The sequence below is a fragment of the Geotrypetes seraphini genome, chromosome 6, assembly GCF_902459505.1.
Source record: "Geotrypetes seraphini chromosome 6, aGeoSer1.1, whole genome shotgun sequence".
Classification (NCBI taxonomy): Eukaryota; Metazoa; Chordata; class Amphibia; order Gymnophiona; family Dermophiidae; genus Geotrypetes; species Geotrypetes seraphini.
This window is the reverse complement of record NC_047089.1, coordinates 169,404,114-170,557,546: the sequence shown is the minus strand read 5'-3', so window position 1 is coordinate 170,557,546 and position 1,153,433 is coordinate 169,404,114. Positions and strand designations below refer to the sequence as shown.

At 43.0% G+C, this 1,153,433-nt stretch overlaps 4 protein-coding genes across 9 annotated transcripts; 3 read left to right on the top strand and 1 right to left on the bottom strand.

Annotated features, from left to right (window-relative positions):
• Nucleotides 1-209,114: 209,114 nt before the first annotated feature.
• Nucleotides 209,115-211,408, bottom strand: LOC117362923 (cyclin-dependent kinase 20-like). The gene is made up of 3 exons (XM_033950014.1): nucleotides 211,299-211,408; nucleotides 209,639-209,803; nucleotides 209,115-209,568 (listed from the first exon to the last, which is right to left on the bottom strand). The coding sequence occupies exons 1-3, from the start codon at nucleotides 211,406-211,408 to the stop codon at nucleotides 209,115-209,117; spliced, it is 729 nt and encodes a 242-aa protein (XP_033805905.1).
• On the top strand, nucleotides 211,197-937,980 carry FRMPD4 (FERM and PDZ domain containing 4). Of its 6 annotated transcripts, none has more exons than XM_033948887.1 (17): nucleotides 211,197-211,750; nucleotides 623,216-623,332; nucleotides 734,249-734,406; nucleotides 748,721-748,823; nucleotides 806,643-806,688; nucleotides 811,293-811,397; nucleotides 815,320-815,427; nucleotides 848,667-848,798; nucleotides 859,228-859,347; nucleotides 870,561-870,697; nucleotides 876,569-876,695; nucleotides 888,756-888,845; nucleotides 890,541-890,723; nucleotides 897,538-897,676; nucleotides 910,985-912,031; nucleotides 912,326-913,603; nucleotides 936,141-937,980. In XM_033948887.1, the coding sequence occupies exons 1-17, from the start codon at nucleotides 211,710-211,712 to the stop codon at nucleotides 937,490-937,492; spliced, it is 5,283 nt and encodes a 1,760-aa protein (XP_033804778.1). In that variant the 5' UTR covers nucleotides 211,197-211,709; the 3' UTR covers nucleotides 937,493-937,980. The 6 variants fall into 6 exon arrangements, with proteins under 6 accessions (XP_033804778.1, XP_033804781.1, XP_033804777.1 ...); XM_033948890.1 differs by lacking the exon at nucleotides 211,197-211,750 and adding an exon at nucleotides 382,509-382,591; XM_033948886.1 differs by lacking the exon at nucleotides 211,197-211,750 and adding an exon at nucleotides 400,507-400,595.
• A 33,319-nt stretch (nucleotides 937,981-971,299) lies between these two features.
• On the top strand, nucleotides 971,300-1,072,755 carry PRPS2 (phosphoribosyl pyrophosphate synthetase 2). The gene is made up of 7 exons (XM_033949809.1): nucleotides 971,300-971,643; nucleotides 1,000,849-1,001,032; nucleotides 1,026,261-1,026,359; nucleotides 1,032,393-1,032,517; nucleotides 1,042,469-1,042,642; nucleotides 1,070,471-1,070,630; nucleotides 1,070,970-1,072,755. The coding sequence occupies exons 1-7, from the start codon at nucleotides 971,522-971,524 to the stop codon at nucleotides 1,071,060-1,071,062; spliced, it is 957 nt and encodes a 318-aa protein (XP_033805700.1). The 5' UTR covers nucleotides 971,300-971,521; the 3' UTR covers nucleotides 1,071,063-1,072,755.
• A 54,980-nt stretch (nucleotides 1,072,756-1,127,735) lies between these two features.
• On the top strand, nucleotides 1,127,736-1,131,527 carry TLR7 (toll like receptor 7). The gene has a single exon (XM_033950013.1). The coding sequence runs from the start codon at nucleotides 1,127,736-1,127,738 to the stop codon at nucleotides 1,130,874-1,130,876; it is 3,141 nt and encodes a 1,046-aa protein (XP_033805904.1). The 3' UTR covers nucleotides 1,130,877-1,131,527.
• The last annotated feature ends 21,906 nt before the right edge of the window (nucleotides 1,131,528-1,153,433 follow it).

Below are 1,153,433 nucleotides of genomic sequence, written 5' to 3'. Positions count from 1 at the left end.
GGAGTAATTGAAGAACCGTGGTCTGCAGTGTTTCCTGACACCAGTAATACATTGATTGTGGAGAGTATGAGAGAATTGCATGGAAATTGTGGCTGGATTGCCTATGAAGCAGGAAGTATTACACCCCTGACGCAGCAAGAGCGAAACGGAGATTTCCCCGTCGGGTGGGCTGACTGGTTATGAAGTCCGGGCAGTAGTGCTTGATTTGTGAGCACCATTGGAGACAGCTGGGACTTCACTGGCAGTTAAGTTTTTTTGCTTTCTTTGCTCAAGTTGCAATGTTGATGACTGTTTCACTGAAATGCAGACTTTTTTCCACACAATGAATTTGTTAAATTTTTGGCATGCTTTATGTGAGGTGGTTTTTTGGGGGCTGCTACTGTGCCTAATTTTTTCCACCACTTATTATTTAACACACTTGAGACACAAAAGTGGAGGTTTTTTGCCATATGAAGCTTAACTGAGGGTTTTTCTCCATATTTTTTTTCTGTGTCTTTTTTCAAACTGTGGGTGTGTGATTGGTGTGTGTGTAGTGGGGTGGCCTTGCAGTGTCCAAAAGACCCCCAGTTGTTCCATTTGGGGCATATTTTGAGGTGGTTGTTGATTGTTTATGTCTCTATTGGTTTTGAGTGATTCTCCAAACTCCCATGAAGGCCCCGACAGCACTGATCTGAATTTGATTGGCTGAGCAGCATCTGTCTGTTGCTTGCTCAACCAATAAAATTCAGAGCAGTGCCCTCAGGGACTATAAGGGTGGGGCAAATCCCCTGAAGGTCCTGACTGCACACCACTGCTAACATAACATGCTTAACACTCTTTCATGAATTCCCCCCCCTAAGCACTTATAGATATTTTGCAAGAGGATCCTTCTGTGTGTAGGGGATACAAATGCAAGTATGTTCCTATTACAACCCTTGCTGGAGTTTTTCATGCTGTCCTTCACAGTAAAGGCCTAGTGGGTTTCTTATTGATTTTGAGAAATGATAGTTTTCAAAAAGAACATTAGGAAGAGCTTTTACAGCGATTGTTCAAACAAAACATTACCTAAGCTCTGGATAACTGCATTTCTTGAATCAATTGGCACACATTCTAATGATGTCAGAGTTGTTAATATATACCAGACAATTATGCAGTCTATAGTGGAGATAGAACCGTTTCCTGGCATAGCCTCTTTTAAGCAAAGGCAAAACAAATGCCTTCTGAATTCTGAACTCCATTCCTCCCTCTCATACCTAAGACATTCCAGATTAAAAAAAAGATTACTGGGCCTCTGAATAATTTCCTAATTATAAGTATTGCAACCAGATATAGCAAACAAAACACAAACAAACCTTAGGGTTAAGTCAATGTAGATATAGAATCTGATTTATTCAAAGTCAGAATATTTTCTTAATCTAAACCAGAAACTTATTTGCTGGTTTAGATCATTGTCTTGCAAACTATTTCCAGCTGCGGCACACTAAACAGGAGGCCCCAGCTCAAGGGCACCCGGAAGTGTACAGGTGTCGACGTGATGATGTCACATGCACGTGTGATGTCATCACATTGACGACTGCACATGCACGAAGAACCTGAAGATGTGGCCTTCAGCCGGCAGTAGGGAGGGCAGTCAACAGGAGCAGGAGAGGTGCCGGCTATCTATAGGACATGCCTCTCTCTGCGAGACGCACATACTATGGGCAGTCAGCTGGCGCATTTCCTCCTTCCCAGTGGGTTGCGGCACACCTGAAATCTCAGGAGCCACACTAGTTTGTGATACACTGGCTTAGATAGTCAAAAAGGTATATTCTTTCAGATCAATCATAAAAAAAACCTTTATCCAAATAAAACACATATTGGGCTGCGAATGTCTAGTAGCACTATAGAAATGATAAGTAGTAGTAGTGGTAGATTCTGGATATGGTACTGAAAAATTGACACTGAAATAATTTCATGCTAAGTGCCAGTCTATAAATTGCACTCAAAGTGTTTGGCTTTGGGATCCATGCCCAATTTAGGTGCAAGGATTTACACCAAGTAAATTGAAAAATATTTGATTCCATACGAGCCATCCCGTCTCCTCAGATCATCAGATGGCAAATGACTAACCGTCCCCTCTTTACATATAATAGGTACGTAGCGTCAAGATATCTTTTCAGTAGTTGCCCCCCCCAGCTTTGGAATATTCCTCCAGCCCCAGTAAGAGAAGAAAATAACTTAGGGCTCCTTTTACTAAGCTGCGTTAGGGCTTTAACACACAGCTCCTGATTGGTGAGGCCCGACTTTAGTGCAGGAAGAGGCGGTCAGAGCATACCGCAAGTGATTTCCTTCACTTGCCAGCACTCCGGCTGCCCTCTCCTGTCTCTCCAGCTATCCTCTCCTGCCTGGTCATTCACGGTTGGAAAATACCGCAAATGACTGGGACCGCGAATTGCTGACCGCGAATGACCAGGGGAGCACTGTACTTACCATATATCCAATTTTTTAACTCTGTTGATGTTTTCTTATTCTCATTTTTGTGCTGCTCTCACACAAATGTGACTTATTTCTACTGCAGAGATGTGATTTTCAATCGCAAGATTTTACCTTAATGTTCCTATGTTCTATGGTTTACTGCACATGTTAGAAGGCATAATTTATAATACTGGCTCATGCCTCTACATGTCAGGTTTTTTGGGTCACAAATATAAAATATATTTATCTAAGTGTATGTTCTATGACCTGTTATTTTCTTTACTGTATATATGGTTTTATGAAAAATTCAATAAAAAAGTTTTAAAAATGAAAGATATTTTGAAAACAATAATGTTTTCAAATTTTTACAAAATAATTGAAAAGTACCTGGAATGATAACCCTTGATCACAATACATAACATTAGTGATTTCTATTCCACTATTACCTTGCGGTTCAAGGCGGATTACATATGATATGTCAGGCCATTAGAAGTACATACGGTCATTAGAAGTACATCAGGACATTAGATGTACATAAGGAGTAGTTTGTACATTTTTTAAGTTGCTAAGGATTAGAGAGTGTAGCAGGTGATGCCTGGGACAGTTCTGACTATGTTAGATTGGTTTTATGTGTTTTTTGAATTGAAAGGTTTTTATTTCTTTTTTTGAAGGTTTTGTAGTCTGTGGTCGTGGTCAATAGATTGTAGATTTGGTGGTGCAGTGTTGCAGCTCGAGTGGCTAAGAGGTTGTCATATAGTTTTTTTCGTTTGACGTTTTTGCTTGGAGGGTGTGTGAATGGTGTGTGGGTTCTCCTGTGTCTGGTTGAGGTGGATTGAATTAGTCGATTGTTCCAATAGGCTGGACTGTCTCCATTTATGGCTTTAAATAGTAGGCAGTAGAATTTGAAGAGTACTCTCGCTTGTATTGGGAGCCAGGGCAACTCCTGGTATGCCTCTGTGATGTGGTCAAATTTCTTCAGCAAATAGATAAGTCTTAGGGCTATGTTTTGTATTGTTTGTAGTTGTTTTATCATGGTTGCTGGGCAGGGGAGATATAGTATGTTGCAGTAGTCTATTAGACCTAGGATTAGGGATTGTACTACCAGTTGGAATTGTTTTCTGTCGAAGAATTTTCGAACTTGCCTTAGGTTTCTCATGACTGCGAATGAGTTTTTTTTTATTGTTTTGTTGATTTGTGGCTGTAATATGTGTTCCTGCATTGTAAGGCGAGCATCTCCAAGGGGGTACTGAAAAGTTCTCAGTCCAGCCAAGAAGAGAATGATGTGGATATGGTTCAATCGGGGATCTGAAACAATGTCAAAACATAGAATTATGTTTCTGCAAATTGCCATGTAATAAGAAAACACTTTTTTCAGCTATAGTGGCAAAATAATGCTCAGAATTTAGGAAGTTGGTTGGTTGGGCTGAGAACTATTCACCACCTCCTCATTGATGAATCCCCAATAATCTCATATATGGAACAATCAACAATTTCACTTCCTTCAGCTGCATCTCCTGTATTTGCAATAACTGTTGATCATTTCCAATAAACATAACTTCTGTTTTAAGAACATAAGAATTACCGCTGCTGGTTCAGACCAGTGGTGCATCGTGCCCAGCAGTCAGCTCACGCGGCAGCCCCTAGGTCAAAGCCCAGTGCCCTAACTGAAACCAGCCCTTCCTGCGTACGTTCTGGTTCAGCAGGAACTTGTCTAACTTTGTCTTGAATCCCTGGAGGGTGTTTTCCCCTATAACAGTCTCCGGAAGAGCGTTCCGGTTTTCCACCACTCTCTGGGTGAAGAAAAACTTCCTTACACTTGTACGGAATCTATCCCCTTTTAAAATTGGGGGAGGGGGTACCCAGTGCTAAATATTGGCATTACCTGGATAACTTCCGCCTGTACTTCATCTTTGTTCTCAGACCACTTAGGCACTATAGTACCAAGGTAGTCAGACATGATTTTCAACAGCAATGCAACGATCTGCAACCCCATCCTATCTGTCTCACCAATTCGAATTCCCAGGCACAGCTAATACACGCAGTACCTACTTGTTCGCTTTTCCATCCCTAAAGGGCTGCACCTACAAGAGATACCTCGATAGAACACTATCATTCCAAGCAGGCAAATGGAACAAATGTTTAACCAACTTCATCTCAAATGCACTTTCGTACCAAACGTTTAGGAAGTCAATAAAAACTTATCTCTTTGAGAAATTTCTCTGACCCCACTTCAACTTGATGTACCTCAACCTGATGTACTTCCAAAACACTTCCAGATAAACCTGACTAAACTTAACATGCCAATGTAATTTCGAAAGTTCTCTGTAATGTCGCTGTCTGTATACAGTCTCTTCCCTTGTAAACCACTTAGAACTGTTTGTGGTATGGCGGTATATAAAAATAAAGTTATTATTATTAATAATAAAAATCATTAACAGCTCCAGTGAATGCTAGTTATTTGGGAAGCTAGTGCTTCTACTCAAAAAACTAGCTTTGAACATTGGGGACTTACAATTTTTAATGACTGATTATTTCAATTCTGCTCTAATTTGTGGTTTTGTTTTAAATCAGCCTTTGCAAAATTAGAGCCAAGGCTATTTAGCACAGTTTTAACATAATTTTTTAATCAAAACAATGTAATGCTAATACAAAACTCATTTTGAATCAAGCCAACATCAAATTTGGCAAAATTATAATACAGAGTGCCAACTGGTGAAAAATGGCTGCTTTTAAGTCTTGCTGAGAATCTCCTTGATGAGCCTTCTCTCTGCCCATGAGTCAATTCTTTTCAGTGTTTTGTTCTTTATAAATGTATTCCACGTGTTTTATTTATTGGCTTAAAGTACTGTTTGTACACTTGAGGCCAATGCTCTAACCCGCAGGATGTCTTAGTGGTCTATATGCCCAAAAGTTTTGCCACCTATGGAAATGAGCTCTGTAGCATACTATTGTGTGGAATTTTGCCACAAGTAAGCCAGCTTATGAAGCCTTGATCACATGTTTTCTTCAAAAATTTCAAACTGTGCATTTTGAACTGCTTTCTAGAATCTTGCATGGGTAGTTCATGATGGATGTGAAGGCATGTAGTGCCACGTGCAGAGGCTCAGTGTGTGGCCTCATTTACCTACATCAGTAGGGGGCTGAAAAACGATGCAAAAAGTGAAGCATTGTGCAAAGAAAAAAAACAAAACAAGAAAACCCAACCCAAAGAGTGGAGTAGCCCAGTGGTTAGTACAGCAGCTTGAAACCACTACAACTCCCTGTGACTGGGCAAGTTACTTAATCCTCTTTTGTCCCAGGTACAAAGTAAGTACCTGTGTATAATATATTTGGTTTTGGGATTTGGAAAAGACAACAGCAGAGGAGACAAAGAGAATACACCTTGATGGTGTTCCAACATGACTCAACACGAATCGTGTTTCAGTCACATAGGCCTGCCTCATGAAAGCGGATACATAAATATCTAAATAAGCACACAAAAACTACCCCCCCCCCCCCTTTTTACAAAGCTGAGCTAGCAGCTGTTACTGCGGTAACTGCCCCAAAGCCCATAGAGATTTAAAGGACTTCGAGGCTTTTGCCGCGTGGCAGCTGTTGATGGAGCTTTTGCCTCACAGCTTTGTAAAAGGGGGGATAATGTATTAAAGTGGTCACTGAGGACAGATTTAAATATCTCAATGTGTATACTTTTGAAGAAAAGAGGGAGAGAGGAGCTATGACAAACATATTTAAATTTCTCCATGATATATGTGAGCATGAGATGGGCCACTTTCTACTGAAAGGACTCTCTGGAATGATGAGTCATAGGATGGCATTTAATGAGTACTGACTCATGAATAAACGGAGGAAATATTTTTTTATGCAAAGGGTTGTGGATACATAGAATGGTCTCTCAGTGGAGGTGGTGGAGATATGAACTGTATTTGAATTCAAGAAAACAGGGCACAAGTCCAGAGGAAATCTGAGGGAGAGAAAAGGTTTGTAGAACTTAAGTTGAATAGATGGGCAGACAGAATAGGGCATGTGGTCTTCATCTGTCATTGTTTTCCATGTTTCTATGTATTCAGTTCTGGAGGATTTATCTCAGGCGAGATAGGCTAGAAAGGCAACCAAAATTGTGAAAAGCTGGCACTGAAACCATATGAGATGGGATTTAAGGATCTACATATGTGCACCTTAAAGCAGTGGTTCTTCAAATTGTCTTGGGGATCAACAGTCAGTTGGATTTTCAGGCTATCCATAATTGGGCCAGATTCTCTAAAGCAGTGTTTTTCAACCTTTTTACACCTATGGACCGGCAGAAATAAAAAAATTATTCTGTGGACCAGCATCAGTCCGTGGACCGGCGGTTGAAGAACACTGGACTAAGTCATGGGCCAGACCCCGCCCATCTCTACCCAATGTCCACCCCAGACCCCGCCCCCGTAATAGTACTAATTGCACCTTGCATGTCCCTTGCCTCATCTGACGTTGCAACGTCGGAGAGAAAGCTTCCGGTTCAGGTGCAGGATGCTCGTAGGAGCCACTGCCCATGGATTTGTGCACTGAATCAGTTAGGAAGAGGGAGCTGGCTCGAAGATAACGCCGCATCGATCGCACCTTGGACCGGCGGTTGAAGAACACTGTTTTGGGCCTGATGCACATGCTGGCCCTGTGGACCGGCAGGAAATTTCTGTGGACCTGCATTGGTCCATGGACCGGTGGTTGAAAAATACTGCTCTAAAGGACGCCTAACTTCCCCCCCTTTACAAAACCTTAGCATGATTTTTAGTACCGGCCATGGCAGTAACAGCTCCGATGCTCATAAAATTCCTATGAGCGTTGGAGCTGTTACCGCCGCAGCCAGCACTACAAACCATGCCATAATTTTGTAAAAACCAAGGGGGTGGGGTGTTACTGGCAAAATCCCCTTAATAGCTTCAATAATTGAAAAAAAAAAAAAAAATTAATTGAGTGATAGATACCTACTCAATTCTATAAAAAGTAGGCACCTATCACATGGTGCTTAGTGACACCTAACTCCTAAATGGGCATTTTTATGGGCAGAGCGTGACTTAGGCACTGCTAAGCACGATTCTCCAACAACTTAGGCACCTGAAATTTAGGTCTTTAAAAGCCTGGCCTGCATTTCTGGTGCCTAAGTTTTTATATAGGTGCCACTAGGTGCGATGCTGTAAATGGCACCTAAGCATGATTGACACATGGTTGATGCCATTTTTCTAGGCATCTGTGAATTTAGGCGCTGTTTACAGAATCCGGGCCATAGTGAATATTTGACAGACTGGTGGTTTGAGAATCACTGGCATAACAGAAAAGAGAGATGGGAGAGAGGAAATACAATAGAACATTTCAATATAACCACAGAACTGGGTTTGATGCAATGAAAACCTTTCTACAAGTATCTTCCAAGTGCCTGAATTTATGTGATTTGCAAGATTTAAAGTTAATAGTAATTTTTTATTTTGTTTAATTGTGGTCACTGACCGGTGTTACATTTCAAACCCGGTTGCAAACTTTTAAGAGGGAGAAAAGAGCCTCTTACTCATATAGCAGCATATAACAAACTGTTAGTTCAAACTGCTTTTAGTATTATCATTGGCATTACAAAAAACTCCCCCAACAACTAACCCAAGCTTATTGGGAGTTATGAGATGATGACCAAGTTACAGACACAATGGAGTAGAAGAGATCCCACTTTGAGATAAGTCCTGGTTTGTGCACCTGATCGGCAGTATCGATTTCTAAGCTTGGGCTTGTTGTTGAGGGAGGTTTTTTAAATGCCAATGATCAGTGGCTTAGTAAGGGTAGGAGGCACCCAGGATGGTGGTGTCCCCCTGCATCCTCCACACTCTCCTCTCTGTGCCCCCACTCTTTCCATGCCCCCCTGCTCCTTTCCGTCCTCCTTTCCACACTTGTGCTCTCCTTCCCCCTCCGATACCTCTTAATTGTCACCAGCATGAGTGGCTTCTGCAAGCATGCTCCTCGCACTAGTGTTGGATTCCCTCTGATGTCACTTCCTGGCCCTGTGACCCGGAAGTGATTCAGAGGGGAACCACGCTGGTGCGAACAAAAGGCAGATGTTGCTCGTGCTAGAGAAGATAATACAGAGGTACGGGGTGGGGGGAGAGGGATGGTGCGAGAGTGACAGGGTGGGGCAGGGTGGGGCAGAGCGTCCCCACCAACTTGACACCCAGGGCGGACTGCACCTCCCACACCTCCCGCACTCCCCCTTACTATGCCACTGCTAATGATAATACTGAAAGCAGTTTGAACTAACAGTTTGTTATATGCTGCTACATGAGTAAGAGGGTCTTTTCTCCCTCATAATAGTTTGCAACCAGGTTTGAAATATAATGCCGGTCAGTGACCACAATTGACCAACTTATTAATGTGTTTGAATTTTGAATTTATTGAGTTGCTATCCTGCAATCATATTTATTATGTGAAATTGTATCATGTGCATGTTGAATAGTTGCATTTCTGTTGTGGAAAAGATTTAGATACGTAGAAAGAGAAAAAAAAGAGAAGACCCAAGAGGAAAGCTGGTAATAAAGAATCACTCATTTGCATAAGGCACATTGATATAGTCGATAGATGAGATTTTGGGGCTTTATTGCTAATAAGCTTTTAAATTTGCTCTTTTAAATAGACAGGGAGATGAAGTATAAAATTATATTTAGTTTCAAACCATTTTGCATTAATATAGGCTTGCAGTTGGATGACTGCATCGGGGTTCAACTGAACCAAATTTTCTGGGAAAGATATTGCTTTCTTTCCCTTGAGGTTCCTGAGCTCTTAATTGTAATATCAATGTTTGGTTTACCCATTAGCTTTTATTTCTGTATTAATCCGGCATAGGAAAGCTTATTCCAGGAAGACTTTCAGAAGCTATTTAATCAAGATTCTGTAGAGGACTATAATTGCATCTCTAACTACAAATTGTTTTCTGGATAAAAAAATTCCTCATGGTCTAAGAGCATTTGAAACAATAATGCTTTGTGATGTAAAACAATAAGTATGAAGTCTAGCATGAATTACGTCTAAGAGCTCCTTTTACAAAGCCACGCTAGGGCCTTAACACGCGGAATAGTGCACGCTAAATTGCCACGTGCGTTAGCTGCTACCGCCTCCTTTTGAGCAGGCGGTAGATTTTCGGCTAGCACACGCTATAGCGCGCGCTAATCCGGTGCGTGCATTAAAAACGCTAGCGCACCTTTGTAAAAGGGGCCCTAAGTTTATCCTACTGTCCTGAAGACCAGTAAGAGGCATTTGCATCATATTCATATTTGCAAAATAGAAAATATACATACTGAATGTATCTTCAAATGTACTATCTTGCAAATAGGTTGGAATTTTCCCAACAGGAACTTCATGCATTTTGCAGCTTTAATTCAGATTTATATGCAACTGATATACTTAGGGGCTCATTTGAAAAAAAATAAAGACATCCAAAAAATGATATAAACTGGCACTTGGACATCTTAATAGCCAAAACCTCCAAATATTGATTTTTAAAATCCATCTTGCAAGGAATTCACCCTCCAGGACATTTAAATGTTAATGGGGTGTGTAAGAGGCATGTTTTGGTTGGGCTTAACACTTGGATGTTTTGCAGGGATAAGCAAACCTTTTCCAAGATGTCCAGGATATCATTTAGATGTCTAGAGGTAGACCTGTATTAAAAGAGTCGGCCAAAAAGGTGTCCAAACTAACCAGATGACCACTGGATGGATGAAAGCATCCCCTCTCCCACACACATTTCCCCAGTGGTCACTGACTCTCTTCCATCCCTCAAAGATGTACATACCTGCTATCGTATGGCCAGTCCTAACAGATCAGCAAACAGGTGTCTGGAGTAGTCTGGTGGGTGGGGTAGTGAACCATAGAGAGGGAGATCCAGGTCCATATTCCACCCTACCCAATACATTTATGGTGGAAAGTGTGAGGCCACCAAAACCCACTCAAAACCTACTGAAGATAGTATTACTTTAAATGGTATGTTATCCACTTGAACACACTATAAATTTTGGGTGTCCACCTAGACAGGAATTTAACGATGGTAGTCCAGGTGGATGCAATAGTCCATAAAGGTTTTTGTGCAATCTGGAAATTACTTTGTAGTCCAAAGTTCATCTCAGTAAACAAGGAAAAAAAATCTGCCATCTATACTGTCCATATTGTCACAAGTCCAACTCCCATACCAGTCTTGTGCCAGTTAGGAGCCCCAGAAATCATCCTGTCAAGCAGGTTAGAGCTGATCAGTATGTCCCTGCAGGCCAAGACCAGGAATATGAAGATCAGGCTGAGCACCGACAGAACTCTAGTCACAGCCTAGGAAAACCAGGTTTGGCCCCTTTAAGGATGACCATGTTCAAATTGCTGGCCAAACAGGCTGAGAGGCAGCCAGAGTTGAACAGAGCCCATCCCCCGTGCAGCGCTGGGCATAGCTCCACAGCTCTGCAGCATTTAGAGAGCTGGCTGTCACAGAGAAGGAGGCAGCCCAGGGAAGCTCCTATGTTGGAGGAGCCTTCACATTCTCAACCATTGGAGGATGTAGAAATGCAGACCCCAGAGGCAGAAGATTTCCAGGACAACAGTGAACCTGAAGCCATGGAGTAGAGTGCCCTGCCTGAGCTTCCATTGACAGAAGCAAAGGAAGTATGTTAAATTGGCTGTTTGTTTTGCCAGAGTTTTTCTTTTTCTGCCTGAGTTTTGTTGCTTTGGGGTAACTCCTTGCCTCCAGGGAAGTTTTGAGGCTGGAAGTGCCACTGTTTGGTGGTGAATTGACTGAGACTGCTAAAAGGAAAACTACCAGTGAATTGTTGGTTTTTATTATTATAAGATGGCTGCCGCTGCAAACAGGGGCTCTGCTGCAGATGGGCAGAGTTGAGCCAGAGGTTACCTGGACAGTTGGTTTTGTCCTTAGTGGAGCTAAACAAGACCTTAAGGTTGGGGGCATTATTTGCCCATCATCTTTGTAAAGGGTTTTGTGGGTTTCTTTTGCGCTTTGTATTGGCAAAGTGCTGATTTCGTGAATCTACCAACCTTGTGCTTCTTAGTACATTGGAAGGAGCGAAGATCCTCAATGTTGGAGATGACATATTTTTTTTGTTGTGCTAAAGGACTGAGTAATGCTGAGCTTGTGATCTATGCTGTTGTTGCGGCTGACAAAGTAACAGGACTTACCTGGGACATAAACTGAACACTCGGGAGTTTACCAGACCAGGCTGGTGAGTGAAGATTTGAGTTGTTTTTTGTTACATTGCTGTTGATATTTCTGGACCCTTTTTATTTTGCATTAACTGCCAAACTTGAATGATAGATAAATTCTGTTTGATTCTTTTGAAAGCTTACCTGTGCAGTACCATTCTGACAATTACACACTCGGTAAGCTCACCACCACAGGGACTTCCTCCCTTTTGGGGAAGCACGCCGGGGCTATATTGTGGTCATGTGCTGGTCCCTGCTATGCCCTAAGGGACGGCCACGCTACAATATGTAGCCCTATTTTAGAAAGACATTGAAATTGAGATGGCCAGGTCAGGACATGTCAAATTCCAGCAGAGCTTTTTCTACAATACATGCTCCAGTTGATGTTCGTCCTTTTTTGGAATAAACAAGATTGTTTTAACTTTTTTTTCTCTTGGGAGTGTTCATTGTCCAATCCTACTTTGTTTTGTTTGTTCTTGAACCCGTGGGTTCTGGTCCTGTTGGACTCATGTTGTTTGTTTACTCCAAAGTATACATATTGAGATCTTGAAGTCTGTCCCCAAACTCTTTATGATGAATACTGCTGATCATTTCAGTAGCTGTCTTCATAGAATAAGCTCAAATTAAGGACCCTTTAGGCACTTAAATGTAGGCATCCCTTTATACTGTAGAATTACCCTGATAATGTAGAATCATGTTAATATTTAGTGATGTTGTGTAGCCTGCTAAATAGACAATGCCAAAAATGAACATATACTCAGATATGGTCAAGTTATGCATGACGTTAGTGACATAATGTTGATGGAGCAGGACTGAAGTCATCCCAGGAGTAATTCTAGCATTCCAGCAGATGGTTGTATCACTTGTGTTGATCAATAAATACTCGAATAATAAAATGTTTAAAACTGCATGATCAATCCAGATTATCATTTGAAACCTTGTGAAACCAGTAGCACAGCTGTTAATAATTAGAACATTTTAGGGGGAAATGGGCCTTAGGGGCATTACCTGGCATCATAGTGTATGCTTCTGTTTTAAAGGTGCTGTTCAAATTGCAAAGACAGTGTTAATACATGAATCAGTCTCATAATTTCCTTGGCATTTTAAGTTTAGTAGTCATGCCAGGAACTATTTTGTTAATTTGTCTGATAATATTACAAAAGAAACTTGATTTGTCTGGCATACTAAAAGGCAGTTATTAGATAATACTTGGAGGGAGGGAGGGAGGAATTCAAATGTCCAGATCAAAACATGGAGAAAAACCATAGTATTTTACAAGAGGATCTGTCAAATGTAGAGTTTCTTGAAAAATAGATGCAAGTTTGTACAACAAAGTCTCACCAATAAACAAACCTGGTGTGATATAAAAAGGGTGAATGTATAACAAATATTTAATACTGATTTTAAAAATGAGGAAAAGATCTCAAACGCCCAAGTGGTGTCATTTTATATTTTTTGATAAACACTGATGTGTCTCCACCTGGGTGCATGAACTATTTTGAGTTACATCAAAATCTCTCCATATACAGAGGGAGCAATGATTTCACACGGGGAAAACACAAGTTGAGATCCCCCATGTATATGAGGGAGCAGCTTTCTAACATTCCTGCTCCCACTGTAGAGGGTTCCAATCGCAGAATCAGCAATTCTTTTCCTCACAGCAAAATCCCCCCCCCCCCCCCCAAGACAACCCCTCATGACAAATCCCCAGCATCAAAGTTCCTTAAAGGCAACCATCTGAGTAAAATCTCCTTGCAGAATTATAATCCCTAACCAACCTCCCATGGCCACAAACCCCCTTGTCAGCAAGACCGTTACTGGAGGTCACTCTTCCTCTCCACACATGGGACCAAATCTCAACATGACTGCTCCCCTGAGGCACACCCATCACATGGCTAAGAGTTCCTTGAAGGCTCTAGAAGGCCTCAACTCCCTCAAGGTGGCCCCCCAGCACTCCCTACCTCCAAACATCCTGATCCCCAAGCCAACCTTACCAAGGGATGCCAAATGTCTAGTGTGGTAAGAATAATCCCCACTCAATCCTACCTTGAGAATCCTGGGGCTCAGGATGGCTAGCAAGATCGTTAGCAGTAATACTGCGGTATTACCACTAGTGGGCATGCACTCATAAAAGTCGTTTTGCCCTGATGTGGAAACCTGACTCCATATGGTAATACTACCACTCCTATATTATTGATAGAAGTCTTAGTGGCTATTTTGAGCCCTGGGATGATAACAGAGAAAATGAGTGGTGTCACTACTGCCTCATTAGTCACCAGGGACCCCCCAGTAAGACCAAGGTGGAGATTCGGGGGATTACAGATGGGGATCGGCTGTTGGTCCAATAAAATGAGCTGTAGGGGAGAAGCTTCAGGGATTAGAGACTGTAACAGCATGAGCAGGGTTTGAGGTTTTTAGGCCTGTAAACACACAGCCAAGCATAATCAGCAATAGTCAAGAAAAGTTCTGTATCGACTCAAAACACAAAACTCCCTCACAGGATCAGGCGCACAGAAAAAAACCCAGTCTTGATTTGAACCCAACAGTCCTGAGCTGAGCCTGGAGCTGGTACTGCCATGCCACAAATATAGACTGCAAAGGTTTTCGTCAAAACAGGTAGTGAGGTCTGGTCCTAGAACAAAGCTTATATGTATTTAGTACACCAGAATTTGCTTACCTCAGCCCAGCAGAATGTCTGGATGTTGAAGTCAAGGAGTATTCTGCAGTCACTTCGTCACTTTTCCCTAAGGTGGTTCTGACAATGTGAGGGAGTATCCAGCAGGGGGAGTGGTAGTGTTATATAGACTCCCTCACTGTGCCAAACTGGCTGGAAGTGGAACATACCTCAGAATGCAATCTTTATTTATTCCAGCTCTTCACATGTAGGATAACATTTTTCTTGCTCTACCAGTAGTTAGATTGCTTGTATTTTATGACATCTTTTAACCTAGGTTGCTTGATACCTTTTAACCTAGATTGCCTCTATGCTGTTTATGTTTGCTAGTAATTTTGTCAGCACCAAAGAGTCAAATCGATCTTCATATGCAGTGGCGTAGTAAGGGTGAGCGGCGCCCCTGCCTCACCCTCTTCCTTACCCCTCTGCCGTGTGTGCACCCAAGTCCCTTTCCCCATGCCCATGTTGGTGTTGGCATGCCCTTTGATGTCACTTCCTAGGCGCGGGTCCCAGAAGTGACATCAGAGAGAGCGCTGATGCTGACGTGGGCTGCAACCTCGCAGGGGAAGTAAAAAAAGTATGGGGGAAGACAAAGGGCGCATACGCGTGCAGCAAGGAGAGGTGCGGGGGGAGGGGCAGAGAGAAGAAGGAGTGTCACGTCCTTAGGAAGTCAGAGGCCCCCGCAACCCTCTTAATATACCACTGTTCATATGTACTATTTGATTCTGGAGATAGTGCATGTTCACGATGATAAAGATACGAACCAGCAAAGTCTCAATATCACTTCAGGAAAGCTGTAGACAAATATTTGTACAGTGAGCAAACTGTCCATCTGTTTACAAAACAGATGCAGCAGAAGACAGTGACCCTGAAAAGAAAATGCCAAGAAGAAAGGCAGGTGATTGCAGCATGTGTAATGTATGCACAGTGTAATACTGCAGTGTTAAAATTGTTTGCTGGTGGCTAAGCAGGACTAAAGGCAATTTGATGGCATCCAAACCTGAACACGTCATGAACACTCGAACAGCAGTTTACAACAATCTAAACCTCATGAGATTTTCAGAAGGGAAAAGCATTAGGAAAATTAGAAGTGAAAGTATTTATAAGAGAATAAATAAGATGATTTTATAAATTTTGGTCTAAGTCAAAATGTATAAGTTCTGTCTGGCAACTTGTCGAACCTTTTTGGTTATGGCTGCCAGATTATTAAGTCTAGGTCGGCCAATTTCCTGCTCACCTCGCCCTATCCACTCTTCCAAAATACCACTTTTCGCTCTTGGCATATAGAGGCAGGGTAAAGGCCTAAACTGGTTTACGTCTAAAACCAGTTTTTATTATCAGTACTTGGATGATCTGTCTTTTTGATCGTCCAAGTACTGACATAGGCCACTTTTTGTACATTAAAAAAAAAAATTGCAATAATCAATCTATGATAGCACATATAATAATAATAATAATAACTTTATTTTTGTATACCGCCATACCCGAGGAGTTCTAGGCGGTTCACATTTGTTTATCAAAAAAAAAATTACAAGTGGTTCACACCAATTGAACATAGTTGGAAGCAACGAAGTAGTTGAGGTTAGAGATAGAAGGGACGTGTAGGTCAGGGGGGAGAGGGTTGGGGTGGGTGGGCTGGGTAGTATGGTGGAAGGGGCAGGAGGGGGTTATGGTTCATTGAAGAGGGGCGTTAGGGGTCTTGTCCATGGAATAGGTGAGTTTTGAGAGATTTTCTAAACCCGAGGTAGGTGGGGGCCTCAAGGACAATTTGGGCTAGCCGTGGGTTCATTTTGGCAGCCTGGAAGGCAAAAGTTTTGTCAAGAAATCTTTTGGAGTGACATAGTTTTAGGGAGGGGAAGGCGAACAGCTGAATTCTGCGGGAGTGCTTGTTTATGCGATTCAGGTAGAAGTGAGGGTTTATGTAGTTTGGGGATAGGCCAAATACTGTTTTATAACAGAAGCAGGCGAATTTGAATAGGACTCTGGATTCAAAAGGTAGCCAATGAAGTTTGTGGTAAAAAGGGGTGACGTGTTCCCATTTTTTCAGGCCGAATATGAAGGTTAGGACTGTAAACAAGGCGTGGATGTTATTTAAAAATACCATCATGGAAGGCCAGACCAGATGTATTCCATGTATTAATAATGGTGGAAAGAAAATGAGAGCCAGCATGGCTAAAAGGTGAAGTGAAAGAAGCTATTAGAGCCAATAAAAACATCCTTTTAAAGAATGGAAAAAGGGTCCAAATGAAGAAAATAAGAAGAGAGATAAGCACTTGTAGGTTAGATGCAAAGCATTGATAAAGAAAGCTAAGATAAGAATATGAAGAGAAATTTGTCAAAGAGGCAAAAACTCATAGTAATAATTTTTTAAGGTACATCAGAAGCAGAAAACCTGTGAGGGAATCTGTGGGACTGTTGGATGATCAAGAAGCAAAAGGGGTGCTCAGGAAGGATAAGGCTATAGCAGAAAGATTGAATGAATTCTTTACTTCAGTTTTATGGAAAAAGATGTAAGAGATCTACCTGAACCAGAAATGGTTTTCAAGGATGATGATGGGGAGGAACTGAAAGATCTCAGTGAATCTGGATGATGTACTAAGCCAAATTGACAAGTTAAAATGTGATAAATCATTGGACTGGATGGTATATATGCCAAGCTACTAAAAGAACTCAAAATTGCTGACCTGCTGCAAGTGATCTGTAACCTGTTGCTAAAATTGTCTGTAGTACCTGAAGATTGGAGAACTGGGAAATTACAGACTTCAGTGCCGGGCAAAATAGTGGAAACAATTATAAAAATTAAAATTGTGGAACATGTAGACAAACATGATTTTATGGGACAGAATCGGCATGGGTTCAGCCGAGGGAGATCTTGCCTCACCAATTTGCTTGACTTCTTTGAAGGAGTGAATAAATATGTGGAAGTGAGCCGGTTGATGTAGTGTATCTAGATTTTCAGAAAGCTTTTGACAGTTATAGGTGGTTGCAGTTGAAGCAGGCCATTCAGAGTGGGTTCCCTGAATGGTGTCATTTAAAAAAATTATTATACCTTGCAGGTCCTATGCTTCCAGGCAGATTTTTTTTAGGGCATCGGGCCACCAGGTGGTATAAATTGTTATCTGAATTCCTGAATAAAAAAACAAAATCCAGTCTTAGAGAAATTTGGAGCATCGAGATAAAGCAGTATATTTCTGTGTCTCGATAGCCACGTATTTGGACTTGGAGGATGAGATGTATAGCGTCAGCATCTATGAGACAAACCTGGTTTTTCTTGTTACACAGATCTTTTTGGACCCCTGTTAGGTAACAAAAGTTGGACAATTCTAAATCTAATAGATGCTGGCACTGTTATCTAGACATCAGGACATTGGATCATCTGTTGTTTTATTGTCCTTTGATACTCAACTTTTGGAAGTCAATATGGGGACAGATTAACCTCATATTGGAATCTGTATGGCTGCCCCATTCATAATCAGAAAAAGCCAGCATTTATAACGATCCATGGGGGGCTTAACATACAGTAGTGTTCCACATATAATTACATCATAAGTCAATGGGGCTTAACATACAGTAGTGTTCCACATATAAGTAATTATATGTGGAACACTACTGTATGTTAAGCCCCCCATGGATCGTTATAAATGCTGGCTTTTTCTGATTATGACTGGGGCAGCCATACAGATGATAACTCGAAATTGGAAAAACTGTGATTGTCTTAATTTTTCCTTTTGGTGGGCGAGCTTGTGTTTAAGTTACAGGTTTGAAAAGATGAATGCCGACATTTTAGGGCATTCTAAGATATTTAATTTAGTTTGGGGTCCATTAACATCTTTTGTACAATTGTTAGTTCATTTAGCCTTCTTTTATTAGTGTAATTAGGGTGATCTTTAAGGTAATTGTGGGGGGAGGGCATATATTGTTGTACTAATACTGATTGTATTTAAGTGCTTATTTATTATTACTGATGTGAACATTGTGTTGCACATTTTGTTAGTAATAAAAATTAAAAAAGAATTAAGAAAATAAGAAAGAAAGCTTTAGACAACGTTCCTCAAAAGAGGCTCCTGAGAAAATGAAAGAATCATGGGATAGGAGGCAATGTTCAGTTGTGGATTAGGAATTATTTACTGGACAGAAAACATAGGGTAGGGTTAAATAGGGTAGGTGTGGTGGCGGCCAAAAAAGCAAACAAGATGCTAGGGCTTATTAAAAAAGGGATGGTTAACAAGACTAGGGATATTATTATGACTCTGTATCGCTCCATGGTGTGATCTCACCTTGAGTATTGTGTTCAATTATGGTCACCTTAGTTCAAGAAAGATATAGCTGCACTAAAAGGTTCAAAGAAGAATGACGAAGATGATAAAGGGGATGGAACTCCTCTCATATGAGGAAAGACTAAAAAGGTTAGAGCTCTTCAGCTTGGAAAAGAGACAACTGAGATGAAATATGACTGAAGTCTACAAGATCCAGAGTGGTGTAGAATGGGTACAAGTGGACCGATTTTTTTATTCTGTCAAAAATTATAAAGACTAGAGAACACTCAATAAAATTACAGGGAAATACTTTTACAACTAATAGGAGGAAATATTTTTTTCATTCAGAGAATAGTTAAGCTCTGAAAAGCATTGTCAGAGGTTGTGATAAGAGTGGTTAATTTAGCTGATTTCCTAGAGGACAAGTCCATAGTCTGTTATTGAGACAGACATGGGGGGACCCACTGCTTGCCCTGACTTGGTATTACAGGAAAAAGCCTTAGAATATCCTCCCCATGTAAAACAGTAAAGAAATGGGTACCTAGATGGTGAAATAAGATTCTTAATAATCAATTTCTAATCAAATTTTAATCATTAAGATAACGAAATAACATCCGTCGTCAGTACCTAATGTCAATTTTTACCATACATCTTATTTAATGTGTTTCTTATTTCCTCTTTGAGCAATGAAACCTGTGGTGGGCATATCAAACTCTACAGATGTCAATCTTTAGAACCTCTTATGATATATAATTTCAAGTTCCCGTCATGTATTTTTTATAATCATTTATCCCAGGACAAGCAGGCATGATATTCTCACATGTGGGTGACGTCATCTACGGAGCCCCGATGCGGAAGCATTTTCAAGCAAACTTGATTGAAGATTTAAGTTTGCTCTGCTGCTCCATGCATGCGTGCCTTCCTGCTCCACTAGGGGGCGCATCCCCTCGTGGTCTCCAGTTCAAAATTTTCCGCTGAGCCTAGAAGTCGTGTTTTTTCAGGCTCTGCCCCAACTGCCTTCTAGCACCACGATTTTTTCTTGTTTTTCTCGATTTAGTCATTGTGTGCGAGTTTTTTTCTTGTTTCAACTGTTCCTGCTTCGTTTTTCACCGACCCGGAGGCTTCCGGGTCCCCGTGGCCGCGTGGCTATTTGAGCCGCGGCCAATTTTGATTCTATGTCCCGGCCTTTGACCGGCTTTAAAAAGTGCTCCCGGTGCAAGCGGCTTCTTTCCATCACAGACCAGCATCGCTGGTGCATTCTCTGCCTGGGGGCCGCTCATCCAACCGACTCCTGCCCCCAGTGCGCTACTTTCCAGAACCGGGCCCTCCGTCGAAGGAAAGCCCACATGGCGGATCTTTTCGCCCCGGACCAACCCTCTACATCGGCCTCGAGGTCGGCCCCGGCCTTAACCTCGGCCCCGAATACCTCGGCATTGCCTCGAGACTCAAACCCGAAGTCCTCGGGACAACAGAAAACCTCGGCTCCGGGTAAGTCCCCTCTTCCCTCTTCAGGTTCTGTACCAGCAAAGAAACCGGCCTCGGGGATACCGGCGACGCATGGCGGAAGTCCCATGCTTAAAGCCCCGGCGAAGCCCTCCAAGCCTTCGGGCCGTGCCTCCACCACACGGGAATACTCTGATACGAGGTCGTCCCCGGTGGAGTGCACCGAGGCAGTGGACATGCCCTCGATGCTGTCCGTGCCCGTTTTCCAGGACCTACTCTGAGCGATGATCTCGTCGGAGCTGTCCACTGCAATGGCCCATTTGCAACCGGCCTAGACCTCGACCCCGCATGTGCCAGACCAGCCTGAGCCTCGTGTCGAGCCACCTCGAAGAAAAGCGCGCAAGCTTCGCCGCATTCCATCCTCCTCGGACTCCTCACCGAGGCACCCGAGGCGCTCTCCCTCCACAGACCGCCGCAGTGCAAAACGTCGCGCTAAAACAACAGAAACCTCGAACCGCCGTACCTCCAAGAAGGCCCGGGGTTCCCCCACTCTACGAGGCCATTCACCTACACCTCGTACGGGACCGCTAAGGGTGGCTGAGTTATCACTCTCCAACTCGCGCATCCTCCGAACTCCCCCTCGGACCGGGACTCCGACCCGAGGTTGTAGGTCTTCACCGAGGGAGTCCGGGTCGAGGTCACCGATTCGACACCTATCGGTACCTCGAACCCTGACATCGTCTCCGAGGGGCTACTCGAGACGTCGGAGATCTACGACCCCGGAACACTTTCACAGTACTTCCCCGGTCTCGGAGCGTGGATTGGAGCAGGAACTTCGATACTCGAGGGAAGCCTCCCCATCCTTCTCCACCCGACGGAGGTCTCGTTCACCGACCCCGCACGGGGCCTCGGAAACATCTCGCCCTTCCTTCACTCACTTTGTCCAGGACATGGGCCACGCTTTGGACTTAGACCTCCAGTCCGACTCCAGATACTCTAAGGAATACCTAGCGGAGCTGGATATGCCATCACTGCCCAGAGAGTCCCTCCGCTTACCGCCTAACCCGGTACTCCTACAGGCCTTCTTCAGGAACCTGGAGACCCCCTTACATGGTCACAGCCGTACCCTCCAAAATGGAGGCCAAGTACCGCACAGTACCCTACCCGGGATTCGAACAACCACACCAGTCGCTGCTAGTAGAATCCTCCTTGAAAAAGGCCCACCCATCCCGGGTCTCAGCCGTGGTCCCCCCAGGCCGAGAAGGCCGAACCCTAGACAAGTTCGGCAGGAGACTATATCAAAATGCCATGATGGCCTCTAGGGTGCAAAGCTACACTTTCACCTTCACATCCTACCTCAAACACCTCATTGGACTATTGAGAACCTTTGAGACTGACCTACCGGCCTCCCACCAAGGAGCGTTTGGCCTGCTTTTAGAGTCCCTCTCCAACCTGCGCCTCCATCTATTCCACGCGGCCTACGATGGCTTCGAACTCTCCTCCAGAGAGGCAGCCTTTGCTATCGCCATGCGCCGACTAGCTTGGCTGCGCCTGGTCGACATGGACCCCAACTTACAGGACCGGTTGTCTAACCTACCTTGCGTGGGAAAAGAACTGTTTGACGACACGATCGAGGCGGCTACAAAACGCCTCTCCGAACACGAACGCTCATTTGCCTTCCTTGTCCGGCAAAAACCTAAACCGCCCGCTCCCAGGCCGTTCAGGGCCCCTCCACGCCGCTACCCACAAAAATCCACCCCTCCCTTCTCGCGGCCTCCACCTAGGCGTCCGCAAGCCCACCACCGGGCCATGCCCAAGTCCAAACCGTCTGCGACTTCCAAACCATCCCCGTCCTTTTGACGGGATTCGCGGAAGGGGCGGGCCCCCTCCGCCATAGTCCCAGGCCTCCTTCCCATCGGGGGCCGCCTCAAAGCCTTTTACCCTCGCTGGGAACAAGTCACGTCGGACGCATGGGTCCTTGGCGTGATCTCATCAGGATACTCTCTCAACTTTCGGGCCATTCCTCCAGACAACCCCCCAAGGAATTGCCCTCCCAACCGGACGCAGCTACCCCTACTCCTCTCCGAGGCTCGAGACCTGCTTCGCCTCAGGGCAGTGGAGGAGGTTCCCCCCGACCAACGGGGGAAGGGCTTCTACTCCCGTTACTTCCTGGTACCGAAAAAAACGGGAGACCTACGCCCAATACTAGACTTGAGACGCCTCAACAAATTTCTAGTACGGGAAAAATTTCGGATGCTTTCCCTACTGACCCTCTACCCCCTGATCGACGAGGGCGACTGGCTCTGCTCCCTCGATCTGAAGGAGGCGTACACACATGTCCCAGTACACCCCGCTCACCGCAAGTTCTTACGTTTTTAGGTAGGGGACTGGCACCTACAATACCGAGTCCTCCCCTTCGGCCTAGCATCATCACCTCGGGTCTTCACCAAGTGCCTCGTGGTGGTTGCAGCAACCTTACGTTCCCAGGGCCTCCAGGTATTCCCCTACCTGGACGACTGGCTGATCAAAGCCCCGTCCAGGGAAGGGGTTATCTCAGCGACCCAACGGACTATTACCTACCTACAAAGTCTGGGGTTCGAAATAAACTTCCCAAAATCCCAACTACGCCCCTTGCAGTCCCTACAGTTCATCGGGGCCACGCTGTATACGGTTCGCCTCCGTTCCTTCCTCCCCCCTCCACGCCTAGAGGCGTTAGTAAGTCTGAGTCGAAGGATCTCTCTGCTGACCTCGGTATCAGCTCGACAGATGATGACTCTCCTAGGCCACATGGCCTCCACCGTCCATGTCACACCCTTCGCCCGCCTCCATCTGAGAATCCCTCAATGGACCCTGGCCTCTCAATGGCGTCAAGACCGGGACCCGACCGACCGTCCCGTGACAGTGACTCCTTCCTTGCAAAGATCGCTCCGCTGGTGGGCCGACTCTTCAAATCTTTCCAAAGGTTTACTCTTCCTTGCCCCTCATCACAGCAAGGTTCTCACCACGGACTCGTCAGAGTACACTTGGGGAGCCCATCTGGACGGCCTACGCACGCAGGGGATGTGGTCAGCGGAAGACCGCCGCTGTCACATCAACGTGCTAGAGCTCCGGGCCATCTATCTCGCAGCTGTAGCTTTTCAACATCTGCTCCATGACCGGGTGGTCCTCATCCGAACCGACAACCAGGTAGCAATGTACTATGTAAACAAACAAGGAGGAACAGGGTCTTGGTCCCTCTGTCGGGAAGCCCTGCGCCTCTGGAAATGGGCAATCTCCAACAACACCTTCCTTCGAGCGGTGTACATACAAGGAGAACAAAACTGTCTGGCGGACAGACTCAGCCGCTTCCTCCAGCCACACGAGTGGTCACTGCACTCTCAAACCCTACGACAGGTGTTCAAACAGTGGGGGACACCTCAAATAGATCTGTTCGCATCCCCCCACAATCACAAACTGCCTCTCTTCTGCTCCCGGATGTACTCCCCGGACCGGCTCGAGGCCGACGCCTTCCTCCTCAACTGGGAGGGAAGGTTCCTGTACGCGTTCCCGCCGTTTCCTCTGATCCTGCGGACGCTTGTCCACCTGAAAACAGTACAAGCCACCCTGATCCTGATTGCTCCTCGCTGGCCATGCCAGCCTTGGTTTTCCCTTCTACTTCAACTCAGTGTCAGAGATCCACTGCCTCTGCCTCGGTTTCCCTCTCTACTATCACAGGGTCAGGGTTCGCTGTTACATCCCAATCTTCAATCTCTTCATCTGAATGCTTGGTTTCTTTTCCCCTGACTTCTCTCCCTGTGTCTCAATCAGTCAAGGAGATATTGGAGGCCTCTAGAAAGACCTCAACGAGAACCTGCTACTCCCAAAAGTGGACCAGATTCTCAGCCTGGTGCTCCTCTCACAGCCAGGACCCGGTGTCGGTCCCCGTCCCCCTGGTCCTTGACTATTTACTTCAATTATCTCACTCCGGCCTAAAGACCAACTCTATTCGAGTACACCTCAGTGCGATTGCAGCCTTCCATCAGCCCCTGGAAGGGAAAGCCCTCTCGCTCCACCCCCTAGTCTCTCGCTTCATGAAGGGTCTTCTGAATGTCCACCCTCCTCTCAAACCTCCTCCGGTGGTTTGGGACCTTAACGTGGTTCTGGCTCAACTAATGAAACCTCCATTTGAGCCCCTAGACAAATGCCATCCAAAATTCCTCACTTGGAAGGTGATTTTCCTGCTTGCGCTCACTTCCGCTCGGCGGGTCAGTGAGCTACAAGCTCTAGTGGCGGACCCACCCTTCACGGTATTCCATCACGACAAGGTGGTACTCCGCACTCATCCAAAGTTCTTACCTAAAGTAGTGTCTGATTTTCATCTCAATCAGTCCATTGTCTTACCTGTGTTTTTTCCCAAGCCCCACTCTCATCCCGGAGACGTGGCGCTCCACACTCTTGACTGTAAGAGAGCGTTGGCCTTCTACCTCCAACGCACTCAACCACACCGGAAAGTCCCACAATTATTTTTGTCCTTCGACCCAAACCGGTTAGGTCACCCAGTCTCCAAGCGCACCTTGTCCAACTGGTTGGCCTATTGCATCTCCTTCTGCTACGCTCAGGCTGGTCTCGCACTGCATGGTAGAGTAACGGGACACAAGGTCCGAGCGATGGCAGCCTCCGTAGCGTTCCTCAGGTCCACACCTATTGAGGAAATCTGCAAGGCTGCCACGTGGTCTTCGGTTCATACTTTCACCTCCCATTACTGTCTGGACTCTCTGTCCAGGAGCGATGGCCGGTTCGGCCAATCGGTTTTGCGAAATCTATTTGCCTAAATTGCCAACTTCCCTCCATCCCTTTTCAGTTAGCTTGGAGGTCACCCACATGTGAGAATATCATGCCTGCTTGTCCTGGGATAAAGCACAGTTACTTACCGTAACAGGTGTTATCCAGGGACAGCAGGCATATATTCTCACAACCCGCCCACCTCCCCGATGTTGGCTTCTTTGCTAGTTAAATGAACTGGAGACCATGAGGGGATGCGCCCCCTAGTGGAGCAGGAAGGCACGCATGCGTGGAGCAGCAGAGCAAACTTAAATCTTCAATCAAGTTTGCTTGAAAATGCTTCCACATCGGGGCTCCGTAGATGACGTCACCCACATGTGAGAATATATGCCTGCTGTCCCTGGATAACACCTGTTACGGTAAGTAACTGTGCTTTATGTCCCCACCAACTACCATTCCCTATTATATTTATATTTTATTTTTAATTATTTGACTCATTTAATAATAATACCCATGAATATATTTCCCAAAAAAAATCTTATAAATTATGTAGCAACAAACTTTCTTTTTAAATATCTTTATTCATTTTGAAGCCATAAATAAGTGCAACATATAATACAATCATATTACACTATAAAAGCACTTAAATTCAATTAAAATTGTAATCTATGACACATAGTTATATCACCCCCCCACCCCCCATCCCCCCCCACACACTTATATTCAAAAAAATACACTCAAATTAAGGAATTAAAAATATGTTCCCACACTGGACATGCATGATCAAACTTTCTAATTGTGAATGAAAGTCAACACTTATCTTTAAACTTGGTGGGTCCTGCCACCATCAACCAAGTAGGCACTGGGTTAAAAATATCACCAGTGACCCCTATTGCTAGTCTCACATTACTGCAACTAAAGGATATGTTTCCAATTAAGATCTTTTTATGAGGGAGGCAGGGAGGTATTTAGATGCAGTAGTATTTACTGGGTAGTGCTACTAAATACTGCTGCTAACCAGCTATTCCTTAGGAGGCTAACTTAGGGGTGGTCTGGAGTGGAGTTTGGGTGGAGCTACAAGTTAGCCAGTTTGCAGCAATATTCTGTCTGTTAACCAGCTAAGTAAAACAGCAAAACAAGTGTCCTAACTTTATCCACAGAAATAACTGGGCACCGATCTGAATATCAGCCAGTGACTCAGTTATCTTCCAGTTGACTGGAGATACCAGAATCAATATTTCACCCCCCACCCTGAAAATGCCTCTACTGCATAAACAGTGTGGAGGATTTTCAGGGGGTCACTGAATTAACAGAGTAGTCCATATTGATTGAAACGGATGTCTGTTTAATGAATTACATTGGTTATTTGTTCCTACTATTATTATTCATCTTTACCATTTCTGTAATCATATCATTATATGCTAAAGTGTCAATATTTTAACATGTTTTCCATATGTATTAATTCATATATATTTTCTATATATTTATTAGCAGTCGCCGAAACGTGTATTCTAATTGGGACTTCGTTTGTTTTTACATATTTCAGTCGTTTCACTTTAAATAAGACTGATCTCCAGTGCCTCTTCTTGTTGTTTTCTGGAAAGTGTGGGACAATAGAAGGGCTTAGTTACCAATCTCCTGCTAAGTCTCAATCCTAAAAGAAGATCCCTTTAATTGGTGCCTCCAAGGGTAGATAGGCAGATGAAGGAAAGAAAAGAGGAACTGAACTGTATATACTGAAAACAAGGAAATATGCATCCTAAGTGATTTACCTGAACCAAACCAAATAATTTTTGTACATAGTTGCTTGAACCACTACAGTCAAGTTGAATAAAGCAATTAAATTCATTCCAGTTACCTCTCAGCTCCTGTCTGTTCTCTTCAACCAGGAGGAAGGAGGGGCTGAGGCCTACCAGAGTTGTCCAGCCCTAGCCTACACCCAGCTCGAGTGAGTTTGAGAGTGAACTGAGTTACTGTGAGAGAACCGAAAATCATCTTTTTTGTGAGCCTTGGTGTGAGCGAGCGATCCTCCCTAACCCGACAAGCTGGCCGGAGCACCGCTGCATGTCATGGGGCGGGAGACCAGAGCTATACATACATACTGGTATCCCATTATTAAATATATGGGGTTAATTCAGCCTGCAATTCTGAGTGACTTTCACGCCACTTAATGTCATAAGCTTAATATTGGCCCTATTCATATCAGTGGGGACAATTAATAAAGCCATAAAAGGTTTGTTCTTTATTTTTTTTTTAATTTACTTTAGTGAAAAGAGAAATTCACAAATTTTTGGCACATCCAAAGCCAATTTATATTTCCTGGCCATCTAAGAACAGCTATCTAAACTTGCTATTTAAATGGGTGGCTAATCTACATCTGGAAATACCAATATTTCCACACAGTATATCTACTGCAGATTTGCCAAGAGCAGTAATAAAAAAATGAGAAATCTGAATGCAGTAAACAATAAAATGGTGAATGTGGTTACATTTCACTTGCAGTGATAATGAGTTAAATGTTTAATGAACCTCAGTTAATAATCTATTGTTTAAGAGGCTACTTTAGCAAGAAATACAGTTAAGATTTCACAAGCACATATGGACATTAAATGGGTTTGTATCACTTTAAGGAATAAACCTACAATGGTATTATAAAGACTCCTCAGTGACTGGGATTACAATTTGACCTTTTAAATTTTTCTTTTACAATAACGATTTTTAGCCTGCATTACAGATAATTGCTTACTGAGGCTAATACAATCCTCCCTTGACACTGAACTTGAAAGGTTTGCTATGCTTCTGTGTTCATATATCAGGTATCCAGCCTAGATAGGAAGCAGTAATGGAATTTTTTTGCATTTGGTATGGAATGTGTCAGGCTGACTTAAACTTTCGTGCAACACACCCTGGTATGATGCAAAGGATGTACAATGCAGGAGCTAAATGATGAAATTGAGGGTCTGAACATTTTTCTAATGCCTGGAAAATAGTTCCTTACATATCATGCAGTAGGATTACCAGATGTCGGGGAAACCCAGACATGTCCTCTTTTTAGAGGACTGTCTGGGTGCCCAGAGGGATTTCTAAAACCCAGCAGTTTGTCCGGGTTTTGGAAAGCACCGAGCTCGGGGTCGCGTCTGGAGGGCCTCTGTATGTGGGTGGAAATCAGTGTGATGACATCCGCCCATGTGCAGAGGCCCTTCGGACGTGGTCTCAAGCTCAGGGAAGGAGACACAAGGGAAGGGGGAGTTTAACAGGAAGTTCAGTAATACAATAGCATTTGGTTTTCATTTTTGTGTTTCTACTATTCTCCTGAAGAGGGTGCTGTGTAAAATGTTTACACTTCTCCCTCCGTATCTGCGGTTTCCGTATCTGCGGATGCGCTTATTTGTGATTTTTTGGCTACTGACTCCGCCCCCTAATTTTCATCACTGAACCCGGCGTTTCACATTGGAAATCGCTGCTCCCGGTGGTTCATGGAGGAAATCGCTGCTCCAGGTGCTTTGACATGCAGCTCCTGATTGGTGAGGCCCGACTTTAGTACAGGAAGAGGCGGTCGGAGCATACCGCGAGTGATTTCCTTCACTCGCCGGCGCTCTGACTGTCCTTTTCTGCCTCTCCGGCTGCCCTCTCTTGCCCGGTCATTCACAGTCAGAAAATACCGCGAATGACCGGGACCGTGAATTCGCGGGAGAGCACTGTATATTGATTGTCTTAATGGTTCATGTTTGTTTATTAAAAACTTTATATACCGCATAACAGCCTAAAAGGATCAGAGCGGTTTACAATGTATAGTTCACATTCATCAAGAAAAGAACTCCATTTAAAAATAGAAAAGGAAAGATTAAGAAGAAAAGTTAATTTTTTTTCCATAAAATATTCTAACAAGCAACATCTCAATAATAACAATTCTAATGGTAAAACATTAAAACAATCCAATCTCAATGAACCATAATTAATACATGGTGTGAATGGATGTTTGCTTTCAATACTGTAATTCCTTTCACTTTATTTATAGTTTTAATATGTACACCACTGGTCTGTATGTGATCTGTGTATCAAGATTTTAACTAAACTTAAACCAAACTTAAACATGGAAGTGGAAATTTTACATCTTCCTCATGTAAGTGCCAATACTTTCACATGTAGCCGTCCCATTTTATTAAACATACACATATAAGTGATAATTAATAATGAGGCTCTAATTTTAAAGTGGTTTCATTTCAGAAGTGAATATACTGTACATTACTTGGGATTAACATTATGATGTCTACTGGTGCCTACGTTGAGTTAGGTGTGATTCTACAGACGCCACCTAGCAGTTGATTGACAACTGCACCTAGAATCTGGGCCATAGTGCTCTAATTTAAATTTCTCCAAGACAAGGGAGGAAATACCTAGAGTTAGCAGACGTCCGGATTTCCCTGGACATCTCCTCATTTTGAGGACATGTCCGGGGGTCCGGACGGCTTTTCAATACACGGTACTTTGTCTAGGTTTTGGAAAGCTTCCCCACATAATCGCATCGGGAAGGGGCATCCACACATGCACGGCCGCAACGTGGTGATGTCACGCGCATGTAAGTGTTTGCGTGCCATCAATGCATCGTGTCTGTGCATGTGCGGATGCCGTCTGGGGTGGGGCTGGGGAGGCAGAACTGGGTGGTCCTGGGGGCGTGGCCATGAGGGTCCTGATTTTCCTGAAGGAAAATCTGGTAACCCTAGAAATATCACCTTTTTTTTCCTTCTGGTTGTTCTCTTTAAGCATCCTTCTGGATTTTGCTGCTGCCTTATCAACCTGTTGGGATACGATCACCCACCCCAAGATCCTTCTTCAGAACTTCATCCCCTATGTTGTACTACTCTCTCTAGTACTTCTTTGGATTTTATGCCCCTCCCCCCAATACATGATGTTGCTTAAATCTTTGCTGCCAAACTAGACTATTCCTCAAGCTTTGGTAGATCACTTCTCAGGTTTTCACAGCTTTCAGTGTTTATCTTTTACAAGTAGAAAAATGTTGGCATCCACTGCAAAAAGAAAAACCTTTTATGATTGTCCTTTTACAGCAGTGGTCTCAAACCTGCGGCCCAGGGGCCACATGTGGCCCGCCAGGTACTATTTTGAGGCCCTTGGTATGTTTATCATAATCACAAAAGTAAAATAAAACAGTTTCTTGATCATATGTTTCTTTAGCTATAAATTACAATATTATTATTAAAACTTAGCCAAAATGAAAGATTTATAAACTATAAAGAGTTTTGCCTCATGCAAAATTGTCATTTCTTTAAGACATTAACTATTTTTTCTGAGGCCCTCCAAATACCTACAAATCCAAAATGTGGCCCTGCAAAGGGTTTGAGTTTGAGACCACTGTTCTACAGTATAATATCACTGACGCCGATTTTAAGCAGTACTGGACTGAGAACTATCTCCTGTGTCACACCACCTTCCCTCAAAGAGAGTTCTCTTTACCACTCTATTTTGCTTCTTCCTACTTAATCAGTTTAAGGATTGCTTTTTTTTTTTTTTTTTTTGGGGGGGGGGGAGTTGTATATCTAACAACTGAAAGAAAACCTCCAGCAGTGAGAGCATGAAAACCTCCAGCAGTGAAATGATATTTTTCTGCGAACATTTGGTTGTTGTCTTTTGCTCATCTGGATATGTAAATAGTTTTAACATCTTCAGGCAGGATGCCACATATTCCACAAGGAATTAAGTCTGAGGCTGAAAAAAGCTCCACAAGTATGAAGAAATATGTTTTAATGGTTTTTTCCTCTACAATACAATAATTTACTCTCCAGGAAGCGTTGTTTTGTTGGTTTTTGGTTTTTTAAAAAAAATCTTCTCATGTATTCTTTTTACAAAGCCAGTAAAGAATAATGCAAGATGCTATTGACAAACAGGGGAATGGGGGCGGAGGGGGGGGGGGTATTGTTCTTAAAAGGCATTCCTGCCTCTGCTTAATTTTGTACTGTATAATAATGAAAAACACCGAACAGAGAGTTTATTCTGATGTACGAATGTCTAAATAAAGGTCTGTGCATTAGCAATGAAGCTGGCTTCGTTTTATGCTGTGCATTTCAGTGCAGTTGTTTCTCAGCTATAGAATCAGAGTATTCCTAGCTCCTGCCAGACAGCTGAGATGGATGTTCTCTGGTGGCTGCTGTTTATTAATGTACTAAACATAGTACAAGCATTTTCTGGCATAATGTGATTCCATGATTGTGTAGCAGGTTTGTTTTGTTTTTTTAAAGGGTGCATGAAGTCAGAACTTAGAAAGTGTGAAAGAGCAAAAATCCACCCAAAGTATAGTAGATACCTTAAGGGGATGTGCATTGCAAAATGTTCCATTTTGTTTTATTTTTAGTATTATTTCAGGTTTTATTTTTTAATTTTGTTTAAAGCGTCATTTTTGGGACTTCTTAACTATTAATACCCAACATTTTAAAATCTGTACCAGGTAGGGATAGCACACAAAGGGGGAGGGGAGAGGGGAAGGGGGGGGGGAGAATTCTATAAATGGCACCCAAAGTTGTACACTGAAATTTGGGCATGAGATCAAGTTGCATGTACAACTTAATTGATCAGTAAGCCCTTAACTAGCAAAAATTGGGTGCTAACAGCCAATTATTGGCATCAGAATTTGCATACACAACTGGCTGCTTGTTATACTATAAGGCTTGGCGCCTAAGTCTCAAACCCCCATATTCTTTAAAGTCTACCTAAAGTTAGGCGCCTATGTCAGCACGCATAGCCGGTGTAGGCGCCTAACTTAACTGATTAATAGGTTAAATAGGTTCTGATAATTGGCATTTAACTCATAATTGACGTTAATTGAAATTTTAATTGATTTTTAGGTGCACAACTTGGTAGGCGCAATTCTTTTTTTAGTCTTTATTGATTTTTAATCTAAAACAGTGTCATACAAATGAACAAACAGTAGGTATTACATACATTACACTAAGATCTGGACATGTAGCATATATATCATTCAAGATTTTCATTTATCCTACATATAATAATAACATAAAATAACATAATATATAGTATCAATGAAGAATAAAGTTACCCAAATGTCCCCATTAATATTTATTCCCCTCCCTTCCAATCCCCCACCCCCCATGGATGTGTAAAGGTAAATGAACAAAAGGAAAGAGAAAATAAATAAAAATTATTATAATTTTACAAATTTAGGTAGGCGCAATTCTATAAAAGGTAGGCACCTTGTCCAAAGCACCAGTCTAAAAGTGGGCATGGTTAGGAGTGGATCTTGGGCGTTTTTTTGAGTTGTACGTATGATTATAGAATATGGAACGATGTGCGCATAACTTAGGTGCAGGCATTTAGGCATAAATAGAGGGGTGCCTACATGTTAGGATGCATGGTAGGTACTAAGCATGATTCTATACAGTACGCCTAACTTTTATAGAATCGTGCTTAGCACCGCACTAGTTGGCATCAATTTTTTAGGCAACATATATAGAATTGGGCCCAGTGTGTATATGAAAGGGGGTGTGGCTGGGGGCGTGTCAGGGGCATTCCAAAAAAGTTGTATATGAAATTACTGAATTTGACTTGATGTGCCTAACTTGGGTGCTGGCATTTATACCTGGTTTCAGTAGGTGTAAAGTCTAGTGCCTAAACGTTAGGTGTGGGATCCATGCCCAAGTGTTATTTTATATAAGGCACACACTCTTTATATAGAACAGCGCTTAGAGCCAAATATTTTTGGCACCCAAAATTCGGTACTATTTAGAATTTCTCTCATATTGACAACACAGTGAAAAAAAAAAGAGCTTTCTGGTTTGTTTCTACAGTATATTAGTCTTTTGAAAACAACATAATACATTGTTGACATTTGCTATATTATTTGAAACGACTGCCTATCCCATCAGTGGCATAGTAAAAGAGGCGGGACAGGGGCCGGATCGCCCCAGGCACTGTCTTGGCTGCAGAGATGAACAACAAAGTGTACTGAATAACAGACAGTTATGCTGAAAATATTAAGACAGTAAAGTGTTTAAATGAATATGAGGGGTTTTTTTGTTGTTAAAGCTTAGCACACAGTAATGGATAGGGCGGTACATTGATTAAAATATTTAATCTCATGAATAATCATGATTAAAATTTTTAATCGTGTGATTGCTTGCATAAAGTGCCCCCTCACATTTCCTCCTATATAGTGCAAAGTATACGTTAATTCTCAAAACTGACACATTTCAATTCAATTGTCCCATAGAAAGGTGGTATATCAAATCCCCATTACCCCCCCCCCCTTACTAAACTAATCTTACCTTTGTTGTCTGTTGATTTAATCTTTCTACATTCCACATCTCATGCCACATCTCTGGTTCTGTTTCCCTGTGCGCTGTCTATTCACTCTTTCTTTTTTTCCCTCTTTCTGCCCTATATCCATCTTTCACGATCAAATTTTCTTCCATTTTTCTTCCTCCTTATCAAATCTGTTTTATTTCCAGCTCTTCTCTTGCCTGCCATTCATGGGCACCATCACCTCCTTCCCCCCTCCCTTTCATTCTTTTCCAGTCCCTTCCATGGGTACCTTCTCTTCTCTTCCCTCCCCTCCCTCTCCCCATCACTCTGTGCTCCCCATTTCTCTCCTTCCCCCCTCTGTTACCATATCCCTTGTTTTTTCCATCTCTATTTCCAGAATCTGTTCCTCTCAAACATGCTATACCATTTCATACATTTTTCTTCTATACCGCAAATTCCAACTAAGATTCAATGTGGTTCACCCATCTGTACCTCTTTCTCCCAACACATAGAGGTAAGTAAGGAGGATGTCCTCAAACAGATAGACAGGTTAAAATGCGGCAAATCGCTGGGCACAGACGGGATCCACCCAAGGGTTCTAAAGGAACTAAGACAAGAAATAGCGGGCACAATCCAGCATGTTTGCAACCTATCCTTGAAAACTGGAGAGGTACCAGAGGACTGGAAATTGGCGAATGTCACACCTATCTTCAAGAAGGGATCGAGGGGTGACCCCGGGAACTACAGGCCGGTGAGCCTGACTTCAATTATAGGGAAGATGGTGGAAGCTATGATCAAGGACAGTATTTGCGAGCACATCGAGGGAAATGGCCTACTGAGAACAAGCCAGCATGGATTCTGTAAGGGAAGGTCATGCTTAACGAACCTTCTGTACTTCTTTGAGGAAATAAGCAGTCGGGTGGACAATGGGGAACCTATAGACATCATTTACCTCGATTTTCAAAAGGCTTTCGACAAGGTGCCACATGAAAGGCTGCTTAGGAAGCTGTGGTACCACGGGGTGGGAGGGGGTGTGCACAGATGGATCGAGCACTGGTTGTCGGGTAGACTGCAGAGGGTCGGAGTAAAGGGACAATATTCTGACTGGCGGGGAGTCACGAGCGGTGTGCCACAGGGATCAGTGCTGGGGCCGTTACTCTTCAACATATTTATCAATGACCTGGAAAAGGAGGCAAAGTGCGAGGTTATAAAATTTGCAGACGATACCAAACTGTGCGGCAGAGTTAGGTCCAGGGAGGAGTGTGAGGACCTACAAAGGGACCTGGACAACCTGGAAGACTGGGCAAACAAATGGCAAATGCGCTTTAACGTGGAAAAATGCAAGGTCATGCATATAGGGAAAAAGAACCCGTTGTTCAACTACAAATTGGGGGGGGCATTGTTGGGAGACAGCAGTCTTGAGAGAGACTTGGGTGTGCTGGTGGATGCATCACTGAAGCCATCTGCACAGTGCGCAGCAGCCTCGAAAAAAGCCAACAGGATGCTGGGCATCATAAAGAGGGGCATAACAACCAGGACGCGGGAAGTCATCATGTCATTGTATCGAGCGATGGTGCGTCCACATCTGGAATACTGCGTTCAATATTGGTCGCCGTACCTCAAGAAGGACATGGCAGTACTTGAGAGAGTCCAAAGGAGAGCAACGAAACTGGTAAGAGGGCTGGAACACTGCCCATACGCTGAGAGGTTGGAAAGGCTGGGGCTCTTCTCTCTGGAAAAAAAGGAGGCTCAGGGGAGATATGATAGAGACCTTCAAGATCATGAGGGGCATAGAGAGGGTGGATAGGGACAGATTCTTCAGGCTGAAGGGGACAACAGGTACGAGGGGGCACTCGGAGAAACTGAAGGGAGATAGGTTCAAAACAAATGCAAGGAAGTTTTTTTCCTCACAAAGGGTCGTGGACACTTGGAATGCGCTACCGGAGGAAGTGATCAGGCAGAGTACGGTACAGGGATTCAAACAGGGATTGGACGGATTTCTGAGGGATAAAGGGATCGTGGGATACTGAGAGAGGTGCTGGGATGTAACACAAGTATAGAAAGCTAATCAGGCAATAAGTATAGAAACCCAATCAGGTCGTGCATGTGCAAGACCGGAGGGTTAGGACTTCGATGGGAAGATAGGACTTCAATGAGAAACCAAGGTGGCAAGGGAGCCCCTTCTGGTGATTCAGACAGGTCGTGACCTGTTTGGGGCCGCCGCGGGAGCGGACTGCTGGGCAGGATGGACCTATGGTCTGACCCGGCGGAGGCACTGCTTATGTTCTTATGTTCTAAATCTTCCTGTGCTCCTATCCTTTTCCTCCCTTCTTCCCCTCCCCCTTGGTTGGATCTCTCTCTTTCCCTCTTCCTGCCCCCATGATTGCATCTCTCTCTCTCTCTCTCTCTCCCCCCTCTCTCCCCCTCTCACCCCTATGGTCAAGTATCTATCTCCCCCTTTCGCTCTCCCTTACCCCGTGGATAGGCATCTCTCTCTCTCTCCTTCCTCCATCCCACTCCCTCTTGGTCCAGTCTGGTGTGGTTTGTTTGGAACTCTCTCCTTCCCTCTTCCCATGGTCAGCTCTCTGTTGTCTTTACCTCCCTCTCTCTAACCTTTCATAGCCACCAGCAGTGCTAGTGATTAAAGCAGAGCACTGCCTGCAGACTAGGTGGCTCCAGTCTCTCACGGTCTCTACACCGAGTAGAGAGCAATGCTGGATGGGTGCATAGGACGGAGAGACAATTTTTTTAATGCAGTTAACAATTTAACATGTTAATCACATTATTAACATGTTAAATGTACAGCCCTAGTAATGAAGGAACTGATAGAAGGATAAAGTAGACAAATCCCAATGAAGTCAGCAAAAAAATTTACTCTCTTCCAGGAAATGGCAGGCAACAATAACGCCAAATTACAAATACTAGGGAAGTATCAGATGGATTCTAAGGTACACAGTTACTTCCTGAATTATTTCTTTGTAAACTTAGCCGTGCCTCAGAGACTGAATCATCTAGCAAAATTTTATATATTGCATCTCATCAGTCAAGCTCTCATTCATTGGCAGCTGGCATGTAATTTACAATTTTTCAGTCTCTGAGGCACGGCTAAGTTTACAAAGAAATAATTCAGGAAGTAACTGTGTACCTTAGAATCCATCTGATACTTCCCTAGTATTTGTAATTTGGTTTTACCAATTTGTGATATACTATGTCTATAAGCAACTGGAACACTACTTTTGGATTCAATTTGCAACAAGCAGAATCCATCCTCAGTGTACCCTCACAATATGACATTAATTCCTCTGGTATGGACAATCCTAGTATGGATTGGAACCTCTTTTTCAATCAAAACAAGAAAATTCTTAAGATTGAATTGAACAGTGGCATCCTTGTGGAATATTGTAAAAATGAAAGAATTCCTAGAGGTTTAAGAATAAACAAAGAACCTCAAAACTTCAAAGAAGATAAAGATTTCTTGAATAAATGGAATATGATTCTGAACAAATGTTCCTTCGACCTGATGTTATTAATCATAGAGAAAAGCAGACAACAAGTGGAGGAACTAAAACAAGATTTAGAAAAAACTTTAACTAATTTAAAATCCACTCAATCTTCTGAATCTTTTCAGAATCAATATACCATTACCAATGAAAGTTTAACTAAATTCAAAGAAAATACAAAGAAGTTCAAACTTAAAAAATTCTACAGGGATGAAAAAGACTATTTAAACAACAGGGTTTATCATTGGATGCAAATTAATGAAAATAGTGCTGTTTCATCAAATAATGCTGATGCCAGCACATCTTCAAGTAGTCTCAGTTCATCCGGGAGCTCTACTTCAGTAAAACCTTTTTTAGGAGCAAGAGGTGGCTTCCAGGGGAGAAAAAACAGACGGGGTCGAAGTACCAACAGAAGCAGACCATGGACGAGATCCCAAATGAAAAATCAATAACAACAATTAATCTATCTAAATATGAACTAAATTCTGGGGACCTTGAGTTATTAAACCATGGACTTTCGTTTGTCCCCACGGTTCCCAACAATGAATTTCAGTTCAATATAGATTTTGAAAGATTTACTAGACTTCTTGAAATTAAACTTTTTTTCTCCGATAAACATGAATTGGTGGATCGAACTACAATTGCACCCAAATCAACATGGAAACCATCAGGCCCTTTGGATGTGAACATAAAACTGTTCAAAGATCTAGTATATAAAGAATGTAAAAAAGTTTTCAATCATCCAAAAAAAACAAAATTCAAATCTAACTTAACATCTCAAGAACACACAGCTTTAATTAATCTTCAACGTAATCACAATATTACTATTAAACCTGCTGATAAAGGCGGAGCCATTGTGATTCAAGATACATCCACCTATAGAATGAAAGCCTTAGAACATTTACAGGATCTAACATCATACACGGAGATAAAACTAGATCCGACCAAAAGATTACAGAATAAAATACGTAATATAACTGATACAGCCCTAAAAACAGGCTATATCACAAAGAAAGATTACCGATTTCTGAATACCAATTATCCAGTATTGTCCAATATTTATTTTTTACCAAAAATTCACAAGGATCCAAAGAATCCCCCAGTCAGACCCATCACTTCAACTAAAGGGTCGGTTCTTGAACCTTTATCTAGATACGTAGATCATTTCATAAAAGATGAAGTAAAAAAATGCAAATCATATGTGAGAGATTCAAAAGATTTTCTGAATAAATTAAATTCAGTGGATGTCAATGAAGGACCTTTTTTAATGGTCACTTTAGATGTAACGTCATTATATACATCAATTCCACAAAATGATGCGTTAGAGGTTATACATAATACTCTTGAAAATCAACCTAAACCACAACCAGTTCCCACTGAATTTATTATCTCGCTTGCCAAATTAGCCATGTGTGAAAATTTTTTTAATTTTGATGACAAACTATACAAGCAAACCCAAGGGGTAGCTATGGGGGCTACTTTTGCCCCTTTGATGGCTAATTTATTTATGATTGCATTTGAAACAACTTGGGTTCAATTTTCCCCATATGAACATCTCATTTTTTCTTGGTGGCGATACATTGACGATGTTTTCATGCTTTGGAAAGGCTCTGCAAAAGAACTAACAGCCTTTGTTGCATGGCTCAATACCTGTAATACTCATATTCAATTCACTGTTGCATTCTCCACGGTACGGATTCATTATCTGGATATAGAAATTACCATTCAACAAGATACCTTTACCACGCGTACCTTTGAGAAACCTTTAGCTAAGAACACTTTCTTACAATATGGAAGTTGTTATCCAAGACACTTAAAAAACAGTCTTCCATTCTCTCAAATGCTAAGATTAAAAAGGAATTGTTCTTTATCTATGGAATTTAAGATCCAAGCGAAAAAACTCAGCAATAAACTAAAAGCAAGAGGCTATCCAGCTCACATCATCAAAAATGCATATAAACGAGCCAAGTATAATGACAGAGATCTGCTATTAGAAGAAATAAAATCTTCGGGTGATATATCTGAAGATCCTTGCTTGACCTGTGTGTTAAAACATTCTATATCAAGTGCTCAACTTAAAAAAATCATTAAGAAACACTGGATTATTATTCAATCCCTTCCGGAATTTGAGAGTCACAGAATACGTTTCGCCTTTTCTAGAGGAAAAAATGTAAAAGAATTTCTCAGTCAAAATCAGTTTCAAGAAAAAGATGTCACCCCGACCTGTCTCGGGCATTTCAAATGTGGACATTGTATATACTGTGAATTCTCTCTACAAATAAAACAGTTTGAGAATCCAAACAACTTATATACATATCAGTTAAATCATTTCAGTACATGTCAAACGGACTTTGTGGTGTATGTTATTTTGTGTCCTTGCCAAAAGTTATATGTTGGCATGACCACCAGATCTTTTAAAACCCGTTTGGCCGAACATAAGTCCAATATAAAAAGACAACAAATTAAAGAACCGCTAGTACAGCATTGTATTGAAAACACCCATACTTTTGAACATCTCAAAGGTTTTGTTATAGAGGTCATCAAGAAAAGTAAAAGAGGAGGTGACAGAATTTCACATTTAAAACGTCGTGAAACATTTTGGATTTTCACACTACAAACCTTACATCCCAAAGGACTGAACGACAAGATTGACTGGTCATGTTATTACTAATATTGATTTTTCACGTTTTTTGCAATCTAGTTTCCTGAATCATTTTCATCTCTTATGGCCATTCGTAGGCTGAAGATAAAAATTTTTTTTGGGATTTTCCTGGATCACATGCTTCTGACCAAGTATGACGTTTTTTACGTCTTGGCACGTACCAACGTAAGCACCGGGAGCGGTGCGCTACTGATTAAAAACCTGAGCGTCTTGTCAGCTCGTCGCCATTTTCAAACTCACATTCACACTGAAGACATATGAGATTTTGGTTCCGTAAGTTGTTATACTAAATTTCGCTTAAAATGTATCTACAATAATGCAATTAAGAAACATAGCAGTTAAAATGCAACTTTGTATTTCAGGCACTGCCAACTTTCCCCTGAGGAAGCCACATCGGGTGAAACGGTGGCCCCATTGGGAACCAGTGCTGATCACTCAAAGATAAGTGCTTTTTGAAATTTTGCACTATCTTATTAAAAAGTTATATATTTATTTCTTAAAATAAGAAAATACAAAAAAAACTTGAATAAACAAAAAAAGTATTTAAAACAAATGATTTAAATTGTAAATTACATGCCAGCTGCCAATGAATGAGAGCTTGACTGATGAGATGCACTATATAAAATTTTGCTAGATGATTCAGTCTCTGAGGCACGGCTAAGTTTACAAAGAAATAATTCAGGAAGTAACTGTGTACCTTAGGCAACAATAACGCACAATATAAATAAATCTCTCAAAACTAGGGCTACTCTTTTGATGACTAGTTTAAGTGAACTAAATAAAAAAATTTACTTATGAAATAATATTGTAAAAACAAAACGACCAAATTCTGTGGCGATAATGTTTTGATATTTCCTGATATTGCTAAAGCAACCCAAATGCGAAGGAAGGAATTTCTTCAATTAAAAGCAAGGGTTTTAGCTGTAGCAGCAACTTTTTTTCTAAAATTCTCTTGCAAGTGTATAATTAAAATACAAGAGAAGGAATTTATTTTTTGGGATCCCACACAGCTCCAACAATTTTTAAGTTTCCGTGAACAAGGGAAAGATAATGTAAAATAGTTTGAGAGCTGATCTTTGAAAGGCATCTAAGAACAAAAGAAAAAGCATTAGAATGATTTAACTTGGGGAAAGGTTTTTATATTCTTAAGTTGGATATTTTATATTTTTCAATTGTAGTTGAATCTTTTCTCAAGTTTAATATCTCATTTTATTTAATTGTATTTGAACCTATGGTGGCTCCCCCCCCCCCCAAATTAATGTGGGCTAGAAAGATTTGTATTAGATATGGTATCCTCCCTCCCTTTAACCCTCTTTCTTGGAATTCCTCAAACCCTAATACCACCAGATCCTCCCACAAATTAAAACTATCCTTCCCCTCGCTAAAAGGCATTTCCCACACAGGAAAGCTAGGGACCTCCCTTCACTTCAAAATCACTGAGCTCTGGAACAACCTTACCTCCCCTCTTCGGAACTTGAGCTCTCTCCAAGTTTTCCGCAAACATCTGAAAACCTGGCTTTTCTCAAAAAATGTAAGTCTCCCTCCAACTTAGGAATCAAAGAAACTCTTATATCTTGGCATCCCAAGTCCTCTAAATTTTCTTCACACTTCTACCTCTAACCCTCTGTTGTAGTTCCTTCCTATTTCTCCTACTGTAAACAGCGTCGAGCTCTACGAACGTGGAGATGATGGGGTATACAAACCTAAGGATTAGATTAAATTAGATTAGATATTCTTTATATCTTTTTATTTTCCTGATGTATATCTTTATCCTTTACTGTTCTTTAGGAATTGTATGATAAAAATTTGATAAATAAATAAAAATAAAATAAAAATAAATTTCTCAAACAGGTGGAGAAAAAGGCCTTAGTTAAAGTCAAAACAATGACTGGGGAGTGCTACTATTGTCATTAAGCAGACAATCCCATAATGGCCCTAGTAACGGACATTAGCATATGATAAGTATCACATGGCCCATAGGGGTAAAATGGGCTGCTCAGCATTTAGGGCTCCTTTTACGAAGGTGCGCTAGCGGTTTTAGCGCACGTACCCGATTAGCCAAAAACTACCACCTGCTCAAGAGGAGGTGGTAGCGGCTAGTGCGCGGGGCATTTTAGTGTGCGCTATTCCACGTGTTAAGGCCTTAATGCGCCTTCGTAAAAGGAGCTCTTAGTGCACTCAAGCTAAGCTGTGATGGCTATTTATAGGAAACTTAGTAATCTCATCAATAAGATCTGACTGCAGAATGCCAAATATACAGTATTTCTATACATTTTACTGTCTATGTAAGAATGCCATGAAGGCTTTATGAAAAACAAAAAAGACAATGGAAGAAAGATGACATTTCTAAATGAAGATTCTGTACACCCCCTCCCAGTCAAGGAACATTTCAGGGTGTCATTATAGGAATAATAGACTGTAATCTCAAAGTTACTCCACATTCTATCTTTTAACCCTCAAAGATCCCAGGATAATATTATGAGAAAAGCTACTGTCTGACTTGCAGTGTCCCTGGATAATATTATGAATAAATCTATAGACCTGGTATATCACAGCTACACTGGTAATATATTGTCAATAATATATTGATCTTGTTGCCTATTCTTGGGACAGAGCTATATCTGATTTGCAAATAAATTTTTTAAATGGTGGTTAAGATGTGGATACAAATTAAATTCTAGCAGAACACCTGCATAAGACACCTAATCACAGGTTGGGACCCACATAAGGGTATCTGGTCAGTTCCCTCCTCCCTGATTCTGATCCCTCCTTCGCCTCCTTCCCCTAAGAGTATTGCCTCCACACCAAGAGTCAACCCTGACTGTCATTTTCCCTAAGCCCTTAACCCTTTAAAAAAGCTCTCTCCCTATCCCTTGTGGCCCCCTCCAGGCATACCTTTACAGGCCCTGGTGGTCTATAGTAGAAAGGGTAGAAATAATCCTCACTCATAAGAACATAAGAGTTGCCATACTGGGACAGACCAAAGGTCCATCAAGCCCAGTATCCTGATTCCAACAGTGGCCAACCCAGACCACAAGTACCTAGTCAGATCCCAAGTAGTAAAACAAATTTTATGCTCACTCCAGCCCATATCAGTTCTGGCTTCAAAACATAAGAACATATGAGTTGCTGCTTCTGGGTCAGACCAGTGGTCCATCGTGCCCAGCAGTCCACTCGCACGGCAGACCTTTGGTCAAAGACCGGTGCCCTATTTGAGTCCAGCCTCACCTGTGTACGTTCCAGTTTAGCAGGAATTTGTCCAACTTTGTCTTGAATCCCTGGAGGGTGTTTTCCCCTATAACAGCCTCCGGAAGAGCATTCCAGATTTCTGCCACTCTCTGGGTGAAGAAGAACTTCCTTACGTTTGTACGGAATCTATCCCCTTTTAACTTTAGAGAGTGCCCTCTCGTTCTCTCCACCTCGGTGAGGGTGAACAATCTCTTTTTCTCTACTAAGTCAATTCCCTTCAATATCTTGAATGTTTCGATCATGTCCCCTCTCAGTCTCCTCTTTTCAAGGGAGAAAAAGGCCCAGTTACTCTAGCCTCTCATTGTACAGCTACTCCTCCAGTCCCTTAACCATTTTTGTCGCTCTTCTCTGGACCCTTTCGAGTAGTACTATGTCCTTTTTCATGTACGGCAACCAGTGTTGGGCACAGTATTCCAGGTGGGGGCACACTATGGCCCGGTACAGCGGCATGATAACCTTCCCAGATCTGTTTGTGATCTCCTTCTTAATAGCTGCAACAACCTCTAGCTTTGCATATCATTTTGAATGTTGACCCCTATATATTGAATCATTAAAAAAAATATCTTTCCAGGTTATAATCGGTTTTGATCATGACAGCTAAGCCAATAATGTCTCACAAATATAGGGACTGAATTGCTCTATGCCACGAGTTTAACAATGACGCTGCATTTTGTTTAAATTCCATATATTGATCCTGACAGTGTTTAGAGGAATAATCCAAGCTGCCCTGAGCAGTGCATTCAGGATTATTTTCCTTCTCTGAGGGACATTTGATTGTTGTCAACTCATAATAGTTCTTTTAGGGACAGAGCTCCTATGTTTTGGAACGTGTTACCCACAGATGTGAAGCCTGAATCCTCTTATCTGGGTTTCTTGAAAAATTAAGGGCTTATTTAAACACTGGAATTTGTATTTGCTTTAGAAAGTGGCAACGAATTTCAAATTAGTTGATAGCTTTGCCGCTATCCAAATAGATAGCAATGCTGAATATACGTGCAGAGCAGACTGCATTATTGTTATATGGATGGCAGTAGGCAAAGCTTACAAACTACAATTATTTAGTATGTTGATATTGTTTCCATCCATATTAGCGCCTCCTAATTCTGTGCCCTTTAAGCAGCGGTCAGACTGATCTTTGGGCTGAGGAAGTTTGACCACGTGACACCCTACTACCGGCGGCCGCATTGGCTGCCAATGGAGGCGCGCGTAAAGTTTAAATTTGCCTGCTTCTGCTTCAAAGCACTACACGGACTTGCCCCCAAATATATAACTGACCTTTTCGTCTTCTCCGCCAACAGACACAAGAGAAGCTCACATTCCAACTTCGTTTCCCCCCCAGTGAGAGGTTGTAAACTGAAAAAACACCATGAGCATCTTCTCTCGCACCAAGCAGCATCATGGGGTAAAGACCTAGAACAATTGCTTTTGTCCACTACTTATGAGGAATTTAGGAAACGTCTGAAAACACACCTGTTCCTAAAGTATCTAGACAACTGATCCTCTCTTCTCTCTCCCCTCTATAGCGATTAACTTGTTCTATTGATCACTCTCTCCTCAAAAATGGATTTTCTTTCTTCCTCCCCTCTTAAAGTCAATCAATTTGTACCTTTGCTTTATCTTTGTAAACCGCATAGAACTTCACGGTATTGCGGTATATAAGCTATTATTATTATTATTAAGCATAGGACCCTTGAGGTAGGGCTGTGGCTTACTGGTTGAGCTGCTGTCTCTGCACCCAGAGGTTGTGAGATCAAGTCCCAGTGTTGCTTCTTATGACCCTGGGCAAGTCACTTAATCTACCAGTACCCACCGCTTTAAATGTCAGCTTTGAAATCCCAAAGCAACAAAAAGGCAATATGCAAGTCTCCCATTCCCTTCCCTTCTCCTTTTAACTAAAACATGGACCTTTTTGGGTCCGCACTATTTATTTTTCAATTTTTTTTATGCGGATTATCGTATTTTCTTTATATATTGGATTCAATAAATGCCTGCGTCAAGGACATCTGTTCCACAATATTATTTTTGTCCTTACAGACTTGAATGTTCATATTCTGAGTTGGAAATCCTTTCTAAACTGCCGTTCCATGTTTTGTACACCAAAATAAAAATAAATAATGATCAAAGTTATTCAGGTCACTGGTAACAAAAGTGGAAAATATGTGAAGGAATAAATCAAGAGCAAGACAAGAAACTAGAAGAAAAAGCCTTTGCATGGGAATTTTTCAAAGAACATAGATGGAAGTGTCGACAACAAAGAAACATGACAATGGCCACAAAATGACTAATTTGAAAAAGAAACTGAGGCTGTAATTCTTACAGCATGAAAAAGAGCCATACAAACAAATGTTATGAAAGCAAAAATAGAAAAGATTAGTGAAGATGCTAAATGCTGGCTATGTAGGAAAAAGATGAAACAGCGGCTCGTGTAATTAGTGGTTGTAGTGAAATTGCTCAGACTGAGTATATAAAACATCACAATAATGTCTGTTGATTAATATACTGGCACTTAAGCAAAAAAAAAAAGGCTTTCAAGTAACTAAAAATTATTGGGAACACACAATCAAGGAGAAAGATCTAGAAAATGAGAAAGTGAAGATTTTGTGGTACTTTGAAATTTAGGTGGACTACAATTTGGAATACACCAAATGTAACAATACTAGAAGAAAAAGTTGCATGGTTTATAGAGGTTTCTCCATGAGTAGGTTTACAGATTTTACTTTAGTAAAATACAGACTCCTAGACCCACCCCTAGGCCCACAAAGTTCCACCCATCCCCACCCCATTACAACCCAGTCCCGCCCTAGCCTCGCCCCAGCCCTGCCCCCGCTGCTTGCTCTCATCAGGGAGGGCATCCACATATGCACACGCGGGTCATGTCATTGCGTGGCGTCTGCGTATGCACGTTATGATTTTGAGGAAGCTTTTCAAAACGCAGACAAAGTGCCGGATTTTGAAAGCCATCCAGACTCGAAAAGGAGGACATTTCCATGGAAATCCGGACGTTTGGTAACCCTATCCATGAGGAGACAGCTGAATGCAAGAGAAAGAACTTGGAAAAAGTCACAAAACATAGGAATCTACACACTGAAACTGAAAGACTATGGAAAAAAAATCAAAAGTAGTAGCAGAGAGAGGGAGGGGGGTAGGGGAAGTTAAAGGTCATACTCATGAGGGTGGCTTGAAAATCTTGGTAAAAAAGCAACGTAGTCTCCATCGAGGATTTATATTCTTAACCCCCCCCCTTTTTTTTTTTCAAAAATGTGGTAGAGGTTTCTACTATGGCCCAGAGCGCTAAATTCTCCGATGCTGTTCTGTCACTCATAGAATTTTTATGAGCATTGGAGCAGCATCGGAGCATTTAGTGCTTCAGGCCTTTACCATAGCTTAGTAAAAGATGACCTTATTCTAGTGAGTTTCTAGTTTTTTTAATATAGGAAAAATAACTTATGAAAAATCTGGAAACTTGCCGGACTAAGGGCTCCTTTTACTAAGCTGCAATAGTGTTTTTAGTGCGCGCAGGATTTTAGCGCACGCTAAACCTGTGCTACATGGCTAGAACTAACGCCAGCTCAACCGCTATCGCAGCTTAGTAAAAGGAGCCCTGAACGTATAGCCCTCAATGAAGACTACGTTGTGTAACTTGCTTTTTTTTTTCCAAACCTTTCAAACCACCTTTGTATAACCAGTGGTGTAATAAGAGAAGTTTGTACCCAGGCCGAAAACACGGTACCGCCGTGCCACATGCCCCCTCGCACTTCAAATCTTTGCTGGTCCCAAGCAGCAAGTGACATCAGAGGGAAGGCTGAGTAAAGCAGCTAGTAAGGGCAGTTTTACTCCACTGGCTGGTTTTAGCCCATGCATCTGCCTGCTTTCCAGTTATAGCAATACCCAACTGTGCACCACTACAATAGCCCTTATGTCTGCAGGTGTCACCTATATGTGGATTCAGCAGATATTCTATGGTTTGGGGGGCATTCACACTTTCTACCACAAGTGTACCAGTTAGAGTGGGATCTGGGCCTTGGTACCCCTCTCTACAGACCACTGCATCGACTACTAGGCTACTCTATGTACCTGCTTACTGCTCTAAGAGGAATGGCCATTATATCTGCAGCTGTTTTAAAGTTTATGATGTACTGTCACTTTCACTTAGTGGGTTGAGGGGGTGGGGGGAGGGGGGGTCAATGATCACTGAGGGATTAAAAGGAGGTCATGGATATTGCTCCAGCATCTGGTTCATTCATTCTCTCTGCCTGCTCCTTTGATTGATAGTCTAAGTATAGACATAACAGTATTCCCATCGAGCTTATGAACTTTTTCTAGATCTGGGACGCAACCTATGACCATAGGTGCAAGGTGATTCAGACTGGTAGCCCTTGAAACTATATGATCTTGTGAAAGACTACATAGACTATAATTACTGCTGAGGGGAATCATGCGATTGGAACCTACCACTAGCAATGTATTTTTATATCTGTAGTGCAGTGGTCTCAAACTCAAACCCTTTGCAGGGCCACATTTTTGATTTGTAGGTACTTGGAGGGCCTCAGAAAAGAATAGTTACCGTAATGTCTTATTAAAGAAATGACAATTTTGAATGAGGTAAATCTCTTTATAGTTTATAAATCTTTCCTTTTGGCTAAGTCTTAATAATAATATTGTCATTCATAGCTAGAGCCATACGATCAAGAAACTATTTTATTTTACTTTTGTGATTATGATAAACATACCAAGGAGGTCAAAATAGTACCTGGCGGGTCACATGTGGGCCCCGGGCCACGAGTTTGAGACCACTGCTGTAGTGGTATCTGTGTGGTACCAGTGACAATTGTGGTGGTAGTGCCAGAGTACTTGCTAACTTGGCTCTGGTATATCTCTATCTTTATAATTATTAATGTCTTCTATACAAAGTTTGATCTAAATGATTCATGTAAAATCACATTCAAAAAAACAATACATTATTTATTAAATTTTCTTTACTGTTCTCCCAGAGGAGCTCAGAATGGTTTACATGAATTTATTCAGGTACTCAAGCATTTTTCCGTGTCTATTCTGGTGAGCTCAAAATCTATCTAATGTACCTGGGGCAATGGGGGGATTAAGTGACTTGTCCAGGGTTACAAGGAGCAGTGTGGGCTTGAACCCACAACTTCAGGGTGCTGAAGCTATAGCTTTAAACACTGCGCCACACACAAGAGGCATATCCTATAAGCAGTCAGCCAGTGCTGGTGCCTCTCCTCCTTACTGGCGTCTCGTCGGGGCACACCTGGAATCTGCTGCGGATCACAGTTTGCGATACACTGGTATAGTCAGTCCCACTATGAATGAAAGACTTGGATTAACTGGGATTTACAAAGTATGTATACCAGCACAAAAAAAGGGAACTACAAATACACAAAAAGCCAATTACACCCAAAAGAAGTGTACAAGCCTGCAGAACTGGGACTTAATGTTCTTTATTCATCAGTGACCTGACACTGTCGGTGTCAGGTCAAAAGCGCGCCGGGACAAAGGCGCGCGCAGACAATTGAGCACAGCGCGGAGGCGCGCGCCGCAGAAAATTACGGTTTTTAGGGCTCTGACGTGGGAGTGTGGGGGGAACACCCCCACTTTACTTAATAGAGATCGCGCTGCGTTGTGGGAGGTTTGGGGGGTTGTAACCCCCCCACATTTTACTGAAAACTTAACTTTTTCCCTGTTTTTAGGGAAAAAGTTAAGTTTACAGTAAAATGGGGGGGTTAACAACCTCCCAAACCCCCCACAACGCCGGCGCGATCTCTATTAAGTAAACTGGGGGGGGCTCCCCAACAAAAACCCCCGTCGGAGCCCCTAAAAACTGTAATTTTCTTCGGCGCACGCCTCCGTCTTGCGCTCAGTTGTCGGCGCGCGCCTTTGTCTTTCGCGGTGTTGTCTATGAACCGACACTGTCAGTGTATCAGCTTATGGCCTGCGTCAGGGGTCTTTCAAATTATCTGTCATATGATTCGTCTATAGACTAAGGCCTCCTTTTATTAAACTGTGCTAGCAGCTTTTAGTGCCGGGAGTTGCTCCCGATGCCCATAGGAACTCTAAGAGCATCGGGAGCAGTGCTGGGCATTCAGCGCGGCTCCCTGCGCTAAAAACTGCTATTGCAGTTTAATAAAAGGGGGTATAAGTTGTCCCAATATAAAATGCCACCGCTATCAAAATCCGATTCTCTGATGCAGGCCGTAGGCCGAAACACTGACAGTGTTGGGTCACTGATGAATAAAGAACATTGTCCCAGTTCTGCAGCCATTTACAATGTATGCACACAAAATATATTGCATACAACTGGAAGATGGTGTATCCCTGAGAGAGTCATGGGTAGGTCAATGTTTTGCCTAGCACAGGTTATTGAATATTAACAATTATGGAGTATTTATTTAGTTTTAAACTACCGTATTTTCGCGGATATAACGCGCACCATTGTAAAACGCGCACAGGGGTATAGCGCGCAGAAATCACGATGATATGTACAAAAACTTTTCTATACCACGCTCAGGCATATAACGCGCATGCTGTCCGACTCTCCTTTCGCCCGCCCTGACTTTCCGTGCGCTGTCCCGACTCTCCGTTCACCCCCCCTGACTTCCGTGCACTGCCCTGACTTTCCGTGCGCTGTCCCGACTCTCCGTTCACCCCCCCTGACTTTCCGTGCACTGTCCTCCCTTGAAGTCCTGTCCCCCCTTGAAGGTCTGTCCCCATCCTGACAGCCTGATGCCCCCCCCGACGTCCGATACATCCCCCCCCCGGCAGGACCACTCGCACCCTCACCCCGAAGGACCGCCGACTCCCCAACAATATCGGGCCAGGAGGGAGCCCAAACCCTCCTGGCCACGGCGACCCCCTAACCCCACCCCGCACTACATTACGGGCAGGAGGGATCCCAGGCCCTCCTGCCCTCGACGCAAACCCCCTCCCCCCAACGACCGCCCCCCCCAAGAACCTCCGCCCGTCCCCCAGCCGACCCGCGACCCCCCTGGCCGACCCCCACGACACCCCCACCCGCCTTCCCCGTACCTTTGTGTAGTTGGGCCAGAAGGGAGCCCAAACCCTCCTGGCCACGGCGACCCCCTAACCCCACCCCGCACTACATTACGGGCAGGAGGGATCCCAGGCCCTCCTGCCCTCGACGCAAACCCCCCTCCCCCCCAGCCGACCCGCGACCCCCCTGGCCGACCCCCACGACCCCCCCACCCCCCTTCCCCGTACCTTTGGAAGTTGGCCGGACAGACGGGAGCCAAACCCGCCTGTCCGGCAGGCAGCCAACGAAGGAATGAGGCCGGATTGGCCCATCCGTCCTAAAGCTCCGCCTACTGGTGGGGCCTAAGGCGCGTGGGCCAATCAGAATAGGCCCTGGAGCCTTAGGTCCCACCTGGGGGCGCGGCCTGAGACACATGGTCGGGTTTGGCCCATGTGCCTCAGGCCGCGCCCCCAGGTGGGACCTAAGGCTCCAGGGCCTATTCTGATTGGCCCACGCGCCTTAGGCCCCACCAGTAGGCGGAGCTTTAGGACGGATGGGCCAATCCGGCCTCATTCCTTTGTTGGCTGCCTGCCGGACAGGCGGGTTTGGCTCCCGTCTGTCCGGCCAACTACCAAAGGTACGGGGAAGGGGGGTGGGGGGGTCGTGGGGGTCGGCCAGGGGGGTCGCGGGTCGGCTGGGGGGGCGGTCGGAGGTTCTTGGGGGGGCGGTCGTTGGAGGGAGGGGGGTTTGCGTCGAGGGCAGGAGGGCCTGGGATCCCTCCTGCCCGTAATGTAGTGCGGGGTGGGGTTAGGGGGTCGCCGTGGCCAGGAGGGTTTGGGCTCCCTCCTGGCCCGATATTGTTGGGGAGTCTGCAGTCCTTCGGGGTGAGGGTGCGAGTGGTCCTGCCGGGGGGGGGATGTATCGGACGTCGGGGAGTCGGCCGGGCAAGAGGGCTTGGGCTCCCTCTTGCTCCGATCGTGGATGCGGGTGCGGGTGGGAGCGCGTGCGAGCGGTCGTTCGGGGTGGGGGTGCGAGCGGTCCTGCTGGGGGGGTGAATCGGGCGTCGGGCGGGGTGGGAACTATGTTTAAAAACTTTTCTATACCGCGCTCAGGCATATAACGCGCGAGGGGTATGCGCGGTACGTAAAATCACGTATAACGCGCGCGTTATATCCGCGAAAATACGGTACTTATATCCTAAGTGGTTTACATTCAGGTACTTTATCATATTTCCCTATCTGTCCTGGTGGACTCAAACTCTAGTGTACCTGGGGCAATGAAGGAATTAAGGGCTCCTTTTACTAAGCTGCGATAGCAGTTTTAGCGCACGCTTAGTGCACATAGAATTGCAGTGCGCGCTAGACACTAATGCCAGCATTGAGCTAGCGTCAGTTCTATCTGCATAGCATGGGTTTAGCACACACTAAAATTCTGCACGCGCTAAAAACGCTATTGCAGCTTAGTAAAAGGAGCCCTAAGTGACTTGCCCGGGGTCACAAGGAGCAGTGAGGGATTTGAACCCACAACCTCAGGGTGCTAAGACTGTAGCTCTAACCACTGCGCCACACACTCCCACAGCAGTAAGAGTAGGTGTTTGTGCCTAAATATAGGCGCTTAACTGTGGACTTCTATTAGCATTCTGTAATAATAATTGCGTGCACATTTGCTGTTACCCTCCATACGCTAGATTTTCATTATGATCTAATCCAAGTTGTAAGTAAGTTCACTGTCCAACCATGTTACACTCCTCCCTCCGTATTCGTGGTTTCAGTATCTGCGAATTTGGTTATTTGTGGTTTGTGGGCCCAGGACCCCCCCTAGTAAATTGCTCCGTCCCCTACCTCCCCAGATCTTACCGGGAGCGATCTTCCTACATGGACAAGCAGCCGGAGAGCTGGGGCAGCGATCAAAGTTACAGGAGGATCCGGAGAAGGTGCCTTGTTATTCACCCCAGCCCTGCGCCCTTCTGCCATGGATCTGCACCTTAAACCTGAAATGAGCCAGCCCGTGATGGTGGAGGAGAGCCTGCAGACCGGCGGATGCAGCTCCGGTTGCCCCCGCACTTCAAGCCCCTGAACGTGCAGGTCGAGGTCCGCAACACCACTTGTCACATCGTGCTGCACGCCGACCACCTGGCCGTGCACGGACCTTACTCGGTGGTCTAGCGGTGACGCAGGGCAGAAGCAATCTTCCTATGCTCCTGCCCCGTGCAAAGCTGTCATCAAACTGGCTGCCGTGAGTTCCCGTTGTAGTCTCGAGACTAAAACGGGAACTCATGGCAGCCATTTTGATGACGGCTCTGCACAGGGCAGGAGTGTAGGAAGTTCGCTCCTACCCTGCATCACCGTTAGACCACCAGGTAAGGTCCAGAACGCAGGTAGGAGGCGGGGTGGGTCATTCGCCAAAAGCTATTCGCAAATTTTACCACAACAGTTATTCGCAACTTTTCCAAATTTGCAGGCCGGCGCTGCCACTAACCCCCGTGAATACTATTCGTTTAGATGTATAGTTTGCTCTCTTTGTTTCTTTTGGAAACTAGGAGGCACTTAGTATAGCAGTCATCTAATAACTAGGTTTGTGGCCAAGGAAATACGTTCAGCGGCAGCATGCCTACACTTCAATGTCACAAGGATTGCAGGTCTTGCACTATCAAAGCTTATTAATGCCACAAAGAAAACAGGTTTGTGAAAGGTGAAAACCGTCCATTGCAAATGTGAAGTACATAACCTATCTTGCTTTTTAGGCTTAGCAGCATCATGCAGGTGGGGAAGAGGTCCAAATATCATTAAAGTGTGCCATTTCATCTAGTTTAATATTTAGATATATTGTTTCTGTGCAGTAGTTTTCAGGTTACTCAGCATGAGAGCAAATGTCATGTAGGTGGCTTCCTTTCATTAGTATACTTTTTGCATAATATCAATTTACTTAAATGTTGGCTACATTTGGGTTTTCATTTCATTCTGTTAAACAAAGTATATAATTAAATATAATTATATATCATAGGCTTGATGCTTAGAACAGCAGTATGTAAAGTAATAGGGAATATAAAATTTATATTTAGAATATCCCCAGTGATCACTTATATGAAAGATTTTTTGTACAGTATTTCCTTTCCTAAGGAATATGCTGGTGGAGGCAGGGCAGGATTAATTTGTTGAGGGCCCCTAGGCACACAAGTACACTGGGCCCCCTGCCTCACCCTACCTCACCATGCCCCGCCCCTGCCACGGACCCCTTTATTTACCCATTTTCTTATTTACTTCTTTATTTCCACTTTCTTTCTTTTCTTTTTTTAATTCAAAACAAAGAACAAAGATTACCATGCCAGTGCCAGTGTAGTTTTTCTTCTATGCAACCTCCAAACTTCTCTGAACAAATCTCCCCTTCCTTCCTAGAGGAAGAGATCTTCAACTGGCAGGGCTTTGGGAAGTCCACCAATTTATATTTTGCATATGGGTAGGAGGCATGGGGCAAGAAAATTTAGTGGCCATCATTTTATTGGACTACTAATACATTTCTCACTTAGCTTTCAAAGGTTAAAACCTCTTTCTTCAGGTCAGTAAACTATACTGCTGTTACAGTATCCTTGTCCTGACCTGAGGAAAGGAGTTATGGTCTCTGAATTAGTAAAAACTGTATTAAAATAAGTTCAATAAACAGGATTACCCTTATTTTCCATTTTCTACTAATAAACAATTATCAACAGAGCTACAATAATACTTTATCCTAAAGCAAAAAGAAATAAACCCCCCAGCAGAAGCTTTTAAGTCTTTTCTTTGTATTTTACTGCAAAGCTCCCTATAGTTTCTTTTTCTTTCTTCCTCCTAATTGAGGTCTAAGGAAGAGTTAGGTTTCATAATAATTTTTATTTAAATGTTATAATGCTTTATGATAATTTTGTTGGAACATGACTCTGTATTCCTATAGCAAGTAGTTTATACTTGTAAAAGTATGTTAAATTCAATAAAAAAATTTTTTTTTAAAAATTAACCCCCCCCAGCAGAAGGAGTGCCAAATTCCTTCTGCTAGAACCCCTGAACCACCCAACCATGATAGGCAGGAAGGATGCCCACTCAATCCTGCCAAAAATAACCCAAAACATCCTTACCCAACTGCAATAGGCAGGGGAGCCACATGGGAGGAGCTTTAGGTATCTCGCCAATCAGAGTCTTAGGCCCCTCCCAGTGCATCCCAGAATACACTGGGAAGGAGGCATAAGACTCCAGTTGGCCCAGGTGCCTAAGGTCCCTCCTATGGGAGGGGCCTTAGGCATTTAAGCCAATCAGTGCCTTAGGCTTCTCCCCGGTGCATCCCAGAATGTATCAGGAAGGGGAAGGCCTGCCATTTTCCAGTGGTGGGCCTGCTGGCTAGAAGATGTATGCCTCCCTCCAGCTGAACCTTCTGTTTACAGAGTATGGGGGGAGTTGGGGATGGGTGGTGGTCTCCCCTTTAGGGGGATCACTGGGTGGGTGGAGGATCGGCAGGTGGAAGGGTGGATGGTTGGTTGCTGGGTGTGTGTGTGGGGGTGTGTGTTGGGGTGTTCTGGCAGGAGGCAGTGGGCATCCCTCCTGTTTATTGCAGTTGAGGGTGGGGGTGTTGTGGCAGGACAGAGTGGGCATCCCTCCAGTCTATCGCGGTTGGGTGGAGGAGTGTTTCGGGGGGGGGAGGGGTGTTCTGGCAGGAGTAATTCAGCAGTCCTCCTTGCGGGGATTGCTTGGGGGTTCTGTCAGGAAGAATTGGGCATTCCTGCTGGCGGATGCTTTAGGGGGGATGCTTTGGGGAGGGTGGCAGGAGGGAGTGGGCATATTCTTTCCGACTAAATTCATGGGGGGGGGGTCATGGGTTCCCTGCTACTGTGGTTGCTGCTGAGATGATAATGGCAGGGAGATTCCCTTGCCACGATCAGCTCAGCGGCAACGTGATTCTCTATCAGACACCTGTGACATAGACACCGGTTAGAGAATTAGGGTGGTTAGTCGGGATTAGATAAGATTACTGTAAACGGGGTTAGGCAGACAGACATGATTCTATAATGGACAGATGCAATTCTATATAGGACGTCCATGTGCGATTCTCAAAAGCCATGACAGCCAGTAACATGGATGTCGGTTAGAGAATCGGGTTCTTTTTAGGCGGGCTTAGGTGCGATTCTGTAGTGTATAGGATGCCCCTCGGCTTCTGAGACCGGGCATCCTATACAGAATCCGGGCCTTAGTGATTAGTCTGAATTCAAGGCCAGAATCCTTTTGCATTAACTTTGGGGAATCAATCCAAATATTTTCTATCCACCTATAGCCCTCTTGAATCTTTTAGAAATAGACTCCTTTAAAATTTTTGATCACTTGAATATCAGCGTGCTTGTGAAATGCATGTTGTTTTGGACAATCATCCATGTGCACCCAAATGGAAAATTCAACTGTTTTATGTGACCACATATCAAATATTTACTTACTGCAAAGCAACAAATCAGGCAATTTTTGATCTCTCTTTCAATAAATACAATTTCTGATCCAATGTTGCATATGTGCTATTTAAATGGTTTGAATTCTTCACACATAGCATATCTGATGATATATTAAACTTATTTTCTTTCATTTAAGAATCAATAAAAATACTACATTATAAACCAATAATGTAGCATAGCACAATTGACAAAACCTGTCTACGCTCCCCTGAAGGGGAACCCAGGACTTGAATGTCAAGCTGTGAATATAGTATAGATACCACAGAAATTTGCATTCTTTCCTGATATCAAGCATTCTCTTTGCATTATAAGGATCATAAAGAAAATTTGATCTGTAAATTCTGGTTAAGGAGAGAAGTGGTTAGTGAGGTTAATGCTTTTTTTTTATTTTATAATCCTTGGGAAACTAATCCATGCACTGATCCAAAGTAAAATGGTTCCAGCTAAATTCAGCAGATTCATGCTCCTGTGCACAGTTCAGAAAAATAGCATGGCTGACAGAAAGACCAAGCAAAGACGTTAGCATAGCATTAGCATGAATTGTAAAACTGAAAGCGTGTCGGAATAAAAAGCTTTTTTTAAAATTGGCTTCTTAATGTTTGAATTGAAGGCAAATAAAATCAAGAGTACATATGAAAGCTTGTGTGAACTGACTTGTCAGTTTGATTTGAGGTGAGTAATCGAAGAGCAAGAGATAATAGCACGGCATAGGTTTTTTTTTATCATAAAAATATTAATGTTGCATTTGCTAAAGGCTCTATAGGATGGCAACTATAAAGTTAGTGAAACAGTATCCTAATGTAAAGCATCACAGAATTACTTACAGTATATACAGTATATCTTATAGAAATATAGAAACATATAAAAATGAAGGCACATGAAGACCATATGGCCTATCTGGTCAGCCTATCTATGCCAGTGGTCTCCAGTGCATGGCCCCAGAGCTGCATTGGCCCCCCAAGTCTTCCATTGTGGCCCTCAAACAGTTGGCTGAAATACACTAATTAGAAGTTAATTAGGGCTTGTCTGGAGCCCATCGGTAACGGGGGTTGAGCTGCACACCCAATGTGGGAAAATGGCAGGCTTTGTTCCTTGTGTGTTGGGGGGGAGGAGGGGGGGCAGGGCTGGAGTGGTTTAGAGTGGATCAGAATTTGAGTTCTGGCAGTTTCTGATAGAGTGAGGCCAGCCTGACTCGAGACTGTATGTATAAAAAAATTATTTGAATGTGGTGGGAGGTCACCTCCAATGGAAGCCTTCCTTTTAAGTGTTCAGGGTGAGGGTTTTATACAGCACCCCTCTGAGGTCAGGAAATTTCCTTCCTGCTCCTTGGAGGTGACCAGATTGATTTTCCCACAGTTCTAGTTTGGAAATAATATGGTTAATTTATTTTGGTTGTTGCAGCTGGGGAGGGGGGGGGGGGGGGAGGAGAGGAGATACCTGAGCAAGGGTGCATTTAAAGGAGGTCCTTTGAACAGGCCTCAATTTTCATCTGGTCGTGAAGGTTTGTGCATTATAGCACCTAAATTCAGTCCAGGTGTCCTGCATTAGTCCAATCATAGATATCGCTCATAAACATGACATCAAAATCCACTTATGCTGATGACCTCCAGCTGCTGCTCCCTCTAGGTGAAAACCGATCTTCCCAGCTCTCCAATCTCCAACACTGCCTCTCCATCTTAAAGAACTGGATGACCGCCAACAAACTCCAGCTGAATACCTCAAAAACCGAACTCCTCTGGATAAGGAAAAGAAGCACCAACTTCATCTGCCCGACAATAACCTGGGAATCAACCTCCCTAACAGCAAAGGACCAGGTACGTAACCTCGGGGTGATACTGGATGGCCACCTATCCCTCTCGGCCCACATCTCACAGGTAGTCTTCACCTCCTTCTATTACCTACAACAACTCCGAAGGATTAAACCTTACCTCTCCAAACCCAACTTAACCCAACTCATCTACTCCTGTGTACTCTCAAGATTAGACTATTACAGCTCTCTATTCAACGGCATCACCACAAAGGAACTCAAATGGCTCCAACGGGTCCAAAATGCAGCAATCCGACTGCTATATAATCTCAACTATTGCGACCCCCACCTTTCCAGCTCTCCAAGCAGAACACTGGCTACCTATTAGGAAACTCTGCATTTTCAAAGCTCTAATAATTACTCACAAAAGATTCCACAACATAACCCTGTGACAAACGGACGTCTTTCCCAAGGTTTCGCCACAGGGAAATTAAGGAAAGTATATAAACCCCAGTGCAGAAGGGCTGACCAGGTCAGTGCCCAGGACAATAAACCAGCTGACTACCTGGTGAGTGACAATGTAATGGAAATAGAGCAGGAAGGCTTAGACTTACCTGAAGCAGTTCCAGAGCCAGGCAGGAAGAAGCTGCCTTGCTATTGTCCATTGCCTGTAAGGCAGAAAGCTCACAAGCAATTTCCCCTCAGAGAAACGGCATGGGCTGAGGAAGGAATTCCCTTCCCCCATCCAAAGGCAAGGGGGAGTGGTTCTTCCCCTCAGTTTAAAGCCAGGCTCGTTAGAGAGCAGAGGGAGGAAGGAGGAGGAACAGAACGAGGCTTGGCAGCAGAGCAGAGGCAGGACGGGGCTGAGCAGTTCCTCAGCACTGACTGGGAAATGACTGAGGAACAGGCTGGTAATTTGGCCACTGAATTCTTTCCCCCAGAACCCATGGTGTTGGAGGAAAGTGGGGCTATACAGGAAAGCTGGCCAGAGGAAATGGAGAGCTGAATATCCTGGGAAAGGTCTGTGAACAGAGGTTTTGTCTTGGCTGTATTTCTCTGCTTGCTCTGTGAACTAATGACTGTGGGAGTTACTAGGGAAATAATCCTGTACTGCAATTTTACATGCTGTTTTGCTGGAGTTTGGAAAGGCTACAGTAATCTCCTCTTCAGGTTATGTTCACAGCTGAACCAAACGCCAGGGTATAATGATGGCTAGTTTAAAGCCCAGAATTTCCTGACTTCCACACTCCGTGAAAGGGCCCAGCTGTAAAGATAGTGCCTTAGCAACTAACTAATTCAATTAGTCTGCCTGCCTGTAGGATAAGGAAATTAACCCTCTCAGGGAAAAGCCTGCTCGGGACTAGGGAGAAAGTTCAACCCAGCTAGAGAGAGTGAATGCACTGCAGGACAGCACAACATATTCCTCAGTCACAAACAGGAATGCCTCTTCTGTCAAAGCTACAGGAGAAAGTTATTTGGGTTAACTGTTTCGCTGCCTAGCCTCATGGCATATTAAGGACTGTATGTGTTTTACCAATCAAGCCCAGAGCTGCTGGCTTGGTGATCAGGAATGAAATGAACTTTTTCTGTTATTTTTGTATGATGTTCATGCTACCAGGAAAACCTGGAGTGGCACAGTAATTCCACGGCCGGTGGCCGAATAAAAGCTTATGTTTTCACCAAGGCCATTCTGACAAAGTGTGATTTTTCAAAACCCTTGGAGAATAAGCTTAGTTGGGCATTTGCCAGGGACTACCAACTTGAAAGGTGACCCTAATTCTAAAGGGACCACGCCAGTAACAAGCTTCAGGTCGCTACCCGACAACTCAAGGTGTTCTCGGAGAGCGTGGGTGTGACAACCCCCACATACATAGCTTCCAAACTATAACAGTACACCCACAATCTCCCCCTTCACTCAGCCACGGAAAGACGACTGTGTATCCCACAAGGGAAATCTCTCCAGATGGAAACGGCCCAGAAATGCTCATACAGTCATTTCATCCCTCAGCGCTGGAACCAGTTGCCTGATCAGATAAGATCTCAGAGCTCACTAATGACATTCCGAAGCACAGTGAAAACCCTCCTTTTCAGCTAAACAGACTCCGACAGACTGCCTCCCTTTCTCTTCCCTCCTCTGAGCCTCTTAATCTCTATGAATTTTCAACATTTTTCCCCCTATGTACCCACTACCCTTTGACTAGTCATGAACCTCATTTCTGTAAAATGTCTGCATTGTGAATGTTCTTATGTAACCCGTTCTGAGCTTTGGGGAGGACAGCCTAGAAATCAAAATCAATCAATCAATAAATACTTGCTCTTGCTGTTAATGGCAGTGCATATTACCTGTTTGGTTCGCATTATAGGACTAATTGCTGATAAGACGGTGGTCAGGTTGGTGGTTTGTTCATTTAGAAACACAGAAAGATGATGGCAGATAAAGGCCAAATGGCCCATCTAGTCTTCCCATCCGCAGTAACCATTATCTCTTTCTCTCTCTGAGAGATCCCACGTGCCTATCCCAGGCCCTATTGAATTCAGACAGTCTCTGTCTCCACCACCTCTTCTGGGAGACTGTTCCATGCATCTACCACCCTTTCTGTAAAAAAAGTATTTCATTAGATTACTCCGGAGCCTATCACCTCTTAACTTCATCCTATGCCCTCTTTAATTTGCTTGGGTGTATTGATTTATGTATCTAAGTAATAAATGAAGCTATGACCCATTTTTATACCAAATAACAGAATGATAAGTATAAGGTAAATGACCAGAGGGGTGCTGGTCTCACATACCCCATTGTTTATACACACAATTTGTTAAACACATTTTATAAAGTTGTGTGCATAAATATTATAGAATGGATCTCAAAGGGGGCATGGGCGAATCATGGGTGTATCTATAAGTTACATGAACTGTTATAGAATATGCCTGTGCCTGTGTGCATTTACACCAGGTTTGAATCATGGGAATGGATGCTGTGCATATTCTATCATAAGAACATTACTGGGACAGATCGAAGGTCTATCAAGGCCAGGATCCTGTTTCCAACAGTGGCCAACCCAGGTCCCAAGTACCTAGCTAGATCCCAAGTAATAAAACAGATTTTATGCTGCTTATCCTAGGAATAAGCAGTGGATTTCCCGAAGCCATCTCAATAATGGCCTATGGACTTCCCTTTTAAGAATTTATGCAAACACTTTTTAAGCCCCGCTAAGCTAACTGATTTCACCACATTCTCCAGCAATAAATTCCAGAGTTTAATTATTGTGCATGTTGTATGAAGAAATATTTTCTCTGGTTTGTTTTAAACCTACTACTTAGTAGCTTAATCACATGTCCTCTAGTCCTAATATTTTTTCAAAGAGTAAACAAGCGATTCACAATCATTTACCCTTTGCATTCCTCTCAGTATTATATAGACCTTTATCTTATCACCCCTGAGTTGTCTCTTCTCCAAGTTGAAGAGCCCTAGCCACTTTAGCCTTTCTTCATAGGGAAGTCATCCTAAACCTTTTATTATTTTTGTTGCCCTTCTCGGTACCTTTTCTAATTCCGCTATATCTTTTTTGATATATGGCAACCAGAACTGCACACAGTATTTGAGGTGTGACCATACCATAGAGTGATACAAGGGCAGTATAACATTTTCAATATTTTCCATTCCTTTCCTGATAATTCCTAACATTCTATTTGTTTCCGTAGCTGCTGCCGCACATTGAGCTGAGGCTTTCACAGTATCTTCAACAATGACACCTAGATCCTTTTCTCTCCCATCATCGACCATGTCAAACTCAAAATGCGGTTAATAGAAAGTATTAAGCATGTTTTGTTGGGGGGTGTTTTCAGCGCAGATTTCTTTGGCACCATTTGTATAATTAGGTCCATTATGGAGATTTCCTCCTGTGTCTCAACACTGAATATTGGGATGAAGAGAGGCTAAAATGGCTAGAGCTCTTCAGCTTGGAGAAGACGGCTCAGGGGTAATATGATAGAGGTCTATAAAATAATGAGTGGAGTAGAAAGGGTGAATCGCTTGTTCACTCTTTCCAAAAATATTAGGACTAGGGGACATGCGATGAAGCTACTAAGTACATAATGATTGAGTACCAGAGTAATTTGTAATCCACACAGAACTGTAGGATATGCAGAATATAGATTTAAAACAAACCAGAGAAAATATTTCTTCACACAATGTGTAATTAAACTCTAGAATTTGTTGCCGGAGAATGTGATGAAATCAGTTAGCTTAGCAGGTTTTAAAAAAAGGTTTGGATAATTTCCTAAAAGAAGTCCATAGACCATTATTGAGATAGCTTGGAGAAATCCACTGCTATGATAAGCAGCATAAAATCTGTTTGCTACTTGGGATCTAGCTAGGTACTTGGGACCTGGGTTGGCCACAGGATACTGGGTCTGATGGACCTTCAGTCTGTCCCAGTATGGCAATTCTTATGTTCTCATGTCAACAGACTTTGAATTTGCTCTGTTTAAATTGCTGAATGCCATGGTATTGAAAGCATTAGTGTAATGCCAAGTCCATAGCATTTCTCAACAGCCAGGGAATCCCCACTATAATATGCAATAAAAATAAAGCCAGGGGTTAATATCTAATTAAAATCTGGCACTGCTTATTAGCCTGATATTCTCTATGGATTTAGATTGAAAACCTATTTTAAATATAGTAACTTCATGTGCATCCGATAGGAACACAAACAATTTTTCTTTCTTCTTTCAATTTCTTTTTATTTTGCCAAAAACAAAAGTTCTATGAGACTAAAAAGCCTTTCATTAATCAGTGATACAAGCTAGGATTTGCACCAGGCAAGAATTCATCTGCAGGGACGAGAAGTTGATTCTTTAAAGCTATTGCAACGCAGCTGCCATGCAGAAATGAGCTGGGAATAAAACAAGTCTGAAGACATTTTTTTTTAGCTATTCATTTTAAGTGTGAATGATACTGTTTGTGCCAGCTTCGGAAATAGACCCACGAAGCGGTTCTCTTAGTGCCTTTTTCAGATATTACACTACCCATTCCAAAGTACCATCTTCTGTTCTACATAATTCCTGAGCCAAGCGAACGGCTGAATTTGAAAATAGTTATCTATGGCATTTTAATTCTCGAGCAGCAAAAGAGATTTTCAGGCTACAGGTGGGGAAGGATATTTTGTCCTGGACTGTAGAGATTTCCTGCTGTGCAAAATTATTTCTGTGCACCTAATTTCCCCCAGTACATTACGCCACTGGCACACACAAGCAATGAATGTGGTCTTGTAAAATTTCTGCTTAATTTAATTCTGAGGCAGCTCATTTTCAGTGGCATGATGACTCCGGTCTAATGTCTAGCCGATTTTTGTTTTAGAGAAGGGTCTATTTTGCAAGCGATCTCTGATTTCCTTACTAATGGCTAATATTGTTCAGCCACACAGTCACTGGCCAAGAAACATAATACCGTTCTGTTAGTATTCTATTTTTAATCTAGTGATAACAGCCAGTTGTGATGCCTGTTGAAATGGAATGGGGAAGAATACGGGCAAGTATCTACTTGGATATTTTTTAAAAATGACACTTAAACCCCCCCTCTTTTACGAACACATAGCGCGGTTTATCCTCTCCAAACTTGACTATTGTAATGCCATTTACCTATGCTTAACAAAAAAAAGCCTCCAAAGACTCCAGCTTATTCAGAACACGTCAGCCAAGCTGATTTTTGCAAAACGTAAATCTGACCACATCTCCCCACTCCTGGCCAATCTTCATTGGCTCCCAGTGATTTCCAGAGTCCAATTCAAATGCTCTTGCCTGGATTTTAAGATTATTCACGGCATCCTTCCTTCCCTAATCCCACTTTCTTTCAACTCCTCGTGCCCTGACTCCACCAGGACCGCCCATAAATTAAAACTATCCTTCCCCTCCCTACATGGTATTGTCCATGTAGGTAAACTGGGAAAATCACTTCTTTTCAAAATCACAGGTCTCTGGAATGACCTTACTATCCCGCTGCGGAACCTGAGCTCCCTCCATTTATTCCGCAAGCAACTAAAAACCTGGCTCTTCTCTAACATGTAATTCTTTTCCCTTACTTTTCCACTCGATTTATAAACTTATGTAAATCTTTTCCTACCCTTTCTCATTTTTAAGTTCTTGTAAACCGTGCCGAGCTCTACATCCGTGGAGATGATGCGGTATATAAACTTAAGGTTTAGTTTAGTTTAGGGTTTTAGTGCTGGCAGCAGCAGTAACTGCTCCGCTCATAGAATTCCTATGAACGTCAGAGCAGTTACGCTAAAACCCGCGCTATGCGTTCGTGAAAGAGAGTGTTACATGCCAAATGCCTTAATATTGATCAATGGTTTTCACAAGTAGCCATGCCAAATAGACAGTGAAGTGTCCCTTAGATGAAATAAAAGCTGGAGGCTAGGAGGGTAGAAGCCACAATTTTACTGAAAGACCAAACACGGGCTGTGTTTCGGAATATTAGGCTTCCAGCGATGTTCAAACAATAGCGATTCGACAAGTAGGGCAGTGTGGTCAAGCTTGGCATCCTGGAGATTGGCATAATTCAAAGTAAAAGGTGTACCGGTCCAAAGCTACTTTTAAAACACCAAATGGCACCAAACTTTGATAAAATGTCAATTTCACTATGCACATGTTTATAAGAGTTTTGGACTAGCTTTTTAATTTGAATTATGCCAGTCTCAAGGACGCTGTGCTTGACAGCACGTTCCTACTTGTTGAATTTCTATTGTTTGGACATTGCTGGAAGCCTAATCTGTGATATTTATTTATTCATTCATTTTTATAGCCCGTGCTCCCCAGGAGCCCAGAACGGGCTACAAGGATACATACACAAAGTTTTCAGGAACACAGATGCGTACATTACAGAGTCAATAACATGCTACAGGATCAAAACACAAAGCTATAGAATCAATAACTTATAACTTATAGAGAATGTGACTAAACACATGCTTTGCAGAATCTAAGAAAATAAATCATAGAGTCACGAATGGGTATTAACATATCTGCAGTGAACGGTAGAAGAACTGGTTGGCAGGCTCAGGTGTTCTGAGGTAAGGTACGTCGTAGCAAGGTCTGTTAAAGTTTGAGACCAGAATTGATCCGGTCCATGAAAAGAAGCGTCTTTACCTCTTTCCAGAAGGTCAGTAGGTTATCAATTGCCCTAATGTCAGGAGAGAGTTGATTCCATAATTTAGGTATGCTATATGAATATGATCGCTTTCGGGCTGTCTCCCGGTGGAGGCTGTTTGCTGAAAGATTGGAAAGTCTGAGTTCCCATTGTGAATGGAAGGACCGCTGAGAGTGGTATATTGGGAGATCATTATTGACCCCTGACTCAGGCAATATGATGAAATCTAGATCTTAATTGATGCAACAGCATTTAAGATTTGGCGAGAATGGCTCTAAGTACATTTTGCAGTGAATCTTTGGCTGATTTTGTAGTGCTGGACTATCATTGTTTTGGATTACAAACTCTACATAAACCGGCTGCAAGATAAGCGTAACTGATCGCGTGCAGTGAATTGTTTTGCAAAGACTGCTTAGTGAAGTTTATACAGCTTTAAGAATACTCTAACACAGTTTAAGAACATAAGAATAGCCTTACTGGGCTAGACCAATGGTCCATCAAGCCCAGTAGCCCATTCTCATGGTGGCCAATCCAGGTCACTAGTACCTGGCCAAAACCCAAGGTGTAGCAATATTCCATGCTACCAATACAGGGCAAGCAGTGGCTTCCCCCCATGTCTTTCTCAATAATAGACAATGGACTTTTCCTCCAGGAACTTGTCCAAAACTTTCTTAAAACCAGCTACGCTATCTGCTCTTACCACATCCTCTGGCAGGAGAGAGCAGGAGAAAAGCAGCTACAGAGAGAGGCAGAGGGAGAGAGAAGCCAAAGGGGGAAAAAAGCAGATAAAAGAACAGGAGAGAGAAGCAGAGGCAGGAGACCAAGAGGGGAATTGGTGAGAGTTAGCTCCACACCCCCCCGACATCCACCACCAAAGCTCCGCCTTAAAAGGGGAGGGACCAATGGAGCAGAGTTGATCTGACTCTGAGCAGGAGAAAAGCAGCTACAGAGAGAGGCAGAGGCAGAGAGAACAAAAGGGGGAAAAAAGCAGATAAAAGAGCAGGCGCAACCACAGCAGACCCAGAAGGCATCTGCAGCAGACCGGCAAGCAGACAGCAATGGAAGCAGCAGACGGAAGCAAGATGTTGAGCTACCCTGTTTTCTGCACCGTCTGCCATATGTATGACTACCTCCCCTCTGGGAGGTGGTCTTACGTATGCGCCCGATGCGGAGAACTGGAGAGCCTGAAGAGACAAGTCAGACTCCTGGAGGGCAAAATATTGGAACTGGAGGCACTTCAAGCAGGGGAGGAGGGAGACAGAGATGCAGAGAACGTCCAGACAGAGGAAGCAGAGAACAAGACAGAAGATACCATCAAGGAAGAAGTCCGAGAGCTGGAGAAGTTCATAGAGGAGGCATACAGAGAGGCCATGGAAAATCACCAGCAATAGTGGAACTGCCGAAAGACACCAACAGAGAGTGTGGACCACCTGACAGACAACCACCAGGAAGAAATGGGTGATACAGTAGCGAGAACGAAAGATACGGACCTGCAGCAGGAGAGATGGACATACACCAGGGACACTAACCTGAGGCTGGAGAATCAGGAGAAGATAGAGAGGACAGCAATCGTCGTGGGCGACTCCATCATCAGACAAGTTCACAGCCACAAAGCGGGAGGAAGGCTTGATCGGCTGGTGACCTGCCTACCGGGAGCCAAGGTAGAAGACATAGTGAGCCGCATCGACAGGATCCTCAACAGTGTGGAAGAAGAAGATACGGCGGTGGTGATCCATGTGGGGATGAATAGCATGAGCAATAGGAACTACAACAGGGAAGTACTGAAGGACCAGTTCCAGATGCTAGGAAGGAAGCTGAAGGCCAGAACGCAGAGGATAGCATTCTCGGAGATCCTGCAGGGCAGATGAGAAGAGGCAGATGGAGCTGCAAGCAGTCAACACGTGGATGTGGTGCTGGTGTGAGGAAGAAGGATTCCACTTCATGTGCAACTGGACAACGTTCTGGGGGAAGAGCAAGCTCTACAGGAAGGATAGACTCTACCTCAGCAGAGATGGAACGAGGCTACTTGCAAGCAACATCAAGAGAGAAGTGGGAAAGTTTTTAAACTAGGAAGAAGGGGAAAGCCGACAATCGACAGAGAGAGAGAGTCGATGGTTCAGGAACCGGTATACCCAGAGGATACCGTGCAAGAAGATAGAGGGAAAGATTCACCGGATTACAGGCAAGAGAGATCGAAAATGACACAAGAGAGAAGGAATGCAAGAAAGGAAAAAGCTGCAAATTCAAGTGTATGTAAACAAACGCAAGGAGCCTTACAAATAAGATGGGTGAATTAGAAGCCATAGCACAAAAAGATAACGTTGACATCATAGGCATCACGGAAACATGGTGGACTGAGGAAAATATCTGGGACACTGTGCTACCGGGATACAAACTATACCGCAGAGACAGAGTGGCTCAAAAAGGTGGGGGCATTGCCATATATGTCAAAGAGGAAATTGAATCTGCTTGAGAGAACACGTCATAACTGACGGATAAGTTAGAGTCTCTATGAGTCAAAATTCCAGGAACAAATGGCCTGGAAACGAAGATCGGCATCTACTACCGACCCCCAGGGCAGTCCAAAGAAATTGATGGAGAAATGACAAGACGAGATTAAACGCAACTGCAAGGGAGGCAACACAGTTATCATGGGTGACTTCAACTATCTGGCAATAGACTGGAACCTAGGCACCTCCGGCAGCATTAGAGAGACCAAGTTCTTGGATGCTGTAGGCGATTGCTTCCTGGAACAACTTGTCAAGGAATATACTAGAGGAAATGCAATTCTGGACTTAATTCTAAATGGCCTGCGAGGACCAGCACAAGATGTAGAAGTAGAAGGGACGCTGGGAAGCAGCGATCACAATATGATCCGCTTTGATCTGGACGCAGGGGAGAAACATCGGTCCAAAACGACAGCCACGGCACTGAACTTCCGAAAAGGGAATTACAAAGGGATGAGACTCATGGTAGGGAAGAAGATTAAGAAGAGGATAAGCACTGTAAAAACGCTAGAGCAAGCTTGGTCCCTTTTTAAGGACACAGTCACCGAGGCGCAAAATCTATATATACCGCATATCAACAAGGGATCCAAGAGGAAAAAGAACAAAGAACCGACGTGGCTCACTGTAGAGGTGAAGGAAGCGATCAGAGACAAGAAAACTTCATTTAAGGAATGGAAAAGGTCAAAAACGGATGAAAACTGGAACAAGCACAAACAACATCAACGCAGGTGCCATAAGGCGGTAAAAGGGGCCAAAAGAGACGAGGAAAAAATAGCCAAGGAGGCGAAGAACTTCAAGCCGTTCTTTCGATATATTTAGGGGAAACGACCCGCAAAGGAAGTGGTGGGACCGTTGAATGACCATGGAATAAAGGGAGCGCTAAAGGAGGACAAAGCAATCTCTGACAAACTGAACATATTTTTTTGCATCTGTATTTACTGAAGAAGATGTACACAGCATACCGGAACCCACCAGGCTATATGCTGGAAACGAAGATGGAAAGCTGACAGGATTGACGGTCAGTCTAGAGGAGGTATGTAGGCAGATTGATAGGCTTAAGAGCAATTAATCCCCGGGACCGGATGGCATCCATCCGAGGGTCATCAAGGAACTGAGGGTGAAATACTCACATGGATTAAAAACTGGCTGGAGCATAGGAAACAGAGAGTGGGGGTAAATGGACAATACTCGGACTGGAAGAGCGTCACCAGTGGGGTGCCGCAGGGCTCGGTGCTTGGACCCGTGCTCTTTAACATCTTTATAAATGATCTGGACATTGGTACGACGAGCGAGGTGATTAAATGTGCGGATGATATGAAGTTATTCAGAGTAGTAAAGACGCAGGGGGATTGCGAAGATCTGCAACGTGACATAATCAAGCTCGAGGAATGGGCTTCGACATGGCAGGTTCAACGTGGATAAGTGTAAAGTGATGCATGTCGTTAGTGAAAATCTCATGCACGAATACAGGATGTCCGGGGCGGTACTTGGAGAGACCTCCCAGGAAAGGGACTTGGGAGTTCTGATCGACAAGTCGATGAAGCTGTCCACACAATGTGCGGCGGCAGCAAAAAGGGCAAACAGAATGCTAGGAATGATAAAGAAGGGGATCACGAACAGATCAGAGAAGGTTATCATGCCGCTGTACCGGGCCATGGTACGCCCTCACCTGGAGTACTGCGTCCAGCCCTGGTCGCCATACATGAAGAAGGACATGGTACTACTCGAAAGGGATTCAAAAAGAGAAAAGATTAACTAATAATAATAAGATCCACAAAAAAGTTAATCAAGAGAGCAATTATGAAATTGATGTTAGTCAAATCATTAAATGCAGATTATCTAAGTGAAGGGTCCAGAGAAGAGCGACTAAGATGTTTAAGGGGCTAGAGGAGCTGCCGTACAGCGAAAGATTAGAGAAACTGGGCCTCTTCTCCCTCGAACAGAGGAGATTGAGAGGGGACATGATCGAAACATTCAAGGTACTGAAGGGGATAGACTTAGTAGATAAGGACAGGTTGTTCACCCTCTCCAAAGTAGGGAGAACAAGAGGGCACTCTCTAAAGTTGAAAGGGGATAGATTCCGTACAAACGTAAGGAAGTTCTTCTTCACCCAGAGAGTGGTAGAAAGCTGGAACGCTCTTCCAGAGGCTGTTATAGGGGAAAACACCCTCCAAGGATTCAAGACAAAGTTAGACAAGTTTCTGCTGAACAAGAAAATGCGCTGGTAGGGCTAGTCTCAGTTAGGGTGCTGGTCTTAGACCAGAGGGCCGCCGCGTGAGGGCTGCTGGGCATGATGGACCACTGGTCTGACTCAGCAGAGGCAATTCTTATGTTCTTAACTATTCTCTGAGTGAAAAAAAATTTCCTCCTATTGGTTTTAAAAGTATTTCCGTATAACTTCATCGAGTGTCCCCTAGTCTTTGTAACTTTTGACAGAGCGAAAAATCGATCCACTTGTACCTGTTCTACTCCACTCAGGATTTTGTAGACTTCAATCCTATCTCCCCTCAGCTGTCTCTTTTTCAAGCTGAAGAGCCCTAACCTTTTCATCTTTCCTCATACTTCAGTTTATCTGAACATTGCATCATGTGTTTGATGGAGCTTTATTTAGGTCCCATAATGGTTTGCTTGAATGAGATTTCTAGAATTTTTTTGTGAAATAGTGTAGTGACCGTGTTAGTGCACTTTTCGAGGTAACATAAAGAAATAAACAAAGGAAATAAGATAATACCTTTTTAGAATTTTTAGGAACTCATTTAAGTTTCAGCTGAGGTCCTTTTTTCTCCATCTGTTAAATTTTTTTGTTGCTTAGAAGTCCCAGCATTATGGCTATGATTTAGAAGTGTGTATGGGTTATATCTTTAAAGCTATCGCAACACAGCTGCCATGCAGAAATGAGCTTGTGAATAAAGCAGGTCTGACTAGAATTTAGCTTTATATGTCGAAAGTGTTTTTTTCACGGTTTTTCAATTTTTCTACCTTTTCAATTTTTGTCTTTGCCTGTGCTTGCCAAGAAGATGAAAGTTTTTGTGCCGATGATGTAGAGATTGGTAGAGCTTAATATGTATGTATGAGACTTTTTCTTTTGACGTTTGGTGATAGTTTAGATAGGTTGGAATGTCTTGGTTTATTTAAGTGGAAGGTGGTTGCAAAAGTTGTTGAGCTATATCTTTGTCAAGCCCCTGTTCTCGTCCTCAGGACCGCGTCAGAAGGGTATCTGCGCATGCGCAGATGTAATATGATGATGTCACAATCGTGCATGCATGCGTATGATACCGTATTGCATCTGCACATGCGCAGGTGACCTCTGGACGTGGTCTCGAGGTGGTAGCTTTTTCAAAACCTAGACAAAATGCCGGGTTTGGAAAAGCTGTCCGGACGCCCGGACATATCCTCTAAAAAGAGGACATGTCTGGGAACATCCGGACGTCTGGTAGCCCTAGGTGAGCACCCTTCTGGATATTAGACCCACTTTATTTCACATGATTTATACGTGAAAAGTATTTTATTAAAATACCCCCAGAATGGAAAAACCCCCCCACCTTTTAAAGCCTGAAGCATTTTGTAGGGAAGCAGCTGAGATAAGAATAACCATGTTCTGGCTTTAGCTCAGTAGTTCTGCCAGTCAGGCACAAGGAGCTTTATTCCCTCTAAGCCAGTGGTCTCAAATTCGCGGCCCGCCAGGTACTATTTTGAGGCCCTCGGTATGTTTATCATAATTACAAAAGTAAAATAAAACAGTTTCTTGATCATATGTCTCATTAGCTATAAATTACAATATTGTTATTAAGACTTAGCCAAAAGGAAAAATTTATAAACTATAAAGAGTTTTACCTCATGCAAAATTGTCATTTCTTTAATAAGACATAAACTATTTTTTATGAGGCCTTCCAAGTACCGCCAAATCCAAAATGTGGCCCTGCAAAGGGTTTGAGTTTGAGACCACTGGACTAAGCTGAGCGAAGAGTCTTCCATCTATAATTCTGCCAGTGAGGGGAGAGGGTTTTCAATATTGAGGGGCAGGGTTCCAGGGAACCTACCTAGTGATTGAAAACATAATACCCCCCCCCCCCCCTATACTGTAGCAAAGCTGTTGGAGGACTCTTGCTCAGCCTCGAAGGGAAAGTGACAAGGAGACCATTCTGTTTAAAGAGTTAGCAGTTATCTTTCCCCAGTAGCAAGGATTCATTATGAAGTTAGGATAAAGCCTCATAGACATGAATTACTGATGCTAGCATTATTTCTGCTGACAGAAGTTGTAACTGCAGTGCACATAATCAGGGGAATAGTTTGCACTTGATTTCTTTTTTTTTTTCAGTTCAACTTTTCTTTTGATTCCCCTTTTATACAGGAAACATTTCTGCAGACCCAACAGTTTTAGAAGGTATTCATTTAAAGCCTGTTTTCTGAGTGATAAAAGAAAAACCCACAAGGTTCACAAATGACAAGAAAATATTAAGCCATTTCCTTGCTTCGAATGTTATTTTCCCTTGCTTCATTTTTATTTTTGAACCAGTGTAATGCAAATTTTGTTCATGTTTTCTCTGCTGTCTCAGAATTAAATAAGATTTGCAATAAAGGATTGTGCTCTCATGGTAGTTTTCATAAACTATTTTCTTGGGGGGGGGGGTTCAACTGCTCTTTATTAATCTATATTTTTTTCACAGAAAGTACAGAAAAAAAAGAGATGGAAGTTGAGCATAAAGCTAGGGTTAGCTCTTAAAGAGGTGAAATTTCATATGTTTAGGACATTTAGGTCAGACAGTGGCGCATTAAAGGGGGTGAAGGGGTGGACTACCCCGAATGTCGGTGCCTCTCCTCCCCTCTTATACTAACGCTTAGCACGGGTTTTAGCACCAGCGATAACTGCTCCAATGCATCATAGAATTCCTATGAGTGTCGGAGCACTTACCGCTCTAGCCGGCGTTAAAACCCACGCTAGCATTAGTAAAGGAAGGGATAAACATTCACTAGCATGAGCAGCACCTTCCACTTACTGCTTGTGCCAGTATTGGATCCCTTCTGACATCACTTCCTGGCTGTGGGACAAGGATGTGATATCAGAAGGGAGTCGATGCGGGCACAAGCAGCTGGTGGAAGGTGATGCTCACATGGTAAACATTTCAAGAGATATGTGGGGGCAGGGAAGATATGCAGGGGCAGGGGAAGTGGCAGGGAAGAGTGGGGGGCACAAATGGTGATGCCGGGTACCATCCCCCTGGGCGCCAACCTCCCTCGCTATGCCACTGAGGTTAGAAAAGAGATGTACAAGCTGGGATGTTCAGAAATTGCTGGGTATTTCACATAAGGCTTGCTGAACATGGAACCATTTGAAAGCTATTCCTATAGAACCAAATCTTTTTCAGAGAAGGGAAATTGGTAAAACTAGAGCAGTGTTTTTCAACCTTTTTTGGGCAAAGGCACACTTGTTTCATGAAAAAAATCACGAGGCACACCACCATTAGAAAATGTTAAAAAATTTAACTCTGTGCCTATATTGACTATATATAAAGTAATTCTCTTGAATAGGAATCAAATAAACACAAAGAAAGTATTTTATAATGCTGCCACCGCCAACAACACCGTTGGCGGCGGTGGCACTCAAGTGGCTAAAGAGCCGCAGTTTGCCGGCCTAGGGACAACACTGGAGGGTGGCCAGCTGTGCACCCCCTTGGGATGTAAACCCGGGGTGGGGCAGACCGCCCTCCCCCCACCCTGGTATGCCACTATCTGTACCTCACTCCCTCCCTATGACCAAAAATTCTCCTTTCTTCTATTCCCCGTGTACACAACCATCTCTTTCCCTCCCTTCCTCTCTCCAAAGTCCATGCCTTCTGTGTCCAAACACTCATTCCCTCCCCCACCTCAGCATCTCTTTCCCTCCCTTCCTCTCTCCCAAGTCCATTTCTTCTGTGTCCAAAAACGCATTCCCTCCCCCACCTCAGCATCTCTTTCCCTCCCTTCCTCTCTCCCAAGTCCATTTCTTCTGTGTCCAAAAACGCATTCCCTCCCCCACCTCAGCATCTCTTTCCCTCCCTTCCTCTCTCCCAAGTCCATTTCTTCTGTGTCCAAAAACGCATTCCCTCCCCCACCTCAGCATCTCTTTCCCTCCCTTCCTCTCTCCCAAGTCCATGCCTTCTGTGTCCAAAAACCCATTCCCTCCCCCACCTCAGCATCTCTTTCCCTCCCTTTCTCTCTAACAAGTTCATGCCTTGTGTCCAAAACGCACTCCCTCCCCCCTTTTGTGTTCCGTGTTTGCCTCCCAGCCCATCTTTGCAACTTTCTCAGCAAAACGAAGCTCAAGCCGCGAGGCTTGTCTTCTGCTTCCTGCCTGCGCTGCCGCACACAAATAGCCGAACGGAAGTATTCTCCGACGTCAGCGCTGACGTCGGAGGGCAGGCTTTGCTTAAGCCCTCCCTCCGACGTCAGCGCTGGCATCGGGGAACGCTTGCGATCGGCTATATGTTAGCTGCAGGGCAGGCAGGAACAGAAGACGAGCCTCGCGGCTCGAGATGTATTGAACTCCGCGGGTCCCCCGTCCAGCTCTCTCCTGTCCACGTGGGGCGGACCGCCCCTCTCCCTAGACTGGTGGTACTGCCCTGATGGCGGCCCTGACCGTACGGCACACCAGGCAACATCTCGCGGCACACTAGTGTGCCGCGGAACAGCGGTTGAAAAACACTGAACTAGAGGATATAAATTGAAGTTGGGGGGTGGTGGACTTAAGAGTAATGTTAGGAAATTCTTTTTCATTGAGAGGGATGTGGATACCTGGAATGCCCTCCAAGGAAGGTGGCGGGGAGGATAATGGTGACGGAATTTAAAAAAGGGTGGGATGAATACAGAGGATCTCTAAATAGAATCGGCACGGACAGATTTTCACGGTCTGAATCACGCAAAGGAGATGGTTTGGATAGGCTGGAATAAGCTTCGATGGCAACTCCAGTAGTTGGAACCTAAGGACAATACCGGGTGGACTTCTAAGGTCTATGGCCCAGAAATAACAAAGAAAATAAGACATTTTAATTTAATCATGAAATTGTAATGCATGTAATTACACGGTAAACTGGATGGACAATTCAGGTCTTTATCAGCTGTCATTTACTGTGTTACTAACCCCTCCCCCCCTTTTTACAAAACCGTGGAAGCAGTTTTTAGTGCAGGCCAGCACACCGAATGCTCTGCGCTGCTCTCGACGCTCATAGCAACTTTATGAGTGTCGAGAGCAGAGCAAAGCATTGAGCGAGCCAGTCTGCACTAAAAACCACTTATGCGGTTTTGTAAAAGGGGGGGGGGAGGTATATAAGAGACATGCAGGAGTACATATGTATTTGCTGGTACATACAACAGGAACATCTTTTTTAAGAAGCAACACGCACAAAAGAACGGCTTCACTTGGAGTGTCACAAATGGAAGTCGTATTATTTACAAAGAAATGTGCTACTTTTGTAAGTACACAGAAAAGCAATGGAAGTTTGGATTCAACTCACATCTTTTTCAGTAGTAGCTCATTTGGATTAAAAGCGTGGCTTCCAGGATTCTTAGGTTTCTACTTTAACCCTCAGGCTATCATTAGCTGAGATGCAGGCAAGGCTGGGAGTGGAGAAAGAGACTGTGTTTGTGGGGAGGCTTGCAGCAGTGGTGCTACTGCCCACCTGGGGTGGTGGCGCCCCTGCCCTGCCCTCTTCCCCACCCTCCCTACCATGCGCACGCCCCCTTCCCTTTCCCCATTCCTTTTAAACTTCTCCAGCGTGCTGTCCACGTCGGTGTCGGCTCCCCTTTGACATCACTTCCTAGGCGCGGGTCCTGGAACTGACATCAGAGAGAGCGCCAAAAAGGTACTGGGGAAGTCAAGGGGTGCATGTGGCAAGGAGGGGAGCGGGCGAGTGGGGGAGGGGAGGAGTTGCCGTGCCCTTAGGAAGACCACGCCCAGGGCAGACTGCAACCCCTGCACCTCCCCCTTACTACATCACTGGCTTGGGGACCTTGACCCCCTCTCCTTTGGGCTCAGTCCCCTGCGCCCCCTCCTTTGGGGTCTGGCATTTTCTATAGTGCAGCTGCATAGCCAGAGAGAGAGAATGCTTGATGGGAAAGAGAGACTAATTTGAATTTTAAAAGAAAATCCAAAAATCTGGACTGACCTGATCCCTGAACAATTTGGATTTTGGACTTGCACTGTACATGCATATTTTTTCTGGCCTGCCCAAAACATACCTACAACTGGTGCCCATGAAACCATACAGTTCTAATTGTATCAGAAGCAGCTTTCTAAAAGCTTTTCATATTTTTAAGGCATTTATAGGCAATGGACTGGGGTGGGTCACAGGCCTTCATGTCGCATCAAACAACTAGAGAACTTGTGGGCAGGGCTGAAGATTGGTTTGTTTGAGCCCTCAAAAAAAAAGATGTTCTGCTACATGCTTACTTGTATGGATGCCCCATTTACACCTGCACAAGCTGTACCTCTTAAATATTAAAGAGGACTGGTTTTGGGATGGGGTGAGAGAAGGCTGAGAAACTATCTGAATAGCTGTGATTTAGTTGCCATCCAGAGAATTTATATGCTTCATTTAGTTCTGCTGACTAGTAGGCCTAAATTAAACAGAGATGTGTTCTTTTCCTAAGCTGAATTAAGTACTAGTGTGTGCTTACTGCAGCTTGAAAGGGCTTACTTTGGTAAGCGCTGAGGCAAGCTACAATACCTTTGTAATGTGCGAGCAAGCTATGTGCTAAAAAGGAAATTTTATTTTTCACAGAGGAGGCATGTGAGGGATGTTTCTGTGCTTATCTGCATGTCTACAATACTGCACACTAAGGCCCAGATTAGAACTTAAGAATAGCCTTACTGGGTCAGACCAATGGTCCATCAAGCCCAGTAGCGCGTTCTCATGGTGGCCAATCCAGGTCCCTAGTACCTGGCCAAAACCCAAGGAGTAGCAACATTCCATATTACTGATCCATGTCTTTCTCAATAACAGACTATGGACTTTTCCTCCAGGAAATTGTCTAAACCTTTCTTGAAACCAACTACACTATCTGCTCTTATCACAACCTCTGGCTCCAGAGCTTAACTATTCTCTGAGTGAAAAAATATTTCCTCCTATTGGTTTTAAAAGTATTTCCCTGTAACTTCATTGAGTGTCCCCTAGTCTTTGTAATTTTTGATGGAGTGAAAAATCGATCCACTTGTACCTGTTCTACTCCACTCAGGATTTTGTAGACTTCAATCATATCTCCCCTCAGCCATCTCTTTTCAAAGCTGAAGAGCCCTAACCGTTTTAGTCTTTCCTCATACAAGAGGAGTTCCATCCCCTTTATCATCTTGGTCGTTTTTTTTTTTTTTAACCTTTTCTAGTGCCGCTATATGTTTCATGGGATAAGGAGACCAAAATTGAACACAATACTCTAGGTGAGGTCGCACTATGGAGCGATACAGGGGCATTATAACATTCTTAGTCTTGTTAACCATCCCGTTTTTAATAATTCCTAGCATCCTGTTTGCTTTTTTGGCCGCCACTGCACATTGGATGGAAGGTTTCATCGTATTGTCTACGATGACACCCAGATCCTTTTCTTGGGTGCTAACCCCCAAGGTGGACCCTAGCATCTGGTAACTGTGATTTGGGTTATTCTTCCCAATATGCATCACTTTCTATTTGTCCACATTAAATTTCATCTGCCACTTGGATGGCCAGTCTTCCAATTTCCTGAGGTCTGCCTGCAATTTTTTTCTATTAATAGTGCCTAGCAATGCCTACACTTGGCACGGTTATCCATTAACCACTAGGCGCCATTTAGAGTATCAAGCCTAGCTAGAGTTACCATATTTTGAGCCTCACAAACCCGAACACATGGCCCCACCCTATTCTGCCCCCATTCCGGCCCTGTTCTGCCTCCAGCCCCACTCTCTTCTGCCCCCAGTCCTGCTCCCAGAAAACCACATCTTCTTCCCCGACGAGTGATGACCGCATCTGGAAGGCCTCGAGCATGCGTGGATTGTGTGACATCATCCGCATATGCTCAGAGGCCCTCCAGATGTGGCCGGAGCTTATTGGGGCTTTCTAAAACCCGGACAAACTGCCACAGTTTGAAGAGTCCTTCCGGGCACCTGGACTGTCCTCTAAAAAGAGGACATGTCTAGGTTTTCCCAGACGTCTGGTAACCCTAAGCCTAACAGCACATTTCAACTTTCATTTCAGTGGAGACACAGCATTGTTGTCTCACACACAGCTGATTAGATTACAGCACAAACGGATGGTGATTAAGAGATTTTGATTGTTTCACTGTAATTGGAAACATAGTGCTCTGTATCGAGGATAAGACCCCTGAGGCAGGCCTTACGTGTACGTGTCAGGTCTTGAGTGAATAAAAGGATTGAGCACCATAGGTTGCGTCTTGTTTTTCTTTGTTCTACCTTGAGGGGGTAGAATCTCCTTTTGGGTGCCGAGTGTTTTGCACAGACACTGATGCCTCTGCTTAACTTAATCTGATCACTTCCTTGGCTGAAAATTGATCCACTGGATTTTTTTCCCTTGAGATCTTGAATAAATTTGTAATTTTTTATTCTGGCTTTTAATTGTTTTTCCATATTCCTCCTGTCAAACCCAGGCCTGGGGCAAGCCACATTTCTTCTGCTCACCATAATACATTTCCAAGGATTACTGGTGAAAGCTTCAGAACCATGCACGCTTAGGCTTATCCATTAATTTCTGCAATCATTTTCTCTTCCAACTCAGCTGTATTAAAAGGCTCTGTAAATCCCCAGTTTATTTCACACATGGTATTATCTTAATGATGATAATTCTTTCAACAGTGCTACTACAGGTCATAAACTACACATTTATGATGAAATGCAAAATTATTTTCTCTTTTTTTTTTTGTCTAGGCACTTGAAAACTGCTGAACTTTAAAACTGCCAGAAAGCAGAGATATAAGAATGAATTAAGAGTGTGAGATTTTTTTTTTTCTTTCTAAATTACTTTGGACCTCAATTAAAAAGTTGAATGAACACATTTAAGAAGGAGCAAACTTGTTATCCATACCATGGTAAATATTTCAAAAAACCCAATGTTTGTTTATAGCTGTCTAATACGCTTTAGTTCTTCAGTACTGACATATTTCATTTTGTGTGAATGAGTTCTACAGGCATATTAGTTAGCATGCATTTAGAGCCCCATTTCCCAAACAGTGGTAAAAATGGCCTTAGCACACAGGAAAGATCCACATAAGGCCACTTTTTAATTGCTGGGGTAAAATGGCCATATGTTAATTTTATCCCAAAGGAATTCATGTTTCACCCAAAGGGGTGAATTGACTTTAAACAGCCCTTTGGGGTTAAAAACATGAATTTGTGTTGGCTCAACATTACCCCTGATATGACTAAGATAAGTTCTTGGCTCTTTTTAAGTTTATTGCGTTAAGTTCTGATAAAGTTCAGCAGTTTTCAAGTGCCTAGACAAAAAAGTGATATTTAAATATTGAGCACAAGTTAAAAAAGAATAATATTGAGGGTTTACGTTTGGGTAAACTATTATAAGAACGAGAAGATGAATGTGAACACAAATGTGACAAGAGTCTGTTAAAAGGACTGATGAAAAAGCCTCGGTGAAATGGCTAAACAAATCACTGTTCATCTGAGTTTTTCAAAACTGATGGTCCTTTGGGATAAAATTAACATATAGCAATTAATGCAAAAATATAGGAAATTTGGCCATATTACCCTCCTAGAAATGTGTAATCTGGCAGCTCTGAATTAGAAATGTTCCTTAAAAGTGTTTTCAGTGGTTCCTGGCACACCTACAGGAGGTTTTTACAGAAGAAACTCAAGTGGGTTTCATTTGTATGCTTCTCAAAAGGAAAAATCTGAGTTGTATCCCTGTTGGATGAGAACATTTTATTTCTGCACAATCTGAAAATCTTTGAAACTGCCATGACCCTCAGGTTTGGGATATATATGTATATGTGTGTCTTCATGTGTGTGTGTTGGGAGGGGGGCAGGGTGGAGTTGGGGATTGTCAGGGATGGGTTTGGTGATACTCTTAAGGAGGTGTATGTTGCCATTGGGGGTTTCAGTTGTGATCAGGGTCATTTGTGTGGTTTGCCGTAAGCTGTTATTTTTTTTTTGGGGGGGGAAGAGGGGAAGAAGGGGCATTAGCCACACCTCTAAATTGTCCTGAAGCAAAAATGTATAAAAACAGTGCTTTTTCTGTTAAAACAATATTGTAATGTGTACATAAGTTCCAATGGGTAAGATGTGCTTCTCTGTATGGAAATTTTCTGTCATCAGAACTTTGCAGCCAGCTAATACAGCTTCCAGCTCTTAAAGAATCTGCATATTATTTGTTTTCCTTGTTTTTTATTCTAGACTTGCTGTGAACCACTCATCCTGTCCTACAAACTATCAATCTCTCATTATGTGGTTTCAGTTCACCCCTTTATAAACATTCATGTATTGGGTTTGATCGACATATAGTCCCTGGAGTAACACTTCTTATTTCCCACTGTGTTTGTACAGTTGCCACTCATTTCAACTTGTTTATTATTCCAGTTATTTAAAAAGGATTTCTCTTGTTTTACAAATGAGCTCTTTCCTTCCTTATTTGTACTATTGGATTATTTCTTTCTACTTCTCAGAATGCTTGTGCAAGTTTAATGATAGAGATGGATTCTAGATATTTGCTTTCTTAACATAGGTGGATGATGACAGAGAAAGACCCATATGGTCCATCCAGTCTGCCCAAGATAAACTCATAGCATATGATGTGCTACTGAAGACACATAGCATAGAAGTCTACCCAGCACTGGTCTTGTTTTATTAACTATTGAAGGAAGCTGCTATCAAAGCCCTACTCCAGCCCAACCAAATCTGTTCAGCCACAATGAAGTCACAGACCATAGAAGTTTGCCCAGCACTGGCTTTGCTTCCCAATTGCTGGAGTCAATGGTGTAGGGGGAGCAGTCTGCCCTGGGCGCGATCTTCCTAAGGGTGCAATGGCACCCCTCCTTCTCTCTGTTCACCCCCTCCCCCCCACTCGACGGCCAGCTAGTTTACGCCAATTCTACCTTTAATTGTTCCAAAAGTTGTCGATTCACACACGCTGCCCATCTGAGGTCAGTCCAACGTCTTCTCTCTACTGCGGCCCACCACAGCGAAAACAGGAAGTTATGTCAAAGAGGGTGGGCCGCAGTAGAGTAAAGATGTTGGGCTGGCCTTAAGACAGGCAGCATGTGTGAGTTGCCAACCTTTGAAACAATTAAAAGTAGAATTGGGGGGTGAGGGAGGAGTTGAAGAAGGAAGAGGGGAGATCCCTAATGAGGGGGGAGAATGTAAGGAGACATGCTGGGGAAGGATTGCCATAGAAGTAAGAGATGAGCAGGAAGGCTGGTGGGCAACAGGATGCCGCTCTCAGAAGAGTGCCTCCTAAGGACTCCACTCATTATAGGGCTGCCCCTGCCCTAAGGTCCTTCTCCTGAGCTGTGCTCATCAATTTCTTATTGGCAGTGGATTTAATTAAAGAATTTAGGTGTGCAGAGGTATTCAAGAAGGGCTATAATTCTATTTTGAGATGTTTAATATGTGAAACACTGGAGAACATCAAAACATCTGTTCAGAGTTTACAGGGTTTTAAAAATGCAGATGTTTACATTGTGAGGGGCCGCTGAAAAGTTCTGTACCCAACCAAGAAGAAAATGCTGTGGCGTCATAAAACTTACAAGTTATTCCACACTTTTCTTGATACTTTTCATTTCAATGATATGAAAAAAGACAAAAAGTGTCAAGGAAAGTGTGGGAAAACTTGTAAGTTTCTTGGCTCCACATTATTCTCTTCTTGGTTGGGCTCAGAACTTTTCAGCTGCCCCTCACATTCAGGTTAAAGGAAGGCTGTGACCTGTTGTAGGTGGGGTTGAAGCAAAAGTGAGGGGTTTTAATATTATTATTTTATGTGTTTTGGAAATATTTGAGCTCTATACTGAATATTTGCATGTATGAAGTTGCCATAGAATTCTAGTGCAAGAATCTGATTGGCTGCACAAGTCTCTTCAGGGACCTGTTTTAGAATAGTGCTGGTGATGACAGCTTGGAGAGTGATTATTGGGCTGTGAAGTAGGTGTTGTGTGTGTGAGCACTATGAGCGAACGTCTGAGAGCTTTGGGAGATAGGATAAAAGGAAATTGAAAAAATAGTTGATGACTGAATTTCTTTAGAGAAATCAGCTTATTTCCTGAGAATTTTTGATGGTATATCCTCAGAGTATGAGAGTAAATAAAGCTTGAGGAGCCTTAAAAAAAGGTTTTGTGAAGTTAAATTTGACACCTTTGATATTAAAATAGAAGTTTACTCAAAGGATAATATTTTTGTTGAAATATTCCAGGTTTCCCTGTAAGCAGGAAAGCTATTTTATGTAAGAACTAGTCTTTAAACCCGTTACATTAACGGGTGCTAGAGTAGATGTCTGTCTGTCTGGGTATTTTTTTTCTTTGTCTCTCTCTCCTTGCATGCTGCCTGTCTGTCATTTTTTTCTGTCTGTGAATCTCCCAGTGCCTCCTTCCTATGTCCTTAATGCCCCCAGTGCCCCTTTCTATGTCCTTAGTGCCCCCTGAGCCTCCTTCCTCCCCCCTCCGATGCCAGCCTGCCTTCCATTGAAACCCCCCACCCCCTCCATTGCCTCCCATCCCCCTTCCATTGAAACCCCCATGCCAGCCTGCCTGCCTCCCATCCCCCTGAGCAGCATATTTCCATGGAAACCACCCCCCCCGATGCCATCCTGCGTGCCTGCCTTCCATTGAACCCCCCACCCCCTCTCCAATGCCAGCCTGCCTGCCTCCCATCCCCCTTCCACCGAAATCCCCCCGATGGCAGTCTGCCTGCCTACCTCCCATCCACCTGAGCATCATGTTTCCATGGACCCCCCCGATGCCATCCTGCCTTTCTGCCTTCCATTGAACCCCCACCCCCCCATCAGGGATGCGGCAGAGGAAATTAGGCCAGTAGAAGACCCGAAGCAGCGTTTAGTGTGCCTGGGATGCTGCTCCTCCTGCCGGGTTTGTCAGCGTGTAGCGGTGGGAGGGTCAACGGGGGTTTCAGTTGTGCCGGATAGGGTCATCAGGGGGGGGGGGTGAGTCACGGCGTGTTAGTGGTGTAACCTAGGGTCGACGGCAGGAGGGGGAAGTCACAGCTGTTACCTGGCCAAAAACCCGTCCGCACAGCCAGCGAACGCTGTCCTTCTGCCTCTGCCGGCGGGGACCGCCAGGGCCTGGGTGCGGCAGGGAAGGGGGGTCTTACTCTTGCCTGGCCGGGACCGAATCCCGGGCCTGCTCTCCTTCCCCTAAGTCCGGCCCCTCACTCCACGCCATCTAGCGCATGCGCACTCGTGCTGCCGCGACTGATCAGGGAACATGCGGCGCGAGTGTGCATGCGTGCTTAACATTTTATTATTATAGATGGGTGTTTATGATTCCGGAACTTGGAGGCAGAGTGAATGGCTGGCTGAAAACTGAGCTCCCTCCACTGAACAATAAATAATAAATAATAATTTTTACCTTGTTTGGGAGAAAATCTTCAAAGATGACATCCACAAAACAGAAGTTACAAGAAATCTCAATAAAATCTTTGGGGAATAACAAAAGGCTTAAGGAAGATCCATAGACATCAAATGGAGGTTCAACATCTGTAGATGCACTGGATGTAATTGATGTTTATACAAACTGGAAAACATAAGTTTAACTCTGGTGGAGATAAGAAAGGAAATTAATCACATGAACAACAAACTGGATACAATTACTAACAGGATTGATAATATAGAAAACAGAATAGAAAAGTTAGAATAAACACAACAAGAAAATAAAGAGGATCATAAAATGTTAAAGGAGATGCAGAAGAAGATGACTGATCTTGAAAATCATTCTAGGAAACAGAATTTGAGAATTTTAGGAATAAAAGAAGGGAGTGAAGGAAAAAACATGATTTGTTTCCTAGAAGAAATTCTACCAAAGATCCTTCCACTAAAGATAAAAAACACCATTAGAAATAGAAAAAGCACACAGAATTGGAACAAAAAAAGTTCAAAACCAAGGTAAGCCAAGAATAGTTATATTTAAAGTAATGAGGTTCCAACATGTTTTGGACATTTTAAAAGCGGCTAGAGATGTACAAAATAAAGATTCTAAATTGATCTTCATTCCGGACTTGGCTAAGGAATCTGTTCAAATAAGGCAGAGGTTTTTACAACTAAGACAACGTTTAAAAGAAATAGGTGCAAAATATGGCTTATTTTATCCGGCACAAATAAAAATAATAATAATAACAACAGCTTATATACCGCAATACCGTGAAGTTCTATGTAGTTTACAAAGATTAAGCAAAGGTACAAATTGATTGACTTTAAGAGGGGAGGAAGAAAGAGGGTTAATAGGACAGGAAATCACTTATAAAGATAAAACTCTTTTATTCAAAGACCCAGAAAAACTTAGAGTTCATATCTGCTCAAGAAATACCCATAAACTGAGACTTAAAATGCTGGTAAGGGGGAAGATTTAGGTGGAAAAATAGAAAAAATTCAGAATTATAGAAATAAATGAATATATATTAAGATTTATTTTTAACTCTAAAATGGCTGATATAACTGACTTTTAACTGAAACAGATCTGATGGAACTGGAAACTTTTTAAAACAAGAAAAGATTCTAAGGTTACACATAAATACCTGGTGATGTAATTAATTATTCAAGAATATGATGACATCTGATGAATCTAGGATGGAATGGTAAAATCTTCTCATCCTGATGCCTTCACTGAATCTGTGTTGATGAATGATAGCAGGGGGGACATGCTGTATAGATGGTGGAATTTCTTTGTGAAGTCATCCTTATGAACAGATCGGAGAAAAGACCGCTGCAGCTTCCTGACTGGCCTGGAAGAGAGGCGATGCATCTGATAGAGCCTTGATCCCAGGAGAATGGCTGTGTGGCTTGGAATAAATCCATCACCGCAGCGCACTCAAAGGCCGGCGAACAGATGAGAGATGGGGCCGGGGCAGCTGAGAAAATGGAATGTGCGAGATCGGGATGGAGAAAGGCTGATTTGCGGCGTTTGGATATCAAATTTCTGCTCCTTCTGGTGAAGTCTGGAGTGACAAAAAAAGAAACTCGTTGGTTTGTTTACAGCTCATAGTTCCTGGTCACTTCTGGTTCCGGGTTTGAATGGAGAAAACGTCGAGGTAATTCCCTTTGGTTACACTTCTTCTTCCCTGCTGGCATGGAGAGGTGAGAGTGGGGTTTGAAGATATCGAATGGATCTTTGTCTGAAAAGTTCAAGGTCACCAAGTGTTGTCACACAGCTGCTATTATGTGAACAATTACTGCCTTAGAAGAAATTTCTCTGTTGGTACTGACAGGGAGTTTTGAAATGGAGACATGCAGCTCTGTTTTGCACAAAACTGAAATGATATTTGATTCATTAACATACTCTTGTTTTTAGTAATAAGGAAGTATATTAACAGAATTAAAACTTACAGTTTGGATGGATTCTAAATTATACCTTTTACATATTTTAAATTAAAAGATAACATGAGATGAATGAATGGTTGAATATGGAGGTTATATTGATTACATAATAAATTGTGGGAAAGAAGAATGAAATAATGTAATGCATTCTACTGTATTTTATGATTTATATTACTATATAACTGTTTTACTAAAATAAATAAAATGAAAAGAAGGATTGGATAAAACTAATAGTATATGAAATATTTAATAGATTGAATGATTGCATGAATTTTTATAAATTAATGAAATAGAGTTCCTAGTTCAATGGGATTTAAAACACTATAATATTGTAATACATTTATGGTTTAAAACTAATTCAAGAATTATTAAAGAGATATGTAATTGGAAATTTTAATATGTTATTGATTTTTAGATTGATATTAATAACATAGGATATTTTTAATGTATACTTCTATCTATGGAATTGAATTAATGTGGTTTATATGTAATGGGATAGGGAAATAATTAAATGAATAAGCAAAGGGGGTTTTAAAATATATGAATGGATCAATTTTTTTTTTATATATATAGTGAAGATAAATAGTAAAGAGGATGTTTGGGGGAGGAGTGGGATAGCTGGCCTGATCTTATGTCTTTAAGTTATCGTATTATAAAGAAGGGAGAGATATGGGAGGGGGAAGGGAAGGGATTTTGTAATCTTATATATATAAATTTTAATGAATCAAGGGTAAGAGGGGATGTTTATTATTGTAATTTAAGGGAAAATAATTTTATACAGGAAATTTATAAAATGATCAAGCTTCTGTTGAAGTTCAAATGTCATAGGAATAAATATTTAAGTGGAGCTTAAATTATTCTCATTAAACGTTAATGGTCTCAATCACCCAATAAAAAGGAAGAAAACATTATTGTTTTTAAAACAGCAAAACATAGATATATGTTTTATCCAAGAGACCCATTTATCAGATTTAGAGTCTAAAAAGCTAGAACGGGATTGGATAATACATTGTTTCTTTGCCCCTGCTGTGAAAAAAAAGCAGGTGTAGCAATATTAGTTCATAAAAAATGTAATGCTATATTTAAATTGCTGTTGATCCTGCAGGGAGATGGATACATGTAGAAATGACTATGGGAAATACTACAATGGCACTATTCAATGTATATGCACCTAATTCGAATCAGATTGAATTTTTAAAATCTCTACATCCATTGTTGTTACCACTAGATGCTTCTAATTTAGTTGTGGCAGGGGATTTTAATGCTGTTATGGATCCTTTAATGGACAAAAAAACCTAGCAGAATTATGAAATCATTAGGATTTGATAATTTGGTACAAAATTATGATTTGAAAGATATATGGCGAATATTTCATTTTAATGAACGAGAATTTTTGTTTTGTTCCCATGTACACAAATCGTTTTCAAGAATAGACTATATATTTGTTTCAAATACATTAATTCAGCAAGTAACACAAGCCTCCATTGATCCAATTATTTTATCTGATCATGGTGGGGTGTGGATTAAAATGAAAATATCTGACCAAGAAGATAATAGACAGGTATGGAGATTTGATCATACATTGCTGACGGAACCAAATTTTATAGAGGAAATACAGTTGAAAATAAATGATTATTTTCAAATTAATAATATAGAAGATATCTCTATAGAAACGCTGTGGGATGCTTTTAAGGCAACCATGAGAGGTCAAATTATTTCTTTTTCGGCATACATTAAAAAGCAAATTAAAAAACAATTTTATAATTTGGAACAAGATATAAAGATATTAGAATCAAAATTGGTTGATAAATGGGAATATTCCACATTACAAGAACTCTTGAAAGCTAAAGGGAAATATAATGAGATTTCTTCTAAAATGATAAGAAAAGATTTATTTTCCCAACAGGCATTGTATTATGCAAATTCAAATAAGGCAGGAAGACTACTGGCAAATTATTTAAAAGCAAAAAAACGAAAAACAAAAGTAGTGGCGATAAAAGATGAAAAAGGGAATTCTTTTACACAAATTGGTCCTATTTTAAAACAATTTTTACATTTTTATAAAGATTTGTATTCTTCTGAGCCTTATTTAGATAAAGAAAAGGATGGATTGGAATTTTTAAAATTAATTAAGGGACCGAAAATTCCTGAGCATATAAAAGAAAGCTTAGAAAAGCCAATATCAATAAAATAATTACAAGCAGCATTGAAGTCCCTTAGAGTTGGATCCGCTCCAGATGGGGATGGTTTTACAGTAGAGTTTTATAAATCATTTCAAATTACCCTATTACCATATGTTAAATTTATATCAGAATCAACTAACTAAAGGTTGTATTACAGGTACCATGGCAGAATCGTTAACTATAGTTTTGCCAACGCCAAATAAAGATCCCACACTGGTTTCAAATTACAGGCCTATTTCTTTAATTAATGTGGCTGGAAACTTTTAGTTAAAACATTGGCTATACGTTTGGCTAAAGCTCTCCTTTTTATTATTGGAATGCACCAAATAATAACTTAATAATAACTTTATTTTTGTATACCGCAATACCACAAACAGTTCAGAGCGGTTTACAATGCAAGAGAATGTACATATACAGCGAAGATACAATGCCAGGGAATGTATTATGCAGTTGAGAGCAGTTTACAATGCAGGGGACTGTACATATTCAGCATAGGTGTTTATACAGCGAAGATACAATGCAGATTTACAATGCAAGAGACTGTACATATACAGCGGAGATATTTATACAGTGAAAATACAGGATTCGTTGCTCAAAGACATTCTTCTAATAATACTAGGCTGGCTTTACATATGTTAAATCTGTCAAAAGCCTTAAATGATCCGGCTTTTTCTGTATCCCTAGATGCAGAGAAGGCCTTTGATCGAGTTGAATGGACCTTCATGTATCAAAAGTTGGAGTGGTTTGGCATAGGTTCAGGTTTTATACAAATGGTTCAAACATTGTATAGCTCCCCTGTTGCTAAACTGTATATTAATAATAATTTTTCAGAAAGTTTTAGGTTGCAAAGGGGGGTTAGACAAGGTTGTCCCTTATCTCCTCTGCTTTTTGATATTGTATTGGAACCCTTGTTATTAGCTATTCAGCAAACAGAGGAGGATATTCCTCATAGAGATCGGGAATATAAGGTCTCTGCTTATCCGGACGATATATTGCTCTATTTGAGAAATCCTGTGACAACCATTCCTTATTTACTTGAACTGATTGAGAAATATGGAAAATTTTCAGGTTACAAAATAAATTGGAGTAAATCAGAAATTCTTCCACTTAATGTCCACTGTACAAAAGGTTTATTTGATTAATTTCCCTTTCTTTGGAGGGAAATTTCATGGTGATGCTAGGAAGTACTTCTTCACCGAAAGGTGATTGAGGCCAACAACGTGTCAGATTTTAAGAGAAAATGGGATATTCAGGTGGGATCTCTAGGGGAGTAAAAGTCAAGGAGTGGGTCATTGATATGGGCAGACTTGATGGGCTGAGGCCCTTTTCTGCTGTCAATTTCTATGTTTCTAAATGAAAAATCTTTATTACAGAAGGTAACAGAAATGTGTGAGCAATGGAATCCTTTACATCTTTCATGGTGGGGGAGAATCCAAACTATTAAGATGATGATCTTGCCTGTGGTTTGTTATCAGATGGGTATGTTGCCGGTTTATTTTCAAGGGTCCTTTTATAAAAAATAAAATAGCATTCTTATAGAGTTGCTTTGGTATCTTTACAAAGGCCAATTTCAGAGGGAGGGGTAAATTTTCCCAATTTTTATAGGTATCATCAAGCCTATATATTGTGCCAGGGTATGTATTGGGTCCTCCAAGAGCTCATGGAAAAACTCCCAGATTGGTTGTGGTTAGAATGGCAACTCATGTCTCCATTGCGCCTTTGCCATGTGCTCAGTATCAAAATGCCTAGTTACAGTAAAGATAATAGAATATTAGCTGATACATGGAAAACATTGCGTTATGTAAGTAATTTAACAACTATTCCAATTTACAAATCTACAAATAAATCTATATGGCTGAACTCCAAGATTCAAATAGGCGGAGAAAGGATCATCTGGAAGCATTGTATGATTGCAGGTATACGTTTATTAAATGATGTTATCTCTAATGGTAAACTGCTTGAGTTTTCACAATTGCAATACAAATATTGCCTTAATAAATCAGAAAGTTATAGATGGTTGCAATTGAAGCAGGCCATTCAGGCTGGGTTCCCTGAATGGAAAAATTTTAGCGAGCAATATAGTATGGAGTTCTTATGCTTTCAGGCAGACTTCCTGGGTCATCAGGCTGCCCAATGGTATAAATTATTAACTGGACTTATTAAAAAGAAACCAAACACTGGTCTGAGAGACATTTGGGGCAAAGAGATTAAACATCAAATTTCTGTGTTTAAATGGACACAAATTTGGACTTGGAGGTTGAGATGTACAATGTCAGCATCTATGAGACAAATATGGTTTTTTCTGTTACATAGCGCGTTTGGACCCCTGTTCGGTTACAAAAATTGGATAGCTATAAGTCTAATAGATGTTGGCATTGTCATCTCGAAGCAGGGACTTTAGAGCATTTATTGTTCTATTGTCCATTTATTATGACCTTTTGGAAATCAATTTGGGACCAAATTAATTGTTTATTATACAATCCAGTGGCATTGTCATATTATACTGTGTTATTGGTATCTTATTGGTATGGCAATAAGAGCAAAAAGTCAAATTTCTTCAAATAACAAATTATTACTTATAATGACTGGGGTTGCCATTCAACAAATTATGTACAATTGGAAAAACTGGAGTAGACTAAACTATAATTTTTGGTGGAATTCCCTATGTCATACATATAAAATGGAAAGGATCCAAGATGGCCGAATGCTAGCAGGTCTGAGCACACTCTCCCCAAGCTCATCTCATTTCACTTTATTTTCCTTGGTAAAACTTTACCTGTTCAGCCATGCCGAAGAGGAGAGGACGGAGCGCTGGTGGAGCCTCACAGCGCTCTAGAATGGCTGTCTTCGGCAACATCGAGGAGCTTGTTAGGAGAATGCAGCAAATGCCAACAACACTATCGGGGAGTTTTCTGCAGGAGGCGCGCAGCGGTGGCGAGTCTGCGTCTTTCTCCATGGGGCTGGAGACATCGCTAAGCCCCGACGTGAGAGCACCTGTCCCACGCCCTCAGTCCACCAGTTCGCCGCGAGCGGAGGTACTCCCGGAAGTTGGAGTTCACCTCCTCCCGGAGGCTCAGGAGATCAAAGGGGGAACTGTGTTGCAGGGGCCCTTGCTGCTGCAGGGAAGCCCGAATGCAGAGACTGAGGAGGAAGCGGAGGGGGAAGCAGGAACCGAACAGGACGTTGGAAGAGACAGTTTGCCAGAGGGTGAGCTAAATAAATCTAAGTTACACTTTCTTCAAATTGAGAAGCCCCAGGAGGTAACATTGGACTCTTTGTGGGATTTAGTGGCTAACTTGGCAAAGTCTATAAGTCCACAGTTACAACAATTTGAAAATAAATTTAACAAACATGAGACTGATATTAAAGACTTGAAAAGCGAAATTGAGGACTCTAAGACCTCAATACAGAATGTACTCCAAGAAATAAAGGTTTCTAAACAAATTACTGAGACACTAATTAAAGACAATACTGATTTAAGAAGGAAAATGGAGGTAATGGAAAATTTTTCCCGGAATAACAATCTTAGACTGATTAATTTTCCTAGGGTGCCTATGATAGCCCCTAGAGAAATGCTTAAGCGTTACATGATTGAAATATTGGAGCTTTCTGAAGAAACATTACCACCATTTACAAAAGTCTATTATCTTCCAAATAAGAACTTGCAACAGCAACAACAGAATATGGGACAGGACTCTATGAATTTATCTAATATTCTGGAAACATCTGATAAAGAATTGGCGGAACCAACAACTTTACTTATAACAGTAGCGCTCGCGCCAGATAAAAACTGGTTGTTGAGACTTTTCTTTAAGAATGAACAAAAAGAATTTTTAGGTTGTAAAATACAGATGTTCCCAGATTTGGCCAAGGAGACCCAGTGAAGGAGACGTGAATTTTTGTTAAGGAAACCTGGTGTTATGGCTCTAGGGGCTACATTTTATTTGTGACACCCATGTAAATGTGTAATCATTTATCGTTCACATAAATTTGTCTTCTTTGAGCCATCTCAACTGACAACCTTTCTATCAACTTCATGTTTGGAGAAAGACGGAACATGAGTGCTTAGTTTAAGAAAAGGTGTATTTTCAGTCTACTAGTAATATTTACTCAATTTAATTTTTCTTATTATTATTTGCCCATCATCCACTTTGGATCCTAATTGTGGACTTGAGTAGAGATTAAGTTTATATTTGATGTTTGATTGATGTATTATGTTTAATTACTAATTCTTTTGCTGGATTTCCTTTCTGTACAAGTTATGCTTGATTATATTGAAAAATTCAATAAATATATATATATAAAAAAATAAAATGGAAAGATATATTGCAATACAGCGAGGGTGTTTTAGAAAATTTCAAGATGTGTGGGAGCCATTAACAAAATATTGCAATGATTAAATGATTCTTTTCCCTTGATTTACAGGTTCAATTACGAGGGGGGAGGGGGGATAATTTTATTATTTTATTAATGTATATTGTACATTGTATTTGATTATATAATAGGAAGGGTTGGGGAGGGTGGGGGTTAATAGCATTTTATGTATAATTTTGATGACTATTAAGTGATATATTTATGATCTATTTGTTATATTATATTGATGCACTTATTGTACGTTTAAAAATGAATAAAGAATTAAAAAAAAAAAAAAGAATGAGTGTTTATGTGAATTGACTTGCTTTTCAATCTGTGACTGAGGTATAATGAAACCATTTTCTTAAAAACATCAAGAATTTTTCAATGCCACAAAAAAGAGCATATAATAAAAAGGGGAAGTGTTTAATCTATTTTCCAGTATTTCTAATTTTTAAGGAAATTTAAAAGAGATTCAGTTTAAAGAAGGTGAGAGATCACAGAACCATTTAAAGGCCCCCTTTTATCAAGCTGCTTTAAGATTTTTTTTATAGCCGGTTGCTGCGGTAAAAGCTCTTACACTCATAGAATTCATATGAGTGTCAGACATTGGCATACCAAGGGGGCGGTCTGGGTGCAGCCCATAAGAAGGTGCTCTGATGACACTACTATTATTATGGGGGTGGGCTTTGGGGTGGAGCTTGAGGGCGGTACTCGGTTGTTATTTGTTAGACTTAGGGGGCACTTGTCTTGAAGAAGTTGAGAAACACTGCACTACCTCATTTTGAGATGGTGGTAAGCTCAGATGTGCTATCGGCAATCCTGACAGCTAGCACATGGTAATGACCCATGTGATAGTTGTCACAGCTAACCACATTGCCACCTGCCCACTAACCTAGTAGTTAGTGCAGTGGCCGGAGAACTGGGTTTAATTCCCGCTCCAGCCTTGTGTTACTATGGGCAAATCACTTAACCCTTCCTTGCCTAGTATGAAGAAAGTGTGCGTGCATGCCTTTGAGTTGACCACCAACCCATGGCTCCCTGTGATGGTTCAAGACAGACGACAGCAGTGGTTTGCCATTGCCTTCTCCTTGCAGTGTGTGGCTCTAGCCTGCTGCCCAACATAGGGCCCCTCAGCCTATAGCACTTGGTATTCCGGTGGTCTCCTATCCAGGTAATAACCAGCCTTGACCCTGTTTAGCTTCAGATGGTCAGAGCAGGCCTACCCAAGACAGGCAGGCCATATGCTACAAAATAAGTACCTGTATATAATATGTAAACTACTTTGATTGTAACAACAAAGGCAGTATATCAAGCCCCATCCCACTAGCTCTAATGTAAGGCATCTAACAGAGGGTTTTTTACACATAACTCATAGTCTTCCTTTTTTGCATAATGGACAGTAGCACAGGCCTGTATGACTGCTACTGCACTGTAAACCCCACGTTAGTAAAAGGGTCCCTTAGTCTGTCAGCCTCTTGGGTTGGGAAATACCTGCCATAGCTAAATGTAACTTACCTTTCCAAATCCGTGCTCAAGATAAGAAAACAAATTGAAATTAAATGCTTTAATTTTATAAGTACACTTCACCCTCCCAATTTGCACATTTAAGACTCACAACTTCGGTGATTCATGAGTTTGTTAAAACCCGGAAGCACCCCGCTTCCCGGACCTCTATACAGCTTAAGTGGTGGTCTAGCAGTGAAGCGGGGCAGCAGAGCTCTTCCTACATTCCTGCCCTGTGCAGAGCCATCCACAAAAATGACTGCTGTGAGTTCCCGTGGTTTCACAAGACTACAGCAGGAACTCGCAGCAGCCATTTTTGTGGATGGCTCTGCATGGGGCAGGAACGTAGGAAGAGCGCTGCTGCCCCACTTCACCACTAGACCACCAGGCAAGCTGTATAGAGGTCCAGGAGGCAGGAGGGAGGCGGGGGAGAGGTCTGGGATGCAGGAGGAGGCGGGGTGGGTCAGACTCGGCCCTAAATGTTGTGCACGGGCTTTTTTAATATTCGTGAGCCGGCTCTGCCCCTAACCCCCACGAATATTGAGGAGGAAGTGTAATGCCTATACAATCATCCTCTTGTTTCTCAATATGATCCAAAGGCAGAGCAACATTTACATTAAACAGTGCAGGCAGAGGAGATGTCAAAGCCAACTTTCAGTTACAAATGCTTTATTGGTGGTTTATCCTTCTTTCCTGAATAGAGATGCAGAAGCGCTACCTCGCAACATTACAGAGTATTACAAGTTTCTCGTTATCCCCTGAGGAAGGGGACGCAGTTGCCAAAACTTGGATCCTAGTCGGAACCACATCTATATTGTATGTCAAGGACCTGTTTTTGAACTTTTGATAAACCACCAATAACGCATATGTAACTGAAGGTTGGCTTTAACATCTCCTGTGCATCTTCTTTTTGCTGCTCTGTTTTACCCCGAGGCTTGGTACCTTCTTTTTTTTCCTCAATATTGCTGGTTATTTTGTAATGTTAAATTTATTATAATGAACTGAATAAACTCCAAACCTGAGCAATACAAACAGATATCATTTTCAGGATTTCTAAAATGAACATTCATGTGATATGTGCATATATTTGATCCAAGACTCAGGATAGTTCTCATAGTTCAGCTATCCAGGGAAACAGTCCATATAAGCAGTCTATTCTGCAGTTAACTATACATTTTGTAATAATATATGCTTAGTTAAAGAATTTACTTGAAGATTAAATATTCTGGTGAAGAATACCGTTGTCTTAAGGATACCGCTGGAGCAGAAAATGATTTTGATCGGCTTATTATTTATTTTTGCAAGATTCTGCATCCAGCACTTTCAATATGCTGAACTAAGTGTTAACAGGTACCAGAAAAGTTATTCAAATGAAATGCAAACTAATTTCCCAGGGGAAGGCAGAGCTCCCTGAGGGATGTTCATATATCATCTCTTAATGTTTGCACACCAATGAGGTTATTTTGTTATCTTTGATCATTAATCTTCATAAAAGTACTCTCTCAAACTAGCACAATTTTGTAGCGTAACTTGTAATTTATGAAATACAAAGAAAAATCAAAGCACACAAAATAAATTTGTCAGCAGCTACAGTTACTGTCTATACTCATGTCTGTAATGAATAAGGACGACCATGTCAACCAGGTTCTAAATGAATGCACAGTCACAAAGCTCCAGCCTTTCCACATGGCGTGATTTTGATTTAACAACAACAAAAAAAGAACCCTAAGGGTCCTATTTTCACCTGGTGGCAATTGGTGTTTTTCTGAATATTGCCAGCATTAAACCTGGAAATTCAATGCCAGGCCATGTCCCAACACTGACGTTGAATTTCTGCATTTCTAGAGTTGATTAATGCATAGCCAGTAAACTTCCCTCTTTTATCAAGCTGCGCTAGAGGTTTTTAGCGCAGGCCAGTGAAGTAAGTGCTCTGACGTTCATAGGAATTCTATGAGCGTCAGAGCATTTACCATGCCAGCCTGTGCTTGAAACCTCTAGCGCAGCTTGATAAAAGGGGCCGTAAGTGTGAGATTCAGTCCAGGAAAGGTGGTGCAATGAGAGAAGCTCTGGTGGCAGTGGCTGGAAGAGTTAGAATCCTGAAGTCAAAGGGGTATAAGCCTGTTTTTGGTCCACTGTTGCATCAAAATGCATTCCAGTTCAGTTTGGTGAACTGAAGGGAAGGGTTTACTAAAGTTTCAGAAGTGAAGAGTGGAAAATCTCAGAGGGAATGGTGGGCTTCTCAAGTGTGTTAGAATGGGACCTCACACGAGCAGGGCAGGATTAATTCATCGAGGGCCCCTAGGCACACAAGTACACTGGGCCCCCTGCCCCGCCCCACCCCACCATGTGCCCAGGCAGAAACAGGAAGCTGCGTCAGAGGGAAGCTTTGGGCAAGCAGCACTGCATGCAAAATTACAGTTCCTGTTGCCTTTCTTACCCGCGTTGCTTGCTTGTCTTACTTTCCATCGATTGGGGGGGGGGTTGCCAATCGGGGTAGGGCCCGCGTTGTTGATCGATGCTGGAGGGGCCCATCGCCGTTTGGAAAAAACAGTTGTTGATGCCTTCCTTCATCGGGCCCCCCTGACCATTTCAGGCCCTAGGCACGTGCCTACTTGGCCTATTGGTTAATCCTGCCCTACACAAGAGACTGAATGTTTCTAGGTAAAGATTATAGGTTTTTGTAGTGTCTTGTATTTTCCTGCTTTGACTTGTTTGAAATTTTTTGACAGTAAACTTCTTTGATATGGAACAAAACCTGTACTGTGGACTACTGGTGGAATGGAGAAAAACTATGAGCAATCAACTTGGCTTAAGGCCTCTCAGTAATTCTGGTTTCATTTCAGAATCTATTTCCTTACACTACAGACCGTGCTGTTGTAGTCTCGGAAAATGGGTCCCATACCCACCATCTGGGCTAGTTACATAAGTACTAGAACCTAGTCAGAGTGTGCATATGTGTTTCCAGTGGCTCTGTTTTCTTTCAAGATTTCTGCACTAGAGAATGTCACGGTAACAAAATTCATCACTGTTCCCGTCCCCACGGATAACCGTGGGAAACCTTCTCCATGTCATTCTTCATGGAGAGAGGGAAAAATCAGAGTATTAATGGCAACAGCCACTGACCCCAAGCCTTGCATTGATGAATGCTGGTGTAGGACTGGGGTTGAAATAGACACTAAAGAATGACACAGGATTGTTTCCCGCGGTTATCCGTGGGGACGGGAATGGTGATTAATTTTCTTACCATGTCATTCTCTATCCTGCAATAAGAATCCATTTTAACAATTGACCTGAGTGAACTTAGACTTCCTTGGAATGATTTCGACAAAGGACTTCAATCTAGCAATAGCCCTGGGAGTATGTCCTCATATACCCTACCACAGACTCAGTGCCAAGAATAAGTCATTTTCCGAACATACTTGCATGCACTGTTTAATGTAAATGTTGCTCTGCCTTAGTATCATACTTTACAGGCAAGGAAAATCTCAACCGCGTATTTTTAAAGCACAATCTACATACATTTCATACTGGGGCCATGACAACCTTAAAATAATGTAGCTATTTATTCCATACTCTCATTTTAACGAGAGGTGAGTATACTGTGACTCTTATGCCAAAGACAATTTAGTCTTACCCAGTACAATGTGCGTAGGGAAGACAGATGAGAAGGCTTTATTCATATGCTGGAAAAAGAAAAAAGCACCGAGTGAGTGAAATTAGGAGGTGTGCAAATACTATGCCTAAGAATAAATCTTGAAGGGAAGAACTCCTGAACCAATCTTTACCTTTTTAAAAAAAATTTATTTCCTGCAGCATTTTAGCAAAAGCCGCTGCTAGCAAAATTTCACCAGACACTTGGTATTAAAGTGCTGCAGAAGTTTAACAGGGACAAGGTAGATGTGATAAGATGGGGAAGACATTTGATGATTGCATCCGGCTTCATTCCCAACCTGATTGCACTTTATCCATGTTGCTGCTTGTGCATCTGTACTCTAAAGTGCTTTTTGCAACCAGAACGTATCCAATTTATTCCTACTACTCTCGACTGAAGGTGCTTCAATTGCATCTGAAGGCATACTATTCTGCAACTTTAGTATCCTTACTATGAATATCTCCTTCTGGATTTTAAATTGAATCGCATCCTTTGTAAGTTTCTGTTGAAGCTACTTAGTCTGTCCTAAGCATATCGTGAACCAGTATAAAGCATATCATGAATCATTTTAAAGTATTATCTTTGGTGCACCAAACTTTGCATCGAAAGGTATCATATTGGTTTCAGTGTCTCTGGGAGATGTACAGACCCACTAAAGCCTTTTCTCTTTTTTGTAAATCTTTATTAGTTTTCAATTATTAACAGTGCAATACAGTGAATTTAAACATAAACGAATCAAACAAAAGCACTTTAAATATACAAATATTTCAACAATAAACATTTTCACCCCCCCCTCCCCTTAACTAATAAAAATAAAACCACATGTATAATTTCAATAAAATAGATATAATGAATAATAATTATAATGTTTTCTCATCTCCCTCCCTCCCATCCTGGATGTGTAAGAAGGACAGATAAAAAGAAAAGGTACATGATAACTATTGTGACTCAATAAATGATGTCAATGGGCTCCACACCCTTTCAAATGCACTAATTTATCCTAAAATTTCAGCATTCATTCTTTCATATTTGTAGCTAGAACATAAGTTTTCCCACCAGAAAGTATAATTAAGTCTATCATAACTCTTCCAGTTGCATTTTATCATCTGGATGGCTATTCCCGTCATTATTAAGAAAAACTGGCTTTTATAGCAATCCAAAGAAGGTTTAACATGTAATAGAGTACCACAAATTATGGCTTCATAAGTCAGTGGTATTGATGACCCAAGCCTTGCGATCAGTTGGTAGTATGAAGTTAGTATGTCAATCAGCTATGAATATAAGATATGTGTCTACAAAAACAAAAATGTTTACGATTGCTGGGATGTCCTTATGGAATAACTTATCCGGTCAAATAAGATCATGTGTGGAGCATTCTATTTTTATGAAACTGCTTACAACTAAGATATTCGTTGATGCTTATTTATGATATGATATGACAATCATTTCTTTGAAATTGTTTTGCTTTCACTTTACTGTAGTTGATGAGTACTTGTTGAAAGTATTGTTAAGGGTATTTTTCTTATGTCATTAGCTATATATATGATGACTTTGGATTACTGTGTTTCAGTGTATGTGTATTTTATACTTTTATGTATGTTACTTTGGAAACCGCTGAGACTTTTGGCGGTATAAAATTTTTAAAAATAAATAAATCAGTCGTGTAGCCAGACCATGGATTTGGGGGAAGCCTAAGCCGTAAAATTTAGCTGTACCTCACACTGTCCACCCCTTGCTCTCTGCCCCTGCCTGTCCTGCTTTCTGTGACTCCCAAATTTCTGAGCTGGCTGAGTTCCCCAAGCCCTGCCAGTGGAAGAGATCCTCTAGCAGCAATGTGGCATTTGGCAGCTCTTTCTAACCACATTGATACTGGGTTATTCTAATATTCTGTAATGGAATTTGGGTGTTCAGATGCTATTATAGAATAGAATATATTTTTTTAAAAAATATTTTCTTTATTGTAATTTTAGACAAATATTCCAAATGAAATAACTTATACAGAATATCAGACAATACCACCCAAAATACCTCTTAAAGAAGAAAAAGAAATATACCAACACTAATAAAGGCCCCCTTTTATCAAGTGGCATTAGGTTTTTTTCTATTGTAGGCTGAGTTAGTAAAAGTTTTGATGCTCTTATAATTCCTATGAGCATCGGAGCTTATACCACAGTGACCCACAATAAAAACCCCAAATGCAGCTTGATAAAAGGGGGCCACAAGTAGTAGCTGATTCCAGTCCTCAAAACTAAAGGGAAACAAGTGATTATCGATTAACAGGAAAAACAAATGTTTAGATATTTACACCGCTTTTAAAGGAGTGAACCATAAATGGGACTGAAAAGCAAATTGGCTAATTCACTCATGTTTGAGGATCCTCTAGGTAGAATAGCCCTGACCAATTTGAAACTTAGAAACACAGGAGTCCTTTTACTAAGCTGCAGTAAACACTGACACATGCTTAGGCAGCAAAAAAGGCCTTACTGCAGAGCACACTCAGGCATCCTATATTAATTTTGTGATCGGCATGAGATTAGCGCTAAAAATGGATTCTATTTTTTAAGCGTTGGAGCTGGGTGGAGGTGGGGGGTGGCGAGTAGGTGCGTTCTGTGTTAATCAGTTAGCATAGTTACATTGCTACATGCTAACTGATACACGTGATTAGCATATGAACCCTTTCCGTCTAAAAATAAGTGGCAGTATGAGGGGGGTGCTGAAAAGTTCTCAGCCCAACCAACCAACTTCTTAAATTCTAAGCATTATTTTGCCACGGTAGCTGAAAAGGGTGTTATCTTATTTTGTTAAGTGCCAATTTGCAGAAACAAATTCTATGTTTTGATATTGGTTCAGCTCATTGATTAAACCATATCCTCGTCATTCTCTTCTTGGTTGGGCTGAGACCTTTTCAGTAATGGGAAAATTAGCACAGGGCCATTAATTAAAAAAATAGAAAAAGAGGACATTTTACCCATGCGGGAAAAATTGTCTTAGTGCATAGGAATGATCTGCATAAGGACACGCTAAGGCCACTTTTTATTGCAGTTTGGTAATAGGGCCCTGTAGTCAACTGTGAAGGTTCCAAAAAATAAGTTTGAAACTTATATTTGACTATATATTTACATAGAGATTTCAAGACAAACATGCACCTAATGCCAAAACCCTGGGATACTGTGATAGAGTGAAGTTCCTGTCATTGGTCAGCAGAAGGAGTTTGAGATCAGAAAGAAGGAGCTCATTTGCATAGAGACCTTACAAAGGCTGCTGGGAGCTGTCCACTCACCCTGAGTAAAAAAGGGTGCTGAGAAGAACAAAAGCTCCTTCAGGAGCCAAGCAACTCTCAAAGGGAGGAATGCTAGTCTTTTGCCTAACCCTCAGTATGCCTGATAGACCAGCCTGTCCAGGCTTGATGACTTGCAGGGGATCAGGTGGATTTGTAAGTGACTAGGTGTGTGAGTGATTGGGGAAAGTCCTCACGAATAGTGTGGCTGAGGGACTGGAAGGAGCTCTCAGGAAGAGCCCTCGGAGTGAGAGAATGGATGTGGAGGGCCTGGAAGAAGGAGGGACCAGTAGAACCTGTATTCCAGGAGGTCTCAGGCTTGGCAACTGGCGGTGGGACTGGTGAGGTATCCAGGACCTATGGGGACCCAAGATGCTGGGGAGCAGAGGGACCAGCAGTGAATCTACAAAATGCAGCTAAAGAGCTGGAGGAGTCCAAGGTCTAAGGCTGAGAGGGGTTTGGTGAGTGACAGGCGGAGGGACTGATGGCAAATGGCACATAGAGCTTGCAGAAGACTCCCTAGGAAGCAGCCTGACAGTCCTGGGAGATCATTGGCTAAAGGTTTGGCAAATGACCGGCTGAGAGGCTGGTGGCGACCTGCAGAGAGACTGGCAAATGGCACTAGAAGCTGCCTGAAGACCTGGAGGGCCAATGAAGGGGCGGAGAGAACCTGAAGAGGAACAGAGTCCAGAGATGACCCAGTGATGACCAGGAGGAGCCTGGAGGGGACTGATCATAGATTTTAGAAGAGTACGGATGATGTCAGTGTTTAACCATGTTGTTTGTTTTAACAGAGTCTGGTGGTAACAGGATGGAAGACCAGGAAGTGCCTGGGGACAGATGTTTGATGAGGAATGATCGATTGGCTCACATGATTACAAGCTACTGGCATTTATGTTTTTGTGTAGGCTTTGCAATGTCAGGAAATATTACAAAATGTAGAACTGGAATACTTAAAGTATAGTTTTAAAAACCAATCCCTATCACAATCCAAAGTCAATGTTACTAGAATATTCAAAGGTATAGAAACACTTTCCTCGGAAGATTCCATAAAAGCTATCAGATCCAAAGATATAGGGGACAGAGCATCTACCCCTTCACCTCTTTCTTTCCTCTTAGCAGAAAGCAAGTACAAACTTTAGAGACTGGAAGTAAAGTCTGTGAGGGAACTTTAATAAAATAAAATTAAAAATATGAACAGACTTTCACCACACATTGGGTCACCTAAGAGAAAGTGCACACTTAATAAATTACCTCTTCTCTGGCTTCTATGAAGTTGTTCAATATAATCCACAGGGAGTGGACCATGATCTTGATAAACCATAAGAGACCCTTAATACCAGTATATTCCAATTAAGGATGGCACCAAATCCTTTGTAGTCTATGTAATACACAGATATAATGAGTTATATCAGTAGCTATTGATGTTGCATTTTAGATGGTCACAGAGACTTTTTTTTTTAAGTAAGTGTGGAATTCTAGTTATCTATAATTTTTCTCTTTTTTCTCAAAAGAGGATTTGATGTGAAGATTTTTTTACATGCCCATTAGCTAACAAGTCATTTTTTGCTGTATCTGAATTTGACTGACAGCAAGGATACTGCGGAGAGCATACACAGGGGAGAATAAAAGGAGCCATGTTACCTATTTTAATGTGCACTGTACATGCATTTTTCCTTGGTAAAAGACAGAGCAAATTTATTTTTAATGAGCAAGTCGAATGTTGCCACAAAATAGAGGGATACTGAAAATAATATAAATAAGGTCCTTAATGCATTGTGAGAAGAAATTTTCTCATAAAAATCCCCTTAACATCAATAAATACATGTTGGGATTTGCTAAGCTCCCTTTATAGAAAAAGGTGCTTCATATACTGCTGTGCTGCTCTTTGATAAAACAGCAAATTATGTGGAATACAAAACCAGAGCCTCAAATATATATACAGTATGGGGCTCATAATCGAAAGAGAAAAATCTCCAAAAACTGGCCTAAGTCGGCACTTGGACGAACATTGTCAAAATACGTCCAAGTGGCGATAATAAAAACAGGAGAGACCAGAGCTAAATGGGTTGTGTCAGGAGGAGTGTTGAGGGTGGGAGTTCGGTGTGACATGGGACAGCTTAGACTTAGTCATATTGCATATATTACCGAAAGTTGTACAGCACAGGATCGATAAAACTTGGACATTGTGACTTAGACCATTTAAAACATGGTCTAAGTCACAAAAAAACATTTAAAGTGACCAGATAAGCACTGCAAACACATAATACAGACCCCCGCACACTATCCCAGTGATCACCGACACCCCCATCCCCATAAAAATATTAATCACAACTTGAAAATTGTGCCTCTAGAACATCATCACCTGGCAGCCTGGCATAGGAAAGCCTAGTCATGCTGCACAGAAGCGTCTTAAGCCGTCTTGGGGGTGGGATAGGGACCCATGGAGAGGAGGACCCTTGCCCATAAGCCCCTGTAATCATTGCATTGATATTGAAACATGTGCATTCCCCTATACACCCCCAAAACCCTTTTTTACTGGCATATAAGTGGCTCCTGCAGCCATAAGAGCTATTAGGATGGTAGATAAGTGGGTCTAGGGGATTCTGGAGGTGGTTTGGGGGTTCACCATGACCTATAAGGGAGCTGTAGTGAGATGATGACATGGCACCCTTTTTGTGAAGTTCACAGCAGTGCCCTGTAAGGTACCCCACTATTTAGGTGCCATGTCTGGGTGTTCAGTCCATCACTTTGCAGACCCCTCCCAGGTCTAACAAGGCTTGTTCTAGGCATTTTTGACTTGGATGAAAAGTTGGATGAAAATACGGTATAAAGATGGACAATTTAGCAGCTTGGACGATCAGATCGGCAGGACGTATACTTAGACGATTTTCGAAACGGAAAAAAATTTGGATGTATTTTTTTGAAAATGTGTCCTAAGCTGTTTGTACTTTGGACGACTTGCGACTTAGATGAAAATAGAGTTAGATGTTCCTTTCGATTATGCCCCTCTCTATATATATATTTTGATTGTCATCTCCAGAACAGTGTTTTCTCATCTTCAAACTATGAACTCAATGACAAGTTAATTTAAAAAAGTTTCACCTTTGGGGATAAATATGAAGTATATGATATAGAGAGTTTGATTTTCTATTCTCTATTCTATTTATTTGTACAAATAAAGGAAGCATGTGTACTGCAGTAATGGCCATTGGTTAACCTCTAATTTTCAATTGGAAAAAAAAAATCAAAACATGTAACACCATAATATCAAAAGTTGCATTGGCTTCTGATAGAGGCAAAAATAATTTTTCAATTGGCCTGTATTTGTTATAAAACATGGGGCTCCTTTTATGAAGCTGCGTTAGGGCATTAAAGCATGGAATAGTGCACGCTACATTGCCCCCGCATGCTAGACGCTAAAGCCAGCATGTAGCTGGTGTTAGTTCTAGCTGCTTAGTGCGCGGTATAGCGCGCGGTAATATCTTACGTGCGCTAAAAATGCTAGCACACCTTAGTAGAAGGAGCCCATGGTCTTATACCAAGTTACCATTTAGATCATTTTGATTAGTAGAAAACAGACGTTCTTCATGAAACACAACCTTATTTTTTTCCCCCTCAATAAAAGTTTGTGTATAGAAAAGATTTCTTAAGAGAACCCTATCCTTTCAGGGAGGACTTTGGAACAAAACTTTTAGTGGTTTGATCTTAAATTCTTCTTACCAGACCTTTAGATCATTAAAAATATATCTGTTTGATAAATATGCATAATCTAGATAAGTTAATAATTTCTTAATGTTATTTATATATATATATATATATTTTTATATATATATATATAGTGTAAATTTACTGTGTTTTTACACTTAATAATAATAACTTTATTTTTGTATACCGCAATACCACAAGCAGTTCAGAGCGGTTTACAGAGGAAGAGACTGTATACAGTTCTTACCTCTTACTGTAAACCGCACTGAACCGTGAAGTATTGTGGTATATAAATAAATTTATTATTATTATTATTACCACCTTCTGAGACAGTTTAGATACAGCATAATATTTATGATTTTTAGATGCCACATCTAATGGCCTGTTTTTTTTATTTTGTTGCATTTTGCTAAAAGCCAGAACATTTGTTATGGAGGGCTTTTCTGTTATTATAGAGGGTTGTTGGGATGTACATTAGAGGTTTGTGTGCAAGGATGGGGGTCAACTGGAAACCCACAAAAATCCACAGGAGTCAATGGGGATGGGGACAAAAAAGTTATTACTACTGCGGGGATGGGTGGGCTTGGATTGGAAGTGAATCAGGATCAGAGGGGATGTGGACCAGATTGTGTCCCTGTGCACATCTCGACTCAGAAATTTGACACTAATGCCTCAGACGAGGAGTTCAACTTATTGAAATCTGGTACAAGTGTTCAGCATTTTTGGGAGATGACTGAAAACCAAACTGGTGAGATTAATATCCATAGATTTATTTTAAGGTCAGAATATAATCTCCACTGAGCCTTTCTTATCTATGTTACTGATAATGCAGCTAATATGAAATCAGCATCTCAAAAGGAGGTCTGGATAGCTTACGCAGGTCATAATTTCAATCTCAAAACTATTTTATGGACTCAGCCATCTAAAGCTGAAGTTGATTCGAATAACCTCCCCAGTGAGGTAAGTAAACCGTGCCAAGAGATAGTTACACTCACTAAGCAAACAAAAGTCGACTGTTTAATGAAGTAAATTCTCAAGCAGCTTGGTGGAACAGCATTCTACTAACATTGAAATCTGTGACAGAGAATAAGGAGGCGAAGTGTGCAATTGCCACTGAACCAGGTGCAAACAAACAGTTCTTGACCAAACTGTGTGTAATTGATGACTACTTGCTGGCAGAAGTTGTTAAGGTGCAGAACCCATTTGACAAGGCTACAGAAGAACTGTTGACAGTTACTAAGCCTTCACTATGGAGTCCTTCTATTAAGATGCGCTAACCAATTTAGCGCACGCTAAATGCTAAGACATCCGTTATATTCCTATGGATATCTTAGCATTTAATGCGTTCCAATCTTTAGCACGCACTAAATCAGTTAGTGCATCTTAATAAAAAGACCCCTATATCTTGTGGGCCCAACAAAATATCAGTTGAAATGGCATCTGATTATTGCAAGCTCAGATAGCTATGTGATAGCATCCTTAAAGAATTATCTTGTAGATCACCTGAATCCCTGATTTAGAGTTACAGAGATACGCTTGGCAGCAATGATGTTGGATCCAAGACATTTAGATCTGATTACAGCCGAAGAGCAGAATAGTATCATAAACAGACTGCAAACACTGACAGCAAGTCAAGCTGTAGTCAAGATGCAACTGCTTGATGAACCAATAACAAAATGTCCAAAACGAGAAGAATCGGAGACAGATTATTATTATTTTTTTAAGACTTATTCAAGAGCCAGGAAACAACTTCAGTGACTGATGATGAAGTGGATACATACTTATCGAGCTTGGACAAGTAATTCTGCTGGGCAACAGAGATTCCATGTGTGGCCAAAACTGACGACTGTTGCAGGTGTCCTGCTTGGAACTCCTGCCACCAGCATATCATCAGAACCTTCTTTTTCAAATTCAGGATGAACAATCAAGAATAGTAGATTGGAAATGAGTTCTGGCTCTGTAGATGGTTTATTATTTTTACATAGCTTGAAATGGCAGTTTTCTTGTTGTTCATCTTGATGAATAATATTTTGCTTGCATATTTAGCAAAGTCATGCCTATTGTTTTAAATTTTAGCAAATTATAGGATACATTTTATATTTTGTTTGAATTTACAAGCAGTGGCGTACCAAGGGCGGGGCGGGAGGGGCGGTTCGCCCCAGGTGCAGGCTATGAGGCGGTATTCCCGGTCTTGGTCCAGAAACTTCCCCTTCTCATGGCCTGGCCCCAAGGCTCTGGGTAGTCCCTGTGGCCCAGCATGTCTTCCCCCTTCTTTCTGTGCCGGTCTAATGTCATGCTGAATCACTGCTGGCCTCGGCAGTGATTCAGCAACATTGCCTATGGCTCCTCTTCCTACTTTCCGTCTGCTGCGGTCCACCCGGACGGAAACAGAAAGTTGTGTCACTGGAGACAAACCAGGAGGGGGAGCTGCCGAGACCGGCAGATTTTTCAGCGTGACAGAAGGTGAGGGCAACGTTGGACCGGTGCAGAGAGAAGGGTGAGAACATGCTGGGCCGAGAAGGAAGCCTCCTGGACTAACTGGGTTTTTTTTTGTTTATTCTTTTTAAGTACAAAGGGGAGAAGGGGTATTAATTAAGATGTGCCAAACTGGGCATGGGGGAGAGCTTATGGGGCCAGAAACAGAGGACAGAGAGAGAGCTGATTTGGGGGAGGGACTGGAGCCCAAAATTAGTGGATGGGCACCAAAGTTTCTCCCCACCTGAGGCAATATATAAATACTTGAGCTACCAGCTACAGAACTTGGAAAGTTGGTGGGGAAGAGGTGGTCGTCAGTTGGTGAGGCTTGGGGATCTCTACCAGCTACAGCAAAGGAGATGTTCATTTTGAGGGAGCCTAAACTCAAAGTGGGAGTCCCAGCTTCCTCTCATGGTTATGCCACTGATTGTGTTCAAAATGAAGTACTTGCCGAGTTTAACTTTTTTTTTTCTGACCATTCTTTTTTTTTTTTTAAATTTATATTCTTTTACAAGTTGAATAAACAAAACTTGAAAGGAAATGTAACAATTTAAAAGGGAAAACTAATGATAAAATTATAAAATAATTCCACATTAATAAAATATAATTAAAGTCCACATTGAAAGGGGATTCCAAGGGGTGTTGGATTCCAAGAAATAATACTAAATTAATCAAATTACAGAGTGCAGCTGGAATCAATTAATGGCCTGGTTGGGAGATTCCATGGAAGTCTCTGGAATTCTTGTATTTGCTTTACCTTCAAGAAAAAATTGCAACTGATCGGGTTCATAAAAAAATATATCTATTACTTTGATATGCAATGCAACATTTATAAGGAAAACGTAACTGAAAGGTTGCTCCTAGACTCAAAACAGATTGACGGTAGGCCAGGAATTTCTTACATCTGGATTTGCGTCCATTTCGATACATCAGGAAAAATTGAGATTTTGAATCCATTAAATTCCACATTATCAGTCCTATAAAATAGACGAAGAATTGCATCCTTATCTTGAAGAAAAACAAAAGTTACCAATAAAGTGGCTCTAACCAAAATTTCCTCTTGAGATGTCTCCAGCATACCAGTGAGATCCAATTCTCCTAGTGATGCATCTCTTTTTTCTTTATCCACTTCTGGAAGATTCAGGTAGTATAACTTTTGTAACGGTGGCATATTATTTTTAGGAAATTTCAAAACTGATTTCAAAAAGGAATGGAATAAATCCCTAGGTGATTGATCTTTAGAGACAGGAAAATTTAAAAGTCTCAAGTTCAAATTCCCCTTTGCATTCTCCAAATTTTCTATTTTCCTAGTGAGCAGAACCTTTTTTTTCAATTGTAAATTAGTGGAGACCTTCACTTCTGCCACAGTTTTCTCCAATTTGTCCATTCTACCAGACTGGTGTTGGAATTTCTCATCAAAGGTTTTAAATTGGATATTAAAATTTTGAATTGAGGTAACAAACTGGGAGCATACCTTATGCAAAGTTTCCAAGGCACTCCAGATCACCTCCATGTCAATCACCGCTGGTCTAATCAGAAGAGCAGGGAGAGATATTCTAGGAGGATCCACTGATGATTCCGCCTCCCCAGTCCCTGCTTCACTCAAATTCAAGATCCTCCAGGCACCAATGCCGGCTGTAAAGAAGTTGGCGAGCTATAGTTCCCATCCGGGGTCAGAGGTGAAACCTGCAGCGCCGGAGACATCAACTCCAGCGCTTCCTGAGCTGCTGAAGGCATCCCCGACATCATCCCGGGACACCGAGGAACTCTAGGCCCCAAAGGGCTGAGTGACACCTCGCCCTCCAAGACTGAGGTCTGTCCATCTTGGTCAGTGGAAATGCCCAGTCCAGACCATTCATTTCATTTCATGGTTATTACTAAAAAAATTATTTTTTTTTGCATGGGGGTGTGTGTTAAAAAATGATTGGCCCTGGGTGTCACATACCCTAGGTATGCCCAATACAATGGGGATAGGGTGAGGATGGAATAGAATTGACTCAAGATGGGTGAGGATGGGGACCAGATTATGTCCCTGTGTACACCTCTAATATAGAGGTGGCTGCATAAAAAGACAAATGAAGTCCTCAATCTGAATTGGCAAAAAAATTGTGACTTGATGCGGGACCGGGCAATAAAAAGTAGAGCTGAGAAAAGTGAGGGAGAAGAGGAAAGGTGAGACAAAAAGAGAGGGAAGGGGAATGAAGGGAATATGAGTAAAGAGAGGAAGAATAGGAAATGAGGGGCGACAATGTGTGAGAGAAGAGGGGTCGGGTGAGGGAGGGATTGAAGGGACTGTGACTGACAGGAAATATCTTTGTGCAAAACTTGCAACATGCCCTTTTCAACTTGCTTTTAAATTCTGTTTTCCCAACCAAGATGGTACTGACATTCTTTGCTGGTCTGAGGACTGAAAGGCTCATCAGCTGAGGCACAACCTCAGATCATTAGTGATAGCCCTCCTCCCTAGTTAGTTTTTTGGATCGTTGCCTCAATTTGATTTGATTTATGACTTGATATACTGCTAAAGTCAAAGAGTGTTATAGCGGTTTCACCAATTAATAGAAATAAAACCCTTCAATTTTACAGTTCTCTTAATAAAACCATTAAAAACAAGTCAGATCCTGATTATTGAATCATCCCAATTACAAAAGAAAAAGGTTTTTGTTAATTAAGTTTTCAAGATTTTCCGAAAACATAAATAGTTGTCCATAGTCTGTAACTCATTAGGCAGAATATTCCAAAGGCAAAATCCAGCATAAGAAAATGCTCTATTCCTTTTCCCTGCCCTGTTGAAAGATAACGCTTCTCTCCAGTTTGAAGTCTATGGCAGACTGGAACAGGTTTTCCTCCAGGATCTGCCTTTGTTTTCTACTGCACATCTTTTCCCCCATTTTATAAGCCTCCCTATCCTTGCTAAGTCAAAGCATCCATATGACATATTGCTGCCACCACTGTGCTTTATTCAAGTTTAGTTTCAAGTTTAATAGTTTTTTTGATTAATCGCTTAATCATACTTCTAAGCGATGAACAGTTTAAAAATTACATATGAAGGGAAACAGTACAATAAAAGACAAAATTTAAACAATGACAAGGGAATAAAATTTAACTTAACATACTCATAACATTGGGTAAAGGAGGAGTGAAATACAAATCAATAAAGTAAAGTAGAAACAATAAGGGAAAGATACAGAAGGTAAACAAAATAACAATAAAAAATTATAAGATGAAATTTATTAGGGTTATGGGATATTAAAATTAGTTTTCAAAAGCATCCTTAAAAAGAAATGTTTTAAAATTGCTTTTAAATTTTCCAAGTTCCTGTTCTTCCCTTAATAACATTGGAAGGGCATTCCAAGTCTGTGGTGCAGTAACCGAAAAAATAAATTGCCGTCTTGTATTAATAACCTTTAGCGAAGGAATAGTCAATAAATTTTGTTCATTGGATCTCAAAACTCTATTTGGAGAGTATGGAATGAATAATTTGTATATAAATGCTGGAGTTTTATTACAAAGAGATTTGAAAGTCAGTATGCAAAGCTTATATGTAATTCGATGGATAACTGGAAGCCAGTGTGCATTTTTAAGAAGCGGTGTTACGTGGTCAAACTTTCTGGATTTAGTTATAAGCTTAATGGAAGCATTTTGAATAATTTGAAGATGCTTTATTTCGTTCAATGCAATTCCCTTGAAGAGAGAGTTGCAATAATCGATTTTCGAAATCACCAAAGAGTGAACAAGAATATTAAGTGATTTTGAACATAGAAATTTGGAAATAGATCGAATTTTACGTAATCTATAAAAGGTAGTTTTAATAATGTTACTGATATGATCATGAAAATTCAGTTTATTATCAAAAATCACCCCTAAAATTTTTAAGTTATTAACTAATTGCAGGGGGATGTTTTTTATAGAAATTGGAGTAATAAGAGAAAAACTATCTTTCCATGGGAAAAGCATCACATTAGTTTTTTTAATGTTAAGCGCCAATCTGTTTGTATCCAGCCAGTGATAAACTTGGTCAAGTTTCTCATTAATCGCTAAGATTTCAGAGGTATCATTAGTGTTTAGAGGATGTAGGAGCTGGATATCATCAGCATAGGCAAAAACTTGGAAACCCACAGATTGGCATAAAGTCATTAGAGGAGCAAGAAAGATATTGAATAGTAAGGGGGAAAGAATAGACCCTTGGGGAACCCCATGTGTATTCAGTGAGGATTTAGAAGTTGACTCATTGAAAAGAACAGTAGAGGTACGAACAGTGAGATAAGAAACAATCCAAGAGAAAACTTGATCTGTAATACCGATAGATTGAAGTCTGTCAAGAAGAAGTTGATGATCAATCGTATCGAATGCTGCTGAAAGATCAATAGAAATTAACAGTATCGATTGATGATGATCTAAAAAATATTGGATAGAGGTGGTCATGCCAATCAATGAGTGTTCAGTGCTATGGTGCTGTCTAAAACCAGTTTGGTTAGGGTGTAAAACGTTGTTTTTTTCCACGAACTCTGAAATTTGATTAAAAACTACTTTTTTGTCAGGGTCAGCTCAAGGGACTATGGCACCCTGAGCCAACCTTTGCATTGGTGCTCCCCCCCCTACAATCTGGTATCTCTCTCCTCCCCCACCTATGATCCAGTATCTCCCCCTCTCAAGTGATTAGAGGTACAGCCTCAAAACCCTGAGGTTGTGGGCTCAAACCCCATGCTGCTTCTTGTGACCCTGGGCAAATCACTTAATCATCCACTGCCCCATGTCCATTAGATAGAATGTGAGCCCACTGGGACAGATAAGGAAAATGCTTGAGTACCTGATTGTAAACCACTTAATACACCTTGTCCAAGCAGTATATCAAATCCCAATCTCTTTCTCTTTCCCTCTTGCTGGACTAGGTGAGGCTCTGGCTGAGGGCATTGATGATAAAGTCCCAGTGTTGCATCTATCCCTCCAGAACAGTGGTCTCAAACTCGCGGCCCGGGGGCCAAATGCGGCCCGCCAGGTACTATTTTGAGACCCTCGGTATGTTTATCATAATCACAAAAGTAAAATAAAACAGTTTCTTGATCATATATCTCTTTAGCTATAAATTACAATAGTATTATTAAGACTTAGCCAAAAGGAAAGATTTATAAAGTTTACCTCATACAAAATTGTCATTTCTTTAATAAGACATTAACTATTTTTTTCTGAGGCCCTCCAAGTACTTACCAATCCAAAATGTGGCCCTGCAAAGGGTTTGAGTTTGAGACCACTGCTCTAGAACTATGAAGGTACTGGGATTTAGTGCCCTTTATCACCAGTACCTTGGGCCAGGACCTCACCTAGGGTTACCAGATATCTTGATTTCCCCTCACATGTCCTCCTTTTGAGGACATGTCCAGGGGTTTGGATGGCTTTTCAAAACCCGACAAACCAAGGTTTATAGACAAGGCTTTCTTATGACTACTAAAATGATTCTACCTCTAGACTGGCATCCCTTTGCTGCCTTGGAAACGAAAGGTCATTTGGAAGGAGATCATCTGCTTGATATGACAGGAAGTAATTCTCATGTAGCTAGGACCTGCCCTCCAGTTGATACAATCTCCTCTTGCCCCAAGGATGAGTCTGCAGGAGCCTTGTCTAAGAGGGAGGGCATTGTAGTTGGCAAGTCAAGAATTAGGAAGGTAAACACCTGGATGGTTGACTGTGAAGATTGCTTGGCAACTTGTCTATCTGGTGTGAAGATAATGAATCTTACTTGTCACCTAGATATGATTTTGGACATTGGAGAGGAACAGCCACCTATCTTGACGTATGAGTGCCAACAACATAAGATAATATGAAAGGGTGGTTTTAGAAGCCAAATTTAGTTTTTTGGATAGAAAATTGAAACTTTGGACATCCTGTTTTAAATGCAAGACCCTAGATGCAGGCAGTGCTCTGGATTGTAAATTCATGGATGATATGATTGTACAGCAAAGAGACCTGTAGATCTGTCAGAAACTATATAACATTTAGGAAAGGAGGAGCCCGTTCCAAGTAGACGGACTCTACCTTAAGCAGCTATCACTAATATTTAGAAAGGATAGAACAGCTTTTAAATTAGTTATGGGGGAAAAGTTAATTCATTTAGGAATACATGGCTCAGAGAAGCTTGAAAAGATGTTGGGAATACATGAAAGTTAGAATCTCCCAATAGAGTGATCATGGTAAAGGCTGAAATATCCCAGGTGCATTTAAATAAAGAACAAACAGATACATGATTCCTAATTATGCTCATCAACTGCTAGACAGGTTATGAATATAAATAGAAAGTATAGTTTAATTTTCCGTTATGCAAATAGCAGGTCTTTAAATAAAGGTTTCAATATAGTAGGCATCTCAGAGACCTGATGTAAAGATGATAAACAAAGCAATACTGTGATACTAAGGTACAATTTAGAGATGTTGCTAAGTTCTTAAAAGACCCAGACACAGTTTCATAGATGTTTCTGTCTTCTTCCTTCTCACCCTCAATTTGGAAAATCTTTAAAAGGTTATGATGGCCTCCTCCCTTCAAACCATGATTCCTACAGGAAATATGGAAAAAGACAAAATGCTAAGGACATCCCACCTAAGACTAATTTGTTTCAGCACAGCAAGCTTATTTAGTACAAACAGTCTAGGAAGCTGACATTTCCTGTGAACTGATTACACATGTTGAAAGATTAGCATACATGAATTGCATTTGATAGGTGTAAAGATCCGTTCAGGAATCTCATTAGTCCTGTATGTCTCTGCCCTTAGGGCCATTCCAAGTCAGAGAAGAGATGCATACTTAACGTGACCATTTATTTTTTTCCTCAAAACAGGACAGGATTGCCCCCCCCCCCCTCCGACCCCGGCACTTGTTTCTTCAGCGGGCCCCCAAATCGGGACATTTCAGCATTCTGAAGCTGTGCTAGGGGACAGCGGGACAGGCTACCTAAAAACGGGATGGTCCCCTCAAAATGGGACGTATGCATACTAGAATGGCTTCAGTGGTGCCTCGGTGTGCTTGTTATGGAAAACAACGTGTGCAGGGCCCACACCTCAGACCTTCCCATATTATGTTTGTTCTTGTAAGATCTTCCTTGACATCTTAGTTTATATTGAGAGAAATAAATGGCAATCTAGAAGTTTTACACATCCCTCTGCCAGCTGTTCGTTAGCGAAGCAGCAGCTTGGCCCCTTAATCCAATGGGACCAATAGAAAAGAAGCCCTACTTAGGAGCTAGACTGAAAGTACAGTATACAAAATTATTTCTCGTCGAGAGTGTGTGTTGAAGTAGATTCCAGGAAGGAGAGACTGTGTGTTGAACTAGAAGAGGATAGGTGTCAGGGACTTTTAACCCTTAAGGACTCATTACTGGAAGACATTAGTTTACTCCTGAAACCAGATACTCCAACAGACTTATTGCTAATGGAATCACAGACACAGATAGAGGAAAAGGTGTGGAGCCTTACCCTGCTCACTGAATGCTATACAAGCTCAGGACTGAAAGACTATATCAAAACTATACTATTGTGCACCTAAGTTCAGTAAAGGAGTTAGAGCACCTCACTTTTGCCTTTGAATTGTATTTGTGAAAATTGCAATTTGAAGGCCTTGAAAGGACTCCAACCCCACCGAGGTGAGCCTGCTCTGTAGGAGAGAAGAATGCATGCTGAGAGTGAAATGGGGAGATGACCAGGAAGAAAAGTGTTCTGAAGAGAACATAGATTGTAAATCCATCTATAGACCACTCTGAGACCAGAAGCCAACCCTTCCACATATTTTGAAGAAGAAAGCAGGGCTTGCACAGAGAGAGCAGAAAAGGAGCCACTGGAATAGTGACCTGCTGCTGCTGTCTCTTGAACCAACGATGACTGCATTGGGCACCAATTGGGAAATTTGGGGCATAGGACTTATGTGCCCTGGGCTAATAGTTCCCTGGTACAAATTAGAACATATTGTGTAGAGTAGAACATATTGTGGAGGTGTGGCACTATATTTTAAGGAGGCATGGAACTACATAGAGTCAAACAGGAATCAGAATGCAATATGAAATTTTTATAGATAGAAATTCCTTGTGTGAAAGAGCAAGCTATATCAGTAGGATATACTGTACTACCTACTACTCAGATGAAGAAAGACATAGTGAAGTGCTGACAGAAATTAGGAAGGTTAACAAATTTGGTAGCACAATAATGGGAGATTTCAATCATTCTAAAATTGATTGTGTAAATGTCTCTTCAGGAAGTGCTAATGAGGTAAAAATTTCTGGAAGCTCTAAATGACCACTTTGTGGAGCAGCAGGCCCCAGAACCAACAAGATTAGGAACCACTTCAGATCAATAACCGAGTTGTTCAATCGTGGTTACTGAAAGGCACACCATTTCAAACCCAGTCATGTAAACTTAAGAGGGAGAAAAAAAAAGCCTCAAAATAACGTAGCAGCGTAGCACTAATAGAAGTACCGTATTTTCGCGGATATAACGCGCGCGTTATACGCGTTTTTACCTACCGCGCATACCCCCCGCGCGTTATATGCCTGAGCGCGGTATACAAAAGTTTTTAAACATAGTTCCCACCCCGCCCGACGCCCGATTCACCCCCCCAGCAGGACTGCTCGCACCCCCACCCCGAACGACCGCTCGCACGCGCTCCCACCCGCACCCGCATCCACGATCGGAGCAAGAGGGAGCCCAAGCCCTCTTGCCCGGCCGACTCCCCGACGTCCGATACATCCCCCCCCGGCAGGACCACTCGCACCCCCACCCCGAAGGACCGCCGACTTCCCGACAATATCGGGCCAGAAGGGAGCCCAAACCCTCCTGGCCACGGCGACCCCCTAACCCCACCCCGCACTACATTACGGGCAGGAGGGATCCCAGGCCCTCCTGCCCTCGACGCAAACCCCCCTCCCCCCCCAACGACCGCCCCCCCCAAGAACCTCCGACCGTCCCCCCAGCCGACTCGCGACCCCCCTGGCCGACCCCCACGACCCCCCCACCCCCCTTCCCCGTACCTTTGGTAGTTGGCCGGACAGACGGGAGCCAAACCCGCCTGTCCAGCAGGCAGCCAACGAAGGAATGAGGCCGGATTGGCCCATCCGTCCTAAAGCTCCGCCTACTGGTGGGGCCTAAGGCGCGTGGGCCAATCAGAATAGGCCCTGGAGCCTTAGGTCCCACCTGGGGGCGCGGCCTGAGGCACATGGGCCCAACCCGACCATGTGCCTCAGGCCGCGCCCCCAGGTGGGACCTAAGGCTCCAGGGCCTATTCTGATTGGCCCACGCGCCTTAGGCCCCACCAGTAGGCGGAGCTTTAGGACGGATGGGCCAATCCGGCCTCATTCCTTCGTTGGCTGCCTGCCGGACAGGCGGGTTTGGCTCCCGTCTGTCCGGCCAACTACCAAAGGTACGGGGAAGGGGGGTGGGGGGTCGTGGGGGTCGGCCAGGGGGGTCGCGGGTCGGCTGGGGGGGCGGTCGGAGGTTCTTGGGGGGGGGGGGCGGTCGTTGGGGGGGAGGGGGGTTTGCGTCGAGGGCAGGAGGGCCTGGGATCCCTCCTGCCCGTAATGTAGGGCGGGGTGGGGTTAGGGGGTCGCCGTGGCCAGGAGGGTTTGGGCTCCCTCCTGGCCCGATATTGTTGGGGAGTCGGCGGTCCTTCGGGGTGGGGGTGCGAGTGGTCCTGCCGGGGGGGGGGGGAATGTATCGGACGTCGGGGGGGGGCATCAGGCTTTCAGGATGGGGACAGACCTTCAAGGGGGGACAGGACTTCAAGGGGGGACAGTGCACGGAAAGTCAGGGGGGTGAACGGAGAGTCGGGACAGCGCACGGAAAGTCAGGGCGGGCGAAAGGAGCGTCGGGCATCATGCGCGGTATACCCGTGAGCGCGGTATACAAAAGTTTTTGTACATATCATCGTGATTTCTGCGCGCTATACCCGTGTGCGCGTTTTACACGGGTGCGCGTTATATCCGCGAAAATACGGTACATTTCAACTGCTTTCAATATTATCACAGGCATTAAAAACAAACTCCTTCATACATAACCTGGGTTTACAAATTGAAACTGCTAAACAGGCACACGCTCTAGGACTTAGCTTGTGACGGGACTTCTTCACCTCCAACACTTTTCAAAATTCAGTCACTGTTCCATAACTGTGGCGCAGTGATTAAAGCTACAACCTCAGCACCCTGAGGTTGTGGGTTCAAACCCCATGCTGCTCCTTATGACCCTGGGCAAGTCACTTAATCCCTCCATTGCCCCAGATTGTGAGCCCACTGGGACAGACAGGGAAAAATGCTTAAGTACCTGAATAAATTCATGTAAACCATTCTGAGCTCTCGTGGGAGAATGGTAAAGAAAAATGAATGAACAAGAGACCTTGTTTTGCCAGTTCCCTGGCTGCATCAGGGGAGAAACTAAAAAATCCTCTTTCTTGGGCAGCAGGGTGCCAAACATTCATGGTTTAAAATCTATCCAGTGTTCTGACATCATTTTCCTTCTGTCCCACGAAACTTTAAACTCTTGTAGCTGCTCAGTACAAAGCATACCACTCTGTTCTTAGATTTAGTGTGAGGCCACACAGTATTGAACACAAAAATCCATCGCTGAGCAAGTTGGAGCAGCTTGGCAATAGTGATCAAATAAGCACATTCCTTCTTTGAAGGCTGATAGTGTGACAACGCCTTGAAAATGTTTTTTTCTCCGGAGCAATTTCTCCCAAGTGGGTTAGTTTTGGAGAAATTGTAACAGGAATGAAACTCACTCTTATGCCGGGATATGTGGAGTGTGATCTCAGTCTCTCAGATTTACTGATAATGCTTGGCATAGAACTTGCATTGTGCCAAAGAGAGCTTCTTTCTGAAGTGCATAAGTTGTAATATGTACAATACATGCAACTTATCCAGTTCTGCTTGGAAACTCTTTTTAATCAAGCCTGTAGCACTCAAAGTGATGGGAAACATTTCTGCATCTTTCTGCCACTTTTTCTTAGTTTGAGACTGCCTTTTCTTGGTACTCGAGGAGTCTCCCTCTCTCACTGAGTCTCCCTCTCACTCCCCTCCCTCTCCCTTTCTCACTGAGTCTCCCTCTCCCTCTCCTTCCCTCTCTCACTAAGTCTCCCTCTCTCTCACTGAGTAATTGCTTGGAACTGACCTCTATAATTAATACCATTCTGGTGTTTTTCACTTTTACCACAATATCTGGTTTTCTGGCATCCAGCATTTTTATTGGGTGCTGATCTTGACCTAAAAACAATATAGTGGTTCTAGAAACGGTTCAGAGAAGGGCAACACAAATGATAAAGGGGACAGAACACCTTTCCTAAACAGTTTGAAAAAGAGATGACTAAGAAAGGACATGACCCAAGCTCATAAAATCATGAATGATGCAAAATCATTGAATCTGAACTTTCAGACAACAATAGAACAAAAGAATGCTTCATGAAACCAACTAGTAGATTGAAAATCAAAAAAACATATAGGGGGTCAATTTTCAAAAGTGATTTAAATGGCCAGGAGAGGTTCCAGAACATTTAAATTGCTTGAGGCTAACTAGCTACTTCCAAAGACACTTAATTGGATAGTACTGGCATGCTTAATGTACAGTGCTGAATGCATCTGGTAGTGCTATAGAAATAATAAGTAGCAGTAGCAGTCGTCGTAGTAATATACCTGGTTAGATCCTAAGCAGAAACCAGCTGTTTTGTGGACAGTCTGGAGGCAGGGTCAGCACTTAACCGAATAAGTCATATCTAGCTATGTATAACTGGATATTCAGTGCCAGAGCCAAACCTCCCCTCCCCCCAAAAAAAACAAAACATTGATCATTACTGGTTGAGTATTGACCCCATAATTTTTTCATGTAGTGTCCAGTCCTCATCCCTTTGAGATCTCAATTTCCCGTCCTATTCCTCTGTCCCTGTCCCTGCCCCATTCCTGTAAGCTCTGTCCTGATCTGCACAAGCCTTAAACACTTTAAAATTACAAGTGTTCAAGGCTTGTCCGGTTAAAGCACAGCTTGCTGGAATGGGACAGGGACAGAACTCACGGGGACAGGACGGGAATATTGAGATCCTCTGGGGATGGGGACAAATTTGTCCACGTGTCAATCTCTATGAATCTATTGGTAGAAGATGTGGTCAAGATGACTAGCATTGCGGGGTTTAAAAGAGGCCTGGACAAATTCATGCAAGCAAAGTTGAGTTGGAGAAGCCATTTTTATCCCTGGAAATGAACTATAAGAAACTGATTTGCTTTCTTGGATCTGCTGAGCGCTTGTGACCTGGACTGGCCACTTTTGGAAACATGTTGGGCTTGATGGACCTTGGTCTGACTCAGGGACTGGTATAATAAAGGGTGCTAGGCTTTGCATACTGGTTAACTTGGCTTTAATGTACAATTCTGTGGATATGCTATAGGTTTCGCACACAAGCTAACCATATGCAAAGTCTTACACAGACTTCAGAGCACAGCACATTTAAATACTGTGGGAATGAAGGTATTAGCTATTCAATGCACATGTAGAAAAGTGCAAAGAAGTCCAAAAGGCTGAGCAATATGCTGGAGGTCTAATGCAAAGTCTAAGGAGGCATAAAAGGTTAGCTTGTTCTGTGATCAGGATTAGTGAGGATTTTATGCTGTTTCTTCTCTTTGTTGTGAGAATATAAGTCCCACAACTTTTTTCTGGCTTCCATAAAGAACCGGCTGGATTTTTTTTTTAAAAAAAAGCACAATGTAATGCAGGGGTGTCAAAGTCCCTCCTCGAGGGCTGCAATCCAGTTGGGTTTTCAGGATTTCCCTAATGAATATGCATAAGATCTATTTGCATACACTGCTTTCATTGTATGCTAATAGATCTCATGCATATTCATTGGGGAAATCCTGAAAACCCGACTGGATTGCGGCCCTCGAGGAGGGACTTTGATTCCCCTGATGTAATGGGTTACATTCAGGAAAAGACATTAGACAAACCTATCATCCAAAATGAATAGAGTTGGAGGAGAGTACAAAAAGATTTAAATTGAATAAGGTTTTTTTTTAATATACCTCTCACTTTTGCCAAAAGAGCAATTTACAATAACAAAAGTACAAGACAATAAAAATTTAGGGCTCCTTTTACAAAGCTGCGTTAGCGGCTTTGTCGCACGCACATTTTTAGCGCATGCTAACCCCCACGCTAGCCGAAAAACTATCGCCTGCTCAAGAGGAGGTGGTAGCGGCTAGCACGGCCGGCAAATTAGCCTATGCTATTACGCGCGTTAAACCGCTATCGCGGTTTCGTAAAAGGAGCCCTTAGTATCTTAAGATAAACAAAGGAATAGAAAAAAAAATTTAGAAATTGCCCAATACATCAAGGTGGAAATGAAGGAGCAGGGGAAGACTCCAAAGCTGAAGCATTTACGTAATAGAAATATAGGGTTAAATACTGCTTCTGCATCTTGTAAGGAATGATTACAATACTATATAATTTCTCTTAAGAGAGAGACAGTTGGTGGTTTTCCAAACTGTGCTCATCACGGTAGGATGCTGTATAATCCATCCCAGATGCAGAGCACAGGCATGCTAATGACCTGTCACATCCCAGAGGTTTGCTAATATCATAGAAGAGCAAATTGGAACACTCCATGGATGAATTACAGCTTGAAAACTGTGCACCATGTTATGGTTTAATTGACCAATTTAACCACATAAAACCATTATTCTTCCTTTTATTTCTGCAAGAATTTACGGCGTACACAAAAAGTATCCTTTGCACTTAAGGGAATAGGCCATAGTGATGCAATAATGTACAGTTAAATTCTGTTCAGCATAATTACAGCACTTGTCAATCTCTTTGACATCAAAGTGTTATTTATAGTGGAGCAGTATTTGGAGACAAAATAAACCACGAAGTTACAGTGCATGTATGGTGCCTGCTTCATGAGTGCAGTATTGTTAGCAAACACATTTCATTCAACTTCTTTTATTGGGTTTTTTTTTTTAAACTATTGTAAACCACATAGAACTTTACGGCCTTGCGATATATAAATTGATTATTATTACAAGTGGCCTGAAAAACAGCTAACAATAGAAATTCTGAGGTCAATATTCAACATAAAGATAAATGATTCTAACCCACTGAATCTGCTGTTCTATGGTTAATCAATTAAGTTAAAAAAATAATTTATTTATTTATAATATTCATATGATATATAGATCCATTTCTGGTTTTATCAATTGCTTTTCATACATTCCATTTATTTAATACACATGATTTTTCTAACATACATTCATTAAAAATTTATATATTTACATTAACTTATACTTGTATTCCCTCCATTTCACTGTAGATCAAACCTCTGCATTCAGTATATTTATGATTCCACATTTTCATTTTGTTTATACAGTATATGTTTGTAGACAGTATATATGTTTATGGATACTTTATTTTGCTATTCTGTACTATAGGCCTCTTTCGTACATCCCTGAAGAAGGCTACCTTAGCTGAAACACGGACTGTATTGGGGTCCAGTATGAAAAAGGATTGAAAGAGCTATTTTTATGCCTGCCTCAATTTATGTATATACTATATGTGTATTATTGATTTACCATGTTTCAATAAATTGATTGTCCCCACAGTTGCTTGATTGTGTCCCTTCCCCACTTCTTTTTTGGTTTCAAATTTCACACGTGGGGTTGTGATTTTTTCCTTTGTATTGTGAGATACATTAATCAGTTATTTAGTCAACCAAGCCATTCATGCAGTCCTACTGCATACAAGTTTGTTACCATGTAGGCATATTCCTACAATGTCTACTGGTCTTCACTTATATGGAGAATTTTTGGCCAGACATTGAGATGTCCAGCCAAAAGTTGTCCATTCAGTACTTCCAAATTTTGAAGAGAAATGATGTATCTGATTTATAACCAAAGTAAATCAGATGACTCATTTTGACTATTGACCTCTCCCAACACACACCTAAAAGTTCTACTACTAACTGTAGTCGATAGGACTTATTGGATTGTGATACTGGGTCATAATTTAAATCATTTATGGGAACATACAGTATATTTTATCTACTAGAGCCACAGACAGGGAGAAGTAGTCTACAGACTTGCCTCATGCTGACAAGCATTCCCCTGAGGAACAAAAAGAGTGTATGGAGGCAGATCCTGTTGAGGCGGGGTCTCCTCTCCCAATTGATGAGGAAGAGATAAGTTAGTGAAAGAAGGGAACAGAACCAGCCCAACTAGTGAAGCTTGAGGAATGGTCTGAAATTTGGCAGTTAAGATTTAATGCTAATAAATGCAAGGTCAAGCATTTGGGCTGCAAAAACCCAAGGGGATGGTACAGTTTAGGGGATGAAGAACTTTTGTGCATGAAAGAAAAGCAGGACTTGGGTGTGATAGTATGCAATGATCTTAAGGTGGCCAAACAGGTTGAAAAGGTGATGTGAAAACTAGAAGGATGCTTAGGTACATAGGGAGAGGAATGGCCCTTAGAAAAAAAGGAGGTATTGAAGCTCCTGTATAAGACTCTGGTGAGACCTCATTTAGAATATTGTATGCAATTCTGGAGACCGCACCTTCAAAAAGATATAAACAGGATCAATTGGTCCAGAGGAAGGCTACTAAAAAGGTTGTTGGTCTATGTCATAAGGCTTATGGGGACAGGCTCAAAGATCTCAATATGTATACTTTGGAGGAAAGGTGGGAGAGGGGAGATATGACAGAGACATTTAAATACTTATGTGGCATAAATAAACAAGGGACGAGTGTCCTTCAATTGAAAAGAAACTCCAGAGTGAGAGGGCATGGGATGAAGTTAAGAGGTGATAAGCTTAGGAGTAATCTAAGCAAATACAGTTTTACAGAAAGAGTGGTAGATGCATATAAAGTCTCACAACATGTCCAGAAAGTCAGTTTAATTATCGACACTTGGATGACCTGTCTTTTAGGTCATCCAAGTGCAGACTTGGGTGGGTTTTTAGACATAGTGGACTGGGAGCAAAATATATTAAGGCCTGTTTTTCTCCACTTTTGACTGTATGATTTAGTTGTCATTTTGATTGCATGCTGTGTGAATTGAGAAGTCCCAACAGTATCTTAACAAGCAGAGAGCTTCAAGATTTTGAACTTCTGAATTCAAGAAAGCATGGGACAGGCACACAGGATCTCTTAGGGATAGGAGAAGATAGTGGCTGATGTAGATGGGCAGACTGAATGGTCCCTTTGGCCTTTATCTACCATCATACTTCTATGTTGTCATACAAAAAATATGTGCTTAAGGATACACAGTAGGAGGTTTTTAGCAAAACAATACAGTGATGGTGTGGTAGGTAAAAGCCTTACTGACTTGTTTCTCTATTTGCCTTCAGAATAAAAGCTGCACTTAAAAGCAAGACTAAAAGGTGCAGGCCTCAGACTAGTATTGAGTAGTTTAAAAGTATATTCTCTGTTTAAAGAGGCATTTATTCATTAATCTTATTTGAGCTGCAAGATTTAAAAAATAAAGAAAACTTTACTGGAATAAAAGGCACTGTCTATTACAGAGAGATTGCTATATTGGAACATCAGAACTAAAACAGTTTGCTGGAGAAAAGACTCTGGCTACCATGTGGGGCTGTGTTGTTTAAAACAGCTTGACTTAAGAAAATGTTGGGGGTTTTTTTTTCCTGTTTTGTTAAATGGAATACAAATTATCTTATAAATCAGTGAAGCCTGGTCTTTCCTACTGGGCATATGTGAGATAGTAAGCACTGTTTCTATATTATAATACAACATTTTACTGGCAAATTAGATAGAGGGAAACCCCCGTAGACTCATATGCAACTGTGGGGAAGAGAGGCTGATGTGCAGAGACCAGGAGAAAAGCCTCGAGGTATCTGATGATCTCAAAGTACTGAAACAATGTGTTGAGATGGTACTCAGTACCAACGGATGCCAGGCTCCATACAGAAGGCATTACCAGCTGAAAACAGGAAGGCAATTCATGAGATCATGTATTCAGTTTTGGAGGCTGTATCTCAGGATGGAAATAAAGAGGCTAGTGGTAATCCAGAAGAAAGTGATCAAGTGGTGTGAGTTCTGTTCCAGAAGGCATAAGAGAAAAGAGGTCTTAAATACACATAGCAGAGAGGAGAGGAAGAATGGGGAAATATTCATGCACAAGAAATGGCCTTTTCAAAGGAACTGAGGCTGTAGAATTCAGGAACTTGTTTTGAAGCTGCAAGAAGGTAGACTGAGGAGCAATGCTAGAAAACATTTAGCAGTGGTGGAGGAGGCAAAAACAGTGAAGAAATATACGCAGGGGATCCCTAAATAGCAAGAGGATGGAAGCATAAATGTAAGCTCTGGCTTCCTCTGGTATCCTATGGCTGGTTATGTGCACAGGAGGCTGACAAGAAGAACACTATCATGTAAAAAGAGGATAAATAGGAGAAACAGAAATCCCCCTTTACCAGTACAGTCTGTGAAAATCTCAGCAACGATTTTTGAGCAAAATGGAAATTTAACTGGCAATCACATAAGCCTTTCATTACCCCTGAAGAAGCCCATCAGAGCGAAACGGACCGGGCCTCCGTTGGGTTATTAAAGATAAGTGCTTACTATTTCCAAATACAAATAGAATGATTATTGTGATATTGAACCAACAGTTGCTGGTCACTTGATTGCTCAATTACTTAGAAGGAAACATTCATGTTCTAAATTGATACATATTGGTATTTAGAATAAAAGAAGAGTGAATTAAAAATCAATGAAAATTAAAAAACATTAATGAAAATTTAAAAATATTAAGAATTCAAGGGTTTTTGACCGGTGATGATGCCTAGCCCCAGGATATTTGTGACTTCATTGATCACACTTTAGGGGTATTTTGAGGTCTTTTTCTCCCTTGATTTCGATCACATTATATACACTATAAGTGTTCCATCAAGCTTGTCATAATAAATTGGCATCCCCATATTTTAATTATGCTCATTGAAGCCTGCAAATTCATTTTGTGCAATAGTGCTTATCTGACATTGTTTTACTTTTCCAAAAGATGCTTCTGTTTCTGAGCAATCATTTTGAATAGATTTTTCCACATATAACAATTAAGGTTATGCTCCATGTCAACCAAATTCATTGAGGCTTATTCTGCCTCAAGCATATTTCAAGGTTAGCCTCTACAGCAACACAACATCAAAACTGACTGCACGATGCAGCTGACTTTGCATTGATCTCCGCATCTGTTGCCCTGGCAAAGGACAGGAGACATCATTGAGTCAGTGGAAAAGAATCCGTTTTCCCCCTTTCTCTTGGACAGTAGCTGAATTTCATTTTCAAGCCAAAAGCTGCTCTGTTAACTTGGCTCAAATTGCTACAGGAAAAAATATTAACACCCCCCCCCCCCAAAAAAAAAAAAAAAAAAGCAGAAGAAGGCACAGATATTTTGAGGATAAAAACTGTAGATTTTAACCCTTGTGCGTGGGAGTTTGAAGAGCAGTTCCTGCTGCGGACTCTTTTGCTTACCATGGACATTCAGGAAAACCCACTGGGAATCTTTACGGTGATTCAGTAAGTAGACTGTAATATGCTCAGTTAATATTTTATGCTACTGTGAACATAGGACTATGCAGTACTTTACAAATGTGTGTTTAAGCTGTCTATTTACTATCTACTTAATTATAAAAACTTTTAAATGCTTTAGGACATCAATGAAAAGCTTTCACCATTCACTTACTGTGGTATACTATAAGAAAGTTACCGTGTTATCATATCTGTAGCACTGCATCCTGGAAACCTTGTCTGATTTCTTCAAAATGTCAACTATGCTTTGCTATATTAGAGTTGCTCTGATTTGCATTTTGAAAGGGGCTGGGACAGTTTGCTATACATTTGAAAGAATCATAGGAGACTGTTAGCACCTCGATTCTCTCACAATATCTCTGGGTGTTCCTTCAGCGGTGAAAGAAATGCTGCTAAGATGGCAGTTCTATAGATTGGCACCATGATTTTGGGTGCTGCAATGCCATGCACAGCACAAATTCTATAATGGCATCGGGGCACGGCCATTACAAATATTACAACGTGAGCCCTTACTCTCATCCATTTTATTGGCACTAAGGGCTTCCACTCTAATCCTGTACTTATCTGTTAATGTGTGGCAATGCTCCACATACTAACTGATTAGAATTCTCGTGCCCACTAACTATACTTTTCTCCCAAGGGAGCTCAGAACGGTTTACTTGAATTTATTCAGGTACTCATACATTTTTCCCTGTCTGCCCCGGTGGGCTCACAATCTATCTAATGCACCTGGGGCAAGGGGGGGTGGGGATTAATTGACTTGCCCAAGGTCACAAGGCACAGCGTGGGTTTCAACCCACAACCTCGGGATGCTGAGGCTGTAGCTTTAATCACTGTGCCACACTCTTCCCACACAGGATGCCTCAGCACGTCCAGCAGTAACCCTTTCTTAAGTTGTGGTAAGCATGAGGAGAGTGTGGTATAATGGTTAGAGCTGCAGCTTTAGCACCCTGAAGTTGTGGGTTCAAACCACATGCTGCTCCCTGTGACCCTGGGCAAGTCACTTAGTCTTCCACTAACCCAGGTACATTAGATGGATTGTGAGCCCACTGGGACAGAGAGGGAAAATACCTGATTTATAACTCATTCTGAGCTCCTTTGGGAGGATGGACTAAATGCATTAGTGCTTAGAAAAAGACCCCAACAGTTATTAACTGAGGCCCCCCTTTTACAAAGGCTATTATCACAGTGAGCCACAGTCGGAGTGTTTGCTGTATGGCAACCAATACCGCACCTTTGGGGGGAGGGGTGGTAAATTACAATTACTTCAAAATACTACCGTGAGGATAATTTTCAGATGTACTAAATATGAAAGACTATCTCCTTTGTTGAACAATCTTCATTGGTTTCCAGTTCAGACTAGAATTATATTGTATGTGGTCTGTAAGGCTTTCTATGGTTGAAATCTAATTACATGGTTACCCTATTGAAACATTCTTCTTCTAGCTATATATGCCACTCAAAACATCATCTATTATTCTATTTTCCTTTGCCTGCTGGTCTCCATTATAGCACACATTGGAAGGCCTCCTTTTCATATTTTTCATTTTCAGTTTGGGAATGGTTTCCCTTTAGAACAGTGGTCTCAAACTCAAACCCTTTGCAGGGCCACATTTTGGATCTGTAGGTACTTGGAGGGTCTCAGAAAAAATAGTTAGTGTCTTATTAAAGAAATGACAATTTTGCATGAGGTAAAACTCTTTATAGTTTATAAATCTTTCCTTTTGGCTAAGGGCTCCTTTTATCAAGGTGCGCTACGGGGGTTAGCGCGTCGGACATTTCATCACGCGCTAAACCCCGTGGCACACCAAAAAACTAATGCCTCGTCAATGGAGGGTTAGCGACTAGCGTGGCAGGCGGTTGAACTCGCGGTATTCCGCGCATTAACCGCCTACCGCAGCTTGATAAAAGGAGCCCTAAGTCTTAATAATAATATTGTCATTTATAGTTAGAGACATATGATCAAGAAACTGTTTTATTTTACTTTTGTGATTATGATAAACATACTGAGGGCCTCAAAATAGTACCTGGCGGGCCGCATGTGGCCCCCGACCCTGTGTTTGAGACCAGTGCTTTAGAACTGTGGATGGATTCTTAGCTTTCATTTAAGAAGAAATTGAAACAAAATATCCTCTAAAATGATTTTTGGCTGCACAGATGTAAGTTTGTATTAGTATGAAATGAATTTTGTTGTTTCAGTCTAAAATATTGTATTTTAGCCCATATTTTGTTCTGAGGGCTTTGCTTTTTTGGACCAGTAGGTGCCATAAGTCTATAGAATTATTTTCCTAGGTAACCTTTTACTAAGCCGGGCTAGTAAATGGGCTTAGTACGTCCTAAAGGTAGAATTTCCCTCAGGCTAAGCCCATGCATATTAATTGGGGAAAACCCGACTGGATTGCGGCCCTCGAGGAGAGATTTTGACACCCCTGCACTAGAGCAAAAAAATGAGTTTTCAACCCCCATATTTTAATTTACAGAATAAATATCATTTTAACAATCTTTTAAAAGCCTTTGCAGCTCCTTGCTGCCTTATATAGGCCAGGAACTTGTTCCATTCTGTGGGGCCTATGCACAAGAACGCCCTCGCTCATGTTGTATATGCTATCGTATTTCCTTCCTTGTTAGTTTATATAAATCACAATGTCCCGCAGAATGTAGTTTTTGGAGGGGAGCATAAGGTGAAATACTATTAATCAAGTATTTTGGTGCTTACTGATGAATACTCAGATAATTAACAGTAACAATTAACAATAAAACCTTGGATTGCAAGTACTGTAATTTGGTTTGCAAGTGTTTTGCAAGACAAGCAAAACATTTGATTAAATTTTAACTTAATATACAAGCAATGTCTTGCAATACAAGTACACACAGTATACACAAATCACAACTGAGCCGATGGTTCTCTCTCTGACGTTGCGAGAGTTTTACGACTGTTGTAAATGAGCGAGGTCTTGCACTACGAGCACTTACATTATACCCGCGCCACATCATCACAACTGAGCCAATGGTTCTTCTCTCTCTGGCGCTGCGGGAGTGCAGTGACTGTTCTAAATGAACGAGGTCTTGCAATACGAGTACGTTTTGTATTTTGTATTAAAGTTGTGGGGCTGTGGAATGAATCGTTTGAGTTTCCATTATTTCCTATGGGGAAATTCGCTTTGATATATGAGTGCTTTGGATTACAAGCATGCTTCTGGAACGAATTATGCTCGCAAACCAAGGTTTTACTGTATACTGAAACCTGTGTTCTATTTTAAGACAATAAAGTTTGATTTATAGAATATGAGCCTTAGAGCTCCAACACTATAGATGTGCTAACCAGTTTGCACACTGGTAATGTCAGCATGCTTACTGAATTGAACTTCCATGCTCATTCTCCACCCCGACACTCCCCACTTCCTCCCCCCAAAAGACTCGTACTGTGCACTTAGCAGATGCAAATAGCAAAACTAACACAGAATGCATTAGTGTTTTAGGCCATTTTCCCAGCATTAAGCACCCATTATCAGTTAATGCAGCTTAGTAGAAGGGCCTCATAGTGATTCATCTACCACAACTATGTATATAAAGTTAGAACAAAATCTGTTATATAAATACGAGGGGTTATTGAAAATTTCTCAGCCCATCCAACCAACTTCCTAAATGCTCAGCCTTATTTTGCCACCGTAGCTGAAAAGAGTGTTATCTAATTTCATTACGCGCCAATCTGCAGAAACAAAATTCTATGTTTTGACATTGTTGCAGATCATTGATTGAACCATATGCGCGTCACTCTCTTCTTGGTTGGGCTGAGAACGTTTCAGCACCCCTCGTAGCACTCACGGCTGAGCACATATTTGCTTTTATATATTGGTTCCACTATGTCAAATGTTCTAGAAAAATAACTGGGGCTTTCAATTCTAGACAGTCAACATTTTAACCTCAAGGGAGGTTTATATATCAAATCAATATTCTTTACCTATCCTGCTGAGCTTTGACATAATCTTAACAGACAATTTTAAGCATATCTTCTTGTTTAGTGTTACAAAGATATTCATCTCTGTCTATTCTTCTTGTACTACATTATTATTTTCAGCATTGTTCAGATTGTCAAGTTAGAAAAATTAAAGCATCGTGACAAGTAATTAGTTTCCAATGTACATCTAACTAATTTAGAATCAAAATTACATTAGAGAACAGGTTCTACATGAATTTACTTTATGCATAAAATACGACTTCATGTCAACTGTGTTTGAATACAATATCTTTGCAAAAATATTGGGGTTTAAAAGACATGCTAAAACCCTTTTGTCCTGATTCTGTAAAAGATGACTAAAGATGCCTATGAGCGTCAGAGCTGTTACCACTTTAGCCGGCGCTAAAAAACAAACTACGGTTTTATAAAAGGGGAGTTTAATTATTTAAAAAGCTTTAATCGGTACCGTTAATTGAACATTGCAATTAAATTACAATTGCATCGCAATTAATTAGATGGCAGGCGCTTAAGTTGGTAGGCACCAAGAGACTACCAGAAAGTAGGCATGGTAAGGGGTGGACCTTGGGTGTGTTTCGATGCAGACGCCAGTCGGTGCCTAGTTTAGGCCAAGAAAACCGTGGCATAAATAGAATACGCATAAGAGGACAGGTGTTGCCTGAGTATCTGAATCCTGTCAGAATTGTGTGTATGAAAAACTTTGCTTGTAAAGGGGGAGTCTGTATTTATCCCCTTCTAGCATCCACCCTGACGCAGATTGAAAGATGTAATAATGGCCACATTGGGTTTTGATTGTTTAATAAATGGCAACTTTTCCTACAAACTACTGGTCTAGCTCCGTGTTTTCTACTTGTACAAGTGCTTGCAGATCATCGCCTCTCTGCATGTATCCTTTTAATACAATCATACAATCCAAACCCCAGTCGATTAGTGCTGAGTATAATGCCTTAATATTTCCCATCTACAATGAACACTTAGGGGCTCATAATCGAAAGAGAAAAACGTCCATAAAACTGGCCTAAGTCGGCACTTGGACGAACATTCTCAAAAACGTCCAAGCGCCAAAAATAAAATGGGTTTATGGACGTATTTCTAAACGATCTAGGCCTTCATAGTACTGCTCAACGTCCAAAGCTAAATGAGGCAGTTCGGGAGGCGTGTCGAGGGCAGGAGTTGGGCAGGACGTGGGCTGGCTTAGACTTAGTCGTACAGCATTTATAACAGAACGTTTTACAACAGAGTCTAGACGGAACTTGGACGTTGTGACTTAGACCATGTAAAAACATGGTCTAAGTCACAAAAAACCACCTAAACTCACCAGATAAGCACTTCAAACACATAACACAGACCCTCACACACTATCCCAGTGATCACCAACCCCCCCATAAAAATTTTATTCAGAACTTTAAATTTCAGCCTCCAGACCATCATCACCTGGCCGCCTGGCATAGGAAAGCCTAGTCGTCCAGCCCAGAGGTAGCTTAAGTCGTCTTGGAGGTGGGTTAGGGACCCATAGAGAAGAGGACCCATGCCCATAAGCCCCTGTAATCACTGCATTGATACTTAAACATGTGCGGTCCCCTATAAACCCCCAAAACCCTTTTTTACTGGCATATAAGTGGCTCCTGCAGCCATAAGAGCTATTGGGGTGGTAGATAAGTGGGTCTAGGGGATTCTGGAGGTGGTTTGGGGGGCTAACCATGAACTATAAGGGAGCTGTAGTGAGGAGATACCATGGCACCCTTTTTGTGAAGTTCACAGCAGTGCCCTGTAAGGTACCCCACTATTTAGGTGGCATGTCTGGGTTTTCAATCCATCACTTTGCAGACCCTTCCCACATCCAACAGGATTTGTTCTAGGCGTTTTGGACTTGGACGGAAAGTTGGACGGAAATGTGGTATAAAGGTGGACAATTTAGCGGCTTGGATGATCAGATCGGCAGGATGTATAATTAGACGATTTTCGAAAGTAAAAAAAAGTTGGACGTTTCTTTCAAAAATGTGTCAGGCTCTTTTTAACTTTGAACGACTTGTGAGATGGACGTAAACAGACTTAGACGTCCATTTCGATTTTGCCCCTCCACATGTTTAAGGAGCGCTCTCCTTCACAGCTACGGGGCAGCATTGCTCCCCGAAGCTTCTGAGGCCTTTTCCTTCATTTTAGGTGGGAGCCATCATTTAAAATCTTCACTTCCATATCATTCAAACCATTCACAGACTGTCTAGACCAGTGGTCTCAAACCCGCTGCCCGAGGGCCATATGCGGCCCGCCAGGTACTATTTTGAGGCCCTCGGTATGTTTATCATAATCACAAAAGTAAAATAAAAACAGTTTCTGGATCATATTTCTCTTTAGCTATAAATGGCAATATTATTATTAAGACTTAGCCAAAAGAACAGTGGCGTACCAAGAGGGGGGCGGTCCGCCCCGGGTGCAGCCTTAGGGGGGTGCACAGCTGAACAGGTCCGGAAAATTCCTGGGCTGCGACGGCACTCAGCGGCATCGGCACCCCCCCTTCCGCGACGGCACTTAGTGGCATCGGCGCCCCCCCTGCTCCGCGACAGCACTCAAGTTCGGCCTCCTTCTCCCGGCATCAGCAGAACTTCAGATCGGCAACAGGTGCTCAGTCAAAAGCTTCCCCTGACTCAGCTTCCTGTTTCCACCCAGGCAGTTCAGTCAGGGGAAGCTTTTGATTGAGCACCTGTGGCCCATTGGTAACCAGCTGAAGCCTGGTGGCCCTTTGGCAACTAACCTTTTCTCCTTCTGCGAAGTCCAACTCTTCTCTCCATACTCAGCACTTCCATCTTTCCCTAATGTGGATCTTAGAAATATACAGGCTCTAGATCAGTGGTCTCAACCCTTTGCAGGGCCACATTTTGGATTTGTAGGTACTTTGGAGGGCCTCAGAAAAAAATAGTTAATGTCTTATTAAGAAATGAGGTTAAACTCCTTTATAGTTTATAATATCTTTCCTTTTTGGCTAAGTCTTAATAATAATATTGTATTTATAACTAAAGAGTACATATGATCAAGAAACTGTTTTATTTTACTTTTTGTGATTATGATAAACATACCGAGGGCCTCAAATATAGTACCTGGCGGGGGCCGCATGTGGCCCCTGGGCCGCATGTTTGAGACCACTGCTCTAGATGTACTGGGGAGGTCAAATGAATGAGTGATAACAAGTAGTATCATACCTTCCAGAGTAATGTCTTCATATGGGTTATTTCTATGCATTCCATTCCATGGCCTCATACAAAATTGGGAACCACAAAAAACATGCAGAAAAACACTGAAATGAAGACCCTCCCTTCCCCTCCACTAACGAAATACAGATTCTCTAAGTAGCACTATTCTGGTTAAAAAAACAGAAATGCATCTTCTCCTGTACTCAGCTAAAAGTACAAAAATTGATAGCACTTATATTTCTCAAAATGGACACATTCTAATCATTAAAAAGAATTAAATTTAAAAAAAAAAGAATTTCTACCTTTGTTGTCTGAGCACTTTTCTAATTGGGTTGATCCCAATCTGTTCCACTTTCATTACCCGCCCTTCTGCCCACTGCTCACCACCTTAGACAGCAGATTAACCATCCCCCCTTACTGTATCCCCCACCCTAATATCCTATTTGTCTGTCTTGTCTTTTAGATTGTAAGCTTTCGGGCAGGGACTGACTCCTTTGCGACTCGGTACAGCACTGCGTAGGTCTGGTAGCGCTCTAGAAATAAGTAGTAGTACCAAAAACATTACTAGGTAAATTATTTTATGTTTGTTAGTAACCTCAGTTTCTGTTAGAGTACTTACCGTTCACGTGGCCAACAGGATGACGCTGGACTGGGGAGCTAGGGCTGACTGAGAGACAAATATGAAAGTACCTGCATATATTTCTAGAATACTGCCAATACTATTCTGTTTAATATGTTGGTTTTTCCTGTACATTATCAGTATCAGAAGCATTAATCCCTTTTTTATTTTAAGAGTGGCACTCATACAGGGGAAACAGTGTACTTTTTGAGCTGCACTAAAACATTCAGTATCTGAATTATTACTCAGATTAGCATATAAACTACAGGCGAATAATAGTAGGGAAAGCACGTGTGGTGTGTGTGTGTGTGTTCTCTGGTGTTGGTGTGTGAAATCCATCTTAGGCTTAATACAAGCAGATTCTGTATAGGATACGGGACTCAGCTGCCGCCTATGGAGGGGCCTTAGGCCCCTGGGCCAATCAGGCTTTAGGTCTCTCCTCCCGGTGAATCTCAGGATGCACCATGAATGGGAAGGCCCGCCATTGTGAAGATGGTGGGCCCTGCTGGCCGGTTGGAATAGGCATCCCTCGGTCAGCTGTACAAGAAAAGGTATGGAGGGGGAGGGAGGTTGGGTTTTGGGGGGGTTGTCAGGGTGAGGGGTTGGGGTCTGTAATGGTACTGGGGTTGGGTGTATCGATGATTGAGGAGTCATGAGTTTGGAGGGGGCTGCTGGCAGGAGGGAGTGGGCATCCCTCTGGCCAGCTGTACTAGAAAAAGGTATAGGGGGTATTGGGGTCTGGGGGATGCTGGGGTGCAGGGTGGAGGGTATCGACGATTGGGGTGGGTCATGGGTTTGGGGTGGGTCTGCTGGCAGGAGGAGCGGGAATCCTCCTGCCTATTGCGGTTGGGGGTGGGGGTTGTTTCGGTATTTTGCTGGCCTACCTTTCTAGCATCTATCGCAGCCCTATGGAGATGCTTAGGGCCACTTAAGCTCGCCCAAGGCCATTTACGGGTGAAACCACATCTACGTCCAGCCTTAGGAGAGCATAAGTGTCTCACACACATCTCCCTGCACCTGTGACATGACACCTACATGTAGGCAGCCTACCTCAGGTTTAAAAAAAAACAAACAAACGTGTGTCCCGATTAGCTGGTTAGACAGCGGTGGGACACCTACTGCTGCCTACGCAATTTATAGGATCTCCCCTCAAATATTTATCTATATATATAAAATCGGAGGTATGTATGTGTGTGTGGTGTGTATGTGCCGCGATCACGCAAAAACGGCTTGACCGATTTGAACGAAACTTGGTATGCAGATCCCTCACTACCTGGAGTGATATGTTCTGGGGGTCTCGCGGCCCACAGACTCTATGTTGCTTGCTCAAGGGTGGGTTCACCCAAGAATTTATTATGTTCTTGCTCCAGGAGGTGAAACTAAAAATGTTTATAATCACGTTTGCGTAGTATGTAATTGTATTCATTTTGTCAAAATTTCACTTTATAATTTGAATATTGTACTTTTTATTAAGCTGTAAAAAAATAATTTCATTCACCACTATAAAGTATCTTTATTGAATCCATTTACAGTGTTATTGCTAATAATTAAATACCCGTGCACGCCGGGGCATCAGCTGTTTGGCCTATAAATTGGCTATAACATTGCATAAAATCATCTTTCTGCTTTAAGCGGGGAGATGTGGGGAAGGAAAATTAAGACTGTAGGGACAGGGATGAAAAATGCGGGGAGGTGATGGCAATGTGGGGACGGTGAGGGGACAGAGATAAATCTTTGTCTCTGCATCACTTTCTACTTCACTATTATAGTCACACTGTGCAAGCAGCAGCTGCAGTACCATGATTGGGGGCGGGACTGGGGCTAAACGGGGCAGGGATGGGTGGAACTGGTTGGGGCTGGGGGCAGGTCTAGGTTTGGAAAATCTGGTAACCCTGCCCAGTCTTTTCCAACCCATTCCCCAACCCCAGTCCACTCACAGTGCCCTGCCCCACCCGTCTCCCCCTAGTTTCACCTCTAAACCGTGCCTCCCTCCCCCAGTGCAGCCTCTTTCTCTTCAGTCCCTTATCTCGGCCACCCTGGATTCAGGGATAGCTCTTTGAGTCTTCCCTGTCCCCATGTACCTCCTCCGGCGCTGCTATGTCAAAACTTCGGGCATCCGACAGTGTTAGCGAGTGATCCTGCCGCCATCAGCCTGCCCCAGAAGCCTTCATTCTGCAGCACTTCCTGCTCCTGTGTAGGTGGACGCTGCACAGTGAAGGTTTCCATGGCAGGCCAACGGCAGCAGGATCACTCGCTAATTCTGCCGGCTGCCCGAAGTTTTGAAATTGCAGTGCTGGAGGAGGTACATGGGGACAGGAGAGACTCATTAGAGCCATCCCGGACACCAAGGTGGGGGGTGGACTGGAGAGAGTGAGTGCAAAACCTGAACAAACTCTCTCCAGTCTTAGAAAACATCCGGACACCCAGACAGTCCTCTACAAAGAGGACATGACCGGGTAAATCCGGATATCTGGTAACCCTTGGTAGTAACTAGGCCATGTAAGTTGGGAGGGGATATGACATAGGGGGAAAATCCCTACGTAGTTGTAAATGAAGGTTTATGTCAGCTTCGCCTAACAAAAGCTAGCTTCCTTTGATCTGGAAGCCCAGAGGAGATGGAAGAAACTGCTGGGCCAAGAAAAAAATTTTAGTGTGCCATTTAATGACTCAAACCCATATGTTACTTTGCTATTTATAATTTTAGTAGCATAAGTCATTGCCTGCTATTTAATACCTCCTGCAAACGTAGACACACAGATGTTAATATGATTTAGATCTTTTGTGCTTTCTATACTCTACCTGACTGAGAAAATGTTAGTAAGGTTCATTTTATCAGGTTGGATATATAATCTGGATGTTGTCATTTTTTTCTCCCTTGGTAGGGGGTTACCAGATGTCTGGATTTACCCGGACATATCTTCATTTTTAGACGACTGTCCAGGCATCCGGAAGGGTTTTCAAAACCATTGAACTTGGGGCCACATTTGGAAGGCACCTTCGCATGCATGGATGCCCTTCAAATGTGGCCCCAAAGAGACGGGGTTTGTGTGGGGGCAGGATTATGGGTAGAACGGGGCGGAACAGGATGGGGCCATGAGTAGAATGGGGCGGGGCCACGCACCCTCTTTCTTGAGGACAAAATCTGGCAACCTTATCCCTTGGGAGCAGCTGGCTGCTACTGTGTGGCCCAGTGTTTCTGGGAAGCAACTGAAAGTGACTGGTGCTTTCAAAGAATACTCCCACAACCACCCATTCCCCTTTACAAAATAATCCTTTTTCCTACTGGCCATACCTGTCCCTATGTACCCTAGCATCCTTCTAGCTTTTGCCGTCACCTTTTCAACCTGTCTGGCCACCTTAAGATTATCACATACTATCACTCCTAAGTCCTGCTCCTCTTTTGTGCATTATTTTTAGTATTTCAGGGGTGTAGCCAGGTGCCTCCAAATTCTGTATATGGCACCTTACGTTGTATGCGCGAATCGGTGCACACAGCCAATTTGTGCAAACAACTTTAATTGATTAAGACTTAGATTCACTAAACACTGATCCGTGGCCGAATCTTCCTGGGCGACCGATTCACTATGAGTCTTCATGCAAATTAATGTGATCGGAGGCACGCCCCATAGCGACACCACGAATCGCTGCAGAGCGATCCAGATGATTGCACAGACCATCTTCTTTGCCTGTAGATGCAGTCCGCACATGCATCTGCTCTCCGCGCAAGTGAGGTCAAAACAGGGGGGAGGGGAGCTTTAATGGAACAGAACACGCTTTTAACCCGTGGGTTAACACCACGGGCTCGCACTGCAGGGAAGGGCGGCAGAGAGCAGGAGAGACGGCAGAGCTTGCCTTCTTGTGCTTTTTGCATAAGTGAGATATGTTTAAAATGTTTTATTTTGTTGGTTTTATTTTTGTTTTGATACTGGGATTTCAGGGCTGGGATTTCAACGGCAGCAGAGAGCAGAAGAGTCGGCAGTCGCTTCTTTTTAGTGAATCGCTGCCTTTCTACTTATGCATGCTTTTTCCCTCATTTGCATGTGCGGATCGGATCGGGTGCGGATCGGATTGGGCAGAAGATTAGTGAATCGGGTCGGGGTCGCAAACTGGTCGGGACACGATCGGTGAGCTTAGTGAATCTAGCCCTAAATGACTAAGGGCTAGATTCACTAAGCCCACTGATCGTGTCCCGACCACTTAGCGACCCCGACCCGATTCACTAACCTTCGTCCCGAGTGTATCTGCACCCGATCTGATCCGTGCATGCAAATGAGGGGAAACGGCAATCAAAGTGGGAAGGATGCGATTCACTAACAAAATTCAGGCACACCAACTGAGCTGGCCAACCAAGAAAGAAGTGACTGATGAGGACCAGTCGGCTCATGTCCTTTCCACTCTCCTGCATATTCAAGGGGTAGGGCCGGAAAGAAAGCAGGAGAGTCGGGGCGGCACGGGCTAGTGAAAAGTAGAAGAAGCAAAATCAGCCACCGGGGATTTGAATGCCAAGCTGTAGGGGCAGATGCGTTTTACTCTCCCGTGTCCCCGGCTAGCCTGAGCCCCACAAGTTGCTCCCCTGCTCCACTCCCTGTTTAAGTCACAGCTCTTCGCATTCCTATCCAGAGTACATCGGAACAACTGCCCATCCCTGCAGTGCAGCCCAGCTCTAAACCCGTGGGTTAATACCACAGGCTCGTACTGCGGGGAAGGGCAGGCTAGCCTGGGACACAGGAGAGTGAACGGGCTCGCGATAAAAGTAAACAGCCCTTCCTTGCATGGAGAGCATGCACAGACCATCTACAGGCAAACAAGATGGTCTGCGCATGCATCAGGATCGCTCTACAGTGATCCATGCAGTCGCGGTGGGGTGCGCCACTGATCGAGCTGATTTGCACGATGACGCTTCGTGGATCGCTCAGCCATGGACCGGACATGCAAAGGAGGTTACATAGAAACATAGAAAGATGACGGCAGATAAGGGCTATAGCCCATCAAGTCTGCCCACACTATTTAACCACCCTCTTAAGTCTACTGACCCCCTAAAGTATAATTGTAATTATACTGTCACTCTACTGACCCGCTCATTCAAGTCCTAGTGACCCTATCTCTTAGCATGACCTCGTAGGGATCCCACATAGGTATCCCATTTGTTCTTGAAGTCTAGGATGCTGCGTGCCTCGACCACCTGCACTGGAAGCTTGTTCCAATGCTCAATCACTCTCTCCGTGAAGAAGTACTTCCTGGCGTCTCCACGAAACTTCCCTCCCTTGAGTTTGAGCGGATGTCCTCTTGTGGTCGAGGGTCCCTTGAGAAGAAAGATATCATCTTTCACCTCGATCCGTCCCGTGATGTACTTAAATGTCTCAATCAGGTTAGTGAATCTGGCAATTAGCGCCTTGTAATTGATGCTAATTGGCACTAATAAATAGTTTGAAAGCTCAATTCTAGAAAAGTATGTGCTAATTGCAGTGTGTGAATTTGAAAAGGGGGCTTGGCCCTGGGCAGATCATGGACAAATTGTGAGCATTTCTAAAAGATATGCACCTTGTTACAGAATATGCCTGAGCCCAATCCATTCACAACTCAGGCATAGGCATTTAGGCCTAAATGGTTGCACCTAAAAGTTATGCAATACACTGGTGCTTAGTGTGATTCTATAAAAGGTATATGCACCTTGTAGAATTGCGCTAAGCACCATGCTAGTCGATGCTGATTTTTTTAGGCACCATATACACAATGAGGCCCTTGCAGTGTAAGTCTCGGTGACAGGACAAAAGCGCACGAGACAAACGCGCGCTGACATTTGAGAGCGTACAATTGAGCGCAAAACATAGATTTTCTTCATTCAATATACTGCCATCTTACTAAAAGATTCTTGATAGTCAGTTGTCAATACAGAGTGCTAATCTCCCAGACCCAGGCTTCTGCTCCCTGTCACCTGTTCAGTATGGGGCAGAGTGGCCTTTGCAATGCAGTATATATAATTCTGCTGTAGGAGACTTACGGTTCACAGTCAAAAGCGTGCGAGACAAACGTGCGCTGACATTTGAGAGCGGACAATTGAGCGCAAGACTTCAGCCCGCCACTCTAAAAGCTTATTTTAAAGGGCTCCGACAGGGGTGTGTGTGGGGGGGGGGAACCCCTCCCCCGCACTTTACTTAATACTGTTCGTGCTGCCATGTTGGGGGGGTGTGAGGGGGTGTAACCCCCCCATTATACAGAAAACTTAACTTTTTACTATTTTTCAGGGAAAAGTTAAGTTTTCTGTATAATGGGGAGGGGGGGGTTACAACTCCCCAAAACCACCCGCAACGGCAGTGCCAACACTATTAAGTAAAGTGGAGGGGGGTTCCCCCCACACACACACCCCTGTCGGAGCCCTTTAAAATAAGCTTTTAGAGTGGCGGGCTGAAGTCTTGCGCTCAATTGTCCGCTCTCAAATGTCAGCGCACGTTTGTCTCGCACGCTTCTGACTGTGAACCGTAAGTCTCCTACAGCAGAATTATATATACTGCATTGCAAAGGCCACTCTGCCCCATACTGAACAGGTGACAGGGAGCAGAAGCCTGGGTCTGGGAGATTAGCACTCTGTATTGACAACTGACTATCAAGAATCTTTTAGTAAGATGGCAGTATATTGAATGGAGAAAATCTATGCCATTTCATTTCACAACTACTACAAGAATGACAAACTGCATTTACAGCCTTAAATAATTGACGAGGAAAATGACCTTGATTATGAATCATATAGCACTGACGTATTTCCTTTTTGCCTGTCTCACAGATGTTTTATAGTATTTAAGAAGCTGTTTATAACTACTGTATATACTCAAATATAAACTGACCTGAATATAAACTTAAGTAACCTTTTTTTCCCTCAAAAAGGAGGAAAAAAAAGGTTGACTCGAATATAAACTAGGGTGTTTATATTCAAGTGTCCTGCCTTACAGCCAGCCCTCCTTCCTTCCTGCTCTTCCTACCCAGCCCTCAATGCCTACTACAGGCCTGCCTGAAGCCCTGATGGTCCAGCAGTGAGCCGGAACAGGAGTGATATGGGAGGCAAATTAGGCTTTGACCTGGCCTTCCGCCAGTATCGCTCAACTTATTATATTTGTTGTATAAGGGAAGCTAGGTTAGGGAAATAACAGGGATGATGATTAGCTGGCCTGTGTCCAACAGCCTTTAAAAGGGCTACCTTATCAAGCGTCCGATAAAGAGTTCAGGTCCAAATATGAACCTTCTTATTGAGAGAAAATAAAAACCAAAGTCTGAGGGAAGGTCCTGGCAATTTTCTTCTGGCACTCTTTATGTGAAGTTCACAACAATGCTCTTTAAGGTGCCCACTGTCTGTATGACCAATCCATGACAATGCAGGCCCCTCCTACATCTAAATGGTCTAGATTTGGCCATTGTGAACTTGGACATTTCTGTGCTTGAAAATTACAAAGTTAGGCGTTCTAAGGTTGGACTTCCTGGCAGCTAAGACAATCTAAGCAGACGATTTTCAAAAAACAGATTTGGACATATAAAGTTTCAAACATAGACATTTCCCTGCTCTTACTTTTGGATGTCTTGCAGTAAATGTCCAAAGTTGGAGATGCACTATCGAAAATGGCCCTCCATGCCTGCTGAAACCAGGTGTAATTCCCGGTGCTCAATTTGAACACACATTCCCAGTATTCTATAACATTGTACACAAATTTTATGAACGTCCCCGATCTGCCCATATACCTCTCATGACCACACCCCCTTTGGCCTTTGGGTCATATGTAATAGGATTTTGACAAACATAGTTACAGAATAGCATGTAGCAAACTATGGCCTAGATTCACTAAGCAAACCGATCGTGTACCGATCGATTTACGACCCCTTTAAGACCCCGAACTGATTCACTAACCTTCTTGACGATCCTGTCCGCACCCGATCTAATCTGTGCATGCAAATTAGGGAAATGGCATGCAAATCTAGCAAGGCAGCGATTCACCAACATTTTTCAGGCAAACTGACTGGGCTGGCCGATCCGAAGCCAAGCGACTAGTGAGGACCAGTCGCTCACTCCTTTCCTGCTCTCTCCCGTGCTGAAATACCATCCCTGCAGCCCTGAAACTCCCTGCTTGCAGCTTGACCATAGGAAACGAGAAACTGCACTTGCATTTTTTAAGCAAGAGCAGCAGCAGAAACAACAGTCCTTGGGGGAGTTAATAAGACACGCTTAAAAAAACTCTACTCTCTGCCTTGCCGTTGTTACAAGCTCAGTGTCGTACTTGTGAGTGGGACTTTCATTCTCAGCGCCTTTTGGGATAAGCAGCCTGAGACCGGTATTCTGGGAAAGAGAGAGGATAGTTAAGAACATAAGAACATAAGCAATGCCTCCGCTGGGTCAGACCTGAGGTCCATCGTGCCCAGCAGTCCGCTCATGCGGCGGCCCAACAGGTCCAGGACCTGTGCAGTAATCCTCTATCTATACCCCTCTATCCCCTTTTCCAGCAGGAAATTGTCCAATCCTTTCTTAAACCCCTGTACTGTACTCTGCCCTATTACGTCCTCTGGAAGCGCATTCCAGGTGTCCACCACTCGTTGGGTAAAGAAGAACTTCCTAGCATTCGTTTTGAATTTGTCCCCTTTCAACTTTTCTGAATGCCCTCTTGTTCTTTTATTATTTGAAAGTTTGAAGAATCTTTCCTTTTCTACTCTCTCTATGCCCTTCATGATCTTGTAAGTCTCTATCAAGTCCCCTCTAAGTCTCCTCTTCTCCAGGGAAAAGAGACCCAGTTTCTCCAATCTCTCAGCATATGAAAGGCTTTCCATCCCCTTAATCAGTCGTGTCGCTCTCCTCTGAACTCTCTCGAGTAACGTCATATCCTTCTTAAGGTACGGTGACCAATACTGGACGCAGTACTCAAGATGTGGACGCACCATTGCCCGATACAGCAACAGGATAACTTCTTTTGTTCTGGTTAACAGCATTATCTTTGGGACAGTGCTGTGATCAAGTCTGCCCTGTGAACTTCTAAAAGCTAAGTTACTTGTTCTTCCTGGAAACAAAAATGTTCTTCACAAATTCAAATGCATGGATTCAACTGCCTTTGCCTTGCTTGCCTGCCGCCCTGCCTGCCTCCTGTATTCAAGCAGCAAGCCTGCTGAGTCTGTGGGGAAAAATGCGGCCCTGACTCTCTTGCTCTCTGCCGCCCTTCCCCGCAGCGCAGCCCTACTTTAAAACCACAGGCTCACACTGCGGGGAAGGGCAGTAGAGAGCAGGAGAGTCGGGGTGGGTTTCGTGTTCAGTTCCTTAGTCTGGCAGTTCCCCCCCCCTCTGCTTCTAGAGGCTGCAGCCAGTCCGCCTTTTCCTTGCTTGCCTGCCATTACTTCCCCAACCCTTCCCCCTTCTCCCGCTGGTGCAGGAGACCGGCGCCTGCGGGATCGCACGTACAGCCATCAATGATAGTCTGCGCCTGCGTTGCGATCGTTCTCCAGCAATCCGTGGGATTGCTTGTGGGCGTGTTTACGATTAGGTGATTTGCATGGGGAGCCTTTAGTGAATGGGTCGCCCAGCAAGACTCAGAAATGGAGCGGAACAGGATCGGACAGGTAAGAGGGCTTTAGTAAATCTAGCCCAAGGGCAGGGAATTCTGGTCCTCGAGAGCCGTATTCCAGTTGGGTTTTCAGGATTTCCCCAATGAATATGCATGAGATCTATTTACATGCACTGCTTTCAATGCATATTCATTGGGGAAATCCTGAAAACCCAACTGGAATACGGCTCTGGAGGACCGGAGTTCCCTACCCCTGATCTAGCAGTATGTGCCCAGTTTCTAAATTGGTGCTGATCAGTGTCACATAGCACCCGATATCGGCATTAATTGGCTCCTTAGCCAATTTAATTGAGCACACATCTTGGATCGGCACTCAATTTGGGTGTCATATATAGACTCTGGGGGATAATCCACACTAGAAATATCAAATGTGATAATGAGTTGTGTACCGCAGTCAGGTGAAATTTAAACCCTCTTGCTTGGGACACCACAACATCCCAGGTTGAAAGTCAGAAGCATCAGTGTTTTCTCAGTGTATGGTGTTTTATCCCAGGACAAGCAGGCAGGTATTTTCACTAGTGGGTGACGTCATCCAACGGAGCCCCGATGCGGACATCTCACAAGCATAGTTGCTTGTAGAAACTTTTAGAAGTTTCGAGTTGCCCACACCGCGCATGCGCGAGTGCCTTCCCGCCCGATGCACCGGGCGTGTCTCCTCAGTTCTTTCTCTTCCGCAGAGCTGAGAAGTTTGCCTTTGAACTCGCTGTGCGAAGTTCTCTTTTTGTGCCTTCTGTGCCCGCGGGTTTGGGTTCTTTTGCTCATTCCTGTTGGCTCACGTTGCGTTTTGTTGATTTTGCAAAAAAAAAAAAAAATTTTCGTTCGAACGTTCGACTGGGCAGGTTGCACGGCCGCAGCCCCGCGGCTTCGACCTTGCAGCGGAGCTTTTTCGGCCTATGTCCTGGCCTGTTACCAGTTTTAAAAAGTGTGTCAAGTGCCAGCACGCAATTTCGTTGACGGACCCGCATCGACGCTGTCTTCAGTGTCTCGGTCCTCAACATCTTCCGAAATCGTGCAGGCCTTGCTCCACGCTCACAGCACGTGCGTTTAAGCGTCGCTGTATTTTGTGGGAGTCGCTTTTTGGCATGGAGGCGTCCCCGGTGCGGCCCTCTTCCCAGGGCGCCACGCCTTCGACTTCCGATTCTACACCTTCGGCCTCGAGTCTGCTCAAGCCTGCCTCGTTCGTGCCGGCTTCAACCTCGACGCAGGCTGCGGTGCCTTCTGATGTCTCTTCAGGTCAGATAGCGCAGCCCCCTATCCCTCCAGTGGTGCTTAAGGTGCCCAAGGCCTCCAAATCCAAGCCCCCTGGAGGCCGACTGACTTACGTCCGTGCAGGAGGCCCCATTTCTGATGTGGATCCCTCTTTGCCGGCGTCGTTTCATGCCTTGATGGTGCAGAGGTTTGTCGAGCTCTTGACCAAACTTGGGCCGACGATTCTCTCCGATCCAGCCTGGGCACACGGAAGCCTCCCGTGAGGTCGAGCCGCCTCCGGTGCCTCCTTGGCGCACACTCTCATTGCTGGGAGCAGAGTCTCGGCGAGTGTCTGGTCTGCCTTCTGGGCATGTCTCGCAGGGAGCAGAGTCTTTGTCCATGCCACCTTTGGAGCCGATACCTTCATTCCATGGCTTGCCTGGTCCGGACCCTTCCTCGGCGATGCCGGACCTCGAACCTTGGGGAGCGCCTCGGGGGACCTCGTCTCAGCCGTTGATGCTTTGATCCACGGCCTCCAGACGATGCATCTTCCTCAACCTCCTGCCGAGTCTCTGCGCCTGCCTCTGCACAAGCTTCTGGACCAGACTTTCATGCGGTGCTTCAAGACCCCTTACTCCATCCCAGCGATTCCGGGGAAGTTGGATGCTCGCTACCGCACGGTGCACCATAAGGGCTTTGATGGGGCACAGCTTTCGCACCAGTCTCTCTTGGTTGAATCCTCTCTGAAGCGGTCTCACCCCTCCCAGGTCTATGCTTCCACCCCTCCTGGCCGGGAGGGCAAAACCATGGACCGTTTTGGCAGGCGCATTTACCAGAACTCGATGATGACTTCTCGAGTCCTCAATTACAGCTTTCATTTTGCCACCTACTTCGAGTTTTTCCTCCTGCAAAAGTTTTTGCCCTATCTGGACTCTCAGGCTCACTTCGAGTACTCTGAGGTACTGGCATCGTTGTCCTAGCTACGCCTGCAGATGATGTAGTCATCTTACGATGCTTTCGAGCTCTCGGCCAGGGCGGCAGCCTGTTCGGTGGCCATGAGGCGCTTGGCGTAGCTTCACACCATCGATATGGACCCAAACCTCCAGGACAGACTGGCGAACGTTCCCTGTGAGGGGGCGGACTTGTTCGACGAGTCCATTGAGGCAGCTATGTAGAAGTTATCCAAGCATGAAAAATCTTTTCAGTCCATCCTCCGCCAGAAGCCCAAGCCTGCCATCTCTCGTCCAGCTCGTCCTCCTATGATTTATCAGCGACGCTACCCGCCGAAGCAGGCCCCCGCCATTCGGCCGCCGGTGAAGAGGCAGCATCAGCAGATGCCCCAACAGAAGCCTCAACCTTCTGCTGTCCCCAAGGCTCCCCAGCCTTTTTGACTGTCTCGTAGGGAGCATAACTTCCACCTTTCTGCCCTCCCCGGTTTTTCCCATCGGAGGTCGTCTCCATCATTTTTACCATCGATGGACGACTATTACCACCGACCTCTGGGTCCTTTCCATCGTAAGAGAGGGATACTCTCTTCAGTTCCATCATGTTCCTCCGGAACATCCTCCAAGAGAGTATCCTTCCAACTTAACCCAGACCGCCCTTCTTCTTCAGGAAGCTCAGGCTTTGCTCCGGCTTCGTGCCGTCGAGCCGGTCCCTGTGGATCAAAGGAACAGGGGATTTTACTCCTGGTACTTCCTTGTTCCGAAGAAGACGGGCGACCTGTGTCCTATTTTGGACCTCCGGGTGCTCAACAAATTCCTGGTCAGGGAGAAGTTTTGCATGTTGACCCTGGCTTCTCTCTTTCCCCTCCTCGAGCAGAACAACTGGTTATGCTCCCTGGATCTCAAGGAGGCCTACACTCATATTCCCATCCATCCGGCCTCCCGTCAATACCTCAGATTTCGGGTGGGACATCTTCATCTTCAGTACAGAGTGCTTCCTTTCGGCCTGGCTTCGTCTCCCAGGGTCTTCACCAAGTGCCTAGTTGTGATGGCTGCAGCACTCCGGAACCATGGTCTGCAGGTGTTTCCCTACCTCGATGACTGGCTCATCAAGGATTCCACGTCTCAGGGGGCTGTCCGGGCCACTCAGAGGACAATCTGGTTTCTACAGAGTCTGGGATTCGAGATCAACTTTCCCAAATCCCATCTTCAACCTTCACGGACTCTCTCTTTCATCGGAGCTATTCTGGATACTATTCAACTCAGAGCGTTCCTCCCTCCTCAGCGCCTGGCGGCTCTTCTTCATCTTTGTCACTCGGTCTCTTCTCGCCCGTCCATCTCGGCGAGACACATGATGGTGCTCCTGGGCAACATGGCCTCTATGGTTCACGTGACTCCTTTTGCCAGACTTCACCTGCGGATTCCTCAGTGGACCCTGGCTTCCCAATGGTTGCAGATCTCCGACCCTCTGACTCGTCACATTCAGGTCATTCCTGCTCTGCTGCAGTCGCTTCGCTGGTGGATGCTCTCTTCCAATCTTTCCAGAGGTTTGCTGTTTCACGTGCCTACCCATCAGAAGGTCCTCACGACTGACTCCTCGACCTATGCTTGGGGGGCTCATCTGGACGGGCTCCGCACCCAGGGCTTTTGGACGAGTGCGGATCGGCTGTGCCCTATCAATCTCCTGGAACTCAGGGCGATTTTCAACGCCCTCACTGCTTTTCAGCATCTACTTCACGACATGGTGGTCCTCATTCGTACGGACAATCAGGTCGCCATGTATTATGTCAACAAGCAGGGAGGCACGGGATCGGCCTCCCTCTGTCAGAAAGTTCTGAAAGTTTGGGAATGGGCGATTCGCCACAACGCCTTCCTCAAAGCTGTCTACATTCAGGGGGGCGGACAATGCCTTGGCGGACAACTTGAGTCATCTTCTACAGCCTCACGAGTGGACTCTCCACTCCTCGCCCCTTCATCAAATCTTCTCCCTGTGGAGAACGCCTCATATAGACCTCTTTGCAGCCCCCCCACAACTTCAAACTGCCTCAGTTCTGCTCCAGGATCTACACTCCTCATCGTCTCGAGGCAGATGCTTTTCTTCTGGACTGGAGGAATCTCTTTCTGTATGCTTTTCCTTCGTTTCCTCTCATTCAAAAGACTCTGGTCAAGCTCAAGTTCGACCGGGCCACCTTGATTCTGATTGCTCCTCGGTGGCCCAGGCAGCCTTGGTACTCCCTTCTTCTGCAACTCAGCAGCAAGGAGCCCTTCCTACTACCAGTGTTTCCATCTCTGCTTACGCAGCATCAGGGATCTCTGCTTCATCCCAACCTGCAGTCATTACACCTGACAGCTTGGTTCCTCTCAGCGTAACTTCCCTTCAGTTTTCACCAGCTGTGCGGGATGATTTGGAAGCTTCCCGGAAGCCTGCTACTAGTTTATGCTATTCCCAGAAATGGGCTAGATTCTCTACTTGGTGTTTTTCTCATCACAAGGAACCTCAACATGCCTCCTTGTCCTCGGTTTTGGACTACCTTTTGCACCTGTCTCATTCTGGTCTCAAGTCTACTTCGATCAGAGTCCATCTTAGTGCAATTGCTGCTTTTCACCAGCCTCTTCAAGGGAAACCTCTTTCTGCACATCCTGTGGTTTCCAGATTTATGAAAGGACTTTTTCATGTCAATCATCCCCTCAAACCGCCTCCAGTGGGACCTCAATGTTGTTCTTTCTCAGCTTATGAAGCCTCCATTTGAACCTCTTAACAATGCTCCTCTAAAATATCTCACTTGGAAGGTGGTGTTTCTCATTGTCCTCACTTCTGCTCATCGAGTGAGTGAGCTTCAAGCATTGGTTGTAGATCTGCCCTTTACAGTGTTTCATCATGACAAGGTGGTCCTTCGCACTCATCCCAAATTCCTCCCCGAGGTGGTCTCGGAATTTCATCTGAATCAATCCATTGTTCTTCCTGTGTTTTTTCCAAAGCCTCATTCTCATCCTGGAGAATCAGCTCTTCACACTCTGGACTGTAAGCGTGTTTTGGCTTTCTACCTGGAACGCACCAAGCCTCACAGAACTGCTCCTCAACTTTTCATCTCCTTCGATCCGAACAAGTTGGGACGCCCTATCTCTAAGCGCACCATCTCCAACTGGATGGCGGCTTGTATCTCTTTCTGCTATGCCCAGGCTGGTTTGCCCCTTCACAGTAAAATCACAGCCCATAAGGTCAGAGCAATGGCAGCCTCTGTAGCTTTCCTCAGATCGACACCGATTGAGGAGATTTGTAAAGCTGCCACTTGGTCCTCGGTTCATACCTTCACCTCACACTATTGTCTAGATATTTTCTCCAGACGGGATGGACAGTTTGGTCAAACAGTGTTACAGAATTTATTCTCCTAAATTGCCAACTCTCCCACCATCCCATTGTGGTTAGCTTGGAGGTCACCCACTAGTGAGAATACCTGCCTACTTGTCCTGGGATAAAGCAATGTTACTTACCGTAACAGCAGGCAGCTATTCTCACGTCCCACCCACCTCCCCTGGGTTGGCTTCTCTGCTAGCTATCTGAACTGAGGAGACACGCCCGGTGCATCGGGCGGGAAGGCACTCGCGCATGCGCGGTGTGGGCAACTCGAAACTTCTAAAAGTTTCTACAAGCAACTATGCTTGTGAGATGTCCGCATCGGGGCTCCGTTGGATGACGTCACCCACTAGTGAGAATAGCTGCCTGCTGTCTCTGGATAACAATTGTTACGGTAAGTAACATTGCTTTTTCTATCTTGTTTTAATCCCTCATTTGCAGATCTGGAATGCCTTGATGATTGAGAACATAGAGGGTGGTAGTCACTTGTAAATAATTGATTTTTGAGTGGAAATAACAATAGAAAGTGTACTTTGGTTTCATGCCAAACCTCTGGGAAGGTAGAGATGTGAAATCGCCAGTCCTAAGGGTTTATGGAGGGGAGTGCTGCCATTTAATTTAATTTAATGCAGAGTTTATATACAGCTAAATCATCACACTGGCTTCGAAGTGGTTTACAGAAAAGAAATAAAAACTAGACATACAATAGCCCAAAATCTAATCAGGTACTTTAAGTAATTTACCTCTCTATCCCAACTGGCTCACAGTCTAACTGTAGTACCTATGAAAAGGAATGAACAATTATCATACATAACAGACACAGATGAAGGAAGGGAGAATAATAATACAATAAGTACATAAAAACATAACAGGAGAGAAAAACTCCAAGAAGCAAATTTACTGAACAGAGGTATTTAACAAATAGATAAGTTTTAAGTAGCTTCATTTACAGGTAGCCAATGAAGCCAGCAATGTGGTCATATTTCCTTAAACTGAAGATCAATCTGATTGCAGTGTTCTGAATCATTTGAAGCTTATTCAATTGAATAGAAGTTATGCCTGCATAGAGGGAGTTACAGCTGTGGCGTACCTAGCATATGTGACACCCGGGGCCCATCATTTTTTGACCCCCCCCCCCCATCTATATAAAAAATATGATTCTTAGTAACAATCCACATATCGCACAACAAGAGTGTATCTAGGAAAAGGCAGCATCTTAAACACTGCAGTGAGCACTAGAACACCAACACATACATTGTAAAACTAAACAAGCTAGATCCCGCACAGTCAATTGATCCTGCACGGTCAATGCCAACTGAAAACTATGTCCTTTTCTTACACACAGAACAGAGATACACCCTCGCCCAATATGGAATAATCACAAACTAAAAATAGAAATATGAAGACAAAAGTTAAACTGAACCACCAAGAAATCAGACTCTGCATACAATCCAACACCACAACATCACAAAAACAGTGACACATGTCCCCTAATACTGTGCAAAATATAAAGACAGTAGATGTAAATTTGAAAAAACTGATACATAACAATCACCACTTTACAAATTAACAAATAAAAATAAAACAAATAATTAGAAATAAGAAAATACCATTTTATTGGACTAATCCATTTTTCAATTAGCTTTCAGAGGCCAAATCTTTCTTCAGAACAGTACAGTATACTGCTGTTATGGTATCCTGTCCTGAGGAAAGGAGTTTAGTCCAAAAAATTGCCTTATTTCCATTTCCTATTTATAAACTTTTATCAATACAGTTACAATACTACTTGATTTTAAGCAACAAAAAAAATCTTTCTACCTTTTGTCGTTTCTGCTTTAATCATCTTCTCTTTGCTCTCTTCTTTCTATACAGCGTTTGTCCTCTCTTCCATGCAAGATCTGCCCTCTCTTTACCCTTCCACCCAGCTTCTGCCCTCTCTCTCTACTCCTTCCATCTATTGCCCATACTCTCTCTGCCCCTTCCATCTACTGTCCACCCTCTCTCTCTTCCATATGGCATCTTCCCTCTTTCTATGTCCCTTCAATAAACTGTATATCCGGAGTCCCTTCTCTCCTTTGCACATGATTCATTTCAGCTGCACCCCCTTTCCATTTTTCTGTCTCCACCACCTCCCCTATGCTTTGGCATCTCTCTCCTTCTCTTCTCCTTTCCTTCCTTCCTTCCTACTCCACACCATGGTGTGATATCTCTATCTCCTTCCCTTCCCTTCCCCATGACATGGCATCTCTTCCTCTCCCCTCCATGGTCTAGTATCTCCTTTCCTTTTTTCCTTTCCCTCCCTCCTTCCTATGGACTTGGCATCTCTGGTTCCTCTACCTTCTCCCTCCTTCCCTCTCTTGCTCCCCAAATGGGTGCTGTAGCAGCAGTATTTCTCCCCCTTTCCTGTGCAGCAGCAGCATTTCTCCCCCCTTCCCTGTGCAGCAGCAGCATTTCTCCCCCTTCCCTGTGCAGCAGCAGCATTTCTCCCCCCTTGCCTGTGTAGCATTTCTTCCCCCTTCCCTGTGCAGCAGCAGCATGTCTCCCCCCTTCCCTGTGCAGCAGCAACATCTCTTCCCTGCCCAGCATGTCTGGCCAATTCCCCTGCTCAAAGCCGTGGGCGTCTACACCTCACGCAATCCGCGGCTGCATCGGAAGCCTTTTCTCTGACGCCCATGGCTTTGAGCAGGGGAGCTGGCCAGACGTGAAACAACCACCAGAGGGAGCATAAGCTGGGATGCGGACACCACTGTTTACAGCAGGGGTGCCCACACTTTTTGGGCTTGCAAGCTACTTTTAAAATGACCAAGTCAAAATGATCTACCAACAATAAAATTTTTAAAAAACACGAACACTGTACGCAGAGAAAATGTTAATTATCCTTTATATTCGGGGTTTTTTTTCAAAGAAGTCAAGGCAGATGACTCTATGCAGTGTCACCTCAGTAACAACTATACAAAAATAGACAAATACTCCCACCCTTTTTACTAAACCACAATAGTGGTTTTTAGTGCAGGGAGCTAAGCTGAATGCCCCTTGCTGCTCTTGATGTTCATAGGCTCCCTGCACTAAAAACCGCTCTTGCGGTTTAATAAAAGGGGGCCATAGTGCAAAATATAGACAGCAGAAATAAATTCTCAAAACGGACACATTTTGATCACTAAATTGAAAATAAAATCATTTCTCCTACCTTTTTGTCTGGTGATTTCATGAGTCTCTGGTCCTTCTTCTGTAAAGCCAATATTTCTTTCTTTCTGCCTTTCTTTCTCTCTGCCCCCTGGCTCCCCCTCTTTCTTTCTGCCTTTATCTCTCTCTCCCCCCCTGGCCCCCCTCTTTATTTCTGCCTTTTTTTCTCTCTCCCCTTGGTCCCCCTCTTTATTTCTGCCTTTCTTTCTCTCTCCCCCTGTCCCCACCAAGCCATCGTGCCGATTTCTCCACTTCCCCGATTCTTTCCCTACCCCCACCCCCAAGCCAGCAGCCGATTTCTCCCTGCTCCTTCCCCGAGCCAGGCCTGGTGCGTACAAGTGCCGGGCCCACAAGACTTCACCTCCGGTGTCAGTTCTAACGGGGAGGAAGTTCCCTGCCAGCGAGACAGCGATTGGCTGGCCCAGAACCTCCTCTCTGATGTTAGAATTGACGCCGGAGGTGAAGTCTTGTGGGCCCTGCACTTTTTCCCCGACCACCAGCCCTCCTCACCTTTTGCCTCCACCTACCATGCAGCGGGCTGGCAAAGCCCAAGCAATGAGAGGAGACTTAGCTCTCTCGCCAATCAGTGAGCCCGCATGATGGATTGAAATGTTGCCGGCCGGGTTAAGTTCGCCCTGGGGTTTGGAGATCGCCTCGCTGGAGTGACTCTACGGGGGAGCCGGTGCCAGGATGCAGTGGTTAGACGGAGCGCTGTTTCAGTGAAGTCATGTGAGTCGGGGAAGCAGCAGAGAGAAAAAGATCGCAAAGGCAACACAATCAACTCACATTGCCTTTGCGATCTACTGGTCGATCACAATCAACCATTTGGGCATCCCTGGTTTACAGTTTACTGCCGCTGCTGCTGGTTAAGGAAAGCAGCAGCGGCAGAATAGGGAGGATGGCCTGCTGTGCACCCCTTTGGGGTGTGCACCCGGGGCGGATGCCCCCCCCCCCCCCCCGCAACGCCCTTGGTACGCCACTGAGTTACAGTAATCTAGTTGATTTAGGACCAGCATTTGGACCAGAATTGCAAAATGATTATTGCAAAAGTAAGGGTTGATAAGTATCAATTGTTTTAAACAGTTGAAAGCTTTTTTTTCCCAGAGGTTGGAGATTTGAAGTCCATAGGGTAGTGCAGTGTCTAATAGGATTCTAAGTACAATGAAAGTCTTCTCAACTTTCAGAGAAGCACTAGAGGGCAAAGTCAATGGCAATACAATGCCATTGTCTAATAGGTCCAGTTCTAAAAGAACTGTAGTAAGACCTGAAGTGATTTTAAATGGAAATAGCGCTAGACAGCGCCATACCAAGGACTATGTGAGTGGTGCGGCCTCACAGGATGCAACTTTGGAGGGGTGCAAAAATTGCTCCCAGCCTAGTATTTCCTCTCAATAAAGGTGGCTGAGCAGTAGGGTTGAGGGTGGTGTTCCAGAGGGCAATTCACATAGGGCACCATTGTAGCTCAGTTCAGTCCTGGTACTAAAAATTGGAGGGAACATATAAGGGCTCTTCAAAAAGTTTCTGCACGTTCATATTTTCAGGGGAAATGGTTGGAGCGGCAGAAGTGATATAAGGGTGTGTTGTAGAATGTCATGTGACTAGACAGTTAGGCAAAACAGGGTGAGTATGTAGAAAAATGTTGTAATTTGCTTTTCAGATATTTAATAAATAGTGTTTGAAAAAATAAGTGTGGGAAATCCCTTGTATTATCATCTTTATGGTTATCATTTCCTGGAAACTGTGTCTAGGTTTTTTTAAAACCAATGTTTAAAATTTACCAAATTCAACTACAATCACAAGAACTTCATATGAGAAGCATTAAGGTGCTTTGTTTAAAAAGTGACTCCATCTCTGGAGGACCACTTTAATTTGTAGACCAGCAGTTCTCAACCCTGACCTGGAGGATCCCCAGCCAGTTCAGTTTTCAGCATATTCCTAATGAATATGCATGAGACATATTTGCATGTCTGTCTCCTCCATTATATGTAAATCTCACTCAGGCATATTCATTATTAACTAGTCTTTAAGCCCGTTACATTAACGGGTGCTAGAACATATGTGTGTGTCTGTCTTTATTTCTTTCTCTCTCTCTCCTTAGCCGCTTTTTTTCTTTCTGCCTTTCTTTTTCCTTGGCTGTCCATCACCACCCCTTGCCTGCTCCCCCTGTCCATTTTCCCTTCTTTTACCTCCCCTGTGTCCACCACCACCCCTTCACTGCTCTCCTTATGCAGCAGCAGCCCTTCTCCCTTTGTTTTACCTCCCCCCTGTCCAGCAGCACCTCTTTCCTTCTCCCCTGTCCAACATTAGTCCTCCGTTCCTTTTCTTCAACCCCCTGTCCATCAGCATCTCTTTCGTTCTCCCCCTGTGCAACAGGTGCTAGAGTAGACGACTGTTTTTTTTTTCCTTTCTCTCTCTGTGCTTGGATGCTGTCTGTCTGTCTGTCATTCTTTCTGTCTGTGTCTCTGTCTTGCGCCATGCCTGCCTATCTCTCTGTGGCCCCCTTCTCTTCCCCGGCATGATTGGTGTGTGCCCCCAGAACACCCTTCCCCCCAAAGCAGCCCCGTTTCCCAATGCCCCTGCCCCCTTTTGTGCCATGCCTGCCTGCTCCGTGGCCCCTTTCTGTTTCCCCCCTATGATTGCTGTCTGGCCCAGGAAACCCCTCACCCCAAAGTAGCCCCCTTTCCCTCTCCCCTTGTTGAGCCATGCCTGCCTGTTCTGTGATCCCCTGCCCATGACTGCTATGTGCCCCCAGCACACCCCTACCCCCAAAGCAGCCCCTTTCCCTCTTCCCCTGCTTGCCTGCCATGCCTGCCTGCTCCCTGTGCATCAGCATCAGCATTTCCCTCCCCCTCACCTGTTCCTTCGTAGCAGCATGGAGATAAAACGGCTCCCTTAGTTCTTTGATGGATTTTTTTTTAAGTTTAAAGATGCCTACGCGGCTCCTCTCACGATCCGGCCTGCGTCGGAAGCCTTCTCTGACACAGGCCGGGATCGTGAGAGGAGCCACGGCGGCAGTTTTAAACTTAAAAAAAAAATGCAGCGAACTAAGGGAGCCGTTTTCAAAGCCGCCGCCGCGGATCCTCTCATGAGCTGCACTTATATTATGTCGGAAGATGAGAGAGGAGCCGCGGCGACGGCGGCAGATTTCAAATTAAAATAATTTATGCGGCCAGCCGGCTCCCTCGAAACCCTCCTCCCCCCCTCCCCTTTCCCTTCCCGCGGTCCGTCTGGCTGCGTTGTTCTCTCCCTCATTCTCAAACCGTCCGTGCCAGCTGAAGTGGGAGTGGGGGGGACTCAGCACCGGCTGGGCGAGTCGAGCCGCCGGCCCCCAGGAGCTCGAGGCCGACGGCGGACATGGCTTGCGTTGCCGAGTTTGGTGACGTACAACCCGCGCATGCGCACTAAAAAAAACGGGACAGCTCAGGGAACACGTTTTTTTTTAGTGCGCATGCGCGGCCTAGCATTTTATTATATTAGATTAACCCACTAGGACTTATACGATTTTTTAATAGCTCTACTTAATACATAAACAAAATGTTTCACCACTTCCCTCTTTAGAAAGCCTACTGACTGGAACACTTTCCTTCATTATAAGAGCTATCATCCTAGACCTTTGAAGAACAGTGTTCCGGTGGGTCAGTTTTTGAGAGTTAAGCGTGCGTGTAGTGAGATATCAGAATTTCAGGTTCAGTCTTCTATGATGACTGATTGTTTTAATCAAAGGGGTTACCCCCAGAAAGTAATCCGTTGCGCATTTAAAAGAGCCAAATATTCCGAAAGAAGGTGGTTAATGATAAAAAAGGAGAGGGGTGGAGAAGAGGGACGTCTGACATGTACTCTTCTCTATTCTGCGCAATCCTGCCAGTTGAGACAAGTGATAAGGCAACATTGGCATATCCTGGGGCTCCATGAGGGTCTCCAGGAGATATCAAGGTTTGCCTATACCTGTGGACATAATCTCTGTGAGTTGTTGGTTAATAATTGTAGTGACAGGAGTGAGAATGGGGGAGGGCAATATAAATGCAATGGGGGTGTGTATTGTTGTTATGCATTAGAGTTGGCAGAGTGAATATTCTGAATAGTGATCGACCGGTAGATTGCGAAGGCAACGCGAGTCGATCGCGTTGCCTTCGCATTTTACTTGCTTCCTGACTCAGAAGCACTGAGCTGACCAACTTCCCCCACTCGCCGTCAATTCTGACGCCAGAGAGGAAGATCCGGGCCAGCCAATCGCTGCCTGGCTGGCCCGGAACTTCCTCTCTGACTTCAGGAATGACGGGGAGAGGAAATCAGGTCGGCCTGACACTTCTGTGTGGGGAAGCAGGGAGAACTTGGGATGGCGGTGGTTTGGAGGCCTGTTCCCTGATGGCAGCAGCAGTGGCTTGGGAGCAGGCAGGGAGACAGAAAGAAGAGGGAGCAGGGAGACAGAAAGAAAGAAGGGAAAAAGAAAGGGGGGGACAGAAAGAAAGGGGGCATGGAGAAAAAAAGACAGAAAGAAAGAGGGTCAGGGAGACATAAAAAAGAAAGAAAGAAAGAAAGGGGAAGGGGGCAGGGAGAGAGGAAGAAAAAGTTGGCAGAGGGAATGAGGTCTGGAAGCATACAGCAGGCTGAAAGAAGGGAAGAAATATTGGATGCACAGTCAGAAGAATAAAGTGCAACCAGAGACTCATGAAATCACCAGACAACAAAGGTAGGAAAAATTATTTTATTTTTAATTTAGTGATCAAAATGTGTCCGTTTTGAGAATTTATATCTGCTGTCTATATTTTGTACTATGGCCCCCTTTTACTAAACCACAATAGGGGTTTTTAGCGCAGGGAGCCTATGAGCATCGAGAGCAGTGCTGGGCATTCAGCGCAGCTCCCTGCACTAAAAACCGCTATCGTGATTTAGTAAAAAGGTGGGGGGTATATTTGTCTATTTTTGTATAGTTGTTCCTAAGGTGACATTGCATAAAGTCATCTGTCTTGACATCTTTGAAAACCCGCGGAATATAAATGATAATTATTAACATTTTCTCTGCGTACAGTGTGCTTTGTGGGTTTTTTTTAAAATTTTATTGTTGTTAGATCATTTTGACTTGGTCATTTTAAAAGTAGCTCGCAAGCCCAAAAAGTGTGGACACCCCTGGTATATGGTATACAATGTCCATGTGGACTTTGGTATCTAGTTCAAACTAAGAAAAGTTAAACAGCGAATGGCGCAACACGTAAGCAACCTGAGACTATAGAAAATTGATCTACTGCTGGTGGCTCACTAGGTTCAGTAAGAGCATGCGATGAAAGATTTGAGATTTGTTGTTTTAATCACTGTTCAATTGACCCGAGGTGGTAATGTATCTGAAATTCTGTTAAAGAAAGAGCAAAAATTAATCCACTCCTGGGGTACGGTAGAACCCTTTGGGTTGAATAAAGATGTTGAATAACATTTGCTTTAATCAAGAACAGGTGTGTAGGCAGTGGCGTACCTAGCATATGTATAAATAACACTTCCAATAGGAGACTGGTGTGGTCATGAGATGTTAAAGTAAATTTGCTGCAGAAGCAATGAGAAAACAATATCAGTTCTTTATTGCTCAAAAAGAAGGAAAACGCCTCAGAAAGGGCCCTTCCACCTCCACAATGGTGGATCTAAAGGTGGTTAAGCGGTAACCTCATAGGCAAAACCTTCTTACAAAAGTGAGCAATTTAATCAAAAACTATGCTTCTCATAAATGCTGATTTAAAGATAGAGGCAAAAAAACCACTTATCTTTTTTGCCTCTATCTTTAAATCAGCATTTATGAGAAGCATAGTTTTTGATTAAATTGCTCACTTTTGTAAGAAGGTTTTGCCTATGAGGTTACCGCTTAACCACCTTTAGATCCACCATTGTGGAGGTGGAAGGGCCCTTTCTGAGGCGTTTTCCTTCTTTTTGAGAAATAAGAACTGATATTGTTTTCTCATTGCTTCTGCAGCAAATTTACTTTAACATCTCATGACCACACCAGTCTCCTATTGGAAGTGTTGTTTATACATACATTGGTTTTCAATATATCTGAGTTGTTTATAGCTGTACCTAGCATATGTGACACCCGGGGCCCATCATTTTTTGGCAACACCCCTCCCCATCTGCACAAAAAACATGATTTTTAGTAACAAGCCACATGTCACACATGAGTACCTAGGAAAAGGCAGCATCTTACATAGTGCAGTGAGCAGTACAACATGAATACATCCATTGTAAAACTAAACAAGCCAGACTAGTACAGATCAAGCCTACACCGTCAATCCTAACAGAAAACCGTCTTTCGAACACAAAAAACACCTTCGCCTAGTATGGAATATGTCATCACAAACTAACCCCTCCCCCTTTTACAAAACTGTAGTGTGGATTTTAGCCACGGTGGTAACAGCTCTGACGCTCGTAGAATTCTGAGCATCAGAGCTGCTACAAACGCGGTTGGCGCTTAAAAATGCTCCACAGTTTTGTAAAAGGGGGGATAAAATAGAAATACATAGACAAAGGTTAAATTGAACTAGCAAGAAGCTGGACTCTGCATACAATGCAACACCACAGAAACAGTGACACATGTCTCCTAAAGCAATAAATAAATAGAAAATTTTTGTTCTACCTTTGTCTTCTCTGGTTTCTGCTTTCCTCATCTTCTTGTTACTCTCTTCCTTCTATCCACTGTCTCTCTTCTCTCTGCATCTTCCATTTGCACTATTACTGTGCCTCTCCCTTTCTCCCTCCTTCCAAATTGGTCTGGCACCCATCTTCTTCCCTCCGCTCCTCCCATAGTCCGGCATCTCTGTCTTTTTCCCTGCCAGCGTCTTCTCCCAACTCACTCTTCCCCATTTCCCTTCAGCGTCTTCTCCCCGCTCTCTCTTCCCCATTTTCCTGCAGCATCTTCTCCCCACTCTCTGTTCCTCATTTCCCTTCAGCATCTTCTCCCCACTCTCTGTTCCCCATTTCCATTCAGTATCTTCTTCCCACTCTGTCTTCACCATGTGCTTTCAGCGTCCTTCTCCCCCCTCTGTTTTATCCTGTTTTCCTCTCCACCCCACCTTTTCTCCCTTTCTCCCTCCCTGCCCCTTACCTTTGTGGCGCTTTCTCCTCCCCCCTGGCCCAGACAACAGGCCTGGTCTGACAAACCTCCCTGCCCTGTGGCCAGCGATGTCTAAACTGCCTTCTTACAGCAGCCGGAGCATTGTAGTTGCATATGGCTGCCGTAAAGGTCGTCTCTGATGCAACTTCCGGTTGCATCAGAGATGACCTTTACGGCAGAAACACGCAGCTTCAACGCTCTAGCTCAGGGGTGCCCACACTTTTTGAGCTTGCGAGCTACTTTTAAAATGATCAAGTCAAAATGATCTATCAACAATAAAATAAAATAAAAAAACACAAAGCACACTGTACGCTGAGAAAATGTTAATTATCATTCCTATTCTGGGTTTTTTTCAAAGAGGTCAAGGCAGATGACTCTATGCACTTTCACCTCAGTAACAACCATACAAAAAAAGACAAATACCCCCTCCCTTTTTACTAAAGCACAATAGCAGTTTTTAGTGCAGGGAGCTGCGCTGAATGCCCAGGGCTGCTCTCGACGCTCATAGGCTCCCTGCGCTAAAAACCGCTATTGTGGTTTAGTAAAAGGGGGGCCATAGTGCAAAATATAGACAGCAGATATAAATTCAGACACATTTTGATTACTAAATTTAAAATAAAATCATTTTTTCTACCTTGTTGTCTGGTGATTTCATGATTCTCTGGTTACACTTTCTTCTTCTGACTGTGCATCAAATCTTTCTTCCCTTCTTTCAGCCTGTATGCTTCCTCTCTTCCAGACCTCATTCCCTCCCCCAACTTTTTCTTCCTTTCTCACTGCCTCCCTTTCTTTTTTTCTCTCTTCATGCCCCCTTTCTTTTTCTCTGTTTCCCTTCTTTCCTTCTGTCTCCCTGCCTGCCCCCTTTTTTTCTTTTTCCCTGTCCTCCCCCAAGCCATTGCCGCCACCATCGGGGAACAGCCCCCCAAGTCACCACCATCGGGTAACATGCCCCAAAGCCGCTGCCGCCCCAAGCTCTCCTTCCTTGTATCTTCCCTGCATCATGCCAACCAGCATTCCTCTCCCCGATGTCAATTCTGCCATCAGAGAGGAAGTTCTACCAAGCTAGGCAGCGATTGGCTGGCCCGAACTTCCTCTCCGACGGCAGAATTGACGTCGGGGAGAGGCAGGCTGATCGGCCCGATAGAATTTTCCAGACCTGGACGGCTGTGCACCTCCCTAAGGCTGCACCCGGGGCGGACCGTCCCTATTCCTCTCCTCCCTCCCCCCGCGGTATGCCACTGTGTGTAGGGGATATAACAGGAAGGAGGAAGCAAGCAGGTAATGGCAAGCAGTTGAATTTCTCCAGCATTTGTGCTGGAGCAAGATCCTGATTTAGAGTTCTCAGTCCTGGTTGAGGGCAGCAAACAATATATGATGAAATGTCAGGTATGATGTTATATGATTGGGGTTAAAGGTTTATTATAGATTTAATTTTATTTAGTGCATATTATAAAGTTTATGGGTGAAGGTAATTTTGGAATTGTATATTGTAGAAACTGTGATGAAGTGGAGCCGGTTTCAGTCTTAAGCTCCTGATGACGCCTAGGGTGAAACGCAGAACTGTGTCGAGCTAAAATGTTCTCAAAGATCAAGTTTGATTGAATGAAAGTGGAGGCAAATCCAGTAGACATCGGCATGCAGAAGATAATTGAGAACTGATACAGATAAGAAGATTAGGCACTGAATACAGTGTTTTATTGAAAGGATGAGTTTTTCATGAATTTTAACTTTTTCTATGTGTTGGATAGATTGGGGGGCTTCACTCTTTGAGAGAATAATTGTGTGTATGTTTAGTAGGAAATAATGTTATAATATGTTTTAAAGGTTTTTGATTGTGCTATATTATTATAATAAATGATGAATTATTTAAAAGCATAAGAAGCAGTGTGAAACATAGCTCTTATTTGGGTATTTTGTTTAGTCATACTCATTAGGGATATCCTGAAAACCCAACTGTCTGAGGGTCCCCCAGGACAGGGTTAAGAATCACTATTGTAGACTATTCCTCCTTTCCTTTGTTTGGAAACCTAGAGATTTTCATTTATATGGGCTATAGAATCTCCGCTCAGATCTGACCAGGTGCAATAATTGCTTGATTGAGTTAAATACTGTGTAATTATTTTGTCATTTCCTGTCCTTAATAGTAGGTTATGTTAATTATACTGCATAAGTTTGTAGATAATGCTGTTTTATGAACTGTATCATTAATTAGTGGTCTATTATGTTTTTTTTATCACTTCCAATAGCACAGCTCTGGACAGAGTCTGTAAATTAAACTGAGGCAAGCATGAGGAACTTGTTAGCTTGTTCTTCACAGTATGAATATGCTAACTGGACTGAGTAGGCAGTTTTACAGTTCTGTTTCACACTTAGTCATTTGCAATGTATCACTTCTCAATGCTAGAAATGAACTGTTTAAACTAAAAAAAAAAAAAAAAAAGTTTAGGTCCTAATCTACTCCATTTATCATATTTTCTCTGCCTCCCTATCTCCTGGTCTTTCTGGTTTTCCATCTGGCTTCAGGACTTTATTTTTAGAGATGCATAACAATGTAAAAATTGTATAATTCACTCCATATCAACTAAATACTGACAAAAGAATCGATGGAAACATTTCATATTGTAAAAAAGTTATTGTCTAGGGCTTAGGACCAGAGTTAGGAGCCCATACAATAATGGCCAGTAACATAGAAACAGAGAAAACAAGATCATTCTATACACTAACCCCTTGATTCTGCTATATACTATACCAGAGGTCTCAACTTGCGGCCCACCAGGTACTATTTTGAGGCCCTCGGTATGTTTATCATAATCACAAAAGTAAAACAAAACAGTTTCTTGATCATATGTCTCTTTAGCTATAAATTACAATATTATTATTAAGACTTGGCCAAAAGGAAAGATTTATAAACTATAAAGAGTTTTACCTCATGCAAAATTGCCATTTCTTTATGACATTAATTGTTTTTTTCTGAGGCCCTCCAAGTACCTACAAATCCAAAATGTGGCCCTGCAAAGGGTTTGAGTTTGAGACCACTGTACTATACTATATATTATAAATATGAGGTTACCCAAAGTTGGATGCCTAGATGCACATAAAAACGAATTAGTCAATTGGGTAACAACTAATTATATATGCTAATTGAGCCTAATTTGGATTAATGTGCATGGGAGGGGCATGGGTAGCTTGGAGGTGTTCAACATATTTAGGTGCAGTATTATAGAATGCTGGGGTTACAACCTAACTTGTGTGTCATGATTTTTACACAAGTTTCAGCTGGCGTAAGTCCTCCTGCCCAAAGTTGAGAATGGGAATTTGCTCTAAGTGCTATTGACTGGAGTATTAGGCAATATAACTAAAAATATGGGCTCTTTGCTCACAGTAGTCACTGTTAGTTCTTACATGTTAGGGTCATTTGGGCTCAGGTAAAATGACGATAGCCCTCACGTTCAATACATGTTGAGTGTGTTACCACTTATTTCCCAAACTGTTTCTACATAGAACTTGATCAAATGCTTTCTTCCTATTTGAGAGCTTCTAATTCCTCCCTCCCCCCCAAAAAAAAATACCCCCAACAACTCCATATTGCATGAAAGAAACAAACTTGCTAAGGAGCAGAGAGGGGTGAGCTATCTTATTCTAAGACTCATTTTCCAGCACAGTCAATGTGGATGAATTGGACAGCTCTACCCTTCTCTGGCTGCAATTGGAAAAGGAATTGGTTGCTTCTTTGTGACTACAATGGCTCCTCATGAATAAATTTCCAAACTTGAAGTATGAATCCCTGTTGTTTAGCGCATCCATTAATTGCTTAGAAGAAGTAAACTCATGCATGGATGCATCCTGGTGTTTCCTTGGTGTACTTCTTTATTATGTGTCTATATTCTGGCATAATAGAGGGATAACACTGGTTAAGGTTCTTGTGGTTAAGCTCTTTATCATCCTGTTTGCTACGATGGAGAAGACGTTTTATTATGTATTCATGTTCTGGCAGGGAAAGTGTGGTCTGCTAGAAGAAATTCCAAGCCAGTTTACTTTCTGCCAAGACTCATGAAGCAGGTCATGTAGTTTCTTGTTTGAATAAGTTCTTGAGAGTGCAGCTTAAGAATTTTGATGAAGCACTGCAAGACATTTGACAACATGAACTTATGGAGCAATTCAGTACATAGGCTGCTGGTCAGTGGCACTCCGTCCTCCACTCCGCACCCCCCACCTCTTCCCATTCCTCCCATCCACATGTGTGCCCCCCTTCCCTTCCCCCCCTACCTTTAATTGAAGTTGTTGTTCGCGGTGGTCAACAATGTGCTCTTTGCAACTCCGTTGGCTCTCCCGCTGACATCACTTCTGGGTGCCGCACATAGGAAGAGGGAGAGCCGAAGGGGGTCACGTGGAGCACATTGTTGACCGCCACGAGCAACAACTTCAACTAGAAGGACAGGAGAAGGGAAGGGAGGGGGCATGCATGGCAGGTGGGATCGGGGAAGGAGCGGGGGGTGGAGACGAGGGTGGGGGATGGGCGCCAACATCTCACCCTCGCTACGACACTGTTTGCACTCTCTATTTTTTAATTCAGGGAACATTATGGACACTAAATACACTTCTCCCTCGGTATTCGCAGGGGATAGGGGCAGAGCTGGACCGCAAATGGAAAAACCCGCAAATATCTTCTCATCCGCTCTGACCCACCCTCGCCTCCCTCCTGCCTTCGCCCCGGCATCCCGGCCTTACCTGGTGGTCTAGCTGGTTTTCGGGGCAGGAGCAATCTTCCTACGCCTCCCGCCCTGTGCAGATCACCAATAGGAAATGACTGCTGTGAGTTCCTGTAGTTTCTCGAGACTACGACGAGAACTCATGACAGCCATTTCCTATTGGTGATCTGCACAGGGCAGGAGCGTAGGAAGATTGCTCCTGCCACGAAATCCTGCTAGACCACCAGGTAAGGTTGGGATGCCGGGGAGGAAGGCTGGAGAGAGGCGGGAACATGCTAAACTATGGAGGGGGTTTCCCCCTCTCCCCAAAAATCACGAATATGTGAAATTGTGAGTGTCGAATGGGGTGGGAGAAGTTTAGGTCTGACAGAATAAAGAATGCTCCAATAGGTGCTTGTTTTGTGGTGTGGACCAAAGAAACCTTCCTACATATGATTCATCTTTGTCTGGAGTTATGGAAACAAAAAAAAATTCTGCATGCAAATTTGGACACGCACCCAATATGAGTATGCAATTTAATCGAGTAATAAGTCAATTAATACCTATAATTGAGCACTAATAATCCATTAGTAATATTAAGTGGTAAAAATTTGGATTTGTGCGTGCATCTTGCTATGCACTATTCCATAAAGATGCCTGTGCAAGTTTTATAGCATATAACTGAAGAGGAGTGTGGCCATGGGAGAGGCATGGGTGGGTCAGAGGCATTCAATAGCTCAGAATTTGGAGGGATCCACGCCTAATTTATATACGAGGATTTATATTAGGTTTAGGAAGGAGTGGCCTAATAGTTACAGCTACAGCCTCAGCACCCTGAGGTTGTCAGTTCAAACCCTGCACTGTTCCTCGTGACCCTGGGCAAGTCTCCCAATCCTCCATTGCTCCAGGTACATTAGATAGATTGTGAGCCCACTGGAACAGATAGGGAAAATTCTTGAAGTACCTAATTGTAAACCACTTAGATAACCTTGATAGGTGGTATATAAATACCAAATAAAATAAATTAAGTATTGTGGCTGGGAAGAGTGACTAGCTAGTGGGACTGATACTGTAGTACCGGCCAAAGCACCAAACCAAACAGATATGGAGCTTGTAAAGGATGTGGAAAAACATAGCAAAAAAAAAAAAATTCTTCAAGAACATAAGAATACCCTTACTGGGTCAGACCAATGGTCCATCAAGCCCAGTAGCCCATCCTCACGGTGGCCAATCCAGGTCACAAGTACCTGCCAAAAACCCAAAGAGTAGCAACATTCCATGTTACCGATCCAGGGCAAGCAATGGCTTCCCCCATGTCTTTCTCAATAACAGACTATGGGCTTCACCTCCAGGAAATTGTCCAAACCTTTCTTAAAACCAGCTACATTATCCACTCTTACCACAACCTCTGGCAATGCATTCCAGAGCTGAACTATTCTCTGAGTGAAAAAAAATATTTCCTCCTATTGGTTTTAAAAGTATTTCCCTGTTAATAACAAATAGGAGACAGAGAATTGTCCTGAAAGTGGTTGCATTTATAGAGCTGATACCGTGAAGATATCTTTAGCACAAAGTACGGACAGAGTAAACTGGGCGGGATGGTGATTAATAAATGCTTACAGCTACAGTGTTGCTATGTCTTAATAAGAAATTCTTGACACTTTTGCATAAAACCACAAACTGTACATGGAAGAAAAACTTCTGTATTAATTTAATTGTAACACAGTATGCATAGAACATTGTGTAAATCTACACGACTGGCAGTTCCGAAAGTTCATATCCATCTATTTTGCTTTATCATAAGAAATTTTATTAAGAAAACTGCCTTAGCATTAATAACTTGTGCCATTCCCATAGCAATCGCTGTTTGGGTTTCTTATTATACAGACAACTGCAGATGGATCTTCCCATAATGCAGTTCATTAACTGGTCACATTTGTTATCATTAAATTTTCTATCAAGACCTGAAGACAGGGAAAAGATGCATTTTCATTTGCTAACTTCAATTTCAGTTGTTTATGTATACCTTCTTTTAATATTATGGGTATGGTGAAAGATAGAAATACAAAAAAAGTGGGGATGGATTGATGTTTTTGTGTTTACTTGTTTTTTTGTTTGTTTTTGTTCCTTGCTATCTTTGTACTGAAAGATAGATATAAACATCGGTTTCTTTAAGAAACTTTTTGGACATTGCAAATTGAAAATAAAACAATTTAAAGAAATATTTAACTGAAGAACAATTTTTGTGTCTCATGATACAGTAATGGAAATCTATAGAAACATAATTTACAAATATGTACATTTCTAGGCATGTTGCTCAAAAAAGTGAAACTTCTTGATATTCAGACCGTGGAAGACAGGCTGGCTAACTCCCATGGTCGACGGTGACTGCAGATAATCAATGCTGGACCATTTCTGGCGACTGACGTAAACTTAACTGGCTTAGTCAATATTCAGCACTTGCTGATTACATTTATATTGGTCAAAGATAGGACTGCAACTTGTTTGGCCCAATTTGGCAGCTAAACTTGGCCATTCGGTGTTGAAAATTGCTAGTTATAGTAACATAGGAGATGATGGCAGATAAAGATCTAAATGGTCCAACCAGTCTGCCCAACCTGATTCAATTTAAATTTTTTAAATTTAAATTTTTTCTTCTTAGCTATTTCTGGGCAAGAATCCAAAGCTCTACCCGGTACTGTGCTTGGGTTCCAACTGCCAAAGTCTCCGCCAAATCTCACTCCAGCCCATCTACACCCTCCCAGCCATTGAAGCCCTCCCCAGCCCATCCTCAACCAAAAGGCCATATACAGACATGTGGAGGGGCATAATAGAAATGGACGTCTAAGTCCGTTTACATCCATCTTGCAAGTCGTCCAAAGTTAAAAAGAGCCTAAGACAAATTTTCGAAAGAGACGACCAACTTTTTTTTACTTTCGAAAATCGTCTAATTATACATCCTGCCGATCTGATCGTCCAAGCCGCTAAATTGTCCATCTTCATACCACATTTCCGTCCAACTTTCCGTCCAAGTCCAAAATGCCTAGAACAAGCCCTGTTAGACGTTGGAGGGGTCTGCAAAGTGATGGACTGAACACCCAGACATGCCACCTAAATAGTGGGGTACCTTACAGGGCACTGCTGTGAACTTCACAAAAAGGGTGCTATGGCTTCTCCTCACTACAGCTCCCTTATAGGTGATGGTGAGCCCCCAAACCACCTCCAAAATCCCCTAGACCGGGGGTCGGCAACCTGCGGCTCCAGAGCCGCATGCGGCTCTTTTCCACCTTTGCTGCGGCTCCGGTAGTGTGTCACGCAGGCATGCAGCTTAAGTCCAGCGTCGCGGCGGGAAATAGCCATGCTGAGCAGTGAGCTCAGCACATACACAGATGAAAGCCTTGCTTGCTGATTGGTCCGGCTCACTGCTCAGCATGGCTATTTCCCCCGCGACGCTGGACTTGTAAGGTGCCTGAAAAAGAAATCATCCTGGCCGGGGTCGGTGTCATGCTCCGGAGATCTACAGCCTTCCTATCTCCCTCTCCCTTCTACCTGCTTCCGGCCACATCCCCTGCTCCGCGGCTCTCTTCGGCAACTCAGCAGCAGCGATCGACACAAGCTTCTGACGTCGGGGCCTACCCTCTGCGAGTCCCGCTTGTTTCAACTTCCTTTTTCCACAAAGGCGGGACTCGTAGAGGGAAGGCCTCGATGTCGGCAGCTTGTCTTGATCACTGCTGCTGACGAGTTGCTGAAGAGAGCCGCGGAGCAGGGGGGTGTTGCCAGGTGCAGGTAGAAGGGAGAGGGCCAGATGCAGGACTCGTGGGTGAGGGAGGAGAAGAGAGAGAGAAAGAGAGAGGGGAGGGAAACAAAAGGAAATATTTCATACTGGGCTGGGCCGGAGTGGAGGGAGGGTGGAAAGATTCTAGCTACAGGGTGCAGTAACAAAGGAAAAGGGGGGAAAGCTGAAAATGGAGATAGTGACACAAAGAAGAGAAAGGGTAAGCAGGACCTACTGAATAAGGATAGAGATACAGAGGGGACATGAAGAGGAGGTGAAATAGAGACATAGAAGTAATGCTGAAAAAGTGTGTGGGGGGAGATAAAGACATTGAAAGGGCAAATGGTGAACATGGCGTAAAGATAAGGACAGAGACAAATGAAGATTCTGAAAAAGTGGTGAGATAGGGATATAGGTGAGATGGACACAAAGAAGGGTGATGCTGGAAAATAGGTGGAAATGGTAATTCTGACAGACACAGAAGGGAAATGCTGGATCAAGGAGAGATGGGGCTCAGGCTGGATGGAATGAGGAGAAATGCCTTGTTGGCCCGGAACTTCCTCTCCTACGTCAGAATTGACGTCAGGGAGCGGAATGCTGTTCAGCGCAACACTTCTGCAGGGAAAGCTTGGGACGGCGGTGGCTTGGGGGCTGTTCCCCGATTGCGGTGGCAGCAAACCGAGTGGCTTGGGGGACGGCACGGAGACAGAAAGAAGGGGGAACAGGGAGACAGAAAGAAAAAGTTGGGGGAGAGAATGAGGTCTGGAGGAGAGGAAACATACAGGAGGCTGAAAGAAAGGAAGAAAGATTGGATGCACAGTCAGAAGAAGAAAGTGCAACCAGAGACTCATGAAATCACCAAATAGCAAAGGTAGGAAAAATGATTTTATTTTCAATTTAGTGATCCTGTATATAGCATTAAGATAAGAAACAATATATGCAGTGTTAGATTTGTTTTATAATGGTTTTGCGGCTCCAAGTTTTTTTTTCTTTTCGAAAACGGGTCCAAGTGGCTCTTTATGTCTTAAAGGTTGCAGACCCCTGCCCTAGACCCACCCCAATAGCCCTTATGGCCGCAGGAGCCACTTATATGCCAGTCAAAAAGGGTTTTGGGGGTGTATAGGGGAGTGCACATGTTTAAGTATCAATGCAGTGATTACAGGGGCTTATGGGCATGGGTCCTCTTCTCTATGGGTCCCTAACCCACCCCCAAGATGACTTAAGCTGCCTCTGGGCTGGACAACTAGGCTTTCCTATGCCAGGCAGCCAGGTGATGATGGTCTGGAGGCTGAAATTTAAAGTTGTGAATTTAATTTTTATTGAGGGGGAGGTTGGTGATCACTGGGGTAGTGTGTGGGGGTCTGTGTTATGTGTTTGAAGTGCTTATCTGGTGAGTTTAGGTGGGTTTTTGTGACTTAGACCATGTTTTACATGGTCTAAGTCACAACGTCCAAGTTCCGTCTAGGCTCTGTTGTTATACATGCTGTACGACTAAGTCTAAGCCGGCCCACGTCCCGCCTAACTCCCGCCCTTGACACGCCTCCCGAAACGCCCTGTTTAGCTTTGGACGTTGAGCGGCACTATGAAGGCCTAGGTCATTTAGAAATATGTCCAAAACCCGGTTTTATTATCGGCACTTGGACATTTTTGAGAAATGTTCGTCCAAGTGCCGACTTAGGCCGGTTTTTGGATATTTTTCTCTTTCGATTATGAACTCCATACCATGCAAGTCTGCCCAGCACTGGCCTTAGTTCAATATTTACTATTATTTTCTGATTCCAGTTAACTTTTAGTGGCTAACTATGAATATTCAGCAAATATGGTGCCATAGATAGAATCTGGGAATTAGTGACTGGTGTCATGTACAATTGTCTAATATTACGGTACTCCTGAAGCTCTATCCGTGAACATGAGAAGCCTTACACCCTTCAAAACTGTTTCTTTATTTTTCTTTCTTTCATTTTTTATTTTCTACATTTCTATACTGTACTATCCAAAGTTCTAGGCGGATTTCAACATTAAATGATACAATAGACAATGAACAATTAGTGATAATTAACAAAAACACCAAACCAAGATAGTTAGACAGTGGGGACACTCATGTTTCTTCTGTGCTTTTACATAAAAAAACACCTTATGCTAAGCAGCCAATGCCTTCTCCTCTGCTTTCTCCAGGTGGACTTACTCTACATCAGGAGTGTTAAAGTCCCTCCTCAAGGGCCGCAATCCAGTCAGGTTTTCAGGATTTCCCCAATGAATATGCATGAGATCTATTAGCATACAATGAAAGCAGTGGAGGAGGGACTTTGACACCCCTGCTCTACATGAACTAACACTTTCTTCAGACTCATGTTTTCATTTAAAGGGGCCATTCCCATTTTCTGATTGTCTCATTACACTTTGACATCCCTGAAACTACCCTGGTTTTAATCAATAAAACAGCTTTTTATGTTATGTTTAGTCTTATATCCCACTAAATCCTCACAAATCAAAGTTCTAGGCAGGTTACAAGTAGCATATTACTACATAGAAGTACTGTAGGGTAAAACTCATTACATAGAGTTATGCATATTATCCTGGAGTTATCAACCTGTTACAGTGATAAAAGGTAGTATAATATAGGAGAATAAAACAAATAGGAGACAATTCTTAACATAAAGTTGTGTAAATCAGTGTTTCTCAACTCAATCCTGGGGTACCCCTTTGCCAGTCAGGTTTTCAGGTTAATCACATTGAATTTGCCTAAACTTGATTTGCATACACTGCCTCATTATATGCACATTTCTTTCATGCATATTCATTGTGGATATCTTGAAAACCTGACTGGCAAGGGGGTACTCCAGGACCAAGTTGAGAAACACTGGTGTAGATTACATAAAGTTATCAACATATTACACAGATATAGGGTAATACAGTATAATAAATAGGGGTAGAAAGTAATTTTAGATGGATATAGTGCCAAAGTTGCAAGGGGGGTATTATTGCCCTTCATTTTATGGTCACTATTTCATAGAGACTGTGCCTATGAGCATATTCTTCACTCACAAGAAGGGCTCTTGGGGGTCCTTTTATCAAGCCGCGCTAGCGGGGTTAGCGCGTCGGACATTTCATCACGCGCCAACCCCCGCGGCCGGCTAAACAACTAACGCCTGCTCAATGCAGGCGTTAGCGGCTAGCGCAGCAGGCGGTTTAACCCGCGTTAAACCCCTACTGCAGCTTGATAAAAGGACCCCTTAGTTTTTTAGTGGGGACATTTCAATGGTTTTAATTGGAAAGTAAGCTTAGTGACACTTTGCCCTGTAAATTTACTCATTAGGGCTACATATCTCTCATCTCTGGTCCCCTTGAGAGTTAATACCAGAGCAGAGTGCTGAGGTGAACAGCAAAAATATTTAATTCCCCTACCAGCACACAATTAGGTAGGTGGTTCTTTTATTTAGATTCATGCTGCAGGCCAGATGGTGGAGGAGGAAGACAGCTGTTTGGTCTAATCAACTATTTTTTTGTCAGCTTCAAAGTCACTGTAATGAGAGTATGTATGCTCAGTTTCTTCCAGGAGATCTTCGTAGGGGGTTAGTACAGGTGCCATTCACTGATAGTATTTCTGCAGAATGCATTAATCTTCCTTTCCCTTCTGCGATGTAATTCAACTATGTTCTCATGCAGTCTCTTCCATTATAGCAGTGGCGTACCTAGGGTATGTGGCACCCGGGGCCCATCATTTTTTGACACTCCCCCCCCCCCACCATGTAAAAAAATATTTTTTCTAATGACCATGAAACGGAATAAATGGTCAGAATAGAAACAGGCAGTGAAAATTTTCTTATATTCCAAACATAACATAACATAAATTATGTCTGAATTGTCATGACATCAGAAGTACATATGGAGTAGTTGCAGGTGATGCTTGGGACAGTTCTGATTGTGTTAGTTCGGTTTTATGTGTTTTTTGAATAGAAGGGTTTTTATTTCTTTTTGAAGGTTTTGCAGTCTGTGGTTGATATCAATTGGTTGTAGAGTTGGGGGTCGAGTGTTGCAGCTCGAATGGCTAGGAGGTTGTCGAACAGTTTTTTTCTTTTGACGTTTTTGGTTGGAGGGTGTGTGAATGGTGCGTGAGTTCTCCTATGTCTGTTTGAAGTGGATTGAATTATTTAGCTGAAGAAATTAGTTACCCCCTCATCCCACACACATTAATTCTCTTCCATTTTTGTTCCCATTATAAAAAACACTGATAACATATTTATCAATGATCTGGAAACGGAGGCAAAGTGTGAGGTTTTAAAATTTGCAGACGATACCAAGCTCTGCGCCAGAGTTAGGACCAGGGAGGAGTGTGAGGAACTGCAAAGGGACCTCGATAAGCTGGAGGACTGGGCAAACAAATGGCAAATGCGCTTTAACGTAGATAAATGAAAGGTCATGCACATAGGGAAAAAGAACCCGTTGTTCGAGTATAAAATGGGGGGGAGATTGCTGGAAGACACCGGACTTGAGAGAGACTTGGGTATGCTAGTGGATCCATCCATGAAACCATCCGCACAGTGTGCAGCAGCCTCGAAGAAAGCCAACAGGATGCTGGGCATCATCAAGAGGGGCATATCAACCAGGATGCGGGAAGTCATCATGCTGCTGTATCGAGCGATGGTGCGCCCACATCTGGAATACTGCGTTCAATATTGGTCGCCGCACCTCAAGAAAGACATGGCAGTTCTTGAGAGAGTCCAAAGGAGGGCAACGAAACTGGTAAGAGGGCTGGAAAACTGCCCATATGCTGAGAGGCTGGATAAACTGGGGCTCTTCTCTCTGGAAAAGAGGAGGCTCAGGGGGGATATGATAGAGACCTTCAAAATACTTAGGGGCATAGAGAGGGTGGACAGGGACAGGTTCTTCAGACTAAAAGGGACGACAGGTACGAGGGGGCACTCAGAGAAACTGAAGGGAGATAGGTTCAAATCAAATGCAAGGAAGTTTTTCTTCACCCAAAGGGTCGTGGACAAATGGAATGCGCTCCCGGAGGAAGTGATCCGGCAGAGTACAGTACAGGGATTCAAACAGGGATTGGACAGATTCCTGAGGGAAAAGGGGATCGTGGGGTACTGAGGGAGGTGCTGGGGTGTTGCATAAGTATAGACAGCTCACCAGGTCGTGCAGGTGCAAGTCCGGAGGGTTAGGACATTGATGGGAAGATAGGACTTCGATGAGAAACCTAGGGGGCAAGGGGGCCCCTTCTGGTGATTAAGGCAGGTCATGACCTGTTGGGCCGCCGCGGGGGCGGACTGCTGGGCGGGATGGACCTCTGGTCTGACCTGGCAGAGGCACTGCTTATGTTCTTATGTTATGTTAGTTCCCAGAAAAAAAATACATTAAAATAAGAAGTGAAAACAAAGGCCCCTACAGATGAGAACATAACATAAGAATAGCCTAACTGGGTCAGACCAATGGTCCATCATGCCCAGTAGCCCATTCTCATGGTAGCCAATCCAGGACACTAATACCTGGTCAAAACCCAAAGAGTAGCAACATTCCATGCTACCGATCCAGGGCAAGCAGACACTTCCCCCATGTCTTAATAACTACTTTGGCTCAGCCCAATCTTAGACCATTTACCCACCTCCATCCCTCTATCTTCCGGCCCCACTCTTCAGCTTGAGTTTTCAAGCAAAGTCCTAGGCATCATCTTAGATTCCTCTCTCTCCTTCAACGATCACCTCAACTCCCTAGTAAAAAAATGCTTCTTTAGCCTCCATATGTTGAGGAAAGTAAGATCCTGCTTTCATCATTCTCATTTCGCCATCCTCGTTCAATCCACCATCCTCTCTAGACTGGACTACTGCAACTCCATCTATATAAGCCTAACTAAGAAAAACCTCCATAGACTTCAGCTAATTCAGAACGCCGCGGCCAAGCTTATTTTCGCAAAAGGCAAGTTCGACCACGTTTCCCCACTCCTCTCCAAGATTCACTGGCTCCCAGTATACTCCAGAGTCCTCTATAAATGTGCCTGCATAGCCTTCAAGATTCTACATGGCGTCCTTCCTCCTGTTATCCCACTCTTCTGGAATTCCTCAAACCCGCTCTCGACTAGATCCTCCCAAAAACTGAAACTATCTTTCCCTTCTATAAAAGGTATATCCCGCGCAGGAAAACTTGGAACATCCCTCCCCTTTAGAACCACAGAACTCTGGAACAACCTTTCATCCCCGCTCAGAAATTCTAGCTCCTTCCAATCCTTCCGCAAACACTTGAAAACTTGGCTCTTTTCAAAAATCTAATCACCCTCCGTGCTCTAGTATCCTGTCCCCCTCTATCTCCTCAGTCCCTCTCCTATATCCTTTCCTTTGTAGTTCCTTTCCTCTCAACCTCTGTAAACCGTGCCGAGCTCTGCGCACGCGGAGATGGTGTGTGGTATACAACCTAAGGTTTAGTTTAGTTTAGTTTAGATATGGACTTTTTCTCCAGGAATTTGTCCAAATCTTTCTTAAAACCAGCTACACTATCTGCTTTTACCATATTTCTGGCCACTTCATTTTTAAGTTTAGATCTTTCCTTACAAACAGAGACCTTGCTAGATGTCAAATACAGCACAAGGTACTTCACATGGACTTAGCTGTGCAGGAAATGTGAATCTCCTCATACACCCACCATATAGTGCAAAAAATGTGCAAAGGTCTGTTTTTTTCTTTCAATCACTACATAGCCTAATGCCACACAAGCAGCGCTGTTACAAACATATTCTGTAGGTCAATGCTAAGGATAACAATAGTTTCCTTCCTTGGACCAGAAGGAGATACTGATAAACCACTGGAAGAGATCCCAAAACAACACCCAAAGACCCACTCAGTGTGTGAACCAGTTGAGTTTAGTGGACTAACTGGGGGGTGGAAAATGGCCTGGAGTTTGACTCAGCAGAATTTCCCAGACCACCTCTTCCTCTCAACACATTGACACGCTGCCACCACCACCACTAGGAACACCTCACTGGGTAAGCCAGCTATGCTATAAACTTTATAAAACACATTATTATATTTTCTTATAAAGCACATATTTAACTGAACTCTCTGACATCCTCAGCCTTTCCATTCACTAAAATAGAAGGAAGAAAAGTTCCATTTCCTGCTGTCTCATGTCCCCGGCCTATACAATATTTTTTTTTCTGCAGACCCTTCAAAAGTCTGACCAAATCCTCGTTTCACCTTGCATTATAAAGTACTGAGGATGCCATCTCTCCCCAATCCCAGGTCCTAAAGTCTAAGACAGTAGCGCAAACTAATGCTGCCAGATTCAGGAAAAAAAATTGGTTTTTCAATTCGATTTTCCTGCCCAGTTGGGTGATTTTTTTCAAAACTCCTGGTGGGTTTTATAGCTTTTTCACCCCCTTTGGCTTCTCCTAACCACACTGGCGCTGTGGTGTAAATAAAATAAAGAAACAAAAAGGACTTTTCCTTTCTCTGTTAAATCCTAGCTCACGTTTGCAGTCCAAACACCAGCTCTGGCAGGATACACATTTCAAATCTGACATATTATAATCACAAAACAGAAAATAAAATTAATTTTTCTACCTTTTGTTGTCTGGTTATATTTCAAATCTTGTTGGTCCAAGGCTCTGGTTTTCTTCTGATAACTTGCTTGCCAGGGTCTCCTTCTTTCTTCATGCTAACCATCCATCTGCCAACTCTGTCCTCCCTTTCCATTTCCCTTCCCTCCCCAGGAAGTCTGGTATCTTTCCTTTTTTTCATCTCCCTCCACAGATCCACCTTTTCTTAACTACCCTTTCATCAGGCATCTCTCCCTCCTTCCCCACCACCCCAGAGTCCACCATCTCTCCCTTTCTTTTCCCAATTACCCTCCTATCCAGTATCTCTATCCCTCCTCCACACCATCCCTTGTGTCCAATTTCTCTCCCTTTCTGTTCCTTCCCTCCCTAAATCCCATGGTCCATCATCTCTCTCCCTCTCCTCTATTTTCAGACCCATTATTTCTTCCTCCCCCCCCCAAAGTTTGGCATATGCACGTCTCTTTGAACACCCCCTTCCCTCCATGTACTTCTAAACCAGGGTCCCCCCCCAAAGGCCTGTCCCCCCTTAAAGGCCTGCCCCCCCCTTGAAGGTCTGCACCCCCCCCTCCGAAGGCCTGCACCCCCCGAAGGCCTGTCCCCCCCCTTGAAGGCCTGCACCCCCCTTGAAGGCCTGTCCCCCCATTGTAGGCCTGCCTGCCTGTCCCCCACTTGAAGGCCCGTCCCCCCCTTGAAGGCCTGCACCCCCTTGAAGGTCTGTACCCCCCCCAGAAGTCCTGCTCCCCCCCGAAGCCCTGCACCCCCCCTGAAGGCCTGCACCCCCCCAAAGGCCTGTCCCCCCCTTGAAGGCCTGTCCCACCCCCTTGTAGGCCTGTCCCACCCCCTTGTAGACCTGTCCCCCCCTTGAAGGCCTGCCTGCCCCCCTTGAAGGCCTGCCTGCCCCCCCTTGAAGGCCTGTCCCTCCCCCTTGAAGGTCTGCACACCCCCGAAGGCCTGTCTCCCCCCTTGAAGGCCTGCCTGTCCCCCCCCCTGAAGGCCTGCCTGCCTGCCTGTCACCCCCCTCCCCCTTAAAAGCCTGCCTGCCTGCCCGCCCGCCCCACCACCTATGAAGCAGCACTACCTATGCTCCCGGCCTTGCCGTTCAGTCTCCCCTCCCCCCCGAAGGACCACTCGCCCCACTGACCTTCCTGCACTACCTATGAAGCATCCGCAGCAGGATCGTGACGTCAGTGATCCCTGCGCTGCTTAGGCGCTGCTTTCTGCGCTGCGGTCCCGCCCCTCCTCTGACGTCAGAGGAGGGGCGGGAACACGGCGCAGGAAGCAGCGCCCAAGCAGCTCAGGTATCGCTGACGTCGCGATCCTGCTGCGGGCTGCTTCACAGGTGGTGCAGGAAGGTAGTGGGGCGAGCGGTCCTTCGGGGGTGGGGGGGGACTGAACGGCAAGGCTGGGAGCACCCCCTCAGGGCTTGCACCCGGGGCGGATCGCCCCTCCCGCCCCCCCCTTGGTACGCCACTGCATTATACCTACTGTTTTTTTCCCTTCTGCCTCTGAATTTCTTTTCTCTCCCTCTGTCTCTGAAATTCTCTTTGCCCGATAGCACACGGACGTGCAGTGTTATCATATGCGCAAAGAGGCACTATTTGGTAAAGGGTGTGCGTTCTGTCAGAAGGAGTGTGCCCTTTTGTCAAAGAGTGTGTTCTCTTTCAAAAGAGCGTGCATTATTGGCAAATGAAAAACGTGAATTTTTTTTTTTTAATTTCTGCTCATTTTTGGGTTTTACCAACATCCCTCGTGTTAAAACTATTTTATAACAACAACATAGGCAACTACTTGTCCAGTTTCAACAGTGTCTTACAACTTCTGCAAAGCAGCTGTGTGTGTGTATGTGTGTATGTGTATGTTATGCAACTGTGCCCTGCTGTGCCCAGGCAACAGCTCTCATTTGTGTACAGGCAAGATGTTTCATGTCAGTGTGTTCGCTTATATCTGCTTATACCAATGGGAAATTTTATAAAATACCTTTTAAGCACACCAGAGGAAGCCATTTTCTATAAGAACTATTTCAAAAAATGGTTTGGGGAGGGGCATGATTGTGTTAGTACTTCTTACACTTAGAATTGGAGAGTTTGCTACCCATATGTGCAAGTGGCAGATTTTAGAAACTTGCTTCTTTGTAAAGAACTGAAGGAACTGTCCTCTAGTACTTAACTTTTATGCAATTGAGGTGATTTAGCGGATGTAGCGGTATATAAGAAATAAATTACATTACATTACATTACATTTTGAGTTCCCTAGAGCAGAGGGGTCATGAAACCCATGGTTGGGTTTTTCTTAGGTGCATCATTATTCTGAACGTAAGAACATATGAATTGCCACTGCTGGGTCAGATCAGTGGTCCATAGTGCCCAGCAGTCCGCTCCTGTGGCGGCCCTTAGGTCAAAGACCAATGCCCTAACTAAGTCTAGCCTTACCTGCTTATGTTCTGGTTTAGCAGGAACTTGTCTAACTTTGTCTTGAATCCCTGGAGGGTGATTTCCCATATAACAACCTCCGGAAGAGCGTTCCAGTTTTCTACCACTCTCTGGGTGAAGAAGAACTTCCTTACGTTTGTACGGAATCTATCCCATTTTAACTTTAGAGAGCGCCCTCTCGGTCTCTCCTTCCTTGGAGAGGGTGAACAACCTGTCTTTAGCTACTGTCTATTCCCTTCAGTATCTTGAATGTTTCGATCATGTCCCCTCTCAATCTCCTCTTTTCAAGGGAGAAGAGGCCCAGTTTCTCTAATCTCTCGCTGTACGGCAACTCCTCCAGCCCCGTAACCATTTTAGTTGCTCTTCTCTGGACCCTTTTGAGTAGTACTGTGTCCTTCTTCATGTACGGCGACCAGTGCTGGACGCAGTATTCCAGGTGTATCATGGCCTGGTACAGCAGCATGATAACCTTTTCCGATATGTTCATTATTCCCTTCTTAATCATTCCTAGCATTTTGTTCGGGTGGGTGTAGCACACAATATTGCACAGAGATAAGTTATAAGTAGGTACTGCCTTCATCAAATTAAATCTATTTATATTTCACATTATACCTATATCCAGGACATGCTTCTTACCGTATATACTAAAATATAAACCAAGGTAACATATTCTCTCCCCAAAAGGAGGAAAACAGATTGGCTTGAATATAAACTGGGGGAGGGTATATTCAAGTACCTTGCACCCAGCCCTCCTTTCCTCCCTCCTTCCTTCCTTCTCTTCCTACCCAGCCCCCAATGCCCACTACAGGCCTGCCTAAAGCCCTAGTGGTCCAGCGGTGAGCCGGACAGAATTGATCCTTCTTGCATCCTGTCCAAGCCAACTCTAAACCACCCCACTTCCCTCCCACCTCCTGCTGCTTCAGGAGGGTATAACTAAGGACACAGGCAATGACCAATTAGTAAATAAGACCCCAGGCAGATGGCCTTTGAAGACCAGAAGCAGAATCTTGACTTGAATCCATCCTGAAACTGGGAGCCAATGTTCGAGCTGTATGAGTGGAGTAACATGGTCAAACCAAAGTGGGTTGAAATAGGGAGCAGGGAGGGCTGTTACCTGTTCTGCTTCAGGCTCCCTCCCTCCCCTCTTCTCCCCTGTAGGCTACTTGGAGTACAACAGCCCTGCTGCTCTAGCTCCAGAGTCTGAGCAGATGTGATGGAACTGTGTCCCAGGCCATTTCCGAAGAAAAGAAGCCCCACGTTTAAAATCGCTACTTCTATATTCAACCCAACGTACATATATAAATCAGATATTTACATGTGTAAACAACATTTAAGCCAATAAAATTGTCTCCTAATGTTAAATCAGAAAATCTGAGGATAAAGCTGTTCCTAAGATCCAACCCCCATTGCACTGCACACGATGGCATTCTACAGTGATTACCAGGCTTGTTGAAGGTGTGAATTGATCAATTTCTTTGATTGGTTGGACATCCACCAGTGTTTTATAATTCTAGTGCTAATGCGCTGTATATATTTTTACTCCTGATGGATGGAGTCTAGCTTTGCAGCAGCTGTGCGGATCCCATTATTCCAGAGAAAGCAGTTTCAAAACTGAATCTATTTTTAAATCTATCAAAAACTAAAAAAAAAAAAAAAAGTAAGTTGGGACAGACCTTCCTTTACTGAATCAGATAATATCTTTGAAGAAAAATGAACTGCCTTTTCCTATTTTCAGCACTAACTTGAAGAAACAGCTTTTTTTTTTTGCTAAATGAAGTATGAATTCTGAATTATGTCTTTTATATTATATGAAAGAGCACTGGTCGCTAAACTAGTTTTACAGTTTGCATTTGTTTGCCATCGATTGTGTATGTATTCGTTGTGACCTGCTTTGGGATAGGCGGGATACAAATAAATAAACTATAAAAGGGGTGAGATTTTTTTGTATATAGAGGTTGCTTTTAAAAGTTCAGTGCCACTTTCCAATGCATAGACTGTAATTCTCACCTTCTAAAATTAGATTAGACCTACTTAAATGTGTATATTATTTTAAATAATGTTCATACTGTTTCTTGTCCTCTTCTGAGCTGGTTGTCCTTTCAGTCACGACCTTATATGCCCTTATTCTGCCATACCTGCATACTTACGTTTGCATTACAGCACTGCACATGTCTACTAGTGCTATAGAAAAGATTAGTAATATGCTCTCAGATTCTATATATGGTGTCCAGGTTTGGGCACGATCCTGGGATATGTGTGCAACTTAAGTGGCTAATGAGTCATTAACTAACAACCAATTACTGATATGAATAGGCACCACATCTGGCTGCATGCTATTCTTAATGTCGGGTGCCCAAATCCAATAGCGTGCAACTAAAAAAAGGGGGGTGGCCATGTTGGGGCATGGACAAATCAGGGGCGTTAAAAAGCTGTGTGCATTGTTACAGAATAATGGGAGTCCCGTGGACCAGGGAGGGCGTCCCCGTAGGAGTCCCGTGGGCTGGGGGCCAACCCCGTGGGAGTCCCGTGGACCAGGGGCCAACCCCGTGGGAGTCCCGTGGACCAGGGGGGCATCCCTGTGGGAGTCCCGAGGGCTGGGGGCGTCCCCGCGGGATCCCCATGGGATCCGCGGAATTCCCGCGATCCCTGTTTCCGTGCAGACCTCTAACCGACACTTCTTTTATCCCCTCCCCCCCCCCCCCCACACACACACACCTTCATAGGAGAGGGAGAGATACTGGCTCACAAAGTGTGAATATGGAAGCTAGGGATTAAAGTATGTGCAATGCAACTTCTCAGTAATACCTCACAGTCTCACAGCTTCCTCACATAGAGCCTGTTAGTATAGGAATACTGTCTGGACAAAGCTCTCAAAAGAACATTTAGCTTTCAAAAAAATTCAGATTCTCCAAGCTTCACACAACTGTTTATACTGGTTAAGGTCTCAGAAGATTAGTAGTCAGAAAAGACTGCATGAACGCATTCCAAAAGAAAAAAAACCCAGCTGAATCCTAAATTACAGTATATACAAATAATTTGCTGGAAACACCAATAATTTTAGGTAAACTGAGTTGAATCAATGGTCTTACATGGTGAAGGGATTAAAATTCTCTATTTCCCAGTATTTAATACTTCTTTTTAGCAACAGGAATCACAAAATTCTGAAACACATTTTAAAAGTTCTTAGCAATTTTCCTTTTAAATATACAGTACAGTAACTCCAAACTTGGTTTAGAAATTTCAATAAATTTTGAGAACCAGCAGGTATCTTGACCCACAACTCACACAAACTCAGTTGTATCCTCCTTCGCAGCCTTTTCATTACGCACCTCAACTCAACAATCCATAAGCAGGTTTAAGTTGCTGCATTTCTCATAAAATTAAACCTAAACTGAATATATCCTTCCACACACACACAAACTCCAGAACTGACATACACATTTTCACTCAGCCATACACCATTTCCTCACCAATTCCTTGTACTGCTTTAAACTCTCTGCTGTCCAGCTTATAACAGACCTGGGACTCTTAATAAAAGAGCTTCTATTAAGTCCAGCTTCCTGCAGCTTCCAGGCTCTGTGCATGGGCCCAGCCCCTGAGCAACTCTAGAGCATATCCCTCGTGCATCTCCCCTGTAAGTGCTTTAATTTTTTTTTTCTTCCTTTTACATTAGGGTGGATCCTTTATGCTCCCAGCAAAAAAGAAGAAAAAGGCATTAATGCCCTGATTTTATACAATTAAAGCTTACTTAAACAATGGCAATATGGTTGAAGTAAATATTTTGTCCAGTCCACAAAGCACTATCAATAAATGTTCAAAAGTACGTCTGGATCAATGTACGATTTTAGTCGCTTATACTAAACTCAAAAAGGACACCTCAGCCCCACCACTCCACCGCATGTAATATTTTCTATAGCGGGAAGCATATTGTGGTGCTTCATCATTGGCTGTCACTTTTTGTTATTTCACTGCTGTTTTTAGTTGTTTTTTATATATATATATTTTTTTTTCTTTAATTTTTTTATCAATGATTTAAGAAATAAATATTTCCTTCACACTAAACATTCTCAGTGTCCGTATCTAAGTTAGATACGGAGTCGGATGACAGCGGCAGCCTTGGGAGACCCTTGATAAAACACTTGGTTGTATGAAACATGTCGGGTCAGACTCCCTAGGTGTTGGCTGAGATAAGTATTATCTACTTTTTAAACCATACACTATGACACTGAGAATGTTTAGTGTGAAGGAAATATTTATTTCTTAAATCATTGATAAAAAAATTAAAGAAAAAAAAAAAATATATATATATATATAAAAAACAACTAAAAACAGCAGTGAAATAACAAAAAGTGACAGCCAATGATGAAGCACCACAATATGCTTCCCGCTATAGAAAATATTACATGCGGTGGAGTGGTGGGGCTGAGGTGTCCTTTTTGAGTTTAGTATAAGCGACTAAAATCGTACATTGATCCAGACGTACTTTTGAACATTTACTGATTTTATACAAGACACCTATAATTAGGCGCCTAGATTAGAATGCCTAGCCGATTAATTTTTTTAATTGGCTTAATCACTGCTGATAATTGAAAGCACAGATAAAAATCAATCACAGTAGACTCTCAGTTAATCAGCACCCATGGGGATTAGCTGATGCTGGATAAATGTAGTTTCTGGTTGCTTGAGAGTTACTATTAAAAATAGGCCTAAATAATACTATACCTCATGCTATACCATACCATAAACTGTTCCAGACCAACTACTGGACATGTGGTAGGTCAAGCGTGGGTGTACCCAGGTGTGGAATGTCAAGTTTACACTTAAATTTCTGCCAGAAATCGATTTTATTTTCATTTTTATTTAAAGTATTTCACTAGTTCTTTGATTTTCTTTTTTCTGGTTGCTTGAGTTCTGGTTGAGAGTCTATGTGTAAAAACAATTAAAACTTAATTTGGCAATTGGCACCTATCTAGGTAGGAGTCTACCATTTCAGGGTAGGCGTGTACATCGAGGCGCCTCTGGCACCTACACAGCAAGTAGGTATGGTTAGAGGCAAATTTGGGGTGGGTTCAGGGCAGAGATTGGGTGTGAATTGACAAGCTCCAGTAGGCACCTACCTTAGGCACCCTCATTTAGGCCAAGAAAACCCCGGCCTTAATGGCAGTGCACTTAAGCATTCAACCTACGCTGCTAAGCATGATTCCATAAATAGCGCCAAATGTTGATTGACAAATGTGCTGAAAAGCACCTAGGCATTAGACTCTGTTTATAGAATCAGAGCCTAAATCTTTATTGAAGAAGAACAAGGCAAAACCTTCTATGCCTCTTCTTACTTGGCATTAGATTCCTGGTGTTATGCTCAGCCTTTTCATTTCTCCACACAGAATAGCTCATTAGACTAATTACCTTAGTTTTAAATATGTTGTGTATTGGTGTCTAATTTAAAGCTTTTTGCAGGATTAAATTTTGTACAAAACCCCTTTTTACATCTGTGCACCTACAAACTTGTGTGCTAAAGCCACACAAATTCTGTGCAAAGCTTTGCACTCTTTATTGTCTTGGCCTCAGTGTTTCCTTATGGAGCCCACATAGACTAAGCCCGCTTTATGGGTGGCATGTGCTCCTGGTCACCCCATTACAGAAGCAGATTCAGCAAATCCTAACAAAGGTAGTGTAAGAAGGAAAGAAAGAAAAGCAAATATCAAATCACTTTTCAGGCACAAGGGGGGCTTCATTTTACCTCCAAGCTGATTTAAAATCTACCACAGTAATGGTTTTGTCAAATCCCATTTCTAATCAAAATATATACTGCAGAGTCAGTTATTTGTTAAAATATGCACTTGTCAAATCCTTCAGCTTTATTTTGGTACTTTATATTTGTTATGAATTTTGTAATTAATGTGTGTGCTTGTCATTTTAAATTTATAATCCGCTTAGTATACTTGATTGAAAGAAAAGGTGAAATAAAAGTACCATATTGTTTCTAATAACAGCCCATTGCTTATAATCACCTACCCCCCTACCTCCCCTTCCTCACCTATTTCTGGACTAAAAATCCCTGCAAATTAGCCTAAAATACAAAACCTATTTTTTCCTAACAATTGCTCACCCTAAAATTCAGCCATTGTTGGAAAATTTATCTCCTTCGCCCCTCCTCCCTGCAATAATTGTCATGGATTTTTCTTTCTACCTTTTCTCCTGTCTAACGCTGACACCAAAGTTATGATGCTGGGCCAGTGTAGGGAGATAGGGTAGAGAAATCCTGGTTACCATGAAATGGGGGGGGGGGGCAGGATTAGAGGAGATAAATGCTTGTTATCACAAAGGAATAGTTGTGGGTAGAGGTGGAAGATAGAAATGCTGTCATCGCTGAGGGGGGGGGGGGGGGTTGGGGATATCAGAAAAATGCATCTTGTATTACCAACTTCAGGCTTCCTAAAAGCTGAAGTGCCCTCATTAATAGACCACCCTAGACTTCAGAAAACAACATGTTTCTAGTAATTTTCAGGCTGTTTATTAGAAATAATATGGTATTTAGATTCTTCCAGCTTAAAGTGTCCAAATGTGTTTATTCTGCACATACCAGAACAGGAATGAACCTCACTCTCCTGCCAGAGTATGCTGAGTACCTCTCAGACTCACTAACGCTCTTCTGTATACTTGCATTGTGCCAAAGAATGCTTTCTTTTAAAGCTTGTAGGGGGTAATATGTTCAGCAATATTTTGAGGTGCACATGAAAGCTTTGCCTGAGACATTTGTGATTATTTCTGTCTCTCTCTTATACATTTTCTTAGGGTTACCATATGGCTCCAGAAAAAGGAGAAAAGAAAAGAAGAGATGTGGAGGGGCATAATCGAAAGGGACGTCTAAGTCCGTTTACGTCCATCTCGCAAGTCGTCCAAAGTAAAAACCAGCTTAAGACACATTTTCAAAAGATACATCCAACTTTTTTTTCGTTTCAAAAATCGTCTAAGAACATAAGCATTGCCTCCACTGGGTCAGACCTGGGGTCCATCGTGCCCAGCAGCCTGCTCATGCGGCGGCCCAAGAGGTCCAGGACCTGTGCAGTAATCCTCTATCCTCTATCTATACCCCTCTATCCCCTTTTCCAGCAGGAAATTATCCAATCCTTTCTTAAACCCTAGTACCGTACTCTGCCCTGTCTAATCTGATCATCCAAGCCACTAAATTGTCTATCTTTATACCACATTTTCGTCTAACTTTCCGTCTAAGTCCAAAACGCCTAAAACAAGCCCTGTTGGACGTGGGAGGGGTCTGCAAAGTGATGGACTGCACACCCAGACATGCCACCTAAATAGTGGGGTACCTTACAGGGCATTGCTGTGAACTTCACAAAAAGGATGCCATGTCTGCTCCTCCCTACAGCTCCCTTATAGGTTACGGTGAGCCCCCCAAACCACCTCCAGAGTCCCCTAGACCCACTTATCTACCATCCTAATAGCACTTATGGCTGCAGGAGCCACTTATATGCCAGTACAAAAGGTTTTGGGGGTGTATAGGGGAGTGCACATGTTTAAGTATCAATGCAGTGATTACAGGGGCTTATGGGCATGGGTCCTCCTCACCATGGGGGCATGGATTCTCCTCTCCATAGGTCCCTAACCCACCCCCAAGATGGCTTACGCCACCTCTGTGCTGGACGACTAGGCTTTCCTATGGCAGGCTGCCAGGTGATGACGGTCTGGAGGCTGAATTTTAAAGTTATGATTAAAATTTTTATGGGGGTGGGGGGGTTGGTGATCACTGGGGTAGTGTGTGGGGGTCTGTTTTATGTGTTTGCAGTGCTTATCTGGTGACTTTAGGTGGGTTTTTGTGACTTAGACCATGTTTTACATGGTCTAAGTCACAATATCAAAGTTCCGTCTAGGCTCTGTTGTAAAACTTTTGGTTATACATGCTGTACGACTAAGTCTAAGCCGGCCCACATCCCGCCCAACTCCCGCCCTTGACATAGCTTTGGTCGTTCAGAGGCACTATGAAGGCCTAGGTTGTTTAGAAATACGTCCAAAACCCGTTTTTATGATTGGCACTTGGACATTTTTGAGAAATATTCGTCCAAGTGCCGACTTAGGCCGTTTTTGGGACGTTTTTCTCTTTCGATTATGAGCCCCCAAGCCTACATATTTTAGTACTGTCTTTGTTTTTACACATTTTAGCCATTTCACTTTGAATAAAAGACTCGTATCCATCAGTTGGCTGTGACATCTCCAGTGACGTAGTAACATAGTAGATGACAGCAGATAAAGACCCAAATGGTCCATCCAGTCTGCCCAACCTGATTCAATTTAAATTTTTAAATTTTTTTCTTAGCTATTTCTGGGCAAGAATCCAAAGCTCTACCCAGTACTGTGCTTGGGTTCCAACTGCCGAAATCTCCGTTAAAACCTATTCCAGCCCATCTACACCCTCCCAGCCACTGAAGCCCTCCCCAGCCCATCCCCCACCAAACAGCCATACACAGACACAGACCGTGCAAGTCTGCCCAGTACTGGGCTTAGTTCAATATTTAATATTATTTTCTGATTCTAGATCCTCTGTGTTCATCCCACGCTTCTTTGAACTCAGTTACCTCTCCACCACCTCTCTCGGGAGCGCATTCCAGGCATCCACCACCTTCTCCGTAAAGTAGAACTTCCTAACATTGCCTTTGAATCTACCACCCCTCAACCTCAAATTATGTCCTCTGGTTTTACCATTTTCCTTTCTCTGGAAAATATTTTGTTCTACGTTAATACCCTTCAAGTATTTGAACGCCTGAATCATATCTCCCCTGTCTCTCCTTTCTTCTAGGGTATACATATTCAGGGCTTCCAGTCTCTCCTCATACGTCTTCTGACATAAGCCTCCTATCATTTTCGTCGCCCTCCTTTGGACCATATCAAGTTTTCTTATGTTCTTCGCCAGATACGGTCTCCAAAACTGAACACAATACTCCAAGTGGGGCCTCACCAATGACCTGTACAGGGGCATCAACACCTTCTTCCTTCTACTGGCTATGCCTCTCTTTATACAGCCCAGCATCCTTCTGGCAGCAGCCACTGCCTTGTCACACTGTTTTATCATCTTTAGATCTTTGGACACTATCACCCCAAGGTCCCTCTATCACCCCAAGGTCCAAGTGCCTCTTATTGTTGTTCTTTCCAGAAAAAGGAGGACAGATTGAGACAATCCGGGTTTTACTTCCATTGCTTTCAATGGAAGTAAAACCCAGATGTCTCACCGTTCTCCTTATTTCCATTGTGTTCAATGGAAGTAAAACTCGGATGTCTCAATTTGTCCTCCTTTTTCTGGATATCCAAAATTTGCTTGGAGTATATATTTACTTAACAAACCTTTTTCCAGAAGCCTCAGTTATATCCCTCCTCCGCTAAATCAACTTCGTGGGGAGATCTGGGTGAAAAATCATCACCAGCCTCAATTCTCAAATTAACATTTACTACGTTATTTAATAAATCCTATTAAATAGTTTTTAGGATCAAGTATTAAATATAAAATTTTTTAAACTTAGCTTGGTAAATGGCTTCATAAATTAAGACCTGGGAGACATGGAGTCCAACATGTTTCGCAACTGTTTTTTCAAGGAACTCCCAGTGCCGCTAGTGTCATCTGACTCTCCCTAATGTCTAGAGCAAGATGGCTGCGGCGTTCTTGAAATTGTTTAAATAACTTTATTGCTCCTTTTTCTGGAGCCATACAGTAGCCCTACATTTTCCTGTTCTCTCATTGCATCTCTTCAGACTTTATGATCCTTTGTTTCTTCCATATTGCAGAGAACTACTTGACTTCTTTTATTTATTTAGGGGCCCTTTTACTAATGTGCATTAAGTTTTATTGTTTATTTAAAACTTCTATACTGCTACTAATGACTATGAAGTCAATTCAGAGCAATTTACATGAGTAGCTATCATGGAAATATGAACATTAACTCCAGTAATGATGGTACAGTACTCGAGCTCCAATATAAGAACTATAGTCCAGGAATAACAATGCACTGCAGGAATTTGGGAAAGGGAGGGGAATGGGGACTTCTATACCACCTTTATGTGGCTTTGGAATTTCAAAGCTGTGGGCACTGGAGGATTAAGGCCCCGAATTATTAAAGTCAGCGATCGGACGATCGCTGCTAACTGATCCGATTCACAAAACAGCCCACCGCATGTTTTTTGCCTCGATCACCCATTTTCCGATACGGTCATGCAAATTTGTAAAACCCCATGCAAAATCGTCAAGCGATTTATTCACTAACATTTGCTTGACGAATTTGCATCAGGTTTTAAGTTCCTAAAACCTGACTGCTTGTAGACCTGTCAGTAACTGTGTTACCAACAGGTCTGCCGGGTTAAATTTTTTTTTTTTTTTTTAAATAGCACAGATATTTTGTGTGTATTACACACGCAAAATATCTGTCCCATTAAAAAAAAATCCCCCACTGCCGCCGATGGCCCTCCTCAATGACCTGCCGACAATCGCATGACCCCCCCAACAATTGCCATGACACTACACACTCCCCCCAATCCTCACCTCATGCCAGTATGGCAGGAGGGATGCCCATTCCCTCCTGTCATCGGCCACCCCCAGCCCCCCCACCATCGCCCCCCATACCTTTAAGTGGGGAGCAAGAAGGGTGCTCCTCTGTCGGCTGCCGTCAGCAATGCGGACCTTAGGCCCTGCCCCAGTGCATGCATTTTTTAATCTCTATTACCATCTCTATACCTGTCCATTAAAAAAGTATTTTCTGAGGTAACTTCCAAGTCTATCCCTTTTTGCTTTCATCCTATGCCCCCTCATTCCAGAGATTCTTTTCAATTGAAAGAGACTTGCCTCATGCACATTTATGCAACATAAATATTTAAATGTCTCTAATATATCTCCCCTCTCTTGCCTTTCCTCCAAAGTATACATATTGAGATCATTAAGTCTGTCTTCATACACTTAGGGCTCCTTTTACAAAGGTGCACTAGCGTTTTTAGCGCACGCACCGGATTAGCGTGCTCAAGAGGAGGTGGTAGCGGCTAGCGCATTTGCGGCATTTTAGCGCACACTATTCCGCGTGTTAAGGCCCTAACGTGCCTTCATAAAAGTAGCCTTTAATGATGAAGACCTCTGAATAATAGCCTTCCTCTGGACTGACTCCATCTTGTTCATATCTTTTTGAACAAGGAGAAAACTGGATTCATTCACATTTGCTACTAACATACACACTAGACGCTCACATGTCAATTTTATCTTTCCATCTGTGAGAGGATGCAAATTCAATAAGTATCACCATCGCCTTCTGCCCTACCAGGTAGCTTCCTGGGACAAAAATTTAAACATCTTAATTATGACTTTTAACCACTTACTTGGATTTTAGGAGACATCTGAAAACTTATATGTTTACCAAATATTTAGGTAATTTAAATTAATTAATCTCATTGTCCAATTTCAAGTTCAAGTTTCAAATTTTATTAAAATTGATAAAACGCTAATCATACTTTCATGGATTAACAGTTAAAAAAATGAATTAAAAAGCGGGACAATAAACAAACTTATTGGTGACATGACAGTACTTACATGGAAACAATAGGGTAGTAGGGAGAATACAATTTTAAAAGAAAAGAGAACAATTACGGTTAAAAACAAGAGGGAAAAGTGAGGGATCATATCAGTGATACATATGAAAAACAGAATTTGGCATGGAAGGACCCTGAAATTATTTAGCAATCATAGGTGCCTTTGAATAAAAAGCTTTTAAGACCGCCCTTAAATTTATCAAGATTTTTCTCAGACCTTTTATAAACCTTATAGAACTTCACAGTCCTGCGGTATATAAGTAAATTGTAATGTAATATACTGAAACATGAATTAATCAATTATAATGTTGAACATCAGTTTCTCCTTCCATATTTGCAGGGGTTAGGTTCAGAGCCGGCCCGCAAATATGGAAAAATTATGAATAACTTTTAGGGCCAACTCTGACCCACCCCCACTTCCCTCCTGCCTCCTAGACCTCTACACACCTTACCTGGTGGTCTAGCAGTTAAGTGGGGCAGGAGCACCTGTCCTGTGCAGAGCCGTGAGCATAAATGGCTGTTGTGAATCCCCGCTATAGTCTTGTGAGACCATGGGAGCTCATGGCAGCCATTTTTGTTCATGGCTCTGCACGGGGCAGGAGCATAGGAAGATTGTTCTTGCCCTGCTTCACCGTTAGACCATGGAGAGGTGCGGGAGGAGGGAGGGAGGTGGGGGTTGGTCAGGGTTTAGAAATTTGCAAATAACCAAAGTCGCGAGTCCTAAACCTATGAATTTGGAGGGAGAAGTGTACACTAATCCTGCCTACAATGGTATGACACTTTTGAAAGCTCGTATTTGGATAACTCTTGAACTTTAGTGAAAGTAAAACAGAAATCTCTAGTAGACTACAAGATCCTTAATGCATTTTGCAAAAGGCCTTCTGAATTTCCAATAAAAAAGTAGACAGTGGGTCACGAGTGACACCGCTGATAGCTGCAATCCTTATTTGTGTTACTGTACTATAATTTGTGCTTTTGTTTAAGAAAGCATTTTTTTTGGTAATACATAGCACCATATAATTATGCAGGAAAAGAAGGCTTAAATATCTATACTGAGCAAGCCTTGTGTTAAATATATGAAAGATTAAACAAGAGAGAAAACACATGGACAGAGGACCTGCTGAAGGTCATGCAGCAAAAGTACCGATGGAATTCAAATGCAATAACCTATGCTTTCTCAGATTTCACACTCGGTGCTCTATGCATTAAACTAAATTGCCAGTCCTAATCTATTACTGCATCAATCACCCATTTCTTGCTATTGAAGCACAACTGAATTATCTGATGCTCTTTGAAATCAGATCCAAGCCATTACTTCAATGACCACTGCAAACAGAACATAGAACCCACATCTAAGGATGAACAAAACCTAGGCTTTGATGCATGTCAGGAGGTCACTATTGTTCCATTCCGTATCCGCTATAATAAAACCCTTAGCGTGCATGCGCACTTCAATCTCCGTGTTCCGTGCCACTGTGCTACCGTGCCGTCGCATGCGCAGTAGAGTAGAACTCTGCCTGCGGCGGTTTCACCATTGCCCTTCCTCGGCAATGCTACGAGGCTGGATTCAGTGACGACCGGGCCTACCAAGGGGGGAGAGGGCGGACCGCCCCGGGTGGAAGCATGAGGGGGGTGTTGCAATCCTAGAGCAGGCAGGAAGTTTAATTGCAGCTCTGCAGCGATCCCTCGGGGGCTCCTGGCAGCACTGAAGATGAGGCAGCATTCCGGGAAGAGCAGAAGAGGCTGGGAAGAGCAGGGCCTGGAAGAGCAGAAGAGGCCAGGAAGAGCAGGACTGGGAAGACCAGGTCCGGAAAGAGCAGAAGAGGCCGGGAAGAGCAGAAGAGGCTGAGAATAGCAGGGCTTGGAAGAGCAGAAGAGGCCAGGAAGAGCAGGGCCAGGAAGAGCAGAAGAGGGTCCAGGGAACGAGTTAGAAGACAGCAGGAATGTGAGCGGACCCCAGCTAGATAGGCAGGTAGGAGAGAGAGAGTACACAGATGGTGTGGGTCACCACCACCTCGGTGAATGAGGGCTAAAGGAGCCCTCCCGCCCCGCCCCGGAGAAAGTGAAAGAAGGAGGAGTTTGGAAGTGCGTGCAGGGGCTCGGTTCTGCTCATCATGGCCCAGCAGTTCATGAGCTTCCTGCGGAGCAGCATCAGGCAGGATATAGCACCAAGGGTGAATGAATGAGATCTAGAGGAGGAGACAGGGCGCATTTGCCAGTTGTGTAGCTGGGCAGGTGTGTGCGGGCAGCTGGCAACAGCTGGATTGAGGAAAGGGCAAGGGCTCCCTTAGCTGGCACAGGTGGATGGCGGCTTCAGTGAGGGTCTGGGCAGGAGAGAGACAGAAAGAAAGGAAGAAAGAGACAGGGTGCAGGGAGAGAAAAAGAAAAAAAATAGATGGAGCAGGGAGAGACAGAAAGAAAGACAAAAAGAATAGTTGGGTAGGGAGAGAAAAAGAAAAAAAGATAGACAGGGGCATGGAGAGAGAAAGAAAGAAAGATAGATGGGGCAGGGAGACAGAAAGAAAGATAGGAAGAAATACAGCGGGAGGGAGAGAGACAGAAAGAAAGGAAGAAAGAGACAGGGGGCAAGGAGAGAGAGAAAAAGAAAGAAAGAAAAAAAGATGGGGCAGGGAGACAAACAGAAAGAAAGAAAAAAGATAGACAGGGCTGGGAGAGAGACAGAAAGAAAGGAAAAAAGATAGACGGGGCATGGAGAGAGAAAGAAAGAAAGATAGACAGCGGGATGGAGAGAGACAGAAAGAAAGAAAGGAAGAGACAGGGGCAGGGAAAGAGAGAAAGAAATACAGACAGACAGACATCTATTCATAAGAACATAAGAACATAAGAAATGCCTCTGCTGGGTCAGACCCGAGGTCCATCGTGCCCAGCAGTCCGCTCACGCGGCGGCCCAACAGGTCCAGGACCTGTGCAGTAATCTTCTATCTATACCCCTCTATCCCCATTTCCAGTAGAAATTTGTCCAATCCTTTCTTGAACCCCAGTACCGTACTCTGCCTTATAACGTCCTCTGGAAGCGCATTCCAGGTGTCCACCACACGTTGGGTAAAGAAGAACTTCCTAGCATTTGTTTTGAATCTGTCCCCTTTCAACTTTTCCGAATGCCCTCTTGTTCTCTTATTTTTCGAAAGTTCGAAGAATCTGTCCCTCTCTACTCTCTCTATGCCCTTCTAACACCTGTTAATGTAACGGGCTTAAACACTACTTGTTATATGTTAGAACTACTACTCAAATTGGAAACAATACATGTGGGAATGCTGAAAAGAGAATTAACACACCACTGCTCATGCCTGCTGAAAAATTCTTTGAAAATTGTTCTTATATTAGAACCCATTATTTTAGTGCAGTGTTTGGAAACTAGTGGGGCTGTCCCTTGTGGGCCAAGAGCTCTTGCTTTTGTGCATCTGTATGCCAAGTTATTGAGTTTGGGGGGTTCTGGAATGTGCTTAGTTAACTCGCTGCACTATTTACCATATCCTCTCTCTCCTTGAAAAAATAGTTTTTAACTTTAGCTCCCCACTTCTTTTCTCTTGTCTCTCTTTATTTTCCTCATTCTTACATTTAGATTTGTAGACATTGTAAAGCACATAGGGGTCTTTTTTATTAAGGCACGCTAACTGATTTAGCGCGCGCTAAATGCTAAGATGCTCATAGAATATAATGGATGCCTTAGCGTGCGCAAAATCGGTTAGCACGCCTTAATAAAAGGACCCCATAGATTCTATGACAATGCAAAGTATAGCAAGACAAAAAAGCATATCGGTAAACATTTTCTCCTCTAACTGCTTATGAATTTCTCTTCTCTTCTTCCCTTCTAAAACCCAGAAGGTATCTGGTTGACCTCTAGAATTGTAGCACAACAAAGAAAAAGGGGAGACCCAACCACAGTGAAAACCATCCACCGATGAAAACAAAAACAAAAAACTGTGGATACAGATGTTCTGGAGATAATTTATTAAACACTAACATATACAAACATGAAAATTCAATTTAAAAAGCACAATGATAAAAAAATGCAGTGATAAAAATCCAACCGGACCCTTTACGGTCCATGTTTCGGCGTCTTCCTCAGGGGTCCAATGGTTTGCAAACTCACATATAAAGAATTGGACTGAAAACAGTCTATTGTTTTTAAACATGTGAGCAAAGAACACCACGGACAAGCTGAAGTAGCAAAAAAATTCTTAGTATTTTTTTTGCTACTTCAGCTTGTCTGCGGTGTTCTTTGCTCACATGTTTAAAGACTGTACGCAGAGAAAATGGTTAATTATAATTTATATTCCAGGTTTTTTTCAAAGAGGTAAAGGCAGTTGACTTTATGCACTGTCACCTCAGTAGCAACCATACAAAAATAGACAAATATACCCCCCTCTCTTTTTACTAAACCGCGATAGCAGTTTGTAGCTTAGGGAGCTGCGCTGAATGCCCCGCGCTGCTCTCAACACTCATAGGCTCCCTGCACTAAAAACCGCTATTGCAGTTTAGTAAAAGGGGGCCATAGTGTAAAATATAGACAGCAGATATAAATTCTCAAAACGGATACATTTTGATCACTAAATTGAAAATAAAATCATTTTTCCTATCTTTGTTGTCTGGTGATTTCATGAGTCTCTGGTTGCACTTTCTTCTTCTGACTGTGCATCCAATCTTTCTTCCCTTCTTTCAGCCTGTATGCTTCCTCTCCTCCAGACCTCATTCCCTCCCCCAACTTTTTCTTCCTCTTTCCCTGCCTTTTCTTTCTCCCTGCCTCCCTTCCTTTTTTTTCTCTTCATACCCCCTTTCTTTCTTTCTTTCTGTTTCCCTTCTTTCTTTCTTTATCCCTGCCCTCCCCCAAGCCACTGCCGCCACAATCGGGGAACAGGCCCCAAAGCCACCGCCGCCCCAAGCTTTCCCTGCTTCCCTGCATTGGGCCGACCAGCCTTCCTCTCCCCGATGTCAATTCTGCCGTCGGAGAGGAAGTTCCGGGCCAGCCAGGCAGCGATTGGCTGGCCCGGAACTTCCTCTCCAACGGCAGAATTGACATCAGGGAGAGGAAGGCTGAACGGCCCGGTAGATTGTGGAGGCAACGCGAGTCTATCAGGGAGCCCGGGATGGGCTCCGCAATCGACTCACTTTGCCTTTGCGATCTACCGGTCTATCGTAATCGACGTATTGGGCACCCCTGCAGTAGGTGCTAGACTACAGAACCAAAGCATTCTGGGATATGCATACAGAAAGTGACATCAACAACTAGTTTACACTAGGGCTTCATAGAGAGAAAAGGTTTGAACAAGCAGTTGAAGTAGAATTCAGAGTTGTAAGTATCTCAGTTGTAGGTATGTGATAGAAAAAAATACTTAGAAAACTGATAAAAAATGGAATATTTTGTGACTGAAAAGATATTCACAAGGAAAAGAGAAGAGTACATGTATGCCTCTAAAGTTATGAGTGAAACCTAGCTACAGGCAGTCCCCAAGTTAAAGACGCCTAACTTAAGTACGACTCGTACTTAAAAACGTGGTTGCGGGTTCATTTGATTTCACTGAGCGGTATTTCCAGTGACAAACTCCTACATTTCTCTGGCAAAAGATTCAGGAATGATGCATGGTTACATTAAGAACAGTGTGTGGTTGTGCATGCTGTACCTAGGAGGGTAAATATTAGTAAAAAACTTCCTATACAATCTTATTGCCACTGGGAAGTTGACAGTGCAAAATTGCACAAATCATAAAGTTATATAAAAATATATTTATATAGGTCCTCAGTATTCACTCCTCGCAAGTCAGGACAAGCCTGTAATAGGAGCCGTGAACCATTGTCACCCAACAAGGTAATCAAACATGAAACATCCACGGACCTGGTGCACAAGTGTCAAGTGTTATTCTCTTGACATTTGACACTTGTTTAAAGTATCTTAGAGGGAACACTGATAGGGACAGTTGGCCCTTTTGTCAGCTGGGAGCAGAGGTAGGCAGCAAGAATCTTAAAATCTTTAAGTTCTGAGTTACATACAAATCCAACTTAGGAACAGCTTTCCCCCCTCCCAATGCATCTTGAGCCAGTCAGGGCCTTAGGCCCCCTCCCGCAGCATCCCAAGATGCACTGGGAGGGGGAAGGCCCATCATTCGCAGCATGTGGCCATATAGGCAGGCGGGAGTGGGCTTCCCTCCTCCTGATTTTGCATTGGAAGGTACGGGGTGTTGGGTTATGTGAGGGGTGGTGTTGCCTCATGTTGGGTGATGTCGGGTGATATGGGGGGTGTTGCAAGATGTCAGGGGTATCAGGTGATGTGTGTGTTAGGAGGTGCAGGAATGTTGGGAGGAAGATCAGGGGAAGGATGTAAGGCTCCAGCTGATCCTGGCAGGGGGAATCCCCTTCAGCTGAGCTGGCAGGAATCCCCGAAACTGGCTCAGCTGATGGGCATTTCTCTGCTGTGATCAGACAAGGTAGTTGGGTATGTCTACAAACTTCACGTGGACCTTTTTATTTTTCAAAATGGCCAAAAAAGGTAGTCCTAAGAATCACAATGTATACCTAGGTCATTTTCATATAGACGTCTGGCAGCTTTGAAAATAGACATTTTTTCTCCTGGTTTTGTGGTGGGTTTTTGGACGTCCTGCCCTAAGGCCTGGATTCTGTATAGGACGCCTGTCCTGGGTGTCCTATACAGAATCAGAACAAAACCCGCCCAAACTAAACGCGATTCTGTAACCGACATCCATGTTGCAGACGCCAGTTACAGAATTGGGTTTGTTTAGATGCGGCCGTTATACTTAATCGCGGCAAGGAATCTCCCTGCCGCAATTAGTATAGCAGCCGTGGCTACGGTTGCCAGTCTCCCCTCTCCTCCCTGACAATCGCGGCATAAGGGTGCCCAACCCCTCTTGCCCACAGAACCCACGATTGCCGGTAGGAAGGTGCTTAACCCTTCCTGCCGGCAGGCCCTGCCCTCCGAAGATCGTCAGCAGGAGGGTACCCAATCCCTCCTGCCGGACCCCCCCAATGACCCCCCATCAAAACACCCCAACACCCCTCCCCAGACCCCCCCAATGAAACCCCCCACCCCGGAACCTCCCCCCTCGGGCTTACCCGCTTGTTGGCCAGATAGGTTCTTGCACCGTCTGGCCAGCAGGCCTGCCTCCATTCAGATGATGTGGGCCCGCCCCGTCCAAATGAGGTGGGCCCGCCCCTCCCCTGCCCAACCTACAGGATCCTAGGGCCGTATTGGCCCAGGCGCCTAAGGCCCCTCCTATGGTTTTTTGATATTTTTTTAAAATCATGTTCTCTTTGTGATACATGCCCTCTTTTTTAAAAAATTTCTTTATTTATTTTAAAAGCCATAAGTAAGTGCAAAATAAAATACAATCATATAATTCTATAAAAGCACTTAAATATAATTACAATTATTATCTATGACAAAAAAGAATATCATCCCCCCATAATTATATCTAAGAACTACACTCAAATTGAGAATTGAAAAATACATTCCTACCCTCCCTCCCACCCACCCTGGACGTTTATGACCAAAGGGCATAATCAGCAATCACTCTTTGAAAAATTTTGTCAATGGCTCCCAAATCTTCAGAAACTTCTTATAATATACATACATGACCTCTTTTATTTGGATTGAAACTTCAGAAGTTATCCTGACAGGAACTTTGCCTAGAATTATTACAATTTCTCATAACACTACTTGGGAGTGCTATCTAGGTGGCATGTGAGTATACAAAGCTGGCAAGTTATACCAGCTTTTCATGCCACCATAAATTCATGGCCCTGTTAAAGTTTTGTTAAATATGGAAGGGTAAATTCTCCTAGTGAGCCTTTCTGTTTGATGATAGCAAACAACAGCGAAATAAAAAGATCCAAGAAAAAGTATGGCCTGAGAGCAGATCTAAATGTGTTGGCATGACTATCATTTTGCCATCTCAGACTTCTACGTATCTCCAACAGCACTTCTGAAACAATGATGGCTTGCAAAACTGTTCTGAAGGGTTCTCAACACTGATATTGTCAATCTATTATTTTTTTTTTGTGAGAGAGATCAAGTGAAATCTACAGTGGGTGGGATGAGAAAATCACCTCAGGAACGCAGTGATAATTGGCATAGAATTAAAATAATTTAATTCCTCCTTATTCACACAGTAAGGGATGATTCAGAATGATATTGTTTCTGTTCTAGTGATACATATGTATGGAGAGGTGGGGAAATGGGGGATGTGGCTTGATAAAGAAATTCTCTCTTTCTGGAAGGTTCACACATGGGGTTTGAAATTAGTTCATGACATGCATGGCAGTGCAGATATTAGACACCTTATAAGCTTTCAGGAACTGAAAAGTGCTGGTCGATATGATGGCTTTGATTTTTAGCGAATCACAGTACATAAAGTCTGCAATAAGCATAAATTTATTCTCAACCAGAATAAAAATTATCCTCAGCCATGAAGAAGCCTTGAACAGGATGGAGGTGGAATTCTGAAGATTATCTAGCAATAAATAGTACATGTCTGACCAAGTGGTCAATTTAATAATGTCTCTCAATATAATATAATCCCCACTCTTAAGTTGTACGGTCCATAAGCTGATCTTTCCATGATTAGGTGAAATGTTCTGATCTGACCTAATTGATAATATAAGCTTTAAGGAACTTTTGAACTGCTATTTTAATAGAAGATTGAAGAAAAACAATTAAATAAAATATAAAGAATAAAAAATAAAGAATTACAAGTATAAATATAAATGGGATTATTTTTTGCCAATGACTGCAAAAAAGGAGCACATTGAGCAAACTATGCTGAATATCCTGACAGTGCAGAGTGCTCCAGAATCTGAGGCTCTTTCCCCCCCCCCCCCCAATCACGGAGAGATTAGCTTAAAATATTTATTAGCCTACGGACCTTACAACTTAAGAGTCGGTCTTATATTATATATGAAGATTATCTAGCAACATGTTAGCTAAATATGACTACACTATTCCTCCGTATTCCGAGTCTATGACAAAAATCCCTAAAAAATAGATATATATGAGGGTACCAATTTTTAGGCTCGAAGACCTCAAGGGTTCACAGCTATCTGGGTTTGGAGATATACCTGTCCAGATAGCCCAACATAAACTATCTCTGGTCTTAATTGCCTTTGTTTTAAACACTTTTTTGTATTTTGGTAAAACAAAAGTTTAAAATAAAAATACAAAAAGAGTGTTTAAAACAAAATAAAGGGGAGGTAAAAGGAAGGGAGAAGAGGTACTGCTGGACCTGGCAGAAAGGGAGGGAAAGGTTAGGTGCTACACACTGGAGAGGAGGGTGAGATGGTACATGGGGAGAGAAAGCATGCAGAAGGCAGAAAGTGTTGGACATGGGGAGGGCAAGATGGATGGAGAGGTCAGAAAGGAGGGAAGGAGAAATGTTACACTGGGGAAGGGGGAGAGGGAAGAGAGTGAAAAGTTGGACTCATGGAGGGAGAGAGAGAGAGATGTTGTTTGGTTGAGGAAAAGAGGATCAGAGGAGAAGCATGCAGGAGGAAGAGAGAAAAAAATGTTGGACTGGTGGAAGGGAGGGAGAAATGTTGGACTGGGAGGGGGGCCAGAAAGGAGGAAGGGAAGGAAGATAGACTGCAGGGGGCAGAAAGGAGGAAGGAAAAGAGAAATGTTACACTGGAGGGGAAGAAGAGAGATGTCAGACCATGGAAATAGGGAGGGAAGGAGAAAGAGATAGGAAGGGAATGGAAGACATAGAAATGTAGATTTTGAGAAGAAAGCAAAAAAAAAAAAAGTAAAAAATTGAATGTTAAGTTAATGCCAAAGATGGATGCAAGGCAGAATGTGAAGATGGAGAGAAAAACAGTCAAAGGACGAGAAGGCCCTGGAAACATAGTTAAAAGCACAGAAAAATGATGTCAGCAGCCAACAAAGATAGGGAAAATATTTTTTTTCAATATAGTGATTGAAATGTGTCAGTTCTGAGAAAGGAAAGATATTAAACTTTAATTGTGAGGGCCACAGAAAAAAAATAGGGTATTTGGAGGGCTGCGGAAAAAATAGGTTAATGTCTTATTAAAGAAATGATAATTTTGCATGAGGTAAAACTCTTTATATTTATAAATCTTTCCTTTAACAGTTAAAGGAAAGATTTATAAACTATAAAGAGTTTTACCTCATGCAAAATTGTCATTTCTTTAATAAGACATTAACTATTTTTTCTGCAGTCCTTCAAGTACCTACAAATCCAAAATGTGGCCCTGCAAATGGTTTGAGTTTGAGACCACTGCTGTGGACCATATTTACCTCTTCTTCTTCAGATAAACCTGCAGATTGAGTTAATCCTAGGCAGGGAAGGGATAGCAGATCTCATAAAAATTTCATTTTTATTGGAGAATATATCTTCTCATCAAAAGCACTGCCTTATGATGACCCTGGAATATTTATTTATTTAATTCATTTTCTATCCCCTTGTCCATTTAGGCTTTAAGGATCTAGCCAGAGATATAGCTACAGGTGGGCCCAGGCCAACCCACTGTGACCTCAGGCCCACCCAGTGGCGGCACATCTATGATGTAGCTGGTGGGGATCCTGAAGTCCCATCAGCTAAAAACTCCTGAAATGTCACCTGACATGCACCTTCAAAGAGCTGATCTTCATCTCAAGAAATTGCATCAGAAGAAAGGCTGTGGGGCTGGAGCTAGCTGGGTGTATCAGTCATGCTGCTACCTCTACTGCAGCTTAGAGGGGGGGGGGGGGGGTAATTATGGATACTCATTCAAAAGATCTCTCAAAAATATTATACTGTTTACTTGCTTAATTATTGTAGGAGGCTGCATTCAGCATCACACTCACATAAAAAGTTTGATTTTCATTAAAGTGAGGGTCACTGTGGGTTCCTTTTACTAAACGGCACTAGAAGTTTTTAACACGGACCAGCGAGGTAAATGCTCCACGCTCATAGAATTCCTATGAGCGTCAGAGCATTTACCTCATTGGCCCATGCTAAAATCCTCTAGCGCCATTTGGTATATATTGCTAATATACCAGAGTGTATATATTGCTAATATATGTCACTACTATTAATGTATGTAGTGTCATACATTTCCAAAAACTTCATGTGGAGGGTAAATCTCGAGCCATCATACCATTTTCTCAATAAGAACATGCTCCCAACCATGGCCAGAACTCAGGTTTCACCCCATTCTTAAGTTTTTTTCAACGGAGAATCCTATCCTCAAGTAACCCTTATAAACATCACTGACAGTGCTGTATTGCTATCCCCAAGGGTTATTGAAAATAGGATTCTCCCTTGAAAAAGTCTAAAAGCAGTATGAATTCTGAAGTCTGGTCATGGCTGAGGCTGGATTAGGCGATGAGCAGAATTTTCAATATGACATCTAAACCTGGAAAAATGTCCAAAAATCCGACTGAGAAAATTTCCATTTTCAAACCAGAAAAACATCGAACTTTATGTTTCAAAAATAGCCATTTCCTAGATATGTTTGCTTTAGTGCATTTATCTTTTTGAACCATTTTTGGATAGAAAAAAGTTTTCAAATGAAAAACGCAAAGAAAACTCCAGCCATTGGAACATAGGGGGGGGGGGGGGGGTCAACATTTTTAGTAGATTGGGCACACAGACATCCCAGCAGAGTGGTGGTGCACCCTAGGGGCACTGCAGTGAACTTCACTTAAAATATCCCAGGTACACATCTCACCATAGCCCCCTTACATTCTACTCAACAATAGTCCTTATGCCTGCAGGTGTCACCTATACAAATCAGTACCACAGGTTGTGGTGGATTTTGGAGGGCTCATACCTTTCACCACAAGTGTACTACTTAAAGTGGGATAAGGCCCTTCTCTGCAGCTCACTGCACTGACCACCAGACTACTCCTTAGACCTGCTTGCTTCTCTGATAGGACGGGACATAACACCTGAAGCTGTCATACAGGCTGGTATGAACTGTTTCATTTCAGCTTTGGGGTTGGGGGGGGGGGTCACTAAACACTGAGAGTGTGCTTATTCATTATTGAAACAGATCCAGCTTCAAGTGTCCAAGTTTTGTGCTGGATGTTTTCTGCAATGTTCCTGCAATATTGCAGAAAAGCATCCAAATCATATATATACCCTAATCCCAACCAAAACCACCCCCATGAGATTTAGGGCTCTTTTTACTAAGCTGCGATAGCGTTTTTAGTGTGCGTAGAATTTTAGTGTGCGCTAAACCCTCACTACGTGGCTAGAACTAACACCAGCTCAATGCTGGCGTTAGCATCTAGCGTGCGCAGTAAAACCGCTATCACAGCTTAGTAAAAGGAGCCCTTAGAAGCGATCCAGACATATAGCATAGAAAACCGTGTTTTGAAATGGCAATTTGACCATTTCAGCAAATAAAACATCCAAATTCCACTTTATGCCATATTTGGACATTTTCTCTTTTGAAACTGAGCCCCATAGTCTCCCTAAAACTCTTATGATTAAAACGTGCTGAATCTGCCACAAAGCTTCTATTTCAACTAAAAAATCAAACCTTATTGTGAGTTTTCCTTATTGTACGGAAACTCACTAGGTTTGTACAGTACAATTAGTATATACAAAGCGAGGCGATTACCTTCTATTAAATTTGTTATAAGGCACTTGCTTCTATTGCAATTCTCTCATGGAGTGGAATGACAAAGAGGATTAAACTGTATTCAGAACTAATCTTAAGGGGGCTGTTTATTAATTCATGTTAAGCAGTTAGTGTGGGTGTGTAGATCTATGCTAATGACTACTCCACACTAAAATTAGCCAGTAAAATAAAAAATCTCACAGTAGCTGCATCGTGCAAGCAGGGGTGGAATTCAGGCAGGTCAAGGCTGGAGATGGGGCATGGCCAGTCCTGAGAGCTAACACGTGAGATGTTAACACATGATAGCATAAAGACTGCCAATAGTGTGATTGCAGCCTTTATCCATGCTACATTATTCCCTGCTGGTCACTATGGGGTTCATAATAAAAAAAAAAACACGTCTAAAAAGTGTCCTAAATGGCTACTTGGACGATCAAAAAGCCTGATCGTCCATGTACCCATAACCAAAGCTGGTTTTTAGACGTATCTAAAACCAGTTTAGGTCTTTCCCCTGCCTCTAGAAGCACAGAGAGAAAAGAGGCGTGTTTAGAGGAAGGGAAAGGGTGGGAGGTGGGCCGACCTACACCTAGGCGTACAACTCATATAACCAAACAGTTGACAGGTTGCCTAGTCGGCACTTAGACCTTTTTGACTTAGACAAAGTCAAGCCACATTAGATGAGTGCTCACATTAGATGTACTGCCAGGTAATGTAGGTGCACCATTGCTATTTGCTGATGCCTTTAACATGGGAGGCAAAATGAGATGCTGAGCTGTACCTCATTGGGATCTGTGGTTCTTCTTCTGGTCCTAGTGTTTGGACACTGTATGTAACATGGGCCTGTATAGCAAGTTTCTGCCTTTGTGATAAATGCAGGACAGATGCTTGCCATGCTTCTTGCATTAAACACATGGAGGGGCATAATCAAAAGATACGTCTAAGTCCAATTTGGACGTATGGTACTAGATGCCCAAAGTCAGCAACGGGAAAATGTCCATTCTTGAAATATACATCTAAAATTTTTTTGGGGGGGAGAATCGTCTATCTGGACGTCCAGGCTATTGTTCGTTCAGACCACCAGGTCATCTATCTTTATACCATATTCTCGACCAAAATTTTGTCCAAGATCCAAATGTCCAGAACAAGACCTTTTGGACATGGGAGGGGCCAGCATTGTGATGGACTGGCCACCCAGACATGGCAACAGAGCAGTGGGGTACCTTACAGGGCACTGCAGTCTTTCAGGCTGTCCAAGTGGCGACTTGGGCAGGTTTTTAGACATGTTTAAGTTTTGATTATGAGCCCCATAGGCATTGCACTTACAATGCCTTAAGTCTATCATATAAAATGTTTAAATATCTGAAATTTAAAAGATTATGAAAGTTGAACCCATTAGTTCTTTTTTTATTCTCGGGCATCTTTAAAGTAAAGCACACATATGTAAAGTATATGAACATTTTTTACTAAATTTATTCATAGCAAAACGGATATGCTTAGAGAAATATTCTGTCTTAATTCGACATAAAGATGAATGATAACAACTGAGGTGGGACTTGTAGTGAGCAAGAGAGGATGGCATATACCATTTCCGATAGCATAGCTCCAGGCTTCTTCAGTAAATGCATCTCTTCTGTATACCATCCCCCCTCTGTGACCATATCCCTCCTCCTCTGTCCAGCATCACCTCTCTCTGCCCCAGCCCCTCATGTGTCCAGCATCACCCCTCTATACTATGATCCTATGCCCCTCCCCATATCCAGCTTCATCCTTTACTTTTCCCTTCCTTCCTTATTTTAGTTTATATTGTGTTTTTTTTATTCATTAGTTTTAATGCTTGTATTAGTTACTTAGAATTTTATTATGTATGATGTTATTATTATATTGTATGCTGAGTACCTATTGTGTAAATTGCTATGAACTGCTGGTTAGGCAGTATATAAAAATAAATTATTATTATTATTCCCACACAGCCTACCTCCCTGGGGCCAACATCTCTCCATTTCCTTCATTCCTGCCTCCACCGGGACAACATATTTTCTTCTTTCTTTTCTATCCCTCCTACCCTTTTCCTGGGGTTGAATAAGTATCCCTCTTTCTTCCCTCCCTCCTTCATTTCCACTAGTCCAATATTGCTTTTTCTGTCTCATTTCCCCACAAATCCTAGCATGTTTTTCTCACAATTCTCCCCAATGTGCGTGTGTGTGGGGGGGAGGGGGGCAGCATTGAAGATACACTGCCTCTGGTCATCTCAGAGCTTTCCCTCTGATACATCGTACCCACTGGAAACAGGAACTTACATCAGAGAAGGGAAAGTTCTGTGCTGGCTACAGCAAAGTTTGTGGATTACAGGGGGAGTGAAAGAAGCAAAGCAGTGGGAGTGGGAGGTGGAAGGAAGAGAAGGAGTGAGAGAGATGCAAGATTATGGGGGGGGGGACAGTGGCAAAGTAAGGGGGAGCGCAGGGGGCCATTTTCCAAAGGGCGTGGTCTTCCTCCTCTCTGACTCCTGCTCCTCTCCTTGCTACATGCGTGCATGCCTCTTGCCTTCCCCCTGTACCTTTTTACTTCCCTGGTGCGAGGTGGCTGCCCGCTCAGCATCGGCATTCTCTCTGACATCACTTCCAGGACCCGCACCTAGGAAGTGACATCAAAGGGCAAGCCGACATTGATGTGGGCATGCTGCTCTTGCTGGAGAAGTTAAAAAGATACAGGGAACGGGAAGGAGGCAGGGGGATGGGGGGCAGACGCCACCGCCCGGGGTGCTGCTCACCCTTACTGCGCCACTGAGCGGTGAGCATGGATCCGGGAACCAATGGCTATGAGGAGGGCATTTAGATAAGTGAGTTAAAAAAGAGCCCAAATGTGTGTGACACACACCTAATTGTGATTTAGCATGTCTGCTAGAAATCTGTATGTAGCTTTTGGAACCCATGTACTTGTAAGTATAGAGAAAGAAATTATATAGCTGGGGCCACTTGGGTTTTCTTCTCTTAGGCTTGCCTCTTGTGAAAACAGTGATCATGAACGGTGCACTAGTACTGAGTCTCTGAGTGAGACAAGGGTCTCAAAATGTGTGTGTGTGAGAGAGAGCCTTTAAATGAGCGTGCCACATTCCTAATGAGTGAGATGGCATCTCTTCACTAGGCTTGGACAGAACTGGAGAAGAGTTCTAGAAGTCACTGCACTTTTCAGTCAGGGACTTCAAGACAAGGAGATCTTATTTATTTACAATATTTACACTCTTCCCTCCTTATTCATGGTTTCGGTACCTGCGGTTTTGACTATTTGTGGTTTTTAGCATGCTGGCTCCACCCCCTAAATTACATCATCCATGCCACCAACACCTATTCCAAATCAAGTAAAGGGGTGCATACCTGCCATTGCAAAGAGGTGGGCTAAAGCTTCATTTCCATCTGGCAAAGTGCAACCGGGGCTCATCTCCGCCTGGATCCTCACATGCCAGGCGGCCGCTGCCCTCCTCGAACTCCTGTTGCCATGGCCTGCACTGGAGCACCGCCCAGCCATTGGCCAAGACTGTAACGTGAGCGCTGCTGGAAGTTGGGTCTGCGGCTCTGAGGTGAGGAGACGGGCTGGACGCAAGACGGACCCGGAGGTATGAGCGGCGACTTGGTGGAATGGGAGGGGTTGGAACGACGTGACGGGAGTTGGCAGTGGGCTTCTCTCTCTCCCCTGCTCTGTAGACAGGGCCAGGGTTAAGGAGAGACCCGGGCAGGTGGGGGGAGGAGGCGAATAACTTTCTCATATGTTATTTGCGGTTTTATCATATTCTTGAGGGTTTTTAACAGAAAACCGCAAATAACATACGAGAAGGTTATTTGTGGTTTTTCCGTATTCGCGGCTATGTTCCGCCTGTAACCACCACGAATACGTTGGGAGGAGTGTATATCCTGCATATCCAGAAATCTATGTGGGTTACAAAAAACACATATGCTAAAATACACAAACATAAAACACCAGAATGTTACATCCAAATTAAAACATCCTACCAAAAATATCATAAAGTCAAATAAACAATATCTAATAGTTTTCATAATTAAACAGACAATCCAAAACTAATGATACCAACACATCACAAATTGTGAAAAGCTTCTTGAAAATAGAAGGCCTTCACCCACCGCCTAAAGCTAAGAATGATGTAATATGCTGAAGAGTATCTGGAAGAGCATTCCACAAATGAGGGCCTACTGCACAAAAAAACACGAGAGCGAATAGTTTCCCTCGCTACAGAACACAGCGAAGGGATTTCCAACAATTGATTGGACTGAGGACGCACAAGAAGGCTCATATGGTACAACTATAGAAGCCACTACATTCGGCAAAATTTGATGCAATGCCTTGTACACCACCACCGCCATTTTAAACTAAATTCTACAAGCCACTGGAAGCCAGTGCAAATCGTCCAACAAAGCAGACATATGTGCCCTACGAGAAATACCACTAATTACCCTTGCTGCCGCATTCTGAGCTACCTGCAGAGTAAACTAAGGGCTCCTTTTCCAAAGGTGTGTTAGCGGTTTTAGCGCATGCTAGTCGCTGCCGCATCCTCTTGAGCAGGCGGTAATCGGGTAGCGCGTGCTAATCCGGTGTGTGCGCTAAAAACGCTAGTGTGCCTTTATAAAAGGAGCCCTAAGTCTGTGTCTGCAGAGCAGAGTTGAATTACCGGCACCTGTGCTTTGAGCTCAGCCTTTGCCATAGAGACAATATTCTCATTATCCAAATACCTATAGAACATCAAAGTATATGAATGCTTGTTTAGGACATCAGTCCACACAGACAGCTATTCCCTCTTGGCAGGTATACCTCTCTGTACCAAAGGGAGGGGAGAGCCCATTTATGGCTAACTCCTCCACGAGGAGATGCTGGCTAAGACTTTGCTGCAAACTTACTGCAATGATGTGTGAAACTAGTGTCTAACAAGGATATTTTTGGTTATCTCATTTTACCTCCTGCCTGAGATGCTCTACCACCCACCCACATAATTATAAAGGCGCTGTACAGAACAACAGCAGCAGAATGCCCTCAAACACACTCTCCCATCTGTTTCACATAGCTCTACATACATGCAAGTGCATTGCTTTGTGAATGTTTTCAAACCCTCGTACATTGTTCACATTCTGCTGTCCAAAAGATGCAATTCAGAACATGTTAAAGTGCAGGTTTATTTCACTGATGCATCCAACATACTCCACTCTTTGGATGTGAAAGAACATTTATAGAAATATCAGAAAAGAATAAGAAACCAATATGTCTTCACTATGAGGTTCTTATACTATTCAGCGGTGAACACTAACACATGCTTACTGTGGGTTAAAATGCACTACCATGGGGTGCATTCATGCAGCTTACTACTACTATTAATTATTTCTAAAGCGCTACCAGACGTACGCAGCGCTGTACAAAGTCACAAAGAAGACAGTCCCTGCTCAAAAGAGCTGACAATCAAAACAGACAAGACAGATGAACAGGATGTCATGGATACAGTAAAGGGGAACGGTTAATCTGCTGGCTGGGTTGGTGGGCAGTGGGGAGTAGGGTTATGGATTGAAGGCTATGGGGCTTGGCGGGCAAACTCGGGTTATTTATTCCAGGCTTAGGGGGCAGCTAGATGACATAACATAACAAATCAATTTTTATGCCACATAACTGTTAGGTTCTATGCAGTTAACAAAATTAAGAATTAACAGTTAAATAAAAATAACTATCCTAAAATTTAGAAAACAAATGTTTTCAGTCGCTTGCTAAAATGTTGGTAGGACATAGAGCTGAATATCATAAGTTTTAAATCTTTTTTAAATCTTTATCCCAGGAAGCTGCTTGAAAGGAACGAAGTCTGGAGTTGGCAGTAGAGAAGGGTACCGCTACGAGCAGCTGATTCGAGGAACGGTGTTCTCTGGGAGGTGTATGAGAGAAGAGAGGTAGCTTTCACTTGTGCGTGCACTACCCATGTTATAAAAAATAGATTTTAGTTAACACTGAGGAGGATCTTGGGCAGAGAATAGGTGTGTTCTGAGCTAATTGGTTAATGCAGCTACATTGCTGCGTGCTAACCAGTTAGCGTGTGGTTTGTGCAAAATAGGTGTTGTAAGAGCTTACGCAGTAATGGCCATACAGTAATGGAAAAATTAGTGCATGGCAATCATTGCATAAATAGAGAAATCAGTCATTTCCTGGCAGCACTAAAGAGGACTTAGCACATGGGAAGGACCCTTGCTGGGTAAAAGAGTCCTTATATGTCTTCATAACAAACTCAAATTAGCACTGGTTCTGAAAACATCATTACCTTGGCCCCTAAAATAAGTTAAATAGAATGCACTTGTGTCCAATCACTGTAGTTGGGCTGATCTGATATTCTTGATTGAAGAATCACATAATTATGTTGAATGAAGCAAATACAAAGCAGAAGACTAAACATGTGAAACATGGAGATGCTGAAAGAACATAGGACATGTCCAATTAGGCTTTGTCCTTCATTGGCCTGCAACTGTGGTGTGGTTTAATATTAAGAGAAGTGTAGAGAGTGCTCTTTCAAAAGTAAAGATTCCAGACTTTAAAAAAAAAACACTAACTTTGTTCAGATGGGGGATTGCGTCAACGAATTGTCTGGATGCGAACATCTGGAAAATGTAGGCAAGCAGTGGCCAAAATTGAAAGGAGATATTGTAAGGGCAACAAACCATTTTGTAAGGAAAGTTAATATAAGTAAGAGGAAAAGAAGGCCACTTTGGTTCTCAAAAGTAGTAGCTGAGGAGGTAAGGAGAAAGAGGTTAGCTTTCATAAACCAGCCTCCGTGTGTGCGGATTGCTGGACTTGATGGACCGAAGGTCTGATCCGGAGATGGCAGTTCTTATGTAAGACAGGCAAAAATATCTGGAAAAGTTAAGAGAAGCTGGTTGAGTAGTCAGGGAAGAAAAGTAAAAATACAAGAAAAAATAGCTGACATGGTAAAACGGGGTGGGGGGAGGGGAGACTTTTTTTAGATATGGTATATTAGTAATAGGAAGAAGTACAAAAGTGGCATTGTAAGACTCAAAGGTGAAGGGGAGAAATATGAAGAAGCTGATAAAGATAAGGCTGAATTGCTTAAGAAATATTTCTGCTCTGTGTTCACAGCTGAAGCTCCAGTTGCGGGACTGCAGAAGACAAATGCAAATAGGGATGGGGGTGTGGTAGACCCTGATTGATTTTCAGAGGACTGTGTTTGTGAGGAGCTAGCTAAACTAAAGGTGGCCAAAGCAATGGGGCTGGATGGTGTACATCTGAGGGTACTGAAGGAACGTGGGGAAGTTCTGGCAGCTCCGCTGGTTGACCTTTTCAATGCTTCTCTAGAGTCAGGAGTGGTACCAGAGGATTGGAGAAGTGAGGATGTGGTCCTTCTCCATAAAAGTGGAAGTAAGGAAGAAGTCAGGAACTACAGGCTGGTAAGTCTGACTTCTGTGGTAAGTAAATGAATGGAAACACTTTTAAAACAGAGAATAGTGACATTTCTGGAATGCAGTTGATTACAGGACCTGAAGCAACATGGATTCACTAGAGGCCGGTCTTTTCAGACAAATCTGATCAATTTCTTTGACTGGGTGACCAGAAAATTGGATAGAGGGAGTGCACTAGATGTGGTGTATTTAGATTTTAGCAAGGCCTTTGACAGTGTTCTACATAGGCATATAATTGTCTTTGGTATGGTTCCCAAAGTGACGGGCTGCTCAGGAACTGGTTAAGTGGAATGTGACAGAGGGTAGTGGTCAATGGAGACTGCTCTGAGGAAAGGGATGTTGCCAGTGATGTGCCTCAAGGTTTTGTTCTTGGGCCTGTTCTTTTTAACATTATTGTAAGCGATATTGCTGAAGGGCTGCCAGGTATGATTTCCCTCTTTGCGGATGATACGAAAATCTGCAATAGAGTAGACACCCTTGATGGTGTGAAGAACATGAGGAAGGACCTAGTAAAGCTTGAAGAAAGGTCTGAAATTTGGCAGATAAGATTTAATGCTAAGAAATCCCAATGGAACGGTACAGTTTAGAGGGTGAAGAACTTTCATGCACAAAAAAAGGAGTGGGAATTGGGTGTGATAGTAGGTGATGATCTTAAGATGGCCAAACAGGTTGAAAAGGTGAAAGCTAGAAGGATGCTAGGGTGCAAATGGCGAGTACGAAAAAGGAGGTATTGATGTCCCTATATAAGACTCTGGTTAGACCTCATTTAGAATATTGTGTACAATTCTGGAGACCACAACTTCAAAAAGATAAACAGGATGGAGTCTAGAGGAAAGCTATTAAATGGTCTATGGTCTTCATCATAAGACATATGGATACAGACTTAAAGATCTCAATATATATACTTTGGAGGAAAGGTTGGAAAGGGAAGATATGATAGAGAGGTTTAAATACCTAGGTGGCATAAATGCACATGAGGTGAGTCTCTTTCATTTGAAAGGAAGCTCCAGAATGAGAGTGAATAGAATGAGGTTAAGAGGTGATAGGCTCAGGAGTAATCTAAAAAAATACGTTTTTACAGAAAAGATGCTAGTCTCCCGGTAGAGGTAGTGGAGACCAAGACTGTAGGCTCCTTTTACAAAGCCACGCTAGGGCCTTAAATCGTGGAATAGCGTGCGCTAAATTGCCACGCACGCTAGCCACTACTGCCTCCTTTTGAGCAGGTGGTAGATTTTCAGCTAGCGTGGTGCATGCGTTAAAAACTCTAGTGCACCTTTGTAAAAGGAATCCTGTATCTGAATTCAACAAAGCATGGGTCAAGCACTTGCGATCTTTTAGGGAGAGGAGGAAATAGCGGAACCTGCGGATGGGCAGACTGGATAAGCCATTTGACCTTTATCTGTCATTATGTTTCTAAGTTTAATGCTGGATCTCAGAAAATTATAGGATATTTGATTTTAGGGAAACGATAAAGGTTTGAGGGTTTTTTATTTTTTATTTTTTTAGAAAAAGCTTCTTCTTCATGTTTTGTGTTTATAACAGCTTAGTTATCAAAGGGTATAATTTTGCTTTATTTTTCTTGTGTCTGATTTTATTACAAATATTATTAAATCGTAAAACTAGGAGTAAATGATAAAGTAACAAAAATGTGCACAATTAAATAGCATATAATAAAAATGACAAATGGCAGCAGAGTATAAATGATGCATTATAATAGGCAGCATGGAAAGCACATTCATATAACATAGATATGATATCCACAATGTCAGCAGAATACAAATGAAATACCTCAACAGGTATACATTAGAATATTTATATAACATATGAAGGATAAACACCATCCAGTCTATATTCAGTCTGCAACAATCAGAGTTTTTTTAAACACTTATCTCCTTGGGCAGAATTAACCCTGGATATTCAAAGTCAGGCCATGGCTAAGCTCCAGCATTGAATATCCAGGGCTCTAAAGCTTATATGGGACCTGGCTAAATATGAATTGAGACATACATAAGGTTCTGCAGAGCATGCATATAAGGGGGATGCCTGTTTACTCTTGCCCATTGTGGCTCTTTTCATAAAATAGACATCATGACCTCTAGCGGCAGCCTTGTGGTAATAGCAAGTACTGCAAGACTGCTGCTGGAGGTTGTGGCAGCTATTTTTGTGAAACGATCCATGACAGGCAGGAGGAGTGGGCACTGTTCAAGTTTATTATTTATTTGATATACCACTTATCATTACGTCTAGGCGGTTTACAATAAATTTAATACAAGCATAACTGATAAAACAGGGGATTAAAAGGTAACATTATTACTGGGACACACAGACAATTTTCTAACTCTCGCTCTCATTCTGATAAATTTCACCCAACACCTCCTACATTGGAAGCTGCTGCAGCTACATTTGGAGGATGCAGGATTTTTCCCCTCATCGCATGACATATGGGGTGATCAATTCAGAATCAACCACAGATTCTTCCAGGGGCTGATCAATGCGGTATTTGTTCTGATGCTGCAGACATTGCTGGGTTTTCTTCCCACTGCACTGGGGGATGGGGAGCTCCAAGTGATGGGCAGGCAGTGGTTCTGTGAAGAAGTATGGGTGCAACAAGGCCTCTGTGGCCTGGATCCTCTGTTTGGATGGGTACACTAGGAAGCGCTTGAGCAGGTCCAGGGCTGGAGGAGATGCATCTGGTATAATATGTTCCAGTGGTATGGGTGGGTTCTCCTTGAAGGAGATCTTGTTGTAATCAGGGAGTTCTGTGATTTCCGACCAGATCTTCTCATTGGGGGTGACCAGGATCCGCAGTACACAGCACAGTTGTTCAATATCATTCTCTCCAGGGAAGAGGGGTGAATTATTGAGTAGCTCCCCAAAGATGCTACCACCGCCCAAAGGTCCACACCTTCATCATACTTCCGAGTACCATAAAGAAGCTCAGGGGCTCGTACCATTTAGTGGTCACCTGATGGCTATACAGACGGTCGCCTTCATTGGAGAACACTCCCGCCCAGAGGGCCCCACTAGGCCACCAGGAATCTACAAGGTAGTTATGGCAGGACCTATGGTAGGTGGGAGGGGGTGGGTGGTAAGTAGGTAGTAAGTCGTGGTTGGTCCTTCAAGATGTCAAGGGTAGGTAAGCCTTATATCACTAATGGGAAATTAACAGAACATCAGCCAATATTCAGACTGGTGACAGTTAGCTTGGCAGCTAAATTTAGGACAAAACCTTTTACTTCTAACTGGTTAAGTACTGATTCCATCCAGACTGTGCCCAAGCACCACCCTTGGATTATCCCAGCACTAACTAAACAGTGCAGGGGTGATTACAGCTGATAGCGGCACTATTTGACTAAGTGCCACTGAATACCCGCAGTTAAGCAGGAACAAGTGTTTTAACCTGATGCTCCAGCCCTTAGTTCTCTGCTCTGCTATAAATCATACCAATGTCTAAAATATGAAGCATATCAACTGGGCATATAGCAATAGAGAGGTCAATATTCAGAAGCTCCTGCCCACTTAAACCATACTGAGTGGGCTGTTCACTGCTGAATCTCGGCTCTGGCTACCCTGGCAAAATCTGGGGCACCAGCAATATATAGTGCTGGTCTGTCCTGATTGGGTAGAGCTTTGGTGGAGTTATGTGCCTAGCTAATCTTAGGGCTCCTTTTACTAAGCTGCGATAGCATTTTTAGCGCACGCTAAACCTGCGCTACGCGGCTAGAACTAACGCCAGCTCAATGCTGGCGATAGCATCTAATGCGCGCGACAATTAAAGCGCACACTAAGTTGCCACGCCCACTAGACGCTAATGCCAGCATTGAGCTGGCGTTAGTTCTAGCCTGCGTAGCGCAGGTTTAGCGTGCGCCAAAAACGCTATCGCAGCTTAAATGTTGAAAATTGCTCTAGTGCCCCTTTTACACTCTCCTACTTTTTAAACACAGTTTACTATATAGGTCTTTGATGTATTTAAATAGATTAATTATTATGCTATGATATCAATCTCATGAGGAAATTGACTTAGAAATCACATTTGACCGTGTAATTTCTAGCATTGAAAATTAAATTACTCTGTGTTGGTACAGTCTAATTCGGCATCCTCTGCACAGGCTTGTTGTTTCTGGAAACAGATAATTGTATTTAGTCCTCAGATTCGTTTTCTACCCCCTCCCCCCCCACCCCATTTCTGTACTTTGCAGCTAAGTAAACTGATATGTGCTGTATCACTTACGGTGTAATAAACCATAAAAACATTTCTTTTAAATAAATATTCACTGATGTGATGTGGTGTGAAAACCCCGACTGAAGGAACAGGACTTGCAAGCATTCTCCTTTGTTCCATAGACTGTGCTCTCTCTCTCTCTCATTCTTCATCCCTCTTCTTCACCTCCCCCTGTCCTGTGACAGCACAATATCTTTCCCCCCTTCCAGTCCGTAAAGTGCAGCGATTCCTGGTCAGAGCACAGAGCAAAAGAGTAGTGGGGAAGACGACAAAAACTAAAGACTTGTCCGCAGACGAGAGGGCAATTTCGGGAGCTGCGTGTAAGCCTCGAGCAGCAGCGGGGGTGATTTATTGCGAGTGCCTCCAATCTCTGCTCTCTCTCCTCCCACCCCTCCTTCCCCACCGTCTGCTGAGCTCTACTGTGTAATGTGCTCCCACTGCTGCCGCTCGTTACCTGCACAGGGCCTGTGTTCTCTCTGCCACAGTCAGTTTTCAGCATCCCCCGGTGGGAAAATCTCAGCGGAAGGTGACCGAGGCAAGCCAGAAAGAAGCACTCTCTAGGCAACATGGAAAGAAGGTGGCCAAATCAGATCCAGAAGAGAGCCCGATCCACAGCTGTGTGAGGACTTAGTATAGTACAAACCTATCTGGAGTGGGGAGTCCCCCCACCCTTGTTGGTCTTCTGGATGCTACACACAGATCTATGCTTCTCCTCATCAATGATTCCACCAGAGTTACAGAAGGGGGGTCTTTGTGTCCATTGCTTCCTGGAGTGATTGAAGAACAGAAAAGCGGCACGCATGGATGTGTTTAGCTTTGGGAAAATCGCAAAGCTCTCCGGGTAGGTCCAGTGTCTTTTGATTTTGTGAATGGGGGAGATATAGGACCAGTGGTGGTATGTCCCTGATAAGAGGCATGGGATCATACCATGCAGAAGGAAGACAGGCAAGCTACTATGAAGGGTTGCAAAAGAAAATTAAAAACAAAACAGATCAATGAAAACTGTGAAGCAGAACAATTCAGAGCAAAGACTTCTCTGTAACTGCAGGGCTCTGGGTTTCTTAGACTAATTTATATCTAAGTGCAGCTGGTAAAGGCTTGCCTTCAAATGTATCGTAAAGGCGGGGAGGAGGCTGGAGAGGAGAGAGGAGAACGGAATGATATGGGTAATCACAATTTCAAATTGCTTAATTGAAAATGTCAAACCCCCTAGTGAGCAAAGGTCAGCTTAGGTAGGTTAAAAGAGATGCCGCCTGAGTTTCAAACGTGGCTTAAATATCACAGCAGTCGGAGGCAACTGTTAAGCAAATGTATGCTACATGGCTCATGTCTTGGTAAAGAAACTTATATGGAAATTGTAAAATTGACACCGGGTAAGAACATAAGAGCTACTTAACTAGATACTTCCAAAGATCCATCTAGCACAAAGCATCCTGTAGAATGCAGACAGCACATAAAGGAAGCTGATACAATAGAGGTTGTGTATTTCATTTACTGGCTTCTCTTTCCAGTTCTCAACAGCCAAGTTTTAGGAACCTATGAAACCCAGATGACTTTCTTGGCTTTAATTTTAGAATAGGTTTGGAGGGTAAGTGGATGCCTATTTTTAGCCTTCTTTCATAATGTCACTTTTGTGTTTATATATAAAATACAAGGGGTAAATCAGCAGAAATTGCAGCTAGATTGAAGCCATGTTTAGGGGCAGGTGCAAAGCTTAGTGTTTGTTAATGTGCATCTTATAATGCATGTACTTTGCAATTCCACCCATGTTCTTCCCAGATTAAGCCCTTACAACATGCCTACATGTGCATCACATAAAACTGTATGCTGATTTGTTAGTCTGTGTGTGCTTTCTTTTTTTTTTAATAAATCTTTATTGATTTTTAAACTTTGACAGTGCAATACAATTACTTGAACATAAATATTTCATAAAACGCACTATTAAATATACAATTTATACATAAAACAATCATTTTCTCCCCCCCCCCCCCCCGTCTGTGTGTGCTTTTAAGCATGATCCCCTGGAATAAGTTCATAAAAGCCTTTTTTTACACACATAAAAGAGGATTTTTACAAGTGAAAAAAAAAGTTTATAAAATTATAAACCATATTGGCTTCCTTTTTGTAAATGTTTCAACAAGCTAACTGCACTATGGGGTCCTTTTACTAAGGCGCGTTAGCCGATTTAGCATGCGCTAAACGCTAATGCGTCCATAGACTATGAAGGACGTGTTAGCATTTAACGTGCTAAATCGGCTAGCATGCCTTGGTAAAAGGACACCTATATGAACAATTCTGCCCTTAAAAAAAAAAAAAAGTAGAATTATTTTTAAATTTTGTTTTAGTGGAGACATTTATAATAATTTTTTATTAAGGTCATGTATTAACGTTCCCATTACCACAAAGCACCTGCTGACGGATTATGTGGGAGAACGTAATGCCTTCTATTTAGGAGGCTCTAAGGCAGGGATGTCAAAGTCCCTCCTCGAGGGCCGCAATCTAGTCGGATTTTCAGGATTTCCCCAATGAATATACATGAGATCTATTAGCATGCAATGAAAGCAGTGCATGCAAATAGATCTCATGCATATTCATTGGGGAAATCCTGAAAACCCGACTGGATTGCGGCCGTCGAGGAGGGACTTTGCACCCTTGCTCTAAGGGCTGGATTCTATATAGGATGCCTACATTAAGAATCTGTGCGCAACTTTTTTTAATTGGCATGGTTACTGATCGCTCCAATTTTCAACCAATCCCCCCCCCCCAAAAAAAAAATTACCAATTTGTTCCATGCAGAACTTTTAGGATACCTAAGTGAAGGTGTTCTTCAATGTGTAATGATGCCTACCAGAAAAGCAGGCATGGTTAGAGGCAGAGAATAGGCGTGGTTGACTTAGGCGTCACGAGTTTTCCTAGTTAGACGTCAGTAAATTTGGTCAAGTAAAACTTGGCCCAATGTACCAGCCCCTACCTAAGTATGCCTAGGTGCCGCTAGGCGGGATTCTATAAAGAAGGCGTAGCCAGTGTTCCCGCTAAGCTGCGCTGGCGTGCGCTGGCGCACAAAATATTACATCGCAGCGCACAAGTTTCACGTCACAGCGCACACTCGAGCGGAGGTGAGAGGAAGCGGCGGCGGTCTGCCCTGATGCAGCAGCGGCGGCTCCTTTCATGATCCCCGTAAATTACGGGGATGCCGCCGCTGCTGCATCTTAGGCGATCAGGGCAGACCGCCGCCGCTTCCTCTCACCTCCGCTCGAGTGTGCGCTGTGACGTGAAACTTGTGCGCTGCGATGTAATATTTTGTGCGCCAGCGCACGCCAGAGCAGCTTAGCGGGAACACTGGGCGTAGCGGTGCCTACAATGTAGCATTTATGGTACCTGATCCTAAGGATTCCCTCATTAAGGGCCTCGTTCACAAAGCCACAAGAGTGATTCCTAGTGCAGCAAATGCGATGCAGCCCATAAAACTGAATGGGCGTTGTTGCATTTGCCACGTCGGGAATCACTACCATAGTTTTGTAAAAGGGGCCCTGCATGCTCATTAGCCAGCTAGCATGTGGTAAGTTTAACGCTAACCGGATAACATTTCCACATTCATTCTGCCCCCCCTGCCATGCCCCTGAAAGAGAAATTCTGAGAAATTCATTCATGCATCATTTATTTTGCATAAGCATTCTGCGGTAGTTTGACTGTTAATGTGGTTGTACGTTTACCCCCTTAGATTCTATATATGGCGCCCAAAATTGGGTGCTGATATGTGTGCGCCGATCCAAGATGTGTGCATTGGCTAATGAGCCATTTAGTGCCACTAATTGGGTGCTAATTGGTACCAATTTGGATTTGCATCTTGCTATGTGCTATTCTACAACAATCTGCGACCAAATCCCATAGCAAGAAACCAGTTGTTTTCAGCACCAATTTTTGAGCACCATATACTGATCTAGTCCTAAGTGCCAATATACCTGCCTTTGTATCGGGCGATGGTGTGCCTGCCTCTGGAGTACTGCGTCCGATATTGGTCACCGTACCTTAAGAAGGATATGGCGATACTAGGGAGGATTCAGAAGAGAGCAACGCAATTGATAAAAGGGATGGAAAACCTTTCATACGCTGAAAGATTGGAGAAACTGGGGCTCTTTTCCCTAGAGGGGACATGATAGATACTGTCACCCAGTCGGGCCCGCGAGGACACTGCGGCGTCCACCGATGGGTGGCAGCACAACCCTGGCGTGGCTCCCAATGAGGGAAGACCCTACATAATAGTTCAGTTCACTGGCGTGTTCACTAAATCAACAATAGATACACTGCATATGATCAACAGTTTTAATTCAAAAAAACAAAACAACAAAGCAGACTTTCTGTCTTAGCACAAAAAAAAAAAAAATATCCAAAAGACAATACTTCTGCCCAGGTTCTTGGAAGCTCTTTCTGTCTTAGCACAAAAAAAAAATATCCAAAAGACAATACTTCTGCCCAGGTTCTTGGAAGCTCACCCAGGTAAGTATTATAAAGTTCTTAGTTCATTATATTACAAGGATTTCTGGACTTTAACTTCACTCAGTCCCAGTTTTCACCAGGTCCTTAGGTATGAAGCAATCCAAACAAAAACTCCAGTACTATGCAGCACTCCGGTCCTGGTGTTGCAGGAACAGGATTGCCAGGTTCACTCTTACAAAAAGCTTTTCACAAGCACCCACAAAATAACCCAGCCCGAGGTCTTCAGTGAACTCAACCCCAATCCTGTTAGTCCTCAGACTTGCTCCAGTACTCACACCAGCCACACACCAGCTTCTCCCAAAGCTCTCAGCCAGCTGGTGTGGAGCAGCTCAATTAGTGTAAAGCACCAGTTCAGTACTTCCAGCCCACTGCTTCCAGCCCAATTCTGTGCAACAAAAAAAACAGTTTTCAAACACATTCTTTGCCAGGTCCTGGTCATTCAAAATAGTCCCAACAAAAATTCCAAAAGCAAAAGAATAATTCATGAGCAGGAAACTGCCACACTCACATCCATGGGTTCCAGGGAATCCACTTCAGGTATTGCAAACTCTGTTATTTCCATTTGCTCCTCTGGAACCTCTTGCTCTGCTGGGCTCTGTGTTACAGGACTTTCCCAGTCCATAGGTTCTGGCTTGGGCGCCTGCCTTTGCCTGGACAGGAGGAACCTTTCTGCCAGCCCTTCCTGAGCTGCCCCTCTCAGACTCTTGGAGAGCTGTTTTAAGGGAGAAGAGCCACTCCCAGTCCTACCTGGCTGAAGTACTGCTTTGGAGGCTCTTTGGCTCCCTCTCAGTTCAGGGGTAAAATTACACTCTGGGAGCTGGTTATATTTCCTCAGGGAGCTTGTTTTCCTGACCGGCTTTGGCTCGGGAAAGGGAACTAGGTTTGCATCACCTTCATTCTCCTCAGAATAGGCAGCCCTGTCTTGATTCCTGGTTACAGGAGTCGGCTTAACCCCTATCCTATGCTTGACAGGGTCATCCTTGGGAATGAGAATGTCACAATACTTACAAGATCATGAAGGGCATAGAGAAAGTGGAGAGGGGCAGATTCTTCAAACTTTCGAAAACTACAAGAACGAGAGGCCATACAGAAAAATTAAGAGGGGACAGATTCAGAACCAATGCTAGGAAGTTCTTCTTCACCCAAAGGGTGGTGGACACCTGGAATGCGCTTCCAGAGGGTGTGATAGGACGGTATTGGGGTTCAAGAAGGGATTGGATGATTTTCTGAAGGAAAAGGGGATTGAAGGGTATAGATAGAGAACTACTATACAGATCCTGGACCTGATGGGCCACCGTGTGAGCGGACTGCTGGGCACGATGGACCTCTGGTCTGACCCAGCAGAGGCACTGCTTATGTTTTTATGTTACATTAGTAAAGGGCCCATGCGTGTGAAGAATACTTCCAGGAGTATATTCAGTCTGAATGGTCAATGTTTTAAAAAAAATGCAGGCACCATGGGCTTTCCACCATAATTGCGGCTATGTAAAAACTTAGGTGCCTGATATGTAGGCAAGGCTTTTAAAGGCCTACATGTCAGGTACCTAAGTTTTTGGAGAATTGCGCTTAGCAGCACCTAACTCATGCTCCACCCATAGAGACGCGCACTAAGGCATTAGGCACCGCTAAATGCATTGCAATCGATGCCTATCTTGTATAGAATCAGGTGCCTATCGCCCAATTAAATTTTTTTTAACCAATTATTGAGGCTGTTAAGCACATTTTGCCAATTAACCCCCTCCCCTCCCCTTTTATGAAGCCACTTATGAAGTTTAAAAAAAAAAATCTCAGGGCGTGACGGTAAAAGCTCCAACGCTTATAGGAATTCTGTGAGCATTGGAGCTTTTACCACCATGGCCAACCGCAAAAAACCCTAATGCGGCTTCATAAAATGGGGGGGAGGCGTATGGTAAGTGCCATTTATAGAATCAGCGTCTTAGTATTTAACACGGTGTAGTATAAAGGCTCCTAATTGTCAGGTAACATAACCCAAACAATTCAGGACCATATTTATTTACTCTTCTTCATTTGGGGGGAGATATTTAGGTTGAAAATATGAAATTACTTGTTCCATAGTCACTCACACCAGTAGGTTAAACCAGGGTACTGCTGTGTGTATGGATTCACTTTAAATGAAGCGAGGCATGACAACATTTCCGATGTTGCCTCAGATCATTTTTATCCTGAAATGACAGGAAACATTCTGAAATTGTCTTTTCCCTGTGCCATTAATAGTGCATATTATTGTTTAATAGATGCCTATTGAAGTGCTAAGTAGGAACCTATTAAAGAACAGTGGTCCTATAAGGGGCTATTTTAGAAGTCCTCTTCATGATTTTCACATGACAGTACCAGCATTTGTAAATGTATAGCACATATATTTATAAAAACTGCTCTCAGAAAGCTATTTCAAGGGGTGTGGTTTGGGCGGGGCTATAGCAGGCCAACAACCTACACCTGTGTTCTCCATATTACAAAGGGTATACACATATACATGTTTAGGGAACAGGTTCCACGTCAGCTTTTACTTCTGCTCAACTGCATGCAAAGGTTTTAAGAGTACTCATTTGGCTGAACCTTTACATGATGGACTGAAAGATTCATTCTCCTTAATCCCATATAATTTGTGTCTTAGGGTTACCAGATTTTCCTTTAGGAAAATCCAGACCCATGGCCACGCCCACTGGACCACCCAGTTCTGCCTCTTTCCCGCCCTGCTCCGCCCCCAACCCCACCCCCAGACAGCATTCATGCATGCATGGACATGACACAATGATGTCACGCACACGCATGCGTGCGTGCATGACATCACCACGTTGCGTCCACATATGCGTGGATGCCCCTTCCAGATGCAATTGTGTTGGGAAACTTTTCAAAACCAGGACAAAGGGCTGGGTTTTGAAAAGCCGCCCGGACCCCCAGACGTGTCTGCTTCTGAATGAAATCACATTAAAATTGTGTCCTCAGCACTTACTTCTCAGCACTTTCACATGTAGGTTTGCAATATGGAACAACTACGTATACTGTAAAGTGTTGGCATTTAGATGCTTATTTTAGAAACTTAATTGGAGATCTGAATGTCTGAAAACTGGTATTTAGACATCCGGATCCCGATTTTACAAAGTTAGGAAATGGGTGTTTGCTGTTTAAAACGTATGTCCATATGGCAAAAGGCATGTTTTAGGTGAGACTAAGGAAATTGCAAAAGATGAATACTCCAGTTGTAGAGGAGGAAGGAATGTCCATGTCCAGATAGAAGGGCATCTGTATTTAGACCTGATACTTGGCAAGTTCAGGTTAGAGAAAGGTGCTCTGATTGAGCAGTTCTCCACGGAATGGAATACAGGAAGTCACAGTAAAATATTTTCCTGTCCCTGGAATGCTCACAATAAAAGAAAAAGAAGAAGAAATTAAAACTGAACCTGCAACTTCTGATTCTCTTCCCTTTTCTCAGCAGGCTGCTCTAACCACTAGGCTGCTCCTCCACATGGGCATCATTGTAGCTATTATGTAATACGGATGTTCTTCTGCTGCCTCTCAGATGTCTATTCCCCTTGTTTGCCCCATTTGTAGTTTGGACATTTTGGTTTGTAAAATAGATGTTTATGCTGGACATAGCAAGCACTTGAGCTTCCATTTCTAATCTAATCTAATCTAATCTAATCTTTGGTTTATATACCAGGTCATCTCCGAATGGAGCTCGATTCGGTTTACAAAAATCAAAAGACCAGATTTTACAAAGAGATAAGAAAAAGGAGAATACCATATTTTTCGCTCCATAAGATGCACTTTTTTCCCCCAAAATGTGGGTAGAAATAAGGGTGCGTCTTATGGAGCGAATACAACAACCCTCCCGATATAAAATGCCTGCCCCGCTTGACAGGATTGGGTTACCGCCGTTGTCCACTGCAGTGCTCCAAGTGCTGCTCGGCTCCACTTTCGCTTTTGCTACTCTGCTCCGCCTCCCCCCCCCCCCCCGGCTGCTCTGGCACTGGTGAACTGCAGCAGCCACCCGAGACTGAGCTGTGTCCCCGCCGATCTCCCTTTGCAAGGGGGGAAGAAAAACTTTTGTTTCCTGTGTCCGAGTGCTGCTCGGCTTGTTTTCGCTGGTTGGCTCCGCTTTTGCTGCTCAGCTCCGCCTCCCCCTGGCTGCTCTGGCACCGAGCTGTTGGTGAACTTCAGCCACCTGGGACAAAGCCGCATCTCCACCAATCTCCCTGGCTAGGCAGCGTCCATGTATGTGCTGCAAAAACCTTATTTTGTTTCCCTGTCACTACAGTAAGTTGCAAGGGGGGAAAAAAACTTTTGGTGCCTCTCCCCCCCCCCCCCCCAGTTACTTGAATGATGCTCCATGCTGTATTTTGCTTTACTTTGACAGCATGCATATTGTTTATTAACTTTTGCTTTTGACCACATTAGTTTTGATTTGTAGAGTGAGTGAGTTTGTGTTGCTGGGAGTGGTAAATGTGCTCTTGTTCTTTTTCTGGTCTGTGATCGGTGCTCCCACAGAAATATGTAACTTAAGATTATCGGTCACTTCCCTTTTGCATTAAGACAAAGTGAAAGGATTTGGTGAATGGGGACAGAAGAGATGTTGCTTTAAAGAGCACAAGTGATCTGTCTGAGATACAGTAGGTTTTTACATTTTTCAGTACATCTTAATACTTAAGTACCCTGTACTCTAAATTATGCAAAGTTTTTTAGAAGAAAGTTAGAACAGGTTTTAAACACCTGCTCTGCTAAATATTTTGGATTAAAAAATAAATAAATAAATAAATATATATATATAATGAATGTGGGACATTATCCAACAGTTTTACAATACTGAGTTCTATTTAGGGGGGGGCTGCCTGCCTGCCCTGTCCCAGCCTACCACTAGACCACCAGAGGCAAGGACAGGGTGCAGAGCCTTGCAAGGAGTGTGGGGTTGGGTGCAGAGCCTGGCAGGGAGAATTTGGTTCAGAATGTTTTTTTTCTTGTTTTCCTCCTCTAAATCTAGGGTGCGTCTTATGGTCAGGTGCGTCTTATGGCGCAAAAAATACAGTAAGTAATTGAAATTTAATCTAGCTTAGCACAAAATGGGCTCATCAATGCTTAACAGTTACTAAAACCTCTGGGCAGGCCATTTACATATTGTGTAAATAACAAAGTTTTCAGAGTCTTCTGATACAATTGAAAATAACCTATTCTAATAGAACAAGGAATTCCATTCCAGATCTCCGTTAACCTAAAAATAAAAGATTGGCAAAGTTTCCCAGCCAATTTGATTCCCTTAAAAGAAGGGAATGAGAGTTTATACTTCTGAGTAGTCCTCGAATAATATAACCTTTGAACATTCCAGTGTAACGGAATCAGGGATTTGAATATTTCATAGATAAGTTTAAACGCAATGGACACACATTTAAATTGGATCCTAAAATAGATGGGGAGTCATTGAAGTTTTCTCAACAAGGAAGAGACATGATAAAACTTTTTGCTGCAGCATTTTGTATCAACTGACGGTGCTGTAGACTGCCCTGCTTAAGGCCCAGATAAACGGAATAGCAGTAGTCCAACTGTGCACGTACAATGGACTGCTCCAGCACTGAAAAATGTTCCTGGTGAAATAGTGTCCTGACATTTTCAACATGCACAAACTAAAAAAGCACTTTTTTACTGGAGAGTTTATCCGTTCATGAAATGTAAGTGAAGAGTCCAAAATAATACCTAGAACTCTAGTTCTACAATCCATCAGAAATTGGTGTTCACATGTGACATACAGACCTGGGCATCCATATTCAGAGCTGAATCTCCTTTCTAAAATGCAAAAGTTGCAAAAGTACCACTTCCATGTGTAATTCCATCTGGAAGCTGCCTGGTCTGTCTTAGAAAAAGTAGGTCCTTTTCTAATATACCATTGGAACTGAACAAGTTATGATCTGGACAACTCAATTCTGATCTCCATGTTCTATGTGCTGAAACTGAATTTAAACTCCCCCTGTGACCCCCCCCAAACCAATCTACAACACATTAATCTAAACAAAATGATTTATTTTGCCCCAGACAGGATGCACACCAAATAGAAACAAAGTGTGGGTAGCACTGCTCCCTCATAAAGGTAAGTAGTCCTTCAATACAGCTGCCAAAATTGTCAGAATGCTCCCAAACAGCAGCAAAACAAAAATACCAAAAGAAGCAAGCAAATAAAACAGCACAAAATAAAGTTCTTGGCTTGCTCTCAGCATTAACTTAGTCCCAGTTGCACGCTCTGGAATTTGAGCACGCAGGTTACAGAATACCGACTAGGGGTGGTTAGATGCATAATTGCCAAATTACTGACAAGTATTGCCAGTAATTGTTTGGTAAGGCCAATTAGAAGCTCATTAGCTAATTAAGGAAGTCTTTTACTAAAGATTAGCGCAAGTTATCTGCAGTAGGGCCCATAGGAATAAAATGGGTCCTGTGGCTAATAACATTCACTAATCTTTAACAAAAGATCCCACAAGTTACATATGTAAAGGATCCTATTCAGTGTTCCCTCTAAGCGGGCGGGTGTTGTGAGCAAACTTTTTTCACCGTGAGCCAAAAATATCGGGCGCCAGCAAGTTATGAGCCAACTCGCCTGATTCTCCTCTCGCCGCCCTGCCATCTGCCGTACGCCTCTTCCGATCGTGTGCTGTGACGAGAAACGTGTGCGCTGCGATGTAATATTTTGTGCGCCAGCGCACGCCAGCGCAGCTTAGCGGGAACACTGGTTCAAATGGTTTTATTTATTTCCCCAAATTTATTTTTGTTATACGCATTGAAAATATTTGATATTGCGTTTAAATCAAAATCTCAATAAACTTGAAACGAGTGCCCGTGAGATTGTGGGAGGGTTAAATACTCAAAACTTAGAAGTTTTTGCTACGCCAGCTTTCTGGTATCTTTACATACAGTGGCGTACCTAGCATATGTAACATCCGGGGCCCATCATTTTTTGGCACCCCCCCCCATCTGTAAGAAAAACATGATTTTTAGTAACAAACCACACGTCACACATGAGTACCTAGGAAAAGGCAGCATCTTACATATTGCAGTGAGCAGTACATCAATACACCCATTGTAAAACTAAACAAGCCAGACCAGCACAGATCAATCCTACACCGTCAATCCTAACAGAAAACCATGTCTTTCGAACACACAGAACACAGAAAACACCTTCGCCTAGTAAGGAATATGTAATCACAAACTAACCCCTCCCTCTTTTACAAAACTGTAGTGTGGATTTTAGCTACGGAGGTAACAGCTCTGATGCTCATAAAATTCTGAGCATCAGAGCTGCTACCACCAAGGCTGGTGCTAAAAACGCTTCACAGTTTTGTAAAAGGGGGGATAAAATAAAAATACATAGACAAAGGTTAAATTGAACCAGCAAGAAGCTGGACTCTGCATACAATGCTTCACAGAAACAGTAACACATGTCTCCTAAAGCAATAAATAAATAGAAATTTTTTTCTACCTTTGTCTTCTGTGGTTTCTCCTTTCCTCATCTTCTTGTAACTCTCTTCCTTCCATCCACTGTCTGCCGTCTCTCTTCCCCTATATGGCATCTTCTCTCCTTCTATGCCCCTTCCAGAAACTGTATGCCTCCCCCTTCCATCTCTCCTTTCACCCCATTGGTCTGGCATCTCTCTCCTCGCCTTCCCTCTCCCACACCTCTCCTCATAGTCTGGTATCTCCCCTTCCCTGATTCTCTGGCATCTCTCTCCTTTCCTTTTCTTCCATCTTTCGCTCCCCCTCCATGCTCTCACATCTCCCCCTTCCTTTTCCCTTAGACTGGCATACCTTCCTCCTACGCTCCAAGCCCTGGCATCTCCTTTAATTCCCTCCCTCATCTTCCTTCTCCCTCCAGCTGGGTACCGCAACACTCTTCCCTGCAGCTCTGCACTTCCCCACAATTGCCATGCTTCGGTTCCTCTTCTTCCTTCCTTCCTCCCCCCCCCCCCCCCGCGGGACCCTGCGGCACCATCAACTCTTACTCCCTCTAATGTCGGCCCTGCAGCTCCAGACTTCCTCGCACCTTCTCCCCTCCCCCTTTGGATCGCTATTATTTTAAATGTTATAGCCGCGGAGCTGTATCCATCAGTGGAGATGTCTAACCTCGGCCTGCCCCGGAACTCTTACTGCAGCAGACGCCCGTCTAGGCAGGAACAGGAAGTCACTGTTGCAGTAAGAGTTCCGGGGCAGGCCGAGGTTAGACATCTCCACTGATGGATACAGCTCCGCGGCTATAACATTTAAAATAATAGCGATCCAAAGGGGGAGGGGAGAAGGTGCGAGGAAGTCTGGAGCTGCAGGGCCGACATTAGAGGGAGTAAGAGTTGATGGTGCCGCAGGGTCCCGCGGGGGGGGGGGGGGGAGGAAGGAAGGAAGAAGAGGAACCGAAGCATGGCAATTGTGGGGAAGTGCAATCCCCCCAATGCGTCCCCTTACCTTACCGACGCGTGTGTGCGCTGTGAAGAGAAACTTTGCGCTGCGATGTAATATTTTGTGCGCGAGCGCAGGCCAACGCAGCTTAGCGGGAACACTGATCCTATTCTATAAATTGTGTGCACGACTTTGCATGCCAGTTGCAACATTGAACACGCAGCTTAATAGAATTAGGTGGTTTGTGTGGACTAATGTGCATATCTATTTGATAGAGAATTAAATGGTGACAAAATTTATCACCGTTCCCGTGGGAAACTATCTCCATGTCATTCTATAAGGAGAGAGGGAAGAATCAGAGTATGAATGGGCACAGCCACTGACCTTCAAGCGTTGCATTGAAGAATGCTGGTGCAGAAGGACTGAGGTTGAGAAAGACAGTCTCTAGTATCTAGAGCAGATATTGTGATGTCATAATGCCTCATTCCACCAATGCCTAAGAGCAACCTCATCAGTGATATCACAAAGGGTTCATTATCCAATACTTGTCTCACATAAGAATCAGAGTATGAATGGGCACAGCCACTGACCCTCAAGCCTTGCATTGAAGAATGCCGGTGTAGAAGGACTGAGGTTGAGATAGACACTAAAGAATAACAGGTGATTGTTTCCCGCGGTTATCCGCGGGGGACAGGAATGGTGTTGAATTTTGTCACCGTGTCAATAGTGTGTGAGTCCTCTGATATTTCTGTAAATCATTCAATACATTTTTAAGGATTAATATTCTGTGTTTCATTTAATGACACTTTTATATGACACAAAATGATGTAGATTGATGTCCAACAAAGTATGGCAGAATGAGAGTTAAATGCGGTGCAAGAAAATAAATGTAGTTTATGGTTAGAGAGGTGTGGTCATTTATAATTGAAATTCAATGTGTTGGATAGAACTTTTTGAAAGATGAATGCTGCCCCCTCTGGTGGGAAAAGACACTGGACCTTTTTACTGTTCAAATAGTTTTATTGATTTTAGAGATAAAAATACAATGTAATTACCAACAATATTTTTTATGTAACTTTTGCATTGAAAAATTTTATAGATCTTATTCAAATCATCTTTTCAGCTTTTTTTGTTACTGTTGTAAAACTTTAAAGTTTGTTAAAGTTAATCCTAGAGAAACTGATGGGATCTGTGCAACCATAGGAGCATTCCAGCTCAAATTATATCAGTTTTCTGCAGGAAAAATATATTAACATCTATGGACTGTTAAATATAAAACAGTGCGTAGATGCTTGTGAGCTTCCCCGGGCAGCTTGGAATGCATAAATGGAGTTCATAGGTGCTCTGAATAGTCTTATTTCTTTAGCATGAACATATATATACATATACACACATATGTAGATAAATAGAGATATAGATATAGCTAGATATACTGTAGAGTTTTTGCTAATTCTACCTTTTATAATCGTTGCTATGCAGATTTTTCCCACTATGCCTTCAAGAGATCAAAGAATTTAAATGATTCAAGGTCTGTGTAAATTATTGAGCTTAATGCATTCAAAATAAATTTGTGAAAAGTGCAAGATTTCTAATTTACAGTGTAGCCTGAGGTTAGAACACAGAGCTTAAATCCTGGATGGAAATCTACTATTTCCGGGTTAATCGTGAATAAGGATTCGTAGCCTCCAGCCCCATAGTCACCAATCTCTAATGAATATACATGAAAGTGATTTTCATGTACACTGTTTCCATTGTATGCAGATTTTTCTGATCCACATTCATTGTGATATCTTGAAAACCTAAGCAAATTGCGTGCACAGGGAAAGAAGACTAATTTTCTACCCCAGTCATGAACATTTTACCCAGGGTCCTCCTCAGTAATTTATCCAGCACTCTGTTTTTCATAAGTTCCTGAGGAAGTCGGCATTTGTTGTATTATACAGAATAATACAACTATATCACTTTGGCTTAGGAGAGCTCTTCAGTTCATCAGTTCAGTGTCTATGAAGTCCCACAGTGTGATTGTCAGATTTATTTTGTTTTCAGCATTTATATATATATATATATATATATATATATATATATTTTATTTTAAAAATGTATGTACCATTTAAACCTAAACGGTTTACATATCGTTACATACATAATTCAATAAAACAAATAAAATCAAGCATTAACATATACTCATCAGAAAATAATACGAAGTGCCCAGCAAAAGAACAACCGCAAAGATCAGTTCCTAGAAAAATGCATTAACAAATAACTGCGTTTTTAATAGTTTTCTGAAATTACCCTTGTCATGACATTTTCGTAATTGACCGACAAGTGAATTCCACAATTTGACCCCCGGAACAGCAAAAGGCCATTTTACTGGTCTCAGCATATTTTAGATTAACATTTGTTTTTAATAACGCTGAGTTCTCAACGCAGAGACCTAGATGGTAAATAATTTGACATCTTACTTTTAAACAATTCAGGTATGGTTCCATACAAGAATTGATGGCAAATCATTATTGCTTTATATTGAGATCTAAAAACAACAGGCAGCCAGTGCATTTTAAACCATGGACTCTACAACTTAAGATAGAAAAAACAAACCCCCACCTTAGGAAAACATACCATCTATATCTGCTTTGTTGTGGCACACAAAATATTTGCTTTTTATGATCATTTTTGAAGTACTGTTCAAGTAGAGAACCTCAAGCTTTCTTTTCCAGCATTAAAGCAATATTTATTCACTTAGTTTCAAGTTTATTATATTTTGATATACCGCCTATTAAATTCTAAGCAGTTTACATAAACATTTTTTTTACAAAAGTATAAATATAAGGGAAATTTACACGGGCTATTAAAAGCAATTGAAAGACAACACTGGACACAAAAGGGAAGACGGTAAATGGATATATCATATTAAAATAAAAGGATGTGGGAAAGGAACAAACCAAGAGGGTGGGATAAAATGAGAGAAGAAAAAGAAGCATGTGGAAATTAATTCTAGGGTGGATGTCTTGTTTAGATTTCAAAAGCATCTTTGAATAGGAAGGCTTTAAGACCTGATTTAAACTTTGAGACACAATATTCTTGTCTGAGGTTGATGGGGCGGGAATTCTACAATGCAGGTGGTATCATATTATTTAGCGCATGGAGGGTATTGCAGGGTGGATTGAAGCAAACTCGAGGTAGTATATGGTGTCAAAAATCTATTAATGAATGTTGGAGAATGGTCGGATTGTACCTTGAGAATAAGAAATAATATTTTAAATGTAATCCGGTGTGCTACTGGTAGCCAGTGGATATCTTTTAAGAGAGGTGTAACATGATCATATTTTTTGGCTCTGTAGATTATTTTAATTGCCGTACTCTGTATGATTTGGGTTTTTTTTTAAATCTTTATTGACATTTCAAACTTTATAATGTATACAACTGAAAAATCAGAAAAAAACTGTATGAAAATACATTGTAATCATCACAATTATTACATTAAACAATTTTTATCCCCTTCTTATCCTAATTGTAAACAATAAAATTATATATTATATTATCAATATAATAAAAAAAGAATTAATTTTACTCTTCCAAATAAATATTCCACCCCACACCCTCCCTGGATGTGTAAAGGATTGTGTCAAATTTAATTGGGATTGATCTGATACAGATTGGAGCTTTCAAAGATTCGTTATTTCTTGTTGGAAATAAGAGGGCTTTGGTCTTATCAATGTTTAGGGAGAGCATGTTTTCTGTTAGCCAATCACTGATTATATCAAGTTTTTGGTTGATTTCATGAATCTCGCTGGTGTTCTGAGTTTAGATCAGGCGAAGAAGTTGGATATCGTCTGCATACGTGAAGACAGTAAAACCAATTGACTGAGCTATTGTCAAAAGTGGAGCCAGGAAAAGATTGAACAGCATCGACGATAGTACAGAACCCTGAGGCACACCAAAATTCTAAGCATATGGACCGGATGCTGAGTCAGGAAGATTAATCTGATAAATAGGTTCTGAGAAATACAATTTGAACCAATCCAGGGCTGTGCCTGAGATTCACAATAATTGAAGTCACTATCCTTTAGAGATCTCTTCCCCTGTATCTTGTGCCTTTCTATTTGGGTAGGATGTACTATATATTTAATTGTTCTCTTTTCATCTTCCTACATAAAGTCTTTTTGGTGTTTTTTTTTTTAAATACCTGCAGGAGAGCATGTAGACTTTCTAACATACCAAGGGCAGGGCGGTGGGAGCATTCCATCCCAGGTACAGGCAGTTGGAGGGTGCGTGGAGTGATTGTGGGGCTGCAGTTTGCATGTGAGCAGCTGTTGCCTCTGCTGGACCCCACCTCTGCTAATGTCAATTTCCTGTTCTGGGGACTGTGGCCCTGTGACTGCTTCATGCACCCTCCAACTACCTTGAAGAGGGAGGTGCTGTGACCAGAGGAGGGGGTGCTTCATCTCAGGTGGCCACCGAGCAAGGTATGCCATGTGGGCCTGCTGGCTATGTGCAGTGGGAGCATCCGTTTTACGGGTATAAATGTGAAAACATCTATGGCTGAAATTTGGCAACCTGCATGTGTAAGTTGCCAAATTTGTTATACCACCTTTATGCCAAAGCAACCAAAACAGTGAAATACAGGCATACATGTGCATAGGAGCCAGCTCTCTGGGTGTTAGTGGGCACACACAATGTTGAATATGCTCCTTCATTGTGTTCAGGAAGGGGTAATTTGTATTGTGTTTGACTCCCAATTATTCTGAAATGTTGACGCCTATGTATACATGTATATCAGCCATTTTGTCAGAACAAAAAACTTGTGGAGAAGGCGATGTGCAAGATGCAGGGTTTATTAAAATCACAATAAAATAATCCACATAAAAATATCTAGGACCCAAACCATAGGGAGCTATGGGCCCAACATGGTCCGTGTTTCGACGATGCTGTCTTCATCAGGGGTCCCTAAAGGTCCTGATATGGAAAAACGTGGATTAAGAGCTAGAAACAAACTGATATGTAACTCCGCGCTAGTGAGGAGTTCTCAAAGGCGGGAGAAAAAGCCATTTTATCAACCTACATGCGTGACTGCTGCTAATTGGACACAGAGGCTACAATTATTTATTTTTAATTTGGAGGGGAAATATAAACAATGAGGGATTAAGGAGGATACCTCCCTTAAGGCTCCTTTTACGCAGCTGTAGCAATTCCCAGTGCAACAAGTGGAAGAAAGCCCATAGGAATTGAATGGACTTAGTCACATTTGCTGTACAGGAATCACTACTGCAGCTTTGTAAAAGGAGCCTTTAATTTCTCCTTTAAAGGCTGGCAAAAATTAGCACATTTTGAAAACCTTACACATGTGAAGGAGCAGCTGTAAATCCTGACATACAAGTTTTCCCATATGCACATGCATTCCTTTTGTGAAATAGGGAATACAATGTCGGTTTTAGTCTTACCGAAGATCCATCCACATCATACCCAAACCACATTCCCATACTGTGGATTTGTACATATAAATATTGGTTTTCTAAAATCAGATTGTACACATGTATTCAGTACACACATATACTGTAAATGTCAGTATTGTCTAAGGCAGGGGTGTCCAACCTTTTGGCTTCCCTGGGCCGCACTGGCCGAAAAAAATTTTTCTGGGGGCCGCACAAATGCGCAAACGCTGCAGCAAGACAGAGGAGGGAGCTGGCAAGATGGTAAACACCCGAGGACAGCAGAGGAAAACACTGCATCGCCCTCGACCTGGTCTAAGGGCTCCTTTTACTAAGCCGTGCTAGCAGTTTTAACGCACGCACCGGATTAGTGTGCGCTATAGCACACGCTAGCGGAAAATCTACCGCCTGCTCAAAAGGAGGCGGTAGCGGCTAGCATGCACGGCAAATTAGCACACGCTATTCCGTGCGTTAAGGCCCTAACGCAGCTTTGTAAAAGGAGCCCTAAGTTTTAGTTGTTACTGGCAGTAGAATAATATATAGATAGGATGCTTTTGATTTTGATTTTAATTGTGTCTGATTTATTTTTCTGTGCCTTTTGAAGACATATCTTTGTCACCACTTAGAAAGAAAGTGCAGTCTACACACTGTGTAATAAAATAAATAAATGTTGCTATTTACATGTACAAAGCGTTATTAAGCTTCTCAAATAACTATCCTAGGGGACCTTTTAATAACCTCTATCATGCATTTAAAACAGCAAAAATGGCCTACCAGGGCATGTGATAAAGCGTTCTGCAATAGTTTTGACATGTGTGCGCACTAACTTCATGCTAAATATTATTTTGTATTTTATTTTTGAGGGAGCATGTTAGGGATGTAGCATGGATGTGCACTAAGGCCCTGATTCTATAAACAGAACCATTAGGCACGAATGTCAGTCATCTGCTAAGCGTCATTTAAAGAATCGCACCTAGCAACACCTAAACAGACTTAGGTGCCGGTTAGAGTTACCAGATTTTTGTCCGGAGAAACACGGACAAAAGGCCCTGCTCCGTTCCACCCCAGGGAGCCTAGGGAGACCCACAAGATGCCTAAGCTCGCCTAAGGGCCTTAGGCAAACCTAGGTGGCCCTACGCATCTCCCTAGTAGAGGAAGAAACCTTAAAAATGTAGGCCAGCAAAATGCTGGTCTACATTGTAAGTAGACGCAGCTGCTATACTTATCGCGGCAAGGGATCTCTCCGCCGCTATAAGTATAGTGGGCCGCGGCCTGTCCGATCGGATGCCCCCCCCGACACTACCGACCGCCCCCCCCGACACTACCAAGCCTGGGCCAATCAGGCCTTAGGTTTCGGCGGGATGGGCCGGGAAGGGGCGAGCCCACCTCATTTCGACGAGGCGGGCTTACCGGCTAGACGGGAAAGAACCGTCTGGCCTGAAGAACAGGTTAGTTTGGGGGTTGTTAGCGCCGGGGGGTGGTGTGCAGTCTTCGGGCAGGGGGGGATGTGCCGTCTTCGGGCAGGAGGGGGGGTGCCGTCTTCGGACAGAAGGGATTGGACACTCTCCTGCCAGCATCAGTAGTGTCGGGGTGGGAGGGAGATCGGTAATGTCGGGGGGGGGGCGGTTGGTAGTGTCGGGGGGGGCGGTCGGTAGTGTCGGGGGGGCATCCGATCGGACAGGCCGCGGCCCGCTATACTTATAGCGGCAGAGAGATCCCTTGCCGCGATACGTATAGCGGGCCGTGTCTAATCTAACCTAACCCGATTCTCTAACCAGCGTCTGTAACATGGACGCCGGTTACAGAATCGGGGCTTTAGTGTAGGCCGATTCTGAATAGGACGCCTCTCCTGGGCGTCCTGTACAGAATCAAGGGCTAGATGTCTTGCGGGCCTCGCCTTCAATATAGGCGGCCTGCCTGGGGAGCATTTTTTTTTTTTAAACGTGCATCCCGATTGGCTGATTAGACAGCTGTAGGACGCCTAAAGCTGCCTAAAATCGGGACGCACTTTTAGAGAATCTGGGCCTTAGTGCTGGTAGGCATTGAATCCTTAGACGCATTGCCATTTAGGCCAGGGTTTTCTTGGCCTAAATGAGTGCAACTAAGTCGAACCATGCCCCAAATCCACCCCTAACCACACCTACTTGCTGGTAGGAACCTTGGTGTAGATGCATACCTTGAAGTGGTAGGCACCTACTGAGTTGGGTGCCTACTGGCTAATTCATTTTTTAATGGATAATGGCACTTCCAATTATCAGCGCTGATTAACCTAATTAAGAAAATTAAGTTAGACACCTAGGTGTGCCAATCTAGAGGTCTAACTTCAGACGTCTTTTGTAGAATCTGGGTCTAACTGTTTAGTGCATGGATAATATGGGAGCCCTAACTAGAGAATGACACAGGGACAAACTTTTCCCCATCCCCACAGGAACTCAAATTTCCCCATCCCATCCCCATAAGTTTTGTCACTGTCCCTGTCCCTTTCCTGTAAGCTCTGCCTTAACTGCACAAGCCACTTATGAGTTTAAAGTGTTTGAGGCTTGTGCAGATGAAGGCGGAGCTTGTAGGAATGATCTTGTGGGGGATGGGATGGGCAAATGATTTCCCGTGGGGACTGGGGAAAAATTTGTCCCCGTGTCATTCTCTAGCCCTAACCACCTACAATATAGGTGGCAGTAAGTGCTGCTGTGGTCATTTAAAAAAAAAAAAAAAATAGCCACACGTTAATAGCAACATCCAGAAAAGCAGAATGAAACTTGCTCAACAAAAAATGTGACCACACTCCAAACTGAGTCAAGTGAAGTGAAATCAATCATATCAATATCACAGGGGTAATGAATATCTTCATATCATATACGGGTATATTTGAACTGATGATATTCATTACCCCAGTGAAGACACCAGTGCATAGCGGGTGTTTGAGTTTCATTTCCCACATATATGTGATTGGTTTCACTTTACTTGACTCAGTTTGGAGTGTGGTCACACGCTAATAGCAACAACAGTGCATGGCCATTAATGAAAAGAATTGGAAAAAAAAAAAAAGATGTTTTTACAGCTGCAGTAAAAATGGTCTTAGCCCAAGGGAAGAACATAAGAATTGCCGCTGCTGGGTCAGACCCACATAAGCGCACACTAGGGACATTTCTTACGTCAGCTTAGTAAAAGGACCCTTAACGTGCTTGGTGGTCTCTAATAAAACTGTCATTACAATGCCGTGACACTTTATTCAAATGCATTGCAATTTTTCTTTCAGTGTGTCATTTTTTTCTCTCTCTCGTGGCTGTTAAATCTTGTCACCAAATCACCGATTTCCAGGGATTATTTTTCACTCAGTTTGATTATTATGATTAGGTTGGGTTAAGAATATGCCACAGTATGTCTTTTCTAACCTCAAATGGTCTATGTTTGCTTACTAAACAACTATGATGCCAATTGAAAATTGCAAAGATATGTCAGTTGCTTCTGTTTTATCTTGAGATGAGCTGGCAGGCATATACGGTAAAAGCAATTTAAGGTTGATTTGAAATTCCAGGTATCAAGACTTCTCAGGAGTAGCCCTGCTGAAAGGATGAATATATTGGACTTGCTTATTTTCCCTGCCTTTCTACATTGGTTCCTCCTAGAAAATTGAATTCAGTGGAACATAGTTCCCTCCTAGCAGGATTACAAATATTGCTAGTCTAACATGAGGATGGTGGGAAATGCTTGTACTAGGGTTTATTTAGGATCACTTATGGATGTGCATAAAGTACACACAGAAGCCAGCTATTAATTTATTCATTCATCATTTACTATACTGATAAAAACTGGCATGCAGAACTATGTGGTTTACAATCTAAAAATAGAAATTAGGAAAGAAACTCCATTATACAAACAGGAAAGAAATCTCATCCATACTGAAAGAGAGAGACAGATCCACAAGGAGATGCATAGCTATCAAGCGGCAATCCAGTATAAGGTCACCAGACACCCAGGAATACCTGGACATGTCCTCTTTTTTGAGGACTGTCCGGGTGCTCACACAGTTTTCAAAAATGGGGGAGTCTGTCCTGGTTTAGCCGGCTCGCCAAACTCCCCCACCTACCTCCACTCCAGGCCCTGCCACTGTAATTAATCTTTGGGCAGCTGGCAACAATAACAACGAAATAAGCCCGCTGCCACCGGCCTGCTCTGGAAGTCACCTCTCTGCAGCGATTTCCTGTTCCCGCCTAGGCAGGACTTGCAGAGAGATGGCTTCTGGGACAGGACAGTGGCAACAGGTTTACTTCGTTGCTACTGCTGCTGGCTGCCCAAAGATTAATTACAGCGACTGGGCCTGGGGAGGAGCTATAGAGCAGCGTTGAAGGAGGGAGGGAAAGGGATAAAGAGCATGGATAAACAGAATGAAGGAAGATAGGGAGGAGGCTGGAGAAACAGCATGAAGGGGGTTGGAGAAATGGCATGAAGGGAGGGGCTGAAGAAACAGCATTAAGGAAAGGAGGGAGGACTGGAGAAACAGCATGGAAGGGGCTGGAGAAACAGCATAGATTGAGGGAGACAGGGAGGGAGAAACAGCATAGAGGGGGCTGGAGAAGCAGCATGAAGGGAGGAAGGGCTGGGGAAGCATTATGGAAATGAGAGAGTGCTGGAAAAAAGAGCATGGAGTAGGGTAGTGCTAGATGGGAGGGGACAGACAGAAAAAGCAGGAGGTTGTAAAGAAAGAGAAGGCTGGAAGGAAAGGAGGGGGGTAGAAATAAAGAAAGAAACACCCACAGGAGAGGGTGTTGGTGGAAGGGAGAAAGAGAGAGAAGCACTAAAAGGGTACAGAGGATGAGAAGGGGGGACAAAGGAAATGGGTGGTGTGCAGATAGGCATGTGAGCAGGGCTGTGAGTAGAGTATGGGTGGGGTCATATATCCTCTTTTTGTCTTCACAAATATGGTAACCCTAATCTAGCACCTACTCAAGAAGGCACACTTTGAAAACCATGTTTTCAAGAGAGCCTTGAATTTTTTGAGCAATCTCTCAGCATGCAAGTTATGAGCAAGTTATTCCATAGGAATGGGGTACAAAAAAGAAGGTGCATTCACGGGTTGACTCTAATTGGACTTGGTATGGCCTTGGTAAGATCATTCTGAAGTTGGTTAGAGACCTAAGGACATGAGCAGGTGAGTAAAGTATGGTCAATGAGAAGAGGTAGTCAGGGAAAATCTGTTTAAAGGCTTTAAAAGGAAATAGAAGTGCTTTATATTGAATGCGGTAAGCTACCGGGAGCCAATGATATTTTTTCAACAAAGAGGTGAAATGATCGTTGGAACATGAGTGGGTTAAGAGGCGAATGGCAGCATTATGCAATGTCTGTAGTCTCTTGATGGTCGATTTACTCACAAGGAGTATTATATTAAAATAGTCAATCCGTGTTATCAATAAAACTAAGATTAGTGAATGAAAAGATATCTTATCAGAGAATGGGCTGACAGTACGAAGCTTTCTTAATATTTTTTTTTTAAACCTGGTTTTACAGAGGACAGAGACGTGTGGAACAAAAGTCAGTTTTGTGTTGAGTACAACTCCTAGATAGCAGAAATGGGTAACTGGAGTAATGGTAGTCCCCAAAAGAGAGATAGGATTGCTGGAAAAGGGAAGTTCTCTGGTGAGCCAACAGGCAATTGTTTGGTGACAATTCAGTACCAACTGATGAGAAGATAGCCAGTGAGCTACAAAGTCTAAGCAGTTCTTTAGCAGCCAAATATCAGGAAAATATGTCTCTATATGGTGAAGTAAGAGGATACCATCAGCATATGAGGGGCTGCTGAAAAGTTAGCTTTTTTTAGTTCATTCATTCCCCTTGCTTGCGGGCAATGAATGAACTAAAAAAAAAAAAAGCTAAGTAATCACTAATAAACTATTTAAAACTAAAGAAAAATAATGAAAATTAATCTAAATAATTTAGAACATGTTTTGGGGACTGAGTCTTAGGACCACTGTGAATTAAGATACTCGAGCGGAGTTCTGAAGATCCCTATAAACATCGATTGTTTTATTTGCAAACATAGAATGTTTTTGGGAGTGTTGGATGTTTGAAAGAGTAAAGGAGACAGTAGAACACTGGGGTACTCCACAATGGAGCGGTTTTGCTGCAGAGGTAGCCTGATTAAAGGTGACCACATAGAGAATGACATGGGGAAAAAATCTGTCCCCGTCACTGCCCCGTCCCCGGCCCACCATCCTCTGCACCGCCCCATCACCGCTGTTCCCTTCACCACCCGTCACCATCCCTGCAGCATCCATATAAGCCTTAGTACTGTAATATTTAGCTTATTCCTTTCTTATAAATCAAAGATCCTGCTGCTGAACTAGAGAAAGAGATGTTCAGCTGGCAGGGCTTTGTTTATAAATTTTTATCAACACAACTAATATACTACTTTATCCTAAAGCAAAAAATAAATAAATAAATAGAATTTTTTTTTTCTATCTTTGTTGTCTGGTTTCTGCTTTCCACATCTTCTCATTCAATTCCTTCCATTCACTGTGTGTCTTATCTCTGCGTCTTCCATTTGCTGTTACTGTGCCTTTCCCTTCCCCCCCCCCCCCAATTGGTCTAGCACCCATCTTCTTCCCTCTGCTCCCCCATAGTCTGGCATCTGTCTTCTTCCCTTCCAGCATCTTCTCCCCACTCTGTCTTCCACATTTTCCTTCAGGGTCTGTTCCTCTCTACCCTCTTTCAATGTCTGTTCTATTCCTTTCCACTACTAACCTTCCCTCCCTCCTTTACCATCTGTTCCTTTCTACCACCCTTCAGCTCCTCTCGTGTGGCTTATCTATCTACCTCCCTCCCTCCCTCTTATTTTCATGGCACGTTACAATGTAATTTGTGCAAGCCGCTGGAGCCTGCGAGATCGGTCCCTGTCCCATCCCCACAAACCATCTCGCCTCTGTGTTCCTATTTTCCCCATTTCTAATATCTCCCCTATGTATCTGGCATTGCCCCCCCCCCTGTGTCCATATACCATCCCCATGGCATGTCCCCTTTATGTCTCTGTCCCTATGCCCCATGCACATAATTTCCCCTCTTTCTGTTACCTTCCTGTGTCCAGATTTCCCCTATTTTCCTCTTCCATACCAGTGTGTCTCTTCTTTTCAACCCCATCTAGCTTCTTTTCCTTTTTCTTCCTTCCCCCCCTGCTTCCAGCATCTGGCTCACCTGCCTGTCTTCCCCTTTCTTTCCTGCTGTGGGTTTCTTTGTTTCCCTCTTCATCCCCTTGGTCCAGAATTTTTTTTTCTTTTCACTCCCTCCTTCCTAGTTTGAGCCTGGAACAAACGCGATCGCGCGGTCCAGCAGCCCCCACCCGCCCGATTGCAGCATCTAGCCAGCTCCCTCCCTCCACCTCACCTTATATTCCGAGTTTGCCGGCTTTCTTTTTCCCGAGCCCCATGCGTTCAAAAAGACGCGCATGTACGGCTGCGCGAGTCGATCAATCTTCTCCTCTCCTGCAACTTCCTGTTTCCAGTTGCATAAGAGGAGAAGATTGATCGACTCACGCAGCCACGCATGCACGACTTTTTGAACGCGTGTAGCTCGTTAAAAAGAAAGCCGGCAAACTCGGAATATAAGGTGAGGTGGAGAGAGGGAGCTGGCTAGATAGGGCGGGTAGGGGCTGCGGGGACCGTGCGATCCTTGATGCCTCACTGTGGAGACAAGACCATTCACCGCTCCACGGGGTGGTGAATGGCCTTGACCCGGCCCCGCAGTGACTGCTATTTTTCTTTCCCCGTTTCAGCGGGTTACCCGCGGCTACTCGCGGCTAGCCGTGGGTAACAATCACCGTGTCATTCTCTATGACCACACTCTGCATTTATCACACAGGCTTTGCTTTTACTACATATTAAATTTTGCTGTGAATGTAGGGTTGTGGTAAATGCAAAACTTTCTGCACTCTAGTAAAATGGCCCCAATATATCAATAAAACAAATGTTATGTTGCAATTTGCCACCTTTTGAATGCTTTTCCTACGATGGAAATGAAGGATTTTGTACGTATAGCATTTTCTATATTGAATTTTTGGGTTGCTTAGGATGTGGGTACATTTGAAAGAATAAGCACATAATATTCCCTCTGTGCCCATAACATGATGACAGTTCATGAAATTTGCCTCAAATAGAGCAGACAATGCACTAAAATGCATTATCACTGACTACCAAGCTGTGTTATTTTTAGCTTGTGTTAATGGTCCATCTAAATTGCATGCAAATGAGTTTTGTGTTAATTTTCTAGCACTATAGTTAGTATTTTAGAAAGAGCATACAAACCAGATTAGAAACACCCAGGTAAGGATGCATACAATGAGGCAAATATGTTAGAAAATTATCTTCCAACATAGATCTCGTTCTAAAATAAATACCTGCACAGATGTCTCTGCAGTGGTAATAACTATCAGGAGCTCCCATTTCATAAATCCAGATGGGGAGCAGATGCCGATCCACCCAGCATCTGGATGTTTCAAGTCTGGCATTGCCACATCTATGCGGGGATTTTTAAACATAGATGTGACAGTGAGAACACTGCACACATGTGGCATCACCTGCTTCCGAGATCCCATCCCCATCCTGGCAAAACATGGCTCTCCAAGCATTATTCAACCATCCAGATGTGACCCCGAAGAGACAGGGTCTGAATGGGGCCAGGGTTGGGGGGAGGGCAGAATGAAGTAGTGCTGTGAGCGGAATGGAGTAGAGTGGGACCACACATCCTCTTTTTTTTTCTTTTTTAGGACAAAATCTGGTAACCTTAACCCTACTAGGCACTACAGAGCCCCAGTAAGCCCAGCAACTGGATCTTGGGAGGTGGGGGCACTGCAGTCTGAGGACCACTTTTGATGACTTTGTGCACAACATGGTCTACTTGGGTTGACATGGATAGTTGCTTGTCTTCCTATCTGCAAATGTAAAAAGAAGTAGAAAGATGGTAGATGCTCTGCAGGGAGCTTTGCTTAGACAAATTGTGAGAGAACCAACCAGGAAAGGGTCATTACTGGATTTAACCAACTAGGAAAGGGTCATTACTGGATTTAATGCCCACGAATGAGACAGTGTGTTTAATGTCCAGACGAACACCCAAATGGTAGGCAGTGATCACTGTATGATATGGTTTAAAATAAGAACTGAAATGGAGTCAGGTCACTCCAAACTTAAAAGCCTGAACTTCAAAACTAGGGAATGACATGGGGACAAATTTGTCCTCTTCACCACAGGTTCTATCACCATCCCCATCCCATCCCTATGAGTTCTGTCCCTGTCCTTGCCCCATCCCTAACCTTAAAGTATTTGAGACTGGTGCAGATCAGAACAGAAAATACAGAACAAAAAAAAGTGGAAAATCGCTGGACTTTGATGGAGACTGCTCCAACTTTGTTGTTTGGGCTGAGATCTTTTCAGTAGCCCCTCATATCCTAGAGGAAAGGAGGATGGGGTACCATCTACATCACATGAAAAACTAATACAACAATTAAAAACAAGTAAGCAAAGAGGAATCACATCTACAATAGTGAGAAGAATATCTACATTTTTGACAAAATAACATCAAAAGATGTTATTAGGCTGATAAAATGGTGTCACTTTATATTTGACCTATACTCCTTTGCAAAATAATGAATTGATTGTGGATTGCTTGTACAGGAGAGCGTGGGAGAAGATATTTTTCCATGATGGCAGTATTTTCAATAGCTTTTCATCAGAAAGTGATCATATAATAGAAATTGTTCAAGAAATTAGGACTAAAAACATATTGTTGAAAGAGATGAGCAGGACAGTTCATATTAGATTCAGGTATCTTCTAAGCTCTTCCATAGGAGTGTCCTAATACAGCTGGACTTTAAAGAGACAGTGCTGCTGCTACAGAACTACAGATGTGCTCTGATTAAACCATAGCCTCCTTTCTCACAAAATCTGAGCCAATTCAAATTAGACTTTGATTTCCATTTCAGACCTACTACTAGCTACAACTACTACTACTAATTTTTATAGCACAACTAGATGTATGCAGAGCTATACAGAAAACACGTAAGTGATAGTCTCTGCACAATAGAGCTTATAATCTATTCAAGACAGACAAGGAAGACAAATAAGGGATTAAGGAGTTATATATTACGGGAATAATTAAAACAAAGGATAAAACTTGTATTGAAAAATCTTGCTCTGTAACAAAGGCAAATTATAACCTGTAAACTCTATACTATGTATATTGGTATTAGATCCCTAGTATGAGTTGAGTTAGGATAACAACTTGTATCAAAACCCTTGGACTGTAACTATGAAAATTGTAACCTGTTAACTGTTGTGACAGGGAAGACTGTGTGAGATGGGAAATCAACAGGGAACACAGAAAAACAAAGTTTTGCACACACACCTGTACAGCCACAGCCAAGACCTACAGCTGTGCCTAAAAGGGAAATAGTGCCTGAAACCAATGTACAGCCTAAGGTTAAACCGGCAGGTACCTGTTTGTTTCTTCCCAGGTTCACAAACAAGACAGTCACTGCTCAGGTAAAACTTCCCAGAGAGACAGCACAGAAAGGGTTAAGTCCTACAGCACAAGCAGTAAGACCGGTAGCTAAGCAGAGAACTATTTCAGTTCCGTGCAGAGCCCTCAGCCCATCAGAGGGAGGAACATAGATGGGGCTGATAACAATCAGGCAGCACCAAGAAGAGAAAAGAGAGGTTCTTTTCCCACTAGGGGAGAGCAGCAGACACAACCTGCAGCAAACCTGTGGAAACAAAGTAGAAAAGGCAGCTTTAGAGAAACTGCAGAATTCAACTTCAATTGAACCTCAGGTATGCTCAGAGAGTGAGGAAATGTTATGGGAGCAAGAATGGCTCTGAGCTTGCTGAATTGTAGGGGCTGGTTTACAAACAGTGGTAATGAAGAAAACGTTTTTGAAATGTCTCAAATGGATACTTTGAGGATGTTTAAAATACTGCTCTGCTCTATGAAAATGAAACAGAAGTTTGGGTGCAGAACTTTTGCTGACAAAAACTAAGCCTTTGAAGTCTGAAGGAAGGAACTGTTTAAAGTTGGCTTTAAGAATCTGGCTCTGGCAAAACTGTTAGTAATGAAACAAGCAGTTGTTGGAAGGTGTTTGGCAATTGGTGAATATGCTGTTTTGGAGTTACTCACTGTGGAGAAGATCTAGGGGAATAGTATTATATCTTTGGGCGGGATCCATAGTTGGTAAAGGGCAGATGATCTCATAAGCTGGTTCTAAACCAGTGTTTAGAACCAGCTCAGTGCTTCAATGTGAGAGAGCAAGCAGAGCTTGGGTGTTAAAGCAAGTGCCAGTGTCCTTAAAAGCAAGTAGGCAGAGCTAAAGTTAGAGGCCTAGCTCTGGCCAATACTTGTGGTAGTTTAGACCTTAAAACTGTTCCTGTGAGAAAATATTTTCCTGTTTTGGAGGGAAAATTTAAAGCCAGATTTATTTTTTGCTATGAACTGTTTTATTTGCGATTGAATGCACAAGTCTGCTTAAAGGAGTGAATCCTGTGTTTTTGTTTTGCGCTGAAACTCTTTGATAATACATTTTGAACATTGATGCAAAAGAGAGAGTGAATAATGTAGGGATGGAGGTCTGATAAGTTCTGATCCAGGGCAAGGTCCGAACACAGGCCAGGTCAGCACACTGATCTAGGCCCTGTGTGAGGATCTGAGGCCCTGTGGAAGTATGAATCCTTTCTCATTCCCTGCCACTTCGACATTCTATTAGCAAGGAAAATGCTAACACCTTGTGACAAATGCTGAGGCATTCCCCCCTCCCCTCTCTTAAACTCCTGTCACATATTAACCTGACACAGGTTTACCCTTATCTTATCCCTTATCTTGTTTAGTATTCCTTATATGGGCAGCAATCAGACCCTGCCTAGTGCAAAAGCAGGCCCTAAGTTTAAGGCTAATCCTGAGAGGCTTAAGGAGCATGCATTATAACCTTTGGACCGTCAAATGCTATAGTAAGATTTTAGACATATCAGAAGTGTACACAAAGGAAATCACTTTATTGTAACTGTTATGATGTATTCTTATGTCACGTAAGATAGTAGCTTTGAGAAGCACATGAAATATGTAAACAAATGAGTTACCTTGCTATAATCCTCACTGTAAATGCATGATGAAATTATAACCTTGTAGAGCATTAGCTAAGTAATTAATGGAGCTAAGATTCTCAATAAAAGGGTGAGAGACCATCCATTAGGAAGCGCCTCCATCCTGACTCTAAGACTGTGTGTATGTGTTTCCTGTGTGACATCCCTACAGAATAAACTGTTTTGGTTATTCATTTTTGTGTCCTGAATCTTTCAAGCAGCCTGCTTCACCAACTCCATTATTGGACAAAACTGCTTGGCACACGCCAAGGACCAGGTCAACCCTGCTAGGCACACGCCAAGGACCAAAACCCGGCCACACTGTATATTACTTATGTTAACCTGTAACCCGTTCTGAGCTCTTTGGGGAGAATGGAATACAGTGCTGTAATTAATAGTAGTATTAGAAAATGAAATAAATAAATAAAACATGGATGCTGTAAAATGAGTTGAGAGTTAAAAGCAGCTAGCCCTGATGTGATCTTAAGTCATAGATGTATTACACTGTATTAGCAATGGACTCAAAAACTGTTCTGGAAGAACACCCTCCCCCTCCCCCCCCCCCCCCCCCCACACACACACACTACTTTGTTAACAATATCTGATGCAAGCAGACATATGATACGATATGGTATGGTATTTTTATTCTGCCAACTCCCTAACAAGGTTCAAAGCGGATTATAAAATACCTCAGTACAATAAATAAGAAAAAGAACAGAGATTTATCCTAATAGATGCTTCTTAAATAAATATGTCTTTAACTCTTTTGAAAAGTTCAGAAAAGAATGTAGACTTTTCAAAGTAGACAGATGAGCACACCAAGGGCTCCTTTTACAAAGGTGCGTTAGGGCCTTAATACGCAGAATAGAGTGAGCTAAATTGCTGAGCGCGCTAGACCTTAATGCCAGCATTGGGCTGGTGTTATTCTAGACGCATACCACGCGGTTTAGCACGCGGTAATTTCGTGCATGCGCTAAAAATGCTAGCGCACCTTAGTAAAATGAGCCTCAAATCTGAACTGGCTGATAAAAGAAGCATTTTTCCCCAAATCTCTTATATTAAACTAAACTAAACTAAACCTTAGGTTTATATACCGCACCATCTCCGCAAACGTAGAGCTCGGCACGGTTTACAGAAGTTGTGATGGAAAGGAACTCCAATGGAGGTCTGTATTCCAGAAAGAGAAGGAAAGAAAAGTAACTTAGATTTCCTTGCTTGTGAAATGTTAGAGTGACAAGGAAATGAGAACAAACCTATTAAATATTCTGGACAAGAACCATCAAATATGTAGTATAAATACCAAGCAAGCTAACTTAAAAGTAATACGCGCCTGTAAAGGTTTATAAGAGAGGATGTTGCCCTATCGGATTTATTAAAGATGAAAAATCATTTTAGCAGCAACATTTTGAAGCGTTTGAAGTTTTGAAATCAACTGAACAGAAAAAGAACAGTAAAGTCCATTACAGTAGTCAAAAACAGAACAAGCTGAGTGCCTGGACCAAAATAGACAAACTTTTTTCAGCAAATATAGATCACATATTCCAGAGCTATTGAAACTTGAAAACATTTATATGAATTAGATTGACATGAGGCTCTCTTACTAGAGAAGAGCGTTGTGTAGTTGTTAGAGGTACAGCCTCAGCACTCTGAGGTTCTGGGTTCAAACTAGAGTTCTGCACGGTAACGGGGATCGAGGAAATCCCGCGGGTCCTGCGGGAATCCCCCCTAACCCACAGGACTCCCATGGGGACCCCCCTCTGGCCCACGGGACTCCCACGGGGACCCCGCTCTAGCCAACGGGACTCCCACGGGGATGGAAGGCTTTGGAAGCAGGGTTCATCCATATAATATAATGGACACGTCAGCCTTAGTAAAAGAGGGGGTTTATAAGTTAATTACCTGAACAGAAAACAAAAAAAAGGGGTTCCACCAAAGAGATTTCACAAGGAAAACAGCAGCGCAAACAAAAGAAACTATGGAATTGATGATTCTGTCAGAAGTAATTGCTGCTTTTTATGGGGACAGGCTGGGATGGAGGTAATTCCTTGCGGGGACGGGTGGGGACGGAGAGGATCCTGGCAGGGACGGGTGGGATTTCTGTCCCGGTGCAACTCTCTAGTTCAAACCCCATGCTGCTTCCTGTGACCATGGGCAAGTCACTTAGTCCTCCACTGCCCCAGCTACATTAGATAGATTGTGAACCCACTAGGACAGGTAGGGAAAATGCTTGAAGTACCTGCATGTAAACTGCTTTGAGTGTGTTTGCAAAAGCTACAAAAAGATGGTATACAAGTCCCAAACCCCTTTAGTTCTGCTCACCATGTTACATTTTTTTTTCCTTTTAAACTAAACCAAATAACACTTTTCAACACTGCCACATAATCACGACTTAACTTTTCTGGTTGGGTCAAAGGTGACTCTAGCAGGGTTGTATGCTAGCAACATCTTTACCAAAGACATAGAGGAAGATTCTCAAAACTTCACAATGAAATCCGATGGGCTGTTACCGAAGTCGCTGTTGTGACAATTTCAAAAAGGCGAGTCATTCTCAAAAAAACCCCTGCATGCAAATGAGGTTTGCGGATGTTTACCTAGGCTCGCAAGATTTACTTGAGATGAGTCACTGGTGGTAGCAATCAGCACATGAGCAGAATACACCCGCATATTAAAAAAAAACAAAAAAAAAAACCCTCACCAAACCAAATCGAAGATGGCAAGAGGGATGCCCACTCTCTCCTGCTGTGCTCGCAAAATCTCCAGACATCCAGCCCTGGCAGCAGAAGGGATGTCTACTCTCTCCCACTGTGTTGCACAATCCCCTGACGCTATTACCCGCACACACCCCCCCCCCCCCCCACCCAACAGCAGGAGAGATTCCTACTCCCTCCCATCGCACAATCCTCTGACACTACTACTCACCACCACCACTCCCTCCCACTGTCGCCCAATCCTTACAATGACCCCTTTGCCCTTCCCTACCTTATTTATGAAGTCAGGCCGGAAGGATGCCTACCGCTCTGGCTGGCAGGCCTGCTTCTTACAAAATGGCAGGCCTTCCCCAGTGCATCTTGGGATGCACTGGGGAGGGACCTAAGGCTCTAATTGGCCCACCTGCTTAAAGCCTTTCCTACCCTGATTTGTGCACTACTGAGCTTAGTTAAGGCTTTTTCTCAGTGATGAGGGAATGAACCACCCAAATGACTTGTAGCATTCCCTCCCCATTCACTTTCAGGGTTAGCATTTCACAGGATTTTCCAGGCTTTAAAGCATACAGCATTGATACTGCTCCACTTTATATTTCTGTATTCAGCTTGCTTGTGCCTTCTGATATCAAACAGTTCCAAAGTTTGGCTTCAACATCACAAACAAATCCTACAAAGCTTCACAAGCACTATAAACACTCTCATTAGTGCCTTGTTGCACATCATGTTTTCAAGTCCAAACATAGCTTTAACTTCTGCTGGTCATTGCCCATAACAGTATTCTTTCACATTTCCTTAAGCATAGGAGTCCCAAATCATTTCCTCAGTATTCACACTCTCTGGGCAAACTTCACTACAGTCCATGGCTTCTTCATCCTCACTCATAACAGAATTAGATTCTGAGCACATGGATACCTGGTCATAAAGATCAGTTTTTATCGGGACGGTTTACCTCTTGTCTCCTAGGAAGTTTGGCCTCCTTTCCTCTCTCTAGTGGAGCAAATCCTGATCCTGGAACCGGCTTGTCTCCTGGGCTCCTTTTGGCAAAAGAGCTTGCACTACTTTGTCTCTCCCTTTCCCTCTGAACCTTGGGATGTTTAACCCCCTCCTAGGTGTAGGAGATTCTCTAATTGGCTGTGGACCTTAAGCGCTGAATTTTTACTTAGCCCAGCTTGCTGCCTAGTAGAATGGGTTTCTTTACCTATACTTTCATTCTGTTTAATGCTTCTATATTCTTGGTGTATTTTCAATTTGTTAGAAACTTGTTTAGGGAAAGATAAATAGGCACTAGCTTCAAATCCTCTTCTTTCCAGTAGCAGTTCTGAGTTTGAAAGTGTAATCTTCCTAGGTCTGGGTTTAGGGATTGGTTTATTATCCCTGTACTGTGGTGCTGGTATAGGCATTGATTCTCTTGTGACTGGCTTTACCCCGTGTCCTTCTGTACCTCCCACATTTTCCTTGACATATTATGTATATGTGTGTGCGCATGTCTGTGTGTGTAAGAAGTGCTCACAAGGTAATGTCATGGAAAATTTCCCTCATTTCAACTCAGTTCTTAGAGGGAACAATGAAGGGGAGGTGTCCAAGGTGGTCTTTAGGAGGGTGTATGAGTGTAGGGGGCAGTAGAAGGGAGGGGTTGGGGGTACAGTGGAGGGAAAATGTGACTCTGCAGGAATAATAATAATAATTTATTTTTATATACTGCCATACCAAAAGTTCTAGGCGGTTCACAACAGTCAAGACTAATACATACAATGCAGATGAATACATCAAATTAAAATACATTGAAAAATTTGGCGAGATTAAATGCATACAATATAGATAAAATATAACCATTTGAGATAAGATAAAAGGTATTAAGTTGAAAATCAAGACACATTAAGATACCAGCCTGTTGAAGGATGTGTGGGATATAGAGACAAGGAAGGGTCCCAGGTACTAATGACCTGGATTGGCCATCGTGAGAATGGGCTACTGGGCTTGATGGACCATTGGTCTGACCCATTAAAGGCTATTCTTATGTTCTTAGGTCTGCAGGGAGGATGCTGTGGATGTTTCTGGTAAAGCTTCTCACTTCTTGCCCTTCACATTGCATATAAAATTTTTCAAGAAGATTAACATGATACATACTTTCTTACAAACCTCAAATCTTCAACCTCTGGAGGAAAAAAAACTTTCTATAGTTTAAAACAATTGAGACTGATCAAACCTTACTTCTACAATAAACACTTTGCATTTCTGGTCTAAATGCTAGTCCTAACACAACTAGACCACAGCAATTCACTCTACATGGGCATAACCTCCTCTCAAATGTACAAGCTCCAAATGATTCAGAACACTGCAATCAGGCTGATATTCAGCTTACTACTGCATGCCTCACTGGCTACCAATAAATGCTCAAATCTTGTTTAAACTTTCCTGCATCATGCACTAAATACCAACTCACAGGAACACATAATTAACCTGTTCTCTACCTCCCTCTTCACCTCAACCAGGATCAACAACACCCACCAGCTAGCTGATCAAGGGAGTGAAATATAAATGAATATTCAACACTCTTTTCACGTATGCTGCCACTAGAACCTGGAATGTCCTTCCAACATCCATAAGAACAGAACTGAACTACCTCACCTTCAGGAAAAGACTGAAAATGTGGTTGTTTGATACATTCATTTCAGCTCAGTAACTGCTCACTCTCCAAACCTGGAACTGGCAACTTTCCTTGCCTTTCTTTCTCATTTACACAATCCTCAATCCATAGGTTTTAATATCTTTCTTGAAGCTACAAAACCTTCAAGAAAGATATCAAAACCATACTCTTCAAAAAATACATAAAACCCATCTAGCACGACCAGTCCCTACTCAACCCCCCCAACCCTCTCTATACCCTTAATACTCTCTAATGTTCTTCTACCTACCCAACATAGTCTAAAATGCTTCTAATTTACCCAATACTTATCTCCTTAAGATCTCGACTTCTCTTTGGTAATTCTTTACTCAACATTTATCACCTTAAGATCTCGACAACTCTGTGGTACTTCTTAAGTAAATATTATGACATCACTTATGCTGTTCCTGCAAACTTTTAATGTAATTCTTGTTAACTTTGATGTAATCCGCCTTGAACCGCAAGGCATTGGCGGAATAGAAATCACTAATATATATTTTCTGTAAACTGCTTAGAACCTAACGGATGTAGCGGTATATAAGAAATAAATTACATTACATTACATTACAACGTTTGTGGCCTCCCAGACCTTGTTGCATCTTCGGTCTCAAAATCTCCCTGCTGAAAGTTTGCACACCATTTCTTCACTGTGGAGTAGAAGGGGCATTTGTCACTCAGGGCTCCTTTTACGAAGCCGCGTTAGTGGCTTTATCGCACGCACATTTTTAGAGCGTGCTAACCCCCGCGCTAGCTGAAAAACTACCGCCCACTCAAGAGGAGGTGGTAGCGGCTAGCGCGGCCGGCAAATTAGCGTGCGCTATTACGCGTGTTAAACCGCTAACGCAGCTTCGTAAAAGGAGCCCTCAATGTTTGCATCATACATTCATGGGTTTCCTTTAAAGTTTTCTTCTGCTGAAATAGGAACTTCGTGATGGCTCGGAGATCCACACTTGAAAATTCCACACTTTTCATTCAAGTTTCAAGTTTTCAAGTTTTATTTCGCATTTGATGAATCGCCTATTTCAGAGTTCTAGGCGATGTACATAATATAATAAAGAAACTTTAACCTAATTACAATAAAATCAAATTGTGACTCACATGAGAGATAGGAAAGGAGGGTAAAGTTACAATGGGGAAAAGGAAAAAAAACAAAAAACCAGGGAAGAACGAAAGGTAGGGTAAAAATTTATTCAAAGCACTTCTTGCATATTTGTTTGAGCCAAATCAACAATTTAGAGGATTAAAAATTAGTTAATGGCGTCCGTAAGTTAAATTATAGATCATTGACGTGGTTCAGTCAATGATCTAAAACAATGTCAAAACAGAGCATTATGATTCTGCAAATTTGCGCTTTGCAAAATAAAATAAAACTCTTTTCAGCTACAGTGGCAAAACAACACTCAGAATTTAGGAAGTTGGGCTGAGAACTTTTCAGCACCCCTCTATGATATTGTATCTCCTTAGCCGGTCCAGTACTCATAATAGTAAATCTGTCCTATATTCTCTGGACATCCTCTTGCAACAATGTAACCTTCCTCTTCTACAATGTGATGTAACTTTTTCCCCATGACACTGCAGGGGCCTTTTATTTTGTAAATCACCTTTTAACTTGTACTGGATAAGTGTGGTTCTGAAATTCTGATTAAATTAGATTAGATACTGTACTTACCTCTAGCTGTGCTGCCAAGCCACATCTCAATGAGTTTTCAGATTCTCCCTCACACTGCCAGGCAGCCATAAAGCACTTACAAACTTCATCTCCAGCTGCCACAGGAATGAAGTCTCACAGTATGGGCCCTGAGATCTCGCAGCTCTTATGAAACTTCAGCCTTGTAACAGAAGGAAATGAGGCACTTTAGTGCTCGACTTGCTGCTGGGCCACATGGGGAGATTTTAAGGACCAATTGAGAGGAGGCAGTACAGCTAAAAAGCAGATGCAGTGTGTGCCAAGCTCACCTCCTTTCATCAACACCTCATCTTTGTTTTTACAGGTAGACTTGGTTGAGTAGCAGATGGCTCTTGGCTTTCTGCTGGGCTTGCCCAGTGGTAGTTATGCCCTTGCTTAAGAAAGACAACAAGCCATTGTTACAAGGCAGGTTCCACTATTATTAGTGGTCAGACAAGTGAATTGGCCATTGTCACAAAGCAAAAATATTTCAAGATACAGATTAGGTGAAATAGCACAGTGTTCCCCTTGTCCTAGACATGTATGTATAGTACAGGCCTCTTTTCCCTTTGGAAACGGGTTTCAAATTAGCTTAAAATTGCAGCTGTTATGAAGCACATTTACAACTGGTTTAAAACCTACCTCCAGGGCATTACTAATAAGTTATTGTACTTTAAATGAGATTTGTGCTAGTCAAGGCGGTTGCTTAAAAGGCTACAGTGCTGTGCAGCATGGGTTTTATCTGTGTTAACCTATGAAGAAATGCATGTACAATCAACTCGTGTATGTTAAAAAGTTCTAATGCATGCGTTATAATACATCTGAAACAAAACAGAAAAAAACACTTGAAATATGGAAATCTGAAAATTTTGCATATAAAATAACCCCCCCCCCCCACACACACACACACACATTTTGGGCTAGATTCATAAAAATGGCACTAAGCTAATATTCTATAAAGGGCACTTTGCGCAGACGGTCTTTATAGAAATACTAGCTTAGTGCACATTTTGGGCCAAGTTCTATGTATGGCACCCAAAAAATCTGTGCTAATCAGTACCGCGTTTAGCACAATTCTATAGAAAGCTCCTGCTATATAGAATCGTGCTTCATAGCCATATACAGCATAACATTTAGGATCATCCATTTAGGCTAAGGACAACCAGGCCTAAATGCCTGTGTCTAAATTGTGTGTGGATTGGGCATATTCTATAACAGAGGCCTAGCTTTTAGAAATGTCCACGATCCGCCCATGCTTCTCCCCTGGCCACGCCCTTTTGTGATTCACACACTAGAAGTGACACACTTTATAGAATGCACCTACCCAGTTGTTTGTGTAAGTTTCCAAGTTTTATTAAAATTTGATGAAACGTTAATCATACATTCTAAGCGTTTTACAGTTAAAAAATTTTTAATGGGGAATAATTAACAAACTTATTAAAGACACGACAATACCTGCATGGAAACAACGGGATTGTAGGGAGAAATACAATTTTTAAAAGAAAAGAGAACAATTAAGGGTAAAAACAATAGGGAACAGAGGGATCATATCACTGATAAATAAAAATAAGCAGCATTTGGCAAGGAAGGACCCTGGAATCATTGAAAAATCATAAGCGTCTTTAAATAGGAAATTTTTAAAACCGCCTTTAAATTTATCAAGGTTTTTTTCAGATCTTACGTGTGGTGGTAACAAATTCCATATTGTAGGAGCTATTGTGGCAAATGAAGTTGCCCTGTGTGTACTGACAATTTTTAAGGATGGGACATAAAAAAGGCGCTGAGAGGCAGATCGTAGAGTTCTTGGAGGATCATGAGGAATGAGAACTTATGAATAAAAGAAGGTTCCTTGGAGTCCATAGTTTTAAAGGAGATTAAGGCAATTTTATAAATAATGCAATGATAGATTGGCAACCAGTGTGCACCTTTCAGCAAAGAGTGACATGGTCAAATTTTCTCTTGTTGGTTATAATTTTTATGGCCGTGTTTTGTATCAATTGTAAACGTCTGATGTTTTTTTACAATTAATACAAAACACGGCCATAAAAATTGGGTTGGGTGCAGAGCCTGTAACTAATAATTAGTCCAATTAGCATAAATTATTTAGCGTCAATTATTAAGTGTTAATTGCCAATTATTGGCACTGATTGGCTTGTTAAGCAAAGGGTAAAGGGGATGAGACTTGTATACTGCTTTTCTGTGTGGTTTCACAAAGTGGTTTACATATTTTAGACAGGTAAGTATTATGTAGCTGGGGCAATGAAATGTTAAGTGACTTAGGGCTAGATTCATCAACCTGCCCGATCCGGGCAGGACTGACAAATTCTGGAAGCTAAAATATGCAGATGGGGGCGATCGGAGGAACGCCCCCATCTGCTGGCACGGATTGCTTTTCTGCGATTCCCACGCATCTGTAGATGGTCTGCACATGCCCATCGGAGCAGCGATCTTTTTTTTTTAACTTTTAACTTTTTAATTAGTTTTTAGCCCTGCGAGCCTGTAGTTTTAACCCGCTTTAAACCTGCAGGTTAAAACCACAAGCTCACAGGGCGGGGAAGGGCAGGAGAGATTCGGGGAAGTCAGGGCAGGAGAGCCGGGGCGGCGATGTGGTGAGAAGGCAGGAGAGGGCAGCAAGCAGGGCTTCGAGAGTCAGAAAGACGTTTTTGACTGGTCCCCAGCAGTCGCTTCTTCAGTTGATCGGCCAGCCCAGTCGGATCAAGAAATTTTGTGTTGTGAATCGCGTCCCTGCTTACTTTGCATGCGTTTCTCCTCGTTTGCATGCACAAATTCGAAGCGGATCGCAGGAGAGGTTAGTGAATGGGGCCCGAGGGAAATCTGGTCGCAAAGGGGTCGCAAACCGATCGTTACACGATCAGTTTGCTTTGTGAATATAGCCCTTGGCCCAGAGTCACAAGGAGCTGCAGTGGGAATTGAATTCACAACCTCAGGGTGCTGAGGTAGCTGCTCTAACCAGTAGGCCACTCCGCCACTTAAATTAAGTTGCCTGCATAAATCAATTGTGTGCACTGATTTGCGCAGAATTTGAGCTTTTGCGCCTAACTTTGTATGCATCCAAATCTCTGGCTATTTAGAAAAACTCTCATGAAATTGATTGAACTATCAAAGTATCCAAAGTGGTCAATCATCAAAAAACAATTTTATTTTTTTCTTCTTCTTCGGGATGTCTCAGCAATGCCACCCATTGCGGTTCAGATTGTCCTAACTGCTAGAGATTTATTCACTCTGTCTTCACTGACCCCTTGTCTGAACTGATACAGCTATGAAGCAAAACATGATTCATATCAGTGTTTACATGGTCCCCGATCTGACACAAATGAAGTGATTTTTTTTACTAACTTTCGAGTGAAACACTATTGTTATTTGAACATACAAATAGCACTATTGCACTATTATTTCAAATATAGGGGTCAGTGAAGATAGGGTGCATAAATCCCTAGTGGTTATAATAATCTGAACCGCAATGGGTGACATCGTTGAGACCCCAAAGAAGAAGAAGAAAAAAAAAAAAGATTTTGATAATTGATAATTTGGGATAACTTTGTGTGCAAGCATTTATGCCTGCCAATGGCTGGTGTAAATACTAGCACCCAACTCATGGGAATGCCCCTAAACCACCCATGCCCCTCCCATGTTCACGCCCACTATGGAATTACACACTTTGAAATTTAAGCACGCATGCTATAGAATAGGGTTTAGGGAACATCCATAAGTAACTCCTAATTACTAACCATTAAATGCTTGTTAGCTCAGATAATTGATTGTTACTGCCTAATAGACTAATTAGTTTATGCATGAACCTGGGATTTGCACCCAAATCTGGATACCTATATTTGGGCAACCTATACAAAATCTTGGTTTTTATGCTTTTGCATATCCTTGGGTTGTACATTTTTCTGGAAAATCTATGGACAACCATTAGAATAGCCATACTGGGTCAGACCAATGGTTCATCTAGCCCAGTATCCTGTTTACACAGTGGCCAATGCAGGTCACAAGTCCCTGGCAGAAACCCAATAGTAGCAACCATGATAACTCATGAAAGAGATTGCATTGTAGTTGTTGCTCCCTGGCTACCCACATTCTCAATTTATATTTACAGGTTTTTGCATTTTTTTTAAATGGCCTGTACTGTTTATACAGATGGATAGTTTCTTTAGCTATATACAGCCTCTGCAATGCTTTCAGAAAGGAAACTTAAGAAGCAAGCAACAACCTAAGAGGAATTTTGTGAAATGAACGAAACAGATCCAGCTCCTGTTTACACTATACAGTATAATTAAACATGGCAAAATAATTTCTCTGGCTCCATGTCTAAAAGTATATGTTATACAAATTGAAAATACTGTCTTGTGTATGACTCTAAAAAAGTCTATTTCTTGCTCACTAACAATAAAAGCAAAAATATAGAGAGAATCTTTTCTCCACTAATGTTTATTCTTCCTTTTTTTTTTTTTTTTTTTTTTTTTTTTTTTACAGTGAATCATGCTTTAATAATTGAACAGAATGACTCAGAAACTGAAGATAAACCCTTCCCCTTTCCACTTAGGAAAAAAAATTCCTTGTGAGCAGGTTTATGCAAGAACACATCTTAAAGGAAAAGGGGCAAATATTGTTTTTTTGGGTACTGTTGTATCTTTTTTTTCATGCAGACTGAATGCCTCTGCAGGTTTGCTGTTCCATTATTCCTTGGATTTTATGCCTTTATGAATTGTCCTTTCTTGTCAGTGGGTTTGAAGAAAAATAGAATACGGAAGAAAAGTCTGCATAACAGGGCAAGGAATTTGTGTGGCTTTTTTTTCTCTTTCAAATAAGCAAAAATAATTTGTTTCTGTGGTTTCAAGTGGAAAAGCTGGGGGTATTCTTAGTTCTTTCAGTCACTAAATAGGAATAGCCATACTGGGTCAGACCAATGGTCCATCTAGCTTTCGGCAGTGGCCAATCTAGGGTACAACTACCTGACAGAAACCCAAACAGTAGCGATATTCCATATTACCTATCCCATGGTGAGCAGTGGCTTCCCCATGCCTATCTCAGTAGCAGAGTATAGACTTTTCCACTAGGAACTTGTCCATTCCTTTTGTAAACCCAGATACACTAACCACTTTTACCACATCCTCTGGCAACGAGTTTCAGAGCTGAAGCCCAACAGGAGTCCTCCAACAGCATCGTTGTCAGTAGGAGGTGGTGATTCAATATTGTGTTTTCAGTCTCTAGGGGCAGGCAAGGTTCCTTGCAGTCCTGCAGAGCTTGCCTGTCCCTCACTATTGAACAGGTATAGTGAAATAGCACCTCCACTGGCTGCACTGCTATTGGAGGACTCTCTCAGCTTAGAGAGAACAGTGCTTTCAATAACACCAGAAATATGATCACTGAAGATGCAAGCAGGTCTTTCACAACCTTAAAAATGCAACAATCTCTTTTATTATAAAGGTGTTGACAGTAAAGACTGGCAAGGAAATTTTACTTTACGGAGAGGGTGGTGGATGCCTGGAATGCACTCCCGAGAGAGGTGGTGGAGAGTAAAACTGTGACTGAGTTCAAAGAAGCGTGGGATGAACACAGAAGATTTAGAATCAGAAAATAATATTAAAGTTACTGGGCAGACTTGTACGGTCTGTGTCTGTGCATGGCTGTTTGGAGGAGGATGGGCAGGGGAGGGCTTCAATGGCTGGGAGGGTGTAGATGGGCTGGAGTAAGTCTTAACAGATTTCGGCAGTTGGATCCCAAGCACAGTACCAGGTAAAGCTTTGGATTCTCGCCCAGAAATAGCTAAGAAGAAAAAAAAAAAAATTTAAATTGAATCAGGTTGGGCAGACTGGATGGATCATTCGGGTCTTTATCTGCCGTCATCTACTATGTTACTATGTATATATTCCCAAGGACATGGGCTGTAAAGGTCAATGTGAGCTTCTAGTCTACTTCTTGCTCTGTATGAACAGTGAGGAAATAGGAGAAGTTCAGAAGGCCAGGTATATTTCAAGGTTATGACTGCTACAGTAAGGTTTAGAGCATAAGAACTTAAGTACATAAGAATTGCGGCTATTGGGTCAGACCAGTGATCCATAGTGCCCAGCAGTCTACAAAAGAACAGGAGCAAGGACCAGGATGAAAGCTTCAGAAAAGGGAACTTCCTGTCTTTGGCACTAATCTGGTCTTAGACAATGAAAACAGATAAAATACTAGGAGATAGAAGCAATGTCACACAATGGAAGATAGGGATGTAGAGACCATAATAGGATTTATAAGAAAGAAATATCTATTATCCAAGTCCACTGATGTTTTGAGACATCCAGACTGTACACTGTAAACTGAGGCAACTGTCAATCCACATTATCTCCTGATATTTTCTTTTCAGATGGAACTTAATAAGGGGTAAAGCTTTCCCTTTATGTTCCAAATTATAATCTAAGGAAATACTAGAAAAGATTCAAAGAAGCACGATCAAGATGATAAAGGGGATGGAACTTCTCTCGTATGATGAAAGACTAAAGAGGTTAGGGCTCTTCATCTTGGAAAAGAGACAGTTGAAGGGAGATATGATCGAAGTCTACAAAATCCTGAGTTGTATGGAACGGGTACAAGTAGACCAATTTTTTACTCCATCAAGATTTACAAAGACTAGGTGACACTTGATGAAGTTGCAGAGTAATACTTTTAAAACCAATAGGAGGAAATATTTTTTCACTCAGAATAGTTAAGCTCTGAAATGCATTACCAGAGGATATGGTAAGAGCAGTTTTAAAAGAGCAGTTTTAAAAAAAGGCTTGGACAAGTTCCTGGAGGAAAAGGCCATAATCTGCTGTTGAAACAGACATGGGACGGTAGCATGGAATGCAGCTACTATTTGGGATTTTTCCAGGTACTTGTGACTTGGATTGGCCTCCATGAAGATTGGATACTGGGCTAGATGGACCATTGGTCTGACCCAGTAAAGCTATTCTTATGTTCTTATACTTCTTTATGGAAAAGATGGTGGATGTGTGGAATGACCTCCTTGTGGATAAGCACATAGAGAGGAAGAGATAGTAGATGGCATGGATGGACAGATTGGATAGGCCAGATGGTCTTAGACACAGCTTTTTGATCCAGACAGTCAATTTTTCCTGAATGTTCAACCAGCATATTATCAAACAGAACACACTTTGCTTGCAAATCTTTACAACTTGCAGTAAGCTCATCAAAATGTTTAGAGATATTTTTATCCAGACCCAACTGCACAATATAGGGAATCAAAAGTTACCTAAAGTTTGGATGCAGGTCTGAAACGCCTCAACACTTCAAAGTAAAGTCATAGCTCCTTCTCTAACTCATAGTAACATAGTAAATGATGGCAGATAGGGACCCAAATGGTCCATCCACTCTACCCAACCATACACTCTCTATAAATTAATGATTTAATTTAAATAGGGTTTTTTTTCTCTTAGATATTTCTGGGCCAGAAACCCAGAGCTCTGCCCGGTACTGTGCTTAGGTTCCATCTACTGGAGTCTCTTTCAAAGCTCACTTCAGCCCATCTAAATCATCCCAGCCATCGAAGTCCTCCCCAGCTCATCCTCAAATGACTGTCCATATACGGGATACAGATCATGCATGTCTGCCCGGTACTGGCCTTAGTTCTTCAATATAGACCACTAGCATCTGAGGCTAAGCTGATAATATTCTAATATTTCTATTATATCTTGCATACTTTATTTAGAACCACCATAGGACTGGTTCTCAATCCTTCCAAAACAACTACTTGTTGGATCACAGGCTTTCTGCCTACTCCCACTATGCAGATTAAGCTTCTTGGATCCAAGCTATGCCCAGTGAAGTTTTTCATTGTCTTGGAGTTCTATTTAACTTAAATCTCTCCTTTGACTTTTAAGTGTCCCAGGTGATTAGGAAAGGCTCCATAGGAAAATATGTTCAATGAGTTCAAGACTTGATTCTGCAGCTATTCATACTCTCCTTCATGCTTTTGTAGATTACTGTAACTCGGTTTACTGTGGAATTAACTCTTCCCTAATTCATCATGTGCAAACTTTATAGAATTCTGCTGCCAGATTATTTTGCAACACACACAACACTACACTCAATATATATGCCAAAAATCCTAAAATAGTGAGTTTAGGACCCAGGCCAAGTTGCTATCCCAGCGCTTTAGGGCACGCGGCTATCCAGATTGGACCATCAAGAGAGCCTATCGCAGAGCGCGTTATGCCAATCCTGAGCTACTGCGGGCTCCTGCTATTAGGCCGCCCATGGAACAGCAGGTGTGTGTTATTTCATTTTCCGACCAAGCCCACCAGGTAGCCGGCATTGTGAGAAAGCATTGGCATGTTTTGGATCACCATGCCATTTTCAATCAGGCTCCTTGCATAGCTTTCTCCCGTCCTAAAAATTTGAAGGAATTGTTATCCACTAAAAGCCGAGCAGTCACCGGGGGGAGGCACGGTCCGTGCGGACATTGTGATATGTGTGCGTCTTCTCTATCTATCTCTCAATGGCAACACCCCCGGACTCAGCGCACTTACCATCTTAGATCCCAAACGTCCTGTGATTCTGCTTGGGTGGTATACATCATCATCTGTCCTTGCGCGTTACATTATGTGGGGCGCACAAGCAGAAGGATTAGAATAAGACTACAAGAACACAGGAGTCGCATCAGAACGGCATCTTTATCTGCCCCTCTGGTGCCTCATTGTTTGGAAGCTGGTCATCAGTTTACCGATTTGGTGTGGTTTGTGCTTGAGCAAATTCCCTGGGATTTCAGGGGGGACAAACAATTTCATTTAAACCTTAGGGAACAATATTGGATTTTCCAACTTCAAGCTGTTTCTCCCCACGGTCTTAATGAAAGTGTGGAATGGAACACCATCATATAGGGTTCCATTCTATTTTTTCTGGGTGCCGTGTCATCGTGTAGGGTTCCTGCGCTGGGTGGTTCCCAGCACTATCGGGTTTCTAGCACTGAACGGGTTTTTATCGTTCCCTTTCTGCAGTATTGGGGCTTCTTCTTTTTTCTGCCCCGGTGTGAGTGATTGCTGACGCGTTGTGCGTCCTGTATGATTGGTTGGTTTGTGTGTGACGTGTATCCTGGTCCTCTTTTTAGGCGTGAGTGTTCTCCCGCTCGGACACCCCTCCCTCCAGCCGTCCCGCTTCGCGTTTTTGCATTTTTTCTTTGCTTTTTGGTTTGTGGTCGGGGGCTAGGTTCCTGAAGAAGGGCTCCTCCCCGAAACCAGCGTGGTTGAACTTTGGCTCCTGGCGTTTTCATTCGTGGTAGTTTGGTTCAGATAAGTATGATTTGTGATTGAATTTGAGCATTTTTTGATATTGTTTTTTATTGCTTTATTTCTAGCTTGGCGGGTTTCGGCTGGCAGGGTTTGTGTGGGGGTCGCTCAGGTTATAATTCCACCGTTTGAGTTTGATTTGCTCACGGGGTTGCTTGGATTGTATTATTTATTTAGGGCCTTATTGCAGGTGTTTTTCATTATATACACATAGGGGGCTCAATGATGGTGTGGTGGTGGAGGCTTCCCGCCTCAACCCAGAAGTGAAGTATCGGAGCTTCTGCTCCCATTGCTGATGGTTCACACTGAGAGCGCCCTTTATTTCTCAAGTGGAGTTGTTGCAGGCTAGGATTGTAGCTTACCCTGGGCGTCCCCCATCCAAACCCTGTTGTGAGAGATTATTTTGCAAGGCAAGATCTTGTGAGGAGTGTGTGGCGCAGTGGTTGGATCTACAGCCTCAGCACCCTGGGGTTGTGGGTTCAAACCCCGCGCTGCTCCTTGTGACCCTGGGCAAGTCACTTCATCCTCCATAGCCCCAGGTGCGTTAGATAGATTGTGAGCCCACCGGGACAGAGAGGGAAAAATGCTTGAGTACCTGATTGTAAAAACTGCTTAGATAACCTTGATAGGCTGTATATAAAATCCTAATAAACTTGAAACTTGATCATGTTACACCTTTACTAACAAATGTGCACTGGTTACCCATTCACTATAGATACCAATTCAAAATATTGTGCCTTACCTTTAAAGCTTGATTAGAGATTTATTGCAAGGTTACCTTTAAAGCTTTACATCTTGGTATCCCAGTATATCTATTCTTTGTTATGGAATCTGTGCTCTCTAGAATTTCACAGATTAGTTCTCCCTTCGCTTAAGTTAGCCCATTACAAGTCTACTCGTGTTGCATCTTATTTCTTATGACTCCTCTTTTTTGTTTCCCAAAATACCTTCATCTAGCTTTTCCAAAATTTAAATCCATATTGAAGGCTCACTTTTTCTAGCTAGTCTAAAATACTTCTCATTAGTTACAGATACTATGTTCACAACTGAGAGACCGCAGAATGGACTAAAATGCTTGGACATACTCCTGAAATCTGCTAACACTCGGGGAGATTTGCATAACTTAAAGGAAGAGCCCATAGAAGTTTTCCTGATAGCTGAAAAAAGAGAGTGACTTCTCATCAGCTGATCCAGTGCCTTGAAGCAGCGATGTGTTTGAGCCATGAAACGATGGCCACCGTTGGGGAATCTTAATGCTGTCTTCATACCCAGATAAGCATTTCTATTTAGAAACATGATGGCAGATAAAGGCCAAATGGCTCATCGAGTCTGCCCATCCGCAGAAACCATTATCTCTTTCTCTCTCTTTCTCTCTCTCTGAGAGATCCCACATGCCTATCCTAGGCCCTTTTGAATTCAGACACAGTCTCTGTCTCCACCATCTCTTCTGGGAGACTTTTCCATGCATCTACCACCCTTTCTGTAAAAAAGTATTTCCTTAGATTACTCCAGAGCCTATCACCTCTTAACTTCATCCTATACCCTCAAATTGCAGAGTTTCCTTTCAAATGAAAGAGACTCGCCTCATGTGCATTTTCATTACATAGGTATTTTAAACGTCTCTATCATATCTCCCCTCTCCCACCTTTCCTCCAAAGTATACAGATTGAGACCTTTAAGTTTGTCCCCATACGCTTTATGAAGAACACAAACCATTTTAATAGCCTTCCTCTGGACTGACTCCATCCTTTTTATATCTTTTTGAAGGTGCGGCCTCCAGAATTGTACACAATATTCTAAATGAGGTCTCACCAAAGTCTTATACAGGGGCATCAATACCTCCTTTTCCCTACTGTCCAAACCTCTCCCTAAGATTGTTGGTTTATTTGTGCTGCATATATTTTTCAGACTGCTGCTAACCTTATGCTGCATAATGTATATCTCACAGATTGTTGCTGAACTTATGAAGGTTTTTTGTCTGCCCATGATGGTATGTCTGGTGTAGAGCTGGACTGAACTGTAATGTAGTGTAATTGAGCTGTAATGTATACTCTGAGCTGTAATGTATACCTGAGTTGATGAATCTTTTTTGAGTGCATCCTTTGATTGAGGAGAAGGATAAATGATCGTTGATGAGTAGGTTGGCCTGGCTTGGCTCAGCAAAGATGAATTGGTTGATAAGGTAATTGTTCATAATTTTGATATTTTTAGTGATCTGATTGTAATCTGATAAATTTCCCTAACTATGAAACAATCTCTGATTTACATGCTTAGGTACTCCATTGCTGGGAGGATGGTGATATGTGGAGTATCTTCTCTGTTGTGTCATGTCCTATTGGGGCTATTATAAGAATGGTGGAGGGAGTGGGGTTGAGGGATCAGCAGAAGGATGTAGTAAAGGGGGGGGAGCTGCTGCTGCTTGCATAGTCAATAAGAATTTGTGACTACGAGGGATTGAAGATGAATCCTAGTATGCATTCAGAAAAGTAGACTGAGAATGATGGAAGTCAGGGCTCGCAACTCCCACTGATCTTCCTTATGACCTTGGCCAAGTCACTTCAGTTTCCTTTATCTCAGTTGCAAAGCTTATAAGGAAATACCTACAAAAAATTCCTAAGAATGTATTACAATTTAGGAAATTACTTAAAATGCATTTCTTTACTGAAGCATTTACCTGAAGTAAATTTGGGACAGTTAGACCATGGCAATTTGAGACCTTTTGAGATCAGGTGAAAATATATTTTGAGTAGGATAATGACTTTTGTGTTTGTTTTTATTGCTATGTATGTTTTATTGGGAGTCACTTATGTCTTTAAGCAGGTTATAAATAAAATAAATACAGTATCTGAAATGTAACTTACCTTGAGCACACATTTGGACAATCCATAACAGCAGATAATCTCAAATATCTGGATGGAATTGGCCTTTATTTGTCATCATTTGCTATGATATGTGAGGTTGAGATTTACTCCTAGTACAAAGCCATATCGATTGGCATCTTTTTCAACATATCGGCGACAGTGTTGCTCTATGCTGCTTTTGCTGCTGCTATTGTATTGCTATTGCATTTTTTTTTTTGAAGTTTTAAGATTTGTTTTTTGACCTTTTGGTGCAATTCATCTGTGGTTGTATGTGGTGAGTATTCTCCACAAGTTGTGTTTGTGACCTCTGATGCAGGCAGTTCCTTGCTGAAACGCAGCTGTGTTGGGTTTTGTTACTCATACTGCTAGACCAGTGGTTCTCAAACCTTTCCTGGGGGTCCCTCAGCCAGTTGGGTTTGTAATATCCGTAATGAATATGCATAAGACATATTTGCATGCCTGTCTCCTCCATTATTTGCAAATCTCTCTCATGCATATTCATTAGGGATATCCTGAAAACCAAACTGGCTGGGGATCCCCTAGGATAGGGTTGAGAACCATTGCACTAGACATTGGATACAATAAATTTGTTTTTGGTTCCACAACTTTGTGACCATCACCTTGCTGTTATTTTTTCTGTTCCTTCTCACGTGAGGCTGATCTCTATTTTTCATCATCGTATTTGATTTATGAAACATGGCTAGCATGCTTCTATCATCTTGAATAATAACTTAGCAGCACCTATTTCATGTATGTCAGAAGCTGTGGTCCCTAAATGAAAATGAATTCTTTATGGCTGGGGCACAGAAAATCATGTTAAGAAGTCTGAAAATAGTTCCTCAAGTTTTTCATGATATCTTTAATAGTAAGAATCAACCAAACCAAAAACTTATTATTTTCATTCCTAGTAACTTACTCCTCCTTTTATAAAAGCATGGTAGTGGCTGCCGTATGGCAAATGCTCCGACACCCATTGAATCTCTATGAGCGTTGGAGTGATTACTGCGGTCTACCATGATAACCGCCTTTGCAAAAGGGGACCTTATTTAGCTCCTGTACTTGATTTCCAACCCCATAATGCCTCTGAAAAATCATTTCTAAATACCAATTTTACAATTTTTCACTCTCTTGTTTTCCAGTTTCATACTGGGACATCTAGATGAAGTGTTTTTTCGTTCTCAAAAAACATAATAATGCCATTTATACAGCAAAAACGTGTATGTATTTTCTTCACACAATTGCTCATGCTACTTTTATTTTGAATAAAATTAGTGGCCCAAAATATTGCTATTAGTTTGTAAGTATAGAAATAATTTCCTTTGCCAGCCCTTTTAAGGTATTCTCGTCATCACATTTTTCATTTAGGCTTTTCTATTCTCATGACTAAAGGCCTGTTTTACAAAGCCACACTAGCGGCTGCTGCGTGGTAACGGCCCCGAAGCACATAGAGATTTAAAGGGCTTCGGGGCTGTTGCCGCGTAGCAAACGGTAGTGCAGCTTTGTAAAACAGGCCCTAACTAATCCAAACTGAAGTTTTCCACAACAGTATTTCAATCTTAAGTCAAAACCTAACAGCATTTCTTTGAAAAGGTTCACCTAGTCTCTGTATACTTTTATTGGATTTTTGTGCCTATCATCAAGATCCCGAAAAGTGAAATCTAATAATTCCGTCTCATTACCTGCATATTCTCTCCATTCTTCACACTTTGGGCTCCTTTTACTAAGCTGCGATAGCGGTTTTAGCACACGCTTAGCGCACGCTAAATTGCCGCGTGTGCTAGACGCTAACGCCAGCATTGAGCTGGCGTTAGTTCTAGCCGCATAGCGCGGGTTTAGCGCGTGCTAAAATTCTGCGTGCGCTAAAAACGCTATCGCAGCTTAGTAAGAGGAGCCCTCTACCCTTCTCCACCTGCTCTCCTTAAACCATTCTTAACTGTCCTACTCCTTGTGAGAATTTTTATAAAGCAATAAATTCAGATGTCAGGAGTTTATTCATGGGAATCTAACTGATTTTACTCTTCTTAAAGCTCCAAATGTACTCAGAATGGTTTGGTTATTTGATTATTCCCAGATTCAAAGCATTTCAAAGACTGTGCAAAAATGTTGAACTGTTCCTGGTCTGCTGGAATAAGGTCTAGCAGCAAGCCAGAGAAAACACCTTTGCAAGATGAAACATACAAAAACACCAAGATAACCAAGGGTGCAATAAACTTTTATTGGGTCATTTTGAGTCAATAAAGGTTTATAGCACCCTTGGCCATCTTAACTGTGCTTTGCTGTGGACTAAGGTCTAGGACAGTCATGCTTCTTTCTGTCTTTCTACAATATTCCCTACAAGTTCCCCCTACATGTTTCTTCATAGCTGTACACAAGAAACAGAGGAAATAATGCTCTTGAAATAGAAGCTATGGTATGAAGCTTCAAGGGAGTAGATTCAGGGGCAATATCAGGAAATATTTCCTCTAAGGTAGGGTTACCAGACGTCTGGAAAAAACCCGGACATGTCATAAGAACATAAGAACATAAGAAATGCCTTCACTGGATCAGACCGAGGTCCATCAAGTCCGGTGCTCCGCTCACGCGGTGGCCCATTTAGGTTCTCTATTATGAAAACCTTTTTAGAGCACTGTTTCTCAACTCAGTCCTGGAGTACCCCTTGCCAGTCAGGTTTTCAGGATATCCTCACTGAATTTGCATAAACTGTCTCCATTATATGCAAATTTCTTTCATGCTTATTCATAGTGGATATCTTGAAAACCTGACTGGCAAGGGAGTACTCCAGGACCGAGTTGAGAAACACTGTTTTAGAGGACTGCCCAGTTGCATGAAGGATTTCCAAAACTTGGCAGTTTGTCTGGGTTTTGGAAGACCCCGACCTCAGGGCCACATCCGTAGGGTGTCTGCACAAGCATGGATGTTGATGCGATGACATCATATGTATGCATGCATGCATGTTACATCATTGTGTCGAAGCCTGTGCATGCACAGATGCAGTCCTGAGATTGGGTAGGTTTGTGTGGGGGCAGGGCTGTGGGCAGAACAATGCAGTATCAGGTGTTCTCTTTTTTTTATACAAGAAATCTGACAACCCTTTTCTAAGTTTCAAATTTTTAAGTTTTTATTAAAATTTGATAAATCGCTTATCCATTTCCTAAGCGATGTACAAAAAATAAATATAGGGAAATATAATATAGACTAAACTCACAGATAACAATACCACAAGTTAAAAATAAAACAATCTACAAAAACCAAGAGGAAAGGGATGGAGAAAAAAATTTCATAAAGGAAAGGAAAACACTAAAGGTAAAAACAACATGGTAGGGGAAAAGAGGAAAGATAGGAGGAGGAAAAAGAAAAAACTTCTCCTATTAATTATTGTAGGTTGAAAGCATCTTTAAATAAGTAGCATTTCAATTTGCTTTTGAATTGATCCAGCATTTTTTTTATTCTCTTATATATAAGGATAACTGCTGGGGGAGCAGTGATGGAAAAAAAATGTGGCGTTTTGTACTGATTATCTTAAGAGACAGACTAGAAAATAAAAATTGATCAGCAGATCTAAGTGTGCCTGAAGGTGAGTAAGGAGTCAACAGTTTATCTAAGAAGATCGGCATTTTTGATGTTTGAATTTTAAACGACAGGAGGATAATTTTATAGGTGATTCTATGAACAATTGGCAGCCAATTAACTTTTTTATCAGGCGAGGGGGTTATCTGGTCAAATTTGCTAACCTTAGAAATAAGTTTGATGGCATGTGTTCTGTATACTCTGAAGACGTCTAATTTCCCTTTGCGTAATACCTTTTAACAACGAGTTGCAGTAGTCTAGTTTTGAGATCACTAGAGAGTGGATTAGTAGGTTAATGGATTAAGGACACTGAACAAACTATGCACTGAACTGGAATTTGGACACTGAACAAACTATGCACAGTCTGTAATGACAAGACTTGATCACCGAAGTAATGTGATTGTGGTAAGTGAGTTTCTGGTCAAAAATGACACCTAAGATTTTTACAGGATTTACAAGTTGTATTGGGCTGCCATTAATAGTGATAGGGTCTTCTAAAGATATACCTTCTTTCCAGGGAAAGAGCAATGCCTTTCTTTTATGGATGTTAAGAGCTATCATATTCTTCTTCATCCAAAGACATAAGAACAAATGATGTATCAGGAAAATAAGTTCTACTACGGTATGTAGTGTGCACCAGGGACGAAACTAGTTTAATTGGGAGATTGAAAGACTGGGCATCCAAATGGCAGATGAATTTTATGTTAACATGTGCATAGTGATGCATATTGAGAAGAATAATACAAATCATAGTTACCGGATGCTAGGTTCCATGTTAGTAGTCAGGACCCAAGAAAAAGATCTAGATGCCATTGTAAACAATATGCTGAAATCTTTTGCCCAGTGCGTGCGGTGGTCAAAAACAAGATGCTAGGAATTATGAGAAAGAGATGGTAAATAAGACCAAGAATACTATAATGCCTCTATATTGTTCCATGGCGCAACCTCATCTGAAGTATTGGATTCAATTCAAGTTCAATTCAATTCTGTTCATAAAATCTCAAAAAAAGATATAGCAGAATTAGAAACAGGTTCAAAGAAGAGCAACCAAAATGATATGTCAAGTTAGGTGCGATTCTGTAAATGGCACCTAGTAGAATTGGGCACCATTTATAGAATCGAGTCCAAAGTGCTTCAGCATAGTGATATCATGTAAGAGTTATTTATCCCTATACTGCCCTTGAATGAATGTACAAGGAGCTTGCACAGTACGCTGTTTAAGCCCACATTTATTAAGACCTTCTGTCCTTCTGTATCAGTTTTGCTCCAGTATTGTAAAAGTGTAGGCGGATAAGAGCGGTTAATGTAGATGATTTTAAGAAAGGTTTGGACAAGGTCCTGGAGGACATGTCCATAGTCTGTTATTGAGACAGACATGGGGGAAGCCACTGCTTGCTGTGGAGCGGTATCTTGGAATGCTGCTACTATTTGGGTTTTTGCCAGGTACTTGTGAGCTGGATTGGTCACTGTGAAGATGGGATACTGGGCTAGATGAACCATTGGTGTGACCCAGTTAAAGCTATTCTTATGTCCTTATATGTTTTGCAAAATAAAATCTGGTCCTATTTTTGCATTGAAGGAAAACGTTGATCAGTTGACACACCAGAGTGCTTATCTCCATAGACCATAAGAAATCCATTTCCTGCAGATCACATGGATTCACAGGCATTGGTCCAAATGTAGCTCTGCTTATTTCTATCTATGTTGATTTTCACATTGCAGTTTTGGAACGATGAAACCATTTTGAGATAAACCTTAAAAACAGTTTTTGTCATTCCAAAGCTGCAATGTAAAAACCAACATATATAGAAATCTATAAGAAAATCTCCATTTGGTCCAATTATAAATCTTCCCCTATGGCTAATTATACTTTTTTCCAAAGTATGGCATACTGCATGGTTAGCACCTAATGGAGAACAAATTGATGCAAAGTTCAATCACATTTTTACAAGACCTCAAACACCCAAGACACTACTAGAATTGTACTTTATGTCCTTACTGGGGTGAAGTGTTCATCACTGATCTTGTTTGTGAATGAATTTTTCACTACAGGCTGAGATATAACAATCTGTGTCGATTCCAAAAAATAATAAGTAATAAAGAAGAGCACTTATCTTTAGCCCGACGGCTATCCAGCTGTTTCACTGCCAAGTTTCTTCGGGGGCTATGTCTCTTCAAAACCACACCTCCGCCTCATTCAGCTTAGGAGATGGAATATTCATTTCACTCTTCTCACACCAAAAAGATTGTGATTTTTGACCTGGGTAAAAACGTGATTGAACTTTGCATCAGTTTGTTCTCAGTTAGGTGATATATAGTAATTGAATGAACTGTGTTTCCATATTCAGTTTGGATACTGCATGGTTACCCCACTGATCACAGTCATGACTGATAAGGGAGCAAAGCGGATATGGGGGTTCTAAGCTCAAGGGGAGCTTCCAAAACTATAGACATTTATTTACAAAAATAAGTTGTCAACTGGTGAAAAATATAATTGAAAAGAACATTTGTATGAGGGAAGTTTCCCAGGCATCTCCAAAAATTGGATTTCAGCAATCAGTACATTTGACTAATGAATTCAAGTCTCATAAGCACAAGCTAAATATTAACTAAGAGAGCATTTGGGGGCTATGGCAATAAAGCTGGGTCCAGTATTCTCATTAAATAGGCTGCAGCGCGGGATACTGGCTACTGTCTTAAAGTAACATAGTAGATGACGGCAGATAAAGACCCAAATGGTCCATCCAGGCTGCCCAACCTTACCCTCTCTTTAAATTACTAATTTCATTTAAATTTTCCTTCTTAGCTATTTCTGGGCCAGAACTCAGAGCTTTACCCGGTACTGTGCTTAGGTTCCATCTACTGAATTCTCCATCAAAGCTTATTCCAGCCCATCTAAACCATCCCAGCTATCGAAGCCTTCCCCAGCTCATCCTCAATCAAATAGCCATATACGGACACTGACCATGCAAGTCTGCCCAATACTGGCCTTAGTTCTTCAATATATACCATTATTTTCTGATTTGAGATCCTCTGAGTTCGTCCCATGCTTTTTTGAACTCTGTCATTGTTTTCCTCTCCACCAGCTCCCTTGGGAGCGCATTCCAGGCATCCACCACCCTCTCTCTAAAGAAGAATTTCTAACATTACTCTTGAGTCGACCATCTCTCAACCTCAAATCATGTCCTCTGGTTTTATCATTTTCCTTTCTCTAGGAAAGATTTTGTTCTACGTTTATACCTTACAAATGTTTGAACGTCTGAATCATATCTCCCCTATCCATCCTTTCCTCTATGGTATACATATTCAGGGCTTCCAGTCTCTCCTCATATGTCTTTTGGCACAAACCTCCTACTATTTTTGTCACACTCCTCTGGACCACTTCAAGTCTTCTTATGTCCTTTGCCAGATACGGTCTCCAAAACTGAACACAATACTCCAAGTGGGGCATCAACACCTTCTTTCTTCTGCTAGTTACACCTCTCTTCATCAAGGCCAGATTAACGGATAGGCCCAGTATGCACCTGCCTAGGGCCTGAAGTTGGCAGGGGGGCCCGCTGAAGAAAGAGACTACTCAAGTTTATTTGGGTTTTTTGTGTTTTTTTTCAAACAGCAACGTGGCCCACCCGGGAAAGGTTGGCAATGCTGGGCCCCACCCCCAGAAAAGATCAGCAACGCACACGCCGCCCGCCCCCCAGAATCGGCGGTAACCTTCTGTTTCAAGAGATGCTCAGCCCAAAGCTTCCCCTCTGACATAGCTTTCTGTTTCCGCCTGGGTGGTTCGCGTCAGAGGGCAGCTTTGGCCGAGCAGCAGCCAGCAGCACCGCTTGCAACAGAAGGGTTGCCGATCTTGGTCGCTGCCGGCAGGCCGTGGGATCCATTTTCTTTTGGGAAAAATCACCCCCCACATCAGAAAGAAGGTGAGTGAATACTCTGGCCATCTTCAGGTCCCAGACAGAATGCCATCCTGTTAGGACGGATGCATGCACGGGGATGAGTGTGTGAGTCGTGTGAGTTGGGAACTGGATGAGGACTGTAAGGGATTGTTTGCTTGGGGGTGCAGCTGTGGTGAGGAAGTGAGTATGTGGGTTACAATTATCAAAATGCAGTACTGAACTCGGGTTGGGGATCATTTGAGCACTGTTCATATTTTTTATCAGATGATACTTTTGGTTATCTTTGTATTATACCCTATTGAGCACGCTTGTTTTGTTTACTGATTGTACAGCCTGTGTTTCAATTCAAAATAAAGATATTTTTTAAAAAAAGAACAAAAGAAGGTGAGTACTACTGTACTGGTGACTGACCCCACGAAGGTGAGGGGGAGGGAGATGGGCCTGGGGTGGAGCTGGGAGAGCTGTTTAGGCCTTGGTCTGGGCTGGCACTAAGAGTAGTAGCAAAGCCAAGTAAGTGGGGCCGGGGCCCGATTTGTTGTTTGAACCATTTGTAGGACACCTGGGGGGGGGGGCTACCATTAGTTTATTAGCAGACTTCACCAGTCATCTTTACTCCCAATCTAAGGGCAGATAATGGAAGTGGGGAGAACTTGTGCCGTCAGCATCAGGCGCATATGAGAAAGCAGAAACTGCTGCTGCTTTCCCACATGCTGGATGAGGGGAAGAAGATATAGTTAGTGATATAGTGGAGGGGTGAAGGAAAGGGGTGGCAATCTGTGAGTAGACACAGGAAAACATGGAAACTGAAGATTGAATTGTAAGAAAGAATTTAATTTAGAAGGAGGCAGAAAATAGAGAAGGAAGACCAGAGAATAAAAGGAAAGGGAAGAGAGAAGAGAGAGAGATGCCAAAGAATGGGGAAAAGATGGAGATATTAGATTTGAGTGGAGGAAATGAGAAGAGAGAGATGTTAAAAATCACAGGGGGAGGTACGGATAGATGGAAGGAGAGAGATGCCAGACTATGAGGGGAACAGAGGGAAGATGATTGATGCCAGACCAAGAGGGGCAGGTGGAGAGATGGCAGAGGGAGGCAGACATTTTCTGGAAGGGGCAGACAGTGGATGAAAGGAAGAAATTGGCAAGAAGATGAGGAAAGCAGAAACCACATGACAAAGGTAGAAAAAAAATTCTATTTTTTTATTTTATTACTTTAGGATAAAGTAGAATTGTAGCTGTTTTGATAAATGGTTAGAAATAGAAATGGTGATCCTTTTATTGGACTAATTTTAATACATTTTTGACTAACTTTCAGAAAACAGGTAAATAAATGGGGGCGGGATGTAGGTGGGGCATGGGTGGGACCAGGGCATGGTAGGACTAGGGGGTCCAGTGTATTTGTGTACCTAGGGGCCCTTGAAGAATTAATCCTGCCCTGCTCGTCATACAGCCTAGCATCCTTCTGGCAACAGCCACCACCTTGCGTCACTGTTTATTTGCCTCTCACCTCCCAGCACATACGGCTCCTTCCGATTACTAAACCCCAAATGCATTACTCTGCATTTCTTTACATCGAATTTAGTTGCCAGATATTAGACCATTCCTCTAACTTGTGCAGATCCTTTTTCATGGTTTCCACTCCCTCCTCGGTGTCTACTCTGTTACAAATCTTGGTATCATCCGCAAAAAGGCAAACCTTTCCTTCTAACCCTTCAGCAATGTCACTCACAAACATATTGACCAGGATCGGCCCCAGTACTGAACCCCGAGGGACTCTACTACTCACCTTTTCATTCTCTGAACAAATTAAATTAACCACCACCCTCTGGCGTCTGTCCGTCAACCAGTTTCTAATCCAGTTCACCACTTTGGGTCCTAACTTCAGCTCATCAAGTTTGTTCAAGAACCTCCAATGAGGAACCATGTTAATTAATGGCTTTGATGAAACCTAAGTAAATTATATCTAGCATACTGTATGTCCTTGATCTACCCAATCAAAAAAATTCAATCAGGTTTGTTTGGCACGATTTACCTTTAGTAAAGCCATGTTGCCTCGGATCCTGTAACCCATTAGATTCTAGGAAGTCATCTGTCCAACGAGTGAACAGCATGCATTCTTTGGGGATATCAAAATGGTGTGTTTTTAATTGCAAATACATAGCTCAGACAAAAAGAGTAGAATGAAATTGAGCATTAAATATATCACTGGAATAACTTATTAGGGAGATATTCACAATTCAGGTTTTTGCACCTACTTAATATCTGTTCTGATCCTTGTGAGACAGAATATTTGAGATGCTGCTGCTTGCTTCCTCTCCAAAATCTGAAACTGATCCCATATTTATATAATTTTATTTTTATTTTATTTTAAATCTTTATTAATTTTTCAAAGCCAACACAAGTGCAAAACAATATACATACCGTATTTGCCGGCGTATAAGACGACTGGGCGTATAAGACGACCCCCCAACTTTTACAGTTAAAATATAGAGTTTGTTATATACTTGCCATATAAGACTACCCCTTCTTCCGCACACCTTCTGCACAACAAATAAAACTTAAAAGAACATCAGAATTTATTTCAACAATAAACCCATGGGAGCTGCCATGCTATTTGTTTTCTAAACTGTTAACCAAACTGAAACTGTCAATGATAGAAGGAAGATAACACATAGAGGGAGAGAGCAAGTGCCGGGCAAGTCCCTAGCAAGTTTGCTGGCATGACAGTTTCCCTTTAAAAGCCTTCAAAAGCCTCCTGTTCGCCCCCGCAACTTCCTTAAGGGCTAGACTCCACACACGGCCGCATGTGCGAGAGACGTAGTAAAGAGAAAAGGGGTGGGGCCAGAGTGCCGCTGCTTCCCGCTGCGCAGGATGAAGGAGCTGGCACCCTTGTCACACTGATGTCCCGCCATGGCCCCGCTGATGTCCCGGCAGGTTTACTAGTACCGTAAGCACCGTAAGGAGGTAAGGAAGGAGATGTTAGGGCATGTAAAGTAAGGGCATGTAAACAGTACCCGGCGTATAAGACGACCCCCGACTTTGGGGAGGATTTTAAGGTACTGAAAAGTCGTCTTATACGCCGGCAAATACGGTACATACATATAATAATAATAATTATCATCATAATAAGCACTTATAATCAATCAATAACAATACAGAAAAATGAACCCCCATTTCCATCCAACTCTTCCATTAGGGAACAAAAACAAACCCTCCCACCCTTCCCTGGATGTGTGTGAGCTAAAACAACAGAAAATAAAGATAAAGGACAACTATAACAAAGCCACAAAAGATGTCAATGGACCCCAAACTAATTTTAAATAACTTATTGTGCCCCAGCATATCAGCATATATAATTTTCATACATGTACTAACATTCACTTGAGGAAGAATGCAAAATAATAGCAACTGTAGACATGACAGAAGGTACATACATCATATCAATAGAATAAGGCAGTACTTTAAGCCCAATACAGTCAGGAAATAAGTTGGTATACTGCAGAATCCTTCTAGTGCTGCTATATTCATGATTGTATGTTAATTGGTAAGAGATTAGTCAGAATTTTTTTTTTGCTGGATTGGGGAGGGGAGTCTGGAGGATGAAGGATGGAAAAATTTCTGAATGATGGGATTAAATATATGTTTAGCCAGGACACCTAGCAATGCCTTTGCAACAAATGATAACAGGGCTGTGTTGTAGGGCTTTGATTAAAGTGGAATACATTGTCATCTAGATGGTGTTTATTTTCTGTTTGAGTGGCTATGTTTTGTTGTTTACCCAGCTGCCCAGTTTCTTAGAGAACACACAGGAGACAGCTTTACAGATTTAATTTTGCTCTGCTTTTTCCCATCCCTTGTCAGCTATAGAAAGCATAGAATATGTGGGTAGGAGGAAGATAAACCAGATGAATTTTAGGAAAAGCTAATGCAGAGAAATAAAGGCAGGGCTGATGCTGACCTATGAGAAATATATCTAATCAGCCTGCAGAATGAGTCATCATTAAGCTAAAATCCAAAAACTGGAATAGAAGAGACTGAAGCAGTGCATCATTAAAATGACTGAATGCCAGGCTCAAGTGCTGCGATTAAATTTTGACCCGCAAGCATTGTTAACATTGGCAGTGACAGTTTTGTGGCAGTTCTGCCATAGATACGTGAGAACGGTTTAACTTTTTTATAGTCTGCATTTATTGAACTGAGCCCAAAGATTTGGTGCGTTGTCTGGGAAACGGAACACAGCCTAACAAATTTGGGGCATTGGCCTGTGTGCTGCAAAATCCCTGAGCTATTTAAATGGATGAATGTCTAGAGATGCAAGGCTTGTAATGTGTTTTTGTTGTTGTTTTTTTTTTTTTTAAATTCCTGATGCAAACAGGAACAGGTTGAAGGGAATAATCATCCAGGTGCCCTAGATATGTATTTCCTGTGCCTTATTTTTGTGTACCCATCAAATTTCACAGAACAGAGGCATGCATGTTAGAAAATAACAATTAGAAAAAATATGACCCTTTTACTAAGATGCACTGGGTAATTTCCCCATTTAAATGTGCTAATCGCACATAAACAATTTTTGCAGTATTTTTGTGAGGCATTTCATGTGTGGAGAGTAATCATGTCTGCTACAACCAGAGTGCTAACTGGTTAGTGTAGGGTTAACTTGGGAGCATTTGCCACTTCATAAACAGGAGGTAGTAAGTGCTCCTGCATTAGTGATTTTTGCCAGTCTCACGTGTATTAGGGCACGCTAAGCTCATTTTATACCACATTTTAGTAAAAGGGCCCCTACATTTCCTGGAAAATTTGGGGTTTTGATAGGGATGGGCAGCCAGAAAAGTTTCATTTCATGTCGCTTCCCTTGGAGGGGAGGGGGAGTGCCCAGCATCTGTCTATATTTAAAGGACAATTCTTGGTGCCTGCATTTATGTGCTCCTTGTGTGCAAAAATGTTTAGAATATTAGCATGTAACCTGCAAAAATGCCATCAATCACTTCCTCAGAGGGCTCCCTGGTTGTCCCATAGATCAAGAGGGGAGGAGTTTCCCTGCACTCCAGTTCAATCCAGGGGTATATGTACATAAACCCAAAAGGATCCCAAAAGGATAACACCAGTTTTTACAGCAGTGTTCTTCAACCGCTGGTCCGCAGAAATTTTCTGCTGGTCCGCGCAGGGCCAGCGAGATCAGGGGGAGCTCCGTTTTGCTTCCCAGCTCTCAATAGTTGACTGCAACAGCACCAATAGCGTCAGTGCAGCGATTCGCTTAGGCAGCCTTGGGTCCTTTGATGAGTTGCGCCACCTCTGAGGAAAGAGAAAGTTGCATCATCAGAGGTGGGCCGCGACTCGGCAAAAGCACCAAGGCTGCCTAAGTGAATTGCTGCGCTGACGCTGCTGGCACTGCTGCAGGCAAGTACTAAGGGGAGGAAGCCACTGTTGGAGGCTGGGAAGCTGCTGGATAAAGGGATAGCTTCTACTGGACCTGGAGGGAGGGAGAAGGAGAGATGCTGCTGAGAGGGGAGGAGGGAAAGGAAAGGGGAGAGAGTTACTGCTGGACAGGGAAGGAGGTAAAAAGGAAGGAGACAGCTGGCAGGGAGATTAGAGGAGGGGAAGAAGTCAGGGTGGAATGGAGAGATCAGATGAGGGAAAGGGGAGAGACAGAGGAATGAGAAAGTAGAGAGAGAGTGATGCTGGGAAGGGGGTCAGCAGAGAAATAAGGAAAGAGGGACAAAGATGCTAGATCTGGTGTAAGAGCGATAAAAATGAAGAGAGCAGAATGAATCATATAAAAAGTAGAGAGGGGGCACAGGCTGGATGGAAAGGGGAGAGGGGCATAGAAAGAAGGCAGATACCATATGGAAAGGGGAGAGGGCAGACAGTGGATGGAACGGGCAGATGCTGGATTGAAGAGACAGAGCGCAGATGCTGAAAGGAAAAGAGTAAAAAGAAGATGAAAGCAGAAACCAAAGACAACAAAAGGTAGAAAAAATAATTTTATTTCTATTTTGTGATTAGAATATATAAGATTTGAAATATGTATCCTGCTAGAACTGGTGTTACATAACTTGGGACTGCATAGCCCAGGCAGTGCTTCTTTAGCTTCCAGCTGGCTTAGGGCTCTCTCTGACCAGGGGTCAGTTGCCCTAGTTGCACTCCCCTAACACTATTCCTGTCACGTGTGACTGTGGTATTCTGTTAGCATGATATTTCTGTGTAGCATTCTGCAATAATTTGACTTATTCAGTTTTCTTGACAGTAGAGGGGATATATGTGAAGGGGAGAGGAGACAGGGGTTTTGTTGATCCTTGCTCAGTATTATTTGTATTTTTAAAATGACAATTGTACAGAATATTGTTTCTTTTTATACTTTAATAAAATACGTTCAATATAAATTCATAACTATTTGAGGCTTGTGTGGATGGGATCAGATGGTTTGCGGGGATCGAGCTCGCTTGGACTGGGCGGAGATGTTTTTTTAAAATTTCAGTCTTATTGTTTGCCAGTCCACAAAATCATCCTTTTATTTCTGCCGGTCCATAGGTGTAAACTGTTTTACACAATGTGCCCACAGGCGCTCTTAGTGGTGTGGAATATGTAGAACAATTACAATCATTGTTTATATATCACAAATACCTTAGCAAAGTTCATTGTGGTCTACAAATAATAAAAATGGAGCATCAACCAGAATAACAGATTAAATCAACATTAAAAGTTCTAAAAACAGTGAATTAGTTTAATGCATATTTAGTAAAAAGATGCATCTTCAATGCCCTTCTAAAAATGTTAATTAACCAAAGATGTAATATGAGCTGGTATTTGACTCCAAGATACCATTATACTATATAACATGATTTTTGTTCCTAGGCAGTAAGGCCTGGATTCCATAAATGGATCTGTTGTCGGTGGCTGCCATAAAACTGGCTACCGATCACGTGTCAATCACGTGACAGTGCCGTTTAGCGAATCGCACCTCTGGGAAAAGTAGGTGCTGGAAATATAGGCTAGGGTTTTTAAGGCCTACATATCTGGTGCCTACCTTTGACATGAATCACACCTACATAGGTGCCTAATGCTACTTCCAGCATTAGTGTTTCTTAGAAGCCGCTGAACACTACAGATAGGAGCATTTAATGATCCAGACCCCATGCCTTGACAAAGATAGGCGAAACGCGTCGGCAGGGGAGCAATATATGCTGACCGCTAGAGAAAGCAATGCAATACATTTAATAGAAAAAAAGAAAAAAAGAAGTTAAAAAGAAATAACAGAAAAAAGCTGTTATTATCTTATTTATATAATAATTATTTAAATGACTATTCACAAAGCCATAGGGGATGAATGAAGATCTTAAGAATCTTTTGAAGTTTGTCTTCAAAGGTCTTTCTGACACCCCATAAAACAGTACATTCTTCATTCACTGAAAAAATTTTGTATTTGACTTCCAGCATTAGCCTTGGCTACAGTGGCATTAGGTGCTATAAAGTGCTGTTTTTTTAGGTGTCTCTTTTAAGTCCTCTTTTAAGCGGCATTTTTAAGTTAACTTAGGCATTGGTAGGGCATCTACCGGTATCTAAGTTAAAGCGCCGTTTAGATAATATGGGCCTAAGTGTAATTCCCTAATTGCTCATGCCTAAAAAGTATAGAAAATGTCTATTATTTCGCTTGTAACCAGGAAAGTCAAGTTTTGCAATTTACCTATTTAAAATGTGAAAACACCAAATTTTCATCTTCTCATTATTATAAAAAGCAGCGTATGAATCACAATTAACATGTACTGTATTCATATTGATGTTAAGATGATCACAGATTTGCAATTATATTTTAAGTCACTTTCACAAATCAGCCCCTAGGTATAGGGCTCCTTTTACAAATTGGATTGGATTCAGGCCCTTGAGGACCGGAGTTGCCCATGTCTGCTATAGATACTTATTTTGTACCTGGGGCAACGGAGATATAAATGACGCCCAGAATCACAAGGAGCTGCAATGAGAATTGAATCTGGTTCCCTTGATTTCTCAGGCCACTACTCAGGAGTGGTTAGAGCTGCTCCCCCACTCTGAGGTTGTGAGTCTAATCCCAGCCAGGTACCACAGTTAGATCGTGAGACTGCTGGGACACACAGAAAAAACTTGAGTGCTTGATTACCGTTCAATGTACTGTAAACCGCTTTGGGTGAATCTTTTTTCATGAACATCCAGTTAATAAATCCCAATAATAAACAGGTACAACATGTGCCTATGTTACCTTTGGATGGATGGATTATGTCACTCAGTTGGCTACTGACCCCTTGCAACAAACAGTGAGGAATCCATCCTGTGATGTTTTGCAGCAAAGCACTGGCGTAGCGAGAGTGAGAGGCATCTGGGGTGGAAGTGTCCTTCCCTTGCCCTCGTCTATGCTTCCCCCCGCTCCTTCCCTGTTCCCTCTGCCGTGTGAGTGCCCCCCTTCCCCCATACCTCCAATTGTTCACTGCTGCAAATAACAACCTTAGCATGCTCCTTGAGTCCCCGGCAGCTCTCTCACTGATGTCACTTCCTATGTGCGGCCCAGGAAGTGATGTCAGCAAGAGAGCTGATGCAGTTGTGAAGAACATGCTAAAGTTGTTGCTTGTGACGGTGGGGGAGTGGGGCACGTGCGTGGCGAGGGGAGGAGTGGGAGGAGGTGGAGGGGTGCCAGCACCCCCACCAACATGGCACCCAGAGCAAACTGCCCCTTCCCCTTAGTACACCACTGCACTAGAGTACAGGAGTGGTTTTCTCTCCGCTGTCGCCAATCTTGTTTAATGTATATATGACTTCTCTGAAAAAATTTTGCCTTTCATTAGCAGAGACTATATATACCCATGCAGACGATATTTTCATTTTATTAGAAGTTGATCCTGATCTTAACAACCTGGTCCCTAGTATAGACTGCTGCATTTCTAAACTTCAACTGTGGGCTTTGTCTATTCAAATGAAACTGAACGCTGCCAAAACCAAATTGCTTTGGATTGGGCCAAAATTAGAAAACCTCCCTTCCATTGTTACATTAAAAACAGGTATAGCATTACATATAGATTTTTCATCTAGAGTCTTGGGTGTCATCTTGGACTCATCACTTACATTTCATGAACAGATAAATTCCTTGACAAAAAAGTGTTTTTTTTAGTCTGCGCATGTTGAGGAAGGTCAGATCACTATTCCATCAAGAACATTTCTCAGTGTTGGTACAATCCACTGTGCTTTCTCAGCTAGATTATTGTAACTCAGTTTATCTGGGCATTAAGCAGAGCAGTCTAAAATGGCTTCCGTTAATACAGAATACTGCAGCTAAGCTCATTTTTGGGAAACAAAAGTATCATATCATGTTTCTCCTTTGTTGATAAAGCTTCACTGGCTCCCAGTTCGCTTTAGGATCCAGTTTAAATGCACATGCATAATCTTCAAGTTTCAAGTTTAATAAAATTTTGATTTGATCGCAAAATCTTACTTCATTTCGATTTACAAAAAGTGTTGCAAATTAGGATGACATAAAAACGAATAACATTTTACTTAGACAATGATTTACACAACTATATACCAACCAAACACAAGGAAAAAATAAAATGGATTACATACAATTTATAAAGTAGATCAAACAGGGTAGAATTTTGAAACAAAAGGATGGGAAAAAGATTACCTGATCAATTTTACTTATAGCTCTTTCTAAAGAAAAGAAAGTCTAAGGGGAGTTTAAAATGCATATAGCTTAGTTAAAAGCTTCCTTATAAAGCCAACTTTTTAATAGGTTTTTAAATTTACCAAGTAATTTTTTATCCCTTATATTAGCTTCTCTATGGAATATTTGATCCTTTTGTCCCCTTATGTTGGAATACCCTAGATAGGTTCCTAAAAGATAAGGGGATTGAGGGGTACAGATAGAAGTAGAGGTAGGTTATAGGATTAGACAGAAACCACTTCACAGGTCTCGGACCTGATGGGCCGCCGTGGGAGCGGGCCACTGGGCACGATGGACCTCTGGTCTGACCCAGTGGAGGCAACTTCTTATGTTCTTATGACTTTGCCATTTGAGAAACACACAAAGATATAAGTTAGCCTTCCCTTCCTTTAAGGGAATTAAAGCTGCTGGGAAGCTCAGTCGATCTTTTGTTTTCAAGTTTGTAGAGATCTGGAATGAACTTCCTGACTCCATTAGGCTTTTAGGCCAGCTGCAATTATTTTGTAAATTCCTGAAAACTTTGTTCTCACAATTTTTAAATGGTTTAACTACAGCTTCAATGAAATGATAATGTAGTTTTTCTTCTGCACTTTAGTTTTTCCTTCGCCTATGTTTTTTGCTATGTACTCTAGTCTTAATAATATGTGAACTGAGTCGAGTTCCACTGGGAGATGACCCAGTATATAAACCAAAGACTAGATTAGATTATCCTGTGCAGTGTGTAGCTCCACTATTTTGAGGCTTTCCAACATAAAGCCCCTTAGACTACAGCACCTTGTATTCCCAGATGGTTTCTGATCCAGGTGCTAACCAGGCCTGACCCTACTTAGCTTCCGATAAGAGTGGGCCTACCCAGGGCAGCCAAGCTTTAAGTATATGCTACCTTTAGGTAAAGGAAAATCCAAAACAGAATCTAAAATGTTTTGGCCGTACATATTCCCAGTCCTTTCAATTAGTTTAATTATTAAAATGTGGTTTTGGCTACATCTCCACTCAGTTTTTTTCATTCACCAGTCTAATATATATGAGTGACAGTATGTTCCATTGAAAGACTAACATCTGCCGTATAACTTTCTGACATGCAAAGAGATAATTACTTTTGCTGTTTTTGCATATTCAGGGAATAGGTCAGTATGATTTGTTTGGCAAAACATTTTCCTTGTTACAGACCATAATTGGCACTTTTGTATTTATTATGCATATATGGAGCAAGTTCCCTTTGTGTATAACTGCTAGCAGTTAAGAAGTGCACCGTAAGGGAATTATTTACTATGAAAGAAAATCACTGCCTCTTTACGCTTTGAGGACTGGTTGCATTCCTGCAGAATACTCTTCCATTTTTGGATGTGGCTCATAAAGCAAGTGTGTGTGCTGTACAAAATACACTTTAGCTCTTATTCCACCAGCACAGCTTCAGCTTGTACAAATTGTGAGTTAATTAACATTAACTCTGCTAAAAAGCTCTACAAATGCAATAAGCTGAAAAGCCAGGCTACACTGGAATGCTTAAGATCTGCACAAATAGGGAAACGGCAGCAATCCCAGTGGATTAAAGCTGTGAAAGTCGTTTTCAGGAGGACAGGGCCGTTCTACGGATTGGTCTAGATTAGAATTACAGAATTTTTACCAATATTTCCTAGTCTTCTCCTAACCAGTCTGGGGTTCAGGATGGCCAAAATGAATCTAGATATGACAGATCTGCATTAGAGAATGACACGATGACTGTTACTTGCGGGATGTGGACGGGGACCAAGCTTGCGGGGACGGGACATAGACCGAACTTGCGGGGATGGGACGGGGATGAGCTCACGGGGACAGGGCAGAGACATGGACAAATTTTTCCCCCGTATCATTCTCTAATCTGCATACAGTGGAGGTAGTGCACATTAATATGCAGGTGACAGATCCAGTGGGGTAGCAAGAGTGAGCGGTGCCTGGGGTGGTGGCACCCCCTTACCCGCCCCCTGCCGCAGGCGTCCCTTCCCCATACCTTTTTAACTTCGGTGCGAGCAGCCACCAACTTCCTGCCCACATCAGCTTCGGTGCTCTTTCTGACGCCACTTCCTAGGTGCGGGTCCCGGAAGTGACGTCAGAGAGAGCGCCGAAGCTGACAGGGGAAGCCAGCTGGTGGCTGCTCGCGCTGCACCAAAGTTAAAAAGGTACTTGGGAGGGGAATGGAAGGGGCATGTGCACCACAGAGAGAGGAGTGGGAAGGGGAGGAGGAAGGGAGCCGGTGCCCTGAGGAAAATGGCACCTGGGGCGGACTGACCCCTCACCCCCCCTTTACTGTGCCACTGGCTTGATATTTATACACTACCTCCATTGTTTGTACTTCTTTCTCACCCATATTCATTGTGAAGATCCTGAAAATCTGATCACAAACCAGGTGTGTCCTAAGACTCATGTCAATCAAAACTGTTCTGGTTTTGTCTTGTTGCACAAATAGAGATGGAGGTTTTCTTTTCTGAACATTCCAGGTCTCGTGAGGTTGAAGGGGATGTTACCTGTGTATGCAGAGAACTTCTCATGCCCCGGTGCATTGGCCACTGTGAGCCAAAGATACAGAGAGCTGCAGCCAGTACGATTCCCCAGTGAAATGTGAAAGGAGGCAGAGAGACTACAACAACGAGGCTGGCAGGGTTTATCAGGTCCTGCCAGCCCAAGAAGCAAGACTGCCCTGGGACCACAGCAGCAAGGCTGATGGAGTTTCCCAAGCCTTAGAGGCTGAAAACTAAACATGATAGAAAAAGAGTTGGACTGGCAAGGATCCTGTGGCCCTGTGATGCTTCTCCCCACTTCTTTGCTTCCTCTCTGTTAGTTTATTATGTTTGCGGTACATAGGCAAAGAGGAAATATGTATATTCCATACTAAACCTCATTCCCCAAGTTTAAGAAAATAAGAAGAGAAACCCTACTCACAGCTCAGAGCAAGTGGACATGTTTGATGCACAATCTTGATATCATCAATATGTACCTAGATGGCAGATTGTCACTTACCTGACCATACTAGGGATTGAACCGACCACCTTGAGAACATAACATAACATAACATCGTACTTCTTGACCGCGTAACTGTAAGTTCTACGCAGTTTACAAAAGATTATAAACTAAAGATAATTTAATGATGGCAGGAAAATTATTTGACCAAGTATTTTGAAAAAAGATGTTTTCAATTGGGTTCTGAAATGTTTATAAGATCAAGCTCCAAGTAATAACAATCTAAACGCTATCGTGGGAAGCCACTTGGAATGTAAGAGTTTGGTCAAGAAATTTCTTGCTTTTACAGCCCTGTACTGGTGGAAAAGTAAACAGGGCATGAGATCTTCTACTATATTTATATGCTGCTAAGGAAAATATATTAGCCATGTAAAATGGAGCGGTACCATACATAACCTTAAAGCAGAAACAACCGAACTTGAACAGGACACGAGCCTCCATTGGAAGCCAATGCAACTCGCGATAAAATGGAGTTACATGGTCATACTTTTTAAGACCGTAGATCATTCTAACCGCCGTGGTCTGAATCAATGTAAGTCTGACCATATCTTTCTTGGGAATTGTTAAGTAAACAATGTTACAATAGTCCAAAAGATTCAATAATAAAGATTGTACCAAAAGTTTAAAAGCAGAAAACTCAAAATACGGTCTAATGGTACGCAATTTCTATAACGTAGTAGTAACCCTTATGTATCACAGCATCTGGAAGGAGTACCTTTAACCACTGAGCTGCAGGAAATTCCTTTTAGGCAGGGGTTCCTGCCATGTGAAATGATACCTTAGGACAGGGGTCTCAAAGCCCCTCCTTGAGAGCCGCAATCCAGTCGGGTTTTCAGGATTTCCCCAATGAATATGCATGAGATCTATGTGCATGCACTGCTTTCAATGCATATTCATTGGGGAAATCCTGAAAACCTGACTGGATTGCGGCCCTCAAGGAGGGACTTTGAGACCCCTGCCTTAGGAGATCATAGCCATCTCAGGTTAAAAATAAGTTTCACTCTGGACCCTGGAAACAACAGAGTGCAAATTTAAATGGCAAAGTCCACAGCCCATACTCTCTTATGAGACTAAAAAGAAGTTGTTAAGGTACTGGGGGGAGGGATTGTGTGGATTTGAACCCATGACCTGTGGAAGATGAAAGAAGTGCCTTGAACCACTGAACCACAGGGGTTTCCATTTAGGCAGGGGTTCCTATGATTTTTTTAGTGACATTCTGCCATCTAGGTGCATATTGATGATGTCACAATGATGTCAAGATTGTGCTTCAGAGACATGCAGCTTTTTCCGATGGGCGTCTAAGAAATTTTGGACACCTATTCTGTGAATTGCGCACAGCCTTTGGATGTCTAACTTCCAGTTATTGCTTGTTAAAGTTGTTAATTGTGCTTATTATTCAATCTATTTGGATGTCTAGTTGTTGGACGTTCACATTATGGACGCCTAACTTTAGGCGTCCTTTATAGAATTTGCCCCTTAGTGTCCTTGTTTTTCATTTGGGAAATCAGAACCATAACTGTGAATGCAATATGGCAAACCCAGGACCGTACTGGACTCTGGGTTTAGCCTTATCATCTAAATCGCTTTACTTTTGTAGCAGATTTCATTACTCCAACCATTCCATGGAGTTCAGCATCATTTCAGGATAGAAGTGGAAGAAAATCACTGAAGTAAATATTAAGTGGTAGTTTGAGCAATGAAAATGGCTGACTGCATAACTTCATGCACAAAGCATGTCAGCATAAAGTTTTCCTGCTATGTCTGCATTCAGCGTTGACTGCATAATGACCTCTCAAGCTCCTGGCTCCCCATTCTACCTCCTCCCTTGGCCTGGCTGCTGTAATTTAATCTCTGGGCAGCTGGCAGCAGAAACAAGGTGAGCCTAATCTAATCTAAACCTTAGGTTTGTATACCGCATCATCTCTACATTCGTAAAGCTCGACAAGCTTCGTAAGCCTGCTGCCCCCAGTCTGCCCTTGAAGCCACCTCTCTGCAGTGACTTCCTGTTCTTGCACAGGTGGGACCTGCAGATAGCTGGTTTCTGGGTCATTCTGGCAGCAGCAGACTTACATTATTTCTGCTGCTGGCTGCCTGAAGATTAATTTACAGTGGCCAGGTCCATGGAAGAGTTAGGGAGAAGGGAGGGGGGAGTCAGGAGAGCTAGCTAAACCCAGACAAACTCCCTCATTTAAAAAAAAAAGTTTGGGCACCTGGACATTTCTCTATAAAGAGGACATGTCCAGGTTTTCCCTGATGTCTGGTAACTCTAGCTAGGCTACACAGAGAAAAATACTGAATGTCCTTGCTGGCAGCTGATACTGAGCACATCAGTGCTTTTGAATGTTGACTCCATTGCCTGATGATCTGTATGAGATAAATTGGTGATCTCGATCTGGTGTCATTGGATAGGTATCCAGAACAATAAAATAATCCCCTTGAGCAAAGGCCAACTTAATATCAAGAAGATCCTTGCTTAGTAATGTCGGGGATATAGACTGCAAATCTCAAGTGCCCGTGGCCAGTTACCAGAACTAATCTTGGGTTACTTATCCTACATACGGGCTATCATTGATCAGAGTCTTTCCCCGCTATATGAGCATCTTTTGCATTTATTTGATTGCTATTAAAACAACTTATTGTTCTTAATGTTCAATAATGCTGTGTAATACTTAGCTCGGGTATTATGTATTGCCTGGCTTTACCGCGACGGGCACTTGAGATTTGCAGTCTGTATCCCTAACATTACTAAGCAAGGATCTGATTGATCTTAAATTGGCCTTTGCTCAAGGGACTTTAGTAGATATACTAGTGATTAGATAGGATTTATTATCAGTAAAATAAACCACAGCTGAACAGATGAGAATTACCTGCTCAGGTTTAGAGCTAGTCCATCAGGGTCGAGCTATATTGGCAGGACATTTCAGTGATTGTGAAGTTTGGTCACCCTCTGCCCATGCTTCCAGCTATCCTGTAGCTCATTTGAAATCACATTTTCTAATTTTCTTTCATGTTGAGCACCGTCTTCTCATTTATTAGATAAATTCATTAACACCAGACAGCCTCATCTTCTTTAACATGCAGGACCAAAGCCTGAAAGGCTGATATCTATTCTAAGAATGAAGAATCAAAGCAGTTATTCAGTGGAACAAATTGGAGTATCATTAGACTCACAGTCTAAATAAAATAATTTGTTTATTAGATGAAGAGTTGACCATTGCTAGGAATACTGATGGGTTAAATAAGCCTCATAGTTTTCAGGTGACCAGAGACTTCAAGGCCACTTTCCAGCTTCTGAGGCCCTTACCCAAATAATAATAATAAAGATAAGGCATGAAAACAAAGTAAGGCAATAAAAAATAAGATTGAGACAATAACCTGATTTTACAAAAGACATCTATGATAGAAGTCCTAAAAAGCAGCTATGTTATAAAGGCAACATAGCTGCTTATGTGCCTTTATAAAATGGACTCCCAAAGGCAGTCCCAGTAGAACAAAAATGCCAGCCAGCACTCAAATTGCACCTGCTTCAAAGAATGTGTAAATGTGCATGCGTAGCTCTGTGTGTACATGCCTATTTCATATGTTTGAAGTTTCTGTAACCCTTCCAAAAAATACTCTGATGTCTGGTCACTGAAAAACTGCTCCACTGCTGCAATCACTTCTGAATCATTCAAAAACTGTCACCCTTTCAAACTCTGTTTAAGGCAGTGGTTCTTAACCTGAGTTCGACCGAACCCCAGGGGTTCGGTGAGTCAGTCTCTCGGGTTCGGCGGAGGTCAAAACACACCTCCGACTCATATAGCGCTTCGGTCACGTTCAATCATCTATCAGTTATTCAGTGATTTTGATCAAGACTGATCGTGTACTCGGTTTCTTGATCTATCAATCTGTATACATCAATCAATTCCTTATATACATCAATCAATTCCTGATCAAAATTTGTGATTTAACTGATAGATGATTGAACGTGACCGAAGCGCTTATGATTCGTGATGATACGCCCCGCTTGTCCATAATTGGCTGCAGGTGATCACGCAACATCGCTTGGCCTATCTGTGCTGCAGGGGATTTGATGCGCACATTAGTCGAATTGTAACTGTTGTGATGGTACGTCGTATGATACCTATCTTAATATTTTAATCCCTTACTAACTATGTCGAGCAAAATACGAAAGTGGTCGGACGAATATGTACAATATGGATTCACATGTATAATGGAACGTGATGGGAGTCAGCATCCTAATTGCATGATTTGCAATGCCAAGTTGAGTAATTCTAGTCTAGCTCCGGCAAAACTAAAGGAATAAAGAAGGGTTCGGTGAACACGCATATGAAACTGATGAGGTTCAGTACCTCCAACAAGGTTAATAACCACTGGTTTAAGGTATGGAAACAGAAAATAGTCAAATGGAGCAAGATCTGTTGAGTAGGGTGGGATGGTCTATGTACTGGAACACCAACTGCATCAAAACATCCTTTGTTTGCCAGCCTTGTAAGCAGGTGCATTGTCTTGCGAAAAGAGAACTCGTTTCTGCTGCTTCCCTCTCCTTTTTTTCTTTCAATGCCTCTTTTAATCAGCCCAGCAAGTTACAGCAGTATTCTGTATTGTTTGGCCCCTTGGAAGACAGTCAGTCATTATAACACCTTCCTGATCCCAAAACATTGTGGTCATAACCTTTCCTGCTGACTTTTGGGTCTTGAATTTCCTGGTCCTGGGAGAACCTGAGTGACACCATTGCATGGACTGCTGTTTTGTCTCAGGATCATAGTGGTGTAACTATGTCTCATTAACAGTAACTAGTCGTTCCAAAACGTTGGTACCAATTCACTGAAAATGCTGCAAAATCAACTTGGAAGTGTCCACTCGACATCGTTTCTTGTCAGCATTCAAATTTTTTGGGCACCCACTTGGCTGACAGCGTCTGCATACCCAGCTGCTCGTGGATTATGCACCCAACACGTTCCTTGGATATCTGTAGTGTCTCAGCAATTGTTTTAGCTATGAGGGGGTCGCTAAAAAAAATGTTCCCAGCTCAACCATTCTCCATCGAGGGCTATACGCTTAGGGCTCCTTTTACTAAATTGCGCTAGCGGTTTTAGTGCACGCTTAGCATGCGCTGCATTGCCGCGCGCGCAAGACGCTAACACCAGCATCGAGCTGTTGTTTAGTTCTCAGCGCGTAGCGCAGGGTTAGTGTGCGAGGAAATACAGCGCGCGCTAAAAACGCTAGCGCAGCTTAGTAAAAGGAGCCCTTAGTCCAGTGATTTTTCCACTTTTTTCATTATGTCAGATTAATACAGAACAAAAAATGTGGAAAATTGCCGGACTAAGTATATAGCCATCGATGGAGACTGCCCGAATTTTGTTGATTGGGCTGAGAACTTTTCAGCAGCCCCTCAAACCGTGGCAAAATAATACTTAGAATTTAGTAAGTTGGTTGGGCTGAAAACCTTTCAGCACCCCCTCATATGTGCTATTCAGTATTCAATACATTTGACTCACTAGTCACATGGTTCTATTTATTATTTTTTTTTATTTTTTTTTTCACATGGTTCTATTTACGTCACCTAAAACAAATCAGTCCTGAAAAATCCACACTTAGCACTATTCTATAAATTGCATCTGGAGATAGGAGTGGTTTATGGAATATGCTTAGCACTCATCCTCACAACTAAAATTTAGATACAGTCATTTTTGCCAACTAGGCATAAATAGATAGAATGTGAGTCCGCCGGGACAGATAGAGAAAAATACTTGAGTATCTGAATGCAAACCGCGTGCGGCTATAAGTGGTATATAAATCTTAAAATTATTATTCTTTATTCTTATATACCGCCATACCCAGTGAGTTCTAGGCGGTTAAAAATGGCTATGCCTAAACTGTGTGCAGATTGTGTGTATTCTATAATAGTGTGCCTAACTTTTAAGAGCATAGCAAAACAACAAAAAGATTGTGAAACAGAAGATTGGATGTACCAGTTTGTAGTTTAATAAGCGTCCAAATAACTTAAAAACAATAATCATAAAAACAATCCACAAGGAGTGTATACAGTTACAAGTGACCCGCAGGACAGAAACCAAATAATGTATACAATAAAAATGACCCAACACGGTCTGTGTTTCGGCAAACTTTCTCAGGAGTCTTATAGGGTCCTTGGTTGTCTTAAATACAAAAACATAAAAGTCACAAAAAATACAAGTAGTTAAGAGGATACAAACAAGCAGCACAGCTCACAAGACCACAATGTAGTCATTTTTATTGTGTACATTATTTGGTTTCTATCCTGCGGGGTCAATACTCTTCAATCTGTCCCTGAGCACGGGAATAGTGCCCTTGGACTGGAAAACAGCTAACGTCGTTCCTCTGCACAAAAAGGGTTGTAGGACAGAGGCTACGAATTACAGACCGGTAAGTCTCACATCGGTAGTGAGTAAACTCATGGAAACACTCATCAAACGCAAATTAGACATGATACTAGACGAGGAGGAACTACGCGATCCCCACCAACATGGATTCACCAAGGGTAGGTCCTGTCAATCCAATCTCATTAGTTTCTTTGACTGGGTAACAAGGAAACTAGATATGGGAGAATCCCTGGACGTCGTGTACTTGGACTTCAGCAAAGCCTTTGATAGCGTCCCCCACCGCAGGCTATTGGGCAAGATGAAATCAATGGGATTAGGTGAAACATTTACAGCATGGGTCCACGATTGGCTGAGTGGAAGAACTCAGAGGGTGGTGGTTAATGGTACCATCTCTAAAACGACGGAAGTGACCAGTGGGGTGCCGCAGGGCTCAGTCTTGGGCCCGATCCTTTTCAACATATTCGTAAGAGACATGACTCAGGGGCTTCAAGGTAAAATAGCATTATTCGCCGATGATGCTAAACTATGTAACATTGTGGGTAACGGCAGTCTGTCCGACAGCATGACGCAAGACCTGGTTTTATTGGAACATTGGTCCTCGACCTGGCAGCTTAGCTTCAACGCTAACAAATGCAAGGTCATGCACCTGGGCAACAATAATCCGTGCAGAACGTACACATTAAATGGTAAAACCTTAGCAAGGACTACAGCAGAACGGGATTTGGGGGTGATCATCAGTGAAGACATGAAAACGGCCAATCAAGTAGAGAAGGCCTCATCCAGGGCTAGGCAAATGTTGGGTTGTATCCGGAGAAGCTTTGTTAGTCGGAAGCCCGACGTCCTAATGCCCTTGTACCGAACCATGGTGAGGCCTCATCTGGAGTACTGCGTACAATTCTGGAGGCCACATTACCAAAAAGATGTACTGAGAGTCGAGTCGGTACAGCGGATGGCCACCAGGATGGTCTCGGGGCTTAAAGATCTATCATACGAAGAAAGACTGAACGAATTGCAGCTATACTCTCTCGAAGAACGCAGGGAGAGAGGAGACATGATTGAGACGTTTAAGTATGTCACTGGTCGTATCGAGGGAGAAGATGATATTTTCCTTCTTAAAGGACCCTCCGCCACAAGAGGACACCCGCTGAAAATAAAGGGCGGGAAGTTTCATGGCGACACCAGGAAATACTTCTTCACCGAAAGAGTGGTTGACAGCTGGAACAAGCTCCCAGTGCAGGTGATCGAGGCCAGCAGCGTGTCGGATTTTAAGAACAGATGGGATGCTCATGTCGGATCTCTAGGAGGCAAAGGTCATCAGAGAGTGATTAAATAGGGGGGGTGGGTCAGCGGTGTGGGCAGACTCGATGGGCCTCGGCCTTTTTCTGCCGTCACTTTCTATGTTTCTATGTTTCTATGTATACACCCTTTGTGGATTGTTTTTATGATTATTGTTTTTAAGTTATTTGGATACTTATCAGTGGTGTAGTAAGGTTGAGCGGCGGCTGGGGCGGCGGCACCCCTTCCCGCCCTCTTCCCCGCCTCCCTTCCGAACACGTGCCTCCTTCCTTTTCACCATACCTTTTTCATTTCTCTGGCGTGAGCAGCATGCCCATGCCGGTGTCAATTCACCCTTTAATGTCACTTCCTAGGTGTGGGTCCCGGAAGTGATGTCAGAGAGAGAGAGCACCGATGCCAACACAGGCAGCAACCTCATGCTGGGGAAGTAAAAACAGGTATGGGGGAAGGCATGGCAAGGAGAGGAGCGGAGGAGGGGGGGCAGAGAGGAGGAGGGGTGCCGTACCGGTAGGAATACCGCTCCCAGCGTGGACCACCCCCTCCTCCCCGCACCCCCCCCTTACTATGTCACATGTTAAGTGTTTAACGCTCTTTAATAAAAGGGCCCCTATATTTTATTTATGTTTGGCAAGACTTTCTAATCTCAGCCCTTTAATTTTATACATAATGTTGATATGCAGTAGCTTCTTGAACCAAGATGTTATTTATGAGGCCAATCTCTAGTTCCCAGTTCTTATTGGCAACTTGCAGAATGCATAAGAACACTTTTGTGATTTATTCTTGGTATGGCATAAATAGAAAACACCCACTCTATTTTTTAATTTCCAGAGGGCAAGTAGATAATTGCTTTCATGGTTGGCAACAGTAATTCTCCATAATTCAGTACACTGGTGCTGCCACAGATGCTTCCTTGATTTTGTGTTCTATAGAGAAATGTTACCTGTTTTATAATCCTGTTTTCAGCTATGTATTGTTCATTATTTCAGGCAGCTTTTATAGCATTATTTTGCCCAATGAGAGTGGGGAGCATTTGAGTGATGCTTCCAGACTATATGGAAGTAATTTTTATGAAGAATGTTCATGCATAAAAGGGTATTTATAAATTACCCCAGGAGTCATGGCCCATAAAACACATAGGGCTTCTTTTATAAAGGTGCACTAGGGTTTTTAGCGCACGCACAAAATTACCATGTGCTATAGCGTGCGGTAGCTGAAAATCTACCACCTCCTAAAAAGGAGGCGGTAGTGGCTAGCGTGCTCGGGAATTTAACGCGCGCTATTGGAGGGTGTTTTCCCCTATAACAGACTCCGGAAGAGCGTTCCAGTTTTCCACCACTCTCTGGGTGAAGAAGAACTTTCTTACGTTCATATGGAATCTATCCCCTTTCAACTTTAGAGAGTGCCCTCTCGTTCTCCCTACCTTGGAGAGGGTGAACAACCTGTCCTTATCTACTAAGTCTATCCCCTTCAGTACCTTGAATGTTTCGATCATGTCCCCTCTCAATCTCCTCTGTTTGAGGGAAAAGAGGCCCAGTTTCTCTAATCTTTCGCTTTATGGCCGCTCCTCCAACCCCTTAACCATCTTAGTTGCTCTTCTCTGGACCCTTTCGAGTAGTACCGTGTCCTTCATCATGTACGGCGACCAGTGCTGTATGCAGTACTCCAGGTGAGGGCGCACCATTGCCCAGTACAGCAGCACGATAACCTTCTCCGATCTGTTCATGATCCCCTTCTTTATCATTCCTAGCATTCTGTTCGCCCTTTTCGCAGACACCGCACATTGTGTGGATGGCTTCATCGACTTGTCGATCAGAACTCCCAAGTCCCTTTCCTGGGAGGTCTCTCCAAGTACCGCCCTGGACATCCCATATTCGTGCATGAGATTTTTGTTACCGACATGCATCACTTTACATTTATCCATGTTGAACCTCATCTGCCATGTCAATGTCACGTTGCAGATCTTCGCAATCCCCCTGCGTCTTTACTACTCTGAATAGCTTCGTATCATTCGCAAATTTAATTGCCTCGCTCGTTGCACCTATGTACAGATCGTTTATAAAGATGTTGAAGAGCATGGGTCCAAGCACCGAGCCCTGTGGCACCCCACTAGTGATGCTCTTCCAGTCCGAGTATTGTCCATTTACCCCCCACTCTTTGTTTCCTATGCTCCAGCCAGTTTTTAATCCATGTGAGTATTTCACCCTCGATTCCATGTCTTGCAATTTTCTGAAGTAGTCATTCAAATGCCTTCTGAGAGTCCAGATATACAATGTCGACCGGGTCACCCTTGTCTCTCTGCCTGTTTACTCCCTTGAAGAAGTGCAGCAAGTTTGTCTGCCTTTGCTGAAACCATGCTGGCTGGTCCTCATCAGACTGTGTCCGTCAAGGTGATCAATGATGTGGTCCTTTATCAGTGCTTCTACCTCTTTTTCCCGGTACCAAGGTCAGACTCGCTAGTCTGTAGTTTCCTGTGTCTCCCCTTGAACCTTTTTTGAAGATTGTTGTAACATTCGCCACCTTCCAGTCCTCTGGAATCTTTCCCATTTTGATTAATAGATTGGCTATTAGTTGAAGCAGTTCAGCTATGGTCCCTTTCAGTTCCTTGATGACCCTCGGATGAATGCCATCCGGCCCCAGGGATTTATCGCTCTTAAGTCTATCAATCTGCCTGCATATTTCTTCTAGACTGACTTTTAACTCTGTCAGTTTCCCGTTTTCACTTCCAGCATATAGCCTGATGGGTTCCGGTATGCTGTGTATATCCTCTTTGGTAAATACAGATGCAAAAAACTTGTTCAGTCTTTCGGCGATTGCTTTGTCCTCCTTTAGCGCTCCCTTTATTCCTTGATCATCTAACGGTCCCACCACTTCCTTTGCAGGTCGTTTCCCTTTAATATATCGAAAGAATGCCTTAAAGTTTTTTGCCTCCTTGGCTATTTTTCCCTCGTAGTCTCTTTTGGCCCCTTGTACTGCCTTATGGCACCTGTGTTGATGTTTGTGCTTATTCCAGTTTTCGTCCATTTTTGATCTTTTCCATTCCTTAAACGAGTTGGGTTTTTTTTTGTCTCTGATCACTTCCTTAACCTCTACAGTGAGCTACACCGGTTCTTTATTCTTTTTCCTCTTTGATCCCTTGTTGATACATGGTATATATAGATTTTGCGCCTCAGTGACCGTATCCTTAAAAAGAGAGCAAGCTTGCTCCAGCGTCTTTATAGTGTTTATTCTCATCTTAATTTCCTTCCCCACCATGCGTCTCATCCCTTCGTAAATTTTCAACTTCCCTTTACTGGTGCTTAACATTGACTTCTAGGCAATCCACACCCAAACTCTGACACTAATCACCCCTACTCTTCAGGTAGGCACAGGTAGGCTCCTCGGTGTAGATGCCTTTATGGTGCCTACCAAGTTAGACGCCTACTCAAAAATTTTATTTTTTAAATTGGTTCAATTAACAGCATCAATTGAACCAATTAAAAATTAACCCCCCTCCCTCCTTTTACAAACACGCGGAAGAGGTTTTTAGCACCAGCTGGCGCGCTGAATGCTCTGCGCTGCTCTGACACTCATAGGAACTATATGACTATTGGAGCAGCACTGAGCATTCTGCGCACTGGCCAGCGCTATAATCCTCTTCTGCGCTTTTGTAAGGGGGGAATATGTTAGGCACCTAGTGCATAGCATGAACTGATACCTTTGCATAGAGTCGCATACTTTTACTGTGATGGTGGCTTTGTCATCTAGGCTCATCTAGTTATATCATTACTTATAAAAGCCCTGTCACTTCCTTTCTATTTAATTTCAATGCCTTTCGTGAATATCCATAGGATAATTTATCAAGTCAGCTGCTGAATGACAAAAGATGTAATGTAATTATGCTCTGTGGAATTAAAAACAACAACATACTGGTTCTTGACAAGTCATAATAGCAGTGAGATTAAATGGCATAGAAACAGATGTGTAGGCTATTATAATACTGTCATTCTATTACCCTAGAATTAAGGTTTGGTTTTGATGGTTGATGGTAAGTATCTCTCAAATTGCCCTGACTCATCCACTTGTCGGTATAATTTTCCATATCCTCAACACAGATTTTTAAGGGCTTCTCACACTTTCAACAAGTAGAATATCTGGCTTAGCATGGAATGTGCAATTGTAGTTTCAGAGTCACTGTATGAATATTGGCATCCTGCTTATTGGGAACTGTCAAATGAAAAAAGATGATCTCTATGATACATTCCATATAAATAGAGCAACCACAAAGAAATGTTCAAAATTAAACATTCAAAAAGAAAATTTAGGAATATCATTTTACAAGGGAATTTGTGGTTAAATAATCCAAAAGCAGCTTTTTGAAAAACTTCAAAGTTACAAGTGACCAAATCTTCTCCTTCCGTGCCCCCCACTCATTCCTCCACCCTCCACGCCACACTTGTGCCTTCCCCTCCCCCATAACTTGTTAAATTTTCAGCAGAACGTTGTACTATCATTGGCCTTCTTTCTGACATCACTTCCTGGCCCTGCGACCCAGAAGTGATTTCAGAGGGGAGCCAGGCCAGCGCGAGCAACAGGCCTGAGAAGTTGCTTGTGCTGGTGAAGATTTAAAGAAGTATGGAGAGAAAGGAAGGTGTGAGTGTGGCATGGGGGGCAGAGAGGTGCCGGTGCCCCCACCAAGATGACGCCTTGGGCGGTCCCCCCCTCTGCTCCCTCCTTATTATGCCACTGTCTGGAAATATTGTTATGAGTCAACGCCTAAAATAACAACATACAGTAAACAGCCTTAAACCTATACCTTAAAATAATTAAAGCCAAGCAATTCCAAGATTACAAAGTAGTCAAATTTGAAAAGACAAGTCAAAAAAAAAAATAGGCTTTCAGACTTTTTTGAAATGCCAGGAAATCAAATCAAACGGATGGAATCTGGAACCGAGTTCCAAAGTGAAGGTCCAGCTACTTGGGACATATGTGATCGATTTACGACTTTAGTGACAGAACGAATTGTGATCTCAAAGAACGAGAGGGTATATCTGCAGAAGAGAAGCAATCGCCTTGGGCAATAGGTCATGTACAGATTTAAATACCAAAGTTAAAAACTTGAATTGTATTTACCATATACTACAATACTTTTCTGCTTGATAAGTATACGGGAACTCGCTGGAAAAGATCCAAAAGTTAGTGTAAAGGCTTTGCACTTCAGAGGGGTAATTTGGGCTCTTATGTACAGTCCACCAGATTCTATAAAGTTGTGTACACAGATTTCTGACTAGCGTGCAACTTTGGGTGCATAAGTTCTAGCATTGTGCTAGTTGCACATCCAGCGAAGGGCTCCTGTAATCATAGCTGCCTGTTTCCTTCAAATATTATGTTCCGCTGTTGAATTATATATAATAATAATAATAATTTTATTTTTCTATACCGCCATAGTCAGGCGACTTCTAGGCGGTTTACATTGTAAGAAGGCTGGACATTCAGCGAATAACAAAAGGTCTTAATACAGTACAATAAGTCAACTTACAATACCGTACCATGAGTCTAAATACAATACAATACAATACAATACAATGAGTCTAAATACAATACAATACAATGAGTCTAAGTACAATACCATACAATGGGTCTAAATACAAACAATAATCTAAGAGGGAAACTTACGTATTAATTGGAGTTCTATGGTTAGTGAGTACCTGAATACTTTAGTACTTACATGTTGATTGGGGTTCTATGGGTAGAGAATACCTGAATACATGAGAGGAGCTTCTTGAGAGGAAGAAAAAGGCGTTTACAGGGGGGAAGTCCTAGTGAGTGAGGGGACAGTTTTAGTCAATGAATGAATTTGGCGAACAGGGCGGTTTTAATCGATTTTCGGAATGCACTGTATGTCAGATTGGGTTCGTTTATGTAGTTTTTCAGCCAAACTTGCTGTCTGTTCGCTTGGAACTTAAAGGTTCTGTCCAGGAATGATTTGTACCTGCAGCCTGTAATCTTTGGGTATGCAAAGATGTTTTTGTTTCTGGTTGTTCGAGTGGGGTTGTGTAGGGTGAAGTGAGATTGTAGGTAAGAAGGTGCTAGTCCCCAGGCTTGTCTGAAACAGGTATGGTTCTTGGCATATGAAACATAGGACATCTTGGAACCCTGAAGAAGTGTTATTCGAAACACGGACCATGTCAGGTCCCAGTTTCTAACCAATAGGAACCATCCTTCAGAAAGCAAAGTTTTTATTGATTTTAAATAAAAGTTCCTGCATCCTGTACATCATTTCTGTACATCATCTCTTTGGTTTAACATTAGCACATAGTCATTAAACCATAAAATGGACAAGTGTCTTACCAAACTGTGCATATACCGCATTTGCCGGCGTATAAGACGACTGGGCGTATAAGACGACCCCCCAACTTTTACAGTTAAAATATAGAGTTTGTTATATACTCGCCGTATAAGACTACCCCTTCTTCCGATTCGCGACCCCCCCACCCCAAGCCGGCAAAAACAGCTTTGCACTGCAGGCCCAGCCGCCCAAGACGAGTCGGAGGCCCCTACCCGCCGCATCCTGCACGTGGGCAGACTCAGCACAAACGCTGCTGATGGCCCCAATCGACACGCTGACCTCCCCGCGCACGCTGACCATCTTCTCTCTGCCTGCACTTTCCCCGCGGCCCTCTTCGGCGACTCAGCAGGGGCAGCGATCAAGACAGGCTGCAAACGTCGGGACCTTCCCTCTCTGAGTCCCGCCTATTTTGTTTCAACTTCCTGTTTCCGCATAGGCGAGACTCACAGAGGGAATGACCGCTTGTCTTGATCGCCCGAGGCTGGGAGGAACAGAAGATTTCTGCAAACACCATCGGGGCAGAAAATTTAACGGGTCCATCTCGCCGGTCCTGTGCGGACCAGCGGTTGAAGAACTGTGATGTAAACAGTACCCGGCGTATAAGACGACCCCCGACTTTGGGGAGGATTTTAAGGTACTGAAAAGTCGTCTTATACGCCGGCAAATATGGTAACTGCTAATTAAAGCCAATTAGCATAAATTAGTTGGTGTTAATAACCGATTATGCACACTGATTTGTACACACAACATATGGCACTATATACAGAATTTGGGGACTAGAGAATGGCAATTTGGCTGCTCTAACTGGTTCGTGCAGAAATACCCACTCTCCGGACATGCCCCCTCAGAGATAAAAAAAATCAATTTTATTTTTAGTGCTCAAGTAAAGGATTAGGACTTGTATATCACCTTTTTGTAGTTTTACAACCATACTCAAAGTGATTTGCATACACTTCAAGCATTTTCCCTATCTGTCCCAATGGGCTTACAATCTATCTAATGTACCTGGGGCAGTGGAAGATTAAGTGACTTGCCCAGGGTCACAAGGAGCAGCGCAGGGCTTGAACCCACAGCCTCAGTGTGGTGTGGCTGCAGCTCTAACCACTATGCCACACTCTCCACACAAGTCAAATGTACTGTGGAAAGCAGCTTGGTAAAAGGGCCCCTTATAAAGTATTGAGCTAGAATGACTTCCAGCCCTTTCTTTTTTTCACTCCTGTGTTGAGAAATCATAAATTCAGATTAATCTCCTTCAAAGCAAATGTCTTGTTGAGTAAGATACCAAATGCATCCTATAATAGGGATCACAATTTGAAGCTTGATGTAAATGGGGAATATGAAAGATGTCATTTTATTGAATATTAGCTTTCGGTATCTTTTATTATTGTTAACAATGGGATCTATCTGGAATCCGTACAGAAGACTCATTTCAAGTACAACAAATTGCTTGATTGATTTTTTTTTTTTTTTTTAATATATTTTATTGAGCAAATCAAGAAAAAACAAAGAACACAACAAAAGGCAGCCGTGCCAAAAGAGCAATAATACACCACGGCAAACCCTAAGTACAAGGCATCAACTAAGAATACAACAGTCACACAGTGCCATAAAGAATCAAGTGCTCAAAAAAGATTTTACAAATATCACCCCAAAGATACCCAACCTACCCACCCAGCCCCCCTCCCATGTGGATGGCACAACAAAAAGAAAGATGTCAGAAAAAACACAGGTATGTATGAGTGAGTGAGGAAACAAGCAACAAGCGCCAGAGAGCAGAATAGAATAGAAAGAAAGAGGTGCAGTCCCCCATATCCTATGAGTTAAGCAGTAAACTCCTAGAACGGTGCGGCAAAGCCGTCCAATAAGCCTCCCAAATCTCCTGAAAACGATCCCAACTACGGGGAACCCTACCGGACACAGCCCGGCGCTCCAGCAAGGCCAATTCAAAGAGTGAACGTTGCAATTGTACCACCGTTGGGATAGCCTGCTCCCGCCAGCACACTAAAATCGCCCGTTTGGCCAGTAAGAAAGCTTTCTGGACAAACAAACGGTTCCTCCGGGCAGAGATCCCATCCCATCCAGTACATAAAAAAGAGCAATCAAAGGAGAACAAGCTGGCAAATTCGGCAGGAACGAACGAAGATAAGACCAAACCCGAGACCAAAACCGCTGTATACAACAGCATGTCCAAAACATATGCCCCAACGTGGCTCCAGGAGAGGCACACTTAGGGCAAGTATCCCTGTCAGCGAAGCCCGCTCGAAAGGCTCGGACTGGTAAAATGAAAGCTCTATGCAACAACTTATATTCCTGCTCCCGATGAATCATACTCCAAGAAACAGCCGCAATGCTGCCAAAACCATGGGAAAGCACATCCGGCGAGATGTCACTCTGCAAGTCCTGGCTCCAGGCGCGTGCCAAGTGACCAGTCTGAGTATCAGGACACAAGGTCAGTAAGGTCGAGATATAATAGCTCAGCTTAGGGGCCACCGGTTCCCATAAAGCCAGACACCGACCCAAGCGATCAGCACTGTGAGCTGTCACCCCCAATGTGTCTAGGCCAGAGATATAATGACGCACCTGAAAGTACCCGAACATATCAACAGTGTCAAGGTCGTATAAGGACTGAAGTTCCGAGGGGGTAAGCAGGCGCCCCTGCTCATGTAGAAGGTCCCCCACTCTTTTAATGCCCCGGGCATACCAAATACTAAAAGTGCGAGTCTCCGAACCCGGAGTAAAGTCCAGATTTCCTACCAAAGGAAGAAACGGTGTCTCACTAAAGTTCAAAGAAAACTTCCTACACAAGAGTTTCCATCCCCAGCGCATATAGGCCCAAACAACATGAGTCCGTATAGGCAGGGGCAAACGGATAGAAGGAGCATGAAGGACATACAACCCCGCCACCGGTCCCAACAAATCCTTTTCTAGTGGATAATTTAGGGCAACCGAACTTTCAAGACACCAATCACGGAGAACCCTCAGCCCACAGGCCAAATTATAAAGCTGAAGATCAAGCAGACCAAATCCACCCATAGAGAGAGGTAACATTAACACATGAAGTGGTAGGCGAGGCCTTCTGCCACCCCACAAAAAGGTCCGCAACGCTTTATACAAAACATCCAAATCCCTACGTTTCAGCCATAAGGGTAAGGTCTGTAGAAGATACAACCATCGAGGCACCAGCCTCATATTATACAAATAGATACGCCCGGGCAAAGAGAGAGGGAGTGCACCCCAAAGATGTAGGAGCTCAACCGTTTTTTTAAGTAAGGGCCCCACATTAGCCTCATACAACTGATTCAGAGCTGAAGGTACATAGACCCCTAAATATTTAACCTGGAGAGGTGTCGCTCTCAGTGGAAAAAAAGGCCACACCGCATCGATATCAAGATGTAAAGCCATAGCCTCCGATTTAGAGTCATTAAGCTTCAATCCAGAGAGCTCCCCAAAACTATGAAAGAGATCCAATAGAGCCTTCTTCGGGTCCATAAGGATAACCATAATGTCGTCAGCAAAAGCCATGCAGCGGATCGACGAGCCGCCCACCGCCACCCCTGAGAGATCCGGATGATGCCGAAGCTGGATCAATAAAGGCTCCAAAAACAAGATGTATAAAAGTGGGGACAACGGGCAACCCTGCCTAGTCCCCCTCTCCAGTCGAAATACTGAGGAGGGACAACCATTAACTAGCACCGCTGCCGCCGGGTTGGAATACAAGGTTTGTAAGGCCTGCATGAAGAACCCCGAGATCCCATATCTAGCCAATAACGGAAAAAGAAAGGCCCATTCGACCCGATCAAATGCCTTCTCCGAGTCAAAACTAATGACCAGAGAAGGAATTTGATGGTAGTCACAATATGCCATAGCCAACAAAAGTTTGCGTACATTATGTCCCGCCTGCCTGCCCGACACAAAACCGACCTGATCCTCCTGTATCAAGGTGGGTAAATAAGGAGCCAGGCGGTCCGCTAACAATTTGGCCAGTATTTTTAAGTCCACATTAATAAGGGAAATAGGGCGGTAGGACTCGACCAGGCTATGGTCCTTTCCCGGCTTAGGCAGAACTGTAATAAGAGCCTGATTAGCCAGCTCGGGAAAGGAGCCATGTTCAATGGCCTGATTAAAATAGCGACAAAGTGGGTCCACAATGTAGCCACTAAGAAGCCTGAAAAATTCACCACTGAACCCATCGGGTCCCGGAGACTTACCCAGGGGAAGCCTCTTCACAACACCAAGAACCTCTTCCCGAGAAATAGGGAGATTCAAAACCTCACTAGCGGCAGCCGGCAAGATGGGTAATGTCAGAGAATCAAGGAAGTCCTCAATCAACTGAGCCTTATCCACGACCTCTGCCGTGTATAGTGTTTGATAATATTGAACAAAAAGGGCCTCCAGCTGCGATTGCTGAGTCACAAGCTGTCCCGGAGCAAAGTGCAGGGAAGAGATCAAAGTAGGACCTCTCCAACCCTCAGTCAAATTGGCAAGCATTCGGCCAGGCCTATTACCAAACCTATGAAATTTATATTTGGAATGAAATAAAGAATTACGCGCCCGCTCATGCAATAAGGTATTGAAAGCCGTCTGGGCAGTATAAAAGTCATGCCGATGTTGTGCGGTGGGAGAACGAATAAACAACTGATGGCTGATTTTAACCCTCCGTTCCAAATCCAAAATCTTAGAAGCTAAAATCTTACGCTTACGGGAGCTATATTCTATAATGGCCCCCCGCAACACCACCTTAGCCATACTCCAAAAAAGGTCCCCATCCTCCACTTGCTCCCCATTGAATGAAACAAAATCTCTCCAGGACTTGATGAGAAAGGAGGAAAAATCGGGATCATGATAGAGAGCTGCAGGAAATCTCCATCTATATCCACCCCCCGAGTCCCCTCCCCAGCAGCAGGTCAAGCCATATCGGAGCATGGTCCGAAATAGCCAAGGCCCCAATAGACGCCCCAGAGACACAGTGAAAAGAAGAACGGGAAAGGAGAGTATAGTCAATCCTAGCAGATGTGTGATGTACCTTAGAAATATGAGTGAAATCACGGTCCCCAGGATGTAGAGTACGCCACACATCCACCAGATCCAGGGTCTGTATAAAAGACTGCAGTCCATTATCAGATCTAGGGGAAGTGCGTGAAGACCCTCCAGAACAATCCAGACTGGAGTCAAGTACAGAATTAAAGTCCCCCAAAAGAACCAGAGGAGCAGAGAACTGAGATTGTAAAGGGAGAAGAGTACCCAAAAGCCTTTTGAAATAGGAACGCTGTGCCACATTAGGAGCATAGACAGAGGCTAGGAGTACCCGCTGTTGATGGAGCATACCCTGAACCAACACATAGCGTCCCTCTGGGTCAGAAATGACCTTGGTCATAGTAAAAGATACAGACTTTTGAATAAGAAGAGCCATCCCTGCCTTAGCTTTGGATGAGGAGGCATGATAACACTGACCAACCCACGAACGCTTGAGTTTAGCATGCTCAAGCGAAGAGAGTTTAGTCTCCTGTAAACCAGCAATGTCTGCCTGATGGCGGGCCAGACACTGAAGGATCTTTGCTCGTTTAACTGGGGAGTTTATCCCAGAAACATTCCATGAGACACAGCGAAGTCCCCTCTTAGCTCTCACGGGCCCCTGCGGAAAGGATTAGCAAGCAGAATAAACAAAAACTGCTGCCAGGGCGCCCAGCCCTCACCCCAGCAGACACACTACAAACACTCACTCACCCAAGAATCAAACACATCCACATCCCCCCCACAGACCCGCACCCCCAACCTTCCCAACCTCCCCCCTCCCCCCACCCACCCCCCCTGAGTCAAATCACCATCCACTATGCCAAACAGATCGAGGGTGCCCCCATGCCAATAGCTCCCCCTCCCCCCCACATATGCAAACCCTGCATACTAGGAACCAAATAAACAGAACAGTGAAAAAACCAGAAACAGAACAGCAAATGCACAGGGTAACAGTAGGCAGACCTATGTTCCATGCCCAGGAATGCACAGGCTATGAAGATGCCAGTCTTGTGTCCCCTACACTCGTGTCCCCTATGCCACCCGTGAAACAGAAACTCCCAGGCAGTAGGAGGACAAGAGCTGGAAAACGAAGAACACACAGGCACAGTCCGCCGGGCAACTCAGGCCAAGCCATCCGGGGACGGGAACCACTGCAGCAATTGTGCCTGAGCCGCCTCACACGTGTCAAACACATGTGGCTGTCCCTGGTAAAGCACACGAAGCCTGGCCGGGAACTGTAGAGTAAAACGAACATCCCTGTCCATCAGCTTCTTGCAAACAGGAGAGAACCCTCTCCTGAGGGACGCCACCTTGACAGAATAATCCTGGAAAACAAGGATCCTCTGATTCTGGAACGTAAGATTTTTCTTCTTGCGGTAGGATTTCATAATCTGGTCTTTAATGGCAAAGTTAAGCAGGCGCAGGATGACAATGCGCGGTCGTGCAGCACCATCTACCTTCCTACCCAGCCAGTGGGCCCGCTCAATCCGCACAGGGCCTAAAGCAGCTGTATCCAAGAGCTCAGACGAAAGCCACTTCTCCAGGACAGTAGCCAAAGTAGCATCAGGCACCACTTCAGGTATGCCCACGAGGCGCAAGTTGTTCCAACGGGAATGGTTCTCCAGATCATCAATCTTGTCCATGCAAGCAGACACCTGGGCGCGCAGCGTAGCAAGCTCACATTGCACTGCATTCAGAGAGTCCTCTGCTGAGCTCACCCGCTGTTCCACCTCCGTCACTCTGCTGTTAAACGCATGCACTGCCGTGGACAAAGTCGCTAAGGTCTCTGTAACCGTGTCTAATCTCGTGCCCAACGCTGAGACCACTGCCGCTGTGATTTTGGACACCAGCGGTTCAGTAACAGGGTCAGAGCCCTCGGCCCTGCCTGCCATTTTTTCCTCTGCTGAAGCCTGGGCCTTCCCACGTGTCCCGTCCTTCTTAGCACTTTTGGTGGACATAACGTCTCCGTTTTTTCGGACAAACTTGTCCATAAAGGGAAGCAAGGTCACTCGCTCCAAATCGGGTCGCGAACCAAAGCAGAAAATAGTTCAAAATAAGCAGAGGGAAGGGAGAGCTACAGAGCTCAGGAAAAACACAGCTTCCCTGCTCACAGCATGGCACGCCCCCTTTGATTGATTTTTATTTTCCAGAATGAAATGAGTTAATGACTGTCTAAATGACAGTGAGTCTGTGGCTTAGATAAACCCTTATTTATTTGAATTTGGCTCATACTTTCTTCAGTTGTAGCTCAAGGCAAGCTCTGTTCAGGTACACTAGGAAGTGTTTACAATCTACTTTTGTACTTCAGGCAATGGAGAGTTAAATAATTTGTCCAAGGTCAAAAGGAGATGTGGTGAGATATGCGACTAAAATGGTTAAGGGGCTGGAGGAATTGCCGTACAGTGAGAGATTGGAGAAACTGGGCCTCTTCTCCTTTGAAAAGAGGCGACTGAGAGGAGACATGAACAAAACATTCAAAATTAGTGGATAAAGACAGACTGTTCACTCTCTCCAAGGTAGGGAGAATGAGAGGGCACTCTCTAAAGTTGAAAGGGGATAGATTCTGTACAAACGTAAGGAATTTCTTCTTCACCCAGAGAGTAGTGGAAAGCTGGATTGCTCTTCCGGAGTCTGTTACAGGGGAAAACACCCTCCAGGGTTTCAAGACAAAGTTGGACAAGTTCCTGCTAAACTGGAACGTATGCAGGTGAGGCTGGACTCATTTAGAGCACTGGTCTTTGACCTGAGGGCAGCCGCGTGAGCGGACTTCTGGGCAGGATGGACCACTGGTCTGACCCAGCAGCGGCATTTCTTATGTTCATATGATCTAGGCCTCCTTGCTTTTCTGCCTGCTGCTCTAACCATTAGGCTATTTTTCCACTCCTCCGTGAAACACTGTCCTGTTGAAATGTGTCCGTATAGGCAGTAGCATAGTCAGGGGGGGCAGGGGCAGTCAACCCTGGGCACTGTCTTGCTAGGGTCGCCGGCAATCCCCATTCCTCTCCTTGCTATGCACGAGCCTTGTCTTCTCCCGTATCATTTTTACTTCGTCAGCATAAGCAAGATTGCTGTCCTCATCGGCATCAGCGCTCTCTCCGAAGTCACTTCCGGGTCCTGCACCTAGGAAGTGACATCAAAGGGTGCGCTGCTTGGGTCAGAGAAGTTAAAAAGGTTTGGGGACCAAGAAGGGGTGTGCGGCGGGGTGGGGGTGAGGAAGAGGGCAGGGGAGGGGCGCAACCATCCCGGGCACCTCTCATCCTCACTAAGCCACTGAATATAGTATAGGTACATGCATGTTGCTTTTATGTCATTCTTTACCCAAAAGAACAGTATAAATCCTGCAATTTAGGGTTTTTTTCTCATTGTTATCACTAGTGTGCCCTATTGAACAAATACCCCCAGACTCTGTATGATGGCTAAAGTTGAGCAAGGAAAACTAGCTGTGCAGCCAAATTGCACACACAACTTAATTGTTTAATGAACCAACCAGCATCAAAGAAGGCTGGAGAGTTGTAAGAGGTTAAAAAGAATTCTCCTAGTGTCTTAAAACGCAGAACATTTGTGCTGAGACTTTGGTCATGTACTTGTATGTCAGCAGATCTTGTTCTAAAATACATAAGAAATGGACAGCCATGTTCTGAATTGGATATCCTTTCTAAAGTGCCGCTCTTAATATTCTTAACAGCGGGATCTGGATAGGCCCTCCTGTCCCCCTATATACTCCCCACTGGCCGCTATACAACAGCACTATGGTATAGGTCAGGGGTGTCCAATGTCGGTCCTCGAGGGCCGCAATCCAGTCGGGTTTTCAGGATTTCCCCAATGAATATGCATGAGATCTATTAGCATACAATGAAAGCAGTGCATGCAAATAAATCTCATGCATATTCATTGGGGAAATCCTGAAAACCCGACTGGATTGCGGCCCTCGAGGACCGACATTGGACACCCCTGGTATAGGTCATGGGTGGGCAACTCCGGTCCTCGAGGGCTGGAATCCAGTCGGGTTTTCAGGATTTTCCCAATGAATATGCATTGAAAGCAATGTATGCAATATTCATTGGGGAAATCCTGAAAACCCAACTGGATTCCAGCCCTCGAGGATCAGACTTGCCCACCCCTGGCATAGGTGAAGAGGGGATATAAAAAAAAGAGTGGCCTATGGGTGGCAACAACTGAGATTTAGCATAAGCATGCAAACGCTCTAGCAACAGACAGATACCAATTTTGCATATGTAGATTGCATCTTTCCATTTGGAGACCTTGATGAGAAATACACTTTTGGAGGGCTACATTTATGGCCAGCAAATAAGTTATACCAATATCTTTATGTATATTTTAAGCCAATTTATCCACAAAAGCTGGCCTCTTGAATACCTAAATTATCCATGAGCAGGTGTGGTGGAGGCGAATGGGTAGTATGCTAAAATTTTTGCACTGATTATATATGTAAATCAGAATAATAACACAGACAAAAAAACAAAAATCTTGATGCCTTGGTTTTTTAAAACCTGTTCCTGGGGTTATTTGGGGCTCAGATTCAGAAAATTGCATTGAATAGACCGCATCAGCACTAATTTCTTAGATATGGTTAAATTTATGGTTCTATTCTACCAAGATGAAAGAAGAGTACAAGGCTATCTCTTTCGTCTTGGAAAAGATAAATTACCAATAACATCAATGGGTGATTTGTGTAGACTTGAAGATGGTTAATTTTCTTCTTGATCAACAAAGTGGCTGCACAAAGTATCCTTGTTTTTTTTCCTTTTGGGATAGTAAGCCAAACATGAACATTGGGCAAAAAAAAATTGGCCTCCGAGGGAATATATGGTGATTGAAGGACAAAATGTAATCAATGAACCTGTGGTAGCATGAAATAGAATCATACTGCCACCACTACATATAAACTAGGCCTAATAAAACAATTTATAAAGGCTTTGAATAAAGAAGGTTCTTGCATTGAATTCATGGACTTAAAATGGAAAAACTGAAGGCGGCAATTTTTGATGGTCAACAGATCAGACAACTTATAAATGACCCCATTTCATAGCATCAATGAATGAAATCGAATCAAGTGAGGGGAAGGGAGGGAGGGAGGGAGATGCCCGGATCAAAGCGATCAGGAGGAAGGAGGGAGAGGGCTGCTGGACCGCATGTTCCCTCACTTAACTGCGGGGACAAGGCCATTCACTGCTCCATGGGACGGTGAATGGGCCTTGTCCCCGTACCTGCGGTGACCAGTTTTTTTTCCTCTCCATTTTGGCGGGTTAACCATGGCTACCCACGGGGAACAGTCACCATGTCATTCTCTAGCTACAGCCTCAGCACCCTGAGGTTGTGGGTTCAAAGCCATTTAGGCCAGGGTTTTCTTGGCCTAAATGTGCGCCTAAGGTAGGTACCTACCTGTACCTAATTTGATCCATACCCAAACTCAGCCCCAAATCTGCCACAATCATGCCTATTTGCTGATAGGTATCTCAGTGTAGACAAGTAAAATTTTTTAATTTGCCAATAGGCACCTAAAGGTGTCTATTGGCAAATAAATTTTTTAAAATTGTTTTTTAATGGTGTTTTCAATTATCAGCACCAATTAAGCTAATTTAAAAAAAAATTTACCCCCCCCCCCCCCTTTTACAAAACCAGGGCAAGAGGTTTTTAGCGCTTAGCTGCTCAAATGGTCATAGAGTTCCTATAAGCATTGGAGCAGCACAGAGCATTCAGTGCACCAGCCAATAATAAAAACCTCTTGCACGGTTTTGTGAAAAGGAGGGGGGGGGGTAAGTTATGCACCTAGATCGACTAGGTGCACCAATCTAGGCACATAACTGTAGGCATGTTTTACAGAATTAGGGCTGAAATACCTGTCACAATTATTTGCATCCAGGTCTCCAAGGTAACTAGAAAGGAAACAGTAGGGATGGACCAACGGGCTTTAGTGAAGGAGTAATATTGCTTCCTGCGCATCTTCAGCGATGTTGCTACTGGAGACTGCGGGCTCGATTGAGAAGTTAATCAACCACCATTATATGTGCCAATTAATTTTCAGAATGATCTGTATGTGTTACTGAGGCTAATCAAGTGTGATCATAAACGCCACTCAGAAACAAGGACTCCTGAAGCAGGCATCTGTTTTCCAAAATATGGCTCCATGTCGAGGCTACGAGTCTACAGTATTTTATTGTATTGGACCTCTGAATACACTTCTAATAAAGTCTTCTGGGAGAGTGTGGCATAGTGGTTAAAAGCTACAGCCTTAACACCCTGATGTGGGTTCAAATCCACGCTGTTCCTTGTGACCCTCCATTTGCCCCAGGTACATTAGATAGATTCTGAGCCCACTAGGACAGACAGGGAAAAATGCTTGAGTACCTGAATAAATTCATGTAAACCGTTCTGAGCTCCCATGGGAGAACGGTATAGAAAATTGAATAAATAAATAATATATATATTTTTTTACTCCTGGCTGCTGTTGTTCTTTGACTGAAGCCTGCGGGTCCATTCCTACTGTGTTTTCTCTCTTGGCCTAATTTGTAGGCTTTCCTCTTTCTCTTCACCTGCTGTTTGTCTCCAAGGTCTCCAAACAGGATTGGTTTCTAGCCTGACTAGAATGAAAATATAGACCATGTTGCAGAGACTGATCATATGGAAAGAACAGATGCATCGCCAGGATCTCTAGGCCTAGTGTCAAGAACCTCTAAATTATCCAAATCAGAGGTAACTCTCGTTGAAGCTCAGTGAACCACACTGAAAATAGGAAGTGTGAGAAGGACACAAAGCATCTCCTATAATAACCTGAGATAAATATGGAACAATGAAGATACATAAACAGCTGGGAGTTAACATCTGTTACTTCATAAAAGAAGAGCTACAGCTTTTTAATTTGAAAGGAATACCAGCAAATTCCCCTGCTCAGCTGGAGTTAACAGATTTATAAATAGTTGGAACCATGTAAAATATTTTTCAGAGTAAAGTGAGAAACTGTTATAAATGAAAGCAACTTATAACCAAGAATATGTCATGTGCACAGTAACGTGAAAATGGAAATATCACTGCTAAATAATGTCTGATCTGTATTGGCAAGTGACTTAACTATGCATATTTGGGATGTGCAGTAGGCAAACATTTTTGGTTCATTTTTAATTCATTTGGCCTTTCCCTACCCACATCCCAGTTTTCAGATGTTTATTTTATTTCACAAACTTGTTAAAACTTTTATTTTTTTAGTGTGCTTGAACATTTTGTCATATGCAAATTGACATAGAGCGGACATAGAGCGGCATTATAGAAAGGATGTACAGTTTATCAACATTTGCTCCTTTCTGAAGAAGGTATTGCCTTTGAAAGCTAATACAAAAATGTATTGTTAATCCAATTTAAAAGGTATATCAAAACTGTGAGTTTATAAATATTTGTAACTCTGCCCTTGTTCTTTTCTGTGTTTTGTTTTTCTGTTTATGATCTTTAAAAGTAGACTTCAGTGCTACAGCAGCAATCCGGGGAGGCTGCTTGCAGCTTATCCCAGAGCACTGTCTATGATTCTCTCCACCAAACAGGAAGTGAATCAACTTCCTGTCTGAAGGGAGAGAATCATAAAGACAGGCCAGGTTGCAAGTCATCTCCAAGGATTGCTGGTGAGGCACTAAAGTTATTTTTAGCAAGTACACTTCCCCTTCCGATTCTGCGGTTTCAGCATCTGCGGATTCAGTTATTTGCGATTTTTAAACAAAAAAAAACCATTTTAATTTTTGGACTATTTTAAGCCCTGTAAGCCCCCCCCCTCCCTTAAGCCTTACCTGGTGGTCTAGTGGTTTTTTGGGGCAGGAGCATGGGAAAATCGCTCCTGCCCCGAAAACCCGCTAGACCACAAAGTAAGGCATAAGGGGGGGGGGGCTTACAGGGTTTAAAATAGCCGGGGGGAAGCGGGGTTAGGGGCAGAATCGGACCAAATATTATTCGTGTTTTTATAATATTCGCGGGCCGGCTCTGCCCCTAACCCCCGTGGATACAGAGGGAGAAGTGTACTGCTACAGAGTAGTGCTGTCCGTCAGGAAAAAAAATTTGATTTGATTTGTTTCAATTTTGCCAATTGAATCTATTTTTCAATTTGATACAATTCGACTCACTTTCTATGATATAGCTTTTTTTGATGAGCATAGGACTGAGTTGATGTGAGCAAAAATTCTCTATTACATTACCCTAATGGCATTATATGCACTGTACATTATAAATCAAGAATTACAAATACAAATTAAAAAATGGAAAATAGGCTATTCTATTGACAGATCCTAGTCAAAAGAAAGTTTTGGTTTCTGACAGTTTGTCAAAAATGTATTAAAATTAGTCCAATGAAAATATATCATCTTAATTCTATTTTCTATTTCTATTGATTAACTTTTATAAACACAGTTACCATACAACTTTATCCTGAATTAAAAATAAAAAAATTTATTCTACCGTTGTTTCTGGCTATTTACTTCTCTGGTTTCTGCTTTCCTCCTAAAACAGCAGCGGCAAACTCAAACAGACTGGCTGCAGGTCCTTCCCATACATATCTGTGGCCGCCGGCTCTGATTCGGAAGAAGAAGTGACATCAGAGAGGATGGACTGGCAGCCGCAGGTACATACGGGAAGGTCCCACAGTCTGTCTGTTTCAGTTTGCCACTTATACTGCTGCTTCAGGAAAGCAGCAGCACTGGCAGAAACTCTGACCCCATTGGCTATGCAGCCTGAATTGGTAAGTACATAAAAAAAAAAAAAATTTGATTTAGCAAAACTGAATTGATTCAGATCAAGGATTGGACAACAGTACACATATTTATGCTGATGACATCTTATTAGTCTATAGACTATCACCTGCTAAGTTAGGTTTAGGTCCTCTTTTGGCTGGCTTTTAAACAGAATAGAAGAATGGCTAAATGAACAAAAATTGGTTCTAAATATGTCTAAGACCATAGCGTGTTGTATCTCAGGAGATAAAGCAACACCTCATCTAGATCTCTCTTTAAATAATTGTAGTATAAAACTAGTAAATAGCTTCAGGTATTTGGGGATTATAATTGACTGTCATCTAAATTTTCAGGAGCAGGTTTCAACCGTGGTTGCTAAAGGTTTTGGGGCATTAAGACAGCTTAGAGCCATTCAAGATTTCCTGGATGAGAAATCACTGCATACATTAATTCATGCCTTTGTATTATCAAAGTTAGGTTATGGTAATTTAGTATATGCAGGCATTGGGTCAGGATAGTTGAAGCGCTTGCAAAAAGTGCAGAATACTGCAATTTGATTATTAGGCCAGGCTTATATTCGTGATCACGTGACACCTTTGTATTTAAAATTCCATTGGCTACCAATGGAATTTAGGATTAAATTTAAGATCCTGATGTCGTTCCTCACATCTCGATGGCACATTTTGTGTCAAGTAGAGATTGTAGTATTTTCTTATTTAGTTCCGCAGTTATGGAATAACCTGCCCATAGATTTAAGAAAAGAAGAATCCTATATAAATGGGTTTTTTTGTAAATCTTTATTCATTTTAAAGCCAAAAATAAGTGCAACATATTATACAGTCATTTACACTTTAACACAGTGGTCTCAAACACGCGGCCCGGGGGGCCACATGCGGCCCGCCAGGTACTACCGTATTTTCGCGGATATAACGCGCACCATTGTAAAACGCGCACAGGGGTATAGCGCGCAGAAATCACGATGATATGTACAAAAACTTTTCTATACCGCGCTCAGGCATATAACGCGCATGCTGCCCGACTCTCCTCTGGCCACCCCGACTCTCCTTTCGCTCTCCCCGACTCTCATCTGGTTGCCCCGACTCACCCTGACTTTCGGTGCACTGCCCCGACTCTCCTCTGGTTGCCCCGACTCACCCTGACTTTCGGTGCACTGCCCCGACTCTCCTCTGGTTGCCCCGACTCACCCTGACTTTCGGTGCACTGCCCCGACTCTCCTCTGGTTGCCCCGACTCACCGTTCACCCGCCCTGACTTTCGGTGCACTGCCCCGCCTCTCCGTGCCTGTCCCCCTTGAAGTCCTGTCCCCCCTTGAAGGTCTGCCTGTCCCCCCTTGAAGGTCTGCCTGTCCCCCCTTGAAGTCCTGTCCCCATCCTGAAAGCCTGATGCCCCCCCTCGACGTCCGATTCTTCTCCCCCCTCGGCAGGACCACTCGCACCCCCACCCCGAAGGACCGCCGACTCCCCGACAATATTGGGCCAGGAGGGAGCCCAAATCCTCCTGGCCACGGCGACCCCCTAACCCCACCCCGCACTACATTACGGGCAGGAGGGATCCCAGGCCCTCCTGCCCTCGACGCAAACCCCCTCCCCCCAACGACCGCCCCCCCCCCCCAAGAACCTCCGCCCGTCCCCCAGCCGACCCGCGACCCCCCTGGCCGACCCCCACGACACCCCCACCCGCCTTCCCCGTACTTTGTGTAGTTGGGCCAGAAGGGAGCCCAAACCCTCCTGGCCACGGCGACCCCCTAACCCCACCCCGCACTACATTACGGGCAGGAGGGATCCCAGGCCCTCCTGCCCTCGACGCAAACCCCCCTCCCTCCAACGACCGCCCCCCCCCAAGAACCTCCGACCGACCCGCGACCCCCCTGGCCGACCCCCCCACCCCCCTTCCCCGTACCTTTGGAAGTTGGCCGGACAGACAGGAGCCAAACCCGCCTGTCCGGCAGGCAGCCAACGAAGGAATGAGGCCGGATTGGCCCATCCGTCCTAAAGCTCCGCCTACTGGTGGGGCCTAAGGCGCGTGGGCCAATCAGAATAGGCCCTGGAGCCTTAGGTCCCACCTGGGGGCGCGGCCTGAGACACATGGTCGGGTTTGGCCCATGTGCCTCAGGCCGCGCCCCCAGGTGGGACCTAAGGCTCCAGGGCCTATTCTGATTGGCCCACGCGCCTTAGGCCCCACCAGTAGGCGGAGCTTTAGGACGGATGGGCCAATCCGGCCTCATTCCTTCGTTGGCTGCCTGCCGGACAGGCGGGTTTGGCTCCCGTCTGTCCGGCCAACTTCCAAAGGTACGGGGAAGGGGGGTGGGGGGGTCGGCCAGGGGGGTCGCGGGTCGGTCGGAGGTTCTTGGGGGGGGGCGGTCGTTGGAGGGAGGGGGGTTTGCGTCGAGGGCAGGAGGGCCTGGGATCCCTCCTGCCCGTAATGTAGTGCGGGGTGGGGTTAGGGGGTCGCCGTGGCCAGGAGGGTTTGGGCTCCCTTCTGGCCCAACTACACAAAGTACGGGGAAGGCGGGTGGGGGTGTCGTGGGGGTCGGCCAGGGGGGTCGCGGGTCGGCTGGGGGACGGGCGGAGGTTCTTGGGGGGGGCGGTCGTTGGGGGGAGGGGGTTTGCGTCGAGGGCAGGAGGGCCTGGGATCCCTCCTGCCCGTAATGTAGTGCGGGGTGGGGTTAGGGGGTCGCCGTGGCCAGGAGGGTTTGGGCTCCCTCCTGGCCCGATATTGTTGGGGAGTCGGCGGTCTTTCGGGGTGAGGGTGCGAGTGGTCCTGCCGGGGGGGGGATGTATCGGACGTCGGGGAGTCGGCCGGGCAAGAGGGCTTGGGCTCCCTCTTGCTCCGATCGTGGATGCGGGTGCGGGTGGGAGCGCGTGCGAGCGGTCGTTCGGGGTGGGGGTGCGAGCGGTCCTGCTGGGGGGGTGAATCGGGCGTCGGGCGGGGTGGGAACTATGTTTTAAAACTTTTGTATACCGCGCTCAGGCATATAACGCGCGAGGGGTATGCGCGGTACGTAAAATCACGTATAACGCGCGCGTTATATCCGCGAAAATACGGTATTTTTAGGCCCTCGGTATGTTTATCATAATCACAAAAGTAAAATAAAACAGTTTCTTAATCATATGTCTTTTTAACCAGAAATGACAATATTATTATTAAGACTTAGCCAAAAGGAAAGATTTATAAACTATAAAGAGTTTTACCTCATGCAAAATTGTCATTTCTTTAATAAGACATTAACTATTTTTTTCAGAGGCCCTCCAAGTACTACAAATCCAAAATGTGGCCCTGCAAAGGGTTTGAGTTTGAGACCACCGTTTTAACAACACTTAAATTCAATCAGAATTATATTATATGACAAATATATATATCATCCCCCCCTTTCTACTTATCCAAAAATTTGCACTCAAAATTTAAAAAAAATCTTCCCACCTACCCTGGACCCAGGGAAGGCAGCAAGAGCAGGGCTTGGAAGGGGAGAGCAGGAGAGTCGGCACGCGTCAAAGTTTAAAAAAAAAAAAAATTTGGGTCTAGACACATGCACAGACCATCTACAGATGGTTTGCGCATGCTTTGGGATCGTAGACTTGCGATCCGTACCAGCAGATGGGGGCGTTCCTCCAATCACCCCCACGCTCCTAGTCAAATCATTGATATAAAAAAAAACCTCCCACCTTTCTCACCCTCAACTTTAGACTAAAAACTTTTATTTTCTCCTTTTTCAAATATTCGTTAGTTACTTCTTTTAAGCCTATCATGCAATAGCACCACTTCAGGTGCCTCAGGCCTCTCTCAATGAAGGAGCCCAAGGTGCCTGAGCCAATCAGGGTCTTAGGCCCCTCCCTATGCATCACATGATGCATCGGGGCAGGGCCTAAGACCCGCATTGCAGCATAGGAGGCCTATGGAGCAGGAGGGACTGAGCACCCCTCCTGCTCCCAACTTTTTGAGGTACGGGGAGGGGGTTGGGGATCGGGGGGTCCGGGGCCTGGGGTCGGTGGCAGGAGGGAGTGGGCATCCCTCCAGCCTTTTTCTTTATCATCATGGGAGGGGGGCTCTGCTTCTATTTTTCTTTCTTTTTTTTTCCATTGGTCATATATTCTGCCTTTTAAAGAAAAAAAAAAACCAAAAGCAGAAGCCCTGACAGCAGTGCCAGGAGGCTGCTTCTCCTGTCACTACTATCAGGGCTACCCCGACTCAATCGCTCACTGAGCGATTGAGTCGGGGAGTTTGCATGCAAATGATTTGCACTTTGGTTGGATTAAGACTCTTTGGAATAAACGATTGGAGGAGACTATCCAGCAAAAAACAGAAAGAGACCTGTTTCCAAAGCAACTTTTCTTATTGGCACAAAATGTACAAGCACATTTAGATTTGGAAAAATAAAAATAATAATCATACAGATTCCAGGGGCCTGAGGTACCTGGAGTCTCTTTAAACAGCATCAGATTTTAAATAAAGGTCTGCACAATGGGAATCGGATTGTGCAATGCCGTGCAAAAAAACAAACATTACCATTCACCGTTCTCTTAATAATTCAGCCCCACTGTGCACAGAGATTTACAGCTTAATGAACAGTGTCCACTTGATTTTGCTTAACTTGGATTCTGTATAAAATGCACATTCAGTTTTGCACAAAATGTTACATAATAAGCTTCTCTTTTGCTGAACCTGAAATATCTGCCATTTATATTCTGACAATAGTTCCAGTAAACCAAATAGAAATACCCCATTGTTTACTTTGTACTTCACATATTAAATATGACTATTGATAGAATTTAAGAATGGAAACACATCATACCACTGATCTTTTTAAATTCATTAACCCCATCTTTTACAAAACTGTAGCGCAGTTTTTAGTGTCAGCTGTCGGGATAACAGTTCCGATGCTCATAGGAATTCTGTGAGCGTCAGAGCTGTTACCGGCACTAAAAACTGCACTACGGTTTTGGAAAGGGGGAGGGAGGGTAAAATGCTTAAATCGCTAAAGTATTGTTATGAAATATGGTCAGTCTGATGGACAATTAATGTAGACTGCTTAGTTCATGACTCATTATTCTGTTTCCCCAGAAACCTATACCTCTGTAAATGGTGATACAATACATTTTAATGAATGAATGCTAAAAGTTTGGCCTGAAAAATGTGTGTACGATATTTCAATGAATGTTAACATTAAAATGATAGAATCTGTACTTGTTACCATAACAACATAAGAATAGCCTTACTGGGTCAGGCCAATGGTCCATCTAGCCCAGTATCCCGTCTTCACGGGGGGCTAACCCAAGTCACAAGTACCTGGCAAAAACCCAAATAGTAGCAGCATTCCATGCCATAGAATCCCTCTTGCTAATTCACCTGAAGTGTAAGGGCCAGTTAGATAGGGAGTCTTCCTTCTCAAGATCTTCCACTAGGCTTGACCCTTTAGAAAATTTGGTCCTATACACCATGAACCCTTAAACTCCTATTGTGAGCGAAGCCATTGAGGTATTCCTGCTGGGTCTGAGATAGGGAGGCTCCCCTCCCAAGATCTTCCACTAGGCTTGACCCTTTTAGAAGATTAGGCCCTGTACACCATGAACCCTTGAACTCCCACTGTGAGCTGAGTCATTGATGCGCTCCTAATGGGTCTAAGTCTGATTATTAGCAGGAGTTTGAGAATGATTCCAATATGCTGAGGTGGTCTGATATGCAGTGAAGGAACAGGATGTGCTGTTGATGCGCAATGGGGGTTCAGGAGTAACTTTGATGTGTGGAAGCGAGGAGTTCAAGAATGAGTATGTGGCAAAGGGGTTTGAGGTTGATATGTAAGCGTTTTGGAAGGTGCTTGAATGCATAATAGAGTTTCACATGTGACTGATGCGCAAAGAGGAGATTTACAGGGGTGAGAAACATGTTCACCTCAACCTCCTTGGAGGAGATATGAGATTTGGTGGTGAAGATAACCACTGGGCTGGGTTAACCAACTTTCACTTTATGCTAGATATGCTGCAGCTCATCCTGTGAACCAAGAATTTTTAGACACAGCCTGAAGCAGGTATTAGATCTTGGCCTTAGTGGATATGGGAAAATAATGGGAGGTGGTGAATAGCATCCCGTGCTGTTCATTTTTACCCAGTAAAAATGGTGAGTCAGCTGTCATCTTTACCCACTAAATATGGTAAGTGAGTCAGATTGAAAAAAGTCATTGTACGGATATATTGGCACTGATGTGAGATTTGTGTTGCTTAGCGATGTAGAGAGCATAGTTAAAGAAAGCAAGCAGAAAATGTTGGCACAGGAAGCCAGTATGTGATTGAAAACCATCTCTAGAGATGTTGAGAGCTATATGCGTGAGTGCACAGGGCATGCATCTGAGAAAAAAAGAGTCAAGGTTTTGATTAGAGAAAAAGGACAGAACAGATGGGAATTCCATTAGAGACAGAGGAAAAAGGTAAGAGTCATAGGATTGGAACATGATTGGGAGTTTTCAAAGCAGAAGAGGGGAAAAAGGTGGGAAGTAAGATAGGGAAAAGAGCTTTTGTGAAGATTACGTAAAACAAGGAGCTGGACTATTAGGAAACTGCAAAAAAGAAATGAGAAAGATGATCTAGGGGTTAGAGATAGATATTACCGATATTCTATTGAAGACATACAAAAAATGTTAGTGAGCCAGTAGGAAAAAAGGACAACAAAAGGCCAGCCTTGGACAAAGGAATATGAGTAGCCGCTGGTAGATGCTGGGAGTCTGGAAAGAAATGAGCAACACAATGGGCATCATCCAAGTTTCCAAATTTATTAAAATTTTGCTATACCGCCTTATCAGAATTCAAAGCGGTTTTACAAAAATTAAAACGATAAAAATGCAGTACAAAGGCCATGAAACAAAGACATACGAATATACTGGACATACTGGAACAAAAGGAGATGGGGAGGAACTACAAAGCTTGGATAGAAAAGAACAGATAACAGGAAAAACACAAGGAGGGGGAAACGCAATTAAAAAAACCGAATGGCCGCGCTAACATGAAATTAAAACATCCTCAAAAGGACGCTCAATGCTCAAAAGTATCTTTTAAAAAGAAACATATTTAAGCTGAAAAGGACTGAAATGTGTGACAAGGAAAAATTGGAAGAATAAAGAGGCAGAACTGACATGACAGTGCATGCTAAGTTGCATGTTAGCTGCATGTTATGTTGGGGGCAGGAATTAGGCAGGTCATATGTAGAGAATTTGTATGGACTGCATACTGTAGTTAGCTCTAGGTAGGTATCACATGTTAACTGGCGCCTGTGCAGTTAATGCGGGTTCACTTAACCACCTTTTCAAAAGGAGGTGTTAGGTGCATCCATGAAAATTACAACCAGGTTTAACATGCAAATAAACATTTTCCTGTGATGACTGCAGAAGACATGCTGGGCATGCCCCCAATAATTACCACACAGTCTTTGCATCACTCTTTGCTGTTACGGAGAGGTAACTGCAAAAACTTAAAATGACTTAGAAAACGGCCCATAGGTATTTTACAGAAATTTTAATTTTTTTTATTAGATGATTGTACGAGTTACTTCACTTTTACAAGAATTATCTTGTACCAAAAAGACATGTTGGTATATAATGAAAGATACAAGAAGAAGAACAGGAAAAATGGGGTCGGAGCGCATGACGTCGACTGACTAGACACGCTCCACGAGCTCGGGCGCCGGCATAAGGGCAAAGCAGAGGCACTTTATAAGGTCCGGCGCGTGCTGCATATGCATCTTGCGCTCGTGCTCCAGCCAGAACACGGACATCCGGAAGAGCTAACTCGGACTTGATGGGCGGCAGCAGGGAGTCGAGCAGGGGGCGCGGCTCATTGAAGTTGAGCAGCAGCATGTCCTCCACCAGGTACTTGTTGGCCAGCTTCTTGGTCTCCTCCAGGCCACGCAGGGCAGCGATCTTACACACCTGCTTGTGGTTCTGCACCGAGATCTGTTCGTGGAGGAAATGCACGCAGAGGCGGGTCACCTGTGGGTCACAGACAGGACCTCATCCACAGTGTCCAGCAATAGGGTCACGTTGGCAGTGTACAGGTACTCCAGTAACAGTCGCAGCCCGATGGACGAACAGCCCTGCAGCACCAGGTTGTTGTTGGCCCGCAGACTGACCAGCAGCTTATCTTCGGGCAACCAGGAGGGCATGCCAGGCTCGTCCTATGGCCCCACCTCCCGCCTGGCTGTTTCATTTCCGAATTGGCTAGGCCAATTTTTTTTTTTTTAAACAAATCAATTCGAATCAATTCACCCAAAGTGAATTGGTGAATCGATTTGAATCGGAAATCGGGCAGCACTAGTGGAGACCTTCAAGCACTGACTCTCTGACTAGATAGATATGATGAAATCTGGGGTGGGGGAAATAGAAAAAGGTTCCCCATCTGCCCTTTGAAGTGAAATTTGGTATTAAAACCAAGTGATAGGAGTGGAGGAGTAGCCTAATGGGAAATCTGTTTCAATGCCCAGTGCAGATCCTCGTGACTCTGGGCAAATCATTTACCCCCCCCCCCCCATTGCCACAGGGACATAATACATACCTACATATAGGCAATGACATAGTAAGGGGGGCGGTGATGCGGTAGACAACCCCAGGCGCCATCTTGGTGGGGGCACTAACATCTCTCTGCCCTCCCATGCCACGCTTGTGCCCCCCCCTTCTTTGCCCCTCCATACCTCTTTAAATCTTCACCTGGCCTGCTGCTTGCGCCTGCATGGCTCCTTCTGAAATCAATTCCGGGTAATGGGGCCAGGAAGTGACATAAGAGGGAAAGCCAGCGTCAGCATGAACAGCAGGCTGGAAAAGCTGCTCGCACTGGCAAAGATTTAAAGAGGTACTGAGGGGTGCGAGCATAGCATGGGGGTGCAGAAGGAGCGGGGGGTAGGGGGTGGAGAGGAAGGCACAGAAGGGGAGCGTCAGAGCTTTTATCGCTGCAGCCGGTGATAAAAAAACGCTAATGTGGATTGATAAAAGGGGGGCCATAATATGTAAAGTGTCTTGATTGTAACCATGGGAAGGTGGTATGTCACATCCCATCCCCTTTCCCTTCATACTGCCTGGTACTTTTCTAGCACTGAGATTTCTGCTATGCTCCTGTGTCTGATTTATCAAGGGCTATCTTCCTGAATGGTTTGACAAGCAAACCTCCTCTGTAGAAATAAGAATGACAGGAGAACAGTCAACAAAGTCAATTTTGCAAGCAAGGAGGCTTTGTAATTTCTTGTATTATTCATGTCTTAAAGATACACAGTCAGATTAAAAAAAAAACAAACCTCTTTTGTATTCACATATTTATTTCTATTGCAGTTCCCACATTTTATAATTCACAAAAGAACAAGAAAATTGAGATATTTCAAACAGAGTCAACATTTCAATAAAAGCAAAATAAGTATGGAAATCTTCACTTCACATGGAAAATAAAACAAGGGGAAAAAGTATGCCACAAACTAAGAAAAATATCAAGAAACATCAACATAACCTTTGAATATTAATCCCCCACTGGAACCCTGCAGAAAAGACTCATGACTGCATAGAGTCCACAAAAGTATAGCTATGTCCATGATACCAGACAACCTTACAGGGAAACCTGTAGCAGCAAGTATGGGGGAGGGGAGGTGCTGAAAAGTTCTCAGCTCAACCAACCAATTTCCTAAATTGTGAGCGTTATTATGCCACAGTAGCTGAAAGGAGTGTTAGCTTATTTCGTTAAGTACCAATTTGTAGAAACAAAATTCTATGTTTTGACATCGTTTCAGATCATTGATTGAACCATATCCACACCGTTCTCCTCTTGGTTGGGCTGAGAACTTTTCAGCACACCCCTCGTATTCATGTCATTTCCTCCCCCCCCCCCTTTTTTTTTTTTTTTTTGTTCCAGGAAAAATGTCATTATGAGCGTGCACTCTTCCTAAAAAATGCGCACTGAGGACCGGATTGTATAAATGGTGCCTAAAACAGGTGCTGAGAAACACGACATATAGCACAAGTCAATGTTAAGTTAGGCACCATTTATAGAATCATACCTAGTGGCGCCTAAATTGGATATTATCTACCCTTAACCACTCCCATTTTCTGGTAGGCGCCTACTGAGTTAAGCGCCTACCCTATAATTAATTTTAATTTTTAGCAGTTGCTACTTGTTATCTGTGCTGATCAAGCTTTTCAAATTATTAAGTTAGGCACCTAGATCGGCTAGGTCTGATCTAGGTGCCTAACTGTAGGTATCCTTTTATAGAATCTGGGCCCACGTGCAAAGAGTGCACACTCTTTCTCGAGAGTGCACTCATGCACAAACCATCATGCATGCATGCATACGCTTTTGGAAAAGAATGTGCCCTCTTTGCACATAGGGCTCCTTTTACGAAGCTGCGTCAGCGGCTTTAGCGCACGCGGCTTTTTATCACGCGCTAACCCCCGCGCTAGCCGAAAAACTACCGCCTGCTCAAGAGGAGGCGGTAGCGGCTAGCGCGGCCGGCAGTTTAGCGCGCACGATTACGCGCGTTAAACCGCTAACGCAGCTTCATAAAAGGAGCCCAAAGTCCACTGTTAATTTATGGCGTTTCACAGTCTCTATTACACCAGTGCTAAAACAATGACATGGGTTACCTATACAATCAAGAATTCTTTGCACTTTTTCAGTGATTGGTCCTATTGAATGGAATCATCTTCCTTTTTCTTTAAGATCACTGTCAGATAGTGTGAAAAAAAAAGTATTTGCAAAGGTTTTTGGGCTTTAGGAATTGCAGTTGAGTGGAATATGTGTTTATTTAAGCTATTTAGAACTCATATGATATCTGCTAGATGGGAATAGATTTGTCTTTTATGTATCTAAGGACTGATTGTGATGCTGGTGTGCAACTTGATTCCGCAATCATGGAAATCTGTGCGATGGCAGAGAGGGCGATATGGAATTTGTATTCGTGTGTGTAGACTGTACTACAAGGGATCTTCACAAGCATTTTTAGAGCTCAGATGAGGCTTCGAATTTGTTTTTAGCTACACCATGCATAATATATTACATTAATGATAAAGGCCAAATTGGCCGAAACACGTGTGTGTCGAGCCATCGCACAGATTTCCATGATTGCGGAATAAAGTTGCACACCGACATCACAAAAATTCTCCACTGTGGTTTGTTCGTTTCTGTTTGGACTGTGGAGTTTGCTCCTGGCTTTTCCACATAGTAACATAGTAGATGACGGCAAATAAAAACCCGAATGGTCCATCCAGTCTGCTCAACCTGATTCAATTTAAATTTTTTAAATTTTTTCTTCTTAGCTATTTCTGGGCAAGAATCCAAAGCTCTACCCGGTACTGTGCTTGGGTTCCTACTGCCGAAATCTGACCCTCTAAGGACTGATTGGCAGGATGATGACAGTAGCTGCATTTGCATTTCTGTTGCATGTTTTTTTCAAAATTATGTATGTTTGATTTTTCTTGATCCATTTTGGCTAAATATGAATAATTATTGGTGAATGAGATAGCCATTTGACCTTTGTTTCCTTGTTACCATAATCTACATTATATTCATTCATTCAGCTATGAAATAATCTTGCACAAGTCTGTTGAAGACAGATACGCTCCATGTTCAGTCAGTGTTAGCCATATCATCCAAATAATTTGTAAGGGAATAAATATAAATGTTCACAGCAATCTATTGTAACCCCCTTGTTTTAAATGGATCCACTTTCCATTTTGAATTATGGGTGTTATATTGACTTATAAATTCCAAGTAAGAGCTTTTTGCTCATTTTCAAGTCACGCTCTAGATCTGTGACAGTCATCAAGAGGCCTACGGTTCATTACACAATGGCAGTGTCCATATTTCATGATAATGAACTAGGTGATTTTAGTATGTCTATGCATTAAGAATAAATTCCATGGAAGAATGTTTCTCTGTCCTTGAAGGGCACCTATCCCCCGTACTCATAGCAGCATGTGGTTCAAAGGGGTGCTGAAAAGTTCTCAGCCCAACCAACCAACTTCCTAAATTCTGAGCGTTATTTTGCCGCTGTAGCTGAAAAAGTGTTATCTTATTTTGTTAAGTGCCAATTTGCAGAAACAAAATTCTTTGTTTTGACATTCTTTCAGATCATTGATATAAACATCTCCATGTCATTCTCTTCTTGGTTGTGCATGGCAGAGTTGAACTCAAAGAAAACAATTTGTTGATGTATTTTATTTTCTGCGCAATCAGTGCTAGTGGCATGGCTTGATATTACATCCTAATTATTTTGGAAAAAAAGTAAATATTAGAGGCTGAATTACTTGAGGAAGGTGGACTTAGTCAATGAAACTGCTAAGAATAAAAAAGGCACGTTGAGAAGACACTGAGCTTTATTCAACAAAGATTTTTTTTCTGTGGATGCACAATTGAAATAAATCCCTTTATGATTCAGATTCTTTGTCTTTCACTGCTATGAAAGGGATATAAATTGATTGATTTGCTAGGAGGTTTCTCCTGATCATGCTGAGATGCATTATTTTTACATGTAAGTACAGAGTTCTTTTGAAACTATTTGTGTCCTCCTTGCAATACAAAATAAATACATTGTTTTTTTCTTTTTGTGAGAGACTGAGGGGGAGAAGTTACTAAGCTGTGGTAAAATATTGCAGGAGCTAACCTGCTGAGCTCAGTTAGTAGTTTAGTAATTGCCACAGCAAATGAATTAAACATTTTTGTGATCAGCCTTACAAGATGTGCTTTTCTTCTCTCCAGGAGCATCTTAAAGTGGCCAAAGATAAATTGTAATATGGTCCTCGCTCTCACCCCAATGAAGACCCTTCTACTACCCCTGTAGTCATCCCCTGAATCTCCCCATGCAAGAATTCACCCTATGAAACATCTTCATGGACCTCCCACCCTGAAAACCCCTCCAGGACCTGTCCAGGATTTCTCTGGTGTCTCAGGGCAGGAACATTCCCCAGTCACTTCTACCCATAGGGGGTTGGGTTCAAAATGCAGCCAGCTTACTCCTATTGTAAACACTGCCAAATAGACTTAATTTACTGAAGGAGTGAGAACTATGAATAAATGATCAACCATGTAAGCTGGTTATTCTTCTCCCGTGGAGCATCAGACCACTAGCACAAAGCTTGATGCTCCTGGAGACCATCTAAGAGGGTCAGAACTAAGTTCCATGAGGACCTTCATCCATCCCAATAAAGTTGCCCCATCCTCCAAAGGAACCTCCTGGACCACCTTCTAGCAAGACCCTCCATCCAAAGGCATTCCTGGCCATCCCCCCACCCCAGCATGACCCTCCATCCCTTGCTATAGTTTAATAACTTCACCCCTGGGATGCTATTTCACCCCATGCCTGGGAAGAAATTCTGTATATGGTGCCTACAATATTGATCAACAATACCTCCAAAAATATAAAGTCCTAGGACCAATCAACCTCCTGGTGAGATGAAAATAAAGGAAATCCTTTTCAAATAATGACCAAAGAACCTCAAGTGTTCACATCCGACTGAAAATGGAATATATCCAAAACAGAAAGACTTAAAGTGAACTATCACCGATTCAAAATATCATATTTCTTGTGCTCTAATTAAGTTGGCTGGCTTAAATATATCAAAAGATAGATTTGAAAATAAAGCAAACTATCAAATATTGCACCTGGGATAGACAACATATGACTTTATAAAGAATAGAATACTTAGCTTTAATCCGGAGCCCAGGGCTGAATATGATGATAATTGCTATAAACACTCAGCTTTGCTTTGTACTGCTTTGCTCAATGGAGCGTCTCTGTTTCGCTCAAATAAGACCTTCCTCAGGAGTTGGAAGAGTGTTAATGATAGTTGCAGAATAATCTTTGGGCCAAAGGGCACTTAACTCTGCCAAACCTCAACAGTGAGAGACGCCGCTACCTCACAGTAAAGTGAGAAAATATTTAAACCAGCCAACTTAATTAGTATTTGCTAATCTAAAAAAACTCACTAGAGCAAAAGAAATATGACATTTTGAACTGGTGATAGTTCACTTTAAGTCCTTCTGTTTTGGATATATTCCATTTTCAGTCAGATGTGAACACTTGAGGTTCTTTGGTCATTATTTGAAAAGGATTTCCTTTATTTTCATCTCACCAGGAGGTTGATTGGGCCTACAATATTGACACAGATAGCAGCGTTATTCTATAAGCCATGCTTAAATTTAGGCACAGTTTATAGCATAGTGCTTACACCTGGGAACCACACCTAAATTTAGATGTGGCCATTTGTACTAACGAAAATATGATGCAAATGTCCATGCCTAAAGTTAGGTGTGGTTGCTCTTAATCTTTAATTATGTGATGATCTTAAGGTGGTCAAACAGGCTGAAAAGGCAATGGCGAAAACTAGAAGAATTCTTGGGTGCATAGGGAGAGAAATTGCTAGTATGAAAAAGGAGATATTGATGCCCCTGTATAAGACTCTGGTGAGAACTCATTTAGAATATTGTGTACAATTATGGAGAATGCACCTTCAAAAAGATATAAAAATTATGGAATCGGTCCAGAGAAAAGCTACTCAAATGGTGTGTGGTTTTCGTGATAAGGCGTATGGGGACAGACTTAAAGATCTCAATATGCATACTTTGAAAGAAAGGCGGGAGAGGGGAGATATGATAGAGTTGTTTAAATCTAAATAACTACCAAAATGTTATCAGCCAGCGGTGTAGTGAGTAGTGGCTCGTGGCCAGCGCTGGTTATGGGACGGAAATGGGAATGGATGTTAGGACATGATAAGTGCAGTATTTTTTGTGGAGTTTTTTTCTACAAAAGGCCAGTTTTTCGTATGATTCTGGGTAATTCTAGTTAGACAAACATCTGTGTTAGTTAAGGACCGTGCCCAAATAGAAGCGTACGGAAAAACAGGTGAATAAAAATTTAAATATAATGTAGCTAAGGCCAGAGAAAAACACACTAAGGATTAATATAAGGGAAAGCATAATAATATCTGTGTATGTACTTTGCTGTTGAGCCAAATCATGGTGGAAATCATGATTACATGGAATCCAGTTTGGGTTCTTTGTGTGTACTATATCTGTCCTGTCTTCGGCCACCATCTTGGGCCAGTGAATAATATTCTGTCTTTGTCCTCTCTGAGTTATCCCGCTCCCAGCAGCGTGGTGTTAAGTAATACCACATGTACTGTAGACTGGCTAGGAAGATCAAGTGTCCTAAACTAAGAGATAAAATGCATTAAGTATGAATGTGTGCAAGGGGCCCCGAATGAACGAAGGAATGATTGATATGAGAGATATATGAAAGAATGGTGTGTACTTAAATTCTAATATTTTATATATTTTAAACCTGAAGAAACACTAAGGAAAATCCTGAGGCAACATCTGGGAGTAATTAGAGTCAGAGACTGTTGCTTCAGTCTCCAGCATAGGAAGGGGGGGGGCATTGGAAGCCCATGCTTATCACTGTGTGTAACATGAAGCTGTCAGCTTTCCTCTTCCAGACTAAAGTTACTGTCAATTTAGGGAGAGGCTGAGAATTTCTCAGCACCATGTTAATAATTGTAGAATTCTTTTGCATAATGTTATAATATTAATTCAGAAATCAAATGTACTGTTCTAAACTTTTAAACATGGAAACATGGAGGGATTTATTTTCCTTTGTCTAAACTTTTAAGACCACCTCTTTGGTGAATTGTCATTCATTGTTATACTGATGACATCACTAAGCCAAAAGTTATATAATAGAATGACCAGAGATAGGGGTTCGAGACCGTTAGGAGAAGGCCAGCATTTTGGCCACTATTAACGATCTCCCATTAGCGCAATCGGTAAGCAATGATGCTGTTCTTTTGATCTAATAATGGAAAAATAGAAACAATAATTCAATAAATCTTGGTTATAATTTTTAAAACCTTGCGCTGGTGTCATTTTGCATGTATAATTATTTCAAACCTGAAGTTTTCACAAAGGCATCAATGACCTTTGCTCAGGAGGTACCCACAAGAAACGTTCATTTAATCAAAAATGATGGAGAAAAAAGCCTCAAGAATAATAATAGGAACAAGGCAATCCACAAGGGATTTCAAGCCACATATAGTCTTATCACAGGCATAGAGTTGTTTAAATACCTATATGACAGTAGTCTCAAACTCGTGGCCTGGGGCCACATGCGGCCCTCCAGGTACTATTTCGAGGCCCTCAGTATGTTTATCATATTCACAAAAGTAATATAAAACAGTTTCTTGATTATATGTCTCTTTAACTATAAATTACAATATTATTATTAAGAACATACGAATTGCCATTGATGGGTCCCGCAGCGGCCCTTAGGTCAAAGACCAGCGCCCTAACTGAGACTAGCCCTTGTTCAGCAGGAACTTGTCTAACTTTGTCTTGAATCCCTGGAGGGTGTTTTTCCCTACAACAGACTCCGGAAGAGCGTTCCAGTTTTCTACCACTCTCTGGGTGAAGAAGAACTTCCTTACGTTTGTACAGAATCTATCCCCTTTCAACTTTAGAGAGTTCCCTCTAGTTCTCCCTACCTTGGAGAGGTGAACAATCTGTCTTTATCTACTAAGTCTATTCCCTTCAGTACGTTGAATGTTTCGATCATGTCCCCTCTTTTCAAGGAAAGATTTATAAACTATAAAGAGTTATACCTCATGCAAAATTGTCATTTCTTTAATAAGACATTAACTATTTTTTCGGAGGCCCTCCAAGTACCTATAAATCCAAAATGTGGCCCTGTAAAGGGTTTGAGTTTGAGACCACTGCTATATGACATAAATATGCATGAAGTGAGTCTCTTCCAATTGAACAGAAACTCCAGAGTGAGAGGGCATGGGATGAATTTAAGAGCCGATAGGCTCAGGAGTAACCTAAAGAAATATTTTTTTTACAAAAAGAGTGGTAGATTTGTGGAATAGTCTCCTGGTAGAAGTTGTGGAGACAAAGACTGTCTGAATTCAAGAAAGCATGGGACAGGCATGTTGGATCTCTTAGGGAGAGAAGGAGATAGTGGATGCTGCAGATGGTCAGACTGGGTGGGCCATTTGTTTCTATGTAACTTAAAGGAATGCTTCCTATCCATTTATGACTTTCCCATTTCCGTGCCCTCCTTGACTTGTGCATAAAATTCATAACTTGTAATTGATTCTAGTTAGTGCCAGTAATTGTTTGTGATAATGCCAATTATTTGCACCAATTAGCTTGTTATTCAATTGAATTTGCATACACAAATAGGGTATGCACCCAAATTTGCACATATAATTTTCAGCACTTTTTATAGAATTAGGAAATTGGTAAACAGTATCCTTTATCAAATAGGCACACAGATCCAGCCCTTATAGTGCTCAAATGCCGACACATACTTTTACACCTACTTCAGAGTTGGTGTAAATGTGTAAGTGTCTTCTAAGGGGGCAATTCTATGACTTCAGTGCATAAATGTTTACAATAGTGATATTTAGACATTTTTTTCTGTTTCATCCAGCAATGGATGAAAAGAAATCAATTTAAAATTAGCATAAATAAGTCTAAAAATTTTCTTCTATCTAGCTATCCATCTGAAGATGGTCCAGGCTCTTTCTGCTTAGATGATATATTTTTTTTTTTTTCAAAATTTTTAATCATTATTATTTTAACAAAAATAATCAAGAAGGAAGTTTTACATAGAAATACAAATACAAAGAAAATTTTTAACATTAATTCACATCTCCTCAAGCCCACATTACTGGGAGAATTTATCTCAAAATATACATCCAGATCAAACGATCTAACAATAATGGTGCAACAAACATATGAACTCCTTAAATCAGGTAGTGACCTTACTGGTTTCATGAAGTTGTAAAAATTGTTCCAATTGAATAGAGTCCCAATAAACATATTCACAATCTTTAAATTTTATTAAGCATTTACATGGAAACTTCAAATAAAATGTAGCTCCCAGTGCCAACACCCTTGGTTTCAAAGCCAATAAAGCTTTTCTTCTCAATTGTGTGGTGTGGGCCACATCCGGAAAAATCAATACATTATTTCCACAAAATTTCATCAGCTTATTCTGAAAATAAGCTTTCATTATTAAAGATTTATCTATCTCAGTTGCACAGGTTATCAATAGAGTAGATCTAGTTTGGATTATGTCTTGAGAATCTTCAAGGAAACCTGTCAAATCAAACTCTATTTTCTCCAACTGATCTACTTCCAAAGCTAAAGAGCTCTTTTTTTTTCTGTGGAATATAATATAGGTTTATTAAGGGCAATTTTTCTGGATCGGTCAATCCCATACTTCCTTAAAATATTTCCTAATCAATATTTCTGGTGATAATAATTGAGTTTTGGGAAAATTGACCAGGTCGCATATTTTTTGCCCTTAAATTATTTTCCATTTTCTCAAATTTTAAATGGGTAATATAGGAGTCTTTAACAGTTGTTAAGGAAGCGGCTTGCAAAGTAGCCACTTGAGACTCAGTTATTTTAATACGCTTTTCTATAATCTTCAAATTGGAATCAACATTTTCCATCTTACTTACTACTTCCTGTGAAAATTTAGCATCTGATCAATCACTGATTTTAATAACCCTTCCACTCTCGAGTTTAATTGCCATAAATCTTTAAGGGAAACTTCCTGAGGCTCAACCAGGGCTTCTCTGGCCAACTTAGCCTCCTCCTGAAAGGAAAAGGCTTTAGGCATCTCTCCAAAAACTAATGGAGAAGATACCCATTGGTCAGGTATTCCCACTGATTGAGAACTGGAACCATTCTTGGGTTCCAGACCAACAGTGTTTATAGGTGAAGGAGAGGGAGTTCTTTCTGGTGGACTGAGAAACGCTCCTGATAGTGAGTCAGCACCTAGGTTGTGGCCCAAGGCACTGGTTGGCACAAAGTGTCTATCTATGGGACCAGCTAAAATAGACGTAGAAACCTTAGCTTTCCCTTTTCTTTTCCCCATGATATATTCAATTCAATTTATAAAGCAAAATTTAGTACCTCCTGTGTCTCCCAGTGTCTCCAAGGGGCTCCCAAGGGGCGAATCCTGCCCCTTAGGGCACGCCCCTTTGACCATGCCCTGCGGCCACGCCCTTCGGCTGCACGCTGCAGTCATGGCGTCCTTTTCACTACCGAGTGAAGGACCCGGATGACATCAGAGTAGCTGTCTCCACGAGTGCCCGCAGAGTCCCGGCTCCCGATATCTCCTGGCTCTAGGAGGAAAAAGAACACTGCTATCCAAATCGGCAAAGAGTCCCCAAAACAAGCACCTCAATTGCAGATAAGTTCTCCGTTGAAAGGCAGTCACAGCGTCCTTTTCACTTCTGAGTGAAGGACCCGGATGGTATCAGAGTAGCTGTCTCCATGAGTGCCCGCAGAATCCTGGCTCCCGATATCTCCTGGCTCTAGGTGGAAAAAGAGCACTGCTATCCAAATCGGCAAAGAGTCCCCAAAACGAGCACCTCAATTGCAGATAAGTTCTCCCCTTAGATGACATTTTAATTCCCATAATGAATAAAATCAGAGAACTAGGAGGGGTTTTTTTTAGACTCCTTGTTAAGTACAAAATTTCAGGTACAGAAGATTATTCAAATGGATTTTAGTAAACAGAAAAAAAAAATCTGAAGGCTGAGAGATTTACTTACTTTTGCTGATTTTAAAATAGTGATATAGAGTATAATTGCTCAATGTTTTGATTACTGCAATGGTCTTTTAATTGCACTGCATGGTAATGCCCTTAGATCTTTATAAGTAGCACAGATTGATGCTCTCATTATACTCACATTTCTCCTGTGTTGGAACAGCTCCATTGGTTCCCTTTGGAGCAAAGAATTAAATTTAAGATTTTGCTGTTAGTGTTTAAGGTTTTGAATAAATCCATTTCTCCAGTGATTGTGATTTCTTTTAAGAATTTATCAATCATTGAGAGCCTGAAGGTCAACAACTAAACCCCCTCTTCTACGAAACCGTGCTAGCGGTTTTTAGCACAGAAAGCCACGCTGAATGGCCCGTGCTGCTCCAGATGCTCATTGAGTTCCTATGAGTGTCAAGAGCAGCGCGGGCCATTCAGTATGACTCTCTGTGCTAAAAAAAACGCTAGCGCGGTTTCATAGAAGAGGGGGATAAAGATTCTGTCTATCCGTATTATTAAAGTAGAAGAATATAGGAAAATGGGTTCAAGGATATTAGTCCATCATTGTGGAATAATTTACCAATGAATTTGAGAGTAGTACAAAGTTTGAAATGTGTAAAAGAGATCTGAAAACTATTATTTGAGTAAGTATTTGGACAGGAGACAAATAACACACATTAGAGACTTTAAGGAAAAATCTGAAACCTGAATATTAGAAGAGACAATAAGGTTGAACAGATTTAAGGACAATGAGGCTGTTATTGAACAAAAACTGACTGGTATTTTAAAGATTGTTTGTATAATGATATGTTATGACTGTTATTATGAATATTTTGTTGTAAGTCACCAAAAATTTTTGAGTTTGAGTGGGTTAATAAATAATGTACATAAATAAATATGTGTATACATAATATGATCAGGTCCAGGGTCAACCTCTTAGGGCTGAGGGTTATATGCTAAGAACCTGTCACCACAGGAAATGGCTCGAGAGACTACGGGAGCTCAAGGCAGCCATTTCCTGTGAGCGATCTGCACGGGGCAGGAGCGTGGGAAGATCGCTCCTGCCTGAAAATCTACTAGACCACCAGGTAAGGCTTAATGATGGGGCTTACAGGGCTAAAAATAGCTGGGGAGAAGCGGGGGACAAGGGCAGAACCGGCCCAAATATTATTTACGGCTTTTTCATATTCACGGGCCAGCTCTGCCCCTAACCCTCGCGAATAGGGAGCGGGAAGTGTATATCCCAACAGTGCAACAATGCTCAGACTTTAGGCTGCAGTGAGGGTGGCAATTTTATAACAGTTTCATGTGGCTAAGGAGTATCTTACCTGTGGAAACTGCTCTGAAGATTGTGCACCCTTCAAGTGTAGACTTTAATAACATGCTACTCAGAATACTAGTCGGAAATCTTGGCTAACTGCCACACATATTTTGGCTTCAACAAGAACCACGGACAGGAAGTTGTACAGTCTCTCCAGTTTATTTTATTTAAATGCAATTGACACTGCCGAGATGGTTGGCCTCTGATTTGCCTTATTAGGCACAACAGAGTCCTTTGAGTTCTGACACATGAATGACAGTGTGAATGAAGAGATCTGAAAGATAATCTGAACTGAGAAGAGGAAAGATGTCACTCAGTTATTTTTAAAATGCATAAAACTGTCATTTAATATTTTAGTAAATAATGACAGCTAATGCAATGCACGGGAAAGTGTGTAGAGTAGACTATTGACTGCTGAATTGAGAGATGAAAATATTGATTGAATGCAGTTGTAGAAATGATGGCGAAGGACAAGCCTGCCAGAAACTCACTCCGTGGATTGCATGCTCATAGAAACACAGAAGATGACGGCAGATAAGGGCCATAGCACATCAGGTCTGCCCACTCTACTGACCCAACCCCAAGTCTACTATCCTAGGGATCCCACTCCTGGTGACAGGTTCCCTTGGCTTAACCCTATAAGGGATCCCACATGGGCATCCCATTTGCTCTTAAATTCTTGCATGCTGTTTGCCTCGATCACCTGCACCGGGAGCTCGTTCCAAGGATCAACCACTTTCTCGGTGAAGAAATATTTCTTGGTGTCGCCATGAAATTTCCCGCCCCTGAATTTGAGCGGATGCCCTCTTGTGGCTGAGGGTCCTTTGAGAAAGAGAATCTCTTCTTCCATCTTGATACGGCTGGTAATATACTTAAACGTCTCGATCATGTCTCCTCTCTCCGTACGCTCACGTCTTGTTCTAGTCTGCACTGAAAAATATCTTGGAAGAAACTCTGTTCTGATTACTTTCCTAGCAATCTGAAATGTGAACATGCTTATCCACTATTTTCAGGCAGTTTTCTGGCTAAAAAAAAATCAAGCTGTACAAACAGAGCCAGCTTAACCATTACACAGACTTCTCAGGTGGACGGGGAGAGGCTGAGCACAGCATGCTTAAATTTGTTCTGCCATGCTGGATGTGCTAGGCAGGGTTACCAGACGTCTGGATTTCTCTGGACACATCCTCTTTTTGAGGACATGTCTGGGGGTCCAGATGGCTTTTCAAAACCCGGCACTTTGTCCGGGTTTTGAAAAGCCTCCTCAAATCGTGTCAGGCAAGGAGGAAGTCCGCACATGCGTGGCTGTCACACCTTGATGCATGGACTTCCTCCCTACCCGACAAGAGCAGGCATAAGAACATAAGAATTGCCGCTGCTGGGTCAGACCAGTGGTCCATCATGCCCAGCAGTCCGCTCCTGCAGCAGCCCTTAGGTCAAAGACCTGTGCCCTAACTGAGAACAGCCTTACCTGCGTACATTCTAGTTCAATAGGAACTTGTCTAACTTTGTCTTGAATCCATGGAGAGTGTTTTCCCCTATAACAGCCTCCGGAAGAGTGTTCCAGTTTTCTACCACTCTCTGGGTGAAGAAGAACTTCCTTACGTTTGTACGGAATATATTCCCTTTTAACTTTAGAGAGTGCCCTCTCATTCTCCCTACCTTGGAGAGGGTGAACAACCTGTCCTTATCTACTAAGTCTATCCCCTTCAGTACCTTGAATGTTTCGATCATGTCCCCTCTCAATCTCCTCTGTTCAAGGGAGAAGAGGCCCAGTTTCTCTAATCTTTTGCTGTATGGCAGCTCCTCCAACCCCTTAACCATCTTAATCGCTCTTCTCTGGACCCTTTCGAGTAGTATCATGTCCTCCTTCATGTACGGCGACCAGTGCTGGACGCAGCTGGGGGGTGGGTCCAGGATGGGACTGGGGGCGGGATTAGGGCATTACAGGGCAGGGATGGGGGTAACTGGGCAGGCCTGGGGGCAGGTCTAGGGGTCCAGATTTTCCAATTGGAAAATCTGGCAACCCTAGGTTGTGCGTATGTTTGTGATCCCCAAAGAACACCTCTGTTACAGAGCAGGAGGCACTGGATTCTTTGGGGAGTCACTCAGTGTGTGTGTGTGTGGATAGCAGAACATTTTGGGAGGAGCTGGAGGCTCCTTTGCCTGAGTGGGACGGGGAACAGTATAAAAGGGAAGTGAGGAGTAAGATCAAGGCTTTTAGTTATCCTGATTCTCCCGCCAGAGTCCTAGTTCTGAGAGAGACTCCTGAAAGTACTGACAGCTTGTGGAGAGAAAGTCTGTGAAGGTTTGCCAGAAGAGAAGACAATATAGCATGTTGCGCTCGGTTACTCACGATGACCTACATATTCCGACAGTGAAATAGCTGTGGCTAGCTGTGTCTAGAGCTAGCATGTTTTCTGTGTGGGTCCTCAAGAGTGGAATAAGCTTCCTGGATATTTAAGGCAGCAAACAAGTTTGAGTAGCAACACCTCTTCTGTAAGATGACATGTGGGACGATGCGAGGCGCTGGTAGCCTCTTTGTAAGTTTAGGAGGCTTTGCATTATCGTTATTATGTTTTATTGGTGTTCTATTTGTTGTAATGTATGCGATTCTGTTTGTGTATGTACTTTATTGTGACCCCCCCTTGGGAAAGGCGGGGTATAAATAAAGAAATACAAGTACAAATATAGTGTGAGAAGAGAAAGTGGAATGTGGATAGTTTCACCAAGAGGGAGTATAAAAGACTTTGCTTTCCAAGAGATCACTAGGAGAGGACAGAACAAGGATTGTGTGGACACCCATCTCTAACTGTGAGAGATGTGAGAACACCCATCTAGTAACCCTGCTTACAGCAGAGCCTGCGTGGCGGGAAAGATAGAGTGATCCCAGGCTAAGACAAGAGGGTAGAACCTTGGAGTGGTTAACCATATGTACAAAGAAGTAGAGGGAAGAGATCGGGGAGCAAAAGTAAAGTGTTCTTAAACTGACTATCATAAACAGCTTTGAAAACCAGTGTCAGTATTCCAGAAAGTGAACTGTAAACAGTTGTGATTTATATCTACAATCAGGTTCAAGTACAGTTCCAGTTATCAATTGCACCTTGGTCTCTGCTGATTTCCTTGATAAATGATAAGGTAGTGTCTGAGTGTGGTGATAGACCTTTAGGATTGTGGTCTTTTGGCCTGGCTTAAGCTCAGCTCAGAGACATAAAGACTGTTCCAAATAAATTCTATTTGTAACCCCTGGTCGCAGGTACCCAAGGCGAAGAGCTGGCTGGTGCCCCAAGACTGTGTGTGAGTGGGACCAGGGCTGCAGAATAGGGAGAATGGATTGAAACATCCGGGTTTTACTTCCATTGCTGTCTCAATCCGTCCTTTTTCAGGAGCCATATGGTGGAAGTAAAACCCGGATATCTCAATCTGTCCTCCTTTTTCTTGGACTAGGAAAAATTCTGTACCTGATTGTAATTTGCCTTTAGCTACAAATGTAAAAAAAGAAAACATGAGCTAAATCCAAAATCCTTTCCCCCGTCCCAACCAAGCCTAAAGATCCAAACATATTGGCCCAAATTCTTGAAAGTGAACAGTAAGTTAGGCAGTGGTAAGCACCCTACTGCCACCTAACAATTGATTTAACTGTTTTTAATTGGCATGGTAATTTAACTTGTAATTATTTTTTTTAAATGTAGGAACCTACCGGCACCTCCAAAAACGGTGCTGTGATCGTACCTATGGAGGCACCTAAGCGTGCCTATGAACAAAAAAACATAAGAATAGCCTTACTGGGTCAGACCAACGGTCCATCAAGTCCAGTAGCTCGTCTTCACGGTGGCCAATCTAGGTCGCTAGTACCTGGCCAAAATCCAAAGAAAAGCAACATTCCATGCTACTGATCCAGGGCAAGCAGTGGCTTCCCCCATGTCTTTCTCAATAATAAACTATGGACTTTTCCTCTAGGAAATTGTCCAAACTTTTCTTAAAACCAGCTACACTATCCACTCTTACCACAACTTCTGGCAATGCATTCCAGAGCTTAACTATTCTCTGAGTGAAAAAAATATTTCCTTCTACATCGGTGCAAAGACCTGGAACAGCCTCCCGACAACCATCAAAATGGAACCATGTTATCTCAAATTTTGAAAGAAACTAAAAACTCTCCTTTTGATGCAATATGTTCCATTGACAATCAGTAGCTTGTTCTAACTCTCAGATTTCCTCCCCTCCAATGTAAATTGTACTTAGAAGAATATCTCCTCAATACTTCCCTGTAGAGGACTTCACGCCTCCCTCCTCCCCTTGCTATATCTCCTCTCACCCGTTTCTTCCACCTTTTGCCAATTACTTGAATTGTACATCGCCTTGAACCTATTTAGGCATAGAGCGACTCACAAATCATAGATTAAATCAAATTAAATAAAAGCATTTCCTTGTAACTTCATCGAGTGTCCCCTAGTCTTTGTAATTTTTGACGCACTGAAAAATCGATCCACTTGTACTTGAAATAGGCATGATAAATGCTGGAAATTTAATTCACATCCAACCTAAGACCAGAAATGTAGGTCTTCAAAATACTGACAGTGGCCGCGATTCTACGAACGGCACCGTTGCATTATTGATACGCGACTGGCGGCTTTTTTGAAGGTACTGGCCAATAACGGCGCCATTTGTAGAATCCGGCCCATTGAGCCTAGAATCAAACTACTCGTCTGCATTCTCTTGTCTGGTAATCAAAGTGAATTCTTCAGTTTGTCACAGTTTTACGACACTCAGTGATTTATAGAAACAGTAAGAGGTCTGAACATTACCACTGTAAAAGCTATTGGTTTAGAACAAATGATTTGAGTATAAAATACAATAATTATACCTTTCACATACTGCAGTGTTAATTTAACCATGATACCCCGCAGATGTTTTCTACCAGTGCTGACAAAACCCTTCCAACTTCCCATTGCTCCAGCAAGTAGCTTTGCAAAGAGAAGGGGGTAGGAAGGAGATGACCAAGGAAAGGTGAGAGGTGAAGGTTGATTTTGAGCTACTGCGCATATTTTTACTTCTTTCAAATCATAAGTATTTGGTTGCTTTACTTTGCCACCCGCAATGGACAGCCTGCAGATTTTTCAAATCATCTGAATTTTGTGAAGCTTTACTCATACAAATTCAGAACACTTTCCACATAATAGTCTCATCATCAGGGCTAATAAAAAAATAACGATGAATAATGTAACATCATGATGAAATATCGTTCAGTCCTAATTAATGCCATGCTGTTCCTTAGCTTCTGCTTGGATGTACAGATTTGACTGACGTTTGATGTTCCACTGGAACTGCAGGGTGTCTGCAGCACTAATAGCTTGCCAATATATTAGCAGAATTCTTAAAAGTCTGAACATCTTGACTTGTGCTACACAAAGGATTGTCCTTTTCTTTGTCTATGAATCATTGTTTTTATGTGTTTCCAGAACTGGCTTTTTAAGCCCCATTAAACCTTAGTTTACAAATGCCAGCTAGCTTGTACTAGCAGAATAAACAGCAATATTCTCTATGTAATATTATATATGAACTAATATCTCCTGAAACGCACTGGAGGATCCTATTCATTCCTTCAGTCTCTGGTAAGTTGATCTTTGTAGCCTGATCCCATAGTCTTGGCTCCTGCGTATTTGACCCTCGCACCCCAATCCCAGTCATTAACATCAATAGAACTGTCATTCCCACTCACCCATCAGTCAATCGACCTGTAAAATCCCCCCTCCCTCCCCATTTTGGAAAATGGCTATTCATTTTGGGTGCTCTCGACATAAAAACAGCCATCTCAAAGCCATTTTTGAATAGAAAATCAGGGAGTTTCTGAGAATGACTGTGAGATAAGACTATTTTTTGACACTATGAGCAGGGCATCCCAATTCTGACTTAGTTGACTTTTCAAAAATGCATCTCCATGTGAATATGTATTCATGAATGCACATTCCTAATACTTATGAAAATCTTATATTTATTGAATTCATTTTCTATCCCATTCTCCCCAATGAGCTCAGAAAAGATTATAGATTAATATACATAATATACAGTACAGTCAAAACAGGTTGTGATTTGCCAAACCTACATACAATCAGGCTTATAATCAAAACGTCAAAACATTTAAACATCCAAAAACCAGCCCATGACGTCCAAGTGCCAGTAATTGAAACCAACTTTCTGGATGTCCAGCAGGACTTCCAAACCACTAATCGTCCAGAGCCTAAAGCAGCATGTTGGGAGGTGTGCTATGGGCGGGCATCGGGCAGGTTTAAACCTGGACATTCTGCGGTAGTAATCAAAGCTTTCCCAGGATATTCAAAGCGGAACCTACTTAGACCTGTTTTACATGCATCTAAGTGTTCCAAAGGTGACCAAACTGACAAGATAACCACTGGAGGGTTTAAGGCATGACACCCCCAGTGGTCACGACTCCCCTTCCACCACCCATGGAGTGAAAAAAAAAGCAGTAGACTTTCTATCAGCTGATAATAGCAGGGGAATCCACGTCGGGTGAGTCAGTTTTGGGGATCCTGCTGGCTTAGCTGATGAAGATTCCCATGACCAGGATCACCTGAACTGGCAGGGAGATTCCTCTCAACATCCCTCCCTCACAGTCACCGATCCCCCAGTCCCCTCCACAGAGAGCCCCCCACACTACATCCAAGAATTGCATACACTGGAAGAATAGCTGAAAAAATGGGTGCGGAACAGTCTGGGATCGGCACTCTTTTAGAATAGCACCTAGCGCTAGTAATTTCCATTCAACTTTGAGTGCGAGGAGTTGTACCAACTAAAACCAGGTATAAATCCCGGAGCACAAGTTGGGCAGATACCTCGAGTTCTATAACACTGCACACATTTTAAAGGGAACACTCCTGGCCTGCCCCTCTTTGTAGATCTGCACATAAACCTTTAGGCGCTATTCTATAATGGGTGAATAAGTGAGTTTTCATGTGGATCTGCCATTTTAGCCCTGTTTCAACACCTTGCAATCAATATAACATTTTTTTTTGGTGCCAAAAATTCAGCACAGAAATAACACTTAACGCTCTATGCCATATATGGAATATACCCCCTGTGGTGATTTTCCATCTGCTGTCCAGGTAAATAAGTGGATAAAGCTGGGGCACTAAATTTAAGTGCAGAGCTATCCAGGCACTATTCTGAATAGCAGCCAGTGCCTGGGTAACTTCCAAGTAGCCATGCTGACTTGGATATTCAGTGCCACTGCCTTGATATAGCCTGGCTTTGAATATACAGGCTTAATTCAGCTCACAGCTCTCAGTGGCTTAAAAACCACTTGAAGCTATGAGCTGAATATTGGGCCCAAAGATTTTCATTAAGCAAGTTTTTACTCCACAGCACTGGGGAACCATCAGCAATCTGAGTGTTTGGGATGTCTGCAATACATTTGCATAAAATTTGCAATGCAATGGAGATAGTGTATGGATACAATGAGAGTAGCATACACAAATTTACCTCATACATATTCATTGACAATATACTGAAAAACCTGATTAGCTGGAACAGATCTAAGCACTGCCACACTACATTCATAATACTTGAAATGCACACATATGGGTAATCAATGGTGCAGATTTTATGAAAGTTTTCAAAGAATACATGGAAATGAGAAATAACAGTAATACCTGATTACAAATGATATCTGCTTACTATCCTTTGTACTCTCCTGAACAAAAGGGCAGCTGTCAAAATTCATATGAAATGTAGGACCACCTGCTTATTGACAAAATGATTCTGAACGATTTGAGGAGATGGAGAACAAATCTACAAATGGCCTGGATAGACAAGGAGAAAGTCTTTCACTCACTACTCACACCTAAATACCAAAGTATTTGAGAATGTTAAAAATTAGTGAACACATCCAGAAAAATGCTGGAAAAAGCCATGAAACAATGGACAACAACTTTGTTATTAAATGTATAAGAACTGGGAAATGTGAAAATCTGAAGGGGAATATTCCAAGGTAATTCACTGTCACTCTTGCTAATTAACATTGCTTTGATCCCCTTGCATCTTGAACAAGCCAAAATTAAGTTGTAAAGAAGGAATGGCCTAGTGGTTAGAGCTACAGCCTCAGCCCCCTGGGGTAGTGGGTTCAAGCCATAAATACAAATACAGTATAAAATTGGGTGTTAAGATATATAGTCAAAACCAAAAAACACCCTGAAAACTTGTTGCACAAAAAGTACTAATTTTAACAATGGAGGTGGGCCTCAGAGACCTAGGAATCAGGCAGTTGACTGTTAGTTATTATTGCAGGTCAATATCTCAGTCATCGACCCAGACCCCAATTCTGTTTAAATATTACTTTTTTTTATATGTACCTAGGAGTTTTAGAATTGGTTAACATCTTACATGAAGATAAAACAAAATTGGAATATCTAAAGAGGGTCCAGAAAGTTCTAAACTCAAAACTAAACAGAAATAGAATAAAGGAATGGGGTGGAAGGAGATGTACATAGATGGATCAGAAGCTGGTTGGCGGGTAGGAGACAGAGGGTGGGAGTGAAGGGCCACTACTCGGACTGGAGGAAGGTCACGAGTGGGGTCCCGCAGGGCTCAGTACTAGGGCCGCTGCTATTTAATGTATTCATAAATGATCTGGAAACAGGGACGAAGTGTGAGATAATAAAATTTGCAGATGACACCAAACTATTTAGTAGAGCTCGGACCAAAGAAGACTGTGAAAAACTGCAAAGGGACTTGAACAAACTAGGGGAATGGGCAACGAGATGGCAGATGAAGTTCAATGTTGAGAAATGTAAAGTATTACATGTGGGAAACAGAAACCCGAGGTACAACTATACGATGGGAGGGATGTTTTTAAATGAGAGTACCCAAGAAAGGGACCTGGGGGTGATGGTGGACTTGACAATGAAGCCGACGGCACAGTGCGCAGCGGCTGCTAAGAAGGCAAATAGAATGCTAGGCATCATCAAAAAGGGTATTACAACCAGAACGAAAGAAGTTATCTTGCCATTGTATCGAGCGATGGTGCGTCCACATCTGGAGTACTGCGTCCAATATTGGTCGCCGTACCTTAAGAAGGATATGGCGATACTCGAGAGGGTTCAGAGGAGAGCGACACGTCTGATAAAAGGGATGGAAAACCTTTCATATGCTGAGAGATTGGAAAAACTGGGACTTTTTTCCCTGGAGAAGAGAAGACAGAGGGGATATGATAGAGACTTACAAGATCATGAAGGGCATAGAGAGAGTAGAGAGGGACAGATTCTTCACACTTTCAAAAAATAAAAGAACAAGAGGGCATTCAGAAAAGTTGAAAGGGGACAGATTCAGAACGAATGCTAGGAAGTTCTTCTTTACCCAGCGTGTGGTGGACACCTGGAATGCGCTTCCAGAGGACGTAATAGGGCAGAGTACGGTACTGGGGTTCAAGAGGGAATTGGACAATTTTCTGCTGGAAAAGGGAATAGAGGGGTATAGATAGAGGATTACTGCACAGGTCCTAGACCTGTTGGGCCACCGCGTGAGCAGACTGCTGGGCACGATGGACCTCAGGTCTGACCCAGTAGAGGCATTTCTTATGTTCTTATGAATCTAGATCCCAATCTACCATATAAAGTGGAGGGAAAACGCCTCAGAAGTCCAGAGGTGAGATTGTGCTTTACAGCACTGTGTATTAACCTCCGTGTACTTAATTAAACTCAGTGGCCCGGATTTTGTATAGGACGCGCGGTTTCAGAAGCTGCCTAAGCGGCTTTTGAGAATCGCACACAGGCATCCTATACAGAATTGAGCCTAAGCCCACCTAAGAACCCGATTCTTTAACCAACGTCCATGTCACAGATGCCAGTTAGAGAATCAGGTTGCCGCTGAGCTTATCGCGGCAAGGGTTCTCCCTGCTATGATAAGTTTAGCGGCAACCTGTCCCCACCACCCGCAAAGACTACCAGCAGGAGAAATGCCCAATCCCTCCTGCTGGAACCTTCCCCCATCCACCCACCCCCCAAACTTCACATGGCAGGAGGGATGCCCAGTTTCTCCTGCCCGGCACCCGCAAACCCTCCCCTGAACCTCGCGTGGCAGGAGGGATGCACAGTCCCTTCTGCCAGAACACTCCCCCCCCGTACATTGCTGACAGGAGGGATGCCCAATCCCTCCTGCCGGAACACCCCCCTCCGGTACAATTCCAACAGGAGGAATGCCCAGTCCCTCCTGTTGACACCCCCCGTTCCCTGAAAATTTACCCCCAGCCTCACCAGCGTATTAGGGCTTAACCACTTTAGTAAAGGGGTCCTTTAGCTCATAACTAGGCATAATAATTTTTAAGTTTTTTGTGATGAATACTGCAGTTTGCAACATTTGTAAGTCTTTTTAAATAGTGCATTCCAGGCAAGATCCTATATTTCTTGAAACTTCATGCAAATTACACTGACTTTGTATTGACTTTGTTTATCTAAATTTTATTGCTTTGACTGATTAAAATAACTTGCTCCATATATTTGCATTTAGACATTAGTGTGAGATTAATTGTTGAAACGTAATTAAGGCGCTGGTGCTGTAGCATTGCAAACCAGGATGCCAACAGATTTCTGCTGAATTGTGGCAGTAGTGCGTAAAATCAATGATGTATGCTCTTCTTTTATATGAAAATGTGTCATAACTTGCTTCATAACTCACTGACAGTGCAATGTTCAGGGGATACCATCAACCAGTAGATCAAAACAAATACCCACAAATCACCAACAAAAAAGAATGCTTTGTGATGGAACCATCAATTCAGTCCATACTAAGGGGCCTTTTTACTAAGCAGGGATAAAAAAAATGGCCTGCGCTATCCCCAGCGTGGGTCTTTCCTGTGCACTAAGGCTACTTTTAAAGCTGCTGGGAAATGGCTGATTTTTCTATTTTGCCAATAATGGCCACATGCTAAATTTCCTATTAAGTACTGTTAACAAAATTGAGGATCTGTGGAGTTTTTTTTCTGACCTAGGATTAGTGTGTGCCCTCTTGACTATAATGGCTTTGCCTCTTTGAGAGGTGCGCTGTGAGCACTAAGTTCTTTTTTCTCATTCGATGGATGGCGGGCCTGCCGGACGGACGGGTGTGGGTCCCGTCCATCCGGCCAACTCTTTTGAGGTACGGGGGGAGGGGTGTCGATGATGGGGGGGGTTGTCGAGGGGTTGGCGGGGGGGTTGTGGGGTCGGTGGGTGGGGGGCCAATCGTGGGTTCAGGAGGGTAATCGTGGGAGGGGTGAACCGAGGGCAGGAGAGCCTGGAATGTAGGGGATTTCGCTGGGGCAGGAGGGCTTGGGCTCCCTCTTATCTGATCGGGGGGAGAGGGGTGGATCTCAGCAGGAGAGATGGCTCATCTCTCCTGCCAAGATAGCAATCGCCCCCCCCAAACTGTGGCACTTCGGGGTGAGGATTGCGGCAGGGCATCTCCCCTGCCACGATCCTCACCCCGAAGTGCCACGGTTCGGGGGGTGGGCGATCACCATCACAGCAGGAGAGATGAACCATCTCTCCTGCCGCGATAGTTGCAGTAGGCTGTAGGCAGGTTGCTGGGGCCGCTGAGCTGCTGTGATCAGCTCAGCGGCCCCTTTTTCGGCACTTATACCTGTTTTGACTTGGTCTAAATCAAAACATATAAGTGCCGACTAGGCAACCTGACCTAACATGCAGCCCTGCATCACATAGCTATAGTTCAGGGTTCTCTTTCCTGTATGCATCACTTTGCACATGCTCATATTAAACATCATCTTACATTTTGATGCCCAGTCTTGCAAGGTTGTCATGCAATTTTTTTTATTTTAAGTGCAACCTTTTGGTTCAGAACCCAAGTTCTGGCCTGACAAAGTTATTGTGTGCCAGTAGAGTGTGGAAAGTGTGGGTTGTTTTTGCTATGGTTCCCCCCACCCCCCTCACCACCTCAGTAAATATTGGTCCTGACCTGTACTTACCAACAAAATAAATCTGTGTTATGTAAGTGACCACCTAAGACTGGTCCGGGTAGTAGTAGGGTTATACCTTACAACTCCCAGGAGTCCTGAAACTGGATATCCCTGCAGGTGAGGCTGTTGATATCTGCATCTCCAGAAGTTACTTGTTAATTGGCAAGTTTCCAAGTTTATTAAATATTTGATTTATCACCCATCGGTAATACCATCTAGCAGCGTCTTAGCTTTTTGAAATTGGAGCATCACTCCTCAAAGCACATGCTACTCATTATTAAGAGTAAGTGTGCTTTAACGGATACAGCACCAAATTCACAATCTGGAGACCTACTGACATTCATGCCTTCAAATCCCGCTCTCCTGTTTATTAGCTTGAGCCTCTTAGGCAAATCAATTTATCTCACTGTGTCTCAATTTACTTAAATGTCACAGGATAATAATAAATCTTTCCTTCTCTACTTACAACACTGTCATACAAATCAGGCTTCAGATCCACTAGCCAAGACGTTCACTCTTAGAAAAGGGTTCATGATTTTTATATACAGTAAGGTACCAGAGATTTCCAAACATTTCAAGAGCCAAACTCCTCTCCCCAAGCACATAGATGTACTTCATATGGTTCCTGGCAGTTTTGTGTGTAATTTATATGTGAAAGGGAGTTCTATAAGCTGTCACCTAAATTTAACTACCAATAATGCACCCTGGTTATAGAATAATAATAACCAATAACCTATATGTCGGCGCCTGTGATTGCCAGGGAAGAGTTTTAGCCTTCAGGGGCTGAGTTTGGAACTTCAGGGGATAAGGTAGAAGGGCTGGGGGAGGCTTGGGGGAGATTGGATTTGCAAGATTGTCAGGGATGAGTCAAGAGGGGGGGCAACATAACGTAACCTAAGAATTTTTTTCTAGACCACCATCACCGTAAAGTTCAATGCGGTTTACAAAAGACTAGATACGATACATAAATCAACGTGAAGAATATGTTAGTAATTAAGAGCTAAGAAATTTAATAAACAAGAATGTCTTCAAAATTGGCACTCGGCACTTGTTGCTTCCCACCCACTCTCAATACCTTGCAAGTATTACACAGACACATGTTCTTTGACAATATGTGGATTTATTAATGGCCGCAGCCGTAAATGCCCTACTACAACATCATCTACAAACAGCAAATACCAACATACCAAAACTTTCACCATGCACAATTTAGATACCAATGTATATCATCATATTCATTCGCCTGAACATTTTATATATACCATAGGCACATCATATTGCTGCATCTCAGTCCTTACACCCATCAACTGATCCGTGTCCTGCCCAGCATCTCTGGCTGGGCCACCGTTGTTCTCGTGGGAGAGCTGTTCAAGCTGCCCCGCCTTCTCCCCATCCCGTTCAAGGAGGGGCCCTCCACCTGTTGGTAGTTGAAGTCATGTCACACGGCCTCCCTGCCGTCCAAGCCAGGAGACAAGCAAGCCTCTGAGTGCTTACCTCACTTGCTTCTGCAAGGCTATACGTCGCCACATCTTTTGCTATCAACAACTGTAACGCAGTGTTCTTTCTTGTCTGTATGCTGTGCCTATGACCCCACTATGATTCTGTTTCGCCACAACCCGAGATAGTGAAACCTCGCTTATCTCGGGTCCCCACCAGGCATACGGCTGCGGCCCCCACCACACAGTTTGGCCTTGAAGACAAGTACTTATTGCATATAGCATATCCACACTCACATCTATGCCGCGACACTCACATGGCGAGGGCCGAACTGCAGCTTCTGCTTCAGTTTGGGTTGCCTCACCCCCGCTCACCCTGCCTCCTGTGTCTATATCCCTAACCCTCATTGACCCCTCCCCCCCCTGATCCTATCTCTCTCTACCCCGGGTTTTCCCTCCCCTCCCCACCTCCCTTTCTGTTCCCCCCCTAGGCAACGGCCTTGGCCCTTTTGTCGTCACTGCCCCCTACAGGGTGGGGCGCTTGTCCTAAGTTGTTTCCTGTAATGAAGGTAAGAAATGTATGATGATGAAAGCCACTTGAAATCCTTGTCCCATAAAGCAATTTGAAAAGAGAGGGTTTTATCATGATATCTTTTATACCTACAGCCCTTAGATGGAAGAAAAACAAAAAAGGCTTTGGCAATACGTGAGTGTTGCGTAGAAGACTAACAAAACAACTCAGTTAGGTAGGATGGAACCAAACCCATTAATACCTTATAATAGAGACACCCCAATTTAGGGGGGTGTCAGGAAGTTTCAGGAGAGGGTATTGGATATGAGTGGGTATCAAACAGGGGCCATCAAATGTATGGAGTGTCAAGGGGTTTCAGGAGGGGGCATCTTTTTGCAAGGGTATCAGGAAGGGGAATCAAATATGGGTTCCTTTTACTAAGCCACCCTAGCGGGGTTAACGCGCGTGACTTTTCATCACGTGCTAACCCCCACGCTGGCCAAAAACACGCTGGTGGTAGCGGCTAGCGCGTCCCGCGGTTTAACGTGCGCTATTACACGCATGAAACCGCTAGTGTGGCTTAGTAAAAGGAGCCCTATGTGTGAGGCGTCAGAGGAATCGGACAATGGGAGGATTTGCCACCATCATGCCTTTTTTAACAAAAGCTATGATACCGGCTGCTGATAGCATGGTTGCATCTATCACCTAGTTCCGGGGTAGGCAATTCCAGTCCTCGAGAACCGGAGCCAGATCAGGTTTTCTTCTTTTTTTTTTTTCCTTCTTTATTGATTTTTAATCTAAAACAGTGTCTTACAAATGAACAAACAGTAGGTATTACATACATTACACTAATATCTGTGCAGGTAACATATATATAATTCAAGGAGGCAGTGCATGCAAATCCATCTCATACATATTCATGGTGGATATCCTGAAAACCTGACCTGGCTCTGGCTCTCAAGGACCGGAATTGCCTACCCCTGACCTAGTGCTAGATGATACAGCCTGCCACTCCTCTCCTTTGCTTCAGCCATGCCCATGCCTGCGTTAAGCAGGCAGCACAGATTTTTCATTGCAATGGCTAGTTTAATAGCACATTAGATATTAATGTGAGTGCAATCTGATGTCTCCTATGTGGTAAATGTTGGCCACTATTGGAAAAGGGCAATAAAATATAAAGTTTAATGGGAGAGCTACAAAGAGAGCTGAGATAAGATAAGTGGTGATTTTTTTTTTATTAAAAACATTAAAAATCGTAAACAGTAATAAAGAACAAAGGGATTAATGAGAGGTTTTTTTATGCCTATGATAAGACTAGAACCATTTTGCAGAATATAAGCATAATCTGGGCTCAATGAGGCTTTTTCCTCTCAGATAAAATAGTGGTTCACAAATAATCCTGTTTGATACTCACACATATAGTTAGTTGGAGGTAGATTGTGTGTATATTTAATAAACCATAAGAATAGACCATTCTGGGTCAGACGAATGGTCCATCTGGCCCAGTATACTATTTCCAACAGTGGCCAATCCAGGTCACGAGTACCTGGCAGAAACTCAAACTGTAGCAGGATTCTCAGGGATAAGTAGTGGCTAGTGGCTTCCCCAATGTTTATCTTAATAGTAGTTTGTAGACTTTTGTTTTAAAAGTATCATCATGAAACTTCATGGTATGTCCCCTAATCTTCTCAATGCAGCTTAGTTAAAGGAACCCAATAACTTGTAGTGCACAGCCATGGTAATCATTATATAACAGCACTAGTCTTTAAGCCCGTTACATTAACGGGTGCTAGAATAGATGTGTCTGTCTGTCTGTTTCTTTATCTCTCTCTCCTTGGCCGCTGTCTATATCCTTCTGTCCCCCCCCCCCTGAGCAAAGCTGTCTGCCCCCAGGACACACCTTCCCCCCAAAGCAGCCACCTTTCCCTCTCCCTAACTGTCTCTCCATGGCCCTCTTCTGTCTCCCCCCCCCCCGAGCAAAGCTGTCTGTCCCCAGCACACCTCCCCCCAAAGCAGCACCCTTTCCCTCTCCCTGTCTCTCCATGGCCCCTTCTGTCTCCCCCCAGCACCCCCACAAAGCAGCCCCCTTTCCCTCTCCCTATCTCTCCATGGTCCCTTCTGTCTCCCCCCAGCACACCCCTCCCCCCAAAGCAGCCCCTTTTCCCTCTCCCTGTCTCTCCATGGCCCCTTCTGTCTCCCCCCAGCACACCCCTCCCCCCAAAGCAGCCCCCTTTCCCTCTCCCTATCTCTCCATGGCCCCTTCTGTCTCTCCCCAGCACACTCCTCCCCACAAAGCAGCTCCCTTTCTCTTTCCCCCTGGCTCCCGGTATTGATTCCCTTCTTACCCTCCCAACATCCAGGCATCTTCTGGCCTGCTTCTCTTCACCAAAGCAGCCTGCGATCGTGGTGGCCGGCTTTAGCGAACCTCACAGGCTGCTCTCCAACTCGGTAGCACGTTCCCTCTGACGCGATCCTGTGCGTCAGAGGGAGCGTGCTACTGAGCCTGGAGAGCGGTCTGCGAGGTTCTTTAAAGCCGGCCACGATCGCAGGCTGCTCTGAAGAGGAGGATCAGCGGCAGCGGTGGCGGCGGCGGCAGCAGCGAGTGAGGGCGGGAGGTGACACGGCGACTCCTTCTTCTGCAGGTGGAGAGCGGCTTGCGAGGTTCGCTACAGCGGCTGGCGAACCTCAGCAGGCCACTTTGAAGAGGAGCGGGAGGGAGGAGTCGCTGGTGTCTTTGGCGCAGGCACCCTGAGAACTGGCACAGAAGCACACCTCAGGGCGCCAGCGCTCACAAATTTTTAAGAGCGCATGCGCCTCTAGCATTTTATTATTATTGATGTGCTAATTCAAGCACTAACTTCATAGTTTGTTATGGGGTAGGGAATGAGCATGGATTGTCATTGATACACTTACGTCCAAATTCTCTAAATGGTGCTATAGGTTGTGTGGAGGTAGGTGCCCTACCGCTGCCTAACTTAATTGTTTTAATTGGTTCAATTGGTGAAGTAATTGACTATGCTAATTAAAAACCCATTAAAACGCTGTTAAAAAACATGGAAGCACCCCTAGGTGCCTCCAAAAATGGCACCGTTGTCCTGACCAAGGAGGCGCATTGTGGTGCCTATGGCTACTGTAGGCATGGTTAATGCTGGAAGTTGCCTTAGGCGCCATTAGGCATCTCTGTAGACCCAATTCTCGTGAAAGGTAGGCGCCAAAAATGTAGACCTTTAAAACCCTGGTCTACATTTCTGGCACCTACTTTTCACGTAGCACCATTGCAAGATTGACATACGATTGGCGCAGCTTTTGTAAACAACCTCCGATATAGGCACCATTTGGAGAATCTGACCCTTATTGCCTGGTCAAGTGCTTTTTTGTGCAGTAACTGCATGGGAAGATGCAGAGAACACCCCAACAGTTAACACAGTGACACCCCAATAGTTAATAATAATAATAATAATAACTTTATTCTTATATACCGCCAACAATCTTGCGACTTCTAGGCGGTTTACAATGAAGAGAAACTGTACAGACAGCGAATTACAGCGGATAGCATTGAACATCAAGTGATAGTAACAGGAGAGTTACAGGGCTGTGTATGACATGGTTTCACAATGAGTAGCATTATACAGTCGACGATATTCAGAGCATAAGTAGGAGAAGAGAAAGGAGATTGCGCTTTGAGTTACAAAGGTGCAAGGCTGCGAAGGTGAAAAAGATAACATAAGATGTTGATGAGAAGTAAGTTGTTAACTTGGTACATTTGAACGAAGGAAGGGCACCAGTGGGAAAAACTGGTAACAATTAAAGATAGAAATTTTGGCAGAAGAGGGTAGACGGACTCCTTGGGATGGGAGGAGGCTCCGATTTTAGGGAAGAAGTCTGGTTAGGTTATAAATTTCTTAAACAATGTGGTTTTTAGTTCTTTCCTAAAGATACTGTATGATTCTCTGGCGGCATAAGTGAAGTAGCCTGTCCAAGTTTGCAGTCTACCTGCTTGGAATTTGAATGTTCTATCAAAGAAGGTGCGATATCTATAGCCTATGATATTTGGGTAGTAAAGAGGTTACGGTTTCTGGTAGGCTTAATAGAGGAGTGGAATTCGAAGTGAGGTAGTAGATAGCTGGGGGCCAGTCCCCAGATTAGTTTATAGCAGAGGCAGGAGAATTTGAATAGAATTCATACTTCAATTGGTAACCAATGAAGGAGTTTGTAGAATGGACTAACACTCCAACAATTTACTATTAGGTAAATTAAAAACTTAACTGTGCTTGAATAAAAGAACTCCAAAGAGTCTTTATATTTTGATTCTGCTGTGCCCTTCTGTTACTGCTCAGTCTCTTTATTTATTTAAAAATGTATAGTCACGCATATCCAACAATTTTATGCGGATAACATTATAACATACAGAATAAAATCAGAAAAACATACAGTCAGACAAATCAATACAACAAAACAAAAAGCATTAAAACATAAATCACTAAACTAATAACATTGCCTGAAGTTGTGGTAAGAGCAGATAGCATAGCCGGTTTTAAGAAAGGTTTGGACAAGTTCCTGGAGGAAAAGTCCATAGTCCACTGCTTGCCCTGGATCGGTAGCATGGAATATTGCTACTCCTTGGGTTTTGGCCAGGTGCTAGTGACCTGGATTGGCCACCGTGAGAACGGGCTACTGAGCTTGATGGGCCATTGGTCTGATCCAGAAAGGCTATTCTTATGTTCTTAACATTATCTCCTAAACAAAAAACACACTGAACTCAGTTAAAAAAAACAACAAAAAAACCAACCATATATTTATTATATATTTATTTATTTATTTTAATTCTGTATTAATTTTTAATCAAAAATAGTGTCATACAAATGAAAGAACAAAAGATATTACACATATTACACTATTATCTATACAGGTAACATAAATATCATTCAATAATTTCATTTTCCTGCATATAATAATATCATAATATATCCTAATATACAATACAAACGAAGAATAAAGTTACCCAATTATCACTATCAATATTTATTCCCCTCCTTCCAACCCCCCACTCCTCTGGATGTGTAAAGATAAATAAACCAAAGAAAAGAAGAGATATGATGAAAATATATTATTATGTTTTTACAAATTTAGTCAATGGGCTCCAAATTTTATTAAATACCTCACTAAAACCCCTACATTCTGCGTTAATTCGTTCATATCTGTATGTAGTACCCACCAAAATGTATAATTAATTCTATCATGGTTTTTCCAATTACTTGTAATCAATTGAATGGCTATACCTGTTAGGATCATAAATAGACGACTCTTATATTTATCTAGAGTGGGGTTCACATGTAAAATTGTTCCACAAATTATAGCCTCATGTGACATTGGAACATTTGAATCTAGTACGAAATTTATTTGTCCCCAAATTGACTTTCAATATATAAATATAAATGGACAAAAATACAACAGATGATCCAAAGTCCCTATACCAGTATGACAATGCCAGCATCTATTAGACTTAGAACTATCTATTTTATTTTATTTAATTGAACTGGGGTCCAGAAAATCCTATGTAACAAAAATAACCATGTTAGTCTCATAGATGCTGACGCTGTACATTTCAATCTCCAAATCCTAATTCGTGGCCAACGAGACACAGAAATATACTGTTTTATCTCAATGCTCCAGATGTCTCTAAGACTATTTTTTGGCTTTTTATTCAAAAATCTAGAAATCAATTTGTACCACTGAGCAGCCTGCAAATCCTTTGCTACCAAACTGATTTAGGAGGTTTTGTTTTTTTTTTAATTCTTTATTCATTTTCAAAATTGCATCAAGTGTTATATATATTCAATCACATTAACAATAAATACATCACTTAGAGGCTATCATTGGTACTTTACATAAACTCTTATCCCTCCCCCCTCCCACCCCTCCCTACCGTATATTCCATTATCATATAGAATATGTAATAATATGTAATTGGTTTCTGATTTAGGAGGTTATTATATATTTATTTTAAAAATTTCAATACTGTTTACAACTAAACGGTTTACAGAATTTACATACAAAAATACAAACAAACCTTAAACATCATGGCTACAAATTAATACCATAACTTTGCATAATAACAGTCATGAGTAGTTCATCAGCTCTACCAGAGAAGAAAATTATTTCTGAAGAAAGGCATCTACAAATAATTGCGTCTTATGTAATTTTCTAAACATGCCCCTTTCCCGACAATTTCGTATCTGACCCACCAGAGAGTTCCATATCTTAACTCCTGTGCAACAAAAAGTCATTTCCCAGTCTCAACAAGCCCTGGATTCACAGTAGTCTTAGTAAAGCCAGATTCTCAGAACGCAATGATCTTTTTGGTGTATAACCGAGCATATTATTTTTAAACAATTCTGGAATGTTTCCATACAAGAATTGATGACAGATCATTACTGCTTTATACTGTACTCTGAAGGCGACTGGTAGCCAATGCAATTTTTGGAGATGTGGCGAAATGTGATCATATTTAGACAACCCAATATCCTATTTATTTATTGCTTTAGGAGACATGTGTCACTATTTCTGTGGTGTTGCATTGTATGCAGAGTCCAGCTTCTTGCTGGTTCAATTTAACCTTTGTCTATGTTTTATCCCCCCTTTTACAAAATTGTGGAGCATTTTTTAGTGCCAGCCATGGTGGTAGCAGTTCTGATGCTCAGAATTCTATGAGCGTCAGAGCTGTTACCACCGTGGCTAAAATCCACACTACAGTTTTGTAAAAGGGGGAGGGGTTAGTTTGTGAATGCATATTCCATACTAGGCGAAGGTGTTTTCTGTGTTCTGTGTGTTCGAAAGATATGGTTTTCTGTTAGGATTGACGGTGTAGGATTGATCTGTACTAGTCTGGCTTGTTTAGTTTTACAATGGGTGTATTGATGTATTGCTCACTGCAGTATGTAAGATGCTGCCTTTTCCTAGGTACTCATGTGTGACATGTGGCTTGTTACTAAAAATCATGTTTTTCATACAGATGGAGGGGGGTGCCAAAAAATGATGGGCCCCGGGTGTCACATATGCTAGGTACACCACTGATGGTGATGAGGGAATCAGGAAGGCAGTGGGGTAATGGAGTTGAAAGTACAGGTTGAAGATGGGATGAAAGAGAGGATTAGTGTAACTGCAAGGAGAATAGGATGGTGCAAGGAGGAAATGGGGAGTACAGGGCCGGGTGATACGACAGGGTACGGAGTCTGGCAGGGAGAGGGACCAGGGTACAGAGCCTGGCAGGGAGGGGGGATGGGGTGCAGAGCCTGGCAAGGAGTAAGGGGGGGGGCTGGGTGCAGAGCCTTGGTTCAGAAAGGATTTTTTTTCTTGATTTCCTCCTCTAAATCTAGGGTGCGTCTTATGGTCAGGTGCATCTTATGGAGCGAAAAATACGGTAAAACCAAAGTTCAAATCTGACTTACATAAGAACCCTAAGTATCAACTCTTTCACATGCATGTAGGTGGCAGTGGATTTTCTTTTATGTCTCATAAGGTGCAATTTCAATATTTTTGATTTGTACAGCAGTACAGCTAAATTGCTGAAATCAGGTATACATACTGGAGGGAATTGAATTACCAGTGCTAAAACTTAAGCACTCAAAAAATTCAATGCTGAGCGCTATTCTATAGAGCACCATGCCTTACTTTTGAGCACCAGACTTATGACTTCTAAAGGCATGGTTAGACAGCATTCTGTAATTCTCTATGCAACTTTTTGGAATGCCCCCAACACACCCATGGACATGCCCCCTTTTGAGATATGCGCTATGGCCTATATTCTATAAATGGTATCTTAACTTAGGTGTCAGTAAGTTAAATGGAAAACACCATTTAAATTACATTTTAAACTGATTTTCAAGGTGCTTACTAAAACAGTGCTAGAATCACTCCTCCATAGGAGTTTTACAGCTCTTAATGCCACTGTAGTTTCAAGTTTAATATATCTCTTGATTAATCGCTTAGTCAGATTTCAAAGCGATGAACAATTTAAAATACATTCATTAGCAATTACAAAATAAACAATACAATGCAAACTTTGAATAGTAACATCAGATTAAAAACTAGGACATCATTTAAAAAAAAAAAAAAAAAAAAAAACATAAGGAGGGAAGGGATAGCAAAAACAACTAGGAGAGGTAAAACAATACAAAGGAAAAGTATAATAGGAAGACAAATTAAAACATAGTTTAATAATATGTAATCTGTGGCCCAGGGGTTACTAAAAGCATCTTTAAAAAGAAAAGTTTTTAAATTACTTTTAAAATTTCCAAGGTCCTGCTCCATACGTAAATAAATTTGGAGGGAATTCCACGTCTGTGCATTAGGTGCCATAAAGCACCCATGGAGGCACAATTCACGTCAAAGGCAGGCGCTGGAAATCCTTATGTGTAAACTTTTAGAGAAAAAGTTGGTGCACTAGTTTGACTAATCCATAAGAAGTTGATCTTAAATTTTTCATTTACAAAAAAGTTGGATGTGGATTCCATGAGTTGGAAAACCTGTTTCGATGTTGGATAAAGTTTGCTGGATTTGTGGCATCCACAGGATTTGATACTGTTTTCCATGATTCATGAAATTTGCATTGACTCAAGAAAATCTGAAAATTCCAGGTAATAAATTCTCCTGGTTGAAGTTCAAACTCATTATCTTCGCATCTGTATTTCTCGATAGTATCAGGGTCCATATTCTGGGAAATCATATGCCATGCTATAAATAGTCCCCCAGATAAATACTATGATCACTGTTGATTTCAAGCAAAAAAAGTGATTCTATCACAATGAGCCAAACCAAGAGAGTTATTACTTGATGAATACACTATCTTTACTCTAAAAGATAAACCATAAATCAATAGATGAAGTATAAGGTCCTCAGTATCCACAACTCATGCAGGAACTTCCTGCTCCAAGAGTTGATGCATTTATATTTTACCCAAAAGGGTAATTACTATAAATGTGAAACATCCTTGGACCTTGTCGTGTGTTTCATAAACCAATAACGTGCAAAAATTAACACTTAAAATATCTCTTAAAGCAGTGATTCCCAAACCTGTCCCAGCCATTCAGGTTTTCAAGATATCCCTAATGAATATGCATGAGAGAGATTTGCATATTAGTGAAAGCTTAAAACAAAGCTATATGCCAAAACTCTGGAAAAACTCAACTATTCGCCCCATCATTAAAGATCAAAAAATTAGTATTAATGACATGTCAAACTATAGACCAATAGCTAACATTTCTTTTCTATCAAAATTAACTGAGAAGATAGTTTTTAATCAGTTATCAGATTTCATTGAAAAAACCAATATTTTACACCCAAATCAGACAGGCTTTAGGCAACACCACTCAACAGAATATTCATTATTAGGTATGACCACATCCATACATTATTTCTTAGATCACCATCAGTCAGTTTTATTAATTTCACTAGACCTTTCAGCCGCTTTCGATACTATCGACCACGAGCTTCTATTAAATAGGCTTCAATCCATTGGTGTTTCAGACCAGGTTTTTTCCTGGTTTCAATCCTACTTTTCCGATCGTACATCTTCCGTGTTATTCAATAATGAAACTTCTAATAATGTCTCCCTAACATACGGTGTTCCGCAAGGTTCAATATTATCTCCACTACTATTCAATATCTTTCTTGCACCACTCCTTACCCTGTGTCAGTCCATCGGTTTTAATGTCTTTGCTTATGCTGATGACATTCAATTATTACATCCCATTGATACTAATAACCCTTTGGATATTTCAACAATAACCACGAAACTAGAAAAAATATCAGATTGGTTAAATATCAACCGACTTGCGTTGAACATAAATAAATCAAATATAATGCTCTTTCCCTGGAAAGATAATTTAAGTATTAATTCCCCAATCACTATCAAGGGCATTCCGTTACAAGAAGTCAAAAAAATAAAAATCTTAGGGATTATATTTGATAATAAACTCACTTTTCACGATCATATCAGCAGTGTCGTCAAGTTATCTTTTTTTAGGCTCAGACAAATTCGTTCTATTTCCCAATTCCTTTGTGAAAAGTCTCTTAAAATTCTTATCCATTCTTTCGTTTTATCTAGGATAGATTATTGTAACTCTCTGTATAATGGTATTGCTCAAAAGGAACTTAAACGCCTTCAGATTATTCAGAACACATCTATAAAATTGATTACAAAAGCAAGGAAATTTGACCATGTGACACCTCTTCTTAGGGAAGCACATTGGCTACCAGTCACACATCGTGTATCTTATAAAATATGTCTGCTTACATACAAAACTCTTCTTTTCAATACCCCAGCATTCATTCACAAATATTTGATTCCACATACTACTAATCGAACATTAAGATCCACAGTACAACATCTGCTATCGGTCCCCTATCTTAAATTCATAAATACTCGACGACAAGTTATCTTTTCTGTTTCAGCACCCCAAATCTGGAATTCTCTCCCTATCTATCTAAGGGAAGAAACAAACATAGAAAAATTCAAAGGTAAGCTGAAGAGTTTTCTCTTTAAAGATGCCTTTTCTATTTAATCTTTTCTACACAAATTAATAACAATTCTTTTACCTCTAATCTTTTACTGAAATATTCAGCTTTTTCCCTTCCTCATGTATTTTCCTTACTCGTTTTTCTATCTTTAAAATATATTGTAACTTTTACCCATGCTTTTCCTCTTGTATCATGTTTTGTTTCGTTTTGTATTTTTTCTGTCAATAATGTGTTCAGTCTTATTTTAATGTATTACTCCCTTTTTTATTGTAATTTTAATAACATGTACATCGCTTAGAATATGGATTAAGCGATTAATCAAATTTTTAATAAACTTGAAACTTGAAACATATAATGGAAGTGACAGGTATGCAAATCTCTCTCATGCATATTCATTAGGGATATCTTGAAAACCTGACTGGCTGGGGGTCCCCCAGGACAGGTTTGGGAACCACTGTCTTAAAGTGTGCTCTAAGAAGGAAATCTTCAAAAAAGAATCCAATCTCCTGATGATATCCTTAGTTAAATAATCGTCATGTCTATGCCACAGTAAAGGAGAAAAAGGTTTTTTTTACTTATCTTCAAAATGTCAGCTACGGTGACTCATTTATCCATAACGTGTGACTTAATCCACTGCTCTACAGAGCTCCGTTTCAGAGGACTCAGCTTCCTTCCTCGGGAGCAATCACACTGTTCAGGAAAAGAAAGGTGATCATGAAGAGAGTTTCTTCAATTTAGAATAGCTAACGTTTTGAAGATAAGGAAAAAAACACCCATATTTTTTTCCTTTACTGTGGCATGGACATAGCGATTATTTAGATAAGGATATCATCAGGAGATTGGACTCTTTTTTAAAGATTTCCTTCTTAGAGCACACTTTAAGAGATATTTTAAGTGTTAATTTTTACACGTTATTGGTTTATGAAACACACAACAAGGTCCAAAGATGTTTCACACTAACAATATAATTACCCATTTGGGTAAAATATAAATGCATCAACTCTTGGAGCAGAAAGTTCCTGCATATGAGTTGTGGATACTGAGGACCTTATACTTCACCTATTGATGTATGGTTTATCTTTTAGAGTAATAATAACTTTCGTGGTTTGGCTCATTGTGAAAGAATCACTTTTTTGGGTTGACTTATACATTCTTTCTATATTGGGTTTTGGTTTTTGACACTGTTGACTTCAACCATTTCTTTTAATATATCCTTCCTGTCCTGAAGGGAACAGAATGGGAGAGATGTGGTTGAGTGCACAGAGCAAGAAGTAGGAATGTTTGATCCTTCACAGCTCACTCTTTTAAACTCAGACAATACTGATATAGTTCCAGGATAGAGTGATGTCCTTTATAGAAAGCATCTTGCACCTACATGTGCAGCCATCCTTTACCAGAAAATGAAGACCTGGATGTATTTTGGAAGTCTTCAACTGGCAGAGAGAGCATTCATTTCAATTAATGGCATGATATGCTTTGCTGATGTTCAGCACAGCTTCAGCTTACATAAGCTCATAAACTCAGAAAGGTGAGGAAGTCTTTCCCAGGACTTATGTGCGCGGCCTTAAAACAGTTCCTGTTAGCGCTCTGAGGGGGGGTGTGGGGAGGAACCCCCCAGTAAACTTGCAAGTGTTCATGCTTCTGTTGGAGATATGTGTAGGGGAGGGGAGGACACTCCCCATTACAGTAGAAACTACCGTTTTCCTTCATTTTTTGGGCATTCGGCAGTTCTCAGTGTAGTGGAGGGGGGGTGCAATTGAGATATAATAATTGTTCGTTCAGGCACTTTAGCTAGATTTGGGACAGATAGGGAAGTTTTAAGTACCTGCATTTTATTGTAACCGCTTAGATCTGTAATATTAATAAACATAAACATATAAGTAGACGGGACCCAGCACGGTCTGTGTTTTGGCATGTAATGACTTCCTTAATTATTTATTCAATTTTCTATACCATTCTCCCAGGGGATCTGAGAACGGTTTACATGACTTTATTCAGGTACTCAAGCATTTTTCCCTGTCTGTCTGGGCAGGCTCACAATTTATCTTTTCCATTGCTAGTAAAAACCTCTGGAATTCCATCCCAGGAAGGAACAATGTGATTATGTAAAGATCGTAAGTTATTTAAGCAATTATTCTAAACACAACTATTTGTGGATGCCTTTCTCTAAATTCAGTGGGCTTTGCTTTATCTAGATGTCATTCAATTTTGGCACTAAGGAAAATTGGAAAGATTAAGTTAAGTCATTTGTACTATTTCATGATGTTTTTGTCTGTGCTTATAATCTGTGTATGATGATGTTTGTACACCGCCTAGATTCAAGCAGTTTATAAATTTTGAAAATAAATAAATTGAATATACCTGGAGCAATGGGGGAATTAAGTAGCTTGCACAGGGTCACAAGGAACAGTGTGGGTTTGAACCCACCTCCTCGGGTGATGATATTGTAGTTCTAACCACTGCGCCACACACTCAGGAGTACAATCTTCTGTTATAACAAACTAATAAAAACAAAATACTGCACTCAAGGAGGAGAAAATCACACCTACCCAAAAGCTTCCACAATTTCACACCATGTGAAAATGAACAGAAAAACCCCCCCGATGAAAACTCATGTTTTATGGTTGACCGATGATGATGTGCACTCTTTCAAGAGAGGTTGCACTGTTTGCAAAGAGAGCACACCTGCATGCACAAACTATCAGACATGCAAAACCACTGCGCATGGTTGCATAGTACATTCTCTTTCAAAAGAGCGTGCACTCAATGACTTTGCTCCCATGACAAGAAAAAATGGGCAAACGAAAACAAATAAAACAAGCATTCCCAAAAACAATACTGAAAACAGTACAAAACAAGACATGGAATATTGCTACACCTTGGGTTTTGGCCAGGTACTAGTGACCTGGATTGGCCACCGTAAGAACAGACTGCGGGCTTGATGGACCATTGATCTGACCTAGTAAGGCTATTCTTATGTTCTTATGACCATCCCTACTGGGTAATGCCGATATTCAGCACCAGAATCCAGGTGGGTATAGGGACAAGTTAGGATTGTTATTCTCTGACTTATCTTGCCCAGGTAGTTGGTCAGGTACCAGTGCTGAGTATTAACAGTACCCTGGTAACTTTCTGCTCTACCTTAGCTCTGCCCCCAAACTGCCTTGGCACTACTGGATAGTTCTGAGGTGGTCAGACATGATATTTATTTGAATAGTGCCACTGGATATCACTGCTAGGCCTGGTGAAGGCTAGTTAGCTGAATAGCAGGACCCACTGGTCAATTAAACCAGTTTTAAATATCAACTTCATCTAAGTTGATAAAGGCAACCATTTTAACCCTGTTGTTTTAATTTGGATTTTATTTCATACAATGTATAAAAGTAATGAGGCCTATATGCTTTATAAACCTGTTCTGAAGTTAGCATGTATTCTAAGTGTGTGCCTATATTTTTATCAAATAGTGTGTACCAGTTCTGGTCATTGCATGCCATTATCAAACAAAAATTAACAGAAAACACTTTTTTTTTTTTGGGGGGGGGGTTTCATTTGTCGATAAAAGTGCACAAACCACATGCATGCACAAACTGGTACACCCATGCCAATTCAAGAAACTAATCTGTCCTCATTCTACATACTGCATGTTATTATCAGAAAAAATCACAAAATCACAAAATCACAAAATGGCCAAACAAAAATGCATATAACAAAAATTCCCGTGTACAGCTTGGGAAATGACACAAAATGGACACTCACTGGCTGCCCATCCACTGTGTGTACATCATACTCCGACCTCAACTGCACCCAAATTGGCAGACGTATATAAGCTTTAAAACAAGCAACTTTGATGAATTATTTTCCCACTATATGGAGAAAAGCATAATGCAAATGAATGAATAGCTAATGTACTCAATACTTAACAAAATCCTTTTACTGGCGGTTGGCAAACCAAGAGGGTTTGCTGTCTCTCAGACCTCAGTAAAATGTTATTGATTTCACATCTTCATTTCATTTCACTTGGTACACATCTTAACTGCTCACTCAGAATCATAAGCGAGGCTTGTCCAAGAGTAGTGTCAGCTTTGTTTTGTATCTTTAGTCGGCAAAATTGACATCAGGCTCTCTGGGATTCTCTTAAGAAAGCCCTAGATTGCTTTTCTTTCTTCCCTTTTTTGTAGATGTCAGCTACAACATTGCTTAGTTTATCAAATGGAGCCTGTAATGTTGCAAATTATACGGTTATTGAGCTATGGAGCACAATTTTAGCACGCAACGAACAAATATGTGAATAGACGCCAGGAATGCAACAGACATGACAGCAGTGACTACCAAATTCTAATTCCTCAAATAGTGATTCGAGTTATTAGAAATGATAAGCATCTAGAAATCAATAAAAAATAAACAAAAAATTTATCACAGCGCGTGCACAGTAAGAACTAGCTAGAAGAGGGTACAGTCGTATACAGTATAAGATGAAAGACTTGAGGGAGAAAATTTGACTTCACTGTTGAGGTGTCATATTTTGTTATATCATTAGTTAGAGAATTTAGTTGGACTCCATGGTATGAAGCTCTGCCAATGTCAATGACACTCATATTTATACAGTGATCTAGTAATAATAGGCATACAGTAGCTCCCCAGTCTTACGAAAGCACAGAGCTTGGCTAGTGTTTGTCTTTACACCTGGTTTCAGTTGGTGCAACTCCTTGTGCCCAAAGTTGAGCATGGATCCCGGTGCCACACATTATTCTATGCCCATTATAGAATATTGCTCAGCGCTGACGTTTTTGACACTCAATTTTAAGCACTATTTACTGAATCCAGCCCTTAGCACCTAAAAATGAGGTCATACATGTGAGTAGGACATAGGGGGCCAGATTCTCTTAAAGACATCTACAATGTAGGCACCTAGATGTATCACTCATGTGTTAGGCTTCGTTAACAGAATCATGACTACATTGTAGGCATCTCTAATGTAGACCAGGGTTTATCTTGCCTATATTAAAGCGCTTAACGATGCCTACAGTGCCTAACTTTAAAAAAAACACCCCAGATCTGCCCTTAACCATGTCTACATGGTATAAGGTGCCTGGGTCTAGGTGCCCATCAACTTAGACACCTACCACCCAACTAACCTTAATTTTTTTTGTCATTATGAGTTTGTTAAAGCTCCTTAATGATGCCATTTACTCATTTTGAAACTGATTTTATTGATGTAGGCGCCTACACTTTAGGGGCCACTTACAGAATTTCCTTCAGGGTGTCTTCCACTTACACACACAGGACCTGATATTCAAAGTGATTCAGTCAGTCTCCAACTAGCTAAATCAGCTGTTCGGAGCTGGTTACAACTATTCAGTTATAGCTCATAAACATCGATGGTAACTTTATAACAATAAGATTCTTAATCCGGAATAGCTATAATCATACTCGTTAGTACAGACTCTGAATCCAATGCTGGCTTTAGCTTGGCCTCAGTCCCACCACTCCACTGCTTAATTAACGCTCTTAGCGTGAAGCATTACGTGGACCTTCATCTTTGGCCAGCAAATATTCATTTCAAACATCAGCATATTAATTTTAAAATTATTTAATAGATCTTTCCTTGCATATATCCCGGGTCATTTCAACTGAATAAGATAAGTGGCTTAAAGTTAATCAGATACATGCAAGGAAAGATCTATTAAATAACTTTAAAATTAATATGCTGATGTTTGAAATGAATATTTGCTGACCAATGATGAAGGTCCATGTAATGCTTCCCGCTAAGAGCGTTAATTAAGCGGTGCAGTGGTGGGGCTGGGGCCAAGCTAAAACTAGCACTGGGTTTGGAGTCTGTACTAATGAGTACAACTATTCAGTGACACTTGACACACTAAGTGCTGCTGAATATCGTGGTTAGCGCCAAACATAAAGCTGGCTATGTTGGGGCGTTCCAAGGTGGAGTCATCACTTTGCCACTTAAGTGCTGATATTTATCACTTAAGCAGCCAGGTTTACTGCATAAATGGTACTGTTATGTGATAAGTATTGACTTAAGTGCCTATGAATTAACTGGCTTAAAAAGAACTGTATATTTAAAGTGGACCCCATACAGACACCAGCTTTGAATATCCTGGAATAATCCTATCCACAGTGAGCAAAAATGCTCACAACTGATGGCCGAATATTGACCCCCACAATTTATAGAATACAAGAAGTTGCTTGCTACTCATAGTTATGCCTGCCATAGACCTAGCATAAGTGAGTGCACCTACATTTAGGTGCACTGATGTGGGTGTACACTAATATTCTATGACAGAATCTGGGTGCCCAGATGCTGTTCTGGAATCGGCACTCCCTACACTGCATCAGAGTGTCCAACTGGAGGTTGAACTTCTCACCACCACCAGTTCACCAAATTCCACTACCTGAACTGCTCTTGTTGATTATCCAATGGACCTCAGGATTTCATTGTTTTGCTAAGTCATCACTCTCACTCTATGGAATTCAGCACCATCATACATACGGGAGATTAAGGGCTCCTTTTACAAAGGTGCGCTTGCGTTTTTAGCGCACGCAGGAAATTACCGCGCGCTATACCGTGCACTATGCTTCTAGAACTAACTCCAGCTCAATGCTGGCGTTAAGGTCTAGCACGTGGGGCAATGTAGTGTGCGCTATTCTGCGCGTTAAAGACCTAGCGCACCTTAGTAAAAGGAGCCCTAATTCATTAGACCACAGGTGTCGAAGTCGGTCCTCGAGGGCCGCAATCCAGTCGGGTTTTCAGAATTTCCCCAATGAATATGCATTGAAAGCAGTGCATGCACATAGATCTCATGCATATTCATTGGGGAAATCTTGAAAACCCGACTGGATTGCGGCCCTCGAGGATCGACTTTGACACCCCTGCATTAGACAAATTTAAATCCAGCTTAAAAACCATGCTTTTTGAAGATGCGTTTGCACTACAACCGTCCTTTTAAGGGTGTCCTCTTCTTTTAATCAAACATTAGAATTTTCCTTTTTTTTTTTTTCTTTTCTCTCTTTTCTGATCAGTCTTTCTGCTCAGGAAAATGCAGTGTCCTCCCAACCTTCTGATCTTTCCTTTTTTGTCCTTTCCTTTCATATCATTGTATTTCTCCCCTTCATTTCGTTCCAGTCTATACGTCTGTCTAGAAGTTTAGGTGTTTGGGTTTTTTTGTAGTTCTGTTGTTTCATTTTTGTTTTTAATTTTTGATGCTAATTTGTTATTTAGATTTCTTTGTTTTTAACCTTTACTTAATGTATTTTGAATGTAAGCGCCTTGAAATTTGATAAGGCGGGATAACAAACTTTAATAAACTTATAAACTTGTAACATAAACTTCTTCTTCTTTTTTTTTTTTTTTTTTTAATAATTTCAACTTAGTACTCGTGGAGGGGCATAATAAAAAAAAACCCGTCTAAGTCTCCTTTTGGCCTAAGGCCCTAAACGTTGAAAGTAGAAGCAGGGAAAATGTCCATTCTCAAAAAAAAAATCCAAAATAAGGTTTTTTTTTAGATTGGCCTACCTCTACGTTCAGCAGTTTAAACAGCCATACCACCACTACGTCTACACTTGCAACACATTATCAAACAAAAAAAGCCTAAGTCCCAAATGCCCAGAACCAGACCTTGTAGGAGAAGGAGGGGCCAGTCCTTCGCTTAAAAGCTGGATTCTGTAACCAGTGTTTGTCAAAAAGAACACCGGTTACAGAATCCCCCCCCCCCAGCAACAATCGCAGCAGGAGAGATAGCCAATTGCTCCTGTTGTGATCTACCCCCCACCCCGATAGGATCGGAGCAGGAGGGAGCCCAAGCCCTCCTGTTCCAGCAAGCCACGACCCTCCTGACACGATCGGGGCAGGAGGGAGCCCAAGCCCTCCTGCCCTAGTGAGCCGCGACCCTCCCGACATGATCAGGGCAAGAGGGAGCCCAAGTCCTCCTGCCCCGGTGAAACCGTGACCCTCCTGACACAATCGGGGCAAGAGGGAGCCCAAGCTCTCCTGCCCTGGCAAAGCCCCCTACCCCCCACCCCCTCTAAGATACAGGCAGGAGGGATCCCAGGCCCTTCTGCCCTCATTGCACCCCCCCCCACGATCACCCCCGAACCTCCGCTCAGCCTCCAAGAACCCCGCGGACCCCCTCAGTATCTTAAAAAAGTTGGCCGGATGGACGGGTCTCAAGCCCGGCCAGCAGGCCTGCCATCCTCAGAATGGCAGGCCTTGGGGCCTGATTGGCCCAGTCGCCTCAAGCCCCACCCACAGGTAGGGCCTGAAGTGCCTGGGCCAACCGGAATAGGCCCAGTTGCCTTTGGCCCCTCCTGTGGTAAATCTTGAGAAGTAGAAGTCAACTTTTGCAGTGTCTCAGCAGCTACAGACTGCAGCAGCCATCTTACATCTAACATAAACTTCTTAACCAAATCGATTCCCTTCATCTGGAAAGATGCACGGTATGACATTTTTTTTGCTATTGCCAGTGAGTGAAAGTATTGTTGTTCACTTTGTGCACTTTTAATAGAAGCACCATTCATTGTATATCTGTGCAGAACCCCCCCAACACATTTTACACTCATGTGCGATGCAAGATATTATCTGTGCCCCTGAGGAAGGCCTTCATACCGAAACACGGACCATGTCGGGTTCACTATATTCATCTGTGATCTACAAAAGTGTTCTTCAACCTTTTGACCTTATGGATCGGCGGAAATAAAATAATTAGTGTTGAAGAGCACTGGGCTAAGTCGTGCTCATCTCCACTCAATCTCCGCCCCAGACCCCGCCCCCATAATAGTATTCATTTTAACACCATTTTTTCCATTCATTTTTCATATATATACACAATATAATTGTATTAACAACACATAATGGTTAACCACAAAATTAAAATACACAAAGCACACTGTATGCTTTTTAACATTCATTCCTTCCAGAAAACAGATAACCCCATGCAAATGCAGGACCAAAAACTAAAAATAGTAATATTTACAAACAAACCCTAAAATGCAAGCAGTACAACCCCAGAGGAAAATAAACAAATGCATTTCTTTCTGAACAGATAAATCAATCACTAAATAAAAAAAATAAAAGCATTTCCCCTACCGTTGTTGTCTCTCTCCCTCCATGTGTCTTGCCTTCTGGCCTGCCCCCTGGTGTTATCTTTGGGCCTGTCCACTGTGCGACCAACGCGGCATCTTTGGGCCGGCTCCTTGAGTGCTGCATTGCACAAAGCTGTGGGCAGTCGTCCCTCTGATGTTGCGACGTCAAAGAGAAGGCTTCCGGTTCAGGCGCAGGCTGCACGGAGCCTTTTCCCAAGGCTTTGTGCACTGTAACACTCAGGGAGCCGGCAAGAAGATGCCACGTTGATCACACCATGGACCGACGGCTGAAGAACGCTATCTTGGGCCCGATGGACGTGCTAGCTCTGTGGACCAGCAGAAAATTTCTGCGGACCGGCACCAGTCCACGGACTGGCGGTTGAAGAACACTGATCTACAGTACTACTTTTTACATAGTGTCTACCACACAGATTGATTTTAGGACTCATAGAAACATAGACTTTATTGCTTTAACTTACTGTGGGGTCCTTTTACTTAAGCACGCTAGCCATCTTAGGGTGCACTAAACGCTAACGCATCCATAGGATATAATGGATGCGTTAATGTTTAGCGTGCGCTAAATTGGCTACCGCACTTTAGTAAAAGGACCCTTGTGTCCTTAAAATTTTATTGTTTTAATAAATTGATGTTTTTTAACATATAAGAGCATATTGTCTCAAGGTTGATTTGTACAGCATCATCCCCACTTTGCCTTTTCTTCTTTCCCCCTGCCCCCCCTCACCCCCCCCCCATTTCTGTGATACAGTCAAAGGTTCAATGAACAGAAAGTGCTGAGATGGTTGGTACTTGGCAGGACTTTCTCTGTTGCTGTTCTCTGCCTTTTGTTATCTGCCAACATTATCCACCTTTAGGGCAAGACTGCAGATTTCTCTTTCCTAGAATGATTAATCAAAATGCTGTTTTATACTCATTTTATATTTTAATTGTCTTTCACCTTAAAATCTGTCAATGTTGTCAAGGGATGATGAATGTATAATTTTATTATTTGTATATTTTTGGCCACTATCCCCTCATTCCATAATTTTAATGTAAGTGCTATTTGTGCAATAAAATCATAGGGCACTGAGCACCACTGCCAAAATTATGTCTGGGTATTCAATGCTGGACCATATCCTCAGAATCTACTATAATAAAACCCTTGGTGCGCATGCGCATTTCAATCTCCGTGTTCCGTGGGGCCGTGCCACCGCATACGCAGTAGAAGGAGCCCTTGACGATTTGCAATGCGTGCAGTGGTTTCCCCAGCTGAAAAAGGAGCCAGCTGAATAAGCCTGTGGTGGGTTCTGGCAGAGTGCTTCAGAAAACACAGGAGACTTATCAGATAAGAGCAGGGAAGGGTTGCTGCTGGACAGGGGGAGCAGAGAAGGGGTGCTGCTGGACAGGGCAGATGTAAAAAGAAGGGAGAAGGGCTATTGTTGGACAGGGGGAGCAGTCAAGGGGTGCTGCTGGACAGGGGGGAGAAACAGAAAGAAAGAAAGAAAGAAAGACAGACAGCAGGCAGGGAGAGAGAGGGAGACAGAAAGGCAGACAGACAGGGGGCCAGGGAGAGAGACAGAAAGAAAGACAGACAAGCAGGGGCAGGGAGAGAGAAAGAAAGACAGACACATACAGAAAGAAAGAAATGCCTAAATCTACACATCTATTCTAGCACCCATTAATGTAACGGGCTAAAAAACTAGTAATATATAAACTCTGGTCAAAATAAAGATATGATATGTTTAAAGCTATGCAGCATTGAAAGAAATAGGATTGCACACAGCACAAACAGTGGAAATGGAATGTGATTTCAAAAACCCACTGCCTTAGAGGAATATAGAGATAATTTCCTGCCAAAAACGGAGAAAAGACTTCAGTTTCTTCCAGGGATAACTCTTACCTGATAAGACTCTATGCTAGCTGTGCTCAGCTATACAGCTGCATAGGAAAAACATCCTAGGTCCACAAAAACTCTGTGTATCATAGTATTTCAAAGTCTCATATAATAAGAAATCAAAAAGGTAGGAAAGAACTTATCTTCAACAGTGCTCTATCCTCTAGGCGTGATCCATATCTGAGCAGTCCACACTCATCTCCCAGTGTCGTTGTCACTTTGAATGCACGGGAGGAAAAATTCATAGGACTCCCGACAGGCCCTGTTTCGCAATTATTCACTGCATCAGGGGAGATTCTAAAAATACAACATAATGTTTCAGACACTCTTTCCTCTAAATTTTTGGCAGGAAATTATATCTGTATTCCTCTAAGGCAGTGGGTTTTTGGAATATATTAGTGTGGTGCAGTGAATTATTTGTGTATTCCACTTGTACTTATTATATTGTTTATTATGTGATTTCAAAAGCCACGAATGATCAAAAATATCTTTCTATAAAAAAGGAAATGGCACTCAAAAATTGAAGCGGGAAAAATCTGCACTAAACTAATATTTTATAAAATTCACTCCAAACAGAGCGCCCTTTATAGAATATAGTTTACAGCGAATTCCTGTGCCCAGCTTTAGTCACCAGCATTTATACCTGCTGAAACCACAAATGCTAGCATCTAATTTATGAGGTTTTTTTAAACTGTCACCGGCTAAATTAGACCCAAATATTCATTAAAATATTCATTAAAAATAAACAAATTGAGCACTGGAGCCCTTTCCTGCAGTACCCCAACAAATCACTTTCCCTCCTAGCCCATGTCATCAAGCAGCCCTCCTCCTCTCTAGAATGTCTCCTCAACTCTCTAGCCATCCAGATAGGCCCCCTAGGCCTACCTATATCCTTGTTGGTCCAGCGGTGGTCCAGCATAACCCCCTCACTGCTGCCCCTTTTGGCATCCTTCCAAAATGGCTGCCACCACCTCTCACAGCAGCTTGTGGTACTTTGTATAGTACCGCAATCTGTCAGAAGAGGTTGCAGGAGCCATTTTAGAAGGCCACCATGAGGGGGCTGTGCTACTGTTTCGAACAACCATCTCTGCACCACAAGAGATGCAAGAAGGCCTTGGTAGCATTTGGGAAGGTAGGGGGACTGCTTGATGCCTGCATACTGGGATGGAGGGGGCTGTGGGGGAGGGGTAAGCAGAAAAGGGCTCAAGGGCTCAATTTTTTTAAAACATTATGCGGGTGCTGGCCTGGTATTGATAATGACCTAATTTAGGACAGTATTTGAGCTGTCCTATATTAGGCTGCTTAGCTATTCAGGTGCCAGTACTGAATATTGCCAGTATCTGCAAAACCCTGAGCTTCTTCCTAATACCACCCTCTGTCCTGTCCACTTTTCTGTGAATGTTCAGAGATGATTTTCATTGATATTGCCAAGTGTAGTGCCGCTGAATCAGTGGTGTACCAAAGGGTTGGGGGATGGTCTGCCCCAGGTGCAGACCATAAAGGGGTGCTCCACAGCTCCAGGGGACCCCTGTGGTCTGGGAACTCTTCTCCTTCTCGTAGCAGCAGCAGCAGCAGCCTTCACAACTCACTGATCTGACTGGTGTTCTGCCTTCCTTTCTGCTTCATGGAAGCAGGAAGTAAATATGACCTGGCAGAGACAAAGGCCTGAAATCAGCCAAAGCAGCGAGTTGTGAAGGCTGCGCTGCCAACGATGAAAGGCCTAAAAAATCATCACCGGAATTGCGCCTCCATAGGGACAAAGCCGCGCCGACATTAAAGAGCAGACAATTGAGCGCAAGAGTTCAGTGCGCTGCCGTAAAAGTTTATTTTAAAGATCCCCAACAGGGGGGGCGGTGTTAGGGGGGAACCCCCCCAGTTTACTTAATAGTGTTCGCGCTGCCTTTGGATGTAGTTTTGGGGGGTTGTAACCCCCCATTATAGAGGAAACTTTTTCCCTATTTTTTAGGGGAAAAGTTAAGTTTTCTGTATAATGTGGGGGGGTTACACCCCCCACACCCACCCCCCCAAGAGCAGCATGAACACTATTAAGTAAAGTGGGGGATTCCCCACACACACACCCCGTTGTGTGTGTGGGGAATCTTTAAAATAAGCTCTTTAAAATAAACTTTTACGGCGGTGCGCTGGAATCTTGCACGCAATTGTCTGCTCTCTATTGTCGACGCGGCTTTGTCCGTCGCGCTTTTGTCCCTTCACCCTCTTGACAGGTTACCATTGTTGTCTGTAATAATGAAATCTCTGCTCCTTCTTTCACTGTCTAAAAACGAATGCGTGCTACAGGCTTGATTAAAAAGAATTTACAAGCAAGCCTTGGTAAGTGACCTATTCACATTTCAGTTTTTGAACTCCAGAAGGAAGCTGTTTAGCATGATGTAAGTATTACAATAATTAAAAAAAAAACAAAAAAACCCCACAACTCCAAAAGTTCCACAAAGAAGAGGAAGATCCAAAACAAAAAAAAGGAATCATGGAATCAATGTTCTTGAAGACAAAGTTGATTATAAAAAAATATAAATCAATAATAAAAACATCCAATATGATTAAAAATGCAGGTAGCTTCTGTGTACATCATTAGCAGTCAATCTGAAGAACCAAGATCATATTACACATACCCTGGCTTAGGGGTTAGATTCCTTACTGCCATGATCTGCGCAAAATGAACTAATTTAGAGATACTGCCCTGAAACCAACCTAAATACACTCCTGGCTCACCAGAACATTTTTGGTTCATTCTCAGAGATTGTGTCTTTTTCAGCAAACTAAATCTCTTTCATCAGGAGGCCCATTTAGAGCAGGTCAGGCCTGCAGCTAGTAGGAAGAAATGCTTTTTTCCAGTAATTTATGCATGTATTTATTTAGCTTGTCTCAACAAGTAAAGATCCTTCAATCCCTGAGAGTAAGAATGATTGATTGCCAGTATCCTTTTTCCTTCTACTCTTTGAGCAATTCATTATAACTAGGTTAAGCCAAGAGGTCCAGCTAGGGATTGCAACAAATTCCATTTATGAGAAAAATCACAGAGTCATTTGAAGGAAGTGAAATGCACAACCTGATCAAGCACTAACCCTCCCCCTTTTACTAAGCCAAGGTAGAGGTTTCTACCGCGGCTCAGAGCGCTAAATGCTCCGCCGCTGCTCCGATGCTCATAGAATTTCTATGAGTGTCGGAACAGCGATGAAGCATTTAGCGCTCCAGGCTGCGGTAGAAACCTCTGCTGTGGCTTAATAAAAAAGGGCCTAAGAGAGATATTCCCCAATATGATCTAAGCCGATAATGGCTTATCATGCTCAGGTAGGATTACCAGATTTTACTATTGTAAAATCTGGATCCATAGGCCCGCACCCCAGGCCCACTCAGTTCCACACAGCCCCGCCCCATTCTGCCCAAGTCGTGCCCTGTCCGCCCCAGCCTCGCCCCAGTCCCACCCTCTCAACCTGTTCATGCACAGGTGTGACGCGATGACATCACACACATGCGTGCATACATGTGACATCACCGCATTGCATCCGCACATCCGCAGATGCCCTCCCGATGCAGCCCCGAGCGGGGCGGTGGTGGGTGGAACTGGGCGGGCCTGGGCCAGATCTAGGTGTCTGGATTTTCAAACATAAAATCTGGTAACCCTAGCCAGGCGTGCAGTGTTGTACAAGGGTGGATCCATGCCCATTTGCATGACAAGATTTGGTTTCAGTTAGTGTAAATCCTCATGTCCAAAGCTGAGCATGGATCCTGGCACTATGCACTTTTCTATAAAGAGACCCCATCCTGGAACGCCCTTTATAGAATCCTGTTCAGTTCCGATTTTGAGTGTCATTTACTAAATCCAGCCCTATATGTGTAAACGATGATTTTAGAAAGCTGTTACTTGCATGTGTAGATCTGAAGGGGCTGTGTTATGGCATTGGTTTGGATGGATTTGAAAAGCATACATATATTTCTGATTTTACAACTGCAATGCATGCCTACTTTACAAAATCTAGATGCCAGCATTTCCACCTGCTCTGATGCACATGTGTCAGCTAGCTATTCATTTGAGAGAGGGACTGAGAAGACAATTGAGCTTGCCTCTATCTCTAATATTCAAATTGTGCTGAAACCTATATCAGGGGAGCCCACACTTTTTGGGCTTGCGAGCTACTTTTAAAATGATCAAGTCAAAATGATCTACCAACAATAAAATTTTAAAAAACACAAAGCACACTGTATGCAGAGAAAATGTTAATTATCATTTGTATTCCGCGGGTTTTCAAAGAGGTCAAGGCAGATGACTTTATGCAATGTCACCTCAGTAACAACTATACAAAAAAATAGACAAATATACCCCCTCCCTTTTTACTAAACCGCGATAGCGGTTTTTAGCACAGGGAGCTGCGCTGAATGCCCTGCACTCTAGATGCTCATAGACTCCCTGCTCTAAAAACCACTATTGCAGTTTAGTAAAAGGGGGCCACAGTGCAAAATATAGACAACAGATAATTCTCAAAACAGACACATTTTGATCACTAAATTGAAAATAAAATCATTTTTCCTACCTTTGTTATCTGGTGATTTCATGAGTCTCTGGTTGCACTTTCTTCTTCTGACTGTGCATCCAATATTTCTTCCCTTCTTTCAGCCTCCTGTATGCTTCCTCTCCTCCAGACCTCATTCCCTTCCCCAACTTTTACTTCCTCTCTCCCTGCCCTCCTCCCCTTTCTTTCTTTCTCTCCATCTTTTTTTCTGTCTCCCTGCCCCCCCTTTATTTCTGTATGTCTGTTTTTCTCTCTCCATGCCCCCTTTCTTTCTGTCTCCCTGTCTTTCTCTCTCCATGCCCTTACTGTCTGTCTCCCTGTCTTTCTCTCTCCATGCCCCCTTTCTGTCTGTCTCCCTGTCTATCTGCCCTCCCCCAAGCCACTGCCACCGCCATCGGGGAATAGGTCGCCACCACCGCCGCAATCGGGGAACAGGCTTCCGCTGTAAAGAGGACACTGAAGCACTGGGACGACCAACCTTTCCCACCCGACATCAATTCTAATGTCAGAGAGGAAGTTCCGGGCCAGCCAGGCAGTGATTGGCTGGCGCGGAACTTCCTATCCAACGTCAGAATTGACGTCGAGTGAGGAACATTGGTAAGCCCGGCGCTTCAGCATATCAGGGCAGTAGAAGGCCCCGAAGCAGCGTGTGTAGAGTGCTGCAGACGCTGCTTGAATCGAAAGGTTTTCAGGACCCGCAGCCCTTGCCGGACCCGAAGCGAGCTCTGGGGGTTTTTGGGTTTTTATCCTTCAGACGGCAAGAGCCGCCATGGCCAACAGGCTCTGCACTGCCGCACACATGCGCACTCCTACCTGCAGGTCCCTACAGCACATGGAAACGGGAGCACGCAGGTGGGAGTGCGCATGCGCGCTTAGGGCTTTATTATATTAGATATGACATATGATGTGATTACAATATTCTCTCTATCCCTTCCTCTGTATCTTAATTTCCCTTCTTATACTGCAGTCTCTTTTTTTTTCTTTCTCTCTTATCCTCTGTATCATCCATCCCCCCCTCCCCCCAACCTTTCTTTCTGGCTCCCTGGCTTCTCCATCAGCTAAAGGGAGCAGGTTCCTCAGCAGTTGAGTTACTTGCCGGAGCAGGCGCTTCTCTTTCCTCTTCTAGACCTGTCCTCAGCCCATCCTTTCCCAGCACAGGCCGGAAACAGAGAGGCAGGGACATGGTCGCTGGAGACACTGTGGCTCACTGCCACTTTCCTTCGCGTCATCTTCCACCGCGGCCTGCAGCCACCGACAGCCACCGTGGCCTTCAGCCACCGCTGCGGCCTGCAGCCGCCGACAGCCGCTGTGGCCGACATCCGCCTCGGGGGGATTCTCATGCATGCACACTCCTACCTGTGGTGCCCTACAGCACACGGAAAATGGGAGCACGCAGGTGGGAGTGCGCATGTGCGCTTAGGGCTTTATTATATTAAACTAGCTGATGGCCCGGCGTTGCATGGGTATTTAATTATAGCAATAACACTGTAAATGGATTCAAATAAAGATACTTTATAGTGGTGAATGAAAATATTTTTTTACTTTATAAAAAGTACAATATTCAAATTATAATGTGAAATATTTGACAAAATGAATACAATACAACTAACACAAAACTTGATTATAAACAACATTTTTAGTTTCACCTCCAGGAGCAAGAACATATACATTATTGGGTGAACCCACCCTTCCCACGTGTGCAGGTGGGCCGCGAGACCCCCAGAACATATCACCCCAGGTAGTGAGGGATCTGCATACCAAGTTTCGTTCAAATCGGTCCCACAGCTTTTTACATTTTTTCCATTGACTTGAATGGGTGAAATCTGATTTTCTGTTTGTAACTCCGCCCACGTGTGCAGGTGGGCTGCGAGACCCCAAGAACATATCACCCCAGGTAGTGAGGGATCTGCATACCAAGTTTCGTTCAAATCGGTCCCACAGCTTATTACATTTTTTCCATTGACATGAATGGGTGAAATCCGATTTTCTGCTTGTAGCTCGGCCAACGTGTGCAGGTGGGCCGGAAGACCCCCAGAACATATCACCCCAGGTAGTGAGGGATCTGCATACCAAGTTTCATTCAAATCGGTCAAGCCGTTTTTGAATTACTGTGAGAATGGCATCTTTTTACATTTTTTCCTTTGACATGAATGGGTGAAATGTGATTTTCTGTTTGTAGCTCCGCCCACGTGTTCAGGTGGGCCGCGAGACCCCCAGAACATATCACCCCAGGTAGTGAGGGATCTGCATACCAAGTTTCGTCCAAATTGGTCACAGTGAGAATGGCAGCTTTTTACATTTTTTCCATTGACATGAATGGGTGAAATCTGATGTTCTGTTTGTAGCTCCGCCCACGTGTGCAGGTGGGCCGCGAGACCCCCAGAACATATCACCCCAGGTAGTTGGAATTACTGTGAGAATGGCAGTTTTTTACATTTTTTCCATTGACATGAATGGGTGAAATCTGATTTTCTGTTTGTAGCTCCGCCCATGTGTGCAGGTGGGCCGCGAGACCCCCAGAACATATCACCCCAAGTAGTGAGGGATCAGCATACCAAGTTTAGTTCAAATCGGTCCCACAGCTTTTTACATTTTTCCCATTGACTTGAATGGGTGAAATCTGAAGTTATGTTTGTAGCTCCGCCCACGTGTGCAGTTGGGCCGCGAGACCCCCAGAACATATCATCCCAGGTAGTGAGGGATCCGCATACCAAGTTTCGTTCAAATCGGGCAAGCCGGTTTTGCGGAGGCAGTTTTTACATTTTTTCCATTGACATGAATGGGTGATATCTGATTTTCTGTTTGTAGCTCCGCCCACGTATGTAGGTGGGCCGCGATACCCCCAGAACATATCACCCCAGGTAGTGAGGGATCTGCATACCAAGTTTCGTTCAAATCGGTCAAGCCGTTTTTGCGTGATCGCGGCACATACATACATCCATCCGATTTTATATATATAGATTAGCATGTGAGCCCTTCCATAAAGTCCGCCTAAAGTTAGGTACCGATATTGGCTACTCAATAATATTTCAATTTGTTGGGTAAGAGGAGATATGTGGCAAATCTGGGGAATGGGGTCAGGAAGTTTAAATGACCTAGGAAGGTTCTGACCCTCCTAAAGCATAAATGTTCTTTAGTGTAAACCCCAACCCAATCTTGTTTGTTAGCCCTTCTCAAAATGCATTCGATGAGGAAAAACATATTTAGGGTTTGTCTCTTGAGTTTTCATTAGTTAAACCTGTTTTAAGAGGATAGTAGCATAAGAATAGTTATACTGGATCAGACTAATGGCCCATCTAGCCCAGTATCCTGTTTTCACAGTGGCCAATCCAGGTCACAATGATCTTACGAAGCTGGAGTGTATCTGGTTTAATCATAAGGACATGGTCCTGTTCTCTCTAGAACTCTTTTCAACATCCAGCTGATGATCCAAAGTTTGGAGGTCCTCTTAGATTCCAAATTAAACACTGACAAGCAAAAGAGTGATGCCACCCTTTTTTAAAAAAAACATATTCCTTTGTAAAGTAGCTAGCTAACTAGGTGATTATTTACCTCTTTCTTAAGTGCATTTGACAAAAACCTCAACATTTAGAAAGCTTTTATAAAATAATTGGAGAATAAAAAGTGTACAAATCTAGACTTGGATTCTCGTTTTCCTATCTAGGAAACAAATGCAAAATCAAGCTTCATGAATGCTAAATTATGACAAACCACCTGGAGAATAGAATAAAAGGAATCATTCAAATCTCACATAATAGGCTGTCCAAGTAACTGTTTCCAGCTCTGTTTACATATTTCACTGTTCACAAATTTCCACCTTAAATAGTACCAATATTTCCTGCAGTGATATGAACATGCAGCAGCTTGGCAAAGCTAATTTTATTATGAGACCCACTGATTGCAATGAAGGAGATGTGATGATTATAGGAAAAATGTACAAAGAAACTGCTGAGATATTTAATAGGACAAAAACCATAAAAGTTGATGGTGCATTGAACATTGAGCATGCTCATAAGAGGGGCTGCTGAAAAGTTCTCAGCCCTAACAAGACGAGAATGATAAGAACATAAGAATCGTCACACTAGGACAGACTGAAGGTCCATCAAGCCCAGTATCCTGTTCCTAATAGTGGCCAACCCAGGTCCCAAGAGCCTAGCTAGATTCCAAGTAGTAAAACAGATTTTATGCTGCTTAGCCTAGGAATAAGCTGTGGATTTCCCAAAGCCATCTCAATAATGGCCTATGGACTTTTCTTTTAGAACATTATCCAAGCCTGTATTAAACCCTGCTAAGCTAACTGATTTCACCACATTCTCCAGAGTTTAATTACATGTTGTGTGAAGAAATATTTTCTCCAGTTTGTTTTAAATCTACTACTTAGTAATTTTGGAAAGAGTAAACAATGAAAAGCATCAAGAAAAGTATGGAATAACTTGTAAACTTCATGGCTCCACGTTCTCTTCTTGGTTGGGTTGAGAACTATTCAGTGGCCCCTTGTAGTAATCAAATTTCTAGTATTTGCGCCCCATTGGAGCTAAGATTAAATTATACTCGCATCTCTTTGCAAACAGTTCAAGCACCAAATTTTTTTAAGTAAGTTAAATATCAAGTTTAAATTACCTAACATATCTATTAACATAAAAGATAATAAGTAATAAAGTACTGTAATATACTTAAGTCTATTGGACAAAAATCAACAAGTATTTTTTCTTATTGATTTCTATCCAAAAAATAAAACTGACTTCCCTCTGGGATACATTTTTTTTTTAGAATCTATTGTTTTCAAAAACTACTTATTTTTCTCATTATGCTTAATTTAACTTATCTAAAAGGAATCCCTTATTGAGGACTTCTTTAGGATGCCAACAGTGTTGTTGAGATGTTGAAGTACCTAAAGGTATCGACAAGGGTATGCTGAAACGTTCTCAGCCCAACCAACCAACTTCCTAAATTCCGAGTGTTATTTTGCCACTGTAGCTGAAAAGAGTGTTATCTTATTTCATTAACTGCCAATTTGCAGAAACAAAATTTTATGTATTGACATTATTTCAGATCATTGATTGAACCATATAAGAACATAAGAAGTTGCCTCCGCTGAGGCAGACCAGAGGTCCATCTCGCCCAGCGGTCCGCTCCCGCGGCGGCCCATCAGGCCCTTTTGCCTGAGCAGTGGTCCCTGACTAGCTTTATAACCTATCTCTACTCCTATTCCTGTAATTTACCTCTACTCCTATCCCTATAACCCATCTCTACACTTATCTATACCCCTCAATCCCTTTGTCCTCTAGGAACCTATCCAAGCCTTCCTTGAAGCCCTGTACAGTGCTCCTATCTACCACAGCCTCTGGAAGCACATTCCATGTATCCACCACGTCACTCTCTTCTTGCTTGGGTTGAGAACTTTTCTGCACCCCCTTGTATATCTAGTTAACATTTTTTTTCTTCAAATTGTGATAGCTAAGAGCTATACAGTCAACCTGCTTTTGGATTATTTCTTAGGCAATTCTATTACCCTATTACCCAATTATGAAGTGCTAATTGGTTTATCAGTGCTAATTAAGTTTTTAAATAATTAAGTTATGTGCCTTTAGCTAGGTGCACTGATTTAGGCATCTAACTTTAGTTGACTTTTATAGAATCTGCCAATATGTGTGCACCTGAGAGACATGCCCAGGGCCTGCCCACGTGTATGTCCCGCTTGCAGTTAGGCACTCATGACACAGGTGCTACCTAATTAATATAGGCACCTGTCAATGAATGATGCCTTTGATACATGTAAGTTGCACATACCTCTAGGCACCAGTTTATAGAAATGCTTCCATGTGCATTTTATGCCCATGTAAATGCATGGAATCTCATTACTACTACTATTTATCATTTCTATAGGGCTGGAAGGCGTATGCAGTGCTGTACATTTGACATTCACTAGACACATATGAACTTACATTCATAACTCCATATTTGAGTATCATTAGTACAAAGTAGTCAAAGGAATCCCAGGCAATGGAACAATTTCATTGACATTACCTTTGTCTTCTTCATGGGCACCCTAAAGATTGCCTTTCAGAATGTTGTAGGATTTAGCTTGCCTCTAAAATGGAAAAGAAGCCCTAAAAACACTAAAACAACATCCGTGTAATATTAACCCTGCAGCAAGAACCAGAGTGATAATTGAAAAGCCTTCACCCCCAATTTGAATGTCTTATATGAAGTCTCCTGTCAAATAGCCATCGTAAGAGCATTCTAGAATGATGGGGCCAACAGCTAAAAGTGGTGTGTCACGAGGTATCCAGTCTCCGTTTGGTTATAGTCAGAATGATTAGGACTGGGCTGGACAGTACTGAATATGAGCAGAATGTAGATCAGCTGATTAACCGTTCCCCTTAACTGCATCCATGACATCCTGTTTGTCTGTCTTGGCTGTTTAGACTGTAAGCTCTTTTGAGCAGGGACTGTTGTCTTCTTTATGACTCTGTACAGTGCTGCGTATGTCTGGTAGCGCTATAGAAATAATTAATAGTAGATCACCTAGAATTCCAGTATAATATACAACCCAGTACAGCAAAAACATTTCTCTGTGGTATGATAATCCCACCCTCAAGTACATAGAAAAAGAAGATGAATTCAAAAATATCTCACCCACCAGACAATCATAAGATAGCCAACTGTAAATTCATGGGTAACTCCTCTATTATTCTTGAAAACATTCCTGAGAGTAGAGATGGAATTAAATCCTTTATTACATCAGAGAGCTCAAACATTCATCACTTCTTTGAAGCCTATTTTGCAGCTAGGGAAATAAGTCAGGTAAACTCCTAGCCAGAATTGTCAAGACTCAAAACAAACGGAGATTTATTACTAGTATTAAAGTAATGAGGGGACTGCAACATTATTTCACTACTCAAATTAATAATGTATTGAGAGAATATGATAAGGAAACATACATAGAGAACAGAAATTCTTACTAGAATCCCTTTTTTGTGTGGAATTAGTTTCCTCATAAATCAGAAGAGGACTTGAATATTGAAATGTGCCTTTTCATAACAGTAGCACTGCAAAATCATATAAAACAATCTTGAGGAGCTTTCTTGGACGGTCTTTTTCAGCACACAACAGTGCTACCTAGGGGGCAGGATTAAGGCCTAGATTCACTAAACTCGCCAGTCTGGATCGTTGTTGGGCAATTCACTACAGACTTCTCATGCAAAGTATCTGATTGGACACACGCTCCATCGTGATCCCACGGATCACTGCAGAGCGATCGCAACACATGTGCAGACTATCCTGGTTGGCTGTAGATATGATCCGCGCTTGCGCTTACTCTCCACACAAGCGAGGTGAAAACAAAGGGGGTAGGGTGGCTGCAGTATACTTGAGTGGACATTTCAATTTAGTGGCCATTTCAATTTAGCCAGATTATGGAACAGAGCACGCTTTTAACCCACGGGTTAAAACCGCGGGCTCGCACTGCACTGTGCTTTTCGCAGAATATATGGGGAGTAATGTACATTTTTAATTTTTATTTTGAGGGTTGTTTTGTAACCTCGAAACTGGGATTTCAGGGCGGCAGATAGCAGGAGAGTCGGCAGAGACAGGAAGCAACTGGTCCTCAGCAGTCGCTTCATTTTGGAACAGCAAACCCTATCAGTGTTCCTTCTTCTGTTTAGTGAATCGAAGGCTTCCTTACTTATGCATGCCATTTCCCCTCATTTGCATGGGCGGATCGGATCGGGTGGGAGATTGATCGGGCAAAAGGTTAGTGCCACATTATCCAGGTTCTGGAGAAAGCAGAACTTTGTGGCTCCTAGCCATGAACTCTCATTGGAATGACTGAGCTGAGCTGGAAGGGGGTATAAAAATAGGGTGAAGCCCCCAAGTTTTTGCTTTTTTTTTTTGTAAATAATTTTTATTGAGAAAGCAGTCAACACATACAACAAGGTCCAGACAGAGGACCAAAGAACTGGTACATGAGAAGAGTAAAACACTGATAAATACAAATGCCCTCCACCAGGAGAGGTGCAATCAAAACGGCCACCAGAGATAAATACAAAGTCAGATTAATAGAAGAAGAGCAGAACCCCGCCAAAACGGGTCTCAGTAGGCATGCCAGAAAGCAACCTCCTAAAGATAACTAGGACTGCAAAAACATTTTGTCAAAAGTATAAACCCCACACACAACAGTCGCCCACCCATCCATCTTACAGAACTATCCAGCGCAAGCAATCCACACAAACCACAAAATTCATTGTTTGAGGTGTGCCCCAAGTTCTTGCTAATGAAAGGTCATAGCAGCGTGGTCCAATAAAGGCAAGTTGTGATTGAGCTGGAAAATGGAAACCCGAACAATCAGGAGGATACAGGCAGGGTGACCCCGCCCCGCCCCGCCCCCTCCTCTTCTTCTCCCATTACATATGATTTTTCAGATCCATTAAACAAAGTCTTATGAAGTTTTCTTAAACTGATCTACTATTTTAAAAGCTGAATTCATCGATGTGGCTACCCAGCAGACAAATTAATCATGCTAAATGCTACACAGCTTTGGGCCCACATGAGTGAATCTTTCACAATGGTCTGTGACATCGCAGTAGTATCTGTAAAATCTTTTCTGAAATCCAAATGCCTGAAGCAACAGTGATAACTGCTTCATTTCACTGCTGCCTTTCATGTAACCAGTGATGAGAAGAGCATTATCCAAATGGAAAGTTACAATACAATCCCTTTCAGTGGATATTGATGCATTTATTTGAGCAGGGAATGTCTCTTCTATGTTTTGATGTACAGCGCTGCATATGTCTAGTAGCATTATAGAAATGATAAATAGCAGTAGTTGTAGTAGTATTTTATCTAGCATTATATTTATAGATAAGCACAGGGTGACTGGCAAGCAATTTCAATATAATTTTTACTAATAATTCCTTCTGCATGGGCCTGAAAGAGAATTATTACTAAATTTGTGTGCAGACACCCAATTTTGGATGGGCCTGGGCCCAAGGTGCGTGGGCATGGGAATCCCCATCCCCTGTTCTGTGCCTGGCATCACTTCCCCCTCCCCCTACTCCTGCCCCCTTTAGGTGATCTGGGCTCTCCTCCCTCCCCAGGCAAATCGGGCTCTCAACTTTGCCTACGCCCTCCCCCCAAAATACTTTTTAAATTTCACTTCTTTGCTTGTAAAGAGCAGCCACTAATGCATGCTTCTCACCACTAGTAGCCAAAATGCAGATTTACTAAGTCTAAAAATACTTAGGTCTAGTCAGCATTTTAAACAGGAAATTGTGTCAGATAGAAGGCTGAAGGCTATAGGCTGGTGCTGGACAGTGTACATCAGACAATGGTCATTGCCAATGAAGAAGTGCTGATAAAAGGTATGGGGGGTGAGGAATGCCTGGAGTTTTCAGCTGGGTTTAGGGATCCCCGCCAGCTACATCATAGGTCTGTAGCAACTGGGTGGGCTTGAATCCATAGTAGGTGGGCCTGGGCCCACCCATGGCTACATCAAATTCCCATGGCTACATCAAATTCCCAAATCCAAACAATCTTCAGGAGCTGTGTCTATCATCTGCGACAACTATGCATGCAGTCTCTCCCTAAAATTTGGAATGCTATGCCTTCAACTCTCCGTACATCGTCTAGCTTTGGATCTTTCAAGAAAAAGCTCAAGACTATTCTTTTCCTTCCTGCCTGTGGGGCCTTCATGAGTGTACTCACAGTCTAACCATCTTGGTTCGGTATTTTTGTTAATTATCACTAACTATATATTGTCTGTTGTTTCATTTAATGCTGTGTATGTCTGTCGTAATCCGCCTAGAAATTTGGATAGTGCAGAATAGAAATGTAGAAAATAAATACTGTAAATAAATATATCAGGAAGACAAGTGATTCATACTACAATAATATCAATGTAATGCCTTCTACATTGGGTTTGCTCCAGCCTAAATTGATTCTGAATCCTGCAACACAACTGATAGAAGAGTATAATTAAGCTTTACTAGCGACCAGTACAATTCAAGGCTACATTTAAAACCCTGTGTCTGATCATCAGTGCCCTTGAAAGAAATGGTTCAAAGTACTTGAACATATCTACATATCTCAAAGGTTGCTAAGGACCTCCAAAGGAATATCCCTAACCACACCTTCTCCAAAGGATAGGGTTATCAGACGTCTGGATTTCCCCGGACATGTCCGGAGGTCAGAATGGCTTTTCAAAACCCAGCACTTTGTCCAGGTTTTGAAAAGCTTTCCTTTGGGCAGGAGGGCATCCGCACATGCGCGGATGTCCTGCCCGATGAGAGCAGGCAGCGGGGGGAGGGGGGAGGGGCAGGGTTGGAGGCAGGGCTGGGGCGGGATCGGGGCATGATGGGGCGGAACCAGGGCGGGAATGGATGGGACTGGGCGGGCCTGGGGCGAGTCTAGGGGTCCAGATTTTCCAGACAGAAAATCTGGTAACCCTTCCAAAGGAAATCATGCAGTGTGACACCTGCCGATGGGCCTTCCCTGGAGTAGCTTCCACACGCCCATAAAAGGATTTACTTAATGCAACATGTTCTCTACTTCAGAAAACAAGTGAGACCTGGATCTTCTCCCAAGCCTTTAATTGGAGAAGCAACTAACTTCTGCAGATAGCCACATACACAAGGACTAACATTTACTGTACGTACTGTAGCAGGACTCACTTATCCACTCCTACTCTAGCTGACTTCATTTGTGGTTTCCTTAAGTTAGTCATCCTCAGATTTTATCTAACTACAGTTGCTCTATATTATCTTTTTATATGTTCCACCTCCACTTAGTCTCTATGCTATTAAGATGTATTAATGTGTAATGTGTTTTGTCAGTAGCATACTGTGCCATAATGTGTTCTATTATTTAATTTTAAAATTTTTTTCTCAGCCTATAATAGTCTATTGCCTATGACAGGATTAATCTTGTTATACACTGCCTTGGTAACTAGATCCTACTAAAAAATAAATGTACGTCCAGGGTTAGAGCACAGCTTTAGATAATATCACGAAATTAAGAGCACAAAGTACCACGTTTATGCCAGTCCTGTGACAGGGTTTAGGGATTTTTTTTAAAAAAAATTTTTGTAAGGATTAGGCTGAAACTGAGTTTGTTCTCTCTTTTATTTTCATCCCTTTCTTCTACCAAAGCAAATTCCAGCAAAATAATAATAATCATAATAATATTAATATTTGAAATACTGTTACTACTGCATTAAGCAGATCTAAGTGGTTTAAAATCGTAAAAAAAAGAGTTTGGCTATATATTTTGAAAATCAATCTTATTGCCCTTTTTCTAATTTGATTATTTTCTTCTTCTTTTGTTCATCCATGTATTATTTTTCTTATTGTTAACTGAGTCGAGCTCCTATTGGTGATGACCCAGTCTACAAATCTAAGTTTTAGTTTAGTTTACTTTAGTTTCATCGAAGAGAGAAAAGAATGCCAATGTGTAGATAAGAAACTAAAGATTACAATTGTGCAGTATACAGATTAGAGTAGAATATCAATCAATTCAGGTGTCTACTCCACACATGTATGAGGTGCTACCCAAAAGTTTGGGGAATGTGAACAGCGCACGTGAACTGGATATAGTATGCCCTCCTGCCACAAGAGGTGTCTAAAAGTATGCTTTGTGAATCAGTGTGTCAATGGAATCAAATGGAAGCTTCATATGGCACCAGCACCAAAGTGAAAAACTCAGTTTAAATGATGTTTTAACTAATATTCAAGGTGCATAATGGCGTCTCAAAACATTGGCACAGGAATCATGCCTCCATAGGTGCATTGTAGCACCTAATACAACTTTAGGCATGATTCACATCAAAGGCAGGTACCAGAAATGTAGTCCTTGAAAACCCAGGAGTACATTTCTGCTGTCTACATTTGCTGGAGGTGCGATTGTCTAAATGGTGTTGTCGCATGATTGACATGCGATTGGCGGCCACTTTTAAGGCAGTTGCCAACAATGGCACCATTTAGAGAATCCGGGCCTATGGCCCATGGCGCCTTAACTTAGGCGCTCTACCAGCCCCTAAGTTAAGTTAAAAAAATACCATTTAAACAACTTTATAAACGAATTCTCAAGGTGCCTACCGGCGCCTAAAAAACCGGAGCTGGAATCATGCCTCCATAGGCACTTTTTGGTGCCTAATGCCACTGTAAGCATGGCTAAAACTGGAAGTGGTGTTAGGCACCGTAAAGCACCTACGGATGCGCGATTCACATCAAAGGTAGGCGCTGGAAATGTAGGCCTTGAAAACCCTGACTTACAGTTCTAGAGCTTACCTATGCTGGAGGCGTGATTCTCTACACAGTGCTTTTAAGGCGGCTGTCAACAATGGTGCCATGTAGAGAATTCAGGCCTATGAGATTTTGACCTGGTTAACTACAAAATTAAACTACACAAAGCACACTGTATGCTTCTCAACATTCATTCCTACCTTAACACAGATAACCCCTATGCAAATACAGGACCAAAAATTAAAAGTATTAATATATACAAATTGTCACAAGCCTGACTCCTTTACCAGCCTTGTGCCAGTTAGGAATCCCAGAAACCACCCTGTTAAGCTGGTTAGGGCTGATCAGTATGTCCCTGCAGCCCGACAGAACTCTGGTCACAGCCTAAGAAAATCGAGTTTGGCTCCTTTAAGGGCGTCCATGTTGAAATTGCCGGCCAAACAGGCTGAGAGGCAACCAGAGTTGAACAGAGCCCATCCCCCGCACAGGGCTGGTCATGACTCCACAGCTCTGCAGCATTTAGAGAGCTGGTTGTCATAGAGAAGGAGGCAGCCCAGGGAACCTCCTATGTTGGAGGAGCCTCCAACATAGTTTGGTGATTGGAAAGTTTGGTGATTGGAAGTGTCACTATTTGGTGGTGAATTGACTGGGACTGCTGAAAAGAAAAACTGCTAGTGAATTGTGTTTTCTTTTGAAAGTTTTTTTGTTGTTGTTACAAAATGGTTGCCGCTGCAAACAGGGGCTCTGCTGCAGATAGGCAATGCTAAGCCTGTGGTTAACTGACCAGTTGGTTTTGGCCTTTCTGGAGCTATAGAAGACCTTAAGGTTGGTGGCAGGATTTGCCTATCATCTTTGTGGAGGGTTTTGTGGGTTTCTTTTGCGCTTTGTATTAGCAAAATGCTGATTTGCAGAATCCACTAACCTTGTGCTCCTTAGTACATTGGAAGGAGCTAAGATCCTCAATATTGGAGATGATATGGTTTGTTTTTTGCTGTTGTGCTAAAGGACTGAGTAATGCTGAACTTGTGATCTATGTTGTTGTTGCGGCTGACAAAGTAACAGGACTTACCTGGGACATAAACTGGACACTCAGGAGTTGACCAGACCAGGCTGGTGAGTGGAGAATTGTTTTTTTCTTTTTGTTACAATTGTTATTGATAATCCTGGACTCTTTTTGTTTTGCATTGGCTATCAAACCTGAATAAATAAATTATGTTTAATTCTTTTGAGAACTTACCTGTGCAGTACCATCCTGACCATTACACACGTGGTAAGCTCACCATAAGAGGGACTTCCTCCCTTTTGGGGTAGCATGCCGGGGCTATATTGTGGTTGTGTGCCGGTCCCTGCTATGCCCTAAGGGATGGCCACGCTACAAAATGAAACTCTAAGATTCAAGAATCTGCATGCAGTACAACTCTGGAGAAAAAGAAACAAATACATTTCTTCCTGTACAGTGCACAATATAGACAGCAGGTATAAATTCTCAAAATCGACACAATTCAATCACTAAATTGAAAATAAAATCATTCCCCCTACCTGTTGCCCTCCCTCCATGCGGTGCCTCAACTAGGTGCCTCCCTCCAGCCGGTGTCTTACCTTCTGGCCAGCTCCCGCCTGGCCATTTTATGTGGCTCATGGTGCGATACAGCATTTTCATTGCCGCCCCCGGTGTTATCTTCTGGTGGCTCCCTCATCCTCACTGCTGCAGTATGCACAAAGCTGCGAGCGGTGGCTCCTTGCGCATCCTGCGCCTCATTCGGAAGCATTCCCTCTGATGTTGTGATGTCAGAGGGAAGGATGCGCGTAGGAGCCGCCGCCCACGGCTTTGTGCACACTGCAGCACTGAAGAGGAGGGAGCCGGCCAGAAGATAACATCAGGGGCGGCAATGAAAACACAGCTTTGCACTGTGGACTGCATAAAACGGCCAGACAGGCTAGATTCGGCCCGCGGGCCTTGAGTTTGACACCTGTGCTCTAACCATTAGGCTAGTCCTCCACCTTATGATTATATACAGTACAGTCTCATCAACTTACTAGATGCTCTGTGGAAAATTACCAGAAACAGCATTATGCTGATTCTACTGCACAGACTTCCCTGCAACATTCAGCATGTCCAGAGCTCAGGATTAGCATTAGGTTTAGTAGCACCTGGATCACACAGTTATAATACACCTGAACTTTATTATGTTGTTTGTAATCTTATTCTGGTTTTCTATCAGGAAAATATTTTTCTTCAGACATTTATTTTGTCTAAAAATTATGATCTAATTTTGACTGAAACTGACCTCATAAACAGGTTATGTCATTATTATTCTGCGTGATACTATAAAAAGGACCTCCATTTTTACCAGGGTTGCTCGGCATATTCTGGCCTAGCATTCACAAACACAGCTTGGATACTTAGTGCAGAAAGGTTTGCTGTACATTCATGTGGTTACCTGTTCAATAAATAAAAGGGAAAAAGTGAAATAAAAATTGTAGGAGTCGTTTACTTTCATGGCGCGCTTTTTGCCTGCACAGTTTTTATGGCGTTTTGACTGTTGCCAGTACTCCTGCCGGTTTTTGCTGTCCCTCATTCACGGCAGTATCCACTCATCCCCTGATGAAGGCATCTACGGATGCCGGAACTTGGGATCCTAGTTGGGACAATCTAGGCATGACATAGACTCAGTTAGCATCCATACCATAGGAATTCTATGAGTGTCGGAGCTGTTATCTCTGCGGCCAACACTAAAAAAACATACTACGGTTTTGTAAAAGGGGGGAGGGGGGGTTAGTTAAGTACCAAATATCAGAACTTAACTGTCAAGAATTCTATATGTTATATTTATAAAATGGAACGAATTCTTGCTATGCAAAAAGGAAATTATAACAAATTTAAAAAAATTTGGGGGCCATTGATTGAATATTCGAATGATTAGACACTTTTTTTTTTTTTATATAGAAGAATAATATGATATGGGATTGGGAGGGTATAATGTGTGAGATTCAAATAAAATGTTGATATGTGTGGAAGGGAAGGGGGGAGGGGGGATAATATAAGATTTAATATTATATGAAGTAAACAAGTGAATTGTATGAATATTGAATGATTATTGTATACTTGTTATGAGATATGAAAATGAATAAAGAATTGGAAAAAAAAAAAGAACTTAACTGTCAAGTACTGACTGTGCCCCCAGAATTAGGGTTATCAGATGTCCGGATTTACTCGGCCATGTTCTCTTTTTCGAGGACTATCCTGGTGTGTGGATGGATTTTGCAAACCCAACACTTTGTCTGGGTTTTGCACAATCCCGGCTCTACTAGAGCTCGGGGCCATGTCTGGAAGGCCTCTGAGCACGTGTGAATTTGACGCGATGATATCACATGCATGCATGCATGTGTGCGATATCATCACATCACATCTGCACATGCTCAGAGGCCTTTTAGACATGACACCGAGCTCCATGAAGAAGTGATGAGGTTTGTGGGTACACCGACAGTTGCACGCAGAACAATGGCGTGCCAACAATGGTACACCGACAATCACGTGTCGGACATGTGTGCATCAATGCACAATGAGATCCAAAAATGGTTTTTGAGAGGAGGAACCCCCATCCACTACACTGAAAACATTCAGTTTCTATCTAGTGTTAGGGTAAGGTTTACCTTTATGGGTTCCCATAATCATCATGTAAACCTTACCCTAACACTAGATAGCAACTGAATGTTTTCAGTGTAGTGGGAGTGGGGGTGAGGGTGGGGGTGGGTCCGGGTGGGTCCCCCCATCTCCCCATCCCCCCTTCAAAAACGAGGGTTACTTTGTAACCCTCAAAAATAAAAAAAATTGTTGGGTCTCAGTGCAGTGCGCACTGGCGCGCAATTGTTGGCATGCCATTGTCCTGCGTGCATTTGACGGGTCACCAGTTTGTGTGGGTGCAGGGCTGGGCAGAATAGGGCAGAGGGGCAGATTGGGGCAGGAGCAAGTGTCCTATTTTTTTCCCTATCAAAAGTCCCCAAAATAGCCATTTTTGAGACAGTGTCACTGAAAATGTCTGGTTAGTGCCTAACTGGGTATGTGACCAATTAACACCAAACAAATAGTTTTTGCTTGATTTACCTATTCATTTGTGTTTTGTATGCATATTCTAGTGTGCAGTTTTTAATTCTGTCAACTAATAATAAAGCAGCAATGTTGGTATGAACTTTCAATACAACTTCTCGTCCAGTCCATTACTTAGACCAACAAGTCTGACATGAGCAGAGTAGACACAATTGGTGGTTCGTGGCACCCCAAAAATGTGAGAAGCAGGTTTCCCTTCAGACTCAATTGACTTTGGTGATAGGGTCCAGCTAAGATATTTCTGGTAGCAATATCTGAGCTGCTTTGACAATGAGACCAGGTTGCCTGGCATTGTTGTTTGGGTTTGAATCCAGAGCAACATTTCCCTCCCCTACCATTACATCCAGAGACTCCGCTAGCTATTCAGGCAGAAATGGAGGAAGCATGCTAATGATGCACTTTAGCCAGTTGCTAGAGGGGAAAACACTAGTGGCATGATGTCCATCCTAGCCCCAGAAAGGAGTATGATAGCAAGTTTGAGTATAGGTGGGGGAGGAGAAGGTATGGTGTTGAGAACCTTGATCCCTGTGTTAGCAAATATCTCTGTTTTCATTGGTTCAAGTAAATAACTAATCTGTAGACAAGGCTCCTGCCTTATCCCCATGTTGTAACATTTCCTCATAACACATGGGGTCTGAGCTTTTCCTGGCACGCTCATCTGTGTTTACTTTGGAGTCAAATTGGTAAGCCATAATAGGCCTCAGCAAAGTCCTTGTTCCACACACAAAAAATATTGTAAAGCTCAGAGTAGAAGAACATTAACTTACTTTGGAGAATGTAAAAAAAAAAGAGCTTTCTGAGATGAAAACTGCAGTTGATTCTGCAAAAAATAATAATAATAAAAAAAATCTAATTTTATCAGACTTGGACACCATTCTTGTTAAGGGTGTTACCAATCTGTGCAAGAGTTGAGGCCCTCAACAATGTTACTAGGAGTTCAAATCCGAGGTTATTTAACTTTCCTAAGTCTTTAGTTATACCACCTCATGAGATGATCAGAAAGTATATGTTGGGCATTTTAAATATACTGGAAGTTTCAATACCTATGACCAAGTTTTCTTATTCTGCACCAAGATAGAAGAGTCTAATCAACAGCATTCCTTTAGTATGCCATATTTGGGCATAACAGCATGATTGGAAGCATCTGTTGAAGACTTTGTACAAGTTACCACGGTTGTAACCAGTGGCATACCAAGGGGGGAGGAGCAGTCCTCCCTGGGTGCAAGCCATGAGGGAGGTGTTCTCGGCCTTGGAGTCATGGTCCGGGAACTTCCCTTCTCACGACCTGGTCCCAAGGCTCTGGGTAGTCCCTGTGGCCCAGCATGTTTCCATCTTTCTCTCCTGTCCGATGGCCCTTTACCTTTTGTGAAGCTGAAAAGACTGCCGGCCTCAGCAGTGATTCAGCGACATCGCCCGCGGCTCTCCTTCCTGCTTTCTGCGTCTGCCAATGACGCAACTTCCTGTTTCCACCCGGGTGTATTGCAGCAGAGGCAGACATGGAAAGCAGGAAGGGGAGCCACGGGCGATGTAGCTGAATCACTGCCGAGGCCAGCAATTTTTTCAGCTTCACGGAAGGTTAAGGGCCATCGGACAGGAGAGAAGTCTGGGAACATGCTGGGTCACGGGGACTATCCAGAACCTTGGCACCAGGCTGTGAGAAGGGAAGTTCCCGGACCATGACTCCCAGGCCGAGAACACCCCCCTCATGGCTTGCACCTGGGGGAACATTACTAAAAATATTTTTTTACATTGGGGGGGATTGTCAAAAATGATGGCAGGGGTGTCAAAAAACAATGGGCCCTGAGTGTCACATACCCTAGGTATGCCACTGGTTGTAACTTTAGCCTTACGTGCTGACAAAAACTGGCTGTTGAGCGATTATATTTTAGGCACTGTAATATTTCATTTTTGAATTGTGATGTAAGGAATAGAAATGTTTCCTAAATGGAAAGGATATTTTATTTTCCTTTTCTTTCTTGCTTTTCATTATTGATCCCCCTCCTTTTTTGTGGACTGTTGAACATGTGATTTGTGTATTTGTCTTTTTGGTGTGTTTATATTTAAAAAAATATGTTTTTAAAGAATAGCAAGAACCTTACAGAGAAATATCACACTCTGGAGAATAAGAGATGACTTTAAAAATCTCTTCTTTCTTCAGTTGTCAAAAAAGGGTCATCTTTGTTCTTTTCAGAAAAAAACCCCAGATCTATTTAAACATCAAGAATACTGTTTTTTTCTTTAAAGCAGACTTGCATACACTTTTTCTTTATCACAATCTTGGTGCAAATATAATATGGGGGTTCATAATTAAAAAAAAACCCCTATCTAAAAAGTGTCCTAAATGGCTACTTGGATCAAAAAGCCTGATCGTCCAAGTACCCATAACCAAAGCTGGTTTTTAGACGTATCTAAAAACAACTTAGGCCTTTCCCCTGCCTCTGCCTTGGATAGAAACATAGAAACATAGAAATAGACGGCAGATAAGGGCCCACGTCCCATCTAGTCTGCCCACCTTAATGTCCCTCCCCTACCTTTGCCCTGTGAATAGATCCCATGTGCCGATCCCATTTGGCCTTAAAATCAGGCACGCTGCTGGCCTCAATCACCTGTAGTGGAAGACTATTCCAGCGATCAACCACTCTTTCAGTGAAAAAGAATTTCCTGGTGTCACCTCGCAGTTTCCCGCCCCTGATTTTCAACGGATGCCGTCTTGTTGTCGTGGGACCCTTGAAAAAGAAGATATCTTCCTCCGCCTCGATGCGGCCCGTAAGATACTTGAACGTCTCGATCATGTCCCCCCTCTCTCTGCGCTCCTCGAGCGAGTATAGCTGTAATTTGTCAAGCCGTTTTTCGTATGGTAGATCCTTGAGTCCCGAGACCATCTGGGTGGCCATTCTTTGCACCGACTCCAATCTCAGCACATCCTTGCGATAATGCGGCCTCCAGAATTGCCTTACCACTGCCTTAATATGTGACCCCGAAATATTTGCATTGATTTAAAACAGGAATGACCACCTTATCCAAGATGATATGAGTGTCTGAATTATTACTATTTATTTGATTTTTTAGCCTGTCCTCCCAAAGGAGTTCAGAATGGCTCACAAATGAGGTACTTGAGCATTTTCTCTGTCTGAGTTGGTGGGCTCATAATCTATCTAATGTACCTGGAGCAGTAGAGGATTAAAGGGCAAATTCTATAAGAAGCGCCTAAAAGTTAGGCGCCTATATAGGCACTGTTCAGCACGAGTCAAGTAAAATGGGGTGCTGTTTAGTGAATCACGCTGAGCGGCACCTATTTTGGAGGCGCCCATTAAATAGGCCAGCTCTAGGCACAACGAAAAGTTAGGCGCCTATGCGAGCGCTTAAGCACACTTAAGATCAGTGATTCTGTAAGAAGGCGCCTAACACGTAGCCACGCCCACGCCTAACATGCATAGCGCCTATTATTATTTTTTTTTTTGAAGGCTGCCTAAATTTTTAAAGGCGCCTTGTTGCAGAATCACGCTTTCTTGATAGGCACCTATGTTTCAATCAGTGCTGATTAAAAAGCTTAATTGAGCTGCTTCCTGTTCAATTTAGATAGGCACCTATCTAGTTGGGTGCTCTGAAATAGGTGCCTAACTTTAGGCGCTGGTTCTAGAATTTGGGCCTATGTGACTTGTGTAGGGTCACAGGGAGCCGTGCAGGGTTTGAACCCACAACCTCGGGGTGCTGAGGCTGTAGCTCTAGCCACTGCACCACACTCTCCCCCCTGTTTTGAGGGCAGCAGGGTTCCTGTGCTAACCCCATGCTAATCGGTCTGTGCATGGCAATTTACCTGTGCTAACTGATTAGCACAGGGCAGGGGTGTCAAAGTCCCTTCTCGAGGGCCGCAGTCCAGTCGGGTTTTCAGGATTTCCCCCAATGAATACGCATGAGATCTATTTGTATGCACTGCTTTCATTGTATGCTAATAGATCTCGTGCACATTCATTGGGGAAATCCTGAAAACCCGACTGGATTGCGGCCCTCCAGGAGGGACTTTGGCACAGGGCTTGCTTTCTCTCTGCCTCCAAACATGCTCCCCTCGCTAAAAAGTAAAATCTATTTTCTAGGGTGTGGATAGTGTGCTGATTCCAAAACTGCCATGAGATGCCTAAGGGCTCCTTTTACTAAGGTGCGCTAGCGTTTTTAGCGCACGCAGGATATTACCGCACACTGCATCGTGCGCTATGCGGCTAGACCTAATGCCAGCTCAGTGCTGGCGTTAAGGTCTAGTGCGCAGGGCAATTCAGCGCGCGCTATTCCGCGAATTAATGCCCTGATGCACCATAGTCAAAGGAGCCCTGAGTGTGTTCTATAGTAGTGCCTTTTTAACGTTAGCGCTTACTTAAGGCTAGTGAAAGGACCCCAAGATTTGCTTAAGGTTTCCTCTGCAGCTTTAAGCAGCAGTGCATCTTAATGTGAAATCTTTAAGCCAGAAAGAAAGAACCTTGTGGGTAACAATGTGCCATCGACCTCTGTGGGCACAGAATCTACTGTGGTTATTATCTCTGCACAGTACGGTGTACAACTACTATTGAATTCATTTATTTATATATTTTTTGGCTCTTACACCATAAAAAAAAGAAGTTCAAGAGAAAAAAAAGCTTTAGGCCCAGAGTTTACTGACCTAGAAAGACCTGAATGGGATGATTTATTATTTTCCTTTAAGACTGAGAAATGTGAGACCTGGAATAGTGACAGACTGTGTACAGCAGTTTGTGGTGGGCTCGAATACCTCACATTCTGCCCAGGAACTCAGGCGATGGAGAGGGTCAAGAACTCTCATATATACCACCATTTTCTAAGAGGTAACAGAAGTGCTCTCACTTTTGCAGGCTTGTCAGACATTCTTCTCTCTTTCTCAGTTTGTTTGGGGGTGGGTGGGGGGGGTTCTCCCCTCAATTACCCTTCATCAGATATTAGTGAATTGAAAAAATTATGAAATTAAGGGATCTCTAGTACAGATACCAACCATACCATTGGCTTTCATATGCATGCTCATTGGTTCACATCTTAGAGGGGAAGTTATCAACATGGGCTACTGTTAAGTCAGGTTAGTGTACAAGTTGGGTTACTTTACCACAAGCCGGTTTATTTTAGCACAGGGTCCCATTTTACGCAAAGTAATTCAAATTGTAGTAAAAATAACCCAAGTTAACAGTAGCTCACATAGAAAACCTTCCCCTTCATGGCTTCTTTCAGCTGTGACGCTTCACTCTGGCCGCCGGAGGCCTGCCTTCAAATCTCTTGTGGCACTTTAAAAGCCTAATAGATCTTTACGATCCAAAAATCAAAAGCTATTCATTCCAATAGTGTAGGGAAATAATGCAGAAACTAGAGCGATGACTTTCTGTATTTCTGGTGTCAAAATGTGGAATGCCCTGGTGGGACCATTGCGACGCTGTGTAAAACCGGTTTCAATTTAAGAAGCAGTTGAAAACTCAGCTGTTTCTTACTGCATTTTTATGATTTTTTTTTAAAGTTGGCTTTTGAGAGTTATTTATTTAAAGTTCTTTAAGATATATATGGGTAATTGTAACAATGGTGAAACTAAAATAGATCAAATAGAATTTCTAATCAATGAGATGGATGAGCTTCTTTGTGAGTGCAAATTAACTCAAAATGTGGCTCTACAGTCACATTTCATCATCCACCATCTGCAGTTGTTCTCTTTTTTTTTCCAATTTAATTTGTCAGAGCTGAAAATCTAACTTCATAAACATTCAAAAATCAGATTACTTATAACATGCATGTCGCATCAGCGATGAACATCCATTTAAGACCAAGAAAACTGGCCAAACCCTAAAACACATCAAAATATAAAATTGCATATAGCATACAGGTCGCCTCAATGACGAACATCATTATGACAAATTAAACAGACTGGACCATCGAAAACCTCCGTGACCAGTACTCAGCACTCAACAGTCATCACTCCTTCTCCCTCAGCCAAACTCAGACCCTATATTTCATCTCCCTTGAAAAGAGGAGACTGAGAGAGGACATGATCGAAACATTCAAGATAATGAAGGGAATAGACTTAGTAGATAAAGACAGGTTGTTCACGCTCTCCAAGGTAGAGAGAATGAGAGGGCACTTTCGCAAGTTAAAAGGGGATAGATTCCGTACAAACGTAAGGACGTTCTTCTTCACCCAGAGAGTGGTAGAAAACTGGAACGCTCTTCCGGAGGCTGTTATAGGGGAAACACTCTCCAGGGATTCAAGACAAAGTTAGACAAGTTCCTGCTGAACCAGAACATACGCAGGTAAGGCTAGTCTCAGGTAGGGCACTAGTCTTTGACCTAAGGGCTGCCGCATGAGCGGACTGCTGGGCACGATGGACCACTGGTCTGACCCAGCAGTGGCAATTCTTATGTTCTCCTTCTCCCTCAGCCAAACTCAGACCCTATATTTCATCTTACAGAACAAATGTCTTTTCTTAAAGTTCTTGTACAAGTCACTTCATCCTCCATTACCAGAGGCACATTAACTCAATTGGAGTGCTACTTCAGTGGTTCTCAACCCAGTCCTTGGGGCACACCTAGCCTGTCGGGTTTTCATAACCAGAAGGACTATGCATGAGATGGATCTGTATGCACTGCCTTTTATGTATGCAAATCTATCTCATGCATATTCACTGTGGATATCCTGAAAACCTGACTGGCTGAGTGTGCAATGAGGACTGGGTTGAATCCCACAGCGCTAGTTTATTATAGGTTTCACCTCTGTATTACAGGTTAGTGAATTCCATAGGACTGCTATTTTGCAAGTTCTCATCTTTAGCAATCCAAAGATATCGGGCCCAGAAGTGGCATTGTCTACTTCTGATGAGTTCTAAATATTTACTGCCAAGCCTAACTCATCCACTTAATCTCTTTAAAAAAATTTATTTTAATTTCCTGTATCTTGGCTCCTTTTTATCTTTTGTGGCTGAAGTGAGATAGATATTTCCTTTATATTATGCTTGCAGTTAGGGTTACCATATGGTTCCAGAAAAAGGAGGACAAATTGAGACATCTGGGTTTTACTTCTATTGAAAGCAATGGAAGTAAAACCCAAATGTCTCAATCCGTCCTCCTTTTTCTGGAGCCATATGGTTACCTTGCTTGTTGTATTTGTGGTATTTCCTAAATCACAAGAATTGCTAATTGTAATGATATACCTCCTCTTCTCCGAAACTGCGATAGCAGTTTCTAGCGGTGGGAGCCGCGCTGAATTGCCCGCGCTGTTCCCGACGCTCATAGGAACTCAATGAGCATTGGGAGCAGTGCGGGCCATTCAATGTGGCTCTCTGAGCTAGAAACTGATATCACAATTTCGTAGAAGAGGGGGATAATAATTAAAAATAATGCTAAAAAAAGTACCTCCACCACTGATCCATAATCCCTTCAAGATTCATGAATCCCCTCTGAATATATCCCCTACATCCTCTCAGTACCAATTGGGCTATCCTTGGTGGTTAACGGGGGAGGAGTGCTCTTGATTTCCCCTGCCCTAGTGGTTTCGTCTTCACAGTTAATGCTGGAAGGCTCCAAGTGGTTAGTACCACTAAAACTAACTCAAAACTTCGCCAGTTCAATGATGATATCTAGCACTTAACTGACTAGGTAAACCACGTAATTAGGACCCCTTAAAACACAGTTTTGTCTTTATGCGGTAACCCATAGCCGGTTAAGTGCCGAATTACACTTCGCCAGCTATGTGTTATCTGGTTCTGCAAACAGAGAAATTCAATTCCAGTGCCTGGACATAGAAACATGATGGCAGATAAAGGACAAATGGCCCATCTAGTCTGCCCATCCACAGTAATCATTATCTTTTTCTCTATCCAAGAGATCCCACGTGCCTATCCCAGGCCCTCTTGAATTCAAACATAGTCTCTGTCTCCACCACCTCTTCCAGGACACTGTTCCATTCATCTACCACCCTTTCCGTAAAAAAGTATTTCCTCAGATTACTCCGGAGCCTATCACCTCTTAACTTCAACCTATGCCCTCTCATTGCAGTTTCCTTTCAAATGAAAGAGACTCGACTCATGTGCACTTATTCCATGTAGATATTTAAATGTCTCTATCATATCTCCCCTCTCCTACCTTTCCTCCAAAGTATACAGATTGAGATCTTTAAGTCTGTCCCCCCATGCCTTATCATGAAGACTACACACCATTTTAGTAGCCTTCCTCTGGACTGGCTCCATCCTTTTTATATCTTTTTGAAGGTGCGGCCTCCAGAATTGTACACAATATTCTAAATGAAGTCTTACCGGAGTCTTATACAGAGGCCATACCTCTCCCTATGCAACCTAGCATCCTTCTAGCTGTTGCCATCACCTTTTCAACCTGTTTGGCTAGCATATTTTCCTCTAAGCTGAGCAGGAGTCCTCCATGTACATTCCTACTAGTGGGGGTGCTGTTTCACTAACATGTTTTCAATAGTGAGGGACAGGCAAGTTCTACAGGACTCCTGGGAACCTGCCTATCCCTAGAGATTGAAAATTCAATATTGAAGCTCCACCCTCTACGCGTAGCAATGCTGTTGAAGGACATCTGCTCAGCTTCAAGGGAACAGTAATGGCCAGGCATTGAATTTCTATTTTAGCACCGACATCAGTCAGCAAAATGCTGATCACCGCTGGCTGAATATGAGGCCCAAATAATTTTAGATTTGTTAGTGCCTGAGCCACTGTGTGGCATATAAGTGCTAATAGGCTTTCACATGTACTTATGAGATAATTCTATAAGGAGCTTCCTGATTTTAGCATGAGCGTGTAAATGCTGGCATTCTAGTCTTTTAGGCCCTGATTATGTAAACAGTGACTGAAAAGTTAGAGGCTTAATTCGGTACACCTAACTGATCTAGGCGCCCAACTTAATTTTCTTAATTAGTTCAATCAGTGCCATTAATTGAAAGCACCATAAACATTCCAAATACTACAAATCTAAAATTAATTCCTCCAAAACAAAATATTATTCAGGTTTAATTCAGAAAGCTCCAAATTCTTCCACTCTTTATCGCATATTAAATTCAATTTCGCATTCCACCAAACGAAAAAACCAAGATAACTTACTTAATCTCACATCTCAAGATCTTGCATCATACTTCATTGACAAAATTGACAAGATTAGATCCACATTCACCGTTAACTCACCTACTAAACATGACCAAGTATCTATTGAGGTTAGCTCGCTCTCTTCAAAATGTTCCTACTTCAAAATTCCAAATCTACTTGAAATAGAATCTGCCATAAAATCCATGAACATCAAAGGTTCTCAATTAGATTCAATTCCTCCATTCTTACTCAAACGCTTCTTCAGTATTTTTGGTCCAGCAATTCATACTCTAATAAGTGAAAGTTTAAAACAAAGTACCGTACCCGTCGTCTGGAAACATTCACTCATTCACCCAATCATTAAAAATTCCAAAATCAATGCTGAAGATCCATCAAATTATAGACCCATCGCTAATCTCCCTTTTTTATCTAAAATAACTGAGAAAGTCGTGTTCAATCAGATTTCAGATTTCATTGAAAAAACAAACATTCTCCACCCCAACCAAACAGGTTTTAGGCAACATCACTCCACAGAACACTCGTTAATTGGTATGACTACCACTATCCATTATTACTTAGATCACCACCAATCAGTTCTCCTAATCTCATTAGATCTTTCGGCAGCCTTCGACACAATCGATCACAATTTACTATTAAACAGACTTCAATCAATTGGTATTACAGACCAAGTCCTATCTTGGTTTCAATCCTACTTTTCTAATCGTTCCTCTTCTGTTTCTTTTAATAACACAACCTATAATACTTTTAATACAGCTTACGGTGTCCCTCAAGGCTCTATATTGTCTTCACTTCTGTTTAATATATTTCTTTCTCCTTTACTGACCTTATGCCAATCCATAGGCTTCAATGTATTTGCATATGCCGATGACATTCAACTCTTACATCCCATAGATACTAATAATCCATCCGATTCAGCATCAATTAATATTAAATTAGAGAAAATTCATAACTGGTTAAATGAAAATAGACTTGCATTAAATATTAAGAAATCCAACGTATTACTCTTCCCTTTAAAGGAGAACTTTAATCTACAGTTCCCTATTTCCATTAAGGGTCAACCATTACAAGAGGTTTACAACATAAAAATACTAGGCGTTATATTTGATCAAAAACTTACTTATCATGAACACATAAGTAGTGTTATCAAGTCTTCATTTTTCAGGCTCCGCCAAATACGTTCTGTGTCACAATTTCTTAGTATTAAATCTCTTAACATTCTTATTCATTCTCTTGTCATTTCAAAAATAGACTATTGTAATGCGTTGCTGATAGGAACAGCACAAAAAGAAATTAAACGATTACAAATGATACAAAACACATCCATAAAACTTATTTGTAAAGCTAAAAAATTCGACCATGTAACGCCCCTTCTTAAAGAAGCTCATTGGCTACCAGTTGCCCATAGAATAATATACAAACTTGGTCTGCTTACTTTCAAATCCCTTTTTTTTAAAACACCAGCTTTCATTCACAAATTATTAATACCTTACACTACCAACAGAACTTTAAGATCTACAGAACAACATTTATTATCTATCCCATCTCTAAAAATAATAAATACGCGCCGCCAGTTTATGTTTTCCGTTACTGCTCCCCAAAATTGGAATTCCTTCCCTATTTATCTAAGAGAAGAAACTAATATAGAAAAATTCAAAAGTAAATTGAAAACTTTTCTTTTCAATGATGCATTTATAAATTAATTTAAAAAAAAAAAAAAAATCAGAAATCATTTTTTTTTTCTCTTTCTTCAATCACCCTACCCTTCCTCATGTCCATTCCCTATATGTCTCTCCAGACTTTTAATACAATGTAAATTCTCCCCTTAATTCCTTATGTTTCCAGTTCGTTGCATCTGTCTAAAGTTGAGTTTGTTTTATCTATTGTAGTAATATTTTTAATATTGTAATTTTATCATGATGTACATCGCTTTGAATCCAGATAAAGCGATTAATCAAAATTTTATTAAAACTTGAAAACTTGAAAACAATTAAAAAGCAATTAAAAAAAAAACATAGGGGTCCTTTTACTAAGGCGCACCAGCCGTTTTAGTGCGCGCTAAATGCTAATGCATCCATTATATTCTACGGACGTGTTATCATTTAGTGTGCGCTAAATCGGCTAGCACGCCTTAGTATAAGGACCCCTATGTGTGTGATAAAATCTTAATCTATAAACACCAGCTGATATTCAGTGTGAGTTAACCAGACAGGAAGAGCTGTTGGCTGGTTAACCTGCTTGTCAGCTGCTAATTGGTCATTTTCAGCAGCACTTAACTTGTTATTTTCACTGAAAATGACCAGTTAACACTGGAGTGCAAGCTGCCTATGTCAGAGGCAGTCCAGGGGTAGTTCCAGGGGTGCAGTCCAGCTAGCTTCTGATCTTCAGCAGCCAGTGTTAGCACATAAATAAGACCACATAAATAGTTGTCCTTTTTATGCGATAACACATGGCCAGCTAGCTCTGAATATTGAGTTAACTGGGTATGCGCTAGTCATAAAAAAAACAAAGAAACCACAAAGCACCCACCAGATATTCAAAGCTGGGGGGCTGGATATGGCCCAGCATTGAATAACTGGGTTTAACAGCAGACATCAACAGCGCTGTCCACTGTTGACTGAATATTAAGAGGACATTCCTTTGCAATCTAAGTGTGATCTTTAGCACTAGCTGTATGACTGCTGTAAGTTTTCAATCACTAGGGATACGAGGTTCCCTGGAGTCCTGCAGAACTTGCTTGTCCCTCACTATTGAAAATGTGATAGTGTAACAGCACCCCCCACTGGCAGGACTGTGTCTGTACCTTAAATATAAGCGAGTTTTTGACCACTTAAGTTAGTATTCTATAAGAAAAGTTAGGCTTCAAATAAGCACTTTCCTAATGCCTAAATCTAGATCAGGCTTGTCCAAGTTCAGTCATTGAGAGCTGCAGGCAGACCAAGTTTTTAGGATATCCCTAATGAATCTGCATAAGAGAGAGATCTGCATACAGTGGATGTGGGTAGCATGTATATCTTTCTCATACATATTCATTAGGAATATCCTGAAAAACTGGTCTGACTGTAGCCCTCAAGGACATAACTTGAACTGATCTAGATGGTCCCATATAGAATTACCATCTGAGAGCCAGCAGTCTTTGAGATCAGTATATACATTATATAAAGCCTTTTTGCTGTTCCAGCTTTTTCCAGGCAGTTATCCGATTAGTGAAGTACAAATTGCTGCTAAATAAGTGGAAACTCTGCTCAGCTCTGCCCCAGAACACCCTGGTGGACTCAACTGGTTTTTAGAAGCATTATTGAGTAGAGGATTAGCCTAGTGGTTAGAGAACCAGGCAGGCAATCAAGGAAGCCTGGTTCAAATCCTACTGCTTGCTCCTTGTGATTGTGGTCAAGTCACTTAAGCCCCATTACCTCAGGTACTAAGTTAGAGATCCTTTTACTAAAGCTTATTGTTGTTATTGTTAGGGGCCTTCAAGGCCTAGTGACTTGAATTGCAGATCTATAAAGAACTCGGTTCTGTACTAGTCTGGAAAGGTCCTCCAGCATCATCCCCATGGTTGTTTTCAACTTGTCCAGCCATCTGACTGCAGGTGGGTTCCTTTGATCTTCCCAAACATGATGCTTGGGAACATCATGTTTACTAAAGCTTAGTGTGTGCTAAATGCTAAAAAGTTCATAGGTATAAAATAGGCTCCTTAATATTTAGCATGTATCATGCTAAGCGTTAGTGAAAGGGATCCTTAGAGTGTGAGCCCTCCAAGGACAGGGAAACATCTATAGTACCTCAACATACTGTAGCTCACCTTGAGCTACTGCTGAAAAAAAAAAAAAAGTGAGAACTAAATCCAAGTAAAATAAGTAAATAGATAATGCCAGTAAAAATCCAGATATGGATGCAGACTGAAAAACTGTAGGAAGACCTTAGGAAATGGGAAGACTGGGGGGTCCAAATGGCAGATCAAATTTAATGTGAATAAATGCAAAGTGATGCACATTGGGAAGAATAATCCAAATCATGGTTACCAGTTGCTAGGGTCCACCTTGGGGGTCAGCGCTCAAGACAATGTGGACAATACGCTGAAGTCTTCCACCCAATGTGTGGCAGCGGCCAAGAAAGCAAACAAGATGATAGGAATTTTTAGAAAAGGTATGGTAAACAAGTCTAAGAATGTTATAATGCCTCTGCATTGCTCAGTGGTGCAACCTCACCTTGAGTATTGCATTCAGTTCTGGTCTCCTTATCTCAATAAAGATATAGCGGCACTAGAAAAGGTTCAAAGAATAGCGACGAAGATGATAAAGGGGATGGAACTCCTCTGGTATGTGGAAAGACTAAAGAGGTTAGGGCTCTTCGGCTTGGAAAAGAGACGGCTGAGGGGAGATAGGATTGAAGTCTACAAAATCCTGAAGGGCATAGAAGGGGTACATGTGGATCAATTTTCTACTGCATCAAGATTTACAAAAACTAGAGGACACTTGATTGAAGTTACGGAACAATACTTTTTAAAATCAATAGGAGGAAATATTTTTTTCAGAGAATAATTAAGCTCTGGAATGCGTTGCCAGAGGATGTGGTAAGAGCAGTTAATGTAGCTGGTTTTACAAAAATGTTTGGACAAGTTCCTGGAGGAAAAGTCCATAGCCTGCTATTGAGACTGACGTGGGAAAAGCCACTGGTTGCCTTGGATCGGTGGCATGGAATGCTGCTACTATTTGGGTTTTTACCAGGTACTTGTTACTTGGATTGGCTTCCATGAAGAGGGGATACTGGGCTAGATGGACCATTGGTCCGACTCAGAAAGGCTATTCTTATGTTCTTATGGACCCAGCAAGCTGCTCTGAACATTTAGAATGAGTTGCATGTGGAAAGTGATGCTGTCTTCCAATCTTACCCAGCCTGACAATAAGATAGAGACTGGAAGGACTTAAGAGACGAGAATCAAAGGGGGGAAGAGGTGGTGGTGTTTGTGTGGGTTGCACAAAACAGAGTTCAACTCTGTGCCCTATTTGCTGTCAGGGCTCAGGCTGCAGGTCAAAAGTGTACTACCAGGTGCTGAGATCATTTCTAAATATCAGACAGCAGACCTGATCAAGTATGAAGGCACATTAATATACTATGGGAAACGCTGCTCTAGGAAGTAATCGGCAATAGCCTTTTTGCTAGGGGTAAAACATTTTCAGTAATATTTGGTATAATATTCATCATGCAAACCACCATCTAGGAACTTGAGGAATGGTATGGTTTTATTTTTTTATTTTCTCATCCTAAAAACATGAAAACCCCCAACATTTTGTACTTCAAAGCATAAGAAATTAGGTAAAGGCATAGTTTGGGGTGGCCACGGGGGCTGTGCCTTCCCTCCCAAATTTTCCAGGTGGCAATGCTAAATTCATGCCCTCCTCACCCTTTGCTAATACGACTGCCTTCCCCTCCCCCCTTCCAATGTAAAGCATCAAAACTACAGGTAAATGTTACTGTTCCAGTGTTTCCTCAGGGGTTTTCAGTATTGATGGTACAATAGAAAATGCGAAATTAGAGTTATATACACTAGCCTATTTCACTGTCTTCTGGTCTCAGACTGTGTTCCGCACTGCACAAAGCCGTAATTAATGGGAGAGAACAGCAAGTTATTCCAAGCCGATGTGCTTTTCGCCGGTTTAGCCACATTGTTTCATTCTAAGCAGGCCCCCCCACCGTCTTTTCAGGCAAACCAGCTGCCAAGAGCGCTGGAAACCGTCGTAGAAGAGAAGAGATTCGGCCGGAGGGACCCCTTCCGTCGAAGGCTCATTGGGGATGCAGAGTGCGTTGCAGCATTAGGCATTCTCCTCATGTTTCACATAAATGCATCCTGTTCCCCTAAGAGGACAGCCAGTGCATTTTGAGCCTGCTCCTTCAGCTTGGAATGTTGGTGAAAGGTGAGTCCTGAGCAGACACAGAACAAATGCATTTTCCTTCTTCTTTTTTATTTTATTTTAAAGACAGTAGAAAGGTGAAGCTGTCAGCTGTTCTTTGGAGTTTCACATGCTGGCTTTAAGGTGCCCCCGAATGTAAAAGTCAGTGTTAGGGATCACACAACTGGCCAGGTAAAGCTCAATACTGTTACCTCTGGGCACAAACGGAAACTCGTCTGTTACGCTTTGTAATATGTAGTCGCTTCAGGCTTCGCAGCTAACTTGTCAATGAGGTCTGCCAGAAGCCCTAACCCAGTGGTCTCAAACTCAAACCCTTTGCAGGGCCACATTTTGGATTTGTAGGTACTTGGAGGGCCTCAGAAAAAAAAAAAATTAACGTCTTATTAAAGAAATGACAATTTTGCATGAGGTAAAACTCTTTATAGTTTATAAATCTTTCCTTTTGGCTAAGTTTTAATAATATTGTAATTTATAGCTAAAGAGACATATCAAGACACTGTTTTAGTTTACTTTTGTGATTATGATAAACATACCAAGGGCCTCAAAATAGTACCTGGCGGGCCGCATGTGGCCCCTGGGCCACGAGTTTGAGACCACTGCCCTAACCTATGCTGCGACTAAGAGTGGCACGGACCTCAGATTTTTAAGGGCGTGCAGTTAAGATCCGCGAGGTCCGTGTTTTACCCCTTCCCCGACTTCACCTGTTGGGTCCTGGCAGGGGGTCGAGAATGGGCGTTGCACTGCTACACGGAAAAGGGAAGTGAGTGGTCCAGCGTGAATACCTTTCCCCACCCCTTAAAAAAAATCAGGTCTGTGTTGCAGCTTTCAAGAATTAATAACCGCAGGAGAGAGGACAGTTCAAAATAGATCTGGCACTCGTCTAGATGGAGCGTTTTCTGCCTCGGGCAAAGATTTTAAGCAAACTTGGTCTTCCGTGATCATTTTCGTCCAGCGCGAGCGAGCGGCAGCAAGAACCAATGAGAATATAATGTCCTGGAAATAGATGAACCCTGCGCTGAGTTTTGGTGCACGAACTTGACGCGTTGGTTCCCACTGCCAAGGAGCGGAGTGCTTGAAGGATTTGGAAGCAGATGATCCGTCCTGGCAGCAGAAGCGGGGGGACGCGCTCTTGTCGTCTCTCTCGGACATTTTAGAAGCGAACACTGCAGAGGACGGAGCGAAGTGTAAGGTAAGACCGATGAGACTGTTGCTTGAATAAAACATAGCATTTCGGTATCCGATGCTGTTTTCAATTCCAAACGTGGCCCTATTGCTTTGGATTTTCCTACTGTTGAAGATAAAAGGTTGAGATGAAACTGGTGAATGTAATGTTTTGGGTAGTCTTCAGAAATATATTAACCCTTTAGTAAGAATTCTTTCACAGTGGAAAGGATGCTGCTGTTAATATTGCTGTCAACACGTGAACCAAAGTGATTTAATATGAACTGCTGCAGTTAAGATAGTGGTGTGAACAGCTGTTTCTAATATTCCAGATCATATTGCTTCTGTTACTCGGGTCTTCCTTAACTGTTGTAATTTTATGTCTATTGTAATGCGCTTTGAGCATAATGTGCTCTGAGGAAGTGGAATACACCAAGAAAAGAAATGCATTTAAATCAGTGGAATTTTTATTTTTTTTCCCAGAAACAGGAGGAAACGTTTGTGTCCCCCCTTAAAAAAATGTGCTGTAATCTCTGATATATTGGCCGAAATAAAAGACCACGCCCTGGTTTTTAACATTCTTTTTAGTTGGTAGTGACGTGAGGACTCGCATTACAGAATGATTTTAGGACAAGGGGAAGGAGACGGGTTGATCAGATTACAGAGCCACTCCGTATAGTGAGGGATAGCTTGGAGTGAGTTGTCACTGGGTGCGCATATTCAGTGTCACTCCCTAAGGAGGAAAAAGTAGCAACTTTTTATTTTTTTTTTCCAAGAATGAGCATGACTTGCAAATGCTGCTTAGCATGTGGTAAAGCAAGCGTTTTATTTTTGATATGCTCTGCTCAGAACACTCTGGCTATGCAACATTCTGTACTGAGTTATTGAGTTTTTTTGTCTTACCCTAAGAAAGAATTTGCCTTTGCAAAAATTAATAACCATAGTTTATTAAGTGTTAAATTGTAGCCTTCTTTATGATGTTTTAAAGGCTTGCAAGTTCATCATGCTTCTGTGTGTTTTACTCTCAATAACCAAATGAGTTGAGGTCCATGAGGATTCTGACAGAGGTGTTTGTTTTGGGGCCATGGGTTTTGCATCTGCATACATTCCAGAAAGTAGGCTCCATAAATTCTGTGTGGAAGTTTTTATTTATCTTGTAATACCCACAGATGGCAATTAAAGGGTAGTCATTTCTGTTATTTGAATCCTTTCTTCTGCTAATTTTTCTGTTTGCATGCCGCCACCCACCACCCACCACCCACCACATTTCAGCAACCTCAGTGGAACAGGAACCACTGTGGTGTCTCCAGGATCATTAGAGCTTCAAATTGTTGATTGCTGATTTTTTTTTTTTTTTTTTTAAAGGGCCTTGAAGGTTATGAAAGTGATATAATGGGCTTTAGTCTGAATGACTGATTTATCTGTTTACGAGTGTTTTTACTTCCCATTCTCCAGCCTGGGATTCATTGGTCCCTGCTTCAAGGTTATGCTTTAGTGAGGGATGCTGTACCCAGTTTAGAAAATGGACAGCTAAAGGGAAAAATGAAACTGTTTGAATATTTTGGATGCTATTCTTGGCTTCATAGTCAGTACATATACATTATTCTTTACTAGGCAAATGTAGAAGTGCCCTTAGGTGTCCTTGGTGATGTGTAGGAAGGACTAAGCCCATTTGGTTTTAACCATGACATTTTGTTTTCCAAAGATCCAGAGAGGTTAGTTAAGATTATACAGCCACTATGGCTCTTCTCCATCCAATGATATGCAAAGAGAACTTCTGCTCTTAACTAACTGAAATTAACACTTGTTTTTTATCTGCATGTAAAGGATGGAAAGATATATTAATCATTTCAGTTTAGAAATGGAAATGTTAAGTATACAGGGGCACACACACAGATGCTTTTAAGAAATGGTGAGTTGATGGTGAAATGTTTTTGTTTTCTTATAGTACAACTGTAAAAATCCTCAATAAATATAAAGTTATAAAAAGAAATGGTGAATTGAATTTCTGTTAGGAAGATGTTACTCTTCTGTCCTGGATAAAGTAGAAGCCTGGTTTCTTTTGGGGGGAGGGGGGGTGACAAAGGAGAATGGAAGTCCAGTGTGATAGACAGAATGGGGCAGATTACTCTTGAGGATTTTGCTTTGTTTGTAGGGGAGTAATTTTGAATTTTGTTTGTTTATTTATTTATTTGCTTATTATATAAAATTTGTTATGCTGTCTTTTAATTCAGAATATATCAAAACAGTTTACAATGTAATATATTCACAGAAAGACTACAAAATAAAATTAAAAAAAAAAGAAATAAATGGTTTTATCACAATGGAGATAAGGCAATAAGGGTGTTTTTTATATAGAGAGTTTATGATTGAGTTTGGCTATGCTATATTGTACATCTTGAGCTCTTTGGTGTGGTACAAATATCAAACAATTGAAAAAAAGCAAAAGACTGCAGTGTTAATAAAATTGACAATTTGCTAAGCTTCCAATTGTGTTGGATAGTGTTATTGGTATAGCTATTAGGACCTCAAAACCAAACATCAAAAATGGTCAGTGATAAAGGAAAAAGATAAAGATGATGCAGCAATACACCTCTAAAAAGATATTTGGCAACGGTGACTAGGCAAATATGGTTACATATATGAGAGGCAAGAGTGAAACAATCAATTTTTTTTAGCATTTCATACACTCATTTCTTCAGCTGTTCCTTTGAAAGATAACATGCCCAAGAAAGTCTCCAGTTTATCCTCTATAATAAAACCCTAAGCGCTCATGCGCACTTACCATGCCGTGATCCCTGCCACCGTGCTGTGTGCTTCGGTGGCGGTATTCTATTTGCAGCGCTTGCGCTGGCTTGTAGCACGTGCAGTGATTTCAGCGGCATTGGCGGTTTCATTCCTGCGCTGCCGGGATGCCTCTTCTCACCCCCGGACCAGCAAATGCAGCAGCCGCGGGACATTTGCTAGGCCGGCCCACTTCGATAATGTGAGGTAGGCTTGCCTAGCAAAGCCCCGAGGCTGCCCGGGCTACCGGATACTGGACAGGGGGAGCAGGGAAATGAGAAGGGGTACTACTGCACAGGGGGAGCAGGGAAGAGGTGTTGCTGGACAGGGGGGAGGTAAAATGAAGGGAGAAGGGCTGCTGCTGGACAGGGGGAGCAGGGAATGGGTGCTTCTGGACAGGGGGGTAGGTAAAAGGAAGGGAGAAGGGCTACTACTGGCAGGGGGAGCAGGGAAGAGGTGTTGCTGGATAGGGGGGAGGTAAAAGGAAGGGAGAAGGCCTACTGATGGACAGGGGGAGCAGGGAAGAGGTGCTGCTGGACAAGGGGAGGTAAAACGAAGGGAGAAGGGCTGCTGTTGGACAGGGGGAGCAGGGAAGGGGTGCTGCTGGATGGGGGAGGTAAAAGGAAGGGAGAAGGCCTACTGCTGATAGTGGGGAGCAGGGAAGAGGTGCTGCTGGACAAGGGGAGGTAAAACGAAGGGAGAAGGGCTGCTGCTGGACAGGGGGAGCAGGGAAGGGGTGCTGCTGGACAGGGTGGGAGGTAAAAGGAAAGGAGAAGGCCTACTACTGGACAGGGGGAGCAGGGAAGAGGTGCTGCTGGACAAGGGGAGGTAAAATGAAGGGAGAAGTGCTGCTGCTGGACAGGGGGAGCAGTGAAGGGGTGCTGCTGGATACGTGGGAGGTAAAACAAAGGGAGAAGGGCTGCTGCTGGACAGGAGGAGCAGGGAAGGGATGCTGCTGGACACGGGGGAGTTAAAAGGGAGGGAGAAGGGCTACTGATGGACAGAGGGAGCAGGAAAGGGGTGGTGGTGGACAGCTGAGGAAAGAGAGAGACAGAAAGAAAGAAAGACAGAAAGCGGCCAAGGAGAGAGAGACAGAAAGAAAGAAACGCACACATCTATTCTAGCACCCGTTAATGTAACGGGCTTAAAGACTAGTCTTTTATAAAATGGTAAACAAGAAATCCCTGTTGTCTGATTTCTGGTAGGGCTGTTTTCTCTAGAAATTCTGTCATTTTTTCTTGTTTAAATAAGGCCTCTAGAAGAATAGTTTATTGATCTGAGGTGATTCATGATTGAGTCTCAATGCTGCTAATGAATGTTGAATGCTTGTTTGTGATCAAGTAAGTTCCTCGACTTTTAGAAGATAATCAGTGTTTGCAAACTATTTAGAAGAGCCTATATATTGAAATGATGTAAGTTAATCATTCAGGACACTGCGGGTGGTTGTTGCATGTATGGATTTTGTGGTGGTCTAAAGTTGCTCCCCTTATCAAAGCTCATGAAGTTTGTCCTCTTAGATATACATACAGTATGTGAAACTCTAGGCAACATGGCACAAAAAGCACTAAGGCCCAGATTCTGTAAACGGTGACTAAATCATCTGGCACCTAGAAAAATGGTGCCAGTCACATGTCAATCACACTTGGGCGCCATTTATAGAATTGTGTCTAGCAGTGCCTATGTAAAAACTTAACAGTAGGTGCTGAAAATATAGGCTAGGGTTTTAAATTATTGAAGCTATTAAGGAGATTTTACCAATTAAGGGCTCCTTTTTACTAATCTGCGTTAAATGCTCCAGTGCTCATGGGAATTCTATGATCATCAGAGCATTGTTGGAGCATTTAGCATTCCGGGCCTTGGTAGAAACCTCTACTGTGGCTTAGTAAAACCCAGCATAAGTTAGCTGCCTAAAAGGTGCCTAACATTAGGTGTGTTTAAGAGAATCTGACCCTAAGTGACTTGTGAACAAATCATTCTTTCCCGCTGGGCTTATTTTTTAATGCCCTTTAATTGAAATGATTTTGGAAGGTATTGTGAAAAATGGAATGGCATTTTTGTTGTACTGCATTTCGGTGTCGGCATGTGACAACAATGCCCCCTTTTATTCATGCAAAAATGTATGATATATGGGGATGGGGGGGGGGGAATTATGAATGTAGGATATCGTTAAGATGAGTTATTTTACTGTTAACTGCAGTTATTAGTAACTAGGTCTCGTTTCATACAAGATGGCAGCTGTGTTAAAAAGCACAAGTTAGTGGTAAAAATAATATATCTTAAAAGTAGCCCACATTGATAACTTTGCCCCTAAAGAACCGGGTAAATCTGCAGTGTCAATATTAAATTCTATCAACCATACTTTGACTGATGGAAATATGAAGAAATAGAAAAATGAAGGCTGATAAAGATCACATGGCCTATCTATGCCATTTGCTATCTCTTCCTCTCCATTAGAGATCTTATGTACTTGTCCCAAGATTTCGGAAACAGTGTTTGTCTCCACCATCTCCATTGGGAAGTCGGTCTAGAAATTCACCACCCATTGCATGATCAAGTATTTCCTCAGGTTATTCCTTTCACTTTCATCCTATGCGCCCGGATTCCAGAGCTTCTTTTCCATTGAAAGAAATTTGCAACCTGAGCATTTATGCCAGAGAGCATATAAACATCTTTATTATAAAGATTAATTCACCTAAACCTGTTGGAGTTTCTTATTTACTGTAGACTAATACATTGTTAGAAAGGAAATACAATAATCGAAAATAATGAGAAAATAAAAGGCAAGAGGAAAAGAGTTTGGAACGGTAGCATGGAATATTGCTATACCTTGGGTTTTGGCCTGGTGTGGCTACAGTGGGAACGGGCTACTGGGCTTGATGGACCATTGGGCTGACCCAGTGAGGCTATTCTTATGTTCCCCCCAGGAAAGAGACTTGGGAGTGCTGGTCGACAAGTCAGTGAAGCTGTCTGCACAATGCGTGGCGGCGGCGAAAAGGGCAAACAGAATGCTAGGAATGATTAAGAAGGGGATCATGAACAGATCGGAGAAGGTTATCGTGCCACTGTACCAGGCCATGGTACGCCCTCACCTGGAATACTGCGTCCAGCACTGGTCACCATACATGAAGAAAGACACAGTACTACTCGAAAGGGTCCAGAGAAGAGTGACTAAAATGATTAAGGGGCTGGAGGAGTTGCCGTACAATGAGAGATTAGAGAAACTGGGCCTCTTCTCCCTTGAAAAGAGGAGATTGAGAGCAGACATGATTGAAACATTCAAGATAATGAAGGGAATAGACTTAGTAGATAAAGACAGGTTGTTCACCCTCTCCAAGGTGGGGAGAACAAGAGGGCACTCTAAAGTTAAAAGGGGATATATTCCGTACAAATATAAGGAAATTCTTCTTCACCCAGAGAGTGGTGGAGAACTGGAATGCTCTTCTGGAGTCTGTCATAGGGGAAAACACCCTCCAGGGATTCAAGACAAGGCTAGACAAGTTTCTGCTGAACCAGAATATACGCAGGTAAGGCTGGTCTCGATTAGGGCACTGGTCTTTGACCTGGGGGCTTCCGTGTGAGCGGACTGTTGGGTGCGATGGACCACTAGTCTGACCCAGCAGCAGCAATTCTTATGTTCTTATCCTGAGTGGAGAGTGGAGTTCTTTTCTTATTGGAGTGGGGGTGGGAGGGAGGATCAGAGGGAAAAGAAACAATTTTGTTATGCGAGTCCTATTCTGCTGGGGTCTGCATATGTCTTATGCTTTTGCTTATTGTCTCCCTTGTTATGTCTTTTTCATTTTCTTTTAATAATATACAGTGCTCCCCTGCAAATTCACGGCCCATGATTCACAGTCCCGGTCATTTATGATATTTTCCAACCGCGAATGACCGGGCAGGAGAAGGCATCTGGAGAGGCAGGAGAGGATAGCCAAAGCGCCGGCGAGTGAAGGAAATCACTCACGGTATGCTCCAACTACCTCTTCCTGTACTAAAGTCGGGCCTCACCAATCAGGAGCTGTGTGTCAAAGCAGGTGCAGGTGCAGCGGGCAGGAGCGAACTTTGTGATTAAAAAAATCCCTTATGCGGCTTGATAAAAGGGCACCTAAGTTAGACACCTATTTATTTAGGTGCCTATCTTTAGATACCTCTTATAGAATTTTCCCATAAGTGTTTAGATATAACGTCCACTGTTCAGGGTGGCAAATTCAAAAGTTCAGATTTGGGCAATTGATTCCTGAAGACAAATCTTTAGGCTTCAAGTTTTCAGCTGAAATTTTTATTCTAACTTTAGAATTTAAAATTTAGGCCATAAAATATAATGACCTAGATTTAGGTACCTAAGTTTACTATGACATAATAGTGCATTTTTGTACAGTAACCCCCGGATTCTATAAATGGTGCCCAAATTTGGGTGTGATCCTGAGATCCGCACACAAATAAATTAGATATTGAGCTAGTAACAATCAGTAATTGGATGTTAACAAGCAATTATTGATGTTAATTGGCCCTAATTTGAATTTGCATGTGGGTCTTTGTGGGCATGATTCTATAAAGATCTGACCCCAAATTTTCACCTGTGCAACCCAAAAGGAGACATGAACATGGGAGGAGCATGGGTGGGTCAGGAGTAGTCCCAAAACTTGGGGGCATTGTTACAGAATTCCAGGAATCCAAGTCCACCTTGCGTGCCAAAATTTGGTGTAAGTCTTCGTTTCCGCAGTTGGATGCCTGAATCCCAGCTAGGTGCTATTTTATAAAGGTTGCTTATTCCGAAGCGCTCTATGTAGATTAGTGCTGAGTTCTGATTTTTCCCGGTGCCTATTTTTTGGCACCACTCGGTGAATCTTGCCCTAAGGGAGCAATTCTATAACAGGAATCCTAGATTTATGTATCCAGATGTTCCATTGTAGGAACCCATTTTATAAAGGAGCATAGGTACATACTTTCTTTTATAGACTCCTAGCGTAACAAGATTTTAGCATGCCTAACATTTATGTGTAAGTTGGTGTGTGAGTGCTTAAGTATCAAGACAAAAATATACTTAATAGTAACATTCGCCCGAAGTACACACGTAACACAGAAAGGGAACAAGTGATAAGCTATTCTGATGTCCCTCTCTCTGACTTTTTGAAGAATAATAGCTGTGAAAGAAGATTTCTTATAAAAATGTCCTTTCTTTTTTTTTAGAGAACTGCACATCCTCATCATTGTTGTTTATAAGTAGAGTTTTTCATTTACTCCTTTTCTGTACTACATGAGGGCTTAAGAGTGGCAGGCATCTACCGTATATACTCAAATATAAGTCGAGACCCACTTTCCCCTAAAAAAGGAGGAAAAATGGTTGACTAGAATATGTCAGATGGCTTAATATTCAAGTGCCCTGCCCTGTCAGGCTCTGCACCCAGCACCCTTCCCTCCCCTGTCAGACATTGCACCCAGCCCCCTTCCTTCCTTCTCTCCATCCCTCCCCTGTCAGAGTCGACTTTGCACCCAGTACCCTTCCTTCTCTCCCCCATCAGACTCTGCACTCTTCCCCCCTCCCTGTCCAAGCCTCATACCTCTACTGTCAATCCCTGGTGGAGGTGCTGCGGGCATGAGTGAACTTTCAGAGTTCCTGCCTCGGTGCTAACTGGCTGCTGCGCGTTTATTTAACCGCTGGGCAGCATGAACAGGCGTGCGATTTGGCACTGCTGCTCAGTGCTGAGTGGCTTCCTTATTGGCTCCCGCGAAGTCTTGTGAGATTTCGCGGGAAGCCGCTCAGCACCGCCAAATCATGCGCCTGCTCAGCGGCCGAAGAAATTCGCGGCAGCTGGTTAGCATCGGGGCAGGAACTCGGAATGTTCGCTCCTGCCTGTTGCACCTCCACCGGGGATCAGCAGTAGAGATATGAGCTAGGGCAGGGGAGGGGGGCAGGGTGCAGAGCCTGGCGGTAGCGGCCTGCAATAATTTTGGAAGGGGGTGTATTGTTGGCTCAAATATAAACGGGGACCCCTATTTTTGGGATAATTTTTTAGCCTCAAAATCCCGGTTTATATTTGAGTATATACGGTATGTAACGTACAATGTTATATAAGAACATAAGAATTGCCATGCTGGGATATACGAAAGGTCCATCAAGTCCAGTATCCTGTTTACAACAGTGGCCAACCCAGGTCCCAAGTACCTAGCTAGATCCCAAGTAGGAAAACAGATTTTATGCTGCTTATCCTAGGACTAAGCAGTGGATTTCACCATGCCGTCTCATTAATGGCCTTTGGCCATCTCTTTTAGGAAATTATCCAGTCCTTTTATAAACCCTGGTATGCTAACTGATTTCACCACATTCTCTGGCAATAAATTCCAGAGTTTAATTAAACAGTGTGTGAAGAAATATTTTCTATGGTCTGTTCTAAATCTACTACTTAGTAGCCTCATCACATGCTCCCTTGTCCTAGTATTTTTGGAAAGAGTAAACAAGTGATTTATGCAGATAAGTAAGTGCATTGCATAAAATCCTCCAATGCATTGCCCCTGTGAACATCCCTTGCAAATCTACTATAAGCTGAATAGCTCTTAGGCATCGTGCTGACATATACGCATGTAAGTAATCTAAACATATGAACACGCATTATGTTCTTAAATGTTAATGCTCAGGCTATAGAATTTTCTTTGTGAAAGGCTGTTTTACATGCAAAAAAGGCCTTTTATTAAATTATCACATGGTGCTTGCGTACAGAGTAGCTCATTGCCATACCCACAAGTAATACAGGGTCAGTAGTCATGGCAATTTTATCAGGCAGAAGAGGTTCTTGCCTGGTTAAATCACCTGTGTAGTGTTATCCACTGATATTCAGTGGAACTTAATCAGATAGTGCGGTTGAATATATCAGCACTAACCTCTGGATTCAATATATGGTGCAGTGAGATGTGCGTGCACATCTCATTTGCATGAGAGCGACTCATGAATCAGCCCCCCCACCTGGACACGGATTGGATCCGATCCCTCACGTATCCGATCCGATCCGTGTCCTTAGTGAATCCCCAAAGAACATACCTAAAGTGGGAATGGTTAGGAGCAGAACATGGGAGTGTTTTGGAGTTAGGCCCCTTGTTTTTGTCTTAGACGCCATTGTATGCCTAACTTATTGTGAGCTTCTATACCACTACTAATGACTGGGGAGTCAATTCAGAGTGGTCTACATTAGAGAGTTGCGCGGGGACAGAAATCCCACCCGTCCCCACCCGTCCCCGCCAAAGTCCCACCCGTCCCCACCCGTCCCCGTGAGGAATCCCACCTGTCCCCACCCGTCCCCGTGAGGAATCCCTCCGTCCCCACCCGTCCCCGCGAGGAATCCCCTCCGTCCCCACCCGTCCCCGCAAGGAATCCCCTCCGTCCCCGCCCGTCCATATAAACTTCAGAAATAGTTATTTCATTTAATTATGCTACTGAATTAAAGGCTCTGGTAGAAACCATTTACAAATAAGCAAAAAGACTTTATTAATTTGAAAATATTAATTGGGAAGAATACATACTTTGCAAATGGGTTTCTACCAGAGCCTCTAATGTTTATAAATTTTTATCAACACAACTAATATGCTACTTTATCCTGAAGCAAAATAAAAAAAAAGAAATATAGTTCTTTTCCTACCTTTGTTGCCTGGTTTCTGCTTTCCTCATGTTCTCATTCAATTCCTTCCATCCACTGTCTCTCTTCCTTCTGCATCTTCCATTTGCTCTGTTACTGTGCCTCTCCCTTTCTTCCCCCTTCCAAATTGGTCTGGCACCCATCTTCTTCTCTCCGCTCCCCCCATAGTCTGGCATCTGTCTTCTTCCCTGCCAGCGTCTTCTCCCTACTTTCTCTTCCCCATTTCCTTTCAGCGTCCTTCTCCCCCATCTTCCCCATGTCCTGTCAGTGTCCTTCTCCCCCCTCTGTCTTCCACATGTGCTTTCAGTGTCCTTCTCCCCCCTCTGCTTCCCCATGTCCTTTCAGCGTCCTTCTCCCTCTCTGTCTTCCCCATGGCCTTTCAGCGTCCTTCTCCACCCCCCCCGTCTTCCCCATGTCCTTTCAGCGTCCTTCTCCACCCCTTTGTCTTCCCCATGTGCTTTCAGCATCCTTCTCCCCCCTCTGTCTTCCACAAGTGCTTTCAGAGTCCTTTCCCCCCCCCCCCGCCCTTCCCATGGCCTTTCAGCGTCCTTCTCCACCCCTTTATCTTCCCCATGTCCTTTCAGCGTCCTTCTCCACCCCTTTGTCTTCCCCATGTGCTTTCAGCATCCTTCTCCCCCCTCTGTCTTCCACAAGTGCTTTCAGAGTCCTTCCCCCCCCCCGCCCTTCCCATGGCCTTTCAGCGTCCTTCTCCACCCCTTTGTATTCCCCCATGTGCTTTCAGCAGTCCTTCTCCCTCCTCTGTCTTCAAGTGCTTTCAGCGTCCTTCTCCCCCCCTCCTTCTCTACCGCCCCGGGTGCAGCACAGCCGGCCAGGTCCCCTTACTTTTGTGGCACTTCCCCGACCGACTGACAACAGCCCCGATCCGACAAACCTCCCTGCCCTTAACTGCGAATCTAAATTATGTTATTACAGCTGCTGTAAGAAGATAATTTAGATTCGCGGCTACAGGGCAGGGAGGATTGTCGGACCGGGGCTGTTGTCGGTCGGTCGGGGAAGTGCCACAAAAGTAAGGGGACCTGGCCGGCTGTGCTGCAACCGGGGCGGGGTGTGGCGGTGCGGACCGCCCCGTCCCTTGGTAGCCACTCGAACCGCGAGGCTACTCTCCTCCTTACCTGCACTGCCTGCAGCACAGAGCCAAACAGAAGTCTTCCCGACTCAGTCGCGCGGCTCTTCTCTCTACCTTCTCTGCTTGCAGCACAGAGCCGAACGGAAGTCTTCCCGACGTCAGCGCTGACGTCGGAGGGAGGGAGGGAGGGCTTTAAGCTTTAAGCCCTCCCTCCCCTCCGACGTCAGCGCTGACGTCGGGAAGACTTCCGTTCGGCTCTGTGCTGCAAGCAGAGAAGGTAGAGAGAAGAGCCGCGCGACTGAGTACATCCAGCCCCGCAGGAACCCCGCGACCCTCGGAGGCGTCCCCACGGGATCCCCGCGACCCTAGGGGGCGTCCCCACGGGATCCCCGCGACCCTAGGGGCGTCCCCACGGGATCCCCGTGACCCAAAGGGGGAACCCGCGGGATGCCCGCGGGTCCCGCGGGATTCCCGTCGTCCCCGTTCCCGTGCAGCTCTCTAGTCTACATGAGCCTCTGCAAAGGCACTACATTACATGAGCTTCTATAGAGATGTTACCATACAGAGTTGCATAGAGCTTCTGTGAGGTGTTATATTACATTAGCTCTATACTAAAATACACGGAGCTCTGTGGTGGGGTTGCAATACAGAGTCATTAATACGGGCATGATTATGCCATAATCTTATGTTACTGGCACAATGATCATCCTCCTTATATACACATGTTTATACCAAATCAATTGTCCTACGTATAGACACATGTAAAACTAGGTTTACTATTGCAGCTAAATACTCTATACCAGGGGTGTCCAACCTGTGGCCTGAGGGCCGCATGCGGCCCCGTGAAGTATTTTGTGCGGCCCCGGTCAAGGGCGATGCAGTGTTTTCCTCTGCTGCCCCCAGGTGTTTACCGTCATACCGGCTCCCTCTTCTGTCTTGCTGCAGTGTTTGCGCGGCCCCAGAAACATTTTTTTCGGCCAATGCAAGACAGAGGAGGGAGCCGTCAAGACGTTAAACACTCGGGGGCAGCAGAGGAAAACACTGCATCGCCCTTGACCTGGGCCGCACAAAATACTTCACGGGGCCGCAGGTTGGACACCCCTGCCCTAGTGCTTAGCACCTCACTAGTCAGCACCAATTGTTTAGACAACATATGCAGAATCTGGCCCTCGGTGTCCAAATCCCATAGTGCATAGCTCAAGTGGAGGTGTGGCCTTGGGAGAGGCATGGGCGTATCTGGGTGTTCCGAATAATTGGGTGCAGTGTTATAGGTTAATGAGTCTTGAGTGATGAGAAAAAAAAAAAAAAAAAAGAATGATACTGTGGACTTGAGATCCAAAAAATAAAACAAAGGGCCAGGAGAGATCTATTTTGTGGCCTAGAGGTTTTCATTGTAGCACTCTATTCCTGGACAATCCCACTCTATTCCTGTACAAGTGGGTTATATATCTGTGGTCGCCCGACAGGCTTATAGGAAGCCTCAATTAGACAGAGTCCTTGGCCCCTCCCCTCTTACCTGAGGACTGCCCTCCAGACCAGCTGTTAATTTTTCCTTAAAATCAGTAATAGTTAATGATTAATAGTTTGGTGGAAACTGGCTGAGAAGTTCTCTAAGTAGCTGGCTACCTCTACATAGGGTTACCAGACGTCTGGATTTTCCCAGACATGTCTGGACGGCTTTTCAAAACCTGGCACTTTGTCCAGATTTTGAAAAGTTGGTGAGATCGGGACCGGGGCTGGACTGCATTCCAGCCCTGGCCCGAAGAGACAAGGTTTGTGTGGGGCTGAGTTGGGAGGAGACAGAATGTGATGGACCTGGGTGCGGAACGGGGCGGTCCCGTTGCTGAACAGGGCAGGGTCATGCATCCTCTTTTACCAGAAGGAAAATCCGGTAACCCTATCTCTGCACATATAACTCTGGTGATCAATGTCCCAGAACCCTGGATATACTGGTAAAGGGTGTAACCAACCCAGCACCAGTGCAGGCTTAGTCCCAAGAAGAGGCAGCATTAAGAACTTGTGTTCCCTTACCAAGAGAACTGACCAGGTCAGTAGTAGTCAGGAGCTGGCTACTCTACAGACATGGAGGCTGAGCAGGACAGAGACTGGTCACTCAGCCATACTCAAGAAAATACACTACAGAGCAGGTTTTAAGGTTAAACCCATGAGATGTACTGCTTTCAGAGAGAAGCCTGTCACTTTAAGGCAGCCCCAAGAAAGGCAGTATAAAGAAAGCCAGGCTCTACAGTTAGGAGAGATGAATCCTCTTCCCTGCTCCAGGTGCAGTGGGCGGGGCTATCACAGGTTTAAAATGCAAGGCTTAGAACAGCAGGAGAGGAGCTCTGTAGGAGGAACCCAGAGACTGTTTTGGGAAGTTTTTCTTTTCTCTCTCCTGAACAGACTGTGAAATAAAAGTGTGGAAATCAGGAGAAAAGACTACAGAATTAAGATAGGTTTTTTTTCTTTGTTTAAAATTTATGTTTTATTCTTACTACTTTTTACCTTACTGCTGAGCTGGGGCAGTCATTGCAGCCAGGTGGGAACTGTTTTTGCTCTGATAAGTTGAGACGGGAGTTTGAAGGAATAAAGCCAGAACAAGAGGCATGTCATTTATTTTTGGTTTCATACATGAGTTGTGAAACTTTGTCTCTCCTTTTACCTGAGCCAGATCTCATTCATCCTTGTTCCAAGAAGGGATAGGTCTGATTCCTGTTGGAAGATACTTACCTGAAGGCAGCTATCACAGTGTCTAATTACATCATAGGTTCCACCTGCCCCACAAGCAGCCTCAAGCAACCAAACTATAGTGGTGAAATACATTACCAGCTAAGCCATTCTGACCAGTACCCAGTAAAAGTTATTGTTAAAATAAAAGTTATTGTTTTTGTGCTACACTTCTCCCTCCGTATTCGCGGCTTCAGCAATTGCGGTTTCAATTATTTGCGGTTTTTAGCTTGCTGGCTCCTCCTCCCCACTTACATCAGCTTGCATAGAGAAATCGCTGATTCCAAGCATTTACATAGAAAATCGCCAATTCCCGGCACTTTCTTCACCATGTTTTGCCTCTCCTTCAGGAACAGGCCAGGTCTCCCACCATGTTGTTCACGGGTTCACCAAATTCACGATGGTTTTTAATAGAAAACGGCAAATAACATATGAAAAAGTTATTCACGATTTTTCTGTATTCGCGGGTCTGTCAATCCCCTATCACAGCGAATATGGAGGGAGAAGTGTATACTCTTTTTGTGTGCTAGTGTAGTTTTACTGGAGCAGCCATTATATTTGAAGGCCCTAGACAGGTGCCTGGGCCGGGTTCAGGCCAATAGGGTTACCTCAGTTCCTGACCAGAGGCGTGGTGGGTGACAATGTCTTATTTACCCTCTGTTTACCTACTAATGTTCTTGTGGCCTGCCTCCTGGGTGCATAACAAGTCACAGGGTACCATAGGAGGCCAGGGGCTACATTTTTCTTCTTTGTTTGGTGAGAGTCAATGAAATAAGCATAAAAACAAGTCCTCACTGCAATTAGATGGGTTGGACTGATGGCCTGAACCATGAAAGTGAACTCCATGACTATCCCTGAATCCCACAATTTAATGACCACCTAATTTAGTGGAAGTGCATGTTGAGTGTGAGCTCACATGTGTTTCTAAAGGGCAGAGAAACACGTTTCAGCCTATTGTCATCTGATGGATGAAATCCACTGAGACTGAGGACTATGATTTTAGGACCATTCAAGTAGAGACTATTTTTGAAGGTATTATCTGTAATAAAATGAGCATAGAGTCTATTTGAAATACAGTAAATGTGCTGCTCGCCAGTGAAATTGCTTTAATGCATATTTGATTACCATTTCTGGCAGCATGGCCATTCTTTTGTGTTCATTGCTATTTCTGTATTACAAACTGTGTGCACTATAAAACCAAACCAATCCATAGGACTGAAGATCGGTTTTGATTAAATAGAAAGGATCTGTGCTGTTAATGAAAACAGAAAAGCATTTGGGTGAAATCTGGATTAAAGCAAAGTGATAAACTTTGCATTGGGATGCACCTGCATTAGTAAGCATACTGAATTTTTTTGTGTTTATTATTTTTAATTTGCTTCTAAAATATATATATTCTAGTTGATATTCAAAGCAATTTAACCAGCCTCAAATCTATGAGCTATACAGAAGGAGGGGAGGGAAGGAAGGTGGTGGGGAGAATGAATGAACTCCGTGCCGCCTTTCGGGACTAGAAACCACTGGATGGGCTTCTCTCTGTAAGATGCATGCGGCCCCGCTCACGCTCGAGGGTGTTTACTGTCTTGCCGGGTGCCTCAGTGATTTGGTGTTTTCTGTCTTGCTGGCGCCCTCTTCCATCTTCCTGCAGCGTTCACTGAAAGCCACGGGCAGCTGATCTGGAAGCGTTCCCTCTGACGTCATGACGTCAGAGGGAACACTTCTGGGTCAGCCTCAAGAGGCACATAGGATCCGCTGCCCGTGGCTTTCAGCGAATGCTGCAGGAAGGTGGAGGAGGGCGCCGGCAAGACAGAAAATACCGCATCACCCTCGAGCGTGAGCGGGGCCACACAAAATACTTCTTGGGGCCGTGGTTTGGACACCCCTGGTTGTGATGCTTGTGATGTTTGGATGGTTGTGGAAGATGGAAGAATGGCAGTTGAGAGGGAAAAAAAAGAAACAAAAATGAACCACCAGACTATACGCAGAATTTAAACTTTTCCAGTAGGGTTACTACTTGTAAGTGTAAAAATGCTAATTCAATTATCCTTCTGCCTGCAATCATTTCTTTTACTATAGGGTATACACTCATGTAGCAAAACAAAAGTTGACTGAGTTCATCAAAGAGCTAATGATACACCAGTGTACACATAAATGTCCATTTTAGATAGAATGTAGAAATCAGAATTGATAGTCCAGGTCACAGAGGGCTAGATTCTATAAATGGCGCCTCCATTAAGCTCCACTAGACAGTAAAGCCTAAGTTTGGGATCTAAGCCTAACTTTTATTTATTATTTGACTTAATCGGCGTGGTAATTGACCAAACTGGTTTTCAGCCAATCAAAAAAACCCCCAAAAAACAACCCATTAATTAAACAATCAGTTCAGCGATGAGCTCTTAGGACATCTAGTGACACCTAACTGGAGGTGCCCTTCCATGCCTTAAGATGTCCAAGGATGCCTGTGTTAAAAAGCAGGCGTGGTTACGGGTAGAGAATAGGCATGTTGAGTTAGGCAGGTGGCTACAATTAGGTGCTGCCAAATTGCAACCAACATAGGCGCTACCAAATTAGGCAAAACTGGCCTAACTGAGTGGCACCTGTGTCTAACACCACCATTTGTTTGATTGACAACCATGCCAAGCAGAACCTACATTGTAGGCATCGCTTGGCACCGTTTATAGAATCTAGCCCAATGTATCCAATTGTGGAACATTTAGAAAAGGATCTGCTGACATGGAGCATATGTATGTTGCAGCTGTGAAGAAGGAATATCCATTTTACAATTGTGAACGTGGAAAACATCAAGAGGCAACACAGCAACTTAAATTTTTATGTACCAACCTAGTTTACGCAGGAGGAGAGTGTGGTGCAGTGGGTAAAGCTACAGCCTCCGCACCCTGAGGTTGTGGGTTCAAACCCTATGCTGCTCCTTATGACCCTGGGCAAGTCATGTAATCCTCCACTGACCAAGGTACATTAGATAGATTGTGAGCCCATCAGGACAGATAGAGAAATGCCTGAAGTACCTGTATGTAAACTGCTTTGCGTCTGCTCTCCCTCGGATGCCATTTCTGGGTCCCGCACCTAGGAAGTGATATCGGAGGGTGAACTGATGCTGGCGTAAGCAACAGGTTGGATTTGCTGCCCGCGTCAGGGAAATTTTAAAAGAGGTATGGGTAGGGAAGGGATATGTGCAGGTGGGAGGGGGATGGGAAGGAGAGGGGCGGAGAAAAGGGCAGAGAAGAGGCGCCACTGCCCCGGGTACCTCTTAGTCTCACTATACCATTGTTTATAACCAAATTACATTAGTTGCCAGTCCAGGCTAGAGCTTATTTTAAGATGGCCTGCATTGTTCACATCTTTTGAGATTTATTTCCTGCAGTGTCTCACTTCCGGCTCACCACACAATTGTTTCCCACGTACTCACCTTAATAGGACCTCCAGGGATCCCTGAAGAAGACTTTTTGTCGAAACGCGGCCCGTGTTGGGCCCTGTATCCCTAGCGGACTAGGTCCATTAGGGCTCTTATGTGGATGATTTATTTTTATGTGGATGGAATTATTTTATGTGGATGATTTCAGTGTACCTTTGGAACTTTGACACTTTCAAATAAAGTCCATTTAGGAACATGGTCACTCCACAGAGTTTTTTTTGGTTTTCTCTGATTATTTTCTGACCCTTTATGTATCTTAACTTCTAAAAAGAGAGCCAAGGATTTAAACCCTTTTGTATTTTGGAATGTCCATCTATAAGAGGGATCAGGTTTAAGTGCATTTTTAGTGAGATGGAGCTATTTTCATGCCCCTTAATATCTGAATAGTTCAGCCCTGAACAAAGCTCCTTTGTGTATGTGTGTGGGGCTGGGGTTGTAGTCTTGTGTGTGTGTGTGTGTAGCTCAGTTATATTGTTATATTGATTAAATGTAACTCTTAGCTCTCTAGTCTAGCTAAAGTGCCACTCTTGTTTACATCTCAATGCCTGCATTTCATTCCTGTTCAGAGCCAAGGTGCCAAACCGTGACAAATCTGCAATGCAGTGTTCCTTTGTAAAAATGGTACACAGCGATCCAAATAATTGCAAATGCTGTTTATTTGCCAAAGTGGTTTAGAAAAATGACCAAGTTTAGCAACTAGGTCCCATTAAAGTGTATTAATATCATTACTGGAGAGTGTGTGCGTGTGTGTGTTGGTTGGTTTGTTTTTCAGTGACAGCTCAAGTTTGACATCCAAATCTTGTAACAGAAAGATTTTTTTTTATTTTTTTTTTTTGGAGCCACAATTCAGCTGGAGAAGTCTTTTATTGGTAAAGGTGTTAGGTAGCAATCAAAAATAACCACAGTTTTCCTGTACATGTGATGCATAATATATATGTTTTCAAATTCATATTGACAAGCTTTATTTTGGTTAATTAGTCACGGAAGATTTCATCAGCTGTAGAGTTTCAGTTCCATTGTATTAACTTGATTTACCTTTATATACAAAATGATTAAGCATTTTACATAACTCTAAGGCTGCAACCATAAGTCAGGTGTCTAGATGAGAATGGATGCAATGGATGTGAATTCTGGATACAAACGGCCTGATTCTACAAATGTCGTGTACTGATCGGTTTGTGACCCCTTTTACTATCAAATTTCCATCCGGCCTGATTCACTTACCTCTCCTGCGATCCGCTTCGAATCCGTGCATGCAAATGAGGTGAAATGCATGCAAATTGGACAGCGACCCGATTCATTACACCAAATTTCTGATCCGACTGGGCTGGCCGATCACCTGAAGAAGTGACTGCTGGGGATCAGTCAAAAATGTTATTCCGACTGGAAGCCCTGCTCTTTGCCCTGCAATCTTTCCTTCCTCTTCACCCCCGAATGCTGCCCTGCTCTGCCCTGCTTCTTATCTCTGCTGCTCGTCTTTTCGATGCTCTTCTCCTGCCTGCCCAAACTGCCACGATTTCCTGCCTGCCTCGACTCTCCCACCCTTCCCCACAGTACAAACCCGTGGTTTTAACCCGCAGGCTTTAAGCGGGTTAAAACCAAGGGCTCCATTTATCTTTTTATTATTAGTGAGGGCAGCAGCTGGCAAAAGCTGGACCATTTTTCTGGGAGCCACGCAGGTTGGGTTCAGTGGTGGTGGTGGTGGCGTTTGGTTCAGTCTCCCCGAAGTCCTGCCGCAAGTACAAAAAAGTTTATATATAAAAAAAAAGATCGCTGCTCCTATGGTCTGCGCATGCGTGCAGATCGCGCGTGCGTGATCCATGCAGGCAGATGGGGGCGTTCCTCCGATTGCCCCCCATCTCCATATTTTTGGTTTCTGAATTGATCGGACCTGCCAGGATCGGGTCGGATCAGGCCCGATCTGGCAGGTAAGTGAATCCTGGCCTAAGTTAGGTGCCACTAGGTGCCCTTATTGAGGACGTGCTAGTGGAGTAGCGAGGGAGATTGAGAGTAGTGCCCGGCATCCATGCGCCCCCTCCTCCAATTTGCCTGTTACTTGGACACCCCATCCCCACATATACCTCTTGAAATGTTCGCCGATGCAAGCAGCATGTTGCACCTGCTACTCACACCAGCGTTGGCTCCCTTCTGATGTCACATCCTGGTCATGTGACCAGGAAGTGACATCAGAAGGGAGCCGACACCGGTGTGAGCTGCATGTGGAACATGTTGCTCGTGCCATCAAACAGTTGGAGAGGTATACGAGGGGCAGAGAGGAGGAGAGATGATGGTGCCACCTGTGAAGACGGTGCCCAGGGCAATCTGCAGCCCCCTTACTATGCCACTGTGCCTAATAATGCCTAACCAAAATCCATGTGCAACTTAATTTTTAAAAATTGGTTTAATTGGCATGGTAATTGACCACGCCGTTAAAAATCAATGTTACAAAAAAATTAAAAATAATTAAAGTTATGTGGAGATATCTGCATGGTGCATATTAACACCTAAGTCAAGGGGTTCATAGTCATTTGTGCGCGGGACTTTGGCGCGCCGACATTGCAGCGCAGATAAATTGGTGCAAGACCCCAGTGCGCAGCCTAAAAAGTTACTTTTAAAGAGCTCCGACGTGGGGTGTGAGTGGGAACCCCCCCAGTTTACTTCATACTCTTCGTGCTGCCGTTAGGGGGGAGGGGGTTGGGGGGTTGGAACCCTTCATTATAGAGTAAACTTAACTTTTTCCCTATTTTTTTTTTTTTTTGAAAAAGTTAAGTGTTGTCTAATGGGGGGGAGGGTTTGCACCCCCCTCCCAATGGCAGCACGAAGAGTATGAAGTAAACTGGGGGGGTTCCCACTCAAACCCCACGTCGGAGCTCTTTAAAAGTAACTTTTTAGGTGGAGCGCTGGGATCTTGCACTGCAATGTTGTTTCACCGAAGTCTCACGCGCTTTTGTCCCATCACCAAGTCAAGGCACCTACTGGTGCCTAATAATACCTACCTGAAAAGTAGGTATGGTTAGAGGGGGAGGATTGGCATGGTTGGCTTTGGAGTTGTTAAGTGTCTGTGCTAGGCACTGGTAAATTAGGCCAGAAAGATCCTGGCCTAATATACTGGCACCTACCACCTGGACGAATAACAATGCCTAAGCTAGTTTAGTTGCCGCTAGGTGTGATTCTGTAAACAGCATCTTGCAACTTATAGTATTCTAGAAGTTATACCTGCAAATGCCGTTCCCTTCCATGTCCCACCCATGTTCTTTTCTGGTGAAAGCTCCCCTTGCATTTATGTGCTAAGCAAGTTGCACATGTCATTTATAAAATAGCATTGAGCACGCACAAAGCATTTATACACTTAAGAGTACATCTGCGTAAGTGCTAGTATTCTATAATTTTAGTGTGGAAATCGTACTTGAACTTAGGCACTAAACTTATTTAATCATAGGGTAAATGATACAATATGATTCAATGTATGGGCTCACAGAAAGCTGGTGCAGACTAGTAGTGTACTGAAAATGAGCCTCCTGGCCTCTAGGAGGAGCAGTGTTCACATCCTTTCTGTATTTGTAAGATGGATATGCATTCTTGTTTCTTATCTGCTTCTGCATGTCCCTGCCTGAGAGCAAGAGTATACACTAGTGCTGCCCGATTCAGGAAAAAAATTTTGATTCGATTTGATTCAGCCTATTGAATTGGTTTTTCGATTCGATTTGATTTTCCTTCCCAATTGGGTGTTTGTTTTTTTTCAAACATTCTGGTGGGTTTATTTTATAGCCTTCTAACCATACTGGCGCTGTGGTGTAAACAAAATCAACAAACAAAAAAGACTTTTCCTGTCTTTGTTAAATCCTAGCTTACTTTTGCGGTCTAACACCAGCTCTGGCAGGATACACATTTCAAATCTGACAATTGTAATCACAAAACAGAAAATAAAATTATTTTTCCTACCTTTTGTTGTCTGGTCATTATTCAAATCTTGTTGTCCCAGGCTCTGGTTGTCTTCTGATAACTTGCTTGCCAGGGTCTCTTTCTTTCTTCTTTCCCTGTGCTAACCATCCACCTGCCATTTCTGTCCTCTGGCATCTTTCCTTTTTTTCGTCTCACTCCACAGATCCACCTTTTCTTAACTACCTTTTCATCCAGCATCTCTCCCTCCTTCCCCACTACCCAGGGTCCAACATCTCTCCCTTTTTTTTCTCAACTACCCTCCTATCCAGTATCTCTATCACCCTCCACACCATCCCTTGTGTCCAACTTCTCTCCCTTTCTGTTCCTTCCCTCCTTAAATCCCATTGTCCATCATCTATCTTCCCCCCACAAAATCCAGCATATGCACATCTCTTTGAATCCCCCCTTCCCTCCCTCCCTCCGTGTACTTCTACACCAGGGCCCCCTCCCTTGAAGGTCTGTCCCCCCTGAGGCCTGCACCCCACCCCTGAAGACCTTCCTGTCCCCCCCTTGAAAGCCTGTCTCCACCCCCTTGAAGGCTTGTCTCCACCCCCTTGAAGGCTTGTCTCCACCCCCTTGAAGGCTTGTCCCCCCCCCTTAAAGGCCTGCATTCCACCCCTGAAGACTGGCCTGTCTCCCCTCTAAAGGCCTGCCTGTTTCCCCCTAAAGGCCTGCCTACCTGTCCCCCCTTGAAGGCCTGTCCCACCCCCCGGAAGGCCAGCGAGTTCCCCCTGGCCTCCCACTGGTGTCCGGCTTTCCCCCTGGCCTTCCTGCACCCGTTTAACTCTGAAGAGCATCCTGCACAGAAGATCGCGGTGTTAGCGATGTTTGCAAACAGTTTCGGAGCTGTTTCCTCTGCCGCAGTTCCGCCCTTCCTCTGATGTCAGAGGAGGGGCGGGACCGCGGCAGAGGAAACAGCTCCGAAGCTGTTTGCAAACATCGCTAACACCGCGATCTTCTGTATAGGATGCTCTTCAGAGGTAAAAGGGTGCGGGGAAGCCAGACACCAAGGGGGGAGCGAAGTGGACGCCAGGGGGATGGGTACCGGACAGCAGCACTTTGCGACTGACCCTCTCCCTTCACCTTCTAAAGCAGGTGCAGCAGCGGCCGGCCAACAAGAGCAGCGCTGCCGCTCCTGCTTTAGGGGGCGAGGGGGGAGGGTCAGCCGAATCGGGAAGCCGATTTTTTGTGATTTTAATTCGATTCGAATAGATTCACCTGAAGTGAATCGGTGAACCGATACAAATCATGAATCAGGCAGCACTAGCGCTAACCGATTTAGCACACACTAAATGCTAAGATGCCCATAGGATATAAAAGATGCCTTAGTATTTAGTGCATGCTAAATCAGTTAGCACACCTTAATAAAAGGACCCCATTATGACACATAAGAAATGATAATTTCATCAAATGTTTCAGCAAATACCTTGCTTTAAGAGAAAATGTCAGTTCAAATTATAAATCACAGCAGGTGTTTTCACTATTTTTTTATTTAAATAGATTCTCTAATTATTCTAGAGAAATATTACAGGATAGTAACATAGTAAGTGAAGGCAGATGAAAACCTGAATGGTTCATCCAGTCTGCCCAACAGTCACACTCATTATCAAGTCATGATTAAATTGTTTTTCTTTGGCATTTCTGGGACATAGACCAGTATTTCTCAACTTGGTCCTGCAGTACCCTCTTGCCAGACAGATTTTCAGGATATTCCCAGTGAATATGCATGAGATTGATTTTCATACACTGCCTCCATTATATGCAAATTTTTTCATGCATATTCATTGTGGATATCCTGAAAACCTGGCTAGCAAGGGGGTAATACAGGACCGAATTGAGAAACACTGACATAAACCATAGAAGTTCAAGTGGCACTGTTTCATATGTTCCACAACAAACTTTTCAAGAGAACCATAGTATAACAGGTTGTTTTGTGGTTTTTAGTGTTTCTTCCTACCAATTTTTCATTTAAAATACCCTAACAGAACGAGTTAAGTCTTAAAATCAAAGGTACACCTCTAGAAGAGGTCACCAATCTTGTTCTAGGGGACACGCAGCTAGTTAGGTTTTCAGGATATCCATAATGAATATGCATGAGATTGATTTGTATGGTCTGCCTCCATTGAATACAAATCTACCTCATTCATTTTTATTGTGGATATCCTGAAAACGCAATTTACTGGGGGTCTCCCAGGACAGCCATGAACATCTGCCCTAGAAAGAATGTAAGACAAGCATGTAATCTACCAAAATAACCTTATCTTTTTCATTTGTATTTATTGAAAAATACATTTTAACTGCAAGTGCTTAATATACATATGTGAGCAGTATAGTGTGCTGGCCTACAGCCTGTCTACAGCCCACTCTTGCTATTGTAATCTAAGCAGCATCAGGCCTGGCTAGTACTTGGATGGGGGACCACTGGGGAATACCAGGTACTGTAGGCTGCAGGGCCCTATGTTGGACAGCAGCAAAATAGTGGAGCTTCACAGGAGAAATCTATAGCAAATCACTCCTGTACTCTGCCTTGAAACATCACAAGCAGCGTTCCTCACTATGCATGCAGCCATTGGTCAGTGGCTGACTTGAAGGCATACACTCACATACAGTGTGCTGATCATCATGCACCTCCATTCTCCAGCCTGGCAATGTTACATCAAGGGCATATAGCATTTTTCAGACACTATCTGCAGTGATCGTAAGGTAGAACTATAATACAGTTTTATCTGATTCATCTGTTATTTCTATAATAAAATGACAGAAAGAAAGAACTCATTTTAAAATATTATACTATGAGAGGTAAACACATAACAGTGCACCTATGTGAAAAGCCCTAAAAAGTGCCTATTTTAATCTTATTTCATAAAGGCAATATAGGTGTCTAGGGGCTTATTTTCAAAAGAGATAAACATCCAAAAAATGGCATGAAGAAAAAAGGGTTAGATCCAGATATGATGGCCAGTTATCGACCTATTTCTGTGGTACCATTTTTTGGTAAGATTCTAGAGAAAATCCATTTTATTACAGCTAGAGGAATATGTTCAAAAGATAGTGTCTGGATCCATAGCAACATGGGTTTAAGAAGTTCCATAGTGTGGAACTATTATTAGCATCGGTGGTAGAAATTCTGAGGGAGGGTCTTGATAAACACATCTCGTATTGTGTAGTATCGTTTGATGTTTCAGGTGCTTTTGATACTGTAAATTTAGACCTACTACTTTTGAAAATGAGTAAATTAGAAATTAGTGGTGAGGTTATGTCATGGTTTTCATCCTATCTATTGGGTAGGCCGTTTGTAGTACGGAGCAGAAAAACATCTAAGTCCCCTTTTGGCCTAGGCCAGAGGCAGGCAATTCCGGTCCTCGAGAGCCACAACCCAGTCGGGGTTTCAAGATTTCCACAATGAGAGCCACAACCCAGTCGGGGTTTCAAGATTTCCACAATGAATATGCATGAGATTGATTTGCATTCAATGGAAGCAGTCCATGCAAATTAATCTCATGCATATTCATTGTGGAAATCTTGAAAACCCGATTGGGTTGTGACTCCCGAGAACTGGAATTGCCTACCCCTGGCCTAGATCCTAAACGCTGAAAGTAGAAGCAAGGAAAATGTCCATTCTCAAAATAAAACCATCCAAAATGAGGATTTTTTTTGGAGAATGGCCTACCTCTACGTTCAGCAGTTTAAACGGCCATACTACCACTACATCCCTACACTTACAACACATTATCAACCCCAAAACAGCCTAATCCCCAAACGACCAAAACCAGACCTTTTAGGCGAAGGAGGGGCCAGTCCTTTGACTAAAAGCTGGATTCTGTAACCTCTGTCTATCAAAAACAAAACCTGTTACAGAATCCACACCCCCCTACTGTAACAATTGTGGCAGGAAAGAGGGCTCATCTCCCCTATCGCGATGGCGATTGGCCCACCTTCAAACTGCCGCAACCTGCGGCAGGAGACATGCCCAATCTCTCTTGCTGTGGTTCCTGGCAATTTGGGTAGAGGGGTGACCGCGATCGCTGCAGGAGAGATTCTCAATCTCTTCTGCCATGATCCGCCCCCCCACCAAACCGATACCGGCCGGAGGGAGACCAACCCCTCCTGCCTCTGTGACCCCCATCCCCCTGATCCAATAAGGGCAGGAAGGAGCCCAGCCTCTCCTACCCCTGTGACTCCCCCAACCCCCCCAATGTGATATAGGCAGGAGGGTTCCCAGGCCCTTCTGCCTACAACGCGCCCCCCGATTGCCCCCCAACCGGCAACCCTGCGACATCCCAACCCCAACACCCCACCTTACCTAAAATCAGTTGGCTGGATGGACTGGTCCCAAGCCTGTCTGCCTAGCAGGCCCGCCATCTGCTGAATGGCGGGCCTGATTGGGCCAGGCACCTAAGGCCCCTCCCACAGGGGTTGGGCTCCTTCCTGTCAGTATCAGATCAGGGGGGTGAGGGGGTCACATCTCAGCAGGAGAGATTGGCTATCTCTCCTGCCATGATGGTGATACCTCACCCTCCCGAACTGCAGCACTTTGGGGGGAGGATCACGGCACGGGAGTTGAGGCATCTCTTTTGCCGTGATCGTTGCGGTGGGAGTGGGCAGGTTGCCGGGGCCGCTGAGCTGATCACGGCAACTGCGATCAGCTCAGTGGCCCCTTTTCAGCACTTATACCTGTTTTGACTTGGTCTAAGTCAAAATGTATAAGTGTTGACTAGGCAACCTGTTAAAACTTTTGGTTATACCTGCTGTACGACTAAGTCTAGGTTGGCCTACCTCCCGCCCACCTCCCACCCTTTCCTTTCCTCTAAAAATGCCTCTTTTCGCTTTAGGCGTTCAGAGGCAGGGGAAAGCCTAAGCTGGTTTTAGATACGTCTAAAACCAGCTTTGATTATCGGTACTTGGACGATCTGGCTTTTTGATCGTCCAAGTACCGATTTAGGCCCCTTTTTAAACAATTATTATGAGCCTCATAGTATCTGGGATAAAAGGAGTAAAAAAAAAAAAGGAGTGCCCCAGGGGTCTGCCTTGTTGGCCCGGTTGTTCAACCTATATATGACTACACTAGGAAAAAATTCTGTGAGTTAGGGGTCTATCGTAGGTTGTATGCTGACGATATTCTTTTTTCCCAATTGAGAATGGAATGATGGAAGTTGGTAAAGAGTTGAATGAGTACATGAAGTCAGTGAATGATTGGATGAGTGATCATGGATTACAACTGAATGTTGGGAAATCTGAAGTGATGATAGTGAGTAATGATCAGGTTGAGAACCTTCCTACTGAAATCCAGGTTCAAGGTGTGAACCTGAAAATAAAAAAGGGAGATAATGATCTTGGGTGTATGTTTAGATAATGATCTTGGGTGTATACTCTCTCATTGGGGAAACAGGTCGTCAGGGTGATCCAGAATGGATACTCACAACTGTGGACACTTTATCGATTGAAGCCAATGCTCTTTCCATATGATATTCGATCAGCAGTAAAGGCATTGATCCTGATACAGTTGGATTACTGCAATGCGCTCTACCTGGGATTAACGAAGATCAAATGTAAAACCTTGCAGCAATTGATAAACTCTGCGGCAAGGCTGATTTCGGGAATCCCATGTGGAAAGCATATTACTCTGGTGTTGAAGCAGTTGCACTGGCTTCCAGTGGCACAAAGGATCTGATTCAAGGTTCTATCAGTGATGCATCAGAGTTTGTATGGTTTTGTTCCTATGAATTTTCAAACTCTATGGGAGGTTTGCCAACTGAGGAGATGCTTAAGGTCTGAAGATTAATTTTGAGGAAGGAAAATACTGTCTGATATGAAAAGTCAAGAATAGCACTGATGTCTGTGGCAGGAGTAAAATAATGGAATCTCCTCCCTGGCATCCTGAGGACCTGTTCGGATCGATTATAGTTTAAGCGAATGCTAAAAACTCAGTTGTATGGTAGATGCCTTCCTCTGATGCTATGTAGAAGGGAGATGTTTAAAGAGGAATCTGATCTATGAATAATGCTCTTGATTCGTTAACAATTGATGATATGTAATCCTACTGTAGTTCCCTGCTATTTTTAGTGGGTTAAATGTGTGTACTGTAAGTATTGTTATATGTTGTTCTCTGAATCATTGTGAATATTTTATGCTGTAAACCGCTTAGTTATAGGCGGTTAAGAAATTTTAGAAATAAATAAATACTATTATTAATTATTTCTAGAGCGCTACCAGACGTACGCAGCACTGTACAGCGTCGCAAAAAAAGACAGTCCCTGCTTGTTTGAGCTTACAATCTAAACACTCAAGACAGCCAAACAGGATACTTTCATATTATTTTGAATACAAAATTATAATGTCCATAAGCCTGTATTTTCTTTTCTTTTTTTTTTTTAATTCCTTACTGGGGCAGTGTGATTCCTGTCTGCTATTCTAGTAAGAGTTATTCCATCAGCATCCTGATCAAATAAGATTTATAGTGATATGAAATACACAAGTATCTCTTCAGAAAATAAATGAAAGTTTGAGAGAAGAAGAGAAATCCAGATGATTCAGTTTAACTGTTACAACTGTGGGTGTAATTCAATAACTGTGTACACACATAAATCATATGGGCATATTTTCCCCTGTGTGGGCACCAGCAAATTTTCAAAACAAAAATATGCATACAGTTCTGCTTGAAATAAGAATTATCCCAAGGAATTTATTGGCATATGTTTACACTTCTCTTAAATTTCCCCACCTTTAATTTAATTGTATTTTAAAGTATGCATTTAAAGCCCCACTCGAGGGATGCTTCTACTCAATCATGATACCAAAGTATATCTTTATTATTTTTGTTATACATGGCACATAACACATAAATTTGTCTGTTCTCGCTACAGTATTCAAGCTTCATCTGGAAGCATAGGTATTATCCAGATGCCTTGGTAAAATGTAGCTTTAACCAAGCGAAACCATTTTCTGTAAAGTCCACTGTTGTCAAATCTGAAATATCAAGGTTTAGTATCAATTTGGCCAGCCTTGGCAAAATGATTTAGGGATAACATGGCATGGCTTGCTCCAGAGTCTTACCATTTCTATTGTCAGGTATTGATGTTTTGTTAATTTTTCCATCTTTGTCTTTAATTCTTGTGTCTCCTGGTACTGCAATGTAAATGAAAATCACAGTACAGTGGAACCTTGGTTTACGAGCATAATTCATTCCAGAAGCATGCTCGTAAACCAAAATTATCCCAGGACAAGCAGGCAGCATATTCTTGACTGATGGGTGACGGCACCGACGGAGCCCCGGTACGGACAATTTTAGAGTGATTGCACTCTAAGAACTTTAGAAAGTTCTAGCTAGGCCGCACCGCGCGTGCGCGAGTGCCTTCCCGCCCGAGGCGCGCGGTCCCCAGTTTCTTAGTTTCCGCGGAGCTAAGAAGACGCGTGTTTCCAACGGCTGTTGGACTCTCTTTTTACACCTTCCCGCTCGCGTAATTTTTCTCGTGAATTTCTTCACTTTTTATTCTTTTCTTATTTTCCTAAAAAAAAAAAAAAAAGTCTATTTTTTTCGACTTTTTTCGGTCGACCCCGGCGGGGCCTGTTGGCACCATCGAAGCCTCGGGCTTCGATTTTGCTACTGCCGTTTTTCCCTTCATGCCCCCTTCACCGGGTTTTAAGAAGTGTCAGCGGTGTGCACGCCCTATTTCTTTATCCGACCCGCACAAGTGGTGCCTTCAGTGTTTGGGTCCGGACCATAGGGCAGAAACGTGCACCCGCTGTAGTTCTCTTCAAAAGAGAACTTTGAAGAACCGCCAAATTCAACAGCGGATTCTGTTCGGTGCAGCTATGGAAGTTCCACCAGCGTCGACTCCGGCGACTTCCTCCAAATCGGCACCGGTGGTTTCGACACCGCAAGAGGTCTCTTCGGTGTCGCACCCTTCAGGTAAGCCGGCTAAGAAGCCATCCCCTTCTGTCCTTGGCCCGCCAGTCGAACAAGTTCCAGGAGCTCCAAGAAAATTGGAATCACTTTATAAAGTTATTCCTATCCCAGGGTTTGACAAACCTCAGCTTCCACATGAATCTCTGCTGGTGGAGTCAACCCTCAAAAAATCTGCAGGCTCTAGTGTATATGCCTCTGTCCCTCCTGGCAGAGAAGGTAAGGCCATGGATAAATTTGGTAAACGACTCTACCAAAATGCTATGTTGGCCAACCGTTCAGGTAACTATGCGTTTCACTTTTCCTTTTACCTGAAACATCTTATCCAGCAGATGGCCTCTTTTGAAAAATATATTCCTGACCACAAGCTTTCTGCTTTTCAACAATGCACTGCCAGTCTCTTGCAACTCAGGAAGTTTATGGTCCGTTCCATCTATGACACTTTTGAACTGACTTCCCGAGCTACTGCTATGGCTGTAGCGATGAGACAATTGGCCTGGCTTCGCGTCTCAGACCTTGATGTGAACCACCAGGACCGCCTAGCCAATGCTCCCTGCCTGGGTGATGAGCTGTTTGGAGAATCTTTGGATTCCACCACTCAGAAGCTTTCTGCTCATGAGACGAGGTGGGATACTTTATTGAAAACCAAAAAGAAAGCCCCTCTCCTCGTCCTTTCAGGCAGCAGACGTCCTATCAGAGGCGTTTTTCTGCTCGGCCGATTCAGCCTCATCCTCCTCAGCCTCGGAGGCAAAGGCAGCAACAACAACAGGCTCGCCAACAACAGCCGCCTGCCATGAAGCCTGTTGCTCAGCCTAAACCGACTCAGCCCTTTTGACTCGCTTCTCCAGGGCATTGCCAGTCTTCCTCCCTCATGTCCTCTTCCGCAACCTATAGGAGGTCGACTAAACATTTTTCTAACTCGATGGGAAGTAATCACCACCAACCAGTGGGTGCTCTCTATCATAGCCCACGGCTACTCCCTCAATTTTCAGACTCCTCCGCCGTTAGGCCTGACAAAAGAGTCTGTTTCCAACAAGTCTCAGTCCCTCCTTCTAGCTCAAGAGGTTCAATCCCTCCTTCTTCTCAACGCCATCGAAGAAGTTCCTCAAGATCAGAGAGGTCAGGGATTTTACTCCCGGTACTTTCTAGTTCCCAAAAAGACCGGAGACCTCAGACCTATATTAGATCTCAGAGATCTCAACATATGCTTGGTCAAGGAGAAGTTCAAAATGCTCTCTCTTGCCACCCTCTACCCTCTCCTCTCTCAGGGCGACTGGCTATGCTCCCTCGATCTAAAAGAGGCTTACACACATATTCCTATCCATCTGGCGTCCAGGCAATATCTACGCTTTCTCATCAATCAAAACCATTATCAGTACAAGGTGCTACCCTTCGGTCTGGCCTCCTCTCCCAGGGTATTCACCAAGTGTCTGATTGTAGTAGCGGCCTTTCTCCGCTCTCACAATTTTCAAGTCTTCTCTTACTTGGACGACTGGCTGATCAAGGCTCACTCTCCTCAGGCGGTTCTGCTTGCCACCAGCCAGACCATTCACTTCCTTCGACTATTGGGTTTCGAAATCAATCTACACAAGTCCAACCCAGCGACTTCAATTCATTGGAGCCATTCTGGACACTGTTCTGATGCGGGCATTCCTTCCATCCAACCGCCTTCAGACCATCCTTCATCTCTGTCGACAGGTGTTTCAACAGATTACCATTTCTGCGAATCACATGATGGTGCTATTGGGGCACATGGCTTCCACAGTACATGTCACCCCCTTCGCACGTCTCCACCTGCGTACTCCTCAATGGACCTTAGCGAACCAGTGGTCCCAAGCGACGGATCCTTGTTCACAACACATATCTGTGACCTCGTCTCTTCGACAGTCGTTTCTTTGGTGGTTGACATCTTCAAATCTATCCAGAGGTCTGCTGTTCCATCTACCTCCTCATCAACTAGTCATCACCACAGATTCCTCCCCCTATGCCTGGGGAGCTCACTTGAACGAGTTCCAAACTCAGGGGTTTTGGACTACCCAGGAAAAGAAACACCACATCAATTTCCTGGAACTCCAAGCGATGTTTTATGCCCTCAAGGCATTTCAACATCTTCTCTTTCCTCAAGTACTACTCATTTGCACAGACAATCAAGTTGCAATGTACTACATCAACAAACAGGGAGGGACGGGCTCTCGCCTGTTATGTCAGGAAGCCCAACAGATTTGGTCTTGGGCCACAGCTCGTCACTTATTCCTGAAGGCTGTCTACATTCAAGGGGAATAGAATTCCTTAGCGGACAATTTCAGCAGAATTCTCCAACCTCACGAATGGACTCTCGATCCCACGACTCTTCAGTCCATTTTCGCTCAATGGGGCACTCCTCAAGTGGACCATTTTGCAGCTCCTCACAACCATCAGCTGCTCCTGTTTTGCTCCAGACTCTACTCTCCTCACCGTCTGGCGCCCGATGCATTTCTCCTGGATTGGACCAATCTCTTTCTATATGCATTTCCCCCTCTACCGCTCATGCTGCGGACTTTGTTCAAGCTCAAGAGGGAACGAGCCACCATGATTCTCATCGCTCCACGGTGGCCCAGGCAACATTGGTTCTCCCTTCTACTTCAACTCAGTTACAGGGAACCCATACCTCTTCCACTGTTTCCTTCTCTGCTTACTCAGCATCAACAGTCTCTTCTGCATCCCAACTTACAGTCTCTGCACCTGACAGCTTGGTTTCTCTCGGGCTGACTTCGGCTCATTCACTCCTTTCTCAGCCTGTCCGTTCTATCATTGATGCTTCCAGGAAACTGGCCACTCTTCAGTGTCATCAACAGAAGTGGTCTCGGTTTTCTTCCTGGTGCCTCTTACATCACCATAATCCCATGTCTCTAGCAGTGGGACTGGTGTTGGACTATCTTCTTTCCTTGTCTGACTCTGGCCTCAAATCCACTTCTATCAGAGTTCATCTTAGTGCCATTGCTGCCTTTCATGAGCCAGTTCATGGAAAACTCCTCTCGGCTCATCCTTTGGTTTCTAGATTCATGAGGGGCCTTTTCAATGTGAAACCACCTCTCAAGCCCCCTCCTGTGGTTTGGGATCTCAATGTGGTTCTTTCCGCTTTAATGAAGCCTCCTTTTGAACCTTTGGCTACAGCACATTTCAAATTTCTCACTTGAAAAGTGGTCTTCCTAATAGCTCTCACTTCTGCCAGGAGAGTCAGTGAGTTGCATGCACTAGTGGCCGATCCACCTTTCACTGTTTTTCACCATGATAAGGTGGTTCTCCGTACACATCCAAAGTTTCTCCCTAAGGTTGTGTCTGACTTTCATCTTAATCAGTCCATTGTCCTACCTGTATTTTTTCCAAAGCCTCATTCTTATCCAGGTGAACAGGCTTTGCATACCTTGGACTGTAAACGTGCTTTAGCTTACTATCTTGAACACACGAAACCTCACAGATCATCTCCTCAACTGTTTTTGTCTTTTGATCCTAACAAGTTGGGTCATCCTGTATCTAAATGCACCCTATCCAATTGGCTTGCTGCTTGCGTTTCATTCTGTTATGCTCAGTTGGGCCTGACACTGGAAGGTTCTGTCACGGGCCACAAGGTTAGAGCTATGGCAGCATCTGTAGCTTTCCTCCGTTCCACTCCTATTGAGGAAATCTGCAAGGCTGCTACTTGGTCCTCAGTTAATACTTTCACATCGCATTATTGTCTGGATGCATTGACGGGATGGCCACTTCGGCCAATCTGTTTTACAAAATTTGTTTTCTTAATGGCCAACCTTCCCTCCATCCCTCTTTTTGTTAGCTTGGAGGTCACCCATCAGTCAAGAATATGCTGCCTGCTTGTCCTGGGATAAAGCACAGTTACTTACCGTAACAGGTGTTATCCAGGGACAGCAGGCAGATATTCTTGCGTCCCACCCACTCCCCGGGTTGGCTTCTTAGCTGACTTATCTTAACTGGGGACCGCACGCCTCTGTCGGGCGGGAAGGCACTCGCGCACGCGCGGTGCGGCCTAGCTAGAACTTTCTAAAGTTCTTAGAGTGCAATCACTCTAAAATTGTCTGTACCGGGGCTCCGTCGGTGCCGTCACCCATCAGTCAAGAATATCTGCCTTCTGTCCCTGGATAACACCTGTTATGGTAAGTAACTGTGCTTACTCGTATATCAAAGCGAGTTTCCCCATAGGAAATAATGGAAACTCGCTTGATACGTAACCCCCCCTGATGCTAGTGGCACTGCTACCCCCCCCCCCCCCCCGGCGAACCGGCACCCTCCGCCCGAACAACTTGAAACTTACCCCCCCCCCCTTGTCTGGCACTGGCACGCAGCCCACAGGACGTGCCGGTGCCGCTTGAAAAACTTCCTGCCTCTGCTGGGCCTTGAGCATGCATAATATCATGCACTGTAGCTGCACGTCACAACCCACCATTATCTCCAGGAAGCCTTAGTTAATTGAAGTATTAATAGTATTCTTTGTTATTTAGCTGTATAACATTTTTAGATCTGTATTAAATATTACCTCACCTTGTTGTTCTCCTGGAATGACATCTTTGGCATGTACCCTTTGTAACATGGCTTTATGATTGTTCTAAGAAAGAATAAAAGGACATATTTGCTTCAAGGACACAAAAAATGAAAACAGCAAAAGCGAGGCCCAGAATAAAGTAGGATTTTACAATGTTCTAAGAAGGACTTTATTAATATTCCAAAAGTGAAGTTACTGAAACAGGACTCAACACGACTGTCAGAAAACAATCAAACCTTCCAGGACAAAGTACACAAAGAAAATTTACAGTAGTTGTGAATGCGCAAATGAATGCAACATTTCATGATATGGCAAACAGATCTCTGTCAAATGGTCCCTGTAAGGTTTTCTTTCAGCCTTGATGTGAAGATGTTGCAGTGTTGTTAGGCACAGATCTGTTTAAATGTTGCATTCATTTGTGCATTAACAACTACTGTAAAATTTATTTGTGTATTTTGTCTGTGAAGGTTTGATTGACTCATAATGCAGGTTGATTATAGTTTACTCCCTCTTTTATGGAACCGCGCTAGTGGTTTTAAGCACAGAGAGCCGAACTGAATGGCCTGTGCTGCTCCCGACGCTCATTGAGTCCCTATGAATGTCAGGAGCAGCGTGGGCCATTCAGCGTGGCTCTCTGTGCTAAAAAACGCTAGCGCGGTTTCATTGAAGAGGGGGGTTAGAGTTTATTTGCTTATAATCTGATTTTTCCAAAGCTTAGTGCAACAAAACATACATAATATTAAAATCAACATACAATTACACAGTTACACAACCCTTAACACCATGTGACATAAAATAAATTGTAATGCAATCAATGTTCTTTCTATCCTATCAACTTCAATACAGCAGTTACGCATATTCTCCTTTAACCTACATTATTCTTCTGGATACTTCAGATGATAAAATAAGTACCGCTTCAATAATTTTTTAAACATAAGGGTACTCTCTTGCTTCCGAATATAAGATGGAAGCCTGTTCCATTCCTAAGGCCCCGAGCAAGAAATAACTTCTGATCTCACTGACTGTAGCCTTAGCTCTTTTCTTGTTGGAACTGACAAACCATTATGAGTGGCCGAGCGTAATTTTGAAAACGAAGCATAAGGAGAAACACAATTTCAAGATATTCACACTGAAATAAATCAGGGTGCAAGGCCAAGAAGAAACTACTGCTGACAGTCAAACAAAGAAAAAGACAATTAGATTTGGCTGTGAAATATACACATTGCATCTTGGGAAATCAGGGGAAGGCATATGAAGTTACAATGAATAATGTTCTTTCTGACGGCTGGTCACCACAATGTGGTGCTCCTCAGAACTCTCAATTGTTGCAATTCCACATGTCTAATTTCAATATCAGATTTCCTTCCCTTGGAGTTAACTTTTTCTCTAGTGCGGATGCTATGTGTCTTGTTCTCTTAGGCTTCTGCGGCTGTTGTCATGATTGTAGCAGTTTTCCGGGTCTTGCCCTGTCTGTGTAGAAAGACGTGCCAAGACCCAGAAAATTGCTACAATCGATATGTTTCTTGTTGGTTCCAGTATGGTCCGATATGCTATGCTTGATAGCCTCATGTGTATCAGTTTTAGAAACTAGATGCAAAGATCATGATTTACAGCTGAATAGAAATAAACCAAGCTTTTGTAGTTTAATCGCCAAGTGCATTTTCTTCCATTTGTTTAAAAGATTTTGCTGATGGTTTATCTTTGCAAATCAAGAGATCATCCAAGGTTTTAGGCGTCATTCTCGACACCACTTTATCTATGATGCCACATGTTAATAATGTAGTAAGATCTGTTTTCTTTAAACTTAAACAGCTTAGCCAAGTGTGATCATAATTTTCTGAAGATCATTTTGCTCTCTTAGGAAATGCTCATATATACGTTCATCATTTGACTATTGCAATAGTTTATTCTCAATCATTTCTCCTAAGCTCCTCTATAGACTTTAAATCAGAATGAAGCAGCCAAGATGATTTATTTTTCAGAAAATATGACCATGCTCCACTTGCTCTGATTCATTCACATTGGCTTCCAATTCATTCATGCATTCTATTTAAATTAGCTTGCATTATATTCAAATGATCAGTTTATTCTTGTTTCCAGGAACTTTTAGATTTTTGTAGCATTCCCACTTATTATATTATCCTTCAGTACAAGGTGTTCACTACAAGAACATTCTGACACACTGTCTTGGTTATAAGTCGATGCAGTTATGGAGTTTTTTTTACCTCCTTACACTATTTTTCTGTAAATCTCTCACAACTCACTTGTTCAGAAAACATCTTTTAAGTTAATAACATTTGTACAGTGATTCTTTTTTTATTTTATTTTCCTCTTTTTATTGTGTTCCACTTTGAATCTTTTACTAAGGGAATTGGTGGAATGCCCTTATAATATAACATAACATGTGATGATTTTCCAGGGGAGGAATTCAAACCAGAGTGCCTTCATCTGTTGGTAAAGTATCCCACAAAAGTGAAGATTTGGGACTATATGGCAGCAGCTGGTGTTGGAAGGCTAATATTGTGGACGGGGTAGTGAATGCAAAGAAATATATGTATGGAAATCCTACAAAAATGTACGTTACTATCGGCTAAGTAACATAGTAACATAGTAGATGACGGCAGATAAAGACCCGAATGGTCCATCCAGTCTGCCCAACCTGATTCAATTTAAAATTTTTTTTTTTTTTTCTTCTTAGCTATTTCTGAGCGAGAATCCAAAGCTTTACCCGGTACTGTGCTTGGGTTCCAACTGCCGAAATCTCTGTTAAGACTTACTCCAGCCCATCTACACCCTCCCAGCCATTGAAGCCCTCCCCTGCCCATCCTCCTCCAAACGGCCATGCACAGACACAGACCGTACAAGTCTGCCCAGTAACTGGCCTAGTTCAATCTTTAATATTATTTTCTGATTCTAAATCTTCTGTGTTCATCCCACGCTTCTTTGAACTCAGTCACAGTTTTACTCTCCACCACCTCTCTCGGGAGCGCATTCCAGGCATCCACCACCCTCTCCGTAAAGTAGAATTTCCTAACATTGCCCCTGAATCTACCACCCCTCAACCTCAAATTATGTCCTCTGGTTTTACCATTTTCCTTTCTCTGGAAAAGATTTTGTTCTACGTTAATACCCTTTAAGTATTTGAACGTCTGAATCATATCTCCCCTGTCTCTCCTTTCCTCTAGGGTATACATATTCAGGGCTTCCAGTCTCTCCTCATACGTCTTCTGGCGCAAGCCTCCTATCATTTTCGTCGCCCTCCTCTGGACCGCCTCAAGTCTTCTTACGTCTTTCGCCAGATACGGTCTCCAAAACTGAACACAATACTCCAAGTGGGGCCTCACCAATGACCTGTACAGGGGCATCAACACCTTCTTCCTTCTACTGACTACGCCTCTCTTTATACAGCCCAGAATCCTTCTGGCAGCAGCCACTGCCTTGTCACACTGTTTTTTCGCCTTTAGATCTTCGGACACTATCACCCCAAGGTCCCTCTCCCCGTCCGTGCATATCAGCTTCTCTCCTCCCAGCATATACGGTTCCTTCCTATTATTAATCCCCAAATGCATTACTCTGCATTTCTTTGCATTGAATTTTAGTTGCCAGGCATTAGACCATTCCTCTAACTTTTGCAGATCCTTTTTCATATTTTCCACTCCCTCTTCGGTGTCTACTCTGTTACAAATCTTGGTATCATCTGCAAAAAGGCACACTTTTCCTTCTAACCCTTCAGCAATGTCACTTACATACATATTGAACAGGATTGGCCCCAGCACCGAACCCTGAGGGACTCCACTAGTCACCTTTCCTTCCTTCGAGCGACTTCCATTAACCACCACCCTTTGGCGTCTGTCCGACAGCCAGTTTCTGACCCAGTTCACCACTTTGGGTCCTAACTTCAGCCCTTCAAGTTTGTTCAACAGCCTCTTATGAGGAACTGTATCAAAGGCTTTGCTGAAATCCAAGTAAATTACATCTAGCATATGTCCTCGATCCAGCTCTCTGGTCACCCAATCAAAAAATTCAATCGGGTTCGTTTGGCACGATTTACCTTTTGTAAAGCCATGTTGCCTCGGATCCTGTAACCCATTAGATTCAAGGAAATACACTATCCTTTCTTTCAGCAACACTTCCATTATTTTTCCAACAACTGAAGTGAGGCTCACCGGCCTGTAGTTTCCTGCTTCATCCCTGTGACCACTTTTATGAATAGGGACCACATCCGCTCTCCTCCAATCCCCAGGAATCACTCCCGTCTCCAGAGATTTGTTGAACAAGTCTTTAATAGGACTCGCCAGAACCTCTCTGAGCTCCCTTAGTATCCTGGGATGGATCCCGTCTGGTCCCATCGCTTTGTCCACCTTCAGTTTTTCAAGTTGCTCATAAACACCCTTCTCCGTGAACGGCGCAGAATCTACTCCATTTTCTCGTGTAACTTTGCCAGACAATCTCGGTCCTTCTCCAGGATTTTCTTCTGTGAACACAGAACAGAAGTATTTGTTTAGCACATTTGCTTTCTCCTCATCACTCTCCACATATTTGTTCCCAGCATCTTTCAGCCTAGCAATTCCATTTTTTATCTTCCTCCTTTCACTAATATATCTGAAAAAATTTTTATCTCCCTTTTTTACATTTTTAGCCATTTGTTCTTCCGCCTGTGCCTTCGCCAAACGTATCTCTCTCTTGGCTTCTTTCAGTTTCACCTTGTACTCCTTTCTGCTCTCCTCTTCTTGGGTTTTTTTATATTTCATGAACGCCAACTCTTTCGCCTTTATTTTCTCAGCCACTAGATTGGAGAACCATATCGGCTTCCTTTTTCTCTTGTTTTTATTGATTTTCTTCACATAAAGGTCCGTAGCCATTTTTATCGCTCCTTTCAGCTTAGACCACTGTCTTTCCACTTCTCTTATGTCCTCCCATCCTAACAGCTCTTTCTTCAGGTACTTTCCCATTGCATTAAAGTCCGTACGTTTGAAATCTAGGACTTTAAGTATCGTGCGGCCGCTCTCCACTTTAGCCGTTATATCAAACCAAACCGTTTGATGATCGCTACTACCCAAGTGAGCACCCACTCGAACATTAGAGATACTCTCTCCATTTGTGAGGACCAGATCCAATATCGCTTTTTCCCTTGTGGGTTCCGTCACCATTTGTCTGAGTAGAGCCTCTTGAAAGGCATCCACAATCTCCCTACTTCTTTCCGATTCCGCAGACGGAACATTCCAGTCCGCATCCGGCAGGTTGAAATCTCCCAACAGCAGAACCTCCTCTTTCCTTCCAAACTTTTGGATATCCACAATCAGATCCTTATCAATTTGCTGCGATTGAGTCGGAGGTCTGTAGACTACACCCACGTAGATAGAAGTTCCATCTTCTCTTTTCAGAGCAATCCATATCGCTTCTTCCTCTCCCCAGGTCCCTTGCATTTCGGTCGCTTAGATATTGATCTTTACATAGAGAGCTACTCCTCCACCTTTTTGTTCTCTGGTAATTCCATCTTCCAACAGAAAAGTGCTTCTTATCCTAGGGCCAATGGAATGGAAGAAGAACAAAGTAACAATAATTGACTGGCCTGCTCACAGGGTATCAGTGGAAAAATCCAATCGGCAACCAGCAACAAAGTGTTAGCTCACAGAGTCACCAATTGCAGCCTTGAATAGGATTATCACACGTGTTCACCTTGGGATGCTTGTCCACTCCATGCCAGAGCAATGCCAACTTGTCTGCAAGAGTAAAGGATAGCCAATCAAGTACTGAATACAATAAATAAAGCAGAGACTGTACTTTTTCAGGACAAAATTTAAAAGCAAAAGCAAAAACCTGTAAATATCAAAAATATATTGGTTACCACAAGGCAACTCTAGAAAGTGTCTATGGGCTCCTTTTACGAAGCCGCGTTAGCGGCTTTATCGCCTGCACATTTTTAGCGTGCGCTAGCTGAAAAACTACTGCCTGCTGAAGAGGAGGTGGTAGCGGCTAGTGCGGCTGGAAAATTAGCGCGTGCTATTACGCGCATTAAACCGCTAACACGGCTTCATAAAAGGAGCCCTATGTTTTGCCTGAGACTCACAAAGCTTTGTAAATTCTTGTTGGCCCACTTTTAAAGTTATGTTTCCTATAGTCAAGGGTAGTAATTTGGAAAAATGGGAAATGCATTGGTAATTTATTTCTATTTATAAGTTTCAAAAAATTATTCCAAGTAAAATACTACTTCTACAGCAAGTGTTTCAAAAAAAATATAAATTAAAAAATTATTCAATGTATCCCTCGATAAGAAAAAAGAGAAAATAACACAAGTCTACATTATGAGATCCATGATTAACAAAAGAGGAGAAGTAAGAATATCTATAATGAAAATAAACTGACAGTGTCGGTTTCCTATACATTTAAATGAGAGCTAACATCTGAAGGGAGCAATCCAAGCTCCCTGATACATGTCTAGTGGGCAGAAAAGATGTCAAGAGTAAAGAATCAAAAAATATATATATTTAAATGATTGATATCTGACACCATATTTACAAGGAAACCTTAAAAAGAAAGTGATATAACCCCAGGTTCCATTAAAAGAAATTGTTTTCTACGACGTTGGGTTTCCCTTGAGATATCGGGAAACAATTGTGTCTTAAGTCCCAAAGTCTTTTCTTTGTTCCTGAAGAACAATCTCAACAACCAGGATTTATCCAAAGTCAAGGCCACAATGACCAATAAAGTAGCAGAAGTAACTATATCAGTATCTGAAGTTTCCAATAGTGCAAAAATATCTAAATTGCATATATTAAGACCAGAATCCTCATCTTCTCCTGAAGATTTAGTAATTTTTGAAGGCAAATAGAAAACTTGTGAGAAAGTTAGTACATTATCCTCAAGAATATTCAAAGTTTCCAGCAAATAACGTTTCAACATGACTCTAGTTGTTACTGGGATCATATGGGGAAAATTAAGAAAGTGAAGGTTATTTCTTCGTGCATAGTTTTCAAAAATCTCTTAAGTTAGACAAATGTTTTATACTTGAAAATTGTTCAGTGTTGATCTTCTCAACATCTTTTTCTAGCACTGCAACTCGAGTTACCAAATTATTTAAGTCAGAAGTGTTCTTATTAGCTTTTAATGTCACATCCTACATTTCTGTTGCAAAATATTGATCTGCGGATTATATAGTAACTAGTTGCCAAGCAGATTCCAGAGTCACTTCAGCAGGTCTCTAATAAAGGAGATATTTGTGTTTCAGTTACCTTTAATTTTGTTGATACCACTCTTGACTCAATTCTAGCCACTATGTAGTTCCACTCTAATGATGGAAGTTGTAGCAGTCCCGGAATCACCATTCAAATAATACATTTCCTTCTACAGAAAGGCTACCACTATTTGTACCAGCTGCAGCACTAATTCCGCTGCAAGTGGTGAACTGCTACCTCATGACTTTGGAGGAGCTGCTCTCTGGTCAGGGCTTAGGGTGGTTTCCAGCCCAGGAGATGGCAGGATTATTCCTCCCTCTTCTCACATCTTTAGCAGGCTAACTCCATTGGGGTCCTGATCCTTCTTGCAAAAGAGTCCATCGGAACGACAGTGAGGGAAGAAAGCCTCTGGGAGGAATGCAGTGTGGACTTTCTCCTCCACATACTGAGAAAATTTCTTAATGAATTTCCAGAGAGGGATAAAATGTGTCAGGTACTGGTGGCCATCTTGGATGCCTATTTCAGCAGTGTTCTGAGTACTGGTAGCCTCCATGTATTCCTATTTTCAGTCAAATACAGCATTATAAAAATTTTCTGCCAAGATTATATAGATTGGGCTGTCTCTTTTAATTAGGGCCATTATTTAACCTATAAGAAGCTTATCATTTGATTTACCCTGTATTTTGGTTACTGTATGAGCACATGCAGCTGGAAGGGAAATGCTACGTAAGATCTTATAGGTAAAACAAATATCTCTGAGGCATTTGATTGATGAATTTGATTTGCTGTTAAGCACTGCATAGTTCAAAGATGGCAGATACATTTTCTCTAGTCAGACTGCACGGAATGACATATTTCACAATTCCTTAAGTAAAAGTACATTTTTCATTTTGAATGTTAGCATATCTTGCATGCCAGCCCTTTCAAGCTGGTAGAAGTGAAGCAGCAGGGTGGACAAAGATGGAAGGAATCCAAGCACGCAAAGTACCACTACCTCAGCTTAGTTCTGCTGTTTAAATAAATGCCTTGCTATAGTAACTTTGCCTCATTTATTTATTTTATTATATTTACTTGGATTAAGTTCATGCCCTTCCATTTATAAGTCAAGGACAGTTACATTTCTGTCCCTAATGAGCCTACAAACTATGGGAGCAATACTATAAAGTGACAACTAGATGTAAGTGTGACCAAGAAGCATGCTTATCGCCAATTTTATAATGGTGTTAAGGTGCGCTTAACCTTTTGTAGAATAGAAGAGCAAATCAAAGTTATGGCATGACACGCACGTATTTCGGCCAGTATGGCCTGCCTCAGCTGTTGTGTGTATAGAAACTGGCACGGTATCTTCAGTCGATTTCATATTACTTAAATAAGGTGTTTCAATCATAATAGGCAACATCACTGACTCAGGTAACTGATTATTCTGAAAAAGGCTCCTGAGGCAGGCCATATTGGCCGAAACACGTGCGTGTCGAGCCACCGCACAGACTTTTATGATTGATAAATAAACTGCACATCAACATTACTTTGTATCTCCTATTTGGATTGTGGAGATCTCTCTCCTGGTTTGTCTGACTTGTACAGTAACTATACACATAAAATTACAGACCATCCAGAATGTTTCTGCTACTCATAGGCTTATATTCTCAGCAACAAGATATGATAAGGTGACACCTTTTATATCTCAGATTGCATTGGCTTCCTTTCGAAGCAAGGGGTATTTTTACATTACGTACATTGGTTTTCATTTTTTTTTTTTTTAATCTTTATTCATTTTTAAAGCTACACTTGTGCATAATATATTATTTACATATAATAACACAATTGATGCACAATAGACTTACCAAGATTAGTAACAAAAAAATGTTTCCCCCCCTTCCCTTCCACTAGTTAATCAATCAATGAAAAGGGTAGTTACAAAAAGTTCATGGATGTTTGGGAGCCATTAACTAAGTATTGTAAAGACTGATCTTGATAAAAGGGGAATCATACACATCCTGGGAGGGGGAAGGGGTAGGGGGTTTTGTGGAATTGTTTAATGGATATATTGTTATGTTCGTATCAGAATTCATTGATTGTTCATTGGTTTTCTTGATCTTCCATGGAGAAATCCCAGATTATATGATGAATTTAGTAGAACTACCATCTATTAAGAACTATAGCTTGATTAGCAATCATTTGAGGTTAAGTTTTCCAAATCCTAGAGGTATTAAATATAAAACTTTATATATTGGTGGCAAAATGGTCAAACTCTCTTCCAGTACAATTACGAACTATTCCCTCTAATGGCAGTTTCCATAAAAGCCTGAAAACCTATTTGTCTTGAAGATGTTTGTCATGGCAATGTCAAACATTATAATTATTTTTTTTTCCCTTTCTCTTTAGGCTTTTTTCCCTCTCCTGTCGTTCTGCCCTTTTTATGTTTCTTTCCTATACAAACTGCAGTTCTCCCTTTTTCCCATCGTTCCAGTTCATCAATTGGAGTCTTTGTCTCTCGTCATGTTATATACAATTACTTGTATTCCCCCTTTAATTGTAAATTGCATAGAATTTTATGTAACACAATTAATCAAATTTTAATAAACTTGAAACTTGAAGATATCTCATTCACTCTAACAGATGAGCAAATTTTCTATGTGTTTATGTTTTGACTTTTAATGTAAGATTGTAATTCCTGGTGATGGCCAGCTTCTTATTAACTTGGAAATCGCATTGAACTCCTATTAGCGATTCATAAATATATATGTAACGTAACAGCATGAATAGAACTGCATAACATACAATCCTATCTTTATGTGGTTCTTCTCAGCCAGTTAAGTGCTGAATATTACACTTACCCCCTCTTTTACTGAGGCGTGCTAGCCGATGTAGCGCGTGATAAATGCTAACGTGTCCATACAAGTTTCAAGTTTATTAGCATTTTATGAATCGCCTATCGAAATATCTAGGCGATGTACACTCTAAAAGCCACAGATAGTGGTTTCACATATAATTTTGACAGGTTAGACATATTACAGACAATTTAAAACAGTATAAAAATTTTAAGGAACAGTCAATACAATACATTTAAAGTCAAAGAATAACATGACTAGGCAGGAAAGAAGGGAAAAGTTACATCATAGAATGTAATGGAGACAATAGCATTTAGCGCGCGCTAAATCGGCTAGCACGCCTTAGTAAAAGGACCCCTTAACCAGCTCAATTTTAGTTGGCTGCATATGCTTGGATATTCAATGTGGCCTTAGGCATCTGTAGACATGCCTAGTGCTTTCGTAAATGCAAGTCAGATGCCTTAAACGTAGGCCTGTAAAATGCCGGTTTATATTTAAGGTATCTGTGGAAGAAAATAGATGTGATTCTGGATGTGGCGCCTACCAGTGATTGACACGGTAGGCAGTGACGTAGTAAGGAGTTACTGGGGGGGGGGGGTCCATCTCTTTACTGCGTGCACCCCTTGTCTTCCCCCATACCTTTTTTACTTCCCCAGCGCGAGTTTGCTGCTCACATCAGCATCGGCGCTCTGTCTGATGTCACTTCTTGGACCCACTCCTGGGAAGTGACATCAAAAGGTGAGCCGATACTGACATGGGCATGCTGCTCAGGCCGTAGAAGTTAAAAGGTACAGGGAAAGGGAAGGGAGGAGGGGCATGCATGTGGCATGGGATGGGGAAGGGGCATCACCGCCCCAAGTACAGCTCAGCCTTACTACGCCACTGGTGGTAGGTGCCTGTTTTGCATCAGGCGCCATTTCCAGAATCATGCCCGGAGTGTTAGATACTGGCTAGTATTTTCCAAGTATGCCTGGTCAAGGAAGCTACTTTTCAGTAGAAAACATACCATAAGCTTATACCTGACGGAAGCATCATTTGATGAGAGGTGGACAGAGAAGTTTTCTGTTTAACATTTGTGGTATTGTTTATGCTAATTTTATTCACGTGTATTTTCCGTTACCAGCTTAGTTGTAAGTGGGATCTATACTTTGAAGGAAAGTTAGGAGAGGGGAGATATGATCAAGTTTCAAGTTTTATTAAAATGTGTTTTCCCGCTTATCGGATTTCTAAGCGGCTTACAATAGTAAAATTATAAAATCATAAAAAGCACGAAAGAACCACCCAATGACCCGTCTAATTACAGACCGATTGCAAATATCCCGCTATTCACCAAAATAGCAGAAGGGGTGGTAAATGCCGAACTTACCACACATCTGGAAAAATTCAGTATCTTAAATGACAATCAATCAGGCTTTCGCTCTAATCACAGCACCGAAACCATAATAGCCTCCCTACTGGACCACCTACACACACTTTTCAGCCAAGGCTCTAGCGCCTTGATCATCCAACTCGACCTGAGCAATGCATTCGACCTAGTCGACCACACCATTCTCCTTGACTGCCTTGCATACATCGGCATCTCCGGCCAAGTCCTTAACTGGTTCCATGGGTTCCTACGAAACAGAACATACAGGGTATTTAAGAATGACTCCATCTCATACAGCTGGGATAACTCCTGTGGAGTTCCAGAGGGCTCCCCTCTGTCCCCCACCCTATTCAATGTTTACCTCGCCTCCCTGGGAAACCTTCTGCAAAGCCTCAAACTCAAATTCTTCATCTAGGCAGATGACATTACAATAGTCATCCCACTAACTAGTTTCACACCTGAGTCCCTCACCTCCCTTTCAAGTATACTTAATCAAATAGAACGCTGGATGCTATCCTACAGGCTAAAGCTAAACCCTGATAAAAACAAAATTTTTTCTAGCTACCCCAATGACAAAATCAAAGACACCACAAGTCAAGTGAAAGGATCTCCTTTCCCCCTTGAACAAACCTTAAAAATACTGGGAGTCACACTAGATAAACACCTATCCCTGGAGAAACACACAGATATCACAGTCAGGAAAAGCATCTCGGTGCTCTGGAAACTCCGCACCATTAAAAAATACTTTGACGAGACCTCTTTCCGCCTACTAGTACAATCTCCATCCTTAGCATCCTGGACTACTGCAATATCATTTACCTGAGTTCCACAAAGAAAACCATAAGGAGACTTAAAATGATCCAGAACACCGCTGTCCGCCTCATATTCGACCTGAATAAATGGGAACACGTCACCTCTTTTTACCACAAACTTCATTGGTTACCATTAGAATCCAGAGTCCTATTTAAATTCGCCTGCTTCTGTTACAAAACAGTATTTGGCTTATCCCCTAACTACATCAACCCTCACTTCTATCTGAACCATAACAACAAGCACTCCCGCAGAATCCATCTGTTCGCCTTCCCCTCACTAAAACTATGTCACTCCAAAAGATTCCTTGACAAAACCTTCGCCTTCCAGGCCGCCAAACTGAACACATGGCTAGCCCAAATGGTCCTCGAGGCCCCCACCTACCTCGGATTTAGAAAATTACTTAAAACTCATCTATTCAATGGACACGACCCTTAATCGCCCCCTCAACGAACCGAAACCTACAACTCCCCCTCTTCTGTACTCACCCAACCTACATTCCCCTTATTCCCCCTCCTTGACCTATTCCTTCCCTCTCTATCCAACCTCAACTACTTCGTTGCTTGCAGTTGTTCAATTGTCATGAACCACTTGTAACTTGACTAACAAATGTGAACCGCCTAGAACTCCCTGGGTATGGCGGTATACAAAAATAAAGTTATTATGATTATTATTATTAGTATCAATACAAAACTTTATATTTACATTAATATTTAAGGCGGCTGCTGATAACGGGGTCATTTAGAGAATTTGGGCATTAGTTTACCTGTGTGATTTTTTTTTTTTCCCCAACTAACATTAGTTAGAGCGTTTGCTAATAAGGCATTCAGGGGAGAAGAAACTTTGTGTAAGTCAGATGCTTGTATCAATGTGGGTGTGCAGTAGGTGGCAATGAGCATGAAGCACATATAGCTGCCAGAAATCAGAAGTGCAGTAAAAATAGAAAGCTAAAAAAAAAAAAAAACAACTTGATGAAGAGAAGAAATTACCTAAGTGAAATGACAAATAAAATATTTAAATCATAAGTAGTGCCTGAGATGTATTTCCCATGTGTGTTTGGTACAGTCTAAAATCATTTCTTGGATAAAGTCTCTGCAAATTGAATCTCTCCAGGTGTTCAGTCATTTACACACTTTTAGAATTAAATATGGCTGTCATTTTAGCATGATGTGTGTTGTTTCCTTTTGTATTATTTCCCATCCAACATGACATACAAAATAAATATTGTTTCATGTTGTTTCTGCAATTTTAGCTTGTGCGAAATGATGTTGGCATGCACTAAAATAATAGAAGCGAAGCAAATAGCATGCACACCTTTTAGTAGTGTTTTAATGTGCTGATTCTACCCTCAGGGGATCATTTATTAATGACTTAATGCAGACAAAAGTTGCCATCATGCATTATCTGCAGCAGGTCGCACTTTATGTTATGGGAGCTGTGGCAGCTAATATGCAATAATGATATTAGTGCATACTAACTGAGTAAATGACCTCCTTAGGGGCTTTTTTTGTACTAAAGTGCATTAAGCTCTTAAGGGGGTGAATTCTGAAAAGATTGCCAAAATTTAGACACCAGGATGATGCGTACTAAGCACAAACAGTATAATGTAAGTTGAGTGCACAGTTGCTGTTATACGATGGGCTGCTGAAAAGTTCTCAGCCCTACCAAGAAGAGAATGACGTGGAGCTATGAAACTTACAAGTTATTCCACTCTTTTCTTAACACTTCATTTCATTTGAAAGGAAACTCTGCAATGAGAGGGCATAGGATGAAGTTAAGAGGTGATAGGCTCCGGAGTAATCTAAGGAAATACTTTTTTTACAGAAAGGGTGGTAGATGCATGGAACAGTCTCCCAGAAGAGGTGGTGGAGACAGAGACTGTGTCTGAATTCAAAAGCATGTGGGATAGGCACGTGGGTTCTCTCGGAGAGAGAGATAATGGTGTCTGCAGATGGGCAGACTAGATGGGCCATTTGGCTTTTATCTGCCATCATGTTTCTAAAAGTGGCAAGAAAAGTGTGGAATAACTTGTAAGTTTCATGGCTCCACATCCTTCTCGGTTGGGATGAGAACTTTTCAGCAGCCCCTCATAGCATATTAGCATAAAGCAACATTTATATTCCTAATTTTAAGTGCAATTATAAACCGTTTTATCTCACTTAACTTAAAGCTCAACTTTCAGATTGTTGTTAATCTTTCAAAGGACCTGATGCCAACATGGGTCATGTTTCGCCTCCAGCTTCATCAGGGTGCAGTCCTAAAATATCCAAAATATTAATTAATAAACATACTCAAACACTGACAATACTTAAATATTAAATATCTGTAATATTGTCTCACCTAACATCATTAGCATCTATCATCATGTTTACAAATATGGTGGGGCAATGTCACTCGGTGCCTTTTAAAACCCTTTTCAAAAATCATGTGATTATAGGAAACCAATAGAATCCATTCATTATACCAATGAAGCCCACTTAAGACGCTGTTATTTGTCGATGCCTTTCTCTAGCCAATAGTTTTCCTCTCTGGCGAAAAAAGCAAACAGGATGTTGGGTATGATTAAGAAGGGGATCACGAGTAGATCGGAAGAAGTTATAATGCCACTTTATAGAGCTATGGTTAGACCACACTTAGAATACTGTGTCCAACACTGGTCTCCATACCTTAAGAAGGATATAACTCTGCTGGAGAGGGTGCAGAGGTGAGCAACGAAACTGGTCAAAGGTATGGAGAATTTGAGCTACAGAGAATGCCTCAAGGAACTGGGACTGTTCACCCTCGAGAGGAGAAGACTGCGAGGAGATATGATAGAGACTTTTAAAATATTAAAAGGATTTGACAAAATAGATCAGGAACCCTCATTACTAACATTTTCAGATGTGACACGGACAAGAGGTCATAGCCTGAAACTGAGCGGCAGCAGGTTCAGGACTAACATCGGAAAGTTCTGTTTCGTACAACGAGTGGTGGGCACTTGGAATGCTCTCCCGGAAGAGGTTGTGATGGAGACTACTGTTCTGGGTTTCAAACGCAAGTTGGATGCATACCTTCTTGCTAATCATATTGAGGGTTACGGGAAAACCGGGTCTCCATAAAGGAGTACCTAAATGGGCCTCCGCGTGTGCGGATCGCCAGACTAGATGGACCTAGGTCTGATCCGGAGAAGGCATTTCTTATGTTCTTATGTTCTTATTCATGATCTTTACTATGCAAGTTATGGTATTATAGTCAAACCTTGGTTTGCGAGCATAATTCGTTCCAGAAGCATGCTTGTAATCCAAAGCACTCGTATATCAAAGCAAACTTCCCCATAGGAAATAATGGAAACTCAGACGATTTGTTCCAAAACCCAAAAACTTTAATACAAAATACTATACGTACTTTTTTTTTTTTTTGTAAATCTTTATTCATTTTCAAACTTACAATAAGTGTGATATGTCCAAAAAAATTAACAATATATATATCACTTAATAATCATCAATACTATACGTACTTGTATTGCAAGACCTTGCACATTTAGAGCAGTCACTACACTCCCGCAGTGTCAGAGAGAGAAAAACCATTGGCTCAGTTGTGATGATGTGACGCACGTATACTGTACGTTCTCGTCTTGTATTGCAAGACTTTGATTGTTTAAAACAGTCACAACACTTGCAGTGTCAGAAAAGAACCTTTGGCTCAGTTGTGATGTGTGTATAACTGTATGTGCTTGAATTGCAAGACAATGCTTGTATATCAAGTTAAAATTTAATAAAATGTTTTGCTTGTCTTGCAAAACACTTGCAAATCAAGTTACTTGCAATCCAAGGTTTTACTGTATTTTGTAGTCATGATTTCTGAGGATTGTTTGTATGTTTATTTTACCATGTTTTTGTTTTAAAATTATGTATGTAAATTATGGAAACCGTTTTGTTTTAAACGGTATAGAAATTTTTAAAATAAATAAATAAAATAATTTTAAATTGGGTAAACAGTACAGAAATCCATGTCTGTTCTTTACAATTAAAAAAGCGATACCATGAAGCCCAATCTAATTTTAAAATGAGAACTCTCGGGCAGAGTCAAGTACAAAAATCCATTTCTGTTCCTTGTAATTAAGAAGTTGATCAAGGTTACAACTCTCCCTACACAATTCTACCTTGTTAAAAAGGCACCAGTGTATATCAGTAACAAGATGATTTTGTTTTTTTTTTCAATCAAGTGTGCTACCAAAGGCACCATTACAATCTGATTTTTGATTCTGGACTTGTGCTGAGTTAACCTGTTTTTAATTGGTCTATTTATTTATTCCTTTGTTGTATTCTTTTGCTTCTTTCGTGGTCTGCATATATCTGCATTTGCATGTTCCTCTTTTAGTACACTTATTTTCGCAGTTCTCCATAACGTTTACAGTTACCCCTTACATCATTTATCAATTATAACACAAATTTATGCATGATACACTTGTCATTCCATGTTATTTGTAGTCTTTTTTTTGTCACTTAGGTTGGTTTCTGGCTTAATGTTTTGTGATAGTTTTTGTACACTTTATTTTCACATGTCCACACATTTCACACATGTATATGCATTTATGTTTTATATGTCTTATATATTTTTATTCCTTATGCACATTTTGAGTTGTTCCATTTTGGTTTATTAGGACCCCTGATGAAGGCGTGTTAACCGAAACACGGACCGTGTCGGGTCCTTTGGTTTGATTTAAGGTGGTAATACTAACCGCATTCATAATTTTGTTACAATAAATTTAGCCTGTATCCTTGTACATTTGTCTGCAGTTTTTTTTTGTTTTTATTTTATACAGTGCCTTCAATTTGATATGGGGGAGATTAATTAAGAATTTCCTACCACATACCTATACAAAGATTTCAGTCCTTCTGATGTTATTGTCTCTAGCTTTGGATTCTCTTCTATTTCCTAGGTAATCTATACTATTCTCGAAAATTTAATACAGTATTATTTAGGAGTTAAGGGGCTGATTTTCAAAGCACTTAGACACACAAAGTGGTAGCCTATGGAACTTTGTGTGTCTAAGGGCTCCTTTTATCAAGCTGCGGTAGGCGGTTAATTCGCGGAATACCGCACGTTCAACTGCCTGCCGCGCTAGTCACTAACGCCTCCATTGACGAGGTGTTAGTTTTTTGGTGTGCCGCAGAGGTTAGTGCGTGATGAAATGTCCAACGTGTTAACCCCTGTAGTGCACCTTGATAAAAGGAGCACTAAGTGCTTTGAAAATACACCTCTAAGTATTCAATTTGCGTACAGGGAAATATAAGTAAATAAATAAATAAATTCAGCATGATAACTAAAAATATTCTCTAACACTCTTTCTCAATCGTCATTGCACTGTTTTCCAGTAGGAGGCAGTAGCACTGTAATCTGCTCTCCTTACAGACCTGAATTCTTCTCATAGCTTATAAATACGAGTAATAATGACAAGCAATGAAAAAGGCCAATAATTATAAAAATAAAAACATAGTAAATGATAGCAGATTACAGACCTAAATGATCCATCCAGTTTGCCCAACAGTCGCACTCATTATGCAATCATGTTTAAATTGTCTTCTCTTTAATATTTCTGGGCAATAGACCTTAGAAGTCCACCAGGTACTGTCTTTAGGTTCCCAGTGCTGGAGTTGCCATTGAAGCCTACTCCAGCCTATCCTAACCATCCTGTCACTGGAGCTTCTATCAAAGCCCTCTCCAACTCATCCTAAACCAAATCATCATAAATGGGACACAGACCGTGCAAGATTGCCCAGTACTGGTCTTAATTTGTTTTATACCATTAAATTTCAAATTAGAGATTCTCTGTGTTCATCCCACACTTTTTCTTAAATTCCATCACCGTTTTCATCTGCACCAACTCCCTCAGGAGGGCATTCCAGGCATCTACTACCTTCTCCGTGAAAAATAATTTCCTAACGTTACTCCTACAGCTGCTACCCCACAACCTCAATTCATGCCCTCTAGTTCTACCATTTTCCTTTCTCTGGAAAAGATTTGTTTCTTTATTGATACCTTTCAATTATTTAAACGTCTGTATCGTATATCACCTGTCCCTCCTCTCCTCTAGGGAACTCCGGTCCTCGAGAGCCGTATTCCAGTTGGGTTTTCAGGATTTCTCCAATGAATATGCATTGAAAGCAGTGCATGCAAATAGATCTCATGCGTATTCATTGGGGAAATCCTGAAAACCCGACTGGAATACGGCTCTCGAGGACCAGAGTTCCCTACTCCTGCTCTAGAGTATACATATTCGGGTCTTCCAGTCTCTTCTTGTATGTCTTTTGGTGCAAGCCCCATATCATTTTTGTCGCTTTCGTTGTAGCAGTCAAAGATAAAAACAGTGGGTCCAATATTCAGCTGGTGCTGACATAGTAGTTAGAGCAATAGCCTCAGCACCCTGAGGTTGTGGGTTCAAACCCTGCATTGCTCCAGATACATTAGATAGCTTGTGAGCCCACCAGGACGGATTGGGAAAATGCTCGAAGTACCTATAAACCGCTTTGAATGTGGTTGTATAATTAAAAAAAGGCAGTATAAAATTCCCAATCCTTTTCCCTTTCCCTTAAACCTAGATATTCAATGGCAGATCATTTTCAGCAACTGGCATTGAATAGCCTGGGTCTTTAAACTGCTATAAAGTAAACCAGCTATAACAATAGTCAGTGCTAGTCAATCAACCTTTTAGAAGTTAAAGACAGAACGGCTATTTATGCAGTTCTATTTGACCGCTAAATTTACCCTGTTAGGTGCAGATTATTGCTATATAACCAGAAAAATTGCATGATATAATCCCTTATGTTACATACAAAACACCACTACTTAATAAATATTCTCAATTATTTGTGTGCACAGTAATGAACCACCACTAATGACTTAAGGACTCAGAGTCTACTTCTAAATAAAAAAAACAAAAGGAATTGGCCCCTAAATATCCACAAAGAAGAAAATGCAAACAGTGTCTCACTTCCGGTTCACCACACAATTGTTTCCCACGTACTCACCTTTTATAGGACCCCCAGGGACCCCTGAAGAAGACTTTTAGTCGAAACGCGGACCGTGTTGGGTCCTGTATCCTTAGCGGACTAGGTCCTTTAAGGCTCTTATGTGGATGATTTACTTTTATGTGGATGGAATTATTTTATGTGGATGATTTCAGTGTACCTTTGGAACTTTGACACTTTCAAATAAAGTCCATTTAGGAACATCGTCACTCCACAGAGTTTTTTTGGTTTCTCTACTTCTAAATAGGCACAGCCTCTGTTTAAGATAGTGTTAGTGTAACAAGGAGGAAAAAGCCTCAGAACACCATCCAGCGATGGATTATAGTGGGGGTGAACGGAACCTCATCAGCATAGTCCCTTTTGTCTCCAATGATGGTTGTTGTTTTTTTTTTAGTTTAAATGTTTTTCTTCCCCTACCCCAATTTTTATTGTAAACCGCTTAGATTTTAACCTTGTTTTTATATTGGCGGTATATCAAATAAATTGAGCTTGAGATAACTCATTATCTTCCAGTGCAGATAGGCACTAAGATACTATTTAACTGGCCAAGAACTATTCCTGTCTGGCTAACTAGTTTTAAATGTTGGCTGGTAGGCTTCATGTAGGTGCCTTGATATAGAAGCATGATGGCAGATAAAGGCCAAATGGCCCATCCAGTCTACCCATCCACAGCATCTACTATCTAGTTTCAATTTTCAAGTTTTATTGGACTTTGATGAATCGCTTATTTAGATTTACTAAGCGAGATACAAAAATCTCATATGCCTATCCCACAATTTCTTGAATTCGGACACAGTCTTTGTCTCTACCACCTCAACCTTGCATCTACTACCCAGTGGCATATCCAGGGTAAGCAGTGCCCAGGGCGGTGGCACTCCTCCCCTCTTCCCTGCCATACGCATGCACCCCTTCCCCATACCTTTTTATTTTTGGCGTGAGCAGCCACCAACTTATTGCCCTTGTCGGCTTCAGTGCTCTCTCTGTCACTTCCTAGGTATGGGTCCCGAAAGTGATGATAGAAAGAGCGCCGAAGCCGACGCAGGCAGCAATTTGGTGGCTGCTCGTGCCGAAGTTAAAAAGATACAGGGGAAGGGGTGTGCATAGCAGGGGGAGGTGTGGGAATGGGGCAAAGAGGAGGAGGGGTGCCAGTGCCCCATGCAAGATGGCACCCGGGGCAGATTGCCCCCTTCCCTTACTACGCTACTGCTACTACCCTTTCTGTAAAAAAGTATTTCCTTAAATTACTCCTGAGCCTATTGCCTCTTAACTTCATCGTATGCCCTCTCATTCCAGAGCTTTCTTTCAAATGAAAGAGACTCGACTCATGTGCATTTGTGACAACACATAGGTATTTAAACATCCTCTATCATATCTCTTCTCTAAAGGGCTCCTTTTACTAAGGTGCGCTAGCGATTTTAGCACACGCAGCAGATTAGCGTGTGCTAACCCCGTGCTACGTGGCTAGAACTAACGCCAGCTCAATGCTGGCATTAGCGTCTAGCACGCACGGCATTGTAGCGCGCGCTATTCCATGCGTTAAAGCCCTAACGCAGCTTAGTAAAAGGAGCTCTATGTGTCTTTATAAAATACTAAAGTTAAACTGGAAAATATTGCAGCTAGATTGAAGCCACAGACATTGAACAAATTCAAATGTTATCATGTTAAATATTCTTATTCATGTGTGTTTTGAAATTTATCAGCCTAGAAGGTGTTTGAGATCAGAAAATAGTATGAAACTGAGTTTAGATGGTAAGATGCCAATCTCTCACGTTAGGATTTTTTTTTGTTTCTGACTTTCCTTTATTTCTTCAAGATGTCTTCGAACAATGGTAAAATTAGTCCACATCAAACATGTAAAAGACTACCATGACCCGTATTCTTTGTTTATATGACTTTTACTTTCTTTTTTATTTTGTCTTTATCTTTCTTTTTAAACTTTAGGACCCTTTTTTTAATCTTTATTCATTTTAAAACATACAGAAAGTGCATACAAAAATACAAAAATTGGCACAATAAAGCAGCACTTATTATCAACAAATAACAATATAAATATCTTTCCCCCCACCCCCACCCATCCTGGATGTGTGTAAAACTCACTAAAAAAGGGGCAGGCTTATACTATTGATTGGTGGTAACAAGATTTACTAATGGGCCCCAGATCTCCTTGAAGTTTTTATAATGACCACTTAGTTCCGAATTCATACATTCGTATCGATAGCATAAGCACAGGGATTCCTACTAAAAGGTGCGATTCAATCTATCACAATTCTTCCAATTTTTTGTGATCATCTGTATAGCAATCCCAGTCATAAGAAGAAGTAGTTTATTCTTAGCTGCAGAAATTGGGGACTTGGGTTGTAATGCAGTTCCAAAAAAACCAATATCATATTACATTGGAATGGAAGAAGCCAGTATCCTATCAATGTTTCAAGTTTATTTAAAATTTATTATACCGCCCACTTGAGCCTTCTAGGCGGTGTACAAAAATGCCATAACAATATACAAATTAAAATGCAATTTAATCTAAAACAAACCAAGGGAAAAGACAATTTAAGGACAAAGACGAACAGGAACAAAAGAGAAGAAGGGATTGGAACTACAATTAATAGAAAGGAAAAGAAAACACTTAAGGGGAAGAACAAAAGGTTGGGGAAGTGAAAGTAGAAATATTTCTTAAATCTAAGTCGTCCTTAAAAGGACAGTTTAGGTTACAAAGGCATTGCGGAAAAGGAATGTCTTTAGCATCACCTTAAAATTAATAAGTGATGTATTTTCCCGCAAGTAGTTAGGGATACTGTTCCAGAGAAAAGGAGCATTAAAAAAAAAATTGTGGTCCTCATTGTACAGATATGTTTCAATGAGGGAACAGTGAGGAGATTATAAGCAGTAGATCGTAGGGTCCTAATTTAGGGGATAAACAAATTATTAATAAATTCTGGCTAGCTATTTGCTTTCGTTTTAAAGGTTAGTAGTAGAATTTTGTAGGTGATCCTATGCTCTATTGGTAGCCAATGAGCTTTATGTAAAAGAGGCGTGACATGATCATATTTCTTTGCGTTAAATAAAATTGTTAGTGCGGTATTTTGAACCGTTTGGAATCTTTTTATTTCCTTTTTTGTAATGTCCTTAAGAAGGGCATTCCAGTAATCTAAGCAAGAGATAACAAGTGAATGGATTAAAATATTCAAGGAGGCAAGCTCTTACAGTTTTGCTAAAGCTTTAATCATACATAGCCGATGAAAGCAACGTTGGACCACTGTGCTAATATGTTGGTGATAGGTAAATTTGCAATCAAAAGTGACTCCTAGTAATTTACCACTTTAATAGGGAGATTTAATAGGGGGGATTAGTAATGAGAGGCCGTCTTTGAAAGGAAAAATCATTAATTTTGATTTATTTATATTCAAGGAGAGCATATGTGCATCAAGCCAAGGATTAATCTGTTCTAATTTTTCATTAATGATGGTAATTTCATTCAGGTGGTTTAAGTCTCTAAGATGTACTAATTGGACATCGTCTGCGTAGGCAAAAGTTGTAAAACCGATGGATTGGCCTAAAGTTAGTAGAGGAGCTAAGAAAGTGTTAGCAGAGGGGATAGAATTGAACCTTGCGGAATACCGTAATCAGTTGTGAAAGAGTCTGAAGATGTTGAATTAAATACAACCTTAGAAATCCATATCGACTTCCAGAAGCCGAGTATTAAGGGGCAATAGTAGAACATGTGATCCAACGTCCCTATGTCAAGATTACAATGCCTCCGTATATCAGGCTTAAATATGGAAATACTTTATAGAAGAAACTATAGCTATAACTCCTTTAGGGGTGAGGTGTGATCTAAACCTCCCCTGGATATCTTCTATACCAAAAGTGCTTATAAGGTAGATTCTTCAGGCCCTCGGAGGTGCCACCAGAAGCTCAATAAACTTTCATGGCAACTGGCTTTATGCCCCCTATCGTCATCGGGTCACTGGTCTTTTCTAATGTAAGATGTACTTAGCTCATGAATTTTTAATATTTTTAATAAATATTTTAAATAATTATAAATCAAGTGCTTAACTTAGCTTGGGTGGTTTAGCCAAGAGGGACGAAATACGCCAACATGTTTCACCCTGTTCAGGTTTCCTCAGGGCACAATCCCTCAAAACTATGTTGCTCTTCACATCGTGGTGGCACCTCCGAGGGCCTGAAGAATCTACCTTATAAACCTTATAAGCACTTTTGGTATAGAAGATATCCAGGGGAGGTTTAGATCATACCTCATCCCTAAAGGAGTTTTAAGATTACAATGCCAGCATCTATTAGACTTTGAACAATCTAATTTTTTCAAATGAACAGGGGTTCAAAAAATCCTATATAACACGTTAGGATTGGTGCAGCGATGCTGTCTGTGGCAGGTGCTAAACTTTGGAATGCGTTGCCTGGAATTTTGCGATATTGTGATGGGAGGATGAATTTTAAGAAAATGCTGAAAACTCAATTGTTTGTTAGCGCTCTCCTATGTTAAGTTTTTTCTTTTTTTTTTCTTTTTTTTTTTACAAGTACTGTAATTGTGTTTTATGATTGTAAGCTTTGTAAACCATATAGTTAATATACGGTACAAATTTTTAAATAAATGAATAAAATACATTCATAAATTAGGAGTCCACCCATGTTCTTTCCAAACTCCAGTCCAGAAACCCCCATATTCCGAATTCAAGACAGCTTGGGACAAGTATGTTGGCTTTGTAAGGGAGAGTAAGGGATAGTGAAGGGCATGTTTGGGCAGACCTAATAGGCCATACTGTCTTTATCTACCTTCATTTTTTTTTTTTTTTTTTTTCTGTTTCTAACCCATGATACCAATCTCAGGGTAAGCAGTGGCTTCCCCCATGTCTGTCTCAACAGCAGATTATGGATTTTTCCTCCAGGAACTTGTCCAAACCTTTTTTAAACCCAACGATTTATGTCTGTAATCAACATATAACTGCTCATATTTTATAGAATTATCGCTCACAGGTGGACAACAGCTTTTACTCACTTTTGAAAAGAGAACTTCTGTTGATGATGCTTTTATTTGCATAAATATTTTTCCAAATGATTGCAAATAATCTATACATTTTACCGTAAACATTTATAATTTTCTTACAGATAATTTCTGATTTAAAAAGATGCCGTATGAATGGAGTACTCGTCCTTACTCTGAGGAGCATGAATGCGCTGGAGCTTTGTTGAACAAAAGGCTGACTTCTGCTAGCTGAGAGATAAGCCATAAAAATTCCAAGCAATAACTCAATTAGATTAGACTTCATTCTTACTGATTCCCGGACCTATTGTTTTCTCCATTGACTCCTCAGACCACAACATAATTTTTCTCTTTCAGGCTTGTTTGGTGCCTTGTTGAAAGTGTTCAATAAATAAAAAAAATACTGCCTCTGTAAAGCTTTTTGGCCAGTGTTTAAGGCTGCAAAATAATGTACTTTAAAACAATTTACTGGCCCTGATACCTTTTGGCTGGAATAACTATTACTTATCCAAAGATGAAGTATTTGAACTTTTGATGTCACATAGGTTCCTTCTTCAAAATAGCATGCAGAAATATCCATCTTTTCTGCCAGCTTTTAGTCAACTTTCGGTGAACCGACCTTATGAATTGTGATTTTCGCACGCACTTTATTGTTCTTGCGTATGTTGCAAGTAAATGTTTACACCTTCTCCTGAACTGGTATAAATGTTTTGTGACTTCATTTCAAACAAAATTTCTGCAACTTCTTGAGGTCAGGTGTCTATGGAGCTTATTTTCGAAGCATATGGACATCTCAAAATGCTCAAATGGATGTCTATGTGCTTGAAGTTTTCAAATCATAATTTTGCAAAGGCAGACGAGGGACATCCAACATGGCAGTACATGCAATTAACAAGGGAGTGGGTTTTGGGTGGGAGAAAAAAGCAGGACATCCAATAATAATGGCCAAGTCTTAAAAAAAAAAAAAATGTTCTAAATTAGACCTGTTTCGTGAATGTCCAAGGTATAAAAAGGTGCTCTGATTCAGCAACTGACCACTAGAAGGATTAAGGCATGACCTTTCTTAATCCCTCATTGGTTGCTATCTCTCTCCCTCTCCCCTGAAAGTAAACCTAAAAGGAAATACCAGGCTCCATGACAGCTTCAGGTATTATGGGCTTCTAAGCAAAGTAGGAAGCAAATCTGAGGACTATCCTCAGGGTACAATTACCGGTAAACTCTTCTATTCTTTTTTTTTTTTTTTTTTGTGAGCCTTGCAGAAACAGTAAAATACATATTGTACTTAAATATATAAACCACTTGCAAGCCTGAAGGTTATTGAAGTGTTGTATTTTTCAGATACAGTATGGGGCTAATAATCAAAACTTTTAAACATCTATAAACCCACCTAAGTCAGGACGTCCAAGTGCCGATAATCAAACCAACTTTCTGGACTTGTAGAGGAACTTCTTATGCCTCTAAATGCCACTGTGTGCCCAGAGCTGAAAGGGGCGTATCTAGAGGAGTGGTCAGGGCAGTATTTGGGCAGGATGTGGACCGATTTAGACTTAGATGTCCTGCAGGGATAATCAAATGTTTTACTAGTCATCCTGGACGCAACTTAGACATTTTGATTTAGACGATATGAAAACAGGTATAAGTGCTAAAAAGGTATCCAAAGTGACCAGATAACCACTTCAGAAACAAAGTAAAGACCCCCACTCTTCTGTCATATAGGTGCCACCTGCAGCCATAAGGGCTATTGGGGCTATAGACAGGTGGGTATGGTGGGTTTTGGAGGGCTCACCATAACATATAAAGTAAATTCTCGCATTCTTTAGCCTATTCTTTGGTAAAAGTTTGTAATGATCTTCCCTCGATTATCAGAACGCCATTATCTCTTTCACTTTTTAGGAAAAAGCTGAAAACTTATCTCTTTCAGAGATTCTTAACTGAGGACTGATCTAATTTATTGAAAATTTTTCTATTTCCTTCATTATTGTTTTATATTATATTCTTTTAAACTTTGTTAACTGACTCGAGTCCTTGCTGGAATGATCTGGTATATAAGATGGAAATTAGATTAGATTAGTTCTGGTGAGATGTTTATATGGCACCCGTTATGTGAATTTCACAGCAGTACCCTGTAAGGTGCCCCATTGCTCTGTTGCCATGTCTGGGTGGCCAGTCCATTACAAGATTGGCCCCACCCATGTCCAAATGGTCTTGTTCTAAGCGTTTGGGACTTGGATGAAACTTTGGTTGAAAATGTGGTATAAAGATAGACGTCCTGGCAGTCTGGGCAACCCAATGGCCTGGACATCGTGATAGACGATTTTGGGGAAAAAATATTCTAGACGTATGGTGATTTGCGTTTCGAAAATGGGTATTTTCTCACTGCTGACTTTGGGCATCTAGCTCCATACGTCCATATCAGACTTAGACATTTGTTTTGATTATGCCTTTCCACGTATTTTTCTATTCCTGGAGGGCTCATAATTACAAAGTAAAAGTTAAAGTGTGATTTGTACCCAAGACCCTTGGTTTAAAGTGCACTGTACTAACTATTAGGATATCCCTCTGCTCTGGAGGTTGTCTGTGTGGCCAGTCTTTTAAAAATCTTTGTATAGGTATGTGGCAGGAAATTCTTAATTAATCTCCACAATTAATCTGCTTTTTTGCCGTTTGTAAGTTGGATGTTCCATTTAGTAAAGTGGCTGTTTATGCTGGACGTCCTCAACACACGGACATCTATCTTGCGTATTTTTTGATAAGAAATTCTGATATATTTCCTGTTGCAAAATATATGTGAGATAGATGTCCATTTTGGACATTATGAGCTGGACATCTCTATTCTGACTTGGACATCCCTTCGAAAATGCCCCTCTATGTGTCTTTATTAACTATCCTCAATAGTATATTCTCAACACTACCAAAGTGTACCTTAAAGAGTGGCCTTAAATTTGTAAGTGAATAACCTCAGGGTCTTCAGAATGCCAGCCGACTCAGCTGGCATTCCGAAGACCCTGAGGTTATTCACTAAAATTTAAGATCACACTTTAAGGTACACTGATGGTGTTGAGAATGTACTATTGAGGATTAATATTTGTGACAAGATAATATATAATGTTACACAAAATAGCACAAACTAATAAGGGCATCTTTATTAACTAGGAATAACCCACTCAATCTCCCCAACTAGCTTTATTCAATTAACCCCTTCCAATGAGTCATTATCCTCAGCACTCCTCATGCACCTACATTCCTTTTCAGACTCTTTAACAAGGCAGAACTAGCTAATTTGATTCATATGACCACTCAGTGAATACTGTTATACTAGCCACAAAACTGGTTTAGATGCAATTCTCTGCTCAAAGTCTATAAATCAATTTACTCACTCAGTGAATACTGGCATTTATTCTTACCAAATAACTCTCATTTTGCTACCTCTGAAGTCATCTCCCTGGCTTTCCATTATTTATATTTTCTGCAAGTCCTTCTGCAGTAGGTAGCCTATATCTCTTGCTCACCTCAAGTAGTTTTCCAGCTGAGGAACCATTGCCCAGCTTTGCCTATGAAATAAACAGCAATGTCCCGTGAGAACTCATGGCAGCCAATCAGTTAGTGGCTCTGCACGGGCAGGAGCAAAGGAATGTCACTCCTGCCGTGGTTCACCGTTGGACCACCAGGGATTCTAAAGGTACGCAGGGGAGGCGGGAAGGAGGTAAAAATTCTTAGAATTGGCTGGGACAGAGGCGGGAGGGATCCTTGCTTTCCCAGCCCACTGTTGGACCACCATGGATTTAAGAGGTACACAGGGGAAAGGGGGGAGGTAAAAGTTAGTAGAGTCGGCCAGGACAAGAGATGGAAGGGATCCCTTCTGTCCCGGCCCACTGCTGGACCACCAGGTTTCATGGCAGGCCTGGCAGAGGCTTGCAACAGGTTCGGGAGGGGGTGGGTCAGCGCTGACCTGAATATAAACCAAAACCCTCATTTTTGGGCCATTTTTTTGGCCCAAAAATCTTGGTTTATATTCGAGTATATCCAGTACATGTTAATTGTGATTCATATGTTACTTTATATGACTTTATAAGAAAATTCAAGCATTTTCACATTAAATAGGTATTTTACAAAATTTGACTATCCTGGTCACAAAAAGCAAAGTTTTTTGGAAATAGACATTTTTTATACTTTTCAGGCATGAACAATTAGGAAATTATGTTTGCTGCCCAGGAACAAAAATTGTGTTACATAGTGTATTCAGTGACTCTTAGGCCCCCTTTTATCAAGTCACATTAGGGTTTTTCTTATCGCTGCCCACTGCGGTAAAAGCTACGACACTTATTAAATTCCTATGAGCATCTGAGCTTTTACCGTAGCAGCCAGTGATAAAATACCCTAACACTGCTTGATAAAAGGGGGCCTTAACCAGTCATTGCCACTGAATATCCACCACTAAACTCAAAGCTGGCAATTTTTCTGTGTGGTGAAGTAGGCACTTATGCAGTTAAGTACCGCTATTCAGCAGTTAACTGCTTCATACTGCATAAAAGTCAGCCCTAACGTTATGCAGTGTTGCTTATGTGGTTGAGTGCAGAATATTGCACTTAACTGTTTAAGAAATAGCTTGCCACATAAACCTGGATATTTAATGCTGGCGCCTGGACATGGCCCAGCATTGAATATCTGTGAAAAATGGCAGCAGCTAAAAAAACCCAAAACATTTACTTATGCTGGCTGAATATTGACTCTTGAGATGCTAGTATAGGCCAAGTACCCAATACACCATGAACACCTTCTCTCACTTCTTACTGTCATCTGCGCCTGGGCACCGGCACCGGCATGTCCTGTGCGTTGGTGCCGGTGCCCGAAGATCGGGCTCCTCTTCTTGCTGGGCCTTGAGCATCTGCGCATACTCGAGGCCTGCGAGTTCATGCTCCCTCCGAGATTCTCAGAGATCTTGGAGAGAATGTGAACTCGCAGGCCTTGAGCATGCGCAGATGCTCAAGGCCCAGCAAGAAGAGGAGTCCGATCTTCGGGCACCGGCACCAACGCACAGGACTTGCCGGTGCCAGAGCCCAGGCCCAGATGACAGTAAGAAGCGGCGGGGGGTGCCCAAACGCGGGGGGGGGGGAGGGGGTGTGCCGGATCGCGGGGGGCGCCATTCGCAAATCAAGGCACGCTTGGTTTCCGAGGCACTGATTTTGTGAATGTTTTGCTTGTCTTGCAAAACACTCGCAAACTGGTGCACTCGTAAACCGAGGTACCACTGTATTATTAATACAAACATAATTATAGGGCATTTTCCAATGGGCAACTGTGTAATTGTACTTATAAAATGTCTATAATACACTCGTATATCTGTATTTAAAAAAATATGCAAAAATGTGTCCAAAATCACCAAACACTTATCTTAAGTAGCTCTTCTCTCTTTCAAAATCCATGCTGGCTAAGGCAAATTTCTATCGGCACAGTCCCAAGCTCAGGGGGAGCGTTTTGGTAGCCTTCAGGGTAACACAGTAGTCTTCAGGTAAGCATTTGATGTGGCAGTTCTTGAACTTCTGAATCAGTGAACATGAAACTCTGAGTCGGGTTTCTGGCAACCATGTCGTTAGACGTTTACCTTAGCCAAGCAGTGCAGCTTTTAATTTATCATGTGTAATTTATCATGTTTCCAGTCGCAGCTTACTAATTGCCTCTCAGTTATATTTTTGAATTGCCTGTCCCCTGCTCCAAGCAATTTAGATCAAGAAAAAAAACCCCAAAGATCGTGCTTGAACATAAATAATTTAAAAAATCTACCCCCTCCTCTTCTAACGCGTAGCGCGGGTTTTAGCACCGGCTGTGGCGGCAACTGCTCCGACGCTCATAGGAATTCTATGAGCGTCGGAGCAGTTACCACCACTGCTGGCGCTAAAACCCGTGCTACGTGCTACGTGTTAGTAAAGGGGGAGGATAAATAACATATCAAAATTAGCCCAAGGCCACATTTTGGATCATTGGCATACATTTTGGGCTCCTTTTACATAGGTGTGCTAGTGGTTTTAGCGCACGCTAGCCGCTACCGCCTCCTTTTAAGCGGGTGGTAATTTTTCAGCTAGCATGCGCTAATCTTGTGCGTGCACTAAAAACGCCAGCGCACCTTAGTAAAAGGAACCCTTTATGCATTTTAGAAATCAGCCAACATGGCTGTGAATTTTTCAGCAATATAAGTGGGCACCAAGTGGCTCTTTAATACTACACCCCTAAATGAATATAAGTATTCAGTGACAACAGGAATGCATAAAGATATACGGATTTATGCAACTTTAAAAGGTATATTAACAGATCCATTTTGGTTTTGTTGTTTTTATAAATATTAATGCATCAACTATTTTTTTTCACAAAATGTAGGAAAATAAGAGCAAAGCCCTTGCTGTTATTATTATAAGCAAGGCTGTGTCCTCCTCTTTGAATTGTTTTAACACCACTCTCAAGGTGTCAGATGGAAAAGCATCACCTCGATTGATATCTGCTTACTCCAGACATCCAGCCTCAGCGCCACATGTCTCAGGTCATGCGAATGAATTATATACCGCCTGTGACATCTATTTTATGACAAGCTTAAATAGGTTACATGCAATATTTTAGCACTGGGTTTGTTGATTCTTTCTAGCTATAGTTATGGAAAGGCATTTGTTTTTGCAACTGACATACTGAGCATCAGATACAGATTTTGTCTTACAGGGCAACAGTGTCTTCTTTATTATGTTTAGAATATGATATGTTTTAGGCAACCCCCCCCCAAAAAAAAACAAAAAAACTGTTGGTAATAAACCATGTTTTACTAACCATGGGTTAGTAGTTAACAAGCTTGTACATAGAAAAACTGTTAGTTTAGCAGGGTTTAAAAAAAGGTTTGGATAATTTCCTAAAACAGAATCCATAAGCCATTATTAAGATGGACTTGGGAGAATTCATTGCTTTTTCCTAAGATAAGCAGCATAAAATCTGTTTTACTACTTAGGATCTAGCTAGATACTTGGGACCTGGGTTGACCACTTTTTAGAAACAGGATATTGAGCTTGACGGATCTTTGGTCTGTTCCAATATGATAACTCTTGTGTTCTTATGCACCTGTAATTAACCCCCCTTTTTATGAAGCCGCGTTAGACCTTTTTTTATCACCGGCAGTGGCAGTATTAATTCTGACGCTCATAGGAATTCTATGAGTGGCGGAGCTAATACCACTGTGGCTGGTGATAAAAAAAAGTCTAACGCAGCTTCATAAAGGGGGAGGGGTAAGTTAATTAATGAGCTATTAGCCATTGACTATGAATTAAGTAATTGCCTTTAACAATCAATTATTGTAGTTAATTGATACTAATTTGGATTGATGCAGGCATCTGCATAACAGCTATTCTATAACACGGGACATCTAATTCCCATAGCAAACAACTCAAAAGAGGGTGTTATTGGGGAGGGGCATGGGCAGCTCAGGGGCATTCTGAAAATTTGCATGCAGTGCTATAGAATAGGGCCATTTATGTGTCAAACTGCCATAAAGAGTGCCGGCATTCATACCAGGTTTCAGTTGGTGCAAATACTGGTGTTTAACTTTAGGTATGAGAATCGGCTCTATGTACTGTTTTATAAGACGCATAAGGAGGGGCCTTAAACAACCTGGGCTAATCAGAGCCTTAGGCCCCTCCCTGGATGCATCTGAATGCATCCGGGGAGGGGGGCTTAAGACTCTGATTGGCACAGATGTATAAAGACCCACCCACAGGAGGAGCCTTAAATGGTCTGGGCCTATCGGAGCTGTAGGCCCCTCCACAGCGCATCCCAGGATGCACCAGGAAGGGGAAGGCCTGCCATTTTGAAGAGGTGGGCCAGCTGGCCGGAGAGAGTAGGCATTCCTCCGGCCAGCCATCTGAAAATAAGGTAAAGCGGGTTTGTTGGAGGCACGGGGAGGGGTTTGCGTAGTGGTAGGAGAGTGTGGGCAACTCTCCCGTTGCTGAGGGGAGTTGGGCAAGAGAGATTGGGCATCTCTCCCGCTGTGGGTGGGGAGGGTATAGGTTGCATGGGAGAGATTGGACATCTCTCCCACTGCCGAGAGGAGTTGGTTGGGGGGGGGTTGTTTGGCAGTGGGAGACATTGGGCATCTCTCTTGCTGCCAGTGTTGTGTGTCGATTGGCGGTGGGAGACACAGCATCTTTCCCGCTGCCAAAGGGAGCTATAATGCAGCCAAAACATACCACAAGATGCACTTTTTAACAGTACTATCACTGTACCGACATCCCCGGACTAGTCGCTGATGTTTGTCACCAAAAGCTGACGCCGCTCTTGAAGAATGGCTCCGAAATTTTGAAGAATCCACCAGAGTGCTCATTTCAATGTTGAAGAGCCCATTTGCATGTCAGTGTCGGAGATTGCTAGAAAGATTGCTAAACTGATTCTCAAAACCTACCACTGGCAGTAAGGCCAATTAACACAGGAATAGCACGCAAATAGATCAGCCAAACGTTGCCAAGCACAATCATCCCCCTTACCTTTTGCTTTTACAGCACGCATATAATTTGAATATAATTTCCTTTGAGCATCGGAGAGCTGTTTTTCTGCTTTGTTCTGGCAGTATGGGATCTGCGCTGTTAACTTTACTGCAGGAGTTCTGAAAATCGGCCTGTTAGGTGCTAACTTATAGACCACCTAAATTTCCATATGTGCGCTTAAAGTTAGGCACACCAAACAGAATTAGAGGGCAAGTGTGTTTCTTGCACAGTTTACCGAAGATTTTTGTAACACTTTTTTTTTTTTAAAGTAAATGTTTATATTTTTAAGTCTGGCTATGGTTAATTTTCACGCTACGTTGTCGATGCTAGAGGAAAATGCTCATAAATGCAGCTTTTGAAAACATCTCGTGCGCTCAGTTATATATAGATTTCTTCAGATCATCCCAGCAGGAAACTTGAAACTTTGTGTAAATTAGAGCTCTAGGTTCAGAAAAAGAATGTGCAAACAAAAGCTCATTCAATGGTAAGCTTGCTAACAGTAGGTACCCTATCATTTAACAGTCCTGTAAAATATGATTACAATAGATTTTTTTGAACCTCAGCTGTCAGTTTGGACATACGTTTTGGTAAACAATCTGGCAAACGATATCTCCCTGTTCTGTTAAAATTACTGTTTGGAATGTTACCATAATTAGAAAAGATCAGAAAACTAAAATTTGATGCAAACTGGAAGTACAGTAGTGAATTTCCCCGATGTGACACATGTGGGTTAGTGGGTGTGTGTTTGTCTTCCCTCCCTCCCTCCCTCCCTCCCATCTCCATCGCTGCCACTATGGTCAGCCCCCCTCCCAGAACCAGCAGTTACCCTGCCATCAGGCTCCCCTTCAACTCAGCAAATTCCCCACCGTCTGCACACACCTCCCTCCCTCTTCCCTGCACCCTGAAAAGTGATGATCCACCCTCCACCCGGATCCAGCAGGAGGATCCCCCAGGCATACCGTGCTTCCGTGGTGGTTAGTGGGACATTCGGGCAGGAGTGATTCGCTCCTGCCCGTGCTGTCTCGGTGCTGAAAATGGCTGCTGAGACTTCTAGCGGCAGTCTCGCTATATAGTCCACCTAAAGTTAGCCAACTACATTGTCATGCCTAGCTTAATTGTTTAATAAACTTAATCGGCGCCAATAATTGACAATTAGCACCTTATAATAGATGTAAATTGTACTTAAGTGGACATTAGTGACATAAGTGGACAGGAAGAAAATAAAAGCCAGGTTATTTAAGAAATATATCAAGACAAACTCATGATACAACCAAAACCTCACGCCATCACCAGACTAAATGTTCTAACCAATAGCTTCCCTGTAATCTTATGGATATGACCAGAATCTCATCCTTTTGTAATCCGCCTAGAACTGCAAGGTATTGGCGGAATAAAAGAAAGTAATGTAATGTAATTAGGCACCTACTGCTTGTCAGCCCTTCACTAATTACCCATTGTGTCACCTCCGACCTCAGGGCTCGACCTGGTTGATATACTTCCAGCACCTGAGTCAAATACCAGGGGATATGAAAGTGTATCACTTTAAAAATCAACAAAAGAACTTTAAAGAAACATCCTGATATTTCACTGGTAACCAGTGAAGTTTCAGTAAAGGTGAGATATGATCGAATCTGCTCCCTCCACAGATCAACTGAGCTAAATAAGAATTTGTAAGAAATAAGCAATTTTACTTGCAGGATGTAACGATTTTTGCCTTCCTTCTCAGAAAACAGATCCTTCATACCAGGTTTCCCAGTGCCTCAGTTGAAAGTTGCATGAATTTATTTTGCTTTTATGCTTATTATCCATTATTCCATGTCACTGTACATCTCCTTATATTCCAGTATTTGAAAGGATGGCCAAGTTATACCAAGAAGACTTCTTAATTACTTAATAGCAATCTTGTACATAAGGCCAAAAAATTGCCCTGATTTTTCTAGTATTATTAGAAATTTTGCACCGTGCAAATGCCACTAAATTTTATGGGTGTCCAAAAAACAGTGCACCAGGCATGCAATTCAGCACCTGCAGAAGGCCCATCAATTACCATTAATGAGGTTATAATTGCTAGTTCTAAATATGAATTGTGAGGGGCTTCCTGTCGTTTAGTTACCGCCTTGAACTTGAATCAACACTGGAACAAGCTGTGTGGTCGGGTCACCAAAGTACTTTGATTGCAGCTGTCATAGAGATGGGCACAGTTCAGTTGTCCTCCTTCCCAGCTTGACTGATGTCATAACAGTCTTTTTTTTTTTTTTTTTTTTTTTTGGGGGGGGGAAGGGGGAGTTAGCATATAATGCCAAGCTACAGGGAGAGAGTCAGAGGAAACAAGATTTTATGTATGTGATATGGAAACCGCATAGTTGTATGTGGTATATAAATTTTTAAATAAATAAATAGTAAGGGCCGATGAATAATCTAATTTTCATGCAACTTTTTAGTACATTGAGAAGGGCTCCAGGCAGGGTTAAAACTCCATTGTGGAATGAATCAGCTCAACTCACATATAGTACGCTATCTGTTTCCCTATAGATACAGAATGGAATTTTTAAAAGTCTTAGTGAATCAAAGGGATTTAACCAGGCATCTTACCAACACAGACTGAATATTAGGACCCATGCATTAACCCTAGAACCAGTGGGGAAAGATTGATAGCTTCCTGCAATCTTGTGATAGAGCATTACAGCAACTGAAGATCTCCAAAGTATATTATGTTGTATTTTTGAACATCACCATGGTGCTTGTCTGCATTTAATAAGCTTATTTTCATATTTAATGTTCCTTAATGAGTTTGAAATGTATTCCATTTGAGCGTTAAACACTTGAGTAAATGTATCTGATGCTCTAGCATAGAATATAATTACCCATTTCCTTAAAAATAAAAATTCTGATTTTCTACAATTCCTGAGGTGGATAATCAAACATACTATAAATTTTATGGGCTTGACTTTAAAACAGGACACCTATGTTACCTATATAGTTAATAGTACATTGTATGTAAAAATTATTGTTCTTTTATTTGTATGGCACTGTCTTCGATTAAAAATCAATAAAGAATAAATTAAAAAAAAACAACAACCCAAAAAACAGGACACCTATGTGAAAAGTCGAAAAGTGCTTCAATTTTAAGCCTATGGTCACCAACAAGGGGGTGCTGATAGGTTCTCAGCCTGACCAACTTCCTAAATTCTGCGCTTTATTTTGCTACTGCAGAATCGTAACACTATGGGCCTGTTTTACAAAGCCGCGCTAGCGTCTGCAGCGCGGTAACGGCCCCAGATCCCATAGAAATTTAAAGGGCTTCGGGGCTGTTGCCGTGCGGCTTTGTAAAACAGGCCCTATGTTTTTGACATTGTTTCAGATCATTGATTGCAAACCATGCCAACAAAAAGTGTGGAATTTTCAAGTGTGCAACTCCAAGACATTGTGAAATTCCTATTCCTGCAGAAGAAAACGTCAAAGGAAATCCATGAATGTATGATGCAAACATTGAGTGACAAATGCCCATCATACTCCACAATGAAGAAGTTTGCATACTTTCTTTTTTTTAACTATCTCTATTCATTTTAAAGCCAAAAATAAGTGCAACATATTATTATACAGACAGTTTACACTTTAACAGCACTTAAATTCTATCAAATTATATTTTATGACAAATACATATATCATCCCCCCCCTTCCTACTTATGAGTTGCATACTTTCAGCATGGAGATTTTGAGACTGAAGATGCAGAGAGGTCTGGGAGGCTTCAAACGGTGTTAACTCCTGAAATTGTTGATCATGTCCATGACCTGATTTTGTCAGATCAGCAAATATTGGCCTAAACAAATGCTGAGATACGACGGATATCCAGGGATTATGTTGGGTGTGTAATCCACGAGCACCTGGTTATGCAGAAGCTGTCAACCAAGTGGGTGCCCAAATGTTTAAATGCTGATGAGAAACAACGCCAAGTTGATTTTGCAAAATTTTCAGCGAGCTGGTGCCAATGTTTCGGAATGACTAGTAGCTGTTGATGAAACATGGTTATACCACTATAATCCTGAGAGAAAACAGTTTATGTAATGGTAGCATCAGGTTCTCCAAGGCCAAGGAAAGTCAAGACCCAAAAGTCAGCAGGAAAGGTCATGGCCATAGTATTTTGGGATCAAGAAGATGTTGTAATGACTGACTCTCTTCCAAGGGGCCAAACAATACAAAATACTAGTGTAACTTGCTGTGCCAATAAAAGGAGGCATTGAAAGAAAAAAGGAAGCTGCAGGAAGGAGTTCTCTTTTTGCAAGACAATGCATCTGCTCACAAGGTTGGCAGAACAATGGATGTTTTAATGCATTTGGAGTTTCAATGAATAGACCATCCACTCTGCTCACCAGATCTTGCTCCATATGACTATTTTATATTTCCAAACCTTAAAGAGTTTGAAAGGGTGACAAATTTAGTCTGATTTGGAGGTGATTGCAGCAGCGGAGCAGTATTTCAAAGTACTTCAAAGTCTAGAAGTAATGTTCTACATTTATGCAGACGACATCTCAATATTGCTACCTTGTAAGAACATCTCAAATGAATTGATTACTTGAATTTCTACAGTCTTAGAAAAGGTAGAATTATGGATGCTACAGGTTAGGTTGAAGCTTAATCCTGAAAAAACAAGGTTTTTTGTTTTTTTTGGCAAGCCCTAATGAGAAAATTCTAGAAAAAAATATCCAACTGAAGGGTCAAAATTTCGAAATAGTGTCTAATTTGAAAATTTTGGGGGTTATTTTGGATTGCACATTAACTTTTAGGAAGCATACAGATTTATTAATTTAAAAAAGTTATGCGCTTTTATGGAAATTAAGAACCATTAAAAAATTAAATTAAGTTTTTTTTTTAACCACAACAGTTAACTGCTTTTCTGGCTATGTCTCGACTGGATACAGAGAAACCAACAGCTCTATAATTTATATACTGCCCATACCTCAGTTCTGTGTAATTTATCTACTTATATTATTTCTTTTTTGCTCGCTTTAATGTAATCTTGGATCTATATTTTGAGGACGAGTTGAGTTAGTTGAAAGAATATTCTTTGTATTTTGTTTAATTTGGTCTGATTATGATTTATATTGGATATAGGTCATATCCTACTAACTTACTTTCTGTACAAGTGATTACTTGGTATATAATTTGAAAATCAATAAAACAATTATAAATTTAAAAAGTTTTTTGACAGCAAATCTTTTCGGTTACTGGGTCAATATATTGTATTATCAACTTTAGACTATTGTCTAAAGATTATATTAAGACTTCGGTTGGTGCAAAATGCTGCAGTTCGCCTGATTTTTAATCTTAAGAACATAAGAACATAAGAAGTTGCCCCCGCTGAGTCAGACCAGAGGTCCATCTTGCTCAGCGGTCCGCTCCCGCGGCGGCCCATCAGGCCTAGTGCCTGAACAGTGGTCCCTGATTAATTTTGTAATTTACCTCTAATCCCATCCCTATAATCTACCTTTACTCTTATCTGTACCCCTCAATCCCTTTGTCTTCCAAGTACCTATCCAAAGCTTCTTTGAACCCCTGTAGCGTGCTTCTGTTTATTACATCCTCTGGTAGCGCGTTCCATGTATCCACTACCCTCTGTGTGAAAAAGAACTTCCTGGCGTTTGTTCTAAACCTCTCCCCTTTCAATTTCTCTGAGTGCCCCCTTGTACTTATTGATCCCCTTAATTTGAAAAATCTGTCCCTGTCTATTTTTTCTATGCCCTTCATGATCTTGAAGGTTTCTATCATGTCTCCTCTAAGTCTCCGCTTTTCCAGGGAGAAAAGCCCTAGCTTTTTCAGTCTGTCAGTATATGAGAGGTCCTCCATGCCCTTTATTAGCTTAGTTGCTCTTCTCTGGACCCTCTCAAGTACCTCCATGTCCTTCTTGAGGTACGGCGACCAGAACTGAACACAGTACTCCAGGTGCGGGCGCACCATAGCACGATACAGTGGCAGGATGACTTCCTTTGTCCTGGTCGTGATACCCTTCTTAATGATACCCAACATTCTGTTTGCTTTCCTTGAGGCCGTGGCACACTGCGCCGACGCCTTCAATGTTGTGTCTACCATCACTCCCAGGTCTCTTTCAAGGTCGCTCACCCCTAGCGCTGATCCCCCCATTTTGTAAGTGAACATTGGGTTTTTTTTCCCTATATGCATGACCTTGCATTTCCCTATGTTGAAACTCATTTGCCACTTTTTGGCCCATTTTTCCAGTGTTGTCAGATCTTTTTGGAGATCTTTGCAATCCTCCATGTTATTGACCTTGCGATTATAGTTTGGTGTCATCCGCAAATTTAATAACCTCACATTTTGTTCCTGCTTCCAGGTCGTTAATGAATATGTTGAATAGGAGCGGTCCCAGCACCGACCCCTATGGAACTCCGCTCGTGACCCATTGCCAGTCTGAGTAATGTCCCTTTACTCCAACCCTCTGTTTCCTGTCCGCCAGCCAGTTTTTGATCCATCGGTGGACCTCCCCTTGCACCCCATGGTTCCATAGCTTCCTTAGTAGTCTTTCATGTGGCACCTTGTCGAAGTATGATCATGTTAGTCCTTTTTATACCAAGTTGCATTGGTTGCTTTTGGGGCCAGAGTGCTTTTTAAGTTTGGATGCATTTGTTAGGGGCTTTTTGGATTAAGAACATAAGAAAATAAGAAGTTGCCTCCGCTGAGGCAGACCATAGGTCCATCCTGCTCAGCGGTCCGCTCCCGCGGCGGCCCATCAGGCCCATTGCCTGAGCAATGGTCTATACCTATCTATACCCCCCAATCCCTTTTTCTTCTAGGAATCTATCCAAACCTTCTTTGAAACCCTTTAATGTTTTCTTGTCTACAACAGCCTCTGGAAGCGCGTTCCATGTGTCCACCACCCTCTGAGTGAAAAAGAACTTCCTAGCGTTTGTTCTAAACCTGTCCCCTTTCAATTTCTCCCAATGCCCCCTTGTGCTTGTGGTGCCCCTTAATTTGAAAAATCTGTCCCTGTCTACTTTTTCTATGCCCTTCATGATCTTGAAGGTTTCTATCATGTCTCCTCTAAGTCTTCGCTTTTCCAGGGAGAAAAGTCCCAACTGCTTCAATCTGTCGGTATATGGGAGATTTTCCATTCCCTTTATCAGTTTGGTTGCTCTTCTTTGTACTCCCTCAAGTACCGCCATGTCTTTCTTGAGGTACGGCGACCAGTACTGGACACAGTACTCCAGATGCGGCCGTACCATTGCACGATACAGCGGCATGATGACTTCCTTCGTCCTGGTCGTAATACCCTTCTTAATGATACCCAGCATTCTGTTTGCTTTCCTAGAGGCTGTAGCGCATTGCGCCGATGCCTTCAGTGTTGCGTCTACCATCACTCCCAGGTCTCTCTCCAGGTTACTAACCCCTAGTGGTGTTCCCCCCATTTTGTATGTGAACATCGGGTTCTTTTTCCCCACATGCATGACCTTGCATTTCCCCACGTTGAAGCTCATCTGCCACTTTTCGGCCCACTTTTCCAGCTGCGTTAGATCCTTTTGGAGATCCTCGCAGTCTTCTTTGGTTTGAGCCCTGCTGTATAGTTTGGTGTCATCTGCAAATTTAATGACTTCACACTTAGTTCCCGCCTCTAGGTCATTTATGTAGATATTGAACAAGAGCGGTCCCAGCACCGACCCCTGCGGAACTCCGCTCGTGACCCCTTTCCAGTCTGAGTAGTGGCCCTTTACGCCAACCCTCTGCTTCCTGTTTGCCAGCCAGTTTTTGATCCATCGATGGACCTCCCCTTGTACCCCGTGGTTCCATATCTTTTTAAGCAGTCTCTCGTGTGGCACCTTGTTGAAGGCTTTTTGGAAGTCAAGGTAAATGATGTCTATAGATTCCCCTTTATCCACCTGGCTGTTCACTCCCTCAAAGAAGTACAATAAGTTTGTGAGGCATGACCTACCCTTACAGAAGCCATGTTGACTCGGTTTTAGCTGCCCATTTTTTTCGATGTGCTCACAGATGCTGTCTTTAATCAGTGCCTCCATCATCTTTCCCGGGACTGAGGTCAGGCTCACCGGCCTGTAGTTTCCCGGGTCCCCCCTTGCGCCCTTCTTGAAGATGGACGTGACATTTGCTATTTTCCAATCCTCCGGGATCTCTCCGGTTTTTAAGGATAGGTTGCATATCTGTCGAAGTGGCTCCGCTATTACGTCTTTTAGTTCCTTGAGTACCCTTGGGTGAATGCCATCCGGACCCGGCGATTTGTCGCTCTTTAGTCTGTCAATCTGCTTGAGTACATCCTCTTGGCTTACCTCTAAATCGACCAGCTTATCGTCTTGGTCTCCTATTACGATCTCCTCAGGTTCCGGAATGGTGGTTATATTCTCCATCGTGAAGACTGACGTGAAGAACTCATTTAACCTGTCAGCTATCTCTTTCTCTTCTTTTACAACTCCCTTTCTGTCTCCATCGTCCAATGGTCCCTCATTTGACATCAATGATTATCTCCCTCATTTGTCCCCCTATCTGAAACTTTCTTACTCAACAAAAGGAACTAGAAATTCTAGAAAGTTCATCTTCCCTACTCCAAAGGCCTGTCATTTTAAGACCTTTTTAGACAGGACTTTGGAGTATCAAGCTGGGAAGATGAACTCCTGACTAAGTCCGATGATTGTTCAATCTAATTCTTACTTCGCATTTAGGAAATCATTAAAGACCTATTTATTTGACAAATAAGAATATTAATTTTGATATATTTTAATGAGTCTTCTGTTTCTATTCTTATTGTCATAGTATGTTTTAATTTTTTAATAATTTTTAATATAGTACTTGAATGTTTTTAACAATTGTATTACTTTTATTATATAATTTTAGATTGTACATAGATAATGTGTTCTATGAAACTGTACCAAGTGCTGAAATGTGTCAGTATTCTCCTGTTGTGAACCGCCCAGAACTATTGGTTGGGTGGTATACAAGAAAATCAATTATTATTATTATTATTTCAATGACCAGATATCAGAGTATTTTTTAGGAGGGTTACAGAAACTTCAGACATGATGTGCCAAGTGTGTTGAACTTAGGGGTGAATATGTGGAATAACTGGTAAGTTTAATGGCTCCATTGCATTGCAACCCTGAGACCACACAGATAGTAATGCACACATACATACCTGACATAAGAACATAAGAATAGCCATACTGGGTCAGACTAATGGTTCATCCAGCCCAGTATCCACAGTGGCCAATCCAGGTCACAATACCTGGCAGAAACCCAAATAGTAGCAACATTCCATGCTACTGATCTAGAGCAAGCAGTGGCTTTCCCCATATCTCTCTCAATGGCAGACTATAGACATTTCCTCCAAGAACTTGTCCAAACCTTTTTTTAAACCCAGGTAGGCTAACTGCTGTAATCATATCTTTTGGCAATGAGTCCTACAGCTTAAATATTCTTTGAGTGAAAAAATATTTTCTCCTATTGGTTTTAAAAGTATTTCCCTGTAATGTCATCGAGTGTCTCCTAGAAAATTTTAATGGAGTAAAAAATCAATTCACTTGTACTCAATCTATACCACTCAGTCTTCAATCATATCTCCCCTCAGCCATCTCTTTTCCAAGCTGAAGCCCTAACCTCTTTAGCCTTTTTTCATACGAGAGGAGTTCCATACCTTTATCATTTTTGGTTGCTCTTCTTTGAACCTTTTCTAATTCTACTATATCTTTTTTGAGATATGATGACCAGAATTAAGCAAACTCTTACAACTCCACCTTTTTCCATCCAAATTGTGCCCCTGGGAATGCCATCTTGTAAGCTATGCAGTTTTATAAAAGGCTTTTTCAATGTGTACAAACAGACTTAACTTTCAGATAAGCCTTATAAAATGATCCTCACATCTATAGAAATGTGTAGAAAATTGGACTACAAGCTCAAGACAGATGACTTTTAGCTAAGTTTTGAATTCAATTGAATTTATGAATTTCTCCAAGGTTCACAGAAAAAAAAAATCTCAAAATGTAACAGATTCAAAGCAAATTATCTGTAGATTTACAGGAATCCACATTGAACCAGATACCTTTTTCATAACCCTGGAATTAATAAATTGCTTGTACTTTAATGATGATTGGGTTTTTTAAAAAATTAATATTTATTAATTTTTCAAAGCCAACAACAGTGCAAAACAATATACATACATATAATAATAATCATAAAGCACTTATAATCAATCAATAACAATACAGAAAAATAAACACCCATTCCTATCCAATTCTTCCATTAGGGAACAAAAACAACCCCTCCCCTGGATGTGTGTGAGCTAAACAACGAAAAATAAAAATGAAGCCACAAAAGACGTCAATGGATCCCACACTAATTTAAATAACTTATTATGCCCCAGCATATCAGCGTTCATCTTTTCATACTTATAACATAAGCATAGATTCACCCACCAAAAAGTAAAACTAAAGCGATCACAGGTTTTCCAATTGCAAGTAAGCATTTGCATGGCTATCCCGGTCATAATAAGGAAAAGCCAAAATTTATATCAGTCCAATGGGGGTTTAATAAGCAATATCTTCCCACATACGACTACATCTTATGTCAATGTGATTGATGACTCCAGTATGGTATTAATCTGTCCCCATATTGACCTCCAAAAGTTGAGTATTAAAGGACAATAGAAAAACAAATGATCTAGTGTCCCTGTTTAGATGACAGTGCCAGCATCTATTAGAGCTAATTTCTGCAAATGAACAGAGGTCCAGAAACTTCTATGTAACAAATAAAACCATGTTTGTCTCATAGATGCTGATCCTGTACACCTCATCCTCCAAGTCCAAATCCGTGGCCATTGAGAAGCAGAAATCTGCTGCTTAATCTCCATACTCCAAATGTCTCTCAGACTAGTTTGTCAATTTGTCAACACTTTTTTTCTATGTAATCAGTCACTGAAGCCTGTCTAAGAGAGAATCCTGAGGGCTATGGTTATATCTGTTGGGGGTGGAAACTTTTTCCCATCCCCCATGGGCCTCCATCTGGGCCATGAGGGATGGGAAAAAGTTTTTCCTCAAGGCCTTAGCTTGTGGATGATCACCCAAATTTCTAGCACCTTCCAGTTCTTGCTGTTGGCTCTCGCCATGATAAATGATACCACTGTCTACTTGTGGGTTCAAATCCTATGCTGCTCCTTGTGATCCTGAGCAAGTCACTTAATCCCCCCATTTGCCCAGGTACATGAGATAGAATATGAGCCCACCAGGACAGACAGGGAAAAATGCTTGAATGCCTGAATGTAAACCACTTAGAGGGGCATAATCAAAAGGGACGTCTAAGTCCATTTTCGTCCAAGTCGTAAGTCGTCCAAAGTAAAAAACAGCCTAGGTCACATTTTCAAAAAATACGTCCAAAATTTTTTTTGTTTTGAAAATCGGTTAAGTATACGTCCTGCCGATCTGATTGTCCAAGTCGCTAAATCGTCCATCTTTATACCACATTTTTGTCCAACTTTTCGTCCAAGTCCAAAACGCCTAGAACAAGCCCTGTTGGGAGGGGTCTGCAAAGTGATGGACTGCACACCCAGACATGCCACCTAAATAGTGGGGTACCTTACAGGGCACTGCTGTGAACTTCACAAAAAGAGTGTCATGGCTTCTCCTCACTACAGCTCCCTTATAGGTCATAGTGAGCCCCCAAACCACCTCCAGAATCCCCTAGACCCACTTATCTACCACCCCAATAGCCCTTATGGCTGCAGGAGCCACTTATATGCCAGTAAAAAAAGAGTTTTGGGGGTGTATAGGGGAGTGCACATGTTTAAGTATCAATGCAGTGATTACAGGGGCTTATGGGCATGGGTCTTCCTCTCCATGAGTTCCTAACCCACCCTCAAGACGGCTTAAGCCGCCTCTGTGCTGGACGATTAGGCTTTCCTATGCCAGGCTGCCAGGTGATGATGGTCTGGAGGCTGAATTTTAAAGGTGTGATTAATATTTTTATAGGGGTGGAGGGGTCGGTGATCACTGGGGTAGTGTGTGGAGGTCTGTTTTATGTGTTTGCAGTGCTTATCTGGTGACTTTAGGTGGGTTTTTGTGACTTAGACCATGTTTTACATGGTCTAAGTCACAACGTCCAAGTTCTGTCGATCCTGGGCTGCATAACTTTTGGTTATACATGCTGTACGACTAAGTCTAAGCCGGCCCATCTCCCGCCCAACTCCCGCCCTCGACACTCCTCCTGAAACGCCCTGTTTAGCTTTGGTTGTTCAGCGGCACTATGAAAGCCTAGATCGTTTAGAAATACGTCCAAAACCCGTTTTTATTATCGGCACTTGGACGTATTTGGACAATGTTCGTCCAAGTGCCAATTTAGGCCACTTTTTGGACGTTTTTCTCTTTCGATTATGAGCCCCTTAGGCTATAAGTGGTATACAATATAAATACTATGGGGCTCATAATAAAAAAAAAAAAAAACGTCAAAAAAGTGGCCTAAATGGCTACTTGGATGATCAAAAAGCCTGATCGTCCAAGTACTCATAATCAAAGCTAGTTTTGGACGTATCTAAAATCAGCTTAGGCCTTTCCCCTGCCTCTAAATGCATAGAGCGAAAAGAGGCGTTTTTAGAAGCGGGGGTGGGCGAGAGGTGGGCCTACCTACACCTAGGCGTACAACAGGTATAACCAAATGTTTTGACAGGTTGCCTAGTCGGCACTTATACGTTTTGACTTAGACCAAGTCAAAACAGGTATAAGTGCCGAAAAAGGAGCCGCTGAGCTGATGGTGGCTGACGCGATCAGCTCAGCGGCACTTCAACCTACCCTCCCCCCCCCACCGCAACCATCGGGGCAGGAGAGATGACTCATCTCCCCTACCGCGATAATGATACCACCAAGTGCCGCTAAAGCGGCAGGAGAGATGACCCATCTCTCCTGCAGCGATCCACCCCTCCCCCTGATACGATCGGGCCAGAAGAGAGCCCAAGCTGTCCTGACCCCGCTGACAATGATCAGGCAAGAGGGAGCCCAAGCCCTCTTGTCTGGCAGCACCCCGACAACATCGGGGGAAGAAGGAGCCCAAGCCCTCTTGCCCCGTGATCCCCAACACCCCCCGGCTGAGTCCGATTGGGCCAGGAGAGAGCCCAAGCCCTCCTGGCCTGGGGACACCCTCTAACCCCCACCCCCCACTAAAATACGGGCAGGAGGGATCCAGGCCCTTCTGCCCTTGACCTAACCCTTCCCCACGACCGCCCCCCTGAACCCCCGATCCGCCCCCTGCTGACACGTGACCCCCCCATGCCGACCCCATGACTCTCCCACCCCCGTACCTTGAAATCATTGGCTGGACGAACGGGTGTCAAGCCCGCCCGTCCTGCAGGCCAGCCATCCCTGGAATGGGGCCGGATTGGCCCAGGCAGCCCAAACCCCGCCCACAGGTGGGGCCTGAGGCACTTGGGTCAACCAGAATAGGCCCAGGAGCCTTAGGCTCCTCCTGTGGGCGGGGCCTTAGGCACATGGGCTCCCTCCTGCCCGGATCGTTGTAGGGGGGGGTGTGGATTCTGTAACTGGTATTGTTTTTGACAGACACCGGTTACAGAATCCAGCATTTAGGCGAAGGACTGACTCCTCCTTCACCTAAAAGCCCTTGTTTTGGACATTTGGGGCTTAGGCTTTTTTTAGGTTGATTATATGGTGTAAGTTTAGACGTAGTGGTGGTCTGGGCATTTAAACAGCTGAATGTAGAGGCAGGCCATTATCAAAAAAAACTTCTTTTGGACGGTTTTTTTTGATAATGGACATTTTCCCTGTTTCTACTTTCAACGTTTAAGGCCTTAGGCTAAAAGTGGACTTAGACAGTTTTTTTGATTATGCCTCTCTATTTTTTTTCTTTTTTACTGGTTGATATTGAGCCAGTGATGGTGAGTGCTATTTTTAAAATGCTCACCACTTCTAGGAACCAGTATTGAATATTTGTGTGACTGTCCATACCCAGAAGTTAAACTGGTATGGTCGATATGAACTGTACTCGCATAGCATAGTGATTTAAATGCTCTGATGCTAGCAATATTTTACCTGTGCAGGAATTTACATATTACCTCTTTTATTAAAGCTGACGGCGCAGGCCGATGCGTTAAATGCTGCAAGCCCATAGGGATTGAATGGGCGTTGGAGAATTGGCCACACGGCACTTGCTCCCATGGCTTAGTAAAAGAGGGCCTTAATTCTTGCATTGTGCATAGCTGTGATTCCGTTGAACAGTATTATTACATCCAAATATCCCCCCCCCCTTTTTTTTTTACATAGCTACAGTAGCAGCTACTGCTGTAGTAACTGCCCCGAAGCCCATAGAAATTTTAAGTGCTTCGGGGCTTCTGCAAAATGGAGAGAAAGAGTTTTAAGAAATGAGAAAAAGTCAAATATTTAGGACAGTAAGTAGGTTTAAGAGACTTAAGAATTGGTCATGTGAGATTTGGCTTTTCCTTCTTTTATCTTCCTACTATATAATCAGACATTTAGCTTAATATTTTTATCAATAAAAAGAAATTATGGAATAATTTGTACTATTGTCCTTAAAATATTAAACTGTTCTGAGGTATATAATTAGTTTGTTTCTAATGAGGTGTGAGTAGAAAAATTAACGCCAAAATGTTAAGGAATTGACTCATATTATTTGATCAGGCAATAAGTGGGCTCCTTCTGCAAGTAAAACAAAAAAAAAAGGTCAATCTCGCTGGGCAATTTCTCCAGCCGCAGCACATACTGTTAAGATACTTGTCTGCAATGCATATTGATCGCTGAAAGAGCGGGAATAGGCATCCAGGGTTTCTTTGGCTTTTGTTTAAGGCAAATATATATATATATTTTTTAAATGTTTTAGATCATAAAACTCGTGGGCAGAGTCTGGAAAGGGACAATGCCTCCCTCCCAAACAATTCAGGTTGGTGGTATTTAAATTTTGCTGCTGTTGCTGCCTCACTTCCATCCCCCATCCCTCTCCTTTTACAAAGCTGGGGTAGTGGCTGTTGCGCGCCAATTGCTTCGACACCCATTAAATCCCTTTGGGCATCATAGCAATTACTGCAGCAGCAGCCATTACCACGGCTTTATAAAAGGAGCCTTTTATATTTCTTCCTTTCCTGCCCTCCCAACAACAACAAAAATATGGTAAGAATATATTACTCTTTTGCAGCTACAAATGAACAGATAAGGAGATTGAACCTGGTGGCAAAAGACCTTGGAGGAGGGAATAGGACTTGAGTGATAGAGAAAGAGAGTGTGTTTTGTGTGTGTGTGAGAGAGAACTGTGTGTGTGTTTGTTTCTGTGTGTGTGTGTGAGAGAGAGAAAGAGAGTGGGGAGTGGGTGGGTGCATGTGTGGATACAGTATAATCTTATTATAATGGACTCGCTTATAATGGAACCTCGTCTATAGCGGACGAGGTCCGCTGGTCCCGGCCGAGCGCTTTTATAAACATGCAGAAAATTATCGCATATAGCGGACTTTCGGATATAACGGACAACTAATTTGGTCCCCAGAGCCGCTTTTAGCTATAGTTTTATTCGGCTATAATGGACATGCAGGCTCCGCCTATAAGTTGTGTGGCGTGCCGATGATATAGTATCAAAATGCAGTCCAGAAGAAAATGACAGATTATTTTTCTTTCCAGTACAGTACTACATAATGCTTTAGAACATCTTTTAGTATTCTGGTTTTGCAATCATTTCATGCCATACCAATGTTTTGCTGAGTTTTGTTATTGATGTTGCTGATATGCTTGTGCAGTGACTGTTGTTCATTGATTGTACATTGTTTCAAGTTGACCTAAATAAAGTTAAAAAAACCCCCAAACCTTTGGATATAACGGTCTCTGGATATAACGGACCATTTTTCAAGGTCCCTTGAAGTCCGTTATAACGAGATTATACTGTAGTTGCCAAAATGAGGGAAGGAAGAGGGGTAATAAGGAAGTCCCTCCCACTCCCCAATTGGTCTGAGTTCCCTATTTAGAAGAACACCAGATTCATCTAGTATGATATAACATTATCGGAGCTGAGGTTACCTGCTGGTAATATTTATTGGATGGTGGTGTGGGTTAATTGGGGGAGGGGGGTAGGAGGCAGAGGATGAAGGGAATATATGAGATGATGTCAAGGGTCTGTAGAATAAGGATTGACAAGTTTATAAGAAAGGGTTTATAGAGAGAGCTTGTAAGAGAAAAATGATTGGAGAGGATTTTGAGGTGATGGGGTGGAGCAGTCACAGGATTGGTTGGATGATTGTGGCAGGCAGGAGGAGTTCTGTGAGGAAAGGGGAAGAGTAGAGAATTCTCTTCAGGGAAACATTATCCCTCTCTCCTATGTGTGCTGGTGGTATGTTTTGTATTAGTGTTTTGGTGGTGGTGGTGGTGGGGGGTTGCAGGACTTAAATGGGTTTGGTGGAGCTTTGGGGATTGGGGGAAGCGGTCACAGCTTTGGGCGGTGTGGAAAATGGCCTAGTTGGAGCTAGGAGACGAGCAGTTAATAAATAAATAAATAAATAAATTTAACACTTGTAGGTGACACTGCTGTGAGGTGAAGCATGGCCTGGCATCACCATGGGTCATGTTTGAGGGAATGTTATAAGTTTAAAGACTTAACAGGAGCTAGTTTCAACACCGAATAGCTCACTGGGGGTGGGGGGGGGGGTGAAATATGCATTGGGGAGTTGCTGGTTTTGGACACAGATTGTATTGTAAGTGGAGATAATATTAGGATAGATAAAGCTGTGGCCAAATATTTATTCCAATAAAATTGAGTTGTGTGATTATTGATTGATGGTGCTTAGCTTTCAGTTGCAAGTGACGGAGTGTGAATGCTAATGTTAAGGGTTTGGAGGGATGCTTACTCTAGTGAGGACCTTGAATCCTTTCAAATGAAGCTAAGCAAAGACTATGATGCCTTGGAGAAAATAAGGAACTGTTATAAATCTAAGATTAGTATGGCTGTCAACAGGCAGCAGGAATTGTTAGCGACTGTGAAATTCCTTATAAACGGTAAATAAGCTGAGACAAGCTATTTTGCTGCAGTGCTGACAATTCTATTCTTGCGCTTACTTGTAAGATTGCTAAAATTAAGAATCTTTTGCTGTGCAATTGTTTGCTGAAAATAGGCTCACCGATAATACTTATATGTGGTTAAATTTTGAGACTGTTTTGTTGAATGAGATGTCTATTCTGAAAAAACTTAAGCCCAAAATGTCCCTTCATTATCCATGCTTTCTATTCATACTGCGACAATTATGTTAAAAAAAAATTGCACTTTTAGGGTACTTTTTCCAACCGTCTGAAGATCGCCACTGTCCATCCCCTTGCATTGGTTACCTATTCAATTTTCCATTAAAGTTAAAATGTTGCTTCTGAATTGCAAAACGATGCATCATTCTGTTTTTCCACAGGTCAAACATCTTTAGGCCCGGAAAGGCTTTGAAATTAGAAGGAATATTGCATGTGATCATTCTAGCTTTGTTGAAAATATACTTTGCAGAGACAAAGGTCGACGCCTTTTCATTTGTCGGTTGCAGGACTGAAAAAAGTTAACAGACTTTCAGTGATACTCAAGAAACGTCTGAAAGCTTTCTTTTTGATCAGGCCTTCTGAGCACAAAATATTACAATATTTTATATCTACTGTATAATGTTAAGATACACAAGAGTTAATCTAGGTGATGGAACAATTCAGTTTTTGCATAGATATTATCTTTTATTTTTAGTGTTCTGGTTTTCAAAATTTATTGTATGGTTTTGATTAAAACCTGTTTTTGTAGATTATACGTGTAGTGATACTTCTTGCTCCCCCCAACAAAGTCATAAGAACATAAGAACATAAGCAGTGCCTCCGCCGGGTCAGACCATAGGTCCATCCTGCCCAGCAGTCCGCTCCCACGGCGGCCCAAACAGGTCACGACCTGTCTGAATCCCAGAAGGGGCCCCCTTGCCACCTTGGTTTCCCATTGAGTCCTATCTTCCCATCGAAGTCCTAACCCTCCGGTCTTGCACATGCCCGACCTGGTTGGGTTTCTATACTTATTACCTGGTTAGCTTTCTATACCTGTGTTACATCCCAGCACCTCTCTCAGGTCGATAAACTATGCCTGTGGCTAACACTAGGTTGCCCATGTTATGGAAATAAAACCAGTAAAACTAAAAGAAACTGCAGAACAATGTACAGTCAAACCTCGGTTTGCGAGTAACGCGGTTTGCAAGTGTTTTCAAAGATGAGCTAAACACTCTAGCAAATTTTGCCTCGCAAACCGAGCGTTGACTCGATTTGCGAGCCCTCACCCCTGAGAACTGGCATCGCCCCCCACGAATCTGCATCACCCCCCCGTGAACCAGCATAGCCCCCCTGCCCAAACCCTTACTTCGATTGGGCGCCGGCTGTATTACTATTTAAAAGGGTTTATCAAAGACCTTCGGTCACTGTCCTCACTGGGAAGAATACCAGGAGTTCAAAATAGTATACAAATTAAGTTTTATTACATAAATATAGTATTTCTAGCCATAATCATTAATTAAGTACAGAGTTTGAATCAATATGTTACCGGTTATTGCATCATCACTCCGTCGGGGGACCACGATCGGGAGGCTTATTCAATATGTCATCACACAGCTCGTCAGCAGTGGAAAAGTCCCTAACTTTTTTTCAGGGAAAGCACCATTTATATTGTACTTTTTACCCATCCCCTCATTGTGGATTGGATAATCTGACGCGTGCTACTTGCATGCCGAACTGATGTTTACCAATCAGTATGTGTTAAAAACACCTAGCCTGGTTCGTGCTAATCACATGCTTAGCTGATGTGCTTCTGTGATCACCAATCAGTATGTGTTTACGACTTGTTTTCATAGTACCTGTGTTTTCCCTGTAACAACTGCCACGTATCCAAGGCAATCTCACTCAATATCAATATTCCTCACATTCCATTCGTTTCTCATTTGTATCACACTGGCACGCAGCACCAACCCACAGGATGTGCCGGTACCCAAAGAGCCTGCTGCCTGCCACTTGCTGCTGATTCTGCTGGGCCTTGAGCATCTGCACATGCTCAAGGTCTTCTGGCTCCCGTTCTCTCCGAGGCCTTGAGCATGCACAGATGCTCAAGGCCCAGCAGAATTAGCAGCAGGCGTCAGGCTCTTTGGGCACCGGCACGTCCTGCGGGTTGGTGCCGGTTCCTGATCGCGGTAAGGTTTTGGGTTTGGGCGGGCGGAGGGCGATGCCGGTTCGCAGGGTGGAGTGGAAGCGTGCCAGTGGCCTTGCTAGGGGGGGGGGGGGGTTGGGGGGAGGTGGAACGAATTAAGCGAGTTTCCCTTTCTTTGGGGAAACTCACTTTGATATATGAGCACTTTGGTTTATGAGCATGCTTCTGGAACAAATTATGCTTGCAAACCAAGGTTCCACTGTACTTGATTCAGGCACTTTATTTGGTCAAATAAACGTTTTAATAGAAAAAGCCACTTTGTTTCCAAAGAAATAAGGAGCCAACACGGTCCGTGTTTCGATTAGAACATCTTCCTCAGGGGTCCAGACTTTCCTTTAGATAAAATAGTCAGATTTGCACTCTTGGAACCTTGTCTTTTCCTCCCGATTGAGCAAGTCTGGTATGGGTAATAGTATAAAAGGAAATCAGGGCTCTTTTTCACATTATTACGGACCACTCTGTTTTATCTAAAGGAAAGTCTGGACCCCTGAGGATGATGTTCTAATCGAAACACGGACCATGTTGGGGCCCCATTTCTTTGGAAACAAGGTGGCTTTTTCTTTTGAAACAATGTTTGTTTGACCAGGTAAAGTGCCTGCATCAAGTACATTGTTCTGCAGTTTCTTTTTGTTTTACTAGCAGCTCGATACTCGCTGCAGACTTGTTGGATTTCATTTTTTTTCTTATGGAAATAAAACCACCAAAGACTTGTTGTAGTCAACAATCACTCAAGCTTTCCTGTAGTTATGGTGAAAATTGATCTATATCCTGTAGCAGACATGTTGCTATTTTAGTGCTTCCAAGTGCTATTTTAGTGCTTCCAAGTTCATGAACCGTGAGCACTATAGAACTCTATACTGTCTACTGATGTTTCATTTACCCATTCACACACTATAATATTTATGGAATGATGAATTATTAATTCTGCTTCCTGTAATACAATTTGAAAAAAAAAAAAGAAATAGAAATGGGATGAAATCACTCCCTTTAAATATTAATACCCATGCATATTCACAGCACAAATCATGCCACATATACTCACAACTTCATGTCGGAATGATCAGTACAACTGAGCATGTGAACAGCACTTTGGGCCAAATTCTATAAACGGTGTCCGGTTTGTAGGCGGCAGTAGGTGTCCTGCTGCTGTCTAACCAGCCAATCAGGATGCTCGTTTTCTAAAAAAACAACCCAAGACAGGTCGCCTACACTGTATGCACCTGTCGTGGGTGCAGAGAGGCGCCTAAGAACACTTTTGCTCACCCAAGGCTGGGCGTGGTTATGCCTGGAAGTGGCCTTAGGCAAGCTTAAGTGGCGCTAGGCATCTCCCTAGGGCCGCTATAGGTGGCTGAAATGTTGGCCATTGAAATGTTCCACTGAATATCCCAGTTAGTGGCTAGCTGCTAAACAGCTATATTGGGCAGCACAGCCGGCTAGGTGTGGATGTTCAGCACCAAATCGGCTGTGTTTAGTGGTCAAAATAGGCCACCTAAATAGCAGACGTATCTTTGCTAAGCAATTAGCTGATTAGTACTGAATATTGGCTTAACTAGGGTTGCCAGATTTTCCAATCAGAAAATCCAGCCCCCTAGATCCGCCCCAGGCCTGCCCAATTCTGCCTATCCCGCCCCCAGTCCCGCCCCCACTGCCTGCTCTTGTCAGGCAGGGAGGAAAACACTCAAAGGAATTTCAATGGCACCAAGTCTCACTTATCAAATAGTCCACAATGAAAAAAGACTTGTGTGTATAATATCTATAGAAACAATATTATCTATTAACAAAGAGCTCTCAGATACCTACACCGTTAAATCATGATAGATTGTTCCAACGGCTAATGCAGGATATCATTCATTGAGCTCTTAAGTTTTATCAAAAGTGCAAATGCTTTGTGCAATAAATTCAAATAAAGTGCATAGTGCTACTAATATAACCAACATTAGCACTTATCTTGTGTTGTAAAGGAAATTAATTCAAAGTGCCCAGTTGGCATGCGCGTACTTCCTCCCTGCCCAACGCGATTTCAGGAGGCTTTTCAAAACCTGGACAAAATGCCAGGTTTTGAAAAGCCTCAAAAGGAGGACATGTCCGGTGAAATCGTCTGGTAACCCTAGGCTTAACCGGCTAAGTTGCCACAACCAAAAGTAAAACCAGATATTCAATGCTGCCCTCTGGAAATGGCCCGGCATTAAATATCCAGGGTGAGCGCTGACCACAGGATTTAGGCAGGCTGCCTCCCATGGTCTGAATATCAGCCCCACTATCTCTTTTTAGGAGCAGGTAGCCTCAGCTGTGAGAAACTCATTTGTAAATCTGCAGCTGGTGAAACAGAATTGTACATTTGGGCAGGTCCTGTAGGCAATGCAATATTGTATTCTTAGATCTATAAGAAAAGGAGCTTGTCCAAACTGTAGTTTATTCAAAACCTGGCCGCTAAGATCATCTTGAGCAGAAAGATAGGAGAGGAGCACACCATATGGTCCTCCTTGTTATCAGTTGAAAAATAGAATTTAATTCACATTGACCATAACTTTAAGATGTTCAAGCCCATTTTAATTCCATACATACATACCTATTAGAGAACTGCTTGATGGTTTCTCATGCTAAGGGAGAAATGTTTAGGGCTGAAGAACATATCTTGCAAAGAGAAGGGCCCTTTGATTGAAATTTGTTCTCGCTGGTTCTTAAGCTGAAAAAAAAAATCAAGTTGGCTCTCTGGATGAGTCAGATATTTTGGGTGTTTTATTTCTGGATTTCACAATTATTGATTTTCCGGATGACTTTATTTTTCTTTGATGAATTGTTTTGTTTTAGAGGCTCCTGCCTGGTTAAACCCTGCTGAGATGGCCAGCTGCCAACACTTAGCCAGGTAATGCCACTGAATTTCTGCCTTAACTGGTTGAAACCAGTTAGTCAAGGGGTAGTCTGGGGTAAAGTTTGTGCAGAGCCAATACTTAAGTGGTTAGCAGTGATGTTCAGTCTACTTAGACATGGGAGCAAACTTTTCAAAATGATTGGGGGTGCTAAACACGGTCTGGCCAATAGTCAGCACTATATAGTTCCAAATTTCTAAGTTTTCCTGCTTATCAAAAAATGTCTTAGCGGCTTACAATCTAATCACATTGGGGAGGTGCGAGTGTGGACATGACAAGAACGTGAGGAACAGGGTAGAACTATAGAGTCAGGTAGGATAAAAGGGAGGTCTACACAGAAGGGTAGACTCTGCTTCCCTGGTTTCCAGAGAGTAGGGTTGCCACATTTCCTCTCTCCGCCCCATTCTGCTACAGTCCTGCCATGTCCCACCTCCAGCTCCACCTCATTCTTCCCAAGCCCCACCTCCAGCCAAACTTCCTGTCTCCTTCCCTGAGGTCTGGAGGGCCAACATGGCTTTTGATGAACCCTAGCTATAATATTAGCCCAACATGAAAATAATATAATTTGTGGTACATGAGTGTTTGATCATGAAAATACAGAAGTGATAAGTTAAAAATTCAAAAGTGGAATCATTTGGTCATTCTAGATGAGGCATAATTAAAACAAACGTACAATGCATAGAAACAGAACATAGGAGATATAAACAGCTAGACTATTATTTCAAGAGTACTTATGCCATCAACAAAGGCACTGACCAAATAAATAGTTAAAAAAATATCTGCACCACTTACATTGATAACTTTAACTGTTTAAAATGATAAATAGCCAAAGCTATGAATGTTAAAATGTGACATTAGAGAATGACACGGTGAAAAAATTGGTCCCCGTCACCGCCCCGTCCCCGTCTCACCATCCCCGTCACCGCCCCGTCCCCGTCTCACCATCCCCGTCACCGCCCCGTCCCCGTCTCACCATCCTCTTCACCGCCCCGTCACCGCCACTGCCACCCCATTCACCGCCCCGTCACCGCCACTGCAATCCCATTCACTTTTCTTTATTTACGTATAAAGGAAACATTCTTTAAAACTTTAAAACTTAGTTAAATATTTGTTAATAACTATACAAAAACAAAACACGCAGAGAAAAAATTAATTAATATAAATTCCCTGACTTCCCTGCACTGTCCCCCCTTGAAGGTCTGTCCCCATCCTGAAAGCCTGATGCCCCCCCCCGACGTCCGATACATCCCTCCCCCCGAAGGACCGCCGACTCCCCAACAATATCGGGCCAGGAGGGAGCCCAAATCCTCCTGGCCACGGCGACCCTCTAACCCCACCCCGCACTACATTACAGGCAGGAGGGATCCCAGGCCCTCCTGCCCTCGACGCAAACCCCCCTCCCCCCAACGACCGCCCCCCCAGCCGACCCGCGACCCCCCTGGCGACCCCCACGACCACCCCACCCCCCTTCCCCGTACCTTTGGTAGTTGGCCGGACAGACGGGAGCCAAAACCGCCTGTCCGGCAGGCAGCCAACGAAGGAATGAGGCCGGATTGGCCCATCCATCCTAAAGCTCCGCCTACTGGTGGGGCCTAAGGCGCGTGGGCCAATCAGAATAGGCCCTGGAGCCTTAGGTCCCACCTGGGGGCGCGGCCTGAGGCACATGGTCGGGTTGGGCCCATGTGCCTCAGGCCGCGCCCCCAGGTGGGACCTAAGGCTCCAGGGCCTATTCTGATTGGCCCACGCGCCTTAGGCCCCACCAGTAGGCGGAGCTTTAGGATGGATGGGCCAATCCGGCCTCATTCCTTCGTTGGCTGCCTGCCGGACAGGCGGGTTTGGCTCCTGTCTGTCCGGCCAACTACCAAAGGTACGGGGAAGGGGGGTGGGGGGGTCGTGGGGGGCGCCAGGGGGATCGCGGGTCGGCTGGGGGGGCGGTCGGAGGGTCTTGGGGGGGGCGGTCGTTGGGGGGGAGGGGGGTTTGCGTCGAGGGCAGGAGGGCCTGGGATCCCTCCTGCCCGTAATGTAGTGCGGGGTGGGGTTAGGGGGTCGCCGTGGCCAGGAGGGTTTGGGCTCCCTTCTGGCCCGATATTGTCGGGAAGTCGGCGGTCCTTCGGGGTGGGGGTGCGAGTGGTCCTGCCGGGGGGGGGGATGTATCGGACGTCGGGGAGTCGGCCGGGCAAGAGGGCTTGGGCTCCCTCTTGCTCCGATCGCGGGTGCGGGTGGGAGCGCGTGCGAGCGGTCGTTCGGGGTGGGGGTGCGAGCGGTCCTGCTGGGGGGGTGAATCGTGCGTCGGGCGGTAAATAGCGGTTCCTAGAAGGGGGTACATTGGCCCGCGGGGACAAACCTGTTCACCGTTTCCGCGGTCGGTGAATGGCCTTGTCCCCGTCACCGCAGCGACTGCTAGTTTTCTTCCCCGTTTTCGGCGGTGACCCGCGGCTTAAATGCGGTGGCCGCGGGTAAACCGTCACCGTGTCATTCTCTATGTGACATCTAAAGTTAGGTAGTCGACCGACCATGGCTTAATAAATACAATCCAGCGTGCAGAATTGCCTTTTCCTTTGCTGTAATATAGACTCCATTTGATTCTAGAGTTTACCTTTCTGACAGCTAAATATTTCATGTGTTTATTCCATGTTTCATTGAATTTTTTATTGTTTGTACTATTACAACTTTATGTAATATAATAGTTTTCTTACCAAACATCCCCATACTAAGGTTACATTGAATCAGGGGTTCTCAATCCAATCCTCGGGACACACCTAGCCAGTTAGGTTTTCAGGATATCCACAATAAATATGCATGAGATAAATGTGCATACAATGGAGGAAATGTATGCAAATTTATGTCATGCATATTCATTGTGGCTATCATGAAAACCAGAATGACCTTTTGTGTCTCAAAGAATGGGTTGAGAACACCAGTTCTAAACAAACTGAATTTCTGAGGTGTCAAAATGAGCCAAATTGTCATTTGCTCTGTTTATTTTTGGCTTTAAAATGGTCGTAGGAGGAGGGCATATGAACTAAAGCCGCTTTGACAGAGAGAAAAGGCTGAAGCATGATGCACTTTGCCAATCAACGTTGAAACTTCTGGCAAGCAGAAAAACAAGCTTAGTTCTGCCTCACCTCTCACCAATCATATGGCTGATGATGTCATAAGCAGCTGACTAAGGAAGGTGAGAGAAAGCAGGGCAGCACCATTTTTCCTGCTACATTCAAACAGAGAAGAGGAGAGGAAAAGGTGCTACCTTCAAAAATTACTTTTCCAAATTCAAAAACTTCTAAAAAAAAAAAAAAGCATCATAAGAAGACAGACAGAAAATTAAGAAAGAGAGGCAGTAGCAGCACACTTTGTCAGTGTCGCAGAAAACTGACTCGTTGCAAAAAAAAACAAACAACAACTCAGACTGTGTGGGTGTGAACCTAGAGTCAGATACTGCACAATATAATGAGAATAGGCTTTAAAAACACAAGCAGTAAAAGGCAGCTAGGCACAGACAGTTTTTCTCTCAATATCACAGAAAACTCAGTTTTAATGTTCTTAAGCTTTGTAGATCCAGAGAAACCGTATCCTCAAATTAACCCAAAAAGTGCAGGCAGGACAGATTGCCTGCCTGCAACACCCTGTCTTTGTTAAAGGACTACCAGGCATATGCAACACTGTCTAGAGACACATAGAGAGAGGGGTGGATATGTAAGTGTTGACAGAAATAAAGTCAGATCAGCTGCAATAATCACGAAGAACAGAGAGGATGATGTCCATGCCATACTGTTTGCCAACCAAGCTGAAGAGAGATTTCCGTTGGAAGAAACACCTAATCACTGTGTGATTCTAAAAATGGCACCTTTTAATTGACAACCACGCCAAGTGACACCTACAATGTAGGCAACGCTTAAAGCCGTGTATAGAATCTGACCCTTAGTGTGCGCAGACAGGCAAAATACTGCAACGTGTTTTGCGGTGTTATGTTTATCCCACAGTAAGGGCCTCTTCTATCAAACTGCGCTAGCAGTTTGTAGCGTAGTGAGCCGCATTGAATGGCCCATGTTCCTGTGAGCGACGGGAGCAGCGTGGGCCATTCAGCATGGCTCTCTGCGCTAAAAACTGCTAGTGCAGTTTGATAGAGGAGGCCCTAAGTGTATATTAAGGCTTATACCTGTGATAAAAGGGCACCTGTATTACTATCGCCGCTACTTGCTTTCGCAAGTGAGAATTCGCAAAGTGAGATTTCCGGCAAAGTGTCCCCTGAGGAAGGCATTCTTGATACACCCAAACTTGGATCCTTGTTGGGGCCACCGATTTAAATAAAGACTTGATTATTGGTTGAAAAGACACCTCCCTTGTCTTTTGTTAGAGCAGGGGTGCCCAAACGGTCGATCACAATTGACCAGTAGATCACAAAGGTAACGTGAGCCAATCGCGTTGCCTTTGCGATCTTATTCTCCCTGCTTCCCTGAGCCAGGCCAGGCACATACAAGCGTCGGACTCGCAAGCCTTCACCTGTCGGAGAGGAAGTTCTGGGCCAACCAATCGCTGCCTGGCTGGCCTGGAACTTCCTCTCCATCGTTAGAATTGACATTGGAGGTGAAGGCTTGTGGGTCCGGCGCTTGTACGTGCCAGGCCTGGCTCGGGGAAGCATGGAGAAATCGGCGTGGTGACTTTGGGGGGGGGGAGGGCATGGAGAAAGAAAGAATGGTGAAAGTGGAGAAATCGGCACGATGGCTTGGGGGGGCAGGGGGAAAGAGAAAGAAAGAAAGACAGGCAGGCAGGGGGAGAAAGAAAGACAGAAATAACGAGGGGGCAGGGGGAGAAAGAAAGAGAGACAGAAAGAAAAGGGGAGGGGGGCAGAAAGAAAGAAAAGTAGGAAAAAAGAAATATTGGATTTACAGAAGGAAGGGCAACCAGAGACTCATGAAATCACCAGACAAAAAGGTAGGAAAAATAATTTTATTTTCAATTTAGTGATCAAAATGTGTCTGTTTTGAGAGTTTATATCTGCTGTCTATATTTTGCACTATGGCCCCTTTTACTAAACCGCAGTAGTGGATTTTAGCACAGGGAGCCTATGAGTATCGAAAGCAGCGCAGGGCATTCAGCGCAGCTCCCTGCGCTAAAAACCGCTATTGCGGTATAGTAAAAATGGAAGGGGTATATTTGTCTATTTTTGTACAGTTGTTACTGAGGTGACATTGCATATTTTAAAGTCATCTGCCTTGACCTCTGAAACCCCCCCCCGAATACAAATGATAATTAACATTTTCTCTGCGTATAGTGTGCTTTGTGTTTTTTTAAATGTTATTGTTCGTAGATCATTTTGACTTGGGCATTTTCAAAGTAGCTCGCAAGTCAAAAAAGTGTGGGCACCCCTGTGCTAGACTGTCTAAATGTTATCCCAGACATTCTCCCAGAGATCTCAGCTCATCACCTTCAAAGGATTCCAACTCTCCCATTTGGACATCACCTAAAATCCAACCACTCTATCGAACTCACCTAATCCTTTCTCTCTCCCCACTCCCCTCTTTTCCCTTCTCTCCCCCCACATCACCTTCATCAAACCTCAACTGGCTGCCCCTCAGTAGTTTAGGTGACAATGGTGTGATAATCTGGTAGCAACATTTTCTCTGCTGCTTGGCAACCATTTAATTTTGCCTTTCTTATTACTGTTTGTTATTTGTAAAAATGTCTTTAATTGAGTAATAAAAGTGAACATAAGAATAGCCTTACTGGGTTAGACCAATGGTCCATCAAGCCCAGTAGCCCGTTCTCCCGGTGGCCAATCCAGATTACTAGTACCTGGCCAAAACCCAAGTTGTAGCAATATTCCATGCTACCGATACAGGGCAAGCAGTGGCTTCCCCTGTGTCTTTCTCAATAACAGACTATGGACTTTTCCTCCAGGAACTTGTCCAAACCTTTCTTAAAACCAGCTACGCTATCCGCTCTTACTACATCCTCTGGCAACGCGTTCCAGAGCTTAACTATTCTCTGAGTGAAAAATAATTTCCTCCAATTGATTTTAAAAGTAACTTCATCGAGTGTCCCCTGGTCTTTGTAATTTTTGACGGAGTGGATAATGAAAGACGTGCCATTTCACTAAACTCAAGTGTCTAATGAGTTGAATAAACATTGTCAGTAAATTAAAACAGGATTTTTTTTTTGTACAGAATGGTAAATGCAGAATGATGAGCTTCTGTATCATTGCATTTTGTTGTAAGAAACAAGAATTTAGTGACACTGAATCTTGTACTTAAATTCACCTGTTATCTGTGTAAACAATGCTGTTTACTCACCGCCGAATTAATATGGTTGGAGAACAGCATGCTGTCTCAGCGTGGCTCTAGAACAGATGTGGGCAGCCAGTCAAGTTACTGTAATACCCAAATGAACATGCATTCAATCTATTTGCATATAATGGATGCATTGCATAACAAATACAGGGGATCTCGTGTATATTCATTGGTGAAATCCTGAAAACTTGACTGGGTTGTGGCCCTTGAGGATTGAGGTAGCCCACCCTTGCTCTAGAAAATCGTCAGTATCAGAGTTACTCACCTTAACATCATGAGCTCAAATCCAGCTAGAAGAGACATATTTATTTAATATGTTTTCTATCCTGTTGTCTCCAAAGTGCGCATACTATCAGTACAATGCAAGTTTTCATCCTACTTGGGACATATTAGGTGTAGTTATCCTTATGTGGCACAGACTGGTTCAGTTACCAATATAAAACAAAAAAAAACCTCCTCTGTGGAGTGACGATGTTCCTAAATGGACTTTATTTGAAAGTGTCAAAGTTCCAAAGGCCCTTTCCATTGCAAATGCAAGCAGTGTCTCACTTCTGGCTCACCACACAATTGTTTCCCACGTACTTACCTTTATAGGACCCCAGGGACCCCTGAAGAAGATTTTTTGTCGAAACATGGATCATGTTGGGTCCTTTTTTTTTTTTTAAATCTTTATTTAAATTTTAAACATATTATCAAGAATAATCTTCTTGTACAGAATATGAGTGAGTCAACATAATATAAAACAAATGAGGTAACAGTTATATGACAAAATTACTATTTACTCATCATAATTAAAGTCCCAAAATTAAATTGAGATCCAAGATGTTCCTGAGTGAGAATTATTAAAAGAAAAAGAATAAATGTTGGGTCCTGTATCCCTAGCGGACTAGGTCCTTTAAGGCTCTTATGTGGATGATTTATTTTTATGTGGATGGAATTATTTTATGTGGATGATTTCAGTGTACCTTTGGAACTTTGACACTTTCAAATAAAGTCCATTTAGGAACATTGTCACTCCACAGAGGTTTTTTTTTTTGTTTTCTCTGTATTTTCTTCTTTGTGGATATTTTGGGGTCAATTCCTTTTGTTTTTTGTCAGTTACCAATACAATTCTTTGTAGTCCATGGATCAAGGGCAGGGGGTCAGATGAAGAGGTATGGTTTTATTGCTTTTCTGAAGTTGAGGAGACCTTCAAGAGACCTGATCTGTGATGGCAGTCGATTCCAGTGCTCGGTACGAAGTGGGAGTAGGACCTTTGTTTGGCGGTTTGTAGTTGAAGGGCACGACTGGGGGCCGTTTTGAGGCGTATTTCATCCTGGGAGCGGAGGGACAATGAGTCATTTTGAAAGTCAGGCATGAAAGTTGGTGTTCTCCACTAATGCATCATTTTGTGAAACAGGAGGCCCCTGTCGGTAAGCCCTGAAATTGTGAACAGCTATGCAGAAGATACGTTCAGCTGGGATTTTTTTTCAGATATGTTTCGGCGTACTTGCTTGGGCGAATTGAAGCATAAAAGTGACTGTGCATGATTGAGGGCTCCTTTTTATCAAGCCGCGCTAGCAGGGTTAGCGCACGTGACTTTTAATCACATGCTAACCCCTGCGCTGGCCAAGAAACTACCGCCTGCTCAAGGCAGGCGTGAGCGGCTAGCGCGGCCAGCGGTTTAACGCGCGCTATTATAAGTGTTAAACCGCTAGCGTGGCTTGATAAAAGGAGCCCTGAGTTCACCTTCTCATTCAATTCACATTGATCCTTGCACCCTCTTTATTGGATCTAAAACAGTTAATCCCACGACGCTCCCCCTCCCCCCTCTAGGAACTCTATGAGCGTCGAGACCAACGCGGAACATTGAGCGCAGCTCCCTGCGCTAATAACCGCTATTGCGGTTTAGTAAAAGGGGGGGCTAGTCCTGCGACAGTTAATCACAGACACCTCAACTCTTGTCATTTAATCCCGCATTAGTTAATTCCATGTCTGTTCATTCATTAATTTATTTTCTGCACATATATTCTGTAATTTATTCTTTAAGTTTTCGTATGCTGTTTGAAGTAGACACTCATAAACATAATATATATGCAGCATGTATATAAATCAATATATAATATCTGAAATGCAGTATATGCCATATAAAAGGCGCAGGTAACCTACACACACTACTTGAACACATAAAATTTATTGATAAGAGTTACATCAACTATCGACATTCTATATGTCTGACATTATGAATGCAACAAACGAGTTTTAAATGTTTGCTGAATGTACATGTGTTATCTAATTATTTATTATGAATATGTGTGGGTTTGTTTGTTCAGGCCTAAATAAAATGAGAAATATAATAATTATTATTTTTTTCTCATCTTTCTAATAAAAATACAAGTGCAAAACAATTTAAATCCAAAGGTATATTAGGTTTATTCTAAATGTCTGCTATCACTGGGAAATAATGCTGTTTACAGATGCTTAATTTACAGTAAAGTAAATGCCTTTTGTATATATTGGTTTGTACTTCTGGGATGTCATGGAGAAATAGTGAATTAACATCATTAGCCATTTGGTGCTCTGTTTTTTAAATGAAGCAAAACCAATAGTCATGAAATTCAATAAATTACATGCTTTTCTCAGTCACTTAAACAAGTATTTATGTTTGAAACTGAAAGGTCAGATCAGCCTACATCCTCTCAAGCGCTTGCATGTACTAATTAAGCTTAGTAAAATATAACTGGGCAACTTGGTCAAGAACATAAGAATTACCATACTGGGACAGACCGAAGGTCCATTAAGCTCTGTATCCTGTTTCCAACAGTGGCCAACCCTGGTCCCATATACCTAGCTAGATCCCAAGTGCTAAAACAGATTTTATACTGCTATTTTAGGAATAAGCCGTGGATTTGCTCAGGCCATCTCAATAATGGCCTATAGTCTTCTCTTTTAGGAAATTATCTAAACCTTTTTTTAAACCCTGCTATGCTAACTGATTTCACCACATTCTCTGGCAACAAATTCCAGAGTTTAATTACATATTGTGTGAAGAAATATTTTCTCTGTTTTGTTATAAATCCACTACCGTATTTCCCCATATATAGGCTGCGGCTTATATATGGGTTTTGCAAGCCTGCACAGTAGGTGAGGCTTGCATAACTGGGGGAGAGAGGGGGGCTTATACTGTTTTTTAAAAATCATCCCCCTCCCCCTTAACTCCCTCACTGGATGGCGGACGGCTGCCTTCTTGAATCTCGTGGCTAGCGGTGCAGGGTAGGAGCAATCTTGGCCATCAATTCTCGCGGGACTGGTTCTTGTGGGACTTGTGGTCCCGCAAGAACTGACAGCAAAGCCAAGCAGGAAGCAGCGCAGGGCCGGGCTGGAGATCAAAAAGATCACTCCTGCCCTGCACCGCTGGCCATGAGATTCAAGGCGACAGCCGTCCGCCGTCCAGCAAGGGAGGTAAGGGGGGGGGTGATTTAAAAAAACAGTATAGGCCACCTCAGTTACTGGTAGATAAGCTAAGGCTAATACAATGGGGCGGCTTATCTACCAGTTTTAAAACATGCATAGGCATTTCCTGCAGCCTGTACATGGGGCAGCCTATACAAAGAGTGGCCTTTATGTGGGGAAATAAGGTAATTAGTAGCTTCATCGCATACCATCTAGTCCTAGTATTTTGGGAAATAGTAAAGAAGCAACTCATATCCACCCCATCCACTCCACTCAGTATTTTATAGACCTATATCATATCACCCCTGAGCCATCTCTTCTTCAGGCTGAAGAGCCCTAGCCAGTTTAGCTTTTCCTCATAGAGAAGTCATCTCATCCTTTTTATCATTTTTGTTGCTCTGCTCTGTATCTTTTCAAATTCCGCTATATCTTTTGTGAGATACGTCGACCAGAATTGCACACAGTATTCGAGGTGTGGCCATACCATAAAGCGATACAAGAGCATTATAACATTTTCATCTTTGTTTTCCGTTCCTTTTCCAATAATTCCTAACATTATCTTTGCTTTCTAAGCTGCCACTGCCGCACATTGAGTTGAGGGTTTCAGCGTATTCTCAGTGATGTCACCTAGATCCTTTTCCTGGGCATTGACTCCTAACGTGGAACCCTGCATCACGTAGCTATAGTTCGGGGTCCTCTTTCTCACATACATCTCTTTGCACTTGTTCATCATCTGCCATTTTGATGCCCAGTCTCCCCAGTTTCACAAGGTCCTCTTTGCAATTTTTCACAATCCTCTTGCGATTTAACAACTTTGTGTCATCAGCAAATTTAATTATCTCGCTATTTATTCCAATCTCTAGATCGGTGATAAATATGTTAAAAAGCAGCGCTCCCAGCACAGACCCCTGGAGAGAATTTGTTTTGCTTCTTTAGGAAAATATAGCTTAGTATACTGTATATATGTTGTTACCGAAATATAAGGAAAGATCATTGCATCCAAGATTAATGAGACAGTTACCAAGCAACAATTTATACACAGTAACTGTAAAGCCAGTGCAGTAACTGTTGGATGCATGGCCAGCATCTACTCTTCAGTTACCACAAAAGCAGACACTTACCTCTTCCCCCCACCCTTTTTATAAAACCACACTAGTGTTTCTAGCACTGACCGCAGTGGTAACAGCTCCAGTGCTCAAAGAATTCCTATGAGCGTCAGAGTTGTTACCACTGCGGGCAGCACTAACAACGCTAGCGTGGTTTTGTAAAAGGGGGTGTTATTTGCTTATATATTTTTTTTATTTATAAAATCCTATCTCCTGTGTATCTTCAAATCTGGGCAGCTTACAATAAAACATACACTATGAAATGAAATTCTATTTGTTTTAATTAGTGAAATTAATTTGTTTTAAATAGTGTGTGTGTGTGTGTGTGGGGGGGGGGGGGTTTGTACATGATTTTGTGCATGCTATTTTGTAAACCATTTAGAATTGTTTCGTATGTGTCTGACCCTTGATCTCAATAATATGGGACATAAAATTGACTGACTGACTGATTAATGAATCGACTGATTGATTAGTTAAAACAAAATCAATATTAAATATAAACAAACAAAAAATTACTAAACCATCTGCTGTGCATCAAAGCATCGTGCCAAACTCAATTAAAGATGTACTAAATCAATCTGTGGGAAATGTTTACTGATAAAGATAAGCTTTTAACTGTTTACGGAAAGACAGTAATGACAGAACAGAATGTAATGATAGTGGTAATGCTTTCCGTAAAGTTGTCCCCTCAATCATACTGTAAAAAAGCTCTGATACTCATCCAAAATGAGGAAATATCCAAAAGGTTCTTATCATTAGAACGGTTAATACATTTTCAACAAAGCAGCAATGCACAAGGGAGAATCATTGTGTAAAGATTCTATAAATTAAACCATTATCATAAAATGAATGCTCCACATAATCAGTAACCAATGTAACTTCATCAAAGTTGGTGAAATATGTTCAGAACGGGATCTTGCAAATCAATCGTGCCGTTCTATTCTGTACAACTTGCAATTCAAGAAAAAGAGCATTGCGGTAATCGAAAAGAGGTGGAACATAACATTGCACAACTGTACGAAAATTAACTGGACTGAAAAAAATTCCACAAATGGCAAACTGTCAGAGTCTCTAAAGGGCACTGTTGCCGGCAGCCACCTTAAAAGCGGCCGCTGGTCGCGTGCCAATCACACAATGTCACTGTTTAGAAAAATCACACATCCAGAAAAGATAAGCGCCAGAAATGAGAGCCAGAAGGCCTTGAGCATGCACAGATGCTCAAGGCCCAGCCCAGGCAAATGGTGGGAGATTTCTTTCAGTCGCAAAACCGGCAGATGAGGTAAGGAGCATGTTTGGTAGGAAGGGCAGACGGATGCCGCTTTCAGCACTGGGGTGCGATGCGGTTCTCGCAGGGAGGGGGGGTGCGATGCCGATTCAGGAGGTGCGATGCCGGTTAGAGCAGGGGGGAGGTGTTCGTGTAGCAGAACATGCTCGGTTTGCGAGACAAAAGTTTGCTAAGTGTTTTGCTCGTCTTGCAAAACACTCGCAAACCGGGTTACTCGCAAACCGAGGTTCCACTGTAGAACATAAATGTCCAGTGCAGTGCAGAAAAGAGTCCAGTTGTACTCCTAACATAGGCCCTCTTTTATTAAACTGCGCTAGCAGTTTGGAATGCAGAACGCCGTGCTGAATGGCCTGCGCTGCTCCCGACGCTCATAGGAACTCAGTGAGCATCGGGACTAGCGCGGATCCCCGCATTAGAAACTGCTATTGCAGTTTCGTAAAAGAGGGGGGGTGGGGATAGACTCTTTGTATGAGGGAGGTGCTGAAAAATTCTCAGCCCGAGCAACCAACTTCCTAAATTCTGAGCATTTTATTTTGCTGCCAAGGTAAACGCACCGAAGGCCGTAGGAACTGAATGGGCTTCGGTGCATTTACCGCGGCAGCATCGATACCGTGACTTTGGGATCACGTTTAAGATGATTTTTATGTAGGTTTTATTTACTGTCACCCCCTCTTTTACTAACGCGTAGCATGGGTTTTAGCGCCGGCAGCAGGGTAATTCTTATGAGCGTCGGAGCAGTTAACGCCGCTACCGGTGCCACAACCCACGCTAAGTGTTAGTAAAAGGGGGGGGATGTTTTAACTTTTATGTATGTTTTTTTTATACCCTGCCTAAAACAACTGTGGATATATGAGCTATAGATGATTTTTTGTTTTTAAATAATAAACTCCTCATTCTGACTTAACCCAGGTCTGCATAACACTGCCACAAAATTGCAGTCGACATTAAATTAAATTATTCATTCTGGTGGGAATCCCTATGTTATGTCTTTAAAATGGAAAGATTCATGGCCATTCAGAAGGGAAGTTACAAAAAATGTATGGAAGTTTGGGAACCATAACTAAAAATATTGTAAGGAATGACTTATTTATCTAATTGAGGAAAACATACACATCCTGGGGAGGGGGAAGGGGTATGTTTTGACACTGTTTAAGATGTATAGATAGGTTGTTTATAGGTAATTTTATGAGTTGTTGGTCAATTGGATAAATGGGTGGGGGAAAATAATTTTTATCATTATTTTTAACAAGTTTATTGTGCTGTAATACTAATATTTTATGTAAATGCATCATTTACTGTGCACAATTATAGTTTTAAAAATGAATAAAGAAGTTAAAAAAAATAAAAATTACAGTCGACATGTCCTGAAATATGATGATGATGATTATTATTATTTAAAAAAAAATATATCTAGTAATTAGATTTCAGGCAAGTAAAACATGTTGGTGTGTGGGAAAAGGTCCTCATATCCTGAAAAAGTATAAGCTATCAATTTACTATATTTCTACAGCAGCGGCAGTGGCACGATTTCTGGCACAATCTCATTTTACATAAACTCGCACAAGGATATACACACTGCAGCTGTTATCCTTACCCACAGCTCCATCTATCTCCAAGTGCAAACTGCTGGCCTGTGTTTACATAAATTATTAGGTTGTTAAATTGAAGAAGAACAAAGAGAACTCAAAAAAAAAAAAGCTTATTTGTTTAATTCACCAGTATTAATATGTCAGAAAAAATGGGACTTTACAGATAGGGAAAGTGCGCAATTGTTTCTTGCATACTAGTTTTCCTTTATGAGCTTCAAAGAAGTGATTAAGTGGAAACTTCCATATGGGTTAATGGAAATGTCTTCACTTACTTTTATCATCACATTAGATTTTCTTTGTAAATATTCATGCTTTCTGTTTTTAATGGTGATGCTAGCATTGCTGATTTTGCAATTACTTTTTTTTTTTTTTTGTCCCTTGAGGCATATAATTTGAATACGAGGGGGGTGCTGAAAAGTTCTCAACCCAACCAACCAACTTCCTAAATTCTGAGTGGTATTTTGCCACTGCAGCTGAAAAGTGTTAGAGAGCTTACAGTATCGCTGGCTGAGACCATCTGAAGGGTAATTGTTAGTGGAGAGCTGTGAGGATGGGGATTGGAGGAAATGGGTATTAGGGCAAATAGATTGGTGGAAGGATTAAGGGGGAGGAATAGGATTGGTTGAGAAAGGTGCTGGAGGATTGGTTGAGGCTGTATGGAGAATTGGCAGTTTTGAGGCATTTTATGGGAGGGAGGCAGTGTGGAAGGATGATGGTGGAAGTTGGGAGAAAATTGTTTCCCTCCCTTTCCTCCCCATTTTCTACGTGGACAAGGGATTGGACTGTTTTGGGGGGTTGGGAGTAGGGTTTCTTTGTGTTGGTCGCAGCTGTTTGTTGCGGAAAATGATGAGATCTAGGGCAAAATATTTGGCTCATTGTGACTAATAAGTGATATATTAACTTGTTACTGATCTGTTAATGGGCGAAACCGTCTTGGGTGGTGGCAGCATCCTGTGACACTGCAAGTCTTGTTCTGGAATTGGGATTAGTGGAATGTAAAAAATGTGAGCTGGGCTAGTTCGACACCAAATAGCTCCAAGTGGGGAAGGGGTAAAACGCGGACCTTGCGGATCTAAAACCGCACATCCTTAAAAATCCGAGGTCTGTGCATTGACAAGTCCGCCTTTGCTTTCCCTGCAGCTCAGCTCAGGCCCCCGGCTCCCTCGCATACCTCACGGATCTGAACTGCATGTCACATCCTTAAAAATCCGAGGTCCGCGCCACTTTTAATCTCTGGCTCTGACAGAGCTCTAAGACAATTTAACTCTGACAGATCCTAATGCTTTTCTCTCCCTATGCTAGGATCCATCAGAGTTAAATTGTCATAGAGCTCTGTCAGAGCCAGAGACTAAAAGTGGCACGGACCTCAAAAGTGGCGCAGACCTCAGATTTTTAAGGATGTGACGTGCAGTTCAGATCCGTGAGGTCCGCGAGGGAGCCGGGGGCCTGAGCTGAGCTGCAGGGAAAGCGAAGGTGGACTTGTCAATGCACAGACCTTGGATTTTTAAGGACGTGCGGTTTTAGATCTGCGAGGTCTGTGAGGTTCGCATTTTACCCCTTCCCTCCAAGTGTTATAGATTGTTAAGCTACTCTGCACTTTTACTGTTATACTGCTAATATTATATACTAATGGCTTGTTAATTGAGGTTAAATAAAGCTGCAGCCTATGTTTTGCCACTAATTAAGTGTAATATGTTTTTGGAGTGGAAGACTGTTGAATGTGAGGATTGTGCAAATGCCAGTATTATTTTATTTTGTTAAGTGTCAATTTGCAGAAACGAAATTCTATGTTTTGACATTGTTTCAGATTTGAGAATGACACGGTGGCAGTTACCCACGGCTAGCCGCGGGTAACCCGCCGAAACGGTGGAGGAAAAAAGTGCTCACTGCGGGCACGGGGACAAGGCCATCTACTGCCCTGTGGAGCGGTGAATGGCCTTGTCCCCGCAGTTAAGGGAGGGAAGGCGCATAGTCACTAATCGCGCGCGGCCTCCTCCTTACCTACGGCCAAATCTATCTCCCTCCCCCTTATCTTCGGGGTGCTTTAGTAAAGAAACTTACTGAAGCTGGCGAAGCCTGCCTGCAGTCACGTGTGTGGGCGGAAGCTTCTCCTCTGATGCAACTTCCGCCCACACACACGTGACTGCAGGCACAGGCAGGCAGTCTCCGCCGGCTTCAGTAAGTTTCTTTACTAAAGCGCCACAAAGGTAAGGGGGAGGGAGGGAGATTCTCGGACCGCTGAAGGCCAGTAAGGTGGTGAGAGAGAAGGGTGGATGCGACGGGGAGGTGAAGGGGACGGCGGGGACGGAGATGGGGCAGTGAAGGGGCAGTGATAGGGAAAGATTTTTTTCCCCATGTCGTTCTCTATTTCAGATCATTGATTGAACCATTTCCACGTCATTCTCTTCTTGGTTGGGCAGAGAACTTTAAAACACCTGGGCATCCATAGGCGGATGAAATTTAATGCGGGCAAATGCAAAGTGAGGCATATCGGGAAGAATAATCCAAATCATAGTTACCTGTTGCTAGGATTCACCTTAGGAGTCAGCACCCAAGAAAAAGCTCTAGGTGTCATCGTAGAAAATACGCTGAAATCTTCTGCCTTGCGTGTGGCAGTAGCTAAACAATCAAGCAGAATCCTAGGAATTATTAGCAAAAGGATGGTAAATAAGATCAAGAATATTAGAGTGCCTCTGTATCGATCCGTGGTGCATTTCACCTTGAGTACTGTATTCCATTCTGATTGACGTATCTCAAAAAAAATATAGTTGAATTAGAAAAGATTCAAAGAAGAGTGATCAAAATGATAGAGGGGATGGAACTCCTCTCCTATGCGGAAAGGTTAAAGACACTTTTCAGCTTGGAAAAGAGACAGCTGAGGGGGGATATGATTAAGTTTTACAAAATCCCTCCCCCGCTGTGTGAAAATGAATCTATTTTTCACTGTTTCAAAAAGTGCAAAGACCAGGAGACACTCATTGAAATTTTATGGAAAAATTTTTAAAACAAATGGGATGAAATATATATATATATTTTCACTCAAAGAATAGTTCAGTTCTAGAACTCATTGCCAGAGGAGGTGGTAGCAGAGATCAGCGTATCTGGTTTAAAAAAAAGGTTTGGGCAAGTTCCTGGAGGAAAAGTCTTTAGTTCGCTACTGAGATAAACATGGGGGAAACCATTGCTTGCCTGGGGCTCAGTAGCATGGAATGATGCTACTATTTGGGTTTCTGCCAGGTACTTATGACTTGGATTGGCCACTGATGGAAAAAGGATACTGGGCAAGATGGAGCATTGGTCTGACCCAGTATAGCTATTCTTATGCTTATTTGTACAAAAAAGTACACATCTGTACTGGTCTTATGGTAACATCTAGGATAGAACACTTATTGCCAATAACTCAACATTAACCATCCACACATTTTCATAAATATTTAGAATCCAGCCCTTAAAAAAATAATATTTAACAAAACAATTATTTAAGAGTAATCGTAAATTACCCTGATCTTAATATTATATCTGCCCTTTTCAAATAAACCTGGTCTACTTTAGGACTTCAAAGTTATCCAGTTTTAGCAAACATATAATAGCTAACATCCAATAGTTCTCACTATATCTGATAGCTCTCACTTTTTTTCTTTTTTCTTTAGTAAATATGTTTTACCAATAGAAATTTGAACTCTGAACACCAGGAATCAGAACTTTACATGGCACGTACCTTTTAAATTTATTTTTTAATTTTGTATGGAAAAACCTAGAATTATTTTACTTAGAAACAGAGAAAAATGAAGATAGGTAAAGACCATATGGCCTATCCAGTCTACCCATCAACCTGGAGGCTGTTCCACAAATTTGCTACCCTTTTCACGAAGAAAGTATTTTCTCAGATCCCCTTTTATTTTCTTCCTATGCCCCATAATTCCAGAACTTCCTTTCAATTGAAAGAAACTCACTTCAGGTATATGTTGTGGTTTCTGCATTTAGAACAGGATATTATATATCACAATGCTAGCCCCCTCCACATCCAATTGGTCTTATTCTGGGCATTTGGGACTTAGATGAATTTTTGGTCAAAAATGTGGTATAAAGATAGACATACTAGTGGTGTGGATGATCAATGGCCTAGATGACCAGAAGATGATTTTCAAAAATATATATATATATTTTATACATATTTTTCAAGAATAGACATTTTTTCAAGAATATAGATATTTTTTGAGAAGGAAAGGTTTGCCTTTTTGCAGATGATTCCAAGATTTGTAACAGAGTAGACACCGAGGAGGGAGTGGAAAACATGAAAAGGATCTACAAAAGTTAGAGGAATGGTCTAATATCTGGCAACTAAAATTCAATGCAAAGAAATGCAGAGTAATGCATTTGGGGTTTAATAATCGGAAGGAGCTGTATATGCTGGGAGGTGAGAGGCTGATATGCATGGATGGGGAGAGGAACCTTGAGGTAATAGTGTCCAAAGATCTAAAGGCGAAAAAAACAGTGCGACAAGGTGGTGGCTGCTGCCAGAAGGATGCTGGGCTGTATAAATAGAGGCGTAACCAGTAGAAGAACAAAGGTGTTGATGCCCCTTTACAGGTCGTTGGTGAGACCCCACTTGGAGTATTGTGTTCAGTTTTGGAGACCGTATCTGGCGAAGGACTCTAAAAGGCTTGAAGCGGTCCAGAGGAGGGCAATGAAAATGATAGGCGGTTTCTGCCAAAAGACATATGAGGAGAGACTGGAATATGTATACCTTAGAGGAAAGGAGGGACAGGGGAGATATGATCCAGATGTTCAAATACTTGAAAGGTATTAATGTAGAACAAAATCTTTTCCAGAGAAAGGAAAATGGTAAAACCAGAGGACATAATTTGAGATTGAGGGGTGGTAGACTCAAGAGCAATGTAAGGAAATTCTTCTTTACGGAGAGGGTGGTGGATGCCTAGCATGCACTCTCGAAAGAGGTGGTGGAGATGATAACGGTGACAAAGTTCAAAAAAGCGTGGGATGAACACAGAGGATCTAGAATCAGAAAATAATAGTAAGTATTGAAGAACTAAGGCCAGTACTGGGCAAACTTGCACGGTCTGTGTTTGTATATGGCCGTTTGGTGGAGGATGGGCTGGGGAGGCAGTGAGCTTTGACGGAGACTTCAGTAGCTGGAACCAGTCTGTGTGTGACTGTGGTCGTGAGAGGAGCTGAAGAGAGAGCTGCAACTGAGAACCAGAGGCCTGTGGAAGGTGGGAGCTGGGCCTAGCTCTGTGCCCCAGGCAGAGCTATGAAGCCTGGGGTCCCTTCCCAGGGAAGGTCCTGGATTGGAGGGCCTACTATGGAAGGAAGGAGGGAACCAGATGGTGAAAAGCCTGGGCCATCAGGCTGGAGGAGGCCAGAAGAGCCAGACCCCAGAGCTCCTAGAGGAAGGGTTCCTGTTCCAGAATTGATACCAAGGAGCATGAAGGTACAACAGGGATCTGGCAGGGCCTGGGAGTTGGAGGTGGAGATGGGCAGGAAGAAAGCCCAGGCTGTTACAGTGGTGGAGGATATGGAGGACTCACAAGGGTCAGAGGAGGATATTTTCAGTGGGGAGGAGGAGGTGGAAAAGGACATGGATTTGGCCACAAGAGCCATATTAACAGTTAAGGGGATGGCTGGACTGGAGAAAAAGCTGCAGGACTTACAAAAGAAACAACGTATGGTGTCCACTCTGTATAAGCTGGCTCCAGAGAAGCAAAAGAAAAAGTATAAGAAAGAACAGCAATACCTTCAGCGGCAGGTGGAGAACTGCATAACAGAGATGGCTGGTATTACAAAAGATGTGTCTAACCCCATGGCTGAAGTGTATCGGAACAGAGAGAGAATGGCAGGGCTGCAGGGACACCAGGGGAATTTACAGGCAGCAGTTTCTGCAGAAGAACCTTGTGTAGAAGCAGGACAGTTGGAAGAAGTGCAGGAAACTCCCACAGCAGTGGAAGAAAAAGCTACCACAGAGGCTACTGGAGAAAAGTTGGGAGACAGCCTGAATTGGTACAACTGGGAAAAGAGTGCAGACACAGCAGAAGAAACCAGAGTGGAGGAGGGGCGGACAAAGGAGCGCAGGAAGAAGAAAGCCACACAAAGAGTGAACTACCTGGAACAAGCAGGGACTGAAAAACTTCATACAGAGTTTGAGCAAGTATTAGCAGGGACTGAGAAACCACAAACAGAAATTGAGCTACCACAAACTTTAATGAAAGCACCTGAGGGAGTGCTGGAACAGCAGGCAGCTGAGACTAGTTTGCCCAGTAACTTGCTAAAATTCTTGGAGGAGGAGGAGGAGGAATGTGATTTGAAAGTGATTGATCAGCAGCCTGGATTGGAAACACCTGAGTTCCATCAGCAAGGAAAATCCCAGAATGCAGCTCAGGGGAGGAGTTCCCAAGAACTGGTGGGTGGAATCTTTTGTGTGACTGAGAATGTGACTGAGAAAGGGGTGGAGTCTTCTCTGAGCTTTGTTGAAGGAACTCAGCCTAATTCAAAGTGCAGAGTACAGCAAAGAGGTGTTTCCAGTGTGTTGGAAGGAGTGGAGTGGAGTCAGGAGCTGGAACCTGAGAATCTACAGAGAGAAATATAGGAGGAGGTGGCTGTAGGTGATGAAGCTGTGCTGCCACAACGGCAGCAACAAAGCAAGTTTTGCCTTGTTCTAAAGAACTGCAGTTGAAAGAACTGAATGCAGGACAGATCCCTATGGATGTGAATGGGGGTGTTGGGGAGAGGGAGGGGGTGGGAGAGGGTGGGGGATCTGGTGGTGGTGGGCATGGTGCCCGGAAAGGGGTTAAACGGGGAATATCTTTTGCAGATGTGGTGGCTGGGGGATCGGGGCAGGGGGGTAGGAATCAGGGCAGGGGGAATGTGCAAGGGGAGAGTGGGGGGAGGAGAGAGGATGGTGGAGGGAATGGGAATGGTGGTGGGGGGTGGAGTAGCGGGGGAGGGGGAGAGGGGGGTATTTTCAAGAGAAGAAATGTGGTTCAGTTGAAGTGGGTGGGGGTGGGGAATATGCCAACAAGGGACAGGGTGTTGAGAATGGTTCTGGGGTTGGGCTTCATCCCTGAGGACCTGTATGCCTGTATTCATCCGGTAATGGTTCCGGAGTATGACATCAGTTTCCAGAGACAGAGGGGTTTAGAGTTATTTTGGGAAAAATATGAGGGGGTGAGGGGGAGGGAGCAGTGGGCAGAATTTAAAGCCATACCTGTGAGTAAGCCTGACCTTGTGCAAGTGACAGTGTTGGTGAGAAATGAGTCCATCCCCAGTTCAGACCTGACATACTGGTTGAATCGGTATGGGGTGCTTCGGACTCCATTAGTGAAGATCATGGACCCGAGTAGGGTCTGGGCTGGTGGATGGACGGCCAGCATGAAGCTAAGTCAAGTGGGTAATGTGATACAGCATGTTCCACCAGTGGCATACATTGGGAGAGAGCGCATCCAATGTTTTTACAAGGGGCAGCCCAGGGTATGTTTTCGATGTGGATCGTTTAGGCATCTAAGTATGGTGTGTCCTACCCTGATGTGTGTAAAATGTGGAGGGAAGGGGCATATTGGGGAGGAGTGTGCCCTCATTCGGTGCAACTTGTGTGGATGTCTGGGACACCCGTTCAGCAAGTGTCCGAGGGCTGCACATAACAAGTGGCGAGAGGAAAATGATGGGGGAGGGGAGGAACCGCAGGAGCGGGCCCAGGAGGAGGAACGGGATCAGGAGGGTGGTCAGGAAGATAGCCAGGAAAAGGTGAGGCAGGGTGAAGGGCTGGTGCAGGAAGCAGAGGGGGAGAGAGAGGGTGGGGGTGGGGATGAGGGTACATGGGAAAAGGTACGTAGTAAGAAGGTGGGGAAACACCAGAGGAAAAGAAGGGGAGATAGGGTTGAGGATGCTAATAGGTTTAGTGTATTGGCACAGGAGGAAGAGGATGGAGGTGGGGTGTCCCAGAAGAGGAAAGGGAAGAAAGGTCGTGAGGGAGGGCAGCAGGAATATCCGGCGGTGATTCTGGAGAGGTTGCGGGTTGAGACAGTGGGAGAGGAAGGGGATGGGGGAGGGGCTTTTCTAAATACAGAGGTGGGTGGGAAGGAGGGTATGGAAGTAGATGGAGGGGATGTTTTGCTGGTTGGGAGGGATGTGATTAAGGAAGGGGAAGATAAGGAAAGGGAAGGAATTGGGGAAGAGTTGATTCTGGCGGAGGGTGAGGCGGTCCCGCCAGGGGTGGTGGTGAAGAGGGGAATGGAAGAAGAGAGCGGAGAGAAGGGGGGGAAGAAATCTAAATTAGTGTCATGATGGGGGGTCCCGGTTTGAATATTGCAACTTTGAATGTTGCTAGTCTCCGAACGGAGAGAAAGCGGTTTCTGGTATATGAGTTCCTGGCTTCCAAACAATTGGATGTTATCATGTTGCAAGAAACAAGGGTTGACCACCCAAGTTTATTGTGGAAAGCTAAAAGGGACTGGAAATGGGGGCCGTCATACTGGGTATTAGCCCAGGAGGCTTATGGGGGGGTGGCAATTCTGTTTAACTCCAGGGCGGTGGAAGTGCATAGGGTGGTGGAATTGGGTGGGGGGAGGGGGCAGATATTGGATGTAAGGGTGGAGGGAGAGGAGGTAAGGTTGGTGAACATCTACGGTCCTCAGAGGAAGTGGGAGCGTAAAGCTCTAATCTCCCGGATCAGACCATATTTATACACGGCCAGGAGGGTGGTGTGGGGAGGGGATTTTAATGCAGTGGTGAGGCAGGAGGATAGGGAAGGGAGGAAATTTTCTTTAGGATATGATGAATTATTTTTGAAACAAGTGGGGGAGGGGGCAGGGCTGGTTGATATTTATACAGTTTTTGGGAAGCAAGGGGGGTTTACGTTTGGCAGGGGGAAATGCCGCAGTCGTATCGACAGGTTTTTTGTAAGGAGGGAAGACTGTCAGGACCCTCCCCAAGTGCAGCATGTTGAATTTACAGATCACGCTTTGGTGAGCATACAGGTAGGGGGGAAGAACCCAGTTATGGGTAGGGGTCTGTGGAGGCTCAACAATGCATGGCTCCAGGAGGAGAGTGTACAGGAGGCCTTTAGGGAGTTCTGGACAGACCAGCTGTCTACTGTAAGCGCGTACGGGTCATTGGGGGGATGGTGGGAGGTTGTGAAGGGTAGGATCAAGGGTTTTTTCAAGAAAATAAGTAGGAGGGCATCACAAAATAGGGAGGGGAGGCTGGTAGCCCTGAGGAAGGAATTAAATTGGAGGATGGAAGGGGGAGAAAAGGGGGAGGGGATTCAGGTACTCAAGGGAAAAATTGAAGCACTACAATACGATAGATATAGGTCCTTAATGTGGGAGAGGGACTATGGGCATTTCATCTCACCGGACCCTTTCAGGGCATGCAAAGAGAGGGTCAGGCGGCGGAAGGTGGGGAGTTTGTGGGACAATGAGGGGATAGAGCAGGAGTCACGAGAAGGGATATTGAGGGTGGTGGGAGAGCATTTTGGGGGGCTCTTTGAAGTTGGGCAAGAGGAAAGGGAGGGGTGGGAGGAATATATAGAGGGGACCCCGGGGGTGGGGGGAGGGTTAACAGAGGAGCAGGCAGAAGCGCTGAATGGCCCTTGGACAGTGGAGGAGGTAAGACGGGCGATAGCCGGCCTGACCAGAGGGAAATCACCCGGTCCAGATGGGTTGACAGCCGAGTTTTTTTAAGACATTTTGTGAGCAGATGATACCTTTCTTGGTGCGGCTGTTTACGGAGTTTAGCTGTCAGCCTGTTCTGCCGAGGTCCGTGAGGGAGGCGGTACTGGTTTTGATTGCGAAGCCAGGGAAGGAAGGGTCAAGGGTGGGAAATTGGAGGCCGATTTCTTTGCTTAATACAGATAGGAAAATTTTAGCAAAGATGATGTGCGCAAGACTGGGAGAGGTGGCGGCATCAGTACTGGCACCAGCACAGATGTGTGGCGTGCAGGGGAGGGGGGCGATAGAAGCAGCGGTAACAGTAAGAGAGGCAGTTGAGAGGGGTCGGAGGGCCCAGGGGGGGCGGGTGCTTGTTAGTTTGGACCAAGCCACAGCCTTTGATAGGGTGCCATACAAATATTTGTGGGGGGTTCTTACAAAGTATGGGATTCCTGTGCAGTTTGTGGAGGGGTTGAAGACTCTGTATAGGGAGGCAGCAACCTTTCCCTTGGTAAATGGGTGGAGGGGGGGAGCGTTTCTCCATTGGGAAAGGGGTGAGACAGGGCTGTCCCTTAAGTCCATTGCTATATGTATTTGCCATCGATCCATTGCTGCAGCGGCTGGAGAAGGGTGGGGGTTTAACAGGGATAGATATGGGGGAAGGCACAAAGGTCAGGGTGGTGGCATATGCCGATGACATCTCTGTGTTTGTGTCTTCAAATAGAGAGTTTAGGTGGATGGAGGAAAAACTGGGAGAGTATTCAGGTGCCACAGGGGCGTGCATTAACCAGGAAAAGAGTCATTTGTTGAAACTCGGGGATCCGGCATGGGAGGTGGAGAGTACAAGTGGGTTCTTGCCTCCAGAGGGGAGGGTTAGGGTGCTGGGGGTTGTCTTCAGTGGGAATGAGACGTATCAAATGGAGAATTGGAAGGGAAAAATCCAGGAAGGGCGGCAGAAGGTGGAAGCCTGGAAGCAGTGGAAGCTGACATTTCTGGAACGGGTGCGTCTAATGAAAGTATATTTGGTTCCTTTGTTCTTATTCCTTAGTTATGTGTGTTTGCTCCCGCAGGGGTTGCACGCTACGATGTATAGTCTTTTTTTTCAGTGCCTCTGGGGTAACCGCTTAAATCCAATAAAGAGGGGGGTAACGTATTTGGCAAAAGAACAAGGGGGCTTGGGGATGGTGAACCCCATTCTTTTTTTCTCCTCCCTCTTCCTCCAGTTCCATTTGGGGGGGTTGGTGAGGGGACAGCAGGAAAGGGTGGCATGGGTAGAAAGTGTTCTAACATGGGGTACAGTGTTTTGGAAAGACTGGTTGGGGGGAGTGGAAATAGGGAAGAAGCGGGTGGTAGGGGTTTTGGCAGGGGTGCCGGGTCAGGCGGACATGGCCCGTTTAGTTAGGAGTTGGAGGGTCACGGTGGATGAAGTGGTGGAGGGGAGGAAGACATGGATGGAAAGAGTGCTGCACCAGTGTTATGCGGTGGAACCTCTGCTGAAGGATTGCCCGGGGATACGTCAACAGCAGGCACTCCGTTATGTGGCGATGCCACGCCTGCCCCCTAAGTACTTCGATGTGGCATGGCTGGCACTGCATGGCAAGATGTATGTCCGGGCGAATCTAAAGTGTAGACCTGTGACTGACAGGGAGTGTCCAAGGGGGGAGTGCCAGGGAGTGTTAGAGACAATGGAACATTTTTTGTGTTTTTGCCCCTTTTCAGTTGAGGTGGGGAGGAGGGTGGCCAGGGATTTGGGGTTTCAGGTGGGTTTGTTTGAAAGTCTGAGTTATGCGGATTGGGTTTATGGGGGTGGTGGGGGGAAGAGGGTGTATGGTGAAACTTTTTTTATTATTTTATCCATACTGAAGTATTTCATTTGGATGGCACGTTGCCAGATGTCGCTGAGGCAGCGACAGCTGGCACCGGACACAGTGGCGATGGATGTGGTGCGGGCAGTGTGCCAAGTTGCAGAAGCAGAGAGAAAAAGGAGGAGTGAACAGCAGTGGCGTTTATTGTGGAAGGGGGTGCGGCTTCAGCCTCCCTGACGCGTGTTACAGTTTTTGTTTTATCTGAGTTTTTGTATTTATGTTTATTTATTGCTGGGAGGGAGGGGGGGGTTCTAGTCATTTTGTGTACAGGGTTTGGAGATGTTTAGTTTCATATGTACAGGTTTGGTGTGGGGATAGTGAAATGTCAGTTTATGTTTGTATTATTTGTATGATATTTGCTGCTGTCACTTTGTAATGTATTGAATTGTAGTGCTTTTTTGGTATAAGTCTATATAATAAAAAGAACTTTTCAGTAGTTGGAACCTAAGAACAGTACCAGGCAGAGCTTTGGATTCTTGCTCAGAAACAGATAAGAAGAAGAAGAAAAAAAACCCAACAAATTTTTAAATTGAATCAGGTTGGGCAGACTAGATGGACTATTCGGGTCTGTATCTGCCGTCATCTACTATGTTACTATGTTACTATTTTTCCACTGCCGACTTTGGCATCTAGCGCCATACATCCGAATCGGACTTAAACGTTTTTTTTTTTATTATGCCTCTCCACGTGGACATTTTTATGGGTGAAGCATGACTTATGCGCTGCTAAGCACGATTCTCCAAAAACGTAATCACCTGAAATGTAGGCCTTTAAAACCCTCACCTACATTTCATGTTCCTAAATTTTTACATAGGTGCAGCTAGCCGCGATTCTGTAAATGGCGCCTAAGGGCTCCTTTTACTAAGGTGCGCTAGCAATTTTATCGTGTGCTTAGCGCGCGCTACAATGCCGCACGCACTAAATGCTAACGCCTCCATAGAGCTTGCGTTAGTATTTTTCATTTAGCGAATGGATTGCGCACGCTAATCTTTTGTGCGTGCTAAAAATGCTAGCGCACCTTAGTAAAAGGAGCCCTAAGTGTGTTTTTTTTAGGCACCGGCTAATTTAGTCATCATTTATAGAATCAGCCCCAAAATGTCTATTTTACATTTACTTATTCATGCTAATATTATGGTTTTAGATCAGTGGTCTCAAACTCAAACCCTTTGCAGGGCCACATTTTGGATTTGTAGGTATTTGGAGGACCACAGAAAAAAATAGTTAATGTCTTATTAAAGAAATGACAACTTTGCATGAGGTAAAACTCTTTAGAGTTTATAAATCTTCTCCCTTCCCCCCCCCCCCCCCGAAGTCCTGCATGTTTCCCCCCTTCTTTGCAGCATCCTCCAGCTTTCCCCCTGACCTCCCGGTCTTAGTTTCAGCTAATTACCACAGCCTGCAGAGAGGATCACCGGTGCTGTAGCGTTCCTTGCAGGCTGCCATCGGCATCCGCAGCATGTTCCCTCTGCCGCGGTCACGCCCCTCCTCTGACGTCAGGGACAGATTTGCAGCAGAGGGAACGTGCTGCTGAGGACGACAGCAGCCTACAAGTATCGCTACAGCACCAGCAATCCTCTCTGCAGGCTGCAGTAATTATCTGAAGGTAAGAGCGGGAGGGTGGGGGGAAGTCGGAAGACGCTGCAAAGAGTGGCAGCACTAGTACAGACAACACTAGTACAGACCGCGGGTCGCAAAATAGTACCTGGCGGGTCACATGTGGCCCCCGGGCCGCAAATTTGAGACCACTGTTTTAGATGCATGATTAGGGATCGTTTTAAGATGATTGGAGGTTCACCTCATACTATGATCTTTATCTGTATTGCATACTGGGTTCTAGCTCAGTGTATTAATTGTATTAATGAGATCCATTGTCTATGAATATATTGTACACTATAATTTTCCAGTGTCTGTAATTCTCATTCCATGAGTTTGTTAATGTGGAATATTTATTTACTGTGTTCGTGTATTTCTAAAATTTTATGGCTTTTCCAACCAGAGCATTGCATACATTATTCTGGTTCTACAAGAAGATATGCAAAGACATCTCATGCATATTCAATGCAGTTATGCTGCAAACTCAGCAGATTAGGGCAGCCCCAAGTATCAGTCTGAAAATCAGTGAATGGAGTTCTATGGGGAATAATTTTGTAAATGCGAAGCATAAGAATTAATCATAACATTCTTGAAATTAAATGTTTAGTGTGTTCAAGTTTCAAGTTTATTATATTATTTGATTAAACGCTTTTCAGGATACAAAGCGTTTTACAGAGAAATAAAATTGGATTTCTAAAATCACAAATACATTGTAATTAAAATTAAGTACTTTAAAATTAAAATTAAAAAAAAAAAAAAAATTAAAAAACAAAACAAACTGGGGTAAACAATCCACATGAAACAATAGGTAAGGGGGAAGAAAGAAAAAAATACAACCTACAGTCAGATTGATTGAAAACTAGCTACTATTCTAACTTGAAAACACGAGTATCGTGAAAGTTCATATTGCATTGCTAAGTAATTGAATTTTATTGTAGCAGCAAGGAGGCTAATTGCATTGAGAGTGAATGAAACCCAAAGTTAGAGTATTTGTTGGCATCTGTTAAACATAAATTTTCTTCACACCCTCTGGGTATTCTCCTTTTCTATCGACCCCCCAATTCCTTGGAATAGATCTTCCTCTTCTGTTTTGGATACGATCGTCAATGCCTCAATTAAATTTAGAAATGAATGAAAATATCAAAAAAGCTGGACTAGTGCACAACCGTTTCACATGACAATGCTTTCAGTTTTTCATGAGTATGCCTCAGCCCCACCACTCCACCGCTGTGCTATCTTGTGACTGCATGGAGATTTATGTGGCACTTCATCATCGGCTGCTCATATTTTTTTATATTGTTATAGAATCGTGAAAAATCCTTCATATATTCTTAAAATAATATGCTTGATATAAAGGGTGATGTAAATACTTAGCTCTTATCAGCCAACATCTGGGAGTCTAACCCGACATGTTTCGCGCCAAACGGCGCTGTATCAAGGGTCTCCCTAGGTATGAATTAAAAAGCAAACAGTTATCAGTAAGTTCCATATAACTGCCCCTCAAACCTACAACTTTAGTATCATTTGTTACTAGAAAAAAGTGTGTGCTTACCGAGTACGCGCTAGTCATCCGACTCATAATATTCCTCAGAGTAAGATGGCCGCGGCGTCTGACCTCGGGTTATATATAGTAAAAAACTACAGTCATTCTTAATCACTGCACCTCCCCCCAGAGTCTGATTGGATGGATCACTAACCTACCAGAGACATCCACTCTATCTCAGCATTCAAGCCAGAAGGTGCTACAGTATTCAATGAAAAGATAAACCTCTGCTCATTCTCATTAAGTTTGCTATGATCTTTCCCACCGTCCCTCCCAATAACTCTTTTAATAACACGCCATCTCAACTCATTGATCTTATGTTTATAAGTGATCCAATGGTCTACCAGAGGGGCTTGTCGGACCCCATTCACAATACGTGATTTATGCTCATTGAGCCTTACACGTACTGCTCTCGATGTGCGCCCCACATATATCAAATCACAGGGGCATGCTATAAAAGGGCTTGATATACGTCCCTCCCAATTAAATTTAGAACATAAGAATTGCCGCTGCTGGTTCATCGTGCCCAGCAGTCCGCTCATGTGGCGGCCCTATGATCAAAGACCAGCACCCTAACTGAGACTAGCCCTACCTGCGTACATTCTGGTTCAGCAGGAACTTGTCTAACTTTGTTTTGATTCTCTGGAGGGTGTTTTCCCCTATGACAGACTCTGGAACAGCGTTCCAGTTTTCTACCACTCTCTGGGTGAAGAAGAACTTCCTTACGTTTGTACGGAATCTATCCCCTTTCAATTTTAGAGAGTGCCCTTTCGTTCTCCCTACCTTGGAGAGGGTGAACAACCTGTCCTTATCTACTAAGTCTATTCCCTTCAGTACCTTGAATGTTTCGATCATGTCCCCTCTCAATCTCCTCTGTTTGAGGGAGAAAAGGCCCAGTTTCTCTAATCTTTCACTGTACGGCAACTCCTCCAGCCCCTTAACCATCTTAGTCGCTCTTCTCTGGACCCTTTCGAGTAGTACCGTGTCCTTCTTCATGTACGGCGACCAGTGTTGGACGCAGTACTCCAGGTGAGGGCACACCATGGCCCGGTACAGTGGCATTATAACCTTCTCATATCTGTTCGTAATCCCCTTCTTTATCACTCCTAGCATTCTGTGTTAGGTGACTTAAACTTACATCTTGAAGATACTAATAATAGGGATGTCTCTGATTTTATCCTTTTCCTTCAGTCATTGGGTTTCTCATCTTCACCTTTTACTTCAACCCATGAAAAAGGTCATTCACTGGATATTGTTAGTTTTTTTGATCATACCACCCAACAGAGTTTCATTGATCCTGTTCGCTGACAGCAAGTCCCTTGGACTGATCATTACCTTGGTGAGTTTTCACTCCCTATTTTTATGTGCCATATTCCGACACAATTTTTTCAGGGAAAAACCTATTACTTTTAGAAAGAAAATTTGCTCAGAATCCTTCTGGTCCCAAGTTTTAGCTTCCCTCCCTTGTTCCCCTAGGGAATATCCTATTGATGTGATTTGGCCTAAGTGGAGTTCTTCTACAGAACTTGTCTATCATTCTTTGGCACCAGTCATTACTAAAACCATTTCTTATGTTTGGAAAGCACCGTGGTTTTTACCTTCCCATAGAGTTTTAAAACAAAATTGTAGGAAGTTAGAAAAGAAATGGAAAAAAATCTCACTCAGACCTAGACAAATTAAACTGGAGAAGTGCAATTAGAATATATAATTTCGAACTCAGAAAAGCAAGGAAAACTTACTATGGTTGTAAACTAGCTAAGTCCGATAACCAGAGTGGTACCCTTTTTAAACTCTGGCATTCTTTGACTAAGGGCTCCTTTTACTAAGCTGCGATAGTGTTTTTAGGGCATGCAGAATTATAGCGCACGCTAAACCTGCGCTACATGGCTAGAACTAACGCCAGCTCAATGCTGGCGTTAGCATCTAGCGTGCATGACAATTCCGCAAGCGCTAAGTGCATGCTAAAACCGCTATTGCAGCTTAGTAAAAGGAGCCCTAACTCTAATTTCAAATCTGACCATTCCTCAACTCACTCTGCTGATACTCTAGCTTGTTTTTTTTCAAGATAAAATCTCTCTTATCAGACAATCTTTTCCCGCAGGCGAAATTGAGTATCTCCCTACATATTTCAAAAATTCTATAGAAGAGATACCCGTTGATCACTACTAGTGTTCCTTTAATCTAGTATCTGAACTTCAAGTTTCTAGACTGTGTGAAAAGATGAGAAAATGTAAATGTTCACTGGACCCATTTCCCTCATATGCCCCTCTCTCTCTCTCTCTCTTTCTTTCTTTTTCTCTCTCGCTCTTTTCTCTCTCTCTTTCTCTCTCTCTCTCTCTCTCTCTTTCTCTCTCTCCACAACGCCCATCTCCCACAGGTGCTTCTCTCTCTCTCTTTACAATAACTACTACTACTTATGTCTATAGCATTACTAGACGTAAGCAGTGCTATACATTAAACATTCAAGGGACAGTCCCTGCTTAGTAGAACTTACAATCTAATTAAAACAAACAAACAGGACAAGTAGCTAGTTTGAAACCATTAATGGAAACATGAGTCGCCATTCCAAATACAACCCAAAAAAGTAAATTTCATCAAATAATAATAAACTTTTATTAATAATGACAGGAGTCGCCATTCAACATATCACAAGAAATTGGAAAAATTACACAAGACTTAATTACACCTTCTGGTGGAATTCGTTATGCCATATATACAAAATGGAAAGAACAATTGCCATACAAAAAGGGAATTATAATAATTTTAAAAAGATTTGGGAGCCATTGACAACTTATTGTAAAGATTAGATGCCTTTTTACATTGAAAGTATAACTATAATTATGGGAGGGGGGTGGTATATAGTTATAATATAGGTTGAATCAATATCTATGAATATAGCATATGTATGTTATTTTCTTTTTATTGCAATATTTGTGAAAAGGGCGGGTGAGGGAGGGAGATAATTTATGTATTTAAGATGACAAAAGAAAGAATTTCAAGTGATGTGTTTGATTCAATTGATGTAATATTGTGTACTTGATGGAAGATGAAAAATGAATAAAGAATTTGAAAAAAAAAAAAAAAGAAACCATTGATGAATAGTATCGAGGCAGCCTTGGATATGAGAAAGGTCAGGAGTGAAGTCGCTCAATGGTGTGAGTCAAAGAATGGTGTCAGTGTAAAAACAAAATGGGAATCCCTGCTCTTGTATCAAGGGAGCTAAGAAATATGTTGAAAAGGAGTGATGTGATGACAGAGCCCTGAGGGACACCACAGGACAGGTAAAAAGGAACAGAGGAAAGAAAGGAGGCAAACCATTTCAGAACCGAACCAGACAGTCTGAAATCGCCTAGACGTTAAATGAGGAGATGGATCGTCCAGACTGAATGCAGATGACAAATCAATATGACTAATGCAATACGTGCGCCAGCAATAAAAGTGTTACTTTGCTGTAGCCTGGGCAAAAGCCTAATTAACATGGACATAGGATTTATTTTATTTTATTTTTTTGAAAATGAAATAGTTGGGAAAAAACTGACTTTGCTGGGATTTGAGAGAGAAAGGACAAATTTGAGACTGGTCTGTAAATCATAATAACAACTAGATCAAGGGAGGGTTCCTTCAAAGCAGTGTTCCCGCTAAGCTGCGCTGGGGTGCGCTGGCGCACAAAATATTACCTCGCAGCGCACAAGTTTCTCGTCACAGCGCACACAGTGTAGAGCACAGTTCTTCAACCGCCGGTCCGCAAACAAAATCTTGCCGGTCCGCGAAGGATTCGGTCCCCGCCGCAACGAAAGGCCGGCGTCAGCTGACTTGCAACTTCCTGTTGTAGTCGCTGTGCCGGGACTCCTGCCTTCGCCGGGACTCCTGCCTTCCACCGCGTTTGCCTCCTGCCTTGTCTCCGCACCTCCAGACCAGCAGCGGCAGCTGTGTATGCTTTTAACTTCGGCACAGAGCTGCCCCTAATCAATAGTTTAGCGCGGTTTCATAAGGCAGCCTCGGGGCCTTTGCTAGGCCGGCCCACATCGCATCATCGAAGCGGGCCGGCTATCAAAGGCCCCGAGGCTGCCTCATGAAACCGAGCTAAACTATTGATTAGGGGCAGCTCTGTGCCGAAGTTAAAAGCATACAGAGCTGCCGCTGCTGGTCTGAACTCTTGGGCCGCTGAAGGAGGGCAAAAAGCAGCTGTCCTGGAGGTTTCCCTTCCTCTCGCCTTTACAGGTTCCTTTTTTCCACCTTTTTTTTTTTCCTTCAAACGGCAACGGGCCCCAGCATCGACATCAATCAAGTAAGTTCCACTGTCAATCAAGCGGTTCTGCTCGGCCAAAGCTTCCCCTGTGACATGAGCCACCCTCAGGGGAAAGAAAGTGACCCACAAAGGTGAGGGGAAGGGGGGCAGATGATGGAAGTTGGGGGGGGGGGAGAGAGAGAGAAGGGGCAGATGATGGAATGGAGGAGATGAGAGAGAGAGAGAAGGGGACAGATGATGGAAGTGAGAAGAAGGGAGAGAGAGCAGAAGGCAGATGGATGTCAGTTGAGAAGGGAGAGCAGATGCTGAATGGAAGTGGGGAAAGAACACATACTGGATGGAAGGAGGAGATAAATAAAGGGGGAAGAAAATAGTAAGATAATGGAGGGGTGAGGGAAAGGGGTGACAAGCTGTGTGTAGACACAGTGAAAAGAGGGAAACGGGACTAAATAGTAAGAAAGAATTTAATTTAGATGGAGGCAGAAAATAGAGAAGGAAGACCAGAGAAGAAAAGGGAAGAGAGAGCAGAGAATGATCAGATCTGAGTGGAGGAAATGAGAAGAGAGATATGCTAAAAAACCACAGGGGGGAGGGAAGGATAGAGATGCAGTTATTTTGAAGCTACACTGTTAAGTTAATATGCTGTTGGTAGAGTTGCAGTGGCATCCTAAACATATTTCTGGCAAGCCAACTGTATATGGTGACATTATTAGAAGATGACTGTGTGAAACTTTAGGGAACTTGGATGCCAATCAGTTTTTGGAAGCCAAAGGAAAACATACATTTTTTGTATGCTATACTGTATGTTTGGCTCGTTTCTACTTCAGTTTTGTTCTTGCCTTTTCGTTTTGTCTTCCTTCCACCATCTCTTATCTGCCTTCCTTATCATCCTTTTCAATGTGATTTGGCAGCTCCTGTCAATCATAGGCTGGCTGTGCAAGATTGCTAATTCTAGATGCCTGGGTGACCTAATGCCTGTGCATGTGATTTTCTGTTTTTGTGTTTAAAACATTTTGCTGAAAGCACAACAGTGCAAAAGAGTAAAACAGATTTTATGCTGTTTATTCTAGGAATAAGCAGTGGGCTTTCCTAAGTCCATCTTAATAATGTCATGCAGATTTTTTAAGGAAATTATCCAAATCTTTTTTTAATTACATGTTGAATGAAAAATATTTTCCCAGGTTTGTTTTAAATCTACTACTTAAAAGCTTTATTGCATGCCCCTTTACTCCTAGTATATATTTATTTTTATTTTTTAGTATATATATATTTATCTTTTGGCATGGCCCATCAGTTATAGCATTTGCTACATGATGGGCCATGCCAAAAGATAAATGTAGCATTTGCTACATGAATTGATTTTTTGTCACGTATGGTTAAGGGGCTGGAGGAGTTGCCGTACAGCGAAAGATTAGAGAAACTGGGCCTCTTCTCCCTTGAGCAGAGGAGATTGAGAGGGGACATGATAGAAACATTCAAGGTACTGAAGGGAATAGACTTAGTAGCTAAGGCAGGGAGAACGAGAGGGCACTCTCTAAAGTTGAAAGGGGATAGATTCCATACAAACGTAAGGAAGTTCTGTGGTAGAAAGCAACATATTTATTTGGCTCATAACTTGCTGGCGCCCGATATTTTTAGCTCACAGTGAAAAAAGTTTGCTCACAACACCCGCCCGCTTAGAGGGAACACTGCTGTGCTTATTCACAAATCCTACCTGCACCCTACCCAAACTCTGCTCCTCTCCAATGAAGAAGTACATACCCTCTCAGAAATGTGCAAACTAAATAACCCACAACCAGTATAAACAAACAAAGCAAAAACTTTCTCTCGTTCCCCCTCCTTCCCATTCCCCCCTCCTTCCATGGGATAGTACTTCTCTCTCTCCCTGTGGTTCTCCCCTATCCCCCACCTACCACCTCACCACAATTTAATCTTTGGGCTGGCTGGCAGCAGCAAGGTTAACCTGCTGCCATTGACTTGCCCCAGAAGCCTTCTCTCTAGAGCACCCTTCCTATGTGGGAACAGGAAGTCGTGCCAGAAAGAAGGCTTCCAGGGCAGGCAGCGACAGCAGCAGGCTCACCTTGCTGCTGCTGTATGTCGGTCGGCCTGAACTAAACTAAACCTTAAATTTATAGACCAGGTCATCTTCAAAAAAATGAAGCTCGACTCAGTTAACAATCATAAGGTGAACCAGTAATATTAAAAACAACAACAACAAAAGATTAAACTTCAGCAGAGCTGGAGGAGGTAGGTGGGGGACAGGGGAGAATACCCTGGATAATGTAAAAAGTCATCTGGACACCCAGACAGTCCTCTAAAAAGAAAACAAGTCCAGATAAATCCGGACGTCTGATAACCCTAGATTTAATGAGACATTTTTTTCATTTCATGTCTATGGGGAGAAAAGGTAATACAATCAAGCCCTTGTTCCATATTTGTATTCCATAATCATTCACTGAAATAATCCCTGACAAAGTCTAAGCATTTAGAAAACAGTTGAGCTTTAACCATTCAGTTTATTGGGCTCACTTAGCTTATGACTACAAGCTGAGGGTACATATTTACATAAAAATTCTTTTTTTACATAGAGTCTGGAAATCCAGCAGTTATTTTGAGCTCATGTGCTTGCCATTTTGTAACATTATAAGTGTTGAGGATCTGTTCTAGGATATTGTAAATCAAAGGAGCCACGGAATTTTGTAGGGTCTGCAAGTGCTCAAGTAGTGTCTCGCAAACTTTGCAAGCTGCAGCACATTAAACTGGCGGCCGCCGTTCAAGGACACCCGGAAGTGTGCAGATGTCAATGTGATGACCTCACGCGCGTGTGTGATGTCATCCCGTCGATGTCTGCGTATGTGCGAAGGCCCTCCAGATGGGGCCCTGAGTCACCGGTGGATGGGTGCAGAAAAAGAAGAGACATGGAGAGGAGAGATGCCAGGGAAAAGCATAGGCGCTGGTGGTGCCTCTCGCCTTGAGATTTCAGATGCGCCTCTCCTCCTCCCCATCGTCTCATGGCAAACCTGAAATCTCGTGTGGCACACTAGTGTGCCATGGCACACAGTTTGCAATACACTATGCTTAAGTTGGCCTTAGTAATACCTGCTTAGATGACATTACAGTGGTGTGCGGTGACATATATAGCAGTGGAGAAGGGTAGATCTTGGGAGGACAGTGGTCCTCAGAGCTAGGGAAAGCATCCAGGAGACTGCAGCAGGAGCAAGCCTTTCCGGCCTTGAAACCAACGCAACCAGTTGCCCAGGAGAGCTCCAGAGGAGGGGTGAGATTTGGGGACTGGGTGAGGGTAGACCAGTAAGGAGAAGAGGGTAATCCCACCCACTAACACTTCTTTTCCCCAGATGGAGGCAATGAGCACTAAATGAGTGTGGGACTGACAGAGACTGCCTGAAGGGGGTGTTACACATTTAATTTAGCTCCAACTTAGCTAATAGCCATCATTTTGGATGGGCCATTTGGCCTTTATCTGTCGTCATGTTTCTATGTTTCAAGTTTTATTAAAATTTGATAAAATCGCTTATCAGGATTTCTAAGCGAGTTACAACAAAAAGATTCTGGAGTTTAAAAAAAATTTACAATACGGATACCAGAACTAAACATCAACAAGGTTTGAGGGTATGAAATGCAATTGGAAAAGAAAAAGAGAACGCTTTAACTGCTATGCAAGACTGAAACATTGCTTAACCTACAACTGGAACAAGTTAAATTGCAGCAGACATCCATTCAATGAATCTAAACCTTCAGGGAAATAGATGATCATAAATCTAGAGATACAAATATAAAAATTTTATATAAGCACGATTGTTTCGAATTATTTCTGAGTTAGATGGAAACCAAACCAGGAAAGTGTCATCCTGAGATGCCTACTTCTGCTTTCATATTAGTCAACACTTCTACTTTCTTCATTAGTATAATGTGATTTAAATGAGTGCGCGATTGTAGCTGATAATGATGAATCTCATCACATGCCTCTATGCTGAAAAGATGCAGTGACTTGATGACGTGCAGAGATTCATTTTGAATACAATAATGTGGACTTTTCTTTTCTCGTCTTATTATTATGAATCTATTCTCTATGTGGTCAATATCTTGTTGCAGGGCCATCATCTACAAATGATGAGACATCAATTTATGTTATATGTATTTTCTGTGGCACTACCTGTTTAAGCACGGCAGCTGAAAATATCTGGGTGATTTTCAGCCAAGTGCAGACAGCGGGGCAATTGCCCGCCACCGGCACTGACTCCAGATAGTCAATACTGAGCCATTTCTGGTGAGCAGCATTGAATATCTAGGTTTTCACTGGTGAGTTAGGGCATGCCTGGTTAAGCCGATATTCAGTGCTAACTGGACATTGGCTAGTGCATAACCCCCCCCCCACCACATACACACACACTTTTTACAAAACCATGGAAGCAGATTTTAACACAGGTCAGCGCGCTGAATGCTGTGAGCTGCTCCTGCCGCTAATAGGAGCTCTGTGAGTGTCAGGAGCAGGGCAGAGCATTCAGTGTGCTGGCCTGTATTAAAACCACTTTTGCGGTTTTGTAAAAAAAAAAAAAAGGGGGGATAGGAGAGCTATTTACACAGTCCTATCTATGTGCTAACCTTGCCCAGTCAGCTCTGAATATTGGGATGTAACTTTGATCCACCCATGAAACTTCACTGAGAAAGCCTATGCCAGCTTACAGTTCTCCTAGGACAGTGATGGCTAACCTTTTTGAGCCCGAGTGCCCAAACTGCCGCACAAAACCAAAGAATTTCCTCAAAGTGCCAGCACGTCAATTAAACCTTAATAACAAGATTTTAGTATCTAAAAACTCTTTATAAAGTTGCCTGAATTATGTAACATCATTTTTAAAGGTTGGAATCTTTGTATTGTCAGAGAATCAATTTGATTCACAATCCTTTGGTTTTCATTTCAATTTATTGGCAATTTATAATGTTTTAATGATTTCATTCATGGGCCGAATACACACATACTTTTCTCTTGTCGCCGCACTCTTTGACCAAAAGATTTGTAAGCCTGCAACCACGTCAAGGTAGACTCTTTCAGCAGCTCCCCTCCCTCCCCCTTACCTTTGTGGCCAAGTCAAAATGATCTACCAACAATAAAATTTTAAAAACACAAAGCACGCTGTACGCAGAGAAAATGTTAATTATCATTTATATTCCGCGGGTTTTCAAAGAGGTCAAGGCAGATGACTTTATGCAATGTCACCTCGGTAACAACTATACAAAATAGACAAATATTCCCCCTCCCTTTTTACTAAACCGCGATAGCGGTTTTTAGCGCAGGGACCTGCGCTGAATGCCCCACGCTGCTCTTGAAGCTCATAGGCTCCCTGCGCTAAAAAACGCTATTGCGGTTTAGTAAAAGGGGGCCATAGTGCAAAATATAGACAGCATATATAAATTCTCAAAACGGACACATTTTGATCACTAAATTGAAAACAAAATCATTTCCCTACCTTTGGTAATTTCATCAGTCTCTGGTTGCACTTTATTCTTCTGACTGTGCATCCAATATTTCTTCCCTTTTTTCAGCCTCCTGTATGCTTTCTCTCCTCCACACCTCATTCCCTCCCCAAACTTTTTCTTTGTTTCACCCTGCCCCCTTCTTTCTTTTTCTCTCTCTCCATACCCCCCTTCATTCTGTATGTCTGTCTTTCTCTCTCTCTCCGTGCCCCATTTTTCTTTGTTTCACCCAGCCCTCTTTCTTTTTTTTTTTTGGCTCCCTGTCCCTCCCTTTCTTTCTTTCTTTCTCCTTGCCCTCCCCTATGCCACCACCATTGGGAAAATGCTGCCACCGCCCCTGGGGAATAGGCTGCCACTGCCGCTATCGGGAACAGGCCAGCGCCGAGTTCGCCCTGTTTCTCTTCCCCACGGGTCCGACCAACTCTCGCCAGTCGACGTCAATTCTAACATCGGAGAGGACGTTCTGGGCCAGCCAGGCAGCGATTGGCTGGCCCAGAACGTCCTCTCCGACATCAGAATTGACGCGGGTGGCGAAAGTTGGTCGGCCCCACAGGGAAAAGCAGGGAGAACTTGGCACCGGCCTGTTCCCAATGGCAGCGGTGGCACTCAAGTGGCTAAAGAGACGCAGTTTGCCAGCCTAGGGAGAACACTGGAGGGTGGCCAGCTGTGCACCCCCGTGGGGTGTAAAACCGGGGCAGACCGCATCCACCCCCACCTTGGTATGCCACTGTCTGTACCTCACCCCTCCCTATGACCAAAAATTCTCCTTTCTTCTATTCCCCGTGTACACAACCATCTCTTTCCCTCCCTTCCTCTCTCCCAAGTCCTTGCCTTCTGTGTCCAAAAACACATTCCCTCCCCCACCTCAGCATCTCTTTCCCTCCCTTCCTCTCTCCCAAGTCCATGCCTTCTGTGTCCAAAAACATATTCCCTCCCCCACCTCAGCATCTATTTCCCTCCCTTCCTCTCTCCCAAGTCCATGCCTTGTGTCCAAAAACCCATTCCCTCCTCCACCTCAGCATCTCTTTCCCTCCCTTCTTCTCTCCCAAGTCCATGCCTTCTGTGTGCAAAAACCCATTCCCTCCCCCACCTCAGCATCTCTTTCCCTCCTTTCCTCTCTCCCAAGTCCATGCCTTCTGTGTCCAAAAACCCATTCCCTCCCCCACCTCAGCATCTCTTTCCCTCCCTTCCTCTCTCCCAAGTCCATGCCTTCTGTGTGCAAAAACCCATTCCCTCCCCCACCTCAGCATCTCTTTCCCTCCTTTCCTCTCTCCCAAGTTCATGCTTTGTGTCCAAAAACCCATTCCATCCCCCACCTCAGCATCTCTTTCCCTCCCTTCCTCTCTCCCAAGTTCATGCCTTCTGTGTCCAAAAACCCATTCCCTCCCCACCTCAGCATCTCTTTCCCTCCCTTCCTCTCTCCCAAGTCCATGCCTTCTGTGTGCAAAAACCCATTCCCTTCCCCACCTCAGCATCTCTTTCCCTCCTTTCCTCTCTCCCAAGTTCATGCTTTCTGTGTCCAAAACCCCATTCCATCCCCCACCTCAGCATCTCTTTCCCTCCCTTCCTCTCTCTCAAGTCCATGCCTTCTGTATCCAAAAACACATTCCCTCCCCCACCTCAGCATCTCTTTCCCTCCCTTCCTCTCTCCCAAGTCCATGCCTTCTGTGTGCAAAAACCCATTCCCTCCCCCACCTCAGCATCTCTTTCCCTCCTTTCCTCTCTCCCAAGTTCATGCTTTGTGTCCAAAAACCCATTCCCTCCCCCACCTCAGCATCTCTTTCCCTCCCTTCCTCTCTCCCAAGTCCATGCCTTCTGTGTGCAAAAACCCATTCCCTCCCCCACCTCAGCATCTCTTTCCCTCCCTTCCTCTCTCCCAAGTCCTTGCCTTCTGTGTCCAAAAACACATTCCCTCCCCCACCTCAGCATCTCTTTCCCTCCCTTCCTCTCTCCCAAGTCCATGCCTTCTGTGTCCAAAAACACATTCCCTCCCCCACCTCAGCATCTCTTTCCCTCCCTTCCTCTCTCCCAAGTTCATGCCTTCTGTGTCCAAAAACCCATTCCCTCCCCCACCTCAGCATCTCTTTCCCTCCCTTCCTCTCTCCCAAGTTTATGCCTTCTTTGTCCAAAAACCTATTCCCTCCCCCACCTCAACATCTCTTTCCCTCCCTTCCTCTCTCCCAAATCCATGCCTTCTGTGGCCAAAAACCCATTCCCTCCCCCACCTCAGCATCTCTTTCCCTCCCTTCCTCTCTCCCAAGTCCATGCCTTCTGTGTGCAAAAACCCATTCCATCCCCCACCTCAGCATCTCTTTCCCTCCCTTCCTCTCTCCCTTCATGCCTTCTGTGTCCAAAAACCCATTCCCTCCCCCACTTCAGCATCTCTTTCCCTCCTTTCCTTTCTCCCAAGTTCATGCCTTGTGTCCAAAACGCACTCCCTCCCCCTTTTGTGTTCCCCGTTTGTCTCCCAGCCCATCTTAGCAACTTTCTCAGCAAAATGTAGCTCGAGCCGCGTAGGCTTGTCTTCTATTTCCTGCATGTCCCGCCGTGCACACATAGCCGAACGGAAATCTTCCCCGACTTCAGCGCTGACGTCGGAGGGTGGGCTTTGCTGACGTCGGGGAAGATTTCCGATCGGCTGTGTGAGCGGCAGGGCAGTCGGAGTAGAAGACGAGCCTCGCGGCTCGAGTTATATTTAACCCCGCGGGTCCCCCATCGTCCCCGTTCAGCTCTCTCTCCTGTGCACCCCCTGGTAGTACTGCCCTGATGGCGGCCCTGCGCGTGCCAGCTGCAAGGCCTTCGCGTGCCACATTTGGCACGCGTGCCATAGGTTCGCCATCGCTGTCCTAGGACAAGCAGGATGAGTCAGCCACATATGGGTGTTGTCCCAACAGCTCCCAATTTGCGGATAAGCTCTCCAATAGCTCAGAGATTTTTTTTTTTTTTTTTCTCTGAGCACGTGCAGTGCCCGGGCCCCACTGGGCATGTCCAGGAACTACCCATTTCCCCCTGCTTCCCCCTAATCCCCAGTCTTTACCGTATTTTCTCACATATAACGCCCCCAGGAGGGACCTAAGGCTCCCGGGCCTATTCTGATTGGCCCAGGTGCCTTAGGCCCCACCAGTAGGCGGAGCTTTGGGATGGATGGGCCAATCCGGCCTCATTCCGTTATTGGCTGCCTGCTGGACAGGCGGGTTTGGCTCCTGTCGGTCCGGCCAACTACACAAAGGTATGGGGTGGGGGACGGCCATGGGGGTTGCGGGTCGGCTGGGGGGGCAGTCGGAGGTTCTTGGGGGGGCGGTCGTTGGGGGGAGGGGGGTTTGCGTCGAGGGCAGGAGGGCCTGGGATCCCTCCTGCCCGTAATGTAGTGCGGGGTGGGGGTAGGGGGTCGCTGTGGCCAGGAGGGTTTGGGCTCCCTCCTGGCCCAATATTGTCGGGGAGTTGGGGAGTCTGCGGGGCAAGAGGGCTTGGGCTCCCTTTTGCCCCGATCGTGTCGGGGAGTTGGGGGGCAAGAGGGCTTGAGCTCCCTCTTGCCCCGATCGTGTCGGGGGTGCCGTGGTTGGCTGGGGCAAGAGGGCTTGAGCTCCCTCTTGCCCCGATCATGTCGGGGAGTCGGGACTGCCAAGAGGAAGCAGCAGGACACAGGTAGGAGCTTCTACATGATGGGGGGGGTCGGGAGGCTGTGGGGGTGCGAGCGGTCCTTCAGGGTGGGGGTGCGGGTGGGAGTGCGTGCGAGTGGTCCTTCGGGGTGGGGGTGCGGGTGCGTGCGAGCGGTCCTTCGGGGTGGGGGTGCGGGTGCGTGCGAGCAGTCCTGCGGGGGGGGGGGGTGCGAGCAGTCCTGCGGGGGGGGGGTGAATCGGACGTCGGGGGGGGGCATCAGGCTTTCAGGGTGGGGACAGGACTTCAAGGAGGAGAAGAGAGTCGGGGCGGGCGAAAGGAGAGTCGGGGTGGCCAGAGGAGAGTCGGGGCGGGCGAAAGGAGAATCGGGCAGCATACGGGTGTGCGCGGTATATAAAAATTTATGTACATAAATGTGTGTTTTTCGCGCGCTATACCCGTGTGCGCGTTTTACACGGGTGCGCGTTATCTACGTGAAAATACTGTAGTCTCCGCCCGTTCCCATCGGTTGGACTTCTACAGCTCTCCACTTTTTTCGACCTTTACAAGCTTTCTACTTACCACTTTGAAGATGCCAGATACATCGAAGACATGTCCAGGATGCAGGAAGAGGATGAGTACACTGGATCCTCATGAACTGGTCACAAATTTGACCCGATTATACCCATTGGATAACTTATATATACAGTAGCTCTCCCTTTTCCAAACCACTCTTTTAAAAAAATGTATACCTTGCTTGAACCTAAACTCACTATGGGCTTCTTTTATGAAGCCGTTTAGCGTGGGCCGCGGCGGTAACAGCCCCGAAGCCCATAGAGATTTAAAGGGCTTTGGGGTTGTTGCTGCGCGGCAGCCGCTAGCCCAGCTTTGTAAAACAGGCCCAACATAAACCTCCCAAAACTCAGTTTGAACAATTGAAAACTATAACTTGGTTTTGCAGTTCAGACGTAGAACTGTCAACGTGGGCTATTTTTAAAGTATGTAAATGGACCAATGACTTGCGCTATTTTACCACACTTCCCCTTTTATATGATGAGACCATGGGCTCCTTTTTCGAAGCTGTGTTAGCGGCTTTATCGCGCGTGACTTTTAATCGTACGCTAACCCCTGCGCTAGCTGGAAAACTACTGCCTGCTCAAGAGGAGGCGGAAGCGGCTAGCGCGGCCGGCAGTTTAGCACGCGCTATTATGCGCGTTAAACCGCTAACGCGCCTTCGTAAAAGGAGCCTCTAGCTACTAATAACCCAGGTTAACAGTAAAATAACACATCTTAACAGCCCACATTAAAAAGTTTCTTCCTAAATTAGCTAAATTTATGATTGTATCAGCCACAATGACTTTTTTGTTACGAAGCATTTATATACTTAGCTAGAGAATGACACGGGGACAAATTTATCGTCTTCACTGAGGGATCTATCTTCATCCCCGTCCCATCCCCACGAGTTCTGTCCTCATCTGCTATGCAGGGATGGGGCAGGGACAAGGATGGAGATAGATCACATGTGGAAAGGGACAAATTTGGCCCCGTGTCGTTCTCTAGCCCTCCACCAGCTACATCAGTGCTTTTGAATATCAGCCTGTATATGTCATTGTTTCAGGGCAGCCCTCACAGTTTTGATGGTGGTGACGGAACACCACTGCTGTGGATCTGGGTGTGGCATCCACTTCTTTTCTTTCCTAACATGAAAAATCATAGAGGGTGAATGGGGGATGGGATGGGCAAGAAGTAAAGCAGGAAGCAGTTTGGCTTTTGAGGTAGGAGATTAAAGGCTTGATGATCAAAGGTCCCTGTTAAAATCCAGTGTGAGTCATTGTAATGCGGTGTAAATTTTCCGATTTCTAAACGATGTGCAATGCCCAAAAAACACTGCATGCAAATAAGGTCCACTTAAATTCCATCTGGTCAGTCACTGGAAAAAACAACTGACATATGCGCAGAACAGTTCATGGAAAGAAGCATAAATGCGTGCATGTACCAGAAGAGCTAAGGCATAGGCATGTATTTCATAGGTGTGCCTTATTGTAGTGCATCATAGGCGCATGTCATAAGTGACATTGGAGGAGGGGGTGAAGCGGGGAACTGCCAGCAAACCATGTACCGTATTTCCCCATTTATAGGCTAAGGCCTATACATTGATTTTGCAAACCGGCCTAGTGGGCGTGGCTTGCTTAAATGGGGCAATACATCATTCCCCCCCTTAAATACCTCCCTCACCGAGGCTTGAGATCATAAACATCGCTCCTACCCTGCACAGCGTGTTTGGACGAAGCAGGCGCGTCCGTCCAGGAAGTATTTAAGGGGGGTGGGGGATGATGTAAAGGCCACCCCATTGTATAGTCCAAAGTAGGTTTTAAAACTCTTAGATAAGCCGCGGCTAGTAACATGGGGCGGCTTATCTAAGAGTTTTAAAAACCTACATCAGCATTTCCTGCGGCCTATACAAAGGGGCAGGCTATACATGGGGAAATACGGTAAATATATTTTTCTGAACTTCCACCTTATGCAGTTGGCAGCTCCAGACCTGCCGGTATACAGTTTTAATGACGAATGCACCTTGTAACCCTGCCTTGTATCTCTGACATACCTCCGGCTTCCCTGACCACTCCCTACTCGCTAAGCTATGCTGACTGACTTATTTGTAACATCACTGTATATGTACAGTCTTTTACTCTATTAACCGCTCTGAACTGTTATGGTACTGCGGTATACAAAAATAAATAAATAAATAAATAAAAGTTATTATTTAACACACGCACCTAAGATGCGCTTTTAAGACACATGTATCGCATGATATATATGCTTTTGTTTGTGCCCCCCCCAATTCTATAAAAGTATGATGAATGTATTTTTATTTTTTTTTTTACTTCCACCTCTCATACAATCAGCAGTCCCAGAACTGCCGATATATGCTTTTAACACACATAGACCTGCTGGTAATTTTGAAGCATTAAAGGTCAAGCATAAAAACTCCAAGTCCACACACAAAATATGTTTGTCTCACACAGGGCCAAAACCCAACACTGTGCACAGGGTAATTTAAAAAGAAAGCTTTCACTTAGTTCTGAAGCATGGCGCCCGCCGTCTCTCAGCGATGTTATCCTCTACCTCTGGCAGCAACCTGGTCATTCAGAGAGAGCTACAGCTGCGTATATCCTTGATGCAGCCGGATAGCGGCGAAACAAGGCTCTTGTAGGAGGTACAACTGAGCATGGACTGTAAGCAGTGTGCAGCAGTGTGAGTGTGAATCGGGTTGCTGCCGGAGGTGTAGGATAAAATCGCTGAGAGACGGTGGGCCCCATTCATCCACGCTAAGTGAAAGCCTTTCTTTTCAATTACCCTGTGCATAGTGGTGGGCTTTGGCCTTGTGTGAGACAAATATTTTTGTGTGTAGAGTTTTTTTTATGCCAATGTCATGCATATAGGTGGCTTGAAATAGTGTTGATTGTTGCCATAACAGTATAATTTGAGGCTTTTTCTCCACAGTTGGTAATAAATATGTCTTTCTTTGTTTTTGTTTTTTTAATCTTTATTTATTGGATTATTCATTACAATACCTTAGTAACAAACATTCATGAATGAACATAAAAAATGCAAATGTAAATTCCCTACAAGGAACAACAAAATATTTAAGGAACCTAATCAACCATATCCTAGTCCACATTATTGCTGATCGCCAGTATTTTAAAATAAATCGTCAAATCAATTCTTTCTATCTACTATCTAGGAACAGGCAATTGGCTTTTATATATATTATACATCATCCTCCAAAAGTAAACTCAATATTAGAAATTAAACTTTTAGCAAAGGTTTCTCTTTAATAAAATCTTCCACCTGGGCTGGATCAAAAAACACATATTTATCACTTCCATATGAAATCAAGCATTTACATGGAAATTTAAAAAAGAAAGTAGCTCCGACTGCCAAAACCTTAGGCTTTAGCTGAAGGAACTGTTTCCTCTTGAACTGAGTTTGTCTAGAGACATCTGGAAAAATTATCACCCGTTGACCACAAAACATCTCTTGTTTTTTCAGGAAATATAATTTCAAAATATCTTGTTTTTCAAGCTCTGTCTTAAAGGTCACGAGAAGAGTTGCTCATTTATCAATTATGTCTTTAGATGACTCCAAAAACTGTGATACATTCAAACTATCAGGTAACACTATTCTATCCATTCCACCTTCATCTACCTTTTCCTTGGAGTCTCTTGAGATGTAATATAGGTTATCAACCTCAAAGGTCTCCACTTTAGTATAATGTAATATCTCCCTCAAATACATTCTCAAGAGCTCCATCGGAGAAAGGTAATGTGTGATTGGAAAATTTAACAGGCGAAGATTTTTAACTCTGATAGCATTTTCCATTTTTTCTAATTTAGCATGTATCATCATACTATCCTTTATATTAGAAACAGCACTAGCTTGTAAATTACCTACTACCTGATCTAGCTTTTCAATCTTCACAGCTGTTTCTCCAATTTTATTATCTTGTTCTTTAATTTTCACAGTTACATCAGATGAAAATTGACATAAGTTCAAAACGGTTTTTTGTAAAGATGACTCTATTCTATTAATACTTAGCCAAACATCATTTAGAGTGATCACCTTATCCCTGGGGAGAGCATCCGAGCTTTGCCCTGTAATCATCTGTACTGGGGTTAGTTCTTTAGTTTGCCCCAGGGATTGTCCTGAAACCTCCAGACCAGATAGTAAAGATGATTGAGGGGAAGAAGAAATTATTCCTTCCTTAAAAGGGGAAGGAGATTCTTCTAACCGTGAGAAATATGATGGTTGAGGAGGTGGTGTTGGTTCCCCAGAAGATAAGGAAACAGCTTGAATGTTAAAAGTTACCTGTTCCTCAACATGTGGCAAGATAGGAACCACAAGATGGCGATCCATCGGGCCTGTTGTTCCAGCAGATGGTGTTGCTTTAGCTTTCCTCTTACCCATGTTGAAGATTCGATAACCCTGCTCCCTGCTCCTCTTAGGCTCCGAAGGGGCTCAAAAAGGGCAAGCCCCTTTAGCCACACCCCTTCAGCTCGTGACCCGGGGCTCAGGGCCGCGTACCGCGGCTGTGCCGGTGTTTTAAGGCTCCTCTCCAAGGACCCTCTCAGCTGGCTGGGTCAGGCAGCAGCGGGACTGCCTGCCCCGATGTAGAAAAGTGCAACAAGCACTAACGACAGCCTTTCTTTGTGGTCAACAAGGAACAGCATGGGTTTGATCCCACAACCACAGTGTACTGAGGCTATAGCTTTAACCACTGTACCACACTCTCAGGAATAATCTAAGGAAATACTTTTTTATAGAAAGGGTGGTAGATGCGTGGAATAGTCTCTCGGTAGAGGTGGTGAAGTCAAGGACTGTGTTTGAATTTAAGAAAGCGTGGGATAGACACGTGGGATCTCTTAGGGAGAGGAAGAAATAGTGGATGCTGCAGATGGGCAGACTGGATGGGCCTTTATCTGCCATCGAGTCCTATACTGGTATCAGGACTGCAGCAGGGACCCTGTTGAGAGCTGAAGATAAGGCAACTAGCACAGAATTCAGTTACTTGCCAAGCTGCTGCTTCAGGCCACGTTCAGGCCAATAGCAAGCATCCCATTTTTGTCAAAACTAACTGAAAGGGTGGTCTTTAATCAAATATCTGATTTTATTGAAAAAACAATAACTTTACACCCCAACCAAACCGGTTTTCACAAACACCATTCAACTGAACACTCTTTACTTGGCCTTTCAATGATCAGGCACTTAGCTGGTTTAGGTCCTACTTCGTCAATTGCAATTTCAAAGTGGTATTTAATGATTCATTATCTGAAACTTATATAAACAATCATGGAATTCCACAGGGGTCTATTCTCTCACCACTTTTGTGTTTAAATGATTTTTATTAATTACAGTAATACAAACCACAACAATGTACAAACTAAGAAACAAAACAAAATTCCATGGCAACCCTCCCCCCTTCCAACCCTAGTTCCCACAATAGCCAAAAGCAATACTTAGAGTACCTCCCCAAGGAACTTAGACTCTTATAGTCCCAAGGGTAAGAGAATCTCTTCCCGCTTTTGTTCAATATCTATCTAGCTCCACTTCTGACATCGGCTTTTCTGCGTTTGCCTACGCTGATGATATTCAGCTTCTCCATCCTTAAGACCCATCAAACATCTCAGAAATTGATGATATCAGTCAAAAACTAGGCATCATAAGCACATGTTGGTGGAAAACATGTTGGCACTGAATGTCCCCAAAACAAAAACTCTTCTCTTCCCATGGAAAGATGGTATATCATTATGCTCTCCAATTTGTATCGATAATATCCCACTTAAAACGGTCTCATCAGTAAAAGTATTAGGAGTCATAATCGATCAGAAATAGAATTTCCACGACCAAATCATCGATCTCAAACCTCTTGTATCCTTCCCCGAGGTCTGGGGAGGCCTCTGTGTGTACGTTGACACGATGATGTCACACACATGTACGAATGCATGATATCACATCGATGTCTGCGCATGTACAGAGAGCCTCCAGATGCAACCCCCAAGCTCGGGGACTTCTAAAACCCCGACAAACTGCTGGGTTTTGGAAATCCCTCCAGTCACCCAGACATAAAAAGAGGACATGTCTGTGTTGTCACGGATGTCTGATAACCCTAGCTAGGTAGGTCAGGGGTGTTCTCAAAAGATATATGCAGTGTTACAGAATAGTGGGGATCTGTGCCCAATTTGCACTCTAGGATTTACACCAGGTTTCAGATGGCATAAGTCCTCTTGCTCACAGTAGAGTGCCAAATTTGGTATTCAAAGCTTTTCTATAGAGTGCTCATACCGGAGCTCACTGTATGGAATAGTACTGAGTGTAACACTAGGAGAAAATATACAGTAAATTCAGTATGTATTTTGCTCTTGGCTGTTCCTAAAGCTATCAGTTCCTATCCAGTGATAGCTGGCGGCTTTCCTTAGCCGACAGCTTTGTAAAATGTACATTATCAGTGCTGTGGTTTTTCTTTCCGTTGTTTGCAGCATGAGCTTGCCTGCAGCCCTAATTAGAGCTGTACTCTTGACCTCTTGTTTTTCCTGTTCAAGCTCTCTACACCTGCTGGAATGGGGAGTTTCAAGGGAAAACTGTTTAGAGGTGCAGATCTGGTGACTCCAGTAGCTGTCAGAGGCTTATGTCAGGGGCTTCTGGTAATTTCTGTAATTAGACCCTAGTAGAATCCAAGGTAGTTTATGAATTTTCTGAAAGGGTAGACTAGTGGCAGTTGTTACATCCCCAAAGAAGATTTAAGCTCTGCTCTTTGGCGCCAAATTTGTCTTCGGAACCTCTCCTGCTATTGACCATACATTGCTGAAAAAGAGCCCCTTCATTTTGCCTATGCCTGAAGCTGTCACCCAAGTGAATTTTAGATTCAGCCTGTCTGTACTATCTAGGTTAGACATTATAGGCACTTGCTACAGGAGCAAGGAATCAGAGGCTGTGGCAAGTCCCAGGTTTGAAACCTAGTGCTGGCTTGCTTTAGTGAGAAGGTGTGGGTAGGGTTGCCAGATTTTCCAATCGGAAGAAGTTTAAAGCACTGCTATCCAGGTAGCCCATGTTCTATTCCTATGGGAACCTACATCTGAGGCAGAAGGGAGAAAATATTAATTCTGTACAAGTACTGGCACCAGGTTTCCACCATAAAAGTCTTAGAATTGCAAAGGTACATTTGGTGAAATAGTATTTACCATTATCTGATATGCACTGTGCTATTTAAGAAATATGTATTTACTACCTGCATCTATTTCATTTTTGCAACATCTTTGGTTTTGGAGGGAGAGGAGTAGGGAGATAAGGAAATGCACTGTAAATAAGATGGAACTTTTTTCCTAAGAAAACTGTTTAAGGAAACTGCCTCTGTCATTAACTTGCAGGCCAATGTTCAGAACCTAATGCCGACACTAGAGGCAATTAGCGCCAGACTAGTGCTGGTGATAGGCTGCACACGTGTTCAGAGGGCATGAGCAAAGGCAGCAGCATGGGCACAGAAAATCAGTTCGAACAACATGTACATGATCTGCTTGGTTATTCCCACCCAGTGTTCAGAATCATCGCCCTTGAAAAAAATTATGCGCTACTGCAGGAACTGGTGTTAAGATAATTTTCTGACCTTTGGCAAGCAGGAGGAGTGGGCTGAGGTAGGTGGAGATCAGGGCCCATGACGCTGCTGGGTGTTCCTATGTGAAGAGGCAATTATTGTTCAGGGTGGCAGATCATTACAGAATTGGGGGGGTGGGGGGAAGGAGTGAGTGAAAGAAAAGCTGGCTGTTTTACTACTTGGGATCTAGCTAGGTGCTTGGGGCTTGGGACCAGGGTTGGCCACAGTTGGAAACAGGATACTGGTCTGTCTCAGTATGGCAGCTCTTATGTTCTTATGCAAGCCAAGTATAGAACAGTCAAGCCATTGTGTCATCACTGATGAAGTTGACTCTTAAGCATTGGTGGAATGAGGCATTATGACATCACAATCTGAGCTCTAGAATGCTGCTATTGTTTGGGTTTCTGCCAGGTACTTGTGACGTAGGTTGGTCACTGTTGGAAACAGGATACTGGGCTTGATGGATCTTTGGTCTGTCCCAGTATGGCAATTTTTATGTTCTTATGACTAGTAATAGGTGGCAGTGGTAGAAGGAGAGTGAGATGGCCAACTGCATTTTCTTCCCCTAGGCATGCGCATAAGAGTTCTGCTTACTGCAGAATTCTTGCATGCATGCACAACGTACGCTCCTTCCTCTTAGCTTCCCAATTCTTAACACTTAACAGTGCACATTTGATTTGCATACTATTAGCGTTAAGAAAATTAGGAAGGGCTTATTTTTTTGGTGCTGCTCCAGCGGTATTTTCCAACGCTGATCCTTACAGTGCCAGAGTTCTGTGCATAGGCCTGTGAGAGAAGTTTACAAATATGGTGTGGTCTACCTTATTGAATTGAGTGGACAGTGTGATGCAAACTTGCAGCGACTTCCTAGCTCTAGAGGTGGTCCGAGTCCTGGTCCTGATGAATAAAATAATTTGTGTGCCCTACTTTACAGCATCCGGGTAGGATCTAGGCAACCGCCTAGCACCCCAGGGTTTACAAGTGCCAGATTTTTTCAGCGCTGACACCATTTATAGAGTTTGACCTTATATATATACACTTAGCAAGAAACTACTGCGTTCAGGCTGTAAGTACAATACAAAATGCAGTGGTGACAATTCTGTAAATTACTGCCAAGATTTATGTGTCCCAGTGCCATTCTCACACAGTCAACACTGAAACTGTTGGTGCCTATTTGTGCCCCAAAGTAAACCTATCATAGTATTCTATGAGTTACATGCATATTCTAGAGTCACACCCATGATCCACTATATTTACCTATGTTCACACTCCCTCATAGTTATGTTCAAGGTCAGTGGTTCCTAACCCTGTCCTCGAGGACCACCAGGCCAATCGGGTTTTTAGGCTAGCCCTAATGAATATACATGGAACAGATTTGCATGCCTGTCACTTCCATTATATGCAAATCTGTCTCTTGCATATTCATTAGGGCTGCTAGCCTGAAAACCTGATTGGCCTGGTGGTCCTCCAGGACAGGATTGGGAATTACTGTTACAGAATAGCGCCTGGATAAAATACAGAGGGAAGCAAAGTACAAAGTATCCAAAAAGAACAAAAGAAGCACAAAGGGCCTTCAAATACTGAATGAAATTGTAATTAAGTTTGACCTGTCTTTTCTTATATATTTCTTTTTATAGATCCCTGATGCAGGCGATAATGCCAAAACATGGCCTATGCTGGGTCTTTTAATAAAGGCACTTTGTAAATCATGTTCAAAATTCATTCTACTCTGACTCCATCACACCCAGAAGAGTATATTTCATGCAAAGAAGTCTTTTTACACCTAACAAAAAATAATACCCAGAGAAACATATTTAACAGTGTAATAAATATTTTTCAATTAATAAGAATTCACAGTGATCAACCTATAGGCCAAAATTACTAATTAGCCACTTAATTATTTAACTGTGGGAATTATTAACAATTACATTGGTGTAATGAAATAATAAAAACTCACCTATCATAAATTTGGGATTGCAGATAGTTAGAAACTCATCATTCAGAGAGGAAAAAGCTTATTTATCACAAGAATCAAATTGTGATCAATCCATAAATCATAGTGACTAACTTTCTTCTATATTCCAACCCACAATGGCGGGCGCTCGGCATTCACAAAGATCGATAATTGAAAATTCACCTTTAATGCTTAAAGGAAATTATGTATTTAACACAAGCCTCCAATACAAAGTAACCCATCAAAATAATACAATTAGATGTTTTCACATAAAAATAATCATATCAATGTTATATAGGTTTTTATAAAAATTAGCAGAAATTCAAAAATTTTAAAATTTCACAGTGATGAATTATGTATTTTGCTCATTAAGATTTCTGATACAAACCACAATGTTCCTATAACCAAAAATATTATATACCATCATCAGTACTTCAAGGCAAAAAAAACAATACCTCAAAAAGCAGTTGGCACAAAATCAAAAGACTTAAGGGCAAATTTTATAAGAAGAGCCCAAAAGTTAGGCGCCTAATTAGACACTGTTCAGCGCAATTCAAGTAAAATTAGGTGCTATTTAGTGAACTGCGCAGAGCGGCACCTATTTGGGTACCTATTTTGGAGGCGCCCAATAAATAGGCCAGCTCTAGACACAACTAAAAGTTAGATGCCCATGCGAGCGCTTAAGCACGCTTAAGAGCAGGGATTCTGTAAGAAGGCGCCTAACACGTAGCCATGCCCACGCCAGACATGCATAGCGCCTATTTTTTTTAAGGTCGCATAAATTTTTAGAGGCACCTTGTTACAGAATCACGCTGTCTTGATAGGCGCCTATGTTTCAATTAGTGCTGATTAAAAAGCTTAATTGAACTTGTTCTTCAATTTAGATAGACACCTATCTAGTTAGGCGCCTCCAAAATAGGTGCCAAACTTTAGGCACTGGTTACAGAATTTGGGCCTTACTGCTAGGTGATGTTGGTACATGCACACACAAAATTGCCAATTAGTCGGCCCAGTCATACATGTGGTGGTGTTATTCTGTAACTCATGAGTACAATTGGTGCCAGTCTTTAGGCACCAATATATAGAATTGCCCTTGTAAATTTGCACACAGAAGCTAAGGCCGTGGTAATGATGTCTAATTAGGTGCATTTCAGATTGTTGGAACTATTTGATCACTGTATTTTCACATGTTTTAACTATTATGCACTGTGTACATTGTACCTGACTGAGCAAACATAAAATCAAAACAGCATTGTAGACTTGATAAGGATTCATGGTGGATTAGAGTCTGGAGATTACAGTAATAGATTGTAGCATATAAAAACATGATGGATGAAGATGGTTATCGGGAATGAATTTGCTTATACCCCAATGGGATAATAATGACATATCACTCATCTTCTCATTCCGTTTTTTTAACAGTTAATATTCTTTTTGTATTCTACTGAATACAGTAGTCTTCTGCAGTTAATACTATGAAGAAAACTTTAAATCTACTGTAGAAACCTTAGGTAAAGGTAGAAGCATATTCATTTCCTTTAGAGCAGGGTTCCCAACCCTGTCCTGGAGGACCACCAGCCAGTCAGGTTTTCAGGATAGCCCTAATGAATGTGCATGGAGCAGATTTGTATGCCTGTCACTTCCATTATATGCAAATCTCTCTCATGCATATTCATTAGGGTTATCCCAAAAACCCGACTGGCTGGTGGTCCTCCAGGACAGAGTTGGGAACCACTGCTTTAGAGTACTGGTCAATCAATAAAATTCAGGACTGAGACAATTTAGGTCCAGGTAGGGTTACCAGATTTCCTGGCCCCGCTCTGTTCCACTCCAGCCCCACCCCATTCCAGCCCTGCCCCCACACAAACCTTGTGTCTCCTTCCCCAAGCTCAGGACCACATCTGGATGACCTCCGTGCATGCACGGCCGTCGGTGTTATGCGTATGACATCAACACGACATCCACGCATGTGCAGAGGCCCTCCAGACATGGTCTCGAGCTCGGGGGCCTTCAAAAACCCAGACAAACTGCCAGGTTTTGGAAATCCCTCTGGGCACCCAGACAGTCTTCTAAAAAGAGGACATGTCCGGGTTTCCCCAGGCATTTGGTAATCCTAGGTCCAGGATACTACCAAGAATGAGCCATCCAACTCCTATATGAGGAGGGAAGGTTCATAACCCTGGAGGCAATTGAGTATCTACTCAGTAGCTGGCCCAAAAGGTTTTTTTCCATTCCCAAGAGAGAAGCTACTTGCTTGCAGCCAGCTCTTTACTTCTCCAGTTTTTTGTGTACCCACCTCACTCCACACCAGGAAGGCAAATAAGTCATTAAGGGCTGTGAAAATAGGCAGGTAAAGGAGTTGGCAATAATTACAACATAGAAGAGTAGGAGGATTGGCCATGTTAGAAGTATGCAGCAAACACTACTGTACTATTTATTATTTCTATAGCGCTGAAAGGCGTACGCAGCACTGTATATTCAACATTTAATAGATGGTCCAAGAGCTTACAATGTAATTAGGACAGACAGACAGAGCAAATAGGACAGAAAGAGGTGGGGGAGTTTCTTGTAGAGAGAATGAGAGGATGAACATAGGTATCTTACTGTGAGTGGGAGTTATGAGTTGAAAGCAGCTTCGAAAAAGTGAGCTTTTAGCTTGGATTTTTTTTTTTTTTTTTTCAAATGCAATAAAACTTTTATTTAGCATAAAACAAAAGTAAAACAATTCTACACAGTTCAGTTTTTGAAACAGCACTGTTTCATCTAATGCAATACAGTATACTGTAAACCTTTTTTTAAACCAACATTCTACTGAAATAGTATTGTTAAAGATGGAGCTTGACATATTGACTCAGACGGTCTGTTCCAGGAATAAGGTACAGCAATATAGAAGGGATGAAATCTGGAGTTGACAGTGGAGGATGGAGGGAATGAGGTATTGTAGACCCTGATTGATTTTCAGAGGATTGTGTTTGTGAGGAGCTAGCTAAACTAAAGGTGGCAAAGCGATGGGGCTGGATGGTGTACATCTGAAGGTACTGAAGGAACTTGGAGAACTTCTGGTGGCTTTGCTGGCTGACCTATTCAATGTTTCTCTAGAGCTGGAAGTGGTACGAGAGGACTGGAGAAGGGCAGATGTGGGGCCTCTCCACAAAAGTGGAAGAAGTAGAAAGCAACAAACCAGTAAGTCTGATTTCTGTGGTAAGTAAATTAATGGAAACACTTTTAAAACAGAGAATAGTGACGTTTCTGGAATCCAGTGGATTACAGGACCTAAGGCAACATGGATTCACTAGAGGCAGGTCTTCTCAGACAAATCTGATCAATTTCTTTGACAAGGTGACCAGAGAATTGGATAGAGGGAGTATGCTAGATGTGGTGAACTTAGATTTTAGCAAAACCTTTGGCAGGGTTCCATAACAGATGGCAAGTAAACTGAGTGCCCTCAATATGGGCCCCAAAGTGACGGGCTGGGTCAGGAACTGGTTGAGTAGAAGTCAACAGAGGGTTGTGGTCAATGGGGATCGCTCTGAGGAAAGGGATGTTACCATTGTGTGCCTCAAGGTTTGGTTCTTGGGTCTGTTCTTTTTAACATTTTTGTAAGTGATATTGCTAAAGTGCTTTCAGGTAAAATTTGCATATTTGCATATGATACCAAAATCTGCAATAGAGTAGACACCCCTGATGGTGTGAATAACATGAGGAATGATTTAGTGAAGTCTGAAGGATGGTCTGAAATTTGGCAGCTAAAGTTTAATGCTAAGAAATGGAAGGTCATGCATTTGGACTGCAAAAACCCGAGGGAACGGTATAATTTTGGGGGTGAAGAACTTTTGTGCATGAAAGAGGAGTGGGATTTGGGTGTAATAGTGTGTGACCTTAAGATCAAGATGGCCAAACAGGTTGAGAAGACTAGAGCAAAAGCTATAAGGATACCAGGGTGCATAGGGAGAGATATATTGCCAGTAGGAAAAAGGAGGTATTAATGCTCCTGTATAAGTCTCTGGTGAGACCTCATTTAGAATATTGTGTACAATTCTGGAGTACCCACCTTCAAAAAGATATAAACAGGATGGAATCGATCCAGAGAAAGGCTACTAGAATGGTTGGTGGTCTTTATCATAAGGCTTATAGGGATAGACTTAAAGATCTTAATATGTAAACTTTGGAGGAAAGGTAGGAGAGGGGAGATATGATAGAGATGTTCAAATAATATTGATGTTACCAGCCAGGTGTGGATTTACCTATAAAAAAACACATTTAATAACAAAGTGGAGAAAAAGCCTCAAATGCTTTATTAGAGATGGCAATCAACATAGATTTCAAGCCGCTCGCTTCTTATCATAGGCATGAAAAAACTCCACTCACAAAAAATGCAAATTTCAAATAGGGACTAAGCCTTCCCCTGTGCACAAGGATTGAATACAATTTTATTTTTACTCTGAGTAAAAAAAATGTATGTTCAGTCTCTGTGCTGAGTGAACACTTTTTTTAATCCCTGTGCTGAGTAAAGCTGCAGGTAATCATTGAAATGACATTAAATTGCTTATTTTGAGAAAGTTCAGGATCCCCCAATGGTGGCCATTGAGGGTTTATTTGGTTTATAAATGGGCATGAGGTATGTCTCTTCCATTTGAAAGGATGCTCCAGAATGAGAGGACATAGGATGAAGTTTTGAGGTGATAGGTTCAGGAATAATCTAAGGAAATACCTTTTTACACAAAGGGTGATATATGTATGGAATAGTCTCCCAGTAGGGATGGTGGGGACACAGACTGTGTCTCAATTCACTGTTCCTGTATATGCTCTCGGGAATGGAATGAGATTCCGATGTGCATACGCCAGCAGGAAAATATGCATAATTTTAAGAGATTATTGATTACTTATTTTAAGGGAATTGAGCCCTCTGTAGTATATTTGAGCACTGGTCGCTGATATGTCTTTTTATTTGTGTTTAGTCTGTTGTGCATGTATTGGTGTTTTTAATATTGTGTATGCATTTGTTGTGACCCGCTTTGTACAAAGCGGGATACAAATGAATAAATTATAAACTATAAGAAAGCATGGGACGGGCACATGGGATCTCTTAGGGAGAGGAGGAGATAGAGCATGTGGATGTGCCATTTGGCCTTTATCTGCCATCATTTTTCTCTGTTTCTATAAGAGGGACTTAATGAACAGAATTCACATGGGGGGGGGGAGCATAAGGGGAGATAAATGAGAGATATTGAGGGGCTGCAGAGTGAATGCACTTGCAAGACAGTAAGAGGAGTTTGAATTGTATTCGGAAACGGATGGGGAGCCAGTGAATTGACTTGAGGAGAGGGGTATTGTGAGTACAGCGGCTCTGAAAAAAATGATGTTTTGAGTCACACTGAGCAGGGATGGCCCATGTTGAAGAAAAAATAATTGGAACGATTGTTGGCAAAATCAGGTCAAGTGATTTTTACAGCTGTTTACAGCTGGGCCCAGACTATTCACCAGCACAAGTTGGCTCACATGGCAACACACAAACAAGTTACTCTTCATGGCAAAGAAATAGCAGACTACAGAACAATGTCTGGGGCAAAGCAGTAAATGAGCTGGCCCACTCACCAGGCTACTAAACACACCTGTGTGATGCTCTATTAGGATTTCCCATACTAGGTGCCACTGTTCTAGACAGGTATGTCCTGTTTCATTCAGATTTTGGGTGGGTGGAGGTCATTGACCACTGGGGGAGTATGGGAGGGTTCATAACTTTATCCCTTCAGTGGCCATCTGGTCAGTTTGGGTACTCTTTTGGCACTTAGACGCTTTTAAAACAGGTCTAGCTCACAACGTCTAAGTTCCATCCAGAACACCTAGGGAAAGGTTTGATTATCGCTGCAAGATGTCCAAATCTAAGCCCGCCCAGAACACACCTCCAACATGCCCCCTTTTGTTTTGGACACACGGCGGCTAGGACACCTCGTAAGACATCCAGAAAGACAGTTTTAAAAATCTGCACTTGGACGTTTTGGCGAGAAAAACATCCATGTGACAATTTATGCTAGTTTGGGGTTTTTTTTGGGACGTCTTAGAGTTTTGAAAATGCCCCTAATAGTGGAGGAGTAGCCTAATGGTTAGTGCAATGGGCTGAGAACTGTGGTTCTTTGTGACCCTGGGCAGTGCTCAATGCTTTTTGTAAAGATATCTTATGTATTTAATTTATGCTAAGTCCACGAATCAAAAAAACATTCAGTATTCCAAGTGTTCTATATAATAGAAATATAACCTCTTACAATTTTTCACGTATATCTTCAGGATCTCAGTGACACCACTCACCGCTCACTGTATCTAAGAGCAGTATAGCTTTAAGTGCCATATCGTCACTGATCCATAATATCTATTTTATGCTAATTTAGCCCCTTAATTATCATTTAGTACTTATAAATACTTAATAATTTAAATATTTTGCATGCTTTAGGATAAGTATCTTATCTTTTGAAATGTTCTTGTCTATGGTCTGGGAAAGATGGATCTGACATGTTTTGCTAAAAAGCGCTTTCTTGAGCCGTCTTAAGCCATCTAAGTTCCCATTCATTTTTGCCGAGACAATCATCCATATGTCCATGAATCATCCATATGTTAAGAATAATTTTACAAACAGATTGTGTGCCTAGTTTGTGGATTGGGGGGGGGGGGGGTGGAGAGGAAAGGAAAGGAATCCAGGGAGGGTGAGAGGGCTAGATTATAGATGTGGGTGCTCTATAGCCCCTGATCCAGTTGCGGTGTTGAAATAATTTGCTAAAATTACAGTGATATAGCCAATAATAGATTGAGTATTCCAGGCAATCTTTCATTTCAGTTAAAGCAGTTTAGTTTTAACATGTCAGATTATCATGATAGCCTAAGGACATGCATATTAAGTACAAACTTATTTAAATTAGATTCATAATAAATGCATTTTTCCTCATACATATGCAACAGAGGTATTCAAAAGACCTAGAATTCTAATCAGCTTTTTGATCTCTCAGGATGGTGGGGGAGGGGAGCACAGAATAATCCTGGTTCCAATTAACTTCTTCTAATATAACCCTGATTCTAGACATATCCCTGTGAAGTCCTGCGGACACTACATTGAGTCTTGTAAACTGTAGATCTGTTATCCCACAGATGACAGGTCTCTGGTCACAAGACACTATATCGGCATCCCTCATCAAGTGAATGTGTGACAGGAAGTATGCTTTGCTAAATGTACTTTTAATTTGAACATATCCCTTGAGGAAGTTCTATCGTGGGGAACTTAATATCTTTATTTTTCACTTCAGATTTAATTGAAGCTCTTTTTCATTTTCCATAGCTGACAGTTTGAAAAACTCATCATTATGTTTGCTCATGATTTACAGTGCCTATGCTTATTGAATATGATTATACCCATACATTGTTTTTCCAGAATATACAAGTCCTTATTTTCTTCTTCACCTGTGTCGCAAGCCCAGCACTACAGCTAGCCTTGTTCCAGGTAAAAAGCCTAGAAACACAGCCCTGAAGCTGAAGAGAGCTGATCAGTGTAGCAGCTTTACTATTGACATGGACCAGGACTCAGATTCTGGGGAGGTTTTCCAAGAGCACCTTTAAACCTAAGCCAGACACTGGTAGGACAGAGTCTAGGAAACAGGCATTGTCTCCTTTAAATGCACACCTGCTTAGGTTAATTGCAAAGCAGGAGAAAGCCCAAGGAAAGCAGAAGCCTGCCCATTAGAGAATGACACGGTGACAAAATTCATCACCGTCCCCGTCTCCGCGGATAACCGTGGGAAACCATCTTCATGTCATTCTTTAAGGAGAGAGGGAAGAATCAGAGTATTAATGGCCACAACCACTGACCCACAAGCCTTGCTTTGAAGAATGCTGGTGTAGAAGGATTGAGGTTGAAATAGACACTAGAAAATGACATGGGATTATTTCCTGCGGTTATCTGCGGGGACAGGAACAGTGATGAATTTGTCACCGTGTCATTCTCTACTGCCCATCCCCCATGTAGACTTGGGTGTTGCATAGAGAGTCGCGCGGGGACAGAAATCCCACCCATCCCCGCCAGGATCCTCTCCGTCCCCACCCATCCCTGTCAGGATCCTCTCCATCCCTAACCATCCCTGCAAGGAATTACCTCCATCCCTGCCCGTCCCCATAAAAAGCAGCAATTACTTCTGACAGGATCATCAATTCCACAGTTTCTTTTGTGTTTGCGCTGCTGTTTTCCTTGTGGAATTTCTTTGGTGGAACCCTTTTTTTGTTTTCTGTTCAGGTAATTAATTTATAAACCCTCCTCTTTTACTAAGGCTGACGTGTCCATTATATTATATGGACGAACCCTGCTTCCAAAGCCTTCCATCCTCATGGGAGTCCCGTTGGCTAGAGGGGAGTTCCGTGGGCCAGAGGGGGGTCCCCGTGGGTGTCCTGTTGGTTAGGGGGGATTCCCACGGGATCCATGGGATTCTCACGATCCCAGTTCCCGTGCAGACCTCTAGTGTAGCACTCACAAACTAAGGCAGCTTGAGCAGTGCAGGCCAGAGAGAGACAGAGCTGAGCCAGCAGAGGAAGCAGATCCATGTCTAGGTACTCCACAGGTTAGGCAAGGTAATGAAGTAGAAATGGTAGATTGGGAGGAATCCTTACCTGCTAATCAGCTGCCATGCCTGGGACTACAGAAAGCAATAGAAATTGCTCTACCCCCAGTTGGTGAACAAATGGCCGTGAGTTGAAGCTTGCTTTTTGACTACTTTTTGGCTGGAGTAAAGAAGCTGATACTGTTTGGGTATTTATTTGATAAAAGGACTGTGTTTTGCTGGCTGGTATTGTTCCCAGAAGCCTGAAGCTGTTTTGGAAGTTTGCAAGGGCAATTAGCAGGAAAAGCTGCCCTACCTGAAAAGGACTTTTGTTTTGCTATATTTGTTGACGAAGACAATATAAAGATTGTTACCACTGCTGCCTTAGAACACTGCTAAACTCTAAGAGCACTCGTCTGTGCTGTCTACAGGACTTTGTATCGTGGTGTGTTTTTTTCTGCTTATGAAGTTACAAGCCACTGATTGCTACAGTAGGGATTGTGGGGCAGAATCCACATGAGATCCAAAGGGTTGGGATTGTGGGGCCTAAAAGGCCATTACTTTCAGTGGATTCAGCAATTCCCCACTCCTCCAACTTACTAGAGTTGATAGGGGAAGCCTGACTACATTTAGGCAGGCACAGTGAGTTTTGTAGGGAAAAGTTTTGTGATTCAATGAACTGTGAAAAATACCTGTGTTGTATTTTTGGTTTTGTTTTTTTTCACTGGCAAATTGTCAGCTGTTGGAATTCCTGGACTTAGCCTGAAGCAAGGGTGTTGCCAGCCATGTGCTGACCTGGAAGCCAGAGGGGCTGCAGTGCAAATTGCAGGAACAGGTGAACTGTTTGATTTTTGTCTTTATTTTGATAGTTTTGTAATCACCTGTAAGCGGAAACTGTGAGACCCTGATTCTCAGGGAACAAAGGAAGCTAGGCCACTGGACTAATGCTAGTTTTCTTTTGATACATGTTTTGAACATCAGCTGAGTACAAAATAAAAGCCTACTTTATTTGAACAGTGGCTGGACTGTGGCCTTATTGTGATTTGGGGAGCTTGTGCCATTCTATTATTTTCCCAGCAGGGCTTTCACCTTTTGAAGGCATGCCTAGATCATAAATTGCACTCAGCGAGGGTACCCGCCTCAGGGCCTGGCACACACTGTGCGACACCTGAAATCTTAGCCATGGGGATATACACATTTTCAGATTTTTCCCCCCAGTTTATTTCAAATTTGAATGTGTGTTAGAACTTTTTTATGCAGGTGGAGAGGGGTCCAGCAGAGGGGTGGGGGTATTTGGCAGGAGGGACTGGGCATCCTTCCTGCCGGTGAAGAATGCTTCGGGGAGGGGGAGGGGGGAGGATGTTCCAGTAGGAGAGATTGGGCATCTCTCCTGCTGTGCGATGTACAGGGGGGTTGTGGGAGGTTTTGTAAAAAAAAAAAAAAAAGGGGGGGGAGTTAATTTGTGATTACTTATTCCATACTGGGTGAGGGTAGTTCTGTGTTCTATGTGTATGAAAGACACAGTTTTCTGTTAGCATTGACCAGCCTTGTTTGGCGAAATGCATCAGGCGTGGTTCCTGGGAGCACCTTGAATAAACCTGATTTGAATCTCCTTATTTTTAGCCGATCTTCTTTTGCTCCACGTTGGATTCTTTGGACCACTTGCCTTGTTGTTTTGTTATAAATTAACATATATGGAGTGGAACGTACCAGAGAAGATACAGATTTGGTTGTTTATACATACATATGGATTAAAGTTGGACGACATAGAGTGAGGCAGTTGAGAGGAGTTGCAAACTTGGTTATTAATATAGACTTATGTTTTGGATAGTATTATTGCTTTACAATGCATTTGAACACTTTTATATACGTATTTATTTATTTTGATTTCTATCCCATTCTCCCAGAAGCTCAGAACGGGTTACAAGTAGACATTCACAATCGTTTGAAAACAGACTAGTCATGACAACAAATAGGTTACAGTAGACAATAACAGAGCTTATTCTAGAGACCAGATTGGTCATAATGAAGAGTACTAGGAGAAGTATATTGAGGAGGCAGTTTTTAATGGCCCCGTTTGGCGTAAGAAGAAGGTCTTTACTACTCTGCGGAAGGTCATTAGTGAGTCTAGCGACCTGATTTGTGTGGGTAGTCGGTTCCATTTATTCGGAGGGATCTCCCTGTGGGAATTCTGAGACTTTGTTCTGCTTTGGAGCGGACAGGGCGATTAGGGATGTATAGGTGTAGCTTGGATGCTATGTAGGCTGGGGTTTTTTGGTAGAATCTCTTGTGTGTCATGACCAGGGCTTTGAAGATACATCGCTTTTTGACTGGTAACCAGCATGGAAAGGGTTCAGCGTTAAAGTCCTGGGCAAGTAGGTGGGAAGGGAAAGAAGGGGGGATTTGTTCAGAGATGTTTGAGGCTTGCATAGAACTAAATCTGTACACTGGCACTGGTTTGGTAATCTTTGTTGTTTGTTTGAATTTTATAATAAAAGAAAAAATAAATACAAGTGGAAATAAAGAAGTAAATAAGAAAACAGGTAAATAAATGGGGGTGGGGCATGGGGCGGGGTATGGATGGGACATGGGTGGGGCAGGGTGGCTAGAGGGAAGGATGGAGGGAATGAGGCCTAGGGGCCCTCGAAGAATTAATCCTGCCCTGTGTGTAGGTGTGAAGCAAGCCCATATTAAGTGTCCTGGCAAATATGGAAGGGGATTTAACACAGCCCTGTGTGCTATGTGTCTGCCCTGTGTGGAGAATTCTCTTAGATTCCTCACTTACATTTAAAGATGAAATAAATTCTCTGGTTAAGAAATGTTTTTGTCAGTCAGCATATATTGAGGCATTTTTCCATCACCAACACTTTACAGCTCCTGACTAGTTAAACTGCCTGTTTCTGGCTAACTACTAATTTTCAGCAGGGTTCCTTTTACTAAGGCGTGCTAACCAATTTAGCATGTGCTGATCGATTTAGTACACGCTAAAGATTAGCATGCGCTAAATGCTAAGGCGCCCATTATATTCTTTGGGCACCTTAGCATTTAGCATTGCTAATCTTTAGCACACGCTAAATCCATTAGCATGTGCTAAATCTGTTAGTACGCCTTATTAAAAGGAGCCCTTAATTGGTTAGTGCTGCTGAAAATAACCAGTTAGCGCCAAACTAAAATCCAGCTATTGTAGGAGCATTAAGGGGGCACTTGGCTGGTTAAGTGCCAATATTCAACACTTAGGTGTCCTTTTACTAAGGCGCGCTAACCGATTTAGCATACGCTAACCGATTCTATGGGTGCCTTAGCATCTTTACTGCACGGTAAATCAGTTAGCACGCGCTAAATCAGTTAGTGCGCCTTACTAAAAGGACTCTTTAATTGCTCAAGTTAATTGCATAAATAGGACTGCATAAAAGTCAGTCCTATTTTTGGGCCCCTGTTACAAAGCCAAGGTAACAATTCCCACACAGCAAATGCGACCCAGCCCACTCAATTCCTATGGGCTGAGGTGCATTTGCCATGCTGGGGCTTGATACCACAGGTTTGTAAAAAGGGTCCCTTATGCGGCAACCCATAGCTCGTTAAGTGCTGATTATTTTACGTACCCCCTCTTTTACTAACCCATAGTGTGGGTTTTAGCGCCTGCAGCAGCGGTAACTGCTCCGACGCTCATAGGAATTCTATGAGCGTCGGAGCAGTTACCGCCGCTGCCAGTTCTAAAACCCGCGCTATGCGTTAGTAAAAGAGGGGGTTAACCAGCTATATGCTAGCCAACTCAGGAAACCTGGAAATTCAATGCTGGTGCCCAGACATGGCCCAGCATTGAATTTTCAGGGTTTTTTTGTTTTTGTTTTTTTTCAAATTCTTTATTCATTTTTCATCTTACAACAAGTACACAATATTACATCATTTAAAACTTTTACACATCACTTGAATTTCTTTCTATTGTCATCGTAAGGTGGTACCTCGGTTTACGAGTGCACCAGTTTGCGAGTGTTTTTCAAGACGAGCAAAACATTCGCAAACTTGGTGTCTCGTAAACCGAGCTTGCCTCGCTGTACGAGCGCCCTCCTCCCGCGATCCGGCATCCCCCCTGCTCGCATTGCCCCCCTCCACCGCGATCCTACTTCCCCCCCTCCCGAGCAGTCAATGACATCCTTTACCCGACATGGCACTAGTGCCCGAAGATCCTCCCTCTTCTGGCGCGGCCTGGGATGGGCGGTGCGTCGGAGATCCTCCTTCTTCTGGTCTGGGCTGGGCTGGACTGGCTTTGAGCATTTGCGCATGCTCAAAGCCTTCTGGTCTCGCTCTCTCCGAGATTGAGAGCGAGACCAGAAGGCTTTGAGCATGCGCAAATACTCAAAGCCAGTACAGCCCAGCCCAGACCAGAAGAAGGAGGATCTTCGGGCACCGGCACTGGTGCCAAGTCGGGTAAAGGGTGTCATTGACTGCTCGGGGGGGGGGGGAAGTAGGATCGCGGTGGAGGGGGGGGCAACGTGAGCCGGGGGGGATGCCGGATCGCTGGGGGGGATGCCGGATCGCCGGGGGGGGGGGGTGTTGGAACAGCGTCGGATTCCTCAAGGGGGGGGAGAATGGAGCAGCGCCGGTAGCCTCGGGGGGGGGGGGGGGGGGAGCAGTTTCCCTTACTTCCTATGGGGAAACTTGCTTTGATATATGAGCAATTTGGTTTACGAGCATGCTTCTGGAACGAATTATGCTCGTAAACCAAGGTTCCACTGTACATAAATTTATTCCCTCCCCACCCACCCTTTCTACAAAAATTTCAATCAAAAATATCATATAAATATTGTATTCCTATCTATTGATTAAACCTTCAATAGAACTTTATACCATCCCCCCTCCCCCTATGTATAAATATATTGTCAGTGGAAAATGATGTCTAATCATTACAATAATTTGTCAATGGCCCCCAAATCTTTTTAAAATTATTATAATTCCCTTTCTGTATAGCAATTGGTCTTTCCATTTTGTAAATATGGCACAACAAATTCCACCAGAATGTATAACTAAGATTATTGTAATTTTTCCAGTTACTGGTGATATGTTGCATGGCGACTCCTGTCATAATCAATAGAAGTTTATTATTGCTTGATGAAATTTGACTTTTTGTTCTCATTGACATGCCAAACAGAATTGTATCATATGATAATGCTACATGGTTTTCTAATAAAGAATTTATTTGAGACCAAATTGATTTCCAAAAGGCCATGATACAGGGACAATAAAATATCAAATGATCTAGGGTCCCTGCTTCGAGATTACAATGCCAGCATCTATTAGAATTAGAGCTATCTATCTTTTGTAATTGAACTGGTGTCCAAAGTGCTCTATATAACAAAAAGAACCAAGTTTGTTTCATAGATGCGGACACTGTGCATCTCATTCTCCAAGACCAAATTTGTGGCCATTGAGACGCAGAAATTTGATGCTTAATCTCAATGCTCCAAATGTCTCTAAGTCCAGTCCTTGGTTTTTTTATTCATAAATCCAGATATCAATTTATACCACTGGACGGCTTGGTGTCCCAAGAAATCCGCCTGAAAGCATAAGAACTCCAGACTATACTGATTATTGAGATTTTTCCATTCAGGGAATCCCTCCTGAATAGCCTGAATTTTCAGGTTTGATGTCAGCGGCACACAGCAAAACACTGATCGTTGCCGGCTGAATATCAGGCCTTTAGTTATCTAGGTGATGGTTAAAATATTGATTGGCACCCAAATAAATGCTGGTGCCCAGATTAGGCATGGTGCTGACTATCTGGATCTAATTTAGCCCAAAGATATCATCAGCTTTAAAACCACTGACTGCTAAAAGCTGAATATAAGCGAGTCAGTTTATTGAATCTAAATCATTTGGGAGGAGAAGGGAGGAATGTAAAAACTGCTGCAAGAGTAATCTTCATTGTCAAGCTCTGCTTGAAAGATCTCCATTAAATTTTAGTCAGTTATCAAAGCATTTCAGAACTTTTTTTTTTAATAGAAAATTAAAAGTATCAATAGCATAGCAATTATTTGAGAAGCATTAAAAGCTTGCCTGCACCTTAAGTCACAGAATAATTTTCTGTTCTTGTACGAGTAGGCATAAATGAGAACAAACTGGAATCAGAGCTACAAGAATGAGATGCAAAATATTGTTCTAACCTGCATATATCTTAATTATAAAAAAAATTAGTAAGAAGATATATTTAAAAACACATAGAAAGAAACAGAACTTGCAATAGTCATGAAACAAAATATTAACTAGAGAATAACACAAAACTCAATTTCCCTATGAGTTTTGTTGTTGCCCCTGTCCCTGCCCCATCCTGTAAGTTCTGTTTTAACTGTAGAAGCCTTGAACACTTATGATTTTAAAGTGTTTCAGGCTTGTGCAGATGAGGATGGAGCTTGCAGGAATGGGGCAGGGATAAGCAAAGAACTTGCGGGGATGGGACCAGAAAATGAGTTCCCACAGGGATGGGGAAAAATTTGTTCCCGTGTCATTCTCTAATATTAACTGCATAATATTAGCTAACAGCAGTATGCGGCATTTGAGCCACTCATAATCGCAGGCTGACCTCTGCTTCCCAGTTAAATACTTTTTGAATATTGGGCCCTAAGGATCTGGAGAAACATAAAGGAAATGTACTGCTGTCATATAGATTAAAAAAACCAAAACTGAAATCCATAAAAATGTTATATATTCTAATAGATATTGCTTACATGCAACTGTCTCTAATAATCAACCTTAAAGAAAAGTCTTGGGGAAGATTTGCTTCAAAGATCCTGCTAAATATATAAGTCCATCTGTATTTTGGGATCAGGGTTTTTCTGACCAGTTCAAATCCATAATAAATATATAAAGAGAGCGAGATGGATTGATATTTTACATCTGCAAAATTTCTATAAGATAATCTACCCTCTCAGTGGTTCCCAACTCTGCCCTGGAGGCCCACCCAGAAGTCATTAGGATGAGATGTCAATAATTCAGCCACAGGTGTAAAATTCAAAGTTCACTCCCCCCCCCCTTTTTTAAACCATAATAGTGGTTATTAGCACAGGGAGCTGTGCTGAATGCTCTGTGCTGCTCCTGACACATTCAGAGTGGCTCCCTACACTAATAACTACTATCGCGGTTTAGTAAAAGGGGTATTTATTAATAGTAGCATTGCAAAGACTCAGACTTGACACTGACAGTGTTTCGGCAACTATGTCTTTGCAAGAGGCTCAAAAGCTGATTTCTCTATCACATGAATAGAACATTAAGCATTGGTCAATGTTTGGAGTGAGCAGAGAAAAAAAATGGTGTCCAAAGCAAAGCTAACTTTACTTAGCTAGTTTCCATAGTAAAAAAAAAACTTTTATAGTTTTATAGATTTAAATATTGAACTTTCTGTTAGAAATAGTCTCTGACAGATTCCGAAACTTGGAGGCAGCAGAAATGGTTGTGTAGTTGTGAAGCTCCCATTCCCAGGCATACTTTTTGTGACTTTTCAGTTTTTAAAAATCTTCCCCATAGGAAGAAAAAGCTTAAAATTACTTATTAATGGCTTCTACCAAGCAATCCAAACTGGAATCAGCCTTTAATGCAGGAGGGAAGGCAAAAAGATTGAAAGCAGATCCGCCCACACCTTCCAAGATTCTCCAGCCTGCTGATGCTATAGACATGACAGAGCTAGTTGAAGAGCTGAAAAAATCAAATTACTGCTACAAAGTAACTCAGAGCAGTTGGCAGCAGTGAGAGAGGAAGTGGCTAACCTGGCACAGAAGATGGAGATGGTACATATTAGAGTGGAAAAGATAGAAACTCAAGTGAAGATGGTAGAAATGGAGCAGTTACAGTTTAAAAAAAGATCACAGGGTTCTCCAGGCCATGGAAAAATGGATGGAAGAATTTGAAAACCAGCCTCGGAGGAATAATGTGAGGATTCTGGGATTAACAGAAGAGGTGGAGGGGAAAAATGTAATAGCTTTCCTGGAAGAATTTATACCACAGATGCTCCACCTTAATTTAAAAGTGCCGTTAGAAATTGAAATGGCACATAGAATTCCAGGAAAAAGATCCAACAGTCAGAAGGGCCCCAGGCTATTGATATTTGGTATACTTCGTTTCCAGCATGTTATGGAGATATTAAAACTGGAAAAGTAGAAAAGAAACTTGAATTATAAAGATTCAAAGATATTATTTGTCCCAGATTTTGCAAGGGCAACAGCAAACCAATGCATGCAATTTTTATTATTAAGATCACAATTAAAGCTGATTAGGGCAAAATAAATTAAAAGAATTTATTACAAATTAAAAGAATTAAAATGACAAATTAAAAGAATATCTGTCTCAACAAGAGACACCAATGGACTGAGGGAACATTCTACTATAACTTCAAGCAAATATTTGTTGTTTTTCTATTTGACTTTCAATTGATTTTGTTTACAATGATATTCCTGGTGCTTATGGGTTTCTAAGCACTAATATGTAACATGCCTGCAATATTCCTGCTGATTAAAAATATTGGACAGTCGGAGATCTTGTCAGCTATGTGGTTATGCTGGTTGGAGAGTCCAGAGTCTGTGGAGGAAACTGATGCTTCAGATGATTTTATTTTTCCTATTTTGTTTTTTGTATGTTTTGTTAAGACCATAGATAAAATTTTACGGTTTCGGAATATATATTTTTTAATATATATATTTGACGGTTCTGATTTCTAACTGTCACAGCACTGTTATCATGAGGGCATTCTTTTTTTTTTCATTTGATTCTGCCTCGTGATTGGAGAAAGTTCGATCTCTATTCTACTTCTGACCATTTGGGTAACTGGTGTCTCCAATCAGGAAGCACTTCAGAGGGGAGTGAAGAAGGTTAACTGGGAAATGGAGTCAACGGAAGCTTAACATCTGAGAAGAAAATATTAATTAAATCTTTGGGGTCTTCTGATGTGAATGGTGCGTCTTCGGTTAGAACAGCTAAGTGGCCATAGAAGAGATTTCCAAGGAACACCAGATGATTGCTTCCCGGATGCTATGTGCGATCCCGCAGGATGCCGGCTCCGGACTGCAATACAGCGGCGATGTCGGGGTCGCTCGGAGGGGAATGGTGGAGCTGGTTGATGCCTGCCGCATGCTGTTTTCTCTGTCTCTCTGTTAAAGGATATATGATCGGACCATCAGATACTGAAAACTAACCTGTGTATGTCCCTTGGCCGCAGCAGAAAGGACTTTGGTAATTGTCTCTGGAACCAACTTGATCACTTCTCAGTGATAGGCCAAAGGAAAATGGCCTGGCTTTCCCTACAAAAGAACGTTTGTCAGTGTGTCTGCTATGTAGTAAGACCATTCAAGGCTCAAAGTATGAGAGCTTTCAGCCCTCTTTGCGATCATAACCTTGGCAAAAGAAAACTTCAGAGACTAGCACGGTATAGATCTGGTTTTAAGTAATAAAATTCAATACAGCAGAGCTTTTGGCTCAGCTGATGCTATTATTAGAAGCTTAGCTCTTCCTGTGGTCTGCATCATACCAACCTAAAAGCATTATAGAATAGCAATTTTAAAGAATTTTTAAATAAATTTAAAAATTTATTTAAAAATTTGAAAAATTATTTTATCAATTAACTATGTTTAGTCTGTTATATTTATTGGTTGCTATAGACTTGTTTATTAGCTGTCATTGATTTAGTTAATCTGTGATATATTTATCTGAAAGATAAATGAAAGTTATGTTGGGATTATTTAGGATACTTTATGGAATGATAAGAGTACTGTTTAGTCTATTAGAGTAAATCTTACTTTGTTATGAAGTCCTATTTTATGATTTTATGAAACTTTTCATTAAAGCGCTGTTTAGATTGATTCTTTTAGATACTATTGTATTTGCAGTTATATATTTGCATATGTACAAGTAAATATATTGTTTTCATCAATTTTTGAAATTCTAGAAGGCATGTGTTTTAATGTATTATCTTTATCTCTTTATTTAATCATTTACTATTATTATTTATTTATCCAGGTATCTATTTAATTATTATATTTTGAGGTAGATCATTGTTAATTTATTATGGTAAAATACTTATCTTGCCTGGGGGAGGGTTCTAGCTACTAGTCTATGGGGTCTTTTTATCAAGCTGCACTAGCGGGGTTAGCGCATCGGACATTTCATCACGTGCTAACCGCTGCAGCCACTAAAAAACTAATGCCTGCTCAATGCAGGTGTTAGCAGCTAGCGTGGCAGGCGGTTTAATGTACGGTATTACGCATGTTAAACCTCTTCTGCAGCTTGATAAAAGGACCCCTATAAGTGCGCTTTCAAGCAATTATGTGATTTGTAGGGTTGGGGGAAGGGTGAGGACAAGGGGGTTTTATAAAGGGATTCTGGACTTGTATGGATCTAAAGGTACTCTTAGGGATAAATGAATTTTTAGAATATCTTCACAGTATTACAATTTTAAAAATTAATAATGAATCTTAAACTGTTTTTTTTAAATAACAATGGGCTCAATCATCCTGTTAAGAGGAAAACCCCCCTCTTAATTTCTTAAAATGACAGGATGCGGATATATATTATATCCAGGAAACACACTTATCCGCTATAGAATCGGTGAAGTTAGAAGGGGGGGTGGGTTAAACATTGTTTTTTCACTTTAGCTGTGGGTAAGAAGGCTGGGGTGGCTGGGGTGGCGATCGACCATTTTCCGGACCTGGCCGGCTGTGCACCCCCCCTAAGGCTGCCGTCGGAGAGGAAGTTCCGGCCAGCCAATCGCTGCCTGGCTGGGCGGAATTTCCTCTCCGTCAGCCCGACGCTGGGAAGCAGAGAGAGCTTGGGGCAGCCGCGGTGGCGGCTTTGGGGCCTGTTTCCCGATGGTTTCAAGTTTTAAATTTTTATTAATATTTGATAAATTGCTTATTCAGTTAATTAAGCGATGTACAGTTTTATAAAAACATAGGTTGTGAAAACTAACAGGGTAATACACATCCTTTAACTCTAGGACAGACATGAAGCATGGGGATAGCGGGGAGAAGTTACAATTTTTAGTTAAAGAGAGAGAACAAAAAAGGGAAAAACAAGAGGGAAGGTAACAAAATAAAGGCTTGAAGTTTCATGTGGTAGGTCTCATTATTAGATATTGAACGCGTCTTTGAAAAGATAAGTTTTTAACGTTTTTTTAAATGAAGTTATGTGTTTTTCTTCTCTAATGTACTGTGGCAGTGCGTTCCACAGTTTTGGGGCCATCACAGAAAACATATCGTGTCTTCTAATGCCTATAATTTTCAAAGAGGGGACGGTTAAAAGGTTTTGCGACGTTGAGCGGAGAGATCGGGAGATGTTGTGAGGGATAAGCATTCTTGAAATAAATTGTGGTTCGTTAGCGGATAAGGTTTTGTAAACTAAGAGCAAAATTTTAAAGTTAATCCGATGGCTGATTGGCAGCCAATGAGAATCTATTAGTAAAGGAGTGACATGGTCATATTTTTTGGCATTATAAATTAATTTAACTGCCATATTTTGTATAATTTGTAGTCTTCGTTTTTCTTTTTGTGGCAGCAGCGGCTTGGTGAAGGGCAGGGAGACAGAAGGGAAACAGAAAAAAAGAAAGGGGGGCATGAAGAGAGAAAAAAGAAAGGGCAAGGAGAGAGGAAGAAAATGTTGGGGGAGGGAATAAGGTCTGGAGGAGAGGAAGCATACAGACTGAAAGAAGGGAAGAAAGACTGGATGCACAGTCAGAAGAAGAAAGTGCAACCAGAGACTCATGAAATCACCAGACAAGGTAGGAAAAATGATTTTATTTTCAGTTTAGTGATCAAAATGTGTCTGAATTTATTTCTGCTGTCTATATTTTGCACTATGGCCCCCTTTTACTAAACCGCAATAGCGGTTTTTAGCGCAGGGAGCCTATGAGTGTCCAGAGCAGCACTGGATTTTCAGCGCAGCTCCCTGCGCTAAAAACTGCTATTGTGGTTTAGTAAAAAGGGAGGGGAGTATATTTGTCTATTTTTGTACGGTTGTTACTGAGGAGACAGTGCATAGAGTCATCTGCCCTGACCTCTTTGAAAAAACCCCAGAATAGGAATGATAATTAACATTTTCTCAGCGTACAGTGTGCTTTGTGTTTTTTTTTATTTTATTGTTGGTAGATCATTTCAACTTGGTCATTTTAAAAGTAGCTCGAAAGCCTAAAAAGTGTGGGCACCCCTGAGCTAGAGCGTTGAAGCTGCGTGTTGCTGCCGTAAAGGTCATCTCTGACACAACCGGAAGTTGCATCAGAGACGACCTTTACGGCAGCCATATGCAACTACAATGCTCCAGCTGCTGTAAGAAGGCAGTTTAGACATCGCCGGCCACAGGCAGGGAGGTTTATCGGACCGGGCCGGGGGGGGGGGGGGGGGCATTGCAGATCTTGTTGCAAAAATTGGAAAGGTGAGGAAGAGAGAAAGATGGGCCTGTGGTGGATGGAAAGATTGAGAGAAGGGGCAGATGATGGAAGTGGGTAGAAAGGGGAGAGAGAAGAGGTCAGAGTGGGGAGAAGGGAGAGCAAATGCTGAATGGAAGTGGAGAAAGAGAACACATACTGGATGGAAGGAGGGATAAAGAAAAAGGACATATGCTGGATGGGGTAAGAAGATAAGAGTTAGTGAGATAGTGGAGGGGTGGAAAGGGGTGGCATGCTGTGGATAGACATAGTGAAAAGAGGGAAACTGAGGACTGCATATTAAGAAAGAATTTAATTTAAACGGAGGCAGAAAATAAAGAAGGAAGACCTATTCCTAGAGAAGGAAAGGGAAGAGAGAGAAGAGAGAGAAATGCCAGAGAACGGGGAAGGAGACAGAGATATCAGATCTGAGCGGAGGAAATGAGAAGAGAGAGATGCTAAAAACCCACAGGGGGGAGGGAAAGAGAGATGAAAGGAGAAAGATGCCAGACCATGAGGGAACAGAGGGAAGATGATGGATGCCAGACCAAAGGGGGGGGTGTCTAGAGGAGAGATGGAAGGGGGAGGCATACAGTTTCTGGAAGGGGCATAGAAGGAGAGAAGATGCCATATAGGGAGGGGCAGAGAGATGGCAGACAGTGGATGGAAGGAAGACAGTAACAAGAAGATGAGGAAAGCAGAAACCAGAGAAGACGAAGGTAGAACAAAAATTTTCTATTTATTTATTGCTTTAGGAGACATATGTCACTGTTTCTATGGTGTTGCATTTTATGCAGAGTCCAGCTTCTTGCTGGTTCAATTTAACCTTTGTCTATGTATTTCTATTTTATCCCCCCTTTTACAAAACTGTGGAGCGTTTTTTAGTGCCAGCCGTGGTGGTAGCAGCTCTTATGCTCAGAATTCTATGATATTATGATGTTTATGTAATATAACTTAATGTGTATGCATTTTGTAATCTGCCTAGTTTATATGTATATACATTTTTAAAATAATAAATACGAGCCACTAATGCACTTGCTAGCCCTATGCACTATACTGTAAGCTTGTGAATAGTAGCATAGCATGCGATTGGGAAGGGGGCATACATGGGGGGTGAGCAAGGGCAGGATGTGGGTGTGTCAAGCATCAATGTGCATATATTATAGAATACTATAAGATGCCCAAAGTAAAAGTTGCAGTTTTAGATGCACCAATTATACCCTGCCATTGAACTGGTGTAAGCAGGTGCGCCTTCTTTCTGGCACACAAAAGCAGCATTTGTAGTAGCATTCTATAACAACAACAGGGCACCCTGATGCCATTATAGGACTGGCGCTACCTGCACTGCATCAAGCCACCAGAAAAGAGGTGCCAGTTTACAGAATTGCTCCGTCTATATTTCTGAATATTGACCCGAGTCCCTTTGACTGCTACCTGCCAAATAGCCTCTGGCTAGAGCCTTCACTGCCTCCGCTGAAGTATTACTGGTTTGGCCTCCCCTCACCTGTTCATATTCACACGGCATGGACCATCACTGATGCTATTTTTGGTAGCTGCTTCTTTTTCCACCTCACCATCCGGCTCCAGTGCATGGGGAGTTTTGTAACAGTTATGTCTTTAATTTAAATGATATATATCCCCATTCAAGGGCACTCTGCACACAAAAAATATACGACGGCCTACTAGCAACACAAGCAGTGAAACTTGACCATCACCTCTCCAACCTGCTAAAAGCAACACCAGACTACAAAGCCTTCCGAAGGGGAATAAAAACTCTACTATTCAGAAAATTTGTTAGGGCAACTTAATACAGAACCAAAATTAATCACTATGCCTGTAATTAGCACAACTCAACACAGCATCACATTTTCTCTGTTCCTGCAACTTGTACTTTTACCCTGTACCTCTTCTAGTAATGCCCAGTTTATATTTTTTGTAATCCAATTATACGTGGACTAGTCTTTAAGTCCGTTACATTAACGGGTGCTAGAATATATGTATGTCTGTCTTTCTTTCTTTCTGTCTCACTCCCTGCCCTTGTGTCTTTCTTCTTTTCTTTCTGTCTCCCTCCCTCCTATTATTTGTCTTTCTTTCTATTTGTCTCTCTTTCTGCCCCCTATGCAGCATTTATGTCAAGCCCGTTACATTAACGGGTGCTAGAATAGATGTGTCTGTCTGTGTTTCTTTATCTCTCCTTGGCCGCTGTCTGTATCTTTCTGTCACCCCTTCCCCCCCCCCCGAGCAAAGCTGTCTGCCCCCAGCACCCACCTCCCCCCCCAAATGTCTCTCCATGGCCCTCTTCTGTCTTCCCCCCCCAGAGCAAAGCTGTCTGTCCCCTTTCCCTATCTCTCCATGGCCCCTTCTGTCTCCCCCAGAACACCCCTCCCCCCTAAGTAGCCCCATATCCCTCTCCCTGTCTCTCCATGGCTGTTTGCCCCAAGCACACCCCTCCCCCCAAAGCAGCCCCCTTTCCCTCTCCCGCTGACTCTTCCTCTGGCCCCCTTTCTCTGTCTGTCTTTCTGTCCCTCTCCCTGCCCCTGTCATTTTCCCCATTTCCCTGTGCAGCAGCATTTCCATCCCACTTCCCTATGCAGCAGCAATAGCATTTCCCTCCTATCCCCCTCTATCCGAAACCTGTGTAGAAGCAGTAGCAGGATTTTCCGCCACTCCCCCTTTCCCTTTTCTTACCTTCTCTTCCCTGCTCCGTTCGGCCCCTCCCCCTTATTTTACTGGCGTTGTCGATCCGGCCTGCTCCTGACCCTCCCACCGCCGACAAACCTCGGGACTCCAGCCGCGTAGGCAGCACTTTAAACACGCTGCTTAGCGGCCTTCAACTGGCGATTTCCTCTGCCGCGTCTGTCTCCGATGATGTCATCAGAGACCCAGCAGAGAAGGGCGCGAAGCAGCGTGTTTATAGTGCTGCCTACGTTCGAGAGAGGAGCCAGGGGTGAGGAAGGCCGCCGCAGTTGTGTACCTGTTTTTTTTACTTGAAAGCCGCCGCCGCCGCAGACTCGGATAGAGTCCTTGGGCCCCCCCTTCCCTTCCCTTCCCTTGTAAGTTGGCGATTCAAGCAGCCTGTGCAGCAGTCTTCACACGCTGCTTCGGGTCCTTCTACTGCGCTTATTTGCTCTGCCGTGTCTCTGATGACATCATCAGAGATGCGGCAGAGCAAATCAGGGCAGTAGAAGGGCCTGAAGCAGCGTGTGAAGACTGCTGCACAGGCTTCTTGAATCGCCGGGTAGGTATTCGGGTCAGCGGCAAGGGAAGGGGGGTGAGCGGCAAAGAACTCCTCTGGTCTGTTGTGGAGGGCGGCCCGGCTCGATTTATTGATTCGTTGGGGGGGGGGGAATTCGCTGTGTTGGGGGGAAGGGTAGGCAGACGCGGGGACCGTCCAGTTCGAGAGAGGAGCCGGGGGTGAGGAAGGCCGCCGCAGCTATGGAAATTTTTTTTTTATTTAAAAGCCGCCGCCGGGGCCGCGCATGCGCAATCGTGTTTCCGCGACGGGAACACAATTTTTTTAGTGCGCATGCGCGTCCTACCATTTTATTATATTAGATGCACAACATATAATATGTTCATATAATGAATCAAAATGTTGTGTGATCATGGCACCGAGGTACCCCCCTCTTCAAACCCAGCATGCACCCAAAATGGGAGAAAAAGCCTCAGACTAATGTAGCAGTATATAACCAAAAGGTGCTTTTGATAATTTCACTGGCACAAAAACTCCCTCACAGAATAGCTCAGGTTTAGAAAAGGGCAAAGTCACCCGGAGACACGTTCAAGGACTTAGCTGACAAAAGACGACTTGAGCTCCAACGCTGTCATGTCTTCTCCAGTCTTCTCAACAAGCGACCTTGTATCACCAATGTTTGGCTCATCAGGGGAACAAACAATACAGCCTTGTAAAGTGCAGCCAAGCTGAGACCAGCTGGGGCTACACTGCTATATTAGTCTGAGGCTTTTTCTCCTTCTTTTTGGGTGCATGCTGGGTTTGAAGAGGGGGTACCTTGGTGCCACGATCACACAACATGTTGAATCATGTTTTGTAATCCCCCTAGAACTGCAAGGCTAAGGCGGAATATAAATCACTAATGTAATATAATTCCAAGGAAATCTAAAAATTTCTATGTGCATTGGAGCTGTTACCGTGCGGCCGGCACTAAAAACGTGCTATGGTTTTGTAAAAGGGGGGGGGGGAACAGTTTAGTCTTACACCATAAGTGAAATAAAAATCAAGTAAAAGCTTGTTGAAATTTAAAAAGGCCTGGATCTCCCCCTTGCTCCCCCCCCATGATCTCCGCTCATCGGGCAAGCCCCTCTTATCTGTACCCTTCTCTTCCACTGCCAACTTCAGACTCTGTCCCTTCTTTCTTCTGGCACCGTTTGCCTAGACCAGGTTGCCTGCATCAATACGTCATGCTCCATCCCTGGCAGTGTTCAAATCCAAGCTAAAGGCCCACTTTTTTGAAACTGCTTTCAGCTCTTAACTCCCCCTCACTGCTGTCAGATACCTCCCCAACCCTGTTGCTGTCAGATACCTATACACACTATAACCTCCCCAATCCTGAAATGTCCTGCCCTTGCTGCAGTTGATTTTTCCGGTCAAAGCTGCGGCCGGCGGCGGCTCCTGGCGCCATCCACATCAGCATTTCTCTTCCCCCTTCCCTTCCTTGTAGAGCAGCAGCGTGTCTGGCCGGCTCAGTCGATCGTTCAATTCAAAGCCGCGGGTGGTGGCTCCTCGCGCTATCCACTCCTGCTTCGGCAGCCTCTCTGACGTCACAACATCAGAGAGGCTTCAGACGCAGGCGCGGATCTCGCGATGAGCTGCCACCCGCAGCTTTGAACGGAACGATCGACTGAGCCAGCCAGACTCGCTGCTGCTCTACAAGGAAGGGAAGGGGGAAGAAAAATGCTGCTGCATAGGAAAGGGGGACCCTAGGGAAATGCTGCTGCTGTACAGGGAAAGGGAGAGGGAGGGAAGGGGGAAGAGAAATGCCTTTGCTGCACAGGAAAGGGGGAAGGGAAATGCTGCTTCTGTTGCTGCTGCTGCACCCAATTGTGGAAAGAGAGGGAAGGAGAAGGAAGACAAGGGAGAGGAGAGGAACAAGAGGTGCCAAGTTCATGGGAGGGAGGGAAGGAAAGGAGATACCAGACCTTGGAGGGGGAGGGATAGATGCCAAGACATGGGGGGAGGGAAGGAGACTGATGCCAGACCAGGGGAAAGGAAGGAAGGAAGGAGGGAGGGAGAGAAAGGAAGGAAAGAGATGTCAGACCATGGAAATAGGACGGAAGAAGAGAGAGATAGGAAGGGAAGGTAAGACATGGAAATGTAGATTTTGAAAAGAAAGCAGAAAAATTGAATATTAAGTTAATGCCAAAGATGGATGCAAAGCAGAAAGTGAAGATAGAGAGAAAAACAGTTAAAGAACAAGAAGGCCCTAGAAACATAGTTAAAAGCACAGAAAACTAAAGTCACCAGCCAACAAAGGTAGGGAAAATGATTTTATTTTCAATATAGTGATTGAAATGTGTCAATTTTGAGAAAGAAAAGATATTAAACTTTAAATGTGAGGGCTGCAGAAAAAATATAGTACTTGGAGGGCCACAGAAAAAAATAGTTAATGTCTTATTAAAGAAATGACAATTTTGCATAAGGTAAAACTCTTTATAGTTTATATATCTTTCCTTTTAACTGTTAAAGGAAAGTTTTATAAATTATAAAGAGTTTTACCTCATGCAAAATTGTCATTTCTTTAATAAGACATTAACTATTTTTTCTGCGGCCCTCCAAGTACCTACAAATCCAAAATATGGCCCCGCAAAGGGTTTGAGTTTGAGACCACTGGTCTATTGTATGTTAAAATTTACAGTGCTGTGTATGCCTTTCAGTGCTTTAGAAATAATAAATAGTAGTAGTAGTAATTTGGTAAAGGAATTCACCCCCAGGGCTAAAGATATCTCTGCCTCTGACAGATGTTCCTTCTCTTCCAAGGTCACAAGGAATTTGCCCAGATCCATAGTTTCATACATAACTCCATAAACCTTTTTTTAAGTTCAATTTTCAATAGGAGGTATGTCTTCAGAAGGAGTTTTTCTCATCTCTCCTTTCTTCCTCTTCCCACCCTCAAGAGCCAAAATGGAAAGGCTGAACAAGATGTTGCTAATATTGAAATATACTGTACAGTATATAAATGTTTTAATAAAGGCACAAATAAAGATGCAAAGATGAGAGCAAATGCTTGCCCTCCAGATCCATTTTCTTTGATTTCGCTGGAAAAAAATGTTTAAAAAAAATCCTTTTAAATGACATGGAAATATATCCGCTATATTAATATGTATTAAGCACTAACTGTAGAGAACCTGTGTTTTACATGAAAAGTACTGTATAAATCTTAGCTGTTCTAAAAAGTCACTTGGATATCCTTTTTCATTTCCATTAATTTTTAATGTCGCTGGACATATAATTTCACACAGCAGACTAGTGCAGTGAAATAATGTTTTTTTAATAAACCTTGCCTTACCAAGATAAACTCCCTTTGATTATAGTATTTTTTTTCCCTGTAGACTATGTAAAACCAAATATTAGTCTTTGTCTAAAAAAGGAACAGCCACTATCGGAATTAAAGAAGTGCAGAAAATCTCTTTCCGATTGCAGCACAATGGTTTGTATAAATCCGTGCAGGTTCAATACCACGGGATCCTTTTTATCAAGCCACGTTAGCGGGATAAGCGCCTGTGACTTTTAATCACGTGCTAACCCTTGCGCTGGCCAAAAAACTGCCGCCTGCTCAAGGCAGGCATTAGCGGCTAGCACAGCCGGCGGTTTAACGCACGCAATTACGCGCGTTAAACCGCTACCGTGGCTTGATAAAAGGAGCCCCATGTCTCCAGGGGCAAGTTCTCCAAATAGGTTAGTTTTGCAAACGCGACATGAATGAACCTAACTCCTAAGCCAGGGTTGAGTATGTGGTGGAATATTATCTTAGTCCTTCAAATTTAGGGCCCCTTTTACAGAGCCGCAGTAGTGATTCTCCTGTGGGAAATGGACCAATTGCCATAGGAATTGAATAGGCTTTGGTGTACTTACCACGGGGGGATCTTGCTACTGTGGCTTTATAAAGCATGCCCTTACTGTTAATGCTCGTTGTAATACTTGCACTGTGCCAAAAAGAGTTTCTTTCTGGAGTTCATAAAATGTAATATGTACAGGCAACTTTTCCAAGTGCACTTGGAAGTTCTTTTTAATCCAGCCTATGGCACCCACAATGATAGAAAATATTTTGGTATATTTCTGCCACATTTTCTTAGTTTCACACTGCATTTCTTTGTACTTGAGGATCTTCCTTCTCTCCATGCAATTAAATGAGTAATTGCTTGGGACCGACACTTCTATGCCATTCTGGTGTTTTTTTTTTCTTTTACTAGTAGATCTGTTTTTCTGGCATCCAGCTTTTTATCAGTTGGGATGATCATAACTAACCATCTGGTCGATGGAATAATTGTTTAAAACTGAAGCTTTCAATTTCCAGCATGTTCTCTTCAAAAGAGCACTTCTATGTCCCCTATAGTTACCTGTTTCCTAGTTGGAATATCCAAGAGTGGTTTGAAACGTTTGATAAAAAAGCAGGTTAAACAATGTGGTCTGCATCAAGAGCTATACACATAGGGCTAGATTCACTAAGGCCATGGATCGGATCCGATTTGTGAGCAATCCGATCCATGGCCGGGGAGCTGATTCACAAAGCGCCCTCATTCAAATGAGGGCGTTCGGAATCGCGCCCCCAACCGACCACCCGGATCGCTCTCCAGCGATCCCGACGCATGCGCTGGCCCTCCGTGCTTGGCAGAACTTTTTTATTTTTTGCGAGCCTGTGGTTTTAACCTGCTTTAAACCCACGGGTTAAAACCATGGGTTCGCACTGCGGGGAAGGCGATCGGGGCAGAGTGCTGGAAAGTCGGGGGGAGAGAGCAGGAGAGTCGGGGCAGTAGCAAGGCTGCGATTGGGGCAGACAGAGCTGGAAAGTCGGGGGAAAAGAGCAGGAGAGTCGGGGCAGAGAGCAGGAGATGCAGTCGGAAAGACGTGAGCGACTGTTCCCCAGCAGTCACTTGTTTTGGGATCGGCCAGCCCAGTTGGTATGCCTCATTTTTAAAAAAGTGAATCGCTGCCTGCCTATATTTGCATGCCGTTCCCAATCATTTGCATATGCAGATCGGAGGATGATCGGGACAGAAGTTAGTGAATCAGATCGGAGGAAAATTGGGTTGCAAAGGGGTCGCTATGTGGTCGGGACTTGATTGGTGGGCTTAGTGAATCTAGCCCTTAGTCCAGAGAATTTCCAGTATTTTTGTAAGCTATTTTTCCTTTGATACGAAAAACTGGAAACTTGCTGGATTAAGTATATAGCCCTCGATGGAGACTATGTTGTTTAACTTGCTTTTTACCGAACAAAAACAAGAGGATGGTGTAGAATTCACATCTGGTGCAACATTTCAACAAATAATAAATACTGTACCTTCATTTAACATTTTTTTTCTTTTTTGCAACTACCATATTCTCTCCAGTTACTGCCGGAGCAATTATTAGAAACTTGGCTTTCTGAAGTCTACGGTGGGTTATTAATGGAGGCACCAATTCTCTTCTCTACCCGGTTCCACTTTGGCACATCTCACATTTTTTCTATCTAATTATCATGATTTATCACATGTTCATGAACATTTAAGCATATTTATGTACATTATTCATCCGCATCATTGTACCACCCATTATTTTCTTATTCATTTACAATATATTTATTTATCCATTTCTTTTTCATCAAAGGTTCTCCGAGGAAGGCAAAATATTGCCGAAACACGTGTTGGGTCCAGGTCTCACCCTGTGTACATTTACTGTAATATTCTTGACACAAACAATTTGTACCTGATAAGCTTTTATTATATGGCATATTGTAAAATAAACTTTTATGTAAACATCCTACATCTACAGAAACCAGTGTTCCACTTTTGTGTTTGTGTTCCCTCGGTACTGGCATTGCTCTCTTGCACTCCCCCCCCCCCCACACACACATTTTTCGTTGACATGGTTCAATCAATGATGTGAAACAATGTCAAAAAACATAGCATTATGATTCTGCAAATTGGCACTTTGCAAAATAAAATAACACGCTTTTCAATTACAGTGGCAAACTAACGCTCAGAATTTAGGAAGTTGGTTGGGCTGAGAAATTTTCAGCACCCCCTCGTAGTATAGCTGTACTGAGTTAGACTGATAAATGACCGGTGCCTACAGTCACACTGTTGTGTATCTCAGGGGAATTGTTCTCTAAAATTATTAAATAGCTATAATCTCTATTTTGGCTGTATTGCTTATATTGAAAATTAATAAAAAATTTCTGAACAAAAAAAAAAAATAGATATAATTAATTACCTCATGCTGGAAAGCAAAGCTAAATGATGTTTAATACAAGGGAAAATCAAACAGTAAAGGCAAAATACATTTAATGGATTAAATAGAAGTAACTGTGAGCAATTGAACATATCACTTTTTCATATGTCCCCATGCAAGGTGAGTTAATATAACCAAATATACAGTGGTGCCTCGCATAACGGACGCCTCGCACAGTGAACGCTGCGCACAACGAACTTTATGTCTTGATTCGTACAACGAACTTCGTTTCACACAACGAAGTCGCCCGAGCTGCATCCTTCCGCGCAGGCACTGCGCTTAACTGCCCTCTCTCCGCCTGGCTCCCTCTTGCCCCCCCCCCCCGACTCCCCAACACGATCGGGGCAAGAGGGAGCCCAAGCCCTCTTGCCCCCCCCGACTCCCCGACACGATCGGGGCAAGAGGGAGCCCAAGCCCTCTTGCCCCCCCGACTCCCCGACACGCTCGGGGCAAGAGGGAGCCCAAGCCCTCTTGCCCCCCCGACTCCCTGACACGATCGGGGCAAGAGGGAGCTCAAGCCCTCTTGCCCCCCCGACTCCCCGACACGATCGGGGCAAGAGGGAGCCCAAGCCCTCTTGCCCCCCCGACTCCCCGACACGATCGGGGCAAGAGGGAGCTCAAGCCCTCTTGCCCCCCCGACTCCCCGACACGATCGGGGCAAGAGGGAGCCCAAGCCCTCTTGCCCCCCCGACTCCCCGACACGATCAGGGCAAGAGGGAGCTCAAGCCCTCTTGCCCCCCCGACTCCCCGACACGATCGGGGCAAGAGGGAGCCCAAGCCCTCTTGCCCCCCCGACTCCCCGACACAATCGGGCCAGGAGGGAGCCCAAGTCCTCCTGGCCACGGCGACCCCCTAACCCCACCCTGCACTACATTACGGGCAGGAGGGATCCCAGGCCCTCCTGCCCTCGACGCAAACCCCCCCTCCCCCCAACGACCGCCCCCCCCCAAGAACCTCCGACCGCCCCCCAGCCGACCCGCGACCCCCCTGGCCGACCCCCACGACACCCCCAACCCCCTTCCCCGTACCTTTCTGTAGTTGGCCGGACAGACGGGAGCCAAACCCGCCTGTCCGGCAGGCAGCCAACGACGGAATGAGGCCGGATTGGCCCATCCGTCCCAAAGCTCCGCCTACTGGTGGGGCCTAAGGCGCCTGGGCCAATCAGAATAGGCCCGGGAGCCTTAGGTCCCTCCTGGGGGCGGGGCCTGAGGCACATGGGCCCAACCCGACCATGTGCCTCAGGCCCTGCCCCCAGGAGGGACCTAAGGCTCCCGGGCCTATTCTGATTGGCCCAGGCGCCTTAGGCCCCACCAGTAGGCGGAGCTTTGGGACGGATGGGCCAATCCGGCCTCATTCCGTCGTTGGCTGCCTGCCGGACAGGCGGGTTTGGCTCCCGTCTGTCCGGCCAACTACAGAAAGGTACGGGGAAGGGGGTTGGGGGTGTCGTGGGGGTCGGCCAGGGGGGTCGCGGGTCGGCTGGGGGGCGGTCGGAGGTTCTTGGGGGGGGGCGGTCGTTGGGGGGAGGGGGGTTTGCGTCGAGGGCAGGAGGGCCTGGGATCCCTCCTGCCCGTAATGTAGTGCAGGGTGGGGTTAGGGGGTCGCCGTGGCCAGGAGGACTTGGGCTCCCTCCTGGCCCGATATTGTCGGGGAGTTGGGGAATCGGCGGGGCAAGAGGGCTTGGGCTCCCTCTTGCCCCGATCGTGTCGGGGAGTCGGGGGGGCAAGAGGGCTTGGGCTCCCTCTTGCCCCGATCGTGTCGGGGAGTCGGGGGGCAAGAGGGCTTGGGCTCCCTCTTGCCCCGATCGTGTCGGGGAGTCGGGGGGGGGCAAGAGGGCTTGGGCTCCCTCTTGCCCCGATCGTGTCGGGGAGTCGGGGGGCAAGAGGGCTTGGGCTCCCTCTTGCCCCGATCGTGTCGGGGAGTCGGGGGGGGGCAAGAGGGCTTGGGCTCCCTCTTGCCCCGATCGTGTCGGGGAGTCGGGGGGCAAGAGGGCTTGGGCTCCCTCTTGCCCCGATCGTGTCGGGGAGTCGGGGGGGCAAGAGGGCTTGGGCTCCCTCTTGCCCCGATCGTGTCGGGGGTGCCAAGGACCACACGGAGTCACCCACCGTACCACCCGATTCGGGTAAGCGCAGGTATCGGTGGGTGGCTTATTTGCGGGGGGGGGGGGGTGCCTTATTTTACATTTTTTTCTAAAAAGGGGGGGCTGTCTTATTTGATGGCCCTGCCTTATCATCGGGGAAACACGGTAGAAAAAAAAAAAAAATGAACAGTTAAGTCCCAGTTTTTGCCGCTGAGACTCTGCCCTCTCTCACTGTAAAATTAGACTCTACTTAGTCTGTCTTTAAATTTAAAAAATGTGTGTTGTTTTAAAAAACAATTATGTTTTTAGATGTATCTAAATAAAAATAATAACCAAAAATTTATCTTTTTTTATGTCATCTTAGCATATTTTATGCTGCAGAACGAATTATTTTTTTTTACATGTATTCCTATGGGAAAACGCGTTTCACATAACGAACGTTTCACATAACAAACTTGCTCCTGGAACCAATTAAGTTCGTTGTGTGAGGCACCACTGTATATGGGAATTCAATCGTATAAGTCAGACTATGTATAAGCACGCATTGAAAATCCTGTTATGATAGCATAGGACCATTCATACCACATTAACATAGAACACTCATTAACATCACACCATCAATATAAGAAATTATAAAACAACGGAGAAAAATAAACCTCAAGTGTGAGAGGCCGGGACTACACAAGTACCCGAGTCTACTCACATCATCACTGGTTTATAAAAAAACTCCGTGTACATTTAAATCAATACTTTTTCATTCACACTCAATAACTTCTTAGGAGTTTTCAAAGAATTTTTTCAAAAGTGTTTCAGAGTGATATATAAAGGCATATTCATGGCATGAACCAGATCCCAAACTAATCATAAACAGCACGAGGGCTACAGCTCAACTAAACAGGTGTATGCAATTGTTGAGCATGGCAATTTGGAGCACAGGAATGAGAACAAACAACAACTCATCTGAAAAAACGGAGTGTCCTAAACGATTCTCAGTCCTTTATCCCTTTGACAGAAAAGTCCTTCTGTTTCGCCTGAAAGGCTACTTCAGGGGAGAAATCAAATGTCCAAAAAGTATCCTGCTTCTTCCAATGCCACAGATGTGCAGCTGGCGATAAAGGACTGAGAATCGTTTAGGACACTCCGTTTTTTCAGATGAGTTGTTGTTTGTTCTCATTCCTGTGCTCCAAATTGCCATGCTCAACAATTGCATACACCTGTTTAGTTGAGCTGTAGCCCTCGTGCTGTTTATGATTAGTTTGGGATCTGGTTCATGCCATGAATATGCCTTTATATATCACTCTGAAACACTTTTGAAAAAATTCTTTGAAAACTCCTAAGAAGTTATTGAGTGTGAATGAAAAAGTATTGATTTAAATGTACACGGAGTTTTTTTATAAACCAGTGATGATGTGAGTAGACTCGGGTACTTGTGTAGTCCCGGCCTCTCACACTTGAGGTTTATTTTTCTCCGTTGTTTTATAATTTCTTATATTGATGGTGTGATGTTAATGAGTGTTCTATGTTAATGTGGTATGAATGGTCCTATGCTATCATAACAGGATTTTCAATGCGTGCTTATACATACCCATGCAAGGTGACACATTTGTTGTATTGTTCAGCTAGCATCTGCATTCCTGCAGAGAAGAAATTTGGTGGCTGCTCCTGAAGGCAGGTGACCACCACTTCCTTTACTTCATCATGCTTTGTCTTTTGCTCTCTGGATCACAGCGATGCACCCATGTCTCATCGCTGGTGACAAATCTCTCTAGAATACTCGGATCTTCTTCATACCATTTCAGGAACTGGGTCGCAACTAGAGAATGACACGGTGACAAAATTCATCACTGTTCCCGTCCCCGCGGATAACCGCGGGAAATAATCCCATATCATTTTTTAGTGTCTATTTCAACCTTGGTCCTTCTACACCAGCATTCTTCAAAGCAAAGCTTGCGAGTCAGTGGTTGTGCCCAATTATACTCTGATTCTTCCCTCTCTCCTTAAAGAATGCCATGAAGATGGTTTCCCGCGGGGACGGGAACGGTGATGAATTTTGTCACCGTGCCATTCTCTAGTCGCAACCTCAAGACGCTCTTGCTTGTGCAGATCAGTAAGTTGTTTGGAAACCCATCATGCATATACTTTCCTGTATGGCAAGTCATCATGCATTATGGCAAATGCAGATCCATAGCTGATATCCAAATTTGCAGCCAATTGAGACACCGTTATTTGTCGGACTTCTCTAATCAATGCATCCACCCTGTCAATTTGCTCTTCTGTGCGCGATGTTGATGGGTAACCAGAACAACCTTCATCGGTTGTACCTGTTCTTCCTGCTTTAAACCTTTTTACCCACTCATAAAACTTTTGTTGTTTCATGGTACTATGCCCCTACTGAGTCAATATCCAACAGTGAATTTTAACAGGTTTCACTCCCTCTGCCCAAAGAAAGCACCACTACTGCACGTTGTTCTTTGATGGTGCCACATGACTAGCCGAGCACCGCACTGTGCATGCAACAGGCAATACATATGTTGCATTTCACTAGCTCTGTTCCAGTTATCATGTAATTTAATAACTGCCTTTAATTTTTGATTCGCCCTTGTACATTGATTTCTCAGCCCTCTTGGACTATAATCATGGATTGTGACCTATTCTATCCTTTAAGGTACAAAAAAATTACAGACACGCTACTCCATCTTAACAGACATGATTAGCCGATAGCTACTTCCATCAGAATTCTGGGAGTTACGTTAGATCGTCACTTAACCTTGACTGAGCATACTGCCCTGCTAGAAAAAAAAATGCTTTTTTGTTTTATGGAAATTGTGGACCATCAAAAATTTTTTGATCCAGCATCATTTAGATTACTGGTACAGGCGTTAATTTTGTCTATTTTGGATTATTACAATATAATCTATTTAGGATCCTACAAGAAAATCTTAAGAAGACTGAGAATAATCCAGAATACAGCTGTTCGATTGATCATTGGCCTAAATAAGCATGACCATGCTAGCTATTGCATTGGTTACCTACTGAAGCAAGAGTATTTACTTGCACTTGCTTTAAATTGATATTTGGACTTTCTACAATATACCTTTCCTCCTATTTTGAACTGTATAGATCTATGAGGAAGACTAGAAAACTGTATCTATTTACCTATCCCAAGCTAAAATCTTGTATTAGATAGGACATTGGTGTTTCAGGCAGGCAAACTGCAATCTTGGTTAGGTGAATGCATCCATCAAGCCTTGTCAAACTGTTCTTTTCAAAAAAATAGTTAAGACTAACCTGTTTGACAAATTCATTACTTAAATTAGGAGCTCGTTTAAGGTTGTTGTAATGTATTTTTTTGTGCAATTGTATTTTCACTGATTGTCCAGTTCTTTTTTTATGTAAACTGCCTAGAACTGCTGGTGATGGCGGTATAAAAGAATTAAGTTGTTACTATTATTTTACCTCGGAGAGCACATTAAATTGGTATCACCCAGTCCAATTGCTGCCAAAAATTTGGACAACCAGAGGCCTATTTGGGCCATATGTTTTGGCACTGCCTGCTGATTCTAAATTTCTAGCATCATTTACTCAAGTCCATTTCATCTCTCTGCAAAAAACGATTCTCAAAGGCTTTACTTCCTTAAAACGGGCAATCCTTATGGGGGAAAAAAGTCAGTTTGCTCTGTTGGCTTGATGCACGAGGACCGAGCCTACAACAGTGGACATTACAAATGACAATTTTACTGAAAATGGAGTGTACACGTATTTTGAACTTGGACTCTGTATCAGGGACATGTTTTACCCAGACTTGGCATGTTTTCTGGAACTCCTTTTTGCCACGGGTGAGGAGTCTGCTTAATTTTTGATTTTGCAGAGGCCACACATCCTATGCTTAGAGGGTGGGAGGGGGTTAGCGGGATTCTATTACAACAAAACATTGGATTAGGTATTAGCAGTCCTAATAATGGAACAGGTCAGGAATTGTACTGATACTCTGTTTTCCTTTATTTAATGTATTTATAATGGTTCCAGTAGTGTTTTTGTAATGCTATATTCTCTGCTGTTCAATAAAAATAGATTTAACGATAAATAGCCTATGAAACTATCATGTTATAAAGCATTTATACAGTGTTATTTTAGTGTAATAAGATGTTAGGGAGTTATGTTTGTCTAATAAACAATAATTATGCTTTACAGCAGTCAAAACAATCATAAATACCCTGGCTGATTTTTGCAAATTTAATTAAGCGAAATTTTATGATATAGATTTATTGTCATTTTTCATTACCTTTCCCTTTTAGTGTAAAGAAAACATGATTGATAATCCAATGCAGTGCATATCAATCAAGAAAGGGTCTGTGACTCTGTTCATTGATTTGTAGATATTTTGGTAACAGAGGATCCTATTACAAGTATTTAGCTGTAAGGCAGAATATTTATTATAAATACAATTTGTTATGCTATGTTACCCATTAAAGGAGGTAATTTTACAACTTAACACACACACATAAATATTATGTACATATGCTTCTTTGTACAGGTACTGGTATAGTCTGAAGGGGTGAGTTATTCTCCAATGTACAGCTCCTCCCTGGCCTCCAAACCCCTAGTAGATACTTTAAAAATCATTGGAGGTCTGGAGGGTTCCAGTGGTGTGCAGGGGATTTTCTGGTGGGTTGCAGCGGGGTAGCCAGTAGTGATGCCCAATCACTCCTGACCACTGGCACCAACGTCAAAATGACGCCTTTAGCAGTAGTCATGCAAGACTGCTGCTAGAGGTGCCATTTTGTTTTTGGTGCTGGAGTGGTCAGAAGTAAACTTCTGGCTGACTCCCTTGTACTCCACTGGGGAACCCCCCCTAAACTCCACTAGACTTGCCCGGGACCACCAATGATTTTTTTAAGGTAGCCACTAGGGGGGTTTGGTGGGCCAGGGGGAATTTACCCGATGCTTCTGGATGGTTAAATAACCCCAGCAAAGAGCTGGGGGATATTTTACTGTGGTTTTTGGGCCTTAACACGATTTGCGGTATATCACAAGTTGTATTAGATTTGCATAGTAAGGAGATGCAAAACATACATTTGAAAATTGTGCATCTCATTACTTGGTAATGCACAGTGACTTAAATATTGCTGCACTATTTTTGGAACAGCACCATTATGGCTGTTTAATTTTCCCTCTAAATTAAGGAATCCTCTTATTAAAATTCAATAAAATTTTACACTTATCAAATTAGATGAAAAATTAATGTGCAGTTAAATGCAAAGTGTGTACATCACTCTAGTAGGCTTGTACTTCTCATTCACTAAACTTCACTTCTTCCAATAAGAAGACTTTCAGCATTGTTGTTGTTAAACATTGGAACTCAGTACCGAAAGAACTTCAACTAGAACAAGATTATCTAAAATTTCATAATCATTTAAAAACAAGCCCCCCAGTATTCAAAGTTATTTAACCAACCAGAAACGACCGCTGACCAGTTAAATAGTGTTTTAGTGCGAGATAACCGGTTTTCTCTCAGAATAATTTTTAGCACTGTGGGCAGACAGTAGGCTAAAATGTTTAATAATAAAATGAAACTTAATGACCTGCTGTATAAGTACACTAGAAGAGGGAATATTATACAGACATTCAAATATCTAAAAAAAAGAGAAGGCAAATGTGCATGCATTTGCCATTGAAAGAGAAAGTCTATAAGAAGTCATGATATCATGCTGAAAATTTAACAAAATAGAACAAGTAACAGAAGGGAATATTTCTCTAGAGAAGATGCATTGGATTCATATTAAAATTTCCCATTGTGGGGGCTGGAGGAAAAACTAATAACAGAATTTAAGACAGTCTGGGAAAAATACTAAGGGGCTGATTCTGTATAGGATGCCGGTCTCAGAAGATGCCTAAGAAGTGGCTGAGAATCGCATACTAGCATCCTATACATAATCACGCCTAACCCCCGATGGATCCCTTGCCACAAGGTGATTGTGGTAAGGGAATCCCCAACCATGAACCAACAGGCCTTAGTCTTGCCAGATCAGCTGATTGGGGGGGAAGATACCCCTGTTGCAAACAGCTGAGCAGCTGTGACAGGAGACCCCCCTGAACTCTGAACACCTACCCAGAAAGTATCCTGGCAGAAGGGATGCCCACTCCCTCCTGCCACCATCCTCCCCCCAACCCCGGAAGCCCCAACACCCGCCTGAACTTGCCTGGTGGGAGGGATGCCCTCTCCCTCCTGCCACCTTCCCCTTCCGAAGTTGCCCGGCAGCTGATCGGGAATTCCCTTGCCATGATCTGCTGAGGCGGCTGCACCTACTTTTAGGCTTTAGAAATGTAGGCCAGCATTTTGCTGGCCTACATTTCAGGCGTCTGTCACAGCCCTAGGGAGATGCCTAGGGCCATTTCAGCTCGCCCAAGGCCACTTCCGAGTGAAACCATGCCCACGCTCTGCCTTGGGTGAGCTTAAGTGTCCCTAGATGTCTCTCTGTACCCGCAACAAACGCCATCACGATTGGCTGCCAGATGGTGGTAGGATTCCTACCACTGTCTACAATTGGGATGCCCATTTATAGAATCAGCCTCTGAAGATCTTTTATTTAGAAGATGTAAACGTTAATCTTGAATTCAGTACAGTTTGAAGTTTTGGAATAAGAAAAGATGGGTGAATTTAGATGGGCCTGGTGGTCTTTATCTGTTATCGTATTCAATGTTTCTACATAGAGAAGTGGTTCTCAACCTAGTATTCAGACTATAGGCTTTCAGAATATCCAAAATAAGTAGATTTGCAAATTTATCACATATATATTCACTGTAGATATTTTAAGGACCTGACTGTCAAGGTGTGTGCTGTGGAATGGATTGAGAACCTCTGATTAGAGAATGACACGGTGAAAAAATTGGTCCCCGTCACCGCCCCGTCCCCGTCTCACCATCCCCGTCACCGCCCCGTCCCCGTCTCACCAACCCCGTCACCGCCCCGTCCCCGTCTCACCATCCTCTTCACCGCCCCGTCACCGCCACTGCCACCCCATTCACCGCCCCGTCACCGCCACTGCAATCCCATTCACTTTTCTTTATTTACGTATAAAGGAAACATTCTTTAAAACTTTAAAACTTTAAAACTTAGTTAAATATTAGTTAATAACTATACAAAAACAAAACACGCAGAGAAAAAATTAATTAATAAAAATTCTCAAAACTGACACATTTTGATCACTAAATTTAAAATAGTTATTTTTCATACAGTTTTTCAATCACTAATCTTCCACCACCCCTGGGGCTAGCAATGCAAAAACAAACACGACATGTACTTTAAATGCTGCCGTGATTAGCATAGTGACCGCGGCTACGGCTGCAAGTCTCCCCTCCCCCCAGCGATCACGGCAGGAGGGCACCCAACCCCTCCTGTAGACCCCCCCAACGGCCCTCCCGACAATCGCAGCAGAAGGGTACCCAACCCCTCCTGCCGGTCCTCCCAATGGCCTCCCCTAAGATCGCCGGCAGGAGGGTACCCAACCCCTCCTGCTGGACCCCCCCCCCCAACGAACCCTCCCACCCCGGAACCCCCTTAGTCTTACTTTTCAAGTTGGACCGGACAGCTCCTCGCTCGTCTGGCCAGCAGGCCTGCCTCCGTCCAAATGAGGCGGGCCCGCCCCTCCCCTCCCCTCCCCTCCCCTCCCCTGCCTCCCAATGGCCTCCCCTAAGATCGCCGGCAGGAGGGTACCCAACCCCTCCTGCTGGACCCCCCCCAACGTACCCTCCCACCCCGGAATCCCCTTAGTCTTACTTTCAAAGTTGGACCGGACAGCTCCTCGCTCGTCTGGCCAGCAGGCCTGCCTCCGTCCAAATGAGGCGGGCCCGCCCCTACCCTGCCCAACCCACAGGATCCTAGGGCCTGATTGGTCTAGGCACCTAAAGCCACTCCCGCTATAGGAGGGGCCTTAGGTGCTTGGGCCAATCAGGCCCTAGGATCCTGTGGGTTAGGCAGGGGAGGGGAGGGGCGGGCCCGCCTCATTTGGACGGAGGCAGGCCTGCTGGCCAGACGAGCGAGGAGCTGTCCGGTCCAACTTGAAAAGTAAGACTAAGGGGGTTCCGGGGTGGGAGGGTTCGTTGGGGGGGGGGGGTCCAGCAGGAGGGGTTGGGTACCCTCCTGCCGGCGATCTTAGGGGAGGCCATTGGGAGGCAGGGGAGGGGAGGGGAGGGGCGGGCCCGCCTCATTTGGACGGAGGCAGGCCTGCTGGCCAGACGAGCGAGGAGCTGTCCGGTCCAACTTGAAAAGTAAGACTAAGGGGGTTCCGGGGTGGGAGGGTTCGTTGGGGGGGGGTCCAGCAGGAGGGGTTGGGTACCCTCCTGCCGGCGATCTTAGGGGAGGCCATTGGGAGGACCGGCAGGAGGGGTTGGGTACCCTTCTGCTGCGATTGGCAGGAAGGGTTGAAATGACAAATGAGGAGCACGGTGAAATAGCGGTTCCTAGAAGGGGGTACATTGGCCCGCGGGGACAAACCTGTTCACCGTTTCCGCGGTCGGTGAATGGCCTTGTCCCCGTCACCGCAGCGACTGCTAGTTTTCTTCCCCGTTTTCGGCGGTGACCCGCGGCTTAAATGCGGTGGCCGCGGGTAAACCGTCACCGTGTCATTCTCTACCTCTGATATAGAGAAAATATCATTATTCATTTGAAAGTCTTTGGGGTGTGGCCCTTCTTAGCTTAATTGAATATCTCAAAAGATTTTATAAGCTAGGATCTTTTAACTGTCAATTTAAAAACTCCCTAGCATTCATTAATGCATTCTGAACAAGCTTGTCTTTCAGTCATACATAATAGATCGCTGAAAATGTTTTGAATTGTTTCAGAGGAACATACTCTTGAGAGGTGATATATCAAGGGCTTTTTTCCCCTCTTTCAGTTGTTTGTCTATGAAAAAAATCCCTTGATAAATTGTCCCTCATGTGAGTTTATCACGGTTGACTAGTACATATTTCTGGTTTTGTGAAACAAACTCCTAGATGCGTTTCACTCTCATCAACCTTCCATTTGTATGGATTACAGAATCTATCTAAAATGCTTGGCTAGTCAATAACAGAGCATGCAGCACAAGATTAAGGGCCCTGTCTTCACCAGTGTTTAATCATAAACACAAAATAGCAAAAGTAAGCTTTTTCGAAAACAGAAACTGTAATGCTTCTATATTGCATAAGAATGCAGATCAGCAGAACTGGGAAATGTGTTACCATTTCATGGCTCAAAAGGCTAGATTTTAAGCATGAAGTTAAATTAGAGCAAAAAAGTGTGCAAACATATTTGCATGCCCGGTTTTGAGATAATGAGGCTTCTGCTCAAGGCAAGGTTTCTGCAATTTCCGGAAGGAGCAAAAATTCACAAGAAGCATTAAGTTGCTTTTCTGTGGAAGATGTTGTTCATGTTTATTCAGACACATATCTGGGCAATGTCGTCTGATGGTGATGGGGATGGAACAGCTCTTCCAGAGTTCAGGATTTATTTATTTATTTTAAAAATTTCTATACCGTTTTTTTCCAAAACAGTTTACAAAAAGTTACATACATAAAATATTATAAAAAATCAGAACAAGATACGAACAAAAACAGACAGATTCAATCTTTACATAAGGTCAATTGCTCAAAGAAATGCATCTATAAATAGTTGTGGTTTTAACATTTTCCTAAATAAGTTCCTGTCTACATTTTCAAATTTGACCAACAAGGCTATTCTGCAACTTAACTCCTTCACATGTAAAAGTCATGGCATTCGTATCCACATATTTAGGATTAGCCTTCGTTTTCAGCTCTGAGCATGGGTGGCATAAGCAACAGTCCCTGGCCACCACACCATTTCATTCAGTTAGTGTTAAAGCTTATAGTCAGTTCTTACGGACCCTTAGGGCTCCTTTTACGAAGCCACGTTAGCGGCTTTATCGCAGACAACTTTTCAGCGCGCGCTAACCCCCGCGCTATCTGAAAAACTACCGCCTGCTCAAGAGGAGGTGGCAGCGGCTAGCGTGGATGGCAAATTAGCGTGCGCTATTACGTGCGTTAAACCGTTAACGCGGCTTCGTAAAAGGAGCACTTAGTGTGCCCTTATGCAGGTCTTTCCTATGTGCTAAAGTCACTTTTTGCCATAGCCAGAAAATGGCAGATTTTTTATTTTCTGATTTAATGGCCATGTGCTAATGGTGTGCTAACAAATACCTAACACAACATACAATGGTTTACGATGTGATGTACTCAGGTATCTAACTGCAAATTAGTGTGCCCTAACTGCATAGTAAAATATATCTAAAATTTTATTTGAGACTAGTATTTTAGCCCGTTACATTAACGGGTGCTGTCTGTCTGTCTTTCTTTCCCCCCCACTTCCCTGTGCAGCAGCCACAGCACCATTCCCTCCCCCTCCATGTCCCTATACAGCAGCATTTCCCCCCCACCCTACTTCCCTGTACAGCAGCATTTCGATCCCCCCCACTTCCCTGTGCAGCAGCCACAGCAGCAGCATTCCCTCCCCCCACACCACTTCCCTGTGCAGCAGTAGCATTTCCTTTACCCCCCCTTCCCTTCCCGCGGTCCCGACAAATCTGCCGACTCCAGCAGCATGTGTAGCACTCTACACACGCTACTTTGGGGCCTTCTACTGCACTGATTTACTCTGGTACGTCCCTGATGACATCATCAGAGATGCGGAAGAGCAAATTAGGGCAGTAGAAGGCCCCGAAGCAGCGTGTGTAGAGTGCTGCACACGCTGCTGGAGTCGGGACCACGAAGAACGTAGCGGCTGGAGTGGTCCCGCGAGGTGTCGCCGCGGCTCCTCTTGATCCCCGCCAGCGCTGGAAGCCTTCTCTGACGCTGGTGCGGCTGGTGAGAGGAGCCAAATATTGTGGAGAGTCCAGCACTGGCGGCCAGTCCTGTCAGCAGTGTAGGTAGGTGCTGGGAAGAAGTCTGGGGATTCGCGCATGCGCTCTCCTGTGGCCACAGACCTACAGATCATGGAAGCACGCAGTTAAGAGTGTGCATGCGCGGCTAGGGTTTTATTATATAGATGGACATGTAAGGATCAAGAGTGGGTATTCCTGTGCTAATCAGTCAGCACAGCTATATTACCATGCACTAACTGGTTAGCACAGGAATACCTCATGAGCCATTACTCCCAAATTCTATAAAGTCCACATAAAGTTAAGCGCCTATATTGGCATGCCTAGCTGATGTAGGTGCTTAACTTAATTGATTAATAGACTAAATCAGCACTTATAATTGGCACCTAATTCATAATTGATGTTAAGTTGGTAGGCATGATTCTGTAAAAGATGCCTTGTCCAAAGCACCTATCTAAAAGCGGTCATGGTTAGGGGCAGATTGTAGCAGTTTTTTTGAGTTATGTACACGATTATAGAATGTCACATAACTTAGGTGTATGCATTTAGGCCAAGAAAACCCTGGCATAAATAGGGTGCGCCTAAGGCAGTGCTAAGTGTGATTCTATACAGAGTGCCTAACTTTCTCACAGAATTGCGCTTAGCACCACACTAGTTGGCGCTGATTTTTTTTAGGTGACATATATAAAATTGGGCCCTTACTACCTACATAATGGGTAGTAGAAGTGGCATAGCAAGGGTGAGAGGTGCCCGGAGTGGTGACGTCCTTCCCCGCCCCTTCCTGCCATTCGGGTGCCGCTTCTGTTCCTCGTACCTCTAATGGTCCTGGAATAAGCAGAAACCACCAACCTGCTGTTGCACCAGCGTTGGCTTTTCCTCCGATGTCACTTCCTAGGCGCGGGTCCAGGAAGTGACATCAGAGGAACAGCCGATGCTGGTGTGATAGCAGGTTGGGGGTTGTTGCTATTCGCCCCAGGAACAGTATAGGGGAAGGAAAGCGGTGTGCAAGCATGGCAGTGGAGAGGCGGAGAAAGAGCGGGGTAGATTGGACCACCCTCTTGGAAAGAGTTGCAGAGTTTTGGAATTCTCTGCCCAGTGAAATAAGAAACTTATCTAATTTGGGGCCTTTTAGAAAAACAATAAAAACATGGTTATTTCAGAAATATTTTTTGATTAAGTAGTGTGGCTATTATGTGTATATTTTAAGTTGTATTTAATGGTTTGTAAATTTTTTTTATATTGTATTATCTTTTATTATAACCTGCTTGGAACTTTGTGGTTAAGTGGGATACAAATATGGAAATTAAATTAAATTTTTAAAAGATAGCTCACTGCAAAAAGAGAGAAGTAGGTTGTTCTAGATTGCTGGGGCAAGGAAGTAAAATGCACTATTTCTAGGGGATTCAAGATGGACCCCCCCCCCCCATCTACGTCAGAGCCATTGCCAGCAACAATTCTTATAGGCAACTTGTGCTGGCCCTGCAGGTTTCTTTCTACTGTGTCCCGCCCTTGATGATATCACTTCCTCTTTTTTCACTGGTGGGGATGCGGTAGAGGGAAGCCTGCATGGCCAGCACAGGTTACCTATAGGAATTACCACCAGTGATGGCTCTGAACTAGATTGGGGGGGATCAGAGAGAGATGGGCAGTTGCTTGGCTGGTGGCTGGGAGAGGAGCCGATGCTGTTCTGGAGCAGAAAAGAGGGAGAAAGACGAAGATATGTTAAGAAATAACTAGTAGTAGTAAGACATTTGAGTAGGGGCAGAATGGAAAGAAAGGAAGAGAGAGGGGAAAAAATGATGTAGGAGCAGAGGGGATGGTTCTAAACAAATGTTTGTACATATATGGGGGTGGGGGTGAGGATAGGAAGGGCTCATGCAGGTTAACTTTGGGTCCACCCAAAATGGCAGGTCTAACTACAGCTCTGATATGTATACCTATTCTTCTAAACCTCTTCCTAGTGTTAGAAGCATTATTATTAAATGAAGGGAACTCCACCAATAATATATATCCCTCTCTGGCTTAGAGAGATATATATTATAAAGAACTATTAATTTGGGGAAAGTTAGCTCGCTTGATTAAAACTTAGCTCTGTAACCATAATTAAATATATAATATATGTGAATATTTATTCAAGAACTAAGACTCAGAACATTTATAAGCAAACTGAAAGTTTATTTTCTTTTTAGAACAAGTACACTTCCCCCTCCCCATTCGCGGTTTCTCCATTTGTGGTTTCATATAATCACGATTTTTTCTGGGGAGGGGGAAAATAAAAAAAGCAGTCTTAATTTAAAATAACCCATATTTTTTTCCTCCCTGCTGCCTTCCCGGCCTTACCTGGTTGTCTAGAGGGCTTTCGGGGCAGGAGCGATCTTCCTACACTCCTGCCCCGTGCAGATCGCCATGAGGAAATGGCTGCTGTGAGTTCCCGTAGTCTCTCGAGACTACGTCGGGAACTTCCTACAGCCATTTCTTCATGGTGATCTGCACGGGGCAGGAGTGTAGGAAGATCGCTCCTGCACCGAAAGCCCTCTAGACAACCAGGTAAGGCCGGGAAGGCGGCAGGGAGGTGGGGGTGGGTCATAGCCAGATAATCGCGGTTTTTCACCATTCACGGTCCGGCTCTCCCGTATCCCCCGCGAATGACAAGGGAGAAGTGTATAAAATTAAAATCAAGCAGGTAGAAGCTGTTACAGATGGGGTCTTTAAGCAGAGATAATAGAATTAAACTAGACAAAATTTCTCTAAGGTTAAAGGATCAAATTTACTCACAAAAGCTGGTTGAAAAGTCCTTAGGAGACCGCATAGTAGGCCAGAAAGCACATGTGCTGGACACACATGGTGAAGTTGTAGAGATAGTGATGTTGCAGCATGGTGATCCAGGAAAAAGATACAGAAAGCCTCAGTCCTTTTACTGGCACACCCAGTCATGCTTTTGTAATAGGTGCCTTTAGCACAGCATATGGATAAGATGGCTGGGGGCAGGGCTCAAAACTTTTCTTTACTAAGCAATTCCAAGCAAACTTAAATAATTTACCTCCAACAACTATATATAATAATTGGGAATGAAAGCACACATTCTACTAAGGGTGCAATTACTATAATAAACTATATACAAAATACTTATTAAACCTTGAAAGAAAGGAAGAGAGAGGAAAAAGGGGGGGGAGGGGAAAATAGAGACCATTTTGTGTACAGTGTGTGGTATCATATGACAAAGTAGTAATTGCAGATATTATCACGCTACACTAATTTTCATGGGCGGGGGAGGGGGGCCTTGATTAATAAAAACTATGATGTTACAGCCAAATGGACAGTGGTATTTATAATATTGCATTAAAATAAAATGAGAAGAATAGAGAAACTGAAACACTAAAATCTGACTAGTAAAAGAAACAGGAACAGCCTGTATCTGTTTTGTCAGTTTGTTTAATACAAGGGGTTTGTATCCTGTTTCTCAACTCTCAAAATTGTGGAGGTCATTATGGAAAAGTGAGGAAGCAGCCACATGTGCAAAATACTTTAAATGTGTAAATATGTTTATGTTTATTTAGTATTTGATATACCGCTCCTGCATTTTACTGACCCAAGCGGTTTACAAAGTATCAATTAAATTGAAATTAGGTACTTGAGAAATACTACCCTATCTGTCCCGAAGGCTCACAATCTAACTAAAGTACCTGATTAAAATAAAAATATGTAATATATTTCTATGATCAAAAATCAAAGAAATAGAAAATAGAAATAATGAAAGAAGATAAAAAATCAAAGATAAAATAAAACAACTTTAAGAGATAGAAAAGTCTCTGAGGCAGCTTGATAGTAAGTTCAGTCTGCAGAACCAGGTCAATAGGCATGCACTTGTAAGCAGTGATTATAGAAAAGCTGCTACTTAAATAAGTATATTTGAAGCATTTGCAGATTTCAAGGAGGTGCAGCATATGGGCATCCTTTTAATGCACGTATGTTACATTCCCATATTCTTGAGAACAAAGTACTGTTTTAAGATATAAATAATGCACCCTGTTGAGGGCTTAATGAATGGAGCCTCTGGCTCTCAGTGTGCAAAGCTAAAGTGCAGCGGGCCTATCTTAGACATGTAAACAGGGTGTGTAAGGGACTCAAGCTCCCAGGGGGCTTGCTGCAGCCTGTGACTATAGCCTGCCCTTCTCTCTGCCTCTGTGAGATCAGAATCAAAAAATATGAGAGCACTTGGATATCATCCGGCAGCAGTGACTTGCACATAGGACCCTCTATGACTCATTTGCCTGAAGAATACATCGACCATTTAAATTGCTAAGATAAGTGAAAAAATATATATATTTTTTTTCTAAGATATATATATATATTTTTGCTAAGATAAGTGAAAATATATACCGTATTTTCGCGGATATAACGCGCACCATTGTAAAACGCGCACAGGGGTATAGCGCGCAGAAATCACGATGATATGTACAAAAACTTTTCTATACCGCGCTCAGGCATATAACGCGCATGCTGCCCGACTCTCCTCTGGCCACCCCGACTCTCCTTTCGCCCTCCCCGACTCTCCTCTGGTTGCCCCGACTCACCGTTCACCCGCCCTGACTTTCGGTGCACTGCCCCGCCTCTCCGTGCCTGTCCCCCTTGAAGTCCTGTCCCCCCTTGAAGGTCTGCCTGTCCCCCCTTGAAGGTCTGCCTGTCCCCCCTTGAAGTCCTGTCCCCCTTGAAGGTCTGCCTGTCCCCCTTGAAGATCTGCCTGTCCCCCCTTGAAGTCCTGTCCCCATCCTGAAAGCCTGATGCCCCCCCTCGACGTCCGATTCTTCTCCCCCCTCGGCAGGACCACTCGCACCCCCACCCCGAAGGACCGCCGACTCCCCGACAATATTGGGCCAGGAGGGAGCCCAAATCCTCCTGGCCACGGCGACCCCCTAACCCCACCCCGCACTACATTACGGGCAGGAGGGATCCCAGGCCCTCCTGCCCTCGACGCAAACCCCCTCCCCCCAACGACCGCCCCCCCCCCAAGAACCTCCGCCCGTCCCCCAGCCGACCCGCGACCCCCCTGGCCGACCCCCACGACACCCCCACCCGCCTTCCCCGTACTTTGTGTAGTTGGGCCAGAAGGGAGCCCAAACCCTCCTGGCCACGGCGACCCCCTAACCCCCCCCCCGCACTACATTACGGGCAGGAGGGATCCCAGGCCCTCCTGCCCTCGACGCAAACCCCCCTCCCTCCAACGACCGCCCCCCCCCCAAGAACCTCCGACCGACCCGCGACCCCCCTGGCCGACCCCCCCACCCCCCTTCCCCGTACCTTTGGAAGTTGGCCGGACAGACGGGAGCCAAACCCGCCTGTCCGGCAGGCAGCCAACGAAGGAATGAGGCCGGATTGGCCCATCCGTCCTAAAGCTCCGCCTACTGGTGGGGCCTAAGGCGCGTGGGCCAATCAGAATAGGCCCTGGAGCCTTAGGTCCCACCTGGGGGCGCGGCCTGAGACACATGGTCGGGTTTGGCCCATGTGCCTCAGGCCGCGCCCCCAGGTGGGACCTAAGGCTCCAGGGCCTATTCTGATTGGCCCACGCGCCTTAGGCCCCACCAGTAGGCGGAGCTTTAGGACGGATGGGCCAATCCGGCCTCATTCCTTCGTTGGCTGCCTGCCGGACAGGCGGGTTTGGCTCCCGTCTGTCCGGCCAACTTCCAAAGGTACGGGGAAGGGGGGTGGGGGGGTCGGACAGGGGGGTCGCGGGTCGGTCGGAGGTTCTTGGGGGGGGACGGTCGTTGGAGGGAGGGGGGTTTGCGTCGAGGGCAGGAGGGCCTGGGATCCCTCCTGCCCGTAATGTAGTGCGGGGTGGGGTTAGGGGGTCGCCGTGGCCAGGAGGGTTTGGGCTCCCTTCTGGCCCAACTACACAAAGTACGGGGAAGGCGGGTGGGGGTGTCGTGGGGGTCGGCCAGGGGGGTCGCGGGTCGGCTGAGGGACGGGCGGAGGTTCTTGGGGGGGGGGCGGTCGTTGGGGGGAGGGGGTTTGCGTCGAGGGCAGGAGGGCCTGGGATCCCTCCTGCCCGTAATGTAGTGCGGGGTGGGGTTAGGGGGTCGCCGTGGCCAGGAGGGTTTGGGCTCCCTCCTGGCCCGATATTGTTGGGGAGTCGGCGGTCCTTCGGGGTGAGGGTGCGAGTGGTCCTGCCGGGGGGGGGGGATGTATCGGACGTCGGGGAGTCGGCCGGGCAAGAGGGCTTGGGCTCCCTCTTGCTCCGATCGTGGGTGCGGGTGGGAGCGCGTGCGAGCGGTCGTTCGGGGTGGGGGTGCGAGCGGTCCTGCTGGGGGGGTGAATCGGGCGTCGGGCGGGGTGGGAACTATGTTTAAAAACTTTTGTATACCGCGCTCAGGCATATAACGCGCGAGGGGTATGCGCGGTACGTAAAATCACGTATAACGCGCGCGTTATATCCGCGAAAATACGGTATATATTTTTTTCTTGCTGAAAGACTGATTGGATAAGATCTTTGAGTTGACATCTAATATATATTATGAATAAGGCAGGCAGGTAGGTGCTATGATGTTTACAATTACACCTGAATTACACCTGTGTCAGTTTGGTGTTTTGAACTGAGCACTTAATAATAATAATAATAATAATAATTAATTCACTTCCATTGTGAGGTGAACAATGTAGGTGTTAATTTATATTTTTATCTTTCACATTTTTGATTTAGTATCTGAATTCCAATTTAAATTGGCAAATATACCCTAACACCCCAAGGGGTCCTTTTACAAAGGTGCTAGAAAAATCCTTACACAGGTCTTTCCCGTGCCCTACACCATTTGGTGCAAAAAGGCCAATTTCCCATTTCTGGCATTAATGACCAAGCACTAAGGTTGCCATTAGTTTGTGGCCATTAAAAAATATTAATGCGTGAGCCCTTACCTGTTTTGTTGGCAAGAAAGGGCTTAAATGCTAAACACATACCAACTCTCCATTCTAGACATGATCCCCAGCAGTCCGCTCATGCGGCGGCCTCCAAGTCGAAGACCTGTGCCCTAACCGAGACCAGCCCTACCTGTGTTCGCTCTGGTTCAGCAAGAACTTGTCCAATCTTGCCTTGAATCCCTGGAGCGTGTTTTCCCTTATAACAGACTCCGGGAGAGCATTCCAGTTCTCCACCACTCTCTGGGTGAAGATGAACTTCCTTACGTTCGTACGGAATCTATCCCTTTTTAACTTCAGAGAGTGCCCTCTTGTTCTCTCTACCTTGGAGAGGGTGAACAACCTGTCTTTATCCACTAAGTCTATTCCCTTCATTATCTTGAATGTTTCGATCGTGTCTCCTCTCAGTCTCCTCTTTTCAAGGGAGAACAGGCTCTTTTACTAAGCTGCGCTAAGCAATTTTATGTGCTTACCACAGCGTCAGAGGGCTTACCATGAGATTTGCTAAGGTGTCCTGTACATGTACTCTACACATGCAAACCATGTGCTAAAATATTTCTTTTTTTTTGAAAAGTCATGTATTTGGGGGCAAGTCCGTGTAATGCTTTAAAGCAGAAACAGGCAAATTTGAACTTTACGCGTGCCTTCATCGGCAGCCAATGGAGCTGCCGGTAGTAGGGTGTCACGTGGTCAAATTTTTTTAGTCCAAAGATTAGTCTGACTGCCGCATTCTGCAACAGTTGTAGGCGTCGCATATTTTTTGGGGGAAATTGCCAAATAGGCGATGTTACAGTAGTCAAGCAGGCTTAGTACGAGGGATTGGACTAGGATTCTAAAAACCGATGTAACAAAATAAGCTTTAAGGGATCTGAGTTTCCAGAGAGTGAAAAATCCCTTTCTGATTAAGGAATCTACTTGGTCTTTCATGGTTATGCATTGATCCAGAGTTACACCTAGTATCTTTATGGAGGGCTGGATAGGGTAACTAAGGTTATTGATACAGAGGGGTGATTGGATGTCCTATGCAAATGGGGGCTTCACATACCCTGAAATGTATGGGGTTTCAGTTAGGGTTAACAACCTGCCTAAAGATCAAACTCAGTGTATCATGTATAGTAATCAGCCCCCTTCCCCCCTAAAAAAAATGCTCTGATCTCTTTTGCCATGTATTCATTTTAGACGAAAGGACAACAACAGGGGAGAGTGTGGCACAGTGATTAAAGCTACAGCCTCCGCACCCTGAGATTGTGGGTTCAAACCCATGCTGCTCCTTGTGACCCTGGTCAAGTCACTTAATCTCCCCATTGCCCCAGGTACATTAGATAGATTTTGAGCCCGCCAGGACAGACAGGGAAAATTGCTTGAGTACCTGAATAAATGCATGTAAACCGTTCTGAGCTCCCCTGGGAGAATGGTATAGAAAATTGAATAAATTTTGCCTATACTCCTCCTTCTTAGTTCAGCAGGAGTTCTGACAGTAGAGGGTGCTGTTTCACTATTACATTTGCAATAGTTAGAGAGAGGCAAGCTCTGCAGGAGTCAGGATTCCAGGGATTCTGCCTTTCCCTAATGATGGAAGACACAGGGCTCCTTTTACTAAGCTGCGATAGCGGTTTTAGCATGTGCTAAATTGCCCCATGTGCTAGACGCTAACCCGTAGCACAGGTGTAGTACACGCTAAAATTCTGCGCGCACTAAAAACGCTATCGCAGCTTAGTAAAAGGAGTCCACAGTATTGAAGCACTGTCTCCACTGGTAGTAGTGCAGTTGGAGGATGCCCGCCCAGCTTAGAGGGAATAGTAGCTAGAACTCTGGATAATAAGTCTTACAAGACTTCCATAAAAACAATGAAGCTTCTATAAGTCTTTCATTCACACTGTATCCTAAAGCATATCATGAAAACATAAAGAAAAATATTCCTTGCAAACCTATTCAAAAGAATAAAATTCCACACCATGTACATAAAATAAAGATTTTCAGTATGCCCTCGGACAAATCTTTGCTGTTTAAAAAGAGGTCTGCATTTTCCAATAATTAAGTCTAATTCAATTGCAAAATTCCTCCCAAGTCTGCTGTCAGAAAGGATTGATTAATGGTTTGACTCCAAAGATAAGATAAAGCTTGAAAGGTCAGTGAGTGATGAGGTGGCTAAAAAGGGAAAAAAATGGATTGGGTTTGTACTAGTCCCCCGGTGCTTAAAAACTCAAGTAATGGTGAGGATATCTACTATCTTATTATGTCCTTCCCTCATTTATTGAATTACCTGTGTCGAGCTCTATCTTTATGGAGATGATGCGGTATACAAACTTAAGGTTTAGTTTAGTTTAGTTTAGTTTTAGTTTTCATATGAGACCTGGCTTCATAGTTATAGGCCGAACTTCTAAAGACAGTAACTTGCTCTCTGTGATCGATTTATTTATTTACTAGTATTTTAGCCCGTTACATTAACGGGTGCTAGAATATATTTGTCTGTGTGTCTTTATTTCTGTCTCTCTCTCCCTCCCGCTGTCTGTCTCTCTCTCTGGCCCCCTTTGTCTGTCTGTCTTTCTGTGTCTCTCCCTGCCCCTTTGTCTTTCTTCTTTTCTTTTTATCTGTTCTCTCCCTGCCTCCTATGCAGCAGCATTTCTCTCCCACCACTTCCCTGTGCAGCAGCAGCGTTCCCCTACCCTCCCCTTTCCCTTCCCGCGGTCTGGCCGGCTCCCTTAGTCCCTTACTGCCCCCCCCTTCCCTTCCTGTGGTCACAACAAACCTTCCGATTCCAGCAGCGTCTGCAGCACTCTACACACGCTGCTTCGGGGCCTTCTACTGCCCAGCAAATCAGGGCAGTAGAAGACCCCGAAGCAGCGTGTGTAGAGTGCTGCAGATGCTGCTTGAATCAGAAGGTTTCAGGACCCACAGCCCTTGCCGGACCCGAAGCGAGCTCTGGGGGTTTTTGAGTTTTTTATGCGGGCCCAGCTGGAGCAGGAGGAGAAGCCTTGGAGCCAGCAATTAAAGTCAGTTGGGGGAGGGGAGGAGAGCAGCTCCTCTCCCTTCCAGCTCCGGTCCGGCCCCTGCTGACGTCGCCCTGGTCAGTTCACACTCTGAAACTGCGGGAGACGTGGCGCTGTACGGCCTCTTCTTTCTGCTGCCTCGAGCGTGGGCCGCGCGCATGTGCGGGTCCCTACAGCGTACGGAAAACGGGAGCACACAGGTGGGAGTGCGCATGCGCGCTTCGGCTTTATTATATTAGATTAGGATTTGTTAATCGCCTTTAGGAGAAGATTCACCCAAGCTGTTGTACAACAGATATAGCTTGAAATAAACAACTAACATTGTAGTAAAAGCATAACAATAGAAAAATCACCAAATGTCACTGTAATGTAACAATTAGAACAATTAAGTATATTTAGAGCTATTTAGAGCTAAATCCTGATAATATAGAGGGGAATATTTGATATGACATCTAAGTCCGATTTTGTGAAAAAGTCCAAGTGATGAACAGAGTGATTTTCAAACCAGCTCGTTAGTGTAGTGACCACTGGGAGATTAAACATGCTTTAATCTCTCCAGTAGTCATCTAGCTATTTAGACAAATAAATAGATAAAATCAGCATAAGCTTTAACCACTGCACCACACTCTCCAAGAGAAATTTCTCTTGGAGAGTGTGGTGCAGTGGTTAAAGCTAGACATTGCTCCTTGAGACCCTGGGCAAGTCACTTAATCCCCCCATTGGCCCAGGTACACTAGATAGATTGTGAGCCCACAAGGACAGACAGGGAAAAATGCTTGAGTACCTGAATGAATTCATGTTGTTGAGGAATTCCTGAAACCTAGTTCTTATGTGAAAACTGACTCAATTGTTGAAGCCACAGGTCATTTGCAACTTAAAAAAGTAAATCCAGCCACATATTTTAAGGCTAAATACTGGCAACACACATCTGCGCTACCAGATGATTCTGCTAGTGATCCTGAGACGGAAGATAGTTGGCCAATACCTAATGTTTCAGATTCAGTAGTCATGCAAGAACAATCTTATGTACTGTATTTTTCGCTCCATGTGATGCACTTCTTTTCCACCCAAAAATGGGTGGCAATCTCAGTGCGTCTTATGAAGCGAAGATACAAAATTTGTACCCCCCCTCCCCTCCCCGCGCAGCTGCACCACCTTTTTATACACTGCCCACCGCCACCGCAGGACCACCTTTTTAAAACAAATACTCCACCCGCCGTAACCTCCATCACTTTTTCAAACAGCCTGGTGGTCCTGTACCTTTTTTTTTTTTTAACCCCTTACTTTTTAAAATTCTTTCTTCCCTCCCTTGAACGCTCCGTACTATTTCTGGGCAGCAGGCGCACGAGTCAGGAGCACGGAGGTCGCGCTTGGGCCCGTGCCGCTTTCTGAATGGCTGGAGTCAGTTCTTATGGGACTCACGAGAACTGCCGGCAGCCATTCAGAATACGGCACGGGGCCAGGTTGGAACGTGGAAACCTCGCGCCTGACCTCCGCGCCCCTGACTTGAGTGCCTGCCGCCCGGAAATAGTATGGAGCTGTTGAGTGAGGGAAGAATTTTAAAAGGTACGGGGTTTAAAAAAAAAATAAAAAAAAGGTACGGGGGGTGTTTAAAAGTAGAGAATGACACGGTGACAAAGTTCATCACCGTCCCCGTCCCCACGGATAACCGCAGGAAACCATCTTCATGTCATTCTTTAAGGAGAGAGGGAAGAATCAGAGTATAATTGGGCACAACCACTGACCCGCAAGCTTTGCTTTGAAGAAGGACCGAGGTTGAAATAGACACTAGAAAATGACATGGGATTATTTCCTGCGGTTATCCGCGGGGACGGGAACGGTGATGAATTTTGTCACCGTGTCATTCTCTATTTAAAAGTCAGATTTAAAGATAGTGAAGATATTTTTGCTTATCTTATTAAGTTTCAGGAGAAGTGGGAACACCAAACTGAAAAGCAGTTTGATGAGCCAACTATTTTGCCTTTATATTTTAATGCTCTAAAACAGGCATTACCTAAGCCAGTTCAGATTAAGCTACATACAGTTGTAGGACTTGAAGGTCATACTTGGTCTGATATACAAGCTCATTTGTTGCATTTTATGTGTCAATATGAGGAAGATAAGACCAAGGGAGCGAGAGAGATAAAACTTTTGCAGAATAAACTCATGGGATTACAAGGTAAAAGTTTAAGTTTCCTGATCCAGAGCAAGCAATTCAGCTGTTTGTGTTTGAAAATGCCACTCATTGGTCTGGTGTAGCAGCTCAAAATGAAATGCCAGTTTTAAATCTTATCAGGAACATTTACAGAAATAGAAAAAGGATTTACTGTTTGTGACCAGGGAATTGTAGCTGTGTCAGCAGCCATTCAGAAATTATTGAAACAATTATGTAAACCGTTCTGAGCTCCCCTGGGAGAACGGTATAAAATATCAAATAAACATGTCACAAATGCAGCTAGAACAACATGACAAAAGATATACAAAATATGTAATTTAACCATTGAAATACAGTGGAACCTTGGTTTGCAAACATAATTCATTCCAGAACATAATTCATTCCAGAATTCATAATTCATTCCAGAATTCATAATTCATTCCAGAACATAATTCATTCCAGAATTCATAATTCATTCCAGAATTCATAATTCATTCCAGAATTCATAATTCATTCCAGAACATAATTCATTCCATGCTCGTATACCAAAGCACTCGTATATCAAAGCAAATTTCCCCATAGAAATTAATGGAAACGCAGATGATTCGTTCCACATTTCAAAAACTTACCATTAGCAACACCTCCACCGTTGCTCATGTAACTCTGGGAACCGGAGAGAGGGCTGTACTGCAGGGTGCTCAGGCCGTGACGGTGCATGTCGTAACAGTGGTACAGGTGGTGATGGTGTGCTCCAGGGTGCTGGCTGCGCTTTTTGCATCATAGCTGCGGCTGCCACCACCAACCCCGGATAGCACCATTGGCCCAGATCATGTGCACGTAGCCACCGCCGATACTCTCCAGACGCTGGCCCACCCCTACCGGACTTACCCCAGCTCCCATGATGACCCCGGGGCCTCCGCGCCAGCTGCCAGCAGCCCGCCGTTGGCCCAGTTCATGTGCGTGTAGCCCCCGGATGCCACCACCACCCCGCCGTGTCCTCTCCAGGCGCTGGCTCACCCCTGCCGGACTCACCCCGACTCCCATGCTGACCCCGGGGCCTCTGCGCCAGCTGCCAGCAGCCCGCCAGCCTTGGTCATACCTTGAGAGCCCAGCCTGCCATTGCATCCATGCCGTCGTCCAAGCTCCGCCGCCTTTTGATCACACTTCTTGTTTCCAGCGGAGCTGAATGCAGCATGGGCAAGGCAGTGGTATCCGCTGGAGGTAAGGGTTTGGGGGTGGGCTACGCTCACATATCGAGTCAACACTCGTTTTGCGAGTTAAAGTTTGCTCAAGTGTTTTGCTCAACACTCGCAAACCACGTTACTCGCAAACCGAGGGTTGACGGTATTAAACATTATTAAAAATAATCTAAAAAGAAGGAATTATGCTGAGGTCATAGAAACAAGACAATGAAAACATGTGCTTAAATCAAATACCAGCCAATTATCTTTAACACACTCGATGGTTACACAATATCTAATATGCAATATATTGTAAGACTGTAAGAAATATAAATCAATAAGACATTTGTCATGTACAATCCCATTCGATGACATACTCATGGTTGATGACTTCTCTTCTTCACGACTTTTGTGTTTTGATAAATTTATGCTTGTCAAGCATGCTCGAAAATCTGAACTTTATAACATATGAACAGATATAACAACTTCATCCCTGTTTCACTCTTTACTCTCCCTCTCAAATCACTTAAAAGTAGGGGGTGAACATTTTCTATGCTGATGTACATATAACCCATGGGGTAATTGTAGTAAAGCTCTTTTCCTTGAATAAACCCTATTTTACCCACAGAGGAACAGTTCATACATTTACCCCGACAAACTATGCTATTTTTGAGACTAACAAGGGGTTACTGCTTTAGGTAGATCAGGGTTACCATATTTAATGACAGACAAACCCAGACGCATGGTCGTGCCCTGTTCCATCTCCAGTCCCACCCCCAATAAGCCTCATTTCTTTTTTTCCCCGACCTCCAGGCCGCGTCTGGATGGCATCCAGCATGCGTGAATGCATGCAATGCCATTCGCGCATTCTTGTTGAAGGCCTTACAGATGCGGCCAAATCTTGGGGCTTTCCAAAACCCAGACAAACTGCCGGATTTTTTAGAAAGTCTGTGTCCAGGTTTTCCCAGACGTCTGGTAACCCTAAGTTACAGTAGATCTTTTTTTAAAAATTTTATTTTTATCATATAATTCACAAGTAACACAGTCATAATCCAACATACACGAGATAGTCACAATACTAATCAAAACTAAATAAAATCATATTGGCGATAACTCTTTCTTAGACCTCTATTTTAAAAAGGAGGTCAATCAGAATTACAGAGAGGTATAATCTAAGTAACTAATAAAGAATAAGAAAAGGCTTCAAATGTCTAAAAAAAACTCTGGAATTTAATATTTGGAGCTAGACTCTCCACCCCTGATTAACCCCTTAAGGTCCAAAAATGATCTTAGATGATCAGGTACATAAAAAACATATTTTAAACTCATATATTTGACTATGCACTTGCAGGGATAGGCCAACATAAAGGTAGTCCCCAACTTCTTCATCTCTTCTCGCATTGCTAGGAATAGTTTACACCTTTCTTGTGTAGATCTTTTAACATCATGGTATAACCATATAAGTTGTCCACAGAAAAGCGAAGTTACTTTTTTTAAAAGAATAGTCTCATTCTAACTGAGTTGAGATCTTGTTCGAAGATGAAATTTACAATTAGTGTAGCTCTTTCCTTGATATCAGTATAAGAAGTCTCCAAAACTGCTGTTAAATTCTGTAAGTCCATGTCAGCTAGTACATTTTCAGAGATTGGTATATGTTCAGATATGGAATTGAGGGTAAAATACTCACGTGGATTAAAAAATGGCTGGCGGATAGGAAACAGAGAGTGGGGGTAAATGGACAATACTCGGATTGAAAAAAGTCACAAGTGGAGTGCCACAGGGTTCTGTACTTGGACCCATGCTCTTCAACATATTTATAAACCACCTGGAAATGGGTGTGACGAGTGAGGTGATTAAATTTGCAGACGATACGAAGTTATTCAGAGTAGTGAAGACGCAGGAGGATTGCAAAGACCTGCAATGTGACATAAACATGCTCGAGAAATGGGCTGTGACATGGCAAATGAGGTTTAAAGTGGCTAAGTCTAAGGTGATGCAAGTCGGTAACAAAAATCTTATACACGAATAGAGGATGTCTAGTGCAGTACTTAGAGAGATCCCCCAGGAAAGAGACTTGGGAGTACTGGTCGACAAGTCAATAAAGCCGTCCGCACAATGTGGCAGCAAAAACTGCAAACAGAATGCTAGGAATGATTAAGAAGGGGATCACGAACAAGGTTATCATGCCGCTGTATCGGGCAATGGTACGTCCTCACCTGGAATACTGCATCCAGCACTGGTCACCATACATGAAGAAGGACACAGTACTACTCAAAAGGATCCAGAGAAGAGCGACTACAATGGTTAAGGGGCTGGAGGAGTTGCCGTACAGTGAGAGATTAGAGAAACTGAGCCTCTTCTCCCTTGAAAAGAAGAGATTGAAAGGAGACATGATCGAAACAGTCAAGATAATGAAGGGAATTGACTTAGTAGATAAAGACAGGTTGTTCACCCTCTCCAAGGTAGGGAGAACGAGAGGGCACTCGCTAAAGTTAAAAGGGGATAGATTTCGTACAAAAGTAAGGAAGTTCTTCTTCACCCAGAGAATGGTGGAAAACTGGGACGCTCTTCCGGAGGGTGTTATAGGGGAAAACACCCTCCAGGGATTCAAGATAGTTATACAAGTTCCTGCTAAACCAGAACGTACGCAGGTAAGGCTAGTCTCAGTTAGGGCACTGGTCTTTGCCCAGAGGGCCGCCGTGTGAGCTGACTGCTGGGCACAATGGACCACTGGTCTGACCCAGCAGCGGCAATTCTTATGTTCTGACACTAGTAAATCTTCTGACCCACTATTTCTACCCTAAGGTAGATCTGACAATGTTTCTAATAATTATATTACTAGTTTATTTGCATAATGAAATGTAATTGCTACTCTGTGCAAACTGGTTTCAATTTAAGAAACAGTTAAAAACTCAGTTGCTTGTTACTACATTTTTGTGATTTATTAGTTGGCAATTGAAGAAAAAAATCTGCTTAACCATATTTGCTATTGTATTCTTGTGATTTATCAGTTGACATTTTCAGAGAAGAAATTGTTTAATTATGTAGATTTTATGATGCGGTTTGTTGTTTTCTTATGTATGTTTTAATTGATGTAAACCAGGGGTGTCCAACCTTTTGGCTTCCCTGGGCCGCATTGGCCGAAAAAAATTTTTCTGGGGCCGCACAAACACTAACAATAGCCAATGAGCCAAAAAAAGGTTGAGCAGGTCCCAAATTTGCAATCCCTATTATAGAAGATGTATGTATCTAATAATAAACCTTCATTAAAGGGACACTGTGGACAGGAACCCTAAAAAGCAGTAATACTTACCCTGACTAAGTGATCCTCCACGTGCACCGCTGACAGTGGGAGCAGCCACAGGCTTCCACATCCCCACTCTGATGAGCAAGAATGTGCGCTCCTGGTTCTCCCATTCACTTCTATTACAGCTACAGTGAGCCTCATCAGAGTGGGGATGCTGAATCAGCTGTCAGGAGCGCATGTGGAGGATCGTTTAATCAGGGTAAATATTACTGCTTTTTTGGGCTTCCCACTTTGAGCTTAGGCTCCCTCAAAATGAACATCTCCTCTGTTGTAGCTAGTAGGGATCCCCCAAGCCTCACCAACTGACGGCCACCTCCTCCCCTCCAACTTCCCAAGTTCTGCAGCTGGTAGCAATATTGCAGAGCTGCTGCCTTCCCTCCTTCCTACCCCCTTTGGCTTTCAAGCATGCATGAAAGCAGGGGCAGCTTGAGGATATTGCCATTGGCTGCAAAGCTGGGAGATTTTGAGTTGCCAGACTGGAGGAAGATCTCTTCAGTTGGCAGGGCTTGGGAATCCTCACTAGCTCAAGTATTTATAAATTGCACTCAGGCAGGGAGAATCTTTTGTGTCCATCTACTAATTTCAGGCTTCTCCGTCCCCCAAATCAGCTGTATATGACTAAGCCACTGAATACGAAAATAATTGTGATGCACATATCCCAAAGCTAACATATTCCAGTTAATAAATTCAAAATAAAATCATTTTTTCTACCTTGTTGACTGGGTGTTTTGGTTTTTTCATCATCTTGGTCCCAGTTTCTCTTTCTGTTTTTTCTCTATCTTCAACTAATTCTCTTTCCAGTGTCTGCTGTCCATTTTTTTCTCCTCTTTCGTTCCATTTCCTTCTTATGCCTGTCTCCAACGTATTGATTTTTCCCTTTCAGCTTTCTTAACTTTTTCTTTTTTGCCTCTGTCTACTCAAATCTTGCCTTCTTTCTCACCCCTCTTTTTAAATGTTCAGCTATCTCTCAATTCTCCATCTTCTCTGTCTCTAACTCTCCCATTTTCTATCTCACTCCTTTCCCAGCCTCCTATTCCCTTCTATCTACTCCCCATTACCACATTTCTACCACTGTACTCACTGCTCTCTCACTCATCTTGTCATCTCCATTTTGACCTTATCCACATGGCTCACCACTTTCAAAATCCCCCTTCCTCTCTCCACCGGTCAGGCTATAACACCGTCCCTTTCTTTCCATCCCCTAGCATCATCTTATCCCAGCTCTCTTCCCTCCTGCCCTCCCATGGTTCCATCTCTCCTCCTCTATCTCCATGGTCCAACAATTTGCTCCCTTTCTTTTCTGTTTTTCTTCTTCCTTCCTCCCTTGATGCTGAACAATGAAATGGAGGGAAAAAAGAGAGAGATGCTGCATCTCTCTGCCTTCCATCCACAGGCCTAACATTTCTCCCTCCCTCCCATCCCCAGATCCAACTTCTCTCCCTTTCTCTTCCCAACTGTCCCCCATCCCATTTATCCCCCTGCCTGCCTGCCTCCCTTCTCCAGGTCCACCATTTCTTTCTTTCTCTTCCCAACAGTTCTCCGTTCAAGTATCTCTTTCCCTCTTCCTCCGCACTACCTCAGGTCTAACTTCTCTCTCTTCAGACCATTGCCTACCATCTCCCTCTCTGTCCTCTGTTTCTGGTCCCATAAGCTCTCCCCCCCCCCCCACACCCAATCTGGCACTTCTTTTAATACCCTCCCACCCAAAAAAAACCCATCTCTGAACAAATCTCACTTGCTTTAATCATCTTAGCCTCACTCTCTTCTTTCTAGACAGCATCTGTCCTCTCTCTGTCTTCCATGCAGCATCAGCCCCTTCCATCCACTGTCTGCCCTCTCTCTCTCTGCCCCTTCCATTTCTCTGTCTGCTCTCTCCCCGTTACATATATCTCCCCTCTTTCTATGCTCCTTCCATAAACTGTCTATCCTGTGCCCCTTCTCTCCTTTGTATACGATTCATTTCAGCTTCTCACCCTCTCCATTTTTCTGTCTCCACCCCTCCCCTATGCTTTGACATCTCTTTATTCTCCTTTCCTTCCCTCCCCATGCCCTGGTACCTCCTCCGTGGCACCTCTTCTCCATCTGGTCTGGCATTTGTCTCCTTAGTTTCCCATCCCTCCCCCATGCTCTGGCATCTCTCCTCTCCTTCCAACTCCCCCTTCCCCTCCATTATTTGGCATCCCCTCTCATTCCTTCCTTCCTTTCCCCTGGCCTGGCATCTGTCTCCTTCCCTCCCCCCCATGCCCTGGCATCTCTCCCTCCCATTGACTTGACATCTCTCATTCCTCTCCCTTTTCCTTCTCCATCCTTCCCTCTCTCTCCCCAATTGAGAGCAGCAGCAGCAGCATTTCTCTTCCCCCTTCCCTTCCCTGTGCAGAATCAGCATTTCTCCCCCCCCACACACACACCCATCAGCAGCGCAGCATTCACCCCCAAATTACCCCTCAGGGCCAAGTGAAGCATTTGCTTAATACCGCTGATTCCTTACCCATTCTCCAACAGGGTCATGCAGAGCACTGGGTTTTTGGCCTTGTCCATGGAGCAGCTTGTAGGTTCCATGTGGCCACGCGCAGCAAAGGTCGGCACTTGTGCACGCTGGGGAAGGGCTCGATTGGTGCATGTGCCACCTGTAGCTACCCCAGCCCAGCTCACCCCCGGCAGGGTCATCAGCTCCTCCTCAGTGGCCGCGTTGATGTTCGGTCACTCTGGGTTCCCCAGGACCAGGCTGAAGTTACAGGCGGCACTGAACTTGCGGCTCTTGGAGCAAAAGCTCTGCCTGCAGCGTTTGCTCAAAGCCGCGGGCAGCGTCTTCCATGCGCCTCCTGCGGCTGATCTGGAATCGTTCCCTCTGATGTCGCAACATCAGAGGGAACACTTCCAGGTCAGCCGCAAGAGGCACATAGGATCCGCTGCTCGCGGCTTTAAGCAAACGCTGCAGCAAGACGGAGGAGGGAGCCGGCAGAGGAAAACATCGCATCGTGAGCAGGGCTGCACAGAATTCTTCACGGGGCCGCGGGTTGGACACCCCTGATGTAAACCATTTAGGTTTTTTGTAAACGGTATAAAAAAGTTTCAAATAAATAAATAATTGTGATTAAACTTATATCTGACAACTGAAAAGAGTTTTCAATAGTTATTAATTCAAAAACAACATTTTTTTTTTTTTTGAGCGCTCCGAAAAAAGGTTGTGAGAGACCAAACTTAGAGCGGGAACTCATGGCAGCCATTTTTGTGGACAGCTCTGCACGGGGTAGGAGCTTAGGAAAATTGCTCCTGCACTGCTTCACCGCTAGACCACCAGGTAAGGTGTTGAGAGGTCCGGGAGGTAGGGGTGGGTCAGAGTCAGCCCTAAAAGTTATTCATGATTTTTCAATATTCATGGGCCAGCTCTGCCCCTAACACCTGCAAATATTGAGGGGAGAAGTGTAGTTAAATCTTGCATTAGTTATTGTAAAAAAAAACCCACAAAAAACCTTATTTGTGCTGGAGCAGAACAAAGGCTTAGAGTAGTGAAGAGAAGCAACAGATCATGAGACCAGCATCAATAGTCTATATTGGGTTTTCTGAGGCAGCTGGATGCAAAATGTGTCAAGACCCGCCTAAGCCTTTGCTCCGTTCCAGCGCAGATAAGTTTTTGGTTTTTTTTTTTACAATAACTAATGCAAGGTTTAACTAGCAAGATATTGAAAACTTATCAAATGCAAAGCCATGTTATGTGCTACGATTGAAAAAGGAGAGTTTTCCTGCTGCTGGAGCTCTGCTCTAATGGCTCCTAATGGCGTGGAATCGCGCGCTAGACCTTAACACCAGCATTGAGCTGGGGTTAGTTCTAGAAGCTTAGTGCGCGGTGTAGCATGTGGCAATTTCCTGCGTGCGCTAAAAACGCTAGTGTACCTTAGTAAAAGGAGCCCTAAGTCTGGTCTCTTACAAACTTTTTCTGAGCACTCAAAAAAACATGTCACATTGTATTTGAATTAATAACCATTGAGGACTCTTTTTGGTTGTTCCATTGTATCACATTGTCCTTGGTGACACGTTTGGTTATTAAGTATCCTCAGTGTGTTGGGTAAACCTAAGGTTACCATATTTTCCGTTTGGAAAATCTGGACCCCCTTAGACCCGCCCCCCCAGGCCCACTCAGTTCCACCCATCCCTGCTCCATCATTCCCCAGTACCGCCCCCAATCCAGACCCAGCCATGCCTCCTGCTGCCTGCTCTGGTGGGACATGGGGGCATCCGTACATGCGTGGATGTGACACAATGATGTCACGCGTGTGTGCATGATGTCATCGCTTGGTATCTGCACATGCGCAGATGCCCTCCTGCCTAACGGAGATTTTGAGGGAAGCGTTTCAAAATCTGGACAAAGTGCTGGGTTTTGAAAAGCCGTTCGGACCCCCAGACATGTCCTCAAAAGGAGGACAAGTCTGGGGAAATCCAGATTAGAGAATGACATGGTGACAAAATTCATCACCGTTCCCGTCCCCGCGGATAACCGCGGGAAATAATCCCATGTCATTTTCTAGTGTCTATTTCAACCTCGGTCCTTCTACACCAGCATTCTTCAAAGCAAAGCTTGCGGGTCAGTGGTTGTGGCCAATTATACTCTGATTCTTATGTGAGCCAAAGATAATGAAGCCATTGTTTTTTTTGTTTTTTTTTTCTTTATTTATTGGATTATTCATTACAATATCTCTGTAACAAACATACATGAATGAACACAAAAAAAAATACAAAATACAAGATGTAAATTCCAAAATAGGAATTAACATAATATAAGAAAACTAATTCAACCGTATCCTAGTCCACATTAAAAGTGATCGCCAGTACAAATAAAACATCAAAGCAAAACTTCTATCTACTTTCTAGGAACAGGCAAATGGCTATTATATATATTATACATCATCCTCCAAAAGTAAACCAAAATAAGGAATTAAACTTTCAACAAAGGTTTCTCTTTGATAAAATCTTCCACCTGGGCTGGATCAAAAAACACATATTTATCATTTCCATATGATATCAGGCATTTACATGGAAATTTTAAGAAGAAAGTAGCTCCGACTGCCAAAACCTTAGGCTTTAGCTGAAGGAACTGTTTCCTCTTAAACTGGGTTTGTCTAGAGACATCTGGAAAAATTATCACCCGTTGACCACAAAACATCTCTTGCTTTTTCAGGAAATATAATTTCAAAATATCTTGTTTCTCAAGTTCTGTCTTGAAGGTCACGAGAAGAGTTGCTCGTTTCTCAATTATGTCTTTAGAAGACTCCAAAAACTGTGATACATTCAGACTCTCTGGTGATACTATTCTATCCGTTCCACCTTCCTCTACCTTTTCTTTGGAATCTCTTGAAATGTAATATAAATTATCGACCTCAAAGGTCTCCACTTTGTTATAATGTAATATCTCCCTCAAATACATTTTCAAAAGTTCCATTGCAGAAAGGTAATGTGTGGTAGGAAAATTTAGCAAGCGAAGATTTTTAACTCTAATAGCATTTTCCATTTTTTCTAACTTAGCATGTAACATCATACTATCCTTTATATTAGAAACAGCACTAGCTTGTAAATTACCTACTGCCTGATCTAACTTTTCAACCTTTACAGCTGTTTCTCCAATTTTATTATTTTGTTCTTTAATTTTCACAGTTACATCAGATGAAAATTGACATAAGTTCAAAACGGTGTTTTGTAAAGATGACTCTATTCTGTTAATACTAAGCCAAACATCATTTAGAGCAGGGGTGCCCAATACGTCGATCGCGATCGACCGGTCGATCGCTCAGGCAACCCCAGTCGATCACAGAGCCGGGTTCCCTTCCCTTCTGTTTTTTTCCCCCTCCTGACTGGCCCACCTCTTGAAGAACGCAGGCCAATCAAAAGTCAGCTTGTTCAGTCCACGCCTCCCTCCATGCCCCCCAGGCTGCCGCTGCTGGTGGAGGAGGAAGAGGAGTCCTCGGCGCAGAGCAGGCGGCAGAGGGGCGTAACACGCTCTCGTCCTTCTGGCGGTGGACATGCTTGAAGGAGCGGGTTTAGGTAGCAATCGGGAGGGGTGCTGGTCATGGAGCCGCTGGCTGGGGACATGTTTATGTAGTCCGCGCAGGGCAGCTTGCCGTCATTGCTCTCCATGGAGAGTTTGGGGTTGGCCCCGTTGATCCACATCTTGCTGTAGCCATTGGGTGAGCAGCTGCCACTGGGCAACATCCGGCTTTCTCCCTGGCCTCCCGGTACTTTAGCAATTCTTGCAGATTGCCATTGGCCTCAGGAGCTGGCTTCCCTCTGCCGCGGTCCCGCCCCTCCTCTGAGTCAGAGGCAGGATCGGGGCAGAGGGAAGACAGCTCCTGAGGCCTATGGCAACCTGCAAGGATTGCTAAAGTACCAGCGATCCTCTCTGCAGGCTGCTCCCTGCAGGAATTAGGTAAATGGATGTGGGAGGGCAGGGAGGAATACGCAGGCCTTGCGGGGGAGGGGGGGTCAGGGGCAGGCCTTCATTGGGTAGTGCTGGCCTTCAGGGGTGAATGTGCAGGCTTTCAGGGGGAATGTGCAGGCCTTTGGGGGGGTGCAGACCTTCAGGGGGACAGGCAGGCCTTCAAAGGGTGGGTAGCAAGCCTTCGGGGCCCTGGTGTAGAAATACACGGAGGGAGAGAGGGAGGGTGGGAAGGGGGATTCAAAGAGACATGCACATGCCGGACTTTGGGGGGAAGAAATAATGGGTCTAAAAACAGAGAAGTGGGAGAGAGATGGTGGATTTAGGGAGGGAAGGAATAGAAAGGGAGAGAAGTTGGACACAAGGGATGGTGTGGAGGGGGGAAAAGAGATACTGGATAGGAGGGTAGTTGGGAAAAGAAAGGGAGAGATGGTAGACCCTGGGGTGGTGGGGAAGGAGGGAGAGATGCTCGATGAAAGGGTAGTTGAGAAGGGTGGATCTGTGGATGGAGATGAAAAAAAGGAAAGATGCCAGATTTCCAGGGGAGGGAAGGAAAATGGAAGTGGAGGACAGAGATAGAAGATGGATGGTTAGCACAGAGAAAGAAAAAAGAAGGAGACCATGGCAAGCAAGTTATCAGAAGACAACCAGAGCCTGGAACCAACAAGATTTGAATAATGTCCAGACAACAAAGGTAGGAAAAATGATTTTATTTTCAATTTAGTGATCAAAATGTGGCCATTTTCAGAATTTATATCTGCTGTCTATATTTTGCACTAAGGCCCCCTTTTACTAAACCGCAATAGCGGTTTTTAGCGCAGAGAGCTTATGAGCATCGAGAGCAGCGCAGGGCATTCAGCGCAACTCCCTGCACTAAAAACCGCTATTGCGGTTTAGTAAAAAGGAAGTGGGTATATTTGTCTATTTTTCTATGGTTGTTACTGAAGTGACATTGCATAAAGTCATCTGCCTTGATCTCTTTGAAAAAAAACCCAGAATATAAATGATAATTAACATTTTCTCTGCGTACAGTGTGCTTTGTGTTTTTTTAAATTTTATTGTTGGTAGATCATTTTGACTTGGTCATTTTAAAAGTAGCTCGCAAGCCCAAAAAGTGTGGGCACCCCTGATTTAGAGTGATCACTTTATCCCTGGGGAGAGCATCCGAGCTTTGCCCAGTACTCATCTGCACTGGGGTTAGTTCTTTAGCCTGTCCCAGGGACTGTCCTGAAACCTCCAGACCAGATACTGACAATGATTGAAGGGAAGAAGAAATTATTCCTTCCTTAAAAGGGGAAGGAGATTCTTCTAACCGTAAGGAATATGATGGTTGAGGAGGTGGTGTTGGTTCCCCAGAGGATAAGGAGACAGCTTGAATATTAAAAGTTACCTGTTCCTCAACAGGAGGCAAGATGGGAACCACAAGATGGCGATCCATCGGGCCTGTTGTTGCAGCAGATGGTATTGCCTTAGCTTTCCTCTTACCCATGCTGAAGAGATGGTAATCCTGCTCCCTGCTCCTCTTAGGCTCCGAAGGGGCTCAAAAGGGGCAAGCCCCTTTAGCCACGCCCCTTCAGCTCGCGACCCGAGGCTCGCGACCGCGGGCCGCGTAGATAATGAAGCCATTGTGACATCACTGATGAGATTGGCTCTTAGGCACTGGTGGAATGAGGCATTATGACATCACAGTATCTGCTCTGGATACCAGAGACTGTCATTCTGTAGTGTCTATCTCAACTTCAATCCTTCTACACCAGCATTCTTCAAAGCAAAGCTTGCGGATCAGTGGTTGTGCCCAATTATACTCTGATTCTTCCCTCTCTCCTTAAAGAATGACATGAAGATGGTTTCCCGCGGGGACGGGAACGGTGATGAATTTTGTCACCGTGTCATTCTCTAATCCAGATGTTTGGTAACCCTAGGTAAACCTATATCTTTGAATGGATAGTTCTATAGTTTGTTTCATATAGCAGTGTGTGCTGTCTGTGAAAAAAAAAAAAGTGCTGATCACGTTCTTAGATTTCAAGTGGCTTCCTCTGAATTGTGCTTTCTGGTCTAACATAAGGAGTGCCCTACTGCTGTGGACTTTTATGAAGATACTTTCCTGACTTATTTTTCTCAAGCACTTCCTCTCCGTGTGCAGAGATAATTCTCCACTCAGCCCCTCTTTCATTCAGCTTCTCTGGCCTTTTCTAGTAATTCTGAAGCAACACCTTCCTGAGCAGTGGAATTTCAGTAGCAGGATCAAAAGTCTTGATTTTTATGAATAAACACTTAAGAACTGCAGAGCCTGCCAGATGTTCTAGAGATAACATTAAATACTGCAGCACAGAAGCCCTAATCATAGGCTTAGAAAGTGAGGGTTACGGTTTGTGGCATTCCACTACTACGTGAGTGCAAAGAACCTTCATTATCTATTGATTATTTTGATTGTTCTCAGAAAGTACAAAATATACCATTTTTGCACAAATTAGCAATAATTTTCTAAGAAGGCCGCTAGGTCCAAGTTATGAAAAGTTCTTATTTTATGCTTCTAGTACAAAGACTAGCTATACACAGTACGGTGAAACAAAGATACTTATCTGTAGCAGGTGTTCTCCAAGGACAAGAGGCATATATTCTCATATGTAGGTGACAGCCACGGAACCCTGTACGGACATCATGCCACGTGCACTGTCACTTTAAATCTTTAGGCAGTGCTCACATCCCACAAGTACAGGTGCCTTCCTGCCCAATGGTAGCACTGTGGGACCATCAGTTCAGTTAAAAAAAACCAACAACCCTAAGAAGCCAACTAAGCGAGGTGGGCAGGTTGTAAGCAGAGCAGGCATTAGGGGAGGGCAAACAGGGCAACTGCCCTAGGCCCCACAGCTCTGGAGAGCCCCCTATGGGAAGGCATGCCTTTTCCCTTCTTTCAGTGCTGGACCAACATCACTTTCACCTTCCAGGTCTTGCTGACAAACTGGCTGTGGCAGCAGTTCTGATGCACTGCCTGTGGCCCCCTTCTGTGCTTTTTTTCTGCCGCAGTCCACCCAATAGGAAACTGGAAGTTGCATAATTGGGGGTTGGACCAGCTGCCAGACCAGGTGAAGGCAATGTCAGACCGGCGCTGAAACAAGGGGAAAGGCATGCCGCCCAAGGAAACCCTCTGGACCAGCTGTCTTTTTTTAAGTAGAACGGGGGAAGGGTTTAAAGAACTGTCAAACTGGAGGTGAGAGGAGGGGAAGTGAAGGGGAACAACTTATGGGGCCTGGAAATGGAGATTTGGCCAATGGATGGAGAGAAGGAAAAAGGAGAGAAGTTGGACATAGGGTAGTATGGAGGAAGGGTAAAATATACTTGAAGGGAGGACAGTTGGAAAGAGAAAGGAAGAGATGGTGTACCTGTGGGAGGGAGGGAAAGATATAGGCTAGTTGTAAAGAGAAAGGGACAGGTGGTGAACCAGGGGGAGAGATGGTCTAGGAGGGCAGTTGGGAAGAGAAAGGGAAGGAAGGGAGGGAAGGAGAAAGAAATGTTAGGTCTTGGGGTAGAAGGAAGCGAGAGATGCAGCATCTCTTTTTTTCTCTCCATCCTATTGTTCAATTTTAATTTAATTTTTTAAAAATTATATACCTCAAATCTAAACGGTTTACAACATACAAATATAAAATATATTAACAATAATGCATGACAATTCTTAAAACATATGCAAATACAAATTCAGTCACTCACATCTATCCTATCTAAAACAGCATCAAAGGGGGAGGTAAGAACAACAACAACAAAAAAAGAGGTAGAAATGTTGGACCATGGAGGGGAAAAAGAAGGAGCGATGGACCCATGGGAAGGAGGAGGGAACAGAAGATGCTAGGGGATGGAGAGAACGGGACAGGGAGATATAACTTGATGAGTGTCAAGAGAAGGAGGAGGATTCTGGAAATGGTGGAGCCATGTGGAAGAGGTCAAAACGGGGATGACAAGAATATGAATGAGACAACAGTGAGAGAGAAGTGAGTACAATGGTATATGTACAGTCTCTTGCATTGTAAATCACTCTGAACTGTTTGTGGTATTGTGGCATACAAAAATAAAGTTGTTATTATTAAATCTGGTAATGGGAAAGTCAGATGGGAAATGGGAGAGCTAGAGCATGAGAGAGGGAGATGGAAAGTTGGTAGGTAGCTGAAAAGTAAAAAGAAGGGTGAAATTGAGTGGATAGAAAGGCAGAAAATAAAAATTAAAAAGATGGGATGAGCTAAAAAGGAAAAGTCAATATATCAGACAGGTGTAGTCAGGGAATGAAATAAGACAGGAAAGAGGAGGAAAGACACATGGACAGCTGCCAATAGAAAGGGAATTACCAGAAGACACAGGAAAGCAGTATATCCAGACAACAAATGTAGAAAACGTGTTTTATTTTAAATATATGAACTAGAATGATAGCTTTGGGATATCACAGATCTTTGTATTGTGGTCAGTGTTTAGCAGACAGCCAATAGGAGGGGGAGGAAGGAGGATAGGCAATGGCCCTGAGCCCAAAATGGGTGAGCACCTAACCCAAATGCAAATATAAATACCTAAGCTGAAGGGGAATCACGAACACCTGTCAGCTGAAGACCTCTTCCTCTAGTGACTAGTCCATTAGCCAGAACTCTCCAAGCTCTTCAGCTGGTGGCAGCTCGGGGACGCTGCTACTAGCTGCAGAGCTTGGAATATTTCTGGCTGCCAGACCAGAGGAGATGGTCTTCAACTGGCAAGGCTTCGGGATCCCCACCAGCAAGGGGGTGGCTAATTTTAAGAGATTTGGGGCGCAGGACTCCGGTGTGTTCAGTACAAAAATTGCATATCTGTTTTTATTTCTCTTGCCGAGTTTAATTTCTTTGGGTTTCCAGTTCTGTATTTGGTACATAAAGATCTGTGTGTTTTGTGTGTGAAGAAGTAATTTAAAGTTGTCTTTATGTGTGGTATAATAGCAGATGGGGAGATTAGGAGTGGGGCAGGGAGGAGAGGGATTATGGAGCCCCCTCCTTAATTTCTGCCCTAGGCCCACATGTGTTTTTAAAAACACCCCTGGTTGTGAGAATATATGCCTGCTGTCCTCGAAGAAAACACCTGCTACAGGCAAGTATCTCTGTTTTCTCTGAGGACAAGCAGACATAACATTCTCACATGTGGGACCTCCCAGCTGCCAAGATCATGACTTTGGAAGAGGTTCAATATTGAATAAACATAAGTCTGGTGAATTCCAGCAGGACTGGAGGGAAAGTTGGTGCACAGGAAGTGAAAATATTCTATAGAACTGCTTGTCCAAACCAACTGTCTCTTCTGGAATTGAGTAATGAGAGGTAAATGTATGTCCTAAGGACCAGGTAGCCACTTTGCAGATGTCCACAATAGACGCAGAGTAGAAATAAGCTACTGAGGCAGCCATAGCTCGTACATTGTAGGCTGTTACAGGGCCTTGGAGTGTCAGTCCAGCCTGATTGTATGTGAAGTCAAAAAAGAGGACATATGGCCCTACCCTGGCCCCACCCCTGGCCCCACCCCTGACTCCACCCCATCCCACCCTGGGCCTTTCTTGTCCCCCAACCCCTTCTTGCCCCCAACCTCCTACCTTTCACCAGTCTTGCCCTTGTCCCACCCCACCTTTCACCCATTTTTTTAGCCTTCCCATCTTCTTAAGTTCAATTATTTTATTGAAATTTGGTAAGTAAACATACAACAAAGATGACAAAACACATATTACTTGGTACAAAGTGGTACAAAAATTGTAGTATGAAGAGGAATAAAGAAAAAAAATCTTCAATTTTAAGACCTGTAGTAAAATGATCAGTGTTTTTCAGTGCTTCTCTTTCCTTTCCTCCAAACCCCCCCACCCAGGTACTCTTCTTTCTCTATCTCCCAACAACCCCCTCCCCCCCTCCCTCCAACCCCCACCCCCTCCCTCCCATGGGACGGTGTTTCTCTCTCTCTCCCCTGTTCTCCACCTACCACCTAACTTTGGGCTGGTTGGCTGCTGCAGCAAGGTAAGCCTGCTGCTGTCGGCCTGCCCTGGAAGCCGCCTCTCTGGAGCAACTTCCTGTTCCCGTGTAGGAGTGCCTATATTCAATATATTGTAAACCATTTTGGATAAATCTCTTCTTGAAAAAGATGGTTAATAAATCTGAATAAATGAATTAAATTAAAATATCACTTGCCATGCCCCAGTGGGCCATTAAGCAGCATTTGAATGTACTCTACTAGAATCAGCTTCCTAGCCTCTGCTAAGAGGGTTCATGGTAAGACAGATGAAAAGGAACTTATAAAGATCCTCTGTGTAGTGTTTGGCAGGACAAGCATGGTGAAAAGTCCTTTGCATTGATTGCACCATTTAAATTTATTTTCCAAGGCACAGAGGGAGCAAAAGAGGATAGGTTAAGCTAGTTTGGTTGAGCTATATAGTCTTCTGTACCATGCTATATGATCAAACTCATCTTTTAAGAGATCCCAAAAAAATTCTTTTTTGAGATTTCCCAACAATTTGGACTAGTCTTTATTATTTCTCTAATTACTTTTAAATAGCAAATGCTGAAGAAACGATCAACAAAAATGTAGATCGTATGCCATGGATTTGGTTGGACTTTCTTCAGAGGCCTCTGGCAAAGAATTTTCTAGACAGTAGACATCAGAGGTAGAGAATGACATGGTGACAAAATTCTTCACCGTTCCCGTCCCTGCGGATAACCGCGGGAAATAATCTCATGCCATTCTCTAGTGTCTATCTCAACCTCAGTCCTTCTACACCAGCATTCTTCAAAGCAAAGCTTGCGGGTCAGTGGTTGTGGCCAATTATACTCTGATTCTTATGTGAGCCAAGGATAATGAAGCCATTGTGACATCATTGATGAGATTGGCTCATAGGCACTGGTGGAATGAGGCATTATGACATCACAATATCTGCTCTGGATACCAGAGACTGTCATTCTGTAGTGTCTATCTCAACTTCAATCCTTCTACACCAGCATTCTTCAAAGCAAAAGCTTGCGGGTCAGTGGTTGTGCCCAATTATACTCTGATTCTTCCCTCTGTCCTTAAAGAATGACATGAAGATGGTTTCCCGCGGTTATCCGCAGGGACAGAAACGGTGATGAATTTTGTCACCGTGTCATTCTCTAATCAGAGGTAATGGGCATTGGGGAAGGCATGTTTAATAGACCTCCATATTCAATATTTTCATGTTACAAAAATATGATCATCTTCCTTTAAGTAAAAGAGAACTTTGGAAGAATGACAATGCCATGTTTTGACAGAGACAATATAAATCTTTAGAGTTTTATTGTATAATAATATACCAATTGCAATATAAATCTGCTTTACAGTTCTCTTTGTTCACAAATTCAAGGGACTGGCATTCAGTGCAATAAAATTCCATCCATTAATGTCAAAGCTGCATAAAGTACAGTCTTAAGTGGGCTTAACACACCAGTCCAATACAGTAATTTTCATTGTCTCAAAACATCAAATGGCATCCTTTGTCAAATTAAGTAGCATTTTAATGCCCTCCGTATACCAATATTAATTAAAGTGATATTTTCTGCCGAGTTTAGATTCAAGCATGAAAGGAAAAACATTTGTAATTGAAAGTATTCTTTAAATTGGCACCTGAAAAACTCAAATTCCAGTGGCATCTTTTCTCTTCTGCTTTTTATCCTAGCTAGCGGGAATTATATAAAGCAGTTCCGCAATGTTAACAGGTTTCTATCTTTGCCGTGGAAACAGGGCCATGGCTAGAGGGGCGAGGACAGTGCAGTGACACAGAAGCAGAGACTGAACTGCCAAAGACAGAACAGATCATGACAAAATGGTGTGATTGCTGTGAGTCCACTTCAGATGTGATAAATAGAAATAAAACAAAATCAAAGATAAGAAAATAAGGTGGTATCTCTTTTTTATTGGACTTAATACATTTTTGTCAAGGTTTTGAAGGTAGAACCTTCTTCTGCAGGTAAAGTATTAAGGAAAAGGTGACTATATAAAAACATATTTATTTATATACCACTTATATCCTAAGTGGTTTACATTCAGGTACTCTATCATATTTCTCTATCTGTTCTGGTGGGTTCAAACTCTATGCAGTGTACCTGGGGCTATAAGGGGATTAAGTGACTTGCCCAGGGTCATAAGGAGCAGTGAGGGATTTGAACCCACAACCTCAGGGTGCTAAGGCTGTAGCTCTAACCACTGCGCCACACACACATACAATATCAAAATGTTCCTCACAACAATGGAAAAACTCTAGGCACATACTCATTCAACTCTTACTACCTGCCCCCCCTCCCTCGCCACTTTATTTTGGTTCTCCATATCTATCTGCACCGGTATTTGAAAGCTGTTCACCTACTTGAGTTCTTCTTGTCTTATCATATCATAATTGTATTTGACTCTGACCTTGTCATGATCCCACGTTATTTGTACTTGTATCCTTATCTCTTATGTATGATCTTCTGCTTAATTCCTGTAAGATGCATCAAACTTCAAGTGTATTGCGGTATACAAATATATATAAATATAACATAACATAAAATTTTAAGTGAAACATGAAAATTGGTCCAATGACAGTCTTGAGGGAAAGGGAGAGGTGAATGAATAATCAGAATGCAACAAAGCAGTATAATGTTATGATTTATAATGTGTTAGATACTACAAATCCTTCTTAAGTCCTCTCAGCTGGGTGTCAAAATAAATCTGGAAACAGATGTTACATTTATTGATCCCATACCATGAGGAGCGAGGAATTTGAACCCTAAAGATAGCATGGAATACCTACCCCATCTTCTGATAAGGGTTTGGATATAATCAACTCGACTCGACTCACTCCAGTTTTTGCAAACCTCAAGAGCAGTTATTTTCATAGAAGATTAAGATTTGTCCTAGTACTTCCCCAAAATTTTTTCAGTGGTATCTAAACATTCCTGACTAACAGACAAAAACATTGCTGAGGAAAAATGTCAAGTTTTGGCCTTTCACTCCATTGTTTCCATCTGGGTTCAGGATCAACTCAAATCAACAAGAAACCGAATTCTAAAATGCCTCCAGATGTAATATTTTAGTCTTAGATTCAAGCAAAGCTCCTCACCACACCTAACATACATGTTAGACATACTACTATAGTACAGTTTGTAAATATATTTTCTTTAAATATTTGAGTCTTGTAATTCATCTAACTTTCAATTTGTTTCATGGCATAGAAACTATGGACAACATTTTTAATAGATAAATGCCCTTTATAACCAGAGAAAATTCTGATTCCACATGTACACTTCTAGAGATGACATGAAATCTATTTGAATTAATGCCATTGCCATTGAGTGTTTTGCCAAATACCATATATATATATATATATATATCTATATTTTTTTTAAAAATTAATTAATTAATTGATTTTAATTGATTTTAGTTTGTATGATTGTTTACTTATTTGGTTGGCTAACTTTACTTTTATGTATAAATTGTAAGCCGGTATGACCTATTGCACTAGCGGAATATCAAGTGAACAATAATCATAAACATATTTACCTTAATTTATATACCTCCCCTCTCCTTTTACGATAATCACCTTTGTAAACATAACATAAGAATAGCCTTACTGGGTCAGACCAATGGTCCATCAAGCCCAGTAGCCCATTCTCACGGTGGCCAATCCAGGTCACTAGTACTTGGCCAAAACCCAAGAAGTAGCAATATTCTATGCTACCGATCCAGGGCAAGCAGTGGGTGTTCCCCCCCCCCATGTCTTTCTCAATAACAGACTATGGACTTTTCCTCCAGGAACTTGTCCAAACCTTTCTTAAAACCAGCTACACTATCCACTCTTACCAGAACCTCTGGCACAGTGTCCATCCTAATACTCTGAACACATCAAAATATATCAAAATAGATAGGAGGTATAGAAATATTCAAAATTCTCTCAATAGGATACAATATGTCATAGAAAACAAGGTTGTATCAAAACACTTTAGACCTTCAACTACTACCTGCAGGCCACTCCAATTCCAGTTCAATAATATATAAATATGCTTTATAATATTCTTCTCTTGTTATATATATATATATATATATATATATATATATATTTTAAAGTTTTGTTTAATACTTTTTCATTGATCATTGACTGGAAAGGGATCATGGGGCCTCTTATAGCGCACAGCTATTCCAGTTCCCACTTCACCGATTCTGATCTTTTTAAATCTCTCCCCGCTCCCATAAAGTACAATCTGCAGCAGGATCGGTGAAGTGGGTGCTGGAATAGCTGTGTGCTAAAAAACATTTTGGGCCCGATATTCAGCCTCTAGCAGGCAGTGCTTTGACTGCCTACTGTTGGATATTCAATGCTGGGCCATTTCTGGCAACTGGCATTGAATATCTGGTTTCACGCAATTAGGCCGATATTCAACGCTAACTGGCTAAGTGCATGGAGCTTAAATTTAGGCCTGCTATTTATGTGGTCGATTTTAACCGCTAAACATAGTTGGTTTAGTGCTGAATATCTGCCCCTAGCTGACTATGCCGAGCGATATAGTCAGTTAGAGGCTAGAGCAGTGTTTCACAAACTGCGTGTCACAACACAGTGGTGTGCGCCAAAGAGATTCCAGAATTTTATTTTACTTTTAAAAATTCCCTAGAGTATACACTAGAATAGATGACATATATGTTGCGCACTCAAGAATCTGTCAATGTTATGAGTGTGCGTCAGGATACAACCAGCCAGACAAGCATCATTCTTTGACGTGACTGGTCTTTGAAAACTAGCAGCCAGAAATTTTAGTTTTATTTTTATTGAGCAACAAAGCAATCAAGGCTTTGTTACCATTTGGATCTTCTTATCTTTGCGAACTTGGATTTTCAGCTCTGACAAATTAAATTTTAAAAAAAAGAGAACGACTGCAGATGGTGGATGATGAAATGCGTGTTTGCTTATCGACTATCAAGCCATGTTTTGCACTCAAAAACAAGCATATCTATCGCATTGATTAGCAATTCTATTCTATCTACTTTAGTTTCACCATTATTACAATTACCCATAAATAGCTTATAGAACTTAAAATAATTCTCAAATTTAATTTAAAAAAATAATAATAATTTTTTGTTGGTTTTGCAATTTTATAAATTCAATTATAATGTATGGTGAAAAGCATTTGCTCCGTTTAGTGTTCCAGAGCTTAAAAAAAGTTTGAGACACTGGGCTGGAGGCTAGCCGCTAACCACAAATATTCAACAGAAGATACCGTAGTTGTGTATCTCCCACTGAATATCTGTGGTTATGTGCTGAAATGCTATATAACAGGAATCTCAAAGTCCCTCCAGTCGGGTTTTCAGGATTTCCCCAATGAATATGCATTGAAGTAGTGCATGCACATAGATCTCATGCATATTCATTGGGGAAATCCTGAAAACCCGACTGGATTGCGGCCCTCAAGGAGGGACTTTGAGACCTCTGCTATATAACTAGCCAGGAGCCATTCCTGGCTAATTAAATAGTTTTGCACAGCAGTCAGTTTATTTTTTTGGCTGGGAGGGGGCTGTGTCTGAGGGTGGAGAGTTCATGCATCTGCACTACCGTATTTTCACGCATATAACGCGCGCGTTATACGCGTTTTTACCTACCGCGCATACCCCTCGCGCGTTATACGCGTGAGCGCGGTATACAAAAGTTTTTCTACATAGTTCCCACCCCGCCCGATGCCCGATTCACCCCCCCCAGCAGGACCGCTCGCACCCCCACCCCGAACGACCGCTCGCACGCGCTCCCACCCGCACCCGCTATCGGAGCAAGAGGGAGCCCAAGCCCTCTTGCCCGGCCGACTCCCCGACAATATCGGGCCAGGAGGGAGCCCAAACCCTCCTGGCCACGGCGACCCCCTACCCCCACCCCGCACTACATTACGGGCAGGAAGGATCCCAGGCCCTCCTGCCCTCGACGCAAACCCCCCTCCCTCCCTCCAACGACCGCCCCCCCCAAGAACCTCCGACCGCCCCCCCAGCCGACCCGCGACCCCCCTGGCCGACCCCCACGACACCCCCACCCCCCTTCCCCGTACCTTTGCTAGTTGGCCGGACAGACGGGAGCCAAACCCGCCTGTCCGGCAGGCAGCCAACGACGGAATGAGGCCGGATTGGCCCATCCGTCCCAAAGCTCCGCCTACTGGTGGGGCCTAAGGCGTGTGGGCCAATCAGAATAGGCCCTGGAGCCTTAGGTCCCACCTGGGGGCGTGGCCTGAGGCACATGGGCCCAACCCGACCATGTGCCTCAGGCCGCGCCCCCAGGTGGGACCTAAGGCTCCAGGGCCTATTCTGATTGGCCCACGCGCCTTAGGCCCCACCAGTAGGTGGAGCTTTGGGACGGATGGGCCAATCCGGCCTCATTCCGTCGTTGGCTGCCTGCCGGACAGGCGGGTTTGGCTCCCGTCTGTCCGGCCAACTAGCAAAGGTACGGGGAAGGGGGGTGGGGGTGTCGTGGGGGTCGGCCAGGGGGGTCGCGGGTCGGCTGGGGGGGCGGTCGGAGGTTCTTGGGGGGGGCGGTCGTTGGAGGGAGGGAGGGGGGTTTGCGTTGAGGGCAGGAGGGCCTGGGATCCCTCCTACCCGTAATGTAGTGCGGGGTGGGGGTAGGGGGTCGCCGTGGCCAGGAGGGTTTGGGCTCCCTCCTGGCCCGATATTGTCGGAGAGTCGGCCGGGCAAGAGGGCTTGGGCTCCCCCTTGCTCCGATCGCGGGTGCGGGTGGGAGCGCGTGCGAGCGGTCGTTCGGGGTGGGGGTGCGAGCGGTCCTGCTGGGGGGGGGGGAATCGGGCGTCGGGCGGGGTGGGGGTAGGGGGTCGCCGTGGCCAGGAGGGTTTGGGCTCCCTTCTGGCCCGATATTGTCGGGGAGTCGGCGGTCCTTCGGGGTGGGGGTGCGAGTGGTCCTGCCGGGGGGGGGGGCAGGGCAGGGCGGGTAAACGGAGAGTCGGGACAGCGTACGGAGAGTCGGGGAGGGCGAAAGGAGAGTCGGGGTGGCCAGAGGAGAGTCGGGGCGGGCGAAAGGAGAGTCGGGGAGGCCAGAGGAGAGTCGGGGCGGGCGAAAGGACAGTCGGGCAGCATGCGCGTTATACCCGTGAGCGCGGTATACAAAAGTTTTTATACATAATATTGTGGTTTCTGCGCGCTATACCCGTGTGCGCGTTATACACGGGTGCGCGTTATCTGCGTGAAAATACGGTAATCAGTGCAGCCAGATTGTCGCTTACTGATTAGCACAGGATTAGCGTGGAAGACCTTATTCCCTCAATGGCTGCTTTCCCCCTGTTATTGATAGTAATTAGTTGTTACACATGTGACTGCCCTATACCCTATTCTATAACGCGTGCATTTAAATTTCATAGGGGTCCTATTAGAAACCTGCAGTAGAAAGTGACCTTGGCGTGCCTTTACGTGGGTCTTTCCCAAGCGCTAAGGCAATTTCTACCAGAAAATTAATGGCTATGCTCTAATCTTGCTATTGGTGCACAGTCATTAACAAAACTTACTAAGCTGCGATAGCGGTCCTAGCGCGCGCTTAGTGTGCGCAGAATTGCCCTGCGTGCTAGACGCTAACGCCAGCATTGAGCTGGTGTTCTAGCCACGTAGCGCGGGTTTAGCGCGTGCTAAAAACGCTATCGCAGCTTAGTGTGTGAATCCGTACCATCACCTATTTTGTAGATAATAAAAGCTCACACACTAACCCTGTGCTAATCAGTTAGCACGCGGCAACTGATTAGCGTTGAAACACCCACTCTCCTCCCCCAAACACGCCCCTTAGCCAAAAAATAAAAAATATTCATGCATGGGTAGCACACATACATTTGAAATTTACTGTGAGATGCCTCAATGAACCTCACGATAAACCCTTTTAAGCTGTGGTAAGCATGTAATGTGTTGATTACCAGTTGTCCAGGAAAACTCAGCGTGACATTATCGCGTCGATGTCTGCACATGTGCAGAGGCTCTCCAGATGTGGCCCCGAGCTCAGGGAAGGAGACACGAGGTCCATTTTGGGGGTGGGGCTTGGGATGGAATGGGGCAGAGCAGGAGCAGAACAGGGCGGGGCTGGGTGCCCACTTTTTTTTTTTTTTTTAAGAAGAAATCTGGTAACCCTAGCAATGTGCAACTTGAAAGGGGGCATGGCCATGGGAGAAGCACGGGCAGGTCAGGGGTGTTCCCAGAAATTAGGTATGATTTACATGTCCAGTTGTCACCATTTAGATACAAGGATTTATGCCCGATTTCAGCAGGTGTACTGTAAGTCTTCATGTTCAAGTTTGAGCGATGGACCTTTGATGCTTAGCACGGATCCTAATAGTGTCTAACTTTCAGTGCCACTTACCGAATCTGGCCCATAACGTTAAGATCAAACTTCAATTGTCAAAATGTAGCATTCTGCAGAAATGTACAAATGGTCTTCATCGATTCACAGCACAAGCCTGTGGCTTTCACTCCTGGACACCGTTTTGCAAACCTAAGAATCCCTTCTAATTTTTTTTTTTTTTTTACAGCCACAAGACGAAATCCTCAGGTTGGCCTCCTCCTTCGGGAACCTGGAGTTTGACACCAGCGCCACCTTATGGATGGGAGATGGCGGCAAACAGAGATGGAAGAGACTACTTCATCAGGTAAACTCAAAAGATTTACCCTGAATACAAATAGAAGCGGCTTTCTGCTCAGAGGTATGAGCATTCTGCAGTGTGCTTTTGACTTCATTTCTGTAACATTCATGCTACCATATTTGGTTCTAGCAAAGAAGATGCTGTACTTGAACCATTTGTCTCACCTTTCAATTATGAAGTTTCGCTTGTCTGTGTGGTGTCAGATATAGAAATGTGAATGTTCTGCTTAGCTGACTTTAGAGCCTACTGCAAGTAAAGATGGTTACGTGCTATGAATTGGAATTAATCCCTCGAGGAGTGGGAAGGCGAGAGGATGCTGCCTGATTAGTTTTCCATATGGTAGCAATGAGAGGGGCTAACGTCTTACGGTTTTAGCTACAGATGATAAAGACGCAAACACAATTCAGTGTCCTCCACGGTGCAGGCTTGCAGAAGGAGAAATGTTTCAGGCTTATAGCATTATCTTTTACGATGTTTGTAATCTTTTATTATGTTTATTCATATTTATGTTCATTTGTTATCATGTAATTATTTTATTGTACAGTTCTTTATTATGCTTATTATAAGTTAATACTATATTTAACATAACATCGTATTTATAAACTGTGTAACCATAAGTTCAGTGTGATTAATACTAAAAATAATAATTTAATAATAAAAATAACATTAATAACATTAATAATAAAATAATAAAATAAATTAATAATAAAAATAACATAAGAAAACGGCATGGGGCAGGGACAGAAAAAGAACTCGTTGGGAGAGGACAGGAAAATGAGTTCCCGCAGGGATGGGGAACAATTTATCCCCGTGTCATTCTCTAGTGTTAATTCCCCTCTCTCACCAACCTATAGATGTCACTGTTCAAGCTGAGTCAGTGATGGAAGCATAGTGGTAACCAGGAGTCATCCGGCAAAGCAGTTAATCTCCTGATTAATTACAATGTTGTGTACAAAATGCAGCTATCCGCCTCCTACACGCCTCAACTACCATGATCCCATCTCCCCAGCACTCCGCACTGAACACTGACTCCCAATTAGCCAACGCTGTGCATTCAAGGCCCTGGCAATAGCACACAAAATAATTTATGCCACCACCCCCTCCTACATAAAATCCAAGCTACCCATCTACATCCCCACCCGCACCCTCCGCTCAGAAACGGAGATACGCCTATGCATTCCCCCCGGAAGGTCCCTCCTCTCAGTAACCGCCCGCAAACGCTCCTACAGCCACTTCATTCCCCAACTCTGGAACCAACTCCCCCCTCAACTCAGACTACAGAACTCACTAATGACATTCCGGAAAATGGTAAAGACCCTCCTCTTCAACTAAAGGTCACCCTCGGTCTACACCCAACCCCCTTAAACCCCACCTCTACCCTTCTTTCTCCATTCTAATCTTCTGCCTAAATTTCTGTATAGTCCACTCTCAGCCTATACTCAAATAACTTGTATCTAAACTAAACTACTTATATTTAACTTACTGTTCTTAATTTGCTGTATAGTCCCTATATCTAAACTGCTGCACAGTCTCGTATGTCCAAGTATTTAAATCTACTGTATAATCTTGTATGTCCAATTCACTCCATTGTGAATGTTTACTTGTAAACCGTTCTGAGCTACTGGGAGGACGAGATAAAAATCTAAATAAATAAATAAATATGGAGAGCTATTTTTTCACATTGAGACTTAAGAAAAAGTTTTGTCAAAGATGGAATTTTTTTATGCCTATGATAGAACAAGGTCAGTTGTTTAAATATGATATGTATGGTGCTGTTGTGTGGTTTTGAGGCTTTTTCTCCACCTTGATTTATTTGATATATTGAGTCTCAAGTAGGGTTACCATCTTTAATAATGGAGAAACCTGGATGCATGGCCCCCACCTCATTCCAACCCTCTGCCCTCCCTGTTCCACCTTCAGCCCCGCTCCCAACAGCCTCCTCTCTTTTTTTTTTTTTCACAACCTCCAAGCTGCGTTGGAGGACCTCCAGTATGCGTGGATGTGTGTGACATCATCCGCGCATGTTTGTTGAAGGCGCTCCAAACGCGGCCAGTGCTCAGGGCTTTCCAAAACCCAGACAAACTATGTGTTTTAGAAATTCTGTCCTCTAAAAAGAGGACATGCCTGGGTTTTCACTGATATCTGGTAACTCTAGTTTCAAGTGATCTGCCTTCATTGGACACGCTATAACAATTATTTAGTGAGTTTGGAAATAATTCCTTAATCACCATGTTACAGAGAATCAGTGTGTCTGATAGCTCCAAAAATCAGACCTGCTCTCAAGTCTCCAGACACCTGAAGGGTTTCGGGCTAACTGAGCCCCTTATACCAAATGTTTGTTTGGAAGTTGTAAACAGGGTGTTACATTAGTAAGTGGGAACTCATGTGAAAGGTTTTATCCGAGTTCACCAGGGTTCAACACCACCAAATGCACCAACGTGCTTGGCAGACATTACCCACTCACATCATTTTAAAACACTCTGTGGGCTAATCTAAAAATGTGTAATTCATAGTGCAAAAGTTTTTTTTTAAACTGCTTTTTTTCTTTTTCTCTTTAAACTTTAAGTAAATTGTTATCAATCGCCCAAAACCCTGGTGTCTATGTAGTGTGGAGAATTAAATTTAAATAGGATTGAGATAAATAAATCAACAATGCTTTTAAATGACATTGGTGAAAAAGCTCCTGAGAAATATAAAGCCTGGTGAATTTTAAACCCTTAATAAAATGGCTGAAAAACAGGAACTTATCTGCAAACCGCTGTTTGTTATGGTGACGGGTCAGAAGCGCGCGAGGACAAAGGCGCACCGACAACTGAGCGCGGATAGGGCTTAATCGCGCCGAAGAAAACCCGTATTTTAAAGGGCTCTGATGGGGGTATGGGGGGAACCCCCCCCACTCTACTTAATAGGGATCGCGCTGCCTCATGCTGCCATGTTGGTGGGGTGTGGGGGGTGTAACCCACCTCATTATACTGAAAACTTAACTTTTTCCCTAAAAACAGGGAAAAAATTAAGTTTCCAGTATAATGAGGGGGGGTTACAACCCCCCAAAACCCCCAACAATGCCAGCGTGATCTCTATTAAGTAAAGTGGGGGGGGGGGGTTCTCCACCAACACCTCCCATCGCAGCCCTTTAAAATACGGTTTTTCTTCGGCGCGATGAAGTCCTGCGCTCAGTTGTCCGTGCTCGGTTGTCGGCGCGCCTTTGTCCTCGCGCGCTGTAGACTATGAACCGTTTGTTATATCATGCAGGGTGCCAGCTGATAGCTGTTAGAACCACTTCTCCCACAGAAAGTACTGGGGTGTTTATGGGAAGGATAGGCGAATGGCAGATGGAGGTTTTAAACTCTGAAAAAATGCCCATACATATTAACTAGCCTTTTAACATTTATTGCGCAATTCTTCTGAATCCTGACAAAAGCCAGATTGTTGTGAATCCTTGCCTCCAGAATCCTGAGCACATCTTCCAACTCCCATCTCCGCCCCAAATATTTGAACTCCAAGTAAGAACGTATTTTGCCAAAGCCGTAATCTGGCTGTGCCAATAGCAACAGCTATTAGCTGAAAGTACATATGAATAAATGGGTACCTATTTGTAGGCACCAGGAAGACACCTATTAGAAGGCTATTGTATAAAAGAAAGAAGGTGCCGACTTTCCTTTATAAAATACTGATGTAGCAGTGCAAATATGGGCATACAGTTACACTATATATGATCATATAGTTACACTTACATCAACCATTGAAATGTTGTAAATACTCACATCTAGACTGCTTAAAAAAAAAAAAGCACACAGATTATGCTATAATTTACGCATGTAACTGTGTATGCTGCCCACGCGATACCCAGATTTCACTGATTTATATGCTAAGCGTCAAACTAGAGGGGTTTAGAGGGGCATAATTGAAAGGGACGTCTAAGTCCTTTTACGTCCATCTCGCAAGTCGTCCAACGTTAAAAAGAGCCTAAGACACATTTTCGAAAGATACGTCCAACTTTTTTTTACTTTCGAAAATCATCTAATTATACGTCCTGCTGATCTGATCGTCCAAGCCGCTAAATCGTTCATCTTTAGATCACATTTCCGTCCAAGTTCAAAACACCTAGAATAAGCCCTGTTGGACGTGGGAGGGGTCTATAAAGTGATGGACTGCACACCCAGACATGCCACCTAAATAGTGGGCTACCTACAGGGCACTGCTGTGAACTTCACAAAAAGGGTGCCATGGCTTCTCCTCACTACAGCTCCCTTATAGGTGACAGTGAGCCCCCCAAACCACCTCTAGAATCCCCTAGACTCACTTATCTACCACCCCAATAGCCCTTATGGCTGCAGGAGCCACTTATATGCCAGTAAAAAAGGTTTTTGTGGGTATATAGGGGAGTGCACATGTTTAAGTATCAATGCAGTGATTACAGGGGCTTATGGGCATGTATCCTCCTCTCTATGGGTCCCTAACCCACCCCCAAGACGACTTAAGCTGCCTCTGGGCTGGATGACTAGGCTTTCCTATGCCAGACGGCCAGGTGAGGCTGAAATTTAAAGTTGTGAATAAAATTTTTATGGAGGTTGGGTGGGATTGTTGATCACTGGGGTAGTGTGTGGGGGTCTGTGTTATGTGTTTGCAGTGCTTATCTGGTGAGTGTAGGTGGGTTTTTGTGACTTAGACCATGTTTTACATGGTCTAAGTCACAACGTCCAAGTTCCGTCTAGGCTCTGTTGTTAAACCTTCGGTTATACATGCTGTACGACTAAGTCTAAGCCAGCCCACGTCCCGCCCAACACCCGCCCTTGACACGCCTCCCGAAACGCCCCATTTAGCTTTGGACTTTGAGCGGCACTATGAAGGCCTAGGTCTTTTAGAAATACGTCCAAAACCCGGTTTTATTATCAGCGCTTGGACATTTGTGAGAAATGTTCGTCGAAGTGCCGACTTAGGCCAGTTTTTGGATGTTTTTCTCTTTCGATTAAGAGCCCCATAGTTTTTAGGCACTCTTTTATAGAATAATGCATGGCCAATTTTGCACACATACGTGCATGCCGGTATTCTGGTCATTTATATTTATTCTTGGGGCCTAAATATTGGCACCCTCCTTATAGAATTGTTCTCAAAGCAGTCATTGGAAGCAAGAGTACTTTTCAAATTTGCTTGTATTTGCTATAAGATGTTAAATGGATTTGCTCCGCTATATCTCCTCTCTGATTTTGAATGGTACTGTTCGACTAGGCCTACTCGGCGTACTGGTTTATTTACTTTTCCTAATCCTAAAAATTGCTGTTTTATAAAATATTTTGATCAATCCTAGGCTTATTAAGCAGGTAAAGTTCAAGTATGGTTAGACGACCTGTGTCAACAATCTGCATCTTATTGCACCTTTAGAAAATTGGTTAAGACCTATTTGTTCAAAAAATGTGTTACTTGATTGATGACTATGTCATAGTTTCTTATTGTATTTTTCACTATTAAAATATTGTACTGCTTTTCTGTGTGCTTTGTATTATCATTGGAAGGTCCAGTCCTCTTTACTCTGTGAACTGCCTAGAACATTTTGGGTGTTGGCAGTATAGAAAAGTAGAGTTATTATTAAACAGCAGGATTTATTCAGCGGCTTTCATGGTAGCATGGAATGTTGCTACTCCTTGAATTTTGACCAGGTACTAGTGACCTGGATTGGCCACCGTGAGAACGGGCTAATGAGCTCGATGGACCATTGGTCTGACCAAGTAAGGCTATTCTTATGTTCTTAAGAAAATGAAATATGCATCAGAATGACAATAAATACAGCCCAGCAAGGATAGGGAATTATTACAATCATGGTTTGTGTATATGTATTTCTGTTTTGTATGTATGTGTTGTGCTTGTTTTTGTCTATGCAGTTCCAGTGACTATGAGGAGGAAGTTTTGGGTGTGGGACAGTTTGGAAGCAGTAGGATGAGATGTCAAGTGTAATTTTTTATTTTTTTTTTTGAGGGGGGGGTGCAGTTAGTCTGACAGAACATACAAATCAGATTTGAGACATGGTAATTTCTACTAATATTTTAGAACAGGATCTATGAATAATAATAGTAATTTTATTTCTTGTATACCACCCTGCCATTAGTTCTAGGCGGTTCACAACAGTAGATAAATACAATCATATACACATTTCTATGTGCAGAATTATACATCATGGTTAAGAAAAACAACTTAAACATGCTAGAATTAATATCTCAATTAAAAATACAACCTAATTGTAAAAAAAAAAATTATAAACACGGCATGATAACACCATTAAGAAGCTTACAGATCAACATTCTTGGTTATCAAAAAGATGAGTTTTTAATAATTTCCTAAATATAGGATAAGAATACACCTGAGCAATCAGCGGGCTTATCCAGGAATCTGCTTTCCCCACCTGATATTCTAAAGTCCTTTCAAAGAATGTTTTATAGCGACAACCCCTAGGGGTGGGGACAATAAACATGCCTGAATTCCTGGTATGCCTTTTTGATTTAAACAATTTCAGATATGATACCAAATAAGAGGGTGGTAGTCCAAAGAGGGCTTTATAACAAACTCACCTGAACTTTAAAAATACTCTGGTCCCAAACGACAGCCAGTGTAGTTTGGCATAAAAAGGACTTACATGATCATATTTTTTAAGACCAAAAATTAAACGAACGGCAGTATTTTGAACCAATCGAAGTTTTAATACAAGTTTTTTCGGTAGTCCACCTAGATAAACAGTATTGCAGTAATCTAAAGTGCCTGTTCATTTAGCAAACAAAACATCTAAAAGCCACTTTATGCCATTTTGGGAACGCTTTTCTCTTTTGAAAATGAGCCCCCATGATGAACAAGTAGAGAAAAGTGACAGATGCCTACGCAGGGTGAAACAGGGAAATAGAGGCCTAAACAGGAAGTAGGCAGAGGAATACAGTAAACCACACACATGCACAGGTTGGTGGCTCCACGAGGGTGGCAGCAGCAGCAGCCCGTGCAGAGCAGCCAACCAAAAAACTGAGCAGCAGAGCTGAGCCTCTTTTAGGATTACCAGACGTCCGGATTTACCCAGACAAGTCCTCTTTTTAGAGGACTGTCCAGGTATCCGGACGACTTTTCAAAACCCTGCACTTTGTCTGTGTATGTGTGTGTGTGTATATATATATGTGTGTGTGTGTATGTGTGTATATATATACAGTGGAATCTTGGTTTACGAGCATAATTTGTTCCAGAAGCATGCTCGTAAACCAAATTGCTCGTATATCAAAGCAGGTTTCCCCATAGGAAGTAAGGGAAACTGCTTTGATTGGTTCCACCTCCTCCCCCCCCCCTCCCAAGGCTACCGGCGCTGCTCCATTCTCCCCCCCCCTTGAGGAATCCGACGCTGTTCCAAACTCCTCCCCGTGGTCCGGTTTCCCCCCCCTGCGAACCGGCATCCTCCCCCCACTCGCGTTGCCCCCCCCCTCCACCGTGATCCTACTCCCCCCCCGAACACGTCAATGACACTTCCTTTACCCGACTTGGCATATATATATATATATATATATATATATATATATATATATATATATATATATATATACATACATATACACATAGTGGTTAGAGCTGCTTCCTTGGCTCCCTGAGGTTGCAAGCTCAATCCCATCCTGCTTCTTGTGACTCTGGGCAAGTCATTTAACACCATTTCCTCAGGCAGTGGCATAGTAAAGGAGAGGGGGTGGGGGGTGGAAATGGATCACCCCATGTGCTGCCCTGGTGGGGGTGCTGGCACCTTCCCCACTCCCCAAGCCTCCCCCAACACCTTGCTAGTGCAAGCAGCATCTCCATTCTGCTCCTCACACTGACGTCAGCTCTCCCTCTGATGTCACTTCAATCTCTTCATGGAAAAGGCAATTAATAAATAAAGAAGGCAGGGACTCCACTCCCTCCCTTCACGCAGGATTTCCATTTATTTCTTTGTAGTAAAGAGAGCACTTGAACTTGTTTTCAGACTAGCTGCAATGAACTGAACCCTGAATGGAAGTCACAGAAAATTCACAGATGAGACTTTTGTCAAAAGCCCTGGAAGCCAACGGGGAATTTGTCTCTTCCCCTTTCTCTATCTCCAGTTCTGGCACTGCTGCCAAAGCCTGCAAAGTTCAGGTATGTCTGTTAAAGCCAACCAACACAGGGTGGCAGTAACCAGGGCAACCTGTTTAAATAAGGAAAGGAAATGGAAACTCAACATCCTTAATTAAATGGGCACAATGATGCTTTACTACTGTTTCGCACTACCACTGGACTGGATTTATCCTGTGGTACAATTTGAGTCCCTAGGCGCTAATGTACAGCTTAAGTTAGCGTTTGGTGTAGAGTGCATACCATGCAGCTGGGCAGCATTGTTAAGGCTTTTAAGCCCCTCTGTATTGGATAAATAGTGTTTAAATGTGCTCTTGGCGCCAGCTGGTATACTTCTTAGCTAGAGCTATGGTTTCCTTAAGCCTTTTCTTGTACATTGGAAGGTCGATCGCAGCAAACCTTTTTTTGTTTTCTAGTTCAAATTTTTTATTGTAAATTTGGGGATGATAACAAAGGACAAAAATTGTTAAAACAGTGAAAGTGCAGTCAACACGAAATAAGCAGAAAACAGTTAGTACATTCCACTGCATAATTAGCTCCAAATAGCTAAACGATCGTCAAACTAAGTCATAAGAAAGAAGGCTAAATATAGTACGTGCAGCAAACATTTTTAAATAAGTTTGGATCCTAGTTTTCTATAACGGTGCTGTCAAGCTAAGGACGAGGCAGAGCTCTTAAGTACACACTGCAAATTCAGCGCCCTTGGTAATGGAATCTACATAGAATGAGTCTAATTGCTGCATTAGGGGGTCAGTGCCTGATTGCTGTCTGCAATGCTGTAGCACTGATTAATTTTTGTAAATGAAAAGGATAGCTTCAAGTTTAAAAGGCGATGTATTAATTAGCGGGTAATAATTATTTTCTTTGATTCCCTTATGTGTTCAGCCACTTTGACCTCTGCTTCAGTTTCAAAGACACCCTGTATAAAGTCATTCTGGATAAATGCAAGAGATCTTTTTCATCACATTTTACAGATATTCATCTGTAGTTCTGACTTTTTGTAAAGTCAAAACTCTGGAATTGGATGATAATGTACAGTCATTCATAATAGAGGTACACAGAATATAATGACAATGATAAATATGGGCAGCCGCTCATAATAATTTTCCTAGTAGTTTTCAAAATATCTTAAGAATTTGAGTTGGGATGGCATGCGTTGATTTCCAAGAGGGGGCTGATCTAGAAAAAGCTTAAGGGCGAAACAGTCCCTTTCCAGCACAAGACTAACGCACAGTGGCGTACCTAGGATATGTGGCACCCGGAGCCCATCATTTTTTGACACCCATGTAAAAAATATTTTTTGTAATAACCATGAAACGGTATAAATGGTCAGAATAGAAACAGGGAGTGAAAATTTTATTTTATTGAACCTCATAAATGTAACCATTATTCCAAACATAACATAACATAAATTATGTCTGAATTGTCATGACATCAGAAGTACATATGGAGTAGTTGCAGGTGATGCTTGGGAGAGTTCTGATTGTGTTAGTTCGGTTTTATGTGTTTTTTGAATAGAAGGGTTTTTATTTCTTTTTTGAAGGTTTTGTAGTCTGTGGTCGAGGTCAATAGGTTTTAAAGTTGGGGGTCGAGTGTTGCAGCTCGAATGGCTAGGAGATTGTCGAACAGTTTTTTTCTTTTGACGTTTTTGGTTGGAGGGTGTGTGAATGGTGCGTGAGTTCTCCTATGTCTGTTTGAGGTGGATTGAATTATTTAGCTGAAGAAATTAGTTACCCCCTCATTCCACACACATTAATTCTCTTCCATTTTTGTTCCCATTATAAAAAACACTGATAAGTTCTCAGAAAAAAAATACATTAAAATAAGAAGTGAAAACAAGGCCCCTACAGATGAGAACATAGCATAAGAATAGCCTAACTGGGTCAGACCAATGGTCCATCTTGCCCAGTAGCCCATTCTCATGGTAACCAATCCAGGTCACTAGTACCTGGTCAAAACCCAAAGAGTAGCAACATTCCATGCTACCGATCCAGGGCAAGCAGACACTTCCCCCATGTCTTAATAACAGACTATGGACTTTTCCTCCAGGAATTTGTTCAAATCTATCTTAAAACCAGCTAAGCTATCTGCTTTTACCATAACTTCTGGCCATTTTTAAGCTTAGATCTTTCCTTCCAAACAGAGACCTTGCTAGATGTCAAATACAGCACAAGGGAACTTCACACGGACTTAGCTGTGCAGGAAATGTGAATCTCCTCATACACCCATCTATAGTGCAAAAATGTGCAAAGGTCTGGTTTTTTCTTTCGATCACTACATAGCCTAATGCCACACAAGCAGCACTGTTACAAAAGGTCAATGCTAAGGTTAATAAAGTTTCCTTCCTTGGACCACAAGAAGATACTGACAAACCACTGGAAGAGATCCCAACAGCTACCTAGGCACAATACCCAAAGACCCACTCAGTGTGTGAACCAGTTGAGTGGAGTGGACTAACTGGGGGGTGGAAAAGGGCCCGGAGTTTGCTCAGGAGAATTTCCCAGACCACCTTCTTCCTCTCAACACATTGACACACTGCCACCACCACCACCACTACTAGGAATACCTCACCGGGTAGGCCAGCAATGCTTATAAACTTTATAAAACACATTATTATATTTTCTTATAAAGCATATATTTTAACTGAACTCTCTGACATCCTCAGCCTTGCCATTCACAAAAATAGAAGGAAGAAAAGTTCCCATTTCCTGCTGTCTCATGTCCCCGGCTTATACAATATTTTTCTTCTGCAGACCCTTCAAAAGTCTGACCAAATCCTCGTTTCACTTGCATTATAAAGTATTGAGGATGCCATCTCTCCCCAATCCCAGGTCCTAAAGTCTGAGACAGTAGCGCAAACTGCCCGATTCAGGAAAAAAAATTTCGATCCAGCCTATTTAATTGGTTTTTCGATTCAATTTTCCTGCCCAGTTGGGTGGTTTTTTCAAAAATCCTGGTGAGTTTTATAGCTTTTTCACCCCCTTTGGCTTCTCCTAACCACACTGGCGCTGTGGTGTAAATAAAATAAAGAAACAAAAAGGACTTTTCCTCTCTATGTTAAATCCTAGCTCACGTTTGCGACGTAACACCAGCTCTGGCAGGATACACATTTCAAATCTGACATATTGTAATCACAAAACAGAAAATAAAATTAATTTTTCTACCTTTTGTTGTCTGATTATTTTTCAAATCTTGTTAGTCCAAGGCTCTGGTTTTCTTCTGATAACTTGCTTGCCAGGGTTTCTTTCTTTCTTCTTTCTGCATGCTAACCATCCATCTGCCATCTCTGTCCTCCCCTTCCATTTCCCTTCCCTCCCCAGGAAGTCTGGCATCTTTCCTTTTTTTCATCTCCCTCCACAGATCCACCTTTTCTTAACTACCCTTTCATCCGGCATCTCTCCCTTCTTCCCCACCACCCCAGGGTCCACCGTCTCTCCCTTTCTTTTCCCCATTACCCTCCTATTCAGTATCTCTATCCCTCCTCCAGACCATCTCTTGTGTCCAATTTCTCTCCCTTTCTGTTCCTTCCCTCCCTAAATTCCATGGTCCTTCATCTCTCTCCCTCTCCTCTATTTTCAGACCCATTATTTCTTCCCCCCCAAAGTCTGGCATATGCACGTCTCTTTGAACACCCCCTTCCCTCCGTGTACTTCTATACTAGGGTCGTCCCCCCCTAAAGGCCTGTCCCCCCCCTTATAGGTCTACATCCCGCCCCTGAAGGCCTGTCCCCTCCCTTGAAGGCCTGAACCCCCCTTGAAGGCCTGTCTGCCTGTCCCCCCCTTGAAGGCCTGTCCCCCCCTTGAAGGTCTGTTCCCCCCACATGAAGGCCTGTCCCCCCCTTAAAGGCCTGCCTGCCTGTCCCCCCCCCTGAAGGTCTGTCCCCCACATGAAGGCCTGTCCCCCCCCTTGAAGGCCTGTTCCCCCCTTGAAAGCCTGCCTGCCTGTCCCCCCCTCGAAAGCCTGTCTCCCCCATGAAGGCTTGTCTCCCCCCATGAAGGCTTGTCCCTCCCCTTTAAGGCCTGCATCTCCCCCTGAAGGCCTGCCTGCCCGCCCCGCCCCACCCCGAAGGACCGTTCGCCCCCCCCAAGGACCACTCGCCCCCCCCTCCCACCCCGAAGGACCGCTCATCCCCCTGGCCTCACCGCACCATTTAGAGTAGCAAAGCAGCCTTCAGCAAGATTGCGATGCCAGCGATCTTGCGCTGTTTCGTGCTGTTTCCTCTGCCGCGGACCTGCCCCCTCCTCTGACATCAGAGGGTAAGTTCTGCACCAGAGGCAATGGAGGGTTACTTTCCCAGGGTCACAAGGAGCTGCAGTGGGACCAAACCCAGTCCCCTAGTTGTCCAGCCCACTGCACTAACTAGTAGGCTACTGCTTCCCTTCCCGTTCTCATATTATTACTCATTTTGATTTCTGCCTTTGTATTTGCTATTTACCTGGTATGATATCTGTGGAGATACTGGAGAGAGAGATGCATATTCTCCCAGATTCTTTTTTTTTTAAGTTCATATAGTTTATCGAAAGCTTCATCAAAACAAAACGACAGCAAAAATAAAAAGAGTTAGCATGTAATACCAAAAACCATCAAACAACCAGAGTCAAAAACTCCTGAAACAAACCAAAGAGAGGATAAATATTACAAAGGATCCAACATCATATACAACTGTATATTCCAATCTAAAATAAGTAACAGTTCAATTAGAGGCTCATAATCAAAACTTTGAACCGTCCAAAATCTAGCCTAAGTCGACACTTGGATGTCTTAATAGCAGGGACGTCCAAGTGCCAATAATCAAAAACATCTTTCTGGATGTGCAGCAGCACTTCTAAGCTGCTGTGCGTCCAGAGCTCAAAGAGGTGTGTTGAGAGGTGTGTTATGGGCGGGAATCAGGCGGACGTAAACCTGGATGGACTGTAGCGATAATCAAAGCTTTCCTAGAGGGAACTTAGACTCAGGCAGTTAGACCTGTTTTAGTTGCGTCTAAGTGCCACAAAGCTGCCCAAACTGACCAGATGACCACTGGAGGGATTAAGGCATGATTCCCCCTTACTCCCCCAGTGGGCACCGACCCCCCTCCCACCACCCAGAGATGGGGGGAAAAACAGCACAGTGAGAGCTTACCTTCAGTTGATCACGGCAGAGGAATTGCCATCAGCTGAGCCGGTTTTGGAGATTCCTCTGCCGCGCTCAGACAAGGTAGTCGGGTAGGTCTACAAAACTTGTTTTTGTGCGTTTTTTCATGGGGACGTTTTTATTTTTGAAAATGGCCAAAAAAGATAGACGACTGAAGATCATGATGTCTGAAACATATTTCTTTCCTTAAAAGATGATACTGTACTTGTGCTCAGCCGTAGTCATTCTGGAAATGCACTGCACTGTAATTTAAAACTGGAGAAACAAGATAAAGGCCTGATTGTATCACTGCACGAAAGAGAATAAATTACACTCTGCCACTGGCAATGCATTCCCACGCTTAGCATCAGGAGGTATTTACTACATTTAATTCATTTTTCCCAAGTAGATTGTGTTAGTAATATGGTTTCTCTTTCAGAAGACAACAGGTAGTCACAAGGAATTTCATAGAAAACTGCCAGCACGGGCTTTGTAGAGTTTGAAGATGCGTTGAATTATGTAAACCAAAGAGGAACTCTCAAGCAACCAGAAAAAAAAAATAAAGAAATATTGTAATACTTTAAATAAAAATTGCATTACATTACATTAGTGGTTTCTATTCCGCCAATTCCTTGTGGTTCAAGGCAGATTACAAAAGAAGATATCTGGCAATTTCCAGGGGAGATAAAGAGTAGATCAGGTTGCTTTGGGGAATTGGGAAGATACTTGCAGTATTAGTTCGTTTTCAGGGATTTTTTGAAAAGTAGAGTCTTTATTTCTTTTCTGAACGTTTTGTAGTCTGGGGTTATTATCAGTAGATTGGAGATTTGGTTGTCTAGTTTTGCTGCTTGTGTGGCTAGGAGGCCATCATACAGTTTTTTCCGTTTAACTTCTTTGATTGGAGGGTGCGTGAATGGAGTATGGGTTTTCCTATGTCTAGTTGAGGTAGTTTGGATAAGGCGGTTGGTTCAGGTAGGTTGGGCTGTCACCGTTTATAGTTTTAAATAGTAGACAGTAGAATTTGACTAGTATTCTTGCTGGAATTGGAAGCCAGTGTGAGAATACTTCTGGTGGAAATTTAAGTATAAATTTGGCACGCCACACCTGATTTCACCTACCACGTGTCTGGTAGTTTGTCTGGAAAAGTTTGTTATGGGATAGTATGAAGTATAGTATTAGTTAGGCCTATTTTTAATAGTAACTCTTGAGCAACCAGAATGTACATTTATCCGGCATCTATCAATCCCCAAGTGTGCCGGTTAACTGATAGTCTACTGTACGTATATGAAAGTGGAACAAAAAGAGAAAGGGTTTAGAGAATGACACGGGGAAAAAACTCTGTCCCCGTCACCGCCCCACCCCCGGCCCACCATCCTCTGCACCGCCCCGTCACTGTCACCGCCATCCCTTTCACTGCCCCGTCACCGTCACCGCCATCCCTTTCACTGCCCCGTCACCGCCACTACCATCCCATTCACCGCCCCGTTACCGTCCCCGCAGCATCCATATAAGCCTTAGTACTGTAATATTTAGCTTATTCCTTTCTTATAAATTAAAGTTCTGGCTGCTGAACTAGAGAAAGAGATGTTCAGCTGGCAGGGCTTTGTTTATAAATTTTTATCAGCACAACTAATATACTACTTTATCCTAAAGCAAAAAATAAATAAATAGAATTTTTTTTTCTACCTTTGTTGTCTGGTTTCTGCTTTCCACATCTTCTCATTCAATTCCTTCCATCCACTGTGTGTCTTCTCTCTGCATCTTCCATTTGCTGTTACTGTGCCTCTCCCTTCACCCCCTCCCCAATTGGTCTAGCACCCATCTTCTTCCCTCCGCTTCCCCATAGTCTGGCATCTGTCTTCTTCCCTTCCAGCATCTTCTCCCCATTCTTGTCTTCCACATTTCTCTTCACCCTCCTTCAATGTCTGTTCTATTCCTTCCCTCCCTCCTTTACCATCTGTTCCTTTCTACCACCCTTCAGCTCCTCTCGCGTGGCCTATCTATCTACCTTCCTCACCTTGAACCTTCTTTGGTATTAGTGGGATAAATAAATTGAAGGAGATATCATCCACAGTTAAGACCAGGGCTAGTTGATGAGGAGCAGATAGGGAGATAGCTCCCGGGGTGGTTGTGAAGGAAGGCTTAGGATGTCATTGTCTAAGGAAGTTTACTTGCAAATGAGCCCCAAAAGCAGAAGGAACCCTCTACTTCCTGTGCCAGCATTTCCTTCACCAGCCCAAGCTCAAAGGAGGTTCTTGAGCTCCCTCCGGAGTTTTCACCCATCATTTCCCCCCCACTCTCTACTTCCTAGCACTGACTTCTCATGCCTAGTCTTGCCAGCGCAGAAGGAAGGGGCCAAAAGCCTCACCTTGAATTGGACTTGAGAGCAAGGAAGCGGGATGAGGCTGCTCCTTGGCCAACCTGCCCTCTTTCTCGGCACTCTTTCTTCTCTGTTGCACTTTGCCGCCCTCCTCTTCGTTTGCGCAACTGAACACGACTCTGCTGCCAGAAGCATCGATGATGATGAGCAGCCCGGCTTTCCTCGACTCATCCTCTCCTCTCCTTTTGGCCGGCGCAGGGTCTTTGCTGGGGGCCGCGTCCGGCTCCTCCTTCAGGGCGCCCTCGTGCAGGTGCATTATGTCGGCGATGTGGTTCAAGAAGAGCCTGAAGCCGGGGCTGTGGTGCTGCTGCACGAGCCGGGCATAGGCATTCTTCTGGGAAGGGGGGTGGCGGATACATGAGGGGGGTGGAGGATCCATGGGGGAGGGGCGCCCGTCACTCTCACACCAATGAGGCCATTTTCCTCATTCTCTAAAAGGGTTTTCATGTGAATCAGTTGTCACATTCACACAAAGTCTTGCTACCCTAGCAGTTGCTTAGAGGTCCTTTAACAAAGCTGCGGAAGAAAGTGGTCTTAGTACGCCCATATGCCATATCTATTGCAGCTGGTAAATGACCACTTTTCCATTTTCCAAATCAATGGCTATGCACTATTGTTACTAGTAGGGCACAGCCATTAACAAAAATTACCACACGATCCATTACTACTACCTATTTTGTAGATGGTAAGGGTTCTAACAAGTGACAATGACACATAGAAACATCCACTCTCTAGCCCCAAACAAACCCCTCCATACAAAAACTAAAAAATATTTTTTAGTGCATAGGTACGAGGGGCCGCTGAAAAGCTCTTGGCCCAATCAAGAGGAGAATGATGTGGAGCCATGAAACTTACAAGTTATTCCACACTTTTCTTGACATCATTCTTTGATGTGATTGGTCCGTGAAAACTAATGGCAAGTTTTATTTTTTACACAGTAGTTATTCTAACTTGAGGAACAAAGCAAGCAAGGCTTTTTCTACCATTTGGATCTTCTTATCTTTGCAAACTTGGATTTTCAGCTCTGACCCGAAATTAAATTTTTAAAAAAGAGAACAACTGCAGATGGTGGATGATGAAATGCGTGTTTGTCTGTCTACTATTGAGCCACGTTTTGAGTTACTTTGCACTCAAAAACAAGTACATCCATCGAATTGATTAGAAATTCTATTCTGTCTACTTTAGTTTCACCGTTGGTACAATTAGATGCTGGCACTGTCATCTCGAAGCCGGAACATTGGACCATTTACTGTACTATTGTCCCTTGATACTTAAATTTTGGAGATCCATATGGGATCAGGTGAACAAAATAATGGAAAATCAGTGGCATTGACGTACGATACATCTTATTTGGTACATTAATGAGAGCTAAAAGCCAAATATCTGCTAGGAATAACAAACTTCTCATTATAATGACAGGGGTTGCCATACAACTTATATTGAAGAATTGGAAGAACTGGTATAGGTTAAATTACACTTTCTGGTGGGAATCTCTTTATTATACTTTTAAAATGGAACGTTTGATGACTATACAGCAGGAAATTTCTGGAAGTTTGGGAGCCATTGGCTAAATTTTGTAAGGAATGATAACTACGGTAATTTTATTTTACTGACCTTTAAACATACACATCCAGGGTAGGGGGGGAGGGGTTTGCATTGGAATTGATTTGGGGATTTTTTTTAGGTAGTTTCTTGTGGGTATTTATTTTCTTGATTACTAGGTGGGAGGGTGGGGGAAAATAATTGCTTATTAATATCTGTAAGTTTATTGTGCTTTTCTTATAATATTATATGTACATGAATTATTTGCATGCATAGTTGTAGTTTGAAAATTTAATAAAGATTTTTTTTTAAACCCCAATTATCCATACATAGCTTAAATAAATTTAACCCCTTCTTTTACTAAGGCACGCTAGCTGATTTAGCGTCCATTATATTCTATGCTACAAATCAGGGTACAATTAAACAAACTACCTATCCCCAAAAGTATTTAATACATATAATATAACTAGACAGGCTTTCTACTTAATACACTATGGGCTCCTATTACGAAGGTGCGCTAGTGGTTTTAGTGCACGCTAGCGGTTTTAGCGTGTGCTTAGTGCATGTTACAATGCTGCGTGCGCTAGATGCTAACGCCTCTAGCTGGTGTTGGTATTTTATATGTAGCACAGGGTTAGCACACGTAGATTTGTAGCGCGTGCTAAAAATGCTAGCGCACCTTCTTAAAAGGAGCCCTATATTTATTAAATAATTCAAATCACCTCAACATTTTACATATTAAACAAAATGAATGAATCCATCTTGCATTTCTAATTAAAATCTGTATTATCCACCTGGACAACTGACTGGTGGGAAAAAGCCAGGAGCTTGTACTCGGTTCATTCCAGGACCTTTTATTTTTTTACCTCATAGTCTGTGTGTTTTATTGCATTTCTCCAATGTTCTAATAAGCGTTTGCTGGTTCTTAGACAGAGATGATAAAATGCTTTCTTATTCCAATTCAGACTGTATCCAGCCAGCCTGACGTAGCACCACGTTTCGCTATTACAGCGTCATCAGGAGCTGAAGCTGTGACAGGTTTTCAACTTCATTACTTCTTCACTTCATCATAGAATAGCAACTGCACAGGTTCACAAGCCCACACTCCCCTCAGCATTTTGGATCCTCTCTGAGGGGAGTGTGGGCTTGTGAACCCATGAAGTTTCTATTAGGATCTATTGTTTTGTTTTGACTACATCTGCTCCTTGCTGACCCCCACCCCAGAAGCTGCTGCTCTAGGTAGCTGCCTAGCTGTCCTTGGTGGTTGGGTCAGCCCTGCCCAAAGACGTAAATGTCTGCATCCAAGTATGTGCATATACTTTAAGGGGCTCGTTTTCAAAACAGAAAGATGTCCAAAAAACGGCATAAACCAACACTTGGACGTTTTAATCGCCAAAACATCCAAGTACTGATTTTTGAAACTGCCTTTTTAGACTTCTTGCAGGTCATTTTCCCTCCACTACATCTAAATCTTAAGGGGACGTGTTAGGGGTATATTTTCGGTAGGATTAGGGCAGCCTTAGGACTTGGACATCTTGCAGGGATAATGAAACCTTTTTCAAGTTTCAAGTTTATTTTAAATTTTTTATCCTGCTCAATCAGACTTCTGAGCGGTGTACAGTAAAAAAATTATAGTTTGTGTCACATAAAATGGGGAGGACAATTAAAATAGACTGTGTAATAAATTAGACGGGATGAACAAAAACAAATGGGGAAGGGGGAAGAACTACAATGTTTTTCAAGAGAGAAAACAATTAAGGGAAAAAATTTGGGATGGGTAACAAAGGATGTTTTCTGCAGTCGGCATGTTGGTTTTTTTCCCTTACAAGAGCATTTAGATGTTCGGAGTTAGACCTGTTTTAAAAGCACAAAATGGCCACAAAAGTACCCAAACTGACCAGATGACCACCTCCAAAGATGTGAAAGAAACAGTCTCTATGACAGCTGCAGATATGATGGGAAATCATACGGTAGTAGAGAAGCAAGCAGTCTTGAGTAGCCTGGTGGGCGGTGTAGTGAACCATAGAGAAGGGGATCCAGACTCATAACTCCACCCTATCCATTACATTTATGGTGGAAAGTGTGAGCCCACCATAACTCATCCCAAAATCTACTGTACTGCCATATAGGTGACACCTACAGACATAAGAGCTAGTGGGGTGGTAGACATATGGGTATACTAGGTTTTGGCAGAGTTTTAGAGGGCTCACCATAAGGGGGTTATGGTAAAATGTATACATGGCACCCTTTATATGAAGTTTACAGCAGTGCCCCCTAAGGTGCCCCACTGCTCTGTTGGCATTTCTGTGTGCCCAGTCTATTAAAATGCTGGCCCCTCCCACGTCCAAATGGGTTTGGTTTGGACGTTTTGCATTTTCATTTTCAAAAATGGCCAAAAAAGATAGACGTCCTAAGGGCCAGAACGTCTAGACGAGTCATTTTCAAAAAAAGAAGATAGATGTCTTATGGTTTCGAAAATGGTTGTTTTCCTGACCTGACTTTTGGACGTCCTTGCAAAAATGTGCAAAGTCGGACTTAAACATCCTATCGAACATGCCCATCCACGTATTTGTTTATCATTTATTGTTTATTAGGATTTTCTAGACCAATTTATCTAACACGAAGGACTAACTGATATACAAACTAAGAAATGCATTTATTTTTTAGTTCAAAGGTTTTATTGAGTTTTATAAGAAAACAAAGAAGCATACAACAAGATCGAAGGATGCATAATACAAATGACATTGATGGACACATTATAACTCCATTGCATCCGAAGATCAAAGAACAAGAAAAATAAAAAGGGAAAGGGAATAAAATGTACAGAAAGAGAAACATGGCTCATTAATCCTCAAAAGCCACTAGAACAATAATAATATGGCAAGAGCCATGAAAGTAACAATAACTAAAGGAATGCCATTAATAAAAATAATAACTTTATTCTTGTATACCGCATTACCATTGAAGTTCTATGCGGTTAACAGATGAAGAGACTGTACATTTACAGCGAAGTTACAATTTAGTTAATGTTACATTTACATTTTAGACGATACATATTCGATCAAGTTACCTTTACATTTTAGATAATAAATATACGGTGAAGTTATTTTGGCAGCTAGGTTATATGTTCAGAGTAGTTACATTTGCTATAAGTTAGATACAGCGGCGTTACAAATAGCAGTGTTTCATGAGGCGGTAAGGGTCTAGGGGGGAGAGGTCAGAAGAGAAGGGAGGAGGAGGGAGGATAAATCAGAGGAATTTGTCAAAAAGGTAGGTTTTAGTTAACTTCCTGAATGTTTGATAGTGGGGGGAATTGGAGATGAGTAGAGAGGCATTTGTTCCATTTGCCCGCTTGGAATGCTAGGGATCGGTCAAGGAATTTTTTGTAGAGGCAGCCCTTCAGGGAGGGAAAGGAGAACAGATAGGTATTTCGAGTACGAGAGGGGCCAGCAATTTCAAGGTGCTCAGATAGGTAGATTGGTGAAGAGCCTGCTAAGGTTTGAAGCAGAGGCAAGCGAATTTAATCAGATAGGAAAGATAATGCAAGCAATTGTCAACTCTAAAAAAATAAACAATAATCTAAAAACAAAATAAATAAATAAACAATAAATAAATAAACCAATTTAAACTAACCAGGTTGTTTATACAGTATAGTGGCCCTCCCACCGCTCAACCCACAACAAATTCACTAACAGGTAGGCTGAATAAATGGGTTTTCAATATCTTGAATTTCCTATATAACATTTCAGATTGGAGAGACAGAGCTAAAGCTAGAAAGAAAAGCAGTAGGACAAGTAGACTCATATCGTGCAAAAGATAGACCTGGTAAAACCATTCTGTAGTCATTTAGGGGAGGAAGTCATCAACGGAAGCTAATTGCCTTAGTGTGCACTAACAATATAGCACATTATATTCCTATGGGTGTCTATAGTGTTTAGCATGTGCTAATTATTAGCGCACACTAATGGGATAGTGCCTGTTGATGAATTTACCCCTTAATGATCAAAGCACATGAGAAGGCACAGTGGCATAGAAAGGGGGGTGGGGTCGAACCTTCCCAAGCGCTGACACTTCTCATGGCTTCCCACTCCATGTGCGCACCTTCACTTCCCCCTTTGTACCTCTAGCTCTTCACCAGCACATGACCTGGAAGTGACATCAGAGGGAGAGCCAAGGCCGGCATGGGCATCAAGAGATGCTGCTCACACTGGAGAAAGTAAAGAGGTACGGGGAAAGGGAAGGGGTGTGCGTGTGTGGCGGGGGGGGGGGGGGTAGGGAAGCAGAGAAGAAGACGGGGGTGCCACCACTTCAGACGCCTCCCACCCTGGCTATGCCACTGAGATAGGTATGAGATCTAACCAAATGTAATGCTGTAAAAGTTAAGGATAATATTTTGACACACATTCTAGATTCAACAGCCAGCCAATGAAGGTAAATAAAGAAGTAAAGCAACATGACCATTATTTTTATCCTGATACAAAAGATGATGAGCAGAATTTGTAAAAGTTGGTAGTTTTTAAAGTTAAACCACATAAATAACATTGCAGTAACCCAAACATGAAATAAGAAAGGCATGGATGAGAGAATGTAAAGTAGCAATATCAAGTAATTTCCTAACTGAATTGGGTTTCCATAGAATGAAGAATCTAATCTTCACAAATTAGAAACTTGCTGAGTAAAAGAAAATCTAATATAATAAAGCCCTAAGCGCACATGCGCACTCCCACCTGCGTGCTCCTATTTTCCGTGCGCTGTAGGGACCTGCAGGTAGGAGTGCACATGTGCGCGGTGGCGCAGAGCCTGTCAGCTGCGGCAGCTCTTGCCGTCTGAAGGATGTGAACTGGCCAGGGCGACGTCAGCGGGGGCCGGAACGGACTTTAATTCCTGCATCCCAGGCTTCTCCTTCTGCTCCGGCTGGGCCCGTGTAAAAAAACCAAAAACCGCTGCGGGTCCTGAAACCTTCAGATTCAAGCAGCGTCTGCAGCACTCTACACACGCTGCTTCGGGGCCTTCTACTGCCCTGATTTGCTGGGCATTAGAAGTTCCCGAAGCAGCAGTGTGTAGAGTGCTGCAGACGCTGCTGGAATCGGAAGGTTTGTTGGGACCACGGGAAGGGAGGGGGGGGGGCGGTAAGGAACTAAGGGAGCCGGCCAGACCGCCAGAAGGGAAAGGGGGGGTAGGGGAAATGCTGCTGCTACACAGGGAAGTGGTGTGGGGGGAGGGAAATGGAGGGGGAGGGAATGCTGCTGTGGCTGCTGCACAGGGAAGTGGTGGGAGAGAAATGCAGCTGCTTAGGAAGCAGGGAGAGAGACAGATAGAAAGAAAATAAAGACACAGGGGCAGGGAGAGACACCGAAAGACAGACAGACAAAGGGGGCCAGCGAGAGAGACAGACAGCGGGAGCAAGAAAGAGACACCCAGACATATATTCTAGCACCCGTTAATATAACGGGCTAAAATACTAGTATTATATAAATTACTTGCATACATTGTAAACCTGCCTCAGTGTTCCACCCAAATTATGTCTACTGGCATGCCTTCAAATTGCTCAAATTAAAAGTAGGTGATATCTTGTAGGCAGCTACATTTTGGATATGAATACCCCTGCACAATTTTGAGCACTTGATTTTCCACATGTAAATTGTGCTTTTTAAACATGGAAAAAGCTTTTAAAAAAGTATCCTTATCTCTCTCCAATACCTTTTCGACCAACTCCAATTATTAAAATTAGATCAGAAGATGAAAAAATGGATGGCTTTTACTGTGGGGTTTTTTTTTTTTAACGAAGCAAGGTGTATTCTGATGTTGCAGGGCACTTTTGGAATCTTTATTCAGTGTAATTTTTTTTCAGCTGAATCATGCCTCATTTCATTAATATAGACATGAATTTAATGAAAATAAACCTCCATGCTTAAACTACTGCTTAGCCCAGATTAATGAAATGCTGAATTCAGTGGAACAAGTGTGCCCTGAGGAATTATAGCTATAGTTCTTAAAATGTTAGAACTGACTTCATTTTTGAACAAGAAACTTCACTTCTTATCTGTCTTGAATCACATTTAAAGCAAAAGTGTGAAAATAATCCTGTGCTCACAGAGCCATATTCTATAATCAGTGCCATAAATTAGATTAACAGATTACTCATCCCTTACACACCGTCAAGAACACTACGATAGCAAAACCAAAATCTCTTAGTAATACCTTCACCACAGCAAATAATTTGTGATACAACACATTCCTCAATATTTTCAGTCACAGCCCTGCAATTATGGAACTCTATGCCTTCATATCTCTGAGAAGAATCTTCCTTGGACAGATTCAAATTGAATCTGAAGACTTTTTTTTATTTAAGGACGCGTTCGATCTATAAACTACACCATATCTTTTCCTCTCCAGCACAGACGTAAAATTCCCTTCCCTATTTCCTTTCCCCTTAATTGTCTTCCTTTCCTATTCAGAATTGTAGTTCTCCCCCTCTACCTCTTGTAATCAATTCTATTTTACTATGTCAAAACTTGTCTGATGTTCGTCCCTTAAGGCCTACTGTTCGTCTTTCCATTTTTATATTTTTGTACTGTAAACCACCGAGAAATTTCCTATAGGCGGTTAAATAAACTTTAAACTAGATGACGGTAGGCGCCCTACCACTGCCTAACGTACTCCGCCTTTATCAAGCTATGCTGCCAAGAAGCACAAGCTAAATGCCAAACCACCCATAGGCAGGGCAGGATTAACCAATAGGCCAAGTAGGCACGTGCCTAGGGCCCAAAATGGTCAGGGGGGCCCGATGAAGGAGGGCATCAACATTGTTTTTTACAAATGGCGATGGGCCCCTCCTGCATTGATCGGCAACGCGGGCACCCCCAATCGGCAACGCGGCCCCCCCCCCCCATCGATGGAAAGTAAGACAAGCAAGCAACGCGGATAAGAAAGGCAACGGGAACTGTAATTGTGCAAGCAGTGCTGCTTGCCCAAAGTTTCCCTCAGACGCAGCTTCCTGTTTCCACCTGGGCACATGGTGGGGTGGGGCGGGGCAGGGGGCCCAGTGTACTTGTGTGCCTAGGAGCCCTCGACAAATTAATCCTGCCCTGCCCATAGGAATAGAATAGGCAGCTTGGCATTTAGCTCATGCTGCTTGGCAACGCAGCTTGATAAAAGAGGGGGTTAGTTGTTTTAATTGGTTTTAATCACCATGGTAATTGACCACATCATTTAAAACTGATTAAAAACTCATTTAAAAAAAGGCGCCGGGAGGCATCTAATATTTTATCTGTATATATGTAGGATGAGTGTAATCTATAATAATAAAACCCTAGAGCGCGCATGCGCTCTTGAAACTTCATGATCTCTGGCGCTGTGATTTCTGATCCGTGGCCACGTTCCATTTTAGAACGCGGCGGCAGGGATCACTCTAGCCACTCCCCTCCTCCCGCCCTCACTCACCAACCGCTGGAGGAAGCGCAGGCAAGCTCTCTCCCTGCCCGCCTCCTCGCCACCCCAATTGGTGCTGGCGGCGGCTGCCGGGAGGAGGGCTTCATGGAGTGCTGCCGCTCGCCAACACCTTCACAGTCTCCTGAGCTGCGTCCTCGCCACCCCGATTGCCGGCGCTCAGTCTTCACGCTTCCGCGACGCAGGCGGGGATCGGAAAGGATAAGGGAGCCAAGTCAGTGGGGGTTGGACTGGGAGGGGAGAGAAGCAGTCTGCCTCGGGTTTTTCAAGGCCTGGCTTCTTCGGGCAGCAGCAGCGTTTACAATTCGCTGCTGTTGCTGGCTTCAGGCCTTCCTCTCTGGTGGGTCCTGCCTACTTTCTGTTTTCAGGAAGACGACCCGACAGAGAGGAAGACCTGAAGCCGGCAACAGCAATGAATTGTGAATGCTGCTGCTGCCCAATGAAGTTCTAGGAGGAAAGGGAGCAGAGGGGGAGAGAATGGCTTAGAGGGAAGAAGAGATGGCAGGGCATGAAGGGAAAGAGGAATGTATGCCAGACCAAGGGAAAAGGAAGGGGGAAAGGAAGGAGGTGATGCCATATGGAACAGAGAGAGAGAAGGCGGACATTGGATGGAAAGAGAAGAGAGGGCAGTGAATGGAAGGGGCAAGACAGAGGGTGAACAGTAGATAGAAGGGGTAGAGAGAGGGAGACAGACACTGAATGGAAGTGTGGGGGAGAGGAGGGACAGCCGCTGAATGGAAGTCTGAGGGACAGGGGGAGCAGACGTTGGAAGGAAGTGGGAAGGAGATAGAAAAAAGGGCACATGCAGGATTGAGGGAAGAGGATAGAGTTAGAAATAAAGATAGACAGACAGGGGGTCAGGGAGAGACAGAAAGAATGACAGACAGACAGCATCCAAGGAGAGAGAGACAAATTAAAATAAACCAGAAAGACATATACTCTAGCACCCGTTAATGTAACGGACTTAAACACTAGTGTAATATAAATATATAAAAGAAGTGTATATATAGTATAGGATGAATATAGTATTCTCTGGTATATATAGGATGAAGATAGTATGTAAATACTTTATACTCAGTCAAAAAGACTAAAAATAAAAGATATTTAAAGGCACTATACCATGATACCTAAACACACCATTTTTATTAAAGAGGCAACCATGAAAACAGGCAGCAAATAAGATGCAATGTACTGATAGATAAACAGAAGGAAATAAACTAACATACAATAGCTAGCAGTAACAGTGCATACTGAAGCATAACGCAATACAAAGCAAATGCGGTGGAAGACAGGGAAGTGTGGAGAAAGAGGTACCTCACCAAACCCAACATTGGATTCAGGAGGGGCCTATTCACCGGGAGAGCTGGGTGAGTCAGATGTCTGAGCTGGCACATTTTGAGGTTTGGGTCTCGTCCAACCTTGAGGTTTGGGCAGGCCTTGTGGAAGGTGTTCCTGCAGTTACCTTTGGTCTCTCGGCATGGATACTTTGTAAACAAAGAAGCAACTAGCAGGGAGGAAATACTCTGCAGAATAGCACTTGGCTGCTCTTCAATTAAGTCTCTCGACAAAGTATTCAAAGGCAAGGAGGTAACACACCAAATTTATTTATTTATTTAGTCGATTTTCTAGCCCGTCCTCCCAGAAGAGCCTAGAACAGGTTACAATTTTACATACATAGTGAAAGTATAGCAACAAAGTTACAAATTTACACATAGCAAATATACAGAACAACCGAATGAAGATCAGACTTGTCCACAGTAGCGTATTAAGGGGGGGGGGGGAGGTCCGCCCCGGGTGCCAGCCCTGAGGGGGTGCTCTCGGCCTTGCAGTTCAGTCCCCCCCACCCCCGAAGGACCGCTCGCCCCACTGACCTTCCTGCACCACCTATGAAGCAGCCTGCAGCAGGATCGCGATGTCAGCGATCCCTGAGCTGCTTGGGCGCTGCTTCCTGCGCCGTGGACCCGCCCCTCCTCTGACATCAGAGGAGGGGCGGGACCGCGGTGCAGGAAGCAGCGCAGGGATCGCTGACATCGCGATGCTGCTGCGGGCTGCTTCATAGGTGGTGCAGGGAGGCCAGGGGGGCGAGCGGTCCTTCGGGGTGGGTCGGGGCATCAGGCCTTCAGGATGGGGTGGGCAGGCAGGCAGGCAAGCCTTCAAGGGGGGGACAGGCCTTCAAGGGGGGGAAAGGCAGGCCTTTGGGGGGGTGTGCAGACCTTTGGGGGGTGTGCAGACCTTCAAGGGGGTGCAGGCCTTCAAGGGGGGGGACAGGCCTACAAGTGGGTGGGACAGACCTTCAAGGGGGGGACAGGCCTTCGGGGGGGTGCAGGCCTTCGGGGGGGTGCAGGCCTTCAAGGGGGGGACAGGCCTTCAAGAGGGGGGGACAGGCCTACAAGGGGGTGGGACAGGCCTTTGGGGGGGTGCAGACCTTCAAGGGGGTGCAGGCCTTCAAGGGGGGGGACAGGCCTACAAGGGGGTGGGACAGGCCTTCAAGGGGGGGTGCAGGCCTTCAAGGGGGGACAGGCAGACCTTTAAGGGGGGACAGGCCTTGGGGGGACCCTGGTTTAGAAGTACACGGAGGGAAGGGGGTGTTCAAAGAGACGTGCATATGCCAAACTTTGGGAGGGGGGAAGAAATAATGGGTCTGAAAATAGAGGAGAGGGAAAGAGATAATGGACCATGGGATTTAGGGAGGGAAGGAACAGAAAGGGAGAGAAATTAGACACAAGGGATGGTGTGGAAGAGGGATAGAGATACTGGATAGGAGTGTAATTGGGAAAAGAAAGGGAGAGATGGTGGACTCTGGGGTGGTGGGGAAGGAGGGAGAGATGCCGGATGAAAGGGTAGTTAAGAAAAGGTGGATCTGTGGAGGGAGATGAAAAAAAGGAAAGATACCAGACTTCCTGGGGAGGGAAGGGAAATGGAAAGGGAGGACAGAGTTAGCAGATGGATGGTTAGCATGCAGAAAGAAGAAAGAAGGAGACCCTGGCAAGCAAGTTATCAGAAGAAAACCAGAGCCTTGGACTAACAAGATTTGAAAAATAATCAGACAACAAAAGGTAGAAAAATTAATTTTATTTTCTGTTTTGTGATTACAATATGTCAGATTTGAAATGTGTATCCTGCCAGAGCTGGTGTTGGACTGCAAACGTGAGCTAGGATTTAACAGAGAGAGAACATAAGAACATAAGCAGTGCCTCCGCCGGGTCAGACCATAGGTCCATCCTGCCCAGCAGTCCGCTCCCGCGGCGGCCCAAACAGTTCACGACCTGTCTAAATCACCAGAAGGGGCCCCCATGCCTCCTTGGTTTCCTAATTGATTCCTATCTTCCTTTCAAAGTCCTGGCCCTCCGGTCTACCACCTGCACGACCTGGTTGGGTTTCTACATTTATTTTCTGGTTAGCTTTCTCAGTATCCCACGATCCCTTTATCCCTCAGGAATCCATCCAGTCTCTGTTTGAATCCCTGTACCGTACTCTGCCTGATCACTTCCTCCGGTAGCGCATTCCAAGTGTCCACGACTCTCTGGGTGAAAAAAAAACTTCCTTGCATTCGTTTTGAACCTATCTCCCTTCAGTTTCTCCGAATGCCCCCTCGTACCTGTTGTCCCCTTCATCCTGAAGAATCTGTCCCTATCCACCCTCTCTATGCCCCTCATGATTTTGAAGGTCTCTATCATATCACCCCTGAGCCTCCTTTTTTCCAGAGAGAAGAGCCCCAGCCTATCCAACCTCTCAGCATATGGGTAGTGTTCCAGCCCTCTTACCAGTTTCGTTGCTCTCCTTTGGACTCTCTCAAGTACCTCCATGTCTTTCTTGAGGTACGGCGACCAATATTGAACGCAGTATTTCAGATGCGGACGCACCATCGCTCGATACAGTGGCATGATGACTTCCCGCGTCCCTGTAGTTATGCCCCTCTTTATGATGCCCAGCATCCTGTTGGCTTTTTTTTGAGGCCGCTGCGCACTGTGCAGATGGCTTCAGTGATGCATCCACCAGCACACCCAAGTCTCTCTCAAGATTGCTTTCTCCCAACAATGCCCCCCCCCCAATTTGTAGTTGAACAACGGGTTCTTTTTCCCTATATGCATAACCTTGCATTTTTCCACATTAAAGCGCATTTGCCATTTGTTTGCCCAGTCTTCCAGCTTGTCTATGTCCCTTTGCAGGTCCTCACACTCCTTCCTGGAGCTAACTCTTCCGCACAGTTTGGTATCGTCTGCAAATTTTATAACCTCGCACTTTGCCTCCTTTTCCAGGTCATTGATAAATATGTTGAAGAGTAACGGCCCCAGCACCGATCCCTGTGGCACACCGCTCGTGACTCCCCGCCAGTCAGAATATTGGCCCTTTACTCCGACCCTCTGCAGTCTACCCGACAACCAGTGCTCGATCCATCTGTGCACATCCCCTCCCACCCCGTGGTTCCACAGTTTCCTAAGCAGCCTTTCATGTGGTACCTTATCAAAAGTCCTTTTTGTTTCTTTATTTTATTTACACCATAGCGCCAGTGTGGTTAGGAGAAGCCAAAGGGGGTGAAAAAGCTAGAAAACCCACCAGGATTTTTGAAAAAATCACCCAACTGGGCAGGAAAATCGAATTGAAAAACCAATTCAATAGGCTGAATTGAATCAAAATTTTTTTTCCTTAATCTGGCAGCATTAGTTTGCGCTACTGTCTTAGACTTTAGGACTTGGGATTGGGGAGAGATGGCATCCTCAATACTTTATAATGCAAGTGAAACGAGGATTTGGTCAGACTTTTGAAGGGTGTGCAGAAAAAAAAATATTGTATAGGCCGGGGACATGAGACAACAGGAAATGGGAACTTTTCTTCCTTCTATTTTTATGAATGGAAAGGCTGAGGATGTCAGAGAGTTCAGTTAAAATATGTGCTTTATAAGAAAATATAATAATGTGTTTTATAAAGTTTATAGCATAGCTGGCCTACCCAGTGAGGTGTTCCTAGTGGTGATGGTGGCAGCGTGTCAATGTGTTGAGAGGAAGAGGTGGTCTGGGAAATTCTGCTGAGCAAACTCCGGGCCCATTTCCACCCCCCAGTTAGTCCACTCCACTCAACTGGTTCACACACTGAGTGGGTCTTTGGGTGTTGTTTTGGGATCTCTTCCAGTGGTTTATCAGTACCTCCTTCTGGTCCAAGGAAGGAAACTTTGTTATCCTTAGCATTGACCTACAGAATATGTTTGTAACAGCGCTGCTTGTGTGGCATTAGGCTATGTAGTGATCGAAAGAAAAAAACAGACCTTTGCACATTTTTGCAGTATATGGTGGGTGTATGAGGAGATTCACATTTCCTGCACAGCTAAGTCCATGTGAAGTTACCTTGTGCTGTATTTGACATCTAGCAAGGTCTCTGTTTGAAAGGAAAGATCTAAACTTAAAAATGAAGTGGCCAGAAGTTATGGTAAAAGCAGATAGTGTAGCTGGTTTTAAGAAAGATTTGGACAAATTCCTGGAGGAAAAGTCCATAATCTATTATTAAGACATGGGGGAAGTGTCTGCTTGCCCTGGATCGGTAGCATGGAATGTTGCTACTCTTTGGGTTTTGACCAGGTATTAGTGTCCTGGATTGGCTACCATGAGAATGGGCTACTGGGCATGATGGACCATTGGTCTGACCCAGTTAGGCTATTCTTATGTTATGTTCTCATCTGTAGGAGCTTTTGTTTTCACTTCTTATTTTAATGTATTTTTTTTCTGGGAACTTATCAGTGTTTTTTATAATGGGAACAAAAATGGAAGAGAATTAATGTGTGTGGGATGAGGAGGTAACTAATTTCTTCAGCTAAATAATTCAGTCCACCTCAAACAGACATAGGAGAACTCGCATACCATTCACACACCCTCCAACCAAAAACGTCAAAAGAAAAAAACTGTTCGACAATCTCCTAGCCATTCGAGCTGCAACACTCGACCCCCAACTCTACAACCTATTGACCTCGACCACAGACTACAAAACCTTCAAAAAGAAATAAAAACCCTTCTATTCAAAAAACACATAAAACCGAACTAACACAATCAGAACTGTCCCAAGCATCACCTGCAACTACTCCATATGTACTTCTGATGTCATGACAATTCAGACATAATTTATGTTATGTTATGTTTGGAATATAAGAAAATTTTCACTGCCTGTTTCTATTCTGACCATTTATTCCGTTTCATGGTCATTACAAAAAATATTTTTTTACATGGGGGGTGTCAAAAAATGATGGGCCCCGGGTGCCACATACCCTAGGTACGCCACTGCTTGTCCACAAACTCATTTTCTCATTGGCTAGTTACGGATGCGAAAGCTGGACAATACGGAAACAAGCCAGAAAGAAGATTGACTCATTTGAGCTTTGGTGCTGAAGAAGGATTTTAGGCATGCCGTGGACCACCAGAAAAACTAACAAATCAATTCTGGAAGAGATCAAACCGGTTACGTCACTCAACTGTCTTATTTTGGCCACACCATCAGAAGAGAGAGATCACTGGAGAAGGTCATCATGTTTGGGAAAATCGAAGGAACCAGGCGTAGAGGGCGACCTGCAATCAGATGGCTGGACACATTGACAACAACCATGGGGATGTTGCTGGAGGGCCTTTCCGGACTAGCACAAAACTGATTTCTTTTTAGATCCATAATTCTTCAAGTTGCTAGGACTCGAGCACAAGTCAATGGCACCTAATAACCACAACAAGGCATGGTGCTCTGTGACTGCCAGTAAATCATAGATTTTAGATCTGGGAATTTATTTCCCATACTATAGATGTTAGTGTGCATAGCTTTCCAGATGGTACCCATTTGATCCATTTCAATACAACTGTGTGATGATGTACTTACATGAGATCTTTGTCCACCTATTACCAACAATCCCTTCTTGGTATGTTAGATAATGTGTTCCAAGAAAACACCTCACCCTTTTTCCAATAGGTAGATGTCATTTCTGCTCAACAGCCCTTGGAACATCTGATAAGAAAACAAGAGACCTATGAGTTAATGAGAGGGTACCAGGCTGCAAATTTTCCTGGGATGTCATTGGTTGACGATTGTGTAAAAAACAGCATTGTACTATACTGCAGCAACATTTTTTTTGGGCAGACTTTTCTTGTTCCTTCCTATAGACCACCATCAAGTAGTGCAATCAGCCTAGTGTAGCATTAACATCAGTGCAGTCAGGGTCCATTTCTAAATGTTTTAATCTAATTTGTCTTCCTAAAGGTTTGATTGTTTAATTGCAATCACTTCAGGGTCTTGAACACCTTTCTCTAGTTTCCCATTTACCAGATTATGAAGCCCCATTTGGAAGGGTTACCTGGGTGCAATTAAAAGGCAATATCCAGTGATTTTAAAAATCTTCTTACCTGAGGCCACTCTACTGTACTGGATTCATTATTTATATTACTTCATCTCCCAGAGATGCCACGTTTCTCATTTCCAGGCTGGAGACATCTTTGCTAGTCCTGATTTTGAACTTATATCCTAAAGCCTTGTGAGATTTGTAGTGCCTGATCCTGCCCATTGAAATAAGTGCTGCAAGTCCCATAATGCATTAGAATGGGGTAGTCAAAAATCCAGGACTGCCCCCCAAATCTCCAGTTTTGGAGATAGGTAACTTGGCATCTTTGATCTCCACTGATTTACCAAGTTCCATAAAGGAGATGTTTTAGCCAGTCCTATTAATATTCCAGCAGTGCTGAAAATAGCTTTACTCTCTTAATAGAATCCCTCAATCATGATATAATATAGTGTTTTTAATTTATACCCCCCAAAAGCATGGCATTTGCAGTTCTTTATTCTAGCCATTGAATTCAGTGCATATGATGTAGGTTCCATAATGTATCGGAAGGAGGTGCCAGAAGTTCAGGACTGGCCTATAATCTTCCTCCAAGAGCTGAGTAGCTTTGCAGCCCTATCTCTATATGAATGGAGTAATAACTAGATTAAAAAGGAAATGAACGGAATGAATTTGCCTAGTGCATTAATAAATATTTTTACCTAATGCTGTTGCTTTAATGGGAATGAGGCAGGGGACTGTCTGTACATACAAGACCATTGTCTTAACTGAAATACTATACTAACAGATAAACTAAGATGGTAAATGTCTTCAGGTTAACCTCCTGTAACTGACTGACATCTCAGCGCATGACACAGCACAATGAAAGAGCTATTCATCTACCTAATGCCCTTTGCTATCCAGTGCTTTTCTATGAAAGAACAGTGTTTAAAATAATCCAATTAAAATCTGCAGCTGTTCAATTAAATTTAGCCGAAGCAACGGGGATTTAGCTCACCAGGTAAAGGCACACTGACAGTATGGACATTAGTTCAAGATTTCTCACTCCTCCAGCCAAAACAAATTCTGTTTAATTTTTACACATCGTTGGGCTTGTAAAAATGAAATAAAGACGGGAGAAAGGAGGGGAGAGAATTGATAACTGCTAATGAATCTCGCAGCTTTGGGGAATATTTTTCTTGACAAGGGAAGTAATTAGCTGACATGACAAATAGGAAAAATGGCAGGGAGACATGTAGCGATTTTCAACTCCCTGGGACTACTGCGGCATTCCATAATTCAACACCAAGGAAAGACTTTGGACATAATCTCAAGGCAGGGGATGCTGCGGTATAACTATTTACCAATTTTAGCAAAATCTTGGCAATATCTTTCATCATGGCGAGGTGCTGCCACACAAGTACTTCATGGAGGAATACTAGCACTGCTGATTATTTTTTTTTTATTATTTTTTAAATTTGTTCAATTTTCTATACCGTTCTCCCAAGGGAACTCAGAACGGTTTACATTAATTTATTCAGGTACTCAAGCATTTTTCCCTGACTGTCTCGGCGGGCTCACAATCTCTCTAATGTACCCGGGGCAAAGGGGGGATTAAGTGACTTGCCCGGGGTCACAAGGAGCAGCGTGGGTTTGAACCCACAACCTCAGGGTGCTGAGGCTGTAGCTTTAACCACTGTCAGTTCAAATCCTGCACTGTAATGAAATATTTCTTTCCTATTGAAATGAAAAGAGGCTCTGAAACCAAGGGGAAAAAAATGATATTGCACCTAATTCCCTTGGGTGGTAATACATCCAAACTGGCTTGAGAACATTTGCAACTGCTTTGCATTGAGGGGTGGACACAGAAATCCCCAGACATGTACATATATCTGCTAAATGTAGAACTAGAAGAGGTGGAGATAGATAGATACCTTAATTTTTCTTTTCTTTCTAGATGTATATGAAGCTAGTGTCAGCGAAACCCATTTACATTCTGTGTTCTCACATTTTATTTTCTGCTCTCCCTCATCTTTGCTGATTCACAGCCAGCCTCTTCCTTTTCACCTTTCTCCCTCTACCTGACCTTCGGTGATGTCACCACAGTCTACTTCAGACACTTCCATTACACTGTAGGATATCATGACTGAGGGACTAATACACGAGGGTAAGGCTATTTCTAGAACTGTGGGGATATTGCAAGGTGTTTATGAAGCATATATGAGAAGCTGAAATACTACTCGGCAAGACTGAGCCATAGAATGAGATTCATTCATTGCCATGATGTGTGCCCCAGCTAACCCAGGCTAGAGACATTATCCATGTAGACAGGGCTAATTTTAAGAGAGAAGAATTCAAAGTGCACATAAATATTCAATTTTATGCTCTGGTATGTGAACGAAAGCATTTATATTCATCAAATCAGTGTTTAAAATTATGATCATGAGGTCTGTGTTTGTATATTCTATAACACAATGCTAATAAAACTGATTGAACATTAAAAAAAAATTAAGTTGTTTTATTATTATATCATGATAACTACAGTTTCCATATGCAAAATAAAGCTTAAAATCAAAGGACTCCTTTTATCAAGCAGTGGTGGAGCCTTTTAGCATGGACTGGCGAGGTAAATGGTCCGACGCTTATTCAATTCATAAGAACATATAATTAGCCCTACTGGGTCAGGCCAATGGTCCATCAAGCTCAGTAGCCTTTTCTCATGGTGGACAATCCATATCACTAGTAGCTGGCCAAAATCCAAGGAGTAGCAATAGTCCATGCTACCGATACAGGGCAAGCAGTGGCTACCCCATGTCTTTCTCAATAACAGACTTTTCCTCCAGGAACTTGTCCAAACCTTTCTTAAAACTAGCTATGCTATCCGCTCTTACCACATCCTCTGGCAACGCGTTCCAGAGCTTAATTATTCTCTGAGTGAAAAAAAATTTCTTCCTATTGGTTTTAAAAGTATTTCCCTGTAACTTCATCTAGCGTCCCCTAGTCTTTGTAATTTTTGATGGAATGAAAAATTGATCCACTTGTACCCATTCTACTCCACTCAGGATTTTGTAGACTTCAATCATATCTCCCCCTCAGCCATCTCTTTTCCAAGCTGAAGAGCCCTAACCTTTTTAGCCTTTCCTCATACAAGAGGAGTTCCATCCCCTGTGAGCCCGCAGCTGCTTGATAAAAGGAGCCCAAAGAAAATCTTTCCCTCCAATAGGATTGCCAGCTAGTTCCAGATTTTCCAGACAGGTTGATCCAGTCCTGGTTTTACTCCCCATTGCATGCAGGAACTTGTAGTTCTGATTTCTTCATTCCAGTTGCTTTAACCTGCCCTGGAGCACCCCAGTCTGTTGGGTTTTGAGGATTTCCAAAATGTAAAAGTGAGATAAATTTGCAAACCCTGTTTGTGTCTCATGCATATTAATTGCAGATATCCTGAAAACCCAACTGGCTGGCTTGAGAACCACTTCCTTGTTGCACTAAGATCAATCTTCTCAAACCTCTTCTAGAGGGCCATCTAGCCAACTGAGTTTTCAAGATCACTACAATGAGCATGCATGACATAAATTTGAATATCTGTCTCAGGTATATTCATTGTGGTACACCTGAATACTGAATGGGTAGGTGTGCTTCTAGGAGAGGGTTGAGAAGCCATCAGCCATATGATCAGTGTCTAAATATTGTCACTATACATATACCAGTCAATATTTGGCCCACATCAGTCAGGTCATGTTCGGGCACCAGCATTGAATATCCAAGGTTAATTCTTCACATGCTACAACCAGAGATTATGCAGATCCCAGCCAATATTCAGCCAGGACCCACATAATATACTTATACAGGCCCCAGTTGAATATTGACCAGGACCTGCATGAAGGATTCCAGTGCCCTCACCACCTCTTATTACCCTTCCTTCCCCTGCAACTCCAATCTTCCTTCTCTTCTATCCCTGATAACTTGAAGGTCCAAATGAGTACGACAAAACTCCCACTATGGTTCACAGAGCCACTAAGGGCAGGAGTGAGTGGGCATCACTTCTGCCTGTAAGACCTCCTAGACCACAAAGAATACACAGACCTTCTAGACCAGAAAGACCCCAAGGGCCACATGGTGTACGAGTAGAGCTTGGTCAGTCCTTCATGTTGCTGGGTTTGGGGAGGAGGGAGCACCAGAAAGCCTGATGCCTCAACCTAGAAGTTAATTGGGCACCAGTGCCTGGTTAGCTCATTGGCTAAAATTAAGATAGACGTTTCACTGTCATAATGTTAGCCACTTACTTAGCTGATTAATAGTCTGGATATTGCCATTAACTGGTTAAGTACCAGCTTTGTCCAAGCTCCACTTGTGCTCCGTACAATGGTGGTTACTGTTGTTATTTTCATCTTCACTGTCCGCTAAGTGCAACTGACTATCTGTGGTTAGACAGGCACAAGTAATATATCTGTGCCAACATTTATGCCATGTCAAAGACTCGTGTAAATGGTCATGCCTAAAGTTTGCAGTTGGGTGCTTAAGTCATACTATAACTCATGTGCACAACTACAAGACATGCCTCTAAGCCACCCATTTGCACACTTCCTTTATAGTTGTACACTATAGCAGGGGTCTCAAAGTCCCTCCTCGAGGGCCGCAATCTAGTCGGGTTTTCAGGATTTCCCCAATGAATATGCATGAGATCTATGTGCATGCACTGCTTTCAATGCATATTCATTGGGGAAATCCTGAAAACCCGACTGGATTGCGGCCCTTGAGGAGGGACTTTGAGACCCCCTGCACTATAGTATATTGGTAGAATAGTTATAGAATAAGGCCTAACTACAGTTATCCAAAATTAGAAATTAGTGCCACTTAAGGGCTATTGTTGGTACTTAAGGTCCTTTAAAATTAAGTTAGGCACCCAACTGTCTCTATTCTATAACTTCCACATCCAAATTTGTATACTAATTGGAAATTTGGGCACATAGCTTTATAGAATCCTAAGGATAATGGTTGCCACTACACAGATCATTGACTTTGAATTTGGGGCCATATTTTTTTTTTATGTAAGGATTCCCAAAGTTAATATGACAGGTCATTTACCATATTGGATTATCATGGTCTCTAGACAAATTGGTACAGATGTACTGATCTTACTGTAACTTAAAGTTCAATTGTTTATACTGCCAGAGCATAAAATTCACAAACAGAGATCAATATGTTGGATTCTGCCTTATAATAATAATAATAACAACTTTATTTTTCTATACCACCATTGTCAAACGACTTCTAGGCGGTTCACATCAAAAGAAGGCTGGACAATCAGCGAATTACAGAATGCATGAAGAGAAATGTTACATAAGAAATTGGAGTTACATGGGAAAGAATACATGAGGGATTGGAGTTACATGAGAAGTTGCATTTGGGTTTGCAGCGGGGAAATAACATAGTGAGAGAAGGTCATCTGTTTAGGTAATGAATTTGTCAAATAGAGCAGTTTTAATTGATTTTCGGAATGCGTTGTAGGTTTGTCTGGTTTTATTTATGTAGTTTCCCAGCCAGGATTGCTGTCTGTTTGCATGGAACATGAAGGTTCTGTCGAGGAAGGATTTGTATTTGCAGCCTGTGATCTTTGGGTATGCAAAGATGTTTTTGATTCTGGTTGTTCGTGTGGGGTTGTGTAGAGCGAAGTGTGTTTGCAGGTAGGAAGGTGCTAGGCCCCAGACTTGTTTGAAACAGATACTTGCAAATTTGAACAGTATTCGCGCTTCCATTGGCAGCCAGTGCAATTTTTTGTACGAACTAATAAAAATAATTTTAGATTTGATAAGTCTGGAATGATATTTAGTAGCACTCTTTACAATAATGCTGAATATCAATGGATTCATGTGACTAGAGCCAATATCTATATAGTGGCTGTCCCTATTTGGGGGGGGCAGTACAGGGGCGGTGGAGGAAGAAGTTATATGGAGAGCAACGATATTCGCAACAGTAAGGAAGCTGTCCTAAAGTTATCCAGGTTGTTATCCAAATAGCCAACTCAATATTGCCACTATCCAGACAGGACCAAATTCTACATAGGGCATCAAAAAATCGATGCCAAAAAAATAATCGCTAAGGCCCTAATTCTATAAATATTACCTAAAAATTAGGCACCTATCAATCTTCATTTAGACACCGTTTATAGAATTGCACCTAGCAGCACCTAAAATGGACTTTAGGTCAGGGTTTTCTTGGCCTAAATACTAGCGCCTAAGTTAGGCGCCTACCAGCGTCTAAGTACATTGTAAGTGCCTACACAGAAAACACGTCCAAAATCCGCCCTTAACCACATCTCCAACCCAATTAATTTTAATTTAAGCTAAGTAGCAAGCCAATTAAGCTTGCTACGAGTGCCAATTAAGCTTATTAAATAATTAAGCTAGGCGCCTAGATCAACTAGGCACATCAATCTAGGCACCTAACTTCAGGTACCATTTATAGAATCTGGGCCTAAATTCTACTGTATAAATGGTGCTTTGAGTTTGGCACAAGGATAAAACAGGGGAAACAAAACCACAACCTCAAAAGCACAGAACAAAGGTGGAATTGTCCCAATCAGAATGGTGCATAAGAAAGTGTCTTTCTACTCATCTGATGAATCCAAATGCCTTTATTCATCCAAAATTCATAAAATGACTCTACGACTCGACATGCGCATGTTTCGGCCCAAACGGCCTGCCTTAGGAGACTTATGAGTCTTCAACTGTATAAAAAGTGCACAATCTCACTAAATGCTGCTTTGGAGAAACGTATCGCGTTATCAAACGCTGCGACGTTGCTGCAAAAGAAAGTGTTTGATAACGCAATACGTTTCTCCAAAGCAGCATTTAGTGAGATTGTGCACTTTTTATACAGTTGAAGACTCATAAAACTCCTGAGGCAGCCATTTGGGCCGAAACATGCGCATGTCGAGTCGTAGAGTCATTTCATGAATTTTGGATGAATAAAGGCATTTGGATTCATCAGATGAGTAGAAAGACACTTTCTTGTGCACCATTCTGATGGGGGCAATTCCACCTTTGTTCTGTGCTTTGAGTTTGGCACCATTTATAGAATAGCACCTAGCACCAGGATCTGTGCCTAACTTTTAGGGCTCCTTTTACGAAGGTGCACTAGCATTTTTAGTGCATGCTACAGCGTGCGCTAGCTGAAAAACTACCGCCTGCTCAAGAGGAGGCGGTAGCGGCTAGTGCGCGCGGCATTTTAGCGCACACTATTCTGCGCGTTAAGGCCCTAATGCGCCTTCGTAAAAAGAGCCCTTAGACAAGAGGATTTACACCAACTGAAACCTGGTGTAAATCACCGTGCCTAAGTTAGGCATTCATCTGACTTATTCTAGAACCGCATGCAAATTCTTGGAACTCCCTTGACCCGCACCTGCCCCTCCCATGGCCGTGCCCCCTTTTCAGATCCACGCACAAGAATTTACACGGGCATCTTTATAGCATAGTGCCTAGCAAGATACGCACATAAATTCTAAGTACAGTATTGCCAATAAACCCTGATAATTGATTAGTGCCCAATTATCGGCATTAATTGGTTTGTTACTCAATTAATTTGTGCAAGCAAATTGGGCACCAAACCAAATTTGTACCTTTTATAGGGCTTCTTTTATTAAGCCGCACTAGCGTGGTAAACGCGCGCGACTTTTCATCACGCCCTCATCCCCGCGCTAGCCTAAAAACTACCGCCTGCTCAAGAGGAGACGGTAGCGGTTAGCGCAGTTGGCGGTTTAGCGTGCGGTATTACACGTGTTAAACCGCTAGCGCGCCTTTGTAAAAGGAGCCCATAGAGTCCAGAGAATAGTGCAGTCATTTGTTGCTCTATCTAAGTGGTTCCCAAACCTGTCCTGGAAGACCCCAAGGCCAGTCGGGTTTTCAGGATAGTTCTAATGAATATGCATGAGAGAGATGTGCATATAATGGAGGTGCCAGGCATGCAAACCTGTTCTATGCATATTCATTAGGGCTAACCTGAAAACCCGACTGGCCTGGGGGTCCTCCAGGACAGGTTTGGGAACCACTGCTCCATCTAGATATTCAGTGCCACTTGCAGTCCAGGTAGCAGCGATGAATATCCAGGATACTTTTAAATGTTGCAGCTGCCCCTGAAAATCTAAATAACAATTTAAGCAAAGACAAATATAATTATAATAAAAGTTTCCCTCCATGAGTTGATCAGCAGCATTCTGTGACAATGGTAAGACTTTGACTGCTGAGAAATACAAACGAACCAGTAGCAAATTTGCAATAATTATGGCTAAACATGACTAAGGCATGAACCCAAAGCAGCAGATTTTCAGCATATATTAACATTAATTGCATCCCACACAGAATAACTATCCTTTCCAGAGGTCTATTTAATATTATTTTCTTGTTCTTGAAAAATAAAATAGTGTGTTCAAATTTGGCATCTCTCTCTTTTTCAAGTCTAAACAGTAGCAAATGCCCAATTTTTTTTTTTTTTTTTTAAATATTAGAATTAAAGCTTTTGTGATAGTCCCAGAATCCCAAAAAAAAGTAAATCTTATTTGTAGGTCTATTTTAATTTCAGCCCGATTTTGCACAGCTGTTTTGGTAGCAATTAGGGTGTCGAATGCTAGATGTATATAGTTTCCCAAATATTTTGTAAAAGGTTTGTTGACAGTACTATACATACAAGGATGAAGAAAATAACACATTTAGAGATCTTTTTACCAAGCTGTGGAAAAAGTTGACCTTAGCATAGATTTTTCCTAACATCAAGATCCAGCGAGGCCTATTTCAGTAAGACTCCCTGTTACCATTTTTGTTATGTATAATTCAATCCATTAAGTACTTTTATTCATTCTTTCAGCTATGGGTTCATCCTTGCTGCTGCTGATGACAGTGATCCAGAAGTTATATCACACTTAGGCCCGGATTCTCTATAGCAGTGTTTTTCAACCTTTTGACACCTATGGACTGGCGAAAATAAAATAATTATTTTGTGGACCGACACTGGTCCATGGGCCAGCAGTTGAAGAACACTGGGCTAAGTCGTGGGCTAGACCCCGCCCATCTCCACCCAATCCTGCGCCTCATCTGAAAGCCTTCCCTCTAACATTGCAACATCAGAGAGAATGTAATGTAATGTAATTTATTTCTTATATACCGCTACATCCGTTAGGTTCTAAGCGGTTTACAGAAAATATACATTAAGATTAGAAATAAGAAAGGTACTTGAAAAATTCCCTTATCCCAGGACAAGCAGGCATGATATTCTCACATGTGGGTGACGTCATCTACGGAGCCCCAGCGCGGACAGCTTTTCAAGCAAACTTGCTAGAAGTTTCAAGTTTGCACACTGCACCACGCATGTGCCTGCTTCCTCGCCCACTAGAGGGCGCGTTCCACCTCGTGGTCCTCAGTTCATTTTTTTCCGCGGAGCCAGTAAGCCTGTGGATTGTGAGCTCCAACAAATCTTTTTGTCGCCTGCTTCCTGACACCGCGTCTGTTTTTTCGGTCGCTGTGCTTTTCGTTTTTCGTGTCTTGTTATTCTTTTCTTCGTTTAAAAAAAAAAAAAAAAATTTTTCTTTTCCTTGGGCTCCGGGGGCTCCCGGAAGCCGTGGCCGCGGGACGTCGATCGTTCCCGGCCTGTGTCTACGTTGATGTCCCGTCCTGTGACGGGCTTCAAAAAGTGCAGCCGGTGCGAGAGACTGCTCTCCATTACAGACCCCCACCGGTGGTGCATCATTTGTCTAGGCCCGGAACACCCTACGACCTCGTGCGATCGTTGTTCCACCTTTCAGCCCAGGGCTCTCCGTCGCAGGAGGGCTAGAATGGCTGAGTTATTTGTGGTGGACCCCGTGGTGAAGGCCTCGACGTCGGCCTCGGCTTCGGCCCCGGCCTCGACCTCGGCCTCGACAACCTCGGGGCCCTCGGCTTCTCCTCGCCCTTCGACTTCCAAGTCGACCTCGGGAACGAAGACTACCTCGGGTAAGTCCTCCTTTCCATCCCCTACAGGGTCTGTAAAGAAGCCGTCCTCTGCCTCGACCAAGGCGGGTGGGTCGTCCTCGGCCCCTCCTCGGGCTCCGCCCGCGCACGCCCCGAGGGAACACTCGAGACCGAGGTCGCCCTCCAGGGAGCATGCCCCGGATTCGGACCTCCCGACTTTCGTCGGGATCCCGGCCTTCCAGGACCTCCTAAGAGCGCTCATTTCATCGGAGCTGTCGGGGGCCCTGGAACAGCTGCAACGGGCTTCGACCCCGGCGGCTGTTGCCTCGGTGGCCTCGGCCTCGGCGACCTCGGCCTCGGGTACCGGGGCTCCCTCGACCTCCGAGACCGGGGCCCCTTTGACCTCGGTCTCGGCTGTCGAGGCTCCGCCCGCCTCGACCTCGGTCTTACCATCGACCTCGGGGGATCCGCCGGAGCGTAGCGTGCGGCCCCGGGACAGGATGCGTCGGGTGCGCTGCCTTTCCTCGTCGTCTTCCTCGAGGTCCTCCCGGGGGTCTTCGCCCTCGACTCGAACTCGGTCGAGGCGCCGGCCGAGGAAGCCGAAGCGCTCACGGGGTTCTCCTCGCGGGCGCGGTCGGTCTTCCCCGATCGGAGGCGAGGCGTTGCGGGTGTCAGAGTTGCGCATAGACAATCCAAAGCTTCTCCGCTCCCCGGCACGAGGGGTGTCCCGTTCTTCCTCGCCGAGGAAGCGGGAGGGGGCTCTCGTCCCCCGGACCCCGGGGTCCTCGCCCCGGGCCTCGTCGAGGCGGACTCATTCTCCTACCCCCTCGAGACCTGTGGAAAGGACTTCGTGGGGATCGGGGTCAGGGAGAGATCCCTTGTATTATTCACACGAGGCCTCCCCTGTGTCCTCGGCGAGAAAGTCGAGATCTCCTTCTCCGCCCGCTAGGCCGTCCTCATTTTCGGTATTTGTGCAGGACATGGCCAAGGCTCTCGGGTTGGATCTCTCGGTGGGATCCCAATATTCCAAGGAGTTCCTTGAGGAGCAGGACCTTCCAACTCCGCCTAGGGAGGCTCCTCGGCTCCCATACAATAGGGTCCTCCTGCAGACTTGGTTAAAAAATTTGTCAAACCCCCTTACAGTCACGTCAGTCACGTCCAAGATGGAAGGCAAATACAGGACGGTGCCGGCTAAGGGGTTCGACAAGGCGCAGCTCTCTCACCAGTCTTTGCTGGTGGAGTCTGCCCTTAAGAAGTCACAGCCCTCCCGGGTTTCTGCGGCGGTTCCACCTGGTAGGGAGGGGCGGACCCTCGACAAGTTTGGCCGTCGCCTTTATTCCAACTCCCTGATGGCCACCAGGGTGCTAAATTATGCCTTCACTTTTTCATCCTATCTCCGGGGTATGGTGAAGGACCTCCCTCAGTTTCGTGACTCCCTTCCGGACTCCCAGAAGGCTGGTTTTGATAAATTCATGTCCAACCTGTCTCAACTGCGGTTGTACTTGTTTCATGCCTTGTACGACGCATTTGAGCTGGTTTCGAGGGTGTCGGCCTTCGCGGTGGCCATGCGCCGTCTGGCCTGGCTTCGCACCCTCGACATGGACCCAAACCTGCAGGACCGACTTGCAGATTTGCCTTGTGTGGGGTCCGAATTGTTCGACGAGTCATTAGAGGCGGCGACCAAGAGGTTGTCTGAGCAGGAGCGCTCGTTGGCTTCCTTGGTCCGGCCCAAGCCTAGACCTCCGCCGCAGAAACCCTTCCGTCCTCCCCCGAGGCGGTACCCCCAAAAGTCTACCCCGGCTTTTGCAAGACCACCGCCTAGACGACAGGCTCAGAGGGGCAGAGGGGGACAAACGCAAGCCCCGGCGCAGGGCCCTTCCAAGCCCGCGCCTTCTTTTTGACGGCCTGAGCGGATGGGGCAGGTTCCCCTCCGCGACTGCTCAGGAATCCCTCCCTATAGGGGGGCGCCTTCGGTCCTTTTATCCAGCCTGGACCGAAATAACATCAGACGCCTGGGTGCTCCGGACCGTCTCCGAGGGCTACTCTCTCAACTTGTTGTCTGCGCCACCGGATATGCCTCCGGGACCGTCCACTTGCAATCGGGGCCAGCTTCCCATCCTGTTGGCCGAGGCCCGGGCCCTCTTGAAGCTTCGAGCGGTCGAACCGGTTCCCGCAGATCAGCGGGGGATCGGGTTTTACTCCCGCTACTTTCTGGTCCCGAAAAAGACCGGGGACCTACGCCCCATTCTGGACCTCAGGAAGCTCAACAAATTCCTGGTCCGGGAGAAGTTTCGAATGTTGTCTCTCCCGGTTCTATACCCTCTCTTGGAGGAGGGGGACTGGATGTGCTCCCTCGACCTGAAGGAGGCCTATACTCACGTTCCGGTGCATCCCGCCTTCAGGAAGTTTTTGAGGTTCCAGGTGGGAGACTTGCACCTTCAGTACAGGGTCCTGCCCTTCGGCCTGGCCTCGTCCCCTCGAGTCTTCACGAAGTGCATGGTCGTGGTCGCGGCGGCCCTGAGAACTCGTGGGCTTCAGGTTTTCCCCTACCTGGACGATTGGCTGATCAAAAGCACGACCAGGGAGGGGGTTATCTCAGCGACCCGACAGTCTATAGCCTTCCTTCAACGACTGGGATTCGAGGTGAATTTTCCCAAGTCGCAGTTACAGCCGGCCCAGTCCCTTCAATTTATAGGCGCAGTGCTGGACACTGTGCGCCGACGTGCGTACCTCCCGCAGCCTCGTTTGGCGGCCTTGGTTCGGCTGGGGCGGTTGGTTTCGCAGCTTCAGGTGGTATCGGCTCAGCGCATGATGATGCTTCTGGGCCACATGGCATCGACGGTCCACGTCACCCCGTTTGCCAGACTGCACCTGAGAATCTCTCAGTGGACCCTGGCCTCCCAGTGGCGTCAGGATTGCGATCCGGTGTCTCGTCTCATTACGGTCACTCCTTCTTTGAAAAGATCGCTCCGTTGGTGGACCGACTCTTCCAATTTGTCCGGGGGGTTGCTGTTTCTGGCCCCTCCCTTTCGCAAGGTCCTGACCACGGACTCTTCGGAGTATGCGTGGGGGGCCCATCTGGACGGACTACGGACCCAGGGTCTGTGGTCGTCGGAGGACCGTCGCTGTCACATCAATGTGCTCGAACTTCGAGCCATTTATATGGCGGTTCGGGCGTTCGACCACCTCCTTCGCGATCAGGTAGTCCTGGTTCACACAGACAACCAGGTAGCGATGTATTATGTCAACAAGCAAGGTGGGACGGGCTCTTGGCCCCTCTGCAGGGAGGCACTTCGCCTTTGGGAGTGGGCAATCTCCCGAAACATCTTCCTACAGGCGGTCTATATCCAGGGAGACCAAAACTGCTTGGCAGACAAGCTCAGTCGGCTTCTTCAGCCGCACGAGTGGTCTCTCCACTCCAGAGTCCTGTGCGAGGTCTTCGACCGCTGGGGGACTCCGCAAGTGGATCTGTTTGCCTCCTCGGAGACTCGCAAACTACCCCTATATTGTTCACGGATGTACTCCCCGGACCGTCTGGAGGCGGATGCCTTCCTTCTGGATTGGGGGGGGAGGTTCCTCTATGCGTTTCCTCCTATTCCCTTGATCATGAGGACGTTGGTGCGTCTCAAGTCATCCACGGCCACGATGATTCTCATTGCGCCTCGATGGCCTCGTCAGCATTGGTTCTCCCTGCTTCTTCAACTCAGTGTCAGGGAACCTCTGCTTCTGCCTGTGTTTCCCTCTCTGCTATCTCAGAGTCGGGGTTCGCTGTTGCATCCCAATCTTCAGTCCTTGCACCTGACTGCTTGGTTCCTTTCCCCTTCACTTCGATCCAGGTTTCTCAGTCAGTGAGGGACGTTTTAGAGGCCTCGCGCAAGGTCTCGACCAGGCTTTGTTATTCCCAAAAGTGGACCAGATTTTCGTCTTGGTGTTCCTCGCGTCAACTGACTCCTGATTCAGTCCCGGTGTCTTCGGTTTTAGACTACTTGTTGCATTTGTCTAATTCAGGCCTGAAGACGACATCTGTCCGGGTACATCTCAGTGCCATTTCAGCTTATCACCGGCACTTGGATGGTCGTGCTCTTTCGCTTCACCCTATGGTGCAACGGTTCATGAAGGGGCTAATCAATGTTTGTCCCCCTCTGAAGTCTCCTCCTATTGTTTGGGATTTGAATGTTGTCCTGGCTCAACTGATGAAACCTCCCTTTGAGCCTATGGACGTATCTCTTCTCAAATTCCTTACTTGGAAGGTGGTTTTTCTGATTGCTCTCACATCGGCTCGAAGAGTTAGTGAGTTGCAAGCTTTGGTTGCAGATCCACCTTTCACGGTGTTCCATCATGACAAGGTGGTTTTGCGCACACACCCAAAATTTTTGCCAAAGATTGTATCGGATTTCCACTTGAATCAGTCCATTGTCCTTCCTGTGTTTTTTCCTAAGCCCCACTCCCATCCTGGCGAGACGGCGCTCCATTCTCTTGACTGTAAGAGGGCGTTGGCTTTTTATCTCCAACGTACCAAGTCTCATCGGAAGGTTCCTCAATTGTTTTTGTCCTTTGATCCTAATCGTCTAGGACATCCGGTTTCCAAGCGCACCTTGTCCAACTGGTTGGCTGCTTGCATTTCTTTTTGCTACGCTCAGGCTGGTCTCCCGCTCTCGGGGCGTGTCACGGGGCATAAGGTCCGAGCGATGGCAGCTTCGGTTGCTTTCCTCCGATCTACTCCTATGGAGGACATTTGTAAAGCTGCCACTTGGTCTTCGGTTCATACGTTCACCTCCCACTATTGCCTGGACACTTTGTCCAGAAGCGATGGCCGGTTTGGCCAGTCGGTGTTACGTAATCTGTTTTCATAAATTGCCATCCTCCCACCTGCCCTTTTTTGGTTGGCTTGGAGGTCACCCACATGTGAGAATATCATGCCTGCTTGTCCTGGGATAAAGCACAGTTACTTACCGTAACAGGTGTTATCCAGGGACAGCAGGCATATATTCTCACAACCCACCCGCCTCCCCGGGGATGGCTTCTTTGCTAGTGATGGAACTGAGGACCACGAGGTGGAACGCGCCCTCTAGTGGGCGAGGAAGCAGGCACATGCGTGGTGCAGTGTGCAAACTTGAAACTTCTAGCAAGTTTGCTTGAAAAGCTGTCCGCGCTGGGGCTCCGTAGATGACGTCACCCACATGTGAGAATATATGCCTGCTGTCCCTGGATAACACCTGTTACGGTAAGTAACTGTGCTTTACTGTCCCGAGCCTCTGCTCACGGCTTTGTGCACTGCAGCACTGAGGGAGAGGGAGCCGGCCCGAAGACAACGCCACATCGATCGCACTGTGGACCGGTGGCTGAAGAGCACTGTCTGGGGCCTAATGCACATGCTGGCCCTGCGGACCGGCAAGAAATTTCTGCAGACCGGCACCGGTCCATGTACCGGTGGTTGAATAACACTGCCCTATAGGACGCTGATATCAGAAGCTGCCTAAAAAGCGGCCGCTGATTGCATGTCAAACACGCAGTGGCGCCCTATAAAGAATCACATCTCTGCGAAAGGCATCAGAAATGTAGGGAAGGGTTTTCCAGACCTACATTTCCGTGGCCTATCTGTCATGAATTGTGCCTACGTAGGCACTTTAGGCCGCCTAACTCCACTTCTGGTGTTAGCCACGCCCATAGTGGCATTCGGCAACCTAAAGCGCCTATGTAGGCATGATTCCGGCACATATTATTTAGACACAGATAGGTGCTTTAATGGTGCTGTTTTAAATGGTGTTTGTTAATTAACTTAGGTGTTTCTAGAATTTCCCCATTCATGTTTCTAGATCTGAAACTCTGTACTTCTGCAGACCAACATCAGAACAACTTTGAGTAATAAAAGTAGGGTGGAATCCTGTGCAAAATTTTTAAAAATTCTGAGCACAATATTTCAAAATTCTGCAAAGTTTATTTGTAGTGTTTTGCGTAGAATTCTCCTATCCTGAGACCTGAAATTCCTTCTTGCCTTTTTCTCTCTCAGGTTCCAGCCTCCTCGGTTCCCTCTCTCACTCCAACTGCAATTCCACACCTCTCTCTTGCACCCTGAAGCCCCAATAGTCTGGCATTTCTCTCTCCCTCTCTCCACTGGCTAAGAATCTCTTCCTCTCTTCCAACCCCATTTCTGAGCTTGGTCACTCTATCTTCCTCTCTCTACCGCCTCCCAACCCTTCACCCCCCTTGCGGGTCCAACATCCATGTTCTCTCACCACACTCACTACTTCTCTTACTTGTACCCTGAATCCCTTCCCCACTCCCCACAGTCTGGCATCTCTCTCTATGATCAAACATCTCTTCCTTCTCACCGTTCCCCCCCCCCTTCTGGCCTGGGTTTCCTTCTCATCTTCTTTCCCCTCTACTTACTGGTCCATCATCCATGTCCCCTCCCCTTTCCTCCTCTACCTGCAGGTTTAGCATCTATGTTCTTTCCTTCCCCCCCCAAAAAAAGGACAGATAGACAGGACAAATGGGACAGATAAGGGTTGGGGAAGTTCTCGCAGAGAAAATGATAGGATGGACATATGTATCTTATGGTGAATGGGAGTTAGGAGTTGAAAGCAGCCTTGAAAAAGTGGGCTTTTAGCTTGGATTTAAATACTGCTAGAGACAGAGCTTGAGATTGCATGGGATTGCAATGACTCAGCTCACTCTGTCCGCTAGACAACTGTCTTTCCTCCACCACTTATGTGGCTCTCAGTGCCATCCCTTGTGAGATGATCCATTTTTCAGATCCTGACTGCTTCCTGACACAAGCACAAATTTTTCCCTGTCCCCGCGGGAACACATTTTCCTGTCCTGTCCCAGAGAGTTCTTTTCCTGTCCCTGCCCCTGCCCCATTCCTGCAAGCTCTGTCCTCATCTGCACAAGCCTCAAACACTTTAAAATCATAAGTAGCAACATTCTAGAGCTCAGATTATGATGTCATAATGCCTCATTCCACCAATGCCTAAGCTCTGTCCTCATCTGCACAAGCCTCAAAACACTTTAAAATCATAAGTATTCAAGGCTTATATGGTTAAGGCAGAGCTTACAGGAATGGGGTAGGGACAGGGACAGCGGCATAACTTGCGGGGACAGGATGGGGCGGGAAAATTGAGTTCCTATGGGGACAGGAAAAATTTGTTCCCGTGTCATTCTCTAGACAGGAGATTGTACAATCCCTGTGGCTCCAAGCCTATTGGAATAGTACATTGTAATTTGTATGTACTGTTTGATATTTATGAATGTTGTTATGTAAACCGTATAGGAATTATAAGATATATAAATTTTTTAATAAATAAATAATCAGTTAGCATTAACAGATTAGCACAAGCATGCCCAGTCTCTACTCCCAAGACACGCCCCTAAACAATAAAATATAAACTATTTTTTAGCAAGTGAGCAGCGTGTGCAAAATTTGAACTTACCCACAGGATGCCTGAGCACATGCTGAAGGAAGCCCTTTTAAAACTTCAGGGTACTCTGAAGACCTTGCCCTCCTGTTTCCCAATTACCAATTTTTTTTTTTTAAGTTCAGTAAGTTTTATTGAAGTTTTATACATAACAAAGACATGAAAATGTAGAGAATATGATCAATACAAGACTGTTCATGTAATAAAAAGTTACATTCGCATAAACCAAGGCCCAGTTTCATGAACATAATGAACAGCATATCTCATTTGACTTCTTTAAAAGTTGATCTTTTTTTTTTCTATTCAGTAGTATTCTCACACTTAACTGGATCTGTTTACAATAGGACAATTAATTTTTGTGTTTTCAGTGTTGTATTCTGTTCTTCATTTTTTATGTGGATTTTAAGTTTATGACTGCCCATATGTTTGTTTGGTGGTCAGTGGTTTTAAAGTCTAAGTAGTTTGCTATTATCCTGACGTCAAGTTCAGCAAAGAGTTCCAGTTGTTTCACTTGCACCTTGGACTAAGCTACTCTTCATTTTGGGAAGAGTGAAACCCAGGATCACATCTCCAGCTTTCCAGAGTTATCTAGCCCCAGCCTACGCTCAAGCTCAGTAAGAACTATGATACAGTGAGTGTGTACAAGTGAAATAAAAAAATCTCTATCTCTCTTTTTGTGAGCCCTGGCTGCGGGTACCCTGACCTTGAAGAGCTGGCTGGAGCCCTGCGGGATGGCTGTGAGGTGGAAAGCCAGGGCTACATTTGTAAACTACCTGTTTTAGTGCCAGAAGAATGCATATTTAACAGAATTTAGACCAGTGTTCTTCAACCGCCGGTCCGTGGACTGGTGCCGGTCCACAGAAATTCTCTGCCGGTCCACAAGGCCGGCACGTCCATCAAGCCCAAAACAGTGTTCTGCAGCCGCCGATCCACGGTGTGATCAATGCTGCGTCTTTGGGCCCCCCCGGTGTTATCTTTCGGCCGGTCGCACGGTGTGATCAACGCGGCGTTTTCGGGTTGGCTCCCTGAGTGCTGCAGTGCGCAAAGCCGTGGGAAAAGGCTCCTACGCGCGTCCTGTCCCTGAACTGGAAGCCTTCTCTCTGACATCGCAACATCAGAGGAAAGGCTTGCAGATGAGGTGTGGGATGCGCGCGAGGAGCTGCTGCCCATAGCTTTGTGAACTGCAGCACTCAGGGAGCCAACCCGAAGACGCCGCGTTGATCGCACCGTGCGACCGGACCAAAGATAACACCGGGGGCGGCAGGCCAGAAGGCAAGGCACAGCTTGGAGGGAGAGAGACAACAACGATAGGGGGAGTGCTTTTATTTTTTTTATTTAGTGATTGATTTACATCCGCTGTCTGTTCAGGAAGAAATGCATTTGTTTCTTTTCCTCTGGGGTTGTACTGCTTGCAGAGTCTTGCAACTTAGGGTTTGTTTGTAAATATTAGTACTTTTAGTTTTTGGTCCTGCATTTGCATGGGGTTATCTGTTTTCTGGTAGGAAAGAATGTTGAAAAGCATACAGTGTGCTTTGTGTATTTTAATTTTGTGGTTAACCATTATGTGTTGTTAATACAATTATATTGTGTGTGTGTATTTATGAAAAATGAATGGAAAAATGGTGTTACAATTAGTACTATTATGGGGGCGGGGTCTGGGACGGAGACTGGGTGGAGATAGGCACGACTTAGCCCAGTGTTCTTCAACTGCCGGTCCGTAGACTGGTGCCGGTCCACAAAATAATTATTTTATTTCCGCCGGTCCATAGGTGTCAAAAGGTTGAAGAACACTGATTTAGACCACTACAGGTCCATGTTCCTCCCTTCCAGTGCAGAGGCTGTGGTAGGATCCAGCCAATGGGAAGGCTTCTAGTCTCAAGAAGGTGAGGCTGAGTTGCAAGGGCTGTTGGGAAGCTGAACTCTGCACAGGGTCTTTGGAGAGAACTGGTGTAACTAGTGAGTGTTCTGGGGAAGGAAGCAGGTTGTTACTAAGGAATAGAACTAGAGAATGGTGGAAAGTGTGAAAGATGTGCCGTCAGTTGAGGAAAGAACTGGCAGCAAATCTATGTCTTTACATGATGGTGGGTAAACCTGGGGGGGGGGGGGGGAGAGGCACTTCTTGAATAAGCACATGGGACAGCAGGGCAGCACTAGAAAAGAAAGCTAACTAGAGAGTAAATGCATGCATTTGTGTATATTTGGGTGTCAGGATAGGATAGTCTCGTATATAAAGCTTCTCTGGAATGGAGAAGTTCATTGGTACAAATGTACCTGTTCACATAGTAAGTGAAGGAAAGTTTCAGCTCAGGGAATTTACCCTATTAAATCCAGTATGGAATGCATTACCCAGGGATATTTGATACTTGAACAATTCCTGGCAGTTTAGGAAGATGGCAAATGCTATTTCGACCCTCTTTCAATCTATGAATCTATTTTAGTTTCGTAAGCTCTGTTGCATTATAAGGCAATTACTGGCCTTTCTAGTTTAAATTGCATTTTATCTGGCTTGGTAAACCATCAATGTAATTTAAATAGCTTTAGCAATCTGTGATTCTTGGTATTTCACATATTGGAATTTGTTTTTCTAGCATATACTTCCTCTTCCCTTGTTCTTTGTGTATGTCTTCTGGTTGAAACAGAGAACGATGATAGCAGATAAAGGCCAAATGGCCCATCCAATCTGCCAATCCACAACATCCACTATCTCCTCCTCTCCCTAAGAGATCCCATATACCTGTCTCATGCTTTCTTGAAATCAGACAGGCTTTGTATCTACCACCTCTGCTAGGAGACTATTCTCTGCATCTAAACTAAACTAAACCTTAAGTTTGTATACCGCATCATCTCCATAAAGATAGAGCTCGGCACGGTTTACAGGTAAATTCAATAAATGAGGGAAGGACATAATAAGAAATTAGAGGTTATGAAGAGGATAGCTAGCTTTACATTTTAAAACAGTTAGCTTTACGTTTTGGAGAAAAGCCAGGTTTTCAGATGCTTTCGGAATAATTGGAATGAGCCTAGGTTCTGCAGTGGGGCAGGGAGGTTATTCCAAATCTCAGTGAATTGGAAGAAAAGGGATTTCACTAATTTACCTGCATACATCTACCACCCTTTCTGTACAATTATTCCTGAGCTTATCACCTCTTAACCTCATTCTATGCCCTCTCACTCTGGAGTAGAGAGTTGCATGGGGACAGAAATCCCACCCATTCCTGCCCGTCCCCACCAGGATCCTCTCCGTCCCCGTCAGGATCCTCTCTGTCCCCACCCATCCCCGCAAGGAATTACTTCCATCACCGCAATTACTTCTGACCAGATCATCAATTCCACAGTTTCTTTTCTGTTTACGCTGCTGTTTTCCTTGTGGAATCTCTTTGGTGGAACACTTTTTTTGTTTTCTGTTCAGATAATTAACTTATAAACCCCCTCTTTTACTAAGGCTGACGTATCCATTATATTATATGGACGAACCCTGCTTCCAAAGCCTTCCATCCCCGTGGGAGTCCCATTGGCTAGAGGGGGGTCCCCGTGGAAGTCCCGTGGGTTAGGGGGAGATTCCCGCGGGACCCATGGGATTCCCGCAGGATTCCTGCGATCCCCATTCCCGTGCAGATCTCTACTCTGGAGTTTCCTTTCAATTACCTCATATATTTATGCCACATAGGTATTTAAACGTCTCTATCATATTCCCCCCTTTCCTTCAAAGTATACATGTTGAGATCTTTAAGTCTGTCCCCATATTCCTTATGATGTAGTAGACCATCAACCATTTTAGTTGCTTTCCTCTGAACCAACTCAATCCTACTACTGCTAGTTATTTCTAGAGTGCTACCAGATGTATGCAGCACTGTACAGAGTCACTGTACAGAATCGAAAGAGCTTACAGTCTAAACAGACAAGACAATGAGGGGCTGTGGCATGAACACACTTGTCGGTTGGTAATAGGAGTTTGAACTGTATGCGGAAGTGGATAGGGAGCCAGTGAAGTGATTTGAGGAGAGGCGTAAGGTGAGTGTAGCAAGGATGGCAGTAGATAAGTCGTTCAGCTGAGTTTTGCACAGATTGCAGGGGTATAGGCGGTTCAGTGGACCTATTAGAAGTAAATTGCAGTAGTCTAAGCGTGACAATATAAGAGTGTGGACAAGGGTCCAGGTAGTGTGCTCAGAGAGGAAGAGGTGAATTTTGATGATGATGTAGAGAGAGAAGCAATAGGCTTTAGCAGTCTGTTGGATGTGGATAGAAAATGAGAGGTCAGAATCAGAAACAGCTCCAAGGTTGTGAGCAGAAGAGACTGGAACAATAATAGTATTATTTACAGGATGCCAACAATCACACACAGGACGTCTGCGCACTGGATTTAAACAGTATTTTAAAGCGCTCTGAGGGTGTGTGTGTGTGGGGAACCCGCTCCCACTTTACTTAGAACTGTAATGGGGTGTTCCCTCCCAACGGGAGCACCAACAGTTCTAAGTAAAGTGTGTGTGTCTGGGGGGGGGGGTCCCTGCCCAAACCCCTCCTCGTAGCGCATTCAAATACTGTTTAAATCCAGTGCGCAGATGTCCTGCGCATGACTGTCAGCGCTCCATTGTCCATGCGGCTTTGACTCACGCGGTTTCATCTATGTACCATTTACAGAGACAGAGAATGGAGGGAGAGGAGCAGAGGGTTTAAGAGGAAAGAGAAGCAGCTTAGTCTTGGTCATGTTTAGTTTCAGTTGGTGAAGAGACATCCAGGCAGCAATGTCAGCCAAACAGGCTGAGACTTTTTATATCTTTTTGAAAGTGCGGACTCCAGAATTGTACCAGTCTTATACAGGGGCATCAATACCTCCTTTTTCCTACTGGCCATTCCTCTCCCAAGCATCTTTCTAGCTTTTACCATCATCTTTTCAACCTGTTTGGCCACCTTAAGATCATACTAAACTTGTATACACTCTTGGCTAAAGCACAAGTTGATATATCCAAATGAATATAATGGAGAACTACAAACGATCTCAAGCGCTCACAGCTAAAAGCCTGATATATGTTTCAAGCTAATAACCACAGGGTGAGCTATCATTGATCTTATATGTTCTCTTTTTCAATCTTTTGAATATTTAAATACTTTGCAAGTCTTATTTTAACTTGTATACTGGTCTTCATTAATTTATTTATTTAACAATACTTTTCCTTTTTAAAATAAAATTTATGAAGTACTTAGTTTCACAACGATGGAAGATCTCCGTTTCGCTCATATAATTAGAGGAGCTTCATCAGGAAAACCTCCAGCAATAACACTCTTGATACTGGCGGCATTGTGAAGACAAAATTCCGAAGAATAACAAGAAGCTCGGTATGCTCAGATACAATCTACCTATCTTATTTATCACCTTAAGATCATCACATATTATCACACCCAAGTCCCTCTCCTATTTTGTACACAAAAATTTTACACCCCCTAAACTGTACCATTCCCTCGGGTTTCTGCAGCCCAAATGCATGAGCTTACATTTCTTAACAAATTTAAAATCTTTCGTCAAATTTCCTCATGTTTTCTCCTTGTAGAGAATCCAGGATCTACCTACTTCTAGGAAGTCCCACAATAGGGATACCCCAATCAATATCTGGCATATTAAAATCTCCTGTTAGTAGTACTTCACCTTTTACAGCTATATTTTGAATATCTTCTGTTAAATCTCTATCCACTTCTTCCATCTGTGAAGGAGACCTGTATATCACACCAATATAAATATATTTTCCATTCCTTCTTTCCAGTTTGACCCACAATGCCTATTCCTTAACCTGTAGATCTTGTAGTTCTGTGGATTTAATATGATCTTTAACATATAATTCCTTTTCTTCTTGCACAGATTATAGCCCAGTATAACTATATCCCAATCATGGCTGTCTGTGAACCACGTCTCCATAATTGCCACTAAATCCAACTCAGCCTCTTCCATTACAGCCTCTAGATCAAGAACCTTGTTTCCCATACTTCAAGCATTAGCATATACTGCTTTCTAGACATTGCTCCTTTTTTTCATTTGTGTAAAGGTATTTAGTGATTCACTTACTTGAAGGGTCCAGAGAAGAGTGACTAAGATGGTTGGGCTGGAGGAGTTGCTGTACAGCGAAAGATTATAGAAACAGGGCCTCTTCTCCCTTGAAGAGATTGAGAGAGGACATGATCGAAACATTCAAGGTACTGAAGGGAATAGACTTAGTAGATAAGGACAGGTTGTTCACCCTCTCCAAGGTAGGGAGAACTAGAGGGCACTCTCTAAAAATTGAAAGTGGATAGATTCTGTACAAACATAAGAACATTCTTCTTCACCCAAAGAGTGGTAGAAAACTGGAACGCTCTTGCAGAGTCTGTCATAGGGGAAAACACCCTCCAGAGATTCAAGACAAAGTTAGACAAGTTCCTGCTGAACCAGAACGTATGCAGGTAGGGCACTGGTCTTTGACCAGAGGGCTGCCGCATGAGCGGACTGCTGGGCACGATGGACCACTAGTCTGACCCAGCAGCGGCAATTCTTATGTTCTTATGGTAATTTGAGTTGTGCAAGAAATATATTTCTGAATTTAACTGGTGCTTCATTAGCAGAAATGACCATGTTTCCTTTATTCCAGGATGGTTTTATTTAATTATTTGTTTTAATATTTAGTATTCTGTTTTATTTAATATAAATTTTATAATTTTATCATTGTATTATTAATCCAGCTTTTTTTCTTTTATGCTCTTTCTTATGTACTCTAGTCTTAATTACATGTGAACCGAGTTTTGGGAGATGACCCGGTATATAAATTGAAGATTAGATTAGATTAAAATGTATATATGTTCTCTCCTTGCTTGTTATATATGTATTAGAACAATGCTATATATCTGAGCTTCTGGGAGAATTGGATAGAAATAGAAATAAAATAAATTATTTCATTCAAAAATAAAGACACCTTTTTACTAAGCTGCATTAGGCATTAAGAAGTATCTAACACAGAAACATTGGTCTAACACAGGATGTTCTAAAGCAGGGGTCTCAAAGTTCCTCCTTGAGGGCCGCAATCCAGTTGGGTTTTCAGGATTTCCCCAATGAATCTGCATGAGATCTATGTGCCTGCACTGCTTTCAGTGCATATTCATTGGGGAAATCCTGAAACCCCGCCTGGATTGCGGCCCTCAAGGAGGGACTTTGAGATCCCTGTTCTAAAGCATTCTACATTAGTTTTTCCAAGTTTCAAGTTTTATTAGCATTTGATGAATCGCTTGTACAATATTTCTAAGCGATGTACAAGTTAAAAACCGCCAGGTGGTGGTCTCACATATATATTATACAAATTAGTCATAAAAACAAACAATTGACATTTAGACAGTAGGGATAGAGATAAGTATAAATGTGTAGGAAAGGAGGGAAAAGTTACAATCTCTTTATCTGTTGAAATTAACATAAAAGGGGAAACACAATAGGTAATGAAGGGATTGGAAAGTGTGATAGTCATTACTAAATGTAAGGGGGTTGATATGAGACGTGCTATGTGTCAAAGGCGTCTTGAAACAAAAAGGTTTTTAAAATTTTCTTAAAAGATAGAAGGTCTTTTTCATTTCTGATATAGTTTGGTATGGAGTTCCATAGTGTAGGGGCCATAACGGAAAATATATCATTTCTTCTTGTGCCGATAATTTTTAATGAGGGAATTGATAAAAGGTTTGAAGAGGATGAACGCAGTGAATGTGGGGTGTTGTGTGGAATAATCATTTTTCATATGAATTGTGGTTCATTGAAAGTTAATGTTTTATATACTAGAAATATAATTTTAAATGTAATTCGGTGGGAAATGGGAAGCCAGTGTGATTTAATCAGTAAAGGTGTGACATGATCGAAGTTTTTTGCTTTATGAATTAATTTTATTGCAGTATTTTGAATTATCTGAAGTCGTCTTTTTTCTTTCTGAGTTATATTGATTAAGAGTGAATTGCAGTAGTCAATTTTGGAAATGATCAGAGAATGGACCAGAATATTAACTGACGTAGATTCTAAGAATGTGGAAATTGAACGGATGAGACGTAATCTGTAAAAACATGATTTGACTATTTCACTGATATGATTATGGAACGATAAGTCTACATCAACAGTTACATCTGCACACAGTTACATCTGCACACACTAATCATGTGATATTAATTTTTTTGTATTTTTTTGGGTGGGGGAGGAGGAACATGTCTGGGGCAGAGAATGGGCATGGATATGCTAATCATCTAACATTTTGCTAACTGTGATTCTTGGTTACCACATCCATAATGCCTAGGCCCTTAACACCTAATAAACAGGAGGCAGTAAAGCCTTGATTCTATAAATGGTACCTAGGCTCTCTTTTGCTAAGGTGCAGTAGAGGTTTCTACCAAGGCCTGTAGCGTGCGATGCTCATAGGAATTCTATGTATTGTTCACCCGTGGCAATTCTTTCAAACCTCTATGAAAGTGCTATAATATAGACTAGACATTTAGAATAGTGGATGTAATCACGCATTCATATTGCGCCTCATAAACTTAATGTACTAGATATCTGTCTTCACGATCCTCAGCAGGGTCACCAAACACTCAAATATCTTTCACAGTACTTGGCTTTACACTCCAAATCGTCATCAGATCGTCTCCTTTAAGTTTGCATTTTGTTTTTGTTTTTACTTTTATTTTGACTTATTTAAATAAATATGTACTAATATGTATAGTGGTACTTCATATGAGGGTAGAATCACCAACATGTTTCACCCATATAACTTTTAAGGGTTTTATCAAAGCTACCACTTCCTATCTGGTTTAACCATTCCGAACCGATCACAGCGTAAGAATTCTGTGAGCATCGGTGAAGCATCAGAGCGTTTAGCACTGCAGGCCATGGTAGGATCCTCTATTGTAACTTGGTAAAAGAGAGGGCCGGGGGGGGGGGGCTAGATTGGTGCGCCTAGCCAATCTAGGTGCCTCATTTTTTTAATTGGCTTCATTGGCACTATTGAAAGCGCCATTTAAAATAACATGGAAAAAAAAATGAATTTGCTGGTAAGTGCCTAACTTGGTAGGCTTCTATTCTGAGGTGCCTACCAGCAATAGGCATGGTTGGGTGGGAAGAGGGATGGTAAAGGTTCAAACTCATATAGATAAGTGGGGGTTTATTGATATTGGAATTTGTCTTGCATGTTTGATGTCCTTTGATGCTGTATTTGTTGTATTTGATGATTTTTGCATCAATAAAAACTGTGTGAACCTAGGCATGGTTAGGGGGTGGATTTGGGGTGTGATTTGACTTAGATGCTGGTAGGCACATAACTTAAACACACTGATTTAAGCCAAGAAAACCCTGACCTAAATAGCAGTGAAATTTAAGGACTCAACGCCTATCAGAGCGTAAGACTGCTTAGGCGCTTCTAGGTGCAATTCTATAAACGATGCCTAGCAGATGATTGACAATTACACTCATCGGCATCTAGCAGTTAAGCGCAATTTATAGAATCGGGGCCTAAGTGCTACTGCATTTATTTTTTGAAATGGCTACATGCTAATGCTAGCATTAGCACATGGTCCTATGCTCAGGTATGTGCATAAGTTAATTGCCTAACTAGGTGCAAATTGACAGTAATAACCATTAATAAGTGATTGTTGGAGTTGATTAGCACCAGCTGACCCTAATTTGTAATTAAATTCAGGCCGTATTCTATAATATTGTTGCCTAAGTTCAATGGTGTGTAACTGAAAACAGCGTGGACATAGACACAGAAAGATGTGCCGGAAAGGTCACTGTAAGGACACACTAAGGCCATTATACCACACTATATAAAACTAGTCTTTAAGCCCGTTACATTAACGGGTGCTAGAGATGTCTGTCTGTCTGAGGGTTTTTCTTTGTCTCTCTCTTCCTCCTCTGTTATGATCTTCCATCTCTCTGTTCTCCCTCAGGGTCTCCTCCCCCCCCCCCTGTCTGCACCTCTCATAGTCCAGCATCTGCCTCCTGTCTTTCCCTTTGGTCCAGACCTTTCTGTGTTTCTTCTGCTTACAACCCCCACCCCTTCTCTGCCTCTCTCTCCTTCCTTCCTCCCTATGTCCCCCTTACTGTCTTTCAGCCTTTGTCCCACCCCTCCCCTGAAGCCAGCCTGCCTGTGTCCCTCCTGTGCCCAAGCCTGGCCTATTTGTTGGCGATATTTCCTCCCCCCGGTCCGCTGCAACTCGCCTCTCTTGGCTTCCTTCCTGCCTCCTCCCAAGCAGACATTGACTCCGGCGTCACCCAGCCCTCTGGCGAGTAATCGACGGTTCGGCGATCGACCGCTGCGAGACTTGAGCCCTCCGCCATTTTAGGCGGGGACTACAGGGGGCGGTGCTTGGGCAGCGTTAACTCTTCATTTGTCCGCGCGGAGCCTGGTTACGGCGGCGAAGCCCTTTTATTTATGTTTACTAAGCGGCGGACTTGGCCGCGCCACAGTGCTCACGCCAGCTGAGAGGCATGAGGCGGGAAGACGCAGCCCGTCTTCCCGCTAGCGCAGGCGGCGTGAGGACTGGCACAGAAGCACACCTCACGGTGCCAGGAATCATGAAGTTTGAACAGCGCATGCGCGCTCTAGGGTTTTATTATTATAGATGAGCAAAAGCAGAAATAAGTAGAAGCATAAAAGGCCTAGCCACTGTTCAGGCAGTTCTGACCTAACTCAGTACTTTAAATTCCATAAACTGGTAAATTAGAGTATTTCAATAGCACTAATTGTTCACATTGTACAGATAAAACTGAAAAAGTGGTTGGTGCAGAAAACACAAATGGAATCACTGAGAAATGGTAAAAAAAAAATCCAAAACAAATCAAAACAGGAGTGACCACAAATGAGCTACATCAGAATGAGCTTACTGGACCTCTGCTAAAATGGCTAAAGTGTTACATGCGACTTCAGAGATCTGTTGGTCATGCCAACAGCAACCTGGGACTCTAATACACCTCTTATATGAATGCTCAATTTTAAACATGAATATTAATGAGTTGCCCATGTCATATAAATCAATCATATTGCGTTCCTATCCATCATATTGTTTCCAATTGGAAAGACAATTCTAGGCTTAATTTTTATGAATGGTGGAATCACCTTTGTGTCATCAGAAAGTATGAGGAAATAATAACATTCAAACAAAATAACATAGCCAGATTCACAAAAATTTGGACCCCTCTTGATGAATATGTAAGGACTCGTGTAAATCCCAATTAACTTTACTTTGTATATTAACTATACTATATTTTGCATATTATTATGTGTATTTTGGTATCTGCAGCTTATTGTTTTGTTTTATTCTTATACTTATGTATTTCTAAAATTTCAATTAAAAAAAAAGAATGAGATTTACTAACCTACCAGTATATAAGATACATAATTCATTTTATGTCATGTGCTACACATTACATTACATTACATTATATTTAGGTACTTCTATTCCACCATTACCTTGCAGGTCAAGGCGGATTACAAAAGAATTATCCAAGATGTATTACAACAAGGATTAAAAAAAAAAAAAAAATTGGTCATTTTCAAAAAGAGTAAGAAATAGGTAAGGTTATTTGTTTGGGGTAGTTGGCTTTAGTGAGAGGTGGAGTTTGAAACTTGCGGTATTTCTTTTTTCAGAGTTTTCTTGAAGAGTATGGTCTTTATTTCTTTTCTAAAAGTCTTGTAGTCGAGGGATGCCGTCAGTAGATTGCGATTTGGTTGTCTAGTTTGGCTGCTTGAGTGGCCAGGATGCCATCATATAGTTTTTTCCGTTTGACCTCCTTAATTGGGGGGTATGAGAATGGGGTGTGAGTTTTCCTGTGTCTGGTTGCAGTGATGTGGATGAGGCGGTTATTCAGGTAGTTTGGACTGTCTCCATATAAAGTCTTAAATAGTAGGCAGTAGAATTTAAATTGGATTCTTGCTGGGATCGGAAGCCAGTGCGATTGGAGATATGCTTCTGTAATGTGATCATGTTTCTTTAATGAGTAGATGAGTCTTAGTGCTGTGTTGGTAACTAGGTCAATAAATGTGTACCATTTTGTGTAGGATTTTGTGTAGGAAATAGTACATTGTGAAAGATGGAATGGAAGCCAATTCATAATCTTTACTGGATGCTGCAGTGCACACAAGGGAGTTTTCCTTCCGAAAAGGAATGTGACAGAATTCCATTCTTCGCAGACAGCTCTTTCTTTGTTAGTCAATTATTTAACAGAGCTGAGCCAGGGGACTAGTTAAAAGTAAAAAGAACAGGTGTTCTGCAGAAGCTCATCTGTCTTTGAAGAAAATGGTACAGCGGTATAGTACATTTTTGGGTTTTATTTATTTCTTTGCTGATCAGTGGCATAGCAAAGGTAGGAGACAAGACAACGCCCACAGGACGGTGCCCCCCCCTCTATCACTGATGTTAACACTTGAAATGTGAATGCAAACAACATGAATGAGCTGCTAATTATCCTGACTCCAAGATAAGATCTCTTCTCAGGCATTTGAAGAGGAGATGTAGGGAGGCCTTAAGTTTTTTTCATGGATAGGCTGAATTAGAGAATGAAAAATTCTGTCCCTGTCACTGTCCCATCCCCGGACCACCATCCTCTTCACCGCCCCGTCCCCGCTCTACCTTTCACCGCCCCGTCCCCGTCTTCAGCATCTTCTCCTCTCCATCCCCCCACCCCCAGCACCCTTCAACCACCGTGTCATTCTCTAGGCTGAATACTATAATACCATCTTCTGTTTACTGACCTTGTCTATTGTATTATATTTTGTTCTTCATAATGTAATGCTATCTTTATCTACATTGTAGACTGATTTTTGTTTTAGATTGTACACTATCTAGATTAGTGTCCCTCAAACTTTTTGATGCCATGACACATAAAACCCAGTGCTGCGGCTGGAGGGCATCCGGAAGTGAGCAGCCATCTATGCAATGACATCATATGCATGACCTCCACGCATGCACAGAGGCCTTCCAGCTGCAGCCCTGAGCCTATTTCTATGCCGGTAGGGGTTACAGACATAAGAGAAGCTCACACTTGAACTTTGTTTCCCCTCCAGTTAGAGGATGTAAACTTAAAAGACATCATCAACACTTTCTTTCACATCAGGCAGCATTATGGGGTAAAGATCTAGATCAATTGCTTACGCCTACTACGTATGGGGAATTTAGGAAACGCCCAAAAACATATCTGTTCCTGAAGTATTTAGGCAGCTGACCTACAATTCTTATTCCAAAATTACTGTTAATCTATACCTGCTAATCACTAGCTCTTAACTCTGTTTATTCCACTCAAGTTGTACCATATTTTAATTATTGTAAACCGCATAGAACTTCACAGTCCTGCAGTATATAAACTATTATTATTATTACTGACAGAGGAGAGGTACGGGGTGAGGAGAAGAGACTCTGGCGAGGAGAAAATGTGCCAGCGCTGACTGATAGCCTACAGGATGTGCTTCTCGCCACGAGAGGCACGTCCTGTAAGCAGTCAGCTGGTGTCTCTCCTCCTCGCCGGCATCTCGCAGCACACCTGGAATCTGCCACACAGTTTGCAATACACTGATCTAGATATTTCATGGTTGTCAGTCTAATACATTTAATAATAATCTAGAGTTAAAATGTAGATGAGATAATAAGGAAGATAATATGGAAACGTCATAATTAACTCACATTTCAGACTATTTTACACATGTAGCTATTCAACTTTGTAATCATTCTCTAATTATATGAGTATGTTTATACCTCAGACAAGCTTGTTACTATATAGCTCATACCTCTGATGAAGCCACTGGCGAAATGAGAGGCCCTTGTCAGGAGGTGTGGAATATCATTTATTCCTGAGCCAGATAAGATTTGAATAATTTGGATGTAAGAGAATAAAATGAATGAATATTTTTATATTAACTGTTATTTGTATTTTGAGACCAGAAATTTTTGAAATATTTTATTGAAAACCAAAGATGAAAATGTTATAATGCCCTTGTATTGCTCTATGGTACAGAGGCAACTTGAATACTGTGTGAAGTTCTGGTTTCCGTATCTCAAAAAAGATATAGTGGAATTAGAAAAGGTACAGAGAAGGGTGACGAAAATGATAAAAGATTTGGGACGACTTCCCTATGAGGAGAGGCTAAAGTGGCTTGGAAGCTCTTCAGCTTGAAGAAGAGACGACTCAGGGGTGATATGATAGAGATCTTTAAAATAATAATAATAATAATAAATTTTATTTTTATATACCGCTATACCCGGTGAGTTCTAGGCGGTTTACATAAGTTAGATTAGGATCTACGTTTGCACGCAGATTTACAAACAAATTAACAACAATGTAACAGGAAAACCGAAATTGACAGAGTATGGAGAGAGCTTGTTGAAGAGATTAACAACAATGTAACAAGAAAACCGAAATTGACAGGGTATGGAGAGAGCTTGTTGAGGAAAGGGAAGAGAAGCTATAATGAGGGGGGAGGAGAGCAGGGGGGGGAGGAAGGGGCGGGCGAAGTGTAAATGTGCAAGGGAGGGGCCATTAGGGGTCTTGTTTGCTGAATAGATAGGTTTTGAGTGATTTTCTGAAGTTGAGGTAGGAGGGGGCCTCGAGTATCATTTGGGCCAGCCATGGGTTGAGCTTGGCTGCTTGGTAGGCGAATGTTTTGTCTATGAATCTTTTAAGGTGACAGAGTTTAAGCGAGGGGAAGGCGAACAGTTGAGTTCTACGGGATTTCTTGTTTATGTGATAGAGGTTAAAGTGGGAGTAGAAAGGGTAGATGTGAATTGCTTGTTCACTCTTTCCAGGACTAGAGGGCATGAAATAATAATAATAATAATTTTATTCTTATATACCGCCATACCCAGCGAGTTCTAGGCGGTTTACATCAATTATGTTAGGATCCGCGTTGACAGCAGATTTACAGCAATTTATCAGCTATATGACAATTTTAACCGAACTTGATAGAGGAGGGAGGGAGATTGGGGGAGGTCGGGAAAGGAGCAGCTATCGTGGAGGAGGGTAAGAGCAAGGGGCAAATGGGGGGGGGCGAAGAGTAATGAAGATTGGGGGTTCCTTAGGGGTCATGTTCACTAAAAAGGTAAGTTTTAAGTGATTTTCTGAAGCCGAGGTAAGTGGGGGCCTCTAGAATCATTTGGGCAAGCCATGAGTTCAGCTTGGCGGCTTGGAAGGCGAAGGTTTTGTCTAGGAATCTTTTGAGGTGACAAAGTTTTAGCGAGGGGAAGGCAAACAGCTGAATTCTACGGGATTTCTTGTTTGTGTAGTACCGGTTAAAATGAGGATTGATGTAACTTGGAGAAGAACCATTAACCGATTTGTAGCAGAAGCAAGCGAATTTAAAAATAACTCTAGATTCAAATGGCAGCCAGTGAAGTTGGTGGTAAAAGGGGGTGACGTGTTCCCATTTCTTTAGGCCGAAGATGAGACGCACAGCGGTATTTTGGATTATTTTTAGTCTCCTGGTGGTTTTCTTCATGGCGTTAAGGTAAATGATGTTGCAGTAGTCAAGAATGCTGAGGATGGAAGATTGTACAAGAAGGCGGAAAGAAGTGTCGTCAAAGTATTTTTTTATGGTGCGTAGCTTCCAGAGTACGGAGAAGCTTTTCCTGACCGTGAAGCTACTAAGTAGTAGATTTAAAACAAACCGGAGAAAATATTTCTTCACACAACGTGTAATTGAACTCTGGAATTTGTTGCTGGAGAATGTGGTGAAATCATCTTAGTGGAGTTTAAAAAAGGCTTTGATAATTTTCAAAAAGATAAGTCCATAGGCCATTATTGAGATGGCATAGGGAAATCCACTGCTTATTCTTAGGATAAGCAACATAAAATCTGTTTTACTATTTGGGATCTAAGTACTTGGGACCTGGGTTGGCCACTGTTGGAAACAGGATACCGGGCTTGATGGCCCTTCAGTCTGTCCCAGTATGGCAATTCTTATGTTCTTATATGATTAAATTAGTTAAGGGGTCCTTTTACCAAAGAATATTTAGCCCCTTCAGGGAGTCAAGACAAAGCTAGAGAAGCTCCTGCTGAACCAGAACATACGCAGGTAAGGTTAGACTGAATTAGGGCACTGGTCTTTGACCTAAGGGCCGCTGCGGGAGCGGACTGCTGGGCACAATGGACCACTGGTCTGACCCAGCAGCGGCAATTCTTATGTTCTTATGAGAACAGACTATCACAAAGGGCTAGATTTTGTAATTGGTGCCTACAAAGACAGGCACCTATCACATGTCAATCACTCTTAGGTACCCATTACAAAATCATGCATAGCAGCGCCTAACTTAAAACTTAGGCACCTGTAATTTAGGCCATGGTTTTAAAGGCCTATATTATAGGCACCTATGTCCTTTACAGAATCATGCCTAGCACCGCCTAAGATATTTTCCACTAGGTGCCATACAATAGGCGCCTATATTATGTAGAATTGTGCCTAAGGATAGGCGCCTATAGCTCAATCATTTTTTTTTCAGTTATGAGGTTATTAAAGCTCATAATTGAAACCAATTTACCAATTAAGATAGGTGCCTAATTTTATGCACCTATTTATTTAGGCGCATAACTTTAGGCACCATAGAATTTGCCCAAAAATGTGTTACTGTGTTTTACGGTACAGTGGAACGCCGATTATCCGAATTCCAGTTATCCAGATTGCTTTGGGAGGTCTCAGTTTATATTTGAGTTCCTCCCAAAGTACTATTCTTTTGTTTTTAATAAAAGATACTTTCAGCGCACTCCCCCCCTCCCGACAAGAAAAGACAACATTCTCCCTCCCTCCCCGAACAGGCACCACCAACCTCCTCCTGGACCCACAGGAAAGACCCCAGGCCTACCATGTTTTCCCTGGTGGTCTAGCAGCAGCGCTGGGTGGGAGTGATCCTACTCGCTCCTGCCCAGGTTCTGTCAGTGACGAAAATAGCTGCTGAGACTGACTCATAGCCTCGCGAGACTGGCCCTGGAAGTCTCAGCAGCTATTTTCATTGCTGACAAAGCCTAGACAGTAGGAAGTAGGATCACTCCTACCCCAGCACTGCCACTAGAGTACAAGGTAGGCCTGGGGTCTTTCCTGTGGGTCCAGGAGGGGATTGGTGTTGCCTGTTCAGGGAGGGAGGGAGGAATGCTGCCTTTTCTTGTTGGGGTAGGGGTGGGGTGGGAGGGGACTGAAGGTATTTTTTAATTAAAAACAAAAGACAAAACATTAACATCCAATTATCCGGATTTTTGATTTTCCGGACTAGCCTCTGCCTAGGATAGTCTGGATAATCGGCATTCCACTGTATTTTATCTGTTTATGTGCGGTAACCAGTGCAATATTTTTAAAGGGGGAGGGGCTTGTCATGGTCAGAGAGTGAGCATTCATGCATTACATCTACCCGCGGATTCTATATACGTCTCACAAAATTGGGCACCAATATTTGTGCACCATTCCAGAGTATGCACCTGCCTAAATGGTGTAAGGATCCAATTGGTGCCAATAATTGGGTGATAATGAACATTAATTGGCACCAATTTGGATTTGCATGCACATTTATTTTATTTTATTTATTGTGGGTATTTATATACCGCCTATCAAGGTTATCTAAGTAGTTTACAATCAGGTACTCAAGAGTGTAGTATGGATTGTTTTTGGGGGGTATCAGCAATATGGAATTTGTATTTGTTGATAGCTGATCTCCACAATGATTTGTGTTCTGGGAGATTGCTCTGTTGCCTTTGTCTTTCCAGTTTTCTACAAGACTGTTTTTCCGCATTTAGGGCATCCGTGAATCAAGGTGAGGACTTGGTTGATTAACATGGGCTGATTGGAAGTTTGAGAACAGAGGCCACAGGAATCAGAAATGGGGTGGGATTTATGTGCATTAAATAAATCCTAGGGGAATCGGCAGTTTGGCAGTACCATGAACCTTGCCCGGGGATATGATATTGAAAATGGGGTTATTGAAGGTTAGTATGTACCATCTAACCATTCATATGTTAGATTATGCTCATGAAACATAAATTAAACTGTTATTTGTGGGGAATGGTTTGTTACAAAGAAGTTTGTCATTATAATAAAGCTGCAGACGATAAGATTTTGCCACATGTCTTGATGTCAGAGTTTAATTTTATACTGTGGTGAGTGCAAATGCCAGAGTTATTAAAGAAAATCAGGGAAGCCTTCGGTATAAAAAGCAAATAAGTCATTTGCATTCTGTAAATATGTAATTCACCTATCCACCAAGCATATTCTCCATGGATTTTACATTCAAGCTAAGACACACAGCCAAGAGGTTTCAGGAAATATGCTTAGGGGTTTATTTTACAAAGTTGCACTAATAGATTTACCGTATCCTGAATGCTCTGCAGCTCATTCTATACTTATGGGCTGCATGGCACTTAATATATGCTAATTTGTTAACATGTGTTAAATCTGTTAGTGTACCATAGTAAAAAAAAAAAAAAAAAACAACAACCACCTTACTACAGTAAACATTATTAAAATTGACAAGATGTGGCCAGGAAGATGGGGAATGGGGCTTGTATACCACCTTTTTGTGGTTACACATTCAAAGCACTTTTTATATATACAGGTGCTTATTTTGTACCTGGGGTAATGGAGGATCAAGTGATTTGCCCAGGGTCACAAGGAGCAGCACTGGGATTGATACCAAAACCTCAGGGTGCAGAGGCAGCAGCTCTACCACTAGGCCGCTCCTCAGAGCTAGGGTCTGAGATCAAAAAGCAACCTTAGAAATGTTGATTGGATTTGAATAAGGCTAAGATTCACCACCTTGGAGCAGGCATAACGTGCAGCAAAGTGGAAAGCACAGATTAAGTAGTTGACAATACAAGAGAAGGGCACCATTAAGAGCAGCTTACTCAATAATCCTATATAATAATACCCTTAGCGTGCATGCGCACTTCAATTTTCGTGGCTCCATGCGTCTGTAGCTCCGTGGCCGGCAGAGAAATTGTAAAGCGTGTGGCGCATGCATGTTCAGCACGTGCGCGCATGACGATTTGGTTCGAGTGGTGGTTTAACCTAATCCAGCAGCGGTTACTGTGTGCCGGTTGCCCTTCCCAAAACAACACGTGATTTTAAAAAAAAAGGTAGGATGGGGCACGATAATTGACAGGGAGAGAGACTGAAAGAAAAAAAACCCCCAGACGGGACCTTGACAGACTGACACACTGAAAGACAGGTAGGTGGGAGTGAAAGACACACACAGAAGGACAGGGGGCCAGGGAGAGAGATTGAAAGAAAAAAAAAAAAAAAACAGACAGCGGGCAAGGAGAGAGAGACACACAGAAAAAAAGACAGACATACAGCGGCCAAAGAGAGAGACAGCAAAAAAAAAAAAGAAAGACAGAAAGAAAGACAGACACACACATCTATTCTAGCACCCATTAATGTAACGGGCTTAAAGACTAGTAATATAATAATATAACAGTTTATATACTGCAGGACTGTGAAGTTCTATGCGGTTTACAATGTGCAGTGATCACAAGGTGTAGGGGGAGATAATGGAGGCAAGCTAATGAGAAGTTTCAGAATGAAGGCACATAGGAGAGTAGAAAATATATTCAGAAGCAATTGATTGACTTGAGAGATTGCATATTGCGACAGGATTGGAGGAAGATAAGTTGTACAGCTGAATTTTAAAGAGTGTGGCATAGATGTTTTAGTGAGAAACCTGTGAGGGAAAGATCATAGTAGAAAAAGTAGAAGTTGATAAGTGTGAATAACAGGGTTTGGTAGTATGTTAAAAAAAAAAAAAAAAAAGAAAAAGTAAGTACTGGATTTGGCTGATGTTATAGAGAAAAAAGCATATTTTAGCAATTGTGTATGTGTTCAGAGGAGAATGGAACTAAAGATGATCCTTAAGTTGTGGAATATGAATAAATATATGTTATCAACTGAAGTAGAAAGATGTGGAAGGAATGAAGTGATATCTTGTCTTGGCCTTTCGAAGGATAATTTCATAACAGGATGCTATAGGTAAGCAATTGTAAAAGAGCTTTAATTCATGTCTTGAATATAAACATGATCACTTACACCTGCTCGAGAACTGATGTAAATGAATGTATCCAGCCACAAACAACTAAAATGTGAGGGCTGATTGAAAAGTTATGAGACTGCCTCTGTTTTTCTTTCCAAGTAGTCATGGCAGAGCTGTGCTAGTTCTTGTAAAGCTCATAAAACATTTTCAAAACTGCAGTTGGACTGGCGTAGTCTTCATTGTTAGGTCACAGCGAGAGGAAGAACGTCATATGTGTTCCACACAGACGTCTAATAAATAAACTGAGTGCCCTTGGGATGGGTCCCAAAGTGACAGGCTGGGTCAGGAACTGGTTGAGTGGGAGGCGACAAGAGGGTAGTCTATATTGTCATGTCTATATTGTAATTTATGTAAATTATGTCATCTCTGTCCTGTCTCAATTATTATGGATGTACTTTGTAATCCGTTCTGGGTTCCTTTGGGAGGATGGGCTAAAAAATTGAATAAATAAATAGAGATTGCTCTGAGGAAAGGGATGTTACCAGCGTTGTGCCTCAAGGTTCTGTTCTTGGGCATGTTCTTTTTAACATTTTTATAAATGATACTGCTGAAAGATTGCCGGGTAAGATTTGCCTCCGGATGATACCAAAATCTGCAATACACACGCCGGATGATGTGGATAACATGAAGAAAGACCTGGCGAAGCTTGAAGAATGTTCTGAAATTTGGCAGCTAAAATTTAATGTAAGGTAATGCATTTGGGCTGCAAAAACCTGAGGGAAAGGTACAGTTTAGGGGGTGAAGAGCTTATGTGCACGACAGAAGAGTGGGACTTGGGTGTGATTGTATGTGATGATCTTAAGGTGGCCAAACAAGTTGAAAAGGTGATGGCGAAAGCTAGAAGGATGCTAGGTTGCATAGGGAGAGGTATTGCTAGTAGGAAAAAGGAGATCTTGATGCCCCTGTATAAGACTTTGGTGAGGCCTCATTTAGAATATTGTGTACAATTCTGGAGGCCGCACCTTCAAAAAGATATAAAAAGGATGGAATCGGTCCAGAGGAAGGCTACTGAAATGGTATGTGGTCTTCATCATAAGGCGTATGGGGACAAACTTAAAGATCTCAATCTGTATACTTTGGAGGAAAGGTGGGAGAAGGGAGATATGATAGTCGTTTAAATACCTACATAATATAAATGTGCATGAGTCGAGTCTCTTTCATTTGAAAGGAAACTCTGCAATGAGAGGGCATAGGATGAAGTTAAGATGCTCCGGAGTAATTTGAGGAAATACTTTTTTACGGAAAGGGTGGTAGATGCGTGGAACAGTCTCCCGGAAGAGGTGGTGGAAACAGAGATTGTGTCTGAATTCAAGAGGGCCTGGGATCTCTCAGAGAGAGAAAGAGATAATGGTTACTGTAGCTGGGCAGACTAGATGGGCCATTTGGCCTTTATCTGCCATTATGTTTCTATATGTTTCAGCATGGTAGATAGGGAAGCTCTTCATTGACTTCCAGTTTATCGGAGAATCCAATTTAAATGTGCCAGCATAATATTTAAAATCTTGTATGAGATTTTTTTTCTCCATTGGTTGCAGTCTCTTTCAATTCCCAACAGCCATCAAATTCCAGGGGAGTTCAAAAATACAAACTTGCCTTTCCTTCTTTTAAAGGAATCAAAGCTTAAGGCAATATATGCCAATCTTATGCATTCTATTTTGCAAAAATTTGGAATGAACTTCAGAAGTTAGACTTCTCCCTTTCCAATCAACCTTTCAGAAAGCATTAAAAACGTATTTGTTTCAGAAATTCCTAACTGATTGTTCTATTTTAAAGTAGTGATTATAAATGATGAAGCTTGTAATTTAATACTCTTTCCATGTCCTATAATTATTTCTATAAACGGAGTCGAGCCCTATTGTAGGGATGATTTGGTATATAAAACCAAGGATTGGATTGGATTGGATTGAAAGATGTGTCTGTGAGAGTACGCCAGAGGTTTGTGATTGAACGTTGTGTTAAACATGGATAGAGCGGTAATGAAATTCTGGAAATAATATGCAACACCTCTGGCGTACTCTCACAGACACGTCTTCTTTATCTGCCATGATGAAACGTACAAAGTTTTTCCTCTTACTGTGACCCAACAATGACGATTACAGCAGTCCAACAGTAAATCAGAAACATTGAAGTATGAGCTTCAGGGGAGCCAGCACCTCATTGCCACATCTGCTTCTTGGAAAACACAACAGAGGCAGTCTCATTACTTTTCAATCATCCCTTGTACTTAGGATGCAATTTTCAAAAAGTGCAAACAAAATCATTTATTTAAATATGCTAAAAATATCTCTGTGTCTTATGTGCAGTCACAGTTCATAAGAACTTTAATGAGGTCAGGCTAGCTTGTATTTAATGAACTGGGTTTTCCTTTTCCCACTGAGAGCAATTATTAAATGTCCAATCATAGGCACTCATGCTGCTGGTAACTAGCTAAATATGAAATCTTTACAAACTATTAGAGATAAATGAAAAGACTTTACAAATGTATTTTACTGTTCATTCATGCTCACATTCCAGTGCACATTTGTGTATCTATTTTTAAGTGTTTTTGTGTTTTAGGGCTAGATTCACTAAGGCGACGGATCCAATCTGTGGCCGGGGGGCTGATTCATGAAGCACCTTCATGCAAATGAGGGTGATCAGAATCACGCCCCAACCAACCACACAGATGATCTGAGCTTGCGCTGGTCCTCCGTGCCCGGCAGATCTGGAAACAAAACTTTACTTTTACTTCGCAAGCCCGTGGTTTTAACCCGCTTTAAACCCATGGGTTAAAACCACGGGCTTGTACTAGAGAATGACACGGTGGCGGTTTACCCGCGGCCACCGCATTTTAGCCGCGGGTCACCCGCCGAAAACGGGGAAGAAAACTAGCAGTCGCTGCGGCGACGGGGACAAGGCCATTCACCGCCCGCGGGGCGGTGAATGGTCTTGTCCCCGCAGTCAGGCATGAAGGATCGCGCGGTCCCCGCAGCTCACACCCGCCTGCCCAATCGATTCTAGTGTTTAGCCAACTCTCTCCCTTCTCCTCACCTTAGTTTGTAGATTTTCTTTTTCAGCGACCCGCACGCTATCAGAGAGCCGCGCACGCGCGGCTGCTCAGTGTTCAATCTTCTGCTCTGACGCAACCGGAAACAGGAAGTTGCAGCAGAGCAGAAGATTGAACACTGAGCAGCCGCGCGTGCGGGTCGCCGAAAAAGAAAATCTACAAACTAAGGTGAGGAGAAGGGAGAGAGCTGGCTAAACACTAGAATCGATTGGGCAGGCGGGTGTGAGCTGCGGGGACCGTGCGATCGCTAGTGTTCCCGGCTCAAATTGGAAGGAGGGAGTGAAAGGGAAAGGGGATGAAGTCGGAAAGAAAAACCCACAGCAGGAAAGAAAGGGAAGGACTGGCAGGTGAGCCAGATGCTAGAAGCAGGGGGGGGGGGGAAAGAAAGAGGGAAAAAAGCTAGATGGGGTTGAAAAGAAGAGACACACTGGTATGGAAGAGGAAGATAGGGGAAATCTGGACACAGGAAGGTAACAGAAAGAGGGGAAATTATGTGCATGGGGCATAGGGACAGAGACATAAAGGGGACATGCCATGGGGATGGTATATGGACACAGGGGGGGCAATGACAGATACATAGGGGAGATATTAGAAATGGAGAAAATAGGAGCACAGAAGCGAGATGGTTTGTGGGGATGGGACAGGGACCGAGCTTGCAGGCTCCAGTGGCTTGCACAAATTACATTGTAACGTGCCATGAAAATAAGAGGAAGGAAGGTAGATAGGCCACGCGAGAGGAGCTGAAGGGTAGTAGAAAGGAACAGATGGTAAAGGAGGGAGGGAAGGGTGGTGGTGGAAAGGAATAGAACAGACATTGAAGGAGGGTGGAGAGGAACAGACCCCCAAGGGAAATGTGGAAGACAGAGTGGGAAGAAGACAGATGCCAGACTATGCGGGAGCGGAGGGAAGAAGATGGGTGCTAGACCAATTGGGGGGGGGGGTTAAGGGAGAGGCACAGTAACAGCAAATGGAAGACGCAGAGAGAAGACACACAGTGGATGGAAGGAATTCAATGAGAAGATGTGGAAAGCAGAAACCAGACAACAAAGGTAGAAAAAAAAATTATATTTATTTATTTATTTTTTGCTTTAGGATAAAATAGTATATTAGTTGTGTTGATAAAAATTTATAAACAAAGCCCTGCCAGCTGAACATCTCTTTCTCTAGTTCAGCAGCAGGAACTTTGATTTATAAGAAAGGAATAAGCTAAATATTACAGTACTAAGGCTTATATGGATGCAGCGGGGACGGTGACGGGGCGGTGAATGGGATGGCAGTGGCGGTGACGGGGCGGTAAAAGGGATGGCGGTGACGGTGATGGGGCGGTGAAGGGAACGGCGGTGACGGGGCGGTGCAGAGGATGGTGGGCCGGTGACGGGGCGGTGACGGGGACAGATTTTTTCCCCGTGTCATTCTCTAGCTTGTACTGTGGGGAAGGGCAGGAGAGTCAGGGAAGAAAGCATGAAAAGCAGGAGATTGGGGCAGAGAGCAGGAGATCGGGGCATTTTTTTGATAACTTTTCTCAGGTCAGGACAGTATAATGTAACAACAGTATACTATATTGACCTGAAGAAGGAGGCTACGGCCTCTGAAAGTTAACTGAAAAATGGATTAGTCCAATAAAATGGTATATTCTTATTTTCAATTTTTGTTTTATTTCTATTTGTTAATTTGTAAAGTGGTGATTATCAGTTTGTTCAAATTTACATCTGCTATATTTATATTTTGCAGAGTATTAGGGTGCTGTGTCATTGTTTCTGTGGTGTTTCACTATATGCAGTTTGGCTTCTTGGTGGTTCAGTTTAACCTTTATCTACATATTTCTATTTGTAGTTTGTGATTACTTATTCCATACTGGGTGAGGATGGTTCTGTGTTCTGTGTATGAAAGACATGGTTTTCTGTTAGCATTAACTAACCTTGTTTGGAGAAATGCATCAGGCATGGTTCTTGGGAGCATCTTGAATAAACCTGATTTCAATCTCCTTATTTTCTGCCGATCTTCTTTTGTTTCATGTTGGATTCTTTGGTAGACTGCTTGCCTTGTTTCGTTACAAGTTAACATACATGGAGTGAAACCTACTAGAGGAGTTTGGTTATTTATACATATGAAACCTACTAGAGAAGTTTGGTTATTTATACATACATATGGGTTACAGTTGATTGACATAGAGTCAGGTAGTTGAGAGGAATTGTAAACTTGGTTATTAATATGGACATATTTCAGATAGTATTACTGCTTTACAATATATTTGAACACTTTTATATATGTATGGAAAGGGTTCAGAGTTAAAGTCCTGGGTAAGTAGGTGGGAAGGGAAGGAAGGGGGATTTATTCAGAGATGTTTGGGGGTTGCATAGAAGAAAAACTGTGCACTGATGTGCAAATCTTTGTTTTGAATAAATAAAAAAAGAAATACAAGGGGAAATAAATACGTAAATAAGAAAACAGATAAATGTGGGCAGGGTGTGGGTGGGGTGGGGCCAGGGGGCCCCAGTTTACTTGTGTGCCTAGGGCCCTCGAAGAATTAATCCTGCCCTAGTCACATGTCCTCTTTTTTGCCTTCACAAATATGGTAACACTAACAAGTCACACATCAGGATCCCATAAATGTGAATCCATAGTTCGACCACTAGATGCAAAGTGATGCACATTGGGAATAATAACCTGAATCACAGTTACTGGATGCTAGGATCCACCTTGGGGATTAGCGCCCAAGGAAAGGATCTGGGTATCATCGTAGACAATACGATGAAACCTTCTGTTCAATGAGTAGCGGCGGCGGCCAAAAAAGCAAACAGGATGCTAGGAATTATTAAAAAAGGGATGGTTAACAAACCTGTTATAATGCCCCTGTATCGCTCCATGGTGCAACCTCATCTGGAGTATTGCGTTCAATTCTGGTCTCCTTATCTCAAGAAAGATATAGTGACACTAGAAAAGTTTCAAAGAAGAGTGACCAAGATGGTAAAGGGGATGGAACTTTTCTCGAATGAGGAAAGACTAAAACGGTTAAGGCTCTTCAACTTGGAAAAGAGATGGCTGAGGGGCGATATACCTTAGTCCCCTCTGAGCTCCCAATTGACTCGAGTTGTAGCAGTCAAATCCCAGAGTTCAGAAATAGTCCACTTGGAAGTTAACTGTCACTGCTGGTAGGAGTAGAGTGAGCCAGCAACTTTCTATGAGTTCCACTGACATGGTTTAAAGAGATTCACTCTATTTCCTTTGGCTGCCCACTGATTATGTTTATTATTATTATTATTAAAGTTTATTATTAGGATTTTATATACCGCCTATCAAGGTTATCTAAGCGGTTTTTACAATCAGGTACTTAAGCATTTTCCCTCTCTGTCCCGGCGGGCTCACAATCTATCTAACGTACCTGGGGCTATAGAGGATTAAGTGACTTGCCCAGGGTCACAAGGAGCAGCACGGGGTTTGAACCCACAACCCCAGGGTGCTGAGGCTGTAGCTTCAACCACCGCGCCACATCCCTCCACAGTAACCAGCACAGCCTCTGTTTCTGATTTTACTCCAACCAGGAAAGAAAAATTCCAGAATTTTGTAAGATTAATATGGGAAGCTCTTTTTAATGAGCTCCTCATACATTTTTTTAGCATTATATATGTAACAGCCTGGAAAGATATGTACTATATTTCTGTGTACTTATGTGTCCTATGACTGTTTACCAACTATCAGCTCTTATCCAGTGATAGCTAGAAGCCCTTCTAACTGACAGCTTTGTAAAATGTACATTGTCAGTGCTATGGTCTTTCTTCAGTCTTAGCTGCTTGCAGCCTAGTTAATTAGAGATGCATTCTTGATCTCTTGTCTTTTCCTGTTAAAGATCTCTACACTTGCCGAAATGGGGAGTTTTAAAAAAAAAAAACTGTTAGAGGTGCAGACCTGCTGGCTCCAGTAGCTGTCAGAGGCCCATATCAGGGGTTTCTGGTATTTTCTGGAAGCAGAACCTAATAGAAGCCAAGGTAACTCTTAGATTGTCTGAAGGGGTGGACTAGTGGCAGTAGATACACCCCAAAGAAGATTTAAGCTCTGCTTTTTGTGCCATACATTCTGACGATGAGCCCCTTTATTTGCCTATGCCTGAAGCTAAACATAGGAGATAAAATTGTAGATTCAGCCAGGGCAGGATTAACCAATAAACCAAGTAGGCATGTGCCTAGGGCCGAAATGGTCAGGGGGGCCCGATGAAGGAGGGCATCAACATTGTTTTTTCCAAACGGCGATGGGCCCCTCCAGCATCGATCAGCAATGCGGGACCCCCCAATCGGCAATGCGGGCCCCACCCCAATCGGCAACACAGCCCCCCCCCATCAACGGAAAGTAAGACAAGCAAGCAATGCGGGAAAGAAAGGCAACGGAAACTGTAATTGTGCAAGCGGTGCTGCTTGCCCAAAGCTTCCCTCTGACGCAGCTTCCTGTTTCCGCCTGGGCGCATGGTAGGGTGGGGCAGGGCGGGGCAGGGGGCCCAGTGTACTTGTGTGCCTAGGGGCCCTCGGCGAATTAATCCTGCCCTGGATTCAGCCTGACTATACCCCCAGGTTAGACATTATAGGCTCTTGCTACAAGAACAAGGAACCAGAGACTGGGGCAAGTACCAGGCCTGAAACCCATTTCTAGCTTGCTATAGTGGGAAGGTTTGGGGAACCTATCTCACCCCATGGAGTCTCAATTGAAAGGTGTTTAAGGAGAGTTTGGCATTATATTTCATAGGAAAATCGATAAGAAGTGTGTTTCAGAATTTTTGTGACTCCTGTTGCTAAAAAGAAGTATTAAGTGCTGGGAAATAGAAAGTTTTAATCCCTGCACTCTGTAAGACCACTGATTCAACTCAGATTGCCTAATATTATCGGTGTTTAAAGGCAAATGTTTTGTATTTGATTAGCCACGTTAGGGCTTTAACATGCGGAATAGCATGCGCTCCATTGCTGCACGCGCTAGTCCTTAATGCCAGCATTGAGCTGGCGCTAGTTCTAGAAGCATAGCACGCAGTAATTTCCTGGGTGCGCTAAAAACACTAGCGCACCTTAGTAAAATGAGCCCTTAGTGTTCAACTGTTTTTTTTTCCACTGGAGTGCTTTCCTGCAGTATTTTCTGGTTGCTGGTCTGCTGAGAACTTGGCCAGTATGTATTACACCGTTGTGTGAAGTTGGAGCAGCTGAAACTATTTGTGTGTGAGTGGGGGGAGGGGGGCTGAATGTTTTTTTGAGAAATGAGGGTCTGGAGCCTTGGGAGTGATCTATTGCCTTGGAATTCTAGGAGGTTCAGTGATGCAGAACAGTTTCCAGTCAGTATTCTTGAGATACAGAATTATCAGCCTCTGGTTGAGGAAGCAATGAGACTGTGAGGTAATTACTGAGGAGTTTCATTATTTCTGAATCAAGGATACATGGATATTCAGATAAAGCTGAGGTGGCTCAGATATTGCGTGAAGGTGTATATTGAAACTCTGTGAACTGATTTCATATCAGACGCATTTGGGGTGGGGGTTTCCTGGGAGGGTCAGCTTAGGGATAAAAATTATCTGTTCTTTTGCACCTGTAGTTAGAAATACATGATCTTAGCCTACGAAGACACTGACTTTATTTAGGAAGGTTAGGAGTTTGCTTCCTTTCATTTGTTTACAAATAGGATAGAAGCAAACATCTGGATGTTCAGAGGAGCTGCTGGTTCCAGACAGGTGGCAGGACAACAACTCAGCAGTACTCTGTACAAGAAAGTGGTGATACCAGTGAAAACAGAGGTTTTTTAAAAATACTTTATTTTTGTGGGCCTACATACTGTATATACATATTTTGTATCTTTTTTTAACTTGGGACTGAGAAACACTCTCTGGATCTAAAACAGTCACCTAGTCAAATATTTACCTGTGATTCTTGACATCCTGGAACAAAGTTGGTATTAAGTTGAAAGGCATGAAATGTTTATTTGAGGTTTAAATATTATCACTAACTATAATGGTATTATCAATTTAAACTTGATCACATGTGAATGGTAAATTAGCTTTGCTATTCATTTATATTTAAACTAGTCTTATAGCCCGTTACATTAATATATATGTATAGAATATATGTGTGTGTGTCTGTCTTTATTTCTTTCTCTCTCTCTCCTTAGCCGCTTTCTTTCTGTCTTTCTTTTTCCTTGGCTGTCCATCACACCCCTTGCCTGCGCCCCCTGTCCATTTTCCCTTCCTTTTACCTCCCCTGTGTCCACCACCACCCCTTCAGTGCTCTCCTTATGCAGCAGCAGCCCTTCTCCCTTTGTTTTACCTCCCCCCTGTCCAGCAGCACCTCTTTCCTTCTCCCCTTGTCCAACATTAGGCCTCCGTTCCTTTTTCTTCAGCCCCCCTGTCCATCAGCACCTTTTTCCTTCTCCCCCTGTCCAGCAGTAGGCGACCCTTCCTTTTTCTCCCCCCCTCCTTCTTATCCCTATGATACACATACCTTGCTCTGCCCCTGATCATAGGTTCCCGACAGCTGCCCAGTTGCACCCATTGGAAAAGTTCCCTCTGCCGCATCCCGCACCCCTCCTGACGTGACTCCCGCTGTCTTTCTTTCTGTCTGTCTCTGTCCCTGGTCCCCTTTGTCTTTCTGTCTTTCTGTGTATCTCCCTGCCCCTGTGTCTTTCTTCTTTTCTTTCTATCTCCCTTCCTCCCTCTGTCTGTCTGTCCAAAGCAGCATTCCCTCCCCCTCCATTTCCCTCCCCCCACACCAGTTCCCTGCAGCAGCATTAGAGTTTCCTCTACCCCCCTTTCCCTTCCCGCGGTAAAGACTACGAACCTGGCGATTCCAGCGTGTGCAGCAGTCTTCACACACTGCTTCGGGCCCTTCTACTGGCCTGATTTACTCTGGCATGTCACTGATGACATCATCAGAGACGCGGCAGAGCAAATCAGGGCAGTAGAAGGGCCCAAAGCAGCATGTGAAGACTGCTGCACACGCTGCTTGAATCGCCAAGGTAGTCGGACCCCCGGGAAGGGGGGGGCAAAGGACTCGGGTCCCGATCAGGGGCGAAAAGTTGCTGGGCTCCTCGGTGGGGACGCTGAGCGGCCATGATCCCTCTCCTCTGAGACCCCCTCCGCCCGCCCGTTCACCCGCCCGCTGGAGGAACAGAGATCGGCGACTGGCTGCGGTCCCGGCTTGTGGAGGCATCGGCGGCTGGTGACGTAAGCGCGCATGCGCACTCCTACTTAAGGTGCCCTACATCTTACGGAAAACGGACGCACGCAGATGGGAGTGCGCATGCGCGGCCTAGCATTTTATTATATTAGATTTAATTTACCTTGTTTAAACAAGATCTAATAACAATTGTTGGACATATTTATTTAGTTTTCTTTTAACCTCAATTGTTATTGTTTTCTTTTAGTTGTAACAAATAAATACAAATATTTAAATGTTTAACCTCTGTGTTGGTGTGAATTGAGGGAGAAACCTAACTGTGATTATAACATCTCATACATTTAATTGTAATAAGTAGATTGGAATGTAATTGCATCACATCACCACTAGGAGGTTTTACATCAAGATTTGGGGGTTTAACATCTGGTGAGGTTGGTTACCTTATTGGAGTGAGTGAGTGGACAGTCTTATGTGAGCTTGCAACGGCCTCCCAGCTCTAGAATTGGTTCTGGTCCTTGTCCCGACAAATAAATTCTTTGTGCACCCCTTCGGCCACCATCTGGGCAGGGTCTAGGCAACTGCCTAGCACCCACTTAATAAGGGGGTGACTTACATATATCGTATCGCTCCCTAGAAGGTTGTACAACCTTTATATACAGGGGGCTGCATGCATAGGAGCCATCTTTTCAAAATTATTGGGGAGTGTTAAACCCAATGGAAATTACCTCTCCCTGTACATAGTCAAGGTGTTTCTTCAATATTGGAGGTGGTTGAATGTCAGTACTGGATGAATATTAGTACTATCTCTAGCAGTCTGCAGTATGACAATGTCAGAACCGGAAATGCACAGAGCTCCATAGACCTTCTGTGATAAATAAACTTTAACTAAAAATGATGGCAACAAACTGCTAGAGTGGTTATTCTGAAAACATTTTTAGAAATACAGTAAAACCTTGGTTTGCAAGCATAATTCATTCCAGAAGCATGCTTGTAATCCAAATCACTCATATATCAAAGCAAATTTCCCCATAGGAAATAATGGAAACTCAGACAATTTGTTCCACAACCCAAAACCTTTAATACAAAATACTATACGTACTTGTATTGCAAGACCTCGTTCATTTAGAACAGTCACTACACTGCAGCGTCAGAGAGAGAAGAACCATTGGCTCAGTTGTGACGCGTGTATACTGTATGTACTCATTTTGCAAGTCTTTGCTAATTTAGAACAGTCACTACACTCCCGCAATGTCAGAGAGAGAAGAACCATTGGCTCAGTTATGATGATGTGACGCGTGTATACTGTATGTACTCGTATTGCAAGACTTTGCTCGTTTAGAACAGTCTCTACACTCCCGCAGCGTCAGAGAGAGAAGAACCATTGGCTCAGTTATGATGATGTGACACATGTATACTGTATGTACTCGTATTGCAAGACTTTGCTCGTTTAGAACAGTCTCTATACTCCCGCAGCGTCAGAGAGAGAAGAACCATTGGCTCAGTTATGATGATGTGACACATGTATACTGTATGTACTCGTATTGCAAGACTTTGCTCGTTTAGAACAGTCTCTACACTCCCGCAGCGTCAGAGAGAGAAGAACCATTGGCTCAGTTATGATGATGTGACACATGTATACTGTATGTACTCGTATTGCAAGACTTTGCTCGTTTAGAACAGTCTCTATACTCCCGCAGCGTCAGAGAGAGAAGAACCAGCGGCTCAGTTGTTGTGATGTGTGTATACTGTATGTACTCGTATTGCAAGACTTTGCTCGTTTAGAACAGTCTCTATACTCCCGCAGCGTCAGAGAGAGAAGAACCAGCGGCTCAGTTGTTGTGATGTGTGTATACTGTATGTACTCGTATTGCAAGACTTTGCTTAAAATTTAATAAAATGTTTTGCTTGTCTTGCAAAACACTTGCAAACCAAGTTACTTGCAATCCAAGGTTTTACTGTACAATATTCAAAATTGCAAAAACATTCTCTGAGTATACTTCCCATGGTTTTGTGGGCCGCATAAAATTGGCCGCAGGTTATTCACCCCTGCTGTGCAGAATGCAATTGACGGCATGGTTAATTGAAAGGTATTTAGGATAATAGATCTAAATCATTTAGGGCCACTTTTACAAAGCTGCGGTAGCGATTCTCCTGTGGGAAATGCACCGAAGCCATAGGAATTGAATGGACGTTGGTGCATGTGTTGCAGAATTGCTACCGCAGCTTTGTAAAAGGGGCCCTAATTTTGTTCTAGATCTTCAGTATGTACTTGTTTACTTTTATGCAAGATTCATTCTTATTGTAAGCCGATCTAGAGCTCCGGAATAAAAGTTATTGTTAGTATCGTTATTAGGTTAGCTTCACTGTTGCCCAAGTTAAATCCCAGAAAATATTTTGAGTGCACCCTAAGCAGCTTGAACTAAGGTAGGTTTCACTGTCCAGTCAGAGAAGAGGGTAGGCATGACAATAGCCCTCCGTTAACGAGGCACTTATTGTTCCATCATATTTGCAAGATATTAAGGTGAAAGAAGGGAATGACAGTTTTGCCCAAATGTTGTTGCCGTTACTGATTCTTGTAATGACACTGGCAATTGCATCTCCATCTGACAATATGTTTTTATTTTGTGATCTCTAAGGTAACGCCCATCACTTTTAGCTTCCCACATGCCATTTCGTTGTTATCTGCTGCCAGCCTTCCACTAATGTTGGAAGATTATATAGCTAATGTGCTTGTAAGAACTCTAAAGGGCTGAGATATGCTCAGAGGAAGGGATTTCCTTTTGATCATACAAGCTCTTGATGCTCTTTTCTAAGGGTTTCTATTCTAATGCTGCTGCTTCTGCACCCAGTGTAACCCTTTCTTGTTTGGGTGAGCATCAGATAGTAACATAACATAGTAGATGACGGCAGATAAAGACCCGAATGGTCCATCCAGTCTGCCCAACCTGATTCAATTTAAAAATTTTTTTTAATTTTTTTGTAATTTTTCTTCTTAGCTATTTCTGGGCAAGAATCCAAAGCTCTACCCGGTACTGTGCTTGGGTTCCACCTGCCAAAATCTCTGTTAAGACTTACTCCAGCCCATCTACACCCTCCCAGCCATTGAAGCCTTCCCCTGCCCATCCTCTACCAAGTAAATTTTAACAATTTGTAGAGCGGTCAGGGACAGAACAAGTTTCTACTGGGAGGCTAACTGGCACAGTAATCCACTCACACAGGCCAGAGATTGCAGTTCAGAACCAAAAGGTTTACTTAAACTTGGATGATGCAGAAAAAACATGGGACAACTTACAAGTGGAAAGAAAAATAATCTCAATCATAGTCTCTGTTAGGATCCTCAGGAACACTCTGGGCTGTAGGAGGTGCCTGCTGAAAGTCCATTTACTTGGAAAATCTCCAACTATATAATACTTAACAGTGAGAACCCAACCAAGTCTCTAAATAAACTCACTGACAAACATAGATCTTATCACAGGGGGCTGCTTAAAAAGATTTTATCATGATATATACTATTTGCTGTTTTTTAGGGTTATCATTTGGCTTCAGAAAAAGGAGGATGGACTGAGACATCTGAGTTTTACTTCTATTGAAAGCAAAGGAAGTAAAACCCGGATGTCTCAATTAGAAACATAGAAACTGACGGCAGAAAAGGGCCACGGCCCATCTAGTCTGCCCACTCTAATGACCTACCCCCTAGCCTCCTCCATGAAGAGATCCCACATGCCTATCCCATTTTTCCTTAAAATCTGGCACGCTGCTGGCCTCAATTACCTGTAGTGGAAGATTATTCCAGCGATCAACCACCCTTTCGGTGAAGTACTTCCTGTATCGCCATGAAATTTCCCCCCCCCTGATTTTTAATGGATGCCCTCTTGTTGCCGTGGGTCCTATAAGAACAAAGATGTCTTCTTCCACCTCGATATGGCCCGTGACATATTTGAACATCTCAATCATGTCTCCCCTCTCTCTGCGTTCCTTGAATGAGTATAGCTGTAACTTACCCAGTCGTTCCTCATACGGAAGATCCTTGAGTCCCGAGACCATCCTGGTGGCCATTCGCTGAACTGACTCAACTCTCTGCACATCTTTTTGGTAATGTGGCCTACAGAATTGTATACAGTATTCCAGATGAGGTCTCACCATGGATCTGTACAACGGCATTATGACTTTGGGCTTTCGGCTGACGAAACTTCTAAGGATACAACCCATGATTTGTCTAGCCTTGGATGAAGCTTTCTCCACTTGATTGGTGGTCTTAATGTCTTCACTAATGATCACTCCCAAGTCTCGTTCTGCTGCAGTCCTTGCCAGGGTCTCACCATTTAGGGTGTAAGTTCTGCATGGGTTTCTGCTGCCAAGGTACATGACCTTACATTTTTTGGCATTGAAACTTAGTTGCCAAGTCTTTGACCACTGCTCCAGTAGGAGTAGGTCCTGCGTCATACTGTCGGGCACTGTGCTTTTGCCTACTATGTTGCATAGTTTGGCGTCATCGGCGAATAATGTAATTTTATCTCGAAGCCCCTCAGCCAAGTCTCTTACGAAGATGTTAAATAGGATCGGGCCCAAAACCGAGCCCTGCGGCACTCCGCTGATCACCTCCGACGTTTCGGAGAGGGTACCGTTCACTACCACCCTCTGAAGTCTACCTCTAAGCCAGTCCTTAACCCATGCAGTTATTGTTTCATCTAATCCCATCGAACTCATCTTGCTCAATAACCTGCGGTGTGGGACGCTATCAAACGCTTTGCTGAAGTCCAAGTACACGACGTCCAGGGACTCCCCCATATCCAGCTTTCTTGTTATCCAGTCAAAGAAGCTGATCAGATTGGATTGGCAGGACCTTCCCTTTGTAAATCCATGTTGATGGGGATCTCGTAGATTCTCCTTGTTCAGGATTGTATCCAATTGGTGTTTGATTAGTGTTTCCATGAGACTCACTGGTCTGTAATTCACAGCCTCCATCCTGGATCCTTTTTTGTGGAGTGGAATGATGTTAGCTGTTTTCCAGTCCAACGGGACTCTTCCTGAAGAGCGTGGATAACGGTTCCGCCAGGACATCACTCAACTCCCTAAGCACCCTGGGGTGTAGTTTGTCTGGTTTCTCCTTTCTCTGGAGCCATATGGTAACCCCACTATTTATTCTTTAAAATACACAAGAGGAATTATCAATGTGTTAAGCAACGCCCATGCTTCTGCTCCAGTGTCACATGATAATCAAACTGACAACCACCCCAAAAACAAAAAGCAAGGAGAACAAAAATAGCCGCATGTAAGTTAAACAAACACAACAAAAAGTGGGGATGGAACCACACACATCAACCGTGAATGAGTACACAGAGGATCTAGAATCAGAAAAGAATAGTAAATATTGACGAACTAAGGCCAGTACTGGGAAGACTTGCATGGTCTGTGTCTGTATATGGCCGTTTAGTGGAGGATGGACCTGGGAGGGCTTCAATGGCCGTGGCACCCTTAGGAGGAAGAAAGGTGTCTGCCTGCTGACTTTCCTACGCGGTACAGCGCCAGCGCTGCCCGTTTCACTGAAGGCCTGCATGTTTCCCCCTTCTTTCTAACATCCTCCGGCTTCCCCACTGGCCTCCCGGCACACTTGGAATCTTAGGAGGCACACAGTTTAAGATACACTGGATTAGGAACTGCTGAATATCCCCAGTTAGCCCCTGACAAGTGATTTAAATGGCCAAGACACCTCTGCAGCTGTCCAGTATAGTATATGTTCTGATTCTGATCTTACTCTTGAAACATTCACTAGCCACATCCAAATCTGGGAAGATCTCATCCACTGAGCTGAGAAGGAATCCTCCAACCAGTGGCATAGCGAGGGTGAGGTGCCTGGGGTGGAGGCACCCCTCCCCCACCCTTGTCTCTGCCCCCCTGTTCCTTCCCCGATCCCCATGCTATGCATGCACCCCTTCCCTTCTCTTCCCCCTTCCCTCTAGCTGTTCACCACCGTGAGAAACAACTTCAACGTACTCTTCGCAACCCCGACGGCTCTCCTTCTGATGTCACTTCCTATGCATGACACTCGGAAGTGATGTCAGCGGGACAGCTGATGCGGTCGCGAAGAACATACTGAAGTTGTTGCTCACGGTGGTGAACAACTAGAGGTACAGGGGAAGGGAAGGGGGCATGCGCGTAGCAAAGGGAGGAGTGAGAAGAGGCGGAGGGGCGGAGAGGACATGGCACCCAGGCAGACCACCTCCCACTCCCACTCCTTACTACGCCCCTCCTTGAACTGCATTGCTGCCAGTGGGAGGTGGTGCTTCAATATTGTGTTTTCAATTGCTTGGAGCAGGCAGGTTCCTCAGAGTCCTGTAGAGTTGCCTGTCCTTCACTACACTTCTTCCTCCGTAGTCACGGTTTCAGCACTCGCGCTTTTGCTTATTCGTGATTTTTCGCATGCTGACTCCTCCCCCAAAAAATTACTTCAAGAGTAAAGTACTGTACCTGTACTGTACTGATAAAAAAGTTTGGCGCTTACCAGCTTTCACCCTCAAAATTGCTGCTTCCCAGCATGCCCAGAGAAAAACACTACTTCCCAGCATGCCCAGAGAAAAACACTACTTGCCTGCTGTCAACCTGAAAATCACTGCTTGCATGCTATCAGCCTGAAAATCGCTGCTTTCTTCACCGATATTGCCTCTCTTTCAAGAACAGGTCAGGTGTCCCACCATTGTTTGTTATTGGTGGTTTCAATAGTAATAACGGTGGCTGTTACAAAAATATGCGAATAACATATAAAAAAGTTATTTGCGGTTCTTCTGTATTCGCAGTTATGTCCCGCCCCTAACCACAGCGAATACGGAGGGAGGAGTGTATTGAAAATGTGATAGTGAAACAGTACCCCGTACTGGCAGGACTGTAGGTAGAGGACTAGTTTGATTCCTATAACTCACTTATCAATGCCATCCATAGTTCAACACCAGACATGTTCTTTAGTTACTTGTCTTAATATATTAAATCTAGAACTGCAAAATAATTTACAGTAATAGCATATTCTCTTTTTGAAACTTTTGGAGCTGATGCATATGTAAAAGTTATATATTTTATGCTATAACATTTATAATGAGAATTACTAGAGAAAGCAAATATCATTACCTTGGTGCTTTAATGAAGCTTCTTATTTAAGCCTGTGATGATATAATTTTATGACATTAAAAAAATATATCATCTAATTGATAAAAGGGAACTCAGCAAAATATTTAAAAGGTAAATCTAGTTAATGAGCAATTAAAATAGCTGAGAGAGAAAATGTTATTTCCAGGTTGCCATTAATACACTTATAGATCTAAGGAAATTAAACTTAGAATTAACAAGGTAGCCTCTAAAACAGTTAATTAGATATCAATAAAATTTAATTGCTAAAAATTCTGGCTTTAAAAGCATTTATACCATTTTAGTTTCTTCAGCATCAATAAACACTTATTACACACTGTTCTTCTATGATTTAAAAACATTAACACAAGTCCTTTGGACTTGTATTTGTCAATGAGCATAAAAAAAAGGAGCAGTCTTAGAGGTCTTAACCAAACTGCAGTAAAACATGGCCTTAGTGTGGGCTTATGTGGGTCATTCTCAAGCACTAAGGCCGTTTTTTTTCATAGGGGTAAAATGGCCGAATTTTCTATTTCCACTATTAATCGCCATGTACTAAATTTCCCATTAGCCCATGGCCGTTAGTTTATTAACCCCTACTGCCACCTATTTTGTAGCTGGTATTAGCTTATGCACTAACCTCACGCTATTCATTTAGGGCTCCTTTTACTAAGCTGAATTAGCGTTTTTAGCGCATGCTAAACCCACGCTACGCGGCTAGAACTAATGCCAGCTCAATGCGTGCATTATTCCGCATGTTAATGCCCTAACGCGGCTTAGTAAAAGGAGCCCGTAGCACAATGTAGCTTGTGCTAACCAATTAGGTCAAAAATAAATTTAACCCGCTTTTACAAAGCCACTCTAGTGGCTTCTGCATGGCAAAAGCCCCAAAGCCCTTTAAATTCTATGGGCTTCGGAGCAATTGCCGCAGCGGCAGCCACTAGCGTGGCTATGTAAAAAGGGAAGATTTGTTTTTTAGTGTGTGGGCAGCACAAGCCAATCTAAAAATTACCTCAGAACGCCTCAGCACATCCTGTGGTAAACCAGTTATCCCAGGACAAGCAGGCAGCATATTCTTAACGTATGGGTGACGTCACCGATGGAGCTCCGGTACGGACCTTTTTAACTAGAAAGTTCTAGTTGGCCGCACCGCGCATGCGCGAGTGCCTTCCCGCCCGACGGAGGAGTGCGTGGTCCCCAGTTTCTTCGTTTCCGCGGAGCGAAGAAGACACGTGTGCTTTCAACGGCTGTTGAAAACTCTCTTTTTGCCTTCCCGCTCACGCTTTTTTTGATCTTTTTTTTCTTCTTTTAAAAAAAAAAAAAATTTACTCTAATTTTTCTTTGTTTTTTCAACAGGCCCCAGCGGGGCCTGTTGTAATCATACAGACCTCCGGGTTTGATTTTGCGGAGGCCGTGTTTCCCTTCATGCCCCCCCAACCGGGCTTCAAGAAGTGCCAGCGGTGTGCACGCCCGATCTCCCTAACGGACCCACACAATTGGTGCCTCCAGTGTTTGGGTCCAGAGCATCGGGCTGACACTTGCACCCGCTGTGCTACTCTCAAGAAATGCACACTTAAAAACCGGCAAATCCAGCAGAATCTCCTCTTCGGCACCGGTTCTGCCATGGATCCGGCCCCGACGTCGACGGCGCCGCCTAAATCGGCACCGACCACATCGACACCGCCTGACCCTTCTTCGGGGTCGATAGCGCCAGTAAGCCGGCTAAGAAGCCTTCCACTTCCCTTGAGCGCCCTCCAGCCACGGCGGCGACACCGGTCCTTCCGGCGTCCCGCAGATCCCATAAACGCTCCGCTCCGATCTCGGTGAGTGCCTCGTCATCGGCCTCCTCATCGCCGGAGCGTCGAGCAGCACCTGTGGTACCGAAGAAAACTAAAACGGTACCGGTGCCCCCATTGGAGGACCGCATCTCGGCCATCCTCCAGGACAAATTACAGGAGCAGCTACAGCAGCAACTCCAACACCTACTTCCGACCCTGCTGGCACCGCTCCTTCCGGTGCCGGACCGGCCCGAGCCTCGCACCATCCCACCGGTGTCCACCCCCTCGGTACCGCTGAACACCTCCATGCCGGTCTTATCTGCCCAGCCTGAGCTCCAGACTTGCACTGCGGAGGACCCCTCCCGGTCCCGGGATCAACTCCGGTCTTCCCGGGACCGCGTTCGGCACCATTCCTCCCGGGACAGGGATCGACACCGGTCCTCATCTCCCGGTACCGTATCCATGCGCTCTGGCAAATCTCTTTCCAAAACACGCCATACTGAGCCTGCTGTTAGGGACCCGGACTTATGGGAACAATCCCCACTCGGTACCGAGGAGGATGCCTCTTCCACAGATGAGGAACCCTCTATGGCTGATACCACTTCCAAGCCTGAGCAATCCTCCTTTACGAAATTCCTTCGGGAGATGTCAGCGGCTCTTTCAATCCCATTAGAGTCCGACTCTAAAAAGTCCCAGGCTTTTTTAGATGCCTTGGACTTCGACCAACCTCCCAAGGAATTTCTTAAACTGCCCGTACATGATATCTTACGGGAAACATTTTATAAAAATTTGGAAAACCCCCTTACTGTCCCGGGTGCCCACAGAAAACTGGACAGTTTATACCGAGTTATCCCTATTCCGGGATTTGATAAACCTCAATTGCCTCATGAGAGTCTCCTTGTAGAGTCCACATTAAAAAAATCCCAGGGCTCCAGTGTTTATGCCTCCACCCCTCCTGGCAGAGAGGGTAAGACAATGGACAAATTTGGAAAGCGCCTGTATCAAAATGCCATGCTGGCTAACAGGGCAAACAACTATACCTTCCACTTCTCCTTTTATATGAAGCACCTGGTCCAGCAACTTTCCGCCCTGCAAAAATACGTTCCTGAGCGTAAGGTCCCGCTTTTCCAACAACAGATTTCCAGCCTCCTTCAACTCAGAAAATTCATGGTGCACTCGATTTATGATTCCTTCGAACTCACTTCCCGAGCCTCCGCACTGGCTGTAGCCATGCGACGCTTAGCCTGACTGAGGGTGTCTGACCTTGACATAAACCACCAAGACCACCTCGCCAACGCGCCCTGCCTTGGTGATGAACTTTTTGGAGAGTCTCTAGATTCCACAACACAAAAACTTTCGGCTCATGAGACCAGATGGGACACGCTGATTAAGCCTAAAAAGAAGACTCCACCTGCACGACCTTACCGGCCTCAGTCCTCTTATCAACGCAGGTTCTCTGCCAGACCGCTTAATCCTCCTCAGCAGCAATCTCGCCGTCCTCGCCAGCAACAGCACGCTCAGGCATGCCCTCAATCTCACCAGCCGACCAAGCCTCTGCCTCAATCTAAACCTCCTCAGCCCTTTTGACTCCTTTCTCCAGGGCATAGCCAGTCTCCAACCCTCGGCGCCTCTTCCTCAACCAATCGGAGGCCGCCTCACCATTTTTCTCCATCGCTGGGAGGTCATCACATCAGACCAGTGGGTACTCAACATCATTCGCCACGGATACTCACTTCATTTCCAGACTCTTCCATCCGACAATCCTCCTGCATATCCTCCTGGAGTCTGCTTCTCACTCCTCCCAAACTCCACTCCTCCTAAAGGAGGTCCAATCCCTCCTCCTTCTCAATGCCATCGAAGAAGTTCCCCCAGACCAACGGGGTCAGGGATTCTACTCCCGCTACTTCCTGGTACCCAAGAAGACAGGAGACCTTCGTCCCATCCTCGATCTCAGGGACCTCAACAAGTGTTTGGTCAAGAAAAAGTTCAGAATGCTCTCCCTTTACCCTCTTCTCTCTCAACACGACTGGCTATGTTCCCTAGACCTCAAGGAGGCCTACACACACATTCCAATCCATCAGACTTCACGTCGCTACCTCCGATTCCAGATACAGCAGCACCACTATCAGTACAAAGTGCTGCCCTTTGGTCTCGCATCATCGCCCAGGGTGTTCACCAAGTGCCTTATTGTGGTAGCGGCCTTTCTCAGGTCTCACAACCTACAGGTGTTCCCCTACTTGGACGATTGGCTAGTGAAAGCAACTACATCTCCACTTGTACTGCAAGCCACTCATCAAACCATCTCTTTACTCCATCTCTTGGGGTTCGAGATCAATTACCCCAAGTCGCATCTGCTTCCCACGCAAGCGCCTTCAGTTCATCGGAGCAGTTCTCGACACCAATCTGATGAGGGCGTTCCTTCCCTCCGACCGCCACCAGACCCTGCTCCACCTCTGTCGGCAGGCGCTCCTTCATCAATTCATACCTGCTCGACAGATGATGGTCCTCCTAGGCCACATGGCATCAACGGTCCACGTTCTTCCCCTGGCACGCCTCCACCTCAGAACTCCCCAGTGGACTCTAGCCAACCAATGGTCACAAACCACAGATCCTCTTTCACATCCCATCTCTGTGACATCGTCTCTTCAGCTCTCTCTTCAATGGTGGTTGAACTCCTCCAATCTTTCCAGGGGTCTCCTTTTTCATCCACCCCCTCACTCCATGATCATTACCACGGATGCCTCCCCTTATGCGTGGGGAGCTCACCTGGGAGATCTTCGCACCCAGGGACTCTGGACCCCTCAGGAGCGTCGACATCACATCAATTTTCTGGAACTCCGAGCCATGTTCAATGCGCTCAAAGCCTTCCAGCACCTTCTCTGCCCTCAGGTCCTTCTCCTGTGCACAGACAATCAAGTCGCCATGTACTACATAAACAAACAAGGCGGCACCAGATCTCGCCTCCTTTGTCAGGAGGCTCTCCGCATCTGGACCTGGGCCACGGCCCGCAATCTCTTCCTCAAGGCTGTCTATATCCAGGGCGAACAGAACTCTCTGGCCGACAATCTCAGCCGCATCCTTCAACCTCACGAGTGGACTCTGCATCCCCCCACGCTCCACTCCATCTTTGCTCGCTGGGGCACTCCACAAGTGGACCTCTTTGCAACGCCTTACAACCATCAGCTGCCCCAGTTCTGCTCCAGACTCTACTCTCCTCATCGTCTGGCCCCAGATGCATTTCTGCTCGACTGGACGGATCGGTTCCTCTATGCCTTTCCTCCACTGCCTCTAATGTTGCGGACCTTATTCAAACTCCGCAGGGACAGAGCCACCATGATTCTCATCGCTCCTCGGTGGCCCCGCCAACACTGGTTCTCCCTCCTGCTCCAGCTCAGCTCCAGGGAGCCCATTCCTCTTCCTGTGTTTCCTACTCTACTTTCACAGCAGCATCGGTCTCTACTACATCCCAACCTGTCCTCGCTCCACCTGACAGCTTGGTTTCTCTCGGGCTGACCTCTCCAGAGAATCTGTCTCAGCCTGTCCGTCGCATTTTGGATGCATCCAGGAAACCGGCCACCCTCCAATGTTACCATCAGAAGTGGACCCGGTTCTCCTCTTGGTGTCTACTACATCATCACGATCCCACCTCATTAGCGGTGGAACCTGTACTGGACTATTTGCTCTCTCTGTCAAACGCTGGCCTCAAGTCTACCTCAATCAGAGTCCATCTCAGTGCCATCACGGCGTTTCATGAGCCTATCCTTGGAAAACCTCTCACGGCTCATCCACTGGTTTCCCGGTTCATGAGAGGCCTCTTCAATGTCAAACCGCCTCTGCAGCCTCCTCCGGTGGTCTGGGACCTGAATGTGGTTTTATCAGCCCTCATGAAACCTCCATTTGAGCCTCTTGCAACAACTTCACTCAAATTCCTCACATGGAAGGTGCTTTTCCTCATTGCCATCACCTCTGCCAGGAGGGTTAGTGAGCTGCATGCACTGGTTGCAGACCCACCTTTCACGGTTTTTCACCATGACAAGGTGGTTCTGCGTACCCATCCTAAATTCCTTCCCAAGGTGGTCTCGGCTTTTCACCTCAACCAGTCCATTGTGTTGCCTGTCTTTTTCCCTAAACCCCATTCTCATCCTGGGGAACAAACGTTGCACACGCTGGACTGTAAGCGTGCCCTGGCTTACTACCTTGACCGTACCAGGGCTCACCGCTCGTCTCCTCAGCTCTTTCTGACCTTCGATCCTAACCGTCTTGGTCGTCCTGTCTCTAAACGGACGCTTTCCAATTGGCTTGCTGCCTGCATTGCGTTCTGTTATGCTCGGGCCGGTCTCTCACTCGAAGGTGCTGTCACGGCCCACAGGGTCAGAGCTATGGCTGCTTCTGTGGCTTTCCTCCATTCCACACCCATCGAGGAAATCTGCAGGGCTGCCACTTGGTCCTCAGTTCACACGTTCACTACTCACTACTGTCTGGATGCCTTCTCCAGACGGGATGGACACTTCGGCCAATCTGTGTTGCAAAATTTATTTTCCTAATGGCCAACCATCCCTCCTCCCTCTCTGTTAGCTTGGAGGTCACCCATACGTTAAGAATATGCTGCCTGCTTGTCCTGGGATAAAGCACAGTTACTTACCGTAACAGGTGTTATCCAAGGACAGCAGGCAGATATTCTTACGACCCACCCTCCTCCCCGGGTTGGCTTCTTAGCTGGCTTACCTTAACTGGGGACCACGCACTCCTCCGTCGGGCGGGAAGGCACTCGCGCATGCGCGGTGCGGCCAACTAGAACTTTCTAGTTAAAAAGGTCCATACCGGGGCTCCGTCGGTGATGTCACCCATACGTTAAGAATATCTGCCTGCTGTCCCTGGATAACACCTGTTACGGTAAGTAACTGTGCTTTTTTGCTGTGATAAACATACATAGCTTAGTAAAAGGACCCTTTAATGAGGTAACTCATTAAGTAATATCATGAATTCAAATAGTGTCCAAATGGTAGATGACATCTAATATGGACAAATGCAAAGTGATGCACATTGGGAAGAATAATACAAATCATAGTTACTGGATTCTAGGGTCCACCTTGGGGGTCAGTGCTCAAGAAAAAGATCTGGATGACATCTTAGACAATACACTGAAACTTTCCACCCATTGTGCGGTCAAAAAAGCAAACAAGATGCTAGGAATTATTATAAAAGGGATGGTAAACAGGACTAAGAATGTTAAAATGCCTCTGTATCGCTCAGTGGTGGACCTTGCCTTGAGTATTACGTTTAATTCTAGTCTCCTTATCTCAGAAAAAGATATACAGTATTTGTGCTAGGAAGAAGTACAAAAGTAGCATTGTGAGACTCAAAGGTGAAGGGGAGAAATATGCAGGAGCTTAACAAATATTTCTGTTCTGTGTTTATGGCTGAAGCGCCAGAAGCGGGACCACAGAAGACAAACATGAATAGGGATAGAAGAGTGGTAGACCCTGATCGATTTTCAGAAGATTTTCATGAGGAGCTAGCTAAAATAAAGGTAGACAAAGCGATGGGGCCAGATGGTATACATCCGAGGGTGCTGAAGGAACTTAGGGAAGTTCTGGTGGTTCCACTGACTGACCTTTTCAATGAGTCTCGAGAGTCGAGAGTGGCACCGGAGGACTGGAAAAGGGTGGATGTGGGCCCTCTCCACAAAAATGGAAGTAAGGAAGAAGTAGGGAATTACAGGCCAGTAAGTCTGACTTCTATAGTAAGTAAATTAATGGAAATGCTTTTAAAACAGAGAATGGTCAAGTTTCTCGAATCCTGTGAATTACAGGACCGGAGGCTACATGGATTCACTAGAGGTAGGTCTTGACAGACAAAATTGATCAATTTCTTTGACTGGGTGACAAGAGAATTGGCTAGACGGAGTGCGCTAGATGTGGTGTATTTAGATTTTAGCAAAGCTTTTGACACACAGACGTCTAATAAATAAACTGAGTGCCCTCGGGATGGGTCCCAAAGTGACAGGCTGGGTCAAGAACTGGTTGAGTGGAAGGCGACAGAGGGTAGTGATTAATGGAAATTGCTCTGAAGAAAGGGATATTACCAGTGGTGTGCCTCAAGGTTCTGTTCTTTGGCCTAATTTTTTAAAAAAAACATTTTTATGTACGATATTGCTTGAAGGGGTGTCAGGTCAGATTTGCATCTTTGCGGATACAAAAATCTGCAATAGAGTAGACACTCAGGATGGTGTGAATAACATGGAGAAAGATCTGGCAAAGCTTGAAAAATGATCTGAAATTTGGCAGCTAAAATTTAATGCTAAGAAATGCAAGGTCATAAATTTGGACTGCAAAAACCTGAGGGAAAGGTACAGTTTAGGGGGTGACGAACTTATGTGCATGACAGAAGAGCGAGACTTGAGTGTGATTATATGTGATGATCTTAAGGTGGCCAAATAGGTTGAAAAGGTGACGGCAAAAGCTAGAAGGTTGCTAGAGTGCATAGGGAGAAGTAAGGCCAGTAGGAAAAAGGAGGTATTGATGCTCCTGTATAAGACTTTGGTGAGACCTCATTTAGAATATTGTGTACTATTCAAAAAGATATAAAAAGGATGGAATCAGTCCAGAGGAAGGCTACTAAAATGGTATGGGGTTTTTGTGATAAAGCGTGTAGGGACAGAATTAAAGATCTCAATTTGTATACTTTGGAGGAAAGGCGGGAGAGGGAAGATATGATAGAGATGTTTAAATACCTATTTAATGTAAATGCGCACGAGTCGAGTCTCTTTCAATGAGAGGGCATAGGATGAAGTTAAGAGGTGATAGGCTCAGGAGAAATCTAAGGAAATACTTTTTACAGAAAGGGTGATAGATGCGTGGAACAGTCTCCCAGAAGACGTGGTGGAGACAGAGACTGTGTCTGAATTCAAGAAAGCCTGGGATAGGCACGTGGGATCTCTTAGAGAGAGGAAGAAATAATGGTTACTGCGGATGGGCAGACTGGATGGGCCATTTGGCCTTTATCTGCCATCATGTTTCTCTGTTTCTATATTCAGACCTCCCAACCTGGACACATCAATTCAGATTTTCAGGCTGTTTCTAAAATGCTGCTCATATTGAGAATGTGATTTATTTTTTGTCCACCACCATGAACATCTTTGGGAAAAGTGACCTAAAATGGAATTAAAAATAGAATAATCAGGAAGTCTGAGCAATTACAGTTCTAATTTTGTTTCACTTGCCTCTGGGCCTCATTTTCACATAGCAGAATCAGGCATGCTTACATCTCTTTCGTGCAGAATGTAATTTCATATTCTTTCGATGTTTCTCTTTGCGACATTAGCATTTACTGAAAAATGTGTTAGACATTTCAAGTTAAAGCAATCAATAAAAAATAAACAGATTTATATTTATTTATAGTAAAGATTGAGATCTGGAACCCTGCAGGGTTTGATTTACTAAAAACTCTCACTGATTTACCATATTTCATATACACAGTATTCTCATTTTCAGAGTTTGGGGCTTATACACAGATGCTAAATCCCTATAAGGTACATTTTAATATAGCACTGATGGGCTGCTGCTCAAAACTCCAGCGCTGTATGGAGAGACCAGAAAATACCAATGCTTAATACATAGGGCTCCTTTTACTAAGGTGCGCAAGGGCTTTAACGCGCGGAATAGCTACATTGCCATGCGCGCTAGACCTTAATGCCAGCATTGAGCTGGCGTTAGTTCTAGAAGTGCAGCGTGCGGTAATTTCCTGCGTGCGCTACAAACACTAGCGCACCTTAGTAAAAGGAGCCCATAGTAAAATAGTAACTGACAGTAGATAAAGGCCTGAATGATCCACCTAGTCTGCCCAATAGTCGAACACATTTTTCTTTAATATTTCTGGGCTATAGACTGTGGAAGTCTGCTCAGTACTGTCTTTAAGTTCCCTCTACCAGAGTTGTAGTCGAAGCTCACTCCAGCCTATCCTAAACTGAATCGCTATATATGGGACACAGACCATCAAGACCGCCCAGCACTGGCCTTAGTTTGTTTTATACCATTCATTTTCTAACTAGAGATCATCTGTGTTCATCCCATGGGTTTTTAAAAAAAAATTCTGTCACCGTTTTCATCTCCACCACATCCCTCGGGAGGCATTCCAGGCATCCACCACCATCTCCATGAAAAAGAATTTCCTAACATTATTCCTGTCTACCACCCCACAACCTCAGTTCAATTCATGCCCTCTAGTTTTACCATTTTCTCTTCTCTGGAAAAGATTTGTTTCTGTATAAATACCTTTCAAGTATTTAAACATCTGTATCATATCTCCCCCGTCACTCTTCTCCTCTAGATTTTACATATTCAGGTCTACCAGGGTCTTTTCATACTTCTTTTGGTGCAAGCCCCATACCATTTTCATGCTCTCCTCTGGACCACTTCAAGTCTTTTTACATCCGCAGTCAGATACAGCCACCAAAATTGAACACAGTACTCTAAGCGGGGCCTCACCAACAACCTGTATAAGGGCATCAACACCTCCTTTCTTCTGCTGGTTATGCCTCTCTCTATACAGCCCAGCATCCTCCTGGCTACAGCCAGCTTCTTGTCCCAGTGTTTTGTCACCTTCATATCCTCAGACACTGTTACCCCAAGGTCCCTCACCCCATCTGTGCATATCAGCCTCTCACCTCCTAGCACATATGGCTCCTTCAGGTTTTTCAGTGCAAATTATATGCATGCTGTTAGCATTGAGCATTGGGAAGTTAAGGGGGAGAAATGTGCCTGGTGCATGTGCAAAAGGGCAGTGTGGTAAACACAACTCTTGTACGCATGCCCATCAAACTGGGGAGCAGGGAGCCTGCGTTGAGGAGTAGAGGCTGGTAGGGAGGAGAACAAACCATCATGTAATCATAGCCAAGGCATTTTTTCAAAAGATTAAACCTGTGATGCCCTCATTATGGATGTGTGTTCTCGCAAACCTGAGCCTTATAGCTGGGTCTCCCACAGGCCAATGCTCAAAATCTCTTCAGAAATCCATCTTCAGTCAACCTAATGCCAGCTCAAAGTTAGATGTAGTGGTGGTATGGATGCTCAAATACCTGCACGTACAGGTAGACGATTTTCGAGAATGGACATTTTACCGCTGCCAGCTTTGGGCCACTAGCGCCCTACGTCCAAATTGGCCTTAGATGTATTTATTTTATTATGCCCCTTTAAGTTATTATAGTCGTAAATGAGGGTTAGTAATAGAGAGAAGTGACAAGACAGTAACACTTTACACTTGAAATGTCCTATATCTGATAATGGGTAAGAAATCCAATGTCTCTATTAAGTCTTTTTGTTTTAGTCTTGATCTTTCTTGTTTCATGTGTTTTCCATTCTTGTGAGTCTCTAAAGTTTCCTTTAAATTTAAGAGGTCTTTAAGGGAGTGATCTTTCATTAAGCAATGTTCACCTACTGAGTTGCCATTCTAGGTTTTTTTTCTGTAATAATTTAGTCGCTTTCAGAATACAGTACAAAGTTTTAATAAATTTGAAAAAATGAATGTTGAATGTTTAGGGCACAGTGTTTTTTAAAATAAAATATGGGGTCCATTGGCTCTTTTTGTTGACTCGCATTAAGGATTTTATTTTCTGATTTTATCATTACACATCCAGGAGGGTGGGAGGTAATTGACATATATATATATATATATGTATATCTAATTTTTATGATAATTGTTATATAATAAATGTAATACATTACTGTAATTTATATAATAATAACTTGATATTATTATTAATTGATAAGAAGGGTGGGTGGGTAAAACAATATTTTTTATAATTAACTGTACGAATTGGTGTATTCTATGAAAATAGTTCTGTATTGATTGTTCTGTAACAAATGTAATACACTGTTGTAGTTTATATAATCATAAAATTTTTACAAACCCCCCCCCCCCCACACATATCTAGTTATATTCCAAAACGATCTTTGCATTCTGAGAATTTGGCTCTGCTGAAGACGACTGTGAATCCAAGGTTGGTCGATACTGGCAAAAAGACTCTTTGCTGTGCAGGAGTTAAGATTTTGGAACTCTTTGGTAGGACAGATATGGAATTGTTGTGAAAGGGGTATGTTTGTTGATGCTTTCTTTTAGTCATACTTTTTTATTAGGTAAATCTGATGAACTGTTTGTGATCCACAGTTGCGATATTAATCTGTATCCATGACACGATATTAACGCTTATTTGTTTTAAGCTATGTTTTTATGCAAAGCTATGATAGCATTTTTCAGCTACGAATTTTTAGACCTCTATGGGCTCCTTTTACGAAAGTACGCTAGCGTTTTTAGCGCACACACAAGATTAGCCCGCGCTAGCTGAAAAACTACCACCTGCTTTAAAAGGAGGCGGTAGCGGCTAGTGCGCATGGCATTTTAACGCACGCATATTTGCTGCTCTATATCCCAAACATTTAAGCTCTGATGGCTGGGCAGTGCTAGAAAGAATATTTGGGGGTGCTCTTGCACCCACAGAACTGGTGCCTATGATTCAGTTAGTTTTTTTAACAACTGCTGCTGTTGTAATTCATGGTTGAAGGAAATTGTCTTTAGGACTTTGAAACGTGCTATTTTGCTGTCTGAATAGAAGAGGTTGCCGTACAATAATTTGACAAGGAGCTTGTCAGCCTGTAGTTACTCCGTGTTCTTTAACTTATTCAGAAAATCTCTGCTATCTTATAAGAAGCTGTTTTTAAGAGCTTGAGTATCCTATTGGTCCAAATAATTTGGTCAACCAGTGTTCCCAGGCCTGTGGATATTCAGTGACTTGTAACATTGACTTATACGATCATCTACTGAATACGAGTTACTGTGTTGTTGATTTTGATAAAGAAGTTTGTATATTATAGATTTAACCTGTTTTCAAGATATTTCTAAGATGTCATCTGACAGCATACGTTCAATACCTCATGAAGAAGTTTATTGTGATTGTTCTTTATGTTTTATATTGGAGCTCATCTATATTAGCATTTAAGTGTTGTTCACAGAGATCTGAGAGTGAAAAGATGGAGATTAATTTTCCATGGAAATGTACTGAAGTAAGGACATTAAAAAAACAACAACATAAAAATGTGACAGGAGATGAAAGGTCAGCTCTTATTGAAATAAAGAATCTGTATAGCTTTCTGAGTGTTTTCTTTCATGACCCTGTTTGTGGGAGGGTTTTCCACAGTTACACACTAATCCCTCACTTTCCCTGTGTCCACATGCTACAAATTTTGGGGAATGTGCTCACTCGGTTTCTTGGTCTTTCCTAAGAAGTTTACTTAACTCAAACGAGGCCATCAGAAACCAGAGCCTCACCGTGGTTGTCCTGTACTAGATGAATAAATTCTTCATGATAGATGGCATGTATCAATTTTTTATTCCAGCAACGAGAGAAGCGCTTAAGGGCTTTGCTTATGCTGGAGTGCTTTCCTGCTTGACATGCAAGGCTAGGACAGACACAGGCAGATGGATTACTGTCATTCTGCTTGAAATGAAGCCTGTCAAAAACAAGGCAAATAAAAATTATACATTTCATTTTAGATTTGGTGTACACACTTTCAGCTCCAATTAATTTGGTGAACCTTGTTCTTTCTTTGTGAACTAATTATTCGAAGTTGTAGATATACTTTCATTTCATTACACTTTATGGAGGGTTTAATAGTGTATTCAGAGGGGCAATGAGATGACAAAATGTTTTGTGATGGTGAAGTCAAGTAAAATAGCAAATACAGTCAAACTTTGGTTTGCGAGTAATGTGGTTTGCGAGTGTTTTGCAAGACAAGCAAAAAACTCGAGCAAACTTTAACTCTCAAACCGAGTGTTGACTCGGTATGCGAGCATATCACCCCACCCCGGGAACCGGCTTCTCTCCTCCTGCGTGGCTCACCGCCAAACCCTTACCTCCATCGGACACCGGCATGCACTAGCCCAAAGGACATACGCGTGCCAGTGCAGAAAGAGCCTGCCACTGATCTTCTATGCTGGGCTGCTGCGGGGCCTTAAGCATCTGCACATGCTCAAGGCCTTCTGGCTCTATTAAATCTTTTTGTTTTAGTCTTGATCTTTCTAGTTTCATGTGTTTTCCATTCTTGTGAGTCTCTAAAGTTTCCTTTAACTTTAAGAGAGGTCTTTAAGGGAGTGATCTTTCATTAAGCAATGTTCACCTACTAAGTTGTCATTCTAGGTTTTTTTTTCTGTAATAATTTAATTACTTTCAGAATACAGTACAAAGTTTTAATAAATTTGAAAAAATGAATGTTGAATGTTTAGGGCACAGTGTTTTTTTAAATAAAATATGGGGTCCATTGGCTCTTTTTGTTGACTCACATTAAGAATTTTATTTTCTGATTTTATCATTACCCTCTCTGAGATTCCTAGGGTGGGGTGGGATGGGGTGGAATGGAAGTGAGCAGCGCCAGTGGTCTCGGTGGGGGGAGGGGGGTCTATTTTTGGGATGTGGAACGAATCAACCGAGTTTCCCTTACTTCCTATCAGGAAACTCGCTTTGATATACAAGCACTTTGGTTTACGAGCATGCTTTTGGAATGAATTATGCTTGCAAACCAAGGTTCTACTGTATAAAGTTTCTTTACATAAATCTTTTTGACTGTCCATTGGCCCTTTTAAGCAGTAAACTCTTACCCATACGGGTAGGGGGAGGCACTGAAAAGTTCTCAGCCTAACCAAGAAGAAAATAACATGGATATGGTTCAATAAATGATCTGAAATAATATCAGAACATAGAATTTCATTTCTGCAGATTGGCACTGAACAAAATAAGATAACACTGTGTTCAGCTACAGTGGCAAAATAACGCTCAGAATTTAGGAAGTTGGTTTGGCTGAGAACTTTTCAACACACCTCCTTGTAGTGTCACTTTAAAGATAGCACCACCTACTGGTGGAAAAGAAACATTGCGCTGCATTGTACATAGAAAAATAGTATGGAAGAAAGTGTACAGTGATGAACCTGTGTTAAAAAAGAAAAGTATATATATATATTTATAAATCTTTATTCATTGTAAAGCTAAAAATAAGTGCAACATATTATAGACATTTTACACTTTAACAGCACTTAAATTCTATCAACTTATATTTCATGACAAATACATATATCATTCCCCCCCCCTTCTACGTATCCAACAATTGCACTCAGATTAAAAGTATTTCCCTATCCTGGACGTGTATGTTCAAAGAGCAAAATCAACAATCACTCCTTACAGAATCTTGTCAATGGCTCCTAAACCTCCTTAAATTTCCTATAATGTCCCTGCTGGATGGCAATCATACATTCCATTTTAAAAATGCTCCAGCTATAGATATGAAAGAATGAATGCCGATAGTTTGGGGCACAGTAATTTATTTAAATTGGTTTGGGGCCCATTGACATCTTATATTACTTCACTATAGTAGGTATTTGATAATGAGTCAGTTTTTGTTTGTTTTCATACACATCCAGGGGAGGGGGGAGGGGGGTTCTGTCTTAATTTTGTCCTTTGAGTATTTACACTTGGGGTGGGTGGGAGGAAGAGAGGATGTTATTAATTAGAAGAGGGTAAGGTTTTTGTGATAATCTATGTTTTTGTGTTTTATTGTATTATTATATGTTACATTTTTATGGATTGCACTATTGAAGTTTGGAAAATCAATAAAGGATTTTAAAAAAATGTGGCAAAAAGATTCCCCCCAGAAGTTATAATTTAACCGATCCCAGTTTTTCCAGTTCTTCAAAATGAGTTGTATGGCAACTCCCATCATAATAAAAGAGAGGTTTATTATTATGGGAAGATATTGGGCTTTTAGCCCTCATTAACGTGCCATAAAGTATATTTTTTAGTAAAAGTGCTTAAGCTGTGATCTTTCTGAATTAGCTCAGTGAGAAATGTCTATAATCCATTTAGAATTGCTGTTATATATGCATCATATTGAACTTCACTTTGGAAGACCTTCAAACTTGTGGCAGTGAAACTATGGGGCCACCCATGCTAGACTTTAGCAAAGCATTCGATAGCGTACCTCACCGCAGGTTGCTGGGCAAGATGAGTTCTATAGGATTAGGAGACACATTGATGAAATGGGTTGGGAACTGGCTTGGAGGTAGGCTTCAAAGGGTAGTGGTGAATGGCACCCCCTCCGAAATGACGGAGGTGATCAGTGGAGTGCCACAGGGCTCGGTCTTGGGCCCGATCCTATTCAACATCTTTATAAGGGACTTGACAGAAGGGCTTCGAGGGAAAATAACTTTATTTGCCGATGACGCCAAACTAAGTAATGTTGTGGGCAAATGCACTACGAACGAAGATTCGACACCCGACAACATGATACACGACCTACTCCTACTGGAGCGCTGGTCTAGGACCTGGCAACTCAGCTTCAATGCCAAAAAATGCAAAGTTATGCACCTGGGCAGCCAAAATCCATGCAGGATCTATACCCTTAATGGCGAGATCCTAGCAAGAACGGTAGCAGAACGAGACTTGGGGGTGATCGTCGGTGAGGACATGAAGGCTGCCAATCAAGTGGAGCAGGCTTCATCCAAGGCTAGACAAATCATGGGTTGCATACGCAGGGGTTTCGTCAGCCGTAAACCGGAAGTCATCATGCCATTGTGCAGGTCCATGGTGAGACCCCACCTGGAGTACTGTGTGCAGTTCTGGAGGCCGCATTATCGCAAGGATGTACTGAGGCTGGAGTCGGTTCAGAGAATGGCCACCCAGATGGTCTCGGGACTTAAGGATCTCCCGTACGAGGAACGGCTGGACAAATTGCGTCTGTACTCGCTCGAGGAGCGCAGGGAGAGTGGGGACATGATCGAGACGTTCAAGTATCTCACGGGCCGCATCGAGACTGAGGAAGATATCTTCTTTTTCAGGGGTCCCGCGACAACAAGAGGGCATCCGTGGAAAATCAGAGGCGGAAAACTACGAGGTGATACCAGAAAATTCTTTTTCACTGAAAGGGTGGTCGATCGCTTGAATAGTCTTCCACTGCAGGTGATTGAGGCTAGTAGCGTGCCTGATTTTAAAGCCAAATGGGATCGACACATGGGATCTATTCACAGGGCAAAGGGAGGGGAGGGACAGTAGGGTGGGCAGACTTGATGGGCCGTGGCCCTTATCTGCTGTCTATTTCTATGTTTCTATGTTTCTTTAACTAAGGGCTTCTTTTACGAAGGTGTGCTAGCGGTTTTAGCATGCGCTACAATGCTGTGCACGCTAGACGCTAACGCCTCCATAGAGATGGCTTTAGTATTTTCCGTGTAGCGCAGGGTTAGCGCACGCGGAATTGTAGCGCGTGCTAAAAACGCTAGCGCACCTTCGTAAAAGGAGACCTAAATTACATTAGGCACTAAAGCATGCCTAGTGCAGCTTAAATTGGTGTACCATAGGATGCGCTCAGGCATCTTGTGGTAAAAATCAATTTAGCGCACACTAATTCATATGCTAAAAATTGTTTCAATTATAAAGGGGGGGTGACAGGGGTAGCACAGGAGGTAAAGGTGCTGGGGGGAGTAACCGGTGCCAGAGATGGTATTTACACTTCTCCCTCGTTATTTGCGGGGGATACGGGCAGAGCCAGACCGCGAATGGCGAAAAACCGTGATTATCCGGCTCTGACCCACCCCCACCTCCCTGCCGCCTTTCTAGCCTTACCTGGTGGTCTAGAGGGCTTTCGGGGCAGGAGCGATCTTCCTACACTCCTGCCTCGTGCAGATCGCCATGAGGAAATGGCTGCTGTGAGTTCCCTCTCGAGACTATGTCGGGAACTCCCTACAGCCATTTCCTCATGGCGATCTGCACGGGGCATGAGCGTAGGAAGATTGCTCCTGCCCCGAAAGCCCTCTAGACCACCAGGTACGGCAGGGAGGTAAAAAATATGTTTTTTTTTATTTTCCCCCTCCCCAGAAAAAAATTGCGATTATGTGAAATTGCGAGTGCAGAAACCACGAATGGGGAGGGGGATGTGTATTTCTGATGAATCAAAGAAACTCAAACAAATCTCTGTAATGCTTTTTGCTACAGCTTAGTAAAAGGGCCTCTAAATTTCTTGGGCCCTATATTCAACCAGTGGAGGACTGCACTTTGATTGCTATTGGTGTTAAAATCGGATATCTGGTATTTTTGGCCGATGAACCCTTTAAGCCGATAGCGGCTGGCCAGTTAAGTTATAGTGATTAAAGATAGGATCGCTATTTATGCGGTCTGGTTTAATCATTAATTTTATCCAGTCAGATGCTGAATATCTGTGCGTAACCGGATAAGTTGCACGATATAGCCAGTTTAGCAGTAAGCATTAACTGTGCATATTCAGTGGCAGATAATTGGTTGTTTATTTATTCATTCATTCATTCAATTTTCTATACTGTTCTCTCAGGAACTGTCTTCCACTGAATTGCATGATTAGCTGGAAAAATTCTATTTAACCTATAAGTGGCCATTTCTGACAAGTTATAGAGGGGCTGATTCTATAAAGTGCACCTCAATTTGGACGCCTAACTTTATTGGCAAAATGTCCTTTATAGCCTCAATAATTGGTTAAAAAAAAAAAAATTAATCGGACGATAGGCGCCTATACAATTTTTTAAAAGATAGGCGCCTATTGCATTGCGCTTAAGAGCGCCTAATGTCTAAGTGAGTGTTTCTATGGGCAGAGTGTGACTTAGGCATCGCTAAGTGCGATTCTCCTAAAAACTTAGGTGCCTGAAATGTAGGCCTTTAAAACCCTGGCCTATATTTCAAGCGCCGTTTATAGAATCAGCCCCATAGTGTTTAATATTGGGAGGCTTGTTCTTAATATTTATAACAGATGGTGCTGAAGACGTCTTAAGCACATTTCCTCCCTCTCCCTCCCCCCATATTTAGTGGTTCTTGGCCAGCCAGGAATGGCTCCAAGGTGGCAATCTGCCAACATTCAGCAGGAGATAGTCGGCTTTCTCCTGCTAAATATGCCACTGGATTGGCTAGTGACTGATTGTGTCATGCAACATAACTAGGCACTGCCAATATTCCTCGGCTGGCTGGCTAAGGTGGGCAACCAGAAAGACCTACCAGCAAATGAATATCAGGTTAGGCAGCTACATCCGTGGTGGTGAACTATAACCCAGATATTCAAAGCTAATGGCCAGATACAGTCCCAGCATTGAATACCTAGGATTGCCGCGGCCTGTAGGAGGTAACCAAGCTGGCTCTCATGGTCTCAATATCAAGACCAGTGCCTTCAAGGGTAATTTTATAAGTGACACGAACATGCAGAACAGCTCTTTTCATGCTCACATATGCAATGGATTAATATAATGCTTTTTCTGTGGTCCAGCAGGGGTGTGCAGTCCAAACATTTTCATTCCATATTGTTTCCTAAGTCGTTTGTGGACATCTTTGTTATGTTGGGTTTCTTGTTATGGGCATGGGCGATGGAATGTGGCAAGCCACAGGGTCCACGGCCTCCCCCATGGATTAGCGGTCACCAGTCACTTATGGCTCTGCTTCCCCACCCACCTCCTCCTGGCGCTATACTTTTAAATCATTGGGCAGCCACCGTGCAGCATCAACGAGCAGGCCTACACTGAAATCCTTCATTCTACATCCAGGGACAGGCCTGTTTATTGACACTGCTCAGTGGCTGTCCAAAGATTTAAAAGTACAGCACCAGGAGGATGTGGGTGTGGGTGTCGAGAATTAGAGAGAAGTTATGCCCAACTGGGACTCTGCTGAGGTCCAGAGCAGAGCACCTGCCCCCCCCAAAGACAAAACAACTTTCCGCTCCCTATGGTTATGGGAGCAATATTGTGAATAGTATGCACTTTTTTTAGGAGTCATGTATGATTCTGAGTTGAGCACACAACTAAATTGGCTAACAAGCCAATTAATGCCAAAAACTGGGTGCAAACCATCACTTTTCAGCATTAATTGGCAACATTTTAGATTTGCATGCACATCCTGCTAACCGCTATTCTATAAAGATCCATGCACAACTCTCACGTAACTCAAAAGGGGGTGTGGCCCACACTAATTGCTTTGTGCACTTTTGCAAACCTGCCCATTAACCATCCATTGCCCCCGGCGGCTCAGGGCCCTGTCTGGAGGGCCTTCATGCATGCACAGACATCAGAGTTTACTGTACCACCGTGTACAAATGTTTGCGGGACGCTGCTCTAGAGCAGTGGTTCCCAACCCTGTCCTGGAGGACCACCAGCCAGTCAGGTTTTCAGGATAGCCCTAATGACTATGCATGGAGGAGATTTCAAGTTTCAAGTTTTATTGGGATTTGTTATCTATGCAATATCATATATTTCAATGCGTATAACAATTGTTTTTAAAATAACAATTAACAAATTGGGGAGGACAAAACAAGATAATATAGACAAATTTTGGCATTCTATTACAAACTGGTACAAAAGGCAAAAGGGATGAACTAAAAAATTTTTAAGAAAAGAAAAAGAAACATTTAAGGAAAAAAACCACATATGGAGGGGTCATGGAAAACATATATGGTAGGATCTACTAGAAGATTTGCATGCCTTTCACCTCCATTATATGCAAATCGCTCTCATGCATATTCATTAGGGTTATCCCAAAAACCCAACTGGCTGGTGGTCCTCCAGGACAAGGTTGGGAAACACTGCTCTAGAGCATTAGCTGTTCTGGTCCTTTTATTGGTAATGTGACTCAGAGTTACCCTGAATAACTGATTATTAGTGCTTAATTGACTTTAGTTTTTGCATGGATCTGGGATCTGTACCCAAATTACAGAATCTGAGGAATAGTGCGTGACTGTGGGCTTGATTGTTATCGTCCAGGAACATGGTCTTGGTTAACCAAGATGGAGTAGCCCCTCCAAGTTTACCTCTCTTTGTAGACTTTGCAACTCTAATGCTCTGCCATGATAAATTCAGCCCACTTTGCACTTTCAAAGGCCAGATTTCATTTCCTAGCTCTTAAGCAGCTATTGTGTGTGTGTGTGTGGAGGGGGAGGGGGGAGGGGTCCAGTACCTGGAAGTAGCTGTGCCATATTTACTTTCTGCCAGTTATCTAGCCACTCATGTTGGTTTTGCATTAGAACGGCTTCTACTCTGATATAGAACTAGTCAATTAAATACTACATTTCTCTCTTTCATATAAATGCTGCATACTTTTAAACCCAGAAAACCTGGTTGGGTTTTCTAATTATATTACTACTATATGTTTACCCAGATGGCTGGTTTTCACATCTTCTAGTATGCTATAAAGTGACCTTATTTTAGAGAATTAAGCCATTTAAGTTTACAAAAACACAGATTGGCACTTTAAGAGGAAAACTACTATATATTCTACAATTTTCTGTCTGTCTTCTCATATATTTACATATATAGACCTTATTTTGCTCATCACTATGCATGTCATGTCAACAATAAAACTACTCTGTTTTGAATTTCAAATGCTACATTTGCCCTAAATTGATCCAAGCCAAAATTTGTGAACATGCCTAAATGACTGAAATCACATAATTGACTTATTTTCATTACTTAAGCTCAAATAAACACAGATTGAATATGTAGTTAAAGCAGTTTATTTGGCATAATGTATCCAATCAGCATAACATTCCCTCTTCTTGCCATATAAATTCTCCCTGTTGGTTTCTCTGCCGGACAAAGTTGTCAAAAAACACAGATGGACAATCTTAAGCCTCTTTCAATAAAGCAGTGAAGCATCAGAGAATGTGCACACCATTGTGACCATTAAGGAGACAGACTAATCAGGTTTTCTGGCTCTTACTATAGCTTCAGGTTCCATACATCAAACAGCACAAGGTGATTAAGGAGAAGCACTTCGAATGGCAAATAACAAATATTGCACCAAACACAAGAAAGTAGGAAATCTAAAATTATTCAGATCACTTACGCTTCTACTACATAAACAAAAATAGAGGATGTGGTAAGAGCGGTTAATGTAGCTGGTTTTAAAAAAGGTTTGGACAAGTTTCTAGAGGAAAAGTCCATAAACTGCTGTTGTGACAGACATGGGAGAAGTCACTGCTTGCCCTGGATCGGTGGCATGGAATGCTGCTACTATTTTGGGTTTTGCCAGGTACTTGTGACTTGCATTGGCCTCTGTAAAGACAGGATACTTGGCTAGATGGACCATTGGTCTGATCGTCTCAAAGTCCCTCCTTGAGGGCCACAATCCAGTCAGGTTTTCAGGATTTCCCCAATGAATATGCATGAGATCTATGTTCATGCACTGCTTTCAATGCACATTCATTGGGGAAATCCTGAAAACCCAACTGGACTGCGGCCCTCAAGGAGGGACTTTGAGATCCAAGTTTAAGTTTTTCAAGTTTTATTAGGATTTTATATACCGCCTATCAAGGTTATCTAAGCGGTTTTACAATCAGGTACTCAAGCATTTTCCCTATCTGTCCCGGTGGGTTCACAATCTATCTAACGTACCTGGGGCTATGGAGGATTAAGTGACTTGCCCAGGATCACAAGGAGCAGTGCGGGGTTTGAACCCACAACCCCAGGGTGCTGAGGCTGTAGCTTCAACCACTGCGCCACACACTCTACCCTGCATTAAGGCTATTCTTATGTTCTTAGATACGTGAATCGATGAAACCACAAAGGTCAAATAACAAACCCTTTGAATCCCTATATAACTTCCACCTAAAATTTCAAAATGAGGAGGAAAAAGCCTCAGAACCCACCTCCACCCTACAGAGATCGGGTGGTAGGAATCTTAGAGTGAAACACCTTATGGGCGTAAAAAAAAATCTCTTCATGAAAATAAATGGTGGCTCTGTGCAATGCAAGTAAACCAGTGGAACAAAAAAAAAAAAATCACAGTACTTATCTGTACAGATGATCCATCACACCATCTGTACAGATGGATGGTCTGTACAGATAAGCAATGTGATCTTTTTGTTCTGCTGGTTTACTTGCATTGCACAGAGCTATCATTTATTTTCGTGAGGAGTTTTTTTCCGGCAATACTTTTAAAACAAATAAGAGGAAATATTATTTTACTCAAAGAATAGTTAAGCTCTGGAACTTGTTGCTAGAGGATGTGGTTAGAGCTGGGTTTAAGAAAGATCTGGACAAGTTCCTAGAGGAAAGATTCATAGTCTACTTTTGAGACTTTTGGATTGGTAGCTTGGAATGTTGCTATTATTTGGGTTTCTGCCAGGTAATTGGCCACTGTTGAAAACAAGAAACTGGGCTAGTTGGCCACTGGTCTGACCCAATACTGTATGGCTAATCATATGTTCATTATAGTCCTTGTTGTCAGTGCAGGTTAGTTATCATTTCTCTGTGTTGAGACCGATATGGGGGAAGCCACTGCTTGCCATGGATCGGTGGCATGAAATGCTGCTACTATTTGGGTTTTTTGACAGGTGCTTGTGGTTTGGATCGGCCTCCGTGAAGATGGGATACTCAATGCTGGCTTTACTAGTTCTTTTATTGTATTAACTAGTTCACTAGTACGGTTTGTTAATAATTCCCTATAGAAGACTGCATCTGAAAGTTGTTGATTAGCTTCAGCTCTATAGTCATCTATGTTCTGGACCACAATCGAGCCTCCTTTATCAGCTCTGAGGATAGTAATGTCAGCATTCTCCCGAAGTTGTTTCATAGCTGTATTTTGAGCCTTACTGAGATTAAAAGATATTTTCCTGCATGGATCACTATCTTCTATTTATTTCAAATCTTTCAATACTAGATCCCTAAAAGTGGCTACCCTCAAGTCCATAGGGCCAGGGGGATATCATCGTGATGGTAATTTCACAAGAGATATGTCGATGGAAAAAGGATTTTCTTTAAAAAAATATCTTTAGTTGTAATTTACACAGAAGACGATATAAAACAATCCTCTGCTTAAATGCGTCATAGTAGGTAGAGGGAGCAAAACTTAAACCAAGCTCCAAAACTGATATTTGATCATTATTTAAGACAGTATTAGACAAATTTATAACTGCTGATTTCTGTTCCTTCTACCTTGCTGCATCGTACACCTGGAACAACCTGCCCGGCTCGGTGCGTCAGGTTCTCTCTCTGGCGGTATTCAAATCCAGGTTGAAGACCCACTTTTTCGAAGCTGCGTTTAAGTCCCAATCTTATAAACCAGGGGTGTCCAACCTGTGGCCTGAGGGCCGCTTGCGGCCCCATGAAGTATTTTGTGCGGCCCCGGTCGAGGGCGATGCAGTGTTTTCCTCTGCTGCCCCCCCCCCCCTGGTGTTTATCATCTTGCCGGCTCCCTCCTCTGTCTTGCTGCAGCGTTTGCACGTTAGTGAGGCCCCAGAAACATTTTTTTTGGCCAATGTGGCCCAGTGAAGCCAAAAGGTTGGACACCCCTGCTATAAATTGTAAACCACCAATATCTCCGTCATTCCCTCTCTAGTCCCTACCACATCCTCATCTTGTAAATACCTACCTGAGCAATATGCATAAATTCACCTCTGGTCTGTGTTTCTGTCTTGGATTGTAAGCTCGTTCAAGCAGGGACTGTCTCTTGAGTGTTTAATGCACAGCGCTGTGTGTGTTTGGTAGCGCTATAGAAATAATAAATAGCAGTAGTAATTTTTTTCACACTATTCTTTTTCTGCAGTCACTTGACCCAAGCAGCGTTTGAAGACCCTCAGTTTGAGAACTGCCAAATCAACCCTCCAGCCCCACGGAAAGTGGAAATGAGGAGGGATCCTGTACTGGGCTTTGGCTTTGTGGCTGGAAGTGAAAAACCTGTCGTTGTTCGTTCTGTAACTCCAGGTGAGACTTAATATATTAATACTGCATTACCTTAACATAAACATTGGAATATACTCTACCAGTATAGTCTGCAGTCCATATTCTAAAAGCCACTTAGCAAATATCTTTATCTGGATTACTTCTTCAGATATTTAGTTTCAAGTTTATCAAGTGTATTAAAAAAAAAAATTAAACCGCTTAATCAGGTTTCTAAGCGATGTACAATATAAAACTTACATAAAAACAGATTAAAAGTCAGGGATACTAAACAAAACCAAAGTGGCTTAGTAAAACACATAATAAGACATATGGACTTACTTCAAACAATAGGAAAGAAAGGGAAGAACTACAATCGTGAAAGAAAAAAAGCATAACAAAAAGGAAAAAAGAATAGGTTAGGGTAAAAAGTGATAAAATTTGTTTGGTTTTGTCCTTAAGAGGACAGTTATTGTCCAAAGGCATCCTGGAACAAAAATGTTTTAAATTTTGATTTGAATTGTTTTATTTCGGATTCACTGCGCAAATGATTGGGCAGTGAATTCCAGAGAGTAGGGGCAGTGACAGCAAAAATTATTGGAACGCAACGTGTTGATTAATTCTAATGAAGGTATGACGAGGAGATTTTGTGACATTGAACGAAGCGATTTTGAAGAATTATAAGGAATTAAAAGTCTGTTAATGAACTCCAGTTGATTATTTAAACGTGTTCTAAAGGTTAAAAGTAAGATTTTATAACTAGCATATAGTTATTCAGATAAAATTAACCAGGTACTGTAACTTTAGGACATTTGGCTCTGCCCAGTCTTATTTGAGTAACTTTACTCAGGTAGCATTGTATATTAACACAGAGCGCACAAAGTTTTACCAAGCCTCTGGAAAGCTCCCAGTGAATCCTCTGTTTATCTGGGTAAAGTTAATGCAGTCAATGATATATTGCGGAAGAGATCAGAGCTGAAATACTGGGGTATTTCCAGTTAACATCAAAGGATAGCTGTACAATGCCTTTGAATAATGAATATGATGAGTGCGCTTAAATCTTTCCTAGTGACTCAAGGGATTTTAGGAAATTGTCTATTAAGAGATTTGATTTCTGTACTGAGGAGCTCCAGTTTTTTTTTTTAATCGAGTTTGGTCTTTTAGTTCATGTTACAGATTTGCTGGAATAATACACTTTGCGGTTTTATTTGATCAAAATTTAAAAAATAATAAAGTTCTCTCCTAACTCAGCAAAATGATTCTAAGAGGGGCCTAACTTTAATCACCCTTCTACAGAATCAGCTCCATCGTGCTTGCTTCTTGAGGGCTTCTTAGCATTTAGTGCATGCTCATTACATTAGCATGCTCTGAGCTTTAGTAAAAAGGTCCCTTAATGCCTAGTTGGAAGAACTGACAGCCACATTTGAGATAGGTTCCCTAGGATTCTTCTTGAGCTTGACTTAATAAAGGGAGGAAAAACAGTAAGGAAATGTACTGCAATATTATTTAACTTTTAAAAGGGAGCCTACAATAAAATGATGAAAGTAATTAGAAGAATCTATTAAAAAAAAAAAGTGCAAAGGTTAAGAGTTTACTTCAAACATGGATATAGAAACATAGAAAGATGACGGCAGAAAAGAGCTATAGCCCATCAAGTCTGTCCACTCTACTGTCCCACCCCATTAAGTCCAAGGGCTGCTCGATCCACGTAGAGATCCCACGTGGATGTCCCATTTATTCTTAAAGTCGAGCACGCTAGTGGCCTTGATCACCTGCACCGGTAGTTTGTTCCAGTGATCCACCACCCTTTCTGTAAAGAAATACTTCCTGGTGTCACCACCAAATCTCCCTCCTCTGAGTTTGAGCGGGTGCCCCCTTGTGACTGAAGGTCCCTTAGGAAAGAATATGTCGTTTTCCACCTCGACACGACCTGTGACGTACATAAATGTCTCAATCATGTCACCCCTCTCCCTGCGCTCCTCTAGAGAGTAGAGCTGCAACTTGCCCAGTCTTTCCTCGTATGAGAGACCCTTGAGTCCGGAGACCATCCTAGTGGCCATTCGCTGGACTGACTCAGCTCGAAGTACATCTTTATGGTAATGTGGCCTCCAGAATTGCACACAGTACTCCAGATGAGGTCTCACCATGGTTCTGTACAGTGGCATTATGACTTCAGGTTTACGGCTGACGAAGCTTCTATTGATACATCCCATCATCCGCCTTGCCTTGGATGAGGCCTTCTCTACTTGTTTGGCAGCCTTCATGTCTGCACTGATGATTACTCCCAAGTCCCGTTCTTCTGAGGTCATAGCTAGTGTTTCTCCATTCAAGGTGTATGTTCTGCATGGATTTCTGCTGCCGAGATGCATCACCTTACACTTCTTTGCGTTGAAGCCCAGCTGCCATGTTGAGGACCAGTTTTCCAACTTGATCAGATCCTGCGCCATACCATCCGTGATATCGCTTTCACCTACTATATTACACAGTTTGGCGTCGTCGGCAAACAGCGCTACTTTTCCCTGAAGCCCTCGGGTCAAGTCCCTTATGAATATGTTAAAAAGGGATGGTCCCAGGACTGAGCCCTGCGGCACTCCGCTAGTCACCTCCGATGTCTTAGAGAGGGTGCCATTGACCACCACCCTCTGAAGTCTTCCACTCAGCCAATCATTGACCCATGCCGTTAGTTTCTCACCTAACCCCCATCGATTTCATCTTGTTTAGTAGTCTACGGTGTGGGACACTGTCAAACGCTTTTCTGAAATCCAAGTACACTATGTCCAGAGACTCTCCCGAGTCTAGCTTTCCTGTCACCCAGTCAAAGAAGCTGATAAGATTGGATTGGCATGACCTGCCCCTAGTGAATCCATGTTGACAGGGATCCCTCAGATTCCCCTCATCCAATATCGTGTCTAATTTCCCTTTAAGTAGAGTTTCCATGAGTTTACACACTATTGATGTGAGACTTACTGGTCTGTAATTCGCAGCCTCCACTCTGCAACCCTTTTTGTGCAGAGGAACATCATTGGCAGTTTTCCAATCCAGGGGGACTCTCCCCGTACTTAGGGAGAGATTGAAGAGCATGGCTAACGGTTCCGCCAAAACATCGCATAGCTCTCTGAGCACTCTTGGGTGCAGATTGTCCGGTCCCATGGCTTTGTTCACCTTGAGTCTTGACAGTTCTTTGTAAACATCAGCTGGTGTGAACTCAAACTTCTGAAATGGGTCATCCATGCTTTGCTTTGCATTCAGCCGAGGCCCGTGCCCTGGTGCCTCGCGGGTAAAGACTGAACAGAAGTAATCATTCAGTAGTTTGGCTTTATCGGAGTCAGTTTCCACATAATTCCCGTCTGGCGTTCTAAGGCGTACTATCCCGTTTGTGTTCTTTTTCCTGACGCTAATGTATCTGAAGAAGGATTTGTCCCCTTTCTTGATGTTCTTCGCTAGAGTTTCTTCCATACGAAGTTTGGCCTCCCTGACTGCTGTTTTGACCGCTGCAGACTTTGTCTCGTATTCAATGTTTGCTTCTTTTTCCCCCATGCATTTGTATGATAGAAATGCTCTTTTCTTCTCCTTGACGAGGTATGATGCCTCGTCTGTGAACCATTGGGGGTTTCCTTTTTCTTTGTTGTTTGGTTACCGATTTTATGTAGCGGATAGTTGCCTCATGAAGGATCGATTTCAAGGTTGTCCACATAGCTTCCACATTATCAGTTACTTCTTGAACCTGCAGCGTCTGGTAGACGAAATCTCCCATGCGTGCGAAGTCAGTGCCCCTGAAATTGAGTACCCTTGTTTTTGTTTGTGATCTAGGGAAGCCTTTCTTAAGGTTAAACCATACCATGTTATGGTCACTGGTGGCTAGCGTCTCTCCCACCGAGATGTCCGAGACGCTTTCCCCATTCGTAAATACCAGGTCCAGGATGGCCTGGGCCCTAGTGGGCTCTAGTACCATTTGTTTGAGCCGTACTCCCTTCATGGACGTTAATATCCTCCTGCTATCACAAGTTGTCGCTGATAGTGTGTTCCAATAGAAGACCAGACACATATTTGGCTTTTCTTACATGATTGCCAGCTATTATATGAAAAGAAATTTCAAAAAATAAGAAAAAGGGATTTTTTTTTAAAATATATCTTTATTGCTTTTCCAAACTATCAACAGTGCATTTAAATTATACATACATATAATAACTCTAGAAAAAAAACACTTACAACTTTCAATAAACCATAAGCAATAATTTTTACCCACCCTTCCTCCCATCCAAATACCAACTGTAGAGTCCACCAAGATCCTCCCCCCAGGAAATTTCTGTAAAAATCAAAGAATCCCCCCTCCCTCCCTCCCACCCCTTGGATGTGTAAGTTATAATCGCTCAGTTATTATTGATAAAAGTTAGTCAACGGATTCCATATTAATTGAAATCTCTTAAAATTTTCCCTTTGATCAGCAATCATTTTTTCCATCCTATAACAAAGGCATAGTGAGTGCCACCAAAAAACTAAAATTCAAGCGATCAAAGTTCTTCCAACTTAATAAAGAATTCAGATACTTGATAGTTGATGCAAAAGAATGGCAGGTAAAGAGAATTTGAAAGAAGCTTGCCAAGGATGCAAAAACTCATATTTTTTTTCAGATACTCTTGAAGTATGAATATGAATCCTTTAAGGGAGAACTAAAATGGGCACTTAAAAAGGATAAGGCATAGCAGAAAATTTAATTTTGTTTTGTATTATTCTTTACGGAGGAAGATGTAAGGGGGAGAGATACCCATATCTGAAATGGTATTTAAAGGTGATGATGCAAGGAACTGAAACAAATCTCAGTGAACTTTGACTATTTACATTAATAGACAAATAAAGAGTAACTAGACCAGATGGTATACAGTAGAGAATGGTACGGGGAAAAAAAAATCTGTCCCCGCCATTGCCCCATCACCGGACCACCGTCCCCTTCACTGCCTCGTCCCCGCCGTCCCCTTCACCGCCCCGTCCCACAGCAACCACCCTTCCCTCTCGCCACCTCACTGCCCTTCGGCACCCCTCGCGCGGTCCATTCTTCTCCCTCCCCATTACCTTCTTGCCACGTTTTAAGGTTTCAGACTTGTTAAAAGCCGCCGGAGTGTTTGTGCAGTCACGTGCGTGTGTGGGCAGAAGCTTCTCCTCTGACACAACCAGACTGACTGCACGTACGCTCCGGCAGCTTTCAACAAGTCTGAAACCTTAAAACACGCCGCGAAGGTAAGGGTTAGGGAGGGAGATAGATTCGGGTGGGTAGGTAGGAAGGAGGGATGGGGCCACACGCGATCGGTGATCGCGCGCGTTCCCTCCCTTAACTGCAGGGACAAGGCCATTCACCACTCCACGGGGCAATGGATGGTCTTGACCTTGTACCTGGGGTGAGCACCTTTCCCCCCTCCACCGTTTTGGCAGGTTACCCGCGGCTATTCGTGGCTAGCCGCGGGTAACATCCACCGTGTCATTCTCTAGTATACAGCCTAGAATGCTGAAAGAACTGAAAAATGAAATTGCAAACCTACCATTAGTCATTTGTAAACTATCATCATTGTCTACGACGTCTGAAGATTGGAGGGTGACTGATATCTCTAGTTTCTAAAAAAGGTTCCAGGGATGATCCAGGAAACTGCAGAACAGTGAACCTGACTTCAGTACTGGGCCAAATGGTAGAAGCTGTTAAAGAGAACAAATTTACTGAACATATACAGGAGGAAATATTTTTTCTCTCAGAGAATAATTAACCTCTGGAATGCGTTGCTAGAGGATGTGGAGCGGATAATGTAGCTGGTTTTAAAAAAGGTTTGGACAAGTTCCTGGAGGAAAAGTCCATAAACTGCTGTTGAGAATGCCACTGGCATGGGAGAAGCCACTGCTTGTCCTGGATTGGTGGAATGGAATGCTGCTAATATTTGGGGTTTTGCCAGGTACTTGTGATTTGGATTGGCCTCCGTGAAGACAGGATACTGGGCTAGATGGGCCATTGGTCTAATCCAGTAAGGCCATTCTTATGTTCATGATATAATAGACAAAATCAACATGGAATTAGCCAAAGAAAGTCTTATCTAACCAATCTACTACATTTTTTTAAGATGTAAATAAACATGTGGATAAAGGGAAAGAGATAAAGGTAATGGGATTTGATATACCACCTTCCTGTGGTACAATGCAAAAGTAAGCCATTCATTTAGTGCATCTAGATTTTCAGAAAGCATTTGAAAAAGTACCTTATGAGAGAGACTTGAGGAAATGAAAAAGTCATGGGATAGAAGGCAGTATCCTATTGTTGACTGAGACCTGGATAAAAATAAAGATTATTTTTTTAGAAAAATAAACAACAGAGAGTAAGGCTAAAAGGTTAATTTTCTCAGCTGAGTAGTGAAGTACCCTGGAAATCTCTACAGGGATCACTGCTTCCTGGTATATTTGTTTGTGACCTGGAATAGAAAATGACACAGTCCCCCGTCTCGTCTCTGCAAGTTTTGTTGCTGTCCCTGTCCTATTCCTGTAAGCTCAGCCTTAACTGCACAAATCTTGAACCCTTATGATTTTAAAGTGTTTGAGGCTTGTGCAGATGAAGACAGCGCTTGTAGGAAAGGAGCAGGGACAGGAAAAGAACGGGACAGGATGGGAAAATGAGCTTCTGTGGGGATGGGGAAAAATTTGTCCCCATGTCATTCTCTAACCTGGAAATGGGAACAACAATTAAGCATACAGTATTCAATGTTGTTAAATCATGAGAAATCTCTTAGAAATGGCAAGAGCACTGTTTGAGACTAGGCAATCCGATGGCAGATGAAATTCAACGCGGAAAAGTTCAAAGTGATACACATAGAGAACAACTCAAACGGAAGTGATGTCAGAGCGCCAAAGCTGACGCGGGCAGTAAATTAGTGGCTGCTTGCGCCGAAGTTAAAAAGGTAGTGGGGAAGGGAAGGCTTGCGCATGTGCGGCAGGGAAGGAGTGGGAAGGAGGAGAGGGCGGAGAGGAGGAGGGTTGCCGGTGCCCTGAGGAAGATGGTGCCCAGGATAGGCCTCCCCCTTACTATGCCACTGATTTAGCTATGTAATACAAGATTCTAAACTAAACTAAAACTTAGCTTTATAGACCGAGTCATCAACCAAGAGGAGCTTGACTCGGTTTACAATAATGTAAAACATAATACATAAATTTGACAGAAAAAGTAGACTGAAATAGTTAATTTCCAAAATGTTTAGCAAACAAAAATGTTTTTAGAACTTTCCAGAATAAAGCAAAAGAACCTAAACTTCTTAATGTAAGCGGTAAAGCATTCCAGAATTCAGTTAATTTAAAAGCAAAAGAATAACTAAATCTCTTAAAGGTTCTGTTTTTACCACTGAGAGAGGGAAATGTAAGTTTTAATTTTTGAGAACTTCTGGCAAGATTCTACTAGATAAATATAAGAGTCGTCTATGATCCTAACAGGTATAGCCATTCAATTGATTACAAGTAATTGGAAAAACCATGATAGAATTAATTATACATTTTGGTGGGTGAATGTGTGTACTACATACAGATACGAACGAATTAACGCAGAATGTAGGGATTTTAGTGAGGTATTTAATAAAATTTGGAGCCCATTGACTAAATTTGTAAAAACATAATTATGTATTTTCATCATATCTCTTCTTTTCTTTGGTTTATTTATCTTTACACATCCAGGGGGTGGGGGGTTGGAGGGAGGGCAATAAATATTGATAGTGATATTTGGGTAACTTTATTCTTTATATGTATTGTATATTAGGATATATTATGATATTATATGCAGGGAAATGAAATTATTGAATGAGATTTATGTTACCTGTATAGATAATAGTGGAATATGTGGAATATCTTTTGTTCTTTCTTTTGTATGACACTGTTTTTGATTAAAAATCAATAAAGAATTAAAAAAAAAAAAAGATTCTACACTAGGAGCTGCCATCCAGGAGGATGATTCAGGCGGCATCGTGGATAAAACGCATTGAAATTCCCTGCTCATGTGTGATAGGGGCCAAGTAAGAGAATAGGAATATTAGGGATGGAATGGAGAAAAAAACAGAAAATGCTTGTATTGTAGTGTTGTTGTATCAGTGAATGGTGTATTTTGTGCAATTCTGGTCACCACAACTCAGGGGTTGTAAGTACAATTCATCATTTTGTGGACTGGGGATAGGCAGCAGTGTATTTATAAAGGCCCCCTTTTATCAATCCATGGTAGAGCGTTTTAACGCTGATCAGCGAGGTAAATGCTTTGATGCTCATTCAATTCCTATGAATGTCGGAGCGTTTACCTCATTGGCCAGTGCTAAAATGCTCTACCACTGATTGATAAAAGGGGGCCAAAGTGATTATTGATTATCTATGATGTTGTTGAGCTTGTGATATTATATTTGTTTAATTACCGTGTTTCCCCAAAATAAGAACTACCCCGAAAATATGCCCTAGCATTATTTTTGGAGTAGGTCTTAATATAAGGCGTACCCATGAAAATAAGCCCTAGTCGCCGGCGGTAGCAGTACTTCCCCCCCTCTCCACCCGCTGACCCATCTCTCCCTCCCATCCGAACTGCGAGACAGGAATACCTTATAACAAACCAGCATCGTCGGCATTCGGCAGCAATCTGCACAGGCTGCTTCACAGCCTTCTATCTCCTGGGTGTTCCTCTGCTGATGATGTCATCAGCAATGCAGCAGAGGAACACCCAGGAGATAAAAGGCCGTGAAGCAACCTGTGTAGATTGCTGCCGAGTGCCGACACTGCCGGTTTGTTTTAAAGTATTCCTGTCTCACGGTTCAGATGGGAGGGAGAGATGGATCAGCGGGTGGAGGGGGGAGGTGCGCTGCGGCGGCAGGGGCATAGAAAGATGCTACACAGGGGGATGGGAGGAAGGGAGGGATAGAAACTGCTAGGGTTCTGCTGCACAAAGGATGGGAGGGAGGGCTAGAAAGAGACTGCAAAAGGGGATGGGTGAGAGGGGAGGAAAAATGCTGCACACATGGGAGAGAAAGGAAATAGGAAAAATTGGGGTAGAAGAGAGGAAGGGAGAGCTGATCATTACATGAAAAAAAATAAGACATCCCCGAAAATAAGACACTGTCTTATATTAATTTGGGACCCAAAAAAGGCACTAGGTCTTATTTTCAGGGAAGCATGGTATTTACATATTTTTGGGAGTATACGTTTTTAAATAATAATTTTTTAAAAATGGCAGAATTAGAAAATGGTACAGAGAATGGTATCTTCGAGGGGGTGCTGTAAAGTTCTCAACGCAGCCAACCAACTTCCTAAATTTTGAGTGTTATTATGTGACTGTAGCTGAAAAGAAAGGATTTGCGATATGTATACCTCTTTTTTGTAGTTATACTACCACATTCAAAGTGGGTTACATACAGGTACTTCAAGCATTTTCCTTTTCTGTCCTGCTGGGCTCACAATCTTTCTAATGTACCTGGAGCAGTGGAGAATTAAGTGACTTGCCCAGGGTCACAGGGAGAAGCATGGGGTTTGAACCCACAACCTCAGGGTGCTGAGGCTGTAGCTCTAATCACTACGTCAGACTCTCCTCCAAAATTGTGTTATTTTGTCAAGTGCGAAATTCTAAGTTTTGACATTGTTTCAGATTATTGATTGAACCATATCCACGTCATTCCCGTCTTAGTTGGGCTGAGAACTTTTCAGCACCCCCTCATACAATGATAAAGGGGGGTAAAATGATTTCACTATGAGGAAAGACTAAAAAGAAAGATGGCTGAGTTGAGATATGAAAGAGGTCTATAAAGTAATAAGTAGAGGGAACTGGCAAAACACAGATCGGGAGGGGTTTCCTTCACTTTTTCAAAATGCACAAAAACTATGGAATATACACTGAAGTTGCTAAGTGTTCTTTTACTAAGCTGCAGTAAAGAGTAACATTAGCATACCCGTACATGGGTCTATCCCATACACTAAGGCCATTTTTACTGCAGCCAGAAAATGGCCAATTTTCCATTTTTTCAACTAATGGCTATGCACTAATGTTACCATTAGCGCACATCTAATAATAAAAATAAGCATGTTGATTCCCTGCTAATCATTTACCCCCTCTTTTACAAAGGTGTGTTAAGCTTCTTAGTGCACGCTAAACACGTGCTAACGTTAACACGTGCATGTTATCCTATGGACACGTTAGTGGTTAGCACACACGTTGATTTAGCACACGCTAAATCCACGCTAAAACGCTTAGCGCGTCTTTGTAAAAGAGGGCCTTGGGCTCGGATTCTCTAACTGGTGCTGATTTTTTTAGGCGCCAATAGGCATCCCAGGTCAGTAAAAACACCATTTAAATGATGTTTTAAACTGAGTTTCAAGCCGCCTAAATCAGCACTGAAATTGTGCCCCTATAGGTGCTTTAGGCCGCCTAATATCACTGTGGACATGGCTTAACGCCAGAAGTGGCATTAGGCAGCCTAAAGCACCTACGGAGGCACGATTCACATCAAAGATAGATGCTGGAAATGTAGGCCTAGGAAACCCTAGTCTACATTTCTGGTGCCTACCTGTGTTGGAAGTGTGATTCTTTAGCCAGCGGCAACACATGGTTGACACGCGACTAGTGGCCGCCGACAGCGGCACCGGCTATAGAATCCGGGCCTTAGTGCGCAGTGATGTGACTGCGCTAATTGATTCACAGTCATGCCCACTCTTTGCCTCCAGACATGACCTCTTCAAGAAAAATTCTGAATCTTTTGTAGCACCTAATTTGCATTCACACATTGGGATTTTACTGTATGACACCTCATTGCGTCCTGTGGTAAGCCCTTTTGCAAATTGGAGAAAATATATATATTTTTTTCATTTAGGCCCTGATTCTATATATGTTACATATTTTTGGGAACCCACCTAGGCGGAGTATACGTTTTTTTAAATAATAATAATAATTTAAAAAAAAAAGAATGGCAGAATTAGAAAAATGGTACAGAGAATGGTATCTACGAGGTGGTGCTGAAAAGTTTTAAGCGCAGCCAACCAACTTCCTAAATTTTGAGTGTTATTATGTGACTGTAACTGAAAAGAAAGGATTTGCGATTTGTATACCTCCTTTTTGTAGTTACCGGTACACTAAGCACGATTCTATAAAAGGTAGGCACCCTATATAGAATCACATTTAGGGCCTGTTTTACAAAGCCATGCGGCAACAGCCCCAAAGCCCTTTAAATCTCTGTGGGCTTCGGGACTGTTACCATGCTGCAGCCGCTAGCGCGGCTTTGTAAAAACAGGCCCTTAATGTCACCTAAGCAGCCTTAGGCATCGCTAAGTGTCCTATCATTTAGTTTCACTATATTTATGCTAGGGTTTTCTTGGCTTAAATGCCTGTGCCTAAGTTGTGTGCATAATAGTGCCTAAGTCAAAAACAGGTTCCTAATTCAGAAACACACCCATGATCTGCCCTTAGCCACACCCACTTTTAACTACGCGCTTTGGGATAGGTGCCTTCTTTTTATAGAATTGTGCTGCACAAGTTGTGCTCATAACTTTCAAATAAGTCCAATTAGCGCCAATTATGAAGTGTTAATTGCCAATTATTGCTGCCGATTAAAATTATTCGTCTGTTAAGTTAGGCACTTACATCAACTAGGTGTGCCAAAGTAGGCACCTAACTTTAGGTGGGCTTTGTAGAATTTGAGGGTCAGTGCCTAATTAAGCTCTGAAATTGACTGACAAAGGATGTAATAAAAGCTGTTAATGTAGTTGGTTTCAATGAGGATTGCACAAGTCATGGAAGAAAAGTTCTTAAACTATTACTAAGGGCTAGAGTCACTAACCCCCGATTCCGTGTCCAAACCATGCACGATTGCGTGCAGGCCGACCAATTCAGTAAAGGCCTGCATGCAAATGGGAACGATCGATGACACGCCCCCCCCCCCACCCACTGCATGGATCATTAGAGAGCGATCCTTGAGCATGCGCAGACCATCTTCCTTGCTTGTAGATGGTCTGCGCATGCTCTCAGTAGGAATTTTTTTGCTTGTTTTGTTTGCAAGCCCGTGGTTTTAGCCCACAGGTTAAAACCGCGGGCTTGTACTGCAGGGAAGGGTGGGACAGTCGGGGCAGCAGGAGATCGAGGCAGGCGGGAGAGTTGGGGCTGCAAGAGTTTACATAGATTACATAGAGTATGACGGCAGAAAAGGGCCGACGGCCCAACAAGTCTGCCCACTCAAAGAACCCTCCCCCTAAAAGAACCCTCCCCTAAGCATTTCCCCGGAGCGAACCCACATTTTTATCCCATCACCTCTTGAAGTCGAGCACGTTGCTGGCTTCGACTACCTGGTGTGGAATACCATTCCAACGATCAACCACCCTTTCGGTGAAGAAGTACTTCCTGATGTCGCCATGAAGTCTCCCACCCTTGAGTTTGAGCGGATGCCCTCTTGTTGCCGTGGGACCTGTAGGAAGAAGATATCTTCCTCCACCTCAATACGGCCTGTAAGATATTTGAATGTCTCTATCATGTCATCCCTTTCTCTGCGTTCTTCGAGAGAATATAACTGCAGCCTGCTTAGATGTTCTTCATATTGGAGATCCTTAAGTCCTGAGACCATCTTAGTGGCCATTCGCTGAACCGATTCCATTCTCTTCACATTCTCTTGATAATGTGGTCTCCAATACTGAACACAGTACTCCAGATGAGGTCTCACCATGGATCTGTACAACGGCATTATAACATCAGGCTTTCGGCTGACAAAACTTCTTCGGATGTAGATGGGAGAGTCAGGGCAGCAGGAGTTCGGGGCAGGAAGGAGATCAGGGCTGAAAGCAGGAGTTGGGGGCAGAGAGCAGAAAAACAGGGTAGAAAGCAGGGTGGCAGAAGTCAAGGCAGTTGGAAAGGACCTGAGCGACTGGTCCTGAACAGTCATTTGTTTATGATCGGCCAGCCCAATCGGTGTTGCAGGGTTTTGGTTTGTGAATCGCTGTCTGGCTTGCACATTTGAATGCCGTCCCGACCCCCCCTCATTTGCATACGCGGATCGGAGGTTAGTGAATCACGTCAGAGGGAAATTGGGTCGCAAAGGGCTCGCAAACCGATCGGTACACGATCGGTTTACTTAGTGAATCTAGCCCTAAGACAGATGTGGAGAAATCCATTGCATAATGGAATCTATCTACCCCTTGTGATCCTGTTGGGGACATACTTGTGGCCTGGAGTGGCCATGGTTAGAAACAGGATACCGGGCTTGATGGACTTTGGTCTGACCCAGCAGGGCAAATCTTATTTTCTTATTATGACAGGGAAATGATGATCAACATAACACCATAAACAGTACTCCACTCAATCAGAAAAGTGCATATCTTATTCTAATATTACTCTATCATCTCTTCTTAATTCAGGAAAAAGGCCTCAGAAATGGAGCCTACGCACAATCTTACCATAGACTGAGAGTCCGCGTAGCGTACAATAATCCGTGCTCCAGTCATCGGCCAAAAAACCTGAGTTCTAACTAATTTTTTCTATTTCATATTTTAGAATTTTTTAGATATTTTGATTTTTCTTTGAAAAGTTCATTAAATCATTTCATTTGTCTTATACAATATCATTTAGCTCTTTTCAAAAGTCACTAGAAATGCACTTCTCCTTTAGTTTGAAAAAGATTGACAGCTATTTACTTATCTCAATCATTTTTGTTTTCATTTTGTGTCATTTCCCACCAAATTGCAAAAGGAAGTTTCTGTTGTTTTAGTTAAGGTTAAGTGGGTATTTCCTAATACTATTAAAGTGCATCATTTAGGGCTCCTTTTACAAAGCCCCAGTAGAGGTTTCTACTGCAGGCCGGTAAAGAATTCTAAGAGCGTTAGAGCCTTTACCTCGTCAGCCCGCAGTAAAAACCTCTACTGCGGCTTTGTAAAAGCCAGCAATAGTGCAGCTCCTGTTTTATGCAGCAGGCTCTGTGTTAGTTGATAAATAAACCATCTAAATTATTGTAGCAAGGGCTATGATCATTTCAAACATGCTAAATTGTCATAGCATATGTTAAAATGACATAAAAGAAAAGAAAGCAAAATAAATGAAAACAAAATGAAAAGCAAGGCAAAACAAAAGTTTTATTTTCCCATGTAATAGCAAATCAGACAGGCTGAGTGGAAGGTGTCTAAACTAATAGGACAATCAATGCAGCTGTTCCTAGATATTTGCTGTGCATTTCAGTATTATGATAGTGTAGTGCAAAATACGATAGCATTTAGCAAAGTAAGATGGATCGGTGCATCTGGAAAGTGCTCAGGATTAGGAAGTGGCACCATGCATATTAAATAAATGCTATTCCTGTATCTGCAGTGATTGACTAACTTGATCTTAATACTCCTTTGACTGCAGGTGGACCTTCAGAAAGCAAACTGGTCCCAGGAGATCAGATCATCATGATTAATGATGAGCCAGTCAGCAGTGCTCCAAGGGAGCGAGTCATCGACCTTGTCAGGTATTTTAGCTGCCAGTCAACAGTCTGTTTATTGAGAGTGCAACCAAACTGTCTTCCCTTCTACCTATTACCTGTTTAAAATATTTGCTATCTAGTAATAGTTTTGTACAACATGCGGCACTGCGGCTCTGTTGCTGGAGAATAATAGGCAATATTGGGGTAATTCAAGTGGCATAGCAAGGGCAGAAAGTGCTCGGGATAGTGGTGCCCCCCATGCCCTCCTCTCTGCCCCCCGGCTTCTTCTCTACCCCACACCACACTCACGTCCTCCCTCCTCCCCCCACCCCATTGTACCTCTTTAAATCTTTGTCAGCGCGAACAGCTTCTCTGGCCTGCTGCTCGCACTGACATTGGCTTTCCCTCTGATGTCACTTACTGACCTGTGACCCAGAAGTGATTTCAGAGCGGAGCCAGGCCCGCGTGAGTAGCGAATATTTAAAGAGGTACAGGGAGAGGGGAAGGGAGGATTCGAGCTTGGCATGGGAGGGGTGAAGAGGTTCTGCTGCCTCCACTAAGATGACCGCCCCACCCCCCCTTACCACACCACTGGGTAACCCTATAAGGAGCAACCTAGTTGTAGACAGCACAAAGGTGCATAAATGGCGCCATGATTTGGTGGCATGTATTATGCTAGTGAGTGTGTGCATAGGCAGATTTGAGTGAAGCATGGACAGGGTAAACAGGTTCTATCACACATTTAGGGCCTGTTTTACAAAGCCGCGCGGCAACAGCCTGAAGCCCTTTAAATCTTCTCTATGGGCTTCAGGGCCATTACCGTGCTGCAGCTGCTAGCACGGTATAGTCCCCTTAGTGGGGACGTTTTATCCTATGTATGGGACTGATGTAAATGATACACCTTAAATGTAAGTGCATTTTCAGCTACTTACACTAATATTCTATAAAAAAAGATAAGTGGTTACTTTTCTTTATAGAACAGGCATGAAATAGACACCATAACTAGCATGTTAGTAGAAGGCCTGTTCTAGAATTACCCTCTGTACCCATATTAGTGATTTGCAGCCACACTGTTTTAGGCTCAAATCCAGTCAGACCTTGAAAGATAAGTAGGACTTTTCCTGGGATGTTTAGGTTTAGGAGACCCCTGCAATCCATTACAAAGGCTTTATCTCTATCTGCCCTGAAGCCTTCATCACATCTTATTTATTTTCCTTATTAAGAATACACTTTAGTGCTCTTGAAGGGTACTAAATTGTAAGCATGTGAAATTTAAAGCCTCTATTTGTCTGAAATAATTTACACTAGGTTCAACCTATTCAGTTGTAATATAATGTGAGCTTTCATCACTGTCCTCTGAATATGCCTTCACTTTGTTGTAAAGGAATCAGTCCTTTTAATTGCAGAACATCTGAATTTATACGCTTATTTTATCTCAAGCAACAACGGGATGTTCGTGCACATGTGGGGCTTTATTCATCAAGGTCTTTTTCCATGGTGGACATCGAATGGGAGAAAAATAAAGTCTTAGTGAATAGGCTTTTTAAAACAACAGCAGTTTGTTCTGAGGGCACTTCTCTAAGAATTTACCTGGGATCATTCTACATGGACTATACCACTGAGACAGAGATATGCTGGTGACCTAATGGTGAACTGTACGCTAAGGCCCTGATTCTGCAAAATACCGTTTAGGCACCTAAGTTGGGTGTCCTTTGTAGAATTGCACTCAGCGGTGTTCAGCACTATTTAGATGCCTAACTTTTTAGGCATCCTGTAAAGAATCAGGTTTAGGTGAGATTTAGACATCCAAACAATGGGCTAGATTCACTAACCTGCCCGAATCGGAACAATCCGTCTCCGGTTCGGGCAGGTCCGGCGAATTCAGGAACCTAAAATATGCAGATGGGGCGATTGGAGGAACGCCCCCATCTGCCTGCATGGATCACGTATGCGCAAACCGGCAGACCCGTCTGAGTCGTGACTTTTTTTTTTTTTTTTTTAAACTTTAAACTTTTGCGAGCCCATGGATACCATGTGCTTGCACAGGCAGTCGGAGCAGGCATGTTCGGGGCCTGTTTCTCCTGCTCCTATCCAGCGGCGGTGGCAGCCTCTTCCCTTCAGTGCGAGCCTGCGGATTTAAAGCTGGTGCTGCACTGCGGCGTGCAGCCCTGCTTTAAAACCACAGGTTTGCACTGCGGTGAAGGGCGGCAGAGAGCAGGAGAGTCGGGCGAGCAGGCAGGAGAGATCGGGGCAGAGCAGGGCGGCATTCATTTCGGTTCTGCATCCCCACAAGTTCATTGGAAATCTCCAGTGCGGGGAAGGGTGGGAGAATCGGGGCAGGCAGGGGTTGCAGGAGATTGGGGCTGACAGGTTAGAAAGCAGGGCGGCAGAAGGCAGGGCAGTCGCAAAGGGCTTTAGCAACTGGTCCTCAGCAGTCGTTTTTTTTTTATTGGCCAGCCCAGTCGGTGTTGTAGGGTTTTGTTTAGTGAATCACTTCCCTGCCTACTTTGCATGCCGTTGCCCTCATTTGCTTACGTGGATCGGAGGATGGTCAGCAGAGAGGTAAGTGAATCGGGCCAGGGTCGCTAAGGGATCGCAAACCGATCGGCACACGATCACTTTGCTTTGTAAATCTAGCCCAATGTCCTTAATGTTATAATATTTTATTATTATGTTATTAGGCGATTTTATGCTGTTTTTCATTATAATTGTAATACTGGGAGTTGGATCTGTTTAATGCTTTTATTTATTTCTTTTCCATCAGGCAGAGTGACTGGGATTCGAACCAGCAACATTAGAGTAGAAGGCTGTAGGTTTAACTAGTGTGCTATAGAGTGAACTAGCAAGCTGCATAGCAATTGTAAAACTAGGTCTTATAGGCATTGTAAGGAAGTCTACTTTTGAGCATAGTTTAGGCTTCAGAGAGACCTGAGTTCTAAGGATGGAACTTAGGCACAGTTTGGACGTGCTTAATGCGATATGCTAAATAGCTCTCTGGGTTTTTATTTTTGCTTTATTAAGCTCAAAATTCATTTAATAAGCCACAACATAAACAGGACACATCAATACAAAGATACTGCATGCAAAGCCTTCTATTTTTCTGGGCAAACAGTAATGGTATTTGCTAATTAGAGGAAAAGATCCATTAACTGAAGCACCGCACATGAAAAAAACAGCTTTCTGTTTCTTGCTAAAAAGCTACCCTTTTTTCTCACTAAAGATTGCTCCAATGAGGTCATTCTTGAAACAGGTAGATTCAGCGAATAAAGCACATGACAAAAATATATAGATTGCATACATAACTTCATTTGCAAAAGGTTAAAAACAGAAAAAAAACAGATACAGACCTTAACATGGCTTCTTCGTTGCAAATGGAGGTTTGCAGCTGCACAATGGTGACCTCATTGTGAGATCATCAAGGTGCACCTGCAAGGTAGAATGCCATAATTAAAATATATGCTGGGGAGGTGGTTAGGATTTGAACCTATGACCTCTGGAAGAGGAGCACTTATTGAGCTATAGCAGCTTCCAGGCAGGTGTCTTTGACTGTCCTGTGATAAGATAGCTTAGAGATCTGCTAAGCTATGATATCACAGGGCAATCAGAGACACCTGCCAGGAAGCTGCTATAGCTCAATAAGCTCCTTTCAAAATTTAGAATGGAATAATTACATCAAAGTATACAACAAGTATACAAAATCGTACTGCGCCTTGAACTCCTGTCCCCCAGAAATTATGAAAACAGCCCCATTAGACTTTAAACTAACTTTGTGGAATTATTTGTCCGAAAATTTAAAAAACGGGAAATTCTCTACGAATAATGGTCACATTGTAATAACCCCAATTCCAAAAAATCGTAAAGAATCACTAGCATTAGTAACCAACTATAGAACAGTAGCTTCCATTCCATTGTTTGTAAAAATCATGGAAGGATTAGTGCACGCCCAATTGATGGAATATCTTGACCAGTTCTCTCTCCCACATGAAACCCAATCAGGTTTCAGATCTTTATTTAGCACTGAGACAGTAATTGCAGCCATATTAGATAACTTACGCTCCTTGTTTAGTAGAGGCCTCAATGCCCTGATTATGCAATTTGATATGAGTTCCGCCTTTGACTTAGTAGATCATGAGAAATTGCTACAATGCATAGATGCAATTGGTATCAGAGGAGAGGTGTTAAACCGGTTCCGAGGCTTCCTTATATCCCGCACCTATCAAGTTTGTTTTGATTGTAATCTCTCGGACACCTGGAGTAACCTATCTGGCGTCCCACAGGGGCCACCACTATCCCCATTACTTTTCAATGTTTACATGTCAACATTAGGTGCACAACTGTCCCAACTAGGAATAAAATTATTCAGTTATGCAGATGACTTTACGATCATCGTCCCATTTGCCACATCTCTCTCAGAAGTTACTCCCATGGCAACAGAAGCACTAAACTCGATGGAACAATGGATGATTGAATTTAGACTGAAGCTCAATTCAGAAGAAACAAAATTCTTCATAGCTTCGCCACACCCACTAAATACTACAACACCACTACACATCAACAATCTTAGTTACCCCATTCAACCCATTCTGAAGGTTCTGGGCGTAACGCTGGACCAAGACCTAACCATGAAAGACCAGGTAGACTCTTTGGCCAAAAAAGTTTTTATTACTCTCTGGAAGCTTCGGTCCATTAGAGCATATTTTGACGCACCATCATTTACAATCCTGGTACACAGTCCCTCATACTGAGCCAACTGGATTACTGCAACATTGCCTATCTGGCGATTTCCCAGAAGAATATGCGGCGATTGCAACTGATGCAGAATGCAGCAGTCAGGCTGATCTTCGGGTTAAAGAAGTTCGATCACATAACTCCCTCCTACCGATTCCTGCATTGGTTGCCAAAGGAGGCGCGTGTGAGGTTTAAGTTCGGCTGCTTTTGCTTCAAGGTTCTATTCGGTCTAGCCCCCAAATACATAACTGACCTATTCTCCTTTTCAACCAATAGACATAAAAGAAGCTCAAACTTTGTTTTTATGTATTTTCTATTTTGTTCTTGAAAACTTTAATAAACAATATTGAATTTAAAAAAAGAAGCTCAAACTTGAATTTTGTCCCCCCCCCCCCCTGCGAATCAGTTTCCTATGTACTTTAGGAACAGATATGTTTTCAATTGTCTCCTAAATTCCCCATATGTATTGGCAAGCGTAAGTAGTTGTTTCAGATCGTTGCCCCATAATGCTGCTTGATAAGAGAGAAGGTATTCGTGATGAATTTTGAATTTACATCCTCTAACCGGGGGGCGGTTAGAGGATGTAAATTCAAAATTCATCACGAATACCTTCTCTCTTATCAAGCAGCATTATGGGGCAACGATCTGAAACAACTACTTACGCTTGCCAATACATATGGGGAATTTAGGAGACAATTGAAAACATATCTGTTCCTAAAGTACATAGGAAACTGATTCGCACAAGCTCTCTCTCAATACCATATCTCTAGAACTGCTAAACAATAGATATTAACTATGTCAATTCTATTCAATTTGTAACATTTTTTTTATAATCATTGTAAACCACATAGAACTTCACTGTCCTGCGGTATATAAACCGTTGTTATTATTATTATTATCTTTATGCCACACAAGTCAGAATATTGAAACTTGCATCTCGGGCTCCAACCGGTAGGTTTTACCCTATACCCTATTCTTTATAATAATAATAACTTTATTTTTCTATACCGCCAATACCCAAAGAGTTCTAGGCGGTTCATAAAATAAGAAAACTGAACAATTCAATGATGAAATACAAAACATATGAGAAGCAACAGTACAATATACAGTTTTATACTATTATAGTGTGAATAGTATGATGTAGTCAGTAATCAAGTAACACATTTTTTGAACAAATAGGTCTTTACTAATTTCCTGAAAATGCAATATAGGATCCAGTTTGTCGAATCATATCATCTAACCAAGCTTGGAGTTTACCTGCTTGATAAGCCAAGGTTCTATCCAAAAACTTTTTGTAACGGCAATTTTTGGGATTGGAAATAAACCAGAACAATGAGTAGACTTAATTCGAAGTGAGAAAAAAGATAGAATGGAGATAATCCAGATAACAATTTATAGCAAATGCAAGCAAATTTGAAAAGTATTCTAGCTTCTATTGGTAGCCAGTGCAGTTGCCCTTTTTGTTTCTCAAGTAAGTAAAGTTGATGTCAGTTACTACATGTTCTTTAACCCCATTTTTATTATAGAAATCGCTTAGAAATTTTATAAGCGTTGTATCAGAATTTTTAATGATACTTGAAGCCGTTTACAGAATCTCAGCTAGTGGCACCTATATAAAATCTCAGGTGCCTAGAATGTAGGTGAGGGTTTTAAAGGCCTACATTTCAGGCGCCTAAGTTTTTGGAGAATCACACTTAGCAGGGCCTAACTCATGTTCCACCCATAAAAACACTAACTTAGGCATTAGGCACCGCTAAGCGCATTACAATATTTGTTTATTTTTTATAGAATAGGATAGGTGCCTTTTGCCTAATTACATTTTTTAACCAATTATTGGGGCTATTAAGGGTATTTTGCCAATTAAGTTAGATGCCCTTTATGGAATCAGCCCCTAAATCTTTTAGCTCTATTTCTAGATATTATTACTACTACTACTACTCTTTATTATTTCTATAACATTGCCAGACACATGCAGCACTGTACATTAAACATGGAAGAGACAGACCCTGCTTGAAAGTGCTTGCAAACTAATTATGACAAACAAACAGGACAAAAAGGGTGAATCTAGGTAGGGAATTACAAAAGGAATGATGAGGTGGGTAGGGGACCATAGAGGGAATGACAAACAAATATGGGTGCTTTACAAGTGGGTTGGAGTTAGGAGTTAGTTAAAAGCAGCTTCAAAAAAATGGGCTTTTAGCATGGATTTGAATATTGTCAGAGACGGAGCCCGACGTATCGAGTAAGGCAGTATGTTCCAGGCACACAGCACAGCAAAGTAGAAGGGGCAGAGTCAGAAGCTGGCAGTAAAGGAGAAGTGTGCAGACAAGAGAGACTTACCTGATGTACAGAGTTCCTGAGGAGCTGCTGAGTGAATACACTTGTAGTTCAATAAGAGGAGTTTGAACTGTATGCGGAAACAGAGAGAAAACAAGTGAAGTGACTTGAGGAGATGTATAATATGGGTATAACGACACTGGCGGAATATGAGGCATGCAGGAGAATTCAGAACAAATTGAAAGGGAAGGGATGGCTTTGTAATACGCATTGAAATATTTGACATTGTGTGTATAAAAATTTTTAATAAAACTTGAACCTTGAAAACTTGAGAAGCAAGTTGCAATAGTCCAGACAAGAGATGAAGAGAGCATGGATCAGGGTCTTGGCAGTATGCTCAAAAAGAAAAAGGCCAGATTTTAGTGATGTTGAAGAGAAAGAAACAGCAGGTTTTGGTGATTTTGTTGGATATACGAAAAGAAGGAAAGAGGTAAGTCAAAGATGACTCTGAGGTTACAAGCTAACGAGATGGGGAGGATGAGAGTATTTTCCACTGAAATAGAGAATGGAGGAAGAGGAGAGGCAGGTTTAGGTGGAAAGATAAGGAGGTCAGACTTTGCCATGTTTAATTTTAGATGGTGGCAAGACATCCAGGTAACAATGTCAGGCAGGCTGAGACTAGGGTCTGGATTCCTGTAGAAATTTCAAATGTAGAGAAGTAGATTTGTGAGTCATCAGCATAAAGGTGATACGGGAAACCATGGGAAGAGATTAGAGTATCAAGGGAAGAAGTAAAGATGGAGAAAGGAAGAGGTCCCAAGACAATCCCTGAGGTATACCAACCGATAGCGAAATGGCAGCAGAGTAGGAACTTTCAGAGCTTATGCTGAAAGTGTGATGGGAAAAATAAGAAGAAAACCAACAGAGCCCTAAAACCCAAGTGAGGATAGCATATCAGGATGGAGTAGAGGCCTTTGATTTGGCCAGGAACAGGCCATTGGAGACTCTAGCAAGGGTAGTTTCTGTAGAATCAAGAGGGCAAAAGCCTAATTGAAACGGGTCAAGGATAGCTCAAGAGGGAAGAAAGTCAAGACAATGGCGGTGAAAAGCCCATTCAAATATCATGGGTAAGAAGGGAGGAGGGAGACAGGGCAGGTAGGAAATCTGTAAGGGGTATTTGAGGAGCAGTATAACTACGACATGTTTAAAAGTGTCCGGCACAGACATAATAGAGAGCGATAGGGGATAACAGTAGGAAAGATAGTGATCAGTAGATAGGTGGGGATGGGATCAAAGGAATAGGTAGTGAATTCCATGGAGGAAATAAAATGTGCAGATTCCTCTTCAGTGATTTCAGAGAAGGCAGCAGGGGTTGACGGAGGGTCAGCAGAGTGGACCGGAGGAGCGAGAGATGGAGACGATTTGGTTGAGAACTCAAAGTTAATCTTGTGAATCTTGTTGTGGAGGTACTAGGCTATAGTATGGGGATAAAGCGAAGGAGGGATTGGATGCGAGGGCACTTTAAGTAGAGAGCTGAGTGTGGCATCGAGATGGCGAGGGTTGGATTCAAGAGAATTAATCAAGCAGGTATAGTAGTCTTGTTTTGCAAGCAAAAGGGCAGATTGGAAGGAGGTCAGCAGTGGCACCGTGCTCATATCTATGGAGGCGCCTAAGATTGAAGTAGGCCTGGTCAATGCTAGAAATGACCTTAGGCGCTCTTCAGATCCTCTGTAGATGCGATTCACATCAAACATAGGTGCCAGAAATGTAGGCCTTTAAAAACCACTTATCACCTATTGTTTTACTCCAGCTGCCAAACTGCAGCTCCAGCTGCTTGGGCTGCCCTTCATACTCCAGTCCAAAACTTACAGCACTGATAATTTTAAAACTTTAATCTTAAAGTCCTGAGAAATAGATGCACCCCCTTCAGTGCATACCATTTGCCCAGGGCTACACAAATTATTTTGTAAAATTGATGGAGGATTTGGTCTATTTACAATTGCTTAACGATCTTTAGCAGTTCTCCCTTTTGCATGATTCTCAATCAGTCTTTTAGACCTTTATATAGTACTGAAACAATTCTGGCCTCGATTCTAGATAGTTTGTATAATTTGTTCAGAAAAGGTACAAGTGCACTGATAATGCAATTTGACTTGAGCAGTGCAATTGATCTTGTGGATCATAAAATATTACTAGACTCTTTGGACACTATTAGCATCCAAGATAAAGCCCTGGAATGGTTTCAAGGTTTTTTATCTTTACGTACATATCAGGTACATTTTAATAATGATTATTCAAGTAGTTATTCGGTGTTCCTCTTTCTCCCCTGCTTTTTAATATTTACCTATCATTTTTGGGTACAAAATTATCTCACATAGGGATCAAGTTGTTTAGTTAAGCTGATATCCAGCCTCCTACAATGAATTTCCAGGCATACTAAGCTGTCAGACATTGCCAAGTAAAGGATCATGAACTTGATATACTTGCTTTCTGTGTGTACAGTCAAAGTGGTTGACATTTGCAGTGATTTCTGTTCCAAGTGGGCTCACAAACTAACCCCCTCTTTTACAAAGGTGCACCATGCTTTTTAGCACATGCTAAATATCACGCGCTAAACGCTAACGCGTACATGTTATCTTATGGACACGTTAGCGGTTAGCACACGTGTTGATTCAGCGTGCCCTAAATCCGCACTAAAATGCTTAGCGCGCCTTTGTAAAAGAGGGCCTAAGTTCTGTACCTGGGACAATGGAAGGTTAAGTGACTTGCCCAGGGTCACAAGGAGCTGCAGTGGGAACTAAACTAGAGAGCTGCATGGGAACGGGGAGGACGGGAATCCCGCGGGACCTGCGGGAATCCCGCGGGACCTGCGGGGATCTCGCGGGTTCCCCCTTCGGGTCACGGGGATCCCGTGGGGACGCCTCCGAGGGTTGCGGGGTTCCTGCGGGGTTGGATGCAGGCTTGTCTTCTCCCTACCTGCCCTGCCGCAGCACACAGCCGATCGGAACAGAAGTCTTCCATGATGTCAGTGCTGACATTGGAGGGAGGGCTTAAGCAAAGCCCTCCCTCTGACGTCAGTGCTGACATCGGGAAGACTTCCATTCCGATCGGCTGTGTGCTGCAATCGGCAGTGGTGTACCAAGGGGGGGCGGGGAGGGTGGTCCGCCCCGGTGCAGCCAAAAGGGGGGGGTGGTGCACAGCCGGCCAGGTCCTCTTACCTTTGTGGCGCTTCCTCCGACCGACCGACAACAGGCCCGATCCGACAAACCTCCCTGCCCTATAGCCGTGAATCTAAATTACTTTCTTACAGCCTCTTCAATACTCCAGCTGCTGTAAGAAGGTAATTTAGATTCGCGGCTACAGGGCAGGGAGGTTTGTCGGACCGGGCCTGTTCTGTTGTCAGTCGGGAGGAGAAGCGCCACAAAGGTAAGGGGCAGGGAGGGAGAAAGGGAGGAAAGGTGGAGTGGAGAGGAAAAGACGATTAAGGTAAAACTGAGGGGGGGAAGGATGCTGAAAGCACTGGGGAAGACAAAGGAGTGGAGAAGGATATGGGAAAGGATATGGGGAAGATGGTGGGATGAGATGGACGCTGAAAGGACATGGGGAAGACAGAGGGGGGAGAAGGACCCTGAAAGCACATGGGGAAGACAAAGGGGTGGAGAAGGATGCTGAAAGGACATGGGGAAGACGGGGGGGAGAAGGACGCTGAAAGGACATGGGGAAGACATAGGGGGGAGAAGGACACTGAAAGCACATGGGGAAGACAGAGGGGGGAGAAGGATGCTGACAGGACATGGGGAAGATGGGGGGGAGAAGGACGCTGAAAGGAAATGGGGAAGAGAGAGTGGGAAGAAGACGCTGGCAGACAGAGATGCTAGACTATGGGGGGGAGCGGAGGGAAGAAGATGGGTGGCAGACCAATTTGGAAGGGGGAGAAAGGGAGAGGCACAGTAACAGAGCAAATGGAAGACGCAGAGAGAAGAGAGACAGTGGATGGAAGGAATTGAATGAGAACATGAGGAAAGCAGAAACCAGGCAACAAAGATAGGAAAAAAATTCTACTTCTTTTTTTTTTTTTTTTCCTTTAGGATAAAGTAGTATATTAGTTGTGTTGATAAAAATTTATAAACATTAGAGGCTCTGGTAGAAACCCGTTTACAATGTATGTATCCTTCCCAATTAATATTTCCAAATTAATAAAGTCTTTTTGCTTATTTGTAAATGGGCTTCTACCAGAGCCTTTAATTCAGTAGCATAATTAAATGAAATAACTATTTCTGTAGTGTATAGGGACGGGTGGGGACGGAGGAGATTCCTTGCGGGGACGAGTGGGGACGGAGGGGATTCCTTGCGGGGACAGGTGGGGATGGAGGGATTCCTCGCGGGGACGGGTGGGATACCTCATGGGGATGGGTGGGGACGGGTGGGACTTTGGCAGGGACAGGTGGGATTTCTATCCCTGCGCAACTCTCTAAACTAAACCCAATTCCTTAGGTTAAGTGCGATATTTTACACTTAATCATCCTACGTAATGATAGGACTCTGTTTTATGTGATCCTGTTTACATTGTTATTTTAGCCAGTTAGGTGTCAAATATTGGCACTTAACTGACTAAGGCGTCCTTTTACTAAATTGAACTAAGCGCTAGTGCGCGCTTACTTCACATTAAAAGGGCTTACCACAGGATATGCTCTGCTGTCCTGTGGTAAATGTCCCTATCTGTGCACATATCCTGTGTGCTGAAATTATTTTTCTTGGTTTTGTCTAAGAGGGAGTGTTTGAGGGTGGAGAGTGGGCATGACAGCGCTAATTAGCGCATGAAGGTTTGTCATGTGCTAATTGATTGGCGTGGAGTTAGCACCTGAGCCCTGATCCATGCTGTAAAATAGGTGTCAGTAAGGTCTCAGAAAGGGCTACATTCACTAAGGGCAAGGATCGGATCCAATCCTTGTCCAGGGGCTGATTCACAAATGAGGACGATCGGAATCACGCCCTCAACCGTCTGCCCAGATCATTCTATAGCGATCCCAATGCATGCACAGACCATCTGTAGATGATCTGCGCATGCACTGGCCCTCCGAGCCCTGCAGAGAATTTTTTTTTAGTTTTTTTTTAACTATTTTGCGAGCCCGTGGTTTTAACCCGCTTTAAGGTGGGATTTCGGGGCAGGCGGGAAAGTCGGGGCAGGCAGGAAATCGAGGCTGCAGTAGTTCAAGGAAGGCAGGAGATCAGGGCTGAAAACAGGAGTTTGGGGCAGAGAGCAGGGCGGCAGAAGGCAGGACAGTTGGAAAGGACCTGAGCGACTGGTCCTCAGCAGTTGCTTGTTTGTGATCGGCCAGCCCAGTTGGTGTTGCAGGGTTTTTGTTTGTGAATTGCTTCCTGCCATCATTTGAATTCCGTTCCCCCTTATTTGCATGCGTGGATCAGAGGATGATCGACACAGGCTAGTGAATCGGGTCAGAGGGAAATCGGGTCGCAAAGGAGTCGCAAACCAATCTAATCCAAAGTGAAATTAGCCCATGGCCATGGATTAGAAAAATGGGAAAGACACGTGTAAGTGGTGCACAAAGGCCACTTGTGTTGTGGCTTTAGTAGAAGGACCCCTAAGTGCTGACTCTTTCCCTGGAACGTCCCCAAAATAGCTAGTTTCATCTCTGGCACTAATTAAGCATTTTCATCAGCACTATAGAGTTAAATGCCGCTGAAAATATATATATGTATTTATTTATTTAACAACTTATACCCCGCTTAAGACCTAAGCAGGTCACAAGGTACATACACAATTTAGAAACAATACAACAAATGTTAATAAATATTAAAATCTCTCCAATAATACTATTAAAAATAAATAACTCCCTCAAATACCCAGTTAACCTCAAACAGGCAATTTAAACAGCCAGGAGCCTCTCCTGGCCATTTAATGCATTTTGAATATCAGGCTTGAAGCTTGAAAATAACAAGTCTGGCGTGAAGTCATGAAACTGCAGGAGCTCAGAGATCTCTTGTATTATGAATGCCAGGCAGAATTTTCAGAACACCGCAGAACCTCACCTAAACCTTTTTCTTGCAATTTCATGTCCAAACTCCGTGATTCACCAGGCCATAGCCACAGGAGGGAAAGGGGTTAACATGAAAAACTGAAGACCTTTAAAGCAGTCCTTTTTTGTGTTGCAGTCACACTGTGCTGAGCAAAAGCATCAAGATTTTCACATCATTCACCGGCAGATAAATAACACAATGTATAAGTCAGCTCATTGTTTAAGTGCCCTGTTTCTGCAGGCAGTGCCCCTATTCTGTAAGAACACTTCTGTGTGCAAGTTGGCATTGGAGTGCCTAAATGTAAGCACATTTATATCGGATCTATAGCTGGTATAAATGCAAGCACGTAAAAGCAACTTTTATGCTTGTAAATTGCAGTATATAAATGTCAGCCTCACCCATGCCCTTCTCCTTGCAGTTGCATGCTAACTCATATGTGCACATAAATTATGGAACAGTGCTGAGCATGCATATAAGTGTGCACTTGCACACGTGGAAGGCATATCTCTGTAGTACATTAAACAAACCCTACAACTCCATGATCCAGCCTGCTCTTTGAAATTGATGGGGCAAGGCAATTAGGGGGAAATTCTATAAGAGTTGTCTAATCAGTAAATTGGCTTCAATTATGAGTTTTAAGAAGCTCATAATTGGAAAAAAAAATTTAATTGGGTGATAGGTGCCTAACTTAGGTGTGATTCTATAAAAGATAGGCACCTATTTATTTCATGGTGTCTAATGCCAAAGTTGGCATGTTTAGGGGCAGAGAAGGACTTGGGCTTGATTCTCTGAAGGACTTGGATGGATCATGCCACTGAGTCATGGCAACATGCACAGTGAGGAATCCACCCTCTGATGTTTCATACCAGAATACAGGAGTTTGTTTGCCTTCTCCTGTGCAGTGTGGCCCCCACTATGTTAATGCTGCCCAACAAGGGACCCCTCAATCTGCAGCACCTGGTATTCTCAGGTGGTCTCCCAGCTTGGCCTGACCCTGCTTAGCAAACAATAGTAAGAGCAGGCCTACTCAGGGCAGGCAGACCATAGACTCTAAAAGATTTATATGTCTATAAAGTAGGCCTTTAAAACCCTGGCCTATGTTACAGACACCTAAGCTTTAAGTTAGGTGTGATTCTGTAATAGGCACCTAAGTGTAATTGGCAAGAGATAGGCGCCTATCTTTCCAGATGCCATTTACAGAATTTACATCCACCGTTACTTCTCCGAAACAGACTTCACCCAGCTGGTATATGCCTTTGCACTGTCCCGCCTGGACTACCAATGGTCTCTACACAGGTCTACCGGCCAAGGAGTAACACTGACAACAGAGAGTCCAGAATGCAGCAGTAAGACTCCTACAGAACCTTGGCCCTTCCGACCACATCTCCCCCGCACTGAACCAGGCCCATTGGCTTCCAATACACCAGCGCTCCATCTTCAAACAACTAATATTAGCCTTTAAATGCTTCCACAGCATGACCCTCAACTACTTAGCAAGAAAGATCCCAATCTACCACCCTTGGCAGCCCCTCCAGTCGCAATTTGAACTCAGGCAGTCCAGCCCTCCATCAAACTGCCTCCACCTGGAAACAGCCCAGAAGCAATCGTACTCCCACAGTATGCCTAAACTATGGAACCAACTGTCTCCTGCCATCAAGGAAATTGACAACCTACTGCCCTTCCGGAAGGCAGTAAAGACGCTACTGTTCACAAACCAACTTGCTCCTGGTCTCAAACTTTAACCGGCACACTGTAATCTGTCAGCCAATGCTGTGCTTTTATCTACTACAGCTATGCAGATACCATTCTGAGACTCTATGTAACTTGTATATTCTTAGATTCACTAAGCATGTATGTTCTGAAGTCATAATGCCTGAAGTCATAATGCCGTTGTACAGGGCCATGGTGAGACCTCATCTGGAGTACTGTGTGCAATTCTGGAGGCCACATTACAGTAAAGATGTGCGCAGAATTGAATCGGTTCAACGGACGGCCACCAGGATGATCTTGGGGCTCAAGGGTCTCTCGTACGAAGAGAGACTGAACAAATTGCAGCTCTACACTCTTGACGAACGTAGGAAGAGGGGAGACATGATCGAAACATTTAAGTACCTCACGGGACGTGTCGAAGTGGAAGATTATATTTTCTTTCTCAAGGGACCCTCGGCCACAAGAGGGCACCCGCTCAAACTCAGGGGTGGAAAATTTCATGGCGACACCAGAAAGTATTTCTTCACAGAGAGAGTGGTTGATCATTGGAACAAGCTTCCAGTGCAGGTGATCGAGGCAGACAGCGTGCCAGACTTTAAGAATAAATGGGATACCCATGTGGGATCCCTACGAGGGTCAAGATAAGGAAATTGGGTCATTAGGGCATAGACAGGGGGTGGGTAAGCAGAGTGGGCAGACTTGATGGGCTGTAGCCCTTTTCTGACGTCATCTTCTATGTTTCTATGTTTCTATGTTCTCAGCTTCCCCACAGCATGTGTTACTGAAAACCATCTCAATTTTCTATAACACGTGTGTACTGATCCTGTAGCTCATTATTGATCCTGTAGCATGTACTGAAGCATGTGTGTTCTTAGTTTTCCCATAGCATGTGTGATATCGAAAACCGTCTCAATTTTCTGTAGCTTGTTTTGATCCAGTAGCATGTTATTGATCTTGAAAACTTCTGTGTGTGTGTCCTTGTAACCCATTCTGGGCTCCTGGGGAGGATGAGCTATAAAACTAACTAACTAACTAAATAAATAAATTTCCCCCATAGTGCTTCTATTACTGGCAAAAGTTTGCTACTCTAATACTTGTGACAGTGTGATGTCCATAATTGGATCTCTGCTATGGAACAAACTGCCCCACAATTTGTGTCTTCTATCATCCTTATGTGAATTTAAGCGAACACTAAAAACATCTGTTTGTACAAGCTTTTATTTTCTTTTATTTTTTAAATATAATTTATATTCCGCATATCCTACAATTCTATGCGGATTACAAATTACCTTATTATTTGCTCCATAAGACGCACCTGACCATAAGACACACCCTAGATTTACCCCCTGTTTTACTAATGTGCGCTAAGTATTTTTTAGCACACTAAAACACTTAGCGCACCTTTGTAAAAGGAGCCCTTAGAGTAGGAAACAAGAAAAAATCCATTCTGAACCAAATTGTGGACTAATATACAGTATACAAGGCTCTGCAATCAACCCCAAACTCCTTGCCAGGCTCTGCACTCTGTCCCCTCTCCCTGCCAGACTCTGCACCCTGTTCCTTTCATTTTTCATATGCACACAATACACACAGCAGATATAAATTCTCAAAACTGACACATTTTGATCACTAAATTGAAAATAAAATCATTTTTCCTACCTTTGTTGTTTGGTGATTTCATGAGTCTCCTTCCTTCCTTCCTTTCTTTCTTCCTTCCTTCACTCAGGCCCAACAATTGTCCCTTTCTATTCCCTCCCTCCTACGTCCCAAGTTTGTGCCCCTTCCCTCTCACTGCCTTCCAGCCTTTGTCCTTCATCCTCCCTCCTTCCCTGCTGCGCCAAAGCCTGCCTTCCTCCCTCCCTGTGGTGCCAAAGCCTGCCTTCCTCCCTGCTGTGCCAAAGCCTGCCTACCCACCACTGATTCCTCCTCCTCTGCCCCCGGCCCACCGCAACTGCTCGCCGCAACTCCAGAAAGGGAAGGGAAGGGCCATTGTGCAGTGATTGCACGCTGCCAGCCCACAGGCCTTCCCCTGCTGGCCCAGACTTTCTCTCCAATGTCAGAACTGACATCGGGGGAAGGCTTGTGGGCCAGTGACGTGCAATCATTGCACGCTGGCCCTTATCTTACTTTCCTGGAGTTGCGGCACAGCGGTAGCAGCAGACCAGGGGCAGAGGAGAAGGGATAGTCGGCAGGTAGGCAGGCTTTGGCGCGGCAGGGAGGGAGGAAGGCAGCCTTTGGCGCAGCAGGGAGAATGGTTGGTGGCAGGCAGATGGGCAGGGAGCAGCAGCGGGGGCGTGCGGCAGTCAGCCTGCATACCCCCAACGAGCGAGACATTTAAAAAGGTATAACGGGGTGGGTGGGGGTGTTTAAAAAAGTTATCTTCGCTGGATAAGACGCACCGACATTTCCAACCACTTTTGGGTGGAAAGAAAAGTGCGTCTTAGGGAGCAAAAAATACGGTATTCAGGTACTCAAGCATTATTCCCTAATTGTCCCGGTGGGCTCCCACTCTATCTAATGTACCTGGGGCAATGGGGATTAAGTGACTTGCCCAGGGCAAGGAGCAGTGCAAAATTTGAACCCACAACCTCCGGGTGCCAAGGCTGTAGCTCTAACCACTACATCATACATTCAGAGAACTGTGTTATATGTGTTTGTATTTTTATTGTGAATGTTTTTATTGTTATCTGCATACCTCTAAGTTAGAGGAAACAAGGGAGACCAAAGGCCTGTTGGCTGGATACCATCAAGAATGACATGGGAATGAACATCAAGCAATTGAAAGAAGCCATGGAAACAGGGAAGCATGGCAAGGACTGGCCTACAGAGTATCCAAAGGTGGGGCACGACTAAATGGATAATAGTAGTAGCTTATCCCTGGATTCTATATATGGCACCCAACATTTTCTGCTGAAATTTGGGCATATGCCCAAGTTGTATGCACAACTTAATTGATTAACGAGTCCTTATCTAGCAGTAATTGGGAGTTAGCAACCAATAATTGTGGTTAATTGGCATCATTTAGGATTTTTGTACGAAACTGGCTTCACGCTAGTCCATAAGGCTCAGACCTGACATTCATAGTATATATCTAAAAGGAAGGCATGGCCAGGGGCATTCCAAAGAGTTGCACTCAGAATACTGCCTTGCCATACCTAACTTGTGCCAGCATTTGCACCAGGTTTTAGCAGGAGTAGGTCCGATACCCAAAAGTTAGGAACGGGATTCACACTAAATGCTATTCTATATAAGGCTTGCACCTCTGTGCTGAATATATCGGTGCCAAAGTTTCACCGCCATTTGTAGAATCCCTTCCTTATTTAATAAGTTGGCTATAAGTGCAATAAATAGAAAAATAAAATAAATGGCAGTATTCTATAAATTATCCTCTTATAGAATGAGGGGCAATCTAAAAGGCTGTCAACTTCTGGATGACATAACAAATAGTGCTGTACCAAATAGCCTATTTTTCGGCCAAATATGAATAACGGGCATTGAGCTTTAATATATCAAATAATTAAAGAAGCAACATGGAATCAGAGATCAAGTGTTTATTTCAGTAGGATTTAGTACAGTTGCGCCCTGGATTATTCGTATTCGAATTTATATCACTATTCGACCAAATACAAATAATGTGTTCAAGGCAGTTTTCGAGGCCTAATCAAATACGAATATTCGGTAAAACCCAAACATGCTAAACTCATACGTGCAACTGTGCACCATGTATCATTGTTGCACCTCATTTCTTTAAGGTCTCATTTAAAAACACAAAACATGACTTATTTCACATAGCTGTGAAAGGCTAAAGCAAGCTTTCTTATTTTTGTGCCTGACTAACCCTGTTGGGCCAAATTCCAAACTTGCAAAATGAGGATTAATGGATTTTGCCAGTGTGAAAACTCTGTTTACAGGCACCAAAGGATTATTTGATTAATTTCTAGGCTTCAGAGGATTAAATCATTAATTATAACATGCAGTGCTGTGTTTCATTTCTTAACCACGTGAAGGCTAAGGATATTGTGAACATTCTTTGCTAAGCAAGTAGAATTCCATGCCAAATTAACCCTCCATGAAACTGAGGTGCTTAAATATTCCATGCAGGATCAGAATTTGAATAACTTGCCTGCTTAGAGTGGTGGTCACCCATGACCAATGAAAATTATGATCTTCACCTCAGCAGATTGTGGCAGTTGCTTCCATGGTCTATGACTGCAAACCCATCTGATTTGGTTGTTTGATTATATGGTTTCCATTGTGATCATATCAACAGACAGATTGGGGAAGATTATTAAACCATATTAGGGATGGCCCAAGGCTTACTATAGGTTAATTGTTAACTGTGGACCCCTTCCTCTAGCGTGGCTAAAGGCCCTTGCCTTCAGTTGTCTAGTTTCTCCTCTTCTCTTGCCTACTCTACCTTGCCTATTCTCATATGTTCAACATGTTCCCTTTCCTTCCCTTCCCAACCTCTACAGGTGACCAGCATCTCCTCTTCCCAGCCCTCTCTCTAACCCTACATGGCCAGTATATATTTTCCCTTCAATACTTTACCCCAGTTGTCCAGTATCATACTTTGTTTTCTCTACCTCCATCAACTGTCCAGCATATCTTCTTCCTGTCCCTGCCCTTCAAGTATTCAGTATTTCATTTTCCCTTATCTCTCCCTCTATGTTCAACATCTCATTTCACATACCTACACACCCTGTGTCCAGCATCTCATCTCTCCCCCATCCATGTCCAACATTTCATCTTTTTCTCCTACTCCCCTGTATCCAACATCTCATCTCTCCCCCTTGTTCTCCGTGTCCAGCATTTCATCTCTCCCCTTCTTATTTGTGTTTAGCTTCTTATCTCTTGTTTCCAGTCCCCTGTGGCTTCCTGCCAGGCCTCCCAATACTGCCACTTCTCCCTTCTTCCAGGCCAGAAGAAGCATCAGCACAGTGCAAGGTCTTCCAGTACAAGCCTATGCTTGAGCCCTGGATCATCTCACATTCCTCCGATGCAGTCTTCCTGTTGAATAGGAATGGAATTCAGGAGTGCTTGAGTGTAGCCTACACTTAAAGGTCATACACTGCACTAAGAACACTTTAAAGTGCTCTCCTGCCACTTCAGTGCTGCCCTCCAAATTTTGCTACTCTTGATGGATATCTAGTTCACTTAGGTGAAACACTTTAATCCAGGTAGTTCGGGGCTGACTGTGTATCTGTTTTGGCACAACCTATCAGACTGAAAGACATTCTAATAAAGGAAAGAACTTGAAAGGACTTAGGGGCTGATTCTACAAATGGCATCCTGATTGTAGGCAGCGGTAGGTGTCCTACCGCGTCTCACCAGCCAATTGGGACATACGTTTGTTTGTTTTTTAAATGGATGCATGTAGGTGTCTATCTCATGCCTACGGAGACGCATAGGATCATTTATGGACACCCAAGGCCGGCATGGATGTAGATTTCATGGGTGTCTGTAAGCATGGGTGTGGTTTGTATGCATGTCTGTAAGCGTCCTTAGGCGTATCTGTAGGCCCAAGATAGATGCCTTAAATGTAGGCCTGTAAGATGCTGGCCTATATTTAAGACGTGTTAGAAAAAAAAGTTATGATTCTCTAAAGGACGCTGATATATGATTGATATGCGATCAGCGTCCGCTTCTTAGGTGACCTCCGAGATTGGTGTCCTTTAGAGAAACAGGTCCTTAATGTTGGCTCAGTATTGAATATAAAGGAATAAAGCTAGCGGTGTTCAGCAAAAAACTACTACTAGTTGAATATCTAGCCCTTTAATTTTTCAGACCTAGAAGCCAGACCTCTGGAGATGTAATCAGGGCAGGATTAACCAATAGGCCTAGGGCCCGAAATGGTCAGGGGGGCCCGATGAAGGAAGACATCAACATTGTTTTTTCCAAACGGCGATGGGCCCCTCCAGCATCGATCGGCAACGTGCTCCCCCCCGATCGGCAATGCGCTGCCCCCCCCCCCATCGACGGAAAGTAAGACAAGCAAGCAACGTGGGTAAGAAAGGCAATGGGAACTGTAATTGTGCAAGCGGTGCTGCTTGCCCAAAGCTTCCCTCTGACGCAACTTCCTGTTTCCGTCTGGGCACATGATGGGGTGGGGTGGGGCAGGGGGCCCAGTGTACTTGTGTGCCTATGGGCCCTCGACGAATGAATTCTGCCCTGGTTGTAATGTAATGGTCTTTACCTTTAAATACATTCACTTTCAGATATTAAAATTTTTGCCATCTGCTGTCTTAATGTTTTCAAGGAACTATGGCTCTTTTATCTTTGAAATTAAATATTTTCCAGCCTTTTCTCTAAGCAAACAGTTGGCCAATCAACTTTCCTTTCTCATGTGGCATTATGTGGCCATAGATAAGATTGTTCTCTCTTCTCTTCTGCTCTTCCTTGCTAAGATTTTCACAAAGCAACTGTACAATGAAATGAATGGCACAATGCATGAAGCATCTAGTGACTACATGAGAGGTAATGAAACAGCTCATACACTGTCAGTAACTAGAAAGCTCAGCCATATCCATTAGTGTCAATTAAATCTGTGGAAGTGAAGCAAAGGGAATATCTCATTCTTTGAGCTGTAATAAGATACCCTCCTCCTTTAATTAGAAAACCTATGGGATCTTTCAGCAAAACAGAGACGGTAGCGATTTCTTAACACATTTGGGATTTTGTAGCCAGTATAAATTAGAGCTCACAGCACCAATCACTATGTAGTTCATAGTCCACTTCCAGGCTCTTTTTTTATGCAGCATTAAAAAAGTGCCTGTGCTATCCCCAGTGTTGGTCTTTTCTGAGCGCTGAGGCCATTTTCCCTTTAGCGTGTGAGCTCTTACTGACAACCATTTTTTTAGGTGGTACAAGCTCAGTGCATTACCCACATACTAATTGGTTAGCAGGCAGCAATGTAGCTTTGCTAACTGATTAGCACAGAGCACACCTACTCTCCACCCCCAGACCCGCCTCCAGCGCTGAAAAATAGAAACTATTTTTTAGCGTGTAGGTAGTATGCACACATGCAAAAACTACCTGAGTATGCCTCAAAGTATTGTATTTTAACCTGCGGTAAGCACTCGCTAGTACCTACCGCAGCTTATTTATTTATTAAGATTTATTTACTGCCTTTTTAAAGGAGTTCACTCAAGGCAGAGTACAGCAAGGGGGTGTCAGGTGTTTGAGGTATGGTGTCAGGGGTTCGGGGAGGGTGTCAGCAAGAGGGAGTGGGCATCCTTCCTGCCAGTCTTCAATGGATGGGGGTGGTGTCAGGGGTTCGGCGAGGGTGTCAGCAGGAGGGAGTAGGCACCCTCCTGCCAGTCTTCATTTGTGTGTGGGGGGGTTGGTGGCAGGAGGGAGTGGGCATCCCTCCTGCCTATTTTGGGGGGTACGTCAGCTAAAGGAAGGCTTCGGAGCAGGCTTCTCAAAATTTTTTGGTGTGGTTTGGCTGGCTCGTTCAGGTAGTAGGCACGAGGGGAGCTGGGAAGGAGATGCTGACCCATGGTGAGGGATGTCGCCTGTCACTGTCTATGTAATGGGGGGGGGGGGGTTCTGGCTGTCTTCAGAGCTGGAGCTGAAGGACAGTGCTGGATTTGGGCTGGGGGAATAATGTGTGTGGGGGGGGGAGTTAGGGTTTGAGAGAAGGGAGAGAGGTTCTGATGTGGAGAGGGGACTGGAGCTGAAGGGAAAAGTGGTGCTAGACCTAAAGCTAGGAGTTGGAGGAAAGGGAGAGGATTCGTGGCTCAAAGCTGGAGCTAGAGGGAAGGGTGAGAGGTGTTGAACCCATGGGAGGAGAGGCTAGAGGGAAGGGAGATTGGATCCTTGGGACATGTTGAGAGACTGGATGGGAGCATAGGAACAGGAACACAAAGGGGAACACTTTATGGGGGTGATATATGGATACAGTCAGACATAGGAGGGTATATGGATACATAAGATGGCTGTACATGAGAGAGAAGAGAAAAGCAGAAGAGAGATGTTGGACTTGGGAGGGGGGACATAGGGACACAGATGATTGATACTGGACACAGAGACGATAGGGACACAAGAATAGTGTTGATGATGAAGATAGGGAGATGGGCACAGAGGAAATACTAGAAAGGGAAGTATAAGAGACAGAGAAGGGAGATGCGTGCTAAATATGGGGGGGGGGGGGACAAGATGGAAGATGAATGGTGAGCATGGAGAAAGAAGAAATGTCAAATGATCAGGAGACTCTGGCAAGTGAGTTAAGAGTAGACAGACGGAAACAGAATCCAGAGCCTAAGACTAATGTGTTGTGAAGAATATAATGGCCAGATAGCAAAAGGTAGCAAACCAATTATTTTCTATTTTGTGATTAGAATATATCAGATTTGAAATATGCATCCTGCTAGAGCTGGTGTTAGATATAACTGGGGACTGCAGAGCCCAGACTGTGCTTCTTTAGCTTCCAGCTGGCTTAGGGCTCTCTTTGATTTCCTAACACTATTCCTGCCATGTGTGACTGAAGTATTCTGTTAGCTTGATTTTTCTATGTAGCATTTTGTAGTAATTTGATTTCAGTTTTCTCGATAGAGGAGGGGATATTTGTGAGGGGGAGGAGAGGGGAGACAGGGGTTTTGTTGATCCTTGCTCTGTATTATTTGTGATTTATAAAATGGCAATTGTACAGAATATTGTTTCTTTGTATACTTTAATAAAATAAGTTCAGTATAAAACTATTCGAGGCTTGTGTGGCTGGGATCAGATGGTTTGCACGGATGCGGCGGGGATGGGGACTGAGCTGATGGGGACAGGGACTGAGCTTGCGGGGATGGGGTATGGACAGGGACTGAGCTGAGCTCGTGGGGACGGGGACACATTTTTTTCCCTGTGTCATTCTCTAGTTTTCAAGGCCTACATTTCTGGTGCCTACCTTTCATGAGAATCGCATCCACAGAGGTGCCTTACGATGCCTAACGCTACTTCTGGTGCTAACCACACCTACAGTGGTGTTACACATTGTAAGGTACTTTTTAGGCGTGATAATGGCGCAGTTTTTGGAGATGCTCAGAGGTGCCTCCATTTCATGCCTACAGAAATGCATAGGAATGCTTACAGATGCCAAAGGCCATTTCCAATGGAAACCATGCCGGCCTTGGGCATTGGTAGGCATGCCTAGATTCCTCCGTAGGCATGAGTCAGATGCCTATATTGTAGGTGGCTTTCGTGGCATGGAAAGTTTTCAAAAACATGCATCCTGATTGGCTGGTAAGACAGCGGTAGGACATCTACAACTGCCTACAATCGGGACGCCATTTGGAGAATCAGCCCCTCGGTTTCTGGTAAGTATAAAAATTGAATATTTTATTTTGAGAATATTTTTCTGTGCATCTTTCAAGCACACTTATTGGGCACATATTTTAAGTGAAGAATTTCAATGGGGAAAAAAAAAAAAGAATTTCTTTGCATAGTATGGAGCTTTTATTTATTTTTATATTAAGGAGGATCAAAAAAGATAACGTGCTTTGTAAATGCAGCAAAATTAGATACTTGGATACATCACATCCTCCTCCCCCCTCTTTTTTTAAACCAATGTTTTTTCTTTTTAATTCCATCACTACACTACAATGGATGACTCTAATCATGGATAAAACTACAAATGCCTTCAGTGCTGAATTGGAAACACTGCTCAGGATGGTCTGACAAAGTCAGCAGCATTTCCAATCTCCAGATCAATACACCCGTGCAACCGAATGAGGAGCAGCTGCAAGGCAGGCTGCATAGTCTGCTCATTTATACACTGCAGAAGCATTTTTCAGCGCTGTTTCATCAAACCCTGGTCCTGTTCTAAAGCTTTTTTTTTTTTTTTTTTCTTTTATTACATTTGCTTTATTTCTGTAAAAATTTTAGTTCTATAAAAATTTGATGCAGATATACAGATAAAGTTGCAAACATGAGCAACTGTACATCAGTATTACATGCAGCTGCTTCCACAGCATAGAAGGTACTAGCTCCATAAAGAGGCATCTGAAGAATGTTTATATTAAAGCAGCTAAGTAATCTTGTTCAATTCCACTGTAAGAACAGTACCTGTTCTAAAGCTATACACTGCATAGAAAACATTGAGCAACTAAGGGCTCCTTTTACTAAGGTCGCTAGCGTTTTTAGCACCCGCACAAAATTACCGCGCACTACATCACGCGGTATAATGCCAGCTCAATGCTGGCGTTAAAGTCTAGCACGCGTGGCAATTTAGTGCACGCTATTCCATGCGTTAAGGCCCTAACACACTTTAGTAAAATGAGCCCTAAGTTTCACCCCCAACCAACTGTACCTGGCGGGGCCTAGGGAAAAAAACCCTGAGGAGGAATTACAGTACAACCCAGAGAGCAGTGTCTGATGAAAGAGCTACTGTAATATGAATGGTGCCAGACAGCAAATCTTGGGAAGAAGGGTATGTCATGGATTGCCTTTCTGTGGTACAGCCAAGGAAGTCTACATTTATTATTTATTTATTCAATTTTCTATACCATTCTCCCAGAGGAGCTCAGAACAGTTTATATGAATTTGTTCAAGTATTGCAACATAATTCCCTGACTGTCCTGGTGAGCTCACAGTCTATCTAATGTACCTGGTGCAATGGGGGAGCAGGTGACTCGCCCGGGGTCACAAGGAGCAGTGTGGGCCTGCACATACAACCTCCTGGTGCTTAGGCTGTAGAACCAACCATAGTATGGTAACAGATAGCATGTTAAACTTAGACAAGATGGCAAAACATAGCTTATAGCATGGTAAAACATGAAACGGTGAGACACAGCATAAACTACGATACAACCCGATCTTCTATCTTTTCAGTAACAGCTCCCACACTCTGGAACTCTATTCCAACTTATATAAGAGAAGAAAACCAATTAATAACAAATAAAAACTTTCCTATTCACCAATGCTTTTGAAATCTGAAACTTTTTCTTCTGGGCTAGTCCAGATTAAAAAACTAACCCCCCCCCCAAAAAAAAAACAACAAACAAACAAACACTTCAATTACTGCTCAAACAAGATCCTCCCTTCCTATTGTACTTCCCTTAAATGTCTGACTATTCTATAAATTTTATGGATTTCCCCCTCCCCCCCCCCATATCCTTCAGTCTCCAATCTGTCTGTAATGTCTTGTCCGTTTAGTTTTATATTATTCGTTTGTAATTCTCCTGCTTTATGTTTATTTTATATTCTGTACACCGTTTAGAAGTATGATATGCGGTATAACAAATTTTAAATAAACTATAAACATGGTGAGTACGGTTCGGCAAAACAGCGTGGCAAACAGTTTTACAAAGCATAGTTAATATAGTGTGACATGATTTGGCAAGGTGGTAAGACAAGCGTACATGACAAACAAAGCATGGAGAACATAGAACGGCAAACATTGTGCGGCAACCATGGCATGAGAGATTGTAGCAAGGCAGACAGTGTGGTATACACAGTGTGGTAAATATGGCGTATAGTATGGTATAGAAGGACCGTGGTGAACTGTATGACGTAGTTATTTTTCTTATGCTTTTCTTATGTACTTTAGTTTTTAATTAGTTCTTCCTTCTGTTATGTTTTCTATTCTTAATTATATGTGAACCGAGTCGAACTCCACTGGGAGATGACCTGGTATATAAACCAAAGAATGTGGGATGGTCAGACATAGGATGGAGCTCATCAGCTTGTGAGGCTCAAGATAGTGGAGCATTTGGGGCCCTTTGTCAGAGGGTCCAGGGGATTTGGATTGGCACAGGATCAGGGGAAGAAGTGTGTTTTTATAGCTTTCCTGAAGTTCAGTAGGCCTTCTAATGATATACAGTTACTGTCTCGATCCCTAGTGGACTCAAGTTTAGCTTTTTTTTTTTTTTTTTGTAACTGAGAGGATTAAGTGACACCCAGGATGACAAGGCGTTGCAGTGGGAATTAAACTCAGTTCCCCGTGTTTATAGCTTTCTGCACTAACCATTAGGCTACTCCTCCAGAGAGGGAGAAGGAGCTTTGACTTCGCTATCATAAAATCCTTATCCAGAGGGAATACAGGATTTGGAGCAGTCCCGATTAAAGCTGCTAATAAACCTAGAGGTACAGTCCCAGGCCAAAGTCATCCTGGAGCTTTTCTATTTATATATCAACCTCAGCAGCCCCCCCCCAAGAAGAAACAAAAGTCTTTGTTATTTTCAATAAAATAAAATCAGTAAAAAAAATTACATATCAAAATCAACCAGAAGATAATGAGATTGAAAACACATTAGAGAAGGAAACTAGTTTGAGTCTGAAATTCATGCATTAGGCTCTCCACATGCTCTCTTTCTGTGTACCACAGGCTGTGACAAGTGAGCTAGAAGAAACAGCCCTTATTATCAGGCAGATGTAATTTTCATTCTAATACGTTCACTCTCACTGATTCTCAGTGATTCAAGTTCATGAAATCAGCGCTGGAAATGAGACTAGATTTGCTCTGACAACAGGTCAGAAAATGAAAGGCACAAGAGACAAAGGTCTTATCACTTCACGCTGTAGAAGAGACTGTCGTTAAAATATGCCAATTTTTCTTTCATCTTTCCATCACTTTTTATGTACGACATCATTGACGGTAAGAAGCTGACTTTAATTTCCTTAAGGAAATAAGTCCACTTGTTTTTAGACCTCTTGGTGGATATTGTAATACATATGGGCTCAAGACCATATCAATCCCTTCTTCAGATATAGTTCAGAACATCATTTTGGTTGATCTAATAAAAGTACAACAATCTACCATGAATCTCAGTTCTTCAGCTTTAAAAAAAAAAAAAATGCAATAATATAGAGCAAGAAGACAAAATAAAACCAAAAATGAAACCTCCCCATCAGCAACATGAAATTTAAGTGGGAAGAAAATCCTCCACCCTTAGTAGTAATAATAATAATAATAACTTTATTCTTCTATACCGCCACAGTCTGACGACTTCTCGGCAGTTTACATCGAAGAGAACTGGACAATCAGCGAAGTACAAAATACAAATAGTAAACGTACAATATATTTAAGGATAATCAGAGTATAATTAGTGGAAGGTAGAGACTGCCGATGATCCCTTAACCAAAGTGGTTTTTCTTGTTGTTTTTTAAATGACTTCTTGCACTCCCATTCCTTCAATCCTTTTGCATTGCATCTCATGATAAGATTGCCATTCCTACAATTTATTCAAAAGTCAAGCTGAAAGATTTCAAGTAACTGAGCTGTGAAACCTCTTTTGGCAGTATCCCCATTTCTACAGCTATTGTTTAAGTGACTATATAAGCACTGATGCATGCAAACTCAGTAAAACATTTTTCCAAGTTATTAATGAGACTGAAATGTTTGTTTTCATTCCAGCCCTGGTAATACGGTTCTACACTTCAAATAAATTTGTATAAGCTGATCTACCACTTCCAACAATGAAACGCTTATTAAAAAATTTCATTTTGATAAGATTTAAATCTTTTCAGCTTATTTCAAATTTATTTTTATTTGGTTTTCCTTCTCATTGCTTTCCAGAGATCTGGCCAAAAAGCTAATACGAGTCATTCCTTTTAGTATATGTGAGGAGAGAGAGAGAAACATATTTACAGCCCATTTTTACAAGTTAAAGGTAAAAAAGAGAGAACAACAAATAAAGGAAGAAACGTTGAGTAGAAAAGAGTAAAGAAGGAAGATTTGGCCTCTTATTTCTCATCTCCCCTTTTTTTCTACTTCCCTTTCTCTTTAAACCAAGTATCACTTCTTCCATCTCTTCACAAACTGGGCAGTCAATGACAGGGCTTTGGCTTCTGTGTGGAATTAAGGGCTCCTTATACAAAGGTGCGTTAGGGCCTTAACGCGCGGAATAGCACGTGCTAAATTGCCACGTGCGCTAGCCGCTACCGCCTCCTTTTGAGTAGGTGGTAGTTTTTCGGGTAGCGCGCGCTAATCCGGTACGTGTGCTAAAAACGCTAGTGCACCTTTGTAAAAGGAGCCCTAAGTTTTCTGGGTAAATGATGCCCTGAGACAAACCAAATAGGAAAGCTGTTGTGTCCATGATGACACATTTCTGGAAAGCAAAAATAAGACGGCAAAATTCTGCACGAACCTAAATGGATAAGCAAAGGAGCAGTGGACAGCTGCATGATTGTTGAGTAGACAACCTGATGATTCCTGATGCAGGCTTTGTAGCTGAAACACGGTCCATGTCAGGTCCGTTTTTCATGTTCCACTTCCTATTGGTACCCTATGATGGTGTGTGGCTGGCCCCTGTAGTGGTGCCGGCTCTGTGGTATCAAGAGCATTAGAATGGTTCGTTGGAGCAGGCCTTCAGAGCTCACACCCTCACACTGAGGGCGTTCCTTCACTATTTAAATATTAAATACCGTATTTGCCGGCGTATAAGACGACTTTTCAGTACCTTAAAATCCTCCCCAAAGTCGGGGGTCGTCTTATACGCCGGGTACTGTTTACGTGCCGGTCCGCAGAAAATTCCTGCCGGTCCGCACAGGACCGGCGAGATGGACCCGTTAAATTTTCTGCCCCGATGGTGTTTGCAGAAATCTTCTGTTCCTCCCAGCCTCGGGCGATCAAGACAGGCGGTCATTCCCTCTGTGAGTCTCGCCTATGCGGAAACAGGAAGTTGAAACAAAATAGGCGGGACTCAGAGAGGGAAGGTCCCGACGTTTGCAGCCTGTCTTGATCGCTGCCCCTGCTGAGTCGCCGAAGAGGGCCGCGGGGAAAGTGCAGGCAGAGAGAAGATGGTCAGCGTGCGCGGGGAGGTCAGCGTGTCGATTGGGGCCATCAGCAGCGTTTGTGCTGAGTCTGCCCACGTGCAGGATGCGGCGGGTAGGGGCCTCCGACTCGTCTTGGGCGGCTGGGCCTGCAGTGCAAAGCTGTTTTTGCCGGCTTGGGGGGGGGTCGCGAATCAGAAGAAGGGGTAGTCTTATACGGCGAGTATATAACAAACTCTATATTTTAACTGTAAAAGTTGGGGGGTCGTCTTATACGCCCAGTCGTCTTATACGCCGGCAAATACGGTATTATATTCATTGATGATTATTGTGAGACCGTAGCCCCACAAGGTGTACAATTCCCATGGCAAGCCCTTCCCCTTTTTGTCATTGCCACTTCCTGTTGGTGACATTAAAAGTTCAGTTTTCTGACACATTTATGGAGACAGGCTGCTGAAGTGGTTACAGAGCAGTTGATTATTAATTCAGCATTTTGGCTCCTACCTTTTAAAACCTGAAATTAACTCTCTGTCATTGCCGGTTAGATGTCTTGATGCATTGCCCTGAAAAACGCATGGTAACTGTCTTTGAAATGAAGTTTGGGCTCTTATAGGTTAGCTTATCCACACATACAACTGAAAAACCAGTACTCTAAAAGCTATCGCATATCATACATGACTGCAGTTAAGATAAGAGGTACCTATCTAATGACTAAACCACCTATTTCAAGGACAAATATTTTAATGAAGTAATCTTGAAATTTGCATAAAAATTACTTAAACAGAAAAGGTTCAGAAATTATGTATTTGAAAGAGGCATGCATGCCTTTCTTCTAGGGCCATAATTTAGATTTATGACCTATGCTTTCACTAGTATTGCAGCATTGATATGTTTTGCATACTTCTGTTATTTCATTTAAGCTTTTTTTTTTAAGTAGTATGTTATGTTTATAGCTCAGGATCACAGACAGCTTGGGAAGTATTTTTATAGCTTAACGATCCAAATTGCATACTAATCCTCTTATGATTCTTTTTCTTGTGTGCACAACTCCTGAAACCACACACTCTCTGCTGAAAATATTGGATATTTTGCAGCATATATAGTCATTAGAATCATTCATGCCATCAAGACTCTTTTCTGAATGATGCTTAGCCAGAATGGTCTGGCATGGAAAGATAAGATGTGAGAGGGCCTGGAATAAAAAAGGGGTAAAGGGAGTCTGATGCAAGGTAAAACAAAGATCAAGAAAGAAGAGATATAAAAGGAAAGAAAGATACAAAGAGATAAAGTGTCCTTATATGGAAAGATGACCCCCCTAGTGGTGTACTGTGAGACTACTCTTGGGAATTAGTAGTGCCATTTTGGATTACAGCACCAGCGAGGGCATGATCAATTGAGTTCAAGTATGGCAGACTTGGAGGGGACCTTTGGGAGAGCGGGGGAGGGTTTCAGATCTTTAAGGGAGGTGGTTTATAGTGAGGACTACTACTAGGAGGGGCTAGTAAGGATAGGGGGTTGGTTCTGGTTCTGGTTCTGGTTCAGGGGTCACTCTGGGGGAAAGGGGCTTGGACTTGTTGTGGGATGCACCCTAGAGGAGCATGCTGCTTTGGGAAGGGGCCTTTTCACCACAGTTTTTACGCTGGTGCAAGGCTCTTTTACACTATGGCCTAGGAGCATCGAGTTGTGGTTTGGCAAGCCAATGCTCTTGGCCAATGTTCGCTCTCAGGCAGCTTTAGTCCTTTACCACAGGAGTCAGCAACCTGCGGTACAGAGATATCCCAGGTTGATGACTCCCATGGTAAATCAAGGTACAATGAAAGATCGCCTTTTACCACACCTTGATAACTTCCTCCCTTAGTCCTTTCATAGCTTTGACATATTATCTCGTCCATTGTGAATGAGTTGATGTTCCTCTTATTGCCTCTTATGCGAACTCTTAACCCCTGTTTCCACTAATGCCCTCTATATTTGCTCCAAGCATGCTACACAGTGTACTGGCCATCTCCCACCTCTGCCAGCAAGCTTTACCACCTCCTTCTTAGTAAAGATTGTTACCTAATGTTTCCTCTGGGTCCTCTTCCCTTTTACATCAGAGCATGATTTCACATCCTCAGATTTTTTAAAATAATTTTATTTATAGAACATTAAATAATTAAACAATCAAGAAAAATCTTGTACAGAAAAGCTCAACAAGTTTCAAGTTTTATAAAAAATTTGATTAATTGCCTAAACAAAGTTTCAAGGCGATGAACAATAAAATACAACCAATAGGTTTAATCTTTGCTTTTTACAAAGACCAACATTTACAGACTTACAAAACAAGGGCTAGAGACTTACTGTTACAATAGGGTAATAAGGGGAAGAACTACAATATAAAAATAGGAAAGAACATAAAAGGGGAAAAAACAAAAGGAAAGGGAGCCAAATACTGTCTAAAATTCCGCTAAAAGAATGAGTTAAAAATTAACAACCATATCCATATGTTGTCCTAAAAAGGACGTTCAAGTATTAAATGCTTCCCTAAATAAAAAAGTTTTTATTTTAGATTTGAACCGATCCAATGATGGTTCTTCTCTTAGATCCTGTGGAGCGGCGTTCCAAATAGAAGGGGCAGTTACCGGGAAGATAGATGTACGTAGTGTGTATATATGATTAAGAGAGGGAATGGATAGAAGGTGAGTTGAAGAGGAATGTAGAGTTCTCGAGGGGTTAAAGGGGATCAAAAGTCTGTTTATGAATTCAGGACAGTTAGTAGTATATGTTTTAAATGTCAAAAGAAGAATTTTATAACTTATCCTGTGTCCTATTGTTAGCCAATGTGCCCTTTTCAATAATGGAGTAACATGATCATATTTTCTAGAATTGGTGATGATTTTTGTTGATGTATTATGAATAATTTGGAGGCAACGAAGCACTTTCTGTGTAATGCCATTGTAGAGAGCATTACAGTATTCGAGACTAGAGATTACAAGAGAATGTATTAGTATATTAGTAGCTGTTGAGTCTAGAATTTTTGATAATGAACGGATCATTCTCATTCTATAGAAGCATTTCCTAACAACTGCACTAATTTGTTCATGATAAGTGAAATTTGTATCAAAAATAATACCCAGTAATTTTATTGTTGTAACAATCTGTAATGGTGTGGATTTAATTTGGATAGGGCAAGAAAGCTGAAGTCCCTTTTTGTTTGTAAAAAGCATAACTTTGGATTTCTCGACATTCAGAGATAGCATATTCCTGCTAAACCAATTATTAATTAATTCCATTTTTGAATTGATCTCCTGTATCTCTAAAGAATTTTCAGGGTCTAATAATGAACCAATTGAATATCATCTGCATAGGCGTAGATAGAGAAACCGATTGATTGTCATAGAGTTAACAGCGGCGCAAAAAAGATATTAAATAACAGAGGAGATAGAATTGACCCTTGTGAAATCCCAAAAGGATTTTTAAACTGCTTGGATAATGATTTGTTGAAGGTAACTGTTGAGTAACGGTCAGCAAGATAAGAAGTAAACTAATCCAGAATCTGATCTGTTATGCCTATTGATTGCAGGCGACGCAAAAGCAAGTTGTGATCAGTTGTATTAAGACAACCGATTTATGATAGTCCAGATGGTACAAAATAGAGGTTATCAAACCTATGAGGGAATATTCAGTTGAATGGTGTTATCTAAACCCGGATTGGTTGGGGTGTAGTACCTTCGTGTGCTCTACAAAAACTAAAATCTGGTTGAAGACTATTTTTTCTAGGAGTTTGGCCTGGAATGGAATGTTGTATATTGGACGGTAATTAGTTATATCTGATGAGCTTGCTGCAAAATCCTTTAGAATTGGATAAATTGTTGCTTCCTTCCAAGCTTTGGGTACTGTGGCCATGGACAAACATGTTTTAACCAAATTATGAGTATAAGTATCGAACATAGAAAAGAATCGCTTTAAAATTAGAGGGGGTATAGTTTTGGATGAAGAACTTTTAAGATTCATAGTCATTATTGTGCGTTGGATATCGACAAGTGTTGGAATAGAGAAATGTAAACATGTGGAGAGAGGAAGGTTTGCAATAACTTCATTAATGGGGGGGTTATACTAATAGTTTGCCGAGGAAGAGTTGAGACTACTCATACATAAAATATTACAATTCAATTAATCAAGTCAAAGATAAATGAAACATTATGAGTTTAAGCTAAAGTCCACTATGTAGAAGAAGGTGGATCAGAAAATTATATAAGAAAGATAATTTTAATGCCAATAAAGGAATTATAACAAAAGTTCAGTGAAGACCTTCTAATTAAATCTGATATAGTACCTTCAACAACAGGAGACAAAGGAGGAACAGGAATCAAAGACTTCTTTGCCGCCAAAAAATTGGTTAAATGTAAAGGATCAAAAAATATATAACGTACAGATTTGTACTTCACAATACATTTACAATGAAATTTTTAAAAATACAGTGTTTCTATTCCTAACTATAATACACAAGGAAAAGAAGGTACCAAACCTGTTTGCAAATCATTTTGTAAATCACTCTTCTTAGTTTTTTCTGTCTTCTGATACTGTTTCTTTTTTTGGTTTTATTACCTTATGCTTTTTTCTTTTTAATTATTGTTAACCGAGTCGAGCTCCTCTTTTGGTGATGACCCAGTGCACAATCCAAGTTTTAGTTTAGTTTACATATATTTTTATTAGCAGTTTATCAAAAGTCCAAGAGTGTCTGCAAGTGAGATCACTTCTTCCCTGGGCTCCTGCAAGCGGATTCTCTTTTTGCTGGTGAACTTGATTCTCCAAAGCATTACAGGGGTAACCAGAGTGAAGGTAGGGCCACTGTACTATGTCCTTCAAGATCTCCTCTATGCCATTTTTGTCTGCTTCAGTTTTTCGAAGTTGTCATTCCAGCTTTCAGAGACCATAATCATTTATTGTGAGCTAAGCATTCATTGATGTGGGATTAAATATCAGATAATTGGACAGTAACCGATTAGAGTAAAAGAAGAGATAGCCCCCATTTCACTTCTGGATATCTTATTGAAACTGAAATAACATTTTCTAATCTTTTGAATCTCTCCACAAGTAATATGAAAAATTGTATTCAGAGGCTGGACAGCTAGGGTTGAGAAAAGTAAAAAGTTTTTAAATGGTTTATGTTTTGTGTTTCTACAAAAAAAAAAAAAAAATCAGTAAAATTTCTCAACTGTGAAGAAAAGCACAATTCTAGAAAATCTTTTCCAAATTAGATAAGGGACTTGCATTCATTAGTGCATGTTGGTTTATTTGAGTGTCTTAAATGTGCCCAAAATCAATTAATTGCATGTGTAAAGTTGATCTCCCCATGTTAAAAGGGGACTTGTATACTGCCTTTTTGTGGCTTTGGCATTCAAAGCTAACATTCAAAGTGGTGGGCACTGGAGGATTAAGTGACTTGCCCAGGATCACAAGGAGCAGCACTGGGATTTGATATCATAACCTCTGGGTGCAGAGGCAGCAGCTCTACCAATTAGCCACACCTAATGGGCATTTAAAAAATGTTTATTAATGAAAGGTTTGAAACAAACTAAAACATTTGATAATTCAGCAAAAGTCTGATGAACCACATTTTTTTTTACATATACAGTGGTACCTCGGTTTATGAGTGCACAGGTTTGCGAGTGTTTTGCAAGACGAGCAAAACATTCGCAAAATCGGCACCTCAGAAACCGAGCGCGCTTCGATTGGCGAGCGCTCCCCCTGCGAACCGGCACCCTCCCCCCCGCGATCCGGCACCCCCCCTGCCGCCATCGGGCCCCCCCGCCGCCATCGGGCACCCCCCCCACCGCCATCGGGCACCCCCCCGCCGCGACCTGAGTTCCCCCCAACCCACCCGAACTCTCTTCTTACTTTTCTGTAGCCTCAGCAGCAGCACTGGCACTGGCAGCTGCTGGTTACCCCTGTAATATGTCCTGTGCGTGGTGCTGGTGCCTGAAGATCTACTTCCTCTGCTGGGCCTGAGAGTTCACGGGGCAGCGGGGGGGTGCCCGATGGCGGCGGGGGGGAGTGCCGGATCGCGGGGGGGGGGGTGCCGGATCGCGGGGGGGCCTTCGGGGGGAGCAATGCCGGTTCTCGTGGGGGGGGAGCAGCACTGCTGGCCTCGGGGGGGGGAACATATCAAAGCAAGTTTCCCTTACTTCCTATGGGGAAACTTGCTTTGATATACGAGCATTTTGGATTACGAGCATGCTCCTGGAACGGATTACTTGGAATGTACTTCCCTTTTATATTTGAATTTGAAATTGCTCCAAATATCTTAAAGATCACACAACATTGAAATTTTAGTGGCAAGTTCCTAATATCACCTAATTACAATCCTCATCCAAATGGCAGATGAAATTTAATGTGAACAAATGCAAAGTGATTCACATTGGGAAGAATAACCTGAATCACAGTTACCTTGGGGATTAGCGCCCAAGAAAAGGATCTGGGTATCATCATAGATAATATGATGAAACCTTCCGCCCAATGTGTGACGGCAGCCAAAAAAGCAAACAGGATGCTAGGATGGTTAACAAGACTAAGAATGTTATAATACCCCTGTATCGCTCCATGGTATGACCTCATCTGGAGTATTACGTTCAATTCTGGTCTCCTTATCTCAAGAAATATATAGTGGCGCTAGAAAAGGTTCAAAGAAGAGCGACCAAGATGGTAAAGGGGATAGAACTCCTCTCATATGAGGAAAGACTAAAATGATTAGGACTCTTCAGCTTGGAAAAGAGACAGCTGAGGGGAGATATGAAGTCTACAAAATCCCCAGTGGAGTAGAACGGGTACAAATGTATCGATTTTTCACTCCGTCAAAAATTACAAAGACTAGGGGACACTCAATGAAGTTACAGAAAAATACTTTTAAAACCAATAGGAGGAATCTTTTTTCACTCAGAGAATAGTTAAGCTGTGGAACACGTTGCCAGAGGATGTGGAAAGAGCAGATAGCATAGTTGGTTTTTTTTTTTTTAAATAAGTGTCATATCTCGTGTGAATGCTGCCAACCTTTACCGAGCGTATCGCTACTAAAAAAAGACACTTCTTTTTTGACTGGCGAAATCAATTTGAACGGCAGCATACTGTGAATATCACCATTCGTAACTTAAGACTCCTGAGGCGGGCCTGTTGGCCGAAACATGTACATGTCGAGTCATTGAGTCGTTGAATGTATCATTGTGTCATTGGAGGAATAAAGATCTTCATATTATCAGATGAATTGGAGGACACTTTTTTAGTGCACATCATTCTGATGTGAAAAATTTTAATGCATTTTACAGTAAACATTTTTTTGTGCACTAAGGTCCAAATTCTATACATGGCGTCCCAAGTAGTGTGCATAAATCGGTCCACACAGCCAATTTCAACGCACAGCTTAATTGTTTAACAAGCCAATCAGTGCTGATAATTGGTAATTAACACCTAATTGATGCTAATTGGCACCAATTAAAAGTTAAGCACAAAACTTAGTAAGCGCAGTCTATAAAGGGCAAGATTCACAAAGCAAACCAATCGGTTTGCAACCCCTTTGCGACCAGATTTCCCTCGGGTCCCATTCACTAACCTCTCCAGCGATCCGCTTCGGATCCGTGCGTGCAAATGAGGAGAAACGCATGCAAAGTAGGCAGGGACATGATTCACAACACAAATTTGGGACACCGATTGGGCTGGCCGATCAAGAATAGAAGCGACTGCTTAGGACCAGTCACACAAGTCTCTGCCGACTCTCCTGCTCCATTGCCCTGCTCTCTGCTTGTGTAGGAAGAGGTTTCAGGTACCGGGAGAATCATGCGGCTCCTGTCCCTGCTCTGCTTTCTGCCCTGAACTCTGCTTTGGAGTCAATTTCTAACCAGAGAAGGCAGGAAGTGTGACTCTCTCTGCCGCCTTCCCTGCAGTGTGAGCCCGCGGGTTTAAAGCGGGGCTGCACGCCGCAGTGCAACCCCGCTTTAAACCCGCAGGCTCGCACTGCAGGGAAGTTGGCAGAGAGCAGGAGAGTCTGGGCGGCAAGAGCAGTGCTTCTTTAAATTATTTTTTCCCTCCATGTAATTATACATAGCTTCTGCAATAGATCTGTCTTTCGCATTTGCTCTAATATCTGGCTGTTCAGTAGTGACAATCCTGCTTGGCTCTCTTCGGTTTGCTAGTAGCTGTCACATTTCCAATTGTACCACTACCGCCCTGCAACTTTTTTAAGGGGAGAGCAGGAGAGTCGGCGTGCGTCCACATTCCAATGAGGAGAAAAAAAAAATCTTTGCTGGGCCCAGAGGTCCAGCGCATGCGCAGACTATCTACAGATGGTCTGCGCATGCGCTGGGATCGCTATCGAGTGATCCGGGCAGGTAAATGGGGGCGTTCATCCGATCACCCCCATCTGCATATAGGAGATTTCGAGAATTCATCGGACCTACCCAGATCAGGCAGGTTTGTGAATCTAGCCCAATGTGGTGCGCTTCACTTCTAGTACACGAATCTTAAAATGGGGCATGGCCAGGGAAGGAGCATTGACGGATCATGGGTGTTCCTAAAAGTTAAATGCACTGTAATAGAATATGCCCAATTTGTTCACAACTTAGGAGCGATATTTAAGCCTGGATTTTCTTGGCCTAAATGGGTGCGCCACAATGTTAAGCTACGTTCAGCCACTAAGCACAATTCTATATACAGCAGAAGCCTTTTATAGAATTGTTTTAAATGTTGTTCTGATCGGCACTGATTTTTTTTCTAGGCACAATGTATAAAATTTGGGAATAAGAACACATTAGGGCTTAAAGCCCCTTAGTAAAACAGCCCCAGAATCTTATACTAGGAGGATTATTACTTTCAGAAAATCAAATTTGCAAACTGAATCATAATTTCTAGGAGCCAAATGTTTCAAGCCCTTCTTTGTTAGATGGAGCTCTCGGAGGGATCTAGCATCTAGCACTGTTATTCATTAAGAGTGTTTGGCTAATCAAAGAGGTATTCCACCCAAGTGCTCATACTCTGCTGAGTTTTTGAGATCCACCGTGATCGGAGACAAACTCATTCAAGAAAATCAAGATTGACCAATTTTTATTTTATTGTGTTATAATAGACTCAATTGACAGAAATGTAGCCATAAAATCTGCCTTTATTGATGTGCACAATGCTGCTGTTCTAATTGCCACTATGATGAAAGACATAAAAGAATGAAATGAGATTTTTTTAATCTAGTTACTTGAAGTCAAAGACCATTTCAACCTATTAATGCCTCCTTTTATTTTGAGCATGATTTTTATGACATTCAATTTGCTGGTTCTGTAGTGCCTCAGTGGACAAACCCCATAGTCTTTGAAAATCAGTGGCAGTTTCTAATAGTAAATATATTATTACTATTAATGTTTCTTCAGAAATATTGATCTTAAATCCATCACTCTAAAATGGTGTATTCATTTAATAGTTTTTTTGGATGAGTTTGATATGCATTCTATTTGTGTTTCCGAGCCATGCGTTTGAAACTGAAATGGAATGCTTTTCTGATTCTCTTGAGGGACAGTTAAATGTGGCCTGTGTTGTGACTTCATGTCACATTTTCACAATAAACAATGCAATTTTGTTAAGAAAATAGTAATTTGTGATAGTAAGGGGCTCATAATTAAAAATCATCATAAGTTGGTGCTGGGACGGCCAAATGCCAATTTTCAAAGCTCTTTCTGAATGTTTAACAAGGTATTTTGTCCACTGTACATAAAGAGTTCCAGGAGGTGTGGTTGGAGACGTGTTATGAAACAAAAGGAATTGACCCCACGTACTCACCTTTATAGGACCCCCAGGGACCCCTGAAGAAGACTTTTTGTCGAAACACGGACCATGTTGGGTCCTGTATCCCTAGCGGACTAGGTCCTTTAAGGCTCTTATGTGGATGATTTACTTTTATGTGGATGGAATTATTTTATGTGGATGATTTCAGTGTACCTTTGGAACTTTGATACTTTCAAATAAAGTCCATTTAGGAGCATCGTCACTCCACAGAGTTTTTTTGGTTTTCTCTGGAGACGTGTTATGGGCAGGCTTTCTGAGGATGTCCTGGCTTCGACATTTTGGTCTAGACCTGTTTTAGAAGAGTCTAATTGTCAAAAAGGTACCCAAACTGACCAGATGACCACAGGAGGAATTAGGTAATGACCCTCCCATACACTCCCACAGTGGTCACTAACCCCTCCCACCCTACGAAAACCTGAATGAAACAGTATATATCTGTCTCTAGAACAGTAGCATCTGCTATGGGAAACCCTAGTAGAGCATCACACAGGTGTGTTAAGCATAGGCATCAGAATGGGGGAGGCCACAGGGGCCATGGCCTCCCCCCCAAATTTTGCATCACCAGTTTTAGACCTCCCACCCACCCTTCTCTCAGTGCAATGCTTTAAATCTTTGGACAGCCACCGTGCAGCCACCACACAGCATCAAACAGCAGGCCCGGAACCCTTCGTTCTACTTCCAGGGGCAGGCCTGCTTGTTGACGCTGCACAGGTGCTGTTGAAAATTTAAAACTAAAGTGCTGGGAAGAGGTGGGAGGGGGGGACTCAGGAACTGCTGAGAGGTTGTGTGCAAGGGCAGAGTTCCCCCCCCCCCCCCCAACAAAGCACCGTTTCACTGCCTATGGTCTTAAGTAACCTGGTGGGTGGGCTAGTGAACCATAGAGAGGAGAAGTCAGACCCATAAGCTACTCTACTCACTATATTTATGGTGGAAAAGTGTGATGCCACCAAAACCCTGCTCTACTGCCATATAGGTATCACCTATTGCTATAAGGGCTATTGGGGTGGTAGACAGGTGGGTCTAGTAGGTTTTAGGTGAGTTTTAGGGGCTCACAATAAATTATAAGGGGGTTATGGAGAGATGTACTTCTGGCATCCTTTATGTGAAGTTCACAACAGTGCCTTCTAAGAAGTCCCATTGCTCTGTTGGCATATCTATGTGGCTAGTCCATCACAATGATGGCCACTCCCACATCCAAATGGTCTGGATTTGGATGTTTTCAACTTGGATGTTTCTGTGGTCGAAAATGGTATATAAAGTTAGGTGTCTTAAAGGTTGGATGTCCTGTCTGCCAAGGCATCCAACTAGGCAATTTTTAAACAAAAAAAATGGGGGGACGTATAGTAGTTCAGGTTTCAAAAATAGATGTTTCTATGCTTCCGACTTTGAATGTTTTGTGGGAAACATCCATGTCGGACTTAGACATCCTTTTCGAAAATGGCCCTCTAAAGTTCTTGCTGCAAGTGAGAATGCAATTTTTAAATAGGTTTACATGGGTAAATGGTGTCCACAAACACAAAAGGCATCTTCATGTTCCATAAATTTAAAGTCCAAAATAAGTGATCCTAAAAGCTCAAGGCTATGAATCATCAAAGTAATATTCATACAAATAAGATGGTATAATCATTACCTAAAATATTATTTAGGACCATCATGGCACACCAAAACATATTACTTCTACTTTCCCCTTTTCTACTCCTATGGCTTCATTGTACTGTCTTCTTTTGATACTAACTTTCCTCAACCTCTTTCCCCATCTCAAACCACTCCATACCTCAATACCATACTGTCCACCTTCTGAATTCATCACCTCACCTTCCTTCTGTTTTCCACCTTTTTCTTAGCTCTGCAACTTCCACATTTTCTTCCTCTCATTCAACCATCCCTGTTCTGTTTGAGTGCACCTCATCTGTGGCACTGTCATCATGCCTCTCCTATTCTCCTTAGTACCCCCTTGCTCCTCCTTTTCTCTCTACTGGGGACATCAATCCCAAACCTGGTCTTCCTAATCTATCCTCACCCTACTCATGCAGATCACACTGCAATGTCTCCAATCTTATCTGTTCCTCTACTTCTTCCTTTCTCTCTGCCTTTCTCATGTACCCTGTGGAATGTCCGTTCTGTTTCCAACAAGTTTGCATACATCTGCAACCTCTTTATTTCTCATTCTCTCCATCTGCTTACACTAAATGAAACCCGGCTCTGCCCTGAAGATTCCACTTCAGTTGCTGCCCCATATACCTCATCCAGTTGGTTGCGGAGGTGGCATTGGTCTGTTACTCTTACCTTCTTGTAGATTTTAACATCTCCTCACACCTCAGTCTCATTGCTTTTCTTCTTTTGAAACCCACTCCATCCATCTATCTGCTCCCCTGCCTCTCCAATATAAGTTTATCTTTCACAGCTACTGAGGATAAACATGTAAAGCTTTTACATCATCTTTAGCATATTATAATTCTAAAATAAGTTATTCTTTAGTCCCATCCAGATTTTAGATAAACTCTCAACAGTGCTCACAAGATTAGATATCTCCATGGTAGATTTCAATACCATAGTATCAAGCTTTTGGAAAACACTCTAGATAGTCTCCAGTGTTATCACCATGGGTTTTCCAAGTTGTTCTCAAACAGCAATGGCACTTCCAATGCTTTCAATATCTTCAAATGACTCAGTGACCTCTGCCTCTTGAATAGGGGTTTCCTACATAGACTACACCATCCCACAACTCCACTGCAGCATCGCTTCATCATTCAGATGCAGTGGAGGGTTAGGTACCAGAGGGGAGAGTGTAACATTCAATACCAGGTCCACGAGTTCTCTTCCACTCAGAACCCCTCTGGACACATCAACTGGAATCCAGGAGGTGAATTGGGTAATTGCTGCTGTCTGGGAGATGAAGTTCGAGCAGTTGAAGGAGTAGACTTGATAGCTCCCTTCCATTTAGTATGTGACTTTGAAAACAGGTAAAAATTTAGCAGCAGGACAGAAGAAATGCTCCAACTCACAACCACCCATGTGCCATCATCTTAGCAACTTCCCCCCCTTCCTGGATCTGATTCCCCTTTCTTCTTTTTTCACTGACTTTGACTCCTGGCTTTCCTTCTTTCTCAAACCTTCATCCCCTTCCCTCATCATTGGTGATTTCAATATTCATGCTAATAACCCCTCTAAATATTATACGTCTAGGTTTCCTTGCTTTAATATCCTCATTCATCCGGCAGCTGTGCTTCACCACCCCTTCACCACCCCTACACATCAGAGTGGCCACCCCTTGATCTTGCCTTCTCCAACTGCTCAATCGCCAATTTCTCCAGTTTTTGCCTTCTATGATCATCATATGATAACTTTCACAATTAATCAGCCTCTCTCCCAAGACCCAGAAAATCTCCACCAATACATTTAGGAATCTTCAAGATATTGACCCTTACACTCTCTCCACCACTGTCTCATTATCCCTCCTCTCAAACACTATGTTATGCAAGTGTGTCAATGAGGGACAGAGAGAGTACATGTATATAATTTGTAAACCACTTTGGTTATACCACAGAAAGGCAGTATATCAAGAATATAATAATAATAGTGATAATGCGCATCTTGTTATAGAATTGCCCCTCGGAATTTTTCTATTAAGTGTAGCGCAGTTTGGTGACCCTGTTAATGAGTGGGTAAATTTGCCTACTTTGGAGAAAGCAACTTAATGGTTTATATCTGGATAAAATGATAACTTGGCAATATGGAGGAGTGGCCTAATAGAGCATTAGCTTGAGAAGCAGAGAAGCCCAGATCACATCCCAACTTAGTTCCTTTTGATCTTAGCCCTCTATTACCTCAGGTACAAATTTAGGCTGTAAGTCCTTTAGGGACAGGAAGGACCTAAAAATCAGTTCTGATTAGTGCAAAGTTAAGCGCAATTCTATAAAAGTTAGGTGCCCAGTATAGAATCATGCTTAGATGACACTAAGCATTTTAGAATTTAGGTGCACCCTATTTATGCCAGGGTTTTCTTGGCCTAAATGCCTGCAACTAAGTTAGGCTCCCAATGGCTCCTAATTCAAAAACAAGTGTCTAACTCAAAAATACACCCACGAACCACCCCTAACCATGCCCACTTTTAACAATGCACTTTGCACTAGGCACCTAACTTTTGTAGAATAATGCCTACCAAGTTATGCACCTACCTTTTAATTAACTCCATTTAGGGCCAATTAAAAGGTGTTGAGTGCCAATTATCAGTGCTGATTTAGCCTATTAAGTTAGGTGCCTATATTGGCTAGGCATGCAGATGTAGGTGCCTAACTTTAGGGGACTTTGCAGAATTGGTGGAGAAATGCCTATTGCAATGAATGTAACTCATTCTGAGCTACAACTTAAAAAGACATGAGCCAAATAGGCAGTTCCATAAAGTAAGGAGTGGTAACTAAAAGCAGAGAAAGTGTTTCTGAGAGAGAGAGTCCATGGGAATTTAATAACCTTTGCTGCAGTTATGCAACGTTGAGACTCGAAGGTCTACATAAGGGTGGTAGACATTTTGTGATGCCTCCACTGGATTGCTCTCTGCTTGAATTAATTAACACAAAGGATTTAGAAGCCACCTCAACCTGTATATTATTCAAGGACGCAGCACTACATCAACCGTGAGCTGCTTCTTTCTGCAGAAGCCTTTGAAAGGCAACAATAAATTGTGCTATATTTGTGACTGTTTTACAGTTCTATGACTTCATTCACTGATTAGTCCTTTGTCCTTTGTTTTATTACCTTTTGTTTTAAGAAAAATATTGACATGGCATCCAATTATTATACTAAATAGTAAAAGGGCTGAATACATGAGGCAGTAAAACTCATTGAAGTTTACAATTGGAATCCCCTACACTAGGGGTAGGCAATTCCAGTCCTCGAGAGCCAGAGCCAGGTCAGGTTTTCAGGATATCCACAATAAGTATGCATGAGATAGATTTGCATCTCAAGGAGGTAGTTCATGCAAATCCATCTCATACATATTCATTGTGGATATCCTGAAAACCTGACCTGGCTCTGGCTCTCAAGGACCGGAATTGCCTACACCTGCCCTACACTGTCAGAGAGGGAAGAGAGAAGCTCTTTCATTTAGCACCATCATCTTGTTATCTAGATAAGGTGTGAAGGCCAAACATGATGGGTTTATAGTGATGATAAGCTTTCTTACCATTGGGTAAACCAATGTGGGGTCCCCCAGGGCTCGCCATTTATCTCCCACTTTGTTCAACATTTATCTTGTGTCATTGGGAAATTTATTGCAAAGCTTAAAAGTGAAATTTTATATCTACGCTGATGATATCACCATAGTTGTTCCGCTTACTTGTTTGACAACTGAGATAAAAAAATTATATATCTATTATTTTAAACCAGATTGAACTATGGATGATTGATTTCAAACTAAAACTTAATTCTGAAAAAAACAAATTTTTCCTTGCTAATCCCATTGATAAAATGAAAGATACACTGATACATTTGATCATGATTATCCTATAAATTACTCCATAAACATTAGATCGGCATTAATCTCCACCCCCTCTTCGCATAAAAGGCCTGATTCTGTATAGGAATCCCGGTCTCAGCAGCCGTATAAGTGGCTTTTGAGAATCGTACATGGGCATCCTATACAGAATTGTGTCTGTCCTAATGGACATTCTTGCAATCGCTTAAAAATACCACCCAACTATTAGGGCTCCTTTTATCAAGCCACGCTAGCGGGGTTAACACACGCAATTTTTCATCTCATGTTAACCCCCGCGCTGGCCAAAAACTACCGCTTGCTCAAGAGGAGGCGGTAGCGGCTAGCGCATCCGGTGGTTTAGCGCGCTTTTACGTGCGTTAAACTACTAGCGCGGCTTGATAAAAGGAGCCCTTAGTGTTGGTGTTTTACCATATATATATATCACACTAACTGTCCCCTACAGTCTTCTCATATCACTGTTATTATAAAGCCATACAATGTCCGCTTACATTTTGCGGCATCATATATAAGAATAAGAGAATACTTCTGTAAATGTAATTATATATATATGTATACGTTTTCATATATATATTGTTTATCATATTTTTCTTTGTTTCTTCTTTTCTTTTGTATGGACCTTCAGAAAGTAGCTGGACCATATATTGTGCCCAGCTATCACACGTCTTCGTCAGTCCACTTTATTGTTTATTTCTATCAAAACTATAAAATCAGCCCTTAGCTTCAATAATTCATATTAATATTACTATAAACTTCATATGTATTATCTTTCACTTTAATTATATTTCATTTCATTGCATTTTTTTACTTCATTGCATTTTTTAGTCATTGATTTGACCATATTTAATTAGCTATTTAGTTTTGAGGTTGGCTCTCAAATTTCATCAATGCCACCTCTCCCTCGAGGGAGCGACATGCATGTTTCAAACAGAAATTTTCTTCAGGTTTGAGGGGAACTGAAAAAGGTAAATAATTTAGATTTCAACTCTCTTATCAGTCAATTGCTTCTTAAAACTACTGAAAAACACAGTGAGTCCTCAGATCATCACAGAAGCCGGTGAACTGTCAAACAGTAAAAACACGTAGTATCTTTCATCCGGGTATTCATCCAATATATTGTATCATATCATAGGCAATACAAGCTAACTTATGGCTAGTGGAGACACATAATAAAATCGGTAAAATGGTTTGAGTAGAACTTCATCTCTTACCAATCGAGGGAGCAGTCATCAGTTTCAAACATGGCCGCGGTTTGTAATCTGCTTGTTATAAATCAGCTGAGTTCCTCACATTTGTGTGTATAATGTCTCACACTTCCTTCTGCAAAGGGGCCGACCTATCACTAGGCAACCCAAACGCAATGCCGGCAATGGGAAAAATAGCAAAAGATCAAATTATAGAGAGCCATTCTATTTTTTCATTAAGTCCCACTGGCTCCAACGATTTCAACTGATATATCCATCTTTGTTCTATCATTGCCAAATCTTTTTGGACAGAAACCTAACCCCGCCTAAAAACTCTGATTCTCTAACCAGCGTCCATGTCACAGGTGCTGGTTAGAGAATCACATTACCACTGAGCTAATCATGGCAAGGGAATATCCCTCAAAACATGGTCACCTTATCCACATATAAATAAATAAATACATTTGTGATCACTGCAGTGACTCTAGACTTCTAAGCGAACGCTCAGACCCATAACCGAAACTCTATTGAAAGATCATGGATTCAGTTAATATAGAGACCATCACAGCAGTGGCGTACCTAGCATATGTGACACCCGGGGCCCATCATTTTTTGACACCCCCCCCCCCCCCGATCTGTATGAAAACATGATTTTTAGTAACAATCCACACGTCACAGATGAGTACCTAGGAAAAGGCAGCATCTTACATACTGCAATGAGCAGTACAACATCAATACACCCATTGTAAAACTAAACAAGCCAGACTAGTACAGATCAATCCTGCAGTCAATCCTAACAAAAAAAACATGTCTTTCGAACACACAGAACACACCTTCGCCTAGTATGGAATATGTAATCACAAACTAACCCCTCCCTCTTTTACAAAACTGTAGTGTGGATTTTAGCTACGGAGGTAACAGCTCTGATGCTCATAGAATTCTGAGCATCAGAGCTGCTACCACCACGGCTGGTGCTAAAAAACGCTTCACAGTTTTGTAAAAGGGGGGATAAAATAGAAATACATAGACAAAGGTTAAATTGAACCAGCAAGGAGCTGGGTTCTGCATACAATGCTTCACAGAAACAGTGATACATGTCTCCTAAAGCAATAAATAAATAGAACATTTTTTTCTACCTTTGTCTTCTGTGGTTTCTGCTTTCCTCATCTTCTTGTAACTCTCTTCCTTCCATCCACTGTCTGCCGTCTCTCTCTTCCCCTATATGGCATCTTCTCTCCTTCTATGCCCCTTCCAGAAACTGTATGCCTCCCCCTTCTCCTTTCACCCCCATTGGTCTGGCATCTCTCTCCTCTCCTTCCCTCTCCCACACCTCTCCTCTGCAGTCCCTTTCCCTTTTTTCCCTCATTTCCCTTTTCAATTTATTTTCTGCATCTGTCTAGATTATGTTCTTACTACCCTCTCATCAATGTCCTTTTTTACTGTCTACCTAAAGCTTGCCACCTCTTTCCCTCACCCCTCCAGTGTTTCCCTAACTCAGTCCTTTTCTCCCCATCATGTGTCCTCCTTTTATTTATCCCCTCCTTCCATCATGTACCCTATTTCTCCAACCCTTCCATCTAGTACCTTCTCCTCTCTCTGTCCACTTCCATCCAGCATCTGCTCCCCTCTTTCTCTCCTCCCATTTCCTTCTGGCATTTGCTCCCTTATCTCTCCCATCTGCACTTCCATCCAGCATAGGCTCCCCACTACCATCCAATGTCTGCCCTTTCTCCCTCTATCCACCCCTCTTCAATCAGCATCTTCCCTCTTTCTTTCCCTCCAATATCCTTCCCCCTTATGTCTCTCCCCTTTCTCTGTACATCAATTCCATCAGCACCACCCTTCCATACCACCCTGCCCCCTTTCTTTCCCTCCACCACTCTTCCATTCCAGCAGTCCTGCTCCTTTCTCTCCCTTCATGCAGCAAGGTCTCGCGATGACTGTAGCTGCCTGCTGCCAGTCCACCCCACTCCGACGTACTTGCTCTAGAGCGGACTCAGCAGCCGCATGCTGGAATGTCCCACGATGACTCGTCTGCTGGCTCTGCTCTGGAAGAAGTAAGTTACGTTGGAGGGGGTGGACCCGGCAGACGCAGTGAGTTGCAGCAAAGTCCCGCAATGACTGCGTCTGCCGGGTCCACCCCCTCCGACGTAACTTACTTCTTCCAGAGCAAAGCAAGCAGACGAGTCATCGCGGGACCTTCCTGCACCTCAGCGCGGCTGCCGACTCTGCTGAAGAGAAAGTAAGTTAGTGGTAACGTGACCATTTATTTTTTTCATCAAAAGGGGACATCTATTAATTGACTGTGTATCCTTTCTTCCTGCACTCAGGCCCAACAATTGTCCCTTTCTATTCCCTCCCTCCTTCCTTCCCATGTCCTTAGTGCCCCCAGTGCCTCCTTCCCGTGTCCATAGTGCCCCCAGTGCCTCCTTCTTATGTCCCCCCACTGCCTTCCAGATTTTGCCCACCCCCAAAGCCAGCCAGCTCTGCCACCTCTCCATTTTTTTCTCTCTGTCACCACCCCATCCCCTATGCTCTGGAATCTCTCTCTTCTCCTTTCTTTCCTTCACACCCCATAGTCTGGTATCTTCCCTTCCCTGATTCTCTGGCATCTCTCTCCTTTCCTTTTCTTCCATCTTTCCCTCCCCCTCTATGCTCTCAAATCTCCCCCTTCTTTTTCTCTTAGTCTGGCATACCTTCCTTCTTCCCTCCAAGCCCTGGCATCTCCTTTCATTCCCTCCCTCATCTTCCTTCTCCCTCCAGCTGGGTACAGCAACACTCTCCCCTGCAGCTCTGGACTTCCCCACACCTGCTCCCACAAAATTGTCTTGCTTCGGTTCCTCCTCTTCCTTCCTCCCTCCCCCCGCGGGACCCTGCGGCACCATCAACTCTTACTCCCTCTAACACTGGCCCTGCAGTTCCGGACTTCCCCACACCTTCCCCCCCCCGGATCGCTATTATTTTAAATGTTATAGCCGCGGCGCTGTATCCATCAGTGGAGACGTCTAACCTCAGCCTTCCCCGGAACTCTTACTGCAGCAGCCGCCCGTCTAGGCAGGAACAGGAAGTCACTGTTGCAGTAAGAGTTCCGGGGCAGGCCGAGGTTAGACGTCTCCACTAATGGATACAGCGCCGCGGTTATAACATTTAAAATAATAGCGATCCGGGGGGAGGGGGTGCAGATGTGGGGAAGTCCAGAGCTGCAGGGCCGGTGTTACACGCAATGAGAACAGGACAGCTAAGCGTCCGACGTCACCTTCAAAACTGGGCCGGCTGTGCACCCCACCCCAAGGCGTGCACCTGGGGCGGACCGCCCCCACCCACCCCCTTAGTACGCCACTGCATCACAGCAAGTTCATTGTCTCTGCTACCTGCTTTTAAACGAACACCGCTGTTTACTTCAAATCTTGATTTGACATGTAAGATATTGTAGGTTACTTATCTGAATGCAGGGTGGCACTGCAGCTGCTCTCTAACTGCTCCGGATGCATACTTAAAATGTTAACACATTGTAGCTGCCAAATTCTGTTCGACCCCCCAACCCGGGTTTCACGATTGGCTTCTTCAGGAGGGGACACTACAAAAGAGAAACAACACTCTAACCACCATCCTACTGTGAAAACATGGTCATAGCGATCTGGAAGCCCCAAACTAATCAATACATTTACATCAAAAACTTCAAAACCTTTCAATACTAATGGTTAGGCTTACCGGGAACCAGACACTCCTCCACCCGGCTGACAGACAACTCTAGCGACGCAAGATCACAAAGCAGGCCCAGGATTTAAAGCTCCTACCCTCCAGGGTCGATGATATAACGTCAGACGCTGGGGGCGGGGTTACAAAGGAAACGCGGGACACAAAAAGTTTAAATCTGGAACCAATCAATTTCATTATTTAAGCCTACTGGGGCCAATGTTTGCCAATTATAAATGAATCGATGTTCCTGCTGTAACAGGTATTGAGACACATTTCCCATCATTTTCAGAGCTTTTATTAGTATTGTATATTGAACTTGCGCAATGGTGTGGCCTGCCTCCAACCAGTGACTGACTAAGGGGGCTGTATGCCGCTGGCACCTAATATTGCTAAGATGTTCAGCAATACGAACTTTAATAACTCTCCTCGTGTGACTTATGTAAAATTTACCACAAGGGCATATAATGCAGTATACAACTGCCTGGGAAGTGCAATCGGTGCCAGTTTTTAGGTAAAACCTATTCCCCCTAGGTCCCGGTATTGTCAAATGGTCAGTGTCCAGTACATGCTGGCCATCCAGGATAATGGTTATCAAACACTGCTGCCAAATATAGGCAGAAAGATGCAGTGACAGTAGGATACTGGTAGGAAAATTATTAATTATGATAAATTAGCATACAGGAGAGTTAATGTTGAGAAAGAGAAGGAGGATGTTATGATGATGGGGCAAGGGCTAGGAGAGGAAGATGGTAGGAGATCAGGAGAGGGGATACAGGTTCGGATCTTGAGAAAGGTCGAGAAAGGAAGATATTGGTGTTGACCTTTGAGGGGGCAGGAAAATGAAAAACTGTTGTTGGCTTGACTTTGGGGAGGGAATAAAAGAATGGGATTCAGATGCTTTCCTGGGGAGGAGGGAGGGGAAAAGTAGGATAATGATAGTGGCCAAGAGCAGAAGCATAAGAACTGAGACTGTGAAACTAGCTGGAAATTCATGCACCGCATTGCCCAAATTTACTAAGAGCTGCTGTTTCTTCTATGGTAACAGAAGCAACAGTTCAGAGTAGAGTGAGGGGTATGGGTGGCAAGGTGTACCAAGTATTTTAGTTGTCTGGTTGGTTATCTGGAGGGACAGTGTACAAGATATATAGAGAGAGAGAAAGATAAGGACCAGGTAGGAGAGAATGATAAAGCCTGAGTAGGAGACAAGAAAAGAAGGCTGGGGTGGAGGGTTTGAGAGAAAAAAAATGAATCTAGATGAAAAATGGGTGTGGTGGTATAAAAGAGTAAGATGGAGAAATGAAAAAGAGAATCTGGGTGAAGACAAGGATGGGAATTATATGAGAGAGAGACTGGTAATGAGGACCCAGGCCATGCTGAGAGGGGACATGATCTAAACATTCAAGGTACTGAAGGGAATAGACAGTAGATAAGGACAGGTTGTTCACCCTCTCCAAGGTAGGGAGAACGAGAGGGCACTCTTTAAAATTAAAAGGGGATAGATTCCGTACAAACATAAGGAAGTTCTTCTTCACCCAGAGTGGTAGAATACTGGAACGCTCTTCCGGAGTCTGTCATAGGGGAAAACACCCTCCAGGGATTCAAGACAAAGTTAGACAAGTTCCTGCTGAGTAAGAACGTACACTGGTAGGGCTAGTCTAAGTTAGGGTGCTGGTCTTTGACCAGAGGGTCACCGTATGAGCGGACTGCTGGGCACGATGGACCACTGGTCTGACCCAGGAGCGGCAATTCTTATGTTCTTATGAAGCAAAAAGGCGATTACTTCTTTGTTTCACAAGGGGCTACCATCATGTTGCCAACAACATCCTTGTGGTAGGGCACCTTAAAGTGCTGATTTTCTAAACTTTCTTTCCTCCTAGACAAAAGAACTGGAAAAAGAACATTAGTAAATCAGTTTCTAAAAGAACTGCAGCAGAGTTTGGAAGGGATTCTTCTCCCCAGTGTGAGAGGGGAAACTGAAAGAAATCTTAGCCACTGGCTCTTAAATTCAAAGAAAATTTGTTGAGGCATTGTATATAATTTGAATAAATTTTCTGGTACACCACCAACTAAATCAGTCAACCTACATTGCTTAAGATACATAATAATGAACTTTATTAGCTTTGTCCATTGTATTTGAAGAGGTTAGATAGGGTGAAACAAGTATGATGAATTAAAGGGTAGCAGTTTCACAGTATGATATACAGCTGGCAGTTGAGGGTTTTAATTTAACAGAAATCTAATTTAGTTTAATTTTGAATATATATTCTGCTTTCCAAGGATCAAAATCCCCATTCAGTGCAGTTTACAACAACATAAATACAATACAATCAATATAAAATATCACAAAATCCAAGGTCCATTAAACTGCATTTAAAGGAAAATTAAAACTCAAACAAATAATTCATCATTTTCTTTTTCACTCATTACAGATAAAAAGGGGATCATCCTTATCAGTAGTTTTCAATTACTTGCCGTTAGTTTTCAAGGACCAATCAGGTCACAAAATGATGATTGTCTGGGTGGTTGTATCCTTGCACACGCACTGACGCTCATAACATTGACAGATTCTTGCATGCACGATGTGTATGTCATCTATTTTAGTGTATACTTATGAAGGGAATTTTTAAAAATAAAGTAAAATTCTTGAATCTCGTGTGGCACACCTGGAATCTCTTCAGGGCGCACCACTGTGCCATGGCATAGAGAGATAAGCCATGAGGAGGTCCTTAAACAGATAGACAGACTAAAAAGCGACAAATCACCGGGCCAGGACGGAATCCACCTAAGGGTTCTAAAAGAGCTAAGGAACGAAATAGCGGAAACTCTCCGACAAATTTGCAACTTGTCCTTGAAAACTGGGGAGATCCCGGAGGACTGGAAAATAGCAAATATCACACCTATCTTTAAAAAGGGATCGAGGGGTGACCCGGGGAACTACAGGCCAGTAAGCCTGACTTCAGTCCCAGGCAAGATGATGGAGGCACTAATAAAGGACACCATCTGTGAACACATAGAAAAAAATGGACAACTAAAAGCGAGCCAGCATGGTTTCTGCAAGGGAAGATCATGCCAAACAAACCTACTGCACTTCGAAAAATGTCTGGATCGATGCCCTTCCCGATGCCTGGAAGGGGATCGAGCCCGTCTGTGAGAAACTGGGTCAGACGCCTCCAAGGAGCAGATCGGACTCGATGCCGTCGATCGCAGAGGTGGAAGAGTCGGCGCCTCCCCCGCCGCCGCCCAGGTTTGATAGGGGGTTCGGAAGAACTCGTCCTGCTTCATGCTATGCCCAGGACTGGGTGGCCCCGAAGGTGGACGCCACACTGAGTCATGGGGCGGAGTAATCGGTTCCAAGGGAGGCAGGTCACTAAACGAAGCTTTCCTCGAGGGGATGGGCTCCAAGGGAGGCATATCACTAAGGGAGGCCCTCCTCGAGGGAATCGGTTCCAAAGGAGGCACAGCACTAACGGAGGACCTCCTCGAGGACCCGGACACCGCTCGCCGCTCCTCCTCGCCGAGCAACGAGGTCGTGCGGCGAGGAGGAGGAGGAGGGGGCGGTCCGCCCCTCGAAGCCGAAGCTGGGAGGTCACCCTGGATGGTGGCAATCAGCCGAGGCCCCATGGTCTGCATGAGCTCCACGAACTGAGCCTCCAGAAGGGACCGCAACGAAGCCGATATGGAGGGATCCGCACCAAAAGGGGGCCCTTCCGCACGGTCTCCGCACTCCTTCGGTGCTGCGTGCTTCTGCTTGCCAGTCTTCGGCACCTTGAGCACCACCGGTGGAACTGTGGGGGTCGATACCTGCTCTGAGGAGACGGAGGAAGGCACCGGCGCCGAAGCCGGGGCCGAAACCGGTGTGAACGATGCCGGTTTCAGGAGGCCCGAAGCAGCCGGGGAGGCAGAGGGCTTCGCGGAAGGAGTCGAAGCACCCGTCGATGTCGATGTCGAAGCTGCAGGATCCGATGAAGCTTCCATCTTGAACATGAACTCCCACAGTAGACTGCGGTGCTTAAACACTCTCGCCGTCAGAGTGGAGCAAGGCTGGCACGATTTCGGGAAGTGATCCGGTCCCAGACACTGTAAGCAGCGTCGATGAGGGTCCGTGAGAGAAATCGCACGCTGGCACTTGCTACACTTTTTAAAACCGGTAATCGGCCGGGACATAGGCCGGAAAAGCTCCGCCGCAAGGTCGAAGGCGCGGGGCCCCAGCCACGCGGCCGACCCGGTATCGGAAGGAAAAATTTTTTTTTTTTTGAAAAAAGAAATCAAAGAAAGAAATAAATGCACAGGAGAGCCAAAAGAACTCAACCCGCGGCAAAATAGAAGGCAAAAAAGAGATTCAATGGGCGCAAATTGAAGATAGACTTCTCAGCTCCGCGGAAGAAAAAGAACTGAGGAGACGCGCCCGGACCATCGGGCGGGAAGGCACTGGCGCATGCGCGGTGCGGGCATCTCGAAACTTCTGAGTTTCTTCAAGCAAGACATGCTTGCAAGATGTCCGTATCGGGGCTCTGTCGGATGACATCACCCACTAGTGAGAATACCTGCCTGCTTGTCCTGGGATAATGAGACCTTTCTGGCTAGCCCTGGTATTGAAATTATGTCCTAAAATAGTGTGAAATTAATAGTGCAACATGATAGGGTTGTCGGGATCAGTCTAAAATCTTTCTCTTGGAACTGAATAATTTGGAAGCTTTGTTCTGGGATAGCTTCTAATGCTATTGCCAACCAGTAAGTTTTTTTAAAAAGTATTTGGATTAACTCACACCTTTTCAGTGGTAGTTCAAAATGAATCCCATGTGCCATCATCTTAAAACCTGGATGTTTGAACTTATAGGGCTGGATTTGTATTTGTTTAGATAGTTTTATGTTCTTTCTTACTGAGTAATTACATAGCAAGTTAATGCTTTGTTGCCTATATTTAATTATTTGAATTGCTTAGTGATTGGTTGATACGTGGTATATCAAATAAAAGAATAAACAATAAATGAGCTGGTACCCGAGACAATAGTAGGATTTGAAACTTGGTTCTCTGCTTTTTAGTCCACTGTATTAACAAATATCAATAATAATAAAACCCTTAACCATGCAGCATGCCTCCGTGCCTCCACATGCGCAGTAGAAGGAGCCTGCGGCAGTTTCCCCATTGTCCTCCCTCATATGCATACTTGGCAATGGCTTCCCCCCCTCAACCCCTCGATGAATGGCAAATGTCCAGTCCTCTAGGGGTCAAGGCACAACTGCCAGGCACACAGACAAGGACTAGTGGGGTTTCCCCAGCCCGAGGGTAGCCGCTGGGTATGGAGGGAAGATGACTGCGGCTTTTCGGTGTTTGGAAATGAAGACGATCGTCATGAGGCATGTCTGTGACTGGGTTTGCTTGCCCGGGAAGCCAAGGAAATGGAGGTAAGAGGGAGGAGAGCTACGATCGGACATCTTGCCTGCATCTCAGAGATCTACGCATCTCATCTACCTCTGCAATTGCCCCAGCTGGAAAAAGCAAAAAAGCTGAATCCTCCCTCCCAACTGACTGGAAAGGAAATGAAATCCTTGCAGAGCACGGGAGACAGAAAGAAAGAAAGAAAGACAGACAGACAGGCAGGCAGGGGGCAGGGAGAGAGACAGAAAGAAAGAAGAACAGACAGACGGGGCAGGGAGACAGACAGAAAGAATGATACTGTTAATGTCTTTTTTTTAAATGTTTTTCTTGTTGAAACATGTTTAGCATTTTTTAAATATGTATGCACTAGTCTTATAGCCCGTTACATTAACGGGTGCTAGAATATATGTGTGTGTGTCTGTCTTTATTTCTTTCTCTCTCTCTCCTTAGCCGCTTTCTGTATTTCTGTCTTTCTTTTTCCTTGGCTGTCCACTACCATCCCGCACCCCTCCTGACCCGACTCCCGCTGTCTTTCTTTCTGTCTGTCTCTGTCCCTGGCCCCCTTTGTCTGTTTGTCTTTCTGTATATGTCCCTGGCCCTGTGTCTTTCTTCTTTTCTTTCTGTCTCCCTTCCTCCCTCTGTCTGTCTGTCAAAAGCAGCATTCCCTCCCCCTCTATTTCCCTCCCCCCACACCAGTTCCCTGTGCACCTGCCCCTGTGTCTTTCTTCATGTCTTTCTGTCTCCCTTCCTCCCTCTGTCTGTGCAAAGCAGCATTCCCTCCCCCCACACCAGTTCCCTGTACAGCAGCATTAGCGTTTCCTCTACCCTCTTTCCCTTCCCACAGTGGCGACTACAAACGCGGGTCCGAGTCATTTGCCGCCGCCCCCCCCCCTTCCGTTCCCGCGGGCCCGACTGGCGATTTAAGCAGCGTGTGCATCAGTGTTCACACGCTGCTTCGGGTCCTTCTACTGCCCTGATTTACTCAGGCACGTCCGGAGCAAATCAGGGCAGTAGGAGGGGCCGAAGCAGCGTGTGAAGACTGATGCATACGCTGCTTAAATCGCCAGTCGTGCCCGCGGGAACGGAAGGGGGGAGCGGCGGCAATTGAGTCGGGTCCCGGGCAGCGGAAAGTTGCTGGGCTCCGCAGGCCTCCCCACCCCACCATCCTAACGTCAAACTGATACCTGAGGCCGGCCACCACCACCACCACTTCCGCAGCTCGCTCACGCTTCGGCCGGTAGGTGGAGAGCAGGGAAGCTTTTGTGATGCGCGAACACGCATCACCAGAAGCCGCGCATGCGCACTTCCTATGTGTCGCTACAGCTCACGGAAAAACGGCACACACTTAGGAACTGCGCATGCGCGGCCTAGCATTTTATTATATTAGATGTAATTTTGTAAACCGCATAGTTTTTATGCGGTATATAAATTTTTAAATGCATAAAATAATAAATAGTTAGGCACTAGTAGGTGCTTAGATAACAGCTGCTGGCATCTAACTTAATTGTTTTAATTGACTTTAAATGGCATGATAATTGATTGAGCCATTAAAAGCATATTTTAAAACAATAAAAAAAAACCAAACCCTAGGTACCATTAGGCACCTCCAGGGAACGGTGGCTAACACCCAGTTGCCTAGCGACAATTAGTAATGCTGCATACCTAAGTAGGCATGTTTAGGGGCGGAGTTGGTCTTAGACACCTCTAATACCACTAGGCACGGTTCTATGATGAAACTAGGCACCAAAAATGTAGGCTTCTGATCCTGCATTAGGAGTCCTCAAATAGTCCAACAAATATCCAGATATAAAATAAAACAAAAGTAGCATTTTCACATGAGAACCGAAGCTCACAATTGAATCCGGGTCCGGTTTCTTATTCCACCTCATACTGTCGTGATTAAAGGGGTCCTTTTACTAAGGTGCGCAAATCGATTTAGCGCGTGCTAATCAGTTTAGCGTCCGCTAAATGCTAAGGCGTCCATTATACTCTGTGGGTGCCTTAGCATTTAGTGCATGCCAAATTGATTAGCCTGCACTAAATCGATTCATATGCCTTAGTAAAAGGACCCCAAAGTCTTTGGGCTCCTTTTAACTAAGGTGCGCTAGCGTTTTTAGCGCACACAGGAAATTACCGCGTTGCTACACCGCACGCAGCTCAGTGCTGGCATTAAGGTCTAGCGCACGCGGCAATGTGGTGCACGCTATTCCATGCGTTAAAGCCCTAGCACACCTTAGTTTAAGGAGCTCTTTGTTTTGGAAGATCTGGTCTTCTCTACGCCTTTGCTTATCCCTGTCTTCTAGAGACCATACTCTTTCCAGCACCACATATAACGATATAAGTTTACATCTGAATTAGTGCAGCTGTTACCTACTGAGGCGCCAAAAGTTTTTTGCATGTCTTACTTTCAGAGATTGTCTTCACTGGCTCTGGCAAAATTCCAATTTCTGCTATGTACCACCAAAGAAATATCACAGAGTTGAAACCAGTTTCGGCAGTTGGAACCCAAGCACAGTACCGGGTAGAGCTTTGGATTCTTGCCCAGAAATAGCTAAGAAGAAAAAATTAAAAAAATTTAAATTGAATCAGGTTGGGCAGACTGGATGGACCATTCGGGTCTTTATCTGCCGTCATCTACTATGTTACTATGTTAATTTAATTTTCTTTTTTTTTTTTTCTGTACAACGTGACGGCTGTAATGTATGGCAATTAGTTCCCAGTTGTTATGATGGCAATTAGTTCCCAGTTGTTATGATGGCAATCAGCACATACTGCAAGATGTTAGTTGTTTTTTTTAAACAAAATGTATTTTAAAGTAAGATTCAGCTTCTTTTGCCTATTTCTGTCTTCCTTTACAGAAGCTGCAAAGAATCAATCCTTCTTACTGTGATTCAACCATATCCTGTAAGTATGGCTTCTCTTAGCTAATATTCCCCCCCCCCCCCCCCCCCCCGAAGAATGTCTCTGTCTTGTTGCGGAGCTTCAGCATTGTCATAAATACAAAGAACATTTCTACCCTTAGGAATAAAGCACATATTCTCGTAGCGATTTCTAAAACATCATTGGGATCGTTTATTGCAGGCTTGAATACCAATTCTGATAATAAATACATTTTTAAAGGAAAGATCTTTAAAAGCTTCAGACTCTGAGCTTTGTATGAAGTGCCAAAAATGTAACAGAACAATAAATGAATTTTATGGATCACTGCTCTTAGAACTAAATGAACATAGGTAAAGAATCCAGAAAACAAGGGTTTGTTGATATCAGCTTGTTTGCAAATTAATTCAAATTCAGAGGGACATACAACAAAGTAACAATACGTATAACCCAGGCCCACGAGGGTGGTGGTTTGTGCTTACCAACATGAAAGAGTACAGAAAAGGATTTGTATAAATTAGCAGTTGGATCCTGATGGGAAAGAAGAGGCAAATTGCCCTGAGGCCTTTACTGGGTGACTAAAGAATTACAGTATACCCCCGCGAAGTCGCGGTTCACAGTTGGGGCCCCCAGTCGTTCGGGGTTTTTTCTGTCCGCCTCCGCCAGCCCCTTGGTCTGCTCTGCCTGACCTGCCCATGATCTGGGACCCCCGCCATGTGCATCCTCCGGCTAGGGTTGGAGCTGAAAGTGCCACCGCCTGCATTGGCACTTGCAGCAGTTGCCGCCGTCGCCCCTGCAGCCCTCTCCAGCCTCCGATCCCCGCTCCTAAACCGCATCCAATAAACGTGGTTTTTTGAAATTTGCGGGTGCTCCTGGAACGCAAATTCCCCCCCCCCCCCCCCCGCGAACTTCAGGGGTATACTGTACTGAAAAACTTAATGCAAAATGAATGTCTACTCGCATGCTTTTAAATAAAAATGACACCTTTATTTTGGCAAAATTTACAAGAATTTAAACAACATAAGCATATACAGTAGCATAATAAGAAAACTCTGTTTATAAGAACCTAAGGTTCTTTTCAAAGTCTCTGCTAGAAAAAGAAAAAACACAATTCCTCTTTCAATAATTAGGAAGACCACTTCCCGTACCTTCTTGTGCCATTTCTTCATCTTCGTCTCTATGTGGTCCCCATATATAGAATTTCTCCATTGGTGATTAGTACGATGAGGCTGGGCACCTCAAAGTCCTCAATATTTCTCCGAAAGACACTTAATAAAACGCAACCCAGAAAACATAGGGGAGGGGGGAGTTATAAAGTACCAAAGTTTTCATACTGCTTATTACTATCATCCCACTCAAAGACAACTCCATAAACAAAAATATAATACACAACAATCTGATAATTGTTACCTCTCTACAGTCGATTCTGCAGCCATAGATATAATCACTACCCAACTATTGATGATTGATTTGTACATACTGTATATTGACAAGAGATACAGTACATGGTACTAATCACCAATGGAGAAATTCTATATATGGTGTCTATAAAGCTAGGCATCTATCTATTGTCAATCACTCTTAGGCGCCTATTACAGAATCACACCTAACTTAAAACTTAAGGCCCAGATTCTGTAAACAGCACCGTTATTGGCAGCTGCCCAGAAAATGGCCGCTGATCTCATGTCAACCACGCAATGGTGCATTTTACAGAATTGTGGCTATGTGAAAGGTAGGTGCCAGAAATGGAGGCCATGATTTTAAAGGCCTACATTTCCGGCGCTTACCTTTCACAAGAAACATGTTTACAGAGGCGCCTTATGATGCCTCACGCAACTTCCAGCGTTAACCACACCTACGGTGACATTAGGCATCGTTAGGCACCTTCATAGGCAGGATAATGGCAGCCTTTATGGAGATGGCCTTAGGCATCTCTGTTCTGTTTAATTGAGATTTTCTGTAATTGTTTTTTAACCAGCGCAGCCAATTAGTGTACCAATTAAACCAATTAATCCCAAGTTAGGCGGCAGCAGGGTGTCTACCGCCACCTAACGTTGGGTGCCGTTTTAAGAATCAGTTCCTGGGTGTCTGTAATGTAAGCCAGGATTTCAAAGGCCTACTTTATAGGTACCTAATTCCTTTAGAGCAGTGTCCCACAAATTTTGTCGATCTGCAGGACACCAAACAAAGTAGCTGCAGCTCAAGGCACCCAGAAGAGCGTGGATATCACCATGATAACATCACGCATATGTGCCCTGGCATCCTGCGGTAAATGTTGGATCTGCAACACAAATAATGCACTAAGTTTTTAACATTTTTTCTAGGAAGGGGCATGTCTGGGGGTGGAGAGTGGGCGTTTCTGCACTAATTAGTACATCTACATTAACATGCACTAATTGAGGGTCAGATTCTATAAAGGATGCCTACATTAGGCATTGCTATGTGCCCTAATTGTGGATGGCTAGCGACACCTAATTAAAATCCTCTCACAACTCAAAATGTTTTAATTAACTTAAATGGCATGGTAATTGACCACACCGTTGAAGTTAATTGATATAATTTTTTTAAAAATAACTAAGAGATCTGTGTGGAACTCAGAGCGGCGCTTTATGATGTCTAAGTTGAGGCACCCTCTGATACCTAATGACGCCTACTTGAAAAGTAGGCATGGTTATGAGGTGGAAAATAGGTGTGCTTGGTTTAGGTCCGAGATAGATGTCAGTGTATTAGGCCAAGTAAAACCTGGTCTAATGTACTGGCACCTACCTCTAGGACTCCTAGCATGGACTACTGCAATGCGCTATTCAACGATCTCACGGCGAAGAACATACGACGTCTCCAGCTTGTACAAAGTACGGTGATCAGGCTTCTAATAGACCTCCATGCCCGCAACCCTGTCTCCCAGGCTCTAGCGTTGGCTCACTGGCTGCCTGTAGCCAAACACTGTTCCTTCAAGGGCCTAATGCTAGCGTTCAAATCCTTGCACAACATGGCGCCAGACTACAATGACGGCTAAGCTTTCTCCTAGGATGAAATACGCCTCAAAATGCCCCCCTGGTCATGCCCTTCAACTGCAAACCACCAAACGACGTTCCTACTCCCATTTCATACCAAGACCCTGAAATCGACTGCCCCTGCAGATCAGATCCCTTTAAAGGACTCCTCAACTTTAGGAAAGCAATAATAACATGCCTCTTCACCTAACTCTCCTGCCCATGACCGATGAATTACAAGAAATGTATATTGGTACTGGATCCCGGTATATGTCACATTAGGAAAATTGTATTGAAAAATCCTGCACTGTAACTAAGGCAAATTGTAACTTGTAAACTGTATATCATATATATTATTAGACCCCCCTAGTATGTGCCAAGTTAGGATGAAACTTGTATTGTAAACTTGTACTGCAATTATGGCAAATCTAGTGCAATTCATAACCTGTTAACTGTATGTTATGTATGTTTAACCTGTAACCCGTTCTGAACTCTTTGGGGAAAACGGGATAGCAAACAAATTTAATTAATTAATAAGCACACCTAGGCATCACTACTGTAAGTGGGATTCTATAAAGAGTGTCTAGTGGTTGATTGAGAACTGCACATTGTGACGCCTACATTGTAGGCACGCTTAGGCACCATTTATAGAATCTGGCCCTTACTGCCAACCATGCAGATATCGCTAATTGCTCACCCACTAATTATTTTAATGGCCACATGTTGATGGGAAAGTTAACACTTGGCCATTAATTCAAAAAAATTGGAAAATCAGCCATTTGCTGGCCAAGGTAAAAATGGCTTTAGTGTGTGGAAAAGACCTGCATAAAGGCGCACCAAGGTCACAGCTTAATAAAATGATCCCTATAAAACTGGTCCTATAAAATGTACAACAAATGACATGTATAGTATTTGATTATACAGTATTCCCCCGGTCAATCGTGGTTCGCTGTTTGCAGTCCCGGTCATTCACAGATTTTCCGACCGCGAATGACCGGGCAGGAGAGGGCAGCCGCAGCAGCAGGAAGGAAATCATTTGCGTTATGCTCCGACCACCTCTTCCTGTACTAAAGTCGGGCCTCACCAATCAGGAATTTGGGCATGTTTATTTTTCCCACCCCTAGGAGTTGTCGCTATAAAACATTCTTTGATAGGACTTTAGAATATCAGGCAGGGAAAGCGGATTCCTGGATAAGCCCGCTGATTGCTCAGGTGTATTCTTATCCTATATTTAGGAAATTATTAAAAACCCATCTGTTTGATAATCAAGAATGTTGATCTTCAAGCTTTTTAATGATTTTATCATGCCATGTTTATCATGCCATGTTTCTTTACAGTTAGGTTGTATCTTAATCGAGATATTAATACTTTTATGTTTAAGTTGTATTTTAACCATGATGCATAATTTTGCCCATAGAAATGTGTATACGATTGTATTTATCTACTGTTGTGAACCGCCTAGAACTAATGGCAGAGCGGTATACAAAAAATAAAATTATTATTATTATTATTTGTCACATACCAAGGTCTGGGTGGATCTAAAATGCAGAACATGTCAGACACAGAATATTACATAGAAAGTAAATAAAGAAACATATGTTTTCCATTAACCTCTTAAGAACTTTCTTTTTTTTCCAGTCTCCTAAATCAGCATTTATTAGTGCAGCAAAAAAAGCCAGGTTGAAGTCCAATCCTGTAAAAGTTCGCTTCTCCGAAGAGGTCATTATCAATGGTCAGATTTCGGTAAGTTCAAGCCTATTGGTATTATGTTCTCTTAGGTTTCAACAGCTGGTGTCTTTATTGTTGCAGTTTTACGGGCCTCACTATGTCTGGGTAGGTCTAGAATGATAGATCGTGTAGGAAAACTGCTAAAGAAGAACATCAAAATAGCCTACAATGTACCACAGAAACTTGCATCCACAGTCATATACAGTGCATCCAATCATATGTTGGCGAAATCAGACACACTATAGAGGAAAGACTGCAAGGGCTCAAGAGACAGCACAAGTAATGCAGCATGGAAAAATCAGCTGTAGCCCTTGAGGGAGTCCAGAGAAGAGCAACTAAACTGATAAAAAGTATGGAAAACTTTTCATACGCTGACAGGTTGGAAATGCTGGGGCTATTCTCCCCGGAAAAGCGGAGACTTAGAGGAGACATGATAGAAACCTTCAAAATCCTGAAGGGCATAGAGAAGGTAGACAGGGACAGATTCTTCAGACTGTGGGGAACCACAAGTACAAGGGGGCACTCGGAGAAATTGAAAGGGGACAGGTTTAGAACAAACGCTAGGAAGTTCTTTTTTACCCAGAGGGTGATGGACACCTGGAACGCGCTTCCAGAGGTTGTGATAGGCCAGAGCACACTACAGGGGTTCAAGGAAGGTTTAGATAGGTTCCTAAAGGATAAGGGGATTGAGGGGTATAGATAGAAGTAGAGGTAAGTTAAAGGAATAGTCAGGGACCACTTCACAGGTATAGATAGAAGTAGAGGTAGATTATAGGAATAGTCAGGGACCACTTCACAGGTCATAGGCCTGATGGGCCGCCGCGGGAGCGGACCGCTGGGCGCGATGGACCTCTGGTCTGACCCAGTGGATGCAACTTCTTATGTTCTTATGTTCTCATATCAAGGAAACTGATCATATGATTAGATTTGAGGATACAAAACTCATGGAAAAGGAAGACTATTGGTGGCTGAGAAGAGTAAAGAGGCAATAGAGATAGCAAGATGCCCCAATAACTTCAATGGAAATAAAGAACTCTTCTTAAACAAAGAATGGCAACTGGGGCTGAGAACAAACACTTTCTTCTTCCCTCTCAAAATTATAGGATATCACCTCAGAAAATCCTTCTCCCCCACACCCCCAGGGTCAGAACTTTCCCAATTAATTTCCATTCTCTTTCCTGTCAGAATTTAAAGTTGTAACCAACATACTTTCCAGCCAGAATTCAAATTCATGACCAATGGACTTTCTTGCCTCAATCACCTCGAGCCACAGCCAATCAGGTTTGAGGATCTACTAATATAAAGACCAACTGCAGAACACACCCTGAAGAAACCCACAGCATGAGGACTGAAATGTTGATTCTACCTACTTAGATGCGATGAGTCCCAGAAAACTGCAACAATCATAATCTATTGGTATTCTTTGAAGGCAAGAGTATATCATCCTAACCAGTGCAAAAATGTGCTTTTAAAACATTTAGGGGTTCATGGTCAAAGCATTTAGAAACACAAAGTCCCATCATTTTCAAAAAAGAAAGACATCCAAAAGATGGCATAAACTGGCACTTAGACATGTTTACTAGTCAAAACGTCCAACTGGACATTTATGAAATTGACTTTTAGACATCTTTCTGGTCATTTTTTCTTCAGTGTGTCTAAATCTTAAGGGTACATGTTAGAGGCATGTTTTGGGCGGGATTAGGGCAGGCTTAATACTTGGACATTTAATCAAACATTTTACTAAATGTTCAGGGCACAATTTGGATGTTTTGCACTAGACATGTTTTTAGAACCAATAAGGGCCAAAAAAGGTACCCAAACTGATCATGTGACCTCTGGAGGGATGGAAATATGGCTCCTACATACTCCCCCAGTGGTCACTAACCCCCTCACACCCACCCAGTACATATCTGTCTCTATGACAGCTGTAGATACTATAGCCAGTCTTAGTAGAGCTGCAAGCAAGTCTCTGGAGTAGCCTTGTAGGCAGTGCAGTGGACTGTGGAAAAGAGGACCCATGGCCATAGGCCTTCCTAACTAGTACACTTGTGGTGGAAAGTGCAAGACCATCAAAACCCACTGTACTGCCATATAAGTGACACCTGCAGGCATAAGGGTTATTGGGGTGATAGACAGGTGTGTACAGTAGGTTTTGAGGGAGTTGTGTAAGGCTCACCATATAACGTATAGGGGTTATGGTGAACATAAGAACATAAGAATTTCCACTGCTGGGTCAGACCAGTGGTCCATCGTGCCCAGTAGTCTGCTCACGCGGCGGCCCTCTGGTCAAAGACCAGCGCCCTAACTGAGACTAGCCCTACCTGCATACGTTCTGGTTCAGCAGGAACTTGTCTAACTTTGTCTTGAATCCCTGGAGGGTGTTTTCCCCTATGACAGACTCCGGAAGAGCATTCCAGTTTTCTACCACTCTCTGGGTGAAGAACTTCCTTACGTTCATACGGAATATATCCCCTTTAACTTTAGAGAGCGCCCTGTCATTCTCCCTTCCTTGGAGAGGGTGAACAACCTGTCTTTATCTAATAAATATATCCCCTTCAGTACCTTGAATGTTTCAATCATGTCCCCTCTCAATCTCCTCTGTTTGAGGGAGAAAAGGCCCAGTTTCTCTAATCTTTCGCTGTACGGCAACTCCTCCAGCCCCTTAACCATTTTAATTGCTCTTCTCTGGACCCTTTTGGGTAGTACCGTGTCCTTCTTCATGTACAGTGACCAGTGCTGGACACAGTACTTCAGGTAAGGAGAGATGTGTACCTGACACCCTTAATGTGAAGTTCACAACAGTTCCCCCATGCGAACCCCACTGCTCTGCTGACATGTCTGTGTGTCTAGTCCATTAAAAATGCTGGCATCTCCTACATGCAAATGGCTTATTCTGGACATTTTTAATTTGAACGCTTTTTTTCGATAATGGCAACAAAAAAAATTAGACGTGTAGCTGGGTCACTTTTGGAAAAAAAAAAGACATCTTGTGGGTTCGAAAATGGGCATTTTCTCCACCCAATTTTTGGATGTTTTTCTCAAAACGTCCAAAGTTGGTTACCATATCGCTCCAGAAAAAGGAGGATGGATTGGGCCATCTAGATTTTACTTCCATTACTATCAATGGAAGTAAATTCCTGGATGTCTCAATCCATCCTCCTTTATCTGGAGCCATATGGTAACCCTACTTAGATGTCCTATCAAAAATGCTCCTCCACAGTACTTTATGTGCCTAATTGTTTTGAAAATGAGCCCTTTTGTATAATAATGGCATCATCTCTTTCTATAATTTTTTTCCTGATAGCCTTTCAAAAGACAAAAACTGTGGGCCCTCTTTACTAATGTGCGCTGCTAAGCAGCTAGCCTGCAAGACAGCATGTGTAAATCTACGTGCAAACTGTATGTTGTGTTATGGAGTAAGAATTAGGTGAATTATGGTCAGAAAATGGACATGAACTACACACTGAGTCAGCTCACACTATTTTAACCCATGCTAACTCACATCGTTGCTGATACTTGTAGAATAAGTGGGGGGCACTGGGGGCAAGCAGGGAGAAGGGAGATACTGAGAGAACATTGTGCCCACTCATTTTGGCGGTAGGCCTGACCAAATTGGATGTCTGGTACTTAGGGAGTAATTCTATAACAATATGCCTATATAGTATATAGGTGCCCAGAGGGCAATTGATAGATTTATATTCTATAAAGAAAACTAGGCACCTAGTAGCATAACCAGGCATTAACCATGCAGTCGGCATGTGTGCACCTGAGTTCTAGAGATATGCATGCAACTTATAGTATTCTATCTGTTATTTATGTAAGTGTGTGTCCCTGCCCATTCTCCGGGCATGCAATTTTATAGAATTAGGAGGTAAAAGCTGATTCCAATCTTAATTCCCTCTTTTTTTCTATCTTTACTTTGGTTTGTTCTTAACAGGAAACTGTGAAAGACAATTCACTTCTTTTTATGCCAAATGTTCTGAAGGTCTATCTTGAAAACGGGCAAACCAAATCTTTCCGATTCGACAGTGGCACTTCAATAAAGGTAGGTCTACTCTATCAAAGCCCATGTTGAGCTGTAGAATGCCAAAACATTCTACCAGGACTTTATTAAAAACATTATTGAAGAATAATGATAGAACCTGTACTATCTTATTTATTTTTTTAAAAACTTTGTATACCGCCTAGAGTCATAGCGGTTTCCATATAAATATATGTAAGGCAAAAACAAATAACAATACATATCACTCTTAAAAACAATATAAAAACACATAAGAAATACAACCTACAGATTCTTCAATACCATATAAGTTTTCAAGTTTCAAGTTTATTTAAAATTTCTTATATCGCCTAATCAGACTTCTAGGCGGTTTACGAAATGCTATATAATAAACAAAGATACCATATGTTAGTGTAACAAATGACATGACATACAGACTTACTTCAAACAAATGGGAAGGGGGCAAGAACTACAATCTTTGGGGAAAAGAACACAGAGAAGGGAAAAACAATAGGAAGGGAACAAGAACAGAAGAGCATTGTTGTAGTCCTTTAAAGGACAGTTATTGTCCAAAAGCATCCTGGAACAAGAAGGTTTTTAGCTTAGATTTAAATTGGCTTAGTGCGGGCTCTACGTGTAAGTAATTGGGCAGTGAGTTCCAGAGGGAGGGTACGGTGACAGCGAAATTATTAGATCTCAAGGTGTTGAGAAGGTACTTTAAAGAAGGTATGGCAAGGAGATTTTGTGACATAGAACGAAGTGATTTTGATAGGCTATAAGGGGTTTAAAGTCTATCAATGAATTCTGGCTGGTTAACTCGAATAGATTTTAAAGCTTAGAAGTAGGATTTTGTAGCTGATTCTATGTTTAACAGGTAGCCAGTGTGCTTTAAACAGAAGAGGGGAAACGTGATCGTACTTTTTTGCGTTAAAGATGATTTTGATGGCTGTGTTCTGCACAATCTGGAGGCATCTTATTTCCTTTTTTGTTATGCGCTTATAAAGGGCGTTGCAGTAGTTATGCAGGAAATCACAAAAGAGTGGATCAAAGTATTCAAAGAAGCCAGTTCAAGTAGTTTTGAAAGAGAGCGAATCATTCTAAGTCAATGAAAGCATACCCAAACATTTTCAGGAAACATAGCATAACATTGTGCTTATTAACCGCGTAACCAGAAGTTCAACATGGTTTACAAAATATTATAAACGTAAGCATATCACATAAAATAAGATGGTTAGTCAGTCAAGTGCTTAGAAAAAAGATAGGTCTTCAATTGTCTTCTAAAATGTCTGTAAGAACGGGTTGTGATCAGTAATATTTGAAATTCTTTGTCATGAAGAGATGCCTGAGTATGATTAAGAAATTTCTTACTCCTACAACCCTGGACAGATGGAAAATTGAACAAAGGATGAGTTTTTCTACTGTGTTTGTATGAAGCCAAAGAAAATCTGTTGACTAGATAAAAAGGAGCTATACCATAAACAGCCTTATAACAGAAACAGCCTAACTTGAACAATACCCGAGCTTCCATGGAAAGACAAATCAAAAGTATGCATCTACAAACAGCTTGGTTTTCAACATCTTCTTAAAGCTATAATGATCTGCTTATTCCATCAAGACATCCCAGCAATAGAAAACATTTGAAGTTGAGTTGCCACATATTTTACATTGTCAACTGTCAATGCTACCAGTTTCATGCCCCCCCCCCCCACCCTTGTTCCTTCATGGCAGGCAGCAGGCAGCAAAAGCTTAAGAAATAATTAGGTTCTGTGGTGTATTTAATGCTGCAATAAAATAACCTTTCTATAGTGTCAACGAGTCAAATAAGTTTGTGCATGTGGAACGAGAAGAAATGATAATTTCATTGTGACTGCAATTTAATTAAAATCGCATGGCACTCACTAAGAAGCTTTGACATGATGCCAAGTGCCAACATGATTTGTCAGCAAAGTCAAAAGCTAAGAAGATTAAGATGTTGGTAGCTAATTGAATATCATCTCATTTGTCCTCTGGTGAAATTGGGATTGGACGCTGTTAAGGGTCACAGAAAGGGTAAGCTTTCCAAGCAAATATAGTGTTCAATTTTCAATTCTATTACCTCATGTATAAAGATAATAATGCGGTGTATTCAGGTGGCACTGTTGCATTTTACTCAAATGGGACAGGGAGGGGAAGTGAAACTTACCTATTTATGTCTATAAAACATCTTAGAAAAAAAAATGATTCCATATTTTTATATTCAAAAACATTTATTTTTCGACACATGAGACCAAAGTTGGATCTGTGCTAAAGTGCATGTTTTTCATATACTCATTTCTATGTATGCAAATGAGTCCAGTAAAAAGATAAGCATAGCAAATAATGTGTTGTTGCAAAAAATATATTGCAAATTAAACTGCACATAGTTTATCATGTGCTAATAGTTAATGAGCTGCTTTGTATGAGTTTTACTTTGCAGTAGAGAATGACATGGGGAAAAAATTTGTCCCCGTCACTGCCAACGTCCCCGCGACCACGTCACTGTCACCGCTCCGTCCCCATGACCACTGTTCCCACTTTGTCCCTGTCTCCGCGACCACTATCCCCACCTCATCCCTGTCCCCGCAGCATCCATACAAGCCTCAGTACTGCAATATGTAGCTTATTCCTTCCTTATAAATCAAAGTTCTGACTGCTAAACTAGAGAAAGATGTTCAGCCAGCAGGGCCTTGTTTATAAATTTTTATCAACACAACTAATATACTACTTTATCCTAAAGCAAAAAAAAAAAAAGGAAATAAATAAATAGAAAAAAATTTTTTATACCTTTGTTGTGTGGTTTCTGCTTTCCTCATCTTCTCATTCAATTCCTTCCATCCACTGTCTGTCTTCTCTCTGCGTCTTCCATTTGCTCTGTTACTGTGCCTCTCCCTTCATCCCCACCCCCCAATTGGCCTGGCACCCATCTTCTTCCCTCCACTCCCCCCCCATAGTCTAGAATCTCTCTCTTCCCCAGTTCCCTTCAGCATCTATTCCTCCGCACACCACCTTCCACAGTTCCCTTCAGCATCTGTTCCTCTCCACCCCACCTTCCCCAGGTCCCTTCAGCATCTGTTTCTCTCTAGCCTACCTTTCCCAGTTCCCTTCAGCATCTGTTTTACTCCATCCCACCTTTCCTCCCTTTCTCCCTCGCTGCCCCTTACCTTCACAGCAGGCAATTTCTAAATGTGTTTCCTACCAGCATCCGGAGCATTGAAATCGCGTGTGGCTGCAGGAAAGGTCGTCTCTGATGCAACTTCCGGTTGCCTCAGAGATGACCTTTACGGCAGCCGTACGCGATTTCAACGCTCCAGCTGCTGGTAGGAAACACATTTAGAAATTGCCTGCCACGAAGGTAAGAAGCAGGGAGGGAGATGATCAGGCGGCAGCAATCGGGCTCAGGTGGCAGCGATATGGAGGGAGGGAGATGTTTTGGCGGCGGCGATTGGGCATCATCAGCGGCTATCAGTATGAAGGGAGGGAGTGTGATCGATGACCGCGCGCGTTCATTCCCTTCACTGCAGAGACAAGGCCATTCACCACTCCATGGAGGCGGTGAATGGCCTTCTCCCTGTACCCACGGCGACCACCTCTTTTCTCCCACCCGTTTCAGCGGGCTACCCGCGGCTAGCCACGGGTAACAGCCACTGTGTAATTCTTTGCATTGCAGAATCTCATTCCATTATGGATCAGATTCAGTCCAGTTTGTAGCCCAGCCATTGAGCAAAAACTTTCTCTATTGGCACTGCCAGATGAGGTGTTGAAGTATAGGGATACAGGAGGCACTACTGATCATGCTTTATCTATCTTCAACTATTCATTTGGTAGGTACAGGTACAAGATCCTTTATCCAGAATCTTTCGGACCAGGCATATTTCGATTTTTAGAACTTTTCGGATTTTGGAATGGTATGTTAAGTCAGAAAAAGACAGACCATAAGCCTGTAGAATTGTCTCCAGACCTTTTTTTATTTCAAAATAAGACAAACATTAAGCACATCAAGCACTTCAAACACCAACATATTCCAAACTATGGAACTGGAGCAATACCTTCAAACATAAATGACTTGTCAAAGTTCGGTTTTCAAAGCTTTTCGGTTTTTGGAATTTTGGATAAAGGATCTTGTACCTGTACTGGTATTTTAATTAAACATTTTAATTTACTAGGCATGAGAGCTAAAGCTTTGCAGTGGTGCAGGCATTTTTGAGATCATGGTCAGCAATATTGACAGTGAATCAGGTGAGGTTAGAATCTTTTTCTATGCTATATGGCATTCTCCAAAGACAATATGTTTCACCTCTGCTTTTTAATTTGTATTTCAGAGCTCTAGGTGAGGTGCAATAGCAGGCAGGCTTTAAAGGTTTCATCCATGCTTTTGATATACAGCTTTTGTTTTCATAGGAAAGAGACAGGACTCGAGATTTATTGGAGCTGGATCAGGGCCTGCACATCATCATGAATAGGTTGATGAGGAATAATCTGATATTGATTTCTCAAAAAGCAGGACTGTTATGAATAGGAGATCTGAATCCTAGCAGTTGGAGTTATTCACTCACTTTAAAGGACCCTTTTACTAAAAAGCATTTTTTTTAATGGACTTAGTTAACACAAGTCTTTTCCTACAGTGGCAAAAGTGAAAGAACTGGGTGTTATTTTTGGTTCCCGCTTTCTTTGGAGCTGCAGATATCCCAAGCAATCAAACTGATTTTTCCACAGACTGAAATAGGTGCAAAATCTTTGCTCATTATTGGAGGAAGAATTATTAAGGATGGTAGCCCAGTACTGTGTTCTTGCTTATTTAGGGGGGAAGTTATCAACATGGGCTTGTAGAAGTTAGGCCTGCCACCTAGTCTTTACACAGAAACTGAATACCTTTTACCTCTGAAATTCAGAGTTTGTGCCTGATGCAGGACAACCCTCTGGCCCACTTGTGTTCCTACAGGGTCTTATCAGTGACGCACTAAAGTGAGATAACAGGGACTTGTTAACATCACGTGTTCCAGCTTGGAGCCTTATCTGGGGCACACTGATCCTTTCAGCAACTGGGAACCCAAATATTCTGAGGTAACCAGAAGGAGCCAAGGTTCCTGGAAATTTCCCTGAGGTAATGTCTAAAGGATATTTCTGAAAGATGCTCAGGTCAAGAGGTCATAGCAGGAGGCGTGGAAAGCATAATTTTCCCAGATAGGAACTGAGTCTAAAAGACTATAAAGATGAACTCCCATGAGGGCTTAAGGGAAGGGGGCGCATGCGGCAGGGGGGATCAGGGAAAAAAAGGGGGGGTAGAGATGAGGGTGAGGGAGGTGCACTACCACCTCGAGTACCTCTCACCCTTGCTACACCACTGGCTCCAGCTGTCCGAGAAATGACATTCCTTGTATGCACGGGTCATATAAGCTTTCTGTGTAGTAATGGGAAGTAGGCAGGATAGTTTGTAGGGAAAACGTTTGCTTTCCAAATAATCCATGCATTCTAGCTCATCTATGTACTAGAACTAGACTATTTGCCACTTACAATACAAATAAATATTCTACTTTGCTAATACCAAGCCTAGTTTATTTGCTTGTTAGTAATCCTGTTGGTACAGGGAATTGGATTTGGATTGTTTGGGAGAAATATAGGTATGAAGGGTTGCTGAAAAGTTCTCAGCCCAACAAAGAAAAGAGTGACGTGGTTATGGTTCAATCAATGATCTGAAACAATGTCAAAACAAAGAATTTCATTTCTGCAGATTAGCATTTAATGAAATAAGATAACACTCTTTTCAGCTATAGTGACAAATTAACATTCAGAATTTAGGAAGTTGGTTGGTTCGGCTGAGAACTGTTCAGCACCCCCTCATATGTAATAAAAGTGAGCCAAGTATAGAACAATCAAACCACTGTGACATCACTTATGAGGTTTACTCTTATTGGTGGAATGAGGCATTACGACATCACAACCTCAGCTCTGGTTACCAGGAACTGAAAGTCATCATATTACCAGTGGGTGCTGAAAAGTTCTCAGCCCAGCCAAGAACAGAATGACGTGAATATGGTTCAATCAATGATCTGAAACAATGTCAAAGCATAGAATTTTGTTTCTGCAAATTGGCACTTAACAAAAAAAGATAACACTCTTTTCAGCTACAGTGGCAAAATAATGGTCAGAATTTAGGAAGTTGGTTGGTAGGGCTGAAAACTTTTCAGCACCCTCTCATAAATATAAATACTGTATTTTTTGCTCCATTAGACGCACCCCACCATAAGCCGCAGACCCCTGAAATAAAAAAAAATTCTGCCCTCTGTCCTGCCCTGTATCCCGTCCCTCATCTGGTGATCTCATGTTAGGTCGGGACAAGGTACAAGGCAGGTCTAGTGGTAGGCAGGCAGTTAGGCAGGGCCCCTCCCCTGTATCTCTTTTTTTATTTTTCAGTGCTGTAAAGCAGAAGAGGATGCCAGAACTTACCCCCAGACCCACCAGCTGGAGGAGCGCTTCGAGGCAAACAACCACCAGATGATGATCCGCTTCAAGGATCACTACAAGTGTCAGAGCGCCAAGCTGCGGGAGGTGTTCGGCCAGCTGTGTAGGATGACTACAAGCGTCAGAGCACCGAGCTGTAAGAGGAGTGCGGCCAGCTGTGGCGGGAGCTGGACGACGAGACTTCACACGAGCAGGAAGAGCTGTTCAGTTAGCTGCAGGAGGAGAGCAAGGAATGGGTCCGAGCAGCTGAAGGATGTGAGCGAGGACCGGGACACGGTCCTGCACGAGCGGCAAGAATGCATCGGGAAGCTGGAGAAGGAACTGTGACAGCTCTCGGCAGAAGGCGAGGAACAGCGGACCCGCATCGGGGAGCTTGAAGAGGAACAGCGGCGGGCCAAAGATGGAGGATCTGCGCGGCCAGCTGGAGCAGCTGAGCCGGGAGAAGGACGAACTGCTGGACCTCTCCATGTCTCAGGGCCGGTTGATCCAGGAAAGGCAGCAGCAGCAGGTGGTGCTGCTGCAGGATGAGCTACGGGCGGTCATTGAGGAGCCTGGGGCGGGGATGTATGATGTTTAAAAAAAAATTGCTATTTGCTCCATAAGACGCACCTACATTTCTACCATAATATACATTATTTCACTATCATGACTACTACCAGGGCAGTTTTCCAGTCCAAGGGGACTTTTCCCTTTCTTAGGCACGTGTACTGTTAGACGCATGATAAACTCTTAGTGGCATGTACTGTTAGACGCATGAAAAACCGTTAGGAGCATGTATTAGTCGCATGAAAAACCGTTAGTGGCATGTACTGTTAATGTTAGTGGCATGTTCTGTTAGACGCATGAAAAATCTGATAGAGGCATGAACAATCTGTTAGTGGCATATGCATCTACAAGAGACACGCTAAACGGATAAATACATCTCAAGACCAACTTCCATTTAACTTATCTTCTATTCCATCCCAAACCGTCTAACAACCCTACTGACTTTAAACCAAGAATTTCTAGGAAACTAAGTTGAAACACTCTACAATCCAACCATGAATCTCATACTAATATTACTACTCTACATACTAAGTGGCAGCATCAAAGAGATTCACACTCTTTACCCTCAACTACAATCAACCCATTTCCCTGCTTTATCAACCACGCACATCACTATCCCACAAGAAGACAAAATAAATAACATTAGCATTATCTCAAACAAAAGAACACACCAAGAACCCTCAAAAAAAGAACAAGGGGAGTAAAACCCATCAGAACCACTACCTATACCAATCCTACCACATCCGCAACTATCCCCTGTGCTTATCTTAATACTAGATCAGTCAGGAACAAGGCCTTTCTAATCAAAGATTGGATCATCAGCAAGCAATTAGCCTGCCTCTTCCTAACCGAAACTTGGCTATTGTCTGAAGATGATCCAATAATTACTGATCTCCTCCCTGACAATTTCAAAATCCTTACACTCAACCGTGAGGGAAAAAAAGGAGGAGGATTAGCAATTGCTCTCAAAGAAGGATTCGAGTTTGAATTATTGGACTCCAAAACATCCAGCCAACTAGAAATCTTAGCCTGGAAAATCAGTAACATCCACTTAGAAGATTCCCTTTCCTGCATACTATTCTACGTCCCACCAAAAAGCTGGTCAAAAGCCAAAGAGGACTTCTGTGAATTTGTCCTACATAACTCTATTAGTCCCTCCTGCAATATTAACGCAGGAGACATAAACATACACCTAGATGAAGAGGACAATACAGACACGAAAGAGTTCAAAAACTTCCTATCCCTACTTAACTACAACCTCCCCGCCCCCACACAAATACACGAAAAAGGCCATCATCTAGATCAGTGATTCCCAACCCTGTCCTGGAGGAACACCAGGCCAATCGGGTTTTCAGGCTAGCCCTAATGAATATGCATGAGAGAGATTTGCATATGATGGAAGTGATAGGCATGCAAATTTGCTTCATGCATATTCATTAGGGCTAGCCTGAAAACCCAATTGGCCTGGTGTTCCTCCAGGACAGGGTTGGGAACCACTGATCTAGATGTAGTAGCCATGTACACAAAGGAAATCCCAGACCCTGTCATCTCCTTACCCGAAGGCACCTGGTGCCATGACATCTGGTCGGACCACTTCATTTTTTACTTTAAGTTAATCTGGTCCCAACGAAAACAAAAAACACGTCCGACAATAAAAAAAGAGCATCTCACAAGAGGCCACATCAATCCAGAAAACTACTGGTCACAATATAAACTTCAAGCAGAGATAAAGGAAGAAGTTGATTTCTGGGATCACTGGACCACTACCAGCACCTGCATTTTAGATAACATTGCACCTAAACATAATAGTAAAAGTAATGCAAATAAATATAACAAATGGTTCGACATCGAACTCCTAAAAATGAAACAGCTAGCTAGACGACTAGAAAGAATATGGGAAAAAACAGGAGAATTATCAGACCATAACAATTGGAGAGTCAATATAAAAACCTACAAACAACTGATAAAAGACAAACGCAAAGCATTCTACTCAACCAAAATCAATTCATCCTGCAGCAGTTCACAAGGAATCAATACAAAAGAGCTGTTCAATCTGATTATGAACTTATTTGACACCACTCGCTACACTCTACCTATACACAACATTAAATTACCCTCTGCGAACGACTTAGCCCTACACTTTGACTCAAAAATTAAAAACCTAAGAAACAATTGCTCAACAAAAGAACCTAGTGATCAAATAGCTAACACACAAGGAAATGAAACACCTGCAGACATGATCTGGAATTCCTTTCAAGACATAGATTGGAATAACTATATCAAATTATATAACAAATACTCCAAATCATATTGCATCCTGGACTCATGTCCCCCGGAAATCATGAAAGCGGCACCACTTGAATTTAAACTTTCACTACTGCACTGCTTAGCCCTTAACCTGAAAAATGGAAAATTCCTCACCAAGAACGGCCACATAATAATATCCCCTATCCTAAAAAATAGCAAAGAATCCTCAGCTCTAGTAACCAACTATAGACCAATTGCTTCCATTCCACTCATCGTAAAGATCATGGAGGGATTGGTACACTCCCAATTGATGGAATATCTTGACCAGTTTTCACTCCTACATGAGACTCAATCCGGCTTTAGACCTCTTTTCAGCACGGAAACTGTAATTGCGGCTATCTTAGATAACCTGCATTTATTGATAAGCAAAGGCCTCAATGCTCTGATTATGCAATTCGACATGAGCTCCGCCTTTGATCTAGTAGACCATGGAAAATGCTACAATGTCTAGACGCTATTGGCATCAAGGGTGAAGTGCTAAACTAGTTTCATGGCTTCCTTTTATCCCGCACCGCACCGCACCTCACCTCTTCTCCTTCTCAGCCAACAGACACAAGAGAAGCTCCCACTTGCACTTTGTTTCTCCCCTGGTTAGAGGTTGCAAACTAAAAAAATACTATGGACACCTTCTCTCACATCAAGCAGCTTTATGGGGTAAAGATCTAGAACAACTCCTCTCGCCCACCATTTACGAGGGGTTCAGGAAGCGCCTCAAAACTCACCTGTTCCTGAAGTACCGTATTTTCGCGGATATAACGCGCGCGTTATACGTGATTTTACGTACCGCGCATACCCCTCGCGCGTTATATGCCTGAGCGCGGTATACAAAAGTTTTTAAACATAGTTCCCACCCCGCCCGACGCCCGATTCACCCCCCCAGCAGGACCGCTCGCACCCCCACCCCGAACGACCGCTCGCACGCGCTCCCACCCGCACCCGCATCCACGATCGGAGCAAGAGGGAGCCCAAGCCCTCTTGCCCGGCCGACTCCCCGACGTCCGATACATCCCCCCCCCCGGCAGGACCACTCGCACCCTCACCCCGAAGGACCGCCGACTCCCCAACAATATCGGGCCAGGAGGGAGCCCAAATCCTCCTGGCCACGGCGACCCCCTAACCCCACCCCGCACTACATTACGGGCAGGAGGGATCCCAGGCCCTCCTGCCCTCGACGCAAACCCCCCCCCCCCAACGACCGCCCCCCCCCAAGAACCTCCGCCCGTCCCCCAGCCGACCCGCGACCCCCCTGGCCGACCCCCACGACACCCCCACCCGCCTTCCCCGTACTTTGTGTAGTTGGGCCAGAAGGGAGCCCAAACCCTCCTGGCCACGGCGACCCCCCAACCCCACCCCGCACTACATTACGGGCAGGAGGGATCCCAGGCCCTCCTGCCCTCGACGCAAACCCCCCCCCCCCCACCGACCGCCCCCCCCAGGAACCTCCGACCGACCCGCGACCCCCCTGGCCGGCCCCCCCACCCCCCTTCCCCGTACCTTTGGAAGTTGGCCGGACAGACGGGAGCCAAACCCGCCTGTCCGGCAGGCAGCCAACGAAGGAATGAGGCCGGATTGGCCCATCCGTCCTAAAGCTCCGCCTACTGGTGGGGCCTAAGGCGCGTGGGCCAATCAGAATAGGCCCTGGAGCCTTAGGTCCCACCTGGGGGCGCGGCCTGAGGCACATGGGCCAAACCCGACCATGTGTCTCAGGCCGCGCCCCCAGGTGGGACCTAAGGCTCCAGGGCCTATTCTGATTGGCCCACGCGCCTTAGGCCCCACCAGTAGGCGGAGCTTTAGGACGGATGGGCCAATCCGGCCTCATTCCTTCGTTGGCTGCCTGCCGGACAGGCGGGTTTGGCTCCCGTCTGTCCGGCCAACTTCCAAAGGTACGGGGAAGGGGGGTGGGGGGGTCGGCCAGGGGGGTCGCGGGTCGGTCGGAGGTTCTTGGGGGGGGGCGGTCGTTGGAGGGAGGGGGGTTTGCGTCGAGGGCAGGAGGGCCTGGGATCCCTCCTGCCCGTAATGTAGTGCGGGGTGGGGTTAGGGGGTCGCCGTGGCCAGGAGGGTTTGGGCTCCCTTCTGGCCCAACTACACAAAGTACGGGGAAGGCGGGTGGGGGTGTCGTGGGGGTCGGCCAGGGGGGTCGCGGGTCGGCTGGGGGACGGGCGGAGGTTCTTGGGGGGGGGCGGTCGTTGGGGGGAGGGGGTTTGCGTCGAGGGCAGGAGGGCCTGGGATCCCTCCTGCCCGTAATGTAGTGCGGGGTGGGGTTAGGGGGTCGCCGTGGCCAGGAGGATTTGGGCTCCCTCCTGGCCCAATATTGTCGGGGAGTCGGCGGTCCTTCGGGGTGGGGGTGCGAGTGGTCCTGCCGAGGGGGGAGAAGAATCGGACGTCGAGGGGGGGCATCAGGCTTTCAGGATGGGGACAGGACTTCAAGGGGGGACAGGCAGATCTTCAAGGGGGACAGGCAGATCTTCAAGGGGGACAGGCAGACCTTCAAGGGGGACAGGACTTCAAGGGGGGACAGGCAGACCTTCAAGGGGGGACAGGCAGACCTTCAAGGGGGGACAGGACTTCAAGGGGGACAGGCACGGAGAGGCGGGGCAGTGCACCGAAAGTCAGGGCAGGTGAACGGTGAGTCGGGGCAACCAGAGGAGAGTCGGGGCAGTGCACCGAAAGTCAGGGTGAGTCGGGGCAACCAGAGGAGAGTCGGGGCAGTGCACCGAAAGTCAGAGTGAGTCGGGGCAACCAGATGAGAGTCGGGGAGGGCGAAAGGAGAGTCGGGGTGGCCAGAGGAGAGTCGGGGAGAGCGAAAGGAGAGTCGGGGTGGCCAGAGGAGAGTCGGGCAGCATGCGCGTTATATGCCTGAGCGCGGTATAGAAAAGTTTTTGTACATATCATCGTGATTTCTGCGCGCTATACCCCTGTGCGCGTTTTACAATGGTGCGCGTTATATCCGCGAAAATACGGTACCTAGACAGCTAACCCGTTCCTCTCTTTCCCCTCTATAACGGTTCTCTTGCCCTATCCCCCTCTTGTTCTCACATCCCTTAAGTTCTCTCAACTTGTACTTCACTAATCTTTTGTAAACTGCATAGAACTTAACGGTACTGTGGTATATAAACTGTTATTATTATTATTAAAAGCGCGGCTAATGGTTCCGCCAGGACATCTCTTAATTCCCGAAGTACTCTGGGGTGTAGATTATCCGGCCCCATGGCTTTGTTTACTTTTAGCTTCGTTAGTTCGTGATAGACGTTGCTCTCGGTGAATTCAAAATCTCGGAATGGGTCCTCCAAGCACCCTCTTGTCTGTAGCTGCGGTTCGAATCCCAGCGCCTTTTGGGTAAAGACCAAGCAGAAGTAGCTGTTGAGTAGTTCGGCTTTATCCGAGTCTGAGTCTACAAAGTTACCGTCAGGTTTCCTTAGGCGCACAATGCTGTCTGTGTTCTTTTTTCTGTCACTAATATATTTGAAAAAGTATTTATCCCCTTTTTTAACCTGCCTAGCTATATTTTCTTCCATCTGGAGTTTGGCATCCCTGATTGCTGTTTTAACAGTTCTGGATTTTACTAGATAGGTTTCTTTGGCTTCCGGTCATTGTGATTGTTTGTAGGATAAAAATGCTTTCTTCTTTTGCTTTACTAGTTCAGAGATCTCCGTGGCGAACCATTGGGATCTATTATTTCTCCATTGTTTACTCACGGTTTTTATGTAGAGTTTGGTTGCTTCTTGCAGGGTGGATTTCAGGGTTGACCATACTACCTCCACACTGTCCGTCATGCCCTGATTTTGCAGTGTCTCATAGACAAAATCTCCCATGCTTTAAGGGAGTTCTCTTAAAATTTAGAACCTTTGTCGATGTATTTGATCTAGTAACTCCCTTCCTGAGGTGAAACCACAACATGTTGTGGTCACTGGAGGCCAAAGCATCTCCTACTGAAACTTCTGTGACACTGTCTCCATTAGTGAGTATTAGGTCCAGAATCGCCTGATCCCTGATGGGTTCCATTACCATCTGTTTGAGGCTTGCTCCCCGCATGGAGGCCAGTAGCTTCTTACTGCCATTGGTCGTAGCAGAAAGTTTGTTCCAGTCTACATCAGGCATATTGAAGTCCCCCAACAGCACTGTATCTCCACGCAGAGTGATGGTTTCGATGTCTGCAATTAATTCTTTGTCTATGTTGTCCAGTTGCTTTGGAGTTCTGTAAACAACACCAAGATATAGGCATTTGTCGTTGCCCCAGGCAAGATTCACCCAGAGGGATTCTCCCATAAACTTGACATCCGTGATCCTAGTAACTTTGATATCCTCTCTAATGCATAGTGCTACTCCTCCTTCTGTTTTGCCTACTCTGTCCCGACGGAGCAAGTTATATCCTGGTACTCTGAGAACTTCCTTACGTTCGTATGGAATCTATCCGCTTCCAACTTGGAGAGCATCCTCTCGTTCTCCCTTTCTTGGAGGGTGAACAATCTTTCTATGTTTCTATGTTTCTAACCTGTCTTTATCTACTAGGGGGTCCTTTTATCAAGCTGCGGTAGGGGTTTGACATGCGTAATACCATAGAAACATAGAAGATGACGGCAGAAAAGGGCCTCAGCCCATCAAGTCTGCCCACTCCAACAACCCTACCCCCTTGAATTTACCCCCCTAGAGATCCCACATGTGTATCCCATTTACTTTTAAAATCCTTCACGCTGCTGGCCTGAATCACCTGAGGTGGAAGTTCATTCCAACGATCGACCACCCTTTCGGTGAAGAAGAACTTCCTGGTGTCGCCATGAAATTTCCCACCCCTGATTTTCAGCGGATGGCCTCTTGTGGCAGAGGGGCCTTTAAAAAAGAAGATATCATCTTCCACCTCAATACGGCCGGTGATATATTTAAACGTCTCTATCATGTCTCCTCTCTCTCTACGTTCTTCAAGTGAATATAGCTGCAATTTATTCAGCCTTTCTTCATACGGGAGGTCTTTGAGTCCCGAGACCATTTTGGTGGCCATTCTTTGAACTGACTCAACTCTCAGCACATCCTTTTGGTAATGTGGCCTCCAGAATTGTACACAATACTCCAGATGAGGCCTCACCATGGATCTGTACAATGGCATTATAACTTCGGGCTTCCGGCTGATAAAACTTCTTCGGATGCAACCCATCATTTGTCTTGCCTTTGATGAAGCCTTCTCCACTTGATTGGCAGTTTTCATGTCTTCACTAATGATCACCCCCAAATCACTTTCCGCCTTGGTCCTAACTAAGGTTTCACCATTTAGTGTGTAAGTTTTGCATGGATTCCTGCTGCCGAGGTGCATGACCTTACATTTTCTAGCATTGAAGTTTAGCTGCCAAGTCGAGGACCAATGTTCCAATAGAAGTAGGTCCTGCGTCATACTGTCTGGTAAAGTGTTCTCACTTACTATGTTGCATAGTTTGGCGTCATCGGCGAATAATGTGATTTTACACTGAAGCCCCTGAGTCAGATCTCCCACAAATATGTTGAAGAGGTTCGGGCCCAAGACCGAGCCCTGAGGCACTCCACTGATCACCTCCGACGTTTTTGAAGGGGCACCATTTACCACCACTCTCTGAAGTCTACTGTTTAGCCAATCACCGACCCATGTAGTTAACGTCTCTCCCAGTCCCATTGATTTCATCTTGTTCAATAGTCTGCGGTGCGGAACGCTATCAAAAGCTTTACTAAAGTCCAAGTAAACGACGTCCAGGGACTCACCCACATCCAGTTTCCTTGTTATCCAGTCAAAGAAACTAATCAGATTGGATTGGCAGGACCTGCCTCTGGTAAATCCATGTTGGCGGGGATCCCGTAGATTCTTCTCATCTAGGATTGTATCTAATTTATGCTTAATTAGTGTTTCCATGAGTTTACTCACTATGGATGTGAGACTCACCGGTCTGTAATTCTCAGCCTCTGTCCTGCAGCCCTTTTTGTGGAGTGGGATTACATTGGCTGTTTTCCAGTCCAAGGGGACTTTTCCCGCCTTCAAGGAAAGATTGAAGAGCACAGACAATGGCTCTGCCAGGACATCACACAGCTCTCTAAGCACCCTGGGGTGTAGATTGTCCGGTCCCATGGCTTTGTTCACTTTGAGTCTTGATAGCTCGCAGTAGACGCTGCTGGGTGTAAACTCGAAATTCCAGAACGGGTCATCTGAGCTATGCCTTGCTTGCAACTGTGGACCGGACCCTGGCGCCTCGCAGGTAAAGACTGAGCAGAAGTATTCGTTTAGTAGTTCGGCTTTATCGGAATCTGATTCTGCATAAGTCCCGTCTGCTTTCCTAAGGCGTACTATCCCATTTGTGTTTCTTTTCCTATCACTGATGTACCTGAAGAAGGATTTATCCCTTTTCTTAATGTCCTTTGCTAGATTCTCTTCTATCTGAAGCTTGGCCTCTCTGACTGCCGTTTTGACAGCTTTGGACTTGGCCAGATAGTCTTCTTTTACTGCTCCTCTTCCTGAATGTTTGTAGGAAACAAATGCTTTTTTCTTTTTCTTAACGAGGTCCGAGATTTCTGTAGTGAACCACTGGGGTCTATTATTCCTCCGTCGTTTGCTTGTTGTTTTTATATAGCGATTTATTGCTTCATGTAGGGTAGATTTCAGGTTTGCCCACATAGCCTCTACATAGCCCACATAGCCTCTACCGCGCGTTAAACCGCCTGCTGCGCTAGCCACTAACGCCTGCATTGAGAAGGTGTTAGTTTTTTAGCCGGCTGCAGGGATTAGCGCGTGATGAAATGTCTGACACGCTAAACCCGCTAGCGCGGCTTGATAAAAGGAGCCCTAAGTCTATCCCTTTCAGTATCTTAAATGTTTTGATCAGGTCTCCTCTCAGTCTCCTCTTTTTGAGGGAGAAGAGGCCCAGTTTCTCTAATCTTTCACTGTACGGCAACTCCTCCAGCTCCTTAATCCATTTTAGTCGCTCTTCTCTGGACCCTTTCTAGTAGTACTATGTCCTTCTTCATGTACGGCGACCAATGCTGGACGCAGTACTCCAGGTGAGGGCCCGGTACAGCGGTATAGTATTAAATAAGTTAGCGCATGCTAACCGCTAAAGATTCCCCCATTATATTGCTATAGGCATCTTCAGCGGTTAGCACACACTAATGCGATTGTGCATGCATGCTAACATACTTAACACACTTTCATGAATTCCCTCCCCCCCAAGTGTTTAAAGTATCCTCAAAAAGGTGAGCTTTTAGACTGGATTTGAATAGGGTAGAGATATAGAGCATGAGGTACTGACTCAAGAAGTCTAATCCTCTCCTAGTGGGGCACAAGTCCATGCTTTCCAAGTAAAGCAGTAAATTACTGTATATCCAAGGTGCTCTTCTTATTTATCATCCACTCATGCATAACCACATATAAGCAAAGTGGCACTTTCAGCCTGTCAGTCATCCAAATATAATAATATACAACCAATTAGGAATAAGTGCTGTTAGTCATGAGTAATGTATAGTGATGGACTGCAGGAAATACCTAGATGCTCTTGAGAACCCTTTGTTTAAATTATTATATGAAAGTAATTGGGCCTGATCTTCAAAGTGAGTTATGCATTCACCATGAAGCAGCAAGCACACGTTACTTGCATAGCCCTCCATTTTGCAGTTATATGGATACAATTAAGCCATTTAACTTGCTGATCAGCTCAATATTAGACATAACAAAAGGGGCTGGTATTGAGGTGGGCCTGAAGTGGCACTACACTTCTACATTTAGCAACAATATTCAGATGTTAAACAGATAAGTAATGTGTTTAAAGTAAAAGCTGCTAAACAACAGTTCTAACAAGTGCCAACTGGTTATACTACTACTATTAATTATTTCTATAACACTACCAGACGCACGCAGCGCTGTACAGAGTCACAAAGAGTAAGAAAACAGTCCCTGCCTGAAAGAGCTTACAATCTAAACAGGCAAGACAGACAAACCGGTTATACATATATTCAGCAGCGCTATTTAAAAGGACTGTGCTATTGAACGTATAAATAATGTTTAAGCTAAGGTATTTAACATTAGATGCGCGCTGGCCACTCCCACTGAATAACAGGAACATATCTAACTGTGAGGAGCCAAAGAGAAGCCTAATGGTTAGCACAATGGGCTGGGACCTGAGGGCTCAGGTTAAATCTCACAGTGGGCCCGCATGGCCTTAGGTAAGTCACTTAACCTTCCTATGTTTTAGGAGAAGACAATGGTAAATCACACCTGCAGTGGCATAGTGAGGAAAGTTAGCGCCCAGGGTAAGTGCACCCAGCATTCCCTTGTCATGCACCCCTACACTCTTCCCTGCCACTTGAGCACCTGCTGCTCCCCTTGTACCTCTTGAAATGTTCACCGGAACAAGCAGCATCTTCCATCCTGCTACTCACACTTGCCTTAGCTCCCTTCTGATGTCATATCCTGGTCCTGCAACCAGGAAGTGACATCAGAAGGGAACCAAGGCCAACACAAGCAGCATGTGGAAGACGCTGCTTCCACCAGTGAATATTTACAGAGGTACACAAAGAGGATGGAGAGGAGGAGAGGTGACGGCACCTGGGGGCGGCTGCCCCCACCCCACCCCCTTACTACACATAGAAACATTCTGGCAAATAAAGGCCAAATGACCCATCTAGTCTGCCCTTACGCATTAACCGTTATCTCTTCCTCTCTTTAAGAGATCCCATGTGCCTATCCCACACTTTCTTGAATTCAGACACAGTCTCTATCTCCACCACTTCCTCCGGGAGACTGTTCCACACATCTACCACGCTTTCTATAAAAAAGCCTCTCATTCCAGAACTTCCTTTCAAATGAAAGAGACTCAACTCAAGCACATTTATACCACGTAGGTATTTAAACATCTCTATCATATCTTCCCTCTCCCACCTTTCCTCTAAAGTATACATATTGAGATCTTTAAGTCTGTCCTCATACACCTTATGAGGAAGACCATGCACCATTTTAGTAGCCTTCCTCTGGACCAACTCCATCCTTTTTATATCTTTTTGAAGGTGCGATCTCCAGAATTGAACACAATATTCTAAATGAGGTCTCACCAGTGTCTTATACAGGGGCATCAATACCTCCTTTTCCCTACTGGCTATACCTCTTTCCATGCACCCTATCATCTTTCTAGCTTTCGCAGTCACCTTTTCAACCTGTTTGGCCACCTTAAGATCATCATATAGAATCACACCCTAGTCCAGCTTTTCTGTTGTGCACATAAGTTCTTCACCCCCTAAATTGTACCATTCCTTCTGGTTTTTAAAACCCAAATGAATGCCCCTTGCATTTCTTAGCATTACATTTTAGCTGCCAAATTTCAGACCATTCTTTAAGCTTCACTAGGTCTTTCTTCATGTTATTCACCCCATCTGGGGTGTCTACTCTATTGCAGATTTTGGTATCATCAACAAAGAGGCAAATCTTACCTGACAGCCCTTCAGGAATATTGTTTATAAAAATGTTTAAAAGAACAGGCCCAAGAACAAAACCTTGAGGCATATCACTGGTAACATCTCTTTCCTCAGAGTGATCTCCATTAACCACTATCCTCTGTTGTCTTTCATTCAACCAATTCTTGATCCAGCCCATCACTATGGGGCCCATTTCAAGGGCACTCAGTTTATTTATTAGACGTCTATGTGGAACACTGTCAAAGGCTTTGCTAAAATCCAAATACACCACATCTCGCGCACTGTCAAGAAAACAACAAGGGTGGGATGTCCCTTATTGTGTGGTCACCAGGCATCAACTCTGATTCAAGGACACATCCAAAACTAGACCTGAGAAAAGCAGAGGGAACTGGAGCCCCCAGGTAAGACAGCTCTAGTAATATAACATGCTTGAAACTTTGCTGTTGCTTTTCTGGCTGCCTGAGTGACCACTGCCATCATGACAGAGGGTCTACTACTATTGCTATTTATTATTTCTATAGTGCTACCAGACACACATAGCACTGTACATTAAACATGCAAGAGGACGGTTCCTGCTTGAGCTTGTAATCCAATTATGTGGGACCACTGTGTCAGTTCCTTTTTATAACTGATTTAGTCCTATCATAGTACATCACTGAGAGCAAGCATGGCACATGGGTACTTATTGTTATAAGATAGCTGAAGAGGAAACCATTGTTGAATCCTTATGGTATCTTAATGTATGTTAACAGCTCATAAGCTAAACTGGTTAACCCTTTAATTGGCAGATGGTGAAACAGCTGCTTTATGTAACCTGATGTTGAACGAGAGCAACAGTGCCAAGTAACAGGCATTTGGAGAGATGCAGATCTCCCATAAGAGCCATAGAAGACAAATGTTGCTGCTGAGCAAAAAAGCAAAATAAAGGACTGTGTAAGGAGGATCTGTGCATGAAGAAATGGAAAAAGGGAGAATCCTCCTATTTGAGTTTTGATCTGTTTCACTTAACCTATTATAATCAAGGCCATTGCACAGGACAAGATGAGTGACCACCCTGGGTGCCAGTTTGAGGGAGCACTACATCACCCTTCTGAATCAGCCCGTAAGCATGCAAGGTCGAAAAAGGATTTAAGTTTCAAGTTTATTAAATTTTACTATACCGACTATCAGCAAGTATCTAGCCGGTTTACAAGTTAAAATAAGATAAAATAGAAAAAAAAAGGGGATTGTGAACATTTAGACTTTAACTAGACATACTGGAAAGTGATGGTAGGGAATAAAGAAATGGAAGGGAGAAAAATTACATTGTTCATAAATGAATAATTAAAAAAAGGGAAAGGGAAGGATGAAACATAAGGAATGGGATTGCTTCCTGAAAGCGGTTGAAGAATTGAAGAATAGATTATTCTTGGGAGCAGGAGAACGCGTCTTGGAATAATAAAGTTTTTAATTTAGTCTTAAATTTATCAATTGATATCTCGTGGCGAATACGGGATGGCAATGCGTTCCATAGGGTAGGAGCGACTACAGAAAAAAAAGTTAGTCTTTCTCGTATAGAAGAAATCTTTGATTGTGGGGACAGATAGCAGGTTTTGATCGGCTGATCTAAGGGCCGTGATGAGCAGTAAGGGATTAGAAGTTTATCTAGAAAAGCAGGTTGGCGGGTAAGGCTGATTTTGAAAACTTGCATAATTGTTTTATATGTGATACGGTGTGTTATAGGTAGCCAATGAGCTTCTTTCAGGAGAGGTGTGACATGGTCAAATTTTCCTAACTTGTAAATAAGTTTTATGGCTGTATTTTGGATGAGTTGGGGTGCCATTTTGAACAGAAACTGCTCTATTTTAAATAAAATTGTATTTATTATAAGACAAATTCCCTCATGAGAGACTCCTCAACAAATTAAAAAGTTATGGGATAGGAGGCGATGTCCTGTTGTGAATTTAAAAACATGAAATAAACAGTAGGACTAAATATTCAGTTTTCCAAATAGAGACGGGTAAATGGTGTGTCCTGGGGGTCTGTACTTTGTGCTTTATAACATTTACAAATGCTCTGGAAAGGGGAGTGATGAGTAAGGTGTTCAGAAATGCAGATGGCAGAAAATTATTCAAAGCTGGTAAGGGGCCAAGATCAAGTTTCAAATTTAATAAAAATTTGTTTGATCGTCTATCATAAATTCTAGGCGATGTACAATAATATTTAAAAAATAACGGGGCAATTACAAATTTAAAATATATAACCAGACAAATGATGACGACAAAAACGAACAGACGAGAAACAAAGAGGGAGATGGGAGAACTACAATAAAGTCAAGAAAAGAGAACACAGAGGGGGAAAAAACAAGAGGGGAGGGGAGGAGTTTCATTCAAAGCTGCCTTAACGGATTTGATGAAGGGAAACTAGAGTCAGTGCTCAAAAGCATCTCTAAATAGGAAACATTTTAAATTTCCTTTAAATTTGTCTAAGTTAGTTTCTTCCCTGAGAAAGGGGGGCAGAGAGTTCCAAGTAAGGGGGGCTGTTACCGCAAAAGAGGTTGTGCGGCGAGTGCTGAGCGTCTTAAGTGAGGGGACAAAGAGTAAATTTTGGGAGGAAGATCTGAGAACTCTAGAAGGAACATGAGGGATAAGTAATTTGTTGATAAAAGTTGGTTCTCTGTTTTTTGGGGTTTTAAAAGTAAGTAATGCAATTTTGAAAGTGATTCTATGAAGGATGGGAAGCCAATAGAGTTGGTAATGATTATAATGGAAGTATTTTGGATTAATTGTAGCTGTCTGATTTCCTTTTGCGATATTCCTTTGTATAGGGAGTTGCAATAATCAATTTTAGAAAGATGGTGCCAGAAGTGGAAGCAGAATGTTAAGCTCTGTACCTGCAGTCTGAGGTGTGCTGGAAAAACAATGGTTAAGTGCAAGGGAAAGCCTCACACATAGCCTGGAGCAATCCTTCCTCTGGTGCAGCAAATCTTAGCAGTCTTTGTGGTTTCTACAACTGTCGACAATGTTTGTGCCAAGGAGCACTTGTATATGGCATCTTTTGACATGATCCTGAGCCCCAAGATCCAGAAGTAGTAACCCCTCACTGGTGTGAGTCACACAGGAGGATCCCAAAGTGGCTGCTGTATTTCAACTTTCTGATGGGACTCCAGTGTTCCCAAAAGCAGCTGAGGGGATCTCTGATATCAGAAGTGTATGTGGGGAGAATGTAAAAGTGGTAGTGAGTGGAGTGACTGGAAGGCAAGTAGAGTTAAAAGTCTGCTTAGGTTGGAGGCGGGGGGAGGGGGGGAAGAAGCCTGAGAAAATAACTTTAGAAGAAGCATAGGATGCCATTGGGAAGTTGGAAGAATCTTTGCTGTCTTTGTGGAAGGATTGGACTCAATCCAGTCTCAGGTAACTCATTGTGGGGATCTTTAAAACAACAAGAAAGGAAACTTCAGAAGTTGGAGTATTAGCTGAAAGCCTTAAAGGGACATATAAGTTAATTACATATCAGAAGTTGGCATCTTTAGAAAATTATGAGTGTTGTATGCATCTGCGTTTTCTTAACTTTCTGAAATCTCCTGACTTCTTACTTGTGGATATGTTAAAGAAATATTTGTTGGAGAAATTGCAGGTCCCAAAGGATTGTTTACCACCTATTGTAAGAGCTTACTATGTGAACTAGTATGGGTTAGACCAACAGGAAGCAAGGAAAGGATAACTATAAGCATTCTGGTTTTCTAGAAGGGTCAAGTCCTGTAATATTTAAAGCTACCTTGATTGCTTCTTTTCAACTGGAACCAGACTACAAGTGGATTCTAGAATGTATTTCCATTACAAAGACAAACATTTTCTTGGTTAAAGGGTCTTAATATTTCCTGACCTCTGTAAGGCTGCTCAGCAAAGACAGAAGGCCTTTTTTGGTCTATGCCTGTGCCTAGGGTTACCATATGGCTCCAGATAAAGGAGGACATATTGAGTCAAAGGATGGCCTTGGTATTAAATTCAAGCAAAGACTCAAAAGCACTGGCAACATTTGTCTTTGGTATACAAGGATGACAGAGAAGACTGATATTTACATAGGGAATTCAAAAAGTACCACAAACATGCAAAATCTTCAGCAGATAGATGCAAATGTTAATCAAGATTCATGAAAGTGTGCTATCACCACTAACACCATTAACACGCATCAATAATAAATACATTCCATTGCATAAAATGGAACCTAAGGTAAATAACACAAAAGCCCTCTTTTATCAAGCTGCATTAGGGTTTTGATATTGTGAATCACTATGGTAAAAGTTTCAATGCTCATAGGAATTCTGTGAGCGTCGGAGCTTTTACCCCAGCAGCCTGCAATTAAAAAACCCTAACGCAGCTTGATAAATAAGGGCCACTGGTACCCGAAAACTTGATAATGCCTTCTATTCCTTTGTCTGAGAAAATGAAAGTGCAGATGTCTAGTAGTTGAATTTGTCCTGGAGAAACTTGGGATCTTCAAAGTCTATGATGCTTTTCTTTTTCTTTTTTACTATTTCAATTTCAAGCCAAATACATAAAAAGACAACTTTGATAAAGAAACATAGGGCTCCTTTTACAAATGTGTGTTAGGGCCTTAACGCAGGAATAGTTACCGCCTCCTCTTGAGCAGGTGGTAGTTTTTCGGGTAGCGTGCGCTAAAAACACTAGCGCACCTTTGCTTGGAAGAATTGGATGCAGGCAAATATTAGGACTTTAGATGACGTTATGTCTAATGGAAAACTTCACAGCTGCAACAATCATTTGGCATTTTAAAGTCTCAACAATATAGGTGGTTGCAGTTGAATCAGGCTATTCAGAGTGGGTCCCTGAATGGAAAAATTTACAAACTTATTTTAGCTTGCAGACCCTTTGCTACCAAACAGATCTAGTAGGACATCAGGCTGCCCAGTGGTACAAATTGATTTCTGGATTTTTAAACAAGAAGCCAAAAAATAGTCATAGAGACATTTAGAGCATCGAGATAAAACAGTGTATTTCTGTGTCTCGTTGGCCACGAATTTGGGCTTGGAGGTTGAAATGTACAGCGTCAACATCTATGAGACAAACGTGGTTATTTTTATTGCATAGAATTTCTGGACCCCAGTTTGTTTAAATAAAATAGATAAGTCCAAATCTAATTATGTTAATGTAGGGACTTTGGATCATCTGTTATATTTTTGTCCTTTGATATTTATATTTTGGAAGTCAATTTGGGGACAAATAAATCTTGTTCTTGAAGCGGATATTCCATTAACATATGAAGCCATAATATGTGGAACGATATTACATGTTAAGCCCACTTTAGACAAATATAAGAACTGTCTTTTTATGATCGTGACAGGTATAGCTATCTAATTGATCACAAGTAACTGGAAAAACCATGACAGAATAAGTTACACTTTTTGGTGGGTGAATGTGTGTATTATATACAGATATGAAAGAATGAACTCGGAGTGTAGGGGATTTAGTAGTTCTTTTAATAAAGTGTGAAGCCCATTGACTAAATTTGTGAATTTATAAAATGTTTATTTATCTTTTCTTTTCTTCTTTTTAATTACCTTTACACATCCAGGGTAGGGGGTTGGGGGAAGGGAAATAAATCTTGATGGTTACACTTGGGTAATTTAATTATCATTATATATTATGTCTTATGTTATGTTATTAATAAAGAATGGGAGGAATTGATTGATAAATGTATTACCTGTATAGTTAATAGTGCAATGTATGTAGTACTTATTGAATTTTTTTTGTGTTTGTATTGCACTGTTTTAGTTTGAAAATCAATAAAGATTTTTTTTTTTTTAAAGGAGCCCATAGATTCATCATAAGCATACAGTATATACAGTATAAGAATCATAAAGATCATAGAACCTAAGAAAATATCCTTTTATCCTAGGAAGACCAAGATATATATCGAGAGAAAGCTGAAGACAAAAGGAATAATAAAGAAAATGCAAGACAATTATTTACTCTTTATGGTATAACAATTTTTATTGGTTTTCAGAACAAAGAGCAAACAGGCACTCAGACCAGGACAAAAACTGAAATACAACAGCCTAAACCCCCACCTCTCTCCCCCTCCTGAAGCAGGAAGGAGCTCCAGGATACAACACAAGGAAACAAAAGGATACTACAACAAATTAAGGGACCACAGCCCTCCAGGTACAGATCATATCCAAACAAAGCAAAAATTCACAAAGGTGCCCTGTTACAACAAAGCCCCCCTGCCCCACCAAACCCACAAAAAAAAAACCTCACTCCCCTCTTGCGCCTCCGCCCACCCGCACAATCCCAAATTTAGGAAAAGGAATTTAGGACCGCACTGCATGCCCTAGGAGCAAGGGACTGAATGTAGGGGTCCCATATCTGAAGGAATAGTCATTTACGTTTATAGCCGGTAGAGGCTACTCTCCGCTCCAAAAGCAAAAGTCTATTTCTCCAAGCTCAAAAGGAGGGAGCCACCGCAGTGGTTCACACAGACAGGATAATCTTTTTCCTCAAGACTCCAACCTGCTGCATAAACAGCCGCTGCCTTCGAAAAGGAAACCAAAAAGCTTCATATTTATCAAGCAGAAGGCCTGCAGCCGACATGGGTACCGTACAATCAGAAAGGGACTCCACATAAAGAAGCACCAATCTCCAAAACCGTTTAACCTTGGGGCACACCCAAAAGGCATAAATAAACAAATGGACATGATGAATACATTTCTGACAATCGGGTGATGGTATAAACCCTGATACATGAAGCTGGTTCTGTGTAAAATAGGCCCAATGGAGCACCCAATATTGACACTCTCGCAAGTCTTCATTTTCCAAAATGTTCGGGATCCATCTAATCAAAGCTTCCAAATCCAACGAAGCTGGGGGAATACCCAAATTGGTATACAACCTCTCCTGTAAAACAGCCCAACCAGGGGGTGAAATAAGACTCAAGGGTGCTGTGCAACCCAGAAACGGTGACGCCATCCTCCAAGTAAGGTTGCAACACCTCCTGAAAATGGGCCTCAATAGGGAAAATCAAGCTGACCTGGTCTAAGGAATGAATGTACTGTTGTAGTTTTTTTAAAGCCTAAAAATCCCCCAAGGAGAGCTGGTATCGAGCCTGCAGCTCCACACAAGGCTGAATTGTGCCATCAGTACGCATAACCTGATGTAAAAGAGTGGTGACATGAGAATTGAGCTTACGGAAGCTGGCATTTTTAGAACCCGGTGAAAACAGCACATTACCCTGAATAGCCAAGTATCCAGTCACCCGGAGATTGCCACCCAATGCACCCACTAGAAAAGACCAAATCTCCCGTAAGGATTTCAAAAGGATATTATTTTTAAAACAGTCTGGAAGTTGACGCTGTGAGACATGAAGGAGAGAAAGAATACTCCAGGGGGGGAAATAGGGCCGCCTCCAGCTGCTTAGGGGTATAATCTTCAGTCCCCTAAAAAATGCATCAAACAGGCCAGATTATAAGCCCTACAATCAGGAAGGCCCAAGCCCCCATGCCTCTAGGCTCCCAGCATAAATTTCAATGTCAGCTTCGGTTTCTTCTCATTCCAGCAGAAACAGGAGATCAAGGAATATAATTTCCGAATATCTTTCCTTAATAGCCATAGCGGTAAAAGTTGCAACATGTATAGCCATTTAGGAAAGTGACATGCTAAACAGTTGCACTCTCCCGTATAACGAGATGGGCAGGGAAGCCCAGAGAGTCAAAAGCTCATCCGTAACCTGGAACAATGACTCAACATTGCAACGATACAAAATCGATGTCCGGGGAGTCAAGATGATATCAATATAACGAAAAGAAGAAGACGACCATTGAAATGCAAACAATCCTGGCCAAGAATCCCGAAGCTGTGGAGAGGTGGGCATGGCCAGGGATTTATCAAGATTGAACTTAAAACCCAAGAAATCCCCACATTCGCGAAAAGTAGTCATCAAATTAGACAAGGAGGATACTGGATCAGAAAGATGGCCCAGAAGATCATCCGTAAAGGCCGATAGTTTAAATTCAGCAATTCCAATCCGGATCCTTTTAATGGACCCATTAGATAAAATATCCCGAACAAAGGGTCTAAAGACAGGGCAAAAAATAAAGGGAAAAGAGGACAGCCTTGACGCATCCCGCGAGCGATTGAAAAGGTCGCGGAGTCGAGCCCATTGGCCCGCACAAAGGCGTGAGGCGAGTGATAGAGCATACGTATGGCCTCCTGAAAAAAACCCACACAAACCATAGTGGTCTAAGACCGCAAAAAGGAACTGCCACAATACCCGGTGAAATGCCTTTTCATCATCAATGCTGACAAGAAGAGATGGAATCTGGTTTCTCTCGACATGTTCCAGCGTAGCCAATATGGTGCGTACATTATGAGTACTAGTACGGCCTCGCACAAATCTGACTTGGGGTAACACAATCAGCTTTGGTAAACAATGAGCCAATCTGTTGGCCAAGATCTTTGCGAATAATTTAGCTTCAGTTTTCAAAAGTGAAATTGGGCAATAGGATGACGAATGCTCTGGGTCCTTGTTTGGTTTTAATAAGACTATAATCTGTGCGGTCGTAAGCAAAGCAGCCATGGATCCCTGCTAGACTGAAGCATTGAAGGACTCTGTGAGAGTAGGGACTATATGGTCGCACGCTAACTTATAAAATTCCATCCGATAGCCATCCAGTCCTGGGGCTTTCAACAATTGCCCATCCCTTATAAATGTTATTTACCCTTTAAATCAAAAACTCAGAACCCCAGACTTCAGGAATCTGAACTGACAACAGCTTCGGCTTCCAAAATGAATTCAAGTTGTAAAATGCATAAGTCTGATTTTCAAAAACAAAAGAGTATATATACTTGCAGTAAAAAGTATCTGAAACTAAGCCTCCATAGATATAACCTGCTGATGTAAATATGATCCTTATAAAGGATCAGTAAAAAATATATATATATTCTTGTCCTTTGCATAGTTCTTCTGACACAACTCAAAAAATTGATTATGAAACTACATGCTGGCTCGGTTCCAGATCATCACAGCAATGATGCAGTCAGGCCTAGTGAAGTGGTTAAAATAAATGCTCTTCCTGGAGTGATCCATGCTAATATTCTCCTGGTGCTTCCAAAGAAGTTTCTAAATTGCCAAGTTTATTTTGATTTGATATACTGCATATCAATTATTTATGTGCTTTACAATAATAGAAAACTAATAATAGAAAAAAAGCCATAAAATCAAAAAGATAGAGGTTTAAAATTCCTGCAATCACGCACATTTCAGATCCAGCCGTGCCACGACCAACCCTCACCATATGTGATACCAAGACAATTAATATGCCTGTTTGAAAAATTATGTTTTCAAGCCCACTTTAAATTTATAATAGGAGTCCTCCGACCACAAACATTGTAACAAGTGTTCCACAAGGTGGGTCCGAGAGTATCAAAAATGGAATAATCTGTTTAAATGATGGAATTGTCAGCAAATTCTGTAAGAATGGAGAACATGACCAGGGACTTAGGGACAAAGAAGAAAAATCAAGACGAGAGGAAAATCATAAGCCAGAATACTAAGGACCTGCTTTACAAAGCCGCACTAGTGGCTGCCGCACGGCAACAGCCCCGAAGCCCTTTAAATCTCCATGGGCTTCAGGGCCGTTACCACGCAGCAGCCACTAGTGCGGCTTTGTAAAGCAGGCCCTTAGTATTCTGGCTAATGATTTTCCTCTCATCTTGTAAAACAGGCCCTGAACTAATGATAGAATTTTAAACTTTATTTTCACCATAATAGGGAGCCAATGTTTGGTTTTTAATAAAGGGATAAAGTGATCCCAACTGCCAGCCCCCGAGATCTTTCTGATATCAGTATTTTGTACCAATTGTAATCTCTTTATTTCAGTTAAACAAGGGTGTTAACAATAGTCAAGGTGACCTAAGACTAAGCAATGAAGCAAAATACAAAAGGCTTTATTATCAAAACAAAATTTCATTAAATAAATTAGTGTAACCAAAGGTTATTAAAAAAAAGAAAATATATCTGGGTACTCCTGAGCTTGAGACAGTGCCCTATCATTTGAAAGACTTCCCAATCTGGAAATTGCACATCCAACACTATTGCGACTGTTCCAGGCCACTGGAAAGTGAGGGGAGTCCCAAGCTGTGCTAAAGCCTGGACTGGCTAGAACCATTGCCATATGCATGTGTGGCATCATGGTTAAATGTGACCATACGTCCCGTTTTGAATGGGACTGTCCTGTTTTTAGGGAGTCTGTCCCTTTGTCCTGAAGCACAGCTTCAGGACGCCGAAATGTCCCATTTTCAGGGGCCCATTGCCAAAATGTCCCGCCCGCCGCCCTGTACCTTTTTTTAATCCTAGCGGCTGCCTGCTGATGTCTTCTGGCAGTGGCGCACCTGCCTGGTCCTGTGCCACTCACTGAATGGCTGCCATCAGTGAAGGACCAGACGTTTATAAGGTAACTGGGAGCAAAACTGTAACCACATAACAAAGAAGAATTATACTAATCTCGCACTGGAATGTTTCTTCTTAAAGCATCTTGCATAGTTCTCCTAAATCATGAGAAATAGCCAGCAGGGGAAAAGTTTGCTACCATGCAGTTTACCTCCAGCCTGTTTCTATTAACTAGTCTAATGCATCAATGCCACATATCAGAGCGTCTGATTGAAGATTTGAGCTGCTTTAAAGTTTTAGAGTGTTCCCTGCCGCCCAATACATTCAGTTGAGTGTGGCTGTATTATAATGCTGTTTGGTTTCCTGAAGCAGGAGCACGAAACGTGTGCACGTTGAAACCAAGAAACCAAGCTTTAAGTTAAGCCTTTTTTTTTTTTTCCTAATATTTATTTGGTATGAATTTGGCACAAATTTGGCACTATTTATTGCTTTAAAGCAGGGGTGTCCAACCTGCGGCCCAGTGAAGTATTTTGTGCAGCCCTGGTCGAGGGCAATGCAGTGTTTTCCTCTGCTGCCCCTATTTGTTTACCGTTTTGCCGGCTCCCTCCTCTGTCTTGCTGCAGCGTTTGCACGTTTGTGCGGCCCAAGAAACATTTTTTTCGGCCAATGCGGCCCAGGGAAGCCAAAAGGTTGGACACCCCTGCTTTAAAGTATGAAAGATTCAGTAATGATAGGGTGGTGAGGTGGCAAAATAGGAGTTTTTTACCTTCTGAGAAAGCCCTTCAATGTCTCTGAGCTGATCTTTACATATGTATAGCTTTATTTAGGTAATTTTTGGGGCAGTGCTCTGATTATTATATACAAAGTTTTTCACTGCCTGTTTTTTTTTTTTGAAGTATCTTTATTCCTTTACCCTGAATCTTTTTTGACATGTCAGTATTCAGCAAGAAAATACTGACTTCCATCTGAATTGTATGCCTTGAAATAACTGTAGTCAAATAGAGCCCTCCAGCATGAGTGTTCAAGGAACAAAGACACCAATTAGAACTAGCAAGCTCTTAACATCCTTTGTAGAGGTGCTATAATCTGCTCCATACAAATTTTGAGAGAGCTGATTAATCAAAGGTTGGTTTTTTTGTCATTGAAATAGATGGAAAAAAATTGTGGTACATGAGTTCCTCAACATATTATCTAGAATGATTTCCTGGCAACTCCAGATTGTCGAGAAGTAATGCATCAGCTCTGGTTTTTAATTGCTAACTCCAGAATTTTCTTTGAGAGCCAGATGCTCTAAAATTGCCGTTAAAATTTGGTGGGTCACTGTGGTGACAGTAAATTGTCCGATTTGAATAGGGCATTCGATTTTCAAACAATTTTGCATGCAAATGAATTTCACCGAGGTCTGCCGTAATCCCATCCGATCAGTCGTAGGAGAAAGCAACTGACACATGCACAGAATAGCTACGTTGTAAGGGCACATTATCGTAGCGCATTTTTATGAAACTTCCACTTGCAATCAGCAACTCAGACCTGCCGGTATAAGCTTTCTAACACAACAATACCAGCACCTCCTCACCTGTTGCTAATTTTGGATCATTAAAGGCCAGAGCTACATTTTGTGCATCATCTGGGCATCGATCAGAGTGCTAATTTTAATATTGATGAGCTCATTGTAATACATATACAAAAGACCACAATTAGCCATTTTGGGCATCAATAGCTGAAGTACTTCAATGCAAAACCGGTTAGAACTGGTTTAGCATTGATTGTTAAAAACACAGTGAATTTTAAGCATATGGGCCTGACAAGCTCTTAGAATTTTTTGAGAGTATAGTTTATAGCTTATGATTTATAACCCATTAGTTAGCAAGATGGTAAGATTAGCACATCCATAAGAACATAAGAATTGCCACTGCTGAGTCAGACCAGTGGTCCATCGTGCCCAGAAGTCCGCTCACGCGGCGGCCCTCTGGTCTAAGACCAGCACCCTAACTGAGACTAGCCCTACCAGCGCACATTCTTGTTCAGCAGAAACTTGTCTAACTTTGTCTTGAATCCTTGGAGGGTGTTTTCCCCGTGCCCATTCACCTTCCCCCAGCATGCCCCCTTCAAAAAAACATTTCAAAAATAAACAATGTGTTTGGTGTATTATTGTAAACCGCCTAGAACTCGAAGGGTAGGGCGGTATATAAGAATAAAATTATTATTATTATTATGCAGATGGCAAAACTAACAGAGAACACTTTAGCGTAGGTTTACCAGATTTGTTCCTGTCCCATTCTGCCTCCAGCCCCACCCACACACAAATCTCATCTCTTCTTCCTTGAGTCCAGGCCTCGTCTGGACGGCCTCTGAGCATGCGCAGATGCAATGTGATGACATCAGGAAGTGACATCAGAAGGGAGCTGAGGCTGGCGTAAGCAGCAGGTAGAATATGCTACTTGCGCTGGCAAACATTTCAAGAGGTGTGTGGGAGGGGGCAGAAAGGCACAGTACCCCTGTGAATATCACACCGAGGGTGAACTGCCTCCCCGCCAAAACCATCAATCTGTCTAGTACTGCACATGGGTAGGGTGTTATGACGAGGTTAATAAAATAAGAAAAATGAAGCAAGCACAGAAGATAAATATGAGATTGATTTACTCAAATGCATTAACATCAGTTGTTAATACACAGAATAAACATTGTTTACATGCATTAAAGAGAATAAACATTGTTTACATGCATTAAAGACCATTCTTAAGGAGATGCAAATGAATCATACATTATGACAGACAGTAAAGTTTGTACATGAATGTACATGCAGGTGGTACTGCACAAGGAGAAATATCACACTCGGGAAGGGGGAGAGGGCAGAGTGAAAAGTTAGACTCATGGAGGGAGAGATGTTCATTGTGGGAGAGACTATAAATTATGTGCTTATCTCTGGAAAATAGATGCACGCACTTAAGCCTGGATTCTATAGATGGTGCTCAGATTTGGGTGCCCAAATTTGGGCATGCTGCCGAGATGTATGCATATCTTAATTGGCTAAAGAGCCATTAATGAGCAATAATTAGATGCTAACAACCAATTATTGACATAATATTGGCACTCACACAGCATCCACAGCTGACCTGAAGCCTTTCCTCTGATGCAAAATCCCAGCATCAGAGGGAAAAAGCTTCCGGGTCAGCCACAGGCAACATTTAGGAACCACTGCCAGTGCCCATTTGAAAATGACAAATGTGGCTACACTGAAGAAGAAAGCAGGAAGCAGTACTTGGATGTTTGGACCTGGGCCTGGTGGGAGCCCCACAAGAGCAGCGTCTATCCCCGCAGGATCCAACCTCCCCATTACCACAGGAATGCCATGACAACGGTTCCTGATCCCGTAGCACTACTGCGGAAAGGTCCACCATTCCCATGACATTACCGGGGGATTTTAAAAGTTGTTCCCATTACCGCGGTATGACTATGGTAGCGGTTCCCAGGTCACTCTCTACTCTCAGGAGCAGGCTATTGCTTGCACAATGTAATCTTTCCCCTTCCTGAATTTGCAAGAAATTGAATCCTTGGATAAAACATTCACATTTCAAAATGTGCAAATGAACTACAGGAATTATGGATTTTTTTTTTATTGCCTTGCTTTTGCCTGAAACTGCAGTCTGACCCTGTTTATAAATGCTTATGTTTTTTTAATAAAAGAGCTATAAACTATTCATGAACCAGGTACATGTATTGGTGCTGAGCTATTTGAATGAATGCAAAGTACACATTAACAAAAAGAATTGCATAAAAGGTTGTACAATTAAGTAGCCCCTATTATCAAAGGAATCCTGCTGCAGACATCAAACAGAAGGAGTCATTTTGAAAACCATGCAGGCTGAACTTAAGAACAATCAATAAAACTTAGGCTCTTAGCACTACAATAAACATTGTGTGATTTTTCTTGCAGTATGTCCTTCTTCACATTCAAGGTAAATTGCTTTAGCTCTTGTGGATTTTTAGAATGGCTGTTTTGTTCAAAAGGTAAATCAATGATGCAATTTAACAATTAAAGCCTAATTTAAAAAGATTTGGAACAACTCTAAACTTTCATATATATATATACACATATAGATATAGATAATCTGACTGTATTTTTCTTTCTTTCCCTTAACCTATCCCCCTGCAAGGATGTAATTCTAACACTCCAAGAAAAGCTTTCTATCAAGTGTATTGAACATTTTTCATTGATGCTGGAGCAACAGTCTGAAGGATCAGGAACCAAACTTCTCCTGCTTCACGAACAGGAGACTCTAACTCAGGTTGGTTGCACATCACAGCTGACAGCTTATACACTGGGAAAAGAGTGAGAGTGGAAAGTCATGCAATCAAATTAGTCTATTTATTAAAATAATTCAATGCATGTTTTAGACCAGGGATCTCCAAAGTCCCTCCTTGAGGGCCAAATCCAGTCGAGTTTTCAGGATTTCCCTAATGAATATGCATTGAAAGCAGTGCATGCACATAGATCTCATGCATATTCATTGGGGAAATCCTGAAAACCCGACTGGATTCGGCCCTCAATGAGGGACTTTGGAGACCCCAATTTTAGACTATTCTGAAATCAAATGTGAAACAGATATGACCATTGTATCTGTCCAAGTGTAATAACATTTGCAGGAAAATGGAAAAAGGAAATTACATTAAATTACTGACTTGTATTTCGCCATAACCTCGCAGTTCTAGGCGGATTACAAAAGAGGTATGCTGGACATTTCCAGGAACATTACAGGTTTAGGAGCTAAAGAGAAGACTGAGACTTATTTAGAAGCATGGGAAACTTAGGTACGGTATTAATTTGTCTTGACAAGGTTCTGAAAAAGCAGGGTCGTTATATCCCTTCAGATGTAATCTGGCGATGCTAACAGGATATTTTCGCTGCCTGTGTTGCTAATAATCCGTCATATGATGGGGGTGGAGAATAAATGGAGTCTGAGTTTTCCTTGGTCTGGTTGAGGTATTCCAGATAAGACCATCATTCAAGTAGGTGTGGTAGAGCCATTCAGAGATTTGTATAGTAGACAGTAGAATTTGAATACTATTTGAGATAGTATTGGGAGCCAATGCGTGTCTAGGTATGCTGTGGTGATGTGGTCATATTTGCTTAATGAGAAGATCAGTCTGAGGGCTGTGTTTTGAACAGTCTGTAATTGTTTTATCATGCTTACGGGTCATGGTAGTTATAGGACATTGCAATAGTCTAGAGGTCCCAGAACTATGGACTGGACTAGGAGTTGGAATTGCTCCCTGTCGAAGAATTTTTTTATTTGTCATAAGTTCTGCATGACTGCGAAGGATATCTGGATTGTTTTGTTGATTTGCAGTTGCATAGTGCAGCATCTGTCTATCATCACCCTGAGAAGTTTTAGGACGGGTTGTATGGTATATATGGTGGATTTTATTTCTCTGCCTGTTATGGATGGAGCTTTGTCTTTTTCAAGCAGTAGGAACTTTATTTTGTCTGTGTTCAGCTTAAGTTTGTGGTCTGTCATCCATTTTTCGACTGCTTCTGTTGTCATATGCAATTTTCCTGTTGTGGTGGTAGTTGATTGGTCAAAAGGAAGGAGGATGGTAATGTCATCTGCGTAGCTGTAAGATGTTAGCCCTAATTTGTCCAAGCAGGTACTATGGGAGGTGACGTACAGGTTAAAAAGCATAGGAGATAATGGAGATCCTTGGGGGACACCATAGGGTTGGACCAGGATTCAGATATTTCTTTGTTTGTTTTGACTTTATAGTTTCTAGCTTGCAGGAATTCTTGGAACCAAGTGTGAACCCTTGCCTGTGATTCCTATTGCTTCCAGTATTTGTAATAGTATGGTGTGATCTACTAGGTCGAATGCAGCTGAAAGGTCTTGTTGAATGACCAGCATTTTCTTTCATTTGCTTAGGTATTGTCGGACTGTGTCCAGAAGAGACACTAGTAGTGTTTCTTTGCTGTAGTTGGACCTGAAGCCTGATTGTGAGGGTGAAGTAGATTGTGGTAGGTAGTTTGTGAGGTACTGTGCCACTAGGCCTTCCATTAGTTTTCCGTATATTGATATTAAGGCAATGGGTCTATAGCTGGAGGGGAAGTTAATTGTGCCCTTTGATGGAGGCAGAGCTTACCCAAGATGGCGATCTGAGTGTGTCTGCGGAGACGCCGTCGCTCTCGTGGTGGAATTTCTTAGAGATTATGGTGAAAAGGAAGTCGAAAATACGGGTTTTTCCTGTTGAAGCAACAGCACCATCGGGTCCGATGGATTTCTTCGTGGAACACAGCTTGCAAACTACACAACCGGAGGTTACCATGACTGAAGAGACCGCACAAGCTGAGGTGTCGGATCTCTCCTTCGAGGAAGTCATTCTCTCTCCGGATGAGCGAAGACCGCCTAGCTGCCCCGTTGCAACGGAGGAGTCGTTTGTCGACGTACCGGCTCGGGATGCCCTCTTGCTGTCCTCTCGGAATGGGAGGACTAACCCTGTTAGGGGGAAGGAGGAGCCCTCAGAATCACAGCAAGCAGCGAAGAGAACCCAGCAAGCTCAAAGAGACTCTCCAAGCACTCAGGAGGCTTACAGGTACTTTGGGAGCCCATGAATTTTCTTTGATTTCTGAAATGGTTATTGGCTCTTTGGCCACAGCAGGGAATATTGGAACTGAGATTGTTCCCTTGCAAAGGCCTAAGGTAATCACTATGGAATCCATATGGGTGGCCATATTGAACATGCAAACTTCACTGGGGACCCAAATTCAACAGTTATCCTCACGTTGTACTACTGTACTTTCAGAAAACTTGGAACTTAAAAATAAGGTATCAAGTCTGGAAAACAAAATGAGCGACACTGAGACTAAAGTAAAATCTTTGGAAGCACAAGCCCTGACTTGGGTTAAGGACAGTGCTAGTTTGCACTTTAAACAAGAAATGCTTGAAAACTCTATTAGGAGGAATAATCTTCAGATTATAAATTTTCCGAAAGTACAATCTACACCTGCCCTTACTATGTTTAAAAGATATTTGTCAGAAATTTTGAAGATACCAGAAATCTCGTATCCACCTCTCTCAAAAATATATTACCCTTTAAAGAAAGTTAAACCTCAAAATCCAAACTTAAATCAGCAGAATTTATCTGTTGATAGTTTGGATCTGACTCAGTTTCTAGAGAGGTCGGATACTGAGATTCAGGTTCCAGCTACATTAATAGTACAGTTTGCAATTGACTCGGACAGGGATTGGATGCTTAAGATGTTTTTTAAGCATAAAGATGTTCCATTTATGACAAATATAATGTATGACAAATATAATGTATCTCGTCAAACCCAGAGAAGAAGAAAACAATTTCTAGTATTAAGACCTCAGGCTGTACAACTAGGGGCAACCTTTGTTCTAAGATATCCCTGTAAGTGTGTCATAATATTTGGAGGGAATAGATATGTATTCTATGAACCACAACAGTTATCTAAGTTTATTTCTGATAGAGAGTCATCATGAGCTTCTGTGTTCTCAAGTTAGCTTTAAGAAGATTGTTCAAGAGCGGTCAGATCGCCTCTTAATTTGCCTTATATTTAGTTTTCTGATTACCTTATTTCAGCTTTTTTCTCTTTAACTTTGTCTCCGATATAGTGGACTAATAATGCATTGTATAGGTCTATACCTTTTCAAAATTGTTTGGAAGTTTGATTTAATTTCAATATACATTGTATGTTTGCTTATTGACTTGTAATTACTGTCAATTATTAAATATCAATAAATAAATAAATAATTATTTTTAAAAAAAAAATTGCACCCTTTGGGTCTTTAGTGATTGGGGTGATGATTATTTCGCTCAGCTCTTGTGGGAATTGGCCCTCTCTGAACAGTGATTGTATCTAGTCCCTGAGGTGAGTACGAAATGTAGGGGGGAGGCTTTGTCTAGTGTGTCAATGTTTAGGATGGCTAAACCTCCCCCTCATTTTTTCTCTCAACAGACCACTATGAGTTTGTAACCTTTGTGGACAGAATTCTATTATACAAGGGTCGGAGTCAGAGGTTAGTCAGGTTTTGGCTAGGAATAGGCATCCTAGTTTCTAAGTTACTACCCAGTCCCATATTAGGTTGGCTTTAGGGCCTAGTGCTCTTATTGGGGAGTATTCTGTTAAGTTGTTAACCCTTTTTGGGTGTATTGGGGGTGGGGGGCTTGGAAAGAGGCGTGTGAATATTTGTCTTCTTCCCCATGTTGGGGGGATGTTGTGGCACATATAGGATGAGAAGTCTACTAGGATTCGGTCTTCGTAGCTTCTCCTAATTGGGTGATATGGCCTGTTGGCTGTTAGTACTACTGGGATTGGGAAAATAAGGTTCCCTACCAATTTCCAGTTGGCTAGGATTAGGGTAAGTAGAAAAATAATGTACATTTGTTTTTTTGTGAAAGGCTTCATTTTGGTTGTTTTGGGGGTTTTTGTTTTTGTGTGTGTTCCTTGTGGGTTGGTGAATTAAAGTCCTGGGCTTGGGCCTTCTTAGAAACATAGAAATTGACGGCAGAAAAGGGCTGTAACCCATCGAGTCTGCCCATACCAATGACCCACTCCCCGACTTTTACTCCCCTATAGATCCCACGTGAATATCCCATTTTCTCTTAAAATCTGACACGCTGTTGGCCTCAATCACCTGCTGAGGCAGCTCGTTCCAATGATCGACCACCCTTTCGGTGAAGAAGTACTTTCTAGCATCACCTTGAAATTTCCCTCCCCTGATTTTCAGCGAGTGTCCTCTGGTTACCGAGGGCCCTGTAAGACTGAAGATATCATCTTTCACCTCTATACGCCCCGTGATATACTTAAAGGTCTCAATCATGTCCCCCCTCTCTCTTCGCTCCTCCAGTGAGTACATCTTGGTCCTCATGATGGGCCACACAAAGGGCCCTTTGGTCTGGCCCTTCGGTGGGGCCCACCGGCAGAGTAGGTTCTCCTGTCAGGTGTCCCTTTAAAGGGCCAATGGGAGGTTGGATGTTTTGGGCAAGATTTCCACAAACCCAGCAAAAAAAAAAAATCCATTTTCAAAACTGTCAGATGTCTATCTTTTATAACTTTTGGTCTTTAGGACGTCTATTTCTTGTGGCCATTTTCAAAAATAAAAACAATCACATGAAAAACGCACAAAAGCAAGTTTTGTAGACATATCCAACTGATGTTGGCAGAGGAGACCCCATCAGTTGAGTCAGTTTCAGGGATTCCTGCTGGTTCAGTTGATGGAGATTCCTCCAGCCAGTATCAGTTGAGCCGCAGAGCCCTCCCCCAACATCCCCCAACATTGCTGAAACCCCCCGACAACTATGGATCCTTCCCGACATCCCTCCCCACATCCCCCCAACATTGCTGGACCCCCCAACATCCCCCCAACATTTCTGAATTCCCCCCACCCTGACATCCCCAGATCTTCCTCAACATCCCTCCCACCAACATTGTCGGACTCCCCTGCCATATCCCCAGACTCCCCCCCATACCTGCCAATGACAGATCAGCAGGAGGGAAGCCCACTCCCTCATGCCTTCAGGGCCAAGTGCTGCAAATGATGGACTTCCCCCTCCCAGTGCATCTTGGGATGCAGTGGGAGGGGCCTAAGGCCATGATTGGCTCAAAATGATTAAAATCTAATTTGGCAGATTGGCAACATGCAGTTCTGTTCACAGAAATCCAAAGTTTACCTATTTTGTTTAGTATCTACATCAAGCCTCTGGGTGATGAACATACAATTCTACATCTACAGTATTTTGATGATGGGTAACTCTACAACTTCGAGTGAACTGATTGCCTGTCTTAAAGCAACTCAGGAATGGGCAAAATAACAACAAATTCTGACTGAACCTAATCAATTCTATGGGTTCCTAACACAAGTGGACAGGTACCTGACATCAAAATACCATTAGGGAATATGAACCCCTCCTAAAATCACAGGTCAGGAATATTTGAATACTCCTGATCCTGCAATTAGGGAAAGGAAAAATATTATAACTGCCTTTCTGTGGTTCCAAAGTGGTTTACATACTCCTATGTATACAGGTATTTATTTTGTACCGGGCTGAATGAAAAGTTAAATGGCTTGCCTAGAGTCACAAGCCTCTGCTGTGGGAATCACCCCAGGTTCTCAGGCTGCTGCGCTAACCATTGGCTATTTCTTCACTCCTGGTCGCAGTTGGAAATAGGATCCTGAGCTTGATGGACCTTCAATCTCTTATGTACCTTCAACTCTTATGCTCTTATGTTCCTAGCTATTTCTTTCACCTGCAGCAAATACAAAATCTCTCTATATATAGTGAAAAGATGAATCTGACTACAATGCCGCATGCTGTTATAATGTCACAACTAGACTCCAATAATGCTCTGTCCATTGGTCAAACCAGAAAGAGTTGCCTCCGCTACAACTAATTCAGAATAATGCAGCATGACTGGTAGAGGGCTGCAAGCACTGGAATACGTCACACCCTTCCTAAGCTATACTCATTTCCATCTTATAAGATCAAATTTAATACTATCTTTGATTTTCAAGTTCCTCAGGCAAAGTGGGTCAGAATACCTAAACAATAAGTTAGGTCTCTACACACCTTTGAGTCCTCTAAGGTCTGCTCAAGGAGCATCACTATCTGTACCCTCATCAAACTGCTCCTGCTTACTTGTAAAACCAGACTCACAAACTCATAATTCCTTATTCCTGTTCTAGAACTTTAAGATTCAATTCTCAAAATCTTCTTGTAATCCCCTCCATTTGTGAAATATTCGACAACACTACGCGTAAATCAATTTTCTCCGTAATGGCTCTGACACTTTGGAACGCAACTCAGACAAGAACATCCTTATCGTTATTCAAATCCAAGCTTAAAACCTTCCTATTTCAAGGTGCTTTTGATATGGGTTAACACTTTCCTGCTTTATGAAGACATACAGAAGAGATTTCCTCCCCGTGTCTCTTTCTCACTTAATTTTATTGTAACTTTATTTCTCATCCCCAGCTTCCCTATGTTTCATGTTAGTCAAATCTATTTTAGACCATGAATTTTTAGACTATATTTTAGACTATGAATTCTTTGTAAACTTTTATTGTATTTACCTATTGTAAACCGTCTAGAATAGATACTTGGAATAGACGGTATAACAAGAAATTAATAAACTTGAAAAATAAATTGCATGATATGGCGCTTAGCAGCAGGCTTTCTCACAGAGGGTCTACACCTAACTGAAGACTACTTTAGAAAGCTGGTGAAATCCTGACTCTTCTCCCAAGTCCCATTGCGCCTAGACTAGCTTGCTACATACCTTGTAACTTAGACTAATTGCTAGTCAGTTGTTCAGCCACTCATCTATTTATTCCAGTGACTTTGTATTACTCTTCTCCTGTCTATATATCTCATCTGCACTTGGTCCCTCGGCTGCCTATTAAGATATTTCATTATATTGTACAAATAGCATTACCATCATATCTATATTATCTGAATGTTCTAATGTGTATCTATTAAGGAGTTTCATTTGTATTATGCTGACATTGTACGTATCTTATCTATGTTATATGGCATCATTTTTATTCTGCTGGCATTTATCATATTTTTGTTAGATGTTACAATGCAGTTAAACACTTCCGGATATACTGCCGGATATACCTAAGTACTCTCAGCTTACCAATGTAATTTGAAAGTTTTTTCTGTAACATTGCTGTTTGTGTACAGTCTCTTCCTATGTTAATCGCTCTGAACTGCTTGTGGTATTGCGGTATACAAAAATAAAGTTATTATTATTATTTCTGATTCTAGTTCTGCTACTAGGATTCAATTTGTCATCCCCAAGTTTACCTTATCAATTGTCTTTCTGTTTATATGTGGTCATTTTGTTATTGTTATGCTGTTATTTTCGCCAACAACATTTTGCCGTCCTTGTCCAATCCATCATCCTCTCCAAATTAGACTACTGCTATGCCATCTACTTAAGCCTATCAAAAAAAGTCTTCAAAGACTCCAGCTAATCCAGAATACTGCAGCCAAGTTGATCTTTGCAAAACGCAAGTCTGACCATGTCTCCCCACTCCTAGCCAAACTTCACTGGCTCCCAGTGATTTCTAGAATCCATTTCAAATGCTCCTGCCTGGCTTTTAAGATCATTCACGGCATCCTTCCTCCATTAATCCCACTATCTTATAACTCCTCGAGTCCTGACTCTACCAGACCCGCCCAAAGGTATAAACTATCCTTCCCCTCTCTAGACGGTATTCGCTATGCAGGCAAACTGGGAAAATTCCTTCTCTTCAGAATCACAGGTCTTTGGAACGACCTTACTAGCCCGCTGCGGAACCTGGGCTCCCTCCAATTATTCCGCAAGCAACTGAAAACCTGGCTTTTCACTAAAATGTAATTCTATCCCCCCTTACTCTTCTCTTCTATGTATAAGTTCATGTAAACTTTTTTTTTCCTTATCTTCCTATATTTTAAGTTCTTGTAAACCGTGCCAAGCTCCACATCCATGGAGATGATGCGGTATTTAAACTTAAGATTTAGTTTAGTTTAACAAAATGGTAAATTTTATGTGGTAGCCAGTGTAAGTTTTGCAGGTTGCATTTCAGCACGGGACATCCAGTTTGATCTGGTGGAATTCCCTTCCTAGAAACAATCTAATTAGGTCCAAAGTAGTTTCTAGCTCATTTGATATATCTATTCCCCATTAAGTAGTTTATGGGGCTTTGGGGAAAGTGCTATTCAAATGCATTATTAACAGTGACGTAGTGAGGGTGAGAGGCACCCGGGGTGGTGTTGCCCCTCCCCCACCCTCTTCGCCCCCACCCCATCCGCTCCTTCCCCGCACCCTCCTGGCATGTGGGCACGCCCTTTCCCTCCCCTCTGTACCTCTTTAACGTTACCAGTGTGAGCGGCAACCCCTGCCTGCTGCTCAAGCCGTTGTCAGCTCTTCCTCTCATATCACCTTCTTAGGTGACGCCAGAGGAAGAGCAAACATTGACGCGAGCAGCAGGTACGGGGTTGCCGCTCACACTGGGAACGTTAAAGAGGTACAGGGGAAGGGAAGGAGTGCACACGTGCGGTAGGGGGGGGGTAGAGAGGAGCATGGGTGCCGGCACCCCCACCAAGATGGTGCCCGGGTGGACTGCCCCACCCCCGCCCCCTCACTACACCATTGATTATTGATAATAATAATATGAAATCTAGGCCCCCTTTTATCAAGTCGCGTTAGTGGTTTTTTTATCGCCGGCCACTGCTGTAAAAGTTCCAATGCTCATAGGAATTCTATGAGCATCAGAACTTTTACCTCGGTGGTCAGCAATTAAAAAAAAAAAAAAAACACCTTAACACAGCTGGATAAAAGGGGTCCCTAATCAGGTACATCTTAATATACCTTAATCTCATCATAGAGCCCTTTTACTAAAGTGTGCTAAACCCTAACTACTACTACTATTAATTATTTCTAGAGCACTACCAGATATACACAGTGCTGTACAGAGTCACGAAGGAGACAGTCCCCTGTTCAAATGAACTCACAATCTAATCAATCAATCAAGACAAACCTGATGCCAGGGTAGGGGTTACAGTGAGCAGCGATGGCTAAACTTCTGGCTAGTGTGATGAGCAGAGGGCAATGGGGAGTAGGGTTATGAGTTTTGCATGCCTGTCAGCCCATGCTAATCAAGCACTATTCATTTTCATAATTTTTTGGCTAGGGGACACATCATGGGCAGAGAACAGTTATCCAGCTGACGCGTTCAAATTATCGCAGGCTAGCTGGATAACACAGACATATTGGGGGAGCTCTTAACACAGGGTGGTCCAACCTCAGCCCTCGAGGGCCGCGATCCAGACGGGTTTTCAGGATTTCCTCAATGAATTTGCGTGAGATCTGTTTGCATGCACTGGCGAGGGCTGAGTTTGGACACCCGTGACTTAGCACCTTCTAAATGGGAATCGGTAAGTGCTCCCACATTAATATTTTTACAGGTCTTGCATGCTAATAGAAACATTAGCTCAGGACCCAGAAAAAGAAAAGAGACCTATTTTAGGGACACTTTAGAAATGGGCTTAGTGTGTGGGAAAGTCCTGCTAATCAATTTCTTAGGGCATTTGTTAGGTGAAATAATTGGATGGGACGGAGCCTACTGAATACCTTCATTGTAGAAGGTAGTATATCTGGTTTTCTTTGTATGCATATGATATTTTAGATTCATATGTTATTTTATGTTTATGTTTCATGTGTTATTTTATGTTTATGTTTATTATGGGCTTGAATACTGTGTTTTGTTTGATGGTATGTCAGTGTATATTGTGTGTTTTATTTTATTATGTATATAATCCTGGAACCCGCTTACCATTGTCAGATATGCGAGATATAAATATATTAAATAAATAAAAAAATCTTAGTACGTATAAAAGAGTCCCCATATGAGCTTGAAGACAGGATTAATTCAGCAATAAACTGACTGACAGCTTGTTTTTCAGGGAAAAAAGTAATAGATCTATGCAACAGCCTTCCAATGGAGACTGGGTTAGTTCGGCCTCAGAATTCTTGAAATCACAAGACAAGCAATGTGCAAGCAAGGGTTACGAAGAAAATTATGCAAGGTCTATAGTATTCTAAGCCATTAGGGGAAATTGATAGATGAAATTAACCTTATGATCTTTGACTTCTGCCACACTCTTGCTCCGAGTTACAAAAAATTCTAAGCTTTTGCTCTTTATAATCTTCCTCAGGTGACTCAGAGACCAGAATCCCATAAATCAAGATGCCTATTTAGAATAAGCTTTGTTCCAAAGGATCCAATTGATCTGTTGAGGAGAGATCCCGTTGCTTTTGAATATCTCTATGTGCAGGTAAGTGAAAATGATATCACTTTTGGTTACATGAGGTCTGAAAAGTAAGGGCCTGTTTTACGAAGCCGAATTAGCGGCTGTGCTGCGGTAATGGCCCCGAAGCTCATAGAGATTTAAAGGGCTTGGGGATTGTCGCCGCATGGCAGCCGCTAGCACGGCTTCGTAAAACAGGGGGTAAGATTTATTTTCTCATTTGCAAGTAGGGAGAATAAAATGACTATTATTAAATGTTTTATGGAACTCCCAAATCCTCGAACAAATACTCTATCATATATATTGTTAGGATGTTTTCAGGGCAGTTCTATATCTAGGCTCATGAAGTGTAGCACCTTTGCAGAGGCTCATGTAGACTGCTCTGAATTGACTCCCCAGTCATTAGTAATGGTATAGAAGCTCTCAATAATCAATCAATAATCAACATATCTTATTATCTTCAAAATATTAAATCCCCTCCAGGTGTACCCCATCCACAAAAGAGCATCCACCATCTAACTCCCTGGCAACAAAGAAATCTTTGCCCAGACCCCCTGACAGAATCCTCCAACCCTGATTTCCATTCCAGGTTTTACTGAGGCCCCTAGTGCCTAGTGTAGGAGGGGATAATTCAGTGTTGTCAGGGAGGGTGTTTTGGGGGGGTGTACCTGGGGAGATCAGAAGTGTTGAGAAGGTTATCAGGGATTAATTTGGAAACATTGGGTAAATAGGGAGAAATGGATGGCCTGAAAGGGAAATCGGGGGGAATTGATGCCAGGGGGTGATCGAGGGAGTTACAGGATCTATGTCAAAATAGAGAACAGGAGCAGAGATTTCAAAAAGTTTCCCCCACAACCATGTGGTAGGGTTTAATTGGGGGGTTTGCCTCACATACAGCTTTTTTTTTTTTTTTTTATTACCACTCTCAGTGAATGTAGAAAGCCATCAAAATGCAGTCTATCACCTACTATACAAGGCACTCTATATTTGGTAGAACTCATAAAATATTGTGGGAATTTTCCACGGTCTAACCTGAACATCTAAACTTCCCTTTCCTCATCGTATCTAAAATCTAAAGTGTCTCCACTTGTGTATATAAAATTGGCCCCAAAATAGGCACCTACTTGCCCTCCCAATCTTGCCAAACTCTTATAAAATTACCCTCAAAATGGGAGAACCTTTTAGTATGTCAGGAACCACTGACAGGAAAATATGAGAAAACTTTCCTTGCTCTGCAATTACTTGTGTATTTCTGATTTTAATAAATAGAAAACTTCAGTTTGTAGGGTTTTCAGTGAAGCATCTTTCTTTCATGAACTCTAATGAGTCACTATTCAATGCAATTTAACTAACCAGAAACAGCTCCTGGCCACTTAAATCGCCTGTTCGGGTCTAACCAATCATTTTCAATGAAACCTAACCAGTTAGCACAGCTGAAAATAACGGGTTAGCACTGAACTGAAAACTAACTATTTGGGGGACGATCTGTTGGGGGGGGGGCAGAGTTGGCACTTGGCTAATTAAGTACCGATATTCAGCACTTAACCAGCCAAAGTAACTGTATAAATAGGACCACATAAAAGTCAGCCCTATGTTTATGTAGTACCCCATAACTGTTAAGTGCTGAATATTGTACTTACTACTAAACTCCCCCAAAAATTTGCCACAGATATTTCAAAAGACCCAATAATAAGGCAAACAAACAGTCTAAGGATTCTGAGAGTGAAGAATGCAAATGAACCACACCTGAGCTCAATAACACTACCAAAATAATCAATAATAAATGTTAGTGATAAAGGCAACCTCCGTGTGAAAGGTCAGCGAAAGGAGAATATCTCCAGCGCTTCACACTAGAAAGCAAAGGTACAACACCTCTGCCTGCACACCATCATCGGTTGCCTTACGCGTGCATAAATCAAAATAAGTGATAAGTGATAAACCACAGTAAATATCTAATAATACACAGGTGTGAAAAAATGGCAAAAAAAAAAACACTCTGAGAACCCTCCCCAGCCAACTCCCCCAAAAAAGAATACCAAAAAGCCACAGCCGACTTATCCTGAAACAGTCTTGATGATGCTTGCTGTGAACACGATGCCGGGTTCAACCAAGCCTGGTTTCGGGAGATTAATGTCCCTTCATCAGGAACTCATAGATGAAAGAAAGCAATATCATAAGTTCGAGCCGGATTTATGCACACGTAAGGCAACCGATGATGGTGTGCGGGCAGAGGTGTTGTACCTTTGCTTTCTAGTGTGAAGCGCTGGAGATATTCTCCTTTCGCTGACCTTTCACACTGAGGTTGCCTTTATCACTAACATTTATTATTGATTATTTTGGTAGTGTTATTGAGCTCAGGTGTGGTTCATTTGCATTCTTCACTCTCAGAATCCTTAGACTGTTTGTTGCCTTATTATTGGGTCTTTTGGAATATTGTACTTAGCCAACTATAATGCAAACCCAGAAATTCAATGCCAGTGGACCAGATATGGCCTGGCATTGAATTTCTGGGTCTAGCACCAGTGGAGGTCAACAAAGTGCTGATCTCCACCGGATGAATATCGGGCCCTAAACAAACACTTTAGACTTTTTTAAAATGTCTGCTGTACTGAATCTCCAGAATACTTGTTATAACAGCCTCTGCTTCACATAAGGATTATCCTGGTGGTTAGATCTGCTGCCTCAGCACCCTGAGGTTGTGGGTTTGATCCCAGCATTGCTACTTGTGACTCTGGGCAAATTACATAACTCAACAGAACCAAAAGGAAGAGGAGTCCAACCTTGTCTGCAGTGAAAAAACCAACCAGGAACAAACAAACCAAAACTGCAGATATGTACAACGATGTAGGCAAAATTTATTGTGACAACCAAAATATATTAAAACCTTTTTACCAAACAAGGGACCCAACACGGGCCGTGTTGGGTCCCTTGTTTGGTAAAAAGGTTTTAATATATTTTGGTTGTCACAATAAATTTTGCCTACATCGTTGTACATATCTGCAGTTTTGGTTTGTTTGTTCCTGGCAAATTACATAACTCTCCATCGCCCTAGGTACCATAGCTAGATTGTGAGTCCACTGGGACAAATAGGGAAAATACTTAAGAGTACCTGATTTTAAACTTGCTGTACACAGCCTTGGATGAATCACTTCATAAAGGCAAAGTTAATAAATCCCAATAAATATGTACTCACCATTGATACAGTCGTGCTTACCTAGCAAGAGAGATTTTGAGTTCTGATTTGTTCTCAAGATTGAAATTGCTTATTAGTTAATAAATGCATACATACTTGATCTCTGCTGAATAGCTACAGCTACGCATCGCCAGCAGTTTTTATGGGCACGCTGCTGTGCTGCTTTCTTTTTAAATCACTGCTTACAGTAGAGAGGAAAGTTAATTGCAAAGCTATTCAACTTAAAACATGTAATTGCATTTTTTTTTTTTTTACTCTGTAGCTTTCTTAGTAAGTAACTTAACTTGTCATTAATTTGTATTTCATTTGTTAAGTGTCATGAAGGGCAGCAAGTTCCATGCCTAAACTTGTCTTGTTGAAAATCTATCACGCAGTGTGTACTTGCATATTTTCAAATTAAAACAAACTTCAAAACCCAGATTATATGCGATTCAACTACTTAACCCTGCAGTGACCTGTAAGTTTCTACCAAAAGTGGGAATTAGAAAGTGTGGGGCTCATAATCGAACGAAAAAATGTCCAAAAACCGGCCTAAGTTGGCACTTGGACGAACATTTCTCAAAAACGTCCAAGTGCCGATAATAAAAATGGGTTTTGGACGTATTTCTAAATGGCCTAGGCCTTCATAGTGCTGCTGAACGACCAAAGCTAAACGGGGCATTTTGGGAGGCGTGTTGAGGGCGGGAGTTGGGTGGAATGTGGCCGGCTTAGACTTAGTCGTACAGCATGTAGAACCAAAAGTTTTACAACAGAGCCTAGACGGAACTTGGAAGGTTGTGACTTAGACCATGTAAAAACCCACCTAAAGTCACCAGATAAGCACTGCAAACACATAAAACAGACCCCCACATACTACCCCAGTGATCACCGACCCCCCCCCATAAAAATTTTAATCATATCTTTTAAATTCTGCTTCCAGACCATCATCACCTGGCCGCCTGGCATAGGAAAGCCTAGTCATCCAGCCCAGAGGCAGCTTAAGTCATCTTGGGGGTGGGTTAGGGACCCATAGAGAGGAGGACCCATGTCCATAAGCCCCTGTAATCACTGCATTGATACTTAAACATGTGCACTGCCCTATACACTCCCAAAACCCTCTTGTACTGGCATATAAGTGGCTCCTGCAGCCATAAGGGCTATTGGGGTTGTAGATAAGTGGGTCTAGGGGATTCTGGAGGTGGTTTGGGGGGCTCACCATAACCTATAAAGAAGCTGTAGGGAGGAGAAGACATGGCACCCTTTTTGTGAAGTTCACAGCAGTGCCCTGTAAGGTACCCCACTATTTAGGTGGCATGTCTGGGTGTGCAGTCCATCACTTTGCAGACTCCTCCCACGTCCAACAGGGCTTGTTCTAGGCGTTTTGGACTTGGACGGAAAGTTGGACGAAAATGTGGTATAAAGATAGATGATTTAGTGGCTTGGACGATCAGATCGGCAGGACGTATAATTAGGCGATTTTTGAAACGAAAAAAAAGTTGGACGTATCTTTCGAAAATGTGTCTTAAGCTGTTTTTTACTTTGGACGACTTGTGAGATGGACGTAAACGGACTTAGACGTCCCTTTCGATTATGCCCTTCTAATTGTTTTGTTCTTGGATTGGCCAAATAGCCCATAAATGGCTTTTGTGGTGTCAAGCATGAGACCTGAAGCGCACTAACTTAGGGCTTCCTGAATTTGTCCGGGAGACCCTGCCCAGCATGGCAAGATGAAACATAGGCAAAATAATGACATGCCTAGGACCCAGTGCTCTAATTTTGTATAGATTTCTCAAAATTGCATTTTCAAATTTGGGCACATCTAGGGTTACCTTATGGCTCCAGAAAAAGGAGAACAGATTGAGACATCCAGGTTTTACTTCTATTGCTTTCAATGGAAGTAAAACTCGGATGTCTCAATCCGCCCACCTTTATCTGGAGCCGTATAGTAACCCTAGCCACCCCCCCCCCCCCCCATTTGTGCGTGCAATTTAATTGATAAATGAGCTAACTAGTGCTAATAATTGGGTGCTAGTAATCAATTACTGGTGCTAATTGACATTAATTTAAATTTGTGCGTGCACATCTTTGGCATTGGGATCCACATGTAACCGAAGAGAGAGTGCAGCCATATGAGGGGCATGAGTGGATCAGGTGTGTTCCTGGAATTTATGCAAAGTTTTACTAAATAAGGGGCGATCTTTACCTAATTTAGCCACGAGAATTTATACCAGGTTTTAGTTGGCGTAAATCCTTGCGCCCCCAAATTGCATGAGGATCCTGGTGACAAACATATTCTATAAATGGTGCCAAACTCTGAGCACTGTTTATAGCAGGGGTAGGGAACTCCGGTCCTCGAGAGCCATATTCCAGTCAGGTTTTCAGGATTTCCCCAATGAATATGCATTGAAAGCAGTACATGCAAATAGATCTCATGCATATTCATTGGGGAAATCCTGAAAACCCGACTGGAATACGGCTCTCGAGGACCGGAGTTCCCTACCCCTGGTTTATAGAGTAACGGTTAGCACTAAATTTTATCAGTCTTTATTTTTTTGGGTGCCATACACAGAAATCAGTCTCAGATGTTTAAGAGGTGCCCTCTCAGATGTGCTAATTCAGTGATGCCCAAAGTAGGCTTTTGCCCTAGTTAGGAAGTATAGGTATTGCTACAGTATGGCACCCCAAAAAACTGACTTGCCTTCTCAATCAGAGCCAGCACTGCAGATCTGGCCCCAGCAACATCGGCACTTTCTACACAGCAGCCCCTTCGGTTTTGCAGAAGTGAGGAAGTGCAAGTTGAACCTGCTGTTTGAAACATGTAGAGGTCTAAATAGGACGGAGCCACATAGTTCAAAGAACAGAACAGGTTTGAATCTTGTGTTCCTGCACATGAGAGACAGAATAAGCTTCTGTGTGATTCAAGGAATGGTAAGGGAAAGGAGAAGGCGAAAAGGAGCAAAAGGTGGATTGAACATGGAGAAGGGAGGAAAGGGAACAGAAGGATTGGATTTGAAAGAACTGGGACTTGGTGATTGAGTGGGACTGTTGGAAAGCAGAGTATGGAATTATGGATAGGAAATATTGAGAATTTGGAGGGCATATGGGGGTTAGGGAATGTGAGATGGATGGGAATTTGGAGGAGATAGGTATGAATGAGGGTGGATAGATGGGCAGAGTTTATGAATGAGGGGGTAAGAAAAGGTGATGAAGAGTGGTAAGAGGTTTAGTCATGGTGTGAATAACCTGGAGGACTGAAGACCAGATAAGATGTATTGAAAAAGAATAGGGGTACTGCGGAAAGGTAGGGGAAATGAAGGATATTATCTTTGAAGGGGCTGTGAGGATGGGAAGAAAGTTTAAAAGATGGTGAGAGAGAAGCAGTAGGGTCCCCAACCACCGGGGTGCAGACCATGGACTGTGCCAAACTGGGCCACAGAACAATTTTTTTTAATTTACATTACAGGCCATCCCTGGGTTCTGGCTGGCTCCCTCCTCCCAGCCGCACTTCTCTTCACAAAGCAGAAAGCAGCAGCTGCTACACGCTGCCCACGGTTGAACCAGAAGCTTTCCCTCTAGGCTTCCTGGTCAGCCACAGGCCACGTGTAGGAACCACGGCCATGGCTTTGTGAAGAGAAGTGTGGCTGGGAGGAAAGAGCTGGCAAGAGTGAGGCACGAACTTGGAACACAGAATAAAGGGAGGGAAGGATGAAGAAGGGCACATTGGGACATGAGAGAGAGGAGGCGCATTGAGACATAGAAACATGATTGCAGATAAAGGCCAAATGGGGAGAAATAAGATGGTGGCGGCGTGTTAGCACTCAGTGCAAGCACTCCATCTTACCTTTGCCTCAACTGTTTTTCCTGGGTCCCGAACTGGTTTTTGTGTCGGGACCGATGCCTCACAGCAAAAGAAAGGGCGTTATCTGGCTGGAACTTTCCACTACCAGACAAATGCAGATGGAATGCTTCCTGACGAGTTCACCAGCCATACAAGGAGGGGGAGCCCCTGCTGTAGCTCTTGTGGAAAGAGACACTGGAGCCATGGGGTTTGAGACATCGCTCTCCCCCCCCCCAGTAGCACGATCACCACTGAACCCGGCAATGGAAGGCTTGGGCGATGTGAGCTCTGAGAAGCCGATGAGCCTGACGTTCTCACATGGGGGAGGGCACCAAGCAATCCAGGATGCCAAATCAAACACCTATTGAGGAGCAGAAGCTGCTGACTCCTCACAGATGGCGACACTTCAAAATATTTGGAGAGTGCTCCAAAAGTTGGAAGCTGCTTCTACTAAATCAGCAGGAGATATCCTGAATGTTGTGAGTAAACTGGATGATTTGACTATTTCAATTCAAAATATAAAAACAGAAACTAATATAAAATTTGAAAAAATTGAAAAAGAGATTTCCTCATTGCAAAATGTTTCTTCAACAGTGGTAAAAGATAGACTTTTTCTACTAAGGAAAATTGAACAGTTGGAGAATTATAACAGGCGCCTTAATTTGCGTATACTGAATTTTCCTAAGCTTGCTTTTATTACACCAATTGAAACCTTTAAAAAATACTTGAGAGAGAATTTGAAATTCTCATCTGAACTTTTGCCACCAGTAAATAAAATATATTACCTGCCTAGGAATTTGGAAAAGTTGCCTCCTAATCAAATGGATATTCCCCAATCAATGGATTTAAACAATATAACAGGCATACTAGAAAGCTCCCAAGAAGAAATTGAATACCGCGAAACTTTGATAATTTCCTTAGTGTTTGAACAGGACTTGAATGCAATTATGAAAGCTTATTTTCAATTCTCAGAATTTTTTTCATGGGTCAAAAAATCTGGATATACCCAGATGTAACAAAGACTACTCAAGACCGAAGGAAGTTGTTCTTAGCTATGCGAGAAGAAGTATTAAAAATGGGAGCTACATTCCTACTTAGTTACCCCTGTAAATGTCTTTTAAGATATGCTGGGACCAAGTATGTTTTTTTTGTACCAGAACAGCTTCGACACTTCTTGGACACAAAGAAAGTTATTCATTAATAATATAAAAGTGCTGTAGAAAATTGGGCTGTATGTCACGTTAAGCTTTTGCCTCAGATTTATAGTGTAATTTGTTTAATTAATGGAGACCTCCTTGTCTCTTTATTTCTTGTTTCTCACTGTTGTTAATTGAGGTCTAAGAAGGGGATTTATAATTATTCTATACTGAATAATGGTCTTCCCTTCTTCAGTTCTTCTATATACATTTTTTTTCTTCTTGATGTTTTTTTGGTTATATTAATTGGTTTTCTTGCTGTTTAAATTATCTTCTGTTTTTCTGTAACAAGTGGATTCTTGTGTATTTTATTTGAAATTATAAATTTAAAAAAAAGGCCAAATGGCCCATCCAGTCTGCCCATCCGAAGTAACAGTTATGTCTTCCTCTCTCTAAGAGATCCCATATGACTATTCCAGGCTTTCTTGAAATTAGACAGTCTCTGTCTCCACCACCTCTACTGGGAGAATGTTCCATGCATCTACCACCCTTTTTATAAAAAAGTATTTCCTTAGATTAGAGGGGAGGGAGCACAAACTTCACTCAAAGGATGGAAAGAAGGAAGAAAGGAGGGAGGGGACATGAACGGGAGAGAGGATGGAAGAATGGAGAGAGTGAGTGAAAGAGATGCTGATGTGGGGGAGGGAATAGAAAGGGAGAATTGTTGAGCATGGATATCTGAGTGAGAGGGAAATAGAGATGGCGCACATGGGGAAATGAAGAAAGCAGAATTGCTAGGCATAGGGAGGGAGGGAGAATTATTAGACATGGTGGTGGGAGAGGAGTGAGGTACAGATGCACGGGGAAGAGAGAGATTAGAGGGAGAATTGTTGGATGTGGTGGTGGAGAGGGAACAGTGGGACGGATGGAAAGGGATGCAAGAAGGTGGGAAGAATATTAGGATCAGACAATGGGAGGGAAAAAAAAGTTGCTCAGAGGGAAGGCTTCCGGGTTACCTATGGTCAGCATGTTGGGAGGGAGGCAAGTTGGATATGGAGGTGGAGGTAAAGGAGGGAGAGATGTGGCATGGTGTTGCAGAGAGGTGATAACAAGGAGAAATGTTGAATATGGGGCTGGTGGGCAGGGGTGAAAGTTGCTGCACATGGTAATGATAGCAATAGTGTGCATAATATAAAATGATGCAGAACTGGAGGGTCAGGGTTTATATTGAAATTCTGTCCAATCTTGTAGAGAATCTCTAGACTCTACTCTCACATAGAAGAAATTGTTGACCGATGCTGTCAATTATAATGATTGTTTTACTCCATAGCAGGAAACTGGCTGGAGGAAGGAGGATTTCTTTATGCATAGAAGGCCAGGGTGTTTTAAATTGCTAATTTAATAGCAGGGAGAAAGAAGAAATGTCACTTTGGCATGCCCTCTGTTGCCACCCCAAATGTTTCTGCCTAGAGATTTCACTGTTAATAAGCTGCTGGCAGAAAGAAGAGATAAAATTTTATGCTTATAGAATTGCATTTACTTTTCTTTCACCCTGTCCCCCCACCCCACCCCATCCTTCAGTCAGGAGAGAGCGAGCAACACATTTCACTTGTTGCTTCCTATACCTCACTCAGAACCATGTAGGCTATTATATGTGAGAATTTTAAAATGTATTTATGTCATGATGGGAAGCCCAAAACACAATTTGCCTGTGGCCCATCAAAGAGTTAATCTTCCCAGTGAATTTTCAAAGTGTCCACAAGGAATATACACAAGATAAATTGAGTATATGGAAACAATATAGATTTCAAAATCCAAAAGACATATAACTGACCATGTAAATAAGACAAGCCTTTGAAGGGTGATCAAGAAATATTGTATAAAATTACTCAGAGATGTGAAACTCTGAAAGGAAGGCTACAAAACCTCCCTTGGATAAAGAGTTTACCTTCCAGCCATTGTTATTCTATAAAAATGTTTTTTGATCACAACCTGGAGAGGCTAAAAAGTTCAAACTATTTCAAAAGTTCAAAATAACTGGTTTGTTCTTGTTGTTAATATCATGCAAACGTCACTGCACACTTGATGAAAAAATTCCACTTAGCTGTTAAGCAGGAGTGAGGGGGTCCCAACGTGGCCCCGTTTCGTTCCCTGCTTCAGGGGACCTGATGTAAGCTGGTTCAGATTGAATCCTAGTCGATACTAGTGCTGGAATGGCATAACTGCGTGACTTGCAAACAAACGCATCTATTTAAAAACCACAGATAGAATTGTGTCAAGTGTGAGTGAATACCCTTAACACACCCACACAGGCACATTTAACTTAAAATACTGCATAACACCAAACCTACAGGCTGACAGCACACTGTTCACAAAATCCAAAAGAGGCTTCAAAAGTTTACATACCATAGCTGGGGAGTCAAAAAGATAACTGACGTCTTCTACGTTTTTTGAATAGTTTTTGCATAAAAACATGCCAGTGATCCATTTCTGCCTGGTGGTCTAAATCACAAGAAGTTATCTTTTTGACTCCCCAGCTATGGTAGTTAAACTTGGGATGCCCTGTAGTAGCTTGTTATGACAATAGGAAGTGCTTTCTGGGGTACATCATGACATGGTATTGGTATCACATCTACTGAAAACAGCATTTGAATGAAAAATACAGGGGGCTGGACATAGCTGCTTGTGTTAGCATTTGGACCAGTTCTCCTTGGTCAAAGATATTTTGCAACAGAGCCTGAGAGTATAAATGATAAGATCAGATTTCATGGTAAACCCTTACAAATAAATGAAGAGAAGTCAGAAGCTTCAAAAAGGATGCTGAATAGAATAAGAGGGGGGGGGGGACAACAAGTTTTACACCATATACAGCCATTTAATAGTAAAGCATGTTTATAAAGGAGCCCACCAGGAACCTTGAAAATGAAAAAATAAACAAAGTAAAAACTTCCAGTAAAAAAGGTAGTAGATAAATACCACTATTATGATTTAAATAAGTTTATATACTGTTATCTCTGTGCACACAATCCATAATGCAGATTCCTGAGTGTAAAATTTGCTGTTCTTAATGTGCCCCCTGCTGGTTCTTTAACAGAGCTGCAATGATGTGGTACAGGAGAGGTTCGGGCCAGAACTAAAATATGACATTGCTTTGCGGTTGGCAGCGTTACAAATGTACATTGCAACAGTTACCACCAAGCAAACACAGAAAATCTCTCTCAAGTACATTGAGTAAGTACCACTTGGTAAACTGAAACTGTGCAAGAGTAATAGAATGTGTAGAGATTACATTGCTTACATGAGAGCTACATCACGTGTCTTTATCACGGCACTCCGCTTGAGGACTAGTAGCTTAGTTTGTTTTGTACTTTTTGCTTTTGCTTAAACTGTGCAAGCCTACGACATTGACATGTATTTTTCAGAAACTGGCCTGCACACCTTATTTCGATAACAGATAACCAATAAGATGCAATTCGAGTTCCACATGAGTTGCTCCAATTTTTCTTTTTTTTTATTGCACAGCATTTTTTTTTCTGCTCTGATGTACAGCCTTTCTTTCTACAATATAAATAAATACATTTATGCAGCTTTTATGAAGTCATTAAATCCAGCTGCATGCTCCCCACAGGAATCGCCTGTCTTGGATCAAATTGCGTTGCTTCCTGTTCATGAACCATGACCAAAAGCACTAGCTCTTGACTAAATATTTGCCATCTGGGCTATTTGCTAGCTGTTGGCAATGACGCAAAATGCAGTTTAAGTGTGGCACTAACAGAATGAGAAGCAACCTGAAAAATGATAGAGAAAACAAAAACTCGTGTTGATGAATGAGAGATCAAGCTCACATACGTAATGCTGCATTTTAGTGCAAAAGCAGTTACCTCGGTGTTACATTTCCTTAACAAATAACTAGCCTCATCTCTTGGAAACAGTAGTGCAGTCAGTGGTCAGCAATGTGGAATGGGACGTGTTCTAGCTCTAAAAATGAATTCTTTCATTAGTAACAGTGAATAGATTCCAAAGCAGTATTAGCTAAGCCTGACAATATCAAGCTTTTAATTAGCTTCAGGGTTATATTTAAACCACACCAAGGGATATTTTCACTAAATTACACTAATTTGTTAATATGCATTGTTAGTCAGTAGGGGCCATTAATCTCAATGGAGTCTATTGACTAACATTGAATGTAATGTGGATTAGTGCAATTTAATAACTACATCCAAAGTGTCTTTATTGATTTTTTTCCCTCCCCAATCAAATTAGTTCAACTTGACTTCTTGGCTACTTGAAAAACTTTGGGCTCCTTTTACAAAAGTGCATTAGAGCCTTAACGTGTGGAATAGCGCACGCTAGCCACTACCGCCTCCTCTTGAGCAGGCAGTAGTTTTTTGGCTAGCGCACGCTAATCCGGTGCGTGCGCTTAAAAACGCTAGCGCACCTTTGTAAAAGGAGCCCTTTGAGATATAGCATGAGAAATTACTATGCCAAGGTTTATTTTCATTTAATGAAGCATTACAGGTCAAATAGCATGCCAAATCAGGACCCAAATCTACTTAGGCCATAAGGAAAATTTACAGAGGAAATTTTTCAGAGAAAAAAAAATATGCACATTTTATGCAAATGAGAACAAGATTGCAAGAGAAAACTTGCTTTCCATTCAAATATTGTATTTTATAACAAACCCATCTTTCTGTATCAGTTCTCTCTCTGTCCCCAGACCAGTGGAATTTACCGTATTTTCACGCAAATAACGCGCACCCGTGTATAATGCGCACACGGGTATAGCGCGCAGAAACCACAATATTATGTGTAAAAACTTTTGTATACCGCGCTCACGGGTATAACGCGCATGCTGCCCGACTGTCCTTTCGCCCGCCCCGACTCTCCTCTGGCCACCCCGACTCTCCTTTCGCCCGCCCCGACTCTCCTCTGGCCACCCCGACTCTCCTTTCGCCCTCCCCGACTCTCCGTGCGCTGTCCCGACTCTCCGTTTACCCGCCCTGCCCTGCCCTCCCCCCCCCGGCAGGACCACTCGCACCCCCACCCCGAAGGACCGCCGACTCCCCGACAATATCGGGCCAGAAGGGAGCCCAAACCCTCCTGGCCACGGCGACCCCCCTACCCCGCCCGACGCCCGATTCACCCCCCCAGCAGGACCGCTCGCACCCCCACCCCGAACGACCGCTCACACGCGCTCCCACCCGCACCCGCGATCGGAGCAAGAGGGAGCCCAAGCCCTCTTGCCCGGCCGACTCCCCGACAATATCGGGCCAGGAGGGAGCCCAAACCCTCCTGGCCACGGCGACCCCCTACCCCCACCCCGCACTACATTACGGGCAGGAGGGATCCCAGGCCCTCCTGCCCTCGACGCAAACCCCCCTCCCTCCCTCCAACGACCGCCCCCCCCAAGAACCTCCGACCGCCCCCCCAGCCGACCCGCGACCCTCCTGGCCGACCCCCACGACACCCCCACCCCCCTTCCCCGTACCTTTGCTAGTTGGCCGGACAGACGGGAGCCAAACCCGCCTGTCCGGCAGGCAGCCAACGACGGAATGAGGCCGGATTGGCCCATCCGTCCCAAAGCTCCGCCTACTGGTGGGGCCTAAGGCGCGTGGGCCAATCAGAATAGGCCCTGGAGCCTTAGGTCCCACCTGGGGGCGCGGCCTGAGGCACATGGTCGGGTTGGGCCCATGTGCCTCAGGCCACGCCCCCAGGTGGGACCTAAGGCTCCAGGGCCTATTCTGATTGGCCCAAGCGCCTTAGGCCCCACCAGTAGGCGGAGCTTTGGGACGGATGGGCCAATCCGGCCTCATTCCGTCGTTGGCTGCCTGCCGGACAGGCGGGTTTGGCTCCCGTCTGTCCGGCCAACTAGCAAAGGTACGGGGAAGGGGGGTGGGGGTGTCGTGGGGGTCGGCCAGGGGGGTCGCGGGTCGGCTGGGGGGGCGGTCGGAGGTTCTTGGGGGGGGCGGTCGTAGGAGGGAGGGAGGGGGGTTTGCGTCGAGGGCAGGAGGGCCTGGGATCCCTCCTGCCCGTAATGTAGTGCGGGGTGGGGGTAGGGGGTCACCGTGGCCAGGAGGGTTTGGGCTCCCTCCTGGCCCGATATTGTCGGGGAATCGGCCGGGCAAGAGGGCTTGGGCTCCCTCTTGCTCCGATCGTGGGTGCGGGTGGGAGCGCGTGCGAGCGGTCGTTCGGGGTGGGGGTGCGAGCGGTCCTGCTGGGGGGGGGGGGGTGAATCGGGCGTCGGCGGGGTGGGAACTATGTAGGAAAACTTTTGTATACCGCGCTCACGCATATAACGCGCGAGGGGTATGCGCGGTAGGTAAAAACGCGTATAACGCGCGCGTTATATGCGTGAAAATACGGTAGGTCCTTCTGAAGGTAAAATTGACAGCAGCTCAGCTGAGCTCAATTTTTATTTTCAGAAGTAAAAAAAAAAAAAAAAAGTTTCCTTGTGATTTTAATTTATATCAGTGGTTCTTAAACCTGTTCTGTGCCGCCGCCGCCGCCCCCCCCCCCCCCCCAGCCAAGCCTTTCAGGTTTTTAAGATATCCCTAATGAATATGCATGAGTGAGATTTGCCTATAAAGTACGAGTAGATATTGGCATGCATATTCATTAGGGATATCATCAAAACCCAACTAGCTGGGGTGCCCCAGGACAGGTGTAAGAACTACTGATTTATACAATCTCATTGTGTACGGCACTGGTTCTTACACCTGTCCTGGGGGACCCCCCCCCCCAACCAGTTGGGTTTTCAAGCTATCTCTAATGAATTTGCATGAGCAAGATTTGCCTATACAGTAGGTAATAGGCATGCAAATTTCTCTCATGCATATTCATTAGGGATATCTTGAAAACCCAACTGTCTGGGGGTACCATAGGACAGGTTTAAGAACCACTGTAGCTAAGGAAATATTAGGAAATCACTGATCTATGTCTTCCTAGATTGAATGTATACAACCTCTAAAATTGCATATACCAATGGGCAAGTTAAGTACTGGCCACTTGTCTACGGAACACTTTCTAATTAGATGATGGTAGAAAATTAATGGAACTTTATGGAAAATTCTTAGCCAGGTGAATTAAGAGTCTATAGTGGAGATCTCTAAATGAAGGCACGAGCTCAATGCAAAATCCCTGTTCAAATTCTAGATCATGTCTATTATGCCTCTGAGTTTGCTAAGACTGAAGATACAATAAAAGTAGTAGATGAGGGTGGGAACTCGTGATCATCGATTATTTAGAAGCCATGATTACAGATGATTACATGAATCTTGGTTCATGGCTCCTGGCTTCAAACTGCTGCTGTGATCATCAGATTAAGAATAATGGGAGAGATGGTTTGTTAACATACAGGAAGAATCTCCTCTGGGAAGTTGCAAATGAAAGGAAAAACATAAGTTCCCCCCCAAAAAGGAGGTATGAGAAAGAGTGAAGTAAAAAACAATACCATCTTGGCCTACAGCTAAGCATTTATTTCCAAAATATGTGTTATGTAGTGTTAAATTCTGTTATGATAAAGGACTTACAGCCTGCTATGTCCCTCTTTAGAGGTTCAGTGTGGAAAAAGGAATGGTGTAGTGGGTTAGAACAACAAGCTCAGCACCCTGAGGTTGTGGGTTCAAATCCATGCTGCTCCTTGTGACCCTGGGCAAGTCACTCACTCCTCTATTGCCCCAGATACATTAGATAGATTGTGAGCACACCAGGACAGATAGGGAAAATGCTTGAGTACCCGATTGCAAAACCACTTGGATAACTTTGATAAGAAGTATATAAATACCTAAAATAAATAATAATAGATACTGATACAATAACCAGTACTGTACAAAATAAAATATTAGAATTTTTTCATTTAACAAATATTTTGACAACAGATAATAATAATAATAACAGCTTATATACCGCAATACCGTGAAGTTCTATGCGGTTTACAAAGATTAAGCAAAGGTACAAATTGATTGACTTTAAGAGGGGAGGAAGAAAGAGGGTTAATAGGACAGGAAATCCATTTTTGAGGAGAGAGTGATCAATAGAACAAGTTAATCGCTATAGAGGGGAGAGAGAAGAGAGGATCAGTTGTCTAGATACTTTAGGAACAGGTGTGTTTTCAGACGTTTCCTAAATTCATCATAAGTAGTGGGCCAAAGCAATTGTTCTAGGTCTTTCAGTTACCTATGATAATGAAAACAACATGAACACTAACCAGTCTCCCAGAGTAGAACATTTCAAAATTTCACCGATTGATGCATAAAAGAATTTACAGTAGAAAAAAAAAACATTTAACATTTTTAATAGATGGAAAAACTAGGGGGTCCTTTTACTAAGGTGTGCAAGCCACTTTAGCATGCGCTAAATATTAGCATGTGCTAAACGCTAATGCATCCATTATAGTCTATGGACACGTTAGTGTTTAGTGCGCCCTAATATTTAGCGTGCGCTAAAATGGCTAGCGCGCCATAGTAAAAGGCCCCCTAGGTTTAGGTGATTACATTTGCGTGAACCTAACAAACTGATCAGAGCTGGACAACATCCTAACTCAAAAGTGTGGAAGTAACAACATGTAAAAATGATACTTTTTATCGCAAAGGAAGAGGGGTGGAGTGGATCTGATTATGGCTTCCGAAAACACTGGCTGCACCAATTGTTTTCTACCCTGATGATTATTAACAAACGATAGGCTATGTGCCAACAATTGCACCTTATAGAGATGCTTGATTCCATGGAAAATGCTGAATGCCAAGATGCTTTCGGTACTTGTTTCCTGTTTCACACCATTATCTGCTGCTGATGTTGTAGCATTTGCTTCAATAGGATTTGTTCTAAGCCTTAAAATAAATCTCAGCCCTCAAACACTGGAAGCATTTGACAATGATGTCACAGTATGCCAACTTAAAGATATAAAACAAAATATCTAAGTGATCCTTGACTGCATCGTATCAGAAATAGCAGTTATTGTTGCTTTAATGAGCTCTCAGAAGCATTTTTGAGTTTATTTGCAAAGACGCCTTCCTGGCTTGCATTTACATTTAGATAAATAACACATTTAGATAAATAATTGAGGTTGGAATATGAGATTATCATCGATGTGTCTTATTGCAGAAAAGAATGGGGATTAGAGACTTTCCTGCCGTCTGCCGTCCTGCAAAGCATGAAAGAAAAGAACATTAAGAAAGCACTTTCACACCTTGTCAAGGCAAATCAAAACCTCGTTCCTCCTGGAAAAAAGGTAAGGTACATGCATAAGAACCGGAAATGAATGAGGAGAAGAAGAAAAGACAAATGTATGCAAAGGAATTTTATTTGAAATAAGTCTTTTCCATAAATTATCATTTTTATAGTGCTAATAGATGATGCAGAGCTGTGTAATTGTGATAAGTATGCAGATGTGATAAATCCATGACTCGAAGAGTTTAAGTCTAAGGGTCATAGTTACTAACATATTTTACTGATTAACATTCATAAGCATTATTGTACTGCAAGACCCATTTTATGCATATAGATCAGTGGTCTCAAACTCACGGCCCGGGGGCCACATGTGGCCCACCAGGTACTATTTTGAGGCCCTCAGTATATTTATCATAATCACAAAAGTAAAATAAAACAATTTCTTGATCATATGTCTCTTTAGCTATAAATTACAATATTATTATTATTATTATTAAGACTTAGCCAAAAGGAAAGATTTATAAACTATAAAGAGTTTTACCTCATGCAAAATTATAATTTCTTTAATAAGACATTAACTATTTTTTCTGAGGCCCTCCAAGTACCTACAAATCCAAAATGTGGCCATGCAAAGGGTTTGAGTTTGAGACCACTGTGTTAACTGTGCTAATGTGAAAAATTGACAATGCACCCTAGTAATTGTAGTCCTCCTGCGGCATAGAGAGATAATGTGATTGGCTAGGGGTCACAAGGAGTGTTAATTGAACCTTGTTTCAGTGGATTTCTGCACCACTGTTCCCTCTAAGCCAGGGGTGTCAAAGTGGGGTTTTTTGGATTTCCCCAATGAATATGCATGAGATCTATTAGCATACAATGAAAGCAGTGCATGCAAATAGATCTCATGCATATTCATTGTGGAAATCCTGAAAACCCGATTGGATTGCAGCCCTCGAGGAGGGACTTTGACACCCCTGCTCTAAGCTATGCAGGAGTCTTCCGTCTATAGTCCTGCCAGTGGAGGGGGGGGGTGCTGTTTCACTATCACGTTTTCATTAACGAGGAACAGGCAAGCTCTGAAGGACTCCAGGGAACCTGCTTGTCCCTAGAGATTATAAACACAACATTTAAGCACCACCATCTACTGGCAGCAGTGCCACTTGGAGGACTCCTGCTCAGTTAAGAGGGAACAGTGCTCGTCATACTTCTATCCCATGCAAGGCAATGGCTGGAAATTGCCTCATATGAATGACACGGGGGCTGTTTCCCGTGGCTAGCCACTGGTAGCCGCGGCTAACCTGCAGGAACAGGGTGAAAAAAATTGACCATATGTCTCTTCCAGTAGGCTACTTTTTCTCCCATTAATGCTGCAAACTGCTGCAGAGTCTGTAACCTATGCCCTATGAAATTAGTGATACAGAACATCTCTGGCAATTATCACAATTTTTTCTCACTGCCTTGGGTTGCGTGCCATCCAACTCTATTTCTCCTTGTAGGAGGGAACCAGTGGTACTCTAAGGGCTCCTTTTACAAAGCTGTGGTAGCGTTTTTAGCGCACGTAGAATTGCCACTCGTGCTAAACCCGCGCTACACAGCTAGAACTAACGCCAACTCAATGCTGGCTTTGGCGTTTAGTGCGCGCGCTAAAACCGCTATCGCAGCTTTGTAAAAGGAGCCCTTAGTTTTGGTCCCCTTTTCTTCTCTTCCTATCCTAGACCCTCCCTCTTTCTCTTCTCATCCTGATCTTTCTGCTTTCTCTTCTAGCCATTCCTATACCGGAGATCTCTTCTTCCTTTCCTTCTCCATAGCAATACTGTGATCCCCCAATGCATAAACTCCCAAAAGAAGAAAATAAATTACACAGACAGCAAGCAAAGGGGGGAATTAATGGGTACAAGGAGGTATACGCACTCCCCTGTTGGGCCCAGAATGGCCCACAGCAGCTACCAGACACTTCCACTCTGTGTTGCACCCATAAGGCACTGCTATGCAGCCAGGCAGGATGGACACCAGGCTTCTTCCCTTCATGGGGGAGTGGGTGCAGCACCGGGGGGGGGGGGGGGGGGACGGGACACAAATACAGCACTGCCTCCTTTTCCATCCAATGTACATTATGCATGTGCTCCAGCAGAAATGTCCTGGTGTGGCAGACTCTGAGAAGAAGCCGAGCACCACCTACTGCAGTGGGGTGAAGTCCGAGATCTCAGCACCTGCAAGCCTGTTTCTAACCTTTGCCCATACCTCTCTCTTCAGGGCTCTCCACTTCTTTTTACAGTCCTCGACATCACGGTTGCGGCGGTAGGCTGCGTTGAGTCGAGAGGTAATGGCAGCCCATTCTTTGCCTTTGGAGTATGCCCATGCCTTTCTCCCTTTGGAAAAAACAGGCGCTCATATTGTGCCTGAACTTCTCTTATAAGCATTTCTGTCTCAGCATGGTTGAAGTTAGATTTTCGACTGAGAGGTTGCTCCACCTTTTACTGCTTTTTAGAAGCCGTATTCATAGAAAGCTGAAAAGATTAGAAAATGACATTCTGGATGTCTTGGGTGTGGCTCCTTAGATGTCCTTGAGAGGGACGTCCAATGTTTTGATTATAGTCAAATCATAGGGAAGTCTAAAAAATATCCTGCCTCTAGAGGTCATTTTTGAATGTTCACTACCTGTGCGGGGAACATAGGCCCAGCAAAGCCATATCTCCCTACTATAGTCACAGGATTGGGACACACATTTTTTTTAAAAAGACAATTTGCATTCACCTTAAACATCACCTTGCAGTTAGTTTTTCAACAGGCAGCAATTATTGGCAGAGAATGTGCAGCATTTAGCATAGCAGCTAGTAACATCGAGTAGGCTGATAATGTCCTACCACATATTCATATGTCCTGATGAAATGCACTTGGTAAAGTCCACAGAATATAGGAAGGATAGGCCTCGTATGTCTTTTTCAGTCACTGGCATTCTGCTAGCTACTTGTCAGCTGGATTGGCCATAGTTGGAAACAGGATCTAGCTCTCAATGGATTGTTATTAGCCTGTGCAGTCTGGCCACTGTTGTGCCCCTCTGGCCAATCTCTTATTAAAGAAGCTGCTGGAATACCTGCAGCAGCTGCTGCAGAACCACCAGTATTTGGTCCAGGACCAGCCTGTGTCCCTGCAATTCATGCAGCACTTGCTGAAGGAGCTGTATAAGGAGATGGGGGGGGATGGGCCCTGAAGAGGCTCTAGCACACTTACATGGCCTTGGGGCTGGGCAGATGGTCCCTGAGACTCCTCCTCCGCGTCTTTACCCTCCAGGGGTGGTATGTCTGCATATGGGTCCTCCTATGCCTCTGTACCCTGGCATGGTACATCCCAGGCCCCCTGGTTGATCTCTACCTCCTCCTTCTGGACCTCTGCCTCCTGTCCCACTTTTTACCTCTCCTTGGCCTCCTAGCCTGCCTCCTGCCTCTCCTCGGTCTCCTGGCTCACCTCTTGGCCCTCTTCCTCAGACATTGGCCTGTGTGTGTAAAGACATGGAGTTAGGGTAACCACATTGTACACAGGTTGCATGGTAGTGCTGCCGAATGGTCAGGAGGCAGGGAATGGCATAGGTATGTGGTTTTTTCAGGCACAAGGGAGTCAGGTCTGAGAGGGTGGAACCATTGAGATGACTTAGCATATAACCTTGACGGGTGGCCTGGCAATGTATGACAGAGGGTGAGGTGGTCCAGCAATGATGCACGGATAGGACCATTATGTGTGGACAGGGCTCTGGGACCAGGCATGTTGGGAATCATATTCTGTTGCTGCCTGAAGCCCACCAGTGAAGCTTGTGGTACTGTAAATTGAAAAAGGAGGAATCTTTTCAAAATTTCAAAAGACATTTAAAGGCACATTTTTTCCAACTTGCCTTTTTAAATTGATGAGATGAATTTGAGACTGCAGTCTGCATTTATAAATTTATACATTTTTTATAATTTATATATTTTATAATTTTAAAATTTGTATTAATTTATTTCATTTATTAATTTGGATATTATGTATTAGAAATGTTATTCTTTTTTTTTTCTATTTAAATGGAGTTATTTTCATAATTTGAATTAAGTTATATTGTAAACCGCTTTGATCCTTTTTGGTTGTATATGCAGTATATAAAGATTTTAATAAAAACATATTTTTAATAAACATAAACATACTGCCTGAGTGTTGCCCCAACTGTGGAAGCATCCCCTCAAAGATGTCATGGTAGTAGATTGAGGGTAGGGAATGTGACCTTTGGGTACCAGTCTGTGTGTAGGAGTCATGTTATTGGGCAGCTGAGTGGTGTTTGGATTGACAATGTAGGCCAGGGGTTCCCACACTTTTTGGGCTTGCAAGCTATTTTTAAAATGACCAAGTCAAAATGATCTACCAACAATGAAATTTTTTTTAAAAACACAAAGCACACTGAAAGGCAGAGAAAATGTTAATTATCATTCATATTCCGAGTTTTTTCAAAGAGGTCAAGGCAGATGACTCTATGCAATGTCACCTCATTAACAACCATACAAAAATAGACAAATATACCCCCCTAACTTTTTACTAAACCGCAATAGCAGTTTTTAGTGCAGAGAGCTGCGCTGAATACCCCGCGCTGCTCTTTATGCTCATAGGCTCCCTGCGCTAAAAACCACTATTGCGGTTTAGTAAAAGGGAACCATAGTGCAAAATATAGACAGCAGATATAAATTCTCAAAACGGACACATTTTGATCACTAAATTGAAAATAAAATCATTTTTCCTACCTTTGTTGTCTGGTGATTTCATGAGTCTCTGGTTGCACTTTCTTCTTCTGACTGTGCATCCAATATTTCTTCCCTTCTTTCAGCCTCCTGTATGCTTCCTCTCCTCCAGACCTCATTCTCTCCCCCAACTTTTTCTTTTTTTCTCCCTGCCCCTTCTTTCTTTCTTTCTGTCTCCCTTTCTTTCTCCCCCCCCTTTCTTGCTCTCTCCCTGTTCCCCGTTTCTTTCTGTCTCCCTGTTCCCTGTTTCTTTCTGTTTCCCTTCTTTGTTTGTCTCCCTGACCCCCCCTTCTTTCTGTCTTAAGGGAGGCCTGCCGGCTCAGCTCCTTTGTTGCGATCAGCTGATAAGAACATAAGAATTGCCATGGCTTAAGGGAGGCCTGCTGGTTCAGCTGATCAGGGGGAACATATCCCTGCCATGATCAGCTGAGCCAGCTGCGGCAGGGGACTCCCCAACAAGTACCCCCAAATCAGTAGGAGGGATGCCCACTTCCTCCTGCCGCTACCCCCGAAACCCTTGACACAACCCAAAACCCCCAATACCCAACAAACTTCGAACCCCAACACCCCCCAATCATCCAGACCCATTTAGGCCAAGGAAATACCTGTGCCTAACTTATGCACACACTGGGCGTATTCTGTAACAGTGTGCATAAATGTTAGAAATGCCCATGATCCTCCCATGCTCCTCCCTTTTCAGATTCACATACTAGAACTGGCACGCAGCACTTTATAGAATACACCAGTGTCACACAAATATTTCGGCCGGCGACACACTAAACCCTGTGCCCCAGCTGAAAGGCACTCGAAGTGTCCGCACATGTGCGGAGGCCCTCCACCTGCAACCCTAAACCTGTCACATCGTTGGTGTATCCTGGAGGAGGGGAGAGGAGGAGAGATGCCAGCGAGGAGGAGAATCAGCGCTAGCTGACTACCTGCAGGATGTGCCCTCTCTTTACCGGTGTCTCGTCGGGGCACACCTGGAATACACCAATCAAGTTGTGTGCATAACTTCTAATTAATGCCAACTATCATCAGTTATGAGGTGTTAGTTTCCAGTTATTGGTACCAATTAGTTTTGTTAATTAAGTTGTGTGCACAAATCGTCTATGAATATCGATTTGTGCACACAACGTAAGGCACCATATACAGAATTTGGAGGGATGTACATAAATAGACCGTTTTTATCTTAGCATGCAGTCATCCAAATTAAATACAATTTCAGACACAACTAAATAGATGCTATGTAAAGCATGCTAAAAATGAATTAAATAATAAAGTAATAAACAAATAAGTCATATACGAGGAAGATGGTTGGTTGCGTTGAGAACATTTCAGCATCCCATCATATTCTGAGCAGTGTGCTTTAAAAAAGTCTTAAAATGAATTTTAAAGTATTTACTGCATACATTTGTGTTATATCACTAAAAAGAAAGTGGTAGTCAAGTATTTTTATGTGCTATATATACCACTATGAAGGAATGCATAGGATACACATTCCTTTAGATCTGTTCTTCTATGTACAGAATTTATAATCTCTGTAAATGAGTAAAGCCTCTTTATATACAATCTGTTCTCATTGCCTGATTATTGCTTTCCAATAACAGCCCAATCAATATTCATTCTTTTTGTATTGATGAAAACATTAGTTTTCATGAACATGTCTGATATGACAAAAGTTAGGATATTTTCGAAGGCTTCTTTTGCATAATAATTTAGCAAATAATCTCTACCTGATATGAAGTAATATTCTAAAGCCAAACAGAGATTTCGGAAGAGGCTTTAGTCAATCCTAAACTGAAATCAGGCAAATTAAACTGTTTGTTTATTATACTGCTCTTTAGTGGAGAGCTTCTCCCATGTAACGCTGTAAGTCACCACCCAGTGACCAGCAGACTGAAAACAAATGGTTGAAAATTTTTCACACAAAATATAATTATGCTGTGAAATCTTTTGCTTCAAAAGAGGTCTACACAAGTTCCTGGAGGAAATGAAATCATTAATCAGATAGATTTGGGAGACCTATGGATCACACCTGGAAATAAAATGAGAGAAATGGATCTACTTTCGGGGTATCTGCTGGACTCTTGTGACCTGGACTACCCCCCTTTTGGAAACAGAATGCTGGACTTGATAGATCGAGACCTGACCCAGCATGGATTTCCTTATTTGCTTTACAACTCCAGTTTGCTAATTAGTAGGAATGTGCCTTCATTACAAAACTAATGGTGATAAGTGAAGAGATTTTTGGTTCAGTTCTTTCAAACAAACTGAATTGCTCTTACCTTATCTGAAAATCAATTAGTTTTGCATTCATTCTAACCTATTAGAGGCATTTTCAAAATACTAAGACGACCAAAAAATGTCATAAAATGGCACTTGGGCGTTTTTTCTCACCAAAACATCCAAGTGCCGATTTTCAAAGCTGACTTTCTAGACGTCTTGATAGGCTTCTTAACCACTATGCATCCAAGGTTCACGGGGGGGGCATGTTGGAGGTGTGTTATGGGCGGGCTTAGCACTTGGTCATCTTGCAGTGATAATCGAACATTTCCCAAGACGTCCAGGATGAAACTTAAGACTTCTGGAACTAAACCTGTTTAAAATGTGTCTAAGTGTCAAAAGGAACCCAAACTGATCAGATGATCACTGGAGGGATTCAGTAATGACCCCCCCTCCCCCCCACACACACACACACTCCCCTAGTGGTCACTGACCCCCTCACATCCCACAAAGATCTGAATGAAACAGTACCTGGTACAGCACCTAGTACAGCAACACACAGGTGTCTTAAGTAGCCTGGTGGGTGGGCTAGTGAACCGTAAAGAGGAAGAGCCAGGCCCATAAGCCACTCTAATGACTACATTTATGGTGGAAATTGTGAGGCCACCAAAACCCTTCTATACTGCCATAGAGGTGCCACCTGCTGTCATAAGAGCTATTGGGATAGGGTTACCAGATGTACAGATTTCCCCAGACATGTCCTCATTTTTGAGGACATGTCAGGAGTCTGGACGGCTTTTCAAAACCCGATACTTTGTCCATGTTTTGAAAAGCTTCCCATCAAAATCACATCGGGAAGGGGCATCTGCACATGCGCGGACACGATGCAGTGATGTCACTGCATTCACGCATGTGCGGATGCTGTCTGGGGGTAGGGCTGATGGGGGTGGGGGGGTGGCCATGGGTCCGGGTTTTCCTTCGGGATAATCTGGTAACCCTATGTTGGGGTAGTAGACAGGTAGGTATAATAGGTTTGGGGGGGAGTTATGGAGGGTTTACCATAAATTTTTAGGAGGTCATGGTGAGATGTACATCTGGTACCCTTTAATGGAAGATCACAGCAGTGCCCTCTAAGGTACCCCACTGCTTTGTTGGCATGTCTGTGTGGCCAGTCCATTTCACTGCCCCTCCCTCATTCAAATGGCCTGCATTTGGACATTTTGAACGTGGACGTTTTTGTGGTTGAAAATGGTGAAAAAAGTTAGGCATCCTAAGGTTGAATGTCCTGATGGCCAAGACGTTCAAATAGGTCATTAAAAAAAAATTGGGATATCTAGCAGCTTCAAAAATGGATGTTTGCCTGCCCCAACTTTAGGATGTCCTGCGGAAAATGTCCAAAGTTAGACACACTATCGAAAATGCCTCTCTATGGGTCCAGTGTAACCATGGTTAAAAATAAAGTTAAGAATTTACCTGAGGCATGGAGTTGCTGCGTTGAGCTGTGGGAGGAAACCGAGTCACATCAGGCCCAGCAGAGGAATGGAGCACGCACACCTGTGGAGTCTGGGACACTGTTTTGAGCATGGGAGCAGGATTGTTGGACTGCAGCAGGGCTGTTTGACTGCTGTGGCCCTGTTTGTTGTCTAGGAGCAGCATCAGCAGAGCAGGGAGCAGGCCTGCCTGAAGACATGGCCGCTGGAGGAGCCATGAGAGCTAGCCGTCCATGCTCATTGTCATCGGGGAGGATTTCGAAATGGTGACACATACTGATGATATCAGCAGCATAAGCATGGTGATGACATCGGTGCACAACTGCTCATGTGCAGTGGCTTCCAGGTGCCGGTTTGGGCCTAATAGGCCCAAAGAGAAAGGCCCAAAGAGAAAGTTTTAAGAGCCAGAAAGCATCGGGGAAGGCTGGCGGGTAGTCAGGAAAAATGGGGAAAGGCTCTGGAGAGCCCCTCCTGAAGGTTCTTTAGTGCAGTTCATCTTAGGTATTTTTATTTATTTTCAAACCGGTACGTGCACGGGTGGGAGAGTGCTGGCACGCAAGTCAGAGCTGGTAAACATCGGGTGTCTCTGTGGCAAAGGCTCCTGAACAGGCTCATGGTTGGAGCCTGCTCCGAATTCGTGGAGGTTGCTGCGGAGAAGAAGGCAGAGGAAATTGAAGTTTTGAAGGATGAAAGAAGATACCTAAGGTAATGTCTGGTGGGTTTAAAATAAAAATTTGTATTATATGCTGATTTAATTTTAGTTCAGCATTTGCAGTTTTCAGAACTGCAAGCTGCTCACTTACCTCGTGCAGAAGTCAGGAGCGTGTCTGAGGATTCTAAACTGTCAGAGAAACATTAGGGAAGGTTTATCTGCAAGAGATGGTAGTATTTTAGCTGGCTCCTGTGGAAATTGGACATTTTAGAGATATTTTTTGTTTTTTGGTACTTGTGATAGTGAAGTTGATGAGTTCCATGGTGTTTTGGTTTTGGTGTGAAATAGTTTTGGGCACATTAATTCACTGGTTTTAAAAACTTCTCTGTTTCTGTAACTCTGGCAGTAAGGCTTATCGTATTAAACTGTGGTCTAAGTAGGCAAGGTTGGAAATTAAATTGTTTGGTTAATGTAATTGACTTGTCTGTATAGCAATCTACTCCTGAAAAAAAAGAAGGAATGTAGTACTGCATTTCCAGCTTATAAAAAAAAAAATTCTCCTGAAGCCTTGAGGGGATAAGCTGCAGTCTCAGAATTCTTGCTGAGTTAAATACATACTCCTTAAGGATATATTTCATGGCTGAGAGGCTATGTTAAAATGTGTGTATACTGCTGCTGTTAGCTGTTGCAACCAAGTAGATCTTCAAAAAAAAAAAAAAAAATTTATTTTTTTACTAAATCCTGGTGACTGTTGTCTGGTTTAAGTCACTGTTGTTCTTCAGCAGGATAAAAGTTTAACTATACTTATAAAATTTCTATCAAAACATTAGAAATCTGTGAAGAGTTAGTTTTAATTGTGAATTGATTTCATTATTTTTTGGTCTTAAATTGAGGGAGGGGTTCAGCTTAGGGTTTTCCAATTATCTTTTCTTTTGGGGAGATTAGTTAGGGAGACAAATTTATAGAAAAATTTACATAGCATTTAGGTTTATTCTTATTGAGTTTTAAAGTCAGGGAGTAGGAAACCTCCTGTCTACGATCAAGAGCAAATAACCAAACACAAAACCAAAAATTCCACGACCAAAATATCAAATATATAACAAAAGTGGAATAAAAAAAGATTAATTTCTTAATTTGTCAATTCAATTGTACCGATAGATAGTGAATGAAACAAGGAAACCTCAGACCATACTGCTATGTCTCAAAACAGCAATCAATCAAGAGCACACAGAAAAGGTACCCATTGTGCAGAAGAAAAGAAAAAGAAGAAATATACTGTATATACTTACCCTGGACCCTCAAGGAGGAGAACCAGTTTATGCACCTGTAAGAAAAAAAATAAACACAATCAATTCTCAATATGAGACTTTTGTTTTAAAACTTGATTTAGAAGTTATTTAGTCAAAAGGAAAAAGGGTTACTTATCTGATAGGTTGTCTAGGGAGTTAGCACTTTAAATTTAGGGGAAAATATCTAGAAAGAAAATAAATTTTGTTCAGTCTTCTTAAGTGTTTTGGATTTGGTTGAGCTGTAACAATAGCTGATGTTATACAATATATATTTGCAATAACAATTAAATATTAAACCCCCTCCCCACCTTTTACAAATACCAAGCATTAAAACTTGTACAGAAAGAAATTAAACCTAATGACATTTTCCATTAAAGTATACAACTTTAACAATAGATAAACAAAAGAAAAGCATAACTGTAGGTTCAACTTTACTCAAATCCTCTAATAGGATCCAAGGTTTATAAATGGCGAGATACAAAAGAAAATAATCAACGTATACTAAGGGCTATAGAGCTGAGAACAGAGGGCTAGATTCACTAAGCCCACTGATCAAGTCCCGACCACTTAGCGACCCCTTTGCGACCCGATTTTCCTCCAACCTGATTCACTAACCTCTGTCCCGATCATCCTCCAATTCGTGCATGCAAATGAGGGGGAACAGCATTCAAATGTAGGCAAGCAGCGACTAAAAATTCACTAAAAATTGAGGGACACCGACTGAACTGACAGATCAAAAAATAAGCGATTGCTGAGAATCAGTCACTCAGGTCCTTTCTGACTGCCCTGCCTTCTGCCGCCCTGCTTCTCTGCCTCGATCCTGCTTCCCTGCGCTCTGCCCCGATCTCCTTCTGCTCTCTGCCCCAATCTCCTTCTGCTTTCTGCCCCGCAGTGCAAGCCTGTGGTTTTTACCCACGGGTTTAAAACGGGTTAAAACCACAGGCTCGCGAAGTTAAAAAAAAAAAAAAGTATAACACAGTAAAGTTCCATCTGACTCAAAAAAAAAAAAAAAGTTTCAAGCGTGGTGAGCATGCACAGATAGTCTACAGGCAAAGTATATGGTCTGTGCATGCGTCGGGATGGCTGGAGTGCGATCTGGGCGGTCGGTTGGGGGTGTGTAGTCTTGAGACTACAACGGGAACTCACAGCAGCCATTTTGGTGATGGCTATGCAAGGGGCAAGGAGCATAGGAAGATCGTTCCTGCCCCGCTTCACCGCTAGACCATCAGGTAAGGTTCTGGGGACGCAGGAGGGAGGTGGGGGTGGGTCAGAGCCAGCCGAAAAGTTATCTCCCACAAATACCGAGGGAGAAGTGTACCTTTTTGACGTTCTGCAGTTGGAATCTCTTCTTCAGGGTAAAAATGCTTCATAAGGGGACTGTTAATTGTTTCTAACTTGTGGAGTAAGGAGGTAGTGATTTAGAAAACAATAGTGCTTAAGTTATAATACATTTCTATTTATTTATTTGGTTTTGTTTTCTTTTTTTCTTTAACTTTGAGGCCTCTCTTTTTGTGGATGTTATGTTTATTTCTGTGTTGCTTTTTAAATTGAGTAGTTTGTTCTTTTCTTCTTCTTTTGTGGAGTGTATAAATGAAAGTGTAATAAAAGGTTTCTTCTGTATAAGACAAATTACTCCTCTTGACCTGTGTGTCTATGAAACTATTTTTTCTACTTTCTCTATAGTAATAACAGCTATAGTTTTTCCCTCCTTAGCTCTCTGCTCTGCAAGCCAAGGTGCATTATCTCAAGTTCCTGAGTGACCTGCGATTATATGGTGGACGTGTGTTTAAGGCAACATTAGTGGTAATTTTTGTTCTCTTTATTTTTTGAAGTTACTTACAGTTTGACATTTTCAACAATGTGCAAGTGGCATATGTAAAGTATGTGTCTGCTTTTGAAAGGTCACTTGGACACACAAAGTCAGAGGCATGAAGAAAGTACAAGAGGTTTATTACAGCATGCCAGACTCTAGTGCAGTGAACAGCCTGCTTACTAGAGTGTTAGAATCAGGAAATGCACGGACTTTTATGCCCTTTTCACTAAACATAGGCAAACTAATACATGCAAAAACTACAACTTCTCATTTGTTACTTCTATAACTTTTCTACAATTATTATTGGTCCCAAGCCAGCACTTATGATAGGTTCAGGGCTACAACTTATAGTCCTATAGGGAACTAGCTCATTTCTCTGCTTATCTAAATCTTACAGTTCTAAATGTTACATGTACAGGAGGGCAGGGTACATCATGGCTCAAACTCTTATCTATTTAGCTTACAATGTGGTAAGGTAGAGAAATACATTTCAAGCAGATGAGGTCAGTAGATTATACACTGTTTTCCGCTATGTAGGCCAGAGCAATATTTTAAACAACAGTTAACCATTTCATGACCCTACACTTTCAGTGCATGTATATTGTAGCTGCTGATTTTCAAAGGGGAACTCAGAAAACTGTTTCCCTTTGAAAATTGACTGCAGTTTATATTCTGCTCTCTTTATTTCTAGAAAGAGTTATCTTATTTCCAAATTTTTTGAAGTCCAGAAATGTGTAATTCAACATGTCATATTTTTTTTAAAGTTTTTCATCAAGTAATAAAAATATACATTATGGGACACCTTTTTAGTCAGGATCTACACTTATAAAATTAGGAGTTATCATTATTTGTGTGTTCCCAATGCACAATTTTGCATATCCGCTGTTGCATCTATTGTGACCAATATTCCTTATTCACGTATTCACAGATCTGCTCTTAAAAAAAGTTTTCTTTGCTTTCATTTTCACTTTGCATCTGGTGTTCACTTCCAGATATGTCCCCCAAGTGTCCAGAAGGTGAATTACAAGCATCTATAGTGCTGTCCCATGCAAGACCTCAACCCTTTTTTCACTCTTTGCGATTTTGAGGTATCACGTGTACCAAACTAATATGCTATATTAAAAGGCGCCATAACTTAAGACGTCAGAGGCACCCTACTGGTGCCTAAGTTAAGCAAAAAATGCCATTTAAATGACACTTTAAAATGATTTTCCAGGCGCCTATTAGCACCTAAAAAATGGTATCAGAATTACGCCACTGGAGGCACCGGTAGGCACCTAACGCTACTGGCTAATGTTGGAAGTGGTATTAAGCGCTAGTAGGCGCCTCCAGAGGTGTGATTCATGCCAAAGGTAGGTGCTAGAAATGTAGGCCTTGAAAACTCTGACCTACATTTCTAGCGCCTACCTTTGCTGGATGCACAATTCTCTAAACTGTGCCATCGCATGATTGACATATGATTGGCAGCCGCTTTTAAGGTAGCCACTGACAATGGTGCCGTTTACAGAATTCGGGCCAATATGACTACAAGGAATTCATGGAAATTCAGTCCTGAGCTACCAAGTGTAATAAGTGAATAAAGAAATAAGTGTATGAAAACAGAAGACATGTTATCATAAAAATCATACAAAATTAACTGTTTTTCTGTAGATGTTTTTTAAAGTTTACTTTTTACTAATTTTCAGCAGGGAGAAAAACATTCAGATGTTACCTTGTTAGTAGGACCACGGTATGGTATCAGTCATGTGATAAACACCAAAACTAATCTTGTGGCCCTTCTGGCAGACTTCAGCCATGTGAATAGAATTGAAATGTTTACAGAGGATGAAATCAGTGTGAGAGTTGAACTTCATGTATTAGATGTGAAGGTACGTAAATTTTTAGAAGTACTGCAACAAAAATAAGAAAGCAACCTGCTATTTCCTGCTTGAGGGATAAAATACTTAAAGCATCAACTTTCAAGCACTTCTAGGTTACTTACTAAAGAGTTAGCCAGGATGATGTCACCATGAAAATTCCCTTCACAGCAGGGATAATTCCATAGAGAAGACACTAACATTTATGCAGCAGCTATACGTATAAATGACCTTTATACGGACTTATACATAAGTAAATGCCAATCATCAGTTACATGACAGCATGTGCATTGCAGGTGGGCATCCTTGTGGGCACAGTCTGGACAAACTGAACACATACACAAGTAACATATAGAATACTGTAGATTAGAGGCACATCTCCAAAATCTACGCATGATTATTTTCACCAGTTCTATGACATGCATAAATTCTTGTGCCTAACTGCATAGTTTCATATATTCCATATTTGTTCATATTCTATATTGCTGCATATTCCATATTTGCTCATATTCTATAAAGGAAAGTAGATGCCTGCTTTCTTTTGTAGAGTAAGTGATGCAATGATTAAAGCTACAGCCTTAGCACCCTGAGGTTTCAAACCCACGCTGCTCCTTGTGACCCTAGGCAAGTCACTTAATCCTTTTACCAATCAGGGGACCCGACACGGTCCGTGTTTCGGACAAACCTTCGTCAGGGGTCCATGGTAAAAAAAGGGGGATAACAAAAAAGTCACAAAAAACTGTAGAGTAGCAGCAGAGTATGAGCGACGTCAAAATTCGCCACTGCAATGAGCCGTCGCAGTGGCGAATTTTGACATCGCTCATACTCTGCTGCCACTCTACAGTTTTTTGTGACTTTTTTGTTATCCCCCTTTTTTTTACCATGGACCCCTGACGAAGGTTTGTCCGAAACACGGACCGTGTCGGGTCCCCTGATTGGTAAAAGGGTTTGCATATAATTATTTTGTCACAATAAATTTTGCCTATGTCTTGTACAGATCTGCAGTTTTGTTTTGTTTGCTCTCGGTTGTTTTTTACTGCAGTTTAGGTTGGAACCCTTTTTCTTTGTTAAGTCACTTAATCCACCATTGCCCCAGGTACATTAGATAGATTGTGACAGACAGGGAAAAATGCTTGAGTACCTGAATAATTTCATGTAAACTGTTCTGAGCTCCCTTGAGAAAACTATATAAAAAATTAAATAAATGAATCTACTCACCCCTTTATAGAATTGCCTTCAAAGTTTCATTAAGATAGATGCTGGCATTGTCATCTTGAAGCAGGGACTTTAGACCATTTATTATTCTATTGTCCATTGATTATGGAATTTTGGAAATCAATTTGGAGCCAAATAAATTGCTTATTAGAAAATCATGTGGCATTAACATATGACACAGTATTATTTGGCATGGCAATGAAGGCTAAGAGCCAAATATCCTCTAATAATAATAAACTAATGCTTATTTTGACAGGGTTGCCATACAACAAATAACATATAATTGGAAAAATTGGAATAGACTGAACTTTAGTTTTTGGTGGAATTCAGTATGCCATATTTATAAAATGGAAAGAACATTAGCCATTCAAAAAGGGAATTTTAATAAATTTCAGGATGTGTGGAGGCCATTATCAGAATATTGTAAAGAATAAGTATATATTTTTCTTCCCTGTTTATTACAAATGAAAAATAGGGAGGGGGATTTTATTATTGAAGAAAATGATTTTATGAAATATAAAATGAAGGGAGGGAGGGGGATAAATTTAATTTGATAAAGATCAATTGTAAAATCTCAAGTGAATTATCTATGTTACAATGTTAATATCAATATTGATGTACTTGATGTAAGTTATAAAATGAATAAAGAATAAAAAAAAAAAAGAAATTATATTTTGCCGCTCACAGTATAACTGGGAAGGCTACAGGCATTAATTAGAACACACTGGATTTATTTTAGAAACACCTTCATATGTAAATAGTGGCATTTCAGAAAGTCACTGGTTGGATCAATGAAGGAGGGGTGACTTAGTTGGCCAGCAAAACTTTTTAATGCCAGTTAGCTAAATTTACCTGGATATCCCCATGCACGAAGACAGCTGACATAGATCCAGCCATTTATGATATAACCAGCTAAATGTGAAAAGAACATGCTGCAGCATAAATTTGTTTGAAAACACCAATGAGGAGTATTGCTTTACTGTGTCTTGGAAGGTCTGTTCCTCAACCTCCATTCATACTATCACATATGGCACATATCACTCGTAAATGGCCTTTGAAAAAAATAAGAATAGATATAAAAGTGCACACCATCAGTAGACATATATAGGGACTGGATGGAGCATGGGTGCGGTTTGTAAGTACACATGTAAATTCTGAACTGATTGCAATGCAAAATATAATTAATCTATCCAAGCATGTAAATAAACTGCTAGGGATTATTCATAAAAAAAGGTTTGGACAAGCTCTTAGAGAAAAGTCCATTAAAATTTAGCCTGGTAGATTTGAAGAGCCATTGCTCATTCCTGGATCTAGTTTTTGGGATCTGCCAGGTACTTATGACCCAAATTGTTTTCCAGTGAGGAACAGTAATGTAGAACATTTTTATTGTGCATTAATACACAACATAATTGTGCTTTACTTGAGATCAGGATGTTGACCTTCAATTGACTTAGTCTGGCTTTATGCTCCTATGTGAGCATTTTAATATGAAAAATGGGTTTGGGAGCCAATTTCCCTCATATTTCCCAATCCAGCTTTCATTGCTACCCAATTATTTTCAGAAACACTTCTCACTATGATACAATGGAAGATCAGTTTATTTCAAGGCTATATCTAATGATAGCAGATTAGTCTGTCAATGGTACATGATTAGCACCAGAACTTTTAACATAGGCCGACCCTTGTTTTCCAATAGGTAAGAATATCACCTGTGAAACGGGCATGAGCTGATCAGCTGGAAATGTACATATGAGGGAGTGCTGAAAAGTTCTCAGCCCAACCAACCAATTTCCTAAATTCTGAGCATTATTTTGCTACTGTAGCTGCAAAGAATGTTATCTTATTTTGTTAAGTGCCAATTTGCAGAAACAATGTTCTATGTTTAGATCATCGACTGAACCATATCCATGTCATTCTCTTCTTGGTTTGGCTGAAAACTTTTTAGCACCCCATCATATTCAACCCACAGTGGTCAGTATGGGGTCAATATTCAAAATAATTTAACTGGCCAAAAATAACATAACATAACATTATAGTTATAGACCGCGTTACCAAAATGTTCTACGCGGTTTACAAAAGATTATAAACATTAAACATAATCGTATATTTGAATGAGTCAGCTAGTTAGGTATTTGGAGAAAAGATAGGTTTTTAGCTGTTTTCTAAAATGTCTGTAAGAAACAGCTGCGAGCAACAATGATCAAAATTCTTTTTCATGAGAAGCTGCCTGAGATGCTAAAGAGTGATTTAGGAATTTCTTGCTTTTGCAACCTTTTACAGAAGGGAAATTGAACAGAGCATGATTTTTTTTACTGCATTTGTGTATATCTATGGAAAAACTATTAGCCAGATAAGTAGGGGCTGCACCATATAAAAACTTGTAACAAAAACAGCCCAGCAACCAATGCAATTTGCAATAAAATAATGTAACATGATCGTATTTCTTCAATCTGTAAATCAATCTAACTGCTGTGTTCTGTATCAATGATAATCTCAATAATTCCTTCTTAGTAATTGATAAATAGGCAATATTGTAATAGTCAAGGAGACTCAACAGTGATGACTGGACCAATAATTTAAAGGCTGAAAAGTTAAAATAGAGTCTCACCCCATAACAACACTTTAATAAATAAGTTTGTGCAGCTATAAAAAGGGATAACTCGCATACTGCACTACTTATTTTTTTGATCCTTTGATAGCACAACCTACAAAGATTCAAATTAAGCATCTGGTAGAAGTGACAAAAATCAATCCAGCAGCAGAAGCTGGTGCTAATGAAACTGAACGCGTGAAAGTCACACAACTGACAGCTCAAAATTGTGAGAGACAATCATTTAGATCAGTTTTATTATGTGTTAATACAACATGGTTAGTTTGCTGCGCTCGAGATCAATGAAAAATTATGAAATTTAAACATGAATAATACATGTATTGCTCCTAGCTTGAAGCCCTTCTGTATTAAACAGTTAAGCTGATGGGTCAGATAAAAATAGTATCATTCCAGATGTGGTGATGTGAGCAACATTGATAGCTAGTTACTAACATGCTCTGCTGCATTAGTGTCTTATTATTAACTAGAACCCATTTGCACAAAATGAGACCTGGAGTAAAATAATGTGCATTAACAATGTTAACACATGCTAAAGCAGTAATGCAGGTTAGCAATTCTAGGGGTGAACATATGAATTAATTAGAACACATGGGGGGGCATTTTTGATAGGATGTCTAAGGCTGAATTTGAATGTTTCCCATTTTTGAAACCGGCAAAACCGCTAGATGTCCACATTTCTTTTTCGAAAATCGCTTATTTAGACATCTTGGCTGCCAGGACATCCAGCCTTAGGACACCTAACTTTATTTGCCATTAAACCACAAAAACAACCAAATTCAAAATGTCCAAATCCAGACCATTTGGACATGGTAGAGGCTTGCATTTTAATTGGCTGACCACACAGACATGCCAACAGAGCAGTGGGGCATCTCAGAAGGCACTGCTGTGAACATCACAAAAAGGGTACCAGATGCCCATCTCACCATGACCCCCTTATATTTTATTCTGAGTCCTCCAAACCTACTATGCCCACCTATCACTCCAAAAGCCCTTATGGCTATAGATGGCACCTATATGGCAGTATAGTAAGGTTTTGGTAAGTTTTTGTAGCCTCACAATTTCCACCATAAATGTAGTGTTTAGACTAGCTTATGGGCCTGGGTCCTCCTCTCTGTGGTTCACTAGCCCACTCACCAGGCTACTTAAGACACCTGTGTGCTGCTTTACTAGGCTTTCCCATACCAGGTGCTGCTGTTCTAGAGATAGGTATGTACTGTTTCATTCAGATCGTTGTAGGGTGGGAGGAGGGTCAGTGACCACTGGGGGAGTATGAGGGAGGGTCATTACTGAATTCCTCCAGTGGTCATCTGATCAGTTTGGGTATCTTTTTGGTACTTAGATGCTTTTAAAACATGTCTAGCCCCAGATGTCTAAGTTCCATCTAGGATATCTTGGGTCATGTTTGATTATTGCCCCAAGACATTCAAGTTCTAAGCCTGCGCAAAGCCCACCCAAACGATGCCTTCAGCACGCCCCCCCCCCCCTCGAACTTTAGATGTACAGTGGCTAAGAAGCCTAGCAAGAAGTCCAGAAAAAAAATCGGTACTTGGACGTTTTGGTGAGAAACATCCAAGTGCCGATTTATACTATTTTTTTTTTTTATGTCTTAGTGTTTTGAAAATGCTCCAGAAGTATATTATCCCCTAGAGCTCAGAAAACCAATTACCTTATTCAGATATCCTGTTCTAGAACAATCAAAATGGGTATTCTTGAATTCTAGAAACAGATTGTTGGTTTCCCTGATGATTCCTGCTTAAGCTGTATTGGAGGTCATCAACACACATGTAGATTGTTTTGGAAAGGACAGGCTGAGCAATGTGTAGTGCTACATGGAGGGTCCCCTGGTTCAGGCAGGTTGGCTAGAATTGAGAATTCTATAAAGCAGTGGTTCCCAAACCTGTCCTGGGGGACCCCCAGCCAGTCAGGTTTTCAAGATATCCCTAATGAATATACATGAGAGAGATTTGCATATAATGGAAGTGACAGGTATGCAAATCTCTCTCATGCATATTCATTAGGGATATATTGAAAACCTGACTGGCTGGGGGTCCCCCAGGACAGGTTTGGGAACCATTGCTATAAAGGCAGCAATGCCCAAGATGGGTGGAATTGATTATTGCTTAGGGGTGATACTTGGTGACTGTATTCAGTGCCCATGCTTTCACAGGTCCAGGATGAGGCATGGTGTATACTCCCCCTCCCCACCCGAAGGATCAAATTAAGAACATAAGAATAGCCTTACTGGATCAGACCAAGGCTCCATCAAGCCCAGTAGCCCGTTCTCACGGTGGCCAATCCAGGTCCCTAGTTCCTGGCCAAAACCCAAGGAGTAGCAACATAAAGAACTACTTTTTAGTCCCATGTATTTGATTTACTAACTTAGATCAGTGAGCCAGAGGGCAAATCAGAGCAGATTAAACTACTTATTGGACCTAAATGACCATCTTATCACCCAGACATCCCTGCATTTTCTGTGATGTGGCATGTTGATAATAACTGGAGGTAACACTGCAGTGACATTTCTTTGGATTGAAAGTCCTTTGTTGTAAAGGGTGAGGGGGGAAAACCATATCTCAGGTAGGAATTAGAGCACTTATTCTTGTAAGTCATTATTATCTATGTAATAGGCAACTGTGGCAAAAACATGAAAAAGGAAAATGCAATGAAGAGTGCATAGGATGAAGGCAGAAATTGGGGGGGGGGGGAATAACCACCAAAACAGACATTAGAAAATAAGCCTAGATGCAAATTAAGGAGGACACTGAAATTAAACTGAAATACAGAGAAAATATAGGGCTCCTTTTACAAAGCTGTGGTAGCGAATTCCCGGCACAGCAAATGTGACAAAGCCCATAGGAATTGAATAGACTTTGTTGCATTTGTCACAAAGGAATTGCTACCGTTAAATAAAAACCAAACAAACCTTCAATTGGTGATTTTTAGCAAACATTTAAAAAAAAATAGATCATATTTAACTAAAATAATGTTATTTCCTTGCAGCCTATCATCTTGCTCATGGAATCATCAGATGCAATGAACCTTGCCTGCTTAACAGCAGGGTATTACAGATTACTGGTTGATTCAAGACGTTCAATATTTAACATGGCCAACAATAAAAATCCAGGAAGCAGAGACCTAGGTATAGAATTTCTACCATAACATTTTTACAGAAGTTTCCATTACAATATGCACTGCTCATCTTAATATTCCTTAATTGAGAATTTAAACTGTAATAGTATACTAATAGCATTGTATTATGAAATATGTATTTAATTCATTATAATCTGTACTCTACATTTCAGTAATTGACATATACCATTTGTTACTTTTAAATTGTAACAATAGGAATCCCTTGAGCTAGATATAAGTTCTAAGCAAAAGTAGGGCAAAAACATAGGCCCGGATGCTATAAATGGTGTCATTGTCGGCCACCTAAAAAAATGGCCTCCGATCGCATGTCAGTCATTTATAGAATCGCAGCTTCTTGAAAGGAAGGCACCAGAAATTTAAGCCAGGGTTTTCAAGGCCTGCATTTCCTACACCTACCTTTCACATAAATCGCAGCTACGGAGGCACTTTACAATGCCTAACACCACTTCCAGCATTAGCTATGCTTAAAGTGGCATTAGGCGTTGTAAAGTGTCTCAAAAGCCGCGATGCAGGTGCCATTTTATTAAAAAAAGAAATGATATTTATTGTTTTTAAATGGTGTTCTGGTAGGGTGCCTACTGGTGCTTAACCTAAGGCAAAGTAAACTCCACAGAGAACCCACGGGTACAAAACAGTACAAAAGGAAGTGGGAACGGACAATGAGCACTCTACTGAAGAACACTGATGTAAAACCAACTTGTTTACTTCAGAAAAGGACACAAGCAGAAGCTGTGGACCTGACACAGCACAGTGTTTCGGGATCTGTATCAGGGGTCACTAAACATAAAAACATAACACAACATGTTAAAACACATCATATAAAAATTAAAAAAAATTTTTAAAAAAATTTCCTAAGCCATACAAGTAAATAAATACCAGAGACCAATCAATACATATACATATAATGAATGATACATATATCAAAGATATATATATGTGACAAACAAAACATATGATAATGTTTATACAAATACCTAAAAAAGGAACCAAACCTGTGGCGTATATGTTCATAGATGACAGGTCTTGGATAAAACAAAGCTGTGTAGTAAAAATATGGAAATAGGACCATCAAAATACCATATATCATCAGGAGAAAAACTCTAAAAACTACAGCATAACATAATATTTACTTAAGACAATAAAAGAGTGCAAAACATGTAGCTGCGTGAACAAACTTCAAAAGCTATTTGATTGAAAGAACAAGTTTTGTAACAAGCTAGCAACCATATAGGATGTTAATGCAGAAAATCTCAAGTGTAACATTTCATGCATTGTAAATCCTGAACGTAAGAAAGAGGAAGGTGAGTATAAAGAGAGATATGAAAAGCCACAGGTAAGGAGATAAAAAGGAGAAAAAGTAGAAAAGAAAAAAGGGGCCAAGAGAAAAGAAGGAAAAAAGAGAGAGAAAAAGAAAGGGAGGAAGAGGGAAGAAAAATCACACCAAAGGAAAAAATAAGCCAAAAGAACACAGAAGAAAATCAGAGGACAACAAAGAAGGAAACTGTCCCATCAGCATAGCTGTAAGGGAAAACCCAAAATGCTAAAAGTGACACCAACAAGGTTAATGATACAGCAAAAACTATTGAAAAAAAAACAGAACATTAACCCAAAGGAAAATAATGTAGAACTATATGAAAGAGCCTGCCATACTGCACAATTAAAAGTGTATAAGGATACTGATACAACTGTGTGGCAGAAAAAACTGTGTGTTCTTCAGTGGAGTGCTCATTGTCCGTTCCCACTTCCTTTTGTACTGCTTAACCTAAGGCACCATTTATAGAATATAGGCCAAAATGCTTAAAGCCTGCAAATCAGTTTCCTTAGACAATTTTGCCAAAGGATTTAATTACCCCCAAATTTATTACATTACATTAGTGATTTCTATTCCGCCATTACCTTGCGGTTCAAGACAGATTACATCCAAATTAAAACAAGAAGTACATTTCAACTTGAAGTAATAGATTAAACGAAGAGATAAAGTTTTAAGGGAGAATTATGGGTTTTAGATAATGTTTGGTAACTAGAAAAATTAGAGAGTACTAAGGGTTTATAGAGTGTTGGATGTTGGGTTAGGATTGTTGTGCTGGATAGGTTTAACGTGTTTTTTGAAGAGTATGGTTTTAATTTCTTTATTGAAGGTTTTGTAATCTGTGGATGAAGCTAACAGAGTGGTGAGTTGTTTGTCCAACTTAGCTGCTTTGGAGGCTATTAGGTTGTCATAAAGTTTTTTTTTTTTGTTTGACATTTTTGGATGGTGGGTAATAGAATAGTGAATGTGTTCTTCTGTGTCTGATTGAGGAGGAATGATTTAGTCTGTCATTCCAGTAAGTTGGGCTTTCTCCATTGATAGCCTTGTAAAGTAAGCAGTAGAATTTGAAGTTCACTCTCGCTTCTATCGGAAGCCAATGCGAGTCATGGTATGCCTCTGTGATATGGTCATTTTTTTTTAGTGAATAGACAAGTCTCAGGGCTGTATTCTGCACCGTCTGCAATTGCTTCATCATGGTCGCGGGACATGGTAGGTATAGTATGTTGCAGTAGTCCAGCATCCCAAGGATTAGAGATTGTACCAGTAGTAGGAATTGCTTCTTTTCAAAGAATGATCGGATTTTTCTCAGATTTCTCATGGTCATGAATGATGTCTTTATTATTTTGTTAATTTGGGGTTGCATGTTACAGCTTCTGTCAATCGTGATTCCAAGCAATTTTAAAGTAGGTTGTATTGGGTATGAAAATGAATTTATTACAAGATTAGTTAACGTTGGAGTTTTGTCATTTTCAAGTAGAATGAAAATGTCAGGGTTACGTTTTAATTTGTGCTTTGTCATCCATATAGCCACTGATTCGAGGGTTCTGTGTATTGTGTTTGCTATGAAGGATTCTGGTCGGTTGAAGGGTAGAAGAATAGTGATGTCATCTGCGTAGCTGTATGAAATTATGCCAAGATTATCCAGGTAGTAGCTGAAGGAAGCTATATATATATATTAAATAGAGTAGGTGATAGGGGTGATCCTTCGGGAACTCCGCAGGGGTTGGACCAAGGTTCAGATTTTTCTTGCATTATTTTGACTCTGTAAGTCCTTGATTGTAGGAATCCTTTAAACCATGTAAGTACTTTGCCAGAGATTCCTATTGAGTCAAGAGTTTGTAAAAGCATGTCGTGGTCAACCAAGTCAAAGGTTGCAGAAAGGTCTAATTGTATCAGCAGTATTTTTTTGCCTGTACTGAGGTGTTGTCTTGCAGTGTCCATTAAAGTTCCTAGAAGTGTTTCCGTGTTGTATTTGGCTCGGAAACCTGATTGTGTGGGGTGGAGTATGTTGTGATTCTCTAGGAAAGAGGCTAGAGTTTTGGCTAAGAGACCTTCCTTCAGTTTAAGAAGTGGGAGGAAAATCCAGAGGGAAAAAAAAAATCATACATCCACAGTCTTCTGTTAAAGAGTATCTATAGACATTTGTCTGACAGAGAAAAAGGTTAGAGAACTGACAAAATCTTATGTTTATGTTTATTACATAGTAAACTTGATATATCACTTCCCCCCAAAAAAATTAGAGCTGTTTATAACAATAAAACCAAAATAGAAGGGGAAAACAAAGACATTTAATATCGTATCATAAGTAAAATGAAAGCAGAAAAGGAGAAAAGAGGAAATTGCCTGGTCCTTCAATTTATGGCACAGTTTCCCAGTATCTACCCACCAACCACCAGTGCCAGAATTAAACATTGGCAAAAAAACAAGGAAAAGTAGTAGGCTTTCAACCCAGTCCTAAAATTTCTGAAGTTCATTTCTACTCTAAGGTACCATGCCAGGAAATTCCAGTGTTGCAACCAGGTAGAAAAATGCAGTCTAGCAGGTACTGTCTAGTCTGGCCTTTGCCAGGTGAGAAATTGTCAAGCAATTTTGAGACTGTGAATATTTTACCTTACCAGGGGTGTAAGGGATTAGAATATCAGACAGGTACTAAGGGAAGCCTTTACAGCAAGCTTTGTGAACCAATATCAGAATTTTGAATTTGATGCAATATGGCAAGCAATGGAATTCCTTGAGTAGGGGAGTGACATGATCATGCTTACATGAAAAAGTAATCAATTTAAGAGTGATAGTCTGAATCAGCTATAAGAAACACAAAAGAGAAAAATAATCTTATTATATAGAGAGTTGCAATAGTCTAGAGCAGGGGTGCCCAACGCGTCAATCGCGATCGACCGGTAGCTCAGGAAGGCAACATGAGTCGATCGCAGAGCCCATCCCGGGCTCTGTGATCGACTCGTGTTGCCGTCCCGATCTAACGGGCCTATCAGCCTTCCTCTCCCCGAAGTCAAAGACGCCGACGCCGGGCATTAGGCTGTTTTTGTCATTTCGGGGGGGAGGGGGTGTGTGGTGGCGTGGCGGCGGCAGCAGCAACAGCCTGAAAAATAAATCATCCTGGCCGTGTCATACTCCAGAACTTCTACCTCTTCCAGCAGCCCTCTCCCTTCTACCTGCTTCCGGCCACACCCCCTGCTCCGCGGCTCTCTTCGGCAACTCAGCAGCAGCGATCGACACAAGCTTCTGACGTTGGGGCCTACCCTCTGCGAGTCCCGCTTGTTTCAACTTCCTTTTTCCACAAAGGCGGGACTCGTAGAGGGAAGGCCTCGATGTCGGCAGCTTGTCTTGATCACTGCTGCTGACGAGTTGCTTAAGAGAGCCGTGGAGCAGGGGGGTTTTGCCAGGTGCAGGTAGAAGGGAGAGGGCCAGATGCAGGACTCGTGGGTGAGGGAGCAGAAGAGAGAGGGAAAGAGAGAGGGGAGGGAAACAAAAGGAAATATTTCATACTGGGCTGGACCGGAGTGGAGGGAGGGTGGAAAGATACTGGCTACAGGGTGCATTAACAAAGGAAAAGGGGGGAAAGCTGAAAATGGAGATAGTGACACAAAGAAGAGAAAGAGTAAGCAGGACCTACTGAATAAGGATAGAGATACAGAGGGGATATGAAGAGGAGGTGAAATAGAGACATAGAAGTAATGCTGAAAAAGTGTGGGGGGGGGAGATAAAGACATTGAAAGGGTAAATGGTGAACATGGGGTAAAGACAAGGACAGAGACAAATGAAGATTCTGAAAAAGTGGTGAGATAGGGATATAGATGAGATGGACACAAAGAAGGGTGATGCTGGAAAATAGGTGGAATGGTAATTCTGACAGACACAGAAGGGAAATGCTGGATCAAGGAGAGATGGGGCTCAGGCTGGATGGAATGAGGAGAAATGCTTTGTTGGCCCGGAACTTCCTCTCCTACGTCAGAATTGACGTCAGGGAGCGGAATGCTGGTCAGCGCGATGCTTCTGCAGGGAAAGCTTGGGACGGCGGTGGTTTGGGGGCTGTTCCCCGATGGCGGTGGCAGCAAACCGAGTGGCTTGGGGGAGGGCATGGAGAAAGAAAGAAAGGGGGCAGACAGGGAGACAGAAAGAAGGGGAAACAGGGAGACAGAAAGAAAAAGTTGGAGGAGAGAATGAGGTCTGGAGGAGAGGAAACATACAGGAGGCTGAAAGAAAGGAAGAAAGATTGGATGCATAGTCAGAAGAAGAAAGTGCAACCAGAGACTCATGAAATCACCAAACAGCAAAGGTAGGAAAAATGATTTTATTTTCAATTTAGTGATCCAAATGTGTCGGTTTTGAGAATTTATATCTGCTGTCTATATTTTGCACTATGGCTCCCTTTTACTAAACCGCAATAGCGTTTTTTTAGTGCAGGGAGCCTATGAGCATTGAGAGCAGCACGAGGTATTCAGCGTAACTCCCTGTGCTAAAACCTACTATTGTGGTTTAGTAAAAAAGGAGGGGGTGTATTTGTCTATTTTTGTATTTTGTTACTGAGGTGACATTGCATAGAGTCATCTGCCGTGACCTCTTTGAAAAAACCCAGAATATGAATAATTAACATTTTCTCTGCCTTTCAGTGTGCTTTGTGTTTTTTAAAAATTTTATTGTTGGTAGATCATTTTGACTTAGTCATTATAAAAGTAGCTCGCAAGCCCATAAAGTGTGGGCACCCCTGGTCTAGAGGATGATCAGCAGTGTAAAAAATAATAGGGCTGATTTGTGAAGTAATGATCTAATGGCTCTAATATTTCTTGATGTTTGAAAACATGACATTATAACTGGCCCTGAAAGAAAACTTGGCCAAAAATAGCATAGTAAAATCTTTAAAGATGACACTAGAGGTAGGTAGCTTGTGACCAAGAAGTACAGGTGAGGTGGTAGGAACTAGTGCTTAGCTTTAAGTGATTACAACTTAGCTAGGAGGCTACAGCTTCAGTTATTTAGAAACAGAAAGTCAAGGCACGTTGTGAAGGTAATGAGTTGAATATCAACTACAAAATTTGACCACTGACCCTCTGTGAGTGAACCAGAAGGGTCAAAAAGATCATGAAAAGATGGAGCAGAATAGGGCAAAGCACTGAGCCCTGAGAGACACCACAAAGCAAAGTATATGATCCTGATACTGAAGAATTAAATGAAATGGTGTACACCCAATCTAATAAGATACATCTACCATAAATCATAAATCAATAGGACAAAAGATGGCAATTTTCCAAACTGTGCAAGTGCACTGACTCACAGGTTTTATGCACCTTTATGGCTTTATGAAAGCTCACAATTTAAATTGACTTTACTTATTTGAGGGGCCCTTTTACTAAAGCTTGGCATGTGCTAATGGAATTAGTGTGTGCTAAATGCTAAAAAGCCCATTTTATACTTATTAGTGAATCATCTCCCCAATTTAAAAGTAATCACTCTTACCCTTTCTATTTTATAATTTCATAATTTTCACCATTCAGTTTCCACTAAGTTGTACAAGTTATTGTTATACTCATTTTTAACCCATTTAACCAGTAAATAGTCAGTATACAACAAATCCCAAGTTATGTACAATGCATCTGGTATAATTCTATACCAGAGTGCATGGTGGGAGCCTATCCCAGAACAGAGCCTACTGTAGATGCTTAGGTTCCATTATAGAATGCTAGAGTAACCCAGTATCAGTTCTCCTAACATTTAGGGCTCCTTTTACTAAGCTGTGTTAGGGCATTAACACGCAGAATAGCGTGCGCTGAAGTGCCCCGCGCACTAGACCTTAATGCCAGCATTGAGCTGGTATTAATTCTAGCCGCATAGTGCACAGTGTAGCACGCAGTAATATCCTGCATGCACCTTTATAAAAGGAGCCCTTAGATACCTGTACTTACCACCTTGCGAGTACCTGAATGTGACATGGGTATATATAAATTGCATTACTCTGTAAGCACAAACCCATGCTCTTCCTCTTTCAGATATGCACTATTTGCAGAATAGTGATTAAGCAGTAAGGAGCTGATTCTGTTAAAGAATGCCTACATTTGTAGGCACCTAGACATGTCCAATCACACCTAAATTCGGGATCAGCGCCTAATTTTTTTTTTAAAATTGGCTTAATCAGCATGATAATTGACCATGCCAGCTTTTAGCTAATCAAAAACAAAAAACATTAAACAATTTAAGAGTTCGATGACGAACTCTTAGGATGCCTAGTGACACCTAAGTGGAGGTGCCGTCCCATGCCTAATGATGCCTATGTTAAAAAGCAAATTAATATATTGCGTTAAGAAAATGTTTAATAGAAGGTGAATGCTCAATCCCTATTAGGAAAGGTATTTTTCAACCATCCATAAAAACCTTCTATTTAGTAATTCTTCCTGACCTCAGAAATGCCACCAGTTGTTCAATAGATTTTCATAACAGCTGGCTTTACGCATCCAATCTTCACTGGGTCATTTTATAATTGGTACTTTATAATTTCGATCAATGTAAGGTAAGTTAAACCATCCATTTTACTAAGGTATATAATATATACGTATGGTTGTACTTAGCTTGAGTGGTAAACAGCTAGGGATCAGCACGCCAACATGTTTCACCCTTAGAGGGTTTCCTCAGGGTTACAATCCCTAAAATCCAGAAAAACAACCTTAGTATTATCAGAACATAATCCTGTTTAAGGTCTAACCCATTCAATCCCCTTCAAATTCTTACCTTGGTTTAAATTATATTCACGACGTTGTCACCCGTTACTTGTTGTCAAGATGGCCGTGGCGTGAAATATAATTTAAACCAAGGTAAGAATTTGAAGGGGATTGAATGGGTTAGACCTTAAACAGGATTATGTTCCGATAATACTAAGGTTGTTTTTCTGAGTTTTAGGGATTGTAGCCCTGAGGAAACCCCCTAAGGGTAAAACATGTTGGCGTGCTGATCCCTACCTGTTTACCACCCAAGCTAAGTACAACCATACATATATATTATATACCTTAGTAAAATGGATGGTTTAACTTACCTTACATTGATCGAAATTATAAAGTACCAATTATAAAATGGCCCAGTGAAGATTGGATGCGTAAAGCCAGCTGTTATGAAAATCTATTGAACAACTGGTGGCATTTCTGAGGGCAGGAAGAATTACTAAATAGAAGGTTTTTATGGATGGTTGAAAAGTATCTTTCCTAATAGGAATTGTATGTTAAAAAGCAAGCATGGTTATGAGTAGAGAAATGGCATGCTTGACTTAGACATCACCAAATTAGGCAAGTTAAAGCTGGCTAAATGGAGCAGCGCCTATGTCTAGGACGCCTAGTGACATCAAAGTCTACTTAACTGCTGCTAGGTGTGATTCTATAAACAGCCATTTTTGATTGACAACTGCCTACAATGTAGGTGCCACTCGGTGCTGTTTATAGAATCTAGCCCTACACACCTACAATTTATGTTCCACTTATAGATTTACCCCCTAAGTACTTATCTAAGCATATATATTGTTTATTGAAAGCTTGTATACCGCTTCTAATAAAGGGGGGGGGTGTCAATTCAGAGCAGTTTATATGAGCTTCTGTAAAGGTGTTACAATTCAGGTGGAGGAGCATAATCAAAAAAATGTCTAAGTCCCCTTTTGGCCAAAGGCCCTAAACGCTGAAAGTAGCAGCAGGGAAAATATCCATTCTCAAAAAAAAAAAAAAATCCAAAATGAGGTTTTTTATGGGAATGGCCTACCGCTACATTCAGCTATTTAAACGCCCAGACCACCACTTTGTCTAAGCCTTCAACACATTACCAACCAAAAAATAGCCTAAGTACCAAACGTCCAAAATAAGAACTTTTAGGCAAAGGAGGGGCCAGTCCTTCACCTAAAAGCTGGATTCTGTAACCGGCATCTGTCAAAAAGTTTCAAGTTTAATTAATTTTAATATATTGACCATTGACGTGCACCTGGCCAGTTTACAATGCTAAAAATGAAAGGTTAAAATTAATTTTTGTAGGGGGGAAATGTGAACATTAAATAGACAATTTACAAATATGAACATGAGCTTGAGGGTAAAGGGGGGAGGAGAAAGTTAATAATTACATCATTAAAAACAAATTAATTAAAGGGAAGAGGGGGGGAGGATAAAACACCAGGAATGGGGATCGCTTCTTAAAAGCAGTTCGTGTTTATTTTGCAGACTGTTGGAAAGGAAATATTTAGACACTATGGTATGCGTCTTGGAATAAGAATGTTTTTAGTTTAGTATTGAATTTGTCGAGTGAATTTTCGAGGCGGAGTTGAGGTGGCATGATGTTCCATAAAATTGGAGCTACAGTGGCAGTTCGGGGGTGGGGCGATTGCGATTGTGGCAGGGGAGATGAGCCATCTCTCCTGCTGCGATCGTTGTGGTGGGGGATGGGCATGTTGCTGGGGCCGCTGAGCTTATTGCGGCAGCCGCAATCAGCTCAACATCCCCTTTTTTGCACTTATGCCTGTTTTGAATTGGTCTAAGTCAAAACGTATAAGTTCCGACTAGGCAACCTGCTCAACTTTTTGGTTATACTTCTGTGCGACTAAGTCTAGGTCGGCCTACCTCCCACCCTTTCCACTCCTCTAAAAACATCTCTTTTCGCTATAGGCATTTAGAGGCAGGGGAAAGGCCTAAGCTGGTTTTAGATATGTCTAAAACCAGCTTTGATTATTGTTACTTGGACGATCTGGCTTGTTGATCTTCCAAGTACCGATTTAGGCCACTTTTTGGACGTGTTTTGTTTTGGGGGTTTTTATTAGTGTTTTCTGAGTTGGTTCTCAATGCAACCCTCTTAAAACATAATCAATCCTCTTTCTTATTTCCGCCTATATTAAATAATCAAGCTACCTGCTTATACATACCTACTTGTACATACCTATATAAAATATATCATATATTTATTTATATTATATATTCTTGTACACACATAAATATATACATGGAGGGGCATAATCGAAAGGGACGTCTAAGTCCATTTGCATCTAAATCGCAAGTCATCCAAAGTGAAAAAAACAGTCTAGGACACATTTTCAAAAAATACATCCAAAATTTTTTTTGCTTCAAAAATCGTCTAATTATACGTCCTGCCAATCTGATCGTCCAAGCCGCTAAATCGTCCATCTTTATACCACATTTTCGTCCAACTTTTCGTCCAAGTGAAAAATGCCTAGAACAAGCTCTGTTGGACATGGGAGGGATCTGCAAAGTGATGGACTGAACACCCAGGCATGGCACCTAAATAGTGGGGTACCTTACAGGTACCGCTGTGAACTTCACAAAAAGAGTGCCATGTCATCATCTCACTACAGCTCCCTTATAGGTCATGGTGAGCCCCCCAAACCACCTCCAGAATCCCCTAGACCCACTTATCTACCACCCCAATAGCCCTTATGACTGCAGGAGCCATTTATATGCCAGAAAAAAAGGGTTTTGGGGGTGTATAGGGAAGTGCACATATTTAAGTATCAATGCAGTGATTACAGGGGCTTATGGGCATGGGTCCTTCTCTCCATGGGTCCCTAACCCACCTAACCAACCCTTAAGATGGCTTAAGCCGCCTCTGTGCTGGACATAAGGCTTTCCTATGCCAGGCGGCCAGGTGATGATGGTCTGGAGGCTGAATTTTAAAGGTGTGATTAATATTTTTATGGGGGGTCGGTCGGTGATCACTACGATAGTGTGTGGGGGTCTGTTTTATGTGTTTGCAGTGCTTATCTGGTTACTTTAGGTGGGTTTTTGTGACTTAGACCATGTTTTAAATGGTCTAAGTCACAACATCCAAGTTCCGTTGATCCTGGGCTGTATAACTTTCAGTTATACATGTTGTATGACTAAGTCTAAGCCGGCCCACATCCGGCCCAACTCCCACCCTCGACACTCCTCCCGAAATGCCCCGTTTAGCTTTGGTTGTTCAGCGGCACTATGAAGGCCTAGGTCGTTTAGAAATATATTGGCCATAAATTTGGAACTAGAGGTTAAAATGTACGGCGTCAGCATCTATGAGACAAACTTGGTTATTTTTATTGCATAGAATTTTTTGGACCCCAGTTCGGTTGCAAAAATTAGATAGCTCTAGATCAACTAGATGCTGGCACTGTCATACTGACATAGGGACTTTAGATCATCTGTTATTTTTTTATCCGCTGATATTTAATTTTTGGAAGTCAATTTGGGGACAAATAAATATAGGCTTAGAATCAGATATTTCATTAACATATGAAGCAATAATTTGTGGTACTATTCTACATATTAAACCTCCCCTTGATAATTTTAAAAGCCGTCTTTTCTTGATTTTAACTGGAATTGCGGTTCAAATGATCACAACAAACTGGAAAAATCATGACAGGTTAAATTATACATTTTGGTGGACAAATGTATATAATACAATTAGATATGAGAGAATGAACGCAGAATGTTTAGGGTTTTTTTAACAAAATATGGAGTCCATTGGCTTTATTTGCTGTTTCACATTAAAAGATAATATATTGCCTTCTGAGTTTTTTCATTACACATCTGGGTTGGGGGGGGTAGGATAGGGAAAGGTACTGAAAATATGGATATTAGTTCTTCATATTAAAGATGTTTAATATTGTAAATATTAATAATTGATGGAAGGGGGTTGGGTATAGCTATGATTCTATAATACTATTTGTTTGAGTTAGTGTATTCTTTGTAATATTTTGCTATTTTCAATTAAATGTATTACACTATTGTAACTTAATAAAATAATAAAAATGTTTAAAAAAAAAAGAAAGAAATACATCCAAAACCTGTTTTTATTATTGGCACTTGGATGAATTTGGGAAATGTTCGTCCAAGTGCCAACTTAGGCCGGTTTTTGGACATTTTTCTCTTTTGATTATGAGCCCCATACTGTATATATATCTACAGTATATTTAGTATCATGTACTGTGTTCATACTACTATTTCAATTTGTGCTTAGTATCTATATCGTGATCTACTGCATGTTCATCTTGGAAGTACTAACTTCCTGATAAATCTAGTTATCTGTGCTATGATTATCGTATCCCCTGTCCCTACTGTGTTTATCCTATAGATGCTCCTAGTGGGGATTAGCCAACTATCTGCTCTTTGTTGCATTATTGGCTATAGTATTCTGTGATGAGCATAGTCTTCATCCTTTTCTTGAACTTTCCGGTGTCCTTTTCTAGTTTTAGGTTGCTAGTATTCTAAACATTTACTTGTGTAACAGGCATATAAGTGTTTGCTCCCAATGTACAGAAATGCAAACTGAGCACAAGACCTACACTGCATGCTTAGGCAGTTGTTACGAGAGACTGCTGAAAAGGTCTCAGCCCAACCAACCAACTGCCTAAATTATGAGCGTTATTTTGCCACTGTAGATGAAAAGAGTGTTATCTTAGTTTGTTAAGTGCCAATTTGCAGAAACAAAATTCTCTGTTTTGACATTGTTTCAGATTATTGATTGAACCATATCCACGTCATGCTCTTGGCTCAGCTGAAAACTTTTCAGCACCCTCCTCATTTAAAAAAAAAGTATTATGTCTCTTGTATAATTCAGATGAAACCTTAAATAACTCCTCAGTACAATACTCCCCTGATATTCGCGGGGGTTCCGTTCCAAGAACCCCTGCGAATATAAAAAAAACGCAAATACGGTTTTTCACCTGGGGAGGCAGGAGAGGGCAGCTGGAGTGCCGGCAAGTGAAGGAAATCACTCACGGTATGCTCCGACCGCTTCTTCCTGCACTAAAGTCAGGCTTTACCAATCAGGAGCTGCTTTGACATGCAGCTCCTGATTGGTGAAGCCCGACTTTAGCACAGGAAGTCCTGGTCGGAGAATACCGCAAATGACCAGGACCATGAACCGCGAATGACCAAGGGAACACTGCATTGTGTGTAGTTTTGCATATGTCACAAAAATGATCTATTTATGAAGTAAATACTTGCTTGTTTGTCTTTTTTGATATCTCAGGAACAGAGAACAGAGGGAAATACGACTTCCATACATCTGACTGGAATTGTTTGCCAAAAAGTAACATCTTTGCTATAGAAGAGGACCAGGAGTCAGAAATGGTATATGCAGATTCCAAACAAAAGCATTCAGTTGACATGGACAGCCCACTGTATCAAAAAGACTACAGGCATTTGTATATAGAAAACACTGGACATGATCAACAGCTGACCCAACCAGGTGATCCTGTAGAAATAGAAAACAGAAGGATAAACCAGCAGACTTTATTGTCAATCTCAGGAATGGATACTACTAATACAGCACAGGACTCTCCAAGGAGTGCAAAGGTATCTTTCATTTTTGAAGATCCCAGCTTAGATATTATTAATCCACAGACATTAGGCTATGAAAGACTATTGGATGATAGCCCAGAAATGCTAGATAAACACAGAGCTCTGTATTTAAGTAACACCAATGACATTAAAGATTTAGAGCTGTCTTCAGATGCTGATAGCATTCAATTTGCTGCTAATGCTGTTTATGCAAATATAAATGAAACTAAAATATTTGAAAATGCAGAAGGGATAGAGGAGCCTTTGCTGCATGATATTTGTTATGCAGAGAACATGGATGATGCAGAGGATGAAGATGAAGCCAGCTGTGAAGAAGATATAGTTATGGGAGAAATGAACAGGACAGCTATTCTTAACATTTCTGGGTCCAGTGATGATATCATCGACTTGACATCACTCCCACCGCCTGAAGGAGATGATAAAGAAGATGACTTTTTGTTACATTCCTTAAACCTGGCTATTGCTGCTCCTCCACCTGGCTTTAGAGATAGCTCGGATGAAGAGGACTCCCCAAACCAGTCACCGCAGGATAAAGAAGATAAGAACCACACTAGTAATCTACTGAAGGATGATATTCCTGTGTCACTTATCGATGCAGTCTCTACAAACACCGAGAAGGCATGTGAGAAAGTGCTAGATGATGCAGTAGTTTCTACTCTTCAAGCACTAGAGGCCTTGGCTGCTTCTGAGGAACACCAAACAGATGATCGTTCAGGTTCTTTCACCATAGTTACATTTATTCATTGAAAATCATCACATTGCATTCCTATGAATCCTTTAACCTTGGAAACCTTCCATTCCATTCATGAGCATCCTATTCCATATCATTTCCTGAAATCACCTTTTTTTTTTTTTCTACATTATGTGATACCTCTTCCTGAAACCAACTCCACAATAAAACTGGAGTATTCTAAACCTTTTGATTATTTAATAACCCCCAATGTTCTTATATATGTTCAAGTGCCTCAGATAAATTCATTAATAAACTCTTATTTTTTATGGCATACAGGTGTAGCAATCTTGAGAGCATACAGCCCCGAGTCATCTTCAGATTCTGGCAATGAAACAAACTCTTCAGAAATGACTGAGAATTCTGAACAGGCCACTGGGCAGAAACAGTCAGAAAGTTCTGCACGCATGTTCTTGACCACTGCCGAAGGCTATCAACCTTTAGTGGAAGAGCAGACAGAATTCCCAATTTCTAAGAGTCAAAGTGGAGGACCACCCATGAAATTCACAGAGCCTTTGGCAAGTCGTCAAGTTATAGAACTGCAATCCAAAGTTGTGCCTTCCAAGCAGATCCTTCATTCGGATAACATGGAAATGGAGCCAGAAACGATGGAAACAAAATCAGTCACTGATTACTTTAGCAAAATGCACTTGGGGTCGTTGTCATATTCTTGCAATAGTAAAAGGAAAAATAAACTTACCAACAGTGATTTGAAAACAACCTTCGACGTCAATGTTGCTGTGCGAAAGCAGGGACTTAAGAAAGCAGAAACAGAGGAAAACTCAAAAGCTAAGTTTGGTATGCCTTCTTTAAGAGACAGTCAATGCATAAGCACTTTTAACTTAGAAAGAACTGCCTTTCGCAAGGACAATCAGAGATGGTATGCTGCTAGTGATGGAGGAGCAATAGATAAATCAGATTCTGAGTCTGGGAATGGGAAGATATTATTGCGGGTTTCTGGACTCGGTAAAACAGAAACTCACAATAAGGAAAACATGGATACAGAAATTGAGGATGGTGGTACTTTGAGACTTACCCAAAATGAAAACTTTTTATCTGACACAACCTGTGCATCTTCAGCCAAAGACTTAAAAGACTCAGAAGACATTGAGCTATCTGCTAATGACCATTCTTCCAAGCTTCCAGAAACTGAACAGAGCATGGGCAGATTCTGTGATTACCATCTGACCAAGCGCATGTCATCTTTGCAAAGTGAAGGCCACTTTTCTCTACAAAGCTCTCAGTGCTCTTCAGTGGATGCAGGATGTAACACAGGCAGTACATGTGCCACGCCAGTTGAGTCACCTCTTTGTACCTCTGATATTAAGCACACTCTCACCGATTCATCAGTAAAAGGTATCTGCTATAATCCCACTGATGAAAGAATGGCCATGCATCCAAATCATGGAACAATGCATAAAGAGCTGCACCAGCAGACTGAATCTGCATGCCATAGGATCACAGTGCCTGCTGTGCATGCAGCAATGAATGTTGAACCCTTGTTTGGCACTTTGAGGGATGGGTGTCATCGGATTCCCAAGATTAAAGAAACTACAGGTACAGCAATAAGGAATGATATTACAAGGGTTTGCTGAAAAGTTCTCAGCCCAATCAAGAAGAGAATGAAACTTACAAGTTATTCCACACTTTTCTTGATACTTTTCATTTAATTTCATATCATTGAAGCAAAAAGTGTTAAGAAAAATGTGGAATAAGGTATATTGTGACCGGGTGTGACCAGACTGTTTGATCTAGGGACCATGCTCTGGACATACTAACCTCGGCAGAGTGTAGATGAGGTATTCGGTAGTTTGGGGTAATCGCAAGAAAAAAGTTCAAAAATAGTCCAGAACTCAAATAAGCAATAAATATAGCATTTATTCAGTTCATCATATAGGCATGGCGTAAAAATCTCAAACAATAAGGGCTTGGTCAATCAAAACCACAGGCACAAAAAGCTTCACTTTCAATTCAGGTTTGGCATAGCAATATCTGTCCTCACTTCACAAAATAATTGCTTTCTGTCCCTGAGTATTTCTTTTCCTTTCTTTGCAGTGTCTGGGCAGACTTAACAACTGTGCCAGTACACTATTCCACACAAAAACTTGCAACTTGAAAATACCTTTTAAACTTTCAGCTCAGTCTCCAAAATTCCACAGTCTTTGCAACTCAGACATTGGAGACTTTCCTTGGGGTTTGACCTCTAGTACCATCCCCCAAGGCATGAGATCCTTTCCTTTCCCGAAAATAAGCTTGAAACAGATCCCACCCGAGACCCCAACTGGTTTGGCCTGTGTTCTCACACTATTGCTGGCCTTCAGGCTTGCTTCCTGCCTGACTGTCTTATTACACAAAACATTCACAATTGTTCCCTTTCACTGCCAGTTTGGTTCACACAAAAATACATTGCTTTGAGCAGCCACTCACTTCAGCAGGTTCTAGCACATCTCCATTTCCTCATAGCTTGACATGCCTGAATAATCCTCCTCCATTTCTATATCACCTGCTTCAGCATACAAAATGTTCTCAGAAGCCTCCCAATCTTGGGCCCCTACCTGTACCTGCTGAAGTAATGGAACTTGCTGCTTCACTGCCCTTGGCTGTAGTGGTCTGACATCCTCAGTTTGGTCAGTAGCTCTGCAACTTTGTGACTGCCTGCTGCTGTTAAGAGCTCCACCCTTTTCTCTGCTTGCTACTCTGTGATTAAGCTTAATTGCAGGCGCCTAGTCTTGGCTGCCTCAGCATACTATGTTTTACTGATCTGGTTTAAACCAGTTCTAGGTTTGCTGGTAACAGAAGCTACTCCAGCCCTGGCTTTGAGTTTTACTTATCCCTGCCTTACTGGGATTTGTAGTTCTACCTGCCTTTCTTTAGCTGGCTTCCTAGGAAAAGATAAATAGGTCCTAGGAGTTTCTGACTCTATTTATGGGCTGTTTCTTAAATTGAAACGACCAGGTCCCAATTTGTATTAGCCTCGTTCTGTTGTCCTGCTGTCACATACACACACAAATGCACATGCCAATATGCCAAGGGATATATCCTTTATTCAGAGTACTGTAACATATATATAGCATTTCACATAGGTCAGTTTTCTCAGCATATGACTTTAGGAAAGACCATATTTGGTAACAGGATACATAAAAGCAACTAGAAAAAGGTAGCAAACATAAAGGGGGGGGGGAATAGTGGGAAGTTTCCATTATAGCATATTATACTGTCTTGTCTAAGGTCTAGCAATGTTTCTTTTGTAAGAAATGTTTCTTATCAAAACACGTCAACTACAGATCAAAATGGGGACACAGAGCTCAGAACACAAAAAGAAAAGACCTTGTGGGTTCTTGGCACAATGATGTTTCAGCAGTTCCTTTTACACAAGCAGGAATAGAAAAACTTACAAAAAATATATGTGCCCCTTCAATCCCCTCTTACGTCATGAAAATGATGTCATAAGTGTACAGCATGAGCTTGGAGGGAGAGATATTCCAGATATGTCCTATGATATATATTTCAATAAGAAGGTGTTTAACCCCTCTTGGGACACCAAGAGCAGCAATATAGATATAGAAACATAGAAGATGACGGCAGATAAGGGTCATAGCCCATCAGGTCTGCCCACTCTACTGACCCACCCCCAAGTCTATTATCCTAGGGATCCCACTCCTGGTGACAGGTTCCCTTGGCTTAACCCTCTAAGGGATCCCACATGGGCATCCCATTTGCTCTTAAATTCTTGCACGCTGTTTGCCTCGATCACTTGCACTGGGAGCTTGTTCCAAGGATCAACCACTCTCTCAATAAACCACAAGCTGCCAGTTACACTCAAACACTTGTAAACAGTTCCTGTCCCAAGAAATTAAAAAGTCAGGATGTGGCGTCTAGGGGTATCAGTCTCTTTAAACTGGTAAGGTCCATACTTGGAAAGAAAGGTGTCTGCATAGACAGGGAGGGACACACCAGCTTGAAAGGAGTTCAGGTATCATCATCCAGCAGCTGAAGCCCAGGGAGGTGAGTCAAAGGAGGACATTGACTTGGTATAAGTACGGAAATGAGAGACAATATGCAGGTATACAATGTTCATAAGAGGACAGGGTGATAAGTTGGTGTGGGTTGCGCACAACTAGTAAGGCATTCAAGAAAGACCATAAGGATATACTCAGTGTAGGACACACAAAAAAGAAAAAAAACATGTCAGAAAGTGTGAATTGAGCATATCCAGTGGGCACCATGGAATCAACACTGTATAGAACCTTTGTCTTAATAATATAACCCCTAACTAAGCAACGCTCAGGCCATGAAAAGATATTGTGCAATTTAGATAGGAAAAAAACAAAAATGCAAAAAATGGGGATAAAAATCTCCAAAACCAGACAGACAACACAGAGATTACATGGCACAAACAAACATAGAGCTCCAGTAGGCCTTAAACTTGCTTTCATCCATCAAGGAGTCAGGGCTGAACTTAAATCTATAAATAAACACAATTATACAAAAGAAAGAAGAAAAACAACATCATAGAACATAGCACTAGCAAAGTAAATTTCCATGTAACACATGGCACAATAATCAATAATCAGAAAAGGCATAATCAAAGGGTCTGGAGTCTAAATGTATGCTTGAACTTCTGAAAGAGAAAACAAACAATTTAGTCAATGGGCTCCATTGCTCTGCCTATTTTATTCATAGGGCATGTCTTCAGTCAAGTCACACAGTCATAAGAGATCATGCAATCAGGGACACAACTGGCTAGTTTGTGCTTTAATCTACAGAAATATGAAGATCTTACTAGGTAAAGCAAGATACAGTGTCCAGGGTTAGGTACAGAGGTAGTATGAAGTATTGCAGTGGCAATGCTAAGAGGAAAAGAAACATTTTAAATCTTAAAGGGCAAGGTCATTTCAAGGTTACTTGAAGCACAACTTTTTCTTGCTGTTTATTTTGTTTCGGTTCAGCAAAAGATTCTTTGTGCCAAAACTGATCCAAGATAGCTATGTATGTATACCAACCAACTGCTAAGAGAGAGAAGAAACATTTTAGAAAAAAGAAAAGTGATAGGGGAAACGCCCCTTGCCAGATACCGGTGGTAAATGCATATTAAAGTAGTAAATGCATATTAAAGTAGTAAATTGCATTTCCACTAGAACATATGAATTAGTGTCAATTCATAGTTGCTTTATACAGTTCCTACCCCAAAGAGCTTACCTAAACAAAAATAACTTGGAACTTTACTCACACCTGCCTATTCCAACTAGAATGTCCCTTATAATAAGGACATAATACATGCACATACTTTCAAACACGTGACACATCCCTGTTTATAAACATACACTATCCTGTCTGCAACTTTCGGCAACTATCGTGCATCTTTGCTACACCAAATTCACATCAGCCACTAGGCAAACCTGAATCTGCAACCTGTCCCAGGTGTCCAACTCAAATTTTGTCCTTCTCCCCTGGTCATTTCTTAACATCACCAATTTCTCTTTCTCTGTATCTTGTCTTGTTTCCCCAGTGCTTTCTTTGACCAAGTTTCCAAGTTAAAAACTCGATTAAATTCCAAATACTAAGTCTTTGACTTTTTTTTTTTTTTTTAAAGCTCCTTTGAATTTATCTAAATGTTGCTAAACCATAAGATTAGGAGAGTTACTCCAGTCCAAGCATGACTGTGTAAAGCCTGAACCAATTCAGAACTCATTAGCATACCTTATTTTTTTATTTTAGGCAAAATACATTGCAATCCCTAAAACCATAATGTGCACAGTGCTGTAACTTTTTGGCAATAATCCTATTCTTAGATATTTTTTTTTCATTCAGGCGCTAGTGTTCGTTTTTCCTGTCACATCAAAATTTAATCTACATAAAAACATACATTACGGTGCACAGTATTTCTGCCACCTTAAATTGGTGCTAGCAAAAGTCACACCCATAGCTTTATAAAAGAATTCTAATGTCTCCTAAAACCAAAAGATAGCCTAAAATTATTAATTCATAAATTGTTTATATAGATCAGAAAACTAGTTCTTGGCTCCTACAACCACAGGTTTACCAAGCTAAGTTATCACACAATGTGTTGGGTTTTGTTTATTGGGGTTTTTTTTCTTATTCAAACTCATTTAACATTGATTCTCCATAATTACGCAAATAAAGATTGCATTGTATTGTATGGTCTTCTGCAATCCTGCCATAACTGGCATGGTTGAGATGTTACATTTCGTGATTAAAAGCGGTACTCCCCCATCTCTTGTAAAAAGAAAAAGAGGGACAGCCAAAAAAATGCTGGCCATAGGGGTGGAGGGAAACAGAAAATCCCCTACAAATATGATGAGCATACCACAGTTAGAATAAAGGAACTAAATTGTTAAAATAAGGACTAGCAAATTGGCATTGTGCCACTGCATCAAAGCAGCGTTTGTTAATAATTCCCAGTTCCTTTTTGCTAGGCACAACACAAACAAACAAAAAAATTGACAATCTCCTTTCAATTATGCAAAATGAGTCCTAAGCAATGATTGAATTCCAATGCAAACACTTTCTTCCTTGCTTTTGGAAATTCTGTTCATATTGGCTCAACTACTAAAGTTGTATTTCTTCCTGAGTCTTATCTAGTTCAGCTTACTGCTCCCCCTTCCTATGCTGAATGACCCATTCAGCTCCTCCCATCTCTGTTTAAGGCACCATCTCAAATTATTTTCTCCTAACATCCCCTCTCCCCCAATGGTTTTACAGGGAGGAGATAAATAGTTTAAGGGGTTTCATGGGCAGAATTTTTTACCTCTTTGCAATCCCCTTTGTTTTTGACATAGCCAATTTTTCCTTCGCACTAAACTTTGGCCAAAAGCTAGGTGGAGTCTCATCAGTGTTCCCGCTAAGCTGCGCTGGGGTGCGCTGACGCACAAAATATTACCTCGCAGCGCACAAGTTCCTCGTCACAGCGCACACAATGTAGAGCACAGTTCTTCAACCGCCGGTCCGCAAACAAAATCTTGCCGGTCCGCGAAGGATTCGGTCCCCGCCGCAACGAAAGGCCGGCGTCAGCTGACTTGCAACTTCCTGTTGCAGTCGCTGTGCCGGGACTCCTGCCTTCGCCGGGACTCCTGCCTTCCACCGCGTTTGCCTCCTGCCTTGTCTCCGCACCTCCAGACCAGCAGCGGCAGCTGTGTATGCTTTTAACTTCGGCACAGAGCTGCCCCTAATCAATAGTTTAGCGCGGTTTCATAAGGCAGCCTCGGGGCCTTTGCTAGGCCGGCCCACATCGCATCATCGAAGCGGGCCGGCTATCAAAGGCCCCGAGGCTGCCTCATGAAACCGCGCTAAACTATTGATTAGGGGCAGCTCTGTGCCGAAGTTAAAAGCATACAGAGCTGCCGCTGCTGGTCTGAACTCTTGGGCCGCTGAAGGAGGGCAAAAAGCAGCTGTCCTGGAGGTTTCCCTTCCTCTCGCCTTTACAGGTTCCTTTTTTCCACCTTTTTTTTTTTCCTTCAAACGGCAACGGGCCCCAGCATCGACATCAATCAAGTAAGTTCCACTGTCAATCAAGCGGTTCTGCTCGGCCAAAGCTTCCCCTGTGACATGAGCCACCCTCAGGGGAAAGAAAGTGACCCACAAAGGTGAGGGGAAGGGGGGCAGATGATGGAAGTTGGGGGGGGGGAGAGAGAGAGAGAGAGAGAGAGAAGGGGCAGATGATGGAATGGAGGAGATGAGAGAGAGAGAGAAGGGGACAGATGATGGAAGTGAGAAGAAGGGAGAGAGAGCAGAAGGCAGATGGATGTCAGTTGAGAAGGGAGAGCAGATGCTGAATGGAAGTGGGGAAAGAACACATACTGGATGGAAGGAGGAGATAAATAAAGGGGGAAGAAAATAGTAAGATAATGGAGGGGTGAGGGAAAGGGGTGACAAGCTGTGTGTAGACACAGTGAAAAGAGGGAAACGGGACTAAATAGTAAGAAAGAATTTAATTTAGATGGAGGCAGAAAATAGAGAAGGAAGACCAGAGAAGAAAAGGGAAGAGAGAGCAGAGAATGATCAGATCTGAGTGGAGGAAATGAGAAGAGAGATATGCTAAAAACCACAGGGGGGAGGGAAGGATAGAGATGCCAGACCATGAGGGGAACAGAAGGAAGATGATGGATGCTAGACCAAATTGGGGGGTGGGGGGGGGGCAGGAGGAGAGATGGCAGGGAAAGACAGACAGTGAATGGAAGGGGCAGATGCTGGACTGAAGAGACAGAGAAGGTTATCATGCTGCTGTACCGGGCCATGGTACGCCCTCACCTGGAGTACTGCGTCCAGCACTGGTACTTTAAGAAGGACACGGCACTACTCGAAAGGATCCAGAGAAGAGCAACTAAAATGGTTAAGGGGCTGGAGGAGTTGCCGTACAGCGAAAGATTAGAGAAACTGGGCCTCTTCTCCCTTGAGCAGAGGAGATTGAGAGGGGACATGATAGAAACATTCAAGGTACTGAAGGGAATAGACTTAGTAGCTAAGGCAGGGAGAACGAGAGGGCACTCTCTAAAGTTGAAAGGGGATAGATTCCATACAAACGTAAGGAAGTTCTGTGGTAGAAAGCAACATATTTATTTGGCTCATAACTTGCTGGCGCCCGATATTTTTAGCTCACAGTGAAAAAAGTTTGCTCACAACACCCGCCCGCTTAGAGGGAACACTGGTCTCAATACTTATCATTTGCTTCTTATCTTTTCTCTTAATACTGGACACACTGTCATGATCACTGCAGGATCCTCTCTAAGGGCTTTTCCAGAGGATTTCTATCTGGGGAGGTCTCTCACTTCTGCTTTACTCCCCATTCTGGCCCCTTGAGCCACCCCGCATTCAACAGAAATCTTTTGCTTCGCCCATCTCTGGCCACGCCCTTCACAGGACAATGGAAACGCAAATAAGGACTCCCTCTCGCTTCGTGCCCGTGGCACATCTCACACAATTGCAGGGTGCTCACAGAAGAAACTCAAGTCAGATCTGGACTCAACCCTATTCTTTCCCCTAATATAGATATATACAGTATATACAAATGTACAATGTCTACTTTCTTTCCCTATTACAAAACACAGCATGGTAATACACAAATCTTACTTACCTGACTTTATAAACAAGACACCGTAATATACAATGCGATAGAAAGAAAAAAGCACATGCAAGAACAGCAGAACAGGCGAGTCTGTACAGATTTGAATTAGTTAGATCAGTCCTTCCCAAAAGGACAGGTAATTAGTTAGATCGGTCCTTCCCAAAAGGACAGGTAATCTGTGGGGTTGCCAAAACCACCACTATGGACTTCCCAAAAGCCCAATATAAACACACAAAGGGTCAAAAGCCTCAAGAGATTTGCCAAAAGCCTCAATAATCAAATAAGGGTGTGGAAGAGGGCAGAGACCAGTGAGCACTAGAAAACAGATACTCACTAGACCCGGAACCAAATCTCTACTCCCGAGCGAGCCCCCAGCTGAAACGACCAGGTCCCAATTTGTATTAGCCTCGTTCTGTTGTCCTGCTGTCACATACACACACAAACGCACATGCCAATATGCCAAGGGATATATCCTTTATTCAGAGTACTGTAACATATATATAGCATTTCACATGGGTCAGTTTTCTCAGCATATGAATGTAGGAAAGACCATATTTGGTAACAGGATACATAAAAGCAACTAGAAAAAGGTAGCAAACGTAAGGGGGGGGGAAATAGTGGGAAGTTTCCATTATAGCATATAATACTGTCTTGTCTAAGGTCTAGCAATGTTTCTTTTGTAACAAATGTTTCTTATCAAAACATGTCAACTACAGAACAAAATGGGACACATAACTCAGAACACAAAAAGAAAAGACCTTGTGGGTTCTTGGCAAAATGATGTTTCAGCAGTTCCTTTTACACAAGCAGGAATAGAAAAACTTACAAAGAATATATATGCCCCTTTATAAATGAATTTTCTTTTCCTTCAGTGTTCTAGGAGGTGCCTGGGGGTCTAATAGTTGTAGGAACCTGGGCCAAATCACTGTGCATGGCTTCTGTCTCCTGAAACTGTGGGTGTTCCTTTAAACTCACAGGTTGTTCCCTGTGACAGTATGGGGCCAGACTTCAATATCTCAATATGTATACTTTGGAGGAAAGGTGGGAGAGGGGAGATATGATAGAGACGTTTAAATACCTATGAGGCGTAAATGCGCATGAGTCAAGTCTCTTTCATTTGAAAGGAAGCTCTGGAATGAGAGGGCATAGGATGATGTTAAGAGGTTATAGGCTCCGGAGTAGAGAATGACACGGGGAAAAATTTGTTCCCGTCTCCACAAGCTCAGTCCCCGTCCCCGCAAATTTGGTCCCCGTCCCCGCAAATCATCTGATCCCATCCGTACAAACCATCTCACTTCTGTGTTCCTATTTTCCCCATTTCTAATATCTCCCCTCTGTATCTGTATACTCCCTCCTGTATCCGGCATTGCCCCTCCCCTCCCCCCCCCGTGTCCATATACCATCCCCATGTATCTCCCCTTTATGTTTCTGTTCTTATGCCTTCATGCACATAATTTCCCTTCTGTTTCTGTTACCTTCCTATGTCCAGATGTCCCCTCTCTTCCTCTTCCACACCAGTGTGTCTCTCTCCTCTCCAACCCCATCTAGCTTCTTTCCCTCTTTCTCCCCACCGCTTCCAGCATTTGGCTCACCTGCCTGTCCTTCTCCCCTTTCTCTTTCCTGCTGTGGGTTCAATATTTGTCTCCCTTTTACTTCATCCCCTTGGCTCAGCATCTCTTTCCTTTCACTCTCTCCTTCCTTTAATTCTGTCACCATACGCCTTATTAGAAACCATTTTAGTAGCCTTCCTCAGAACCGACTCCATCCTTTGTATATCTTTTTGAAGATGCAGTCTCCAGAATTGTACATAATATTCTAAATGAGGTCTCACCAGTTGATTGTAAGACCTACTGTTTATAAAGTGAAACAAATAAAAAATCCTATTTTTGTTCTAAAGTTGACTGATTATAAGACCTACCCCCTTTTACAAAACCGTACTAGTGGCTGCTGATGTGGTAACTGCTCCAAAGCCCATATGGATTTAAAGGGCTTTGGGGCTTTTGCCGCACAGCTTTGTAAAAGAGGGGGCTAGTTTATAAAAAGTGAATTTAATAATGCATTTTACAAAATTTATAATTCAAGACAAATTGTATGCAATAGCGCAAAGAAAATGAACAGGTTGTTTTTGTGCAAATTCTTCAACAATACATAGTAGGTAGCAGTGCATAACTATTGCAATGCATTGACCCTTAACAAATGCATACATAATAAAGATGGAAAAAAATGTCTGGAGAAACCATAAAGGTTCTATCGGCATATACATTACTGAGACTGTTCCAATAAGCGTAGATTTTGTTTTGTTGAAAATATTAGAATTCAGTTATTTCCAGCACCTGAATCAAAAAGTAAAAAATTTTGACCATTTTCAGTTTGCTTAAAGTCATCAGGAATTTGAAGATCTATTAAATCCCTTCAGCTGAGGTGGTGCTGCTCCTTGATGCTTTCACTGAATTATTAATTTTAAGAAATTAGTGCAAGGCAAATTAACCGATGAAGCTAAAGAAACTTGATTCAATGAATTATTAATTATAATTTGTGTTGATTCTTGAGTGTTTTCCACCTGTTCGCAAATATTAACTACTTTTTAAAACTTCTGCTCGAGTGGCATCATACTTTTAATGATTACTGTTGAGCCATCTATCACATTGATACCAGTGTGAGCTCTAGCCTTATATATCTTCTACTTCCCACAAGCCCAAAAAGTCTTATCAGTTGAATCTGCTCCATGAGTGTAAGCACAATTGTCAACAATTAGCTTCCGTTTTTTATACTCAATATGATGAAATTCAGCCATATTAATACCAGACAAGACTGACAGTCAAAAATGGCTGTTAAAACTGGATTAAAGGAAAGATGTTTTGGTTTTTTTTAAATCAAAAATCCTATCAGTTGTGGCATCCTACCCATTGCCGTATCCTACCAATTGCCATATCCTATCAATAGTTATCCTACCAGTTGTCGCCCTACTAACTGTCATTCTACCAATCGACTTCCTACCAATTGTGGCATCCTACCAATTGTCGTATCCTACTAATGGTTGTCCTACCAGTTGTCTTCTTGCTAATTGTTGTTCTCGAAACATTCAAGATATTGAAGGGAATTGACTTAGTAGAAAAAGACAGATTGTTCACCCTCTCCAAGGTGGAGAGAACGAGAGGGCACTCGCTAAAGTTAAAAGGGGATAGATTCTGTACAAACGTAAGGAAGTTCTTCTTCTCCCAGAGAGTGGTAGAAATCTGGAACGCTCTTCCAGAGGCTGTTATAGGGGAAAGCACCCTTCAGGGATTCAAGAAAAGGTTAGATAAGTTCAAGCTGGACCAGAACATACACAGGTAAGGCTAGACTCAAATAGGGCACTGGTCTTTGACCTAAGGGCCGCCACGTGAGCAGACTGCTGGGCACAATGGACCACTGATCTGACCCAGCAGTGGCAAATCTTATGTTCTTACCAATCATCGTAGACCGGCCAGTAACACACCATAGCTATCAAAACTTCAAGTTTATTTAAAATTTGATACAAACACTTATAAAATTTCTAAGCGGTGTATATCACTAAAATAGAGAGACACAAGAATGTTTAAAATACAAACATGGACAAACTTGGACAATGGACAAACTTGAGACAAAGAGAGAGGCAGTGGAACTACAATGTTTAAAGAAAAGAAAACAGTGAGGGCTAAAACAATAGATGCAGCAAGTCTTGTGTGAAAGGAATGAGAATCGAGAGGACATTCTAATGGTCAGCCATGCCAAGCCTCAAGGTTTAAATTTCAAAAGCATCCCTATACAAAAAGGTTTTCAAGGAACTCTTGAATCTATCTAATAATGATTCATCTCTAAGATGAGCAGGGAGGGAGTGTCATATATGGGGTGCGGTGATTGAAAAGATCTCATTATGTCTGGTGTCAATAATCTTAAAGGAGGGTACTGAGAGATTTTGGTCAGTCGAATGTAAAGCTCTAAGGGGGTGTATAGTGTTAGTAATCTGTCTAAAAATATAGGAAAGTTTGTCTGACAAATTTAAAATGATAAAAGGGCTATTTTGTAAGTGATACGGTAGGAAATAGGCAGCCAACGGGCATTTCTCAAAATGTGATCGAATTTCCTAGAATTTGTGATGATTTTTATTGCAGCATTTTGAATTAATTGTAATAGCCTTAATTGTTTCTGTGCAATGCCGTTAACTGCACAGAATTCTTCTCTAAAAAGTACCTGTAACAGTTAACACAGAGGTTTTACACTTAACACACCTTAACTTTGACTGTTAACATATATTATCCCAGGACAAGCAGACAGCATATTCTTTACAGATGGGTGACGGCACCGACGGAGCCCCGGTATGGACAATTTTAGAGTGATTGCACTCTAAGAACTTAGAAAGTTCTAGCAGGCTGCACCGCGCATGCGCGAGTGCCTTCCCGCCCGACGAAGGCGCGTGGTCCCCAGTTTCTTAGTTTCCGCGGAGCTAAGAAGACGTGTTTTTTTTCAACAGCCGTTGGAAAATCCTTTTTGCCTTCCCGCTCGCGTGTTTTTTCTCTCTGGAAGTTTTTTCTTCCTCCTTTTCTTTTTGTTTCTTGTTGTTAAAAAAAAAAAAAAAAAATTGTACTTTTTTTCATTTTTCTTCGCCTCGCCTCGGCGGGACCTGTTGGCATAATCGAAGCCTCCGCCTTCGAGTTAGCGGAGGCCATGTTCACCTTCATGCCCCCGCAGCCAGGTTTCAATAAGTGTCAACGGTGTGCACGGCCCATCTCTTTAACCGACCCCCACAACTGGTGCCTTCAGTGTCTGGGTCCGGATCACAACGCCTCCTCTTGCACCCATTGTGTTTCGCTTAAAAAGCGCACCTTGAAGAACAGACAAATCCAACAACGTCTTCTCTTCGGTGCCGGAATGGAACCATCGACATCCACTCCGATGTCGGCTGCCCCTTCTAAACCGGCACCGACTCTTTCGACACCGCCGGATCTTCCTACGGTGTCGCATCCCCCAGGTAAGCCGGCTAAGAAGCCTTCCTCTTCCCTGGAGCATCCTCCTGCTGATCCTGCAGTGATCCTAGTCCTGCCGGCATCGAGGCGTCCCCGTAAGCGCTCCGCTCCCATTGAGGTAAGTGCCACATCATCGGCCTCCTCATCTCCCGAGCGTCAATCGGCACCACAGGTACCAAAGAAAAAGAAAGCGGTACCTGTGCCTTCCTTAGATGACCGCATTGCGGCTATCCTGCAAGTCCAGCTTCAAGAGCAGTTGCAGCACCTTCTTCCTGCTCTGCTGGCACCGAACCTTCCAGCCCCGGTCCAGTCTGAGCATGCGGTATCATTAGTTGAACAGCCTGTGTTATCGACATCGACTCTTTCGGCATCGATACCTCCTGTTTCCACTTCCATGCCTATTTTGTTAGCGGAACCCAGGACCTCACATCATGCAGTACAGACGGTCTCTGAATCGGCACCATCTCCCGATATTGCCAGGCATCATCTTACTTCTCCTGGTGCCGCTTCTTTGCGCTCCAGTAAATCTCTGCGCAAATCCCACCATACTGACCCCTCACCCCCGCTTTCTCGAGGTCGTGGCTCACAGTTTGTGACCCTGACTTGTGGGACAATTCTGAGGAGCCTGTCGGTACCGAAGAGGCGGTTTCCTCAGACGAGGAAGATCCTTCTCTCCAGGAACCGCCTTCTAAACCTGATCAATCCTCCTTCACAAAATTCTTGAAGGAGATGTCTGACTCTCTTTCTATACCCTTGGAATCTGATTCCAAAAAATCCCAGGCTTTCCTCGAAGCCATGGATTTTGATCAGCCTCCAAAAGAGTTCCTTAAGTTACCTCTGCATGACATCCTGAGAGAAACTTTTTATAAAAACTTGGAGACTCCTTTGACTATTCCAGGAGCTCCAAGGAAATTGGACACTCTATATAAGGTGATCCCTATCCTGAGTTTCGACAAACCACAACTTCCCCATGAGTCTTTACTCATGGAGCCCACTCTCAAGAGGTCGGCAGGCTCTAGTGTCTATGCCTCCGTCCCTCCTGGCAGAGAAGGGAAGACCATGGACAAATTTGGAAAACAGTTATACCAGAATGCTATGCTGGTAATTATGCTTTTCACTTTTCCTTCTACCTGAAGCATTTGATCCAACAATTGTCTTCCCTCCAAAAATACCTTCCTCAGCGTAAGATCCAGTTATTCCAACAATATACTTCCAGTCTGCTCCAGCTGCGAAAGTTCATGGTACGTTCCATCTACGATACCTTTGAACTAACCTCCAGAGCTACTGCCATGGCAGTTGCCATGCGCCGCCTGGCTTGGCTTCGGGTTTCAGAGCTCGATGTGAACCACCAGGACCGTCTTGCAAATGCTCCTTGCTTGGGTGACGAGCTGTTTGGGGAATCTTTGGACACCACCACACAAAAATTGTCTGCCCACGAGACCCGATGGGATACCTTACTAAAGAACAAGAAGAAGCCTCCACCGGCTCGCCCTTTTCGTCAACACACGTCTTAACGTCGTTATTCTGCTCGGCCTCTCAATCCTCCTCAAAATCAACCTTAGGAGACAGCGCCAGCAGCATCATCACCAGGCTCGTCCATCTCAGCAGCAACCTGTGAAGCCAGCTGCTCCACCAAATCAGCCTTTTTGACTTCATCCTCAGAGACATAGCCAGTCTCCCTCCATCTTCTCTACCACAACCTATCGGAAGTCGCCTGCACATTTTTCTATCCCATTGGGAACTCATCACCTTAGTTCAATGGGTACTAAACATCATTCATCAAGGGTATTCTCTCAACTTTCAGACTCTTCCTCCACACAACCCTCCAAAAGAGTCTGCTTCCAACCCCTCTCAGTCCTCCCTCCTTCTTCAGGAGGTCCAATCCCTTCTTCTTCTGAACGCCATAGAGGAAGTTCCTCTAGATCAGAGGGGGCAGGGCTTTTACTCCCATTATTTTCTAGTTCCCAAAAAGACGGGAGACCTCAGACCTATTTTGGATCTCAGGGACCTCAACAAGTGTTTAGTCAGGGAAAAGTTCAGAATGCTCTCTCTAGCCACGCTTTATCCTCTTCTCACTCAGGATGACTGGCTATGCTCCCTCGACCTCAAAGAGGCATACACTCACATACCCATACATCAAAACTCCAGACGGTATCTCAGATTTCAGATCCATCACCGTCATTATCAATACCGAGTGCTACCTTTCGGTCTTGCCTCCTCTCCAAGGGTATTCACCAAGTGTCTAATCGTGGTAGCTGCCTTTCTCAGATCTCACAGTCTCCAAGTCTTCCCTTACCTGGACGACTGGCTAATCAAGGCTCCTTCATCTCGGCAGGTGATTCAAGCCACCAACCACACCATCTCCTTCCTTCGCATCCTTGGCTTCGAGATCAATTACCCGAAGTCGCATCTCCTTCCCACTCAGCGACTACAATTCATTGGAGCGATCCTCGACACCACCCTTATGAGGGCATTCCTTCCCTCTGACCGTCTACAGACACTGCTCCACCTTTGTCATCATGTGCTCCTTCAAAACTCCATTTCGGCCCGCCAGATGATGGTTCTCTTAGGCCACATGGCCTTGACGGTGCATGTCATTCATCTCGCCCGTCTCCACCTTCGTACTCCTCAGTGGACCTTGGCCACTCAATGGTCCCAGGTGACAGATCCTCTTTCACATCACATATCTGTAACATTGTCGTTCCGAACTCCTCCAATCTTTCCAGATTTTCTTCCATCTGCCTCCGCACTCCATGATCATCACCACGGATGCTTCCCCCTATGCCTGGGGAGCACACATGGATCACCTTCGCACACAAGGCCTGTGGACGGTCCAGGAAAGAGCTCATCACATCAATTTCCTGGAATTCAGGGCAATGTTTTATGCTCTCAAAGCGTTTCAACATCTTCTCTATCCCCAGGTTCTTCTTCTGTGCACAGACAATCAGGTAGCCATGTACTACATCAACAAGCAAGGTGGAACAGGCTCTCGCCTCTTATGTCAGGAAGCCCAAAAGATTTGGTCCTGGGCGACAGCTCGCTGTCTCTTTCTGAAGGCGGTCTACATTCAAGGCGAACAGAATTCCTTAGCAGACAACCTCAGCAAGATTCTTCAACCTCACGAATGGACCCTCGACCCTGTCACTCTCTAGTCCGTCTTTGCTCAGTGGGGCACTCCTCAGGTGGACCTCTTTGCAGCTCCCCACAATCATCAACTGCCCCTCTTTTGTTCCAGACTCTACTCCCCTCATCGTCTGACACCAGATGCTTTTCTCCTCAATTGGGCGGACCGGTTTCTTTATGCCTTTCCTCCCCTTCCTCTTATGTTGCGGAAATTGTTCAAGCTTCGGAGGGAGAAGGCCACCATGATACTCATCGCCCCACGGTGGCCATGGCAGCATTGGTTCTCCCTTCTTCTCCAGCTCAGTTCAAAGGAACCCATACTGCTGCCAGTATTTCCTACTCTACTTACTCAGCATCAGCAATCTCTGCTTTATCCCAACCTGCCATCTCTGCACCTGACAGCTTGGTTTCTCTCGGGGTAACGACTACTTCTACATCTCTCTCTCAGCCTGTTCGTTGCATTTTGGATGCCTCCAGGAAACCGTCCACTCTTCAATGTTACCAACAGAAGTGGACTCGCTTTTCTTCCTGGTGTCTTCTTCATCAACATAATCCCACTTTGCTCCCGGTGGAACAACTGTTGGATTATTTGCTCTCTTTATCAGACTCAGGCCTCAAGTCTACCTCAATCAGAGTTCACCTCAGTGCCATTACTGCTTTTCATGAGCCCATTCAAGGACAACCCTTAACGGCCCATCCTCTGGTTACCAGGTTCATGAGGGGTCTTTTCAATGTGAAATCACCTCTTAAGCCCCCTTCTATTACTTGGGATCTTAATGTGGTTCTCTCCTCTCTCATGAAGCCTCCGTTCGAACCATTGGCCACAGCTCATCTCAAGTTTCTCACTTGGAAAGTGGTCTTCCTCATTGCCCTCACCTCTGCCAGGAGGGTTAGTGAGTTGCATGCACTAGTGGCTGATGCACCTTTCACTGTTTTTCACCATGACAAGGTGGTTCTACGTACACATCCAAAGTTTCTCCCTAAGGTTGTCTCTGCCTTTCACCTCAACCAATCTATTGTCTTACCTGTATTCTTCCCCAAACCTCATTCTCATCCTGGGGAACAGGCTTTGTATACTTTGGACTGTAAGCGTGCTTTGGCTTATTATTTAGAGCGCACTAAGCCTCACAGATCACCTCCCCAACTTTTTCTATCTTTTGACCCCAATAAGTTGGGTCACCCTGTTTCTAAACGTACAATCTCCAATTGGCTTGCGGCTTGTATCTCGTTCTGTTATGCTCAGAGCGGACTGCCCCTGGAAGGTTCTGTCACAGCCCATAAGGTTAGAGGAAATCTGCAAGGCTGCTCTTGGTCCTCAGTTCATACTTTCACATCTCATTATTGTCTGGATGCATTCTCCAGACGGGATGGACGATTCGGCCAATCTGTTTTACATAATTTATTTTCTTAATGGCCAACCTTCCCTCCATCCCTCTTTTTGTTTGCTTGGAGGTCACCCATCAGTAAAGAATATGCTGCCTGCTTGTCCTGGGATAAAGCACAGTTACTTACCGTAACAGGTGTTATCCAGGGACAGCAGGCAGATATTCTTACGTCCCACCCACCTCCCCGGGTTGGCTTCTTAGCTGGCTTATCTTAACTGGGGACCGCGTGCCTCCGTCGGGCGGGAAGGCACTCGCGCATGCGCGGTGCGGCCTGCTAGAACTTTCTAAGTTTTTAGAGTGCAATCACTCTAAAATTGTCCCTACCGGGGCTCCGTCGGTGCCGTCACCCATCAGTAAAGAATATCTGCCTGCTGTCCCTGGATAACACCTGTTAAGGTAAGTAACTGTGCTTTACGTGCAAAACCTTCATTTAAGGTAGTTAAATAAGCCTCTAAATATATTGTAAAAGAAAAATTATTACTACAATCTAATTTTATATATTGACAATAAACTTGTTAATTATGCTCCTTCTATGTACATATATATTATTTAAGGAATCCTTTTACTATAGCACGTTAAGCTCTAGCACACACTTAACATGAGAAAAAAGGCTTACCACAAAATGTGTTGAAGTGTTTGTGGTAATTTGCCTGTCAACGCATACTAATCATGTGATTTTTTTCAGGAGAGAGTGTGGGCTACATTCACTAAGCTCATCGATCGTGTCCCAACCAGTTTGCGACCCCAACCCGATTCACTAACCTTCCGCCCAATCCGATCCACCCCCAATCCAATCCGCACATGCAAATAAGGGGAAATTGCATGCATAAGTAGGAAGGCAGCAATTCACTAAACAGAAGAAGGAATACTGACTGGCCTGGCCGATCCAAAAAGAAGCGACTGCTGAGGACCAGTTGCTTACATCCTTGCCAACTGTCCTGCTCTCTGCCATCCTGAAATCCCAGCCCTGCAGCCCTGAAATCCCAGTATCAAAACAAAAATAAAACCAACAAAATAAAACATTTTAAACACATGTCCCTTGTGCAAAAAGCAGAAGAAGGCAAACTTTGTCCCTGCTCTCTGCCACCCTTCCCTGCAGTGCGAGCCCATGGTTTTAATCCGCGGGTTAAAAGCATGTTCTGTTCCTGGCTGCAGCGTGTTCTGTTCCATATAGCTCTGGCTAAAGCATGTTCTGTTCCATTAAAGCCCCCCCCCCCTTGTTTTGACCTTGTTTGTACAGAGAGCAAGCGCATGCGCAGACCGCATCTACAGGCAAAGAAGATGGTCTGCACATGTGTCTGGATCGCTCTGCAGCGATCCGTGGGGTCGCTGTGGGGCATGCCTCTGATCGCATTAATTTGCATGAGGACTCGTGAATCGGTCACCCGGGAATATTCGCCACGGATCGAATCGGTGAGTTTAGTGAATCTAGGCCTATGTCTTGGGCAGGGAATAAGTGTGGAAGTGTTATCCAGCTAGTGCATTTGCATTACTGCATACTAACTGGATAACACATACTTCACACAGGAGCACTTAGGGGGAAATTCTAGAAACGGCGCCTACACTTAGGCACTGGTAGACACACTATTGGTGCCTAAATTAATTAACAAACACTGTTTAAAATGGAAAAACGTTAAAGCAGCATTAGGCAGCCTAAAGTGCCTATGTAGGAGCAATTTGTGACAAAGGCGCAGGAAATGTAGGCCTGGAAAACCCTGGGCTACATTTCTGGCGCTTATCTTTCAGGGAGGCATGATTCTATATAGGGCGCCATCACATGATTGACACACAATTGGAGGCCACTTTATAGGCACCCACTGATATTGGCACCCAATAGAGAATCTAGGCCTTAGTGCAGGGGTGTCCAATGTTGGTCCTCGAGGGCCGCAATTCAGTCGGGTTTTCAGGATTTCCCCAATGAATATGCAGGAGATCTATTTGCATGCACTGCTTTCAATGCATATTCATTGGGGAAATCCTGAAAACCCGACTGGATTGCGGCCCTCGAGGACTGACATTGGACACCCCTGCCTTAGTGCATATTGTTGAAGGAAAAAGTGGCAGAGGACCTGCAAACAGAAAAAAAAAAAAAAAATTCCGGTTTTAAGGACACAGTAGAAATGGGCTTAGCATGCAGGAAAAATCCCACAATAAAAATTCCGGCCAATATTCAGTGCTATTTAACCAGACAGAAATGGCACCGACCGGTTAAATGGCATTAAATGCAAATATTCATTGCAAGATAACTGGTTATCGCCACTGAATATTTGAAGTTAGCAGCTAAAAGTTAACCAGCTATATCATGCAGTAACCGGAAATTTTCAGCGCTGAGTAGCTAAGTTTAGCTGCCAAATCAGACCACATAAATAGCAGACCTATTTTTTGCTGCTATAAACTTAAACAGTATACAAAAAATGATTCTTTCAAAATGAGCTCACTGAGGGATATTGTTCATTGGTAACCACACTGTTAAATTCTGTGACAAAAGTAAATTGTGAAAAAGTATTCACAACTCATATGCAGGAACGTCCCCTGCTCCAAGAGTTGTTAGTTTTGTATAAAGCCCCAAAGGGTAATCAAGCATGAAACATCCTTGTTCCTTTTAATGTGTGTTTTATAAACCAAAAATAACGTGACAAAATCATCGCTTGCAAAATCTCTCAAAGTGTGCTCTTTCTTGCAATAATTATACATAAATTAAAATCCAATCTCCTAATGATGTCCCCATCTAATCAAGCTAGTCCAATAGTGTAGTTCACTGTCCATAAACATGCCAGATAGTCACCCTGCTCTGGAGCAGGAAGTTATAAGTACATAAGCATTGCCTCTGCTGAGTCAGACCATAGGTCCATCACGCCCAGCAGTCCGCTCCCGCGGTGGCCCCCCAGGTCAATGACCTGTAGTGATCTATTTCTCTACTACTCTATTAATTTACAGCCTTCTGTACTGTATAGTAACCCTCTAATTGTACCCATGGATCCCCTTTTCCTTCATGAACTCGTCCAATCCCCTTTTGAACCCCAAAGTCGTACTCTGCTCTACCACCTCCTCTGGAAGCGTATTCCAGGTGTTCACCACCCTCTGTGTGAAGAAGAACTTCCTAGCATTTGTTCTGAACCTATGTCCCTTCAGTTTTTTTGAGTGCCCTCTAGTTTTTGCTGCCCCTGCTAGTCTGAAGAATCTGTCCCTCTCTACCTTCACTATACCCTTCGTGATCTTATGAGTTTCTATCATATCCCCTCTAAGTCTCCGCTTTTCCAGGGAGAAGAGCCCCAGCTTCTCCAGCCTCTCAGCATATGAGAGGTTTTCCATGCCCTTTATCATTTTTGTCGCTCTCCTCTGGACCCTCTCGAGAATCGCCATATCCTTCTTAAGGTACGGCGACCAGTACTGAACACAGTACTCCAGATGCGGTCGCACCATCGCCCTATACAGCGGGAGGATAACTTCCTTGGTTCTGGTAGTGATACCTTTTTTGATAATGCCCAACATTCTGTTTGCCTTTTTTGAGGCCGCAGCGCACTGTGCCGCTGGCTTCATTGTTCTATCTATCAAAACCCCCAAGTCCTTTTCTAGGTCGCCTTCCTCCAGTACCATCCCCCCATTGTGTAGTTGTACATCGGATTCCCTTTCCCTATGTGCATAACTTTACATTTTTCTACATTGAAGCTCATCTGCCATTTATTTGTCCACTCACTCAGTCTGTTCAGGTCCATTTGAAGTTCTTTACATTCCTCTACAGATCTAACCTTACTGGAGAGTTTCATGTCATCTGCAAATTTAACAACTTCGCACTTTGTCCCTGTTTCCAGGTCATTAATAAATATATTGAATAGCAGTGGACCTAGCACCGACCCCTGTGGGACCCCACTCGTGACCCCTTTCCAGTCAGAATAGTGTCCCTTTACTCCTACCCTCTGCTTCCTGTTCGCCTGCCAGTTTCCAATCCATCTGTGTATGTCTCCTTCCACCCAGTGGTTCCACAGTTTCCTTAGTAGGCGCTTGTGAGGTACTTTGTCAAAGGCTTTCTGAAAGTCCAGGTATACTATGTCTATGGGGTCTCCTTTGTCCAAATGTCCGCTTATCCCTTCGAAGAAGTGCAGCAGGTTCGTTTGGCAAGATCTTCCAGTACAGAGACCATGCTGGCTTGTTCTCATCAGCTTATTTCTTTCTATATGCTCATTGATACTGTCCTTGATTATCGCTTCAGCCATCTTCCCCGGAACTGAGGTTAAGCTGACCGGTCTGTAATTCCCCGGGTCGCCTCTGGATCCCTTCTTGAAGATAGGTGTAACATTTGCTATCCTCCAGTCCTCTGGTATTACCCCCGTTTTTAAGGATAGGTTGCAAATCTGCTGCAGTAACTCCGCTATTTCGTCTCTAAGTTCTTTTAGTATTCTTGGGTGGATTCCGACTGGGCCCAGAGATTTGTCAGTTTTTAGCTTGTCTATCTGTTTGAGTACGTCTTCGAGGCTTACCTCCATGCACGATAGTTTATCCTCTTGGTCCCCCTTAAAGAATTTTTCTGGTTCTGGTACATTGGATGTGTCCTCCTTTGTGAAGACCGACGAGAAGAACATGTTTAATCTGTCCGCTACTTCTTTTTCCTCCTTTACTACTCCTTTCCTGTCTCCCTCGTCCAGGGGTCCCACCTCCTCCCTTGCCGGCTGTTTCCCTTTCACATATCGGAAGAAAGGTTTAAAGTTCCGTGCCTCCTTTGCAAGTCTCTCTTCATACTCTCTCTTTGCTTTTCTGACTGCGCAGTGACATTCTCTTTGGTGCTTCCTGTGCTCTTTCCAATTTTCCTCGGTTTTGTCCTTTTTCCACGTCCTGAAGGATATGAGTTGTGAATACCGAGGACCTTTACTTTTTCACAATTTATTTTTTGCCACAGAATTTAACAGTGTGGTTACCAATGAAAAATATCCCTCAGTGAACTCATTTTGAAAGAATAGCTTTTTGTACACTGTTGTAGACATTCTTTATTGGTTTCTTTTGTGTTTTGAAATAAACTTAACCAGCTAGTGTGGAATATTGACTTATCTAGTTAATTTTTTAGCAGCCAAAACAATCTGGATATTAAGTGCCAGTCACTGGAAATGGCCCAGCACTGAATATCCATACTCCACGCTGACTGTGGATTTAGTCAACATGCTTCCTGCCCAGACTAAGCCTATTTCTTAGCACATCTTAGTATAAGGTCCCTAAGGCCCTCTTCTATCAAACTGCAAAAGCAGTTTTTAGTGCGGGGAGCCGCACTGAATGGAACCATGCTGCTCCTGACGCTCATTGAGTTCCTGTGAGCATCGGGAGAAGCATGGGCTATTCAGCGTGGCTCCCTGCACTAAAAACTGCTATCGCAGTTTAATAGAAGAGGTCTTAAGTCTTTGAGAACATGTGACACTTCTTTAATGCTATTTATGAAAGGAAGAACTATGACTTCCAGTTATTCTCATAAAATATGGTCAGGGAAATGCTTAACATTTTTCTTTTTTGTTTTTCTGCTACCCCTAGTGTAGCTTTCACAGAGCCTGTGAAGGGAAGACAAGGAGGCATGCCTTCAGCTTTTTCCAAAAACGCTAAAGCTGATCCCATCCCAACATCCTTCATCTGCTCAAATTCAAAGGTGCCAATTCCAAAACAAGACTTTTATTACCTTTCCCAGTTGAAGCAGGCATGCGTGGTGGAGGCGAGTTTACATCCATTTGAGCCGATGGGGGGGAGCCTCAAAATGCCACACAGCAGGAAGATGCTGCGACGGAGCAGTAGCAGTGTTACGGCAGCATGCTTGGGTATCGAGACTCTCACAGAGGAGAAGAGAATTGTAAAAAGTCTGAAACACTTGGATTCTACTGAAGGGGATCTGGCCAGGTACGAAAAGAGAGTTGAGCTCCCGTTAGGTAAAAAAATCTCCAAAAGTTATTCTCAAGGTTCAGTTAACTTGAGCTGTGAAGGCAAAAACAACAAAAGGTCTTCAGCCATCCCTATGCAGAAAAGCTCCAAACAATATAAAACTTTGCCCTTACTAAAGCTGGATACCAGCAACTGGAGATGCCGTGGTCCCTTTAGCTATTGTTTCCTGAATAAAAGAAATGATGGTGATGAAGATGACGAAGATGATGAAGGTGAGGATGGTAATGGAAGAAAGCAAGTGTCATGCCTGTATCAACCCCAACTGCCACAAGGGTCACTCAGACCATGCCCTCTGTCCTCACCCACTGAGAGTGAGAGTGAGGAAACCAGTTCCCTCATAGTTAGCACAAAATTAGCCCAAGAAAACTGTGCAGCTGAAGAGCAAGCTGGGCCCAGCAACATCATCACCGATGACATGGCCTTTGATGTTAGAATCGCTAGAATAAATGTATTAAAGGAAAATGTGTATGCAATGCCTGATGGATTTCTTTCAGCTGAAAGGGATGCTCGTGAGCTATTTTGCCTTGTGCAGCCGAGTCTAGAGAAGAGTGATGAGGTGTGCCCAGAAATGTATGATCTTCAACTTTCCCAGTACAAGCAACTGTTATCCACAGAATCAAGGGAACTAGGAAGTGCCTGCAGGAAAATGGCTGTGGCCGACAAAAGCCCTGAGGAGATGCTCCAAGCTATAACTTCCAGCTTTCGAGTCCTCTGTTGTTTAACAGAAGCCTGCCTGCGTTTAGTTAAGGTAATGACCGCTGAAACGCAGCAGCAGGAAATTGTGGCGAAGATTGATGAGGTTGTCATGAACTACATTTGTTTACTGAAAGCAGCAGAAGCCGCATCCGGCAAGGTTTCCAGTGATCCCAATGCAAAGCTCTTGGCTCGTCATTCCAACACTATGGCAGCTATTGTAAGCACACTAACCCGTTCTCTTAAAATGCTTCTGAACAAGTGAACTAGGACAGGCACTTCATGTTCTACTTTTGCAAAGCCATACATAAAAACTATATGTGTATGAACTAAAAGAACAAATTATTCTCTTGCTGTATATTTTGTTATTTTATATAAAATAGATGAGAAATAAAAAAGTTATATTATTGTACATTAGTAAATATGCTGACCAGCTGTATCCTTCTGCATATACAGTATATAAGAAGCATACAAGAAGGTAAACTGTGGCTATTTTCATATAGTCTAGTCTGCAGGTATATATACTTTTAAATACTGCAGGGTCAGAAAAATATAAAGATCCTTTCTCTTCCTTCCACCTCATTTGTTTAGAAATAAGAAAAGGAATCAGAATGTATATAAACACAATATTTAATATTTTAAAATATAATTTTTAAGCATTGAAAATATACTACATTTAAAACCTGAGAGTCTCTTATGATTTACTAATATTATATAAATATATATGTAATAAATTGACTTTTGTTCATATTGTCTTGGCTCTCTGTTGCTTTCTTTTGAGCACAATATGTAGTCTATTTATGAATCTGCATTAGCCATTTTACACAGCAATTGTTTGTGCAATTGCTGTTATAGAATTCTAGCATAATGCCTTTTATATGCTTAGGGCAAGCACTCACTCCAGCCAAAAGACTGGTATAAATGCCCATACTTAACTGTTCTCTCAAAGCTGAGCAGGAGTCCTCTTAACTGCTGGTAAAGTGTGTGGGGGGGGGGGGGGGGAAGGGGTTGATTCAATATTGTGTTTTCAGTTGCTAAGGATAGACAGGTTCCCTGGAGTCCTGTAGAGCTTGCCTACCCCTCACTACCAAAAAAAGGTTAATGAAATAGCATCCCCACTGGCAGGACTACACTTAAAGATGGAGGACTTCCACTCATCCTAAGTGTTTTGTGGGAGTCCTACATTGAAATCAATGGAAGTAAACCCCACATATCTCAATTTGTCCTCCTTTTTCTGGAGCCATATGGTAATTCTAGGGCAGTGGTCTCTGTTAATTTTTAAATGAGAGCAATTTGGGGTTCAAAAGAGCTAAAAGAGAGCTGACAATTATCTTCCTACTTTGGGCCATAATATCAATAACGTTTCTCAACCTTCATTCCTACAGAACACCTGGCCTCGGTCACACATGCAGAACACAGATAAACCCCACGCAAATATAAGACTACAAACTAAAAGTACCAATATACACAAACAAAACCCTGAGATACCAGACTCTGCATGCAGTACAACACCAGAGAAATAGAAAAAAAAATGAATTTCTTCCTGAACAGTGCAGAATATAGACAGATGTAAAGTCTCAAAACTAACCCATTTCAGTCATTAAATTGAAATGGTTGCACTTCCTTCTGTGTTCTTAACTCTTTTTCCATGGCCTTCTTATCCATTTGCTGTTTTTCTCTCCTTCACTTTCTGCCCTACATCCATCATGGGCATTAACATTTAACATTCAACTTTTCTCCATTTTCCTGCTTTCTTCTCAGATCTATCTACATTTCCCATGTCTTCCCTTTCCATCTATCCATGTGCACCATCTTCTCCCTCACTCTCCTCTTCTCTTCCACTCCTCTCCCCATCCATGTGTACAATCTCATCCCTCTTTCCCAATCCTGTATACCATCTCCTTCTTTCTCCCCTTCCTCTCCATCCCTGTACACCATCTCTTGCCTCTCTTTCCCATGTTCTGACATCTCTGTCTTTCCCTTTGCCCCTCCTATAGTCTGTCATTTTTTCTTCTCCTTCCTACAGTATGGCATCTCTTTCCCCTGCTTCCCTTTCCCCTCCCCTAGGCTAGAATCTCTCATCCTTCCCTGGTCAGCATCTTTCTCCTTCCCTGTCTGGCATCTCTCTCTTTCCCTTCCCTGGCATCTCTCTCCTTCCTTTCCTCACTCCTCCTCCTCCCCTATCCCCAGATCTAGTACCTCTCTCCTCTCTTTCCCAGCTACTAATACACTTTCAAAATGATTGCCAAGACTTCATGCGGCAGCATTGCAAAATTTGTGGAAATATTGTGAGGCTGCCACAAGATGTCTCACAGTAATTTTGAAAATGTATTAAGGGTGGGTCCAGCAGCAGCAGTGGGTAGGAAAGAGGGGATCTTTCTTGCCCCCCAAAAGGCCAGTAGACCATCAGGATTTTTATAGTAGGTCTGAGGAGGTTCAACCTGTTTCCCCCATTACCACAGTATCTGCTCCTGTTCCTGCAGTCATACTGCAGAACGGTCTATTGGTATTGTGACAATACTGGGCAATTTCTTCACACAGTCCCCATTATTGCAGTATCATCGTGGTAATAGTTATCATGTCACACTCTAGTTCCCACTGCAATGCCAACATCCATAGTGTGCAACTATTGCTATTGAGTAGCTCCAAACTGTGTACACAGGATTTGCAGGGGACTAGTAGATAAGTAAATGAGAGGAATTAAATAGTGCAAAGGAATAAAAGGTAACCAAAGTTACATCTACATAATCAGAGATAAAAATTGGGACAATGACTCACAATCAGATCTCCAGCCAGCACTAATGCAAGCAGTTCCAATAGATAAGTGAAGTCTGTAGTTGTACATGATTTATAGAAGTTGTAAATTACATGTGCACCGGTGCATTATCATGAAGAAGCAGCATGCCTTCTGTGATTTTCCTTGTCTTTTCTCCTTGATTGACTCCTGCAAAGCAATCGTGTTGGTGTAACTCTTCCTGGTTATGGTTGTCTTGTGTTGAATGAACTCTAGAAGCAAAAGGCCTTCATCATCCCAGAAGACAGTTCCTATGACTTTGCCTGCAGATTTTTCTGTCTTGAGCTTTTTTGGAGTAGGGGATGATGTGCTTCCACTGCATTGACTCCATTTTGGACTCAGGATTTCTTTGATAGACCCAAGTCTCATCTCCAGTGACCAAACAATGAAAAAAATTCACCTGATCTTCATGGAGCATTTCCAAGTTCTCCTGACAGCACTGGCTTTCCGACATGGCGTCAGCGTTCTTGGAACCTATCTTGCACTAACCTTGGACATGTCTAACTTTTCATGAATTCTTTTCCAAACTGTACCTGCTGAGATGCCCAATTCTACAGCTATTCATGAAACCTTAATTCATCTGTCTGAGAAAATTAAATCCTCAACTTTCTTGCACATTTCTGTGGAAGTTGCTTACACAGGCTGTCCAGTGTGATGTTTATTTTCAATGGACTCTCTACCCCACTTAAATTGCTTGCTCCAATGATGGGGCAGACTCACCATAAACTGCAGTCATGTGTTCATGGATCTCCTTTGGCTTTTTCCCTTCTTTAGTGAGAAATTTTATATCTGAACAGTGCTCCAAATCTAGCAGTTTCTTACTTGATTTGCACAAGGACTCTCCTGACATCCTGTCTCTTGGAATGTTAGACTCACACTGAGTCACAACTGTGCATTAGTAACTTTGAGACATGTCACAATCACAACATGCACAGACTTGTTTCAACACACTTTCTACTTTCATACTCAGGTAGATAAATTATTAAATGCCCCTCATAGTTGCTACAACCATGTGTAAATCATGCCCTTTCTAAAATGCCCCCAATGTTATAAACTTTCTCTCCTTTATACTTGAGAATATCCTCTATATATATAACAAATTTTCTCCAATATCTCAAGTGATTAAAGTAATGAAGGTGCAAATCTCAACTTCAATGTTAATATCTTTACGATATATCATTCACTTTCAGATCTCAGCGACACCACTCAACGCTCAATATATCTCATAGCAGTTTAGCTTTACGTGTCTCATCATCACAGATCCACTTTATAATGATTTTTCAAGTGATAATTCAATAACTTGTCATAAAGTGTTAAGTGCTTATAGAAATAATTTAGACTTATCTTTTTTATATCTTTTCTTAAAATGCTTTTGTATGTGGTCTGGGGAGTTTCAATCCAACATGTTTCGCTACAGCGCTTTAGTAATAGAAATATAACAAGCCTAGAAATATAACAAGCAGCCATAAGTTTACCTATTTAAATGTTTTCTTAAAATTTAAAGTTTTACAATGTTAAAGTAGCCAGAATAGAATCAGCTTACCAGAGCCTTCCCACACTATCAATGCTCACATCTATTTCTTCGAGGCAAAGATGGTGGCAGCATTTTTTCCTTACTATTTAAACTCCTCCCATAACAGCTGATTTACACTCCCATCCAATCACAACCCACACCAGTCAAAATAGAGACATCCATTCAGGTTCATTATTTAAGCCTCCCAGTTCCACTGTATTTAGATTATAGATCCATCGTTCTTCCTTCATATTTAATATCTTTTCTAAATTGCCTCCCTCTCTACTATTAAATGATCAATAATTTGTCAATGAATATTTCTTATCTGATGTTTATATTGGAGTCAATGATGTACCATAGGAGCATTTATATTTTCAGATAGAATTCTAGATTTATGTTCATTAAGCCGAATCTTTACTGCTGTATTGGTACGTCCAATATACAATAAGTTACAAGGTCATAAAATTGCATAGATGACAGTCTTACTATTACAATCAGCATTGCTTTTAGATCTAACAATATAATCTTTTCCAGGAATCTTCCACTGCTCCCCCCTCTATCATAAGATGACACCACTGACAGTGGCCACAAGCTTTACGAACATTTTTTCCAGCATTTTTTTGCTTTATTCCAAATTTCTGGAAATCTAACATTTATCCAATGGATCTACCTCTATTATATGCTCTTATGGGAAATTCTCCCAACCCTGGATGTAATTGGAGTATAGGCCAATTTTGGTGCATCAACTGTACTAATCGATTGACTGCCCTCGAATAAGGAAGCACACATGTTAATCTCTCTTCCTTTCTCTTCTCCACACCTGGGGTTATCCTCATAAGATCACACTGAGCGAATCTTGCTTGTAAAAAAGCTTGTTTTAATGATTTGGGGGGGTACCCCCTTGCCAAAAACGTTGTTGTAAAATCTTCGCTTGTACCTTAAACTCCTCAGTAGAACATATGCGTCTAGGGAGGAAGGGAGGCAATTTAGAAAAGATATTAAATATGAAGGAACAACAATGGATCTATAATCTAAATACAGTGGAAACAGGAGGCTTAAATAATGAACTTGAATGGACGTCTCTATTTTGACTGGTGTGGGTTAAGAACATAAGAACATAAGTTGCCTCCGCTGGGTCAGACCAGAGGTCTATCGCGCCCAGCAGTCCGCTCCCGCAGCGGCCCATCAAGTCCATGACCTGTAAGGTGATCCTTGTCTAAACCCTATAATCCTCCTTATCCTTCTATCTATACCCTTTCATAACCTATCTCTACCTCTATATGTATCTCTCAAACCCCGTATCCTTCAGGAATTTATCCAATCCTTCTTTGAAACTCCATAATGTACTCTGTCCTATCACAACCTCCAGAAGTGCATTCCAGGTGTCCACCACCCTTTGAGTGAAAAAGAATTTCCTAACATTGGTTCTAAACTTGTCCCCTTTCAATTTCTCCGAGTGCCCCTTTGTTCTTGTGGTTCCCAATAGGCTGAAGAATCTGTCCCTTTCTACCTTCTCTATGCCTTTCATGATCTTGAAAGTCTCTATCATGTCTCCTCTGAGTCTTCGCTTTTCCAGGGAGAAGAGCCCCAGCCTTTCTAACCTGTCTGCGTCTCCCTGGAAAAGCGGACTTTCAAGATCATGAAAGGCATAGAGAAGGTAGAAAAGGACAGATGGGAGTGTAAATCAGATGTTATGGGAGGAGTTTAAATAGTAAGGAAAAAATGCCTCCACCATCTTTGCCTCGAAGAAATAGATATAAGCTGATTGTATTTTAACTACTTTAACATTGTAAAACTTTAAATTTTAAGAAAACATTTAAATAGGTAAACTTATGGCTACTTGTTATATTTCTACGGAGAATCCTTGATAAAGCGCTGTAGCGAAATATGTTGGATTGAAGCTCCCCAGACTGCAGACAAAAGTCTAAATTATTTCTATAAGCACTTAGCACTTTATGACAAGCTATTGAATTATCACTTGAAAAATCAATATAAAATTGATCTGTAACGATGAGACACGTAAACTAAACTGCTATGAGTTATATTGAGCGGTGAGTGGTGTCGCTGAGATATGAAAGTGAATGATATAAATGTATTAACATTGATTGAGATTTGCACCTATATTACTTTAATCACTTGAGATATTGGAGAAGATTTGTTATTACTTTCTAAATTGCCAGCTTATATATACATGGATGCTGTTATCATATATAAGCATGTGCAAAATCACGAAAAAGCTTTCTAAAATAAAAGCCATTGTACGCACACAATAATTTTTTGTGTGTACAGATCAATTGTAGTCATGTTAACTCATAGAGAATGATTCTGGGACAAAGTTTGTCCCCATTCCCACCCTGTCCCTGCAGCTCTGTTCCCATGCCTTCCCCACTCCATCCCAGCCCTTGCCCTGTCCCTATGGACTCTGTCCCTATATGTATAAGCCTCAAACAATATTAAATGCCTCATATAATATTAAATGTTGGAAATGATCCTTGATGCCAGAAATGATGGATTAATCTGTTGCAGTAACAGTAAGATGCTTGAGCAACTGGGCACCTGATGGAAGTACATTTGCAGGTGGTAGGAATCTGATCAGTAGACAAGACTCTTGTTGCCATATCAAAAGCAGACAAGACCCAAATGATGCCATTTAACAGTAGTTAATTTAAATTCAAAAGCAACTTCTGCAGTTTTTTTCATTCATTGAATTCAGTTGCCAGTTATCTAAGATGGAGTAGAGTGTGGCATAGTGGTTGGAGCTACAGCCTCAGCATCCTGAGGTGGTTATGGGTTCAAACCCCACACTGTTCCTTGGGACCCTGAGTAAGTCACTTAATCTTCCACTGCCCCAGGTACATTAGAAAGATTGTGGCCTGCTGGGACAGATAGGGAAAATGCTTGAGTACTTGATTTGTAACCTATTCTGAGCTCTTTTGGGAGGATCTGCTAAAAAATCAAATAATGTAGATAAATAAAATGTGCTATGATTTTACTTTAGATGTTCCATCTAGTTGGAACAGCCTGTTCAAGGCTAGTTTCAAGCTATAGATATAGGCATCTACATGGATTTGCTTGGACTTTAAATTTCTAGGTGTCCATATGAACCAACCCCCTCGCCTATTAAACTGCGTTAGAAGTTTGTAGCGCAGAAACCATGCTGAATGGCCCACGCTGCTCCCAATGCTCATAGGAACTCTATGAGCGTCGGGAGCAGCGCGGGCTATTCAGCGTGGCTCACCACACTAAAAACTGCTTGCACAATTTAATAGAAGAGAGGGCAAATGCAGGCTCACGCATGCATATCCTTACTAGCTGTGTATAACTGAATTTTCAAATGTAGGAGCATAGTTTTCACATGCTTCCTTATCTCTTCTAAAAACAAGTGGGAGTGCATTATTGTAATGCTGAAAGTGCCATTGTTTAATATCCTCATTTGTAGAAGTCAAGCTATGCTTTTATAAAGATGTGGACAATGATGCGGTGATGTCTCTTTTATCCCGTGGTCAGATCATTCACTTGTACTGTTCTCAATTTCTAAATCTATTTCTCTTACACGTGAATCCTCTTTTTGTATTTCTAGACGTGATTTTCGTTCCTATAACTCCACTTCTTTATCCTCATTGTATACTAATTTTCCCTAAGATTTTCTGGCACTTCCACTGGTATCACAGGCATAGTCATGGAATCTTTCTTTGGAATCAGCAATAGCTGAACAGATACCAGTTAAGAAATTTTACTTGAACTCACGGAAGAAGCCTTGGTTTTATATAGATTGTCGATCTATTAAAAGGCACCTACAAGTGCTGGAACATAAATGACATAGGTCCAGAACTGCTTTGGATCTTCAGAATTTCTGGTTATTATATTCTCAGTATCGTGCTCATTTAAAAACTGTCAGACGTAATTGCTATACTGACCAGATCAAGCGTGCAAATAATCGTCCTAAGAAACCTTTTGCTATTTTGAACAGATTATCTAATCCTAAATCTTCTTTCTCTAATGATTCTACACTGTCAGCTCAGAATATAGCTGATTATTTTACAACAAAAATTTCATTACTGAGAAGGGTTTTCCATTCATCACCATTGTTATTATCTTCAAGACAAGATAACCATTTGATACTGAGAACTTTTCATTTGAAATATCTTCTATTTGGTCATAATTCACACTTCCCTCTCTTACTAACTTAGAACAGATGGTGAACTCATTGAAGAAGACAACTTGTTTACTTGATCCTCTTCTTTATCTTGGATCCTTGAACATAAGCATGGTCTGTCCCCATCCCCATCCCCATTGTTATGGAATCTGATTATAAATAGTTTGACATCTACTACTACTACTATTAATTATTTCTATAGCGCTACTAGACGCACACAGACACCAGGGGTAATTCCCCCAAAATGGAAAACAGCAGTTGTTTATCCTATTCTGAAAAACTCGACTTCACAAATTTCCAATTTTCGCCCAATTTCTAATCTTCCTTTTGTTTCTACGTTTTTTGAAAAGATAGATTTTTCTCCACTTTCACAAAATGCAGAATCCTCATTCAAGCTGCACTCATCACATTCTGGTTTCAGTAAATTCCATTCTACTGAAATAATTTTAGCTTCTTTACTTAATGATTGTTGCACAGCTTTTGACCAGGGTAAGGTGGTATTATTAGTATCTTTGGATCTCTCAGCAGCTTTTGACCTTGTAAGTCATTCTCTTCTCATAGATCATTTGGAGTCTTTCGGTATTTGTGGAGTAGTGTTAGAGTGGTTTACATCATTTCATTCAGAAATAACTTTTAAAGTTTAATTTTCTTCAGGCTGCTCCTTAAGTAGAAGTTTATCTTGTGGTGTCCCTCAAGGTTCGATACTTTCACCTTTACTGTTCAATATTTTTCTGAGTCCCTTGGCTTTGAGAATTAGGGAACATCAAAATATGCAGATGATATTCTATTGGTTTTTCCTCAACAGATTGATAATCAAGATTTGGCACCTATGCAATCGTGCATTAACATGATAAACGATTGGATTAATGAGAATAAACTGATTCTGAACCCTCAGAAAACAGTTGGGCTGTAGGTCACCAGTTCATCACAACCACCATCTATATCACCTCTTCCAGGTTCCCAACCTATTAAACTTTCAAATCATTTAAGTGTTCATTTGGACTCTGCACTTACGTTTCATTTGCAAATTTCATCGGTTATGAAATCCTGCTTCTTTACGCAGGATTCATTCTATCCATGCTTATATTAATAAACCGTGTTGTGAGTCTCTCACTTATGCTTTAGTTACTTCAAAGCTTGACTATTGTAATATCGTATACACTGGATTGTGTCAGCATCTATTAAGAAATTGAAAACTATACAGAATACTGCGATTAGAGTTCTTTGTAAATGCTTGGAGATATGACCATATCTCTCCTTTTTTAACCTGACTATTTGGGAAATTATTAGTTCCTTACAGACATAAGAACATAAGAACTGCCTTCTCCGGATCAGACCTTCGGTCCATCAAGTCCGGCGATCCGCACACGCGGAGGCCCTGCCAGGTGTACACCTGGCTTAATTTATAGTCCACCATATCCTTATATGCCTCTCTTAAGGAGATATGCATCTAGTTTGCTCTTGAAGCCTAGGACGGTCGATTCCGTCATAATCTCCTCTGGGAGGGCATTCCAGGTGTCAACCACTCTCTGAGTGAAGCAGAACTTCCTGACATTAGTCCTGAACCTGTCCCCCCTTAGCTTCATTACATGTCCTCTAGTCCGTGTCAAATTGGACAATGTAAATAATTTTCTCTGCTCTATTTTGTCGATTCCTTTCAGTATTTTGAAGGTCTCGATCATATCCCCACGCAGTCTCCTTTTCTCAAGGGAGAACAATCCTAGTGTTATAAGTCTGTCCTCGTATTCCAGTTTCTCCATACCCTTCACCAGTTTTGTTGCTCGTCTCTGCACCCTCTCCAGCAGTTTTATATCCTTCTTTAGGTAGGGAGACCAATGTTGGACGCAGTATTCCAAGTGTGGTCTGACCATTGCCCTATAAAGCGGCATTATAACTTTCTCCGATCTACTCGAGATTCCTTTCTTTATCATGCCCAACATTCTATTTGCCTTCTTTGCCGCTGCCGCGCATTGTGCCGACGGCTTCAGGGTCCTATCTATCAGTACACCCAGGTCCTTTTCTTGTTCACTCTTCCCCAGAGTTGCACCTGACATTGTATACTCGTATTCCTTATTTTTATTGCCTAAATGCATTACCTTGCATTTCTCCACATTGAACTTCATCTGCCATTTCTCCGCCCATGTTTCTAACCGACACAAGTCGCTCTGGAGTTTCTCTCTATCATCCTGCGATCTGATTGCCCGGCATAGTTTTGTATCGTCTGCAAACTTGATGATCTCACTGGATGTTCCTTCCTCCAGGTCATTGATATAAATATTAAAAAGGATCGGCCCAAGTACCGAGCCCTGGGGTACACCACTAGTCACTTTCTCCCAGTCGGAGAACTTCCCATTTATGCCCACTCTCTGCTTTCGGTTTTCCAGCCATTTGCCTATCCACCTTTGTATATCCCCCTCTATGCCATGGCTTTGTAGTTTCCTGAGAAGTCTTTCGTGTGGAACTTTGTCGAACGCTTTCTGGAAGTCCAAGTATATTATGTCCACCGGCTTCCCACTATCAATTTGCTCGTTCACGGTCTCAAAAAATTGGAGTAAATTCGTCAAACATGATTTCCCTTTCCTGAATCCATGTTGACTGGGTTTCATCAAGTCATGTGCGTCCAAATGCCGGACTATGCTATCCTTGATCAGTGCTTCAACCATCTTGCCAGGGACAGACGTAAGACTCACAGGTCTATAGTTGCCCGGTTCCCCTCTCGATCCTTTTTTGAAAATTGGGGTGACGTTCGCTATCCTCCAGTCGTCCGGTATCTGTCCAGTTCTGATTATCAGGTTTGCAAGTTTTTGCAATAACTCTCCGATTTCAACCTTCAATTCCTTTAAGACTCTCGGATGAATCCCATCCGGTCCAGGGGATTTGTCACTTTTAAGTTTGTCGATCTGATAGTATATCTGGTCTAAGTCCACTTCAACTGTGGTGAGGCTGTCTTCTATTTCTCCTGCAAACACTTTCTCCGCTTCAGGTATTGTTGAGGTGTCCTCCTTCGTAAAGACGGACGCAAAGAAGGAATTTAGTTTGTCTGCGATTTGTTTATCTTCCTTGATGTACCCTTTTCTTCCCTGGTCGTCCAGGGGTCCCACTGCCTCTTTTGCAGGTTTTTTCCCTTTCACGTATCTAAAGAAGGGCTTGAAGTTTTTGGCCTCCTGGGCTATTTTTTCCTCATATTCCTGTTTTGCATCCCTCACCGCCTTGTGACATTTCTTCTGATCATCTTTATGTTTGTTCCAGGCTTCGGTTGTCTTTATGCATTTCCATTTTTTGAAAGAGTCCTTCTTTTCTTTTATGGCTTCCTTCACCTGTATGGTAAGCCATGCCGGTTCTCTTTTGCTCTTTGTTCTCCGATCTTTGGAAATCCTCGGAATGTAGAGATCTTGTGCTTCTGTGATAGTATTTTTCAGTAGGGTCCATGCCTGATCAACCGTTTCAAGTTTGTTCACCATCTTCTCGAGTCGTTTTTCTACCATGGCTCTCATGCTATCGTATTTACCCTTTTTAAAGTTCAAGGTGGTGGTTAAGGTTTTGGCATGTTTCCCTTTCCCGATGTCAAGTTTAAAGTTGATTACATTGTGATCACTCGTTCCCAGTGGAACCATGACTTCCACTTCTGTTATCGGTCCCGTGAGGCCATTTAGGACCAAGTCCAAGGTGGCGTTGCCTCTTGTCGGCTCTTTTACCATTTGTTCCAGGAAGCAATCCCCTAGCACCTCCAGGAACTTGGCTTCCTTGCCGCAGTTGGAGGTTGCTATTTGTAATTTGTGTTCACCATCTGCCCATCAATTGACTTTGCCTTTGGTTCATAAGAACATAAGAATTGCCGCTGCTGGGTCAGACCATTGGTCCATCGTGCCCAGCAGTCCACTCCCGCGGCGGCCCTTAGGTCAAAAGACCAGTGTCCTAACTGAGACTAGCCTTACCTGCGTATGTTCTGGTTCAGCAGGAACTTGTTTAACTTTGTCTTGAATCCCTGGAGGGTGTTTTCCCCTATAATAGCCTCCGGAAGAGCGTTCTAATTTTCTACCACTCTCTGGGTGAAGAAGTGCTTCCTTACGTTTGTACATAATCTATCCCCTTTCATCTTTAGAGAGTGCCCTGTCATTCTCCATACCTTGGAGAGGGTGAACAATCTGTCTTTATCTGCTAAGTGTATTCCCTTCAGTATTTTGAATGTTTCGATCATGTCCCCTCTTAGTCTCCTCTTTCCAAGGGAGAAGAGGCCCAGTTTCTCTAATCTCTCACTGTACGGCAACTCCTCCAGCCCCTTAACCATTTTAGTCGCTCTTCTCTGGATTCTTTCAAGTAGTACTGTGTCCTTCTTCATGTATGGCGACCAGTGCTGGACGCAGTATTCCAGGTGGGTGTGTACCATGGCCTGGTACAGCGGCATGATAACCTTCTCCGATCTGTTCATGATCCCCTTCTTTGGTACAATTGGCTTCAACATGTAACTGGTTGTTTTTTTTAATATGTTCCTAGTTTATGGAATTTTCTTCCAGTTGTGATTCACTCTGAGCTTTCTTATGTAAAATTCAGATCAATGGTTAAGACTCATCTCTTTGGTCTAGCATTTCCTTGAAATTATTGAGAGTAGAGTTCTCTCTTTGGCAACTATTTAGACTATTTAGACTTTAATTATTTTTAATTTTAATTTTTTGGATTTTATGTTCTTTTTGCTTTTCTATGTTTTAATGGAGTTCCTTTTTCTTTTTATTATTTGAAAACCGTGCAATTAATACACAACATAAGAACTTAAGAATTGCCGCTGCTGGGTCAGACCAGTGGTCCATCATGCCCAGCAGTCCGCTCATGCGGCAGCCCCCAGGTCAAAGACCAGTGCTCTAAATGAGTCAAGTCTCACCTGCTTACGTTCCAGTTTAGCAGGAACTTGTCCAACTTTGTTTTGAATCCCTGGAGGGTGTTTTCCCCTATAACAGACTCCGGAAGAGCGTTCCAGTTTTCTACCACTCTCTGGGTGAAGAAGAACTTCCTTACGTTTGTACATAATCTATCCCCTTTCATTTTTAGAGTGCCCTGTCATTCTCCCTACCTAGGAGAGGGTGAACAATCTGTCTTTATCTGCTAAGTCTATTCCCTTCAGTATTTTGAATGTTTCGATCATGTCCCCTCATAGTCTCCTCTTTCTAAGGGAGAAGAGGCCCAGTTTCTCCAATCTCTCACTGTACAGCAACTCCTCCAGCCCCTTAACCATTTTAGTCGCTCTTCTATGGACCCTTTTGAGTAGTACCTTGTCCTTCTTCATGTATGATGACCAGTGCTGTATGCAGTACATCAGGTGAGGGTACACCATGGCCCGGTACAGTGGCATGATAACCTTCTCTGATCTGTTTGTGATCCCCTGCTTAATCATTCCTAGCATTCTGTTCGCCCTTTTCTCCACCGCAGCACATTGCGCAGACAGCTTCATCGACTTATCGATCAGAACTCCCAAGTCTCTTTCCTGGAAGGTCGCTCCAAATATCGCCCCAGACATCCTGTATTTGTGCAAGAGATTTTTGTTACCAACATGCATCAATTTACACTTATCCATGTTGAACCTCATTTGCCATGTTGATGCCCATTTCTCGAACTTAATTATGTCACGTTGCAGATCTTCGCAATCCCCGTGTCTTCACTACTCTGAATAACTTTGTATCGTCCGCAAATTTAATCACCTCACTCGTCGTACCAATGTCCAGATCATTTATAAAGATGTTGAAGAGCAAGGGTCCAAGCACCGAGCCCTGTGGCACCCCACTGGTGACACGCTTCCAGTCCGAGTATTGTCCATTTACCCCCCACTCTCTGTTTCCTATGCTCCAGCCAGTTTTTAATCCATGTAAGTATTTCACCCTCGACTCCATGGCTCGCAATTTTCCGAAGTAGTTGTTCATGTGGAGCCTTGTTGAACGCCTTCTGAAAATCCAGATATACAATGTCGACCAAGTCACCCTTGTCTATCTGCCTGTTTACTCCCTTGAAGAAGTGCAGCAAGTTTGTCAAACAAGATCTGCCTTTGCTGAAACCGTGCTGGCTGGTCCTCATCAGACCGTGTCTGTCAAGGTGATCAATGATGCGGTCCTTTATCAGCGCCTCTACCATCTTTCCTGGTACTGAGGTCAGACTCACCGGTCTATAGTTTCCCGGATCTCCCCTCAAATCTTTTTTGAAGATCGGCGTAACACCTTCGCCACCTTCCAGTCTTCCGGAATCTTTCCTGATTTGATCGACAGATTGGCTATCACTTGAAGCAGTTCAGCTATAGTCCCTTTCAGTTCTTTGATGACCCTCAGATGGATGCCATCTGGTCCCAGGGATTTATCGCTCTTAAACCAATCGATCTGCCTGCATACCTCTTCTAGACTGACTGTCAACCCTGTCAGTTTCTTGTCCTCATTTCCAGCATATAGCCTGATGGGTTTTGGTGTGCAGTGTATATCCTCTTCGGTAAATACAGATGCAAAAAATGTGTTTAGTTTGACGGCGATTGCTTTGTCCTCCTTCAGCACTCCCTTTATTCCATGGCTATCTAACAGTCCCACCGCTTACTTCATGGGTCGTTTCCCCTTAATATATCGAAAGAACGGCTTGAAGTTTTTCGCCTCCTTGGCTATTTTGTTCTCGTAGTCCCTTTTGCCCCTTTTACCACCTTATGGCACCTGCGTTGATGTTGTTTGTGCTTATTCCAGTTTTAATTCATTCTTGACCTTTTCCATTCCTTAAACAAAGTTTTCTTGTCTCTGATTGCTTCCTTCACCTCTACAGTAAGCCACGCCGGTTCCTTGTTCTTTTTTTCTCTTGGATCCCTTGTTGATACTCAGTATATAGAGAGTTTGCACCTCGGTGACTGTGTCCTTAAAAAGGTACCAAGCTTGCTCTAGCGTTTTTACAGTGCTTATCCTCTTCTTAATCTTCTTCCCCACCATGAGTCTCATCCCTTCATAATTCCCTTTTCAGAAGTTCAGTGCCATGGCCATCGTTCTGGACCGATGTTTCGCCCCTGCGTCCAGGTTGAAGGGGATCATGTTGTGATCACTGTTTCCCAGCATCCCTTCTACTTCTTCACCTTGTGCTAGTCCTCGCAGTCCATTTAGAATTAAGTCCAGAATTGCATTTCCTCTTCTATTTTCCTTGACAAGTTGTTCCAGGAAGCATTCGCCTACAGCATCCAGGAACTTTGTCTCCCTAGCGCAGCCGGAGGTCCCTAGATTCCAGTCTATCCCCGGATAATTGAAGTCACCCATGATAACTGCGTTGCTTCCCTTGCAGTTGCGTTTAATCTCGTCCGTCATTTCTCCATCAATTTCTTCGGATTGCCCTGGGGGTCAGTAGTAGATGCCAATCTTCGTTTCCAGTCCATTTGTTCCTGGAATTTTGACCCATAGAGACTCTAACTTATCCGACTGTTGTGGCATGTTCTCTCCAGTAGATTCAATTCCCTCTTTGACGTATAAGCTATGCCCCTACCTTTTTGAGCCACTCTGTCTTTGCGGTATAGTTTATATCCCGGTAGCACAGTGTCCCAGATGTTTTCCTCAGCCCACCATGTTTCCATGATGCCGATGATGTCCATGTTATTTTTTTGTGCCATAGCTTCTAATTCACCCATTTTATTCTTTAGGCTCCTTGCGTTCGTGTACATACACTTGAGTTTGTGGCCTGTTTCTTTCTTGCATTTCCTGCCCTTTTGTGTCCCTTTCGATCTGTCTTGCTTGTGATCCGGTGAGTCTTCCCCCTCTATCTTCCTGCATGGTATCCTCCAAGTATACCGGTTCCCGAACCATCAACTCTCTCTCGGTCAACTGTCAGTTTTGCCCTTCTTTCTAGTTTAAAAACATCTCAACTTCTCTCTTGATGTTGCTTACAAGTAGCCTCGTTCCATCTCTGCTGAGGTGGAGTCCGTCCTCCTTGAATAGCTTGCTCTTCCCCCAGAATGTCGTCCAGCGATCGGAATTCATTTTCTATGAGAAAAAGGAAGTTCTAGAACAAGAAGGCATGATATAAGGCTTAAAGAAGATTGGAGTAACATAAGGAAATATTTATTGCAAAAACAGCACAGATACATGGAATATCTTCCAGTGGACATGATGAATATGTAATCTGTAACAAAAAAAAGGTGGGACATCCACAAAGATCCTTTTATGCAAAGATGTGTGGGTAAGATGAGTTTCAAGTTTATTAATTATTTGATTAATCACCTATCACAATTACTAAGCGATGTACAAATAACATAAATTTTAAAATATACAAAAAATATAAGGTAAACAAAAACAACAATATAAACATCATTAAAAACTGACAAATTAAAACAAGGTAATTAAAACTATTACAAGGAGACAATGGGGTAGAAGGGAAAGAAATACAATTTATGATAGGAAAGAGAGAACAATTAAGGTAAAATGCAAAAGGAATGGGAAAAACATAAAAGTATTGGAAATAAAATACTTAAAAAGGTAAAATAGAGAGCAGACAGAAAGAGCAATTAGCGTTTCAATTAAATATTGAAAGCATCTTTAAAAAGAAAGCTCTTAAGTTGGCTCTTGAATTTATCCAGATTCTTCTCCTCTCTTAAATAAAGTGGAAGTGAATTCCAAATCTGTGGTGCCGTAACAGTAAAAATGTATTGTCTTCGAGTATTTATGGTTTTAAGAGTGGGAATGACTAATAAAAGCTGTTCATTGGATCTTAAAATTTTAGGAGAAGTATATGGAATTAAAACTTTGTAAATAAAAGCTGGGGTTTTGTATAGTAGCGATTTAAAAGTGAGTAAGGATAATTTATATAAGATTCGGTGTGCAACTGGGAGCCAATGTGCCTTTTGGAGTAATGGAGAGACATGATCGAACTTCTTGGCTCCCATAATTAATTTGATGGAAGCATTTTGGATAATTTGCAATCTTCTAATTTCTTTTTGAGCCATTCCCTTGAATAAAGCATTATAATAGTCAATTTTAGAGATAATCATTGAATGAATTAGTATATTTAAAGATTTAGGACAAAGGAATTTTGAGATAGATCGTATTTGACGTAATCTATAAAAAGTGGCCTTAACCACGTGACTGACGTGGTCATGATAGGTTAGATTTTCATCTAGGATGACACCTAAAATTCGAATCTTGTTTATTTGTTTGAGCGCAGTCCCTTGGATATTAATGGGAACCGCAATTTTCTGATTATCTTTCCAGGGGAAAAGTAAAGTGTTAGTTTTATTAATGTTTAAAGACAATCTATTATTGTCAAGCCATAGATGAATCTGATTAAGTTTCTCATTAATAGCAGCAATTTCTGATGGACTGTTAGGGTTGAGAGGATGTAAAAGTTGTATGTCATCAGCATAAGCAAATACTGAGAAGCCAATAGATTGACAAAGAGTCATAAGAGGGGAAAGAAAAATATTAAACAGGAGAGGAGACAGAATAGAACCTTGTGGAATGCCATAGGAGACGGAAAAACTCGAAGAAGTGGAATCATTAAAGGAAACTATAGAGGTACGATTGTCAAAGTAGGATCTAAACCAAAGAAGGACCTGCTCAGAGATGCCTATGGATTGTAATCTATTCAATAAAAGATTATGATCAACTGTGTCAAAAGCTGCTGAAAGGTCAAGTGAAATCAAAAGAACGGAAGAATGGTGATCCAAGTGGTAGAGTATTGAAGATGTCATACCTATCAGGGAATGTTCGGTGGAATGGTGTTGCCGGAATCCTGTTTGGTTAGGGTGTAGAATATTTGTTTGTTCTATAAAGTTTGATATTTGATTAAAAACAATTTTCTCTGTTATTTTTGCAAGAAACGGGATATTTGCAATTGGCCTATAATTTGACTTCTCTTCGATACTTATTTTGTGGTCTTTAACTATGGGGTGGATAATGGAGGTTTTCCAAACCAATGGCATAATACTGTGCTGTAGACTTTCATTAATCAGAAAAAGTATTAATGGTCCGAAAAAATCAAAATGCTGTTTAAGGATAAACGGAGGGATAGACTCATTTTGCGTACCCTTACTGTTAATTGTTTTGATTAAGGATTTAAGTTCTTCAAGAGAGGGAAGATGGAATTGTGTGCATTTAGCAGATAGCAATGAAGGAGTCTCTGTATCAACTTGCTCGGGCATCAACTCGTTGTTTTTCCTGAACTTTTCTCTAATATTCTTGACTTTTTCAACAAAATAGGTTGCAAGTTCTTGTGCTGTTGGTAATTGGCTGGAAGAATGGTCCAGTTTTTTAGGAGATGGAGTAACTGCTTTTAAAATTTTATATAGAGTAGAAACATTTCTAGATTTTAAAATTTGATCAGAATAATATTTCCTTTTAGCTTGATTTATTTTTTTCCTTGTACATATTGGAGTGAATTTTAAATTTTTCTAAATTGGATTGATTTTTGTTTTTCCTCCAACAGCGCTCAAGGGATCTCATTTGTTTTTTAATTAATGTAAGTTCTGCAGTAAACCAAGGATTAGAGCATTTTCTAGCTGAAATATATTTAGTTTGAAACGGAGCTACTTTGTCTAGTAAAAATTGGATAGTGTCATTCCATAATGATAAGTGATCATCTAAATTGCTAGATTTAGAGTTTGAAGGAGTAAATTGAAAGTTGACTGCAAGTTGATCAGCAGCTAGCTTATTAAAGTCTCTAAATTTAATAATTTTACTAACAGTCACATTTTTAATGGTAGGAGAAAAATAGGTTATTGGAATTAAGTAATGGTCCGACCATGGGACTGATAAGGAAGAACCTATTGAAAAATTTTCTGTAGAGACAGCTGATGTAATGGCCATATCAATAGTATGACCTACTTGATGTGTAGGTTGAGAAATTACAAAAATCAATTTGCTTAATGAGAGTAGAAATATCTTTAGTGTAGTTATTGTTTAGGTCATCAAAATGTATATTAAAGTCCCCCAAAATCAAGGAGTTATTAGAAGATGAACCAAAATCAAATAGCAAAGTTTCTAATATGTGAAGTTTATCGATGTTTATAGGCGGGGGTAGATAGGTTAGTAGAATGTCTAATTGAGGTTTAGTTCTTAAGGAGAATTGTAAGGACTCAATAGAAGAGTTGGAAGAAGCGTGGACTTTATGAAGTATTAATGAGTCACGTAAAAAAACTGCCAAGCCACCACCACGTTTGTAGGGGCGATGGTTAAAAAAAAATGAAAAGCCCGTGGGACAGGCATATGAAAGATAAGCCTCTTCTCCATCCATGAGCCATGTTTCCACTATACATAAAACATCAAAGGAGTGATGAACAATAAGATCTTTGATTAGATGATATTTAGTTTTAAGAGACCGGACGTTAATTAAACCAATTTTAAGGGAAGCTCTAATTGATTTAAAACAGGTGGGGAACTTGGACAGAGAAGAATGATGATTAGTTAATGGAATATTGGCACAATCACTGATAGAAGAAGGATTTAATTTGTGGAATGGTTTAGGTGGCCGATGACCACAAATGGTTGGGATATTTAAGGTGTGTTGCTCCATGGGACAAGAAATATTGAGGTCATAAACTAAAACTAACGGAGTTTCTAACCAGGAGTTAAGAGATAAAACTAAAGAATATTTTAAACAAGGAATGGCCAAAAAAGTACTGGTAACAGAAAAGGTAACAGTCTCTTAAAGAATTTACTCACCGAAAAACGTGTACTATAGAATTTACTTACTAAATGTCCCTTGTCATTGTTAGATATTAGTCGCGCACAAAGGAGCGCAATAAGGAGCAGAACCTGCTCCTTAAGCACGCTCCTTTGGCGCGCGCCGCAAAGAGCCTGTTTAAATAATTCATGTACCGGGCAATTAGGGGTGGAGTCCACAGCTCTGTAGAATTTTATTAGCAATGAGTAGTTATATTGGCCTTGCAGTCTTATTAAATTCTATGACAAAACTAAAACTCTCAGGTAAATATTTAAAAACCATTTAAATATTCAGGTTTCAATAGTAAGCATGGTTATGGTACATGGACCACCAATGCAAATGTTAAATTATGTAACAACACTGTCAAGAATTCGAGATATTTTAGCTGTATGAGCTAAAGTGGCTCTATGGAGAAGAATCACTAAGGATGTTTGAGACTCTGATGACTCTTTCATCTCTACATTAAGCTCCAGCTGCAGAGATACTATACAAATATTTATTTCCTTTCACGTGGTCTAACATAGCAACCACACTACTTTATACAATATTAGTACCCTGAAAGCTTCATAGAATACTGACATAGACTTATAGGTTGAGCAAAACAGGATTTGTAAAGGGTCCTAATGCTGGTAGTTATTTTATACATCCTTTCTACTGATAAAGTAATGTGATTGTCATGTTAATCTAATTTAAAGGTTAATAAATAGCAATAAAACAAAATGAGAGAAAAATAAGGTGCTATCTTTTTTCATTGGACTAACAATATATTTATTGAGCAGCTTTTCAAGGCAAAATCTTCTTCTTCAGGTCAGAATAGTGTGGACATAGGACAATATTAAAATATTTAAGTAAAATATAAAAGCATCCTAATGACAGTCTCATGGGGAATGGTGGGGATGGAGAGGGCTGAGAAACAAGGAGAAATGGATGAGTGATTGGATAATGACAAGGCAGTACAGTTTTATGGTTTATAATGTGATAGAAAACATAGAAACTACTCCAGGTTGATGAGCCTTGAGACGGCTCCACCAGTGCTGGCCTTTTGACAACCACCATATCTGAAGCAAAAATAGTGAAAAACAAACTCTTTTTTTAAAAAAATTCTTTATTTATTTTTAAACTTTCAACAAGCAAGTTATAATACAATCATATCCACTTTAATATCACTTTTTAGTCATACATTTATTAAATCATAATATAATTTATCCCTCCCTCCCATATATCAGTATAGTTTCAGATACTTCAATTAATAAAAGGGGAAGCTATAAATATATTAACTATAATCAATCTTTACAATAATTTGTTAATGTCTCCCAAACTTCAATAAATTTTTTATACCGTCCCTGTCGAATAGCTAATATTTTTTCCATTTTAAAAATATGGCACAATGAATTCCACCAGAAATTATAACTTAATCTATCATAATTTTTCCAGTTACAGATTTCTATTCCACCATTTCCTTTCGGTTCAATTTTTAGTAATTTGTTGAATGGCAACTCCTGTCATGATAAGTAATAATTTATTGTTTTTAGAGGATATTTGACTCTTTTTCCTCATTGATGTACCAAATAATATTGTGTCATATGAAAGTGCTACTGGATTTTCAAGTAAATTATTAATTTGACTCCAAATAGATTTCCAAAAATTATGTATTAGAGGACAAAAAAACAATAAATGATTCAATATACCAGCTTCAAGATGACAGTGCCAACATCTAATAGACTTAGAGCAATCTAATTTTTGTAAACGCACCGGGGTCCAGAATGCTCTATGCAACAGAAAATACCAAGTTTGTCTCATAGATGCTGACACTGTACACCTCATCCTCCAAGACCAAATTCGTGGCCATTGAGACGCAGTAATTTGATGCTTAATCTCAATGCTCCAAATATCTCGAAGACCAACAACAGCGGTTCAAAAAGAAGAGAATAGCACAAACCCCTGTAGTATAGCAAGATGCTAAATGTGTAACCATGTGTCACAGGATCTTACTCATGCTCCTCCTCAAATACAGTAGAATCTCAGCTAACTGGCATTCAGTTAACCGCCACTTTCAACCAACCAGCAAAAAAATTGTTGGGACAAAAAAAAAGGTTTCCCGCACTCCTCACACAATCTCTAAACAACCCCCCTCCCTGCCTTCCTCCTTCCAGCATCTGAAGCATCAAGCAGCCACAAATCTCCTTCCAGCCCCGAAACAGTAGCGGCAGCTGTCCTGATAACCCACCCTCTCTCCCTCAGCCCTGAAGTAGCAGCGGCAGCTGGTCTTGACAACCCCCCTCCCTCCCTCTCCCCTTCCATTACCGAAGCAGTAGCGGCAACTGGTGAACAGAAGTGCCATAAACAGGCTGCTTCCAGCCAGCCCCAGCAGGGCCTTTCCTCTGCCATGTCACTTCAGATGCAGCAGAAGAAAGGCCCTGCTGGAGCTGGCTGGAAGCAGCCTGTTTATGGTGCTTCTTCTGTTCACTTAGCTGCCTTTACTGCTTTGGTAGGGGGTAGGAGAGGGAGGGAGGTTTTCAGGATCTGCCGACGCTGCTGTTTCTGGGCCAAAGGAGGGAGGGGAGGATGTCAGGATTGGCTAACGCTACTCCTTTGGGGCCGAGTGAGGGAGGAAGGGGGGTTGTCAGGATTGGCTGTCGCTGCTGCCTCGGGCCCGGAGGGAATGGGGGTGTTAAGACTGGCTCTGCTGCTTCGGGGGCTCGAGGGAGGGGCAGGGGCAGGAACAGCTACCTGCTGGTATAGTAATTTTTTTACAGTAACTCTCATTCAATCAGAAAAACAGTTATCCAGAATCCACCAATCTCCATGGGTGCCAGATAGCTGAGTCTACTGTATGGTATATATTATTCAATTCATAAAATGTTATTGTTGGAGAGACAAGCCAGATGCTGAATACACCTTGTCAATTATACTACTTCTCATGGCACTCACTTCCTCACCCTGAACTTTGCAACTTATCTCCAATTCTACCTGCAACATCCACTTCACAGTTGCACACATATGATTCATATATGTTGCAGACATCCAGCAGTCCCCATCTCAGTTCTCAACAAACCACATTGACAGTCAAACTTTTTTGTGGTTCATTTTGGTTTGTTTGGGTGTTTATTCTTGATTTTATAATTTTTAGTTTACTTCACATATTTGTTTTAATTTTAAAAAATTGTAATGTGTGCTAGAACTTTCTATTGCACACTAAAAGGTCCTTTTCCTAAGCTGCTGTAGGTGACTTTAGTGAGCCTTTATGTGGGTTTTTCTGCATGTCAAGGCCATTTTATTAGTAAGTGGTCATTAAAAAAATTACCAAGAGAGCACTAATCAACACCATTTTGTAGGTAGTAAAGGCTCAAGTGGTAATCCTGTTAGCATGCAGTAATGTGGTCGCGCTGATTAGTGCTGTTCACTGTTCACTCTCTGCCCCCTCCCCTCAGACGCCCCATACATACACATTCAAGCGTGGTCAGGTATAGTATATGGCCCTATCACAGCCCGGCTAATGGAATTAAACAAGGTTTTCAAAATCAGAATATAATCGATGCAGGACTGTGTGGAGTGAACCTGAGACAAATGTGTATATTTCTTGTGTATTGGATGTATAATCCTCCAAAGATCAACAAGACCCAGGACAGTACAGAGGTGGAGAAAGCCCTGTGCCCTCAAGGTTAGTTCCTGTTCCAGAGGCACTTGAGCTATCCATGTTTGGAACCCAAATAGCAGGGAGCGGGCTATAGTTTAGCAAGAGACTGTTTAGTTAGGTTATTTTGTTTAATATAAATGCCTATCAAATGTATTTGGAGCATAGAAACTACATAGTATTATTGGTATTACTTAGACCCTCTAGTATGTATAGAATTAGGACACAACCTTGTATCATAAAATTGTTCTGTAAACATCATATTATAACCTGTTAATTGTATTTTATGTATGTTTAACCAGTAACCCATTCTGAGCTCCCTGGGGAAAATGGGATAGAAAAAAAATTAAATAAATACATTACAATAAAAGGTATTCTATAGTGCACAGGTACCACATGCTGATTGGGAACTTAATGCAAGTCACCTGAGTGCATCCCGCAGTGAACCCTTTTAAGTTGCAGTAAACACACTCTAGTGCTTATTGGGCTAGATTCACTAAACCCACCAATCAACTTCCGACCTTAGCGACCCCTTTATGACCCAATTTCCCTCTAACCCAATCATCCTCCGATCCATGCATGCAAATGAGGGGGAACGGCATTCAAATGCAGGCAGGAAGCGATTCACTACAATAAAAAAGCAACACAGACTGGGCTGGCTGATCCAAAAATAAGCGACTGCTAAGGACCAGTCGCAAAGGTCCTTTCCGACTGCCCTGCCTTCTGCCGCCCTGCTCTCTGCTCTCAGCCCTGATCTCCTGCTCTTCCCCATACTACGAGACCATGGTTTTAGCCCACAGTTTTAAAGCGGGTTAAAACCACAGGCTCACGAAGAAAGTAAGAATCCGATCGGTCACAGTCATCGATGATAAGTCCCAGGCGCTTCCAAAACCATCGGGGACATCACTTCCTTCCCAAACTTTCCCCCTGCTAAATATTCTTGCAAGTTGTTTTCTTAAAAAAGAGAGAAGAGAGGATTTGTTCTGTTTCCTCACTGTATGAATGTTTTCCTGGTTTAGCTGGATCGAAGTTTCCTGTGTTTGTCACTGAGAGACAGACACAATTGCCTTAAGCCATGGACTGACACCATTAGCTCAGCTCTGCAAACTGAATGCCCCTCCCCACGCATGATTTGCTCCTTCACCTCCCTCCTCTCCCCCCAAAAACAAAAAAATAAAGTAAAAAAAAGATCGCTGCTCTTAAGCATGCACAGACCATCTACAGATGGTCTGCGCATGTGTCGGGATCAGCCCCCCAGATCGGATCAGATCCAGTCCATGCCCTTTGTGAATCTAGCCCATTGTATCTTAATAAAAGGAACTCTAATTGAGTTAAGATGCACTAATTAATAGTGTACTCTGAATAAATTTGATTTAGCATGCACTAAATTTTTTAAGGGGCACTAATGTACCAAGTGGGTGCTAACAAAAGCACATCTCTATTATTTTAAAATTTGTTTATTTATTTTAAAAATCTTTTTACCCTGGCCCGGAGCACTAAATGCTCTGACGCTGTTCCAATGCTCATAGGAATTCTATGAGCGGAGTAGCACTGAAGCATTTAGCACTCCAGGCCATGGTAGAAACCTCTACCGTGGCTTAGTAAAGGGGGGGAGGGCAAATATATTGCCATTATCTGTTGCATATCTCTAGACAGGGGGTTCTCAAACCAGTCCTTGGGACACACCTAGAAAGTCTGGTTTTCAGGATATCCACAATGAATACGCATGAGATTAATTTTCATGCACTACCTCCATTTTATTCAGATCTATCTCTTGCGTATTCATTGTGAGTATCCTGCCCCTCTGTGTTTTGAGCCAAACTTAAATTTTCCTGTTTCATTGTCTTTGCGTTTCACCTACCGGATGGACAGTTATCTCTAGGTTATATTCCATCTGGCTTCTCTACGTAGCATAGTTTATGCCAGTGAGTTTTTCGGTGTACTGTACCCTTCATTTAGGGACAGTTGTTTTAGTAACCTGGATGTTTCATTACCTGGTTAGACCATAGGATGGCAGACAAGTATCTAATTTTAGTTTTAAAAAAAATTCTGCATTTTTATTGAACACTTTACATGAAAATCAAACAGGCCGCGACCGATCGAGGTCAAGCGGCCACGGCAAACCGGGAGCCCCCGGAAGCCGAACAACGATATATATATATATATATTTTTAACGATAGCGAAAAAGAGAAGGAAAAAAAAACGCACAGCGACTCCGTAGAAAATAACAAAGCCGCGGTGCTAGAAGGCACTTCAACGGAGAGAAAACACGAACAGGGCTTCTGGCTCCGCGGAAATAACAGAACTGAGGACCACGAGGTGGGGATGCGCCCTCTACTGGGCAGGAAGGCATGCACATGCGTGGTGCAGCACAGCAAGCTTGAAACTTCTTCAAGTTTGCTTGAAAAGCTGTCCGCGTCGGGGCTCCGTGGATGACGTCACCCACATGTGAGAATATGCTGCCTGCTTGTCCTGGGATAAAAGGTTAAATCACAACAGTAAAAAACTAGCATGGGTGGAACAGAAAAATAAACAATATAATGGAGTGGAGGGGTGGCCTAGTGGTTAGTGCAGTGAACCAAGAACCTGGGGAACTGGTGCAATTCCCACTGCAGGTGCTTGTGACTCTGGGCAAATCACCTAACCCTCAATTGCCCCCAGTATAAAATAAGTACCAATACATAATATGTGAACCATAGTATATCGAGTCCCCTTTCTCTATATACATTTCTGAAATCTCAGTTAGACCATTTGCAAATGTATAAACAATCTACAAAATTGCATACAAAAATGCCATAATTTTAGAAAGATTGGTAACGTTACAGTCTTTTCAGCAATAACCATCTCAAACATCTAGGCCAGACATACTAAATTCCACTAATTAAAATGAATATTTTCAATTAAAGAGAAAAATATTGATTTGAACCATCAATAAATTGATAAGTTTCTTTTCTTGATCTGTAAGTTTGTAAATTTTGTGTTGGTTTCAGTGATATTGTCTTACACCAATGTCAGAGAGCCAAATGTTCTATTCAAGGCAGCTCAAGGCAATCTGTTAAATGAGCAGAAGGATGAGATGTGCCCTCCTACCCAATACATCAGGAGACAGGAAGCCCCTCCACCCAGAGCTCTAATCAGAGAGCTGATATGCAAAGCGATATCTGTGGGACTAAAAGATGTCTGGAAAGGGGGCAGAGGTGTCCTGGGCAAGATTGTGTGTGAATGGGGCAAGGGAATAAGTGCGGGATACATAAGACAGTCAGAGTCTGCAGTGATGTCGCTGTGGATCAAATGTCTTAGGTGGGGGACCAAGGACTGTGTATTGGGGGTTCAGCAGGGATGTGGGGCATAGGGTGTGTATATGTGCAGAGGGTGTCAGTTGTAGGGCAGGACGTCTGGGACAGTGGTGCTGCAGACAGAGGTCTGAAACAGGATGGATATGTGTTTCAGGGACCCAGGGGCTATGGTGTGGGATGTAGATAGTCTGAGAGGCTATGTTTGGGATGGGGCCCAGATGGGGGGTGATTGGAAAGACACACACAAAAGTTGTTATGGGTGTAGTAGAGGTTGCAGGGGAATGTGATTTCCAGCACCACACTCCTGTTTTTTGCCTTTTTTAACCACTTCCCTCCCTTGCACTTCTCCCTTCTTGTTTTCCCTTGAGTGCACATAAAACCATGGGAGATAGTGAGCACGGCAGACACTGTGCTTACCTCTAATAGTGCTGACCTACTGCCTCCTGAACTTTTTCAATCACCAAGCTGTACCCACAGCAGAAGAAACGCTTAAGTGCACATCATCTGCTGCTACTACAGGGGCCAAGATTGCACTGCTCTTATGAAACCCAGCCTATACATCTAGGTGGGCCAATGTTTTTTTTATGGGGGAGGTTAGCTTTTGGAAATTTACAAACTGAAAGAATCGTCTTTGAAAAAGAATTACAGAATTGGGCAATAAAAGGAAAACAAAGAAAAGTACCCCAAAATTATGTGACAGAATCTTATGATAAGGGGGGGGGGGATGACAAGAACACAATATAACATAATATAACATGTCACTTGTATACTGCAAAACCATATGGATTCTTGCAGTTTACAATAAGCAAGAGAAGCTGAACATCAAACAGCGAGTTATAATTAAACATATCATACTGTAAGTTACCAGTTACAAAGATTTATCAACGTTTTTTAAAATGTAATTCCTAATGATCTATCTTAAAAATCAACACATCATTGTAAACCTATTTTTATTGTAAACCGAATATATCTTTAGTGATTATCTGGTATATAAATCTAAGGGCCTCTTTTATGAAGCCGTTTAGCGCAGGCCGCTGCAGTAACGGCCTCGAAGCCCAAAGAAATTTAAAGGGCATCATGGCTGTTGCCAAGTGACTTTGTAAAAGAGGGGGGTAAGATTTAGATTAGATCATATAGATAAGCCTTGAGCAATTTTCTGAACTCTGCATAAGAAGTGGAAAATAATCGATGAAAAACAGAATCCCAAGTGGCTGCCTGATATGAAAGCAATCTATTATCTAATCTTTTATAATGGCATCCCCTAACCAATGGAAAATCAAATATTGTTGATATTCGTAAGGAGCCTCAAGAACTGGAGAAATTAAAATGCTCAAATAAATACCCTGGAGCTATGCCATACACTGCCTTATAACATAGACATCCACAGCCATAAGAATTATGGATTATAATAAGAAATATAAGAAAAGAGAGTAAATCTAAGCTTACTACTTTAACAATTGTGAACCTGCATTGGTTAGAGGGTGAGACCAATTTAAAGTGAAAAAATCAGAACTGAAAAGCTTAAAAAAAAGAACATACCTAGTCAGAAACACTTGATTTAAATCATTGTTTTGTACAGAAAGACTCATTCTTGTTGGTATAATCTTAATATTTACAACCAGATGAAGGTTTCATTTTTTAAAAAAAATGACTTTTCAGATTAGTTTTACAGTTATATCAAAAAATTACTGATTTGGTTATACTACAAGGGAGTGCTGAAAAGTTCTCAGCCCAACCAAGAAGAGTATGACGTGGATATGGTTCAATCAATGATCTGAAACAATGTCAAAACATATAATTTTATTTCTGCAAATTGGCACTTAATGAAATAAGATAACACTCTTTTCAGCTACAGTGGCAAAATAACACTCAGAATTTAGGAAGTTGGCTGAGAACTTTTCAGCACCACCACCCCCTCCCCCCACGTATTAAAAATACAAAGATAAAAAATTCTGAAATTATTGCGAGGTGAACTATCTCCAGTTTAATAGGTCAGTCATTCATATTTGGACAACTTTTCTACTGTACTTTGTTGAAAGGAGAAAAATAATCATTGCTTTAATAACAATTTAAATATTTTATTTAACCAAAACAATAACATTATAGCATATGTATTCTTGTATTTCCTTAAACATCCATGTTAACTGATGTGGTTGAACAAAATATCTTAGTACTTAAAAGGTAAGGGTTGATTCTGTTTACATCGATTTGCAAAGGAACAATGGGGTTAAGGTCTTTTTCTCAACTCTGTATATTTTATAACATTTTTGCTGTGAAGAAAAAGCATGTTATCTCTGCAGACACAAATTCATAGTTTTGAGAAAAGCAAAACCAAGCAACTGTGATACTATCTTCTACGAAGGGTGTTGAAACGTTCTCAGCCCAACCAAGAAGAGAATGACGTGGATAAGGTTCAATCAATGATCTGAAACAATGTCAAAACATAGAATTTTGTTTCTGCAGATTGGCACTTAACAAAATAAGATAACACTCTTTTCAGCTACAGTGTCAAAATATTGCTCAGAATTTAGGAAGTTGGTTGGTTGGGAACTTTTCAGCACCCCCTCATATACATACAGTCTGAGGTAATATATCATAAACAGCAGCTGACTGTTTGTTTCGGGTGACTTGTTTTATTAGTCTGAGTTTCTTTGGACTGTTTTACAAAAATCCATGTTTTTAGATTTTTGCAAAACAGTGCATATACATTTCAGTGAGAAGTAAGTTACACATTTTTTGGTAGTTGAATTATTTGCTGTGATATGTCTGGTATTTTATATCTGTCAGAATTGGACATGATAGGGTCAGGCTATTAGAGTTAGGCTGGTTTGCAGGGGTCTATAACGATTGTTAGGAAGACAATTGGAAGAACAACAAATATCAGGAAGACAATTGGTATGACGACCATTGGAAGGATACGACAATTGGTAAGATGCCACAATTGGTAGGAAGTTGATTGGTAGAATTACAATTAGCAGGGCGACAACTGGTAGGATGACCATTGGTAAGATATATCAGTTGGTAGGATATGGCAATGGATAGATAGGATGCCACAATTGGTAGGATTTTTTTATTTTAAAAAGTCTTTTTAATGGTTTCCTCTTTCCTTTAGTCCAGTTTTAACAGCCTTTATTTTTTGACTATGTTTCAGGCATGTCTGGTTTTAACATGGCCAAATTTCATCACACTGAACGCAAAAAAGGAAGCTAATTTTTGACGGTTATTCTTACAATCATAAAGCAGATTCAGCTAAGACTTATTGGGTTAGTGAGAAGTGGAAGATACATAAGGGTAGAGCTCACAATGATAATCAATGTGATAAGATGGTTCAACAGTATTCGTTAAAGGTGATCATTCTCAACCGCCTGACACCACTCGCATTGAAGCTTTAAAAGCAGTTAATGTTCAACAACAGGCATAAAATGCTCCAGAATTAACACAAATTATAATTTATTGAATCAAGCTCCTTTAGCTTCATTAGTTAACTTGCAATGCGTTAATTGCTTGAAACAAATGATTCAGCGAAAGCGTCAAGGAGCAGCACCACCTCAGCCAAAGGATTTAATGGATCTTCAAATTCCTGATGACTTTAAACAAACTGTTCCCACTGACAGAATCCTAGAATATTTTGACTTGCTGATGAGAAACTTTCCTGCTGAAGCAGAAGCAGTAGAGAATTATTTTGAGAATATGACAAAATTGATCCTGGAAAAGAATTTTTGCATTGCGAGTTTGGAACAACTATGAAAGAGTTTTAAACAATCTACCAATATTAGTTGAGGCATGGCATTGTTGCTTTCATTCCCTAGCTTGTTGTGATCACCCAATTTTTTGGTGTTTGATTGCTGCTCATAAAAGCGAGCAGGTGTTTTTTTTGAATGCAGAACCGAACAACTGTTAGGTGGCTAGCAGGAACAAATGAAAAAGATATACTCTATGTTGACCTTGATAAGTGCATCAAATGTATTGTTGAAAAATTTGCAACCTGTTCATTTTCTTCGTGTCTTGAATTATAAATTTTGTGAACACATTACAATCAACCTTACAATCATATTACAATCAACCTTAGAGTTAACAAAGCGTTTTTTTAGGTGTTTCACTTAGTAAAAACTAGGGGCCTCTTCTATTAAACTGCGCTAGCAGTTTCTAGCACGGGCAGCTGCACTGAATGGCCTGCGCTGCTTCCAATTCTCATAGAATACCTCCATGAATGGCGGTCCAGTGCTGTAGGGGGCAGGAGCTTTCAGCCTCCTGCCCTTCTCTCCCCAAGCGGCACCAGCAGAGCGGCAAGCAGGCAGATGCAAGTTTCTTGCTTCCTGCCTTGTCCTGCGCCCCTCTGTGAATGTCTCTCCCAGGTCTCATGAGCAGGAGAGAAGTGCAGGAGGCTGAAAGCTCCTGCCCTACAATGCTGGACCGCCATTCATGGAGCGGCAAGGCATGAAGCGAAAAACCCGTGCCATCTTGCCGCTCCGACTCTGCTGCTGCCTGGGGAGAAAGCCGGATGGAAGGGCAGGAGGCTGAAAGCTCCTGCCCTATAGCGCTGTACTGCCCGTACCGCCGGAGAAATGAAGGCAGGGGAGGGCGGGTTAGTTAATATTTGCTGCATAAGATGCACCCTTATTTCCACCCACTTCCAGAGGACGTTATAGGGCAGAATACAGTACTGGGATTTAAGAGAGGATTGGACATTTTTCTGCTGGAAAAGGGAATACAAGGGTATAAATAGAGGATTACTGCTCAGGTCCTGGACCTGTTGGGCTGCCGCGTGAGCGGACCGCTGGGCAAGATGGACCTCAGGTCTGACCCAGCAGAGGCATTGCTTATGTTCACTTTTTTTGGGGGGAAAAGTGCATCTTATAAAGCTAAAAATACGGTAGTTTATATCCCTAAACTCTTCCTCCTCAGTCCACAGAGGGAAAAGAAAAGGTCACAATCTAATCCATAGAAACATGATGGCAGATAAAGGCCAAATGGCCCATCTAGTCTGCCCATCCGCAGTAACCATTATCTCTTTCTCTCTCCGAGAGATCCTACGTGCCTATCCCAGGCCCTTTTGAATTCAGACACAGTCTCTGTCTCCACCACTTCTTCTGGGAGACTGATCCATGCATTTACCACCCTTTCTGTAAAAAAGTATTTCCTTAGATTACTCCGGATCCTATCACCTCTTAATTTCATCCGATGCCCTCTCATTGCAGTTTCCTTTCAAATTAGAGACTCGACTCATGCGCATTTATATTATGTAGGTATTTAAACGTCTCTATCATATCTCCCCTCTCCCGCCTTTCCTCCAAGTATACAGATTGAGATCTTTAAGTCTGTCCCCATATGCCTTATGATGAAGACCACGTACCATTTTAGTAGCCTTCCTCTGGACCGACTCCATCCTTTTTATATTTTTTTGAAGGTGCGGCCTCCAGAATTGTACACAATGTTCTAAATGAGGTCTCACCAAAGTCTTATACATGGGCATCAATAACTCCTTTTTCCTACCGCTACCCCTGAACACCCCCTCAAAGTCCCCTGGTGTCCTATACAGAATCAGGGCTTACATCCTGACAGCCATGGAACCTCAAAGAACCATTAATGCATACTTTTCCCTCTAAAAGCATGCATTTTTATAAATTATAGAATGATCATGATTGTAGTTTACATAAAGGGAGGGGGAGTTGACAAGCCTAAAAAGTAATTGAGGAGGAGTGCAAGGCTGAAGGTTCACGTCATAGGGCATCCAATACTCTTACACTGTGATGCCTTAAACAGAGAAAAGGGAAAAATTAGAAGCTACAGATGCTGCATCAAGTGAACACCCATATTGTTTTAGAAGCTATAAGCGTTATGAATTCATTTGCTTTTTTTGAATGGCAGCTTGCAACTGATAGAAATAGGTCTAGGGCAGGGATCTCAAAGTCCCTCCTTGAGGGCCGCAATCCAGTCGGGTTTTCAGGATTTCCCCAATGAATATGCATTGAAAGCAGTGCATGCACATAGATCTCATGCATATTCATTGGGGAAATCCTGAAAACCCGACTGGATTGCGGCCCTCAAGGAGGGACTTTGAGATCCCTGCCCTAGACCTATTTCTATCAGTTGCAAGCTGCCATTCAAAAAAAGCAAATGAATTCATAACGCTTATAGCTTCTAAAACAATATGGGTGTTCACTTGGTGCCCAACCCTTCCTGCCGACAAAACCCACGATCGCCAGCAGGAAGATGCTCAACCCTTCCTGCTGACAGAACCTGCCTCCCCCCCCCCACCGGAAGATCGCTGGTAAGAGGGTGCCCAACTCCTCCTGCCAGACCCCCAAGGAGGGGTTCTGGGTTGGGGGCTTTCATTGGGGAGGGGGTCCGGCAGGAGGGGTTGGGCACCCTCCTGCCGGCGATCTTAAGGGGGGCTGTTGGGGGATCCAGCAGGATGAGTTAGGCACCCTCCTGCCAGCGATCTTCGGGGGGAGGCCATTGGGAGGTCCGGCAGGAAGAGTTGGGCACCCTCCTGCTGGCAATCTTCAGGGGGGCCATTGGGGGGGGGTCCGAGGAGGGGCATTTTAAACCCGATCCTGTAACCGGCGTCTACAACATGGATGTCGGTTACAGAATCGGGTTAACTTTGGGCGGGTGTAGGCCCGATTCTATATAGGACGCCCAGGACTGGAGTTCTATACAGAATTCAGGCCTGTGTGTCTAACAGCCACATAACTCACAGCCTCAGGGGCAGGAATAATATTTAAGAAATGGTAGATCAAGCCTAGCTGCCTTGGATAGGCCCACTTTTGCTATTGGATACTAAGCAGAATAAGGCCTTGCTAATACCTGGATGGGGATTACCGAGGAATACCAGGTGCTGTCCCACTCCTATACTCTGCCTTGAAATATCACAGGGAGGATCCCTCAGTGTGCATGCAGCCATGAGTCGGTGGTCGACTCAAAGGCATACCCACACCCAGTAGATCCGTGACTCATTTATTTAATATTTCTCGACTTGCTTTAGGGAGCTAAGGTCTCCTAGGTGGAGCACATTCCCTGGCCTACACCCTGCAGCTCCGTAACCCCGCTCCTACCTTCTCTAGCTAGACACACGCAAGGCGGGCAAAAAGAAAGCTCGAGCGGCCGGCTTCCGGCGTGTGCGTGCGCATGCGCGCTGTGGGGCCGGAGAGCGTGCGTGTGCGCGAGCGCCCAGCATCGGTTCCCTCGTCTCGCTTTGCCCTGCGGCTGCGAAGCCCCTTCCTTCCCGCCGAGCAGGCAGGCAGGCGCCATGCCCAACATCGTGCTCTTCAGCGGTAGCTCGCACCAGGACCTGTCGCAGAAAGTGGCCGACCGGCTCGGCCTGGAGCTCGGCAAGGTGGTAACCAAGAAATTCAGCAACCAGGAGACCAGGTGAGTTGACGGAGCCCCCCCTAGGTCAGTGAGAAGTTTCCGTTGAGCGGTTCTCTGCCGTACGAGACCAAAAATCTTGAACGTTAATCGTCGTTTTTCGTGCCGTAGCGGGGTGTTCTCGGTAACCGTAGCCATTGCCGTGCTCGGTGCTGCAGTTTGGGAATGATTTCGGAAGCTGCTTTGTTTTTTTTTTTTGGGCTCTGCTATAGTTGCTTTCTCTCTCTTGCGGAAAGCATTAATGCTGTCTGCTGGAAGGGTAATGAAGCCGGTGTATTTGCTTGATCCACCAAGAAGCTGACTCGTTTTTTTGTTTGGTAAGTTTATTGCTGTTGTGGAGAGTTATTCGGCTGATCTTGTTGGAGGGGGGAGTTAGCGGCTGGTCGTGCATAGTGTCTGTTTTGCGAGTGCAGTAATAATAGGTGGAGGTGTTGTGAGCCGACCGTAAAAAACGGTTGAAGGATATTCGGACCTGGCCAAAGGCAAGATCCTCTCAACGGTAATGGAACGGGTCCGGGTAAGTCGGATCTCCCGGATCCATCAGGGCCGGCATAACAGCCCTCGCAGAGATGAACGGAGAAGGTTCAGAATCAGATCAAAGCCCTTGCGTTGTTTGGTCAATGAAGCCTTGAACATAGCAACCTCATAATATCCCGCCGTTAAAATGTATGCTATTTATCATTGATAAATGAAGAGGATGAAAGATAGCCATGTGATTCGAAATCTATTGAAAGCAGTTCGTCTCTGGTCTTTATCACATTTAGTACTAGAGGGAACAGATCAACTTGTAGAAGAGCTGCACATGTTATGCGATGAAGTTAAATTTAAAGGTATGAGGGGCCGCTGAAAAGTTCTCAGCCCAACCAAGAAGAGAATGAGGTGGAGCCATGAAACATAAGTTATTGCACACTTTTCTTGACACCTTACCTTTCAGTGATATGAAAAGTGTCTCAAGAAAAGTGTGGAATAACTTTTCAGCTGCATGTGAAGTACAGCTTATGAAATTCTTTCCTGCTACTGTTGTTGTCTGTGTGTCTGTCCTGGAGGTGAGATAGGATGGTTTAGTGGTATGTATGAATGACATGCTATCCAAACATTTCTTTGGTTTCTAAACAAAAATAAAGTGTGATGACGGTGTCAGTGGGTTTCAGTGGGTTGGCATTATACATATAACAACTAGCAAAATACAGGCCCCTCTCCATATTCTCGGGTTTAAGATTTGTGACTTCGGTTATCGGCAAGTCTCTAAACCCTAACCGATCCCTGCCTCCCTGACCTCTCCACACCTTACTTCTAAAACCTGGTTGTCTAGCGGTGAAGTGGGCCAGGAGTGATTTTCCTGCACTCCTGCCCCATGCACAGCCATGAACAAAAATGAGTTCCAACTGTAGTCTTGTGAGACTACAGGAACTCAAGGCAGCCATTTTTGTTCATGGCTCTGCATGGGGCAGGAGTGAAGGAAGATCGCTCATGGCCCGCTTCACCGCTAGACCACCAGGCTTTTTGTAGTTTTATAACCACATTCAAAGCGGTTTACATATCTATCCTGGTGGGTTCACAATCTCTCTAATGTACCCGGGGCAGTGGAGAATTAAATGACTCATTCAGGGTCACAAGGAGCAGCGCAGGTTTGAACCCACAACATCAGGGTGCTGAGGCTGTTGCGTTAACTACTACGCCACACTCCTCTAACAAAAAAGTTCCAACAGCTACTGTTAGTAGGTCTTTTACTAATGATTAGCACACATTATCTGCAACATGATCAATTTTACTCCTGCTGTAGATAACATGTGTTGTTAGTAAAAAGATCCCTTAATATCCAGTTGGCTTTGGATTTCAGCAGAACTTTCTATTCAGACTTTACCAAGAAAGGTAAGCTGGAAAGGGCTCTTAGAAAACAGTAGCCCACGCCCTGCACAGTAATTCCTCACCAAGTTTTCCTTAAATTGGTCCTGAAAATGTACAAGATAAATATTAATAGTGCATTGTCTAGTGCTTTCTTTATTTTCTTGATGCCTTTTTCATTAAAATTGTGGCTTTGAATCTTTCTAGTGTTGTGTATTATTAGAACATTGTCTCATGGATGTAATTTTAATTTCTTCATATTTTTATATTCTTTGGTTCATTAATCTGTACAAAAAAATGGTTTTCAGGCTCTGACCAATAAAAAAAGATATATTGTTTTTAGGTACTGTATTTTTCGCTCCATAAGACGCATCTGACCATAAGACGAAAACCCAAGAAAAAATATTCTGAACCAAATTGTTCCTCTGAGCCCATCCCCGTAAAAAAATAGACAAATATACTGCAGCAGACAGATTTTGATCATTAAATTGAAATCCTACCTTTATTGTCTGGTGATTTTTGGTTGCACTAGATAGTTCTTTCTTTCTTTTCTTACTTCCTCAGGCCCAACAATTTTCTTTCTATTCCCTCCCTCCCTTCCTTTTTCCTTCCCGAGTTCTTGCTTCCCCTCCCCTCACTGCCTTCCAGCCTTTGTCCTTCCTCCTGCATCGAAGCCTGACAGCCTGCCTCCCTCCCACACTGAAGCCTGCATGCCTTCCTTCCTGCCATGCTGATTCCTCCTCCCTGGTCTGCCACTCGCCCACTGCTGCCGCAACTCCACGAAGCCTTCTTCCTCCCTGCCACGCCGATTCTTCCTCACTGGTACGCCAACAGACACTGCCACCACTGCAGAATGACCCCTCTGAGCTCCACCACCCCTCCCTCCCCTGGAACCAGACTTATTAGCAGGCGCCATAAGGAGCACAAAAAAACCAAGGTAAACCCCAACCTACCATCACCCCACTACCCCAAATAACCAGAGGCTCACCTCCCAGGCCATAAACCGGTGCCACTAGCACACTCGCACCAAGCTACACCCCTGAACTTGCCACCTCAAGGCCCCACCACACCCCAGGAACTGCAGCACTGCTCATCTCTCAGGAGCCCGAAGATCCCTCCACAGAAGACCAAAACCCGGCTCCTCTGATCAAAATGAGGCTCCTGCACTCCTGGACTGCAACGCACTCAAAACGAGGCTCCGGCACTCCTGGACCGCAGAGCACACCCGATGCAGCTATCGACACGGCAGCAGCTGACTCCTGCTGCCGACAGGGCAAAGCGGCTGCCGATTCCTGCTGCCAACAGGGCAAAGCGGCTGCCAACTCCTGCGCGCAAATCCACGAAGGGCTAGCGGCTTGCAATCGGGCCCACAAGCCTTCCTCCGACGTCAATTCTGACGTTGGAGATAAGGTCTGGGCTAGCGATTGGCTGGCCTGGACCTTCTCTCCGACGGGAATTGACATTGGAGTAAGGATTGTGGGCCTGATTGCACATTGCTGGCCCTTCTCTTCCTTTCCTGCAACGGCGAACAAGTAAAAGGGTGGCGGGGGGATGACGGAGTGGCAACGAGCAGCAACAGAACACTGGGGGGGGGCGCAGAGGTGTATTTGGGGGTGAAAAAAGTGTCTTATGGAGCAAAAAATACGGTAGGTTAGTGAAAGGAGGCAGTGCAGAAGCTGGATTGTCTGTGTAGTATAGAAATGACCAGGGAAAAGTAGAAATGCTAGAAACATAATGGCAGATAAAAGCCAAATGGCCCATCTAGTCTGCTAAACCAGGACTTTCCAAATCTGTCCTGCTGCAGCCAATGGAGTTTCAGGATATATGTATATACTGGAAATCAAGCTTATGCAGATTTCTCATGCATATAGCTTTGTGGATATCCTGAGAACAAAATTGACTTGGGGGGGAGGTCACCAGATAGGTTTGGAAAGTCCTGTATTAAATGAACAGTTTTGTTAAGTGTTCTCTGAAAAAAAGGATTAAAGACAAGCCACAGATAAAATTTAAAAAGTCATAGATGTTAATGTCATAGATGTTGCACCATTTACAGAATGCAGTATCTTGCAAAGCTATGGAGCTGCATTGGATATTATAGGAGCTCAGATGCTCTGGATGTCTGCTGAGTTAAGATCATTTTAGAGAAGAAATGGTTCCATTGGCTGGAGAAGGTTAGATGGGATGTTGTGTTGAGGAAGAGGTGGGAAATTTGGCAAGGTAACCTTATCCCAGTGTGGATATGTTGATGAAAAAATTCATAAAGGAAATGAGATTAGTGGGGTTCAAGACAGCATTTGTTTTATTTATTAGAGCAGGGAGTCTCAAATCGGTCTTCAGGACTTAGGCAGTCTGCTTTTTCAAGATATCTATAATGGATATGCATGAGAGATTTAATGTTGTTTATGCATCCTGAAAACCTGTCTGGTGGGGAGTGTCCCAAGCACTGGGTTGAGAACCACATTTTCTTTGTTTTATAGGTTTAGATTGGAGAAAGGGGGAAAAGGAACACTAAAATATGTGCATGGCAGATACCGGTACTTTAGCACAAAGTTAACAAGCTCATATTGTGAAGAGTTTGACTTGCACAGGTGCAAAATATTTTGTGAATATTGGTGTAGACATTTACAGTGCAGTTTTTTGTAATAGCTAGCAGAATAAATCATACAATAGTATTAAATTAGCTCAAGTAGTTAAATTGACTTGAGGCTTTCATATTTACTGTATAGAGAACACTATGTTCTTTTGTAATTTGCCAGGTAATATATGACAAGATCTGTTTTCTCTAATTTAGTCATTTTCCAACTCTAGAAGACATGCTGCATTCAGTGATATGATCCTGCAGATTATTTGTGTCCCTTGTGTGCTATATGACCTGCTTCTACTGCCCTTAACTATGATTTAAACTTTTTAAACTCCCCTCACATCTTAATTGCATTGTACTAGGTCTGTGGTAAAATTGACATCTCAAAACATTTTAGTTTAGTCATTTTTTTGGTTGATAGTACAAATACATCTTTAAAACCTGCAAACTGTGGATAAGAGAGGGGAAAAAATCACTTAGGGAGTGGCACTGAAGAGAGACCTTTGCAGGACCTTTCTTATCTATACATTGTAACAAAAAATAGAACTTAAATTCTAACACTGGATAGTTTAACCCTGCTTACTTAAATAAGAACTTATGGGGTTTTTTTTTTCTTTTGTTCACTTCAAGTTGGCATGAAAAAAATTATGTAGGTGGTAATTTATTTATTTTTTTATTGTTCTTGATTTTTTTTTAAACATGTTCTATCCCCATATTTTGACAGTGGCTTCAAAGCTTTTGAGCCTGGGTTTGGTCCCAAATCAACAGTTTGTTTCATTTGGGCAGACAGCCGGTAGAAAAAAGTTTAGGTGCCTGCCCCCACACCCCAGATCTGCAGTTAAATACACATATAAAAATTTATCAGAACAAAACCCTCCTCCCAACCCCAAAGTTCATAGTACATCATTGCTTCACAGTCTGGCCAAACCATCAGCTAGCTAATTTTCAAAATATGTCATTTTTCAACTTTTTCAAACCAAGTACCTCCTAAGTCTAACAAATATTAACTGAGTACCCCTACCCAAGCTCCGCCTCTGACCCCACCCATATAATAATAGTACTAATTGTAATGCAATTTCTTCCATTCATTTTTCATATACACAGAATATAATCTTATTAATACACTAGTCTTTAAGCCCGTTACATTAACGGGTGCTAGAAAGCAGCCCCCTTTCCCTCTCCCCCTCCAGTTCCTCCCTGTCTCTCCGTAGCCCCCCTTCTGTCTTCCCCCTAAGCAAAATGATCTGTCTCCCAGCACACCCCTTCCCCCCAAAGCAGACCCCATTCCCTCTGCCCCTCCAGTTCCTCCCTGACTGTCTCCGTGGCCCCCCTTCTGTTTCCCCCCCCCCCCCAAGCAAAGCTGTCTGCCTCCAAGCTCACCCCTCCCCAAAGCAGGCCCCTTTCCCTCGCCCGCTCCAGTTCCTCCCTGTCTCTCTGTGGCTCCCCTTCTGTCTCCCCCCCCCCAAGCAAAGCTGTCTACCTCCAAGCACAGCCCTTCCCCAAAGCAGGCCCCTTTCCCTCTCCAGCTCCAGTTCCTCCCTGTCTCTCCGTGGCCCCCCTTCTGTCTCCCCCCCAAGCAAAGCTGTCTGCCTCCAAGCACACCCCTCCCCCAAAGCAGGCCCCTTTCCCTCTTCCTCTTCCTTCTTCCCAGTTCCTCCCTGTCTCTTCGTGGCCCACCCGATTTTATCTTCTCGCGGTCTGGCCAGCTCCCCTAGTCCCTTGCCGCCGCCACCCCCTTCCCTTCCCGCAGTCGACAAACCTCTTGGCTCCAGCAGCGGCCGCAGCACTGTAAACACGCTGCTTCGCGGCCTCTACTGCCCCGATTTTCTCTTCCGTGTCTCTGATGATGTCATCAGAAAAACGGAAGAGCAAATCGGGGCAGTAGAGGCCGCGAAGCAGCGTGTTTACAGTGCTGCGGCCGCTGCTCGAGTCAAGAGGTTTGTCGACCAAGGGAAGGGAAGGGAGTGGCGGCGGCGGCGGCGGCAAGGGACTAAGGTAGCCGGCCAGACCGCGAGAAGAGAAAATCGGGTGGGAGGCTCAACGGGGATTGGGGGTTATGAGGGGCGAAGACGATGACGAAGACTGAGCCCTTGCTTTCTCCCTAGCTCCCAGTGCCCTACCGGTCTGTACACTGCGATCTGGAGAGCAGGGAGTTCAACGGTTGCGGCTGGCAAGCAATGCGGCTGGGAAGCAGTAAGGCTGGGGACTCGCGCATGCGCACGTCTGCAAAGCCACGGACATACATCTCAGGGATTTCAGATCACGCAGATCTGAGTGCGCATGCGCGTCTAGCGTTTTATTATATTAGATAATGGTAACCATAAAATTAAAAAAATACAAAATACATTGTACGCAGAGAAAATGTTAATTATCATTTATATTCATTTTTTTTTCAAAGAGGTCAAGACAGATGACTTTAAAATATGCAATGTCAACTCAGTAACAACTACAGAAAAATTGATTAATATAGTGCAAAATATAGACAGCATATATTATTGCTTTGAAATTTTTTTGATAATGTGATTATATCTAACTTTTATTAAACTTGAAACTTGATATAAATTCTCAAAGCTGACACATTTCGATCACTCTCTCTCACTCACACACTTATGCCCAGCAATTCTCCATTTCTATTCCTTCCCTCCTATGTCCTAAGTTAATGCCCCCTCCCTCCCTTCTGTGTCCCAAATTCGTGTACCCCCTTGCCTTCCAGCCCTTGTCCCAGAATCTTGCCCCTCCCATGTCCCAACGCGCTCCTTCCTCCCCCCTCTTTTCTCCCAGATCATGTTCCCACTTCTCCCTTACTTGCTCATTCCAGGGCCACATGCTTCCTTCATGGCTGTCCAGCTGGGCTGCTCCTTCTGCCTTCAAGGCATTTGTTGCAGGGACATATGGGCAGCGGTAATCCTATTTCCTAAACTGTAATGTTCCTGGAAATGTCCAGTTAGCTTCTTTGTAATCCGCCTAGAACTGCAAGGTACGAGCGGAATAGAAGTCATACACAAACTCGTCACCAGCAGTTTAGAAACAGGATCTCTTCCAAAACTCTGGAAACATTTGAATTCATCCAATTCTCAAAAATCCAAAGGCAAATCGTAATGACATCACAAACTTTCGCCCAATAACTAAAATTCCATTCTTAGCTAAACTGGTGGAATAGGTAGTATTCAATCAGATATCTGACTTTATAGATAAAACGGGAGCGTTTCATCCTAATCAAACAGGATTCCGGAAACATTATTCAACAGAACACTCGATGATAGGTATGACTACAGCTATCTTTTATTTTCTGGAACACCACCGATCTGTCCTTCTTATATCCATAGACCTCTCTTCCACATTCGACACCATTGATCACCGTCTTCTTATAAAAAGATTTTAATTCTCTGGAATCAGTGATATTTTTCAGATAGATCGTCAAATGTTATCTTTAATAATTATTTATTTATATACCGGTTCTAAGTGGCTTACAGCATGAGAAAATCAATATATACATACATTTGCAATAAAAATCGCAATAAAATACAATGAAAGGTAGTACATACATTTCAATGAAATTGATCAGAATAAAAGGTACAAAACATTTCAATAAAATTGATCAAGATGAAAAAGCAAACCATGCAGGTAAGAAACATAAAAATAGAATGCAAACATGGTTGAAATAGGGGAAAAGGTAAAACCATTACGATGTCAGCCTATTAAATAATTCCTACTAGTAATTTCCTAAAATCTAAATAAGAAGAATCTAAATAATTCCTATTAGTAATTTCTTAAAATCTAAATAAGAAGAAGCTTCTTATATCATTTTTCTGAGCCATGTATTCATTTTAGTGGCCTGAAAAGAGAAAGTTTTCTCAAGGACCCTCTTGTAACAGCAAGATTTTATAGAAGGATAAGTAAATAACTGCACTCTCCGTGTATTTTTATTAAAATGACTCCAAGAAAAATGAGAAAGGAGATAACCTGGTGCCAGACCAAATGCTACTTTGTAACAAATGCAATAAAATTTAAACAATACTCTAGACCACAGTTCTTCAACCACCGGTCCGCAGACCGGTGTCGGTCCGCAGGAAATTTTTGCTGGTCTGCGCAGGGCCGGCAAAATCAACATCTAAAGTCTGCGCTGGGCCGGAGAGATCTTGGGGAGCCTCCGACAGTGGCTTTCTCCCCTCTCTGCAGCTCTCCTTTACTTCCCAGCGCAGCGATTCACGAAGGCAGCCTCGGAGCTTTTGCTGAGTCGTGGCTGCCTCTGATGATGCAACTTCCTCTTTCCTCAGAGGCGGCGCGACCCAACAAAGAACCCGAGGCTGCCTTCCTGAATAGCTGCGCTGGGAAGTAAGAGCTGCTGGGAGGGGAGAAAGCCACTATCAGAAGCTGCTGGGCAAGGGAAAAAAAGTGACAGCTGCTACTGGAGAGGGAGAAGGAGAGATGCTTCTGGAAGGGGAGGAGGGAAAGGAATCTGGGAAGCTGCTGGGCAAGGAAAAAAAGGGACAGCTGCTACTGGAGAGGGAGAAGGAGAGATGCTTCTGGGAGGGGAGGAGGGAAAGGAATCTGGGAAGCTGCTGGGCAAGGGGAAAAAGGGACAGCTGCTACTGGAGAGGGAGAAGGAGAAATGCTGTTGGGAGGGGAGGAGGGAAAGGAATCTGGGAAGCTGCTGGGCAAGGGAAAAAAAGGGACAGCTGCTACTGGACCTGGAGGGAAGGAGAAGGAGAGATGCTGCTGGGAGGGGAGGAGGGAAAGGAGTCTGGGAAGCTGCTGGGCAAGGGAAAAAAGGGACAGCTGCTACTGGAGAGGGAGAAGGAGAGATGCTGCTGGGAGGGGAGGAAGGGAAGAGAGTTACTGCTGGATAGGAGGAGGAGGGAAGGGAGAATGAAAAAAGGAAGGAAACAGCTGGCAGAGAGATTAGAGGAGGGGAAGGGGAGATACAGGCATGAGAAAGTAGAGAGATTGATGATAGGAAGGGGTCAGCAGAAAAATAAGCAGAGAGGGCAACGATGATAGATCTGGTGTAGGAGAGATAAAAATGAAGAGAGCAATGAAGCTGGAATGAATCATGTAAAAAGGAGAGAGGGGTACAAGCTGGATGGAAAGGGGAGAGGGGCATAGAAAGAAGACAGATACCATATGGAAGAGGGAGAGGACAGACAGTGGATGGAAGGGGCAGATGCTGGATTGAAGAGACAGAGAGGGCAGACGCTGAAAGGAAGAGAGTAAAAAGAAGATTGAAAGCAGAAACCAGAGACGACAAAAGATAGAAAAAAATAATTTTATTTCTATTTTGTGATTAGAATATATCAAATTTGAAATATATATCCTGCTAGAGCTGGTGTTAGACATAACTGGGGATTGCAAAACCCAGGAAGTGCTTCTTTAGCTTCCAGCTGGCTTAGGGCGCTCTCTGATCAGGGGGCAGTTGCCCTATTTGCACTTCCCTAAAACTATTCCTGTCATGTGTGACTGCAGTATTCTGTTAGCATGATATTTCTGTGTAGCATTCTGTAATAATTTGGCTTGTTCAGTTTTCTTGATAGTAGAGGGGATATATATGAAGGGGAGGGGAGACGGGTTTTGTTGATCCTTGCTCTGAATTATTTGTATTTATAAAATGACAATTGTACAGAATATTGTTTCTTTATATACTTTAATAAAATACATTCAATCTAAAATCATAACTGAGGCTTGTGTGGATGGGATCAGATGATTTGTGGGGACTGAGCTCACGGAGATGGGGCGGAAACGGGGTTTTTAAATTTTAGTCCTAGTAGTTTGCCGGTCCACAAAATAATTCTTTTTTTTCTGCCGGTCCACGGGTGTAAAAAGGTTGAAGAACACTGCTCTAGACTCCACCGGTAGCCAGTGCAGTTTGTGATAGAAGGGAGTGATATGCTCCCATTTTTTTTAAGCCAAAAATGAGGCAAACAGCAGTGTTCTGGACTATCCTTAATCTCTTAAGAATTTTCAAATAAGACCCTACATATACAATATTACAGTAGTCCAGTATACTTAAAATGGAAGATTCCACCAACAACCGAAAAGAGACTTCATCAAAATATTTCTTGATGGTACGAAGCTTTCAGAGCACTGAAAAACATTTCTTAATAAGTAAATTGGTGTGTTTCTCCAATGTAAGGTGTTTATTCAGCGTTACCCCTAATATTTTAATGGATTGTTCTATATTGTAATCCAACCCATTCACACATAGCATTGTTTCTCTGAGCTTATCATTAGGTGTTGCCAGAAAGAATTTAGATTTTTCCTTATTCAATTTCAATTTGAAAGCTGTCATCCAAAGCTCAATCTGATTTATAATAGTTGCAAGAAAGTTTGTAAATTCAGATGACAGACAAAAAATGGGATGACTATAGTAATATCGTCTGCATAAATATAGAATTTAAGCTTTAAGCTTTGCAACAAATTTCCCAGAGAACCAAGATAAATATTAAACAAGGTAGGGGAAAGGGGGGAACCCTGCGGTACCCCACAGGCATTTACTTAATGAAATGATAAAATATCGTCTTTGCACACCTGATACGATCTTTTACCCAGGACACCACAAAACCAGTTCAAGACATTTCCTGAAATTCCAATGGATTCTAGTCCAAAATTATAATGTGATCAACCAAATCAAATGCACTGCTTAAATCAAGCTGGAGAATAAGAGCACTTGTACCCTGGCTATATAATAAATGCAGGTAATCTAACAACGAGGCCATAACAGTTTCGGTACTGAAACCTGACCGAAAACCAGATTGATTGTCATGCAAAAATATTAAACTTATTCAAATGTGTAACCAATTCAAAATTGACCAACTTCTCCAATAACTTAGTGGCCAAGGGAATATTAGCTATAGGTTTGAAATTAGATGCAATGCTAGCAGATTCTTTAACATTGTTTCTAATTGGTGTAATCACAGTTTGACCAAGTTTCTCTGGGAACATCCCTATAGATAATAAACAATTGATCCATAGCAGCAAATTGGCCTTAAAATTGACCGGAGCAACTTTCATAACATTAGGCGGACAACTATCAAGTCTGCTGCAAGGTTTTACATACCTGTTGTAGAATTTATTAAAAGTTTGCCAATCTATTTCTGTAAATTTATTCCAACACAAATCCACTCTAGAATCATCAAATTATCCCAGGACAAGCAGGCAGCATATTCTCTACATGTGGGTGACGTCATCCACAGAGCCCCGCCGCAGACAGCTTTTCAAGCAAACTTGATTGAAGATCTCAAAGTTTGTTAGTGCATGTGCCTTCCTGCTCCACTAGAGGGCGCATCCCCTCTTCGTGGTCTTCAATTCTTAGTGTTCCGCAGAGCCAAAAAGACCTGTCTCTCTTCTCTGCGTTCTTCTAAGTGCCTTTCTAGCACCGCGGCTTCTTTATTTTGTTCGGGAGTCGCTGTGCGGTTTGTTCTTCGTTATTGCTCTTGATCGAGTATTTTTGTCATTCGACTCGGTGACCGGGGGTTCCCGGTTCGCTGTGGCCGCTTGACCTCACATGGCCGCGGCCGTTTGTCCCTTATATCCCAGCCTCTTACCGGGTTTAAGAAATGCTCCCAGTGTGGTCGGGTTATTTCAATAACAGACCTGCACCGCTTGTGTATTCTGTGCCTGGGTGCTGATCACCCAACGGATTCCTGTTCTCGTTGTGCAACTCTTCAACCTTGGGCTCTTCGGCGGCGTAGGGCCAGAATTGCGGAGCTCTTCGCCATGGAAGCTGCTCCTGCTTCGACCCCGGTCTCGGCCTCGACATCAGCCTCGAAGACCTCGGCCCCAAGAAAGTCTCCCTCGACCTCGAAGGTCTCAGCGGCCTTGACCTCAAAGACCTCGGCTCCGGGTAAGTCCCCTCTTCCTCCTTCAGGTTCAGTTCAGCTGCCGAAGAAGCCTCCCTCGGAGTCTCTGGCCATCCAGGCGGTGAGTTTAGTCCCGCCGGCCCGACGAGACCACCCTCCAAGACCTCTAAGCGTGCTTCCACCATACGGGAATACTCTTCCTCGAGGTCGCCCTCGGTGGAACTCACTGCTGCACCTGCCCAGCCTAATATGGTCATGGTGCCGATGTTTGAGGAGGTGCTGAAGGCGATCATCTCCTCGGAGCTCTCCTCCGCTTTGGCTCAGCTCGCTCCTGCCTCGACCTCGCGCGTTGTTGACCAGCCTGAGTGTCGCGTCGAGGTTTCTCGGGGCAAGGTGCGTCAGTCTCAGCGTCTGTCCTCGTCTGACTCCTCGCCCCTTCCATCGAGGCATGCTTCACCCTCGAGCTGGCCTCGGTCGAGGCGTCTTACGCCCTTGTCTAGGCAAGTTGCAAAGCATCCCCGGGACTCTCCCCTGAGGTGGGGTAGGTCCCCAAGTCCTTGCACTACAGGGTCCATTAGAACCTCAGACCTCACCTTGTCCAACCCGAGTCTGCTGAGGTCGCCTGTCCAATCAGGGACCCCGATCTGAGAGGAGCCAGTCTCGGGGGGCCCTGCCTCTTTTTCCCGGGGCTTGTCTTCGGGCTGGGGTTCTCCGGGGCGGTGTCATCGGACCTCGGTGGCCCGGACCCCGGGGTTCTCCCCTCTGGGGACTTCTAAGCGCAGGCTCTCGTCGACTTCCCCCCCCCCCCCCCCCCCCCAGTTCTTTTAGCGGGGCTTCCTCGGCGTCCATGCTGGTGGATACAGATATGCCAGCGCAGTATTCCAGGGAGGCTTCCCCCTCCTTTTCGGCTGCCTTGCGGTCACGTTCGACCACTCCCCTTGAGGGGCATTCTGAGGGCAGGCCCTCTTCCTTTACTAGATTTCGTTCAGGACATGGGGAAGGCGTTAAATTTGTACCTCCAGTCAGATTCCAAGTATATCAAGGAGTATTTGGAGGAGATGGAGCTTCCCTACCCTCCTAGGGAGTCCTTGAGGCTCCCCTTGAATCTGGTGCTGCAACAAACTTTCTTTCGCAATCTGGAGACTCCTTATGCTATCCCGGCCATTCCATCCAAAATGGAGTCTCGGTACCGGACGGTGCCCTGCAAAGGCTCAGCTTTCCCACCAATCTTTGGTGGTGGAGTCTACCCTCAAGAAGTCTCACCTGTTCACCTGTCCAAGGTGTATGCGGCTGTCCCGCCGGGCCGGGAGGGCCGGACTATGGATAAGTTTGGGAGACGCCTATATCAGAACTCCATGATGGTGAACAGAGTCCTGAATTACAACTTTACCTTTACATCCTATCTCAAGTTGTGTATTAAGTCCCTTCCATCTTTCGAGGACGATTTGCCTGCCAAACGCCATGCGGAGTTGCAGGCTTGTGTATACTCTGTCGTAGCTTCGGCTGTACATGTTTCAGGCCTCCTAAGATGCGTTTGAGCTTTCCTCAAGGGTCTCGGCCTTCGCAGTGGCCATGAGTCACCTGGCGTGGCTCTGCATTCTTGATTTGGATCCCAACCTGCAGGACCAGTTGGCCAATCTCCCCTGCTTGGGAAACGAGCTGTTCGATGATTCCATCGAGGCTGCTACAAAACGCCTCTCTGAACACGAACGCTCCTTCGCCTCCTTGGTCCAGGCTAAGGCAAAGCCCGCTCCGCCCAAGTCCTACAGGCTGCCTCCCCGGCGCTATCCGCAGAAATCGACGCCGGCGTTTTCTCACCCTCCTCCATGGTGTCCGCAGCAGCAGAGGGCTCATCCTAAGCCTCAGACCCCTGCGGTGACTAAGCCGCCGCCATCTTTTTGACTGACCCGGCTGGAGGGGGCTGGCCTCCGCCCGGGGTATTTCCCTTCTTCCTATCGGGGGACGTCTCCGTGCCTTTTATCAGCGTTGGGCGGAGATTACTGCGGACTCTTGGGTGCTCTCCGTCATCCGAGATGAGTACTCCCTCAACTTCCGGGCTTTACCGCCGGACAGGCCCCCAGGAGAGTCTCTTTTCGACAGGGCGCTGCTTCCCCTACTACTTCAGGAAGCGCAGGCCCTACTTCGCCTGCGGACAGTGGAGGAAGTTCCCCCTTGTCAGCGGGGCTCCGGTGTTTATTCCCGGTACTTCCTGGTTCCCAAGAAGACAGGGGACCTTCGCCCTATCCTGGATCTATGGAAGCTGAACAAGTTCCTAGTTCGGGAGAAGTTCCGCATGCTCTCGCTTCCCATTTTGTATCCCTTGATGGACGAGGGGGACTGGTTGTGTTCCTGGACCTGAAGGAAGCCTACACTCACATTCCGATCCACCTGGCTTCTCGACGGTTTCTTCGCTTTCAGGTGGGGGACCTTCATTTGTAGTATTGGGTCCTCCCGTTTGGGCTCGCTTCGTCCCCACGGTTTTTCACGAAGTGCCTCGTGGTGGTGGCGGCGGCCTTGCGGTCGCAGGGCCTTCAGGTTTTCCCATACCTCGACGATTGGCTTATCAAAGCTCCTTCGAGGGAGGGGGTTATTTCAGCAACCCATTGGACTATTATCTTCCTTCAGATTCTGGGTTTCGAGGTAAACTTCCCCAAATCCCAGTTGTGCCCGTCTCAGTCCCTGCAGTTTTATCGGGGCCGTGCTGGACACGGTCCGCCTCCGATCGTTTTTACAAGGCTGCCATTTGGTCTTCAGTTCATACCTTCACCTCTCGCTACAGTCAGGATGCCTTTTCCAGGCGCGACAGCCAGTTTGGCCAGTCGGTTTTGCATAATCTGTTTTCATAAATTGCCAACTTTCCCTCCATCCCTTTTTAGTTAGCTTGGAGGTAGCCCACATGTAGAGAATATGCTGCCTGCTTGTCCTGGGATAAAGCACAGTTACTTACCGTAACAGGTGTTATCCAGGGACAGCAGGCAGATATTCTCGCAACCTTCCCACCTCCCCAGGTTGGCTTCTTTGCTAGCTATGTGAACTAAAGACCACGAGGAGGGGATGCGCCCTCTAGTGGAGCGGGAAGGCACACGCATGTGTGGGCAGCACTAGCAAACTTTGAGGTCTTCAATCAAGTTTGCTTGAAAACCTGTCCGCAGCGGGACTTTGTGGATGACATCACCCACATGTAGAGAATATCTACCTGCTGTCCCTGGATAACACTGTTACGGTAAGTAACTGCTATCCCGAAGGATTGGAAAACACCTGAGACACGATATCTACCAACTATGGCATCCCGCAGGGGTCGATGCTATCCCCCTTACTCTTTAACATCTTTTTAGCCCCTTTGCTGACTCTTTGTCAATCTATTGGGTTCACAGCATTCGCTTACACAGACAATCTTCAACATTTACTTCCATTAGATTCGTGGAGGGGCATAATCAAAAGAAACAAGTCTAAGTCTGTTTTAGCCTAAGTCGCCCAAAGTCGGACACGGGAAAAGATCCATTTTTGAAAAATACATCCAGCATATTTCTTTTTTTTGAAAATCGTCCAACTGTACATCCAGCCATCTGATTATCCAGACCACTAAGTCATCCATCTTTATACCTCATTTTTGACCAAAAATTAATCCAACTCACAAACGCCTAGAAAAAGACCAGAAAAATGATGGATTGGACGCCCTGACATGGCATCAGAGTAGTGGGGTACCTTACAGGGCACTGCTGTGAATTTCACAAAAAGAGTCCCACATACACATCTCACTACAGCTCCCTTATAGGTCATGATGAGCCCCCCAAAACACCCCCAGAATCTACTAGACCCACCTATCTACCACCCCAATAGCCCATATGGCTGCAGGAGCCACTTATATGGCAGTACAAAAGGGTTTGGGGGTTTTTGAGGGGTGGACATTTTTCACCATGAATGCAGTGATTAGTGTGGCTTATGGGCCTGGGTCCTCCTCTTCATGGTTCACTAACCCACCCCAAGACCACATAAGCTACCTCTGTGCAGCTCTACTAGGCTTTCCTATACCAGGCTGCCAGGTACTGATGTTCTGGAGGCAGATATGTAAAGTTGTTATTACGATTTTTATGGGGGTGGGGGGGCAGTGATGTCTGCAGCAGTGTGTGTGGGTCTGTACTTTGTGTCTGCAGTGCTTATCTGGTCACTTTGGATACCTTTTGTGGGCTTAGACCTTGTTTTGCATGGCCTAACTCACAATGTCCAAGTTCCATCTTGGCAGTGTTGTAAAACTTTCGGTTATATATGCAGTACTAAGTCTAAGATGGCTCACGTCCATCCCTAATCCCACCTTCGACACTCCTCCTGACATGCCCCTTAGCTCTGGTCATTCAGCAGCATTGTGAAGGCCTAGGTCGTTTTTAAATACGTCTAGAACCCGGTTCGATTATTGGCACTTGGACGACCTGTCTTTTAGATCGTCCAAGAGCTGATTTAGGCCGCTTTTTAGATGTTTTTCTGTTTTGATTATGAGCCCCCTATTCTACAGGGGAATTTCTAAATATCAACAAGAAATTAGGTACAATTTCAGATTGGCTAGTGTCACCTAATCGGGCCCGCGAGGGCACTGCAGAGTCCGCCGACTGGTGGCAGCACGACCCTGGCTCCCAATGAGGGAAGACCCTACATAGTACTTCAGTTCACTGGTACTTCAGTTCACTGATAATAAATCAACATCAGATATTCCGCATAGGGCCAACAGTTTTAATTTAAAAAAAACCCCAAAGTAACCATGCTGGCTTTCTGTCTCAGCACAGAAGTAGCAACAGACAATACTTTTGCCAAGGTTCTCAGAAGCTCAATTAGCCAAAAAGAATTCAAAACAAAAACATCCTATCCCAGGTAAGTATTGTTAAGTTCTGAGTTTAGCACAGTCTTTAACTATTCTTTCAAGGAATGCAAAACTCACAGTCCTCAGTTCATTATATTTCAAGGGTCTCTAGACTTCAGCTTATCTTAGTCCCGGTCTTCACCAGGTCCTTGGTTTTTAAACAAGCAAAACAAAACTCCAGCACTATGCAGCACTCCGGTCCTGGTGTTCCAGGAACAGAATTGCCAGATTCACTTTCATAAAAAGGCTTTGAACAAGCACCCACAAAATTCCTCAGCAGGGAACACACCTCCCGCCCTAACTCTCCGCTGCCGCCGCCGCTGCTGCTGCTGATCCTCCTCTAAAGAACAGCCTGGAATGGTGTCCGGCTTTAGCGAACCTCGCAGGCCGCTCTCCATCCTCGGTAGCACGTTCCCTCTGACGCACGGGATCGCGTTTGTTCTGAATCTGTCTCCCTTCAATTTTTTTGAGTGCCCCCTTGTTTTTGTTGCCCCCACCAGTCTGAAGAATCTGTCCCTCTCTACCTTCTCTATACCCTTCATGATCTTGTAAGTTTCTATCATGTCCCCTCTAAGTCTCCGCTTTTCCAAGGAAAAGAGCCCCAGCTTCTCCAGCATCTCAGCATACGAAAGGTTTTCCATGCCCTTAATCATTCTTGTTGCTCTTCTCTGGATCCTTTCGAGTACTGCCATATCTTTCCTAAGGTACGGCGACCAGTTTTGAACGTAGTATTCCAGATGTGGGCGCACCATCGCCCGATACAGTGGCAGGATAACTTCCTTGGTTCTGGTGGTGATTCCTTTTTTGATAATGCCCAACATTCTGTTCACCTTTTTTGAGGCTGCTGCGCATTGTGCCGCCAGCTTCATTGTTCTATCCACCAAAACCCCCAAATCCTTTTCTAGGTTGCCTTCTCCCAATACCCCCCATCGTAGTTGTACATCAGGGTTCCTTTCCCTATGTGCAAGACTTTGCATTTCTGTACATTGAAGCTCATCTGCCATTTATTTGCCCATTCACTCAGTTTGTTCAGGTCCCTTTGTAGTTCCTTACATTCCTCAACAGTTCTAACCCTACTGGAAAGTTTTGTGTCATCCGCAAATTTTATAACTTCACACTTCGTCCCTGATTCAAGGTCATTGGTAAATATATTGAACAGCAGCGGTCCCAGCACCGACCCTTGCGGGACGCCACTCTTGACCCCTTTCCAGTCAGAGCAGTGTCCCTTTACTCCCACCCTCTGTTTCCTGTCCGCCAGCCAATTTCTGATCCATCTGTGCACATCTCCTTCCACCCCGTGGTTCCACAGTTTCCTTAGTAAGCGCTCATAGGGTACCTTGTCGAAAGCTTTTTGGAAGTCCAGATATATGATGTCTATGGGTCACCTTTGACCATTTGTTCATTTATCCCCTCAAAGAAGTGCAGTAGGTTAGTTTGGCATGATCTTCCTTTACAGAAACCATGCTGGCTGGTTCTCATCAGATTATTTTTTTCTATATGCTCATTGATACTATCCTTGATTAATGATACGGTCATCTTTCACGGAACTGAGGTTAAGCTCACCAGTCTGTAGATCCCCGGGTCGCCTTTGGATCCTTTTTTTGAAGATAGGTGTAACATTCGCTATCCTCCAGTCCTCCGGGATTACCCTGTTTTCAAGGATAGGTTGCAAATCTGCTGTAGTAACTCTGCTATTTCATCCCTGAGCTCTTTCAGTATTCTCGGGTGGATTCCGTCTGGGCCCAGAGATTTATCAGTTTTTAGTCTATCTATCTGTTCAAGTACGTCTTTGAGGCTTACCTCCATTGACAATAATTTCTCCTCTTGATCCCCCTTGAAGATTTTTTCCGGTTCCGGCACTTGGGATGTGTCCTCTTTTGTGAAGACCGATGAGAAGAACGTGTTTAATCTGTCTGCCACCTCTTTTTCCTCCTTTACCACTCTCTTCCTGTCTCCCTCATCCAGGGGTCCCATCTTCCTCCCTCACCAGTTGTTTTCCTTTCACATATCAAAAGAATGATTTAAAATTCCGTGCCTCCTTGGCAAGTCTCTCTTCATACTCTTTTTTTGCTATTCTGACCACGCGGTGACATTCTTTTTGATGCTTCCTGTGCTTTTTCCAATTTTCCTCGGTTCTATCCTTTTTCCACTTCCTGAATTATTTTTTTCTTGTCTCCTATCACCTTCTTAACTTCATTGGTTATCCATGCTGGGTCTTTTGCTTGATTTTTTTTGCACCCTTTTCTGAATCTGGGTATATACAGATTTTGCGCTTCGTTTACCGTTTCCTTGAATAAGGTCCAGGCTTGCTCCACCGTCTGTGTTTTCCTGGAGCTGTTCCTGAGTTTTCTCTTAACCATTTGTCTCATGGCATCATAATTCCCTTTCTTGAAGTTAAACGTTGTTGCAATGGTTCTCTTCCCCTTTGGCATTCCTATTTCCACTTTGAATTGGATCATGCTGTGATCACTGTTTCCTAAAAGACCCACTACTTCCACTTTTTGGGCAGGTCCTTTCAGCCCACTGAGGATTAAATCCAGAATAGCTGTCCCTCTCGTTGGCTCCTTGACAAGCTGTTCCAAGAAGTAGTCCCGTACAGCCTCCAGGAACTCCGTTTCCTTTGAACATTTTGAAGCTCCATGGCTCCAGTCTATCCCGGGATTGTTGAAATCTCCCATAACTATGGTGTTTGCGTTTTTACATTCTCGTCTCAATTCGGCTCTCAGTTCTTCGTCCTTTGTGTCTGTTTGCCCAGGTGGGCGGTAGTACAGTCCCATATTTATCTTGGTTCTCTTTCTTCCTGGTATTTTAACCCATATTGATTCCATTTGGTCATTTGTCTCTGTTGCGTCCACTCCGGTCGAGTGAATGGTATCCTTTATATAAAGTGCTACTCCTCCTCCTTTCTGATGTGTCCTGTCTCTTCGGTAGAGCTTGTACCCTGGCAGTACTGTACCCATTTGTTTTCCTCGTTCCACCATGGACTCCTTGTTAACAATGTTTCTTTCCTCTTTTCTATTTATTTTTATCTAATTGATGTTTTTCTCTAAGGCATTTAAGTTAGATTGTGAGCCCATTTGGGACATTGAGAGTTACTACAATACATGTAAAGTAGATTTAGCACTGTGAATGTAACCTGTTCTGAGCTCTTAGGGGAGGACGGGATATAAATCTAGATAAATAAAATAATTTAAATTGTGTATAACACTACCAGATCTGTTAACTGCAAGGGAAATTGTACTGATAAAATTATCGTTAAATTAGAAATCTGGTGCTTTCCCATTATCATGGCAGAATAGTTTTGTAGCAGTGGAACTTTTATCATATTATACTGTATTCTTGGCTGTTTTAAAACAAAATTTGCTTCATGTATTCAAAATTGCAAATAAGGATGTGGGACTATGATTTCAAGAGAGCCTGTGAAATAAGAACTTAGGCAATTTACTTTATCTCTGCTTTCAGACTTGGTTTAGAAACAAGTGGTTTATTTTAGCTGGTTGTTGGAAAACTGTGTTAATTCTGCTAGTATAAGCTAGTTGGAGCTTATACTTGCTTCCTGTTGGCTCTTTTTTATTTTTCTTTGTTAACTACTCATAGTGTGCAAGCACAGCTGTTAAGTAGTGACTCTGTTTGCCATATTGTGGTTTTTCTCAAGAAAAGAAATGTCTCAACTAGGCAGTATCTCTGTTGGGTTTTTTTTTATTTTGCTGGGAACAGGGACTGACTACCTACTAAAAACAATTCGGGGATGGTCAGTTTGGGAGCCATAAATCAGTCCTGGAAGTGTACCCTGGGAAGAAAAGGGAATGTGAGAGAGATTTGGTAGGTTAGTCACAGTAACAGGACCTCATCAGCAGAAAAACAAAGGACACAGCAATTACACTATGTAAAAAAGATATATATATATATACATTTTATTTTATTTTTTTGTTCCTGGATAATACCGTATTTTCCCATATATAGGCCGTGATACATGGGTTTTACAAATCTGCCTAAGGAGCGCGGCTTACTTAAATGTGGCGGCCTTTTCTAAACCTTTAAAATCACCCCCCCACCCCCCAGGTACCTTTTAAAATACCCCTTAAATACATCCCTCGCTGGGTGGCTGCCGGCTGCCTCCTCGAATCTCCCGCTATACAGGGCAGTTGCAATCTTTTTGGTATCCAGCCTGGCCCCGCACCGCTTGCTGAATGGCTACCGTCAGTTCTCGTGAGTCCCCGCAAGAACTGACGGCAGCCATTCAGCAAGCGGTGCGAGGCCAGGCTGGATGCCAAAAAGATTGCGGAGATTCGAGGAGGCATCCAGCAGCTGTTTGCTGCGGCCTATACATGGGGGCGGGCCTATATGTGGGGAAATACAGTATGGGCCGGATTCTCAAAAAAGTTGCTGAAAGTTAGGCACTGGTAGGTGTCTAGATCAGTGTTCTTCAACCTTTTTACACCTATGGACCAGAAGAAATAAAATCATTATTTTGTGGACCGGCAAACTAATAAGACTGAAATTTTTTAAAAACCCCATCGTCGCCCCATCCCCGCGAGCTCGGTCCGTTAACCATCTGATCCCATCCAGGGCTGTGGAGTCGGAGTCGAGGAGTCGGAGGAAATTTCGGGTACCTGGAGTCGGAGTCAGAAGTACAAAAAACTGAGGAGTCGGAGTCGGAACATTTATCTACCGACTCCATTTTTGAACTTGGCATACCAATCACGAGCGATTCTTTCAGCTATAGCACCCACTATATACACAGTACAAATGTTGCAAGCAGCTTCTGCGGCCTTAGAACCTTGATTAAAAGCAAAAAGAAGGTGGTGTCGAAAATGTTCATTTCTCTCAACTTGACATTCCATTTTAACGATCTGAAAATTAACCAGTGCTGTGGAGTCGGAGTCGGAGGAAATTTTGGGTACCTGGAGTCGGAGTTGGAGTCTGAAGTACAAAAAACTGAGGAGTCTAACATTTATCTACCAACTCCACAGCCCTGATCCCATCTGCACAAGCCTCAAATAGTTATGATTTTATATTGAACATATTTTATTAAAGTATAAAAAGAAACAAAACCCCCGTCTCCCCTTCCCTTCACATATATCCCCTCTACTATCAAGAAAACTGAATAAGCCAAATTATTACAGAATGCTACACAAATATCATGCTAACAGAATACCGCAGTCACACATGGCAGGAATGGTGTTAGGGGGAGTGCAACTAGGGCAACTGCCTCCAAGTCAGAGACAGCCCTAAGCCAGCTGGAAGCTGAAGAAGCACTGCCTGGGCTTTGCACTCCCCTGTTATGTCTTACATCAGCTCTAGCAGGATACATATTTTAAATCTGATGTATTCTAATCACAAGATAGAAATAAAATTATTTTTTTCTACTTTTTGTCGTCTCTGGTTTCTGCTTTCATCGTCTTTTCACTCTCTTCCATCCAGCGTCTGCCCCTTCCATCCACTGTCTGCCCTCTCCCCCTCCTATATGATATCTGCGTTCTTTCTATGACCCTCTCTCCTACACCAGATCTAGCATCTTTGTCCCTCTTTCCTTATTTCTCATCTGACCCCCACTTCCCAGCATCAATCTCTCTCTACTTTGTCATTCTTCTGTCTCTCCCTTTTCCCTCATCTGATCTCTCCATTCTATCCTGACTCCTTCCCCTCCTCTAATCTTCCTGCCAGCTGTTTCCTTCCAATTTTCCTCCTCCCCTGTCCAGCAGTACCTTCCCCCTTTCTTCCTCCCCTTATCCAACAGTAACTCTCTTCCCTTCCCCTTCCCTTCTCCCCTGTGAGCAGTATCCCCTTCCCCTCCCTTGTCCAGGAGTACCCCTTCTCCCTTTCCTCCTCCCCTTATCCAACAGTAACTCCCTTTCCTTTCCCTTCTTCCCTGTCAGCAGTAACCCCTTCCCCTCCCTTGTCCAGGAGTACCCCTTCTCCCTTCCCTCTCCAGCAAATGTTTCCTCTATGTAGGCTAGGGGCAGCTCTGTGTGCTTTTAACTTCGGCACACGGCTGCTCCTAAGCAGTATTTTAGCCGCGGTTTCATGAGGCAGCCTCGGGGCCTTTGGTAGGCCAGCCCACATCGCATCATTGAAGCAGGCCAGCCTAGCAAAGGACCCGAGGCTGTCTCATGAAACCGCGGCTAAAATACTGCTTAGGGTCAGCTGTGTGCTGAAGTTTAAAAGCACACAGAGCTGCTGCTGGTCTGGAGGTGCGGAGACAAAGGCAGGAGCAGGTGACATATGCGGCAGGAGTCCTGGTGGTGGAAGGCAGCAGTCCCGGCCCAGCGACGGCAACAGGAAGTTGCATGTCAGCTGACGCCGGCACCTTGTGTTGCGGCGGGGACCCGAATCCTTCACGGACCGGCAAGATTTTTTTGTGGACGCGTACCGGTGGTTGAAGAACTGTGGTCTAGATCATGCCTAACTTAATTGTTTTAATCGGCTTTAAGTGGCATGATAATTGATTGCATCATTAAAAGCTGATTTAAAAAAAAATCTAGGCACCTCATGGGACCAGCGGCACTTAGTGATGCTACATGCCTAAGTAGGCATGTTTAAGGCGTAGACCTTTAAAACCCTGACCTACATTACCGGCACCTAAGTTTGTCGTTAGGCACTCTTTAACCTCCCATGGTATTCCCCAAGGTTCTATTCTGTCCCCCTTGCTCTTCAATATCTTTCTTGCACCACTGATGACCGTTTGTCAATCTATAGGTTTTCACGTATTTGCATACGCTGATGATATTCAACTTCTGCACCCTTTGGATCCTAGTAACCCTTTGGATATCACAGCTATTAATAATAAACTTGAACAAATCCATCATTGGTTAGACACAAATAGGTTAGCTCTTAATATTGAAAAAAACAAAAACGGTGCTTTTTCCATGGAAAGAAAATCCTAAACTTATCACCCCTATTAATATAAAAAATATTCCTTTGCAGTTAGTTGATTCAATTAAAATTCTAGGAGTCATATTTGACAGTAAATTAACTTTTCATGAACACATAGGTAGTATCGTAAAATCATCATTCTATAGACTCCGTCAAATTCGCTCTCTTTCACAATATCTTTGTTCCAAATCTCTAAATATCCTGATCCACTCTTTAGTAATCTCTAGAATAGATTACTGCAATGCCCTTTATAAAGGAATTGCACAGAATGAAATAAGATGACTTCAAATAATACAAAATACTTCAATTAAATTACTAACAAGGACAAAAAAATTTGATCACGTAACACCACTGCTCAAGAAAGCTCATTGGCTTCCAGTATCCCATAGAATAACATATAAACTAAGCCTACTCACTTTTAAAGCGATGCTTTTTAAAACACCTGCATTTATTTTTAATACACTAATTCCTTACTCTACAAATAGAACATTACGATCCAACGAACAGCATTTATTAACAATTCCATCTCTCAAAATCATTAATACTAGAAGACAATATATATTCTCTGTTACTGCTCCACAAATTTGGAACTCTCTGCCAATATACTTAAGGAAAGAACATGATATTGAGAAATTTAAGATTAACTTAAAAACATTCCTATTTAAAGATGCTTTTGATTAACAAGTTCTTCCCTTGAATTCAATAATGCTGCTTTCGACAATTCTTTGAACTCCCATCCTTTTGTTTTTCCCTACCTTCTTTTCTATTATAAATTGTATTTCATTTCCCCTTTTTCCCTTCATTCATGTTTGTTAATTTGCATTTAATTTTTTTTTTATTTAATGGTTATATATTAATTAATGTTTTATTGTTAATTTTAAAAATGCAATTTTATCTTAAAGTTGTAATTTAAATATTTTCTTTTATGTATGTACATCGCTTTGAAGCAAGATTAAGCGATTAATCAAAAATTTTAATAAACTTGAAACTTGAACTTGATTCTCTTAAGTGGTATCATAACATGATTGACACGCGACAGATGCCATGTTTCAGGCAACATTTATAGAATCAGCCCCTAAGTGTTCTTTATTAATTACCTGTGTCACAGTTTACTCATATTGATTCCAAGCTGAGTAAATTTAGGGGCCCGTTTACTAAGGTGTGATAGGGTATTGCTGCACAGCAAACAATACTGCAAGCATGCTGCAGTTGCTGTCATGGCAATTCAGGCGGTAAGGCTTACCATAGCTTTGGGCAGAGGAAGGGGTGTGCTGCCAGTTTAGTGTCATCTGATGATGTGGCGGAGGGAAGCCCTTGTAGGGCAAGCCGTGAATTGCCTGTTCATAGCCAGCCGGCCACCACTGCTGCTGCTTTAGGAAGCCCGATGGTATGTCAGACTGTGCTGGGTTTGGGGGGTAAGGGTCAGTCAGGAAGTGCTGTACAGAAGGATGGGAGGAAGGGATTGAGAAGCTGATGCACAGGGGAATGGGAGGAAGGGATGGAGAAGCTGATGCACAAGGATATGAAAGGAGAGAGGACGAATTGTTGGAATTTGGGGTCTAGGAGAGGAAGAGAGATGCAACAAAGAGGTAGAAAGAGTTGAGAGGGAGAAATCCTGCATGTTTTGGATGGGAGGGAGACATGCTTAGAGAAGAGAGAGGGAGAAATATTGGACAATGGGTGGAGAGCAGGGAGAGATGGTACATGGGGAGAGAGAAAGAAATGTTGCACATGATACTGGAGGGGAGGGAGAGATGCTGGCATGGAGGTGAATAGAGAGGTTTGACCCAAGGCACAAAGCAGGGAGAGAGAGAGAAAGAAGAGAGATGGTAGACAGTGGGAAAGAGATGTTGGGAAGGTAAAGAGATGGAAGTTGAAGATGGATGCTGAGCATGGAAAAAGAAGAAAATGTAAAATGGGCAAAGGAGACCCTGGTGAGCGAGTTAACAGAAGACAAACAGAAACCAGAACCTGGGACCAACATGTTTTTAATAATTTGACCAGATAACAAGGTAGAAAGATTAATTTTATTTTCTGTTTTGTGATTACAATATGTCAGATTTGAAATGTGTGTTGCCAGAGCTGGTGTTAGCGAGCGTGAGCTAGAACCTAACAGAGAAAGGAAAAGTTTATTTTGTTTATACCCCAGTGCCGGCATGGGGTTGGAGAGGGCAAAGGGAGGTGGGATGAGTGATAAGGTTACAAAATAAACCCACCTAGGACATTTACAAAAAATCACCCGATTGGCAGGACAAGAATCGAAAAATCGATTCAGTGGGACCGAATCTCTGAATTGGGCAGCACTAGTCAGCACATGAGCCATCATCATAGCCTGATATTTAGCAATCAGCTGTAAATTACTACTGTGATTTTAATGCGGCAGTGATTTGCATGCTCATTGGTTACAGCATACCACGTTATTTTTGCAGCAGTAATTTAAAGCTAGAGCTGTGACACCACTCTGAAATTACTGCATCTGCCCTTTATTGTCTCTGGCAAGAAGTCCTGCAAGGAGGAATTTGTGGTTGCCTACAAGGTCTGTTCTAGAGCTAGGGTGGGGGAGGAGGGAGCTCTCTGTCAGTAGATCAAAGTGTACCCTAGGGTCTTGTTCTATGGCCAACAAATTGGAGCCCTTCACCACTTTCCTTCTCTACTGAAAGCACAGCAAATATGATCAGCTTTCTGCTGCACCAGTGTATATGGAGGAAGTAAGCAACTTCTGCTGTCTCCCTCTGCCTAAAGGAGGATATATATATCTTGCTGGTCTAGATTGGTCTGGCAGGGCATGATCTATTTGATCAGAATACTGATGGCTAAAGACACTGCTGTAGTGAGGGTGGGAGGCACCCTGGACGGAGACACCCCCCCCCCGCCCCCATACCTGTTTAGCTTTCCCTGGCGTGAGCAACATCTCCAACTTGCTGCCGGCATCGGCTCTCCCTCTGACGTCACTTCCTGGTCACGGGACTTGAAAGTAACATCAGAGGGGAGTGCCAAGGTCGGCGCAAGCAGCAGTTTGGAGCCACTGCTCACGCCGGTGAAGAGCTAGAGGTATGGTGGGGTGGAGTGAAGGCGTACGCATGGTGGGGGAGGAGTGGGAAAGATCGCGAGGAAAGGTGCCGGCGTCCCCACCAAGACGGTGCCTGGGGCGGTCCGCCTCTCCCCTTACTGCGCCACTGGCTAAAGAAATCTGATGTAATAAAGCAGGGTGAGCACTATTCCCTTTTAGCTGAGCAGGAGTCCTCCACTGACAGTCTTGCCAGAGGGAAGTGCTGTTTCACTACATATTACACTTTCAGTAGTGAGGAACGGGTTCCTACCTATCTGTATTGATTGAAAACACAGCACTGAAGCACACAAGACGTTGGAGGACTCCCGCTCTGCTTAGAAGGAACAGTGAGGGTGAACCGTGCTTATTTAGAGACATAAGCCTGCATGCATAGGTTTGATAATATTGCCAGATGACTCCCTCTGATATATACCCAATTCCTAACTGGTGCACATATGGCACCTGCTATTGGTGTCATAAAAATGAAACTGATTTCATCATATAATCCAATTAATACAAAAATCACTTTATGATCAACATTTCTCTTTCTGGATGATTCCAGTGCATTTATCAAGACATAGGGTTTGTGCCTTGTTATCTTGAATCAGGAGCTGGTAAGTACTGTAATATAACTGAATTATTTTATTTGTGATTCTACATGGGCTATCAGGACTTACTCTGATTCATATTAAGTTGGTTTGACTGAATTGATGATAATGAGACAGATAATTCACTGCACTTTTTTACGTTTTTGGTTAGAAAAAGAGGTTGGATTTTATTAGTACGTGCTTAATGCGTATTATTCTAGTATGTAGAAAGTAGAACAGACCCAGTTTTGATGATGATGATATCCTTCAAAGATGAACTGCTTCTAAGTTCTTTGTAACAAATATGAACATTGTGCAGCCAAGAGAGCCATATTGAACATCTTTTGGGGCAGTTGGATTTGATCATTGTTAGCTCTGTAAATGAAGGAAATTACTACCCTTTTAATTCTATTTGTTAATTAAAATCACAGGCATAATGTGTTTCAGAGCTAAAGCATAAATGGCTGAAAGCAAAAATGGAAATGCTACAGTAATCAGATTGTACTCCAAGTTAATACCTTTCATTTCCTTTACTGCTTTTAAACTGCCTTCTCAGCAATCAGGCTGCTCAATGTACCAAATAAATTCAAAAAGAGTGGAACAATGTCAAACCAAGGCCCTCTGAAGGGACAGCACTTTGTGGTAGAGGGCTTGTCTGTTTCGATGACTCGGAGGGTTGTACTGTGTGACTACCCATATCAGACAGGCCTCTGAGGAGCAAGAAGACAAAGGGCTCCTTTTACAAAGGTGCGCTAGCGTTTTTAACGCACACGTTGGATTGACATACTCTAGGACCCCTGAGGGAAGGAGTGTTTCTTTGAAACACGGACCTTCTTGGGTCCGGGTTCATCGATCCTTTTGGATATATATATTTTATGTACTTTTTCAAAATTGCTTATTAAAGACTTGGTATCTTGTATATCATCACTGCAGTTTTTTTCCTTTGTCTTTGGGAGGGACATATCAGACCACAGTGGGAGGGAGGAGGAAGAGAGAAATACCCGTGCAATGGGGGAAGTACAGGGAGAGGTAAGAAGAAGTGCTCAGAGAAAAAAGGAGAGAGAGATGTGTACCTGGAGGCAGGGAAAAAAAGAAGATGATGGGTGTTCTGCAAAGATTTATTGTGAGGTGGAGAAAAGAAGCAGAAAATGGGTTCCAGGGGATGGAAGGGAAGGAAAGGAAAAGGGGAGAGAAATGGCAGGAGATGATGCCTGAGGAGAGAGGGTACCCAGGGGAGAGTGGGAGTGGCAGGTCGGGGAGTGAGATGGTGCCCATGGAATGGAGTGGAAGGAAGATGATTATAAAAATAAATTATCAGGTCCTTAAAGCCCACCTTGTAGTGATGTACATGCTAAACATATTTAATCTCTCTTTTTTTTTCCATTTGGATCATGCGATTAATCGCACAATTAAAAATTTTAATTGATGTACAACCCTACTTACTATGCATTCCTATTTAATAGTCTTTGTTAATACATTTTTAAAGATAAGCTTACTTATTAGCTTGTAGCCCACAGTGCCTGCATAGCACATATGCCAAAATGAGAAATCTGGATCTAGCTGAAACCAAGTTACTTCTGTTTACCATTTCATCTGGTTTTGTTTTGTTTTTTGTCTCATAGTGTAGAGATTGGTGAAAGTGTGAGAGGGGAAGATGTGTACATCATACAGAGTGGCTGTGGAGAAATCAATGACAACTTGATGGAACTTCTCATCATGATCAATGCTTGCAAGATCGCATCATCATCCCGAGTTACTGCAGTCATTCCATGCTTTCCTTATGCCAGGCAAGACAAAAAAGACAAAGTGAGTGTTATAGCTTGCCACTGTAAAGTAAGGGCCATAACAATGGCTTTATTATTGCTTGCTGTGGTCTCCTGTGTGACACAGGAGGTTATATAACCCGCCATGCTTATTTCTTCGCTAAGTCTCATTTTTATGGATTACCTCCTAATGTACTCTGATGATCAGGCTAGTAAACCTGATCCAGGATACATAGTCCAGTCTACTTAAATCATTGTTTTCTACATTCTAGACTACTGTTAAACCCAAAACAGATTACCGTATTTTCACGCATATAACGCGCGCGTTATACGCGTTTTTACCTACCGCGCATACCCCTCGCGCGTTATATGCGTGAGCGCGGTATACGAAAGTTTTAAAACATAGTTCCCACCCCGCCCGACGCCCGATTCACCCCCCCAGCAGGACCACTCGCACCCCCACCCCGAACGACCACTCGCACGCGCTCCCACCCGCACCCGCATCCACGATCGGAGCAAGAGGGAGCCCAAGCCCTCTTGCCCGGCCGACTCCCCGACGTCCGATACATCCCCCCCCCCCCGGCAGGACCACTCGCACCCCCACCCCGAAGGACCGCCGACTTCCCGACAATATTGGGCCAGAAGGGAGCCCAAACCCTCCTGGCCACGGCGACCCCCTAACCCCACCCCGCACTACATTACGGGCAGGAGGGATCCCAGGCCCTCCTGCCCTCGACGCAAACCCCCCTCCACCCCAACGACCGTCCCCCCCCCCAAGAACCTCCGACCGCCCCCCCAGCCGACCCGCGACCCCCCTGGCCGACCCCCACGACCCCCCCACCCCCCTTCCCCGTACCTTTGGAAGTTGGCCGGACAGACGGGAGCCAAACCCGCCTGTCCGGCAGGCAGCCAACGAAGGAATGAGGCCGGATTGGCCCATCCGTCCTAAAGCTCCGCCTACTGGTGGGGCCTAAGGCGCGTGGGCCAATCAGAATAGGCCCTGGAGCCTTAGGTCCCACCTGGGGGCGCGGCCTGAGGCACATGGTCGGGTTGGGCTTCTAGGAAACCTAAATCTAGACAATGCTATCACCAAAAATTGACTAGATTTTCTACGTGGTGTTTTTCTCATGATAAGGAACCTCAACATTCCTCCTTATCTTCTGATTTGCATTACCTTTTGCACTTATCCACTTCTGGCCTCAAGTCTACATCGATCCGAGTCCATCTCAGTGCAATTGCGGCTTTCTATCAGCCTATTGAAGGGAAACCCCTCTCTGCTCATCTGGTGGTTTCCAGATTCATGAAAGGACTTTTCAATTTCAAACCTCCTCTCAAACCGCCTCCTGTGGTTTGGGACCTCAATGTTGTTCTTGCTCAATTGATGAAGCCTCCATTTGAACCAATGTCTGTGTTCAAATATAACTTGGGTATTGCAAACAAAGTAGCCTGAAACACAGACAGCATCTGATATTTATGAACATTCATTAAATAAAACAAAAAGGGGAATTAAACAGTAAGTTTGTTGAATTGAAGTCATAATGGAAGAGGCTGTTTTCCTCTATGCACTCCTGAGGTACAAAAAGAAAATAAGTTTGTAGTGTAAAAAGGTCTGTTCATCAGTACAGTTTGCAATCAGATAACTGGCCTTTAAATAAACCGTGGCCTGAAAATTTAAGTTTAAGGTTCAAGGTTTATTAACATTTGATTTATCGCTAAATCTGTTTACAAAGCGATGTACAAAATAAAACATAAAATATAGAGATATTAAAACTCAATAACATAAGTTTGAGACAGGACAAACTTGAGGTGGAGGGAGAGAAAGGGAAAAGATTACATCTGTCTTAGTTAGGAAAACAAATAGGGAAAAAACATAAGGGAAGGGTTAGATTAAAAGTTAAAATGCTAAGATTAAATAATACTAAGAATTAAAAGCGTCTTTAAAAAGGTGTGTTTTCAAAGATTTTTTAAAAGAATGTAAATCTCTTTCGATTGTAATATATTGTGGGAGAGAATTCCACCATTGTGGGCCCATTACAGAGAACATGTCTAATCTTCTTGTTCCTATTGTTTTCAGGGACGGTATGACTAATAAATTTTGGGAGGATGATCTTAAAGAGCGAATGGGGTTGTAAGGGATTAACATTCTTGATTTAAACTGGGGCTCATTGTAAGTTAAAGTTTTTAATATAAGCAGCAATACCTTATATAAAATACGATGGCTTATAGGAAGCCAATGAGCATCGATCAATAAAGGTGTAATGTGATTAAATTTCTTTGCATTGTAAATCAATTTAATAGCGGTATTTCGTATAATTTGAAGACGTCGTTTTTCTTTTTGAGTGATGTTAATTAATAAAGAATTACAGTAATCGATCTTTGTTATAACTAAAGAATGGATGAGAATGTTACAAGATTTAGATTCCAAGAATTTAGTGATCGATCTTAGATGCATGCCTTGTATGGATGCTGGACCACAAACCTTTGGGGCCTTGCTATCTTTCAGGTAAGGCACTTTGTACTGTATGGATGCTAAAAATCTTCAGTGCTACTTATCATTTCAAGTATAGAGTTGGTATAAATCACTGTATACTGGCCAAAGCTTCTCCAAGGACAAACAACATTGTTTCTCAAATATGGGTGACATCAACTGACAGAGCCCCAGTGTGGGTGCTACCCAGCATTCTGTGTTTTTAAGAAGCTTTTAGCAGCATCACATTGCACATGCAACAAGTGCCTTCCACCCGATGTGAGCACAGCAGCCTTTGTTTTTCTGTGGAGCAGAGAGATTTTGTTTAATGAGCTTTCCTCATCGCCTCAATTTTCTATTTTTCAGAATGGCTTCTTTTGTGGTACTTGTGGTTTTTCTCATTTTTGATTTCTAGGTAATTTCTACTTACCCCTTTGTTTTTAGTTTTTTCTGCAAATTTATTTTTTTCTGGTTCATATCTATCTGGAGCTGATTTTAAATATGTTCGACAGTTGTCTTGTATATCCTGGATTACTGTAACCTTGTTTTGTTAAGTGTATTGACGACCTCGATTCATGCTCTGCAAGTAACCCAAACCTCGATTATTTGAGTTTTGTTTGGGATTACGAAATATGATCATGTGTCAGAATTTTACATCAAATTGTACTGGTTAAAAATGGAATATAGGATACAGTACAAATTGCTGCTGTTAACGTATCTATGCATATGTTGGATGGCACCAAAATATCTGGTCGATATTATATGCCATCTTGAACCTTGCATTCAGCAGATTGTGGGGACCTGAATATTCCAACTATGAAGCATATGAGATTGCAGACAACCAGAGGAAGTTCTTTTTCTTGTATCGGACCTGAAACTTGGAATAACAACTAGAGTAAGCTCTTTTTCTTTTATCGGTCCTGAAACTTGGAATAACATACCATTATTATACATTAGGCCAGTGTTTTTCAACCGCTGTTCCGCGGCACACTAGTGTGCCGCGAGATGTTGCCTGGTGTGCCGCAGGGCCGCCATCAGGGCAGTACTACCAGTCCTGCATTCAGGGGCCCGGAGCTGACAGGGGGCCCGAGGCAGGGGCGCCAGTAGCTCGCCAAGGCAAAGTGAGTCGATCACCCAGGACTCACTTTGTCTTGGCGATCTAATCTATCGAGCCAATAAGTCTTCTTCTCCCCGACGTCAATTCTGCAGTCGGAGAGGAAGTTCGGGCCAGCCAATCGCTGCCTGGCTGGGCGGAACTTCCTCTCCGATTGCAGAATTGACGTCAGGGAGAGCATGTGTCGGCGTCGGCTTTGGGGCCTGTTATCCATTGGTGGGTCCTGTTCCCCGATGGCAGCGGCAGTGGCAGTGGCTTGGGGAACGGCAGGGAGAAAGAAAGAAAGGGGGCAGGCAGGGAAACAGAAGGAAAGAAGAGAAACAGAAAAAAAGAAAGAAAGGTCAGGGAGAGAGGAAGAAAAAGTTGGGGGAGGGAATGAGGTGTGGAGGAGAGAAAGCATACAGGCTGATAGAAGGGAAGAAAGATTGGATGCACAGTCAGAAGAAGAAAGTGCAACCAGAAATCAGACAAGGTAGGAAAAATGATTTTATTTTAAATTTAGCAAAGTGGAGGCAGTATTACCACAGTTTTCAAAGGAATTTGCCCAAATAACTTAATAGTTAACTGGGTAAATTCCCAGAGATGAAAACTTCCCTTCACTTACTATGCACAGTTCTGAATTTATATCTGCTGTCTATATTTTACAATATGGTCACCTTTTACTAAACCGCAATAGTGTTTTTTAGCGCAGGGAGCCTATGAGCGTCAAGAGCAGCGCTGGGCATTCAGCGCAGCTCCCTGCGCTAAAAACTGCTATTGTGGTTTAATAAAAAGGATGGAGGGTATATTTGTCTATTTTTGTATGCTCTAAAAACCAAATACAGAGAGAGACTGAGAGCTGTTGACGAAGAGCTACGTGTGTGTCTTTCTTCGATTCCAGCCAGAATATCAGCTTTGTGTTCAGCCAAACAGGCCCAGGTTTCGCACTGAATAAAGTATTTTATAATTTTTCACTATTCTGTTTACTTAATATTTCATAATAAAGTAATTATAAAATACTTTCTTTGTGTTTATTTGATTCCTATTCAAGAGAATTACTTTATATATAGTCAATATAGGCACAGAGTTAAATTTTTTAACATTTTCTAATGGTGGTGTGCCTCGTGATTTTTTTCATGAAACAAGTGTGCCTTTGCCCAAAAAAGGTTGAAAAACACTGCATTAGGCAACAGAAAGATTGAAATACTTTAAAAAAAAAAAAAAAAATTAAAGCGATATTCTATAAAATGAAATATGAGTGTTGAGCACTTATATTTTTAGTGCGGCTCCTGATATTGTGTATATGGGGAGGGCCTTAACTGGTGTCTGTCATGCCTAGACCCTGACCATGAGACCTCTAATTCTGTTCTCTGTTTTATGTATAAACTATTTTTTTTTTTATTCAAGACAACCAAAACTGACAAGGTAAAATGCAGACAATCAGAATTTGCACATAACAAATAAGCAAGGGCAAATATACAATCAAGTGGACAAGGCAAAGACCCAGGTCTTGGTTCTTATGACCCGGATCTTGGTACACAGGAGAGTACTGTTTTTCACAAATATTCTAAACTTCCACCCCTCTCACCCATCCCCCAATCCTGACCAAGAAGCTGAAAAATGTGTAGAAGCATGACAAGAGAAATGACAAAAGGAAGAGTTATAACCGAGAGTGACCCTCAGGGATCTACAGAGAGTTCAACGTCTGGCTGCGAAGCCTATGCGGGAGGGACTGCAGTTAGGGATCCCATATGTCCAAGAATTTCTTCTTACATTTGCAAGTAGTTCCTGGATACTAATTCTACATCCCCAAAACGAAGGAGCCTGGTCAGACGTCCACTCCATTCTGTTCAAAAATGCTGAAACAGACCAAAAAGAGTAGAGACATGATTTGTCAACATTGGTATTGGACGCATTGGTCCCCATGGCTGGACGAGCTGCATCATATGTGGGGGGAGTGTGCAGATATCGAGGAAGTCTCCCTGCCTCAACATTGGGCACTGATAGCGCTCCATCAGACCAGTCTGGATTGAATCCAACACCAAGGACACGTGTGGAGTAAGAGAATGACATAGGGATGGGGACATGCAGTAATTCATGGTAATGGTAAAAAAAAAAAAATTTAATGTAATTACCATAGATATGGAGAAGAACTGTAATCACCTCACAGGAACAATAAAATTTGCTTTTCCTTTAGTAAAATAAAGCCAAGCATTTACTGTGGATTACTACGATTTTGTTGTGGGCAAGACTTGTAAGATGGCAATGAAATGGAAATCACTAAATTAATTTCTGTTAAATATGCATACATTAGATCAGGGGTGTCCAGTGTCGGTCCTCGAGGGCCGCAATCCAGTCGGGTTTTCAGGATTTCCCCAATGAATATGCATGAGATCCATTTGCATGCACTGCTTTCAATGCATATTCATTGGGGAAATCATGAAAACCCGACTGGATTGCGGCCCTCGAGGACTGACATTGGACACCCCTGCATTAGATGATCAGTCCCCAACCTTGAACCAGGTTTGCAGGTGGACCTATGGAGCCAGCCTGCAGTGTGCTACTTCAGGGTTCGGGGTCCATTCCCCCTCTTGAATTTTGAGCGCAGGCTGTGGACTCATGTGCAACAACCCTCAGGGTATGGTTCTGTGAGGATAGAAGTCTCGGTCGGGGTTGGACTGATTGGCAGCCCGAAGATTTCCTAAGTTGGAGCCCTTTCATTGAACTTCTGAGATAGAAAGTCCTTTCCATTTTCTCTGTCTGCAAGAAAGCTGACAGGCAGGCACCTTCACTGATCTGCAAGTACAACCCCATTATTTCCTATGGAAAAATCTGGAGGGGGGGTCAAAACTCCATTTTTTTTAGAGTTTTTGACATTAGGGTTCAGGTCCCCCACCTCCAAAACCTCTATTTCTTTTTTTTTTAAAAAAAATTTTAATTATTTATTGGCATTTTAATATTACATATTCTTAATCATAATTATTACAAATAAACAGAAATAAATTTAAGTGGTATAGGAAATATCAAAAACTAATAATAAAGGGAAACATTTTCATTTGTTCTGTTAATTAGTCCACAATATGAGAGGGAGCAAGCATAAAAAAGGCGGACATTATCAAACTCAGAAAAACTTCATAAGGAAAAAAAAATTACACCTCTGATTACTACCCAGACACTTATTCAGGAGCCTTCTTCCTATACATCCACAGAAGAGCTCTCAGAAATCACATTTTTACTGGTTATAAATCTTAACAGCTTTGAAGACTCAAAGAAAATATATTTAGCTCCTTGATAATTAATATAACATTTACAAGAAAATCTTAACAAAAAAGTAGCTCCCAGCTTCAAGACCTGAGGTCTTAAAAGAAGAAACTGTTTCCTCTTTTTTTGAGTTATTCTAGAAACATCTGGGTACATTCTTATTTTTTGTTTCAGGAATAATTTATCTTTAAATCTAAAGAAAATGTTTAATAACCAGTCTATATCAGATTCCAGTGTCAATTGTACAAAGAGTGTAGCCACTTCCATTTGCTCAGAATCTGAAGTTTCTTAAAATTTTTGGAAGATCTAATAGATCCATCTCCTGGCCTTGTTGATCTTCAAATAATTTCTTTTTCCCTGTTGGGAGGTAGTAAATTTTTGAAACAGAAGGATAGTTATCCTGAGGAATTTTCCAAAATCTCTGTAAGATATTTCTTGAACATATTAAGAGTGGAAACTGTTATCATCTTAGGGAAATTTATTATCCTCAGATTTTGCCTTCTTGAAAGATTCTCTAGCATTTCTAACTTGAAGTTAATATTTCCATTTTCTTTCATCAAAAGTTGATTTTGAACCCCTAATGTGTCCACTTTCTGTTTCTGTTGCACAAAATCCATTTCAATCCTGTCCACTCTTTGTTTCAATTTCACAGATTCAGGAAGTACTCCAGAGCAATAGGTAGACAAATTTTGCATCTGAATTCCCAAAGAAGATTGTAACTGGGATATGGCATCCCATATCGAATTCAGATCTATGACTGGGAGCTTTTTTAAAGGTGCTATGGAAAAGTTAAATCCACAGGTTTTGGTTTCACAGTACCTGACGCTGAAATCACTTTCAATAGATTCCGGTGCTCCTCTGGCGACTCCAGGGATTCTTGCAGTAGTTGAGTCCAGCAGCTGAGATGCTTTTATGGCACTCGACCAGGGTAACATACTTTGGTGCGCTGGCTGTTCAAGTCAGTTTCTGTCCACCATTTTACCGTGGATGTGATCAAGAAATTGAAGCTGGAGGTGAGGTTTTCCACATCCCAGTGCATAGTCATGAGAGGCTCCAGTACTCAGATCTCCTTTTTTCCCATTCATCCGGACACCACTGCCTTAGTTACTGAGCAGAGAGAGACCCCATAGGGTTTCCTGAGGGTGGCAAAGGCTATGTCAAGGCTGTACCCAATGACACCAGAGTTCCAGCAGCTGTTTAATCAGCTGTTTAATCACCAAATACATGACTCTCCCAAGTGAAAAAGGAGTTGTGTTAAAGGATGCTCAAGATCGCAAGGTGGACATGGCTATAAAGAGACAGTTTGAAGTGCTGGCTTTGGGAATCAAAGCAGCAGCAATCCTTGCAGCACAGGCCTGACACACCATCTTGGGGCCTGTCACACTTTGGATGACTGCCTAGCACATCTCCATCTTTGTGAGTGGAATGCTACTTTGGAACTGAAGTCTCAAAAACGAAATGTACAACCTAAAATAATAAAAACTAAATAAAGCAGATCAGAAACCCCTCTGCACAGTCTCCTTGCAGAAGAAAAAACTGAAGGGGGCACTACACGCTTCATCTCTGGATTCTCACCCAGATGTCACCCAGGCTCTTCAGTTGCGCCCTCCAGTTTGTCTCCCATTCCTATCTTAGAATCTTAACACCATCTTGCAAGGTCTCAGTAGAGCTCTGTATGAGCTCTTACTGGAGGCTTCCCTTCTGGATCTTACGGTCAAAACAGTGTTTCTGATGGCTATTATGTCGGCAAGATGAGTCTCCGAGTTACAAGCTCTGTCCTGTAGGGAGCTGTTCGTTAAGATTATGAAAGCATAGCTTTCCTTATGCACAGTTCCCTCCTTCTTACTGAAAGTAGTCTTTGCCTTCCACATCAAACAGTGTGTTCATTTTCCCACCTTTCACTCTATGGGGGTCAAAGAAAAAAAAGATAAGTGTTGCACCTGCTTGATGTCAAGTAAGTGCTTCCCGGAACTTCAAAGTTACCAATGAGTTTTGTGTCTCGAATCACCTTTTTGTTCTTTCCAGTCATGCTAAGAAAGGGAGGCTGGCGTCTAAGGCCTTCATTTCCAGATGGATTAAAATTGCCATTATCTCTGCATATGTTGGCTGCGGTAAGCAGTTGCTGATCGCATTGAAAGTGCATTAAACCAGAGGATTTGCTACCTCATGGGCGGGGACTCGAGTGGTTTCATCTGAAGAAATCAGTAGAGCAGCTACATGGTCTTTCCTTTATACTTTTACCAGGTTCTATAAATTAGACATAGCAGCCAGGAAAGATGTCACTTTTGGGTCCTACATTTTGAAGGCAGGTTCAGAGCACTACTTTGGTATAACTCTATGGTTCAGGGCTACTAGACACATTACACTAGAAAGAAATATTAGGTTCTTAACCTCAATAATCTTCTTTCTTGTAGAGTGTCTAATAGTTCTGAAGCCCTGCCCTGTAAGTAGGCTTTGCCTGCCTTCTGCCTTATGATCAGTCTGAATGTGGATAATTCTCTGGTTCTCAGATAATCTGAGAGTAAAGAGAAAAGAAAGTAAAGTCTGGTCTGAGTCTCTGCTTGATAGCAGGACATGTGAGTAGCTACAAGCTCTCTATAAGATTAGTGTTGATTGCACACCGTTTTTGTATCTGTTTTGATCAGTTATTGAATGTTATAATGTTAATGGATGTTTGTTATAGAGCAGAACAGAATTGTAGTGTTGGGGATTTGTCCCTGTTTCCTTCCTTCCAGTATATCTGTAATTACTGTGCTGCTTGATTGGTTTTTTACAAACTGAAGGAGCAGTTGCTGCTGCCTAGGGAAGAGGTGGAGTTCAAAGATGATTGACAGTATTCTGCAAACAACTTGAGGATTCAGATGCATAACTCTACAGTTCAGGACTACTAAACACATCTACAAGAAAGAAGATTATCAAAGTAAGAACCTAATCTCTATAGTTTTCAGGTTTGTCCAGAGTTTAATTTAGAGGCACTCTGATCCTGGCCAAAATGAAAGCTATTGCCACTTGTTTATCTATTTTGTGCAAAGGACATTATTTCAAGCCAGGCAGGAAGAGTGGAGGAGTAATGTCATGGTTAGTAGAGTGGGTTAAAAACCAGAGTAGTCGGATTTGATTCCCAGTGCAGTTCCTTGTAAACTGGGCAAGTCACTTAACCCTCCATCACCCCAGATTGTGTACCAAGCAGATTAGAAACATAGAAACATGACGGCAGATAAAGGCCAAATGGCCCATCTAGTCTTTCCATCCACAGTATCCATTACGTCTTTCTCTCTGAGAGATCCCACGTGCCTATTCAGGCCCTCTTGAAATCAGACAGACTCTGTTTCCACCACCTCTTCCAGGAGACTGTGCCACGCATCTACCACTCTCTGTAAAAAAGTATTTCCTCAGATTATTCCGGAACCTATCACCTCTTAACTTCATCCTATTTCCTCTCATTGCAGTTTCCTTTCAAAGTTGGGGCAGTCTCCCTTGAGTGTGCTATATACTTAAGTCCAGTGATTTTCTACTTTTTTCGTTTCGTCGGAAAAATACAGAACTAAAAAAGTGGAAAAGCCCTCGATGGAGACTGCCTCAACTTTGTTGGTTGGGCTGAGAACTTTTCAGCTGCCCCTCGTATATAAACTGCTTTGGCTCCACCACTGGAAGACAGTATATCAAACGCATGACCCATAACCAAGGCTCATTTCTATCTTGTATGGAAATCTTTTTTTGTTAAACAAAATTAAGTTGTTGATGATACCATTGCTAAGGTAATTTCCAAATAAGATATAAGCGTGAATATTACCAGTCTTGTGGCTCACTCTTTCCTCCCCTAGTGAAGTACATAAAGGGTTTTTTTGTGTGTGGCTTTTTTCCATGTCAGTGACTAATTTAATCTCAAATCAACTGCTTTAATCAAGGTGGAACCAGCATCATTGTTTTGCCTGATATTTTCAATGACTTTCACAACTTTAACCTTCAGCAAACAATTCTGATTTATTTTGAGTCAACTGTTCCCTAAACACTGATAATTGGATGTGTTCTTAAATAATCTCTTCACAGAGGTGCCATTTCTGTTGATAGTTTTGATTTAACCTATTTATATTGTTTGGAATGTCCACAGTTACAGGCTTTACAGATATTAATTAGCTTTCTGACGACTCTGTTTAATAGCTTGTTGACTTTACATGTATTACTGATTTTCTTATATTAAATTACTTATGATTCATATTCTGTGGATTACATAATATAAAACCAGCAACAGAACTGGAACATACATAGCCTTAAAGTTGTAAATTAATACGTACATAATTCTTAAATAAGATAGTCTTGATAGTTTTATGACAAGGCGCATAGTTTGTCATAAAAATTACCTGATCAGGTAAAGTATTCTGAAACTTAACTGCTTGATATAAAAATAATGGAGAAAAAAATCTCTAGAATCATTATTACTACTACTACTATTAATTTTTTCTATAGTTCTACCAAATGTACATAGCGCTGTACAGAGTCACAAAAAAGACAGTCCCTGCCCAAAAGAGTTTACAATCTAAACAGACAAGACAGACAAACAGGATGTCATGGATACAGTTAAGGAGAACGGTTAATCTGCTGGCTGGGTTGGTGGATAGTTGGGAGTAGGGTTATGGATTGAAAACTATATTAAAAAGGTAGGTTTTCAATCTGCTTTTAACCAAGATAAGGGAAGGGGCTTGGCAGGCAAACTCGGGTAACTTATTCCAGGCATAGGGGTGCAGCTAGATGAAAGGAAAGAAGTCTGGAATTGGCAGTGGAGGAGAAAGGTACAGCTAAGAGCAGCTTATCTGAGGAACAGAGTTTTCTGGGAGGTGTATGAGGAGAGATATTGAGGAGATATTAAGGAGGAGAGATATTCAGCAGCAAAATGAACACACTTGTAGGTCAGCAATAGAAGCTTGAACTGTATGCAAAGGTGGATAGGAAGCCAGTGAAGTGATTTAATGAGAGGGGTGACATGAGTGTATGAGGTTGGTAGAAGATGAGCCATGCAGCAGAGTTTTGCACAGATTGCAGGGGGAAAAGGCGGCACTGTGGGAGACCAGTTAGAAGTAGATTGCAGTAATCTAAGTATGAGGTTACAAGAGTGTGGACAAGAATCCAGGTAATGTGCTCAGAGAGGAAGGGGCAAATTTTAGTGGTGTTGTAGAGATAGAAGCGACAGGCTCTATCAGTTTGTTGGATGTGCATAGAAAATGAGGTCAAAATCAGTGACAACTCCAGGGTTGTAAGCAAAGGAGACTGGAACGGTGACAGTATTATTTACCAAGATGGAGAAAGGAAGAGGAGGAAAAAGAAGCAGTTCAGTCTTGCACATGTTTACTTTCAGATGACAGCAGGACATATAGGTGATACTATGGGAGGAGATCGGGGCACCAAGGGAAGCGGTATAGAGAGAGAAGGGGTCCTAAGACAGAACCTGGGGTATGCCAACCACTAGCAGAGTAGCAGCAGAAGGGGACCCACCAACACATACACTAAAGGTGTGATGGGAGAGGTAGGAGGCAAACCAGAAGAGGATAGATTTGCGGAATCTGAAATTTTGCAGTTTGTTACAATACCTTGGGGCAAGTTTCTGTGCCAAGTTTGAAATCTTTTGCAAATGTGCTTCCATTTCTACAGGTCAGCAAAGTAGGCAAAAAATTAACGAATGAAAATTTTTGGCACAGTTTGGCTCCATAATGCTGCTGGTAAGTAAGTCAGCTGAGGGTACAACTTTACCAGCAGACATGTACCATGAGGTGCTTCCAAGATTTGCAATATGAGCTTTTACAGTCAAGTGAAGCCCCAAACGCATAATCATGTGATTCACAAGAATGTACACATAGCTGTAGTAGTATGTCTGAGTGGTACTTCGTTGGCACCAGCCATGACAAATTTCCATGTGATGGGATTGGAGGAACAGCCAAGCATTTAGCTGCCCATGCCAGCTTACAACACCCTCTCAATAACAAAATTTTGACACCAAGGGATCTATTTGAATTCTGTGATAAATCTGTCTCGGGAATCAAATTTTTCTTTATTGCTAAGGAAGATATTGAAGCAATAAGACCTGTTCAGGAGCAAAGGTTTAGTATGGGCCACACAGTGGCTGGAACAAGAGAAAATCACCAATTTAAGTCCATAGACACTGCTAGACTCTGCATTAGCAAAATTTCAAGTGACTCCATTGCTCATTCATTGCCAATGTCTTAGAGTCTGATACTGATCCTGAACATGTCCCTACCTTTCAAGCATCCAGCTTTCAACCTGGACAATACTTAGCTTGCATATAGACAATTCTTGGTGGATTGGTCATGTATGTGAAATTTCAATGGAAGAATGCGACATCCTGGTTAATTTTTTGCATCCACAAGGTCCTCCACAGTCATTTCACTGCTGGATCACATATGCTGGATCCCCGAACAGCATATTAATGCACCTATGACTACTTCATCAGGCAGACAGTAGACTTATCCACAACCTATTTTGGCAAACATTGACCAGATTTTCAAAACCATGTGCAAGAAACTGAGTTAAAAGTTGAATTTATGCGATTTCTTGATCGTTGTCAGTATGTATGCGCACTTTAAATAAATGTGATTTTTGTAATTTTCTGTTTTGTCTTTAATAAAGCTTAGACATTTTATGGTATTATCTGACTATTGGGAATGTCTTTCAGACAATGGATCAATAACTGATAAATATGTGGTCTCAGTGTATAATACACTTGTCATGATCTTCACGACCAGTGGCAGTAGGTATATGAAAATGCATGAATACAGGGAAGGGGGATCATAAAACAGTAACAATCTGCACTTAACTGTGAAACTTCATGTACCTTGTTCATTTGCATACAACATGGTTTGTGTTAAATATGCCTCTTTTCAATATTAAACATTCATTCGCATATATAATTAATGCTTATCTTTGAAGCTTTAATTCTCACCAAAGAAAGGTCGGGTCCAAGATGAAACAGGATAGCTTCTGTAGCAAAAAAATGCTCTTTCAAATGATATTAAAAAAAAACAAAAAACCTACACATTTAGAGATACTTGAATCTGAAAAACAGTGAAAAATTGCATAAATGCATAAAGCCATATTCTTTAGCACTCTCCAGACCAGTAGAGGTTAACTTTACGATTGGGTATATATCTAATCATGACCAGCAGGTGGAGACTGAAAACAAAACTTTGGGACAGTATATCCTAGCCCCTCCTCTCTATTTCCCTCAGTCTTCTTTCAGTCTCCAGCAGGTGTTGAGTGATCTGTACCCATCTCCCTTGGTAGGGCTGTTGGAATTTGTTTAGAGGTTTATTGTCCCTGTTTTTAGCCGGACGGAGCTTGGACGGACTCTGTTTGGGGGTTCGTCCGACCTCGGGGGTGTCAAACCCGGCGGGTCACGAGCGGGGTCCCTCCCCCCACTTCCTCCACCTCCCCATATTTTTTTAGAGGAGCCTCAGCAGTAAGCCTTGCCCCCTAAATCAAGCAAGGCATATTGCTTCGAGAGCCTGTGGAGTCTGTTCTGTAAAAAAAAAAAAAAAAAAAAATCCTGAGGTAGTGCTGGTCTGGAGGGTTGTATCCCTTTAAGAAAAACTGTATTTTACTGTATTTTTTCAACTAACCGGCACTTTTTTACAGCTAGGTCGCGTATGGAGCAATGAGCACTTCTAAAGGGAAAAAGTGCTCATTGTGCTCCAGACGCGAGGCACTCGCGGCCGGCCTGTGCAAGCGGTGTTCAGGCCGGTGCGGTGGAGGAGCTCCGTCGGCAGCGGCTGCAGGCGCCCAGAGCGCCCCGCCGATGGTGCCTCGCGAGTCGGCAGGGAACGGTGGAGAAGCCCGGTCTTCTCCGTCCGCCCACGGAGGGATTCCCCGAGCCGCCGACGGTCGGGTTTTAGAGGATTCCCTCTCAGCTGATATTTTGACAGCTGATGCCGGCTTGCCTGTTTTAGCGGCTGAGACTATTCAGGTCTCTCAGCCGCTGCAGGCTATGGAGGGAGCTGTTTTGGCGGGAAAGACGCCATCTTCTCTGTCTGGCCCCTCCATTTTGTCTTCCACCTCAGGTGACCTTCCCCCTGTTTTGGCTAAGCAGGGGCAGGTTTCTGCTGGGTCCCCTGCTGTGGCAGGGAGTCCCTTGGGACCCTCGGGGGGTTTTTCCCCTGATTTTTTCTTTTCATTATGCAAAGCCTATTTTCAGGCGGCTGGGGGTCCCGGTTGCGCCCAGGGGGTCTCGGGGGGTGGGGTTTCCTCCGCGCTCCCTGCGGCTTTGCCTCTCTCGTCTGACGTGACGTCCCCTCCGCCGCCTCTCTTGTCCAAGCGTCCGCGGGTGTCGTGGGACGAGGATTTGTGGTCGGAGGAACGTGTCGGTCTGGAGGAGGACCTGGACCCTTCTGAGGAATTCCAGGACCCTCTGGAGGGGACGGAAGCTGGCGGCGGGTTGTCGGGTTTCCCGTTCTCCAGTGACGAGGCGTCCGTGGTGCGCCTTTTTCAGAGAGATGAGCTGCCTGACCTTATTCAACAGGTTTCTTCGGCTTTGCGTTTTGAGGACGCGCCGCCGGAGACTCCGCGTGTGGGGGACCCTCTGTTACGAGGGATCCGTTCCGTTTCCCGCTCTTTTCCTATGCATCAGGATATTCGGGATATTATTCTTGAGCAGTGGAAAACGCCGGAGACGCCGTTTCGGCTGGCGCGCAGCATGGCTCGCCTGTATCCCATTCCTGAAGGGGATCGGGCTACGTTAGCTTCGCCAGTCGTGGATGCGGTGGTCTCGGCTATTTCCAAGCGGCATACCGTGCCTGTTGAGGGCGGTTCTGCCTTGCGGGACTCTGAGGAGCGCAAATTGGAGACCATCCTTAAGCAAAATTTTCAAGTCTCTGCCTTTGGGGTCCAGGCGGCTATTTGTGGGGGACTGGTCGCTCGCGCCGTGTTTCGGTGGGCGGAGCGGGTCTTGGATCGAGAGTCTGACGACTGGTCTCTGGTGGATCAGGAGGTAGCGAAGATTGAGATGGCTGCCTCATTCCTCTCGGATGCTCTGTATGACTTGGTGCGGATCTCGGCTAAGTCCATGGCTTTTGGCGTGGCCGCAAGGCGTGTGTTGTGGCTGCGCGCTTGGGCGGCGGATGCTGCGTCCAAAGCTAAGCTTACTAAATTTCCCTTTCGGGGGTCGTTTTTATTTGGAGAGGACTTGGATAAGTTGATTCAGACTCTGTCGGACTCGAAAGTTCCCCGTTTGCCGGAGGACCGTGCCCGCCCGGCGTCTCGGGGTGGTGCGGCCCGGGGGCGTTTGCGGGAATTTCGCAAGTATCGCCCTGGGCGTGGGGCTGCTTCTTTCCAGTCTCCGGGGTTTTCCCGGGGTCGGTTCTTCCAGCGCATGCAGCCCTTTCGGGGGGCCCGTCGGGGGGCAGGGAATCCCTCCGCCGGTTCCCCCGCTTCCCGTCCTGCACAATGACGCCTTGCCGGCGCCCCCCTTGGTTCCGGTGGGGGCCCGGCTGCGCGACTTTTTTCCCAAATGGGCCGAGATCACGTCCGATCAGTGGGTCCTGGAGGTGGTGCGGGACGGTTATGCCCTGGAGTTCGCCCGCTCTCTGCCGGATTTTTTCCTCGCTTCTCCGTGTCAGACTCCTGGGAAGACGCTGGCGTTTCGCCAGACCCTTCAGCGCTTGCTAGATCTCAGGGCAGTAGTTCCAGTGCCCCCCCCGGAGTGGGGCACGGGCAGGTACTCCATTTACTTTGTGGTGCCCAAGAAGGAGGGGACTTTTCGGCCCATCCTCGATTTGAAAGGGGTCAACAGGGCTCTCAAGGTTCCCTCTTTCCGTATGGAAACGCTGCGGTCGGTCATTCTGGCGGTTCAGCCGGGGGAGTTTCTCACTTCTCTCGATCTGACGGAGGCCTACTTGCATGTTCCTATTCGGACCTCTCATCAGCGTTTCCTGCGCTTTGCGATCTTGGGTCGGCACTATCAGTTCTGTGCGCTTCCCTTTGGGCTGGCCACGGCTCCCCGGACGTTCACCAAGGTGATGGTGGTCGTCGCGGCAGCCTTGCGGTCGGAGGGCATCCTGGTACACCCCTACCTGGACGACTGGTTAATTCGGGCCAAGTCGTTGCAGGAAAGCTCCCGGGTTACGGCTCGGGTGGTGGAGTTTCTCCGGTCGCTGGGCTGGGTGGTCAACCTTTCCAAGAGTCGGTTGGTTCCGGCTCAGCGTCTGGAGTACCTCGGGGTGCTGTTCGACACCTCCTTGGGGAGGGTCTTCCTCCCAGAGGCCCGGGTGAGCAAATTGCAGTCTCAGATTCGCCTGCTTTTGGCGTCCCGGTGTCCTCGGGCGCGAGATTTCCTCCAGGTCCTGGGGTCGATGGCGGCGTCCCTGGACGTGGTGAGGTGGGCGCGGGCCCACATGCGTCCTCTCCAGTATGCTCTGCTCCGGAGGTGGTCTCCCCAGAGGCACGGGATGGATGTTCCGGTTCCCCTGCGAGGCTTGGCGCGCTGCAGTCTGCGTTGGTGGCTCCGGACCCCTCACCTAGTTCAGGGGGTGGGTCTGGATCTTCCGCAGTGGACGGTGCTCCTTACGGATGCGAGTCTCCTGGGTTGGGGGGCCCAGTGTCTGGGTCACTCAGCTCAGGGAACCTGGTCCACGGAGGAGGCCTCCTGGTCGATCAACGTGTTGGAGACCAGGGCGGTCCGGCTGGCGCTGTTGGCTTTCCACTCCCTTTTGTTGGGCAAGTCGGTCAGAGTCCTGTCGGACAATGCCACGGCGGTGGCTTATGTCAATCGTCAGGGGGGCACCAAGAGCACTCTGGTGGCGCAGGAGGCGGCTCGGCTCATGGTTTGGGCGGAGTCGCATCTTCTGGACCTCTCGGCCTCTCACATTGCCGGGGTAGAAAACGTTCAGGCGGACTTCCTCAGTCGTCACTTCTTGGATCCGGGAGAGTGGTGTCTCGGCGCCGAGGCGTTTCAGTTGCTAGTGCGTGCTTGGGGGCAGCCCCTGATGGATCTGATGGCTACAAGTGGCAACGCCAAAGTACCCCGCTTCTTCAGTCGTCGCAGGGACGGTCTGGCCGAGGGTCTGGATGCTCTGGTCCAACCGTGGCCAACGGAGGGGCTGTTGTATGTGTTCCCTCCTTGGCCATTAGTGGGCAGAGTACTGCTTCGCATTGTTCGCCATCCGGGGCTGGTGGTCTTGGTGGCTCCGGATTGGCCTCGTCGTCCGTGGTATGCGGATCTGGTGAGGCATCTGGTGGCGGATCCTCTTCCTCTGCCTCTCGAGTGCGATCTTCTGACGCAGGGTCCCATTCCCATGTTCGACCCGTCTCCCTTTTGTCTTACGGCTTGGCTCTTGAAAGGGGCCGCCTGAGTAAGAAGGGATATTCCGACAAGGTGATCTCTACACTTTTGGGGTCCCGGAGGCTTTCTACCTCTCGGGCTTATGTACGGGTTTGGCGTCTTTTTGAGGAATGGTGCCGAGCGCGGGGAGTGGTCTCCTTTCGCGCTTCTCTGCCTAACATTCTAGAGTTTTTGCAGGATGGCCTGGATAGGGGCCTGGCCTGGTCTTCTCTTCGGGTTCATCTGGCGGCCCTGTCGGCTTTTCGGGGGCTGGTGACAGGTCAGCGTTTGTCAGCCATTCCTGATGTGATTCGCTTTCTTAGGGCGGCCAAGTTGATCAGGCCTCCCATAAGGCCCTCGATTCCCTCTTGGGATCTCAATCTGGTTCTCTCTGTTCTAGTGCGCCCTCCTTTCGAGCCGTTGGATGGCTGTTCGTTGAAGGACCTTACGCTGAAGTCGGTCTTTTTGGTGGCCATTACTTCCGCTAGACGGGTGTCTGAGCTACAGGCTTTCTCTTGTAGGGCTCCCTTCCTGGAGTTTTCGAAGGAGCGGGTTGTTTTGCGGCCTGTTCCTTCCTTTCTGCCGAAGGTAGTTTCTCCTTTTCATGTCAATCAATCGGTGGTCCTCCCGGTCTTGGGTAGTCGGGAGGGTTCTTCTGAGCAACGACAGCTGCGCAAGTTGGATGTCGGTCGGGTCCTCCATGCTTATGTGCAGCGGACCCGGGATTTTCGGAGCTCCGATCATCTCTTTGTGCTTCTGGCGGGTCCTCGTCGGGGGGCTGGCGCTTCTAAGGCTACTATTGCGCGTTGGATCAAGGAGATGATTGCTTCCGCTTATCTTCTGAGTCAGAAGCCGGTTCCGGAGTTTCTCAAGGCTCATTCCACTAGGGGTCAGGCGGCTTCTTGGGCTGAGTCGTCGCTCGTGCCTCCGGTGGATATTTGTAAGGCTGCGGTTTGGTCCTCCTTGCATTCATTTGTTCGGCATTATCGGGTAGATGTTCAGGCGCGTCGGGACGCGGTGTTCGGTGAGCGTGTTCTGGTATCGGCCCTTCGGGGGTCCCGCCCGTGAGAGGGACTGCTTTGGTACGTCCCAATCGTAAAGTTAACCTCTACTGGTCTGGAGAGTGCTAAAGAAGGAGAAATTAGGTTCTTACCTGCTAATTTACTTTCTTTTAGCTTCTCCAGACCAGTAGAGGTCCCCACCCTGTCTGTTGTTGTTGTTGTTGGGGCTGTTGCGCGGGCAGTTTTTGGTTTTTGCTGCGGGTTCTAGTATTTTTCTAGGGCCGGGGAGAATTGAAGAACAGCGGCTGTGGCTCGGCTGGCTTAGCTGGCGAGCTGTGGGGACCTTCTTCCTTCGGGAATTTCTCCTCTGCATTTTCCAACAGCATTTTTGGGTATGTTATTTGTTACTCCTTTCGGAGTATTGTTTTTTCTCTCTGTTGTTTTCCAGTTCTTGGTTCTGCTTGGCTATTCGGCAGACTGAGGGAAATAGAGAGGAGGGGCTAGGATATACTGTCCCAAAGTTTTGTTTTCAGTCTCCACCTGCTGGTCATGATTAGATATATACCCAATCGTAAAGTTAACCTCTACTGGTCTGGAGAAGCTAAAAGAAAGTAAATTAGCAGGTAAGAACCTAATTTCTCCTTTTTTTGGATGGTCATATCTTCAGCTTCACTTGACTGTAAAAGCTCATATTGCGAATCTTGGAAGTACCTCATGGTAAATGTCTGCTGGTAAAGTTGTACCCTCAGCTGACTTACTTACCAGCAGCATTATGGAGCCAAACTGTGCCAAAAATTTTTATTCGTTAATTTTTTGCCTACTTTGCTGACCTGTACAAATGGAAGCACGTTTGCAAAAGATTTCATACTTGGCACAGAAACTTGCCCCAATGTGTTTTACCAAACTGCAAAATTTCAGACTCCTAGGTAGTTTCCTTCTGCCGCAGTGCTGAAGCAAAGTTGGCAATTTAGGTCACACGAGGCATTGGAGTGGATTGATTGCTTTTGTTCAACCACCCCTAGCTCCTGACCAAATTGAGATAGATCAAAAAAATTTTGCAGAGTTTCATTTGAAAGTCTTGTCAATACCCCTGTAAAATTTGGTTGGATTTCAAGGGGATTGAGCGTGGGCTCCTGGTCCTCTTGACATGGAATGACCCAATAGTACTAATTGTAATGCAATTTCTTCTATTCATTTTTCATATACACACAACATAATCTTATTAAGAATACATAAAGGTAACCACAAGATTAAAGAACATATATGGAAAGAAAATATTAATTATTACTTTTTTTTTTTTTTTCCAAAAAGGTCAAGGCAGATGACTTTAAAATATACAGTGTCATCTTAGCAACAAATATAGTGCAAAATATAGACAGCAGATATAAATTCTCAAAACTGACACATTTCGATCACTAAATTGAAAATAAAATCATTTTTCCTACCTTTTGTTTCTGGTGATTTCATTAGTCTCTGGTTGCACTTCCTTCTGACTGTGCATTCAATATTTTTTTCTTTCTGCCTCCTACACGCTTCCTCTCCTCCGGACCTCATTCCCTTCTCCAACCAATATCTCTCTCTGTCCCTCCATGAGTCCATCTTTTCTTCCTCTTTCCTCTACCCCCATTGGCAACATGTCTCTCTCTCTCTCACTATCCTTCTCTCATTCCTTCCTTTGCTGCAAAGGGAGTGGGGAAAGAGAGACAGAGATCCAGGGTACATCTCTCTCACTCCCTCTACTGCCAAATCCAACATTTCTCCCTCTCTCATTCCCTGGATCATGTGCAGCATTTTTCACCACTGCCCACCAGCCCCAAGCCCAGCATTTCTCTTTCTATCACCCCTCTCCAGCACAATGCCACATCTCTCCCTCCAACACTATGTCCAATATTCCTCCCTCTTGCATCCCCTTCAATCTGTCCCTCTGTTCCCTCTCCACCACAATATCCAACATTTCTCCCTCCAATCCTTCTCTTCCCCATTCATCTCTGCTTCACGACTCCCTCTCCCCAAATTTCCTCTTTCTTTCTTTCCCTCTCATACACATCAATGCCCAACAATTCTCCTTTTCATTTCCTTCCCTCCCTCCCTCTCTTGTGTCCCAAGTTCATGCCCCCTGCCTTCCATCCTTTGTCCCAAATTCTTACTCCTCCCCCTCTCAATTCTCCCTTTGTCCCCTCTCTCCCTTACTTGCTCACTCCAAGGCCGCACTCTCTCCCTTCAGGGCCGTCCAGCTGGGCTTCTCCTTCCTGCCTTCAGTTGCACTTGTTTGCAGGGACGCAGGCAGTGACTCTCGTACGCTGCACATGGCTGATCCACAAGCCTTCTCACTGACATCGGAGGGAAGGTTTCCTGTTCAGCAATGTGCAAGAGCCACTGCCCGCGTCCCTGTAAATGAATGCAGCTGAAGGCAGCTAACCCAAACTCTTCCCTCCAATTTCAGCTCTGATACCAGTAGGAAGCCTTTGGGTCAGCTTCAGCAGCAGTGATTGAAGAGAAAGGGGGTGGGAGACCCACAATTAAGGAGGAAGGCAGGCAGGAGACCCACGCAGTGGCGCGTACCCCTAAGGGTAAGCGTACCGTGTGTTGAGAAACACTATTGTATGACATTAACTCCAGAAGCAAAAGTCCTTCATCATCCCAGAAGATGGTTGCCATGATTTTGCCTGTAGATTTTTCTGTTTTGAGCTTTTTTGGGGTGGGGGATGATTTGGGTTCCACTGCATTGACTCCATTTTGGACTCAGGATCTCTGTGATAGACCCAAATCTCATCTCCAGTCACCAAACGATGAAAAAAATTCACTTGGTCTTCACAGAGCATCTCCAAGTTCTGACAGCACTGGAGCCTTGAAGCCTTCTGACATGGCGTCAGCATTCTTAGAACCCATCTTGCACTAACCTTGGACATGCCCAACTTTTCATGAATTATTTTCCAAACTGTACTTGCCGAGATGCTCATTTCTTTAGCTGTTTGGGAAACCTTAATTTGTCTGTCTGACAAAATTAAATCCTCGACTTTCTTGCATATTTCTGTGGAAGTTGCTTCCACAGCCATCCTGTGTGAAGTCATCTTCATTGGACTCTACCCCACTTAAAACTGCTTGCTCCATAATTTTACTTTGTAGGATGATGGGGCAGACTCACCATAAACTGCAGTCATGCGTTCATGGATCTCCTTTGGCTTATTCCCTTCTTTAGTGAGAAATTTTATCACTGAACAGTGCTCCAAATCTAGCAGCTTCTTACTTGATTCACGCAAGGACTCTCCTGACATACTGCCTTTTGGAATGTTAGACTCGCACTGAGCCATAACTGTGCATAAGTAATCTTAAGACATGTCGCAACATGCACAGACCTGTTTCAGTATGCTTGCTACTTTCTTTCATACTCGGGTAGATAAATTATTGAACACCCCTAATTGGCATCTCTGAGACCTGGTGGAAGGAAGATAACCAGTGGGGTCTCTGTCATACCAGGATACAAACTATATCACCATGATAGGATGGATCAAATTGGTGGAGGTTCAGCATTATATGTTAAGGAGGGCCTTGAATTGAATAGACTGAAAATTCTACAGGAGCAGAAACATACCTTGGAATCCCTATAGGTAATTCCATGTGTGAAGGGGAAAAGCATAGTGATAGTGTACTACCATCCACCTGACCAGGATGAACAGATGTTATCAGAAATTAGGGAGCTTAACAAATTGAGCATCACAATAATAATGGGTGGTTTCAATTAAGATGAGAAGCACATTAACAAAACCACAAATTATAATTAAAAAATGTGCCAAGGCTCTATTAGAGAAGAACTGATGCCCCTGGGGCCTAGCCAAATGCAGAGACCAAACAACAGTTATAAAAATATAGAGGAGAGTCCAAAGAAAAAAGAAAAAAAACTGGAGAAAAAGACCTTGGTTATGCTTCATGGGTCTAAAAAAAAACCCTCCACTTCCACAAAATTTTCAACAAACAATGTTCCAGTGTTGATTCAGGTTCTAAACTTATAATATTCTCATCCCAAAGTCAAGTCTTCCTTTTTCTTGATATCAATAGCCTCTCTTTAAATTATTCACCTCCCCTTTTTATGAAGAAGAGCAAACTTTAAATATTTCTGTTACATGATCAGGACTACAGTTACTTCAGTCAATATAAATTGAATAAATTCATGTAAATCATTTTGATCTCCCTTGGGAGAACGGTATAGAAAATTGAATGAATAAATAATTAAATATAAATTTCCCAGCTTCTGCAGTGACTGCAATATATGAAAGCATAAGACTTTATAAATTAGCTGTGTTGCTGGATTGCTGCCTCATCAGGGCTTCACTTCCACATCAGTCATCTACCACCAAGCCATCCACTCCTGCTGGCTGCTCTTCCTCTCCGGTTTCTTCACAGCTCTATACACCCGACAGGGAATCCCTGTTTTGCCAAAGGCTGTATAAGGGGTTTCACATTACCACTTTAACCATGCTATCTTATTCCAGCTGACTACATTTCAAGTTTTTTCAAAATGGCTTCAGGGATTCAGGATGCTGAGAAGATAACACGTCCTCTAATCTTACTGCTCTGCCTACTTCCTCATACACACTCCAGCTCTTGCGATGTCATGATCTACCAATCATTGCACAGTCAGTAAAACAAACAACATGGGTATTCAACCCGTTCGAGCTTAATGTAAGGGGCAAATATATCCAGCGTTGCTCATGCTGCCGCAGATAGCGGCGCCAATTCCCACATCTCATTGATTGATGACACTTCTTCAATACAGCAGAGTGAACTGAACATCTTAATGAACGGAACTCATGATGAATTTCCTGACAATTAATTACCAGCGGTTCTTCAATTCTACCTGTCTGTATATAGGACCAATATTCTTGTAAATGAATTTTAAATATCCTTGATGTTTTTCCCACATATACCAGTGGGCAGTGGCATTGAACAATATAGATAACCCCACTTGATACACATCTAGTATGTCCCCTCAGTTGATACTTCTCGTGTGTATTAGGATGCTCGTATGTCTGTATTTCCAAAATCAGTAGACACATAGAACAATGTCCACACTTGTAGTGCCTACACAGTTTATCGACCATCATCCCCTTTTCTGATGGCAAAACATTCAGCCTAAGAATGTCACTTAAATTACTATTTCGTTGAAAAGAAAAATGTATAGTGGATTGTTCAAAACAAGGATTTACTTTCAACATAGAAAAAAGGGGATGTATTAGTGTATTTCATCACAAAAGGCAGTAATACATCCTTATCTTGCCTAAATTCTTTATACTTAATTTCTTCCTAGGATTTTGCAATGCTCGTTTACATGCCCTCTTCACAATTGCTGCTGGGTATCCCCGAACTGTCAATTTTTTACAGTTTAATTAATTTATCCAAAAATATTTGTTTAGAGCCACAAATATGTCGATAACGCAAAAATTGTTCAAAAGGAATATTTGCCTTCATGGGGAATGGATGCATGCTGGAAAATGATAGTAAGAAATTCCTATCCGTTTCTTTAGAATGTCTCAAAAGATGGGGAAAAGCTGATTAGAAAAATAAAATCATCAGACAACAAAGGTAGGAAAATGATTTTATTTTTTATTTAATGATTGAAATATGTCAGTTTTGAGAATTTATATCTGCTGTCTATATTTTGTCCTGTTAAGGAATAATGCATTTCTCTCTACTTCTCTGGCATTACAGTGCATGCAGAGTCTGGCATCTTAGGGTTTTGTTTTTGTATATTAGTACTTTTAGTTTGGTCCTGTATCTGCTTAGGATTTATCTGTATTCTACTTATGTGACTAAGGCCAGGTGTTCTGATAGGACTGAATGTTGAGAAACATTATTGGTGTCATAGCTCTAATAAGGAAGATATTTGTCTGCTCTCTTTCAGCCCTTTTGGACCCAAAATGACCCTCATTTAAAAATTAGAGAAGACCACTGACCTAGGTGAACTCTCCATAGGCACATCATTATTCTGTTCCTCCTAGGGGGGGGGGTAGGAAGGTCCCCCGGTTTTATTTGGTTGTAAGCATGGCTTTGCAACTGGGAAGCAGGGCTTTTAGGACTATGCAGTGGTAGATATATTTTGTATAACATGTTTTGTTTTGGGTTTTTTCCCAGAGCCGTGCTCCAATTTCTGCGAAACTGGTTGCAAATATGCTCTCAGTTGCTGGGGCTGACCACATTATCACCATGGATCTGCATGCTTCTCAAATACAGGTAGGTATAGTGCAGTGCTCATACCTTCTTGAGTTAAGATACAGTACTTTAATTCTGACTGCAGTTTACAGGTCTTTAAGAAAAACTTTAACAGGAGAGTTAATTCCCCAAAAAATGTAAAAAAGAAAAAAAAAATCACAATGCTCCTATTATCCATATACTGTATTTTAAGAATTACCACAATAGATTTAAAATCTGACTTTTGCCCATTTTTGTTTTTACTTTTTTTCAAGTTTTTTTGGACCAGTCAGTGTTGGCAGTTCACCTAAGATAACTCATGTGGGTGAAACAAATGCACACTGAGGCCCTGATTCTGCAAAATGTGTCTAAAGTTAGGCGCCGTTTAGGTGCCTAAGTTAGGCGTCCCTTGTAGAATTGTGCTTAGCAGAGTTCAGCACTGTTTAGGCATCCAACTTTTTAGGCGTCCTTTAGAGAATCAGGTTTTAGGTGAGATTTAGATGTCCAAACCAAGTTTATTAAGTATTTGATTAATCGCTTATTCCACATTCTAAGCGATGTACAAAATATTAAAATATTAAATTACAGTAGTTCAAGGGAAACAGACAATATGAATATAACTCACAAGACAAAACATGACTCAAGAAGAAGGGAATGGGGAAAGAAATACAAGTTTAAAAGATAGTAAAGGAAACATATAAGGGAAGAACAACAACGGAGGGGGAAAAATAATAAGTAACAGAGAATTTGAAGCACAAGGCTCAGTAGAGAGCCCTAAACTAATCCAACATTCTAGTTTTATTAGCTGTCAAATGCATCTTTAAAAAGAAAGCATTTTAGCTTGCTCTTAAATCTATTCAAACTTAATTCTTCTCGTATATAAATTGGGAGTAAATTCCACATTTGGGGGGCTGTGACAGAGAAAATAGAGTGTCATCGTATATTTATAGATTTAAGGGAAGGAACTGCCAAGAGATGTTGGTCGGTAGATCTAAGTGATCTAGATGGAGTATAAGGAATCAAAACTCTATAAATGAAAGAAGGTGATTTATATAGAAGAAATTTAAAAGTTAATAAACTTAGTTTTTAAGTTATTCGGTGAACAACTGGAAGCCAATGCGCTTCCTTAAGTAATGGAGTCACATGATCAAATTTTTTTGCATTCTTTATGAGAAGAAAAGTATTTTGAGAACAGCATTAACCGACTTCAGATCCAGGATCGGCCTCCAGTATTCAGAGTCTCTTTTAGGCATAATAAAGTATATGGTGTATCTGCCCAAGCCCGACTCTGCATCCAAGATGGCTTCTATGGCTGCTAGATTTAGTATCACAAAATACATTTAACTCCACTCATTCAGAAAAGTGCATCTGGCATCTCTCAGCCAGTTTTTTTACTCTCTTCAGGTATTCTCTAAAGGCCTCAGAGTTGGAGCCTACGCACAGTTGTAGTATCACAGACTAAAGTGATCAGCGTAGTTTTATTACTCCTTGCTCCAATCATCAGCCAAGGGACCTGATGTTGTTACTATTTTTTTAAAAAAAAATTTTCCAGTCTGAAGAGATTTAAAAAAGAAAATATTCCTGAAAAAATATTTAAAAAATTTTAATATAAGATTAAAATAGAACACATAAGAAGACTGGAAAAAATTAAAAAAATTTTTTTTATAAAAAGAGTAACAACATCAGGTCTCAAAGATGCGCTGCACAATTTTATCCTTGTTTTGGAAATCATGGAAGAGTGAATTACTCCCAGCCAAAATTGCCTTTTTGATAAAATCTCCATCAGAGAGGGGCTTACCATGTTTTGCCATGCACAGTGAAATTTGAAAGCTGGCAACTGTAAGATGATTAGTTTTTGAAAGATAGTTGCTAAAACTAAGAGACTGGGAGTGATATTTCTTTAATTTTCCTACAAGGAACTCTTTTCTTTGAGCTAAACCAAGTTCAGCAAAACTGTTATGGTTGGTCTCAAAGTGACGTTTGACACTAGATGTGCGAGACACAACACTTTCATTACACATAATACACAATGCTTTCCCACTGCGTTCAATCACTCCATATGTACTCTGTCCAGGCCTCTTGGAATGGTTTTCCACTATCTGTTTTTGCTTTTTTTGCTGTACTCATTTTCTTTGTTCAAGACTTCAAGTCTACAAAAAGGAAAAATTTGTATAATAAAAAAAATCTAATGAAGTGCTGTATACAAATCCGTCCCCATAAAAAAATATGTGATTGGGGAATTTTACTAATTGTAGACATCCGTTTTGGTCAAAAAATATACTGTCCGGGTGAAAACCGGACTTGTGTAACCTGAGTGTATGGGAAAAGGACTTTTATTTTTCATTATTGGAGCCTTTGTTATTTTATTATGATGTTTACAAAAGCACTGTGAAGGGCCACATATACACTTTACTGTTTTTTGCTATATTGAGTTTTCCATAAGGTACAGCGCAGAGGATTAGTGTGTTGGTTGTTCACAGAGAGCCCAGCCCTCCTCTCAGCTTACTGAACTTCTCTATGCAATCATCATAAGCAGCTTTTTTATTTCCTCGAATTTAGCATGTCCCCCATGGAAGATACAGAGGTTTTTACAGAGGAGCACATTATTAGACAGATGTCACATGTGGAGTCACACTACAGCCTCACTGAGTTCCTGTGACAGACTCAGTGTGAAGCTTCTCTTCCTCCCCCAACTTCCCCCTCACACACTGCCTGGCTCATAGGATACTAAGGGGAAGACAGGCAGGCTAAACATCCACTCACAGGACTGCAGCCAGCACAGGAGGATGGGCCGCGGCCCACCGGGACAATGTCCGGTCCTCCCAATGGCCAGTCCGGCCCTGTTGCCAGGTGAGCTGCAAAGCAGACACCGGCACACTCGCCTCCCGCCGCGCCGCATATCTTAATTGCGGACTAGAGAGTTGCGCGGGGACAGAAATCCCACCCGTCCCCGCCAAAGTCTCACCCGTCCCCGTGAGGAATCCCACCCATCCCCGTGAGGAATCCCTCCGTCCCCACCCGTCCCCGCAAGGAATGTCCTCAGTCCCCGCCCGTCCCCGTGAGGAATCCCCTCCGTCCCCGCACGTCCCTATAAACTTCAGAAATAATTATTTCATTTAATTATGCTACTGAATTAAAGGCTCTGGTAGAAACCTATTTACAAATAAGCAAAAAGACTTTATTAATTTGGAAATATTAATTGGGAAGAATACACACTTTGTAAACGGGTTTCTACCAGAGCCTCTTTTGTTTATAAATTTTTATCAACACAACTAATATACTACTTTATCCTGAAGCAAAAAAAAAAGAAAAAAAGAAATAGAATTCTTTTCATACCTTTGTTGCCTGGTTTCTGCTTTCCTCATGTTCTCATTCAGTTCCTTCCATCCACTGTCTCTCTTCCTTCTGCGTCTTCCATTTGCTCTGTTACTGTGCCTCTCCCTTTCTCCCCCCTTCCAAATTGGTCTGGCACCCATCTTCTTCCCTCCGCTCCCCCCATAGTCTGGCATCTCTGTCTTCTCCCCTGCCAGCGTCTTCTCCCCACTCTCTCTTCCCCATTTCCTTTCAGCGTCCTTCTCCCCCCCCATATTCCCCATGTCCTGTCAGCGTCCTTCTCCCCTTTCTGTCTTCCCCATGGCCTTTCAGCATCCTTCTCCACCCCACCCCCCATCTTCCCCATGTCCTTTCAGCGTCCTTCTCCACCCCACCCCCCATCTTCCCCATGTCCTTTCAGCTCCTTCTTCACCCCTTTGCCTTCCCCAGTGCTTTCAGCGTCCTTCTCCCCCCCCCGTCTTCCCCATGTCCTGTCAGCATCCTTCTCCCCCTTCTGTCTTCCACAAATGCTTTCAGTGTCCTTACCCCCCCCACCCCGTCTTCCCCATGGCCTTTCAGCGTCCTTCTTCACCCCTTTGTCTTCCCCAGTGCTTTCAGCGTCCTTCTCCCTTCCCCATGTCCTGTCAGCGTCCTTCTCCCCCTTCTGTCTTCCACAAATGCTTTCAGTGTCCTTCCCCCCCACCCCGTCTTCCCCATGGCCTTTCAGCGTCCTTCTTCACCCCTTTGTCTTCCCCAGTGCTTTCAGCGTCCTTCTCCCCCCTCCTTCTCTCCCGCCCCGGGTGCAGCACAGCCGGCCAGGTTCCCCTTACTTTTGTGGTGCTTCCGTGACCGACAACAGCCCCGGTCTGTCAAACCTCCCTGCCCTTAACCACGAATCTAAATTTCCTTCTTACAGCTGCTGTAAGAAGGTAATTTAGATTCGCGGTTAAGGGCAGGGAGGTTTGTCGGACCAGGGCTGTTGTCGGTCGGTCGGGTTAGCTCCACAAAAGTAAGGGGACCTGGCCGGCTTTGCTGCACCCGGGGCGGGAAGACTTCCGGCGCTGACGTCGGAAGCAGAGCAGGTAGGGAGAAAAGCTGCACGATTTAGTACATCCAGCCCCGCAGGAACCCCGCGACCCTCGGAGGCGTCCCCACGGGATCCCTGCGACCCGTGCAGCTCTCTATTGCGGACCTTCCCGCGTGCCAGCTGCAAGGCCTTCGCGTGCCACAGCTGGCACGCATGCCATAGGTTCGCCATCGCTGGTCTATGCACTGAAACCCCAACTGCATCAAAATATCCATCGTTTTGCCAACCTTGTGAGCAGGTGCATTTGTTTGTAAAAAGAGAACTCCTTTCTGCAAATTCCCTCTCCTTTTTCCTTTCAATGTCTCCTTTAATTGGCACTGCAATTTACAGTAGTTTTCTTCATTAACTGTTTGTCCCCTTGGAAGATAGTCATTACAACATCTTCCTTATCCCAAAACACTGTGCCTTGACCTTTCCTACTGATTTTTGGGTCTTGAATTTTCTTGGCCTTGGAAAACCTGAATGTAGCCATTTCATGGACTATTGTTTTGTCTCAGGATTATAGTGGTGTAACCAGGTTTCATAAACAGTACTAACTAGACGTTCCAAAAAGTAGGCACCATCTCGCTGAAAATGCTGCAAAATCAACTTGGAAGTGTCCATTTGATGTTTCTTGTCAGCATGTAAATATTTGGGCACTCACTTGGCTGACGGCTTCTTCATACCCAGCACTTTCCCTGGATATCCAACACTTTCCCTGGATATCTGTAGTGTCTCAGCAGTTGTTTTAGCTAATATTTGCCAGTCTGTCAAAACCAGGTCATAGACATGGTTGACACCATTTGAGGCATCCCAGACCTTGCTGCATCTTCGGTCTTGAAATCTCCATGCTGAAAGTTTGCAGACCACTTCTTCACTGTGGAGTATGATGGGCATTTGTTGCTCAATGTTTGCATCATACATTCATGGATTTCCTTGGAGTTTTCTTTTGCAGGAACAGGAACTTCATGACAGCTTGTAAATTCCACACTTTTTGTTGTCATGGTTCAATCAATTATCTGAAACAATGTCAAAACATAGCATTACGATTCTGCAAATTGGCAATTTACCTGAAGAGTGTTGTTCTATTTTGCAGAGTGGCAAAATAATGCTCAGAATTTAGGAAGTTGGTTGGGTTGAGAACTTTTCATCATCCCCTCATACATCCCACAGGTTGCACTAGAAGGGAAGATTAGGTACTTACCTTGATAATCATAAATAGGCGTGTCATTCTTTAAGCCCGCCCTGTCAGATGTGCATTAGCATTCTTATTGTCTCAGACATGGCCATATTACTGGATATCTTGTTTCTTTCCTCTGTCCAGAAAAGTCAAGGATTGAGTAAACCTCTCCTATTTTGAAGAGATCAGTATCCCTGTACCCCTCCTGGTTATGTTTTCTCTAGGGCTGACCATCTGCTTTGCTACAAACTAAGGAGTTACAGGATAGCTCAGAGTGAGGGGAGGTGGAGCAGAAAAAATGTAAATGAGGCTTTCTACCCCAGATCTTGTGATCATAGATACACAGCCCACAGGTTCAAGAATGATGTGCTTATTTGCTAGAAAGAAGAATATCGAGGCAAGTACCTAATCTTCCCTTTGTTTTGTTTGAAGGCTGTTTTATTTTAGCAGTATAGGTAAAGTGATGGGAAAACACGATATGCTGAACTTTTTTTTTCCTTTTTCTTTTGGTGTGCAGGGATTCTTTGATATTCCAGTGGATAACCTGTATGCAGAGCCTGCAGTGTTGCAGTGGATCAGAGAGAACATTCCTGAATGGAAGAATTGTATTATTGTCTCTCCTGATGCAGGTGGAGCCAAGAGGTATTATTATCATATCTGTCCTAATATTTCAATAACCTCTGCATTCTAGAGTGTTCTCAGCCATAATCTTTCAGGACCATGCTCCAGTGAATTATTTTTTGTACATAAATATCAAGCATAACTTTACAAATACTTATTGATGATATATGTTTGATTTCCTAGTCCACAGGTTTGGAGGTGGGTGCGCGGGAAACGCTGCTGCCAGCGACTAGGGCTTATTTTTGGGGGTAGGGCTTATATTAAAACCTACCCCGAAAATCATGCTTATTTTCGGGGAAACACAGTAGTGAGGTCTGATAAGGAGATAAAAACTGCAAATAATCAAAGTTGCGAGTGCCAGACCACAAATATGGAGGGGGAAGTGTAGTAGGCTGCAGAAATGAAGAGGGATTTTCCAGCGACTTGCTTGCTTTAGCCTTCTTTCTGCATCCTTTCCTTCTCAAGAGCTGCCTGTGATTTCCTTGCCTTTAAATTCCTCACTGTGCCTGCTGGATTTTAGGTGAGAGTTATCTGACTCGTACGTGTTTAGGTATAACCCATTGTGAACTACTTTATTCAAATTAAAGTTGCTAGGTTTGAACAGAATTTTCAGGCCTTTCACTTTAGCTTTTTCAGGAAAGTGGCAGCAAAATAAAAATTCATTTTTGGAGGGAGAGTGTTGAATCTGTAGTAGATGTCAGATTTCTGCAGTGTTTTCAGCTAAAATGTCTTGTCTTTTTAGTAGTTATTATTGGTCACCAACACATTGAAGCATTTAATTATGAACCATCCAGGCAGAAAGCTACTGAGAGCAGAAGTACATGATTAATGAGCCGTCTGCATACAACTTTATAGCTGTACAATGCAAAGAGGTTTTTCATGGGGAGTTAACATTGTGATCCCATATGAAAGATGCTGGTGCACAGTATGTTAAAATCAGTTATAATGGGGCTATTAGCTGTTTGGCTTCAATGCAGAGAAAACAGACTTTTAACACATGCACAATGCCAGAACGTCAATACCAGTTTTGAAGAGCTGTAAAAGGGTTCGTAAACTGCACAAAAGTCCCGGTAGTCTAGTGGAACAAACACCCACCCCCACACACAAACAAACAATATAAAAATAAAAACCTTATTGCCTTATTTGATAGGCTGACACCTAGTGGCTCATTGGAATGCACAGCTAGGAATTGGTGCTGTCATTTTGAATGGTGGTATGCTGGCTGGAGGCAAGAGCAAGTTGGTATTGCTCTTGCTTTTCTCAACTTTTTAAGGAGGGTAGCAAGGATCTGGGGGAAGGTTCAGGGAATGAAGTGGGATCCATCAGACTACCAGAGATTTATTTATGTTGGGTTCTAGGGATGTTCCTCTAGCTGTCAGTGCATGAGCTAATCACCACTCATGGACTAACAAGAAGGGGGCATATTTTAGTGGTGAGTTGGGAATTACTGCCACAGTGGTGCAGTTTTCTCTGACAGCATACACTTTATAATGCAGGAGTAATTTGCATGCTCAGTGATTAACTGCATGGGCATGGAATATTCTTTTCAATAACTTCGCAGTAAAAGCCATGTGCACTTTAGCCTATGGTTTTTCTTTTTTAGCATTGGCTTCCAAGCCTACTTGAGACTAAGTGCATGCGCAGGCAATGCGTTTGGAGTAGCTAATGGCCCAGATAATGAATCTGATTGACCATAGCCTTCTGTAACAGTCACTTGGTCTTTAGTTCTAGGTGTAGGTAGTTATTTATTTAGATTTATTAACCACCTTTATGAAGAGATTTAGCCTTTGCAGTTGGTAAGTAGATTGTTAGTGGGGGACCTCTGGTGAACTAGATTCATGATTTTTAGAAAATGCTCCCTGGCAGTATTGGTCTGAAGGATTATCTTATTTACCAGTCTTGGCAAAATTTCACCCATTAGTTTTTGTATCCGTGATCCAGCCATTTGGGCAACATGTGGCCGTGTTGGGTTTTTCTCGAATTTTAATAAGTGTTTACAAAATAACTGACAGTGATTTTAAACTTGCTTTGTTTTTTGAGTCCATTCCACTTTTTTGTTGTCTTTAAAAAAAATTACTGTTGGTATACTTTCTTCCTTCTGGCCAGTCATATTTAGTTCTAACACTTTGAAAGTGACATATGTGCATTTTGGCTAATAATAAATCAGGTTATCTTCCTGCTGATATAGATATAGATTTCCTCCTCATAGAAGAAAATGGATGGAAATAATCGAAAGATGCAAGTGGGACAAATCATCTGATTAAAGGGCTTAAATGTCTTTAACAAGGGCTGCATTAACTAATCCCCAGATGGAACTGAAGGAAGTTTGCACCACAGCTATTCAATCAGAGTTGTTTAGGTTCTCTACTCTTATCTAGCTGATCTGTTTACTAGTGCTGTTTAATAATTGCCCTGATGCAATAAGTTGATCTACCCTTTAGTGCAGTGCTTTACTAAACCGTGCATACTTTTTTTTTTTTCTATACTAATCTTAACTCCCGATACAGTAAGACATATTAAGGTGGGAAAATTGGCCTAAAACTCTATGCCAAGGGCATAAAAATAAATGCAAGTGCAGTGGGCATACAAAATAAATGCAAGTTAATATTAAAAATATATATATATATTGCTCCTAAGGAGTGGTGGGAGTGCTTAAATCCTATCACTTTTTTTTTTAACTCTTTATAGAGCTGAATATTTATGTCAGTTCAGTCTAACATCATCTAAAGTGAAGTGTCACAAGATCTCCTGCCCCCTCCTTCCCCCTGACCACCAAAAACTAATCTCCTCTTCCCCAGTTCCCTTGAACCACCTCTAAAATGGTTGTGCCCGATCCCTGTAGTGGCGCTAGAAAAGGTTCAAAGAAGAGTGACAAAGATGGTAAAGGGGGTGGAACTCCTCTCGGATGAGGAAAGACTAAAACGGTTAGGGCTCTTCAGCTTGGAAAAGAGATGGCTGAGGGGAGATATGATTGAAGTCTACAAAATCCTGAGTGGAGTAAAACGGGTACAAGTGGATCGATTTTTCGCTCCGTCAAAAATTACAAAAACTAGGGGACATTAAATGAAGTTACACAGAAATACTTTTAAAACCAATAGAAGGAAATTTTTTTACACTCAGAGAATAGTTAAGCTCTGGAACGCGTTGTCAGAGGATGTGGTAAAAGCGGATAGCGTAGCTGGTTTTAAGAAAGGTTTGAACAAGTTCCTGGAGGAAAAGTCCATATTCTGTTATTGAGAAAGACAAGGGGGAAGACACTGCTTGCCCTGGATCGGTAGCATAGAATATTGCTACACCTTGGGTTTTGGCCAGGTACTAGAGACCTGGATTGGCCACTGTGATAACGGGCTACTGGGCTTGATGGACCATTGGTCTGATCCAGTAAGGCTATTCTTATGTGTATTCAGACATGCTGCAGAAGCTGGGAACTTCTATTTAGGAAGATAGCAGTACAGGAACAAGTAAGTAGGTGTCTCCTGCCTTCCAGTATTTAAAGGTAGGTAGGGGTATCCATTTGGGCAACAAGAGTTTGATTATTTTTGAAAGGTCAGGGTGTCCTGGGAGAAGAGGTGTCCTCTTGGATCACTAGGGATTTTGTTTTTTTTTTTGAGGAGAAGAGAGGCCGTGGGTCTCTGCATATTATGACTTTTCATTGTGCTCTTCTTATTAAGAACATAAGAAGTTGCCTCCGCTGAGGCAGACCAGAGGTGCATCTCGCCCAGCGGTCCGCTCCCGCGGGGGCCCATTGCCTGAGCAGTGGTCCCTGACTAGCTCTATAACCTATCTCTACTCCTATCCCTATAACCTACCTCAACACCTATCCCTATAACCTACATCCACACGTATCCCTATAACCTACCTCTACACCTAACCCTATAACCTACCTCTACACCTATCTATACCCCTCAATCCTTTTGTCTTCTAGGAACCTATCCAAACCTTCTTTGAAGCCCTGTAACGTGCTCCTGCCTACCACATCCTCTGGAAGCGCCTCGAACTATTATGGCTTTGGCGGTATACAAGAATAAAATTATTATTATTATTAATGGTGTGGTGTACATAGCTTTTCATCACACGCTTTATAATGTTCTTTCCATTAGGAATAAAAAACCTTTATCAGTACTTTGTATTAGAAATGTGCACTGAAATTTAGCACAACATTCTGTTACTGGCCTTAATGTAGTAAGCAGTGTAACTCCCACTCAGCTTCCATGGGCTTTATTAGATGGAATCAGACACATGCAGAAATCATTTATCCATCAACCTGAAGGGGGGGGGGATTATTTACATATCTCATTATGGGAGTATTCGCATGGTGCAATTTTTTTTTTATAAACAATTATATCTGTTCAAAGAGAAACTGTTTTTCATGAGCTATAGTTAAAGGCAAGAGCAACAATTATTTTGATTGAAATCTAGCTAAAAACTTTAAAACAAAATGTATGGCATCCTTTGAAGCTACCTGACGTAGAGATTAGTGATTTCTCCAATAATAAATATATTTCTTTAGTGGAAACACCTGTATATTGATGCAGATTTAACATTTAGTGGAATCAATTTAATAAAAAAATTTGAAGTACAGTTTTCATTATTGGAGAAATAAAACATAAGTGCTATCAAAAGTTTTAATATAGATTAAAACGTTAGTTTACCATATCAATATAACTGGCCAACAAAGTAACACTTGATAATTTATACTTGATAATAAAATCCAATGCAAAGCGGCAGGAGACAAACACAAATAGGAATGGAGGTGTGGGAGATTCTGAATAATTTTCAAAGGGTTGTGCTCATGAGAAGCTAGCTAAACTAAAGGTGGGCAAAGCAATGGGGCCGAATGACCTTTTCAGTGCTTCTCTAATTGGGAATGGTCCTAGAAGACTAGAAAAGGCCAGATATGGTCCTTACAACAAAAGTAGCACTAAAGAACAGGTTGGGAACTATAGTCTACTGTCTTCTGCGGTAAGTAAATTAATATAAACACTTTTAAAACAGAAAATAGTGAAGTTTCTGGAAACCAGCTGATTACAGGACCCTGAGGCAGGTCTTGTCTAACAAATCTGATTAGTTTCTTTGATTGACTGACCAAAGAGTTGGATCAGTGGAAAGCACTTGATGTAGTATATTTAGATTTTAGCAAAGTTTGTGACCCAATTCCAAATAGATGCCATATAAACTGAATATCTTAATGTGGGCCCTGAAATAATTGGGTTAGGAACTGATTGAGTAAAAGGCAACAGATGGTAGTGGTAAATGGAGCTCACTTAAGAAAGGGATGTTATCAGTGATATGCACAAGGTATGAGTCTTGGGCCTTTTCTGAAGGACTGTCTCGTAAGTTTGTCTCTTTATGGATGATACCAAAATGGTAGGCACCCTTGTTGGTGTGGAAAACCTGAGGAAGGACCTAGCAAAGCTTGAAGAATGGTTCAGAATTTGACAACTAAGATTTAATGCTAAAAAATGCAGAGTTATGCATTTGGACTGCAAAACTCTGAATTTAGGAGGTAAAGAACTTTTGTGAACAAATAAGAAGCAGAACTTGATATGACTGTAAGTGATGATTCTAAAGTGGCCAAACAGGTAGAAAAGGTGATGGTGAAAGCTAGAAGGATGGCACGGGGACAAAGATTGGCCCTGTCCCCGGAATATCTGACCATATTAGCCAATATTATTTAAATATATATATATATACGAGGACTGTTCAAAAAGTATCAGACCTTAATTTTTCTTGCGTAAACAAAGCTAGGGAGGCATAGTTTGGTGCATCTATGTAGGCAACCCTAGTGTGCATGCTTGAATTTTTTCCCGCCTACAGAAGCTATCAGTTGCCGGCAGACCGCCGATGAGTGAGCGCCGTCAGATTTTTGTTTTTGTCAAAATGACAGAAAAAGTTGAACAACACTACTGCATTAAATTCTGTGTAAAGCTTGGCAACTCCAAGTGGAAACGATCCGCAAGATTCAACAGGTCTTCAGGGCTGAAGCAATGGGCACCACACAGATAAAAGAGTGGAACAACTGCTTCAGAGATGGCCGCACATCAGTGGAGAGTGTTGGTAGGCCCTCAACATCCAGAAATGAGATCGTCATTGACCAAGTGAGGATCTGGTGATGCAGGATCGTCGAATCACAATCTGAGAACTTTCAGATGAGGTGAGCATTCTATTTTGTCTGAGGATTTGGGCTTCAGGAGAATTTTAGCGACATTCGTGCCAAAGCTGCTAATGATCGAGCAGAAGCAACTCCGTTTGGAGATCGCACAGGTCATGCTGGAGACTGAACAGTGATCCCAAATTCCTCAGCACAGTGATCACTGGCGATGAGTCTTGGGTTTATGGGTACGACCTAGAAACCAAGTTGATGTCATCACAATGGAAGCATTCAACATCCCCAAGGCCAAAAAAAGCAAGGCAGATCCACAGCAATGTCAAAGTCATGCTGACCGTCTTCTTTGACTCCAGTGGCATGGTTCATCACGAGTATGCACCACACGGCACAACCATCACCAAGGGGTACTACCAAGAGGTTCTGCGTCGCCTCCGTAACACTGTGAGACGCAAACAGCCGGACCTGTGAGCAGCGGGCAATTGACAGCTCTATCACGGTAACGCCCTTGCCCATTCTTCACATTTGATATGGAGTTTCCTGGCCAAACACAACATACTTGTGATTCCTCAGGCTCCCCATGCTCCCGACATGGCTCTGTGTGACTTCTGGTTTTTCCCCAAGCTGAAAATGTCCCTGAAAAGGACCAGATTTCAGTCAAGAGAAGACACGCAGAATGTGACGGACCAGTTGCAAGCAATCTCAAAAGAGGCGTTTCAGCGCTGCTTCCAATAGTGATAGAACCATTGCAAGAAGTGTGTGGTAGCCCAAGGGGACTACTTTGAAAGAGATTAGTATGATTGTTGTATCTAAATAAGAGTATTTTTTATGAATAAGGTCTGATACTTTTTGAACGGCCCTCGTAAATACAAGTATATATATATATGTGTGTGTGTATAGATACACAGAGAGAGAGAGGGGATGATAAAGCATTTAGATTCAGGCTGTGGAGGGAGAGAATGCTGGGAAGTTGGGGGAATAAGGAATTTCAGACTTGGTTATGTAAATACAGTCAGTTTATCATTCCAGCTATCACATTTTCAATCAATACTTACCCATCAGTCAGTAATCCTCACTTACCTTATATGACCAAGCTAAGTCTATTTGTAGCAAAGAAATTCTGTTGGAGTTTCTGATACACTTATTTATTTTGTTCAATAAATCATAACTTCATAATGCAAAAAGGTAATGCATATGGCAAGTACTTATAAAAGAAAGCTTACAGTGATCAAAGTTTTATGGTGAACTGCAAAGGAAACATTTAGACAAAAGGTGAAGGATGGTAGTCATAGAAACACATGGTTAATGAAGGATAAAAAGATATTTTATTGGAGAATCAAATGTAAAATCAAGCCCAACATGGACTGCTTCAGGGGCAAAACATTACCTTTAAGTTTCGAATCCTTCACTGTCTGGCAGAGAACCCCCCTGGAGTTTGGAGGTCATGTATTTCCTAAGGTGAAGTGAAAGATTCACAACATAAGGTAATGTTTTGTCTCTGAACCAGCCCTTACTGGGCAAAAGGCCAGGCTTGATTGTATATTTGTTTTCTAATATTTTTTATACTCCATTAACCATACGACTGCCATCCAGTGCCAGTATTTAAACATGGAAGTAGCAATTTTGCAATCTTCATGTAAATGTAGCAGCACTTACAGTTGCACAGTTTCACAAAAACCACAAGTACAAGTGACAACAAGTGGGAGCTACCAAAGGCTTGTTTGGGAGGGGGGAATTCTATCATTTAAGGCAGAAAGAAACAGGGAATGAAGATGGTTTACTCTCTTAATCCTGCAAATAAAGACCAAATGGAAACAAGCCCTTTTTAAAATCTATGTGTACCTCTGAGCCAGTTCAGAACCAAATGTGAAATCTATTTAAATATACGTGTATTCCCATTGTCTGATGGGAAATACGTGTATAAATTTTCAGTCTGATTAAGTTTGTCCTGATTATAGTGCTATAGTATTTACTGTATTTTTCGCTTCATAGGACGCATCTGACCATAAGACACACCCTAGATTTAGGGAGGAAAAAAAACATTCTAAACCAAATTCTCCCTGCCAGGCTCTGCACCCAACCCCACACTCCTTGACAGGCTCTGCACCCTAACCCACCTCCCTGCCAGGCTCTGTTCCCTGTCCCCTCTGATGGTCTGCAGTGGTAGGCTGAGGCTGGGCAGGCAGGCAGGGCTACTGGCAGGCATGCAGGCTGGGCCCCCCACCCGCAGGTAGGCAGGGAGTCTAAGTAAGCCCTAAATGGATGGCTTTCATCTGACTTCTGGATGGCCTGCCAAAAGCCTTTATTTAATGGTGACAGAGAGCAGAGCCAGGGCAATGTATGCAGACACGCTCACAATGCTAAACACAGTAAGGAAAAGAGCAAGAGGCTGACCCCCAAACACTATACCTGTACAGCAGATCAACAACAGCGGATCCGGACGGGCTGCTGCAGCAAGGCAGGGTGGGCGGGGCTGGCTCGGTAGGCTCCTCTGAGGTGCTACTGGGCACTGGGGGTTTGATGCGCAAGTCCAGTTGAGGATTTTTATGCTCGGAGGCTCAGGACTCCTCTCAGGACTCTTCTCCAGGAGCTTCACGTTCGGCACCTCAGGTACCGGCTACGGGTTTCTCTAGGGGAGTTTCTCAGCTTCCTCTGATCTCAGGAGCTGGGCGGTGGCTGCTCAGGGCTGAGAATGGAAGTGGACAGTGAAGGGCAGGTGGGAATGATCTCCAGCGCCGCCAGTTAAATCCAGCACCTTGCCGTCATCGTCTTGCTCCCAGAAGCGTGGCTTGTTTACCTCCTCCCTCAAAGCAGAGTGGTTCCTTGTGTATTTTGTATTGCAGAGCTGCTGCAGTTTGTCTTCCATCCGCCTGCCCAGTCTGTGAGAGTGCTCCAAATGGATCTGGCCAGCGGGTAACAACAGCTCTGCCTGCAACTAAGTCTCTGTGTGGACATAAGACGTGCATCAGATAGCGTTTCGGGGAGGCCAATAAGACAAAGGTTATCCCTTGGGGGGGGGGGGGGGTATATTCGCTTCATAAGACGCACCCTTATTTCCACCCACTTTTTGGAGAGGAAAAAAGTGTGTCTTATGGAGCAAAAAAATGCGGTAATACTATAGTTGCATCTATAGTGAAATGCAGTTCTGTTGGCCAGAAACAAGTAATTCTTTATATCAAGCATGTGCTGTGATTCAAGGAAGAGAATATTATTTTTGGCCATAAGAGGTCAGTGCTGATTCAGGTTGCTGTATGTTTGGGAAACTGTTAGCGTCCTCAAATTCAAACATGCTTTGATTGCATCTGAGTTGTGCATCTTCTCTGTTGGTAAGCTCAGGGATAGGCATAAAGCACTAAGAATAGTTTAGATAATACTGACATTATTTAAACATTTTTTGGTTTGCAAAAATTACAGCTTTTGTTTGATTGGTCTAAAAATGCAGTTATGAAAAATGTTCCTTTCATGTATCTGTAAAGTTTTCTGGGAGGGTTGTTGTTTTTTGTTTTGATTTTTTGCTGGAAATGAAGTTAAAAGCACTTAGCTTTACAATTTGACTTAAGTCTCACCTCTGATAGTATCTTACTTGCAAGCAGAACTTATCCACACCTGTTCCAATAATCCAAAATTATGGTCTTAAATAATTTCAAATTATTTTCCTTACTTTTTTTCAAAGCCATATATTATATGTATATTCCTACTCGGGATGTCTTTCTAGTCCTTAGGCTCTCCCCTCCTTTTTCCCCTCCCCCCCTCCAACAGACAAGAGTAACCAATCATCAAGATAAATTTCTTGGTACATTTTTATAAAAGGTTGAATTTTTTTGTTAGCATAAATACAGAAAATTATTGTTGTCCCTCAAATCCAGGGTTACATCAATTGCTGATAGGCTGAATGTTGAGTTTGCTCTCATTCACAAGGAGAGAAAGAAAGCCAATGAAGTGGACAGGATGGTCTTAGTTGGAGATGTGAAGGACCGCATAGCCATTCTTGTAGATGACATGGCCGACACATGTGGAACGATATGTCATGCTGCAGATAAGTAAGTATTTCTTAACTTTCCATGAGATATTGAAATAAAGGTTGATAGATTAATTAGCTTTAAATATTGACCACATTTGAACTTTATGTAAGAACATATAGCCTTACTGGGTCAGACAGATGGTCCATCTAGCCCAGTAGTCCATCCTCACGGTGGCCAATCCAGGTCACTAGTACCTGGCAAAAAACAAAAAGTAGCAGCATTCTATGGTAGTGATCCAGGGCAAGCAGTGGTTTCCCCCATGTCTGTCTCAATAACAGACTATGGACTTTTCCTCCAGGAAATTATCCAAACCTTTCTTAAAACCAGCTATGTTAACCACTCTTACCACAACCTCTGGCAATGCATTCCAGAGCTTAACGATTCTCTGGGTGAAAAAATATTTCTTCCTATTGGTTTTAAAAGCATTTCCCTGTAACTTCAAGTGTCCCCTAGTCTTTGTAATTTTTGATAGAGTAAAAAATTGATCCGCTTGTATCCACTCTACACCACTCAGGATTTTGTAGACTTCAATCATATCTCCTCTCAACTGTCTCTTTTCCTAGTTGAGGAGCCCTAACAGTTTTAGTCTTTCCTCATATGAAAATAATTCCATTCTCTTTATCATCTTGGTCTCTCTTCTATGAACCTTTTCTAGTTATGCTGTATTTTTCTTGAGATAGGGTGATGAGAATTGAACGCAATACTTAAGGTGAGGTCACACCATGGAGCGATAGATACAGAGGCATTATAACATTCTTAGTCTTGTTATCCATCCTTTTTTAAATAATTCCTAGCATCTTGCCGCCTTTGCACATTTGGCAGAAGGTTTCATTGTATTGTCTACGATGGCACCCAGAACTTTTTCTTGAATGCTAACCGTCAAGGGGGACCCTAGCATCTGGTAACTATGATTTGGGTTATTCTTCCCAATGTGCATCACTTTGCATTTGTCCACATTAAATTTTATCTTCCATTTGGATGCCCAGTTTTCCAATTTCCTAAGGTCATTGCAATTTTTCACAATCTGCATATGTTTTAACAACTTTGAACAGTTTAGTGTCATAAGCAAATTTAATCACCTCACTCATCATCCTAATTTCCAAATCATTTATAAATAAGTTAATTAGTACCGGTTCCAGTACAGATCCCTGCGGCATTCCACTATTTTATCTCCTCCTTCGAGAAATGGCCATATAATCCTACCCTCTGTTTTCTATTCGATAACCAGTTCCTAATCCACATCTGAACATTGCTTCCTATCCCATGACTCTTTAATTTTCTCAGGAGCCTCTCATGAGGAACTTTGTCAAAAGGTTACTGAAAATCTAGATATACTACATCAACTGGCTCACCTTTATCCACATGTTGAACCTTCAAAGAAATCAAACAAATTGGTGAGGCAAGATCTCCCTCAGCTGAACCCATACTGACTGTTCCATTAAAACATGTTCCACAATTTTATTTTTTTATAATTGTTTCCACTATTTTGCCCGGCATTCCGCAGGAACCGTTTTAAAAAAATGGGCATAACATCATCCATCCTCCAATCTTTAGATACTATTTCAATGACTCAACATGTACATGTTTCGGCCGTAATGACCTGCATCAGGAGTCTTAAATACCTTAGAAATCATAGAAATTGATGTATCCACACATACTAGATCACTTTTGAATTGCTGATATAGTGGCTGATCATCTGAGTAAAGTAATCCTGGAGTCAAAACAATTTCAATGGCATTGAGAGTTAAGACTCCTGATGCAGGCCATTGCAGCCAAAACATGTGCATGTCGAGTTATTGAAGTAAATTAAAGAGATTTGTGAAACACATAAAGCTTACCAGTCTTGATTGGACATCTCCACTGCTTGATTTGTGAGTTATTTTAGTACCTTGGGATATATACCATCCAATGCAGGTGATTTATCACTTTTTAACTTGTCAGTTTAGCTTAGTTCATCTTCCAGATTCACCGAGATTTCTTTCAGTTCCTCCACATCACCCTTGAAAACCTTTTCTGGTTCAAGGTAGATCTCTTACATCTTGTTCTGTAAATATTGAAGCAAAGAAGTCTCTCCTCGATGACCTTATCCTCCCTGTGTACCTCTTGTATCAGCTAGTGGTCCCATGGATTCCCTCACAGTTTTTTTTGTGACAAGTTTCTCTTCATATTTTTTTCTTAGCTTTATTTATCAATGCTTTGTATCTAACGTGCCAGTGCTTATGTCTCTTCTTATTTTTTTTAATTGGATCCTTTTTTCATTCTTTAAAGGATGTTTTTTGGCTCTAATAGCCTCTTTCACTACACCTTTTAAGAATGCTTGCTCTCGTTTTCTTTCCACCTTTGTTAATACTTCGAATACATCTGGTTTGGGTCTCCACGATAGTATTTTTAAATAACATCCATGCTTGGTTTACATTTCCTAATCTTTGCAACTAATCCTTTTAGCTTCTTTTAAAACATTTTCCTCATTTTTTCATAGTCGCCTCTTTTGGAAATTGAATGCTACTCGTAGATTTCTTTTGCAGTGTCTCTCCAGATATCAGCTCAAATTTGATCACGTTATGATCACTGTTTTCTAGCGGACCCAGCACAGTTACCTCTTGTACTATGCCTTGCATTCCACTAAGGACCAAATCTAAATAGCTCCCCTTCTTATTGTTCCATGAAGCAGTCATTTATGATGTCTAGGAATTTTACCTCCCTAGCACTTCCTGATGTAATATCTATCCAGTCTATGTTGGAGTAATTGAAATCACCCATTATTATACTGTTGCCCAGTTTGCCAGCTTTGCTCATCTCTGAAAACATTTCTTCATCTGTCTTCTCATTCTGTCCTGGAGGACGGTAGTATAACCCTTCCTTTATATTCCTTCCCTTCACACATGGAATTTCTATCCATGTGGATACTACACTGCTATCTATGTCATGCAGAATATTTGATTCAATCCCCTCTTTAACATATAGCTCACCCCCCCCCCCTCCAATTTGATCTCCTCTATCCTTGTGATATAATTTGTACACAGGTAACACAATGTCCCATTGATTTCCTCCTGCTACCAGGTCTCTGAGATGCCTATTATATCTTCCTCATCATTCAGTGCTATATACTCTAACTCTTCTATTTTATTTTTAGGCTTCTAGCATTTGTATATAGACACTTCAAATTGTGTTTTTTCTTTGTATCTACAGGTTGCTGAGAAAATGGCAGGGATAATTTGAGTCCTTCATTCTGCCTTCCTCTTAAACACTCCTGGCTTTCTTTCACCATTATTGACTCCTTTCTATTGGGACTCCCTAAATATCCTGTTTCAATAGTATCCTTTAAGGATACTTCACACAGTACCATCCCCACCCAATCTCAGTTTAAAATCTGCCCTATCTCCTTTTTAAATGTTAGTGCCAGCAGCCTGCTTCCATCCCGGTTAAGATGGAGTCCATCCTTTCAGAATAAGCTCCCCCTTTCCCAGAAGGTTGGCCAGTTCCTAACAAATCTAAATCCCTCCTCCCTGTTCCATCATATCAACCACACATTGAGACTTCGGAGCTCTACCTGCCTCTTGTGTCTTGCGCATGGAACTGGGAGCATTTCTGAAAATGCTGCCTAGAGGATCTGGACTTCAGCTTTCTACCTAAGAGCCTAAGTTTGGCTTCCGGAACTGCCATCCCACATTATCCTATGTCATTGGTATCTCCATATATCAAGACAGCTGGCTTCTCCCCAGCTATCTGAAATCCTATCTATGTGACACGTGAGGTCCACCACCTTCGCAGTAGATAGGCAAGTGACCAGGTGATCCTCACGCCCACCAGCCACCAAGCTATCTATATGCCCAATGATTGAATTATCAAGTACAACAACTGTCCTAACTCTTCCCTCCTGAGCAGAAGCCCCTGGAGACACATCCCCGGTGTGAGAGGATATTGCAATCCCTGGTGGACAGGGATTAATTCCTACTTCATCAGGGTGATGTTCTGTTTAGGAGGCCTCCCTCCTCCAAGGCAGCACATGGACTGCCAGACTGGAAATGGGACTTCTCTACAACATCCCTGTAAGTCTTCTCTTTGTACTTCTCTATCTTCCTCAGCTCCTCCAAGTCTGCTATTCTAGCCTCAAGGGAACAGACTCGTATTCTGAGAGCTAGGAGCTCTTTGCAGCAAGCATACACATATAACTTCTCGCCAGCTGGGAGATAATCATACATGTGACACTCACCTCTGTTGCTGCTGGACTATTATCTGCATCTTATTGAATTGATTAATTAAAACCTATTAAGCTACTAGGAATATATTAGACAAGTATAGAGAGCCTAAGGATTATATTATATGCTTTTTTAGTGTTTGTTTCTTAGAGAACCTTAGGATTATACTATATGCTTATTTAGTGTTGATGTAAATAATGAGTGAAAGTAGTGTTTTACCTTTCATTTGGGAGACTTACTGAAAATATTTTTAAAAAATTGCAGCTTACAAAATTGGCTGTCTGACATCTGTAATTGTGTCAATGCATGTTTACCATGCCTATTTCTTCCATATTGGTTTAATGTTTTACAGAATTCCATTAATTATTTACAGAGAGACCTACATTGTTCATAGTTTATTACATAAATTGAATGAACATCTGTTCACTCTTAGGCAGCAGAGTCAAGGGAAAAACAAAATTATACTGGGGTGTTTTGACATTTTGTAATAGCTTTAGAACATAAGAACATAAGAAGTTGCCTCCGCTGAGGCAGACCAGAGGTCCATCTCGCCCAGCGGTCCGCTCCCGCGGCGGCCCATCAGGCCCATTGCCTGAGCAATGGTCCCAGACTATCCCTATAACCTACCGCTACTCTATCTGTACCCCTCAATTCCTTTATCCTCTAGGAACCTATCCAAACCTTCTTTGAAGCCTTGTAACGTGCTCCGGCCTATCACAGCCTCCGGAAGCGCGTTCCATGTGTCCACCACCCTCTGGGTGAAAAAGAACTTTCTGGCATTTGTTTTAAACCTGTCTCCTTTTAATTTTTCCGAGTGCCCCCTTGTACTTGTGGTTCCCCGTAATCTGAAAAATCTGTCCCTGTCTACCTTTTCTATACCCTTCAGGATCTTGAAGGTTTCTATCATGTCTCCTCTAAGTCTCCGCTTTTCCAGGGAGAACAGCCCCAGCTTTTTCAGTCTGTCAGTATATGAGAGGTTTTCCATACCTCTTATCAGTTTAGTTGCTCTTCTCTGGACTCCCTCAAGTACCGCCATGTCCTTTTTGAGGTACGGCGACCAATATTGGACACAGTACTCCAGATGCGGTCGCACCATTGAACGATACAGTGGCAGGATGACCTCCTTCGTCCTGGTCGTGATACCCTTCTTAATGATACCCAACATTTTGTTTGCTTTTCTTGAGGCTGTGGCGCACTGTGCCGACGCCTTTAAAGACGTGTCCACCATCACTCCCAGGTCTCTTTCAAGGTTACTTACCCCTAGCAATGACCCTCCCATTTTGTAGCTGAACATCGGGTTCTTTTTCCCTACATGCATGACCTTGCATTTCCCTACATTAAAGTTCATTTGCCATTTTTTGGCCCATTCTTCTAGCGTCGTTAGGTCCCTTTGCAGATCTTCGCAGTCTTCCATGGTTTCAACCCTGCGGTAGAGTTTGGTGTCATCCGCAAATTTAATAACTTCGCAATTTGTTCCCGCCTCCAGGTCATTAATAAATATATTGAACAGGAGCGGTCCCAGCACCGACCCCTGCGGAACTCCGCTCGTGACCCCATGCCAGTCTGAGTAATGGCCCTTCACTCCAACCCTCTGTTTCCTGTCTGCCAGCCAGTTTTTGATCCATCGGTGGACCTCCCCTTGCACCCCGTGTCTCCACAGCTTTTTAAGCAGTCTTTCGTGCGGTACCTTGTCAAAGGCTTTTTGAAAGTCAAGGTAAATGATGGGTTTTATTTTTTGCTTATCAGTATTTGAATTCAACACTATATCAGCATTGAAGAAGATAACTTGAGTGTCACAGTATACATACATCTGTAAGCTTATAAATATAAATTTTTTTTTTTTTTACTTGAAAATCTTTATTATAATTTTGTTGATATACAAGCAAAACGTGGATATCATATCACAAGCACCTCCACAGTATGTAACAAAACAGAAAAACAGCAGAATCAAGAATCACAGAAAAGCAATAACAAAATATCATAAATAATTAGATATCCCTCACATTGAATCTCAAATCCCCCCACCCCTCCCCAATAAACTGAAACATCCAAAGTGGACAACTCCCTGTTGTTCCTTCAGGTAGTCATCCCCACAACATCAATCCCCCGAATCCCCTCAACCCCAGTAAACTTAAACCAAAGTATCAATCTTGTCCATAATAACAGCCCAAGTTCGAATAGATGAAAAATAGTGCCCATGCCGTTTGGCAATGGAAAGTTCCATGGTACACATATGATGAAATTTCAGAGACCATTCTAAAATAGCTGGTGCCTCAGATCTCTTCCAGTGATTAGCAATTAAACATTTAGCCGCTGCCAAACCTCAACGGCGGAGTTTAGTTTGCCAAGCATTTATAAATATAAATTTAAGAACAGGGAGTATATGTGATTTTTCTAAAGAGAGGGGCGTGGCTTGGACACGCAAGCAAATGGTCGGGTGATAGACGGGCTCCGTGTCAAACAAGCTCTTATTTTAAAATAAAAAGCTCCAATACCGATATTTTGCTGGGAAAAACTGTGGATCATAAGAAAATGGCATCGGGTAAACAAAATAAAAACGATGCAGGAGCCGGAGGATCGGGTACAAGCAGTAATAAACGATCAAAGCCGGAACCAGGGACACCTTCAAAAGTTCCGTTGCCTTCAGAAGGAGATACAGATATGATGGTAGAAATAAGACAGATCAAAGATATCATACTAGAGATTAAAAAACAACTTCAAAAGGCAATTGATGATGTAGTCACGCTTACAAAAAGAGTTGACCTAATTGATAACAAAATAACTCATTTAGAAGAAAAATCGGAAGAGGTACATACTGAAGTTATGCAAAATAAAAAAGCTTGGAAAGAGATGGAAATAATGAAGAGAGATTTGGAAGATTGTTTGAATAGGGAAAAAAGAAATAATTTAAGAATCATTGGGATGCCAGAAGGAGTGGAAAAAAATTATCCCATTACTTTCTTAGAACAATTCCTTCCAAAAATCCTGCCTCTGAAATCCAAAGTGCCTCTTGAAATCGAAAGAGCGCACAGAATACCGGGACAAAAAACAGCAGTACAAAAAGGTCCAAGAACTTTAATATTTAAATTATTAAGATATCAACACGTTGTTGAAATATGTCAGCTGGCTAAAGAGAATAAAAATTTAAGATGTCAGGATGCACATATACATATTGTACCGGATTTCGCCAGGGAAACAGCCCTTAAAAGAAAACAACTACTGGATTTAAGACCTCAATTAAGGGCACTAGGGGCAAGATATGGACTTCTCTATCCAGCGGTTATGAAAGTAACTTTGGGAAATAAAACACAGAACTTTACCGATCATAAAAAGTTAGCAGAATATCTTGAACAATGTGAACAACCAATGACTTCATAAATGAAGAATTGAGAAATTTCACTATGATTGATCTGATACCAAATGATTTTCGCTTTGATTTTATTTTATTTTAATTTTTTACTGCAAAATAATTCTGAAAATAAGTAAAAATTAAAAAATGAGTTCAACTTACTGGAATTTTCAACTTACTTCAAATAATAACGAAGGTTACTGGAATTTTCAACTTACTTCAAATAATAACGAAGGTTACTGTCACGAGCATGGAATTGACTCGGCATGCCAGTGAAGACGTCGATGATTGAATGACGAGGAAAGAGGGCGGAACGTTGACTTTGCCTCAGAGATTCTGCACGACCAGTGACTGGGGAATAAAATGCGACTGCCTTTCGGAAGATATTCCCTCAGCGCCACTGCTTCTCTGCTCTCGAAGGGAAAGGAAAATATGCCAAGAGTATTGTGGTTGCTGTGTCATCACTGAAAGACTACGCGAAGGCAGGAAATCTTTCTTTAGCAAATGATCACACCGGAAGTGAAGAGGATTGGTTGCTTTCAAGTCACGTCTACGGAGGAAGAAAAGGGATCTCGAAGAGGAAGTTTAAAAAAAAAAAAAAGCATTCACATTAATGGAAGAAAACGGATTGAAAGACTCTTATATATATGAAAAATATATAGAATGAAATAAAACGATTCATAAGGAAAAATAATATCTTTATAGAAATATATTGGTTGCATGATTTAAGAAGTATATTTTAATCCATTCTCTTATGGATATAGTTTTTAACAAGACAAAAGGGAAGGGTCTGTGGATATATTTCACTAAGGTTTCATTTGACTGTTTTAAGAATATGAGTAAGTATGATAGTGAGAATGGGTTATGAAAAGTTTTATTTATGTTTTATTTTTCATTATTTTATTATTTTCTAATTTTTGGAGAAATGGTTTTTATGAATGGAATTGGTAATGCATGTGTTGACTGATTGAAGTTATTGATGAGAGAATGTTTCTTTAAAGATTTTTTAATAATCTTATCCTGGATTACAATTTATTTATAAATTTAGAATATTTAATATATAGTTAGCTCAGTTGACTATAACAATTTATGGATAGTTGACAGTTATCTGTATGAAAGAGAAAGCAGAGATATAGAAATATTTAAGTTCTATTTGCAATATGTTATATTAATATTGTGGAGTAATTGATACAAAATTATAATTTTTTAGCTTGTGATGGAGTGATGTCATAACTGATCTAATTTGCGTTTCCAAGTGTTCGTAGATGTATGGGGAGGGGAGGGAGGGAATGGGTGGGTTTTAAAATTTAAGGGTTTGGGTAAAGTAGGTAACTCTTTGATTTATCTTATCTATGGGAAAATGGAGTTTATAAAGAATATTGAAGATTGGATTGATGCATTACATATTATATTAGAGTATAATGGATCTTAAGATAATATCTTTAAATGTTAATGGTCTCAATCACCCGATTAAAAGGAAAAAGGCATTATTATTTTTAAAAAGACAGAACGCAGATATATGTTGCATACAAGAGACCCATCTGTCAAATACTGAATCTATAAAGCTAAAAGGTGATTGGGTCAAACAATGCTATTTTTCTTCAGCAATAGGGAAAAAAGCTGGTGTTGCTATATTAATAAATAAAAAATGCTCTGTTTCATTTAAATTTAAGGCAGCTGATCCTCTTGGAAGGTGGGTATATGTGGAAATGGACATGGGAAATACCACCATGACGCTCTTTAATATATATGCCCCTAATTCGAATCAAAATGAATTTTTTAAAACTCTGCAACAATTGATTCTTCCACTGGCTACTTCAAATCTAGTAGTATCAGGGGTCGTTAGGCTTTGATAATTTGGTACAATCTTGTGATTTAAAAGATATTTGGCATATACTTCATTTTGATGGTCGGGAATTTTCGTTTTGCTCTCAGGTTCATAATTCTTTTTCTAGAATAGATTACATTTTTGTTTCTAATCAATTAGTACATCAAGTCACACAGGCTGTCATTGATCCAATTATACTATCTGATCATGGTGGAGTGTGGATTGAAATTAAAATAATAGATCAGAATGGAAACAGACCTATGTGGAGATTAAATAATACATTGCAGATAATGAATTTTGTGAAAATCTTCTGGAAAAAATGAAAGATTATTTTCAAATTAATGATACAGAAGGAATTTCAGTAGAGACTTTGTGGGATGCTTTTAAAGCATACATTAGAGGACAAATTATTTCTTATTCAGCTTTGCAAAGAAAAAAGGAAAAAAAAAACAATTTACAGATTTGGAAAAAGTGGTTAAGTCTCTAGAATCAAAATTAATTGAAAAATGGGATTATTTGACACAACAAGAACTTTTAAAAGCTAAAGGTAAATATAATGAAATTTCTTCAAAAATAATTAGGATAGATTTATTTGTAAAGCAAGCTTTGTGTTATGGAAATTCAAATAAGGCGGGAAGAATTCTGGCAAATTACCTTAAAGCAAAAAAAAGAAAAACAAAAATAATTGCTATTAAAAATGAGAATGGTGAAATGTTGTCCCAAATTGAATCCATTATAAAACAATTTCTAAAATTTTATAAAGATTTGTATTCTTCTGAGCCTCATTTGGAAAAGGAAGGTTTAGATTTTTTAAAGTTAATAGAGGGACCAAAGATTCCTGAACATATAAAACGAAGTTTAGAGGAGCCAATATCCTTAAAAGAATTAGATACAGCTTTGAAATCCCTTAGGGTTGGATCCGCTCCAGGTGGAGATGGTTATACAGTGGAGTTTTATAAATCATTCCAAAACATCATAATGCCCTATTTATTAAAATTGTATCAGACACAACTAAATAAAGGTTGTATTACAGGTAGTATGGCTGAATCAATAACTATAGTTTTACCTAAGCCAAATAAAGATCCCACTTTGGTTTCAAATTATAGACCTATTTCTTTAATAAATGTAGATAGGAAAATTTTGACTAAGACATTAGCATTAAGATTGGCTAAAGCTCTCCCTTTCATTATAGATATGCATCAAACAGGATTCGTTGCTCAAAGACATTCATCTCATAATACTAGACTGGCACATCACATGTTGTATTTGACAAAATCCATTAATGACCCTGCATTTTCTATTTCATTAGATGCTGAGAAAGCATTTGATAGAGTGGAATGGACCATATATCAGGCAACGTAATGGTTTGGTATAGGATCCGGATTTATACAAATAATAAAAGCATTGTATAGCTCCCCTGCTGCTAGATTGTATATTAATAACAATTTTTCAGAACGGTTTATTCTGCAGAGGGGGGTTAGAAGCATAGAAATTGACGGCAGAAAAGGGCCGCGGCCCATCAAGTCTGCCCATACCAATGACCCACTCCCTGACTTTTACTCCCCTAGAGATCCCACGTGGATATCCCATTATCCCAGGACAAGCAGGCAGCATATTCTTAACACATGGGTGACGTCACCGACGGAGCCCTCGGTACGGACCTTTTTAACTAGAAGTTTCTAGTTGGCCGCACCGCGCGAGTGCCTTCCCGCCCGACGGAGGAGTGCGTGGTCCCCAGTTTCTTCGTTTCCGCGGAGCGAAGAAGACGCGTGTGTTTTTTCAACGGCCGTTGAAACCACTTTTTTGCCTTCCCGCTCGCGCTTTTTTCCATATTTTTTCTTCTTTTGCCTTCGGGTTTTTTTTTTCTTTGATTTATAAAAAAAAAAAAACTTTGCTTTTTTTCCCCTTTTTTCGTTTTTGCCCCGGCGGGGCCTGTTGCCATTATACAGGCCTCGGGGTTCGATTTTGCGGAGGCTGTTTTCCCCTTCATGCCCCCGCAGGTCGGTTTTAAAAAGTGCCAGCGGTGTGCACGCCCGATCTCCCTCACTGACCCACACAATTGGTGTTTGCAGTGTTTGGGTCCGGAGCATCGGGCGGACTCCTGCACCCGCTGTGCCACTCTTCAAAAGAGAACCCTTAAAAACCGAAGAATTCAACAAACTCTTCTCTTCGGCACCGGGTCGGCGATGGACACATCGACAGCGGTACCACAGAAATCGGCACCGTCTACTTCGACACCGCCCGACCCCGCATCGGCGTCTCTGGCGCCAGGTAAGCCGGCTAAGAAGCCTTCCTCTTCCCTCGAGCGCCCTCCAACTACGGTGGCGACGCCGACCTTGCCGACATCGCACCGGTCCCGCAAGCGCTCCGCCCCGATCTCGGTGAGTGCCTCGTCATCGGCCTCCTCATCGCCGGGGCGTGGAGCGGCATCTAAGGAACCGAAGAAAAAGAAAGCGGTTCCGATGCCACCCCTAGATGACCGTATCTCGGCCATCTTAAAAGTTCAACTCCAGGAACAGTTACAGCAACAACTCGAGCACCTGTTGCCCACTATCCTGGCACCGCTCCTTCCGGTACCAGACCGGCCCGAGCCCCGTACCGAACCCCCGGTATCCACCCCTTCGGTACCTATCAACACCTCCATGCCGATTCTTTCGGCTGAGCAGCTTCATACCCATCCAGTGGTTCACTCCCATACCACATCGGATCCTCCTCGGCACCAGGCAGTGCGTCATTCTTCCCGGGACCGGGATCGACGCCGGTCTTCCTCTCCTGGTACCGTTTCGGTGCGCTCTGGAAAATCTTTATCCAAGACTCGCCATACCGCACCTTCCACCCCGGTGTCTCGACATGCACCAGAGGTCCGGGACCCTGACTTATGGGAGGAATCCCCTCTCGGTACCGAGGAGGATCCCTCCTCATCTGATGAGGACCCGTCGGCACCCGATGCCACCTCCAAACCGGAGCAGTCCTCATTTTCTAAATTTCTGAGGGAAATGTCTGCAGCCCTGTCCCTTCCTTTAGAATCTGACTCAAAGAAGTCTTAAGCCTTCCTGGAGGCTTTAGATTTCGAACAACCTCCTAAGGAGTTCCTCAAGCTTCCCGTGCATGACATCCTACGGGAGACTTTTTACAAAAACTGGGAGAATCCCCTTACGGTACCGGGGGCCCCCCGTAAACTGGACAACCTCTATCGTGTCATCCCTATCCCAGGGTTCGACAAGTCTCAATTGCCCCATGAGTCCCTTCTTGTTGAATCCACCTTGAAAAAGACTCAGGGCTCCAGTGTCTATGCCTCTACCCCTCCTGGCAGAGAGGGTAAGACCATGGACAAGTTTGGCAAGAGGCTCTACCAGAATGCCATGCTGGCCAACAGGGCGAACAACTATTCCTTCCATTTTTCTTTCTATATGAAACATTTGGTCCAACAGCTGTCTGCCCTCCAAAAGTACCTGCCGGAGCGCAAGGTCCCACTGTTCCAGCAGCACATCTCTGGCCTTCTTCAGTTGCGCAAGTTTAAGGTCCGCTCGATTTACGACTCATTCGAGCTCACCTCCCGTGCCTCTGCCATGGCCGTAGCCATGCGCCGCTTGGCCTGGCTGAGAGTCTCTGACCTGGACATCAACCACCAGGATCGTCTAGCCAACGCCCCCTGTCTCGGGGATGAACTTTTTGGAGAGTCACTGGATTCCACCACCCAGAAACTCTCCGCCCACGAAACAAGGTGGGACACCCTGATCAAACCAAAGAAGAAGGCTCCGCCTGCCCGACCTTATCGACCTCAGTCATCTTATCAGCGCAGGTTCTCAGCCAGGCCACTCAATCCGCCTCCTCAACAACCTCGGCGGCCCCGTCAACAGCAGCACCATGCCCAGGCTCGTTCTCAGGCCACTCAACCCTCCAAGCCTCTCCAGCCTGCTAAGCAATCCCAGCCCTTTTGACTCTTCTCTCCAGGGCATAGCCAGTCATCCACCCTCGCTACCTCTTCCACAACCAGTCGGAGGTCGTCTCACCATATTCTCCAGCCGTTGGGAGGTCATCACATCGGACCAGTGGGTCCTCAACATCATCCGCCACGGCTACTCTCTCAACTTCCAGACTCTTCCATCGGACAACCCTCCCGTAGAGTCTGCTTCACACTCATCTCAAACCCCCCTCCTCCTGAGGGAGGTTCAATACCTCCTCCTTCTCAATGCCATCGAAGAAGTACCTCCAGATCAAAGGGGTCAGGGATTCTACTCCCGCTACTTCCTGGTACCCAAAAAGACGGGAGACCTCCGTCCAATTCTCGATCTCAGGGACCTCAACAAATGTCTGGTAAAGGAGAAGTTCAGAATGCTCTCCCTTGCCACACTCTACCCTCTTCTTTCTCAGAACGACTGGCTATGTTCCCTGGACCTCAAAGAGGCCTACACTCACATCTCCATCAATCCGACTTCTCGCCGCTACCTGCGGTTCCAAGTACTGCACCACCACTATCAGTACAAGGTGCTACCGTTTGGCCTCGCTTCCTCACCCAGAGTCTTCACCAAATGCCTCATAGTAGTTGCAGCCTTCCTCAGGTCTCACAACCTCCAGGTGTTCCCCTACTTGGACGATTGGTTGGTGAAAGCACCTTCATCTCAACTTGTGCTACAGGCTACTCATCACACCATCTCTCTCCTCCACCTCCTGGGGTTCGAGATCAACTACCCCAAGTCGCACTTACTTCCCACCCAGTGACTTCAATTCATCGGAGCTGTTCTGGACACCACTCTAATGAGGGCTTTTCTTCCCTCCGATCGTCAGTGGACTCTGCTCCACCTCTGTCGTCAGGTGCTCCAACACTCCTCCATTCCTGCTCGGCAAATGATGGTCCTCCTGGGACACATGGCCTCGACAGTACATGTCCTTCCTCTGGCACGTCTCCACCTCCGCACGCCTCAATGGACTCTCGCCAACCAATGGTCACAGACTACGGATCTTCTTTCTCATCCCATCTCTGTGACATCATCTCTTCAGCAATCTCTCCAATGGTGGTTGAACTCCTCAAATCTTTCCAGGGGTCTGCTCTTTCATCTGCCCCCTCACTCTATGATCATCACCACGGATGCGTCCCCCTATGCGTGGGGAGCTCACCTAGGAGATCTACGCACCCAGGGACTTTGGACCCCACAGGAGCGTCGACATCACATCAATTTCCTGGAACTCAGAGCCATGTTCTACGCCTCAAGGCTTTCCAACATCTTCTCTGCCCTCAGGTTCTCCTCCTGTGCACAGACAATCAAGTCGCCATGTACTACATAAACAAGCAAGGCGGCACCGGATCTCGCCCCCTTTGTTTGGAGGCTCTACGCATCTGGACCTGGGCCACGGACCGCAATCTCTTTCTCAAGGCGGTCTATATCCAGGGCGAACAGAACTCCCTGGCCGACAATCTCAGCCGCATCCTTCAACCTCACGAGTGGACGTTGGACCCTCCGACTCTACTCTCCATCTTTGCTCGATGGGGCACTCCGCAGGTGGACCTATTTGCAGCACCTCACAATCATCAGCTGCCCCTCTTCTGCTCCAGACTCTTCTCTCCTCACCGTCTGGCCCCGGATGCATTCCTACTCGATTGGAGGGATCGATTCCTGTATGCCTTCCCTCCACTTCCTCTGATGTTGCGGACCTTGTCCAAGCTCCGCAAGGACAAAGCCACCATGATTCTCATCGCCCCTCGGTGGCCTCGTCAACACTGGTTCTCCCTCCTGCTCCAACTCAGCTCCAGGGAGCCCATTCCTCTTCCTGTGTTTCCTACTCTACTTACACAGCAGCATCAGTCTCTACTGCATCCCAATCTGTCTTCACTCCACCTGACAGCTTGGTTTCTCTCGGGCTGACCTCTCCGGAGAATCTATCTCAACCTGTCCGCCTCATTTTGGACGCCTCCAAGAAACCGGCCACCCTCCAATGTTACCATCAGAAGTGGACCAGATTCTCCTCGTGGTGTCTCCGGCATCATCATGAACCCACCTCTCTAGCGGTGGAACTTGTATTGGATTATCTGCTCTCACTGTCCAATGCTGGCCTCAAGTCTACCTCCATCAGAGTCCACCTCAGTGCCATCACTGCGTTTCATGAGCCTATTCTCAGAAAACCCCTCACGGCTCATCCTCTGGTTTCCAGATTTATGAGAGGTCTCTTCAATATCAAACCGCCTCTCAAACCTCCTCCTGTCGTCTGGGACCTGAATGTGGTTCTATCAGCACTCATGAAACCTCCGTTTGAGCCTCTTGCCACAACTTCGCCCAGGCTTCTTACCTGGAAGGTGCTTTTCCTAATTGCCATCACCTCTGCCAGGAGAGTTAGCGAACTGCATGCACTGGTTGCTGACCCACCGTTCACTGTTTTTCACCATGACAAGGTTGTTCTGCGTACCCACCCTAAATTCCTTCCCAAGGTGGTCTCGGCTTTTCACCTCAACCAGTCCATTGTGTTGCCCGTCTTCTTCCCTAAGCCTCACTCGCATCCTGGGGAACAGGCGTTGCACACGCTGGATTGTAAGCGTGCCCTTGCTTACTACCTTGATCGTACCAGAGCTCACCGAACATCCCCTCAGCTATTTTTGTCTTTCGATCCCAACCGTTTGGGTCGTCCTGTCTCCAAACGGACACTTTCAAATTGGCTTGCTGCCTGTATTGCATTCTGCTATGCTCGGGCCGGTCTCTCACTGGAAGGAGCTGTCACGGCCCACAGAGTCCGAGCTATGGCTGCTTCTGTAGCTTTCCTCCGTTCCACGCCCATCGAGGAAATCTGCAAGGCAGCCACTTGGTCCTCAGTTCACACGTTCACTACTCACTACTGTCTGGATGCGTTCTCCAGACGGGATGGACACTTCGGCCAATCTGTGTTACAAAATTTATTTTCATAATGGCCAACCATCCCCCCTCCCTCTTTGTTAGCTTGGAGGTCACCCATGTGTTAAGAATATGCTGCCTGCTTGTCCTGGGATAAAGCACAGTTACTTACCGTAACAGGTGTTATCCAGGGACAGCAGGCAGATATTCTTACGTCCCACCCACCTCCCCGGGTTGGCTTCTTAGCTGGCTTATCCTAACTGGGGACCACGCACTCCTCCGTCGGGCGGGAAGGCACTCGCGCACGCGCGGTGCGGCCAACTAGAAACTTCTAGTTAAAAAGGTCCGTACCGAGGGCTCCGTCGGTGACGTCACCCATGTGTTAAGAATATCTGCCTGCTGTCCCTGGATAACACCTGTTACGGTAAGTAACTGTGCTTTATCCCACGTGGATATCCCATTATCCCACGTGGATATCCCATTATCCCACAAGGATGCCCATTATCTCCTTTGCTTTTCGATATCGTTTTGGAACCCTTGTTGTTAGCTATAGAACAGGTGAAGGAGATACAGGGTATTCCGCATTCAGATAGAGAATATAAATTATCAGCATATGCGAATGATATTTTACTTTATTTGAGAAATCCGGAAACAACCATTCCACACTTGCTTGAATTGATTGAGAAATTTGGAAAATTTTCAGGATATAAAATAAATTGGAATAAATCAGAAGTGCTTCCACTCAATGTACATTGTACAAAAAGTTTATTTGATTCATTTTCTTTTATCTGGAAAGAGGAGGGTTTAAAATACTTAGGAATTTGGATTACAAAAACTGTGGATGATACTATGAAAATCAATGAAAAAAATTTATTACAAAAAGTGACAGAAATGTGTGAGCAATGGAATCCTTTACATATATCTTGGTGGGGAAGAGTGCAAACTGTTAAAATGATGATTTTACCTGTAGTTTGTTACCAAATGGGTATGATACCAATTTTTTTTCAGGGGTCTTTTTATAAAAAATTGGATAAGATTTTAACAAAATTTATTTGGCTTGGCAAAAACCCCAGAATTTGTATCTTTACAAAGACCAATTGCGGAGGGAGGGGTAAATTTTCCAAATTTTTATAGGTACCATCAAGCCTATATTATGCGTCAAGGTGTGTATTGGATCCTCCCAGAGCCCATTGAAAATATACCAGATTGGTTCTGGTTAGAATGGAGACTTATGTTTCCTTTACATCTGAGTCATGTTATTAGTATTCAAATGCCAAGGTAACTATAAGCGCAGACTAAATTGGTTAGAACAGAAATGGATCTTCAAATTAAATACGGTGATGCCGGGGGGTTTAAACCAAGAAATAGAGTGGACTTCGTTATTCTTACTTACTTGCTCCACTTCATCACTGACGCTGAAACCGTGGATTGAAGACAAAGTTTTATTTTATTTTTCTTTCCAGCTTATGATTTATCTTTAATCTTATCTATTGTTTTGCCTTTTGTCTTTGTTTTGTTCTATTTCTATCATTTATATTTCTCCAGAATTCTACTGTTCAACGACTCCCCCTTCTGCTTCTATTCCTTTCTCTCCTCTCTTCTACCTTCCAAAGTATTTAGATCAATGCTGTCTTGTTAAAATGTTTATTTTATTTTTATTTTTCTTCTAACTCTACTTTTCACTTCTCTATTACCCTCCAGGTACTTTAGTTAGATTGTGAGCCTTCGGGACAGTAAGGGAATTTTTCAAGTACCTTTCTTATTTCTAATCTTAATGTATATTTTCTGTAAACCGCTTAGAACCTAACGGATGTAGCGGTATATAAGAAATAAATTACATTACATTACATTACATTACATTATTATAATGGGACGACCCTGATTTGCTAGTTGAGAGATGAGGTCACCAAATGGGGGTGGTACTTAAATGGAGAAAAAAGACGCCGCGGCCATCTTTGATAGATCAAAAAAGTAGCAGATATCGGGATGGTCTGGTAAAAAAACAAAGGGGGTTGATATCTTGAAAAAGCCGTTAAGGCGAAACATGTCGATGTGACAAGCCCCGACCCGATCCTATTAAGGAGAATTTATGAAGCTAAGTTAACTTTTTTATAAGTATTTATGAGAAGCACTTTATATATTTAAAAGAAGAAAAAAGATAAAAAAATATTTAAAATAAATAAATATATATATAAAAAAACTATTTATAGAATCAATGGGCAAATGAAGAAGCCACAGCCATAGCCAAATATAAAAATTTTTATGGTTGTATCGCGAGAGCAATAGCGAACAACGATTGGCATGTCTGAAGCCCTAAAGAAATGTTTTATACATTGGTCAGTTAGATAGAAACACTTTGGTATTAGACTAATGTGAAGGAGGTGACTTAATATTTACTTACAAGGTTATATAAGGAGCACAAAATATTTGTTGATACCTGGAAAACTATAAGGTATATAAGTAACCTAACTCCTATTCCAATAACTAAATCAACGACTCAAACAATATGGCTAAACCCAAAGATCAAGGTTGGCGGATTTAAAATTATCTGGAAACATTGGATGATTGCTGGAATTCGTATTTTAGAGGATGTAATGAATAAAGGTAAACTGCTTGAGTTTTCACAATTGCAAAATAAATTTGGTTTAAATAAATCACAATATTTCAGATGGTTGCAATTGAAGCAGGCCATTCAGGTAGGGTTCCCTGAATGGAAAAACCTTAATAATTATCATAGTATGGAATTCTTATGTTTTCAGATAGATTCCATGGGTCACCAGGCCACAATGTGGTATAAATTGATATCTGGATTCGTGAATAAAAAAAAAAAAAAATGGTCTTAGAGATATTTGGAGCATTGAGATTAAGCATCAGATTAATGCATCTCAATGGCCACGACTTTGGTCTTGGAGGTTAAGATGTACGTCAGCTTCTATGAGACAAACATGTTTTTTTATTTTACATAGAGCTTTATGGACCCCTACACGTTTACATAGAATTGATAGCTCTAAGTCTAATAGATGCTGGCATTGTCATCTAGAAGCGGGGACATTAGATCATCTTTTATTTTATTGTCCATTCATATTACTATTTTGGAAATCAATTTGGCCTCAAATAAATAGGATGTTAGAAAATCCAGTAGCCTTGACATATGATACGATTTTGTTTGGTACTGCAATGAGAACTCGGAGTCAAATTTTGTCAAATAATAATAAACTTTTATTTATATTGACTGGAGTAGCAGTTCAACAAATTATACACAACTGGAAGAATTGTGACAGATTAAATTATAACTTTTGGTGGAATTCAGTTTGCCATATATATAAGATGGAGCGTACATTTGCAACACAAAAAGGATATATCGATAAGTTCAAGAAGATTTGGGGACCATTAACAGATTTTTGTAATGATTGATTTAATTTTTTCCCATAATAAGATAATGGTTAAAGGAGGGGGGGTAGGTTTTATTCTCTTTATCATAAAATATAAATAACTTATCATAATAGTTGTTATATTATGTGAAACTAACAAAATAAGGGGAGGGAAAGGGAATCATAATTAAATAATAGTTGATAAAATCATTAAATTTTATATGATGTATAAAATTATAATAAGGATAATATAAGATATGTTGTATATAAAGTATGTTATGGAGATATCAAGTGTATTTTTAAGATAATTGTATGAAAGTTTATGACACACTTGTTATTATATGAAAAAATCAATAAAAATGTTAAACCTAAAAGAACACACAGTACATCATGGAGAAGGAATCAAAATGGTTTTCCCAGGTTTATGTTGTATGTTGTAACTATTTGTACTACAGCTGTTGCAATAAATGTCTGTTCTTGTACAATCTCACTTTATTCTAGGACCAGTGGGTTATTTCCGTTTACCTGCCAGGATCTGTAGGAAGCCTCAAAACTTCAGAGGCTTTATCCCCTCCCCCTCATACATCATCACTGAGTATGCTTCTCATCTCACCAGTCTTCCTTCCTACAGGCCAGGCTGTAGGAGCTTATCTTTTCTGCTCGTGTTTAATTTTGTGGAATTTTAGTATTTTTTGTTCGTTTTTTTGCCCTTGTGCTGTGGCGGTTCCCTGTGAGACATCCTTGACTACGGGAGATCGCAGACTTTTGGAAATAGTCTGCTTATCCCAGGACAAGCAGGCAGGTATTCTCACTAGTGGGTGATGTCATCAGACAGAGCCCCGGTACGGACGTCTCACAAGCACGTGTTGCTTGTAGAAACTTAAAAGTTTCTAGATGCCCGCACCGCGCATGCGCCGGTGCCTTCCCGCCCGGAGGTCCGGGCGTGTCTCCTCAGTTCTTTTCTTTCCGCGGAGCTGAGAAGTTCAACTTCATCATGCGCTAGCTGAATTCAGTTAAATTTGCCTTCCTTGTCCGCGTTTTCGCTTTCTTTTAATTACAGTTAACAGTACTTTTCTTTTTCAGTAAAAAAAAAAAAAAAAAGAAGATTATTTCCTCCGGCGGGTCGAACGGGCCGGCCACGTGGCTCAGGCCCACTGGCTTCGACCTCGCGGCGGAGATTTTCCGGCCTATGTCCCGGCCAATCACCGGGTTTAAAAAGTGCAGCAAGTGCCAACGCGCGATTTCACTCACGGACCCTCACCGGCGCTGTTTGCAGTGTTTGGGCCCTGACCACATTCCAAAATCGTGCAGGCCTTGCTCTACCCTTACGGCACGCTCATTCAAGCGGCGTTGCCTATTGTGGGAATCGATGTTCAAGATGGACGCAGCTAAGGATCCCTCAGCCTCCACTTCATCTGATACCTCCCCGGTTCGGGCGAAACCGGTATCGACCCCTCCTGCATCGAGTGTGGTGAAACCGGCATCGTTCATCCCGACACCATCCACGAGCTCGACGTCGGTGCCTGCCCCGGTCTCCTCGGTTCAGGTACCTCTTCCTTCCACAGTGCCACCAGTGGTCATCAAAGTGCCGAAAGCTACTAAGCAGAAGCACTCGACCTCGAAGGAGCGCGATGACCGTGCAGGAGGACCCCCTTTCGGTGCGGATCCCTCCTTATCGGCTTCGCTACGGTCCATGCTGGAAGCTCAATTCGTTGAGCTCATGCAGACCATCGGACCCGGGCTCATCGCTGCCATACAGGGTGACCTCCCGGTACCGGTCCAAAGGGGCGGTACGCCCCCTCCCCCTCCTCCACGCCGTTCGACCTCGAAAACCGACGAGGACGAACGGGGGAGGGCGGCGATGCCCATGCGGCAAGCCTCGCTTACCGATATGCCGCCATTAGAGCCCATTACGCCTCCGCGCCAACATGGGACCAGACCTCCGATCGATACTCAAAGCCCTGGGCATAGTCAGGAAGAGTTCTTCCGTACTCCTTACCAGACTTGGGTAGCATCGCAAGAATCCGCATCGCAACCCCAGTTGCGATCCACCGCTTCCAGTCCTATCCACCACTTGGGGGCCTCGGGAGACCATGCGATGCACAGACGATCCCGATCCCCGTCCCGCCACCGAGACGGGCACCGATCAAGACACTCATCCTGGCACTCTTCACGCCATTCGGAGGTGTCACCGCAGAAAAAACTGCAACGTATGGGATACTCCTCATCAGAGGTGTCCCCTCCGGAGGGACCGGAGTACGAGGAGACACCCGTACCCGATTCTCCTTGCCACTCCCCGATGTCCATGGACCCGGAGGCCTCCTCCTCCTCCAGCCCGTCCCACAGACCGACGCTGGCGGATCAATTGTCTTTCTCATCATTCCTCCGACAAATGGCGGATGATCTGGATGTGACCCTTGACACGGGCTCCCGATACTCCAAAGAGTATCTGGACACCATGCATTTACCTAACCCTCCAACGGAGTCGCTTCGGCTCCCCCTGCATAAATTGCTGGATCAGACCTTCATGCAGTGTTTCGAAACACCGTACTCCATACCGGCGATTCCCAGCAAACTCGATGCTCGATACCGCATCGTGCACCATAAAGGGTTTGAGGGCCCTCAACTCTCCCACCAATCCCTACTGGTCGAGTCCTCTCTTAAACGCTCTCATCCCTCCCAGGTCTACGCCTCTGTACCGCCGGGCCGAGAGGGGAGAACGATGGACAAATTTGGTAGAAAATTCTATCAAAACTCCATGATGGCGTCACGGGTGCTGAACTACAATTTCTTTTTCTCTTCCTATCTGGAGTTCTTCTTGCCGGTGCTCCGCAAGTTCACTCCGTTCATAGACACCCAAGCTCGATTCGAGTTCGAGGAAGTGGTAGCCTCCCTCTCCCAATTACGCCTCCAGCTGATGCAATCCTCCTTCGATGCATTCAAACTCTCGGCACGTGCTGCCGCAAGCGCGGTAGCCATGCGTCGCCTGGCATGGCTCCGTACAATCGATATGGATCCCAACCTCCAGGACAGACTCGCCAACGTACCATGTGCGGGAGCTGACCTGTTCGATGAGTCTATCGAAACTGTTACCAAGAAGCTGTCGGATCATGAAAAATCTTTTCAATCCATCCTGCGGCCCAAACCCAAACCTCAACAGTCTCGACCTTCCAGGCCACCCCTGATTTACCAGCGGCGTTACATGCCCAGACAAACGCCTGCTGCGAGACAACCTGCGAAGAGACAACCTCCCCAGAAGTCTCAGCAAAAACCTCAGCCACCGGCTGCACCTAAGGCTCCCCAACCCTTTTGACTCCCCTCCCGGGAGCATAACCGACACCGTTCTGCACTCAGCCTCTCCCATAGGGGGCCGCCTCCATCTTTTTTACCATCGATGGGAGGCCATAACCACGGACCTATGGGTCCTTACCATCATAAGAGAAGGATACTCTCTTCAATTCCATCGGGTCCCCCCGGACCATCTTCCAAGAGAGTATCCTTCAAGCTCGACGCAGACCGCCCTTCTTCTTCAGGAAGTCCAAACCTTACTTCAGCTTCGGGCTGTCGAGCCGGTCCCGTCAGACCAATTGAACCGAGGGTTTTACTCCCGGTACTTCCTCGTCCCGAAGAAAACGGGCGACCTGCGACCCATTTTAGACCTTCGGGCCCTCAACAAGTTTCTGGTCAAAGAGAAGTTTCGCATGTTGACTTTGGCTTCTCTATACCCCCTCCTCGAGCAGAACGACTGGTTATGCTCCCTGGATCTCAAGGAGGCCTACACTCACATCCCCATTCACCCGGCCTCCCGAAAGTTCCTCAGATTTCGGGTGGGAAATCTGCACCTACAGTATCGAGTGCTACCATTCGGCCTATCTTCGTCCCCCAGAGTCTTCACAAAGTGCCTGGTGGTAGTGGCCGCGGCACTCCGGGACAGGGGTCTACAGGTGTTCCCATACCTCGACGACTGGCTCATCAAGGCCCCGTCAGCCCCAGAGGTCACTTCGGCGGCCTTGGCTACAACCTACTTCCTCCAGAATTTGGGCTTCGAGATCAACTTTTCCAAGTCTCATCTACAACCCACCCAGTCCCTCCCCTTCATCGGAGCGGTCCTGGACACCACCCGACTCCGAGCATTCCTGCCTCTGCAACGCATGGAGTCTCTTCTTCATCTCTGCCAGTCGGTGTCTACTCGCCAAACCCTACCGGCGAGACAACTGATGGTGCTCCTGGGCCATATGGCCTCCACAGTACATGTGACACCCTTTGCCAGACTCCATCTCAGGATCCCCCAGTGGACCCTGGCATCACAGTGGAATCAGACGTCCGATCCACTATCCAAACACATCTTAGTCACACCTGCTCTTCGGCAGTCTCTACTTTGGTGGATGACCTCTTCGAATCTATCCAGAGGTTTGCTGATGCACTCTCCCCCCCATCAGAAAGTTCTCACAACCGATTCGTCGAATTATGCATGGGGGGCCCACCTGGATGGTCTCCGCACCCAAGGATTCTGGACCAGTGCGGAAAGACTACACCAAATCAATCTACTGGAACTCAGAGCCATCTTCAATGCGCTCCAAGCTTTCCAACACCTACTTCACGACATGGTGATCCTCATTCGCACAGACAATCAGGCCGCCATGTATTATATCAACAAGCAAGGAGGCACAGGCTCGGCCCTCCTTTGCCAGGAAGCTCTACGAGTCTGGGACTGGGCGGTGCGCCACAACGCCTTCCTCAGAGCAGTCTACATTCAGGGGGAGAACAACGTCTTAGCAGACAAACTGAGTTGTCTACTACAACCGCACGAATGGACTCTCCATTCCAGCCCCCTTCACCAAATCTTCACACAGTGGGGGACGCCTCAGATAGACCTCTTTGCGGCTCCCCACAACTCCAAACTGCCTCAGTTTTGCTCCAGGATCTACACCCCTCATCGCCTCGAGGCAGATGCTTTTCTACTGAACTGGGGGAAACGATTTCTATATGCGTTCCCACCATTCCCGCTGATCCAGAAGACTCTGGTCAAGCTGAAACTCGAACAGGCCACCATGATTCTAATAGCTCCTCGGTGGCCCAGACAACCTTGGTTCTCCCTCCTACTTCAACTCAGCAGCAGGGAACCAGTACCACTTCCAGTGTTTCCTTCACTACTTACTCAACATCAAGGATCACTGCTTCATCCCAACCTGCAGTCTCTCCACCTGACAGCTTGGTTCCTCTCAACGTAACCCCTCACCAATTCTCTCAAGAAGTGAGGGAGGTCTTGGAAGCTTCCAGGAAGCCCGCCACTCGACAATGCTACTCCCAGAAATGGACTAGATTCTCCTCATGGTGTGTTTCTAAATCAAAGGAACCTCAGCGAGCTTCCTTATCCTCCGTGCTGGACTATCTCCTACACCTATCTCAATCCGGGCTCAAGTCTACATCCATACGAGTCCACCTGAGCGCTATTGCGGCGTTCCACCAGCCCCTACAAGGGAAACCCCTCTCGGCCCATCCGGTGGTCGCCAGATTTATGAAAGGACTCTTCCATGTTAACCCTCCTCTCAAACCACCCCCAGTAGTTTGGGACCTCAATGTAGTCCTTTCCCGTCTCATGAAGCCCCCGTTTGAACCACTCAACAGGGCCCCTCTTAAGTATCTCACCTGGAAAGTGCTTTTCCTGGTAGCCCTTACGTCCGCTCGCAGAGTCAGCGAACTCCAGGCATTGATGGCGGATCCACCATTCACAGTATTCCATCATGACAAGGTGGTCCTCCGCACTCACCCGAAATTCCTGCCTAAGGTGGTCTCAGAATTTCATCTCAACCAATCCATTGTACTTCCAGTATTCTTCCCTAAGCCCCATTCTCACCACGGAGAATCGGCCCTTCACACTCTAGACTGTAAACGTGCGTTGGCTTTCTACCTGGATCGCACCAAGCCACACAGAACCACTCCTCAACTTTTTGTCTCCTTCGACCCTAATAAGTTGGGAAGACCCGTATCAAAGCGCACCATCTCTAATTGGATGGCGGCTTGTATCTCTTTCTGCTATGCCCAGGCTGGATTATCACTTCCTTGTAAGGTCACAGCCCATAAGGTCAGAGCAATGGCAGCCTCAGTAGCATTCCTCAGATCAACACCAATCGAGGAAATTTGTAAGGCTGCCACCTGGTCCTCGGTTCACACATTCACCTCACATTATTGTCTGGATACTCTCTCCAGACGGGATGGACAGTTTGGCCAAACAGTATTGAAAAATTTATTCTCTTAAGTCGCCAACTCCCCCTCCATCCCACTGAGGTTAGCTTGGAGGTCACCCACTAGTGAGAATACCTGCCTGCTTGTCCTGGGATAAAGCAATGTTACTTACCGTAACAGTTGTTATCCAGGGACAGCAGGCAGCTATTCTCACGTCCCACCCACCTCCCCTGGGTTGGCTTCTCAGGCTAGCTACCTGAACTGAGGAGACACGCCCGGACCTCCGGGCGGGAAGGCACCGGCGCATGCGCGGTGCGGGCATCTAGAAACTTTTAAGTTTCTACAAGCAACACGTGCTTGTGAGACGTCCGTACCGGGGCTCTGTCTGATGACATCACCCACTAGTGAGAATAGCTGCCTGCTGTCCCTGGATAACAACTGTTACGGTAAGTAACATTGCTTTCTGGGCGGGTTCCCTGCTAGGCAGTAAGTCCCCTGGACAGCCTGCACGTGATTGGGACTCAGAGGACCGTTCTCTTCTGGGCTTGACGTGTTTCACTGTAGCTGCTTCAAAAAGCCCATAGTGCAAGCTGTCAAAAACTCAAAAAAGTGGTCTATCTCACCACGCCCATTCTTTCAACTGCAGACCATTTTTTTGAGTTTTTGACAGCACAGACCACTTGTTTGAGTTTTTGACAGCTTGCACTATGAGCTTTGTGAAGCAGCTATTTCGAAATGCCCAGAATTCTATCAAAGTGATTCTACATCAGTATAAATTTCAGATAAAAACATGTGCAATGATTAAGAGTTAAGTTACAGTTTGTTTAAATGTCCGGTCTTTTCTAGTGTTTGGTCTGATGAATCAAATTTAACTTTGAGCACTGTTTTGAAAAAGCTGGTGAATGCATGAAAGATTTGTGTGATGTTTCATTAGCCACTTCTTGTGTATCTGTTCTGTGCTGAGCCTTTGAAGTTGGCAGTCTACTTTGGCTTTCCCCTAACGTGTGAATCTATTTTAGTGTATACTTATGAAGGAAATTTGTAAAAATAAAGTAAAATTCTGGAATCTCTCATGGCATACCACTGTGCAGTGGCACACAGTTTGAGAGACACTATTTTTGATTGAATGACCATGAATAAGTTAGTGCTGAATATCTCCAAAACTAAGATTGTTGCTTTTGGCTGTTCCTTGCCATACGACATTACTATCTATATTGCCACAGATTTTTGTGTCACAGTAGGTTTGTAGTTGCTGTTTCCACTCTTATGGTGAAGGCCCATATTAATGCAGTCATCCAATTAGCATTATTAGATTGTGACTTTTAGCAATAAGAAATAAATTACATTACATTACATTACTTTTGAGCTATCCTCCAAAGTATGGTTCTATCTGAACTTGTGGGGATTCCACAGCAGAGTATGAAACTTTTATAGCATGTACAGAATACTGGTGACAAGTACACCATAGAATTCTCATATCAGGCTGTATTTTGAAAGCTTTATACTGGTGGTCTGTTTATCTTCAGGTCAAATTTAAAAATTCTAGTATTAAGCCATAAGGCCTTATAGAATGATGCTCGGTTTTACCGAACAGTTTGAAGATCTATAAACAGGCAGATTCTTAAACTCTGAGGGTACACAGTCTCTATCCATCCTGTCAATACACAAGATTTGTCTTCCAGAAACCTTGCTAATTTTCTATAGCAGATCCGTCAGAAATGGAATAGGCTTCCTGTTCCTTCTCAGAATGGTAACTGAAATTGCAGGACTGATGAAACAAGTGAAGATGCTCTTTTTTGTGCAGGTCTTTAGTTCCTAGAAATATATTTGTTGTGTCCATGTTACAATGTAAGCAACAAGGAATATGTTTCCTGTTCTTATTTTTGCTTGTCGCAATTGAGGTTTGTTTTTTTTTACTAATTAATGTTTTACATATGTGTTATATTACTTGGCTATGGGAGTTTTGTGTTATGTTGTTTACTGCTAATTGTGCATGTGAGTTATAATCCACTTAGCTATAAAAAGAATATAAATGCATATAAATACTTGTTTCTATTGATTATTTGATTGTTGGGTTTTTTTTTTTTTTAAGATTACTGTCTGCTGGAGCAACCAAAGTCTATGCCATTCTCACGCATGGAATCTTTTCTGGTCCTGCTATTTCTCGCATTAATAATGCTGCCTTCGAAGCTGTGGTAGTAACTAACACAATCCCTCAGGAGGACAAAATGAAACATTGCTCAAAAATTCAGGTAAGTTTTTCTGGGAATGAGGATGATTCTACTCTCTCCAGTTTGGGGTCAGGCTCAGAGTTGCTGGCCCTCTTATCATATGCTCTCCTTATAAGCAACAGTTCTGTAATGTAAGTAATGTAAGGTAGGTTATAAAGTCTTTGGCTTCCTTTTAGCTTTGATTGCTTTTCTTTATAATTATGAATTTTAAAAAATACACATTTTCTCACTTCTCTTTTTTCCCTCTGCCTTGCATCTAAGTTTGATACCACAGTGTCAAGGAATGTAGATTCTTCTGTCATTGTTAGGTTTCATTTTCAATATATTGTGCTTATTTTTTTATTATTATCATTATTTTAGGTTATTGACATCTCAATGATACTGGCAGAAGCAATCCGGAGAACACACAATGGCGAATCTGTCTCATACCTTTTCAGCCATGTTCCTTTATAACTGAAGTCTGAGATCTTCCTGGAGCTGTCTCTTCATTGCTATAGTCCTGTTTGTTACTTTAAAAAATCCTTACATTATCCAAAGGATCAAATAAATGAACATGCTTGGGGCCTTTTATATTTGAAACTCAAATTAGAGAGGAGGTAGCAAAGTTTCTATTGCTTTGTTTATGTGGCTCCCAAACACATTTTTTTTCCTGCAGAGGTCATAAGCTTTGGTTCTAGAGTGCTGCAAAGAGATCTTGGTTTTCAGAAGTTTTCATCATGATTAATTGATGAGATGTTTGCATATCTTTGGTCTGTGAGCCATGATAAGTTTTCTTCTATATGCTTTTGAAAAACAGTCCTTTCAGTGGCACTCATGGGCCAGAATTTGAGACTTCTACAAGTCTCGCATTAATTGAATAGATAATGCAAAATATATGGACATTTCTAAAGGATTTGGATATCTACTAGAGCAGGGGTCCCCAAAGTCCCTCCTTGAGGGCCGAATCCAGTCGGGTTTTCAGGATTTCTCCAATGAATATGCATTGAAAGCAGTGCATGCACATAGATCTCATGCATATTCATTGGGGAAATCCTGAAAACCCGACTGGATTCGGCCCTCAAGGAGGGACTTTGGGGACCCCTGTACTAGAGTGTATAACTATGTATACAGCTCGTCAGATCCTATAATGCTTAGGATGCAAACTCTTCCAAATAATGGATGGATGTCTTGCAGGAAGTGATGGAGGAGAATGAATTGCAAAATGTTGCCTCTTAGCCAGTGACACGCTACTATAAAGGCACTGTTTTCTATGGCATATCTTTACATGTGTCTCTGTGAAATTAATTATTCTATTTTTGTTCTTAAATAAGTTTCTTAACTCACTTTTGATAGCATGAGATGGGTACGGTAACAAAATTTTGACTACATATTTGTTCTAGATCCTTCGCTGTTCAGTTTTCTGACTTGCTATTTGAAAACATTTTTCTGCTTTCTCAAATTATCACTAATGTGTTTAAGAACTGGTAGAAGCATAACAACAAAAAGTGTTGGTAAGAGGCTAACATCCTTTCATTAAATAAAATCCTGAGTGTTAAAAAGTGCCTGCTACTGATCCGTTTGCTGAGCAATTCAGTGTTGATTTCAAATTTCATATATTGCATGTCCAGAGCATTTTGTTTTGCATGGCTTAATTGAATGCAGGCTAAGTTAAGGGTAGGAGATGGGGAAGGAATAAACCACGTGGATGGTTTGCCTGTTTCATTGGCTGGAGAGATGGGTATCATTAATACCTCTGAACGGGCAAAGCAATCATCACATAGGGCCTTTTGCTAAGCTGCGAAAGCGGTTTTAACACATGCTAAATTGCTGCGCGCGCTAAACACTAATGCCAGCATTGAGCTGGTGTTAGTTCTAGCTGCGTAGCATGGGTTTAGCGCGCACGGCAATTCTGCGCACGCTAAAACCGCTATCGCAGCTTAATAAAAAGCGCCCATAAAGTGACTTAACATTTTTTTAAAAGTCAGTTTGACAGCAAAAGTTGTATACCTCTTTTCTTAAGTATACTTACTACCCACAAAATCTTTATTTTGTGGTATTTTTGCAGATTAGATCTCATGCACATTGTATGTTTTTTTTCCACTGTTGTAATTAAGCATCTTTTTCATGAATAAATCAAGATAAGTGGATAAAATTTTATTTTTTTTTTTAATTCTGTCCTTGTTTTTATTATGGTCTGTGTGTGCTATTTCCCCATTAAAGAATCACAATTTGTATTTTCCAGGCGATCAAGTTTCAAGTTTTATAAAAATTTTGATGTATCACAATATCATTAATTCAAAGCAATTACAATTTAAAACAGGGTCTTAATTATTAACTAAAACCAACACAACGGACCTGATGTACCAATACATAAGGGAAGTAGGGAGAACTACAATAAGTATAGTAAAGGATACATTTTTTAAAAAAGGTGATTGACTGATGCTAGGCCTGCTTCAGGGCATTGGAAAAGATTAGGCCCCTTCCCCCTCCTCTCCCATGCCCCACCCCTTACTCCTGCACCTTGTGTGCATGTGTTTCAGCTGGAGCTATCCTGGGCTCTAAGTACTGCATTTTCTGGCCATCTGGCTGTGTGTTACAACATACATTCAAATCTGATTGTTGGCACTGAACATGTGCACTTGTTACCTTGGGGACGGGTATGAATTATTTTTGTACAGTAGAGAGAAATTTATTAAAATCTTCTTGGAGCAAAAAGTCAATTAGTATGGGGACAGTGCTAGAAATACATAATTAAGGGCTCCCTTTATGAAGGTGCGTTAGCGGCTTTAGTGCGCGCTAGATGCTAATGCCTCCATAGAGCTGGCGTTAGTATTTTCCGTGTAGCGTGCTATTAGCGCAAGCGGCATTGTAGCGCGCGCTAAAAACTCTAGCGCACCTTCGTAAAAGGAGCCCTAAGTGTTAATGATAGAAGAACAGAACCTGGTAGCTGGCTCAGTAGTGTGTTTGACAGGTTCCAAATGAAATTAATCTATATTTCTTTGCTGATAAAATCTCATTATGGTGATTAGGCTACTAGACACCCAAAACAGTAGCTGCAAAGTTCTTATTTTTATTTCTAAAGATTATATAGATGCTAGTTTGAGAGCTTAATTTTTGATTAAATAATAATCTCACTTCATGTAAAGGTTGTGTTTTGCCATGTCAGAAAGCCTAGCTATTAGGATATACATATATTAGCATGCCTTAAAATATTTAGCATGTGGAAAATAGATTTTTCATAGAAAAAGGAAAAATGATACCTACAACCAGAGCAGCAAATCAAATTGATTTTTAACATGTATTAAAGTATGAATTACAGTGGATTTGATTTAAATCACTAGTCAAAGACTTGATTTAAATCATGGTTTTCTATAGAAAAATTAATTCTTTAAGTTGATGATGGATCTTTCTAAACAAAAAAGTCAATGCTGTTACCATTTCCGTTTATTTAGGTCCCCTTTTATCAAGCTGCGTTAAGTTTTGTAATCACTGGCCACTGCGGTTAAAGCTTCGACACTCTATGAGCGTTGGAGCTTTTACCACAGCAGCCGGCGATAAAAAAGCCCTAACACAGCTTGATAAAAGGGGACCTCAGTATTCACTGCCATTCGGTACTGCCCGAAAAGGAATATTTTTGCTTATTTCAACTTTTTATTTCTTCAAAACAACTATCAAAATTATGGTAAAATGCAGTAATAATAATATTTTTGCTCAAATATGACAATTCCTCAAGGCAGCCTTTAAGGAATATGATGAAATCAAAATATTTACCAACCTGAAGATCCAGCCTCTTGAGTTATTTAGAAAAATAGTGCTATACAGTGCTACTTGCCTTGATAGGCCTGAAGTCTCCAAGAAATAATAAAGAATATTTGATGGCTCATGAAATGTGAAATGGACTCTTTAAATTCCCCTTGCACTGAAAGGAATAGAACTGGAAGAAATTTATGAGGGTACGCATACCAGAGAGAACCTGGCCAGAAACTAAACGATAAGGAGGAATAATACTGAGACAGTACCATGGTAATTAATGGCAGGACGTGACACATTGGAAAAGATTCATACAATTCTCATTGAATAGTGCCATGCTAAGAGAAAAACAAAATAAACTTTTTAAGCCAGGGAAAGGAATTTCTTTTTTTACCAAAGTAGGGATGGTTATTGGCTTTGTTTCAAGAACTGCTTTGCTCCACTCAGTTTTTCTTCTTGGCTTTAAGAAACAATTTTTTATGCCTATTCATTGTTTTATACTTCATTTAATAAGCATTCTTGCATGTCTATATTAATTTGTATTTACCTCAAATTTTTGAAGCGTTATTATTGTATACTTAACAAAGAAAAAAAGCATTACTATTAATAAAACTATTGAGTTTCTAAATTCTTGAGAGGAGAAGCACCCCTATGACCATTTGAGCAGTGGTCACTGTTCAGACATGGTCCTCACTGACACCAAACCTTACCTAATAGCTCAAGGAAAACAGCCACCAACAGCCACCCAACTCGCAGACTACTTAAAAAACAAGATTAGAACGATCAGGACAACCTTCAATAACACACACACCACCTCGACGATATAATAACAAAACCCCCAATAGGAGAAGCCACTGCAGCAGATAAGATCTGGACTGACTTTTCAGCAGTACACTAGACTGACATGAATCGACTCTACAAAAAATACAACCAAGCCTCATGCGACCTGAACAACTGTCCCATTTATCTGATAACAAACGCCACCCCCAAATTTAGAGCTAGCCTCATGCAATGGATCCAAATTATACTCACAGAAGGTCAATTCCCACATCACTTAGGAGAAATCATAATCACCCCAATTGTGAAAGATCACAAAGGTTTAATAGATAATCCCGCTGAACACAGACAAAACAAAATTTCTACTGCTCGAAAAGGACAAAAACCCTTCCATCACAGAACGAAATAAACTCTACCAAATACCCTATACAGCCTGCCTAAAACTTCTAGGAGTAACGATAGATAGATGCTGCACAATGCAGGTCCAAATCAACAAGACCACCCAGAAAGCATTTCTAACCATGTGCAATTTACAAAAAATTAGAAAATTCTTCGAGAAAGAGCAATATAGGCTTATAGTCCATTCCCTAGTACTAGGTCTATTGGACTACTGCAACATCCTCTATCTACCATGCCCTGCAACCATGATAAAACAACAGACAGTCCAAAACACCACACTCAGATTTATCTCCTCGCTTAGTAAATTTGACCACATCACCACAGCCTTCCTAGACTCACACTGGTTACCAATACAAGCACGAATTCAATTCAAATTATACTGTCTAATATTAAAAGCTATAAACGGCACAGCCCCCATTTACCTAAACAACCACCTGAACCTAAATCTCAATACTAGACAAAGAAGAACCCAGACCCCATTTTCCTACCTCCCACTCAAAGGCACTCAGTGCAAGAAGATGTTCGACAGCCTACTAGCAATGCAAGCAGCGAAGCTTGACAATACCCAGTGGCGTACCTAGGGGGGGGCGGGGGGGGCGAGCCGCCCCGGGTACCAGCCCTAAGGGGGTGTTCCCGGCCTTGCCGTTCAGTCCCCCGCCACCCCCGAAGGACCGCTCGCCCCACTGACCTTCCTGCACCACCTGTGAAGCAGCCCGCAGCAGGATCGCGAAGTCAGCGTCAGCATCCCTGCGCTGCTTCCTGCGCCGCGATCCCGCCCCTCCTCTGACGTCAGAGGAGGGGCGGGACCGTGGCGTAGGAAGCAGCGCAGTGATCGCTGACGCTGACTTCGCGATCCTGCTGCGGCTGTTCATAGGTGGTGCGGGGAGGCCAGGGGGGCGAGCGGTCCTTCGGGGTGGGTCGGGGCATCAGGCCTTCAGGGTGGGGCGGGCGGGCAGGCAAGCAGGCTTTCAAGGGGGAGGGGGGTGACAGGCAGGCAGGCAGGCCTTCAAGGGGGGACAGGCCTTCGGGGGGGGGTGCAGGCCTTCAAGGGGGGCAGGCAGGCCTTCAGGGGGGTGCAGGCCTTCGGGGGGGGTGTAGGCCTTTGGGGGGGTGCAGACCTTCAAGGGGGTGCAGGCCTTCAAGGGGGGGAACAGGCCTTCAAGGGGGGAAAGGCAGGCAGGCCTTCAAGGGGGGGACAGGCCTACAAGGGGGGGGGACAGGCCTACAAGGGGGGGACAGGCCTACAAGGGGGGGGGGACAGGCCTTCAAGGGGGGTGCAGGCCTTCAAGGGGGAGACAGGCCTTCAAGGGGGGGAAAGGCAGGCAGGCAGGCCTTAAAGGGGGGACAGGCCTACAAGGGGGGGACAGGCCTACAAGGGGGTGGGACAGGCCTTCAAGGGGGGGACAGGCCTTCGGGGGGGGTGCAGACCTTCAAGGGAGTGCAGGCCTTCGGGGGGGGGTGCAGTCCTTCAAGGGGGGGAAAGGCAGGCAGGCAGGCCTTCAAGGGGGGGACAGGCCTACAAGGGGGGGAGAAGCTACAAGGGGGTGGTACAAGCCTTCAAGTGGGGGACAGGCCTTCGGGGGGGGTGCAGACCTTCAAGGGAGTGCAGGCCTTCGAGGGGGGTGGTGCAGGCCTTCAAGGGGGGGACAGGCCTTCAAGGGGGGAAAGGCAGGCAGGCAGGCCTTCAAGGAGGGACAGGCCTACAAGGGGGGGGAGAAGCTACAAGGGGGTGGGACAGGCCTTCAAGTGGGGGACAGGCCTTCGGGGGGGTGCAGGCCTTCGGGGGGTGCAGACCTTCAAGGGGGGGACAGGCAGGCAGGCCTTCAAGGGGGGGACAGGCCTACAAGGGGAAGGGACAGGCCTTCAAGGGTGGTGCAGGCCTTCAAGGTGGGACAGGCAGACCTTTAAGGGGGGACAGGCCTTTGGTTGGGACCATGATTTAGAAGTACACGGAGGGAAGGGGGTGTTCAAAGAGACATGCATATGCCAAACTTTGGGGGGGGGAAGAAATAATGGGTCTGAAAATAGAGGAGAGGGAGAGAGATGATGGACCATGGGATTTAGGGAGGGAAGGAACAGAAAGGGAGAGAAATTGGACACAAGGGATGGTGTGGAGGAGGGATAGAGATACTGGATAGGAGGGTAATTAGGAAAAGAAACGGAGAGATGGTGGACTCTGGGATGGTGGGGAAGGAGGGAGAGATGCCGGATGAAAGGGTATTTAAGAAAAGGTGGATCTGTGGAGGAAGATGAAAAAAAGGAAAGATACCAGACTTCCTGGGAAGGGAAGGGAAATGGAAAGGGAGGACAGAGTTGGCAGATGGATGGTTAGCATGCAGAAAGAAGGAGACCCTGGCAAGCAAGTTATCAGAAGAAAACCAGAGCCTTGGACCAACAAGATTTGAAATATAACCAGACAACAAAAGGTAGAAAAATTAATTTTATTTTCTGTTTTGTGATTATAACATGTCAGATTTGAAATGTGTATCCTGCCAGAGCTGGTGTTGGACTGCAAACGTGAGCTAGGATTTAACAGAAAGAGGAAAAGTCCTTTTTGTTTCTTTATTTTATTTACACCACAGCGCCAGTGTGGTTAGGAGAAGCCAAAGGGGGTGAAAAAGCTATAAAACCCACCAGGAGTTTTGAAAAAAATTACCCAACTGGGCAGGAAAATCGAATTGAAAAACCAATTCAATAGAGCTGAATCGAATCAAAATTTTTTTTTCCTGTATCTGGCAGCATTAGTTTGCGCTACTGTCTTAGACTTTAGGACCTGGGATTGGGGAGAGATGGCATCCTCAGTACTTTATAATGCAAGTGAAACGAGGATTTGGTCAGACTTTTGAAGGGTCTGCAGAAAAAAAATATTGTATAGGCCGGGGACATGAGACAGCAGGAAATGGGAACTTTTCTTCCTTCTATTTTTGTGAATGGAAAGGCTGAGGATGTCAGAGAGGTCAGTTAAAATATGTGCTTTATAAGAAAATATAATAATGTGTTTTATAAAGTTTATAGCATAGCTGGCCTACCCAGTGAGGTGTTCCTAGTGGTGATGGTGGCAGCGTGTCAATGTGTTGAGAGGAAGAGGTGGTCTGGGAAATTCTGCTGAGCAAACTCCGGGCCCATTTCCACCCCCCAGTTAGTCCACTCCACTCAACTGATTCACACACTGAGTGGGTCTTTGGGTGTTGTTTTGGGATCTCTTCCAGTGGTTTATCTCCTTCTGGTCCAAGGAAGGAAACTTTGTTATCCTTAGCATTGACCTACAGAATATGTTTGTAACAGCGCTGCTTGTGTGGCATTAGGCTATGTAGTGATCGAAAGAAAAAAACAGACCTTTGCACATTTTTGCACTATATGGTGGGTGTATGAGGAGATTCACATTTCCTGCACAGCTAAGTCCATGTGAAGTTACCTTGTGCTGTATTTGACATCTAGCAAGGTCTCTGTTTGAAAGGAAAGATCTAAACTTAAAAATGAAGTGGCCAGAAGTTATGGTAAAAGCAGATAGTGTAGCTGGTTTTAAGAAAGATTTGGACAAATTCCTGGAGGAAAAGTCCATAATCTGTTATTAAGACATGGGGGAAGTGTCTGCTTGCCCTGGATCGGTAGCATGGAATGTTGCTACTCTTTGGGTTTTGACCAGGTATTAGTGTCCTGGATTGGCTACCATGAGAATGGGCTACTGGGCATGATGGACCATTGGTCTGACCCAGTTAGGCTATTCTTATGTTATGTTCTCATCTGTAGGGGCCTTTGTTTTCACTTCTTATTTTAATGTATTTTTTTTTCTGGGAACTTATCAGTGTTTTTTATAATGGGAACAAAAATGGAAGAGAATTAATGTGTGTGGAATGGGGGGTAACTAATTTCTTCAGCTAAATAATTCAATCCACTTCAAACAGACATAGGAGAACTTGTGCACCATTCACACACCCTCCAACCAAAAACGTCAAAAGAAAAAAACTGTTCGACAACCTCCTAGCCATTCGAGCTGCAACACTCGACCCCCAACTCTACAACCAATTGATATCAACCACAGACTGCAAAACCTTCAAAAAGCAATAAAAACCCTTCTATTCAAAAAACACATAAAACCGAACTAACACAATCGGAACTGTCCCAAGCATCACCTGCAACTACTCCATATGTACTTCTAATGTCATGACAATTTAGACATAATTTATGTTATGTTATGTTTGGAATAATGGTTACATATATGAGGTTCAATAAAAGAAAATTTTCACTGCCTGTTTCTATTCTGACCATTTATTCCATTTCATGGTTATTGCAAAAACAAAAAAAAATTTTTTACATGGGGGGGGGGTGTCAAAAAATGATGGGCCCCGGGTACCACATACCCTAGGTACGCCACTGACAATACCATCTCTAACTTGCTGATATCAACGAGCGACCTCAAATCTTTTCGAAAAGAAATCAAAAACCTTGCTATTCAAAAAATCTATCCAGACGTCCTAACTCTAACCTTGGTTTTACCCTCCGGGTATTTCCCCCCCCCCCCAACCTCTCCTCATCTCCAGTTATTCTTTCTCTTCAAAGCCTCAAGCATGTCTACCGCTTCCCAAATTGTATATTTACTGGAATTGCACTATCTCCTATTTATACAGCTCCCCAAACTGTAAATCTGCTGGAATAGCACAGTCATCTTTTCTGCATCCTAAAACCTAAATTGTAATTCTCCAATCTTGTAATCCTCCTGGAAATGTCGAGCTGTTTCTTTTGTAATCCGCCCAGAACTGCAAGGTACGGGTGGAATAGAATTCATTAATGTAATCCTCATCAAAGCACTTCTCATGATGTTGTTCGGGCCACCAGGCATTGTATTTCTTTGTTGCTGTTATTGCATTTTGCATACATGTTTGCCTTACCCATAGGTAGAGGAACTTCATTAAAATATTCTCAAACGGCCTGCTGCCGTTAAAGGTTTTCTCCAAGGAAAGAATAATATGATAAACCTCAGGTTAAACACACAAAGATCCCAAGACTTGTGGAGTATTCTGCTCAAAATGTTTTTCATTTATACCAAGTTTCCAAGTTTTATTTAAAATTTGATAAAACGTTTATATAAAGTTTTCAAAGCGATGCACATCGATAAAATATATAGGTAAAACATAATAGACAGACTTTTAAGACATGATAAAACTAAAATGAGGGGGAAATGGGAGGAACTACAATGTTTAAAGTAAAGAACAAATAGTGGAAAAAACATCAGGGATGGGGTTGCTGGTAATCAAAAATGTAATCCTTAATGTTACTTAACAATGAAGTTTGAATAGAAGTTGTAAGGCATTATTTTTAAATTAATTTCCAAAAGCATCATTGAAAAGAAAGCATTTCACAGAACTCTTAAATTTATCTAGTGTCATTTCCTCTCTAAGATGGGTAGGTAGGAGATTCCATTGTTGGGGAGCTATTACTGAAAAGATTTTGTTTCGCCTGGTATTTATAGCCTTCAAGGAGGGTATTGTAAGAAGATGCTAATTATAGGATCTTTTTGATTTCGTGACACATTATTATGAAGAAGGTATGCTTACCAAAAAAGAGTACCAGTTCCTATTAGAAAAGTATCCGAGAACTCCTAATATTTATTTTGTCCCAAAAATACATAAGAGTCAAAAGAACCCTCCAGGCAGACCTATAGTAAACACTCGGGGGTCCCTTTTAGAGCCCTTGTCAAAATTTATAGATGTTTTTTTGAAAAGAGAAGTGGTTAAGATTCCCTCTTATTTAAAAGATTCTTCCCATCTTCTTAGAATCTTAGTTCATAATACTCAAATACAATCTGTTACTTTTTTAGTCACCCTTGATGTAGTCTCCTTATATACTAAAATTCCACAACAGGGAGCTTTAGATATAGTTAAAGAAGTATTGATTAAAAGAGAGGGCACACAAAGAATCAGTACAGAGTTTCTTATGACACTGACTCAAAGGGTGATCAAAAATAATTATTTTGAATTTGAGGGTATCTACTATCAACAAACTCAAGGGGTGGCCATGGGGACTACTTTAGCCCCCTCAGTGGCCACCCTCTATATGAGTAAATTTGAGGAAAATGAAATCTATCCTTCTGATTTCTTTAAACACATCTTGCTGTGGAAAAGATTCCTGGATGATATTCTATGTCTCTGGCAGGGTACAGAACAAGAACTAAAACAATTTTTGGGTTGGATAAATACCAGAGACCCTCATCTCCAGTTTACCCCCACATATCATGAGAATACCATTGAATTTTTGGATATGCAATTAAATAAACAAGGTACTCAACTGAATACCAAACTTTTTAGAAAATTAATCTCCCGTAATGCATTACTTCATTTTTCTAGCTACCACCCCTACCACCTAAAATTTAACCTTCCAGTCAGTCAGTTCCTTAGAGTAAGAAGAGTCTCTTCAGATATGAAGGATTTTAAGGAAGCGGCTAATGAACTGCGAGATAGATTTCAGGCTCGTGGTTATCCAACCAAATCTATCCGCTATGCATATACACGAGCCAAATATGCTAATAGAGAACTTTTATTACAAGAAAGAACTGAGGTTGAAGAAATAGATAAACTTATTTGTGTGTTACCATACTCTGAAGCAGGGAAAGAACTGATAAGCCAAATAAAACGTCACTGGCCAATTCTACAGCTTCATGAAATTTTCACTGAGATTCCTATGTTCTCTTTTAAAAGAGGAAAAACTATTGGTCAAATTTTATACCAGCAAAAGATGGGCATTGGACATAAAAACATAGTAGGAAGCCATGGTAAATGTGGCAGTTGTCAATGGTGCGTTAACACCATTGAAGGTACAACATGGACAGATCCCCAAACAAAGAAAAGAATAAGCTTCAGGATTTACAAATTGTAAAACAGAAAAAGTGATTTGCCCCTATAGTAGAACACTGCATTAGTCAACAGCATGAGCCAAGTAAGTTAAAATGGAGAATAATCGATCAGTTAACCGAAGGGAGGGAGGGAGTGGTAAATGTGGAAGAAATGTTAAATTATAAAGAACAGTGGTGGATCTATGTTTTAAACACAGTATTCCCTTACGGGCTTAACAATGAGTTAGAGTGGATGTCGCTAGTCTGACCCTGAATTTAGAATAACTCTCAGTATGGAGGATTCAGTCTGATAAAACATAAATTAATAAATAACTGTACGGGGCAGTCTTTTACGCCGAAGTTCACGTCATTACGTGCCCTCGGGCTTGTCAGACAGCCCTAGATATTTAAAGGAAAAACCGCTGCCGCTTCCGGTGTAAAGAATTGGCGGTTACAGTGGTAGTCGGTGGTGAAGAGGTAAGCAGTTTGCTAGTATTTCGGTAGGGCGATAGCTAGCTGACTGTAGGAAGAGCTTTCTTTTTACTGTGAATCTATTTATAATAAGTTATTAATAATGTGGCTATGCTGGTTATGCTTGCAGGGATGAAGCCTTGAAAAAGCTATTTAGGCGAAACATGTCGGCTTTGACATCCCTTATAAACGCTGACATCTCGAGCCAAGAGGACTTAGTCACAGCTTTAAGCTAAGTATAAAAATATAAATAAATATAAAAAGTTAAAAAGTCTAAAAAACATTTAGCTCTATGAAAAAGATCATTAGACCCAGTGACGAGCAGACACGTAAAGCTCAGGACAATGAAAGGTTTGAGTCCTGAGTGGTGCCACTGAGGGTCGGTAAAAATCTAATATGGTTGCTTGTTTAGCAGGAAAGAAATTATTTCCTAGCTACTACATTGAATTATAGGATCTTAGCATTCTAGAAGTAGTATGGGAAATAAGCCTGTCCAGAAATACCAGTTGGCTTGACTGTTTAATTTTAAATGTTGAGAGCTAATTTATAAGATATTCAATGTTGAACTGGGAGCCAATGAGTGTTTTTTAGAAGAGATGTGATGTGATCATCGTGCTGTGCCACGCATGCACAGTGCCTGCCTCAGCTGATTTCCTGCCTTCTGCCCCGGTTTCTGACGCCAGCTGACTTCCTACCTTCTGCCTACGCTGCCAGGACGCCTCTTCTTTCCCCGGACCAGCAGCGACAGCAGCCGCGGTTTCATCAAGCAGCCGAGCTAACGGATGCTGGACAGGGGGAGCAGGGAAGGGAGAAGGGGTACTACTTGACAGGGGGGAGGTAAAAGGAAGGGAGAAGGGCTACTTCTGGACAGGGGGAGCAGGCGAGAGGTGGTGGTGGACAGCCAAGAAAGAGAGAGACAGACAGAAAGCGGCCAAGGAGAGAGAAAGAAAGAAAGACTGACATACACATCTATTCTAGCACCCGTTAATGTAATGGGCTTAAAAACTAGTATCTAAATAAAGCTCTTTTGTACATACTAGTGGGGGAGAAACATGTTTCTCACTATAGTATCTTTTTTTTCCTTCAAAGCACAGAGCATTCAGTGCTTCAGCGATTTTGATAGCTTGCTGTTTGTTAGTTCTTCCTTATGAAATAAACACATTTTGATTGCTTTCGTTTCTCTGCAAACCATAAATGAAACTTCTGCATTCTGTGGGTTGTTGCTCAGGCTGTATAGCAGTTTCCCTTAGCCTGATTTTAGAAGCAACAAACTCCCCAAACTGATTTTTAAACAAACTCTAAGTGGATGCCACTTTTTGAGATTACAATATAAAGATTCACAAATTATCCTGAATCAAACTTGAAATGTTTTATTTTTTTTCATTCTGATTTTAATTTGATGATAGGCTCCTAAATAGGTGCCTAAGTAGGTCCATAGAATAGGTGCCTATGTAGGTGCCCAATCTAGGCTTCTACTTAGGAGCCTAAGTATGTTCCTAGATAGGCTCCTAAGTAGAGGCCTAATCTAGGCTCATAACTTGAGAAGTATGTGCCTAATTTTTTAAATTGGTTAATTGGCACTGATATTTGAAAGCACCATTAAAAACTGATTGTCTTTTTTTTAGGCTGCTTTCAATTCCTGTTTCCTTATCATTCGCTCTGTGTTCTGTCTGTCCATACTAGATTGTAAGCTCTTCAGAGCAGGGGCCGTCCATTACATGCCAAATGTACAGTGCTGCGTAAGGTTTTTACTGCGGCCCAGAGCATTAAATGCTCGGATGCTCATAGAAATTCTATGAGCATCGGAGCAGCGGCAGAGCATGTAGCGCTATGGGCCATGGTAGAAACCTCTACTGCGGTTTAGTAAAGGTAGGGGAGGTGGTATATTAGGAAAATGATAACAAGGGTATACACTGTAATTACAAATTAATGAGATGGAAAAATAAAGACCTTTTTTGGCCAATAATATGTAAAGGGGATGGGACTTGATTTACTGCTTTTTCAGTGTGGTTACACAATCAAAGCAGTTTACATATTTTAGACAGGTACTTAATTTTGAACTTGAGGCAATGAAGTGTTAAGTGACTTGCCCAGAGTCACAAGGAGCTGCAGTGGGAATCGAACTCACAACCTCAGCTGAAGCAGCTGCGCTAACCAAATATGTGCTATCGCCAAATGCATCTTAATTACAAAACAGGCCGAAATATGTTGCAATAGTCCTGTATGAGTTGGGGGAAAATATTCTAGCTCCTTCAGAGGTGCAGTGCACACTTCATAATATACTGGTGCCTAACTCAATCCACATCCAAACTCCGCCCCTAACCACACCTACTTTCCAAGTAGGTGCTGGTAGAATGAAAAAAATCTGTAAATAACATGGAAAACTAAACAAAAGAACTTCTGCCCTGCAAATCCCTAGTAAAAGCAGTCTTTGGTCTGTTCTGTCCACTTCTGAATGACAATTCTTACTTAACAGTTACATTATAACAGACTTCCTCCTGTCTTGTAATACTCAAGAAAGTGCTTTATTGTGACTGCCTTTATTCCTTTGATATTAGGTAATGGGGAACTAAATGACATCATTGAACCTGGCTACAATATTTGGGCCAAACCTACTGCACACAGAAGATGGTTGAAAACTAAGAAACCCTTTCTATGGTAAATGCACATATCTCACATTCAAGAATTATTTGAGACTCTCTTTAGTCACAAACACTTAGAAGCCTACCTAGGCTCCAATCTTAGCTCCTAAGTAAGTGCCTAGCTTGGAGCCTATGTAGAAGCCTAGATTGGACACCTACCTAGGCACTTAATTAGGCATCTAGTTAGGAGCCTACCTAGGTACATAGAAAGGTGCCTAATGAAGTACTGAACTAGGCTCCAATCTAGGCACTTACTTAGGAGTAGGCGCCTAATACATAAATTTTTATAATTATCAGTGCTGATTAGGCTAATTAAAAAATTAAGTTAGGTGCCTAGATCAGATAAGCACCTTTTATAGTATCAGGGTCACAAGTGTTGTGCATACAATAGTGAAGGCCATGGAACAACAGGTTGCATTTATTAACAACATGGGAAAAAATTCATGGCTTAGTGGGGCTGCATCTGACAGGTTTCCTGCAGAGCTACTACTGTCAGGGGGGGGGGGGGGGTTGAGCACTGCTTGATGGTCCCCCACCTTTCATCCAGCCCTCCTTTCCTCCCTTTCTATCCATCCTACTTTCTGGAGGGCACCTACTACCCAATTAATTTTTATTTTTGCCAATTATGAGCTCATTATTATTGCTCATTAATGGCACCGATTAAGCTAATTTAAAAATGACTATTGCTACTACTATTTATTATTAAATTTTTCTTCACGTCATCACCAATTTTTTTGGCTACAATTTGTCTTTCTTTTTTCTCTCTCTCTCCTTGGCCGCTTTCTGTCTATCTGTCTTTCTGTCTCTCTCTTTGGCTATCCACCACCCCTTGCCTGTTTCCCCTGTCCAGCAGCAGCCCTTCTCCCTTCATTTTACCTCCCCATGTCCAAAAGCACCTCTTCCCTGCTCCCCCTGTCCAGCAGTAGGTCTCTCTTCCTTTAACCTCCCCCGTGTCCAGCAGCACCCCTTCCCTGCTCCCCCTGTCCAGCAGCAGCCGTTCTCCCTTCGTTTTACCTCCCTCCTGTCCAGCAGCCCCCCTTTCCCTCTCCCCTGGCTCCCTGCCTGCCTGCATTTCTCTGTTGTGCCATGCCTGCCTGTTCCGTTGTCCCCTTCTGTTCCCTCCCCGAGCAAAGCGTGATTGCTGTCTGCCCCCCAGCACACCCCTCCCCCAAAAACAGCCCCCCTTTCCCTCTCCCCCTCCACTTCTTACCCGCACAACACCCTCCTGTCATTCCTGAGTCAAACCGCCGCTGAATTCACTGCATGCGCCTCAAGCCGGCCTCCTGCCGTTCCTGAGTCAAAGTGCTGAATTCACTGCATGCGCCGCAAGCCGCCCCATGCGCCGCAATTGGAATGTGGCCACGACCGCGCACATCACAGCGGTAGGTATCACGATACCCTAAGCGCGCATGCGCGCTTAGGGTTTTATTATAGAGGATACAATTGATTAAAGCACAGGCTTGTGAGATGTTCACTTACATGTCATTTGAAAAGGTTTGCTTATCCCTAATCACATTAGAACCTGCTATACAGTGTGCAGCTTATAAGAGTTACCTGTAGGTATCTGATTTAAGAAGTACAGTACATTTAGCAATTCCTTTGGTTTATATTTATGGGAAGTAGAATGGATAAATAAAACCTTTACTTGATCATAGTGCTTTTCTGGCTTCAGAGATAACTAACTCTTTGCTCCCAGTCCTGAAAAAAATATGTAAATGGCAACTTCAAGAAATTTCTAACTAATTATCTGCTAGCTGTAGCTGCCAAAACTGAATCCCATTAACTTGCTTTTCTAAAGTTAAATTTATAGATTGGCTTGAATTTGTTCAAGAAAGGCAAACTGGGTTACAGTAAACTACATTAGTGGATTATATTGTCAGGCCCCCATTTCCAGCAACAACTCAATTGTGCTAATGGTGTGGTACTGTTGTAAATTTATTCTGCAGAGGAGCGTAAACCAATCCGTTTCTATGCCAGTCCGGAGGGACTAAAAGAAAGAAAATTAGCAGGTAAGGACCTAATTTCTCCTTAGTCCTTATTGTTGGAGCATAAAGAGCCCTCATTTCATATGCAGAACATGGTCTTGTGGCTCAAGCCCTCACTCCCAGCATTCAGATCTTTTGTTTCCATATCTTACCTGAATGGCTAACTCTTCAGGTCCAAGGCTCCAGGACACTGGGCCTGTATTTTGTACCTTGGGCTCTGACCCACTTGTGTCTCCAAGTTCAGTGTGCTTTCAAGGAGACCTCCATTAGCCCAGTGTCACAATGCTATTTTTCCTCTAGGGCAGGTGGCTTTTCAGTGTTGTCAGTGGCAGGGAATAGAGTGGGAGTCCCCTTCATGGTTATTTTGGATCTTATGATGAACCTGCTAGGCTGGGAGAGGAGTTGTGGCCCGAGGCATCTGAAACAATGACAGTGTTCATGGGAAATGTAGGTCGAGGGCCAGAGTCAGCTGTCTAGCACTCCAGCAATTCTGCCTCTGGGCAGGCAAGACAACACTATTTGCTGATGGAAATAAGCTGAGGGGAACGAGTAGCCCTCAGGTACCCTGGTAAGTGTGGCAGATTTGATCTGAGATGGAGTTTCAGAACCTGGCAGCAGTACATATGACTGACACCATTATTCAGTAGGGACGGACAGCCAAAATCTTTCTGTTTCATGTATTTTGCCATGTCATGGGACTTTGTTTTATTCATTTTGACCATGTCATTTTCCAATAAGAGTGTTCTCTTTGGAAAGAGGGCACACTATTTTCTTTTTTTTTTTTTTGCATATCTTTATTGAATTTTCAAACTACAATTGTGCAACAAGTAATTCATGTACATATAATATTACAAGAAAAGCACAATAAACTTCTCAGACATTAATGTATAATTATATTTCCCCCACCCTCCCACCTAATATTCAAATAAAATAAAAACCTTCAAGAAACTATCAATAAATTCCTTGAATAAATTCCAGTGCAACGCCCCTCCCCCTTCCCCCCGCCCACCCTGGATGTGTATGTTTACAGGTCAATGAAATAAAATCAGTTATTCCTTACAAAATTTAGCCAATGGCGCCCAAACATCCATGAAATTCCTGTAACGTCCCTGTTGTATGGCTATGAAACGTTCCATTTTAAAAATATAACAGAGGGATTCCAACCAGAATGTGTACTTTAATCTATCCCAGTTCTTCCAACCCCTGCCATTATAAGGAGAAGTTTATTATTCCGAGCAGATATTTGACTTTTAGCTCTCATGAACATACCAAATAAGATAGTATCATACGTCAATGCCACCGGATTTTCCAATAAATTGTTCACTTGATCCCAAATGGATCTCCAAAATCTAAGTCTCAAGGGACAATAGTACAGTAAATGATCCAATGTCCCAGCTTCAAGATGACAATGCCAGCATCTATTAGACTTTGAACTATCTAATTTTTGTAAATGAACTGGGGTCCAAAATGCTCTATGTAATAAGAAAAACCATGTTTGTCTCATAGATGCAGACACCGTACATCTCATCCTGCAAGTCCAGATTCGTGGCCATTGAGATGCAGAAATATGATGCTTTATCTCAATGCTCCACATGTCACGAAGACCATTCTTTGGTTTTTTTATTCAAAAATCCAGATATTAATTTATACCACTGAGTGGCCTGGTGTCCCAGAAAGTCCGTCTGAAAACATAAGACCAGCAAGCTATATTGATTTTTTTTATTTTTCCAATCAGGGAACCCCTCCTGAATGGCCTGCTTCAACTGCAACCATTTATAATTTTGAGATTTAGCAAGACCAAATGTATGTTGCAATCGTGAAAAGTCAAGTAGCTTACCATCTGATATTACATCATCCAAAGTGCGTATACCCACCTTCATCCAATGCTTCCAGATGACCTTAAACCCGCCAATTTGAATCTTGGAGTTCAGCCATAGGGACTGACAAGTGGATTTATGGATTGGAATAGGTGTTAAATTATTAATACATTTTAATGTCAGCCATGTGTCCATCAAAATTCTATTGTCCTTATATAACCTCGGAAACTTGATACTTAAAACGTGACACAATCTCAGTGGAGATAGGAGTTGCCATTCCAATCATAACCAATCAGGAAGATTTTTCCATAAACTTGGGGCGGATCCAGTAAATACCCTGATGCATTATAGAGGCTTGATGGTACCTATAAAAATTTAGGAAATTTACCCCACCCGCCATAATTGGTTTTTGTAAAGATACTAAAGCAATTCGAACTGCTTTACCCAACCAAATAAATTTGGTAAGTATACTATTTATTTTCTTGTAAAAAGAGCCCTGTAAAAACACTGGCAACATACCCATGTGGTAGCAAACCACAGGCAAAATCATCATCTTAATCGTTTGGACGCTCCTCCACCAAGACAAATGTAAGGAGTTCCATTGCTCACACATTTCTGTGACCTTTAGCAATAAGGATTTTTCATTTACTTTCATTGTTTCGTCCAACATACTTTTTATCCAAATACCTAAATATTTTATACCCTCTTCTTTCCAGAGAAAGGAGAATATATCAAATAATCCTTTTGGACAATACACATTCAGTGGAAGAACCTCCGACTTACTCCAATTTATTTTATAGCCAGAAAATTTGCCAAACCAGTCAATCAAATCCAGTAAATGTGGAATGGTAATTTCAGGATTCCTCAAATGAAGCAAAATATCATCTGCATAAGCAGAAACTTTATTCCCGACTTGCATAACGAATACCCTGAATCTCCTTTGACTGTTCAATAGCCAATAACAAGGGTTCCAAAACAATGTCAAACAGTAAAAAAGATAACGGACACCCTTAATCTCCCCTCTCCATACGAAAACTGTCTGAAAAAGTATTATTAATATATAATCTGGCAAAAGGGGAACTATACAAGGTTTGAATCATTTGTATAAATCCAGAACCAATGCCACACCAATCCATTGCTTGATACATGATGGTCCATTCTACCCGATCAGAGGCCTTCTCTGCATCCAATGATACAGAGAAATCTGGATCTTCTATGGCTTTAGTTAAGTTTAGCATGTGAAAAGCTAATCTGGTTTTATCTGAAAAATGTCTTTGAGGTCACACTATTTTCTGAAGTTTGTACATGCGCATTAATTTGTGCATGCATGGTGGTTCAACTATATAAAAAAAAAAACATAATCCACATAGTGTGCACTATTATTGATGAACAAAACAAAATGTGTTTGGGTTGTTGTTTTTTGTTTTAAAAAAAGGATACGTTAGTGACATTTCCTGTTATAGCAGTTGACAACCCATCCCTATTTAGATTAATTTTCTGAACTGACCCTGAAGTACAAGGACTAGAAGAAATGGTTGTTAAGTGGGGCACATTCATAAGTGGACCTCGTCTCAGCTTAGTGAAACTCCAAGCAAGTCCTTCAGCCAAAGGAAGAAAAGCAGGACCCAGGAATCCAGATATCCTTGTAGAACTGGTACTGAGATCCAGTTTCCAGTTTATGAGATCATGTTCCTATTTGGGAGCCTGGGTATTCTCTGGTCCAGCCTATGAATGGATCAATTAAAAATGATACTTCTCTTTTTATCCCAGTAAGATGACTCCTTTCTTTTTTTTTTTTTTTTTTTTATTTAGTTTTTAATGCCAACAAAAAGTACAATACAATTTACATACAAATAATAATAATCAATAAGCTCTTATAAACAGTCAGAATCTATACAAAATATAAAAATTCCCTCCCCCATCCATCATTACCATCAGGAATAATACCAAAATAAAAAGATATACCCCCATCCCACCCCCCTGGATGTGTGAGTGCAATACAATGGAAAATAAAGATAAAGGGCAACTATAACAAATCTACAAAAGACGTCAATGGACCCCAAACCAATTTGAATATCTTATTATGCCCCAGCAAGTCAGCATTCATTTTCTCATACTTATAAGTTAATACTGCTAACAGAAGTATTCAAATACAAATCTTCCCCTATTTTTTGTTTAACCATAGGTCTTGTAGTTCGGTTTATTCCTTCCAGAGGGGAGACATGGTTTTTGAGCCTAAGCTTCAGTTGCTGTATGATTAACAAATGTGATTATAGGTATGTGTTATACTGACATAATTTTGAAAAGAAAGAGTGGTATTTGATATATAAGTTAAGGTCAGCATGATAGTGGAATGATGTTTATCTTGTAGAGAGAAAAATACAGTGAAAACCTGAAGTGGCTTCAGCTCCTGAGGACGCCTGTGTGGCGAAAAGCAAGATTGTGTTGGGCTGGCTTGAACATTTTGTTAGTTGTTACCCAAGAGAGAACAAGATCTTATCATGAAAGCAGGAGTTTAATCCATGAAACACCAGTTTAGCAAAGACATTTTAAATAAAATACTGGACAATACACTGGACATTGTGGAACTTATTATCCAGGTTTTCAGGGCAACAAGGGCATTTGCCTGGGTTGTCTGTTGAAATAGGTGTTTGTTATAAGTCAGAGGGTGGTATATTCAATATATTTATAATATTTGGGAAAAAAAGGCTGATTAATACATTATTAATGTTGTGTGCATATATGTATTAGTTCTTCTCTTCTTCTAAATTCCTCTAACTCCCTCCCTCCCAACCAAACTACTAATCTCGACCCCGCCTCCCTTCCTTCCCTTCCTCTCCCTTCTCACCTTTTTACCTCATCTCCCCCGGTTTTTCCTTTCCCCTTTCTGCACTCTCTTGTAACTGTTATTGGATCATTTTGTAATTGCTACTGGTTATACTATACACCTGATAACTAACTCTCTGTATCTTCGCAGCATATGTACAGTCTCTTCTCTTGTAAACCGCTCTGAACTGTTTTGTGGTATTGCGGTATACAAAAATAAAGTTATTATTATTATTATTAAATGTATGTTATAAACTTATAAGTTAAGCATAAGCTAGCCCACCAGAAAGGAAAACTAAGGCAATCCCAATTCTTCCAATTGTGAGTAATCATTTGCATGGCTATCCTGGTCATAATTAGGAAAAGCCGGAATTTATAGCGGTCCATGGGCGGCTTAATATGCAATACGTCAATGGAATTGATGCCTCCAGTATGGTATTAATCTGTCCCCATATTGACTTCCAAAAGTTAAGTATCAAAGGACAATAGAACAACAGATGATCCAGTGTCCCTACATCAAGATGACAGTGCCAGCAATCTATTAGATTTAGAACTGTCTAATTTTTGTAAACAAACAGGGGTCCAGAAACTTCTATGTAACAAAAAAAAAACATGTTTGTCTCATAGATGCTGATGCTGTACATCTCATCCTCCAAGTCCAAATTCGTGGCCATTGAGATGCAGAAATATGCTGCTTTATCTCAATGCTCCAAATGTCTATAAAACACATTTTTGGCTTTTTATTTAAGAATTCAGATATTAATTTATACCACCGGGTGGCCTGATGTTCTAGCAAATCTGTCTGGAAGCATAGAACCTGCAAGCTATAATAATTTTTAAAATTTCACCATTCAGGGAACCCCTTCTGAATGGCTTGCTTCAACTGCAACCACTTATAAATTTGAGACTTTGAAATACCAAAAGATTGTTGTAGTCGTGAAAAATCAAGTATTTTCCCATTTGATATAACATCATCTAGTGTACGTATGCCTGCCTGTATCCAGTGCTTCCAGGCGATCTTAGACTCACCAATTTGAATCTTGGAGTTTAGTCATAAGGATTGACACGTGAATTCTCTACTGGCATTTCTGTTAATAAATTGTTAATAAATTTCAAGGTTTTCCAGTTGTCAAATATAATACTATTGTCTTTAACATAACTAGGTAACTTGATACTCAATACATGAGACAGCCTTAATGGAGACATAATTTGCCTAAGTGCAGCCAATCAGGAAGATGTTCCATGAGCTCAGGAAGGACCCAATACATACCCTGACGCAGTATATAGGCCTGATGATAGCTATAAAAGTTTGGGAAATTTAACCCACCCGCAGTAATTGGTTTTTGTAAAGATACTAAAGCAATTCTAGAAGTTTTACCTAGCCAAATAAATTTGGTAAGAATGCTATTCAGCTTCTTGTAAAAAAACAAAACAAAAAAAAACCCTGTAAAAAAAACTGGCAACATACCCATTTGGTAGCAAACCACAGGTAAAATTATCATCTTAACCGTTTGGACTCTCCCCCATCAATGTTGTGGGTTCCATTGCTCACACAATTCTGAGACCTTTAGTAATAAGGATTTTTCATTTACTTTCATAGTCTCTTCCAACGTTTTCTGAATCCAAATACCTAAATATTTTATACCTTCTTCCTTCCAAAGAAAAGGGAATGTGTCAAATAATCCTTTTGTACAGTGTACGTTTAGTGGAAGAACCCCCGATTTACTCAAATTTATTTTATATCCTGAAAATTTTCCAAATCTGTCAACCAAATCTAGTAAATGTGGGATGGAAAATTCAGGATTCCTCAAATGAAGCAAAATATCATCTGCATAAGCAGAGACCTTATATTCCTGACCTGCATATAAAATACCCTATATCTCCTCTGCCTGTTGAATAGCCAATAGCAAGGGTTCCAGAACAATATCAAATAGCAAAGGAGATAATGGACACCCTTGTCTAACTCCCCTCTCCAGATGAAAATATTCTGAAAAAGTATTATTTATATCTAATCTGGCAGAAGGAGAACTATACAAGGTTTGAATCATTTGTATAAATCCGGAACCAATACTAAACCAATCCATTGCTTGATACATAAAGGTTCATTCCACACCATCAAAGCCTTCTCTGCATCCAAAGACACAGAGAAGGCCGGATCATCCATGACTTTCGTCAAATTTAACATATGAAAAGCCAGTCTGGTGTTATTTGAAGAATGTCTTTGAGCAACGAACCCTGTTTGGTGCATACCGATGATATAAGGGAACCCCTTGGCCAAGCGTAAAGTCAGTAATTTAGCCAGAAGTTTTCCATCAACATTCATCAAAGAAATGGGCCTGTAATTTGAAACCAACATGGGATCTTTATTTGGCTTTGGTAAAACTATAGTTAAAGATTCTGCCATAGTACCTGTAATGCAATCTTTAGATAGTTGTGCCAAGACGATTCCTTCCTTGAAGATCCTCATTCTTTTTACAGCCTTTGCTGTGGAAAGAATAAAAGACAAATACTTGAAGCAAGCATACTTGCTGCCAGATTCAGTAAATGGTGCCCAAAGTTAAGTGCCATTAAGGTCTGGACTAATTCTATAAAGGTCACTTAGGCCCAAATTCTGTAACCAGCGCCTAAAGTTAGGCACCTATTTTGGAGGCGCCTATCTAAATTGAATAACAAGCTCAATTAAGCTTTTTAATCAGCACTGATTGAAACATAGGCGCCTATCAAGAAAAGCGCGATTCTGTAACAAGGCGCCTCTAAAAATTTAGGTGGCCTTCAAAAAAATAGGCGCTATGCATGTTAGGCGTGGGTATGGCTACATGTTAGGTGCCTTGTTGCAGAATCACTGCTTTTAAGTGTGCTTAAGCACTCAGCTAGGCGCCTAACTTTTAGTTGTGTCTAGAGCTGGCCTATTTCTTGGGCGTCTCCAAAATAGGTTCCGCTCAGCGTGATTAATTAAACAGCACCCAATTTCACTTGAATCACGATGAACAGTGCCTAATTAGGCGCCTAACTTTTGGGTGCTTCTTATAGAATTTGCCCTTTAGTGCTAAGCAACTTTTATAAAATAGTGCTTAATGCAGACATCCACGCCCTACTTTGGGCATGAGGACTTGCACCTGCTGAAATCTTGAGTAAATGCTGATGTGTGACTAATGGCAGTTGGATGAATGTATGAATGAAGCTATTCTATAGCAACCTAAGTTTTGAGAACACCCCTGACCCACCCATGCCCCTCCCTGGCTATGCCTCCTTTGAGTTGCATGTGATACAGTTTAGGTGCAGTGTTATAGAACAGTGCATAGTAGAGGTCTGCACAGGAATGGGGAGTGCGGGAATCTCACGGGTCCCATGGGGACCCTGCAGGGTTCCCCCCAAGTCTACGGGACTCCCACAGGGACACCTCCCAGGCCCATAGGACTCCCATGGGAATGGAACTGGGATTCCCAAGGCCTACCTAATATCGATCCAGTTGAAAGAAATTTCATGATGAGACAGGTCCGGGTCTGGCGCCATGGTGGGAACAGCCATGCTGCTGATTGGTTGGGAGGTGTCGCGTGCAATGCTAGAGAAGGAGACACCAGAGCCCCCAATACTGGTGACAGAGAGACCCGAGGAAGTGACCAGATTCAGAAGTGGCAGCACGACCGAAGGGATTTGAAAAATTGAAAGGAGTATTCGAAAACCAGTGTGAGCTGCAGTGAGCACAACGGGCAGGAGGAGGTGATTCATAAATGCTCCAGCACCGGCACCAACAGACAGGTAATTAACTTATAATTGATCAGTCTGTTATATGCACTGTGTCATCAACCTGAATACTCACCATTTATTCATAGCAATGTTCAGTTTGGTTGTATTTAGAATTTTCTAGGTGACAAGTCCCTCAATTTGTTTCAGGTGCATGGTAAGAAGAAGATATACTTATACTATATGCTACACATAGACATTTTCATAACATTTTGCTCTCTATTTACTGAATCTCTAAATGATACCAATTGCTGATTTTAATGGGGACAGGTAACTTTTATGGGAGGACGGAGGGGATTCCTCGCGGAGATGGGCAAGGACGTAGGAGATTCTGGTGGGTACGGGGGGATTTATGTCCCCCCGCAACTCTCTAGTGCAGTGGTCTCAAACTCGCGGCCCACCAGGTTCTACTTTGCGGCCTGCGGTCTGTACTAGTGCTGCCCGCTCTTTGCAGCGTCCTCCGGCTTCCCCCCTGGAATCCTACTCTTACTTTCAGATAATTACCACAGTCTGCAGAGAGGATTGCCGGTGCTGTAGCGATCCTTTCAGGCTGCTGTCATCCTCAGCAACACGTTCCCTCTGCTGCGATCCTGCCCCTGACATCAGAGGAGGGGCGGGACCATGGCAGAAGGAACATACTGCGGAGGTCGATGGAAGCCTGCAAGGAACGCTACAGCCCTGGTAATCCTCTCTGCAGGCTGCGGTAATTAGCTGAAACTAAGACCGGGAAATCAGGGGGGGAAACTGAAGGACGCTGCAGAGAAGGGGGGAACATGCAGGCCTTCGGAGGGTGGTAAGATTTATAAACTATAAAGAGTTTTGCCTCATGCAAGACATTAACTATTTTTGCTGCGGCCCTCCAAGTACCTACAAATCCAAAATGTGACCCTGTAAAGGGTTTGAGTTTGAGACCACTGCTCTAGTGCATAGGCAAATCTGCACTTAAGTCCTAATTAGTGCCAATAAACAAGGGCTCATTAACTTTGTGTATGGATCTGGGATCTGTGCCCAATTTGGGCAATGTTAATAGAATCCAGGGATAGTGTCAGGTAATACAACATTTCATTCTGGCATGTAAAGCCATAAGAGACATTATGCTAGAATTCTCTCTTGTGCTGAGTTGCTTGATTTCTCCTAGATTGGCCAATAATGTTCTAATGGGAAGGAACAAAGGGCTAGATTGTCAATAGCTGTTGTGCATGTGGTGTGCTTGTATGTCCCATGCATAGAGAATGACATGGGGACAAATTTTTCCCCATCCCCATGGGAACTCATTTTACCATCCTGTCCCAGTGGGATTTTTCTTGTAGGAAATTGTTTAAACCTTTTTTTAAAACCTCGCTTTTACCACATTCTGTGACAAAAATTTCAGAGTTTAATTACACATTGTGTGAAGAAATATTTTCTCCAATTTGTTTTTGTCCTAAATTTACTACTTAGTAACTTCATTACATGCCCCCTGGTCCTTGTATTTTCAGAATGAGCATTATTTCTTAATATCAGGAGGTTTTTATGTATCATTTATAAACACGTGGAGGGCATAATCGAAAGGAACGTCTAAGTGGCAAATCGTCCAAAGTAAAAAACAGCCTCGGACACATTTTCAAAAAATACGTCTAAAATTTTTTTTGTTTCGTAAATCCACAGGGTACACACATTTCCGAGTCTGGGATAGGAGCACACTGTAGTTCTGGGTCTGGGGAGTCCGGGACAGGTGCACGTTGTAGCTCTGGGTCTAGGGAGAGTACGAGACATGCGAATAATGCTAAAGGTGTCCTAGTTGCTAAAGCAGGAATGTCCCCACTGAGACGTGACAAACATACAACATGGAGGGCTATGTACGTCAACGCCCACAATCTGGGAAACAAGATCCTGGAATTGGAAAGAGAAATGTGGAATGCCAACCTGGATGTGGTGGCGATATCTGAGACCTGGCTCACAGACTCTCACGGGTGGGACATGGTTATACCGGGTTACAACTTGCTTCTCCGGGACAGGGAGGGCAAAATGGGAGGAGGTGCAGCATTATATACTAAAGATGACACTAAGGTCACCAGAATCACAGATGTACAGTACACTGGGGAATCCCTTTGGGTAAATTTGGCCAGAGGGAAGGACAAATGCCTGTATCTTGGCATAGTATACAGACCCCCAAGACAACAGGATGACCTAGATATGGAAATAATCGGAGATATAGAGAATATCACCTTGCGTGGGGACACAATATTGTTAGGTGACTTCAACATGCCTGATGTGGATTGGGTCACACTTTCCTCTGCTTCCGGCGCAGCAGGAGGCTATTAAACTCTTTGAAGGGAGCAAGACTCAGGCAACTGGTGTTGGAACCAACAAGGGATCAGGCTATACTGGACCTGATACTTACCAATGGAGAAAATGTCACAGAGGTCTCGGTGGGCAACACATTGGCCTCCAGTGACCACAACATGGTATGATTCAATCTCAGGAAAAGTTTCACTAAATCTACCATACTGACCAAGGTCCTCAAATTCAAGGACACAAACTTCAAAGACATGGGAGACTTGTTCACCAGGCGCTACAAAGCCAAGCAGAAACCGATAATGTGGAAGAAATGTGGTCGACTTTGAAAGCCACCATACAGGAAGCAACAAACAGCTATGTTAAATCAGTAAGTAAACAGAGTAGGAACAATAGGCCACAGTGGTTCTCTGCGGAGATCTTGGACCTCATCAAGGAGAAGAAAAAAGCATTCATCTCTTACAAACAATCAGGGAAACAGGACTCCAGAGTAGACTATCTGGCCAAGTCAAAAGCCGTCAAAACAACAGTTAGGGAGGCCAAATTCCGCATGGAGGAGTCTCTAGCAAAGAATATCCAGAAAGGAGATAAGTCCTTCTTCAGGTATATCAGTGACAGGAATAAGAACTCAGGCGGGATAGTACGTATCAGGAAACTAGACGGAGACTATGTAGAAAAGGACTCGGAAAAAGCCCAACTGTTAAATGAATACTTCTGCTCAGTCTTCACCCGCGAGGTGCCGGGACTCGGCCCTCAGCTACAGACAAGGGTTGAATCAGTTGACCCGTTTAGTAATTTCGAGTTTACACCCAGCAGTGTCTACTGAGAGCTCTCAAAGCTCAAGGTTAACAAGGCAATGGGGCCTGACAACCTACACCCCAGGGTGCTCAGGGAGTTGTGTGATGTCTTGGCGGAACCGCTATCCGCGCTCTTCAATCTCTCCCTTAGTACAGGTAACGTCCCGTTGGACTGGAAGACAGCTAACGTCATTCCACTCCACAAGAAAGGATCCAAGATGGAGACTGCAAACTACAGCCCAGTGAGTCTCACATCAATAGTGAGCAAACTAATGGAAACTCTAATCAAACACCAATTGGATATGATCCTGAACGAGGAGAATCTACGGGATCCCCGTCAACATGGATTTACTAAGGGGAGATCCTGCCAATCCAACCTGATCAGCTTCTTTGACTGGGTGACGAGGAAGCTGGATGTTGGGGAGTCCCTGGACATCGTATACCTGGACTTCAGCAAAGCATTCGATAGTGTACTACACCGCAGGTTGCTGAGCAAGATGAGTTCTATAGGATTGGGCGACACATTGACGAAATGGATTGGGAACTGGCTTGGAGGTAGGCTTCAGAGGGTAGTGGTGAACGGCACCCTCTCCAAAATGACAGAGTGCCGCAGGGCTCCTTCCTGGGCCCGATCCTGTTTAACATCTATATAAGAGACTTGGCAGAAGAGCTCCGAGGTAAAATAACATTATTCACCGATGACACCAAACTAAGCAATGTAGTGGGCAATAGCATAACAGACAAAAATTCAATGCCCGGCAACATTATGCACGACCTACTTCTACTGGAGCGCTGGTCTAGGTCCTGGCAACTCAGCTTCAATGCCAAAAAATGCAAAGTCATGCACCTGGGCAGCCAAAATCCATGCAAGACTTACACCCTTAATGGCGAGATCCTAACAAGAACTGAAGCAGAACAGAAGGGGTGATCGTCAGTAAGAACATGAAGACTGCCAGTCAAGTGGAGCAAGCTTCCTCCAAAGCAAGGCAAATCATAGGTTGCATACGCAGGAGTTTCGTCAGCCGTAAGCCTGAAGTCATTATGCTATTGTATAGATCCATGGTGAGACCACACCTGGAATACTGTGTGCAATTCTGGAGGCCGCATTACTGTAAGGATGTGCTGAGACTAGAGTCGGTCCAGAGAATGGCCACCCGGATGGTCTCGGGTCTCAAGGATCTCCCGTACGAGGAACGGCTAGATAAATTACAGCTCTACTCACTCGAGGAACGCAGAGAGAGGGGAGACATGATCGAGACGTTAAAGTATCTCACGGGCTGCATCGAGGTGGAAGAAGATATCTTCCTTTTCAAGGGTCCCACGGCAACAAGGGGGCATCCATGGAAAATCAGGGGCGGGAAACTGCACGGTGACACCAGGAAATTCTTTTTCACTGAAAGGGTGGTTGATCGCTGGAATAGTCTTCCACTTCAGGTCATTGAGGCCAGCAGCGTGCCTGATTTTAAGGCCAAATGGGATAGACACGTGGGATCTATTCATAGAGATAGGTAGGGGAGGGTCATTGGGGTGGGCAGACTAGATGGGCCGTGGCCCTTATCTGCCATCTATTTCTATGTTTCTATGTTTAACTATACGTCCTGCTGATCTGATCGTCCAAGTCGCTAAATCGTCCATCTTTATACCACATTTTCATCCAACCTTTTGTCCAAGTCAAAAACACCTAGAACAAGCCCTGTTGGACGTGGGAGTGGTCTGCAAAGTGATGGACTGAACACCCAGACATGGCACCTAAATAGTGGGATACCTTATAGGGCACTGCTGTGAACTTCACAAAAAGGGTGCCATGTCTTCTCCTCCCTACAGCTCTCTTATGGTGAGCCCCTCAAACCACCTCCAAAATTTCCTAGACCCACTTATCTACCACCCCAATAGCCCTTATGGCTGCAGGAGCACTTATATGCCAGTACAAAAGGGTTTTAGGGTGTATAGGGGAGTGTACATGTTTTAGTATCAATGCAGTGATTACAGGGGCTTATGGACATGGGTTCTCCTCTCCATGAGTCCCTAACCCACCCCCAAGATGGCTTAAGCCACCTCTGTGCTGGACGACTAGGCTTTTCTATGCCAGGCTGCCAGGTGATGATGGTCCGGAGGCTGAATATTAAAGGTGTGATTAATATTTTTATGGGGTTGGGGGGGGGTTGGTGATCACTGGGGTAGTGTGTGGGGGTCTGTTTTATGTGTTTGCAGTGCTTATCTGGTGACTTTAGGTGTTTTTTGTGAATTAGACCATGTTTTACATGGTCTAAGTCAGTGTTTTTCAACCACCAGTCCATGGACCAGTGCTGGTCCACAGAAATTTCCTGCTAGTCCACAGGGCCAGCACGTGCATCAGGCCCAAAACAGTGTTCTTCAACCGCCGGTCCATGGTGCGATTGATGCGGCATTATTTTCGAGCCAACTCCCTCTTCCTAACTGATTCAGTGCACAAAGCCACAGGCAGTGGCTCCTACGGGCATCCTGCGCCTGAACCAGAAGCCTTCTCTCTGACGTTGCAACGTCAGAGGGAAGGCTTCCAGATGAAGCACGGGACGTGCAAGGTGCAATTAGTACTATTATGGGGGCGAGGTCTGGGGTGGAGATTGGGTAGAGATGGGTGGGGTCTGGCCCATGACTTAGCCCAGTGTTGTTCAACCACCGGTCCACGGACTGATGCCGGTCCACAGAATAATTATTTTATTTCTGCCGGTCCATAGGTGTAAAAAGGTTGAAAAACACTGGTCTAAGTCAAAACGTCCAAGTTCCGTCAATCCTGGGCTATATAACTTTCGGTTATATATGCTGTACAACTAAGTCTAAGCCGGCCCATGTCCCGCCCAACTCCCACCCTTGACACTTCTCCTGAAATGCCCCATTTAGCTTTGGTCGTTCAGTGGCACTATGAAGGCCTAGGTCATTTAGAAATACGTCCAAAACCCGTTTTTATTATCGGCACTTGGACATATTTGGACAATGTTTGTCCAAGAGTCGACTTAGGCCGGTTTTTGGACATTTTTCTCCTTCAATTATGAGCCCCATATAGTTTTCTTTGTAAGGTACAGTGGATATTTCAAATTTTTTTTGTATATGTCATTTTTAATGGTCATGATTATATTAGCCTTTTGAGTCATTTCAATATATTGTGGAACAATCTTCTGGAAGAGGTGATGGAGACAGAGACTGTCTGAATTCAAAAAAGCCTGGGATAGGCATGTGGGATCTCTTAGAGAGAGGAAGAGATAATGGTTACTGCGAATGTGCAGACTGGATGGGCCATTTGACCTTTATCTGCCATCATGTTTTTATGTTATGTTTTCTTCAATCATATTAAATAGGTCTTCAGTCCTCAGGCAGACAAAATTTTAAAGTCATATTCACTGACAGCATAGAGACACAAAGTGGTAGACTGTTGAAACTTTCTATTTTTATCTGAGGATAGCAATTGGACGCATCAAGGCTGGGTGTACAAGAAAAACACACAGTTTTTGAGGAAGTAGGTAGAAGAGGGGAAGTGGTTCACTTATCTTTGAATTCTATTTTGTTTTAGCTGTGAGTGGTGCTGCTTAGAAGGTGGACAACTTCCTAGTTACATTTCTCCTTCCTGCATAACAGCTTTCTTTAACCAGAAATTTTCAGCCAGTTTCATGGTAGGTTTTAACATTTATTTATTTATTTTGATTTCTATCCCATTCTCTCAGAAGCTCAGAACGGGTTACAGATAGACATTCACAATCGTTTGAAAACAGACTAGTCAGGACAACAAATAGGTTACAGCAGACAATAACAGAGCTTATTCTAGAGACCAGACTGGCCATAGCGAAGAGTACTAGGAGAAGTATATTGAGGAGGCAGTTTTTAATGGCTCGATTGACGGAAGAGGAAGGTCATTAGTGAGTCTAGCGACCTGATCTGTGTGGGTAGTCGATTCCATAGCTAAGGTAGGAAATGGCTGTAGGATCGTTTGTACGCCTTACTCATTCGGAGGGACTTTCAGTAAATGGAAAGACTTGAGCAGAAATGCTTTCCTGCCTTTTCAGTCATAGAACTAAATAGAGCTTAATTGGTAACAAAACCACTAACAGCCATAGAATTTAGTATTTTATAGCTTAGTGCATCTGTGTTCCTTTTGTTGCACATTGTTTCTGGTACTCTGTTGCTTTTTATGTGATCGTTGTATCTTTCAAATCAGTATAGATATGATGCACGTCAGTTTGCAAGTCCTAGGAGTGTTTTTGGCAAGTATATGAGCATATACATACATACATATATATATATATATATATATAAAAATAAAACCCCATAGATATAGATGTATTAGATATTGATAAAATGGGATGTTTTTAATTTGCTCAGAAAAGAGGAAAGCAGTTGTCCAGAGTGCAAGAAGATCCTGTTAGTGTTGGCAATTTAGCACTGGGCTAGGCTGACTCTTGGCCTTGTAAAAGAGACAGAGAAAATACGAGCTGTATTTTATTGCTATTTATTTGCTAAATTTATAACTTTTCTTACCCTTGACAGCTAGTCAAAGAATGTATTAAATTAGTCCAGTTTTTCCTTGCATTTTATTTCTGATCAGCACAGTCTGGGAGCCTTTATTCAAATGGCACATAAAATCTCGATCTAAAATATCTGTTCCTTGTCCCTTGATCGCAGTCGACCAGATTCAGACTCCACATGGCTCAGTGCTGGCCAGTTTAACAAACTGTATTGTGGCAGAATTGCACCTAATTGATGGAACATTTTTCCATTGCATCAGCTCTTCTACGTGGGCAATTTAACTTGATGTATGTGCCTGAACGAGAGTCTTCAAAGCTATCCACTTCTGTCTTCCAATACCAGTGTAGCACCAGAGTTGAACGTGGGAAAAAAAAAAACATTATTTCAAGACAGGTACATAAGAACATAAGAAGTTGCCTCCACTGGGTCAGACCAGAGGTCCATTGCGCCCAGCAGTCCGCACCCGCAGCGGCCCATCAGGTCCATGACCTGTCAAGTGGTCCCTGCCTCATCCTATAATCTATCACTACTTCTGCCTTACCCCTCAATCCCCTTATCCTTCAGGAATTTATCCAAATCTTCTTTGAATCCCTGTAGTGTCTTCTGCCCTATCACAACCTCCGAGAGTGCAATTCACTAGAGAAGCCTGTTCTGAGTCTTATGACATTTTGAAAGTCTTCTATAAAGAGAAAACAGGTGCTGAAGCAGTCTTATGTAACAGAATTTGTGGCATCAGATCCTTTATTAGAAAACCCCTTATGTCATCGCCAGATTTATTTCCTGTCTTTCAACCTCCTCCTACAGCTTCTTTTTCCATTATGGTACTTGCTCTGGTCTGGTAAAATGAGGCAAGTGAGGCATAAGGATTCATTTAATGTGTGTACAATATAATACAACTTTCAACAGGGAATCATTGCGACTTACAGCAAGATGAGTTACATTTGTGAGATATATATACTGTACATTATATTGCCAGATTAGTTTGAGGATGGCGGTCTGTGGGATGAAGAGAGCTGGGAAGAGATACGACTTTAATCTTTTCCTGAAGAGACAATGCGTGGGTAATCGTCGCAGATATCCTGTCTGACAGCTTTGCTTGGTTAAAGGGCATATATGAGGTACATGGTACGCGTAGTTTTGTCCTGCCTTTGGTATATTCTTCCATTTTATAAGATCTAGCTTTAGGAATGCACTGAACCCAGGTAAAATCTCTGTTTTATTTTATAGATGGTTCATCCATCCCTTGTAAATTGGTTTTCCAACCCTGTCTTGGATGCACATATATTAGAAAACCTACACATACAACTTACAAATCTATTTCATGGCTAGTGTAGAGCTGGCACCAAGGGAACTTAGATTGTAAACCCTCCAGGGACAAGGAAACACCTACTGTTCTTGAACTTAAGTCAGCTTGGGTTACTACTGAAAAAACTATGAGATAAATCCAAATTTCATTGCGGTAATCCTGAAAATCCAAAAGGCTTACTTAGTTTCTTACTTAGCGATGCCTTTGAGCACTAATATGAGTCCTTCTCCTTTGCTTTTCTGAATTCCAAGGCAGTACGAACGATATCCCCCCTCTCCTCTTGTTTTATCCCTCTCCGATCTCTTTTTCCTAAATCTTATTGTAATTCACCACTCTCCCTTTTGTATCTTGTTAGTCTGTCCTGTCTTTGTAATAAGTTACTTAACAAAGTAACTTATTACAACAGTCATCGATCCCTCCTGATTTTATTCTATTTTGTACAATCGCTTAGAATTAAGATAGGTGATATATCAAATGTTTATTAAACTAGAAGTATGTGCCACCCAGGAAAGGGTTTCTAATCCTTAGCCTACTTCACGTTTATCTGCACATTGTCCTATGAAAATTAGTTCTAAAGGTTAACTGTGTATTATGTTGCAAAGTGCCGATTTGCTTTTGATTTAAACCTGCCATCTGTTGTTCTATAATCAGAGCTTCTGATTTTAGGTTTAAATTGATGAACATCAGCAAAATATCCTTGATGCTGTTATGGACTAAATAATTAATGTTAATTTCCTCAATTATTTTTGGAGCCACATGTTTATGTGGGAGTTTTTCTCTCTCGAAATCTGTATAAAGCAAATTTTTGCTTGATTATAATTTGAAAACTTAATTTAAAAAATATATCCTTGATGCCAAATAAATAAGTATTTATTGGGCAAATATTGGAAAACCTCTACTATCCCATAGAAGTGTCTCACCCCCCTCTCACCCCTCCACTTGACAACTCAGCTGCATAAATGTATGTATATGATTCTGTTAGAAAAGGTATTCCTATTTGTACAATCGAATCTGTGATGCAAAAGCAGTAATAAACACTGGATTTGTTTCAGTGGTGTACCTAGGGTATGTGGCACCCGGGGCCCATCATTTTTTGACACCCTCCCCCCACCCACCCCCCATGTAAAAAATATTTTTTGTAATAACCATGAAACGGTATAAATGGTCAGAATAGAAACAGGGAGTGAAAATATTCTTTTATTGAACCTCATATATGTAACCATTATTCCAAACATAACATAACATAAATTATGTCTGAATTGTCATGACATCAGAAGTACATATGGAGTAGTTGCAGGTGATGCTTGGGACAGTTCTGATTGTGTTAGTTCGGTTTTATGTGTTTTTTGAATAGAAGGGTTTTTATTTCTTTTTTGAAGGTTTTGTAGTCTGTGGTCGAGGTCAATAGGTTGTAGAGTTGGGGGTCGAGTGTTGCAGCTTGAATGGCTAGGAGGTTGTCGAACAGTTTTTTTCTTTTGACTTTTTGGTTGGAGGGTGTGTGAATGGTGTGCGAGTTCTCCTATGTCTGGTTGAAGTGGATTTAATTATTTAGCTGAAGAAATTAGTTATCCCCCCCATTCCACACACATTAATTCTCTTTCATTTTTGTTCCCATTATAAAAAACACTGATAAGTTCCCAGAAAAAAAAATACATTAAAATAAGAAGTGAAAACAAAGGCCCCTACAGATGAGAACATAACATAAGAATAGCTTAGCTGGGTCAGACCAATGGTCCATCATGCCCAGTAGCCCATTCTCATTGTAGCCAATTCAGGACACTAGTACCTGGTCAAAAGCCAAAGAGTAGCAACATTCCATGCTACCGATCCAGGGCAAGCAGACACTTCCCCATGTCTTAATAACAGACTATGGACTTTTCCTCCAGGAATTTGTCCAAATCTTTCTTAAAACCAGCTAAGATATCTGCTTTTACCATAACTTCTGGCCACTTCATTTTTAAGCTTAGATCTTTCCTTCCAAAGAGAGACCTTGCTAGATGTCAAATACAGCACAAGGGAACTTCACACGGACTTAACTGTGCAGGAAATGTAAATCTCCTCATACACCCACCTATAGTGCAAAAATGTGCAAAGGTCTGGTTTTTTCTTTCGATCACTATATAGCCTAATGCCACACAAGCAGCACTGTTACAAAAGGTCAATGCTAAGGTTAACAAAGTTTCCTTCCTTGGACCATAAGGAGATACTGACAAACCACTGGAAGAGATCCCAAAACAACTACCTAGGCACAATACCCAAAGACCCACTCAGTGTGTGAACCAGTTGAGTGGAGTGGACTAACTGCGGGGTGGAAATGGGCCCGGAGTTTGCTCAGGAGAATTTCCCAGACCACCTCTTCCTCTCAACACATTGACACACTGCCACCACCACCACTAGGAACACCTCAACAGGTAGGCCAGCAATGCTTATAAACTTTATAAAACACATTATTATATTTTTTTATAAAGCACATATTTTAACTGAACTCTCTGACATCCTCATCCTTTCCATTCACAAAAATAGAAGGAAGAAAAGTTCCCATTTCCTGCTATCTCATGGCCCCAGCCTATACAATATTTTTCTTCTGCAGACCCTTCAAAAGTCTGACCAATTCCTCGTTTCACTTGCATTATAAAGTACTGAGGATGCCATCTCTCCCCAATCCCAGGTCCTAAAGTCTGAGACAGTAGCGCAAACTGCCCGATTCAGGAAGAAAAATTTCGATTCAGCCTATTTAATTGGTTTTTCGATTCGATTTTCCTGCCCAGTTGGGTGATTTTTTTCAAAAATCCTGGTGGGTTTTATAGCTTTTTCACCCCCTTTGGCTTCTCCTAACCATACTGGCGCTGTAGTGTAAATAAAATAAAGAAACAAAAAGGACTTTTCCTCTCTCTGTTAAATTCTAGCTCACGTTTGTGGTCTAACACCAGCTCTGGCAGGATACACATTTCATATCTGACATATTATAATCACAGAAAATAAAATTAATTTTTCTACCTTTTGTTGTCTGGTTATTTTTCAAATCTTGTTGGTCCCAGGCTCTGGTTGTCTTCTGATAACTTGCTTGTCAGGGTCTCCTTCTTTCTTCATGCTAACCATCCATCTGCCATCTCTGTCCTTCCTTTCCATTTCCCTTCCCTCCCCAGAAAGTCTGGTATCTTTCCTTTTTTTCATCTCCCTCCACAGATCCACCTTTTCTTAACTACCCTTTCATCCGGCATCTCTCCCTCCTTCCCCACCATCCCAGGGCCCACCATCTCTCCCTTTCTCTCCTATCCAGTATCTCTATCCCTCCTCCACACCATCCCTTGTGTCCAATTTCTCTCCCTTTCTGTTCCTTCCCTCCCTAAATCCCATGGTTACATCATCTCCTTCCCTCTCCTCTATTTTCAGACCCATTATTTCTTCCCCCCCAAAGTCTGGCATATGCACGTCTCTTTGAACACCCTCTTCCCTCTGTGTACTTCTATACCAGGGTCCCCCCCAAAGGCATGTCCCCCCCTTAAAGGTCTGCATCTCATCCCTGAAGGCCTGTCCCACCCCCTTGTAGGCCTGTCCCCCCCTTAAAGGCCTGTCCCACCCCCTTGTAGGCCTGTCCCCCCTTAAAGGCCTGCCTGCCTGTCCCCCCCTTGAAGGCCTGCCTGCCTTTCCCCCCCGAAAGCCTGTCTCCCCCATGAAGGCTTGTCCCCCCCCTTTAAGGCCTGCATCTCCCCCTGAAGGCCTCTTCCCCCCTTTAAGGCCTGCATCTCCCCCTAAAGGCCTGCACCCCCCTTGAAGGCCTGCACCCTCTTGAAGGCCTGTCCCCCCCTTGAAGGCCTGTCCCATGTCCTTGAAGGCCTATCCCACCCCGAAAGCCTGTCACCCCCCCGAAAGCCTGTCTCCCCCATGAAGGCCTCTCCCCCCCCTTTATGGCCTGCATCTCCCCCTGAAGGCCTACACCCCCCTTGAAGGCCTGCATCCCCCAAAGGCCTGCACCCCCTTAAAGGCCTGTCCCCCCCTTGAAGGCCTGTCCCCCCGAAAGCCTGTCTCCCCCCCGAAAGCCTGTCTCCCCCTATGAAGGCTTGTCCCCCCCTTTAAGGCCTGCATCTCCTCCTTGAAGGCCTGCCCCCCCTTGAAGGCCTGCACCCCCACTTGAAGGCCTGTCCCACCCCCTTTTGGCCTGTCCCCCCTTGAAGGCCTGCCTGCCTGTCCCCCCCCGAAAGCCTGTCTCCCCCATGAAGGCTTGTCCCCCAACCTTTAAGGCCTGCATCTCCCCCTGAAGGCCTGCCTGCCCACCCCACCCTGAAGGACCGCTCGCCCACCCCACCCTCCAACCCGACGTCCGGTTCTTCCCCTCTGGCCTCCCCGCACCATTTAGAATAGGGAAGCAGCCTGCAGCAAGATTGCGATGTCAGCGATCTTGAGCTGCTTGTGCTGTCCTCCACCGCAGACCCGCCCCCCTCCTCTGACGTCAGTGGAGGGGGCGGGACCACGGCAGAGGACAGCACGAAGCAGCGCAAGATCGCTGACATCGCGATCTTGCAGGCTGCTTCGCTACTCTAAATGGTGCGGGGAGGCCAGAGGGGAAGAACCAGACATCGAGGGGAGGGGGTAACGGATGCCGGAGCACCCCCTCAGGGCTTGCACCCGGAGCGGACCTCTCCCCCTTAGTACGCCACTGATTTGTTTTGTTCTAAAAGAAAACCTAATTAACTGGAAAATGAACACCTAGATTTACAATTTATAAACATCTGATATGATGCATGTTTTCTCTGATTGTTAGCTGCCAATAACCGTGGAGATTGTGTGAGTTAGAAAGTGTTGTAAATAAATAAAATAATAGAATTTTGGAAAACCTTCTATATATCTGTTTGAGGCTTGTAGGGATGGGGACAGAGCCCATGGGGACGGGATAGGGACAGAACTTGTGGGGGCAGGGACGGGGATATAAATAATAATAGTGATAGGAAACAACCTTGTCTGGTTTTTTTCTACCTAGCCCACAATCTTCCAACCCCCACCCCCACTACACATACATACATCCACCACCACTAACACCAAGCATATGAGCTTAATCAAATACCTTCTTGGTATTCATAGCCCCAACCCCTCCCCTCTGTATATCCAATTAGGGCCACCAGTTGGGTCTTGAATTTTTTTTTTTTAATAGAACCTAGAAGTTAGCTCATCAAGGCCTGGAGCTTTTCCTTTTTTCAAAAATTCAGTTGCCTTCCTTGCCTCCTTTCCTAAGATATCCCCATCTAATATATTGTTCACTTTTTTCATTAATGTAGAAAGCAGTACTCCTCCCTCCAAATATTTCTCTATTTCCTGATCACATACACCTTCATCACAACTGTAAAACCTCTCATTAAAAATTATCTTAAAGCACTTCCTGATTTGTTCATCCGCTATTCAAACAATTCCATTTTCATCTCTGACTTTTTTTTTTGTACATGTGTATGCTCAAATGTATTTATTGGATTTTAAGAAACAGAAAAACCGGAACAAACTGTAAAAACAGCACAGTACAACAATTCAATGTTAGGAATTATCAGGAGAGAGATGAAAAACAAATATGAGAATGTTATAATGCCCTTGTACGCTCGATGTTGCTGCCACACCTTGAGTACTGTGTGCAATTCTGGTTCCTGCATCTCTAAAAAGATATAGTGGAATTAGAAAAGGTACAGAGAAGGGCAACAAAAATGATAAGAGTACCTGATTACTACTACGTTCAAATTCCGTCTAGGCTCTGTTGTTAAACTTTCGGTTATACATACTGTACGTCTAAGTCTAAGCCGGCCCATGTCCCGCCCAACTCCCGCCCTCGACACGCCTCCCAAACGCCCCGTTTAGCTTTGGACGTTGAGCAGTACTATGAAGGCCTAAGTTGTTTAGAAATACGTCCAACACCTGGTTTTATTATCGGCGCTTTGACATTTTTGAGAAATGTTCATACAAGTGCTGACTTAGGCCGGTTTTTGGACGTTTTTCTCTTTCGATTATGAGCCCCTTAGGATCTTTGCAAAAATCTCAATCAATAGGAGGGGTAAATTTTCCAAATTATTACAGATATCATCAAGCTTTCATCTTGCGACAGGATATGTATTGGATCCTTCCTGAACTCATGGAGAATCTGCCGGATTGGTTGATTCTTGAAAGTCATCTCATGGCCCCACTTCATCTTAATCATATATTGAGTATCAAACTTCTTAGAATATACAAGAACAATATTATTTTTCATTCAACTTGAACTACGTTAAAATTTATTGATTCTTTAACTCCTATTCCAATACAACAAACTAAGGGCCTGTTTTACAAAGCCACACTAGTGGCTGCAGCGCGGTAATGGCCCCGAAGCCCTTAGAGATTTAAAGGGTTTCGGGGCTGTTGCCTTGCGGCGAGAGGGAGAATTAGAAGGCCTTGGGCATGCGCAGATGCATGCTCAAGGCCCGGCAGAGGCAGGAAGATCTTCAAGCGGCATTGGCACGTCCCGTGGGCTGCGTGCCGGTGCCAGACGGGGGGGGGGAGGGGGGTAAGCGCAAGTTGATTGGACAGGGGGTGCCGGTTCGAGTGGGGGGGGCTTTGTGAGCGGGGGGGAGTGATGCCAGTTCTCGGGGGGGGGGGGGGTGCTCGCAAATCGAGTCAACACTCAGTTTGCAAGACAAGTTTTGCGAGAATGTTTTGCTCGTCTTGCAAAACACTCACAAACTGGGTTACTCGCAAACCGAGGTTTGACTGTATATAAAATAATTTTCTCTACCTTTGTTGTCTGGTGACTTTATTTGTCTATGCTTTTAACTATGTTTCCAGGGCCTTCTTATCCATTGACTGTTTTTCTCTCCGTCTTCACTTTCTGCCTTGCATCCATCTTTATAAGCAAGACAGACTGACTCTGTATGTTAGCACAACCCAAGAGCAGAACCTGCTATGCAAAAATATGGCTCAGAGAAATGTAACTCTAAAGAGGGAGAGGCAACCCCCTCTTAAGAAAAGAGTTTTATCTTCCAATCATTGCTTAATAAATGCAAAAGCAAGTACCACTCAAGGGTGTGAGTTGTAAAAAACTGAATAAATATCTTAATATAAAACTGTATGTTTTCAAAAACTTTTAAACAATTTCAATTCTTGCATTCAGGTTGACACTGGACACTTTTACAGTCAAGAGGTTGAAAAATAAAAGTACTTATCAGGGTCCCGACGCGGCCCCGTTTCAGTATCTGCTTCAGGAGACCCCGTCTGATAAATGCTAGAAAGGGTAACAACCATGAAAAAATTCCAAAAAGTGTCTGAAATGCAAAGACAGACATATTAAAATGCAATAGATGTGGACTAAAACATTCAAAAGCCACAACCCATGCACATTTCATAAAAGCTTGCGGCTAACCTTAAGGACAGGAGCAAAATACAGTACATACCGTTCTAGAAATGAAACATCTCTGTGCAACACAGAACGCCGGCATCCGCAGCGGTATTTAAACTGGCAAAAAGGCGGGAAACCGGACGTGCAGAACGTCTTGACGTCACCATAATGCTGAAGCGGACAAAAAACTTCAAAAATACTTCACGAGTGCCAGACATGATTAAAGGAACGCTGCCCACTCGATCTCATTATTGAGACCATTTGGATGAAGAGTGTTGAGATCGTAGATCCATTTCTGTTCCTTTCTCCATAATGCGCGAGCTGTGTCTCCCCACCGAACGTTACTGTAATGATCCAAAACTGTGAATCTCAGATCTGTTATGGCATGGTGTGTCATTTGCCAATGTTGTACAAGGGGAGCTTCCTGCACTGCGGTGCGTATACGACTCATATGTTCGCCAATCTTACAGTATCATGAGGTTTTTCAAGAAGTTCCGAGATTTGCTTTTTCCAAACCTCTCAACTTAAAACAACAACTTACTCACTCACAATTTTTGAGTTCTGCGGCTTCTAATTGTATTAGAGGTCAGCATTTACCATGTGGCCATTGTAAATACTGTCAGTTCAGTGTCACTATTCAACAAATGTCACTGCCTTCCCGGCGCAAGTATACTCAGCACGCTACTAACTGTGATTCTCATCATGTTATTTATGCTATATCTTGTCTGTGCCAGCTTGTCTATGTGGGAAACACTACCCGCAGCTTGAAACATCGGATTGGCGAACATATGAGTCGTATACGCACCGCAGTGCAGGAAGCCCCCCTTGTACAACATTGGCAAATGACACACCATGCCATAACAGATCTGAGATTCACAGTTTTGGATCATTACAGTAACGTTCGGGGGGGGAGACACAGCTCGCGCATTATGGAGAAAGGAACAGAAATGGATCTACGATCTCAACACTCTTCATCCAAATGGTCTCAATAATGAGATCGAGTGGGCAGCGTTCCTTTAATCATGTCTGGCACTCGTGAAGTATTTTTGAAGTTTTTTGTCCGCTTCAGCATTATGGTGACGTCAAGACGTTCTGCACGTCCGGTTTCCCGCCTTTTTGCCGGTTTAAATACCGCTGCGGATGCCGGCGTTCTGTGTTGCACAGAGATGTTTCATTTCTAGAACGGTATGTACTGTATTTTGCTCCTGTCCTTAAGGTTAGCCGCAAGCTTTTATGAAATGTGCATGGGTTGTGGCTTTTGAATGTTTTAGTCCACATCTATTGCATTTTAATATGTCTGTCTTTGCATTTCAGACACTTTTTAGAATTTTTTCATGGTTGTTACCCTTTCTAGCATTTATCAGACGGGGTCTCCTGAAGCAGATACTGAAACGGGGCCGCGTCGGGACCCTGATAAGTACTTTTATTTTTCAACCTCTTGACTGTAAAAGTGTCCAGTGTCAACCTGAATGCAAGAATTGAAATTGTTTAAAAGTTTTTGAAAACATACAGTTTTATATTAAGATATTTATTCAGTTTTTTACAACTCTCACCCTTGAGTGGTACTTGCTTTTGCATTTATTAAGCAATGATTGGAAGATAAAACTCTTTTCTTAAGAGGGGGTTGCCTCTCCCTCTTTAGAGTTACATTTCTCTGAGCCATATTTTTGCATAGCAGGTTCTGCTCTTGGGTTGTGCTAACATACAGAGTCAGTCTGTCTTGCTTATATACCAAATTGTTTTTCTGACTCCTTAGTTACCTTGTCCCTGCTACAGTGGAAACATAGTTGCATCCATCTTTGGCATTAATTTAACCATTCAATATTTATATTTTTCTGCTTTCTTCTCTAAATCTACTATCTCTCTCTCCTTACCTCCCTATTTCCATGGTCTGACATCTTTCTCCTTCCCTCCTTCCTCCCCAGTGGTCCGACAACATCTCTCTCCTTCCTTTCCCCCTTCCCAGTCTGGCAACTCTCTTTACTACTACTATTATTATTTCTATAGTGCTATTAGATTCCCCTCCTTCCCTTCTATTCCCTGGTCTGATATCTCTCCCTTCCTTTAGTCATCTCTCCTCTCCCCCCCCCCTAAGTGTAACATTTCTCTTTCCCTTCCTCCTTTCTGCCCTCTGCAGTCCATCTCCCTTCCCTTCCTCCTCTCTAGCCCTCCTCCAAGTCCAATATTTCTTCCTCCTTTCCACCAGTCCAAATTTTTTTCTCTTTTCCTCCTGCATGCTTCTCCTCTGGTCCTCCTTCCTTCCCCAAACCAACATCTCTCTCTCACTCCCTCCATGAGTCCAACTGTTCACTCTCTGCCCTCTCCCCCTTCCCCAGAGTGTAACATTTCTCCTTCCTCTCCTTTCTTCCTCCCCATCCATCTCGCCCTCTCCATGAGTCCAACACTTTCTCCCTCTTGCACATTTTCTCTCTCTGTCCTTAACTCTTCCCTCAAGTGGCATCCCTCCTTCCTACCCCCCAACCCAACATGATCTCTACCCATGCACCATCTCACCCTCCACTCCAGTGTGTAGCACCTTTCCCTCCCTTTATGCCAGGTCCAGCAGTACCCCTTCTCCCTTCCCTGCTCCCCATGTGCAGCAGTACCCCTTCTCATTTCCCTCTTCCCCTGTCCCATTATCACTTCTCCCTTCCCTCCTCCCCCTGTCCAGCATTACCACTTCCCCCTTCCCTGCTCCCCATGTTCAGCAGTACCCCTTCTCCCTTCTTTATCCAGCAATACCTCTCCTGTCACTGCTAGCAGCAGCTCACTGTGTGCTTTTAACTTCAGCACACAGCTGCCGCTAGCAATAGTTTAGCCCGGTTTCATCAGGCAGCCTCGGGGCCCTTGCTAGACTGGCCCGCTTCGATGATGCAATGTGGGCCAGCCTACCAAAGGCCCCGAGGCTGCCTGATGAAACCGGGCTAAACTACTGCTAGCGGCATCTGTGTGCCAAAGTTAAAAGCACACAGAGCTGCCGCTGCTGGTCCAGGGGCACGGAGATGAGGAAGACAGGAGTCCCAGGGGGGCACGGAGATGAAGAAGGCAGGAGTCCCGGTAGATACGCACAATGCAACAGTAGAAGTCAGCTGACACAGGTGCCGGAGCCTCTCTCCCTGCCCTGCGAGCCACGACACACTTAAAAATCTCAAAAGGCACACTAGTGTAATACACTACTTTAGACACAGCCAATGGAGGATATCCCCTATGAATCTGGTTTTCAATTTCTCTGCCTGTATAAAAAAAATCAGTGGTAGAATCACAGCTCCTATGATATTGTAGAAACTGAGATACAGGCAGACTGTTCTTCAGTTCAGCTGGATGCATACTAGAATAAGAAGCAAAGCATTTCTGTCAGTAGGCTTAGTATAAACTGTGGCATGGAATTGTTGATCTGGAATTGTTGATCTTCCCTAATGACTATAACATCCAGAAAATTTATAGTAGTAGCATGAGCTTTTAATTCAAATTTAATAGTAGGGTGGAACGTATTCAAATAATCCACAAATGACTTTAAACTGTCCATCGAATCATTCCACAGCAAAAAGATGTCATCAATAAAATGTCATAACATCAAATTGCAATCCCTGATGTTTTGCGAATCAAATGCATTGTATCAAGTTAAAAAAGTTGTGAGAGACCGGACAACAGAAATCTCTCCTTTTTCAATCACAGCACTTTCAATAGCTTCTCATTTAGCAAATTGTTATTGAATCGAACATGAAACAAGCTAAAGAACTTATCTGTGATGGAGCAGAACAAAACCATGGGTTTTGACACGTTTCGCATCTAGCTTCCTCAGAAAACCGACCCTGATTTTTTCCAAATACTGGTCTGTAAAACCAAATACATAGGGCTCCTTTTACAAAGCCGCGCTAGGGCCTTAACGCGCGGAATAATGCGTGCTAAATTGCCACACGCGCTAGCCACTACCACCTCCTTTTGAGCAGGTGGTAGATTTCCGGCTAGCGCACATTAATACGGTGCATGTATTAAAACCGCTAGCGTGGCCTTGTAAAAGGAGCCCATAGTTCATCATGCTTTCTTCAACATCTTAACTCAAAATACAGAAATCAAATGAGATCTGGTTACTCGCTCTGTGTAACTTCTTAACGACTCTTCCAAAGACGCCGTCCACACTAAGGACAGCTGATATACCGACCCCTCCGACCCGGAAGCGACGTCATTCACCCAGGAAGGCAGAGACCTCTCAAAATATCTTCCAGTAAAAAACTAAATTAAACTGTGGGTAGAGAAGGTACCCCACCAATCAGGGCCCTTACCTGTGAAGGAAGGCCCACCATTCCACCTCCTTGTTCGGAGGCTGCACCGTCTGCCACTTAAAATATCCACTTTTGTTCTTTTTTCCATAAAACGTCTGGCAGATTTCCCCCCCTGGGGGAGCTTTGGTATTTCAAGAACCAGGAACTGAAGATCAAGTTTCAAGTTTCAAGTTTCAAGTTTATTTAGCTCTTGATGAATCGCCTATTTCGAATTTCTAGGCGATGTACATAATATAATAAAGAAACTTTAAACATAGTAACATAAAATTCCAATAATAACTAACATGAAAAAAAAAGGAAAGGAGGTAAAGTTACAATAAGGGTAAAGAAAAAAAAGGGAAAAACAAAAGGTAGGGTAAACAATTCCAAGGCACACTTTGTGAATATTAATTAAAACAGAATAGAAAATTTTAGAATTTTTTAAAGGTCATAAGCATCCTTAAACAAATAAGTTTTTAAAAAATTTTTAAAAGCTGAAATATCATGTTCTATTCTAATGAACTGGGGAAGGGAGTTCCACCATTGTGGACCTGCAACAGTGAACATATCTGCTCTTCTCGTTCCAATGATTTTTAAAGAAGGGACAGATAATAAATTTAAATCGGATGAACATAAAGATCGTTGGGGTTTGTATGGGATCAGCGATTTAGATATGAATTGCGGCTCACTAAATGTTAGGGTCTTAAAGATTAAAAACATCAGTTTGTACAGAATCCTATGGTTAATTGGTAACCAATGCGCGTCTATCAACAATGGGGATACATGATCAAATTTTTTGGCGTTATGGATAAGTTTTATAGCCGTATTTTGGACAATTTGGAGTCTCCTTTTTGAGTAATATTTAAAAATAGTGCATTACAATAGTCAATTTTTGCGATGATGAATGAATGTATTAGAATCTTTAAAGAGGAAGAATTAAGGAATTTGGCGATAGCTCTTATCTGACGTAATTTGAAGAAACAATTTTTAACGATAGAAGAAACGTGTTCGTGATAGGATAAGTTATCATCAAATATTACACCGAGAATTTTAATTGAGGGTTCCATAGTGATAGGTATGTTATTGAGAAGAAACGGTTTTGTAAGTGAAATGTCTTTTTTCCAGTTAAATAGAATAGATTTGGTCTTATTAATATTTAGTGCTAATTTATTTGAATTCAACCAGTTATGTATTTGTTCTAGTTTCTGGTTTATGGAGGCGATGTCTGTGCCACTTTCGGGATCTAAAGGATGGATTAGTTGAATATCATCCGCATAAGAGAATGGAATAAAACCTATAGCCTGACAAATTTCTAATAATGGTGATAGAAAAATATTAAATAATAATGGAGATAAAATGGATCCTTGTGGGATTCCGAATGTTGATGTAAAAGTAGTGGAATCCATGACATCATGAGCACAATCAATCCAATGCTGTGTTAAAGGGGCCATTTGATCCCCATAGCAAATTTTACCTATATGTTCTATAATTCTGGCACGCATTCTCATTCGTATGACCAATATACAAAAGGGGACAAGGGCATTTAATAATATATACCACTCTGATGGTACCACAGGTAGTGTGAGATTTCAACCGATGTTCTCAATATTGTAATAGCACATCTTGTGGATTACAATATCAAGAACATAACTAGCTAGAGAAAGTTATACTATTCATATATACATTTAGTAGACTGACCCCACAAATATAACATGCCATCCGCCAGTATATGCATTTGTTGAATGGGCTTCCAGATTCAGAGGAGGTGAAATTGATTTTTTTCCCATTCAAAGAATAGCAATTTGAGTGACATTCTCTTCCCTAATGTGTTGCTGCCTGTCCAGACCCAAGTTACAGCACATGCAGCAGGTCATCGTAAATGTGGGATCTGTAAGATGTATCCTTTAATGGTATAAACAGATGAATCTGTGAATCCATCTACATCAAAACACTATAAATTAAGACTGTACCTCATATCAGTCACAAGGTATGATTTATGCTCTGTGGTGCTCATGCCCTCTGGTGTATGTAGGAAAAACATCATGTGTTTTAAATACTTGTTTATCTGAAAATAAATCATGCCTGAACACTAGAAGGATTGAGGAACCCATAGTAACTCACTGTTTGCAATACCAGCATGAGTTTGATCATTTAAAATGTTTTGCCTTGGAGCAAGAGGTCATGACAGCCATTTTGAAAGTATATCAGAAATGGGGAAGAGTGACTGGGGATCATTCTTGCCCTGATTACACCACTAGACCACAAGGAATTGTAAGGTGGTTGGGGAGGAAGATACTCTGCTTTCTTTTCTTCACGTGTATAATGTGATTGCAAGTAATGCAGTTATGATCTTGCACAGCAATTTATATGGTAAATAGAGAGTTCCAAATGCTTTTGATACAAACGTTTAGCAGGAATTTAAGTTTATAAATTTGGGATGATAAACTCTTTAGGAATCAGCCTCTCTAGAGATATGACATTAGTTGCCATTCCAAATGTGGTGCAAACTCAGCCATTGTAAAAGCACTGTGGCTTTTAGTTTGTTTTCATTAGCTAAGATCCATGTGTGCAGAGGCTATTTTGTTGGAGGTAAAATATGGTCTTTTGGTATGCAATTTATTATATGTATAGTCTGTTTTGGATAGTATTTAGAAAATTCTAAAGAATTTCCAAGTTCTGTTGGGTATGATGAAGACGTAGCCTCTCAATCAAACTTGTGATATGCAGAAGCTAGAGATTCTGTGAGAGGGAACCTGCAGTGATTGTTTTAAGCACAAATACTGGTCAAGGCGCTAGGGTTACCATATGGCTCCAGAAAAAGGAGGACAGATTGACACATCCGGGTTTTACTACCACTGCTTTCAGTGGAAGTCAAACCCAGATATCTTTATCCATCCTCCTTACTTCCATTGCTTTCAGTGGAAGTAAAACCCGGATATCTCAATCCGTCCTCCTTTTTTTCTGGAGCCATATGGTAACCCTAGTGTTAGTAGGAAAATGATACTACAATGAAATGGAATTTATATATTAAAGAATAGTTGGATAAATATATTGCTCCTGATTGTAATTTTTGTGAAAATTTAGCTCTCGTATTCAGTAATATCGAGCATCAGACTGGTATGAGTGTAGATCAGTGAATGGACTCATTTACCCTATTTTAGTAAGAGTCTATATTATGCTTGCCCTTTAACTAAATACATAGAAACATAGAAACATAGAAAAATGACGGCAGAAAAGGGCCAAAGCCCATCAAGTCTGCCCACTCCAGTGACCCTTCCCCCATGAGTTTGCTCACCAACCTCCTGCCCTTACCTCATTAGAGATCCCACATGAATATCCCATTTATTTTTGAAATCTGCCACGCTGTTGGCCTCAATCACCTGCCGTGGGAGTTCATTCCAATGATCGACCACCCTCTCAGTGAAGAAATACTTTCTGGAGTCCCCATGAAATTTCCCTCCCCTGATTTTCAGCGGATGCCCTCTGGTGGACGAAGGTCCCATAAGACGAAAGATATCCTCTTCCACCTCGATACGACCCGTGATATATTTAAATGTCTCAATCATGTCTCCTCTCTCTCTTCGTTCTTCAAGTGAGTACAGCTGCAATTTATTCAGCCTTACTTCATACGGAAGCATAAAAAGATCGTAATCATGATTTTTTATTTTTTTTTTATATATTCTCACAATAGTCAAGTCTCAGAGAATATAAAACTGTATCTGCATTGACTTGGGAGCCTAAACATGTCAGACATATTGAGAAATCCTTGTTAAAATGGATCTCTGTTGTCAGCCTGTGCTCACATTTCCTAGGGCTGAGTCTAGCAGATGGCTGCTGACTGCAAGATCTGACAATCCCCAGTGGGCCTCATTGGTTCACATTCACACAACCAAACTTTAATTTCGGTTTCGGCTTCAGCTGAAATTAGGTGCTACGTTTCAGCCACAGTTTCAGTTTCTGCCAAAAACGGTTAGACAGTTCAGTAGCAATTTTGATTTCAGCAGAAATTGGAAAAAAACCCAGTTTGGTTGGCCTCTAATTGACAGCTCAACATGGGAAACCAGTGTGCATAACTTTATTGATAAAACAAGCCAACAAACTTACATCAAGTGGACTATCTATTACAAATATTTTAAATAAAAAGGAGCGAGATAAGTTTACTGTATAACTTAATGGTCATGGAATACTTGAGTATGGAAAAACAGTGAGGGTAGATTAGATAATCCAGAGGTTGTGGGAAGGGAACTGCTATTCATATTCATGCCAGATAGGACACAAAGTTGGTGGTTGTATTAATGAGGTGTTGGAGGAGGGAGGAGTAAAAGGGGTTGTTGAGAGACTGATAACAGTTTCTATATTTCTTCCGCTGTTTTGTAAAGGGAGGGGAGGGGGGAATAGAAATCTGTATACAAAACCTGAACCATAAAGACTGCATACAATGCAATACCACAGAAACAGTGGTGCATATCGCTTAATACTGTACAAAATATAAAGATAGCAGATGTAAATTTCAAAAAAGAGAAATAAATTGCTTTACAAATTAACAAATAAAAATAAAACAAAAAATGGAAAATAAGATAATACTATTTTATTGGACTAATACATTTTTAATTAGCTTTCAGAGGTCAAAACTTCTGTCCTCAGGTCAGTAAAGTATACTGCTATTACAGTATCCTCTCCTGACCTGTGGAAGGAGAATTTGGTCTCTGAAAGTTAGTCAAAAATGTATTAAAATTAGCCCAATAAAAGGATCACCATATTTCCATTTTCTATTTATAAACATTTATCAACACAGCTACAATAGTACTTTATCCTAAAACAAAAAAAAAATTTTAAAAGGAATTTTTCTACCTTTGTTGTCTGGTTTCTGCTTTCCTCTGCTTTCATCTTGTCATTCTCTTCCTTCCATCCACTGTCTGCCTCTTCCGGAAACTGTCTGCCTTCCCCTTCCCTCTCTCCTCCTGATCCCCCCCCCCTTCGTCTGATATCCATCTTCTTCCCTCTGTTCCCTTCATGGTCTGGCATTTCTCTCCTTCCCTCTCACCTGTGGTTTTTAGCATCTCCTCATTTCCTCCACTCAGATCTGATATATCCATCTCCTTCCCCCCCATGCTCTGGCATCTCTCCCTCCTTTCATTTTCTTCCCTGGTCTTCCTTCTCTATTTTCTGCCTCCATCTAAATTAAATTCTTTCTTACTATTCAGTCCTCAGTTTCCCTCTTTTCATTGTGTCTACCCACAGCTTGCCACCCCTTTCCTTCACCCCTCCAGTATCTCACTAACTGTATAATCTTCCCCCCATTCAGCATATGCCCTTTTTCTTTATCCCCTCCTTCCATCCAGCATGTTTTTCAAGTTTTATTTAAAATTTGTTATACCACCTATCAAACTTCTAAGCGAAATACATAGTTAAAAATATGTGTATAGACATACTCAAAAACACAAACTGATGAACGGAGACTAGTAAGGATGGGGGGGGGGGGGTGAACTCCAAAAATAAATAGGACAGAGAGAACAAATTGGGTTAAAACAAGGAAGAGAGTTTAAGCATTTTGCTATTAATCTGATTATGTCTAAATGAATACGATTCATGGATTTAGACATATCATATGACACACAGTATGTCTTTCATTTTTTGGATATATCTCTTTTTTATATACTTATACATTATAAATATCTGTTTTTCTAGATGTGTGTGTATCCCCGAGGCAGACATCAGTGCCGAAACACGGATCTTGTTGGGTTTACAACACAGTTTACTTCAATATATAACAGATACTGTTTTATTGGTTCTTAATAAATATTTATTCATTGGTTTTATTTCTGGTTGACGTGTACAGTTACATCCTCAATTTGGCCATTTCAGTCAAGTGTTTCAGACATAGATTTCCCTGTCCAACACCTGCAGATCCTGTTAGAAGACATCAGTAGTTTTTCAGCCTGGTTTGATTTGAAGGAACTTTTTAACAGACCAAACACCGCTTCTTGCCTGTGCTGGAATAATGGCTCACAAGCGCACTTGCATGAGCGACAGCCATTTTCAAAATATACTCCTGGCAGAATTCTGCACAACTGCATGTTGCAGAATTTGCTCAAAATTTCCCAAGGATGCAGAATTATCAGTGTTCTGTGCAGAATTTCAGCACTCCCTTTCTGTGGCCTGATCAGATTGACACTCCTCTCTGCGGCCTGAATTGCTGCTTGTGACATCTTCGGGCAGCCTGTGCAGGCAGGGCCGCCATCAGAAATTTCTGGGCCCCTTACTGAGCAATCCTATTGGGCCCCCCACGCACCCCTTCCCCCTCCCCCCTTCTTCCATGGGCTGAATACACACATACTTTTCTGCTAATGCTCCACCTAAGCCAGTCCCGTAAAATCTTCTCACGTCCATTGGGTGATTTGGCATAGAGGAGATATTCATAAAAAGAACGTCCGTCAAGATCTTTACTCATAGACTGTGCCATTTGCTTTAAATCATCTTCCATCATTAATCCAAATTGCACAATTCTTTCTCTGTCTTTGTCCTGAATGGCATCTGGCCACATTGCTGGATCCTTCCAGTCAACAAATTTATGAGCAGGCACGGAGAACGCATTTTTAAACAAATGTAGTTTATCCTTGTACTCCTTATGTAATTTTAATCATCTATGGATATGTTTGTATGTTTATTGTTCAAATGGTTTTATTTATTTCCCCAAATTTATTTTTGTTATATGCATTGAAAATATTTGATATTGCGTTTAAATCAAAATCTCAATAAACTTGAAACGAGTGCCCGTGAGATTGTGGGAGGGTTAAATACTCAAAACTTAGAAGAATAACAATTTACTTAAAGTTTTTGCTACGCCAGCTTTCTGGTATCTTTACATACAGTGGCGTACGGAGCATATGTAACACCCGGGGCCCATCATTTTTTTGCCCCCCCCCCCATCTGTAAGAAAAACATGATTTTGAGTAACAAACCACACGTCACACATGAGTACCTAGGAAAAGGCAGCATCTTACATATTGCAGTGAGCAGTACATCAATACACCCATTGTAAAACTAAACAAGCCAGACCAATCAATCCTACACCGTCAATCCTAACAGAAAACCATGTCTTTCGAACACACAGAACACAGAAAACACCTTTGCCTAGTATGGAATATGTCATCACAAACTAACCCCTCACTCTTTTACAAAACTGTAGTGTGGATTTTAGCCACAGTGGTAACAGCCCTGACGCTCATAGAATTCTGAGCATGAGAGCTGCTACCACCACGGCTGGCGCTAAAAAACGCTCCACAGTTTTGTAAAAGGGGGGATAAAATAGAAATACACAGTTTCAACGCTCTAGCTCAGAGGTGCCCAAACTTTTTGAGCTTGTGAGCTACTTTAAAATGACCAAGTCAAAATGATCTACCAACAATAAAATTAAAAAACACAAAGCACACTATACGCTGAGAAAATGTTAATTATCATTCCTATTCTGGTTTTTTTTCAAAGAGGTCAAGGCAGATGACTCTATTCATTGTCACCTCAGTAACAACCATACAAAAATAGACAAATATACCCTCCATCCTTTTTATTAAACCACAATAGCAGTTTTTAGCGCAGGGAGCTGCACTGAATGCCCAGCGCTGCTCTTGACGCTCATAGGCTCCCTGCGCTAAAAAACACTATTGCGGTTTAGTAAAAGGGGACCATATTGTAAAATATAGACAGCAGATATAAATTCAGAACTGTGCATAGTAAGTGAAGGGAAGTTTTCATCTCTGGGAATTTACCCAGTTAACTATTAAGTTATTTGGGCAAATTCCTTTGAAAACTGTGGTAATACTGCCTCCACTTTGCTAAATTTAAAATAAAATCATTTTTCCTACCTTGTCTGGTGATTTCATGAGTCTCTGGTTGCACTTTCTTCTTCTGACTGTGCATCCAATCTTTCTTCCCTTCTATCAGCCTGTATGCTTTCTCTCCTCCACACCTCATTCCCTCCCCCAACTTTGTCTCCCTCTCTCCCTGAACAGGGATACTGAAGGAATTTGGGTACGGAGTGGGACAGCCATGGAGAAGAATGCTTGATGGGGAGAGAGCGTCGAAACAGGGGCATAGAAGGACTGCTAGACATTGTTTTAAAAGGGGTGATTCTGAAAGAGGGATGATGGATGCAGGGGAATGGAGAGGAACACAGAGGGGAGAAGCTCAGGATAGAGACAGAGGGGTCAGATTGGGACATGTATATTGCTTTTTTTGTAGTTTTACAACCACACTCAAAGCAGTTTACATACAGGTTCTTCAAGCATTTTTCCCTATATGTCCTGGTGGGCTCACATTCTATCTAATGCACTTAGGGCAGTGAACGATTAAAGGGCAAATTCTATAAGAAGTGCCCAAAAGTTAGGCGCCGTATTAGGCACCGTTCAGCATGATTCACGTAAAATTGGGTGCTCTTTAGTGAATCATAGTAACATAGTAGATGACGGCAGATTAAAGACCCGAATGGTCCATCCAGTCTGCCCAACCTGATTCAATTTAAATTTTTTTTTTTAAATTTTTCTTCTTAGCTATTTCTGGGCAAGAATCCAAAGCTCTACCCGGTACTGTGCTTGGGTTCCAACTGCCGAAATCTCTGTTAAGACTTACTACAGCCCATCTACACCCTCCCAGCCATTGAAGCCCTCCCCTGCCCATCCTCCTCCAAACGGCCATGCACAGACACAGACCGTACAAGTCTGCCCAGTAACTGGCCTAGTTCAATATTTAATATTATTTTCTGATTCTAAATCTTCTGTGTTCATCCCACGCTTCTTTGAACTCAGTCACAGTTTTACTCTCCACCACCTCTCTCGGGAGCGCATTCCAGGATCCACTACACTCTCCATAAAGTAGAATTTCCTAACATTGCCCCTGAATCTACCACCCCTCAACCTCAAATTATGTCCTCTGGTTTTACCATTTTCCTTTCTCTGGAAAAGATTTTGTTCTACGTTAATACCCTTCAAGTATTTGAACGTCTGAATCATATCTCCCCTGTCTCTCCTTTCCTCTAGGGTATACATATTCAGGGCTTCCAGTCTCTCCTCATACGTCTTCTGGCACAAGCCTCCTATCATTTTCGTCGGCACCTATTTTGGAGGCGCCCAATAAATAGGCCAGCTCTAGGCACAACTAAAACTTAGGCGCCCATGCAAACACTTAAGCACGCTTAAGAGCAGTAATTCTGTAACAAGGCGCCTAACATGAAGCCACGCCCACACCTAACATGCATAGCGCTTATTTTTTTTGAAAGCTGCCTAAATTTTTAGGGGCACCTTATTACAGAATCGCTCTTTCTTGATAAGCGCCTATGTTTCAATTATTGCTGATTAAAAAACTTAATTGAGCTTCTTCAATTTAGATAGGTGCCTATTAAGTTGGGCACCTTCAAAACAGGTGCCTAACATTAGGCGCCGGTTACAGAATTTGGGCTTAAATGACTTGCCCTGAGTCACAAGGAGCATCATGGGGTTTGAACCCACAACCTCAGGGTGCTGAAACTGTAGCTCTAACCACTATGCCACACTCCTCCCGATATTGACAAAATGTAAAATAAGTGATCCTGGGAAGACAATCACAAAAAAACAAGAACGAAAAGCAGAAAAGGAACACTGTAACCTAAGTGAATGGAAAAATAAACTGCCTCTCTCCCACCTTTCCTCCAAAGTATACATATTGAGATCTTTAAGTCTGTCCCCATACGCCTTATCAAGAAGACCACTTACCATTTTAGTAGCCTTCCTCTGGACTGACTCTATCCTTTTTATATCTTTTTGAAGGTACGGCCTCCAGAATTGTACACAATATTCTAAATGAAGTCTCACCAGAGTCTTATACAGAGGCATCAATACCTCCTTTTTCCTACTAGCCATACTTCTCCCTATGCAACCTAGCATCCTTCTACCTTTCGCCGTCACCTTTTCAACCTGTTTGGCCACCTTAAGATCACTTTTTATTAGAGCAGAACAAAGTTTGGACAAATTCAAGAGTAGTTTAAAATGTTTTTTTGTTTAAAGATGCCTACGAATGAATTTTCCAATCCTGCAGTCTTTTAATTTTAAAGCCATCATCCCGCGAAGCACTCCCTGACTCCACCCCACACTCCCCAACTCCACCCCTGACACTCCCCAACACCCACTGACACTCCCCAAATGCCCCCGTAACCCTCTAGATCCCCCTAACACCCCCAATCCCCCCAAATGCCTCCCCTACCTTTATCTGACGGCTGGCAAGATGGTTGCTCACTCCCTCCTGCTGGCAAGCCCGCCACTGCAAAATGGTGGGCCTTCCCCTTCCCAGTGCATGCTGGGATACACCAGGGAAGGGCCTAAGGCACTGATTGACTCAGATGTCTAAGGCCCCTCCTCTAGGAGGGGCCCTAGGCACCTGAGTCAACCAGAGTCTTAGACCGCCTTCCCAGTGCTTCCTGAGATACACTGGGTGTGGCCTAAGACTCTGATTGGCCAGATACCTAAGGGGAAGGCTGCCATTTTGCAGTGGTGGGCCTGCTGGCAGGAGGGAGTGGATATCCCTCTTGCCGGCCATCAGATAAAGGTACAGGGGGTTGGAATGTGGCAAGGGGATCTTGGGGGGATGTCATGAGGGTGTTCAGGGGATCTTGGGGTGTCAGGAAGTGTCAATGGTGGAGTGGAGGAGTGTTTGGGGAGTTTAGGGGATGATGGGGCTAGTGGCAGGAGGGAGTGGGCATCCCTCCTGCCACATGATGTCTGGCGTGGGGTGGCGGCAGGATGGAGTGAACATCCCTCTTGCCTTGGTATGTGTCGGGAGGGTTCGTCATTGTGGCAGGAGGAATTGGGCACTCCTCCTGCCGCAGACATTCAGGGCGGAGGGCTTCGAGGGTTCCGACAGGAGGGAGTGGGCATCCCTCATGCTGACTGACTTCAAGGGGGTGGGGAGAGGGAGAGACGGGGACCCTGCTGCAGCCACTAAACTGATCATGGCAGGTAAATTCCCTTGCCGCGATTAGCTCAGCTGCAACAAAATTATCTAAATGCGTCTGTGTCATGGACACTGGTTAGAGAATCTGGGTGGTTAGATGATTCTATATAAGACACCCATGTGCAATTCTCATAAGCAGCTTAGGCGGCTGCTGAGACCAGGTGTCCTATACAGAATACGGACCTACATGTATAACCCAAGATTGAGACTATTCCAACTTTGATGGTTGGGTAAGAACTTTTCAGCAGCCTCTTGTAGCTTTGAATAATGGCTCACTGTGCCTATTTTTTAAAAATCTGTCTTCTGTATCACCTCAATTGCTCCATAGTGTTTGTGTTATTTAAATAGCTTATTGTATGTGATGATACTTATCCTAAATTACCTAACTTGTATGTATATAATTTAAAAATCACTTTTTCTTTCTTTCTCTCTTGTAGGCATTATATATGTTCTCATCACGACTGTTCCTCTTCCTCTTTCTGCACTTCCTGTTTTCAAGGACGCTCCTCGCCATCTGGTATCCTAAAAGTCTTCCATGTGATGTGAATGAATATGCAGAAACAGCTGCCGTAACAGTAGACTGCAGTGATCGGCGCCTGATAAAAGTCCCAGCTGGCATTCCATCCAATACTACCAACCTAACTTTAACCATTAATCATATATCAACCATTACACCCACCTCTTTCTTCCAGCTTGAGAAGCTACTAGAGATTGATTTTAGATGCAATTGTGTGCCTGTTAGGCTGGGACCAAAGGACCGTGTGTGCACCAGGCGCCCAGTCATCCAGGACAACAGCTTTGCTTCACTTGCCAAGTTGAAGTCATTGTATTTAGATGGAAATCAGCTCTTAGAAATACCTCGCGGTCTTCCCCCTAATTTACTTCTCCTTAGTCTCGAAGCAAACAACATATTTTCCATTACCAAGCAGAATCTCTCAGAGCTTGCAAGCATTGAGTTTTTGTATCTTGGGCAGAACTGCTATCATCGAAACCCTTGCAATGTTTCATTTCATATTCAGACAGCAGCCTTCCAGGATCTAAACAATTTAACCATATTGTCACTGAAAGACAATAACCTAACCGATGTTCCTACTAATTTATCATCCAGTTTAAGGGAATTGTACCTATATAATAATATGATTCAGAACATTAAACGCAATGATTTCCAGAACCTTCACAACCTGGAAATTCTTGACCTAAGTGGCAACTGTCCCCGCTGCTACAATGCTCCTTATCCTTGTACTCCATGTCCACACAATGTAGAGATTCAAATTCATCCCCATGCCTTTGACTCATTAACAAAATTAAAAACTCTAAGACTTCACAGCAATTCACTTACAAGTATCCAAGATGATTGGTTTAAAAATACAACAAACCTGCAGGTACTAGACCTGTCTCAAAATTTTCTGGCTGAAGTGATTGGGGAGGCCAGTTTTTTGAAATACATCCTCAATCTTGTAGAACTGGATTTGTCCTTTAATTATGCACTGCAAAGATACCCACAGTTCCTGAAACTTGGAAACACATTTTCAAAATTGTCTTCCTTGGAAACCTTTAGGATCAAAGGGTATATTTTCAAAGAACTGAATAAAGATTATCTTAAGCCTTTGTTCGGTCTCAAAAAACTTAGAATTTTAGATCTTGGTACCAACTTTATCAAGATTGCCGACCTCAGTGTGTTCAGCAACTTCCCTGCTCTGAAACTAATAGATCTTTCTATTAACAAAATATCACCTTCACCCAGCGAACTCTCCTATAGTTCCTGTTCTGTAACCAGAGCTTCGGCAGACATGTACAATAATAGAATGCTTGAAGAGATGCATTATTTCCAATATGATCAAAATGCTCACAGGTGTAATTCTAAACATAGAGAAGTTGTTACCTTCCAACCATTTATCAATAAGGATTGTCTTGACTATGGGAAAACCTTGGACCTTAGCAGAAATAACATATTTTTTGTAAACTCTGTAGACTTCAAGGACCTCGCTTTTCTGAAATGCCTTAACTTGTCAGGAAATGCCATTAGCCAATCTTTAAATGGCAGCGAATTTCATCACCTGACCAACTTGAAATACTTAGATTTTTCCAACAACCGAATTGATTTGCTGTATTCAACTGCATTTGAAGAACTGAAGCATCTGGAAGTATTGGACCTTAGTAGCAACAAGTACTATTTTTTAGCTGAAGGTGTTACTCACATGCTCAATTTCACTAAGAACTTACCAGCTCTGAAGAAACTAATGATGAACTCAAATGAAATTTCTACCTGCACCAACACAGTAATGGAAAGTCAGACACTTCGTACATTGGAATTCAAAGGCAACCGCCTAGATATTTTATGGAAAGATGGTGATACAAGATATTTGGGGGTTTTCAAGAAGCTTATTAATCTGAGGACACTAGATATTTCTGACAATTCCCTGGGCTTTATACCTCCAGATGTTTTTGAAGGTATGCCTCCCAATTTGGAAGACCTTAACCTGTCCAATAATAAGCTAAATAGTTTTAACTGGGGAAAGCTTCCCCTTTTGACACATCTGAAAATTCTGGATCTCAGTTATAACACTCTCCATACAGTTCCCCGTGAACTGTCCAACTGTACTACAACCTTGCACAGCTTATTCTTGAGAAACAACCAAATCCAACAGTTGACAAAGCATTTTCTCAGGGATGCTTTCCAGCTAAGATACTTGGACCTTCGTTCAAACAGAATCAAAATAATCAAGGAATCTAGTTTTCCTGAGAATGTGCTCAACCATCTAAGTAAATTGTTTTTGGAGGGCAACCCATTCTTGTGTAATTGTGATGCCGTGTGGTTTGTCTGGTGGATTAACCACACAACAGTCACTATTCCTAACTTGGCCACTGATGTAACCTGTGCAGGCCCAGGAGTACATAAAGGTCAAAGCGTGGTCTTCTTAGATATGTATACTTGTGAACTAGATTCCTTGCATGTGATTCTATACTCTCTGTCAACATCAATTATCCTTTGTTTGGTGGTGGTCACGGTTGCAAGCCATCTCTTTTTTTGGGATGTGTGGTACATTTACTACTTCTGTATTGCTAAATTCAAAGGATATAGGCGTTTGTCTTCCTCATCGATCTGTTATGATGCTTTCATTGCCTATGATTCTAAAGATCAAGATACCAGTGATTGGGTTTTGAATGAACTGGTTGCAGAACTAGAAGATAAAGATGATAAAAAGTTTAACTTGTGTCTTGAAGACAGGGACTGGATACCAGGCCATGCAGTTTTGGAGAACCTGTCAGAAAGCATACAACTAAGCAATAAAACAGTATTCATACTAACAAAAAGATACATAATGAGTGGAAATTTCAAGATGGCTTTCTACCTAGCACATCAGCGCCTTCTGGATGAAAAGATTGATGTGATTATACTAATATTTCTAGAAAAACATTTGCTACAGTCTAGGTACCTTAAATTGAGAAAAAGACTGTGTAGTAGTTCTGTATTAGACTGGCCTAGTAATCCAAAGTCCCAGCCTTATTTTTGGCATTGTCTGAAAAATGTCTTGGCAACAGAAAATCATACAGCATACAATAAATTATTTAAAGAGAGTGTCTAGTTCTCAATTTTTTCTCCCGTGCCTCCATGACCACTTTTACCCTTCGGCCACATGGAGTAATTAAGAGATACAGAGAAAAGATAACTCAGCAGGTCAAAAGTACTGTAATATCTGAAACAGTTCTACAGATGTAAGGCTATCATCCTTAGGGAATGCGTTCCTCATGAAATGCAGTTAATAACTCGCCGCTGTCGATCTTCATCTGATAACCAAAATTAAATTGAATAATCTGCAATGCTGTATATTATCTTTTGCAGGCCTCTGTTATTTGTAACATGATAAACTAAATCGCAATGTCTGTTACTATGAGAGCCAGGCTTCTAGATTACTGAATATTGGGAAGAGAAAGTTGATTGAAATCTGGGGACTTGCTTTGCTTTATTGTTCAAGAAAAGACTGAAGCCTATTTGTCATCGGAGAGATGAACTGGGCACATGGATTAAAATGCTGCTATTACTGTTTTGTTCATTATAAAAATAAATTGTAACTATCTACTTCCTGTGCTGCTACAAGTATGAGGGAAACCAATATGTCTAAAGAAGAACCATGCAGAGTGGGTCTTAACAAAATGTTCATGTTGAGGAGAAGGTCAAATGGAAACTTTCAGTCATTTTCTCAACACTCAATGATCACCCAATTCATGGATTAAAACTCCTGTACAACTAATGGATTAATTAATTTGTAAACTTCTTAACATAAAATGCTAGTATTAAAATAGTCTAAAGAACACAAAAATAGAACCCAAAAATGTATAGGGAGGAAAAATATATAACTGCTGCAAAACCTCCCCAACCCCAAGAAAACCAACTGGCAAGGGGGAGAGACAAGAAGAAACCTCAATCTAAGTTAATCAGCAAATTACACATAGTGTGAAACAGGAGAACCCTCAGTAACACAGCCACCCACTAAGGGAAAGGCTGTCACCGGCTGACACTCAGAAAGAGTGTAAACTGTGAAACATCCCCGGGTTCTTCCTGTAAGTGAGAATAAATCAAGTGCACCCCCAAAAAGTGCTACGTGTGAAAAAAGATTCTAGAAATCAAAAAAACACACTATGAGGTTAAGAAGTTCTTGTCTCTACTCCTTGCCAGGGGGGCCAAACAAGGAAGGAAAGTGTCCAAATCTGTCCAAATCAGAACCAAGCCAGTCAATAAGTGGAAATACTTAGCTTCTTTAAACTGTAAAACAGCCAGCCGATGTGTGACATCATCCGTCCAACGGGACTCCGTTTCGGGGGTGCACACCCCCTTCCTCAGGAACAACTGGACTGTAATGAGACTGGTGATTCCTCCGGCGTGGCTTGGAAAGTAAGGCAGAAAATGGATTGAGGTTTCTTCTTGTCTCTCCCCCTTGCCAGTTGGTTTTCTTGGGGTTGGGGAGGTTTTGCAGCAGTATTAAAATAGTCACATAAATATTGAATATATTTATTTGAAAGTGAGTCATGGAAACTTAAGGCAACAGCTTTTGGGACAGCTATAGAAGAAAGAGTAGTCTTTTTCTGGCTGCCACCATAGTTTTTTGTTCTTGCCTCATTCTTATCATCTACTGCTCCTTTTATTCTCTCTTTGTTCTTTCTTCCTCCTTTTTTCACATTCATACTTGACTCTTTTTCAAATCTTTGAACTCTAACATCTCTCTCTTCTACAGACTGAGCACTTAAGGGCAAATTGTATAAGAAGCGCCCAAAAGTTAGGCGCCTAATTAGGCACTGTTCAAGTAAAATTGGGTGCTGTTTAATGAATCACACTGAGCGGAACCTATTTTGGAGGCACCCAAGAAATAGGCCAGCTCTAGGCACAACTTAAAGTTAGGCGCCTAGCTGAGCACTTAAGCATGCTTAAGAGCAGCAATTCTGCAACAAGGCGCCTATCATGTAGCCACACCCACACCTAACATGCGAAGCGCCTATTTTTTTGAAGGCCACCTAAATTTTTAGAGGCGCCTTGTTACAGAATTGCGCTGTTCTTGGTAGGTGCCTATGTTTCAATCAGTGCTTATTACAAAGCTTAATTGAGCTTGTTATTCAATTTAGATAGGCGTCTATCTAGTTGGGCGCCTCCGGAATAGGTGCCTAACTTTAGGCGCTGGTTATAGAATTTGGGCCTTAATCCTCTTCCTACTTGCCTTCTTGACCTTATTCCCTTCTGGATACTGTTCTCATGCCTCTCTTCAAGATATTGCTTTCTGGTTAATATTCCCTTGCTTAATATCTCATCATCTTCACGTGAGGTACCATTTATCTTCTCATATTCCAACTATTTGGTCTACTTATATGTTTTGGGGGATGAGAACTATAATGTTACCATCTTAGCAATAGTGATCAATTTGAGTATTTGAAGTAAAATTCCAAACAAAAGGTAAACTTACTCAAAATTTTCACTTTCATGTTTAATCCATTGTTTGTATCTAAAGGATATAATTGTTGATCCTGCCCAAACTTCTGTATATGTATTTTGGTTTGAAGGACACCTTTAGAATAAGGGTCTCATCATTAATTTCAAAATCAATTGCGTAAAATATAATTGAATTTACAATGATGTGTTGCAAGTTGACATATTTTTTTATATCCTTTTTTTAAAAATATTTTTATTTATTCAAATTTTCAACTTTTACAAGCATATATCTTGACAAAGAAATAGAGTTACAATAAAATAAATTATAAGGAAAACCAATCAATTTGTACTTTAAGTAACTCTATTAAACCTCATTATAAAGGAAATTATCTAAGAGAACTGAGGCAAGACGTTTGAAAAGACAGGAAATAAAGGAAAACTATCCAGAAAGATCTATTACTGGCGGTTTAAATATTAAATTCTTTATTCATTTTCAAACATACAATAAGTGTGATAAAATGTATCATTAATTTCCACTTAATTTACATATGAAGGAGTAGAGATTGTTATTGGAATTGGAGGGTTCCTTGCTTCCAGAAAATTTTTCAAATGCTCAGGATTAAAGAATGCAAAGGATTTCTCTTCCATTTTAACAATACATTTACATGGAAACTGTAGAGAAAAAAAAATCCCTTTAAAGCCCAATATCAGAGGTTTAAGAACCAAAAAGGCCTTTCTCCTCTGTTGAGTGGACCTAGAAAGGTCAAGAAATATCAAGACTGAATTACCCATAAATTTTATATCCTTAAATCTAAAGTACATTCGAAGTATCCAATTCCTGTCATATTCTAACACAAATGTAGCAATAAGGGTAGTTTATTCAAAACTATATCAGAACTCTACAATAGACCAGTAATATCCCCCTGGTTCTGCACCGAAACTGTTTTTTTTCAATGGACTACCCAAGGTAATATAATATGCCTTTGTTATCGGGGCATAGATTCAGCAGGAAATAGATTCAGGGGCATAGATTCAGCAAGAAATATTTTTTACATCTCAATTGGTTGTAATATAGCAGATTGGGGAAAATTCAAAAATCTTAAATTTAACCGTCTCTCATAGTTTTCTAGTCTTTCCATTCTCTGGTGAATATTCAAATTGTCCTTTACCAATGTTGTTTGAACCTTTTTAAACCCTTCTATAATTTCCCCAAATTCCTTTACTTGGGAGTCCACATTTGCTGTAAAGTCCCCTGTTTGCTTAATAAAAAGATTGTACCACCTTAGGGAGTTTCGAAAACTTTATCCAAATGTTCAGTCAATTTTTCCTCCAAAACAGTAACAGCTTCCCATACCTCCTCCAGTGTTATTTTCTCTGGTCTTTTCTTCAACCTGGTGGAGGTCTTAAGTCCATTTTCTTTAGTGTTGGTTGCCGCAGGGTCTGACCTCGGGAAGAATTCCTCCAACCAATCCTCCTGTTGCCCCTTCACAGATCTCCCCGGCTGATTGTTCCACCTCACTGGGTGAAGGAGAAAGCGACATCCCAGCATTGAAGGCACCGTCGGCAACCATCCTGGTATCCACGGGGCTTCCCATCAGCTTTTCTGAATCACTTCCAGGTAGAAGTGGAGTCTCGCAGTCCTCAGGGCTCAACATGGCTTCTGCCATGCTGCAGATGAAATCTCCTGTCTGCTGCTCGTCTTCACCCCAGGGATTTTTCTCATGCTTAAATGGTAAGAGAAAATTCTCCAGTGTCTGTTGTATAGACACTGGAGAGGGAGCTGGGTTGGCTGGGAACAAACGTGGCTTCCTTTTCCTCTTCACCATGCTGTTCTTGTTAGCGGTATCCGACACTAGTCAGAGCATTCTCTCACCAAACAGCCACTGCCGCAATCATGCCCTCTTCTCCAATCCTGTTTTATATCATGTATTAGTCAGTAAAGTAAAAAAAAAGTTTTTTTATTCCTGTGAAATAACTCTTATTTATATCGGACTGTCCAATGCTTTTGCTCAGCCATTCAACATCAGTGGGGTTGCAGCTGTGCTGGAATTCAAACCAGTGCTGAAATGTGTCCTCCGATTCATGCTTGTCTACCCTCTCCAGATTGTATCATCAGTGACATCCCAAACTTGATCATAATTATACATCAGTATGCTTTCCCTCCATCTGATTATGTCTGTTATAAATTAAAGGTCTGGACTGATATGGATTCTCGCAATTATGAGTCGGAGTGGTATCCTACTAAACCCACACCAGCACGTTGTCTGGTATTGCAAGAGCACATTGAGTAATGTAATATTCCAGGTCCATGGCCTTCCTCAGAGATTAACAGTGGGAATCCTTTGCCCCTAACAAGTCTTGTTCTTAAGAATGGTCCTCTCACCCAAGTGATTGATACATATATAGTAAGGACACTATGGTCAATCGGCTGTCATCAGGCTCCAAGAGGTACTGCCACCCAAATGATTAGTTGTTACCTAATTTGACCTGACTCAATCAATATGTATCAGAATATGACCCAATATCTGAAGGGTAGAAGGGTGATGAACCAAGGAGTACCAAAGAACTACACTACATATGGTTTCACTAATGCTTCTAATCTAAGTCAATACCCTGTGTGATTAGGATTAGAGAATGACACAGAGACAAATTTTACCCATCCCTGCGGGATCTCTCTATCCCCATCTCATCTCCGTGAACTCTGTCCCTATCCCATTCCTGCAAGCTCTGTCGTCATCTGCACAAGCCTTGAACACTTTAAAATCATAAGAGTTTGAGGATTGTGCAGTTAAGGAGAGTGTGGCATAGTGGCTAGAGCTACAGCCTCAGTACCCTGAAGTAGTGTGGGGGGTGGGTTAGTGAACCATAGAGAGGAGGACCCAGGCCCATAAGCTTCTCTAACCACTGCATTTATGGTAGAACATGTGCACCCCCCAAACCCTATTGTACTGCCATATAGGTGCCACCTGCAGCCACGAGGACTATTGGGATGGTAGACAGGAAGATCTAGTAGGTTTAAGTGGTGTTTGGGGGGGGGGATCACCATGACCTATAAGGTAGTTCTGGTGAGATGCTTATGTGACACCCTTTTTGTGAAGTTTGCAGCAGTGCCCTGTAAGGTGCCCTACTACTCTGTTGCCATGTCTAGGTGTCCAGTCCATTACTTTGCTGGCCCCTCCCACGTCCAAAAGGTGGGGAGGGATGTATCTTTAGGGTGATCTTTAAGATAACTGTGGGGTGGAGGGCATATATTGTACTAATAGTGATTGTATTTAAGTGCTTATTTATTATTACTGATGTGAACATTGTGTTGCAATTTTTGTTAGTAATAAAAATTAATAAAGAATTAAAAAAACAAAAGGTCCTTTTCTAGGCGTTTTTGACTTGGATTAATTTTTGGATGAGAATGGGGTATAAAGATAGACGACTTAGCGATCTGGACGATCAAAGAGCTGGACGTACAGTTAGACAACTCTAGAAAAAAACAAAATCTTTTGGACATATTTTTCGAGAATGGACTTTGGACACTGCTGACTTTGGCGACTAGCAACTTAGGCTCAAAACGGACTTAGACGTTTCTTTCAATTATGCCCCTCTTAAGATTTAACATTCTCCAATAGCAGGAATCACAGGGATTATTCTATGATGCCTTTCTGTAACCATAGATTTCTTTTTACTGTTGTTCTTCATTTACTGTTCCTCCCAGCTTTGATGTTTGGAGCAGATGGAATTTCCTGCGAAATCAAGAAAACAAAACAAAAACTCACCTGCTAAAAGAAATGAGGAAACCAATATTTTCATTAAACCCAGGGGCATTCTGAGTACAGTACTTTAAATGAGGGTATTGTAGAAAGCGCTATCTATCCAGTGAGTAGAATTCGAGATTACCAGATTTTCTTATGCATTAGGCTGAAATGAAGCGGGGAGAGGTGGGAGGGGGATAGATCAATGCTTCACCATTGTCACCTGCATAGTGCAAACTCCTGTAATGTTCTTTAATACATCACCAATGGGTAACCTATCAAAAGCAAGCGTTCACTAAATTCTAGGCAAGAGGAGGAGACTGTATTTTGGATTTATCTTATGCCTTTTCCTCTAGTAACTCAATGTGAATTACATTTAGGTAGTCTCTCTCTGTCTGAAGATTTGTTGGTGCAGCTTGCTGATTTGTTTCCTGGATGATTTTGTGAGCTGAATATATCCTCTGTTTTGTCTCACCTATGTGTTAGGGATAGCCTGAAACCTGACTCGTTTGGGGCCCTCCATGATTGTAGTTTGACACCCCTGAAACAGAACAAGAGTAGAAGAGTGGAATCAGGAAGAAAACAGTGAAGTCAGCTTCAGAGACCTTATCTGGAGGAAATTTATATTCACAAGGAGACTGAAGCACAATGGCAGGGCAATTCATGGAAGTTTGCATTAACACTACTTGTGCTGTACTCAGTACTTTACACCCTCGCCAATTAATTTGTAGGCCCATTGACCCTCCTCCCCCAATAATCATGATCACCTCCCGCTACTGACATAGAACAGCCCCGCTGATTCTACTCCCCCCTCGGCAGCAGGAGAGATGCTCCCTCCCTCCTGCTACCAAGCAATGCCCCCCCCCCCCGATACACATGTAACTTGATATGAACAAACTAAGCAGCTAATATTAGTTACATGTGGCATGAGAAGTTGAACAAGCTATTTTCCCATTGATCCCTTAGGATTACCCCTGGATACACACACACACCCCGGCAACAGGAGAGATGCTCATTCCATCCCACCACCAAGCAAAGCCCTCCCCCCGGCACACACACGCCCCCCTCCCCCTCCCCCCCACCGGCAGCGGGAGAGATGCCCACTCCTTCCCTCCCATAAAACATGTTGTACAAAAATATTTGCTTCTAATGAATCTCAAGAATAGCAACATAAACTTTGTCAGTAGGGGCATTTTGTAAAGTAATCCAAAGCTGTACAAAAATTCACTCAGGACCTACAACAAATCTACCATTTAGCCATAACTTCCAAAACTCACATAAAAAGGCTATACCTAGGGAAAGGCAACACAATAAATATGCAGTGAGCACTAGAATATCAGTACAGCTATTGGGAAAACTGAACAAGCCAGATTACTACAGAACCTTATATAGAAACTCCATTATACCAGACTATCTGGCCTCTGCTGCTCACACAGAATACAGAGAGATCCTCACCATATACAAACTTGGTGATCAAAAACTAATAAAAGTATGCAGATAAAAATTCAGCTGAAAACCCAGGAAACCAGACTCTTGAACACAATAACCCCCTCCCCCCAAAAAAAAACCCCAAAACAAACAAAACCAGAAGCATTCTTCCTTGTACTTTGAAACAAAATAAAGATAGCAGATGTAAGGGCAATGCTTGGGGGGAGGGGGAGGTAGTTACAACCAGAGCAATTGTTTTGGGACCCCAGGCCAGAGAGAACCTCAAGCCTGCCTGAATCTGAACAACAAACTAGTGCACAAATTATCGTATCAAGTTAACAAAACTTTAACTTAAACTAGCCCCCAAGGTGATGAGCTTTAAACAAGCCGTAACGCATGAGTTCCTCAGAGTGCCACACGATTTTAACGTATGGTAGCTATCCTCATAGGGTTGAATGTGTGATACACATTGGCTAGTTTTGAGTCACATGATTTAGAATTTTAAGTTAATAGCCTCCATTTTGCCGGTGGGTTTTCACTTCCGGCTCACTAACTATGGATTTAGCATTCTGCTAAGATAACATACTGCTCTGGTAAGCTTTGTAGCAATTTTTATAAAATAATTTTTTTGCTGGGTTCGATAATCTAAAGCTAATATAATGCTTTGCTCTTTACAGTGTTCTCCTTCCCCGACCCTGATGAAATAATGAAACGCGTCGGTGGGGATTGAGCCAGACCCAGTTCATTTATGAAAAAGCTAAGTAATAGATATATTTGCTACTATTACATTACAATATTAGGCACAAGCACTTTATAACTGAAAAAAAAGAAAATAATATATTATGAAAAAATCGCATAATATAAAGATTCCTATGAGGATAGCTACCATACGTTAAAATCGTGTGGCACTCTGAGGAACTCATGCGTTACGGCTTGTTTAAAGCTCATCACCTTGGGGGCTAGTTTAAGTTAAAGTTTTGAATCTGAACAAGGCACAGCCTGTTAACAGGCTTTGAGATCCTCTCCCAGATTTCTGCCTTGGGTAGGCTTACCAGATTTTCCTGAAGGAAAATCCAGACCCATGGCCACGCCCCAGGCCTGCCCAGTTCCACCCACATCATGCTCCCAGCCCCACCCCCTTAACCTGTTTGTGTGCTGGGATGGCATCCGCACATGTACGGATGCAACACAACGATGTCGCGCGTGCGACATCACCCCATTGAATCCGTGCATTCCCGAATGCCTTCCCGACATCGGAAGTGCCGGGTTTTGAAAAGCTGTCCAGACCCCTGGACATGTCCGGGCAAATCCAGATGTCTGGTAACCCTTGAGCCCCAGCCGTAAGGGTTACCAGATATATGGGAAAACTCAGACATGTTCTCTTTTTAGAGGACTATCCAGGTGCCTGGAGGGATTCCCAAGCTTTGGAAGGCCCTGAGCTCGGGACCATGTCTCCAAACACGGTTGGCCGTGCCCTCCAATTGCAAAACAACGATCCTACTTACATTTCTTACCAAACTGCTAGAACCAACTACCTCCCCAGATAAGATCTCTTGAAGGTCTTCTGAACTTTAGGAAAGCAATAAAAACAAACCTCTTAACCTAATCACTTGCTTACTACTGTAGGTTTACTAGGACAAACTCGCTGTAATGTAAGCATGACAAATCGTAACTCGCTGACTGTATATTATGTATGTTACAAAGAGAGAACAAGTGGAGAGTTGGATAAAACACGTCAACCACACCCCACTTGTTCTCTCTTTGTTGGATTTTACGTGGGGTTTCTGTTCCTTTTACTTTGCTCTACATTATGTATGTTAACCATGACAAATAGTAAACCGTCTGACTTTATGTTATGTATTTTAATCAAGACAGCTTGTAAACCATTTGACTGTATATTAAGTATGTTAACCTATAACCCATTTTGAGCTTGTTGGGGAGAACAGGATAGAAAATGAATTAAATAAATCCTCCTCTATAATAAAACCCTAAGCACGCATGCGCACTTGGGGTTTTGTGATCGCTGCGAACGTGCTGTGTCCCTCCGTGCCGATTTCCATTTTCCAACACGGAGGCAGGGAACACGCCGGCAACTCTCCCCTCCCGCCCTCACTCACCAACTGCTGCCAACGCCGCTGCTCCTCTTCAAAGCAGCCTGCTGAGGTTCACGGCTGGCTGTAGCAAACCTTGCAGGCCGCTCTGCACCTCGGTAGCATGTTCCCTCTGACGTATGTGATTGCGTCAGAGGGAACTTGCTACCGAGGTGCAGAGCGGCCTGCGAGGTTTGCTACAGACGGCCGGGATCCTCAGCAGGCTGCTTTAAAGAAGAGGAGGGCAGACACAAATGACCAGGAAGCCGCATGCTGGACAGGGAGAGCAGGTAAGGGGTGCTGTTGGACAGGGGGAGCAGGGAAGAGGGACAGGGGGAGCAAGTAAGGAGTGCTGTTGGACATGGGGGATCACGGAAAAGGGACAGGGGGAGCAGATAAGGAGTGCTGCTGAACAGGGGAGCAGGGAAGAAGTGCTGCTGGATAGGGGGAGCAGGGAAGAGTGACAGGGAGAGCAGGGAAGAGGTGCTGCTGGATAGGAGAGAAGTAAAACAAAGGGAAAAGGGCTGCTGCTGGACAGGGGGAGCGGGCAAGGGGAGGTAGTGGACAGCCGAGGAAAGAAAGAAAGAAAGAAAGAAAGAAAGAAAGAAAGACCAGACATTGGCGCGCCCACCCTCTGACTGCTATGAAGCTTTCCCGTTTACGCTCTGAGGGGGTGTGCGTGTGTGGGAACCCCCACTCCACTTATAACTCCTCACGCTCCCATTGAGGTGGATTCTGTGGGAGAACCCCAAGTACACTTAAAACTCGTGGGGAGCCTCTTGCCCTTGGAGGATACCACCGGAGGGGATTTGGAGCTGGTTCCTGGCCTCCTGCAGCAGGGGTTTGGGCCAAATTTTCCCTCGCTGACAGGTACTCACAGAGACGGACCCCCTGACGTCACCGGGTCCGTCTCCAACGTTTTAAAACCGAGCCGCAGCCGCGCGGCCGCAGGGCGTGGCCAAAGGGGCGTGCCCTAAGGGGCCCCTTGGAGCCACGAGGAGCCCGGGAGCTGGAAGCCAGTTGGTAATATAAAAGTCTTCATTTAACTTTCATATAACTGTTTAAAAATGGGAAAAAGAAAGATAAAACCTAAAAATTCTACACCAGTGGTATCGGGTCCAATGGATAGACATTTATCATTATTTTCTGATAACCCACCAGTGGTACCACCAAATGTAGATTCCTCCTTGTCAGGAGCCTCAATAAGTCCACTCAATCGTACCCCTCCCCTTCATCCGGTACCCAGTGATAGTGGGAATATAACACCCACTACATCCGAAGCTCAACTGGTTTCATCTACCCACTTAAGTAAATTAGTATATGCTGAAGTACCTAAACCATTGATATTTACTGGTGGAGTGGAGGAAAACACACGAACAGAGGAAACACAGGATATTACATTAAAAGACTTATGGTTAGGTATATCCAGAGTTGAAGGGTTTCTCAGGACAACGATGAAGCAAATGGGAGATTTTTCTCAGTCAGTTTCTTCTAAATTTGAAAATGTGGATGTAACTTAAGTTGTTTGGATAAGCGACTAAATGTGGTGGAAAATCAATGTAATAATTTACAAGCTGTCTCTGTATCAGCTGTTAAAGATTCAACAGTAATACACTCTAAAATTGAATCTATCGAGAACATGAATAGAGTGAAAATTCTACGCTTGGTCAATTTTCCAGTAACTCATTTATTGTCACCTGAGATTTTATTAAGGAAATTCTTTAAAGAAGTACTGGGAATGACCAATGCTGAGAATTTTCCAATAAATAATTATTATTACATTCCTCCAAAAAAACTTGAATCTGCCCAGGAGGTGGACCATCTGACCACACCAGAGGTAAATTTGACTGAATTCCTAGAAGATACTCAGGATGTGATTCAGACTCGGTCCACCCTGGTAATAACATGCATGAGCAAGATGTCTAAAATGTTGATAATGCGACTTTATTTCAAAAACAGGTTAATAAAATTTTGTGGGGATTTGGTTAGGATTTTTCCGGAACCACACAATTGAGGAGGAAAGAATTTTTGAAATTGAAGGAATGAGTGTTGGCACTGGATGCATCCTTTTATTTGAAATTTCCCTGTAAATGTATGGTTAAATTACAAGATATTGAATATTCTTTTTGGGATCCAATACAACTACAACAATTCTTAATTGCAAGAGAAAAGAAATAGAAATGAGATTTGTTTCACCTTACTGAGGAATATGAGGAGAATTAATATAATGGTATCCCAGTTTAAGGAATGACTCAGGGTTCGTTAATTATGAACCAAGAATCAATTTATATTTCTTGAACTTTATTTTATTAGAAATAGCAAGATATACTCCCCATTAATGTGGGCTTGAAAGGAGCTTTGTATGTATGATTTGATTATGTATCGTTTTATGTGATTTTCCTTTTCTTATGAATTTGTTGGATATTGTAAAGTATTCAAAATTATAAATAAAAAAAAACAAACAAACAAACTCGCGGTCTCCTCCCTAAGCCCTGCTCTTCCGCTCTGAGGAGGAGTATGGGGGTAAATCCCCCCACTACAATCGTGCTCTCGTTCGGGGAATGCCGACACGGTCTCAATTTTAACATTGCTGCAAAACCCCCTCCCCACTACACTTACAATTGAGCCCGAAAATCCTGCTCCTTTCATGCGCGCACTTGTCAGGGCATGCATTTGACGGAGCGGAATTGTTGGAATGCAATTGTCCTGCGTGCTACTGACTGTGATGATCCTAAGGTAGCCAGACAGATTGAAAAGGCGATGGCAAAAGCTAGAAGGATACTAGGATGCAAAGGGAGAGGTATGGTCAGTAGGGAAAAGGTGGTATAAGACTCTGACGAGACCTCATATAGAATATTGTGTACAATTCTGGAGACTGCACCTTCAAAAAGATATAAACAGGATGGAGTCGGTCCAGAGGAAGGCTCCTAAAATTCCCCTGCCACAATCAGCTGATGGCAAGCTGTGGTCTAGTGCAGTGTTTTTCAACCTTTTTACACCCGTGGACCGGCAGAAATAATTTTTTTATTTTGTGGACCGGCAAACTACTAGGACTAAAATTTATAAAACCTGTTTCCGCCCCATCTCCGCAAGCTCGGTTACCTCAGTAACTATAGAACAATAGACAAATATAGTGCAAAATATAAACAGCAGATATAAATTCTCAAAACTGACACGTTTTGATCACTAAATTGAAAATAAAATCATTTTTCCTACCTTTGCTGTCTGGTGATTTCATGAGTCTCTGGTTGCGTTTTCTTCTGTCTATGTATCCTTTCTTTCTGCACTCAGGCCCAAGATATGTCCCTTTCTATTCCCTCCCTCTTTCCTTCCTATGTCCTTAGTGCCCCCAGTGCCTCCTTCCCATGTCTTTAGTGCCCCCAGTGCCTCCTTCCCATGTCTTTAGTGCCCCTTCCTGTCTTTAGTGCCCCAAGTGCTTCCTTCTTATGTCTTTAGTGCCCCCAGTGCCTCCTTCCCATGTCCTTAGTGCCCCTTCCTGTCTTTAGTGCCCCCAGTGCCTCCTTCCCATGTCTTTAGTGCCCCCAGTGCCTCCTTCCCATGTCTTTAGTGCCTCCAGTGCCTCCTTCCTATGTCCCTCTCACTGCCTTCCACACTTTGTCTCACCCCCACCCATATGAAGCTAGCCTGCCTGCCTGTCTACCTCTCTCCCTCCCTCCCTGGCCAAAGCCAGCCTACCTCCTTACCTCCCTGTCGCGCAAAAAAAAAAAAAAAAAAAGCCTCCCTCCTTCCTTTCCCCAGGTCAGCTGCTATCTTACTGCCCTGCTTCTGCTAAAGCCGACAAGAAGTCTTCTTTCCGACATCAATTCTGACGTTGGAGAGGACATTCTGGGCCAGCTAGGCAGCGATTGGCTGGCCCAGAACGTCCTCTCCAACGTCAGAATTGACATTGGAAAGAAGACTTCCTGTCGGCTTTAGCAGCAGCAGGGCGGTAAGATAGCAGCCGACCTGGGGAAAGGAAGGAGGGAGGCTTTTTTTTGCACGCGACAGGTAGGGACAGGGTCTGAAAACGGGACCTATGGTCACCTTAATCTTGCCAGCCCTGCGTGGACCAGCAGAAATTTCCTGCGGACTGGCGGTTGAAGAACAGTGGTCTGGTGGCAAAGATAGGCAGTTGAAATGTAAGCCAGGGTTTTCTGGCCTTACATTTCAGCTGCCTATCTCGTGCCCAAGTTGGTGCTTTAGGCCGCCTAATGGCACGTATGGCACACCCCCATCTGCAACCAAACTTTTTGCCTGTTTTTTAGGGAAAAAGTTCAGTTTTAAGTATAATGTGGGGGGTTACAACCAGTGTTCCCTCTAAGCGGGCGGGTGTTGTGAGCAAACTTTTTTCACTGTGAGCTAAAAATATCGGGCGCCAGCAAGTTATGAGCCAAATAAATATGTTGTCAAAGTTGCTGATACATGAGGACGAGGTATTCAAAGGAATTTTAGGCCTAAACGCTAAATTAAATAACGTTAAATAATATTTTTAAGAACACAGAAATTGTAGGGATGAAATGATATCTTAATAAATGTTTTACAACAAATGTAGTTATGTCTGTTACATCCATATGTGTAAACTGTAAATTAAAAACAGTCCAGAAGACAATACGTTTGATGCTTTCAATTTCTAGACCAGTGTTTTTCAACCTTTTTTGGGCAAAGGCACACTTGTTTCATGAAAAAAATCACGAGGCACACCACCATTAGAAAATGTTAAAAAATTTAACTCTCTGCCTATATTGACTATATATAAAGTAATTCTCTTGAATAGGAATCAAATAAACACAAAGAAAGTATTTTATAATTACTTTATTATGAAATAAAAATTATAAAAATTATAAAATACTTTATTCAGTGCGAAACCTGGGCCTGTTTGGCTGAACACAAAGCTGATATTCTGGCTGGAATGGAAGAAAGACACACACGTAGCTCTTCGTCAACAGCTCTCAGTCTCTCTCTGTATTTGGTTTTTATAGCATACAAAAATAGACAAATATACCCTCCATCCTTTTTATTAAATCACAATAGCAGTTTTTAGCGCAGGGAGCTGCGCTGAATGCCCAGCACTGCTCTTGACGCTCATAGGCTCCCTGCGCTAAAAACCACTATTGCGGTTTAGTAAAAGGGGACCATATTGTAAAATATAGACAGCTGATATAAATTCAGAACTGTGCATAGTAAGTGAAGGGAAGTTTTCATCTCTGGGAATTTACCCAGTTAACTATTAAGTTATTTGGGCAAATTCCTTTGAAAACTGTGGTAATACTGCCTCCACTTTGCTAAATTTAAAATAAAATCATTTTTCCTACCTTGTCTGGTGATTTTTGGTTGCACTTTCTTCTTCTGACTGTGCATCCAATCTTTCTTCCCTTCTATCAGCCTGTATGCTTTCTCTCCTCCACACCTCATTCCCTCCCCCAACTTTTTCTTCCTCTCTCCCTGACCTTTCTTTCTTTTTTTCTGTTTCTCTTCTTTCCTTCTGTTTCCTTGCCTGCCCCCTTTCTTTCTTTCTCCCAGCCTCCTGTCCAGCAGTAACTCTCTTCCCTTCCTCCCCTCCCAGAAGCATCTCTCCTTCTTCTCCTTATCCAGTAGCAGCTGTCCCTTTTTTTCCTTGCCCAGCAGCTTCCCAGATTCCTTTCCCTCCTCCCCTCCCAGATGCATCTCTCCTTCTCCTTCTCCCTCTCCAGTAGCAGCTGTCCCTTTTTTTTCCTGGCCCAGCAGCTTCCCAGATTCCTTTCCCTCCTCCCCTCTCAGAAGCATCTCTCCTTCTCCCTTTCCAGTAGCAGCTGTCCCTTTTTTCCCCTGCCCAGCAGCTTCCCAGACTGATAGTGGTTTTCTCCCCTCCCAGCAGCTCTTCTTACTTCCCAGCGCAGCGATTCACGAAGGCAGCCTCGGGTCCTTTGTTGTGTCGCGCCGCCTCTGAGGAAAGAGGAAGTTGCATCATCAGAGGCAGCCGCGACTCAGCAAAAGCCCCGAGGCTGCCTTCGTGAATCGCTGCGCTGGGAAGTAAAGGAGAGCTGCAGAGAGGGGAGAAAGCCACTGTCGGAGGCTCCCCAAGATCTCTCCGGCCCAGCGCACGCTTCCGATGCTGATCTTGCAGAAGTTCAAATGAGTCAATCTTGCCGGTCCTGCGCTGTGACGAGAAACTTGTGCGCTGCGACCTAATATTTTGTGCGCCAGCGCATGCCAGCGCAGCTTAGCGGGAACACTGGACTCGCCCCCCCCAAAACCCCCCACAACGCCAGCGCGATGTCTGTTAAGTAAAGTGGGGGGTTCCCCCCACACCCCCCGTCGGAGCCCTTTAAAATAGTGCTTTTCTTCGGCACGCCGTCAACCTTGCGCTCAGTTGTTGGCGCGCCGTTGTCTTGTGTGATTTAGTCCCATCACCGGCGAAATGTGGCCACGTCGGGTTTGGCTTAGGGTTACCAGACGTCCGGATTTACCCGGACATGGCCTCTTTTTAGAGAACATGTCTGGGCAGCCGGATGGCTTTTCAAAACTTGGCACTTTGTCCAAGTTTTGAAAAGCTTTCAGCCAGGAGCGGCATCGGGAGGGCATCTACGCATGCACGGATGCAACGCGGTGACGTCACATGCATGGGTGTGACATCGTCACATCACACCTGCGCATGCGCAGATGCCCTCCTGACTCCGTTCCGAACAAGTGAACAGCTTGAGCATGGTGGGGTGGAACTGGGCAGCCCTGGGGCAGGGCCATGGGTCTGGATTTTGCTTCTGTATAATCTGGTTACCCTAGTTTGACTTGTCTAATAAATTGCAGTTTCCTTGATATCACTGGACTGTGTTTCTGCCTCTGAGTAGCAGTGAATAGGTGGCAAGTCAAATGCGCGCAGACATTTCAGCATAGCGACAACTGAGCGCATGACAATTGCATGCACCGACAACTGAGCACATGACAATTGCACGCAGCGACAACTGAGTGCACGACAATTGCGCGACATTAGCCTGCGCGCAAATGACTATGAACCCAGTGAATACAATGAGAAAACCATGATTTAAATCAAATCCACCCTGGCACTAGAACATTAATATACCCATTCTAAAACTAAGAATCAGATTAATACAGATCGATCCTGCACAGTCAATGCCAACAGAAAACCATGTCTTTTTCACACACACAAAACACAGATGTGCCCTCACCCAATATAGAATAAGTAACCACAAACTAAATATAGAATGTGTAAACAAAACTTAAACTGAACCCCCAAGAGGCCAGACTCTATATACAATGCAACAACACAGAAACAGTGATGCATGTCCTCTAGTACTGTGCAAAATATGAATATATATATATAGCAGATGTAAATTTGGAAAAACTGACAAATATAAATCACCACTTTACAAATTAAGAAATAGAAATAAAACAAAAGTGGAATTTAATACCATTGTATTGGACTAATACATTTTTCAATTAGCTTTCACAGGTCAATACAGTATTCTACTGTTAAGGTATCCTGACCCCACCTAAGGAAAGGGGATTTTGTCTCTGAAAGTTAGCCAAAAGTTGGGGAATTCTATAAATGGTGCTTACATTAGGTGCCTCTAGGTGCCCTAATTGCAGCAGCCTAGCAAGGCCTAGGTTCAGGATTGGTACCTAACTTTTATTTTTTAATTGGCTTAATCAGCGTGGTAATTGACCATGTTGGTTTTCAGCCAATAAAAAATAAAACAAACAATTTAAGAGTTTGGCATTGAACTCTTAGGACACATTTCATGCCTAATGACGTCTAATGATGCCTTTGTTAAAAAGTAGGAGTGGCTATTGATAGAGAATAGGTGAGTTTGAGTTGGGCATCCAACATAGGTGAGTGAAAAGCTGACCTAATGGAGTGACACTTTTTTTTGACAACTGTACCCAACTGTACTTCTGAGTCAGCACACAATTTGTGATACACGGCTATAGATTCTTTTCATAGAAGCACTTTCTTGCTCACCACATACACATGCAAATACATGTACTCTGTCACATTCTAGACATCCTCTCCTGATGCTCCTGATGCTGAGCTGCTTCTGCTAAATGTGCCCATTTTGTGGCCACACACCCCGATCTGCAACCAGCGCTTCCCACCATCATATATAGCTTTTGCATTTCTCAGCCTGCAGCTGACTTCTCACTTTTTCCCCCAATCCCTCATGCTTTCCTGTTTCTCAGCAACCTCCCTCACCTCTAAGACACTCACCAGTTTCAGGAGGAACCATGTGACTGAATCCAAGATGGCTGCATGATTGAGCTCCTCTGCACTGACCTTATATAACTTAGTTTTATAATCAGCTGCGTCGCTACAAAGAAGTTCTCGATATTATCTGAAACTATTGTTAAATGGCCTCAAAATCTTTAAAAATAATCATTCTTACAGAATGCAATCAGCTACAAAAATGCTCTAAAATAGAGCCACGCACACCAGAGAAATCAGCTTTGGAGCTGATTCACTTCTATGGCTGATGACATAAAATGCTATCGAGACCTAATGCATCAAAACTTAAGTTACATCGGAAAAAAAAAATAAATCTGAAGTTATCGAAATCGCATTTCAGCTTAATATATCCAATGCACAGATGGAATTAATAGAAGAACGCATGACAACCTATGATGCACAATTTCTGTAAGTGCAGTGTCTCCTTCAGTATGACCTTATTGATTTAGCTAACTGTATGAGAAGAAATAATATCTGAATTCTTGGGATACCTGAAAATGCTGAATGTAAAGACCCTGTTTCTTTTTTATAGCCACAGCTTCTATCTCTATTGGAGCTAGAAAAGGTGGCATACTATGAACAAGCAGAAACTGCACCAAAATTATTTTTTGTCATATCTTCAAAGAACTCAGCTGATTCTTATGAAATATAGTGTGTCTTGTCCTGAATGAAGGTGATGTAAAATGTAAATATTTCCCACCGCGCCACAACTCTATCTTGTGAAAATGAATTGTTGCTATAGGATACACACAGAAGCAGACGATATTTTGTAAACGGACTCTGTATCAAAATGGTTTTCACTGTAGGAAACCAAATTCTGATAAAGAACTTGGTACTGCTAAAGGTTACAGCTGTAGACGATTGTCGAAAGAGTTCCCCCAGAAGGGTTGGAACAAAAATGGCCTTGATGTGCTGCTACGCAAGATCTGAGCAACGGGCACTGTGGATTGTAAGCCAGGCAGTGGACGACTGCACTCGATTCGCACACAAGAGCACATTGACGTTGTACATGATCTTGTACTGAGCCAGAAGGACGCGCCACAAACATACCAAACAACTTGCCAAATAGCAAGAGAAGCAGGAATAAGCCAGACAACTGTGGTTAGAATAATTCATGGTGATTTGAAATTAAAGTGCCTTAAAAAGTGTTGTGCCTAACAGTTAACTTTACACAACAAAGAAACACGCCCGAAATGGTGCAACCAGCTTTTGATCAAGTACCCGTAGTACAGTGTCAGCTTCATCTGGTATTACAGATGAAAAGATATTTACAGTAGCTCCACTGATTAACACACAGAATGATCACCTGTACGTGCCTTCAACAAGACTGAAGCGTGAGGTTAATGCCAAATGCCTACTATGGACCTGCCTGGCCTTCAGCCAATCAGTCATGGTCTCGGTCGCAATCTTGAAACTCGGATTCACAGATGGTTTTCATTGATCCTGGAGTTACGATCAATGGCGCATACTACTGGAACATCCTCATGAAGCAGAAGCTGTTGCTAGCGATCCATCGCATATCGGGAGACTATTTTATCTCCTAACAGGACAAAAGCCCCTGCACATCAGGCAAAGGACACCATAGAACTGCTACATCAGGGGACCCCAGACTTCATTGGTCCAGACCTCTGACCTGAAAATTCACCAGACTTAAACCCAGCTGACTACCGGATTTGGGGACTGATATAGGAACGCGGTTACCAGACCGCGATATCTGATGTCGAAGACCTTAAACAGCGCCTCATCTGTTTGGGCTGAACTGAAACAGAGCATTGTTGAAAAGTCCACAGATCAGTGGCAGCCAAGGTTGAGGGCAGGCCTTCATACAAAGGGAGCGCACTTCAAACATCTGCTTAATTGAAACATTACTTTTTGACTTTACATTTTTCTGCAAGATATGCCATAAAACCTTTTGATGTGTTTTTATTCAGTTCACAGTTCATTTTCACAAGGTAGTTTTGCACAGCAGTGGGAAAGATTTACAACAATTTACATCAACTTCATTCAGAGCACGATACACTAAATTTCATAAGAATTGGCTGAGTTCTGTGGAAGATGCGACAAAAAAACATTTTGGTGTAGGGTTTTTTTCAGTTCATAGTATACAGTATGGGGGTAATAATAATAATAATAAAAAAGTCTAAAAAAGTGTCCTAAGTGGCTACTTGGACGATCAAAATGCCTGATCGTCCAAGTACCCATAACCAAAGCTGGTTTTTAGACGTATCTAAAACCAACTTAGGCCTTTCCCCTGCCTCTAAACGCACAGAGAGAAAAGAGGTGAGTTTAGAGGAGGGAAAGGGCGGGCAGTGGGCGGGAGGTGGGCCGACCTACACCTAGGCATACAACAGGTATAACCAATACAGTTTAGTCGGCACTTAGACCTTTTTCACTTAGACGAAATAAAACCAGGTCTAAGTGCCGAAAAATGGGCCGCTGAGCTGATGGCTGTTGGCGCCATCAGTTCAGCGGCCTGGCAACCTAACCATCGCGGCAGGAGAGATGCCTCATCTCCCCTACCGCGATGCCATCACTCTTCTACCCGAACTGCCGCGACCTGCAGCAGTTCGGGTAGAGGAGTGATGGCATCGCGGTAGGGAAGATGAGGCATCTCTCCTGCCACGATGCATCACTACCCCCCCACACAACATCGGGGCAAGAGGGAGCTCAAGCCCTCTTGCCCCAGCCAACCGCGGCACCTCCGACATATCGGGGCAAGAGGGAGCCCAAGCCCTCTTGCCCCCCCGACTCACCGAATCCATCGGGGCAAGAGGGAGCTCAAGCCCTCTTGCCATCCCGGCTCCCCGACTCCATCGGGGCAAGAGGGAGCCCAAGCCCTCTTGCCCTGCCGATCGTGCCCCCCCTGACTCGTTCGGGCCAGGAGGGAGCCCAAGCTGTCCTGGTCCAGTCGATCCTCTACCCCCACCTCCCACTACATTACGGGCAGGAGGGATCCCAGGCCCTTCTGCCCTCGATGAACCCCTCCTCCCCCCAACGTCTGCCCCCCCAGAACCCCCGATCCGCCCCCCTCCCAGCCGACCCACGACCCCCCGGCCGACCACACGATCCCCCCTTCCCCGTACCTTTAAGTAAGTTGGCCGGACAGACGGGTGCCAAACCCGTCCGTCCGGCAGTCCTCCAACGAATGGGGCCGGTTTGGCCCAGCCTAATCAAAGCCCCGCCTACTGGTGGGGCCTAAGGCACCTGGGCCTATTCTGATTGGCCTAGGCGCCTTAGGCCCCACCAGTAGGCTGGGCTTTGATTAGGCTGGGCCAATCCGGCCCCATTCGTCGGAGGACTACCTGCTGGATGGACGGGTTTGGCACCCGTCTGTCCGGCCAACTTACTTAAAGGTACGGGGAAGGGGGGTGGGGGTGGGGGGGTCGTGGGGTCGGCCGGAGGGTCGCGGGTCGGCTGGGAGGGGGGCCGATCAGGGGGTTCTGGGGGGGGCGAACGTTGGGGGGGGGGGGATTCATTGAGGGCAGGAGGGCCTGGGATCCCTCCTGCCCATAATGTAGTGGGGGGTGGGGGTAGAGGATCGGCTGGGCTCCCTCCTGGCCCGAACGAGTCGGGGGGGCACGATCGGCGGGGCAAGAGGGCTTGGGCTCCCTCTTGCCCCGATGGAGTCGGGGAGTCAGGAGGGGCAAGAGGGCTTGGGCTCCCTCTTGCCCTGATTGAGTCGGGGGGGGGGGGGGTCGCGGCTGCCGCAGGGCAAAAGGGCTTGGGCTCTCTCTTGCCCCGATGTGTCAGGAGGGGGGGGGGTCGCAGTTTGACATGGCAGGAGGGCTTGGGCACCTTCCTGCCTGGATTGTTGTGGGGGGGGGATTCTGTAACCGGTGTTGTTTTTGACAGACACCGGTTACAGAATCCAGCTTTTAGGCGAAGGACTTGCTCCTCCTTCGCCTAAAAGCCAGGTTGGACGTTTGTGGCTTAGACGTTTGTTTGTTTCATTATGGCTAAAAAGTGTAGACGTGCTGTGGGGGTACTTTTAGACGTAGTGGAGATTGGGCGTTTAGGCAGAGGAAGGCCATAATCAAAACATGGACGTTTGTTTTGGTTATGGACACTTTCTCTGCTTCTGGGTTGAACGTTTAGGGACTTAGGCCAAAAGGGGACTTAGACGCTTTTTTTGATTTTGCCCCTCTATGTGAATATATATATATATATATATATATATATATATATATATATATATATATATGTGTGTGTGTGTGTGTGTGTATATATATATATATATATGTGTGTATATATATATATATATATACATATATATATATATATATACACTCACATACATATATATATATCTTTTGCTCCTACCTTTCCATTAATAGCTCAAGATGAGTTACATTCAGATACAGTTGGGTTACAGTCAAATTTTGTGTCTGAGGCAATGGATATTTAAGTGACTTACCCAAGATCACAAGGAGCAGCAGCAGGAATGGAACCCTTACTTTGCTTCCTTTGTTGTTATCCCAGTGCTCTAATCCAGGAAATTTCACTCAGTCCTCAGGACACATCCAGAAAGTCAGATTTTCAGAATACCCGCGATGAATATACAGGCGAAAGATACACATACATTGCCTCCATTGTATGCAAATCTATCTCATGCCTATTCATTGTGCATATCCTGAAAATCTAATTGGTTGGGTGTGTTCTGAGCATTGGGTTGAAAATCCTTGCGCTAACCAGTAGGCTACTGGTTCACTGCTATGCACCTAGCATTAAGCCCCTCCCTCTTTGCC

Bases quoted from the DNA above. Each gene is read 5' to 3' on its own strand.
- TLR7 (XM_033950013.1), top strand. From the start codon at position 1,127,736: ATGTTCTCATCACGACTGTTCCTCTTCCTCTTTCTGCACTTCCTGTTT.
- LOC117362923 (XM_033950014.1), bottom strand. From the start codon at position 211,408: ATGCTGAAAACTGACTGTGGCAGAGAGAACACAGGCCCTGTGCAGGTA. The intron at 209,804-211,298 runs GTGGGAGGAGAG...GACATCTTGAAG, and splicing joins CAGACGGTGGGGAAGGAGGG to GACCAACCACGACTTACTAC. The intron at 209,569-209,638 runs GTACGAGCCCCT...GGGCGGTGGTAG, and splicing joins CATCAGGTGACCACTAAATG to CATCTTTGGGGAGCTACTCA.
- PRPS2 (XM_033949809.1), top strand. From the start codon at position 971,522: ATGCCCAACATCGTGCTCTTCAGCGGTAGCTCGCACCAGGACCTGTCG. The intron at 971,644-1,000,848 runs GTGAGTTGACGG...TTTGTCTCATAG, and splicing joins TTCAGCAACCAGGAGACCAG to TGTAGAGATTGGTGAAAGTG. The intron at 1,042,643-1,070,470 runs GTAAGTATTTCT...TTTTTTTTTAAG, and splicing joins ATATGTCATGCTGCAGATAA to ATTACTGTCTGCTGGAGCAA.
- FRMPD4 (XM_033948886.1), top strand. From the start codon at position 400,522: ATGCATCCTGTTCCCCTAAGAGGACAGCCAGTGCATTTTGAGCCTGCT. The intron at 848,799-859,227 runs GTTGGTTGCACA...AATCTTCCTCAG, and splicing joins AACAGGAGACTCTAACTCAG to GTGACTCAGAGACCAGAATC. The intron at 859,348-870,560 runs GTAAGTGAAAAT...GTTCTTTAACAG, and splicing joins TTGAATATCTCTATGTGCAG to AGCTGCAATGATGTGGTACA.